Source organism: Uranotaenia lowii, chromosome 3 (assembly GCF_029784155.1).
Source record: "Uranotaenia lowii strain MFRU-FL chromosome 3, ASM2978415v1, whole genome shotgun sequence".
In the NCBI taxonomy this organism is placed as follows: Eukaryota; Metazoa; Arthropoda; class Insecta; order Diptera; family Culicidae; genus Uranotaenia; species Uranotaenia lowii.
Window position 1 is genome coordinate 146,782,890 of NC_073693.1, and position 1,040,513 is coordinate 147,823,402.

The 1,040,513-nt window shown below is 35.9% G+C and overlaps 17 protein-coding genes across 31 annotated transcripts; 13 read left to right on the forward strand and 4 right to left on the reverse strand.

Moving 5' to 3' along the window:
* The first annotated feature begins 4,030 nt into the window (after positions 1–4,030).
* Positions 4,031–9,334, forward strand: LOC129752709 (uncharacterized). The gene has a single exon (XM_055748481.1). It carries the CDS (start codon positions 4,031–4,033, stop codon positions 9,332–9,334), a length of 5,304 nt encoding a protein of 1,767 aa, XP_055604456.1.
* Positions 9,335–12,387: 3,053 nt separating this feature from the next.
* Positions 12,388–23,979, forward strand: LOC129757403 (beta-galactoside alpha-2,6-sialyltransferase 2). The gene is made up of 5 exons (XM_055754614.1): positions 12,388–12,604; positions 14,174–14,336; positions 22,396–23,116; positions 23,170–23,440; positions 23,584–23,979. The coding sequence occupies exons 2-5, from the start codon at positions 14,246–14,248 to the stop codon at positions 23,734–23,736; spliced, it is 1,236 nt and encodes a 411-aa protein (XP_055610589.1). The 5' UTR covers positions 12,388–12,604; positions 14,174–14,245; the 3' UTR covers positions 23,737–23,979.
* A 27,935-nt stretch (positions 23,980–51,914) lies between these two features.
* LOC129751260 (matrix metalloproteinase-14) lies at positions 51,915–245,921 on the forward strand. Of its 8 annotated transcripts, XR_008738660.1 has the most exons (9): positions 51,915–53,259; positions 105,927–106,220; positions 212,238–212,921; positions 224,231–224,492; positions 224,555–224,931; positions 224,996–225,155; positions 230,588–230,693; positions 243,996–244,470; positions 244,692–244,811. XR_008738660.1 is itself a non-coding variant. In XM_055746655.1 (8 exons), exons 3-8 carry the CDS (start codon positions 106,077–106,079, stop codon positions 244,811–244,813), a joined length of 1,749 nt encoding a protein of 582 aa, XP_055602630.1. In that variant the 5' UTR covers positions 51,915–52,297; positions 53,052–53,259; positions 105,927–106,076; the 3' UTR covers positions 244,814–245,921. The 8 variants fall into 8 exon arrangements, 6 of the variants coding, with proteins under 6 accessions (XP_055602630.1, XP_055602631.1, XP_055602632.1 ...); XR_008738659.1 differs by lacking the exon at positions 244,692–244,811 and having other exon boundaries at positions 243,996–244,678; XM_055746655.1 differs by lacking the exons at positions 230,588–230,693; positions 243,996–244,470 and having other exon boundaries at positions 51,915–52,297; positions 53,052–53,259; positions 244,692–245,921.
* Positions 245,922–268,088: 22,167 nt separating this feature from the next.
* Positions 268,089–321,760, forward strand: LOC129754472 (uncharacterized). Of its 2 annotated transcripts, XR_008739031.1 has the most exons (5): positions 268,095–268,772; positions 287,427–287,530; positions 298,602–299,042; positions 321,291–321,353; positions 321,414–321,760. XR_008739031.1 is itself a non-coding variant. In XM_055750570.1 (3 exons), exons 1-3 carry the CDS (start codon positions 268,562–268,564, stop codon positions 298,026–298,028), a joined length of 657 nt encoding a protein of 218 aa, XP_055606545.1. In that variant the 5' UTR covers positions 268,089–268,561; the 3' UTR covers positions 298,029–298,409. The 2 variants fall into 2 exon arrangements, 1 of the variants encoding a protein (XP_055606545.1); XM_055750570.1 differs by lacking the exons at positions 298,602–299,042; positions 321,291–321,353; positions 321,414–321,760 and adding an exon at positions 297,687–298,409 and having other exon boundaries at positions 268,089–268,772.
* Positions 319,188–359,343, reverse strand: LOC129754469 (adenosine deaminase AGSA-like). 4 transcript variants are annotated; one of them, XM_055750566.1, is made up of 3 exons: positions 359,262–359,343; positions 319,713–320,868; positions 319,188–319,650 (listed from the first exon to the last, which is right to left on the reverse strand). In XM_055750566.1, the coding sequence occupies exons 2-3, from the start codon at positions 320,844–320,846 to the stop codon at positions 319,201–319,203; spliced, it is 1,584 nt and encodes a 527-aa protein (XP_055606541.1). In that variant the 5' UTR covers positions 320,847–320,868; positions 359,262–359,343; the 3' UTR covers positions 319,188–319,200. The 4 variants fall into 4 exon arrangements, with proteins under 4 accessions (XP_055606541.1, XP_055606543.1, XP_055606542.1 ...); XM_055750568.1 differs by having other exon boundaries at positions 359,258–359,326; XM_055750567.1 differs by lacking the exon at positions 359,262–359,343 and adding an exon at positions 336,792–336,872.
* Positions 353,534–366,765, forward strand: LOC129754470 (adenosine deaminase AGSA-like). Its single transcript, XM_055750569.1, has 2 exons — positions 353,534–354,911; positions 366,305–366,765. The coding sequence occupies exons 1-2, from the start codon at positions 353,871–353,873 to the stop codon at positions 366,731–366,733; spliced, it is 1,470 nt and encodes a 489-aa protein (XP_055606544.1). The 5' UTR covers positions 353,534–353,870; the 3' UTR covers positions 366,734–366,765.
* Positions 366,766–430,803: 64,038 nt separating this feature from the next.
* On the reverse strand, positions 430,804–914,801 carry LOC129757203 (uncharacterized). 2 transcript variants are annotated; one of them, XM_055754336.1, is made up of 10 exons: positions 912,934–914,801; positions 773,259–773,293; positions 545,127–545,211; positions 544,241–544,271; positions 530,506–530,585; positions 501,638–501,782; positions 479,569–480,038; positions 467,400–467,552; positions 467,060–467,242; positions 430,804–431,135 (listed from the first exon to the last, which is right to left on the reverse strand). In XM_055754336.1, the coding sequence occupies exons 3-10, from the start codon at positions 545,205–545,207 to the stop codon at positions 430,812–430,814; spliced, it is 1,467 nt and encodes a 488-aa protein (XP_055610311.1). In that variant the 5' UTR covers positions 545,208–545,211; positions 773,259–773,293; positions 912,934–914,801; the 3' UTR covers positions 430,804–430,811. The 2 variants fall into 2 exon arrangements, with proteins under 2 accessions (XP_055610311.1, XP_055610312.1); XM_055754337.1 differs by lacking the exon at positions 912,934–914,801 and adding an exon at positions 843,726–843,832.
* LOC129757206 (uncharacterized) lies at positions 566,935–568,427 on the forward strand. Its single transcript, XM_055754340.1, has 4 exons — positions 566,935–567,079; positions 567,135–567,855; positions 567,914–568,103; positions 568,163–568,427. The coding sequence occupies exons 1-4, from the start codon at positions 566,986–566,988 to the stop codon at positions 568,403–568,405; spliced, it is 1,248 nt and encodes a 415-aa protein (XP_055610315.1). The 5' UTR covers positions 566,935–566,985; the 3' UTR covers positions 568,406–568,427.
* LOC129752710 (uncharacterized) lies at positions 572,623–576,615 on the forward strand. Its single transcript, XM_055748482.1, has one exon. It carries the CDS (start codon positions 572,623–572,625, stop codon positions 576,613–576,615), a length of 3,993 nt encoding a protein of 1,330 aa, XP_055604457.1.
* Positions 577,210–577,900, reverse strand: LOC129757210 (uncharacterized). The gene is made up of 2 exons (XM_055754346.1): positions 577,641–577,900; positions 577,210–577,575 (listed from the first exon to the last, which is right to left on the reverse strand). Exons 1-2 carry the CDS (start codon positions 577,673–577,675, stop codon positions 577,293–577,295), a joined length of 318 nt encoding a protein of 105 aa, XP_055610321.1. The 5' UTR covers positions 577,676–577,900; the 3' UTR covers positions 577,210–577,292.
* On the forward strand, positions 626,244–651,205 carry LOC129757205 (serine protease inhibitor 2-like). 2 transcript variants are annotated; one of them, XM_055754339.1, is made up of 8 exons: positions 626,244–626,467; positions 627,005–627,274; positions 638,020–638,168; positions 638,397–638,582; positions 639,083–639,299; positions 650,213–650,610; positions 650,667–650,811; positions 650,869–651,205. In XM_055754339.1, the coding sequence occupies exons 2-8, from the start codon at positions 627,220–627,222 to the stop codon at positions 651,048–651,050; spliced, it is 1,332 nt and encodes a 443-aa protein (XP_055610314.1). In that variant the 5' UTR covers positions 626,244–626,467; positions 627,005–627,219; the 3' UTR covers positions 651,051–651,205. The 2 variants fall into 2 exon arrangements, with proteins under 2 accessions (XP_055610314.1, XP_055610313.1); XM_055754338.1 differs by having other exon boundaries at positions 627,073–627,274.
* Positions 652,029–664,825, forward strand: LOC129757207 (serine protease inhibitor 2-like). 2 transcript variants are annotated; one of them, XM_055754341.1, is made up of 4 exons: positions 652,029–652,160; positions 652,242–652,339; positions 663,579–664,376; positions 664,436–664,825. In XM_055754341.1, the coding sequence occupies exons 1-4, from the start codon at positions 652,097–652,099 to the stop codon at positions 664,712–664,714; spliced, it is 1,239 nt and encodes a 412-aa protein (XP_055610316.1). In that variant the 5' UTR covers positions 652,029–652,096; the 3' UTR covers positions 664,715–664,825. The 2 variants fall into 2 exon arrangements, with proteins under 2 accessions (XP_055610316.1, XP_055610318.1); XM_055754343.1 differs by having other exon boundaries at positions 652,048–652,157; positions 652,239–652,339.
* LOC129757209 (serine protease inhibitor 2-like) lies at positions 672,070–687,502 on the forward strand. The gene is made up of 7 exons (XM_055754345.1): positions 672,070–672,304; positions 672,432–672,538; positions 672,599–672,799; positions 672,867–673,080; positions 686,606–686,994; positions 687,062–687,212; positions 687,272–687,502. Exons 1-7 carry the CDS (start codon positions 672,277–672,279, stop codon positions 687,412–687,414), a joined length of 1,233 nt encoding a protein of 410 aa, XP_055610320.1. The 5' UTR covers positions 672,070–672,276; the 3' UTR covers positions 687,415–687,502.
* Positions 697,181–715,921, forward strand: LOC129757208 (serine protease inhibitor 2-like). Its single transcript, XM_055754344.1, has 6 exons — positions 697,181–697,332; positions 714,368–714,474; positions 714,534–714,951; positions 715,017–715,411; positions 715,477–715,627; positions 715,706–715,921. Exons 1-6 carry the CDS (start codon positions 697,308–697,310, stop codon positions 715,840–715,842), a joined length of 1,233 nt encoding a protein of 410 aa, XP_055610319.1. The 5' UTR covers positions 697,181–697,307; the 3' UTR covers positions 715,843–715,921.
* LOC129752711 (uncharacterized) lies at positions 873,979–876,543 on the forward strand. Its single transcript, XM_055748483.1, has one exon. The coding sequence runs from the start codon at positions 873,979–873,981 to the stop codon at positions 876,541–876,543; it is 2,565 nt and encodes an 854-aa protein (XP_055604458.1).
* LOC129752712 (uncharacterized) lies at positions 876,544–877,526 on the forward strand. The gene is made up of 2 exons (XM_055748484.1): positions 876,544–877,314; positions 877,356–877,526. Exons 1-2 carry the CDS (start codon positions 876,544–876,546, stop codon positions 877,524–877,526), a joined length of 942 nt encoding a protein of 313 aa, XP_055604459.1.
* A 21,117-nt stretch (positions 914,802–935,918) lies between the features above and the next one.
* LOC129752714 (uncharacterized) lies at positions 935,919–941,288 on the reverse strand. Its single transcript, XM_055748485.1, has one exon. It carries the CDS (start codon positions 941,286–941,288, stop codon positions 935,919–935,921), a length of 5,370 nt encoding a protein of 1,789 aa, XP_055604460.1.
* Positions 941,289–1,040,513: the final 99,225 nt, after the last annotated feature.

The window sequence follows — 1,040,513 nt, forward strand, 5'->3', positions numbered from 1 at the left end:
TGATTGGACGATTTCCTGTTCGATATTTGATGATTTTTGTGCCCGGCTATGATATCATGTGTGATACCGGCCACATCAACATTGATGAACTTGGTTATTGGTTTATACTTTACTATATACACGAGGATTGACAGAATGAACACACCGTGGTTCTAGGAGAGAATAACATAACGGTAGAAGAGCGTCGGCTGTAAAATAGTGAGGTGCTAGCGAATAGGCGAGAAAAACTAATTTCTGATATCCGAGGTACCACAAACTGGCGACGAGGATGGGATCCCAATTTAAGGTAAAGAAGATTATATTATTAAAATTTCACTTTCTACGATTGATGTATTTATCACACATTGAGTTTAATTGAGAGCGCTATCGTTACTTTAAAAAAAATAATAATTACAATCGAAAGGATTTGAAAAAAAGAAGGAGAAGGGTTTGTAGAGGAACATGGACTGTTTGGTAAACGTCGGAACCGAAACAGGGGTGCTATCAAAGATCATAATGGCTGAAGCATTATAGCCATAGGAATTTGATTTGTAAATATTTTATAGTAAACTAGCTTATAGAACTTATTCAGTATAAACGCGACTTTCTAGCTTCACAATCATAATCATACCTTAGTTAATCATATACACACACACAAAAATTAATTAAAGATGCATAGTTTTTAAATTTAAAAAAAAAAATTAGTGACTATGCATAAAGAGGACGAATGATCTCTACAAATGAACAAAATAGAATATTTAGAAATAGATTATATGTGCTGAGAGAGGTTGATTAATCGAACTGAAAACGGATTCAAATATCGAAAGCATAAAAAGGAAATAAATTGATTATTTCTAAGTTATAATCCTCATGCATTTGGCAACTCGTTGACGTTTACTAATCGATCATTCCAGGTATTGGAATATATAGAAAACATTGACCTTACTTAAGGTTTGTTTGAATGTGCTTGGCACGGGTCAATTTGACTGGAAATTGGAAGCTATGGATAGCTTTGGCTTAATCTATTAAAAGGTGTTGGTATATGTTGATGAACAAGGACCTTGTTAAAGGTTGATTTTAATGTGCTTGGCACGGGTCTTTATGACTGAGTATCGAATGCAGAACCAACACGGGCCTAATCGGTCGGGATGAATGTGCTGTTTTGTCAGGCACGGGACCATTGGAGTCCGCTTAAAGTGTTCATTAGTGAAATACGGGCCACACTGTGGTCGGGATGAATGTGCTGTTCTGTCAGGCACGGGTTCTTTAAGGAACCGCTAAATGTGTTATATATTAAACATGGACCTATTTGGTTGAGTTGAAGGTGTAGTTTGCTACACGGGTTTAAAACCGCTTGATGTATTTCAAAGAAATACGGACCATTCTAATGGTTGAGTTGAATGTGCAGTTTAAAGCTGGCACGGGTTCTGTGAACCGCTTTATGTATGTGTTGCGTAGAAACACGGACCATGTTATGGTTGATAATTATAATATGTTGTGGTACATCCGAATACGCATATTTTGAAGTAAAAAAAAATAAAAAAAATAGGTATCTAATAAACGTTACTTTGAGTTGAACGAAAGTGGTTAATTTCTTAAAGTTCTATTTTAACCTGAGCGAAAGGCTTTCAAACTTAAAATAAAAATAATAAATAAAATAACAAACTTAAACCTGTGTTGGAGTCTGTGGATGAATATTTCAGAATTAATATATTTATCTTAATGGAAACGTTCATTCTGATACTATTGGAAAAATAATGAAAATAACAATAATAATATTTATGAAGTTCTAAGCTGAATTGTGTTCAGTTTCAATTATTTAGTGTTGACCCGACTTCAAGCTGACACCATTGTGATGGATAAAAAAAAATGTATGTTGAACGCATTCAAGGATCTTTAAGAGTTGCAAGCTTTAGTAGAAATTTGGTCAGTGTATCTCAAGTATTAATATTTGAAAGCTGCGACAGCCTTATGGGTAATGAGGAGGATTCCTTCAGGTCAAAATCAGGTTTCAATGGAATATCTTGTGTGGATGTTTGCTAAGTGGAGTGTTTTGGATGGTAGGACAACAGTCACGTTGGAACTCTGCACCATTGAATTGACATTTGGACATGTTATCTTTCATCAACTGATTTGAAGAGTTGAATCTTCAAGTAACACTAGAAGTATTTAAAAATTGTATACTTTGGTCTGTATGCATGCATCAACAAATTTTTAAGAACTATTGATTTCTATTTTGGAAAAGAAATAAAAGCTATTGTTGGTACCAATGAAAAACCTAAACGAAAAGATCTTGAAATGAAAACTTAAAATTCCAAATCGTTTATTTTGTAGTCACCTTAATAGAGCCTACTCACAATCGAAATTGCTTAAAGTAAATCTCTGAGTAAAGCTCTCAAATTGTGTACCTTTTTTCAAGGTACAGCAGAAATGTACAAAGTTCTATAAACCAGTATAGTAAGAACCTTATTCTGCTCGGTTGCGCGTTTGTTTGTCCGCCAAAGGCAAATCCTAAAATCCCCCAAAAGAAGTTTTTAAACTCTATTTAGTTTCTTCAAAACCCGTTAATATATTACGGCAAGCTGTGCCGTTGTTGTGCGGTGTTAACTGCAGTCGCAGATTACGGATTATCGGTGCTATTGCGGTAAATTGTTATCATAATCCAAGTTGTTGGAAGTGCGATATACGTCTGCTATTAATCTGGGCCGTTTGTAGCATACAGCAGTGTATAACGGTAGCAAACCCTTCGGAACATCTGGTAAGCCAAACCTAAGCCCCAACATTTGGTCCTTCTGCCGAATCGAAGGAATTTCCAACCAGAAAATAGCCGGTGAGTACCAGTGATTGAATTTTGCTGAGCATGAGTTGATCAACCATCTCTCGCTCAACGCTTTACTCGGAAGCAAAGGTTGCTTTGAGGCAGCGAAAACGACAAAACCGATGATGTATACGCTCTCAACATGGCCGCCTTCATGAAGCAATATACATTCGAGGCAGCGAATCCAAAAAACCAAACGAATGGCTCTCACTCATCTCCTGTCACAACCTTGAGGGAACCGAATTCAAAAGGCAGAGCAAACCCGAGTCTCCTCGTTTGTGCCTGGATCGAATGCGTGAGGTTTTTCTGCTATTGCTATTATTGCACAGCAACCGCACGCAGGCAGCTAGTTTTTTCATTTCTTTTTCTTCCCCCCTCTTTCACCATACGTTGCGGGCCGTGCAACGCAATAAGTTCGGTTGTTTTTGTTGTTGCCTCAACCTTTGCGGTCGGCTCGAGTTATTCAAATTCAACAACGTAAATGAGTATGTGTGCCTCGTCTTCTTCATGCATCATGTAGCAACCGAACGTTGAGAGAGTTCGTTCGGGGCAGCAAACGGATAGTGTCTCTCAGAGCAGATCCTCCTCATGGGGGGAGGTTTGAATGAATGTATATGTATCGTCTCCTGTATAGCTATGCGAGGCCTCAAAGTGTGTATTTTGAATGCCTCTGATGAGAAAATTGGTGAGGATTTCAATCACTGGTGAGTACGCAATTTAGTTACTTGTATGCGGAAGAGGCTTGGCACCAAGAATAGCCATACTTAAGCCTAATACAATTGGTGGTAGCACAAAACGCATGAGCAAGCAACAGCAGAATAGGAATTCCCGCCAAACAAAGTCTTTCATTCACTACACTGGGTGATCAGATAGCGCGCAACGCCTGAGGCACATTTTTTATTACTTTTGGCACTTTGAAAGTTTTTTGCGCAAATTGAAAAAGGCAATTTTGGAAAGTTTGCCTTCAAACTTAGGTCTTGTGGGTGGCAGTCAATCGCGTAAGAGTGTTGTTCCGCGTCGGGAAGGATTTTGTCGTTCGATTTGTTCAGCACTCTCGGTAAAGTTGGTACACCGCGACGGGAAGGAGCAAATCGTTCGATTTGTACCAATCTTTCGTTCCGTGTAAGAGACTGACATCCGCGACGGGAAGGATTTATCGTTTCGATTGTGTCACTCTCTCGAATTGTGGTGGTAGTGTTGTGAACTAGCGGTGCTACTAAAATCAGTGCTAAAATGTCGAAGACAGCAGCCAAGTTGGCCGATGCCATGAGCCGCAGAGATGTGATTTTTGCGATGGTTGATGCAGTGGAAGAATTTATTGCGCAGTATAACGGAGATCGTGATCATCGACAAGTTCCAGTTCGGATGGAAACTTTAGACAGGCGTAATCTGGAGTTTGCCGAAGCCCAAACTGACATCGAACGGAACGACGATCAGGAGAATAAGAAATCCCATTTAGAAGAACGTGTGCAGTTCGAGGCCCGTTATTGTGAAGCGAAAGGTTTTTTGCTCTCTACCAGCCCCCCAGCAGACGCAAATCAATCTTCAGTGTGCAATGCAACCTTGCTCGGTTCTGTTCCCCCTTCGTTCCATCTCCGCTTGCCAAAAATTGATCTCCCAAAGTTTAATGGTGACTTTTCTCGTTGGCTGTCGTTTCGGGACACATTTTCTTCAATGGTTCATTCAAACGCGAACATCCCAACCGTAGCCAAACTGCAATATTTGCTGCAATGTTTAGAAGGAGAAGCACGTAAACCTTTTGAGTCAGTTGATGTTGAGGCCAACAATTATGGGAATGCCTGGAGTACACTTCTCAAGCGGTACGATAACCGAAAGTTATTAAAGCGACAGCTATTTAAGGCCATTTACGATCTCCCACCAGTAAATAGAGAATCACCAGAAGATTTGCACAACCTGATTGATGATTTTGATCGACATGTAAAGGCGATGGCGAAACTAGATGAACCCGTTGAACATTGGGATACCCCACTTCTGAATCTTCTCTCCTACAAATTAGATCACGTAACATTGCGAGCTTGGGAAGAGAAGACCAGCGAAAATGATGACGTTAAATACACCCAGATGATAGAGTTCCTTCATCAGCGAGTTCGTGTACTCAAAACAGTTATGCCAGCTAAACTCCAGCAATCGGAAACGGCCAAATCGATTGGTTCGAAGTACACTTCCAAGAAGATGGTAGCAAACACAGTTGCAGCAGGGGCAAAGCCCACCTTTCCTTCTTGCGTCGCCTGTAAAGAAAAACATCTGTTATTCCAATGCCCAAGGTTTGAAAGTTGGCCCGTTCATCGTCGCCGTGAATTAGTAGCATCTAAGCGCCTATGCTTCAACTGCTTCCGATCAGGTCATGTTGCCATGAAGTGTGTATCCAAGTACACTTGTCGAACATGCCACGAAAGGCATCATTCTTTACTACACCTTCCCTCGTCATCGAAGTCTAGCATACAATCCATTCCACAGTCCATACAACTCCAAGCCGCACAACCTCAAGCCGTACAACCACAAGCCGTACAACCATCAGGCCTACAATCGACAGCGATAGAACAGCCTGGCACTTCAGCACAACATGTTAGCCTATCCGTCCAATCGTCAAACAGCACAGTATTACTACAAACAGTGGCGCTGTTAATTGTTGATAAGCACGGAAACGAGTTACCGGCCCGTGCGCTATTAGATTCCGCCAGCATGTGTAATTTCATAACGAAAAAATTATCGAATGCACTTGATCTTCGTCGAAAAACAGTTGACATCGCGGTTTCAGGAATAGAAGATTCTGCGAAGCAGATAAGATGTCAATTAACTGCAACGATACGTTCACGAGTTTCTCCATTCACAACCAGTTTAGAGTTCCTAGTTCTCAAGAAACCGACAGCATGTTTGCCAACAGTGCCCGTTGATTTCTCCCAATGGAGAATGCCTGATGTTACGTTAGCCGATCCAGCATTTAACATCCCTGCCGACATCGATCTTGTTGTTGGAGGCGAAGTTTACCACGAATTTTACAATGGCAGCAAGATCTCTCTTGGCGATGGATTACCAGTTCTCGTCGACACTGTGTTTGGATGGACGATATCCGGGTCGGCACCGATTAAATCAAATCAAGTCCCTCTAGTGTGTCACCTTAGCACTGTTGATCGTGATCTTGAACAAGCAGTGCAACGTTTTTGGGAACTCGAATCTATAATACCGTCATCATTGTACACAAGTGAGGAGAAGAAGTGCGAAGAATTGTTTATCACTACCACCACTCGCGATTCGTCCGGTCGTTTCGTCGTTCGACTGCCACTCGCGTGTGACCCTCAAGTAACCATTGGCGACTCCCGTGCTATCGCTGAACGTCGCTTTCACAGTCTTGAACGAAGACTGTACCGTGACCAGCAAATCTGTGAAGACTACACCAAATTCATCGAAGAATACATTCGGCTGGGCCATATGACCAAACTCGATGATCCTGTTGATGATTCTTACCCGCATTGCTACCTTCCGCATCACCCTGTATTCAAAGAATCGAGCACCAGCACAAAGATCCGTGTAGTCTTCGACGCATCCTGCAAGACGTCGTCTGGTTTTTCAATAAACGACCTGCAGTTAGTTGGTCCAGTAATTCAAGACGATTTGCTGTCGATCGTCTTACGTTTCCGCAAGCACCCAATAGCCCTTGTAGCAGACATCGAGAAGATGTATCGCCAGGTGAAATTACATCCGAATGATTGCGTCTTCCAACGAATCCTTTGGCGAACCGATCCCCAAGATCCCATCCGCACATACGAACTCCAAACAGTTACGTACGGTTTTGCCTCAGCACCATTTCTGGCCACCCGCGCACTCCAACAGGTGGCCGAAGAAGAAAGCGACAAGTATCCCGTGGCAGCAGCAATATTTAAAAGCGACTTCTACATGGATGACTGCCTTACAGGTGCAAATGATATTCGTTCAGCTATTGAGCTCCGCAAACAAGCAACCGATTTAGCCAATTCTGCCGGTTTTCCATTAAAAAAGTGGGCTTCCAACGAATCAGCTGTCTTAGAAGGAATTCCGCTAGAAGATCTAGTCGTTTCGCCTGTTCATAGCCTTCAAGATGAGCAATCTGTTTCAACTCTTGGTCTTGTGTGGGAGACCAAAACCGATGTTCTTCGCTTCCGTGTACAGTTGCCGCTACCTGCAGCTGTGCTGACTAAAAGGAAAATAATGTCCTATATTGCCCAGATCTTTGATCCTCTCGGGTTGGTGGGTCCTGTAATCACAGTTGCCAAACTGTTCATGCAGTTGTTATGGTCGCTTAAAACCGAAGAAGGCAACACATACGAATGGGATCGTCCACTACCGCCGCAGTACCAGGTTGACTGGAAAACCTTCCACGGGACGCTAGACACCATCACCACCCTCAAGGTTCCACGATTCACATCAATCGCCCAGGCAACGTCGATCCAGCTGCATTTTTTCTCAGATGCCTCTGAGAAGGCGTACGGCAGCTGCTGCTACATGCGCTCCGAATGTGCCGGAACAGTACGAGTTTGTCTTTTAACATCGAAGTCGAAGGTAGCACCCCTAACCAGTCACCACTCTATCGCCCGCCTAGAACTGTGTGGAGCAGTTTTGTCGACTACGTTGTATGAGAAGGTTTCACGTGCTCTCCAGGTTACCGCTGACGTTTATTTTTGGACAGATTCCACCACCGTTCTCCATTGGTTACAGTCCACCCCGGCACGTTGGAAGACCTTTGTTGCGAACAGAGTATCCGTGATTCAAAACAAAACCGATATCAAATCTTGGAAACACGTCCCCGGTGTATCAAACCCCGCCGATGCCTTATCACGTGGAATCAGTCCAACCGAAATCACTGACCATCCACTCTGGTGGACTGGAGCTCCATGGCTTGCCTTGCCAACGAAGGATTGGCCTCAAACAGAACTATCAAGTGCTAAAACAGTTTCCATCCCCGAAGAAAGAACACCTGTAGTGTCTTTAGCTGTATCCGATCAAACAGAAGATTTCGCCTCTAGATTATTCGGCTTATACTCCAGTTACAGCAAATTACGCCGCACTGTCGCCTACTGTATGAGATATCTACGTGCCGTGAAGGCTGTTAGGCGAAACGAGAGACTCGAACCATTTCAGTATCTGGAATCTACCGATTTGAAGGACGCAGAACAAGCTTTGTGTCGTCTAGCTCAGAAGCAGCACTTGTCCGAAGAAATAGCCAGCCTAGCTAAGAGCGGCCGTGTTTCTGCAACATCGCCATTGAAATATCTACGCGCTAGACTCGAACCTGACGGCATAATCCGACTCCGTGGTGTTCTGAGCAATGTACACCTTCCTGATCATGCCAAACATCCAATAGTTCTGCTTGCTAAGCACCCATTGGCGAGCATGTTAGCCGATTACTATCACCGAACTCTGCTCCACGCCGGCCCGCAGCTCATGTTAGCAACAATTCGCCAAAGGTTCTGGGTCATAGGTGCACGTGATTTAGCCCGTCGTGTTTATCACCAGTGCCATAGGTGTTTCCGCAGTAAACCCAAGATGATTGAGCAGAGCGTAGCAGATCTTCCAACTTCCCGAGTTGCTCCAAGACGACCATTTGCAGTTTGTGGTGTTGACTACTGCGGCCCAGTGTACATTAAATCCCTGGTGCGGAACCGAGGTCCAACGAAGGCCTACATAGCAATTTTTGTTTGTTTCACTACCCGAGCTGTGCATATAGAGCTGGTTTCAGACCTGTCAACACCAGCTTTCATCGCAGCCCTACGACGTTTTGCCGCTCGAAGGAACACACCACACGAAATCCATAGCGATAATGGAACAGCTTTCCGAGGTGCCCACAACGAACTAAGACGTATTCACCAGATGTTGAAGTCCGACGCTGATGGTAGAAAACAGATTCTCGACTGGTGTGCCGAAGCAGGTATATGTTGGAAGTTTATCCCACCTCGCTCCCCCCACTTTGGAGGATTGTGGGAAGCAGCGGTTAAGTCGGCAAAACATCACTTGCTCCGGGAGATTGGGCAAACCAACATCACGTACGAAGACATGACAACATTATTAACAGAAGTTGAAATGTGTTTAAACTCAAGACCACTCATCCCAATTCCAACTGAGCCCGACGACATAGAAGCTCTTACGCCTGGACACTTCCTAGTTGGAGGAAGCCTGCGAGCACCACCCGATGAAGATGTTGCTGAAGTTCCCGATAACCATTTGACACACTGGAAGCTAACCCAAAAAAGGTTCCAGCGTATATGGAGGAGATGGTACCCAGAATACCTTCAGCAACTACAATCCCGAGCAACGAAGCACCAGAAGCCAGCAACTGTCATCCAAGAAGGAAGTATGGTCGTAATCCACGATGACTTGTTGCCACCCGCTCAATGGCCGCTTGGTATCGTCAAGAAACTGCACCCCGGTAAGGACGGCGTTGTTCGAGTGGTAACGCTACGAACCGGAAAACGAGAAGATGTAAGGAGATGTGTCAACAAGCTGGCCCTGCTTCCAATGCCAGATCCGCCAGCTGAACAATGAATCCTGAAATGAAGACCTGGTAGAGCACGCCGAAATTTGCTCGAGGCTCTCGTGGGAATATCGCAGGTAATTGCGGTTCCAAATACTCCAATCCAATCGTTCGATCTACCTGGTCTTTCTTTTCCCAGTTGCAGAGGTTCCGTGGCACAGTGTTGTGCCTATCCATATCCGCCCGAGTGGCCTGGTAGCAAGTAACGCTGCGAAATTCCAAGATCCAAGTCCGTGTGAGGGCCTTGTCCTGTCGATGTCCCAAACGGTCGACAATTCCCATGATCAGCCATCCAGCCTGAAGTGTTGATCATCTGTACGTACGCTGACTGCGATAGTTAGCATCCACCTGAAGATGGCCGTGTTCCCTATGTTGCGGCCAACCCCCTACGCTATAGCAATCCAGCTAGCCCTGCTGAAGATCAGCAGTCCCAAGATATGTCGAAGGAGAAGTATAATTTTTGTTATTTTGAAATAAGCCATTTCAAGGTGGCCGGAATGTTGGTACCAATGAAAAACCTAAACGAAAAGATCTTGAAATGAAAACTTAAAATTCCAAATCGTTTATTTTGTAGTCACCTTAATAGAGCCTACTCACAATCGAAATTGCTTAAAGTAAATCTCTGAGTAAAGCTCTCAAATTGTGTACCTTTGTTCAAGGTACAGCAGAAATGTACAAAGTTCTATAAACCAGTATAGTAAGAACCTTATTCTGCTCGGTTGCGCGTTTGTTTGTCCGCCAAAGGCAAATCCTAAAATCCCCCAAAAGAAGTTTTTAAACTCTATTTAGTTTCTTCAAAACCCGTTAATATATAACGGCAAGCTGTGCCGTTGTTGTGCGGTGTTAACTGCAGTCGCAGATTACGGATTATCGGTGCTATTGCGGTAAATTGTTATCATAATCCAAGTTGTTGGAAGTGCGATATACGTCTGCTATTAATCTGGGCCGTTTGTAGCATACAGCAGTGTATAACGATAGCAAACCCTTCGGAACATCTGGTAAGCCAAACCTAAGCCCCAACAGCTATCACAAACCGGCCGGTTGCTTGATTTCTTTATATTAACATGATTTTCAAATTTCGATGCGGGAGGTACACTGAAATGATCTAGTTTGCAGGCCAGTTTATGAAAAAAAATAATAATAATAAAAATAAATAGAGAAGAGATGCTAGAACCAAGCTTTATTGATAACCAGATCTTACGGACGTTTGAAGGTAGTGTTGGAGTTCAGATTGAGGTCTTAAGCATTTCAATATTTCGATACACGTTCTGCAGCGATGATCCGGTATTCAAAGAGTTATAAGTGTTTATTTGGTGCTTACTATCATGTAAATGATATTTCGGGAAAAGCGTTGAAAATTATCCTATTCTGAGGGATGTACTCAAGCATTGAAATTCCAAGGAACAAATTTGCCTTTGCGAGATGGAGTTCGAGTTGAGGTAATCAGGTTTATCAGATCTAACCGAGTTAACAGATTATTTGATTTCCACTGTTTCAAATATCATCACTATTTTAAATGCAATTCAGGTTGAAAGAACAGAGATGAGGAGTATTTTTATAATTTATGTTTTTAGTTAAATATTATTCAAATAATAAATTGGATGTTGGAAATCTGCGGCGAAAGAAGTCTATGAAATGATTTTTAGAAAATTAATGTTGAATTGATGTTTAAAAATAAAGAAGTTCATTCGACATCTTTATGCAGGTATTATCATGGTTTGTGAGATTTTTCTAAGATATTTACAATATGGTTTCATGATTGGTAACTAGTCAAAGAATAATGTCTTAATTATTAAGTTAATGTCATAATATAAATTGAAAAAATATAAAGTTAGTGAAGGCCAGTATTTTGTTAACAAAAAGAATACTTAACAATAAAAAGCTACAGTACTGCGGCTGAATTCAAAAGAATCGACTACTTTGAAATCATAGTTTCATTCAGCTAAGAGGTTTTCCAAACCTTTGAATATAAGTGAAATAAAAAGCTATTGATAGAAGAGTTTCTAGAAAACCTAAAATCTGTTCTTGTATTTGATAAAATCGTTTTATTAGCAAATTGAAAAAGCCAAATTTGTTATTGTTTTAAAGTTATTTAGGCATTTTAAGTATGGCTTTTGATTAAGCAGAGGACGCTTCGCTGTCAGTAAAAAAAAAAAATAAAAAAATAAAAAAGGAGATGTGAACTAGGGCAGAAATTAAAAGTTAACCGAATTATGTTCAATGCTATCCCATCCTAACGGATACGGAAAACCCTTAAATTGAAATTTGTAATAAATGGTAGTGCAAAGAAAAATCGTAAACAACTTGGTGAACGTATTTAATTGTTCAAAGATGATGTTTTATACAATCCTATTGGCTAGTTTCCGGACACTTCTAATGACAGTTCCTGTGAACAACTTTGAGTCATGGATTAATTTATTGGAAAATTAAAGTTCTACAATCTTATAGAAAAGAGGGGATGTGATACCGGCCACATCAACATTGATGAACTTGGTTATTGGTTATACTTTACTATATACACGAGGATTGACAGAATGAACACACCGTGGTTCTAGGAGAGAATAACATAACGGTAGAAGAGCGTCGGCTGTAAAATAGTGAGGTGCTAGCGAATAGGCGAGAAAAACTAATTTCTGATATCCGAGGTACCACATCATGCAATGCTGTTGTTTTCATAGATTTGTTATCAAATGTTTGTAGCCCTCAAAACAAAATAGTGTTTTGAGTAAAAACTAATGACCAAACTAAAGTTTATGTCAAAGTACCCTCGGTAATTAGATGTTTTCGGTAGTTAGACGCAACCTTCGGTCTTAACGTCGTCCGATAAACGAGCGAGTACTGTATTCAATACAGTACGGTAGCCAGTAAATTGATGTTGGATGATAAATTTATCAATTGGCATTCGTGATGCATTCAACAAAACAAAAGCATTGGACTATGTTCAAAATATTCATGAATTTGGCTAATGTGCTGTTTGAAAGATGACAACATCAAACACAACGACAACAAAAATACGCGCATGGCAACAGCTCTCCTTACCATGTCAGGATTTTGTGTGGGTAGGTTAGTTTTCAAACAAAGTGTTTTGACAGCAGGATAGAGGTTTTCATTCATCTTCAAAGTTTCATGGCAACGAGACGGAAAAGGAATTTTCAAGTTCATAGTTCATCTCGTTGGAGTATCATCGATAGATTAAGGGATTTGAAATCTTCTAGATTTGCACTCGTTATCCCGATATGAAGCCTTCAATATTCATCAAGCTGGTGCATCCCTGATGTAATGTATGTATATTTTTATTGAGTGGTGTTAGGTGTGATGATAGTTTAGTTCCAAAATTGTGTATCGATAAGCTTAGGGAAAAGTGTTTTCAACAGCTTGTTGAAAACGGAACCGCGTATCAAATGCGAATAGCTTTTAAAAGATTTGAAAAATTTCCATGGGAAGCGTATCCACTATTAAAATGTTGTGCTTTCCAATATATCTCTAATATCGTTCCAAAAAAAACGCCTTCATCCAATCAGAAAAAAAAGGATGTTGAAGAATGCCCTCTAAGAAGGATTACTAACGTCAACATTCTAGGCCCATAAAGGATTTGGTAAATGTGATTTAGTTAAAGATACATTGAGACTGTCTATGTAAATCAGTAAACAAAATTGGATTTTTTCTGCATGTACATACCTATAATATAAAATACCTACATTTACTGTTCTTTACCATTAAATTTGGATTCAATGGAAGTTCTTGCAAGGTTACTCTCAGTAATGTATCAATTAGAGTGAAATTTGAAATTTATAACAAAAAAAAGCAAAAATTGTGGCTGCAATAAACTGATAACGTTATTACTGAAAATAATAAACAATGAAAATAATAAACAATAAATGAAAATAATAAACATCCTAAATGAAATTTTCATATCAGCACCAACACGAGAAAAGGGTCTATGTTCATATATGACGTTTCGAGAAAAACGCGTTTGAAAATTTTGCAATCTTTTTTAAATCGCTAATTAAAATTCACGAGGAACCTTCAAAGTCTATATGGTCAATACGATGCGTAGGATCATTCTAAATATGTTTTTATCGATAAGACGATATTATCATGGAAAAATAGCTCGCAATTGTTTATAGACCCTAGCTGGAGTATGAAATTCGTCTAATTGTTTTTACACCCTTTGCTTTGTACGGTATGTCTCATATGTGTGAGTGAGATGGAAATAAAATTTCCCCTATTTTTTGACAAAGGATTATGGTTCTCGCTACAGGAGTGAGTGAATAGCTTTCCGCATTTTTCCCCTTTTAATGTTTTGCATCTAGACCGTTTGCTTTGTTGTGGAGTAAAGGGTGTAAAAGACAATCTGTGTGAGGATAATGTCATTTTATGGCTCTAAATTTTTTAGATCCTTTGCTCAAACTGCATTATAAATCTTACGAAAACTGAAAAGTTAAAAACGGTTTTTGTGTTAAGTAGAGCTCCTATTGGGCTATTTGAATCCACTGAAAACGGGTTTCGTTTATTTTGTCTTTTATACCCTTTTCTCATGTTGGTGCTGATATTTAGATTTTTGATTCAACTCTGAAGTTCTGTAACATTAAAAATTGAATTTTTGATCGTTACCTGTTTACCAAATTTGATGGAATGATATTAAATTATTAGTGTACGTATGGCAAAAGTTATGCAAAATTACGATTGTGTATAGAAAAACATGAATAAGATTAGTGAAACAGAATGTTTTTATGAGAGTAGCTGAACTTGTTTCATTTCTTATGTGATTTATTAAATTCATCCATGTGATTTTTAAATAACAAGTCATTTTCTTCGCCACATTCAACTATACCTTGTATTTTTTATAGCAACAACAACTCCCATAACGCTTCGCGCTAGTACGATTACAACAAGCCGAGACTCCAACCGTGCTTCATCAAATGTTGCGCGACACAATCGAGATCGTCTGCAGCGCAACGGCGTTTATAGCATTTTATTTTATGCTACATGCTCCAACCCAATATGTCTCAGGTAAGTTTTTAAGGTTTCCGCCTGAAATAAATATTAGAATAAAGCTTGAGTAGAGATTGGTTTTTAATAATGGTGATCGCCCTTAATGCTCCTTTGATCTATAGAAAAACGGTAAAGCTATTAAATTTTCAACGATTTCATCAATGATCACTTACCAATTAATCAACTAATACAAAAATACTTAGATATATGATATCGATTAAGACTGATTGCCTTGAATTTTTAGATGAACCTTCCTTTTATTTATCAGAAGTTCCTAAACATGATGCTCTGATTGAATTTGTGACAAATGGGCAAATTGTAGAATTTAAAAAAATAACAAATAGACAGTAATATAAATCGATAGTTGGATAGTAGAAAGTTCAATTTGTGAAACTTTAAAGTGTCGCAGCCCGTGAAACGGTTGAAAAATCATGAGAATCCCCAAACCCAATAAAAAGAGCTAAAGTTGCGAAAATCTACACGACTTAAATTGGAAAAACGGGTCAAATTCAGTAAGAAAAATTATTTTTTCACATTGAAATATGGTTTGGATCTAAGGGGCTGTTCACATACCATGTGGGCAAATTAGGGGGGGGGGGGGGGAGGGAGAGGGGGTGTGCAAGGTAGCCGAAATCACAGAAAAATCTGTTATTTCACAGAATTTTGAGCAAATTTTCATCGCACAATCTGTGTCACAGAACACAGAATTTTGAAATATTCACAGATATCACAGAATTTTTTAATTTTAAATAGATTTTCAAAATTTTAATTTTTTTGGTCGAAATAAAATTAAGGATTCTTACTTCGTTGTTGTTCGAAATGTTCACGCTGCTTGGGTCATGTCCACATGGCCATACTTACTTCCAAAATATTTTCTAAAGGTGAATGAATATTTAAAGATTTAAATCAAAATCTTAAAACTGCGAAGCTTCCCAGTTTAAGTTTACACAATTAGTAGCCACTTGAAAGCGAATGATCAATATGATAATTAAGAAATTTAAAATTTTAGAACATTTTTTTTATCAGGATATGCTAATTCGTTTATATCACAATCAGCAATTTCAATAACAAAAAGCCAAAAAGTAGTGTTTTCTAACTGTCAAATTTGATTGAACTCATTAATCTCATTTTTTTGTCCACATGGTATCTGAACGACCACTTATTTATTTTTAATGATAAAAAAACAATTAAAATCCTGGTGTTCAATCACAATATTTTGCAGCGGGTGATAAAAACAAGATAACGCATATGAAAACTTTAAGATAAATAAAAATTAACAGTGTTTCATTAGACTTAGTCGATTTGAGGTCATTTTTGAATTTCTCAAAACCTGGGGTCTTAAAAGTTTCGTTTTGATACAAAAATCCTCCATGATTTTTTGCAGAATTATTAACTCTCGTTTACATAAGTAAATTTGAACTTTCAGGTTTGTATGGGAAAATTAAATATTTTGTACTGAAAAATCATCGTCATTTTTGTTTCTTCTGTGAAACCGAATCGAGCTAATTTATAAATTCTTTAGCAGTGGTGCCTAGCAGTGTCGAAAATTGAATTTATTGTTTAACAATGCCAAAAGACATACACCTGTTAAATAACTAATAACTTTTTTGTCTAAAAAGATACGAAGTTATGGTATTGAACAAAGTTGTTCAGCGGAAAATTTCCTTTAAAGAATTAATAAATTGGCACGAAAATTACAAGCAGGCTTGATTTCACAAAAGAAACAAAAATAATGTTGATTTTTCAGTACAAAATATTAAATTTTTCCATACCAATCTAAAAGTTCAAATTTACTCATGTAAACGTTACTTTAAAATTCTGCAATAAATCATGGATGAGTTTTGGACCAAAACGAAGCTTTCAAGTCCCCAGAGTTTGAGAAATTCAAAAATGATCCCAAATCGATTCAGTCTAATACTTCATACCATCCTTTAATTCAAATACAAAAAAAAAACTGAAAATGTGTCGTGTTCAGAGAATCTTTGAAAACTGGAGAAGTTTTAGTGTAAGTTTCCAAAGGTGTCTCAGTGACCTTTCTGTAGAGCAAAGCATATGTGAGTCGTATCTGAGATATCATAGTTTGAATGAAAGATGTTCAAAAAGTCTAATATTTATAGAATAGATGTATCTCATGTTTGAAATCCTTAAAAATGGTTTATTATCATCAGATAATAGATCCAAAAATAATCAAATCTTAAAAGATAAAATTTTAAAGAAACAATGTCATTAGAGTTGAACGTTAGAAATGTGTGATATTTATGCGTGCATTTCAAACCATACATTATAAGCAATGCTGAATACATTCAAGTAATCTATCTATAGGGTAACAGATCTATTTTGGCCCGCTTTGGGAAGTGGCTATGCTATTTTCTCAATTCAAAAAGTATATGTTACAATTTTTGTCTACTTTATCCGTTCATTATGAAGATCAAGGCATTTTCTATCGAAATATATTGTCGTTTTTTGCCATATAATAAGATTTAAGCTTATAAACTCGTTTTTTCGATCATTACACTGGTCGGCATTTTGGACAACCAGGTTTCTATTTTGGACCACCCTCTGGACCTATTTTGTACCACCCTTAAACTAAATAAGTTTCTAAATTTTGAGATATTTACGTCAGTGACGCAATTATGCGAATCATTGAGTTAATGTTTTCCTTTGTTATTCTTGTAGTCAAGTTCACGTTAATTCATTCCTGAACTAACTTTCTTAAACTTTTCCCCAGCCTCTATTTAGGTACACTTGTTTGTTGAATATTTCTTACTACAACTTTTTTTTCTAAAACTTTTTATGCATTAAAACAATAATTTTCGAAAAGATTAGAGTAAAAACGGAAAAATTCCTCTGTTATTTAGTGTGTTTCAAATGTTTTGAAAATTCTGACAGCACACTGCAATCTTGACGAAATTTGTTCTGCAGTTTAAATACTGGCCAGTTGACTTATCTTCAGGATCAATTTTTAGAACGCAATCACCTTCTGGCGACCTATTGATAAGTTTAGAAAGTCTAACATCATTAACTCCGTGACATCAATTGATGCATATTGACTTCCAAAACCTAAGTGGATATGGTTTGGATTCAATTCTGTAGAATATATAGATTCAAAAAAGATAAAAATGTGCGAGAATTATTCGATTTTTTTTAACCATCTGTAAGCCATATTTTTTTAGCTGAAAAATTCACAAAAGTTCAGTTTTATCTTTGGAATAACTTTTGATTTACTTAAAATATTAACGTTGGAGTAGATTTTTAACCGATTTTTTCTTCAAAAATTGCATAACCACAGGGGCTATGAAACATGATTTTTTGTACTTTTTCGCTTGTAATTTTTACACATTTCTACTTTTTTCCCTAAGTTTTGAAACATATTAAGACTATCTCATAGCTAAAGTTGAATATATTTTTTGTTTAAATTGTTCCACTATTAATAGAGATATTTGAACTGTTACAAAAATTTAACTCGTTACCTACATATTGGCGGAAATTGTTGTCGTTTTTTCCCAACCCTCCTTTAGACGGGGTTTATATTTCGCCTCTTCTACCTTACCTAGTACATTATTTTCTCGAAAATCAACTCTGAATGGTTGTAACTTTTAGACCAAACTGTCAATAATTTTTCATGAAGCATTAAAAATAATGATTTGTAGCTTTTGACAACTGCTTAACAAACAGTTGCCATTAATGTGGATTTTTAGATTAATTTGGTTTAAAGCATAAAAAGAAAGTTAAGACAATGATTGGTCTGGTTTTATGCCGATTAAAGTGAACCCCGTCTTAAGGCGGGTTTGAGCTTTAGCTAGTTGATTATATAAAATAATGTCAAAATTCCAAATTTTATCTATATATATAAAAATGAATGTTTGTCTGTCTGTCTGTTCCCTATAGACTCGGAAACTACTGAACCGATCATCGTGAAACTTGGCATCTGAGGGTTTTTGGGGCCGGAGATGGTTTCTGTAATAGTTAAAAACCGCTCCGACTTAAGGGAGAGGGGGCTTCCATACAAAATTTGTAGTTTTTCGAAACAAATTAAAGTCATGACATCCATTTTCTCGAGATTTTTTCCTTTGGGCGGTTTGTTTTTCGTCTCCATGGTCGAGGCGTCGCGAGCCAACGTCGTGAGAGGATAGTAACCATGGCATAGCATGCTGATCAGTGGGAATATTTTGGCGCGTATTTCTCAACCAAACATATTTTCAATGCAAGGGATGGCGATATGAAGCCTTGATGTGCTTTTTGTCTACTTGATTCCTAGCTCATTTGTACAGCACATGGTTAAGAATGACGCCTAGATGTGACCCAGATTGACATTTTGCCGATCGAATAAAACATATGCATTTTTTTGCCAAAATCTGAAATTGAAAAGTCATGGCATCCATTTATAGAGATTTTCTTTTCTTCGAGGGGTTTGTTTTTCGTCTCTATGGTCAAGCAAACGTCGTTGCAAGTGGATAGTAACCAAAACATACTGTTCATTGATCGCTGGAAAAATTTAACAATTAGTTTCTCAACGAAGTACCTATATTTCTTATGTACCTGGGGCGATATGCAACCTACATATGTTTTTTCTTGCTTAATTGTACACAGCACGTGGAAATAAATGACGCCTAGATGTGACACGGATTGGTATTTTTTTCAATCGAATCAAAAGCAATTGAAAGATTTGCAAAAACACTTCCATATTTGTTGTCCAAATAGCATTTGTTGTCTAAAAAATATAAATTTAGTTCTGAGGCTAATGAAATAATGGTATGACACTTTTCGGGCAATTGAAAAAAATATTGAAAGTAAAGAATTTACATACCCATTTTGCCTACAAGGTTATTTTTGAATCATATTGATATCAGAAGTATGAATAAGATGTTTTCTACAGAGGTAGATCGGAAACATTTTGTTGAACATGTAAAAATGTACTTAACTGAAAAAGAAGATCAAAAATCCGATCCGACACATGAAATGATCAAAAAAATATTCCCTCCTGTCAACTTACACAATGGGACAAGGGCAAAAGTCGAACTTTTGAGAAATTCATCTTCAAAATGATTCACTATGTTGGAAAGACCAGAAGGGGTATTCCGAAAGGAAACTGAAGCGGATATATGAAATTCTTAAAGGTCTTTATAAATGAAGGTCATTTGCTTTGAACAGCATTCGTTAAAAGTGGAATAACAAACATAAATTTATAATGCTGGAATACTGTTGATACTGTAGATCGATGAAACTTAACAAAACAAACAAACAGATATACGTTATAAAGCCATTATAAAGCCATTACTCTGACGCATCTGAAAATAAGCTTTGCATTTACACTTGCCCCAATAAACTGGACCACAACTGCCAACATTTTTGAATATTTGACTTTCAAAGAGAAAATTAAAAACGCGGAGAAATTATTTCGATAGCTTATTTTTTTAACTCTAAAAAATACATCATCTCAAGCTAATTAGGGGCTCATAGTACAGAATTTTAGGAATATACTCAAAAAACTGTCCCGATTCATCCGATTTCAATTAGAAATTTATGTAAACTCGAGACAGGTAAATCAGTTTACCTTCTTCAAGCAGTGGGGGAAAAAATAGGAATAGATGGGGGAGCTCCTTTGTAAGTTTAAGATAAAGAACTTTTCGAAGAAGGGACCATATTTTAAAAGAGGTTTTTTTTGCGTAAGGATATTTGGCATAACTCAAAAATAGATGTGACAAATGAAAGTTCGTAACTTACCACTTTGGGAAAAAGGTGGAAAATCCATAAATTTTGACATTATTCGAATCATTATGAAGCTTTAAAAACAGAGTACAAATTTTAGATCTTGAAAAACAAGTTTAGAGATCAAGTTTCAGTAAGTAATATATACCATCTTTGAATTGCAATTCGGAACTCCAGCTGCAGCTCTCATTTCAAAATTGTTGGTTTGTAAACCATGATGAGGTTTGTTTTTTAAAAAAGCTTACCAAAATTTAAATTTGAATAAATTTTTACAAATTACATTTATTTTTGCAAGGTGTAGCAATGCACACCGGGTCAGCTAGTATTTTATAAGTGTTTGAAATAGTGTACAATATTCTTTTCATATCGTCGTACAACATCAATGAACATTTAACAGCAAGTGTAATACCCAGGTTATGTCGAGTGGTCCAATATAAGTCCTGAGGAATTAGGAAGGACCTATTTTCGACGTGGGTCAAATTGCTATCAAAACAAGTTTTTTTGGTTCTTCGAGCTTGCGATCTAGATTTCGAGTGTTTTTTCATAGCTGTGAACATGTTTGTAATTGCTTAATTCATCACAGCTACGCAGGAAACATCTAGAAAGTTGACTCCAATAATGACACGAACTCCTGAAATGGGCTTGATTCGGCCTAACTGTGGAAACTCAAAACTTTATTTTCAATTTTCTCTCCCTTACCATCTTATCTAAATATAATGTTAGAAATTATTAGAATCATTAGAAGTATCTTTAACTATATTTATTAAAAAAAAAAATCATGATTAAAATGATTTATGAGGAAAATATTGGAGAAAAGCTGAAAGGTGGCCAAAATATGTACCCGGTCCGTTACCCTAGGTTGAATAATTTACTGAATCAAAGCATCATAGCAATCGAAAGATTCCCTTTCAGTCCCTTTTTTAAATAAGAATTCAAGGAAATCTATCGATTACTTTGATTCAGGCAAATGAAAACGTTTCAATGAAAGAAAATTGAAGAGATATTCGATTGATATATATGTACTTAGGAGTCGGATAAAATGGATCATTTCTCCTCTAAGAAATAACGTACAACAAAAGTAAAAATGTCAAAAATGGGTTTTTATTGCAATTTAAGGAAAAAATACATAAAAATTATTCGTCAGCTTTTCGGATGAATTTTCGAACTTTTTTTGTGATAACACCCATCATTTTCTGCACAGTACTGCTGGTAACCTCATTCGCCATCTACTACTTTTCCATTTGAGCAGGGTTTTTCATGGTTCTGCCACATTTCTTCAGTTTGCCCTTAACTATTGCCCAGTATTTCTCGATGGGACGAAAATCCGGACAGTTTGGTGGATTGATACTTTTTTCAACAAAATAGATCTTGTTCTCCTCAACCACTTAACGACATCCAGGCTGTAGTGGCAGCTTGCGAGGTCCTGCCAGAACTTCACCGGACCTTTGTGGGGCTGAAGGAATGGCAAAACTCTTTTCTGGAGACATTCTTCTTCGTAAACATTTTCATTCATTGTGTCCCCAGTGATGAAAATCTTAGTCTTCTTCCCACAACTACTGATCCCTTGCCAAATCATCAACTTATAAGCAAATTTATCTGCGAAAATAAACTTGAATCTACCCGCAACATTCCCTTTACGCTTCGCAAGGTAAAATTTGTTACCGGGTATTTGTCCAAAATCCATTTTGACGTAAGTTTCGTCGTCCATCAAAATGCATCCGTTGTACTTGGTCAACACTTTCTCGTACAACTTCCTTGCCCTGGTTTTGGCAACCAGGTTTTGTTTCAGCGTCCTGTTGGGGAGTTTGCTTGCATGATACGACAGCAAGTCTTCTCGCAAACAAATTCGTTGAGCTGTACTGTGGTTCGTCTTGAACTTTTTCGCCAAATAACGCAAGGAGACTCCAGGATTATTGTGAACTGATCGAATTACCTTTGCTCGCAGCTTCCGGTCATATGTTCCACTTTTACGCCTGATTTGTTTTGCTCGATCCACCGTAAGGGTCTCCCGGTAACGTTGCAGCACCGAAACTACAGTCGATTTTGGATATTTCAGGAATTTCGCGATCTTTACCCCTGACCACGTCGCGTCGGTTTCTCTACGTGAGTGTGCAGAATTTTCTCTCGCCTTTCGCGTTCCATCGTCGATAACTTTTGACTGACTGCTTCAATCTTGATGAAATGTTCACCACTAAATGAACAAACCATTCGGATCAAAACACTGTCAATAGATTTGCGATGTGACAACTAGGGGCGCTGCAGTAAATGAAAAGATGCGACCAGATTCTATGTGAAACAGACTTAATGTATTTTCAATTTATTTCAAGATTACAAAATTAAAATTGAAATATACTATTATATTCAACAGGAATTCAACAGCATCCGAAACGCAGCGTTTTTTACATCAAGCTCAATTCCAGCGAAAAACAGCTCAAGGCTGGCACCGAGAAACCATCCATAACGGTACCGGAGCAGGATGCCCCTCGTACCAGGCCTCATTTTAGTACGTCGAAAAAATCTTCGGTCACTTTTGATCCCACCAAATTCATTTGCGATAATGATGAATCGCTGGATTGCGTTAATAAAACACGGGTATATCGAATGAAAGTGCTTGGAGAATTTCGAAGGATCTTGAAGCAGTCTTATCACAAGAATGACTATTATCAGGTTCAGTACGATTCTGATGCGGTTGATGCAAACGAAACCGAGCTGTGCCGACTGTTGCGGGCTGATGTGAGGACTCTATCCTGGCGAGATCCTCCGTTCAACTGGAACGAACTGGGGAATTATCTTCCCATGGGTCCACTGTTCAATGAACGTAATGCCACCTGTGCCATAGTCTCTAGTGCTGGTTCACTTAAAAACTCCAAGCTGGGGTCCTTCGTTGATATGCACGATGTGGTGATGAGGTTCAATCATGCCCCGACGACAGGATTCAGCGAAGATGTTGGATCGAAAACGACAATACGTGTGGTCAACTCCCAGGTGGTATCGAAACCGGAATTCAAGCTACTTACTGCCAAAATATTTCATAACATATCTATAGCAGCGTGGGACCCCGGAAAGTTTGGCCAAAGTTTAGATGAATGGTTGTAACCTTTGTTAGTTTCAAAATTTTTATTCTAAAGTGTTTTATTTTCAGGATTGCATCACCAGATTTCAATTTGTTTGAAAATTTTAAAAAGTTTCACGAAAAATATCCAGGTTCTAACTTCCACCTAGTGGATCCTCGAAGCATCTGGCGGGCATGGACAGCCCTCCAGGATAAAACTGCCACCAAAATTGTAGCCAACCCACCGACATCTGGTTTCATCGGGTTAGGTTTGCTTTTGCCCATCTGTCGTTACGTCGACATTCTGGAATATATTCCTAGCAGCCGAATGAACGGCCTGTGTCATTATTATGACTCAGAGGTAAGAAGTTTAAAAATGTTTTGAAAAGAAAAAAATATAATGAAAGCATATTTTGAGATTTCGTGTCAGAGTCCCAGACACAATTGATTGTTAAAATCGATTAGAGAATCAATCAAATTTATCAAAATTGATCTTTTTTCCAGATAAATTCGGCGTGTACGTTTGGATCGTGGCATCCGCTAGCAGCAGAGAAGTTATTCGTTCTGCGAATGAATTCGGCCAGCGAGTTCACGACTTTTCAGCGGGGGATCGTTCGAATCCGGCTCGATAACGGTGAAGCTGAACGTGGGTGTTGAGCGACTTGTCAGAGCTTTCTTCAATACCGATACTTGAGTGGCTCATCTTGTTCGCCCGGGATGGTTATTGTTGAGTTGTTTGCTCGTATTTTTGCCAGAGTGACAAGGACATCCGGAACACTTGAAATCCGGTTCATACATAATCGGGAATTTCTTCAAAGTGATCGATTCAGAGTGGTTTTAATGGATGATCTCTAGCCAAAGTTATAATCACTCAAAAAATAAAATGAAACGAAATTTCAGATTTTTATACTCTTGTTTGATATCAGCAAGTAATCCGAATAAATCTTCATTCCATACTCTTCCAGAATTTTCATCGAAATCTGAACAAAAAATGAAGATAGTGTAGGGATACCATAAGAACTATTCTAACTATTCTATTCTTAACCCTACAAATAGCTAGGGCTAAGTGGTGTAATTATGAACACGGGGTAATCCCGAACAAATGCCATAGGCACGACTGTGGGGGATGAATGAACACAAAAAGTTCCAAAAGTGTTAGTTTGACATCCGATCAATAATTATAAAAGGTTTCCGATCAACTTTCAAACCCTTTTATTTCAATTGTTTTAAAAAATCACTATCCCCTGAAACGAAAATCGTTTTGGACAGTGCTCCAGTCTTTACAATTCCTGATCATAGGAAATTCAGTTGAGATCTTGTTATCAACTGTTTTACATCGAATTTATGATGCTATGTCTACAATTTGAAGAAATTTTGAAAATTTTCATCCACACTGATTCACAGGAAAGAGTTCATATTTACCCCATAGTTTTGTCCTATGGGGTAGCTATGAATACATGTTTCTATGCATTTCCTGGCGTTTCTAATAATTTTTATCGGTCAAAGGTTCTATTCATCAACTTAAGCGTTACGTTTATTATGTTTATGCTAGGCTTACCAGATATTTTAAGAAAAAAAGAGCATTTCACGAAAAAAAGCGAGACATCGCCGAAAAAAGCGAGGCATTTTTCAAACTCCCAAAATCCTTATTTTCATGAACATTTACTATTGGGTTATTTCCTCTTCATATGTATATGTTCCTTCAGCTAAAATACTTCATAGAAAGAAATAAAATATAAATAAATGAAATTTGTTTAACAAACAAAATTCTCATGAAAACTTCCATCTTTGTTAACTGCGAGCACTTTTATTTATGCGGCAGTTTGTGAGGAATCACAGGGCCTTTTTGAGGCCAAAACTTCTCACCGCTAGCTAGGTACCGTAAAACGGGGTAACTATGATCATCGGGGAAACTTTGACCAACAATAAATTTTTCCACATTATCATCAATAACTCAGTCTACAGTTAGAATTTTTGAAAACTGCTTTCAACGTTTGAAAGCTTATTAATTGAGTATCAAATAGGCAAAATTTGGTTTGTATTTGAAACATTTTTCTGTAAAAATGTATTTTCAAAAAAAAACTTACTCGCTACGGCTTTCCTGTATGGGTAACCAAATGGTTGTCGTCGTACCTGCTTAACCGTCGAGGTTTTATCAACATTCGTGGTACTCACTCTACTGTGTTCAACATGCCGTCTGGTGTACCGCAGGGCAGCCACTTAGGACCGCTTATCTTCGTGCTGTTTATAAACGATTTAGCATCATGCCTTCAGTCACCGATACTACTGTTTGCTGATGATTTGAAGATATATCGAATCATAGATTCAATAGTGGATTGCGCTGCGCTTCAAGATGACATCGATAGATTACTGGCGTGGTGCAATATACATGGAATGGAAGTCAATGGCGGTAAGTGTAAGTGCATAAGCTTCTTTAGAAGAAGATCCTCAATCGTTTACGACTACGCTAAGTGGAAGTTCATTCGAAAGGGAAACCTCCATAAAAGATCTTGGGGTTACTTTTGATCAAAAGCTCACTTTTTCCCAGCATGTCGTGATGACTACAGCCAAAGGCTTTGCTTTGCTTGGTTTTCTTCGTCGGAATACGTCAAGTTTTGAAGACCCGTACGCATTGAAAACTTTATTCTGCTCGCTAGTACGCAGCGTCTTAGAATATGTGGTTCCAGTTTGGGCACCCTACCACTCCGTCCACAGCGACAGGATTGAAAGAATCCAGAAAAAATTTCTGCGCTACGCATTACGTCTTCTGCCCTGGCAAGATCCCGTACGGCTACCTCCTTACTCTGAGAGGTGTGGCCTACTATCAATAACGCCTTTGAGTCAAAGAAGAAACTATCTGCAACGAATCTTCATCTACGATATTTTGACCAACGCTGTTGACTGTCCCCAACTGCTCCAGAGTTTAAACCTCTACGCTCCAGCTCGACAACTTCGCAATCAGTTGGGTTTTTGGTTACCAAGAAGCAGAACAGTATTTGGACAAAATCACCCCTTACACCGATGTTGTCAAGCTTTTAATGTTGTCTCACACTTATTTGACTTTCATTTTTTTTTTTTTAAACGAACACAAACACATATAGGATCTCAATGAAACTTGATGTTTCCTCGAAGAGATTCCCTTTTCTTAATTCTAAGCGTACATCTTTCGAGGATATGATGGCTAGCATCTTACAAATGCTAAAACTACCAACACACAGAAAGTGTACTATATGTGCCGTGACCGGGATTCGATCTCATGCCCGCTGGCTTAGAAGACTTGAAGGCTATCCTCTACCCCACGGGCTGGCGGCAAATTTATCTAAATTTTCGTTTAAAAGTGCAATCCGTGATGTAAACTAATTTCTAACTAATTTTTAATAGTATTGAGCTTGAGCTTAGATAAACCGTACATTTCAGTAGTTGCTACTCCGTGATTGACAAGAACCATCAAAATTGTACATAGATCCAAATAAATGGGGCTTGGGATTAGCTTACCATTTTCTGTGTACACGTTTCGAAGGTTCCTTATATTATATGGTCAATAACGGCGCCGGCCACGTCCTTACGGTTCATCGGGGAAAGGGAAGGATTGTTAGTTCGACTTCCGTTGCTACTAGAGACCGAATACACCTCTAAATCTCCACGGTCGTCACAGGAAAGGTGGTTTGTTAGTGGGGAAGGTAAATAAGATCTGGATTCCCTTTGGGAAGGGATGTGATCAATGCAAAGTTAAATATTTAATGATCGTCGCGTCGCACACTATTATTTTACATCAAGCATTCAGATACGCAGCTCTTCTACAAGCAAAAACATTAGCGACTAAATAGGGAATAGTTAATCATTTGTTGTAAATCTTTAGAGTGGAAGAATCAAGTTATAAATCGTTAAAAAAGCAAATTTTTTACTAAAAAATTTCTTAAATATCTGACTTTTCAATTTTTCACTATTAATTATTTTAAATTTATGAATTAAAAAATCTGAAGAATGTGAATTAAATTCATTCATGTGGTATAAATTATGTCAAAAGCTATGTGTTCTTACGCATTTTTTTTATTTTAAAGAAAGGTACTTATCTTCAATGCAGATCCAGCGAAGATAAAACAATCCGTTTTTCAAACATTTTGATTTGTTCAAGTTCAAAAATTTATAAGACTGGGAACACTTGGTAGCTCAAACGCTTTAACTTTAGCTAAGTTCTGAACCTTTTTTTTTGCTTAAGCTTATCAGTGCCATCTTCTGCAATTTTGAGTAAGCTTTTCCCGTGGATTTGGAAGCGTTTGTCGCATCATTGCGTCATCTGAAGACCAACTTTCGGTGAAATAAAATCACTTTTTACACGCATTCAACTGAATATTTTCACTGAACTTCACTTTGAACACTATCACGAACACTTTATTCACTTAATTAACAACAAGAAATAAATTTTAAACCATTTTAATCGGAAACTATTTACTTTAAAATTTATGTGAAAAGAATCGCGTTTGCAAGAAGCCAGTGCTCCCAGAGTCCCACTAACTAATTTTTAATAGTATTGTAATCTTATTCATAAGTTAGTTTTCAATATTCAGTCTGTATGGCAGTAGTCAAAGACTCAAATCTATATATATAAAAATGCATTTCTGTCTGTCTGTCTGTCTGTCTGTCTGTCTGTCTGTCTGTCTGTTCCCTATAGACTCGGAAACTACTGAACCGATTTGCGTGAAACTTAGCAGGTGGGGGTATTGGAGGCAGGAGAAGGTTCCTATTATGGTTTGAGACCCCTCCCTCTCTCATGAAGGGAGGGAGGGGCCTCCCAAACAAAAGTCAATTTTTTGCATAACTCGAAAACCCATCAAGCAAATGGTATCAAATTTGGCCTGGGGTGGTATTTGGGAACGAGGAATATTTCTATGAATATAAGGTACCCCTCCTTCCTCTCAGTGGGGTGATAGAAAGGGGGGAGGGGGGCTACCTTACAATTTTTCATGTAACTCAAAAACTAATTAAGCAAATGGTATCAGATTTGGCATGGGGTGATATTTGGGAACGAGGAATATTTTTATGAATATTAGGTACCCCTCCCTCCTCTCAGTGGGGTGATAGGAAGGGGGGAGGGGGGCTACCTAACAATTTTTCATATAACTCGAAAACTAATCAAAATATTGGAACCAAATTTGGCATGGGAAGGTATTTGGATACGAAAAATATTTCTAGGGTTTTATGAGACCCATCCCTCTTTCCAGTAGAGAGATATAAAGGGGGGAGGGGGTTTCTTTTATAATTTTTTACATAACTCAAAAACTAATTAAGCAAATGGAACCAAATTTGGCATGAGCGGATATTTGGGAACGTGACATGTTCTAATGATTGTTTGAGACCCCTTTCTTCTTCCAGCGGGAAGAACGGAAAGAGGGAGGGGAGTTTCATACAATTTTTACTGCATAACTCAAGAACTACAACGGCAAATGGAATCAAATTTGGCATGGAACGATTCCTTTCTAGCAGTAAGAGGATAAAATTGGGTATATGGAAAGGGAAGAGGCAAGCTTACATTTAACTTTTTTTTTACAAAATCCGAGAAATGGACAAAACTTAATTTGGAAAATCATTTTGGTACGATTCTGTGATTATCTGAGGCACCATCTTTCTTTCAGTAAGTAGTTACATAGGAGGGAGGTGAGCCCAATATAATTTTGTTAGCATTAGTTCTCAATTCATGCTGACGTAGCCGACAAATGGGAACAAATATGGCATGGAAAGGTATTTGGTTACGAGATAGGTTTCTACGATTGTTATAGACCCTTACGCTTTACAGTATAGTGAGGGTAAGAAAGGAGGGAGCTCTTTATAAATTTTGTAAAGCTTAAAAACTTATCAGCCAATGGAATTATATTTGATATAAGATGATTTTTGGGCACGAAAGAATGGGTATGATTAATTATTAAAGACCACGACCTCCATTCAGCAAGGGGTGAAGGGAAGGACAAGGGGATCTCTTATCAGTTTTTTAGCATAAATCCAGAATATATCAAGCAAAAACAACCATATTTTATAAGTTAGATTTTTCAGGGCGAAGCTTAGAAAAACAGATTAAAATTATCAGATTTTCTTCTAATCTTCTTCTATCCATCTATAATTTTCAATTCTTGAAATGTTCTCACTATGAGAACATAACATTCACCGATAAGGCCGTGAAAATTAATTTAAAAAAATTATCAGATCTTTAACACAAATTTATAGATCAAAATTAAGAAAATTAGTTTAAGTCATCTTTGTGTTGCGATTCGAAACTCCAACTGCATCTTTCATTTTATAGCGGTTGCTCATGAATTATGTTATAATTTGATTTAAAATTATGCCAACAAAACGATAAAAAATTGAATAATTTCTAGAAATATCATTTGTTTTTGTAAGGTGTAGCAAAGCACACCGGGTCAGCTAGTGAATAAATAAAATCTTAAAATATCTATTTTTTCCAAAGCTCGCAAACAAACAGGTCTCCTGATGATACCAAAAAGCATTTAGAAGCAAACGGGTTGTTGAATGTGAATGAACAACTTTTTTTCTTCGTATATTTACAGTTATAGTGCTGTTTTCAAAGTCATTCAATGGTAATTTTTTTATATTTAAAAAATAAGGACATTTTCCAAGGGAAAGCCCGTATTGGTAAAATGAATGGGAACCCTACCAAATGGTTAACTTTGAAGAAAAAATTAAAATGAAAATAGTGGAAGGGCCTAAGAGAATGTATGAAGGTAAAATGTCATTTGTATTTTGAAGCTAAAACTATTAAGCAATTGTTATAATTTTTGCTCCTACATGTATGCAGCAACATTGTTCTTTTTTCGATTATAAATGTTTTTAAAAGAAAACTTTAAAAAACAAGGTACAATTGATAAACTAGCATAAACAAGTATCATGAGCAAGTTTTATATACTTTATGACCAGGAAAACTCGTTAAAACCGTAAAAATAGAGACTGATCAATGTTACCCCAAAGCCTCAAATTCTAAACCAAGACAAAATCGATTTTGAAATCAAATTGAAAGTAGTCTAATAAATTGGTGCTATTCATAGGAGTCCAGTACTGGTTTTAAAAATATGAAACATGCCACATTTCCATTACAGAAAAAATAATCGAAAAATATTGAAAAAGTTGAAGAAGTTGTATATACAACACGACTGCAAAGTTAACGTGGAATGACGACAACCTGTCTTGTACCTTAACAATGTATTTTTTGTATTAAATTCAAATTTTACAATTAAGTTGGTTGGTATTTTAGGTAAATGGGCGCTAAAACACTATGCAGTTGCATAACTAAAACGATCCATGTCTTATAGATGTTTTGGCGCAGAAGTTATGTGAATTATCTTTGTCGTTAAGCATCAAACGTCTGCGAAAAAACTGGCAATGATAGTTCAGGTATTTAATAAACCTAATTTTCTTCAAATAAGGATTTTTTAATCTGAAAATTTTCTTTTAGCCATCGCACACAGGAGTACGGAGAAGAAAAAGTTGGTCAAAAGTATTTTTTAGTTTTGAAATCAATAAACAAGTTAATTTTGACTTATCACACGTTTTTAAGTTCATTTCATAAATTTTTCACCAATTTCGTAATTTTTCATAAATTAATATTACAAATTTTCTAACATTTATATGACATGATAGTTAATCCAGGTTAAAAGAGTTGTAAAATTCAAAAAAATCCAGATTTTTTTTATTTGTTTTTGAAAGTTAAACAACATTTGAAAATATTTGAAAAAGAACATGAATTTTACTGAGCTTTACTGTAAAATTAACGAAGTCCTAGGTGACTTTTTTGTGGCAAAAATCTATCAATATTTTTGAACTTCAAACTTAAAAATATCAAAAATGCGCGAGTTTGCGCGAGTTTTTTTATTTTGCACATGATTATTGAAGATATTAATTTTCAAATGATATCTAAAATTTTGCCGGGACTTGCTGGGAACATAAACAAAAACACTAATTTGTAAAAAAATCAACGTTTAAAACAAAAAATTAATAGAAGAATTTTCAAAGCACTGCATACTGTCTCTATAGTCATCGAATTTTATGTATTATACTTAAAATTATTATACATCCCTCCATTGAAGTTTTCCATTTCAAATTTTCATTTTTAGTCACTTGAAAAAGTTTTATTCAATGATATGAAGTAGTCGCGCTGATTCAAAAATTTGTAGAAAAATTCTATCTAAAAAAATACTAAAGTTTCGACAGCTGCCACAGCTTATAAACAAATCAGATGTAAAAAAAACTGACCGGTACATGGTGCTAAATTTATTCAAGAATCAAATAAACATTAACATAAAAGTAACGAAAGAAATTTAAATTTTGAGTTTTGACCAGGTTTTTGGGTGACATACTCCTGTGTGCATCGTTTGTTTATGATTGATTAAAAAAAACTCGATCACAAACATACAAAAATTGAAACAAAAGTTGTTCATCTAAAAATCCAATAAAAATTCTAATAAATCGACACGCGATACACCTTCGTTGCATATGTTGTCTTATACGAAATTTTCATTTGGACATTATTTTAGTGTCAGTCTAAAGGCCATTCAAGTAGAAGAAATTTTTAGAATTTAGTATACAAAATGTTATTTAAACATTGTTAAAATTAGTCAAACCCGTTACATTCAAACAATCCAAAGCAAAGAAATGTCTATGAATAGGCAACGATTTGTGAGTTAGCTAGTGTGACATTTTTACACTTACCACCGCTGCCTTTGGTCAAAACGCTTGAATCAGTGCAGAAGAGAGATAATGCTCTTTGAAGAAAGCTCCTTTTCACGTTTCTTTTTGGAATCAGTATCAAATCTGTATTAAGGTTAGTAAAGGACGAAAATGTGTGCAGTACGGATAAGGAAATAAACGAAAGAAATAAAATTATATATAAATATAAGTTCATTGTAAAACAACTAAAAACTCGATTTTCTTTATTTATATGATAACAAAAAAAATTTGAATAAATTGAAAAAAATTTTTTGCAAAATCTGCAACTCATAAACTTAATGGGTGTATCATAAAATCGATGACGTCGATGCCATCGTGTCGTGTGCAAAAAAAAATTGCGTGCGCTAGGGGTACAAAAAACTATATGTGAATACCTAGGCGGTTACGAAAATTGGTCATTCGTTTGCAGATATTGTAATAAGAAGGAGCTTGGACACACTGGTTCCTCCTAGGAGAAGAGAAGAATACTCGGTAAACTCTCACGATTTGTATTAGAGTTTGTCGTGATGAGTTGCTGAGTGTTCTGTTTCGACTCTTAGGGGAGAAATCTTATAGAGAAAGAGAGCAGGAAAGAAACCCCAAAATGGCAACCGTCGAGAAGGATCCCACGGCTACTGGCTCCCTGAAGAATCCCACGGTGACTGGTTCCCAGAAGGATTTCCACGCGAAAAAGGGCGCATCGGAGAAAAAGGGTGCAGCGAAAAAAGGGCAAAACGGATAAAAAGGGCGCAACGGAAAAAAGGGCGCAACGGAGGAAAAGAGTGCGACTACCAAATACGACAGCTGCCTTCAAAAAATGGTAGGTTTACGGGATACATATCGCAAAAAGAGGTGCGATACACAAAAAAATAAATGGTGCATTCAAAGTCACACGCAAAAAAAACCGAAGGTGCGATAAAAGAATTATCACGCAAAAAATGGAAAGGTGCGTTAGGTTATACTTCACCATCGTAATCAAGCGCCAATAAAAATACAAATTTCAAGATTTTGTATTTCTTTCGATTGTAGGAAACTGTCTCGCGATAAGCTACTCGAGCAGCTGACAGGCGTCGAGTAGATCACCCACTTGAGAGAGCAGGTCGGTACGTTAACCAAGGAAGTAGCATCCGCAGCTTAAGGTGCCAGTGCTACCGCCCAAGCAACAACTGCTGATTTGGCTCCGAATGGATGGCCCGTTTCAGCGATGAATATTCCGGAAAAAAAAGCATAGCCCAAGATATTCAGAGGAAAACGTAATGATCGCTGATCGACCTTTTTAACGGGTATAAAAACTATCGAGAAGCGTCGAATCGAATGCATATGGAATTCCTTTGGGGGTGCTCCATAACCGAATCAAAGGAAAAACGAAGGCGGACAAAATTGGAGCTGAGTTTTCTTGTAATGAGAAAGAATTAAACACTTTGGCCTTAGAATACGTCTTAGCTAGCAAGCTCCACGTTCGATTTATTGACGGAAAGTCAGAGCAGGACTGGTTATCTAGCTTCATGAAGCAACATTCCAGCATTTCGCTTAATAAACCAGAACTCCTTCAAAAAGCACGAAAAAGAGCCCGGGATCCCTTTATTATTTATCGTTTTTTTATCACCGTAATTTGGCCTTATCGCTGAAAATTGATGTCCTTTTAAGTAAGAATAGCTTAAGATTACGCATAGATATGTATATCCGTTCTGAGCTTAAAGGGAGCGTATCTTACCATCTTTTTGTTCGTTCGCACTGCAAGTTTCCGCTTTTGGGACGAACCACGCTTGGCCTACAAATGTGTGGTGGATAAAAGGGTGATACGGTCAAAATTTCGTCAATATCAACTTGTCGTATTTCTTTCAATTTTGCATTTAAAAAACCTGAACACCCCTCATTTTGATGGTGTATGTGTGCAGAATGTTGCTCCTATTTTGATTTTGGAATTCACTCTTCAGTTGTCAAAACGCCGTCCAAGGAAGAAGAGCAGCGTATTGAAATTTTGCTCCGAAAATCCGAGCTAATCGCACGCAAAGCTGGCAAAATCGCAAAAAGTTGCCAAATTAACCGTTGCAAATGTAATTAAAGTGTTTGGGGAACTTTTGTCGACAGCTAGGAAGTCTGGATCGGGGGAAAATCGAAAACCGGAAGCCGCTGAGACGACAAAGAGAGTTGCCGGTAGTTTCAAGCGAAACCCTAAGCTCTCTCTCCGAGATGCCGATATGTCTACAACCGTGCATCGAGCCAAAAAACGAGCCGGACTATCAACTTACAAGAAGGTAGTGACTCCAAATCGCGATGATAAACAAAATACGACGGCCAAAGCGCGATTCCGGAGGCTGTACACGACGATGCTCACGAAGTTTTACTGTGTGGTAATGAACGACGAAACCTCCGCCAAAGCCGACTACAAGCAGCTTCCGACAGGAGTTTTATACGGCAAAAGGAAGGGGAAAGGTAGCAGATATTTTCAAGCACATGGAACTGTCAAAGTTCGCGTAGAAATATCTGGTTTGGCAAGCCAATCTGTACCTGTGGCTTGAAAAGCAGCATGTTCATAGCTTCCGGGACTGTCAACCAAGAAATTTACGTGAAAGAGTGTGTGAATAAACGTCTGCTGCCTTTCCTGAAGAAACACGGTTGTTCCGTACTGTTTTGGCCGGATTTGGCATCTTGCCATTACGGTGAAAAGGCCATTACGGTGAAAAAGAAATTTAATTTGATTTTTGAAATAAACAATTTCATCGATTTACACGCGTTTTCCCTTGACCAAATTTTGACCGTATCACCCTTTACTCTATTTAGAAGCATTATCATCATATACCTTGGTATATGATGATAATGCTTCTAAAAAATTCTTCCCGTTCATTTTGTCACCTACTTTTAGTACTTCTTACATTCTATCTGTCGATTAAATCTCAAAGTTCTTACTAAAACGGATAAACTTTTCACCGATACGGGCAATCAATCAAGTACATAAACTACGGTGATTTGTTAAAATTTCTGCTAAAGAATCAATAAAACAAGGTATTTGTTGTCTGCGCCCAAACGCTTCGACCTCGAGGGCTCGAAGAAGGACATATCATTTGTGAACCAGTCAACTAAGTAGACCACGTTTTGGAGATATCGCATATTTTTATTAACTTAAATATGATGAAACCAATAATTTTTCTGACAACGTCGATTTGAGGTCCCACCAACCCCTCAAACTTTTGATGTACAATCGGCATGATTATCTGTGGATATTAAGTTTTAAAACTCATTGAAGTTCAAAAGAGTTGCATGATGCCCCAGTTGACGGTTCTTTTTAATGGTATTTTCGGTGCTTCCTGATAGTTCCGATTTAGCTTGTTCGGCAAAAGTTTGAGAATGCCTCTATGTTCATTTAAAAAAAATTGACGAAGTATCCAAATCCTTCTATCAACTGCTTCCAAGATTAACGATTTGTTTGCAAACAGATTTCCGCCCCGAAAGGTTACCGGCCGCCCATCTCCTAGGTCAGGATCACAATCATGCATCGGCTGACGACACTGTAGCGTCCAGGCACACTTCTCTAGATGTCGTCAGACTCATTAAATTCGATGGACAGAAGTTGTCGGCAATCGATTTAAGCCTCAAACATCCCGACCTTCTTATCACTTTCGTACTCATAAAGCGTGCAGTCGCGTTAGTATTCTTAATGTTCTGAAAGAAGGAAAAAACTGCATTCAGTAGAAATCCATACCAGCGTAATACGTTCGTCTTCGTCGGGAGGAGTCATCTGATGCCAAAGTTCTCGCGGGGGAAACTTCGCCGGCTTTTTAATGACCACCCTGCGCTTGGTGGCGGTTTAATTCCTTTTGCTTTATTTTATCGAAGCCATAAAACCAGATTTACGACAATTAAACGCCTTTCGGAGTAACGCTTTAAATGAGGCTGACAATTGGGTGTACAAGTGCTTGTGGTGATTTTAAAAACGTCGATTCTAGCGACACGTAATCTTCCCTAATTTATTAACCATTGTTAAGCCATAAAGAACATATCAAGATTTTTTGACTCAAGACTTCAAGGATTGTTCTCACTGTGCCAAATGTTCAGAGTCAGATTGAAACGTAAACGTGCAAAATCACGATCGGCTCTATAGCGTTTGAATGGGAGCTGAATATTTCTTTCCAGATGACCCTCCCTTCCTTTGGGTTGAAACGTTGATAACGACGAAACCGACCAACTAGAGAAGCGTTTGTGAATGGTGACACACGTAGGCATAAAAACATTAAAATTCGAGTGAATTATTTTGCATTGTAAATCTCTTCTTCTATGGCTCGGGTTTCGGTGCGGCCAACCGCTAATAGTTTGGTGTCCTTTTGATGATTTGAATTCTAAGTGGGTCTTCTGTAAACTGACCCGTGGCGTCGAGGAAATCAGAACTGCAAGCGCATTTAATGCCATGCATAAATTGTTTCAAGGAATTGATAAAAATTCCAGGGGCCTACGAGGAGCCTTCGAGTAGCCCACTGTCAATTTCGAGTAGATTTCGATCACTAAATGTGTAAACAACATGATTTCAATTTGTAAAGTTTAACGTTATGAAATTGAGAAATTAATTTACAAAAAGCGGTGGAATTCACTTTCCTAAAACATTTCTTCTTAACAAGAATGTATACTCACATCATGTATTCATTAAAATTAAAACAGATTCCTGAACAGAATGATTTCCAGAACGTTACTTTGGTATCCAGAACCGAAAGAATCGCAATTGCCTCATCCTTTCATCATCATTGTACAATCTGAACACAGTTACTGCTCTTATTGGCGGTCTTTCAGAAATATTTTTTTCGGGAGTCAAGTTTAATAAATTGCATCTTTTGTAAACACTCTCGTTTTGAAAATATGTCAGTGGGCACCAAATATAATGTAAAAGAATTATAATTGGTCTGATGTATTTCATATTCTACATTGACTTAGGTAAGACGGGTGAATTAGAAGTTTGGGAGGTCATTTCATACAATTTGAAATACAATTAGTCTAATTTCATGGCAATTGTTCGTGGCGTTTTGATTAAGACATTTGACCTGATCTGCCTGACAAGTTTTAGATGAGACGTGAAACCTATACTATGCCGATACCACAGGCAAACAGACAGGACATTCTAAAGAAAATTCGTCTCATTCTTCGCAAAGCGATCGCATTGCCATCTGTTTCCGACATTTCCTACCAATCAATAACATTTAAAAAAAAATTATCAAGGTCACCAGTGACCATTTGTCGTCTCGCGCTCGTTTTTAAACAATCGATTAATCGGTGTCAGATGACTCAATTCTTTTTTTTTACTATAGGTTTCTTTTCTTATTTGAGGTTTGAACAAGACAAACTTTTTGACCGTCATAAGCTATAATCAAATTCACAAGAAATGTTCAAAAAATTCACGGAGAAAAAAGACAACTGTTGTTCTAATTATTTCAGCTGGTTATACCGATCATCAAAGCGTAGTTTATTCTTTCGCATCCAACTGTAAATTAAATAGACTCAACTACAAACTGATGATTGACCTGACGCAATCAACGACTGTAATGGTTTAATTGATTCAATTGTTAACATGTTAGATTCAACTACAATTGTATGAATGATTTTATGCATTCAACTATGAATATAATAGATTCAACTTTACATTCCTGGTTGACCTCTCACAACTATAAAGCTTAGTTCTTTTAGAAATGGGACAGTTACAAATGCGTGTATCTTAAAAACTATTCGCTTGATCAAAATACTTTCTTTGAAGGAAATGAAGGAAATATTATGATAATTCATGAAAAAATTTGAAAAAAAATATTTATCGTTTTTTGTACGAAAAATTTCTAATTTATTCTTGAAACCTCCCATCGGCCGGCGCACACTTTTATCAGTCATGATTTTGATCAGTTTTTCAAATTTATACTTCGTCCAATCTGTGTTTTAGGTGGCTACATTCTCCTCCTTCAATTTCTGCTACTTTTTGATTCAACACTTCTCTTTTGAAACAAACTGAGGGCAATTTGGTGGATACAGCTGTTCCGAAATTAATAAAACTTGTTTATTTTTGAGCCACTCAAAAGTGTTTTAACAGAATTTGTGCTAGCAAAATCTGGCAATAACGAAGTAAAACCATCATGAGATTGATATTCAAGTATAATCGGTTAGTATGGATCGTAAGATGCAAAGGGTTCATACAAGATTACTCATTTTAGGCTTTTTAAAACAGTGAAAACCAAAGTTTTCGTTTTGAAATTTGTTGTTTTTTTTCCACAGGAGCAGAATTTTGAGAAATCATTATATTTTATACAAAACAACCAGCAAACTCATACTTTAATTTTGAAGAAACCTTGCCACGAGCAGACATGGTATAGTATTCGTATGCTGGAATGTGTTTGAAATAGAGTATTTCATAAGTTTTGTCGTTCATCAGAAATCATCTGTCGCATAGCGTCGGTACCGGCTACGCAGCTTACGAGCTCTGCAACTAGCAAAAGTTGTTATTTGAGGTTAGGTTTGAATGACTCATAGCTAGGCAGGCGCGGTCCTATGGGGGGGGTGATCGGGGTGATCACCCCCCCCAAGCGACAAAAATCCGTTACAAAATACCCGCAAAAACTCGAATTTCGAAACTTTTCTTAGTAGATGTACTTTCCAATTTTAAAAATTTTCCACTCCGTGGGGGTGTTTAATCAACAAAAAAGTTAATTTATCACTTAAAAGGCACAATATTGAAAAAAGTCGGACCACCAAACTCAAGCAGCTGTAACTTAGAATTCCCTGGACTTAATTATACCAAATAACTTTTGTTGATAAGTTACTCAACAAAAGTGTGTTGTTGAGTGTTGATTTGGAATTTGCTATTAATAAAATGTAGGGACAACTTTTTTTTTTAAATTGTCACTAATTTCCCTCATATGCCTCAATTGACACGAGCAAATCGCAACAAATTTTAGTATTTCCTTCAAATTTAGAGCTTCTGAATTCTTGATCTTGTTTTGAATTTTAATGAACAGAAAAATTTGGAAAAGTCATATAGGGGGGTGTAAATGGTTATTTACATGAAATATTTTTTCTGCTTTCATCATACATTTATTGCCTTCAATTGCAAAATAAAAAATCAGGTTCTTAATCACAGTAAAGATTCAGTAAAGAAAAAAAACTGTAAATACATAGTTGAACGCATAAAATGTACCATAGAAGTATAATTGGTTCAATTATAATTATAGTTAAATCAACCATAGCACTGTAATTGAATCTACAATGTTTGTATAGTTGAATGCCCTACAATTACCAGTTTATTATAGTTGAATTTATTATATTTATGATTGAATTAATCATACAACTGTAGTTGAACTGATCATATTTATAGTTAAATGTAAAAAAACCATCCTATCAATTATCGTCTTCAACGAATTTTACTTTTTGGTTCGAAGGAACTCTCTTGTCAACTGGCAGCTCAAATGGGACGAGGATGAGTTGGGTCGGTGGGTCCACTCGATTATCCCTAAGGTAAGCCTTAAACCCTGGTTTAATAGATTGGACCAGAGTCGGGATTTTATTCGTATATTTTCCCGTCTGATGTCCATTATTCCTTAGACGCGGTACTATATCGTTTTGAAATTGCTGGCAGCAATTTGTGCAGTTGCGGCCAAGGTTACCATGACATCGAGCATATTGACTGGTCGTGTAAGGTCCATCTTGTCGCCAGCACAAAATTCATAGACTCCCTTCGGGCCCGAGGAAAACCACCTAAAGTCGTATTTAGACTACATGTTCGAAATCTATCTTTTTCTAAAAGCCATCAATCTTCGTCTATAGTTCTTTTTATTTTCATATTTCCCATTCTATCTTCTTTTTCTTTAAACTAAAAGGGTAAAGCTAAGCAAATTATTGTAAAAACAAAAACTTTTGGCTCCTTAAACCCTGAAGGTACCTGTTCGATAACGCTCTAAGCTAGGGACTGTAAACTAGCTTTTCAACACTGAATCACTCCGGCTAACACTTCGAGTACTTTCCCACCGTGGAGGAATATCTCGATATCTTGTAAATGTTTATGGGGAGAATTTTTTCCTTGTGATTTAACATATATACAGTGGTTCGAAATAGGACAAGTTTAATACCATTTGGCTTGTTGATAAATTTTAGCCAATGAATTTCGGCAAATTTTCACTGAATATAATGAGAATAGTGGGTTGGCTAGCTGATTAATCTTTGAAAGAGTTTGCTGATTAAAGCACTTTTAAGGAGTTTCATAACTTGATATTTCGTTGCTAAACTATCATCTGAATTTCAGAGAATTAACAAATGGCCGAGTTACGGAATAATGAATAGGGGAGAATGCTTGATCCTTGGGGATACTTGATTACTTAGCTATATCTTGAAAAAAAATTGCCAAATGGGACAAACTAACCTGTTATCTTAAAAAAATTAAATTTTGTTTTAAAAAGTTATTGGACTTGATCTCTCGAGTCCAAAAAGATATATTTTTCTTCTGAATGGATATTGATCATTGCTTAGCACGAAATTATTATTACTTATACAATAACTAATATTTAACCAATTATTTCCTAAAAAAAAGTGGTTTCATCTAAAAATTAGAAAATTGCGCCTTTAAGTATGCAGTGAATGAAGGGTAGTAGACAAACTTTTTGAATTCTATTTTTTCTGACACTTATAAACTGTGAAATGAAAACCAATATGGCCATAAATGTCAATGGACTTTATATCTTTAGATTTTGAATTATTTTTAACAAAGCTTAGGGCACCCTAATTAGTGGATCAAGTCTTCTTTAACTTTCGAAACATCACAATTTTTTTAAGACCTAGGTACATAAAACCTTCTAGTTCATCTTCGGGTTCATGTATCGATCTAATTTTTACAGCATACAAAATTTAAATTATATGCTGTCAGAAAATGCAAAAGACGGTAATCTGCAAAAAATTTCCAAAAAGATATGATGAATATAAGAAAAAGGGATCAAGTATCCTCATGCTCCCTTACAGATTAATCTTTTCCATTAATATTTGTTTAAAATCTAGTCTTCAAATGCGAAAATTCACTTTCGGGTTCTGCTTCAACGCCGATTTCGAGAAAATTTGCAGCACCAAGTTCATTATCCACACCCACTCAAGAACAACTCAAAGGAAAATGGGGTTCCATTGATTTGACGTTTCCAGTCTTTTCAACGTCTTCCGAATTATCCCACCCATCCAAAGCCTTGCGCTTACAGGCAAGGCTTTGGATGGGTGGGGACTTAGAAATACTGGATTTGCAATTGTTGCAGGTCTGGTTTAATATTCGGACAATTTTTGTCGGCTGATCAACTTTCCGAACAATCGCTTTTGCACCGAAATGGACGCTGCATGAGTTTATCAACAGAGTGTCCTGTCGGTTTGTCTGTGTCCATATTGTGAGTGTAAAAATATGTATCAAACAACTAGCAAATACATTTAAATAAATATTTTTATAATTAACTTACCTGTCTGGGGTAAAATGCAAATCAAAGTGATACCTTCTCGTTTCTATGTACTGGAATATGTGGAATAATATAAATATTTTCCTCATGACAACTGGGAAGATTTAAGACTTTGTTTTAAAAACTTTTAAAAAAAATCAAACCCTATTCAGGTACAGATATAAAAGCTCAAGGGTAAAATTCAAAACCTATCATCAAAATTTATTCAGAACCATAATTAAGTGTATCAAATCAAGATTTAAGAAACAAATTACGAATGAAATTCATTCACTCAGATTTTTTTTCTGTTGTCGTTGAATCCGTATACAGAAATCGAAAAATTGAGCTACTTAAGAACGAAAATATGTTTGGTCTTTTCCTCACTTTCCTTGGTTTGGTCTTTTCCTCACTTTCCTCACTGCCCAGATTTTGCTAAGTTTTGAAAAGAATTTCCCCTGATCTGCTTAGCCCTTATAAATGCAGAAAAATTATGCTATGTTCATTCTAGGGGGGCCATAACTGAAGTGACAGTGAAACTATTCGAAAAATATTTCCCGGGGTCACCTTCGCTGTCATACTTTAGGTTTTAATTTTGATTTCTTTTCCTAGATTTAATGAAATTAAAGCAGTATGATAACAACCGTGTTAACTTTTTTCCTCGGGTCCCCCTTTAATCTGGGTTTTGTTATGGTTTATTTTTCGTTAAAATAAAAATTTGTTGAAAGTACTCATTTTTCTGACTGGGGTGAAAATCGCATGTTTTTTAAATAGGAAAAAAAATTAACAAACCAATACTTTGGTAGTTAGTTGTCCCATCAACCTTTAAACTTTTAATGAATAGGTGGCTTAATATCTATGGATATAATTTTTTAAAGCCATTGAAGTTGAAAAGTGTTGCATGTAACCCCATTTGACGGTACTTTTTTTCGCTTCCTTTTTTTTTCAAGGCTCCCAGGTTTGCATTTTTTGGATGAACAGTTGATTAAACTTGAAATTACTGCTTAACCTCTTATCTACCATAATATCGTAATGAACCAAGTTATCTCCATTGATTACTCTGAAAAGTGATTCATGCCACTAAACGCATGCGCGTTTCCGTTCAAGAGACGGCGAACAGACTATCACAACAGCGTAAAATACCTTTATCGATAGGATTGGGGTTTGGCGAAGAAAGTCGAATGAGTCATCAACTCTGCCACAGCAGCAGGTTCATTGACAAAATGTGGTCTGTCTGGCGGGCTTTGAAACTGAAGCAATTGAGAAAAGAAATCCATCGAAAATGCTCCTGGTGGCGGGATGGTTCATTGTATCTTTTCGGAATTCTAAGGATAACTTGCGGTTGCCAACTAACAGGAGCCAGACACTCGTGCCAAGGTTTGTTTTGTTTCCAAAGACCATTGAGACTTGTTATAGGGTACAATCGTACCGACTTCAGCTAGAATGGTTTGACGAATGTGCAAGTTCTTGAGTTGGTTCGATTGTTCTTGAATCGCCGCAACAGACCTAGAGATTCCCGTTCCCTGATATGGCGACACGGATGATTTCGATGGGTGTTCTGCATATTTAATGACCGAGTGGCGAAAGGAGAAAATGCCGGTAGCAATTCAATTGAACCGGGCGTGATTTGCATCATAAGCGTCTTGGAATGGAGGCTGTTTCCGTGTTGGAGGTTAAGCTCTCTAAGATCATTGTTCTAATCTCAACTTTATTGGCATTTTACGACTCTTTTCTATCATTGAAGAAAAAATTCTTTATGTCCGGAATGTGATTTCTTTGTAAAAACAATAAAGAATGTTTTTAATTATAAATTGCATGAAGAATTTCAATTCTTATCATCATCTAAAAAAAATCTGGAATAAAGTGCTAAGAAAAATTATGCGATAGCATACTAGGTCGAACAACTATCTAATAATATTTACTAGCTCAGTTGGCAAGTCAGTTGCCTTCTGAGCCGATGTCTGCGAATTCGAGCTCAAGAGTAAACATCAAACACAGTTGTACCGGATAAGTTTTTTTAATAACTGTCCGCCAACTGCAACTTTGATAAAGTCGCGAATGCCACAAAGATGGTAAAACGAATAAAATCGAAACAAAAAAAATATTTACGACTACCTATTTATTTTGTATAATCTAAACAAATCTGGACAACAGTAATACAGCCTGTTTCATGTTATTTTAACATAATTCACCTTATCTTAATTGTGTTTGATTATTTGTGATATATATTGTAGAATGGGGTTAGTCGGGACAATTTGTTGACCAAATAGTCCTGCTCTTTGAGACCCGATTTGTTATAGATGGTGCATTTGGTTGACCTAAACCAACTTTTTTCAAAGAAAATTCAAAGTTGGGAGGATTTTTTACCATCAATTAAGGCGCTTGAGATCAGAGGGGTGCAAGTCAGGGTGATGTCAGGTTTAAAACTGGAACATCAATGTCGAAAGTCTCCTTCTTTTGGACCCTCTACAAATTTTCCGTGTTTTCCATCGATTTTCATCTATTTTTAGCAAAATAGGTAGTATGGTTCATAGTCTTCACAGTGCACAGTGGTGCAGAACATCAATCTAGCTGTACGAAATTAATAGCGCCCAAAGATGAAGAGATAAACATTTGATGTCTTCAGCAACATTGTTCAGTTTTACATGGAGCATATTCCAATATAAAAATTTTTGCCAAGGGATCCACCAACAGCGAGATAAAAATGCTAACTTTTTTGTTATTCAAATAAGGGCTTTGATGTCTTCGACAAAGTTGTTTATCTGATCAAAATACATAAGTTTGTTGAATATGTCAAAGTCCTATCACATCACCCTCAGGAGTTACAGTCAAAGTAAAAAAAATCTTTCAAAAAAACAGTTTTTTGAACCTGACACGTTGTAGATCGGATAAAATGGTTTACTGTCTTTGAAACTAAGTTGTAACAAGCTACAATCTACAATTGTCTCATACATTATGATGGGTTTAGAAGTTTCTGAAGCCCTGTAGAAAGCATTTAGTGTATTTTATTGCCAATTTTTGAAGGCTCGTCCATCGAAAAGTGCAGATTTTTGCAACACCCCCTTTTTTGTGATTATTTTTGATGACAAGCGGAACCATTTCCATTTGAAATTAGCGGGGAAATCGGTGGAAAAAGTAGATTTGAATGATTGAAAATACACTTTTTATATGGAAATTACCCATTTTACTTATAGAAAAAAAACGTTGATAATTAATTCATTAATAAAGTGTTGCAGTTTTTTTTTTTTTTTTTTATGAGCAGGGAAAAGCCCGCGGGAGTTGAGCTCTTTTCGAGTCCATGCTCCCGTAGGCATAAAACCTCCTCATCATTCTTTATTTTTTGATTTCATTTTTTCAGAATATTGGTTTTACAAAGGTGTATCACTTTTTTGTGCACTCGTATGACATTATGATAACCATATAAATGATTTAGCGATTCTTGGTGAAATAGTAGTGATGTTGTTGTTAGCGGAGGTAGCGGCGGCGGTGGTGGCGGTGGTGGTGGTGGCATTTGCTGGATGGTGGCGGCGGTGGTTGGCGGTGGTTTGCGGTGGTTGGCGGTGGTGGCGGTGGGTGGCGGAAATTAGAGTAATAAGATGTTTTCAGCGTATTAGAGTTATTGCAACAGTCGTGTATGGGCTTGGTGGTTGATTAAGGAGCATTGGTATGGGGGGTTGAATTTGGTGAAGGATATAAAGAATGAAGAGGATATATGGGGCGGGTTGCACTCCCAGTGAGAATCATCTCTTTGAAGGGAGTACAAGGTCAGCTGTCATAAATTGGAATAAAATTGATCATCTCAATGCTGACAGTTGCGGAGTTTTAATTGAAATATGTTTCAATTTTCGATTTTAAGTGATTTTTCAAGAGATTTTTGAACTTGCCTTTTGATTTTTCCGATTTGATGTGCGGTGGAAGTGAATTGTAACGAGTAATTCCATAATAGGTGAATGCATTTTTGGCTAACTCGGTCGTTGGACGTTTCGTTCTAAGCGTTGTTTCGTTTCTTAGTCCATATCGATGGTTTGGTCGATTATACGATTCATTGTGGTGGGCCTGAGGATTGTTCAGATGGTTGTGGATAATTGTCAATGCCTGCTGTTCTCTCATACCTTTGATCGGTAGGATCGATTTATCAGCTTCTCTGTACAACTGTATTGTAGGATACAACCTTGGTCGTTTGTAGACTATCTTTAGACAGCGATTTTGGGCGATTTGTAGTTTTTTGAGATTGGCTTCGGATGCCGCTCCCCATATAAACATCAGGTATTGCATCTTTGACTGGATAAAAGCATGATACAATAACAGCAGTTGCTTCGAGGGAACAAAACTTTTAATTTTCCACAGAAGACCACATGCGGCGTTGATGTCTTTCAGCAGCGTTTCAATATGGTTGGTCCATTTGAGTGTGGAGTCGATAATTAGTCCCAAATATCGAAAATGGGTGACTTTCTCTATTTTTGTGTTATCTATCACTAGGTCATCATGAGGCAGACTATTTGTCCTAGCAGAATGTAAAATCATATACTTCGATTTTGTGAGGTTCAATGACAGCAAGTTTTCATCAAAATACTGTTTAAGTATTCGCATGTCATCAGCCATTTTTCGAACAATAGTATTTGGGTTAACATCCTCATAGCACAATGATGTATCATCTGCGAACAGTCGAGGTTTCCCGTACAGCGGTAGTTTCGGAAGATCGTTGATATACACGAGAAATAACAAGGGTCCTAGATTACTCCCTTGGGGGACACCTACTCTCAAGGGACGACGAGTACTGTTTACACCGTTTGCCGATACGTACTGATCTCTTTCATCTAAGAAACTTTCGATGAGCTGAAGAATCCGACCACGTATTCCATAAAAAATCAATTTCTGGATCAGAATATCGTGGTTTATCGTGTCGAAAGCTTTCTTCAAGTCTAAGAATAGTAGGCCGACCTGCTTTTTTGAGTCTATTGCCTCGTACACATTTTTGAACAGCTCTCCCGTAGCCGTTGCTGTACTGGATCCTGAACGAAAACCAAACTGACTCTCGTACAATATTTTCTTCGAATGAAAAAACCTGGTGATTCGACCAACTAACATTTGCTCCAATATCTTGCTTATAACAGATAATACAGAAATAGGTCTGTAGTTGTTAACCTCCGTTTTTGCTCCTCCTTTGTGGATTGGTATCACTCTTGCAGTTTTCAAACAAGCAGGATATTTTCCATTTTCTAAACTTTCATTAAAGACGTCTCGAATAAGTTCAGAGAAGACTTGATGGTGGTATTTAATGAAGTTTGCTTGAAGACCGTCTGGACCGGCACTTTTATTTTGGTCGAGGTTCTTGATTTTCTTTTATATATTTTGTTTTACTAAAAGACATTTAAATTCGATTTTCGAAAATGTGCATTCGATGGACCTTTAAAAATTGCCAATAAAATACACTAAATGCTTTCTATAGGGCTTTAGCAACTGCTAAACCCATCATAATGTATGAGACAATTGTAGATCGTGGCTTGTTACAACTTTGTTTCAAACACAGTAAACCAATTTATCCGATCTACAACGTGTCAGGTTCCAAAAACTGTTTTTTGAGAGATTTTTTTTTACTTTGACTGTAACTTCTGAGGAGGATGTGATAGGACTTTGACATATTCAAACAAACTTATGTATTTTGATCAGATAAACAACTTTGTCGAAGGCATCAAAGCTCTAATTTGAAGAAAAAAAAAAGTTGGCATTTTTATCTCGCTATTGGTGGACCCCTGGGCAAAAATTTTTACACTGGAATATGCTCCATGTAAAACTGAACAATGTTGCTGAAGACATCAAATGTCCATCTCTTCACATCTGGAAGCTATTAATTTCGTACAGCTAGATTGATGTTCTGCACTACTGTGCAGTGAAAGTAATTTCCTTTTTAACTTTGGCTTTGACAGTAAATAAAAGTGATTTTTCCTTATTCACTCTCATTCCTCAAACCACGCCTCACTGTGTGAGCTGTCTGAATTACCACTAAAATTAGAAAGTACATTTTCAAAAATGCAAAATTTCACCAGAAAGATTTTTTATGGCAAACAGCGGTATGATAGGATTCAGAAGGAATAAGAGTTCATTGTGTGTATATGAGTATGTTTATCCTTTGCTAGCAAAATAAACTGTTTACAATGAAAAGTGATGTCCTTTTTAGTAGGGCCATCTAAAACTATGAAATTTTCTGGATGGATAGAACGTATGATGAAATGAAAGATGGTAATTTTTAATTGCAGAGTCCAGCGAATTTCGAAAATAGAATCCAGAAGAAAATAAAAAAAAAATACCTCGAAATTTTATTTAATTTTTATCAAAAGGTTCAATTTTTGTTTCAAAATAAATAAAATCAATTTAGATTATGCTAGCTCAAAAAATTGAGCTCAATTTGATTTTTCTATTTTTTTTATTAATGGGAATGAATACAAAAAATACTGACTTCTTTTTACAACATTAAATATGGCAATCGGGCCAGCAGATAGTTTTCTTTACTTGTCCACTTTACTTTAATGATCCAGGCATGTCCAAAAATTTCTGGAAGTTTGTAATGCTTTCTCTACAATAAATACCACAAGCCAAAAAAATTTACATTTTCCGATGTGCAAAGAATTAAAGAGAATTTTTTAACTAATTTTAGGGCGCTTGTTCCGAATCTGCTATAAGATCTGATTCAAGATTCAAGTATCTGAATTTTGTTTGTAATTTGTTTCTCTAATCTTGATTTCAGTGTCTTCAATTCAGTGTCTCTTATTTGATTAAAATTATATTTTCAATTTCAATCTAATAAGAGACACTGAATTGTGGTTCTAATTCAAATCTGGTTAAAGGTTTTAAATTATACTCTTAACTTTTATATCTGAATAAAATAGAATTTAAATTTATTTCTTTGGATATATTTTTTTGATCTTGTATTTTTATAAGAGATATTTATGTTAGTTTCCAAATAAAGGGGAGAATGGGGATACTCAATTCCCGTTTCTTATTATCATCATATTTTTTTGGAAAATTTTTGCAACTCGTTGTCTTTTGCATTTTCTGACAGTGTGTAATTTGAATTATATATGGCCCAAAAATTAGAAAGATATCTACACGAACTCGTAGACATTTTCGTGAGACAAAAAAAATTGATATTTTTTTCAAAGTTACAGGAGACTTGATCCTTCACTGAAGGTGACTTGATCCTCAATTCAGGGTACCCTGACCCTAGGTAAAAATTTAGTCAAATCTGAAAACATAAGGTTCGTTTACCATTTTTTGCCATATCAGTTCTCATTTCAAAGTTTGTAAGTAGCAGACAAAGAGAACTTTCAGATTTCTCTTTGCCTACTACCTTAGAGCAATTGCATACTTTAAGGCGCAATTTTCTAGTTTTTAAATAAATACAGTTTTTTTAGTCCATTTTATAAGATAATTATTGGAAAAACATAAGTTTTAAAAAACGAACATACACATATAGGATCTCAGTGAATCTTCATGTTTCTTTTAAGAGATCTAATATACTTAACTCTGAGACGTACATCTTTCAAGGATATGATGGCTAGCATCTTACAAATGCTAAAACCACCGACCCAGAGAAAGTGTAATATGTATGCCGTGACCGGGATTCGATCTCATGACCTCTGGCTTGGAAGACTTGAACGCTATCCTCTAGGCCACGATCGGCGTTGTTTAGTAATTTAATGATAACTAATGTTCACGATATATTCAGTAGAAAAATATATCTTTTTGGACTATTGTGATCAATTAAAGGGTGATACGGTAAAAATATGGTCAATATCATCTTGACGTATTTCTTTCAATTTTGCATTTGAAAAAACCTGAACACCCCTTTTTTTGAAGGTGTGTGTGTGTGTGTAGAATGTTGCTCCTATTTTGATTTTGGAATTCACTCTTCAGTTGTCAAAATGCCGTCCAAGGAAGAAGAGCAGCGTATCTAAATTTTGCTCGCGCATCGCGAAAATTCGAGCTACTCGCTCGCAAAGCTGGCAAAATCGCAAAAAGTTGCCAAATCAACCGTTACAAATGTAATTAAAGTGTTTGGGGAATGTTTGTCGGCAGCTAGGAAGTCTGGATCGGGGGGAAGCGAAAACTGCACTCAGGCAAATTCTTATTATAATTTTCATAAGATGCATCTTATGAACCGCTTTTTAGAGTGTAAAATAATGTTTCATAAGAGTCTTATGAAATTCTTTCAATTTTCATACGATGTTCTTATGAAAAATAGAAGAAACGGCATTGTGAAAAAATAATGAACACATTCATTCATAGCATCAGTTTTTTTCATCATCTAACTGTACGAAGCAATCGCCAGTTCATATAGTTATTATAATTTCCCTTCAATGTTAAATGTTATTGCTATCTCCGGAATGGTAAGTTCGATTTGATGTTTTTTGTGTAAACGTCTAATATATTAGTAAACTAAAATATATTATTTGTTTACTTTTCAGCAAGCTGATCGGCAAAAAACGAAAGGTCAAAGATTTAGATGCGGTAAAAAAAACTTTGATGGAGCCGTCTGTTGATGCGCTGCTGATGGTGACCATTAAGGATTTAATTTTAAACAAATTTGACAAACAATAAAGTGATTGATTTAGCATGAAATATCTAGAATTTTTCTTATTAGAAAGTGATTTACTATTTCCATAAGAATCTCTTATGAAAAGCAACAACCTTTCATTGAAGTAGGCGTTCATCTTCAGAATTCATTCGCGTCATAAGGCAATCTTATGAATTTCATTAATTTTTCTTATGGCGCCACTTCATAAGAGAATCTTATGGCATACATAATAGTATTTTTCTGAGTGTGGAAGCCGCTGAGACGACAAAGAGAGTTGCCGGTAGTTCCAAGCGAAACCCTAAGCTCTCTCTCCGAGATGCCGCAAATAAGCTGGGTGTATCGTCTACAACCGTGCATCGAGACAAAAAACGAGCCGGACTATCGACTTACAAGAAGGTAGTGACTCCAAATCGCGATGATAAACAAAATACGACAGCCAAAGCGCGATCCCGGAGGCTGTACACGACGATGCTGACGAAGTTTGACTGCGTGGTAATGGACGACGAAACCTACGTCAAAGCCGACTACAAGCAGCTTCCGGGTCAGGAGTTTTATACGGCAAAAGGAAGGGGAAAGGTAGCAGATATTTTCAAGCACATGAAACTGTCAAAATTCGCGAATAAATATCTGGTTTGGCAAGTCATCTGTACCTGTGGCTTGAAAAGCAGCATTTTCATAGCTTTCGGGACTGTCAACCAAGAAATTTACGTGAAAGAGTGTGAGTGAATAAACGTCTGCTGCCTTTCCTGAAGAAACACGGTTGTTCCGTGCTGTTTTGGCCGGATTTGGCATCTTGCCATGGCGGTAAAAAGGCCATGGAGTGGTACGCCGCCAACAACGTGCAGGTGTTTCCCAAGGACAAGAACCCTCCCAACACTCCAGAGCTCCGCCCAATTGAGAAATACTGGGCTATTGTCAAGCGGAACCTAAAGAAGACCAAAAAAAACTGCTAAGGACGAGCAGCAGTTCAAGGCAAACTGGCTTTCTGCGGCGCAGAAGGTGGACAAGGTGGCTGTACAAAATCTGATTGCAGAGGTTAAGCGAAAGGCCTGGCAATTCGAATTTGGAAAAGCGGAAGAATAACTGAATATTTTTCCTGAATTAAAAATAGAAATAGAAATTTTATTTTATTTTTTAAGTAAACGATTTCACCGATTTACACGCGTTTTCCCTTGACCAAATTTTTACCGTATCACCCTTTATATATATGACGTTTCGGCATCTCAGTCATATATTTTTAACAGAATTAGAAACAGCCGAAAACGTAGGACACTGAGAAAATGAGCTGTTTCTAATTTTGTTCAAAAATATATGACTGAGAAGCCGAAACGTCCTATATATAGACTTCATTCACCAGTAAAAAAATCAAATAATTAATATCTTTTGAATGTTTTGAAATATATGGAATACATGAAAAAAAAATTCTATTCATAGGGGCCCCGATAAAATTTGCCCAGTATATTTGGGGTTATTCCGCGAGTCACGTGACGTGACTGACTGATACTAACTGAGACTAACTGTTCGTACAAAAACTTTCAATATAATCGGTTGACAAATGCAACTTGAATGTTAAATTTTAGAAAAAGTTATTTTTTCAAAAAGAAAAATGCCTTTTTACTGACTCATATTTACAACAATTAGAAAAAAATGATAAGGAGTTTTATAAAGGTTTTGTTACAGTCTTGAAATGTTTAAGTAATAAAAAACTGTTTGTTTTAAATAAGGAAAAACATAAATTTGAGAATTATCACTCCTAATCATTTCAGTGCTGCCATAAGATCTCAACTATCGTGTGAGCTACCTCTAGCGTGAGATACTCATGCAATAAAGAACCAAACGTTAATTTAAAAGTTGCTATAAAACACTATCGGCGCAAAAACTCTTTTTCAAGGGCCGCGTGTTTTGTTTTGTTTTTGCGCGCCCAGTCGCTGAGTTACCCCTGTCTGGTTTTGCCATAACATAAAATCACTAGGAAGGTAGCTAGGTATGGAACTAAACTGGCGCCGACAACCGCGACGTCACGCTTCAGGCATCACGACGCCGTCACCGTCGCCGAGCGTCCCGTATTTTGTAGGCGAGTTTTTATTTCACGTTCGCCCGACCCGCGCTAATCAGTCACTCTCGCATTCTCAGACTGGCTGGACACGCGAACGGTTCACCGGCTTTTACCTAGGCTCGACCTCCCCCAAATTCGCTTACTAGTGTTCTATCCTTTATTTTGTTTCTCTCTTGGTACTTTATCCCGGTGTTGATAGTAGGTACTCTAATCTACCGGATCGCGAAAAAATCGTTTTTTTTTAATTTTGGGTGTAGTGTATTCGCCGTCGATACACATCATTATCATCGACATCGATTCAGTGCTAACATCATTCCAGAGGCAACAATTTAGCAACTGATAGTCGTCGTCGACGTCGCCGTGTGAAGTGCTTTTCCGCCTTCCGAAAATCACCTCCGGATAAACTGACAGTAATCACTGTAGCAGCAACGCCATTGATACGCCTCATGATCGGTTAGTGTAGTTTGAAGAAGAAAAAAAGGGCTGTGTGCGCATCTACGCAAACGCAAAGCCAGAGAACTGCAACTCCAGATCACAGCTGAGCCGAGGCTGGAAGTGGCTAACAGCAATTGAACACATCGATTCACATAAATAAATAGACAACCATTGGAACAATCAATCTCGGTTTTGGCGGTTGACTCAATGAAATCCCGACCTGTAACGGCAAGCGCGCATGCAAGTCTTTAATCGAACGGGTCGGGCTTGTTGTCATTGTTCGGTTGCCTGTTTTTTTTGTTACTCCCTCGTGCTGCTTATTATTTCATGTTGATGCTGTTGTAGTTTGTTGTTGTTGTTTTTGCTGATGTTGTTTTGGATAGAAACATAGATCGAACACTGAGATTTATGTAAGAATCGGAAAGTGGCATTTTAAAACCGAACGAAAAGTTAACAGTTTTGAAGTGTGTTAAGAAAATAGCCTCGAGGGGAAAATCTGCGTAAAAAGTGTGGCAAGGAAAAACCTCAATCGCCAGTCACCTGACGAAATTGATTGGTTCTCCACCGTTGTCAAAGTGACAAAACCGATTCGGAACCAATGCCCTGAAACTGGCGGAGGTTGGTGAAGAAATAAGTCTGCCTTGAAAAGACTCTCAGTAAAAAAAAACAACAAGTGAAAAGCCTACAAGAAAATCATAACCACAGCGCTGCCACTGCTTGAACTTTTTTCAAGTAACCAAGTCTTTAAAATTCCTTTTCTCATCTTCTCAAGTGCAGCTCTAGATCTAACTCGTTTAATTCTGGCAGATTAGTCCCAATTTAAGAAAAAAAACCAGTGATAACGACCGAAGCCCATGTGAATTATTAAAATAAATTGATAACGCCCACTTTTTCGCGAATAACTCCGGCGAGTCGAAAACGAAATCCCCACCATTATTCGGTGCCATCAGCTGTTCAAAACCTCTTTCACATCGTCTCGGGTGAGTAATTAGTCATCAATTGAGGCATTTTGCTCAGAACTTCAATTTCTAAGAATAAAAATGCGAAACTCACCTGCAATTCAAGTCTTATTATCATTGAAACGAAACACTCACCGACTCAGAGGACCTGTGCTAAGTGCTAAGTTTAACTCAAATACCGTAGATAAGCGGCATCTTATCATATCGGTTGGTTTCGAGGTGGTGGCTTCAGAAAAGATAGGACATGCAATGCGCCCCAGCTTGGTGTTATTTTTTCTCCCTTGGTTTTGCGTATCGCGTAACGGGGAATGAACGCACCCTTGCCTTGGAGCGTAGAGACGGTTGCAAAATGTTTGCCATGTGTTTCACAATGACAATTGATTAGTTTTTTTTTTCATGAAGTCATGATACATTTTAGAAGAAATCCTTTTTATTTCGAGTTGATTTTTTTCACTTATAAAATTTCTATGATTGATGCTTGTAGAAACTAACAATTAATAAACCATGAAATTTGAAAAAAAGATCTATTTTACATCGATGCATCTGTATCAATGGGGGAGAATGGAGATACTTGATCCCCTTTTCTTATTTTCAACCCTATTTTTATAAAAAAAACTAGCAGACCCGGTAAACTTCGTCTTACCATTTTAAACTTGGCGTCTATTTCAATTTTTTTTTTTGCTGTTTGACTTAAAAAAAGCATCAAATCTTGAGTTGTTAATCGTCTCTCTTTCTTGAACATGTTCTAGTTTTTTTCAACATATCCATATTTTCCGTTTGCTCGAATTGGTCTGCTCAATTATATCGGAATCAAATCTAGGAATTTTAACTCAATTCTACGGGTCATTTAACTGATTATACAAAAAATATCTCCAATAAATTTTACATACATCTTACATGAACCCTTTTCATTTACATTTCTTTGATTCGGATGCTTTGAATATTGCCGAATGATATCAGGTATCAGCTTCCCGTTGCAAATTCGATTTTTTCAGCACTCAACGTTACCATCAAACTTGGCAAACCTCATGCTAAAAAAAATCCACTCTTTATAACTTGTTCCATAAATAACATATGTTGATTATATCTATGTTTCATTTATTGTATACAATTTAGTTGATTGACTCCGCTTTGCTCGAGTTCACTTTAAGGTTTAAACCAAAATTAAAAATTTCTCATTTATTGGAATTTATTGCATATGAAACTTTATGGGAGAAGAATTTTGAATATCGGGACAATTTTTGGAGTGTTTGCTCAATATTCTGCCTAGCGCAGCACTTTTAGCTCCCGAGTAGCTTTTGATGGTATATTTGTTAGAACTGAAGAAATAAAAACATTAGAGATGATTTTTTTCAAACCATTTTCAAGCAGCTTCACTTTCCTCACATTTGGAAGCAGTGGTTATTTATATCCATATTTTCATTAAAATCAAATCAAAATGTTCGCCCTTTTTTTTAGCAAAAAATGCTAATTAAATCAAGAAGTCTTGATTTATTGGGTTAATATTCAAAGAAATTTTATTTGGTTTTGAAAGGAGAAAAGATATGATTAAATTTTTTGTTATTCAACCGAATTGAAGCATTTTTATCGTCTTTTTTATTCTTAAATACATACCTGCCAATTAAAACCATTGTTGTCTGATTTAAAATTTTCCTAAACAGTGTTGAAGGTGATTTGCGATTCTGTTTAAGATTATGTGATATTTTCAAGATTCAATAAGATTTAATTGGAACGCAGGTTTTAAAAAATTAAAAACATAAAAAAGAACTAATCTTTCAAGGCTACGATGATTTCATGAGTTCATTCTTTTTTCTGGAAATACTCATGTAAATTTACCTCGACATTTAAAAATTTTAAATATCCGTTCAGATTTAACACTCGGGATACCCTATCTGACTATTTTAGAGAAAAATTGGAATATGTTTCATGACTTAAAGGCGCATTGCCACTTGTTTCACCGTGTGAAATGACAGGAGTTAATTTTATTTTTAACACTTTTAGGTCATAACAAAAACTTATCAAAAAAAAAAAAAACAAATTCAGCTTCTGCTATCAAAAAAATTATGCTTCTGGAATATCAATCACAAAAAAAATGTCAACAAAAAATCGGATCTAAAATCTCACCTCCGTAACCAAAATATGTTTGAAAAATATGTCTAGCGTTTTGGAATATAAACCAAGTCTTTCCACTTTTCTTTTTCAAATGTCCGCAAAGAGTCATCCCATTATTCCATACGTATCAGTACTAAATTCATATTATTTAGACAGCAATTCCTTCTTGAAATAACACGAATTGAAGTTTTAATTTTTTCAAATCGTTTGAATGGTTTTGATTTGATCGGCAAAATATTAATCTGGGTCACATATGGGCGTCATTCATTACTACATATGTGCTGTACAAATGATCTAGGAATCTAGAAGAAAAAACACATCTAGGCTTCATGTGGTCACCACATGCATCGAAATTATGCTTGGTTGAGAAATGCGCGCCCAAATATTCCCACTAAACAGTATGCTATGCCATAGTTACTAACCTCCTACGACGTTTGCTTGCGACGCCTTGACCATAGAGACGAAAAACAAACCGCCCGCCCGGCGCCCAAAGTAAAGAAAATCTCGAAAAAATTGAAGGCCATGACTTTAATTTGATTCAATTTATTACAAATTTAATGATTACGGACAATTAATACGACTTTTTGTTGTTTTTATTCGATATAAACCGATTCGCATGCCCACAGAATATTCTAAAAATAATTTCCTTTGAATCGGTTGGGTCATTTCGGAGGAGTAGTACTACAAACACCGTTACAAGAGAATTTTATATAATAGATTGGCTACACGCCGCCTTTTGCATTTTCTGACACCCTGTTATTACAAGTGTATATAGGATACATGAACCCATAGATGAACTAGAAGCATTTTCGTAAAACGTATTAATTTGTAATATTTTTAAATTAATGGAGACTTGATGCTTTATTAGAGGAGCCCTAACCCTCATCATAAATCAAGCAAAATCTAAAGATAAAAGATCCATCACTATTTTTGGCCATATAAGCTCTCATTCCACAATTTGTAAGTGTTGGAGAATATTCTAAAAGTTCTAAAGTTATTGCATACATCAATGCGCAATTTTCTAACTTATTGATAGAAACAGATTTTTGAGTCCTTTTTGTCAGGTAACTACCGCATAAATATAATTTATTCAACAAATATTAGTAATTTCATGCTTAGCAGCGATCGCGATACATGCAGAAGAAAATGTATCTTTTTAGACTAGGGATCAATTAAACCCATAACATTCATTTAAACTTCGAAGTTATCGCTCCGAAGCTATCGACGTTTTTTTATTTTAAGAATTTTTTTCTTAAAAAATGAAAATAATGTATTGCTTTGATAATACTTCCTCATGAAAATCATGTTATATTCAAAAGACTTACATACCTACTGGGATAAATATTTTTATTACAATTTTTTTCATGCGGGAAACATTTCAAAGTGAGGAAAAAACTGTTACATTTTTCAAGAAATGTTGAATAACTAAAAATATCAAAATTTCAAAATTTCTTAAAATAACAGTATTGTTGTTTTGTTCTTTGTATGATCTTTGTATGACACTTTGGTTTCGAGATATTGCGAAGGAATCAAGTATCCCCAGGGATCAAGTATCCTCAATCTCCCCTAAACATAATCATGTACATATTTTCTCATCAATCAATCTCCAATGAAAGTGACTCAAAGTAAGAGGTCTGACTATTACCTTATATCCTAAGATTTAATCTGGTAGCCCGACAATGTATTTTAAATATTTCCACATATAACTTCAAAAAAAAAACCTTTTAAAGAAAGAGTTTCTGAACATCGAGAAAGTTGTTTCCATTTTCTGTTGTTGCCACACGCTTGAATATGATTGTTTTGTACGACACGCTTGTCTACAGAAAAAATTCATCCTTCAAAACTTTCGTTTTGAAAATTGTTGCATGATACACCAGTTGATGGTGGTTTGCAATGGAGAAAAAAAGATAATTCTAAAATTTGCAGCACCAACCGGAAATCTTTAATTTTTATTAAGGTTCATCGGCAACGCATCTTCTTACTAGAATTATTTTACTCTGAAATCTTGTAAGCCTTATATCAATAAAAAGCCAAAGTAAAATTACTTACCAGATTGATTAATGTTTCTCAAAAAGTTTTTGTTCGCATGTATCTGATTTTTTTTTCTCATAATTTTAATGTATGAAAAAACAATCTAGGTACCTATACCAAAATGCTAATGTTTTACCCAAAAATTGAAAAAAAATATCACGAAAAATATTTTGAAAATTTTTATTTCACACATTTTTTATTTTAAGTGAAACTCAAAAATTTAGAGCAAACCCGTCGCGTATAATCAAAAGTTTGTTAAAACGCCTTTAATACAACAATAGGCTCATGATTAGAGTGTTCCTCCCGGGAATTTCCAATCATTATGAAAATATTATATGCACAGCTTGATAACTTCTTGAACCATTCTCCAGTGCTTTTGCTCTACAGCGATTAATCAAACCTTTGGTACAATATTCCAACCTCGGTTGCATTACACATTTTGCAACCAACTGGAGCAAATTTATGATTTTTGGAATTTTCTAGAAAATTGCTCGATACTGATTCTTTGATTCGAAAAGCAACATTTATGCACTGACGTCCTTCTGGCGCCGATCATTGTATGTTTTATTTATTTTTTAAAGAAAGAATGTCCAAGGCAAAGTTCATGAAGTTGTTTTCATATGAACAGTAATTGTGAAAAAAGTTTAAAAAATCTTATGTTAGGTTTGTTGACCTTGAAAGTGATCATTATGTATTGTGCCTATATATTAGTATTAGTGAATTTTATCATTTTCACTCAGTGAATAACAAACGGACTTGTCAGGCTCTTTTATACTACCTTTTTTCTGTCTCTCCTTTTAAACTTATAAGTTCTTAGTATCAAAGTTTTTGATTAACATTTTAAAGCATAAATGACTCATGCATATGTACAATTCATTTCATATCAGAGTTTGTAAGATTTTAATTTTTATAGCTGAATATACAATTCTAAGGTCAATAAAGTTGATTCATTTGATTTAAAATTAACTAAAAGTAAAAAAGGAGAATACGTTTTGAACAATACACGAGCTTATAAACAGCAAATGTTAAAGGATTAAGAGCTAAAGTCTGCTTCATTTAATATTGGAACAAATTTTTTTGCTCATTGTGGCGCTCCTAGTGGACGGATTTGGAAACTTTTTTCACCCACGTGTCGGGAAATTCATTACCATTCACCATGTATTTATGTCATAACACCAAACGATAGCATTTTGTAAACAACCGCCATGGAAGCCGAACGGAGAGATCAAATTGTGCACAGTTTTCTTGAAAATCCATTGTTGTCGGCATCGAAGCTAGCTAAACAGCTTAAAATGCCCAGAAATACCGTATGGCGTGTTATCAAGCAGTACAAGGAAACATTGACGACGGCTCGGAAGCCGCATTCGAAGCGTCGGAGTGGAACTGTCGACCGGAAACTGCGTGGGAAAGTCATCAAGGCCGTCAAGAGGAATCCCAATCTTTCAGACCGCGATTTGGCCAATAAGTTCCAGGCCGCTCACAGTACGGTGCGACGAATTCGTCTCCGGGAAGGAATAAGGTTATTCCGAGCCAGCAAACAGCCAAATCGGACGCTGAAGCAGAACAATGTGGCCAGAATCCGTGCTCGAAAGCTGTACGACCAAGTGCTGACCAAGTTCAACGGATGTATTCTGATGGACGCTGAGACCTACGTGAAGGCGGACTTTGGGCAAATCCCAGGTCAAAAATTTTATTTGGCGACGGCTCGGGGGGATGTACCTGCAAAATTTAAGTTCGTGTTTGCGGATAAATTCGCCCGCAAGTACATGATTTGGCAGGGGATATGCAGTTGTGGACAGAAAACCAAAGTCTTTCTCACTGACAAGACAATGACATCAGAAGTCACAAAAAAGAGTGCCTACAGAAACGGATTCTGCCGTTTATTCGTGCCCACGACCGTCCAGTAATGTTTTGTCCGGACCTCGCAAGCTGCCATTACAGCAAAACGGTTATGGAATGGTACGCAACGAACGGGGTCAGCGTAATACCGAAGGACCTCAACCCCCCAAACTGCCCCCAGTTTCGGCCGATAGAGAAATACTGGGCAATCACGAAGCGGAGGCTTAAGGCAAAGGGAAAACTTGTTAGGAACATGACTCAAATGAAGAACTGGTGGAATCAAATCGCCAAAACGGTGGACGAAAAGGGTGTGCGCCGCCTAATGTGCCTAATAATTTTTTTAATTTTTTTTTATGAAAGAGTAAAGAAAATGCTACATTTGTATGAAAAACAAATTATGAATTCGTTAATAAATGACTGAACTACACGCAATTGTTTGTGTTCTAATATTAAATGAAGCAGACTTTAGTTGCCCTAATTTGGACTTTTAAGCAGTGGTATTTATAAATCAAAAATTTCACCATAATTGATTAATTCCAGGATATGGACGATCACTATTTCCTACTTTGAACCTACTGTTCCTGTTCTGTTAATAGTCTGAAACCAGGCCCGTGCGAAGGATTAGTTCATGGGGAGGGGTGGGGGGTTGGTTTCAAGATTCAATTGAATCAATTTTTTTAACAACATGTTCAATTCAGCATTAAAATCGTAATCTGACAATGTACCGGTTGGGTGATCAATGAATTGATAGAAATAAAAATGAAGAATTCTCATTTTTGTTGTAATTATTGAAAGCACGAAAGCATAATAAAAACGAGTAAAAGATTTCTTAGTTTTGAGTGCATGTTTTGTAGTTAAAAATTCAAAGCTTTGAATGTTTTATCACCGTCAATTGGAATATTGGGTCAAAGAAAAGTCAAAATGTAGAAACAATTTTTTTATATGAAAAGTTCCTATTTATAGGCTTCCAAGAAGTTTTTTTTTAAACACAAAAACTCAAGAATGAAAAACAAAGACAAACCTATCAAAAATATTACAAAAAATTTTCAAAAATGGCTGAAATATGCGTTCAAACAAAAAACAATTTTTTTTTATGAAATTCGCAAACATTATTTGAAAATTAAATCAAAATATGAGGATGAAAAAGGTAAGTTTTTGAAACAATTTTCAAGGGAATCTTTTAAAGAAAAAGTAGGTTTTAGTTACCTACTTAAAGAGTTTAATTGGTAATTAAACGAAACAGCATGTTGGAGCCCATATTTTAAATATTTGGTAGATTTTGGCGTCCTGCACTCGATTCTTTGTCAGATATTTCGATAATTTGACGTGACAACTGATGAACTTAAAAAAATCTTTGAAAAAACACCGATTCTGAATTTGTTTGTTATACTTCATTTAGTTAAGAAAAAAAAATAATGAAGATAATGAAAAATGATATAAAATGTTAAATTGTACAGTTTTTAAATACGTAAACGTCACCAAGAAGAACTGTAGAAAGTCAGAAAAATATATTTCATTTTACAAATTTGTCAAAACCCGCAAAATGATTCATTTTTTGCTTTATTAAGTATCTAAAATTCAATTGAGTTTAAGACTTTGATCATATCTAAAAAATTTTCGTATTTTACAAATAGAAATCTTCTATAACTTTTCTCGCAGAGGATGAAACTACCTCCGGTCTTGAGGAAAGTTGATTATTTGCTGAAAACCTTTATTCTGAATTTTTAAGGTTTTTACGACTTCGACTTTTCTTAAATGATTTTTACCTATTCCTCAAGGTTATTTCAAAAATAAAACTGGTAAGCAAAAAAAAAACTATTTGCATATTTGAATTCAGCGCACCCATTTTTGCATCTCGAAAAAATGAAAATTTCGTGGCCTCGTATAATTTATCAAAACTCTTGAATGTTAATATGAAGTAATATGACTATTGGACACTATTGGACACAGGTTTAAGTTTATTTTTTTCCTTATTTTATTGACTATTGTGAGAATTGAACACCTGTCACATGGCTTTCAACTTGTTGATGTGTAAAATAAATATGCATGCATGAATGGTTGATCTGAAATTCTGGAATTATTCAGTTACACATTCAGTTATTAAACTGCAATTCTAAACTGACATTAAAAAAATGTTTCAACTCGTTGTGGCGTCAAGGATTGAGTAACCTCTAAGCTGCATCGGGGGACTCCAAGTTGAGTGTGTAAAAGAAGAGCAAAAATGTGAGGTATATACATACATATGTTCGACGAGGAGTGTAGGAGGGTGATGGACAAAGAGAATGCCGCGCGGGCGGCATGAGTGCAAAGAGGCACCCGTCGAAATGTGGAAAATCACCGACAGCGAAAGAGGCAGCGAGTCCGAATTTTCCAGGAGAAAAAGCGCCGCCTGGAGGAGGAGGAGCTCGAGGAGCTGGAGCAGCTGCATCGTTCCCAAGAAACACGAAAGTTCTATCAGAAACTCAACGCATCCCGCAAAGGCTTTGTGCCGCAAGCCGAAATGTGCCGGGATTAGGACGGAGGCATCCTGACGGACAATCGTGAGGTGATCAAAAGGTGGAAGCAGCACTTCGATGAACACATGAACGGCGCACATGCAGGAGATCAAGACGATGGGGGAAGCTACATCGCCGGCGTAGCCAACGACGTAGAGGAGCCAATCCCAACGATGAGTGAAGTTAAGGAAGCCATTCACCAGCTGAATAGAAACAAGTCGGCTGGGAAGGATGGCATCGCAGCTGAACTCATCAAAATGGGCCCGGACAAGTTGGCCGATTGCCTACACCAGTTGATAGTCCGGATCTGGGACATAGAACATCTACCGGAGGAGTGGAAGGAGGGGGTAATATCACCCATCTACAAGAAGGGCGACAAATTGGACTGTGAGAACTACCGAGCGATCACTGTCCTCAATGCCGCCTACAAAGTGCTGTCCCAAATCCTACTCCGCCGCCTAACGCCACAAGCAAACAGAATGGTGGGAAGTCATCAGGCCGGCTTCATGGAGGGACGGTCTACGACGGGCCAGATATTCACATTACGGCAAATTCTCCAAAAATGCCGGGAACACCAAGTCCCCACGCACCATCTATTCATCGACTTCAAAGCCGCATACGACACGATCGACCGTAACGAGCTATGGAAAATCATGGACGAGAACGGCTTTTCCGGGAAGCTGATCAGACTGATCAAGGCGACGATGGATGGAACGCAGTGCTGTGTGCGGATCTCGGGTGAATTGTCGATTTCATTCGAATCACGCAGGGGGCTTCGACAAGGTGATGGTCTATCCTGCATGATGTTCAACGTGGCGCTAGAAGGTGTTATTCGACGAGCGGAGGGCGAAATGCGGGGCACGATTTTCAACAGATCCAGTCAACTTATCTGCTTTGCCGATGACATTGATATAGTCGGCAGATCATCTGCGGCGGTGGAAGAGATCTACCGCAAACTGAAACGCGAAGCAGGAAGGATTGGGTTGATGATTAATACGTCCAAGACGAAGTACATGTTGGCCTGCGGATCTGAGACTGACCGAATCCGCTTGTCCAGTAATAACAAGGTCACGATCGACGGCGACGAGATGGAGATAGTCGCAGACTTTGTCTATCTCGGCTCACTGGTGACGGCAGACAATGACACCAGCCGTGAGATCCGGCGCCGAATTATCAGCGGAAGTCGTGCCTACTATGGACTCCACAAGCAACTGCGGTCGAGAAGACTTAGCCCTCGCACTAAGTGTAACCTGTATATGACGCTCATTAGACCGGTTGTTCTCTACGGGCACGAGACATGGATATTGCTCGAGGAGGACCTGCGTACACTCGGAGTATTCGAGCGACGAGTGTTAAGAACCATCTTTGGCGGTGTACAGGAGAACGGAGTGTGGAGGCGAAGGATGAACCACGAGCTCGCGCGTCTCTACGGCGAACCCAGTATCCAGAAGGTGGTGAAAGCTGGCCGGATACGCTGGGCGGGACATGTTGCGAGAATGCCGGACGACTGTCCTGCAAAACAGGTGTTCGCTACGAATCCGGTAGGAACAAGACGAGCGGGGGCGCAACGAGCGAGGTGGTAAGACCAAGTGGAGCGTGATCTGGCGAACGTGAGGTGCCCGAGGAATTGGAGAACGGTTGCCATGGACCGAGTGAATTTTAGGAATTATGTTCGTCAAGTTATATCATGAGACGGAATACTATGTAAATAAATAAATAATGTTTACGGAGTTATTATAAAAACAGTTTATGGTGATATTGTGTAGTGCCGGATATTACATTGGCGATCCTGCCAGGAGATTTTCAAAAATTAAATCTTTTGCCAGTTCCATGACACTGAAAAAAAACCAGGTAAATTTGCATGAATTAAGAACTAGCGTGTGCGTTATAGTGAATGAAAAAAAAATGGAATGCGAAGTTGGGTTTTAGAGATTCCAACTCTCACTTCAAACTGATAAAAAAATATAAGAACAATTTAAATTAATATCGGAACAGAAGTTTAACTTAAGGAGTGAATGATATTTTATTGAAAGGGAACACATTCTATAATCGTATTGAATATAGAACAACTGATTCCGGAAAATGGTAGTGGTAGGTAATGGAGTTCGGCTCCTTACCAATAAATATATTACAGACATATTGTAGAAAAAAAAAATTAACCATGAGTAGAGTAAAGCTCCTTGCGAAGGTCATGATTGTTGATTTTTGAGTAGATATCGAATGTTGAACATCTTGAGAAGAGTTTAGCTTTTAGAGTGATTACTGGACTTAATTCCGCCAATTTTCTGACACGTTTGTTTACAAATATTTTTGAACAACTTTTGGGATAAAGAAATTCCCGGTTACTATTGTTTAATTCATTACATAATCTGGCTTGTGATATAGCTCAGTTGGCAAGTCTGTTGTCTCCTGAGCCGATGTCCGCGAGTTCGAGCCCAAGAGTAAACATCGAACACAGTTATACCGGATAAGTTTTTCAATAACGATCCGCCAACTGCACCGTTGATAAAGTCGCGAATGCCATAAAGACGGTAAAACGACTATAATCGAAACAAAAAAAAAATTTCATAATCTAAATATTTTAACAGGAAAAAATCTCCATTGTTTCTTAAACCCCCAAACCATCAAATTCCAAACTGGTGGATGCGAACAAATATTGTCAACTGGGGCATAATGCAACACTTTTCAACTTCAATGGTTTCTAAAAACTTAATGTCCACAGATTATCATACCGCTCGTACATCAAATGTTTTGAGGTCGATGTGCCATTTAAAAATTTACAAAAACCTGCGTTTTCCACCATTCTAAGGAAAAAGGGTGAATTACAAGAAACTTTGTTTATAATGAAAATCAAATGATAACGTCTGAAAATTTATAGTTTTTGAAATATTTGTGATGTCATAACGCATTAATCACCAATTACATTATTTTTTTGTTAAAGAAAAAGCATGAGCGTCCTGCATACATTTAGGGATAACAAACACATAAAGCTAAACTAGGAACATTGAAAAAATTGTTCCGTTTTGAGACGCAGCGTTTTGTTGAGTGAGTTTTTTGAATGTGTTTAAGATTTTACAGTTTAAATTACGAAGGTCCTGTCTAATACAAATAACAACAAAGTTATACTATCAAATTTTTACCAAGTTCAACAGATAACCTTTCCCAGCTTCTTCAGCATCTTGAATATAAGATACCTGGAAAAACCTTACATTAGTCATACAAATCTGGGTAAATTTGGGTTCAATATGCAGTTTTTTCAGATGATTTATTTCCTTTGGTATGGGGTGTCCTTTCTCTTAAAATGGAGGTATTCCATTGATGAAAAACGAAGGATTCGAAACCATCGAATCCAATATGAATAGGTTCTCGATTTTAGTTTCCCAGTAGCTGATTCCGCTTGAACGAAAACTTGCAACTCGATGTAACGAGATTTGTTTTGATCGTGATGATACTGCATTTTTTTCATCAGCATCTCAGTGTAGAACAAATAAGAGAGAGGAATGAGAAAGCATCTGCTTTAACTGACTATTGCCTTTTGAAGATCGATTCCCGCTGCACATGTTTACCGGAAAATCTCCCACTCCTTCTCTCTGGTGGGGGTGGGAAAAAGGGGAGGTTTGTTTACGTTTTTGCTACTCCCGATTTCAGTTCTAAGATTCGTGGGAAAATTGGGGCGAACAATCGAGTGCACGTTTTAGAGATACCTTCTTATGCATGAGGAGGAAAGCATCCGACAAAAAATGATAAACTGCATGGAAACTAAATATAGAACAGCCTCATTCCGATAGTCCACTTGAATAATAAGTTAATTTATCCCAACGAGTGTATTGTTTGGGCAAAGAGCTTTATTCCATATTCTCAGAGCCAAGAATATATTGTTGATTTATTTATAAATAAGTACAAGGAAACAGCATTACTGAATGGATGCCATCGCTATTCACTTGTTCTCGCGTGGAAAGTCGAAATTTTCATACACCCAACCACGAACACAGCCCGATTTGATTTTGATTTCTACCCGTTTCATTCGATGACGGCGGGAAAATACGCCAATAAACATGGCAACAAACAAGCCTAACTGCTAGTCGTAGTATACACCCCCTCTGATTTTTGTTTGTTTTTCTTTTTTTTGTAAAGGGAGAATATAGGTACTTAAGGGATAGACGAAATTCCACGTTCCCATTTGTTCTGTCACTTTAGACGAATGGCAAACTTGGAACGGAATAACAGCAATCAAATGTAGCGCAATAACGAATTTGGAATCGATCGAGAATGGTAGACACTATGGTTACACGATGCTCGAAGAGAATTGATATTCCAAGACAGTGACTTCAATCGGATAAACGATAGTTGTGTGTGAATTTTTTAATATGTTATGTACCATTCTCATTTTTTAATAGAACTTATCAAATTTAATAAACATCTTACAAATTTAAATAAGGTACATCGGGGTGTGTAAATTCAATGGCCCTGATGAAAATATACAGCACTATTTTTGTAATCTAATTAGGTACCTACCCAAAATGTTAAACACACCTGAAAATCATCACACGACACCTAATCGAGTCTCTTCCTTTCTTCTTTTTGTCGGCTTGATAAATGAAGATTGGACAACAGTCTGCTAGCAGACTGCAATAGAGCTGTAGCTTTCTATACAGCAACTTCTAAAACCATCACACAAGTTTTTACACAATTTAGTTCAACTTTCTAACTACCGCTTCACAAAATTTGAAGATATTACAATGACTGGAAACAAATATACAGCTATTCTCGTGAAAAAGGGAAATTTGGAAATGCTTCACTAAATTTTCTGTATCTTTGACAATTTTCAATGAAAAATCTTGAAATTTATCCAAAGATGTGAAAATTTATGGTCTCATACCTGGTTAAGTTTAATTAAAATTGATTTACGCGATCAAAAACGGTGCCGGTTTGAAAATGAGGTTAATATTCGCCCATCAGAAGATTTCATTCTTTTTTGGACAGATGTTTTTGAGGAAACAATAGTAGATAATCAATCGTTTTTTCATTCACAAAATCAAAATTTATCACCAAGAATGTTGTGTTAATGTTAATGAATGTTCTTCTAAATAATGAACTGTTGTGTAGTGTACATTAATAAGTTTTCCTCGCAAAAAAATACTCTTTCGTTTTTTCAACATAAGTAAATTTTCTCCTACTTTTTCATTTCATCTTAATCAATTTCCAATTCTGATATTCTTTCTCCAAGAATATATATTTTCTCCGATATGCCTAAAATATATTTACAAAAACGACCAAATCTCATGATTTTCAATGAAAATTATCAAATTTTGTGAAGCAAATCCAAATTTCCCTTTTCCACGGGAATAGCAGTTTCTTTGTTTTTAGTCATTGTAAAGACTTTAAATTTTATGGAGCGTTAGTTGGACTAAATTTTGTGAAAATTTCATGAAAAATATTAACCTAGAGAGAAATGGCAGCTTGCCCAAGTTGGAAGAGAGTGCGTAACTTCACACAATTTCATACTTTTTTGAATGCTACTGTATATGTACTAGACTGCCCCAAATTTGCATGAGAAGCTTGTGGAATGTTATGCGCTGCAGGCTTGAATTGATCCTTGGCCTAGTTCATGGTCTCATGCCAAATTCGGACCAGATCGGATCACGGGAAAGGGACGCTCAACGAGCCTCCAGTTTATCATGAACAACTTCGGTCGTGTATAACAAACGGTTTTTCTCAATGCCTAAACTATGACACATATTTCATCCGAAGACTGCATTTCGATTCGAATTATGATAAAAAAGTTATTAGACTTGAAGACTTAAGGCGCCCGCACAATAGCACGTCGGACGTCGCGTCGCGTCAGCTGTCAACGCTGTCGTTGAGTACTAAAACGCTGACGAAACGCACTGGGAATTTTTTGCAGCACAATACAGCGTCCACTGACAAGGCTTTCCAGAATTTCTGAAACAAAACACGGGGTGTCTAACATTACAAAACACAGAAAAATGACGATAATTTTATTTTTGAGTATATTTGTGTCAAACTTTGACAAAAAAGCATAAAAAAAGAATATTCAAAACCCTGGTGACGCGCTGGAATTTTGATTTATTTCAAAACAAAAACGTCGACGCTGGAGAACGCTGCTGTTTAGAACAAGTTCAGCGTTTTAGTACAATGCTGTCACTGACGCGACGCACCATTGCATTGCATTGTGGTGGCTCAAACGGAAAACGGTATCTCCGAAATGAAATGTCAACGCGACGCGACGTCCGACGGGCTATTGTGCGGGCGCCTTTAGAGTGAAAATGGGCTAATTATTGCAATTTGTGAAGCAGTTACCACTCCAAATGCAAAGAATACTCTCTTGATTTCAATCACTTGGAACTGATGCCTATGGTGCAATTGAGAAAGATAGAGAGATTTTTTTGCTCATTTTACGATTTTTTTGAAGCTGAATAAAAAGGCCGTAGGAAGCTGAATAGAAGGACATTTAGACTTGTTTTGATACTTAAAGATATCAATGAGAACTTCAATTTTAAATTATTTACGCACTTTATATCAATGATAAGGCTGAGTAAGCTTTTTCGTAGCTGTTTTTTGGGACTTTTGGTTGATTGGATAGTTTAAACAATTTCTTTTAAAGCTCTTCCCTTTTTCAGACAAACAATTTCAGCAGCTTTAACGCAGCTGCTTGATAAAATCACCCTTGCAAAAAGATTTGATGTGCCTTGCGATTAGCTTTGATAAAATATAGCTCGCTTTTACCGCAGACTTACTCTCGTTTGCTGCTTTTTCTTTTTTTTTCAGTTCAATTACCTTGTCCTCTCTTAACATTCAGAGCATCATAAACCTTTTTGTGATTAGAGTAGTTTCGTTTCAAATTGTATTCTTTGGGTACATTTGGAACCCTTACGCATAAATTCTATATCAAACAGATAATTTTATTCAATACCGGTGTACAAAAATAATTAAGCTCCCATTTTTAGTGATTATTTCGGTTGGAATTGGTTGCTGATTCTTTGTCTGAATTAAACTGCATTGTTGAGAAATTTCAAGAACTTTTCTGTAAACCGAGCTCTTACATAAGGCCCTAATGATTGATGTGATGATACTTAGAATTCATATTGTTCATACTCACAGTTTCGGATAGGTTTGAGAAAATTATTGAAAGGGGAGCGAAGAAATCTTTAATTTATTTTTTGAATATGCCGCGTAATGTACACGAAAAAGGGAATCACCTCAAACTAGCCCAGCAAACATTTTTGTAGGTATATTTCTCAACAACTTTGTTATACGTTTCATATACATTATAGAATGATCATATGATACTCGAAAAAACAGCATTTACCTACCAAAGTAGAGGCAATGTACATAGCTACATATTTTCAACTTCTGGCTAAAGCGATAAAAGTAGGATACGATTTGGACGATATTCGACACCATATGCATACATACTGAAAGAATGTAAGAGAGCACAAGTTTTTTTTTATCTCTCAATGCATGCGAACCGTTGCCAGCGACAATATTTGCTGCCTCTGTAATTGGTCAATTTTTGTAAATTCACCATATGATTTCTAGCAATCTGAATGCACTGCTGGTCGCAAAGAGAACAACAATGCTGTTCTCTCTTTTGACCCACGTGGGAGGAAAAAGGAACGAAACCCAAGCAACCAAAAGTCCCATAAAACAGGTACAAAAACGCTTACTCAGCCCCATCATTGATATGAAGTACGTTCTATGCAGCTCAAAATTTAAGTTCTTATTGATACTTTCAAGTCCCAAAACAAATCTTAATGATCTTCTATTCAGCTTTCAGTGGCCTCTTAATTCAGCTTCTAAAAAATCGCGAAATGAGCAAATAAAATCTCTCTCTATCTCAATTGAACCGTTGGCTTCGGTTCATATTACCTTCTCTTGATTATTTACTGTGTTCTGTACCGGTGCCGCCATGATGCCACGCGCCGGATTCCAAACTCGACCATTAGCTCAATTGCTTCTTTTCTACATTTCCTACATATATCGCATCAGAATGGTCACTCAATCACTAAATTACTTATTGAAAAAAAACTTGCCCGACTTGGGGATCGAACCCCGACCTTCGTGGTGAAAATCGAAAACGCTACCACAAGACCACGCCTAGATGTTGTTCTAACTGAAACTAAAACTCGAAGTGGTGATTTGATTTTGAAAGCACATCAATGCACTTTTTGTGACTTATCAGTCAGGCCTGACTGTGTATTGACAGTACACAATCCAACTGGCCTGCTGTGTTTAGGAATGTGTTGATCAAAAGTCGATCACGCTTCCTATACAGAGTAGTCTGTTGTACGGCAAAGGCGTACCACCACACTTCCATGCTTTCCAATAAAAAAATGCCCTAGACTTACAGTTTCAACACCTATCCAAACTTTATCCTACGAAGCTCATCTGATGCTTGCCTATCCGCCTATTCTTCATGCCTTTACAAATTCTTCTACCTAGCGTTTCATCTCACCGCACGTGTCAATGAACATATTAAATTAACGTACATATTAATCACTTTTACAACTTTCAAGTTCATTAATGAGTACATAAAGTTCACTAAAGGGAATTGGGCAGTTGATTCTCTTTGTCAGCCAATATGTAACTTTCAATGTCTTCATTCAAGTGGTTGCTTGGGAATTGTCTTTAAAATAACGGACTTTTTATCATATCCGATTAAAACTATTAAATCCGACTTCGAGTAACGATTTTTACGACCTTTCACTTGCGTTAGTTGGAATTACGATTCGCTGTAACGTTTTTATTGACTTGAGTTATCATTTTTAATGCGATTTTATGTTCGCTGGGAGGGTTCTAAGAAACAATGTTATGCGTTTTATATTGAGAGAAATTTTGATAATATTTCAACAAGTTGAATTATACTTTAAAGTTATTTCTCAGTTATATTTTACACAAAAATCTTCGATATTTTTTCTAATTATTCAAGAAATGAAAAGACGTGTCACATTTAGGGTGTCCGCGGGAAGCATGCCACCCAGTTTGAACATGCCTAATTCAACCTCTTGAATTTTCCAAAGCTGTTCGCGAAATATCCGTTTGACTTGTAGTTTGCTGTTATTCCCGTGGCCACAAATGATGATCGAATTCGACGATATTAAATTTATTGTGTAAGTAATTTTTGAAGATTTAAAAACAAAGTGGTTGTCTGTAGTTGGTTTCGAATGAAAAAAGTTATAGTAAACATTTTTGTATCTACTCATAATTTCTGACAGCTTTGCAGTATTTGAGTGCTTCTTTGATTTTTGGAATTATCCATTATACATCTAACTGACGATTTTGGGGTCTGATGAACAATCCCAGATTTTTCGGTCGAAACAAAATCTTATCTAAAACAAAGACTTGGTCTTTAAAAATCTTAGGTCTTCAGTTTATTGGAATGATGAATCTGCGCTTCGGGTCATATTGACCCGAACAGCTTATGAGGGTTAAAACGGCACCTGCAACTTGAGTTTTGAGTTGTAAGACAAACAAGATAAATTCTGTTTTTCATTAATATTGCGGTTTTTCTCGTTTTTCTGCTTTCAAAAGCTGAAAATAAACAAATTGCATATTTGAATTCAGCGCCCCCAAATTACTCAAAATCAGCTCTTAAGTTTTCTGTACCTTGCAAAAATGGGAACCCTTACCCTCTTTTCAATTAGGTATTTAATTGGAGAAAGTATGGATCTCATATAATCATAGAGAAATTTATAGTACTCTTTAAAGCCAAATTCGGTTTCATTTGCTTTATCAGTTCTCGAGTTATGCAAAGTTGTATAGGATATATTCACTTATATGGGAGAACCCTTCCCCTTCCTAGTTGGAGGAAGGGATTTCAAATCATTATAAGAATCTTTCTCGACATGAAATGTCTCACCTGCTCAGTAGAGATAAGAAACCTCTAAATCTCCTATCAAGCTTCAAGATTCAAAGTAAAATTGCATTTCAAAGCCAGGAATTTGAAAAACAATTTAAATTGGAAAGTCATTCAAGGTGCATGAAAGGGTTCAAATAGAAGGACGAAAACAGTTATTATTCACTCAATCGATCTCTGCCTTGACACATCCATCCAATTTCTCTCGTAGAATACTCCATCATGAGGTGGAAAATCTTAGTAGTAGGTATAGTTGTGTTCTATCCATCATTCTAGTGTCCGAGCGATTGCGGGAAGCCGCTAGGATGTGTATAATTATGGCAGCAGTTAATTAGTTGTGTACATGCAAAATTCGCTTATCGGCTAGCTTTCCGCAGTAGTTTCCTCTACACAATATTCGGTGCATATCGGCTGGCTGCATGGCATAGCACTTTTTTCCCATGTTTCAAAGTTGATGCAAATCATGTTGACTGACTGACCGAGCGACCAGGCGAGCGAGTTGAAATTGTTCCCAGCTGTCGTCGTGAAATCGGATAAAATCGATTCCGAAACGTGAGTGAGGCTTCCCTCTCGACTTCCATGACTCGCAGGCGTTTGTTTTGCTCGAATTGACTAAGTTTGATTTGATCCGCCATATGCGTGCGGGAGCCTTGGAGCAAATTCGCACTTTGACAAACAATTTCGATGAGCGAAGCCCGATAATGCGATCACGTAGTCTTGAATGCCTTCATTGTTTTCAACCTTGCGATGGAATATTTTGGCGCTCAATTCAACAGGTTAAATTCAACTAGAAAATGAGTTGAATATTTTTGCTTGAAAATCACTTTCATAAATATTCGTAGTAAATGCTCTAATAGTCATCTTTCAAAAACTTTCCGAAAAAGTGGATTCACTATGATTTGTTTGAGAAAATAGGAGTCTTTTAGCTTCACACGGGAACTTAGCTTATATAATTATTTATTCTTTAAGATATTAGATATTTAAAGATGCTTTGTTCAACCAATACTTAAAAATACCGTTCTTTATAAATAAAGCCTATTGCTTACCAATTGAGATTTTATTGACATCCATTTCTAAAGCACAACACAATAATCAAAGTTTATAATGAATTTACAATAGAAAGAGGCTCGTTCGAGACGGTATACTTAAAGAATACGGTTTGACGATGGTTTAAAGTCAGATTTCCGACAGTTTATTGAATGTAATCCAGTCGTTTTAATTTTTATTTAAAATTTGAATCAATTACACGTGAAGACACCCAACTTAAACTTACATGGCTAACTAGACATCAATATTTTTGTTTCAACAAAACCGATTATGATAAAAGCTAGCGTTCAAAGTTATTCTCTGAAGATTGCTGCATAAATAGCATAAATTGACCGATTTTTTATTGTATATTATCATATGTGGCATTACTTAAGTTATTCTGGTAAATAAATAAATTCTTATCCAAATTATAGTTTCTTCATATTATACACATCTATAGCCTCATCTTAATATGATAACAGTTTCTAGGTCAGTGATATAAACTTGTTAAACAAGATTTACACATTACAGGTTTTGGAAAACAAAACCAAAAATGAATCAAGACGGGAATCCCAGACAATAAAGTTTGTCGATTATCACACTATACTGAATCATGATCGAAAGACACTCCTTTAAAATAAATACAAAAATATTCAAATCACCATATTTTGAGAGCGAAACCTAACCGGAGTGCGGGCATGGATGATGTCACTTTTTGAAAATTGATACAATCAAGGAATTTTTGAGTACATTTTTTAAATTATACTACGACATGACCTATAGACTGAGTCGATTCAGGACTATTTTTTATTTTCTCAAACCCTGGGGTCTTAAAAGCTTAGTTTTGTTTCATTTTTGCAGAATTTTTAAGTAGCGCTTACATGAGTAAATTTTGACTGCAAATTTGGATGGGAAAATTGAATATTTTGTTCTGAAAAATCAACTTGATTTTTGTTCCTTTTGTGGAACCAAGTCTGCTAATGATTTTTTCGTCAATTTACAAATTCTCTAGAGGAAATTTTCCGTTGAAGTTGATGAAGACCATAACTTCGCATCTTATTAGGAAAAAAGGGATGAGCCGTTTGCCAAATGTCCGCTTCGAAGAAATTTTACCTGTAGATTGTTGGCGATCCCCTGGCCGCAAATGTTGACCGATTTTGTTGATTTGAGATTCTTGTGTAGATAACTTATTTATTTCCTCAGTATTTCAAAATAAAGTCGATATGTTCTACCAGGTCATAAGAAATTGGTTCCGAATGAAAAAAAAGTCCAGGAAAGCAATTTTATTTTTTAATATTTTATACTTTTGACAGCATTGTTATATTTAAGTGTTCTTTTGATTTTTGGAGTTGTCAAGATAAAGTCTTTCCCACGATGTACGAATATGTAAATTTCCAATGTAACTTTTGACCTCTATTCCGGATCTTCCGATTAAAAAATCTTACTTAAAACACGACATTAAACTTTTTCTTTGCTTTGATGTATATCATTTTTTAATGAACTGATTTTCAAAACTCGAATTAAAGTTTTTTCCTCGAGAATTTGATTATAATTTTAATAAAACATACATTTGCGTTCAAAAAGAATGAAATCGCGTGAGGCTACGCACTCACTTCCAACTTTGACAAGCTGCAAATTCGCTCTCGGTTGTTATTTTTCCATGAAATTTTTACATAATTTAGTTCAGCTATTCAACTAACGCTCTACAAAATTTGAAGTCTTTACAATGAATGGAAACAAAGATAAAGCTTTTCCCGTAAACAAGGGAAATTTTGAATAGCTTCACTAAATTTGCTGTATCTTTGGCAATTTTCATGGAAAAGTCTGGAAATTTTGACTAAAGATGTAAATATGTTTGATCTAGTACCAGGCCAGGTTTCGTCAAAATCGATTAACGTGATCAAAAATGGTGCCAAGTTGAAAATGAGGTTCATTATTGCTCAACAGATGATTTCATTCTTTTTTGGACGGATGTTTGTATGGAAAACATCGTAATCAATGTTTTCTTTGGTAATTTCTTTCGAAAATTCAAAATTTATCACAAAGTGTCTAGTTAATTGATAGGAACTTCATTCCAACTTTATTTAGAAACAGAGATTATTAAAACAAAACTGGTATATTGTTTTCCATACAAACATCCGTCCAAAAAAGAATGAAATCATCTGTTGAGCAATAATGAACCTCATTTTCAACTTGGCACCATTTTTGACCACGTTAATCGATTTTGACAAAACTCGGCCTGGTACTAGATCAAACATATTTACATCTTTAGTCAAAATTTCAAGACTCTTCAATGAAAATTGCCAAAGATACAGCAAATTTAGTGAAGCAATTCCAAATTTCCCTTGTTTACGGGAAAAGCTATATCTTTGTTACCATTCATTGTAAAGACTTCAAATTTTGTAGAGCGTTGGTTGAATAGTTGAACTCAATAAGTGAAAACTTCATGGAAAAATATCAACCGAGAGAGAAATGGCAGCTTGTCAAAGGAAGTGAGTGCGCAGCTACACGTGATTTCATTCTTTTTTGAACGCAACTGTACTTAGTCTCTCAAAAATCTCAGTTCTTCAGTATATTTGAATGATGATTATGATGAATGAAATTTGCGCTTCGGGTCATATTGACCCGAACAGCTTTGGAAGGTTAAAAGGGTTTTGGATTCCATTGAAATCCAATAAGTTCAACTAACATCACTGCTGGTGCCTTGAGAGGTTAGCATGACTACTTTTTAAGCAATTCTTCGCTAGGCATCAGCAGTGATGTCAGTTGAATTGATTGTTTTTCAGTGCCAAAGGACCTATCCTTAATCAACCATTAATTACTTTTTTGCCTGATAAGATAAAAAGTTATGGTTTTCAACACAGTGTAAGAAATCATAAGCAGGCTCGGTTCCACAGAAGAAAAAAAAAATAGAATGATTTTGAAGAACAAAATATTTCATTTTCCCATGCAATCCTTAAAGTCAAAATTTACTTAACGAAACTTAAAAACTTACAACCTGATTGTAGACGATGAGTCATGAATCACAGCAGAAAAAAATTACATAATACATAATTACTAATGTACATTAGCAATATAAAAGCCTCAATAGCCTCAATTTTCTTGATTTCTTCTATATTACCGAATAAAAATGATAATCTGTTTGGAAAAAATAAACAGTGTGTTCAGTTTCATAACTTTATTCTTTAATTTATTTATTTTAGGTTGAATCTGGAATCGTTTCAAAACACAACAACTGTATTGAAAATTTTAAATTATTTGGATTGTCAAACTTCAGGAAATAGAAAAAGTAATCAAAAATAGCTTTGATTTAAAAAAAAAAGGGTGGTTAAATGCATGCATTATAGATGGCGCACGTTTTTCCCAATTATTTAAGTCGAAACACTTCTTCTTTGGAAGCTATCTCAAAAACCACCTGATAGAACATTACAAAAATAAGTCCATATAAACATGACATTACCAGGCACCTTCGCTGAAAATTTCATCAATTTTAATCCAGCATTCAATAGTTACTAACAAAACAACGTGTTGCAATTATTTCGAATATACTCTTACCATCGTTAAAATCAACGATGGATAAGTTTGAACAAAATTTGATCATGCAAGTATTGTTTTCAACCATATTACAACGTTAACAATCAAAGATAAAAAAGACTCCAGAAGAAGTTCCTCAAAATGCATTGGGAATCTTGGATGGCAAGAGATAATCCCGGATTTTCAAGTATTGTGCATGATGGTTGGATTAAAGGGTGATACGGTCAAAATTTGGTCAAGGGAAAACGCGTGTAAATCGGTTAAATTGTTTATTTAAAAAATCAAATTAAATTTCTTTTTCAAGTTTTATTAGGTAGTATAAAATTCAGGAAAAATATTCAGTTATTCTTCCGCTTTTCCAAATCCGAATTGCCGGGCCTTACGCTCAACCCCTGCCATCAGATTTTGTACAGCCACCTTGTCCATCTTCTTCGCCGCAGAAAGCCAGTTTGCCTTGAACTGCTGCTCGTCCTTAGCAGTTTTTTTGGTCTTCTTTAGGTTCCGCTTGACAATAGCCCAGTACTTATTTCTCAATTGGGCGGAGCTCTGGCGTGTTAGGACGGTTCTTGTCCTTGGGAACCACCTGCACGTTGTTGGCGGCGTACCACTCCATGGAATTTTTCCGCAATTGCAAGATGCCAAATCCGGCCAAAACAGTACGTAAGTGGCCGTTCGCTATTTACGTAAGCACATAGGTGGGTGGGGGGGGGGGGTTTCACATTTGCTTACGATCTCTCTCTTACTAGGGGGGTAGGGGGGGTTTCCAAAAATCTTACGTAACAAATGTTAAAATGATAATTCGTCACAGCCATACGAAACCATATTAGGTACTCAGGTTTTATTTTTATTTCTCACTACCTATTTGTTGGTTGTTTTTGATGTTATCTTATTTAATCTGTTTTAAATAAAAAAAAAAAAAATAGAGAACCAATTCAAACAAACATGTCACCAGAAACACTGAATCACATTATTTAAAAAGATCGTCGCTATTCGCTTTTCATCATAACAATCTTTTTAATTGAGAAATTTCTAGAAACAAATAGGGAAATGGTGCGTTCACCACGATTTGAAAACATTTTATTTCGAAAATGACTTCATCAAGTAGAAGTCTTTAAAAATCGATATGGGGGCTCCTAGATAATAAATTTATAGACAGTTATTTCAGTGAAACCAACCAAGCCACTACAAACTCTTAATTTTACAAACTATTTACCAAAAAGAACGTAAAACTTTATCGCTTATCGCTGAAGCGAATCTCAGCTTTTAGGTTAATTAACAACGTATTTGTCGTTAAATATTTTCGCACCGATTCTAGAAGCATAGAATATTATTTTTTTCTAGATTTTCTTAATTTTTAACTTACATGATCTCTCACTTGTTTTTAAATCGAAATTTAGATTTTATATTATTTATTCGATTGTGAAAATTTATTGAAGACTAGCAGACCCGGTAAACTTCGTCTTACCATGTTCAACTTGGCGTCCATTTTCCATTTTTTCTAGTTTTCTTTACATTTCACTTTTTTCCCTTCTCTCGAATCGTCCCGCTTAATTCTATCAAAATTTAACCTAAGAATTTTAACTCAACGGGTCTTTTAAAATCCAATTTTTGTACTTGTTCCATAAATAACTGTTTGTCGATAATATGTTTGTTTCATTTGCTGTATTCCATTTAGTAGATTTATTCCGTTTTGTTCGAGTTTACATTAAGGTTTAAACCGAAATAAAAAGTTCCCCATTTATTGGAATATATTGCTTATGAATCTTTTTTAAAATAGAATTTGTAATATCGGGACAATTTTTGGAGTATTCCGAATATTTTGCCTAACGCAGCGCTTTCAGCTCCCAATTAGCTTTGGATGGTGTATTTTTTAGAGCTGAAGAAATGAAACATATAAGAAAAGTTTTTTACTAACCTTTTTCAAACAGCTTTTTATTCACCATCCTCATGCTTCGTAGCAGTTATAATTAAAATCCATATTCTTACCAAAATCATTTTCAAAAAGTTTCGTCTGATACTTAAGTTATAGACTTTACATATTTCAACTAAAAATGTTCCCAAACAGCACTTGTCATGGCATTAAATCTGACGATTTTGTATACTGCAAATTCCTTTTTTTTTTTATTCAAGCAAAAAATGCAAATTAATTCCTTTGAACTTCAACCCAATGAATCAAAGAAACGATTGGTTTTGAAAAGAGGAAAACATATGTATGTTTAGATATATTCACCCATTACTTTAAAGATTCTAATTGAAGCAATGGGATGTTCTGATTTCAAAACTTCCTGAACATTGTCTTTTTCAGAGGCGTCAGTGAAAAGACTTTAAAATGAATTTAATACTTGTTCTTGTTTGTCTGTTTTATCAACTTTCATTGATATATGGGGATTTTTTTTTATTATCTGACGGGTTTGCGCCGGGGGTCTTCAGATTTTCCCCAAAATTGAAAATTTGGTTCATTTTTGCGACATAAAAACACATGTATTTTTTCAGATTTCTAACATTTTTATTTTTTGAGTTAGCTTCGGTTAGATTTTTTTGTAAATAAAAAATAACCATTTTTCAAAGCTACATAACTCTGTTGTTTCTCAACGGAAATTATAAAATAACACATCAAAATGCATTGAAATTTTATCAGCTTTCCAAATAGAATAGTTAAAAAAAATTAAATAATGACCTTCAACATGAAAAGTTGTGAATAAACTTTAAATGGCGTCTAAAAGTACCGGCTGCACCACCGAATATTTTGCAAAAAATACCATTGTATAGCTCGATTCATGATGCAACTTTCATCTGAAGACACCAAAGTGGGCCATTAACACCTTGAAGAGTTATGAAATAAATAATGACAATAAATCTCTTTTTTTGCATCGATAACAAACAATGGTCGAACAACTGCACTCACATATGGAGATAGCAAGCAGTTCTAACAACATGGAAACAAAAGAACTTATCAAAGCTGGTAAAACACTATTTTTTCGTCCTTTTCAGACTGCCCTTACTCGCATAACAGTCCAATATGAATTTTCGTCATTTTAGGTCAACATAAGGCTTCAATATAAAAGACTAAAAAAAGAGGTTTTGTTCTAGAAATTTCGAAAAAAAAAATCAATTCGTGGCTGTCCTGTATCAAATATACCTGAATAACAGTCCCATATGTGAAATACCACGGGTTTGGTTACTTTTCAATGTTTCTTTCGGCGAAATAGTCTTTGGTTTATTGTTTTGAATCATTTAAACATTTTTTTAACTCACTTGATGTCGAATGAAGCACACTAGTTTTCGAAGGCAGGTCTAACTTTCTTAGGAATGACTTCCTGAGCGAAAAACTATCGGATGCAATCAAAAATCGTAAAAAGATTCAACTTACAATGTAGAATTCATATTTTTTTGCAATAGTATGTTTTCTTTTCTTACAATTGCATTTGGAAGTTCAAAAATGATCAAATTTAAGTCTTAGAAAGTAGCTTGGTGAGAAAAATATATTTTGTATGGTACTGTTATGATAGTAGATTCGAAAAAGGTTTCAAATATGGTCGATTAACAGTCCCATAATGAATAAAAATGGTGCTCTCGACCTTACCAATAACCCAATTTCGAAAATTTCAGGCCTAACGATTTATTATGACAACCTAGAAACGATTTTCGTCTATGCTGAAAGTGGTGGTCACAATTTAAAAATATATTCCAAAACAGAAAAAGCTGATTGTCTCGCTTGCTTATTTTTGTATATGGGACTGTTATGAAAGAAGGGGCGGTAGATTGTTGCAGCTTAACTGACTTCATGTTATATCCAAAAATCTAATAACGTATTCGTTAATACCCAGTTTTGCACCAGGTCACAACAAGTTATGCACATTTTACTGTCATTTTAAGATGTTTATGCGCTAAGTTTTGCATCCGTAATTCTCCAGATTTGATTAAAAATGGACGGTGGAACACTGAAGATTCGTGTGTGAGAGATCGAGGTAGCAAAACACTTACGACGAATTATGTTCGTTCTAGTATGGTAAACCTCAAAACTGGGCGAATGTAGAAAACGAATACGGTAACATTTGTGCCGCTTTCTCATACTTTTTTGATCAATGGGAAAGGATTTTGGTGTCCAGTGCTTAGCTCCCGATATAAAAACTATGTAAAGCACGTCTATATTTCATTTTTTTTAATCACATTTTTGTGATCCTAAACACAGGGACTGAACCTTCTACTATTGGCATTGATTATGCTTCACAATGATATTTGATCGAAAAATTAATAAGTTATATAGTATATGACCAGGTTGTAAAAGCAACATTCCCATTATTAGTTATATCACATAAACAATACGATACTCAAAATTTTGGTTAAAATTTAAAGTCAGTTTTGCTGCAAACACTCTACAAAGCACGAAAAAGAAGTGTTTTTTACCTGCTTTGGTAAGTTCTTTTGTTTCCATGTTGTTAGAACTGCTTGCTATCTCCATATGTGAGTGCAGTTGTTCGACCATTGTTTGTTTTCAATGCAAAAATAGAGATTTATTGTCATTATTTCTTTCATAACTCTTCAAGGTGTTAATGGCCCACTTTGGTGTCTTCAGATGAAAGTTGCATCATGAATCGAGCTATACAATGGTATTTTTTGCAAAATATTCGGTGGTGCAGCCGGTACTTTTAGACGCCATTTAAAGTTTATTTACAACTTTTCATGTTGAAGGTCATTATTTAATTTTTTTCAACTATTCTATTTGGAAAGCTGATAAAATTTCAATGCATTTTGATGTGTTATTTTATAATTTCCGTTGAGAAACAACAGAGTTATGTAGCTTTGAAAAATGGTTATTTTTTATTTACAAAAAAATCTAACCGAAGCTAACTCAAAAAATAAAAATGTTAGAAATCTGAAAAAAATACATGTGTTTTTAAGTCGCAAAAATGAACCAAATTTTCAATTTTGGGGAAAATCTGAAGACCCCCGGCGCAAATTGTCAGATAATAAAAAAAAATCCCCATATACTAAGTTTTCTCCGGAATAAATAAATTAATTAAATAATTTCACTGAATGCTGTTCAACCAAAAGACCTTGATTTACAAAGACCTTTATAATAATTTTGAAAATCCACTTCAGATTTAACACTCGGGATATCCTTTCTGGCTATTTTGGAGATAAAATTCTTGAATTGTAGATGTTCCATTTTTAAATGGCGCGTTTTCACTTATTCCACCTAAGAAATTACAGGAATTTATATTACTTTTAACACTTTCAGGTCATATTAAAAATTCAACATAAAAATCTGCTGCCCCTGGAATATCAATCACAAAAAAACTTTTCAACAAAAAAATGAATCAAAAGTCTCTTCTATGTAATCACAATATGTTAAACAAAAACATACTTTTTATGTTAAGTTCGTACTTGAATTGTGTGTAAACAAACAGTCAACGTGTAAACAGTTTTTTGATGAATGATTAAAAAAAGAGTTGAGTTTATTTAATCAGATAGTTTTTTTGGGCCCAACAATTTTTAGATGAAGGAATAATGTATACATTTTTCGTAAAAGTTGAAAGTTTGCACTTGCTCTAGTTTACTTTCTTAATTGAAAATTCTTCCGGAAAATGCATATCCTCACTTTTTGTTATTGAAAAGTAGATTATTTTATTGATAACTTCAACTTACGTTTGCAAAAAATCAAAAAGTTCATTCGGCCTTTAAAAACTTCAATCCTATTTAATCTATTTCAAAGAACAGACTCTCATTCAGTTGATGTGTCCAGCGTTCTAGGCGTATCAGATTATACGAAATTGAATATAAAGCTTCCCAATTTATTATTTTCAAACGTCCGCAAAGTGTCATTATTTCATGTTTATCATCACCAAATTCATATCTTTTGGACAATAATTTACTACTTTAATTAACACGAAATAAAAATGGTTTTAATATTTGAAATCGTTTATATGGTTTTGATTCGATCGATAAAATATCAATCCGTGTAACATCTAGGCGTCATTTATTACCATGTGCTGCGTACAAATAAGCAAGGAAAAAAAACATCTAGGTTGCATATCGCCCCACGTGCATAAGACATATAGGTACTTGGTTGAGAAAGAGGCGCCTAGTTTTAAATTTTTCCAGCGACCAATGAACTGTATGCTTTGGTTACTATTATCTTGCAACGACGTTTGCTAGCGACGCCTCGCCCATGGAGACGAACAACAAACCCCTCAAAAAAAAGAAAATTTCTAAAAATGGATGCCTGACTTTTCAATTTCAGATTTTGGCAAAATGAAATTTTTTTTTTATTCGATCGGCTAAATGTCAATCTGAGTCATATCTAGGCGTCATTCATAACCATGTGCTGTAGAAATGAGCTAGGAATCAAGAAGAAAAAAAACCAAATCAATGCTTCATATCGCCACCACTTGCATTGAAAATATGCTTGGTTGAGAAATACGCGCCAAAATATTCTCACTGATCAGTATGCTATGCCTCGAGCATGGAGACGAAAAAAAAAACCGCCCAAAGGAAAAAAAATCTCGAGAAAATGGATGTCATGACTTTTATTTTATTCAAATTATTACAAATTTAATTAATACGGACATTTGATACGACTTTATGTTATTTTTATTCGATATAAACCGATTCGCATGCCTACAGAATATTCTAAAAATAGTTTCATTTGAATCGGTTGGCTCATTCCGGAGGAGTAGTACTACAAACACCGTTACAAGAGAATTTTATATAATAGATTATTGTAACCTCTAACATGCTATGTCCTTATTAATCTTTTCTATAATCGGTTATGAAATTTCATCTGTTGTTTTTATAAATTATGCTTTTCAAATGCAGTTATTAATACCGTATTTTTTTTCACCTGGAGGCAAACTAGAGGCAACCTAGGTTCGCTCTAACTGCTGTCATCGTGCTCATTTATTGCTCGAGAGGCAACCTAGGTTCGCTCGAAAAACGGACGGAGTCGCCCTGAGAAGAAAGTCAGTTTTGCGAGAAGTTCACCAATACTCTCAACGTTGTTGTCAAAACATTAAACAGCTGTTTTTGGTGGAAAGCAAAACAGTTGAAATAATGAACGGGAAAATGATGATTGCCGCGATTTGCAACCTCTCAGCCAAGCAAAATCGTACTATCTGCTGTCCAGTGCAATCCGGACACGAAAAAAGGCAATCCGGATGTGAAGAACCGAATGAAAAAATCTAGAAGGGAGAACAAAATGACAGCTGCATGTAAACATTGCGCTCGTTCTCACGCACACCTACGTATGGAATAACTCGAAACCCGAAAATCGTTTTTTTATTCTGACAGTTCCAGAGCCAAATCCGGAATCAAAAAAAAATACGCCATAAGTTTTACTTAAAAGATGCTCTGCTTTGAAGCATGGATGACACATTTTTAATATTTTCAAGCTGGTTTTTGAAATAAACGTTGTTACCACACGTCCAGAGGGGACGGGGTCTAAGCCCTCGGATCCCTGGTCGTTCCTCTGGGGATCAGTGAGGGTGGGTCTACATCACCGTCTTTTGCACTGGCTAGCTCGATCTGGATGTCAACGGAGGACCTCAAGGTCGGCTTTGTGCCTACTGTTTATACCCAGAACTCGGATGTGATATTGATGTGGATGTTACAAATGATATTTCTTTTAATTAGTGTTTTATTGAGTGTTTATAATTTCTGTGTGTTTTGTGTGGTGTTTTGTGTATTGTGTGTGTTAAAGTGTACTCACGTCGATGCAGGCCTGCGGCGGGGACTTTCGGCTCACACGTGGTGGTTCTGGTAGCTCGTCGATGGCTGGGAGGTGTTGACGGATGTGTGGCGATCAATCAGGTTCTTGGCGGTGGTCTGGCGGAGGCTTGGCGAGAGCTTGATGGAAGCCTGGTCTTGGCTTAGCGGAGACCGGCTTACCGATACGTTCGTCGTGGCTTGGCGGCCCGTCGGAATCTTGGCGATCAGAAAGGAATCTTCCGGGGTGGTTTGGTGGCTATACACCGGCTTGGTTCGATAGTGGAGCAGACACGATACCAGGTGGCGGGCACGTGTAGGAGAAGCACTTTTTCCAGGGGTCCTTGGCCAGTAATTTGCTGGAAATTCAGCACGCACGGGAGTTCCGACGTGTCTTGGAGATGTATTGCGCCCCGGCAGCTCGGAATACGTAGAAGCTGTATCTTAGGGCGTTTTGCTGGCCCACAGTCGAACTCACTTCGCACTAATTGCGCCTTAATGCTGGCAACTAACGCATGCGTGGTCTTCACTCGGCGGCTACCACCCGAAAGAGAAACTCTTTCGGCCTCCTAGTTCTGACCTGTCATTCGATTCTCCCATTGCCACCCACTGAACCGAAATTCGCCCCTTCTGTGTAGTGATGTTATACGTGTGCTGTCAAATGTTTGTGACGTCTGTTTTATCTAGCCATTATTCAAATTTATATTCGAACTATTGCCTAACATTTATAAAATAAATAAATTAAACATTTGACACAGAACAAAGAAACAAAAACCGACATGCAAAATATCAACTATTACGAACGGTAACAACGTGTCAATTTCTTATAGAATTGAAAACGTAAGATCTTACAAGGGGGGGATGAGGGGTATCGAAAAATCTTACTTTGTCTTACCAGGGGGAGAGGGAGGGTTGAAAATTTCCAAAATCGTGCTCACGTAATTAGCCTAACAACCGTACAGCAGACGTTTATTCAAACACTCTTTTACGTAAATTTCTTGGTTGACAGTCACGGAAGCTATAAAAATGCTGCTTTTCAAGCTACAGGTACAGATGGCTTGCCAAACCAGATATTTCTTCGCGAACTTTGACAGTTTCATGTGCTTGAAATTATCTGCTACCTTTCCCCTTTCTTTTGCCGTATAAAACTCCTGTCCCGGAAGCTGCTTGTAGTCGGCTTTGACGTAGGTTTCGTCGTCCATTACCACGCAGTCAAACTTCGTCAGCATCGTCGTGTACAGCCTCCAGGATCGCGCTTTGGCCGTCGTATTTTGTTTATCATCGCGATTTGGAGTCACTACCTTCTTGTAAGTCGATAGTTCGGCTCGTTTTTTGGCTCAATGCACGGTTGTAGACGATACACCTAGTTTGTTTGCGGCATCTCGGAGAGAGAGGTTAGGATTTCGCTTGAAACTACCGGCAACTCTCTTTGTCGTCTCAGCGGCTTCCGGTTTTCGATTTCCCCCCGATCCAGACTTCCTGGCTGTCGGCAAACGTTCTCCAAACACTTTAATTACATTTGTCACGGTTGATTTGGCAATTTTAGCGATTTTGCCAGCTTTGCGTGCGAGTAGCTCGGATTTTCGCGATGCGCGAGCAAAATTTTGATACGCTGCACTTCTTCCTTGGATGGCATTTTGACAACTGAAGAGTGAATTCCAAAATCAAAATAGGAGCAACATTCTACACACACACACCTTTAAAATGAGGGGTGTTCAGATTTTTTAAATGCAAAATTGAAAGAAATACGTCAGGTTAGTATTGACTTAATTTTGACCGTTTCACCCTTTAGACTCGTTTTTTTCTTTGGAAGAGGCCACTGCGACCAGATGTCAAATCTTTTGCAGCATTATTTCTTTTTACTATATTTTTCCAGATTAGACTGCCCCAAATGACCCAACATTTGAAAAAGTTATGCGCTGTAGGCTTAAATTGATCTTAGGCCTAGTAGAAGGTCTCGTGCCAATTTTGGGCCAGATCGGATCCCGGGAAGGGGTCGCTCAACGAGCCTGAAGTTATATGGGATTTTGAGACATTTTGTTCGAGAGGAACATGAAAATCCAGTTTTTCATGAATAACTTTGATCCGATTTCTTTCAAAAAGGGTTTTTCCTAAAGCCTAAACTATGAAAAATATTTCATTCCAAGACTGCATTTCGATTCGAGTTAAGATAAAAAAGTTATGAAGCTTCAAATTACAGCTATCTTTTTTCAGGGTGACATTAATCATTCCTTCGAACATTTTGACGCAGCATTAACATTGATGAATATCACTCTGAAAAAAGTTATCTCATTTTTGAAGTCAAATAACATTTCAAAAGCTTGAAATTTCCCATACAAATTTGTGGTAGTCTATTCCAGATACACTGTTACTATTGATAGGTGGCAGTAGAACACAGGTTGAGCAAACGTACAAAATTCCAGACGGCGTTTAGCACGCTTTAAAAGCTAAAACCGCCAACCTCCAGAAGCAGTATTTACTATATGTCTGCCATGACCGAGATTCGATCTTATGACCTCTGGCTTAGAAGACTTACGCTCTAACCTCTAAGCCATGGCCGCTGGCTTAAGCATTTGGTTAGTGGAAAGTTTTATCCGTTGTATATTAAGCTTACTAAATTGCCCGGTTTTATGCAGACTTGTCCGGATATTTTACTAAAAAGTAGGGAAAAGTCCGGTTCGGCCTGTTTGCCCAAATTTCAGTGAAAAAAGTCAGAATTTTTCCCGAGTTTATCCACGTTAGGAGCAAAAATAATCTTAAACTCAAATTGGGTGATTTTATTTTATTTTATTTTTTTTTTTTCATTTTGCGTCTAATGAATAAATTTCTTGATGGTGTTTTAACAAAATCGTAATGTACGATTTTTCGTAAGCCTGAAAAACCATTTTAAATTTGCTTATGTCTTTCAAATTTTTTTTTAACTGGAGCTTTGTTGAATAATTTTTCAGTTTTCACCGACCCGGATGCGTGCAGAAAAATGTCTGGCAATTTAAGGTGAGAATGAGGATATTTGATTCCTCAGCTTTATCTCGAAACTGGCATGTCTTACACAGATTAAATGTTCTAGAAAAAATTGACAAATAGAACAAAACAACAAACCTGTTATCTAAAAAATTGGAAAAAAAATCTTTTTTGAGTTATTGCACTTAGTTTGAAAAATTGAACTGAATGAGATCTTTTTTTCATTTTAAAATGTTTCCCACACAATAAAGTTAAAATAAAATTATTCATTCCAATAAATCAAACGTTAATACGAACTTCCTAAAGCCATATTTTCAAAGCAATTGTTAACTCTCAATTTAAAAAATAAAAATTTCCAAAATGTTTGTTATGGGTTCACTTGATCCCTAGAGTAAAAAAAGATATATTTTTCTTCTGAATGAATGTTGATCATAACTAAGTACGAAATCATTAATATTTTTCTTATGACTTATATTTATCAATAATTTCCTGATGAAAAAGATTCAAAAAGTGCTTTCATCTGAAATTAGAGAATTGTGCCATAAAGTATGCAATGAATATAGGATATCAGACAAACTTTTTGAATTCTTTTTGTCTGACACACAAACTGTGAAATTAAAACTAATATTGCAAACTTTTATCTTTAAATTTTGCATGATTTTTACCAAATCTTTGGGCACCCCGATTAAAGGATCAAGTTCCCTTTAGTATCGATCTTACTTTTGCAGCATATACCTAAACTTGAAATTACACGCTGTCAGAAAGTGCAAAAGACGGCGATCTGCAACATTTTTTCAGAAGGATATGATGAAAACTACGGTATCGTGGTTGAATTAAAGGGAATCTTTCTATTGCTTTGATTCAAGTAGGATCCAAAATACCGCGTGAAACGTAAAGTTCTATGTGTAGTATGATGGCAATTAACAACACATTTGTCGAAGAATCAACTTGAGCATGTCCAGAGCCCAAATGAAAGCCTTTTATTTAAATTTTAACTCAGCTGGAAGGCGAAAGGCTAGGATCCGAATAAATAAATGGCAACTGTTTGACAAGCAGTTCTCAAAAGCTATTTAAGAGCTAACCATCGAAAACATGAGTAACCTTAAATTGGGCCTATTTTTCCAAAAAATTCTTTTGGTAGCCTTGAAAATCCTTGTTACATGTGTTTTTCGATCTTTAAAATTTATTGGGAGTCGGGTTTCAGAGTTGAAATTGATTCTAAGTTAGATAAAAGAGATGATATATACACTGCCGGCAAAAAGTTTGGGATCCCTACCTACCTACTTAAGGGACAGGCGCGGATTGACCGACGCATAGGGCTGAGATAAAAGATCTACACTGCTGGCGATCCGGAGCCTGCGTCTTAACTTGCTGCCAGCCAAGGTTCTCGTCAACTGTGCGGATTTCAGCGGCTAGACTTCGCCGCCACGAGCTTTTGGGCCTGCCTCTTCTTCGATGCCTATCTGGATTCCAATCAAGCGCCTCTCTGCAAATCTCGTTTTCATCTCTTCGCAGCGTGTGCCCAATCCATCTCCACTTACGTTCCCGAATCTCGATTTCTAGCGTCTTTTGATGACACCGGCGATGAAGTTCAACGTTTGAGGTCCAGTTGCCAGGCCACCAAGCGCGGATGATGTTCCGCAGGCAGCGATTCACAAAAACTTGCAGTTTTCGCGTCGTCACCGCTTATGTGCACCAAGTTTCACACCCATACAGCAATACGGATTTGGCGTTTGAGTTGAAGATTCGGATCTTAGTTCGTAGAGAGATCAGGCGTGAGCGCCAGATGTTTCGGAGACTCGCAAACGCAAGTCGGGCTTTTCTGATCCGGGTTTCGATGTCCTTCTTGGTACCACCATCAGGCGTAATCTGGCTACCAAGATACTGGAAGCACTCCACTGTCTCAGCCTGTTGTCCAGCTACCACGAATATGGAACGATTTTCTGTGTTGATTTCCATCGATTTGGTCTTTCCGACATTGATTTTGAGACCTGCTGCCTTGGAGCATTCGGTGAGGTCGTCGAGTTTGCTCTGCATGTCTTGTTGTGTTTGGGCGAGCAAAACAATATCGTCAGCCAGGTCAAGGTCGTTCAGTTGCTCAATTGCTGAAGGATTCCACGGCAATCCTCGGTTTGGTCTACAGTCTATCGATCCAGTCAAGATCTCATCCATTACAATGAGAAAAACCAGCGGTGACAAAATTCATCCCTGTCTCACTCCAGCAGTTACCGGGATTTGTTCGGACAAGACACCGTTAATAAGACCTTGCACGAAAATGCCTCGTACTGTGCTTCGATGAGATGGACTAGTTTCTCTGGGTCCCCTAGTCGTCTAAGAGCAGCCCAGATCTTTTCGTGGTTCAGTCGGTCAAATGCTTTTTCGAAATCAACGAACACCAGCAGAAGAGAGTCCAGGAATTCGTTGATTTGTTCCAGTATGATTCGTAGCATTGTAATGTGGTCCACACATGATCGTCCGGATCGGAATCCAGCTTGTTGCCGTCGGAGTGTAGCGTCGATTTTCTTCTGGATCCTGTTCAGGATCACTTTGCAGAGTACTTTGAGGGTTGTACAGATCAACGTTATGCCTCGCCAGTTACCGCACTCTGTCAGGTCTCCTTTCTTCGGGACCTTTACGAGGATACCCTGCATCCAGTCGGCCGGGAATGTTGCAGTATCCCAGATGTCAGCGAAAAGACGGTGCAACATTTGTGCTGACAAGGCAGGGTCGGCTTTCAGCATTTCAGCAGGAATGCAATCGATTCCAGGTGCTTTGTTGGATTTCATGTCCTTGATTGCCGCTTCTATTTCAGTCAGCGAGTTGACGCCATTAATGCGACTTACTGTGGGCGCCTCGAGAAAAAGTTTGGGATCACCCACTAAAAAACATGCAAATTTTGATCGTTCATATCTCAGCCGTCTCAGGACATATTGCAAATCAGCTATTTTTTAAAAAATTGCACTCAATATTCAAAGCCGATTATCGCGGGATAGGGTGGACCAAATTTGAAAATTTGAGTTGCACTAGAATCCTTATTCTTTACTTCTTAAAACACAATAAAAAAAATTTGTGCAAAAATTAAGAAATGTATTTTTGATTAATAAAATAGACACTTAAGTTATCGTCCAAAAGTTTAGAATCACCCCTCAGTATGGTGTAACGGTCAAAAGTTTGGGATCGTTCTTTTAAAAACATGCAAATTTATCTCATTCATATCTTTCTCATCTAACGTCGTATTGCAGATCTGAAGGGTTCATTTGAAAGCTTAGGAATTGTTATTTTTTAATAAATTCATTCAAAAATTACATTTTAAAGTGATAACCATTAAAATTCATCTGAAATTAATTGTTTTTTGAAGTTCACACTTATAAAGGGAGATCCCAAACTTTTGGACGATAACTCAAATGTCTATTTTATTAATTAAAAGTACATTCTTAAATTTTCTTACAATCTTTTTATTGTGTTTTGAGAAGTAAAGAATAAGGTCTCTAGTACAACTCTAGTACATTTAATAGAATGGGTTTTATAGGGATACATATAAAAAAAACCATGAAGGCTCTCCATTTTTTTCAAAGATATAAGTATCTGTCATAAATTGAGCTGTCAAGACATCAATCAAATCGTCTATAGACATCATTATCAACCTTGGGATTGAATTTATTTATAAATTTAAGCTGCTCCTGATATTCCATGTTATTGTGCCCATTGTACCGAAAGCCTCACTACGCAGTATTCTCCTTCCCATTATAAGAACGAAAATTTTTGTTTCCCATCGTCGATCTAAGGATAGGGTATTTATGGTTCCAGTGCTCATGCTAGGATGGTTCAGTCACTCCGAATCTGATTCCCTCAAAACAAAAACAACGATTCTCAATTACTGTCCGGGGGCTGCTTGAATTTTAATTTCGAATCCAACGGGGTCTGATGGGAACTTTTTCGTGCCCGATTCGCCTTCAATGGGGACCAACTCGCGCGCGTCGTCGCCAGTAAACTGGGCTGGAGAGGCCGCTGTTTAGTGCCGATTTGCATGACCAGCCGCTAACAAACGGGCTCTGCTCCGATATACCTACTGTGGCTACATATCAATTAGATTACACATTCTACTCTAAATATCTACGTTTGCTCAATGGTTGTTGCCGGATTGCTGAATTTCCCAAGTTGCGGAGACAAGGTTCCCAAAGGTGAAGGTCGGCACAATTGGACAGTACGTGGTTTCCCTAAACAAGTACGTTCTTCAATGACGGAACTAACGATTTGCGGGATTTACCCAAAAACATTCGTTCATGTGAGCGTTCTCCCGGAGGGCTATTACAGCTCTCAGACAAATTATCTAACTTAGTTTCCAACTTGAATGTAGCAATTATAATGGAGAAATTCCCGAGTCATGTGTTTGATAGTTGTTTTATTGTTCATATATCGTAGTCTTGAAAAAAATGTATACGGAAAAATAAGACTACAAGAGCCGGTCCTTGATTCGGGGACTTAGCCGTTTATGATTTGATCCAGGAAATAACTTCCGTATACCGATGCCTAATTGAAGGAACTAATCTGACGCACATTAACCATCCAGAGCGCACTGCATCCCAAAATATGGTCATCAACGAGATCGTCGCTACCGAATTGAGCCGAACACAGAGATTTGTCAAGTCCCGCAATCCTCAGTATGGAGCTGAACGCAACCCGTCAAGCATGAAGATGAGCTATGTTTTGTATCTGAGTTCAAGCCCTGCGTTCAATCCGTAACTTGGCAAGAATCGTTTTTATTTATTCTTGCGACCCAATCGCTTCCAAAACCACAATCGCAAGACGTGCGTCGACTACTTAGCTGAGCGGGCGCGCTAGAAGAGCTTAAAATTTATGCGAAACGCCCGCGTCTGCCGGCTGACGATCGATCTTGCGACAAAGGCTGCACGAGTGAGTATTCCGGCGTTCTGCCTACCGAGGATCGACTTTGACCAAGTGACGCTGCAGAGGAGACGACCGGAATAGTTAAATTTGCGATTCATAGAGACCTGTGTTTAGCTTTGATGGTCATTAGAATCGAAGCGTTTGTCCCAGGAGAGGGACTTGGCTTCGGATCGATGACACACGGAAGGTAATTCTCTAAGCTCCGGTACGAATGATAACGATTAGACTTAGACTTGCTTGCCAGGTGCTCTTGATTGATGCTGTCAATGATCGACCGGTTTCTCTTTATCACATCCATTGCAGTTTTGTGTTGACAGCTAGCGAGCGTTGTTAGTCAGTGAAGGTAAATTAGAATCCAATAATTGCAGCAAATCATTTGAATACGTATAGCGCACCGCGCAAGAGTTTCTTATTTGGCTATTAAACGCGCTGCAGTCGATTGCTAATCAGTGCATCGCCAGCAGGTTGTGTCAAACGTGCGAAACATTTTTTCCGCTAAATTAAGAGAAATAATTTATTCCGCGCTGGAAGACGCTCAACGCGGATTTGTTTTTCGATGTCCTCCTCTCCAGATGGATGAATGACTGTCAGTTGAGTCTTTTCGTTCTGAAGTAACGTTTCAAGTTAGTTCAAAGCCTCTTTGTCTAGTCGTCCAACAGCCGTCCGATGAACTGTTGTGGATTATTTATCGATAGCTGTCATCTTTTGTTGACGCGTAGAATGTGTGTTTTCCTTCTTTGCTTCCTGCAAAAAGGAAGCCCTTCTAGCACCGCAACTCGATGGAGTTGAGCGAAAATGCATAAACAATTGCTAATGTCTAGTTTTCTGACCTTTGAACAGGGCGTGGACCCCCTGGAAGAAAAATGCTTCGCTTTGCAGTAGATTTCAATTTTAATTACTCATGTTTTCTTCCGCAGCCTTCGAAACAATTTTTTCTCATTAATTGAAATTCATAAAAATGCAAGACAACTTTGAAAATCCTTGAGACAATTCATCCTTTATGTTTAAAACTCAACGCGGTGAATGTATCTCGCGATATGCTTTAGAATTCCAATATTTTCCATCGTAAGGCAGCAAAAACATTCGATTTCAAATTCTAAGTGGGAACAGAAACAAGTTGCAACGAACATCTAAATACATTTGATCTTGAAATTTGTGGCAATCGATGTTTGAACTAACTGGGGCATCGTCACTCGAATATTTGTTGGGTAATTTCACCTTGCAAGGTAAACAGAATGTGTGCGAGTATGTACACAATTGACTTGCTCAACTATCCGGTCATTGCATTACGGGAAGGAGTGATAAGCAGGGTTTGAAAAATGAATCAAAATTCACGTTCACCCCCTTAGTGAAGCCCTACAGAAATGAACGTACTTCGATCTGCTCTGTGAACAACATGCTTCTGTGTTATCTGTGTTGCCTACTTTCAAACCAGCGCGCAGTGGAATATTCAGCCATAGGAGAAGCTCCAAGGCACTCTGTTTGGTTTTCGTCAGGATCGAACTTTTCTTCGAATCGGCGTCATTCGTTTATGTTACAAAATTGAATGATGATCATTTCAATTTTATTCTTTCTCAAATGGAGATGGCTGGGGATGGCAGTTTCTGCTTAACTAAAAATTGCAGTAAATGACTGAAAAATGTATGAAACCCACACAATATGGGTATTGGGGAAAAGGGCTTAACGCGTAGAAGTCGAATATCGTCATCCGACGCCATCTTGAAATCCAAGATGGCGGCTTCCGTTTAACTTCAAAATGCTGTAAATGACTGAAAAATGTATGAAACCCACACAATATGGGTATTGGGGAAAAGGGCTTAACGCGTAGAAGTCGAATATCGTCATCCGACGCCATCTTGAAATCCAAGATGGCGGCTTCCGTTTAACTTCAAAATGCTGTAAATGACTGAAAAATGTATGAAACCCACACAATATGGGTATTGGGGAAAAGGGCTTAACGCGTAGAAGTCGAATATCGTCATCCGACGCCATCTTGAAATCCAAGATGGCGGCTTCCGTTTAACTTCAAAATGCTGTAAATGACTGAAAAATGTATGAAACCCACACAATATGGGTATTGGGGAAAAGGGCTTAATGCGTAGAAGTCGAATATCGTCATTCGACGCCATCTTGAAATCCAAGATGGCGGCTTCCGTTTAACTTCAAAATACTGTAAATGACTGAAAAATGTATGAAACCCACACAATATGGGTATTGGGGAAAAGGGCTTAACGCGTAGAAGTCGAATATCGTCATCCGACGCCATCTTGAAATCCAAGATGGCGGCTTCCGTTTAACTTCAAAATGCTGTAAATGACTGAAAAATGTATGAAACCCACACAATATGGGTATTGGGGAAAAGGGCTTAACGCGTAGAAGTCGAATATCATCATCCGACGCCATCTTGAAATCCAAGATGGCAGCTTTCGTTTAACTTCGAAATGCTGTAAATGACTGAAAAATGTATGAAACAACCACAATATGGGTATCAGGTGGAACGGTTGAGCGAGTAGGTGTCGACTTTCGTCATCCGACGCCATCTTGAAAACCAAGATGGCGGCTGTCTTTTAACTTCAAAATGCTGTAAATGACTGAAAAATTTATGAAACTCACACAATATGGGTATTGGGTGAAAGGGCTCAACGAGTAGAAATCTAATTTCAACATGCAACGCCATTTTGAAATCCATCCTTGCACAGGTCGTATACACAGCAGCGGCTACTCAAGTGTCTGTGGAGCGTGATAATTTGCATTTTGGAATGATATTCACGCCCCACAGACACTTAATTGGACAAACAAAACTGGGGAATGTTTTACAAGTAAAACTGAATGCTGAACTCATCAATCCAGTATTAGATCGAGCGATTCCATTTTTCAAATCAGGTCCTTCCCAAAGTGTACCTAACACACCTTAAATATTATTTAACAACTTTTTTTTATTATTTATGTTCTTTTAATCTTCGATTTTGAAATTCGACTTCCACTCGCTGAGCCCTTTTCACCTGATACCCATATCGTGGGTGGATCAATTGATTTTCAGTAATTTATTAAGTTAAGCGAAAGCCGCCATCTTGGATTTGAAGATAGCGTCGGATGACGAAATTTGACTTCTACTTGCTGTGCCCTTTCATCTGATACCCATATTGTGGATGGTTCAATTGATTTTCAGTAATTTATTAAGTTAAACAGAAGTCGCCATCTTGGATTTCAAGATGGCGTCGGATGACAAAATTCGACTTCTACTCGCTGAGCCCTTTCACCTGATACCCATATTGTTGGTGGTTTATTTGATTTTCAGTCATTTACAGAATTTTTAAGTTGAGCGGAAGACGCCATCTTGGATTTCAAGATGGAGTCGGATGAAGATATTCGACTTCTACTCGCTGAGCCCTTTCACCTGATACCCATATTGTGGGTGGTTCATAAGATTTTCAGTCATTTACAGCATTTTTAAGTTGTGCGGAAGACGCCATCTTGGATTTCAAGATGGCGTCGGATGACGAAATTCGACTTCTACTCGCTGAGCCCTTTCACCTGATACCCATATTGTGGGTGATTCATTCGAATTTCAGTCATTTACAGCATTTTTAATTTGAGCGGAAGACGCCATCTTGGATTTCAAGATGGCGTCGGATGACGATATTCGACTTCTACGTGTTAAGCCCTTTTCCCCAATACCCATATTGTGTGGGATTCATACATTTTTCAGTCATTTACAGCATTTTGAAGTTAAACGGAAGCCGCCATCTTGGATTTCAAGATGGCGTCGCATGACGATATTCGACTTCTACGCGTTAAGCCCTTTTCCCCAATACCCATATTGTGTGGGATTCATACATTTTTCAGTCATTTACAGCATTTTGAAGTTAAACGGAAGCCGCCATCTTGGATTTCAAGATGGCGTCGGATGACGATATTCGACTTCTACGCGTTAAGTCCTTTTCCCCAATACCCATATTGTGTGGGTTTCATACATTTTTCAGTCATTTACAGCATTTTGAAGTTAAACGGAAGCCGCCATCTTGGATTTCAAGATGGCGTCGGATGACGATATTCGACTCCTACGCGTTAAGCCCTTTTCCCCAATACCCATATTGTGTGGGTTTCATACATTTTTCAGTCATTTACAGCATTTTGAAGTTAAACGGAAGCCGCCATCTTGGATTTCAAGATGGCGTCGGATGACGATATTCGACTTCTACGCGTTAAGCCCTTTTCCCCAATACCCATATTGTGTGGGTTTCATACATTTTTCAGTCATTTACAGCATTTTGAAGTTAAACGGAAGCCGCCATCTTGGATTTCAAGATGGCGTCGGATGACGATATTCGACTTCTACGCGTTAAGCCCTTTTCCCCAATACCCATATTGTGTGGGTTTCATACATTTTTCAGTCATTTACTGCAATTTTTAGTTAAGCAGAAACTGCCATCCCCAGCCATCCCATCAGCATTTTCTACAGATGCCTTTCATTTTCACTGGCCTCCGCATTGAACTTGGTTGATATCAAGTAAGTCGAAATAATTTCATTCGTCCACGCGATGGCTAGGAATAATTTGTTTGGCAATCCATTCCATTCCATAATGTTACAAAATGGAATGATTCAGCTCAAGCATGATTCGGAATGGTTTGCGTTTTGATCGTTTCGGGCATCTAGCTAGCGACTCGATTTTCAACCCCTGGTGATAAGATAACGATGGACGATATCATTCACTTCTGACATTGGCTGAGATGGTGCCAAGCGGTGGAATGTCAAAAAAAACAACAACAAGAAAACGTGATTTGGTTTCGTTTTGCATACTTACATACAAAGCGATTCTAAATTAATACGGTTTGAAAACATAAATCGGTCATGATCATGTTCGTTGTTCAACGTTGTAATTTTAGGACATTTTCAAATTCGCCATTTTAATGAGAAGTAAGGGGCCCAAAATTTCACTATATCTGGAATTCTGGGGTCTTTACTTTCAACTGATAGCTTAGGCATGGGTGACCAAATCAAGGGCCATCTTTTTTGGCCTAAAAAGTTCCCCGAACTACAATATAAGATCTTTTTGGTCTATTTAGCTAGAAAAAAAATTGATTTTACAACATCCAAGAATTCGAAAAACTTTTACATATCACATTACCTGCGCTTTAAAAAAAATTTGTTCGATATTTCGATTTTAATATTTGGTCTATTACTGGTTTCAACCCAGGAAAGTTTTCAAGCGAGCTTTGGGAACCAGTCTCAATTTTGAGGGGCTTTGGAAGGCCTCACCAACTACGAAATCACTCAAAACAATAAAATGATAATGTAAAAGAAAAATGTTAATTTTTTTTTACGAAATTATTCCGAATATCTACTCGCAGAAATTAGAAATCATAAGTAACTTTCTTCATGGTTTTTCGCTGTTTATTTTTTTTATTTCAATATTTGATTTAATTTTAAATATAAGTAACTTTTTGCGATGAACAACGCAGCAGATATTATTTTCTGTAAAATTACAGCAAATATCCTGTAACAAAAAGGAGCAGGACATTTACCGTAATTTCACAGGTCACAAAAAAATCACATGTCATTTATTTTTATGTGGACAAATTATTTAACAGGCTGGTTTAATATTACAGTACTGCAAAATTGAATTACTGAATTGATTTTCTTCGATTTTTGGATTTTTGTTTTTTCAAAACTAATTCATTTTTTTTGGTGAAAATGAATGCAACACATGTATCGTTTAATTATTTTATTTAACAAATAAAAATGGAAACTTCAAACATTCTAATTATCTCAATTTGATCATAATTCCACAACCTCAAATCGTAATTGATGCTGGCGCTCCTGGGGTCGAAATCAAAGAGGAGCCGTCGTTACCACCGGGCGACAGCTGGCAGAACTCGTACAAGCATCGAGAATCGAACTATCTTCCTTCAAGTTGGATCATTAAATACATCTGATTTAGAGATAAAGTAGTTGCCCCCCGAAAGCGCATTTTTTCCCACGTTCAAACACCTCAAACAAAATAAAACCATTCGTACGCTTTGCTCTGGCGTTTCAATTTTGTCAACTGAATTAAATGCAAGAAATTTTCAGTTCATTTGTGTAAAATAAAATAGACAACAATTTAAAATTACAGTGAACTAGCTGACCTGGTAAACTTCGTTTTACCCGTTACTTGATAAATCGTTGGAAAATGTTTACAATTCTTTAACGTATTCGTGCTCGTGAATCAGTTTTCATGAAAATCGTCTTCAAGTTCAAGTACTGGATAAAAATAAACAAAGCGCTGCCGCATAGTTCTGTCGAATGGTGAAGCGCCGCAGTGTGTTTGATGAAGCATTCCACTACAGTAAATTCAGCCAAAAATTACCAACAAAAATAGTCTCTAGACGAAAAACGAACCTGACAATTATTCTCCACTGAAGAAGGCTACAAAAAATAGCCGAAACGTCTGGACAGTAGTAAAAATCATTCGTTTTGATTTTCAAGAATATAACTGATTGAGTCGTTAACCTTTAAAACTTCAAAATAAAAATCATCTAGTCGAAAATTAATATCAATTTTGAAAAATTTCATCATATTTCAAGATTTGAAATCGTAAAAATATCATCAAATCCATTGAGTATCAAAATAATTTCAACTTGGTGATTTGTCTAATTTTATTTATATTACAAAAGTCAAATGTATAGTCCCATTTATGAAAAGTTTTCCCATGAGCACTGATCAAAGCAAAGTTAGTTGTTAAGTTTGAGTTTGAAGTTTGGAAAAATACCATTAAAATTTGAATCGTTTGGTAAGGTACGGTCGAATTTCGAGATGATTTCAAAAAGCAAATGTTGAAAAGCCCCAAACTTCTTCAGAACCCAAGTTCCTTGTAAAAAATCAAATTTAAAACTATGATGAAAGATGAAAAAAATATTAGCAATATTTGAAGATGAGGGCAAGGAAGTTGAAAATTGGAAGACCATTAAACGGACTTTATGCCCATTGTAATTTCAAACAATTGGTCATTAATGTGATGAATAAAAAGATTTAAGATCCCTTAACATAGCATGTATGGGAAATCAAACAAGTACGTTATGCGTTTTAAATTTGTAATTTCTTTTACTGAGCACGTAATTTATGCATGTACACTGCCGACCAAAAGTTTGGGATTACCTCTTCAAAAACATAAAACATTCGGTCAGCCATGTCTTAGCCATCTGATGACATATTGAAATTCATTAGACTCTTTCGAAAGATTGTGAGCAAAACCTTCTTTGAATGTTTAAGACAAAAAGTATATGTTAAGTTTATATTACTTAAATTATCTTAAATTTCGAACACATTCCAAAAACTGCACTTCAAATTCAAACCTGATAATCTCAGAGTGGGGTGGAGTGCAGGTCATAAGCTTTCAAAAAAGTCCAACCGATCTTCAATAACTTATTAAACAACTGGGCTATCGTCATCTTGCATGTTTTTTTTTTTTAACTTTAGCCAATGCAGACAGTCTTCAAAAATATTTCAACAAATATCCATAAAGCAAGTTCAACACATCAGCTTCCAAATCAGCTCACCTGATAAACAAAACTTTGTTTGATAACAGAGATACGCGTGAAATAAAAATGCATGTTTTAGAAGACTGATTCCAAACTTTTAGCCATTACACCATACTGCCGGCTGATCCCAAACTTTTTGACGATAACTTATGTAGCTATATTATTTATTTTAAATACATTGCATTTTTTTTACAAAATAAAACAAATGTGTTTTGATAAGTATGAAAAAAGGATTCGAATGCAATTCGAATTTTGAAATTTGGTCTACCCCATCCTGAGATGATCGGGTTTGAATTTTAAGCGCAGTTTTTGGAAAACGTCCCAACTTTAAGCTAAGTAAGGGTTATATAAACTTAACTTTTTTTTTTCAAAAACATACAAAGAAGGTTTCGTTTACGATCTTTCGAATGAGATCTAAAGAATTTCAAATGTCATAAGATGGCTGAGACAAGGCTGACACTTTCTTGTGAATTGCGCATCTTTTGAGTTCGTTGTTGATTGAAAACCTCAATCTAAAGAACATTTTTTGAGAATAGTAGGGTAAGAACACTATATATTGAACACCATCTTTGGGATTAAAAAAATTAGGCCTTTAAGCCTATATTGGCCTGTACACACTACCAAAAAAATCGGTAAAATTACATCACATGATGTAAATGATGCTTCTTTTTATTTACATCATATGTGATGTAATTTATGACGGAATATTCAGTGCTAGTTGGAAATTACACGCCAGTAAAATTTTGCAACGTGTAAAATAAAAAATGATGTAGAATTTAGCAACGTGTAAAATAAAATTGATGTAAATTATAAAATCACTGAATGTTGGAAGAAAAACTTTCAAATTGGAATTTGTTTTGTTTTATTTATTGTTAATATGATTCAATACTGGAATTTTCACGTCTCTTAATAAAAATAAAACTCATCTATAAATGAATATGATTCATTTTATTAAGCGGCAAAATTTTTTTAACACACATTATATTTTATTTCTTTTATTTTTTCCGCGAAGTACCGGATCCAATGTTGAACACCGTGGATCCGCTTCCAGAACCGCATCCCTGCTTTTCGGATATCTCCGGCAACCATCAACACCGATTAACTTACTCGCGCGTGGGGAAAATATTTTGGCGCACGACTTGACTTAACAGTTTTTGTCACATTTGTCTGGTCTTGTTCTTCACAGTTTATAATTGTACATTACATTATCACGTTCAGTGTATTGTAATATTTCATGTCGTGTAATTTTAAGAAATTTCCAATTCAGTGTTGAGAATTTCGTGTGACCAAAAAAAATTGTAAAATTTCATCACATATGATGTAACGAAAAAGAAGCATCACATAAGATGGAATTTTCAGTGCGAGTTGAATATTACACGTCTGCAATCTTCAACAGACGTGTAAAATTTGAAAGACATGTAAAATATAAGGATGTGTAATATTTAATTCGCACTGAAAATTCCGTCGTATGTGATGCTTCTTTTTATTTACATCATATGTGATGTAAATTTAAATCAAATAATCGCGTTCCGTGTCAAGTAATATTTGTGTCATTAGAATTCAGTGTTGTTAAGGATTCAATAGTTTTTATTTTGTAAATTTACATCAATAAATCGCGTTCCATGTCATGTAATAATAAAGGTTTTCAATTTCAGTGTCGTTAAGGATTCAGATTTTTTTTCTGTGTAGCTTAAGTTTTTTTCTCAGCTTCACATCGATATATTTTTTTTGCAGAAATATGTTTCAAAATCCTCATTTTAGCTTTTTTATTCAAAATTGCTTTCGGACCAATTTTTGAACACAATAAATCTAATATTGAACAGGCAATGTTCTAATTATTGAACACGTAGACATTGGATATCATTGTATATACTTAGAGGTATTTCGCTTGATAGAATGCTTTGCAGGGGCGATTTTGATTGAGCTAGCAAACAAGAAACAGTTAGTTTTTGTTTCCAAAGACCAACCGATGTTTGCTCAACAATTGGTACATGCATTTCTTTACGAAACGAGTATTGTAAAGATTGAACGTTCAATGATTAAAACGCGTTTTCTGTGATCCAATGATTGAACACTTCAATTTGTGAAATTTTAATAAAATAGAGATAAAAAAGGCTGTCACTCTTCCAGAAATCGTCTTGAAAGACTTTGTTGAAAACACTCATATTACTATCTTAGAGTTTTACTAGGCTTTAATCCATTTTTTCTCTCAATCAAAATAAGGCTGTTTTCTTCATACAGTCGAAAAACCAAGCCAAAATTTGAACACATGTTCTAGTCTCGGGGATTGTGGCTTATAGAGTCTGAAATTCTTGATAAAAATTTGAAAAGAGGTAGAAAATGCTTCAACAGTGGCACAACGATGTTTAGTTAGTTTTTCTACTGTATGTTACTGTTTCAATTGTTTAGTGTTTTACTAGTGTTCAATATCTGGTACCTGTTCAATAACTAGTGCTTCTACCCTAAAAGTATTTTTTTGACAAAAAGTAAAAATATTCCGTAGGTAAAAAAAATTATATATACAAATCGTACTCTTAACAGTCCCAACAAATTTTTATTTTCAAACTTACATAATAAAGAAAATTTAAAAAATGTAAGAGACATTTTTGAACATTTCAAGATCTGAGATTTTTTTTAGGAAAAAGTTTTTTTTTCTAAGATCGAACCAGTGCTATCTCTAAACATCATTTTTCTCAGTCGCCACCGTATGAAAGTTTGTTTCTTACACCCCAAGATTCATTTGAAGGATGAGCCCCCAGAATACCAGACATAGTTCAGTTTAGGGTCAGACTTAAGAGAAGACTCTTTCCTTTCCTATCCAACCATAAAAAAAACCATCTTTCTGTTAGATCAAGTTTTTTTTAAAGATTATCGAACAAAATACTAGAATATTTTTGATTCGAATAACAATTATTCCGAAAAACTTCAATTAATACATTTGTTTGCTTCAATAAATATAAAAACATTAATCTAATAAAAATAAATCATTTGAATAGAATTAGATTAGAATTTGAAATTTAGTCAAATCTGAAAATGTCTTCATCAGTGTTCCACTCATCACTCATCACTCATTTTCAATGAATGTTTCTGATTGCACTTCGCAACTGAACGTACAGCGCACACAGGAGTACGTAGAAGGAAAAGTTGGCCAAAAGTATTTTTTAGTTTTGAAATTAATAAAAAAGTTTATTTCGACTCATCAAACGTTTTTAAGATCATTTAATATATATTTTACCGTTTTCGTAATTTTTCATAATTTTCTATTAGAAATTTGCTTACTTTTATATGACATAATAGATAATTCAGGTTAGAAAAGTTGTAAAATTTAAAAAAATCTAGATTTTTTTTATTTGTTTCTGAAAGTTAAATAACATTTGAATGCGCCAGTTTGCGCGGGTTTTTTTTTTGCACACGATTATTGAAGTTATCAATTTTCAAATGATATCAAACATTTTGCCGGGACTTGCTGGGAACATAAACAAAAACACTAATTTGTAAAAAAAATCAACGTTTAAAACAAAAAACTAATAGAAGAATTTTCAAAGCACTGCTTATTGTCGCTATAGTCATCAAGTTTTGTCAATTACACTTAAAATTATTAAATATCCCTCCATTGAAGTTTTCCATTTCAAATTTTTATTTTCAGTCACTTAAGCAAGTCGCGCTGATTCAACGATTTGTAGAAAAATTCTATTTCATAAAAATACTAAAGTTTCGACAGCTGTAACAGCTTATAAACAAATCAGATGTCAAAAAACTGACCGGTACATGGTGCTTAATTTATTCAAGAATCAAATGAACATTGACATAAAAGTAACCAATGAAATTTAAATTTTAAGTTTTGGCCAGATTTTTGGGTGAAATACTCCTGTGTGCAGCGGTCGGGTTTTGTTATTGATTGCTACTAGACCTATCCAATCATCGATCGTTCAATTCATCGCTAAAATACAGATCACCTCGCACGATTGGTTTAATCACATCATTCTTCTCGAACACCGAATATGAGTAGTTTTCACTTCAGAGAAAATATTTAAAGGTTCTTTTCTGTTTAAAAATGGAAAGTACGTATATTTCTTTAATTATTTTTTTAAATGTGGAATTTTATTTTATTTTTTTTTTCGATTATAGTCGTTTTACCATATTTATGGCATTGATAAAGTTATTTTTTTTTATGCATTGTACCTTCAAAACAAGAATATCTAGGATAATTCCTAATGCCTGATTGAGTGAACGGTAATAAATACAGTAGTTTTTCGATTTTATCACGGTCTAAAAAATTTTTACCGTAAATATGGTGAAACCGTGAATTTGGCGAAACTAAAAATTAAAGTGGAAAAAACTATTTTTATTGTCTGAAATCAATAATTCATAATGTTTTCAGTGGTGGAAACGTTTTGTATCAATAAATTTTGATCATAAGGTGTAATTATAAAAGATTACTAAACGCAAAGGAACGTTCAAATTACTGTACTCTATAGAAATTTTAAGATTTTTTCTTGAAATAAAACCATGTAGAATATAAATCTGAAAGTCTACATATAAATAAGTTTTTATGGAAATTTTACCCTCGTTATCTCGATTTAAAAAAAAAAGAGTTCATAGAAAAATGCATCGAAAATTCAAATTCTTCATACCTTTGATTAACTAATAAGTTTACATTTTCAAGAAATGTTTTTAAATTTGCTCAACTTAGACTTTTAAAGTGTGTTTCTCGAAACTTGCTTCATGGACAGATAATCCTTTGTTTTTCATATGTAGAAAAACAGAAATCTTAGTTATCTTTTTACATATTTGAGGCAAAACTAGCAGAATTGATTTTGATCATCCAAATTTATCCTTTGAGACAATACTAAAGGCTGTGCAATCAACACAAGCATTAGCGTGACGTTAAAATACTTATGTTAATTATTACAAAATTAAACACTATACAGCTAAAGTAAGTAGTTTAATGGCATTTTCATATTATTGAGCAGCTACATATAAACCATAACATAAAACATAAAAAAAATTCATGGACGAAGACGGTCTACGCTTTTGAACGAAAATTAAGGTTCTAGAAATGATTTCTGAATGATTGATGAAAAACGTGATAAAATCGAAACCATAATCGTGATAAAAATCGAGCGTGAATTTGGAGAGTATTCATAAAATCGAACAGTGATAAAATTGAATAACTACTGTAGATTCAAATTCAGTGTTTGTTTAAAATGTAAATTGATTAGTTCTACAGTTGTCGAAAATTTATATTTTTCAAAACCGTATGATTTAAAAACTTTCAAATGCCATATTTCCAAAACTAGATGTGAAAGCCAAAATTTGATAAATAATTCCAATACAGTGCGCCAAAATTGTCCAAAATTTGTTTTTTGAACACAGACACCACAAAAGTTGATACTTTGTGTTAATTAAATTGAAAAAAGAATACAGTTTTGTGTTTAGTTAAGAAAATTGCCGAACAATCATTAAATATGTTTTTTTTTCTTCAAAATTGATTTGTGCTTTCGACACTACTGGCGCAGTTTTAGGAAAAAAAAATTCTCGATGAATTTTTGCTTGGAGCGAAAAAATGTATCATGTTTTATTCTTCCCATACCATAATATGAGTTACTTTACTGTACACTGTGGTTCGTTGAATTATTAAAAAAAATGTAACATTACTGTTACTGTTATTATTATTGTTTTTAAATAGCTATTTGCACCCTAAATTGATGAATAATCACTTGAAATATAATTTTTTAATTGAACTTTTGTTCACATTTCTAAAAAAAATTATAGACGCCTGATGGATTTTTGTTCGAGAAAAATGCTTTAATAAGAGATAGTATCCTTTTAAATGTGGCAATTTTTATCAAAATTTGGTATCGCAAAAATGCCCTATTTGACCCACTCCTATCGCAATGATAAAGTTCGAAGTAAACAAGAAATATCATCAGCTTGACTCAATAAAAAACTTCATAAAAAATTATAGTAATTAGATTCAGATTTTTTGTCCAAAACTGATTTAAGTCTATCTTGGAACTTCAACACGTATACCTAACTGAATTCAGCTCTAAAATTATTTGAATAGTAAAAGCCTACTGTCCTTTTTTTGCTTATCTTTTGTTTCAAAGTTTAACTAAATAAAAAGAGTTCATATAATCCATCTTCAAATTACAATGCAACAAATTTCATTGAGGGAATCACGTTTTTGTTCATTGCTCAACCATTTGTTCTGCATTCACCAGGTGATTTTTGCTCCAGAAAGCGATAAAAGTTTCATGCTGATGATCAGTGTTTTTCCCACTTCCGGCTATTAGCTGAGCGTGTTCTGGGTGCCCCCCAGTAATGATCAAGTTCAATGTTTGTTCTGACCAGCATCCGGCAAATGTGGCTCTCGTGCGGTGATATATGGAATTATTTTTGTTTGCGATCGAATAATTTGGCGTGATTGAGCAGATAGAATTATTTGAAATTGAGAGTAAAACTCGAGGCAGAGAAAATAGTTTGTTTTCAGATATAGTTCTCGACTGAGTTTTGATCTGGAACGTTGGTAGTGACAACTTTTTTTATTTTATCTTAGATTGTTTATCACGCGAAAGTTCGATTTTCATTCTTATTTTTAGGTGTGTTGATTGTTCTAAAATATTGTTCCATTTTATATTATCTGTTTAACTAACAATTTTTCTTTTTTTTCATTTCAGATGTCACATGCCACTGTAGACCAAAACCTTACAACAGTCCCAAGATCCTGTAGCACTTTTCTCCAATAAATCCAAAACAACAAAGCCCATTTTCCAAAGTCAAAATTGAGTCCCAACAACAGCAACATCCTTTAGCACCGTCTCTAAAAAATGCACCGAAATAGGATATTGCCATCACACTGGCAAAAATGGCACTCGCTGACCCTGCAGCATCTGTTCCTGCTAGCTGTGGCAGTCACAACGTGGACCAGCAGCGTTCTATCAAACCCAGTGCAAACCACATCACAAGCAGAGGTGAGTTCTATTTAAAAAAAAATAAGTGCGAACATAAGTCGTTATAAGTTTTTTTTTTAAATTAACGTACACTCAGGCAAATTCTTATTACGATATTCATAAGATACGTCTTATGAACCGCTTTTAGGGGTGCAAACTCATTGTTCATAAGAATCTTATGAAATTCTTTCGTTTTTCATAAGAACATCTTATGAAAATTAGAAGAAACGGCATTGTGAAAAAATAATGAACACATTCATTCATTCCATCAGTTTTTCGTCCTCCAACGACACGAAGCACTCGCCAGTTGATAGTTATTAGTTTTCCTCAATAGCTAAATGTTATTGTCATCTTCTGAATGGTAAGTTAGATTTGATCTTTTTGCTGTGAACGTTTAATATATTAGTAAACTAAAACATATTTTTTATTTACTTTTCAGCATGCTGATCGGCAAAAACAACGCAAGGTCGAAGAATTGGATGCGGCAAAAAAACTTTGGTTGAACCGGGTGTTAATGTGCTGCTAATGGTGACCATTAGTGATTAAATTTTAAACAAATTAGGTTAACAATAAAGTGAATCTTTTCAGCATCAAATATCTCAAGTTATTCTTATTAGTAACTGATTTCCTATTTCCATAAGAGCCTCTTATGAAAAGCAACAAATCCCCATTACATTAGGTGTTCATCTTCAGAATTCATTCGCGTCATAAGATAATCTTATGAATTTCAATGATTTTTCTTATGGCGCCACTTCATAAGAGAATCTTATGGCATTCATAATAGTATTTTTCTGAGTGTAGATAAAGTAACTGATTGCCAATCGTTAGTAATATTTAAATAGCAGATTGATCAACCATAAGTGAGTAACCGTTTTTGTGTCATGGGGAAAAATTGTTAAAGCAAACATCTTAAAATAAAAGCAATAGAAAATTTTTGAGGTCTAGCAACTAATACGGGGGTTCATTACATAAAATTTATCTGGAAACTTATTCCAATATACAAAATGTATGAAACACACGCAAAATCTAAAATAGAATGAAGCAGAAAGGCGATTCGGGACCTAGTCGAGCCAGGTGTAGTTATCGTTCGTTCAATCGTCCAGGTCGCCAAAACGGTTTTAGCCAAGGTTGCCGGAATAAATAGCCATCGTTCCGCTTGCTCTATAGCCGTAGATATTCGGTACGTGTAGTTAAACACGATGATTGTTCATGACGCTTCAGTACATAGTTGAATTCTGGCGGCAAGTCGTTGTCGTCATTTTTGTGCCAGACACATTTGCTGCGTCAATTTGGTGCAAAAGAGTTCCAATATTGTTCATTCAACTTCAGTCAGACCAGGCCCGAACAGACGAGGACTTGAAAATGTTTATCGTTTGCCGGCTCCAAAGATTAAGAGAGGATGACGAGGCGTCGTCAGCTCGCTGTTGATCTGCAGTTGCAGATAAAATTTATTCGGCCGATCAACTCATAAAGTAAGGCATGCAAACAGCAGCAGACAAACTACCTTCCTTCCTACACAGCAAGAAAAAATCGTGTAAATTTAGATCGAAAACGATGCACGAAAACGGAACATCGATTTTGATATAAAATTCTACCACGGTGTATTTTTCTCAACAATGTAATTTTTGAGGCGTGTAAATTTAGATCGAAAACAATGCACGAAAACGGATGTCATAAACCGTCGTGTAAAAATACACAATGATGTAAATTTCAAAACATATTACCGTTAATATTACAAATCTTTTTTAAATACTCAGATTTTGGATGCTGTTTATAAATAAATACGCCACATGTGTCATTTTATTTAACATATATTTCCGATACACTGCAAACTCAAAAAACACCCACCATCACTGGCAGCTGGAATTGTGGTTGCGTCCGATGATCCCCAGCAGGGCGATGTTTCGCCGATCAGCGTCAGGCAGCATTCTTGAATCCTTCCGGAACAGCATAGTAATCGGAATCCCCTAAACATTAGAAACATTCAACATTGATTCGGCTTTTGATATAAAACTGCAATTCCTGCAATCGAAAGAGAATTTGAAGTTCCATTTTTTTCATTTCGTCTATAACTGTAACCTACCATTTTTTAATTCAATTCTGAAAGAATTTGGTTCGGTTTTAATACAAAATTAACAGCGGAAGCGAATTTTTTTTCTTTTCGCACAATAAACCACCATCTCGGATAAAAACAAAACAACTTATGCCGCGAAAAAAAGGAAAACAATCGTTCTGTCGTGTTTTACATGGTTTTCGATGTAATTTTATATTGAGATATATTTTTTAGATCAGGGCGTGTAAACATACATCATACAAAATTAAATTTATACCAACGATTCAAAAATAGATCAAAAAGAGTGTAAAATTACATCAGTTTTGAATTACACTGGTCAAAAAGTAGATCACTCGTAATTTAGATTGCGTATACTTTTAGAAATTTTTTGCTGTGTACCGGTGCCGTTTTATTGTACATTCATAATTTTAAAACGCCACATTCCGAGGAAGAAAGTTTTATTCCCTCCCTTGTAGTCCTGGCTTATACTGCCATCAACAAAAAGCGTGTTGTTTATGTTTCCATTGGAAAGTTCAATGAAGTTTTAAATTGTATAGTGACGTTTCCAGTTCTTGCTTAACAGATTTTCCCTGACCGGAAAAAGTCTTGCAAGCCCAGTTAATTCAGAGGACAAACGGTTCTCATTAAGTAGCTGTAAAGTTTTCCATTTTTTCGCTAAATGAACATGCCTTATGCTTATGGTTTCCGAATCAAGGATGAATCTAAATGTAAACAGGGACTTAGCACTGAAGTCATTGAGAAAGTTTTATATAGTCACCAGCTGCAACAAACCTACTTATGTACATCCGAGTGGAACGTGCCGTGAAATTTACGAGGTTGCTATCGTCGGTGGAGAAAGGCAAAAAATAGTTCTTTCCAAATCGATACGATTCTTGCTTCGTGACAAATTGAAAACTTCGCCGAGGTTTATTGGGGTTTTGCACGTCAAATTAGCGAAAAATTTATAGTGGCACTGCTGGTTTGATCCGATGATGGAGGAATTACAATTATGCACTAACGATGGCTGGATTGGAATGTGTGGCAATTTGTATTCGTAGCTTCGAACTTTTTTAAAAAGATTTTCGAAGAATAGAATTTTTAAAGGAAGTTCAATCTTCAGGTGATGGTTTGAAATCAGAAAGAAAATAGTTAACGATTCGTTTCCTTGCATCCTGTTCAAATAATCCTGCCATACATTCGAAAATTAAGGAAGGTAGTAATATAGTTCACTTGTTCTCAAGAAATTAAAAAAAAAAAATTACTGAGGGTAATGGAGCTGTCAAACACGATTTTCTCGAAACAGCGATGCTGGCGCATTCCCCCCATTTATAAAATTGATATCAAATCGACTTCATCATATTGGCGATATCAAGTCAAACTCTTTTCATCAAACTAAGCATCATTTAAGTAATGGGTAATCATTGTCATTGATAATGTTCATTACAGGAATAAAATTTCAAAATTAGCAATTTATTTTCAATTTAATACTATAGGGGAACTGTACCGAACATACCAGATCAGCATAAATGCATTTTCAGCGCAAACAATAATGAAGAACCAAATTGTAAGATTACGACGATTCAGGGATCTGATTAACGTCGTATTAAAGAGAAAAATGTTGTTTAAAACTCGATTTTGATGATATTTCTGTAAAAAACATATATAGCTAGAAAACACATAGTGGGGTAGAACCCCAAACTAGTGGACAGAACGCACCATACCGGAAGTGAGGTCTTTTGGGGGTAAATTTTCCGGCTATCAGTCAACTTAAATAGCAAAGACGACTATTTATTTAAGATCCAACGTTTCGATCCTTTTAGGATCATAATCAGGGACTGTAATTTTATTGTATGTTAACACAGTTTTATAAATCAGTTCAATATTATGAAATTGCTTACCGAAAAAATGTCGCCATTTTGTTTTGGATTGATTCGGCTGATCAGATAAAGCTGTCTTGTATATCTGTTACAATATTTTTCAAATAAATTTGGGTATTGTTGGGATAAATGTTGTGTGTTAACTTACTGTGTACGAAGTTTTGCTGTTGAAAAACCGTGTTGTCCTGAAATTTTTGGATTTATATTCACCAGCATCTAAAAGTTGTCACATAGTTTACACTTTCACTTTCCAACTGATTTTTTCTTATCTGATCATAACGAGTGTGTATTAGGTGGTGTCTATTACGTGTTGTTGAGTATGTGTTCCTGTATTTGTGTTTTTATGGTGTGATTTGGTTTTTTTATGTTGCATATGGTTCTAAAAATATTTCCGTAAGTAGAATATATGTTTTCGGTGTCTTTTTTTTTAATTGATCGCGTTTTTTGTAGTTTTTATGTGGCAACTTTCCAGGATCAGCAACTTGCTTTCGTTGTCACATCTGTCGATGATATCTGCTTTGTCGATATCGAACAGCTGATCCTGGCTGTTTCATGCTCTAAAAGTGCTGTTTGTTGGCGAAGTTGCTGACATTCCGCATGATGAACAAACGAATGTCATCTACAAAATTAACTGCAAAGGAAAACTGAAGGAACCGCAGAAGGAGAAAATCGCACGGCCTCTTATATTGGATGCACAACGAGAAAAATTAAAACAGCGAATCTCACAACGTAGGACACAGACAAATGAACCTCAACGTCTGTGGGACATAGGCTACACGAAACAGAACTACGCCATTCAGCAACTTCGCCAATAAACAGCACTTTTATAGCATGAAACAGCCATGGATCATCTGTTCGATATCGACAAAGTAGAAATCATCGACAGATGTGACAACGAAAGCAAGTTGCTGATCCTGGAAAGTTGCCACATAAAAACTACAAAAAACGCGATCAATTAAAAAAAAATTTGACACCGGAAACATACATTCCACTTACGGAAACATTTTTAGAACAATATGCAACATAAGAAAAATTAAATCACAACAAAAAAACACAAATACAGGAACACATACCCAACAACACGTAATAGACACCACCTAATACACACTCGTCATGATCAGATAAGAAAAAATCAGTTGGAAAGTGAAAGTGTAAACTGTGTGACAACTTTTAGATGCTGGTAAATATAAATCCAAAAATTGTAGAAAAAAACGGTTTTTCAACCACAAAACTTCGTACACAGTAAGTTAACACACAACTTTTTTCCAACAACACCCAAATTTGTTTGAAAAATATTGTAACAGATATACAAGACAGCTTAATCTGATCAGCGAATCAATCCAACACAAAAGGACGACATTTTTTCGGTAAGGAATTTTATAATATTAGACTGATTTATAAAACTGTGTTAACATATAAAAAAAATTACATTCCCTGATAATGATCCAATAAGAATCGAAACGTTGGATCTTAAATAAATAGTCGTCTTTGCTATTAAAGTTGACTGATAGCCGAAAAATTTATCCCCAAAAACTTATTCAACAGTCGAAAATCGATACCGAAAGGGTGTTAAGAAATAGAATAATGATTACTTGGAATATAATTATTGAAACTCCAATACTTCGTAACATGTTCATTGCATTTTTGAAAATGAAGCATACTTTGGCAAACAATTATTTATTATTGCTCAACTTATCAAAAATTTCGCATTTGAATTACACTTTTTGATATCCTTTCACGTAAAACGCCATCAGGTAGGTAACAAATTTAATTTTTTGGGCTGATATCATGGTAAATATGGCGGCAGATGATTGTTTTCGAATCGAAGATTGGTGCACCTTTTAAACTTGAACTAGGACAATTTTTTTTTTAAATTGTGCATTCTTGTCGTGAATTGGAAGTCAGCAAATACAAAGAATGGCATTTCGTTTTGATATTTGGTCCACAACTTTGCACAGCTTGCATTTGAGCTGAGCACTTTGGGTCAACACCATTTTCTCTACAAATGAGTAGATATGAGTGAAGGAACATTGCACAAAATTTGAAGAAAATCGATTCACTAGGTTTTGCACGACAGATCAAAAGCTGCACAAAAGTCGGACTTTTTTTTTGAATTTAAATCAAGTCGTAATTTGTTGTTCAATTACTTCACAAGTTTCTAATTATCATCGAATAAAAATACTGACGCGCAGAAGGTTGCTTGTGTAAACAAAATCAAATAATGGTTTGCTTAGATTGCCACTAAAACATATAAATTTTCGAAAAAGTAAAGCGGATTACAGGTGATACACTGGGAACAAAACGTACTTTTCATCTTGCTGAGTTTTTCATCAATACACATGAAAATTTCTCCGTCAAAAGTTTGTTCTCTTCAGGATAGTTATTTCGGCTTCTAAAATAACCATTGGTTTGAAAAATATTGAAACTTATGTAAGTTTTTTTTATAAAAACTTAATATTCATTGTTCAAGTCAAAAATAAAAATTTCGTAAATTTCAATAGTTTGACTTTTGTGGGATGGATACACTCAAGAAATATTTTACAAAATAGGTTTTGGTTAAAATTAGTAAGTGAAATAATATAAAAATATACTTATAGTCACCCGAAAGTGCATACGATGGAAGGAACGAAAAGCTCTAATTTTATCAGTTTGTGCTGTCTGGTTTACCGTAAAATTGTTAATTATCAAAAGTTATAAGTTTCACGCAGATGTAATGAATCCTTCTGTTTCTTGGAATAAATGTTGTTTTAATGAAATTTTCTCCTCACAAATGATAGAAAAGCTTGTTTGCCACAATAAAAATGAAGAAAAATACCATTCAAAGCCATAGGTTAGCGAATTTTTGAGAAATAATGGCATGGGTCATCTTCCCCCTCTAGTGCATCTTGTACAGTTTTCCTCTACTACATGAATTTGTGATACCAGTGCATCGTGGAAAAATTGAGACCCAGGTTCCAAAAATTTAGAAGCCGCTGGTTGATGAACCTGAAATCATACTTTTACTACGTGAAATTTTGTTATAAATTTGAATATGCCATCGGTGGGCCAGAGTAGGGTGGGTAAAATTGCGACCTTAGTGCCACTCTATTTTTTAGAAAATTTACAGTTGTTTTTCCCAAAAAAGGACAGTATTCAATTCCTTAGACTTTTATCTATGGTCTAAAAAAACGACGATGATCGAATGGCGGATTTGATAGCAGTAGTGAAAATGCCTAACTGCTATTAACACATATTTTTATCCCACCTCTAGGGCAAAAGTTCGAATGATATGGGGTAAAAGTACGATCAATTCAAATTCCACAGTTCTGCATGAACGCGAGTAAAAATTAATTTATATCAATCTTTGCTTTCAACAGAAGTTTCAGTTTTCGCTTCTGATAGAAATCCTACACCCAAAATTCAGCCTCTGTGCCAATGGCGTGTAGTCAATTTCATAGCATCATTGGTACAAGAAGATAACGCGACCGGCACTGATTCGATTTGCGCCCACCGGCATTAACCTCCCAGCGTAACCGAATTGCGTATGTCTGAATGAAACAAAATAAAAACGTTTTCGCGTCCCTCCCAATCGCATCACAAGCCGAAAAAGGATGGAAATAAATACCGGCCAACACCAGGCAGCCAGCGAACCGAGCACTGTGCGTGTGAATGTAGCAAAAGCAACAACCAAAACATCCTTCTAATTCAATCAACCGGCAAACACGGCTAAGCTGTGCGTGTGTATGTAGCAAAAGCAACAACAAAAACATTCCTTCAATTTACCGGCAAACAACACCGGCCAAGCTGCCCGGCTTTAGCAGCTGTGTATATGTAGCGTGTGTATGTAATAGCAGGCAGTAAGCAAAGCACAGTTCTCATTCAACGGGTTTCCCGTTCCTTCACTCCCGTTCCCTTTCCCGTTTCCATCGCAAGACAAAGGAATGCATTGAAAGGAGGCCAAACGCCGGGAAGCCGCCGTTGTACGTTTTTTGTGATTGATCGGTAACAGAAAGCCTATGACAAATATACCTCGTTCTGCAAGAAGCTCGAATAGTACACTGGTTAGAATGTCGGATTGGCAAGACGCTACAATTGGTGATGTGAGTTCGATTCTCAGTACAGCGCTGTGGTTTTAATTTTTATTTTCTTGTTTCTGGGATGAATTATCCAATAGGAAGGAAATCCCATAAAATGTTTTTCTTGTTTCGCTTGAATGTAGTGGTCATCATTTTGATTGGGAGCCGAGTCCTTATGCCAGTTACGGTTTTTCAAACATACCGTCTTCGGCACAGTGCACATTTCAGAGCATTATCGGCACAGAGATGTGCTAAAAAGGCATTGGATTTTTGCAACCTCTTCTATGGGTGTATACATGGGCGTCAAACCAGCGAGAATTCTAAGAACTTCATCGATTATCCATATTCAAGAGGTCTACAGAATCCAGTTCTGATCGTATTTGAGCAATATTTCGTGCGAGTAGGTGTTTGTAGAAACAAAAATAAGTGCAATTATTTCCAGTGCATTAAAAGCGAAAAAACACTTTTCGAACATTAACCCCGGTGTAGCCTGTATATTATTCGTACTTTCGCCTCATATGCGGTTCGTACTTTTTCCCCTTTCAAGATTTCTTGTGATTCACAGTTTATATTTAATGCAAAGCAGAGACAACTAATGTGTCTAACATTAGCACTTGCATTGAAATCAAGAATTTTGATTGCCTAAACATGTTTGCCGTTATTTTGAATATTACATCTTTTATTCAAAAAAAAAAAAACATCTTTACCTCATATTTCTGAGTATATTCAACTTATAAGAAAAAAATGTCTGGATATACGCAGTCTAAGTCTTTGTAATACACGACAGAGTTTTGAACTTTATTGTATTCAGTTTGCGATTATCTCAAAACGTACTTGTACCTGCCCTGTACTTTTATTTCACCTTACTCTAATGAGATAAATTCAATGCCTTCAAAATAGGCTTGTTAAATATTATAAAACTTTGATTTCAGGTTGGGTTGGAAGTGAGGAACATGAGAAACGAGAAATAAAGGAGTGGTTTGCCACCTTTATCCTAGATAATACAGTACTTGCTCGTTAATCGGACAACTGCGCCTGTAATGCGACTACCGAATAGAAAACGTTGCGCCTGTAATGCGTCTCCAAATCGGAAATGTTTTTGGTAATCGGACGCACTCCTTGTTGGTACCGTGAGCATCCGTTTATCGAGCGAGTACTGTATTGAGTGCATTTTAAACAAATTTTCAAGATAAGGCTAGACAATTTAGAAAAAAAATGTGATTTCAAAATTACAGGTATGATGTTTACAATGTATGAATCTCATAGCTTTACAATTTATTGATAATTTTGAAGCATAAATATCACAATTTGTGAGATAGGACGATTGAATTCATTTGAGATAATTTTTTTTAAGTTTCGAAGAAATTGCTTTTATTTGAAGTAGAAAGATAATCGCATGAATTTTTGTACGAACTTAAATATGGTATTTTGGATAAGCAACAGCTGAAGGCAATGTGGCTCTATGACATTTTCGAAATGCCTCCATTTTCCAAAATTTCTATTTAGAGGACTCATGTATTGATTTGTTTTTAAATTATATAGTTTTAAATTTAAATGGTCAATTTAGATGAAGGCCGTCAAACCTTTTTAGGCAACATTCGAAAAAAAATTGTTCAAGAATTAGTTTGGCTCTAAAATTTTTTACATGATCAAAATGTAATATTCTAATATTTTGCTTAAATTACGGGTTCAAAAAACAAAGCTGTTTAGGATAAGTGCACGGATTCAGAACAGAAATTTTATCGAAGACAGTAGGTAATCCCAAGTAACACAGATTGCCTTTTTAACCCTTAATTCCCCTATATTTTGTAAACAATCCAGAAAAACACTGATTTGGACTAGAAAATTTTGAACAAAATAAACCTATCTTGTGTATTTTTTAGGAGGAATCAAATGAAGGCTATTGGAGCCATCACATGCATCGAAAAATAGGATTATGGCCCTTTTCTCTACCATTCCTCAACATTTTTTAAATATTTCAGAAAAAAAGCATGTTCGTACTTCAAAATTTTGAACCAATTGAGACTTATCTTGTGTGTGTGTGTGTTTTTTTGCAGAGGAATCAAATGAAGGCTATTAGAGCCGCCGAAAGCATTGGAAAATAGAGTTATGGCCATTTTAATCCTAAAATCCTCTACATTTTCCAGTACATTGAGAAAAAAAAGCTTGTTATGACTTGATAATTTTAAACGAAATGGGACCTATGTTATGTGATTTTTTCTAAAGATTTGAGTGAAGACTATTTGAGCAATGAGACTTATCTTGTGTTTGTTTTCGAGAATTCAAATAAAGGCTGTTTGGGCCACAAAACGCTTCGTAAAATGGAGTTATGGCTTAAATATTTGAAAAATGTTAAACAATCTGGAGTTAAAATGGCCATTTTCGATACTTTAGGTGGCTCAAATAGCCTTCATTTGATTCCTCGGTAAATCACCCAAGATAAGTCTCATTTGATTTAAAATTATCAAAACCGAACATTCTTTTTATGAAATATATTAAAAATATAGCGAAATTGAGGGTAAAAACAGCCATAACTCCATTTAACGGTGCGTGCGATGACTTAAATAGTCTTCATTCGATTTCTCCCAAAAAATATCACATAAGATAAGATTAAGTCTCATTTAGTTCAAAACTTTCAAGTCCGAACATGCGTTTTCTGAAATATTTGAAAAACGTTAGGGAATGGAGGGAAAAATTGCCATAGCTCCATTTTTCAATGCGTGCGGTGACTTAAATAGCCTTCATTTGATTCCTCTGCAAAAAAAACACACACACAAGATAAGTCTCAATTGTTTCAATATTTTCAAGTCCGAACATGCTTTTTTCTGAAATATTTGAAAAATGATGGGGAATGGTGGAGAAAACGGACATAATCCTATTTTTCAATGCATTTGATGGCTCCAATAGCCTTCATTTGATTCCTCCTAAAATAATTCCTCGAAAAAAAATCACACAAGTGAGGTCTCATTCAAATAGAAATCTTCAAGTCCGTCAAGTCAAGTGTTTTCATAAATTATTTAAAAATATAGGGTATTCGAAAAACAGTCATAACTCCTTTAAACGATGCGTGCGGATTCTTAAATAGCCTTCATTCGATTGCTTGAAAAAAAACCCACATAAGATAAGATTCATTTGGCTCAAAATGTTCAAGTCTGAACATGCTTTATTGAATAATATTAAAATTGTTGAGAAATTGAGAGTTAAACTGTCATAAAGTTATTCTATGATGGGTGTGAGAGCTTAAACAGCCTTCATTTGGTTACTCGTAAAAAATTACACAAGATAGGTCTATTTTTGTTCAAATGTTCTAATCCCAATCAGTGTTTTTTTCTGGATTGCTTACAAAATATAGGGGAATTAGGGGTTAAAAATGTATCATATCTCGGTTTCCTATACTTTTTTCATACACAGAAAAAAATGTTGACTATTACGTGTCACTGAAAACTGCAACCTTTAAAATAAATCACCTGTAATTAACAAAACCTGTAATTTTAAATTGTTTTCCTTGAAAGTTAACGAAGATTCATTTATTATTACAGCAAATGTCCTGTAAAAAAGTTATACACTAAAAATTAAATGTCACGTAATCATTTTTTCGATTTGTAAAATTACGGTAAATGTCCTGCTCCTTTTTGTTACAGGACATTTGCGTAATTTTACAGGAAATAATTTTTGCTGTGTAGATTTGGTTTATGTAGGAGGGAAGATATTGAATATCTTCGCGGTTTATACACTTTTTCCCCATTGCAATGGAAAATGACCATGCATTGAGCATTGTTATTGTTATTAATGTCATTTTCCAGCAGCTTTTGATCATTTTCAATAATTTTGTGTTATTTTTTAACCCTTCATTTCATGATTTTTTTTTATTTTTCCTCAATAATAATCATTATAATCATTTTTAACAGCTGAAAATGATTAGTACATCAAGAAAAAAAAATAAAAAACGTTTTTTCACTTTTTTCATACATTAATTGTTGCAAATTTGTTACTTTATGAAACGAAGGGTTAATCAAGCTTCAGACACATTTAGAACTGGTTCAGTTTCGTTTTTTTATTGTTTTTTTTTTTGTGATTTTCCATTTTTTTTTAAATATTTTTTGTCATTTCTAGTCTTTTGTTCGTATTTTTTGCTGAGTACAAAATGTCGATATGTTTTGTGTTGAAAATTCCTTCATAGATTCTGAATTATAAATTTCGCAATGTTTGTCTTTCCGGAAGCGATTTATAGTGGAAAATTAAAATCTCTAACAAAAACTACGCAGATTTACTAGCGGTTAGACACTACCCTTATCAAAATTCTTATTTGTTTAACATCAGATATTTGAATCAGCTAAGCATGATCAACTTATTCCAGGATCTGATCGGCTGCCTTGTAAGACTCATAACCTCAATAAGCGATTCCGTTTTCTATGATAAGTAATAATAAACTTGACCCAGCACAACACGAAACCACCTGAACTTAAAATTTCAGTTTCAAAGGTTAATGTCTTGCTAACCACAAACTCACAACTGGGATTGAAAACAAGCCTCTGAAGAAAGCAAATAAAACTCAGCCAAACTCAACCGTAACGACGAGAACTGCCGAAATACAATATCCAATTGACGTTAATTGCCGTACGAGCTTGGCCCAGCAATGAGCAACCGGTATGAATGAAACCGAGAAAAATAATAAGATTATTCCCGCTGGATTGAGCAACGAGAGAAAAAAAAAACTATTTAATTAATTATATTACGCAGCGCTAATAATTGGACTCTGGCCTGCTGGATATCAAATACAGAGAGAAGGGATAAAACCAATTTCAACCCATTGAAGTCTGGATCGCATGAACAAAAATCGTTATTTGTACTTCTTGGACTTATCTCTCACTGTAGAAACTTGAGCCAAAACAGCACCGAACAAAGGAACATCTGGGTTCTTGCACATGGAAAAGTTTTTTTTTGCAAGTTCCACTTAAGTTCGAAGATTTTTTCTTAGTTGAAGGTTGAACTTGTTGCTGGACGTGTTAGCTTCAGTCAATTAAGTGGAATGATATTTGTGTGATTTTGATCAGATTTATATTTTGCACATGGTTCTTACTTATCCGATAATGAACAACCCAATTTTATAACTATTCGTAGAATAAATTGGGATGTTTTTGGTACAAGCATAAACTTTGAAAGTATCTTATCAATAATATTGAAAATTTGTTAAATCTGTTGTCTCGACCCAAATCTTAAAATGTGTCAATCATAATCAAAAAAACAAAAAAATAATCTTATATCTCCTATAAAAATGTCTCAATTAAGGGGATCGAAAATTATCAAAAACCTGGAATTCTCACATACATTTAGTTGAAATAAAATGAAAACAATATAACGGTGCAAAATTTTTGTTCCCATCCCATTGTAGAATGGCGTTTCTCAAATCAATTGCTTTTGAGCCACTGCTCTTGACCAGCCCCAAAAGGCGGTAAATATTTGGTTGATAGCGAACTTCCAACGAATAAAAAAACAATAACAATTTTTTAGCCATTTTTTCTTCATTAAAATCTTACCAACCGCAGTTCCGGGGATAAACAGTTCAAACAACTCGCACTCAATATACAGTCTCTAGGAGTGTTCAGTGTCCCATGAATCTGCAATAATACAACAGGAGAGCACCCGCGTAGATACGATGCCTAATCACAGCTGAAACCGAATTCAGTTTACGATTATTTTTAATAATCACATCGCTTGGCGTACGGAGCGCGATTTATAGTCATGTGAGAAATGCCCTGTAGATACAGGAAAACAATTAACCCTTGACAAGGCCACGGATCCTCCTAACAAATAATTACGTGTTTTTGCGTTTTAAAATTTGCTGTTTAGAAAAACAAATTTCAGATAAGTTTTGAAAAATAATTTCTTTAATCAAGATCAAGTGCGAAAATGAAAAATAAAAAAAAATTCATATAAAATTGCAGCTTCTGCTATTTATTGCTGCTTCTTTGCTGGCAAGAAAAAAAAACTGCAAATGCATTTGTTTGCCAATAAAAACGATTACTCGAGTATGATTGTTTGACTTGTGATGAAAATTCAGGAGTTCACATGAGTGAATTTGAAATTTTAAGTTTGTATGGGAAAATTTAATATTTTGTATTAAAACATCAACATCATTTTTGTTTCTTCTGTGGAACCAAACCTGCTCATGGTATTTGTACAAAATATGCAATTTTTCCATACAAAACAAAAAGTTCAAATTTACTCATGTCAACGTTATTTGAAAACTCTGCAAAAAACCATGGATGAGTTTTGAGCTAAAGCAAAGCTTTTTAGTCCCCAGGGTTTGAGAAATTCAAAAAATGACCCCAAATCGACTCAGTCTAATGTGCATTGGGATGACTCACAGCTGAGCTGAGGTTTCTCATAGTAAAAATTTTAATACTTCAAACCTTTTCCAATGCCCACAAAGCATTTAAGACCCCAAGGTTTGAGGTATTCAAAAATGATTCAGTCTAATGATACATTAAATTGAGGCGGTTTGCGCTTATTTTCGTATTATTAAATCCTGGGCTCCTAAAATCTTTGATTGGTTCAAAATTTATTCATTGTTTTTCGCAGTTTACATAAGTTTCGTATCTTTACATAAGAAAGATTTAACTTTTAAATATGTTGTGTAAAATATAACTCTGGAATCTAGCCAACGAATAGTTTTCGTGCCTATGTATAAATTCCCTGGAGAAATTTTATACTAAACAGATTTGTCGAGGACCGTAACTGTAGGGGAGAGTGGGGATACTTGATCCCCTTTTCTAATTTTCACCATATCTTTTTGGAAAAATTTAGCAACTCGCCGTCTTTGACATTTTCTGACAGCTTGTAACTTCAAGTTTCTATGCTCCAAAATTTAGAACGATACTTGAACCCGTTGATGAACTAGAAGCATTTTCGTGGGAGTAAAAAAAATTGCGGTTTTTCTGAAGTTAGGGGAGACTTGATCCCCTATTGAAGGAGACTTGATTTTTTATTCAGGAAGCCCTTAACCTTGTATAAAAATCAAACAAAACACCAAGATAGAATGTTAATTGACTATTTTAGTCATGTTTGTTCTCATTTCACAATTTATAGCAGACATAAGAAGAAAATTCTATAACTTTGTCTCAACGCTAATAACATTGCATACTTAAAGGCGCTATTTTTTATAATTAACTAGCTGACCCGGTGTGCTTTGCTTCACCTTTCAAAAACAAATGATATCTATAGAAATTATGCAAATTTTTATTCTTTTGTTGGCATTGTTTTCAATCAAATTATAATATAAATGAGAGCTGCAGCTGGAGTTTCGAATTGTAACACAAAGTTGTCATAAACTTATTTTCTGAATTTGGATCTATAAATTTGTGTTGAAGATCTGATAATTTTAATCTGTTTATTAAGGTTCGCCCTGAAAAAGGAAGGACTCGAATTAATCGTACGCAAACAATCTATCTTTTAAAATAAGGTTGTTTTTGCTACATATGTTCTGGATTTATGCTAAAAAACTGATAAGAGAGCCCCCCTGTCCTTCTCTTAACCCCCTGCTGAATTGAGGTCGTGGTCTTGAATAATCATACATATTTTTTTCGAGCTCTAAAATCCTCTCATAACAAATATAGTTCCATTGGTTGAAACATTTTTAAGCTTCACAACAAAATTTCTTCTCCTCTCTACACTGTAAAGCGTAAGGGTCTATAAGAATCGTAGAAAAATATCTCGTAATCAAATACCTTTCAATGCCATATTTTTTTTCATTTGTTGGCTTCGTAAGCATAAATTGAGAACTTATGCTAACAAAATTGTATTGGGCTCACCTCTCTCCTCCTATGTACTCACTGAGGATGGGGTGTCAGATAATCATAGAATCATACTAAAATTATTTTTCATGTTAAGTTTTGTCAATTTCTCGGATTTTGTAAAAAAAAGTTAAATGTAAGCTTTCCTCTTCCCTTTCTTTATTCAAAATTCTATCATCCCACTGCAAGAATGGAATTGTTTGACATAAAAAAAATCTCGTATTGAACTACCATCCCATGCCAAATTTGGTTCCATTTGTTGTTGTAGTTTATGAGTTATGCAATAAAAATTGATGAAACTTCCCTTCCTCTTTCCTTTCTCCCCGCTGGAAGTAGGAATGGGTCTCAAACAATCATTACAACATGTCACGTTTCCAAATATCCGCCCATGCCGAATTCGGCTCCATTTGCTTGATTCGTTTTTGAGTTATGAAAAAAATAAAAAGAGGGCCCCTCTCCCCTTTACATCTCCCTACTGGAAAAAGGGAGGGGTCTCAAATAATCATAGAAATATTTTTCGTATCCAAATACCTTCCCATGCCAAATTTGGTTCCATTTGCATTATTAGTTTTTGAGTTATGTAAAAAAATATGAAAGAGGCCCCTCCCCCTTTCAACTGCAAAGAGGCAGGGGTCTAAAATAATCATTGAAATATTACTCGTATCAAAATACCTTCCCATGCCAAATTTGGTTCCAATATCTTGATTAGTTTTCGAGTTATAAGAAAAATTGTAAGGTAGCCCCCCTCCCCCCTTCCTATCACCCCACTGAGAGGAGGGAGGGGTACCAAATATTCATTGAAATATTTCCCGTTCCCAAATACCACCCCATGCCAAATTTGATACCATTTGCTTGATTGGTTCTCGAGTTATGCACAAAATTGTCTTTTGTTTGGGAGGCCCCTCCCCCCTTCCTGTTAGAGGGAGGGCTCTGAAACCATAATAGGAACCTTTCCTGGCCTTCAATACTCCCACCTGCCAAGTTTCACGTAAATCGGTTCAGTAGTTTCTGAGTCTATAGGGAACAGACAGAAAGACAGACAGACAGACAGACAGAAATTCATTTTTATATATATAGATAGAAAATTAATTATTTTTGCTCTTTTCTTCAGACAATTGTTTGATAAATATTAGTATTTGGATAAATATAAGTAATTTCGTGATCAGCAATCATAACGATCAATTCAGAAGAAGAAAATGCCTTTTGTAAGGGGGATCAATTGTACCCAAATCTAGGGGATCATTTATACCCATAATCAACATTTTAGAAAACTTTTTCTGAAAAAAGTTGAGAGTTTTCCATTGCTTTGAAAATATGGCATTATGAAGTTCATTTTACGCTCGAACGATTGATACATTGGAACAAATATTTTTTTCATAATTTTCCCATGTAAGGAACATTTTAAAGTGATGAAAAAAGATCTTCAAGTTACATTTTGTGAAATTTTTCAAACAAAGTTCAATTACTCAAACAATTATTTTGTTAAATTATTTTAAACTACAAGCATTGTTATTTTGCTCATTTTGGCATATTTTTCTAGAATATTTGATCTTTGTAGGACATTCCAGTTTCGAGATATAGCTAAGGAATCAAGTATCCCCAGGGATCAAGTATCCTCATTCTCCCCTATATATTCAGCTACATAATAGAATTATAATCCGTTGTTAAAGCTATGTCTTTTGGCATTGAGAGCAGTTCTAATAATTCAGCAGCACTGAAGGAAAACATGTAAGAGTAAATTCGTCAAGAAATATTTTGATTGTACCTGGCAGCGGTGCGAGTTGGTTTGAACTGCTTTCAATTCCAAAAGACATCTCTATTCAACAGGTTACAAACTCAGTTTTTGGAGAGCAGAAATTTCTTGTACTTATCAAATTGATCTAAACAATAAAAGTGCTCGGTTCAAGAGTTGGAAAACAAAAATCTTGTTCACATACCCGAAAAAAATATTGAATTTTTCTTAAAAAAAAACCTGAGAGATAGAATTTACTCATGTAATTGTTACTTAGAAAACTTTGCATAAAATCATGGATGTGTTTTGAAAGTGTTTTCAATTCAGCGTTTTAGAAAATTAAAAATCGACTCAGTCTAATGGTGCATTGAAACCTTATAAACATTTTCAAGATTTAATGTAAACTAGAGAACTTGTATCTAGACTGGCCCAAATTTGTTTGGGATGATTTTTACAACATTTTTTACAACGCAGCACTCCCTAGATTGGAGCATTTAGAAAAGGAATATTTAAATAAGGTAGTGTCGAGAGCCATATTGGATTTTTTGTGACGTCACAAAATCGATTGAATCGAAAATTAATTTATTCATGAATGCAATGTCGCCTTGAAGCTAAAACATGCAAAAATGTAAAAAATTCAGCTTTAAAAGGGTCTAGCTGGTAGATATTGAGTGTTCAACTTATTGTCATGATTTTAATGCAATCGGTTTATCATATACAATTCTTATGTAGAACAATTAACATCAATTAATGATTGTTAACTCAGTTTACTATAATGCCAATAACAGATTGTGGTTTGTATGGAGATTTTCGGCAAAATGTATGAAAAATCGACATACTTTTAATCTTTGTGTTCTTAAATATGTTTCCAGTATGCAAGAAAGCTCAGAATTTCACAAATTATAGTTCAATGACATACAAATTTGTAGAAGATTGTGACGCAATACGAGTTGGATGTGAAGAGTTATTTGCAATTGAATGTGTGATTTTTTTGCATTTCATCGATATATTTCAACACTACCGTGTTAATAATCCCTAGGCTATTAGAAGGGAAGCAACGTCTGATCCCTATAACAATAAAATATCTGGCCACATCGCCGAAAGCATAGATCAAAAAATTCTCAGCACTGCTCTCTGGCTCAATGTTCAAGCTCTAGAGTGAACGCACAATAAATTCAACAAAATTACAGTCCATTACACGGTATGTAGGACTAGAATTTTGTTAAAATCCATATGATTTTCTAACTACGAACACGAGCCTCCTAAGCAGTGACTAAAATTGCGCCATTTCACTGGCTTGACCTTTTTCTATCACGCTTCAAACTTTTTTTTAAATGTAAGCTCATTAAATTTTTTTAGTTTTACTGCAAGATTTGTTTGCAAGGAAGAATTCAAATAAAAGTTGATTTGTTGATAAACAAAAAGGTTGCTCATCCTTGCTTTATGATAATGTTTTTGGCAACATGCCCGATCATTTTGTGTTGCCAAAATTGAATGTTGCCAAAATCGAACGGTTTTTTTCTGAATTTTTTTTCTTTTATTTTTACAAAATAACTATTTTTATTATCACTAACGTTATTTTAAGTTAATTTCTGAACATTTTTAGAATTTTTATAGTTTTTTTTTCTCATGTGTTTTCATGCCTTTTGCACTATTTTTGTTTTGTTTATAATCTTTGTTTTTTTTTTCATTTTTGCTGTTTTTGTCATTCATCATCATTTTTAACCCTCAAAAGCTGTTCGGGACCCGAAGCGCTCATTTCAAACAACTTTGTCATTATTCCAGTACACTGGAGAACTGGGAATTTTGAAAGACCAAGTATGTTCTATGAAAATAATGATCAAATTTACGACAAAAAACTAAAATTTGAGTTTTGAAAATCGGTTCATTTGGGAAATGAAACACAATCAAGCAAAGCCTAAATTGGGTGTCATTTTTTAAAGTAAGATTTTTTTTCTGCCGGAAGATCTTAGCAGTCAAAACCTTCATTGGACTCCAACATGACTATGAATCGTCGGATAGATGGATTCTTAACAATTCCAAACATCAATTAAACACTTAAATACAGAAACGCTGTCAGAAGTTATGAGTATTTAAAAAATAAAATTTATTTTTCGGACTTTTTACTTTCTGAACCATTTTTTGATTACTTAGAAATACATACAGACTTTATTTTGAAATGTTGAGTAATAAGAATCAATTACTTGCACAATAAATATAAAAACATCAAAACCGGTTAAAATTTACAGCCAGGAAAACGAAATCAAACCACAACTCAAATTTCCCCGAAACGGATATTTTGCGAACGGCTTTGGAAGGTTAAGTTGATTCTGTCATTTTTGGTCTTTTGTTTGTATGTATATGTTTTTGATTTTTTCAAATTTTTCATCTTTTTGAAATTTCAACTTTATAAATTTAAAAAAAAACTTTTGTTGCTGTTTTCTATTGCCATTTCTTAACGTAGAAACGTATTTTTGGTGTAAGTCTAAATTATATTGGTCCTGTTATAGAGAAAATTAAAAGGTATTGTCGCTTCTGAAAACCGTTCGATTTTGGCACATGTGCCAAAATCAAATGTTGTCAAAATCGAATGTTGCCAAAATCGAATGTTGCCAAAAACGAACGGGGTCTGTACCAGGGTGGGTACAGTATGGTGAGTGCATATTGAGGAAAAGTAGGCAATGGGTACCAAAAGTTTCTCATTGGTGGGGGGTGGAGACGGAGCGTTTTTTGACAGCGAATTGTTCGTCTACCATGCCTACGATTACGATTGCCTGTCACAAGATGGACGATTCCGTGCATTGGTATAAGAACACACCTGAAGCTTTACCCGCCTTGGTCTGTACTACCATTATTTTTAAAATTATAAAATTTATCACAATTATAAAAGCAAGTCAAGACGACAAAGCATATGCTCAGCGACCATTTTCCCAGCTCTTGTTTGTTTATTTCAGTTCTGGAATTCTCCAGTAGAAAGACGGATTGGCACAGGGAGCGCCGATTTTTAAGGCTTCTTCTACGAAAAAAAAGTTTTTGATTCGGCCTCCGGTAGAAAGACGGATTGTCACAGGGGATTTTAAAGGCAGCTGCTACGAACAAAATTGTTTCTGATTCGGTCCCTGAAAAAAGACCGATTGGCTTAGAAAGACTTTAAGGCTGCTGCTGATTGTTTGTTTTTATTTGGTCATCCAGTGGAAAAATAATGGCTCGGGAAGTGCAGATTTTTAAGGCTGCTGGTGCTGAATGTTTGTTATGATTTTGTTTTCCGGTGGAAAAAACGGAATGGCTTTGGAAGCGCAGATTTTTAAAATAGTTGCTGCTGATTGTTTGTTTTGGTTTGGCTTTCCAGTGGAAAAGACGGAATGGATTAGGAAACACAGCTTTTGCTGATTGTTTACTTTGATCTGGCCTTCCGGTAGAAAAAGATGGAATAAGCTTAGAAAGTGCAGATTTTAACGCTGCTTCTTCTAGTAGTTTGCTTTGCTTAGGCCTTTCGGTGGAAAAACACGGAATTGGCTTAAAAAAATGCAGATTTTTAATGCTGATGGTGCTGATTGTTTGTCTTTATTTGACCTTCCAGTGAAAAAGACAGAATTGGCTTAGGAAGCGCAGATTTTTAAGGCTGCTTCTGCTGATTTTTATCTTAGAATGGGCTTCCGGTGAAAAAAAAAAACAGAATTGGCTGAGAAAGTGCAGATTTCTAAGGTAGCTGATACTGATTGTTTGTTTTAATTCGGCCTTCCGATGGAAAAAAAAAGACGGAATTGGCATGGGAAGCGCAGATTTTTAAGGCTGCTGCTACTGATTTTTTTATTTTGATTTGGCCTTCCGGTGAAAAAGGACGGAATTGGCTTAGGAAGCGCGAATTTTTAAGGCTGCTGCTGCTGATTGTTTGTTTTGAACCTTCTGGTTGGGAAGGCTGCTTCTAAGAATACCCACTTTCGAATTATTCCAGCTCTCGCTAACATAGAGTGTCAAGTAAAGCACAGTTTGGGAAAGCTAAAACAGAGCGTCAGGGAAAGCAAAAACAGAGCTACAGGAAAAGCATAGATTGGGAAGGCTTTTGTGAAGAATATTTTTGGAATGAATGAAGAATCTGCTGACCTTTTGCAGAGAATGGAATGTAGAATTAAGATGAGGAATATTTGAAAAATAAAACTTTGTTTTTGAAAAAAACAGTAAATAAAGCAATTTTTGGATTCTTAGGCCGGTCCCCAACAGTGTATGGAAAACACAGTTTTGGACCACGCTAAAACAGTTCGTCTGGCACCGGTGGCGTAAATTGCTGTTTTAGCACAGTTATCGTTTTAAAAATTCCCAACCGTTATACGCCTTTGTTCCAAATTCATGCAAATTTGGAAAAGGATTTTAAAACATACGACAGACCGATTTTGAGACTTGGGGTTTACGGTGAGAAAATTTTAGCCAACGATGATTATTTTTTCACATGTTTGGGTAACATTGGGTGTAATAATTGTTTCTTTTTGAGAAATTATTGGAATGTTAATTCCCGCCGAACCCGGTATATACGTGACATAAATTGAGAAAAGATGTTAATATAAACCGTATCAAGTAAAAAAAAATTGTTTTGGCCTCAACGAATTAGTGAGCCCAGTCAGCGTTTCTCGAAACGCTATATGAATATAAGTTATATGATTACGAAAGGGAAAATAACAGAAGCATCCTAATGAAATTAACGCAAAACAACAATAATTTTTTTTTTAAAATAATAAAATTAAATACCAGTGAAATAGCCGATTTTTGACAAAAGTTGTTGACAATATAATCTACACGAATAATATATCATAACGAAATTTAACGGTTTTTATATTCAAACATTGACTATTTTGACATGATTCTTAGAAAAAATCCTTTCAATTTCTGGCTAAAAAACCGTCTGCTACAAAACAAACTACTGATAATCATGAAAATTTGACTTAGGAATGCTTAAAACTAGCATGTTTGTCAATCTGTTTAGCTGACTCTTTGGTTAAAAAAAAAAATAATAATAGAACCCAAAAAAGTAACCAATTTTGAAAACAATGCAAAGAAAAATGTGTTACACACTTCAGATACTATTTTAAAAGCTTTAGTCGTTTCAATTACATAACGTATTTGAAGTTTAACCAAAATGATCCAAAAAATTGAATCAAATTTCCCCCAGTTCACGGTACCTATCTAAATAGGTGAGTTGGGTTTTACACTAGATCCTTGAAAATTTCTTACAGCTGTATTGAAGAAGTCTGTTTTTCGAAGCTTGACTTCCGTTTGAATTCTACGAAAAGTATCTGCACCGAATACAATTTCATACTGCCCTTTGCCGCCAGTTAATAGTTCAACGGTTTTGCTCTTTGCGAAAGGTTATTTGCAAATTAGGAAATCCTTGATCCAAGTGAAGGAGGTATTTCCTGGGCCGGAAGTTTCAACTGAGGAAGAAAAACATTCTCAACATACAAAGTGCATCGTGAGAAAGGCGCTGGCAAAAAAAACCCACCTTTCTCGTTGACATTTAACTGCAGGGTTAAAAATGTTTCAATGTACGGAAAATAGCCCATGCTAATGTTAACCACAGGCTTCTCGGTAGTGAAATTATTTAAAGACTGTCCAAATTTAATTTGCAGTTTTATTTTGCTCTCACTTGTTGTTCTTGTTTTTGTGTTACAGCTTCGGGAAGAGTAATTATATTGATATTTCAAAGGAGAGTTATTCTCGCTAGTTTTGCGAACACGTTCTACACCTAAAGGTAGACATTTATCAAATGACCACATTTCCCCGACTAGTTTGTAGGTAACCTTCAGCCCCGGCCATAATTCTTGGAAACGAGTAGATCTGATTGGCTGGAAGGAAAGTTCAGCACAAATCAAGGTGAAATGGCATTTTACTTTTTTCCACGTGCCTGATTCAACGAGGCGCTTCCTTGGCACCGCGCGCGTTTTATTATTTTGAGTATTGATTTTCTGTTGGTAGCTTGGTTTGGCTAGAGCGTTTTTTGGGGCAAAGAGTGTTAACCTTTGGGTTTCAAGTTTTTTCTTTCTTTCGAAATCTCTAACGAAAACCTAGGTCATCGCACCTGCCTTAGGGAAATGGTCGAGAAGAAGATATTTTCGGCAGCCAACATGGACTTCACAAGAGAATTACTAATTATATCCCCCTGCCTAGAGGGACTGCGATAGAATGGTTCTAACCAGCTTGTCGAGGACTTAGATCGTACGCCTAAATGTATAGTTTTGCATTGGGTTCAGAGATGCCAGGATTATTTTTTTCGTCAAATATCAGAATGTTTTTTCCTAGATTTGAGAATTATGATTTTATATTATAAATTGTACTTGTTTCAATTATAGTCGTTCTAATATCATTATGTCTTCCGCGACTTATATCAACAGCCATTGAAGAACCTATCCGGTTTACTCTTGGGCTCGAACTCACGGACATCGGCTCTGGAAGCAACTGACTATTTAGCCAACTGAGCTATATCACAAGCCGAAAAATTATACTTTAAGTAAAGGACAATAAAATTGTAAATTTGATATTTTCCAGTCGATTTAGCGTCCACAAACTGAGATCTTAAAAAAATAAGTAAAACATGTTTGGAAAGAATTCACCTAGCACCCCTTCCCTCGATGATTGATGAGAGGCTGAACGATCCCCTACCCTGTAGAGGTGGGCAAAACGGCTCATTTCAATGAGCGGCTCAGAGCCGTTCGCTCAATTCAATGAGCCGGTTCATTTGAACGGCTCAAAAATGAACCGTGTCACGCGGCTAACACTGGAGCCGTTCACATACCACGTGGTCAACCTAAGGGAAGGTGGTGGGGGGGGGGGGGGGGTGTGGTGGTTTGGAAATTTCCATGTAGAGGGGGGTAGGAGTTTGAGTCACGTCCACGTGGACATACTCACTCCATAAATATTTTTGAACAATGAATAAATATTATGAAATTGTAATTAATATTTTAAAATATCTAGCATTTTAATGAAAATTATAAATAACTTTTTTTAAAAGTGCTAAATTCAAAGCAGCATTACGTATTAAACTTCTACTACGAATATAAACTCGGGATTAATGTTATAAAAAAACATGTTCAATTACACAGAAACATGTTCGCTGGAGTCCTCAATTTTCGTTCATTTATCTCTAGCACACTTTAGCAGCTTTCTCACATTATCCAAATTAAAGTTAAAATTACATTATAGGCTCACATTTTTCGAGTGTCTGAATTTTGGTAATTTTGTATACGAATACGTATACGGAACACGAGATATGGCTGAAAAATCAAAGAATCCAGCGCATCCCTCTTTTGTGTGTTGATCTGCTTTTGCTTCAAATTAGCAGCTTTTGGTTCTTCGCCCATCAAATCACAGGTAACATAGACTGAGGAGCGAAGAACAGCAGAAAGCCGTTCAATCGTTCTCTCGAACCAAAGGAACCGTGCTGGGTGGTGGTTCAAAAAAGAGTCGAAAAACGGCTCGCAAAAGAACGGCTCGAAAAAGAACGGCTCAAAAAAGAACCGCTCAAAAAAGAACCGCTCAAAAAAGAACCGCTGAAAAAAGAACCGCGACTCGCTCAACTCTGGTTCACAATCTGAACGGCAAGAGCGGAGTATGGAGAGCCGTTCAATTTGATCAAATAAACGGCTCGGCTCGGATGCTCTGTTCGGTTTTTTTTCGAGCCGTCCTGTAGCTCTTTTTTAACCACCCACCACCCACCTCGGTTCTTTTGGTTCGGGAGAGCGAACGAACGGATTTCTGCTGTTCTCCGCTCTTCAGTTTGTGTTGCTTGTTTGGTGATGGGAGAGCAACCAAGAGCTGTTTATTTGAACCGGCTCTTTTGGAAAAAAACGAACGAACCGTGACTCGTTTGATTCGAAGAACGGACGGCTCTCCACTTTCCGCTCTTGCATATTGTAGCGGTTAAATATTTCAATCGGTGTTGAGCGGCGGGTCACGGTTCATTTTTGAACCGCGGCTCTTTTTTTAAGAGCCACGGGTCGTTCGTTCTTTTTGAAGAACCGGTTCAAATGAGCGGCTCTTGAGCGCTCGCGCATCACTACTACCCTGTATACCGCAAACGGTTTCCTGTTGGGGAGGTTGTAGACTTCCATTACCAGGATTTGGTACGCCCAGCGAGGGGTGTTTATGTTCCCTACATGAACGAAAAAAATAACCCAACAGACGACGATAGCACGGCAAAGACGAAGAATTGAACCATTTCATTTGAATAGCATTGCGTGACTTGACCGGGCACACGGTTAGGTCCTTTTGGGGCTAGGATGCTTCACACAGTACCTATCTGGAGAATGTGAAAAATAAACTCCTAACATCGGTGGGCGGGAAACTATTCAAGTTTACGGCTATTTGAGGAACCAACAACGGTGAAATTTACTCTACATCGGTGACGTCGTCGCCGTAAGGTCAAGCCGAGGCTTTGGATTCAACCACAGTTGTAGTCTCCTAATCGGTGACATTTTTCTAAAAAGTTGTTCTATTAAAGAAAAATGTGTGAGACATGAAATACCTGAAAAACCAAAGAAAAAAATCAAATCACCCAGTGTCAACTGTATTAAGGAGAAGCGCTATTAGCGGAGCTTGGCTTTCTTTTGAGCGCTAAACTGAGGTGATTAGTTTCAATGTGTGAGACGCTACCGGCGATCGAAGCCTCAGATATAGCTAAGGTTGACTGTTTTAAACGAAAATGAAAAAAAAAAAAACAATTCGTCGAAGCGTCGCGACGGCATTCACATATGTACCCTTGTGGACATATCGAGAGGCGATGACTAGTGGGAGTGAGTCATAGGAATATATAGACTTTTATTTATACGTCTTCCCTGCCCAGCTGCTAGCTGTAGGAATAGGAGACGCGACACCTTTGGTTTAGGCGAGTGATTCGAACTTTTCCATTGAATATATTTGCTTCACTTCGATTATCTACGGCTAGATAATCTACGGTTATTTTTTGCTTCAGAAAATGTGGAAGTGTAATAAAGCGAGAAGGTTTTTTGCAGTTAATTGTTGGAACCTTTAGCACATTGACCGATTTGCTCTAGCTTCTCGTTCCACCTACTGTTAAAAAAACCAATATACACTTTCTTTTGATTCGATTATCCTTTCAAATTTGTATGAATCCATAAATTTTAGTTCACAAAGATGCTCAAGATCTCAAGTATAGTTTATAGTCGTTTACCCATCTTTTGTTCGAACTCGTGGATATCTACTCAGGAGGCAACTGAATTTCCAACTGAGCTATATCATAAGCCACGCAGAATTTGATTGATTTCCGTTTGTACCCTAAAGTAACGAAACTTTTGACAAGAAGTTCATTTTTGTTGTTTGTATGTTTTCATCAATAGGTTCAGCCGTCGCACACAGGGGTAAATGCACCTAAAAAGCAATTGAAATTATTTGAGGACAAACGATAAATGCTAAACATTTGATTTCTTCAGAACATTTTCATATTTTTGATGATCTGTCAAATTCTCGAAAGAAAAAAGTGATTTTTCCATCTGGAAAGGAAATAAAAAATAATTCTTGAAATAATTAGTTCATAGATTTAATGTCCTCACAAAGGCTTTTTCCTCCAAAAACAGCAAAAACTGAGGGTTTTTTCTTCAAATTTTAAGTATTTTTTGAGGAAAAAACTCATTATTGAATGCTAGTTTGCCAAAAACTTATCCAAAACTAACGTAAAATTTTATATATCAATGGAAAGCAAATAACTTGACCAATAAAACTCACTGAAAAATATATACGAACTTGGCCGAATTCTTAAGATTATAACTTACTGAAAAAAAAATTATTTTGGATATTTTGTAGTATATCTCCTTTCTTAGTTGAAATATGTATTTGACAAGTTCCATGAAATTATGTATGTTCAACAATTTGAACAAATTTCTCCAATATACCAAGTTTGTAAATCGCATACTAAAAAGGATTTTAAAAAAACTCAAAATAACTTGCTTTTTTTTTAAATGCTAGTAACTTTTATTATTTTCATGTGATCTTGATGGTGTCTTTAACTTAGTTTCTTATAATAATAAGATCCACAACTTTTCTGAAGACATTAAGTCTCTAAACTTATTATTTTAAGAAATATTTTTTTTCATTTCCCTTCCAGGAGGTAGATTACTTTTTTTTTTTTTTCAAAAATTTGATAGATCATTAAAAAATATGAAAATGTTGTGTAGACATCAAATGTCTATCGTATTTATTAAAATGTATGTAATTAAGAGTGATATAAACAGTTTTTGAGATTTAAGATAGCCCCTCGTAGAACTTTTCACGCAAAGATCGTGAATTTATAGGGAAAATAAAACCAAATTTAGCATGGGAGGGTTTCTGGGAATGGTAAATGTTTCTTATTATTAGAGGTGTATGAATACCCAACGGTCGAATACCGAATACCTTCTTAACTATTTGGCCAAACCAATATTCGGCCGAATATTCAGCCTATATTCGGTCGAATATTCTATTGGGTTTTTAATAAAAATACAAAAGTGAGTACAGTAGTTTCTCGATTTTATCACTATTCGATTTTATCAATACTCGCCAAATTCACGCTCGATTTTATCACGGTTATTGATTCGATTTTATCACGCTTTTTAAGAAATCATTCAGAAACCATTTCACTAATCACTAATCACTAATCGTACTTCCATAGCCAGAACTTATGTCTGAGTCCCAAAGAATAATAAAAGTGTTTAATTATTCTTCTTGTCTTTGTTCATGTCTTTAATTATTTTAACATAAAAACATTAAAATGATCAAAAACACAAAGTGGTTGGGCCTACCATGGAGCAGAGAACGCAGAGACATCTGGAACACAGGAACAGGAAGAAACGTGGACCACCAGTACCATACGTTTCAAATGGGGGGTTATCGTTGGAAGCATGCTAAGAAAAATGCTCCTTGATGAAGTAACCATGCGCGAGGTAAAGAAATTCTGCCAATCACTAGGACCATTCTAGAAGGGCTGGAAATGATTTATTTTGTACACAGAAATCCTAAACCTCAGAATAAAAGAATTTTTAAGAATTTGATGTTTTAATGAAAGGATTTCTAAATATAAAGTTTTATTTTCATCGTTAAACTGTTGAGGATTTCAGTGTTCAATCATTTCTGGTCATCGACCAAGGATAAAGCGCCTTTACTCGCTCTTGAAAATAAAAAAAGAGAAACGGAAAATATCAGTAGACCATGAAACCTTTCCAAGTCTGTTTAGAACTCGGAAAGATTTTTTCATAAAAATTACTCCCCCCTCACATTCATTCGGTAAGAAAAATGCACAAAAAATAGAAAAAATCCTGGAAATGTACTCACCAAGCCTTACAAATATCGGAAATATAAACATTTTAATGCAATCGTCTTATACATAAAGTAGGTATAAAAAGAACGGGCTCACCAATTATGTCGACAGGGACAGGAATCACATCAGGTGTGAAAATATAGGAACGTAGGTTACGCACTCTGCAATCAATTTTTCTGTCACTGATTTTAGGGACCCTTACCAGTTCTTTCTATACCTCGTGCACTTAGAAATGATATCAGTTTTTACACCCAAAATCCAGGCTAAATCAGCCGGAAAAAACCAGTACAAAAAGGAACTATGCAGGAAACCATGTTCACATTTTTTGATATTTTTACGCAATCAAGATAAAAACAAATCCATGAGATGTCCTTAGAATTATTACTCGGTTATCTTTCCAATACTAAACACTTTTTAACAACCCAATAATCTGCCAGAACATCACTTGTTTCAAAGCATGTGTGCAAATTTTCTCCCATTGAAAACCACTGACTGAACCAAAACTGAAAAAAATTCTGGAAATTCCATCCATTCAATAATTTATTCCCAATATATTCACTGTTTTTCTTCATTTTGATGACTGCATCCACCCGTTTATTCCATATATTTTCTTATTTTCGAAAATCCCGAATGTACTGCAAACTATGTTTCACTAATCTGCTTGATAGAATGCGATATATCTTTCACCTAATTATCCGTATATTAAACTAGCCAAGAGAGAAAACAAATTCCCTTCCCAAACCATCAACAATATTTTCAGAATGTTTGATCGCCCATCACTTCCCCCAACCGGGCAATAGCATTCTGAAGTACACCATAAACCACTTCGGCAACTTCCGTCAGTCACTTTTCAAAATATTTTCCACTATGCTGCTCTTTTACCCCTAGTTAATTTTAATTTTATTGAAAATTTTGCTGGAAGAAAATAAAAACGCGTGCGTTGCCAAAAAGTCATGGCTTACTTCTCCAAGAAATCATTCAGAAACCATTTCCAGGTCCTTAATTTTTATTCAAAAGCATAGATAAGTGTTTCTGATTTCTTTGTTGAGCTTGTTTATTTTAAAGGGTGACGTGCGTAATCCTTATTGGATAGCCTTTAGTATTGTCTGAATGGATAATTTTGGAAGACCAAAATGAAATTCTACTAACTTTGTCTGAAAATATGACTAAGATTTCTGTTTTTCTACATATAAAGACAAAAGATTATCTGCCCATAAAGCAAATTTCGAGAAACACACTGTAAAAGTCTAAGTTGAGCAAATTTTAAAATATTTTTCGAATAAATATACTTATTAGTTTATCAAAGGTGTTAACATTAAAATATTGAAATTTGAAATTATCAGAAAAAAATTTTTTGATGCTAATTTCTTTGAACTTTTTTTTCAAAATCGAAATAAGAGATAACGACTGGTAAATTTCCATCGAAATATAATAATTCACTTTAATAAGATGTAGACTATCAAATGGATATACAACATGGTTTTATTTAAGGCAAAAACCTAAAAATTTGCTTTAGAGAAGAATAATTTGACCTGAAAACGATCCTTTTTGTTTAGTGATCTTTGATAATTACGCCTTATGATCAAAACTTATTGATACAAAACGTTTCCACTACTGAAAACGTTAAAAATTATTGATTAAAGGCAGTAAAAATACTTTTTTCTACTTCAATTTTTAGTTTCGCCAAATTCACGGTTTCGCCATATTCAGGGTGAAATTTTTTTTGACCGTGATAAAATCGAAAAACTACTGTATTTCTATTTTCTTCTTATTCTTCCAAATAAAAACCTCTCATATTTACGAGTCGATTATATTCAACCAGATGATATTACCAGATAATATATGACAAGATCTTTTTCAAGAAGGGGTGTCTCTGATTTTCAAAATGTCACCAATAACTGGAAGGAATCAGAAAACTCGATTCTTCTAGGGCGTCTATCACCAAAGAAATTTTGATCCTGTGAAATCTAGGACAAAACATGAGGAAACAGATACCAAACAATTTGGAATTGCGTGTATGATATCGAGTAAGATAAAGGTCGAATTTGAGTAAGATATCTTCAAAATAGTTGTTTCAATAGCAAGGCCGTGCGAACGGAGGGGGGGGGTTAGAGGTTTAACCCCCCCCCCCCATGAAGATTTTTTCCAAGTAAAATTTTCACCGATGTAAAGGAAAATTGCTTGATGTTAAAATGTATTTTAGAATAAGTGTTAACAAGCAAGTCAGAATTTTTACTCGCTTCCGGCGGAATTTAATCTTATATCACCCTTGGCTGGAAACATTTCGATCTACGATACTATTCGACGTTTACGAATTGAAATTAACATTGGTTCTAAATTGCAATTCAATTAATTTTTTGTATAGGAACTCAAAACTTGACATACAAAAACCCTACCTCGTCTTCAGAATGGATTTTTATTAAGAAGTGTAACTGAATAAGATTAGAGTTTGAAACGAATAATTTTTTTTATTAAAATAAATCGTTTATTTCATTACAAATGTTATGCTGATATGAAAAATTCTTCAAGAGACCAACTTCAGACTAAATTTTTTACATATTTTTTGTTCTTCTAAATGCTCAACACAATACATAACTTACACAAGGCCACAAAATTTACATTTTTCTGAGGTGCAATGAATTAAAAATGTTATTTAGGTTCGACTATTTGGGTACCCTGAATATGAATATGCATTATTTTTATCAGCTTTTGTTATTAAAATGATTTTAGAAAATAAACAAAAAGTATTTGAGAAATTTCTGCACTTTTTATACAACAAATCAAACCAAAAACATATCATTCAAAAATCGAGGTTTTAAATGAGTTTATCAAGAATTCAAGTAATTTTGAGTTCTGCGAAAAAAGTTATTTAAGTTTTATGTTTTTTTTTTTTACTTTTTCTCATTTATCAAATTTTAAAGAAGTTTTGAACAAAAATTAATTTTAGATATTTTTTAAGCATACATGTAATCTTTTTGTAGGTTTCACCAAATGTGTCTAATAAAATAAAGTTTTGTTTACACTTTCTGTAGTAATATCAAAAATATTTGTAATGATATCTTTCCATTTTTTAAAATTGTTGAATTTTGCTTTTTTTAGATCATGCATCATTTGTATCATAATACTAGCTGATCCCATACGAACTCCGTTTCGCTTTCAACTTGGAATCTGACATGAACAGTTTGTATGAAAGTCAGTTGCAAGCATTTTCTAGATGCACTTCTGAAGTCATTGTTAAGTAATAATTGCAAAAGTATTGGACGATCACTTTGTCTGTCGTCTGCTACTTAATTTGAAATCAGGAATCAATTGGCCGTGCCATAAACCCCGTGTAAAAATTTCGACTCAATCGTTGCATAACAACGCAATTATTGCCAAAAAGCTAAACTCCTTTCGGTGGCCTCTTATACCACCTTTGATATCTGAAATCAATTTCCCTTCACTCAAAATTACCTTATGCAAATTTTTAAAGCAATCCATTGTATAATAACGTCAGTATTGCTAAAATCAGTGAAAAATTTATTTATATGGACGACCCCTTCCGTCGACCCCTGGCAAAACATTTGACATCTGAATTCGATTGCTCGTCCCTGAAAACTACCGTGTGGAAATTTTTATCCTAATCCGATGTCAAATAACGACGATATTGCAAAAATATTGAAAGGTTAATATGGACGACCCCATTTGCCGGCCGCTTACACTGAATTTAATATCTGAAATCCATAGCTCGTCTCTCAAAACTCTCGTGTACCAATTTTCGTCTGAATCCGATGTATAACAACGACAATATCGCATGAACAGTGTATAGTTAATATGGACGACCCCTTTGGCCGACCCCTGATTTTAGTTTGGATAAGTAAAATCAGTAATTTGTCCCTAATAACTCCTATGTGCAAATTTTCATCCCAATCCGATGTATAAACCCGATTTAATACACTTGACAGTGGATTGTAGCCTTTCTTACAGCCTGTAAATTATATTTGGGTATATATGGCACAAAATGAATTATGAATTAAGATTAATGAATTTCATACGCAGTATATCCAAAAACATTGTAGGAAATAAAGATTCAAAGTTTTTAATAGGATAAAAGTATTTTTAATATTATCATAATTTTCATATCAATAACATTATTTGCAACTAATTGGAGACTTTTGAATGACTAGATTCTGGAATATCTTGTATGATTCCGTTTCTATGACATTATAATCTAACTCATTTTTTTTTTTTTTTTTGAGCAGGGAAAAGCCCCCTGGAGCAGTACAGTTTATCTGACTCCTCCAAAGGGCATAAAACCTCCTCATCGTTTTTATTTTGCATTTTTTCAACTTGTGTTTTTTTGTAAAGTTTGCGTACATATTTTTGTAGTTTTTCACGTTTCACACTTCATAATTATTCGTTTTAATATTGATCACTAGCGATAGTTGATGATAATGGCAGTGGGTGGCGATGGGTGGCGGTAGGTGGCGGAAGGCGGTGGGCGGTGGCGGTCGGCGGTAGTGGTAAGCTGTAGGTGGCGGTGGGTGGCTCGGTGGTGGGAAGAAAAAAAAAATATTGCAAAACTGGCATTAGTCGGATGTTTGCGCAGGTTCATGATGAGGACTGATAGCTGATGGTACCTCCAGCGAGATTTAATCTCTTTGAAGGAGGTACACTAGAATCACTGATCAGTTAGGGACGTATTGGCGGATGATTTTTCAGATTATGTAGTTAGAGATTTTGTTACGAATATGCTGTTTGCACTTATTTTTAAATTTGATAAGATTCCTTTCTTCTTTCAAATTATTTGGCAGCTGATTGTACTTCGACTTGGAGAAGTAATTGTAAGATGCTTTAGTTAGGTTCGACTTTGGACATCTAACTTCCAGCATTTGGTTTCTTCGCAGATTGTAGCGGTGGTTACGGATTTGTAGTGTTTCGTTGTGGTGGGTTGACGGGTTGTGCAATTTATTGTGGATTTGAACGAGGCATTGTAGTTCTCTCAATGCTAGAATGGGCATTATAGATTTCGCAGCTTCTGTGTAAAGACTTATTGTTGGGTGCAATCGTGTTTTTTTGTAGATAGTTTTCAAGCATCGATTTTGAGTTGCTTGAAGCGACTTTAATTTTGTTTTCGTGGCACTTCCATATATCGCTACCATGTAATTCAATCTGGATTGAACGAATGCTAAGTACATGGCTTCTAACTGCTTCGTAGGGACAAACTTTGATACTTTCCATAAGAGGCCACAGGCAGCGCTGATATCGTTTTTTATTTGGTTAATGTGGGGGTGCCAAGATAGTTTGGTATCAAAAGTTAGGCCCAGATATTTATAGCTATCGACGTTTTCTATGACAGTCGAGTCGATGGTCAAAACTCGGGGCTCTTCAAGTCGTTTTCTAGGTGAGTGGAACACCATGTACTTTGTTTTGGACAGGTTTAGCGATAGCAAGTTTTCGGCAAAATACCCCATTAACATGTGCATGTCATGTTTCATGCGGCTAATCAAATCGTCTGCGTCTCTTCCAATATATGTTAACGATGTGTCGTCAGCAAATAAGCGTGTTTTACCTTTGAGCGCTAGTTTTGGTAGATCGTTCACGTACAGTAAGAACATTAGTGGTCCTATGTTACTACCTTGGGGTATACCAACTGACATCGGTAGAAATGTACTTTGGTTATCGTTTATTCCAACGTATTGGACACGGTCGGATAGGTAACTCCGAATCAGATCATTAGCTGTTCCTCGAATTCCATAGTAGTTCAGTTTATCTAACAACAGCTCGTGGTCTACGGTATCGAAGGCTTTTTTGAGATCGAGAAAAAGAACTGCAGCAAATTGTTGATTTTCGAACGCATCGTAGATTTCGTTAGACAACTCACTTGCAGCGATCACTGTACTAGATCCTGTTCTGAAGCCATATTGATGACTGTAGAGGAGTTGATGTGACTGAAGGAAACCAATTAATCTGCAAACTAGCAGTTGTTCCAATATTTTACTCAAGATTGAAAGTACAGATACTGGTCTATAGTTGTTAACGTCAGTTTTTTGTCCACTTTTGTGTATTGGGACGATCCGTGCAATTTTCAGAAACCTTGGGAATGTACCGGTCGTAATACTTTCGTTGAAAACATTTTTCAGAAGATCAGCAAAAAGAACATGATGCCTTTTCACAAATAAGGCCGAAATTCCGTCTGGTCCTATGCTCTTTTTTGCATCCAAGTTATGAATTTTGATCAAAACCTCCTGCTCAGTTGTTGGAGTTAGAAAAATTGATTCGGATAGAGCATTTGTCAATGTTCCATATTTATTTATGTTGCGTTGACTACAAATGGTGGAGGCAAGCTGGGGTCCCACATTCGCAAAAAAATCGTTGAAGTGGCTGGCAACTGACAAAGAATCGCTGGTGGCCTTTCCGTTTATGTTCAGTATTATTTTATTGGTTTTCACATTTTCCCGATTGGTCAGAGAGTTTATAGTTTTCCACATTTCTTTTTGACTTGAGGATTTGAAAAGAGATCCATAGTAGGTCTTTTTGGCTATCATTTTCGCTCGTTGAACTTTTTTGGACAGCTGCACAAGCATTTCTTGGAGTTGGGAGTCGTGTGGATGGCGTTTGCTTCTGGCTAAAAGGCTGTTTTTAGATTTTACTAGCTTCCAGACATCATAATTCATCCAAGGGCAAAAACCTTTTACCCTGGCACAAACTTCTACCTTTTTCGAATATTTTTTAATAAGATTCTTATGCAGGTTGACAACATATTCGAGTCTTTCTGAAGCAGGGCTTGTGGAAATATTGCGAGTTAAATTTTCAAATTCTTCGTCCACTTTGGAATAATCAACGATAGTTTTCTGAAGCTGCGTTTTGGAAATTCGTCTATCAAGGTTAACACTTGAGAATATAATATTATGGTCGCTTATATCAGTCAACAGTGTTTCATTAACTATCCTGTCGGTTAATGCTTCGGAGCATACAACATGATCTAATATGTTACCACTGGTTGGCCTAGTAACAAACGTGTTCGTTATAGTAAAGTTGTAACTATCCAAGATGGAGCAATAATCTCTAGTAGAATCGATGTGTATTTTGTTCGCAGGAATATTGATATCTCCGACTACTAAACATGGAGCACCTCTCTTGGAATCGGCTAATAAACTCTCCAGTTTATCAAGAAATATTGGTAAACTAAACGACGGAGGTCGGTAGATTGCGTGAACATGTAATAATCGTGATTCTAGCTCGATCGTGATATGGATGTGATGGAAACCTTCGAAATGGTAATTAAGGAGTACGTCGCATGTTATGTTTTCCTTATAAAAAACTGCAAGTCCACCTCCTTCTCTATCTTGACGGCAAGAAAAAATCCCTGTGTATCCCTTGAAGCTCAATGATTTTGTCGCATGTGTTTTTAGCCAAGTTTCTCCAATGACAATTATATCAATTTCATTTACGTACTGCTCGAGGACATCATTTATATCATCAACTTTGCTCATATTGTTCAAACCTCTAGCATTCAACTGCATTATGCGTAAAGTAAAACGGGAGTTTAAACAGTTTAAACTCATTTTACTCCTTTTGGAGTTACAGCATATGGTAACTTCAAAATGGAAGGGGTATAAAAATTAAGAATACTATTTCAAAAACGATGCCTGACCATGTATTTTAAATAATTCAACCTCTCAAGTAATGGAAACAAATGCATAGATAAAATTATTGGATAAAATTTCAATTGCTACAGAAAAATACGATACCGAAACGTAAAAAATCAGCAGAATTAATTTTGAAGATTGAAAATATTGAAAATTTTGAGATCGCAATATTTTTAATTTTGTCAATTTTGCCATTTTTGTCTGTTTTGACACTTTTTTCACTTTTGTCAATTTTGTCAAATTTTTCAATTTTATCAATTTTATAATTTTTTTTTCTATTTTGTCAAAAATGTCAATTTTATCAATTTTCATGATTTTGTCAACATTGTTAGTTCAGTCAATTTGGTATTTTGTCAATTTTGTAAATTTTCATGATTTTGGCAATTTCAGTCAGTTTTATCAATTCTGTCCATTTTGTCAATCTAGTCAAATTTGTCAGTTTTATCAATTTTGTCAATCAATTGTATTTGTCGATTTTGTCATTGTCAATGTCAATTGTCGATTATGTCATTTTTTTCAAATTTGTCAATTTGGTCAATTTTGGCAATTTAGCCAGTTTTATCAATCTTGTCAATTTTGTTAGTTTTAACAATTTTGTTAGTTTAGTGAATTTTGTCGATTTTGTCTTAGTCAATTTTGTCAGTACTATCAATTTTGTCAATTTTGTTAGTCATGTCAATTTAAAAAAAAAATTATTTTGTAAATTTTGGCAATTCTGTCAATTTTCATGATTTTTTCAACATTGTTAGTTCAGTCAATTTTGTCAGTTTTCTCGATTTTGTCAATTTTCATGATTTTGTCAACCTTGTCAATTTTGTCAATTTAGTGAATTTTCTCAAATTTGTCATCGTCAAATTAGCCAATTTTTTTAATTTTGTCAATTTTCATCGATTTTGTGAAGTTCGTCAATCTTGTCGATTTGTCAATCTTGTCAATTTTTATGAATTTCGTCAATTGGGTCAATTTTTTAATTTTGCCAGTTCAATCAATCTTGTCAATTTTGTCAACTTTGTCAATTTTGTCAGTTTTATCAATCTTGTCAATTTTGTCAGTTTTGTCAATTTTGTCAATTTAGTGAGTTTTGTCGATTTTGTCATCGTCATATTGGTAAATTTTTTGTCAACTTTGTTAGTTTTGTCATTTTAATCAAATCATTGAATTATGTCAAGTTTGTCAACTTCTTCAATTTTTTCAAATTGTTCTATTCTACTTCAAACTCTACTATGGAGGGCTTGGTGGCGCTACTGTTTGGTTGTTATTTTCCATCGGTCTCAGCAAGTGAAAGTTCGGATTGACTTTCAAGCCGTCATCGTTTTGCTAGACACCAACCCCAACAAAAACAACGCAACAATTGCACAGGTTTTTCGATGCGAACGAAAAGTTTTCATCGCGCAACGTTAGATCTGGAGAGAGGAAGAGAAAAAGGAACAAAAAAAACTAGCCCGAGAGCTTAAAGCTCGAGAGGATTCAGTAGCATTTGTCCTATTGGATTCAATTTGCTTCTACGGGCGAAATTCTCTCCTGTCGTTCGTGCTTAGAAAAAGCTTCCTGAGCACGAATGGTACGTGAGAAGATGAGATGGGGTGCATATATCGTTCGCGTTCCCGTGTCGTTTCCCCCTTCTCAGAGCAAGCTGTGATTGAGAATCTAACGTTGGACTTACCATCACTATAGAAATATGCGATGTGAGGGTCTAGTCCTTAGGCTTGAGTCATTCATTTGGGGTTGTACCTCATGGTGCAATCTCTTTTAAAGAATTTTAATTTTGGGAATAAAACCCAGAATTAAATTTTGTTTCCGGTTTTCCTAACGGTGGACTGGTATTTTAAAAACAACAACTTCGCTCGTTAAATTTAAATCGAGACATCCTTGTTTGACTGACATTTAAGTTTGTCAATCGATTGGGGACGCCCTCTGTTTTCCTTATGCGGAATTACACGGAGTGAAAGCGTACCCATTGCTTATCGCGCCATGTTTTCGATAATCTTAATTTTAGTGATTGCTGGTTGTGGCTAGCAAGCCAAATGGCCACGTTTTTTGGAGTGATGATTTTTGATAATTACTATGAAAAAAAAATTTTCAAACTATTTTGTATTTTTTTCTTTTTCTTTTTTTATAGGTTGAAGAAGAAAAAAAATCGAATTTTTCAAGATAAAAATCATTTTTATTGTACTGCTCAGTTTCACAAAAACGTCGAGAACAAAGTTTACAAAAATTCACACAAATACACACAAATACACAGACATCATCAGAACTCGTCGAGCTGATTCGATAGGTACCTATAAAGGTATATCTAAGACCCATAATTAATGATCTCTCAAATCGACCGATAACTATACCTTTCTGAAAGAAAGGCAAAAACGTCAATATCACTAAGATACTAAAGATTCAATATGGACGACTCCTTTAGCCGGCCCCTTACACTGAATTTGATACCTCAAATCGATTGCACGTCACTCAAAACTATCGTGTACCAATTTTCATCTGAATACGATGTATAATAACGTAAATATCGCAAAGACAGCGAACAGTTAATATGGACAACCCCTTTGGCTGTCCCCTTACACAAAATTTGACAACTGAAATCGATTGCTCGTCTTTCAACACACTCATGTGCAAATTTTCCACACGATCCGATGAAAAATAACGTCAATATCGTGAAAACAATATTTGTCTTGTATGGACGACCCCCTTCAGAAGGGGTCATCCAAAAATCTGAAAACATTTTTCATCCTTCCTGGTCCTAATGAGTATCCATGCCAAATTTCAGCTCTCTAGCTCTAAAGACGGCTGAGTCTATAGAGGACAAACAAACAAACAAACAAACAAACATACAGAAATTGCTTTTTATATATATAGATAATCCCTTAATTGGATGAAGTATGATAAACAAATCAGCATAAGATTTTTCCATATATGTAGGTAGGTTTGTTAGAGAATCAGTTATCAATTTTTGATTTTACTTAAAACTGATACATTTCAAAACTCCTTATCACCAAAACTAAAAGTATTCGAAAAAAAATTGATAAAAGATTCGAGTTCAGTACGCTAAAATCTACCAAATCAATCATTAAAAAAATAAGCACCAACATTCTGTTGCCTGGAGTCCTCAATTAAATTACGTAAATTCTTATCGTGAAACGTGTTTACTAAAAAAAACCTCCTGAAATGTTGAAAAAAATAATCTTTTTCTTTTTCATATTTTGTTCAAATTTTCAAATAAATTTACCAAATTTTAAAATACAGTTTATTTTTTCAATTCTTTTATTAACTTGCCGAATTTTTTAGTCAAACTAATTAAATTTTATAAAATAATGTTAACAAATTTGTCTTTTTTTTAATCCTGAATTTTTGTTTACTTGACACATGAGCCCTTAAATCTTATTTTTTTTTATAAAAAAATTATAGTTTCTATCTCCTTATTTTTAATTTTTTATTATTTTTCATTGATCATTCACGAAATTTTCCATTTTCCTACATTTTCATGTGAGTATAATTGAACATAAAGTTATTATTTTGAACATCAAAAATGAACTTTTTAAGCCATTTATTTTGATAGCTGGAGGATTTTTATATAAATAGGTTTTATCTCTGACTTCTTCCACTGGCACCTTTCAAATAATAAGAGATGTATACTTTTTTTTTATCAAATTCAATTAAACCATCAATCATTGAATAAATTCTTTAGAGTTCAAAAAAGTTATTTTCACATTATAAATCGCGTTATATTTTTGTTTAAATTCAAAATACTACATTTCAGTTGCAAATGAATAAATGAATTCTAATTAAGATGAATAAAAATTAACAATTATTATCATTTTCCTTACAACTAATCATGGAAAACTATCCACCTGATTTTACATTTATTTAAGAATTCAGATTTTTTTTATACTTTTAAATTCTTTTGAAACAAACTTCTAGTTCAGAATAAAGAACATCATTTTGAAAAAATATCAACTTTTTAGTTTGTGTGGTAATCATAAGTGAGAAACGGTGTTAGAAATTCCTTTCCTTTTTTATTGTTCATTTTTGGTATTGTTATTTTTTTTTAGTTATATTTGAATTTCGAAAACCCCCCCCCCATGGACAGGCCCTTCGCACGGGCCTGTTCAATAGTCTATTTCAATTGTGTCAATTTCAGAGAAAGTCATAGTCTAAGAAAAAAATCCTGGAAACACTATTTCGGACAAAACACAGTAGATCAACAACGGAATGCTAAAAAAAATTCACTTTGTGTCCAAGAAAGCTGAGTTTAGAAGCTTTACGTTGCACATAAGGATATATTTATTGAATTTTTTTTTTAAATCATGACCACACAAATGTAATAAAGTGATGTGAAACCCCTTCTTTTCAATCAATGAACTGTTTAAGTCACACCAGATAAATTTTGAAAAGTGGACTGGAAAGTTGACGTAATTTGACACATTTTTGCCTTTTTAAATTTTCAAAATACAAAACACAGAATTTTTGACGAATTATCAAAGGCAGCGGTTTTTTTTAACTTTTTGTCAATTTGCAGTTTCTCAGATTTTCTGAGACTTAAATCCATCTTTGCACTGGATTTTGAGTATAATAACACGAGATTTTCGTCATAAATTTACATTCACCAGTTTCATACCGATGGTGATGTTATTCCATGAGAGCTGCAATACTCAACACAAATAGGATAAATATTAAAATAAAAGTAAATCCAGAAAAGATACGCGGACGCTTGAGTTATTGTCTGTTTTCGCTCACCCGTCGGTATCGAAATAAAACAAAATTAGGTAGGTTCAGCTTCTCGGTTGAGAAACAAGAGAGATATAGCGGTTTCAAGCGAGGAGTGTTGAATTGACACTCAAGGTCTGATTAGGAAGTTTTTTTTTCCTGGGCTTTCAGGGTGCGTCCATAAAAAAGATTTCAAGAATCAAATGAGGATTTCATTTATTTGGATGACCCGAATAAACTTACAAGCCGCCAAACTTCCAATAATGTCAAAATCACAGACACAGACACTCCACTGAAATCAGCATCATCCTTTAAAGACCGTCGTTTTTTTTTTCAAACTTTGTCGGTTGTAATTAAGTCCAATGAAGTAAAAAAAGGAACCAAATTTGGCAAATGGGGATGATGACACTAGGGAACAGCATTTTTAGTGGATAAGTTTCAAAATCTCATTTTTTAAGATGTTGACGTATTGAATTCAAATCATTGTCAATTTTTTGTCATCACCTCGAGTTCTGGTGACTAGGCGTGTTCAAAATTGATCAGTTTAAAGTCGATCTTTGATAAGAAGTAAATTAATAATACTTCATGGAAACCTTAAAACCGATTATGAATATTTGTAATATGCTCAATTTAATACCTAAAAGATTCAGATCTTGCCCAGATATTATAGTTTCGAAGGTAGAACACATTAAAAAAATGAATTCTATAATTCTTGGGATGTAAAGATAACATTTGTAATACTACAACTTTTTAAGACATTTTTGAAGAAAGTCTTTGAATATTTGATATTAAATTTAACTACTTTGTTAAAGACTGCAACACAATTTGATTTATAAAAAATCTTCTTGAAATTTCTTCGTTATTTGCAAAAATGAGAAAATAACAAGAAGGTATTCAAATAATTTTTTTGTAAAAAGTCAAAATTATTCACGATTGGGAGAGTTGATTATTGAATTTGAGCTTTTTTAAAAAAAAATCATTGTAATGTCTTATTGTTTTTCCAAAAAAGTATCCATATTGATTTTATGAATTTTTAAAAGTTATCTTGAAAACTAGAGCTGATAGGAAGAAATGCGTTTTTAATTATTGACAATAAGGTCTTTATTTTGTTGCACATCGAAAAATGTGAATTTTGTTGTCTTGTGTGTTAATTTGTATGTGTGTCAACTAGGGCATCATGCAAAACTTTTCAACTCCAATGGCTTCTAAAAACTAAGTGTCCACAGATGATCATACCGCTTGTACATAAAAGTTTTTAAGGTTGATAAGACATCAAATTGACGTAGTCAGAAAAAATATTGGTTTCACGAGTTATTCTTAAATTTACAAAACATGCGATTTTAACCCGATTTTGAATAAGAAAAAGAGGTAAATGGCAACAAATTTTGGTTTTTAAGAAAAACCAAATGAAAACGTTTGAAAATATTTAGTTTTTGATATGCTTGTGACGTCATAACGCATAAAGCGCGCATTTTAATAATTTTGGAAATTGTTCGAATTAAATTTTGCAATTATTCTGTCAAAAAAATTTTTTTCGAAAAATTTTTTTAGAAAAAATGCACGTCGCATTTTTTTGCAATTTATGACAGCGTATGCTGCAAAAAATAGAACGATACTTGAACCCGTATGAACTTAAAGAGTTTTTGTGACACTAAAATAATTGTGATATTATGAAAGTCAAAGGAGACTTGAGCCTTTTTTAAGGGAGACTAAATCCTTTAATAAGGGTTTTCTAAGCTTTAGCAAGAATCATCCAAAATCAATCTAAAAATAAAAATTCCATTGTTTTTTTTGGCCATGTTAGTTTCCGTTTCAGAGTTTATAAGTGTCACTGTGTCAGACAGAAAGGATTATAAAAGTTTGTCATTTACCAGGTATTCATTGCACACTTTAAGGCGCAGTTTTGTAATTTTTAAATATTAGAACTTTTAGGATTTTTTTATTCGAAAATTACTGCATAAGTGTTAGCTAGGCTGGAACAAATATCAATTTATTCAGTTGTCACTTTTTCTTTTAAAATTTTCGAGTTTACTTTTGCTTTGAAAATATGACAATAAGAAGTTAATATTATACTCTAACGATTGACTTATTGAAATATGTATATTATGATGAATCTCATCAATTATGGTCACCTTATAGTGAACGCCACAACCCTTTATGTATATCCCATGTACCGTTTTAATTTTGTTCATTTGCTGAGTGTTGCCAGTTTAACAATAATTATGTGATTTTGTAGTAATTTTGAGCGGGAAAACCTGAAATGTTCGATATATGTACCGTGGACACGAAAAATTGTGTTATTTTTTGACTTTGTATCCGCAAGTCACATCCGCGATTCTCTGTACGAACCAAATATACATATATTTTTTTCGTATGAGAAATATTTTAAAGTGATTAAAAAATCTTCAAGTCACTCTTGTAAGAATTTTAAAAAAAAGTTGCTAAAACTCAAAAAACATTTTTTTTTACATAAATGGCATGTTGTTAAGATCTATTTTCAATTTTTTCTTGGTTATTTGATCTGTGTAAGACATTCCAGTTACGAGATATAGCTGAGGAATCAAGTATCCCCAAATATTCATTCACTTTAGCACACAAAATTCTAGCAAAAACAAAATTCTAGCACCCTTTTATGCATGAACAATTTGAAAAGTGAAAAACACGAAAAGATGGATCCGGAATATTGTAGAAAACTTATCACCTTTTTGCCAAATAAAATCTTGATTTAAATAATTTTTAAGAAATTAATTAAGTTTAAGTGAAGAAGTATTTAGCAAAGCACAACGGGTCAGTAAGAAATAAACAAGCAGTTTTCCAAAAATCGTGCAGCAAAATTAGTTTTTTTTCTTACAAAAGAAAGTGATCGAACGGATAAAGTTCGAAAATTGAGTATATCTTGAAAAGAATTTACGAATTTCAAAATTTCGTATGTTGTTGTTTACAAATGAAAATTAATCTTTTATTTATTTTTGCTGATTGTTGCCCATCCAGTCTGTTTTTTTGTTTTTTAGGTTAAAAATGATGATAATGACAGTGATTACGATTAGTTTACGATGTTGTTGGAAAATGGGACAGCACATCGTCCATCATCGGTGCTTGTGCTCCACCCCTATTTAGACTCGTATGGCTTACGCCACATCAGAACAGTTCTGATTGAAACGGTACAAGTGAATGATGTATGACTAAGGTACCGATTATTTCTAGGGCCGGCGACCACACATTGTCGCCATTAAGGGCTTATCTTAGGCTGAGATTCAGTTGAAATTTTAAATCGATAGGCTTAGTGACTCCACCAGAGCGTCAGGTGCCATCGGCCTCTCTGGGAAACGATCGCGGTGCTTCCTTAAAAGGAGATACCCGCGCGCCCGTCTTCTCGAGGTGCGAATTTATAGCTGTTTATGTAAATTATTATAATTTCAGAACCAGAAATCACTTTTTGACATTTTCACCCGCGTGGCGCCGAGCGTTGGCTGAGTAAGCTCCAATCAAAAGTCCCTGAGATTTGCACATCTCGGGCTATCGCGACCTGACTCGACTTGACTCGAAAGAGACTTAGTTCAACGAACCGAGAAATAGCAACAGCATGAATCTGCCTGCTGCCCCGAGAGCCTCTCAGCCAGTTGTTGATGTTTATGGTGCTGCTGATTACGTTACGGCCTGGGTAGTGTCACAAAGGGGTGTGTGATAGATATTTTTTCCCAGCCATCCAAGTCGAATGCGCTCTGTGGTTGTTGTTGTTGTTGTTTTTGTTGTTATAGGGGTAGATTGAGACGAACTTTACCGGTAGCCAGAGCTCGACTGGACTCTGATATGCGGTCAAAAGTTGAATAAACTTGTGCTTCTGAATTCCAGAGAGCGCAAATTTAATGATAGGGGGGTGGGAGACGGAGCAAAATCGATCCTGAAACACGCGACCAGGAACAAAAGTCCGGGGCGAAGTCGAAACATTTCAAATGCCAGCTGCTTGACAAAGAAGGCAGAAGTGACATTATGAAGGCAGTCATTACTTCGTATGTTTTTAAACTACTTGTAAGTGCTCCCTGTTTCTGAAAAAAAATACACTGCTGACTTACTTTTAGTGGTGACACTCGATAGAAAAGGCTGTTTGAGACAAAACAAAACAATAATTTTCATCACACGTTGAATGGTTTTTTTTTTAATAATTTTGTTCACTTGTACAGGAATATTTATTTGTGAGAGGTAAACAGTAAACTTAGGGAAAAGATTAATTTTAAGCCCATTAGACCTCTGCAAGATTTGTATGGAAATTGCAAATTCTACATTTTTATGCCTCCCAAAACTTTTTTTGAATGTTTTTGCTGCCAAAAATAGCAATAAATTTTTCGGAAGCGATCTATTCAGTCCTGAATAAGCGCAACGAGTTTGAATTTTGTATGGAAATTTGAATGGGAAAACAAAATTTTTCATTCAAAAATCGCCAGAGATGTACTGAAAGTTTGAAAAAATATGTATAACTATGGATGAAAAATATTCCTTGATTCTTGCAGTACAACTCATGTGAACAATATACAAACCTAACTTGTACCCCATAAAATTTATTCGATGTTATACAATTTTTTTACTTCAAAATTTTTTTTTTCATTTTTTTTCGTTTTTGTCTGCTTATTTGGAAGCTGTCTAACCGTAGGATGGAAATAAAAAATCTCAAAAAACTTCTTTGCGTTGCCAGAGAATTCATCAATTTATATTACCTATGCAAATACATTCCATGCAATTATTAACAGCTCTAGCAAACGAAGTCTGCCATTTTCAAATATTTTTCAATGGATTCAGATTTTTTATTTTGAAATGGATATAACTTTTTTCATGAAATTCTGAGCTGCTTGTCATGTAAGCAAAAAATGAAGCTTAAGAATAGTCAAAACCAAAAATCAAAGACCGACTTCATTTCGAGCTTTTTAGAACTTTCTGAATGATTTAATGTGAAAAAAATTCTTCTTACACACAAATTTCTATACAAAATTGAAAGGCGTTTCGCTAACTCAACAATCAACCAAATTATCTCAAATTTTACACTGATGCTAAGTGACCCAAAAGGCATCGAAAAAACATATAGGGCAAAAAGTCATTTTTGCAGCGGTCTAATGACCTTATTTTACGGTTATAAAAAGGGACAATTAGCCGTAAAGGGTCACATAGACCCGGATTACTATTTTGGATTTATCTTCAAATTTACTTAACCGATTTTCATAAATTATAGCATTTTGAAATCGTCTACATGTTCACTATCTATTAATGCTGAAAAAAATAGTATAATTTTGTTGTCGGTTGTCTGAAACTTGAGCCGAAAGACAAAATGGCTTAAAAAAAAAAGATGGCGTTTATGAACAGAGGTCGTTACCATCCCGGTTGAAATAAGTAAATTTCACTATTTCAGCTGAACTTTGGCTAATTGAATGATTTATATTAAGTTTAAAAAAAAATTTCTTGGTTTCCGATGCCATATATCGTGAATGGAAGTATTAAACAAAAAAAAATTAAAAATTATTGATTTTCTTCTTGAAAACCATTGTTCTTTTACTGAATAATTAGCTTACATTTTTAAAAAAATTGTCTGATAAATGATTAAATCTATAAAAACATAAAAACCAATGACAATGACACAAACAACCGCGAAAAACATACAACGAGGGATTTCAAAAATTCGCTGAGCCGTATTTCAACATAAGATGGATTAAATGTGCAGATTTCAAATGTTTGAGTGAATTGAAGTGTTGTATTTGATTTCATATAATATAACTTAAAAATTAAATTTAAAATTTCAGGTTAGTTTAGCTCAGGGCAATCACTGAAAACTACTCAAAATTTCAAAATCCATCAAAACATGGTCAATTATAATTTACCACGCCTGAGATTTCAGGACAAAATCCACATTTTGTAACTCACCCAGTGCGCTGCAAATTTTCTGAAAGCACGAATGATATTGACTGTGATTTTCTATCAGTGTAAAAAGCTTGAACTGAAATGAATTAAATAGAAAAGTCAACAAATATAAAGCTTCTGATCGACTCGGTCATCTTCGTGCTTACGGCATGCTTTGCGAGTATGTCTATCAATCAGTAGAAAGCTCATTCATAAACCCGAACTAACTTGTTTCACTCGACTGCTACGAAAGCGTCTTTCGCTTAGGCGTTTCTGTCACTCATTCGATCAGTGAATGCAGCTTTAACATTCAATCAGTGTCAGCTAAAGTTGCTGATAATTTCAGTAGGCATTTGTTTTTTTGCCATTTTCAAAAATTGTGAAATAGGATTCGAAAAGAAAACATGAATTGAAATTAACTAAGACTATACGATTATTCAGAGGGGACGGGAAGAGAGATATATATAAATTTCTTGATGACGACATGGCGAATATTTGACAAAAATAACAAAAATTTGACAATTGTGGTCAAAAAATGACAAAATTATGACAAAATGAACTAAATATGGTGTAAATATGACAAAATTATGACAATATTTAGTATGACCAAAATCTGACAGATATGACAAAATTTTACAATAAAATGACAGCAATCTAAAAAATATGACAAAATTATGGCCTTAGTATGACAAAAAAAATGAGCTATAACATGACAAACAATAACAAAAACATGACAAAAATCTGACAGATGAGATAAAAATTTGACAAATGTGACAAACAATATGAAAAATATTTAAATAATATAGCGAAGTTTTGACCATAAAATAGCAAAACGTGACAAAAAAAAAATTCAAAATTATGACAAAAATCCAACAAATATGACAAAAATATGTCAAAATTAAGACAGAAATATGACATTGATTTAACAATAAAATGACAGAAATTCGATAAACCTTAGTGAAAAATATGACAAATGTGTTGAAAACGAGACAAAATTATGACATAAATCTGATAAATATGACAAAATTATTACAAAAATTTAACAATAAAATAAAAAAAACATGGCAAACTTATAACAAATTTGGTAAAAAAATGACAACAATCTGAAAGATATGACATTTGTCATATTTGTACCACTTTGTCATAATTTTACATAGTTTGACGACATTGTTGTCCCTTCAATTTCATTTTTTTAATTCAAATCATAAATTGGTCAAATTTGTCTTGTTTATGACATAAATTTGTTTTATTTTTATCACAATCTTATGTCATGATATTGCCATTTTATTGTTTTATATTCGTCATATTTTTACCACACTTGTCTTAATTTTGATTTTTTTTTTGCCAATATTTCGTCATATTTTTTGTTACAGTTGTCACTTTTTTGTCAGTTGTTATGTTTTTTGCAAAATTTTGACTTTTTTGTAAAAAAAATTGTCGTATTTTTATCACATTTGTCTTTTTTTCGACAGAGTTGCGTTGATTTTTTTTATTATATTGTTAAATTTAAGTCAATTTTTGTCATATTTTTGTATTTTTTTTCATAATTTTGTCATGTTTTGTCATTTTATTGCCAATTTTTTTTTATATTTTAGTCATAATATTGTTACATTTTTGTAATTTTGTCATAGTTTTGTCCCCACATTCGTTCCACACGCTCCCTCGCCAGCGTTCTTTCCACCAACCCGAACTTTTATTTCTCAACCTTCTCACCTCTACTATAGAAATTTCTGCAGTAATTTCAATTTTCGCAAGTCCAGCGCTTCGAACAAGCTTTGTCACCATTCAACTAAATTTAATGGTAATCGAATTGAGCTTTTTTCACTTTCAGCAATGTTTGCTTGATACTGAAAATGAAGATTGCATAATCTCATGAACCTCGAAGAGCCTGAACGAGCGCCGATATTACCGATTCGTGAATGAGTATGCAGAGTGCTTTCGGGATTGAGCTTTCTGTTCATTACCAGATGAATGCAGATTATTATGCAGCACTGAACTCACCAAAGTGAAGTTGCTATTTTAATCGGGATCATGCAACGTTACACGTTTACTCTTAGTATAAAACGTGTGATCAACATCTATTTCCTGAGTGTTCGTGAATCTTATTTCTTAGTTTTTATTTATCAGATTTAAGCTTTTTGCCTTGATGGAATTGGAGATGAAAGCTTAAATCTGAGAAAAATAAGCTCAAATCTGAGAAAAAAAGCTGATCCAAAGCTGAAAGAACGAGAGCAATCGGAAAAGGCAACTTGAACATCCTATTTAAAATAACGAAATAAAATCTCGTTCATTAGTATCTTGAACGTGAAATCGTATACTCAATCTTTAATTAAAACCATATTTCTTCATCCCACCTCCACCTGCTGTAATACATCATATTATAACATTTACATACCTACTTATACGTTCGAAAGCAAAATACAAATTTTCAAAAAGTTGCTATATGGAAATTAGAATAACACAGTCAGCGTGTTTTCTCGAAATAAGCTATTTTGCAATTATAACCCTTTGGCTCCAAGGGTCCAAAACATTCCTGAATGTCATATAGATGATTTTTTTGTCGTAGTATTTATTATTTTGATTGTATTTACCAAATTTATCGTTGTTCAAATCTGAATAAAAACACTTGTATAAAATCGGATAGCTTTTCTTTGTGTCATTCATAAGTCGCTATCGATGTTATCATGGTGTATAACGATGCTGTGTATTGACGCGATAACAATTAATGATCATCCCAAAATGAGATGGTTTGAATCTGAGTATTTTAAAATTAAATAAAAAATTGTGACAAAATCGGGTCATAAAAGGTGACAAAATCGGGGGTAGACTAAATCGGGGGTAGACTAAATCGGGGGCAGACATAATCGGTGCGTGACAAAATCGGGCATTCACTGTATTCAAATGACATAAGCGGCTATAACTAAATGTTTGTTACAAAACCAGATTGCATGTATCGGGGTAACTTTGGTCACTATGGTTTTAACGTATCTCAACATCTTCAAAATTATTGTTTAGTTCAGTATTTTTTTTATTTGGGCTCAATTGAATTTTTCAACGTTTTCTCTCAAAAACAAAATTACTGAAAAGATGGACAATGTTGCTACATACATTCAGGGGTAAACATTATAAACATTTCTCAATATTTTTGGCCTTAAATACCAATGAAATTTTACTTTTATGCAATTCCCTAGATCCTCATAGAAAATGTACGTGTTTCTAAATTTCCAAAAATAACCATAGAATGACCATAAAAATAAACCTAAATCTATACCTCTACACAGGAAAAAAGTTAAACTTTCATATAAAATAACCCACTTGTTTCTAAAAGCTATTATTTTACCAGCAGAGATGTTTGTTTGTGAGTCTTCGAAATATCATATATTTTAAAACTTTAAACTACATTCTAAGTAATATAAAAAATCTCCAACTACAAACCAAATTTAGCTTACTAAAAACTCAATTTATAGCCTTTTAAACGTAGAAAACACTGTTCAGATATTTTAACTTCAGACTTAGCTAATAATGATTACCTGCAAAAAAATCATGTTGATTAAAGTTACCCCGGTGATCAAAGTTTCTCCTGTTTTCGATACTCCTTAATCTGAGAGATGTTCTCTACACGGCTTTTATAAGGTTGCATGATCCTTATTTTAACAGGATTTTCTGTTCCCGTTCTAACATTCGAAAGCTACTGGTTAGTGTTCCTTCATTTTCAGATTTGTTATTCTATGAAAACTCCAGTATTCAGATGATTCAAACTATTTATTTCTTTAAAGTACTGATAAAAATGAACTTGTTTCTGTTTCTGTTTCTGTTCATATACACAGTTAAATAATGGTAAAGTTCGCATGGTAAAGTTTACAAAATGTGCTAAAAATGTCAAAATTTCCACCGTTTTCTCCCAATTCCCAGTAAACTTGCTCTTAGTAAGCGTTTCTGAGTTTAAGGGAGCTTATCTGAGCGATCACATATCATCTTTTCGTTCGTTCGCACTGCGAGATTTCCGCTTTTAGGGTGAACCACGCTTGGCCTACGAGTCTTAAAATAACCCCATACTTTATGTAAGTTAAAAAATTTGCAAATATGTCATAAACGTTATGTAATAAATGTAATAAATGCAATGAATGTAAATGTAAAACTCCAAAGGCTTCTTATTTTCTTCCAACCGTTATTCAGCGATTCCATATCAGCATTATCATCAAATCCGATAGCAGATTAACAGGTTGTAGTTATCTCACTAATCACAGGGACAAACATAAATACATGCTCAGAACTAACAGCTCAACAATGTGGCTTATCCATATTTGAACACCAATGAGTCGCAACTAGGCATATCTACGGTTGGGCCCCAGTGACTTAGAAGGCGCACATTCACCACAATACCCAGTCAGAGAGAAAAAAAAACGAACGCAGCTCTGCTTTTGTCAGAACGATTTGTTTATCTAACATTATTTCTTTCGTCGCTGAATGACTTGTCCCGTTTTTTATCTCACTCTTTCATTGAAAAGTGCGATAGCGATTTGTTGTTGATGGATGCGATGTCAGGCGTCTCGTCGCAACTAGCGGCTGTGTTCACATACACCTGGTCTGGCAAGGTCGAATCGTGGCAGCAGCGGCGATGATCGTCCGAATGTTTTTAAATATTTGAACTGGACCGGGTGATCGAGGCGCCACCTAGCTTACTTCTGCTCCCGGTGTGCCCTGATCAGTCGATTGCGGCGCTCAGAATCGGAAGTGAGTAGCGTAGATGGAAATGAAATGGAATACAAAAAAAAACTATGTAAACAGTTGCATCGTACGCGATCAGACACGCCTGAAATATTATTGACCTTCCGCGTTTGATGTACTCTGGATCGCTCCGGTCCGGTGATGAAAATAATAGTGATGACCTGTCGCAGCAAAACTTGACGATGCGACGCTATGAGTATGTTATGAATACCATGTTTTATGGTTGATTTGATGGACGGTCGCATTCGTCGGAGGAAGATCTGTGAGCTTGTCTGATATGGGAGGTTCCTTGGGTTCATCATAACTTATGGAAGATTATGGGAGTGAAAACTGATTGTATAATTAAGCGCACATTCACTGTGAGTTGGATTTTTTCTGTTTGTTAATCACTGATAAGATGATGAGATAGATATTTTTTTAATAATAAATAACAATGTTACCTAAAATATTCCTGGACTAAGCTCAAGTAATGTAAAGCTTATAACTTGACACTTAACTTTTTCGTGAAGGTCTACAGATGCGCATTATGCGGCTGTAACCTATAAACCAAATGGGAACTTCGGCTTGAAGCTGCAGAATGCTGATACATCCAGTTTCTTGAAATCTTTTTAAATATCAATAAGTTCGTTAATCAAGATAATTTAAAAAATATTTTTTTTTTATTTATTCAGTAAAAATCAGTTGACTGAATTGCATACCTTACGGGTATGACAGAAAAATAATCCACTTTAACGTTTATTTGATAGAAATGACAAAACAAATAACCATTTGTTAAAATGACCTATAATTGCCTTGATGATTTACTGACCACGCTTTGCATACTATTTGTAAGGTTTTGAAAATTTTTGTGGGAGGGTCCAGCCAGACTCCAAAATAATAAAATGGCCCTTTTTAGATTCTAAACCTCATTTTTGTTTCCCTGTTTGTTCAAAACCTTTCACAAACTCTCATTAAAATTCATTTTGAAGCTTGGGATGCCACACGATTGGTTTGGGCCATGTAGAACAACAGAAAGCTGCTGTTTTCCACGCTTTATAGTTTGGGACATTATTTTTCTAAAGAGTGTATTTTTCCACCCCTCCCGTTTTAGCATGGATTCTTTCAGGTTCGCTCTCGAAATTCAAATCAAATTAGGAGCTGTCCATAAATGATGTCACGCGTTAGGGGGGGAGAGGGGCTTTCGATTTTTGTGGCAATTTGTGACATGGGGGGAGGTGGGAGTCAGCTTGAACGTGACATACCATATTGTTACAAAAAAAGGCAAAACAATAAAAAATAATTTTATACTAAATTCAATAAAATTATACTACGTTAACTTTATGAGCATAAGAAAGTTCAACACTTCCCCTGCAACACTCGAGAAAGTCCGCCCCGCTAAAATCGTGGCAAAACGTGAACAGGAATGTATCGCTATTCTAACCTGTGGAGAAGAATTGAATTGCGAATTGATTGAAGAAGAGAAACTAGATTTGAATGGTATATCAGACATCGTCGCTGATGCTGCAGCTACTGCCTCGACTTTCCCGGTCATTGATATGAAAAGTCATCATCATAATCTTTAGACTTATGATTAAAATGTTTTTTAAGCAAAGCTTGTTAAGAGTTGGTAACCTTTTTTCAATTCTTTGAATAAAACGGATGAATTTAAAAAAAAGATACATTTTTAATCAAATTTCTAATTTCTAAAGAGTTTAAAAATTATTTTCCGCGGGGGGTGGACGTGACTTAATACAAAAAGGGTGGAGACAGAAATTGTGACAATATGTGACGAGGGGGGGGGGGGGGGGAGGGGGTCTATTTCTTCCAAATTTTGCGTGACATCATTAATGGACGCCCCCTTACCGTTTAATCTCATAAAAAAAATTCACCCCGCCCTCTATAGATACCTCATCACCATATTCTCCATGCCTTTCCAATTCTATAACAGTTATTTGTTTTGAACCATACAATGGATTTTTTTCGGCCATACCCGTTAAGAATGCAATTTAGGAAACTGATTGCTACTACTGAGTTAAGAAAAAAAATTTAATTTAAAAATGATCTTGAAGTTACAAGCTTTCCTAACTCCAATAGATTTTGAGAAACTGATAATATCAGCATTTTATGATTAAAACGATGAGTGGATTTTTATTTGTGCCGGTCACTGTATAGGTATTACTGAAACTTATCAATGGAGTGATAGTCTATCACATTCGAATTTGTTGCCCTTACTATAACTGTACTCACGTCGTTTGTTCGGAATTCCCCATGTACATAATTATCCCACTTAACACTACATCATCTTATGATTGTTAGCTAGAAAATTGCTTGGCTACCAATAAAGTTAAGCTTTCGTATAGTCACAAAACGTTCCGTACTATTCCATGTTTGTACTTAAATTTATATAAAAAAAATTCTTAAAAAACCTCATTTTTGTCATCAGTGTGATATAAAATTATCCAACAAAATAAACAAAATCCTTGTTTCTAATTTATGCATTTGTATTATCTTTTCAGGTAAGCCGAGATAATTTGATGATTTTATCATGAATTTGGATTTGAACCGCTTATTCATTTGAAAGGTAATGTACGAATCGTCTTTTTAACGCAAATTTTATTGTCCATTGTCACTAAGTCGATTGAACGAGTGCAAATATATTGTCAACAAAAAACTCAGAAATTGTTCCCTAGGCATTACTGGATTTAGATTCATTCAAATACCGTCAAACGGGGCATCATGCAACAGCGGGGTTCGATGCAACATTTATATAACACTACATTGAATAAATTTTTAATTTAATGTATTGTAATAAAGTTATCTTTCAATGATAACAAAATGATGATGACATAATTTCTCGCATCTTAAGCTAGTTGTCTTAAGTTTTTTATTTTTATGTAAAATTTGAAAAATCGAGCAATAAATGTTCCAATTTTAACATTTTTTGATGCCGAAAAAAACTTTACCCAGTATGGCGGATCGGCTTGATAAAATAACCTACAAACTTTTTACAGGTTTCCTCATGTTATACCAACATTGTTGGTGTAAAAATATTTTTCGAACAATCACTCAATTTTTTTAAATGAATATTTTTAAAATTCAGTTAGGTGTCTGGGGTTAAATGCAACAAAATGCAAATCAAAGAAATACCTTGTAAATTTCGTTTCCATGTGCTGGAATATGAATGTTTTGCATCACGCGTTTGTAAACATTTAAATTTCATTCATCCAAACATTTATTTTTATGATTTCAGCTTGTAGAATTTTTCGTAGTATTATTTAACCCCTAAATGTATGCAGCATCCTTATTTTCAGAAAAAATGTGAAAATTTATTTTTACAGACCCAAAAGCAACTGGAATTGGTGTTGTCATGCGTAATGGTCTTTAAGGCATCGCAAATATATAAAAAACTATGAATTTTCGTACGTGTTCATAAGATTTTTCATTAAAACAAAGTTGATTGCAAGTTACCCCATTTTCCTAGGAGTGTGAAAATCACATGTTTTTAGAAAATTAAAAATAACTGAAGAAACCAATAATTTTTTTAACTACGCCAATTTGATGCCCCAGCATCCTTAAAACTTTTGATGCATAAAGGATACGATTAACTGTGAACATAAGTTTTTTAGGAGCCATTGAAGTTGAAAATTGTTGCATGTTGCCCCAGTTGACGGTACCAATCAAAGACGTTCGCAAGACATTGAGCTGAAGGCTGAAAGCTTGGTTTCACATTTTTTTTATCTTCTACACGGGCATTGGTTGGAAGATAAAATATTAAAAAAAATGCAAGACCGGACTGATATCTGAAAAGCGAAAAAAGAAGAGTTATACCAATGATCACGTATAAGTAAATGATCGCAATTGTGTAGCAAATGGTGTATATTGTGTACAATTTCGAATAATTGTGCAGAAAATGAGTAAATTTTAATAAAAAAAAAAACAAGATACAGAAATGAAAAAATGAGAAAAAATTTAATAAAAAAAACAAGATACGGAAAGAAAAAAAATAGCAAATTGTGTAATTTGTGTTGTAGAAATCAATACAAATAAGAAAAATATGGTAATACCGATACCGAAAACGGGTATTACTGGGCGATTTTTCCAAAACCGTGTAACGGTTTTGCGTTCTTTCAAAATTGGTATGGTACGGTATTGGGTAATTGCCATGAAGGTATGTCTGAGTGTTGATTATGAAGATTTCGACACGTGGTTTAAGTGTTCAAATAACGGCACATTAATCCAGTATTGTTTTTGAAAACGACGTTTAATTTATTCCGACGTTTCGGTGTCTATTGAAACCATCATCAGGGATCCTACATATGATGATATTAAATATAAACTAAATTGTACTGTTTGTGTTGATTGTCCTATTTTCTAAGCCTACTTACAAAGTTGTCGTTTATATTTAATTTGTTCTGTTTTTAAGGTAATGTAATATGTAACTTTTTAGAAACTTATTTCCTCTGTTTTTTTTCGACGTGTTTCGATCACCGTTTGATTATATTTCAGGATTTTTTGTTGATATTGTTCAGTGAAATAAATGACTAGATGCTTTTTACTTTAACGTTTCGATTTACTATAACTTGTCAATCATCTTCAGATCTACAATAAAATAATTAATTTTTAATTATTTTATTGTAGATCTGAAGATGATTGACAAGTTATAATAAATCGAAACGTAAAAGAACAAAGCATATATTCACTTATTTCACCGAACAATATCAACAAAAAATCCTAAAAAAAAAGAAGAAAAAAATATTTCCTCTGTGTTGCAATGTGCATATCATCATATCATCATATCAGATCATTTGTTTCAACCTGATTCGATTATGAAGAAAGCAACGAGAAGCTTTTAAGAAATTTTATTTCAATAAACGTCTTTGTGCTACTGATTCCTCACCGAAACTGGCATTGAAGCAGTCTTTTCAGAATAAAGCTTGCATAAGAAAGAATGTCAATTCTTAAGCCCAAATTGACAGTAGGTGTTGAAAAAGCTTAAAAATTATGATTAGTCCTTAATGTAAGCCTTCCTTAATGTTTCGTGCCCATTTCCGAGCCGGGCGAATACGTGAAATTTTATTTTGAATAATCCTGTCATAAACCGGGCATTTCAATCCAAATGTTCCAATCCAAAAACCGTGCAATAACCAAACAAATCTGAGTAAAATACAAGTGATATAATTCGTAAAAAAAGTCAAGAAAAACATGAAAAAGCCACTTAATTATTAATTTTTTAATCCAAGCGCATCAGTATGTTCAATTAAGCGTTCAAATCATATTGAAAGCTTTAACATTTTTTGTTATTTATTTTTCATATGAATAACTTAAAAAAATCGGTTTTGACCCAAAAATTAGAACTTGTCAACAGTCAATTTGAGTATTTGCTCAATTTGGTTAATAATATTATTAAATCCGGGCAATATACGGGCAGTTTTCCGCAAAACCGGGCTGAGCCTCGTTTTTAACTTTTATGTTTACCAGTTTTGGGAAAAGGCTCGGTTTTACCATCCCTTATACCAAATACACAGGACTCTCTTTCTCTCTGATCTAAACGCGGGAAAAGTGTTAATGCAATTCAGTGCTGAAAAAAAACACTATTTGACTCGTGAAACAGTGTTGGAAAGTTCATTAGAGATGAATCATCCTAGAGAATGAATAAAAAAAGAAAAGTGCTTTCTTTCAATACTGTTTTCTTTTCCTTGCAAAAGTACACTCCATGACTTGAGATATAAAGGGAAGAGGGGACTCCTTTACAATATTTTAGAATTACTGGAAAACTAATCAAGCAGGTAAAACCAAGTTTGACATTGGAAGATATTTGATTACCAGAAATGTTTCTATGATATTATGAGAACACTCCGTTCTTCCAGTCGGAAAATCTTAAGGGAGGAAGGTGCTTCCTTACAATATTTTACATCACTCGGAAACTTACTCAGCAAATGGAACGAAATTTGGCTTGAGAGTATATTTGAGCACAAAAAATGTTTCTTTGAGTATTTTTGGTACTACTGCCTCCTTCCAGTTGAGTAATAGGAAGGAGAGAGGGGAGCGTCTTTATAATTTTTCGCATAATTCGAGACCTAATCGAGCAAATGGAAACAACTTTGGCATGGGAAAGCATTTGGATACGTAAAATGGGTACGATTGTTTTGCTTAACCCAAGGACATATCTAATAAATTGAACCAATTATTAATGACATGGGAACAGTCATACAATCGAGCAAAGGGAACAGAATTGGGCATGGAATGTTTGATCCCCTCCTTCCAGGTAGGGGATAAGTAGGAAGAGGGACTCTGATATGAATTTTGTAGCATAACTCGACAACTAATAAAGCAAACGAAACCAAGTTTGGCATGAAAGGGTATTCGAGCACAAGAAATGTTTTTTCCGGTGGTTTAGCACTTCTTCCTCCATTCAGTGGAGAGATAAAAAGTGGGAAGACGGTCACTCATGCAATTTTTAAAATATTTCGATAACTAATCGAGAAATGGAACCAAATTTGCATGGGAGCATATTTGTGTACGGGCAATGTTTCTTCGATGGTTTGAGACCCCCTTCTTCTGCCAGAGAGGACATATAGAATGGGGAGAGGGTCACCCATTTTTTTTTTGAATAACTCGATAAGTTATTAAGAATGAAGCGATATATGACATGGGATTCTATTTATATAAAAGAAGTATTTTTGTGATGTTATGAGACCATTTTACCTTCCATTAGAGATAAATGAATGAGGAAAAGGATCACTTTTACAATTTGTTCTAAAATTCGAGAACGAATAGGTAAACTAAGTGTTCCGTGACGTTATTTTGTCACAAAAAATATTTCTACGATTGTTTGGGACCCTCTCCACATTAACAAAGGTCAGAGTAGCTTCCATATATAATGAAATATTTTGGCATAAGTTATAAACTTCTGAAGTATAGAATTTCAGAGTCATAAAAAGGAGTAAAACACGGATTTAAATAAAATTAATTAAATTAATTAAAAATAGAATTGCAATATCAAAACTTTTTGAGAACCAACTTATGTAGTATACGTTATTGTAATTTTTTTTTGTGTTCTTTGAAAATGTTAATAAAATATGATCTAACGAACGGAAAGCGAAGAAAACTGTCAGATTTCTTTCATAATATTTTCATAATAGTTTATACTTTTTTGTACTTTCAAACTAATCAATACTCCAACTAAATCTCAAAAACCGGTTTGTTCCGGACTGTTAAAGAAAAAAAAGTTGAAAAAAATTATATACTTTGGAAGTATGTTATAATTTTTTTTAAAAATAATTTAACAAAATAGTTGCCTCATCTTACTAAAAAAGCGAAGTATCACAAACAAAGTTAGGTAAGGTTTTTATTATTTCAAGTAAGTTTATCAATAATGTAAAATTTGGAAAAATCTGTTTAATAACTCTGATAAATTAAATGTTAGGGCATTCCCATTTTTTTCCGACCACTGATAAAATTTTCAATAGTGTCAAATGAAAACCTTACTTCAGAGAATAAGAGAAAATAATTCATGATATGATTCATTACTATTTTCTTCATTTTGAAGCGCAAATTGTTTCGATCTGAATGGATCAAATTATGTGTTCCAAATCAATCAGACAAAGAAAGCTCTGTTTGGAGATCGTACGATTAATTGAAAGAGAGTGTTGTTTGAATCATCTTACAAGCTGGAAACAATGAATCACATTAAAATAATATGGTGATTAATTTTATTAATACCTATGCTTTGTTGCCATCGCACAAATTTGCAGTAGGAAGGATGCAAAGTTTAAAGGACGATTTTTTTAAATGTCTACCCATACAATTTTTTGGAGTTATTCATCTTTAATGAAAATTGATTGGTAAGAGAAAAGAAAAAAAACAAAATCCTAAGCCCAACCATGCATTAAACATGACTCAAACTGGTAAGCTACGGAGCAACTTAAACAGTTTTCAATAACAAATGCCGGGACAACATTCCAAAACAGCTTTATCGCTGAGCATGTAAATTGTTCCTCCGATAGCGAATCCAAATTGATAGGTACCCCAGTGGAAATTGCTGGTAGACGCCCAGAATTAAAGATGACACCCGTCGGCAGCATCGGTCGATCAGTGGAGCCAAGTTCAAAAGTGAAGGGATTCAACTGTTAAAACATTCGATAGGAATCCAGTCAGCCAGTGACACGTGCCTGCCTTGAGATTGAACTTTGCATTTCGGAGCCCCCTGATATTATTAATGGCAGTTAGCACGTGATTAGCGTCGATTACTAACTATTTTCATTTAGAATTGAACAATTCCATAAATTAGTAGAATGAAAACATTCTGCAGACGAAGCGCCTCTAATGTTTGTGAGTCTGGCGTGTCTTTTGCCATTTAATCCTCCCGCAGGGTTTCCTTCTCATTGCTGGGTGGAGTTTCCTTGCAACTAGCCAGCGGAAATGTTTCATGAATACCAACAGGTGAGCAAAGGTCAAGATTTCCTTCTCATACAATGTTGTTATGCTCATGAAATTCCAGGCTAAACTCATTGCTAGAAAGCAGTTGCCAGTGTTTCTTTCAAAAGCTTGTGAAGATTTTAAATGGTACCAAAAGTAGTACCTTCAGAGGATTTTTTGATAATTTGCCACAGATGGTTTATCTTGTGGATTAAAAAAAAAAAGATTCAAAGAAATTAAATAAAGTGGAAATAATTTTTATCATCAATTTAAAAGCAGTCCCATTTCTACACATAACATTTTGTGAAATGTTTTCATCAAGAGCTGCAAACCTATTCTTAAACTCTAAATTGAGAAATCAATCAAGAAATAAATTTCCTCTTTGAAAAATGTGTTAATCGTTAGTTTCCCTCTTTGATCGATTTGTTTTTTTTTTCAGTTTTTGATTGAACTTCTACATTATACGTTATTTCCAGTTGAGTTAATTTAAATTCTTTTTCACGTTAAGTATTGCTAACAGAATTTTTGAAATCTTGGCAGGAATGCCGTTATTATTTTATCGTTCTGGACTCTTACTTTTAAAACACAAATTAAAATGTGTCCATAGGTTCTTACAATTTCAATTTCTCAAAGTCCTGAGACTAAATTTTGCACTAATAAAGACAAAGACTCAAAGCATTTTTGAATCTACATTGCAAGCCGAACATTAACATCTTTCTATAAGTTCAAATTTTCCTAATCCTTGTCCTAAATTGAAAGATTTGTTTTATTTTTTTTTTTCTAATTGAAAAGCTCTGTATTCCGTTCTTGGTAAAAAATTAATTTCTTAGTTCAAAATAAAAATTTTAACATGATTTCATTCATTCAAGATGAAGTTAATATATGTATACATATAACATCATTTGACCTGCGTGAAAATCAGTGTAAATAAACAGTTTTTGGGGAAAATCTTGTTGAACTTATTGAAACACGTGTCTTTATTGTCTTTTATGGATTATGGAGAATTTTTTTATTCTTAAATCGAAATAATAACTGTGGAGAGATTATCAGATTCACTGACTACCCCTTTTGAAGCTTATGATGCACAGGGATGCCAAAAATGAAAAAAAAACAAAATATTAAGGGACACCACAAATTCTAAATAAATTACAAAAATAATGAGGAAATACAGATTCTGTAGACGCTTTAATTTATGCAGCTGAGGCTGGCAGAATCTTGTTTAGCTGGCCTGAAGTTTCAATGAAGAAACACCATTTCATTTTTCAATAATCAGGACCATTCAGGACAATTTAAAAATCAGGACGCCCTTTTGAAAATCAGGACAAATCTTGATTTATCAGGGCACCTCACACCTCTGATGATGCAGCTCCTGAAAACAAATAAAAAGAAAAAGAAGAAAATATATCTAGAATAATTTGCCAATCGTTGTCCTCTTTCCCATCGTTGGACAGGATGACTAAAATTGTCAATAATTCAACCGACTATCATGTATTTTTTTCAAATATAATACTTAATCAATTTAATTGGAATGTTTTCTGATGAAACGTGGCTTTTTTCGATATTTTTCGTTGTAAATCTGACAATAGGTTTACTTTTTCTTATTTTTTAACACCATGATTTTGGATTTACGATCCAAGTTAATCATGGCAAACATTTATTTTACTATCATATCAATTGAAGTTTTGAGTTTATTTAATTCGTTAGAAAATTTATGTATGTTTTAAAAGTTGGGCAACTTGCTATTTCTGCAAAGTCTCAAAGTAGCCTTAAAGCACTTAAACTGCTTTAGCTTTGAGGAAACACTTTTAAAAAAAGTTATAACCATTTCAAAACAAAAAAAAACTGAATTCAATGAAAATGGTTTAAAGATTTCAGATTTTGCTAGCCAAATTCATTGACTATGCAAAGCATTTTTTCCGATTTTTTATTCCCATCCTGGGCTTGTGATATAGCTCAGTTGACAAGCCTGTTGCTTCCTGAGCCGATGTCCGTGAGTCCAAGCCCGAGCCCAAGAGTAAACATCGAACACAGTTGTACCAGATAAGTTTCTCAATAACTGTCCGCCAACTGCAACGTTGATAGAATCGCGAATGCCATCAAGATGGTAAAACGACTATAATCGAAACAAAAAAAAATTAATAAAAAAAATCCCATCCTACGGTTAAACTGCTTTTTAATGAGCAGTCAACAGCGCTAAAATTAAAAAATATATTTTGAAATTTTTGTTTTTGCATAACATAGAATATCTTTTCTGGGATAAAAGTAAGTTTTAAGCATTGTTTACATGAAATAAATTTTAAGAATTAAATAATATTTAATATCCATAGAATGAAAAATTTTGTGATCCCATAAAATTTCCATTCAAAATTTAAACTCGTTGCGCTAATTCAGGGCTGAATGTATCGCTTTAAAAAAAAATATCTCAATTTATGGCAGTAAAAATAACCAAAAAAAGTTATAAGAGGTGAAAAATTGTTTACATTTGAAATTGTTATAAAAAATAATCCATTACAAGATTCGGAACTCCAACGGAAATCGACGGACAAAATCAAAAAGCGCCACCATCAAATGTTGCGGCAGAATTGCAACTACTCAGTTTAAACACGCCAAGGAGAAAACCCTAATTTATATTACAGGTTTTGAAAAAACTATCAGTTTGAGGGTTAACTTTGCACAACAATCACACTGAGGTCTTTTTCGACGAGGTTTTTTGTTGCAATATTCTTCACGCGGTCTTGGTTCTTCATAACTAGGTTTTCAGTACCAGACTCAGTATTCGATATTCAAAGTATTTTTCTTTGAGAATTTTCTTTGAGAATTGGCAATAAATGACCGAAAATGACCAGCATAAAAATCCTACGATATGGGTATTAGATGAAAAAGCCTTATGAAAAAAAAGTTAAAATTCGTTGTTCGCTTAACTTTTAAATGCTGTAAATGACTAAAAAATCGCATGTAACCCCCCAATATAGATAGTGGTTAAAAGGATTCACAGGAAAAATTTTAATTTCCTTGTCAACAAAATAAACCTAGATATAAAGTAAGGTGAAATAACACTAAACTAAGTACGATTAAAACATGATAAATCCAAATCAGAAGCAGATAAATTGTATGTGCATCTTAATGACTTGAACTAGTTTGAATTAAGGCCTTGCAAAAAAAAAACTATATTTTAACATAAATTATGATACCAATCAAAATAAAAACCTAGCCACATCGCCAAAAAGCCTTGATCGCAAGGCCGGATTAAAGGGGGGGCAAAAGGGGCAATTGCCCCGGGCCCCCCGGCTCAGGGGGGCCCCCCGAGGGAAAAAAAAAGTTTTAACATTACTTTAGTCATACAACTACAAATCCATGAAAAGAAATCAAAACTAGAAAATCGGAAAGAAAACTTGAAATATAAAAAATAAAGGTCCCACGTGAAAAAATATCTAAATTAGTTTTTGTTTTTAAAAGTTAAGAAACCCCCTAGAGTAAGCAGTGAAGGAGCTCTCCCACATTTTGCGAGCTGAGAATATCAAAATCTTCTGGTCAAAACCGAATTCGAAAAAAAAATAAGAAGAATATGAGGCAAAACACCTCTAATTTTCATTTTTTTATCGAAACATATCAGTTAAGATATTCTGTAAAAAAACAGGTAAAATAAAAAAAAAACATCTCCTCATTTCCATTACATTCAAACGTCTTGCACAAAAATATTGTTTGTTGTTACATTAAGTTTCCAAGTTATGATTTTCTGCACTTTAATAGCAGCTAATTTCGCTTTAGGATAAACATTTCAGAATTTTACCCGGGTAGTATCCGGGTTAATACCGCGTATTATAATAACTTTTCATCTTTCAATCATTACTATTGAAATTTTCATTGGTTTATAAGTTCTTAACCCTTTTCCCTCCCTATTTTTGAAAGTAAAATCTTTAAAAAAAACTGTAGTTGCTTAAATTGGACCAATCGACAGTACAGGGTTTCTATTTTGAATTTCTATACCAATTTCTGTCTTAGACTTGAAATTTGTACTGGAACATTTTCAACTGATTTAACAAAATTTTATCATCTACTGAAGTGAATATCCTGAATTCAACAAATCATTTTCCAAATGATCATTCTCAAATTATCATAAAAACAATTCTATGATCTTTTTCCAGATTCAATTCATTGGGATTTTCAAGTCTTGTGTTGTTTCTTCAGTTTCATCATTTTTCTGAATTTTGAAAATTCAGGATCTTTGCTTAGAGTAAGGCTGCCAAAATTTTTTCAGCACGTACCCAGGCCGAACAAATCCAGGCTATTTTAGCTAAAAATCCAGGCATTTGATACCAAAATGTCGACCAAGATTTTTTTTTCATCAGCAATTTCTAAATCGTATTTTAAGCTTTCAAAAAAAACTTTTCATTATTAATTTTATAAAACTTGCTCATAAAATTCCGTTTGGGAACAACACAACACAATATTATTTTTCCCTTTTTTTGCCAAATAATGTGAATAAATCCGGGCAAAATCCGGGCTTTTTTCAATGAAATCCGGACAATCGGCCCGGAAAGGACTTTTGTGTTAAATATCCGGGCAAACCCGAATAAAACCGGGCAATCTGGCAACCTTCGTTTAGAGTACTGAACTCATTTGGATTCCGTATCTGATTTTTTTCAATGATAACTGATTCTGTGTTTTAAACATTTAATCTTTATTCTCATTTTTTTTTTCAACCGATCATTTTTGCACTAATACCCCTTTGGCTTTGATGGCATCGAAAGAAACTTTCGACACATTTAGAATAACAATTTGATAAAAAAAATTATCTGATGAGAATCATATTCAAAAACATCTCATGAAAAGATTTTTTTTGTGTTTCAAAGACATAAAATTGAAATTTACATTTGGTGCAATTTCTGCTTTTGCTCTGATTGTAACTTTGTATCTTTGTAACTTTGTATGTATAACGTGATTGAAATTTTTGAATTTTTAAACTCTTATATCTGTATCTCTATGAAATATGGATTTAGTTATTTTGTTTATTTTTTTTTAAATTTTGTTTTCTATGTTTCTTCAAGATACTTCCTAATTGTCACTAGGTAAATATTTCTCGAATTAGCACAAACCAAACGATCAATGATTATATGAAAATCATTTAAAATATCTACCCGGTAATTTTTTTTAAATTACAGAATTTTAGTTGGTGATAAGGGTTAAAAAAAAAAGAATTAAATTTAGCATTTTGCAGCTTAAATTAGAGTTTTCATTCCTAAGAAATTTCTAAACTCTTCCGCAATGTTTGCACGTAATTGATTAACAATTTATATTTGAAGATACTAGAAACTATTTTCTACGCAGAAAACATGGCTATTTGAAGAAAGTATACTGAACTCATCTCCAGTTTTTAACACGTTTAAAAGCTATTGTATTTTCTGGATAGCATTTGAAAAAAAAATCGAATTATAGGGGCCCCCCGAGAAAAATTGCCCCGGGCCCCCCGATGGCTTAATCCGGCTCTGCTTGATCGCAAGATCCTAAGCAACGTTTCTTGGAATGTTGATCCATGACCCAGCCCTAGTGAACGCTAATTTCCAAAATATCCAATGAACATACACTGAGTAGTATTTGACACTTTCAGTGATCTGTTTTAATTTTAGTAGTTTTAAAATATTCTCTCCTTTTTATGGAAGAAGAGTTGAGTATAGGAATTTTAATGTCTTTAGATAGAAAACATTTCACAGAATCTATTGACATATCATAAACTAGTTAGAGTTACTATGTAAACTTTTGTCCATCAGTGTAAGTAAACAACACAAATTTTGTAACAATCCAGTAAAAACTACAACCAAAAGCCACCACTGCGGTGAACAAATAATGTTCATTTGATATACTGAGCTTTGACAAACAATCGCCAAAACTGAAAACAATCACAATACTTTCCTTGATTGTATTCTAAGCTGTTCAAAATATTAATGGCTTTGCTCCGATTGAAATCAATCTTTACATCTTTCAAGATTGTAATTTTTGTCACATATTCTTTTGAGAATCAATGTCTTCAAATTTTTAATAAAATGTCATTACTTTTTACAAGAATATTCGGTTTTAATCTATCTGAGGAAAGAGAGGAAACGTAAAGACTTTGTGAATGTCAGTTCTCGTCTGTTATAATATTTACTGTTTTAATCGAGGAATTTGATTGCGCATAAAGCAAGTTTCCGTTTAATCGAGTCAGTGGCATATTTAGGTTTCCTTCAAAAATGGGTAAAATTATGTCAGAATGCATTTTGCACATTTATTCCAAAATTGAAGAAAAGAGTATCTGAGTGTATTTCAACCCCCCGAAACAATGGGTACAAGCGAAAACTTCAATTATCGAAAAATATTGACCTTTTCTGTCAACAGATGGTGTTAATGTTTGTTAAAAGATTGTCTGTTGGCTTTTGTCTGAACATTTTATAGAGCTAGGTATCTTTGTATCTACTATTTTTGATGTTATACAAAGCTTATAGTGGTCTAATGTGCAACCATTGAAAAATGTCGCACGACACTAGGCAGGACATCAAATGTGCCTGTTCAACTATTGAGCACAGACAACATAATTTAAATGATTTTTTTTTTCAATTTCTCTGTCACTTTTTTCGAATAACTGGACTGTTGGATCTTATAACCAATCCTGTACGAGTAAATTGACAAACAAATCGAATGAATTCGTTTGAAATGACTTAAATACAACATAAAATCCAAAATCATGTCCAAAAGCTGTGCAACGTTTGACAAATCACCCTTTTTTATTCGAGTCTGTGTTTTCAGGAATAAGGGATTCCGACTGTTAAACAAGAAAACTTATTTCAAATAAAATAACATGGTATAATTCGCCTTTTTCAAAATTCAGTTATGAGATTCAGAATTATAAAAAAGCTTCTTCTAACGTGTATTTTTATTTTTTTTTCCAAGAAGGTTCGAATTTGCTTTATTTGTTTATCAATTTTTGTAAAATTTTAATTGTTACGATTTTTAGTATCTGCAGTTCTCGAGTCTAATTGTTCAAATAATTTGAATTTTCAGCTCAAATTATGGTTTTCAGTCTTAAGCACTTATTAACATTCATTTGGAATGAGATTTTTGAGTACATAAAAGAGATCTTATTGTTCCTCCATCTAATTTACTTATAAGTTGATGACTGAAATTCCGATTTCGATTATATATTTTAAAATAACGATGAGTATTGTATTGAATGTTTATAAATGTACTCTCAATTAGCAGTTTAAGTAATTTTACATTTCTCGATTTAATTTCGGACTATGCTATTGAAGATTAATTTTATTTTGCATAAATAATGTATTTTTGATATTTATGAATTTATTTTTGATTCTGTTGTTCTAACGGTAATCAGGAAATCAAGAAATGTCCAGTCCGGCCCGATTGTCCTTCTAGCGTTGAAAAAAGTTTGTTCATTGCCCGGTTTTCCTAATTTCATTTGCCTAAACTTACGAATAAATCAAATTAATTAAGCATAATTTTCATTTCTTTCGTTCAATATCCTAAGCATGAATGTTTTTTACTTGTTGCCTAAAATACGATTATACAATACCATGTTTTTACGATATTGGCGTTACTATGCATTGGATTGAGATGAAAATTTGAAGACGGAGATTTTAAGGAACGGACAATCGATTCCAGTTATCAAATTTTGTAGAAGGGGTCGACAAAAGGGGTCGTCAATATCAACTCTTCAGTGTTTTTGCGATGTTGACGTTATTATAGTTTTTATTTTGATGAACATTTGCACAAGAGTATTTTGAGGACGATCAATCGATTCCAGGTATAAAATTCAGGGGCAAAGATCGGCCAAAAGGGTCGTCCATGTTTACACTATTTTTGCATATTAATGCTTAAATACATTGGATTAATATAGAAACATAGTACGTGAGAGTTTCAAGAAACGAGTAATTAATTTCAGGAGTCGAATTTTATATCAGAGGTCTGCAAAAGGGGTCGTCCATATAAACTGTTCAATGTTTTTGCGGTATTGACGTTTTGAAGTAGAAGTTTTGAGGAACGCTCATTTTTTTTTTCAGGTTTCGAATCTCGAGTCAGGGGTCGTCAAAAATGGTCGTCCATATTATCTGTTTGCTGTTTTTGCTATATTGGGGGTTATTCTGCGAGTCGAGCGATGTGACTCACAAAATTTCACTTTTTTATTCTGACTCCAGGAAATATTTCAGAGAAGAAACGTTAGTATGAATGAGCTCCAAAAATCGATCACAGGACATTTGAGCTGAAACTTCTAGCCTAGAGTGGTTTCTGCAGTCAGCACAACGATGTAAAATTTTGTACATCACTTCACGTAACTCTCAGAATAAGCTTCATTGTCTTGATTATACATCGGATTGTAATGAAAATTTGCACATGGGAGTTTTACAGCACGTGTAATTGATTTCATTCAAAATTTGATTTTAACAAAGAATCAGTAAAAGGGATAGTCTATAATATTTTCGATTTTTTTTTCAATAACTACGTTGTTCGGCATTATATCGAGGCAAAAATTCAAATACGAGAGTTTTGCAGCACGAGGATTCGATTCCTGATAACAAACTTTATATTAGACGACAGAAAAGGGGTCGTCTACATTTTCTGTTTAATGCTTTTGCAATAATTGTTTTGTTACGCATGAGATCCAGACAAAAATTCATTCACGGGTGTATTACAAAGCGGATAATTGATTTTTGAATTCAAATTTTGAAACAGACAGAAAAGGGGTCGTTTATATTACCTTTATACATTACCTTTAGACATAACTTCGTCGTTTTGCATCCGAAAAAGACAAAAAATTTTACACGGGTGTTCTTCTCCACGATCAATCAATTTCTTATTTTAAATTTCCGTTTGGTAGACAAGCAAACAGGTCGCTTGCCAATTTCATTCAGTATTGTTGAAATGAGTAATTCAACGCAGGTTTCAGTGGTGGAATATAGTTATCTTTATTCATGTTTCGTCTGTGAGGTCAGTAGAATACAACTATATTAATTAGCGATAGCTAATTGTCACTTTCCACTTCTTATAATCCCTAACCGGGAAAGTACTCATTTCTCAATGAGTACTTTGGTATTCCTACCCAGAGTATCTGGCAACACTGTTGTGTTACCACAAACCCAATTTGAGTATTCTCGCCTAACCGTGTGATGATGTAAACATTTGTACCGTGTTTACCATCATCACTTGTCATCAGCAATCATTGATCTATTGTTCTCGATTGCGAATTGAACATAGCAATAGGAACCAAAACAAACTGTTTTGGTTTCGCTCGTGGCAGCAGAAGTTTGCTGCTGTGCCGCTGTGCTGCTGCTGTTCCGGAGGAAACCGTAAGTTTCAACAAGTATTTTAAGCAATTTTTTATGAAAATGTGTCGAAATTACCTACCAAATACAAAATCACCAGCTTTAAAGTTAAAAACGAAACGAAATTCGTACGGGATCAGCTAGTTGAATTATAAAAACGCAAGGATTTTCCAAAAATTTGCTCAAAATTGACCAGATTTTGAGTTGAAAATTTTGAAATGGAATGCCTGGAATTCCCAGGTTTTAGATAAAACAGTCCGGATTTGACCGGCTCGGATACGAACGGGTAAAATTTTGGAACCTTTCTATACATCGATAAATTGTCAGTATACCTTGTTATTTGAATATTTACAAAACAAACTTACCTATCTCAAAGAAATTTAATAGCTCCGATGGAGAGAGGCCATTAAAAATTTAATAACCGAATCGAAAATGAATAATATACGGAACGCCGAGCTGATCGTCAAGCGTTCAACTTTCAGGCAGAGCTGATCGACTCATCGCATTTCTAGGAATTCCAAGACCTGGTCGTTCTCGTCTCGGCCAAATTGTTCCATTGGAAGAAATAGAAGAAGGTAGATTCAGGAAACAGGCAAAATATTGACAATCTGGCCTGAACAGCCACTTGCTTAAACAGTTCGGTATCTTTCTCAGATGAGTCACTGTCATGGAGATTGAAGAGTGAAAACAAGATCTGTTCAGCTGCCTACCAATTTGCTTGCTTATTAATTTGGTACAACCATTTATGGAGCATCCAGCAGCTGGGTGAATCACTTTCTGGATATTGTTGAGTAATGAAAATGAAAAACTGTGTATTTTTACACAACTGTTAACTTTACATTGTGTGAGCAAGTTATTGGATGAATTGTTTATTCTAAACTAATACATTTCTCATTGGCTTGTATTATTTCATTGAACATTCGTATTTCCACGTGCAGATTAATTCACAAATAAGTTAAAATGTTCGGGGATCTGCCGGGCCACGTGACATGATTGCGTGGCCAGCCGGGCGGTTGTTCGTGAGATGAACTCTGTGATAAACTACGCTCACGACCTAATTGCTCAGCAACTTCGTCGTAGAAACCCATCATGTACAATTGTTGGGCCAGAGCGTCAGGCAGCGGCGGGGTTGTTTATACTTTTTTTTGTAGATCATCCTTATCGCGATGCTAGATGATGATGCTCCATCCCACATACACTTAATACGGTATGATACCGAAATCGATATTAGAGTGTGCTAGTAGCAAAGAGCCTATAGGTTGTTGATGAATTTGAAGGGTGCCAACAACTAGTGGACACGAAAATAGACTGAGAACTTAATTTGTCAAAATGTTAGGCATCTGATAATCTCTGAATGGGACAATGGAGGTGAATCAGTTCCTTGCAATAATCCACGGGATAGCTGCTGATTGATGCGCTGTCTTCTGAGCTGCCTATCTATCGAGCAGGGCGGAAAATGATCGGGACCGGGAAAATCTGGAATGCGGCAGGCAAAGGTGTTTATGATGTGTTAACTGAATAATTCAATTGCGATAAATGCTACTAATATGTGCAAGCACTTATGATGCGACTCAGTATGGCGCAGTACGAAAACCCAATTATTTAGTAACGATGCGATCTAGCGCTTATTGTGCAGGAGAATTTATGTCCTGTAGGTTGAAAATAAATTTATGAGAATATTTTATATTAATTGATAAACAATACGAGAGACTACCAATTTTTCCACAAAAAAGTGTTCAGCAATGTTCAACCACTGTTATAAAATCTCGGTTTTGTAGTCTGGAAATTAAAACTATAAGTTAAAGAGAGATTCTACGATCTGCAAGCCTTGTATAAGTGGTAAAACGGGTTAAGACAAAAAAATATAAGCGGAATCCAGTACGGTGTCTTTTTAAAAACAATTTCAAGAAAAAAAACGGCATCTCTGAAAGTTTGCCACATTACTCAGGAGACTCTCTCCTATCCAACACGCTATTCAGAAGAAAAAAATCGATCAGAGGGTCTGGATCAATATTTTTTTTTCGTAAATTTGCGAACAAAATACACAACTTAAAATTTTACATTTTTGAGTTTAGATGTGTTAAGATTCCTTCAAAAATAAATAATATTGAATTGCAAATATTCATTACAAAGGATTTTTGATGAAACATTTTGGCAAACATTGTAAATTTGGAATTTAAAAAAAAAATTTAGAAATATATGTTTTCCCCTTTACGATTTATTTGTGCTTTGGCATCTATGGGTGTGGTTTTACGGAAAAAATATAAAAACTATCCGTTTTGATAATCATTGAATGTGAGCATTGTTTGTTTGAGGAAAACCCTTTTTTTTACTGAAGAAATATGTTATTTTGATGCGCTCGATTTTTTTCCTTTTAACATCGGATTTCCAGTTTTAAGAGTGCTTTAAGAATATTTTTTTCTATATAAATCACCGTAGGTTGTCAAATTTTAAAAGCACTTTTTTCTGTAGAACCAGAACTTGTTGTATAAATTTGAAAGAACGCTCACTAAAGGCCGCCAACAAGAAAATGAAAGTTATCAAACACTCAGTATTGCTTTTTTTAATTGTAGATAAATAATTTGTTACCACGTAGAGCCTCCTCACATTTCTAGAACCTCTAAAATCGAAATATAACAACAATTTTATGGTGTTTCCTGGGATCAACAATATATTGTAGAATAATTGAATTATTTTTTTTGTTTCGATTATAGTCGTTTTAACATCTTTTTATGTCATTTGCGACTTATATCAACGATGCTGTTGGCGGACAGTCGTTGAAAAACGTATTCGGTACAACTGTAATCGATGTTTACTTTTGGGCTCGAACTCATGGACATTGGCTAAGGAAGCAATTGACTTGTCAACTGAGCTATATCGCCAGTTTCTGTTGATTGAATTGTCAAACTCTTCACTCACTATCTGAATCTACCACTTCATTGTAGTTGGCCCGTGCGAAACAAAAATTGGATATGTCATTGTTTATTGTTTATTGTATAAAAAACAACGGATCAAATTCAATTAACATAAATCTACGTTTCTCTTGACTTGTTCAATATGTTTCTACGGAAAACATTTCTGGGAACGCCATTTTGCCAAAATTGTTGATATCAAATCGTTTTTTTTACAAAATTTTTGAATATATACATATATATTTTTTTTAATTTTTATTTTTATTATTATTTTTTTTTTGAATAAATTACTCATTTTCGAATTTGAACTCACCTTAGCTAAAAAATGTAAAATTCGAAATTGTTTTGAAAATCTATCGGGCTGGCTAAGGAAGTGATTATCTCCAATTCTTCCATGCTACGAGATGACTTGAATGCATCATCAAAGGCAAAATATGACTTCATCAAAATCTACATCCAGGCGTCAACGGTACCCATATTCACTGGGAATGTGATGTAGACATCCAGGCGTAACCCTAGTACGGGCAACGAGCTGTTTGGTGCCCTCATCGATTCGGCGTCACAGTGTTGTTCGGTGGGTATAGATAATACTCCGATAAAACTAATAAAAATTCTCCTGCACTCTTTATCACCATTATTAACTCATCTCTTCAACACCATTATTTTAACTTCGAAGTTTCCCGTTTTGTGGAAACGAGTGTCCAAAAAAAATCAAACAATCAGATATTACCAATTTTAGACCAATCAGCATTTTAAGTTCTTTATCTAAGGTATTTGAAAATTTTATTAAACAACAAATATATGATCATATTGGTAAACATAAATTTCTCATTGAGTTCCAGTCCGGTTTCAGACCTCAGCAAAGCACTGAAACAGCGTTAATGAAAGCGCATAATGATATAGCCCTTGCCTTGGATAAAAATAGAAGCGCATTACTTCTGTAAATAGACTTTCCAAAAGCTTTCGAAAGGGTTGCGCAGAATAAACTTGTCCAAAAACTGGTAGGTACATAATTACAATTTTTCCAAACATGTGGCTGAATTGATTTTCTCATACCTTCAAGGGCGCACGCAATCCGTTTATTTCAATAGAGTTTTATTGGAATTATTAGAAATTGATTGGGGTGTTCCTCAAATTTCTATTTTGGGCCCAATTCTGGTATCGTTATTCATAAATGATCTTCCTTTGGTTCTGAAGTTTTGCTCAGTGCCTCTTTTTGCTGATGATGTTCAGATGTACGCAAGTACTGATGGTTGTTCTTCCTTACAGCAGCTAGGTGCTAAAATGAACCACGATCTTTCAAAAATCCACGAGTTGGCTGTTGATAACCTTCTGCCTATTAATCCAGAAAAAAAGCAGATTTCATCAACAAGTCAGCTCCATCTGTTATACCTCCTAAACTTTATTATGATGGAAAAATAATTTCGTTTGTAGACCACGTTGAAAATCTTGGTGTTATTTTTTAACAAAGTTTCTCTTGGGACCGCCGAATAATCTCCCAATATGGTGAAATAAATGGATTTTTGAAAAAGCTCTACACACTACCAAAAAAAATTGTAAAATTACATCACATATGATGTAAATAAAAAGAAGCATCATATATGACGGAATTTTCAGTGCAAGTTGGATATTACACGCCTGTAAAATTTGCAGACGTGTAATTTAAAAGTGATGTAATGTTTACACCACTGAATTAAAAGAACGTTCCAATTGGATTTTTTTTTGTTTACTTTCTAGTAATATGATTCAAAGAAGATCTCTCAATAAAAAAACAATCTTTTTGTACACACCAGATTACATTTATTTTAAACCCAACGTTTTCAAACCTTAGAAATTTTTTTAACCTTCACAATACCTGGCCCGACATTTGAAATTGCCTGCCACTTTTGCCACTTTTTTTTATCTGCCACTTTTGCCTACCATGGCTACGATCGTCACCATTTCCATCTGGCGGAGCCTTTCCCGGAAGGGACTTTGCGAATCTATTAGAATGAAAACAAATTGTTTGAAGCATATTTGGCTTTATCTAACCACTTATTCTAAAAACTTACCATTCCACAATGAACGCACAATCAAACAACACGGCAGCACAAACATCCGACAGGTCAAAAAACTTACAACTTGCTTTCGTGTTTGTTTTTTTTTCATTTTCAGTGCTGTCAAGGATTCAATCATTTCAAATTTACAATAGAAAATCGTGTTCCGTGTCATGTAAGATTCAATTCTTCAATATTCAGAGTTGTTAAGGATTCAGTTTTTGTAATTTTCTGTAACATGTTATTTTCTGTGGCATGTAATATTTCGCACTACGAAACAATCTTTAAAATTACATCACATATGATGTAAATAAAAAGAAGCATCATAAGTGACGGAAATTTACAGTATGAAATCGCGTTCTATGTCATGTAATTTTAGGGGTTTTAAATTTCAGTGCTTTTAAGGATTCAGATTTTTTTTCTGTGTACTTGACAACTAAACACTTGTATACCTCAACGAAACTCCGCCTATTTAAGTCTTTTATTTATCCTTTTTTCATCTACGGTGATTTTCTTTATCAAAACGCCTCAGAGAGATCTATGAGAAGACTTTGCACTGCCCTGAATTCTTGCGTCAGATAAGTTTTTAATCTTACAAGATTTTCCCACGGCTCACATCTTCAAAAAGCTTTATTAGGATGTCGCTTCGAAAGATTTTATGCTTTCAGATCCGTTACCGTTATTCACAGGATTCTATCCTCAGGTAAACCGGAATATCTAAGATCTCTTCTTGTACCGTTACGTAGTTCCCGAACAGGATGTTTCGTTATTCCCCGACACAGTTCTGTTTACTAAAGTAACTCGTTTTTCATGAGAGGTATCGTTAACTGTAACGTTTTTTTTCCATGTAAAATCTATTAGATCTAGGTCAGAATTCAGCGGGGGTTTATTAGCACGACTTGCAGATTAAGAACGACATAATCTTTTGAAGAAACGAACGAACAAAAATTTAGCTTGGAAAACACATCAGTATAACACATTGTAACAAGTTATGAGATTATATCTTACGTTACAAAATGGCAATAAATACATATGTAGAAAAATAAAATAAATAAAAAAATAAAGCAAAGCGCCATTTGATAACAGAACAAATTTAAGCTCTGCGACTTGAGCGCTCGAAGCGATTTTTGTCTAAGTTCAAGAAAAAAAAGCTGATCGTCGTGTTCTCTGGCGAGAACACATTTGCCCCTAGTCAACAATGCTATTGTTGTGATTTTACGAATCTTATGAATCTCAATTCAGAGATTCACTCAGCCACGCCTATCGCTCACAAGAATAGATCAATGACTTACTTTGTTTTGTTTGTTTTGCCTAGTGTAACGAGCCTATAGTAAACCAAGAGGCGCCATCTGATCCCTTTCAAAATAATCAGCTTCCAACCCTGCTCTAGTAGACTGAGTCGATTTGGGGTCATTTTTGAATTTCTCAAACCCTGGGGTCTTAAAAGCTTCGTCTTGGTCCAAAAACTCATCCATGATTTTTTGCAGAATTTTTAAGTAACGTTTACATGAGTAAATTTGAACTTTAAGGTTTGTATGGAAAAATTGAATATTTTGTACTGAAAAATCAACATCGTTTTTGTTTCTTCTGTGGAGCCGATCCAGCTGATGTTTTTTGTGCCAATTTATAAAATTCCTAAAGGAACTTCAACTTCGTATCTCATTAGACAAAAAAGTTATTAGCTGTTGACCAGGGACATGTCTTTTCGCATTGATAAACCATAAATTGAATTGACATCACTGCTGGAGCCTCGCGAGGTATAGCATGAAAAGTAGTCATGCAATACCTCGATAGGTACCCTGCAGTGATGTCAATTTAATTTAATGTTTATCAATGTGAAAATACATACCCCTATTAAACTGCTGATAACTTTTTTGCCTAATAAGCTACGAAGTTAAGATCTTCGACAAAGTTTTTCAGCGGAAAATTTCCTTCAGGAATTTTATAAATTGGCACAAAAACCATCAGCTGGCTCGGTTCTACAGACGAAACAAAAACGATGTTGATTTTTCAGTACAAAATATTAAATTTTCCCATACAAACCTTAAAGTTCAAATTTACTCATGTAAACGTTAGTTAAAAATTCTGCAAAAAATCATGGATGAGTTTTGAACCAAGACGAAGCTTTTAAGACCCCAGGGTTTGGGAAATTCAAAAATGACCCCAAATCGACTCAGTCTACTGCTCTAGGGCTTCCTTTAAAACTGCTTGGTTTTGACATCGTGACATTTCGTCTCTTTGTTTACTATAGGCTCGTTAGCCTAGTGTTTTCAAAATATAACACGTTGCCATATAAATTTATTTCATTTCATTTTTCTTCAGTGTTGCCAAGTTTAGGTTCAAGAAAAAAATTAGTTTTAACTTTTGTGTAAAACAAAAACTTGAATGAGAGTAAAACTTGAGGATTTTTGTGTACATCATGTTGCAGTGTGCTTATTATTATAGATCAAGATGAATCATCTATTCTAAAAGTTTGTTTCCTAGTGTTCGAAAGTCAGTCATTGATTTATGATTGAGAGCGACAAACGTGTCTGAATGAATCTCTGAATTGAGATTCATTAGATTCGTAAAATCACGGCATTGTTGACTAGGGGCAAATAGAGCACCATTGATTTCAGCAGAATAAATGCCCTCTGCCGTAGCTTCCTACAGCTTATTCAACTCGGCAAGCTTGCTAGGGGCCGTTCAGATACCACGTGGACATTTTTGACCCCCTCCTCCCCCTCGCCCTCCTTGGAAATTTGGCAAACACCTACCCCCATTCCCGGATGTCCACTACTTTTTGCCTTTTTGTTATTGAAATGGCAGAGATCGTAATTAAATAAATACTGTGTAATTACGACCTCTACGATTGTGAAAATTCATTGAAATAGGTTAAAATCCGACAGAAATTTTCTTCACACAGTATAAACTCAGGAACATATACAGTATAATGCAAATTATCCCTTGAAGAAGGCCAAGATCAAAGGCCGAAACGTCGGGCAAATTGTAAAATTCTGTGATTTGCTCCCTAAAGACTGAAATGCCAATTAGAAAATAAAGGACCAAACAATATCACTCGTTTAAAATTACAAAAAATTAAACATTCAAATATTTGTTCACCTTTAGAAAATATTTTGAAAGTAAGTATGTCCACGTGGACATGACCCAAACCCCTACTCAACTCTCCGTGGACAGACGTGGTCATTTCGTTACTCCCCCCCTTAAGTTGTTCACGTGGTATGGGAACGTCCCGTTATTTTGTTTGTTGGTTCCGTCAGTGCTATTTTCGATTTATACACGCTAAGGAAACAAAACAAATATTAAGTCTTCATCAAATTTTCACTCACACATTTTTAAGACTAGTTCGTATCTTATTTCATGAAGAAACAAAATTTTAATAAGAAATTTGATTTTAAGAGAATTAATGAACTTAGTATCTAATAATGCATAATCAATCAAATTGTTTGTTGGCGGCACCAGTTCGAAGAAGTAAAACGAATGGATTTAAACTTTCCAGCGTAATCAGAACGTAAAAATTGAGAATATTTCAGTCTGTCAGTACGTTTATTTAGGATTTCGCTAAATTGGATTCTTATGTCCCTGAATAGTATCGTCGTACAGATTAGTGCATCACATAGGTTAAGGCTTCCGGACAAATTTACACAAGAAGCATCCGAACATTTGATTCCACATATTCAAACACCGAAGAAGCTTTCGCATTGGGACTTTAGATGGGATTTGTTTCAATGATTTTGATAGTATGTTCAAGCGCAGCCACTAAATATTCAATGTCAAGTTGATTGGTAATTATAAAAAAATGATGAAAAAAAGGGTTGGAAAAAATATTTAAAAATTTCAATAATCAAAATACATGAAAAACGTCAACCGATCTCCTTTTCTCTTTCCTAAAATTTTGACAACAGGACCTGCGAACTGTCACTACAAAAGGAAATTAAGTCATCGTGGATCCAGCCAATGATGTGATTAGTTTAGTTGAATACATAATGTTTTAATTCTAAATTCATTACACATAAGTTATGTTTCTTGGAGTAGCATACTAGAAGCAAGCGAAAACGAGATATCTCGTATTTGGTTCGAAATTTGTTAGCATGCAAAAATTTCTTCTTTCATACAAATTTTCAAATCAAATTAAAACGCGTTGTGCTAATTCTAGAATCAACCAAATCATCTCAAATTTTACCCTGATGCTGCACTCAAAAAGCTTCGAAAAAACATGTAGGAACAAAAAGTCAATTTTGTATCCACATGCTTGCAAAAAAAATATACTCCAAAAAGAGATCTTCCAAGAATCGCTAAAGAAAAAATTGCCAAAATCCTGGGCACATTTGGTTCTCGTTTAATGGCCCATTATCTAGTATTAAAACTTGAAGTTTAAATCGTTTAAAAGAGTTTTGAGTAAAAATTTCCCATTACTAGCGGATACCTGGCTACAATCTCCTTGTAAACAATTAAACCATCGTACAAACCTGCCTCATCATGCATTTAGTTGTCAACGCATTAGTACTCAATAAAGATTCGTTTGAACTTCATAAACCATCGATGAAATTGCTTATCGGTGCTAGCACGCACCCTTTTTTCAACGAACGGAGGGTTGTCTCACCGAACCAAAACCTGTGAATAGTTTCCATTAGTTTTCTTTTCTGACTGATAAGCTTTGGTCACGGTATCCGTTATCATTAGTTTGGTTTCAGCCTTTCAAGGTTGGGTTCAACCAAGTTTTGTTTTTATCTGCCTACACGTATCTTATGTCTCTGATTCAAACTTACATACGTTGTCAGTCGACATTCTTTTTTTTTCCTTTAACAGTTTAAGCAATTTCTGTGTTGCAATGACACGTGAAATGATGTTGTACTCATCCAGAATGACTAATGACCGAATCGAGCCGATCTTCCTATAGTTAATATCCATCGAATAATTACCATTCAAACTAGCCACAGAAATCGTGCAGTTGTTCACTATTTCCTCCTTCGCATCGGAGAATAATTCCTGTTTGAAACACAGCACGTTGAGATTATCTCATCGTTAATAAGATTGAACCTATCTGTGCTTACAGACAAACAAGGCGTGGGTATTTTCTCTCTTGAACTTTTGCTAGGGTTAATTTTTCGCTTCTGGACAAAGTGTTTTTTTTTTACTGCGTTGAAAGCTAGCACAATAATGATCATTTTTATGAAGCAATAAAAACTGCAATTACAGTGAAAGAAAAAGTTTGCTTTCTTCTGCCGACTAAGAACTATTTTGATGAATGAACCGATAAAAACCTGATCCAACTCATGTTCCAATCTCCCGGGCACGCGATGCTTGCAATTGTCACGGGACTCAAACGATCTCGAAGAAGAAAACAAAAAAAAATACAGCAACTAAAACCGGCTTTTAGTATCTTCCTAGTAGCATGTGTTCTCGGAAGGTTTGCCTTCTGACTGGTGCAGTCTGATTAAGTAACCCAGAACACGACAGGGCGAAAACAGTTCAGAGCACTAATTGAATCATCTACTGCTCAAATTAATGTTCCGGAGTTCAACATGTGTACACTAGTGTACAGGCATGACATATGCTTTAAATTAAAAGCACGGGTATTGAATTATGAATTGTGATGACAGATCTCGTGCTAAAACTGAAAGAATTCTTCAACAAGTTTTGATATTAAAAATTTTTGTTAAAAGCCATTTAAACTTTTCAATTTGTAATTTTTTGTTTTCAAGTTTACTAAAATTTCTAAAAATCTTTAACTGTGAAATCAAAAATCACAAATAAACTTTATCTTCATTTCGATTTCTTTTTGGTTTATTTGATTGAATAATGTTTGAAAAATATTTGAAAATAACGTGAGGATGTTTGCAATGATCCAACAAGTTTGCGCTGCGAGTCTCTGATTTTCCAAAAAAAAAAAAATACCAAAGCTAGGTGTAGTTGTAAGAATGATCAAAGTTCGAATAAAATGTTCAATGAGCATTTATTACACAGTATGAGGAAACGTTGTGTTTAGTAGAAAAGCGCATGGTTTCTTTAACAGTTCCTTCTATAACTCTTGAAAAAGTAGGTAAAAAACCCATTTTGGTGTCTTTGATTAATTACACTAGTTTACAGCATTTTTGAACTCAGTAAACTGAAGGTCATTTCCAATGTGAAATCGGGCGCTGAATCCGAAAATGAAATTCAAAAAAATCTCAGTAGAACCGTTTTCGAGCTATGCTCCAAATATGAAATTTCAAAAAAATTAAAAAAGTTCTTGTACTTAGATTAAAATATCTCGGACGGCATAACAGTAATTTGAAATCTCTCTTTTGCATATTGAAGGTGAATAAGTTTTCTATCGGTCATCTGAACACTGTTTTTGCGTTTGACCAACAGTATTGCTGATATTAGTGACTTTATGAGAAAAAAATTATAAAAAACGCATTTTTTTAGAGAAAATTTTATTTCAACGAAAGTTTTAGATTCGATGGTAGTATTTAAAAAATCTGATTTTCTTTTGTGCTTAAATGTCAATTCAAAACACAGATTTCAAGTGGGTATTTATCAAAATCGGTTGAAAATTAAAGAAGTTATGGCTACTTTACCATAACTGAAATTTTTGGAGTTTTTAATAATTTAACCAACCGCAGTACACTTGTCATAGTATAGGAAGAATGAAACATGATAAATCTCACTCGCTCCAAGTCAAACTTATTTATTAGCTTAGCAGAAGGTCACATGCTAAGTTTCTGGAAGATCTGACCATAGGGAGAGTTTTCTAAAGTCTCAAATGTGAATAAAATTTTGAGGTATCTTGCCCGGAAGGAACGAATAATACTGGTTTTTCATCAATAACTTTTTTCATCACTAGCTGATTGTTTTTTTTATGTTTGATTTTCATAAAGCCTACACAGCAAGAAAAAATCGTGTAAATTTAGATCGAAAACGATGCACGAAAACGGAACATCGATTTTGATATAAAATTCTACCACGGTGTATTTTTCTCAACAATGTAATTTTTGAGGCGTGTAAATTTAGATCGAAAACAATGCACGAAAACGGATGACATAAACCGTCGTGTAAAAATACACAATGATGTAAATTTCAAAACATATTACCGTTAATATTACAAATCTTTTTTAAATAATCAGATTTTGGGTGTTGTTTATGAATAAATACGCCACATGTGTCATTTTATTTAACATATATTGCCGATACACTGCAAACTGAAAAAACACCCACCATCACTGGCAGCTGGAATTGTGGTTGTGTCCGATGATCCCCAGCAGGGTGATGTTTTGCCGATCAGCGTCAGGCAGCATTCTTGAATCCTTCCGGAACAGCATAGTAATCGGAATCCCCTAAACATTAGGAACATTCAACATTGATTCGGCCTTTGAACCATTTATAAAACTGCAATTCCTGCAATCGAAGGAGAATTTGAAGTTCCATTTTTTTCATTTCGTCTATAACTATATATAACCTACAATTTTTTAATTCAATTCTGAAAGAATTTGGTTCGGTTTTAATCAAAACTAACTGCGGAAGCGAATTGTTTTCTTTTCGCACAATAAACCACCATCTCAGATAAAAGCAGAACAATTTATGCCGCGAAAAAAAAAGGAAAACAATGGATCTGTCGTGTATTACATTGTTTTCGATGTAATTTTATATTGAGATATATTTTTTAGATCAGGGCGTGTAAACATACGTCATACAAAATTAAGTTTATACCAACGATTCAAAAATAGATCAAAAAGAGTGTAAAATTACATCAGTTTTGAATTACACTGGTCAAAAAGTAGATCACTCGTATTTTAGATTGCGTATACTTTTAGAAATTTTTTGCTGTGTAAGTTGAGACAAATATTTCACCCGAAGACTGTAACTCGATTGGATTTGAAACAGAAAAGTTATTGCGGTTCAAAGATTGTATTTTGGTCGAAAATTGTCGTATAAAACGCAATGCGTAAAAAGTACTCATTGAGTGTTGGACAAAATTTGCGGCCTTTGAATTGCAATAACTTTTTTACTTCAAGTCCAATCGTCTTGCAGTCTTCGGGTGAAATATTGGTTTTATTTTAGGCTTTAAGAAAATGAACCATCAAAAACAATCGGCTTGTGATAAAAAAAGTTACTGATGAAAAACCAGTATTTTTCGTTCCTCCCGGGCAAAATACCTTAAAATTTTATTCACGTTTGAGACTCAAGCAACCCCTCCCTATGGTCAGATCTTCCTGAAATTTGGCATGTGACCTTTTGGTAAGCTTATTAATAATTTTAACTTGGAGCGAGTGAGATTTATCATGTTTCATTCTTCCTGTACTATGATGAGTGTACTGCGGTTCGTTAAATTATTAAAAACTCCAAAAATTTCAGTTATGGTAAAGTAGCCATAACTTCTTTAATTTTCAACCGATTTTGATAAATAACCACTTGAAATCTTGGTTTTAAATTGACATTCAAGCACAAAAGAAAATCAGATTTTTTAAATGCTACCATCGAATCTAAAACTTTCGTTGAAACAAAATATTCTCTAAAAAATGCGTTTTTTATAATTTTTTTTCTCATAAAGTCACTAATATCAGCAATACTGTTGGTCAAACGCAAAAACAGTGTTCAGATGATCGATAGAAAACTTATTCACCTTCAATATGCAAAAGAGAGATTTCAAATTACTGTTATGCCGTCCGAGATATTCTAATCTAAGTACAAGAACTTTTTTAATTTTTTTGAAATTTCATATTTGGAGCATAACTCAAAAACGGTTCTACTGAGATTTTTTTGAATTTCATTTTCGGATTCAGCGCCCGATTTTACATTAAAAATGTTGGTCAGTTAAACAAGTTCACGATTTTTTTTAAAATTTTGTAAACTAGTGTTATTTAATCATTGCAGATATTGCGATTTTATTCTTGCACTATTATGCATACTTTATGCATACTTTATGCACAAAATTTCGTCAATCTTAAAATTCGCCTTATGATTTTGCTCCTTTTTCTCACACACATCTTGAATGTGAAAATTAACTGTTCTACAATTGAAAATGGTCTTCTAAAGAACTGAGAGGATGTTCTAATTTTTCCCAAAAATTTTATAAAATTCTGGTAAAGTAAAAAATTTGTACAAATAATGGTTATGAAATCGATTCAAAGGTGATGGATAAATCGCTTTCTCAGGAAAAATGAAATACATATTTCTCATTTTTTATCAGCCGGAATGAAAAAGGTAAAAATGACAGTGTTTCTATTCGTTTTTTTCAATTGTTATTTCGTAAAAGAGTCAGCCCTTCCTAAATTTGTAGATTTGAAGAAAATCGTCTGCTACATGGACTGATTTCAATATTGCTTAGTCTACACTACACCTTTGCGTCATGATATAAACTATAAATAACTCAATTACATATCTTAAATCTCCTGAACATTGTAGAATACATAATACATTCCCGGAAACCAAAAAACACCTATCACGCATACTTTTTCGTTGCTTTCTGGGCCTTGAAATAAGTTTTCATAAAAATGACTTGCATTAAAGTTAGAATCCCAGGAAAATTGCAAACCAACAAACTTATCAATAATGTGCATAAAATTCTATTTATTCAAGAAAATCAAAATATTTAGAAACATTACAACGCACAAAAGGTTTTCTTATTTATTTTACTTATAAACAAAGCCTCAAAAATACTAAAATGAAAGCAGCTTACAATTTCATTGAAACAAGCACTTCATGTACAGGGTCCGGCAATTGAAGTGCTACTTTGGAACTAACAAATAATTTGATAAAATCACAAACTTTTTCTTTCAAATTTTATACGATTTACATCAAAACAGATCATATTCTCAAAATCCACTGGCGCCTTTCGATATTTTTTGTCTTTGAGCTTAACCACTCGCTGCAGAAGCTCAAGGCACATATTCTAAAAAGAAATCAGGTGGTTTTTGTGATATTTTATCCCAGGACTGATTAATTACACTAGTTTACAGCATTTTTGAACTCAGTAAACTGAAGGTCATTTCCAATGTGAAATCGGGCGCTGAATCCGAAAATGAAATTCAAAAAAATCTCAGTAGAACCGTTTTCGAGTTATGCTCCAAATATGAAATTTCAAAAAAATTAAAAAAGTTCTTGTACTTAGATTAAAATATCTCGGACGGCATAACAGTAATTTGAAATCTCTCTTTTGCATATTGAAGGTGAATAAGTTTTCTATCGGTCATCTGAACACTGTTTTTGCGTTTGACCAACAGTATTGCTGATATTAGTGACTTTATGAGAAAAAAATTATAAAAAACGCATTTTTTTAGAGAAAATTTTATTTCAACGAAAGTTTTAGATTCGATGGTAGTATTTAAAAAATCTGATTTTCTTTTGTGCTTAAATGTCAATTCAAAACACAGATTTCAAGTGGGTATTTATCAAAATCGGTTGAAAATTAAAGAAGTTATGGCTACTTTACCATAACTGAAATTTTTGGAGTTTTTAATAATTTAACCAACCGCAGTACACTTGTCATAGTATAGGAAGAATGAAACATGATAAATCTCACTCGCTCCAAGTCAAACTTATTTATTAGCTTAGCAGAAGGTCACATGCTAAGTTTCTGGAAGATCTGACCATAGGGAGAGTTTTCTAAAGTCTCAAATGTGAATAAAATTTTGAGGTATCTTGCCCGGAAGGAACGAATAATACTGGTTTTTCATCAATAACTTTTTTCATCACTAGCTGATTGTTTTTTTTATGTTTGATTTTCATAAAGCCTACACAGCAAGAAAAAATCGTGTAAATTTAGATCGAAAACGATGCACGAAAACGGAACATCGATTTTGATATAAAATTCTACCACGGTGTATTTTTCTCAACAATGTAATTTTTGAGGCGTGTAAATTTAGATCGAAAACAATGCACGAAAACGGATGACATAAACCGTCGTGTAAAAATACACAATGATGTAAATTTCAAAACATATTACCGTTAATATTACAAATCTTTTTTAAATAATCAGATTTTGGGTGTTGTTTATGAATAAATACGCCACATGTGTCATTTTATTTAACATATATTGCCGATACACTGCAAACTGAAAAAACACCCACCATCACTGGCAGCTGGAATTGTGGTTGTGTCCGATGATCCCCAGCAGGGTGATGTTTTGCCGATCAGCGTCAGGCAGCATTCTTGAATCCTTCCGGAACAGCATAGTAATCGGAATCCCCTAAACATTAGGAACATTCAACATTGATTCGGCCTTTGAACCATTTATAAAACTGCAATTCCTGCAATCGAAGGAGAATTTGAAGTTCCATTTTTTTCATTTCGTCTATAACTATATATAACCTACAATTTTTTAATTCAATTCTGAAAGAATTTGGTTCGGTTTTAATCAAAACTAACTGCGGAAGCGAATTGTTTTCTTTTCGCACAATAAACCACCATCTCAGATAAAAGCAGAACAATTTATGCCGCGAAAAAAAAAGGAAAACAATGGATCTGTCGTGTATTACATTGTTTTCGATGTAATTTTATATTGAGATATATTTTTTAGATCAGGGCGTGTAAACATACGTCATACAAAATTAAGTTTATACCAACGATTCAAAAATAGATCAAAAAGAGTGTAAAATTACATCAGTTTTGAATTACACTGGTCAAAAAGTAGATCACTCGTATTTTAGATTGCGTATACTTTTAGAAATTTTTTGCTGTGTAAGTTGAGACAAATATTTCACCCGAAGACTGTAACTCGATTGGATTTGAAACAGAAAAGTTATTGCGGTTCAAAGATTGTATTTTGGTCGAAAATTGTCGTATAAAACGCAATGCGTAAAAAGTACTCATTGAGTGTTGGACAAAATTTGCGGCCTTTGAATTGCAATAACTTTTTTACTTCAAGTCCAATCGTCTTGCAGTCTTCGGGTGAAATATTGGTTTTATTTTAGGCTTTAAGAAAATGAACCATCAAAAACAATCGGCTTGTGATAAAAAAAGTTACTGATGAAAAACCAGTATTTTTCGTTCCTCCCGGGCAAAATACCTTAAAATTTTATTCACGTTTGAGACTCAAGCAACCCCTCCCTATGGTCAGATCTTCCTGAAATTTGGCATGTGACCTTTTGGTAAGCTTATTAATAATTTTAACTTGGAGCGAGTGAGATTTATCATGTTTCATTCTTCCTGTACTATGATGAGTGTACTGCGGTTCGTTAAATTATTAAAAACTCCAAAAATTTCAGTTATGGTAAAGTAGCCATAACTTCTTTAATTTTCAACCGATTTTGATAAATAACCACTTGAAATCTTGGTTTTAAATTGACATTCAAGCACAAAAGAAAATCAGATTTTTTAAATGCTACCATCGAATCTAAAACTTTCGTTGAAACAAAATATTCTCTAAAAAATGCGTTTTTTATAATTTTTTTTCTCATAAAGTCACTAATATCAGCAATACTGTTGGTCAAACGCAAAAACAGTGTTCAGATGATCGATAGAAAACTTATTCACCTTCAATACGCAAAAGAGAGATTTCAAATTACTGTTATGCCGTCCGAGATATTCTAATCTAAGTACAAGAACTTTTTTAATTTTTTTGAAATTTCATATTTGGAGCATAACTCAAAAACGGTTCTACTGAGATTTTTTTGAATTTCATTTTCGGATTCAGCGCCCGATTTTACATTAAAAATGTTGGTCAGTTAAACAAGTTCACGATTTTTTTTAAAATTTTGTAAACTAGTGTTATTTAATCATTGCAGATATTGCGATTTTATTCTTGCACTATTATGCATACTTTATGCATACTTTATGCACAAAATTTCGTCAATCTTAAAATTCGCCTTATGATTTTGCTCCTTTTTCTCACACACATCTTGAATGTGAAAATTAACTGTTCTACAATTGAAAATGGTCTTCTAAAGAACTGAGAGGATGTTCTAATTTTTCCCAAAAATTTTATAAAATTCTGGTAAAGTAAAAAATTTGTACAAATAATGGTTATGAAATCGATTCAAAGGTGATGGATAAATCGCTTTCTCAGGAAAAATGAAATACATATTTCTCATTTTTTATCAGCCGGAATGAAAAAGGTAAAAATGACAGTGTTTCTATTCGTTTTTTTCAATTGTTATTTCGTAAAAGAGTCAGCCCTTCCTAAATTTGTAGATTTGAAGAAAATCGTCTGCTACATGGACTGATTTCAATATTGCTTAGTCTACACTACACCTTTGCGTCATGATATAAACTATAAATAACTCAATTACATATCTTAAATCTCCTGAACATTGTAGAATACATAATACATTCCCGGAAACCAAAAAACACCTATCACGCATACTTTTTCGTTGCTTTCTGGGCCTTGAAATAAGTTTTCATAAAAATGACTTGCATTAAAGTTAGAATCCCAGGAAAATTGCAAACCAACAAACTTATCAATAATGTGCATAAAATTCTATTTATTCAAGAAAATCAAAATATTTAGAAACATTACAACGCACAAAAGGTTTTCTTATTTATTTTACTTATAAACAAAGCCTCAAAAATACTAAAATGAAAGCAGCTTACAATTTCATTGAAACAAGCACTTCATGTACAGGGTCCGGCAATTGAAGTGCTACTTTGGAACTAACAAATAATTTGATAAAATCACAAACTTTTTCTTTCAAATTTTATACGATTTACATCAAAACAGATCATATTCTCAAAATCCACTGGCGCCTTTCGATATTTTTTGTCTTTGAGCTTAACCACTCGCTGCAGAAGCTCAAGGCACATATTCTAAAAAGAAATCAGGTGGTTTTTGTGATATTTTATCCCAGGACTCAACTAGATGGCGCTTCAGAGCTTCCAACCCGCCATGTTTTGTGGAGTAGACTTCGGACTTCTGTATACGCTAGACAGCCAAGTCCATAGGGTTCAGGTCCAGCGAACTCCCCTACCACTCCGTATTCGAAACTAACCCTCAAAAAAACCCACACAAAAATTGGGACATCTTTCCTTGGTAAGCCAATGTGTAGTTCTGCAGAAAAACCACCAACCAAAACCAAAATTGGGACGTGTCCACAGTTCGAGGATATGCCGTAGAACTATTTTCGATACGTAAATTGATCGATCTACACCTCTTTAGGGGTTTCGGTTGATCTTCACAAGGAAAGTACGGGCGATTCCTACCCATACCTTTAATAAGACAGATTTCTGTCGTCTTGGGGCCTTTAATATGTTTGCATAGGTTCGTGATCTTTCTGGCAATCAAAATCTGTAGTTCTGTTTTTTCACGAACCGCTGAACGGCGATGAATTCATCGGCAGAAAACACGATATTCTCCAAATTTTTCATGCGCAAACCGAGTAAGCTGCGCCTTCGTCCTTTCTCTCCGCTTTTGCTTCTGTTCAAACGAGAGGTCTGGAAATCTTAGGATCTTGTAAGGCTAGGCCTAAATATCATCTTCCAAGATCCGACGGCGATTTTGATCCGGTGTATTAAAATCTATCGTCAATTTATTGTTACTAAATACGCCAAGAAATTCTCTCAGGGTGCATCACATAATGTGGAAGATGCTAGGCTTTGGGTCACTAGGCCGAATGGGTTATCAGGTTTAAGGATGTTAGGCCGACGTAAGACCTTAAGTTATTTCGTCGAAGATTGTGTGAACATTGTGTCAACCATTAACTCGGCTTATCCTCTATTCGGCCTATCTTCCAATCGTCCTAACGACCATTCTTCCTAACGATAATTCGGCCTACTGTTCATTGAGAGTTTCGTCCTTGTGGCCCTGTTTTTTATTCGACTTGTTGTCTATTCATTTTTAATAACCATTTGGCCTACGGCAATCAGGTTTAACGACCGTTTGGCTCATCAACCAATAGACGTTATACCTTTAGACCAAACATTCTTCGGCTAGATAACATTTGGTCCAATAAACCATTCGGCTAAACGTCCATCAGCCAAATAACCAGCCGAAGCACGAAGAACGAAATCAGAGATTACGAAATCATCACTGTCGGCGGTTTCTATCCTTTACTTTAATTACGTGATATTCATGGCCTTTTTATTCTCTTATTTAAATGTCCAATGTTTCATTAACATTTCCAATCACCTTTAAAATTAGAAAATTTAGTCGGAGATGTCCCGACACGATATTATAACACACATCTAAATTTAATAAATCAACTTTATTCTAGAAGAAGGCATATAAACTAAAATAAATCCTAAGTTGAACTAGTTATTCTAGAAGAAGGCATATAAACTAAAATAAATCCTAAGTTGAAGCAACTTATATAAAGCATGGATCACTACATATCTGGACGCACTATTTATAGTTCTCCTAGTTGTCGGATCTGGAATTTTTTGGCAGCACTTTGTAGAGGAATGTTTCTTCTACCAGTGCTGAAAATTTCATAACGATTCGTTTTGTTTCAAAAAAGTTACACGTGATGGAAGCCGCGAGATGAAAATAAATTTTGAACACCCACGTCAAAAACCCGACGTGGTCGGGTTCAAAAATCGCGAAATCGTTAAAAATTGTCAAATCAACCGTGTGTAGCGTTCTCAAACGTTTCCGTGAGATGCGTACTATAGATCGGCAGGTTCATACCAAGCGTTATAGTGGACCTAAGAATCAGAAACTGCATCTGAAGGTGTTGAGAACGATCAAGGAAAACACAGGGTAGTCGGACTATGACATTGCCAAGAAATTCAACGCCGACCGGTGCACCGTCAGCAGAATTCGTCTACGCGAAGGAATGCGATCCTATCGGACCAGTAAGCAACCAAACCGGACATTGAATCAGAATTTAGTAGCCAAAGGACGTACCCGCAAGTTATACAAGAAGATTCCAACGAAGTTCGACGGATGCATCCTCATGGATGACGAAACGTACGTGAAGATGGATTTTGGGCAGCTTTCTGGCCAAAAATTATGTAAAGCCACTGCAGTGGTGCACTGCACTGATCATGGTGATGTCCCCGGCAACTTCAAATTCGTTTGCTGATAAGTGTGCAAGAAAGTGTTTGATCTGGCAAGGTATTTGCAGCTACGGACGAAATTCCGGTTTTTGTGAAAAACAAGACCATGGACTCCGAAATTTACAAGGAGGAATTGACCAGTTGAGTTTTCGCCAGATTTGGCAAGCTGCCACTACAGCTAGGAGATTCTACAGTGGTATTGGGCCAACGGGTGGATTTTGTCGAAAAGGACATCAACCCACCCAACTGCCCTCAATTCCGCCCTATCGAAAAATTTTGGGCAATTGTCAAGCAGAAGATGAAGAAGAATGGTAGGACGACTCGGGAAGCAACAGAGATGAAGAGATTGTAGAACAAAATGGCCGCTGAGGTCAGCGAATAGGGTGTTCAAACTATAATGAGTGATACTCAACCAAAAGTTCGAAAATTCATCAAAACGACATCGGAATAATTTTTTTATTATTTTTCCTTTAAAGTGCAATAAAAACCCTACATTTCAAGAACAAAACCTTTTTATTTCGTTTACATAGCTCCGAGATAAACCCGTTTTAATGCGTCCAGATTTGTAGTGATCCATGCTTTACAACGAAAATAAAAGTCTTAAATTTCTGGCAGCACACTATTATTGTGATCCAAAGAAATAGTTTTTTTTTAAGATAGTTAACACAATTTAGAAAATCATAAATAAATAGTTATCGTGGTTTCAATTTCTTTTTAAAATATAAATTCTTTCTATTGTATCATTCCATTTACTTCGTACCTATCTCTAATACAAAACCTATCAAACTCATATTCATTAATCACACTGACATGATCATTTTCTATCTTATTTGGCCACCTATCTTCGATACCGTCAACTGGGGCAACATGCAACAATTTTCAACTTCAATAGCTTCTAAAAAACTTATGTTCACAGTTAATCGTATCCTTTATGCATCAAAAGTTTTAAGGTGACTGGGACATCAAATTGGCGTAGTTAAAAAAATTATTGGTTTCTTCAGTTATTTTTAATTTTCTAAAAACATGCGATTTTCACCCTTCTTAGAAAATGGGGTAACTTGCAACAAACTTTGTTTTCTATGAAAAATCTTATGAACACGTACGAAAATTTATAATTTTTAATATATTTGCGATGTCTTGAAGACCATTACGCATGACAACACCAATTTCAGTAGTTTTTGGGTCTGTAAAAACAAATTTTCACATTTTTTCTGAAATTTAGGATGCTGCATACATTTAGGGGTTAAATAATACTACGAAAAATTCTAAAAGCTGAAATCATAAAAATAAATGTTTGGATGAATGAAATTTAAATGTTTACAAACGGGTGATTCAAAACATTCATATTCCAACACATGGAAACGAGATTTACAAGGTATTTCTTTGATTTGCATTTTGTTGCATTTAACCCCAGACACCTAACTGAATATTAAAAATATTCATTTAAAAAAAATGGGTGATTGTTCGAAAAATATTTTTACACCAACAATGTTGGTATAATATGAGGAAACCTGTAAAAAGTTTGTAGGTAATTTTATCAAGCCGTTCCGTCATACTGGGTAAAGTTTTTTTCGGCATCAAAAAATGTTAAAATTTGTACATTTATTGCTCGATTTTTCAAATTTTACATAAAAATAAAAAACTTAAGACAACTAGCTGAAGATGCGAGAAATTATATCATCATCATTTTGTTATCATTAAAAGATAACTTTATTACAAAAAATTAAATTAAAAATTGATTCAATGTAGTGTTATATAAATGTTGCATCGAACCCCGCTGTTGCATGATGCCCCGTTTGACGGTATTTGGTTCTTTCCAAAATTTGACAAAAAAATTCCTGTAGAAAAAGTTTTCCTGTTAAGTCCGACGGCATCCCCAAAATAGCCTATTTTTCCTTGAAAGTTCGGTGACCTTTTCCAACTGATGGAATAATTGTTGCGTACAGCTGGAAAAATTATCCAACTAATGAAATCGAGTGTCCAGTCAGTATAGTCAGTGTTAAAACTTTGATTCGACGATTTCATAATACTTGAAGCTTAAAAATGCTGTTTAGTTTTACAATATTACAAACAAAATTTAATTTGTTTCGTAAATTTTCAATTTTTCCCAATATTTTTAACTTTTAATAAACAAACATTCCATCAATACGCTAGGAAAACGTTCAGAGAAAACCCGGCGGGGCAGTTTATTGAACGCTTCTCTTTGTGCCACTTCCACCAACCGGAAAAGGATAATCAAGTTCCCTATTTGAATGACGAGTAGGTAGAGTAGGTATTGATAACAACGACCGAACCTTTTGCCCGACACCTGTTATTTAAAACCGAGAAAAAGTGCGGTTTCTTCGAATGGGGATGAGTGAAAAGTGATTCACACATTTAATGACATTTCTATTGATATTGGATTTGAATAAGGGTGTTCGCAAGAGCGCTTGTTCTGGTCATTTGTAAGATTTTTTGTTTATTTCTCAAAAACTATCGTATGGAAAATGCTTATTCATAAAAAAGAAACGTGATCGTTGCACACTTTCTGAAAGTTGAAATTTCAATTCAAACTTATAATTCTAATTCCGGTATCGAGAACACTGTCTGGCAACTGTGAGAAAATAATTTGCAAACTGCTTCTCATAAATCAAGAGAAACCTACAATGATTTTGGGAACCACTCTGTTCACATCCGTATAAAAGTGTTCATTAGCGCATTGCTAAGTGGAACTAACCAGACGGTGAATATCTTTTATGGAAGCAGTTGAACTTCAATTATCGGCCAGATGCCACCGTACAACATCTGTACTCGTAATATCTTACCATATTTAGCGAACTGATTGCTACAGCAGTCAATGAGTTGTGTTTTTCATATGCCATTCATTCATGGGTCTTGACGTTATGACGTCACGGTACAAAGGGTATCGATGGAGTCGAGTTTTTGATGTTACCTATATTTATGTCTATGATGCGCAAAACATCACTTATCCCATAAGTACAGTCATTTCCAATTTTAATGTGAAAAGTTTTATCTGTGCCATATCTCATACTCTCCCGTTAGAGATACAGTTACGATAAAAAGTCACTATATATCATTCATTATCGAGCAAGAAAAATGTGAATCTCGTGTAGTTTAAGTTATTACTTGTAAATCACACAGTAAAAGGGTCAAACTGTTGGTTATTTACAGTTTTAAAGAAAACAACAACATAGAGGAGCTCATTGAAACTTGATGTTTCCTCGAAGACATTCCATTCACTAAGCACTAAGCGTACATCTTTCGAGGATATGATGACTTTTTCATCTGGGCGAGCAAATCCAAGCTCTTATATTCAAAAAAAAAGGTTTAACAACCTCTTGGCTGAATAAAACTATGATTTCGAAGTAGTCGATGAATTCCTTGGTAGTTGTCAAAGTAGTTGATGAATACTGTGGCTGAATACAAAGGAATTCATCGACTATTTCGAAATCCACTATCCAGGATATTTTATCAAAAAAAAAACCTGGCAAAATCAGGACATTTCATTTCAAAATTTTTAACCTGAAATTCTGGAAATATCTGAGAAAATGTTGTCTAAATCCGGAAATATTTTGCTGAACAAAAATCAACAAGAAAAACACTTGAAACATTTATTTTTCAATCGAAACACTTTAGCAGTTTTAAATCATATTTTTTATCCCAGAAAACCAATTTTGATTGTTTTTATTAAACTTGCTAATATATTTCGTTTTTGGACACAAAAATATTAAAAAAAAAACTCTGCTTGAGTTTACTGTCTGATTTTGAAAAGAAAGGGAGTAAATCCGGACAAAAATTGGGAAAATTTTCGACGAAATCCGAGCAACCGCGAACCGGACTTTTTTAAAATTTTGTGTCAAATATTCGGTCAAGTTCGGGTTAAACCGAACATCTTTCAAATGCTGAAGCTACCAACCCACAGAACGTGTAACTATGTATGTCATTACCGGGATTCGATCCGGTGACTTAGAAGACTTGAATGCTATCCTCTAAGCCACGAACGCCATACAGTGTATTCATCAAAAGTGCGCAATTTTGCTGTCCCCAAAACTCTCTAGACCAGGGATGAGCAACGCGCGGCCCGCGGGCCGCATTCGGCCCTCGTGACGTCCTGGTGCGGCCCGCGAAGCATTTTTAAAATTTCTTTTTATATTTACTTTTTCTTCGCTAGATTTTAATAAAACACTAGGGCATACACCAAAATTAAGTGTCAGTAACTTACCCCACACTCATTCAGTATGTAACTTTTTTTTTCTAGCATTTCTTGCGTTCTTTTAAAGTCAGAAGTGCAATATTATTAATAGGTAAACACAATATTTGAGATTTTTTTTATCAGATGCCATTTTTTCCCGTTATTGAAGTATCATTTAAAAATTTGGAAAAAAAATACATTGGGCCCGGGAAAACAAACAAAAAATCGGAGGGCTACATATTTTCACAGGCTTTTTTTAAATCCGTTACTCAAATACCGAAAAAAACCTGACTAAGAACACTATTTTTGTTCTTGAATATTCAGAGTTCTTGCCGACTGGGCCGACATGAGATTCTAATAAACATGACTCATCATCAAAAGCAAAATGTGGTTTGACTGAAGAATTGTGTGACGATTATTTTCAGACATTTCTTATTTCATAGCGAAATAATGCCAAACATCGATGAATTGTGTCATTTTACTTTAAAAAAAGCAATCCACATTATCTAAGTTAGATTAGCTTTAAAAATCCGATCCCAGTAGTATCTGAATTAAAAAAGAAAATCCGTAAAATCTGTAAAATTTTATCTAAAATCAAATATGTTACCTGTATTTTTGGCGAAATTTGTTTGAAAATCTGTTAAGTACCTCAAACTGGAGTAACTTTGATCAACGTGAAATTTGCAGATAATCATCATTGAAGTTAAAAAATCTTTAAAAAATGTAGTTTTGAAGTTTTAAATATCTGATTTTTCAAAGACTCACAAACAAACTCCTCTCCTGATAAAATTATAGCATTTAGAAGCAAATGGGTTGTTTTATATAAAAGTTTAACTTTTTTTTCCTTTGTATAGGTAGGGTTATTTTTATATCCATTCAATGAATATTTTTGGATATAAAAAAACGGACATTTTCTATGAGAAAGCCTTTATAGAACAACCCTATCAAACGGTTAAGTTTGAAAAAAATATGAACATAGGAACAGAGGACCAAGGGAATTGCATGAAGGTGAAATTTCATTTGTTTTTCAGACCAAAAAAATAAGGAGTAATGTTTATAATTCTTGCCCCTAAATGTATAAAGAAACATGTCCAGTTTTAGAGTATATTTGATTTTGAAAGAAAACATTAAAAAATTGAATTGAGTCCAAACAAAAAAATACTGTTATTGATGTTTTAAGGCTTGTGTGCTGATTGGCATCAAAACAAAAATTTTGAAGATGTTGAGATACGTTAAAAACATAGTGATCAAAGTTACCCCAAAACATGAAACCTATTTTTGTAGCAAACATTTAGTTATAGCCACTAATGTCGTTTGAACATTCTGTTATCAAAGATCATGTTTTATACTCTTTGGCTCAGTAAGTACTTAAAAACTTTTAAGTGTTACAAAAAAGCGTCCCCTTCCAAAATATTCGAATATGAATAAAAAAAATTGATCAATGTTACCCCAGTTTATGGTAATAAATTTTTGTGAGAAAACCTTAGATATTGAAAATCTCATAATACGGAACTTCGGATACAAAAACAGGGTTTAAAACCGTTTGTGAGGAAAAATGTCCCGAAGATACGGACAGAAATGGAATTTATGTAAATAAATTTAAATAACTTCCAATTCTGAGGGGACAGTGAACTCTCTTAAAACTCAAATATCGTTATTCATCATCACATCAGACTTTTGAAAAAAGTCTTATGAAGGAGAGAACCGTCTGTTAAAAAAAAAGAACTTCTCTCGAACAAACGGTTCAACCTGTTAAAATTTTTGTTTTTAATAAAACTCAAAGAGAAGCAAAATATGAAAGTTCTTCAAGTTTACCTGGGATTCAAGAAATGATGATTTTGATTGGTGCTCTCTTTAAATAAATAAAAATAGAATAGGATAGAATAGATTTAGATTGGAACTTGGACAAAATTCGCTTAAAAATATGTGAATTTGCTCAACGCCAAATTTAAACGGAATTTTGAATTGAAATTGGGTACTGTTTATAGCGGAAAATTCGGTCTTTAGGAAAATTAAAGTAATTTCTATAAATATCCATCATCCAATGCTTGAAAGAGAGTTATTTAAAAAAAAAATCTTTCCAGAAGACTTTGAAGTGATGAGAAGTTGTACAATTGGAATAATTGTTTTTTTTTAGAAATCAGTTCAAGTTTCTTTTAAACATTACAAAGGCCACGACAATTTCGTGTTTGATAAAAAAAAGCGAATAAAAAGATTTTCCTGTTTGGAAGAACAGATGTTTGCAAAAAAGGTTAAAAATCAATCAACAGCTTTCAGCTGTATTTTGTCTGCTTTACATTTAAAAATTCGTGTTGAATATTTTTTCAAACATTTCAAATAAATGATATGCGAGTTAGTTTTTTCTTCCCTTTTTTAGTTTTTATTCGTAAAACATATGTTATCATAAAAGAATCACGTTTAATTTAAACACTTCTCTATAACTATCCATGAATCTTTACAAATTGTTAGTAAGTGATATCTTGAGTGGATTTTAAATTCAAATTGGCCCGTTGGTTCAAAAGGTTGCTCACCCCTGCTCTAGACCGTTTTTTTTTATAAAAAGGTAATCACTAGTAAAAAAAGCTATGCTGAAAAAACTGAAAACTAAAGATATTTTTTTTTAAATTGTCATAGCTTTGAAAATTTTATTGATTCAGTAATGAATTCTTTGGCAAAGTTGTTAGAATTGGTACAAGCTATTTATCTGGCGAGATTCAAACAATTTTGTCGATTGAAAAGTACGGATTTTATACCACATTTTTACATTTTTTGTGGTATCATGATCTTTAAAATTTCATAAAATATATCCTTATGTGCAACGTATAGCTTCTATCTACAGATTTTATGGACACTTGATGACAGTGATATTTTTTTGAGCATTTAGTATCAGATCTACGTGATCTACAGTCTTTTTTCCGAAGTATGTTTTATGGGATTTTTTTTGCTTACACTTTGAAGAACCGAAAACTCAAGTGTTATATTTGAATATTGTCTGAAAAACATATCTGAGTTACATTACAAGGTTTTCAGAACAATAATTTTTGTGAAAATCGGTTGAGAAACAAGTGAGATACAGAGGTATTATGCGAGGAGTGTCAAAATGATACTTAAGGTCTGATAAGGGAGTTTTTTTCCTGGGCTTTCAGGGTGCGTTCATAAAAAAGTGCAAAGACGCAAAATTAAAGATTCCAACAATTCATTGTGAGTCCCGAAGAAGTTGTATTGAATAAATTAAATTTTTTGTCGAAATTAATATGTCCTTTTAGAGATCTTTTCAAATGAAATCAAAGTACGCGGGATTTACTTTGAATTCTGGATGAGAAATGCAAAATGTTGTTTAAAAAAATAATTCTAGCGACATTTGGAGTTTAACGGAAAACTTTCTTTGGCCATTTGTAAGATGAGACCTTGAAAGACCACACAGTCACTAGAATAGAATAAAACATAGAGATTATCAAGGTTGCCGGAAAAAAAATTTGTGCATTTGGTAAAAAAACAGATTTGCTGTGATGGAACCCAAAAATTCTTTAAAGTTTTTTATGATGCTATTTCTAATATTTTCATAAGAAAGCTATGACGAATTGAGATATTTCACCATTTTACTTGAGAAAAAACAAACAAAAATTGCCTTTTTTAATTCTAAGTTAGAAATCTAATGTTTATATTTACATTTAAAAATAATAATATTGACAATACTTACAAATTTTTGTAAATTACAAAGTTTTTTTTTTAATCCGTAAATATTTCTAGAGTTCTGTGTTCTGTGACTTGGGAAAACTTTGTGATAACGTGTTAGGGCTTTTTCACAAAAAGAATCTTACTACAATGCGGAATCAAATCGTTCAAATTTCAGACCCGTTGATATAATAGAAATGCATAGACTTAAAAGTTCTTTTTTTAGATAATTTTTTCTAGGGTAACTAGTATATTAAGATTCATCAGGTACCATGATTTTGCAAAAATTTAGCTTCAAAATATAAATTTCAAATTGAGTGTTTTGGTAAGAGCATCTGAGTAGTTGGAAACCTCATTAACAGTGCATACTTTTCGTGAATTGGTCCCAAAAAATGTACTCTTTGTAAATGTACTTTGTAGTTCAAGAAATTCAAGAACAAAAAATTTACAGTATTGTTATTCTTAGAGAAGCGAAGTCAGATTATATTACTCTTAATATGAGAAGAAGATATAGAAATTCATGCAATTCAGCCCCATTTTCGAATTCATTTTTCAGTAATTAAAGTCTACGATTGTATTTATTTTATGTGCAAATGTATGTCAAATGTCAACAGAAAATATTGTAATGAAAAATAGCCTAAGGACGAAACATAAATGTTATTGAACTTTGTTCGTGCAAAAAAGGCACCTGACAACGCGTTTCAACTTTCCTCTGCTCCATCGATACCCGAAGCTCCCTGCCGAACTCCGAAGCAACCAACCAAATGGCGAAGAGCAGTTCCGGGAGGTCGTCAATGGGTTTTACCAGTAATTAGTATCCATTTTATTGAACTAAATGCTTCCACTTTAATATCACTGTGGAGCTACTCCACAGTTGATAGGATTTTGATTTCAAAATGTGCAATCGTTGGTAGAAAAACTGTTCTCAACAATTTTTTAAGAGCCGAATTTGAATTGTAACCGAGTTTTAATAAGATATATTTAAAGATACATAGAGCAAACTAAAAGATGTTTATTTAGAACAGCAGTTTGCCTATAACTTTTGTTTTACTTAATTTAAAGTTTTGAACTTTAAAGTCTCAGTTCTAATCGAAATCAGATCTTTAGATTTTGTTTTGTTTATTTACAATAAACAAAACACCCCATTCGATCTCGAAAAAATCACAAAAGATTGATTATGCTTGGCGTGAATTATTTGAAAAAAAGGAGAATTAAGCTTAGATCAGGCTTATCTTTATTTTCAATAGTGTTTGAGGACATATACAATTCTATTTCTTGTAAAATCTTACATGAGTAGGTCATATTTTTTTCTGAACTTTCGCAAAATATTTGAGAATTGAGGGTCAAACCTATACTATACTAGCCATACCTCAACTCTTGGCGTGCGGCAGCTTCAACAGCCTTCACTCGACCTCTCAGAACATCACACATAAGATAGGTTAAAGTTTGCTCAAAATTTCAAGTTCAAACTTGCTTTTTGTTAATTAAAAAAATAGATGAATTGAGGGTAAAAACAACTTTACTCCATTCTGAAAAGCTGGCTCCAAGTTGGAGTCTCCAACAGCATTTATCAAATTTATGACAAAATCAAACAATATATGTCTCATTTTGATTAAATTTTTAAAATTTAAACATGATGTTTGTGAATTTGAAAACATAGAGAATTGGTGGGTGAAAAAACCACTTGAACTACATTAGGGTTACTATCCTTCCCGCAAAAACGGGACTTTTCCCGCTGTTTTATGAATGTCCCACCGTCCCACTTTTTCCTCAAAATGTCCCGCTTTTTTTCTTGGAAAACTTTTACAAAGTTCACTGACTTACAGTGGAAAAAATCAAACATTAGTCTCAATTTCAATTCATTGGTTCAACACAAAAAAAAGTTTCAAATACGTCTTTTCTCAAAATAAGCAGCACGTTCAACCAATCCAATGTATATAACTTAAGTATGAAGAAAAAAAATTTTTAACTTGCTTTCAAAAGATTATAGATCTTTATTTTTCGACGGTATCTTAGTTAAATTTCTTTTTATCAACACTTTTTTCGATTCAATTGTCCAAAGTATATAAAGATGAAAGTTTTTTTTAAGTTGTCAAATTTCAAAATAAATTTGAAATATATTTGTTACTATACGAAGGTTCTTTATGCGATATGAAATCTTCCATTGGCATGTAGGACTTGAAATATTTCTCTCAATTAACGTGTAAATTTGCGAGAACCGTGGAAAAAATCTACGATCATGTAAGAAAAACTGAGCCAAATCAATCCGCGTTTAAAAAAAAACTTTATTTTTCTTTCTATGATTAACTTTGGCTGATGGTATACGCATCAGTTTGGCAATCCATTTAAGCTTAAGAATTTCTTAAATGTCCCACTTTTTTCGGCTGTGTTCTGGTTTTTTTCGTGAATTGTCCAAATTTTTTTTCTAAAAGTATCTGGCAAGCCTAGTATATATGGTTGTGCGGCATCTGGAATTATTTCCTATCAATTTTTCAGACAGTTTAATCTTTATGTGGAATTTAGACTCGTGTGACACACTCGTTTTTTACTATCCGTTCGATCCGTATTCAAAAGAAAACTAGCTTATAACGCAATTGAGTTAATTTTTGGAAAACCAAACACGACACATTGAGGATCGCGAAAACACAAGATTTGAAAAATTTGATGTTGTTTTGCATAAATTCAAAAAAAAAAACATCGAATTATTCGGAAGATTCTTCACATTCTTAAAATTTTGAAAAGGTAAAAATTAAAAAAAAGAAATTTCAATTGAAACTTTTATCAAAAATCAATCAAAACTATGAAAAAATTTCCAGAAAACTTGTTCTACTAAACTAAATTGAGGGCTAACTATCGCTCTTAAATACAGCATCTTGAACTCCATATTATTTTTCAGCAATTGACATATTTAAAGATATTTTTCTTATAATTTTATTCATGTCAGAAAAACTTGAAATGATACAAAATCTCGCGTGAGCATTCATTACGTCGTATGAAACATCGTAAGAATTCACAGAAAATTGCTGAAAAAGTTATCAAAAAAAAAACTTTAAAATTTGTGTTCCACATATAGAATATGTTGTCTAGGCTCCAAATCTTCTAAATGGAAAGAAATTGCGATTGGTTTATTTCAGTTTTTGTATTTTTTTCGTAATAAAGCTGTTTGTTTACATTTTGTTTCATTCGACGCAATGGAAGCTCACGCGAGAAATATCTTTGAGTCATATTTTGTCAATTACTTGAAGTTAAATGTGGTTTAATACCGTTGGAACTTTGGGTTAAAATGAAACATGTTCGTTTTTCGATATATCTATTTTATTGAAGATATCGATCGATATCAATTTTATACACATTATAGCAGGCACATAACTTTTGCTTTATAAGCAATGTCTCAGAAATATTTAGGTTAAATTTCAAAATTATTTAAAGTTCTATATGGGATTGACATACATACAACACCACATACAATTGTCATGTGAGAATTTAGATCAACACATTACAACGTTCTTATAAAGTAGGTTACATGCATTGCAATTTGCTTAGCACGAAACCGTGTTGTTTTTAAGAATCGGTTGAAAATGTCATAAATTATTTCAATTTTCGGAACACTGTTCAAAATTTGTTAAACGGGGGTTATTATGGGTCAAGCGAAGGCTATAATGATTACAACTTCAAACATATTTTCTATTATAATGCCCCAAACGATAATCTGTCAAATGGTGTGCGTTTTCAACTTGAATTCATGACTAATTATATCATTTTGATAACATTGTTTATGATAGAACTCTACTGCAACAAAGTTCATGGGTCAACTTTCATTTGCTTATAACTTTTTCAAAAATAAATATTTTTCAACAATATTTTGCACACTTACACATTTGCTTTTTGCAAACATCATTACTTTTTTATGTGGGTTGAATAGTGAGCATTGTTGGGAAAACAATTCTAAAACTTCGTTTTTTAGCTCATTGTCATCCCGCATGACGGTAACTCAATAAACGTATTTGTAAATAAATATTTAGTGAGATTTAACACAAATTATTTGCTACACCTACAACATTTTTCCTGGACATTTCGTGAGAGATTCCGTCCACAAGATAACGCTGAGTAATCAAGTCGTCACTGGGATCAATTCTCCTCAATCGATCGATTGCTGCAGTTTAATTTTTTTTTTTCGAAAAATCTTTGTGTTTCGATTTCTCCTAATCTAATATATAAAGATGAGTTGGACTATATATGTTTGTTTGTTTGTATGCACCTTATACAAATCGACACCGCTTAACCGATCAGCCTGAAATTTGGTACAGAGATGTATTCGGACCAGGGTAAGGTTTTAGTAATAGTTCTGAGACCCTCCCACCTAAGAAAAGGGACCCTCCAATACAACTTTCGTTTTTATTTCCACAAATCAAAAGTCATGGCACCCATTTTATCAACCGACTTTTTTTCCTTGGCGGGTTGTTTTCACCATCACCATGGGCTGGACATTAGCAGCAACCATCCAGCAGTTCATGTGCACTGGACAGCAAATCAAAGCTTGCTCAGAATTAAAAAATTGAAAAAGGAAATTTTGGCGGGTGTTTTTAATCCTTCTACTGTTTAAAGCACGTGGTACCAGAACGAGGTATTTGATTGCAATAATGAGCTTTGATTTAGGATTGAAAAATACAATTATCCTGTTAGAAATATATTGACTAGAATTGTAGTGGTTTTCAAAGTGCTCTCTACCGCTGCTGGGGTGCCTTGAGAGTCTACTCCAGCTGTCAGTCAGTCAGGCAAAAAATGTCAGTCATATGAAATTGTCAAATTGGGAGATGATCCTGTCGAGAGAGTTAGCAAGATTATAGAGACCTTAAGTTATATTGGACTCAAAACTTACCTTTGTAGATCACTATAACTCAATAATTCAGAAATCAAACAGTATACTAGCATTTATAAATCGTTTTGTTACAATTTCAAAGACCCATACACAATAAAAACATTGTACACAGCTTATGTTAGATTAAGGTTGCCAGAATTTTTTCCACTCCCATCCGGGCCTAGCAATTCCGGGCATTTTTAAAAAAAAAAACCTGGCAAAATCCGGGCATGGATTTCAATTTTTCAAATCCAAACACCGGACAAAATTTAGGTCTTATTATATATAAAAGCAAAGAAAAAATGCAAAAAATAAAATGATAAAATCCGGGCAATATCCGGACTTTTTTCACAATATCCGGGCAACCACTCCGGACCGGACTTTCTCGAAATTTTGCATCAAATATCCGGGCAAACCCAGATAAAACCGGGCAATCTGACAAGCTGCTGTTAGATCCATTCTTGAGTATTGTAGCGTTGGATGGTCGCCTTTTCAAATTTCACATAAAAGCCGTTTGGAATCAGTCCAGAAACAATTTGTTCTATTCGCTTAACGAAATTTAGGATGGTCTCAGAGCCAATTACCTAGCTATGAATCACGTTGCCTGCTTATAAACATTGAAACATTAAGTGTAAGAAGAGAGTTTGCTGCGATCTGTTTCGTAAACGACATAATTAATCAGCGCGTTCAGTCTGCTTATCTACTACATCAATTAAACTTTTATTGTCCGTACCGTCATTTAAGAACAAGAAATCTTTTCATTATAAACCCTACTCGAACTGATTATGGAAAATATAGTCCAATGAATTGTTTAATTTTAATTTATAATAAACATTATGAGATCATAGACTTTTCTATGTCAAAACAGCAGCTGAAAAAAGGTTTTTAAGGTAACAGGCACCGAAGATCCTGACTTTGTAAATGTAAAGACAAATCATTATTACTAAGCTTATTTGAAAATTGTAATCCGCATTAAGTTATAATATATGTAGCCTACAATGTTTGGCGAAATAAATAAATGAAATAAATGAAATGAAATAAATAAACCATTTTCATATTTTTAGAATTACTCATAGAAAAAAATTGTTTTTAGCAGATTCAGAGTTATATGTTGAAGGCTACAATTTCAACGCTTTGATAGCCGTCGGGGGATTAGAAAATTGATTTGATAATTAAATCTGAGGTTTAAAGTTTTATACAATTCAATTTCATTGACTAATTTATAAATTTTGATTTATTTTTGGTCATCAATGTGTTCAATTCTACCATCCAATTTTGAGAAAACCGTTTAGTATTTTGTATTCAAACAAATGATATCTAAGTATTTTAACATTGATATCTCTTCACAATAATAAATGGGATGATTGTGTCCGAGAATATGTAAAAAAATTTGAATAGAACTCAAATAAGACCTTTCCCATGACATGAAAATGGTAATTTCGGTTCAGAGATAATAATATTTTCGATAACTGCGAAATTTTTTAGTGAAACTTTCAACATTTAAGAACAAGTAATCATAAAACAGTGTTAAATTATACAGCAAAAAAAGCACACATACAAACAATGAGTCTTAAACATCGTTCAACAACTTTCGGAAGTGTTTCTAGAAATTTTGTAGTAAATAAAACTTGAATAAACCATTGTACAGGGAAATTACCCATCTTGAAAAGTGGAATAATCTTCAAAAGAGATTTTTATTAGATGAGGGATGAGGAAGATAAAAAAAAATCATTTAAAGATAAACAATTTAAAGCCAAATCTATTCTAGCTTCCTTAAAACTGGTAGGTTTATTTTGCGTGATAGGGAAAGGGAAAGGATATTATTTTGAATTTCTATTGATTAAAACTTCAAAACTATAAGCTTTTCCTAAAAAATTTAAGAACGATAAACACAGTGAATAATCTTAATAAAAACTATAAAAAGACTTACGAAACTGATGCGATCGAACATGGGCCAAATTTCTTAAAATGATCAATATAAAGCTTCCAACATTTTGGAAAAATCAATCGACTCATTTTGATTTATATTTTATGTGAACCCGAGCAAGGCCGGGTAAATCAGCTAGTTAGTGCTATTGACATAAACAAAATACACTATTCAAAACCAACCGTTAGCTGACAATTTTTTATAATAGATATTCCAAAATTTGTTGCACCCATTTTTCCGTATTCTTGTTATTCTTGTTTCTTTTACCCATCATTCAAATTCTGAATGAGTAAAATTGAAAGACAGAAAATTTCCATATAGAGTGTACCAAATCCAACTAGTCGTGATGTTGAAATTAGTAGAAGACGAAAGTTCACCCCAAAACTATTATATCTAATCTAACAGCGTGTAATGGGAATAATCTGATACAGTTTGCTGTGAAACGACATGATTAACAAATGATTTATAGTCTTCCTTATGGTGACTATACCTAAACGCCCGGCACGTGGAAAGATCATTGATTTTTCGCATTCGTCGTACTACTGAGTGTCAATGAAATAGCTCGTTTTTAGTCTGCATTCGCACCGGGCGCGCAGTCCTTAGCCAGAATCACGTCCATCTAGATTACGACATCTCGTCAAACTCGTTCAGCACATTCATCAAGTTCTGAATGTAAGCCTCTCCCGGTAATGACCATACATATAGCAGTGACCATTGTCCTTGGCGTTCGATCGCTTGCTTCCATCAGCCCAGAGTCGATTGTGCTAAATGTACGAATGAAGATATTATTATGGACGCAATGGGCGCATCACAGAATATCAATGAGCACAATTTCATTGGAAATCTCGAGCTCTGGGTTCTTCTGATCGGGTACGCAAGTCCGCTGCGATTCATTTAGCATGGAAAAGTGGTTCCAAGTGGTGGTTGGTTGAGAATGTTTCTTAGGGTTGGACTTCTGCTGGCGACGCTTCGGGTCACTAGCATCAGCTGCTTTCCAGTTAATTTATAAGTTGGAATTATTCTGAATTCTGAACTAAGCCAATGTTTTCTTTTTTTTTCGTTACAGTTATACCTATCACAATTCGGCTACCTCAGTGCAAAGTACCGCAATCCTACGAGCGGGAACCTGCTAGACGAAGACACCTGGGAGAAGGCGATCATGGAGTTCCAGAGCTTTGCCGGTCTCAACGTAACCGGTGACTTGGACTCGGAAACGATGGAACTGATGTCGTTGCCCCGGTGTGGAGTTAGAGATAAGGTAGGCTTCGGGTCGGACTCACGATCCAAGCGATACGCCCTCCAGGGAAGCCGATGGAAGGTGAAGGCACTGACCTACCGGATATCGAAGTATCCGTCAAAGTTAGATCGGGGGGAGGTAGATAAGGAGATAGCGAAGGCATTTTCAGTGTGGAGTGAATACACGGATCTGACGTTCACACCCAAAAGAAGCGCTCCGGTGCACATAGATATAAGGTTCGAGGTCAACGAACATGGCGACGGAGATCCGTTTGATGGGCCAGGAGGCACCTTGGCCCATGCCTATTTCCCAGTGTACGGTGGCGATGCTCATTTCGACGATGCAGAGTTCTGGACGATAGGGAAAAGTCGGGGGACAAACCTGTTCCAAGTAGCTGCTCATGAGTTTGGCCACTCGCTGGGTCTTAGTCATTCGGACGTGCGGACAGCACTGATGGCGCCATTCTATCGGGGGTACGATCCCGTCTTCCGGTTAGATTCCGATGATGTTCAGGTAAGACCCATGAAATAATATAACACAAATTCCTGAACAATGGTTGATCATTTTTGGTAAACTATGTCGAAAGATTCTTTATAAATATTATGATCTTTATTTAGTGTTTTAGAATTTCGTTTCAATTAGGATATATTGACAGTTCTACACCAACACCACAAGAGTGCACAGTAGGGTCCACACAATAGGGTGCACAATAGGGTGTCCCAAAGTTATAACTTCTGGGAATCTGGGGACCCACCCTCCAAACGGTAGATAAGGATGTAGGGAACAAACATTTGTATGGGGCCAACTTAAAAAAAATCATGTGTAGAGATTCCGCAAGCGCGATCTTTGAAAAAAGTCCACTTTCAAAAGATTTGATTTTAAATAAATTGTGGGTCCAAAAATTTTCATAAAATTTATATATTTTATAATTTTCAATTTTTTTATTAAATTCTACACGTAAAAAATTAAAAACGAACCAAATTTGTATCGAAATAAGCGATTTTCAAGAAAAAACATTTTTTTTTGGTCCAAAAATTTTGTATTTAACTGTCCAAAATGTGTACCTAGCGTAAAATATTTTTTAAACTTATGCCATTAAAAGGTGCAGATTTTTGTGCACTTAAACTCTGCTAAACTAAGCATGTTGTTTGTATCATCGTGTGAAGAGCTATTCACGGTTTAATCCTTATAAAAATCACAATTTAGGATATTTTTTATTTAATTTATCAAATTTGTCTTAATAAATATCTACTTTAAAATCAAAACACTTGCAAATAAAGACTCGAATGGTTTAAGAGAATCATCAGAAGGCCATTTGACAAATTTGAGTTGAATCTGACAACGGGAAGGGGTTGCACTGAATCTCAAGAAAGGGATTCTGAGATATAGTGTTCTGAAGAAGCATTTAAAATTGGTATTTCATTAAATATTTTTTCTTTACCAATCGTTTGCTTAATTATGTTGATTTTAATAAAATTTCAGTTAAGACTAACATTTCACCTGAAGACTACATCTAGATTGAACTTGAAACAAAAAAGTTATGGCTGTTCAAAGTTTGTATTTTGATTGCAAATAGTCCTTTAAAACGCAATGAGTAAAATGTACTCATTGTGTGTTAAACGACAATTTGCCACGAAAATACAATCTTTAAGGGGGGGGGGAAGGGGGGGTAGGGTCTAACACTTTCAAAAAATCGATTTTTTTATTTTTTTATTTTCTTATTGTAAAACATTTCAAGAATGTTGTGTCAAATTTTCAAGTCAATTGAAGCAAAACTGTAAAAATTATTGGCCTTTATCTCCTCCTATCTAATACTGCAAGAAAGCAAGACAGAAAATTCAAACGCGTTTTTATCGAAAGCACATTTTTAAAGTCCGTGGACATCGTCATTTGAAAACTACTTCTCCGATTCTTTTCAAATCTGGAACATTCTTTCTACATATAAAATACCAGACCCCAACGTTTTTCTTTTTTTTTTTTACTTTGGGAAGATTTTACAGATAAAAAATGGCGGATTTTTTCGTGAAAAATCGTAGTTTTTACTGCAAACAGCCACAAAAATTTCATAACATTTTTTTTTAAGTTAAATAAAAACGTTGGGGTCCAGAAAAACATCTATTAAAAATATTTTGCTCTGATTTTTTGACTTCAGATAATTCTGTGCTGAGATACAGTGTCCACCGCAAATCCTGTTTTCTTAAAGGCATCCTCGAAAGTGCTCCGTCACCAGTTCATTTTTCAATATTTTTCTACGAAAAAATTACAAAATGTTCTTTTAACAATGCTCTGTATAATGCAAAAAATTTGAATACATTTGGTTTAACGATAGCTCTAGAAAAAAATCGTAAAAATGATGTTTTTTTACCCGTTATCCCAGAAAATAAACTAACAAACAAACATATGATTTTTTTATCGCTAACCTATCGGATATAACAAAAATCTAGAAAAAAAGGTTTCAATTTAATTTTCAATTTTCTTGAAGACTATGAGTAATTTTGACTTATGAGAAAAAGCTTGTAGAAATTTATTATTATCAAAAAGACGGAATTTTCCTGGAATCATCCACAATATGAGCGAAAACAAACCAAAATCTTAAATTAAGTTACCATGCTTAATTTTTTTTTGAGTCGAATGCAATTTTTTTTGACAAGTTTAATCAAAAATTGTTAAAAATTTTTAGAATTGTAAAATTAGATCTAAACGTCACTGATGTTCCTTGAAAAATAAATTATTTTACATGTGTTCATTTTCTCCCTTTCTAAGGATTTTTTGCCGGTTTCGCCAGGACCAATTTTTTAGTTGAAAATTTTGAAATCTAATGCCAAGATTTTACCAGTTTTTAGTGTATGAATGTCCGAATTTTTGAGGCCCGGATACGTTTAGAAAAAAAGTGGAAATTTTATGTTACAGACATAATTCTTCTAATAAAATAAGATTTTTTGGATTTTCATTTGTTTCTAATTGGTTACTTTTTCATTCGATTCAGTTCGAATATCATAAAACACAATTTCGAAACCAAATCAATGAAAATCAAGTTCCAAAAGCATCGTACCTTCAAATCTAATTATCGAAAAAATTATAGGAACTCCCGGATGAAAGAAAATACTGCTTGACGACCAAAAAATGGTCATCAAGTTAAATTTTGGCATAAAGCTTAGTTCTTTTAGAAATGGGACAGTTACGAATGCGTGTATCTCAAAACCCATTCGTTTGATCTAAATACTTTCTATGAAGGAAATGAAGGTAATCCTTTGATAATTCATGAAAAAAAATTTAAAAAAAATTTATTGTTTGTTGTAAGAAATATTTCTACTTTATTCTTGGTACCTCCCATCGGCTGGCGCACACTTTTTTCAGTCATGATATTGATAAGTTTTTCGAACTTATATCTTGTCTTATTTATATTTCAGATGGCAATATCATCCTCCTTCAATTTCTGATATTTTTCGGTCCAATACTTCTCTTTTAGAAGAAACTGAGGGCAATGTAGTGGATACAGTTGTTTCAAAATTAACAAATTTAATTTTTTGAGCCACTTTTTTAAGCGTTTTTAATGGAATTTCTGCTGGCAAAATCTGACAACAACGAAGTAAAACCATCATGAAGTTGAACTTGAAGTATGTATAATCGGTTAGGATAGATCGTAGGTTGCGAACGGTAGATACAAGATTACTCTTTTTAAACTTTTAAAAACAGGGAAAACCTCAGTTTTCGTTTTGAAAATTGTTGGTTTTTTCCCACGGGAACGTAATTTTGGCAAATCAGTATATTTTATTCAAAATAACCATTAAATACATACTTCAATATACTTGGGACCTTGCCACGAGCAGACATGGTATAGGATTCAAAAGCTGGAATTTGTTTAAAATAGGGTATTTCATAAGTTTTGTCGTTCATGAGAAATCATCTGTCCCATAGCCTCGGTACCGGCTATACAGCTTACGAGCTCTGGAACTAGCAAAAAATTGTTGTTTGAGGTTTGGCTTGAATGACTCAGAACTAGGCAACACTCTCAGCTTATCGGAAAATTTTTTTTGGACATTTCAGCAATCTACCCTTAGTTTTTTGCTTATTTAAAATAAAAAATGCTAGTTTGAAACTTGACTTCCCTGATGACCCTTAACCGTAGTTGCCGATCATATGCTTCATTCCAATGCGTGATTCGAACTTTGTGGACATTTTTTACAATGTTTGCATACTTTTCCATCACTCTCACACAGTAATTCTTTGAAGAATCATCGGTTTTGTCAGCCTACAATTTGATAATGGACCCATTCCAAGCACCCCTCAACTGGAGAACCGATTTTTATTTTTCATTTTCCAAAAATAAATTACATAGCGTTAGAAAGGTTATTTCTTGAGTGTCATTTTCCATTACAAGATTTTCAGCTACCTTTTTTTAGAATTGAGTATGTTAACGTTGAAATTTAAGCATTTTAGTATTAAATTAAATTGATTTTTGCAAATATTTTTTATTTATAACATAACTTTGCCAAAAATCTAGCTATGTAAAAAAAAATTAATGCAAAATGATGGTAGAAAAGCCATCTTTTAAGCATGGTATAAGATAAATAACAGCTACAGCAAGTTTACGCTCTAGAATCGTTGATAAAGGTATCTATTTTTAAGCGTTGTGACGTCACGAAAATTCTACTGTTTTTAAATTTATGATTTACTGAAATTTCACATATTGTCGAAAATTGAAGGTCTCTTCAAACTTTTTGAGTGGAATTTAATGCAATTTTTAGATTGAAAATCGGTTTAGCAGGTTGTTAGTTGCACCCGGGTAAAGAATGCGTTGTGACGTCACGAAAATTTATTTACTTTTTTTCAAAAACGTTCAAGACTTTTTACTTCAACACTATGATAGTATTTCTTCAATACAAGTTCAACACAACAATGTGCTTCAATAAACGAATTCTATGATCAAGTTTTTAAAGAAACTAGTTTTTTTTTTTGCACTAATTTAGTTGTTTTTAAACATTTCTAATAAAACATTTGAAACAGCGCTTAAAAACGCTTGATTCAAGAATAAACAAACTATGTACCAAACAAATGAAATCCTCATCGATTTTGTAAAAGAATATTTGTGAATCATAAAGCAGGTAGTTATCTATGATTTGAATAAAAATCTTACAAAAGATCAAGTTCTTCATATATCTATGTTAGAATGAAAAACACCGCTAGTAGCTTCTATTTCTCTCTGGCACTATGTTCAAACAATATAAGTTCCATAAAATAAATGTAATGAGATTCAAAAAATCTTTGAACATGGTAAACTTAATAGATTAACTTTTTTAATAAAAAAAAAACATAAGATTTTCATAGAAAATTAATTAATAAAATTAATTAAATTATTTTAATTGAAAATTTCCACCTCAAAGAATGTCACTAGAAAATCCAAATCGAACCCCGTGTTCACATAAAATCTCACAAAAGATACTTTGAACTGTATTACAAAATTAAATAAATTCAAATATGTACTAGCACAAGGTCTCATGCAAAATTTGGGTCAGATTATTCTAAGACCATGCCCACCAATGGTTGCTAAACCTCGAATCGAGTACATTCAGCAACTTATCTATCAACCCATCATCGCACAAACAGTCGCTAACTTGATTCGAGAAATAGCATTCGAGCAGTAGGTTGTTACAGGATGCGTTTATGTAGCAACCCGGTAGCAACGCAGCCAGTAGTCGCTATCAGAAAATAAACAAACACAAATACCAACCTGGATCGCAACAATTGGTGCGAAAATTAGTAAGTAGATAAAAACGCAACCAATCAAAACATCTAAAATACCGACCGAAATAGCAACTTGCGGTGGGCTTGGTCTAAGGGAAGGGGTTGCGCAACGCACCTGAAGTTTGTAAGGAATTATGTAGATTTTGTTCGGCATGATAATAAAAACCGTTTTTCGTCAATAGTTTAGGTCTTAATCAACCAATTTTTCTTTTAATTTGAGTATTTTAAAGCTTTAAAGCTGGCAATATTTCATCTGAGGAACGCGTTTCGATTAGAGTTATCATAAAACAGCTATAACGTTCAAAATTACCGTCGATTAACGATCATTCAGGTATTTTTTGTATTTGACCCATCAGAAGCTAATTTTTGAAACTCAAAAATCTTTTTAACTAAACCATTGTCGAAATGGGATCTTGAGATAAACTTTTTGTTATAATGAAAGTTTTGTGAATGACTGTAATTAAAACAAATAAGCCGATAGGGACTTCAGAAATTGGTGCATAACTTGGTTTTAATGTCCTTCCAAACCAAATTTCTCATAATTCCATACAAATTTTAGGCTCATTGGGCCCTCTATTTCCGTGGGCCAATCCCCAAATTTGGCACCGGACTTTGTGCTAGGCCTAGGATCTATTTAAGCTTGCAACTTATAAGATTTCCATTAGATGGCTGATTTAGGCACTCTAGTGTCGATTAACTATCTTTGGCAAGATCGAAGGCTTTGAAATTATCATTCATTTTTCCTTTCCTTTGCAATTCAAGATTAAAAATATTCAGAAACGCATTTCAACGCTTTTACGAATAAATATTTCCTAATTTTAGTTTTGTCCTATACACAGCAAAAAAAGTAGTGTGATATTACATCAAATACCTGCACATAACTCGAGTCGCAAAAGGTATTTAATTTTACATTGTCTTGATATACCCGGCTGTTTGGAGACAAAGAATATGTTTCGTACCGCTGATACATATGGGCCAAATTTTCTAAAAAATGAAAAATAATGAAATTATTTTTCAAGCTGTGGGTTTGCTTATATTTTTGATTAATTTTGGTAGTACTTACAAGCCAAACAAATACAGCTGAGGTCCGTAATCCGTTTCTTAATTTTTGTAATGAAATCAAATTTGAACGTCAACAAAGGAAAACATTGACTACTTGATGCAATATCACATAGAAGGTTGTGATATTACACTTCACGACGTATTCGAGTTGTGTACATCATTTAGATGTATTATTGCAACATAAATCCGTAATCTCTAGAAATTACATCGTCCATCGTTACATTTTTTTTTGCTGTGTATAATATTCACATGATCGCACAAAAAAACTTCGAATAAAATTGATGTGAACAGTGTTGCAAACCTTATCTGCTTATATGGGCCTTTGAGATTTAATTCCTTTTAATTTTTGGGAATGAATGGATCAATTTCATCACCAAATCACATTATTTATTAAGTTTTTAAGCATTTTAAGTAAGTTAAGCATTAATTTTAAGATTATACACTGATTTATTTCATGTAGCTAACCATAAAATTTCGTGACGTCACAACGCTTTGCAAAACCCTGCTTTAAAAAAATGGTGCGTTGCGACGTCACGAAACTGAATCGCTCTAAAATGAATTGAAATCAAAATTTAAAAAAATCCAAAACAGCGATTTGTTGGTTGTAATGAATCGATACTTTCCTGAAATTTTAATAAAATTTGATCAAATAGAAGAGCAGAAAATTGCGGCGTTGTAAAAAAAAACTGAAAAGTGGGAAAAGAGGCGCGTTGTGACGTCACGATTCCATTTGCTTATATTTTGTTAACTATTTATTCTATACAAATACTTTTGGTTTTAAATTGTAGAGAATTAAATTTTGACCTTATAATGTACAATTTTCAACAATGTGCGATAAGACCTGTAAAACGTACATACAATATACCAAGAAATTGTTTTGCAAACGTTGTGACGTCACGCTGGAATGGGTCAATGATAGATTTTGAATAAAACTGTGCATAATTATTTTTTTCTTTCTCTCTTGCATCGTAAATATCTCGAAAACGCGTAAATTGTAAATTTGGAAAAAATAGGTCAGAGAGTCCTTTTTACAAGCAACAAAATGCTGTCAAAACTTTGAATGTCCGATTACTTGTAAACAAGTTATTAGCAAAAGAAAGTGTCCTATTTCTAAAAGAACTAAGCTTTAATCAGAAAGTTGTTCGGTTTTCGTTAAACCAGCTTTCAATATGCTCCTTGAAGTTGGGGGGTTTTTAAGCAGCGGGTCCTGCTTCAGTTCGAAGAGCATTTCTCCTTGCTGTGGGAGTCTTGTTTTGGTGACGCTCTCGCCAAAAGTAGAGAATGTATGCTCCGAACGTAACTTCCGAATTAAGTCCGCTTACTCCCTCCATACACATGCCAACCCTTTGTACAGACCTTGCAACGGTTTCCGTAGAAAGGGTTAGCTCACCATTATACCGAAGTTCTGCTTGTGACCAACAAGTCACCTTGGACCTCTTCTGTTCGTAACTTTTGTGAATGACTTGTGTCAAACGCTTCAGTCCGACACACTGCTCTATGCCGACGACCTGAAGCTGTTCAGAAAAATTATCAGTGCTGTTGACTGTCTTACGCTACAAACTGATATCGGACGATTAGAAAACTGGTGCCTCTTCAATGGAATGACAGCAAACGTTAAAAGTGTAAGATAGTCAACTTTACTCGTACACGCAACGTTGTGAATTTCGACCATCAACTCTCTGGATCTGTTTTGGAGAATGTGAAATCTATTCTCGACCTTGGTTTGAAAATCGATAGTAGATTAACATTCGCTGAGCATATCGCGCTTACGTCCGCGAAGGGATTTGCTGCTCTGGGATTTTTGCGTCGTAACACCAAGGACTTCGACGACGTTTATGCGCTCAGTTACTGCTCCTCTGTTCGTAGCATTATGGAATACGCCGCCCAGGTGTGGGCTTCCTCACAGAGCACACTCTGCTACCGCTTTGAACGTGTCCAGCGAAGCTTCGTAAGGTACGCCCTACGGCGCGTTCCTTAGAACGAACCATTTCGACTCCCGCCTTACGAGCAAAGGTGTTCCCTGATAAATCTGGCTTCACTAGAAAAACGTCGGACTGAACTACAACAAGTTTTTATTTTTGATGTCTTAACAAATCGTATCGACTCCCCTTACATACTAGAACGTGTCAACATTTACATATTCGCCAAGACACTTCGACAACGTCAATTCCTTTGGATACCTTTCCACCGTACTGCATATGGCCGAAACCATCCCTTCGATAAATGTTGTGAACTTTTTAATTCAGTGTACCATCTTTTTAATGTTGATATGTGTAAGAGTAGATTTAAATTAGTGTTAAGCAGTTTTCCTTAGTTTTAAGTCAAAGTCTGTTCGGTTATCTAACCAAAGACGAACTCAATAAAAGAGTTGTGTTGCACATTGAGATTTCTGTTGGAGGACACACAACAACTTCGAAACAGCAGCTGAAATACCTTGGAGTAATTGTCGACAATCGCTTAACTTTTGGTGCGCATGGCAAATACTGTTGTGAAAGAACTTCCTAAGTCATCTATTCATCGGCCTGGATTATGCCGAACTGCCATGGTCCAAAGAGTAGCAAGAGACGTCTCCTTGCGAGCGTAGCACTGTTGAAACTACGATACGGAGGAGTGGCTAGTACTCCGCCATAGAGGTAGGGCTCAACAGATCCAAATAGCTGAGAGCTAATAGCCATGCGAGTTTTCTGTGCATACAGGGCCATATCTGCAGATGCAGCTTTTGTCATCGTGGGCATGATTCCCATCGACATAACTCTAGCGGAGGACATGGAGTGTTACGAAGTAAGAGCTGTTAGAGGAGTGCGTAAAGTTCAACGAGCAGCGTCAATGCTCAAGTCGCAGAAGCAATGGGGCGCATCGAGCAACGTAAGATGGACGCATTGGCTAATCCCGCGACTTTCAGACTGGGTAAATCGGAAGTAAGGAGAAATCAACTGCTACCTGACAGAGTGCCTTTCGGGTCATGGGTGCTTTAAGCAATACCTTCATCAGTTTGAGCTTATAAGCTTGCGTTAATGCCGGAATGCGTAGGTACGGAGGAATCGGCAGAAAATGGTATCTTTGTCTGTCCTGGGTTCATTTCAAGGCGTCAACAACTTAAAAATTTGAACGCTGAAAATGTTGTTAGTAAAATGTGTCGCGACAAACAAACGTAGCCTGCTATGATGAACGGAGAGAGTGAGATAGCCAACCAAACTTGACAAGCTAATGGAAGGTCTTAGGCCTCGTATGACACCACAACTCAAAAGCAACGCGATCTTAGGGCGCTGTATAATCCTAATCTGAACTCATACGTGTGGTGGGACTTTAAAGGTACGATATTTCCTGCAGCAAAAGGAAGCGGAGATAGCAGTCGGGGTAGTCGTGACGGGATTCTAGCTTGGTAGTTTCTCAATCGGCCATGCTTTGGTGGTTAGAAATCCTACGGGAGTGGATGCTGTGACGGGTGCGAGTTACTTTGAAAGCGTTACCTAACCGGCACACGTCTCGGGGTCTTCTGTACTACTCTAAAGTTGGTGAAAGAGGAAAAAGGGGAAAGAAGTTTAAGGCGAAATACCAAAAATGAGAGAGAGGAAAAGGAAAAGGGTGAAATTTATAAATGTATGAGCACAGCCTACCCCTTGATGTAGTAGCATAGGGTGAAAGCAAGGGGCACATCTGAAACACGAAGCTCAAGGTGGTTTTAGTGGGACGAACCCACTCACGGCAGCAAATATCCAGCTGTTATGGTTTGAAGTCAAATTTCCATGTTGTAAAATAAAGTCGGCTTACGTTGAGCTTTTTTTTTCTTCCACGATAATCACCTCTGGACCCCTGAAGAAGTGCATAAACACTGTTGTGTTAGCGATTTCCAACAGCGGCGCTGACTAGCTTTACCATACACAGCAAAAAATTTCTAAAAGTACACGGAATCTAAAACAAGAGTGATTTATTTTTTCTTGAGTGTAATTACAAAAAGATGTAATTTTAAACTTCTTTCGATGTAATATTAGTCTATTTTCCAAAATTGAATAGAAATAAACTGTTTTGATTTAATTTTACACTGCATCATGCAAAAATCAACCGGTCAATGAAATTTATATCACAAACAGTGTAAAATTATATCTGTTTGATTTAAAATTGAATGCAAATATTTAACTTGTGCCTTTTTATATTTCAAGTTAGTTTGCGCGTCGGGCACAAAGTAAACAAGTCGGAAAATTATTCGGAAACGAGTCATTCAAAGGCGTAGCTACAGGAGCACTATGAGAGTCTTTAAAGTAGTAAGTTTTTGAGACGTGAAATGAAGAATATGGTTAAACTGATTAGTTTTCTCTCCATAACAGCAAGGTCAGATTTTTTGCAGCGGCTGATATCCGGCCAGTGATTATCCGGGGAAACTTTTGTCATAACAATTCAAGTGTGCAGGATGCTGACCGAAAAATTATGATTTCCGGAGCCATTCGAGGATGCTGATCATGCTGATTCGAAAAACATCCCCGTGCTGGGAATCATCGGATGCAACAACAATATCAGCCTGACGTTTTCCGAATGTTTTATGTTCAGTTTTGGAAATAAATGTGAATTAAAAATGATACATGCGGCGTATTTATTCAAGACAAAAGCAAAAACCTTAATATTTAGAAAAAATATCAATATTTACGACAATAAATTTTAAAATTTACATCCCTGTGTATTTTTACACGACGGCTTTTGTGATCCAATCTCGTGCATTGATCTCGATCTAAATTTACACGCCTCAAAAATTACATCCTCGAAAAAAATACACCGTGATAGAATTTTACATCAAAATCGATGTTCCGTTTTCGTGCATCGTTTTCGATCTAACAGCTTTTAAATAATAAATCATAATTTAAAACATAAGAGTTTCAATTCACGCATAGACTATCCTGAATTGTTTGAAAGATTTGTGATTTTGATGATTGATACCATTATAAAAGTTCAACGTCCACTATCAGAAACTATCAATGAAAAGTCCATAAGTATTCAAATCTCAATAATAATTCAATCAACAGGGAATCCAAGCCCTCTACGGACGTAAAACCGGTGGAAGCGGGGGAAGTGGGGGTGCCATTCCTCCCCCACGAACAACCCAGCGACCGGTCCAGAAGGATCCGGATTCCGAGCTGTGCTCCTCACCAAAGATCGATGCCGTTTTCAACTCGGCCGACGGAAGTACCTACGCCTTCAAGGGTGATTCCTACTACAAGCTGACGGAGAATGCGGTGGCCGAAGGTTATCCGAAGAAAATTTCCGAAGGATGGCCAGGGCTGCCAGGTTTGGTTTTTCATTTGTTTGTTGGTTGAAAGGTTGTTTGATAATTAAATTTGTTTTATCAGGAAACATTGATGCTGCGTTCACTTACAAGAATGGCAAGACGTACTTCTTCCAGGGGACCAAATACTGGCGGTATTCGGGTCGGCAAGTGGACGGCGATTATCCGAAAGAGATCAGCGAAGGGTTCACCGGAATTCCGGATCACCTGGATGCTGCTCTGGTGTGGGGTGGCAACGGAAAGATCTACTTCTACAAGGGTAGCAAATTCTGGCGGTTCGATCCGCTGAAGAGGCCACCGGTGAAGTCGACCTATCCGAAACCGATCTCCAACTGGGAGGGACTGCCCAACAACCTAGATGCTGCCCTGCAATACACCAACGGGTATACGTACTTCTTTAAGGACGACAAGTACTATCGGTTTAACGATAGGACGTTTACGGTAAGAGCTTTCGAAAGTTGCATATTGATGAAGAACAATCTTTAATTAACTTCATACATTTTAGGTCGATCAATCGGATCCGCCATTCCCACGGCCAGTTGCCCACTGGTGGTACGGATGCAAAAACACCCCCTCGACCTTTGATACGCTAGGTAATGTAAAGGCGATCAAGAAAGACGATCCCGAACATGACAATGTCGCCGATGATTTGATTTTGGACGCTGGTGAGTGAAACCGACCTTACGAAATACTTTTCCTTTTCTTCTAATCTTCCGCTACTTTCTTGTGAACTTTTGAGAGAAAAAGAACTCTTCCGGTTCAAAACATTAAAGATACGATCAAAAGTAAAAAAAAACTCGATCCGGAATAACAGCTTTAAAGTCACGCGACTACCCGTCGTCATTCGTCTTAGTCGTCGATTAGCTTCAGTGTATGTTTCCGATCAATTTAAACGATTAACAACCAAGCGTCGGCTATCAGGAAGCAGCACACAATTCCCAACAGGCGTCTGTGGAATGATAATCAATATAAGTTTGTTCGCATTATTTTTTTTTGCGATTCTCGGTGCGCTACTACAAGTTTAATCGTTTAAATGACAATCGGATAAGTCACTGTGTTTTAGTGGTGAATGTCCTCTTCTCGCTATATGAAAAAAAACTACTATCTTTGTCCTACAATATTTTGTGTATTGACTCAGTAGCTTTTCAATGTTGTAGTCTTGGGTGTCGGTCATATATTACGTAGTATCAACTGAAGATTAATTTTCTGTCTAACGGTGATAAATCAACCTCCTGGAGTCCTAACTTTGGTTTTTCAAAAAGCTACGTAATTTATGTCCACCACCAAATGGGTTAGTTTGGAATCAGGGTTAGTCAGAAACATCGTATCGTACGTGAGGTGAATTTATTGAAATTTGACGTAGTCCAATGTGCGGTTTATGGAAGTACTAAACTTTTTTTTAAAATGAGAGTATTGTAGTAGGAAGATTGTTTATTGCATTCTGCATGACGAGACCATCAACTAATTATTGAATGTGATTTATCACCTCTTAAGAATTATTTTTAAGAACAGTTATTTCAATTTACTTAACAAAAAATTGACAAAGCAACGTGATTTAACTTCTTCTTATAGTAAAATAGTAGAAATAGTAAATAGATGGCAGAATCCGAACTCAGAAGTCTTAAATTGAAAATGTGACACCAAATTTCGAAAATCAGAAACCGTCATTTATGTTTAAAATTAGATAAGAAAAGAATAATAAAAAAATAAGTATATTTAATAAAAATAAGAAACTTAAAAAATTAACCAACAGACATTGATAATTATATTTTGGAAGTATCGATTGAAAGTCCGTAAATAAGAAATCGAACCAATAGAAATCAGAAACCATCAGAAATTACAAATCAAATATTTGGAATGTTAAATCAACACTCGGAACTAAAAAAAAAATTTAGATTAAAATATCATTTGTAAAAATTCTTGATTAGAAAACAACAAATAAAGGATAAGAAATTTCAAAATTAAAAAATCTGATATCATAAACCAAAAAACCTTCAACTTTCAAAAAGAAATTTGTAAACAAAATTCGGTACTAATCTATTAGAAATCTGCTACCACGAGTAAATCATTTGGAATGAAAAATTGGATATTATCAATAAAGAATCTCAAATGAAAAATTATATACATATCAAATATTGACTTCAGAAATATAAAAAAAAAAGACAATGTATCAGATATCAGATGTCAAAAATTTGAAATCTTAAATCTGAATTCTAAAATCAAAAATCAGAAATAAGATCTGATAGCTGAAATCTGAAATCTAAAATGAAATATGAAACCTGAAATCTGAAATCTGAAATCTGAACTCTGAAATCAGAAATCTGAAATCTGGAATCTGAAATTTAAATTTTGAAAACTGAATTCTGAGATCTAAAATCAGAAATAAGATCTGATAACTGAAATCTCAAATCTTATATGGAATTTTAAATCAAAAATCTGAAATCTGAAATCGTGGATCTGAAATCTGAAATCGAAATCTGAAATTGAAAATTCAGAAATCTGAAATCGTGGATCTGAAATCTGAAATTTTAAGTTTTAAATCTGAAATCGGAGATCTGAAATCTTGAATCATAATTCTGAAATCTGAAATCTAAAATCTAAACTCTGAAATCTGAAATCTGAAATCTGAAGTCTGAAATCTGAAATCTGAAATCTGAAATCTGAAATCTGAAATCTGAAATCTGAAATCTGAAATCTTGAATCTTAATTCTGAAATCTGAAATCTTTAATCGATAATCTGAAATCTGAAATCGAAAATCTGAACTTGAATATTTAGAAATCTGAAATCTGAAATATGAAATCTTAAATCTGACATCTGAAACTTGAAATCTGAAAACTGAAATCTGGGATCTGAAATCTGATTCCTAAAATCTGAAATCTGAAAATTGAAAACTGATATCTTCGATTTCAAATCTGAAGTATGAATTCTGAAATTTGTAATCCGAAATTGGATATCTGGAATCTGAAATCTGAAATCTAATATTTCAATTCGGAAATCGAACATCGGAAAATGGGAATCGGAAATCAGAAATCTTAAAGTTGAAAACTTAAAACTGAAATCTGAAATCTACATTCTGATATCTGAAATCTGAAATTTGAATTCGGAAATTGGAATTCGGAAATCTGTTATAGGAAATCGGGAATCGGAAATTGGTTATCGGAAATCAAAAATAAAAAAACATGAAACAGAAAATAGGCAACAGAAAATAGGAAATAGGAAATAGGAAATATGCAATACGAAATAGGAAAAAGGAAATAGGAAATAAGAAGTAGGAAATAGGAAATTTGAAATAGGAAATAGGAAATAGGAAATAGGAAATAGGAAATAGGAAATAGGAAATAGGAAATAGGAAATAGGAAATAGGAAATAGGAAATAGGAAATAGGAAATAGGAAATAGGAAATAGGAAATAGGAAATAGGAAATAGGAAATAGGAAATAGGAAATAGGAAATAGGAAATAGGAAATAGGAAATAGGAAATAGGAAGTAGGAAATGGGAAATAGGAAATAGGAAATAGGAAATAGGAAATAGGAAATAGGAAAAAGGAAATAGGAAATATGAAATAGGAAATAGGAAATAGGAAATAGGAAAGGGAAATAGGAAATAGAAAATAGAAAATAGGAAATAGGAAATAGGAAACAGGAAAAAGGAAATAGGAAATAGGAAATAGGAAAAAGGAAATAGGAAATAAGAAATAGGAAATAGGAAATAGGAAATAGGAAATTTGAAATAGGAAATAGGAAATAGGAAATAGGGAATAGGAAATAGGAAATAGGAAATAGGAAATAGGAAATAGGAAATAGGAAATAGGAAATAGGAAATAGGAAATAGGAAATAGGAAATAGGAAATAGGAAATAGGAAATAGGAAATAGGAAATAGGAAATAGGAAATAGGAAATAGGAAATAGGAAATAGGAAATAGGAAATAGGAAATAGGAAATAGGAAATAGGAAATAGGAAATAGGAAATAGGAAATAGGAAATAGGAAATAGGAAATAGGAAATAGGAAATAGGAAATAGGAAATAGGAAATAGGAAATAGGAAATAGGAAATAGGAAACAGGAAATAGGAAATTGGAAAAAGGAAATAGGAAGTAGGAAATAGGAAATAGGAAATAGGAAATAGGAAATAGGAAATAGGAAATTGGAAAAAGGAAATAGGAAGTAGGAAATAGGAAATAAGAAATAGGAAATAGGGAATGGGAAATAGGAAATAGGAAGTAGGAAATAGGAAATAGGAAATAGGAAATAGGAAATAGGAAATAGGAAATAGGAAATAGAAAATAGAAAATAGGAAATAGGAAATAGAAAATAGAAAATAGGAAATAGGAAATAGGAAACAGGAAAAAGGAAATAGGAAATAGGAAATAGGAAATAGGAAAAAGGAAATAGGAAATAAGAAATAGGAAATAGGAAATAGGAAATAGGAAATAGGAAATAGGAAATAGGAAATAGGAAATAGGAAATAGGAAATAAGAAATAGGAAATAGGAAATAGGAAATAGGAAATAGGAAATAGGAAATAGGAAATAGGAAATAGGAAATAGGAAATAGGAAATAGGAAATAGGAAATAGGAAATAGGAAATAGGAAATAGGAAATAGGAAATAGGAAATAGGAAATAGGAAATAGGAAATAGGAAATAGGAAATAGGAAATAGGAAATAGGAAATAGGAAATAGGAAATAGGAAATAGGAAATAGGAAATAGGAAATAGGAAATAGGAAATAGGAAATAGGAAATGCGAAATAGGAAATAGGAAATAGGAAATAGGAAATAGGAAATAGGAAATAGGAAATAGGAAATAGGAAATAGGAAATAGGAAATAGGAAATAGGAAATAGGAAATAGGAAATAGGAAATAGGAAATAGGAAATAGGAAATAGGAAATAGGAAAAAGGAAATAGGAAATAGGAAATAGGAAATTGCAAATAGGAAATAAGCAACAGGAAATAGTAATAAGGAAATAGGAAAAAGAAAAAGTAAAAAAAATGGGCAAAAGGAAATAGGAAATAGGAAAAAGAAAATTGGAAATCGAAAACAGAAAATAGGAAGTAGCAAATAGGAAACCGGAAATCGGAAATATTAAATCCAAAATTGAAACTGGAAATGGGAAAGCGGAAGACTTTAATTTGACATTGGAAAACTGAAATCTGATATCCCTTATCTGAAATTTGAATCCGGAAGTCTAAAAGCTGTCTTCTAGGATTAGGAAATTTATTCATCTGACATAGTTTTTTAGAAATTTGAATTTTGGGTAAGTCTCAATTTGAAAAAAATGGGACTTATTAAAAAAAAATCAGGAAATTCAAATCTGAAACAAAAAAATACTGAAAAGAATAAATACTTCAGAATAAAATACAGGAAAATCATCAAAATCTGAAATTCGGAATAGAATGTTCAAGGGAATTACAAAAGGTTATACGAAAAACTGAAATAATTCAAAGATTCATACATTGAAGAAAAACTAGCAACTGCTCTAAGGATATTAAAGTTGATAATCAAAATTTTGTATCCTTGGTTGATAGAAAATTTCATAGAACAAATTTGAGAAAGAATAATCATGCAAAATACTTAAAAATATTTAAACAAATCACAACTATTACAAAAATTTAAAAAATACAAACGAAAATCTAGAAATGAACCAGCCTTTGGCTGAAAACCTTTTAATTTGAGACAAAAAAAAACAATTCTGGAAAATAATAAATGACGGTAAACTTGACTTTTGAAATGAAAATATTCATAATACTCGAGGAATCTCTGAAAATAAAAATTAAAATGGTTTATTAAAGAAGGTTGTCTAGTTTATCAGTGGTATTGTTTTGTTTAAGAATGTTAAAACCCGTTAAATTTGAATATATTTTCAAACATATTGATCAATTATTTGAATTCGATATTGAGTAAAATAAAAAGAATTGTTTTTCGAATAGTAAAGTTCAGTTCACTATCACTTCCAATAAGTAGAAACAAACTCTAGTAATTTCCAAATTTTTAACTTGTATAGGACTTTTTTTATTTTGTTTAAATAGTTAGAAGATGTAATGTTCAAAAGAATTTGTTCATGATTTCTGATTCTGAAAAACTTCATTAAACTTTTTCAGCGCTTGAAGTGCATCCTCGATTGAAAGGAAATAAAACGGTGCTTCTTTGAACTTTTGAGTCATCGGATCACAGAAAAACCCTTTGCTAGTTTTCAAGCAATGGCAGGTAGTAGCCCAGATTATCATTTTATTTTCTGATTTTGATTTGGGATGATTCAATGGGTTTTTTTTATTCTTTCATTCTACATAAATGTTTGTTTTGTTCTCCACAACGATTGTTCATTGCGTGTAATCTTGATCTCAATTAGAAATGCGGTCATCTCGTTACGCGAATCATTTACTAGGAAAATTTCTGGACTGCAAAAAGTATCAATCGAACGTTTTGTTCGCAAATGACAACCGATTAGTGAGAGTCTGTCTGTAGCTCATCACGAATGGCTGAAATTCTGGCCAATCATTAGTCGCAATATCAAATGACTATCATTAGACCTATCATGAATTGTTGGAATCCTCGTTTTCCCTTTCGCTAATCGCTCGGTTTTTGCATGCAACATACGCTCGTCATCGGACCGGTGTGATTCATGTTCTAAATGTTTCGAATCATTTGCAAATCCGCCATCCCCCCTTTCTCCATGTGGTTTATCACATCTCTGTTGTATCTGAACCGCAATCAAGTCTAAATGAAAAAAAAAAAACAAATTAACCATGTCTGCGTTCAAGTTTAAATTGTTCATTGAAATCGTGATTACACCGTGATTGTCATCAATTGAAGCTATAGAAAAAAAATCGAAGATCATACTACACACAGTTTTAAGTTGAAACAATCAGTAAATGCATGACTAACGAACTAATACGATCGAACTGTCTCCATGTGATACTTAACAAAAAATGTTTTGATCTTTTAACGTGAATGCGCTGTATTGTTTCTAATCATGTACTTAATTAATCCATTAAATCTATGAAAAAAAACTTTTAAAGATAACAAATTGATTTAAAAAAACAACAAAACAAAAATTAAAAGGTTTCAGGTCGGTTTCCTTCCACAGTGAATCTGTGGAGATTTATTTCCAACGACAAACAGCTTGGCGACTCACACAAAATCAAATCATCGAATTGGTGACCTTGCGCTCTATATATATATTTTAACTAGAACCTAAGTCCGCACTGGGAACTGCACCGTAGAAATGGCACCACATCACCGGATTCTAACACATTTTTTCTTACTAAACCACCACTTTTTAACATGTATTAGGTCTATTTTAACCCAAAACAATATATGAGTTAAGTTCACATATATCTCCTAAATGAGAAATAACACACGGATAATAGTTAGATTTAAATGCATAATTTTTTAATAGCATATAAACTGAATCATACTGAAATTAGCTATCAAAAAGTTGTTAACAAAACCACGAGATTAATAACCTATTATTATTTTAGCTATCAATAAGTCATTCGGAATTGAAGGATTTGAATTTTTTTAAATATTTTTCTTTAACCTTCATATATGTAGGTACATAAATTTTGACTAGTTCACTAGTCTAGTGACTAGTGACTAGTGACTGTTCAGTTGAATGTTATGTTTAAATTAAATCTCTTATTCAAGTACAGTAGGACCCCGTTCATTTGAGAAATGGACTACCTCTTATTAGTGAATCCACGGATATAACAAAATACACTAAGGTCTTTTTTTACGTGGTTTAATTATGCTCAGTTTTTCTAACACGGCTTCTTTTTACGCAGTTTTTTGCCATGGATATGATTCTTCTACACGGCTCTCGCGAATCAACATGTTTTTTGAGCGAAAATATTACAAATCCGATACATTTACGACGGAATTCATACCGCGTGAAAAAAAAACCTTAACCTCAATCCTTTTTCCGGGCTTTGTATGCCATCAGATCGGATAGCTCGGTAGATATGGAGAATTTGCATTAACCTGGAGCTTGGATAAGCTTGTTCTTCTATTGGGTTAAGGATACGTACTCTTTTAAGAGCAAATTTACCGTAAACTGGAGGAACATTGATCACTTTTTTGATTCATTTTCGAATATTTTGGACAGAGTTGCTGTTTTGTAACACTAAAAGTTTTGAAATACTTACTGAGGTAAGGAGTATAATGCATGATCATTTATAGCAGAATATTCAAATGACAAAAGTGGCTATAACTTAATGATGGTTACAAAACCAGATTTCATGTTTAGGGGTAACTTTGATCACTAGATATGGTTTTAACGTATCTCAACTTCTTCAAAATTATTGTGTTGATGCCATTTAGCACAGAAGGCTCACGTACTCCTAACAATAAACATTAAACATTAAACATTAAACATCAGTAACTAAAAGAAAATTTTTGATTGGACTCAATTGAATTTTTCAACGTTTTCTTTCAAAAACAAATATACTCAAAAGATGGACAATGTTGCTGCATACATTTAGATGCAAAAAATATTTCTCAATATTTTTGGCCTCAATAACAAATAACATTTTACCTCAATACAATTTCCTAGGATCACCCATTGTTCTCATGTTCTTTTTTTCTTCAATCTTACCTATTTGATGGGTTTCCAAGCTATTTGTTCTATACAGGCTTGTCCATTGTCCGTGTCCGTCCGAAAATTTCCGATTTTTAAATATGCAAAAATTATCATAGAATGACCACAAAAATAACCCTAAAAGTATACCTATACAAAGGAAAAAAGTTAAACTTTCATATAAAACAATCCATTTGCTTCTAAATGCTATTATTTTTTCATTATTTTATCAGGGGAGGTGTTTGTTTGTGGGTCTTCGAAAAACAGAAATTTCAAACTACATTTTAAGTAATATACAAAAATCTTCAACTGCTCACCAAATTTAGCCTAGGTATTTGAAATTTAATTTATAGGCTTTCAAACGTAGAAAGCAGTTTTCTGATATATTAACTTCAGAATTAGTTAACGATGATTATCTGCAAAAATTTCATGGTGATCAAACCCAAGTAACACTGATTGTTTTATAAGATTCTCCAGGCCTCTTTTAAAACCTAAAGTTGGTCCGTTAGCCGGTTATAAAACATGAAATGTTGCTTGAGAAAGTTTCCCCCAATTTACGGTACTCAATTTCGATCGAGATACTCTTCTTTATGCAAAATTTAACCAAATGTACTCTTTTTTTTTTTTTGTTGAAAGACATCTGACCGAAAAAAAACTAACGGTTTCCTTCCATTTTATGAAGTTTTTTCACGTTTTATGCAAAAACTACGAAAGAAATACAGCGAACAAATCAGGTCCTTTTTTTTGATAATTATACACTATTCGTCGTTATGAACAATGAGCGCGATTAGCGCCTTTGAGTATGCAAACATTATTTAATATGCACAAAATTTATGTATAGTACAAGACTATTTTAAATGAAAATTTATAATTGTCATTTGAGTCACAGAACATCAAAGACATACTAACAGTATTTAATTAATTTGAAATATCTCGGTGCCACCACTGGTGCCATCTCAGATAGCACGAAATCGGTACAGTAGAACCTCGCTTATCCCAGATTGGGTTATTCAAGCTCTGGTTATCCGAGCTTTCGCGTTATCTGAGCCACCATTTTCTATCCAAAATCCATGTGAAAATTTGTTTGATCATCACGATATATTGTTAAGCTATCACGTTTTTGTCAAGTTAAAAAATCTAAAAACGTCGATTAAATTGAAAAATAAAATCCTTGTATGGACCGAGCTATGCGCCTAAATGATATGCAATACCACAGCAAATGGATAGGGTTAGAATTTCGTTTAATTCGAGGTTTCGCTTATCCTAAGTCGTCCCACCCCCGACTTCCTCGGATAAGCGGGATTCTACGCCCTGTACCTACATCATTTTGCATACCATTCGGGCGCGAAGCTCGATGAATATATGGATCTTGTGTCAACCTGCTGACTTATTTGATAAATTTTTCCTGACTTATTGGATAAATTAATGATCTCAATTAAGTCTTTTTGATGTCGCGGGATATGGTAGCCCTATAGTTAGAGGAGAGTGGATCATCATAAATATCTCAGCTGTGTGTTGAGGTAAAGATAAAAATCTCAATCCAACTGTCATCGTCGTTCCTTTGCGTAAGCATATATTACTTGTGTTGCTGACTTATTCACGTATCATATGGCAAACCTAAAGTTCTAACAAAAATATGCTGCATGATCTGAGTTTTATCTTGCTCTTTCACATGAAAAGGTATTTTTCATGAATTATCATAAAGTCATTCAAACGCAACCAATTTGCAAATCATATCTTGTGAGGAATTATGAGCCACTTAATGTGGGGTATCTTGGGCCACCTATATTTTGATTTTTTTTACACATTCAAAACTTAAAATACATTTATCCTATCTGAAAAGCATTCTTACGCCAAATGAAGAGTTTTTGAAAATATTCCATCAATTTTATTCAATGCGATAGAAACGAAACATGAGTCTTATACAGTCCCCCCACAATCATGGGTCACACACAATCATTAGTCACCGAGCATTTGAACAGCTGATTGCTGCTGAACTGAATGAAATTATTTCATATTATATTTTTTTAATTTATCGATAGTATCATCAAAATGCATTAAAAATATTATGTGTGCGCTTGATAACAGAAAATAGCTGTTTGAATAGTTTTTGTCATACGTTAACTATTACCTGTTGAACTATCGCACAAATTTCCAATGTTGTAAGGTTGACATCTTGAACCGTTAAGACCCTTAAGCGGGTATTTCTAAAATTCCAACTAAATGAATAGGTCTCATATAAGCACAAAGGACGAGTTAACATTTTACAAAAGAAACAGAGCGAATAAAATGCGAAATTTAAATAATATCTGGAAAATAAAATTGACCCATAATTGTTACAGCATCTACCAAATTTCACACCATCATGGGTCACTTTTTTGCTAGCAAAGCAAAAGATTTCTTGGTTGCTATAGCTCTACCCAAATGCCCCTGGAATTTATACTATCAAAGAATGCCCCTGAATGTTTGCCGGAAACATGATGATTTCCATGTTGATTTTCGGGTGTTGCCATGGACTTCTATGTGACTAATAATTGTGAGCAATTTGACTAATAATTGTTACGGTCTTCAATATTGACCCATAATTGTGGTTTTGAAAAACGTTGACTGTTTCGGTAAAATATGTAATTTTTAAACAAGATTTCAATGAAAAACATATTTGAACTCAAAGAGGAAGCATTTAATGACTGAAATTCATGCAATGCTTGATATTAGGTTTACTAGCTCCCGAATAAACTAACATTCTGTGGTGGAGGGATACGTTAAGTGACTAATGATTGTGGGGGGACTGTATAAGGAATTTCGTCAAAACATTCACGAGCCAGGTTTTTGAAACTATTCTATCATACACAACACTCTTTGTTATTTCCTCACATGAATTTGATTTAGAATATTAAATGAATTATTATATGAGATAACAGTTTTGAGTCAACTCATAAACATTGCATGTAATTTGATATTTTGTGTTTGGTGGCCCATGATTCCCCACCAGTTTTCGAAATCCATAAAAAATACTTTTTTAAAAAAAAATCATAACTTGGGGAAAATTTTAACAGTAATTCATCAAGCTGGCGATTAATGGTCGCCTCAAAATGTCGAATTTTTCTAAACTTAAAAACTAAAGGAAAAAAATCTAATAAAAAAAAACTCGCTCGCTTGTTTAACGTGGATTTCTTAATTTTTTTTTGCATTAAGGGGGGGGTAGGGTCTAACATTTTCAAAAAATCGATTTTTTTATTTTTTTATTTTCTTATTGTAAAACATTTCAAGAATGTTGTGTCAAATTTTCAAGTCAATTGAAGCAAAACTGTAGAAGTTATAGGCCTTTATCTCCTCCTATCTAATACTGCAAGAAAGCAAGAGCAGAAACTTCAAACGCGTTTTTCTCGAAAGCACATTTTTAAAGTCCGTGGACATCGTCATTTGAAAACTACTTATCCGATTCTTTTCAAATTTGGAACATATTTTCTACATATAAAATACCAGACCCCAACGTTTTTCTTTTTTGATTTTTTTTACTTTGGGGAGATTTTACAGGTGAAAAATGGCGGATTTTTAAGTAAAAAATCGTAGTTTTTACTTCAAACAGCCACAAAAATTTCATAAAAATATTTTTAAGTTAAATAAAAACGTTGGGGTCCAGAAAAACATCTATTAAAAATATTTTGCTCTGATTTTTTGATTTCAGATGATTCAGTGCTGAGATACAGTGTCCACCGCAAATCCTGTTTTCTAAAAGGCATCCTTGAAAATGCTCCGTCACCGGCTCATTTTTCAATATTTTTCTACGAAAAAATTACTAAATGTTCTTTTAACAATGCTTTGTATAATGCAAAAAATGTGAATACATTTGTTTGAACGATAGCTCCAGAAAAAAATCGTGAAAATGGTGTTTTTTTATACCCGTTAGACCCTACCCCCCCCCCCCCCCCCCCCCCTTAAGCGTTGATGGTAATTTTGTGGGTGCTATCACCCACAGAAAAACCTATTCTGTAGGAAACACATATTTATAAGGCGACAATTCAGATTATATTTAGAGGTTGCGGTTTTTGAAACAAAAATGTAACTGTTTTAAAAATCCTAAGTTAAATTTGTTTCTTGAAGCAATTAACCCTCTAGATTAGGGTGACCAATTTCTGCAACTCCAAAAAGAGTACAAAGAGATGTTTTTTTTAAGTAGAAGATCTACAATATCAACTAATGAATATTATATGTGTAGTAACTGTATTGCATACTCAAAGGCGCTTATTAGCAAAATAATTTAGTGCGGCGTCTTGAAGGTAATTTTTTGAAAACTCGATGTAAAAAAAAAACAAAATATCTTATTATTGTTTGTTTTCATTAAAAAAACCTTTCAATACTTCATAGACTGGTATTTTCCAACTCAAATGCGATTTGTTTTTTGCAGCAGGCTTTTTCCTTTATTATCGTCCAAAGTAATAACAATAATTTTTTATTAACTACTTTTTACAAAATTTTCTCGATGATCAAGTTTTCAAAATTCAATTTATGTTTTGGATACTAATAGTTTCATTTTTGGAAGGCACATTTTCATTCTTTTGTTTGGAAATCAATAAAAATATTTGGCTTTTGAAATTGCTTGTCTACTTCAAAGCCTTTTAAAACCATAGAAACAGTTTAAATAATATCTATATATTATTATTCACTGGTCATAGGATGCCGAAAATTAGATTGGTATGTGAATTATCAACGTCAGTTTTCAACAGTTGATAACTTTCGTTTCAAATAGAAAAGAAAACTCAAAAACGGTTGCGATTGATACTTGAATAACTTGTTTTTTTTTTCTTTATCGGATCAAACTGCTTTCAGTTAATATATAAATTAGTTTGTAATAGATAGATGCATTTATAGCACAAATTCAAAAATATTCAACTTTTGTTATGCCAACAACAAAACTGTCAAATGCAGGGAAAATTAGCAACTTTCAAAAACTTGGTTCTTTATCCTATTTATTTTTTATCGGTAGAAAGGGATCAGCAATCAAAAAGCAAACTTTTTTGTAAAGAACCAATTTAAATTGCAAATATTCGTGATCCCATCACTGCCGTGATATGACGAAGTGACGTATAACCATTTTTTTCGATTTTGACTTTTTGACGCTATTGTGTGCGTTTTTCTATGAGCTATCAAATGCTTTCAACAAATCTAAAAAATATCAAACAGTTTTTGAGAAAATCGATAAAAACGAATCGCCAAAAGTGCGATTTATACGCCGAAGTGACGTATATCCATGCGTTTTTGAAACTGATACAGAACAATTTCAATAACCCGTATAATTTACAGGCGACATTCCTCAGATTTGTAAAAAATCATATTTTAACATGACAATCGGTTTAGAATAAAATAAAAAAGGCACTCCCTCCCCCCTCCCCTTTTCCTCAGAATAAAGGGTTCTCAAACAAAAAAGTTGTCGAGCCTTTTTGATAAATAAAGTTTGAATGCAAACGTCGACATCTACGTTAATTAAAAAAAAATCGAGGAATTATTTAACATTTGTAGAACAAAATTAATTCTTCATTAATTTTGCGTTGTTTTTGTTACAAAGAAATTTGTTTGTGGTAAGTTTATTTGTCAAGCAACAATATTGTGCTGTATCTTTGACAATTTTCATTGGAAAATCTTGAAATTTGATCCAATGAACCTCATTTTCTACCCGGAACCATTTTTGATCACGTTCATTGATTTTAACGAAACTTGGCCTGGTACGAGATCAAACATTTTTACATCTTTGGACCAAATTTCAAGATTTTCCAATGAAAATTGTCAAAGATACAGCATATTTAATGAAGCAATTCCGAATTTCCCTTTTTTTAGGGGAATAGCTGTATCTTTGTTTCCAGTCATTGAAAAGACTTCAAATTTCGTAGAGCGTTAATTAGATAGTTGAACTAAATTGTGTGAAAATTTCATGAAAAAATATTAACCGAGAGAGAAATGGCAGCTTGTCAAAGTTGGAAGTGGGTACGCCGCTCCGCGCAAATTCATTCTTTTTTGAACGCAACTGTATGTCAATTTTCATCTAAATCCAATGTAAAACATTATGAGTCATCTACAAATCTGACATTTGTCTTCATTCCTGGTAATAATTAGCACCCACTTATACCGAATTTCAGTTCTCTAGGTCTTATCTTAACGCTAAAACTAGGGCTGAGAGGGCAATTGAGGTCAAATAAAAAAAACTCACAAACGAACAAACGGAAATTGTTTTTTATGTACCGTAATCCGGGGTAAGATTAATCTCTTTTTTCAATATATTTCGATAATTTTTTCTGTTAAGGGGAATGTGACATGTTTTATATTTTTAAAACCAGTACTGGACTCCAATGAATGTTAAACATGGATGCAGAAATTTATTGAACTTCTTGTAATTTGATTAAAGAATCGTTTTCGTCTTTGTTCAAAAATTGATTCTTTGGGGTGACATTGATCAGTCTCTATTCTGACGGTTTTAACGAGTTTCATTTTTATCATAAAGGATACAAAACACCATCACAATATTTACTAATGGTAGTTTATTTATTTAACCTTAATTTTTAACTTTTTATTTTAAAAATATTTATAACCGAAAAAATAGCTATGATGCGGCCTACATTTAGGGGCAAAAATTATAATTATTGTTAAATAGTTTGAACTTTAAAATACAAATGAAACTTTACCTTCACTCATTCCCCTAGGCCCTCCTACTATTTCCATTTTCATTTTTTCCTCAAAGCTAACGATTTTATAGGGTTTCTATCCATTTGCCGAATACGGGCATACTCTTGGGAAATGTCCTTATTTTTTAAATATCAAAAAAATATCATTAAATGACTATAAAAAATAGCACTTAACCTACACAAACACAAAGAAAAATAGTTGTTCTTTCACTTTCAACATCCCGTTTGCTTCTAAATTGTTTTTAGTTCATCAAGAAAGCTGCTTTTTTTGCAAGCCTTGGAAAAAATAGTTTTTTTTTGGATTTTGAAATCACATTATAACTAACATAAAAAAAAAATTTCAAATACAAACCAAATTTTCCCTTCTTGATACTCAATAAATAGGCTTTCAAATGTAGAAAACAGTTTTCAAAAATTCAAACTACAGGCTAAGTTATTGATGATTATGTGGCAAAATGTCATGTTGATCAAAGCTACCCCGGTGATCAATGTTACCCCGTTTTACGGTACAAAGAAACACATACCTTGAGAAGTTTCTCCGACAGCATCACTAAAATTTTCTTCCTCACTCGAATACAATTTAAGAAGATCCAACGCACTGGCTATTTTAACTAAGAACGAAATTTGTTCCAACTGCACGAAAAGACTAAGGATAAACGTCACTCCGACGGAGAATCGTCTTATCAAAACAAACGTTTATACGCCGAACTGACGCATATCCATTTGAAGTAATTATACGAATTTTACGCAAAATAAAGAGTTGTGTTTCAAAAGGCTGCATTTGTCATCTATCTATGCATAAATTCTACAGATCACATTTTATGAAAAGTCTCAGATTAACGAATAAAGAGGGAAAAGAGAAAATCGCTTTTATTCGCTTAAAACGAAAATGGTTTATACGTCACTTCGGCGTAACACGGCAGATCAGTGTTCGGCATCGCTAACTGAAAAAATAGCGCCGCTAATTAGATCGCTAACTCATTCAAAGTTAGCGATCGCTAATAAAATATGATAAATGTGCCGAAAAAGTTATCGCTTTAAGCTTAAAGCGCTAATCGCTAACTGTTGAACAACAAAAAAGCCGGAACAAATATCAAATTCTTCTTTTGTCACGTCGCTCCCCCCCTTAGATTTTTTCATCTCCTCAAGAGGGGATTAAATAATGTTTCAAGTATTTAAGTTAAAATTTAATAAATTGATCGAATTTTCATACAATTAAATGATCAAAACAAAAACTATCAAAGATGGGAATTTCAACAACTCTCTGTGTTCTTCTATTTTGAAAAAAATACGAATTTTCGAACAATTACAAGAGCAAAAGAACAGAATGTGGAAGATGGGAGATATCTCGTTTTTTTAATATAAATTTCGGTTAAAAATTTACTCGATATATCGGTTTTGCGTAAAGTAGATAGTATGCAATTTCGTTGCAAACAATCTTTTGTGCAATTCATTTATTTTTGTTGTGTTTTGCATTATTTTACATTCTCATCATTTAAAATCTTTAAACTGTTCTCCCCTTTTCCAAACTTGCAGGAGCATTGTCAAACGTTATATATACAATTTCTATTTGAACTGAAAACCAATGCTACAATTACAATATGTATTATCTTATTTTTATATGAACTGATCTGTAAAATCTCTTAAAAACTGTTTTATGAAAAGTAAATATATCAACCATTTGAAAACAAATGTTGATGAAGGGATGTTAAAAATAGTTTTATATTGTTTAGCACTTTTTATCGTTATCTTCTCCTGTTGCGAAAAATAGTGCTATAAGAGAGAAAAATGACACTAAATACATCTTTTCTCTAACTAGAGTACACAATCCTCCAACTAATCCAAATAAGTAATCAGACTGATGCCCAATGTCAATTGATTAATGACAAACAGTTTACTCTGTCACTTATAATTCGGGAGATTGATACAAATACATGGGAATTAGCGGTCTTCAATACGCGCAACCAAAAAATAGCGGAACTTTTTAAATCGCTAGATCAATCAAAGCTTAGCGACAAAATTAAACCGCTAACGAAAAGTTAGCGGACTAACTAGCGAATAGCGGATTAGCGCTCTTGTGCCGAACACTGGATCTCATCCATTAAAGTATTCTCCAAAGAAGCAAAAATGAATCGTCCTACCACAAATGGTAGGGTTGTTTTAATAAATACCCGACGGATCTTTGATCCTTGATCCGGATGAAATTTCAAAATCTTAAAATATCTATTTTTCCAAGACTCGAAAACAAACCGCTCTCCTGATGATACAAAAAAGCGTTTAGAAGTAAACGGAACAGAATGTGAAAGAACAACAATCTGTTTTTCTTTCTAAATGTATAGTTATAGTGCTATTTTTATAGTCTTTTATTAATAAATTTTTGATATTTAAAAAATAAGAACATTTTTCAAGAGTAAGCCCGTATTGGGCTAATGGATAGGAATCAAATGGTCAACTGTTGATAAAAAATGAAAATCGAAATAATGGGAAGGCCTAGGGGAATGCGTGAAGGTAAAATTTCATTTGTATTTTGAAGCTAAACCTATTTAGCAATTGTTATAATTTTTGCCCCTAAATGTATGCAGCATCTTTGTTTTTTTCGATTATAAATGTTTTTAAAAGAAAACGTTAAAAAGCAAGGTAAAATTGATAAACTAACATTTGAAAATATTATGAAGGTGTTTTGTATCCTCCATCAAAATAGAGACTGATCAAAGCATCAAATTCTGAACAGATATGAAATCGATTTTTAAATAAATTTAAAATAGTTTCAACATGGCACATTCCCCTTAACAGAAAAATAATCGAAAAATATTGACAAAAGTGATCAATCTTACCCCGGATTACGGTACACCCCTTTATCGATCGAAAACCAGTATATGTGCTCATAAATGAAACAACATGGTCCTCTAGATCCCAATTTTTCATTCGCTGAAAATTCACAGAAGGGAAGTTATGATAAAAAAACAAATTTTGTTATATATAAAATATAATATTCAGTTGAAGTTTTTTTTGAATATTTTTTTTAAAACCTTCATAACCACAGCTGTTAAAGAATTTAGGTACACGTTTGAACCATTTTTTCTCTGATATTGGAACATATTCAGAGTGCTTCAAAGAACAAATGTAGTTTTCTACAAATATCTTAATAAAAAAATCTTAATTATGTAAAATTATTTTATCGGTAAAATTTTATATTCTTCAAGAAAGAATATATAGAAATTAAAAATTTATAGACGTATAAAAGACGGAAGACGGAGAGAAACATTTTTAGAAATTTGTGAAAACTCCAGCAAGCAAAATCTGTAATTTTAAAAAAAATTTCTTTGAATTCAGATTTTTTTTACGAAACGGCTAAAACTTTTTACATGAATAACTTAACTTCTTCTCATGTTACTTAAAAAAATAAGCTTAAGAATAGGCACAATCAATAATTAAAGACAAACTTCTTTTCAAGCTTATTTTAATTATCTGAATGCTTTAATACGCAAAAATTTCTTCCTCCATACAAATTTACATATCAAATTGAAAAACGTTGCTCTAATTCAGGAATCAACCAAATCATCTCAAATTTTACACTGATGCTTGGTGACCCAAAAGACATCGAAAAACATATGGGAGCAAAAAGTCATATTTTGCAGCGGTCATATACATAGTTGAACTTTCGTGTTTGTGATTCGAGATGATTCGAGGGCTCTTTTTTAAAACATACTGATTGAAATGATATATGTCATTATTTTTAAAAATAATTTTAGGGAATTTGTTTATTTTATTAGGTACTATTTTTTTGATTTATTACTATTTAAAATAGCTATCTTAGGATGGATCATTGATTTTCGATATGTTTATAAAATCGTTAAAATCAATGTCCCATCTTTCGATAACACTCTTCTGCACGTATCTTTCCAAATTTGCACGCACTCTGCACGTAAACACTCAACACAACACTACACACATGCTATGAACTTTCGAACAAATCAATTTCCTAATGTTTCGTTCACACTTAACTACACATTACGGATTGTATAAAATCAGCACGTTTTAGATAGTTTTCGCATCAATCAACAACTATCAACTGATCTCGTCACTGCTTGGGGTCTGTAGAGGATGCACTATAGATTCTAGGATAGGAATATGGATTTTTGTTTTTGCAAGCCGAATTATATTAATGCAATTTTCTCTTTCCAACCTTCCCATCCTTTTGTTCGATCGTTTCTTTCCGTTCCCTTTTTTCTTTCCATTTTTTTCCATTTATTTTAGCATGATAGTAGGAAAATGATAACGATTTCGAATCCGAGAGAGAGAAAGAAAGAGAGACAGAGCGAGCGAGCAAAAACCCAACCCTCCAGCCAGCCGAGTCTTCTAGAGAGTGAAAATTTTAAATTTAAAGTTTTCTGAGTAAAAATTAGCTTTTCAAAGATGTTTCAGTAGAATCAGAAGCAAAATTCGGACACCGTTTAGCAGAATTGGTTTTTGATTCGGAAACACAAATTACGAGAAAAAAGGTAGTCCCAGTGATTTTACGTTCCCTAAAATATTGTCGTGCTCAAAGATAAGTCAACTTTTGAGAAAGATAATCGGGTAAAACTTTTTTTGACGAAAAACAACAGCGAAATGAAGAAAAATCACACAAACAAACACACATACAAACATGCAACCTTGGAAGACTGCAGCCCGGCCAATTTTGCGATTGGCAGTGCGAAGTGCAAATTGTGAAAGGGACAGACAGAGTGATGTATGTTCTTATCAGTTGATGATGAGTTTCTTTCTTAAGTATATTAACGATTAAGTTTGTTTAGTATTATTTTGTGCAAAGCTTTAAATAAATCACATTTGATGTTTGATAAACAACGAGAAAGATTTGTTCTTATTTCAGAATTTAAAAGGCTCTCAAAACTAATCAATTTTTTTTCTCCTCTCTTTCCCCCTTTTTTCTATAATTTTTTGTATTTTTAGCTGGAACCGATGACCGACATCCGATCGATGATTACAACAGCGGAAATGATTCGAGCAGAACTCGGGTCAACTTCAGTATTATCCTAATTGCTGCCATATCTGGTTTCCTGCTGAGGGCTTAGTTTCACAGATTTGAAATCAACCAAAACTTATGTTATTTATTTTCATTTTTATCTGACAGGTTGTTACTTCTTCGAGAATTCCTCATTGAATGCTATTGAAATTGATCAGCTTTGGCAAATAACGATAGTGACTCCAACCATTGGAAAAGGGGAACTGAAAACTTCAATTTGTTTCGATTTTTTTTTGTATTCTGTAAATTTTTTTGAATTTCATGTTTTTTGGGAATCCATTTTCAAAAGCTGATAACTCTTTTCTTGACAGCTATAGCTTGACTCAGATTTAGATCTCGTATCCAATTTTATGAAAAACATTGAACAATGAGAACATTGAAATTATTCATAAACAATCAGCTTCTTTATTAAACATGAATTTAAAGGTATTGGTAGAATATTTCGATGTTTTGCTGATCACAAGTATGTTGAAAAATTTAATTTAGATTGTTAAAAAAATAAGCAAAACAAACTCTTTGTTATGTATCTATTTAATAATTTGAATGAAAAATCAGCTGTCGATTAAGCTGTCAGTTGCTTTTTTATTATCTAAACTTTTCTTATCGCCAGTCTATTACAGTATTTTGCAACTTCGAACTTATCTTTTGAATCACTCATTATATTTTTCAAAGAAAAATATCCTTATTTTTCTTTTCGATAATCTAGGATATATTTATAAGCAATGAAAAGTCATTAACATATAAGCTCATTACCAGTTATGAAAAACTATCGAATGTTCAGCATTGCAAACAAAAAAAAATTAGATTAGAATACCAACTGATCAATGTGCCTTTTTAGAAACAGCAAAACAGCAGTTGTAAATAGTTTTAAAGCAGGTATGGTTAGCATTCAAACAAGTGGTTTAAATGTCCGGTTAAAGTAACGTTGAACAATTTCTTATTGATCCGGTTTTAGAAAGAACTCTACAAAATCATTAAAACGCATCGAAACATATCTTCTCTTATCAAAATTTTAAACAGTGGTAATATAAAGCATGAAAACATTAGAGAAAGCAGATTTATATGAAAAATTTGTATATATTTAGTACCGATAAGTGCCTAGGTTTAAGATATTAATTCGTCCCCATACATGTAATAAAGCAATTTTATTGTTTGAAGTTGTTTTTTTTAATGCTGATTTTATGTACATACCTATATATAGATCGACTGATGACAAACAAGGTAAATTTGTTGAGTAAAGTTCAGATTGTCTCTTTTAACATCGCCGTAACTGACAGATTAACCCTAATGCGCTCTTAAGTGTCAATATGACATTATTGGAAGTTTGGCGGCTTGTAACTTTATTCGATTGTATCCTAATAAAACATTTTTTTCGGGGATCCTCAATGAAATATTGAAATATTTAATTTTGCATTATAACTTTTGACGCACCCTGAAAGTAAAAAAAAACTCCCAAATCAGACCTTGAGTGCCAATTATACACTCATCGCTTAAAACCGCCCTATCTCTTTTATTTTTCAACCGATATTAACAAAATTTATAGTTTTAGAAACCTCGTAATGTAACTCAAATATGTTTTCAGACAACATTCAGTCAAATTCTAAGAAAAAAAAATCCGAATAAACATGCATTGGAAAAAAGACTGTTGATCAGTTACGAAATGCTCGAAAAAAAAATTGACTTAGTGTAAGGTTGCCAGAATTTTTTCAGCAAAATACGGCAAAATACGGCATTTGACCTTAAATCCAAGCAATATCCGGGCAAATTTTCTCAAAACCCAGATATTACTCAACAAAAATGTAAAAAAAAGATGGTTTTTGTCCATCAAAGTTTATCGATAAATTTTGAATCATAGTTTAGGCTTACAAAAAACATTTCAAGATTATTTTAATAAAATTCGCTAAAAAAATGCGTTTTGGAGGCGTTAGATGTTTTGCCTTTCTTACAGAAAGGTATAGTTATCGGTCGATTTGGGAGATCCTTAATTATGGGTCTTACATATACCTTTATAGGTACCTATCGAATCAGCTCGACGAGTTCAGACGATGTCAGTGTATTTGTGTGTGCTGGTGTGATTTTTTGTAAACATCGTCCACATGTTTTTGCGAAACTGGGAAGTACAATAAAAATGATTTTTGTCTTAAAAAATTTGATTTTTTTCCCTCTTCAATGTATAAAAGAAAGAAAAAAAAAACAAAATAGTTTGAAAAATAAATTTTCATAGTAATTATCATCAAATCATCACTCCAAAAAACGTGTCAATATGGCTGGCTAGCCACAACCAGCAATCACTAAAATCAAGATTATCGTATATATGACGTCAAATTATACGTGACGTCATAGATACGCGCTTGCTATCTAAAAGTATGGACCTGTCGATGTGTGGAAGGGAGAACAGACAGAATTCACTCCCACTCAGGTTTTGATGTCATCCTGACAGAAACCGTATGGGAGGAAGAAGACAATTAAAATTTTCCCAACCAATTTGCAACCGATCCATTTCAAAAACTTCGGAACCGAAGCCCCGAATTATGAAACTTAAAAATGGTTTTCACCAAGGGGTACGACCCCGAGATTGATGAAGTCGTTGATGAGTACGTCATGCCCACACTGCATGGTACGAAAGCGATAGTAACTTCGCCCAACATTATATTCAGGCACAGATTGCTCTGAGAAGGGGAAAACAACACGGGTACGCGGACGATGTATGTCCTCTCATCTTCTCACATGCCATTCGTGCTTACGAAGCTTTTTCTTAAGCAGCAACGACAGGAGAGTATTTCGCCCGTGGAAGCAAATTAAATCTAATAAGACAAATGCCTCTGAATCCTTTCGAGCTTTTAGCTCTCCGGCTTGTTTTTTTGTTCCCTTTTCTCTTCCTTTCTTCAGATCTAACGTTGCGTTGTTGTTGTTGGGGTTGGTGTCTTGCAAAAACGATGACGGCTTGGAGGTCAATCTGAACTTTCACTTGCTGAAGCCAATGGAAGATGACAACCAAACAGTAGCGCCACCAAGCCCTCCTTAGTAGAGTTTGAAGCATTTGGGATTTTTTTTTGGAACATGCATATAAAGCTAAAAAGCTAATAATCATTATTGACAAAGTTGAAGAAACAGAAAAAAAACATTTTCACCAGGTTGACCAAATACAAAAATGACAAAATCGACAAAATTGAAAAAATTTTCTAAATAGACCAATTTGACAAAATTGACGAAATTGACAAACTTGACATAATTCATTGATTTGACAAAATTCACTTAGTTGAAAAAATCATAAAATTGATGAAATTTATAAAATTGACAAAATCGAGAAAATTCGCAGATAAAATTCACTGAATTGACAAGATTGATAAAACTGACAAAATTAACAAAATTGACCAAATTGACAAAATTGACAAAATTGACAAAATTCACTAAATTGACAAAATTGACAAAATTGAAAAAATTAACAAAATTGACAAAAGAGATGACAAAATCGACAAAATTCACTAAATTGACAAAATTGACAAGATTGATAAAACGGACAAAATTGAAAAAAATGACTAAATTAACGATGACAAAATCGAAAAAATTCACTAAATTGACAAAATTGACAAGATTGATAAAACTGACAAAAATCGACAAAATTGACCTAATTGACCAAATCGACCAAATTGACAAACTTGGCTTAATTCATTGATTTGACAAAATTCACTTAGCTGAAAAAATCATAACAATTGATTATATTTATAAAATTGACAAAATCAAGAAAATTGGCAGAGTTGACAAAATTGACAAGATTGATAAAACTGACAAAAATTGACCAAATTGACCAAACTGACCAAAACGACCAAATTGTCAAAATTCACAAAATTGACAAAGACAAAATCGACAAAATTCACTTTATTTAAAAAATTGACAAAATTTACTGGCGAAATTTACAAAATTGACCCAATTGACCAAATTGACAAAATTGACAAGATAGACAAATTGACAAAATTGACAAACTTGACAAAATCGAATAAAATTGAGAAAATTGGCCAAATTGACAATGAAAAAATCGACAAAATGCACTTAATTGACAAAGTATGTATGTATGTTGTATGTTGGTAATCCACCATGGGTGCACGGATTCACCGCAGTTTCTGCCAAAGTATGTGCTCACATGCATTCTTTAGATTATTATGTTCGACAAATCTCCAATGCAGCGCGCCATCATACCCGGACCCCATGGCTTCGTATGAACTGTTATGGATGAATGTATTGTGTTGATATAGGTATATTCTGGAAGAACGAATCAATCAGGTGGGCTAGTTTACTTACAGGTATTCCGGCATCCGTGTATATACCTGACCAGCTTGCAACTGATTGAACATTCCGATTATATAGTCAGTTATAGAATGAAACACATCTTACCTGTCGGCAACTTAAGGGAATCGAACCCAAAAGTTTTTCTTGCCGATACCGGAAACCGAACCCAGTACGCCTGGCGCACCAATACCAGACTCGAGCCAGCCTATCCGCTAGACCACATCGGCACACAGGGGAAAACGATGTAAAAAGGTGATCAAAATTGTTTACGCCAAAACGGAGCGTTTTAGACCCATAGTGTCTTCGGGACATTTTACCTACATTCAAAGCACTTTAAAATGAGCTTTTGATAAAAATGATTAAATCACCTAGCAGTGAGATTGAAAAATTATTTTTTGTATTTTTCATTTTAGAGCACTTATGTCTTTGAAAAGTTTTTAGATTGTAAAAAATGTAGCAATTTTGTTGAAGACGTCAACATCATAGAAGCTAACCCAAAAAAGTTAGAAGGGTTCAAAATAAAAAAATATTTTTTTATCAAATTTTTCAGTATTTTAACAATATCTTTCCAGGCCGAGCTTATTCGAGCAAGATATGCTTGAAAGAGTTTTGAGTTACTTGAAATCGAATAGTTTTGTGGAACACACTTAATAAAAATATTCAGACTGAAACGAGTTAGATTGGAAAAACTGAGAAAAAATAGCTGTTTTCGAACACCTGTATCTTTCTAGTTCGGTTGAGTTCGGTTCATTTTTTGGTTGCATTTGAATCAGGCAGGTTTTAACGTTGTAAAAACATATAGTTTACAATGTTAAGTTGTTTATTTTGTAGCTTTATAAATGATTAAAGTTAGCTATTTTCAAGGAATCTAGAGGACAAATTCCAAATTTTCTTAAACTGACAATTAGCAATCGTTTTTATTTTGGTGAAATTTTAGCCAAATCATTCTCTCGCTCGCGTATGACGTTTTTAAGCCTCCATTGACGAACCTTATCATCTACCTTTCCGCTTACAATACAATATACTTGATGAGTTACGTTAGCTAATTTTAAATGCAAAAAAAATCCTCTAGATTCCTTGAAAATAGCTAACTTTAATCATTTATAAAGCTACAAAATAAACAATTTAACATTGTAAACTACATGTTTTTACAACGTTGAAACCTGCCTGATTCTAATGCAACCAAAAAATGAACCGAACTCAACCGAACTAGAAAGATACAGGTGTTCGAAAACAGCTATTTTTTCTCAGTTTTTCCAATCTAACTCGTTTTAGTCTGAATATTTTTATTAAGTGTGTTCCACAAAACTATTCGATTTCAAGTAACTCAAAACTCTTTCAAGCATATCTTGCTCGAATAAGCTCGGTCTGGAAAGATATTGTTAAAATACTGAAAATTTTGATAAAAAAATATTTTTTTATTTTGAACCCTTCTAACTTTTTTGGGTTAGCTTCTACGATGTTGACGTCTTCAACAAAATTGCTACATTTTTTACAATCTAAAAACTTTCCAAAGACATAAGTGCTCTGAAATGAAAAATACAAAAAATAATTTTTCTATCTCACTGCTAGGTGATTTAATCATTTTTATCAAAAGTTCATTTTAAAGTGCTTTGAATGTAGGTAAAATGTCCCGAAGACACTATGGGTCTAAAACGCTCCGTTTTGGCGTAAACAATTTTGATCACCTTTTTACATCGTTTTCCGCTGTGTGGCGGCGCTACAAAATGCACTCAATTGACAAAGCTGACAAAATTGACAAGATTGACAAATTTGAAAAAATTGACAGAATTTTCAAATTTGAAAAAGTTGACAAAATCATGAAAATTGTTAAAATCGACAAAATTGACAAAATCTAGAAAATTGGTTAAATTGACAAAATTTACTAACTAACAATGCTGACAAAATCATGAAAATTGATAAAATTGACATTATTGACAAAATGGAAAAAATGACCAAATTAACAAAATTAACGAAATAGACCAAATCAACAAAACAGAATAAAAATCTCAAAATAACAAAATTAAAACACTACACATCAAAATTTTTAATATTACAGTAGTTTTTCGGTTTTATCACGGTCAAAAAAAATTCACCGTGAATATGGCGAAACCGTGAATTTGGCGAAACTAAAAATTGAAGTAGAAAAAAGTATTTTTACTGTGTTTAATCAATAATTTATAATATTTTCAGTAGTGGAAACGTTTTGTATCAATAAATTTAGATCATAAGGCGTAATTATCAAAGATTACTAAACAAAAAGGATCGTTTTCAGTTCTAATTATTCTTCTCTGAAGCAAATTTTTAGGCTTTTTCTTGAAATAAAACCATGTTGTATATCCATTTGATAGTCTACATCTAATTAAAGTGAATTATTTTGTTTTGATGGAAATTTAACAGTCGTTATCTCTTATTTCGATTTTGAAAAAAAGTTAAAAAAAATTAGCATCAAAAAATTTGTTTCTGCTTATTTCAAATTTCAATATTTTAATCTTAACACCTTTGATGAACTAAAAAGTATATTAATTCGAAAAATATTTTAAAATTTTCTCAACTTAAACTTTCTCAGTGTGTTTCTCGAAATTTGCTTTATGGGCAGATAATCTTTTGTCTTTATATGTAGAAAATCAGAAATCTTATTCATATTTTCAGACAAAGCTAGAAGAATTTCATTTTTTTTCTTCCAAAATTATCCATTCAGACAATACTAAAGGCTATCCAATAAGGATTACGCACGCCACCCTTTAAAATAAACAAGTTCAATAAAGAAATCAAAGACACTTATCTCTTTTCAAAAACGCCTCAATTCACCCACATTTTTATATGATTCGCATAACCAAAAAAGTTAAATTTTTTAAAGCGACTAACCAACCCAAGTATCAACACTAGCATCAGTGTTGAGACCAACTATACATCTGTCGACCCTTCGAAGAGTTACGGCTCCGTAGACCAAAAGAACTGGCAACACTTAACCACCCTTCCTGGAACAACTGACATGCTGGGTGAACGGATGTAAACAAATGGTCAGTAGACAACGTGACTCAGAAAAGGCGGCGAAGTAGTTTACTATTGAAGAGATCGTGAATTTGATAAGGACACTTTAATGTAAGTTTTCACAGATTTTCCTTTATATAACCTTTAAAAAACACTTCAAATAAATTTTGTTTATAGCCTTAAAGCTGATTGAATCTGCTAAAAAGGAGTGTTTTTACTTCGTCCGAATTGAAGCTTGTTGTGAGGTTATACCTTTGTAATGGAAAAGTTTTGATGGTCTTCGCAACAAAATAAATGGTTGATTTGATTATGTTAATTCTCTATATTGGCAACATTTTATTTTCTCCCACCCATCGCCCGATTACTCCGGTCATTTTGTTGGAGTGTAGTAGCATCAAAACTTATTAACTTACGGCTCGCGTCCAACAGCTGCTGGCACCTGTTGCGACGCACCAAACGTTAAAATACTTGTGTCGATTATTACAAGCGTTTTTAAAATCCAAATGACGATTTTAAACACTATACAGATAAAATAAGCATTTCAATGGCATTTTCATATTATTGGATTATCTTCTATTATATAAAATTCTCTTGTAACGGTGTTTGTAGTACTACTCCTCCGAAATGACCCAAACGATTCGAATGAAATTATTTTTAGAATATTCTGTAGCCATGCGAATCGGTTTATATCGAATAAAAACAACACAAAGTCGCATCAATTGTCAGTACTAACTAAATTTGTAGTTTTTTGAATGAAATAAAAGTCATGGCTTCCATTTTTTCGAGATTGTTTTTTTCCTTTGGGCGGTTTGTTTTTCGTCTCCAAGGTCGAGGCGTCGCAAGCCAACGTCGTGAGAGGATAGTAACCATGGCATAGCATACTGATCAGTGAGAATATTTTGGCGCGTATTTCTCAACCAAGCATATTTTCAATGCAAGTGGTGGCGATATGAAGCCTTGATGTGATTTTTTTTCTTCTTTATTCCTAGCTCATTTATACAGCACATGGTTATGAATGATGCCTATTAAAACCATTTTTAATTCGTTTTAATTTAAGTAATAAATTGTTGTCGCAAAATTATGAATTTGGTAATGATGCATATGAAATACTGTTATGACACTTTGCGGACGTTTGAAAAAAAGAAATGGGGAAGCTTTACATTCAATTTCGTATAATCCAACTGAACGTATAACTGAACAAGAGTCTGTCCTTTGAAATAGATCAGATAGGATTGCAGTTTTTAAATAAAATGATCTACTTTTTAATAACAAAAAACGAGAATATGCATTTTTCAGAAGAATTTTCAATTAAGAAAGTAGACTAGAGCAAGTGCAAACTTTCAACTTTCACAAAAAATGTATACATTATTTCTTCATCTAAAAATTGTTGCGCCCAAAAAAATGATTTAATAAACCCAGCTCTTTTTTTTTAAATCATTCACCAAAAAACTGTCATACACATTTACTGTTTGTTTACACACAATTCAAGTACGTTCTTAACATGAAAAGTGTGTTTTTGTTTTACATATTCTGGCTTCATAGAAGAGACTTTCAATTCACTTTTTGGTTGAAAAGTTTTTTTGTGATTGATATTCCAGGGGCAGCAGATTTTTATGATAAACTTTGAATATGACCTGAATGTGTTAAAAATAATATTGATTGAAATAAGTGAAAACGCGCCATTTAGCAATGAAACATCTACCATTTAGGAATATTATCTCCCAAATGGCCAGAAAGGATATACCGAGTGTTGAATCTAAAGCGGATATTCAAAATTATTATAAAGGTCTTTGTAAACCAAGGTCTTTTGGTTGAACAGCATTCAACGAAATTGAAGTACCAAGCATTAGTTTATTCCAGAGAAAACTTAGGATACATCAATGAAAGTTGATAAAACAGACAAACAAGACCAAGTATCAAATTCATTTTAAAGTCTTTTCACTGACACAGCTGAAAAAGACCTATGTGTTTTTACTTGCCCCAATAAATGGGATTAATGTATACTTCGATATTTCTTTTTGTCAACATAACTAATATTTTTTTTGAAAATATTATTTTTTTCAGAAAATATGAAAGTTGAACTGTGGTGATTAAGGTTTGCAGTTAAAAAGACACCTAATTTTTATTAAGGTTTTGTTCATATGATAATTTCCAGGAAACAAAATGAACTCATGGAACCAACAAAGCCTGAACAGATCATTTCTTTTCGAGCTGATTAATTTTAAGAAATCTACTTTTCAATTAAATGATATAAAGTTTTAAAAATATTACATAATCCTAAATGAAATCGCAGATCACCTCCAACAATGTTCAGGAAATTTTGAAATCAGAATATTGCAATGCTTCAATTAGGATCTTTAAAATAATGGGTGAACATATCTTAACATATTTTTTCCTCTTTTCAAAACCGATCGTTTCTTTGATTCATTGGGTTAAAGTTCAAAGGAATTCATTTGCATTTTTTGCTTGAATAAATAAAATATAGGAATTTGCTGTATACAAAAAAAAACAGATTTAATGTCTTGACATGTCATGACAAGTACTGTTTGGGAACACTTAAAATTGAAATGTGTAAAGTCTATAAGTTTAGTATCAGGCGAAACTTTTTTGAACATGATTTTCGTGAAAATATGGATTTTAATTCAAACTGCTTCGAAGGATGAGGATGGTGAATAAAAAGCTGTTTGAAAATAGTTAGTAAAAAATCATTTGTTATATTTTCTATTTCTTCGGCTCTAAATCCAAAGCTTATTGGGAGATGAAAGCGTTGCGTTAGGTAAAATATTCGGCAAATACTCCAAAAATTGTCCCGATATTCAAAATTCTATTTTAAAATAGATTCATACGCAATATATTCCAATAAATGAGAAACTTTTTATTTCGGTCCGAGCGTCTTAGTCCCAATAAAACCTTAATGTGAACTCCAAGAAAACGGAATCAATCTACTAAATGGAATACTACAAATGAAACATACATATTATCAACATACAGTTATTTATGGAACAAGTAACAAAAAGTGGATTTTAAAAGACCCGTAGAATTGAGTTAAAATTCTTAGGTTTTATTTTGATAGAATTTAGCGGGACGATTCGAGTGAAGGGAAAGGAGGGAAATGTAAAAAAATTAGGAAAAATGGAAAATGGACGCCAAGTTGAATATGGTAAGACGAAGTTTACTGGGCCTGCTAGTGATTATATAAAAATACTTTTATCCTAATAAAAACTTTGAATCTTTATTTTCTGAATTCATTTTGGATTTATTGCGTATGAAATTCATTAATCATAATTCATAATTCATTTTGTTTTATATGAACCCAAATATAATTTACAGGCTGTAAGAAAGGCTACAATCCACTGTCAAGTGTATTAAATCGGGTTTTTTTATTTTTATTATTTTATTTTGCCAAATGAAGTGAATAAATCCGGGCAAAATCCGGACATTTTTTAATGAAATCCGGGCAACCAAGCCGGCCAGACTGTTTCCAAATATTATATCAAATTTCCGGGCAAACCGGGATAAAACCGTGCAATCTGGCAACCTTAACTTAGTGCCCAAGAAAGCTGAAGTTAGAAGCTATACGTTTTGCACATGCAAGGATATTTTTTTTTTAATTTTTTTCAGATCACGACTACAAAAAATGTAAAAAAGTGGTGTAAAAACCGTACTTTTCAATCGATGAACAGTCAAAATTGTTAAAGTCACACCAGACAATTTTTGAAAAGAGGACTGCGAAATTGATTTAATTTGTCACATTTTTGAATCATAAGATTTTCAAAATACGATACACAGAATTTTAACGAATTTTTAAAGGTAGTTTTTTTTTAAATGTCTGTCAATTTAAAATTTTTCAAATTTTCTAACATTTGCAGTGGATTTTGAGAATTTAAACGCAAGAATTCCGCTATAAAATTATATTCATCAGAAACTTATAACTTGTTTTGTAATATTTCTGTCCATGTCAGTTGCGTCAGTCCACTTTTGGTTTTAATTAGCGTATTTAGTGGAAAAACTTTTGAACAATTTTTTTTTAAATATTCACCCGTTTATCAATTATTTTTACATCAGTTAATGCAAAGATTCTCTTTAGGAAAATGGTTTGTTTTGTCCGAAATAATTTCTCATCTTTTTTGACATTAATACTCAAAAGATTGATTGATTGATTGACTTATTTTGTTCTGGAAATTTCATCTATTTTATGTTTAAAGAAGGCATATGCTTCAGACATAAATTCAAGTGAAGACAATTCAAAAAGACGCTTATTCCTATGATTCCAGTCAAAATCGAGATCGAATAGCTGCTGAAATCAATCTTTAACGAAATTTTAAAAAAACCTGATCGGATTCAAAATTTTAAATCTGAATGGTGCCGAATTTATGATCTCTAAGTCTGTGGCCAAATTAACACTTGAAAGAAGTAGCGTTCTTAAGTTAGCGAAACTAAAAATTAGCGGAACTTTCTTATCCGCTAGCTGAAGAAAAATTCAGTGACAAAATAAATTCGCTAACCGAAAGTTAGCGGACTAATTAGCGATTAACTGATTAGCGTTTTGTGCTGGACACTGCATTTTAGCGTAAAAAGTATACACCGGTGTAAAAAAACGAAAATCGGTGAATTTTCAGAGGTTTCTTAAATAGCACATAAATTCAAAGACAGGGCCGTAGGAAGAACCGGCTCATGGGGGGGGTTTTGGTGACTGATTTTACCTATAATTTTTTTCCCAACAATGCACGAATACAAAAAAAAATATGTTTGTTACTATATGATTTGATTATCAATTTTTAAGTACTTACTTTAAGTACATTAAAAGTTTTCGTAATTAAATCGTAACTTTAGAAAATTTGTCCTAAAACTAAAAGGAGAGCTAAATTCGTTTTCATCGATGGTTAAAATCTTTGAATTTGAGAGTCTGGTAGATCAAACTGAGTTGATTTGAGCATAAAATAAGCATTTGTTAGGAGAGTCTTCCATTTAAAAATAAAAACCTTATACTTTACTCAAATCAAACAAGCACAATCTTCCTTACTAATTTGCAAATTTTGAACCTTTGATATAAAGAAAATTTCAAATAAAATGATAAAAATTATCATATTTTAGGATCAAATTTCTTGATGCAAACTTGAAGCAAACTAATAATTTTAATACGTAATATCTCGTTTTTTTCGCTTGCCGCTAGTATGCTCCATTGAAAAGCATAATTCAAATGTTATGAATCTTATAACGAAACCTCATTCTACAAAATTTAACAAAACACTTCCCGTTATTCAAATATCTATATTTAATAGCAGAATTTTGTCTATTGGTTTCTGAACCATAAAATGCCGAATTTTTGTATCATTGATGTGTTAATATTGTTAAATAATAAACTGAGAAAATATAAAATTTTGTGCAGATTTTTTAGGTGAAGATGGTTTCTAAACAGCAAATATTTTTCATGAAGAATGACTTCCATAATGAAAATTCTGTAGATGATTTTGTTTAAATAAAATTTGGGTTTTTTCGAATAAAACAAAAAACTCAAATTCTACCTTTTATATGTGATTTTCAGCTGAATTGTGTTTACAAACTAATTTTGTTTAAAATATTGTAGTCTGGTTATTGAATTTACAAGCAATCTTAATACATCCAGGACCAAAAAAATCTATGACCAGAAACACAGAAATCCGGCATTCTATATCTCAGAAACCTCTGGACTAAATTATAAAAATTTAGCATTTTTAAGTTACGGCAAATTTTGTGTTCAATTTTGACGAATTAAGTTTATCACTTAAATTCAGAAAAAAAAAAAACAAGATATATCCGCAATGTGTTAAGTTCGTGATCTCTTGAATTCCTTAACAATTTATGATGATTGTAATATTCATTAACAAGCTTTATCTTTTTCTGAATGTTGAATCTGCATTCTGAACCTGAATTTAAAAATTGAGCTTTGAATCTAATTTTCATACGATTTCTGAAATGTACGTAAATACGATTTCAGAATCAAATTCCAAATCAGAGTTTTACGAGCCAAGTTTTAGATCCCTCATTCATAAATTCTGTAATTCAGGTTTTAGTTTAAATACACTTTTAAAATTATGTTTTGTTAATCTGTAATGTGAATTAGAATTCAAATATGAATTTACAAAGATCTGAATCTGACTTTCCAATTTTGGATAGCCATTTTTAAAATTTGTGTAAGAATTAAGTTTAAGAACTCGATCTCCATGAACTCGAAAAACATGATTCAAATTTGATATGAAATGCAAAACCAAATCTGAACCAGAATTTTTAAGAAGCTTTTCAATTCTAATTTCTTATGATTGTTCGAACTGAAAATCAAGAATCCAGAACTGGGTGTAGAATCCGAAATACGAAAATAGTAATACAATTCTGGTTATAGGAGCTATGGAATGAAAACCTCCAAAATAGTACTAAACTTCGAAGAGCAAGTGAGAAAATTTTGAAAAAGTGTAGCAGAGTTTTGGACTTGGGATGGGTTTTTGAGGTTTTGGCATTAGTTTTTAGTCTAGATTGTTACTACCGATTGACCTTACTCAATCATCATAATATGGTTCTGAATTTAAAATTTTGAGTGTAGAGTACAAAATTTCGCTTGCCGTTTTGGATCCCCATGGGGGGGGGGGGGGGGGGGGGTTTAACCCCCAAACCCCCCCCCCCCCCCCCCCCCCCCCCGGTCCTAGGGCCATGATCAAATATATAATTGTCAAAATTTAAACAGCAGCTTGTTGATTAAATGATGAACAATGTTGAATTGTTAATTTTGTTTTGATACTTATTTCAACTCGAAGGTTAAAAGCCATAACAAGATGTCATCGATTTTAGTACATTGTTTCTATAATTCAAATTTTGTGGCGCATCTAACACAATATATTTTTTATATGATTTAGTATACATTAAACAGTGTGATATTTGAGCTTCGAATTCTACAATTTTTGCAAAAAAACATATGTTTTTTGGCTGATAAAATTGACGTCTATTACTATGTATACGGCAAGCTTCAGTCGAAATCTCCTAATAAACGAATGGACTTACAAAGGTCCACGGCACCTTATTACGGCACCTTATTTCCGACCATTTTTGTTCTTATGTGTGTTCTTTCAAAAACAAGCTATTTCAACAATTTTTACTGTTATTTTGAAACAAAGACCTTTTGTGAAGAGTCTTTTAAGCAAACAAGGAAACAACGATATACCTATCGTTTGGTTAATTTGACCATTGTACTAACTTATTCGAGACCGATTGCACACCGTGTGTGCAATGAAATGTTTGTGCCTTTTTCAGAACAATCTTTCATTGTGAGTTTACTATTGCTCGGAAATATAAAAATCCTATACCAATGGAATCCGCAAATGTTAGGCAAAATGTATTAGGAAATGGTTTTGATGGAAATTGAAAGACATAGAAGTTATCTAAGAGTAAAATAGTATAAATTCGCATGTCGTGAATAGGCCTCCGTCTCGAATGGGCTAAACAACTATATATCGATGTTCAGTGCTAAAAGGGTTAATTTAGTACAAAATTAGTACATACGAAGTGTAGCAGACAAGCTTGCAAGCGACTAGACCGAACAAGGTTGTACGCAAGTTTCATAACCTTGCATGTACTAAATTGCTTACAACACTGCTAACAACAACAACAGTAATATTAATTGCATACTTTAGGGGTATTTTCATATGGTATGAATAGTAGTAAGCGTGCAAAACGATAATTTTTATACCCTTAGAAGAGATGAAATACATTTTCTAATTATCAGTTCATATTCTGCAAGAATGATACATTCAAACAAGTAGGTAGGGGAAAACTGTACAAGACGCACCAGCGGGGTAAGATGGCCCATGTCATTCTTTCTTGTATACTAACCTACGGCTTCGAATGATGTTTTTCTTCATTTTTATGGTAGCAAACAAGCTTTTTCACCATTCAATAGATGAAAAGTTCACAAAACCTACTTTAGTTCTTAGAAACAGAGGAATTAATGGAATCAGCGTGAATCTTGTTATTTTTCATAAGTAACATTTAAGGTTTTATGGTACAACAGCCTGCGCAATCTGATCAAACTACAGCTTATCATTTTACCACTCATGTGCACTTTCGGAAGACTATAAATATTTTGTTGTATTTTACAAACTTCCTACAAATTTTATCAAAAATCACTCATATGAAAATTGAGGCAGAATGCCCACAAGACCACGTGTTTTACGCTCAAATTTTGAATGCTGTTAACTTTCGAGAAAACCCGAATATCAAAACAAAATGCCATTCTTTTTATTTGCTAACTCCCAAATTACGATAACAATTCATAGTTATAACATATTTTGTCCTTGTTCGAGTTAAAACGGTGCACCAATATTCAACTCGAAAAAATTATCGGCCGCCATGTTTGCCGCAATATCAATATATCAGTCAAAAAAATTGAATATCGTTGCCTACTTGAAGGCGTTTTATTTATAAGAACATTAAAAAGTGTATTTTGAAAAGCAAAATTTGCGATGAGTTTAGCAATATTAAATGATTTTTAGCCAAAGAATGGAAGGTTACAACAATACGACGAACATGTAATTAAACAATTGGTGTTTCAATAATAACATTCCGTATAATCATTGTTCTATTTCTTACCACTCTTCCTGTTTGGTGCGTTCTGTCCACTAGTTTTGGCATTCTACCCCGCGTTTTGTTTTCTGGCTGTTTCAGTTTTTTACAAAAATAAAGTTAAAATCGTGTTTTTATCATATTTTTTTCATTTCGATAATACGTAAATTTCATACTTGAATCGTCGTCAATTTTCAATTTAGTTCTTAAATGATTGGTATCGCTTTTCAAACTATGAGTCAATGAAAGCATAAAGTAAAATAAAAAGTGTTTCGTACCTTTGCTGAAATCAGTAGTAAATATGCATCAACAATTCCAGATCTGCTGATGCAAACAAACGACCGTGATAAATTCCCGAATTTCTCATGCACTATAGCTCAATCGGACCATGGTAGATTTAATACATTTCAACAATGAATGGGACCAATCATCGCAAACTGACCCGGATAAACCCACCGGCCACCATTAACGGGCATAAGTTGAAAGATTTACAACCGACGTTTTCTCCCCGCGCTCGCCTGTTTGGTGGATCTTTCGTCGCAGTGTGTTCTGATGAAGAAATATTTAATCTATTTGAAAATAAAAATCAATAAAACAAAAATTGAGTTGGCTTAATTGAGTTCCAATTCTTTTCGAAATTTCACTTTTATAAAGATAAATATAGGTGATTGGCCACAAGGCCGCCGAAAAAGTTGACTTTTGGCTCCCATATGTTTTTATGATCACCAAATATCAATGCAAAATATGAGATGATGCTGAATTAACGCAAAGAGTTTCAATTGTGTATGGAAATTTTAAAGGAAGGAGAAATTTTTGCATATTAATTCATCCAGAAAATTCACATAGGCTTGAATTAAAGTTTCTCTTTTATCATTGCTTTTGCCTATTTGTAAGCTTCATTTTTTGGTTACATGATATTAAGCTAAGTACCGTCAACTCGGGCAACATGCAAAAATTTTCAACTTCAATGGCTTCTAGAAAACTTATGTTCACAGTTAATCCTACTTTTTATGCATAAAAAGTTTTAAGGATGATGGGACATCAAATTGGTGTAGTTAGAAAAATTATTGGTTTATTTTTTTAGTTATTTTGAATATTCAAAAAACATGCGATTTTAACCCATCCAGATACTCATTTTGGCATCTTGGGTTGGGCTTGATTATAAGTTGTACCCTGTGTATCAGCCAATTCAAGATGTGTGTAGTCACCCAATGCTATGCTATGCTATGCTATGCTCAAAAAACATGCGATTTTAACCCTCATCAGAAAATGGGGTAACTTGATCAAACTTTGTTTTTAATGAAAAATCTTATAAATACTTATTAAAATTTATTGTTTTTAATATTGATGCGTTGCTTTGAAGACCATTACGCGTGAACACACCAATTGCAGTAATGTTTTGATCTGTAAAAACTAATTTTCACATTTTTTCTGAAAATAATGATGCGAAACATTCATGTTACAGCACATGGAAACGAGATTTTCAAGGTGTTTGTTTGATTTGAATTCTGTAGCATTTTACCCCAGACACCTAATTGAATTATAAAAATATTTATTTTAAAAAATTGAGTGATTGTTCGAAAAATATTTTCACACCAACAGTATCAGGAAACTAGTAAAAAGTTTGTAGGAAATATTTTCAAGCCAATCCGTCATACTGGGTAAAGTTTTTTACGATATTGAAAAATGTTAAAATTTGTACATTTATTGCTCGATTTATCAAATCTTAAATAAAAATAAAAAACCTTAAAAAATAGCTTAAGATGCGAGAAATTATGTCATCGTCATTTTGTAATCATTAAAAGATAGCTTTATTACAATACATTAAATTAAAAATAGATTCAGTGTGGTGTTATGTAAATGTTGCAACTAACCCCGCTGTTTTATGATGCCCTATTTGACGGCATTTCGTGGAAAAGGTTATAATCATTTCAAAATAAAAATTTCAATCCAATGAAAATGATTTTAAAATGGCAGGTTTTGCTTGCTACCGTTTTCAATATAATGAAAAGATTTTGCAAAGGTTCTATGAATAAAAAAAAACTCATTGGCTAGCAACCTGCCTTCCAACCTGCCTCTGCAGGTATGTTCACGCACTCTTATTACCAGGCATCTTCGCCATTTGATTGTAGAACATATTCCAGCTCACATCTTCGGTTGTACTACCAGAATGTCAGAGGTTTACGCACCAAAATTGACGATTTTTTTTTTTGGCAGCTTTGGAATCCGAATATGATGTGATTGTGCTCACCGAAACGTGGTTAAACGTCGAAATTACATCGGTGCAGCTGTTTGGCCATGAATACAACGTTGTTCGTCGTGACCGTGACTCCATCAGTACTGGTTTGAGTATGTAAAACTTGGGGTTCTATTTCCGCGGGAAACATACTTCGTCGTGTTAGCTTCGCCGTCGAATGTTCTTCTCTGCGTTAACGTCTTAAGCCTAGTCTAGGGTTACCACATCCCGCGACACCAAAAAGAGTACATTGAGATCATTTTATCCAAAAGTCAGGAGAAACGTTTAACAGTTGAACCCCGTTCAGCCGAACTCCAGTTTTCTGAGCTCCCGCGTTATCCCAGCCATCAGGTTGACCCAAGATCCTATATAATATTTATCGAGCTTTGCGCCCGGATGGTATGCAAAAGGATGTACAGTAGAACCCCGCTTACCCGAGGTAATGGGGGTAGGGGCTTCCTCGGATAAGTGAAACCTCTGATTAAACAAAATACATTGAAAAACCCAATATTTTTGGTCTGGTTTTGCATATCATTCAGGCGCATAGTTCGGTTCTGAAATACATGGATTTTATTTTTATATTAACCTGGCGTTTCTAGCAAGTTTAGATTTTGAATTTTTTAAAAATGTCAATTTAATACCGTTTTTTTAGGAATTCTTCCTCAAGATTTAATACTTTAACAATATATCGGAATGATAATACACATTTTTACATGGATTTCGAATGAAAATAGTAGTTCGGACACGTTCGGATAAGCAGAGCTCTACTGTACATATTTCGTGCTACCTGAGACACCGTGATATTTCAATTCAATCAAATACTGTGAATGTTTTGGAAGTAATGTGACTTACATGACAATTATTAATTTTTTAAAAAAAATATTCTTGTATATTGGTTACTGCTTGCATACTCAAAGGCGCTTATCGCGCTCACTGTTTATAACGACTAAAAATGCATGGTTATTTGAATAAAATGTAAAAGTAATTTGTTGTAAGCTGCATTGTTTTTGCATAAGATGTAAAGCAATTTCATAAAATGGAAGAAATATGTTGATTTCTTTTCATCAAATGTCTTTCAACAAAAAAGAGTACATTTGGCAAAATTTCACAAAAAGCAGAGCACGCCCATTTTTCGATCGAAAAAGAGTACATGTACTCTTAAAAGAGTACGTATGGTAACCCTAGCCTAGTCCACACTAGGCAACTGCGATTTTTGTTATGAGACAAACTTTGTTGTCTATTGTTGTTGAAGAAAATGGGAGACGCTGAGACCGTCTCGTGACGAACCGTCTCCTAGTGTGGACTAGGCTTTACGCATCTTGCCTGCATGCGCGTCGAATCGTGACCGACTGACGATGAGGTGGGAGCGTATGTCGACGATGTCGACTGGCGAAGGGGGGATGCCAAATGTCGATGTTTACGATAACTGAAACATATCGTGTTAGCCACCTAGGAGGCGGTGTTCTTATTGCAGTGTCAAACCGTCTCACGAATTCCCCTCTCGCTAATCTCACTGGAATCGATCAGAGCATCTATGGGAACCATAAATACGGATCAACAGAAAATTTATATTGGCGTTGTTTATGTTAGTCCTGATGATGCTAACAACCCGTCAATTATCGATGCTCATCTCAGTTCAGCGGTCGCTGTAGCAGATATTTTAGATAGGTTCAACATTGCAAGTCATGGCTACAAACGCTACAATCGATCCCGGTACTCACAACACGTCGAGCGCATGAAAAATATGTTAAAGCTCAATCCGAAGCGTTTTTGGTCCTTTGTTAACGAGAAGCGAAAGAAAACCGGGTTCCCATCAGAGATGTTTCTGGGCGAACGCCACGTCCACTAAAATCGCAGGAGCCCTTCGAAACGTTCCAAACAACATACTGAATCTTACAGGAATTAGTTTCTCGGAGGAAGAAGTTAAAACAGCTACATATATCTAAGCTAAAACCGTCGTCGACTGTGGGACCTGATGGAATCCCGGCCAATACTTTAAAAAATTGTGTAGACGCTTTGTGGAAGCCACTTTCAGTTATCTTCAACCTGTCCATTCGCACCGGTAAATTTCCAAGTGCGTGGAAGAAGTCGTTTATGTTCCCAGTTCATAAGAAAAATAATAAGCACGACATAACGAACTTCAGGGGAGTTAATTCTCTCTGTGCCTGTACGAAGGTTCTAGAAATTCTAGTATCACAGAGACTTTTTTATGCAGCTAAGACGTACATCTTTATTGATCAACACGGATTTTATCCAGGACGGTCGACGAACACTAATTTATTGAAGCTCCATTCTGCATTCGCACTATGGAAAAAGGGGGTCAGGTTGACACAGTGTATACTGATATAAAGGCCACCTTTGACCGCTTTTGCTCCTAGCAAAACTTCAACATCTCGGACTCGTAGAAGGACTTATTCTTTGGTTTGAATCGTTCTTGACAAATCGTCCTCTCACTGTTAGGCTAGGAAATGCTGAGTCTCATGTGTTCCAGAATAACTCAGGAGTACCCCAAGGCAGCAACATCGGACCTCTTCTTTTCTGCACTTATTACAACGATGTAACATACGCTCTACCATCCGAGTGTAGAATGTTGTATGCTGATGACTTGAAAATTTATCGGAAAATTGAAAGCTACAGCGACTGCTTGGAATTGCAGCTAATGTTAAGAAAATTTCTGTAGTGGTGTAAATTGAATTGCTTTACGGTCAGTGTGGCGAAATGCAATGTATTCAGTTTTACTCGGAAAAAGAATCTGCTGACCTGGAATTACACTCTCCAAGATTCCACTCTTGAACGAGTTTCCTTTGTGAAGGATCTAGGTGTTCTATTGGATTCCAAAATAAAAACATTTGAAAATCAACTGAATTACGTCGTAGCCAGAGCGAATGACCTATTGGGATTTATTTTGCGAACCACTAGGGAATTCACAAATCCACAGGGTCTACGAACTCTACATTGTGCATTAGTTCGCTCGCATCTGGAATCTGCAGCAGTCGTCTGGTGCCCTAGCCATGACATCTGGGTCAGTAGAATCGAATCCGTACAATCGAAGTCGCTCAGCACTCCGAATTAGCTCCTGGCCAGTCCCGGAAGAATCTCCTACGTATGTAGCCGATAATTGCGATTCGTCACACTCTCTCGACCGATAGGGAATTCACAGCGATGCTCCTGGTTGGATCTGGATACCCTCGCTAACCGACGTGAATACCTGAAGGCGGCGTTGGTAGGGAAATTGCTGCTCGGTGACATCGATGCGCCAAACATTCTTGCGAGAGTCGACTTCAACGTGGTGCCTAGACAACTGAGAACGCGAGAATTTCTACGGCTGGCATTTCATTTCATCGAACACTCTACGGTCAGAATGAGCCTATTTGTTCCAAGTGTGCAGTTTTCAACAATGTATGTAGTGAATTCGATTTTAATTTAACGAGTGATATGTTTTTGAAACGTTTACGAGCTACAATGTTAAGATAATTTTTGTTTTGTATTCTGTTTGGATGATAGATCTTAGAATTGCTTTTATTTTGTAAATCATTAGTGTAAGTTTGATGATTAATTTAATGGCATGTTCGGCAGGATGAAAAACTAGAGAGAATTTTATTTCATAGAAATTTGAAATAAAGGTGGATAGAGAGGCATTAGTGCGCCAATAAGAGAAAGCTAGGTGTTGAAATTTTAGGCTAGAGGGCATGTTGATGAAAAGCTCCCATAAATTGTCCCGCCTTTGCTCTACACTAGCTAACTGTACATGAGAAACTCAGAAAGAGAATTCCCAATTATAGCGAGCCCAGGTGTTTGAGAGCGTGATTTTACACACACTTCAAACGAGCAAAAACGTAACAACTCATGGGCCTACTGAACTTTCCTTATGCGAGAACAGTTCTAGCGACGTTGCCATTTTTCAGATTAGTGTTAGTTTGTACATTCTGTAAATTAATGTATCGTCTATATGCTATCTCCACTGATGGCTTTTTGTGCCTTGTGCTTTTCCCATCACATCCATTTAGGCCTCTGGTCCGATGGATTAAGAAATAAACAATCAACAACAACAATACTGCATTTTCAAATTCATCCTACCAGCTTTCAAATAACTTTGAATAAAACAAACGAACTCATAAATTTTGGTGGAACTCAACTAACAGAGCAGAAATCTTCGATATGGTAAAGAATTTTAAAAACGATTAAAAGTTACCTGATTTGACGTTTTATCTTGAAAATCTTTGCTCAGAAAAAAAAACTTTCATTAGTTTCAAATCATAGGTTAATTTGTTAAGAGCGCAGGGATTCAATGTTTATCTAATACAATTCTTTCACCTAAAAGCTATTACCTAAATAATTTAAGTTTTTCTAAATTATGTGATACAATGCTTTCAATAGAAACCGTTCAATGAACAGATGACGCACATACGTAGGCAAAGGCATTAGATTCAAGTTTTTTTTTTAATTTCGTAATTTTATCAAAGATGAGCCTTAAGAAAACAAAAATATAGGTAATAACTTACTTTTCTAGTAAGTTTACAAAACAAAACTAGTTCCCATCCCTCGTAACCGATTAGATTATGTTTTCCGAAATACAGGCAGACCCGCGCCGTACCATATTTCACCTGTCTGCAGCGGTAGCCAGTCTGGATGATTGCTTATCCGAGAGAGGATTTTTTTTCTGGCCACCGAGCTGGGAATTTGTGATATGATAAAACAAATAGCAATCCAATTATCGCCTATTAGTCGATGCGAGTGTCAACAGAAATAAATGGCAATCGACGCTAATCTAAGTCATAAAATTGAAGCCGACAGAAGCGTACTTAGACAGCGTACGGTTATGAAGTGGTTCAGAATTTTAATCGAATAAAATTCAATCACGACTCTGCACTTTTATCGGAACGCAATCCAACCAAGTTTTGCAAATTACTCGAGAAATGAGTTGTTCTTTTCAGAAAAAGTAGAAATGCGTTGTTTTCTGAATAAAAGTAGAACGACGGTCTATAAAATACTCTATTCACTTTATGTGTTTTAGTTAAAATAGACTTATAATAGCTCTTTCCGAATTCCTTTAAAAAAAAATCCTTCTTTAAAAGTTAATTGACTTTTGTTCAATACGAAACATATGAATTATTTTTTTTAGATGAATTACTCTCACTAGAGAAGCCCCTTTATGGTCCTTGGTCAAAATAATTTCGCCATCCGTCTCGTTCCATTCACAGCTTGGTCCAAAGACACAATTAACGGACAAACCAATCAGTCATCTGTAAGCTACCTTGAGCTGAGAACCAACTTGCCATTTCTGATTACCGGCTTCAGAAAGTGAAAACTCGATACAGTTCATTTAGGCGTTTCTATCTGCTTCCGATAATCGTATCTTATCACGGTTGATTTGCTTATCCTGGCACTTCGAAGACGAAGCAGATTTTCTGGCAAATCAAGTGGAAACAAAGAGGAAAATTGTTCTGGGAAACCATCGCGAACAAATGTCGACTTTTGCTCGGGGGGAAAAAGAAAGTTGAAAATTAGAAAAATCAAAGCTTACAATTTATTGCAAGAATCGACCCCCTCCCCTCTCCATTCAACATTTAAAAATTGATCGCAAAGCTCCCCCAATTAAGGTGTGCTAAAGTGTTTGTGCGATATCCGAGAAGAAACGAGGTGTCATAATATCGGCGGCAACAGATCATTTTGGCAGCCGATGAACAAAGAATGGTGATGAAGCTGAGAATGGGAAGAGAAGCCGGAACAGAAAACGGATATGGGACAGGAAGCACCAGTTGCCGAATGTCGCTGATTATGGTTGTCGTCATTGGAGTCGGATTAACAGGAAAAGTTTCGGCATCGGCGTTACCGGAACTGGGCGGCGAGGGGGATGAAATATCGCCATCCCAGGAGTATTTCGATGCCGTGCCGGAAGAAGGTTAGTGTTGGTGCATGGAAGGAATGGCGATTGCCGCCATGGTTGTTGAGAATTAATTCTACCATTAGGTTTTAAGACCGCCTTTGGGATTGATTTTTCACACCCAGCGTAATGAAACACTGCTGGATTGCTTTTATAATAATTAAAAAGTGAAACAGAAAAAAAGGTGACAACAAAACAGATAAGTGTCCTACAAATATTTAGAGAGATAAGTATGAATCTAAGCTTACATTTCTGTATCTAGAGTTTTTCGGATATTAAGTCGTGTGTGTTTTTTTTTTCTTTTGCCTCATTACATTCATAGATAGACGGATATGAATTGGCGCCAACTCTGACACCAACGTAGGATGTGATATTTGAATCAAGATTTGCTCTCTGAGGTTATGTAGGGGAAAATTGTACAAGACGCACCAGCGGGGTAAGATGGCCCATGCCATTCTTTCTCAAAAGTACTCTAACGTATGGCTTCTAATGATGTTTTTTTTCTATTGTAGTAAACAAGGTTTTTTTTTATCATTTATTACATTGAAAACTCATTAAAACGACTTAAGTTCTTAGAAACGGAAGGATTAATGGAATCAACATGAAACTTATTTTTCATGGGTAACATATAAGGTTTTATGATATACCAGCCTGCGCAATCTGATGAAACTACAGCTTATCGTTTTTCCACTCGTATGCACTTTTGGAAGACTATAAATATTTTGTTGGATTTTACCAACTTCCCACAAGTTTTAACTAAAATCAATTATAACAAAATTGGGACAGAATGCCCACAAGATCACGTGTTTAACCCTTTAATGCATGACTTTTTTTAAATGAGAATATCAGCTATTCGTTTATTGAAATAATAACATTTTAATTCGAATAACACAACACAACACGTTTGAAGTCGTTATTTTGAGTATTATGAAAGTTATGGCCCATCAAAGTTGAAAAATATTTTTTGAAATTCTTAATTTATTACAATACGATTATGCCAATTTCTTTCAAACCTTGATAATTGGGTGCAGGAAAGTGTTTCTGATTGATTGAGATTAAAAAATTTGTAAGAATTTGCAAATCTGAAGAAATAACAACGATTTTCCAAAAACAACTTTTTTCAAAAAAATAAATAAATTTGATTTTTGCAATTTTTCCGCATACTTTGGCCGATATCTCACACATACATAAGAATATCGTAATAAAAATACCATGGACTGATTTCTTTTAACCTCAAGAATATTTTTTGTGAGTACATCACTCAAAAATTTCCACACGTTTTCGAGATATTTGGATTTTGATTAGTGTTGTTTTAAAACAACACTATGCATTAAAGGGTTAACGTTGAAATTTTGAATGCTAATAACTTTTGAGAACAGCCGAATATCAAAACAAAATGCCATTCTTTTTATTTGCAGACTCTCAAATTACGATAACAATGCATTATTTTAACGAATTTCGTCCTTGTTCGAGTTAAAAAGATGGACCAATATTCGACTCGAAAAAGATATCCGCAGCCATGTTTACCGCGATATCAGTATCAGTCAAGAAAATTAATTCGTTGCTTACCTGAAGGCGTTTTACCTATAAGGATGTAGAACAGTGTTTTTTGAAAAGCGAAATTATCGCTTTAGTTTAGCAATAATAAATGATTTATGCCAAAGTATGGTTGGTTAACAAAAAATACGATGTAAATGTAATCAAACATTTGATGTTTGAATTATTACAATTCGTATAATCATTGTTCTTTTCTCACCACCCTTTCCATATGATGCGTTCTGTCCACTTGTTTTGGCGTTCTACCCCGCGGTTTATTTTCTGGCTGTTTAAGTTTTTTACAAAAATATAATCAGAATCGTGTTTTCATCTTATTTTTTCCGTACGATAATACGTAAATCTGATCCCTGAATCATCGTAAGCTTTCAATTTGCTTCTTAGATGATTGGAATCGCTGTATCAATTATGCTTAACTGGTGCGTCTTGTACAGTTTTCCCCTACAATTCAGTAATGAAAATTCAGAATCCGTTTATTTTAGACTCGTTTCGGTTTTGTAACATTTTATTTATACATGGCTTGATTTTGGCACATGTACCAAAACCGAAAGGTTTTTTAAAACACATTAGGCTTAATTTTTTTTTTTTGCAATTTCAAGACTTATAGAACTTAGACAAACAACAAAAATGGGTTCATGCAATTCAGTGTTGAAAAGTGAAATTTTCCAGTGGTTTACAAATCCCGTGGTTTTGGAAACAAATTCCAAATTTCACATTTCTCCGATTTTTTTCGTTTCGTGTCATAAGTATTGACCCAACGGCGCACAGTAGTCTAATTCTCAAAAAAGCTGGCAAAAAGTCTGTTTTCAACAATTTTTGCTTTGAAACCTTTCTAAACTGTTAATCATAATCATAAGTTCACAAAAAATAACATGTTATTTTCATATTTTCTTTCAAAGAATTCAAAAAAATTAATTTATTTTAATATCTCAGTAAGTAAATTCTTGTATTAAAATTTTCCAACAGACTGCTGCAAAATCTATCACATCCTAGAAGGTTAACTGAATCTAAATTTATCTCAAAATAACAATACATATGAACTTAAATCAATACAGATTGACCTGATAACGCTCTAGTACCGATCACTTTTTTAATTTTTCATTAATTAACGATTCAATATAGAAATTTTATGATAGATGAGAATTGTTCAACAATTTGGCCACTACTGTTCAAAATTTTGAAATTAAGATTTGTAGGCTTTGTTTTTCTTAAATGATCATTATATCAATGGTTGTATTAACACAAACACTTAATTAACATTTTTAACGAGAAATACAAACTTTTTGCTCCATATTTCCTAAACTTTTTTAATTTAACTTTTAATATTTATTTTTAAATTTATTTCATATTTCATATTTTTTAAATAGAATCATAAAAGTTCTATCAATTTTTGAAGTTTCAATTGGTTCTCATGAATATTGAACAGCAAAAAAGGTTCTATGATTTGAACAATAATCAGAAGAATATTTGAGAAACCGTAATTTAATTATGTTTTGGGAGTTTTCCTTATAGTAAAAATAACACAGAAAATTCATACTGATAGTGCTTCAAAATATAAAAAGGATGTTTTATGAATGGAGTTTTGAGAAAAATCAACCTAGAGATCCAATTTAATATCAATTTAGTTCGTGATCCGGGAGGTTATTGGCTTAGAAATCAAATTTGATGAAAAAAGTGATTCAAATCTTTGAAGTCGTTCTCCAAAAAAAGGCCATATTTTGTAGCTCAGAAATGTGGGAATCTATCCAAAGTAAAATTAGAGTGGAGTTATGTTGAGTTTTTTTAAATCTCTAGTTGAAGTTATAAAATTCAAAATATTTATCGTTTTTTGCAACTAAATTCCATATAAAAAATTTCAACTTTATTCCAAATCACAAAATTTTTATTAGATAAAGTGTAAAATATGCCTTACAAAAATAAAAAAATCATTGCAAAGCAATATATATTCGCGATTTGAATATCTATTCGTTTTTCAATGTGAGCAAATTTTGCGAATTTTTCAAAAAATATTCAATCTTTTCTTAGCATTTCTTTGAGAACTCCGAAACGGGTAAACTTAAGACTATCATTTTCCTGGTTTCATTTAGCTTGAAAATGCCGGAACACGATGAAATATTTGGATAGATAATTATGAGCGCTTCAAAAATCAACTTTCTGCCAGCTTTTCTAGGTTTTGGACCACTGTGCGGCGTAGGAAGGTTAAGTTTATGCTCAAATATAATAGCGCCAGCACTAAATTTTGCTTCGGAAGTCCGGACTTCCGACTTCTGAAAGATATTTCTTACATTTCTTACATGATTCAGTTCTTACAGTTTTTGAGAAAATGATTTTATAATAAAGGTAGTCGAAACCCGGCGGGCTAAATGTGCATATTTTTGTTTTGGCCTATATTTCAGTAACACTAGCAATATCTTAGTTTAATTAAATGGTAGAAACTGATAATAAGCTTATGTCAAAGCGAAAATTTAGACGGAATTTTGGATATCACACGTTCTTTAGCATTCATTGTAATATTTCATAATTACAATATTTTTTCCTCAAATTAGTAGGGAAGAATGGAGATACTTGATCCCCTTTTCTAATTTTCATCACATCTTTTTGGGAAAACTTAGAAACTCACCGTCTTTTGCATTTTCTGACAGCGTGTAATTTCAAGTTCATATGCTCCAAAATTGAGCACGATACATGAACTTGAGAGCTATAGAGCTCTTAATGAATTTTTACTTAATAGAGGCATTTAACCTTCCTGATATGGACATTTAAAACCCGTCATTTATTTCAATATCTTATCATTGATAACTTTTCTTAAAGTTTCTTTTTGTTGAATCTCTGATTTACAACTGAATTAGAGAGGAAAACCACAAACATCTTTGTTTAGAGATTATTACATCAAAACTATCCAGAACCTTTAATTTTTTTTTTTTTTTGACTTGGTATTTCATTGAAATTTGTTAATGCCGTGTGATCAAAGCGTATTACCCTCAATTTGGACTGATTAGTTATGTTGATTTATCAGACATTTCGTCAGTCGCCTATCGGCGCATATTATCCGATAAGCGCATTTAGTAACACTCCCCCCTAATTGGTTGTGGTAGGCGCATGATTCATGAAATTACACTGCTGATATGCTCATTTTAGAAATTTGACACAAGAAGTTGCGCGTAACGTTGTACTATTATAAGTAAATAAGAAGGAAAACTCTTAATGCGAGAGTGTCTTTTGTTTATTTTTACTTTAACTTAAAATAGGTATGTATTTTCAGTTGTTAAATAATTAAAAAATATCTTACAAAACAAGAAAAGCTTTAATCATATCGTTCGATCACATGTCGAAGATTCATATCAATTTATTTTTAAGGGATATGAAAAAACATTAAAAATACCTAGTTTTATCATAAAATTTGAAAAACCGTTTCATACCTTATGTTATGATTAGTTGAAATCAAATTTCTTAATTTTGTTCTATTTTTGCTTCTCGTCTTATGTTTTCCAATATGATTTTAATATTTGATAATTTAAAAAATTCTTATTTTGGATTCTGGAATTGATTATTATTGGCCTCCAAAAGATTTGTTTGTATTTTCTAAATTAGACCATTAACTTAAATTTTGATCCTTCTTTTGAATTTAAGCTTGTGGATTCTGATTCAACTTAGAAAATTTCCTGAATAAAGTTACTTGAGTTTTGACATTGAAAAAAATTCCATTTTTACTTTTATTTTGATATATCGGTTTTCAGAGGCGAAAAAATAACTTGTCAAAGTATAATATCTTAAGATAGTTACCTTACAAGCAGCGTACACAAAAAAATCGGTTTTGCTTAATCAAAAAGCAGACTTTCAAACAAATAATCCGATAAAATACGGGTTTTCAATATTATCTCAATGACTCAATAAACATGAAAATTCAATTTGATGAGATCACAGGGTAACAAGTTTTTTTTACGTTTATTTAGGACCTTTTTTTTTGCATTCGGGTCCGTGACGTTTCAAAGTTACAAAGTTATGTTAAATTTTATCGTACAGCTGGATTAATTTAAGATATTCTATCACTTTTGTTGCTCTTCCAATTGTGGGCACATTGCGATGATATATTTCACAGTTAATACTTCGTTGCATCTAGGACATAATGGGCGATCAACTCTGTCCAGAAGGTAAGAATGTGTAAGCAGTGTATGTCCGATGCGTAAACGTCCTAGGATCACGTCATCTCGTCGATTTCCCAATAGTGCAGCTTTGAATGGAAGAACAGTTGATGTTTAGGTTTGAATGCCACTGCATCTGCCATCGGTTCGTGAACTGTGCCTTGATGATTTTCCGTATTTCCTTGACGTCAATAATCTGGCTTTCATCCTCTGGCAATTCCAAAGCCTTTTTTGCTTCGATGCCTGCTCTCTCATTCCCCGGAATCCTGATATGGCTGGGGACCCAGCAAATAACTATTTCTGATCCCATCTCGACGAACTGATTGAACAGGATTTGTACAGAGTCCTTCCATTTGGAGTTAAACTTGCATTTTTCGAGGTTTGTTACAGCACTCATGGAATCGATAATTACATATAAGATATGCTCGAGGTTCTCGCTGGTCAACTATCCAAATCAGCGCTTGTTTAATTGCTTCGCTTTCTGCTGCGAAGATACTGCTTGTGTTGTTCATACGCTTTCGGAAAACGAAATCATCACTCACTATTCCATAACCGCATTCCAAGTCTCTTTTTGATCCATCTGTGAAGAATTCTCTGTGAATACGGTATTTTGTTTGCCGTAATTCGTTGAAAATATGTCTTAGACCGTTCGATGTGAGCCTTGGGAAAGTTTGTGATGGAGGCTTTTGTCCACGTTTATTTTAAGTCGTTGCCACGGGGGGCATTCTGGAAATTTGTAGACTGTTGTTCTTGGCAGATGTAGTTCTAATTCGGCTATCAAAATTGATCCTCTGTCGATTTGGGTGTTAGGCTGGGTTCTGGATCGTTCTCCCCACCCTTCTGTCGTATCCTTCTACTTCGAACTTTCGGCCTAACACTGCGTGTTGATTTTCGGACACTTCTGGAAGCACATCTCGTTCTCAACACGTCTCTCCTAAAACTGACGAGATGCTCGTGCGCGTCCTTGTTTGCCATTCGAGGATCGAGACGAGCATATTTCTCACTCAACCATTTTCCTCGTTTTCAGTTCTCTTCTTTCCTGGTCCGTCCAACTCTGAGTAAATAATTAGTTTGCTCGAGCATGAGCGACGCTTTGGCAAGTTTTCTATACAACACCGAGCTAAATATTCAGTTATAATTTACCGGCTGTTTTGAATATATTATTCCGTCATCTTATCCTCTACACTTTCGTTGGAACTTATGTCGCTGTCACTACTGAGATTTAAGGCTTTATCACATACAATTTTATTTTAGCTTCTGTATTGATTCAGATCCTTTTGAAATTTGAGATAGCATTTCAAATTACAGTTTAAATTTAACTCACGAAAATGAAACAAGATGTATACTTTCGATTAAAAAATTTCATCATCAGATGTAATTATTTTTATATCATTGTCCAGATTCTAAACTTGGTTTCAATTGTCAGCAACGAATTCAAACTTGTCATTACTTAGATTTGAAAAAATAAAACCTTAAAATAAGATCTGAAATTAAAAGTTTTTACGACTCCGTTTCTAGGCTCAGAAGATTATTCCAGATGCTGATTCGTTTCGGATTCTTCTTAAATAACATTCAACATCCATTTTAAATTTTAAACTACGAAAACGAGTCAATATTTTAACTTTAACACCAGATACAATTTTTTTTTGTTTTTTTTTGTAAATTTTTTTCAATTTTTTTTTTATAACTTGGTTTCCATTTTCAGCGACGGATTTGAACTCACCTAACACTCAGCTTAAAAAAATTACACTTTAAAACCATCTTATCCTCTACACTTTCGTCGGAACTTATGTCGCTGTCACTACTGAGATGGTTTATGTTATCATCTTCAGAGTTTTCCTCGTTACGATCAACGGATAAACATCGGGCTGTATGAAGCACATGTCGTAACCAGTGGTCTCGTTGTACCATACTCTGTCTAACCTTTACAGACTCTCCACTTTAACAGTCACACATCCGTACTTCAACATCCGTTCGCTAACGCAATATCGTTCAAACTGAAATCCATAACCTGCTTTTTTTCAAACCATTTGACTTTCCTCTCTTTTCCTCTCGTATTTTGCTACATACTCACTCTTCACAATCAGTAATTTTCTGTCTCTTACGCTCAAAACTATATTTTTTTATCACTTGGTTAATTGTTCTTTTTCTAGTACTGATATAAATTATCAGTTTGTCTTTATTCTTTAAATCAGATTTATTTTTCTGTTCCGTATATACACTCTATTACTTCTATTCACTACAGCACAGTTCGCTGATTGATCAGTGTTTTCAAACTGGGGATTCCGGTTTCCGCTTGTAGGCTAACCACAGGACTTATTCTGAAGGCTCCTACAATTGCTCGGAGTCCTGCGTTGTGGACTGTTTCCAACGACTGATGAACTTTACCTGGCTGATAAAATCGGAGCTGCGTAGAGAAGTTATTCGAGTACAGTTGCACGATATAGTTTTTACAGAGTGTTCTTGTCTCCTCCCCAAGTCCTAGCAGCTATGCTCCGGATGAAGAGGACTCTTTGCTGGCAGGCAGCTTTCACTTCTTCAGCATGGGCACGATATTTCAGGTGTTGATCGAGGATAACGCCTAAGCACTTGTGTTGGTTTTTGCGAGCCAGTCTCATCCCGTTGAGCGTTAGCTTGCTTGGAGTTTTTGGTTTTTTCTTACGTGGTGTGCGGTAGATGACGGTTGCGCTTTTTTCAGCTGATATTTTATATCCAGTTTTTGTTTCCCAGGATCCTAATTGGTCAAATGCTGTCTGAAGCTTTCCTTCTGTTTGCTAAGCATTACGTCGTCGGCGTAGATCAGGCACTCAACGTTTCTGGGTAAATAGCTAGTAATGGTATTCATGGCCAGTTAAAACATTGTCACACTTAACACCTAACCTTGGCAAAGGCCGGTTTCCATTGGCTTGGGACATGACGAACTTCCATTGGTTGATACTTGGAAACTCCTGCTTCGTAGCATTTCTTGAAGATAGTGCACCATTTTTCCACCGATATTGTTACTCACCAACTGCTCTAGGCAAAGCCTGCGCCAGGTAGTATCGTAGGCTTTGCTGATATCCAGGAATGCTACTTGAGCTATTATATTTTTGTTTAAAGCGGCACGACTATTTTTTTCGAGAGTACAAAGGTGATCTGTTGTGCTTCGTCCTTTTCGGAAAGCGTACTGACGATTGTATAGCAGCTTTTTAGTTCCTAAAATATTAACCAGGCGATTATTGATTATCCTTTCGAAGACCTTTCCCGTGCAGCTGTTGAGGTAAATTGGACGAAAATTTAGAGGATCTGATCGTTGGCCTTTACCTTTAAAGATGGGGACAACAATCGATTTTGTCAATTCCAGGGAGTAGACTGATTCCTCCCAGAGTCGGTTGTATGTCTCTAGTAGAAAAATTCTCCCATCTAGAAGGAGGTGAGGAGCCTTTCAGTCCTTCCAGAGCTTCGTCGAGTTCATATCTGCACTGCAAAAAATCCACATATTGGGGATATGTGTTTGCCTTATAGATTTTTGCAATGTGATTCCCATTTGAAAATTACGTGTCCACACATATAGAATACAAAAATATGATTTTTATATGTGTCACATAAAAGTAAAATCACACACATAAATATTATAGGCCTACATTGTGCTCATACGTTTGCCTACATCTAGGCGTTTACTTCCTTACCTACTTTTGTTGGAATTAGTTTTTCGGAGGGAAATAAAAAATTGAGAGGTGTTGGCAATCAAAACCTTTTTGTAATACTTATTAAACATAAAAATACTTAGCCTTATACGTACATTTATCGTATGCGAATGGTACCAAGCGCCGTTAATTCCCGGTCGGCCCATTTGTCCAACATGTTCTACTGGAACCATATTTGACGACTTTGATCGACACCGGGCCGATGTCCTTGCCTCCAATAGCAGCGGTCGAGATAAGCTTCCTGTGGGGGAAAACAGAAGAGATAAATAATCGATATTTTATTTTTATTAAAGTAATACTTACGAGTTTATCTTCTGCCTTCATCGGTATCGGATGTGTTTTTTTTCCTTTCGATATTGAGACAAAAGGCATATGATCAGTTTTTCTATAGAGGTGTAAAAATAAGCAAGTGCTCGCGATGAGCCCATCGCCCGGAGATTATCCCGGTAGAACTGTTCCGGAGTGGTTGGACCGAGAGAATGTACATGGCCGCCTGTACTACCTGACCCTGAAAGCCGTGGACAAATACGAATTACCTAAAAATCCCTTTGTGATCTAGCGATTTATCGCAGATCATGTCGGGACTATCGAAGGAGGCTTTATTGAGCATAGGAATAATTGGTATGTGTTAAAAGTTCGGAATAAAGACCAAATAAGGATTCTGGCAAAATTGACCCACTTAAGCAACGGCACTCCTATTTCTATTGGCCGCCACCCGCAATTGAACCAGAGAAAATTCGTTGTCACGTGTAGAGAAGTAGATGGCATGTCTGACGAAGAACTACAAACAGAATTATCTCCGCAGAAAATAATAGACGTTAGGCGAATCACTAAGAAAACGAGTTCAGGAATTATAGGCACATCGACACTTGTGCTTACTATAAATAGCACCGTTGTTCCAGAATTTTTGAATTTTGGTTTACTGAGAGTCCGTACTCGTACGTACTACTCACAACCACTACTTTGCCGCCAATGCTTGAAATATGGTCATCCAAAAATAAGATGCCAACAAAAGACGCGCACATGCAAAAAATGCTCCAAATCGCATGATAACGAAGAAGAAAGTTGCACTTCTCCAAGCTATTGCCACAACTGCAAGGGAGATCACGGACCTCTCGACCGATGTTGCCCTTTGTGGGTAGCAGAAACAGCGGCAATAAAAATAAGTACCGATCAGAACCTACCGATAGCTACAGCCCGAAGAATGGTACAAATGAACAGCAGCAGCACGAGCTACGCGCAAGTAGCTAAGCAAAACACCTCACAGCCGAATGATAAAAAAATCCGAACCGAAAACCTACAATCGCAACAACCAAACCAACAGCAACACAAACGAGAAGAGAACCAACAGCAGACCAGCCAACAAAAACGTACGCGTATGGACAACACCGCACCATCTCAACGACCAACAGCCGAAGTGTCTAACCCGAAACAAAATTTGGATCTTGAATCGCCCCCCAGGAAACGAAACCCCATCTTACCTCAGACCTCACCTCCAGCACCTTCAACCCGTGAAGTAGCGAGCGATGTTGAGCGTACTGAGCCCAATTTTAACCCTCCAGGAGGAACACGATCAGCACGGAGTCGTTCACGCATCGACACCAAAAAGTGATTTTTCGCCTCCTTCTTCCCCTTCACGCCCTTTTCCCTTCCTATATCCTTTAAATTTTAATTAGAACTAAGTGGATTCCCCGGCAAAAATATACTGTACTAAGTAAAATGCCTAAATAAATAGATTAAGAAAAAAAAAAAAATAATACTTACCTTATTAAAATATTTTAGTTGACACTTGAACGGGCACATCAACTTCTTCTCCAGGGTGGCCATTTTGAACACATGGAAATTTTCAAAGAGGAAAATCATATAATGTATGTGTCAATCTATAGGGTAAATGATCTTGAGCGGAACTAGTCAAAATCTGATCTTGAGCGGAACCATTTACTTTTTCTAAGTTCTAGGCAATGAGTGTTTATGAATCTTACCAAATTGTTAAAAAAACACTTTTTCAAGATCTTTTCATACAAGCATTGACATTTTTGTGTAAATTTATTAACTGAAATAATGTTATTAGAAGATTTAAAAACATACCCATTTCTGCTGCAATTTTCATAAATCTACGCTGACTTTGAACGTCAATTTATGTCACCCTTGATCGTTGTAAACTGATTCTCAATGGTTAAAATGGTAGAAAAACTCATAAAAAAAGCATTATTCGGGTTTTTGTAACAAGTTTTCCATCAGAATATCAATAAATAGCGTAGTTTTTAAAAGTAAAATATGATCTTGAGTGGAACCATCTTTGATCTTGAGCGGAACTACTAGCTTCCGAAATAGACCGCTAGGTGCGCTGCCTTATGCCTAATGTCTCACACGCAGTTTTTACCCCTGAATGTATGCAGCACATTTGTATATTTCTTATTCTATCAACTTTAGGGAAAGAAAAAAATGTAAAATAAGGTTCGAATTGAACAAAAACTAATTAATTGGTGACACAGCGTACCAAACAAGGTACACAATCTTTCTTTCAGAGGGACGACGAGAAGGAGAAGAAAGGCTTTCATACATATTTTTGGCATAATTCGAGAACTAATGAAGCCAATAAAGTTAAGTCATTATTTCAGAATAAGAATCAATCTTCATTGCCATTACTATTCGTACTTTATGAAGTAGCTTTCTTTTAAAGAGATTGTTTTAGATGTTCGCATTCAAAATCAAAAACGATATACTACTTAATAAACAAAAATTCAAATTGTTTTTTACACCCATTCTTTCAGTTTTACAAAGTGTAGCAAAGCACACCGGGTTAGCTATTTTATAATACTTCACGATTCAATTGGTGGCCTGGTATTGAAAACCTATCCGATTCCCTTGTCCCTTGACTTTACACTTGAGCTCGAACTGGAAATCGGTTTTAGAAATAGTTTTTTTTTATCAATTGAGATAAGTAATTAATGTTTCCATAAATTTTTAATATAAATAAATGTTAACGTGATTCATAAGAAACTGGAATTTGTAATGAACTTTATTCTATGAATGAGTTGCTTACAGCAAGGTTGTCGAAATCACAGTAAAATCTGTTATTTCACATAATTTTGAGGAAACTTTTATCAGAGCATCTGTGTCACAGAACACGATATTTTGAAACATTTACAGATTTCACAGAATTTTTGAATTCCGAATGGATTTCCAAAATTATAATTTTTTTGGTCAATATAAAATTAAGGTTTCTTACTTTGAATTAGAAAACTATGAAAAGATTTTCAACGTAAACTGATTTTTCCCAACTAAAATATAATAGAAAAAGTATGAAAAGACTTTCAACGTAAACTGATTTTTCCCAACTAAAATATGAAAATGACCCAATTTATCATGAATTTTCAATAAAATTAAAGGAATTAAGGGAATAGGGATTAAAAAAAATAAAAATTTTTTCTCAAAAACATTGATTCAGAGCAATGTACAGTTTTTTTTACCAAATCTGTAATTTAAGGCATCTTCTTTTGTTTTACTAACTTTGTCGTTACCTTCAAAAGTTGTTCGGGGCAGTATGATCCTAAACACGCTCATTAAAAAAATCAATCAAATATTCTAACGTATTTAATTTTTGAGATTGAAAAAAACTAAAATTTGAGTTTAGAGAATCGATTCTTTCAAAATAGAATACAGTGCATCAAAGGGAAAATTGGACTTTTTTTAAGCAAGAAATAAATTTTAACGGATATTTTAAGAACAGCTTTGGAACGCAGAGTTTCTTTTTTTCACGTAAAAACATTATTTTTTGAACTTTAAAATCTTCAAAGATGAAATTTAATTGAAGTTTTCACAGTTACACAAGTATTAGGAATAAGAGCTATTAAAGATGTTGACAGAAGAAAATGGTTCCGCTCAAGATCATATTTTAGTTCCGCTCAAGATCAGCGTGGTTCCGCTCAAGATCAGCGTGGTTCCGCTCAAGATCAGAATTCTTACTTCAGTAAAACAGCTCTAGAGTTATTAGGATTTACTCTAAAATATTTTCAAAATCATCATTAGAAAGCAGAAACCAAGATCTATCCGCTGAGCAGAAAATTTTTTTGTTCGGTTAAAATCCAAAGCCATACCGCTTGGTCAACTGTTCCGAGTTGCGTCGAATTTAGCCAATTGGTTCCGCTCAAGATCATTTACCCTATATATAAAAATGAATTTCTGTCTGTCTGTCTGTCTGTCTGTCTGTCTGTCTGTTCCCTATAGACTCGGAAACTACTGAGCCGATTTGCGTGAAACTTGGTAGGTGGGGGTATTGGAGGCCGGGGAAGGTTCCTATTATGGTTTGAGACCCCTCCCTCTAACAGGAAGGGGGGAGGGGGTCTCTCAAATAAAAGTAATAAGTCTTCATAGCTTTTGAACTGATTAAGCAAATCATACCAAACTTGGCATGGGTGGGCTTTTGAGTACGAGGAATGTATTCAAGAATATTTGGTACCCCTCCCTCTTTCCAGTTGGGTTATAGGAAGGGGGGAGGGGCCTACCTTACAATTTTTCACATAACTGGAGAACTAATCAAGCTAATGAAACAAAATTTGGCATATGAGGGTAGTGGAATACGAGAAATGGTTTCATAATTATTTCAGAGCCCTCCCTCCTTCCATTGAAAATACAGGAAGGAGAGAGGGGCCTTTAATTCCTATTTTATTACATAACTTGAAAACTTTTCAAGCAAATGGAGCTAAATTCTACTTGGAAGGGTATTTGGGTACGATAAATAGTTCTATGAATATTTGGTACCCCTCCCTCCTTCCGGTAAGCTGATAGAAAGTTGGGAGGGGTCTCATTTACAATTTTCAGCATAACTGGAAAACTAATCAAGCAAATGGAACCAAATTTTGCGTGGGAAGGCATTCGATTACGAGAAATGTTTCTATGATATTTTCAGAACCTTCCGTTCTTCAAGTCGGAAAATCTTAAGGAAGGAGGTGCTCACATACAATTTTTCACATCACTCGGGAACTTACCCAGCTAATGGAACAAAATTTGGCTTGGGAGGGTATTTGAGCACAAGGAATGGTTTTGTAAATATTCGGTACTACTGCCTCCTTCCAGTTGCGTGATAGGAAGGAGAGAGGGGGGCTCCTTCACAATTTTCCGCATAACTCGAGAACTAATCGAGCAAATGGAAACAACTTTGCCATGGGAAAGCATTTAGATACGTAAAATGGTTGTTTTCTTATTTGGAACTTCTTTTTCCTTCAATTGGGGATACAGTTAGAGAAGACGGGAGCTCACATACGATTGTTTTGCATAAACTAAGAACTTATTTAACAAATGGAACCTAATATGACACGGGATCAATCATACAATCGAGCAAATGGAACAGAATTGGGCATGGGAGTGTATTTGAATTCACAGAATGTTTGATCATGACCTACCAGTTAGGGGATAGGTAGGAAGAAGGGGCTCCGATACTAATTTTATAGCATAACTCGACAACTAAAAAAGCAAACGAAACCAAATTTGGCTTGAGAGGGTATTCGAACACGAGAAAAGTTTTTTTTCCGGTAGTTTGACATCCCTCCCTCCATTCAGTGGAACGATATAAAGTGGGAAGAGGGTCACTTATACAATTTTTTTAATTTTTCGATAACTAATCGAGAAAATGGAACCAAATTTGCATGGAAGCATATTTGTGAACGGGCAATGTTTTTTCGGTGGTTTAAGACCCCCTTCTCTTGCCAGAGGGGTGATATAAAGTGGGGAGAGGGTCACCCATTTTTGAATAACTTGAGAACTTATCGAGAATGAAGCCATATATGACATGGGATCGTATTTGTATACAAGAAGTGTTTTTCTGATGTTATGAGACCCTCCTCCCTTCCATTAGGAATGAAGGAATTGAGGAGGAGGTCACTCTTACAATTTGTATAACAATACGAGAACGAATAGGCAAACTAAGTGTCCCGTGACGATATTTTGTTGCAAAAAATGTTTCTAGGATAGTTTCATACACTCTCCACATTAAAAGATGACAGCGAAGGTTGCATATATAAAATTTTTTTGGATTTAATTATAAACTCATAAAGCAAGAAATCCAGAGTCATAAAAAGGATTAAAACTCTTAATTAAAAAAAAAATGAGGATTTCAAAATAAATAAAGTTGCAATTTTATTTTGAAAAAATGTTTACAAGATTTTAAAAATGAATTTAGAATGTTGAGCAAATCAATGAAAAGTTAAATAGCCAGGTATCACAAATTTCAATAACTTTTGGAAGGTGTAGCAAAGCACACCGGGTCAGCTAGTATAATATAAACTTCATATTTCGAACATACAATTTATGTGTGACATATGATGTTCATATGAAGTATATGAAATCTATGCGTAGAGCAGTTTTGAAGACCTTATGTGTTAGGAAACATACATCCTAGGTGTGGATTTTTTGCAGTGTGCTAAACGTTTGGTTGTACTGGCCTGAATCTCTCGGAATTAGCAATACATTGGATTCGACCTGTCGCTGGTGATTGAGGAAACGTTCGCTATACGCGCTTTCACTCGAAACTTTTTTAAAAGCGTCTCCCAATAACTCGCATATGGCTTGAGGACCCTCAAGCCGTTTCACGTTCATAGCGGATCGAGGTAATTTGGTGACTCCTCTTCTTACCTTGTACTTTTCGATAGTTACTCCACATTTCCTTCAATGGGGTCTGTGAAGAAAAACATCCTGCCAGCTCTTCCCAACTTTTCCTCTTCGCGTTTATGATCGCTTTTTTGCAGCAGTGTTAGCGTTTCGGAAAGTGCTCTCTTACAGGTTTTAAGATATCCAAAAATCTAAAATAATCATTTTAAAGTAAAATCAGTCAATAACAACTAATAAACGAATGATGCTCCAAAAAGAAAAATGCATATTTTTCCGGACCACCCTAGAGACGAAGCCCATATTGCCTTTATTGGTAAGGTCAAGAAAGCTTAGTTTAATTTGAAACTAGTGATTAGAAACTTCTTTTGAATATGCTGATTAAGGCAATCGGAAATTGTACTTATGATAAGGTTATTATTAATAACCGAGCATTAAAGCTTAGTTCTTTTAGAAATGGGACAGTTACGAATGCGTGTATCTCAAAAACCATTCGTTTGATCTAAATACTTTCTATGAAGGAAATGAAGGTAACTTATAATAATCCATGAAACAAATTTAAAAAAAGAATATTTATTGTTTTTTTGTAAGAAAAAATTCTACTTTATTATTGGTACCTCCCTTCGGCCGGCGTACACTTTTTTCAGTCATGATATTGATCAGTTTTTAAAACTTATATTTCGTCTAATCTGTTCTAGGTGGCTACATTCCCTCCTTCAATTTCTGCTATTTTTCGGTCCAATACTTCTCTTTTAAAAGAAACTGAAGGTAATTTAGTGGATACAGCTGTTTCGGAATTAACAAATTTGATTATTTTGGAGCCACTTTTATGAGCGTTTTAATGGAATTTCTGCTGGTTAAATCTGACAATAATGAAGTGAAACCATCATGAGATGGAACTTGAATTAAAATCGGTTAGTATCGATCGTAGGTTGCGAAGGGTACATACAAGATTACTCTTTTTAGTTTTTCAAAAACAGCGAAAACCAAAATTTTGGTTTTGAAAATTGTTGTTTTTTTTCCACAGGAACGGAATTTTGGCAAATTATTATATTTTTTTACAAAATAACCAGCACACACATACTTGAATATACTCGGGACCTTGCCACCAGCAGACAATCAATCGATGGAATTTGTTAAAATTAAGGTATTTCACAGTTTTGTCGTTCCTCAAAAATTATCTGTCCCATAGCCTCGGTACTGGCTATAGAGCTTACGAGCTGTGGAACTAGCAAAAAACTATTGTTTGAGGTTAGGTTTGAATGACTCATTACTAGGCAACACTTTCAGCTCATCGGAGAATTTTTTTTGAACATTTCAGCGATCTACACCTAGTTTTTCGCTTATTGAAAATTTAAAATGCTAGTATGAGACTTGACTTTCCTGATGACCCTTAACTGTAGTTGCTGATCATGTGCTTCACTCCTTTGAGCTTTGGGGACATTTTTGACAGTGTTTGCATACTTTTCCACCTTTTACTCACAGTAGGGGAGAGTGAGGATACTTGATCCCCTTTTCTTATTTTCTCCATATCTTTTTGGAAAAATTTAGCAACTCGCCGTCTTTGACATTTTCTGACAGCTTGTAACTTCAAGTTTCTATGCTCCAAAAATTAGAACGATACTTTAACCCGTTGATGAACTAGAAGCATTTTAATGGGAGTAAAAAAAATTGCGATTTTCCTGAAGTTAGGGGAGACTTGATCCCCTAATGAAGGAGACTTGATCTTTTATTCAGGAAGCCCTAATCCTTATATAAAAATCAAACAAATCCCCAAGATAGAATGTTAATTCACTATTTTGGTCATGTTTGTTCTCTTTTCACAATTTACTGCAGACATAAGAAGAAAATTCTATAACTTTGTCTCAACGCTAATAACCTTGCATACTTAAAGGCGCTATTTTTTATAATTAAGAGAAAGTTCATTATTTTTGCTCTTTTCTTCAGACAATTGTTTGATAGATATTAGTTTTTGGATAAATATTAGTAATTTCGTAATCAGCAATCATAACGATCAATTCAGAAGAAGAATATGCCATTTGGAAGGGGGATCAATTGTACCCAACTCTAGGGGATCAATTGTACCCATAATCAACATTTTAGAAAAAAAATTCTGGAAAAGTTGAGAGTTTTCCATTGCTTTGAAAATATGGCATTATGAAGTTCATTTTACGCTCGAACGATTGATACATTGGAACAAATATTTTTTTTCATAATTTCCCCATGTAAGGAACATATTAAAGTGATGAAAAAAGATCTTCAAGTTACATTTTGTGAAATTTTTCAAACAATGGATACGGCATGTTTTATCGAATGTTCATCAATTTTCACGGAAGAAGCGTTAGTTCTTTGCAAATATTTAAGTTGTAGAAGTACAGTACATTTCTAAAAATACATTCAACCGAACATGTACTTTTCTGGTTGAAGTAGCAGACAAAAAACTCGAGTTTTTGACCAAAAAACACCTTGGACTCCTAAAGATACAAGCAGAAACACCTGAGAAAAAATATTCTTTTATGCATAATGCATAAAAGAATATTATTGCAACAAACCTACAATATTTTTTTCTTATGTGTTATAACTACGGAAAGTTGATCATAATTGAAAAATGTTCATTCTTTGCATTTTCTTTCAATATACTGTATACATGGGAAAATATAATTGAACATTATTCCTTTTTTCAGATCGTGAAGCGTTCTTGAAATACCACCTCGACAAAGCCCTGGAAGAACGAATTGATGGCCACATTAGCATAACACCTGCCGATTTTACCCTCAACATGTACTATGTAAGATGATGAAAACGATATTGTTGTTTGGTGCATACGTTTGAAAGAAAGATGTTTGATGAGTTTCATTGAAACTGTTAGGATGTTTATAGGGCACATTTGGCAAGCTGTAAAGCCTGAGGCGTACTTTGTTTAATAAATTGTAATCATTAATCACATTTATTTCCGCTATCATCGATTTGCTCAACATTTCTATTATTGCTCAACCACGCTTTTGCGAAATTCATTACTGAACACATGGTACCTCGATTAATTCGTTTACGGTGAAGTACAACTTTTTTTTGGATTTGATAAAGTTTTACTACATTTTATACGTTTAGATTTGTTTTACTTCACAATCAAATGCGTCGAAGAAAAACCATTTGACCTCGCATTATACACTCATTTTCACTACCTTTACTTGTCCATCGTTTTGCCTCATAATCATTCCTGGGCATAACACTAATAGCATTCGAACTGGCTTTTCTGCTTCGCTAAAATACATCTCTGCTACTAATCCCTTGCTACATTTTGCGTTCAGCTCAGCAAGGCTTTTGCAATTCGTGAACAAAATCTTAAACGGCCTTTAAGTGGTGTCAAGTCGTTATCCTGTCACTTAGGTTGTTTCTGGGGTGTTGAAAACTGAGTTTCCCATCCCTTTGTCCCTGAAGAGCAATAAACCTTGAATAAAATTGAATGAGCATTTCAAAACTCTTAAGAATATTTTTCAATTTTTTCTCAAATTTCCAAATGAAAATTGTATCTATTTGTTTATTTTTTGTTAATAATTTGCTCATTGAGAAAAATATACAAATTTACGTCACTCGTCCGCTAAGAGACGCACTTTTAAAAATCGCTGCCGGTGTCCTGCCTGGTCCTCGCGCAGTCGTCAATGTTGCTATCGGAAAAGTCATTTTCCCATCGTCGGCACGTCCGACAACATTATCCTCAGTTTATGATCTTAAAATGTTCTCTTCTTACTCGCACTCGAGTGTCGTTGAGGAAGGAGAAAACGGTTTTTAAGGAAGGGGAAAATATCTAGAGACTCAAAATGGGCAGGTGGAGTGTGCTATACAGTGTAGTGTGACCATCGAAAAACACTTAATATTCAATAAAGTCCCACAAAATGGGACGAGAATTTTGCAGTTTCTGGCTTTAGAAGCTTAGGGGAGCAGCCATTACTGGGTGCGGAATGGAAGAATGAAATCGATGCGTGAAATTCCACTTGTTGACTTAAATGTCAGCAAAAACGGTTGAAGAATTCAACCTTTAAGTGAAATTTCTCTGTTTCCCAGAGTTTTTTAAATTGTTTTTTAACAAATTCACAATGATTTCTGGTTTTTGTGTTTTAGCCTGAGTAGACCTTGCTCGCGTATTAAACAATCTTTCTTTCATAATTGCCTTTTTCTTGCCACAAGTACTGCGAACACCCAACTAACATTTCGGCTGCTTAAGAACGGCCATTTGAAGTCTCAGGGTGATTATGAACACAATTTTTAAGTGAAAAATCACCATGCATGTAAATGTAACATGTAAATAATGTTACATTTTAAAAACCATTTACCAAGCTTAAAATCGGTGTTCATAATTACCCCCTAGCATTTACCTACCAAAATGGAGTTGTATTTTTTAACAGCACTGTTTCTATTTCAGCCGTATGGGATTGAAATATTGCTAGTTTTGCATCACAGCATGCGAAACTACAAAACGTATTGTTAAATGTGCTAAAAGTGACAAAATTTCTACCACTTTTTACCAACACCAGTGAACTTGCTCTTATACGGTAGGTATCTAGCAAGAATGATAGCAAATCAGTCCCATTCCATGGCCAACTGTAAATGCAAAAAAAAAAAACAGTCTGTTAGAGATACAATTCTGCCACGTCAGTTTAGTTGAGCAGTTGAAAATGTCCGGAATTGTTAGAATTCTACGGGAGTTCTGGAGAAAGTTCCGATGATGAAAACAATTCCGTAACCATTCCTTCACCACTTGTCCCTTCTTTCCAAAGGTATGTAGGGTAAATGATCTTGAGCGGAACTAATTGGCTCAATTCGACGCAACTCGAAACAGTTGATCAAGCGGTATGGGTTTGGGTTATATCCGACCAAAATTTTTTTCAGTTCAGCGGATAGATCTTGGTTTCTACTTTCTAATGATGATTTTTAGAATATTTTAGAGTAAATCCTAATAACTCTAGAGCTGTTTTACTGAAGTAAGAATTCTGATCTTGAGCGGAACCACGCCGATCTTGAGCGGAACTAAAATATGATCTTGAGCGGAACCATTTTCTTCTGTCAACATCTTTAAAAGCTCTTATTCCCAATACATGTGTAACTGTGAAAACTTCAATTAAATTTCATCTTTGAAGATTTTAAGTTCAAAAATTAATGTTTTTACGTAAAAAAAGAAACTTAGCGTTTCCAAAGTTGTTCTCAAAATATCTGTTCATATTTATTTCTTGCTTAAAAAAAGTCAAATTTTCACTTTGATTCACTGTATCCTATTTTGAAAGAATCGATTCTCTAAACTCAAATTTTAGTTTTTTTTATCTCACAAGTTAAATTCGTTAATTTGATTGATTTTTGGAATGTGCGTGTTTAGGGTCATATTGCCCTGAAAAACTTTTGAAGGTAACGACAAAGTGAGTAATACAAAAGAAAATGCCTTTAATTACAGATTTTGCAAAACGCAAATGTGCATTGCTCTAAATCAAAAATCTGTTTTTATTATTTCTTCCTTTAATTTTATTGGAAATTCATGATAAATGGGGTCAATTTTATATTTTAGTTGGGAAAAATCAGTTTACGTTGAAAATCTTTTCATAATTTTTCTTTTATATTTTAGTTGGGAAAAATCAGTTAACGTTGAAAATCTGTTCATACTTTTCTAATTCAAAGTAAGAAACCTTAATTTTATATTGACCAAAAAAAATACAATTATGGAAATCTATTCAGAATTCTAAAATTCTGTGAACTCTTAAAACTTTTATCACAGCATCTGTGTCACAGAACACGAGATTAAATATTACAAAATCTCGTGTTCTGTGACACAGATGCTGTGATAAAAGTTTCCTAATTTTCGAAGGTGATGGAAAGTATTAGAGAAACATGAGGTATCAAAGAATGAAAGAACACAAGCCGTAAATATCATAAAATTTTCGAAAAAGATACAACGGCTCACCGGCAGGACTTGAACCCACAATCTCCGGTACAAAGATGTACCAAGACAAATCATAAGAGTGGTGTTGAAAAGTTTCATCAAAATTCTGTGAAATAACAGACTTTTCTGTGATTACGGAAACTTTGCTCTAAGCAACTCATTCATAGAATAAAGTTTATAATAAATTTCAGTTTCTTATGAATCACGTTAATATTTATTTATATTAAAAATTTATGGAAACATTAATTATTTAGATCAACTGATAAAACAAGTATTTCTCAAACCGATTTCTAGTTCAAGCTCAAGTGTAAAGTCAAACACAAGGGAATCGGATAGGTTTTCAATACCATGCCACCAATTGAATCGTGGAGTATTATAAAATAGCTAACCCGGTGTGCTTTGCTACACTTTGTAAAACTGAAGGAATGTGTGTAAAACAATTTGAATTTTTGTTTATAAGATAGTATATCGTTTTCAATTGGAATGTGAACATCTAAAACAACCTCTTTAAAAGAAAGCTACTTCTTAAAGTACGAATAGTAATGGCAATGTAGATCGATTCTTATTCTGAAATAATGACTTAACTTTATTGGCTTCATTAGTTCTCGAATTATGCCAAAAAATATGTATGAAAGCCTTCCTCCTTCTTCCTGATGTCACTCTGAAAGAAATAATCAAAAACACAATTCTTGTACCCCAAGAAATTAAACTTTTTGTGTGCCTATTTTGGTACGCTGTTACACCAATTAATTAGTTTTTGTTCTATTCGAGCTTAATTTTACATTGTTTCTGTCCCTAAAGCTGATGTTATGAGAAAATACAAAGGTGCTGCATACATTCAGGGGTAAAAAAACGCGTGTGAGACATAAGGTATAAGGCAGCGCACCTAGCGGTATATTTCGGAAGCTAGTAGTTCCGCTCAAGATCAAAGATGGTTCCACTCAAGATCATATTTTACTTTTAAAAACTACGCCATTATTTGATATTTTGATGGAAAACTTGTAACAAAAACCCGAATAATGCTTTTTTATGAGTTTTTCTACCATTTTATTCATTGAGCATCAGTTTTCAACGGTCAAGGATGACATAAATTGACGTTCAAAGTCAGCGTAGATTGATGGAAATTGCAGCAGAAATGGGTATGTTTTTAAATCTTCTAATATTATTATTTCAGTTAATAAATTTAAGCAAAAATGTCAATGCTTGTATGAAAAGATCTTGAAAAAGTGTTTTTTCAACAATTTGATAAGATTCATAAACAATCATTGCCAAGATCTTCGGAAAAGTAAATGGTTCCGCTCAAGATCAGATTTTGACTAGTTCCGCTCAAGATCATTTACCCTATGTATACAAACTGGTTGAAATAATGTAAATGTTATATTCGTAACTAACATTCAACAGAGGTACAAGATTGAACATCACGGGCTCTCATGTTAAAGGACCTAACGAAATAGCAAGTTGAGAATTCAACTCGTCGGAAGAGAACATTTAGCAGAACAGGCTGCCAAGACACGGCGCGCCGTATGAACCATTTAGTGAAATTGGTTAGCTGCAAAAACAGGTGCTTCGAGAAGCTTTCGAAGGATTCAAAAACGGGTCCAGCAAGTTCCTGCTCAGAGGCGGAGAATGAATCGCTTCATCAAGCAGGATGCTATTTAAAAACACAACTTTTTGTGTACCCTCAAATCAGGAAAAGGGAATGTTGGAAAATTTCCGAAGTACAAACAATGTTACGGTCAGTGGTATGAGCAATGCGAGTCCAGTATAATGGCCTAACAGCACGATAAAGGTTCTGCTCATGCAGTTTCAACCGATGAGATTTCTTGTTTAATCTGCGAAAAACAAGATACGCAACTACGATACGCAGAGCAATCCAGGGCAGCATACAGGAAGGATGGCGAAGTCGTTGAACCCAACCATACTGTTTTTGCTGTTGATTATTAGAAGGTAATTAATTAATTTCTTCTCTCGATAGCTGTACATAAAATGTTAGTGTAATTCATTTACAGGTAATCCAGCTTCCTCAACTTGACGGTTTGAAGTCAATCTGCTGTCAATTGCTTGCCTTTGGAACGAATCTATCGCAGGACGATCTGCTAATGACGTCCTTTCGTGCTTTCACAGCGTCATAAGCAAATTCAGAAATGCAAATTGTCTCACATTATGACTGGATAAATGTTCAGCCCAGAACAAAAATTGGGACATGTTTCTCCATCTAATTCTCTTGATTAACTCAAGAACTTTTCAGATAGTGAAACTTGAGCTAAATTATTCCGAAAGCGGACACACTTTCATGGCGGCTGGTAGTGCAACAGTGGAAACATTCATCAATTACCTACGTTGACTTTTGCAATGCCGTCAAATCGGCAAAAAGTACCGAAGTTCTCGACTATTGAAATCTAAATTCACTGTTTCACAATACGTTTTAAAAAACTGCCATACTTGAGTTAGTTACGGCGAGTTGTGTTTACCAAAGAAAGTTTACAGTTTCATTATTGAGATTCGATCCACGATGAAGAATGAAGACTCACTGATGGAATGTTCATTGTTCACAAAAAACCAGCTGAAGACGGTGTATTCAGAGGAATTTTCGTTGAAGAAACATCTTCTGTGCCAGAAAACTACAAGTGGGATCGACCCCGATCGCAAAAAATCTCTGGTGAAAATGATTCTCGCGGCAGTAAGCAATAAAAAAAAAAAGAATCCCAGCAAATATGAAATCGTATCAGAAATGATAAATTAAGTCGTTTACAATGATGTGAATCGCAATTCCAACTGAATAGTATGTATAAAGATCTTGAAAATGTTGTCTGAAGTCAGTTTGAATCGGGCGGGCTTCAAGTGAGAAAATCATCTTCATGTTCCCTCTGCAACCAGACCAGCAGTGTTGAAAGATGGCTAAAACTCAGTTGAGAATTGAGTAATGTTGATAGGAACGAATAAGGTGTCGGGTAACGCCAAATTGCTTTAGTTTACGTCACTTTAGAAAGAAACGAAATTTATGTATTTACATTATTTTAACCAGTTTGTATACATACATACCTTTGGAAAGAAGGGACAAGTGGTGAAGGAATGGTTACGGAATTGTTTTCATCATCGGAACTTTCTCCAGAACTCCCGTAGAATTCTAACAATTCCGGACATTTTCAACTGCTCAACAAAACTGACGTGGCAGAATTGTATCTCTAACAGACTGTTTTTTTTGCATTTACAGTTGGCCATGGAATGGGACTGATTTGCTATCATTCTTGCTAGATACCTACCGTATAAGAGCAAGTTCACTGGTGTTGGGAAAAGGTGGTAGAAATTTTTTCATTTTTAGCACATTTTGAAAATTTTGCCATGCAAAAACATTTTCAAGATCTGTGGCCTTCAAGTTTTTAACAACAAGTTTTGTAGCTTCGCATGCTGTGATGCAAAACTAGCAATATTTCAATCCCATACGGCTGAAATGGAACCAGTGCTGTTAAAAAATACAACGCCAAAAGATCTAAAAACATTTGTACATGGTAAATTCTTCAAATTTCAAAATTTCTACCACTTTTTCCCAACACCAGTGAACTTGCTTTAATAAAAGCAAGTTCGTCTCGTTCGTCTGCTCAACCAATGACAAACAAGTATTTGTTCGTCACGTATTTAAGTGTTGATTGCCTCGACTAAAACCTCTTGAAAATACGTATACACTGTACGGTCTCGCTGATCGAGTGGTTAGCGTGGTAAAACGATAATCGCCTGTCCACTGATGGCATGGGTTCGATTCCCATCCCATGTTAATCTTCAGGTACCAGAAAAGGGTTAGGCTTAAAAGCGGCACGTTTTCCAAACAAACGGGAAAATTGTGCCTAGCATTTTTTGCAGATTTCATCATATACCTGATAAATCTGGAAACCTATAAAAAGGAAATGAAAATAAATTCGATGTATTAAACATGACATGTAGCCTATCCACATGAGAATTCTTGACAAAATATGGCATAAAACCTATCCACATAGGGATTTTTAAGCGTTAAAGCTGATATGGGGTAAAGAGTGACAAAATGTTACTTTAGTTTAAATTCTTGAGAAGATTTGATTTTACACTGATCAGAGAATGCTCTGACCAAGATGCTACAGTGAAGGCATATAAAAGATCTGATTCAAATTGGAATTTAGCCTATCCACATAGGGATTTCAAGCATTTGCGCTTCTTAAAATTACATTTGAAATGATTTTGTTCTTTATAACTTTCTTACTTAAACTCAGACATACAAATGAAATGTAGTCTAACAAAAATGGGCAATCACACACTAGGTTGAAGGAAAATATAGGTAGTACTTACTACCTCGGAATCATAGATAAACCAACTGTAGATTTATTATACAAAGCTTGTTTTTTACAAACCAGTTAGTACTCTGGTCAGATAAATACTATGAGTTTCTTTAAAGTGAAATTTAAAAAGCAGCTTTGAAGAGTGCAAAAGTAGATGAATTTTGATACATAGCAATCCGATGTGACAGCAAGGCTTTTTTATTACCATGCGATATATTTATAAACTGAACATGAGAAGTGATTTTAAAGCCCTTTGTCTATCTTACAGTAACAAGTATTTAGTTTTGACAATTATTTTCAATTTAAGCGATATTTACGAAAGCACATGCGATTGCACGAAACTAGTGAAGTAAATTCCAGAACCAGGACTGGCGTATGATAACGAAACATTAGAAAATGAAATGAGAGGAGATTCAACTCTTGCAAACTAGGGATACCATACATACGTACTCTTTTAAGAGTACATGTACTCTTTTTCGATCCAAAAATGAGCGTACTCTTTTTTTTAGTAAAATTTTACCAAATATACTCTTTTTTTGGCGAAAGAAAATAAATTAAATTTTCTCATATAAATAAACTTATTTCTTTCGATACATGAAGATTGTATTCATAAAATTACAAAAAAATACAACTTTTTATGCATTCGTTGCACAACACTTCAGTTTTGCTTCTTTTGTTAAATGTTTCAAAGGATGGCTTCCTATGGAAGGAATAACGAGTACATTCACGATTTCAATCTGGATTTTTCGTTCGAAACTAGCGCCTTTGAGTATGCAATGAACTCCTGAACAGTAGGCAATATGCATAAGAACAACATACTTAAAAGCATAGGGCACAAATCAAAAGCGATCGAATCAGCAATAATGTTTTGAAGAGTGAAAAAATACGCCTCTAAAAACTCTTTTTAAAATGCAGTTTTTTTTAATAACTTTGGTGTGCTTCCTCAGTATAAAATCGATGACTTTGAATAAAATACTGAGCAATTGTCAATTAAGTCATATATCTTGCAAAAAATGACCTAAAAGATCATGGTTTTTTGAAAATTTTGAAAAAATTCTCAATGTACTCTTTTTGGCATTGCAGGATATGGTAACCCTATTCTAAACCATTCATTTAACCATTTGAAAGCTAAAGTGAACTTGTCACATGTGTCAGTACAAGAGAAGTTAAACATATTTGGTGAAACAGGAATAAATGTCGACATGCGATATTAGTTTGACTTCAAACTAGATAAATACAACGAGAAATTTGAAAGCCTTTTGACTACCTAAGCCAATAACATATTTTTGAACATTTGTTCCCTGTAAACGACATTTGTACGGCTTGCATGATTGAAGTACCAGGTCTGATTTTTTTTAAATAAATATCTATTTATGAAAGACCATTTACTTCCACAGGAGGGTGTTGCCAAACTGAAGATAGAAGGTTCTGAACACTTGTGTTAATACAAGGAAAAATATGACGAATTTATTTGATGTCACAAACATTACTGATGTAATTTATGTAGGTAGATCATTTTTTTTTATAAGATTTCAAATAATGCAATCTTAACAGAAAAAAAAAGAAACTCCTGATGTAAGCGATGTGTACATAAAAGAGATTTACATTTAATAATCACATGTGTAGAGATTTTATTGAAAGAGCAAGAAGAAAAGCAAAGATAATAAATAACAAATCATTTTCCAAATTGGCAAAACAAGAAAATAAATATGGAAGAATACAGCTTGTGCCACTGCATGTTTGGCAATACGCACTATTGGCATATCCTCCCCGCGAGAAAATTGATCAAAAAGTTCAAAAATATCAGCAAGAATTCAAACCCGATTCAGTTTCAAAACATTGGCTTACACAATTCCGAACGGAAAACAATTCTGAAATCTGCATGTTATAATTGACCTTGACCTATTTTCTCCCGCTCCCAGATACAACCTCATTGATTTCCAATAGACAGAAATATGAGATAAACGTGTCTGGGGAGTACTGGATAAGTCGCCTCGTACGACATGGACCAGTATCCCAGTGGCAGTATTCTTTAGGCCGCTGCTATACAGCACATTGTTGTTGATTGTCTCGACGAAAACCTCTTGAAAATACGTATATACTGTACGGTCTCGCTGGTCAAGTGGTTAGCGTGGTAAAACGATAATCGCTTGTCCACTGATGGCATGGGTTCGATTCTCATCCCATGTTTATCTTAAGTTGTCCACGTAATTTATTCAATCTGTAAAGCCTAAATCGGCTAAGACGGTGTATGTCTTTTCAAAATTCCCATCCCATGTTAATCTTAAGTTGTCCACGTTATTTATTCAGTCTGTAAAACCTAAATCGGCTAAGACGGTGTTTGTCTTTTCAAAATTTCTGTTTTCTCAATTTAACGAAAACGCAAATGGGACGTCATAGAAAGTCTTCTATGAGCAGCGATGAAACATTCATCGTTGGCTGCTTTAAAACATTTATAATTAGAACTAGACGATTGGCTGTAAATGATCCAAATGTGAAAAATTTGTTCATAAATACCCCACTTAGCCCTACAAACATTCAATCTGCATGCATAATGTGGTGTTAACAAGATTGTGCGAACCTGATAAGAGCGTTGCTATGACGAATAAAAATGTCTCATTTTAATTCAACAAAAATAAACGAGAGGCAATTGAATTAACGCATTTTGCACTTACATCTGATCATCACACATTTGTTCCCATTTAATTCAGCTTTCATCACCGGAAGTAGCGTTCTCGCGCAACAAACCAGAAACGCAGACCACGGACAATTCACACAAATCAACCACATTCGCGGCACCTCTGCTGGCACCGAAATCAAAGGCCCTGTTGAAAAAGGCCAGCGAAACCGGCGACAACTGCAGCTGTACCGTTGACGACCCGAGCCAAGTGAAGTTGACGTGCGACATGGCCCCGGGCTCGGATGGAACCGGACAGGACGATGGCCAGGATGGTCTGAACCAAGCGGCCAGATCGGTCAAGTACTCGCTGGTTTGCCACAGTTCCGGCTGCATCGAGCCCGACGACATCGGAAACATATGCTGTCCGTTTTAATTAAACTTGAATTTGTTCCGAGGCTGATTGCCATTGAGAAAGCTGGACGGGGTCCATTCTATCTATCTGCCTCTCATTCTATCTGTCTATCCAGGGGGTGTTTATAAAATGGTGGATGATAATTTTCCCTGAATATGCACGCTTTGGTGATGTTTCAGTGCACAGTTGTGATAATTTATGAAATTGGTAATGAAATATTGAAGCCATTCATTGACACCGAACAAGAACGTGGTTATCCGATTTAGCGAAATAACAACCTCTTCAGCATCACTGATGTCTTCTGAGGGAAATGTTGGAAACATCCCTGACCAGTAGAGGATGTTGATTTATTAAATCACATAATAACATGTTAAGACAATAAACTTACAAGAGTTTCTGGAATTTTTGTGTTTGTTTTTTTTTTCTCGTTTGTGTGGTTTCACTCATTTATTAATAATCTCATAATCATAAATTGATTTAATGGTATACTCATCCATCGCTTTGTTTTCGTATAAATGGTGAGTGCTTTTGCATTGAAAATACTTGAAACTGTTCCCAAAAAAAATCATTCAATTAGAACTATTCCATTTCCAGGGAATCATACCAGAGCCTTACAATTTTTCGTGCAACCTATTGGATTTCATACTGGGACTATACGGAATCACCTATCAGGATATACTGGACTTTGTAAGAAGAGACGTTGTCTGCTTTCCATCCGGGACGTGCATCGACGTGGGTGATGTCGGAAACACGTGTTGCCCGTTTTGAGTGCTCGAGATAAGAAATAATTAGCCTGGTGGTAGATAGACTTTTTAAGCAGGTATTATGAGCCGAAGATTTCACTTTCTCCTTGTTTACAGACAAATAATTGTCTTCTACTAACAAAAAGATTGATCGACTCCACTTTACAAGCCACAGTTTAGTTTAATATTGAAAAGGTCTGCAGTTCTTTTCAAATTCTAGTACCTATCACATTATTTGGAAATTCAATAAAAAGTGTGAAGAACATCTTCGATTTGAAAAAATAAACTGTAGGTAAGTATGGCAAATAGTAAAAAAAACTACCGAAATCAAATTATCTTGAGGACTGTTTTCTTTTCCATGATACATTATAAAGGCATCCAAACTGAACAATATCGAAATAAAAACAAATCACAAACGAACTCCCTTAACATCTCGAAATCCGTCAGAGATTACTATGAACGCAAATCAATTAATCAATTTTTTTTAAGATCCCGTTCATACGATAAAGTTTAACGAAGTATTTACAGTGAAAAGGAATTTCAAAGGTTTAAACTGAAGTTGTCAGAATATTTTCAACACGTATCCAGGTCGCACAAATCCGGGCTAACGGGTGCCAATTTTGGAATTTCTTTTTCAAGTTGTGAAAAAAGACAAGTGTACTTGAAGAAGACTTAATTCATTGGAATAAAAGGTATACTTTCCATTGTTAACAAAAAATTAGTGGAAACGGTCCATAATCGGTTGTTCGACGAAGCTTCCATTTGATGTCGGAACAGGAGCGTTGTACGGTCTTCATGTCAGTTTTTTGAATACATCTCTTGATTCTACCAGTAGTTGTTTGCAGTTCTTGGCTCCAATTATTTTTGTACACCAATAAACTCAACGTTACGCAAAAATCTTCGATTCGACGACACAGAGGCAGATTTGTCCGGGAATGTGCGTCTTTGAAACAGGGAAGTAACTTTCGTCGTCCAAAACAAAACATTTTCTGGAATAATTTTTAACCATCCAGCGGTATTGAGATTTAAGAGTCGATATCTGATCCTCAGTGTATTCTGAAGCTTTTGTCTTCTTTCAGCACTTGATTCCAAATTTGTTCAATGTCTTGCAAATGTACACAAATGGCGACATCCCGTTGGCTTGGTGAATCCTTGTTGTTGAAGGCACGAGAAAGAGAACGAAGTCCTCTTGCGTCCATAATGTTCGCTGTTCTGCCACTACCTTGCTTGCGAATAGTTGCTGGGGATTTTAGGATATGGTAAACAGTGGAAGCGATACATTTTCACTTTTAAAATGTTGTACTGTATACTATTTGTCGAGATTAGAGTTCGTAGAACGCGCTCGCGAAACGTTTCTTGTTTCGACGGAATTTTGAGCAAAACTGAGTAAATATAAACTGAACAAAAAATAAGTACTGGCAGTGATGTCAACCTTCCAGATTTTGTTTGGATCTTCCAGACTTTTCGGACTTTGATCAGACATTTTTTCAGGTTTCCAGTCTTCTAGACTGTTGTCATTTCTTCCAGACATTTCCAGACTTTTGATTTTCGACATGAATTTTTTGACAAAACACTCAAAATACATCATTTTTGTTGGAAAATAGCAGGAGATGATTCGAATTTATAATGGAAAGTTAGGAATGTTACGAAGATGGTTATTAATCAGGAAGTTAAGCATAAAACGTAGTACTGCCAATGGTTTCAGGCATTGATAGTGTACAGCAGGCCCGTGCCGAGGACCCGCCCATGGGGGGGTGGGGTTTAAATTTCAAATTTAGCTAGAAATAATAAAAAAAAATACCAAAAAATGGACAATGAATAAGGAAATTGATTTCTAAAACACTTTTTATAACTCATGAACATCACACCAATTCGAAAAAATAATAAACTTTACTAATACGATTCAAAATAAATCAGAATCAATATTTTAAAACAATGTTATTTTCGGTTAGTTATTAACAAATTATTTAAAATGATTATTTATATTCGGAACTAAAAATTTTAAGCCAATATTTAAAAAAACCAGAAAACGAATGTGAATTAAAATTTCAAATTAAACCAGAATTTAAAACTTTGGGCGTAAGAATCAGCGCATAGAATAGAATACATAAAATATAACATAACATTTGAAAGAAAACCAAATCCAAATTTTAAAATAAATGGGAATTAAACATGATTATTATTTTTAAGGAAATAATTCATAATTATCATTTATATAAATTACTTTACTTTCTTTTCTTCATTTTCAATTGAAGAAGTGAATAACAAAAAATTTGTGACATTTTAAATTGCAAAATGCAAAATTAATCACGATTTGAATTTATTCAAACACAACGATTATATGAATCATATGAATTATATTTTATAAAATGAAAAAAAATATTTCAAGAGTGTCAGGGGCCAAAATTCGAGATAAAATCCATTTTTTATTAAAAATCACAATAATAACTTGTGATATTGAGAACAGACAAAAGCAATAAACTAAGTTTTCTTATTATAAATTAAGATTCATGGTTTTCCAAGAAGTCTATGATTTCAGAATACAAAAACTCAAAGTTGAAAAATAAAGGCAAACTTTTTGTAATATTTCTAATTTTTTTCATTAGTTTGGCTATAAAACTCGGTAGATTGTTTTGAAAATAAAATATAAATTTAATTTATCAGCCTTATCGGTAAAAATTATGTTCTTTTAGTAAGAACATTTCAAGAAAATGAAAATGAACATTTGATTCTCGCTTATTTTCAATATCCTTTCAATTCTTCTCAATTTCTATTATTTGATTATAACTAGCGATGATAAAATTCTTCATAGATTTAAATATAATATGAGGATAAAAAAAGATAAGATTTGACATTTAAGAAAGAATTTTTTTTATAAAATAGTTATACCATCCCAGATCATGGAATTCAATTGATAACTCACGATGCCTATATGTTTTTGTGATTGATTTGGTAGATTTTGACAACCAGACTCGAATCTTTTATCAGATTTTTTCTATCACCTCTATCATATCTTGGTGATATGGAGTTTATAAGTTTTAAAAATGAATCAGTTTTGGGTGAAATAAATCATCAATAACTGATGAACAAACAAAACTAACTACTAGAAAAAAAAACTTTTCATATTGAATTCGTTTATTACTCTATTCTTCAACTAAAAATAACATTTTGATGATAATGATGATGATGTTAAATAATCTTAAAAACTTAAATTCTGCAGTTTTTCAATTTGGAAAGGCAAATATTTCTGACATTATTGAAAAAAGTTATAATTCTTTTTTAATTCAATTTCATGAAATTTGTTGAAATCAGAGAAATTAATAAATATTTGCTTTTATAAATATTTAAATTCAATTAACACTTCGTCAAAAATTCGTTGAAAAAAATCTATTATTCAACTGTATAAAAAAGAAATCAAATAGAAAACTTTTTTTTATGAAATAGTCAAAATCAATTGCGATCTTGGAGAAAGTTGATACAAATCTATATATTTTTTTAAATTTTTTTAATATTTTAAATTATGTCAGAAAAGTACAGAATTTTCTTGAATAATTTTGACCTATTTTCAAAAGTTATAGGCACCAAAGTTAAACTAAATTAGCTTTTCAATTCTCACATCATAGAAATAAGAATTCATGGCCTTGTGTAATTTATCAAAACCTTTTTGAATGTGGAGTTTAGCATTGAGAAGAACATGAAACACAAAATAAAATTGAGGCTCAAATTTGTTTCCTAGAAAAATATATCATAGCAGCATGAAAATTGTATAGATATAAAAGATTTTTTTTACTATCAAAGTGATTATTAATAAAGTAATGAAAAAAGAACTTAATTAGATACACTTGGAAAAAATTAAAAATTCAAGACGAGGCAGAGTTTTTGTGTATCAAGATTCAAGATTTGAGTTTTATTACAAAAGATTTCTTAAACTTGAAAAATAAATTGATAATTAAAAATTAGTTTCAGTTCCTGGACGGTGTAAAGTGTCGTAGATTGGAGTGTCCTTATTCTAGAGCTACTAAATACCACCGCGGCGCGCCGGAGGTGAGCCAATTTTCTGACTACTTTTTAAACCACTTTTGTCAAAAAGAAATGGCATTTTACTACATTTGTACATTTCTTGAGGTGATTTTTTTCTTGGATAAATCTTCATGGTAAGGTTAAACCCCTAAAACGTCCCCCCGTTCGCATGGCCTTGGTGTACAGAATGTATGATCAAGTAATGAGTATTATTTCCGACACTGCAATATTACAAAGTCCGCCAATCCAGACTTTTCCAGACATTTTTTTTCTAAATTCCAACATTTTTTAAAAACAGTTGACATCACTGGGTACTGACCAATAAGGATAAGAAAAGCTAACACATACGCAAGGAATATTTAAATTTTCATGGAAGACTTTGAACTAATTTTAAAGTTTTGCAAATTTGAGTAGGGAAAATCCACCATTTTTTCTAACTTCGATAGTCTATTTCATACAAAAATTACTCGAAAATCCAACTTTTTCATACCGATCATGAAGAACAATCCTTCTGGAATAACAGGTTTTAAAAGTGGAACATCTCCAGCAAATTCTTCAAATTATCAACGAAAAAGACAAATTTTCTAGTAAATTAACAGATTTTTCGTGATTGTGACGTCGCAGTATGTACTAATACTAAAGCAGGGCTGCCTCGACACTACCTTCTTTAAATATTCCTCGACACATACGGACTTTCATTTTTCTCGGAGCTTGTTTATGTTTAAGCTCAGAAAAAAATTCCAATATTTTAGTTGCCAGAGGTGTGATGATTTTTCAGGATTTGTTCTGATTTTCGGGAAGCCGACCTGATTTTTCTAAAACTCTGTAAGGCCGGAACAAATTTCAAATCCTTCTTTTGTCACTCGGAGTTGGAACATCGCGAGGGGGGGGAAACAATAAAAAATAATGCGAAAAACAAATAAATTGTAATAAATTGCACGAAAACTTGAATGCAACCAAATTGCATACTATATTATGGCATAAAACCCATAAATAAAGTTTTTTTTTTATCGAAAAATTTAATATAATTAAAATTACAAAATGTGAATTAACTTCCATCTTCCAAAATTTGGTTCTTGGTCTTGTTATCTGTCGGATATTTGAATTTTTATTTGTAATTTACTTAAAATACTTCAAACTTTATTTATTACCCCCTTCGGGATTTTGGAAATTTCGAAGGGGGGGGGGGGGGGGAGACAAAAGAAGAAATTGATATTTGTTCCAGCCTAATTGTCCTGATTTTCGTAAAAAAATCTTAATTATAATTGATAATTTGTAATAAAACAGTTTAACCTCTTAAACTGCTGGTAGTCTCCAGCTCAGATGATATTTGAACAGCTTACTTCTTATCTCTTCGATCTCTTCTGTTGCATAAATAAGGGCGTTTACAGCCCCATTGTTTCGCCTTCGTTCATGCAATCTAAGAAATGCTGCAGTTTATTTCCGCCATCTACTGGTGTCTTGAAAATCATGTTTTTTTTCTTCGCGTTGTCCTGATTTTATAACGAAACCACCAGGCAGCTCTGCTCCGAAGTAAACCCTTGACAATTATGTTGGCAAGAAGAAAAATCCAAAACAGCAAACAGCAGTGATGTGGTAGCCACAAGTACAGATTTATCCTAAAAAGTACAGATCATAGTTTTTTGGTACAGATTCTGTCCGCACGGGAAACAGATTTTAAGGATTTAGTTAAGATTAATACAGATTTCACCTTTCAAAGTCATGAAAAGCGTTTTGAAATAGAAAAACGAAACCATATCGATTGAACATTTCATTTGGAAAAAGACAAAAATCAGATTCAGGTAAAGTTCGTCAATTATGAGAAATAATAACACAGTTGAAAGTAGCTTCCGGATTTCAAAACACTTTTGAGATAATTAATTAATTTTGATTGTTTAAAAATTGAGAGAACAGGAAAGGTATCATATCAACAGTAAAAAAAATTAAAAAAAAAACTACAGACTTTTCTTATATTTTTCACGGGTGATCTTTTTCGTTTAAGTGTACATTTAGTTATCGGTCTTAACCTTTTTTTTTAATAAATGTAAAGATGTTAATATGGCAGCGCTGACAGCGGGGTATTAATTGTTGTTATTTTTTGTACGTTGGAAGGGGAAAGGAGGGGAGGTCTTTAGTCTTAATAATGTTTTTCTTCATTAACACTGAGGTCTGAGGTGACTGAAACAATAGGGCGCTCTTGGCTAAGAATTCTCTTTCTCTCACTCAGATGCGAAAGCTTTCACACTTGCCGTCCGAGACGGCGATGCCACACATACCGATTTCTGGCATTTATACCGATTTTTGAGGAAATTTTCGACGAAGAAAAGGTATATGTATACCTAATACCGATTTTTGGCGAAACATACCGATTTCACACCGATTTTTGACAAATTTGACCAAACAGAAAAAATATTTGGCGAGTTATGAGCGAGCAAGCTTCAGATTAGTAGACAGCAACTAAGATAAGCCTGATAAATAGCATTCAGTGTTAAGAATTCAATAGCATAAACATAATAAGTCATAATGGTGTTTCAAGTGAATAACACAATATGGCTGCAGAGGACTGTCTCCTTAATAAAAATTATTATCGCAAATCAGACTTTGCCAAAAGCCTGACTAATGATTGATTTGAAGATTGATAACAGTTGCTAAATAAGAGAGGTGGAAACAAAAAAAAAGTCGAATCCTTTAACAAATTCCACATATAATTTCAATGAACAAATTTTAGATAGGTTGATTATGAAAACTGTAGTTTCAGCAGTTTTCTGACGTTTCAACATTCTAACGAATTGTGTTGGGTAAAATAAAATGTATGTTTTTAAAGAGAAATTTAACCATGCAGAGTCGTTCGTTCTCTGTACATATTGCATGAACTAAACAACCAAACTGTATAATTAATTGTTATAATTGCTAAATCATTACACTTTTGAAAATAGTAGTTTTTTTTCAATATTCTTTTAATATTTTTTTTAAAAGCTTCGAAGAAAATCGGTATTTATACTGATTTTTGAAATTTTTATTCCGAATACCGATTTTTTCAGGCTGGAAAATACTGATTTTAATATGGCATCGCTGGCCGAGACACTTATTTACAGCTAGTGAAAACTCGGATAACGAGTGGATGGAGCACAGTCAGTGAAGGAGGATTACACTCTGGAACCGAACTGAAAACAGTGTTGATTTCTTCCGGTACTTTGTTGTTTGAGTGGAGATGACCAACCATGGTCAGAAATGTCAAATTGACATGCCGGGGACTGTGAAGGGTAAAAATTTCAGGGACGGAGCATGGTTGAAGGGTCCAAAGTAAGGCAACCTATCCTAGCCAAATAAATGTAAGCTCTCGATCATTTGAGAAATTTGATGCTTTTGTGAACTTTTGCATATAGCGTTTATTTTATATATCACAAACATTCAGGTTTAAAATAAAATTGGCTCAAATCAACGGTCCCTAACACTCCAAACTTGATTCTCATAGGTTGATTCGATATGTCGAGAATAAAAAATACGCGAAACCTATTTTCGCTCCATATAATCGTTATCATTCGTATGAAGGCCTAAACGTCCATTACAGAGGATGATGAACTAGAGGAACTTCTGAAGCTCGTTATAATGATTAAAGTAAAAAAAAATCAAATCTAATGATCTCATTTCTTATTATCAAATTGCCTTTTTAGTCGAATACAAAAACATTCTGACCTATTGATTCCAAATGATTGTGATTTCAATTTTTATTCAACTTATTGAACACTCTGTAGAAGAAAGCAGTTATAACAATCTTTCTTACATCAAAATAATCTTAGAAGTGATTCCAAATGCGTGAAATAATAATATTTCTTTGATAGGTATTTGATAGTGAGCCATCACGTGTACCTGCTAAAAAAATGAATTCATCCAACGTTTTATCAACATACTAGCCGTAACTTACAATATTAGTTTCGCGTTCCGTGAACTCTTTTAAATTCCTAGTAATTTATTTGCAAATTAATTCTAACGAGCTCGTCAAAACATTTTTGACTTGAGTGTACATGCTATGTCGAAATATATATATTGAGATCTGCAAGCCGTTTTTGTTCATTCTTCTTCAGAGTGTGATCGTGTAAAGGATTATCAGAAAAAAAAAAGATTTTTGATATTACTTATATTAAAGTGATACCTTCAAGGACCAGTGTTCCAAAGCCTTAAGTGTATCAAAAAAAGACACTTGAGTCATGGAAGTTCACAGTAATCAACTATTTCGCGAGCATTAAGGCTATGTGCTATCATTGATCAAATATATTTCTTTCGATACCTAGTCGTATTCTGACGACAGTTCATTCCGGTTTGTGACGCAGCTGTATCTTATATGAACTTGCGGGCACGTTAATCTGAATCAGTGCATCGAGAGACAGTTGCGAGACGTCAAAGTTCAGTACTCCAGCGACCTTCAGGGCAATAAAACCATTCGCGAATATGAAGCTGCTATCGATATTGCTTCTGATCAGCTCGCTACTGGTGGTTGTTTTCGTAAATCCTGGACAAACGGCTCCTGCAGAAGGATGGTTTCGTGTAAGAACCCAGCGCTGTCCACCAGGGCAGTTGATTGATCTTAAAGGCAGGTGCCGGGAAGAATTTGTGTTTAGTGGGTGAAACAAAGAATGTTGCTCCTGGAAACGAATACGTCACCAAATCACCTGATTAGTTGATAATTTATTTAATTTAAATATGTGTTTATTCTTGTATTGAAAATAAATCAATCAAAGTGCAAATTGAAGCGTGTTTTTAAATTGAAGAATCCGTGAATTACAAGACTGAAACATGATTTAAAAGTTTAAAGAACCATATGCACCCAATTAAAATGCTGATTTGGGCAGAACAATCAAAACAAAAAGCTGTTCCGGGGTGGGATTTATTTGTGAATTCCAAACCCGAAGTTCATTGGAAGTTCCTTCAAAATTACAATAATAAAAGCCTGATTTCTGAATAGTATCAAAAATTTTGAACTGATCTCAGCAAAACTTGAAAGGGAAAATAAAACTCAATTTCTCGAAATTGATAATTTTTTATGAGCTTTGAAACGGTTTTCCCTAACCTATTAGTGGAGGAAACTATTCCCAGCCGTTCATCATTCGTGAAACTTTGTAAACATGTTTGTAAAAATGTGCTTTAATTATTTTGATAAGATTTCTCCACTCAGTTGGCAAGTCAGTTGCTTCCTGAGCCGATGTTCGTGAGTTCGAGCCCAAGAGTAATCGATCACAGTTGTACCGGATAGTTTTTCTATGACTTTCCGCCGACTGCATCGTTGACATAAGTCGCGAATGACAAAGATGTTAAAACTAATTTAACCGAACCAAAAAAAAAAAAAAAAATAAAAATAAGATTTCTCTGAGAAAAAATTTGCATCACTGATTTTCACGCGAGTCGTAAACTCTCAAATACGATTCATAAACATTGACCAGCAAGAGGTAATTTTTGTGACTTTCGCCTTTAAAGGCTTTGAAAGTTATAAGGCTATGATCATTTAGTATCTGGGCAGTTACAAACGCTTGTATTTTGAAAACTATTCATTTGATCGAAAAACTTTCTATGGAGTAAATGAAGGTGTTAATATGACATTTAATATAAAAATATAAAAAAAAATAGGGTAACGGACTTATTTTGGACCAGGTACCTATTTTGGACCACCCTGCAGCTTTTTTCCAATTTTCTCTCTTAAATCATGAAAATTATGAAAATTTTGATCAAATATAGGAAAAGCTACTTCTTATGGTTCTAATCATATCTAAGATTCCATTTAAATAAACTGATAAGAGAGAGAAAATTGAAAACAAAGTTTTGATTTTTAACGGTTGGGCCAAATCATGCCCATTTCAGGAGGACGTGTCATTATCAGAGTCAACTTCTAAGAAGTTTTCTGCCTAGCTGTGATAAATTTAACAACTACAAACATGTTCACAGCTATGATAAAACACTTGAAAACTAGTTTGCAAGCCCGAAGAACCAAAAAAACTTGTTTTGATAGCAATTTGACCCATGTCGAAAATAGGTCCTACATAATTCCTTAGGGACTTATTTTGGACCACCCAACATAACCTGAGTATTGAACTTGCTTTTAAAAGTTCATGAACGTAATAAAACGTTGTACAACGATATGAAAAGTATAATGCACACTATTTCAATTGTTTGATATACATAAAATTTGGAATTTTGACATTATTTTATTTAATCAACTCGCTAAAGCCCAAACCCGCCTTCAGACGGGGTTCACTTCAATCGGCATAAAACCAAGCCAATCATTGTTTTAACTTACTTTTCGTGCACTATGTTTTAAACTACGTTAAATTAATGGCAACTATTTGATAAGAAGTTGTCAAAAGCTACAGCAAGAAGCTTAAAAACAGGCACCATTTTTTATTAAGTCATTATTTCTTATGCTGCATGAAAAATTATTAACCGTTTGGTCAAAAAGTTTCAACCATACAGGGTTTATTTTCGAGAAAAAAAATTTGGTTATAGTGAACCTACATGTAATGCAGCTTCACTAGGTTAGGTTATGTATAAGACGAAATATAAACCCAGTCTAAAGTAGGGGTTGAGAAAAGAACGACAACAAATCGCAAATATGTAACAGATTTTAATATTTCTAACAGTTGAAATATCTCGGTTCATAGAAGAACAATTTTAACAAAAATATATTCAACCATACATAGCTATGAAAAAGTCTTAACATGATTCAAAACTTAAAAAAAAAATTAAATGTGTAAAAATTACAAGCGAAAAAGTACTAAAAATTAAGTTTTTCAGCCCCTTAGGTTATGCAATTTCTGAAAAAAAAACTGTTTAAGAATTTACTCCAACGATATTTTTTTTTCGTAGAACAAAAGTTATTTTAAAACTCAATTTTTGTGAATTTTCAAGCAAAAATTAATCTGGGTTTTAAATGATTTAAAAGATCGCATAATTCTCGTATATTTTATTCTTTTTTTTTATATTTATTTATGTATTCTACAGAACTGAAGCCAAACCAAATCCACTGAGGTTTTGGAAGTCAAAATGCATCAATTGATGTTGCGGAGTTGATGATGTCAGACTTATCATTGAATTGCCTCAAGGAGATTTGCGTTCTAAAAATTGACCCTAAAGATAAGTCAACCGGTCAGTAATTAAACACTGCAGAGCAAATTTCGTCGAGATTGCAGTGTGCTGTCGGAATTTTCAATACATTTGAAACATACTATATTAACTGAGGAATTTTTCTGTTTTTAATCTATTCTTATCAAAAACTACTGTTTAAAAGCATTAGAAGTTATTGAAAATTGAACAGAACAGGTTGTAGTAGGATCTATTAAACAAACAAGTGTACCTAAATAGAGGCTGGGGAGAAATTTAAAAAAGTGAGTTCAGGAATAAATTAACGTGAACAAACAAATCTTGATTACAAGAATACGAAGGGTAAAGATCAACTGAATTATTGTTATAATTGCGCATCAATCGCTGCGTAAGTATAGCGAAATTTAGAAAAAAAACTGATTCAGGCTAAGGGTGGTCCAAAATAGGTCCAGAGGGTGGTCCAAAATAGAAACCTGGTGGTCCAAAATACCGACCAGAGCAATGATCAAAGAAACGAGTTTTTAGGCTTAAATCTTGTTACATTGCAACAAACGACGATATGTTTCGATAGAAAAAGCCTTGATCTTCGTAATGAACGGATAAAGCAGTCAAAAATTGTAACATATACTTTTTTATTTCAGAAAATAGCATAGCCACTTCCCAAAGCGGTCCAAAATAGGTCCGTTACCCTATTTATCAATGATTTCAAGAAATAATCTTACTTTTTCATAAAATCTCTTTTTTATCTTTGCACACTTGTGTCAGTCATGTATTGATCTATTATTTTTACCACAGAAGTAAAACCTTTGCAAAATCATGATATTTTACTCAAACTCGCCTGGAAAAAGCAATTGGAATCTGGTTGGAACTTTTTCTTGAGTAGGCATCTCGAGAAATTTGATCTCTTAAATCCGGTTTTAACATAAATTTCTTCGTCCATCAGGACACATCTGTCGCATTGCTTAAAAAAAACCGGTTGCACACATTGCAATCTAAGGAACTGTTCACTATTAGTTATTTACTTGGTGTCTACTAGTCAGGAAAACACTTTTTGACTGACGGAAATGGATTAATTGAATTATTTAAGGGGTCTGTATTCAGTTATCCCCAATAACCATAGACTTTCTACCATATTTAAGATCAAGGGTTCCATTCCAATGCTTGATTTGAACTTTGTGTGGATTCTAGAGTGACTTCTTATACTTCTTAACCATTCGGTCCAAAAAAGAATCAGAAAAAAATCAACAGTTTATGAGTTTTCAAGTCGACAATGAAGGATTTTCGAGGCGAAAAATGCGCAAAAGGCGCAAATTTGTGCAAAATTATTTTTACCATGTCTTTTTGCATCGTAAATATCTCAATCACACATTAACTTAAAAATCTGGCAAAAATAGGCAAGATAGTCCTTTTCATAACCAACACAACGCTGCTAAAGATTTGCATATCCGAGCTCTAATAACGTAGCTATCACCGAAATAAAGTGCCCGGATACTAAATGATCATAGCCTTATGTATAAATAGCTGCCGCAAACTATACAAAAGGCTTGAATCACTTTATTTGTTCAAGGAACTTAGCGTTAGACTAAAGTAGATTTGAGAACACAAATTAAATTTAAGATTTTTATAAAAAGTTAATTCAGAACCCCTGAAAGTACACTAGTATATGTGTAATGAAAATGAAAGAATTGAGTAAAAGTTGATTTAAACAATCTTGATTAAGAACGTCAAGTTAGGGTAAGTGAGCCTTAATTTTCTATGCTTCGTCCTGGGGTTTTCAGATTTTGTATGACTAGGCTTAGTATTCAATTATTAGGTTCAAATTTTTTGGTTTCAAAGTTCCAAACTTATTTATCGACTGTGTAAAAATATGGATTTATCATTTGCAGCTATACTTTACAAAACATAACTTGATTTTCAAAGTGCATTGATCCAGCTATGAATTATTTGTTCATAACTTTCTTATGGGTTTGTTCCTAATTCTACCTCTGGCGAAATGTTCAGCTTGACAAGTTGTTAGCTAGAAATTTGAAAATTCCAATCGAAACATGCTATGACTTAGTTAAAAAAAGTAGCTTTTTTACTTTTTCCTTGAAATATACTTCCTTCAGGAATTCTTATAACCAAATCATGAATTTAAAATACAAGATAAACAATTTAAAAAAATAATGCGATTCACAAATTTGACCTTGAATCTTCCTTTTTTGAAAAGCAATTTATTAGGTAGCCTTTCAAAACTACTGAAATGATGCAGAACTTGTGGAGATGCACCATCTCGAGAATTTCCTGATCCTCATCATGGTCTATTACCACTTCTCAACTTGTTTTTCTAATATCTTTTTCGTTCTCGTATGAATTCGCGCCAATTGAATAATTAAACATGTTTACTTAATATGCTCTCCAATTTGAAGAAACATATTTTTTTCCTGACTTGCCAAAAGCTGTAGTTACGACCCTAAGACAATTCATTATTACAAAAATATCAATAGCTTAAAATTGAAACTTATCAATCACCCAATTTTTTTTATTTTTGCGTTCCACTGTTATGTGTAATTTGCCTACAAATTATTTAAATCGATCCCAAAAATATTAATATTGATGAATATAAATAGGTAGAGTTAATGTTAATGACGATTCGAAGCTAGCGTCTTCACCTGGTCCCAGTAAAGATTCTCGTCGACGGCTCGGATTTCAGCGGCTAGGCTTCGCCGCCACGAGCTTCTGGGTCTTCCTCTCCTTCGATGTACTTATTTATTCCAGTCAAGCGCCTCTCTGCAAATCTCGTTCACATCTTTTCACAGCGCATGTCCAATCCATCTCCACTTACGCTTCCGAACCTCGATTTCTAGCGCCCGTTGAAGACACTGGCGATGAAGTTCCTCATTTTAGATCCAGTTGCCACCAAGCGCAGATGATATTTCGCAGGCAGCGATTCACAAATACTTGTAGCTTTTGCGTCCTTACCGCATATGCGCACCAAGATTCGTACTCGTACAGCAATACGGATTTGACGATTAAGTTGAAGATTCAGATTTTCGTTCGCAGAGAGATCTGGCGTGAGCGCCACATGTTTCGGAGACTAGCAAACGCAATTCGGGATATTCTACCATTCCACCATTGGTACCACCACCAGGCGTAATGGAAGCACTCCACTTTCTCAACTTGTTGCCCAGCTACCATGAAACTGAAGGGATGTCTTGTGTTGATCTCCATTGACTAGGTCTTTCCGACATTGACTTTGAGACGTGCTGCCTTGGAGCTTTCGGTAAGGTTTCGGAGGTAAGGTTTCGGAGTTTTCTCTGCATGTCTTGTTATCTCTGGGCGAGCAAAACAATATCGTCATCCAGGTTAAGGTCGTTTAGTTGCTTCATCATGCTTAGTTGCTAGTCAGGATATCATCCATTACGATGAGAAATAGCAGCGGTGATAAAATACATCCTTGTCTCACTCCAGCAGTTAACAGGATTGGATCGGACAAGACACCGTCGCGCAGGACCTTGTACGAAAATCCCTCATACTGTGATTCGATGACCTGCATTAGTTCTCTGGGACTCCCCAGCTTACATGAAATCGTAATAGAAATGATAATCCAAATCGAATATTAAGACATTTTCAATAACCATCGTAAACAAGTTGGTATTGAGTGATTTTCTATCATTCATTTACGACAAGCTTTGCTCAAAAAAGTTGAATCGGATAGTAGCTTAGTCAATTCGTAAATATGTCTCCAAATAGTTGAGAATATGCTATTCCGACATTTACGATTTGAGTGAACTGATTTACGATAAATGGGCGATCCTTCCTTCTTTCTTCCTTTGACCGGTTCGTGAACAGAAAATCTTTGATATAGAGCTATAGCGCGAATCATATCAACTGATGAGTTGGCATCGTGGTAAGATACCGGACAGCCAACTCGGAGGACTGGAGTTTAATTCTCGGTCGGGGAATTTTTTTTTTCGTTTTACTCAAATTATTTAAATTCGTATATTTTCCTTTTTGTGGGGAAATCGAATCGTTATAATCTTGTCATTGTAGATATATCGCCTCCACTTTTGTAGCTATATGCTATTTTGGTAAGTTTAATACAACCTTTTCATGAGCAAATATATCTCATGAAAAGGTTGTATTAAACTTGAATAATTCTGTTGTTCCTGCGATATACCCTCTTAAATGTTTGCTGGGTCCTCTTCTTCGTAGTGCAGCCCATATGTTTTCATGAATTAGTCGGTCGAATGATTTTTTTTCAATCAACGAACACCAGCATAAGAGAGTCCTGGAATTCGTCGATTTGTTCCAGATTTATTCTAAGCATTGTGATTGGATCGGATAGGATCAAAATCCAGCATGTTGCCGATTCCCTGGTTCCAGTCAAGATCCCTTACTCTGCAAAGTGTTACTTTGAGAGTTGTACAGATCAAAGTTATACCACGCCAGTTACCGCACTCGGTCAGGTTCTTTTTCTTTGGGACCTTTCCAAGGGTACCCTGCATCCAGTTGGGCGGGAATGTTACAGTATTCTAGATGTCAGCGAAAAGACGGTGCAACATTTGGTTCTGACAAGGCAGGATCGGCTTTCAGCCTTATCAGTAGGAATGCAATCGATCCCAGGCGCTTTGTTGGATTTCATGTCTTTGATTGCCGCTTCTATTTCAGCCAGCGAGGGCGCTTCCGAGTTGACGCCACTAAAGCGACTTAGTGTTGGCGCTTCAAGCTATGGGTTCTGTTTGCCATCGCTATTCGTGATTCGCAAGAGATCTTCGAAATGCTCAGTCCAACGTTTGAGCTGATCTGTTCTGTCTGTCCACAGCTGTCCAGCTCGCTTTTTCAGCTGCATTCTAGCATTAGTCCTTGCGCTACTAAGGTGACGAGGAATGTCGTAAAGTAATCGGATTTCTCCATTGGCTGTGGCTCTTTCTCCCTCTTCGGCTAAGAAGTTAGTCCAGGCTCTCTTGTCTCCTCTACAAGCTACTGCCTTTTCCAGCTCTGCACATCGTAAGCGGGCGGCTGCGTTGGCTAACCCAGTACATGACTGGTCAATTCCGACTTTCGCCTTTCTCCGATCATCGACCATACTCCAAGTTTCATTCGACATCCACTTCTTCTTCCACAAACTTTACCGAGAGTACCATGGCTTGTCGTGATAAAGGCATTCTTGATTCTACACCACTGTTCTTCGACTGTTCCGTTTGTCGGCATTTCCGAGGCTCGGGATTCAAGCTGTTGAACGTATACCCTTTTCACCTCTGTATTCTCCAATCGGCGGACCCTTCTTTCTCCTTGCGCCGTTGGACATGCGCAACTCTCAGTCGTATCTCACCAAGGACGAGGTGATGGTCAGATGCAATGTCTGCACTTCGTTTATTGCGGATAACAAGAAAACTCCTAATTCATTTCCGGTTGATGCAGATGTGATCAATTTGATTTCCTGTTCGACCATCTCGGGACACCCAAGTGATCTTATGTGCTGATCGATGGGGGAAGAGGGATCCATCGATCATTATGTTGTTGTTGTTGTTATCATAAAATTTTACAACAGTTCTCCGTTTTCGCTCATATGTCCTAGACTAAGGTTGCCAGAATTTTTTCCACTCCCATCCGGGCCTAGCAATTCCGGGCATTTTTTCAAAAAAACTTGGCAAATACCAGGCATGGATTTCAATTTTTCAAATCCAAAAACCGGGCAAAAACCGGGCAAAATTTAGGTGTTATTATATAAAAAAGCAAAGAAAAAATGCAAAAAAAATTAATTTAATATTTTATTAATGTAATTGCAGACTTCCGAAAACTTTTTGGAACACTTAAATATTTAAAGGTTTATAAAAGTAAATCAGCGAAATTATTTGAAACAACCGTTGAAAATTTCCATACGGTTAATCGATTTTGCTGAAACTTACTCAAAAACTTTGATTTTTTTTTTGGTTTCTTTGTGAAAATTGTGAAAAAATCCGGGCAATATCCGGACTTTTTTCACGATACCCGGGCAACCGGGCCGGACCGGACTTTCTCGAAATTTTGCATCAAATATCCGGGCAAACCCGGATAAAACCGGGGAAACCCGGATAAAACCGGGCAATCTGGCAAGCTTATCCTAGACCATGGCGCCCCATGATGCGCTCAAGATCCGGACTATCGGAGCCTATCTTTGCGTTGAAGTCGCCCGAACAAATGTGAATGTTACCTTCGAAATATTCTCAACAACCAAAAAATTAATACGTTTTCTTCACCATTTATTTGCCACAAAGCGGACCATGATCAGAACCAATGACAAGCGATTTGAATTTTAATGTTTTCAGATCGTTATTACGACCCATGGCCATAATTAGGATATTTGAATGTTCATATCTATGCTCGATTCGGAAACTATCAGATTGATTAAAACGAAGCAAAGTGAAGAGAAACAAAAAAATACCTGCATGAATTCAACCCTCATGTTCCAGCAGTTTTTACTTTAGAAGCGAATTAGTATACAGAATCAGCATCAGGATGAAGGTCGGAATCAGGGTTTAGAATCAAATTACACGTTCAGAATCAATTCGGGATCAGTATGAGAAACTGGGATCTGAATCCAGGATCCACGAACAGAACGCGGAATGCTGTTTTAAGATACAAAATTAGGATCATGATCATAAAAATCTGGATCAAAGGAACAGAATCAGTATCCGTGATTAGGATTCAAACTCCAGTATCTGCACTCATCATTAATTTGGAATCTGAAATCATGGTCTTAATCCGTGGTCTGTTTTATCATGCTTAGATTCTTGATTCAATTATTCGTTTTCAGGTAGTTCTGAAAACGCTTATAAAGCTTATACTAAATATACTGCTTAAGTTGTTTAGAAAGAGTTCTGAATGCTCTATCCAAATTCCAATAAATCATAAACTTAGAAGTTTGTCCAGGGTTTTTAATTGCAAGTTTTATAAAGGCCAACAGTGCTTGATTTTCAAACCGTAATAAAATAAGGTGACAATCAGGCTTGAAATTTTTCAGACATTCATAAGGACAGTGAATTTTATTTTGGATCACTATACCCAAGAAAATAAGATCAGTCATGGATCATGTCATGACAGAAATATTCCGTAATGTGAATTTAAAAACCATTCACATCCACGCGATGTAAATAAATTTCAGACGTGAGAAGAGTGGGCAATGAATGGAATTCGGAACCAAATGGAATATTTAAAAAAGGCTTCTAAAACGCTTACCTCTATTTTCATTTTTTATACTTTTGTTAGTGTTAGCGTTTGTCATATTACAGCATATTGAAAATTAGCTTGGCAAATAAAGTTGCCAAAAAATGCACTGGTGATATTTCTCATGACCCATTTTTACCATCATGTCATGACCGAAATATTGAAGATCTCAATGATCAATGACATCATGGAAAAATCTTTCTTTACCAAACTAATCATTCATAGCATGCTTTCATTTCGAAAAATGGAAACTAACGACATGTGAGGAAATGAATGGGTCACTAGTCGCAATTTTTGGCTCGTGACTATGACATAATTCCGTCCTTGGTGACAATTTTCGATTAAGATGTCAAAACCGGACATGTTCAGGCTATACTGCACATATTTGAGTTGAATTTTTTTTTTATAAAAGGCTTATAAAAGCTTTGGTGATCTACTTTTTACAGCATAATGATTTTATTGAACATTAAAAATCAGGCATGATGACGTTTATAGATTAGGGCCAAAGAATGAAGATTAATACTATAGCTCTAACAAAGTTATGCTGACCATAATAAAGCTAAAATTGTTACTGGTATACTTAATGAGGATTTTTCCATCTTTCGTTTGCCCACAGATCAGGGTTTCGGATAAGTACACTAAGTTTTTTTAACGAACGAACTGATTTTGCGCAGTTTTTCTTACATGGTTTCTTTTAACATGGTTTTTTTGGCCATGGAAATGGTTCTTCTATTTTCCAAGCCGTAGGGGAACATGCCCTATTATGCGCCAGCTAAGCGAATCGCTGATTTTCTATATATTCCACGTACAAATTGTGTTAAAAATGGGTGCAATCGTTGAAGAAAATTGTTTTCTACATATGCCTATGATTTTTTATTACTCAAATTGCTAAAGTTGCTTCGAAAACTTGATTTTTAAAAACCTTATTCAAAGCCACAGAAAAAAAAACTGTGTTGTAAATACGCGCCGCCGTGTATTCAATACGCGCCTAGCAGCCGAACACACCCGAAAGCAGCCGAAGACCGAAAACACACCAAACTTACAGACACTTTGAATGAAAATAAAATCAAAATGGACTAATCAAAATAAAAAAAATAAAAGTAGATTTTTTGGGCTGAATTAACGCTCAAAATAAGGTTTTAGACTTTTTGAAAAATTAATGCTATTTTCAGTGTACTACGTTTGGCGCGTTATAACGAGCGCATGGGCCGTGATAAAACATACCCATAAAAAGCATACCATAGCGAGTTCGGTATAATTTTTTAGCAATAAATCGTAGTTTAGATTCTCCTCTATCGATGTGTCAGAAAATATTATCTTATTCGTTTTTCTCTGCTTGGTGACACCTTATTAAAAGTGTTTTAAAATTTAGATAGAAATGAAGAAAAACCTAAATTGTGAAATTATCACGACACAGGAGCATTTTAAGGGAAAATTCATACTTGCCATGACCAATCACAGCATTTAGAACAAATTGGCAATATTTTGCAGGCTTAAAATGCTTCAGATTCTTCAAAACAAGGGTGGCGCGTATTAGCCACATAGGGCATTATATGCACTTTTCCCCTATACGTTAACGACGGATTTGATACCGCGGTCAAATAAAACATAGTGTATTCAGAACCCGATATCAGGATCAGACGCATAATACATGATCAAGATCGAAATCCGGGAGCAGAGTCCAAGATCAGAACCCCGGATCAGGATCCGTATACGGGATCAGGATCAACTACTCTATCAGGATCAGGATCAACTATTCTAGATAAATTTCTTCTGGAATCAAGGATCTTGTTTTAGAAGATGCAATCAGGGTCCAGGATAAGCTTCAGAATTTTCGATCAAGGGCCAGGATTGCTGGCTACTACTAGAGGCTTCGTTGATCGTTCGTGCAAATTTCCAACTATTTTGATTACTTCGGTAGTAGGACTTATTATAATGCTGAATAACCTAGATAGCCAAAAGTAATACTCACCCAGAAACAAATTTATACATGGAATTCTTCTCAGATACCTCAAGGCTGTCATTAGTACAGGAAAACAAAAAGCCAAAAAAGATTTGGTGAGTGTAAGACCTCCCAAATAACCAAATTTGAATTGGAATGAATTCTACAGTGGAGCGGGGACTTTAATTAGATAAAACATTTATTTTTAACTTTAGATAGGTAAACTACTGTTTGTATTAATCCGCAGTGCCAAATCCTTGATCGCCTTTTCCCATGAATGAGTAAATTTGACTCTTGCGATCGCTTTTTCTGCCTTTTCCATAGCACTAAACTCAATCGAGTTTAGTGCCAGCTGCTTGATCAAGCGCAAATCGTGATGTGCCGAAGCTATGCCCAGGAACGCCAGATAGAAATCGTGACTTAATGGAGAAGCTCCCCAGAAGGAAGGATCATCCGACGAAACTACCACCGGATAGTTATCGGAGAAGAAAAACGTTGCCGGATGGTTCCGATAATCTGTTACCAGTTTGAGGACCTGGTTGGAAACTGGATTAATTTCAACACAGATGTTTCTCCGCTTGAGTTCCTTCAGTAGATTGGGATGTTTGAGCAGCGCAAATCCATGGCCGATACGTTTCGTTCCCAAAAGTACCGCATCAATCTAGAAAAAAAGAACATAGGATTCAGTACATGAAGTCAAACACGATGTAATCATAATATTACCAAATTTTGATCCGTTTTCATTCCGTACCAATTGGTTTCACCAGCGTGGAAGAAAAAGTGAATCGAGTCCGGAAGATTCAACAGCTGGGGAACAAACTCCAGAAGTGATCTACCACGATCTTCTTGCCCCACCAAATCAAATCCAATGACAAAGTCTGGATATTGCAGATGCAAATTTTTGGCCAATTCAAAGATTCCCTCAAACACCGAATCATTTGCAAATCTTATCGGTGCAAAGATAAATTTGGCACCAATGAACGGGTTATGCGAACTTTTGAACCGCTCTGTTTCATTAATGTAGATACTAATTACTTCATCAGGGTTGTAAATTTTTCCATCAAGATCATACAGCTGCGGAAGCACTCCTCGAAACTCCAAATACAGCACACCATCATCATAAAATTCCTTCAGCGCATCCGCATAGTATTCTCTCCAAACTGGTTCAAATGTAATAATTGGAATCAGTGACGTGAACATTTTCTCAAACTTATCCCAAACACTGTCGATGGTCTTGTAAGTGTTCAAAGGATCCTTACAGTACAAGCCAAACAATGATCGAATTTTCTCATCATAAACTGTAGCAGTTTGTTGATTTCGGAGATCAGAAACACGCTGCCAGCCTTCTCCATCGGGTTGTTGAATCGAAAATATAAAATTTGGCCCTTCTTTGCTGTCGAAGCCTCCCTTTTGCCATAAATGATCCCGATACGTGGCCTTCAGTATCAAGTCCACACTTCCTAAAGCCATATCGTGGGCGTGTAGAACTGCTCCCTTCGGTAGCATCTTTATCAGTTGGAACAACTTGGACTGATTGAACTTGTCCACCATCTCGAAGAAATGCCGGGCCGGGATGAAATCGTAACAATCGTTGAACCCTTGCCGTAACTCGTTTTGCTTAAGTTCCATCAGGTATTTGTTGACGGTTCTCTCTTCATCGGTTAGAACAAGGGTAGCTCCAAGGAATCGTTGATCTTCTTCCTTGATAAATCGCTCCCGTTGATCGTAGTAATCCGCAAGAGATGGTCGGATGTATGTGAATGATTCATTGTCCGAAACATCAGCAGTGATTATGGTTTTGGCATAAGCTATTGTCACAATTGTCCCGAAGAGTAGAATGAATTCGACTGAACTCATTCTCCGATAAATTGAACAAACTCTGTGCAAAGGAAAAGAAAATGAAATCACATTTTATTGAAGTTCTCATAGTTTAGAGATGTTATTATTTGAGTAGTACCACTAGTTGTATTTAGTACTGAACAATTATTTATCTTGAAGGACTAAAATGTAGTCACGACGACTAATTCGGTGAAAGCACGAGCTGTTGAATAGATATCAGAAATTGAATACTATAGTAATACAATTAAGATCTCATATTTCATTCGAATTTTAGTTCCTAGTTAACGCCGGCCTTCTTATGGTTTCTTGAAAAAGAGGAAACATAAGATAGTTTTCTCAGATTTCATCTACATAATTGAATTTTCGATTTTAAATAGCCAATCAGTGGTAACAAAACATATAATTATCCGCCCAAACTTTTCAGAAATTCTCATTAAGATCATTCTGATGGATTTTTTTTAGTGTGTATTGGAATCCTACCCATAGAAAGAACGACTTCAATTAAAATATGTGGGAGTTATATGGGTATATATTTAATCCACAGATGAATTTAATCTATGAATAACATATTATTTTGTCATTTAGAAGCCAGAGATCAAAGCGGCCATTGAGCGAGAAAAAAAATCATAACTTCTTAAATAATTACAACAAGAATTTTAACTCCAAAGAATACCACGAGAAAAGGAATCTGTACGGACGAAGGATTCCGTTGTTAGTGTCCCACGAATTGGGTCCCAAACGGCTAACGAATTCCGGGGTAGCAGCAACAACTTTGGTCATCAAGTTGACCAGCGATGGCGGAGCGAATCAAAGGCCGAGAACAAAACGAAATTTTCGGTGGCAAAACACGTCTGATGCTCGCGAGTTAGGTTTAGAAAGTGAGCTTTATTGAAGTAAATAAATACATGTCACTTACAAGCTAGAGTTTGAATTCACTGTTCACTTTTTCGTCCGAATTTTCTCACTCTTAATTCTAGTGGTGTTAGTGTTCAGTGTTGGTAATTCATTTTCGTTTTGTGTGGTATGTTGTGTGAAATAGTGTAAGGTGAAATTAATGTTTTGTGTTAAATATTTACATTTCATTTGTTCCCTTAGAACTAATACACTTGACATTCGTGTTCGATTAAATTTCATTTCTTCATCAAAATGTATGTACTTCATTCTTGTGTCGGTGTCGAATCGCTTCGTTGTGACTGCGTCGGAACATGCCGCCCCCCTTGAAATGTACATTTCAACAGGACCTCGGATGGATGAAACGGCTCTCGATGTCGAGTTTCACGATGACTGCGATGAATCCAACGGTATTCCTGTTCGCCATCGATTTGTTGCCGTCGTTGTCGAAACCAATCGTGTTGTCGAAAGCAGCACACATTGAACAGCAGCCGGATATCGACTGAAGAGCAATTATGGGAGATGGGTGGTGAGTGCAGCTCGGAGCGGAAGGCTGACGCTCGGATTCCGTGACTGTGGAGGATTCGTAGGCTTCGCAATGTGGGAGCGGGCACATTTTGCGGATCGAGCAACAGTGGATTTGGTTTCCATCACACAGCACGTCTGCCACTCCACCACACACATCATCGCCAACAATCGTCTTCAGGATTCGAGTGGTGAGCCATTTCGTTGGAAGCAAGCTGTTGTCTTGAACCAGAACCATGTCACCGAAGGAGAGATTCGAATGTTGAGCGGGCCATTTTTGAGAACGCTGTAGAGTGGGCAGGTAATCGTACCAGCGATCCCAAAGCGCTTGGAGGACACGCTGTTGGTTTTGCCAGCGGAGCAGGTGATTGAAGGATAGTGTGATAGGGTTTGGTTCGGGAAGGGATTTTTTCGGACCACCGATGAGGAAATGGCCTGGAGTTAGGGCCTCGGGGTCTGTAGGATCATTTGAGCGGGAAGAAAGCGGCCGGGATTTTAAGCACGCTTTAATTTGTGTAACCGTAAGGGTAATTTTGTCTTGTGTCTTAAGGACAACAAGAGCCACTTGCAGATGATGTTTGACGATGTGTTTGTGGACTGTATTTCGAGTTTTGTTGGGACCATCCATCAAACAGTAACGACGAACTGTGGACAATAGATGCGAATGTCCCGCGTAAAGCATTTCTTCGTGAGCTTCGAGGTTGATGGGATCCGTCACGAAGTTCTGAATGAAGCACGAATTCTTTCGGTCGAATGGTCTCGTAACATTGATGAACAGTTTACGGAAGAGAATTCGAAGAACACTGTACAAGTTGCCAAATGCTTCTCGGATCCGGGAATCCTGGTGGGTGCAGACTGCTAAAACATGAACAGATTTCCTCTTCTTGGTGTCTGCTTCTGGAGGCGTATGTAGCCACGTAGCGGTTGCAATAAACTCCTGAATCTGCGAAACTCCATTGGCGACGAAAGAATTCCAATTCGTTGAATCACGCAAAATCCAGTGCAGGGCGAAGTCAGAGGACGACCACAGGTACTGATTGGCAAAACGAAAAATGGCGCACGACTCCAGACGTGCAAGAAAAGATCGATGTTTCTCCGTTAGGGCGACTCTGGATTTAGCTATCATCAGGTGGACCGTGACTGCATTCGTTGTAGTAATCGAACGAAGATGAATGCAGGAAATGAAAGTACGTAGCGACGAATCAGCAAACCCGTTTTTGGTCAAAACAAAAGAAGGAATCGAAGGCTGCGACAACTGAGCGACGAGTCCGGGGTTTTTAACGATGTATAGTGCGGAAACGTCTTTGCGTGATCCGAAATAATTCCCACAAAGGCATTCCTCCACTCGAAATGCAGACTTTGACGGCCTTTTTTCACTGATACTCTGCTTGGGATCGTGAAATGTCGACAGATTGCAATGAACTCGTTCTTTATCCTCTCTGGAATCACAGTCGTGAAAACCGGATACGAGCCAACCAAACACCGAATTCTGGAGCATCGGTTTTCCTTTGCCAAGCTTGGATTGACCGCTTCGCAAGAGCTCGAAGAAAACCCGTGCACCGATCACCATGTCGATGGGACCACGCGTGGCAAACGAAGGATCGGCGAGACGAACGTTTTCCTGAATGATCCAATCGCTTACATCGGTAGTGCTAGTAGGCAGATCGCTGGTAACCTCATCCAAGACAATAAACTCCAGAGGAACTCTAAAGCTATTGAGCCGCGAAGCAACTGTGGCAACAGTCGAAAACATCGAAACAGCAGAAATATTTCCTCCTATACCAGCAATCTCCGTGTTACCAGGAGTCTTTCGAGAATTTAGAAGACGACGAAATCTTTCGGTCATGAGGTTCGGCTGCGAAGCGCTATCAAGCAGAACCCGAGCGAGGGACGAAGTACCGTCTGGACCGAAAACTTTGACGACAGCAGTGGCGAGAAACACTTGATTCGCAGGGGAGAGGTCGAGAATTTTGGTCCCCGAGTGCGTATGGGCGGAGAGGCTGAGAGGAGCAGGAACAAGATGCGAACGATCAACACCAGCGAAATTCGAAACGGATAACTGCTTCTCGCCAGGATTTGAGTCGGAACCTCGAGCTGTATCCAAATCCGGATTGTGCAGTAGTGAGTGATGCTTGTTTCCGCATATTCGGCAGGCTCCATACTTACAAGTAGCGAACGAATGTTTCCCAAAGAGGCAGTTAACGCACAACCCAGCTTTATCCACGATCACAGCTCGTTGAGTTACCGGCATTTGTTTGAACTGGTCGCAGAAATAGAGACGATGTCCCATCCCGCACGCCGCACAATTGTCTTTGGATTTGACGGTGGTTCCAGCATTCACGATCAGGGGAACAGGTCTGGAGTCACATACTGGTTGATCTGACTGCAACGTCTCTAGCTCCATCACGTACTCACGGATAAAAGTGATCAGCTCATCGTATTTCGGCATCCTCTTCTTATCCGCTACTCGCTGCCACTCGCGAAGCGTGTTGTGATCCAGCCGGGCTGATACCATGTACATCAGAAGTGAACTCCAGCCTTTCGTGTTCTCGCCAAGCTTCTCCAAAATTCCCAAGTTGTTCTCGAAATCTCCAACTAAACTTGACAGTTCACGAGGACACTCTTTCCGCACTTTGTCCACCTTGAACAGTGCCTCGATGTGACTGCGTACCAGGATATTCATGTTCTGATATCGATCAGTTAGCATTTTCAGCGCCACCGAATAATTATTCCCCGTAACTGACATTTTCTCTACTAATTTTAATGCCTCTCCTCCAAGAGTCGACTTGAGGTAGTGAAATTTCTGCACATCCGATAAATCCATATTACTATGTACTAGCGAGTCGAAAGTATCGTAGTACGAAAACCATCCTAGAATATCGCCGTTGAACTCCGGAAGTTTGATATCCGGCAATTTCAAGGCACGAAACGAATGACCCGTAGAGACTGACGATGGTGCTGGCGTGCGGGGTACCTCCAACGACGCATAAAATGCTTTGAGCGTGAAGTAATCCTCCTCAAAAGCAGCCATATCCTTCGCGAAATCTATCTCAGTATTTTCCTCCTCCTCAAGGCTCTCAAGATTCAATGAGGCTTGGCAAAATTTCTTATAATTGCTCTCAAGAGCATTTTTTCGAGCTAAAGCTTGCTCAACTTGCGTATACGGGTCGAAATTTTGCATAAAATTCATGGCTCGTTCCATAGAATCTCGAGCCTGGCGATAAATCACCAAGTTTTTCTTAAACTCCACTTCTTTCTTCATTGCTTAGCGGAAAAAATTCAAAAAAACCGCAAAATACCGAAAAAATATTTTTTTTTGTTTTCAAATATTTTCCAGTGGTACTGAGAGGGTTAAATTACCCGAAAAATCGATAATCGCAATCGATTCGCAAAAATTCAAAAATAAAAAAACTTTCAAAAATATTTTTGAATTAGGCACTTTTTGTGCTACTGGGACTTGAAGGGTTAATAGTGAGCTCCAAATTGATCTCCTATGGCCTACAGCAATGGCCGACGAACAATATTCGATGATAAAAAAATATCCGAAACATGCACCAATTGTGCTAACTTTTCACTTGGAACCGTTTCCGGCGAAAGAATAGTGGGCATATGACTTACCGGACCGGTCCAACCTACGGTTTGTTGATGTTGACAAATCGGAAAAAAATCACCCGGGATGTTTCCAAAGAAGTTCGAAATGTTCCGTCGGATGTCGAATTTACCAAAAAAAAGCCTCAATCACGCACTCGGGACCGATGACCAACCCCCCTGGAAGTCGAAAACAAGTAAGTAAATTTGTATACGAACTACCAAAATGTACTGGAACGATGCTTCCTTTCAGGATTGCTGTTGGTTCCGCGGTGATTGATTGCTGCTGCTTCTGCTGGTGCTGATGAGCAAATTAATTGCTTCTGCTGCTGCTAATCGATGTGCGCTTTCTGCTGCTGTTGCTGGTGAAGAATACCGAAGATGATTCCCCAGGCCTGGCAGGTACGTGCGCAATTCAATCCGGGATGAAGGACCATGTACGGACGAAGGATTCCGTTGTTAGTGTCCCACGAATTGGGTCCCAAACGGCTAACGAATTCCGGGGTAGCAGCAACAACTTTGGTCATCAAGTTGACCAGCGATGGCGGAGCGAATCAAAGGCCGAGAACAAAACGAAATTTTCGGTGGCAAAACACGTCTGATGCTCGCGAGTTAGGTTTAGAAAGTGAGCTTTATTGAAGTAAATAAATACATGTCACTTACAAGCTAGAGTTTGAATTCACTGTTCACTTTCTCGTCCGAATTTTCTCACTCTTAATTCTAGTGGTGTTAGTGTTCAGTGTTGGTAATTCATTTTCGTTTTGTGTGGTATGTTGTGTGAAATAGTGTAAGGTGAAATTAATGTTTTGTGTTAAATATTTACATTTCATTTGTTCCCTTAGAACTAATACACTTGACATTCGTGTTCGATTAAATTTCATTTCTTCATCAAAATGTATGTACTTCATTCTTGTGTCGGTGTCGAATCGCTTCGTTGTGACTGCGTCGGAACAGAATCGTTGAGTCTTAAAGGGTGATACGGTCAAAATTTGGTCAATATCAACATGACGTATTTCTTTCAATTTTGCATTTAAAAAACCTGAGCACCCCTCATTTTGAAGTTGTGTGTGTAGAATGTTGCTCCTATTTTGATTTTGGTATTCACACTTCAGTTGTCAAAAAGCCGTCCAAGGAAGAAGGGCACCGTATCAAAATTTTGCTCGCGCATCGCAAAACCGAGGTACTTGCACGCAAAGCTGACAAAATCGCTAAAAGTTGCCAAATCAACCGTCACAAATGTAATTAAAGTGTTTGGGGAACGTTTGTCGACAGTCAGGAAGTCTGGATCGGGGAGAAATCGAAAACCGGAAGCCGCTGAGACGACAAAGAGAGTTGCCGGTAGTTTCAAGCGAAACCCTAACCTCTCTCTCCGAGATGCCGCAAATAAGCTGGGTGTATCGTCTACAACCGTGCATCGAGCCAAAAAACGAGTCGGACCATCGACTTACAAGAAGGTAGTGACTCCAAATCGCGATGATAAACAAAATACGACGGCCAAAGCGCGATCCCGGATGCTGTACACGACGATGCTGACGAAGTTTGACTGCGTGGTAATGGACGACGACACCTACATCAAAGCTGACTACAAGCAGCTTCCGGGACAGGAGTTTTATACGGCAAAAGGAAGGGGAAAGGTAGCAGATATTTTCAAGCACATGAAATCAAAGTTCGCGAAGAAATATCTGGTTTGGCAAGCCATCTGTACCTGTGGCTTGAAAAGCAGCATTTTCATACCTTCCGTGACTGTCAACCAAGAAATTTACGTGAAAGAGTGTTTGAATGAACGTCTGCTGCCTTTCCTAAAGAAACACGGTTGTTCCGTACTGTTTTGGCCGGATTTGGCATCTTGCCATTACGGTAAAAAGGCCATGCAGTGGTAGGCCGCCAACAACGTGCAGGTGGTTCCCAAGGACAAGAACCCTCCCAACACGCCAGTGCTCCGCCCAGAAATACTGGGCTATTGTCAAGCGGAACCTAAAGAAGGCCAAAAAAACTGCTAAGAACGAGCAGCAGTTCAAGGCAAACTGGCTTTCTGCATCGAAGAAGGTGGACAAGGTGGCTGTACAAAATCTGATGGCAGGGGTTAAGCGTAAGGCCCGGCAATTCGAATTTGGAAAAGCGGAAGCCAAACTGAATATTTTTCCTGAATTTTATACTAATTAAACTTGAAATAAAAGTTTAATTTGATTTTTTAAATAAACGACTTCACCGATTTACACGCGTTTTCCCTTGACCAAATTTTGACCTTTTTTTTATTTTTTTTACAAGGTGGAAATTCGACTTCAAACCATAACAGCAGGGTGTTTGCTGCTGTGTGTGGGTTCATCCCACTAAAACCACCTTGGGCTTCGTATGCCAGATGTGCCCTTTGGTTTCACACTATGATACTACATCAAGGGGTAGGCTGTGCTCATGCACTTATACATCTCACCACCCCGAATAGTATCTCCGCTTCCTTTTGCTGCAGGAAAGATCGTAGCTGAGTACGTGAGACCTTTTAAGTCCCACCACACGTATGAGTCCAGATTAGGGTTATATCGCGCCCTAAGATCGCGTTGCTTTTGAATTGAAGTGTCATACGAGGCCCAAGACCTTCCATTAGCTTGTCAAATTCAGTTGTCTATCTTGCTCTCTCCGTTCATCATCTTTCCTGATTCTTATTAAATCGCGCATGATTTGCGAGATTTAGTCGACTATAGCACTCCACGACTGTTCGTCGCGACACATTTCACTCACAATAGTTTCAGCGTTCAAATTTTGAAGTTGTTGACGCCTTGAAATGAACCTGGGGCAGACAAAGATAGCATGTTCTGCCGATTCCTCCGTATCTACGCACTCCGGGCAATAAGGCGAGCTGATAAGCTTAAACCGATGAAGGTATTGCTTAAAGCACCCATGACCCGGAAGGCACTGCGTCAGGTAGAAGTTGACCTCTCCATACTTCCGATTTACCCATTCTGAAAGTCGCGGGATTAGCCTATGCGTCCATCTTGCGTTGTTCGATGCGTCCCATTGCTCCTGCCACTTGAGCATTGACGCTGCTCGTTGAATTTTACGCACTCCTATAACAGCTCTTGCATTGTAACATTCCATATCCTCCGCCAGAGTTATATCGATGGGAATCATGCCCGCGATGACAAAAGCTGTATCTGCTGATATGGTTCTGCATGCACAGGAAACTCGCATGGCTATCAGCCGATGTGTGCTGCGTAATTTGGATCTGTTGCGCTCTACTTCTATCACAGAGCTCCAGGCCGCTCCTCCGTATCGTAGTTTGGACAGTGCTACGCTCGCAAGGAGACGTCTCTTGCTACTCTTCGGACCATGGCAGTTCGGCATAATCCAGGCCAATTAATCGATGACTTTCGATGCACTTTCACAACAGTATTTGACATGTGCACCAAAACTTAAGCGATTGTCGACCATTACTCCTCTTTTATTGGTCACGAGCAGAACTTCTGTTTTATGGTGAGCTATCTGAAGCTTAACTCCCTCCATCCAGATGCCAACCCTTTCTACGGACACCGTTGCAAGGTCTTCAACCTCCTCGATTGTTTCGCCGGTGATCATGAGCACGTTATCGTCAGCAAATCCGACTATCTGCACGCCTGCTGGTAGTTTTAGCGTTAACACCTCATTGTACATGCCCAGACAACCAGGAGTCGTATATTATTTTACAGATTATATCATATGAATGTTGTTTAAACTCATTTTCGTATATCTGCACCTATACAGTGCGGCCCATGAATATCCTTTATCGTATTTATATGCATCCCATGTTTTTATTACGACAATTCATATATATGCACCTTCCATGTGCGTCCCATGCATATTCTTTGTCGTATTTAAATACATTGCATGATTTTATTACGACAAAACAATCCAAATCAAGAATATGTGTGCTAATGTACCTATATGGCCTCCAAAATGATACGTATATACTGGTTTTGCAGCATTATATACGATATGTTTTTACGTATATTTGCACGTATATTTGTATTCCAAATTTGATATACCCACCAAATGATTGTATGGGTGGCATTCCAAAGCACAGGTCCGAGTATGGAACCCTGTGGAACACCCGCTGTTAGGGCAGTAGATCGTAACCCAGTTTCGGTTTCGTACGTCAGGTCTCGGTTTTCGAAGAAGCTTCTTATTATGCAGAGGGTATTGGGAACACGCATCCTGTGAAGCGCTTTGGCAATCGCTTCCCAGCTGGCATGGTTGAAGGCATTCTCAACGTCGATTGTCACAATGGCGCAGTGACGAACACCTGTCCGCTTCTTTTTATATGCGTGCTGGCGTCCACCGTAGATCTCCCTTTTCGAAAACCGAACTGTCTGTCCGACAGTCCACTCTCGCCTTCTGTGTTGATAATAAGTCTGTTGAATATTATTCTCTCCAGTAGCTTACCAAGGGTGTCCAGTGTCCAGCAGACAAATGGGTCTGTATGATGACGGGTGCCCTGGGGGTTTCCCAGGTTTCGGTAGTAGCACCAGCTTCGCCGTTTTCCGAGAATTGGGAAACGATCCCTCGTCGAGACACTTTTGTAGCACCACTCTGAAAGTATCCGGAATGGTCTGTACCGCCACCTTCAGCACTGCATTTGGGATTCCGTCCGGACCAGGGGCCTTATTCACCGCAAGTTTCTTGGCAATAGCCACAAGTTCCTCATTCGTTACTGGCTCGATGTCGTGGGAGCCCGCGTCGTACGGGGTAAGTGGCCACTGCGTCGGGCCATGCTGCGGGAAAAGATATGCAACGATCTCTCCCAATATTTCCGGACACTTTTCGGTCGGCGACCTTGGGCCACCGAATCCCGCCAGTGCAATTTTATAGGCTTGGCCCCATGGGTTATCATCTCCGCTCTGGCATAACGCACTGTAGCAGTTCTCTTTGCTTGATTTAATAGCTCGCTTAAGTGCCACCTTGGTTGCTCGATAAACGGCACCTCTCGTTTCTCTATCGGCTTCGTTTCTCGCCCGTTGAGCTCGTCGTCTGGCTTTTAGACAGCTAGTACGAAGCTCAGCTATTTCTGAGGTCCACCAGTAAGCCGGTCGTCGCCACCACTTCGGTGTATTTCTTCTGGGCATGGTCATTTCGCACACCGCTACTATCATTTTCGTCAGCTGCTCAGCATTATGGACCTGGGATGCCTCTGCATGTATACAGCTTCGGTGCACACTTCCTTGTCGAAAACTTTAGTCTTCCATCTCCGCTCGTGCACTGGCAGTTGGGGATTTTTTTTTATTATCTGACAATTTGCGCCGGGGGTCTTCAGATTTTCCCCAGAATTGAAAATTTGGTTCATTTTTGCGACTTAAAAACACATGTATTTTTTCAGATTTCTAACATTTTTATGTTCTGAGTTAGCTTCGGTTAGATTTTTTCGTAAATAAAAAATAACCATTTTTCAAAGCTACATAACTCTGTTGTTTCTCAACGGAAATTATAAAATAGCGCATCAAAATGCATTGAAATTTTATCAGCTTTCCAAATAGAATAGTTGAAAAAAATAAAATAATGACCTTCAACATGAAGAGTTGTAAATAAACTTTAAATGGCTTCTAAAAGTACCGTCTGCACCACCGAATATTTTGCAAATAATACCATTGTATAGCTCGATTCATGATGCAACTTTCATCTGAAGACACCAAAGTGGGCCATTAACACCTTGAAAAGTTATGAAAGAAATAATGACTATAAATCTCTTTTTTTGCATCGAAAACTAACAATGGTCGAACAACTGCACTCACATATGGAGATAGCAAGCACTTCTAACAACATGGAAACAAAAGAACTTACCAAAGCAGGTAAAAAACACTACTTTTTCGTGCTTTGTAGAGTGTTTGCAGCAAAACTGACTTTAAATTTTAACCAAAATTCTGAATATCGTATTGTTTAAGTGATATAACTAATAATGGGAATGTTGCTTTTACAACCTGGTCATATACTATATAACTTATTAATTTTTCGATCAATGCCAATAGTAGAAGGTTCAGTTCTTGTGTTTGGGATCACAAAAATGTGATTAAAAAAAGCACTGGACACCAAAATCCTTTCCCATTGATCAAAAAAGTATGAGAAAGTGGCACAAATGTTGTAGAAATAATCAAAGAGCTCAGTATGGCCAGCCCAGGCTGTAAAATGATGAAAATATGATACTTTTACCGTATTCGTTTTCTACATTCGCCCAGTTTTGAGGTTTACCGTACTAGAACGAACATAATTCGTCGTCAGTGTTTTGCTACCTCGATCGCTAAGGGCATCCGCAGCAATCGCGAGCAAAGTGAAAATGCTCACGAGTTTAATCACTTCCATACCGCACCGGGGGTTAGTATGAAGGTGAGCAAAATAGGTCCGTTGCCGTCGGGACCGACAAAATCACCAAATTTGCTCACTAGAAAGGGGCGAGATCAAACATGCACTGAAAAAATTCTACCGTTTTAAGCAGAATTAAATAAACGAACGGAAAGCTGAAACTTTTTTTATTGCGAAAAAACTAATTCCATGAAATATTTCCGAAAAGCCCTTCAAGTCCGACGATTGCTTTCTGAAAATTTTGATTGTGCATTCCGTATAGTAAACATTTTACTGACTCCCACAACCTTGAGTGAAGTTTCGAGGATTTTTATCGGAGTAATAATAATCGAGACCAGTGCGCTGTGCAGGATTTTTGTATCCAACCGTATGGGTGGCATTCCATTACTGTCCCCACCAATTCGGCTTTCGAAACGAGGTCTCTTAATAAGTTTGCAACTAATGGGACCCAGTTTTTCAGAGCAGCAACTATTGTTGGATAGAAAAAGAAGTTGAAGATTTTAGCAGAATTAAACAAACGACGTCGCAGCGTGTGGATGTTTGTTGATATTCATTTTAAGAAAAAATGTGTAGGTATGAGATTAAAATTGTGGATGATTTTTTTTCTGAATAACCAGTTGAATTCGCAATTTCGTTACATTTTTTCGGGTTTATCCAGGAATTGAACGAGAAAGTGCAATTGCTGGTTCTGATGGTGAGTTATTTATTTTGTATTTTATATTGTTTAGGACTTTTTTCTACCTAGAATTTTGATAAAATTTTTTCCTTTCTCACTCAATTTCAGATAAACAAACTCGAAGCATCGTATTTTATGACCAAAAATGATCATGTAAACTAAGAAGAGCTGTTGGTGGACGACTCCGAAAATTTACTCGGTCCGTATTAATTTAAGATTAAGATTTTCTTCAAAAGTTTTCTCAGTGCAATGCCAAATTTAAAAATAATTATGCTACCGCCCGGTGCGCGAAAGAGTGAGTATCCCAAAACCGGTCCGCTGAAATGAGCAAAACCGGGCCGCGTATACTCACTTATTGGTGCGTTTGCTCTAACAAACGAATCTTCAGTGTTCCACCGTCCATTTTAAATCAAATCTGGGGAACTACGGATGCAAAATTTAGCGCATAAACTTCTAAAAATGACAGTAAAATGTGCATAACTTGTTGTGACCTGGTGCAAAACTGGGTATAAAAGAATACGTTATTAGATTTTTGGATATCACATGAAGTCAGTTAAGCTGCAACAATCTACCGCCCCTTCTTTCATAACAGTCCCATATACAAAAATAAGCAAGCGAGACAATCAGCTTTTTCTGTTTTGGAATATATTTTTAAATTGTGACCACAACTTTCAGCATAAACGAAAATCGTTTATAGGTTGTCATAATAAATCGTTAGACCTGAAATTTTCGAAATTGGGTTATTGATAAGGTCTAGAGCACCATTTTTATTCATTATGGGACTGTTAATCGACCATATTTGAAACCTTTTTCGAATTTACTAGCATAACAGTCCCATACAAAATATATTTTTCTCGCCAAGCTACTTTCTAAGACTTAAATTTGATCATTTTAGAACTTCTAAATGCAATTGTCAGAAAAAAGAAACATACTTTTGCAAAAAATATCATGAATTCCACATTGTAAGTTGAATCTTTTTACGATTTTTTGATTGCATCCGATAGTTTTTCGCTCAGGAAGTCATTCCTAAGAAAGTCAGACCTGCCTTCGAAAACTAGTGTGCATCATTCGACATCAAGTGAGTTAAAAAAATGTTTAAATGATTCAAAGCAATAAACCAAAGACTATTTCGCCGAAAGAAACATTGAAAAGTAACCAAATCCGTGGTATTTCACATATGGGACTGTTAGTCAGGTATATTTCATATAGGACAGCCACGAATTGATATTTTTTTTCGAAATTTCTAGAACAAAACGTCTTTTTTTAGTCTTTTATGTTGAAGCCTTATGTTGACCTAAAATGACGAAAATTCATATGGAACTGTTATGCGAGTAGGGGCAGTCTGAAAAGGACGAAAAAATAGTGTTTTTTACCAGCTTTGATAAGTTCTTTTGTTTCCATGTTGTTAGAAGTGCTTGCTATCTCCATATGTGAGTGCAGTTGTTCGACCATTGTTTATTTTCGATGCAAAAAAAGAGATTTATTGTCATTATTTCTTTCATAATTTTTCAAGGTGTTAATGGCCCACTTTGGTGTCTTCAGATGAAAGTTGCATCATAAATCGAGCTATACAATGGTATTTTTTGCAAAATATTCGGTGGTGCAGACGGTACTTTTAGAAGCCATTTAAAGTTTATTTACAACTTTTCATGTTGAAGGTCATTATTTTATTTTTTTCAACTATTCTATTTGGAAAGCTGATAAAATTTCAATGCATTTTGATGTGCTATTTCATAATTTCCGTTGAGAAACAACAGAGTTATGTAGCTTTGAAAAATGGTTATTTTTTATTTACGAAAAAATCTAACCGAAGCTAACTCAAAAAATAAAAATGTTAGAAATCTGAAAAAATACATGTGTTTTTAAGTCGCAAAAATGAACCAAATTTTTAATTTTGGGGAAGATCTGAAGACCCCCGGCGCAAACCCGTCAGATAATAAAAAAAAATCCCCAGTTGCCTTACTGCTACCGGATTTCGGTCTCCTACGCTATAGCGTATCGCCTGGTGATCACTGTTTGTATAGTCGTCACACACTCCAATTCATGTCAGTTTTTACTGATGGACTCGCAAAGGTGATATCAATCACTGACGTTCTGTCTGGTATTCCATGCTTGCGATAGGTGCTGATGGATCCGGTGTTGCACAGCTCAACCTCCAGTCTTGCGAAGGACTCTAGTAGACTGTGGCCCCTAGGGTTGTTGCACCTACTACCCCAGTTTACCGCCCAGGTGTTGAAGTCTCCTCCTATTACTACAGGGGCCTTTCCTGTCAGTTCGTGAGTGAGTTCATCCAACATTGTGTTGAACTCCCCGATCGTCCATCTTGGTGGAGCGTAGCAGCTGCAGAAAAAGATGTCGTTAATTTTAGCAATCACGAATCCGTCCCGAGAATCTACCACTATCTCATGGATAGGAAAACGTCCCGTGGCGTAGACAGCAGCTAAGCCAGACCTGTCCGCTGCCCAATTACCATTTCCTGACGGGATTCTGTATGGTTCTAATAAAAGCGCCACATCACACTGCTTTTCGCCTACCGTTTGCTCCAGCAGAAGCTGTGCAATCTCGCTATGGTTGAGGTTTAGCTGGATTATTTTCAGTTTAAATGGCTTGCCTTTGCCTTTATATATACCGGACAGTCCAAGCCACCAGTTTCGTGGACATTGCTATCCGCCTGCTTGCATAGCATACATTTCGGCTGTTTTTTTGCATTCTCGAGAAGTGTCCCTCTTCACCGCATCCTCGACAGCATCGTGACCGGTCGGGTCCGTTACAGCTTCGGGAAAGATGACCAAAATCCTAGCAGTTGAAGCAGCGTTGCATCTGCTTCGATATCCTGGGTGCGGTTCTAAAATGCCTTATTGACCACCCAACTCTTACACTCCCTACCGTCAGTAGCGTGTTGGCCGCTGTTGGTGAGAAGCGAATCGTTGCAATCTGCATTCCACCGTACGCCTTTCTAATTTTTATAGCTACTGACCTGGCAAGCTGCCACTACAGCCGGGATGCCGTTAAGTGGAATAAGGAGAACAAGATCGATTTTGTTGAAAAAAGTATCAATCCACCAAATATTGGGCAATAGTTAAGGGCAAACTGAAGAAATGTGGCAGAACCATAAAAATAGAAAGCTGGTGGAACAAGATGGCGAATGAGGTTGCCAGCAGTATTTACTGTGCAGAAAATGATGGGTGGTATCACAAAAAAAGTTCGAAAACTCATCCGAAAAGCTGACGAATGGTTTTTATGTATTTTTTTCCTCAAAGTGCAATAAAAACCCTCCAAAATATCATTTTTACTTTTGTTGTACGTTATTGCTTTGCGGAGAAATGATCCATTTTATCCGACCAGATTCTTTGAGAAACAGACTTTATTATTGTCTATTTCAAAGCGAAATTTCACCAAATCGTTGATATAAGCAAATCGAATCACTAAAAGAAACACCACCCAACATGTAACATACGAACGTATTAATTTGAAACATTCAGCAAAAATTTCTTAGCGCGTTCTGCTGTCATTCATTCATACTTCTTCCTCACGTGAGAAACGGCACGGATCTATAATTGTAAACAGCGTTGTATAAAAATAAAAACAACACATCGTTTGTTGACCCTTGGCACTATCAGGATTTCAGCAATATGCTCGCGTATCTGAATACTCGGAGCTTATTGCGGCGATTTGTTTCAACTTATGGTTAGCATAAATCACAAACGAGAAACAACAACATACATATGACGAGCATCTAATTTCCACCCGAAGCATATCCAACTAATACCAATTATCTTCACTTCACAGCTGCGATAATCTAATCAATCAGTTTTCAGTAAACTTGTTAATTAAACTCATTGATAGGCACCGGCTCAGCTCAAACGCGAGGCTTAGCGAGTCCCAAAATTTATGTTACCTCTCCCACTAAACAGCACCGTGTTTTAGTTTTTCGAATTCCTATCACTAAAATTGATGCTTACTTTTGCACCAAATAATGAGCGCGATGGATTACCGGCGGCTGATTTCGAACGACTAACCATTGAAACTGCTCCCGAAATGAATTGACCGCGCATTTGATGATGAACCTAGCAAGCGGACGAACAAACGGAAGTTGGTTGGTGCATTGCATTTGTCGAGTCGAGCTCAAGAGTCATCTACGCTGAGAGTGAATTAATTTCGAGAATTTCTGTGCTTGGTGTATGAATAGGAATAAGTAGGTATGGGAACGTTTCTGTTCGAAGTTCTCAATGGTTTGTGGTGTAATATGCGAGGCAGCGTTAGACCGACTAGATAATTAACTTTCTAATCGATGTTCAAACATTTTGTACCAGAATATAATGCAATGCTGTAGGTATTTTAATTTTAGTACAAGAGAATAAATCACCAACCGTTGAATTCGAAAAAATGTGCCCGATATTACAAACCAAGATCTGGAAAACAGGAAAAGTCTTCCAAGACGACAAATATTCGATAAAAGGGTGAATGGAAGTGCCAATCATTTTGACGAATTGATTTTATATAAAATCGCTGTGATTTATTGTTATGCGTTTCTTGCTAGTTCAAATCCCCGAAAAACGCAGATTCAACTGCGTACTGTCAATTGGGGCATCATAGAACACTTTTCAACTTCAATGGCTTCTTAAAACTTAATGACCCTAGATATTCATACCGTACATAAACATTTTTAAGGATGATAGGATATCAAATTGACCTAGTCAGAAAATTATTGTTTTCACCAGTTTTTTTTAATTTACAAAAACATGCGATTTTCACCCTACTAAGAAAAAAGGACAAGTTGCAACAATCTTTGTTTTTAATGAAAATCAAATGAAAATGTTTGAAAATTAACTGTTTTAGATATACTTGTGATATCATAACGCTTGATGCACCAAATTTGGTATTGTTCAAATTTAGTTTCACTTTTTTTTTTGTCAAAAATGTTTTTAAAGATAAAGCATGAAGGTACTGCATACATTAAGGGGTAAAAAAAATACTACAAAACATTCTACTAGCTGATATCACAAAAATTAATGTTTAGATAGAAGAAATTGACAAACACGTGATGCAAAACAATCATATTCCAGCATATGGAAACGAGATTCAAAAGATGAATCATTGATTTGCATGTTTATGCATTTAAGGCCAGACTGGTAACTATATTATAAAAATATTTACATATTTTAAAAAATGGTGATTGTCTGAAAAATATATTTTACACCAACAGTGTTGGTATGGGATAATAAAAGCAATATGAAGTTTGTAGGTTATATCATTAAGCCAATCCGTCATACGATGGAAAGAGCTGCTAAAGTCGCGGGACAAGGTTTTTGCTACTGAATACAGACCGGAATCGTGTTTTTTTCGTGATCTTAATTTTTTGTTGAAAAATTTGCAATATAAGCGAAAAATACTATCGCCATATGATCGGAAATGGTTTGCATCAGATGTTCACATTGGCTTATGGTGAAAATAGTTATTTGTGATGTTGGGTTTTGTTTCTTGAAAAAAAAAAGCGTTGAGCGATTGAAGGGAACGCAAATTTGCATCCAATATTTATGCAACAGGCGGATGCCCTGAAGTTGCCAAAAATCGCAGGTTTATGTTAAAAAATTTGAATGCACAGATATGAACAGCAGTTTAAAAAAAAGTAATTTTCGGGTGACTTAGAGTGGTGGGATTTTTGTTTCCTTTGCAAGAAATGTGTTCGCCGCATGCTTGCTTTTTAGTTGCCAACGGAGGTTTAAGGCATGCTATGATTTTTTCGGTGGTCATTTTCTAATGGAAAATCAATGAAGTTTTGAGGGATGTAGCTGCATCAAGCTAGGTATCATTGATAAAGGATCGATGGATGAAACTATTTTAGAAAGAGATGTCACCACTAGCGTGTAGAGCTGTCAAACCTCATGACCAGAAAAACCTATAGCGTAACATTTCATAGGTGTGAATGCAGCAGTTGGTTTGATTTGAAGAAAACGTGTTTGAGATTTTAATTGAAATAAAACACATTTTGTTTAAAAAGTAATGCGTGATATTCACTGGTCGATTGTCAAAAATACTGCATATATTCAGTTAGATTCTGATATTTGCAAGTTTTGCCCTATCTTCTTTTGGATTTCAGTTACGCCTGGAAGTTTTGCCCAACTGATCGATCGTTTTGTTTTGGTTTTGCAAATAATTTGTTTGGTACTACTCGAAAAACTAATTATACCGATGAAGAGTAAAAAAAGATAACAAATCTATTTCTAATCTGTTTTAAATTTACCGATTATGAATTAAAGAAGTACCTGAGTACATACAATCAAATTTACTATCCATTTACGTCTATTTATTTATTTGATCTTCGCAAACGGTTCACAGTATTTAAACAATAAAAAGAATATACTATTCTAGATTAAAACACGTTCTTGGAAATATTAAAATCGAATACACTAACCACTTCATTAAAACGAGCGCAACATGTATCTCAAGCATTGTTTTGACCATTTTTTTTTTACAAGATGGAAATTTGACTTCAAACCATAACAGCCGGGTGTTTGCTGCCGTGAGTGGGTTCGTCCCACTAAAACCACCTTGGGCTTCGTGTGTCAGATGTGCCCCATGGTTTCACCCTATGATACTACGTCAAAGGGTAGGCTGTGCTCGTGCACTTATACATCTCACCCTTTTCCTGTTTCTCAATTTTTCCTCAATTTCCCCTTGATCATCGTTCTGCTTTATCCTTTTTCTCCTTTTTCCTCCTTCTCCTTTTCCTCTATCGCCAACTTCAGAGTGGTACGGAAGACCCCGAAACGTGTGCTGGTTAGGTAACGCTTTCATAATAACTCACGCCCGTTACAGCATCCACTATCCCGGGGACCTCGAAACGTGTGCCGGTTAGATAACGCTTTCAAAGTAACTCGCGCCCGTCACAGCAGCCACTTCCGCAGGATTTCTAACCACCAAGGCATGGCCGATTGAAAAACTACCAAACTAGAATCCCGACACGACCACCCCGAATGGTATCTCCGCTTCCTTTTGCTGCAGGAAAGATCGTAGCTGAGTACGTGAGACCTTTTAAGTCCCACCACACGTATAAGTCCAGATTAGGGTTATACCGCGCCCTAAGATCGCGTTGCTTTTGAATTGAAGTGTCATACGAGGCCCAAGACCTTCCATTAGCTTGTCAAATTTGGTTGACTATCTCGCTCTCTCCGTTCATCATCTTTCCTGATTCTTATCAGATCGCGCATGATTTGCGAGATTTCGTCGACTATAGCATGCCACGACTGATCGTCGCGACACATTTCACTCACTATGTTTTCAGCGTTCAAATTTTGAAGTTGTTGACGCCTTGAAATGAACCTGGGGCAGACAAAGAAAGCATGTTCTGCCGATTCTTCCGTCTCCATGCATTTCGAGCAATAAGGCGAGCTGATAAGCTTAAATCGATGAAGGTATTGCTTAAAGCACCCATGACCCGACAGGAACTGCGTCAGGTAGAAGTTGACCTCTCCATACTTCCGATTTACCCAGTCTGAAAGTCTCGGGAGTAGCCTATGCGTCCATCTTGCGTTGTTCGATGCATCCCATTGCTCCTGCCACTTGAGCATTGACGCTGCTCGTTGAATTTTACGCACTCCTCTAACAGCTCTTGCTTTGTAACATTCCATATCCTCCACCAGAGTTATGTCGATGGGAATCATGCCCGCGATGACAAAAGCTGTATCTGCTGATATGGTCCTGTACGCACAGGAAACTCGCATGGCTATCAACCGATGTGTGCTCCGTAATTTGGATCTGTTGCGCTCTACCTCTATCGCGGAGCTCCAGGCCGCTCCTCCGTATCGTAGTTTCGACAGTGCTACGCTCACAAGAAGACGTCTCTTGCTACTCATTGGACAGTGGCAGTTCGGCATAATACAGGCCAATGAATCTATGACTTTCGATGCACTTTCACAACAGTTTTTGACATGCGCACCAAAACTTAAGCGATGGTCGACCATTACTCCAAGGTATTTCAGCTGCTGTTTCGAAGATGTCGTGTGCCCTCCAACACTAATCTCCATGTGCGGCACAACTCTTTTATTGGTCACGAGCAGAACTTCAGTTTTATGGTGAGCTATTTGAAGCTTAACTCCCTCCATCCAGATGCCAACCCTTTCTACGGACACCGTTGCAAGGTCTTCTACCTCCTCGATTGTTTCGCCGGTAATCATTAGCACGATATCGTCAGCAAATCCGACTATCTGCACGCCTGCTGGTAGTTTCAGCGTTAACACCTCATTATACATGGCATTCCAAAGCACAGGTCCGAGTATGGAACCCTGTGGAACACCCGCTGTTAGGGCATTAGTTCGTAACCCAGTTTCGGTTGCGTACGTCAGGATTCGATTTTCAAAGAAGCTTCCTATTATCCTGCAGAGAGTATTGGGAACAAGCATCCTGTGGAGTGCTTTGGCAATCGCTTCCCAGCTGGCATTGTTGAAGGCATTCTAAACGTCGATCGTCACAATGGCGCAGTGACGAACACCTGTCCGCTTCTTTTTATATGGGCGCTTCGCGTACTCTGTCACCATACGGATGGCGTCCACCGTAGATCTCCCTTTCCGAAAACCGAACTGTCTGTCCGACAGTCCACTTCTGCCTTCTGTGTAGATAATAAGTCTGTTTAATTTTATCCTCTCCAGTAGCTTACCAAGGGTGTCCAGCAGAGAAATGGGTCTGTATGATGATGGATGCCCTGGGGGTTTCCCAGGTTTCGGTAGTAGCACCAACTTCGCCGTTTTCAACGAATTGGGAAAAGATCCCTCGTCGAGACACTTTTGTAGCACCACTCTGAAGGTATCCGGAATGGTCTGTACCGCCACCTTCAGCACTGCATTTGGGATTCCGTCCGGACCAGGGGCCTTATTCACCGCAAGTTTCTTAGCGATAGTCACAAGTTCTTCGTTCGTTACTGGCTCGATGTAGTGGGCACCCGCGTCGTACGGGGTAAGTGGCCACTGCGTCGGGCCATGCTGCGGGAAAAGATGTGCAGCGATGTCTCTCAGTTTTTCCGGACACTTTTCGGTCGGCGACCTTGGGCCACCGAATCTCGCCAGTGCAACTCTATAGGCTTGGTCCCATGGGTTATCATCTACGCTCTGGCATAGCGCTCTGTAGCAGTTTTCTTTGCTTGTTTTAATAGCTCGCTTAAGTGCCACCCTGGCTGATCGGTAAACGGCACCTCTCGTTTCTCTATCGGCTTCGTTTCTCGCCCGTTGAGCTCTTCGCCTGGCTTTTAGACAGCTAGTACGAAGCTCAGCTATTTCTGAAGTCCACCAGTAAGCTGGTCGTCGCCACCACTCCGGTGTATTCCTTCTGGGCATGGTCATGTCGCACACCGCTACCATCATTTTCGTCAGCTGCTCAGCATTACGGACCTGCGATGCTTCCTGCATGTTAATAGCTTCGGTGCACACTTCCTTATCGAAAACTTTGGTCTTCCATCTCCGCTAATGGACTGGCAGTTGCCTTACTGACACCGGATTTCGGTCTCCTACTCTATAACGTATCGCCTGGAGGTCGCTGTGCGTATAATCGTCACACACTCTCCAATTCATGACAGTTTTCAGTGATGGGCTCGCAAAGGTGATATCTATCACTTACGTTCTGTCTGGCATTACATGCTTGCGATAGGTGCTGGTAGATCCAGTGTTGCAAAGCTCAACCTCCAGTCTCGCGAAGGACTCTAGCAGGTTGTGACCCCTAGGATTGTTGCCCCTACTACCCCAGTTAACCGCCCAAGCGTTGAAGTCTCCTGCTACACACTACCAAAAAAATCTGTAAAATTACATCACATATGATGTAAATAAAAAGAAGCATCATATATGACGGAATATTCAGTGCTAGTTGGAAATTATATCATATCATATGTAAAATTTTGCAACGTGTAAAATAAAAAAAGATGTAAAATTTAGCAACGTGTAAAATAAAAATGATGTAAATTATAAAATCACTGAATGTTGGAAGAAAAACTTTCCAATTGGAATTTGTTTTGTTTTATTTATTGTTAATATGATTCAATACTGGAATTTTCACGTCTCTTAATAAAAATAAAACTCATCTATAATTAATATGATTCATTTTATTAAGCGGCAAAAATTTTTTTAACACACATTATATTTTATTTCTTTTATTTTTTCCGCGAAGTACCGGATCCAATGTTGAACACCGTGGATCCGCTTCCAGAACAGCATCCCTGTTTTTCGGATATCTCCGGGAACCATCAACACCGATTAACTTACTCGCGCGCGGGGAAAATTCTTTGGCACACGACTTGACTTAACCGTTTTTGTCACATTTGTCTGGTCTTGTTCTTCACAGTTTATAATTTTACATGACATTATCACGTTCAGTGTATTGTAATATTTCATGTCGTGTAATTTTGAGAAATTTCCAATTCAGTGTTGTTGAGAATTTCGTGTGACCAAAAAAAATTGTAAAATTACATCACATATGATGTAACGAAAAAGAAGCATCGCATATGATGGAATTTTCAGTGCGAGTTGAATCTTACACGTCTGCAATCTTCAACAGACGAGTAAAATTTGAAAGACATGTAAATATTAAGACGTGTAATATTTAATTCGCACTGAAAATTCCGTCGTATGTGATGCTTCTTTTTATTTACATCATATGTGATGTAAATTTACATCAAATAATCGCGTTCCGTGTCAAGTAATAGTTGTGTCATTAGAATTCAGTGCTGTTAAGGATTCAACTGTTTTTATTTTGTAAATTTACATCAATAAATCGCGTTCCATGTCATGTAATAATGAAGGTTTTCAATTTCAGTGTCGTTTAGGATTCAGATTTTTTTTCTGTGTATCACTACAGGGGCCCTTCCTGTCAGTTCGTGAGTGAGTTCATCCAACATTGTGTTGAACTCCCCGATCGTCCATCTTGGTGGAGCGTAGCAGCTGCAAAAGAAGATGCCGTTGATTTTAGCAATCACGAATCCGTCCCGAGAATGTATCACTATCTCCTGGATAGGAAAACGTCCCGTGGCGTAGATAGCAGCTAAACCGGACCTGTGCGCTGTCCAATTACCGTTTCCAGACGGAATTCTGTATGGTTCTGATAAAAGCGCCACGTCGCACTTTCTTTCGCCTACCGTTTGCTCCAGCAGAAGCTGTGCGACCTCGCTATGGTTGAGGTTTAGCTGGATTACATCCAATTATACTGGCTTGCCTTTGCCTTTTTGTATGCCTGGCAGTCTAAGCCACCAGTTTCGTGAGCATTGTCATTCGCCTGCTTGCACAGCATGCATTTCGGTTGATTTTTGCAAACTCTAGCGAAGTGTCCTTCTTCACCACATCTTCGGCAACATCGTGACCGGTCGGATCCGTTGCAGTTTCGGGATTGGTGACCGAAGTCCCAGCAATTAAAGCAGCGTTGCGTTTGTTTTGGTATCCTGGGTGCGGTTCTAAAGTGTCCCGCTGACCATCCAACTCTTACACTCCCTACCGTCAGGCATTGTTTTGACCATACTCGTCGAACAGCAAGCCTGAAGAAATCCTGGGATCCTATCCTTTTATGTCTATAATCACTGAGTTTTTCATTTCAAGATTTCTTATATTTTGCATACTCTACAAAATTCTAATACGACCAACCCAAAAATCTATCTCGTTACTGTACCGCCATCTGTTAGCAGTAAGCAGTTTGTTTGAAGATGCGAATCACAGCAAGAAAAATTCGTGTAATTTATGACCGAAAACGATGTACGAAAACGGAACATCGATTTTGATGTAAAATTCTACCAAGATGTATTTTTAAAGGCGTGTAAATTTAGATCGAAAACAATGCATGAAATCGGATGACGAAAGCCGTCGTGTAAAAATACACAGGGATGTAAATTTTAAGATTTACTATCGAAAATATTAGAAATCTTTGTTATATATTTAGGTTTTTTTCTGTTGTCTCTCAACGAAGACGCCGCTTTTATAATTTTAATTTTTTTGAGCCGTTTCAAATAAACGAATTATTAAAAAAAATAATTTTAATTTTGTTTATATTTCCAAAATTAACCTTAAATTATATCACCCACCCACGGTATAAATATATTATATTATATTATATTATATTATATTATATTATATTATATTATATTATATTATATAATAAATATACTATATTATATTGTACACCGTGTCACCCACCATCACAAACAGCGTTAGCAGGGACGGGATTAGGGGAACTGGGTATAAAATGCGCAGTCGGGACAAGATGCGCCACCATCAGTATTTCATTAAACAAACATTGTTCAACATTTCTGAAAATGTTAGTTCGTTCTATTTACATTTTTATGCTTTAATTTATTCCTAGTTTTCAGACCACATAATTTATTGAATTTACATGAAACTTTGCTAAATTTAAAGAAAAAAAAATACTTTTGTATCTGACTTAAATCCTTAAATTTACCATCCTAGCTTTCAAAGACCTCGAAAGGTTTTGATTTTTACTAATGTTACTGTTTTGTTCTTTTTTACTTTCAAGAGCGAATATAGGCGCTTTATCCTCGGTCGATGAGCAGAAATGAGGGTACTCAAAAATCAATAAAGCAAATATCAACATTATTAATATTAAATAATTTCAAGTAGGGGAGATGAGGGTATAACGAGCACCCAGGGCATAATAAGCACTCCTTTTTTCTACAAAAGTACGTATTTTCTTAAACAAATTTTCGTAAGGACTTGTTTCGTACTACCTGTAGTATTAATTTTTCACCAAAAAAGAAATATCCTTTTCATTTTTACAGAAATATCAAATAATAACCAGCTAGGCTCTCAAGTGACGAAAATATTATAATTTTTGAGCACCACCAAATAAGCTTTTATGACCTTTAAATCATCTTGATCTGAAATGTACGCACTGCAATATGATCTACACATTGTTTCTCAATTTTCAACATCATAAAATTTTCGATTTTTCCCTTTAATCAATTTTAAAACGCTTTTTTACTTTAATTTGTTCACTAGAGGCGAACAGAGCACTAACAATGAAGGCATAATGAGCACTTTCTGCCGGGGAATCTAGCAGCGAATTCAACTCGATGAAGTCAACTGAATAATAGAGCTACAGCTTGACTCGTCGATTTGGCCTATTGGTAAGGTGTCGGAAAGGTAATCAGTAGACTCGGGTTCAATTCCTGTTCGAGAGGATTTTTTTTGCACATAGGGGAAAACTGTACAAGACGCACCACTTAAGCATAATTGCTATTTACAGCGATACCAATCATCTAAGAACCAAATTGAAAGCTTACGACGATTCAGGGATCAGATTTACGTATTATCAAAAACAAAAAATATGATAAAAACACGATTTTGATTATATTTTTGTAAAAAACTTCAACAGCTAGAAAACAAGCCGCGGGGTAGAACGCCAAAACTAGTGGACAGAACGCGCCAAGCGAAAAGGGTGGTAAGAAATGAAACAATGATTTTAAAGAATGTAATGATTTAAACATAAAATGTTCAATTAAATGTTCATCATATTTTGTAAACTAACCATACTTTGGCATAAAAACATTTACTTATGCTAAACTTATCGAAAATTTCGCTTTTCAAAATACACTTTTTTATAGACTTATTGGTAAAACGCCTTCAGGTAGGCAACGAAATTCAATTTCTAGACTGATATCGCGGCAAACATGGCGGCAGATAATTTTTTCGAGTCGAATATTGGTGCACCTTTTTCACTAGAACAAGGACGAAGTTTATCATAATTATGCATTGATATCGTAATTTGGGAGTCAGCAAATAAAAAGAATGGCATTTTGTTTTGATATTTGGGTTTTCTCAAAAGTTAACAGCATTCCAAATTTGAGCCTAAAACACGTGGTCTTGTGGGCATTCTGCCCCAATTCTGATATGATTGATTTTAGTTAAAATTTGTATGAAGTTAGCAAAATACAGCTAAATATTTATAGTCATCCGAAAGTGCATGCGAGTGGAAAAACGATAAGCTGCAGTTTCATCAGATTGCCCAGGCTAGTTAACCATAAAACCTTAAATGTTAACCATGAAAAATAACAGGTTTCACGCTGATTCCATTAATCCTCCGTTTCTAAGAATTTAAGTCGTTTTTATGAACTTTTCATCTAAAAAATGATGAAAAAGCTTGTTTGCTACAATATAAATGAAGAAAAACATCATTCGAAGCCATAGGTTAGTGATTTTTTGAGAAAGAATGACATGGGCCATCTTACCCCGCTGGTGCGTCTTGTACAGTTCTCCCCTACCATTCATGATTGATTTTTTTTGATTGTTACATTATACGGCTAATAGCATCAAAGCATCATCCGTCAAACAAAACACCAGAAACATAATGTATGAGCATGTGTTAATTCTTTGAATTCTACTATCAGACCTAGATTATTTTGTTATTGCTTTGTTTGATGAATCTACGCCTCACCGTTTAGTAGGCCAAATCGTCAGACGATACAAGTCAAGCTGTAGCTCTATTAGTCAGTTGACTTCATCGAGTCGAATTTGCTGCTAGAATCCCCGGCAGAAACGCTCATTATGCCTTCATTAATGGTGCTCATACTGCCTCGGGGGGTTTCTCATTATGCCTCTACAGTGACTGGTTTTCAGCTTTCGGCAAAAATTTTTAAAATGCATTTTTAAACGTTTTTATCTACTTTTTCAAGTTTCATCCAATTAGGCAATAGACTATTTGAGTGTCTGAACACGAAACAATGATGTAATTCACATATTACAGCTATTCTCTATGGTTAAATAAGGGTTTTGCTTAAGGTGGGTTATGCCCCCATCTCCCCTACCCCAGATGAGAAACCTTGTTTTATGATGATGATGATGGTTACCTATGTTTAAAGAAGTTTCGAGCCACTAAGATTAAAAAACTAGAGAAGAAACTTTTTTTTTTATCATAGTCGTTTTGCCATCTTTATGGCATTTGCGACTTCTATCAACGTTGCAGTTTGAGCAATGTTGTCGCGACTTCGACAGCCCACAGGGGCTAACCCTAACGACACGGTGTCAGACTGACACCAGACGTCAACAAGAAGGAAGAAGGTGTAAAGGAGATGAAAATAAACACAAATTGAAATAATCCTGAGTCATTTTGACTAATTTTGAAACAGCTTGCTAGTGGTGAATCTTGGTTGCGCGGAATCGTTATTTTCTCGACTTATTCGATTATTCCGTCGTTTTTATTTGCTCGCTTATCGCTTAGGCCACGGGAAGATTAATACGGCAGAAACTGTACCGGAAGTAATTTGTTGGTTAGGTTTCGCAGTTGTGAGTATAAAAGATTAGGATAGTTTCCCGCAAATTAGTAATTCCACACTATTTGTTAAGGCACAGTTGTTCTGGCATTTCGGATTGTTGGAATACTTGGAACGCTAGAAATATAGTAGGACACTCGATGTAAGTTGAAGTTATATTATTATTGTGAACCTTTTAATAAAAAGAATTATTAGCTTTTAGCTACACCCAGCAAAAACGGAGTTGCTTAAAAGGGTCCGAAAATCGTTCCAACAAGCAAAGTTATTGGAAAACTTATCCGGTACAACTGTTTGATGTTTACTCTTGAGCTCAAACTCGCGGGCATCTGCTCAGGAGGCAACTGACTTGGCAACTTACTGTGCTATATCACGAGCCTTATGGAAGAAACAATTTTTATATCCCATTTGAAATCTCTTGTAGATTGTTCAACCAAGTGTATGTATGTTTTGATTTCAATATGAGTGAGGATAGTTTTAGGCGTAGTTTAAGTAAACAGTCTACATATAAGAAATAGAGTTATCGAAGACCGAGACCAATAAATAAAATAAATATGCAATCAGTGCAAAGGGATATGGGGTTTAAATGTTTTTTTTTTTTTTTTGTGTAATCCGAGGTTTAACCTATTCGAGGTGGCCTTTCCCCCGACTTCCTCGGATAAGTGGGGTTTTTCTGTATGAAAAAAAAATAATAAATCGCTTCATTTTTTCAAGTACATTCTTTCAGCCTTAGATTTCCGTTAGAAGGTGAATTTTGTGTACACATATAATGAAGAACCAACCAAAACATAGAAATAAAATGAAGTAGTAAAGATTTCAAACTATTATTTTTTTAAGCTACTTACCTTTTTTCGTCCATCGAGTGGAGTGAATGGGGATAGTTAAGGTTGCCAGAATTTTTTCAGTACGCATCCGGGTCTGACAAAACCTAGCTTAATCCAGGCAATTGATCATAAAATGACGACCAAAAATCCGGGCAAATTTTGTCAAAACTCAGAAATTACTGAAATTTAATCGACAGATTTTAAATTTAAGACTCCCGAAAAACTATTCATAATAATTTGTATTAAAACTTGCTCCAAAAATGTCCCTCTGGAGGCATGAACAAACAATTTTTACATGACTTTTTTTTCTTGTTTGATTTGCTAAAATAAACTGAATGAATCCGGGCAAAATCCTGGCATTTTTCAATGTAATTCGGGAAACAGAATTTCATATTTAGGCACACCCGGATGAAACCTTAGGGATAGTGGATTATTAATTGAACACCACGATATTACAAAAATGCGTCCATTTTTGCTCCCTTTATTTTAAACGCAAATCAGTGCGTTGTATTTCACCTCGCAGATATTATTATTTCCACGCGCCTGTCCACCACGAAGTCATTTTTAAATGATGTGACGAAACTTCAACTGTGCTGTGTAACAAATCGGTCGTTTTTTACGATTTCGTAGGCGTATTGCGTCCTTCAGGCGCAAATTTTGGTGTAACACACATTGCACACTTTTTATGAGTTAACACTCGGAATTTAAGGTAACTTTCAAGCCATTATAACTTATTTATTTTAACTCTAATCGTGGTGCAATTTCGGGTGACAATGACAAATTAACAACACTAACATTCAAAATCGACCTCTATTGGAATAAGTTATTGTTGAGTATGGAACAAATCCCTGTTGCAAAAAATGGTGTGATGAGACGCGACGAATTGTATTGGATTGCTCGTAACAAAACGCACTAAAATTGAAAGCAAAAACTAAAAGTTTTTTTTGTCAGTTTATAATAGTCGTTTTCAAAATTGTTCGTTACATTCCGTCAGTGACAAAGCAGAAATCCGCAGATAATTTTGAAAATGTTGAAAAGTCGCCAGATGCTACGCAACAGAGCAAGAAGATTTTTTCTTGTGAACGATTGCATAGAAAAATCTTTCATTGGTTGCAAATTATTAAAAAAAATCATTACGAAAGTTTTCCTAAATGAAGTAAGTGACGCAACGCTGGAATACGTCATTTTGTTTTTCCAATCCCCAGTAAATAACTTCTTCATTACCCAAGTAACAATTTTAGCTTTATTATGGTCCTCAAAATGTCGTTTGGACCATAGCATTAATCTTCATAAAAAGCTAAAGCACATTCTATAACATCACCTGGACTCTAATAAAGCCAAAATCAGGCTATTTGGCCCTATCCTAGGAACGTCAACATGACCAATCATTGTTAGTCATCAATATTGGTCACCTTTTAAAAGCTATTATTATAGCTTTTAAAAAGCTATTATTTAAACATGTTTGAAATTTTTGTTTTTTTTCGGTTCTGTGAGTTCTCGGAGTTTTTTTTTTATTTTTTCCAGCAACCGTAATTGTTGATGAAAGATGATTGCATTATTCAGATATGATCTGGTAAAATTAATAGCTAAAAAACCAATGTTTTACCCATATAATGAGCGTCTTTTCTACTGCCAGTCAAGATTTTAGGTAAAATGTATATGAAATATTATCTTAAAATAAATGCGCCTCGTCAAATCTGATGGTCAATCATAATGGGATTGATGGAAAAAAGGCCTGAAAAAATATTTTCCAATGCTTGCATTGTGAATCCATCAACATGGCGTCATTTTGTACCCTTCGATTTTGCAACCAACATGGCGTGAGTCAATTCATAGTTTTATTATGGTTTAATGATGACCCCAAAAAAAGCTACGATTTGACGTTTCTCTCGCAAGCCAACCGCTAAGGTTGAGTTCCTCATTTCTGAGTTGTTAATCATTAGTACAGTAAATGAGGACAGACTTTTTGAATGAAAAGGGATTGGTTTTCAATGACCCGTGGAATAAATCATGAGTTGAAGTCAAATTTCTTTGTCTGACGCCATCTTGAAATCCAAGATGGCGGCTTCCGCTGAACTTTAAAATGGTGTAAATGACTTGAAATCGCATGAAACCTCAACAAAATGGGTATCGGGTGAAAGGGCTAAACGAGTAGAAGTCGAATTTCGCTATCCGACGCCATCTTGAAACCCAAGATGGCGTCATCCGCCATCTTAATGCTTAATGCTGACAAAATGCTTAATGCTGACAAAAAGTCGCATTAAACCACCACTATACGAGTATTGAATGAAAAGGCTAAGCTAGTTAATCAATGAAAATCGCTTGAACACAACATTTTTTCACGTAATACTACATTAAAACTACTATTTTAAAACAATTTAGATCATTTTAAATCACTTTTATTATTTTTTCATTATGATTCTAATGCATTTAGAACTTTTCTTGTTTTGTTTCTAGTTTTTAATTTTTAATTTAGCGAAAACTATAAGGTTATGTTTTTTCTGTTAACCGTCTGATTTTGGCACATGTGCCAAATTCGATGTTGCCAAAAACGAACGGGGTCTGTATTGTGGTGGTTTTTGTGCGATTTTCAGTCACTTACAGATTTTCAGAGAAACGCGAAAAGAGATATTTGACTTCTATCATTTAGCCTTAGCACCCAATACAATATATTTGGGAGTTTCATGCTATTTTCATTCATTTACAGTATTTTTAAGTTCAGCTGAAGCCACCATCCTGGATTTCAAGATAGCGTCAGAATGCAAAAATAAACTTTTTATAGCTTATCCCAATTGACAAATACCCATATTTTGGAGGTTTCATGCGATATTCAATGATTTAGAGCATTTTTAAAGTTTATAGAAAGTTGCCATCTTGGATTTCAAGATGGCGTAAGATAGCAATATTCGACTTCTACTCGTTAAGCCCTTTCACCCACTACCAATTTGGGGATCATGTCATTTTAAGTCATTCACTACATTTTAAAGTTTAGCGGAAGCCGCCATCTTGGATTTCAAGATGGCGTAAGATAGCGTAATTCAACTTCTACCGGTTGATTTCTTTTAACTTATACCCCTATAATACAGGTTTTATGCGATTTTCAGTCATTTACAGTATTTTCAAGTAGAGTGGTAGCCGCCATCTTGGATTTAAGATGGCGACGGGCAACGAAATTTGACTTCTACTCGTTTATTACTTTCACCTAATAACCATATTGTGAAGGTTTCACGATATTTTCAGTAATTTACAGCTTTGAAAATAAAAGCGTAAGCCGCCATCTTGAATTAATGATGGCGTCAAGCAACAATTTTTTTCCTACTATTTGGGCCCTTTCACTCAATACTCATATTGTAAAGATATTCATACCACTTTCGGTTATTTCAAGTTTTCAAAGATGTATTTTTTTAATTTAAACTCAAAACCAACACGCATAACTCACCAAAAATGTGTAAAAATGGGAGTTCCAATTCAAATATGTGCTATCTAATCTGAGCGTGTCCTGTTTTGACATTTTGATCGAGAACTGTCACTAAGTTTTATGGCGGTTTAATAATCAGGCACTGAGTGCTATTATAGAACATGCAAAAGAAAGCTTGGAGCAAACTTCTAAGTTTGTGTTTTATTATAGTTTAAAAAAAGCATTCACAACTCTTTCAAAATAACTAAAACAGTATGTTTAATAAAAGTTTTATTAGCGTTTTCAAAACCATCTGAAAACATATGGTCACAAAAAAAATATAAGCATTCTGCACGACCATAATAAAACCGTCATAAAACGAGCTGCACAGAAAAATGCCATAATTAAACCATAATAAAACTTCCTAATACTAGTTGGCATAATCTTCGTTACTTGGGTACCCATATTTGAAGGATTATATATAACAGTGCCTAACTCCAGGGGCAAATAAGTCATATAAATTTTAAAAAAATCACTTGATTTCCAAAAAAAGATAAAAGTCAAATTCTTTTGAGAACTGTTAAGAAGTTTTTCATCCGTGTCAGGTTTTTGTTCCCCTACAAACTAATGGGACTTAAGACACGGTTATGTACATATACCGATTGACTCCATCATTAGAATTTTTTTTGATCAAATAAATCACTATTTCAAGCAGTTGCTGAATCATATAAAAAGTATGTTTCATTCTAATTGTTAGAAAAACACAGTGTGTCATTCCACTTTCAAACATCGAAATAGGTATTGTGAATTGTATTTTTTGGCTTATCCGTCTATAAAGGTTACATACTCCTGTTCTGGGAGGACAGATTACAAGATATGTATTTACAACGTGACTCAGTCAACCAAAAACGCCTGATAGGCCGACTATCCAAATTACTGAGAGAAAACGACTTAGCACTGCTAGAGCAGCAACATATTAATGCTCTTGCGTCTCCCGTTAGCAGCGGTCGTTGCGCGCAGAGCAACTCAAACGAGAGAAAGATCGCGTTTGGTGCTTTTCTTAGACAAGCGAAATCATTCAAGTTCAGTGCCATCCACGCGACACTTCTTCCATTCATTCGTCCGGTTTGATTATCATGGCTCAGCACAATCTCAATTGTTGCAAGTGCGCAAACTCTCCCGCACAGTTGTTATCATATCGGAAATTTGATAGGCGTTTTAGTGCTAGTATAAGAATGTCGCCTTCAAATAATCGAGCACTCACTTCACTAGCAACGGCTTTACGCGTGCTGAATCTGCAGCAATTTACTCGACAGGTGAATGATAACTGTTTATATTTGAACGCTCGTCGAAGAGAGCAAGAGTCAGTTGGAAAAAAAATCACGGGCTCAGTAACATCTTGAATCTAGAGCTGAGCCAAGGTGTGTTCTAGGGTTAGCGTGTTGATTTACCATTCGAAACGTAGGGAAGCAGCAAGTAAAATTGTGTGTCCAGCAATCAGTTTTATTGTCCGGAGATTACTTGAAGTGATTTTTGATTACGAAGGAAAGTGAGAGTGAACGGAGAAGTCAAAATGTCGCGTTTGTCTTACGAAGCATTCTTGGCGCAGCGCAAAGAGATAATCCAACAGGAGGAAAGCCGTGCCCTTGGCGCAGACATCGTTCTGACCGAAGATGAGACAAAGGTCAACGAATTTGTAATGAAGCTGAAGAAGGCCGAGTTGGAGGAAGGCTTCAATGCACCGGTCGAGTTTGCACCATCGCGTCATTTCTTCCAAGTGCTGGACAAAATAAGTCAATCACCGCTTTACCAGTTGCTTCGAAAGATGCCCAAAGGCGGTATTCTTCACACGCACGATACAGCCATGGGCAACACAGATGCTATCATTCAAGCTACTCACCGGGAACACCTTTGGCAAAGTGGAGATTTCGGTGGCTCGAATCCGATTCACTACCGCTTTTCGAAAACAAAACCGGCCCCAATCGATGGTGCCGGCGAGTGGCACCTCGTGTCTGACATCCGCAAGGAACTTGGCTCTGAAAAGTATGATCTAAACGTCAAAAACTTGCTCTCATTATTCCACCAAGATCCACACCACGCCTACCATTGCGTTAATCACGTTTGGAGTAAGTTTGCTCAGATTTTCATCACTCTAGAACCCCTCGTTACCTACAAACCTGTTTGGGATGAATATTACCTTCACGCGCTGGAGCAAACTTATGCCGATAATGTGTGCTACGTTGAATTCCGGGGCCTTTTGCCACCAGTCTATGATTTGGAGGGAAAAATTTACACCTCCGAAGAAATTGTACAAAACTACATAGACCTCACCGAGCAGTTCCAGCAAGCTCATCCGGATTTTGTTGGTGTCAAATTTATCTACGCACCACTCCGTATCGTGGACGATAACACCTACGCTCAGTATTTTGATACTGCCGAGAAACTACACAAGCGATTCCCTACATTTATGGCTGGGTTCGATTTGGTGGGACAGGAAGATCTGGGACGGCCATTCACCGATGTCAATGATCGGCTGCTCAACATGAGCCCCACCATCCAATTCTTTTTCCATGCCGGAGAAACAAACTGGTGCGGACTATCCGACGATAATTTGGTGAGTATCAATTGATTCTTTCTGATTTTGATTCTTGTGAATCGGACGTTTTTAATTTGACATGCTCGATAATCGGAAGATTTCGGGAGTTGATTTGAAAGTCCGGTTTACTCTATAATCGGACGTTTTGATGAAACACTTGAAAAAAAAATTTTTTTCTTAATATTACGCTTATTGGACATTTTTCTGTTCATTGATCAATGGATTTTCGTGTTTGGCGTTATCAAATGTTTGTAGTTCTTAAAACTACATTTGACCTTAACTATGTTTCTGTCAAGGTACCTTCAGTAATCGGACGTTGTCGGTAGTCAAATGAGTCTGATTAACCTTCGAGTATTGTAAAAGTATTTTACATCTCGTCTCGTCCCATCACGGTTTAAAATCTTATCATTTGAAGCAGTTCCAAACTCGAAATGGTTATTTGAAGAGAACTTTCTTTGTAGTTTATACCTAATTAAGTTCAAACTGTTCAAGACTGTTGCAAAAAAAGGATTCAATATGGTTATTTATGAAAAATTTGCAAAAAGTGGATTTTTTCGAAAAGTATTACAGTGGAACCAGGCTTACCCGAGGTAGTCGGGGGAAGGACCACCTCAGATGAGTGAAACCTTGGATTATACGAAAGAAATTGACAAATCCTGTCTTCTGGCTGTGAACTGCATAAATATAATCCAGGGGCGAAGCTAGCAAAATGCAAGGATTTTGTTATGCTATTTAATCTACGTTTTCCTCCACTTAAGACTTTAACGGCAATAAAAAAGAATAGCAATATATCGTTACTAAACACAACTTTATATGGACTTTGTAAGAAAATGATGGCTCAGATAACACGAAAGCTCGGATAACCGAAGCACGGATTAGAGGGGTTCTATTGATCTTCTAAACACTGTTTTGAAAAGAGGTTTATCAGTAGGAAATGCTCAAGAAAAGTCCACAAACACAATTGTAAAATTAAACAATGATGAAAAAACATATTCTTTGTTTATTTTTGAAGTGTTAATTCAAATATTTCAATATCTTTAAAACAGCCATAATCATTTATACCATAAATTTGGAAAAAAACAATCGTCTGATGTCAGGTATTGTGGATAGTGAATTAATTTTTATTTTAACTTTTGTAAAGTGGTATTCCTCTGAAAAGCTCTAGAAGTCCAATTTAATACCAACCCATTGATCCATAGTGTTGTTTTAGAACAACATGAATAAAAATCCAAATATGTCGTCAACGCGTGGATATTTTTGAGTCATGTACTTACAAAAATAATTTAGAGATAAAAAAATTAGCCCATGGTATTTTATTAGCGATATTTTAATGTATGAGTGAGATATTAGTCAAAGTACGCGAAAAAGTTGCAAAAATCAAATCTATTTATTTTTTGTTTGAAAAAAGTAGTTTTTGGAAAAACGCTGTTATTTATTTAGATTTTCGGATTCTTACCAATATTTTAACCTCAATCAATCATAAACACCTTCCTGCATCTTATAAACAAGGTTTGGAAGAAATTTGCAAAATCGTATTGAAATGAACTATGAGTTTCAAAAGTTATTTTTCAGATTTGTTGAGTTAAAAACTGTTATACCTAATACTCAAAATAACGACTTTAAACCTGTACAGTTATGTTAATCGAATTAAAGTGTGATTATTTCAATTGATCAATAACTGTTATTCTCATTTAAAAAGACATGCATTGAAGGATGCTGAATATTTGGTCCTGATGAATCAGGGGCGGGATTATGGAACTCGAAACAGTCGAGTTTCGTTTGATTCGACCGACTTTGGCATTACCGATCTTGACCGAGCTCGATTGAATGGAATGTTTCGAGATGATCTACTACCTGGTTTACTCGAAATTTAGTACGTTAAAATTTAGAACTCGAACGAGATACGTAATACCGATTCTAATTCGATTCGAGTTGAAACTCGAAACGAGTGTCTCGAACCGACTTGGATTCATAATTTCACCCCAGGTTCCTTATGAATGGAAATAATGATGTTTTTATCATAGTTTTTAAGATTTACACTAGCTTACAGCATTTTTTAACTTAGTAAACTGAATATCATTAAAAATGTGAAATCGGCCGCTGAATCCGAAAATGAAATTTAAAAAAATCTCAGTAGAACAGTTTATGAGTTATGCTCCAGACATGAAATTTTGGAAAAATAAAACAGCACTTGTATTTAGATTGAAGTATTTCGGACTGCATAACAGTAATTTCAAATCTCTTTTGCATATTGAAGGTGAACAAATTTTCTATCGATCATCTGAACATTATTTTAGTGCATCATCAACAATATTGTTGATATAATTGACTTTAAAAAAAAAAAATAAAACAAATGCATTTTTTTTTTAGAGAATATTTGGTTTCTGTGAAAGTTTAGACTCGATGGTAACATTTAAAAATCTGATTTTTTTGGCCTTAAATGTGAATTCAAAACAAAGATTTCTAGTGGTTATTTTAAAAAATCGGTTGAAAATTGAAAAAGTTACGGTTGTTTTACCATAACAGTAATTTTTGCATTTTTTCAATAATTTAACGAGGACTAAATTGAGACAAATATTTCACTCGAAGACTGTAACACGATTGGACTTGAAACAAAAAAGTTTTTGCGGTTCAAAGGCCGCAAATTTTGTTCAAAACGCAATGAGTACTTTTTACGCGTTGTGATTTATTCGAGAATTTTCGGCGGATTGTATCTTTAAAACGCAATAACCTTTTTGTTTCAAATCCAATCGTTTTACAGTCTTCGAGTGAAATGTTTGTCTCGAATAAGGTTTTAAAAAAATAACCGTAAATTACAATCGGCTTGTGAAGAAAAAAGTTATCAATAAAAAACCAGTATTTTTTGTTGCTCCCGAGCATAATACCTTAAAATTCTATTCACGTTTGAGACCCTAGCAACCTCTTCCCAGAACTGGTCAGAACTTTCTGAAATTTGGCATGTGACCTTCTGGTAAGCTAATTAATAATTTTGACTTGGAACGAGTGAGATTTACCATGTTCGATTCTTCCAATACTATGATTAGTATACTGCGGTTCGTTAAATTATTAAAAAAAATGCAAAAATTACTGTTATTGGAAAACATCGTAACTTCTTCAACTTCCACCCGTTTTTAAAAAATAACCACTAGATATCATTGTTTCGAATTTAAATTCAAGGCAATTAGAAAATCAGATTTTTTTAATGTTACCATTGAGTTTAAAACTTTCGCAGAAACAACATTTTTTCTTGAAAAAATGCTATTTTTGTAATTATTTTCTGTCATAAAGTCTGTCATATCAACAATACTGTTGATGATGCGCATGCGATCGATATCAAATTTGTTCACCTTTAATATGAAAAAAAAAGAGATTTGAAAATTCTGTTCTGCAGTTCGAGATATTTCAATCTAAGTACAAGTACTTTTTTCCAATTTTTCCGAAATTTCATGTCTGGAGCATAACTTAAAAACTGTTCTATTTACTAAGATTTTTTTGGATTTCTTTTTCGGATTCAGCGCCCGATTTCACATTGGAAATAAAAGTTGGCCAATAAAGTTCACGATTTTTTTTTAATTTTGTAAACTAGTGTTATTTAACCCTAATTTAAAAATATCTCGGGTACCATTGATTTGTCGTGACTGATTAGCAAATTAAAAGAAAAAAACGCATCTAACTACAAATCCTAATAGTAGGAACATTTTTGTTGTGAATTTCAAATTTTGGGAAATCGCTAAAATTTAAGACTAAGAACATGGGAAATATCAAATCTAAAAAAAAAACAATTTTAAATGTGAAAAAAATTCAAATTTTTTATCAGTATTGAAATTTGGATTTCAAATTAAAATGGAAATATTTGTAGTTCGATTCAAAACCAAGAATAATTATCTGTATAGTTATGAAAAAAAGAAAAAATTAGAATCTGAGGACCATCCAGCGGAAAATTTGGACGTCATAGGCAAAATCAGGTAACATCGCCCAAATACCGATCTTATCTTTATGTTTTTCTTAACACATTAAGGATCGCAAAAAAAAATTCAAGCCCAAGAACACCAAAGTTTGGCATTCTCTTTCTCAAAAACCACTGCACTGTACCAAATTCTACAAATTTAGTTTCTTTGGGTTATCGAAAGTTTTGTTTACAATTTTGTAGAATGTTGTTTCTATATAAAACATATCATATTTGAGTTATGCTTCTCAGTTCAAGCATCAAGTGAAAAACGGGATATCTCGTATTTGGTCCGCAATGTGGTATTAACTTGAATACACTGAATATACTGATTATTCTAATCTTTCCTTGGTCGAAATTTGAAAACCTTATTTTGTCGCTTGGAGTTGAAATTAGATTCTTTAAATTTATAACATACGTACTGATGCTCGTTAACTTGTAATTTGTTGTTAGTAAAGATGTTCGCCTAATTCATTCACTGAAAGCACTTCCTCAACAAGCAAGAATCAACTAACTAAGAATCTGAGGTTATTGGATTTATATAAACTCGAGTGACAACGTACTTACCCCTGTCATCTGCTGCATCCGTTCTTAGTTCATACATGTTTAGGTGTATTTGATGTAGCTTCAATGCAACATTTGTTCAGAACTGACTTCTAACTATAAGAATGTACCGTTAAGTGGGGCAACATGCAACACTTTTCAACTTCAATTGTTTCTAAAAAAAATTACGTTCACTGATAATCATACCCGTTATGCATAAAAAGTTTTAAGGTTAGTGAGACATCAAACTTACGAAGTCAAAAAATCATGGGTTTCTTCAGTTTTTTTTTTAATTTAAAAAAACATACGATTTGCACTATATTTAGAAAAAGGGGTAACTTGCAACGAACTTCGATTTTAATGACAAATCTAATAAAAATGTATATAATTGTATAGTGTTTGATCAATTTAGTATCTCATAAAAGCCATTACGCATAAAAACATAAATTGTGATAATTTCTGGTTATGCTGAAACTTTTTTTTTACATTTTTTTTTGGACATAAAGATATTGCATACATTTAGGGGTAAACAAATACTTCAAAAATTTCTACTTGCTGAAATCGGGAAAATGAATGTTTGGATGAATGAAATTTGTATGTTGACAAATGCATCATAGAAAACAATCATATTTGAGCACATAGAAACGAGATTTACAAGCTGTGTCTTTGATTTGCATTTTGTTGCATCGTACCCCAGACACTGAATTATAAAAATATTTATATAAAAAATTGAGTGATTTTTTGGATGTGGAAACCAGTAAAAAGTTTGTAGGTGATATTATCAAGCAAATCCGTTATACTGGGTAAAGTTTTTTACGGAATCGAAAAATGTAAAAAATTGTTCATTTTTTGCTCGATTTTTCAAAAATTGAAAAATGCAATATAAAAAGCAAAAACTTTTAAAAACCTCTATAAGTTGCGAGAAACTATGTCATCATCATTTTGTATACAAAGATAACTTCATTACAACACATTAATTTAAAAATTGAATCAGTGTTGCGGTATATAAATGTTGCATCTTACCCCCAAGATGCATGATGTCCCGTTTGACGGTAGTTATTTTTGTTGTTTCAGATGTACTGGCTATTTCTCAATAAACTTTGACGATCCCTACCTACAGAATGCTCGTGTATTCAACTTTTGATGCCATACACGTGTTGTCATGCCAAGTTTTCCATAAATTTTAAAGTTATAAAAATGTGAAAAAACGTTATAATATAGTGGATTGGGACAGTTTTTGGACCATTTTCGTCGTAATTCTTTCGAAACCCACGATTTGCTTTATTTGGTGTTTTTGTGAACCTTTACGAAACGTATTGAAAAAAACGCACGTGCTGCACGCACTTTTTTTTCGACCAATTTGTGGGCAAATGATTTAACGCATTTCTGATGTTCAACGATATTCATATTCCACGAGTTTATCAGTAATAAGGAATGTAGACTGTGTCCTTATTACTGGAAAACTCGTGGAATCTGAATATCGTTGAACATCAGAAATGCGTTAAATTTTGCTTTTACTAAATGGTAGACGTACATAAATGCGTTGTTTTCCGTTTTCCAGATATTTAATTGATTTTGGATAACCGGCCTATCTACTCGTTACAGATGACCGAGTAACCTAAACTACACAAGCCTCCTGTTGTGTACAAGTTCAATCTTTTTCCAGCAAGGGAACATCCATAAATGACGTAGCTTTTTCATTGAGTTTTTATACGCCCCCCTCCCCCTCGTAGACTTTCGTCACAAAGTCATAGACCCCCCCTAGATAATAACGTAGCTTTAATAACACCCCCCCCCCCCCAATTTTTAAAAATCGTTTTAAAATTTTAATTTTTACTTTTATTATCAGAATTTTGCAAGAATAATACAAAAAATAACAAAAAAAAGGAAAGAAGTTATAAATGGAAGTTTAAAAAAGCATATCAATCAGTCAAAAAAAAATCAAGCTACCTTTCAACAAACAGGATAGCTAGTAAGTATTCAATCAGTTGCGTCGGTCCAAATTATCTCCATTAGGGATTCCAATGAAATTGTTGGGCAGCTTTCCTCCATCGTCTGTTCGACTGGAATAATTGCATCTGCGATGTCAGCTGCCTCCACTCACTCTCTATCGTCCTCCGGAGTGATGACCAGCACTTCGTGTCCTCTTTTGCCTACAATTCGCATTGGACCAATCTTTCTATCCGAGGCTGGGGCCTTGTAGATTTTGCTATGCTCCTATTGGAGCACATTTGAAGCAAAATATAAATTGCATTTCTTGCATGTACGCTCCTTGATACGCTTGAAAACAGTCGGGCAGTAGGAGTCAAAAGCTACATGTTCAGACTGGATTGAATTAGGCATAATTTTGCTCAATTTGGATTTTTTTTCTCGATATTTAATTAAAGCTACGTAGCTTTACTTGAACCCCTACTCCCCCTTTCGTCACGCATCGTCACACAAAGTCAAACTCCCCCCCTCCCCCTCAAATGCTACGTCATTTATGGATGTTCCCCAAAGACAGAAAGAATTTTCCAAGCCTTAGTGATCATTTTTTCTTTCGAAGAAATGTTTATGATGAATTTTCAGCAGAAGCTGACAACCAGAATCTTCTGGCATCAACTGAAAATTAATTATTCCCTTTTTTAAATTGTTTTCTATTATCCTAAGAGGTTCCTAGACATTGTTATGTACGGTTCCCGATTAACCCCACGATTAGTGTGCCAAATAATATTCTGTTAATACAGGAACGAGAAAAAATCTTAACCCGAGAACACCAAAATTTGGCGTTCTTTATCTCTGAAACGACTGGAACAAACTCTAAAAAACAAATTCGTCTTTGAGTTATCAAAAGTGCTATACACAATTATGCAGAATAAAGTTTCTTTTCTTTATAAAATGTACCACATTTGAGTTATGCTGTGTCCGCAATGTGTTAGAATATGTCACCATTCGAAGCAAGTTGAAAATATGATCATTCTTTTTCGCCAAAATCGTGTTGAAAGTATCCCCTCAACATATTTGAAACTACAGGAACGACATATCAATATTGAAAATGCCCAAACTACGATTAGCTTGCGATTAGCATGCTTGATCATAAGAATCAACAATCAATATTTTTCCTCTCAGTAGGTACAGATTTAAAGCTTACAAAAGCATCCCGCTTATCCGAACCACCATTTTCATTCAAAATCCATGAAAAGTTATGTTGTATCACCACAATAATTTGTTATGCTGTTTAATCGTCGTTTTAGATGAGTTTTAAGTCTAAACTTGCCGAATTATGAGAATGAGCTTAATGTTAAATTCCTGGAAAAAAATTATGAAGGGTGTTCGGAACAAAAATTGGTCAAACTAAGTTGCGTGTAAATCGGTTATTTGTTTAAAAAAAGTATTTTTTCACTTTTTTCGAGTGGAATGCCAGTTTGTTTTAAACTACTTCTCGCTGCTAACAGTTTTTGGATCTTTTTAAGGTTCTGCTTAAGTATCGCAAATATTTTTCGATTGGCCGAAGTTCTGGTGTGTTAAGAGGGTTCTTATCCTTGGATACAACCTGAATGTTGTTAGCGACATACCACTACACGGCCTTTGGCAGGATGCCAGATCTGGCCAAAACAGCACAGACAAGTCATTTTTCTTCAGAAAAGGCCGCAAACACTTTTTTACGTAAATTTCATGGTTGACAGTCCCGGTTTCAACGAAAATTACGCTTTTCAAGCCACAGGTACCACAGGATAGCTGGCCAAACGAGATATTTCTTGGCTAACTTTGACAGTTTAATATGCTTAAAATGTTTGCCACCTTTCCCGCTTCCGGTTGCTGTATTTGTTGAGGAAGCTGTCTTAAGAATGCCTTTGTGAGGTATGCTAAATTGAGTGATGTTTAATACTGGATAAGCTTACATATCTAATGCAAATGTGAAGCCTGCATCCCTGATTGCGACAGGTTTATTGCACTGGGCACATACGCATACTAACGCAATTATCTGACAGCATTCCAAGAGCCAAGGATATTTCCTCCCGCACACGACTTCAGCTTTCGGGTTTAACCGTCATTCATCCAGTCCGTCCCCAGACGCCGAACGAACGGTCAAACTCTCATCCTCAGAGATACGCCAGATACAGATGAAGCGCGATTCGTGGGCGAAGTTGGCTGCTTCACTCAGTGTCCGGTGTCCACGACTTGAGTAAAGGGAATCCCGGAATTTAAGTAAGATTGTCGAGCCGGAGATTTCCTGTGCGAAGCAGATCTGGTATTGTACAGCCTTGGCGTAGGTTTCATCGTCCATTACCACGCAATCAAACTTTGTCAACAATGTCGTATACAGCTTCCGAAATCTTGTTTTGCCGTAAGGTTTTGCTTTTCATGCGATTAGCAGTCACTACCTTCATATAAGTCGATAGTTTTCAAATTTATTGGTGACATCTCGAACGGAGACATTTGGAGTTTCGCTTGAAAGTGCTAGCAACTCTTATGTTCGTCACTGCGGCTCCCGGATTTCGATTTTCCCCCAGATCCTGGCTTCCTAGTTGTCGGAATACGTTTCCCGAACACTTTTATTACCGTAAACTGGGGGAACTTTGATCTGCGGGGTTATATATATTTGATTTTGATAGAAAACGTTGAAAAATTCAATTGAGTCCAATTACTGTTATCGATGTTTTAAGCATTCTGTGCTAAATGGCATCAAAACAATAAATTTGAAGATGATAAGATACGAAAAAACTAGAGTGATCAAAGTTTCCCCGAAACTCGAAATCTGGTTTTGTAACAAACATTTAATCATAACCTCATATGTCGTTTGAATTTACTGCAATCAATGATCATGTTTAATACTCCTCACCTCAGTAAGGGTTTTAAAGCTTTTAGGTATTACGAAAAAGCAATCCCTTCCAACAGGGCAGGTAAATGGTTACCATCAAGTAGCCAAAGTCATGCGATATTGATATACTAGGAAGTATCACTGTCATGCAACACATGTATCATATCACCGTCACATACGGTAGGATATCGCGATATTTTGAAATGAGTGACATCTGAGCCAACGTGATGGTTATTTTATTATGCTCTCTGTCATCATAACATCCTCTAATGAACAAAATGCTAACTTCAGAAACTAAGTGTAAATTTTTGCTCTGAATGGAAAGACGTCTAGCAAATTTTCTCGTTAACACATGGTTGGCTTCACTTGCTGCAAATTTTTCGGAGGGGAACTATCAAAAGGATGCAACTTTAACCAAAATATACTAAATAAGAGTTTTGGACGTGTTATTAAAATAATAACGTAAACATTTTTAATAATATATATATGTAATATAAAATTTTGAGGGGAGGTCAGAAATAATGGGAATTTGGGACTTTTTTACTGCAATTGCTTGCCGACGAACTATGATGGGACCTGGAGCTGGTCGATGACCATGAACGTAGACCAGCTGCCTTCCGAGTTTTTGGTGGTGGTCGTCCCAAGGTATGCCTGAACCGTGGACACACCCTACCATACGGTTGGTGGGTAGTTTGATGAGACTGGCGTTGATCTGGCTCAGAACTTGGCGTGGTTTTATGGTCTTGGGAAGTGCCTGAACCGGAAACGCCCGGTATAATTAGACCATGGTTGAAAGAAAGCGAAAAGCACTTTTTGATAACTGGCCCCAGTTGAAGCGACGTTCCGAAGGCCATTTGGGAGAACGGATCGGGCTGGGGATAAAGCCTTTGTTTTTCGCTAGACTCCATCTATCCAAGATCTAGGACTTGACAAACTTTTTCATTCAGCACGGCAGTTTTCTGACCCTTTAGATTTTAACCATAGCTGAAAACAACTAAAATGATAATCACAACACAAGTTTTACATTTGCATTTTATTGATTCAAACCTTCAAACATATTTTTTTTGCAATTGATACACGGAGTTTTAAGGCACGCTCCCGTAACTGTGTTCAGTGCTAGTTTCAAGCAATTGAGGTCCAGGCACTCTCGGAGAAAGCATTTTAATTTTGAAAAACCGAGCGAAAATGCCACACAAATCACGAAATTAACAAACGCGCAAAACAAATAAAATGTATCGCGGACGAATGTCATGCAACAAAAATTTCTGTCAGCAACAGTATGACAGAAAAAACGAATGCTATGACCGTTTCGTTGGTGACAGGAGTGTGATAGAGATGACATTGACATAGGCTACCATGTTAAAGTCAGACGATAGTGAGCGATATTTATCAGCACTGCCTTCCAATATATTCAAAGATGAATGAAAAAAGTGATCAAAGTTCCCCCAGTTTACGGTACTTTGGTGACGGTTGATTTCGCCACATTCAACGATGTTGCTATTTCTGCGTGCGTGTATTTATTTTGGTTTTCACGTCGCATGTACAAGATTTTGATTCGTAGCTTCCCTTGCTTGGGCGCCATTTTACACTGTTTTTTTACATGAAATTTTTGAAAAAATACGGCGAATTTAAGTTGACCACTTTTTTATCCGAACACTGTATATTGAGTTATGCGCCTAGATGATATGCAGTCCATAGCAAAAGGATGGTTTTTTTTTAATTTGGTGTAATCCGTAGTGATCTTTCCCGTGACTACCTCGGATAAACGGGGTTCTATGGTATTTGTAATTTAACAACAGTTTCTCGTCGCAATAACGCTTCAGATTATAGGAACCCCACTGCAGATTTAATGAATTTTGAGCGATTCAACCTCACACGAGTTTTTAACAATCGATTTATAGATGCATTTGCTACCACTATTGTAAGCGCCAATGTCCAAACGTTATCATTAAACGGTCACTGATAAAATGAATCTTTGTCAAGGTGACCGAATTTTTGAAAGCTTTGGTTTTAAATGACATAATAAATTCACTCTAATTGCATTATCCATGAACTTTTTAATAAGTTATATTTTTGCTTTCTCATTGCTTTTTGATTAATAACAAATCTCTATTTTCGTAGATTGACGCCATTCTGCTGGGAACGAAACGCATCGGCCACGGATTTGCTGCCGTCAAGCATCCGCGAGTGTTGGAGGAAATCAAGAAGCGGAACATTTGTATCGAGCTGAATCCGATTTCGAATCAGGTGCTCAAACTGGTCGACGACATGCGGAACCACGTGGGAGCGATCCTATTCTCGGACAATTATCCGGTGGTGGTATCCTCAGATGATCCGGCCTTCTGGTGTGCGTCCCCGCTGAGTCACGACTTTTACGTAGCCTTTCTGGGATTGGCCTCAGCTCGGCAGGATTTGCGGTTACTGAAAAAGCTGGCCCTAAACAGCATAGAGTACAGTGCAATGTCTCCGGCCGAGAAGGACGAGGCCAAACAGAAGTGGACCGTCGCTTGGAACAAATTTATCGCCGAAACTTTGAAATCAATTTCATGAGAGAGAGAAAAATCTGAATAAAAATTGGAAATAAGCTTGGTAACACGATTTTATTTTTCGGAAACTCAATCATATTGTTCTTGGACAATCACCGTCTGATTAGATATGGACCATTTTAATTCAAACGCTGAGTATTGCCAACCATATTGGCCATCACTAAGCGGGGTGTTATCGTACCGAACGTTTATCATAAATTTTGCGGAATGCTGCTGTTTGTTGCTGATAAGGTTGCTATCAGAGCGAATTTTAATAAGTATGACAAACAGGAGATCTCCAAGTAGTCAATACCGTTTGTCAAGATTAACTGACCTTTGTTAAAATTGTACGGTGCAGTTGCAGTCTGTTTTTGCCCACGTATCTCAAATAATCATTATGACTGAATATAACGTTTGATAGCATCAGAATAGCCGTCATACAAAAATAAGAGTCAATTTTGGCAATCGATGAAATTCATGAATACCACAAATATGATATTCAAATCAATTCTTAAATTTAAATGAATAAATCCTTAAATTGTGTAAAAAAATCTACTGAAGGTCAGAAGGTTTAAAATGTTACAGTTATGATTCAGAATATATTCAATCTCTGAAAGTCAAAAATTTGATAGGAATGTGATGTCACGGATCATACCAAAGCAACCAATAGTGACACGATGCATTCTGAACATAACATTGCAAATCAAATTTTGAATTTACATTGGTCAGAGAACCATGAAATCAGTGACACTTTTTTAAAGATTTTTGACTCCATAAATGACTGCCATACGAGAAAGATGCACAACTGGAGATCTATAACGGTAGGGGAGAATGGGGATACTTGATCTCCTTTTCTTTTTTTCATGATATCTTTTTGTGAACATTTTGCAACTCTCCGTCTTTTGTATCTTCTGACAGCGTGTAATTTCAAGTTTAAATGCTCCAAAAGTTAGAACGATACATGAACTCGTAGATAAACTTGAAGCGTTTTCGTAAGACTAAAAAAATGTGATATTTTTTAAGTTACAGTAGACTTGATCCTTTACTAAAGGAGACTTGACCCTTAATTCAGGATGCCCTGACCCTAGGCAAAAATCCAATATAATTCGAAGATAAAATGTCCGTTAACCATTTCACAGTTTGTAAGTATCAGACAAAGAGAATTCCAAAAGTTTGACTACTACCCTTAAGCCATTGCATACTTCAAGGAGCAACTTTCTGGTTTTTAGATAAATACAGTATTTGAAGTCCTTTTTAACAGATAGTGACCGGATAAACATTACTTTTTGGACAAATCTAAGTAATTTCATAATAACCAGTGATCACGATCCATTCAGAAGAAAATAAAGGTATCATTTCGGACTCCAGGGATCAATTAGACCTATAACATACATTGTATAAAACTTTTTCTTAACTAATGGGATATTAATGTTGCATTGAAAATATGGCATAAATAAGTGCAAATTAAATTGCTTTTATTATTCTATTTCATTTATTGTTGTATATTCTATGCAAAAATATGTTTCGGACAATCACCAATTTTTTAAATAAATATTTTTATTATTCAGTTACATGTCTGAGCACCAAAATCCAAATCATAGATTCACCATTCAAATCTAGTTTCCATATGCTGGAATTTGATTGTTTTGCATCACGCGTTTATTAATTTCAAAATTTTAGCCTACCCCCATTCTGATACCTGATGCAGCACCCTGTTGTTTTTTTTTCTTAAAAAGATTTTCGACAAAAAAAAAATTTAATTTACAAAAAAAAATTACTGCAATTGCTGCACTATGCGTTATAACATCAAAAATATATCAAAAGCTAAAAATTTTCAAACGTTTCCATTTGATTTTTTATTGAAAACAAAGTTCGTTGCAAGTTACCCCCTTTTCCTAGTAGAGTTGAAATTGCATGTTTCTAAACTTAGGGTTTCAAGTATTCCTTTGTTCTCGTAGTACTTTTTATTTGAACAAACCACAAACACTTGAAAAGTTATTCTATGTTGTACAAATTTTTGTTTTTTTAAATATATGTATATGGGATAATGGGGAATCATGGGCCACTTCTTTCGTTGTTCCATAACTTCTTTATCATAAAAGATAAAATGTAAATAAAAAATGGTATGGTTTTCTACATTTTCAAGGTATAATAAGGTATTTTTTCAATTTTTAATAAGTTATTTTCCCAAATTCTGACTGTTTGAAAAAATGCAATATTTTTTGGATTTTTTAAAAATGGTGGGGAATCGTGGGCCACCAAATTCAAATTGACCAAATAACATGCAAAGTTTATGAGTTGACCCAAAACTGTGATTTCATAATTCATTTCGTTATCTTAAAGCAATTTCAGATGATGAAATAAAAAAGAGAGCTATGTATGATCGCATAGATTTCAAAACCTGGCTCGCGGACGTTTTGGCAAAATTTCTTATATAGGATGGACAAAATATTTTTCATAACTCTTCATTTGGCATAGGAAAACTTTACAGATAGGAAAAACGTATTTTAAGTTCTGAATTTGTATAAAAACATAAAAATATAGGTGTTTCAAGATGTGTGGCCAACGATTCCCCACAAGCTATGATTTGCAAATTGGTTGCGTTAGTGTGACTTATTGATGTTTCATCAAAAATTCCTTTTCCGTGGGAAAGATCATGACAAAACTAAGATCATAAGCGTATGAGTATATTTTTGCTATGCACTCTAGGTTCCCCATCGATGAAATTAGCGGGTGTTTTTTTTAATTATGTTAGTTGATGTTGAAAATCTTGTTTCTGGCAACTCTGCTATATTGTTACTGACCTGTTTAAGCTGCTCCGAAATTTATCAAATATTTCGCTGAAATTCATAAGCATCCAAACCGATTCCCGCTCGTATTGGCAAATCAGCTCCACCCGCACCCGCACAGGCATTGTCCAGCTCCAATTCGCACGGAAAGGTAGGATTATTTCATAATCGCACAGTGGCTCGAGTACGGTTGATTGAGCGCGCCCATCCACCATTGCTCTCCCACCTCGCCCCGCCTTCCGCTGCCTAAACCGCTCTGCTCCACCGATATACTTACCACCCATTTCACCGAACTGAACCCACTACCGTTCCGGAACTCCGCCGAATACAGTCCGATAAGTGCAATTTCTTAAAACCTGTATTGCATACGGCCCAATAAAAAACAACTGCTGCTTCTGCTGTTTTTATTTACGGACCCCGATACTCCCATCAAAACAAACACGCCCTATCCTGCTTACTCCGCTAAAGATTTGCCGAGCTACAAAAAGTAAACAACATCATTCTCCATCTCGCTCCAGCTAAGAGGATCCAGGTCAGGGGTGTCAGGTGTCCTGATTTATCAGAATTTGTCCTGATTTTCGAGAGACCGTCCTGATTTTTCAAAAACGCTTGAATTGTCCTGATTTTTGAAGAATGGCCCTTAAAATATCCTGATTTGTCCTGATTTTTTAAAAAATATCCAAATCATAATGTATGTATGTATGTATGTATGTATGTAGATAATCCACCATGGGTGCACGGATTCACCGCAGTTTCGCCAACGTATGCACTAAATTGCATTCTTTAGATTATAAGTTCGGCCAATCTTCAATGCAAATTAGCACATACCCGACACCATGGCTTCGTGTGAACTGTCATGTTATGAATGAATTTCGTGTATGTGTATGTCTTATTTGTAGAACGAGCAAACAGTTTCGCAACCGTATAAAATTCATAACATTTTCAGTGCTATGAATCTTCGACAGGTATTCCGCATACGTGTACACCCATAGAAGAGGTTGCAGAAATCCAATGCCTATTTAGCACATCTCTGTGCCGATAATGCGCTGAAATGTGCACTGTGCCGAAGATGATATGTTTGAAAAACCGTAACTGGCATAAGGACTCGGCTCCCAACTAAAATGATGCATGACCACTACATTCAAGCAAAACAAGAAAAACATTTTATGGGATTTCGTTCCTATTGGATAATTCATCCCAGAAACAAGAAAATAAAAATATAAACCACAGCGCCCGTAGGGAGAATCGAACTCAAATCACTAACCAAATGGTCTTGCCAGACCGACATCTCAACCAGTGTACTATTTGAGCTTCATGCAGGAAGAGGGATATTTGTCATAGGCTTTCTGCCACCGATCAATCACAAAAGAAACGCACGACAGTGGCTTCCCGGCGTTTGGCCTCCTTTCAAGGTATTCATTTGTCTTGCGATGGAAACGGGAAAGGGAACGGGAGTGGAGGAAACGGGAAACCCATTGAATGAGAACTGTGCTTTGCTTACTGCCTGCTATTACATACACACGCTACATATACACAGCTTCTAAAGCCGGGCAGCTTGGCCGGTGCTTGTTTGCCGGTGAATTGAAGGAATATATTCTTGTTGCTTTTGCTACATACACACGCACAGCTTAGCCGTGGTTGTTTGCCGGCGAATTGAATTGAAGGATTGTTTTTTTTGTTGTTGCTTTTACTGCATACACACGCACAGCTCGGCCGTGGTTGTTTGCCGTTGGATTGAAGGGATTGCATTAGAAGGATGTTTTTGTTGTTGCTTTTGCTACATTCACACACACACAGTGCTCGGTTCGCTGGCTGCCTGGTGTTGGCCGGTATTTATTTCCATCCTTCTTCGTCTTGTGATGCGATAGGGAGGGACGTGAAAGCGTTTTTATTTTGTTTCTTTCAGACATACGCAATTCGGTTAACTTGGGAGATTAATGCCGGTGGGAGGAAATCGAATCAGCACCGATCGCGTTGTCTTCTTGTACCAATGATGCTATGTAATTGACTACACGCCATTGGCACAGAGGCTGAGTTTTGGGTGTAGATACCTGCCCAGCTGGCAACTGATTGAACGTTCTTATATCATATGATCAAAAAATAAAATAGTTATACAACAGAATAATCTCACCTTTATACCAAACTTACCTCAAGACACACTAAGCTTACCTTTAGCTGTAACTGACCTTAACCAGTATCATAGCCATATTCATTTCCATCTGATCTAAAATAAACAAATTTTGAAGTATTTAAAAATTGCGAAGCAAAATATTTGAATTTTAAGTACAAAAACTAGGAACAGTAAACATGACCACGTTCTACTAATAATAATTCAAGAAAATTGTATTGTTAGAATAATTTAATGTAAATAGTGAGATTCTCTGGAAAGAGAATCTGCACAATTTTTAAGTATACTAATAACTGAAACTGTAAATTCCATGAATATCTGAAAATAAAAGAATCCGTTGCTGAGGTGAATATTTCAGGCGATGTTCAAGTCGATAGCTGGAAATGGAATAAATCACCATAATTCAACATGAAAAATTTAAAAAATCCAACAACAACACATCGGGGGGACTCAAATTGGCGTCCCAGTTTGTTTGAAGAATGAAGATCCTTATTGATGTTCCTAAAATATTGTATGTAAAACAAACTGAATTTGCCGCTGCATATGAAATGTTGATAATATGAAATGATATAATATAGAATGAATATCATACAATGCAATATTAAAATAATATAATATACATATAAGCAGGAACTGCTAAAAAATAATATATAAGACGTCCTGAATAAAGATTATAACTTATCTACATATTTTTATTTTATAATGGCAGTAACGATGACCTAGTTATCTGAAAAATGAAAAAGTATTACTAAGAATTCATGAAAAATTGCCAGGTATTTCCAAATCGCTAAACTGACTTAAGGTGTGAAATTTATGATAAAATTGATAGAACATATTATGTGACATGAAAATATACTGATATATACAATTTATGTTTTATAAAAACGCTATTTGATACATAAACAAGGGAGCAAAAAATAGTTGCGCCCGTAAATTCTGTTCTACAATAGATTCTATAAATAAAAGTGATTCGCCTCAGCTTAAAATTCCTATAAAATTAACTAAATTTAGCGCATAACCCTAAGGATTACCGATGAACCATTACTCCTTGTGCTTTTAAGCAGCAATGACAGATGATGCTGAAAAAATCATACTACTTAGATGATATAAAAAAAAGTGTTTGCATTGTGAATTGTTTTCTTATGAAATAAGAAGAACTCTTTTATGTACAAAATAGATTGAAAATGTTTAAGAGCAAAGAGTTTAAGAGTTTTGAGCAAACATCATCTGAGAAAAAATCCAAAATACATGTTAAATGAATGTGGGCTGAAACTGAAAAGAATTGTATAATATATTATAAGTATGATTGTGTATATTAAAGAAATTATTTGTTCACCTGAAAAATAAAAACAATCAATCAAAAAGTGACATAATATGATATACAATCGATATAATCAATTACATAAATTCAGTAGTTCCTCAAGTTTTCCGCATTCAGACTGATAATTCTGTAACTAATATGATTATGTTCCCCAATTGACTGACTTAAAAAAAAATTATAAAATGAAATTATACACATATAATTAACACTATGCTACCATAAATATAAATCATAATTCAAATTGAAAAAATATTAAAGTATATTTCGCAACTGGTTTGATGATTATATTTATTTCCTTTACATAAATATACTCATTCAATTTGTTAGAGTTGAATCTATATTTTTTTCTTGTGACGTTCTGAAAGTGAGATGATATAGAATGATAAAATGTAATATAAAATGAAATCATAAATTATAACATTATTAACTAGAGTATAATGTAATAAAACGTAGTGTATGAAAATATAATGTAATATAAGATGGTACAGTAAGGGAAAGAATAATACAAAAAGAAAAAGAACAGTATAAAAATACCAGTTGGTGTTTTAAATCAAAATAATAAATTGAATATTAAAACGAAGAAAATCATAAAATGATGTTAATGTTTGAACTATCATTGAAAGAATAATGAACGATATTATAAACAAATGTTCATGAACATATGTAGAATGATAACTGTTATCCAAATGTATTAAATAATATATCATCAGAAATTAACGAAATTTAAACATTCTCTGAAAACAAAAAGGTTTGTTTACATTTTTATGTGGTCTCATATTTGAAGACTGATTTTATTTCTAGGAACTAATAATTTGAGCAATTTACAAATTTTAAATATTGAAATCCATTTTAGGTTAATTATAAAAAGGAATATTCTCATTTCACGGTGAAAGTACTAATCTTCAAAAATATAAATAATCAAATTAATGACGATTATCTGTTCATGTGGGTGAACTGACGATCTGAAACGAAAACTGAAATTTAAAGCAATACATTTACAGGGAACATAGATTTTTATCACCCTGTACTAAAAAAAACTGTTCAAATTCAAATAATAACTACGAAATTTTCCAATGCTTTCTTGTGCTTTTATAAAATTAAGATAATCACAGAATATCGAATTAAGGTATCAAACGAAATGAAACTACGAAAATATAATAAGAATAAAAAGCTAAACAATTTGTATATTGAGAATCTAATTCAAATACTTATATTTTTTATTCATACTATCTATGTAATAATTTTAATATATTGTTTTGCAGATAGCCGAACCAACGATAGCTTAAATTATCAAAACTTAAATTAGAAGAAAAAGATTTAATTGAATTATTGTTCTGAGGAAAAGAAAAAAGCATGATGTCTCATTCATTTAAGTTTTTCTAACAACAATACCAGTTTTAGCTATGATCCAAACCTACAAAAAGCGCCATCTCTATCTATTTTTTGTGCCTTTTCAAGCTTGATTTGTATACAAGATTTTGTATAGTGGACTTCCCTTTCCATGCACTGCGTGAAATATTTCATTTCGAGCAGTTTTATATGAAGCTGTCAAAATCCAAATGAAATGTTAAGAAATCGATTAAAATAATAATTTTATCAAAAGAAATCTATAAATTTATCACTATATCAATAAATTGAATTGATTAACTTATCTTCAAATCCGCAACCTTATTTTATTGTCCATCGTAAGGCGCCTCTGCGGGAAAGCTTGTTTGATGGGCCCGGGGGCAGAGCACTAGCAGTCTTCCTTCACCCAATATTTTCGAAGGAAATCATACATTAAACACATTATTACGGCCCAACTTCACACTCCCACCATAGAAAAACTTTTAACACAACACTTAGTTCAAAATACAACAAATAAGATCCCTTCTTTCAATGAAATATAAGAAAAAAATACTGCTACAACTCAATTCAATAACTTCACTCTGGCAGTGCTGCCACTCTCCGTGATTTTTAAAAAATATCCAAATCATAACTAAATTTATTGTTAAATGATGAGAACATCAAACAAATCATAAATAAAATAGTTTAACCAGTTAAACTAATGAGATACTTCGATTCAAATGACATTTAAATGAGGTTTTTCGATATTAACTGCAGGTTAGCCAAGGTTATTCTCGCTACAGTTGCATAATTCGAGGCGTCTTCAGCACCTTTATTTTGCCTTTAGTTATGCAATCTTTGCAGGACTGCATTTTGTTTTCACTAATTTGGTGGTGCCCTGAAAAATCCTGATTTTTTCTTTGCAGTGTCCTGATTTTTGACAAAACGACCTGGCACCTCTGATCCAGGTAACGTCAACATTCTAGACCGGGAGCCCGGGTTCAAAAAAATTTTAGTGACAGCTGACAGCTGAAGCCCATTTGACAAATTACACAGCAGCGCCACCTGAACGTCAACTTCGGTAACATTTTATCAGGATATACGTTTTCACAATATCGAATCTATGTGAAAAGTGCGCTAATACTTTTGATGACTTTTAATTGACTCCTTGAAGGATTCACTTAGAACTGAGATCCGCGAGAGTATTCTACAAGAAGTCAAGAATGAACTACGTTCTAACCCTCCTCCAATAAACGTTTGTGCTACTCCTACTCTCAAACCAAGAGCTGGTTCTTCCATGGGCTCCGCTGCACCTACTTCTGCTCATCTTAAACGTCGTCGTGATAAACCACTTGTTATCGAGAACATCAGTGCACGTCAGCAGAACCTAATGTGCGCCGTGGGTACCGGTGCGGCTAACAACGAAATCACGATTCAAAACCATTTGTTTACGGCGTCTCCCTCATTCTGGCTCTATCTTTCTTGTATTGCTCCAAGTGCGCCTGAAGAAAACATTCTGCGGTTTGTGCGTTCACAACTAGGTACAGATGAAGTCCAACTCAAAAAATTGGTTCCCCTGGGCAGAGAAGTTAGCACCTTGTCATTTTTCTCTTACAAAGTTGGAATTTCTCTTGACTTGAAAGAGAAAGCTTTGTCATCAGAGACCTGGCCCGCTGGAATTCGTTTTCGCCAGTTTGTAGAGAATACTTCCGAACGTTTTTTTCCCAACCCGAAGCAGCCCCGCTTGGAATTCAAACCGAATCAAATGACACCTTTCGCGACTCCAGTTTGAGCGAGGCGACCAACTTCGATAATCAACCGTACCAAGAAACTCAACCCGCCACTGCTGATTCTTCTCCGCCATCACCCGCTCCATTCAGCACATCAGTTCTCGCTCATTCCGCCACAATGAACTCAAACGCCCAGCTAGTGGTGTATTACCAGAATACCGGTGGTATGCGTACCAAAACCAATGAGTTTTTGTTAGCACTGTCTTCATGTGACTATGATGTCATCATGATAACAGAGACTTGGCTGAAGAACGACATCGACAACAGTGAACTAGCCTCTAACTATAAGATCTACCGTAATGATAGAAATGCCAACACAAGCCATTTAAGACGTGGAGGAGGTGTGTTAATTGCAGTTCGACATGGTATAGACGTAGCCTCGGTTGCGATACCAGGCTGTGACCACCTAGAGCAAGTTGTTGTGCGAATCAAAGATCGGTGTCGCAATGTCTATTTCTGCTGTGCCTATTTTAGGCCAAACACCGAAACTGCCATGTATGCGTCTCACATGTCTGCTCTCGAATTCATGACGAATATGATTAGTAGTAATGATATAATCGTCTTGGCTGGGGATTACAACCTACCGAATTTGCTTTGGACCTTCGACGAGGATGCAGATGGATTTTTACCAGTAAACGCCTCCACCGAGCAGGAGCTTGCTGTCATCGAATCGACGATAGCCTGCGGGTTGTCTCAGATGTGTTCGCTTGCGAACGCCAATGGTAGAATTCTAGACCTTCTGTTTGTGAATAGACCCGATTTAGCTGATATTTTACACCCTCCAAACGCAATTTTAAACACCGACCGACATCATTATCCAACTGTTTTACTGCTCGACTATTTTTATGACGAGCTTACGGATCCCGTTAGCTCGCATAGACTAAATCTAGATTTTATGCACTGTGATACCGACCGTGTTATGGAATTGTTACTGAACACAAACTGGCAAATACTTTTCGAAAATCTGAACATCGATGTTGCTGTATCAACCTTCTATGATCATCTCAGGGACGTCTTACAAATTCACACGCCGCCTAAACGACTACACCGACATCAGCCTTACAAGCTCCCTTGGTGGAATTCTGAGTTACGGAGGAGCCGCAACTTAGTTCGCAAAGCCCGTAAACGCTACCTTCGAGACCGAACGGACCAAAACAAGTCAATGCTCTCAAGGCTCAGGCGCGGATCTAGAGATTGCTCTTAGGGGGGGTGATTTAGAAAATTTTCAAAAAATATGGCCAAATTTTTTTAGTTATTGGGAAAAATAAAAAGAGGAAAAATGTTGATGATAAAGATGAAGAAAAGCAGCAGCATGTAAATAATGTTAAAGACAATTTAACAAAAAGTTTGTTAAAAGAATTCTGTAAATCTGTTTGTGGCTGGCTTAGTCTTAGGCAAAACGCAGACAAATGTTTTTTTTCACTGGTATGAAGTTGAATTTACGTTTTTTTTTTTACTGGTATGGAGTTGAATTTACGTTTATTTATCTAGTTGGGGACATGGAATGACCATTTGTTTATTTTTATCAGATTGGTATCCATGAGCAATTTAATTTTGAAAATCGTATTTTATTTATTTTCAGTCAAAAATAAATCATTTGGTATGATTTCAACTTACTCAAATGAGCATCTCTGGTTTTATGGTTGAAACTACGTCTTATTAATTCTGAAACTATTACAATATTCGGAAAAAAAACCAATTACAAGTTCCTATTATTTTTAATCGAAATATTTTCTCTTTTGAGTTTCAACTTTAAACCGTATGCTGCTTCATTACTTATCGAAACCCGTCAATGCATTTATTCAATCTATTATATAAAATTCTCTTGTAACGGTGTTTGTAGTACTACTCCTCCGGAATGACCCAAACTATTCGAATGAAATTAATTTTAGAATATTCTGTAGCCATGCGAATCGGTTTATATCGAATAAAAACAACACAAAGTCGCATAAATTGTCCGTAATAGATGAATTTGTAGTTTTTTTAATCTAAAAAAAGTCATGGCTTCCATTTTTTCAAAATTTTTTTTTCTTTTGGCGGTTTGTTTTTCGTCTCCAAGGTCGAGGCGTCGCTAGCAGACGTCGTTAGAAGATAGTAGCCATGGCATTGCGTACTGATTAGTGGAAACATTTGGGCGCGTATTTCTCAACCAAGCATATTTCAATGCACGTGATGGCGCTATGAAGCCTAGATGAGATTTTTTTCTTTTTGATTCCCAGCTCCTTTATACAGCACATGGTAATGAATGACGCCTAGATGTGATCCGGATAGATATTTTGCCGATTGAATCACAACCAAATAAACGGTTTTAAAAATTAAAACTTTTATGATTTCGTGTTAATTAAAGCAGAAATTGTTGTCTAAAAATATGAATTTAAAACTGATGCGTATGAAATATTGGTATGACTCTTTATGGACCTTTAAAAAAAAAAGAAAGTGGGAAGATCTATATACAATTTTATAAACCAATATGCTTAGAAGGTTAGTTTAAGAAGAATAGGATGTTTTCTACAGAAATAGAACGAAAACATTTTTTGAACATGTACTTAACTGAAGCAGTATCAAGCGCCTTATAAATTTTTAGAACATCAACAAAATCCGATGAACAAACACTGAACTGAACCAGAGCCTGTCCTTCAAAATAAAGGAATAATGTATTTAGAGGCAGAATTCAGATAAAGTTTTGATTTTTTGCAAGCATCAGTGAAGGTTATCAATAAAAAACCCTTTTTTTCATAACAAAAATTGAAGATATGCATTTTCTGAAAGAATTTACAGTTGAGCAAGTGCAAACGTTCAACATTTACAAAAAATATGTAAATTATTTCTTCATCTATAAATTGTTGGACCCAAATAAACAATCAGACTAAATAAATTCATTTTTTTTTATCATTCACCGAATAACACTGTACTGTTTGTTTACACACAATTCAAGTACGTACTTAACATGAAATTGAGTTTTTGTTTTACATATTTTGGCTACATAGAAGAGACTTTTGATCCGCTTTTTTAAAGTTTTTTTTTATTAATAATACAGTGGAAGCAGAATTTTATTAGATATATTGTAATATGAATGGAAAGTGTTAAAATAATATAAACTGCTGTCATTTCAAATAATGAAACAAGATCAAACGCGCCTTTAAGCCATGAATCATCTACCTTAAATGAACTTCTTCTCCAAAATGATTCAGCATTATGTGAGAAAGGTCAGAAAGAGATATCCTGTGCGTTGAATCTGAAGTGGATATTCAAAGTAATTAAATGTCTTTGTGAATGAAGGTCTTTTGCTTAAAACAACATTCATCAAAAGTGGAGTACTAAACATTAACTTATACTGCAGAAAAATTGCGAATATATGAATAAATAAGTTTAGAAAATGCACTGTGTTTTCACGGGCCTAAATAAACGCGAAAAATGTCAACATTTCGCATATTTTATTTTCAACAAGAGTTTGTTAAGAACGAATTTAGTTAAACAACAAACGAAAATTGAATTGTTTTAAAAATTAACATATTTTCCTTAGATTTATAAAAGTTCAACTATAGTAAAACCCGTTAGCAATAGCCCCGGTGTATCTGAAATGAAATTAAGATTGAAATTAAAAAAAATAGAAGCAAAATAAATTTTGATAACTGTTACCCTTCTCGGCACAAAAATCATCATTTTAGGGATATGTGTGATGTTCATATAAACCTTTTTGGAAAATATTCATATCACCATTTATACATTTTTATACAATCCATTCCATTTTTGAAAATTTGCTTTTCAATCGATTGTTAATGAACAGATACGCTCAACAAGTTTTAATCCTTAAAAAAGATCATCAACAAAAAAAAGAGAAAAATTGCTGTTATTCAGTCAAATAAAAAAAATTCAAAAAAATTTTTTTCTCCTTTAAAAACAATTCTTTTTCTCAAATCATTGTTTTACAGCTTATCCATATGAATTGATTGTGCACTTTTTGCTAAAACAAATAAAAATATAGTAATCTGCAGTATAAAAAGTGATCGAATTTCATAACATGACAAGTGCTGTTTGGCCTCACTTCAAGTTGTAATAAGTCATGTTTACAAGTTTAGTATATTGCAAAAAAAATATTAACATGATTAACATGGGACGGTATTTGGGTATGATATATTTTTCTTTGATTGTTACAAACCCTTCTGCATTGCAGTGTGGAGAAGACAGGGACATAGGGAGTTCCATTTAAATTGCGTTGTATAGCTTGAAAACTTATTAACCAATTTGAGACCCTCCCTTTTTTCTGGGTGGAGTCGGAAAGAAGAAGGCAAGTCTTTATTCATATTAAATTTGGTATAATATCAAAACTGCTCAGACAAATAAAGCGAAATGTAACCTCAATTAGAAACTGAAAATGATTTTGTAATAGTTCGTGAGGACTTCTTGCATGGGAAGCGGGAAAAGGCTGGAAATTCGAATCATTAAAACATATATTTTGACATCATTATAAACTCTTTGAAGCTTATTGAAACAGAGTAAAAGTTTCAGATCATGGAAAACAAATTTAAAGATCAATTGAAAGAAAGTATTACTGAATCATCTTTGTACTGAAATCCGAAACTCCAATTGTAACTCTCTTTTAAACGAGTTTGCATCTAAGTTATGTTAAAATTTCGTTTGAAATGCTGTCTAGGAAATAAAACTGAATTTCAATTACTTTAACAATTTTTTTTTGGAAGGTGTAGCAAAGCACACCGGGTCAGCTAGTAATTTTATATAATTTTCTCTTGAAGTTTCATTAAAATATCAATTTAAAGACGTGAATAAAAAAAAACAATCTAAAACAATTAAACATTTAAAACACAAATAAGCAAGTATCTAGACAAACAAAATATAGATTGCTAATCATTATATTTAATTTTTTTTAAAGAGGTTTGCTGAATAGATTCGTCTCTTTAAATCTCATCGAATACTTACAGCGTTTCTTTTGCTGTGAGTTTTGAAAAACAAGTCAGTGGCTTAGTAACTAAATTTAACAATTGATCAGTTTGATTAACTCCACCAGTGAGGTTGACTACAAAGAGCGGACAGACTTTACAAAAATAACCTTGCTAAGTTTTGGAAAAAAACTAGCCAGTTTTTGAATGTTTCCAAATGCATTGCACTTGCGTATCGTTTTTCTTTTTCAGCACTTCGACTTTTCAAATGCTCGGAGTATGGAAACGAAAATTGTGGTGGAGGTACCCAGTGTCTAGTTGAAACGTTAAGCTTTGTGATATCATCAATAGTTGAGTAAGTTTTAGGATGAACCTTTGAAGCAGCACCTATATCTATTTGATAGACTAATGGGTCTGCAGCAGAGGCGAACGTCTGATCATTATGGATTTGCTAGTAGAACTTGAAAACATTTCGATGCTTTCATGGTTCCCCTTATAATCTTCGGTTGCATGCATGTTCCTGAAAGTAGAGACTAACGGCAGCAGATCCGGATGTCTGCAAAGTTTGATCAATCAGATTTTTGGCTACTACATCTGGAAATAATATCAACTATAGAGTTTTTTTTTTTACGGTTCTTACGCACACTTGCCTACGTATATGAATAAGAAAAGGAAAAATAGCTCCAAAAATTTTAGTTAACAAAACGTTGATATCCGTTCAAGGACATGATCGCTTTTGAGGTTATTTTCCCACAGTTAAAAAGTGTTACTGAAAAGGTCAGAATTACATCACGAATTTTTTTTTAAAGAAAACCATCAAGTATGGTAAACATGCATAAATAAGAAATCACTTTATGATCAACTTTAAAATAAATGTTGGTTTCTTTTAGGTCTTTTCAAGAAATCATTCAGAATTAGTCACTATCAACCGACGTTTCTAGAACTGGCGCTTACAACAACAACGTTTAATAAAAAAACCAATCTGCTGTCATGCTAAAGGAAATCCCTTAAAGAGTGAGGTGCAAGCTTTATCCTTTTCGCACGCCCGAGGTCAACACGAAGTTATACATGCGCATACTGTTTATGTATACTCAATTCAAGCATATTTTTAAGAAGCTATTGAATTCTTATATACGCGTAAAAATGGTAATGTCAATGTTTAGATATTTTGACACATGAATAAGTTATATTTCATCTAAATTGAGTTAAAAATGTGTGACCAATTTAATGATGGTTTATTTTTCCCGCCTGGGGGGGGTGATCACCCCCATCACCCCCCCCCCCCCCGTAGATCCGCGCATGTCAAGGCTAGAGACTGAATATTCGACTCTTCGCAACGCTGTTTTCAACCAATATATTTCTTACATCGAACGCAACGTGAAGCAAGATCCTTCGACATTCTGGAAATACATCAATAGCCGCCGCCTTACTAATTGTATCCCATCGTCTATGACGCTTCAAGGACGCACATCGGAAAACATCAAAGAGTCAGCTGACTTGTTTGCAGATTTTTTTTAGCAGCGTGTATAGCCCAGTCACTCCTGATTGTAATAATGTGTACTTTGATACACTTCCTAGCTATGACATCATTCTACCGCAACCCGTTTTCAGTGAACAAGAAGTTCTAAAAGTGCTAAATTCTCTTGATCCCTCGAAAGGATCTGGGCCTGATGGGATTCCAACATCGCTTGTTGTAAAAATAGCTGCTTCGCTTGTCACACCGCTGTGCATGATTTTCAATCGATCGATCTCGGAAGGTACTTTTCCTACTCTGTGGAAAATCGCATCAATCTCACCGATCCATAAGTCAGGAAATGCTCATCGTGTGGAGAATTACAGGCCAATATCGATTCTTTGCTGCTTTTCCAAAGTGCTAGAAGTCCTGATATACGAGAGAATCTACTCAGCAGCCTCTCCAATACTCACCGATGTCCAGCACGGGTTCATCAAGAAACGATCAACCTTGACAAACCTAATGATTTATGCCAGCGATTTGCATTCTGCAACACTAATCACTAATCACTAATCGTACTTCCACGGCCAGAACTTAAGTCTGAGTCCCAAAGAATAATAAAAGTAGGTTATTATCCTTCTTGTCTTTGATTATGTTTTTCATAATTTTAACATAAAAACATTAAAATGATCAAAAACATAAATTGGTTGGGCCTACCATGGAGCAGAGAACGCAGAGACATCTGGAACACAGGAACAGAAGAAACGTGGACCACCAGTACCATACGTTTCAAATGGGCAATATCGTTGGAAGCATGCTAAAAAAATGCTCCTTGACGAAGAAACCAAGTGTTATGTTAATCAGCTACTCCAATTACTAGGACTATCCTCTAGCGGCTGGAAATGATTTATTTTGTATACAGAAATCACAAAACCTGAACAGAAGCATTTCGTAGAATTTTATGAATTAAATAAAAGTATTTGAAAATTTTAAGCTTTGCTTTTCTTACTTGGATTGTTTTGGATTTCAGTGTACAATCATTTCTGGCCATCGACCAAGGATAAAGCGCCTTTACTCGCTCTTGAAAATAAAGAAGAGAAACAAAAACATTAGTAGAACATAAAACCTTTCGAAGTCTGTTTAGAACTCGAAAGGCTTTTCAAAAAATTACCCCAATAGTAGAATTTTGCTCACCTTGAAAGTTGTCCACCAATAATGAGCATTCATTTTTTTTTATGTAATTTTACTTATAAAATTTTTAACTCTAGATCATTGTAATCTGTATGTAATCTTCTTTTTATAAATTTAAAGTGGAGTTGCAAGATATGATTAATAAAGTGCAGTTAACGTGATTATAATTTAGAAAAATCTAAGTCAGGATTAATAAGAAAAAGAGATTTACTTTAAAAATAAGACCTAACCGCACGAGTAAAAAATACTTTTAAAAAAATAGAATTTCCAAAAAAATACCAAAGTAGATGAAAGAATACTTATCATTAAGCCATCATAAGGCTTCAGCAGTTTCTTGGCGGTCCGCAAATCAAAATGAAATAAACTTTTCCTATCGTAGCATGCCTAGATCACCACGGCTTTTGTCCGAATCGGAAAATCTACTTTTATCACACTTGCATGAAACGACCATCCATTATCCAATCACAATCGAAACACCAATTTGAATTTTTATGCTTGAAATTGATTGTAGCAGTTCTTCATTCAAAGAGATTCTCCTGCTCGTAATTCAATCAACACACGTTTATCACTAAATATTACAAACTCCAGCCACAGCACACAGTTTTTGAAGTAAAATAACTTCCCTCCCTGATGCCACCAACTTCCTTTTATTTGCTCAAACCACCTGCTCACGACAAATTTCGGTACACCCATAAGCCAGTTTGAAACTCATCCACTAGATCAGTGTTTCTATGCACATCCGGCAACTCGTTTAAGACATTTTCAAACAACTTATCACAAAAACTATATTAAAAACAATCGAACAAAAAGTAATTTTCACGGACCACGGAAAGAACTCGAGTAGTTCTCCAGCTTCTGCTTCTTTTAAAAACTTCCGGCAAAAACATGTGAGCATATCAACACTAAATTCACTTAACACCTTTTTAGGTATTGAATTAAAATGTTTCGGAAGTTAAACCGCATGAAAATTGATAATTTCGAAAAATTTTCGCGCCCAGCGATTTGCATTCTGCAACAGGTAAAAAACTGCAAGTGGATTCGATATACGTAGATTTTGCTAAAGCTTTCGACAAAGTACCTCACAGAATCGTAAGAGAAAAACTTGATCGATATGGATTTCCCGAGTGGGCAACTAAATGGCTGTATTCGTATCTGCTGAATCGTTAAGGCTTTATAAACATTCGTGGGACTCACTCCTCCGTATTCGACATTCCGTCTGGTGTTCCGCAGGGTAGTCATCTTGGACCGCTCATCTTCGTGATTTTTATTAACGACCTGGCAACATTCCTTCAGTCGCCGAAACTGCTGTTTGCAGATGATCTCAAAACCTACCGGACCATTGATTCGATATTGGATTGTGTTGCGCTTCAGGAGGACGTCGATCGATTATTAGTATGGTGCGGATTACACGGTATGGAGGTTAACGCCGAAAAATGTAAGTGTATAAGCTTTTTTAGAACTAGAGCCTCTGTTGTCTACGACTACGGTCTAAGGGACACCTCTCTCGAAAGAGTAACCTTTATTAAAGACCTCGGAATAACGTTTGACCAAAAGCTCTCATTTGTTCAACACACCGCGACCACTGTAGCCAAAGCCTTCGCTTTGCTCGGCTTCCTGCGTCGGAATACACTCAGCTTTGAGGACCCGTATGCTCTGAAAACAGTTTTCTGCTCATTGGTACGCAGTGTTCTGGAATATGCGGTACCGGTCTGGGCACCCTACCACTCTGTCCACAGCGAAAGGCCCGAAAGGATTCAGAAAAAATTCCTCCGCTACGCCCTGCGACGATTGCCATGGCAAGATCCCGTACGGTTACCACCCTATTCTGAGAGGTGTGCCTTGCTATCAATGACGTCTTTGAGCCAAAGAAGAACTTTTCTACAGCGCACCTTCGTTTACGATATCTTGACAAATGCTGTTGACTGCCCGCAATTGCTTCAGAGATTGAACATATACGTTCCAGCACGCCGACTGCGTAATCAAACCATGTTTTGGCTGCCAAGAAGCAGGACTGTCTTTCGGACAGAATCACCCCCTCTTTCGATGTTGTGAAGTTTTCAATGCTTTTTCTCACTTGTTTGACTATCATGTTACAAAATCTAAATTTAAATGTGCAATCCGTGACGTCACCTTACTTAATTGCTATGTAATTTAATTATAAGCTAATCTTAAATAATCAGTCTGTATGACAATAGTCAAAGACTCCAGAAATAAATAAATAAATAAATAAATTTTTCTAACTGTTTTTAGCTTGATAAATAAAAGAAGCATATGAAGCGGATTTCAGTCAACAACATATAGGAATATATGCTCACGCAAAGCGACGACGATGACAGTTGGTTTGAGATTTTTATCTCAACACACATCTGAGATATTAAAAGTGGCCAACATTTCCCCATGGCCCACGATATCCCACTCTCCCCTACATTTTTTTAATTAAAGCATTTTTGACTGCTTTTTGGAAGCTGGTCAATCGTAAGTTTCAACCGTAGAAACTCAAAAATCTCTTTGCATAGCCAATATGGTTGTCGTCTGCCATTTTTGAATACTTATCAATAGATTCTGATTTATAATTTTGAATTAATTATCATTTTTTTATGAAAAGCTTAACCTCTTCATATGATTGAAAAAAAATAGAGCTTAAGAAAAGCCATAACCAATTATTGAAAGCAATCTTCATTTCAAGCCTATTTGAATATCCTAGATCAGGGGTTCTCAGATCATTTGCTCGGCGGAGCACTTTTTAAAACCAAAAATTTTGGCGGAGCACCTACATTTTTGAATGAATGAAAAACCCGAGTTTTGAAAACTTGATAGCATTTATCGTTTCAATGAGATGTGTGATTTTTTATCGTAGTCAATATCAGTAATGAATGACTACACTTTGAATAGCCTTGTTTTTATTAACAAAATATGTATCATCAAAAATTAATGGTTTCAATAGAAAAAGTTTGGAAAAATTTGTGTTGTAGTCTGACGTCTGGTTCCAAGTTTAGTCGGGATCGGTATTTTGTCTTCGATGCGATATATGTGGAAAATCCAGACTCACATAGATAAGTTGAGGAAAACGGCAGAAGAATAAGTTTTGCTTTATCGGACAGAATTTAAAATTTATTTTTCAGTTGACATCAATTCTCCTCCAAAAACTTTTTACGACATAATACGTATCCGATGCATATCTATCAAGCATTCATATTCTTGTGATGTTAATGATTCTGGTTTCATTGACATAAAAATAAGCTGTTCCACGCATTTAAAGTTTTCGATGTTTTTATTATTTTATGATATTATTCGGGGAATTTTGCTGGAAGCTGTTCAACAAATCCTGCGGCAAACATTTTCAGTATAATTGTGTCCAGGTTGCGCATTTTGAGCGATTCTGCCCAAAATTTGATTTTTCTCTTGATGGTCATGATTTTGCGGTTTTAATCGAAGATTGTTATTCCTTTATCTTGCATTGAAAAACTGAAGCCATTCTCAATTCAAACAGGCGAGGCAATGTTTTATATGAGATAACCAGTGATCTTCGGTAGGCTAACCATCTCTTCGCACAACGCCTTGAATAACCCTGAATTTTTCGGACGAGCCTTAATAAAGTTGATTATATTTATGCTTTCGTCCAAGACTTCCTTCAAAGAAAATCATAGTTTATTTATAGCGAGTGCATTTCGATGAAGGATGTAATGACTTCTACCGCAACTGTTGGTCTTTTCTTTGATCTTGGCAACGACTCCAGCAGTATTTTCAACTATAGGGGAGAGTGGGGATACTTGATCCCCTTTTCTAATTTTCACCATATCTTTCTGGAAAAAATTAGCAACTCGCCGTCTTTGACATTTTCTGACAGCTTGTAACTTCAAGTTTGTATGCTCCAAAAATTAGAACGATACTTGAACCCGTTAATGAACAAGAAGCATTTTCATGGGAGTAAAAAAATTGCGATTTTTCTGAAGTTAGGGGAGACTTGATCCCCTATTGAAGGAGACTTGATCTTTTATTCAGGAAGCCCTAATCCTTGTATAAAAATCAAACAAAACCCCAAGATAGAATGTTGATTGACTATTTTGGTCATGTTTGTTCTCATTTCACAATTTATAGCAGACATAAGAAGAAAATTCTATAACTTTGTCTCAACGCTAATAACATTGCATACTTAAAGGCGCTTTTTTTATAATTAAGAGAAAATTAATTATTTTTGCTCTTTTCTTTAGACAATTGTTTGATAAATATTAGTTTTTGGATAAAAATTAGTAATTTCGTAATCAGCAATCAAAACGATCAATTCAGAAGGAGAATATGCCGTTTGGAAGGGGGATCAATTGTACCCAACTCTAGGGGATCAAATGTACCCATAATCAACATTTTAGAAAACTTTTTTTGAAAAAAAGTTGAGAGTTTTCCATTGCTTTGAAAATATGGCATCATGAAGTTCATTTTACACTCGAACGATTGATACATTGGAACAAATATTTTTTTCATAATTTTCCCATGTAAGGAACATTTTAAAGTGATGAAAAAAGATCTTCAAGTTACATTTTGTGAAATTTTTCAAACAAAGTTCAATTACTCAAACAATTATTTTGTTAATAATTTTTAAACTACAAGCATTGTTATTTTGCTCATTTTGACACATTTTTCTAGAACATTTGATCTTTGTAAGACATTCCAGTTTCGAGATATAGCTAAGGAATCAAGTATCCCCAGGGATCAAGTATCCTCATTCTCCCCTACTTTTCGCACCGTCCATACAAACATCAATGCAATTTCCCCATGGAACAAATCTTCTTCGAAACGTTTAGAACCTTGATAGCGAACAAATATCATCAGAATTGCTAGTCCTGCTACATCTGTGGAATCGTCATGCTGCATGTCGAATTTTAAAGTTCTCAATCGCTTTCAACATCTTCAGTTATGTCACAAACTCGCCGAGAAACCGTGTTGTCAGACATGGGAATCGAATTTACCAATTAAACTGTTTTAATATCAACCATAATACGGATGACTTCTTGAATACAAGGTTTGATTAAGTATTCAGCAATAGTATGCGCTTTTCCAGCTTTTCCAATCGGTAGCTCGCCAAGTACGGCGCAAGAACAGCCTTTTCATTGAGTGTTTTGCACACTCAGTACTGCAACACAACGTTGTTCGATCAAAGCAGTGCACGTTGACAATCCACCATTCTTTGCCAACATATCTGCAGGGATTCAGCCGCGAGTAAAAACAAAGTAAACAAAATTTATTCGTTCGTACTATATGCCCTGTGAATATTTTTCTCATGTTACGGTAAAAATGAAACGATAAAAAATATCAGAGTTTTTCAAAGTTGGTTTATGATTTTCGTTGCGTACGTCGCGGAGCACTTTCAAAAGCTCCGCGGAGCACGATCTGAAAACCCCTGTCCTAGATGATTTAAGAGGTAACAATTTCTTCCTCCAGACAAAATTGCAACGCTTTGCACTAATTCAGGAATCAACCAAATCATCTCAAGTTTTACACTGAAGCTTGATAACAGCAAAAAGTAAATTTTTGCAGCGGTCTGCTGCACAAGTAGGACTGTAAATATGTGAGCTCCACTGCCTAGCCGAAATTTTCAACTACATATATCAGATTTTGTCACCAATCAACCGAATCTATCTCTGTCGAAATCTGCAAAATCAGCTAACTGGAAAAGCAATGAAGTGAAAGTTTTCATGTTTTCACCCTTCTTTCCCTGCAACCCATTGCACTTGACAGAGAGTCATACTCTATACGGAGATAAATATTCCTCCCTCAAGCTGCAGCTATCAAAAGCTATGCATGAGTCAGAAGGCTAGTTCCAAAAAACACACCCCGAGGATGACGGAAACAAAGTGACTCCAGATTATAAACCATTGCTGGAAGAGAAATAGCTGTTGAGAGGGCGTGCACCCAAAAAAAAGCATGTCCCAACTGAGGTTTCCTCTGGTAGACATGAAACCACAACCGAAGATCCAGTCCCGGCAGGAGGAAGAAACGTTTCGGAAATAAATCCAATCATATCTGTTACGCCTTCGTTTCTTGGAAGTTTTCCTTCCCAAAATCGACTTCCTATTGGTCACCTACGTCTATCGATCTTCCAAGCTGGACCGGATGTGGGGCGTTGCAAATTTGGGTCACGTTTGTCTGCTGGAAAAGAAAGAGTACCTACGTAGCTCGTTTTCTTTGACTGAGTTTTTTGCTTCATTGGGTGAAGGAAAAAAAGGCCACGTTTTTTCACTGGTTGTTTTATATAAACTTGAGAAGTTTTCTGAGGTTTAGTTTAACAGCAAATTACTATTGAATTCGTGATGTAATTTCCTTAAACTCAACTTTATATTCAAAACATGACAAACCAATAATAAAAGTTATTGTCTTTAAAGGTGAGCTTGTTATATAGCTCAGTTGGCAAGTCAGATGCTTCCTGAGCCAATGCCCGCGAGTCGAACACAGTTGTACCGGACAAATTTTTCAATACCGTCAATTGGGGCAACATGCAACAATTTTCAACTTCAATGGCTTCTAAACAACTTATGTTCACAGTTAATCCTACCCCTTATGCATCAAAAGTTTTAAGGATGATGGGACATCAAATTGGCGTAGTTAGAAAAGTTTTTAATTTCTTTAGTTACTTTTAATTTTCTAAAAACACCCCCCTTCACCCTCCTTAGAAAATGGGAAAACCGGGCATCAAACTTTGTTTTTAATGAATAATCTTATGAACACGTATGAAAATTTATAGTTTTTAATATATTTGCGATGCTTTGAAGGTCATTACGCATTAAAACACCAATTGCAGTAGTTTTTTGGTCCGTAAAAACTAATTTTCACATTTTTTCTGAAAAAAGTATGCTGCACACATTTAGTGGTTAAATAATACTACGAAACATTCTAAAAGCTGAAATCATAAAAATAAATGTTTGGATGAATGAAATTTCAATGTTTACAAACGTCTCTATGATTTGCATTTTGTTGCATTTTACCACATGTTTAATGCGCCTGAATGCACGCTATGAAACCGTCACCGGAGAATCTTGGGGAGTTTATAAACACTTCTATCGCTGAATTAAGAATGATGATTCTAAATAAAAAATAAATTCAAATATTAGAATTTTATACATAACATATATTTTCTTGTCTAAATGTTTTTGCAATGTCTTTAAAATCTATAAATTAAAATGAGCCACAGAAAAAAAAACTCAATAGGTATCATATGTGATGAAAGAAATTAGAGAAACATGAACTATCAAAGAACGAAAGAACATAAGCCGTAAATATCATGAAAATTTCGAAACAGATACAACGGCTCACCGACAGGACTTGAACCTGCAATCTCCGCTTCGGTACAACGGCGCGTTAGCCAATTCCACCACGGTGAACGTGATGGAACCGGTGAACACGAGCAATCGAGCTCTGCCGATCAACTGCTGGACCTTCTATCGAAACACCATGTATATCCCGCGTGTGATCTTTCCCTCTATTGATCTCTCTTGTTTCTCTAACCCCACCCATCGACTCGGGATTTTAGCCGAGCGAGCACATGGTCGATTGCTTCGGGTTTGCCGCAACTTACGGTCAGATGAAGAAGCAATCAGCGGCACTGATTGCTTCTTCATCTGACCGTAAGTTGCGGCAAACCCGAAGCAATCGACCATGTGCTCGCTCGGCTAAAATCCCGAGTCGATGGGTGGGGTTAGAGAAACAAGAGAGATCAATAGAGGGAAAGATCACACGCGGGATATACATGGTGTTTCGATAGAAGGTCCAGCAGTTGATCGGCAGAGCTCGATTGCTCGTGTTCACCGGTTCCATCACGTTCACCGTGGTGGAATTGGCTAACGCGCCGTTGTACCGAAGCGGAGATTGCAGGTTCAAGTCCTGTCGGTGAGCCGTTGTATCTTTTTCGAAATTTTCATGATATTTACGGCTTATGTTCTTTCGTTCTTTGATAGTTCATGTTTCTCTAATTTCTTTCATCACATATGAAAATGTGATCATTTTCAGGTACAAAGATGTACCAAGCGATTTCATAACATCAGTATTGACTCAAAAGGTGTTTTTTTATAGCAACTCTTTCCTTTGACCGTTAATTTTGTTGGAGCCAATTTGATTGTAAACATAGCGGTGATGAATAATCACTGAAAACCGTCAGCTACAGATACTTATCCTTGGAACTCCACCTTCAATCATCGTCGGAAATGGTGAGTATCATTTGGAGTGGAATTAATCCTAACGAGACCAACGAACTGAAGCAACATGATTAGCATTTTGTTTTTGATTACAGGGTAACCGTTTTCATCATCACAAAAATTACCAAGTTTGTCATTGGCGATTAAAATATAAGCCGATTCATAGAACCAGATTTATAAAGATGTGATGATGTGGCTTAAGAAGCCAAATTAAAGAATATCATTTTTAAAGGAATCAGTGATCAAATAAAAATAAGGCATCCTATGAATACTTAATTTCTGGAGATCCTTGATTCATCAGCTTTATTAAGAAACTCAAATGTCTTACATAGATCAACTGTTGTAGAAAAATTGGTAAAATAGAACTAAACAACAAACCTGTTATCTCAAAAAATTTAAATTTTTTTTTGTGTTACTGCACTTTATTTGAAAAATATTACAAAATGTGATATGAAGATCTTTTTCTTATCACTTTGAAATGTTCACCACACGAAAAAATAACAATTTAAATGTTTATTCCAATATTTTGATCGATAGAGTAGAATATGAACTCTTTGAAGCAATAGGGAAGAATGAGGATTCTGATCCCTGGGGAAACTTGATTCCTTAACTATATCTCGAAACTGGAATGTCTTACAAAGATCAAATGTTCTAGAAAAATGTGCTAAGATGAGCAAAATAACAAAGCTTGTAGTTTAAAAAATTTTAACAAAATAACTGTTTGAGTAATTGAACTTTGTTTGAAAAATTTCCCAAAATGTAACTTGAAGATCTTTTTTCATCACTTCAAAATGTTCCTTACATGGGAAAATTATGAAAAAAATATTTGTTCCAATGTATCAATCGTTCGAGCGTAAAGTGAACTTCATAATGCCATATTTTCAAAGCAATGGAAAACTCTCAACTTTTTTCAGAAAAAGTTTTCTAAAATGTTGATTATGGGTACAATTGATCCAACTCTAGGGGGTACAATTGATCCCCCTTCCAAACGGCATATTCTTCTTCTGAATTGATCGTTATGATTTCTGATTACGAAATTACTAATATTTATCCAAAAACTAATATTTATCAAACAATTGTCGGAAGAAAAGAGCAAAAATAATTAATTTTCTCTCAATTATAAAAAATAGCGCCTTTAAGTATGTAATGATGTAAGCGTTGAGACAAAGTTATAGAATTTTCTTATTATGTCTGCTATAAATTGTGAAATGAGAACAAAGATGACCAAAATAGTCAATGAATATTCTATCTTGGGGTTTTGTTTGATTTTTATACAAGGATTAGGGCTTCCTGAATAAAAGATCAAGTCTCCTTCAGTAGGGGATCAAGTCTCCCCTAACTTCAGAAAAATCGCAATGTTTTTACTCCCACGGAAATTTTCAAGAAAAAAAATTTAAGAAATGAATGTTATGGGTTCAATTGATCCCTCGATTCCAAAATGGTACATTTTTCTTCTGAAAGATGATTAATGCTTAGCACGAAATTATTAATATTTGTTCAATGACTGGTATTTATCTAAAAATTTCCTGATAAAAAGGACTCAAAAGAGTGATTTTATCTAAAAATTGAAAAAAAAGCGCCTTTAAGTATGCAAAGAAAATTTGGTAGTAGACTAGGGTTACCATATCCATCAACGCCAAAAAGAGTACGTTTAAATCATATTTCAAAATATATTGGAGAAACGGGAGAAACCACGAAATTAAAATCAAAAAGTGACAGTTAGTTGCTAGTTATTTGACTTTCCTGGCAATTATGACTTCTCAAAAAATACTTTTTCAAATTGAAAGTTATCGTTTTTGGTTTTTGTTCATTTTCTTGCAGATTTAAGGTGAAAAGTCAAGGGTCACAGGATTTTTCGAAAAGATAGAGATAAGATCATCGCAAACATGAGAAAATGTTGCATTTCAAAAAGAGTTCAAATTACTGTTGCGCTCTTCGCCAACTGTTGGTGCGTTGATTGCATTTTCAAAGGCGCTGATTGCCTGTACAGTTTATTTTGATGCCCGGAAGAAGCTTTTCTTAAAAGCGATTTCAAAACTTTCGAAGCTATTGTATTTTATTTATTGAAAAGTATTACTGATCAAATAGCAAACTTGTTTTTAACGAAAAATATAGATTTTAATCGAACTGTGATGCTTTTCATTTTAATTAAATCATTTGGAAAACTCAAAAAAAGTAGAGAATCCTGAAATAACGTGCCATGAATGCATAAAGTGTTGCATTTTTTTCGGACTTCATGTACACACAAAATTTTCGGGGCTTCACTTAGCAAAAATTTGGCTGCTACTTTTCCTTAGCAAAAATATTTTTTTACTGTTGAGTTAGCAATGCTAACTGTTCTCGTGGTGGCTAAGTCAACTATAAAATGATAACCAAATCGACATTGGATGCGGTCAGGTAAGGGCCGATCATTTAAAGTGCATTTTTTAGATTTTTAAATTGAAAATCTTTTCTTTTTTTAACAGGTTAAAACTGCCACCGGAAATCGACGGATTTTAGCAACTGTCCAGAAGTTTCAAGGGTTGCATCCGGTGAATTGGTTAATGAAGATCGGAAACTTGGCATTTCGCTTGCTGGAAGGTACATTCCCAAGAACGGCATGCACTAGTGAACTAATTTAATTCCATTTTACAAAAAGTGTCTTATAATGTCACAAAAAAGTTTTAATAAAAAATTAAAAGTTACGTTAACTGTCTATTCTAGTTAATGATCAAATATTCCTTCCGCTTTTGTAAAGACAAAAATATTTTTTTTTGGAAATTCAGGTTCGGTGCCAAATTTTTCACAGGTTTGTGCTATAATTTAAGTAAGAAATTCCGGCGGCTAACTTTTTCTCTGATTTGCTAAAATTTTAGTAGAAAAAATGGCTAAATTGGTTGCTAAATTTCTAGCTGGTCAAATTTGAGCAAAATTTTACTAAATTCCGAAAATTTTGTTTGTACATATAGGAACACAAACTTAAGAACTAAAAAAAAAAGTTCATTTCTTCGATAAAGTGTCTTTCAACAAAAAAAAAAGAGTAGGGGAGAGTGGGGATACTTGATCCTCTTTTCTAATTTTCACCATATCTTTCTGGAAAAAATTAGCAACTCGCCGTCTTTGACATTTTCTGACAGCTTGGAACTTCAAGTTTCTATGCTCCAAAAATTAGAACGATACTTAAACCCGTTGATGAACAAGAAGCATTTTCGTGGGAGTAAAAAAAATGGCGACTTTTCTGAAGTTAGGGGAGACTTGATCCCCTATTGAAGGAGACTTGATCTTTTATTCAGGAAGCCCTAATCCTTGTATAAAAATCAAACAAAACCCCAAGATAGAATGTTAATTGACTATTTTGGTCATGTTTGTGCTCATTTCACAATTTATAGCAGACATAAGAAGAAAATTATATAACTTTGTCTCAACGCTAATAACATTGCATACTTAAAGGCGCTATTTTTTATAATTAAGAGAAAATTAATTATTTTTGCTCTTTTCTTCAGACAAATGTTTGATAAATACTAGTTTTTGGATAAATATTAGTGATTTCGTAATCAGCAATCATAACGATCAATTCAGAAGAAGAATATGCCGTTTGGAAGGGGGATCAATTGTACCCAACTCTAGGGGATCAATTGTACCCATAATCAACATTTTAGAAAACTTTTTCTGAAAAAAGTTGAGAGTTTTCCATTGCTTTGAAAATATGGCATTTTAAAGTTTATTTTACGCTCGAACGATTGATACATTGGAACAAATATTTTTTTCATAATTTTACCATGTAAGGAACATTTTAAAGTGATGAAAAAAGATCTTCCAGTTACTTTTTGTGAAATTATTCAAAAAAAAGTTCAATTACTCAAACAATTATTTTATTAAAATTTTTTAAACTACATGCATTGTTATTTTGCTCATTTTGGCACATTTTTCTAGAACATATGATCTTTGTAAGACATTCCAGTTTCGAGATATAGCTATGGAATCAAGTATCCCCAGGGATCAAGTATCCTCATTCTCCCCTACATTCCGCAAGATTTTACAAAAAGAAGAGTACGTTCTTTTCTCGATCAAAAGAGTTCATGTAGTCTTAAAAGAGTACCTATGGTAACCCTATAGTAGACAAACTTTCCGAACTCATTTTGTCAACCACTTATAAACTGTGAGATAAAACTAATAAGACCAAAAATAACAATTAAGTTTTTATCTTTAGATTTTGCATGATTTGTGCCAAAGCTTCAGGCACCCTCATAACAGAATCAAGTCTCCTTCAACTTTCAAATTATTACAATTTTTGTAGTCCCACGAAAACGCTTCTAGTTCATCTACGGGTTCAAATGTCGATCTATTTTTTGCAGCATATAAACTTGAAATTTCACGGTGTTAGGAAATACAAAAGACGGCGATCTGCAGTTTTTTTTCCCGAACACATATAAAAAGTGTTATAATTGATCTGATAAGATCGAAAAGTTAATAAATAACCTAAAAATTATTCCCGGTAGAACAAAAAATTGCTTAATGTTTATTGTTTAATGTTTAATGTTTAATGTTTAATGTTTAATGTTTAATGTTTAATGTTTAATGTTTAATGTTTAATGTTTAATGTTTAATGTTTAATGTTTAATGTTTAATGTTTAATGTTTAATGTTTAATGTTTAATGTTTAATGTTTAATGTTTAATGTTTAATGTTTAATGTTTAATGTTTAATGTTTAATGTTTAATGTTTAATGTTTAATGTTTAATGTTTAATGTTTAATGTTTAATGTTTAATGTTTAATGTTTAATGTTTAATGTTTAATGTTAGATTGATTTTATTTGTGTTTTAGAAGTTTTGATGTAACGTTTAGATCAAATAAGCTCAGGAAATTCTTTTTTAAAGTTAAAAACGCCGCAGCCTGTGGCGTAGAGGATAGCCTTCAAGTGTTCTAAGCCAAAAGGCATGGGATCGAATCCCGGTCATGGCATAAATAGTACCCTTTCTGTGAGTTGATGGTTTTTATTTATTTTTTTTAAAGGTTTTTATACAATTCTGGGTTCACAATAATCAAATGTATACACTAATTTTTCTGGTTGTGCTGGTGGTTTTAGCATTTGTAATATGCTAGCCATCATATCCTCGAAAGATGTATGCTTAGAGTTAAGAAAAAGGAATCACTTCGAGGAAACTTCAAGTTTCATTGAGATCTTGTATGTGTTTGTGTTCGTTTTCGTTTACAATTTAAAACTTTGTTGATAAAAAACGGGACATTTTGATTTAAAAGCGGGACGAATGACAACCCCAGTCTAACCAAACCTAGCAACATTCTTTTCAAAACGCTTGTATTTCAAGCCCGTCGTCGAAAATTCGCCAGTTTTCTTCCAGGTCGTCTACGAGTCAATGAGATAGCTAATAAATTTTCCATCGTTTAATGCGGTTGGTTGCAGGATATGAAAAAAAGGTCTCGGAAGTTTTGATACATTTGTTTTCGAAAAACAGACTTTCCTCTAGGTGTCGATTTTCCAATAAAGTTTTATAGAGACTGTGCAGTAACATTTATTTAAATAAGAGCAACAAATCTTTATGGTAAGGAAGTGTTCCCACTGACGAAGCTTATCTGTAACCCTACGTCCGAAACCATTATAAATTCGCCCCCATCAATATGCATCAAGTGGAAAATTATGAAGAATCGAAACCGCGAGCCGGGCAACGACGCAAGAAGGAATAGCTTTCCCGGGATACACCAGGCCAGATGCCAATGCTCTCGCCGCGGTTTTCCCTTGCCGTTGGGGGTGGTTTTTGATGCTGTGAGCTCGCTTGACCGCGGACTCTATGAGCACTTTCCACAACATGTCTGATGAAGTGATTTATCTTGCTCAAGGGAGTTTTCGGAGCACAACAAGACACAACAGCGGTTGTCAATGTATTTTTTATCATTCTATGAAACTCGCTAACAATTCTGAAATGGTAGGGCTTATTGGCAATATTTCTTTTTATTAGATCGACTTTGCTTCTCTGTTCACTATGCTCCAGAAGTTATCAACATATCGTATTCGTGTTAAGTGGGTTCAATGATCTCCATTAGTGAAATTTACCAATAAACAAATGAGGAGAAAATATGTTGTTCATCCATAATTATGTTAGAGTTAAAATTTCTCTGAGAAGCCTCTGATAGCAATACCTATTTCAAATTTGACTTTCTTTAATCTAACGATTTTTTTCCTATAAGAAAATAAACGCAAATCACCATTCTGAGTCGATCTACCGGCTTTACTCTCGGTGGCTGAAAGCTCTTGAAATTGCAAAATGACCATTTCGTGCAGTGGTTGATGATGAAAATATTGATGCATTGGGGAATGGAAAAAAAGAAAAATTGGTGTCATTATTTGATTTTGAAGTGCTCTGTGTAGGGGTTTTGTGTAATGACACCGACTTCTAGAATTTGATACAAAATATTGCATATTTTGCATAGATCCTTACAGCTTGAAACATAAAATAGTTTAAATTGTTCTCACCGTGGCAGCACATTTAAAATAACCTACTTCATATGTACAACAAGCGATTTAATGGAAAAGAAACAATTATTAATTGTTAAGCTCGGGTAAGCTGCCAGTGTAATTCAAACTGACAACATAATTCATTTATCTGGCACAACAACTCGGGCGAGTTCAGCAGCGAGCAGCATCCAACAAAACGGGCGGCAAACGGAAACGTGCCAAGATGATGTTGGTTGATAGCTTTATTTAAACAGCATTTATTTTCCTTTCCGCCGATGATGGTTTAACAATTACTGTGCTGATGTAAAGATTGTTTTTTTTTGCTCTTTGTAATGTCCCTTCCACCATGATGAAGTGTTGTATGAACAGTTCTCGTCATCAGCCGCAAAATAAAAAAAAAAATAGAAAGCACAGACAAACTCTAAGACACGAACGACGCAAAACTGTTAAAGTTAAATAAAAAATAAGAAACAACCTGGAAGCGGAATTTTATTTTTCTGATGGTAAGAAGCTTTATGCAATCTTTTTCTGTTAATATAGGGGAGAAATCGATCCCCTTTTCTTATTTTTATCATATCTTTTTGGGAAAATTTAAAAATTCGCCGTCTTTAGCATTTTTTGACAGCGTATAATTTCATGTTCATAGGCTCCAAAAATTAGAAAGATACATAAACTCGTAGATAAACTATAAGCATTTTCGTGAGACTAAAAAAATTGTGATATTTTTTAAGTTACAGGAGTGTCTCGACCCTAGGCCAAAATCTAGTAATATCTGAAGATAAATGGTCCGTTGACTATTTTTTGCATATTCGTTTTCATTTCACAGTTCGTAAGTATCAGACAAAGAGAATTTTAGAAGTTTGTCTTCTTCCATAGAGTCATTGCATACTTTAAGGCGCAATTTTCTAATTTTTTAATAAATATGGTATTTTAGTCCTTTTTAACAGATAAATACTTAATAAACCATAGTTATTGGACAGATATTAGTAATTTCATGATAAGCAATGATCACGATCCATTCAGAAGAAAAATATATCTTTTATGATCCTAGGAATCAATTATTCCCATAAAATACATCTTAGAAAACTTCTTCTTCAAAGAATTGGGAGTTTACTAATATCTTGAACATATTGCATTTGAAGTTCATATTATACTCTAACGAATGACATATTGGAACAAATATTATTGTAATATTTTTTTCATTTGAAAGACATTTTGAAGAGATAAAAAAGATCTTCAAACCACATTTTGGAAAATATTTCAAAGCTCAATAGCTCAAAAAAAAAATATATTTTTTTCAATTTTTTTGAGATAACAGCATTGTTATTTTGTTCAATTCGGCACATTTTTCTAGAACATTTGATATTCGTAAGACATTTCTGTTTCGAGATATAGCGAATAAATCAAGTATCCCCAGGGATCAAGTATCCTCATTCTCCCCTAAATATAACTCGAAAGGTAAGGAAATTTATTAGTAAACTGCTTAAAAACATAAACTCCTAGAGAAAAAAGAACGATTTTAAATCTATGTAAAACAATAAATTTAAGCGGATTATGAAGCAAAATACGTAAAAGACTGGTATCTTTCAAACTATTTAAAAAAACAAAAAAAAAAATTTTCAAGTGAAATTAGGGTAAAATTAGTGACCAGATGGAGTCGAAAACTAACTAAAAATTACTTTCAAATCTGTTTAAAGATAAACTTTTGAGCAATATGTTGGAAAAAAGGGAACATTTTAGCTTAGATAATTTAAGGATAACGACTGCAGAATTTTATAGTTCCAAGGCAACAATGGGAGGGAACCAAAAGAACTTATTCGAATGATTATGATAACTAAATCCGACAGAAACTTGAAGTTCATCAATTTTCTTCGTAAAAAAAATCCACTAATTTTGAAAACTCATCTTATGGTGTATACACCCAAATCATAATTTCTCCAAAATCACTAAAATAGATGGAAAAATCTAAAGTTAAATTGAAAAAAATTAACAATTCGAAATAAATGTATAGAAAAGAAAAAATAAAATGATTTTTTTTTATCTGCTAATGCAAACAAAAAACAAGCACATGTTTAACGAAATGTTTATACAATTTACTTGAGATTGAAAGAAAGATTCACATTTTCAGAAATTTCAAAGTGACAGAACAATGATGAAGATTGAAAATAGATAAACGGTAAAATGTCGACAGAAGAATGACAATGACTCAAAGAAGCTTAGGAAAAAAAAAACAAAAGATTCAAGATTATAACTCAAAAAAAGGTCAAAAATTTAACGAGACTATCTCGTCTTTTTTCAAATTTAAAACAAACTGATACTAAATTTACCTACCAAAATGGAACACTTCCAAAGAAATATTCAGTGCGGACTTTACTACATGATTCACATATCTATCATTAAAAAGATCTACAAGTAAAAAATGAGGTTAAAAAAGGTAGGAATTCAAAAAAAAATTGATTTAACACAACAATTTCTTTAAAAAAACATCACAGATCCAAGAAATTTCTCGAAATACTACAGAAAATATATCAGTTAACCTCTAAAAAAGTACAAAAATTACCGAAAATTGTCGAAAGTAAAATTTGGTATGTGATGATAATGTTTCTTTTCGCCATCTTTCATTTCTTCTAACTTTCGATCCGTCTATAAAATTTAATAATCTTAAGATGTTTTAACTAAAAAGGACATCGCTTTTCACCGGTAATGCCGATAAATAATTTATTTGTCAAGTTCCTTATTTGCATATATTATAAATGAATCATTGTAAAGAGAAGAACCTTAGCACAAGAAACAACACTACTGGCGTAAAAAATATTTTTCGAACAAACACTCAATTTTTTTGAAATAAATATTTTTATAATTCAGTAAAGCAGGCATGTCAAACTGAGGGTTCGCGGGCCGCATGCGGCCCGCGGCCTTGGTCAATGCGGCCCGCGTAGCCCCGTCTTAAATTATCACAAAATTCCCTACTACACAGAAGTACGCTGCCTTTCCTGCCACAAAATATTAAAAAGATTTTTTTTGCTACGAGAGTAAATAATATTATTTTAGGAAATAAAAGATTTTTAATGCGGCCCGCACACTTAAACGAGTTTGACATGCCTGCAGTAAAGTGTCTGGGGTAAAATGCAAATTAAACAAACACCTTGTAAATCTCGTTTCCATGAGCTGGAATATGAATGTTTTACATCACGCGTTTGTAAACATTGAAATTTCATTCATCCAAACCATTTTTTATGATTTTAACTTGTAGAATTTTTCCAGACCAAAAATTACTGCATTGGTGTTTTCATGCGTAATGGTCTTTAAGGCATTGCAAATATATTAAAAACTATAAATTTTCATACGTGTTATAAGATGTTTCATTAAAAACAAAGTTTGTTGCAAGTTACCCCATTTTCTAAGGAGGGTAAAAATCACATGTTTTTAGAAAATTAAAAACAACTAAAGAAATCAATAATTTTTCTAACAACGTCAATTTGATGTGCCATCATTCTTGAATCTTTTGATGCATAAGAGGTAGGATTAACATTGAAGATGAAAATTGTTGCATGTTGCCCCAGTTGACGGTATGCGATATGTATGCTAGTAGGCGAAGCTGCTATGGTTATTAGCGCTCATATTTTGTTTTTTATCTGCATGTATAATATCAGTATACCTCAGTCTCGCGCTTGCCTTTGACGAGAACGGTCGCAAATTCGGTCGCGGCGTGTGTGCTTTCGGTTTTTTTGTCAACCTTGCCAAAGTCTCGTCAACTTAGTAGTTTCGGTTCGAACAGCACATTTTTTTTTCATGCCTATTTGGATGACAGAACGGGAATTTTGGTACGAGTTGCTTTGGAATTTGTTCGAAACGTAAAAGAGTGAAGGAGATTCTGGGCGGTATGATTGGGCTTTGCCATTTCTTTAATGTGAACAAAGTGAATCAACAAGATGGCGTCCTACATAGGGCAAAAAGTGCAATACCGAGATTGTTCCGCGGGATTTGTGAGGCTGATTCTATTAATGGTGGAATAGTTATGGCCAGAAATTATGTTCCATGTGATCCTCGGGAATTATAATGAAGGGTGTTGTTAATGAGAGAAGGTGATAACAGTCAAGTAGGAATTAAAAATCAAATAGTGCGTTTGTGAAATCGCGGTGAAATATGTGTGCGTGTGTTGAGAGTTGGCAGGATGAGAAAAAAAACTCACACAGCAATCTATGAAAGTAGTGGGTGAATTGCTTGAAACATCCAGGCTACGAACGTGCACCATGCACGGTGAAGCAGCGCAACGTTGAAGTAGCAGGAATTTGGTGAGATCCTTCCATGTATATTGTTTGATTAAATTTGTTTTAAATTACATCAAATGCATAATTTATTTGATTTTTTTTTTTTTTTTTTTTTTTTTTTTTTTTTTTTTTTTTTTTTTTTTTTTTTTTTTTCTTCTCTTCGTGATCATCATCTGGTTTGTCGGCCAGTATTTAGAGAAATTGATTTTATTAGTTGAATATTTTGCTTTTAGTTTATGTGTGTGATTTTGGCTTTTTGCAATTCGCGATCAGGCCTTTGCGTTTCTAGAGGTTATCAAAAACATCCAGTCTCAGTTCGCTTTTCGGTACACGCATGATATAAGACAATTTAATATATCTTCATATAGTACATGTAAAAAGGTAAAACTAGTACTACTATTTTTAAACTTTATTTAGTAAACGAAAAATTAATTAACAGGCATGTTCCCATAGGATTAATGGAGAAGGATATAAATTAATAATGAATGCTAAGTTTCAGAAAATTAAAAATCTTCAGCTTTGCTATTTTTAATAAATTTTACCAACACGTGAGACAAGCAAAGTTTATAACTGGATAAAATTTCGCCAAACGTGTATTTACAAAACATATTTTTATTTCACATGTCACGATGGTAACGATCGGTTGATCTTTTCATTACTGAACAATTTAATTCATTTATTCGCTCGTAAATTCATATCCTTTCAGATCCGTATACTTTTATTTAAAAATAATAAAATTAAATGATTATTTTTTAGACTATTTACAAATACCTAACTAATATTATTGTATTCTTAACTGTCTTACATAAGGTAATTTTCGTTACGGCCACATATTTAGGGTTAGGGATATTTCTTGTTTTTTATTTAAAGTTTTAGAAGGAATGCACCTGGGGATGACTTGACGAAACCTTTGCAAGCGGAGTGGTAGCCAAACGTTGTAGGTTTTTGAGAGTGGGATGCCTTCCCTCGACGAACCATTGGACGTGGAAGCCACACAGACATGGGCAGGACCTTGCCGCCGATGGGGGACCCTTACATTCATACATACATACATAATGAATAAGCAGGTGTTATCCATTATATCATTGTTATCATGTTTCTTCGCTGACTTACTACAGGCTGAAGAGATGATAAATTATGTGCTGTATCCTTTTTAAAATAATAATAATTATATTTTTGATGGTTTTTCATTTGATCCGTTCTTATAAACGTATTATATATAATATTATATTATTTAATTTTGTTATGTTACTAAATATTTACTATACAACATTATTCCTTGCATTTCCAGATACAAAACATTTCTAGAAGGAATGCATCTGGGGATAGCCCAAAGAAATAATTGCAAGCGGCACGGGTAGCCGGCCATTGTAGGTTTCTGAGGGTTGGATGCCTTCCTTCGACGAACCATCGGACCGTGGAAGCCCTAGAAGAAATTCGAAGGCCAAGCCACACAGCCATAGGCAGGACCTTGCTACCGATGGGGGAACCATACATACATACATACATACATGTATAATATCAGTATACCTCTAAAAAGGTACCGAAATTACGGAAAATTATCGAAAGTAAAATTTGGCATGTAATGATAATGCTTCTAATAAATTTTACCCGCTCATTTTCACCATTTTTCATTTCTTCTAACTTCCTATCCGTCTATAAAATTTCATAATGATAAGATGTTTTTTTAAAAAAAAGGACATAACTTTTCGCCGATAAGGCTGATAACTTGAAAAGTTTATAATTTTAATATATCATTAAATGAACATTTAAAAGAGAATAATCCTAGAACAAGAAACAACGTACCAGTGGATACCAGTGAGTTATCTAATGAATTAGGTATTTACTGAGACAGACGTAGGTCAGCTTAGTTGATGTTTTTTGTTTTGAATAATCATAACATCATTGTTGATTTTTTTTTTATTCTGAATTGTGAGGATAAGCCATTGATGGCAGAAACTAGTGTAATGTTGTTTACATATATGCTTATTGCACTTTGCGCAGGTCGTTTCATACTTGTCGTTCTTGCAAAAACCACTCCGCGCTCGCTTTTAGCATGGTTTTTTTCAGCTATCTTCGTTAGGTTTTTTTCAGTTATCTTTACAGGTTATTGAACTCGTTCCACATTAGCAGCGAGCAGGTCGGCAACACTGCGAGGAAAAGACTGGTCGAGTTTCGGTCCGTGGAATTTTCTAAATTTCCTGTATAAGTATTGCGTAGTTTTTGCGTTTAATGTCTGTTTCTAGAGTGAAAGTGAATTGTGTAAGCGTGTTTTGTGGAGTTGCAGAATTTTAACTTGAGAGTGTTGAATAATTCACAATTTTCTTTCATGCATTTTTGCCTGACCTTAATATGTTCAATTTTATCTCTACGCGTGTGTGCGTGTGTGCTGCTCGACGGAGCGCTGGTGCTACCGATTTTCGTGGTTGCTTCGGCGATGTTTTTTTCTAAAAAAAAATAAAAGACGCGGATTGCGAAGAGGTGAAGTTTTCTTAGGGATATCTGAGTGAGCAGGGAGTTATTTTAGGAGGCATTTGATAAGATGGTGATTAACTGATAAATGACATGATGCTTGAATGAAGAGGGGATAAGTATTTATTGAGAAGTTCGTCTGGGTCAAGAATAATCGGCAGAAAAATAATGATTCTCTTCTGCGATGTTTTTAATGCGAGTGAGATGTGTCCGTGACAATATATTCCATGACACAAACCGGTAGAAGCAGCTTGCAGATAATTCCACATTTTGGCTTTTGCGAAGTGGCGCTAGAGTAGCTTATTGTAAAGTGGAGCCGTTCTGTTACCGTAGAGGATCCTATCATCATGAACGAATAGAATTCCTACATAAAAGATAAGTACATGTTCTTACATTTTTAATTATATCCTTTCTTAAATTATTCTGAAAATATCTTACATGTTAACACTATTGCCATAAAAGTTCAACTCGATCTAGTCCCGCCGACAAATTTAGGTCCATGTTTGAACTGCACAAATATAAAATATTCAACTTTAAGAAGAGGTCATGAAGTTTCGTTCATTTGAAATGAGACAACTTGCTGACAGTGTTGTCGGAAATTCAGAATACAATTAGTTTTTAAATATTTTTTTTCAATACCTAGTTTTTATAATTTTAAATTATCAAACAAATTGAATATTTGGAAAATTTAGAAAAAAAAATTCGAACAATACTTTAAAATTAAAATATAGCAAGACAAAACTAATTCAGTTGTAAAAATTTATAAGGTATGTTATGAACTAATTTAACCATATTATTTTTCAGCCAATCATTATCAATTCACCGGATGAATAATTTCATTGTTATTTTTTTCAGTTATTTTTTCTATTATATAATTATTTGAAGACCTTAGGATCAGATGGATGTAAGTGCTAAAATCATCAATTTTGAGTGAAGTATCCCAATCGATTCTTCATATTTCAATCTAGTTGGTGCAACATAAAATTTGGTATACTTTATTCACATTTTTCCGAAATCAAACAGCTCTAATTCTAAAAATGTATGAAAAATCAAGCAACTCCTGAAACGCTTTTTCTAAAAACTATCATTTGAATACTTACATCCTCGGATCCTAAACGCATCATATACATAAATTTGAATACATACATACGTTTTACAAGTTCATTTTTAATTTTAATTTAAGGTGATTTGAATGTGCGAGAATGGAGTTATGAAACGATTTTAATCTTCTCTAGGACTTTCAGGATGATTTTTTTTTATTTTTTATTATTATTATTATTTTTTTTAAATGCAAACATACGTTGAGTGCGGCGGCTTACCTTCATCCCTGCTAAAGCATGATGTGCACATAGTTCTTTGATTCGCTTCTGTTCAACAATACCATAGTTTATTTCAGCTTTTGATACTTGTAGTTAATAACTTTAAAGTTATTATGATCGTAATTTCATGATCAATGGTGCCAAAATCAATAGTTGTGTGTTTTTGATTGTTTACCCTGTATTGCTGCGATGAAAATTATAGCACATTAACTTAATTTAAATTTATTGTAGGTATCCATATTTATAAATTCACTATGACAAATTAATTCTTTTTTCGTAAGGTGTTCTAGTTGTGTCTTTTCATTAAGATGCTCGTCACTCTGTATTTAATTTATTACATATGAATTTATTTTAATTACAAATGTTTTCTCATTTATATAAGGCCACATGTTGATTTGCTTTTTTTGTATAACTGTTCTTTAAAAATCATTAATAGTATTCTGTTTCCCAGGTTTTGTCGTATTTTTATGTTTCTCAATCAGTTTTTATTACCTATTTCCATAAAACAATTCTTTTAAAATATTTGGTAAGATATGTTAGTTTTTATCTCTTAAAATTTAAAACAAGTGTTAGGGAAGGCGCAAACTTTTTAAACAGTTTCAAAACTTTTTGTTATATTAATTTTCCAAATTGTAAGGCATTATAATTTTTACTGCTATTCAACTCATGATTCATGATTTCACTCATTTGTATTTTCAGTTTCCAGTCTTCATAGTGTGAATTGCTTATTTATAAATTATTTTTTATATCATACTATTTTCGTTATCTTTAGAATCTAATATTCACTGGTTATTTGTTCCTAACACAGGTGTTTGGAGTTCATCAATTCAATAATTTATTCATTTATTTAATAACGATTAATTAACAAAAAATAATTTATCCATATATTTGCAGATGTTGACACATATTTTACATGGATTCTATTTTATAATATTTGATTATCATACATTATTTTATGCTAAATTATATTATATTTCGTTACCATCACATATTATTCTATTTTTCATTATATAACTTTATTTATATCATTATATTATTCTTATTTACTTCATTACAATGTTTTACTTTATATCCATTATTATTCCATCAAACGAATGGGTTCGGGGCATCAGAGTATCCTTCTTTTGCAAAAGGAACAGGTAGCGGTATGTGCTCGTTACTTGTTTCGAATACTGGACGTTTCTCAACTTATGTCAAGGGAATTTGGCATGACTGAGAAAAAGATAGTATCTGATTACTTTTTGCAAAATAAGGACGCACTCTTTTTTCGGAAGCTTTGGGGGCGGGATTATAATTTGCATGCTATCTTGGTTAGTCAACAACATGGTTATAGCTTCTCGAGACTTTTCCCCTTCTCACCCTGGATACCGTAAGTGCCTCTGTTTACGATTCCATTCCCTTGGCAGTCTCATTGAGTGGCTATGATTGTTTTGCGTGGTAACCAAGATGGATGCGCAGGTTATTTTTTTGGCCATAACTGCGGCGCTGCCGCAAACCCAAAGTGGATACATACATACATACATACATATTGAACTCGTTCCACAATAGCAGCAGCCTTTTTTTGATCTAGGAATTGATTCCCTCCTTTCAATCGTTGGTCTTACTAGTTCCATTCCGAGATTTTGTAAGAATAGTTCAAGTTCTCATTTTTCTCGAATCTTGATGTAGTGTAGTGTAAAAAAAACAGAAATTTTAAATTTTAAAAATTAGTTCCATCGCATCCATAATCCAAAAATTAATTCCATGCATCCATAATTAAGCGTCATGTTGATAGACAATTGAGAGTCGATTGATTGAGCTCAAAATTGGCATGGAGCCTTTTGACAGGCCCAAGGAACAATTTGAGCCCCGGAAAAATCGGATATTTTCTATGGTCAAATATTTCGACACAACGTGTTAGATTAACCGTCATGGTAAGGTCAAAACGCAAAGGAAAACTTGAGCTACGCTCCTCAGACTTGAAGTCAAAGTCTCTACTGGTCAACCGATATTTGCGACTTGAGTACAGAATCCCGACCGACAACCAATACATTACCTTAGATATAAACCCACATACAATGTCACATCTAAGTACATATCATAAGAAGTATGATAAGTTTGGTAAGAGCGATACCCAATTTTATGCAAAGCTTCATACATTAAAAGATCAAAACTTACCTAATTTTGGGATTTATTTCTCTTTTCCTATAAAAAAATAAACACAATTTAATTCGCTTTCAATGAACCAACTTTATTTTTATAATGTTACACAAACCCAGTAGGAAAAAACCCAGGTGATGCTTGTTTGTTGGTGTTTAGGTGTAAAATTTCAAAGCGGAAAAATAACAACCGACATTAAAGGGATTCCTATTTGCATTTCTTAACATAATAATCATCGATAGCAGTTGTTTTAACCTATTTTAAGTAGTATATAAGGTAGATGTTTCAAATTACATGTCGTTTTACATATATTGTTTCCACTTTATTCTGAATTACAGAGTGATGGATTGTGTATGTGTGTTCGTTTGTGTGTGTCTGATAACAATAGTGGATCGATACATAATATATACGTTAGATTCGCGCAATAGTATATGTGATAAGAGAGGGAGCAGTTCAGTCACATTAAAATATTCATGGTCGGTTGAATTCATCTGATCAACATAATCCGCAAGAATTATGTTTTGTTTCCAATCTTCCCTGTTGTTAAAAGGTTGCAATTGAATTTTTTTTTTTGCGATGATGTGTACTGTTTTGAAACCATTCTATGCTGAAGATTGTGTGACTGAATTTTTAAGCTCTTTTCGAGATCAGTAGTGGCTTCGCTTTTTTGTTTTCAATGTGTTTTACATAATTTTATTGGTTCTATTTTTTAGGTAGAAGTGCTCTTCTATCTACTTTTAGCGATATGCCGTTCTATCAAGAGTTATTAGATTCCATTTTCGAGGTTCCGGAAACGATATGTGTTCATCTACAGTAAATTCCTGTCACGACTAAATGTGCTGCCGAACGATGTTTTGCCGAAAATGGAACAAATGTGTAGAATGAATAAAAAAAAAATGAACGGAAAACAACACTTTTATTAGTAAAATTCGGCGAAGAATTGAAGACTAACGAGAATAATTTAAGGTAGTGAAAAACCCATTTTCAGTGATCAACTGGTAGTAACCTATAAATAAATATGATAATTAAAATGTAATAAATATGATAATTTGTCAAAAACAACGAACAACTTTCAGAATAATTCACAATCAACTTACTGTTTCTAGAACTTATTTTGAATTCATTGATGAAAATAACAAATACGGCTTTAAAGAATTCGAAACCTAGTTCAAGAGAGAAAAAAAGGAACTTATTTTGTTTGTGTTTATTGTTTATCCTGTAGCCGATGTTCCAGTCTGTAGAAATTTTCTGTTTGTTCTCGCATTTTATCACTTTCAAAGTTTTGCATTAAAGATATGTGCTGCATTTTAAAAATCTCATTGTTGTTTTTTGAGTTATGACTGTAAATATTACCTTATGATATTTCATCACCTTATTCACATTCCACTTCTCGATACTACGCTTTTTAATTGGTATTTTCAGCATTATTCCTAGGTTTTAACTACTAATTGTTGTTGCTGCTGCTCATGTGACTGACCTAGGCAATGTACTTTGTTATTAGAGATTTTCTCCTCTCAAAACGACACAAATATTTACATTCTTTCAATGGTCGGCGTATTTTTTTGAGTTAATTTTTTTTTACATTTGCGCTGTTTTTAGTTCCAGTGCTTTACGTTGAAATTTCAATCGGGTCGAACTTTACAAGGTGGCAATGTGAAAGTGATACACTTTGTTCACTGCATAAAACTAAAACCATTTGATATTTCTGTGTGGAATCTATTTCAATATCATCTATAATTATAATAAGTAAAATTAGAAAATAAGTAAAATAGTATCCCGTTTATCCGACGTAGTCTGTCGAAGGACCACCTCGGATAAAAAAAAATTGTTTTTGAACCGGTGTGCTTAATACATGGATTTGATGATGTTTAAACAATAATAGTCAGAAGACGCTTTCGGAGTCTTTGCAACCCGCACCCGTAGGCACAATTTGCCCGTATGATTTGGATAACGTGCTGCTATTAAACCTACCCCCATTCTGATCTTTTTTTTTACATAGGGGAGATGAGGGCATAAGGAGCACCCGAGGCATAATGAGAACTACGCTTTTCTACGAAAGTGCGTATTTTCTTAAATAAATTTTCATGAGGATTTGTTTCGTACTTCCTATAGTATTAATTTTTCACAAAAAAAAAGGAATCTCCTTATCATCTTTACAGAGATATTTAAAAAAAAACTAACTTGGTTCTCAAGTTACGAAAATATTATAATTTTTGAGCACCACGAAATAAGCTCTTATGATCTTGAAATAACCTTGATCTATAATGTACGCACTGCAACATGATGTACACATTGTTTCTCAATTTTTACCATCACAAATTTTTTGATTTTTCACTTTTATCAATTTTAAAACACGTTTTTACTTAAATTTGTTGACTAGGGGCATATAGAGCACCATATTATCGAGGCGTAATGAGCATTTTCTGCCGTAGAATGTAGCAGCGAATCAAAATTTGATTTATAGCGCCACACCTTGACTAGTTTTCATCCGACAATTTAGCCTATTGGTAAGGTGTCGGAGAGGTAATCAAAAGACTAGAGTTAGATTTCTGTTCGGGGTGATTTTTTTTCCATTCACAATTCATGATCGATTTTTTTATTGTTACATTATACGGCTAGTAGCATCATCCTCCGAACAAAGCACTTAATGTATGATCGTGCGTGAATTGTTTGTATTCAACAAACAGATCTAGATTATTTTGTTATTGCTTTGTTTGATGAATCTACGACTCACCTGACTTCATCGAATTGAATTCGCTGCTAGATTCCCCGGCAAAAACGCACATCTTGCTCTGATTAATGGTGCTCATACTGCCTCAGGGGGGGTTCTCATTATGCCTCCACAGTGGCTGGTTTTCAGCTTTTGGCAAAAATTTTTAAAATGCATTTTTTAACGTTTTCATCTAGTTTTTCATGTTTCAGCCCGTTAGGGAATAGGCTTTTCAAGTGTCTGAACACGAAACAATAATGTAACCTCCATATTATAGCTATTTCTATGGTTAAATAACCGTTTTCCTTAAGGTGGCCATTATGCCCCCATCTCCCCTAGTATTGCGTCTCACGAGATAACTTGACGAACATAATTCCTAAAATTCACTAGGTCCATGGCAACCGTTCTCCAATTCCTCGGGCACCCCACGTTCGCCAGATCACGCTCCACTTGGTCTAACCACCTCGCTCGTTGCACCCCCGCTCGTCTTGTTCTTACCGGATTCGTAGCGAACACCTGTTTTGCAGGACAGTCGTCCGGAATTCTCGCAACATGTCCCGCCCAGCGTATCCGGCCAACTTTCACCACCTTCTGGATACTGGGTTCGCCGTAGAGTCGCGCGAGCTCGTGGTTCATCCTTCGCCTCCACACTCCGTTCTCCTGTACGCCGCCAAAGATGGTTCTTAACACTCGTCGCTCGAATACTCCGAGTGTACGTAGGTCCTCCTCGAGCAATATCCATGTCTCGTGCCCGTAGAGAACATGGCAGAAACTAATGAAATGTTGTTTACATACCTACATGCTTATTGCACTTCCCCAGCAAACATTTAAGAGGGTATATCGCAGGAACAACAGAATTAATCAAACGAATATACCAGATGAAAAGATTGTATTAAACTTACCAAAATAGCATATAGCAATATAAGTGGAGGCGATATATCTACAATAACAAGATTTTGACGATTCGGTTTCCCAACAAAAAGCAAAATATACGATTTAAAGTAATTTGAATAAAACGAAAAAAAAATTTCCCCGACCGAGATTTGAACTCCAGCCTCCGAGTTGTCTGTCTGGTATCTTACCACGATGCCAACTCATCAGATGAAATGATTCTCGCTATAGCTCTATATGTAAGATTTTCTGTTCACGAACCGGCCAAAGGAAGAAAGAAGGAAGGATCGCCCATTTATCGTAAATCAGTTCACTCAAATCGTAAATGTCGAATTAGCGTATTCTCAACTATTTGGAAACATATTTACGAATTGACTAAACTGCTAGCCGATTCAACTTTTTTTGGGCAAAGCTTGTCGTAAATGAATGATAGAAAATCACTCAATACCAACTTGTTTACGATGGTTATTGAAAATGTCTAAATATTCGATTTGGATTATCATTTATATTACGATTTCATGTTAGCTGGGTCGCGCAGGTCGTTTCATACTTGTTGTCGTTCTTGCAAAAACCACTCCGCACTCGCGGACGATCCTCGTTAGGTTTTTTTGATATCTTCACATGTGATTGGACTCGTTCCACTATATCAGCAGCCTTTTTCGATCTAGGAATCGATTTCCTCTCTACAATCGTTGGTCTGACCAGTTCCATTCCGCGATTTTGTAAGAATAGTCTTCTCTCAGTTCTCATTTTTCTCGAATCTTGGTGTAGTGTAGTATAAAATAAACAAAAATTTTCAGTTTTAAAAATTAATTCCATCGCATCCATAATTAAAAAATTAATTCCATTCATCCATAATTAAGCGTCATGTTGATAGACACTTGAGAGTTAGTTGATTGAGCTAAAAATTGGCATGGGGTTTTCTGACAGGCCCAAGGAACAATTTGAGCCCCCGATAAATCGGATATTTTCTATGGTCAAATATTTCGGCACAATGTTTAAGATTAACCGACATGGTAAGGTCAAAAAGCAAAAGAGGATTTGGGCTACACTCCCCAGACTTGAAGTCAATTTAAAGTCTCTACTGGTCAACCGATATTTGCGACTTGAGAGGACAGAATCCTGTCCGCCAACCAATACATTACCTTAGATATAATCCAACATACGATGTCACATCTAAGTACATATCATAAGAAGTATGATAAGTTTGGTAAGAGCGATACCCAATTTTATGCAAAGCTTCATACATAGATCAAAACTTACCTAATTTCGGGATTTATTTCTCTTCTCGTATAAAAAAAAAATACATACAATTTAATTCGCTTTCAATGAACCAACTTTATTTTTATGATGTTACACAAACCCAGTAGGAAAAACTTACTTTTATTTTAAACCCAGGTGATGCTTGTTTGTTGGTGTTTAGGTGTAAAATTTCAAAGCGGAAAAATAACAACCGACATTAAAGGGATTCCTATTTGCATTTCTTAACATAATAATCATCGATAGCAGTTGTTTCAACCTATTTTAAGTAGTACATAAGGTAGGTGTTTCAAATTACATGTCCTTTTACATATATTGTTTCCACTTTATTCTGAATTACAGAGTGATGGATTGTGTATGTGTGTTCGTTTGTGTGTGTCTGATAACAATAGTGGATCGATACATAATATATACGTTAGATTCGCGCAATCGTATATGTGATAAGAGAGGGAGCAGTTCAGTCACATTAAAATATTCATGGTCGGTTAAATTCATCTGATCAACATAATCCGCAAGAATTATGTTTTGTTTCCAATCTTCCCTGTTGTTAAAAGGTTGCAATTGCATTTTTTTTGCGATGATGTGTACTGTTTTGAAACCATTCTATGCTGAAGATTGTGTGACTGAATTTTTAAGCTCTTTTCGAGATCAGTAGTGGCTTCGCTTTTTTGTTTTCAATGTGTTTTACATAATTTTATTGGTTCTATTTTTTAGGTAGAAGTGCTCTTCTATCTACTTTTAGCGATATGCCGTTCTATCAAGAGTTATTAGATTCCATTTTCGAGGTTCCGGAAACGATATGTGTTCATCTACAGTAAATTCCTGTCACGACTAAATGTGCTGCCGAACGATGTTTTGCCGAAAATGGAACAAATGTGTAGAATGAATAAAAAAAAATGAACGGAAAACAACACTTTTATTAGTAAAATTCGGCGAAGAATTGAAGACTAACGAGAATAATTTAAGGTAGTGAAAAACCCATTTTCAGTGATCAACTGGTAGTAACCTATAAATAAATATGATAATTAAAATGTAATAAATATGATAATTTGTCAAAAACAACGAACAACTTTCAGAATAATTCACAATCAACTTACTGTTTCTAGAACTTATTTTGAATTCATTGATGAAAATAACAAATACGGCTTTAAAGAATTCGAAACCTAGTTCAAGAGAGAAAAAAAGGAACTTATTTTGTTTGTGTTTATTGTTTATCCTGTAGCCGATGTTCCAGTCTGTAGAAATTTTCTGTTTGTTCTCGCATTTTATCACTTTCAAAGTTTTGCATTAAAGATATGTGCTGCATTTTAAAAATCTCATTGTTGTTTTTTGAGTTATGACTGTAAATATTACCTTATGATATTTCATCACCTTATTCACATTCCACTTCTCGATACTACGCTTTTTAATTGGTATTTTCAGCATTATTCCTAGGTTTTAACTACTAATTGTTGTTGCTGCTGCTCATGTGACTGACCTAGGCAATGTACTTTGTTATTAGAGATTTTCTCCTCTCAAAACGACACAAATATTTACATTCTTTCAATGGTCGGCGTATTTTTTTGAGTTAATTTTTTTTTACATTTGCGCTGTTTTTAGTTCCAGTGCTTTACGTTGAAATTTCAATCGGGTCGAACTTTACAAGGTGGCAATGTGAAAGTGATACACTTTGTTCACTGCATAAAACTAAAACCATTTGATATTTCTGTGTGGAATCTATTTCAATATCATCTATAATTATAATAAGTAAAATTAGAAAATAAGTAAAATAGTATCCCGTTTATCCGACGTAGTCTGTCGAAGGACCACCTCGGATAAAAAAAAATTGTTTTTGAACCGGTGTGCTTAATACATGGATTTGATGATGTTTAAACAATAATAGTCAGAAGACGCTTTCGGAGTCTTTGCAACCCGCACCCGTAGGCACAATTTGCCCGTATGATTTGGATAACGTGCTGCTATTAAACCTACCCCCATTCTGATCTTTTTTTTTTACATAGGGGAGATGAGGGCATAAGGAGCACCCGAGGCATAATGAGAACTACGCTTTTCTACGAAAGTGCGTATTTTCTTAAATAAATTTTCATGAGGATTTGTTTCGTACTTCCTATAGTATTAATTTTTCACAAAAAAAAAGGAATCTCCTTATCATCTTTACAGAGATATTTAAAAAAAAACTAACTTGGTTCTCAAGTTACGAAAATATTATAATTTTTGAGCACCACGAAATAAGCTCTTATGATCTTGAAATAACCTTGATCTATAATGTACGCACTGCAACATGATGTACACATTGTTTCTCAATTTTTACCATCACAAATTTTTTGATTTTTCACTTTTATCAATTTTAAAACACGTTTTTACTTAAATTTGTTGACTAGGGGCATATAGAGCACCATATTATCGAGGCGTAATGAGCATTTTCTGCCGTAGAATGTAGCAGCGAATCAAAATTTGATTTATAGCGCCACACCTTGACTAGTTTTCATCCGACAATTTAGCCTATTGGTAAGGTGTCGGAGAGGTAATCAAAAGACTAGAGTTAGATTTCTGTTCGGGGTGATTTTTTTTCCATTCACAATTCATGATCGATTTTTTTATTGTTACATTATACGGCTAGTAGCATCATCCTCCGAACAAAGCACTTAATGTATGATCGTGCGTGAATTGTTTGTATTCAACAAACAGATCTAGATTATTTTGTTATTGCTTTGTTTGATGAATCTACGACTCACCTGACTTCATCGAATTGAATTCGCTGCTAGATTCCCCGGCAAAAACGCACATCTTGCTCTGATTAATGGTGCTCATACTGCCTCAGGGGGGGTTCTCATTATGCCTCCACAGTGGCTGGTTTTCAGCTTTTGGCAAAAATTTTTAAAATGCATTTTTTAACGTTTTCATCTAGTTTTTCACGTTTCAGCCCGTTAGGGAATAGGCTTTTCAAGTGTCTGAACACGAAACAATAATGTAACCTCCATATTATAGCTATTTCTATGGTTAAATAACCGTTTTCCTTAAGGTGGCCATTATGCCCCCATCTCCCCTAGTATTGCGTCTCACGAGATAACTTGACGAACATAATTCCTAAAATTCACTAGGTCCATGGCAACCGTTCTCCAATTCCTCGGGCACCCCACGTTCGCCAGATCACGCTCCACTTGGTCTAACCACCTCGCTCGTTGCACCCCCGCTCGTCTTGTTCTTACCGGATTCGTAGCGAACACCTGTTTTGCAGGACAGTCGTCCGGAATTCTCGCAACATGTCCCGCCCAGCGTATCCGGCCAACTTTCACCACCTTCTGGATACTGGGTTCGCCGTAGAGTCGCGCGAGCTCGTGGTTCATCCTTCGCCTCCACACTCCGTTCTCCTGTACGCCGCCAAAGATGGTTCTTAACACTCGTCGCTCGAATACTCCGAGTGTACGTAGGTCCTCCTCGAGCAATATCCATGTCTCGTGCCCGTAGAGAACATGGCAGAAACTAATGAAATGTTGTTTACATACCTACATGCTTATTGCACTTCCCCAGCAAACATTTAAGAGGGTATATCGCAGGAACAACAGAATTAATCAAACGAATATACCAGATGAAAAGATTGTATTAAACTTACCAAAATAGCATATAGCAATATAAGTGGAGGCGATATATCTACAATAACAAGATTTTGACGATTCGGTTTCCCAACAAAAAGCAAAATATACGATTTAAAGTAATTTGAATAAAACGAAAAAAAAATTTCCCCGACCGAGATTTGAACTCCAGCCTCCGAGTTGTCTGTCTGGTATCTTACCACGATGCCAACTCATCAGATGAAATGATTCTCGCTATAGCTCTATATGTAAGATTTTCTGTTCACGAACCGGCCAAAGGAAGAAAGAAGGAAGGATCGCCCATTTATCGTAAATCAGTTCACTCAAATCGTAAATGTCGAATTAGCGTATTCTCAACTATTTGGAAACATATTTACGAATTGACTAAACTGCTAGCCGATTCAACTTTTTTTGGGCAAAGCTTGTCGTAAATGAATGATAGAAAATCACTCAATACCAACTTGTTTACGATGGTTATTGAAAATGTCTAAATATTCGATTTGGATTATCATTTATATTACGATTTCATGTTAGCTGGGTCGCGCAGGTCGTTTCATACTTGTTGTCGTTCTTGCAAAAACCACTCCGCACTCGCGGACGATCCTCGTTAGGTTTTTTTGATATCTTCACATGTGATTGGACTCGTTCCACTATATCAGCAGCCTTTTTCGATCTAGGAATCGATTTCCTCTCTACAATCGTTGGTCTGACCAGTTCCATTCCGCGATTTTGTAAGAATAGTCTTCTCTCAGTTCTCATTTTTCTCGAATCTTGGTGTAGTGTAGTATAAAATAAACAAAAATTTTCAGTTTTAAAAATTAATTCCATCGCATCCATAATTAAAAAATTAATTCCATTCATCCATAATTAAGCGTCATGTTGATAGACACTTGAGAGTTAGTTGATTGAGCTAAAAATTGGCATGGGGTTTTCTGACAGGCCCAAGGAACAATTTGAGCCCCCGATAAATCGGATATTTTCTATGGTCAAATATTTCGGCACAATGTTTAAGATTAACCGACATGGTAAGGTCAAAAAGCAAAAGAGGATTTGGGCTACACTCCCCAGACTTGAAGTCAATTTAAAGTCTCTACTGGTCAACCGATATTTGCGACTTGAGAGGACAGAATCCTGTCCGCCAACCAATACATTACCTTAGATATAATCCAACATACGATGTCACATCTAAGTACATATCATAAGAAGTATGATAAGTTTGGTAAGAGCGATACCCAATTTTATGCAAAGCTTCATACATAGATCAAAACTTACCTAATTTCGGGATTTATTTCTCTTCTCGTATAAAAAAAAATACATACAATTTAATTCGCTTTCAATGAACCAACTTTATTTTTATGATGTTACACAAACCCAGTAGGAAAAACTTACTTTTATTTTAAACCCAGGTGATGCTTGTTTGTTGGTGTTTAGGTGTAAAATTTCAAAGCGGAAAAATAACAACCGACATTAAAGGGATTCCTATTTGCATTTCTTAACATAATAATCATCGATAGCAGTTGTTTCAACCTATTTTAAGTAGTACATAAGGTAGGTGTTTCAAATTACATGTCCTTTTACATATATTGTTTCCACTTTATTCTGAATTACAGAGTGATGGATTGTGTATGTGTGTTCGTTTGTGTGTGTCTGATAACAATAGTGGATCGATACATAATATATACGTTAGATTCGCGCAATCGTATATGTGATAAGAGAGGGAGCAGTTCAGTCACATTAAAATATTCATGGTCGGTTAAATTCATCTGATCAACATAATCCGCAAGAATTATGTTTTGTTTCCAATCTTCCCTGTTGTTAAAAGGTTGCAATTGCATTTTTTTTGCGATGATGTGTACTGTTTTGAAACCATTCTATGCTGAAGATTGTGTGACTGAATTTTTAAGCTCTTTTCGAGATCAGTAGTGGCTTCGCTTTTTTGTTTTCAATGTGTTTTACATAATTTTATTGGTTCTATTTTTTAGGTAGAAGTGCTCTTCTATCTACTTTTAGCGATATGCCGTTCTATCAAGAGTTATTAGATTCCATTTTCGAGGTTCCGGAAACGATATGTGTTCATCTACAGTAAATTCCTGTCACGACTAAATGTGCTGCCGAACGATGTTTTGCCGAAAATGGAACAAATGTGTAGAATGAATAAAAAAAAATGAACGGAAAACAACACTTTTATTAGTAAAATTCGGCGAAGAATTGAAGACTAACGAGAATAATTTAAGGTAGTGAAAAACCCATTTTCAGTGATCAACTGGTAGTAACCTATAAATAAATATGATAATTAAAATGTAATAAATATGATAATTTGTCAAAAACAACGAACAACTTTCAGAATAATTCACAATCAACTTACTGTTTCTAGAACTTATTTTGAATTCATTGATGAAAATAACAAATACGGCTTTAAAGAATTCGAAACCTAGTTCAAGAGAGAAAAAAAGGAACTTATTTTGTTTGTGTTTATTGTTTATCCTGTAGCCGATGTTCCAGTCTGTAGAAATTTTCTGTTTGTTCTCGCATTTTATCACTTTCAAAGTTTTGCATTAAAGATATGTGCTGCATTTTAAAAATCTCATTGTTGTTTTTTGAGTTATGACTGTAAATATTACCTTATGATATTTCATCACCTTATTCACATTCCACTTCTCGATACTACGCTTTTTAATTGGTATTTTCAGCATTATTCCTAGGTTTTAACTACTAATTGTTGTTGCTGCTGCTCATGTGACTGACCTAGGCAATGTACTTTGTTATTAGAGATTTTCTCCTCTCAAAACGACACAAATATTTACATTCTTTCAATGGTCGGCGTATTTTTTTGAGTTAATTTTTTTTTACATTTGCGCTGTTTTTAGTTCCAGTGCTTTACGTTGAAATTTCAATCGGGTCGAACTTTACAAGGTGGCAATGTGAAAGTGATACACTTTGTTCACTGCATAAAACTAAAACCATTTGATATTTCTGTGTGGAATCTATTTCAATATCATCTATAATTATAATAAGTAAAATTAGAAAATAAGTAAAATAGTATCCCGTTTATCCGACGTAGTCTGTCGAAGGACCACCTCGGATAAAAAAAAATTGTTTTTGAACCGGTGTGCTTAATACATGGATTTGATGATGTTTAAACAATAATAGTCAGAAGACGCTTTCGGAGTCTTTGCAACCCGCACCCGTAGGCACAATTTGCCCGTATGATTTGGATAACGTGCTGCTATTAAACCTACCCCCATTCTGATCTTTTTTTTTTACATAGGGGAGATGAGGGCATAAGGAGCACCCGAGGCATAATGAGAACTACGCTTTTCTACGAAAGTGCGTATTTTCTTAAATAAATTTTCATGAGGATTTGTTTCGTACTTCCTATAGTATTAATTTTTCACAAAAAAAAAAGGAATCTCCTTATCATCTTTACAGAGATATTTAAAAAAAAACTAACTTGGTTCTCAAGTTACGAAAATATTATAATTTTTGAGCACCACGAAATAAGCTCTTATGATCTTGAAATAACCTTGATCTATAATGTACGCACTGCAACATGATGTACACATTGTTTCTCAATTTTTACCATCACAAATTTTTTGATTTTTCACTTTTATCAATTTTAAAACACGTTTTTACTTAAATTTGTTGACTAGGGGCATATAGAGCACCATATTATCGAGGCGTAATGAGCATTTTCTGCCGTAGAATGTAGCAGCGAATCAAAATTTGATTTATAGCGCCACACCTTGACTAGTTTTCATCCGACAATTTAGCCTATTGGTAAGGTGTCGGAGAGGTAATCAAAAGACTAGAGTTAGATTTCTGTTCGGGGTGATTTTTTTTCCATTCACAATTCATGATCGATTTTTTTATTGTTACATTATACGGCTAGTAGCATCATCCTCCGAACAAAGCACTTAATGTATGATCGTGCGTGAATTGTTTGTATTCAACAAACAGATCTAGATTATTTTGTTATTGCTTTGTTTGATGAATCTACGACTCACCTGACTTCATCGAATTGAATTCGCTGCTAGATTCCCCGGCAAAAACGCACATCTTGCTCTGATTAATGGTGCTCATACTGCCTCAGGGGGGGTTCTCATTATGCCTCCACAGTGGCTGGTTTTCAGCTTTTGGCAAAAATTTTTAAAATGCATTTTTTAACGTTTTCATCTAGTTTTTCACGTTTCAGCCCGTTAGGGAATAGGCTTTTCAAGTGTCTGAACACGAAACAATAATGTAACCTCCATATTATAGCTATTTCTATGGTTAAATAACCGTTTTCCTTAAGGTGGCCATTATGCCCCCATCTCCCCTAGTATTGCGTCTCACGAGATAACTTGACGAACATAATTCCTAAAATTCACTAGGTCCATGGCAACCGTTCTCCAATTCCTCGGGCACCCCACGTTCGCCAGATCACGCTCCACTTGGTCTAACCACCTCGCTCGTTGCACCCCCGCTCGTCTTGTTCTTACCGGATTCGTAGCGAACACCTGTTTTGCAGGACAGTCGTCCGGAATTCTCGCAACATGTCCCGCCCAGCGTATCCGGCCAACTTTCACCACCTTCTGGATACTGGGTTCGCCGTAGAGTCGCGCGAGCTCGTGGTTCATCCTTCGCCTCCACACTCCGTTCTCCTGTACGCCGCCAAAGATGGTTCTTAACACTCGTCGCTCGAATACTCCGAGTGTACGTAGGTCCTCCTCGAGCAATATCCATGTCTCGTGCCCGTAGAGAACATGGCAGAAACTAATGAAATGTTGTTTACATACCTACATGCTTATTGCACTTCCCCAGCAAACATTTAAGAGGGTATATCGCAGGAACAACAGAATTAATCAAACGAATATACCAGATGAAAAGATTGTATTAAACTTACCAAAATAGCATATAGCAATATAAGTGGAGGCGATATATCTACAATAACAAGATTTTGACGATTCGGTTTCCCAACAAAAAGCAAAATATACGATTTAAAGTAATTTGAATAAAACGAAAAAAAAATTTCCCCGACCGAGATTTGAACTCCAGCCTCCGAGTTGTCTGTCTGGTATCTTACCACGATACCAACTCATCAGATGAAATGATTCTCGCTATAGCTCTATATGTAAGATTTTCTGTTCACGAACCGGCCAAAGGAAGAAAGAAGGAAGGATCGCCCATTTATCGTAAATCAGTTCACTCAAATCGTAAATGTCGAATTAGCGTATTCTCAACTATTTGGAAACATATTTACGAATTGACTAAACTGCTAGCCGATTCAACTTTTTTTGGGCAAAGCTTGTCGTAAATGAATGATAGAAAATCACTCAATACCAACTTGTTTACGATGGTTATTGAAAATGTCTAAATATTCGATTTGGATTATCATTTATATTACGATTTCATGTTAGCTGGGTCGCGCAGGTCGTTTCATACTTGTTGTCGTTCTTGCAAAAACCACTCCGCACTCGCGGACGATCCTCGTTAGGTTTTTTTGATATCTTCACATGTGATTGGACTCGTTCCACTATATCAGCAGCCTTTTTCGATCTAGGAATCGATTTCCTCTCTACAATCGTTGGTCTGACCAGTTCCATTCCGCGATTTTGTAAGAATAGTCTTCTCTCAGTTCTCATTTTTCTCGAATCTTGGTGTAGTGTAGTATAAAATAAACAAAAATTTTCAGTTTTAAAAATTAATTCCATCGCATCCATAATTAAAAAATTAATTCCATTCATCCATAATTAAGCGTCATGTTGATAGACACTTGAGAGTTAGTTGATTGAGCTAAAAATTGGCATGGGGTTTTCTGACAGGCCCAAGGAACAATTTGAGCCCCCGATAAATCGGATATTTTCTATGGTCAAATATTTCGGCACAATGTTTAAGATTAACCGACATGGTAAGGTCAAAAAGCAAAAGAGGATTTGGGCTACACTCCCCAGACTTGAAGTCAATTTAAAGTCTCTACTGGTCAACCGATATTTGCGACTTGAGAGGACAGAATCCTGTCCGCCAACCAATACATTACCTTAGATATAATCCAACATACGATGTCACATCTAAGTACATATCATAAGAAGTATGATAAGTTTGGTAAGAGCGATACCCAATTTTATGCAAAGCTTCATACATAGATCAAAACTTACCTAATTTCGGGATTTATTTCTCTTCTCGTATAAAAAAAAATACATACAATTTAATTCGCTTTCAATGAACCAACTTTATTTTTATGATGTTACACAAACCCAGTAGGAAAAACTTACTTTTATTTTAAACCCAGGTGATGCTTGTTTGTTGGTGTTTAGGTGTAAAATTTCAAAGCGGAAAAATAACAACCGACATTAAAGGGATTCCTATTTGCATTTCTTAACATAATAATCATCGATAGCAGTTGTTTCAACCTATTTTAAGTAGTACATAAGGTAGGTGTTTCAAATTACATGTCCTTTTACATATATTGTTTCCACTTTATTCTGAATTACAGAGTGATGGATTGTGTATGTGTGTTCGTTTGTGTGTGTCTGATAACAATAGTGGATCGATACATAATATATACGTTAGATTCGCGCAATCGTATATGTGATAAGAGAGGGAGCAGTTCAGTCACATTAAAATATTCATGGTCGGTTAAATTCATCTGATCAACATAATCCGCAAGAATTATGTTTTGTTTCCAATCTTCCCTGTTGTTAAAAGGTTGCAATTGCATTTTTTTTGCGATGATGTGTATTGTTTTGAAACCATTCTATGCTGACGAATGTGTGACTGAATTTTTAAGCTCTTTTCGAGATCAGTAGTGGCTTCGCTTTTTTGTTTTTAATGTGTTTTACATGATTTAATTGGTTCTATTTTTAGGTAGAAGTGCTCTTCTATCTACATTTAGCGATATGCCGTTCTATCAAGAGTTATTAGATTCCATTTTCGAGGTTTCGGAAACGATATGTGTTCATCTACAGTAAATTCCTGTCACGACTAAATGTGCTGCCGAACGATGTTTTGCCGAAAATGGAACAAATGTGTAGAATGAATAAAATTCAACTAAAATAAACGAATTGAAGACAAACGAGAATAATTTAAGGTAGTGAAAAACCCATTTTAATGGATCAACTGGTAGTAACCTATTCTAAAATTTTAGAAAAAAGAACAAAGGTAATAAACATGATAACTTTTTAATAATACGAACAACTTTTAGAGTAACTCACAATCAACTTTCTGTTTCTAGTACCTATATTCAAATCATTGATGAAAATAACAAATACAAATTTGAAGAATTTGAATCCTAGTTCAACTTATTTGTTTATCCTGTAGCCGATGTTCCAGTCTGTAGAAATTTTCTGTTTGTTCTCGCTTTTTATCACTTTCAAAGTTTTGCATTAAAGATATGTGCTGCATTTTAAAAATCTCATTGTTGTTTTTGTGTTATGACTGTAAATATTACCTTATGATATTTCATCACCTTATTCACATTTCACTTCTCGATGCTACGCTTTTAAATTGGTATTTTCATTATTATTCCTAGGATTTAACTACTAATTGTTGTTGCTGCTGCTGCTCATGTGACTGACCTAGGCAATGTACTTTGTTATTAGGGATTCTCGTGAGTCCTCTCAAAACGACACAAATATTTACATTCTTTCAATGTTCGGCGTATTTTTTTTGAGTTAATTTTTTTTACATTTGCGCTGTTTTTAGTTCCAGTGCTTTACGGTGAAATTTTAATCGGGTCTAACTTTACAAGGTGGCAATGTGAAAGTGATACACTTTGTTTACTGCATAAAACTAAAACCGTTTGATATTTCTGTGTGGAATCTATTTCAATATCATCTATAATTATAATAAGTAAAATTAGAAAATAAGTAAAATAGTATCCCGTTTATCCGACGTAGTCTGTCGAAGGACCACCTCGGATAAAAAAAAAATTGTTTTTGAACCGGTGTGCTTAATACATGGATTTGATGATGTTTAAACAATAATAGTCAGAAGACGCTTTCGGAGTCTTTGCAACCCGCACCCGTAGGCACAATTTTCCCGTATGATTTGGTAACGTGCCGCTATTAAGCCTACCCCTATTCTGATCTTTTTATTTTACATAGTATTGCGTCTCACGACATAACTTGACGAACATAGTTCCTAAAATTCACTCTATCCATGGCAACCGTTCTCCAATTTCTCGGGCACCCCACGTTCGCCAGATCATGCTCCACTTGGTCTAAACACATTGCGCCCCCGCTCGTCTTGTTCCTACCGGATTCGTATCGAACACCTGTTTTGCAGGACAGTCGTCCGGCATTCTCGCAACATGTCCCGCCCAGCGTATCCGGCCAGCCTTCACCACTTTCTGGATACTGGGTTCGCCGTAGAGTCCTTCGCCTTCACACTCCGTTATCCTGTACGCCGCCAAAGATGGTTCTTAACACTCGTCGCTCGATTACTCCAAGTGTACGCAGGTCCTCCTCGAGCAATATCCATGTCTCGTGCCCGTAGAGAACAACCGGTCTAATGAGCGTCATATACAGGTTACACATCGTGCGAGGGCTAAGTCTTCTCGACCGCAGTTGCTTGTGGAGATCATTGTAGGCACGACTTCCGCTGATAATTCGCCTCCGGATCTCACGGCTGGTGTCATTGTCTGACGTCACCAGTGAGCCGATATATAAAATGTCTTCGACTATCTCCAGCTCGTCGCCGTCGATCGTGACCTTGTTATTACTGGACAAGCGGGTTCGGTCGGTCTCGGATCCGCAGGCCAGCATGTACTTCGTTTTGTACGTATTATTCATCAACCCAATCCTTCCTGCTTCGCGTTTCAGTTTTCAGTAGGTCTCCTCCACTGCTGCAGGTGATCTGCCGACTATATCAATGTCATCGGCAAAGAAGATAAGTTGACTGGATCTGTTGAACATCGTGCCCCGCATTTCGCTCACCGCTCGTCGGATAACACCTTCTAGCGACACGTTGAACATCATTCAGGATAGACCATTACCTTGTCGAAGCCCTCTGCGCGATTCGAATGAACTCGACAATTCACCCGAAATCCGCACACAGCACTGCTTTTCATCCATCGTCGCCTTGATCAGTCAGATCAGCTTCCCGGAAAAGCCGTTCTCGTCCATGATTTTCCATAGCTCGTTACGGTCGATCGTGTCGTATGCGGCTTTGAAGTCGATGAATAGATGGTGCGTAGGGACTTGGTGTGCACGGCAGTTTTGTTGGATTTGCCGTAATGTGAATATCTGGTCCGTCGTTGACCGTCCCTCCATGAAGCAGGCCTGATGACTTCCCACGAATCTGTTTGCTTGTGGCGTTAGGCGGCGGAGTAGGATTCGGGACAACACTTTGTAGGCGGCATTGAGGACAGTGATTGCTCGATAGTTCTGACAATCCAATTTGTCGCCCTTCTTGTAGATGGGGCAAATAACCCCCTCCTTCCACTCCTCCGGTAGCTGTTCTATGTCCCAGATACTATCAAGCGGTGTAGGCAAGTGGCCAACTTGTCCGGGCCCATTTTGATGAGTTCAGCTGCGATACCATTCTTACCAGCCGACTTGTTTCTATTCAGCTGTCGAATTTATTCCTTTACTTCACTCATCGTTGGGAGTGGCTCCTCTACGTCGTTGGCTACGCCGGCGTACGTACCTTTCCCCACCGTCTTGATCTCCTGTATGTGCGCCGTTCAGGTGTTCATCGAAGTGCTGCTTCCACCTTTCGATCACCTCACGATTGTCCGTCAGGATGCACCCGTCCTTATTCCGCCACATTTCGGCTTGCGGCACGAAGCCTTTGCGGGATGCGTTGAGTTTCTGATAGAACTTCCGTGTTTCTTGGGAACGATGCAGCTGCTCCAGCTCTTCGAGCTCCTCCTCCTCCAGGTGGCGCGTTTTCTCTTGGAAAATTCAGACTCGCTGCCTCTTCCGCTGTCAGTGATTTCCCACATTTCGACGGGTGCCTCTTTGCACTACTGCCGCCCTTGCAGCATTCTCTTCGTCCATTACTCTCCTACACTCCTCGTCGAATCAGTCGCTCCGTCGAGTTCGCTTCACATAACCGATGACGTTCTCCGCAGCACTGTTGATGGCTATCTTGATCGTATAACAACAGTCCTCGAGAGGGGCTTCGTCAAGCTCGCCCTCTGCCGGCAGCGCTGCTTCGACCGATCGCGCGTAGTCTACCGCAACCTCAGGTTGCTTCAGTCGTGCGATATTTAACCGAGGCGGGCGCCGGTTTCGTGTGTTGTTCACTACGGAGAGTTTTGGGCGCATCTTCACCATCACCAGATAGTGGTCTGACTCGATGTTGGCACCTCGACAGGATCTGACGTCGATGATGTCCGAGAAGTGCTGGCTGTCAATCAAAACGTGGCCGATTTGTGATTGCGTTTGGTACGGTGATCTCCAGGTGTACTTGTGTGGGAGGCTGTGCTGGAAAAAGGTACTACGTACGGCTATTCGTTTGAAGGCGGCGAAATCAATAAGTCTGAGGCCGTTTTCATTGGTCAGCTGGTGCGCACTGAACCTTCCTATTGTCGATTTGAATTCCTCCTCCTGGCTGACCTGAGCATTAAAATTCCCGATGACGATCTTGATATCATGTTTTGGGCAACGGTCGTATTCACGCTCCAGCTGCGCGTAAAATTCATCTTTGTCATCTCCGGTACTTCCGAGGTGAGGGCTGTGCACGTTGATGATACTGATGTTGAAGAACCGGCCCTTGATTCTTAACCGGCACATCCGTGAGTTGATCGGCCACCACCCGATCACGCGCTTTTGCATATTTCCCATCACTATAAAAGCTGTTCCAAGCTCGTGTGTGTTACGGCAGCTCTGGTAGATGGCACGACCATCTGGGTACGTATGTACCGTGGAGCCCTTCCAGCATACCTCCTGCACTGCCCACAAAATTTAGAGATCGGCAGTTCCATGTTCCAAGTTTCCAATCGCTAGTCCCTTTTCGTCGCGTGGGTCTTTGCCGATTTCCATCCGAAATTTGTTGATCGTTGTTCGTTGCTTATGTTTTTTGTAGTCACGGGCTAGCAAGGCCCGCAGCTAACTCAACCATATCGCAGGAGGACCGTCGTGATGTTGCTGTTTAGGGTCCCGAACACCAGCAGGACGTTGTTGCACTCCGTACGCCGCCCCTGACGCGGAGAACAGGCGCGTACGAAGCCCCCTTACTCAGTCTGCATGCGACCAAAGCATCCACCGGGGTTGAGTATCCGATCTCCGCTAAGGTTGCTCGCACTCCAGCTAGCACCACGGGGAGGTAGAGAATCGGAGTTGCAGACAAGAGGTGATATGACCACTACCCGAAGGTTGGGTGTATGGGGTCTCGAGTTGCCCATTGTCCACCGTTTACTAGCCAAAGCACTATTCTGATCTACAGATATTGAAGTCTTGTGGGTTCAAATCCTGTGACGATGAAGTCAATTTAGGTAAAAAAAACACCCGGATCTGCTATCGGGGTACAGCATCCAGGATTACAATTGAAAATCCAGATCATCGTCTGGATTCCATCGTCGTCAGAATCTGGATCAAAGTCCAGGATTCATGTTTAGGATCAAAATCCGGAACACGGATCCAACATCTGAATTAGGACACAGCAACCCAATCAGAAGAGAATAACGAAATTATATCAAGATAAGATGTTTTGATCTCTCAAATTATATCAAAAAGTCGATGCAAGAATAGCTAAATTATATCACCTTTCGATAGCATCAATCTTATAACTGTATCGGATAGGATATCTACCACAAAAAAGAGAAAATACTAAATCTTACATACAAGTTTTCATGAAATTTTTCGGTTGGTTTTACATTCTAGTACTTGTATGCAATGTTTCAATCTTGCATACATTATGAAAAGTTTTAGTATCCACCAGGAGATTCGAGCTTCGACCCGCTGCACGCTACCACTGGATTGTACCTGATGCATTAGATAGAATGAGGGTTTCAAAATGCCAATAAAAGCTTTTGAGCATGCACACTGAGAAAGGTTATTTGATTCGGTTGGTGGCAAATGGGATATAAGTGCATGTATTTGGAGTCAAAGAGTATAAGTTCTAATATTAATTAATATGTGTCGCCTCAATTAACGTAAAATAAACGTTATTTTTGGGAAAATATTGTAAAATGATTTGTTTTCATTTTAGAAGATCATTCTCATGAAAAAAAATTCTAAAAAATATATAAGGAATTTGATGGAACACAACGATGTTAAACTGCTTTTTTCTCGAAATTAGTTTTTGTGCACTTAACACCTTTTCACAAGTGTAGTTAGCTTAGCTTAGCTTAGCATAGCTTAGCTTGTTTGATTACTCATATCCACCTTAAATCATTAAGCCCGAACCTTTTTACAAGTGTAGTTGATATGATAAAGTCAAAGAAGTTGTGAGAAACCCACGAAAGATTATAGAGATATTTATTCAGGAATTTACAGCCACAGCAAAATTGTTTGTCCCGTATCAAGTCTTCTTATTTATAACAAGAAATATAATCACAAAGACAGGTTGTCGAAACGCTACATCAACCTTGCTACAACCTTGATACAAAACCTCTTTACCTTTTCAACCCAGAAAGACCAGCTAGCTAGGGAAGGATCTCAGGGCTTGTTAATTGGACCTGAACCTTTCTGCGGAGTATCGAGGAGTGCCTTAAATATGGAACTTAAGAACTGGGAAAGTACGACTATTGGCTCCAACTGGAGAACAGCAGAGGGAGCAGCTCAGGTAAAAAGATTTATTGAATCAAGCGCACGACTCTCCAAAAGCATGCTGAACTTAAGTAAGCACGAGTTAAGTACTTACACAGGTCTTTTGACCGGACATTGTCCAGCAAAACATCTCAAACGGATAAACATGATTCAAAACGACGACTGTCGGTTCTGCGGGTTCGAAAAAGAAACTGCAGAGCATCTTCTATGCAACTGTTGCACCCTCATAAATCGAAGAGAGCGATACTTGGAGCTTAATTAATAAGCGCACAAGACATATGGTTGTACATAAGTCCTAAGAAGGTTATATCATACATCTTTGATATCATACCCGATTGGGACAAGATGCTCAATCAGCAATCAACTGTTATTACTTCAATCAATAGTGCAGGGGAGTCTGATAGCATACAGTAACGCGGGGTAGTTACCACAATAGATCACTATTGGTCGCAGTGGGCTCTCCCCTACAAGGAAAAAAAAACCCAGAAAGAAGCATAATATATTTATTTTACTTTTTTGAGTTTTGTGTTCCAAAATCAATGTATAAAGTTGAATATTCTGTATAGAGCATACATTCAAAATTTCCTAAATAAGTCTGATAAATTACATGAGAAAATCGATGACCTTTACGAAATTATTAATTGAAATCATCTCCTGAAATAAACTTCGCGAAACAGGTCATCGAAAGTAAATTCCCCTTGCAAACAAAGGTGGTTCAATATGAATCGAATCTCGCGTTGCCCTTTTTCAATTAGATTTCACCTGTAAAGCACTGTTCCTTTTCCTTCACATAACTCCTAGTCATCGTCCTCGGAACGAAACGTTCAGCCTCACCTGGTCAGTGGCTGTGTACAGGATAATAAAACATTCACACCATTATCGTCCGTTCGTTTCGCTGGCAAACTCCGGAAATCCGGGCCCAAGCAGTGTCCAATTCTGCTCAGTTAACCTCACTTAATAATTGTATTTTTTTTTTGTTCCAACTCACGGGAGTGCAAGAGACCAGGATTAACAACAGTTCGATTTTGCCCATTCAAATTCCGGTTCGTTTATTTTCCGTTGTCTCCGATCGCCTCGGCACGTATTTTGTTTTTCAGATTTTTTGTGTTACTTTCATACAAAAACCTTAACCTACAGTGACCAGTTGTAAACTAGCCCACATACGTCAACCGGAAGGAGCAAACGAACAAAAAGCAAACAAAAATAGGAGCGAAAGAAACAATTTATTATGTTCGATGAACACGCTTCAAAAGTTCGCTACCCCGGTCGAATTGTTGCTGCTGATGGGATTTCCGCTGGCGATGTTTCTGGCGTCTGTGCTGATGGTGGTGGCTGCGGTGATGTTGGTCCACGTGATCCCACCAGTTCCGCTCTTCCGGTTCCGGCGCCGCCAGTGCCATCCTTCTCTCTGCTGTGGGTGGTGGGCTGGTGGGCGTCGACGACGTAATCTCATCCTCCTCTGATGATGGCGACCGACTGATGGCGCTTCTGGTGCTGTTCGTGGTGCTGATTGATGGGTCAACCGACTTTCGAGGATGACAATTTTTGCTCTGTAGAAATGTCGGAATGATGTGGAAAGCGTGGAAAGAGCGAGAATAAAAATAAAACGAACACTTTAGCCATTTCGTATGGACGGTAAGCTGTAATGGATTGTAATAATAATGCCAGTAAATGCGAATTGAATTATATTTATTAAATTTGCTCAATTACCAGACTATTTGCGAACAAAATTGCTGTTACAAGTGGACGATGTTTGGAATTGGAGTCTAAACTTAGCTGATTGCTGTCTGGCAAATGAAGGGATTTAGCGACAAATTAGATAAATTTTCTTGAATTGTTAGTTTTCATGTCAATCGAATGTGATGAGAATGAATTTTAAAGTGAAGCTCTTATCAACACACATTGCTAAAGGAAGGACTCAAAACATTGCAAGAGTCATTACCTGTCCAGAAGCTTCAAACCTATAGATATACTAATTATGACTCATTCCAGCGTGACGTAACAACGTTTGCTCTTCTACATAAATTACATATTTAAATTTCAGAAAAATATCAATTTGTTACAATCTTCAAATCACTGTTTTTGAATTCGTTTTTTTTGTTTCGATTATAGTCGTTTTACCATCATTATGGCATTGGCGACTTTATCAACGTTCAGTTGACGGATCGTTATTGAAAAACTTATCCGATACAACTGTGTTCGATGTTTACTCTTGGGCTCGAACTCGCGGACATCGGCTCAGGAAACAACAGACTTTCCAACTGAGCTATATCACAAGCCTCTCATTTATGAATTTGTGAAATTTTCAATCAACTCATGTACGAACGATTTAGTATTATGACGTCACAACGCGCCATTTTATTGAAACACGATTTTGCAAAGACCATGGAAAGTGATAGCGGGACGAAGCTGATAACTTTTTGGAACTATGAGACATTTTGACGGAACATTTAATTCAGTTTTTCTTATAAATAAGGCGGGAACAAATTTCAAATCCTTCTTTTGTCACTCGGAGTTGGAACATCGCGGGGGGGGGGGGGGGGGGGGGCAATAAAAAATAATGCGAAAAACAAATAAATTGGAATAAATTGCACGAAAGTTTGTATGCAACAAATTTGCATAGAATATCATTGCACAAAACCTAAAAAACAAGTAATTTTTTATCGAAAAACTCAATAAATTCAACAATACAAAAGGTGGAATAACTTCCAACTTCCAAAATTGAACTACGTTGAACACTTTAAACTTTATTTATTTCCCCCTTCGGGTTTTTGAAAATTTCGAAGGGGGGGGGGGGGGGGGGGGGGTGACAAAAGAAGAAATTGATATTTGTTCCAGCCTTAGTGATAGTTTTCTTTTAAATACAGTTTTTAGCCATAATAACAACAAATATTTCATCTCGAGATCGCATTGAATAATTGGTAGAAATAGAGAGAATATTAAATTTTAAAAACAAAGCTTATGAGTTCTGAGGGTCAATGATCGGAAAATCACATGAATTGACGTGAACAAAAATATGGACAAAAGCTTGCATGCAACAAACTTGCATACAATTTCCATTGCCCAAAATCGAAAATTCGATTTTCTTTGGATCAAAAATTTGAACCAATATCGAATTCAAGAGGTGATACGATTCCCCTCATCTACAGTTTTTCTTTCGCTATTGAAACTGTTTAAATTTTCGAAGAATTTATCATTTTATCAATAAAATACATTAAACTTTATTTGTTTCCCCCTTCTGGGGTGTCGGAAAAATCGAATGGGGAGGAGGAGTGTGACAAAAGAAGAATTTGATATTTGTTCCTGAATTTGACCAAAATGCGCTCTTCGGATGACATATTTTCGATAATTTAAGCTTTAATAAAAGCCATTTTTGAACGAAATTAAAATAATTGGTGGAAAAATGTTTTGCACGTTTCTTCCGAACAAAAACTTGCATAATTCCATACAAGTTAAGGTTGTGCGAAAAATCTTAAAGTAGTATGATACAACTTTAAGATTTTTCGCACAACCGCTTCCCGTAGTTCGATCTGGCCAAAACTTGACATTAGATCTGTTAATTTTTAAGTTTGCTTTATTTTTGAAACCAATTCAACTTTCAAATTGTGGGATTTCAAATGAATGTTGAAATTATATTTTCTCATAAAATTCTGTGCAATAACATTTTTGATCTGGACAGTTATTTATTTAATATATTTTTATCGAATCTAATGTTTTGAGTTCGTCTTGACAGTTCGTACCGACAGGATTTGAACACTAAATAGGCTCCAGCCAGCGATACCACAAAAAATCTGTATCATAAGTTAAGACACACTTATGCAAAAGAGTGTCAATGTAACAGAAAGAGATACACTGATGAGACAGATCAAAAAGTGGCATCGTTGGCTCCAGCATGCGTGCATGTCAAGCTCCATCAGTAAACTGTTGGATCTTTCATCGATACACTCCATGTATATCCAGCATCAGGAAATAAAAATCAGGAAACGTTAATGTAATGGAAATTTCACTCAAAGTGATGACCTTATTTTTGGTCATCAATCCACATTCTCACTTCAGCATTGATATCTCATGCAGTTCCCTGTCACACATTTTTCATCACACTCATCACAAAATATCAGTCTTATTTACAAAAATCAGGGAAATCTAATGGCTTATCAGGTTTTCAGGCTGAGCCTCCAAAATAAGGAAAATCCGGAAAAATCAGGCACATTGGCATCTCTGCTCGCATGTGTTCTTTGCCCACTATTAATCTCTCTGTTGTTTCTCTATCAGCACCAGTGATACCACATTTAAATAGGTATTTTCAAGCCCAAAAAATTCCTAAAATCGGTATAAATACCGATTCTTTTCCGAAGCTTTTAAATCCAAGTTTATTGAAAGAATATTTAACCCTCATCCGCATCAGATTTCATTACCCTAATCAGCACTAGGAGTGTCAATTTGACTCTACAAGATCAAATCGTTATAACTTTTGGCGTGTTCAACCGATCTAAACAAAACTTATATCAATAGAAACTTTGTTATGTCAGTAAAATATGTTTAGAACACTATATATATATATATATATAGCTAAAATTTCTAGTTTTCTCGTTATTCAGCATGAAAGAAAAAAAATCTGAAAAACATGCATCAGAAAAACTGCTGTAGTTCATATATTACACGTCCAGAAAAAAATTGACACTCTAAGTCGGAAAAGCGAGTTTTTTTGTCCGGGCTTCCAGGGTTCGTCCATAAAAAAAGTAAAGAAACAATATTCAAGAACTTTTGAAATCATTTGCGGTCCCCGAAGAAATTTTTGTATTTTGAAGCTTCTGAAAAAAGGTACAAGCCTTCAAACTTGCAATAGTGACACTGTTATGCGGATGAGGGTTAAGAAATGGCTATTTTTCAATGGTTTAATGCAAAAAAGGGTCGATTATAATGATAATTTGGAAATTTGAATAGTTAAGCTTAGTCAATATGTTAAAAAGACGAATGATCCTGCGTCGTTTAAATCCTCTTTAAATAATAAAAAAAAATTTCTCCATGCAAACTACCATGCAAAAATATACTGTTTGAATAACCGATTTATATTAAGATCCATGTTAAGCTTATCCTCTATGTCTAATGTTTTTTTTTACAGTTAAATAATAAGTTAATTTATACAGTTTTTTTTTCATTTATATGTTCATTCCTTAACTGTTTTGTAATCAGTCTGCAGCGCTGGCTTAGAGGGTAGCATTCAAGTCTTCTTAGCCAATAGTCATAGTACATAGTTCATAGTAGAAATGTACCGAATATTCGGTCGATGTACCGAATAGTTGAGCTAGATTATAACCTAAGGGTGAGTTAGCCTGCCCAGCATCACCGAGAACCCCCCCTCAAAATGCCTCAGGGTCGGTAATATCCGCGAAATAGCTAGCGAAAGGAAACACTGAGTCTTGAAGAGACGAACTTTCCACACTTTATTGGTCGACAAACTACTGTGCCCACTCCCACTTTCGAATCTATCGTTATAATGGGCTTTTTAACTCCTACCTCGTTACTGTTGGTCTCACGAACTCCAAGACTTCCTGCTGAGCGACGCACACAGGAGTACGTAGAAGAAAAAGTTGGCCAAAAGTATTTTTTAGTTTTGAAATCAATAAAATAGTTTATTTTTACTTATCAAGCGTTTTTAAGATCATTTAAAATATTTTTTACCGTTTTCGTATTTTTTCATAATTTTCTATTAGAAATTTATATGACATGATAGATAATCCAGATTAAAAAAGCTGTAAAATTCAAAAAAATCTAAATTTTTTTTATTTGTTTTTGAAAGTTAAATAACATTTGAAAATATTCGAAAAAGAACATTAATTTTACTGAGCTTTAATTTAAAATAAACGAAGCCCTAGGTGACTTTTTTGTGGAAAACATCTATCAATATTTTTAAACTTCAAACTTAAAAATATCAAAAATGCGCGAGTTTGCGCGAGTTTTTTCTTTTGCACATGATTAATGAAGTTATCAATTTTCTAATGATATTAAACATTTTGCCGGGACTTGCTGGGAACATAAACAAAAACACTAATTTGTAAAAAAATCAACGTTTCAAACAAAAAATAAATAAAATAATTTTTAAAGCACTGCGTACTGTCTCTATAGTCATCGAATTTTGTCTATTATACTTAAAATTATCAAACATCCCTCCATTGAAGTTTTCCATTTCAAATTTTCATTTTTAGTCACTAAAGAAAGTTTTATTCATTGATATGACGTAGTCGCGCTGATTCAACGATTTGTAGAAAAATTCTATCTCATAAAAATACTAAAGTTTCGACAGCTGCAACAGCTTATAAACAAATCAGATGTAAAAAAACTGACCGGTACATGGTGCTAAATTTATTCAAGAATCAAATAAACATTGACATAAAAGAAACCAATGAAATTTAAATTTTGAGTTTTGGCCAGGTTTTTGGGTGAAATACTCCTGTGTGCGACGGGCTGCTCGGCTCGTGACGGCCAGCTTCTGCTCCGGCGGACTTCAGCACTGCCCTGACTCCCAATTCCTGATGCCGACGTCCAAGCAGTTGAACGGATCGTCGTTCTCGGACACTTAGGGACAGTCGGTCGCTTCGGTGAACAGCAATAACGGTGCTTTTTCGGCAATTATCGGCCTCAACTGCACGTGCTTCTCGTCCTCCGAACAGCAAACTTCATACGAGACAAAGAAAAAGGGGTCCTGTTGGCGCAATGAGGTAGAAAACAAGGGCATTAGGGTATCTTCCAACGGTACGGGTTCCGGGGCGGCGGTCACTTCTCACCTGGTCTCACCTGGTATCAGACTCTGTGGTTCACTATCACACTTTAGTAATGCAACTGGTATGGTGTGTAGCGTTTCAATGTTTCTTCTGAAGTGATCGCTCTAAGTAAAGGGCATTGCCCCCGGAACCGGGATACGGTCCCATCCTGGGATTACGCCCCATTGCGCCACTTGTGAAGCCCGCCTATGGCGGCCTTTTCGCCTGTTGAGGGCAGCGCCATCTGTTGTTCGCCACCGTGCTCGTTCGTCTACTGGGCCATTTCATGCTTGTCGTGCCGATGATGTATGGTACGGTCCGCCTCCTCTCCACGCCAGCACTACCTTCGCACATTTACAAAACTACCGCGATGATTCCCAATGACCTTGGGCTTCTAAACCACGCACCGGTTACAAGATATTCGGCCGAATAGGCCGAATAGGCCGAATTTATTTTCGATTTGAACACAACTGCTGTAATCCGATGAAAAATTTCAAGTAATTTTATTTCTTTTTGCTTGAATGTTTGAGAATAAGGCCTAGTTGCTGTTCAAGTTTTCTCTATTTTTATAAGTTTTTGAAAAAAAAATCTTTTAAACCCGGCCGTGAGGATGCATGTCGTAGAAAGTATTGTATGCTTTGGGGTAAAGATCATCGTGCTTTTGACAAATATTTTAATGACATTTAGCAAAAATTGACATTCATTTGATGCGATATCAAAAAAGCAATTCCAAAAAGCTTGACATCAGTTTTGATATGTTTTGTCCTAGATTCAACTGGAACCCAATCATTTTTGTGATAATAACGTCCAAGAAGCGAAAAGTCATTTGATGTCCTTTCAGCTAATGGTGAAATTGTGAAAATCAAAGAGACCTCTACTTAAAAAAGATCTGATACATATGGTTGAGAATAATCGACTCAAAAACATGAGGGGCGTTAAGATGGCAGAAATAGAAGATTTCTATTAGAAATAGAAGAAGCAATAGAAGTATTTCTATTGAAATCTCAACAGGATATTCGACCGAATATTCGGCCGAATATTCGTTTGGCCGAATAATTGAAAAGGTCAATATTCGGTATTCAGCCGTTCGCCGAATACCACTATTCGGTACATCTCTAGTTCATAGTATACCTTCTGTGGGTTTGGTGGTTTTAGCATGTATAAGATGCACAAAGGTGTACAGCTAAGTTAATGGAATCTCCTTGAGGAACTATCGAGTTTCATTTTGATCCTATATGTGTTTGAGTTCGTTTATAAAAAATTAAAATCTAGTTAATTTGTGTTTGCTTGAAAATCTTTTCAAAAAGATTGTTTGTAAAATTTAAAAAAGGATTAAACCATTTTTCATTAAATCACCTTTCTCATGAGAAACTTTGGCAACTGTTATTTATCTTCGCAATTATCATGAGTCAGGCATAATCATTGTCTGGCTGGCGATTTTACATTGGCTTAGAATCGCGATTTTAAAACATCATCACGGTGCCCCCCTGGACCGTTATTATAAAAAAAAAGTGACCATCAAAACCAAGTATAGGGCTCGATTTCTTAGGTTATTCTACACCTCTGGGCAAATTTTTAAAAAAATCCCTAGTCGAATTTTCGAGAAATCTTGATTTGAAGTTTTTAGGTCAAAAAATCCAAACTTTATATATATAAATGAATTTCTGTCTGTCTGTCTTTCTGTCTGTTCCCTATAGACTCAGAAACTAGTGAACCGATTTACGTGAAACTTGGCAGATGGGGGTATTGGAGGCCGGGGAAAGTTCCTATTATGGTGTGAGACCCCCTCCCTAACAGGAAGGGGGGGGGGCTCCCAAACAAAAGACAATTGTTTGCATAACTCGAGAACCAATCAAGCAAATGGTATCAAATTTGGCATGTGGTGGTATTTGGGAACGGAGAATATTTCAATGAATATTAGGTACCCCTCTTTCCTCTCAGTGGGGTGATAGAAAGGGGGGAGGGGGGCTACCTTACAATTTTTTATATAACTCGAAAACTATTCAAGATATTGGATCCAAATTTGGCATGGGAAGGTATTTGGATACGAAAAACATTTCTATGATTATTTTAAACCCCTCCCTCTTTACAGTAGGAAAATATAAAGGGGGGAGGGGCCCTCTTTTTAATTTTTACATAACTCAAATACTAATCAAGCAAATGGAATCAAATTTGGCGTGGGCGGATATTTGGGAACGTGATATGTTCTAATGATTGTTTGAGATCCCTTCCTTCTTCCAGCGGGGAGAAAGGAAAGAGGGAGGGAAGGTTCCATAAAATTTTTAATGCATATTTCTAGAACTATAACAGCAAATGGAACCAAATTTTGCATGGAACGATATTTGGGTACGAGAAATGCTTCTTTGAATATTTTGTATTCCTCAATCCTTCAAAAAGGTGGATGAAAAGGGGGAGAAGAGATTTCGCTTACAATTTTCAGTATAACTGAAGATCTGATCGAGCAAATTTGAACCACATTTGGCATGTTAGGGTATTTGGATACGAGAAATGTTTCTATTATAAATAAAAGCTCCACCATTTTTTCAGCGGAAAGATATAAAAGGGGAAGGGGGCTACCATACATTTTTTTTGCATAACTCGAGAATTAATAGAGCAAATGAAATTAAATTTGGTATCCAAAATTTGTTGAGTAGAAAAAATACTTTTATATTTCTCACTCCTCCATTCAAAGGGGCGAATGGAAGGGGGTTGGTAGTTCCTTTCAAGTTTATGCATAACTCAAGAATTTACATCGCAAATAAAACCAAATTTGGCATGGGATGGTATTTTAATAAGAGAATTTTTTATGTCAAACAATTCCTTTCTTGCAGTGGAATGATAGAATTGGAAATAAAGGAAGGGAAGAGGAAAGCTGACATTTAAATTTTTTTTAAACAAAATCCGAGAAATGGACAAATCTTAACATGGAAAACCATTTTGGTATGATTCCATGATTATCTGACAAACCATCCTCCTTTCAGTGAGTAGGTACATAGGAGGAGGGAGGTGAACCCAATACAATTTTTTTTACATAACTATAGCATAATTTATGCATTAATTTATGCTATAGCATAAATTGAGAACTTATGTTAAAAAAATTGTATTGGGTTCACCTCCCTCCTCCTATGTACCTACTCACTGAAAGGAGGATGGTGTGTCAGATAATCATAGAATCATACCAAAATGGTTTTCCATGTTAAGATTTGTCCATTTCTCGGATTTTGTTTAAAAAAAATTTAAATGTCAGCTTTCCTCTTCCCTTCCTTTATTTCCAATTCTATCATTCCACTGCAAGAAAGGAATTGTTTGACATAAAAAATTCTCTTATTAAAATACCATCCCATGCCAAATTTGGTTTTATTTGCGATGTAAATTCTTGAGTTATGCATAAACTTGAAAGGAACTACCAACCCCCTTCCATTCGCCCCTTTGAATGGAGGAGTGAGAAATATAAAAGTATTTTTTCTACTCAACAAATTTTGGATACCAAATTTAATTTCATTTGCTCTATTAATTCTCGAGTTATGCAAAAAAAATGTATGGTAGCCCCCTTCCCCTTTTATATCTTTCCGCTGAAAAAATGGTGGAGCTTTTATTTATAATAGAAACATTTCTCGTATCCAAATACCCTAACATGCCAAATGTGGTTCAAATTTGCTCGATCAGATCTTCAGTTATACTGAAAATTGTAAGCGAAATCTCTTCTCCCCCTTTTCATCCACCTTTTTGAAGGATTGAGGAATACAAAATATTCAAAGAAGCATTTCTCGTACCCAAATATCGTTCCATGCAAAATTTGGTTCCATTTGCTGTTATAGTTCTAGAAATATGCATTAAAAATTTTATGGAACCTTCCCTCCCTCTTTCCTTTCTCCCCGCTGGAAGAAGGAAGGGATCTCAAACAATCATTAGAACATATCACGTTCCCAAATATCCGCCCACGCCAAATTTGATTCCATTTGCTTGATTAGTATTTGAGTTATGTAAAAATTAAAAAGAGGGCCCCTCCCCCCTTTATATTTTCCTACTGTAAAGAGGGAGGGGTTTAAAATAATCATAGAAATGTTTTTCGTATCCAAATACCTTTCCATGCCAAATTTGGATCCAATATCTTGAATAGTTTTCGAGTTATATAAAAAATTGTAAGGTAGCCCCCCTCCCCCCTTTCTATCACCCCACTGAGAGGAAAGAGGGGTACCTAATATTCATTGAAATATTCTCCGTTCCCAAATACCACCCCATGCCAAATTTGATACCATTTGCTTGATTGGTTCTCGAGTTATGCAAAAAATTGTCTTTTGTTTGGGAGGCCCCTCCCCCCTTCCTGTTAGGGAGGGGGTCCCAAACCATAATAGGAACTTTCTCCGTCCTTCAATACCCCCATCTGCCAAGTTTCACGTCAATCGGTTCAGTAGTTTCTGAGTCTATACGGAATAGACAGAAAGACAGACAGACAGAAATTCATTTATATATATAGAGATTGGTTTTTTTGACCTAAAAACTTCAAATCAAGATTTCTCGAAAATTCGACTAGGGATTTTTTTAAAAATTTGCCCAGAGGTGTAGAATAACCTAAGAAATCGAGCCCTATACTTGGTTTTGATGGTCACTTTTTGCCTTTCTAACAGAAAGGTTTGGTTATCGGTCGATTTGAGAGATCATTAATTATGGGTCTTAGACATACCTTTATAGGTACCTATCGACTCAGCTCGACGAGTTCTGTTGATGTCCGTGGATTTGTATGTGCCATTTTAAAAATGTCAAGAACGTTTTTGCGAAACTGGGCTGCACAATTAAAATGATTTTAGTCTCAAAAGAATGCATTTTTTTTTCTACACAACCCTTTCAAAAACGGGAAAAAAACAAAATAGTTGAAACTGTTTTCTTTACGAAATACATATCATACTTATTATGGCATAAAAAAAAGTTGCTAGTGGCGCCTCGAAGCAGCAGCACCAGCAATCATTTATAAATTAGAGATAATCAAAATAAAAAATTAAAATTAATTGACTCGGGAATCGAACCAAAAACCTTCAGATTCCAAGGCGCAAACGCTATCCAATAAACCATCAGCACGCTTAACAGAGTGGCTCAAACTCAAATACGTAAAAGGCATTACTAAGACGCACCGTGGTCTGGGCAGCAGTTTCTCAGTCTGCTGGGGCAAATACGGCAACAGTGTTTTTATCTTACACTTCTTGCTTTTCAATGCAGCAAATGGCGGATGGGCGTTTCCTTCAGAGTCCGCCATGCCTATTAGACACTATAATTTCATATATGAAATTATAGTGTCTATAGCCATGCCGGGTGTCAACAAAATGCAGAGCCGTACAGAAAACTGCGTTGGGGGGGGGGGGGGGATGCAGAATTCAGATTCAGTTTTCAAATTCAGAATACAGGTTTAGGAATCAGAATTCAGGATTCAGAATTCAGAATTCAAAATTCAGATTCAGAACTCATATTCAGATTCAGAATTCAGATTTAGAATTCAGATTCTGAATTCAGATTAAGAATTCAGATTCAGAATTCAGATTCAGAATTCAGATTCAGAATTCAGATTCAGAATTCAGATTCAGAATTCAGATTCAGAATTCAGATTCAGAATTCAGATTCAGAATTCAGATTCAGAATTCAGATTCAGAATTCAGATTCAGAATTCAGATTCAGAATTCAGATTCAGAATTCAGATTCAGAATTCAGATTCAGAATTCAGATTCAGAATTCAGATTCAGAATTCAGATTCAGAATTCAGATTCAGAATTCAGATTCAGAATTCAGATTCAGAATTCAGATTCAGAATTCAGATTCAGAATTCAGATTCAGAATTCAGATTCAGAATTCAGATTCAGAATTCAGATTCAGAATTCAGATTCAGAATTCAGATTCAGAATTCAGATTCAGAATTCAGATTCAGAATTCAGATTCAGAATTCAGATTCAGAATTCAGATTCAGAATTCAGATTCAGAATTCAGATTCAGAATTCAGATTCAGAATTCAGATTCAGAATTCAGATTCAGAATTCAGATTCAGAATTCAGATTCAGAATTCAGATTCAGAATTCAGATTCAGAATTCAGATTCAGAATTCAGATTCAGAATTCAGATTCAGAATTCAGATTCAGAATTCAGATTCAGAATTCAGATTCAGAATTCAGATTCAGAATTCAGATTCAGAATTCAGATTCAGAATTCAGATTCAGAATTCAGATTCAGAATTCAGATTCAGAATTCAGATTCAGAATTCAGATTCAGAATTCAGATTCAGAATTCAGATTCAGAATTCAGATTCAGAATTCAGATTCAGAATTCAGATTCAGAATTCAGATTCAGAATTCAGATTCAGAATTCAGATTCAGAATTCAGATTCAGAATTCAGATTCAGAATTCAGATTCAGAATTCAGATTCAGAATTCAGATTCAGAATTCAGATTCAGAATTCAGATTCAGAATTCAGATTCAGAATTCAGATTCAGAATTCAGATTCAGAATTCAGATTCAGAATTCAGATTCAGAATTCAGATTCAGAATTCAGATTCAGAATTCAGATTCAGAATTCAGATTCAGAATTCAGATTCAGAATTCAGATTCAGAATTCAGATTCAGAATTCAGATTCAGAATTCAGATTCAGAATTCAGATTCAGAATTCAGATTCAGAATTCAGATTCAGAATTCAGATTCAGAATTCAGATTCAGAATTCAGATTCAGAATTCAGATTCAGAATTCAGATTCAGAATTCAGATTCAGAATTCAGATTCAGAATTCAGATTCAGAATTCAGATTCAGAATTCAGATTCAGAATTCAGATTCAGAATTCAGATTCAGAATTCAGATTCAGAATTCAGATTCAGAATTCAGATTCAGAATTCAGATTCAGAATTCAGATTCAGAATTCAGATTCAGAATTCAGATTCAGAATTCAGATTCAGAATTCAGATTCAGAATTCAGATTCAGAATTCAGATTCAGAATTCAGATTCAGAATTCAGATTCAGAATTCAGATTCAGAATTCAGATTCAGAATTCAGATTCAGAATTTAGATTCAGAATTCAGATTCAGAATTCAGATTCAGAATTCAGATTCAGAATTCAGATTCAGAATTCAGATTCAGAATTCAGATTCAGAATTCAGATTCAGAATTCAGATTCAGAATTCAGATTCAGAATTCAGATTCAGAATTCAGATTCAGAATTCAGATTCAGAATTCAGATTCAGAATTCAGATTCAGAATTCAGATTCAGAATTCAGATTCAGAATTCAGATTCAGAATTCAGATTCAGAATTCAGATTCAGAATTCAGATTCAGAATTCAGATTCAGAATTCAGATTCAGAATTCAGATTCAGAATTCAGATTCAGAATTCAGATTCAGAATTCAGATTCAGAATTCAGATTCAGAATTCAGATTCAGAATTCAGATTCAGAATTCAGATTCAGAATTCAGATTCAGAATTCAGATTCAGAATTCAGATTCAGAATTCAGATTCAGAATTCAGATTCGGAATTCAGATTCAGAATTCAGATTCAGAATTCAGATTCAGAATTCAGATTCAGAATTCAGATTCAGAATTCAGATTCAGAATTCAGATTCAGAATTCAGATTCAGAATTCAGATTCAGAATTCAGATTCAGAATTCAGATTCAGAATTCAGATTCAGAATTCAGATTCAGAATTCAGATTCAGAATTCAGATTCAGAATTCAGATTCAGAATTCAGATTCAGAATTCAGATTCAGAATTCAGATTCAGAATTCAGATTCAGAATTCAGATTCAGAATTCAGATTCAGAATTCAGATTCAGAATTCAGATTCAGAATTCAGATTCAGAATTCAGATTCAGAATTCAGATTCAGAATTCAGATTCAGAATTCAGATTCAGAATTCAGATTCAGAATTCAGATTCAGAATTCAGATTCAGAATTCAGATTCAGAATTCAGATTCTGAATTCAGATTCAGAATTCAGATTCAGATTCAGAATTCAGATTCAGAATTCAAATTCAGAATTCACAATCAGAATTAAGATTTAGAATTCAGATTCAGAACTCATATTTTTGTGAATTTATTTTCAACATATCGGTGAAAATTTAGATTCTTGGAGAAAGAATATCGGAAATGAAAATTTATAATGATTGATGTTGCGGGGTAAAGTATGGTGTGCGTTTATAAGTTTTCCTTGCAAAAATGTTCTTTTGCTCTTTTCTCTTCATTTTTCTATCCATCTTTATCAGATTCAGAATTCAGATTCAGAATCCAGAATTAGAATTCAGATTCAGATTTAGAATCCAGATTCCAGATTCAGATACAGAATTCAGATACAGAATACAGATTCAGAATTTAGATTCAGAATTAAAATTAAGAATTCAAAATTCAAAATTTTGAATTGAGAATTCAGAATCCAGAATTCTGAATTCTGAATTCTGAATTCTGAATTCTAAATTCTTAATTCTAAAATCTTAATTCTGAATTTGAATTCAGAATTCAGATTCATAATTCAAATTCTGAGTTCAGATTCAGAATTCAGATTGAGAATTCAGATTTAGAATTCTGATTAAGAATTCGGATTAAAGATCAACCTGGAATTTGAAATTGGAAATTATATTCAAATATTAGACTAAGTGCTGTAACTCAAAATTCAAACTTGAGAATCAGAATAAGATTTCAGATTTAGTTTTCAGAATGAGATTAATCATTTAATAGTCATATTACTTTCCCCTGCTTTTGTGAGAATTTTTTCTTTTATGCATGGTTGAGCTCTAAAAAAGGTATCATGCTAGGCCACGTGTCACGGCTATCCATCAATATTGTAGTTGGTTTTACTTATTCAGTAAAAAAAAGCATAAAAAAACAGCAAGATTCGAACCGTTACCAGCATCGTGAAAGTTCTGGTTGTTACCACGGCACCATTTCAGCGTGTTATAAGACTTGGAAATTCAACTGTTTAAATACCATTCTTTCCATACATAAAATGAACTCCTTACATACCAGTTCGCTTTTCCCCAAAAAACGTACTATGCATCATTTTTTTATATTGAGATAGGATTTTTTCTTGTTTGAATATCTGAAATCATACTTATATGATGCAGAGGGAAGGAATCTATCATGTGTATTCTATATTATTTTATATATTTCCAAATATAACTTACACTCTGTTAGAAAGGCTCCAATCCACTGTTAAGTGTATTAAATCGGGTTTTTTTTTATAATAACGGTCCAGGGGGGCACCGTGATCATGCTTTCTGTTAAAAAGACAGTCTACTCCAGCTTTATTTTGTAATTCACTAGAAACACTATTATTGTGCTACCGAATTCTTTATATTAAATACTATTTATCACGATATTTAAGAAATAATTTTTCTGCCTGAACGATTTTTTTTTTTAAATCGGTATGTTTTGCTTAAAATAGGTATTTGGTATGTACCGGTTCTGAGTCGAAAATTTTGTTAAAAATAGGTATAAATACCGGAAAATCGGTATGTGTGGCATTGCAGATCGACTCGGGATTTTGGCCGAGCGCGCACATGGTTGATTTCTTCGGGTTTGCCGCTACTTACGATCATTCTTATGAAGATGCAATCCGTGATGCCAGGTAAATGTTTGACGTTTTGTAGTTAGGAAAACTGTATGGCCGTTTTCAAAAGTTTTCCATAAGCTTCCTAACTAATATAAACTCATCACATGGACATGGTGTCGCTGCTTAATAACCCCCATCTGTGCCGCCCAAGGTTCTGAGCAGATCAATTAGGGGAAAGGTTTCCAAAATGGGCCTATCGGGTTAAATGACCCTACGGCTGTTTAATGAAATGTCTGACTAGACATCTTATCTGATTAATGCATTTTGAGGGTGAAACGCTTAGAACATAAGGCAAGAAAGAATTTTATGAATTTACAAACTCAAAAAAGTTTAAAAAATTATACAAGGTTTTGACACAAAAATCCGGGAACTTTCAAAAAAACAATTAATTTTAGGTGATTTTTTTATGGTTATCACTTCAAAATATAATTTTTGAATGAATTTATTTAAAAACAACAATTCCTAAGCTTCCAAATGAGCCCTTCAGATCTGCAATACGATGTTAGATGAGAAAGATATGAATAAAATAAATTTGCATGTTTTTATAAGAATGATCCCAAACTCACCATACTAAGAGGTGATCCCAAACTTTTGGACGATAACTCAAGTGTCTATTTTATTAATTAAAAATACATTCTTGATTTTTTTCTCAAATTTTTTTGATTGTGTTTTGAGAAGTAAAGAATAGGGATTCTAATGCCACTCAAATTATGAGATTTGGTCCACCCTATCCCGAGATGATCGGCTTTGAGTATTGAGTGCGATTTTTTGAAAATGTTATAACTTTAGGTTAAGTTTTAAGTTCAAAACTAAAACATTATATTTGGGCAAAATACCTCCGAGATAGCTATTGCTCATTATCTTTCAAATAAAATCAGAAAATTTTCAATATGTCCTAAGACGGCTGAGATATGAACGATCAAAATTTGCATGTTTTTTAGTGGGTGATCCCAAACTTTTGGCCGGCAGTGTAATATTTCGACTTTTAAAAATTATACGTAAAGAAGCTTAAAACAAAAACTAGGATGGTTTTTGTTTCTTACTCAATTGAACTTAACAAATTAAACATATTTCAGCTTACGTGGAGGTTAAATTGATGATTATTATACAGTGGAATAATAGAGTGTTTTTGTATGTCCCTATCATGTTTGTAAAATGCCTCCATCCTAAAATAACAGGTTATATAGAATAAATAAATGATTTTTATCATTGAAACTTCAAATCTAAGCTCTGAATAACATCTTAAGAGAGAATTGAAGATCTAAAAACAGATTTGATAAAGTTTTTCTCATGGATGAACTGCCTCCATAGTATGGCAACCCTAACTTTTGTTTTATTCCATAAAATTATGATATTCATAGATTTTTATAAAATTTCAGCTTTTTCGTACGGAAATTATTACTTTCTAGAAGTTTCAATGAAATTATACGGAAATATTGCCCAAAAACCAGAAATTTTGTTCAAAACAAAAATAGGCGCATTTAGCCCGCACAGTTTGAGGTTCGGCATTTTAGACAACACTTATAATTAAATCGTTTTCTTGGAAACAGGTGAAAATTTTAACATAAACATTACTCCAAAGTATAAAAAACAGATGCCTGCACACGTGTATATAGTTTTTGTACACATATTCGATGTGATATTTGATTAAATCAGTGTTCTGCTTAATAGGCGCATATAGCCCGCTCCTCCCCTACACAGGAAGGTGTAGCTATGTTGAAATTAAATCAAATGTTCTTAGATTCTTTCTTTCTTTGATATCTCATGTATCTCTTATACTTTCCATCACCTATGAAAATGTGAAATATTTTTTGTGTTTTTTTTATTTTCACTTAATTTGGTAAAACAGTTTAAGCATAGCATATAATATGTTTTATGAAACTTTATAAAAGCTTTGGTGACTAAAATTTAACAGCATTATGATTCTATCAAAGTTTAAAAGTTGGTTATGGTCATGAATCCGTCTATGCTTTTCATGAAGATTAACGCTATAGTCCTAACGAAGTTGTGCTGGCCATAATAAAGCTTAAATTGTTACTTGGGAATTCTATGGCCAATCTAAGGGGAAGTTTATCTAATTTCTTCATATTTTGACAGGTTGGTTCAAGTTGGGTTCAGGATAGATATTCAAAATTTTTAAACAGGACAGACTCAATTCTGAGTTCACTCCATTTTTTTCGAGACCGAAAATTGAATTCGACGGATAATCGAGTCAAAACAAATACTCACGAGAAAATTGTTTTTTAAACTTTCTGAATATGGGAATCTGACGAAGAATCAGACACAATATAGTACGATGATGGACATACGCGGGAGTGAGACGAATAAAGTCTGCTTCATTTAATATTGGAACAAATTCTTTTGCTCATTGTGGCGCTCCTAGTGGACGGATTTGGAAACTTTTTTCACCCACGTGTCGGGAAATTCATTACCTTTCACCATGTATTTATGTCATAACACCAAACGATAGCATTTTGTAAACAACCGCCATGGAAGCCGAACAGAGAGATCAAATTGTGCACAGTTTTCTTGAAAATCCATTGTTGTCGGCATCGAAGCTAGCTAAACAGCTTAAAATGCCCAGAAATACCGTATGGCGTGTTATCAAGCAGTACAAGGAAACATTGACGACGGCTCGGAAGCCGCATTCGAAGCGTCGGAGTGGAACTGTCGACCGGAAACTGCGTGGGAAAGTCATCAAGGCCGTCAAGAGGAATCCCAATCTTTCAGACCGCGATTTGGCCAATAAGTTCCAGGCCGCTCACAGTACGGTGCAACGAATTCGTCTCCGGGAAGGAATAAGGTCATTCCGAGCCAGCAAACAGCCAAATCGGACGCTGAAGCAGAACAATGTGGCCAGAATCCGTGCTCGAAAGCTGTACGACCAAGTGCTGACCAAGTTCGACGGATGTATTCTGATGGACGATGAGACCTACGTGAAGGCGGACTTTGGGCAAATCCCAGGTCAAAAATTTTATTTGGCGACGGCACGGGGGGATGTACCTGCAAAATTTAAGTTGGTGTTTGCGGATAAATTCGCCCGCAAGTACATGATTTGGCAGGGGATATGCAGTTGTGGACAGAAAACCAAAGTCTTTCTCACTGACAAGACAATGACATCAGAAGTCTACAAAAAAGAGTGCCTACAGAAACGGATTCTGCCGTTTATTCGTGCCCACGACCGTCCAGTAATGTTTTGGCCGGTCCTCGCAAGCTGCCATTACAGCAAAACGGTTATGGAATGGTACGCAACGAACGGGGTCAGCGTAATACCGAAGGACCTCAACCCCCCAAACAATCACGAAGCGGAGGCTTAAGGCAGAGGGAAAACTTGTTAGGAACATGACTCAAATGAAGAAGTGGTGGAATCAAATCGCCAAAACGGTGGACGAAAAGGGTGTCCGCCGCCTAATGTGCCGTATTACAGGAATAGTACGAGAATTTCTTCGAAACAGCAATGAATAATTTTTTTAATTTGTTTTTTTATGAAAGAGTAAAGAAAATGCTACATTTGTATGAAAAACAAATTATGAATTCGTTAATAAATGACTGAACTACACGCAATTGTTTGTGTTCCAATATTAAATGAAGCAGACTTTAAGTCGTACTGAAATGGAGTAAATAATGTTAACAAAATTCTCCATAGGATAAAATGTCCCTCCCACTTCTTGAGAAGCGTATGGGGTGGAGGAAGGACCCAAATGGGCCTGTGGGACCATCACAAAAAAAATATTTAAAACGGTGTATCAAGAATTCTTTTGAAAGAAAGCTTAGAAAAATTCAATGTTTGCGAGTCAAATTTTGACTGCATACAAGAGTGGACATTATTTCAAAAGTACATCTGCTCCCTTTATTTGTGACCCATGTACTTCAATAAGGCGTGGATAACTCGTAAACTTTTTAAGAGATTTTTTTAAGGTGTTTGTTCTCAAGATCACGGTTTTTCTTGAATTAACTCCAATATTCCAGTAAAATCCGTTGTAGAATGCCCGACACTTGAAAAAGTTATACGCTGCAGGCTTAAATTGATCCTAGGCCTAGTACAAGGTCTCATGCCAAATTTGGGCCAGATTGGATCACGGGAAGGGGTTGCTCAACGAATCTAAAGTTTGTATGGAATTTTGAGACATTTTGTTCGAGAGGAACATGAAAACCCAGTTTTTCATGAATTACTTTAGTCCCCTTTGGCCTACAGATATTGAGTTACAATACTTGGCTGATGATTTTTTTAAATAACTATTTCTTTCTTTATATGCAATAAAATATTTTACAAAATGGACTAATAATCGAGTTAAAATATAGGTGTGAGTGGGGAATCATGGCCTTCTTTTTGTCTTTAATCCATAACTTCTGTATTACAAAACATTAAATGAAAAAGATAAATGGTATAGTTTTCTACATTTCAAACTTATCATTATGGATTTTTTTTAAATTTTTAGGTAAATTATTTTCCCGAGCTCCGACTGTTTAAGAAGTTTTTTTTTGGATTTTGAAAAGCTGTGGGGAATCGTGGGCCACCATATCCAAATTGATCAAATAACATGCAAAGTTTAAAAGTTGACCCATACTGTAATTTCATGATCAAAAAATTTCAAAAACCTGGCTCGCAAACGTTTTGGTATAATTCCTTATAGAGGATTAAGTTCGTCTTTATCGCATTGATAAAAATAGACAGAATATTTTTCATTACTCTACATTTGGCATCAGACAAATTAACAGATACGTTAACGGCGCTGGACCCTTAGGTAGGTAGGTAGGTAAAATGTATTTAAAGTTATGAAAATGTATAAAAAATTAAAATATAGGGGAGAATGAGGATACTTGATCCCTGGGGATACTTGATTCCTTAGCTATATATCGAAACTGGAATGTCTTACAAAGATCAAATGTTCTAGAAAAATGTGCCAAAATGAGCAAAATAACAATGCTTGTAGTTTAAAAATTTTTAACAAAATAATTTTTTGAGTAATTGAACTTTGTTTGAAAAATTTCACAAAATGTAACTTGAAGATCTTATTTCATCACTTTAAAATATCCCTTACATGGGAAAATTATGAAAAAAATATTTGTTTCAATGTATCAATCGTTCGAGCGTTAAATGAACTTCATAATGCCATATTTTCAAAGCAATGGAAAACTCTCAACTTTTTTCAGAAAAAGTTTTCTAAAATGTTGATTATGGGTACAATTGATCCCTAATATGTGGGTACAATTGATCCCCCTTCCAAATGGCATATTCTTCTTCTGAATTGATCGTTATGATTTCTGATTACGAAATTACTAATATTTATCCAAAAACTAATATTTATCAAACAATTGTCTGAGCAAAGGGGAAAAATAATTAATTTTCTCTTAATTATAAAAAATTGCGCCTTTAAGTATGCAATGTTATTATATAACGTTTATCATAATTATAGCGTTGAGACAAAGTTATAGAATTTGCTTCTTATGTCTGCTATAAATTGTGGAATGAGAACAAACATGACCAAAATAGTCAATTAGCATTCTATCTTGGGGTTTTGTTTGATTTTTATACAAGGATTAGGGCTTCCTGAATAAAAGATCAAGTCTCCTTCAATAGGGGATCAAGTCTCCCCTAACTTCAGAAAAATCGCAATTTTTTTACTCCCACGAAACTGCTTCTAGTTCATCAACGGGTTCAAGTATCGTTCTAGTTTTTGGAGCAAAGAAACTTGAAGTTACAAGCTGTCAGGAAATGTCAAAGGCGGCGAGTTGCTAAATTTTTCCAAAAAGATATTAAGGGGATCAAGTATCCCCACTCTCCCCTAAATATGTAGGTGGCCGAAAACACCCCCCTCCCCATTATGTGGCCCATGATTCCCCACAGACTATGATTTGCAAATTGGTTCCTTTGAGTGCCTTATTGATAATTTATGGAAAATTCCTTTTCCATGTGAAAGAGCATGACAAAACTAAGGTCATAAGCATATGAAGATATTTTTGATATGAACTTTAGATTTCCCACCAATGACATTTGCGGGTGCTTGTTTAATAATGTAAGTATATGTTTTTGAACAAGTTAAAGAAAAGAAGCATACGATGCGTACATAAGTCAAAAACATGCAGAAAAACAAGCGTCACAAAGCTACGACGATGATAGTTGGATTGAGATTTTTATCTCAATACACAGCTGAGTTATGTAGAGTAGACTTGTCATTGTTTGTCATCGTTTAAATTACAATTCCTGAAATTCTGAGCTTTACAGCATACCGGAAACATATTTAACAACACAAAGAGTGAAATTATGTCGATTTTTCAAACAATTTGCCGAAAATCTCCATACAAATTTCAAGTCCTTTGCGCCAGCTCGCGTTTCTGCCAAATGACCGGAAACCTTCAGAAAGTCATTTTTTCAGCTATTTTTTTTTGTTATGGGCCAGTCTTATGACATTTTCCCATGGCCCACGTTTCCCCACTCTCCCCTACAGATAATCAAATCACGGTTCATTGAGACACCGGATAATCGAGTGTACAAGACGCACCAGCGAGGTAAGATGACCCATGGGCATGCATGCTAATCTTTCTCAAAAATACGCTAATGTATGGCTTCTAATGATGTTTTTCTTAATTTTTATTGTAGTAAACAAGATTTATTACATGAAAACATCATTAAAATGACTTCAGTTCTTAGAAACAGAAGGATTAATGGAATCAACAGAAAACTTGTTATTTTTCATGGGTAACATATAAGGTTTTATGGTAAACCAGCCTGCGCAATCTGATGAAATTACAGCTTTTCGTTTTTCCCCTCTTATATACTTTCGAAAAAATATAAATATTTTGTTGTATTTTAATAACTTCTCACAAATTTTAACTAAAATTAATCATATCGAAATAGGGGCAGAATGCCCACGAGACCACGTGTTTTGCGTTCAAATTTTGAATGCTGATAACTTTTGTGAAAACCCGAATATCAAAACAAAATGTCATTCATTTTATTTGCTGACTCCCAAATTACGATAACAGTGCATAATTCTAACAAATTTCGTCCTTGCTCGAGATAAAAAGGTGCACCAATATTCGACTCGAAAAAGCTTTCCGCCGCCATGTTTGCCGCGATATCAGTCATGAAATTGAATTTCGTTGCCTACCTGAAGGCGTTTTACCTATAAGGATGTAGAAAAGTGTATTTTGAAAAGCGAAATTTTCGATAAGTTGCAGTAATAATAAATGATATTTTGCCAAAGTAAGATTGGTTTATAATAATACGATGAACATGTAACTAAACATTTGATGTTTCAATTATTACATTTCGAATGATCATTGTTCTTTTCTCACCACTCTTCCCATATGGTGCGTTCTATCCACTAGTTTTGGCGTTCTACCCCTCGGTTTGTTTTCTGGCTTTTTAAGTTTTTTACAAAAATATAATCCAAATCGCGTTTTTATCATATTTTTTTTATGATAATACGTAAATCTGATCCCTGAATCATCATAAACTTTCCATTTGGTTCTTAGATGAATGGTATCGCTGTAAACAGCGATTATGCTTAACATGTGCGTCTTGTACAGTTTTCCCCTACGTGAAATCGAGTTCAACATAGTTTATGATCAATATTTATTCTTTTCATCATCGTTTGAACATGTACTTAAACCTGGACGACACCTTTCATATAAGCCTAAATCTGTACCATACACCATTTCCGTCACGGAATGCACATATTCAGGTTCAAAATATTCATCATATTAATTTAAGGAACCCTCACTCTCCTCACCCTTCGAAAGTGGTTTTTGTTAAAACTAATTTAAACAGTTTTTGTATATTTATTGCGTGTTTTAGCATTCTGAAGAAGACACAGAATTAATTTAGGCTAAAAATTAAGCCCCATCGTCAATTTTGGCATTTCTCTGTAACGCAATAAGGCAAAATTGGGACAATTCAATGAATGAAACTGCTTCAGGGACAATACAGTTTCGATGTTAACAAGAGCAAGAACTCTGATTTAATTATTCACTTGAAAAAATTCCTGCACTTCTCAATGACGCCCCTATGGTTTTATTATTTTGACACAAATGTTTTCAACCGTTGACATTTTTTCTAAAATTCCACCTTTAGAAGGTGCAAATATACAGGGGTACAGGGAACCTGTAGCGCATCGAGGAGCAAGCCAGCACATTCCAAGGGATAATGTACCCTCCCTAAATAGCTTCCAAGTGAGGGAGAGACGGAAAAGTTGCTTCACCTACCTATAGCCTTTTCAAGGTGCCAGATAATGGTTGGCACGTTGTGGCATTTTTCAGCTTTATTAAGACTTTTCCACAACCCACCCTCGCGTCTTCGTCGCTCCGGTAGTAGGAATGTAATGTAATCCACCCCCAACCACGGCGCGGCGCCTCTCCGGAATTTGTCACACCGGGATGGTTGACGTCGCGACCCTGAAAACACACGTCTGGCTAAACAAGACTCAGATTTTAGCGGTGATGAATCGGAGAAGTTTTGTCATTCCAGGCATCGTTTTGGTTGCGGGACGATATCAGGTATCCGGCCGAGGGATGGGTGCTCAGCAATGTTTTGAACCTTTTGGGAGTGCTGGCTGGTCCTCAGGAGCACTTCCGAAAGGAACTGTTCCATTTCATTGTTTTGGGTCTTTTACGGGCTGGCGTTTCGGTCATCAAATGTAGGTCAGGAGTGATTAATGTCTAACAGATGGGAAGCTTGATTTAGAAAGTGTCTTCTCTCGTTTTTACGCGTTGTGCGCTTTCAGCAGTATTAAGATTGATGGCGTTTGAAAGTGGTTTGGAATTGTATCGAAAAAAGCTTGACATTTGTGAGGGACGGTTTTTACACTTCTTTGTCCGGAGCATTGCTATTTGACGGTGCTATTATCGGCAACGAGGTTTTAATACCACCTTTGGACTTGTTACAAAAAGTGCAACCTAAAAACAAGAATTCCTTACTTGTTTGATTTTTTGACCGAGATAAGAAATTTTTTTTTGTGAATGAAATCCAAAGGGCCACTTTAATGTTAGGAAACATCATTTGGTTTAACTACTTAATACCTACTTAAATTACTTTTTATAATCCACTAGCTGACCCGGTGTGCTTTGCTACACCTTTCAAAATCAAATGATATTTTCAGAATTCACTCAAATTTTTATTGTTTTGTTGCCATTATTTTGAATCAAATTATAACACTCTTTCCATTCTTCCCGCTGGAAGAAGGAAGGGGTCTCAAACAATCATTTGAACATGTCACGTTTCCAAATATCCGCCCATGCCAAATTTGGTTCCATTTGCTTGATTAGTTTTTGAGTTATGTAAAAAATTAAAAAGAAGCCCCCCCCCTTTTTATCTTCCTACTGGAAAGAGGGAGGGGTCTCAAATAATCATAGGAATATTTTTCGTATCCAAATACCTTCCCATACCAAATTTGGTTCCATTTGCTTTATTAGTTTTTAAGATATGTAACAAAATATATGAAAGAGATCCCTCCCCCTTTCAACTGTAAAGAGGGCGGGGTCTCAAATAGTTATTGACATATTTTTCGTATCAAAATACCTTCCCATGCCAAATTTGGTTCCAATATCTTGAATAGTTTTCGATTTATATGAAAAATTGTAAGGTAGTCCCCCTCCCCCCTTCTTATCACCCCACTGAGAGGAGGGAGGGGTACCTAATATTCATTGAAATATTCCCCGTTCTCACACACCACCTCATGCCAAATTTGATACCATTTGCTTAATTGGTTCTCGAGTTATGCAAAAAAAATTGTCTTTTATTTGGAAGGCCCCTCCCCCCTACCTGTTAGGGGGAGGGGTCCCAAACCATAATAGGAACCTTCCCCGGCCTCCAATACCTCCACCTGCCAAGTTTCACGGAAATCGGTTCAGTAGTTTCCGAGTCTATAGGGAACAGACAGACAGACAGACAGACAGACAGACAGACAGACAGACAGACAGAAATTCATTTTTATATATATAGATTTGAACTTTAAGAAACCTAAGCTTTTAAAAAAAATCCAACACGTTATTTATTTTAAAGCCAACGACTTTTGTGGAAGTAAGTTTCCAGCAACCGGACAGATAAAAACAAAATCCGACAAAGCCAAGAAAATTGTTTGGCGAACCACTAGAAATAAAACCTCTGCACTGGTTTTTTGCCATTCTGGTTTCAAGCTTTCTTTCCAACTACTGCAACCGCACTGTGGAAAATTCCGTTGTTTTTCTACCGAAGCCAGGTATCACGTCTGTGTGCAAATTCGGTTTGGTTTTATTAGCCTCATAAAAATACCACAGCTCCAGCAAAATTTCCGAGCCGTTGTTTTTACTCTTCACCATAGGTAAGAAAAGGGGCCATGTTTCATTGAGATTACTTTTACTTCTGTGGGAGAACTAGAAAAAAATCACCCTCAGACTCTCCTCAGAATCTTTCGGTATTTCTGGAATGTGGATGTGAGTTAGTGGCAGCAGAAAGATGATGGCGATTTTCTTAGAACAAAACGTTTAGCAAAAATTACTTGGCATAGACCGAACAATTCGCAAATAAGTTACTTTTATCTTGATTTATGCATGTCATGCCAGATGAGATTTATTATCTCAATCGATTCAACGTTTCATCGTGTTTAATTGACCTTTTTAGCGCCTTTTCGATCAGATTTCTTCTGCGTTAATGATTTTTGGAATCTATTGCCTCATTATTTATCTTTTCTAATTATGTTCTGTAACTAGGAGTTTTTTTAAGGCAGAGAAGTATGGGTTTAGTAATAAAAACCATCAAATTATTATCTGATTACTAATTTTCAAAGAATTAAATTTCAATTCCACAATTCTTTGAAAATGATTTAAAAAGTTGTAGCTTTTCCTGGCATTACTGTAGAGTTCATCGTACAACCATTATGCCAATGCAACCATTATGTCAATCACGGAGTGCAACCATTATGCCATTGGCCAGGAGGGTCCGCAGGTGGACCGTAGTTTATAGCAAGCTCAAGCTCAAGCTCAACTTTATTGTTACCCAATTGGCTACGCGAAATATTTCTATGAATACAATACCTCTCTGTTCATCCTGTAGTGAAATAGGAAGAGGAAGGAGGGCTCCCATACAAGTTTTTTAGCATAACATAAAAACTTATCAAGCAAATGACCATAGATATGTGGAACATAGCGTTATAAGTTTACAAAAAATGTTTTGAAGGTAGTTCGAGATGGATTTCTATCTGTCTGTCAGGTGTTCCCTATGGACTCGGAGACTACTGAACCGATTTACTTGAAACTTGGCAGGTGTTTTCGAGGCCTAGAAATGTTCCTATTATGGTTTGAGATCCCTCCGATTCACTGGAAGGGGGACAGGGGTCTCTTAAAGAAATAACAAAAGACAGATTAGACCAGCGGAGTGATAGGAAAAAGGAGAAAGGGAATACTTTTCAATTTTTTAAAACTCGAGAACGTTTAATTTAGAACGTTGAGCTAAGGGAACCAAATTTGGCATGTGAGAGTATTAAGTAGAACACAAGAAATGTTTCTATGATTATTTGAAACCCTTTCCCTTCCAGTGGGGATGTAGGAGTGGAGGAGGGGGCTTCATAACATTTTTATTGAATGGCTTGAGAACTATTCGAGCAAATGGTACCAAGATTGACGTGAAAGGGTATTTAGGTACCGTAATCCGGGGTAAAATTGGTCACTTTTTTCAATATTTCTTGATTATTTTTTCTGTTAAGGGGAATGTGGCATGTTTCATCTTATTAAAACCAGTACTGGACTCCTATGAATGTAAAACATTGTTGCAGAAATTTATGAGATTACTTTGAATTTGATTTAAAAATCGATTTAGTCTCTGTTCAGAATTTGATGCTTTGGGCTAACATTGATCAGTCTCTATTTTGACGGTTTTATCGAGTTTTCTTGATCATAAAGGATACAAAACACCTTCATAATATTTACAAATGATAGTTTTTCAATTTTACCTTGTTTTTTTAGCGTTTTCTTTCAAAAACATTTATAATCGAAAAAAGAACAATGATGCTGTATACATTTAGGGGCAAAAATTATAACCATTGCTAAATAGTTTAAGCTTCAAAATACAAATGAAATTTCACCTTCACACATTCTCCTAGACCCTCCCACTATTTTCATTTTCATTTTTTCTTCTTGCGAGCCTTGAAAAAATCGATATTTTAAGATTTTGAAATTACATTTTTACTAACAGGAAGAAAATTTCAAATACAAGCCAAATTTTGTCTATTTTATACAGAACTTATGAGTTTTCAAACGTAGAAAACAGTCTTCAAAAATTCAAATTATAGACTGAGTTATTGATGATGATGTGGAAAAATGTATCGATGGTCAAAGTTACCCCGTTTTACGGTACGAGAAATAGTTCTTTGAATATTTTTACCCCTCCCTCCTTTTAATGTAGAGGTAGAAAGACGAAGGGAGTTCCTTTACAATTTCCAGATTAACTTGAAAACTAATGGATCCAAATTTGGCATTGGAATATATTTGAATACGAGAAATAATTTTATGGTATTTTGAAAACCCTCTTTTTTCCAGTGGGGAAATATGTTGAGAAAAGGTGCTCCCATATATTTTTTTTTCTCGTTATTCATAACTTATTCAGCAAATGGAACCATATTTGGCTTGGGATGGTATTTGAGTACGAGGAATGTTTCTTTGAATATTTACTACTACTGCCTTCTTCTAGCAAGGTGATAGAAAGGAGAAAGAGGAGCTTTCTTTGAGAACTAATCAAGAAAATGGAACCAAATTTGGCATGGGATGGCATTTCTTCTACAATTACGGATAAAATTAGGGAAGAGGGGAGCTTTCAAACAAAATGGTTCTATGATTATTTGAAAGGACACCCTTCTTCCAGGGAGTACATAGGAATGGGAAGAGGACCCAATATAATTTTTTTTGTATAATCGAAGAAATTATTAAGCACATAGAATCAAATTTGACATGGGAAGGTATTTGAGTACGAGATATGTTTCTATGAATAATGCAGACCCTTTTGCCTTTCAGTGTTAAGCGGGGCTGGACGGAGGGGTTCCATATAAATGTTGTTGTATTGCTTAAAAACGAAGAAAAGGGTGAGAAACCCATGCAAGTAAAAAATAATTTTTGACATCATTGAAGAATCGATACAAACAGAGCAAAAATAGAAGATTTCCTAAAATTAATTTAGGGATCACGTTTAGAAAAATGAGATTGAATCATCTTTGTAGTGCAATTCTAAACTCCAATTAAGGCTCTCATTTTAAAGCCTGAAGCCTCTTGAATTTTGTTGAAATTTGATTTTTGATTTTTTGATGCCCAAAAAAAAAATTTAAATAGTTTCCTACACCGGGTCATCTAGTCACAAATAAAAACAAAATCAGGTGTTTCTTCGAATCAGAATCAACTCCAAATATGGAGCTAAGTCGTTTTTCGGAAAAATGGATGTTTTCAATGGAATGTTCAAGCATTGTAAAATAAATCACACCTCGCTCCCAACTTCATGAGCACATTTTATTGTTTACTAGCTCAAACATGTTTGCTTTTTTCGATTTTTTTGAAGGGTTGCAGACATTCGGATGATTGTCATTTCTTCCAGACAATTCCAATTTTTTTTTATAAAAAAACGAACACACATATATAGGGGAGAATCTTGATCCCTGGGGATACTTGATTCCTTAGCTACATCTCGATACTGGAATGTCTTACAAAGATCAAATGTTCTAGAAAAATGTGCCAAAATTAGCAAAATAACAATTCTTGTAGTTTAAAAAATTTAAACAAAATATTGTTTGAGTAATTGAACTTTGTTTGAAAAATTTCACAAAATGTAACTTGAAGATCTTTTTTCATCGCTTTAAAGTGTTACTTACATGGGAAAATTATGAAAAAAATATTTGTTCCAATGTATCCAATCGTTTGAGCGTAAAATGAACTTCATAATGCCATATTTTCAAAGCAATGGAAAACTCTAAGTTTTTTTCAGAAAAAGTTTTCTAAAATGTTGATTATGGGTACAGTTGATCCCCTAGAGTAGGGTACTATTGATCCCCCTTCCAAATGGTCATGATTCTTCTTCTGAATTGATCGTTATGATTGCTGATTACGAAATTACTAATATTTATCCAAAAACTAATATTTACCAACCTATTGTCTGAAGAAAAAAGCAAAAATAATTAATTTTCTCTTAATTATTAGTTTGCAATGTTATGCAATGTTATTAGAGTTGAGACAAAGTTATAGAATTTTCTTCTTATGTCTGCTTTAAATTGTGAAATGAGAACAAACATGACCAAAATAGTCAATTAACATTCTATCTTGGGGTTTTGTTTGATTTTTATACAAGGATTAGGGCTTCCTGAATAAAAGATCAAGGTTCCTTCAATAGGGGATCATGTCTCCCCTAACTTCAGAAAAATCGCAATTTTTTTACTCCCACGAAAATGCTTTTAGTTCATCAACGGGTTCAAGTATCGTTCTAATTTTTGGAGCATAGAAACTTGAAGTTTCAAGCTGTCAGAAAATGTAAAGACGGCGAGTTGCTAAATTTTTCCAAAAAGATATGGTAAAAATAAGAAAAGGGGATCCAGTATCCCCACTCTTCCCTACAGTGCACAGTGGTGCAGAACATCGATCTAGCTGTACGAAATTAATAGCGCCCAGGGATGAAGAGATAGACATTTAATGTCTTGAGCAACATTGTTCAGTTTTACAAGGGGCATATTCTAGTATCAAAATTTTTGCCAAGGGGTCCACCGATAGCGAGATAAAAATGCTAACTTTTTTGTTTTTCAAATTAGGGCTTTGATGTCTTCGACAAAGTTGTTTATCTGATCAATATACATAAGTTTGTTGAATATGTCAGAGTCCTGTCACATGACCTTCAAGAGTTACAGTCAAAGTAAAAAAAATCTCTTGAAAAAACAGTTTTTTGAACCTGACACGTTGTAGATTGGATAAAATGGTTCGCTGTCTTTGAAACAAAGTTGTAACAAGCCACGATCTACATTTGTCTCATACATTATGATGGGTTTAGAAGTTGCTGAAGCTCTATAGAAAGCATTTAGTGTATTTTATTGGCAATTTCGGAAGGCTCATCCATCAAAAAGTGCACATTTTCGCAACATCCCCTTTTTTGTGATTATTTTTGATGATAAGTGGAACCATTTCCATTTGAAATTAGCGCGGAAATAGGTGGAACGAGTTGAGATTTGAATGATTGAAAATAGACATTTTATGTAAAAATTACCTATATTACTTATAGAAAAAACGTTAAAACATTTAATTTGTTCATAAAGTGTTGCAGTTTTCTTTTATATATTTGTTTTATTAAAAGACATTTCAATTCAATTTTTCAAATCATTTAAACCCCAAAAAATGAATGGAACTTATCTGTTAAATTTGTTAGAGCACTAAATTAGTATTTGAATTATAGAATTTTGCCATTACAATATAACTGCTATAACTGGTTCCAAGTAACTGTATCCAAGTAACCAATCTTACAAGCAATTCGCTTTTGTCTTTTCTTTGAGTCATAAGTTTTAATCGAATTTGAATGCCTTTTAATCAAACAAAATATATAAAATAAAAAATGCAACACTTTATGATCAAATTAAATGTTTCAACGTTTTTTCTATAAGTAAAATAGTTAATTTTTACATAAAATGTGTATTTTCAATCATTCAAATCTCTACTAGTTCCACCTATTTCCGCGCTAATTTCAAATGGAAATGGTTCCGCTTATCACCAAAAATAATCACAAAAAAGGGGATGTTGCGAAAATGTGCACTTTTTGATGGATGAGCCTTCCAAAATTGCCAATAAAATACACTAAATGCTTTCTATAGAGCTTCAGCAACTTTTTTTTTTGTTTCGATTATAGTCGTTTTACCATCTTTATGGCAATCGTGACTTTACCAACGGTGCAGTTGGCGGATCGTTATTGAAAAACTTATCCGGTACAACTGTGTTCGATGTTTGCTCTGGGCTCGAACTCGCGGACATCGGGCTCAGGAGACAACAGACTTGCCAACTGAGCTATATCACAAGCCACATATAGCAACTTCTAAACCCATCATAATGTATGAGACAAATGTAGATCGTGGCTTGTTACAACTTTGTTTCAAAGACAGCGAACTATTTTATCCAATCTACAACGTGTCAGGTTCAAAAAACTGTGTTTTCAAGAGATTTTTTTTACTTTGACTGTAACTCCTGAGGGTCATGTGACAGGACTTTGACATATTCAACAAACTTATGTATATTGATCAGATAAACAACTTTGTCGAAGACATCAAAGCCCTAATTTGAAAAACAAAAAAGTTAGCATTTTTATCTCGCTATCGGTGGACCCCTTGGCAAAAATTTTGATACTAGAATATGCCCCTTGTAAAACTGAACAATGTTGCTCAAGACATCAAATGTCTATCTCTTCATCCCTGGGCGCTATTAATTTCGTACTGCTAGATTGATGTTCTGCACCACTGTGCAGTGATAGAGATTCCTATAAGCCCACACACATTTTTAAGTTTATTTTCATCTAGATTTGAATATTATTATAAATAAATCAAAATAACTGTACAAAACTGATAGACAGTGGACTGATTCCATTATTCCATTATCGTGGATAAAATTTATGATAACTTTATCTTTAAACAAAACAAAGTCATGATCCATGTCTCCAAAAAGACTTGGAAGAAATTCCCGTAAGAAAAATACATTTTCTGAAGTTGCCAGGTCGCAATCGTACATGTTCAAGGATACGATAGCTGGCATCTTACAAATGTTAAAAACATCACCATCACAGAAAGTGTACTATGTATGCCTTGACCTATATTCAATCTCATGACCGCTATCTTAGAAGACTTGAACGGTATCTCCTAGACCACAGTCGGTTAGGACATGAATTGTTCAAAGATTAATGTACAGATGTACAGCATGACTCATAAAAATTGCGAATATTTTTAACAGACTGTTTTGGATTGTTTTCGACAGTTTTTAAGGATTTTTTATGTGTGAATTGCTCTAACCAGGGCTACCAGCGTGCTTAATTTTTTAGGGTTTGCCTGATATCTCAGACTCATTCTTATAACCTGATAAACCTTCGTCTTACACTAATTTTTGGAAATATGTATGATTTTGTAATTTTCACGGATAACTATAACAAACAAAGCGGTTTACATTTCTAACCTTATCCATCTCACAGTGTCAATACCTATGATATTTTTGGAAGTTTATATGCTTGCAACTGCTGTACCCAAGTAAAAAAGATTATTTGAGATCCCCAATGAATTCATGAATCCTTTCCTGAAAGGATGTACAAATAATCCTTTTAGAGATCTAGAGTGCCAATTTAGCATTAATTCGTAAAAAACTTCTTGTTTTGGGAAATTTTTGACTTCTATTTTTTTGTAAATTTGGTTGGTGGATACTTTTTTTTTATAAAGGACCTTTATTCTAAGTTCAGGTTAATCATTTTTTTTGTTATAACAGATTCTATCGTACAGCGTAATTGGTATTCCAACATTTTTTATATGTTTCAACAACATTTAGAGACATGATGAGAATATTATTCATAATAAGAAGTTAATTTTAATCAATTGAATATTTTACTCATTTTTTTAAGTTGTTAAGAAAAAAAACACCATGATGATCACCAATTGAACTGTGAATTAAAAGTTTTTTAAAACTTTCCAGCTCAGGTTTGATAAAAATACGTGAACAAACAAACGCATGCATAAATTAGCTAACAGCTTAGTAAATCATCGAACTGAATCGGCTGGGGATGATTAAATGGCCTGAATTTTGTACAAACAGCACCATACACCATGCCACAGAGGGTTGTTTGTACAAAATATTTCGATCCCGAACGATTTAACCCGATCAGGAAAGCATATCAAAATAATAACTCAAACGTATCTTACCAAGATATTTACATCTAATTCAGTTATAATTAGGTACTCAAACATTTTGATTAAAAGGTTCTCCAATCTGAATTATATCTTATTCTGATTGACAAACTTGAATGGGGTTGAGCTCATATTCAATGATCAAAATTTTTTTTCGGATTGTCCTAAAATAAAATGATTATATCTTATTTTGATATACGTACAACTTTTTCTGAAACACGGACATCGAAGTCAACGGCTCAAACCTTACATTAACGAGTTTCGCTCCACAGATTCATAAAATTGAATCAAATTTTTGGGAAACCAAAAATGGGGCATGGTTTTATCAATTTATGTGGTTTATTGACCTTCCACTAGAAAATATTCTCGAAGCACTCATATCTTGATAGTTATAATTGTGATATAATTTGTTCCGTCCAATATCAAACTATGCTATCTGAACGAGATATAATCTTGATAGGAGCATATCAAAAACTGATATAATTTAGCTATGATCGTATAGATTTTTTGATATAATTTGAGATATTTTAACATCCTACGAGTACTGAATTATAACTCATTTAGATAGAAAAAAATAAGTATCAAAATATCTCATTTTGATATAATTTTGTTTTTCCCTCCTGATCGGGAACTCAAACCGTTGCGCCTTTTTTTGAGCAGTGCCATACACGATGCGCATCGTGTTTTGCACCGAGAAAATTTCATCACATTTGTGCAAATGGTGTGTGGCTCCCTTTAAAATAAAATATGGTTGAAAAAAATGATGATTACTGGAGATAAGGCGTTTCCCCACTTGTCACACGAACAGCTGATTTATCATGTTTACATTTTCTCGGCATATCGTGGTAGGGTAAACATAACAACAACATTACGCATGTTCAATGACCAGATAGTAACGAAATAAAATAGGCAATGCAATTGTATTGGTTTTGCAAGCGCACCTTGTTGAGGAGAATATAAATTTTTTTATTTAATTAATTGTAAAATCATAACAAGTTGAGACATGACAAGTATATTAATGCTTTTAATTAAAGAAGTTTTTTAAAGAAAGCATTGAACAGTGCTTATCATCAATGATCAATGTGCCGACCACAATCTGTCTCAGGAAATACTCTACCAGAAAAATAAAAAAAACATCTGCAAATTGAAAAACCATCCACTGACCCAATTGTTGAACAGTTTCTAAGTATGTAGGTACACAAGTTCCTCAATAAATAAACAGTCAGATTTGAACCCCCTCGACTTGACGATATGGGCTTATGTTCAAGCGTAGGCCTGTGCGTGCACTCTCTAACCTATGTGTCGATATTCTATCTCTATGTCAGAGGCTTATGTTGCGAAGGTATTCTCCCGATTTAGGCCTTTCCTGGAGAGAGTCGTTGGCGCAACGAGCGAGGTGCTTAGACCAAGTGGAGCGTGATCTGGCGAACGTAGGGTGTCCGAAAAAATTGGAGAACGGTTACCATGGACCGAGTGAATTTTAGGAATTATGTTCGTCAAGTTATGACTTTTTTTTGTTCTATGTTTTTCTGGGATTTTAACAGTCAAGTTATGTCGTGAGACGGAATACTATGTAAATAGAAATAAATAAACCGGAGAGAGTTATTGAAAACGAAATTGTACACATCGAGTTATTGTTTCTTTGTATGTTCCTCTTATTGCCTTATTAACCATGATAATTGATTTTTGCATTTTTTAAGGTCATACTGTATATGAAATGTTGAAGGTAGCATAAAGCATGGATCACTACAAATCACATTAAAGAGGGTCTATCTCGGAGCTATGTAAACGAAATAAAAATGTTTTTTGCTCAAATTGTAGGGTTTTTACTGCACTTTTAAGGAAAAATAATAAAAAAATTAATCCGATGTTGTTTTGATGAAATTTCGTACTTTTCGTCGAGAACCACTCATCTAAGTTTGGACACCCTATTCACTGCCCTCAGCAGCCATTTTGTTCCACAATCTCTTCATCTCTGTTGCATCCGAGTCGTTCTACCATTTTTCTTCATCTTCTGATTAACAATTGCTCAAAATTTTCCGATAGAACGGAATTGAGGGCAGTTGGGTGGGTTGACGGTACCACTGGTAGTACCTCTTCGCTGTAGTGGCAGCTAGCTAAACCTAGCAAAAACTTTACTGGTTCTTTGTGAGATCTAACAAAAGCAAAAAAAAACATTTTTCAGGCACTCCTCCTTGTACATTTCGGAGTCCATGGTCTTGTTTTTCACGAAAAACCGGGGTTTTTCGGCCGCAGCTCCAAATATCTTGCCAGATCAAACCCTTTTCTGCAAAGTTATTGGCAAAAACTAATTTGAACTTGATGGGGACATCACACCGTTCAGTGGCTTTGTAAAATTTTTGGTCAGGAAGCCTCCTCAAATCAGATTTCGCGATTTTTGAACCAGACCACAACGGGTTTTTGATCGTGGGTGTCCAAAATTAATTTTCGTCTCGCGGCTTCTATCACGTGTAACTTTTTTGGAACAAAACGAATCGTAATGAAATTTTTAGCACTGATAGAGGAAACATTTCCGAACAAAGTACTGTCAAAAAATTTCAGATCCGACAACTAGGAGCGCTATGGTATAATAAACAGTGCGTCCAGATTTCTGATGATCCATGCTTTAGCACGTTGTCGGCCAGTTTCAGAGATCGTCTTTAACGTTAACCAATATTTGAGTGAGCAGTGAACTATTTGCAAAATGACGATCCGGAGACAACAGAATTCCCACCTAGAAACTTAGCTATTTAGACTGTTTAAGACATTTTTCAAAAAAATCTTCCGTACTTTTTTGGAGAACAGTTGGCCTCCCGACTAACTCGGATAAGCGGGATTCAATTGAATGTTGATACATATTGTCATTTCATATGCATTCTTTAAAATTTATTTAAACTGAAATATCATTTCAATTTTAATGGTTAGTGAAACACTGTTCAGAAACTAATCGATTATTTCGGGAAAAGTAAAACGTTTAAAGAGTTGTTTGGAATAGTACAAGTACAATCATTCTAATGTTGAGTTTTTCCAATGGACCCAACCCAACCAAACCACGTGTCAGACAATGGCTAAAACCAGAGCTGTTGTCTTTCCTCATTTGTCGTTTCCGGTTTGCTGGAGGATAACACGTCCGGATTTCTGCAAACCACAATACCCAAAGCAATTGAAAAGCAATAAGAAACCACATTGATGCCTGCATTGTGTGAGGAAATGAATCTTTCCTCAAATTGGTTGACTTGACTAGAATGTCGGTTAACATCGGTTGATGCTAGGACTTACCTTGAGGCCACATTCGCACTTCAGAACCCACTGGACATCGACAAACTTGTTTTCGATTTGGATTTGACGAGATTGGAGCATCTCCTGGTCCAGGGGATCGATCGAGGCACTGTCCCACAGGTCGTAGCCGTGTTCGATGAACTCGAACGGGTCCCCCGAATTGAGCGGACACAGCAGCTCCACCTGAAAGGAGAATGGATGGTAGAACTTCCGTCATTACTCACACTTTTCAGTCGGTCAGTCGGTCCGAGATCTGATGTAACAACCGTTGAATTGATCCATGAAAACGGAACACTGACAGCAACACCTGTCCAACAGCATATTAAACGAAATCCCTTACCTGGATAGTTGTGGTTATTGAAGGCACACAGCACATGTTGCGATCCTGACAGTGGCCGCAAGTTTTTGGCCGGTACAGTTTCCGGGAAACACAGGGACCCAACCGCAACCGGGATGAGGACGTCCGTTGAATGCTTCGGCACTCGTGTCCTTTCTGTGTATGTGTGTGTATGCGTAAGTGTGTCAATGAGAGAGAAAACAGAAAGCTTATGAAAGGAAATCGGTACACAGATTCATCGCCAGCATCAAGGTTATAATTGGAAGGGGGGAATCCGAGCCATTCAATTGTGGCCATCGGAGTGGGGGAGAAGGAGGAGAAAAAAGGATTATACGCTCCGTTGCCTTGCCGTTGTGATAATGGATGGAAACAAAGAAAAGTCATTAGTTAATTACCAGCAATTCTCAGAAAGGGAAGGTAATTTCCCGTTGGCGAAAAGTCTAGCCTTTCCAGAAGTGATTCCAGTGGAGCATCGGACTCGAATGACTGACCTCCCAAACAAAAGAGTTTCGTGATGTGAAAAATGCGGGAAAGAGTGAATTAAATTGGTTCAGACGAAGACTGATCCCGGTAATCCGGTCCGGTTCTGCTTTATGCATTCAATTGTTGATGGTAGAGATTAATTGATTGGTTCAAGAGTGAGAGTGTGATATGAATTTAGTAGATTTTTTTATAGTGTTTATCCCGATCAGGAGAGCATATCAAAATAATAACTCAAACATATCTCACCAAGATATTTACATCTGATTCAGTTATAATGAAGTACTCCAAATTTTCGATTTTAAGTTTCTCCAATCCGAATTATATCTTATTCTGATTGACAGACTTGAATGGAGTTGAGCTCATTTTCAATTATCAAGATTTTTTTCGGATTGTCCTAAAATAAAATGATTATATCTTATTTTGATATACGTACAACTTTTTCTGAAACACGGACATCGAAGTCAACGGCTCAAACCTTACATTAACGAGTTTCGCTCAACAGATTCATAAAATTGAATCAAATTTTTGGGAAATCAAAAATGGGGCATGGTTTTATCAAATAATGTGGTTTATTGACATTCCACTAGAAAATTTTCTCGAAGCACTCATATCTTGATAAGTTATAATTTTGATATAATTTGTTCTGTTCAATATCAAACTATGCTATCTGAACAAGATATAATCTTGACAGGAGCATATCAAAAACTGATATAATTAAGCTATGATCGTATAGATTTTTTGATATAATTTGAGATATTTTAACATCCTACGAGTACTGAATTATAACTCATTTAGATAGAAAAAAATAAGTATCAAAATATCTCATTTTGATATAATTTTGTTTTTCCCTCCTGATCGGGTTATCACAAACCGAGAACAGAAAAATTCAAAACTCTGGCGTGGATTGATAGTGATTTAAACTGCCTTTATCCAGACAATTTTTTTTTTTAATTGAAAATACTCCGAAAAATGAGATAAAGCAACTTTTTTGCCCAAATGATTTAATATTTACAATAACGGCAAACATATTTGAGCAATTAAAATTCTGGCTTTCAATGAAGATCTTAATATGTCTGTTTAGTTGTTTTCAATCACTAGCAAATGCCGAAGAAAGGATTTAAATCATATGTCTCTTTTTTGCACAATAATCTGTGAATCACAAGAAACCTTGAAGGGGCAAAAGTACGAACTGCAAATGGGGCAAAAGTACGAATGATATACAGCAGGCATGTCAAACTCGTTTAAGTGTGCGGGCCGCATTAAAAATTTTCTATGACGTAGAGGGCCGCAGCCAAAATCAGTTAGAAAACATAACATATTAGTTTCGCGGAGATTAGATACAATGAAATGGAATATAGTTTTAAGTAAACTTGGAATGAAATTTTGCGTTAAATTTTTATGTGAGCTTTTAATGTTTAACATTCTTATATTATAATGCATTTGGGCTAAGTGGGGTAATTATGAACAAGGGGTAATTATGATCAAACGCCGTAAGCGCCGTTAGGGTCATACTAGGGACTCAAAACTGATCAAATGTGATAGTCTGTCATTCTATTGATAAGTTACAGTTACAACTTGCAAACCTAACTGTATAAATTTTGTAGTTAGAATTATTAAAATAAAATAATGTCTCTGAGAAACAAAAATCGTTTTGAGACGTGTCTTATAAATTGACTCCCTCGTCAATGTGAATGGAGATGAAATGTTGTTTTTGAAAGTTTTACTTTTGGTAATTGATGCTCCATGTGGTGTGATATGATTTTATGATGAAAAAAATTTCCACCCACGCACAAAGAAGTGTTCATATTTACCCCATACTTTCAAGATGCGAGGTAATTATGAACACATGTTTTCTCTGCATTGGTTTATGGTTGAAATTTACTTTTCATCTTCAAAATCACGATAACCGTCCAAACCTTGAAAATAAGCCTAAAACATTACTTCATATTTTTTTAGAATTGTGGATCTGTGATTATTTGACAAGATGCCTTCCAGCTATGTAAAACTGAAAATAACCAATAACTTCTCAACAGTAAATTTAAAAAATCAATAAAAAGTCATCACATAACAAAAATCGTTACAGTGTTCATAATTACCCCAAAGAGTGGGTATTTATGAACAAACGGGGAATTATGAACAAGCGTTTTACGCCCACAAGCTGCAAATTAAAAATTATAAAAATCTTAAAATAAAAAAGGGAACACGCCATTCATTTTTGGTTACTTTCCAGAATTCCAAAATTAAAGAGCTACTTGTTTGAGCTGATAGTATAAAAAACTGAGTAATTTTGTTCATTACCCCACCTAGCCCTATATCTATTGTCAGATTGAAGTTTATTTGTCACTGACACTTTCATTATTGATGATAAATTTTTATCAGATAATCTTGAACGATGAGGAGTTTTTGTAGCTTTCATTTTGGAAAAAAACTGTTCACAGAGATAGCTACTTGTAAACATAGCAAGAATTCTGGCAACAAATTTCCGCAACTCAACGTAGCGTTCAAGCAAATAGCTGTAAAATTTTGGTACAGCCACTTCAATGTATTTCGCTTTTAATAAAGAATCGCACTGCAGCTTTATCAACTCTAGTTGCAAATTATCTGCAGCATTTTTAGGAGCAAACGAAAATGGAGATACAAACAACGAAAATTCTTGCTCGTATGAATTAAAGTTACGAAAACGGCTTTTGAATTCATCTAGTAACGATTCTAGGTGAAGTACGTATTTATCAAATGATGCAGCCTCATTTGATCTTTTCAGTTCTGACACGTAGAGAAGTGCACAAGGTTTTCTTTGGAAATTTGGTTGATCCATAACCGTAACTTCGCTTGAAAGTATTTACATCATCACAAGCAGTTATGTTTTTTTTCTTATCCTTGCAGCTTTAAGTTCAAATCTTGCAGGTGGCCAGTGAGATCAACGTCAAATGCCGAATCCTGAACCCAGTCGTCTGCTTGAAAATGTTCAACAGGTTCACCTTTCATTTCCAAAAATAATATGGGAGAGTGGGGAATCATGGGCCACTTTTTTTCGTTGTTCCATAACTTCTTTATTATAAAAGATAAAATGATTATAAAAAATGGTATGATTTTCTATATTTTCAAGGTATCATAAGGTATTTTTTTAAAAAATTTAAAAAGTTATTTTGCCCAAATTTGACTTTTTGAAAAAAAGCAATATTTTTTGGATTTTGAAAAATGGTGTGGAATCGTGGGCCACCAAACCCAAATTGACCAAATAAGATGCAAAGTTGACCCAAAACTTTGATTTCCTAATTCATTTCGTTATTTTTAAGCAATTTCAGATGATGAAATAAAAAAGAGAGCTGTGTATGATCGCATAGATTCCAAAACCTGGCTCGCAATCGTTTTGGCAAAATTTCTTATATGGGATGGACAAAATATTTTTCATAACTCTTCATTTGGCATACGAAAACATTACAGATAGGTAAAACGTATTTTAAGTTCTGAATGTGTATAAAATCATAAAAATATAGGTGAATCAAGATGTGTGGCCCACGATTCCCCACAAGGTATGATTTGCAAATTGGTTGCGTTTGTGTGACTTATTGATGTTTCATCAAAAATTCCTTTTCCATGTGAAAGATCATGACAAAACTAAGATCATAAGCGTATGAGCATATTTTTGTTATACACTTTAGGTTCCCCCTCGATGAAATTAGCGGGTGTTTTTTTAATTATGTAAGCAAATTTTTCTAACTTTTTTTAGCTTGATAAATAAAAGAAGCATATGATGCGTATTTCAGTCAACAACATATAGGAACATATGCTCACGCAAAGCGACGACAATGACAATTGGTTTGAGATTTTTATCTCAACACACATCTGAGATATTAGAAGTGGCCCACGTTTCCCCATGGCCCACGATACCCCACTCTCCCCTATTAATGTTTCCTCTCGTAGCAAAAAAAAAAAAAAATCTTTTTAATATTTTGTGGCAGGAAAGCCAGCGTACTTCTGTGTAGTAGGGAATTTTGTGAAAATTTAAGATGGGGCTACGCGGGCCGCATTGACCAAAGCCGCGGGCCGCATGCGGCCCGCGAACCCCCAGTTTGACATGCCTGATATACAGGGTCTACTGAAGTAAATCTGAACGGAAAGTTTAAACTTCTTTCTAAAATTCACTGGGAACATCAGCGCATATATTTGTTTCTACAAAGACTTGCTCGCCAAAAAAATTGCTCAAATACGATGAGAACTGGATTTCGTAAACCTGTTGAATATGGACAATTAGGGAAGAACTCCAAATCCGCGAGGTTGTAGGCCCATGTATAGGATTTGTATCAGAAGCGAACACAGAAGTAAGCAAAGATTGATATTTAATAATTTTCCTCTTGGCTTCATGCTAAATTGTGGAATTCTGAATGGTCGTACTTTTACCCCACTTCATTCGAACTTTTGCCCCATAGGTGGGGTAAGAGTACGTTTCGATAGCAGTTTGACATTTTCACTACTGTTATCAAATGCGTTGATCGATTATCTTTGTAATTTTTTAAGAAGAGAGATAAAAGTCTAAGGAATCCAATGCTGTTCCAGGTTTTTCAGAAAAACAACTGCCAAATTTTCTAAAAACAGGATAGCACTAAGGTCGTACTTTTACCCCACCATATTCACAAAAAAAAAGTTGGATTTTCAAGTAATTTTTATACAAAACTAGAAGACACAGTGTGCTTTGCTACACCTTTCAAAAACAAATGATATTTCCAGAAATTATTCAATTTTTATTGTTTTGTTGGCATTATTATAAATCAAATTATAACATAATTCATAAGCAATTGCTATAAAATGAGAGCGGCAGCTGGAGTTTCGAATTGAAACACAAAGATCTTGATCTTTAAATTTGTGATCTGGTAATTTTAACTCTTCATTTCATGATTTTTTTATTTTTCCCTAAAAATAAATTTGAAAAGTTGGAAATGACGAGTAAACAAGAAGCTAAGCTTTACAACAAAATTTGTATGGAACCTCCTCTTTTCTTCCCCTCTCTACACTGTAAAGCGTAAGGTCTATAACAATCGAAGAAACATACTTCGTAACCAAGTACCTTTCTATGCCATATTCGTTTCCATTTATTGTCTTCGTTAGCATAAATTGAGAACTTATGCTAACGACATTGCATTGGACTCACCTCCCTCCTCCTATGTACCTACTCACTTAAAGGATCATACTCATAGAATCATACCAAAATGATTTTCCATGTTAAGTTTTGTCCATTTCTCGGATTTTGTGTAAACAAAAGTTTCATATAAGCTTTCTTCTTTCCTTCCAATATTCCCAATGCTATCCTGCAACTGCAAGAAAGGAATTGTTTCACATAGAAAAAATTGTCGCATTGAAATTCCGTCCCATGCCAAATATGGTTTTATTTGCGTAGTAAATTCTTGAGTTATGCACAAACTTGAAAGAGAGTACCATCCCCTCTTCCATTCTCCTCATCGAATGGAGGGGTGAGGACTTAATGCTCATAAAAGTATTTTTCGTACTCAAATTCTTCTGATGACAAATTTGCTTATGAGATTAATTCTCAGGTTATGCCAAAAAATTGTATGGAAGCCCCCCTCTCCCTCTTTATATCTTTTTGCTGAAAATGGTGGGGCTTCAATTTATAAAAGAAACATTTCTCGAATCCAAATCTCCTCACATGCCAAATATGGTTCCATTTGCTCGATCAGCTCTCCAGTTATACTGATAATTGTAAGGGAGATCTCTCCTTCTCCTTTTAATCAACCTCTTTGAAGGAATGAGGGATACCAAATGTTTATAGATGCAATTCTAGTACCCAAATATCGTTACATGCCAAATTTGGTTCCATTTGCTGTTGTAGTACTAGTTCTCGAGTAATGCCGTAAAAATTTTATGAAACTCCCCTCCCTCTTTCCTTTCTCCCCGCTGGAAGAAGGAAGGGGTCTTAAACAATCATATGAACATAACACGTTTCCAAATACCCGCCCATGCCAAATTTGGTTTCATTTGCTTAATTATTTTTTGAGTTATGTAAAAATTCTAAAAGAGGCCCCCTCCCCCTTTCTACTGGGAAGAGGAAGGGGTCTCAAATAATCATTGAAATATTTTGCGTATCCAAATACCTTTCAATGCCAAATTTGGTTCCAATATCATGATTAAAGGGTGATACGGTCAAAATTTGGTCAATATCAACTTGACGTATTTCTTCCAGTTTTGCATTTAAAAAACCTGAACACCCCTCATTTTGGAGGTGTGTGTGTGTGTGTGTGTGTGTGTGTGTGTAGAATGTTGCTCCTATTTTGATTTTGAAATTCACTCTTCAGTTGTCAAAATTCCGTCCAAGGAAGAAGAGCAGCGAATCAAAATTTTGCTCGCGCATTGCGAAAATCCATGCTCATCGCGCGCAAAGCTGGCAAAATCGCTAAAAGTTGCCAAATCAACCGTTATAAATGTAATTCAAGTTTTAAGGGAACGTTTGTCGACAGCCGGAAGTCTGGATCGGGGGAAATCGAAAATCGGAAGCCGCTGAGACGACAAAGAAAGTTGCCGCTAGTTTCAAGCGAAACCCTAACCTCTCTCTCCGAGATGCCGCAAATAAGCTGGGTGTATACTATACACTGTTTAGTCTATAACCGTGCATCGAGCTAAAAAACGAGCCGGACTATCGACTTACAAGAAGGTAGTGACTCCAAATCGCGATGATAAACAAAATACGACGGCCAAAGCGCGATCCCGGAGGCTGCACACGACGATGCTGACGAAGTTTGACTGCGTGATAATGGACGACGAAACCTACGTCAAAGTCGACTACAAGCAGCTTCCGGGACAAGAGTTTTATACGGCAAAAGGAAGAGGAAAGGTAGCAGATATTTTCAAGCACATGAAACTGTCAAAGTTCGCGAAGAAATATCTGGTTTGGCGAGCCATCTGTACCTGTGGCTTGAAAAGCAGCATTTTCATAGCCTCTGGGACTGTCAACCAAGAATTTTACGTGAAAGAGTCTTTGAGTAAACGTCTGCTGCCTTTCCTGAAGAAACACGGTTGTTCCGTACTGTTTTGGCCGGATTTGGCATCATGCCATTACGGTAAAAAGACCGTAAGGGTACGCCGCCAACAACGTGCAAGTGTCAATTGGAACCTGAAGAAGACCAAAAAACTGCTAAAGGCGAGCAGCAGTTCAAGGCAAACTGGCTTTCTGCGGCGAAGAAGGTGGACAAGTTGGCTGTACAAAATCTGATGGCAGGGGTTAAGCGTAAGGCCCGGCAATTCGGATTCGGAAAAGCGGAAGCCTAACTGAATATTTTTTCCTGAATTTCATACTAATTAAACTTGAAAAAGAAATTTAATTTGATTTTTTAAATAAACAATTTCACCGATTTACACGCGTTTTCTCTTGACCAAATTTTGACCGTATTACCTTTTAGTTTTTGAATTATATGAAATCATTTATTGGCATTTTAGTCAATCAAGTTAACAATCGTTAATTGATGTTAATTGTTCTACATTAGAATTGAATATGGAAATCCGGTTGGATTAAAATCATGTCAATCAGTTGAACACTCAATAACTACCAGCTAGACCTTTTGGAAGCTATTTTTTTTTCATTTTTGCACGTTTTAGCTTCAAGATGACATTGCATTGATTAATAAATTAAGAAATAAAATACATAATCTAATCTTCAAAGGACCAAAAAACCATTTTCGTTCTTAAACGTGTTTTTCTTTGAAATGTCTGCCATTCGCATATAAATTTTTGATACATTCGTTTATGTAAAAAAAAATCGCATCTTTGTTGATTTGTGAGTATTGACACAAAGTTTTGGTGATGTCAGGTCTAAAAATGGATCATCACAGTAAAAAGTCTCCTATTTTTGGACCCATTACAAGTTTTCCGGGATTTCCATTGATTTTCATTTATTTTAGGGAAGATAGGTAGTATGGTTCATATTCTTTACAGTGAAAATAATTTCCCTTTTAACTTTGGCTTGAAGAGTTAAAAAAAGTTGTTTTTCCTTATTTTTCTGATTTCTCAAACCGAGTCGCACTATGTGAGTTGTCTGAATTACCACTGATTAGAAGATACAAAAACGTTGAATATTTTATCAGAAAGACTTTTAATGAAAAAAGCGGACTTTTAGGACTAAAGTAGACTCAAGGTCCAAAGTAGGAGCACTCACCCTAAGTAATATGAATGGAGGTGATGGGAGGAATAAAGATGGATACAGAGCAACAGGCAACACCACATGTAGGCTGGTGGTTGTAGGGATGAGATGAAGAATATACAGAAAATAAATCAAATTTAATTAGGAATAAAATAAAATAATAGTTGTATTCGGCAACACTGTAGATGAATAAAATAAAATAAATTTCTATGACAACATTTGCTATTTTGGCAGCACTTGACAACAAACAAAACAAAGTCAGTCATTGATCTATTCTTACGAGCGACAGACGTGTTTGAGTGAATCTCTGAATTGAGATTCGTAAAATCACGACAATGGCGTGGTTGATAGAATAAGCACAAATAGCGCAGATATATAAGGCTGCTGCTGCTGATTGTTTTGATTTGGCCTTCCGGTGGAATAAGACGGAATAGGCGTTGAAAGCGCAGATATTTAAATAAAAGGCTGCTGCTAATTGTTTGTTTTGAACAAGCCTTCTGGTTGAGCAGACTGTTTCTTAGAATTCTATCGAATTATTCCAGCTCTGATAAACAGAGACAGAGTAACAAGGAAAGCACAGTTTGAGAAAGCTGTTGCTAAGAATGTTTTTTTTTGCGGATTGTTCCGGCTCTAGTAAATAAAAGCAGAGCGACAGAGAAAGCACAAATTGGGAAGGCTTTTGTGAAGAATATTTTCGGATAAAATGAAGAATATGCAAAAAAAAAATTAGATTTGAAAAGCTTTTGCAGAGAATGGAATGTAGAATTGAGATGAGGAATATTTGGGATATAAAATTTTTTTATTTAAGAAAAACAAAAGTCGGTAAATTAAAGATTCTATTGAGAATAGAGTTGAGAAGGAATGTAGAAAAGTGATGAAGGATAAGAAGAAGTAAAATAAAATTTGTAGGATGGAGAATAAAGATGTGGAATATGGAATAAAAATTGAGGATATTCGGTAAATAAAATTTGGCTCTAAAGAAAAAAACAAATGTTGACGTGTGAAAAGTTTTAATTAAGAATAGAGGTGAGAAGGAATGTAGGGATGAGATGAAGAATATACAGAAAATAAATCAAATTTAATTAGGAATAAAGTAAAATAATAGTTGTATTCGGCAACACTGTAGATGAATAAAATAACATAAATTTCTATGACAACATTTGCTATTTTGGCAGCACTTGACAAACAAACAAAACAAAGTCAGTCATTGATCTATTCTTGCGAGCGACAGACGTGTTTAAGTGAATCTCTGAATTGAGATTCGTAAAATCACGACAGTGGTGACCAAAGTAAGAGAGGAGAGGAGATTTTTTTTGCTGCAGAAGGTCGTTTAAATCTGTAATGGAACTTCAAAGTTTCAATAAGAACTTAAATTTTGGGCTGAATTAAACGAACTTCAGCACATTGATTATGCTAATTAAGCTGTTTTTGACCTTTTAAACGAGACCTTTGGTTGCTTGCGAAATATGTAGAGTATTTGAAACTCGTATAAGGGCTTCAAATACTTCATTAAGTTTCGATTGCAGGCCTTGGCATGGAGTTTCTTAACTCATCGATGCACCGAAAAATGTTGAACCCAAAAAATGCTCATGTTTTATGAGAGTCTAATCTGTTCTTGAGTGTCAATTTGACACTATTGGAAGTTTGGCGGCTTGTATCTTTATTCAGGCGCATCCAATTGAATTCTGAAAGACCAGACAAAAAAAGTCCCTAATCAGACGTAGAGTTTCAATTTGAAACTCCTCCTAGAAATCACTATACATCTTGAACCAGTATGCAATTGCCTTTCTGGTGAATTTATATTTGTTGCGGAAATTTAGCGTGAATATACTTAAAATCCGTTGAACAACTTTGTCGAAGACCGTAAAGGGTTGCATGAAAAGTAGTCATGCATTACCTCGCTAGGCACTCAGCAGTGATTTCAATTGAATTTATTGTTATTCAATCCCGATCAGGAGGGGAAAACAAAATTATATCAAGATGAGATATTTTGATACTTATCTATTTTCTATCTAAATGAGTTATAATTCAGTACTCGTAGGATGTTAAAATATCTCAAATTATATCAGAAAATCTATACGATCATAGCTAAATTACATCAGTTTGTGATATGCTCCGATCTAGATTATATCTCGTTCAGATAGCATAGTTTGATATTAGGCAGAACAAAACCTATCAGAATTATAACTTATCTAGATATGCATGCTTCGAGAAAACTTTCTAGTGGAATGTCAATAACCCACATTATTTCCTGAAACCATGTTCCTTTTATGGTTTCCTAAAATTTGGATTCTATTTTAAGAATCTGTCGAGCGAAACTGATTAAAGTACGGTTTGGGCCGTTGACTTCGATGTCCGTGTTTCAGAAAAAGTTGTTCGTATATCAAAATAAGATATAATCATTTTATTTGAGGACAATCCGAAAAAAAATCTTTATCATTGAAAATGAACTCAACCTCATTCAACTCTGTCAATCAGAATAAGATATAATTCATGTTGGAGAAACTTAAAATCAAAAATTTTGAGTACTTAATTATAACTGAATCAGATATAAATATCTAGGTGAGATACGTTTGAGTTATTATTTTGATATGCTCTCCTGATCGGGAATCTCATAACGTACTTCTACCCGACTTGTACTTTTACCCCACCTTACTGGTCTTGAGCACGAATCCTTCTAGAACAAAAAGTTTTATAAGTGGAAAATTTCCAGTAAATTTTTCGTATTATCAACGGAAAAGGCAAATTTCCTAGTTAATTAACAGATTTTCCCTGATTGTGACGACACACTCTGTACCAATACTACAGCAGGGCTGCCTTGGCACTACCTTCTTTATATATTCCTTTTATTTGAGGAACTTTTGGGAACTTCAAGTCCAAAGAAAGCTATTTGAGACCCAATTTGTAACTTTTATACTGAATGGATGCGATAGACATGTCACAAAAAAGGCTATTTGAGGAACTTTATGGAACTTCAAATTCATAGAAGGCTAATGAGACGCGATTTGTAACTTTTATACCGAAAGGATGCGATTGCAGGTCACAAAAAAACATCTACTATTTTTCTCTACTCACAACTTTTCTTTTCAGAATCGCTCGTATAATGGATTTCAAATATACAGCACAAAGAATCTCCATTACTCCTTAAAAGCGTGGCCATTGGATCTCACACTTTACCTATTGTAGATTTTAATAAAGAGGGTAAATGCGTCTGAACTAATAATTTAATCAATTTTCAACAGGCGTTTTTTTCTTTTTTTATGAACTCATTCAATTGCAGTCATTCTTTCTTAATCAAAAGATTCCCATAAATAAGCAAGTAAAATATTTGTTTTGAACAAAGCCATTTCAAATTTGTTTCGAATCTCAACCAATTCTTAAAGTGATAACGTTGACAAATATTTTAGTCTTCTTTAATTTCCCTATCTGTAACATCCATTACAAAGCAAGGAAAAGGCCTCGGAACGTAAATGCATGTTTGTAGGTAGGTATCTATCTTTAACGGCGTTCAGTCTGAGAGCCAGCCAAACCGGATGTACTTACCCGTCTGCGGTGTTCTGGTTCGCCCAGCATCAGCAAATCATTGGCCACCGGATAGCTGCGTCCTCCCTGGTGCCTCTGTTGCTGTCGACGTTTGTTGCTGCTTCCAGTGCTTCCGGAAACCGCAGCCGCCATCTCCTCCGGGTCTTCCGCCAACCCGATGGGACCCAGTGGCCCATAATCGCCGTACTGGGACTGAAATTGTGCCACTGCCGACTGCTGCAGCTGATCCGATTGCTGCTGGTAGTAGTAGCTATTGTAGAAGTAGTTATTATTATTATTGTTGTTGTTGTTATTGTTATTGCCAAAGTAGTCCCGGCGGTTTTCGCATCTGTGGTTCTCGCAAAGCCGCACCGTGCTCAACCTCTGACATCCGGGAGTCGTCGTGATGTTCCGGGTCGAGATGCCGATGCCGCAGCTTTGCGAACAGGGCGACCACAGCGTGGTGGAGGAGTTGTAGCAAGTTGCATTCACTGGCCATTTCAGCGGGATTTCAGCAGGTGTGTTGTTGTGGCAGACGAGCAGATCCGGGGTCAAATGTTTGGACGATGTACATTTCCATCGGCGGGAAATTTGTTAATTGATCCAGAGATTGTGTAGCATAGAATGAGAAAAATGGAGATAAACAAAATCTGATAAAAATTTGAAGTATCGCGTGATTTATGTATAGAACCTACAAATAATAACAGCAATTCTAGAATATGTTTCATTTATTATTATTAAATATGTCTTTATTTGTATCAATTCATCATTACATTTATATTACATTATTTCATTAAATTAGGTGTTCAGCTCAATAATGAACTGTTCAGAGCCCTATAGTTAACTAGATATTAAAAATTTATTTGTAAGAATTAAATTTGCTTAGCGCAATTAAGTATTTTTTTTTTTTTAATATGTCTTTATTTGTACCAATTCATCATTACATTTATATTACATTATTACATTAAATTAGGTGTTCAGTTCAATGATGAACTGTCCAGAGCCCTATAGTTTATTAATCACTATAATTTATTTATTTGCATTAATTTTGCTGAGTGCAATCAAGTATTTTTATGTAGGAGAACATCCTGTAATGTCAAAAAATATTTTAAACTTACTACTAAAAACTAAGACTATCCTATATTAAAACTAATTATAGAGAGAACGAATCTCTGCGATGGAAGACTGCATCGATTTGCCTCTGAAGTTGGAGATGATTTTGTTGGCCATCTCTTCGATCGATTCAATGCCCGCAATCCGATGAAGATCTTCGGTGCTGTGCCAAGGTGGAAGCCGCAAAATCATTTTCAGAACCTTGCTCTGAATCCTCTGGATGGCTTTTTTCCTCGTCGCGCAGCAGCTAGACCAAATCGGAACTGCATACATTATCGCTGGTCGGAAAACTTGCTTATAAATAAGCATCTTATTCTTCAGGCACAGCCGGGATTTCCTGTTGAGGAGAGAATAAAGAGATTTAGTATATTTATTACACTTAGATTGAATATCTTCAATGTGATTTTTAAAAGTAAGATTCCGATCAAGTGTAAGTCCCAAGTATTTCACGTGATCAGACCATTCTAATGAAACCCCATTAAAAGTGATGGAATGATTTTCATTAGGTTTTAAAAATTGAGCTCTTGGCTTATGGGGAAATAAAATAAGTTGAGTTTTGGAAGCGTTAGGAGAAATTTTCCACATTTTCAAGTAATTCAAAAAGGAATTTAAATTTTGTTGCAATCTACTGCGTACCACCCGTAAATTCCGACCTTTGGCTGAAAGCAAAGTATCATCAGCAAATAATCTTCTACCTTTTCCTTCTGGTACATCAGGAAGATCAGAAGTAAAAATATTGTATAAGATTGGCCCAAGTATACTACCCTGAGGGACCCCAGCTCTAATGGGTGTCCTTTCAGAGCATGAATTTTGATAGCTTACTTGTAAGGTTCGGCTAGTCAAATAATTTTGTATAATTTTGGTGAGATATACAGGAAAATCAAATCGAGCTAATTTAGCTACTTAACCTTTGTGCCAAACACTGTCAAAAGCCTTTTCAATATCAAGAAGAGCAACACCAGTTGAATAACCTTCAGATTTGCTAGCGTTAATCATATTAGTTACACTCAAAAGTTGATGTGTAGTAGAATGTCCATGACGAAAACCAAATTGTTCATCAGGGAAAATAGAATTCTGATTAATGTGAATCATCATTCTATTCAAAATAACTCTCTCAAATAGTTTACTTAAAGATGGAAGCAAACTAATTGGTCGATAACTTAAAGGCTCTAAAGCACTATTTCCGGATTTTAAAATGAGAGTTACTTTGGCATTTTTCCATTTATTGGGAAAATAAGCCAAGTGAAAACATTTATTGAAGATTTTAACTAAAAAATTTAAAGTGCTTTCAGGCAACTTTTTAATAAGAATATAGAAAATCCCATCTTCCCCTGGGGCTTTCATATTTTTAAATTTTTTGCAAATCAATTTAAGTTCATCAATATTTGTCTCACAAGAACTTTCAAATACATTTTGTTTAGAAAGAATATCATCAAATTCAAGGGAAATTTGAGCATCAATTGGACTTACAACGTTTAAATTAAAATCATGAGCAGACTCAAATTGTTGGGCCAATTTTTGAGCTTTTTCTGCATTCGTTAAAAGAAGTTTATCCCCGTCTTTCAAAGTAGGAATTGGCTTCTGGGGCTTTTTCAGAATTTTAGTTAATATCCAAAATGGCTTTGAGTAGGGTTTTATGTCCTCTACTGCTTTGGCAAAATTTTCATTACGAATGAAATTTAAACGACGTTTGATCTGTTTTTGAAGGTCGCAATAAATAAATTTCAAATAAGGATCCCTAGTACGTTGATATTGGCGTCGACGAATGTTTTTCAGTCGTATCAAAAACTGAAGATCATCATCAATTAAAGGTTGATTAAATTTATGTTTAACTTTGGGTATTGAAGCGGCTTTAGCATTAACTATTGAAGTTGTCAAATTTTCTACAGCCAAATCAATATCTTCAATTGAATTCAGTGGAACGTTTACATTCAAATTACGTTCAATAAAATTCCTATATCGCTCCCAGTCAGCTTTTTGAAAGTTAAAAGTTGATTTTAAAGGGTTTTCAATGGGACTTTGGGATAAAGAAAATGTTACTGGAAGGTGGTCTGAATCGAGGTCCGCATGAGTAACTAATTGACTACAATGCTCGCCTAAATCCGTTAGAACCAAATCAATTGTGGAAGGATTTCTAATCGAAGAGAAACAAGTATGCCCATTAGGATATTCAACGGTATAATAACCCGCAGAGCAGTCATTAAATAAAATATTCCCATTTGAATTTGATGAAATATTATTCCAAGATCGGTGTTTTGCATTAAAGTCACCAATAACAAAAAATTTAGATTTATTTCTGGTGAGTTTTTGTAAATCTCCCTTCAAAAAATTTTTCTGTTCACCGCTGCATTGATAAGGCAAATATGCGGCAATAATTATAATTTTCCCCATAGAAGTTTCTAATTCAATTCCAATTGTTTCTAAGACTTTTGTATTGAAAGAAGGAAGAAGTCTAAATTTGAGACGACTATTGATGACAATAGCTACACCCCCACCTTGTCGATCAAGTCGATCATTTCGCAAAATTTTAAAGAAAGCATTGCTTTTCAAGTTAATGTCTGGCTTTAAAAAAGTTTCAGTGATGGCAGCAATATGTATGTTTTGAGTTTTCAAAAATAAAAAGAATTCATCCTGGTTAGCCAGCAAAGATCTAGCATTCCAGTTCATAATATTTAAACATCTATTTGGATCCATGAGGGAATCGTAAAGTCATAATAATTTTGTTAGCATAATTAAAAGAAGTTTGGAAAGCTTCAAACATTGAATTTGCTTTCAACATAAGTTGCATCATTTCCATTAAATTTTGATGCAAAAATTTTAATTTTTCCTCAGTAATCTCACCCAAATCAACAAAATTGTTAGGATCAGAAAATGAAGGAGAAGAACAAGTATTTGAATTTCGGGGATTTTCCCAAGCCTTCGCATGAACGTTGAGACTTGGTTTTTTCCCATTTTTATTAGTTATGCCTGGAGATGGCAACCCATTTTCAACCACCTCTGAGAACGATAAACAACGAGTCTGTGGCGCAGATTCAGCACAGGTAACATTAAAATCACTTCGGGTATTACCCAGCCGTGATTCCAATGTAGGCCGAGGCTGACCGCGAACAGGCAGGTTGTTTGCCGGCCCGACGTGTGAAGACGAAAAAGAGGAAAGAGGAGAAGAAACTTTTCTGGAAACTTTGGGATTTTTCCTAGAAGCAATAATTTTTGCCCTGATGGGACAGTCAATCGAATTCGAGGAATGATTACCTGCGCAATTTGCACACTTGAAAAATTCTGTTTTTGGTTTATCACCACCATAAAGGCATTTAGATTTTTCATGATCGAATGAGCCGCAAAGCATGCATCTGGCATTCATTCTACAATTTTTAGTGCCGTGACAAAAAGCTTGACAACGACGACATTGCGTAATATTTTGAAGGAAATTGGTTGAAGATTTTCGAAAAGGTTCGAATTTGACTCGACAATGAAACATAAGACGAGCCTTTTCAAGAATTTGCAAATTATTAACTTGGTCCTTTTTAAAATGGATCAAATAAAGCTCAGGAGCAAAACCAACACTACTGTTATTATTCGTGTTGGTTCTTTTCCTCATTTGAATTACTTGAATTGGAGAAAAACCTAACAAAGAATTTAATTCAGTTGTGATCTCATCCGGTGTCTGATCGCCGGTGAGACCACGAAGTACAACTTTAAAAGGACGATCACTTCTAGTATCGTACGTAAAAAATTGGTGTTTTTTATTATTCAAATAATTTAAATTTTTTTGAAAATCATTAAAAGATTCCGCCAAAATACGAGCAGTTCTCCTTCGACCGATCTGAAAAGAAATCTTCACATCCTTGACGGAAGTGACGATTTCTTTTCGAAAGGCATTGAAGTCAGAAATCGTGACCGTAATTGGTGGAACCTTTTCGTTTTTAAGAGTATAAGAAGAAGAAGGTTTCTTAGTACTCTTATCAGAATTAAATAAGAATATTTCCTCATCACCGATGTTATGAAGGACATCGAATAAATTGGAAATTTCAACTTTTTTGGGCGAAGGACCTGAATTAGGTTCGGCAATCCGTTTTCTTCCGGCCCTTGAACCGGCCGATGACTTCCCCATGCTGGAAAGAAAAGAGAAAAATATGAATAAAAGAAAATAGAAATAATTTTAGCACTGAAAAGTGCTGATTGAAAAACAGGTAAGGAAAAAATAAATAATGTAAAAATGTTCCTGCAGGTACACAGCAACGATACGATGCTCCGGCGTACGTGTTGACGGCTCAACGGTACAGATGAAAAAGTGAATATGTTTCATTATATGGAGTTTTCTTGAGCGATGGCGTTTTCTTGGTTTTCGTCTCAACACAACTCTCAGTAAGTTGTTTTTTTAAAGCAATATGATATTTTGCATCCATGGGTGCTTAAGTTTTTGATAACATTAGGTTTTCTAACCATTTTAACCCTCGGTTTGGAGCAAATATTCACACAGTGAGCGAAACAACAATAGTACCTCTATGTGTTCCGCTTGTTAAAATATGAACGATCGAAAATCGAAAAAGTTTCAAACTGTTTGACGGATAAATCAAGCATATGTTAACTTTTTTGGATAAAGCATAATTGGGGTTAGGGACCAAAAATATCAAAACAGTGCAAAATAAAAATAGTACCGCTCATGTTTTTCTACAAAAATCAAGATGATTTCCGAAAAATTTCCTGTAGAAAAGAAAATAAAAATAATTTGTCTTCAAACTATTTGAATGGACCAATGCATTTTTAGGCGTTTTCTAGTATTTCAACAGGTTTTAAAGGGGTTTTAAGATATTTTCCCCTATTACTAAGGAATCCGACATTTCATCTATGAAACTTTATCAAACTGCTCCATTTTTTCATTAACATGAAGTGAAATGATGAAACATAGATTCTATGCAGAATTTGAATCCAAAGAGCAGGCTTCATATTAGAAAATATATATTTTTTTTTAATGAGTCAATCCCGGATAAATAAAATGTGCTGAATGATTTTGGTCAGAAAATAAGAACTTGATACAGCATGAACGCCTTGGAAATTCAAAGATCACTTAATCGAATAATTAGAATTTCATCAAGGCCACTAAAAGTGAGTTTCTTAGTCCAATAATCAAGAAATGTTGTACTTTCCGAAGGAATTTGACAGCCATCTCGTCTAGCAGTATTAATGGTATGATTTGCAATTGACTAGGAAGTTGAGTTGAGCAGAAACTTCGACGGTGGTATATCCTACTTGTGCTGGTGTGTTTTGGAAAATCCAGAAAGCTTCCTTCTGCGTGAACAGAACTATGTTGGAAACTACCTTTAAAATATCAAAATGGGCCTAAACAAACAACTGTAACAACTTGTTTTTTTTTCAGATTCAACATTAACCCAGAAGGTTTGTTTTCTTGTTTCAAAGTAATTTATTTATATAGTATTCCGTCTCACGACATAACTTGACGAACATAATTCCTAAAATTCACTGAGTCCATGGCAACCGTTCTCCAATTCCTCGGGCACCCCACGTTCGCCAGATCACGCTCCACTTGGTCTAACCACCTCGCTCGTTGCACCCCCGCTCGTCTTGTTCTTACCGGATTCGTAGCGAACACCTGTTTTGCAGGACAGTCGTCCGGCATTCTCGCAACATGTCCCGCCCAGCGTATCCGGCCAGCTTTCACCACCCTCTGGATACTGGGTTCGCCGTAGAGTCGCGCGAGCTCGTGGTTTATCCTTCGCCTCCACACTCCGTTCTCCTGTACGCCGCCAAAGATGGTTCCTAACACCGGTCGCTCGAATACTCCGAGTGTACGCAGGTCCTCCTTGAGCAATATCCATGTCTCGTGCCCGCAGAGAACAACCGGTCTAATGAGCGTCATATACAGGTTACACTTCGTGCGAGGGCTAAATCTTCTCGACCGCAGTTGCTTGTGGAGTCCATAGTAGGCACGACTTCCGCTGATAATTCGCCTCCGGATCTCACGGCTGGTGTCATTGTCTGCGGTCACCAGTGAGCCGAGATAGACAAAGTCTTCGACTATCTCCAGCTCGTTGCCGTCGATCGTGACCTTGTTACTACTGGACAAGCGGGTTCGGTCGGTCTCGGATCCGCAGGCCAGCATGTACTTCGTCTTGGATGTATTAATCATCAACCCAATCCTTCCTGCTTCGCGTTTCAGTTTGCGGTAGATCTCCTCCACCGCCGCAGATGATCTGCCGACTATATCAATGTCATCGGCAAAGCAGATAAGTTGACTAGATCTGTTGAAAATCGTGCCCCGCATTTCGCCCACCGCTCGTCGAATAACACCTTCTAGCGCCACGTTGAACATCATGCAGGATAGACCATCACCTTGTCGAAGCCCTCTGCGCGATTCGAATGAACTCGACAATTCACCCGAGATCCGCACACAGCACTGCGTTCCATCCATCGTCGCCTTGATCAGTCTGATCAGCTTCCCGGAAAAGCCGTTCTCGTCCATGATTTTCCATAGCTCGTTACGGTCGATCGTGTCGTATGCGGCTTTGAAGTCGATGAATAGATGGTGCGTAGGGACTTGGTGTTCCCGGCATTTTTGGAGGATTTGCCGTAATGTAAATATCTGGTCCGTCGTTGACCGTCCCTCCATGAAGCCGGCCTGATGACTTCCCATGAATCTGTTTGCTTGTGGCGTTAGGCGGCGGAGTAGGATTCGGGACAGCACTTTGTAGGCGGCATTGAGGACTGTGATCGCTCAGTAGTTCTCACAGTCCAATTTGTCGCCCTTCTTGTAGATGGGGCATATTACCCCCTCCTTCCACTCCTCCGGTAGCTGTTCTATGTCCCAGATCCGGACTATCAACCGGTGTAGGCAATCGGCCAACTTGTCCGGGCCCATTTTGATGAGTTCAGCTGCGATGCCATCCTTCCCAGCCGACTTGTTTCTATTCAGCTGGCGAATGGCTTCCTTAACCTCACTCATCGTTGGGAGTGGCTCCTCTACGTCGTTGGCTACGCCGGCGATGTACCTTCCCCCACCGTCTTGATCTCCTGCATGTGCGCCGTTCAGGTGTTCATCGAATTGCTGCTTCCACCTTTTGATCACCTCACGATTGTCCGTCAGGATACCCCCGTCCTTATCCCGGCACATTTCGGCTTGCAGCACGAAGCCTTTGCGGGATGCGTTGAGTTTCTGATAGAACTTTCGTGTTTCTTGGGAACGATGCAGCTGCTCCAGCTCCTCGAACTCCTCCTCCTCCAGGCGGCGCTTTTTCTCCTGGAAAATTCGGACTCGCTGCCTCATCCGCTGTCGGTGATTTTCCACATTTCGACGGGTGCCTCCTTGCACTACTGCCGCCCGCGCGGCATTCTCTTCGTCCATCACCCTCCTACACTCCTCGTCGAACCAGTCGTTCCGTCGAGTTCACTCCACATAACCGATGACGTTCTCCGCAGCACTGTTGATGGCTGTCTTGATGGTATCCCAACAGTCCTCGAGAGGACTTCGTCAAGCTCGCCCTCTGCTGGCAGCGCTGCTTCGACCGATTGCGCGGAGTCTGCCGCGACCTCAGGTTGCTTCAGTCACGCGATATTTAATCGAGGCGGGCGCCGGTTGCGTGTGCTGTTCACTACGGAGAGTTTTGGGCGCATCTTCACTATCACCAGATAGTGGTCTGACTCGATGTTGGCGCCTCGACAGGATCTGACATCGATGATGTCCGAGAAGTGCCGGCTGTCAATCAAAACGTGGTCGATCTGTGATTGCGTTTTGGTACGGTGATCTCCAGGTGTACTTGTGTGGGAGGCGGTGCTGGAAAAAGGTACTACGTACGGTCGTTTGGAGGCGGCGAAATCAATAAGTCTGAGGCCGTTTTCGTTGGTCAGCTGGTGCGCACTGAACCTTCCAATTGTCGGTTTAAATTCCTCCTCCTGGCCGACCTGAGGGTTGAAATCCCCGATGACGATCTTGATATCATGTTTTGGGCAACGTTCGTATTCACGCTCCAGCTGCGCGTAAAATTCGTCTTTGTCGTCACCGGTACTTCCGAGGTAAGGTCTATGCACGTTGATGATGCTGATGTTGAAGAACCGGCCCTTGATTCTCAACCAGCACATTCGTGAGTTGATCGGCCACCACCCGATCACACGCTTTTGCATCTTTCCCATCACTGTAAAAGCTGTTCCAAGCTCGTGTGTGTTGCCGCAGCTCTGGTAGATGGCACGACCATCTGGGTACGTTCGTACCGTGGAGCCCTTCCAGCATACCTTCTGCAGCGCTACGATGTCGAATTTGCGGCTCTTCAATTCGTTGGAGAGCACGTGGGTACTGCCCACAAAATTTAGAGATCGGCAGTTCCATGTTCCAAGTTTCCAATCGCTAGTCCCTTTTCGTCGCGTGGGTCTTTGCCGATTTCCATCCGAAATTTGTTGTTCGTTGTTCGTTGCTTATTTTTTTTGTAGTCACGGGCTCGCAAGGCCCGCAGCTAACCCCACTATCTCGCAGGAGGACCGTCGTGATGTTGCTGTTTTGGGTCCCGAACACCACCAGGCCGTTGTTGCACTCCGCACGCCGCCCCTGACATGGGAAACAGACGCGTACGAAGCCCCCTAACTCAGTCTGCATGCGACCAAAGCATCCACCAGGGTTGGGTACCTGATCTCCGCTAAGGTTGCTCGCACCCCAGCTAGCACCACGGGGAGGTAGAGAATCGGAGTTGCAGACAAGAGGTGATATGACCACTACCCGAAGGTTAGGTGTATGGGGTCTCGAGTTGCACATTGTCTACCGTTCACTAGCCATTCAAAGTAAATCTTGTCTTATTTTTTTTCTCTTTCCTTTCAAAAACTATAAGCTTGAAAAAGAAATTCCAAGTAAAATTAAAAAGAGCAGTGTAGACCATTTTAAGAGCAGTAAACACGTGAAAATAAATTCATTAATAAAAATAGTTCATTTAGAAATGTCACAATGACGAATGCGTGTGTCTAAAATTCCATTCGTTCGATCGAAAAATCTATGAAGGAAATCATACTAATGTTAGGATAATTCATGTTTTTGGTAAGAAATATTCCTACTTTATTCTTGGTATCTCCCATCAGCGGGCGTACACTTTTTTCAGTCATCATGTTATTGATGAGATTTTTCCATTTATACTTCGTCAAATCTGTATTTTGGGTTTCTGCATCCTCTTTCATCAATTTCTGCTCCGTTTTGGTCCAATACTTCTCTTTTGAAAGAAGAGCACTGATGTGGTCTAGTGGATAGGCTGGCGCGAGTTTGGTAACCCGGGCGTACTGGGTTCGATTCCCGGTATCGGCAAGAAAAACTTTTGGGTTCGAATCCCATAAGTTGCCGAAAGGTAAGATGTGTTTCATTGTATGAATAATTATATATTTCAGAGGGAATGCATCTGGGGTTAATCAGAAGAGACTATTGCAAGCCGAGTGGATTGCCAACCATTGTAGGTCTCTGAAGGTTGGATGCCTTCTCTCGACGAACCATCGGCCGTGGAAGCCTGAGAAGCAATTCAAAGGCCAAGCCACACAGACATAGGCTGGACCTTGCTACCGATGGGGGAACCATACACACATACATACATACAATACTTCTCTTTTGAAAGAAAATAAGGGCAATTTGGTAGATTCAGCTGTTTCGAAATTAACAAAAACTTGATTATTGTTTTGCTACTGAAAAATGATTCTACTGGGTTGTTTGCTGGAAAACGTACGTTGCAAGATATACATACAAGAATACTTTTTTACATAAAAGAGCACTTTTTTAAGCTTTCAAATACAGCGAAACTAAAGTTTTTGTTTCGAAAATCGTTGTTTTTTTTCACAGGAGCAGAGTCTTAGCAAATTATTATATTTATGGCAAAATTATCAGGAAATTTAAACTTTGATCTGCCAAAAACCTTGCCACGAGCAGAAATGTTATAGGATTCAACCGTTGGAATTTGCTTGAAGGAATAAAGACTGATCTGTTCAATCTGTCAACAGTTGACCTGCTCGGTCTTTCAGCGGCATTCTTGTATTAGTCCTTGCACCACTAAGACGGCGAGAAATTTCATAAAGTAATCGGATATCTCCATTGGCGGCGGCTTTTTCCCCCTCTTCGGCTAAGGAGTTTGACTAGGCTCTCTTGTCTCGTCTACAAGCTCGTTTGCCTATTCTTTAGCTCCGCAAATCGCTGCAGCGAGCGGCTGCTTTGGCTAACCCGGTACATGCCTAGTCAATTCCGACTTTCGCCTTTCTTCGACCATCTTTCAAGTTTCATTTGACATCCGTTCACTTCTTCTTCCACAAACTTTACCAAAAGCACCATGGCTCGTCGTGATAAAGGCATTCTTGATTCCTCACCACTGTTCCTCGACTGTTCTGTTTGTTGGCAATTCTGAGGCTCGAGACGTTCAACTTACATATGTCCTTTTCACCTCTAGATTCTCCAACCGGCGGACGTCGTAGACGCCGTATCGATATCCAGCTTTCTCCTCTCGCCGTTGGACACGCGCAATTCTTAGTCGTATCTCGCCAAGGACGAGGTGATGGTCAGATGCAATGTCTGCGCTTCGTTTGTTTCGGACATTAAGAATGCTTTTTCTCCATTTTCGACTGATGCAGATGTGGTCAATTTGATTTTCTGTTCGGCCATCTCGGGATACCCAAGTGACCTTATTTGCTGGTCGATGGAGGAAGAGCGATCCACCGATCACCATGTTGTTGTTGCCACAAAACTCTACAAGCAGCTCTCCGTTTTCGCTCATCTGACCTAGACCATGGCGCCCCATGATGTGCACAAAGTCCTGATTATCGGAGCCATGTTTTGCGTTGATGTCAGCTAAGTGGATTTGAATGTCACCCTTCGTAGTTTTTTTAACCACGCTGTTTCCACTGCTCTTTCTCCTGCAAATCGGCAACGTCAGTTGGCGCATAACACTGGACCACTGTAAGGTTCCTAACCCGGTCAAAACATTCCAAGTTACAATTCGTGTCCGTGTTTTCATGCTCACACAGCGCTCGGTACATCATTCGACAATATCCTCGCTGGCTGATTGTTTCCATCCTGCTTTGATTTGTGACAGGACATGGGATACGTTTTATTTGGCTTCTTTCAGATTTCAGACATATGCAATGCGGTTGCGCTGGAAGGACAATGCCAGTTGTTAGAAAGCTTGTTCATGCCGGTCTTTCATAGAATCTCATACCGATAATTCAACCTCCGAGGGAGTTCATCATTGGAGTAGACTCAGATTTTGGGGTGTACTGATTAGTTCAGGTTACATCTATTCGTGAGTTCCATCATGCTGTTTTTCATTTTATGAACCAAGTGCTATCTGAAATTGACTGGACGGATCTCCAAAAATGTACTGAGGTAGATTTGGATGTGAGTAGGCGTTCAGCTCCATTATGGCTGAATTTCACGATAAAACTGTGCACCTGGCTCGAACCCCTCTACGACCTCCTTGGACTCATACTCGCTTGAAACGGCTAAAACAGCTTCGATCGAAATGGTTTGGGCTGTTTAGTAACTTCCGGTTCTCGTTTATGAAAATAAAACTGAACGACGACGGTACCAGACAATAGCAGATCTACAATTGGTTTTGCAATCGCAGGGATTAAGATCGCACTCAAAGTAAGTCTTAAATCGAAGTTTTGAATGTTTGTCAACACTAAAGGAAGGAATTTGGTCTACCCGAAGTGCTCCATTTGAATTATTGAACTGCCATTTCCTGTAGAAAAATGTAACCTGTTTGCAGATTACTGTTCGAGTGATTTTCCAATCCAATCGCCAAGTGTACATATATAGATCAAATTAACGTAGCCTTCACACGATTTCTAAGACCTTGACCTCTTGATATTACCGAAGAAATGGTCCTTGACACTATCAGCAATATGAAGTTTTCTACTTCAACCGGAAAGGATGGAATAAGTACGTGTGTTTTGAAAAGGTGTAATTTCAAAAACACCCATGAGCCTAAATACTGACCTGTTAGTTCAGTTAGCAGTTTTAAATTGTTTTTGCAAAGATTTGTGAAATCACAATTTTTCATCATAGAAAAATACATTACATTTCATTTAAATCTTGTCAGCACATTAAGTGACAGAGATGAATGGAGTTAAAACCAAAAACGAGATGAATAGCTCCTTGGGGAAGAAACGTTGCACTTGCAGTTTTGTTTTCCGGCCCAGTCATTGTTTTAACTCTTGTGATGAGCATCTAGATAAGGAGTGTCATTTTAAATTATTCGATGCTTTTCAATATGCACGTTTTGAAAGGTTTCACAGAATAAAAACGCTCTTTCGATTATTTCCAATCAATAAGTTGAATTCAGTTACAAGTTCATCTGATTGCAAAGTTAAGCAGGTTGATCGTTGTCCATCTGATACAGTATATTCTTGTTAGTAGTCTAAGCATAATGAATGATACGCTTTGTGAAATTTATCGAGCTTATACTTTCTAAGCAGGGCAGCACAATTTCCAGCAGCATGCCACTGCTCTTTTCACTTTCCGGAAGTGAAAGTCTCAACCTATCCTGGCTGATTCCAGCTGAACCAACCTGCAGCGAACGAAAGGTTAAATAATGGGACTGTTCCATCGGTTGTTGGACTTGGCTGGGGCAAGCAAAAATCGCAGTCTGAGTGGTTTCCAGCCAGCCAACTCTCTAAGGCCAGCTGGGTCTTCCCTTGTATATTGTGAAATATTGTGCAAACCAGAGAACTACAGGGATTCCACTCCTTTTTTTCGCCCTGGCAAACAGATTTCAGTTTTTTTGTTACGTATCGTGCTTCTGAATAGTCCTAGTCGGTCTTCTTTGTGCCGAGCCACAAAAGCTCTACTTTACAAAACCAATTCCGCAAGACAAAACCCAGACTTATGGGAGAGCGAGCTTTTCAGCTTCAATCCGGTCTCGAGCAGCTAAAGTATTTCTTTCCGGTAGATGGAATTTTTCGTTTAGTGGCAAGTGAGGTGGCTTCAGTTTATTTCAGTTCATTGTGAGATGGACGGTTGACTCGAATACTGCTGGCTATTCAATCTATTCAAATTTGGAAAATACAGTGTTTTTTAAAGTCTTCATAGGCAAATTAACAATGGAAAATTTTGAACAATATACTTGAGCCAAGTCACTTCGGAACGGGTAATCTCAACCTCTTAACTTTGCATGTTATTTGATCACTTTGGAATTAGTGGCCCACGATTCCCCACCATTTTTGAAAATCAAAAAAAAAATATTTTTTTTAAACAGCCAGAACTTTGGAAAAATAACTTATTAAAAATTTAAAAAAGCCTAATGATACCTTAAAAATGTTGAACACCATACCATTTTTAATTTTAATTTTTTCTTTTATAATAAATAAGTTTTGCCAGGGTGCCATCCGTCCCGCAAAAGCGGGACATGTCCCGCCTTCCCGCTTTTTCTCAAAATGTCCCTCTTTTTTTCTTGGAAAACTTTTACAAAGTTCACTATTTTACAGTGGTAAAAATCAATCTTGAGCATCAATTTAAATTCCTAGGTCAACATAGAAAACTTTCAAATAAGTCTTTTGCCTCAAAATAAGCATCTTTTTTAGTAGGTTATTTATATTACACAATACTAAATACTCTAATGTTCTTAGCATTACAGTAAGATCAGTTTAGCGTTCTTAGAGCATTTTCAACCAATTCAATGTAAAAAAACTTTAGTATGAAGAAAATATTTTTTGAGTTCTTAATTGTTCATCGCAATCTTCCCTCATTTTGAAGGTGTGTGTGTGTGTGTGTGTGTGTGTGTGTGTGTGTGTGTGTGTGTGTGTGTGTGTGTGTGTGTGTGTGTATGTGTGTGTGTGTGTGTGTGTGTGTGTGTGTGTGTGTGTGTGTGTGTGTGTGTGTGTGTGTGTGTGTGTGTGTGTGTGTGTGTGTGTGTGTGTGTGTGTGTGTGTATGTGTGTGTGTGTGTGTGTGTGTGTGTGTGTGTGTGTGTGTGTGCGCGTGTGTGTGTGTGTGTGTGTGTGTGTGTGTGTGTGTGTGTGTGTGTGTGTGCGTGTGTGTGTGTGTGTGTGTGTGTGTGTGTGTGTGTGTGTGTGTGTGTGTGTGTGTGTGTGTGTGTGTGTGTGTGTGTGTGTGTGTGTGTGTGTGTGTGTGTGTGTGTGTGTGTGTGTGTGTGTGTGTGTTTGTGTGTGTGTGTGTGTGTGTGTGTGTGTGTGTGTGTGTGTGTGTGTGTGTGTGTGTGTTTGTGTGTGTGTGTGTGTGTGTGTGTGTGTGTGTGTGTGTGTGTGTGTGTGTGTGTGTGTGTGTGTGTGTGTGTGTGTGTGTGTATGTGTGTGTGTGTGTGTGTGTGTGTGTGTGTGTGTGTATGTGTGTGTGTGTGTATGTGTGTGCGTGTGTGTGTGGAATGTTGCTCCTATTTTGATTTTGGAATTTTCTCTTCAGTTGTCAAAATGCCGTCCAAGAAAAAAAAACAGCGTATGAAAATTTTGCTCGCGCATCGCGAAAATCAAAGCTACTCGCACGCCAAGCTGGCAAAATCGCTAAAAGTTACCAAATCTACCGTTACAAATGTAATTAAAGTGTTTGGGGAACGTTTGTCGATAGCCAGGAAGTCTGGATCGAGGGGAAATCGAGAACCGGAAGCCGCTGAGACGACAAAGAGAGTTTCCGGTAGTTTGAGGCCCAAACCTCTCTTTCCGAGATGCCGCAAATAAGCTGGGTGTATCGTCTACAACCGTGCATCGAGCCAAAAAACGAGCCAGACAATCGACTTACAAGAAGGTAGTGACTCCAAATCGCGATGATAAACAAAATACGACGGCCAAAGCGCGATCTCGGAGGCTGTACACGACGATGCTGACGAAGCTTGACTGCGGGGTAATGGACGACGAAACCTACGTCAAAGCCGACTATAAGCAGCTTCCGGGACAGGGGTTTTATACGACAAAAGGAAACGGAAAGGTAGCAGATATTTTCAAGCACATGAAACTGTCAAAGTTCGCGAAGAAATATCTGGTTTGGCAAGCCATCTGTACCTGTGGCTTGAAAAGCAGCATTTTCATAGCTTCCGGGACTGTCAACCAAGAAATTTACGTGAAAGAGTGTGAAACGTCTGCTGCCTTTCCTGAAGAAACACGGTTGTTCCGTACTGTTTTGGTCGGATTTGGCATCTTGCCATTACGGTAAAAAGGCCATGGAGTGGTACGCCGCCAACAACGTGCAGGTGGTTCCCAAGGACAAGAACCCTTCCTACACGCCAGAGCTCCGCCCAATTGAGAAATACTGGGCTATTGTCAAGCGAAACCTAAAGAAGACAAAAAAACTGCTAAGGACGAGCAGCAGTTCAAGGAAAACTAGCTTTCTGCGGCGAAGAAGGTGGACAAAGTGGCTGCACAAAATCTGATGGCAGGGGTTAAGCGTTAGGCCCGGCAATCCGGATTTGGAAAAGCGGAAGCCTTACTGAATATTTTTCCTGAATTTCTTACTTATAAAACTTGAAAAAGATATTTAATTTGATTTTTTAAATAAACGATTTCAACGATTTACACGCATTTTCCATTGACCAAATTTTGACCGTATCACCCTTTACACTACCTTTTTAGGCTCGATTGTCCAAAGTATACAATCATGGAAGCACATGGAAGTTTTCTGGAGTTTTAAATTTTTAAAACAAATTTTAAGTATGTTTGTTATTACACAAAGGTTTTATAAGCGATATAAAATTCGCCGTTTACATGTACTGCCCCTACTCGTATAACAATCCCATACGAATTTTCGTCATTTTCCATCTGACCTGACAGTTCGTCATTTTAAACATAGGGCTTCATTATGAAACAATAAGAAAAAGAGTCTTTGTTCAAGAAATTTCGAATGTATCCTTCGGCCAAATAGTCTTTGATTTATTGCTTTGAATCATTTAAAAAAGGTTAAACTCACTTGATGTCGAATTATGCTCACTAGGTTTCAAAGGCTGGTCAGTTAGAAGGAAGGAATGTCTTCCTGAGCGAAAAACTATCAGACGCAATCAAAAATAGTAAAAAAATAACAACTTAAAATGTGGAATTTACGATTTTTTCTCTAAAAGTATGTTTCTTTTTCTGAAAATTGCATTTAGAAGTTCAAAAATTATCAAATTTAAGTCTAAGAAAGTAGCTTGTCGAGAAAAAAATATTCTGTATGGGACTGTTATGCGAGTAGATTTGAGAAAGGTTTCAAATATTCTCGCGTAACAGTCCCATAACGAATAAAAATGGTGCTCCCGACCTCACTAATCACCCAATTTCGAAAATTCAGGTCTTACGATTTATTATGACAACCTAGAGCACATTCCATCAAACGATTTTCGTTTATGCTGAAAGTTGTGGTCACAATTTAAAAATATAATCCAAAACAGAAAAAGCTGATTTTCTCGCTTGCTTGTTTTTGCATATGGGACTGTTATGAAAAAAGGGGCAGTGTAGGACTTGAAATATTTTCTCCCTGATAACTTGTTAATTCGCGACAGCCTAGGAAAATAAACTTGCTTATGGCAAAAAACCTTGTAAATAGAAGACATTTGAGAAAAGAACTGAGCAAAATCAATCCGCGTAACAAAACCTTAATGTAGGTACTTTCTATGAACAGCTTTGGCTGATGGTATATGAATAGGTTAGGCAAAACCATTAAGATTTTTTTTAGGAATTTTTCAAATGTCCCGCTTTTTTCTGAAAGTGTCTGGCAAGCCTACACGGAAAAAATTTAGTGGTTATCCCAAAGACGTTGTCATGATAATTTTATCATTTTAGTGTTTTCAACCACGAAAAGTAAAACATCGGTTTTGTAAAAGTGCACATGAAACATTATTGAAATTACTATGTACCTGGTAATTTTCGATAACTCTCAATGTTTGTTGTAGAAATTACTACGGTCATGATAATTTCATCATAATTTCTATTACAACTAGCGTCCGCATAGTAATGTAGACATTGTGGCACCAATTCATATCAACAAAATTCTTCGCACATGGTACGTTTGAGAACAAAACATATTTTACCCAAAACATCAGAACGTATGATAATTTTACTATGGTAAACGTTCTTGTTGTTTATACTAATTAAAGATCATTAATCATCAAACCCGTGAGTAAACAAACAAATTTCGAGCTGCTTTCAAGTTTCATAACTTTGAAAATCTTTCCAGAGCATCGAGAGAACCCACTAACATTGACCGACGTGTGTCGGAAGTGCGAATTTTAATGTTTTTAATTATGTAATGGATGCATGGAAATAAACAAACAACATACATAGTAATTTTACTACTTAAATCAAGCTCCTCGCTACTCCTAATCTTAATCATAACTCATACTAGTTTCATCATGAAGGATATCAATTTTTTTACGCATCATTTCATTGACAATTTTACTAAAACGCAGTCGAATTTAGGGTAACCTATTTTGGACCGCTTTGGGAAGTGGCTAAACTATTTGCAGAAATAAAATAGTACATGTTACAATTTTTGACTGCATTATTCGTCCATTACGAAGATCAAGGCTTTTTCTATTGAAACATATCGTCGTTTTTTGCAATATAACAAGATTTAAGCTTAAAAACGCGTTTCGTCGATTATTATTCTGGTCGGTATTTTGAACCACCAGGTTTCTATTTTGGACCACCCTCTGGACCTATTTTGGACCACCCTTAAACTAACTCTTTTTTTCTAAATTTTGCTATATTTATGACAACGATTGATGCTCAATGCGAATAATTCAGTTAAACTTGTCTTTTCTTATTATAGTAGTCAAGTATTGTTTGTTTGATTAGAAAAGAGTAAAAACAGAAAAACCGTCCGTTATATAGTGTTTATAAAATATTTTGAAAATTCCGACAGCACATTGCAGTCTCGACGAAATTTTTTCTGCACTGTTAAATACTGGCCAGTTGGCTTATCTTTGGCATCAGTTTTCAGAACACAAATCTCCTTCAGGCGACCCAAAGATAAGTTGAGAAAGTCTGGCGTTATCAACTCCGCGACATTTATTGATGCATTTTGACTACCAAAACCTTAGTGGATTTGGTTTTCCTTCGGTTCTGTAACATAGATTCAAAAAGATGAAAATATGCGAGAATTAGGTTTAATGAAAAAAAATTACAAAAATTCAGTTTTATCTTTAAAACAACTTTTGTCCTACGGAAAAATCGTTGGAGTAAATTTTTACCGTTATCGTTGGAGAAAATTTTTCAACAGTTTTTTGAATTGCTTAACCACAGGGACTGAAAAACAAGATTTTTATTACTTTTTTGCGTGTAATTTTTCACATTTTATCAATTTATTCCCAAGTTTTGAAACATATATAGCTATAGTTGAATATATTTTTTGTTAAAATTGTTGTTTAAACTGAGATATTTCAACTGTTACAAAAATTAAACTCTGCATATTCGCCGATTTGTTGTCATTTTTTTTTTTCAAACCCATCCTTTAGACGGGGTTTATATTTCGGCTTTTCTACCAAACCAAGTATATTTTTTTTTCTCAAAAAACAACCTTGAATGGTTGTAACTTTTAGACCAAACTGTCAATAATTAATTTTTCATGAAGCATAATAAAAAAGGACTAAATGAAAAGTTGGTGCATGTCCAGTTTTTTTTTTTCATATTATTAAGCTTCTTCAAGCTGTAGCTTTTGATAACAGCTCATCAAACAGTTGCCATTAATGTGGATTATTAAATTAACGTGGTTTAAAGCGTAGTGCAAAAAAGGTAAGTTAAAACATTCATTGATTGGCTTAGTTTATGCCAATTGAAGTAAACCCCATCTAAAGGAAAGTTTGAGCTTCAGCGAGTTAATTAAATGAAATAATGCCAAAATTCCTAAATTTTATTTATAATAGGAGTTTGTAATAGTATGCATAATTATTTCATACCCTCGTAAAACGTCTTTTTACGCTCATGAACATTTGAAAGCAAGTTTAATACCCCGGTTTTGTTGGGTGGTCCAAAATAAATCCGTAAGGAATAAAGTAGGACTTATTTTCGACATGGGTCAAATTGCTATTAAAACAAGTTTTTTTGGTTCTCCGAGCTTGCAAACTAGTTTTCAAGTGTTTTCTTATAGCTGTGAACATGTTTGTAGTTGTTGAATTTATCATTGATTGACAGGAAACTTCTTGAGAGTTGACGCCAATAATGGCACGTCCTCCTGAAATGGGCTTGATTTGGCCCAACTGTGAAAAATCAAAACTTTATTTTGCATTTTTTCCACCTTATCAGCTTATTTGAATGAAATGTTAGATATGATTTAAATCATAAGAAGAAGCTTGAACTATATATGTTGAACATTTTCATAATTAACGTGATTTTTTGGAAAAATATTGGAAAAAAGCTGCAAGGTGGTCCAAAATATGTACCCGGTCCAAAATAAGTCCGTTACCCTACTATGCGCAGCCAAAATTGAGCACATGGTAAAATAGCTATGCGTAAGGTATTATAAGCAACAAAACATATTTGATTCAAAAATATGGTTGCATGTTGTTCATTTAAACCATGGATTTAGTAGTTTTACTATGCTTTTTTTTGTGTGTAAGTTATGGAACAAAGAAAAAAAGTGGCCCATGATTTCCCACTCTACCATAATATCATTTTTACAGGGTTCGGCAATGGAACTGCTACATTACTTCAACAGTAATTATTTCGTTGCACACGAAACAGTATTGATCGACCTCTCGTCGCTTTGTTTACATTAAGTTTTAGCTATCATTGGATGTAAGTGTTTCTTTTGTAATCAGGTGTTATCCGGAAAAATGGATCTCGAACAGAAACGTAGCGCTGTCGTTGCCTCGTTCCTAGCTGGCAAACGGCAGAAGGACATGGTTCGTGAGCTGTCCGATATAAGGGTGTGCAGAAGTTATACCGTACAGTTAAAAGATACTTGGAGACAGGAAGTGCCAAAAAACGGTTAGTGGAGGACGCCGACCTACTGTCGTGACACCTACCATCGCGAAGATCGTTAAAAAGTGCCTTAAGAGAAATCCTCGTCATAGTGCCACTAAATTGGCAGAGTATCTCAACATATCGGATCAAAGCCTCCGTCGGATCCTGAAAGATAAACTTCAGACCAAGTTCTACAAGATCCAAAAGGTTCAAGACCTCACGGTGAAGCAGAAACAAAAAAGGGTAAAAAGAGCGAAGGCGCTGCTGAAGAGGGCCGCGGAAGGAAGGTTGAAGAATATCGTGTTTACCGACGAGAAACTCTTCACCGTACAGCAGTTCGTGAATAAGCAGAACGGCAGAGTTTGGTTGCTAGACAGATCACGAAGCCATGCCGACTTGCTGACGGTCAGCCGGCGACAGAAACCAGCATCGGCGATGGTTTGGCCCGGAATCACCCGTGATGGCCGGACTCCACTGGTTTTTGTCACTGAAGGAGTGAAGATCAACCAAAATACATATTGGGAACTAGTTCTACAGAATGTCGTCGAACCGTGGCACGTCGACATTTTGGTTCCAGGGATTGGGTTTTCGGCGCCGGCTCACAAAGCGAAGAAAACCCAACTTTGGATTGCGCAACATTTTCCAGGGTTCATTTCGAGCTCCGAGTGGCCGGCGAGTTTGCCAGACCTGAACCCTATGACCTTCGCTGTTTGGAGTATGTTGGAGGCCGAAGTCTGCTCTAAGAAACATGAAGGTGTGGAGGTCCTGAAGCGACATCTCGTGGCAGCCTGGGATAAAATACCACAAGAACACCTGCGGGCCTCATACGATGCGTTCCTTGACTCTGCGGCGAGCGAATTGTGAGTTTACCTGTCAATTTTTAAAAAGTAATTTGTATTCCAGAGAAATTGAATGAATTTGAAATAAAAAGTTGTTGTTTTGATCAATGTATATGTTTACTTCAATTAAGCACTTCAGTTGCCGGACCCTGTATCTTTGCTAAATTAGATTTAACTGATTAGATATGTTGATTTATCAGTCATTTCTTAATTTTTCATCGAAATTCTAGGGATTTTTCATTCTGGGAAAAAATGTTCAGAAAAAAGGAGTACAACCACATAAAAAAAACTTACCGTCAGTAGCTGGCTGCTCGCAGAGCCATACCCGGCAGCAATGATCTGGCAGCTGGACCAGCCGCGGTCCCACGCAGATGGCCGTATCGTTCGGCGGCGGAAGATTCTCGTGCGGACACAGGGTCGAACACGCGTGCCTTCCATTCTGAAAAGGGTTTGACAATTAATGGTGGTTAGCGGAATAGCAGCGATTTCATTGAGTCACAAACATTATTCATGGAAAAGCGTCAAACTGAAAATTTGTTAACTGATCCGGGATGAGCCAGCCAGGGGGAGCAAAAAGAAGACAACTAAAAAAATGGCGAAAGCATACCCATCCGGGGGATAATTTATTGCGTTAAATTTTAATCAGATTTGTTGATGCTCGTTGGCTTGCGAATTTTTTCTGCTGGTAGGACATTCTTTCATCAGTCCTTTATTTTAACGAGTTGTTGCTGCTTAGCCGAGAAGAATAGCCATTTTCTCACCACCCCCACTCCAAGAATGTGCGTCCGCCAATTAACAAAGTTTTAATTTGATCTTCATCCTCTCTCTCGGTGCGATGGTGATGGTCCCTACAAATTTCCCGGCGCGTACGAAAGTTCAGCTTTACTAATCCTGTTTGGTTGCGTTTAAGAAGTTTTGCAACTTGACGCGCTGCTTTACGTTCCTTCATCGTTTCAATCATTGCTGCTGACTTTTATTTTACTTTTTTTTCTTACTATCTCTCTGAGCCTGTTTGCTTGTGGTTCTGCTAAGCTGCTTTGAGTGGAAAAGTTTTCTTCATAGATAGCGAGAAAAAAAAATTAGATAAAATCGTTGACTCCGGGCGCTAGTCTGAGCCATTACACTGCATTACAAACGTGAGGAAAGGATTATCTTTTCGGGCTCCGGGGAAACTTTTAAATTAATCATTTCCTTCAAATCCGATTAAAACAGAGAAATAATTGCGTGTAGTGAATGTCTTGTTTGGGGCTTCGGAATCGCATTTATTTATAAACGGTAACGCACATCAAGTTATACAATTTGCTTTCAGATAAATGTGTTTGAGAATACGAGTGAAGCTTAAATTTTCCCACGAATCGAAAATTCAAAAGAATTTATCCATATTTCGGTACATAGCAATACTACACTTTCAAATCACTTTTGAACTTGCTTAAGATTTCCCATTATAATAGATCAGAACCCTGAAAAAATTGTTTCTACTTAGCAACAAATTATTGCGACACCGAAAATGTCATGCCAATTTTCTAATAATGTTTAGAATCAACCCAAAATTTAAGGGTAGTTTTATACATACATTTACTTTAAAAAAAAATAAAAGGTGGTTCCTTGAATGTACAATTCAACGGATTTTCGCTTGTTGCGCTTCGCTTGTTGCGCTTCATGACGCTCTCTGACTCGAGTTTGCCGCTCAGTTTAGCCACACGTTTTAAATCCAAGAGTTCTCCTTCTTTACTTTCTCGCTCTGAGTAGTTTTTTGGCGCGGATATTAAAACTACCAAAATGAGCGTGGCGACGATTTTTTTTATTTTTTTATTTGTGGTTGTCCTAAGACGACTAAGACCAGAAAGCTCCAACTTGCCTGCGTTAACACTTTCGTTGCCACGCTCATTTTGATAGTTTTGCTAGACGGGGCCCAAGAAGTTCTCGGAGAGAAAAGCAAGAACTCCAATATTTGAAACGTGTGACAACTGAGCGGCTAACTTGAGTAAAAGAGCGTCACACGTTTTTAATGTGACGGGGCCTCCTAGGAAATACACCCGTCACACGAATATGGATCCCATGGCGACGAACGTCTTAAAGTGGATACAGACCCCGTTCGATTTTGGCAACATGCCCGAACATTTTGTGTTGCCAAAATCGAATGTTGCCAAAATCGAACGGTTTTTTTTTTCTTCAATTTTTTTCCTTTATTTTTACAAAATAACTATTTTTATTATCATTAACATTACTTTAAGTTAATTTCCGACCATTTTAGTATTTTTTTTAATTATTTTTTCTCATGTTTTTGATGCATTTTGCACTGTTCTTGCTTTGTTTGTAATCTTGGTTATTTTTGTCATATTTGCTTTTTTGTCATTCTTCATCATTTTTTAGTTGTTTCTCGTCATTTCCAGACTTTTGTTTGATTTTTTTTTAAATTTTATTAAATTTTTCATCTTTTTGTCATTTTTGAGTACTTTATAATTTTTTGTTTTTTTTTTTGTTTTTGTTGTTGTATTTAGCCATCATTTTAGAACATAAAAACGTATTTATGATGTTCTATTCAATTACATTGGTCCTGTTAAAGAGAAAACTAAAAGGTAATGTCGCTTCTAAAAACCGTTCGATTTTGGCACATGTGCCAAAATCGGATGTTGCCAAAATCGAATGTTGCCAAAATCGAATGTTGCCAAAAACGAACGGGGTCTGTATTGTATATGAGAAAAAAATAAGCGTTTTGCAAAATGAACTGCATTCGACCCTATCTTCTGTTGTTGATGAATCGACTCCTTGAAAAATCAGAATTAAAAATTATTTCGACATGATTAATGTTTCAAAAATTATAATCGAATAAAACTACTGAGCAGATAAGTTATTCGATTTCAAATTATTCATCCGAACAATCAATCGAACTGAAATCAAACGAAAAAATAATAGCCGAATCATTTGTACCCGTTGCACCGCAAGATCGAAATTCAATTAACTCTCTGCAAATTATCCCCGATTTTCTGCATCTTCCGCTTGGTACACTCTCTCTCCAAGACGAGAAGGATTTTCTAGTTCATAGTTTCACAGAAACGTCAAAGGGCGTTCCCTTGGAAGGTTAATTCAAATATTTAATTCAATCAAAAGGGCTCCAATCGGATAGAGCAAGCGACTACGTAGAGCGTCGTGTCGTTTCTGTATGTGCAGAATTCATAGGAACTAGAAACAGCGATATGGTAACAAGTTGTTTGCTTGCTACAGCGTTTAAACTTCATACAAGTATGGTTGATGAAATCCCTCAATATGGCTTAATTTCATAGTATAAAATATTTACTAACAATTTTCTATGATATGGAAAAGTTTATTTGAAGATTTCATTCATCCCATGCTAGTAGTGTTTTTTATGTTTTTTGTTATAATTTAGGAAAGTCAATAATGAAAGTTTGAATAGAAAAAGTCTTACATTAGAACCTGTTATAATGCTCTTCGCTGAAAAACAATTCCAACAGTAGTCTATATAAAAAATAACAGTATCAAACGATTCTTATATCAACTTATATTTCTCCTGTTTAATATTTTTCAGATAAAGTGCGGTTGATGATATTAAAAATAATATCATGAACTTTGATAAGGCTTTAAAATAGTGACAAGTATCGATCATCCCAGTAGTACAATGACCCTGAACGGATTTTCCTCTTTCTTTTAAACCTTCTAGCAGTACATTGAGCTGCTGCTAACGCTTTGAAGAAACGGTGATGGAAAAACGATGTAAATTATCTCATCCTTTCTCATTCCACCGAGAACAAATTCACAAAAGGTTTGAAAAATGACTCCACCGGGCACGTAACGCCAATTCTCGACTGGGGAAAATCGTTCGCCACCATTTTTGGGATCTAGGTTGGTAAATTAGTCTTCAGACGGGAGTTTTCCTTCTCCAATCGAAGCGAGTCAATGGTCTAGATTTCATTCTGCCGGGATGCTTGACTAGCGCTGAATCGATGAGAAGGCTAAGGGTCGGAAAGATTAATTGATTAACCAAATTCAAGGCAAAGCTAAACAGTGCAGATCAGACGTCGGGAATCAAGTTTCGAGGGTTGTCGGTGAGAAAAATGAATTTATTTAAGATAAAATTCATACAATGCAAGAGTTTCATCTTGTGAAAGGATTTATGTTAACAACTTGGTTCATGGTTTTTAAGCTCATTTATTTTTTCTGTAAATTTTATAAGAGACCGTTTAAACCCTTAGTGTTTATTCGGGTCTTAGCACATGTACTTTGTACATACGTTTTTCATGTACTTTGTACTGTTTTCAGAGATGCCGATTTTTTTTCTCAAAATAACACCGAGTAGAATTTCTGAGTTGTAAACCGTTATTTTCCATGTAAAGGGTGATACGGTCAAAATTTGGTCAATATCAACGTATTTCTTTCAATCTTGCATTTTAAAACCTGAACACCCCTCATTTTGAAGGTGTGTGTGTAGAATGTTGCTACTATTTTGATTTTGGAATTCACTCTTCAGTTGTCAAAATGCCGTCCAAGAAAGAAGAGCAGCGTATCAAAATTTTGTTCGCGCATCGCGAAAATCTGAGCTACTCGCACGCAAAGCTGGCAAAATCGCTAAAAGTTTCCAAATCAACCGTTACAAATGTAATTAAAGTGTTTGGGGAACGTTTGTCGACAGCCAGGAAGTCTGGATCGGGGGGAAATCGAAAACCGGAAGCCGCTGAGACGACAAAGAGAGTTGCCGATAGTTTCAAACGAAACCCTGACCTCTCTCTCCGAGATGCCACTAATAAGCTGGGTGTATCGTCTACAACCGTGCATCGAGCCAAAAAACGAGCCGGACTATCAACTTACAACGCAGACACCAGATACCCAGACTGATCAGTGGCGCTTGAATCCATACAACTAAAAGTCGCCCAGAACCATCTGTCGGGGCATCGTGAAACTACTGTGCTTCGTCAAGAAAAAAAGTTACACTTGATAATTAACAAGTCAAATGAAACCCGTCTTGATTGAATCACCTATTAGTATTTGAAATTCTATCTTAAATATGTTCACTATCATTTTTGTCTTCAATGTTAATTGTTTACTTTAATTTACTGTATCATAATAAGAGATGAATGTTATACAAACAATGACTGTTGATCGATTGAGATAAAAAAAAAACAAACGCAACGTTATAGCGGTCGTTAGTTCAGAGCCAATTAATTTTGAGATTCAGTTTTGATTTCTAAACTAATTTATCCGGCTGAGTATGAAAATTATTATGTCTGTTGTAAATAATTCATTGAGTTCGGAATTGTTCGTCTTAATCTGAAAGGTTGACTGCGACCAAAAAGACAAACTACATATAACTCCTTGAAAAACTTACTTACTTACTTAATGATCCTGCGCCGATCCTCCGGTGCATAGGGCCGTGGTAAAAGACCTCCACTGTTGACGATCCGGAGCCAGCGTCTTCACCTGGTCCCAGTCAAGATTCTTGTCGACAGTTCGGATTTCAGCGGCTAGGCTTCGCCGCCACGAGTTTCTGGGTCTGCCTCTTCTTCGATGTCCTTCTGGATTCCAGTCTAGCGCCTCTCTGCAAATCTCGTTTTCATCTTTTCGCAGCGTGTGCCCGATCCATCTCCACTTACGTTCCCGAATCTCGATTTCTAGCGCCCTTTGATGACAACGGTGATGTAGTTCCTCATTCGAGATCCAGTTGCCAGGCCACCAAGCGCGGATGATATTCCGCAGGCAGCGGTTTACAAATACTTGCAGTTTTCGCGTCGTCACCGCATATGTGCACCAAGTTTCGCACCCGTACAGCAATACGGATTTGACGTTTGAGTTGAAGATTCGGATTTTTGTTCGTAGAGAGATCTGGCGTGACCGCCAGATGTTTCGGAGACTCGCAAACGCAAATCGGGCCTTTCTGATCCGGGTTTCGATGTCTTTTCTGGTACCACCATCAGGCGTTATCTGGCTACCAAGATACTGGAAGCACTCCACTTTCTCAACTTGTTGCCCAGCTACCATGAAACTGGAGGGATTTCATGTGTTGATCTCCATCGACTTGGTCTTTCCGACATTGACTTTGAGACCTGCTGCCTTGGAACTTTCGGTGAGGTCGTCGAGATTGCTCTGCATGTCTTGTTGTGTTTGGGCGAGCAAAACAATATCGTCAGCCAGGTCAAGGTCGTTCAGTTGCTCCATTGTTAAAGGATTCCACGGCAATCCTCGGTTTGGTGCACAGTCGATCGATCCTGTCAGAATCTCATCCATTACGATGAGGAAAAGTAGCGGTGATAAGATACATCCTTGTCTCACTCCAGCAGTTACCGGGATTGGTTCGGACAAGACACCATCGTGCAAAACCTTGCACGAAAATGCCTCGTATTGTGCTTCGATGAGATGGACTAGTTTCTCTGGGACCCCTCGTCGCCTTAGAGCCGCCCAGATGTTTTCATGGTTAAGTCGGTCGAATGCTTTTTCGAAATCAACGAACACCAGCAGAAGAGAGTCCTGGAATTCGTTGATTTGTTCCAGTATGATTCGTAGCGTTGTGATGTGGTCCACACATGATCGTCCGGATCGGAATCCAGCTTGTTGCCGTCGGAGTGTAGCGTCGATTTTCTCCTGGATCCTGTTCAGGATCACTTTGCAGAGTACTTTGAGGGTTGTGCAGATCAACGTTATGCCTCGCCAGTTACCGCACTCTGTCAGGTCTCCTTTCTTCGGGACCTTTACGAGGATACCCTGCATCCAGTCGGCCGGGAATGTTGCAGTGTCCCAGAAGTCAGCGAAAAGACGGTGCAACATTTGTGCTGACAGGGCAGGGTCGGCTTTCAGCATTTCAGCAGGGATGCAATCGATCCCAGGTTCTTTGTTGGATTTCATGTTTTTGATTGCCGCTTCGATTTCAGTCAGCGAAGGCGCTTCCGAGTTGACGCCATTTATGCGACTTACTGTTGGCGCTTCAAGCTGCGGGTTCTGTTGGCCATCGCTATTCGTGACTCGGAAGAGTTGTTCGAAGTGCTCAGTCCATCGTTTGAGCTGGTCTGTTCGATCGGTCAATAACTGACCTGCTCGGTCTTTCAGCGGCATTCTTGCATTAGTCCTTGCACCACTGAGGCGGCGAGAAATGTCATAAAGTAATCGGATATCTCCATTGGCGGCGGCTCTTTCCCCCTCTTCGGCTAGGGAGTTTGTCCAGGCTCTCTTGTCTCGTCTACAAGCTCGTTTAACTGCCTTTTCCAGCTCCGCATATCGTAAGCGGGCGGCTGCTTTGGCTGACCCGGTACATGCCTGCTCAATTCCGACTTTCGCCTTTCTCCGATCATCGACCATCCTCCAAGTTTCATCCGACATCCATTCACTTCTTCTTCCACAAACTTTACCGAGAGTACCATGGCTCGTCGTGATAAAGGCATTCTTGATTCCACACCACTGTTCTTCGACTGTTCCGTCTGTCGGCAGCTCCGAGGCTTGGGATTCTAGCTGTTCAACGTATGCCCTTTTCACCTCTGGATTCTCCAACCGGCGGACGTCGTATCGACACCCGACTTTCTCCTCGCGCCGTTGGACACGCGCAACTCTCAGTCGTATCTCGCCAAGGACGAGGTGATGGTCAGATGCAATGTCTGCGCTTCGCTTGTTGCGGACATCAAGAAGGCTCCTTCTCCATTTTCGGCTGATGCAGATGTGGTCAATTTGATTTTCTGTTCGGCCATCTCGGAATACCCAAGTGACCTTATGTGCTGGTCGATGGGGGAAGAGCGATCCACCGATCACCATGTTATTGTTGCCACAAAATTCTACAAACAGCTCTCCATTTTCGCTTATCTGTCCTAGGCCATAAAAAACTTGTATTCTAATTTATCTTAACTGTTTCTTGGCTTGTACCTAGATAGGTTTGAGGAGTGAAATAAGTTGACATTCTCGTTGGGTTGATTGGAACGTGTTTAGACAATGTAAAAAAAGCTGAATAATATTTAAATGTGATGAATGTATTGATAAGATCTTTAATCCTTTTTGCCGCTGGAAGTGTTCGTGATATAATGCTGGTAGTTTCACTAAAACTTATACATTTTTCGAAAAATAACCTCAGAAACGACCGTGTTTGTCGACCGGGCATTTTTCCCTGTTTAAATGTGCGTGAGAAATGTCAAAAAACAACTGTAATGACCATCTCGCGTAATCTTTCATTACGTCGTTTGAAACATCTTGAGAATTCACAGAAAATTGCTTAAAATGTTACCAAAACAACTTTAAAATTGGTATTTTACATATAGAATATGTTGTCCAGGCTACAAATATTCTAAATGGAAAGAGGTCGCGACTAGTTTATGTCAGTTTTTTTCGTAATAAAACTGATTGTTTACATTTTGTTTCATACGACGTAATGAAAGCTCACGCGAGATTTTGGCATAATTTTGGACTGGACTGGAAAAGCGACAATGTTTTTTGACTTTTTTCCCCATCTTAATCCGTACACGAGAGCCAGTGCGCGTGAGAAATGTCAACTTAAAAATCTTTTATTCGAAAAATTTTTTTTGAAAAACTGCCCTAAATTTGGAACATTTCAAAATTTATGTTTCAAATCCATTTCTCTTTGCTTCTGAAATTTTTTCTCCGTTGACATTCAACCAAATTCTTTGATTCAAAGTTTTGTTAAAACCATATTTCGAAAGTAATTAGTTTACTAAATGAATCCATTCTTCAAAAAACTGTAATTTTGAATAAGGGTCATTTTAATGTTCCTTAACCGCTGCCCAGTAAATAAGAAATAATTTCGCTGTAACTAAACTTTTATATCGATTTCAATGCTTTTCCACACCACCAAAACGAATTTTGGATGGTAAAAGAACAGTACTATCTTGATGCAAACGAAAGTCATTTTTATTTTCTTGTCGTTTTATGGAATGTCAAATATCGTATGTCTGTGTGAGTGAATTCATTTAATGTTTTGATTTTTATGCGACGAATTCACGTTTGTTTTATTTTACCCATGGATAAAATCAATTACACGTGCGATATTAAAAAAATGGTTCTAAATTTAACAAAAAGAATAATAATGCAAAAATAACTTAACAACAGAACAAAAAAAGCTAAGCTATTCTTACTTAACAGACTCGGCTGATTAAGATTGTTTGTCAATAATCATCATTATGTCAACCAACGCACTTTGTTAGAAATTGTACTAAATTTGCAGGAAAATGCTTCATCTCGAAAACAAAAATATTGTTTCCACAACTGCCTCTTCCAGTGGGCAATAAAAGAGTTAGTTTGATATCCAAGTTTAGTTAGATATTTTGAAAAGTCACATTTCTCGAATGTGACTAAATTTGTCATAGAAAGGGAAGTTTAAGGATTTATTAGAGAAAAAAGTAAATAAAAATCTGACATCAGTTTTATGTTGTAGATGATGACTTAATGGTATATTTCGTTGTTTCGATTTTCTTTAAGTTTCTTCTGTTAACAAAACATAGCTTTACAAATTTTGTAAATATTACCTCCACATTTGTTTTATTCAGTTTTTGTAAACCTCTATAAATGCGGCAATTCGGCTAGGTGAAGGGTTTTGAGAAACTCTAACTGAAACAGATTGTTCAACAAATTTCAAACAAAGATTCTCGTCCATTCAAATGATTTAACAGTTCTCAACAGTAATATAATTTAAAACCACATTCAATATACTGTAGTTTTGCAATATACAATCAGTGGAATGTTTTTACGATGTCATTTGTCGTTTTTTAACAAGTCCTAGATCGTTTTACAAATAATTGGGTCGTCACAATATTTTTCTACTCGGGAAACTTGAACTTACCCTTGACGGAGGTTTCAGGGTTAACGAAATCTTGCAGTCGAAAGTGATCTTCACAAATGAAGCCAAAGATAACATAAAATGGTTATTTTTCAACTACAACGTAATAAGAAAGTGGAGCATGGAAACCCCAAGTTTTCATTCAATTTTCATTTCTGTCGAAGTCGATGTATTTTTTATAAGCTTTATGGTTGAATTCTAACCACATTTGGTTAATGCGCTCTAATTCAAAATTGGTTTTAGTGGTTTTCGAAATATATCGTGTTATTTTTTTTATATCAAAAGTAGGTAATGAAAAACGACCGTATCCATCGCTAGATGTAAAGAAACAAATACCATAATGCAAATGTGTGTGTGATATATCGAGATTTTTCCTTTTGTGTATGTGGCCGTTAGTTTCACGATAACCCGTAGATAGCGCTGCGGAACAAGCGCCAAAATCAGCCTTCAGTGGTCAGTCTGGGTATCTGGTGTCTGCGCTTACAAGAAGGTAGTGACTTCAAATCGCGATGATAAACAAAATACGACGACCAAAGTGCGATCCCCGAGGCTGTACACGACGATGCTGACGAAGTTTGACTGCGTGGTAATGGACGACGAAACCTACGTCAAAGCCGACTACAAGCTGCTTCCGGGACAGGAGTTTTATACGGCAAAAGGAAGGGGAAAGGTAGCAGATATTTTCAAGCACATGAAACTGTCAAAGTTCGCTAAGAAATATCTGGTTTAGCAAACCATCTTTACCTGTGGCTTGAAAAGCAGCATTTTCATAGCTTCCGGGACTGTCAACCAAGAAATTTACGTGAAAGAGTGTTTGAATAAACGTCTGCTGCCTTTCCTGAAGAAACACGGTTGTTCCGTACTGTTTTGGCCGGATTTGGCATCTTGCCATTACGGTTAAAAGGCCATGGAGTGGTACCATAGAGAACCAGAGTTCGGGCTGGAGCCCCAACCGTGTGTAAAAATACCAACCGTGATTTCAAAATAAACGACGCCATTTTTGCAACTTAGCTAAGAGCCAACAGATGTCGTTACCGGTACTTTTATTTTTTCCATTTTTTCTACACGCTCAGACGATAGTATCTTCAACGAATGAAAAATGCGCTCAAAGCCAAATTTATTTTCAGTCACTCAATCGGGTATTAAAATAATCGTATGGTTTTTCAGTTTCAGTCCGTTCAGTTTTTTTTTCACAAAATTGTTCTCTCGGTAGGATTGATGAAAAATTGGCGCATGGTGTTATCGGATATCTGTAATAAGTATAATAAAAGGGGGGAATACTTGAAGAATTTATAAAATTTTGATATCGAGTTGCTTTTAAATCCTTTTGCTATGCTCTTAAATTCTTAGGATTCTTAGATGTCCGGGTAACCTCCATGCAATTACTTTGCTCTTTCTAAGAGGCAAAATTCGATATTAAGAAGCTATTCCAATTTCGAATATATTCGGAAGTAGGTACTGAAGTCCTATCCTGGCAGAAATGATGCGATGTTTACATGCTAGAATTTCGCAATGTTCTAAGGAAGATGGGTGGTGATAGTGATACTTTCGATTAATTAGATTTGAAATGCTTCGTTATGAGTGAAATTTAATTTTAAAAAATCTGATCCTAAACAAAAAGTGGAGTTGATCCATTAGAGGGGTATCATAAATTAACATATCATACAGAAATCCTGCGGCAAATGTTGACTGAACTATTTTCGAAATTATAATTCATATTAAAACAGACACATAATAAAATTCTTATCTGAACTTTCTCTTCAAACAACTAAATAATGTTGTTTTTTTTCTCAAACAAAATCAGTGGCTCAATACAAAACGCGTACCAAATGCGGCAACATTGCCAAAAGAAAAAGATTTCGTTTAAAGAGCATATAGTTCCTGCTGCAAATTTCATTATGTTGCTTTTTCTACACCCCAAAAAATGAAAACTAGCTGAACTCTGTTTTGGTGCGATCTGGAAGTAAATTTTGGGTTATTTATGTTCTGAGTGTTCTCAACTGTTGACTGTCTCTCAACTGTCAACTGTTGAAAAAAAAATCGACAACAACAGCTGAGTCACTTAGCTAAGAGCCACTAGATGGTGCTGTTTTTAGACCAATTTTAACGGTTTTAAAATGGCCGACAATTCAAATTCTTACACACGGATTCGACACATACAATACCGTTCATAATGTATAGAAATTGGAAGCACACGCACTGTCACTTCAACTTTGTACTTCCATAACTTTTTGTTCTGATGATATTTTTCGACCAAATTTTTTGCGTTAGATAGATCAACTGTCACACTATTATATCACAAAATTTGAGGTTACTGGAGTTTGTGTGGCCTGAGAAACAGTCATTCTACGGAAATCGGACTTTTTGGACTTTTCTCATTCAAACTGCAATATCTCAGAAACTGCGCTACATTTTTTATTGAAATTTTGCAGAGTGATTGTTGAAACATAAAGCTAGCATGTCTGAAGTTTTCGAAAAGTTATATCGATGAGATCAAAAGTTACGCGAGGTGCAATATTTCAGGCATGAACCAAGAAATGCTATTTCTTGGAAAATTTAATTTGATTTTTAAATAAACGATTCCACCGATTTACACGCGTTTTCCCTTGACCAAATTGTGACCGTATCACCCTTTATGAAAGGGCTTGATGCGAGGATTATTAAAAACAATAACATTCACCGATAAGGCCGTAAAAATTAAATTTATTAAAAACAAAGTTAGCATTTCTAGTAGTAAAAGTTACCAGCATAAATAACTATGAAATACCTAGTTAAATTTTTTTAAATTTTGTATAAGTGCTGGTAGATTTTTCCAGTTACTAGATCTCCCTAAAATTGATTTTAATAATCCTCACAAAATGCCCTTTTAGGTTCCTCTGGAGGCATGAGCTAACGTGCTCTCGAGCCACAAAAGAGTTAAGGTTTCTTCCAAATTAGAGCTTAGCAGTACAAATCTTCGCAGATAAAAACGCTATGAGCATCGGCGATTGCTTTGTAAGCGGAGCTATGGAAAAATTGAGCTGTGAAGCTCGCTCAAATGAGCTTTCAATCCCTGAATCCCCTCTAGCTTTCAATCCCTGGAATAGAAGATTCATCTTTTAACTTCGTTTTCATATGCTGGAATATGATTGTTTTGCATCACGCGTTTGTTTATTTCAAAATTTCATCCATCCAAACATATTTTTTCAAGATTTCATTTTTGTAATTTTGTATTTTTGTGAATTTTAAAATAACCAGTGAAACCAATAATTTTTCAGACTGCTTCAATTTGATGTCTCATCAACCTTAAAATTTGTGATGTACAAGCGGTATGATTAAATGTAGACATTAAGTTTATAGAGGCCATCAAAGTTGAAAAGTTTTGCATGATGCCCCACTTGACGGTAATACAATCATCAATATTAGAAAATTTTGATTCTTAATTTTGTGAATCGTTTTACTGCAAATTAATTATTTTTGCTCTCGCACCCCTCTAGTTCTGGGGGCTTGAAATTATTTTAAAACGAGTATTTCATACTCAAATCAAAAGTATCAAACTGTTATTAAAATACAGACCCATGCAACCTTATAGAAGCCGCGTGGAAAACATACATATCTCAGATTTAAATCTTTTTTTTTGTCAGATCTAAGCTTTTAGATTAAATCTGATAAAAAAGCTTAAATCTTGCCGGGACCTGGTAATTGTGTAACGTTGCATACTCCTGTAGAAACAAACGAATGAGTTGATGTCCGATTGAGTTTTGTAAAAATGTGTGAAAATACATAGGTATTTTGCAAAAAGCTAGTACTGGATAAACGCTGAACTTGAACTTTCAGAATCCCATGTCATCTCCATTTCACTCTCTTAAATTCCTGCTGTGTTCTCAAGTGTATCATAAATAAATCATACGTCCGGTTAGCTTTCGAAGTAGGTATGCCATCAATAATAGACACAACAACAGTATCGGGAATCAATAACTGTGTTTTTCTCGTTAGTCGTCGTCCCAACAGCAAAAGGATTCCCCCAAGGACAAAACTCATTGGCCTTCATCAACACCAGGAACAAAGTTGGACAAGTTAATTTCAATGTCCTCTCTCTCCTGAGCGAGAAATTGTCGCTTCTGAGCCGTTAGGGCAAATAGTTCAATTTTCTACTAGCAGAATTGAATTTAATGATTTTTTAAAATTTTTACTATAAATTTATGAGCTAGGTTAGTCACAATAAAATTGCTAAAATTAATTAAACATTAATATATAATCGAAACGAACCAATAATTGGTTATCAGTCCATATTTTACAATATCTCATATTTTTCTTCAAAGCATATCGTTTTGAAAAGTTAAAAGAAGAATGGCAGCTGCTGTTTCCTGTTTTACCTTCCGGGTACTTTGTCATTCGGGAAGTTCAAACTGACACAAAGTAGGGTGATACCTAGAACGGCTATCTTTTCCGGGTCCATTCCCTGGGGAAGATGGGCACAGAATTCTTTTGATTAAGCTTCATTTTACTACTGAACCGTGTTATTTCGGGCAGCCAGGTAGTGTGGTGGTCGCTCATCAGGTAATAATTGATGAATGACCCAGTTTGGTGTCCAAGCTGATCTTGGGCTTCCGGTGCATAACATTGACATAATAAAAGTATCTACATCCTCTATGATCATGTGCACAGCAAAAAAAATCTCAACAGAACTGAGAATGAAATCCACTAGTATAACATGACATGGAATGCGATTTTCAATTGTAATTTTACATAATAAAAAAAAATCGAATCTTTAGCGGAACTGAATATGAATTACACTATTATTACAAGACACAGAACACGATTTTTGAATGTAAATTGCTTCATTTTATTTTCATCATAAAAGATGTAATTTTACAAATATTTTCCATCATAGCAAAATAAACTAAATTCTTAACAGCACTGAAAACATCAGACAAAAATTTTCCACGACACAGAACGTGTTTTTACAAACGTGTTTTATTTAACTCGCTCTGAAAATTCCGTCATGTTGCTTCTCTTTCTTTACATCACATAGAAGAAAGTCGGGTAAGACGGACACCCTAAGGTAGAATCGCAATAGAAAATTAGATATTGCTATTTTTATCGCAGTTTTCGTGCAGATGGGTAGTTAAGGTTGTTTGCTATCGCATTAACCACTGGAATTAGTAAATTTCCTTCATCAAGACTGTTTTTATAGCCATCTAAAAAATGCTTGCATATTACACTTTTCAAAAATGGTCGGGTAAAACGGACACTGTTCAGAAAAGGTACAATTTATCGCAAAATTTGCTGTAAATGTAGATATTTTTGTGAGTTAAGTATAAGAAAACGTTTTTAAACTAAAATGGAACCAACTGGTTCAAGTCCAGAAGCGAAACGATGTGGTTTCGAAATTCCGTATTTTATAGGCGCTTTCTTCACCGGAGGTCCTGTTTTTACAGTTTTTATGGCCTGCTTGAGATGTTGAGTGCTTTTCGATCGCCAATTGCTCTTGCCAACTTTTTTTTCAAAACGTTTGATGTTCAAGCCCTTTGACCGAAACTCGCTGATTTCCTCCAGATGGTTGGAAAGAAGCCTAATAAACACTCTTTCCTTGAAAACGGTTGACATTTTTGAAAATTTTGCGAGTTATGAACTATTTTATGAGGAGAGAAAATTACATCAAATAATGGATCCTCAAAGTTTTTGTTTGTTTTGTTTACTATTATGGGACCTTCCTTGCTATTAATAAACAAAGGGTCTCGAAAGTGTTGATACACTAAGGCGAACATATTCCCATCATTAGATTAGTGTCAAACATTGTAATTTTCGAAATATTGAAAGTGTCCATTTTACCCGCTGTGTCCGTCTTACCCGACTTTCCCCTATGATTGTAGTATCTGCATGTATAAAAGTTCTCAATTGATACTTCCTTTGCATTAGTACCTATACATCTTGTACAATCATAGTTATCTGTTAAAATGTACACCCGCGATCGCTATTGAATTTACTTATGCCGTTTTCGTTTATCCCCACTCGGCAAAACTTTTTCTGAATAAACAAACAGAATCGTTACCCGGGACGATGCATATATATGGTTGCTATACTCACCCTTATGCTTACCCCCAACACTGACAATTTTTTAGGGGTGCAACCGCTTGCTTGAGGTTCAAATCTCGGGCAAAACTAGTGGACTTCTGAATTAATAACCGAACGTAATAACAGCATTTAGGGCTAAACTCGTGGGTAACTAGGTTGCCACTGCCAATAAACGAAAACACTATTAGTAAGACACCTAACGACGTGAAGAAAGTTTGATTGTTATTCGACCTTGTAGTGAATTTCTTTAACACTATTTAATATTTTTCGGTAAAACCGGTTAGCCATAAGAATAGTTTCTAAACTGACTCGCAATTAGGGTATCTAGTTGATGTTGTTTTTAATCATCAATACAAATAAAAAATTGCTCCTATTTTACAGAAACGAGTTTTTAAAAGTTTATGACTAGAAATCAATAATTAAGTACAAAAAGTTAAAAATGTCTGCGTATATACTTTTCAAATGATTTTTTTTTTTGGAAATAAAGTCTGACTGGACACAATCAACAACAGCAGCTAACCACATGTGAATAAAAATGGAAATATTTGTGTGGTTTAATATTTTACAGATTTGATCCTAACAAACTTAAATTCAAATGAGCTTTAAAGTATCGAGAACTGAAAAAAAGTAAATATTTTCATTAATTTTAACGTTAAACTAAAAAAATATGTTGCTTCTCTGGTAACTTTTTCGACCGGTAGAGAAGGGAAGCAATGTAGGAAATATAAATAAATAAAAATGGGATCCCACGATCTATTCTAAGTGACAGACTAGACTACGCCGCCACGAGCTTCTGGGCCTGCCTCTTCTCCGATGCCCATCTGGATTCCAGTCAAGTGCCTTTCTGCAAATCTCGTTTCCATCTCTTCCCAGCGCGTGCCCAATCCATCTCCACTTACGTTCCCAAATTTCGATTTCTAGCGCCCTTTTATGACACCGGCGATGTAGTTCCACGTTTGAGATGCAGTTGCCAAGCCACTGCACATGCGTCGTCACGCATATGTGTACCGAGTTTCGCACCCGTACAGCAATACGCATTTGACGTTTGAGTTGAAGATTGGGATTTTCGTTCGTAAAGAAATCTGACCTGCTCTCCAGATGTTTCAGAGACTCGCAAACGAAAATCGGGCCTTCCTGATCCTGGTTTCGCTGTCTTTCTTGGTATCACCATCAGGCGTTACAGGAAGCACTCCACTTTCTCAACTAGTTGCCCAGCTATCACGAAATTGGAAGGATTTACTGTGTTGATTTCCATCGACTTTGTCTTTCCGACATTGACCTTGAGACACGCTGCCTTGGAGCTTTCAGTGAGGTCGTCGAGTTTGCTCTGCATGTCTTGTTGTCTTTGGGCGAGCAAAACAATATTGTCTGCCAGGTCAAGGTCGTTTAACTACTCCATTGTCGAAGGATTCCATGGCAATCCTCGGTTTGGTATTGATCTACAATCAATCGATCCAGTCAAGATCTCTTCATTCGATGAGAGAGGTAGCAGTGATAGGATATATCCTTGTCTCACTCCAGAAGTTACCGGGATTCGATCAGACAAGACACCGTGTCGAGTAGGACCTTGGACGAAAATGACTCGTACTGTGCTTCGATGAGATGTGCAAGTTTCTCTGGGACTTCTCTTCGCCTTAAAGCCGCCCAGATGTTTTCGTGGTTCAGTCGGTCAAATTCTATTTCGGAATCAACGAACACCTGCAAGAGCGTCCTGGAATTCGTTGATTTGTTCCAGTATGATTCGTAGCGTTGTGATGTGGTACTCATATGATTGCCCGGATCGTAATCCAGCTTGTTGCCGTTGGAGTGTAGCCTCGATCTTCTCCTGAATCCTGTTAAGGATCACTTTGCAGAGTACTTTGACCTCCTACCTGTAGTGAATTTCTTTAACACTATTTAATATTTTTCGGTAAAACGACGTTAACTATTGGGACCAAGTTTATACTTCCGTTAGCCATAAGAATAGTTTCTAAACTGACTCGCAAAATTGCTCTTCTTGCCGTTTGTTCTCAAGACTCTTCCGAGATTCCCCGAACTTGTTCTCGTTCTCTCATAATATGCGATATAAATGTGTGTGCGTTAACTATTTTTGTCACACTGAATAAAATCACCTTGTAATACTTAGAATAGATCGTGGGATCCCATTTTTATTTATTTATATTTCCTACAGACCTCTGACTAGGATATCAAGCTGACGTGTCGATTACAGCTGCTCTAGAGGATAATACAATGATGTAATTGTTCGAATAGTGTGAAGTTTGTTCTGCCTGGCAACAATATTTATTGGTATAGCTAGATTCACGCTATGTGGTACAAAGAAGGTGATGAAGAAACACGCACACTGTTACAGAACTCGTTATTCAAAAAGTAAAAAGGTAAACAAACCTACGTCACTTGCCAGGATGTTTATGTATCCTAGGCGAGAATCGTAAACAGCAGTTGGCAATAGTTTTTTTTCTTTAGTTTTCGCTGGTACAGCGATGATGGTTGTTTGTTTGAAAATGCAATTGACGTCACGAATTGGCATGGTTACAATGTTTACAAAAAAACTTAGCACGGGATTTCCATCGCCACCTGAGATGTGTATACAGGTTGCGATTCATGCAATGCCTGACTTTACTGTTTTTGACACTTCGAGATTCCTGTTTTGATTCCTTATTTTCCAATTCGGCATGCTGAGAAAGCAAAGCAAACATTTGGGTCCTCATTTTATTCTTATTCACACATTTTCAGCAACAGCTCTCAGCTCAATTTTGGGATAAACAAAAAATTTTAAAAGGAAATTAGTTAATAAGAAGTTAGAAGTTTTTGCCCCAGAACATTCAATGCAAAGTGGGTTGGTTCAGAAGAAATGTGTTGGAAAAAGTGTTCCAAAAACATGTACAAGAATTTCCAACTTTTTGTTCATTTCCGGAGAGATAACCGGTAAGAAACCAAAAAATTCGCTAAATTTAGTTCACAAAATGAGACTTGGTTTTTTGCTATCCTTCAACTGAGTGTTTAGTTAATTTTTTTTGACCGTGCAAATGTTGTAAGCAGGACGTGCGAACTGCAAAGGACAACTGTCAAATCACATACAAACGCACCGTACTGACTTTTTGGAACCTGAAAGTCAGTTCCCCTTTGATTTCAAAAGCATTTTGGTACCAAAACGTCAATGCGGTACTGAAATGTCGGTTCGGAAATTTTCTTCTCTTTCAGCCCGTTGGCGAACTTTCAACACAAAAGGGAATTAAGTCATCGTGAATCGACCCATTCAGACCGAAGTTTTATTCCCAAAGAATAAACGGGATAACTGTCGAAACCAATGGATTTTTGACACTGCTCGATGAATAAAATCAAATTCGCAGTTTTCAATCGTCAACTTTCAGTGCGTAGTAATAATTGAAATAATTGAAAGTTGATAATATTATACATTTCCGTGCGAGCAATTTTGTTTTTATTGTTTATCTGCAAATATTGGAATTGGTTTTTTGCGGTTAAGATACGGTCGGATCATTCGGAGTTCAATTTATTACGTATTTAGAGAAAAATTTGATTTACGCAACGGTAGTTAGACCAGGGGGGTGACAGCCCTATCCTTTGTCATTGATTTTGACAACCATCAAAATTACAGGCCCACGATTTATTGGGCCATAACAAACCTGACATTTTGCTGTCAAGGAACCGGACTAGATGTCAAATCCTAGAGAATTATGAATGATTGCAAACTAACACAACCATCATTCTGGTTCCTCATTGGTTGAAATTTTGACTTTTTTAACTCTGTACTGCTTTGAGAGGAAAACACCATAAACGTTTCTCCCGATGGATAGAAAAAAAGAAAAAGATTCTTGTTCGCAAGAAGAACCAGATTGTCACCCCCCTGAGTTAGACCCGATATTTGACAGCTCTGCTGATAGGTTGCATTTTCGTCAGTGTAGCCGAGAAACACTAAATCAAATCATCATATGATATGTAATATCGTTTTTTTTTTAAGATGAACTAAATTATTATTTGAATGAATTAATTGACTTTTCGGCGAGTTTAGTAGATTGTTAAATATCGATAAGAGTCGATTACTTTAAAACATCTAGATATGACTTATTTGAAACATTCTTTGAACTGTATATTATGTGATAATGTTTGTGTTAACTCAATTCATTCAAATTTAGGATTTCAAGTTTAGTTTCTATTCAATATTTTTATCACGCCAGCACTAAATTTAACTTCAGGAGTCGGACTTCCAACTTCCGAAAAATTATGTTTGTACTAGATTGTCGGAAGTATGTGTTGTCAGTTCCAAAACGATGCACAATATATGTTTGATTGAGTCAAACGGCGTTTTGCAACAAAGCTGTTTGACACGTTGTTGGTTTTTACTTAATATTTAAATATTTAAATAATTATTTTCATGGTTTCAGGATATTTTTTTGATAAAACAATTTTTGAATCTTCTTATGAACATGTAAAAATACTAGGTCATCTTTAAGCACAGACAAACTTTGAGGTGATCAGTGCTTTAAGATTGCAAGGTCATTTTCAGTCAATTTGTTTTTGGGATTTTCATTCGCAAGGATGATTCATCGCTCAAGATTTTTCAATCGTTATTCAAATAACGATTGAAAAATCTTGAGAAATGAATCATCATTGCGGATGAAAATAACTAAAAATCAGCAACTTAGAGAAAGCTGGCAAAAATAATTTGACTCCTTTTTGTCATTTTTACCGAAACTAAACTCTGGAATAAGTTTTTGACAATTTGTTCCCAACACAAAAATTTGCCAAAAAGATTCAAAGTTTTAAAGAAAAATACCGTTTATTGTATGTTAATCCTTCGATTTTATGTATAAAAATACGGAGAAAAACAATTTGAAATTAGCTCTGATTTCTTTCTTCTTCTTCCTTCTGATTGAATTTTTAAATCAAATTTACCAAGGTTCTTTAGGTAAACAATGCTTCAATCAGAATATTATCATGTGCAGTAATCATTTTAAATGGTTTGAAATCTTGCTGAAATATCATTTTTTTTTTAAATATATCTTTATTTGTACCAATTCATCATTACATTTATATTACATTAATACATTAAATTAGGTGTTCAGTTCAATAATGAACTTTCAGAGCCCTTTAGTTAAATAATCACTAACATTTATTTATTTGACTTAAATTTGCTGAGCGCAATCAAGCATTTTTATAAAGGGGAACATCCTGTCGTGTAAAAAATATTTTAAACTTAAAACTAAAAACTAAAGCTATCCTAAAATTAAACTAATTGTAGAGAGAGCGAATCTCTGCGATGAAAGACTGCATCGATTTGCCTCTGAAGTTGGAGATTATTTTGTTGGCCATCTCTTCGATAGTTTCAATGCCTGCAATCCGATGAAGATCTTCGGTGCTGTGCCAAGGTGGAAGCCGCAAAATCATTTTCAGAACCTTGTTCTGAATCCTCTGGATGGCCTTCTTCCTCGTCGCGCAGTAGCTAGACCAAATCGGAACTGCATACATTATCGCTGGTCGGAAGACTGGCTTGTAAATAAGCATCTTATTCTTCAGGCACAGTCGGGATTTCCTGTTGATGAGAGAATAAAGAGATTTAGTGTATTTATTACATTAAGATTGAATATCTTCAATGTGATTTTTAAAAGTAAGATTCCGATCAAGTGTAAGTCCCAAGTACTTCACGTTATCAGACCATTTTAATGAAACCCCATTAAAAGTTATGGAATGATTTTCATTAGGTTTTAAAAAATTTGCTCTTGGCTTATGGGGAAATAAAATAAGTTGAGTTTTAGAAGCGTTAGGAGAAATTTTCCACATTTTCAAGTAATTCAAAAAGGAATTTAAATTTTGTTGCAATCTACTGCGTACCATCCGTAAATTTCGACCTTTGGCTGAAAGCAAAGTATCATCTGCAAATAGTCTTCTACCTTTTCCTTCTGGTACATCAGGAAGATCAGAAGTAAAAATAGGCCGCCTCTAGGCCGCCGACCGTGGCCTAGAGGATAGCATTCCAGTCTTCTAAGCCAGAGGTCATGAGATCGAGTCTCGGTCACGGCATACATAGTACACTTTCTGTGGGCTAGTGGTGTTAGCATTAGTAAGATGCTAGCCATTATATCCTTGAAAGATGTATGCTTTAGTCTTAAGTAGAATTTAGATCTCTTCAAAGAAAAATGAAGTTTCACTGAGATCATATATGTGTGTGTTCGTTTTTTAAATATTGTATAAAATTGGCCCAAGTATACTGCCCTGAGGGACACCAGCTCTAATGGGTGTCCTTTCAGAGCATGCATTTTGATAGCTTACTTGTAAGGTTCGGCTTGTCAAATAATTTTGAGTTATTTTGGTGAGATATACAGGAAAATCAAATCGAGCTAATTTAGCTACTTAACCTTTGTGCCAAACACTGTCAAAAGCTTTTTCAATATCAAGAAGAGCAACACCAGTTGAATAACCTTCAGATTTGCTAGCGTTAATCATATTAGTTACACTCAAAAGTTGATGTGTAGTAGAATGTCCATGACGAAAACCAAATTGTTCATCAGGGAAAATAAAATTCTGATTAATGTGAATCATCATTCTATTCAAAATAACTCTCTCAAATAGTTTACTTAAAGAAGGAAGCAAACTAATTGGTCGATAACTTGAAGGCTCTGAAGCACTTTTTCCAGGTTTTAAAATTGGAGTTACTTTGGCATTTTTCCATTTATTGGGAAAATAAGCCAAATGAAAACATTTATTGAAGATTTTAACTAAAAAATTTAAAGTGCTTTCAGGCAACTTTTTAATAAGAATATAGAAAATCCCATCTTCCCCTGGAGCTTTCATATTTTTAAATTTTTTGAAAATCAATTTAAGTTCATCAATATTTGTCTCACAAGAACTTTCAAATACATTTTGTTTAGAAAGAATATCATCAAATTCAAGGGAAATTTGAGCATCAATTGGACTTACAACGTTTAAATTAAAATCATGAGCAGACTCAAATTGTTGGGCTAATTTTCGAGCTTTTTCTGCATTAGTTAAAAGAAGTTTATCCCCATCTTTCAAAGTAGGAATTGGCTTCTGGGGCTTTTTCAGAATTTTAGTTAATTTCCAAAATGGCTTTGAGTAGGGTTTTATGTCCTCTACTGCTTTAGCAAAATTTTCATTACGAATGAAATTTAAACGACGTTTGATCTCTTTTTGAAGGTCGCAATAAATTAATTTCAAATAAGGATCCCTAGTTCGTTGAAATTGGCGTCGACGAATGTTTTTCAGTCGTATCAAAAACTGAAGATCATCATCAATTAAAGGTTGATTAAATTTATGTTTAACTTTGGGTATTGAAGCGGCTTTAGCATTGACTATTGAAGTTGTCAAATTTTCTACAGCCAAATCAATATCTTCTATTGAATTCAGTGGAACGTTTACATCTAAATTACGTTCAATAAAATTCATATATCGCTCCCAGTTAGCCTTTTGAAAGTTAAAAGCTGATTTTAAAGGGTTTTCAATGGGACTTTGGGATAAAGAAAATGTTACTGGAAGGTGGTCTGAATCGAGGTCCGCATGAGTAACTAATTGACTACAATGCTCGCCTAAATCCGTTAGAACCAAATCAATTGTGGAGGGATTTCTAATTGAAGAAAAACAAGTATGCCCATTAGGATTTTCAACAGTATAATAACCTGCAGAGCAGTCATTAAACAAAATATTCCCATTTTAATTTGATGAAATATTATTCCAAGATCGGTGTTTTGCATTAAAGTCACCAATAATAAAAAAATTAGATTTATTTCTGGTGAGTTTTTGTAAATCTCCCTTCAAAAAATTTTTCTGTTCACCGCTGCATTGGAAAGGCAAATATGCGGCAACAATTATAATTTTCCCCATAGAAGTTTCTAATTAAATTCCAATTGTTTCTAAGACTTTTGTATTGAAAGAAGGAAGAAGTCTAAATTTGAGACGACTATTGATGACAATAGCTACACCCCCACCTTGTCGATCAAGTCGATCATTTCGTAAAATTTTAAAGAAAGCATTGCTTTTCAAGTTATTGTCTGGCTTTAAAAAAGTTTCAGTGATGGCAGCAATATGTATGTTTTGAGTTTTCAAAAATAAAAAGAATTCATCCTGGTTAGCCAGCAAAGATCTAGCGTTCCAATTCATAATATTTAAACATCTATTTGGATCCATGAGGGAATCGCAAAGTCATAATAATTTGTTAGCATAATTAAAAGAAGTTTGGAAAGCTTCAAACATTGAATTTGCTTTCAACATAAGTTGCATCATTTCCATTAAATTTTGATGCAAAAATTTTAATTTTTCCTCAGTAATCTCACCCAAATCAACAAAATTGTTAGGATCAGAAAATGAAGGAGAAGTACAAGTATTTGAATTTCGGGGATTTTCCCAAGCCTTCGCATGAACGTTGAGACTTGGTTTTTTCCCAATTTTATTAGTTAAACCTGAAGAGGGCAACCCATTTTCAACCACCTCTGAGAACGATAAACAACGAGTCTGTGGCGCAGAATCAGCCCAGGTAACATTAAAATCACTTCGGGTATTACCCAGCCGTGATTCCAATGTAGGCCGAGGCTGACCGCGAACAGGCAGGTTGTTTGCCGGTCTGACGTGTGTAGACGAAAAAGAGGAAGGAGGAGAAGAAACTTTTCTGGAAACTTTGGGGTTTTTCCTAGAAGCAACAATTTTTGCCCTAACGGGACAATCTAGAGAATTCGAGGAATGATTACCTGCGCAATTCGCACACTTAAAAAATTCTGTTTTTGGCTTATCACCACCAAAAAGGCATTTAGATTTTTCATGATCGAATGAGCCGCAAAACATGCATCTGGCATTCATTCTACAATTTTTAGTGCCATGACAAAAAGCTTGACAACGACGACATTGCGTAATATTTTGAAGAAAATTGGTAGAAGATTTACGAAAAGGTTCGAATTTGACTCGACAATGAAACATAAGACGAGCCTTTTCAAGAATTTGCAAATTATTAACCTGATCCTTTTTAAAATGGATCAAATAAAGTTCAGGAGCAAAACCAACACTACTGGTATTATTCGTGTTGGTTCTTTTCCTCATTTGAATTACTTGAATTGGAGAAAAACCTAACAAAGAATTTAATTCAGCTGTGATCTCATCCGGTGTCTGATCGCCAGTGAGACCACGAAGTACAACTTTAAATGGACGATCACTTCTAGTGTCGTACGTAAAAAATTGGTGTTTTTTATTATTCAAATAATTTAAAACCTTTTGAAAATCATTAAAAGATTCCGCCAATATACGAGCAGTTCCCCTTCGACCGATCTGAAAAGAAATCTTCACATCCTTGACGGAAGTGACGATTTCTTTTCTAAAGGTATTGAAGTCAGGAATCGTGACCGTTATTGGTGGAATCTTTTCGTTTTTAAGAGTATAAGAAGAAGAAGGTTTCTTAGTACTCTTATCAGAATTAAATATGAATATTTCCTCATCACCGATGTTATGAAGGACATCGAATGAATTGGAAATTTCAACTTTTTTAGGCGATGGACCTGAATTAGGTTCGGCAATCCGTTTTCTCCCGGCCCTTGAGCCGGCCGAAGACTTCCCCATGCTGGAAAGAAAAGAGAAAAATATGAATAAAAGAAAATAAAAATAATTATAGCACTGAAAAGTGCTGATTGAAAAACAGGTAAGGAAAAAATAAATAATGTAAAAATGTTCCTGCAGGTACACAGCAACGATACGATGCTCCGGCGTACGTGTTGACGGCTCAACGGTACAGATGGAAGTGAGCTGAAATATCATGATTAATTCTAAAACATGATGTTTGTCTTAGTAAAAAACGCATCAAAGTGTTCTGAAGATTTATTTCAGTTTCAAAGTTCAGTTTCCATGTTTGACGTTTGCGATAGTGCTTCTTCTTCTTCAGGAAGAGTTGAGAAAATCCATAATAAGTCTGAACGAGCAATAAGGCATTTCCCCACTTGTCAAATGAACAGCTGATTTCTCATGTTTACAATTTTAGGCACCTGGTGGTAGGGTAAAAATAACAACAGCACTACGCATGTTCAATGGCCGGATAGTGACGAAACCAAATTGGCGGTGCAATAGTAATGGTTATGCAAAATTTTTAATTTTTTAAACTACCCTAAATTAAATAACTGTAGACTTGAAATACTTTGAAGGTAATGTTGATGTTATGTAATGGTAAATTAAACAAATAAATTCCTTTGAAGAAAAAATTGAACAGTGCTAATCTCCCAAGTTCAAAATGGCGGCCAGTTGGTGTTTACATTTTTCAAAACATAAACAAAAAGCTACCCTACCACCTGGGGGAGGAAGACTGAAATTTGCTGCATCGTTTTCTGCATAGTTTTTTTATTGTTCGGCAAAAAGCCAGCAATTGTTGAAAAGATTTGTAATCGTTCAAATTTTAACTTACGATGATCAGTTTCGTGTAGTGAGTCATGTAACTCAGTTGTTTAGGTGCTAAATTTAGATTTAGCTATATTTTTAGAACAACCATTAATCAAGCCATTTTTATTTATCAGCTTCAAAACTTTGACGAAATTTGAGCGACATAATACGCCTGATCATGCAGGAATTTACCAGAGCAAAGCAAAACCTAATTAAATCATTGTTTTATGCAAAACAAGTGCTTTTCAGCATGAAAAAAGTTTTATTAAAAATTACTAAATAAAAAAGTAAAATTTTGAACCTTCGCACTGGTCGGTAGATTGATGAGAGAAATTTGACGTTTGAAATTTTTTTTTCTTTTTTTATTCAGTCTTCCTCCCCCAGCCTACCACCATCTGTCTCAGGAAATACTCTATAACGTCGTTATCTTTCAAACAGTAAGTAAAAACAAATAATATCAAAATTCGAAATATCTCATCAGTAATCTCGTTCCTATTTCAGAAACAACTCCTTCAAATTGGCGATGCGGCCAAGGGGCCTAAATGTAAATATTCTTGAATGGGTAGGCTTCCCACAAACCGAAAAACCTGTTCGTGGCACTCAATCAATACTTCATCTTAAATTTTTTTATCTTGACTGATAAAACTGGTTATCTAGAAATTATTTGCGAAATTAAAAAATGTGTGCAAACAACCGCCGGACACAGGAGTATTTCACCCAAAAACCTGACCAAAACTCAAAATTTAAATTTCATTGGTCACTTTTATGTCAATGTTTATTTGATTTTTTAATAAATTTAGCACCATGTACCGGTCATTTTTTCGTCTACTGATTTATTTCTGAGCTGTCAAAACTTAAGTTTTTTATGAGATAGAATTTTTCTACAAATCGTTGAATCAGCGCGACTCAGTCAAATCTATGAATAATACTTTCTTAGCTGACTAAAAATGAAAAGTTTAAATGGAGAACTTCAATAGAGGGATGTTAAATAATTTTAAAAGTAAAAGATAAAAATCGATGATTACAGAGACAGTATACGATGCTTTGAAAATTCTTCTATTTATTTTATGTTTTAAACGATGATTTTTAACAGATTAGTATTTTTTTCTTCCCAGCAAGTCCCGGCAAAATGTTTGATATTATTTTAAAATTGATATTTTTTAAATTTGAAGTTGAAAAACCGTTATTGTTTTTTTCCACTAAAAAGTAACCTTAGCATTTGTTTTATTTTATTTGAAGCTCAAAGAAATTTATGTTCTTTTTCGAATATTTTTTATTATTAGGTATTTCATTTTTCAAAACAATTAATAAGAAATCAAGTTTTTTTTTTAATTTTATAACTTTTTTAACCTGAATGATTTAACATGTCATAGAAATGTTAGAAAATTTCTAAAATTAGAAAATTTCTAAAAATTATGAAAAATTACAAAATTCTACTCACACTGAAAATTCCGTCATATATGATGCTTCTTATTATTAACATCATATATGAGGCAATCGGAGCCAAAGGGATATAAGTGCAAAAATTGCCGATTTTGAGTTAATGATGCCAAACGATTTTTCATATTTCAAACTGTATCTAGTATCTGATGAGTTTTTTTTTCAGATTTTTTGATTTTTTTAAAATACTTTTATCTTTAAATGAAAAATGCAAATTTTAGAAAAATGTATAGAATATAACCAAACACAACTTTTCTCGAAATAAGCTTTTATGCACACCCCTTTGGCTCCCGAAGCCTGATATGATGTAAATTTACAGATTTTTTTAGGTAGTGTTTAGAGAAGCAGAGTCTGAAATGCGGAGAGCTTATTTTTATCAGAAAACAGTGGCACAAAAGTCGTGCTTTTCATCAAACAACGAAAAAATACCTTAACAAAGGTATTGAGTATTTCTGTTATTTTAATGATTTTAATACCAGATGGAGGCAGGACGAAGTGCGCCATGTCTTATTAATCTACAAACATTTTTCATATTTGTTTAAATTTATTTTAAGTTCCCATTTAAACTCTTATAAAAAATTAAAATTTTGATAAAAAAATGGATTAAAATCCCAAAAAATAAAAGAATTGAAAAAAATCCAAATAAACGAAGAATGAATGAACTTTTAACAAGACTGTCAGTCAAAACACTCAAAACTGTGCCATTTGTCCATCTATGAAGTAATATTTAAATGTTTTAACCTGCAATGCACTTTCGGGACAATAAATTCGATAAAACTCTTATGAAATGTTTACGCTTTTGTATTTTGACTTTTTTAACTTATACTTTCCTTATGACCTCAACCGTTGTATAATTAAATTGATTTAAACTTTATAAACAAAATTAAGCGGCTAATGATATATTTAGCTCAGTTGGAAAGTCAGTTGCTTCCTGAGCCGATGTCCGTGAGTTCGAGCCCAAGAGTGAACTTCGAACACAGTTGACACAGAATGACATAAAAATGTTAAAACGACTATTATCGAACCAAAAAAAAATATATATACAAAATTAAAATGTTCCGTCGTTTCTTTTTTCAATCATGTCGCTCTAAAAGCATTTATATTTATCAACGGTTTCCGCAGTTGGTTTTGCTGATAAAGCCAATCAAAAAAGAAATGCTATCTTGGCTGTCTTGTTCCTTTTTCCTAATTTCTCCTTATCACGGTAATTGTTAAACCTGTTGGTGCAAAAAATCTATCTCCCCGAACTGAAACCCCTGTCAAAAAGGAGATTTGAAAAATCAGGGCTAAAGAGGAAAAAAAGCGAAAAAAATCAAACCCTCCAAATTGGGAAAAGTGCCGGAAATTGACGGTTGAGTGGCCGTGGAACCGAAACAAGCCTGTCTCAGATAAAAATACCTTCTAGTAAAAAACGCAAGAAAAAAATAAAGTCAAGGAGGAAAAGACCCTTGACGGCTGCGATGGGAAACTATATTGTCCAAGGGAGTGATGGAAATTCAATTACCTGACAAACGCATTGTGTTCGACAATCCAATTTGAATGTTTCTCCGTGGAGGTATGTCGTATTCCCCACCGTACAGCTACCTGAAAAATTCAAAGAAGTTAAGAAGTTCAACTTAGAGAGGCATCTATCGGAATTGGGCGCTTAATCTGTCGGACTCAAGTGTAAGATGTATCAAAAGTAAAATGAAATAGGTCTATATATATAGAGGGAAATAAGATATATTCCCACAAATTTAATTTTTTTAAACAAAAAATCTCCTCCCAATCAATGAAAAAAAATGTTATTTTTAAAATATTTTTGGTAGAAATACATAAAATAAATTAGGTTGAGTCTTTCCGGAAAAAACCGCTTCAGCTTAGCTCCGTCCCGAAATCGGTCATTTCCCATCAATTTTGCGAATTGACATTATATCCGCCCAATGAAGAGGAGAAAGCAATCGATCGTTCAAGTGATACTTAACTGGATTCAATTTCCGGTGGGTAAAACGCATTATTTGGTCAGCGTATCATCACACAGACGTAGATTGATGGCCAAATATTTGATGGATTCGGATGACTGAAAGAAACAATTTCGCCACGCTCTGAAACGTTCTCCAATATTGGATTATTTGCAGTTTTTTTTGTTGTTCTGCTATGAACATACGTTATGAACGGTTATTGATTGAAGTGTCAGCGAATTTTTCAATTGTGGTCGCGGTTTTCCGAGTAATGTTCCCACCGAAAACGTTATTCAACGCAGGGGCTCAATTTCCACATCATTCATCTAAGCCGGTGAATGAAGTGGTAAAATGCCAGCAGCTTTCATGTTATATCGAATTGGTTTCTTCTCGAGAAAGGCTGAAGCAAATGGAACCGAAAAATGAAAAACTCAATTCGCATAACAAGCACGTTTCGCAAATTTACTCCAATCGATGCTGGCTAATAGCTTCCTCGGAATGGCCCTTTTTCAACTTGGCAACTAAGCTTCAGGTACGGCTTAAATTTGACTTTTATTTACTAGGTTCAGCGAGTTTCTGAGATGCTTTTCAATCTTCAAAGTGATTAGGAATCGTGTAATTTCTTAAAAAAAATTCTTTCTTATTTTAGAGCCCCCGATTGAAATACTTATGTATCAGAAAAGGATGATCCATTATGCTTTATTCACGGACAAAAATTATCGAAAAATATATGCGTTGATGAGGCCAGACCATATACAAATGTACACTAGTGATTATTATATTACAAGTAAAAAAAATAATTTTAAAGAATTTTAGCAAAAATTTACCAACATCGATGAACTTGATTCATATATGGTCCATTGCATGACTTCTTACGGAATACAATTTCAGCCTTAAAGATGCGGTATGATGAAATTCCGACTAGTTAAAAAAATTAGCATCATCATCAAATTAGAAAAACAACCACATATTTTTTGTTTAAAGTTCCAAAAACTTATTTGTACACAATCTCAGCTAAATTTGTCTTTATTCAGGAGTGCCTAAGAACGCCGAAAGTTTAAATGTTTTCGAGATATGGTCTTTGTGTAAAATGTCCGTCATAATCTTTGATTAGAATATACACATTTAAAAAAATTCCACAATATTTTGAAATTTTACATTTTAATGGTTTTTTCGATGTGAAAAAGCTTATTTTCAGTGTTTAACATTATTTATTATCAAATGCAAAAAAAAAGATATATTTTAAGCCATGAATTTGTATATGTAGCTGTGGCTACGCTATAGTGCAGTCATTGATACCTAATTTATGTAAATTTATTAGCATTAAGAAGTGATCAAAGAATAACATTGTTGAGATAATTTTTGAATTTGAGCAACGAAAAATGTAAACATAACTATTATGCTAACTTCCTTTTCAAGTCGTTCAATCTTAGCAATATGCGTGCAAAGCCGTTCGTTGTTGGTAACATTCAAGAAAAATTGTTTTTTGTCACTTGAGTTTTTATTTTCGATCTTAAATTCATCAAAGTTAAAGTTTTATCCAACGGTTCAGTATTGGTTAACACTTTCATCAGGGATCTTGTGAGTTATGTGTAGTTAATTTTAACCATTTGTGAAGTGTACAGTGGGTGTTGGTTTTTTTTATTTTCCAGCATTACTTACAAATTTAGTTGATTCTGTATTGCTTTAGTAAAAGCGTGTCGTCCGGTTGTGTTGTGGTGGAGTATAACTGTGAACTAGTAAGATTATGTTTTAGTTGTCTTGTAAAGCTCAGTTCTGTTAGAAATGGGACAGTTAAGCATGCGTGTATCTCAAAAACCATTCGTTTCATCGAAATACTTTCTATGAAGGAAATGAAGACAATCATATGATAATTTATGATAAAATTTGAAAAAAAAATTATCGTTTTTATAAGAAAAATTTCTACTTTATTCTAGGTACCTCCCATTGACCGGCGCACACTTTTTTCAGTCAAGATATTTCATCAGTTTCTCAAACTACTCATACCACGAAACTGAGGGCGATTTAGTGGATATAGCTGTTTCGAAATTAACAAAACTCGATTATTTATGAATCACTTTTAAGCGTTTTAAATAGAATTTCTGCTGGCAAAATCTGACAACAACGATGTAATACCATTATGAGATTGACCTTAAAGTATAATCGGTTAGTGTAGATCGTAGGTTGCATGCAAAATTACACATTTTAGGCTTTAACCAAAGTTTTTGTTTAGGGAAATATTGTTTTTTTTCCACAGGGGCAGAATCTTGGCAAATCATTTAATTTTATACAAATCCCCCAGTAAATACAAACTTTGATATGCTGGGGACTTTGCCACTAGCAGACAAGTTATAGGATTCAAACGCTGGATTTTGTTTGAAATAGGGGTTTTCATAAGTTTTGTCGTCAATCAGAAATCACCTGTTTCATTGCCTCGCTACTGGCTCTACAGCCATGGATTTAGCAAAAAAATGTTTTTTGATGTTAGGTTTAAATGACTCATAGCTAGAGAACACTTTTTTCTTAACGGAGAAAAATTTGAGGGTGATTTTAGCAATGTACAATCAGTATTTCGCTTATTCAATATTAATAATTCTGGTATGAGCCTTGACTTTCCTGATGACCTTTAACCTAGGGTTGCCATCCGTCCCACAAAAGCGGGACATGTCCCGCTTTTTTTCTCGGAGAACTTCTACAAAATAAACTCACTAACACTGGAAAAAAAATCAAATTTAAATCTTTATTTGAATTTTGTGATGAACAGAAAATACATCTTTTTCGCAAAATAAGCAGCATTTTCAAAATTTTATTTTAAACAATAGCTAGAAGTTGGTCACTTTTTGGTAGATTTGTCACTTTTTTAAAGCTGGTCACTCACCAGTTACTTTTTTTTAAATTTGGGTTCTAAAGTAACTATTTTAAAAAAATTTCATCCAAATTTTGTAGGTACTTAAATTATCTGAACTATGTTTTTTTTCTAAATTTTATTCCACAGGTCGGACTTGATTCGATTATTCCTATTTTAAGGCACAATTTCTTTAATAAAAACGCGTTTTTATCAACGTCTATTTTTCATCTTATTCAATGATGCTCTATTACAATTTGTTTTGGTTTTTTAATTATCTTTAATTGGGACAATTAAAACAAAGTGAAGTTTAGTTGTAATGAAAGATTACGAGCTTACACATTAAAATGTGGAATTTAATGCTCGGGAGAATGAATTGGAACATCAATATGTTTTAGTAACAAAATTTTGATTTTTTCCAATAGTCAATTGTTCCAAAAGGGTTTCTTTAATGTCTCATATAATGCCCTTGAAGCCTAAGGGACATAAATGCATAAAAGCATATGTCGAAAAAACTAGCTTTAAATTGTTATGTTTGGCCATTTTCTATATACCGACATATTTTCCGAAAATTTGTTTTTTTTCTGTTGAACGTAGGAGTATTTAAATAAAATACTAAAAATTTGAAAAACTCACCAAATATAGTTTAAAATATAAAGAACCGTTTGAGATTATTAACTTACAACCGACCATGTTTACACTTTGACCACTTTGACTCTGAGGACCTCATACATTTTTGCTTCGTAAATTTCACTCGAGCTTGGACGTTTACCACACACAAAGAGAGTTTCAATACAGGTTTTGAATTTATTATTTTTCGAAAAATTTTCATAAATGTTTTTCGTGAATTTCTCAGGTCCTCAGGTACATCATTTTTGGTTTTAGTTTTTGTAACTAAAAGATGCTAAGTGAGGTGTAAGATTAGATAGCTCAATTCCAGAATAGAATGAACTATCATGCTCATTATCAGATATTTAAAAAAAAATCCCGTAATAACCTAAATGATGAGTTTTTATCATGAAAACGTTACTTTAAAATTTGCTGTAAATATGGATACGTTTTGAACTTAAACCAAAAATAATAAAAAATCTCAGGATCTGAAAAATCAAATAATGACTCTAAGTAAGTCAGTCTAGGAGCTTATAAATCCGCATTAAAAAACTGTTTTTTGTTTAAACAGAACTGACAAATTGATTATTCAACCCTCTGGTTGTTATTTTTGAAGTCTCTGTTGATATAATTTTTGACGTGATGTGGTCACTTATTTTGCCCTAATTTGATTTAAAAGTAATTATTTTGCATCATGGTCGCTTCTAGTCTAGCCATACGGAATAACACTAAAGCACTTAGCATTACAGAAATATTATGATTTAGTTAAGTGTTCTTGAAGCACGTTCAACCAATTTATGAAAAAAATATTGTTTAAATAACTTTAATTATAGATTATAGAGTTATACACATTAATCTTAATTAAAGAAACTGACAATACAATATGTTAAACAGTCAACCTGAAACAATGACCAATCCTAAAAAGGATCATATGGATGTGATGAAGATCTGAAGAAATATCAGATAAAAATAAAATGTACGGTGATGGACATACGCGGGAGTAAGACAAACAAGTCGTACAGAAATTGATCAAATAAAGTAAACATAATTATCCAGAGGATAAATAGTCCCTCCCACTCCTAAAAAAGCGTATGGGGTGGAGGAAGGACCCAAATGGGTCTGTGGGACCATCACAAAACAAAAAGTGCCTTCTATTATAAACCACCTTTTTTGACTCAATTGTCCAAAGTGTATAAATATGGAAGTTTTATTGAGTTTTGAAAGTTTTAAGGAAATTACCAAACCAACTTATTTTTAAACAAATTTCACGAAGGTTTTTTACGCGATATCAAATACACCGTTTACATGTACGACTTGAATTTTTTTTTCTCTCAAATAGCGTGTTTATTCGCGAGAACCGTGGAAAATAACGGTGCATATGGCAAAAAACCATGTAAAAAGAAGTCATGCAAAAATCTTTTTGCAAAATCCATCCGTGTTGAAAAACTTTAGTGTACTTTCTATGAACAACATTGGTTGATGATGCTCGTATAAGTTTGCCTATAAAATTAGGCTTTTTTAAGAGTTTCTTAAATGTCCGCTTTTTTCGGCTGTGTCCCGCTTTTTTTTCGTGAAATGTCCCGCTTTTTTCTGAAAGCATCTGGCAAGCCTACTTTAACCGTAGTTGCCGATCATATGCTTTATTTAAACTTTGTGGACATTTTTGACAATGTTTGCATACTTTCCACCACTCAAACACAGCAATTCTTCGAATAATCAACGGTTTTGTCAGCTCTCAATTTGATAATGACGGATTTTGAAGGAAACTGTGCAAAATATTTTTTTTCTTTTTCTTTAACATAAAAAATATCTCAAAAACGCGTATTTTTAAAATTTTGACAAAAATAGATCTGATAGTACTCTTAACAGGCAGCAAAATGCTGTCAAAATTTTGAATGCCCAATTACTATAAAACAAGCTTTTAGCTAAAAAAAGTGTCCCAATTCTTAAAGAACTTAGCATTATGCCTTCATCATCAAACTAGGAAAAGAACCGCATATTTTTGTTGAAAGTGCCAAAAACTGATTTGTACCAAATTACAGCTCAATTTTACTTTGTTCAGGCGTTGCTAAAAGCGCTCAAAGTTCAAGAGTTTTCGAGATATGTTCTTCGTAAAAATGTTTGTCGTAATCTATAATTTAAAAAAAAAAACATTCAAAAGAATTATACAACTTTTGGAAAAAAAAATATCTTAAAACTTATATTCATATGTTTTGTACATCATTCTTTTGATGAACTACTGTACCTATCAAAGGCTAAAAAAGTTATATTTTAGGCCATGAATTTGTATAGAGCTACGCCATAGTTCAATAAGTGATAAGGAATTCAAATCAGTTTGTTTCTTTACTAGCATTAAGAAGAGAACAAAAATATTTTTTTTTAGAATTACAGACCCCGTTCGTTTTTGGCAACATTCGATTTTGGCAACATTCGATTTTGCAACATCCGATTTTGGCACATGTGCCAAAATCGAACGGTTTTTGGAAACAACATTACCTTTTAGAAAAATTCAGAAAAATTAAGAAAAATTCAAAAAATTTAAAAACAAATTCATACAAAAGACTGAAAATGACAAAAAACAACTAAAAAATGATGAAGAATGACAAAAACAGCAAATCTGACAAATGAAAATAAACATTATAAACAAAACAAGCAAAATGCAAAATGCATCAAAACATGATGAAAAAAAATTGACTACAAATGGTTGGAAATCGACTTATAATAATGTTTTTGATAATAATGATAGTTATTTTGTAAAAAAAACTAAAAAAAAAGTTGAGAAAAAAAACCGTTGCATTTTAGCAACACAAAAGGTGCGGGCGTGTTGCCAAAATCGAACGGGGTCTGTATTGAATTCAAATAACGAAAAATCGTAACAAAACTATTATTCCAACTTCATTTTCAAGTCGTTCATTTTTTCATTTTTGTCAACATTCGTGCGAAGCCGTTTATTCTTAGCATCATTGAAAATCAGTGATCAGTACAAAAGCATTATAAACCGTTTAACGCTAGTTAGTCCGCTAACTTTTGTTAGCGGTTTAGTTTTGCCGCTACAATTTCATTTACCTAGAGAATTAAAATGTTCCGCTACTTTTTGGTTCCGCTGATTGAAGACCGCTTACTTCCATATATTTGTACAAACTCACAGGTTATTGTGGGAGAATGAGGATACTTGATTCCTTCACTTTTTATCGAAACCGGAATGTCTTAAAAATATCAAATGTTTTTTAATAGAACAAAACAGCAATGCTGTTATTTCAACAAGTATTAAAAATTTTATTTTTAGAGTTATTGAACTTTTTGGAAAAATTTACCAAAATATTATTTGAAGATCTTTTTTCAACACTTTAAAATATTTCCCACATGAAATTATCATGATTATAAAGTTAATTCAAATATGTCAATCGTTAGAGTATAATATGAACTTTACTCTTGGATTTTATCGACTTTTTTCGGCGAGTTTTAATATAAAAAACCAATTTTTACCAGTTGTCCAGACGTTTCGAGCTACTCTGGCTTTCGCTCCTCTTCAGTGGACACTAAAATTATATTTTTCTTTAAACATTCAATCTTAATTTTAATTTTTAATTGTAACTTAAAAATTACTGGCCATCGTCTAAACTACTTTGATTTTGGACAGTTTGTTTTGTTTTTCGTTTACATTTGTTTGTCAGTGTCTGTGTTAATTTTGCAATGACAGGGTCGTAAGCAGTTTTAAAATTCAATGAATCCCTTTGTCTATTGACTACATTATCGTCGCCTCTTAAATTAATATAAAATGTTTCGGTTGTTATCCTGGCGTTGTATCCGGCGACTCTTTCCAAAATTTTGGTGTTTTCAAAATCAAATAAATGTCCATTTTCAAGACTATGTTGCGCTAAACCTGTGCTTATTTGTTTTGTAGATACAGTTGTTTTATGTTGTTTTATACGTTTTTCTAAAAACTGGCTAGTTTCACCGATGTATGATTTCCTACATTGTCCACATTTAATTTCATAAACAACATTTATGTTTTTGTTCTTTGGAATTTTGTCTTTTGTTTTTGTGAAAATCATGTTCTTTACCTTGTCTGATTGTCATGATTTTCACAAAAACAAAAGACAAAATTCCAAAGAACAAAAACATAAATGTTGTTTATGAAATAAAATGTGGACAATGTAGGAAATCATACATCGGTGGAACTAGCCAGTTTTTAGAAAAACGTATAAAACAACATAAAACAACTGTATCTACAAAACAAATAAGCACAGGTTTAGCGCAACATAGTCTTGAGAATGGACATTTATTTTGATTTTGAAAACACCAAAATTTTGGAAAGAGTCGCCGGATACAACGCCAGTATAACAACCGAAACATTTTATATTAATTTAAGAGGCGACGATAATGTAGTCAATAGACAAAGGGATTCATTGAATTTTAAAACTGCTTACGACCCTTTCATTGCAAAATTAACACAGACACTGACAAACAAATGTAAACGAAAAACAAAACAAACTGTCCAAAATCAAAGTAGTTTAGACGATGGCCAGTAATTTGTAAGTTCCAATTAAAAATTAAAATTAAGATTGAATGTTTAAAGAAAAATATAATTTTAGTGTCCACTGAAGAGGAGCGAAAGCCAGAGTAGCTCGAAACGTCTGGACAACTGGTAAAAATTGGTTTTTTATATTAAAACTCGCCGAAAAAAAGTCGATAAAATCCAAGAGCAAACATTCGCGGCGTTAAATCCAAATTCAACAATATGAACTTTATAAGGCCATATTTTCAAGGCAATTATAAACATTAATTTTTTTTTAGAAAAAGTTCCCCAAAATGTATTTTATGGGTTCAATTGATTCCTTGAGTCCAAAAAGATATAATTTTCCTCTGAATGGATTGTGATCATTAATTATCACGAAATTACTAGCATTTGTCCAATAATTTATGTTTATCCAATAATTATCTGTTAAAAAGGACTAAAAATACTCTTTTCATCTAAAAAATAGAATATTGCTCATTAAGTATGCAATGACACTAGGGTAGTAGACAAACTGTAAGAATTCTGTTTATCTGACACTAACAAACTGTGAAATGGGAACTAATACAGTCAGCATAGTCACCAGACCTTTTATCTTTGGATTTTGCTTGATTTTAGCCTAAGGTTAGGGCACCTTGAGGAAAGGATCAAGTTTCCATTAGTGAAGGATCAAGTTTCCTTTAATTCAATGCTTCCAGATGATTTACGGATTCATCCATCGTTCTAACTTTTGAGCTAATAAACTTGAAATCACACGTTGTCAGAAAATGTAAAAGACAGCGAGTTGCTAATTTTTTTCCAAAAAGATATGATGAAAGTAATAATAGGGGATCAAGTATCCCCATTCCCCCCTACTGATAGAAGTATGTTTACTTCTAGACTAAGGTTTTTAGAATTAAAAAATCCGGGCATTAGATTTCAAAATTGACGACCGAAATCCGGGCAATATCCGGGCAAATTTTTTCAAAACCCAAAAATTATTCAACAAATATCAAGAAAAAAAATATTGAAAAAAAAGTTTTTTCATTTAAGTACATCGACAGATTTTAAATCGCTGGAGAGTTGGGAACACTGGTTGGGAAGTTTATGCGGGTTTTTAGGCCCAAGAATAAAATAAGATTCGCGCGTGATATAGCTAACTTCAATTGGTGATTTTTGTGTTAATCGTTTAGTACAGTGTAAGTGCGGCCGTGTTTTGTGAAAAAGGTTCAAAATAGTGAAAAACAAGCCTAAATTTCCGTTCTAAAAGTTGTGTTTTTTTGGTCTTCGGATGACGTGGAGGAAAGTTGAATGGAGAAGGGGATTTAGAAATGTTTCAGCTCAATTAAATAACAGAGTGCGCTGCCGTAACGTTGAAGCAAATCTCCAAACCCCGTTGCGTTACAAGTCGTTACTATTTAGATAAGTATTTTTCTAAGCTATCGATGATGTTGGGACCCGATACGAGCTAAGTATATTTTTCTATTTTAATCCTAATCATATATGCTTCATAGTATTTCTGTCGGTAATGCAAAGATACATAAAATAATATCATCAGCACAACGGATACAGGTTTTCATACAACATATATATAACTTGTATGCAACATGGCCAAAAAAATTTCAATGCACCGAAATGTTTCAAGCTTATCGACGTCGGAAAGCTTCGTTCAGTATGGGATAGAACAACTTACCGAAATACATGGTTGCCAAAATCACTGCTAAAACTGTTTTGAACATTCTTGAGTAAATTTTTAACGCAGATTTTTTTTTGTTTTTTTTTTCTCAAAAGGTTGCAGACAAATTTTATGTAATGATATTTCACTTTTTTTATAGAATCTTATTACACCAAATAACAGATTCTTGAATATTGAAAATTATATTGTTGGTTAGTGTTAAAGGTTAGTGAATCAACGAATGCTATTATCGATTTCACAATGATAAACGGAAACAAAAATAGTTACATTTTGTTCTCTTCATCAATTACATTTCGTTTTCGAATTAGGTAATTACGAGTTTTCTTCTCAACCCCATGTACTTGAAGGATTGAATTGGAAACGGTTTTAGCGCTGTTCGAGGCAAAATTTCCATTTTAGAACATACTTTCAAATCGATAGAAAACGAAACAACTATTTCCCGTTTTTCTAATGCAAAGATCAATTTAATTATTGAAAATAAGGAACAAACAGATGAACGTTTACTTTGACACATAGTCTTTTTTCTTTTATTTACTTATAAGTACATATTGGAACAAGTAATAATAACAATAATAACTGAATAATGAGGCCAGAGAAGCGAAAAGCATTTGTGAATCTGCAGAATGACTGTTTTTAACTATCAAACGCAAGATGACGAATTAAAAGAAATTTATAACCCGCTATTGATTATTATTGTATTCGATTTATACATATTTAAGATAATTCTAAATTATTCAAAATTAATCATTTTATAAATAAGATAGATTCAGGCGTTTTGTAGATTCATTGATGTTATAGGATACAGTTTGAGGAAAAAAAGCTAGTTTTATTGAGATTTCTGTTGTACTTCTGTACTGTTTGGTCACTTGAAATTTTATTGGGAAATCACTGAAATCATTGATTCTTGTTTAAACAGGCCTCATAGATACAAACAGGAGTTTCAATAGGAAACGATTAGGAGCATAGAAGGTGTAGCGAAACCCCAAGGTCATACCATTCACCAAAATGGATCCTGATCTTCACCTTTCCCTTACTAACATAACCCTTTCCTTTGATACTTGAATATAGATTCGCAGACGTACAGACGGTTTCCATAGCTGGTGATACTTGCGTACCTCTGTTTTCGATTACTTTAAAATAATTTTTTAAAGTACGCGAATATAAGAGGTTGCCAGTTACACCAAAAGAGTATCTTACTAACAATCCTTCCTTTATCCCTCATTGACTACTAGGACGTGGCCGGCGCCGTTATTGATCATTTTCAAAGGGAGAGCATGAGTTTTGTGCATTGTGAATGAATTGCTAGTCCCAAGCACCATTCTTTTGGTTCTCGCGCAAAATTGATGGCCTCGATCAATCACGGAGTAGCAACCATTGGCGATGTGGAACTTGTTCTGCTTAGCCACGCCAGCGATCATGAAATTCGAAATGCATTGAATGATTGAATATTATATTATGTTTTATTTTATACAAACAATGAAAACTATGTTGAGTCTATGAAAACTGTAAATGAAGCATTTCGGGTTTAATGATTTAAGGTGGATATGAGTAGTCAAATAAGCTAAGCTAAGCTTAAGTACATCGACAGATTTTAAATCGTATTAGAGGCTTCCAAAAACCTCTAATGATTATTTTTTCTTGCTCAAAAATTTCGTTTTGAAGGCATAAATTATGAATTTTTACAACACAATTTGTTTTTTTTTGTTCTATTTGCCAAATAATGTGCATAAATCCGGGCAACATCCGGGCATTTTCCAATGAAATTCGGGCAACCGGGCAGGGCCGGACTGTTCCCAAATTTTGTATGAAATATCCGGGCAAACCCGGATAAAACCGGGCAATCTGGCAACCTTATTCTAGACATTATAGAGTCATTCTGGCAGACGAAAATTGTCATTTCGATTGTTCTCAATGGGGAATTGTGTACTGGAGTCAGTTCAGTTAAAAACAAGATGAAATGTATGTATCTATGGATGTTGGCTATCCACCATGGGTCTACGGATTCACCGCTGTTTCTGCCTAAGTATGTGCTCACATGCATTCTTTAGATCATTAATTTCGACAAATCTCCAATGCAACACGTACACCATACCCGGACCCCATAGCTTCGTATGAACTGTTATGGAGTGAATGAAATGTGCTGATGTTAGTATATTTTGGAAGAACGGGTCAATCAGGTGGGCTAATTTACTGATTGATCTACGAAAAAAAATTGAAAAGTGAACTAGTCTAATGTACAACAAAAGAATTTGTGCAGAAATGTTTCACATTAAAATTAGGGATGACAACAAAGTTATTAATAAACAGAAACAGAAAAAGAATAAAAGTATGTTTGTATAACGTACCGCTATTAAGCCTACCACTTTTCTGAAGATATTTTGTTCTTTTAAAATGCAAAATTGTACAACATTTAAATTTTTTAGAGATCACAAAAGTAGCTCGAAACTCGCCGAAAAAAAGTCAATGAAAATAACATACTTACAATTCATCGTGAATATTAAACAGTATTGAACATCGATTTCAATTCGATTGGCACAACTGAGCAGGTGTTATTTTCAATTTTATTAAGTTTATGTATGTATGTTGGTTATCCACCATGGGTGCACGGATTCACCGCAGTTTCTGCCAAAGTATGTGTTCACATGCATTCTTTAGATTATTAAGTTCGAGAAATCTCCAATGTAACGCGTACACCATACCCGGACCCCATGGCTTCGTATGAACTGTTATGGAGTGAATGTATTGTGTTGATGTAGGTTTATATTGGAAGAACGAGTCAATCAGGTGGGCTAGTTTACTTACAGGTATTCCGGCATCCGTGTATATACCTGACCAGCTGGTAACTGATTGAACATTCTTATTATATAGTCAGTTATATGAAGAAACACATCTTACCTGTCGGCCACTTATGGGAATCGAATCAAAAAGTTTTTCTTGCCGATACCGGGAATCGAACCTAGTACGCCTGGCATACCAAAACCAGACTCGCGCCAGCCTATCCGCTAGACCACATCGGCGCTATTTTCAATTTTATAAAGTTTATCAACGTTAAAAAAGTTGTTTTTAGGACTATTTTTTAAGCACAAGATTTGCTGAGTTGTATATATTATGGCGTGTGATAAAAAAAACCTTGTAAATGATTGTCCTATTCGTGGAAGTGATTAAACTGTATGTATAAATACATTTATGCATTCTCAAAATATGCGTTTCCATATTTGTTAAGCCTAATTACCAGGACAGAAACCGAATCAAATCAGTCCCATATTAAACGTGAACGGAATCAGAACCTGATTTCCCGGAACCGTAACCACACACATACAGCTACCGATCTGTGAAGAGCAAAGCAATTTCACGGTACCGTACGTTTTAATCTTCATAAATTTGCTATTTGCTATATAAAGCAAACGAAAGTAGCCCTTGAGTTGGTACATGTTACTACTAGCCAAGGCTTCTCAGTCTCTGAACTTGATTCTACCGATTCTGGATGTGTGCATAGTTTCTCGACGTCAAGTGTAAACCGAAGGATCTTTAAGGAGATAGAGCAATTATTCATAGTTACCAAGGATTAAACAGAGAAGAATTGAAATTTATTTTTCTATCTTAAAGAGAGTCCGACAGAGCTATTGAAAATTAAATTTTATGGATCATACTCACCATAACTCAAGTCTATGTGTGAACTGAAAAGCTGAAAGTACAAGAGAGCATTAATTTTCGGTTTGCAAAAAATATAAATAAGGCTTAGACTAAAAATGGAAGAAAAATAAAGGGTATTAAAACTGAATAAAATCTTAAGGGTCACAAGAGAAGAAAATCAACTGCTTTAACTCCTTACTTGGCTGCCGAAATTTTGTTCAAAGAGCAGACGAAAAAGACAGCTTCCCTACACAGGGATAAAAGTTATGCTTCGTTAAATAGATTATTGAATATTTACGGGATTATCGAACAGCAAGACTCTTGGTTTTTGGGAAAAACTTTGCTGGGTTGGTTTGACCACATCAAGTACAATTTGGCAGCTGCTGTAGAGCTGCTGAAACTGCTGTAGAAGATTAAGGGCCGAGGAAATAAAAATAAAAGCGAGCTTTTCGGACATTACTGAGACACGAGGAGGAGCATCGATGAAAATTGGTATTCAGTATTTGTCTGCACGAAAAACGAAGCGAAGAAAATGGCAGGGCAAATATATGGCACCATAAATAAAGTTATAGCAGATTTCAACACTTAATTTAATCGAACATTTTCGGGGGCTAACGGAAAAAGGGGAGTTCCCTAAAGAGAGGGTTTATTGGTCGTTTATTTTAAAGATTTGCTTTTGGCAAAGAGGCAGCTCGTTAGGGTTTTGTGAGTGAATTAAGCGGCCCGACAGTTCACCTGCTTGGAAGTTTTTTTTTTGAAGAGCTGATTTTTTTAGAGAACTTACTTCTGTGAAAAATATGACAAAAAATCGAACATAAGCTATGAATACTAAATTTTAAAACACACAAAAAGATAAAAATCGCAACCTAGTGTATGGTAATTTACAGGTCATATCGTAAACCCGTACCTGATTATCTGTGTTTATGGAGAAGGCTGTTATGTCCAATATCCTGCTCAGTACAAGGCTTACGATGGTGTATATCCACATGGTGCTGAAAGAAAAGATAAGAGAAGAGAATAAAGTTTTACGATAAATTAAATTGACAATGGCTGCGAAAAAGGTTTTATGGCTCTAATCAATGGACGAAGTGCTTGTTTACTAGTTCTGGTGATGACAACGATGATTTTTATCATTTTAAATCTCTAAGAAGAGCACATGACTAAACGCAAAGCGGTTTAGCTGTTAAAGCCATTGCAAAAATTTTTGGGATTTGAAGCATTTTCTATCTTAAATTCCAAAATGTCTGAAACCATAACAACTTCTTGCTATGACACGGTGTCTTTCGGATAAAACTTTATTTTTCGAAAATTAGCATTGCTAATTTTTGCACCATTCAAAAGATGGGACTTTCCCTTTGCATTTGAGCCCAAATTTACTAATTGAGAAAAAATAGTAGGAGTGTCACCAACAGAGTAATTATTATTCCATTTAAAAAAAAAACTAATAAAACTTCTCACCACTGCTGATTGTACTATGACCAGAAAAAGTATCCTACGAGCTCAGTTATTGATTGAAGAGTGTATAAATGTTTAAAAAGGTTTATTTACATTAAGAAATCAATCTTTTACATGAAATTGATAAGGATTATTTGAAGTTTTGAGCATTTGTAGCATTTTTTTTTAATAAAAAGGAAAAAGAAGATTACAAAATCTTGTTTGTTTGTTTTCAACAATTTTAAGAGCTTGATTTGATGCAATACTACAATTATCAGGGCCGTAGGAAGAATCGACTCATGGGGGGGTTCGGTGACTATTATTTACCTATGGTTTTCTGTCTAACAAAACACGAATAAAAAAAATAAAACAAGTTATGTTTGTAACTATATGATTATTCATTTTTAAGTACTCATTGATAGTTTTCGTATAAAATTGTTACTTAAGAGAAGACTCGAATGCAACAAGCCTGGTAAAGTGTCATTAATAAAACCTTAAAAAAGTTACTTTAGAAAAGTGGTTCTTAGCCTAAAGGGTGAGCTATTTTTTTATGAAACCTCTTAAAACAAAATATGAAATTTTCCTTCATCGATGGTTAAATTTTTTTCATTTGTTTAAAAGTCTGGTAGATCAAAGTTATTTGATTTGAGCATAGGATAAGTTCTTTTTTGGTAGCCTTAAATTTCTTTAAAAAAAACTTATTCTATACTCAAATCAAACAAGCCCAAACTTCTAAACTCTTTAGCAAATTTCAAGATTCTAAACTTTAATGAAAATAAATAAAATTTCCCCAAAAAAAACAGCAGGAGATTAAAAATTTTCGAATCAAATTTGGTAGATGCAAACTTGACCTAAGTTTATGATTTGAGTTTAAAATTTGGCTTTAAAAAACTGCAATATTAATAATCTTAAACAAAAAACAGAAAATTGTGCAGATTTTTTAGATGAACATCAGGAATGTACATGTTTCTTAAACAGGAAATATTTTTCATAAAGAATCAATTCCATACTAAAAATCCTGTGGATGATTTTTTAAAATATAATTTGGGATATTTTGCATGAATCAAAACTTTATATTTGTGATTTTCAGCTGAATTGAGTGTACAAAGTTATTCTGACTAAAACTTTGAAATCTGGAAATTGAATTGCCAAGCAAATTTTTGAGTTTATGTACTTTTGAATTTCTCAACAATTTTTTGTTGAAAGATAAACTCATTCACAAGCTAAATCTTTTTCTGAATTTGAAATCTGAATTTTAACCTGTATTCAAAAATTTAACTATGAATCTGTTTCCGAATTACTGTACGATTTCCGAAATGTACAAAAAATACGATTTCCAATTCTTAACTCCAGATCAGAATTGATGAGTCAAATCTTTGAGTCCTCTTTCATGAATCTATTATTTAAATTCTGTAGTGCTAGTTTGATCTTAATTTATTATTTCAATTATTTATTTTAAATCAGTTTTGTGAATATGATTTAAAATGTTAATTGAATGATAATAAATGATAATCAATTATAGATCGCCACTTAGAAGCTTTAAATGTTTAAATTTTGTGTAAGAATAAAGTTTAAGAACTTCGAATTTGAATATAAAACAAATTTCTTCTTTTTCCATATTCGGAAAACAATTATCAAAGCATTGAAAATGCATTTGATTCACGAAAAACATGATTTAAATTTGATATCAAATGCAATTCCGAATTCGAACAAGGATTTCAAAGCAACTTTCCATTCCTAATTTCTAATGATTATTTGAACTGAAAATCAAGAATCCTAAACTTGATACACAATCAGAAATACGAAAATATTTAGAAATACCATTTTGGTTATGGGAATATGGAACCAGAACCTCCATAATGAGTTCAATTTAAATTTTAATATTCAGGCCTGAATTTCTATGAAAAGGTTGTCAAATTGCCCGGTTTTAACTGGATTGGCCCGGATTTTTAATATAAAATTTGGGAAAAGTCTGGTCCGAACCGGTTGCTCAGAATTTATTGGAAAAGCCCGGATTTTACCTTGGTTTGTTCTCATTCTCATCCTTAAATCAAACTAAAAAAAACAAATTGTGTTGAATTTTTTTTAATTATGCGTCCAAAATTTTTTCAGCAAGTTTCGATGAAAAAAACACGAAAAGTTTTAAAAGATTTTTTTTCTAGATTTTTGATGAGCAATTCCTAAGTTTTGGCCAAAATTGCCCGGGTTTTCCCTGGATTTGGTCAACAATTTTGAAATCAAATACCCGGATTTTGCCAGTTTTTTTTATATACAACATCCCGGATTTGTCCAGCCCGGATGCATACTGAAAAAAAAATCTGACAACCTTATTCTTTGAACAAGGGAGAAAGTTTTGAAAAACTGTAGCAGAATTTTGAACTTGAAATGGGTTTTTGAAGTTTTTTTTTATTATTTTTTAAGTTCAGATGGTTACGCTTGAATACCTTTGCTCTATTATCATAATTTGATTATGAATTTTAAATTTTTAGTGTAGAGTAGAATACCTCGCTTGCTTTTTTGAACCCTCATGGTTTATTCCCCAAACCCTGCCCCCGTTCCTACGGCCATGACTAGGTATTATCTGAAAATATTCTCTCAATTCACTTTAAGTTATCAGATCTGAAGTCATCAGATTTTTTGCGATTTTTTTATTATTTCGTTTTCTGAAAATTTTGCATTTGTTTAAATTGACGTTTTTTTTTCAAATTTCCTAGATAAAATAAAAAAAAACATGGGTTTTTATCTGACAGTATGGAACACTGCATACATTTGTCTGTGAATATCTGCATTTTTGGCTTTCCCCTAGAATGTTATTTTCTCATATTTAAACAAAATATAACATCGTGTCATGAACAGTATTTAAAGCAGTGGCTTGAAATGCTTAAACTAATTTTTCTACATACAGTACCGTTCATAATTGTATAGAAATTGGAAGCTAGCGCACTGTCACTTCGACTTTGAACTTCCATAACTTTTTACTCTGATGATATTTTTAGATCAAATTTTTTACGTTAGATATATCAACTATCACACTATTATATCACAAAATTTGAGCTTTCTGGAGTAAGTGTGGCCTGAGAACCAGTAATTCTACGAAAATCGGACTTTTTGGACTTTTCTCATTTAAACTGCAATATCGCTGAAACAACGCTACATTTTTTACTGAAATTTTGCGCAGTGATTGTTGAAATATGAAGCTAGCATGTCTGAAGTTTTCAAAAAGTTCTATCGATGAGATCAAAAGTTAAGCGTGGTGCAATATTTCAAGCATGAACCTTGAAATGTGATTTCTATAGAATTATGGACGATTCATGAAAACAATATCGTTCCCTCCACCAATCAGACAAACAATGTCTGGCAAAAGCAATGAAGAAAAGAAAAAAATGGAGTAAATGATCCATTTGTGTTTTGAAATCAGAATCTCGCGATATTGTTGTGATTTTTCGGTTGAAATAGATTTACTGGTTGTTAAACAGAGAATATGATTTTCCTATGGAAACAATTCCAATTTCTATACAATTATGAACGGTACTGTATATTTCCTCAGATAAGGCACTGATTCAAAATGTAACATTGCTCAAAATATGAAATGGGTAACACAATTTTCAAGTCAAGCAGGTGCCATCTTTTTTTTTATATGGCCGGAACAAATTTGAAATATATCTTATGTCATTTGGAGTTGAATCATCACGAGGAGAGGGGGGATTCGAAATAAAATTAAACTCAATTTTTCAATACATTGGAAAAAAATTGAAACAAAGCTGCCTGGCAACAAACTTGTATACAATCTGCATTGCACAAAATCAAACAATCAAGAAAATTCTAAACAACAGGTGATAGTACTCCCATCTTTTACAGTTTGGCTTTCGCTATTTCATCGGTTTGAATTTTCGAAGAATGTATCAAAAAATCCTGATCAATTTTATGTATAAGATTGATTTTTTATTGTAAATAAACCGTTTTTTGTAGAATAATTTTTCGGGTCTTAGTACAATCAGTGGTGAGAAGTTTTATTAGATTTTTCAAAAGAAATAATAATCACTCTGTTTGTGACATTCCAACTCTTTTCTCTCAATAAGTATCGCTTTGATATCTTCTACAAAATTGTAGCCAGAGAAATTTCCTACTTAATCATGTTATTTACATATGATGTTGGATTTACGCTAAAAGTAAGAGAGCGTTTTCACAGTGATTAGTATGATTTTGTCTTTGAAAAAATCGTTAAAAAAGATAAAAAAAATTCAAACAAAAATAAAATGTTCCAGATTCCCCTGTGGATTATTTCAAATTTGAGCTCAAATGAAAGGGGAAAGTCCCAGCTTTCGAATGGTGCAAAAATCAGCAATGCTTATTTCCGATAAATAAAATCGATGTTAACGAGCTTTGATCACCGCTAATTCTTATTGGCTTTTCTAGTTGATGCTTTTCGGTGAATTTGAAATCAAATACAAACAATTCTTTTGACGTTTCGGCCTACTACCTTCAGCCATCCTCAGAAAACTATATTTTAAACAAAAAACTTAAATTAATACAAAAAATTCTTCACAATATTTCATCACAATTTCACTGCACTTTTGCACTTACGATTTGTATCGCTGCGTGCTTCCTGAACGGCTGTCTTACTTGATTTAAGTCCGGTTTTGAATCGCTTCTAGCAGCTGGCGTCTATCATTCCCGGTGTCGTCGTGATGTTGTTTGTTGTCGTCGTGTTCGGTGACGTCGTTTTTGAATCCGTCGTTTTAGTTGCGAATTGTGGCGTCTCTCTTAGTTTTTTAATAATAGAGCTATATATTTTAGAAATTTCAATCGAATCTTGCTTGATGTTTACTGTTCTTCCTTTTTTGAGTTTTATGTGTAGTGTTTCAGCTGTTTTTCGTTTTCCTTCTTGGTTTACTCTTTCTAAAATATATGCTTTGTCGAAATTAAACTTATGGTTCTGTTCTATGGCATGTTGTGTCAATCCTGTGGCTCTGGTGTTTTGTTTGAGACTCGTTTTATGATTTTTAATCCTTTTTTCCAGAGTTTGAGATGTTTGTCCACAGTATTCTTTCCCGCATTCACAAGGAATTGAATATACCACATTTGTCTGTTTTAATTTTGGAATTTGGTCTTTCGTTTTTGTGAATAAACAGGTTTTAATTTTGTTGATTGGTCTCGAGGATGCAATTATGCCATGATTTTTCAGTACTCTACTAACTTTTTCACTCAATCCAGGAATGTATGTTAGTGAGACGTATTTTCCTAGATTTTCCGTAGTGCTGTTGTTTAGCGAGTTGTAAATAGCATCTACCCTCTTTTTTAAAATATATTTGATAAATTCATCTGGGTAATTATTTAAATGAAGTATTTTACTGACTTTATTGATGCTCATTTCACGTTTTTCAACGTCGCTAAGTTTCAGTGCCCGGTCAATCAATGCAATCGCTGTGTTCTTTTTGTGTATATATGGACTTTCTGAGTAATAATCCAAATATCTTCCGTTTTCTTGTTTGGTGTACCAGTTTTTCTCAATCTTTCCCTGACACCTAGAAAGTTTGAGATCCAAGAAACGCAATGAGTTTTCAGTTTCTTTTTCCAGCGTGGTAAAATCTTCGAGCAAACTTTTGGCACACCGATGGGCTCTCCTCTATCCCCGGTAGTAGCGTCTCTCTTGATGGAACAACTCGAGGAAACCGCCATCCAATGCCTACGAGATAAAGGTATCAACCTCGTGATGTATAAACGCTACGTCGATGACTGTTTGATAGTAGGTTATGAAAACGACATAGATTGCGTGCTAGCCGAATTTAACGGTCAATGCCCAAGCATAACATTTACGCTGGAAAAAGAAACTGAAAACTCATTGCGTTTCTTGGATCTCAAACTTTCTAGGTGTCAGGGAAAGATTGAGAAAAACTGGTACACCAAACAAGAAAACGGAAGATATTTGGATTATTATTCAGAAAGTCCATATATACACAAAAAGAACACAGCGATTGCATTGATTGACCGGGCACTGAAACTTAGCGACGTTGAAAAACGTGAAATGAGCATCAATAAAGTCAGTAAAATACTTCATTTAAATAATTACCCAGATGAATTTATCAAATATATTTTAAAAAAGAGGGTAGATGCTATTTACAACTCGCTAAACAACAGCACTACGGAAAATCTAGGAAAATACGTCTCACTAACATACATTCCTGGATTGAGTGAAAAAGTTAGTAGAGTACTGAAAAATCATGGCATAATTGCATCCTCGAGACCAATCAACAAAATTAAAACCTGTTTATTCACAAAAACGAAAGACCAAATTCCAAAATTAAAACAGACAAATGTGGTATATTCAATTCCTTGTGAATGCGGGAAAGAATACTGTGGACAAACATCTCAAACTCTGGAAAAAAGGATTAAAAATCATAAAACGAGTCTCAAACAAAACACCAGAGCCACAGGATTGACACAACATGCCATAGAACAGAACCATAAGTTTAATTTCGACAAAGCATATATTTTAGAAAGAGTAAACCAAGAAGGAAAACGAAAAACAGCTGAAACACTACACATAAAACTCAAAAAAGGAAGAACAGTAAACATCAAGCAAGATTCGATTGAAATTTCTAAAATATATAGCTCTATTATTAAAAAACTAAGAGAGACGCCACAATTCGCAACTAAAACGACGGATTCAAAAACGACGTCACCGAACACGACGACAACAAACAACATCACGACGACACCGGGAATGATAGACGCCAGCTGCTAGAAGCGATTCAAAACCGGACTTAAATCAAGTAAGACAGCCGTTCAGGAAGCACGCGGCGATACAAATCGTAAGTGCAAAAGTGCAGTGAAATTGTGATGAAATATTGTGAAGAATTTTTTGTATTAATTTAAGTTTTTTGTTTAAAATATAGTTTTCTGAGGATGGCTGAAGGTAGTAGGCCGAAACGTCAAAAGAATTGTTTGTATTTGATTTCAAATTCACCGAAAAGCATCAACTAGAAAAGCCAATATAAATAAAATCGTTCCATCAGAGACACCGTGATAAGGATTTCAGTTAAATTTTTGTCAAAACGAAAAAAACTGGATCCATTTTCTCTGAGTTAACAGAAGCATTAGGGGAGAATGAGGATACTTGATCCCTGGGGATACTTGATTCCTTAGCTATATCTCGAAACTGGAATGTCTTACAAAGATCAAATGTTCTAGAAAAATGTGCCAAAACTAGCAAAATAACAAAGCTTGTAGTTTAAACATTTTTAACAAAATAATTGTTTGAGTTATTGCACTTTGTTTGAAAAATTTCACAAAATGTAATCTGTAGATCTTTTTTCATCACTTTAAATTGTTCCTTACATGGGAAAATTATGAAAAAAATATTTGTACCAATGTATCAATCGTTCGAGCGTAAAATGAACTTCAAAATACCATATTTTCAAAGCAATGGAAAACTCTCAACTTTTTCCAGAAAAAGTTTTCTAAAATGTTGATTATGGGTACAATTGATCCCCTAGAGTTGGGTACAATTGATCCCCCTTCCAAACGGCATATTCTTGTTCTGAATTGATCGTTATGATTGCTGATTACGAAATTACTAATATTTATCCAAAAACTAATATTTATCAAACAATTGTCTGAAGAAAAGAGCAAAAATAGTTAATTTTCTCTTAGTTATAAAAAATAGCGCTTTTAAGTATGCAATGTTATTAGCGTTGAGACAAAGTTATAGAATTTTCTTCTAATGTCTGCTATAAATTGTGAAATGTGAACAAACATGACCAAAATAGTCAATTAACATTCAATCTTGGGGTTTTGTTTGATTTTTATACAAGGATTAGGGCTTCCTGAATAAAAGATCAAGTCTCCTTCAATAGGGTATCAAGTCTCCCCTAACTTCAGAAAAATCGCAATTTTTTAACTCCCACGAAAATGCTTCTAGTTCATCGACGGGTTCAAGTATCGTTCTAATTTTTGGAGCATAGAAACCTGAAGTTACAAGCTGTCAGAAAACGTCAAAGACGGCGAGTTGCTAAATTTTTCAAAAAAGATATGGTCAAAATAAGAAAAGGGGATCAAGTATCCCCACTCTCCCTTACTGATTTAATGCTGCAAACGTTCCCACAAAAACTGAGAAAAAACTCGTTCATAAAACAAAGTTAAAAATGAACCTGTCAAATAGTGCAGAAAACTTTCAGTCCGACTCAAACAGATGCAGTGAAATAGGTAGCTATTTGACTTTCGTTTTGAAACATTTATATAATTTTCGTTCTACCGCATTCTGCTGTATGACTCCATCTTCACCACCTGTAATCAACTCGATTGCATATTTGAGGGGCAAAAAACTTTTGATTCCTGAAACTACTAGCCAGCTAGTTTTCCTAATGAACTGGAAAAGTTTGTTAACACTTTGGTTTTTTTGGGCCGGTAGGCTAGGATTTTGGTATAGCGAAATGGGGCAGCAAAGTTTTACCACCGTATAGTGTGAAGTGATTTTCCATTTTTTGCTGGCTGTTTTTTGTATTTGTTACAAACTTTCTCTAGCTGCAGCGCTAACATTTTCGGAGGGAAAGAAAATACTTCCAAATTCTTCGATAGACTTCCTGTGGGGTGCAGGAATGTTTGGTCTCTGTGGGAATATTTTTCTGGCCTCCGATTACTTTCAACTTTTGGAAAGCGGTTGTACGGCATATTTTTTGTGAATAGACGGTATAATAAAATGAAAAAAAGGAGAAACCTTTAACGTAAACTCATAAACACTAATATGATATTTTTTCGAACATGTATCATTTAGCTTGAAAGCATTTCAATGCAAAGGTATTGGGCGATTCGAAAGAAATTCTCAACTTCTTCATTTGTTTTTCTCAAATCGATTCCTCAAGTTGGTGTACAAAACGCCTGAAGTTAGTCTATAAACTGAGCACCTAGCATTTAGCAAAACATGTTGGCTTGAAAGTTCGATGAGAAAGTTTCATTATTTTAAGAAGAAAAAAAAACTACAGTGAGAGCATTCCTAGCACTCTATTGTACCATCTCTGTAGTGGAAAAACTCAATCCAATCAATATTGCTCAACGAAAAACAACTGCAAAACTACTCCAAGATGGCACAAGTTCAGGGCCGGCCAAGACAAAAACATTCATCATTTCCTTTGCGCGCTGTATGTAAAGTAGGGTGTCCCAAAATTGCATAACTTCTGGGAATCTGGGGGCTCACCCTCCAAATGGTAGATTAGGATGTGCTGAACAAACTTTTGTATGGAGCCGACTAAAAAAAATCATGTTTAGAGGTTCCGCAACCGCGATCTTGTAAAAAAGTCCACTTTCAAAAGATTTGATTTTAAATAAATTCTGGGTCCAAAAATTTTCATAAAGTTTATTTGTTTTATATATTTTTAATTTTGTTTGAGTTAAAAGCTACACGTAAAAAATACAAAATGAACCGAATTTGTATCAAAATGTAAAACCAGCAAGCTATTTTCAAGAAAAAAAAATTTTTTGGTCCAAAAATTTCGAATTGAACTGACCAAAATGTGTACCAAGCGTAAAATATTTTTGATACCAATGCCATCAAAAGATGCGGATTTTTGTGCACTTAAACTTTGCTGAACAAAACATGTGGTTTGTATCAACGTGTGAACAGCTATTCACGATTTAATGCTTAACAAAAATCACAATTTAGGATATTTTTTATTTATATTTATCAAATTTGTCTTAATAAATACCTTCTTTAAAATCAAAATACTTGCAAAAAAAGACTTTGATGGTTTGAAGGAGTCATCAGAAGGCCATATGCCGAATTTGAGCAGAATCGGACAACAGGAAGGGGTTGCACTGAATCTCAAGTGTGAAAGGGATTCTGAGACATAGTGTTGTAAAGAAGCATAAAAACTGGTTTTTCATCATACATTTTTGTCTTTATCAATCGATTGCTTGATTATGAAGGTTTTATTAAAATTCCAATTAAGACTAACATTTCACCTGAAGACTGCAACTCGATTGGACTTGAAACAAGAAAGTTATGGCTGTTCAAAGATTGTATTTTGGTTACAAATTGTCCTGTAAAACGCAATGAGTAAAAAGTACTCATTGTGTGCTAAACGACAATTTGCCACAAAAATACAATCTTGGAACAGCCATAACTTTTTTGTTTTAAGTCCAATCGAGTTGCAGTCTTCAGGTGAAATGTTAGTCTTAATTGGAATTTTAATAAAACCTTCATAATCAAGCAATCGATTGATAAAGACAAAAATGTATGATGAAAAACCAGTTTTTTATGCTTCTTTAGAACACTATATCTCAGAATCCCTTTCACACTTGAGATTCAGTGCAACCCCTTCCTGTTGTCCGATTCTGCTCAAATTCGGCATATGGCCTTCTGATGACTCCTTCAAACCATCAAAGTCTTTTTTTGCAAGTATTTTGATTTTAAAGAAGGTATTTATTAAGACAAATTTGATAAATATAAATAAAAAATATCCTAAATTGTGATTTTTGTTAAGCATTAAATCGTGAATAGCTGTTCACACGTTGATACAAACCACATGTTTTGTTCAGCAAAGTTTAAGTGCACAAAAATCCGCATCTTTTGATGGCATTGGTATCAAAAATATTTTACGCTTGGTACACATTTTGGTCAGTTCAATTTGAAATTTTTGGACCGAAAAATTTTTTTTTCTTGAAAATAGCTTGCTGGTTTTACATTTTGATACAAATTCGGTTCATTTTGTATATTTTACGTGTAGCTTTTAACTCAAACAAAATTAAAAAAATATAAAACAAATAAATTTTATGGAAATTTTTGGACCCAGAATTTATTTAAAATCAAATCTTTTGATAGTGGACTTTTTTTTAAAGATCGCGCTTGCGGAACCTCTAAACATGATTTTTTTTAGTCGGCTCCATACAAAAGTTTGTTCTGCACATCCTAATCTACCATTTGAAGGGTGAGCCCCCAGATTCCCAGAAGTTATGCAATTTTGGGATACCCTAATGTAAAGTTTTCAGGAATCGCCACAGCTTTCCGCGAAATTCCATCAAAGTCGAGAAGAGCTTTTTTTCTAAGGTAGGTTGAACTGATGATGTTTTTGCTCTTTGCTGAAAAAAAACAGCGCAAGAAAAAGTATCCCAACTTTGTAAACACCAGAATCAAGAAAGAAAATGCAGATCGGTGAAATTGTTTGAAAATTATATTTCTCCCCTACTTGTCTAGTTGTTGGCCCCACTTAGTCAAGTATGGAAACTCTCTGTTTTTTTCTTTCCTTGCAGCAAATAGACAAACCACAATCCATCAACATTGGCGCTTGACGAGTTGTGAAATTGTTTATTTTTCCTTTCCGTTGAATGTGGTGATGATATTCTGACTTTGATAGACAAACTACTTATAGCTGAAATCTTTTTTTTAGTTTGCATCAAACAAAAAATATAACTACATTGAGTTTCCTCTTAGTGGAATAATTCCCGTCATATTTTGCATTTGAAAAACAATCTTAAGTTTCTTTTATTTGTTTTCAAACTTAACATGATAAAGTCGAGAAAAGAGAATGTTTTTTTTTTGAAAATTTTATCTCTTAATTCACTTAATGAATACTGTTTAAAATTTCTTCCACGGTTATTTCCAGTTGTAAATTCTTGCTGTTAAAAATCACAGAATACGAAACGAAACCGTTTAATGCTGTCCCACATAAATTATGCAGGGAGGGGCAACAAACACACGAAACTGGGAGCGATTTAAACAACTAATTTGGACATTTTGGTAAATGACCCCAGGGATGCGAAACAAAGGAACATATCTCAAAGTGGCCTCCCTTCCCTGTTCCGGAAAAGCGAAGGAAAATTCTGTTAATTGTTGCCGCTCCACTCTCGAAGAGTTGATTGCGAACAACAAGTTCATGGTAGGTACACAGCTAGGCTGGTCTATGTAGTGAACATCATTTGGCTGTTGGGCTAAATGAGACGTTAAAATATTTCCTACCGAATCATGTAGGAGGAAGATGTAATCTTTGGTGTGCTTTCATTTCCAGCCGCTCGCTTGCTCGCTCACTGGATGGCCTGGCACTTTTGGGCAAATAAGTAGAACAACGTTTCTGCCTTCACCAAAATCGGCAGCTGCAAGTGAAGCTTCAGACTTATCGGGGGTGGGAGGTCTAAATTTTGAGAGCCGAGCTCTACTTTACGATTGCTGTCGGTTCCTGTTGTGAATTCCGTTTGGCGGAGGAAGACAATAAACGAGCAAATTTAATTAGGCAGAAAACTCCATCGTCACACGGTAATTTTCCGGTGTTTTTCGACAGACGCTTTGTGGCCCAAAACAAATGTTTCTCGCTCGGTTGTTGGTGCAGAGCATTTACATACACACAAATAATTGTGTGATGAAAATGTTATGATTTGTTGAAAATTGAGGATTTTTTGTAAGAAAAAAATTATGAAACGAATAAAGCAAAGTTAGAAGTTTTCCATCGTCGTACCTTTTTAAAAACAGACTTTACCATACTTCCCCTCTACACCCATAGAAGAGGCTGCAAAAATCCATTACCTATTTAGTAAATCTCTGTGCCGAAAATGCGCAGAAAAGTGTCCTGTACCAAAGATGATATGATTGGAAAAGCATCGCTGGCATAAAGACTAGAGCTCCCAAGCAAAATGATGCATGACCATTCAAGCAAAACAAGAAAAAAAAATTAAGCGATTTTCATCCTTTTGGATAATTCATCAGATAAAATATGGTGAGAATCAAACTCACTGCAACATTTTCATTTCGGCTTACTGGTCCGATATCTTACCCAGTGCACCATCTGCGTAGGTTAGTAATACTAGCAACAAGGATGTTAGAATCGTGAGTCTACATACTCGCACTTTGCCCTTCTTTGCAGAACGATTTTATTTCGTTAAACTCAAACTGCAATGATGCTATCGATAGTTCAACTCGGAAAGCATCAGGAAGTAAGCTTCGAGTAAACTCAGCGAGTAAACAGCAATCGGGGGAAACATCAGCGAAGCGAACGTACAGTTCTGCGAATTCAAAATTCAAATCGTTTTCGATCGGCAGCCGAACACATCAATCGGACAACGCATGGGGGCGTGGAGCAACTGGCCAGAGCTGTAGGGAATATATCACCCCTAGGGTCATCTTTGAACGGTATTCTGGTCGACGATGCAGCCATCCTAAAAGCGACAGCTAAGTTAAAAAATTCATCTTCTACGGGCCCGGACGGTATACCAGCTACCTTTTTGAAGCGTTTTATGCCATCTTTGCTGACACAGGAGATAAGAGAGACGTGAGCAACTATCGTGGAATCTCCGCTCAATGCGCGATCGCCAAATTGTTTGAACTAGTTGTTTTAGATCCCATTTTCTCATTTTGCAAGCATCACTTCTCCAACGATCAGCACGGGTTCATGCCTAAAAGATCCACGACTACAAACCTACTGAGCTTTACATCGTTCGTGCAGGACAGCTTTGCCAAGAAACGTCAAACTGACGCCATTCACACAGATCTCTCTGCTGCGTTCGATAAGGTGAACCACGAAATTGTACTCGCAAAGCTCGAACGTTTAGGCTTCTGTGGTTCCCTACTGGATTGGTTCCGGAGTTACCAGTGTTCGGTACTTAAGCGCTAATCCGCTAATCGCTAGTTAGTCCGCTATCTTTTAGTTAGCGGTTTAATTTTGCCGCTAAATTTTGATTGAGCTAGTGAATTCAAAAGCTCCGCTATTTTTTGGTTCCGCTAACTGAAGACCGTTAACTCCCATATATTTGTTTCAAACTCACGTATTATTACTAATACAATAAGGCTGCCAGAATTTTTGCGGCACGTAACAGGACCGGGCAAATCCGGGCTAATTTATCTAAAAATGTGCCAAAATCCGGGCATTTGATTTCAAAATTTTAAGCCCAATATCGGGCAATACCTTGGCTAATTCAGGCAAAATCGAGAACATTTTTAACAAAGTTCAAAAATAAAACCTCAATCAATATTTCTTCCATCGAAACACATCATCAGAAAATTCAAATTGTATTTTAGCCTTCAAAAAACCATTAATAATTATTTAATTGATTTTTGCCTTAGAAAAATCGTTTTTGGACGCAAAAATCAAAAATTAAAATGTCTTGATTTGAGTGTTTTATTTGATTTAGCAAACAAAGAGAATAATTTAGGACGTTTCGGCTTCTCAGTCAGTTGAAATTTTATTAAAGACAGCACATTTACTCAATATCCAACGTTTCGGCCATGATCTTGGCCATGATCAGGGAAAATCTATAATTTATTATAATCGGATGAATAATTTTGGTGTTTTACATTCTAAGTTGATCGACTTACAGAGTGTGTACTGTTTGTGTCTGTTAGGTTTTTAATGGCTGGATTGATATTGGATTTTTTCCGAACCTATATTGATTAAAGATAGCTATAAGTTTTAATTTGATTTTGTGTTGTTGATTTTTGCGTACATACCAGAATGTATAATAATTTAAACACTGGATTAATCCAGTGTAAATCAGTATAAAAAACATCAAATCATAAAAAAATATAAGTAATTTTTCAGTGTAGGTTTTCGATCAACAGTTAGCGGTTAGCGATAAGCGCTTTAAGTATTAACGATAAATTCTTCAGCATGTTTAGCGGTTTTAATTAGCGGTCGCTAACTTTGACTGAATTAGCGATTTAACTAGCGGCGCTAATTTTTCTGTTAGCGATGCCGAACACTGGGAGTTACTTAATGGGACGAAAGTTATCCGTTCGTACTGGTGAATCCTTTTCTAGGCAGTTCGTTGCTTCTTCAGGAGTACCTCAAGGAAGTCATTTGGGACCGATCATTTTCGTGATCTATTTCAACGATGTACTCTCGCTCCTCGGTGGCCCAAGGCTCGCTCATGCCGATGACCTGAAACTTTTTCACACTATAAACGGCCAAGACGACATCAACTTCCTCCAACAGCAATTCACCGCTTTTGCGCACTGGTGCGATAACAACTGCTTGCCCTTGAACCGCAGTAAATGCTCGGTAATATCGTTTACCCGTAAGCGGCATCCTCTTCACGCAGAGTACATCCTCGGAGACCAAACCATCATCCGGGTGGACCATATCAACGATCTGGGCGTTATTCTCGACCGAAGGCTGGAGTTCAAGATTCATACGAACTATGTTGTCGACAAAGCTTCTCGAAGCCTTGGATTCTTGTTTCGTATGGCCAAAGATTTCAAAGACGTATACTGCCTGAAAAGTCTTTATTGTTGCATAGTTCGTTCTATTCTCGAGTACGCTTCAGCTGTTTGGTGCCCTTTCTACCAGAACGGAGCTGAAAGAATCGAGGCTATCCAGCGGCGTTTCTTGCGGTACGCTCTACGACACTTAAACTGGCAGGATCCGTTTCGTTTACCAAGCTATGAAAGCCGCTGCCGTCTCATAGGCTTAGATACGCTTCAAGCACGCCGAAATGCTACACGTGCTCTAGGTCTTTTACGAACTGTGTGTCACTTAGTTCACAGTTTTATTGAGTTTATTTCTCCATCATACTAAGAAGCTTGCTTAGTTGGTTTTAAGGTAAGCTTTGACTCGGCATTTAAAACTTATTTTGTTCAACATGAGTTTTATGTACGCTGGTAGATTATACTTAATTATGCTGAAGTAGTTTGGAGACCTCTTCATTTTTTCTGTATTAGCTCTTCTATGTATCAGATTTCCTTTTGACCTTGTGGGAAATCGGTGATTCAGCTGCTGGATTTGTTGGTTGTGGTGGAAAAGTGGGATTTGTAGCTTATTGTGGATTTGAATTACGTTTTGAAGTTCAAGTAATACCGCTATTGGTATTATAGATGTAGGGGCTTCGTGGAATAGAATGTATGTGGAAAACAGTCTGGGGCGTTTGTACTCAGCTTTGAGACATCGATTCTGCATAGCTTGTAGTGGTTTGATGTCATTTTTTCTTGCACCTCCACAAAATGAGAGCATATATTGCAACTTGGATTGCACAAATTCATGATACAGGCTTGCTTGTTGTTTAGTAGGTACGAATCGCAATATCTTCCATATGATACTGTGTATAGCACTAAGGTCTTTTCTGAGACAATCAATATGTGTGTCCCATCTCAAGCGTTCCTCGAAATGAAGACCCAGGTATTTGAAGGTTTTCACCTGCTCTGTGACAGTTGTATCAACTTGAAGCTGTCCCTGGTTGGAAGAGAGCCGATTTGTTGAGCTGAAGATAACATACTTGGTCTTTTCCAGGTTAAGTGAAAGAAGATTGACACCACGAGCTCGCGCGACTCTACCGCGAACCCAGTATCCAGAAGGTGGTGAAGGCTGGCCGGATACGCTGGGCGGGACATGTTGCGAGAATGCCGGACGACTGTCCTGCAAAACAGGTGTTCGCTACGAATCCGGTTGGAACAAGACGAGCGGGGGCGCAACGAGCGAGGTGGTTAGACCAGGTGTACGTGATCTGGCGAACGTGGGGTGCCCGAGAAATTGGAGAACGGTTGCCATGGACCGAGTGAATTTTAGGAATTATGTTCGTCAAGTTATGTCGTGAGACGGTATACTATGTAAATAAAATAAATAATAAGATTGACATCGAAATAAGCTTTCAACTTTTCCAGATCCGTTGACATCTGGCAAATTATTGTCGTAACATCGGTCTGCTCGCATGACAACGATGTATCGTCAGCAAACAGCCTAAACTTACCATGCAAACAAATCGTTCACATATAGAATGAATAAAAGAGGCCTTAGATTACTGTCCTGGGAAACTCCTACAGACAGGTCTCCGAGGTCACTAAATGACTGGTTTGTTTGCACGTACTGTTTCCGATTGGCAAGAAAACTGGCGAAAAAAGCATTCGCATTGCCTCTGATTCCAAGATCGATCAGTTTCCGAAGCATTATGGCGTGGTCAATCGTATTGAAGGCTTTTTTCAAGTCCAGAAACAAGCCTCCAAAAATGTTTCGGCTGTCAAGAGCTTCATGGATGGTATCGACCAGCTCAGTTGCCGCTGTCTGAGTACTCGATCCTTCACGGAACCCGTATTGGTAACTATACAGTATTCTATGGTGCTTCAGAAATTTCAAGATACGATCTGGTATTAGCTGTTCCAAAATCCTGCTGAAATCCGAAAGTATTGATATGGGGCGGTAGTTGCTACAATAGGTTATCTCGATCGTAGCGCTCTGCTCGTCTCGCTTCCACCGAATTGGCTGGGAGCACCTGTTTTGCAGGACATTCTCGCATTCTCGCAGCATGTACTGACCAGCGTATCAGGCCAGCCTTCACCACATTTTGGATACTGGGTTCGCCGTAGAGTCGCGCGAGCTCGTGGTTCATCCTTTGTCTGCCTGCACACTTCGTTTTCCTGTACGCTGCCAAAGATGATTTTTAACACTCGTAGCTCGAATACTCCGAGTGTGCGCAGGTTCTACTCGATCAGTTTCCATGTCTCGTGCCCGTAGAAAACAGCCGGTCTGATAAGCGTCATTACAGGTTACATTTCGTGCGAGGGCGAAGTCTTCTCGACCGCAGTTGGTTGGGGAATCCATAGTAGGCACGACCAGGCTTACTGATAATCGCTTCGTTTACTTCCAAATTTCCAATCTTTACCGATGCAGTAACGACGCTGTTTAGCATTTACTCGCGAACGAATCAAAACATGCAACAGAAGTGCGCCGTCTTAGTGAATTATGTACGATGATTTTTCGTTCTGTTTCTATTGTCTAGCGTTCCTTATTGATTTTCTCATCCCGATATTCAGTCATTCGTTACTCCAGCAATCATTAGCTTCGCAACTGAATCCATTCCTCTGCGAGTTGGTTCGGCGCGAATGGATAACGATGATGTTAATTAAGGCCCAGACTCAGACCCTTAAGGTAGAATGCTACTAGGAGGACAATTCCCGAGATAACGACTAAGACCCATACAATTGACACAAATTTAGGGAAAATAATCCAACATTAGCCTAGATTTAGTTTTTGAGCACCTCTTGCGTCCCTAGAATTTAATCATTTTGCTTCACGAAATATTCAAGGCGAAGCATGATCGTCAGCGAGTCGAGAAGACGTCAAATGATACGACGCCGTCTTCACGCAATGTTTTCATCAAGAGCGAATGATGATTGGTCGATGGTTACCGATAGTAAATCAGAAAATAACTGATCACTAGAGAGGGGAAGAAAAACAAACTAGGTATTCGTCGTTCGATGCTGAAAATCGTCGTTTGTATAGAAAACAGACTTTCTATGTTGAGGAGTAAAATCGTTGACGACTAGGATGGGGGAAAAATCATTCTGAGCGAAGATCCGCAACCTTGGGCACAACTTCTGCTGATCATTTGCCGCCGGATCTCACGGCTGGTGTCATTGTCTGCGGTCGCCAGTGAGCCGAGATAGACAAAGTCTTCGACTATCTTCAGCTCGTCGCCGTCGATCGTGACCTTGTTATTACTGGGCAAGCGGGATCGGTCGGTCTCGGATCCGCAGGCCAGCATGTACTTCGTCTTGGATGTATTAATCATTAACCCAATCTTTCCTGCTTCTCGTTTCAGTTTGCGGTAGATCTCCTCCACCGTCGCAGATGATCTGCCGACTATATCAATGTCATCGGCAAAAGCAGATAAGTTGACTGGATCTGTTGAAAATCGTGTCCCGCATTTCACCCACCGCTCGTCGAATAAGGATATACCATCACCTTGTTGAAGCCCATTGCGCGATTCGAATTAACTCGACAATTCACCCGAAATCCGCACACAGCACTGCGTTCTATCCATCGTCGCCTTGATCAGTCTGGTCAGCTTCACGAAAAAGCCGTTCTCGTCCATGATTTTCCATAGCTCGTTACGGTCGATCGTGTCGTATGCGGCTTTGAAGTCGATGAATAGATGGTGCGTAGGGACTTGGTGTTTACGGCATTTTTGGAGGATTTACCGTAATGTGAATATCTGGTCCGTCGTTGACCGTCCCTCCATGAAGCCGGTCTGGACTTCCCACGAATCTGTTTGCTTGTGGCGTTAGGCGGTGGAGTAGGATTCGGGACAACACTTTGTAGGCGGCATTGAGGACAGTGATCGCTCGGTAGTTCTCACAGTCCAATTTGTCGCCCTTCTTGTAGATGGGACATATTACCCCCTCCTTCCAATCCTCCGGTAGCTGTTCTATGTCCCAGATCCGGACTATCAACCGGTGTAGGCAATCGGCCAACCTGTCCGGGCCCATTTTGATGAGTTCAGCTGCGATGCCATCCTTCCCAGCTGACTTGTTTCTATTCAGCTGGCGAATGGCTTCTTTAACTTTACTCATCGTTGGGAGTGGCTCCTCTTCGTCGTTGGCTACGCCGGCGATGTACCTTCCCCCACCGTCTTGATCTCCTGCATGTGCGCCGTTCAGGTGTTCATCGAAGTGCTGCTTCCACCTTGTGATCACCTCAAGATTGTCCGTCAGGATGCCCCCGTCCTTATCCCGGCACAATTCGGCTTGCGGCACGAAGCCTATGCGGGATGCGTTGAGTTTCTAATAGAACTTTTGTGTTTCTTGGGAACGATGCAGCTGCTCCAGCTCCTCGAGCTCCTCCTCCTCCAGGCGGCGCTTTTTCTAATGGAAAATTCGGACTCGCTGCCTCTTCCGCTGTCGGTGATTTTCCACATTTCGACGGGTGTCTCTTTGCACTACTGCCGTCCGCGCCGCATTCTCTTCGTCCATCACCCTCCTACACCTCTCGTCGAACCAGTCATTCCGTCGTGTTCGTTCAACATGCCCGACGTTGTTCTCCGCAAAGCTTTTGAGTTGGCTCGGTCCAGCCCACCCTCTACCGGCAACACTGCTTTGAGCGAATGCGCGTAGTCTGCTGCGACCTCAGGTTGCTTCAGTCTACGGTATTCAATTGAGGCGGGCGTCGGTTTCGTATGTTGTTCTCTACGGAGTTTTGGACGCATCTTCACCATCACTAGAAAGTGGTCTGAATCGATGATGTCACCTCGAAAGTATCTGACGTCGATGATGTCCGAGAAATGCCGGCTGTTTATTATAACGAGGTCGATCTGTGATTGTGTTTAGTACGATGATCTCCAGGAAAAAGGTACTACGTACGGCCATTCGTTTGGAGGCAGCGAAAACTATGAGTCTGAGGCCGTTTTCGTTGGCGTGCTGAACCTTCTAACTGTCGGTTTGATTTCCTCCTCTTGGCCGACTTGAGCGTTAAAATCCCCGATGACGATCTTAATATTATGGTTTGGGCATTCAGCGGTCGTATTCACGCTCTAGTTGCGCGCTGATCCTATAGATCAATTACTTGGACGACAGAACAAAAGAGGATAAGCTTGCAAAGCTTTAGACTCTGGTTGTGATTGAGGTTACATTGCTCTCAAGCAGCGTAAAACCTTATATTCACGGGTGTAGGTGCGAACGATCACGTTGTTGGTGATCGTAATGATGTCGAGTGTAAATATTGACTCTGATAGAATGAATGTTCCTATGGTCAAAGCAAACTAGAATGATCACCTACAAATCAAACTACAAAGTTAATACTCTGCCTTCAGGAGTTGAGCCCACCTCTACGAGTGACACTGCTGAGATAAGACATGACCTTCTCCACATAGGTTATCGCAAAAAAAGGGTATTTCGCAGTACGGGGGACACTTTAGGAGAAGAGTAACTCTTGATACTATGTGAGTCAGTCGAGTCTGTGTAGAGTGATAGATGGGTGGAAATGGCTGAGGGTGGAAATGTTAGCTCGGTGAGTTGAGAACTTTTCTAGGCGATAACCTGCTGAACAACACTTCTTTCCGGAAACGTTCTAAGTACGCTAAATCATTGTCTTCAAATCAAATTTTCCAGTCAGTTTTGTAGATATGCTAGAGTTACATCAAAGAATTTATGTATCCATTATCTTAAATAATTGCTGATCATATCATTTTATTTTTTAACGATGTTCATAGGTATGTTGTTATTGGAATAATTTTTATTTCTATACAGTTAAGTAATGTTCTACATTGCAAAACCCGTAATCCGGTTTTACGTAAGAAAGACGTTCAAAGTTTTATCTTCCAGACCCTTTTTTCACATCAATTTTCATTTATTTAATTTTCCGAGGAAAAGGTCAAACGTCAGTCAAAAGTAGTTTTCAATATTGAGTCATTAGTGCGAAATTGTGCTGTTGAACCAATCAATTATTTAGTGTCATCTGGTCAGTTGCTGCTGTCTTTCTCGTGGTGATGGTTGATCGGATGAATTATTTGTACGGACCTGCGGTAATTGCGTGATAGAAAACCTTATATTTTAAATATTTAAGGAGATGCAATTACTCTATTCGTCTTTATAATAAAGTCAATATTAAATATTGTCATCAGTAGAACTTGAAGTAGCCGCAGTTACAAAAATGGAGAAAATTTCAAAAATCGCAAAACTTTATCGGGAGTTCAATCTCGAATCCGACTATTTCTATATGTTGGATTCTACTATTGTTATCATGGGTAAATATTTTTGAAAAATTTTAATCATTGTTTTCTAGCTTTCGAACTCTTGCAGAGTATACACCACCGACAACAGGGAACCCCAAAACTCGGTTCTTCTGGGCGGTCATCAAAGTTATTCTGGTGATTCTGTTCGTGTGTTTCTCCTACGAAGAATATCTGGTCACGACCAGAATGTGGGAGAATATCGACAATTTTATATTCTTCACTGATCTTTACTGCATGGCGTTGATTTCGTTCATGCGAAGTGTGTTTTTTGCCTATCATGATCGCGAATTGGCGCAACTAAAGAGATATCTCAATTCCAAGGTCTGCAAACGGGACGATCCGCATGCTTTTGAGTTGCGCAAGAAATGCTACCAGAAGAATAATAAAATATTGCTGGTAGTCTTGTCCTGGACAATGTTCAACGCTTCGCTTTGGACTTTGAGTAATGTAGTGTTCAATATCGAGGTGTTTTGTTTCCCTTTTGCGCGAGAGCAACTTCCCCGAGGTTGGCTTCTGGCACTAGAAGTTTTGTACGGTACATTAATTGTGGTTTGGGCACAAACCTACTGGATGGGTATTACGAAGTATTCGCTGATTTTGAGCACCATGCACGATGAGTTGCAGGTCATAGTTTGGCAATTTGAAAGTCTGTTCGAAAAAGTTGCCTCAAAATATATTTTGGAAGCCCAAGAACTTTCACTGATGGATAACCGAATGAAGGATTCGTATTGGAAGGACTTGAGTGATGCCGTCACAGAAGCTGTTCATCATCACTCGGAGTTTATTAGGTAGGTACAAGAATAAAATACTTAATTTGACGCAATCAAATGTCTGTTTCTGTTCCAGATATTATGGTCTGTTGGCGGATATTTCAAGTGCAAATTTATTCATTCTGTTAACGGCGAGTACCATTCTTTTCACCATAAATCTGTTCATGTTTATGCTTACAATGGATTTTCAAGCCCTGGATTTGGGATGGGTATGTTTGGTCGAATCGTTCGTCTATACAATGTTGTATGAAGCGATTAGTCAGGAGGTAAAGTCAGAAAACTTCTCAATCGAAATAAATGTTAAACGAATCATTCTAAATTGCAGCACAATAGAATCGTTCATTTTGCCTACGGTGCCGATTGGTTGAGTTCCGTTAGCAGGACCAGCGAGCACCAGAAACGTTGCTACAATTCAATAAAGCAGAACATTTTGCTCCTTCAGCTACAAGTCAATGGGGGATTGGAAACTAAGGCCGGCGGAGCTATTTCGATGAGCCGTGAAACTTTCTACGAGCTGATGAAAATGGCTTACTCCATGTTGACGTTCTTGTTGCAACTAAAAGAATAAGTTTAGTGCAGGCGACTCTGAAGACAGTTTCATAAATAGAAGCCTTATCAGCTAAAACTTTTAAGCTCATGATGATATTAAGCTTCTCAAATTTTCTCAATAAGGAAAATCCCATTTCTAAAGGGCTTTATTCAACATACTAAGCTAATAGACACGTCAAACGCACTTAGAAATCTCCATCAAATTATTTTTTTCGAAAGTGATAGTTTGTAATTAGGAATTCTGTAATCTATGTTCTGTTTTTCAATAAATGTTATTCGCCGTTGCAAGAGCACAAAAAAAATCAGAGATTTAATGGCCGATTAACAAAATTATCATTAGTACAAAGCATCTCTTACTAATAGCTTATGTATGCATAAAACTTAAAAAAAAAAATCAAACGAATAGTCAGAAACCCGATATCGCATAATTTAATATCAACGCACTTGAGTGCATCATCAATGAATGCATTTTACGCCTCATTGTAGTAAACTCAATAGAGGAGGTCTATTGAACATTTCTCAAGCACACTTGATTACGGATTCGAATAAGAAAGAATATCATCATAAAACAGGAAAACAGGAAAATTTTTGAACATATGAGGACTATCTGGTGCTTTTTTTCATTTACGGCTAATCAGTCCGATTTATTTTTATAAACGACGTTTACTTTATTCCAACGTTTCGGTGCCTATTAACACCATCATAAGGGATCCTACAATGCACAGTGGTGCAAAACATCAATCTAGCTGTACGAAATTAATAGCCTCCAGGGATGAAGAGATAGATATTTGATGTCTTCAGCAACATTGTTCAGTTTTACATGGAGCATATTCTAGTACCAAAATTTTTGCCGAGGGGTCCACCGATAGCGAGATAAAAATGCTAACTTTCTTGTTTTTCAAGTTAGGGCTTTAATGTCTTCGACAAAGTTGTTTATCTGATCAAAATACATAAGTTTGTTGAATATGTCAAAATCCTATCACATCACCCTCAGGAGTTACAGTCAAAGTGAAAAAATTCTTGATGTTTTGGTGCCTCATCATAAACTAGTGTTAGTATTGAGAGTGTATAACAGTTAGGCATACGTCAAAAGTACCCATCCGAATGAGATCTAATCGAGCTTTCGGATGGATAGAAGCTCTGTTCACTGCTCGAACAGATGCGTTTTCCTCTCTCAAAACAACACTCAGATAAATTGTACATGTGTTGATAGGAAGAATAGGAAAGATTTTCATGTTTATATTAGTTTCTCCTATTCGCTTCTGAGGCTATTTATAGTAATAGAAAACACTTCAAACCAAACCACCGCCGTATTCACTTCGCTAATAAATTAGCCCCAAGTCCGAACAAAGTGGATTTTTAATCGTCGCGTTTCTACGGAAGTTCCGAAAGTGTTCCGGTGCCATAACATTTGGTCCTTCGAGCCGGATGACCGTCCGGAAGGTGGTTCCCGGAAAATTTCGGACTTAAGTTAAGTCGACAGCATAGACTGAAAAGTGAACCATTTTGGACTCGTGAAATCGCCATCGCATTTGAGCTCCAAAGAACTAAAGTGATTGTTGTCGGGAACAAATAAAAGTGCATCCTTTGAACATTGAATAGGCCATAGCTTGGCTTGGATGCAGTTGGTGCATTGTGCTAAGGAGTCAGCCATTTCGATTTGGAGGAACAAGGAGTGAACCCAGGACAATTAATTACAATTACCACCCGTGAAGCGGCGTACTTCACTTCAGCAACCAGCACCAGCAATCGACGCAGAATTTGCAAAGCAGTTGTAACCAGAATTAAGGAAGTATTTTGGCTTGATGCATGTGGCCAAACTGATGCTAAGAATTAATAAAGAATTGAATGTGAATTGATATTTCAGTTGCATGAAGTGTGTGCCCTGTCCGTTTTCAACATTGGTCTTGGTAATTCATTGGCATTTTTCACTTTGCTGTTCATATTGGTTGTGCCCACTCGCTGCTGTCAACATTGGGTGGTCTCGGAATTCGCGTCGCGAACGGATTAAACGTTGAGTCGATCTTAAGTAAGTGAATTTACTCAAAGTCGGAAGCACATTAAGGTGCAAAAAGTCAGTAGCACATTAAGGTGCATGTCAGAAGCACAAAAGGTGCAAGTCAGAATTGTTCAGTACTGGACGGAGTGGGTCCAAGGCATCTGAATTGAGTCAGAAATTAAGTTTGTCAGAAATCTTGTCTGAATTTGTCAGAAATATCGTCAGAAAATTAAGTTTTCAGAAATCTTGTCTGAATTCGTCAGAAATATTGTCAGAAATTAAAGTTTATCAGAAATTTTGTCTGAGTTTGTTTGGAATTGTCAGAAATAAGTCGATATCGTCTGAAATCGTCAAACATAAAGTCAGTAAACAATTTGCTTGGAAAATTGTTGGAAAATAAGCGTGTGTCAGAAACTTTAAGTCAGTTAAGAACTTGTCTGAAATTGCAAAGCTCAATTTGTCGGAAGTTTGAAGCCTGTGTCAGTCATCATCGTTTCTGTATTGGACGGATTGGGTCCAAGGTTGCCTGATTTCTCAGAAAGTTCAAATCGTTTCTCGGAATTTAAAAATCAACTCCTGAACGTCATCAATAAGTGAGCCATTTTAAGTGTTTGGTCAGAATTTCGTCAGTTTTGGACAGATTGGGTCCAAGGGTGTCAGATTGTTCAAAAATTGAAAATTATTTTCTACGCTTTCCCCAGTTTTGGGTTGAATCACTACTTTTTCAGCTCTTTTGAGAGAGTTTTTTGAATCTAAAGTAGAAGTTGGTATAATTTTCAACGAAAATGGCTAAAAACGTTCAGCTGAAGTCATTACAAAGGAGAGAGCGACAAATAGTGCTTCTAATGGATAGTGTAGAACGATTTGTGCAAAACTACGAAGCAGAACGTGATGAGTGTCAGATTGCTTCAAGGCTTGAAGCCTTGGAGCCTGTGTTTGGTGAATTTCACGAAGTGAGAAGCAAAATTGAGATGATAGTGTTTGAAAGTGAAGAGAAGAAAGACAAGGAGCTCTACGGCGAGGCAAAAGAAGAAGCTGGATTCCAGCGGGAAGAAGAAAACGACAAGATACTGCTTAGCTTTGAAGATCGTTTCTTCCAGCTAAAGGGTGCGCTTTCGAAGTTGCAGAGCATCCGGCATCAACCTGTAAGCTTGAGCGAGTCTTCTCACAATCATGAGCGTGTGTCCATGGGATCAAGAGTGAAGCTGCCAGAGATTCGATTGCCCAGTTTTGGTGGAAAGCTTCGCGATTGGGTTTCGTTCCGCGATAGCTTCCAGAGCCTAATCCACAACAACGAGCAACTCGCACCCATGGAGAAGTTTACCTATCTGAGGTCAGCTCTCTCCGGCGATGCACTGAAGGAGATACTCTCTATTGAGCTGTCAGATGCTAATTACATCATAGCTTGGGACATTCTGACAGAGCGGTATGAGAACAAAAACCTCATCGTGAAGGCATACTTAGACGGATTGTTTTCGTTGGAATCGATCAGAAAAGAAGGTTATGAGAGCATCAACTACCTTATAACTGAGTTTGAGAAAAACCTAATGATGCTGCAGAAGGTTGGCGAAGACACCGATGGTTGGAGCACCATACTAGCGCATATGCTCTACACCAGGCTAGACTCTGTCACTCTGAGAAATTGGGAAACTCATCACAACAGCACCGAAGTGCCAAAATACGAGGACATGAGGAAGTTCCTACGCAACTACTGTTCCGTTCTGCAGTCAGTAGCTCCTGCCAAAGAACCCCGCTCCAATATCGCCGATCACAAGCAGCCTAGAGGTCAGTCAGTATGCCATACAGCGTTTAAGTCACCCAATCGATGTCCATTTTGTAACGAACCATGGCATTCGCCCTTCCACTGCCAAAGATTCCTTCGAATGAAAATTGCAGAACGCCTTGAAGCCGCCAATCGAAGTAGAGTCTGCCGAAATTGTCTGCAGCCTGGACATTTCGCATCGAATTGCAATCGTAGCAGTTGTCGGTTGTGTCAACAAAGGCATCACACTATGCTGCATGCTACGCGATCCTCCGTTCAAAATCCGTCGATTTCGAGACCCAGTCAACAGTCAAATGCACAACCTATTACCCAAAGAAGCACCCAAGTTTATGCACAGCAAACTCACCAACAGCAAAGACAACACGCCAGACCAATAGTTACGGAACACCCACACACTCAAACACACAATGCAACACACAATTCACACAACACAACCACACAATTCAATTCACCCATGCCAAGCACAAGCCAAAATTATGTCGCACTTCCTGCTAAACCTACAGCGAATATTCTGCTTTCTACCGCACTTATCAAGATTAAGGACCGTCACGGTAATGCTCTGATTGCTAGAGCTTTGTTGGATTCCTGCTCGCAACATTGCCTCATGGCTCGAGAGTTTTCGAGAAAGCTGAAGTTCAAAGAATCGCCAACGTTTTTGTCAGTCCAGGGTATCGGTTCGTCTCAGTCAGTTTCGACAAAGAGCATAAGTGCTGAAGTTGGTCCACGATCGCCGAAAATCTCTGAATTCCAAGAAACTATGGAGTTTTTCGTGTTGCCAAAACTTACCCTTCAACTACCTCCGACATCGTTTGATCCCTCGTTTATGTCGCTTCCCGATTCCGCTTTGCTAGCTGATCCCTACTTCCACGAATCAAAGCGAATCGACATCATAATCGGTGCCGAATATTATTTGGACTTGTTGAAGGATGAACGTAAGAAAATGTCGAAAAACGATCCCACGCTTCAGAATACAGTTTTTGGTTGGATTGTGTCAGGTCGAGTGGTAGAAGCTCCTTCAGATGTGTCGCATACCTTAGTCTGTTCTACAAGCGACTTACAAAAGCAGCTCACGAGATTCTGGGAGCTAGAAACATGTCGTGTCGCTAGCACTCATTCCATTGAGGAGTCGATGTGCGAGAGGATTTTTAAGCAAACCACAATGAGAGATGAAGCAGGACGTTTTGTTGTTACCCTACCGAAGAAAGAGTCAGTTTTGTGTCAGTTAGGCGATTCGATGCACTCAGCTACTAAACGTTTTCTAGCATTGGAAAGGCGTCTGGATGCTAATCCAGAGTTGAAGAAGGAGTATGCAGCTTTCATCCACGAATATCTCGATCTTGGTCATATGAAAGAGATTTTAGAAAGCGCTGAACAAGAACGAAGTTATTACATGCCTCACCATGCTGTCCTGAAGCCCGACAGTACCACTACTAAGTTAAGAGTCGTTTTCGACGCGTCTTGTCGAACATCAACCGGAATTTCGCTCAACGATGCGTTAATGGTCGGACCTGTGGTACAAGATGAACTGGTGGACATCATTCTGCGATTCCGGCTTCATCGATATGCCGTCGTTGCAGATGTAGCTAAAATGTATCGAATGGTTAGAGTTCAAGAGTCAGATCAACCTCTTCAGAGAATCCTATGGCGTGATTCTAGTGATGATTTCATACGTATTTTCCAACTTACAACCGTGACGTATGGTACATCATCAGCACCGTATTTAGCGACAAGATGTTTGCAAGAGTTGGCTAATCAAGAAGCCGAAAATTGTCCGATTGCGTCAGAAGTGCTTAAGAAATCATTTTACGTTGATGATATGCTCGCAGGAGTTGGGTCTGTTGAAGAAGGCAAGCTTCTTGTGAGAGAAATGATGAAGGTTATGAAGTCAGCTGGAATGTCATTACGAAAGTATGTGTCGAATGAGTCAGAAATCCTTGAAGAAGTGTCAGTTGATCTTCGAGAAGAAAGATCAGTGTTAGAACTTGATTCCTCCCAATCTACAGTTAAGACACTAGGCCTGAAGTGGCAGCCTAGCTCAGATGAATTTCAGTTCAGCACCATTAAGTGGGATGAAGCGTCAGTAATAACCAAGAGAAAGGTTTTGTCAGATGTTGCAAGATTGTTTGATCCCCTGGGTCTAGTCGGACCAGTCGTGGTCCAAGCCAAGATATTTGTTCAGCAGTTGTGGAAATTACAGTGCGATTGGGATGATAAGCTTACCGATGATCTCTCAGAGCAATGGAGAGAGTTCCGCAGAAATTTTGTCAGTCTAGATAGTTTGTCAGTTCCTAGATGGGTCGGTTTATCTGTCAGTACTCAGTCAGTTGAAATACATGGTTTTTGCGATGCGTCAGAGAAGGCGTATGGAGCATGTATTTACATAAGGTCAGTCGATCAGAATGGGTCAGTTTTAGTCCGTCTTTTAACGTCAAAATCCCGAGTTGCTCCTCTTGAGAACTTGAAGCAGAAGAAAAAGAAGCAATCTATGCCCCGTTTGGAGCTTTCTTCCGCCCTTACACTTGCGCATTTGTACGAGAAAGTTCAGAGTAGCATCAAGTTGACGTCAGCGAAATCGTATTTTTGGACGGACTCCATGATAGTGAAGTGTTGGCTAGCATCTCCACCTTCTCGATGGAAGGAGTTCGTAGCTAATCGTGTGTCTGAGATCCAACACATCACCGATGGAGGATACTGGAATCACGTGGCTGGAATTGAGAACCCTGCCGATCTCATTTCACGAGGAACGACGGCAGCACAACTGCAATACCAAACGATATGGTTTCAAGGTCCAACCTGGCTTCAACTTGATGAGCAACATTGGCCAAAGAACGAGCAGAGCCAGGAGGAAAACGTAGACGTTACGATGTTGGAAGAGAAACCAGCTACTACTGCAACAGCTCACACGAGCGAGCACAACGAGATTTTTGGTTTAAAATCCTCTTTCACCGAACTTGTTCGTCTTGTAGCTTGGATGCAACGTTGTCGGTTCAATTCGCAAAAACTGAACAGGGAAAGTCGCAAGAGTGGTCCTCTGAAGGTTACCGAGTTAGATGAATCGCTTAAGACACTCGTGCGCATAGCTCAGCAAGAAGGTTTTGCCAAAGAATATGCCGACTTGTTGAACAATCGTCCAATTTCAAATTCATCTAAAATAGCATCCTTAAATCCTGTAATGGTAGATGGTTTGATTCGAGTGGGAGGTCGACTACGCAACGCTGCAATCCACGAATCTCGAAAGCATCCGTATATTCTCGATCATCAACATCCTTTCACGATGACTGTGATGATATACTACCACCAAAACCTGCTGCACGCTGGTCAACAGCTGTTGATAGCATCTGTTCGAGAACGATTCTGGCCAACGAACATTGGAACGCTTGCTCGAGCAGTATTATTCAAATGTGTGGCATGCTTTCGCGTTAAGCCGAAAATTCAAGAGCAACTTATGGCGGATTTACCCCAGCACAGAGTCACACAATGTCCAGTCTTCCAAAAGGTCGGAGTGGATTACTGTGGACCTTTTCTCATCACCTACCCTCAGCGCAAGGCTCGACCTATTAAGGTATTCGTCGCAATATACGTGTGCCTAGTAACTAAAGCGGTTCACTTAGAAATAGCATCAGATCTTTCCACCCAAGCATTCTTGGCTACGTTCCAACGATTCTGTGGTCGTCGAAGCGCTCCAAGCTTAGTGATGTGCGATAACGCAAAGAATTTTGTAGGCGCAAAAAGAGCACTTGACGAAGTACATCAGCTATTTATCAGCAAATCGTTCAAGAATTCTGTAATTAATCATGCTGCAGATCAAGGAATTGACTTTCAGTTCATTCCTGCCCGTTCTCCGAACTTTGGTGGCCTGTGGGAATCTGCTGTGAAGTCATTCAAGACCTTGCTGAAAAGAACGGTCGGTTCACGTTCGCTGAATCATGAAGAATTTCAAACGATCATCATAAGAATTGAAGCAGCTTTAAATTCTCGCCCCCTAACAGCCTTAAGTAATGACCCTGATGATTTTGAGCCACTTACTCCCGGTCATTTCTTGGTGCAAAAACCAATGGCCGCACCTCCCGAACATGACTGGAACGAAGTCCCAGAAAACCGGTTAAATGTGTGGCAAAGAATGCAGCAGATATCACAAACATTGTGGAAAAAATGGTCGACTTTGTATCTCTCAGATCTCCACAATCGTACCAAGTGGTCTAGGCAGAAAGAAAATCTCAAAGTTGGGATGATGGTCGTCCTAAAGGAAGATAACCTCCCACCGCTTAAATGGCCAATCGCTCGAATTAAGGAAATTCACCCTGGACCAGATGGCAACGTTCGAGTCGTTTCTGTGCGTACACAGTTTGGTATTTATGATCGAGCAATATCTAAAATATGTGTGCTACCTATCAACGACAACTTTGAAGTAACCGATGATCCAGTTATGGATCCCAACAAGAACTAATACAAGTTCCTTAAGCAATTTCCAACGCGCTGGACTAATTCCTCATAAGTTAAGTTCAAAAATCTCTACGTAAGCTCAATCCTCACTTAATAAAGTCAGTTTAAAGAAACAAGCCTCATCAAGTTAAGTTAAGCCCTTCTTAAGAAAGAACACAAGCCTTGAACAATCAGTTGAATTGTACAAACCATATCAGATTAAGATTCCAAAACCATTCCTCAAATTTGCATGACAGCATGAAACGTCCGATGAAATGAAGTAGTATGTTGTGTCCGCATGAGTATGAATTAATCGTTTCAAAATGATCGTCTGTTCAACAAGGACAAGTTTACACCTCATCCAAACCCCAACCATACGCTGCCAGACTGCAGTGTCCTTCAAGAGCTCTATGGACAAAGGCATCATGAAGGATGTCTTCATTAAGTTCAACTCAGCATGATGATGGAAGAGTCATCCCAACGGTTCTCCAGCTGGAGAAAATAATACGCAACTGCAAGTTCTACGTTTGGCCATCCTTTATTAGCTCAACCTTTTAATGAGTTAATGCAGTCGCAAGTCTCGACCGGAATGTCATCAGCTGCCAAGGAGGCATGTGCGGGGGCCCAGCGCCTCCGCATCCAGGGAAGTCATGATTTCTAAAGACTGTTTCCAAATAATCAGCACTTTCCCCCGCATTCAGGTCATTCCATCGATCGAACGTTGGATCGAATAACTCCACCGGCAAGGCACCGCAAGGGTTCGTTTCGGCAATTCGGTTGCATTCCGCGGTTCAGGTCACACGAGTCAATCAGCCAATCCAGCAGAACCACGTACATCCTGTGAGCCACACTACATACCACCGAGCGGGTTATGGTCAACGAGGCGATTTGGTCCGTTCCATGGTACACCAGAAGCTGACCGAGGTTCAGCGCACACTGGACACTAGAGCTGCGTTCACGACGACCCTCCAGCATCAAATCGAATCTGTTGTCGTGAGAAGGAATTCATTCAGTCTTCCACGATCGCGATGAATTGAATCGAAAACCTACCTGGACAGCTCCTGCTGTTCAATTCTGGGCAACATCAAAACCGTCGTATAGGCCACCGTCGATTCCAGTCACACGGGTTGCGAAGTGATCGCAGGTTCGTCATCGATGGTCTCCGTTCCAGCAAACCAGGTGAAATGCTGCCATCCCGAAAACTACCGCCAACCATCTGAGAACTGCAAAAGAAAAAAAAATTACTCTACGACATCATCCTGCAAAACAAATTTGATTCCAATGCACAACAATCGCACTGATTTCTCACTGGAAATTCGTCCCGATGATGGTTTTATCACTCCGTTTGTGCAGCATAACAGCAGCAGCGAAACTAACACCGATAGGTCCCGAAAAACCGAAAATTTGGTCCGCTCAGCAGCTCCAGCCAGGTGGTCCAACAGCATCCAGTCAACACACTAGTCCTATAAGAAAAAGTGAAACGAAACTAGAATAGTATAGTAAGAAATGTAATCAAAACAAAAGTGATAATTACCAGGTAGATCAGGTTTTGAATGTGTTGAAATTATAAGACAGAATTTCAAGGCGGGCGGCAATGTTTTGGTGCCTCATCATAAACTAGTGTTAGTATTGAGAGTGTATAACAGTTAGGCATACGTCAAAAGTACCCATCCGAATGTGATCTAATCGAGCTTTCGGATGGATAGAAGCTCTGTTCACTGCTCGAACAGATGCGTTTTCCTCTCTCAAAACAACACTCAGATAAATTGTACATGTGTTGATAGGAAGAATAGGAAAGATTTTCATGTTTATATTAGTTTCTCCTATTCGCTTCTGAGGCTATTTATAGTAATAGAAAACACTTCAAACCAAACCGCCGCCGTATTCACTTCGCTAATAAATTAGCCCCAAATCGTGCCGAGAATAAAGTGTCGTTTCTAAGTCCGAACAAAGTGGATTTTTAATCGTCGCGTTTCTACGGAAGTTCCGAAAGTGTTCCGGTGCCATAACACTTGAAAAAACAGTTTTTTGAACCTGACACGTTGTAGATTGGATAAAATGGTTCGCTGTCTTTGAAACAAAGTTGTAACAAGCCACGATCTACATTTGTCTCATACATTATGATGGGTTTAGAAGTTGCTGAAACTCTATAGAAAGCATTTAGTGTATTTTATTGGCAATTTTGGAAGGCTCGTCCATCGAAAAGTGCACATTTTCGCAACACCCCCTTTTTTGAGATTATTTTTTATGACAAGCGGAACCATTTCCATTTGAAATTGGAGCGGAAATCGGTGGAACTAGTAGAGATTTGAATGATTGAAAATACACATTTTTTGTAAAAATTACCTATTTTACTTATAGAAAAAATGTTAAAATATTTAATTGATTTATAAAATGTTGCAGTTTTCTTTGATATATTTTGTTTGATTGAAAGGCATTTAAATTCGATTAAAACTTATGACTATGACTCAACGAAAAGACAAAAGCGAATTTCTTGTAAGATTGGTTACTTGGATACAGTTACTTGGAACCAGTTGAAGCAGTTATATTGTAATGGCAAAATTCTATTATTCAAATACTAATTTAGTGTTCTACCAAATTTAACAGATAAGTTCCATTCATTTTTTTGAGGTTTAAATGATTTGAAAAATCGAATTTAAATGTCTTTTAATAAAACAAAGTATAGCTAGCTGACCCGGTGTGCATTGCTACACCTTGCAAAAATAAATGTAATTTGTAAAAATTTATTCAAATTAACATTTTTGTAAGCATTTGTTTTTTAAATCAAATTTCATCATGGTTTAGAACCAACAACTTTGAAATGAGAGCTGCAGCTGGAGTTCCGAATTGCAATTCAAAGATGCTATATATTATTTACTGAAGCTTGATCTCTAAACTTGTTTTTCAAGCTTTGATATATTACTCTATTTTTAAAGCTTCATAATTAATCAAAAAATGTCAATATTTAGGGATTTTCCACCTTTTTCCCAAAGTGGGAAGTAACGAACTTCCATAAAAACATTTGTCACATCTATTTTTGAGGTATGCCAAATATCCGTACACAAAAAGATGCTCTTTTGAAATATGGTCCCTTCTTTGAAAAGCTCTTTATCTCAAACTTACATGGGAGCTCCCCCATCTTTTCCAATTTTGTCCCCACTGCTTGAAGAAGGTAGGCTGATTTACCCGGCTCGAGTTTACAAAAAATTCTAGTTGAAAGAAAAAGACTCGCATATTGGATTTTATTGCATATTGAACTTTATAGAGATAGAATTTAGAAAACCGATCATTAGCGTGAATCGGGGCAGTTTTTTGAGTATATTCCTAATATTCTGTACTATGAGCACTTCCAACTCCTGACTACCTTAAGATGATGTATTTTTTGGAGTTAAAAAATAAGCTATCGAAATTTGAAACAAAAAACGATGAAAAGGATTTTTAATAAACACCTTCAAACAGCTTTTTTCACCATCCTCGCCCTTCGAAGCAGTTTGAATATCTATCCTTTTTGCGCCAAAAAAATGTTAAAAAAATGTTTCGCCATATGCCAAAATCGTGGACATGAGACATTATAGCTTGAAGTTTTCCCAAACAACACTTATCATGGTATGAAAATTATCGATTTTATACAGTGCAAATTTTTTTTAAACAGCTTATTAAAGCAAAAAATATCAGTTGCATCACTAAATAATTTCTCCGCGTTTATTATGTCTCTTTGAAAATCAAATGTATAAAAAAGTTCGCAAAAACTAATTTCTAAATTAACATTTGTCCCGTATATTGGGGCAAGTGTAAATGCAAAGCTTATTTTCAGATGCGCCAGAGTAATGGCTTCAAAATGGATTTAATACGTATATCTGTTTGTTTGTTTTATCAAGTTTCATTTATATATCTGCAGTATTCCAACAGAATAAATGTATGTTTGTTATTCCACTTTTAACGAATGCTGTTCAAAGCAAATGACCTTCATTTACAAAGACATTTGAGAATTTTAAATATTCGCTTCAGTTTCAACATTCGGAATACCCCTTCTGGTCTTTTCAACATATTGAATCATTTTGAAGATGAATTTCTTAAAAGTTCGACGTTTGCCCTTGCCCCACCGTGTTAGTTGACAGGAGGGAATATTGTTTTGAACACTCATAAAAATGTTGCTTTCAGTTGAATATCACTTCTAAAGTCTCACATTTCAAAAAAGAAGCGGATCAAAAGTCTTTTTTATGCAGCCATGTAACACAAAAACACTTTTCATATTAAGTACGTACTTGAATTGGTATGTAAGCAAAAAGTACGATGTTTTTTTCAGAATTATTCAAAATAAAAAACTCATATTTTCATTTTGAAATTCGTTTCAGTTGTGTATTTGGGCCGAAGTAATAATTTTTAGAAGAAAACATATTTTTTATTTTTTTTTGCAACAGAGAAAAGTTGAACGATTGAACATGCTCTAGTGTTCCTTGTATGAAATTTCTTTCGGAAAATGAATTCCCTCACTTTTGGTCAATAAAAATCAGTTTATTTCACTGATACCTTTCACTTATGAACACGTCAGTCCTATCTTATCTAATTTTAAGAAAAGGCTCTTGATCAGTTCATGTGTCGGATCGGATTTTTTGATCTTATTTTTCAGTGAAGTACATTTTTAAATGTTCAACAAAATGTTTCCGATGTACCTCTGTTAAAAACATCTTATTTATATTTCTGTGTTCAATGTGATTCAAAAATAACCTTGTATTCAAAATGGGTTAAAAAATTGTACGTAAATTCTTTACTCTCAGTATTTTTTTTTTTTTTTCAATTGTTCGCAAAGTGTCATACCATTATTTCATTAGCATCAGAACTAAATTTATAATTTTTAGACAACAAATGCTATATGGAAAACAAATATAGAAGTACAGTGAGCATTCTATACAAGCAACTAATCTGAACCAATTTTTCCAAAAAAGTTTCTTATGTAGAAAAAGTTGCTTATATAGAAAAAGGAGTATAAATTTTAAGAAAAATCAGTTTTGTGATTTATAGATAAATAAGCAGTTTAATATTTTATTACATAGTTAAAATAATATTAATTAGTTCTTTTAAGAACTGCTTTTTCTCGAATTCGTCACAAAAACAAGATCTCATTGCTTGTAAGGTTATTCTCCTATGCCTATTCTACCGCGGTGTTGCAGGAATCTATCACATTATCGATGCTGATTCTGCTCTCTTCTGCTGTCCCATGACGATGGCATTATCGACTAATAAAATTGCTTTTACTGGTAAGCCTTTAGCTTCTAACTGACGAGAAACTTCAGGGATGAATAAATCGTTGTACGACTTCTTAAAAAGCGCAGAAGTTTACCAAGGATTTTTGGATGATTTGTAATACAGTGGTAAATTTACATTTTTAAAATACCGAGGATTTTTAGATTTCTAATCATTATCAAATCGCGTTTATGCGTCCAAGTTGCATTTATACAAGGCATAATGGTGACCTTCATGGATTTCCGTCCTACAGCAGTTTTTTCAAAAACGGTAGCGTTTGTTTTCTTGTGCAAACCTTTGTAAACCAGACTGGTTTCGTTACAATTGTAGATCTGTTCCGTAAAAAACCCATTTTCGGCAATGATCTTTTTGATATCGCTTGTAAATGTAGCAGCACTCTCAGCATTGCAGGAAAGTTTTTCACCGGAAACCGTCAAAATTAAGAATTGCCGTGGCGTTTTTTAAATTTATCAAGCCAGCCACCTCTGGTTGAAAATTCTTCATGTCCATTGAGTGACCTTTTTAAATCTAGTGCTTTAACTTTGAGCATCTCGTTTGAAACCAATTCGTTTGCTTCTCTCCGTAGTAAAAACCATGCGTATAGTTTATCATCAAGATCAGGATTTTTTAATGGCTTCATTCGCTTGATTTTTTTTTATTAACATACAGTTGCGTTCAAAAAAGAATAAAATCGCGTGAAGCTGCGCACCCACTTTCAACTTTGACAAGCTGCCATTTTTCTCTCGGTTGATATTTTTTCATGAAAATTTCACAAAATCTAGTTCAACTATTCAGCTAGCACTCTACGAAATTTTAAGCATTTTAAATTAGGGGAAACAAAGATAGAGCTATTTCCGTAAAAAATGGAAATTTGGAAATGCTTCACTGAACTTGCTATATCTTCGGCAATTTTCATTGAAAAATTTTGAAATTTGTTCCAAAGATGTAAAAATGGTTCCGGGTAGAAAATCAGGTTCATTGTCGCCCAACATACGATTTCATTCTTTTTTGGACGGATGTTTGTATGGAAAGCATCGTAATTCATATATTCTAGGGTTTTTCTTTCACAAACAAAATTAATCCCAAAGAAGGTTGTGAATTGATAGGAACTTCATTCCTGCTTTGTTTAGAAATAGAAATTGTTCCAACAGAGCTGGTATTGAATCACAAGAGCGAATAGAATACTCGCTTTAATTGTGTATCAAATTTGTTTATCGGAATAATTAACGAATCATTTCTGAAACTCTTTTCTTCTTATTTTGAACTCTGTTGATACATTTTTTCTTCCGAAACAAAGCACGAATGAAGTTTTTATCAATTTACAACAGTCTTTGTGATAAATTTTTATTTTGTGAAAGAAATAACCAAGAATACATTGATTACGATGTTTTCCATACAAACATCTGTCCAAAAATGAATGAAATCGTATGTTGGGCGATAATGAACCTGATTTTCTACCCGGCACTATTTTTGATCTCGTTCATGGATTTTGACGAAACTTGTCAAAGTTGGAAGTGGGTGCGCAGCTTCACGCGATTTCATTCTTTTTTGAACGCAACTGTACGTTTTTGAGGCTAATTCTTCCACGTTATCTTTATTATTTTTTATCCTCGTTAAAGTCGACTTATGGATGTTGTAGCTTCTGCAGATCTCTGTCGGTGTCTTGCCATCTTGGAGTTCATTTAAAATTAATAATTTCGTTTTCAAAGAAATTGATACTCTGCCTTTCTTCTCCAATTTTACGGAAGAATGAAATTTAAAATGAAAAATAAAACCATGGTTGCTTGTACAGAAATTTTGGAATAAAAAAAGTTGCTTATGCAGAGGTTGCTTCAACAGAATGTTGCTTGTGTAAAGGTTGCTTATAAAGAATGCTCACTGTATTTTTAACCAATCCATGTCACATCTAGGCGTCATTTATTTCCACGTGCTGTGTACAATTAAGCAAGAAATAACATATCTAGGTTGCATATCGCCCCCACGTGCATAAGAAATATAAGTACTTGGTTGAGAAACAGGCGCCTAATTGTTAAATCTGTACAGCGATCAATGAACAGTATGCTTTGGTTACTATCCACTTGTGACACTTGCGATTAAAAATGTATTCTTAGGACTTTTCAATTTCAGATTTTGGCAAAAATAATGTATATGTTTTATTCGATCGGCAAAATGTCAATCTGGATCACATCTAGGCGTCATTTATAACCATGTGCTGTACAAATGAGCTATGAATCAAGTAGAAAAAAATCACATCAAGGCTTCATATCGCCACCACTTGCATTGAAAACATGCTTGGTTGAGAAAAACGCGCCAAAATATTCCCACTGATCAGTATGCTATGCCATGGTAACTATCCTTTTGCGACGTTGGCTCGCGACGCCTCGACCATGGAGACGAAAAACAAACCGCCCAATGGAAAAAATCTCGAGAAAATGGATGTCATGACTTTAATTTGATTCGAAAAACTACAAATTTTGTATGGGAGCCACTCCTCCCTTAAGTCGGATGGGGTTGTAACTATTATAGAAACCACCGCCGGCCCCAAAAAACCTCAGATGCCAATTTTGACGATGATCAATTCAGTAGTTTCCGAGTCCATAGGGAACAGACAGACAGACAAACATTCATTTTTATATATATAGATTAAATTTTTTAACGTTTTTTTCTATAAGTAAAATAGGTAATTTTTACAAAAAATGTGTATTTTCAATCATTCAAATCTCTACTAGTTCCACCGATTTCCGCTCCAATTTCAAATGGAAATGATTCCGCTTGTCATCAAAAATAATCTCAAAAAAGGGGGTGTTGCGAAAATGTGCACTTTTCGATGGACGAGCCTTCCAAAATTGCCAATAAAATACACTAAATGCTTTCTATAGAGTTTCAGCAACTTCTAAACCCATCATAATGTATGAGACAAATGTAGATCGTGGCTTGTTACAACTTTGTTTCAAAGACAGCGAACCATTTTATCCAATCTACAACGTGTCAGGTTCAAAAAACTGTTTTTTCAATAATTTTTTCACTTTGACTGTAACTCCTGAGGGTGATGTGATAGGATTTTGACATATTCAACAAACTTATGTATTTTGATTAGATAAACAACTTTGTCGAAGACATCAAAGTCCTAATATGAAAAACAAGAGAGTTAGCATTTTTATCTCGCTATCGGTGGACCCCTCGGCAAAAATTTTGGTACTAGAATATGCTCCATGTAAAATTGAACAATGTTGCTGAAGACATCAAATATTTATCTCTTCATCCCTGGGCGCTATTAATTTCGTACAGCTAGATTGATGTTTTGCACCACAGTGCAATGGATTTGATAATTAAACTAAAGACTTCTGTTTGTGTTGATTGTCCTATATTTTAAGCCTACTTATAAAGTTGTCGTTTATTACTTGTTTTTTTTTTTTGCAAAACTGTATCGATTTGCCGTAAATGATACACTAAAACATACAGTCAACATCTTCAAAATAAACAAATTTAAAGAAATTTAGGGTTGAAAACAGCCGTAACTCTATTTTCCGAAGCGTGCGGTGGCTCAAATAGCCTTCATTTGTTTTCTCGGAACAAAATTACACAAGATAGGACACATTTGGTTTAAAATTTTCAAGTTCGATGATACTTTTTTCTGAATTAATAGAAAAATATAGGGGATTAATGCCATAACATTTAACGATGTGTGTGGTGGCTCGAATAGCCTTTAATCGATTCCTTGGAGAAAATCCCAAAAGATAAGTCTCATTTGTTTCAAAAGTTTCTAGTCTAAATGTTTTCTAGATTGTCTACAAAATATAGGGAGTTCGGGGTTTTAAATGGACTTTATCTCTGCTCGTAAGCTCGTGCGGCATCTGCAACTATGTCCAATAGATTTTTCGGAAATTTTCATTACAGGAAAGTATATTTTCATAGATTTGGTTCGTGTAGGAGGGAAGATATTGATTTCTTTCGCGGTTTATACACTCCCCCTCACTGTGCAACGCTTTTGAAAAAAATGAAACTCTTATATTTTTAGAAACTTCAATAGATAAGATTATTTTTTTTTCTGGCATCATTCCAAAGAGAAATTGAGTATTTGATATTAAACATTTCAAATCATTTAACAAATTTGTGGAATTTTGAGGAACGATTTGACTCATGATTTAGAGAATATCAAAGATTCAATTCAGTTGCAATTTTCTTTAAAATTATTCAACATTCTCGTTTTATACAGATTTGGAAAAAAAATGAACAAAAAACCTTTATTTTCAAAATATTGATTATGTTCAATAGCTGTGCCAAAAAAGTGCATAATTTTATTTTATGATTTTTTACCCATTAAGCTGATAGATATTCTTTCATTCTATGCACCTCGGAAAAATGTTACTTTGATCGCCTTGTGTAATTCAAATAACTTGGTTTAACTTATCCTGACGTATTTAGAAGTATTCTTAATGCAGCATTCGTTCACTTCTATCAAGTTTAATCAGTAAGTTCTAAATGAAACGTATTTTTGAAAACATAATCTTGACTTGAACGATGGGTTCCAGTTTTTATTTCCTCTCAAAAATGAATGAATTAGTGTAAAGGGTGATACGATCAAAATTTGGTCAATATCAACTTGACGTATTTCTTTCAAGATTGCATTTAAAAAACCTGAACACCCCTCATTTTGAAGGTGTGTGTGTGAAGAATGTTGCTCCTATTTTGATTTTGGAATTCACTCTTCAGTTATCAAAATGCCGTCCAAGAAAGAAGAGCAGCGTATCAAAATTTGGCTCGCGCATCGCAAAAATCCGAACTACTCACACGCAAAGCTGGCAAAATCGCAAAAAATTGCCAAATCAACCGTTACAAATGTAATTAAAGTGTTTGGGGAACGTTTGTCGATAGCCAGGAAGTCTGGATCGGGGAGAAATCGAAAACTGGAAGCGTCTGAGACGACAAAGAGAGTTGCCGGTAGTTTCAAGCGAAACCCTCTCTCTCCGAGATGCCGCAAATAAACTGGGTGTATCGTCTACAACCGTGCATCGAGCCAAAAAACGAGCCGGACTATCGACTTACAAGAAGGTAGTGACTCCAAATCGCGATGATAAACAAAATACGGCGGCCAAAGCGCGATCCCGGAGGCTGTACATGACAATGATGACGAAGTTTGACTGCGTGGTAATGGACGACGAAACCTTCGCCAAAGCCGACTACAAGCAGCTTCAGGGACAGGAGTTTTATACGGCAAAAGGAAGGGGAAAGGTAGCAGATATTTTCAAGCACATGAAAATGTCAAAGTTCGCGAAGAAATATCTGGTTTGGCAAGCCACCTGTATCTGGGGCTTGAAAAGCAGCATTTTTATAACTTCCGGGACTGTCAACCAAGAAATTTACGTGAAAGAGTGTTTGAATAAACGTCTGCTGCCTTTCCTGAAGAAACACGGATGTGCCGTACTGTTTTGGTCGGATTTGGCATCTTGCCATTACGGTAAAAAGGCCATGGAGTAGTACGCCGCCAACAACGTGCAGGTGGTTCCCAAGGATAAGAACCCTCCCAACACGCCAGAGCTCCGCCCAATTGAGAAATACTGGGCTATTGTCAAGCGGAACCTAAAGAAGACAAAAAAAACTGCTAAGGACGAGCAGCAGTTCAAGGCAAACTGGCTTTCTGTGGCGAATAAGGTGGACAAGGTGGCTGTACAAAATCTGATGGCAGGGGTTAAGCGTAAGGCCCTGCAATTCGGATTTAGAAAAGCGGAAGCCTAACTGAATATTTTTCCTGAATTTTATACTAATTAAACTTGAAAAGCAAATTTAATTTGAATTTTTAAATAAACAATTTCACCGATTTACACGCGTTTTCCCTTGACCAAATTTTGACCGTATCACCCTTTAGTTAAGGAAGCAATTCAATTTGTTCCACGAAAAGAAGATAGCGTTAGTCTTGGATGGAATAAAAGATAAAAGGTTATTGACAGATCAAAAAGTTAGGACAAATCTGAGTTCATTTTATCAGCTACTTATAACACGAACATAATTGAAACAAGATGGATTAGTCAATTTACGAGATCCGATGGGAGATTCATTATAAACATCGAGACCAGCAGAAAACCTAAAACAGATTTTTTTTATTTCAGATCTTTTTTATCACTTTAAAAGGTATCTCATACGAAAAAATTATAATAAAAATATTTATTGGAATATGTCCATAATAAGAGTATAATATGAACTTCTCAATGCTATATTTTCAAAGCAATATTAAACCCTTAATTGTTTTAAGAAATTGTTTTTCAAAATATATGTTATGGGTTCACTTAATCCCTCTAGTCCAAAAAGATATAATTTTATTCTCCAATATATAATCCAATAATTTCCAGATAAAAAGCCTACACAAAAAGTGGTTTATCAAAAAAAACTATAGATAATTGCGTCTTTAAGTATGCAATGGATAAAGGGTAGTAGACCAATTAGGTTGGAATAAATATCAAATTCTTCTTCTGTCAAACCACCCCCCCCCCCCCCCCTTTGAAACTAAAAAAAAACCCGAAGGAGGGAATAAATAAAGTTTTAAATATTTTATGTAAATTTCGAATGAAAATTCAAGTATCCGGAAGATTACAAGACTAAGAAACAAATTTTGGAAGATGGGAATAATTTCACCTTTTGAATTCTTAATTTTATTGAATTGTTCGATAAAAAATTACTTGATTTATAGATTTTTTGCAATGATATAGTATGCAATTTTGTTGCATACAACCTTTTTTTCGCATTAGTTTTTATTGTCCCCCACCTCGCGATGTTCCAGCTCCTTGTGTCGAAAGAAGGATTTTAAATTTGTTCCGGTCTTATTAGAATTATTTTTGTCTAACACTGTGAAATGAAATCTTATTTGAGTCAATGGGACTTTTATCTGAAGATTTCTTTAGTCCCACGAAAACGATTCCAGTTCATCTAAGGGTTTATGCCACGATCTAACTTTCGCCGCACATAAACTGCAAAGGATTTACGACGATCTGTAAAATTTTTCAAAAAGATATGATGAAAATAAGAAAAAGAGATCAAGTAGATTTGTTCATGCTCTCCTTCGCCTTAAGTTCAAAAAGCCTTTTTTGCATACAAAAACTTCTGAATGAAACTGGAATGAGTGAGCATTTTGCTTGCTGTTTATAAATTTTAAAAGATAAAAAAAAACTTAGCGACAACGGGAAACGACATGTTTTGCGAGCAACTTTCCGGAATAAATGGAGTGGAAAATTTTATAGAAACGCTCGCCTAAATGATGACTGAATAAATTTCTAACAGGAGGTCGTCGGCAGTTAAGTGTTTGCCTAAGAGCCAACAGGAAAACTGAGCGCATTTCGATTTTATTTCTTTTATCACGAAATAAAAACAACGAGTATTCGCACAAGCATTCGCGCTGCTAATAGATGTCTAAATTGTTTCTCCTTCACCTAAATGAGCACTGGCTGGCTGGCTGGCTGGCTGTTATCGCGTTCCAAATAATTTCAAACTTCATCACGTACAATCCATTCTGATGTTGCCAACCGCGCGCGTTCGCACTGCTTGACTCAAAGCTCAGATGAGTGGGATTTTTTTTTTCTTCGGCTTCTGTACTTGTGTTCTTCCGTTTTTCCTGAAGTGCTGGTTTTCCCTAATGATCAGCACTTTCGTTTCAAGATTCGTTTGAGAGAGAAAAAATAAACGAAAGCAAACAGAAAATATATGAAACGGAACTTGAGGCATATCTGCTCTGGAGTTGTGTTTTAACGCTTTGTTTTCTTTCATGATATTTGTCGAATTATTTAGTTTATTTCTTACAAATAAACCCTGGTATCATAATAGATATAATAGTTTGCAAAAACTAAATTTTCTCAGCACGAATCGTTATTTTGTTTAGCAAGGCTTGCTGAGTTGGGTAATTATGTCGAGTGGTGTGAAATTATTTCAAAACCAAGTATACGGAACTCATTTTCTTAGATTAGGGGAAATAAAAGCATACAAAAAACAGCTAGAATTCTTTTTTAAACGAACACACATATATAGGATCTCAGTGAAACTCCATGTTTCTTTTAAGTGATCTAAATTCTTCTTAAGACTAAAGCGTACATCTTTCAAGGATATAATGGCTAGCATTTTACTAATGCTAACACCAGCAACCCACAGAAAGAGTACTATGTATGCCGTGACCGAGACTCTATCTCATGACCTCTGTAGGATTAGTCGATCTTGGATCGATTTTTCAAAGATCGATCTTTTCAACTCAAATTTCCGATTTTCTGGATCGATTCTTTAGTCCTGGAAAAAAATCAATCTAATCGGTTTATTTTCGATCCGATCTTTTGATCTTTTGAAGTTTTTTTTTTTATTTATTGTGAAGATTTTCCGATTCTGTTCCTTGCAGGACTGCTCTTCATTATTGGTGCTACTGTGCCTTTAATATTATCAAGAACGACGTAAAAGTAAGCGTTTTTTATCTCTAAACTCTTGAGGAAAACCTGAAGAACTCTTATCGAAAGCTTGCTCAGTCTTGAATTAAGCATCCAGAGCATTTTACTCAGCTCAAGATTTAAGTTCTTATCTAAACTTTTGAGTTTCCTAGTCGAAGCTCAGTAGAAGGCTTTACAGCTTTTAAATGAGATCACAATAAGAAGTATTTGTAAAAAAAAATTAAGTGTTTCACTAGTTTACAGCATTTTTTAACTCAGTAAACTGAAAGTCATTTCCAATGTAAAATCGGGCGCTGAATCCGAAAATGAAATTCAAAAAAATCTCAGTAGAACCGTTTTTGAGTTATGCTCCAAATATGAAATTTCGAAAAAATTAAAAAAGTTCTTGTACTTAGATTAAAATATCTCGGACGGCATAACAGTAATTTGAAATCCCTCTTTTGCATATTGAAGGTGAATAAGTTATCTATCGATCATCTGAACACTGTTTTTGCGTTCGACTAACAGTATTGTTGATATTAGTGACTTTATGAGAAAAAAAATTATAAAAAACGCATTTTTTTAGAGAAAATTTTGTTTCAACGAAAGTTTTAGACTCGATGGTAGCATTTAAAAAATCTGATTTTCTTTTGCGCTTGAATGTCAATTTAAAACGAAGATTTCAAGTGGTTATTTATCAAAATCGGTTGAAAATTGAAGAAGTTATGGCTACTTTACCATAACTGAAATTTTTGGAGTTTTTATTAATTTAACGAACCGCAGTACACTTATCATAGTATAGGAAGAATGGAACATGATAAATCTCACTCGCTCTAAGTCAAAATTATTTATTAGCTCACCAGAAGGTCACATGCCAAGTTTCAGAAAAATCTGACCATAGGGAGGGGTTGCTTAAGTCTTAAACGTAAATAAAATTTTGAGGTATTTTGCCCGAAAGGAACGAAAAATACTGGTTTTTCATCAATAACATTTTTCAGCACTAGCTGATTGTTTTTTATGGTTGATTTTCTTAAAGCCTAAGTTGAGACAAATATTTCACCCGAAGACTGTTACTCGATTGGATTAGAAACAGAAAAGTTATTGCGGTTCAAAGATTGTATTTTGGTCGAAAAATGTCGTATAAAACGCAATACGTGAAAAGTACTCATTGCGTATTGGACAAAATTTGCGGCCTTTGAACCGCAATAACTTTTCTGTTTCTAATTCAATCGAGTTACAGTCTTCGGGTGAAATATTTGTCTCAACTTAGGCTTTAAGAAAATCAACCATAAAAAACAATCAGCTAGTGATCAAAAAAGTTATTGATGAAAAACCAGTATTTTTCGTTCCTTCCGGGCAAAATACCTCAAAATTTTATTTACATTTAAAACTTATGCAACCCCTCCCTATGGTCAGATCTTTCTGAAACTTGGCATGTGACCTTCTGGTGAGCTAATAAATAATTTTGACTTAGAGCGAGTGAGATTTATCATGTTCCATTCTTCCTATACTATGATGATAAGTGTACTGCGGTTCGTTAAATTATTAAAAACTCCAAAAATTTCAGTTATTGTAAAGTAGCCATAACTTCTTCAATTTTCAACCGATTTTGATAAATAACCACTTGAAATCTTCGTTTTCAATTGACATTCAAGCGCAAAAGAAAATCAGATTTTTTAAATGCTACCATCGAGTCTAAAACTTTCGTTGAAACAAAATTTTCTCTAAAAAAATGCGTTTTTTATAATTTTTTTTCTCATAAAGTCACTAATATCAACAATACTGTTAGTCGAACGCAAAAACAGTGTTCAGATGATCGATAGATAACTTATTCACCTTCAATATGCAAAAGAGGGATTTCAAATTACTGTTATGCCGTCCGAGATATTTTAATCTAAGTACAAGAACTTTTTTAATTTTTTCGAAATTTCATATTTGGAGCATAACTCAAAAACGGTTCTACTGAGATTTTTTTGAATTTCATTTTCGGATTCAGCGCCTGATTTTACATTAAAAATGTTGGTCAGTCAATCAAGTTCACGATTTTTTTTAAAATTTTGTAAACTAGTGTAATTACTTGGACTCAATTTGCCCGGATATTGACCAGATTTTAAGTTGAAAATTGTATAATCAATGCCAGGATTTGGCCAGGTTTGTAAGATAAAAAAAAAACCCAGACTCTCTCGGCCAGGTAACGTGCATAAAAAATTTTGGCAACCTTGAATATAACAGCTAAACACGTTTGTACCATGATATGTGACTGAATTAATGGTATCAAAAACACCATCGTAAATAAAAATCCTTCGTGTTTCCTTTTCAAAATAAGTTTTTTTACTAAGTGAACTAACATAAAATGGTTGAATTGGTTTAATCAGTCAAGTTGCAGCATTTTGTTTTATTCTAACCTACCGCGCTTATAATTTGAACTTAAAAATAAGTCGTATGGAGAAATTTTTGGTATTTATTTCATAAACACCCAATCAGAGTCATGATGAACATTCTGACGTTGAATTTCAAAATTGATATTATATTAGTGCTCACACATTTCATTTTCAAATGAATAACCTTTCCTGTCATTTTTAATTTTAACTTCAGCATAAAGCAACCCTCAGGCAGCACCCCTCTTCAACAAAAATTGAGAAAAATCGATCTAGTGAAGATCGATCCTTTTGCTTCGATTTTTTAGGTGGATTAATCGTAGAACCATTCAACTGAGTCGATCTTGGGAATCGGTATTTTTCAGAAGATCGAACAGTCCTAGACCTTTGGCTAAGAAAATTTGAACGCTAGGCCACGGTTGGCGTAATTTGTGGTTTACTTCATTGTTTCGTGCTCAGATTCTTAAAAAGTCTATTTCCTAACTGGCTTAAACTTGAAAGAGTAGAAAAAATCGTTTAAAAATGTGTTTTAAATTAAAAAGCTAAAATAAAATTAAAGCTGAAAATCAGTTACTGTATGAGCATAAAGAGAATACCCACTGGAGCAGTATAAGCACCATTATTAGGGGCACGATGAGAATTTTCTGCCGTAGCATCTAGCAGCGAGCTCAACTTGGTAAAGTCAACTGAAGTATAGAGCCACAGCTTGACTAAGCAGTTTCATCTGACGATTTGGCCTATTGGCTAGGAGTCGGAGTGTATTGTTTAAGTGTTGTCAAACTCGAAGTGGTGTTTTTCGATACAATGACAATTGAAGAGAACCAACGCGAGTTGAGAGAACAAATTCTTTTCAAACACCTGGAATTTCCTGACCAGCCGCGGCAGTTGGGAAAACTGTTGGACATTCACAATTCAACCTTCTCCAGAGTGTTGAAGTGGTTCCAAGAGCGGTTGACGTTGGACCACGGCAAAGGAGCTGGAAGAAAACTGGGACTGGAGAATAAAAATGGGGGAGGGAAAGGTGAAGCGGATGATTAAAGCAAATCCCAACGTCTCAAGCCGTGATTTGGTTAAAAATATGTCGCAGAGCTACGTCCAGAATGCAAAGAAGAGAGCTGGACTACATACATACAAGGTAGAGAATTTCCTAAACCGCGATGAGCGGCAACAATCGACGGCTAAAACATGGGCACGGAAGCTCTACGAGAAGATGCTGATAAAAGCTGAACTGTGTGATGGACGATGAAACGTAAATAAAGCCGATTAAAGCAAATTTCGAGGATTTAAGTCTTTCACCGGCAAGAGCAAGTTCGATGTTGACCGTGTTGAGAACTAACGACCAATATTAATTCATTGCTGTTTTTCCAAAGTTCTTGAAATTTTGATATATGAAAGGTTTTATTCTGCAGCTACTCCGATAATCTCCGAATCCCAGCATGGTTTCGTTAAGAAAAGATCAACTGTGACAATTACACAAACAATCGAGGAGGTAGAAGACCTTGCAACGGTGTACGTAGAAAGGGTTGGCATCTGGATGGAGGGAGTTAAGCCTCAGATAGCTCACCATAAAACCGAAGTTCTGCTCGTGACCAACAAAAGAGTTGTGCCGCACATGTAGATTACTGTTGGAGGACACATAACATCTTCCAAACAGCAGCTGAAATACCATCGACCATCGCTTAAGTGTTGGTGAGCATGTCAAATACTGTTGTGAAAGTGCATCGAAAGTCGTAGATTCATTGGCCTGGATTATGCCGAACTGCCATGGTTCAAAGAGTAGCAAGAGACGTCTCCTTGCGAGCGTAGCAGAAACTACGATGCGGAGATCCAAATTACGGAGCACACATCGGATGATAGCCATGCGAGTTTCCTGTGCGTACAGGACCATATCAGCAGATGCAGCTTTTGTCATCGCTGGCATGATTCCAATCGACATTACTTTGGCGGAGAATATGGAGTGTTACAAAGCAAGAACTGTTAGAGGAGTGCATAAAATTCAACGAGCATTGACAATGCTCAAGTGGCAGGAGCAATGGGACGCATCGAACAATGCAAGATGGACGCATAGGCTAATCCCGCGACTTTCAGACTGGGTAAATCGGAAGTATGGAGAGGTCAACTTCTACCTGACGCAGTTTCTTTCGGGTTATGGGTGCTTTAAGCAATACCTTCATCGCTTTAAGCTTATCAGCTCGCCTTATTGCTCGGAATGCTTAGATACGGAGGAATCGACAGAACATGCTATCTTTGTCTGTCCCAGGTTCATTTCAAGGCGTCAACAACTTCAAAATTTGAACGCTGAAAATTTTGTGAGTGAAATGTGTCGCGACGAACAGTCGTGGCGTGCTATAGTCGGAGAAATCTCGCAAATCATGCACGATCTGATAAGAATCAGGAAAGATTATGAACGGAGAGAGCGAGATAGTCAACCAAATTTGAAGGTCTTGGGCCTTGTATGACACTTCAATTCAAAAGCAACGCGATCTTAGGGCGCGGTATAGCACTAATCTGGACTCATACGTGTGGTGAGACTTAAAAGGTCTCACGTACTCAGCTACGATCTTTCCTGCAGCAAATGGAAGCGGAGATACCATTCGGGGTGGTCGTGACGGGATTCTAGCTTGGTAGTTTCTTAATCGACCATGCCTTGGTGGTAAGAAATCCTGCGGGAGTGGTAGCTGTGCGGACGCGAGTAATTTTGAAAGCGTTACCTAACCGGCACACGTCTCGGGGTCTTCCGTACCAGTCTGAAGGTGGCGATAGAGGAAAAGGAGAAGGAGGAAAAAGGAGAAGGAGGAAAAAGGAGAAGGAGGATAAAGGAGAGTGATGATCAAGGAGAAAGACCAAAATTGAGAAAGAGTAAAAGAAAAAGGGTGAGTTGTATAAGTGCATGAGCACAGCTTACCCCTTGATGTAGTATCACAGGGTGAAACCAAGGGGCACATCTGGCACACGAAGCCCAAGGTGGTTTTGGTGGAGCGAACCCACTCACGGCAGCAAACACCCGGCTATTATGGTTTGAAGTCAAATTTCCATCTTGTAAAAAAAAGAAATACACATCGCAGCTGATAAAAAACTGCAAGTGGATTCATCGACCTTGCCAAAGCCTTTGACACAGTACCCCACAGCATTGCGGTGATGAAACTAGAGCGCTATGGTTTTCCTACATGGTCAACCAGATGGCTGCACTCGTACCTGATGAATCGTCGAGGCTTCATGAACATTCGTGGTACACATTCCTCGGTGTTGTTAGATATGCCTTCTGGAGTCCCACAAGGAAGTTATTTCAGCCCGCTAATCTTTGTGGTTTTTGTATATGACTTGACAACCCATCTTAAGTCATCAAAGCTTCTGTTTGCTGATGATCTGAAATTCTACAGAGTGATTGACTCAATTGTGGATTGCGCAGCGCTTCAAGAGGATATAGAAAGGTTATTGCTGTATAACCTTTTCAGAACCAGAGCTTTGTTACTGTACTGTCGATCGTTGTACAACAAAGCAACGAAGTTTAAGTATAAGAATCACTGATACCCAGCGCACAAACCGCATAAATACTGTACTCTTTAAATCATCGCACAATCGAGAGCCGCTCTATCGCATGACTTCAACTGTCAATGTCTGGACTGTCATAACCAGTTCCGCCTAAAACTAACGAGCAGGCCAAATCTCAGCTAAAAGGCAATCGAGGCAAAGAATCGCGCTAACAGGTGACTGAGATTCAAGTGCACGAGAGCTAGAATCCAGGTGAAACGCCGTAAGTAAAACTAGCGGAAAATCAAACAAAACCCTCGTTACATGACCCATGTTACATGTTATAGGTACGATTCTGATGGCACGGGATTAGTAAAATCACCACAAAGCCAAACAAAACGAAAGATACGCTACAGCTACAGTTCCCGAAATTGGTAACAATATGGTACGAACGAATTCCGTGAATTTAAACAGATTTTATTGATCAGTTAAATTTCTCCTGTAACCGATACAAAATAGAAGAAAACCGCGTGAATACTCATTATTCCTGTATATCTAATTCGATTGCATGTTTAATTACTAAGGACTTACGTTTAGTGTTTTTATGGTATCTCGTTTGCTATCCGGAATGCGATGAAATACGGTTACGGTAAATCGTATTCAGTAATACCTAACATAAGTGCATGTGTAACGTTTCATTATTATGCTTATAGTTTTTGTTCGGATGACTTACGCTTGTAGTATGTGCCGATGTTTGCTTTCTGTCCGAAATTCGATCCAGTACGGTAATACGTAATCGTGCTGCGTGAGACCTAACATATATGATCAACGTTTCTTTATGTTGCAGTGCACAGTCTTAAATTCATGTTCATTACCTGTGGTACTAGTCAGTCCGTCTGTTTTGTACGTATTCCGAAGTCGCTAGTCTTATGAGTATCGCGTGAACTACTATAAACAACGGATAACGGTTAAGAACAAGCTCAGATTCCGAAACCTCGTATTATTTACCTTTTGTTGATAACAACTAGCAATGTCATCCATGCAAAGAGCCTACCAACTATCGCGTAAACTAAATTTAGCAAATTAAGCAACCGGAGAAATAACTTTGCCTTCGACGATTACATGCAGTTTTTGGCTGTGACATGCATCTGCTTATTATTCTTATCATCTACTTTCTATTTATCAGTACTTATCGTGAGCCATGGACGGCGAGTTTTGGTAGGGGCTTGTTGGTAGCGGCGGCGCGTTCGTGTATGACGTAACACACGCCCGATTTTGCGATAAAAGGAAAAACTAAAGCTGGAAAAGGCACTGAGTCGCCAGCGGAACACCCACTCGCAGGTAACCAAAACCGTCCTCGAACAACCACAAAAAAGATAACCTCATTCATAATCAACAGGCCAATCGAAATTTACAATCCACCAACTACACAGTATGAAGTGGATCTAACTGGCAGTCCTTGCATGTGTTGATGCCACCAAAGGTCCGTACACAACAATCAAATGTTGGAAATAACGTTGCCTGGCGAGAAGCAAACCATCTGTAACAGATCAGTTAGGGGAAACCGTCGAATATAAGGTAAAGTCTAGTCGATTCAAAATCATAGTCTACATTCACTTATATGTATGTTCTTGCGTTAGTTGACGTTGCCATCCTGCAAGACAATACGGTCGCTCGTCACCACTGAAGGAATTGCGCATGAAATTATCTGACGACAAGCGGTTTGATTCACCCCGGTCACTCTGCGTCGAGACGCAAGATCGGTACACTACAAGAATCCAGAAGGTCCTCGTCAACGACGCAGGTAGGATGAAAATGCAGAAGTCAACATTTGAGCTAGCTAACAATGTTTTCCAGGACCTTTTAAAATAGGCCTGACTTTCACAGGAACACGAAAACAACAAATTGCATGAGGCCCAGGCAAGTCAGGATCGATGGTTTCAATCACCCGGTGTGTGCGTGAGAAAGATTTATACACCAACGCGCTCGTCTCACGCACCAGGAGGGGAAAGCATAACATCACATGAACTACAGCGAGCTTTCTGTGAAGGATTTAGTGAAGCCATAGTTGCATGAATGCATGCTAGAGAAGGAAGGAGATCAACACACGCATGAGTTGACTCCGAGCGTGGGCTGCACGGGAACAGCTGAAGAATGTTGCTGGTGTGAGTGCGAAGCGGAGACAATGTATTTTCGATATTGTGAAAGGAGTGCATGCGGTGGTTGCAGGTTTGATTAGCTTTAAGGATATGCGGTATTATGCTGACAGAGTTTTGAAAATCAATTGTACATTTTCGAGATTTACATGAAATGAAGTGCTTATAGCAAAACACAACTAATGATTAAGCTTAATATTGTGCAGATGATATTTTTCCGTGCGTTTAGTAAACTTCAGGCTCATTAAGCCTAATTTTAATAAACATCGCTCTTTAAATCTAGTTGATTGCGTGTCGAGTCTAATTTTGCTCCGGGTGAGGCCATTTGGTTACAGCTTCTGTCGCCTTCGACTACTCGTTCCGCGACGCTACTCTAGAAAGAACAACCGTGATAAAAGATGTTGGAGTAATATTCGATCAAAAGCTTTCTTTCGCTCAGCATGTGGCAACAACAACAGCAAAGGCTTTCGCTTTGTTAGGATTCCTTCGCCGAAATACTTCGAGTTTTGAAGACCCTTATGCTCTAAAGACTCTGTTCTGATAGCTCGTATGCAGTGTCTTGGAATACGCCTCACCAATTTGGACACCTTATCATTCCGTTCACATTGAAAGAATTGAGAAGGTCCAGAAAAGATTTCTCCGTTTCGTATTGCGTCATCTGCCTTGGCGAGATCCCGTTCGATTGCCACCGTACTCCGATAGATGTGGTCTATTATCATTGACGTCGCTGAGCCAAAGGAGAACTTATCTACTACGAATGTTCGTCTATGATATCATTACGTATGCTATCGATTGTCCGCAATTGCTTCACTCTTTGAACCTTCACGCTCCAGCTCGACAACTACGTTACCAGACTCTTTTCTGGCTTCCAAGAAGCAGAACAGTATTCGGCCGAAATCATCCACTTCAATGATGCTCCCAAGTTTTTAATAAAATGTTCTTATTTGTTCGACTTCAATGTATACAAAGCAAAATTTCAATGTTTGATTCGTGATTTAACCTAATTTCAAGCCAACTTTATAACCTAATTTAAGATCAAGTTAATACCCATGGTCGGTATGACAACACAGTCAAAGACATCAAAAAAATAAAATCTGAGTCTTTAAAATTAGTCACACAAGCTTTTTTCGTTTTAAATTTGGTTTTACCTTTGAGAGCTAAAGTAAAAAGAAAGGAAAACGCCCCCTATTTAGACCATTAATTGATATTTATTTTTTTTCTGTTAAAGTATGAAATTACGATAATGATTTTCCAACAAGCAAGTATCTTTAAGCCCATCATTTTTTTTCCGATCCCCAAAGAATGATAAAAGCGCTGATCATAATTCATACGTTAACAAAAGGGAAAAAGCACACAGTGCGGTGGTGACAAAAACGATTGCTTAAAAAGGCCTTGAGCGTTGCAGCAACATACAGAAAGACAGCCAGTCACCCACCCACCCAATCAGTCAGCCAGAGCTACAATACCAAGCGACCAGCCCACGCAAATAATATGTTGAATTATTTATGGTTTCCAAATGGCGGCGGCTGGTGGGAGGTTTCGGTAAATAATATCCTCCCGATTGTTGGTGCGGTTTGTCTTTTCACACAACCCGTGCCCGAAGTCAATGTGAATGAAAGATTCCTGAGCAAACGATTTAAAAAGCATTATATGGCTTTTTTGAGTATTTAATTTTTTAAGAGTTTAATGATTAGTTAAACAAAACTTATTTTTTGACAGTTTGTTATCCGGAATCCAACCCAAATTTTTTCTTGTAGTAAATTTTAGTCCTAGTAGGTCAAAGCTGCCGTTTCCAATTGATGTATATGAACTTGTTCTCCTGAGGCTAAAAATGCTCCCGGAATCGGATTTCATTCAATTCGGGAAACTAGCCAAGATAAAATAAAAAAAAAATCAGTGATGAATTGAAGACACTCTTGCGTTGAACCGGGAAGAAGACGAAGAATGATGGGCCACAAATTGTCACCCGGAATTCCATGAATAATCAAGCAGATCTTGTTGCCGTTGCAGTTAGGGTTTTTAAGTTTTTGCTGGTGTATGATAAACGCGGGGTGTTTTGTGGAAGGGAGCTAGTTAAATGTACGCTTAAAAAGTTACGATCACTTCCATTTACACATGTTTTAAGTATGCATACATTTAACTTTAGACATAAAAGTCAGTCGAATCAATTTAATACCTTGCCAAAGTTTAATGTTGACGGAAGATGGTCGTGCCAACCTAATTTAGAAATTACACAAAGCCAATAAGGATGTAGTAGGTATTTTATAGAAAAAAAAAGATGAATTCTTGTATGCAAATATATTGCGTGCAAGCTTTCGTTGAAATTGTTCCAATTCATTGAAAATTTTGATAATTTTTCATTTTCAATATTTCGCTTTTCCTAGTTCTTAAGATGGTTAATAAATTATTTATCGTTAAATATAAGGTCAGAACAAATATCAATTTCGTCTTTTATCACAATTCACCCCCACCCCTTAGAAATTCCCTAATAACCCAAAGGGGGAAATAAATGGAGTTTAAAGAATTTTATGAAAGTTGCGAAAAATTTATCAGATATCCGAAAGATTGCAAGAGCAAAAATCAAATAGTGGAAGATGGAAGTTTTATCACCTTTTGTATGATTTTATTGAATTTTCGAAAAAATAAACTTGATTTATAGGTTTTGTGCAATAATATAGTTTATAGGTTTTGTGCAATGATATAGTATGCAGTTTTGTAGCGTACAAGCTTTGGTACAATTTACTGGTTTTTATTATTTTTAACTCTCCCCACCCTACCTATTGATCACCTACATACTACGCAAGATAGGTAGATCAATAGGTAAAACATTGCACTTAACCTCAATCGACAGAGCCGTGTAAACGCAGGGTCAAAAATAGTTATGAAATTTCGAACAATATGTATGGGATTTGAAACAAAATTACAATTTATAGAAAATTAAGGGGTCTTATTGGCCAAATAAGTAATAACTCGCATTCTTTGAAATACCTTGTGTAACAATTAGTAAAAATTATGTTCATAAGCTTTCTATATTCTGACTACGAGATAGTTTTTATTTGGCAATTTAGCAGTATCTCAGCAAAATATTCGAATTTCGGAAAGCATTTTTTATATGTAGTTTGAAAAATATGCTTAAAAATGACTTGTTACAACTTGTAATGAATGATACTTTATTTTAGGTCCAACAAATTGAAAAAGTTTCAGTTATAAGGAATTTAGCAAAAAGCGATTTTTTGGTTTAAAAAAAAAATCCACTTTAAAAATATGTTTTCCATCCGCATAAGCGCTTGAAAATACTTTGGTGAACATTTTTATATTTTTGCAGTATTTAAAAAACTGTAGTTTTGTAAGAACACTACTGATTTTAAAACATTTCCATACATTTCTGTGGTATTTCTGTAATTATTTTTTGGTTGGCCTACTAATACATATGCAAGCAACGGAGTAGTATACCTAAATAATCTAGCTATCCTGCATACTACGTGGTTTATAGTTTACGTGATGTCCAAATATTCTTCTAACGTTTTTCGAAATTTTGTAGTTTCCGATCGAGCGTGAAAGGTAAAGTATAAAATAAAATTAAAAAAGCTGAATGTTTAGTCTGATAAAGTTTAGCTATAAAAAATCATCAATATTAATAAGAAGCTTAAAAGCTAAAGTTTCTCGAAAACCTGTCCGTTTACTGTGCTGTCATTTCATGAGGAAAAGTGTTTGTTATAATGTTTTTGCTTGGTAAGTGGGCAAAATAAGGACGTAACGAGCACCCACGAGCTGGGCACCTCTCTTTTATAAGGAAATACGTATTTTCTCAAATGAATTTTCACGAGGAACAGTTTTGTAGTTCTATAGTATTAGTTTTCCATCAAAAAAGAAATCTTTTAATCATCCTAACATATTTAAAAAAACTATTTCGTTCTTTAGTGATTAAAATGTTATAATTTTGGGCACCGGAATATAAGCTCTGTTGAGATAAGGGCATAATGGCCATCTTAAGTAGGACGCTTATTTAACCATAGAAAACAGCTTTGATATATGAGTTACATCACTGTTTCGTATTCAGACCTAAAAAAACGTCTATTTCCTAGCTGACTAAAACTTGAAAAATTGGATTAAAGCGTTTAAAAATGCATATAAAAATTTGGGCTGAAAGCTGTAAATCAGTCACTGTAGGGGCATATTGAGAACCCTCCCTGCGGCAATATAATCATTAGACCGCTGCAAAAATGGCTTTTTGCTCCCATATGTTTTTTCGATGCCTTTTGGGTCACCAAGCATCAGGGTAAAATTTGAAATGATGTTGTTGATTCCTGAGTTAGCGCAACGCGTTTCAATTTTGTATAGAAATTTGTATGGAAGTAGAAATTTTGCATATTAAATCATCCAGCAAATTCAAATAAGCTTGAAATGAAATCGGTCCTTGATTTTTTAATCTGACTATTCTTAAGCTTCATTTTTTGCTAACATGACAAGCAGCTAAAAATTTCATGAAAAAAGTTATAACCATTTCAAAATAAAAAATCTGAATCCACTGAAAAGTATTTAAAAATGGTAGACTTTGCTTGCTAGAGCTGTTAAAAATTGCATGAAATGTTTTTGCAAAGGTTTTATAAATCAATAAATTCTCTGGCATTGCAAAGTTGTTTTTTGAGATTTTTCATTTCCATCCTTTCGTTATACACACAGCAAGAAAAATTCGTGTAAATTTAGATCGAAAACGATGCACGAAAACGGAACATCGATTTTGATGTAAAATTCTATCACGGTGTATTTTTTTCGAGGATGTAATTTTTGAGGCGTGTAAATTTAGATCGAAATCAATGCACGAGATTGGATCACAAAAGCCGTCGTGTAAAAATACACAGGGATGTAAATTTTAAAATTTATTATCGTAAATATTGATATTTTTTCTAAATATTAAGGTTTTTGCTTTTGTCTTGAATAAATACGCCGCATGTATCATTTTTAATTCACATTTATTTCCAAAACTGAACATAAAAAAAACATTCGGAAAACGTCAGGCTGATATTGTTGTTGCATCCGATGATTCCCAGTACGGGGATGTTTTTCGAATCAGCATGATCAGCATTCTCGAATGGTTCCGGAAATCATAATTTTTCGGTCAGCATCCTGCACACTTGAATTGTTATGACAAAAGTTTCCCCGGATAATCACTGGCCGGATATCAGCCGCTGCGAAAAATCTGACCATGCTGTAATGGAGAGAAAACTAATCAGTTTCAACCATATTCTTCATTTCACGTCTCAAAAACTTACTACTTTAAAGACTCTCAAAGTGCTCCTCTAGCTACGCCTTTGAATGACTCGTTTCCGAATAATTTTCCGACTTGTTTACTTTGTGCCCGACGCGCAAACTAACTTGAAATATAAAAAGGCACAATTTAAATATTTGCATTCAATTTTAAATCAAACAGATATAATTTTACACTGTTTGTGATATAAATTTCATTGACCGGTTGATTTTTGCATGATGCAGTGTAAAATTAAATCAAAACAGTTTATTTCTATCCAATTTTGGAAAATAGACTAATATTACATCGAAAGAAGTTTAAAATTACATCTTTTTGAAATTACACTCAAGAAAAAATAGATCACTCGGGTTTTAGATTCCGTGTACTTTTAGAAATTTTTTGCTGTGCAGCTTTCAAATTCGCAGAAAAAAACGCACAAAAAATAATTTTGATTTTTTTTTTATAACATCGAATAACTTTTCTGGGGTTTAACTTAGGTTTGAGTTTTCTCCCCACGAATTGTACTGCAAAAACCAGGCAATATTTTTCATCCAAAGAATGAATTTTTCGGAACTTTCAGCACATTTCTGGCGATTTTTGAATGGATTTTTTTTTTGTTTTTCCGTACAAATTTAAATACAAAATTAAAACTAAGGACTGAATGGATCGCTTCCAAACTTTTTATTGCTATTTCTGGCAGCAAAAACAATCAAAATAAGTTATGTGAGTTGTAAAAATTAAAGTATTTGAAATTTCCATACAAAGCTTGCAGCGGTCTAATAATCATCATTAATGTCATGAATGGTAAATGAAAAAAATATATCACCACGTCCAGGAATCGAACTCGAGCCTTCTGATTACCTCTCCGACACCTTAGCAATGATGTAACACGCTAGACTGAGTCGATTTGAGGTCATTTTTGAATTTCTCAAACCCTGGGGTCTAAAATGCTTCGTTTTAGTCCAAAACTCATCCATGATTTTTTGTAGAATTTTTAAGTAACGTTTACATGAGTAAATTTGAGCTTTTAGGTTTGTATGGGAAAATTGAATATTTTGTACTGAAAATTCCACTTCGTATCTTATTTTACAAAAAAGTTAGTAGCTGTTTAACAAAGGTATGTCTTTTTGCATTGATAAACCATAAATTCAACTGACATCCCTGCAGGGCGCCTAAAGAGGTATTGCATGACTAATTTTCTTGCAATACTTTGCGAGGCTCCAGCAATGATGTCAATTGAATTTGTTCTTTATCAATGCGAAAAGACATACCTCTGTTAACCAGCTAATTACTTTTTTGCCTAATAAGATACGAAGTTACGGTCTTCGACAAAGTTGTTCAGCGGAAAATTTCCCTTAGGAAATTTGTAAATTGGCACAAAAACAGTCAGCTGGATCGGTTCCACCGAAGAAACAAAAACGATGTTGATTTTTCAGTACAAAATATTGAATTTTCCCATACAAACCTAAAAGTTCAAATTTACTCATGTAAACGTTACTTAAAATTCTACAAAAAATCATGGATGAGTTTTGGACCAAGACGAAGCTTTTTAGACCCCAGGGTTTGAGAAATTCAAAAATGACCCCAAATCGACTCAGTCTAGTAACACACATATAAAATATAGCTGTTTTGTATGGTTAAATGAGCGTTCTTTTTAAGGTGGGTACTATGTGTTCATCTCCCTTAAGCCAAAGGAGAACAGAACTTTTCCTGTTATCAAATGTTTAGTCAATAATTTTGATTTTTTTTTAAATTTATTAATTCGATTACTGTAACAATTTTTTCCTTTACAAACTGAACTTGTTAGTGGCCAAATGTGAAAGAAGTGAAACGGTTGATTATTTCCCTTTTATCCCTGGGGTAAATAGGGACTGTTTTGAAACCTAATAACAACTTAATTTTATGAAGAAAAATCATCGTGAATTTGTTTTGAAATTATTTTGCGTCTTTATCGGTGAGGATTAAAGAGTTGAAATTAAAGACGAATAAAACAAGAAGCAAATTCTAAGGTGTCGAAAAAAGTAGAGAAGATTCTGTCGGTTTCTTCTTCAATACAGTTGATTGCTGCGGGAGAAATAATTTATTATGTTGTTTAGCTTCTACTTATTTCAAATGCTTTTCGCTCTTTTCACCACCTAAGAGTTTTCTTCTGATCTTCTCGCTGCTTTCATTTCAACTCTTTAATCTTCACCGATAAAGTCGAAAAATAATTTCAAGAACTTCATCACAACATTTAACTCGTAACCAAAAAGTGTAATTTTTGAAATGGTAAAAAAAACTGTTTATGGTAATGTATGTTTGTATAGCCCCCTCACGGTAGCAAGGTCCCATGATAGAAATTTTAATGCAGATTAGTTCATTTGAACATTTTAGGAATCTGAAATCATTATCGGCAATGCATTGTTGGAAATTTTCCTTGAACCTGAACTTCATGTTTTTCATGGATCTCTGATGACGGATTCTTATCGTGGTACTGATCCTAATACGGACCCCTCATTGCTGGATCATTGCGTTTCTTATTCTGTGGTGATTGTCATCCTCCACTATGAATCATCCGACAGGATGAAAATCTCAGAAAAAAAATCTCCCGCTATCTTTCCTTTTTTTTGCACCGCCGAACCGATATTAGGGACGGACGACACTAGGCACGAGTTTTCTCTCCAAGAACATAAGTTTTTATGAACATAAGACCACTTATTTTTACAACTACAAATATCTGTTCAAATAAAACATAAAAGTAAAAATGAAAAGAATGCATTTTACATAATTTAACAAAAGTAACAGGCAATGTCGGCCGAAATTGATTGGGCAGATCACAAAATATGTCAGTTTTTGTGTTCATTTTATTTTTTTAAGATTTGATTTTTCCCCAAACTATTATTTTAAACACAGATTTGCATTTGTATAATATTTTTTCTCTCTTAAACGAAAATTTTACAAGGTTCGTGGATTCGTTGTTTAAAAAATAAAAATTGCAGTCTTAGCCCTGATTTTTTCCATTAAGCGGTGAAGAAACATGTTTGTGTCATGAAATTCGTAATTATATTATGAACAAAAGCTGTCAATATCCGAGATAATCTATAATTTCACAGAATATTATACAAATTGTTGCAGAGAATCTTGGTTGCAGTTTACACTCTCGATTGGTTGATTGTTTCTATAGAATCGAAAATTTATACTTAACTAAATTTTGATACTACTGGGATTTGTATAAGATTAAGTACACCATTACGTGATATTCTGGGTAAGAAGGATCAAGAGTATGAATTTAACTCATATTCGAATTTTTAAAATATGTTGCCTCACCACTCTGAATAGCCGGAAAAGATATCATGCACTTGAGGATAAACCGACTACGATTGGAGATTGGATTGGGAAATGCAAAATTAAGGACTGAAAAGGTTTTTTTTTTCGAAATTTCAGGTCTTTGAGAAACGTTTGAAAAAATATATTCTAAATGAAAAAAACCTCAATAATGTTAGTCAAAACTTTTCGGTAGTATTTTATGATAACTAAACATCTATAAATGGAAAATTGGAGAAATTAATTCAATTACAGAGAAGCTTCGCGGGCCGCACAAAAGGGACTCGCGGGCCACAAGCGACCCTCGAGCTGCGGGGTGCTCATCCCTGGTTTAGATAATGAATTTTAGAAGGGAGCATTATTGAAGCCGTTTTCATAATGTGCAGCTTAATCACACATGGCACATTGATGCTCCTTATAAGATACTAATACACTTGCATATTTATTATTGGGAATAAACAGCCACAGAGTTTATTTATCTGACTACACTAACACAGCAAGTTATTTTTTTTTAAAACACTCTGAACTCAAAGGGCGTCTTTAGATTTAGACACGCTTAGGTTGAGAGTTACATTTCGAAATAAAAAAAAACTTCGTTTGCAAGATTTGTCATTTTTATGTTTTATTTGTTAATCAAATTTTTCGAAAGGAAATTATGACGGTTCGCGGGACTATCTGATTTTTGTTATTTTAGGGAGTTCAAATATTACCTAACGCAGTTTTTGTTAATTTTAACCCCCGAATAGCAAAGACCATGGTAATAATATAACCGAACAATGATTTTCAATTTGACAATGAAGTCCATCGTAATAACTAAATATTTATAAACTGGTTTTAATTTTGAAACCACCATCTTTTTTAAAGTCACCATGAATTATATTGTTAATTTAAAATATTTCATAGTTGACGAAAATGTCAGAAGCACGATATTTCAATAATTTTCTTGTGATTTTTGTTGTTACTGTGTACTTCATGGTAAAATTTAAATCCAAACCCATCGATTATTGGTAAACTTGAGCTATTTTTACATACTTTAAATTTATCGTGTAGAGGTTTGAAACGCGCGCCATTTTTGCGAATTTTTGCTTAGTAAAGAATTTCAATTAAAATTTGCTTAATCGGTCGAATTCGGAACATCGAATAGTTGCAGGATTCCCTAGTCGAGGTGGACCCAATGCCCGCCGATCTTGTGCGGCGTTTTGTACCGATGCTGAACCTCCTGTGACGGATCTGTTTGATGCTAAGTATCCGGATAAGATGGTGGCCATCTTCGCAGAAATCACCTGAAAATCCCTTCCATCCACAGCAGCACCAGAAGCTGTAGGAGCATGCCTCGATGGTGGTGGTATTCGTCGAACGAAATTACTTTTCTACATCTCCGGTGAAACGATGGATGGCAAGGATGTTGAGGTACCTAATTGTTTATATTTGTTACAAAACTACCTAAGAAAAGCCATAAAATGACATCAGGCTTATTAATTTTATTATTTACTACCAACCAAGTAACCAGCAATGCAATGGTTTCAGTTTTTATTTAATAATTATTCTTAGGTTACTAAGGTTTTTTTTCTTTTTAAATATAGGCTGGTTGATATGCCACATGCATAGCCAGATGACCACCAGCTTCGACATCATGAGTAACTTGCTTATTATTGAAATTCGAATTGGAACCTGAATTCTGGAATCTCAAATGTTACTCTGAAATCAAAAATCGAAATCTCATTTCGGGATCTTAAATGACTTTATAATTTCTTTTTCATTTGCAGCTACCACATCTGAAATGAGAAACAGGATTGCCGAAGGGTATCACCTCCATCGAGTATTAAGCAAATTCTTGCTCGACCAAGTGCAAAGAAAAGATACGAATTTGAGGCGCTCATCGATGAAATAATTGGTGGTTGCTCGTACCAAAGGCCTGAATCTTCCAGCACATGACTATGGATTGTTTGGGTTCATCGTTGGAGGTGACGCCGAAAAAGTCCGTAGTCAAAAATGCCATCAAAGTATTCGATGGGCTGAGTTTCAGCAACAACCTTGTTATAAAAGGCTGTCATAGAATCATAAAATTAAATAAATTATTTAAAACTCTTTTTTAATTAACCAGTTTGCTATAGTTATTTCTTGTTTTGAGGAATAATATTCCTGATTGGCGAGCTTTTCAATAAACGTTAATCAAGTTTATTAAAAAGCGCAACTAATCATGAATAAAATTCCTTGAAACCTTAGACAATCATTCCAATTAATGAAAATTTAATTTATTCATAGTAAACCATGAAATTTCACGGTTAAAACAATATGCAAGTACTATAGAAAAACCTTGATTTTCATCTTCGTTAAAACATTGGAAAAAAACGGAATTTCATGGTTTCACTATGAAAAATTGGAAGCTGTTTCAACCATGAACTTTATATTTTTTGGGCTTTTCAATGTATGGAAAATCGCCATTTTTTTCATGGTCACGCTGCATAACAATACCCCTTTTTCATGGTTATTTTCGCCAAAACGATGAAAAGTATGGTCGAAAACTATGAATTCCAATGTGCGTTCACGGTATCGAAGACGATAATAATCATTGTGTAAACCGTATAATTTATGGTTTGTGAATATGGAATTCATGGTTTTTTCACCATACTTTTCTATTCGGGCCCCCCTCCCCTACGTAACACATTCTTATCAGATTTACAGATATGCAAAATCCCCAAAATGTAACAAACTGTTATAACCCCTCCGCCCCTAAAACTGTTATGTAATATTTGAATGGTCCCTTATTATTATTTTATTCTAGTATTATTTTCACTGTCACCCGACTTTGTAGCCGAAAGTTCATTCACATTTTTCAAAAAAAAAAATTTAATAGCGCCAGGAAAATTGATAAATGGTTTTAAGGTTTACAACTTTTAGATTTCAGCCAAATGATTTTTTTTGCAATGGGTTATAAAAGGTTCTCAGTGGAAGTTGCTGTTCCTTTCAAGAGATCATTGGTGGTAAGTAATAAAGCGAGGCTAGGGTGGCTTTCATTTTAAGAAAACTGATAGTCTTCCACAAAGAAAGAGTATCTACTTTAACGAATGAAGCGGAAATAAATAGCACAACCCGAATTTTTAGTTGATAAAAATGAATTGTAAACTGTGTTTAATCATTCAAAATAAAATCCATGTTGAATGTTTGTACAGACCCCGTTCGTTTTTGACAACACGCCTGAACATTAGGGTGTCCCAAAATTGCATAACTTCTGGGAATCTGGGGGCTCACCCTTCAAATGGTAGATTATGATGTGTAGAACCAACTTTTGTATGGGGCCGACTAAAAAAAAATCATGTTTAGAGGTTCCGCAAGCGCGATCTTTAAAAAAAGTCCACTTTCAAAAGATTTGATTTTAAATAAATTCTGGGTCCAAAAATTTTCATAAAATTTATATATTTTATATTTTTTTAATTTTGTTCTAGTTAAAAACTACACGTAAAAAATACAAAATGAACCAAATTTGTATCAAAATGTAAAACTAGCAAGCTATTTTCAAGAAAAAAAAATTTTTGGTCCAAAAATTTTGAATTCAACTGACCAAAATGTGTACCAAGCGTAGAATATTTTTGATACCAATGCCATCAAAAGATGCGGATTTTTGTGCACTTAAACTTTGCTGAACAAAACATGTGGTTTGTATCAACGTGTGAACAGCTATTCACGGTTTAATGCTTAACAATAATCACGATTTAGGATATTTTTTATTTAATTTATCAATTTTGTCTTAATAAATACCTTCTTTAAAATCAAAATACTTGCAAAAAAAGACTTTGATGGTTTAAAAGAGTCATCAGAAGGCCATATTCCGAATTTGATCAGAATCGGACAACAGGAAGGGGTTGCACTGAATCTCAAGTGTGAAAGGGATTCTGAGACATAGTGTTCTAAAGAAGCATAAAAAACTGGTTTTTCATCATACATTTTTGTCTTTACCAATCGATTGCTTGATTATGTAAGTTTTATTAAAATTTAAATTAAGACTAACATTTCACCTGAAGACTGCAACTCGATTGGACTTAAAACAAAAAAGTTATGGCTGTTTAAAGATTGTATTTTGGTTACGAATTGTCCTGTAAAACGCAATGAGTAAAAAGTACTCATTGTGTGTTAAACGTCAATTTGCCACAAAACTACAATCTTGGAACAGCCATAACTTTTTTGTTTTAAGTCCAATCGAGTTGCAGTCTTCAAGTGAAATGTTAGACCTAATTAAAATTTTATTAAAACCTGCATAATCAAGCAATCGATTGGTAAAGACAAAAATGTATGATGAAAAACCAGTTTTTTATGCTTCTTTAGAACACTATGTCTCAGAATCCCTTTCACACTTGAGATTCAGTGCAACCCCTTCCTGTTGTACGATTCTGCTCAAATTCGGAATATGGCATTCTGATGACTCCTTTAAACCATCAAAGTCTTTTTTTGCAAGTATTTTGATTTTAAAGAAGGTATTTAATAAGACAAAATTGATAAATTAAATAAAAAATATCCTAAACTGTGATTTTTGTTAAGCATTAAATCGTGAATAGCTGTTCACACGTTGATACAAACCACATGTTTTGTTCAGCAAAGTTTAAGTGCACAAAAATCCGCATCTTTTGATGGCATTGGTATCAAAAATATTCTACGCTTGGTACACATTTTGGTCAGTTGAATTCAAAATTTTTGGACCAAAAATTTTTTTTTCTTGAAAATAGCTTGCTAGTTTTACATTTTGATACAAATTTGGTTCATTTTGTATTTTTTACGTGTAGTTTTTAACTCGAACAAAATTAAAAAAATATAAAATATATAAATTTTATGAAAATTTTTGGACCCAGAATTTATTTAAAATCAAATCTTTTGAAAGTGGACTATTTTTAAAGATCGCGCTTGCGCAACCTGTAAACATGATTTTTTTAGTCGGCCCCATACAAAAGTTTGTTCTGCACATCCTAATCTACCATTTGGAGGGTGAGCCCCCAGATTCCCAGAAGTTATACAATTTTGGGACACCCTACTGAACATTTTGTGCCAAAATCGAACGGTTTTTTTTATTAATTTGTACAAAATAACTATTTTTATTATCATAAAAGTTATTTTTAGTCCATTTTCGACCATTTTTAGTACTTTTTTATAATTTTTTTTCTCATGTTTCTGATGCATTTTGCACTGTTGTTGTTTTGTTTATAATCTTCTTGTTTTTTTTCTTATTTGCTGTTTGTGTCATTCTTCATCATTTGTCAGTCATTTTTAGTGTTTTGTTCGTACATATTTGTTTTTTTTTTAAATTTTTCATCTTTTTGTAAATTTTTAGTACTTTATAGTTTAAAAAAAACTTTTGTTTTTTTTGTTATATTTTATCACCATTTTAGAACTTCAAAACGTATTTTCGGTCATTGTCGAAATGTTGTTTCTAAAAACTGTTCGATTTAGGTAGGGGAGATGAGGGCATAACGAGCACCCGAGGCATAATGAGAACTACGCTTTTCTACGAAAGTGCGTATTTTCTCAAATAAATTTTCATGAGGATTTGTTTCGTACTTCCTATAGTATTAATTTTTCACAAAAAAAAGAATCTCCTTATCATCTTAACAGAGATATTTAAAAAAAACTTGCTTGGTTCTCAAGTTACGAAAATATTATAATTTTTGAGCACCACGAAATAAGCTCTTATGATCTTAAAATAACCTTGATCTATAATGTACGCACTGCAACATGATGTACACATTGTTTCTCAATTTTTACCATCATAAAATTTTTGATTTTTCACTTTTATCAATTTTAAAACACGTTTTTACTTAAATTTGTTGACTAGTGGCATATAGAGCACCATATTATCGAGGCATAATGAGCATTTTCTGCCGTAGAATCTAGCAGCGAATTAAAATTGATTTATAGCGCCACACTTTGACTAGTTTTCATCCGACAATTTAGCCTATTGGTAAGGTGTCGGAGAGGTAATCAAAAGACTAGAGTTAGATTTCGGTTCGAGGTGATTTTTTTCCATTCACATTTCATGATCGATTTTTTTATTGTTACATTATACGGCTAGTTGCATCATCCTCCGAACAAAGCACTTAATGTATGAGCGTGCGTGAATTGTTTGTATTCTACAAACAGACCTAGATTATTATGTTATTGCTTTGTTTGTTGAATCTACGACTCACTTGACTTCGTCGAATTGAATTCGCTGCTAGATTCCCCGGCAGAAAACGCACATCTTGCCCTGATTAATGGTGCTCATACTGCCTCAGGGGGGGTTCTCATTATGCCTCTACAGTGGCTGGTTTTCAGCTTTTGGCAAATTTTTTTAAAATGCATTTTTTAACGTTTTTTTCTAGTTTTTCACGTTTCAGTCCGTTAGGGAATAGGCTTTTCAAGTGTCTGAACACGAAACAATAATGCAACCTCCATATTATAGCTATTTTCTATGGTTAAATAACCGTTTTCCTTAAGGTGGCCATTATGCCCCCATCTCCCCTACATGTGCCAAAATCGGATGTTGACAAAATCGAATGTTGCAAAAAACGAACGGGGCCTGCATTTGGATTTCGTTGGAACGTTTTTAATTAAGCCAAAAATATTGAAAAAAGATTTAATAAAAAGCTAAAATGATGCTAACTTAAAGCTATGATCATTTAGTATCCGTACATTTCGGTAATAGCTACATTACTAGAGATCGGATATGCAAAACTCTAGCAGCTTTGTGTTGGTTATGAAATGGACTATCTTGTTTTTTTTTTGCGAGATTTCTAAGTTAAGGTGTGTTTGAGATAATAAAAATAATTTTACCCAAATTTGCGCCTTTTGTGCATTTTGCGCCTCGAAAATTCTTCATTGTCGACTTGAAAACTCAGGAACTGTTGTTTTTTTCTGATGTTTTTTTTTACCAAATGGTTAAGAAGTATAAGGAGCCACTCTAGGATCCACACGAAGTTCAAACTAAGCATCGGAGTGAAACCCTTGATCTTAAATATGGTAAAAAGTCTATGGTTATTGGGGATAACTAAATGCAGACCCCTTAAATACTACAACAAATCCATTTCCGGCAGGCAAAAAGTGTTGTCTGACTAGTAGACACCAAGTAAATAACGAGTAGTGAGCAGTTCCTTAGATCAGAATCTGTGCAACCGGATTTTTACGCAACGTGACAGATGTGTTCTGATGGACAAATAAATTTTTGTTGAAAACGGATTTAAGAGATCAAATTCCGCGAGATGCCTTCTCATGAAAAGGTTCCTACCAGATTCCAATTGCTTTTTCCAGGTGAGTTTGTAGAAAATATCATGATTTTGTAAAGGTTTTGCTTCTGTGGTAAAAATAATAGATCAATACATCACTGAAAAAAGTGTGCAAAGATAAAAAAAGAGATTTTATAAAAAAAAGTAAGAGTGTTTCTTGAAATCATTGATTTTTTTTCTATATTTTGACATTAAATGTCACATTAACATCTTAATTTCCTCCATAGAAAGTTTTTCGATAAAATGAACAGTTCTTAAAATACACACGTTTGTAACTTCCCGGATTCTAAATGATCATAGCCTTAGAAAACATAACTCACGAAACTTATTTCAGTCTGCTTTAAAGCACTACAGAAGCACTTTGAATCCAAATTGCCGGAAATGTTTACGGACGATTGAGCTAGCTTAAAGTTTACTCATCAGACAAGTCCATTTCCGCATTTTATACCTCCAAGAGCACACAATGACGCTTAAGTACCGACTAGCTTTCCGAGCAAACTGAAAGCACAGAGGGGAAGTTTTCCAGCAACGGATGTGAAATCTTTTGCAATCGGGGCTCATCGCCGGCAGATAAACGAGTTGGAAGCCAACTAGCAAATGTTCATTTGGCCGGAACTACTTCTGCCATCATGATGCCGAGTGCTCTCACTATAGAAATGCCTGGTTTGACAGCGCATCAGGCTGCAGGTTGACGGTAGAGTCAGCTCGTTTGTCTGCTTCTACATCCTAAATAGATCTCTGATTGCGAGGACATGTTTTTGAATGCGCAGGGAAATGCGAAAAAACAGTTGAAAAATTTGTCATTCATTGTTGTTTTTCTTCCTCGAAAAAAAAAAACATTTTGAATAATTCCATCATTAAATTAAAATTGTTTAAAACTTTTTGAAATTAATTTTTACGGCCTTATCGGTGAAAGTTATGTTCTCATAGTGAGAACATTTCAAGAATTGAAAATTATAGATGGATAGAAGAAGATTAGAAGAAAATTATAGGTGTTGAAATGAGCGGGTAGAATTTTTTTTTTTTTTTTTTTTTTTTTTTTTTTTTTTTTTTTTTTTTTTTTTTTTTTTTAAGAAGCATTTTCACCACATACTTAACTTTTGTTCAATCACGGATCAACTATTTTGAAATGTTAGAATCGGACAGGGTTGAGTCTAACACAACACAATAGTTGATCTTGCGTGGTTCGCACCGCGAAACTTGCAGTGCGAACGAACAGATTGAAATGATTGAGTGTTTCTGTCGAATGCACTTCTAAAGCATCTTGGCACCTTATGTATGTTTTGCTGGCCTCTACTTGAGGTTATAGAATTAAGTACCGGATTTTCCCAAGTTGACTGTCTGAGATGGACTCGAATTTCTAGAAACCCTTTGATGATGAATTCTGGGTAAAATCCCAGAATTTGAGCAATGACAACGTTTTTTTTTATTGATTCTCATTACCTTTGTGAAAACATTGAGTCGATTTGCAGTGAATCAATAGAATCTCCAGATAAATAAAGAATAGATAAATATTTCAAAGAGATTGTTCAGACATTTGTAAAAACGATTAGAAAACATTTCTGTTTCTAAAACATTTCGTCAGTATTTTTGTTTAGGGTCGAAATTCGTTAATATTTTTCAATTATTTAGAACTAAGGGCATGTTATGTCTTCATGAGATACTAAAGTGCAGAAATTGGCTCAGCCACGTGATAATTCTTTTCAATCGTTCTATTTGAACTGCATGAACCACTTTAGGAGACGTGTTAAGAATAGGATGTTTTAACTGGGCATGATGTCTGGAAATTTGAGGGCTTAACTTCCAAGAATAATGTGTTGTATGGGGCAAAAAAACGTTTAGAGGATCCGCAAACGCGATCTTTGAAAAAAGTACATTTCTCAAAGATGTAATTGTAATAAAACCACAGAGAACCAGAGAACGGGCCCCGAACAAATATGTGTCGTGCAGAAAATATGTGGGGTGCAGAAAAAGCTACATAATGAAATTTGCAGCAGATATGCTCTTTAAACGATATCTTTTTCTTTTGGCAATGTTCGCCTCATTTGGTACTCGTTTTGTATTGAGCCACTGATTTTGTTTGAGAAAAAAAGCAAACATTATTTAGTTGTTTGAGGAGAAAGTTTATATAAGATTTTAATTATGTGTCTGTTTTAATATGAATTATAATTAAAAAAATAGTTCAGTCAACATTTGCCGCAGGATTTCTGTATGATGTGTTAATTTATGATACAATGGATAAACTCCACTTTATGTTTAGGATCAGATTTTTTTTAATCAAATTTCACTCACAGCGAAGCATATCAAATCTTATTAATCGAAAGTATCACCACCCATCTTTGTTCCAACATTGCGAAATTCTAGCAAGTAAACATTGCGTCATTTCTGCCAGGAAAGGACTTCAGTACCTGCTTCCGAAAATTGGAATAGCTTCTTAATATCGAATTTGGCCTCTTAGACAGAGCAAATTAATTGCATGCAGGTTACGCGGACACCTAAGAATCCTAAGAATTTAAGGGAATAGCAATAGGCATTTAAAAGCAACTTGATCTAAAAATTTTATAAATTCTTCAAATATTCTCCCATTCTTTTATACTAATTACTGACATCCTATAACATCATGCGCCAATTGTTTACCAATCCTGCCGAGATAACAATTTTGTGAAAGAAAAAAGAATACTGAACGAATTTTTAAATTTGTGTTCATCATCGAAATTTATTCTAAATTATAAGAAAAAATTCAATTTAGTCTTGATGTAGTGAATTTCCTGTCGACAAAAACAAACACAGGCCAAAAACTGAAAAACTGTACAATTATTTTAATACCCGATTGAGTAACTGAAAATTAATTTGGCTTTGAGCGCATTTTTCATTCGTTGAAGGTACTATCATCTGAGCGTGTAGAAAAAATGGAAAAAATAAAAGTACCGGTAACGACATCTGGTGGCTCTTAGCTAAGTTGCAAAAATGGCGTCGTTTATTTTGAAATCACAGTTGGTATTTTTACACACGGTTGGGGCTCCAGCCCGAACTCTGGTTCTCTGTGATAGAACTCTGAGTCCTATAATTTTTACAAAATATGCAAGTGTACTTCAAGGTTATAATTGTATCGCAAACATAAAAATGCGCAAATGGGTTTTGATTTCCAGACACAATCCAGGTCCCAGATTTTAGACCTTCAGTTTTGGTTTTCCTCCCACTCCGCATTATTCACGCACACGTATATCAGCAAATTTTGACCTAATGGTTAATGATAATTAGGAAAATTTCAACAGTTTTCAACAGATTTCAATATATTTCATTATACTTTGCTCTTATATATTTTTTTTGATGTCGTTAAGGTCACCAAGCATCAGTGTAAAATTAGAGATGATATGGTTGATTTCTGAATAAGCGCAACGGGTTTTGATTTCGGTTAGAAATTTGTATGGAAGAACATTTTTTTGCGTTGGTCAATTTGATTTTCTGTTCGGCCATCTCGGGATACCCAAATGACCTTATGTGCTGGTCGATGGGGGAAGAGCGATCCACCGATCACCATGTTGTTGTTGCCACAAAATTCTACAAACAGCTCTCCATTTTCGCTCATCTGTCCTAGGCCATGGCGCCCCATGATGAGCTCAAAGTCCTGATTATCGGAGCCAATCTTTGCGTTGAAGTCGCCTAAGTGGATTTGAATGTCACCCTTCGGAATTTTCTCAACCACGCTGTTCAATTGACTGTAAAACTGCTCTTTCTCCTGCAAATCGGCAACGTCAGTTGGCGCATAACACTGGACCATTGTAAGGTTTCTAACCCGTATTCTAAACCTGGGTTTCCATCTTATGAGGGCCGCATGGACCTGCGGGCTTAACAGGAAACCAACACCTCGTTCCCGAGTAGCGTGTTCTCCTCGTGTGCCAGAATAAACTGCCTAATTCTCTTTAGGGAACTTTATGTACTCATTAATGAACTTGAAAGTTGCAAAAGTGATTAATATGTACGTTGTATGTGACTTGTTTTGCCCAATTCCCATGAGTGAACTATATGTACTCATTAACGAACTTGAAAGTTGCAAAAGTGATCTATTCGTACGTTATACGGGACTTAAGTCACATAAAGGGCAAAAAAGTGCTCAATATGGGATTTGGTAAGTCACATAAAGGGCACAAAAGTGCTCAATTGGTAAGTCACAAAAAGTGCATTGGTGTGCTTTAAAAATCAAATCACCACTTCGAGTTTTAGTTTCAGTTAGATCAACATCTAGGCGTGGTCTTGTGGTAGCGTGTTCGATTTTCACCACGAAGGTCGGGGTTCGATCCCCAAGCCGGGCAAGTATTTTTTCAACAAGTAATTTAGTAATTGAGTGACCATTCTGATGGGATATATGTAGGAAATGTAGGAAAGAAGCAATTGAGCAATTTGTTGAGTTTGGAATCCGGCGCATGGCATCATGGCGGCATCAGTACAGAACACAGTAAGTAATCAAGAGAAAGTGATATGAACCGAATCCAAGGGTTCAGTTGAGATAGAGAGAGATTTTTTGCTCATTTTGCGATTTTTTGGAAGCTGAATTAAAAGCCCGCTGGAAGCTGAATAGAAGATCATTATGACTTGTTTTGGAATTTTTTTTTTGTCCTGTTGGGAAGAGATCCACTGCGACCATTAAGTAGATCTATTGTGGTGTTACCCCGCGTTAAAATTTTTATTTTGCTATGCTACTTTACACACCTGCACTATTGGTTGAAGTTGCAGTTGTTTACCGGTAGCACTACGAGCACATAATTAGGTAGGATCTCCAAGTACAATCTAAGTTCCCTTGAAAAGATCCATCCACATGCATGTGCTGCATCATTGAGGCGTACAATTCCAAGGTATACACGGCTAGCATTTCACTAATGCTTAAACCGCCAACATTCATCATACTATGTGTGCCAGGTTATGTCACGACCGGGATTCGATCTCTTGAACGTTCGCTTAATAGACAAGGATGGTATCCTCTAGGCCACGATCTGCTGGCATCTGTGGCATCTTGGTATCTGGCGGGACCCGTATTTCATAAATTCAGCCACTCTCTGCGAGACAGACGCTGTTTGTGAAGCCCTTGACCTGAAGAAAAGACACGTGAGATCAACTTCTCAGTCTGCATGGGACCAAAGCATCCACCGGCGTAGGGTACCCGATCTCCGCTTAGGTCACTCGCAACCCCGCCGGCACCGCGGGGAGGTAGAGATAGGAGTTGTGAATAAGAGGTGATTTGACCACTATGGAGCCGCGTTGCAGATTATCCACCATATGCCAGCCAGCATAAGGTATAAAAAAATGATGACAATTTTAAAATAAAAGATGTCTGACCATGTTTTTTTTAATAATTCAATCTCTAAGTGAAGGAAACAAATAAATCGAAAAAAATTAGGTATAATTGCAATTGCTATGGTAAAACCCGATGTAGCAACGTAGGGTACAGTAATAGGTGGAATTAACTAGAGATATTGAAAATTTTTGACTTTTTTCAAATGTCAATATTTTCGATTTTGTTAATTTTGTAAATTTTTCAGTTTTGTCAATTTTCTCAATATTGTCAATTGAATCAATTTTGTCAATTGGTTAATTTTGTTAATTTCATCGGAGTTGGACCTCTTGGTGCAATATATTTTCAGTTAATCTTCTTCTCTTATATATAAAGATGAGTTGGACTATATTTGTTTGTTTGTATGCACCTTATACAAATCCACACCGCTTAACCGATCAGCCTGAAATTTGGTACAGTTATGTGTTTGGACCATGGTAAGGTTTTAGTAATAGTTTTGAGCCCCTCCCACTTAAGAAAAGGGGCCCTCCCATACAACTTTCGTTTATTCTTCCACGAATCAAAAGTCATGGCACCCATTTTGTCGACCAATTTTCGTTTCCTTTGGCGGGGTTGTTTTCACCATCACCATGGGCTGGGCATTAGAAATAGAAACAACCATCCAGCCAGAGTTCATGTGTACTGGACAGCAAATTCAAGCCTGCTACTGATGGAAAATTTGATGGCGGATAGTTTTGGTGGGCTTTTTTTTCTTCTACATTTTAAAGCACGTGTTATCGGGAATGTATTGACTTGAAATGTAGTGGTTTTCAAAGTGCTCCCTACCGCCGCTGGGAGGGCTTTGAGAGACTACAAGAATATACAGTGAACTGAAAAGTTAACAGAGAATTGACTTCTTCAGCTGAATAACTATTCAGACTGAGTGCTGGAAACTAATGGATCGATTTTCATAAAATCCAGCTTTAGAACCAACCATTTTCATATTTTAAGAGTTCCTCTTAGAGAAAGAAAAATTAATAAGATTCAGAGTTATAAGTTGAAGGCTACGATTGCAACCCTTTGATAGCCGTCGGAAAATTTAAACGAGGGATTTGAAAATTAATTATATAATTAAACTTTTAGTTTTTAGTTTCAAACAGTTAAATTTCATTGGTCAATTTATAACTTTTGAGTTATTATTGGTCATCAATTCTACCATCCAATTTTGAGAAAACTTATTGTACAGCCGTGCATTACTGCGATTTCAAACAAGTAGAATCTAAAAATATTTACAGTGGCCACTCTAAACAATAATTATTGGGATAATTGTTTCCAAGAATAGAACATTTTAAATAGAGCTAAAAAACCTGTATCATAATTTTATAAAATGAGTGATTTCAGTTCCCAGATGATTTGTTCATGATTACTTAAATAACTATAAGTGGAATATGCAATTTAATTAAAACTGATCATAATGTGAAATGTGAAATTAAACAGCGAAAAAAAGCACACCTACAATGCAAAGTGAGTCTTCAACAAGGTTCTGAAGTATTATTAGAAATTTATAAGTAAATAAAACCTTAACATAAACCTTAGCAATGTACGGGGTACATCTTGAAAAGTGGGATAATCTCCAAAAGAGATTTTTATTGGATGGGGGATGAGAAGGATAAAAAAACAGTTTATCATTTCAAGATAAAAATATCTATTCAAGCTTTCTAAAAAATGGTGGGTTAAAATAATGTCTTCCGAGATGGGATTTCATTCATGGGAAATCATTTTAAATTTCTATTAATGAAAACCTAATATCTATACGTTTTTTCAATAACATGAAAACGATAAACAAAGTTTATAATCTCATTAAAAAATTTAAAAAGACTAAAATTTCATGACAGAAAATCGGTCAAATTTCTCAGAATGATGAATATAAAGCTTCTAAAATTTAGAAAAGTCAAACGACCCATTTTGATTAATATTTTTCATGAACCCGAGCAGGGCCGGGTAAAATCAGCTAGTATTTAATATATTTCGGGGCTTCAGCCAAGTGGGCTATGCAAAACTGTTGTGATAATAATCTGATATTGTTATAACTAGGAATTACGCTTTTTCAAATATAATCTTCTTATAAATCAAGATGTTTATTAGGGTGAGTGCTCCTTCTTTGGACCTAGAGCCTACTTTAGTCCTAAAATGCCAAAAATTGTAAATATTCCATTTTGCTAGAATAGGATAAAGATACTGTTATGCACATACTGAACTCTTATTCATCCTGGTTCCTACCATACCTTTTTTTGCTATAAAAAGTCTTTCTGATAAAATTTTCATAGTTTTTATAAATGTACCTTCTAATCAGTGGTAATTCAGACAGCTCACATAGTGGGGCGCGGTTTAAGAAATCAGAGTGAATAAGGAAATTTTTTTTTTACTGTTCAAGGCAAAGTTAAAAGGTAATTACTTTCACTGCAAAGAATATGAACCATACTACTAATTTTTCCTAAAATGAATTAAAATCCATGGAAAACCCGAAAAATTGTAAAGGGTCCAAAAATAGGAGACTTTTGACTTTGATGTTTCATTTTTAGACCTGACATCACTAAAACTTTGTTTCAATACCCACAATTCAACAAAGGTGCGAATTTATAACTGGGGCAAAATTGAGAACCAAAATTGAACATTACTAACATTTTTATCAGCTTTAGGGGCCGTTCACATACCACGTGGACAACTTAGGGGGAGGGGGGTGTATGTAAATGTCCACGTTTGTCCCCGGAGAGGGAGGTAGGGGTTATGGTCATGTCCACGTGGACATACTTACTTCCCAATTTTTTTTTTCTAAGGGTGAATAAACATTAAAATGTTTGAATCTTAATGTATGTATGTATGTATTGTATCCACCTTGGGTTTACGGCAGCGCCGCGGTTGTGGCAAAAAAAATAACCCACACGTCCATCTTGGCTACCACGCAACACAATCATAACCACTCAATGAGACTTCTAAGGGAATGGAATCGTAAGCAGAGGCACTAACGGTATCCAGGGTGAAAAGGGGAAAAGTCTCGAGAAGCTATAACCATATTGTTGACTAACCACGATAGCATGCAAATTATAATCCCGCCGCCAAGGCTTCCGAAAAAAGAGTGCGTCCTTATTTTACAAAAAGTAATCAAATACTTTATTTTTCTCAACCATGCCAAATTCCCTTGACATAGATTAAGGAACGTCTAGTATTCAATACGGTACTAGCATACACGGTAACCCGCTCTTTTTGTAAAACGAGGATACCCAGATGCCCCTGCCCTTGTTGTTAAAATATATCAACGATAAATTGAATAAAATGTAGTCAAACGAGGTAATATAATAGAAAACAGTATATTGTAATAAAATATAATATAAAGATAATATAATGAAACATAGTATTATAAAATGTAAATTTATATACAAGAATCGAACAATTGACATAAAAAATATAACATAGTATATAAGGCATAAAGAAATAAAATGATTATATGGACAATTTTGATTAAATGAACAAGAGATTTAAAATCACCTGAAAAATTAAAACACCAGAAAATAATGGCAATGAAACATTTTGAAGAAATCGAACCGCAGGAATCTTATGTTGGATAATAGAAACAGCTTTCAAATACGTTTCTTCTGTTTGAAATCCTGAAAATTTAAACGTGATTTATGTTAGTATCTACCTATATTGGTTTTATGGCAGCATCGTGTTTGTGGCAAAAAGCTAAGAATTATTAATATTAATATTTTCAATAGACAGATTCCTTGAGCTTCTCATCCGGCATGTATACTGGAAAAAGATGTGATTATAAAATAAATAATTAGTTGTAAATTATGTTTCTGACGGATAAGCTGTGGAAAACCAATTATTAATGATTGAGGTAACTGAAAGTTATATGTGTAAACACAAAAACACATGTGTACTATCACATCAAAAGGAAGGTATTTGAAATGCTACTTGTGCTTTAAATCATACTAAAATTATCCTCAAATGAAACTATCTTTCTAAAATTCTGAAATTTCTGCACTGAAGAATTTGATGCTGCCAACTGATAGAAATATACAATATAATATAATCACAAACAAAACGATAGAGATCTATGTATGCAGTTATTGCATCTATATATGCGATAACTGCATACATGAATATACGAACCCCTTTCGCTTTTGGCAACACGCTCGTAAACTTATTGTTGTCAAAATCAAACCGTGCTCAAATCGAACGTTTTTTATTAACTTTTTTCTCACTTATTAATAAAAATAAACCATTGTTTTTATCATTAACATATTTTTTAGTTATTTTTCACCATTATAAGTATTTTGTGCATGTTTTCACGAATTAAGCTCTTTTCTTGTTTTGTTTACAATTTTGGTATTTGTGATGTCGAATGTTGCCAAATACGAACGGGGTCTGTTGTGCATATGAATAAACACCACCTTCTACGAAACTACGAATATATAATGTATGTAATGTGTATAATTTGCCAAAATGCTGGAATTTGAACCAATCGGTGGCTAGCCTCTGGATTATCAAATAAACTGTGTTGTTTGCAAACTATTTATTGAGAAGAAATAATAGAAAAAAAAAACGTTGTGGGATTATTTGAAGTACACCATTTGAAAGTATGATACAATCAACCGGTTTAAAAATTAACTGTAATAAAATATTATAATACAATATAAAAATTAAAATAAACGAACATGTGCGAATAGTTTTATAATTTCCTGAAAATAAAACCAGTGGAAATATGAAGGTTAAATTGAATAAAAACAAGAATATAATGAACATGAGTAGCCGGAAACTGAAAACATAAATATTATAAATTATGGGTGTTAAATATAAGAGAAGTGATTAAAATTATTTCTCTGCCGGAGTCTTCTTGTTATTTTTAGCTTTCTCATGAATTGCGGAATGACATTAACATAATTATTGCTATAGTTAGAGTGGACGGAATGTTTACATGAACATACATATTCAAAACAAATAACTCCCGCACCACACCACTAGTTTGTCTCCACTCGTGCTCGTGATTCCAATATTAACTTTATCCAAAACTATTAGTTAGCTGACCGAAGTGGTATCATAAACTGAAAGAAAACGGTTTCCGAACAACATGTCAAATGTTCGAATGTCGAGGCCAAAGAGAGGAAAAAATCTAAGACAGAGAGAATGAGAGACGAGATAAGTTGGAATTTCCTCACCAAATGATGCCTTCCGTCCGACGCTTGCTTTGATCCAGTTTAGTCCGACAAATTGAACAGCGCTGCGTCTCTAGCGAATGACGCCCACTTCGACAGGCCTATACATGTACGGACAAGTTTCTCGTCTGCAATTTTTCTTCATGACACTGCCAAATTCTAATTTTCACCGGCACTCCTCGAAAATACGATAATCACTGACAGTTCCGAATTGTATTTTGTATACATTTCCCTCCTGATTTACGGAATCTTCCTGACCTGAATCATCCTCTGAACCGCCGCTTGCCCCCCATGCGCGGGAGAAAAAAAAACTAAACAACGAAATCGCTAACACTGTTCGACCATGATATTTCCCGATTTTTCCAAATTTCACAATTTATTCGATCACATTGAGCTTATTTTCCAGCGGTCTTTCCCGCATTACACTACATATTAATGAGTTACACCATCTTATTTATGACGCCTTTTTTCCGGTGCACCAGAATCAAGCCTTCGAATTTCTGTACATCGCAGGCTCGTTTTGTTCTTTTCAAGTTGTATCAAGGGAACACTGATCATCTTTTTCACAAAACTGCTTTTCCTTTAAACGCAAACAGCTCACAAATGTTTATAAACGCACAAATTTTCATTTCACTCGATTTTTACGTACGCGCATCGCCGGAGAAAAACCGAAACACACCGCACTTGCCAAGAGCACAAAGCAGACTCAGACATTTCTAGTATAGACTGTTCCAAAAACTATGCATTAAAATGTTTGAATCTTAAATTTACAAAGCTTTCCAGTTTAAGTTTAAACAATTAATAACCACTTAAAAGCAAGTGATATATATGATAATTAAGAAATTGTTAAATTTTTAAATTATTTTATATAAGGTAATGCTATTTCTTTTTTTTAAAATCTGCCATTCCAATAACAAATAGGCAAAAAGTTGTGTTTTTTTAATGTCAAATGAGATTTTGAAAAAAAAATACATTTCAAATCTGTCCACGTGGACATCCGGGGGGGTTTGCCAAATGGGGGGTTTGCCAAATGTCCACGCTTGTCCACGGAGGGGGAGAGGGGTGTCAAAAGTCTAACTTTTATATCCACGTGGTATCTGAACGGCCCCTTATGAGAAAAACATGAGTATTTAAAACCACCGCCTAAAGGGTCTAATGTAGGGCAACTAACCCTATCTTATAAATAGAAATGGAGGCGTTTTCTTTGTAAAACCATCACGTAAAAACGGATGCTCGAAATGAAGTGAAATTTGGTATCCGAGGGTTTTTTCTGGTCAGAGATGGTTTGTATAATAGTTTCAAGAATCTCACTTTTTATGAAAGGAGGACTTTCATACAAAATTATACCCTGCTAGTTTTAAATAAAATTCTATTCTTTTAGCAGAAGCTCTTCCCTGCTTTATAACTTGAAGTGTTAATTGATCTTTAAATATTAACCATCGGTTCATTAGCCTTTCCGTTTCCTGTCCAAAGTAAATTCTAGAGAATGGTCATCGGTTGATAATCAAATCTAGTACCATGCCACGATTAACGGCAGCAATATCAACTAATGATAACCAATAACAATAACACTAGCATTACGACCATTATCGAGCAAACTCCTCGGAACAACACGGGGTTTGTTAGTTGGTTTTTTTGTCGTCATCAACACCATCATCACCGTTCCAACTTCTCAACGTCAGTAAATGTGCTCAACCGGAGAGCATTGTTGTTCCTCGAGCTCCCAGCCGGTCTTTTCGGTCAGTCAGTGACGCCCGTCTGGCCAGGAAGGTCGACGCAGGTTGAACTAATATTTGCCCAACCCACTACCTACTAATAACCATTAGAAGCAGCCAGCCACCAGTTGGCACCAGTTGCCCGTGGTCCGAGGTTTTGTGAATCAAGCCCCTCCAGCTCCAGCTCTGCCAGATTATCAAGACGACCATCTTCAGTGGCTTATTTATTCTAGCGTTAGTGTCCCGTAATTGAATGAGCTCACATACCGTAGCCGAAAATGAGAATACTACTTGTTGTTCTACGGAGATGAAACATCTGTCTGAACAACAATTACGTTCCCGTTTTTCATTCCTCAGCAGCACCACGTCTTTCCCACGGTCTTCAAAGTGTTGAGGTTGCAGTGCGGGCAGTGCAACTATCAATTGAATTTGTGGGGGTTGTGCCGGGGTTAACGTGTATAGAGTATCGTTACGTCATTAGTTGGAGTCGAGTGCACAGTGGGGCAAAAATGCTCCGTTTAGAACATCAAAACTTGTTCCATTAGAATGGAGTTGAACCAAGACTGTCTTTCTAGTTGATTAACATTTACTTCATCCATCGGTTTTGTTGAGATCGTTTACGATTTAAATTTCACGGAAACCCGTATATGGGTCGTATAGGGAAATCATGCAAGCGTAATTTATTTTCCTACAATTACACACGAACGACAAAAAAAAAAATCTAACAACCAATATTCCCACTGTGCACCCTATCCAATGATTTCCTGCTAGGTGATCATCAAATACGATCTGAAGTCTGCAGCACAGAACGCAACAGTACAGAATTTTTGCTTCCGCAGTGTTCGTGTCTAGCGAAAGGTGACAGCAGTCAACGAATCCCGGATGGCCACCGTTTAGTGTAAATTTCCTGTGTTTCGGTGAAGATTAAAAGAACAAACATAAATTGCACTGGTACAAATAGAGGTTTTTTTTGGGAATCGGTGAAAATGATACTTCAGGCTGGAAAACTACGATCATCGACGGCGGTATCAGTGCTCTTGTGTAAGTGTTGCTTGATTGGTGCTGCGGTGATTCCAAAGTTCCCATCAATGTTGTTTTGTTTGTGACAGAGATTAGTCATGTTGTTATGAAGCTTCTAATCAATATCACGGTTCTGGTCCTATGAGCCACTATCAACAGCGGTAGAAAAAAACGAGTTTAAGCTTCTTGGTCCATGAACTTGGGTTTTGCGTAAGCTGATATGTGCTATTTTTTTCACGTTAACCTGTTAAAAGCTTCGACGCGCGTTGTTCCGACATCAAGTGGAATTCAGAATGAATTAATTCTTGCCAAGTCACGTCAATAAGCCGAAACATGCGGCTGTGACAAGGAAAGTTTCCACTCGCAAATAAAACCTGTTTTCGTTTCGCAAATAACACAGAGAGGGCTTCTCTTTTGCATGTGAGGCCAAGTGTATGAGAAGAGGATACGGTACAATTATGTTTTATCATTCGACAACTTGATTCAGGTAAGGGTGTTGAACATGGGTATGCGACCTACAATCGAGGCTTGATTCTCAGAGAAATCTTCTTCCCTTACGCAGATCACATCTATCAGCTGATTGTTTTACATGTTATGATCATACCTGAGCATGTACTTTTGTAAATTTGTCATACAAATACAGACCCCGTTCGATTTTGGCAACACGCTCGTACATTTTGTGTTGCCAAAATCGAATGTTGCCAAAATCGAACGGTTTTTTTTCTCCACTTTTTTATCAGTCATTTTTACAAAATAACTATTATTATTATCAAAAACGTTATTTTTAGTTAATTTCCGACCATTTTTAGTAATTTTTGATTTTTTTTCATCATGTTTTTGATGCATTTTGCACTTATCTTGTTTTGTTTATAATGTTTGTTTTCATTTGTCATATTTGCTGCTTTTTCGTTCTTCATCATTTTTTAGTTGTTTTTAGTCATTTTCAGTCTTTTGTTTGAATTTGTTTTTTAACTTTTTGAATTTTTCAACTTTTTGCCATTTTTTAGTACTTAATACAATTTTTCCAAAACTTTTGTTTTTATTGTTGCATTTTATCACCATTTCAGAACACAAAAACGTATTAGTGGTATTTGTCTAATTTAAATTGGTCCTGTTATAACAAAAACTTAATTGTAATGTTGTTTCTAAAAACCGTTCGATTTTGGCACATGTGCCAAAATCGGATGTTGCCAAAATCGAATGTTGCCAAAATCGAATGTTGCCAAAAACGAACAGGGTCTGTAGATGTTTTTTTTAAACAAAACGTTCGGGAGAGTGGCCAAAATCGAATGGTGCCAAAATCAAACGGTTTTTTAAAAACTTTTTTTTCACTTATTACTATAAAAAAAAATATTATTATCATTAACGTAATTTTTTTCTAATCTCCGATCATTTTGAGTTTTTTTTGTCGTGTTCAAGATGCATTTTACCACTTTTCTTGTTTTACTTTATATTTTTTGCATATTTGCTATATCTGTCGAATGTTTCCAAAATGAAACGGATTTTAGTCATTTTTTAAAACTATTACTATAAAAAATATTACTATCATAAACGTAATTTGTATTCAATTTCCGACAATTTTTTAGTATTTTTTTTAAATTTTTGGTCGTGTTTTAGACGCATTTTACCACTTTTCTTGTTTTGTTTTTTTTTTTTTTATATATCTGCTATTTTTGTCGTTTTCCTAATTTTTTAGCTTTTTTACCATTTTTAGTCTTTTGTTGGTATTTGTTTTAAGATTTAATGAAATTTTAATCTTATTGTCATTTTGGAGTACTTATTTTTTTAAACTCTTGTTTTTGTTGTTGTATTTTATATCCATTATAGAACGTTAAAACTTTTATGGTATTTGTCTAAATCATATTGGTCCCGAGATAGCGAAAACTATAAGACGGATTTGGCGCCAACTCGACACAGTATCTGGAATGACCCTCTCAGAATTCAATGAAACTTTGTGTGTGTATAGTCCTCACGTAGTTAAGGCACTTGGTAAACTTAGTTTTCCTAATAAAGATCTTGAATAACATTTGAAAACTGCCAAACTTTTCAGGCTTACTTTTTATGAAAACTTCTAGCTCTATTATTATTTACAATTCCTACAAAAATGTGGTCTACGGAAGAGTTTTAAAAATATTGATAAACAAAATTTTGAAAAAGAGAAAAATGCATTTTGAAAACTTAATCTCAAATTCCTTAAAAAACGTAATCTCAGAATTTTATGATTATTTTTTATTCTAAAACGGGTAGTGGTAATGCCTACAAGTCGTTCATATATTGCAACTTGTGCATGAGAAAGTTTTTCTGTCAAAAACTTTTTCAAATCCATACTGAAATAAAATAAAATAAGTGTATCATGTTCATTCAGAACCAATAGTTCATTGCATTGCACAGTGGTCCAGATCAAACATTTAGCGAGACTAAATTAATAACGCAAAATCGGTGCGTTTTATACAAATCATTTGTTCTGCAAAGTTTCATCACATAACAAACGCTTCCTTTTCAAAAGGCAAATTATTGGGACGTGTCAATACCGAGGAAATGTATGATACTTATTTCTTTCGGTGAATAGATAGAGTAAATAAATGTTCTAGAAGAGATATAGCAGCTCAAAAATTGATAAATTTTTACACAACAATGCTCCTAGCTTCAAAAAACAATAAGATAAGCATTCACAGTCTTCGAAAAAAAGATGTTTTTTTTTGTGTTGATAAATTGTTTAGAACGCGTCAAACATTCCCTACTTTTTTAATTTAAAAAATATAATAAAGTGATACCGTTTTATTACACGACTTTGATATGTTCAACAAAGTTTCCTAAAAATATACAATCTATGGCTTTCTAGAACATTTCTTTACTTTTTATATTTACCGAAAGAAATTAGTATCACGAATTTCCGCAGTATTGACACGTCCTAATTATTTGCCTTTTGAAATTCTAAGCGAATATTATAAAACTTTGTTGAACAAAAAAAACGCAACGATTTTTTGTTATTAATTATGTGTCGCTAAATGTTTGATCTAAACCACTGAACATTGGTGTAATTTTTTTGAAAATAAAAATAAATATTTTAGATTACCTGAAGCTTGGGCCTAAAGTATTTTGTATTCAATTTATTGCATAGTTTCATCATCCTTGGATTGAAAATATTATTGTCTACCTAAATACGAGAATTGACTTAGCTTTCTTTCTGTCAAAATCTTGATTTTGAATGTGCATAAAAAAAAGTACACTTGAAAATTATACCTGAATGCACTTCTTTGTTTCTTATGACTATTAATGTGCAATTATAATAACAATTCGAAAAGTCAAATGAACGGTCAGTGTTGAAAAGTAGTTAGTAAACATTCAATATTATAGATCATACCTCTCAATCGCAGATTAATAAGTTCTAGGTGCTATACAGGCATCAATAATTCAAAGTGCCGTATGGGCAATTTATGTAACTTAACGATTAAAGTGATCGGATATCACGATAATATGTTTCATGATAATTTTTATTTTCAAATAAGCCAATGGGTCCAATGCCAATGCCAATAAGTCAATTAGTTACTATAACGATCTGCTTCTATTCAGATTTAATCATAATATATCTCAAAAATTTGTTTTTTTTTATAAAAAAGTTTTTTGTCGACTTTAAATTTTTACTTGAATTTTTCTCCGTGTAGGATTGACACTCCACTTTGAGTTCCATCAACTCAATGAAGCAGTTTTTGAATAAAAAGTTGAAAAACTGAAAAATAAGTTACAGGATTTTCAAAAAAAACATGAATTTTTCAAGTTGCAATGTATGAACGACTTATAGGCCTTACTATTACCCGGTTTAGAAAAAGATTTCTTCAAATTCTGATTTGGCAATTTATTTAGAAAGTGAGTTTAAGTTATAGAAATTAATTTGAATGTTGTTAATATTTTTGACAGTGTTTGCATAATTTTCCACCATTCACTCACAGTAGTTCTTTGAATAATCAACCGTTTTGATAGCTATCAGTTTAATAATGATGGATTTTGAAGGAAACTGTGTAATTTTTTTTTCTTCTTCTTCTCCTGCATCGTTAATATCTCAAAAAAGCAAAAAAAATTATAAAATTTGAAAAAAAAATAGTTCGATCAGTAATTTTCACAGGCAACAAAATGCTGTCAAAATTTTTAATATCCGATTACTAATTAATGAGCTATGAGCAAAAGAAAGTGTCCCATTTTTAAAAGAACTAAGCTTTAAGATGAAGTGTGGATAATGTTGGGTTAGATAAAAAATGTACATTTATAACAGTCGAGTAGTAATCCGTTGGACTAAAACGTAACGACAAAAACAACAGTCAGCAAATTGAGTTACACACTACATTTCATAAATTATTAACAACGAACATAACAATAATTTATAAAAAAACTTCTGATTCCTTTGAAAAAGACTAACAAAACTGTTCGAAACGTCGGGTGTTTCAAAAACCACCATTATTTGATCTTCATTTAAAACCGAAAAATCAAAACTAAAATTACCATATATCATTCCCGATCGAAATCATAAACCTAAAGTTGAACTTAAGTTCAAGAGCATTCGTCAAAAATTCTGTGTTTCAAATTTGATAATAATAAGATGCAAAAATGAGCAAAATCATGTCAATTTTCCAATCCTGTTTTCAAAATTTATCTGGTGTGACATACAATTTTTTGACGGTTCATCGATTGAAAAGATCGGATTTCTCATCAATTTCTTACATTGTTTTTTTGATCTTGATCTTAAAAAATGCCGTACAGAATAAGAAAATTCAAAGTAACATAAAATTATCCTAAGGATAAAATGTCCCTCCCACTTCTAAAGAAGTGTATGGGGTGGAGGAAGGACCCAAATGGTCCTACGGGGCCATCACAAAAAAAAGAACAGTGTTTTTTCGAAGCATGTTTTGGAGTTAGTAAATATCTACGCTTGTCCACGGAGACAAAGTTAGCGGGTATTGTCACGTCCACGTGGACCTTCTTATCTCATTATTATTCTTATTTTTTTAATCAAAATATCATTAAATGAACAATAAATTTTTCCCTATGTTGTGTTGTGAGCCTACTTGGTTGAATGATTCAACTGAAGCAAAGCAATCGAAAGATTCAATAAATTTTTATTCCTAATCCGCTCTTGAGTGTCAATAAATATGACACTTTTGGAAGTTTTGCGGCTTGTGCATCCACATAATGAACAATCTTTGAAGAAACTCAATGAATGCTTGAAATCTTATATTTAGCATCATTACTTTTTTATGGACGCACCCGGAGAGCACAGGAAAAAATACTCCCTAATCACACCCTAAGTATTAATTTGACACTAATCGCTTAAATCACTATATCTCTCTTGTTTCGCAACAGATTTTTACAAAATGTATATTTTTGGAAACTTCCTAACGCAACTGAAAAATGATTTTCAAACAATATTCAGCTACAACACTTCAGTTTTCCGTTATCCAAAATCTGAGAAAAAAAAAACTGAAAAACAGGCTTCGGAAAAAAGATTTTAAATCCCCTACGGAATGCTCGAAAAAAAAAATTGACGTACTGTCCAAGAAAGTTTAAGCTAGAAGCTAAACGTTGCGCACAGGGATATATTTTTTGAAATTTTTCAAAAATATGAACATACCAGAATTTGGTCATACCAGATCAATTTTGAAAAGAGAATTCGAAAGATGACGTTATTTGACACCTTTTCGCATCTTTAGATTTTCAAAAAATGTAACACATAATTTTCGATTAATTTTTAAAGGTAACCGTCCTCCCGAACTTTTTGTCGATTGGCAATTTCTCAGATTTTCTAACATTTAAATTCAACTTTGCACTGGATTTTTAGTATAAAAATTCAAGATTTTCGCAAAAAATTTATATTCACCAAAAATGCAAATCCTATCATACCAGTTCTAGTGGTGAATTTACATTAGCGCTGCAATACTTTACACAAATATGATATTTGCAGCGCTTATGTGATTGCATTACATTAGAATGAGCGCTGTAAGGCGTATTATTATCACTCACAAGCAGTTGATTATGAATAAATTTATGTGCTTTAATATATAATGAAAAAAAAAAAATAAGTTCACTTTGACATTCTGGGAGGGATGTAGGGATTTGCATGTCCACGGAGGGGGGAAGAGGGGTAAAAAATTTCACATTTTTGTCCACGTGGTGTTTCAGCAGCCCTCAATGAGTTCTAGAGTTTCGATCAAACACTACTGGCTGAAAAGCGCTCAATCTCTCTTGTGCAGATTTACAACAAGATCGAAAACAGCCTTACTTTTGGATCATCATCTAAAATTCTGCGTTTTTTTTAAGAATCATATGATGTCAAAACGGTAAAACTTTGACATTTTCAAATAGCCACTCCCAGAACATTAACGGGTAAAAATGTGGTACTGATGAGTGCTATGATGTTAAAATGTTGTCGTATTTACATAAAAAAAAACAACCGTAGATATCAAAAGGTATTACTTTTCTTCTGGTATTGTGGTAGAAAATGTAGATCATCCATCTTAAATCGCAAATCGCAAAAAAAAAACAAAAATCTAGAGCTGGATGTATCAAGTTCATCTAAACTGACGCAAGTTTAAGCCGCCGACCGTGGCCTAGAGCAAAGTGTTTAAGTCTTTTAAGCCAAAGGTCATGAGAATGAGTCTTATGATCTCTGGCTTAAAAATACTCTTTCTGTGGGCTGGTGGTGTTAAAGTCTGTTTCACATAGAATCTGGATAAAATAGATAATTTCTCCGCAAAGAAATATCGTACAACAAAAGTAAAAATGTCATTTTGTAGGGTTTTTATTGCACTTCAAGGAAAAAAATACAAAAAAAATATACTTGGTCAACACTTTTTCGTACAACTTCCTTGCCCTGGTTTTGGCAACCAGGTTTTCTTTCAGCGTCCTGTTGGGGTGTGTGCTTGCATGATACTACCGCAAGCCTTCTCGCAAACAAATTCGTCGAGCTGTACTGTGGTTCGTCTTGGACTTTTTCGCCAAATCACGCAAGGAGATTCCAGGATTACTGTGAACTGATCGAATTACCTTTGCTCGCTGCTTCCGGTCATATGTTCCACTTTTATGCCTGGTTTGTTTTGCTCGATCCACCGTAAAGGTCTCCCGGTAACGTTGCAGCACCGAATTTACAGTCGATTTTGGATATTTCTGGAGTTTCGCGATCTTTACCCCTGACCACGTCGGTTTCTCTACGTGAGTGTGCAGAATTTTCTCTCGCCTTTCGCGTTTCATCGTCGATAACTTTTGACTGACTGCTTCAATCTTGATAAAATTTTCACCACTAAGTAAACAAACCATCCGGATCAAAACACTGTCAATAGATTTGGGATGTGACAACTAGGGGCGCTGCAGTAAATGAAAAGATGCGACCAGATTCTATATGAAACATACTTTAGCATAAGTAAGATGATAGCCATCACATTCTTGAAAGATGTATGCTTAGTTTTAAATAGAAATTAGATCTTTTCAAAGAAACATGAAGTTTCACTGAGATCATAAATGTGTGTGTTCGTTTTCAAAAACAAAAAAGTTTTATAGGGCTAGGTGGGGTAATTATGAACAAAATTTCTTCATTTGGCACACTTACAGCCACCATATGTTAATTTCTTATCACAAACTTTGAAAAGCTACCATCAATGAATGTTTCCGTGCTCTTCATCATTCTGTAGAACAACTTTTGTTTTTTGGTCGCAACCTCTGTCCTTGGGACGTCTGTTCATAATTACCCCGTCTGTTCATATTTACCCCACTCTCTAGGGGGTAATTATGAACACGGATTTCGAACTTGGTATAAAATTTTTGAAAAGTAACAGTAGTTATACGTTACATTTACCCATAGTAAGCAGTGTATGGTGATTTTTTACTTAAAAAATTATGTTCATAATTACCCCAAACTCTGTTCATAATTACCCCGAACTATGTTCATATTTACCCCGAGACTTGTCCAATATGAGTTATATGGTGTCAGAAAATCTCAATTCAACTCCAAATAATGAAAATAATTAGCAGTAACAAGAAAATGGGTTGTTTTTTAAAAACTCAATCCAGTTCATGTATAAAAAATGTAAAACAATAGAAAAACAGCTATTAAGTGTTCTTTTTAATTGATATTTTTCTATCTATTGTTTCGAGAGTTTAATTTCTTTGTTACATCTTTTACGTTTTGGTTGGTATCTTTTTTCCGTTTCTTTACGTTTTTACAGAACATTTTATTTGATAGGACCTCTCCATACGTGTGAAATTTTAGACGAGTTAGGCTACTCGATAGTTTTTACATCCGTTTAAAATGTCCTGCGCAGCAAACATCAAATCTTCACCAAAATGTCGTGGGATAGGCTTTTCACGTACGTGCGAGGTATCATGAAATTGAAACCTATACATATACAGGAAATTCGAAAATATTTTAAAAGGGTTGTTTCACAAAAACACTTATTAAAATCTTCTTGGATCAGTGAACAGTCATTTTTACAATTCTTGTCAGTTCTATATGATCGAAAGTTTTGAAAAATATTTACACTTATAAATTTTTTTATCAACTATCTGAAAGTTCACATAAGTTGTTCTATTCTTTCAAAAAAAAATTGAAGTACTACCGAAGCTTTCCTCAACAAACTTAAAGAGAAAATCTTCAACCAAAAGATGTTCATTCTGCAGAAAATTAAAAAAAAAATATTCGAACAAATTAACATTGAAAAAAGTATCTTTCAGGTATCAGAAAAGGGGTAGGCTTAAATTAATATTGAAAAAAGTATCTAAGTAAAAAATTAGACTGCAAGAAAATAGATTTTTCCGGATTTAACACATAAAAAATTATTTTTTTGCTGTAATTCTAATGTTCTGAATAGCAGCGCGTTGTCCAAACATTCAGGAAAATTGATCTTTGCTTTGTGGACTTATTCACCAATTGAATTTATCAAAGTTTTTCATATATTTTACTGTTGCCACAGAAATTTAAGGTTCATTGTAATATTAAATTTTACACAGTTATGAGTAAAAGCTCGATCAGCAAACCTTTTGTAAACAAAGGGGAATTAAATTTTTAGTCAAATTAAACATTTCTGGTTTATAACCTTATTGTTTATCAATTACCAAAAAACCTGGTTTTGGAAGCACGTAAAACCTGTACTCGGTATAAGAGAACTATTCCTGGGATACAGGTTTTCGGTTTTGGTAGTACCGGTAAAACTATTGACTGCCTTTTTTATCAACGAAAATCGAATTTTCATCACTATTTATTTAAACAAAATTAAAACTTGTTTAAATTTGGTTACAGATTGAGCTTTTTTCCAAATTTTTGTTCTATTAACTTTTTTTCCACTTTTCAAACTTTATTTTCAGTTAAAAAAAAGGGGTTCAAAAGTTTTTGCAAAGACTGAAAAGAACTGGTAGAGCTTTTTTTCTAAATCCGAATCTCAATTTTGGAAAAAAAAATCAATTTCTCAAAAATTCAAAACTTTACACATTGTAGACCTAATTTAATTATGAAATTTATTGAATTTGGTCCAGTGGATTCTGGGGTATAAATGTCGAGTGTTGATGTTTCCCGGCTAAGATTTCTTCACGGTCGTTAATATGTTAAGATGTTATAGAAAGGGGGGGGGGGAGTTGTTTTTTAAGAAATTTCTTACAAGGGGAGGAGGGGGAAAGGGGTCTGGAAATGCTTGGATAATTAGTGAATGGCCCCCTAAGTTGATGAATAAATCATTTGACCATTAAAAAGCATTAAAAATGTCAGGAAATGCATAAGAAGATGTGTTCATAATTACCCCATAGGACGGAAACTATGGGGATCTGTGAACCAGTGCGAATAATTTTTTTCAAAATTTCTTCAAAATCCAGACAAAGCATCATAAACTGCATGTAAAACAGTGGATAACAATATTCTAGCAGGATTTCCTATGATCTGATATTCAAAACATTGAACACTGTCCGAAACGATTTCCGTTTCACGAGGTAATGGTTTTTTAAAACATCTGAAATGATATCATTATGATTTGAAAACAGATCGGAAACACCTTACAGCTATCAATCGGATGTTAAACTACCACTTTTGGAACTTTTGGTGTTCATTCATCCCCCACAGCAGCGCGTATGGCACTTGTTCGGAATTACCCCGTGTTCATAATTACCCCACTTGACCCTACTGTTTATATGTTTGTTCAGAAATGTAATAACTTTGTTTCGAATGTACTTAAAATATCCTTGACCTTATAAAAAGGCCTGTGCTAAAAGGTTTTCGTGTGTAAATAAATCAACAATTACAATTACAATTACAATTACAATAAAAATTTATCCAAAAACATTGAAAAGAAGTTTAATGAAACAATAATGAAACATGAATTAGGTATTCTTTCATCGGTCATTAATTGAATACTTCTTATTTGGTATAGCTTATGAACCAGGATACAACCAGGATGGGGGAATCCTACCGCAATTTATTGAAAATCATCCGTTGAACTCAGACAACAAATCTGTTTGTATTATTTGTTTTTTGACAAATTTCGCTTTAACCTGTTTTAACTCCATCCATTGTAATTGAAATAGCTGATGGAAATTGACAAATAAACCTTCACTTACTTGACTCTCTCTCTCCGAGCTATCCACTTTAAGTTCTCACCTGAAAAAAAGAAGAAAATCTTTTGTCAGTTTAAGGAATTCTCATATAAAGTCAGAGTACATGTGTCAATAAATATCAGCTACTAAATACTAATCGAATAAACCAGAGCCCAGGTTTCACCGTTCATAAACTTTATTCACAGTCATATACATAACGGTGGTATCTTCTGAGAGTGGCGCTCAACGGCCTCGCCACCAGACCAACCAGCTTCAGCAGCCCAGCAGCCAATTCCCTTCCGAGCCAACGGATCCGGTTCCTCTGAGCAATGATTTCGACTGGAAGCTAGTCAAGGTAGGTATGGCCGGAAGTATGATAACATATCTTCCACCCCCGCACTGGTTTCCCGGAACAATTGCAGAAACAATAATATTTTATTCGTTTTTCCACTCCATTGGTCACCGCCGCACTCCGATTTCTCCATCCTCAGACATTTTTCCTTGCCTTTGCTTACCCGGGCTGAGTGGTGTACATTTTTATCTACAGCGTTTTTCCCTCTTTAATCTCTTTCCGAATTCCCAGGAAGTGTTCCGGCACGAGCAGCACAACACCATCTTTTCACCGTTCTCGGTCAAATTGTTGCTCACACTGCTGCACGAGGCCTCCGGCGAGAATAGCACCACCCGCAGGGAACTCTCACGTGCCCTGGCCGGGTCAAACCTGGAGAAGAACCGGCAGGTGTATCAGGATTTCCTCGAAAGCTCCACGGTAAAGAATGGTTTATGTTGTTTTTTTTTCGTGAAAGAACATTGGTGGAGGTCTGATATTAAAGGGATATGAGATGTTTAAAAAGGAGCTTTTGCTCAATATTGATCAACTTATAATCCAACGTACATATTGATTATAAATTAACTTAAACTTAAAAAAGTAGGAATCCGGAATCTATAAAATCATGTAGGTATATATTTGTGAAAGTATGCAAATCCTTAAAACTGTGCTTTGTAAGAAATATACCAAGAAATGTAATAGATCATTCGTAAATTCTAAGACTATGTACCTAGAAAAGTAGAACATTTTTCAACTCTTACGCCTATGATGTGTAGAATGCTACAAAGCGTTGAATTTTCCCGGCAATTGAAATCAATAATTCAAACCGTTTTCGGTACAATTCCAGGAATTTCCCGCTCTGACACCCTCTGAGGACTATACCTATTTCATCTTCCAATATGTGATGAGTATATTTTCTGTTTCATTTTTTTCGTTCCTAGAAAGAAAACACCGACTACGAGTTCAACATTGGGACTCAGATTTTCGTGGATCGAACCACGGCCAACGTCACCGATGCCTACCGGGAGCTGGTGGAACGTTGCTACAAAACTGGCATCGTGCCGGTGCGATTCGAGGAGTCCCAGAAGACGGCGGCCAAGGTCAACGAGTGGTGCTCCGAAATAACCCGGGGTCACCTGAGCGATCTGGTGGACGAAGGTAAGGATAACGAGTAGTGTTCTTAACAAATTGGTCCATACATATGAGAGACTATACTTAATCTTTGCAAAACTTTAAAGGAAAGCCAGGGTGGAGTAATCATTTTTAATACAATTTGCTTCATAACCTGACACAAGATTTTGTACTTGAGTTTTTGCTAACGTGTTTCTAGCTATATGAATGTTATGGTGTCGTAGAATAATGACGAATTCGATAATGAAAGTTCATATCGGATTGTTAGCGATAGGCAATTGGTTACCGTCAACTGGGCATCATGCAACACTTTTCAATTTCAATGGCAAAACTCAATGTCCACAGATAATCATACTGCTAGTGCATCAAAAGTTTTAAAGTTTATTGGACATCAATTTATAGTCAGATAAATTGTTGGTTTCAGCAGTTATTTTTAAATTTACAAAAACATGCAATTTTCATCCTGCTAAGAACTAGGGGTAGGTTACAAACTTTGTTTTTAATGAAAAATCTAAAGAAAACGTTTGAAAATTAATAGTTTTTGATACATTTTAGATAACATTATACATAAAGCACCAATAGCGGTAATGTTTTATTTTGTTTGAATTAAATTTTACGTTTGTTTAGAAAAAACGTTTTTGATGTTTAGTGTTTTATTTCTGGCTATTTTTTGGTGTTGGTATTCAAGCAAACAACTTTCATTTTGAAATGCCCCTTTCAAAATGAAAGTTGTTTGCTTGAAATCCAAGACTGAAAAATAGCCAAAGTTAAAATATTATACATTAAATTTTACATTTTTCTTTCTGTCAAAAATGTTGCTGAAATAAAGCAAAAGGGTGCTGCATGCATTTAGGGGCAAAAATATTACAAAAAAATTCTACTTGCTGAACTGCCGTTCTAAGCAAGATTGTCCCATGTGGAAAAACGTGCAAACGAGAAAAACGCGATTGAAATATCAGTTATATTTCCAATTTTTCTCTCAACCTAAAAATTCACCGACAGTTTTTTCGTTGTGAACAGTTCAAGTTAATCATTTTACAAAGTTTTCTGTAAAAAAAAATACATTTCCTACAAAAAAAAAACAGCAAATTAGAGCCAAAAATGTTCCGTGTGACACTTTTGCGTAGAATCAGAACGCATGCCGATGCTAGTTCTACGAAAAACTGTCACACGGCTACAATTTTTCTATCATTTTAAAAGCTTGCGTAGTTTATTTTTTCCCAAAAACTCATGCTAAACCGTAATTTGAGAAATACGTTCCTCTTTGTTTATAAAAATGTATAGTTGAGTATGGATCTTGTAAGTAGTGCCTACCGAAAAGTGTTTAGTGAAAATTTCTCTGAATAAAACACTCAAGGCTTGTCGCTCCTCCTCTGCCCTCTAGTTTAGTGTTCTTTTCAGTGAATAACATTAAATTCAACAGTTGATCTTGAGAAAATTTTTCGATAAAATTTGCATTTTTCACAGAATTTTCTCTAGTGTGACATTCTCGCGTAGAACTATCAACATAGAGACAACCACCTTTTGATGAAAATCTTGTATAAGTTCAAAACAAAGTATACTTGTTTATGTTTTTATTCGAAAGTTAACACTAAAAGAGACCGTTTTCAGCAAAAAAGTGAAAATGACCCAAAAGTCACATGGGACATTCTTGCTTAGAACGGCAGTGAAATCCTAAAAAATATTGTTTGGATGGATGAAATTTTGAAACTAACAAACGCGTGATGCAAAACATTCATATTTCATTTCTTTGATTTGCGTTTTGATGTATTTTAGTTCAGACTGAACTATAAAAGTATTTATTTAAGAATAAATTATGACTGTCCGGAAAATATTTTTACACCAACGGTGTTAGTAAGGATAGCTGAAGCAATATAAAGTTTGTATGTAAAATCATTAAGCCAATCCGTTTTACTGGGTAAAGTTTTTTACGGCATCGAAAAATGTAAAAATTTGTACATCCATTGCTCGATTTCTTATTTTTTCATGATAATCAAACACTTAAAAAAAACTACCTCACGATGTGAGAAACTATGTCATCGTCATTTTGTTATCAGTAAATGATAACTTTATTACATTATATTTAAAAAAAATTTAATAAGCGTTGTGATTTATAAATGTTGCATTCAACCCTGTTGTTGCATGATTCCTCGTTTGACGGTATGCTTTGGTTTTGTCTTGATAATTATACAGGATCAAGGAAGATGTTTTCAGTTAGAGGATTTGTTAGTTTATTTTCAAATAATTAGTTTTTTTGATATAAAATTTTGAATCAAATAATTTTGAATACACTAACGAGCACTCACAGGCAACGAGAAAACACAATTCGATTTCACAAACATATGCGGGCTACTGGATAATTTTTCATCTTCTGCTATGCTGCTACTACTAATAAGGAGAATCTGATATCCCAGTATTGTCTTCGCATTCAACCAGGACATTCCCTAATACCAGAAAACTATGGAATGTTAACCCTTCATTTCATAAAGTAACAAATTTGTCAGAATTAATGAATAGAACAAGTGAAAAATTGTATGTTATTTTAATTTTTTTTCTTCATTCTTGACTCATAATTTCTAATTGTTAAAAATGATTTTTAAGGAAAAGTAAAAAAATCATGAAATGAAGGGTTAACAAGGGTATTTTTCCAAAAAGGTGTGTAAAATTATTTTATTTTCGCAAGAAATCTCTACAATTCCCCATTTTTAGATTTATGAATTCCAGAAATTGTGTTACCAGAGTCGTGCCTAGCCGGTTAGGAAAGTCCGGATTACTGTTTTGAATATAAAATCAAATGAATCAAAGCATTCGAAAGATTTCTTTTAATTAAACCACGGTAAATGAAAAGTTCATATACCGGTATTTCGATAGCAACTTACTACCTTCTTCAGTGAGCGTTTTCGATTGAAGAGTAAGTTGTAGTAAGTTGCTATCGAAATACCGGTAAATGAACTTTTCATTTACCGTGGTTGAATTAAAAGGAATCTTTCGATTGCTTTGATTCAGTTGAATCATTCAGCCAAGAAGCCTCACAATACAACAGAGTGATAAAATCAAAACTATGAACAGATTTCTAAAGCTACACCATTTTGAAATTGCCCAGATGTCTGCTATCAGAGGCTTTTAAAAAAGTTTCGATTTAATTGTCTTAAGAAACCGACTTTAAAGTCAAAGTGTTTAGCACTTAACTGCTTAGGAACAAAGATAGCTCATTTTGCTGATAAAATAAATGAAAACTTTTGATTGATATTAATTCAGACTAGGATTGGTCGATCTCGAATCGATCTTTGCGAGATCGATCTTTTGAACTCCAATTTCCGATTGTTTGGATCGATCCTTTAGCCTTGGAAAAATCGATTAAATCGGTTTATTTCCGATCCGATCTTTCGATCTTTTGAAGTTTTTTAAACGGTCACTTACTCAGCCTTGAATTAAGCATTTATACCATTTTACTCAGCACAAGATTTAAGTTTTTATCAAACTTTTAAGTTTCATAGTCAAAGCTCTGTAGAAAGATGTTCAGTTTTTAACTGAGACCACAATAAAAAGAATTTCTAGACAAATATAGCGTGAATTTTAGATCTACGTTTGAAATATTACAATCTTAAAATCAATATTCTAAAATTACCTCTACGCTTGGTGAAAATGTACTAGAAAATTTGTTGCTTGAAGGATTGAACTTGAGCCTCTAGATGATAGCTGAACACCATTCCTTTGTATCACCTAAGCTTTTCCATTTTGTTTTCTGAAGTACCCGGGCCGTTTCATTTTTACCCTAAATCTTGGTGAAAACTGTTCATTGGTTTTAAATTTCTTGACTTAAAAGCCAGGCTGTATCCGGGCAAATCTCACCAGGCTCAACAAATATTGTAATTGGACGCAAAAACCTTCAGTTATGCAGGAAAAATTTTAGATGTTCATCTGGATCTCTCTAATAATGAGGAAAAATCCAGACTATTTTTCTCAAGATCCAGGATACCGTTCTTTTCCATTATTTCTCTGAAAATCTTCACAAGCCCGGATAAAACCGGGTACTAGAATGCTTGACCTGAGACGGAATTGATGGTAATCAAAACATCAGCGTAATTACAAGTCTTGGCTGTAGCCTTTTTATAAATTAGCATTTTACCGTGAACTAACTTAAAATGGCAGATTAGTTGTAATCAGTCAAAATACAATATTTAGACTAATTCCTAACTAACGTACTTAAAATATAAAATTGAAGAATATTTTTTATAGCTCGTGTCTCGTACGATATTCAAATGTTTGAGTTTTCCTGCCGTTTTCCACTATTTACTTCAGCATAGAGAAACCCTCAGGCAGCACCTCTCACAAAAAAAAAATAGATCAATCTTGCAGAGATCGATCCATTTGCTTCGATTTTTTAGGTGGATCGATCCTGGAACTATTCAGCTGAATCGATCTTGGGAATCGATCTTTTTCAGAAGATCGAACAATCCTAATTCAGACAAATTAGGAGCTCATTTTGGATCAATAAAATTGCTTAGTTTCATAGACCTTTACGCTTTTCGTTTCATTAACCATCGGTACTCTAAAACTTTAAATTAAATATGTAATCGCGGTTTTTAATGTGATAGAAATCACAAAACAATTAGTTTTCTTTGATTTCGATGCTTTAATAAACCTGTTATCAGCTCAGTTTTATAAAAAAGAAGTTAATTTTTAAGTTTATATGGTAATTGCTTTGAAGAAAAAAGTCGACGATTTTTCGGTTTTTCCTTACATATTTCCATTTATTGTATACAATATTGTTGCATTAAACTTTATTTATTTTAAATAAATACTTTTATCAGCTAAAATTGAATTGACAAAGTGATATTCCATTTTGCTTCAAAAATGCCATAATGTTTTCCATATTTTGTTTACCGACTTAATTTTAAGTATCCCGCCCATCTAAGTCATAAGAAAAAAAAACTTCATCAAAATATAGTGAATAGACAATATCCCGAATCACCCAAATGACCCGACTTCGTAAAAAATTTTAATCCTAGGCCTAGTGCAAGATCTCATGCCAAATTTGGGCCAGATCGGATCACGGGAAGGGGTCGTTCAACGAGCCTGAAGTTTGTTTGGGATTTTGAGACATTTTGTTCGGCAGAAACATGAAAATCCAGTTTTTCATCAATAACTTTGGTTTCCTTCAGCCAATTTCTTTTGAAAACGTGTTTTGTTGATGCAAATCGATTTGAGTTAAAATAAAAAATGTTATTAGGCTTCAAAAATAGTGTAACTTTGTTAAGGGTGATATTCATCATTGATAATGAGTTTCGTTCGGATATTTCGTCGCAGCACAAACCAGGATGAACACCACCCTTAAAAAAGTTACCTCATTTTTAAGCCTAATAACTATTTTATCTTAATTTGAATCTAATTGCAGGATGAAATTTTTGTCATCATTTATATAACAAAACCAGATTTCGAGTTTCGGAGTAACTTTGATCACTATGAATTTTAAGGTACCTCAACATCTTCAAAGCTGCTTTTATAGTGCTATTTAGCACAGAAGGCACAAACATTAATAATAGTTATTCTTGTTAGGACTAAACTGATTTTTTCATGGTTTTTTTTTCAACAAATTTTAACCCTCCAAAGCTGTTCGGGTCAATATGACCCGAAGCGCTCATTTCAAACATCTTTACATCATTCCAATATACTGAAGAACTGTAAATTTTAACAGACCAAGTATGTTCTATGAAAATGATGATCAAATTAACGACAAAAAACTAAAATTATTGTTTTGAAAATCGGTTCATTGGGAAATGAAATACAGCTATGCAAAGTCAAAACTGAAAGTCGTTTTTTTAAAGTGAGATTTTTTTCTACCGGAAGATCTTAGATAGCGGTCAAAACTTTCATTGGACCCCAACATATCTATAAATTGTCGGATAGATGAATTCTTGTCAATTTCAAACATCAATGAAACACTTAAATACATTAAAGCTGTCAAAAGTTATGAGTATTTTAAAAATAAAATTGATTTTTCGGACTTTTTACTTTTTGAACCAGTTTATGATAATCTGGAAAAACATATCGACTTTGTTTTTAAATGTTGAGTAATAAGAATAAATTACCTACACAATGAATATAATATCATCAAAATCGGTTAATATTTATAGCCAGGAGAACGAAATCAAACCACAACTCAAATTTCCTCGAAACGGATATTTAGCGAACGGCTTTGGAAGTTAAATATCAAAAGATGGACAATGTTGTTGCATACATCTAGGGGTAAAATTTATCCACATTTCTTAATTTTTTTCAGCCACAAAAACAAATTAAATTTTGCCTTCATGCAATTCCCTAGGTCCTCGCACTTTTAACATGTTCTTTTTTTCTTCAAATTGAACCATTTGATAGGGTTTTTTCCATTTTTACTATACGGGCTTTCTCATGGAAAATCACCGTTTTTTTTTCAATATCCAAAAATTATCACCAAATGACCATAAAAATAACACTTAAACTAAACCTAAAAAAAGAAAAAAGTTGAACTTTCACATAAAACAACCCATTTGTTCCTAAGTGCTTAAATTTGATCAGGAGAGATATTTGTTTTTGAGCCTTCGAAAACCATATATTTTAAGATTTGAAAATTTCAATTTAAGTGATATCAAAAAACTTCTAGAAAACCAAATTTAGTTTATTTGTAACTCATTTTATAGGCTTTCAAAAGTAGTAAACAGTTTTCAGATATTTTAACTTCAGACTGAGTAAATGATGATTATCTGCAAAAATTTCATGTTGATCGAAATTACCCCGGTGATTAAAATTTCCCCAGTTTACGGTACTATTCCAAAATGATATAAACTATGAAAATAGGTTGAACATTTTTGAAGAAACAACCAAAACAGTATTCTGGAATAGAAGACACAAATCAGCTAATTGACCTTTGTTTTTATCGATTAAAAAAATTGGAAATTTGAGTTCAAAAGAATGATCTCGCAAAGATCGATCCAATATTGACCAATCCTAACTTGGACTCTAAAAAAATCGTTTTTTTTTTGAAAAATCATCAGATGAAATCGGAAAAATCGAAATTCTTATTTTGACACCAAATGATTTGAAAATTCATACGATGTTCTATGATCTGATGAAAATGATGATCGTAATCTGGTGTTATCGCGAATGTTTCTTGTCTTGAATCGACTTTAAATTTAAAAAATCACGTAAAATGGGACCAGAGGAAATCCGGAAATTGGAAATTTTAATTATAATGCCAAATGATTCAGAAATGCAAAAAACGTCGAAATCTGATACGATTTCGATACAAAATTTTTGTTCAAAATTCTTTTTTCTGGGACTTCAGCCGTTTTCCGAAATTTGAAATTTAGATTCGCATAAAGCATCAACATTTAAATTAATATATTTCGAATTTCCTATGTTCCTTTCTTACCGGATTTTTTATATTATTAAATCAACTTTTGACAAAAAAAATTATGAGATATATATCACCAGAATTATTAGAATTTAGAACTAAGAATTTTAATTTTTCCGATTTCCTTTCTTCTCCCATTGGTGACTTGAGGCATCCCTAAGTCTGGATCTTTTTTCAACTTACTTAAATGGAATGTTGGATATGACTAGAATAATAGGAATGAGCTATATTTGTTCAAATTTTACATGTATACATGATTTATAAGTGAAATATTGGAGAATAGTTGCAAGGTGGTCCAAAGTACGCACGTGGTCCACAATAAGTCCATTACCTTATATTCTGATATATTTTTTTGCCGAGGGGTCCTCCGATAGCGAGATAAAAATGTAAACTTTTTTGTAACTAAACATCGGGCTTTGATGTTTTTGTCAAAAATGTTTATCTGATAAAATACATAAATTTGTCGAATTTATCCAAGTTCAATTATATCACCCTCAGGAGTCAAGCGTTAAGATGAAAGTAAAAGAATACCTTGAAAAACAGTTTTTTAACTTAATTGTTGTAGGCTCACCGTCTTAGGAACAAAGTTGGAACAAGCCAAGATGTACAATTGCTTTATACATTTTGATGGTTTAGAAGTTGCTGAAGCTCTGTAGAAAACAATAAGTGTATTTCATAAGCAATTTTTAAAGGTTCGATGGAAATGTTTGATTATCTTTGATGATAAATGGAAACATTTCCATCTGAAATAAGCGTGAAAATCGGTGGAACTGGCAACTTTTTATATATAAAATTTCACTTGCTTCAGATTTAGCATACTAGCATTAGTTTATTATTAAAATTAAAATTTATGATCTGTAATTTTATTATTTAGAATAATTTTGCCCAAAATTTACTTATGCTAGATCTTTGAAACGCCGGATCACCAAAAATAAAAGCCATAGACACAATCTTATTCGATACAGAACGACAATTTAAGAAAAAAAAATCAAGTTTAAAAAAATTCTTACTGATCATTAATTGTAATTACGATTCTTGAGAAAATCAGGCATCCGGGTTTTATATTTGAAACAAAAATGAACTTCCGAAACTGACAAAATTACTAGCCATTTGGCTTAAACAAGATACTTATGACTTTAAAGTCCTTTTCAGGGATCTTTTGTTTAAATAATATAATTGTAGAATCAAATTTTATTCGTTTCAACCTACGTAATCTAGCCATTTTCTAAGCAACTTGTGGTCACTTATTTATTATTGATGTTGATGACATTTGTAAAGGGTGATACGTTCAAAATTTGGTCAATATCAGCTTGACGTATTTCTTTCAATTTTGCATTTAAAAACCCTGAACACCTCTCATATTGAAGGTGTGTGTGTGTGTGTAGAATGTTGCTTCTATTTTGATTTTGGAATTCACTCTTCAGTTGTCAAAATGCCGTCCAAGGAAGAAGAGCAGCGTATCAAAATTTTGCTTGCGCATCGCGAAAATCCGAGCTTATTGCACGCAAAGCTGGCAAAATCGCTAAAAGTTGCCAAATCAACCGTTACAAATGTAATTAAAGTGTTTGGGGAACGTTTGTCGACAGCCAGGAAGTCTGGATCGGGGGGAAATCGAAAACCGGAAGCCGCTGAGACGACAAAGAGAGTTGCCGATAGTTTCAAGCGAAACCCTAACCTCTCTCTCCGAGATGCCGCAAAAAAGCTGGGTCACCGGATCGAGCCAAAAAACGAGCCGGACTATCGACTTACAAGAAGGTAGTGACTCCAAATCGAGATTATAAACAAAATACGACGGCCAAAGCGCGATCCCGGAGACTGTACACGACAATGCTGGCGAAGTTTGACTGCGTGGTAATGGACGACGAAACCTACGTCAAAGCCGACTACAAGCAGCTTCCGGGACAGGAGTTTTATACGGCAAATGGAAGGGGAAAGGTAGCAGATATTTTCAAGCACATGAAACTGTCAAAGCTATCTGTACCTGTGGCTTGAAAAGCAGCATTTTCATAGCTTCCGGGACTGTCAACCAAGAAATTAAGGCGAAAGAGTGTTTGAATAAACGTCTGCTGCCTTAACTAAAGAAACACGGTTGTTCCGTACGGTTTTGGCCGGATTTGGCATCTTGCCATTATGATAAAAAGGCCATTGAGTGGTACGCCGCCAACAACGTGCAGGTGGTTCCCAAGGACAAGAACCCTCCCAACACGCCAGAGCTCCGCCCAATTGAGAAATACTGGGCTATTGTCAAGTGGAACCTAAAGAAGACCAAAAAACTGCTAAAGACGAGTAGCATTTCAAGGCAAACTGGCTTTCTGCGGCGAAGAAGGTGGACAAGGTGGCTGTAAAAAATCTGATGGCAGGGTTTAAGCGTAAGGCCTGGCAATTAGGATTTGACTAACGGAAACCTAACTGAATATTTTTCCTGAATTTTATACTAATTAAACTTGAAAAAGAAATTTAATTTGATTTTTTAAATAAACGATTTCACCCATTTACACGCGTTTTCCCTTAACCAAATTTTGACCGTATCACCCTTTATGTCAGTGCCTTGATCTTGGGTAAAATGGAGTTGTAGGTGGATTCAAAATTGTTAAAGTCCTTCTTTTTAATGACAATCTCGTCGTCGCCTCTTATTTTAATGTGAAATATATTTGTGCACAAATTCTTGTGTGGAATTTGATTCTCTAGTATTTTTGTGTTTTCAAGTCGATAAAATGCCCAGAATAGACCGCTGCGAAAATTACCTTTTTGCTCCCAAATGTGTTTCGTTAGAATGAAATTTTGAGATTTTTATGAAATATAAAAAAAAACTATGTCAAACAAAAAATATCTAAGTCCATCGAAAAGTATCTAAAAATGACAGGCTTTCCTTACTAGAACTTCCAATAATTTTATGAAATGTTTTTGACAAGGTTATTTAAATCAATTAACTCATTGGCTTTGCAAAATAATTTTTGCGATTATTTATTTTCATCCTACGGCTTAACAGCTTTATTAGCAGTCAAAACGTTTGTACAAGAATTTTTTAAATTTTTTGTTTTGTTTACCATCGAATTTTTTTCTGGGACAAAAGTTAGATTTGTGGTTTGTTGACATGAAGAGTCGTTTCCATATTTTATTGCTTTTTTCGGCAGTTATTCAAGAAAAGCTAGACAGGTTTAAAATTCTATAAATGTAAAATCTCTATTCAAAACTTGCAGCGATCTAGTGCCCATACTCTATGTGCTTCTATCATATTTTTGGTGCTACCTACTTTTTTTTTTTTTGCAAAAACTGACTTATTTTTCAAGTATAAGATTTTAAGCATTCTTCACATTTTATTCCGTATACTACATTTGCATGATTTAATCCTTTGAAATTTTATCTTAAATTTTTATAAAACTTGTGTTATAATTTTGTCTACAATCTTGAAGGAGATGTTAACATCGTGTTGGATGAAATATCGAGCTAATTACTATATACTTTATAATCTGTTTAGTTTTTTTTTTAAAGAAAGGCTCAAGCTCACCGAAACGATAATCTTATATCTTTCAATTGCTTTTGACAGATTCCATCAAAAATGCAGTGATGGTTATCGCTAACGTACTGTTCCTGAAGGCATCCTGGCGCAGCTCCTTCCAGGAAGAACTAAGTCACGATCGACCGTTCCAAACCACCCTGAATCAATGGATCGAAGCACCTTTCATGGAGCAAACCGATATCTACGAGTACTGGGACGATCAGGAGCTGCAACTGGAAATGCTCCGGTTGCCCTACAAGGGGCGACACTTCTCCATGATTATGGTCCTGCCGTATGCCAACTCGTCCCTGACTCGGGTCGTCGAATCCCTGACGGCCGACGTTCTGCTCAAGCTGGAATCCAAAATGGTTCGCGAGGAAGTTGTGGTTGTGATACCCAAGTACAAGTTTGATTTCGGAACTTCGTTGAATGAAATTCTTCAATCGGTGAGTATAGGCAGCATTTTTTCAATTGAGTGAATCTAATTCTCCAAAATTTTCAGCTTGGAATATCGGAGATCTTTAGTGAACGAGCATCATTACCGCAGCTTTCCGGTGGTCAAAATTCTACATTGCAAGTTTCGAAAGTTCTACAAAAAGCCGGTATCGAGGTGAACGAGAAAGGCACTTTGGCTGTTGTTGCAACAGGTATTAAAATATTCTTCAAATGTTTAAAGATACCTTCAAAAATGTTTTCCATTTCAGAAATTCAGCTTGTTAATAAATTTGGACTAGATGACAGTCCCACTCGATTCGAAGCGAATCGACCGTTCCTGTTCTACATCAAGGATGAGGATTCCGATGCCATGCTATTTGTTGGCAAGGTTCACAATCCAGCGCCAGTAAAGATGGCTGAACTCAAGGGAGTATTGAAAGGATTTCATTGAAACTAGTGACCATCGTAGGAAGTGGTTTTAGAATAGAGACTACTTTTTAGAATTCAAGCGGTGCTCTGCTTAAACTTCAATGTTCCCGGATTTGCAAGTAGATCTTTCGAAGACGTGACAGAAAAAAATGCAATAAATACTCTTTTAAATCAAAATTTTATTTCTTTATTCCTTATCTTTCTAAGCCACTTTAATTGATTCATAAGTTAGAAAAATTAGTTTTAATTTTACAAATATGTAGGATTATATACAACTTAATAGAATTAATTTTCCAATTTTTTGTTCCATAATTTTAATCTCAAATCTGAAAATTGGATAACAATTTTGTATTTGGAATATGAATTTAAAGTCTAAATGATGTATCTTAATTCTTTATTAGAATTTTGTTTATTTTTTTTTCATTTCTAATTCTTAATCGTAATTCTGAATCGAAATTATAGTTTTCAATTCTGAGTTCTGAATTTTGAATCAGGATTTTTAACTTGCAATATAATTTCTGGATCTTAAATCTCAATCTAAGTTCTGAATGTGAGGTTTGATTTCAAATTCTTATCCTCAATCTGGTAGGGAACTTATGTGCATAAGTGAAAATAAAGTTCTGAATCTGAATTTGGAATGACATCTGAATATCTAAAATATTTTTGATTTCGAAAAACACAATTTTTCACAAATAAGGCCAGAACAAATATTAATTCCCCCCCCCCCCACCCCCCCCCCCCCCTCCTCGCAAACAAATTATTTGTTTACCTCCATTTTATAGTATTTTATAATTTATGATTAGTGATTTTCTATGGTTCCTGAGCGATGACCTGAGCATAACTTATTCCCGGAATCACAATCATTCATTTATTATGGGGATTTCCATGAGATGATGATTAGCCAGCTCACTCCAATGACGCAGAAAGCAAACCGAGATCTCTCCTTTCTCGATTTCACCGCTCATTTGAGCTCTTCTATTCTCTTACGATGTTGAACGATCAACAGGACCAGTATACATCGAATCTCGGATCGGTTTGCATCGCTGAAATACTTCAAAGCTAGTCCCAATGAAGAGCTTGGCTAATCGGAACCGGTTGTTTGCAACCACTTTAGTGCTACTGATAAGCACTGGTGAGTTTGCCTATTAAAACCAACGTTTCCTAATATTTTAAGGTCACTATCTTGTTCTTTGATTGCCTCTCCCCCGACTAGCACATTTTGGAAGTGCCGCTAGCTTGCCCCCCGAAGATGAATCTCCATTCAGCTATGACCCTCCCCGAAATGATGCCTTCGATTGGAAGCTGATAAAGGTAAGTATTTGTATATGAAAGGCTAGAGTTTATCAACAATTGAAATTATAGAAGTTGTAGCTTTGAACATAATTTTGTATTGATAAATCTTTTTGAAAACATGAGAAATGCTTACAAACAATTAAGTAATATTCCTCAATATAACAACTTCTACTTGAAATTGGAAAACTTGCGTCAACATTTTTAGGATCCCCCAAGTTCTTTGATTCTTAAATGGTATCTATGTTTATACATTGTTTTTTATGAAGAAGATCAATAGCTGCCGATCAATAACGTTTTACTTAGGAATTGAATTCGCATGATAAAATAAAGTTTCCTTAGTTTAACGGATTGAAATTCCAAATACCAACAGGGTTTGGGAACATTCAAGTAGAATACTGTCCATGTAAAACAATATGACTTCATATAAACGCGTTAATACATTTAGTTATAACTAACCAGAGATTACTTCTAGCTGGAGACGTTTCTTTGAGTCTATAAGCAAATGCCTCGTGAATCCCGAGCTCTTCATATAGACATATATTTTATCTGCCAATTCTAGCAGCTATAAATAACTTTTCCATACATGAACAAAGAAGCACTCGTTCGCTTAAAGCTAGATGCTCTTGAAGTTTGTTGGCCGATAAATGATTGAATTTGCTCAGACATTGTGTTTTGGTTCCTCAAATAACAAACATTAGATTCTACTCATGAAAACAAAAATAAAGTGATGTTGCATAATATAAGATTTCCTTTTCTGAACAGTTTTTTTTTGGAAACCTACCATTTATAATTGGATACCTACCATTTATGATTTAAAACTTACCATAATAAATATAGACATTAGCTACCCTAAGTAGATATTTTTCATTAATATTGATCACCATAAAGGCATAAATTGATTTTTCAAACGCTTAAGGGAAACTTACGTTATATAGATTCCTGTTCAGGAGAACTATTTTCTTGAAACTGTATGTTACCGGACAAAACAACTCAGTTCGGATTTTCAATACATATATTGAACAAACATAAGGCCGAAACAAATATCTATTTTTTCTGTTTTCACCCCTTGGTTTTTCCGAAAAAAACTGAAGAGGAAATGAATAGCGATTGAGGTGCTTTTTTAAATTTCGATAAAATATTGGAACATTCGAACAATTATTTTTAATTTTGAAGTCAAATGACTAAAAAAGCATAAAATATCGTGTTGTCTAAAAAAAAAATGGTCTTAACCCTACTTTAGAATTTGAAAACTTAACGAATGGGGGAATCCCGAAAATGGATTGTAGAATTTTGCTGTCAAATGACTAATAAATAAATGCAATCAACTGGTGTTTTTTTTTTTATTTCTTTTGAGCATTAAGGAGGCAAACTCGTTTTGTATATTAACAATTGTTTATTAATGTTCGGATCATCACTTTTTGAAGAGAACAGAAAATAGATACAGAAATATGAAAAAAAAAGAATTATAGTTGAAGCTTTTATGAGAAGGTATATTTCGAACATACAGTACCGTTCATCTATTATATAAAATTCTCTTGTAACGGTGTTTGTAGTACTACTCCTCCGAAATTTCTGAACTGATTCTAATGACATTATTTTTAGAATATTCTGTGGGCTTGCGAATCGGTTTATATCGAATAAAAACAACACAAAGTCCCATCAATTGTTCGTAATGATTAAATTTGCAGTTTTTTGAATCAAATAAAAGTCATGGCTTCCATTTTCCGAGATTTTCTTTCCCTTGGGCGCCGGGCGGTTTTTGTTTTTCGTCTCCATGGTCGAGGCTTTGCGAGCAAACGTCGAAAAAGGATAGTAACCATGGCATAGCATACTGATCAGTGGGAATATTTTGGCGCGCATTTCTCAACCAAGAATAATTCAAAACATGTGGTGGCGCTATGAAGCCTAGATGTGATTTTTTTATTCCCAGCTCATTTGTACAGCACATATTTATAATTGAGGTCTAGATGTGACCCAGTTTGATATTTTGCCGATCGAATCAAAACCATATAAAGAATTTTGAAAATTCAAACTATTTTTATTCCGTGGTAATTAAAGCAGAAATTGTTATCTCAAAAATATAATGTCATGCTGATCCATATGATATAATGATTCTTCGTGGACGTTTGAAAAAAGAAAGTTTTCCGAACATGTACAAATGTACTTAATTGAAAATGTGTCAAGCGCTTTTAAATTTTTAGAACAACAACAAAATCCGATGAAAATAAACAGACACATGAACTGAACAAGAGTCCTTCAAAGTGGATTATATAAGATTGATGTTTATTTAAAGGCCGAATGCAAAGAACGTTTCGATTTTTTGCAAGCATAAGTGAAACTTATCAATAAAATAAACCACTTTTTCATAACAAAAAGTGAGTGAGGATATACATTTTTTGAAGAATTTTCAGTTAAAAATGTACACCAGAACAAATGCAAACGTTCAATATTTACAAAAAATGTATAAACTTTGCTTCATTAATAATTGGTTGGGCCCAACCCCACTCTTTTTTTTAGAATCATTCACTGTTGGTTCACTCACAATTCAAGTGCGTACTTAACATGAAAGTGCATATTTTGGCAACATAAAATAGACTTTAGATCCGCTTTTTTGTTAAAAAGTTTTTTGTGATTGATATTCCAGAAGCAGAAGCAGAAGCAAGGTGTTTTTTTTCAAGATGTTATTATTACCGGAAAGAAACTGTTGAAAGTAATATTAACTTCTGTCATTTCACACGGTGAATCAAGTGCCAACGCGCCTTTTAGCCATAAAACATCTACCTTTTGAGAATTTTATCTCCAAAATGGTCAAAAAGAGTATTCCGAGTGTTGGATATGAAGCAAATATTCAAAACTATTAAACGTTTTTGTTAATGAAGGTCTTTTGGTTAAAAAGTATTCAGTGAAATAGAAGTACCAAGTATAATTTTAATCTGGAGAAAAACTGCAGATATAACAATGAAAGTTGATTAAAAAGACAAACAGGAACAAGAAATAAATTCAATTTAAAGTGTTTATACTGACGCATCTGAAAAAGACCTATGTGTTTTCACATGCACCAATAAATGGGATTAATGTATACTTAGACACTTCTTTTTGAAATAATATGAAAGTTGAATTGTGATGATATCCATTTGCACTTGCCCCGGTGTTTTTTTTAAAGAGCAATTCACAATATATATTTTTTTTTTATAAGGTTTCGAGATATGTTTATAGGAAAATTTCTAGAAAATAGAATGAACTCATGAAATCATCGTAGCCTTAACAGATTAATTCTTTTCGATATTTTAAATTTTTTTGAAATCTGCTTTTTAATTAAATGTTATTGAATTTTGAAAATATCACATAATCTTAAATTATATTACCTCCAACACTATTCAGGGAATTTTGAAATCGGAACACCCCAATGCTTCAGTTAGAATTTTCAAAAACAATGCGCTGAATTGGGCATATATGTCCTTTAGGATCAAAACGAAAAAATAATTTTGTGATTCAGTTGAATAACAAAAAATCTAAACATTTTTTTACCTCCTTTTAAAACCAATCTTTTACTTGATTAATTGGGTTAAAGTTCAAAGGAATTAAATTAGCATTTTTTGCTTGAATAATAAAAAAAACTGCGTTTTTGGACAAGATTTTGGTGAAAATACGTAGCTAAAACTCCTTCAATAGGTGAGCATGGTGAACAAAATGCTGCTTGAAAATGGTTTGTGAAAAATTTACTCTTATGTTTTTTATTTCTTCAGTTCTAAAAAATATACCATCCAATGCTAATCGGGAGCTGAAAGTGCTGCGTTAGACAGAATATTGGACAAATACTCCAAAAATTGTCCCGATATTCAAAATTCCTAATAAAATCTAAATTCCAAATTATGAGAAACTTTTGAATTCGATTTAAACCTTAACCATTTAATGCATAGTGTTATTTAAAAACAATATTAACCAAAATCCAAACATCTCAAAAACGCGTGGATATTTTTGAGTGATGTAGTCAAAAAAAAAATTCTATATATTAAAAGAAAATAGCCCATGGTATTTATATCACGATATTTTAATGTATGTGTGAGATATCGAACAAAGTATGCGGAAAAACTGCAAAAATCAAATTTATTAATTTATTTTTAGAAAAAAATTGTTTTTTTTTTTGGAAAGCCGCTGTTATTTCTTAATGTTTGCAAATTCTTACAATTTTTTTTATTCTCAATCAATCACAAACACCTTCCTGCACGCAATGAACAAAGTTTTGAAGAAATTAGCTAAATCGTATTGAAATGAAGTAAGAATTTCAAAAAAATATTTTTCAACTTTGATGGGCCATAACTTTTATATTTGTTATTCGAGTTAAAATATTACTATTTCAGTGAATCAATAACTGAAATTCTCATTTAAAAAAGTCATGCATAAAAGGGTTAAAGTGAACTCGAGTAAAGCGGAGTAAATCATTTAAATGGTATTCAATAAATGAAACAAAGATATTATCAACATATCGTTCTACATGAAACAAGTTACAAAAATGTGGATTTAGCTAGAGGCTTTCTAAGTTTGATGGTTACGTTGAGTGCTGAAAAAAGCGATTTTGCAACGGGAAGCTGAGAGCTGATACCATTAAGCAAAACATCCAGATTAAAGAAAAGTAAAAAAAAAGTTTTAATGTAAGATGCATGCGAGATTTATTTAAGGTAATTTTATGATAATTTAAGTAAATACCCGTAGAATTGAGTTTAAGTTCTTAGGTTTGATTCCGATAGAATTAAGCGGGACAATTTGAGTAAACGGAAAGAAGGGAAATGTAAAAAAACTAGGACATGTTCACGGAAGTGAAACGATTAAAAACTCAACATTTGATGCTTTTTTAAAGTTCAACAGCAAAGAAAAAATGGAAAATGGATGCCAAGTTAAAAATGGTAAGACGAAGTTTACCGGGTCTGCTAGTAATTGTATAGAAATTGGAAGCAAGCGCACGGTCACTTCGACTTTGAACTTCCATAACTTTTTACAGTGATAATATTTTTGATCAATTTTTTTGCGTTAGATAGATCAACTATCACACTATTATATCATAACATTTGAGCTTTCTGGGGTTTGTGTGGCCTGAGAAACAATAATTCTACGAAAATCGGACTTTTTGGACTTTTGTCATTCAAACTGCAATATCTCTGAAACCACGCTACATTTTTTATTGAAATTTTGCAGAGTGATTGTTGAAATATAAAACTTGCATGTCTGAAGTTTTCGAAAAGTTCTATCGATGAGATCAAAAGTTACGCGAGGTGCAATATTTCAGGCATGAACCTTGGAATGCGATTTCTATAGAATTTTGTACGAATGTTTTCATAGGAAAATCAAATTCTCTGTTTAACAACCAGTAAATCTATTTCAACCAAAAAATCACAACATTTTCGTGAAATTCTGATTTCAAAACACAAATGGATCATTTATTCCATTTGTTCTTTTCTTCATTGCTATTGCCAGACATTTTTTGTCTGATTGGTGGAGGAATCGATATTGTTCTCATGAATCGTCCAAAATTCTATAGAAATCGCATTTCAAGGTTCATGCCTGAAATATTGCACCTCGCGTAACTTTTGATCTCATCGATAGAACTTTTCGAAAACTTCAGACATGCTAGTTTTATATTTCAACAATCACTCTGCAAAATTTTAATAAAAAATGTAGCGTGGTTTCAGAGATATTGCAGTTTGAATGAGAAAAGTCCAAAAAGTTCGATTTTCGAAGAATTACTGTTTCTCAGGCCACACAAACTCCAGAAAGCTCAAATTTTGTGTAATAATAGTGTGATAGTTGATCTATCTAACGCAAAAAAATTGATCAAAAAATATCATCAGAGTAAAAAGTTATGGAACTTCAAAGTCGAAGTGACAGTGCGCTTGCTTCCAATTTCTATACAATTATGAACGGTACTGTATGTGTAGTCAATGTACATCAGAGCTAGTAGGTACGTCTCTTACTGGGGTTCAGTGTAGTTTTGCTCGGGCCTGGAGGGAGTCTATTAAATTAGCTCTAGCGGCCTGGTGGACCTTACCCGACCAAACGATATGTTCGATGTCGTGGTAACCTTGGCCACAGCCACAGAAATTGCTACCAGCAATATTCATACGTTAGAGTACCGCATTCAAGGAATAATGATTGGACATGATACGAGAAAATAAACCAAATAAATCTCGACTCAGGTTCAATCAATCAAACCAGGGCTTAAGGATTACCCATGGGATATTCCACCGACCCCACTTATCCTTGTCCGATCAACGCTGCCAGTTCACAATAGAGTTTTTCCTATCCAAGAAATAGAATTCGTTGAAGACGATTTCACGCTTGTAAATAAATATTGCCTTTCATCACACCCACCTTTGCGTGGGAATTTGCCCTCTCAACGCCTACTATTGACCAACGTGAAGGGATCCAAACAAAGGTGATGAAACAGCAACGTTTAGATTTTTCGAGAAAGTGCGGCGTGAAATTTCCTGGTCTCATAAAGCGCATCGCTTCAACAGAGCTGAGATTATCTCTTATAATGAAGTTGTGGTCAATAAAATCTGTTACACATAGAATCTGGTCGGATAAAATAGATCATTTCTTCACAAAGAAATAACGTACTAACGTGAAATAACGTTTTATTGCACTTTAAGGAAAAAAATTCATAAAAATCATTCGTCAGCTTTTCGGATGAATTTTCGAACTTTTTTTGTGATACCACCCTTCATTTTCTGCACAGTACTGCTGGTAACTTCATTCGTCATCTTGTTCCACCATTGTTCCATTTGAGCGGGTTTTTTCATCGTTCTGCCACATTTCTTCAGTTTACCCTTAACTATTGCCCAATATTTCTCGATGGGACGAAAATCCGGACAGTTTGGTGGATTGATACTTTTTTCAACAAAATCGATCTTGTTCTCCTTATACCACTTAACGACATCCCGGCTGGAGTGACAGCTTGCCAGGTCCAGCCAGAACTTCTTGGGACCTTTGTGGGACCGAGTGAATGGCAAAACCCTCATCTGGAGACATTCTTCTTTGTAAACATTTCTACTCATTGTGTCCCCAGTGATGAAAATCTTAGTCTTTTTCCACAACTACAAATCCCTTGAAAAATCATCAACTTATGAGCAAATTCATCAGCGAAAACAAACTTGAATCTACCCGCAACATTCCCTTTACGCTTTGCAAGGTAAAATTTGTTACCGGGTATTTGTCCAAAATCCATTTTGACGTTTTGTTTTGTTTTGTTTCAGCGTCCTGTTGGGGTGTTTGCTTGCATGATACGACCGCAAGCTTTCTCGCAAACAAATTCGTCGAGCTGTACTGTAGTTCGTCTTGAACTTTTTTGTCAAATCACGCAAGGAGATTCCAGGATTATTGTGAACTGATCGAATTACCTTTGCTCGCAGCTTCCGGTCATATGTTCCACTTTTACGCCTGGTTTGTTTTGCTCGATCCACCGTAAAGGTCTCCCGGTAACGTTGCAGCACCGAATTTACAGTCGATTTTGGATATTTCAGGAGTTTCGCGATCTTTACCCCTGACCACGTCGGTTTCTCTACGTAAGTGTGCAGAGTTTTCTCTCGCCTTTCGCGTTCCATCGTCGATAACTTTTGACTGACTGCTTCAATCTTGATGAAATTTTCTCCACTAATACTGTATTTGTTTTCTCCACTCGTGGAGTGCTCCACCGTACCCGATGAAAACAAACACAAATCCTCGCCAGTGTATTGCTACCTCGCTCACTCACACGCTCTCTCACAACACTGACAAAATTTTCGGGGCAACACCGCCCGATGGCAGTGCAACACCAGGTCAAAACCAGTGCAACACCGTCCGAATAAACAAACAGTGGTGCACCAGTGCAACACTCGGCATAAACAAATACGGTATAAGTAAACAAACCATCCGGATCAAAACACTGTCAATAGATTCGCGATGTGACAACTAGGGGCGCTGCAGTAAATGAAAAGATGCGACCAGATTCAATGTGAAACAGACTTTAGGTCGTGTGACGATACTATCGAAGGTCCAATGAACAGCAGCTAACTCTGATATATACACAGAGCATGATAACTGTAGACTGTAAGAGGCGTTAGATACTTCTTTGAACACTCCTAATCCTCTATTGGGGACCCATCGATAAAGTTCATTTTTTCAGCACCGACGTGTCTATATTAAGCTTCGAAAATTTGTGAAACCAAAAGTGAACAGTGCGTGTCCGGAATTTCATGTATTTCCTGCTTCATAACAAATCGAACAGGACAGAAGAATACTCGTAGTCAGGGCTGCAAACACGAGTTGAAGAGTACGAAGAAAGGTTACTTGCATTGACATGAGGACACGATATATAAACATAAATCTGGTTTGAAGATTTTGCTCAAGTAGCCTTTCGAAATTTACAATCACCAATGGTTTCATGACCTTACACCTGATGAGGAACTGAAGTGATAGTAAATTTAATCGATCTTTCGAAGGGAATATTCCTGTCAAGACTTCAAGACTCATGTTAAACGATGAGGGCATGCAGCCCAAAGCGATACGGAGACTACGGTTTTGGATAAGCTCGAGTTTGATGAGGCGAGTTTTGGCAGCTGACTGGATACAGAAGCTACCATATTCCATCACTGAGAAACTAGTTGTTTTATATATTTTAAAAAGATCTTCTGGATGGGCTCCTCACTAGGTGCCAATAATGATTGATCGGAGAAAACTGATTCTTTGTTGGCATTTTCCTTTCAGATACTCAATTTGGGCTCTGAGGAAAACTTGGAATCAACCCAAACACCAAGATACTTGAAACACCTTGATTGAGTAATCGTTCTTCATAAAAGTTGAAGCTTAGGTTGAGCAGTCGAGTGCCTCAAATAACAGGACTCTTTAAAAAGTTAGGCGCTGCAGGTAAAAATTGATCCTAGGCCTAGTAAGAGATCTCATGCCAAATTTGGGCTAGATCGGATAAAGGGAAGGTGTTGCTCAACGAGCCTAGATCTTGTATGGGATTTTGAAACATTTTGTTCGGGAGAAACATGAACAACCAGCCTTTCATAAATAACCTTAGTTCCCTTCGGTCGATTTTTTCAATACGGTTCATCATAAAACCTAGATTATGACAAATATTTCATTTTGAATAGAGTCAAGATATAAATGTTATTAGGCTTCAAAAATGGGCTTATCCATATCTGGCGTGAATATGAGTCGGGGCTCATTAACATTGATGAATAAGGCTGGAACAAATATCAATTTTTTCTTTTGTCTACCCCGCCTTCGAAATTTCAGGTTAGGTAGAATGGCGAAGGCTACATGTCCAAACCGATGGTGGTGCTGCATGAAGCATCCGTGACCCGTCAAGAACTGCGTCATGCAGAAATCTACGATGGGTCCACCGACCGTTTTCCGAGCTTTCCTACTGATGCTGTCAGTTGGACATCGAGGTCTCTCATCAATTACCGAGGACACTCTTTGGTATGCGCTGATAACTTGCAGGTTCATCAGCCGCTGCACTCTGCAAAGCTTCTGCGACGAGGATTACAATCTGTCTAAAGTTTTTTGTAAAGGTATGTGCAGATGATACTCAGTAGATCCTATGATAGACACTACGCCGTCATCTTCAAGTTGTCTTAGAGTGCAGCCTGCAGAGAGATAACTGTCGATGTCACTTGCGTAAAAGTCGTACAAAAGTGGTATTAAACATTAACCCTGCGGGGGGGGTTGGAGGGACCTAGTAATAAAGGGTGGAACGATCAAAATTTGATCGATATCAACTTGACTTTTTTCAATTTTGCATTTAAAAAAAACCTGAACACCCCTCATTTTAAAGGTGTGTGTGTGTGTTGAATGTCGCTCCTATTTTGATTATAGAATTCACTCTTCAGTTGTCAAAATGCCGTCCAAAGAAGAAGAGCAGCATATCAAAATTTTTCTATCGCATCTCGAAAATCCGAGCTACTCGCACGCAAAGCTGGCAAAATCGCTAAAAGTTGCCAAATCAAACGTTACAAATGTAATTAAAGTGTTTGGGGAACGTTTGTCGACAGCCAGGAAGTCTGGATCGGGAGAAAATCGAAAACCGGAAACCGCTGAGACGACAAAGAGAGTTTGAATAAACGTCTGCTGCCTTTCCTGAAGAAACACGGTTGTTCCGTACTGTTTTGGCCGGATTTGGCATCTTGCCATTACGGTAAAAAGGCCATGGAGTGGTACGCCGCCAACAACGTGCAGGTGGTTCCCAAGGTCAAAAACCCTCCCAACACGCCAGAGCTCCGCCCAATTGAGAAATACTGGGCTATTGTCAAGCGGAACCTAAAGAAGACCAAAAAAACTGCTAAGGCCGAGCAGCAGTCCAAGGCAAACTGGCTTTCTGCGGCGAAGAAGGTGGACAAGGTGGCTGTAAAAAATCTGATGGCAGGGGTTAAGCGTAAGGCCCGGCAATTCGAATTTGGAAAAGCGGAAGCCTTACTGATTCTTTTTCCTGAATTTTATACTAATTAAACTTGGAAAAGAAATTTCATTTGATTTTTTGAATAAACGATTTCACCGATTTACACGCGTTTTCCCTTGACCAAATTTGCACTGGTTTAGAGTCTTGACAGACTTTCCGTGCGAAGTTGAATATCCATCTTTGTGGATATTCCTCGCTTTCATTCATTCCTCGCTTTAATTTTTTGAACTTATTTTCAAGGGGAACGTATGCTTCCAAATGGACAACAGTTCCATGATTTCGAAAATTTTTGAATGCAGCTGATTTGTCCTTATAAAGCTTGGAACACTGGTGGTCCCACCATGGGTTAGGAGGCTTTCGACGCGCAGATGATTCTGGGATTGGTTTTGTTTGAGCTTTAACTGCACTATCGTGTAGCAAACAAGAAAAAAAGTGGTACCAATCCAAAGGTTTTACCTCCTGCATAAAGTCGATGGCGTGTTAATTGTGTCCGACGCAAAAAAAAACCCGGATGTGTCGGGCTGGAAACTTGAAGCGTTGAAAACTAATCACAGTTACTTTCCTTCTAATTTGAAGAGCGAGTCTGATTTTTGATGGTCAAAAAACCAAAACATCTTGCACTTTTAGGTACCCCAAGTCCGATAGAGCAGAAATAAATACGTTGCTACCTTAATCCTTCTGTTTAAAGATTCAATCTACTGTTGAATTTTAAAATTATTTTCTAAATATGAAGAGTTCATTTAAGGCTCTTCTCTCGTAAAGCAACTGAAATAAGTTAGTAAATCTACCACGTTTCACCTTACTTTTTTCTTTTTTCAGAGTATTTTCCCAAGCGTCGACAGCAATGTTGTGATGTCAACATTTTCAACCAAATACCTGCTAAACATTCTATACGAGGGAACAAGCGATGGGTCCCAAACGCAACGCGAGTTGAATGAACCACTGGAAAGATCCGGCCGTCACTCGGCCAAAGAAGAGGCCACTTGTGTCAGGATTATGAAAGCTTTGCAGCAGAAACCCAACCAACTTTCAATTGCGAGTGCCGTATTTGTAGATCAAGAAATCAATGTGCAGCAAAAGTTTGCTGGAACCGTAACGATGTCATACAATGCAAGTTTGATGGATGTGAATTTCGGGGATTCCCCGAAAGCTGCTGAGCAAATTAACAAATGGATCCGAGAAGGAACGCGGGGTCAGGTGGAAAATCTCGTGTCTCCCGATAGCCTCCGGGATACGTTCCTGCTGCTGGCCAATACCGTTTATTTCAAGGGATTGTGGGCGAACGTTTTCCCGACTAGTGCGACAACAACACAATCTTTCAAAACGGGCGATGGCCGCACGGTGCAAGTTCCATTCATGAAGCAGATTAACTACTATCACTACACGGAATCGAATGCTCTTAATGCCAAACTTTTGCGGCTCCCTTACGAAAACTACAAATTTTCGATGGTTATTTTATTGCCAAATCAAAACAGTAATTTGCAGCAGCTGATCAGCAAACTTTCATCACATTCTATTCGTGATGCCATCAATGCTATGGAACAGGATGAGGTGAAAGTTGAGCTACCACGTTTCCGCATCGACTACTCCGGATCTCAGAAGGAAGCCCTCCTACAGGTAATTGTCACATTGGATTCAACAAATAAATTTTAACTAACGGTACCTACATATTTAAGCTGGGTGTGAACCGCATTTTCCAAGATTCTGCTGAATTGGGAGCCATTGTACGGGGACGCAATCAGCCGCTGAAGGTGGGAGACATTTTCCAGAAGTCCGTTATCGTTGTCGATGAGCAGGGCAGTACGGCTAGCGCGGCATCCGGTGCTTCCTTGGTGTTTACAATTGCCAGCGAACCGGAACAGTTCTACGTTAATCGGCCGTTCCTGTTTTTCCTAGAAGAGACCTCAACCAATACGATTTTGTTCGTCGGGAAGGTTGAGAACCCATCCGTTTGAAAATTATTGAAGTTATAAGAAAGCTGTATAGGTGACTTTTCATAAAAAAAACGAGTGTTATTAAAATAAGGAAATGGCAATCAAACATTACATAAGAATAATTAAAAGTTATGTATGTGTATGTTGGTTTTCTACTTCGAAATTATATTCATTTTCATTAGATACTTATTTGTTGCACATCCTAAAAATAGTCGGTTCCTTAACACTGAAACCCATGTTCGGGTGATTTCCGCGTAGTCCCCCATCACATTAAAAACGGATGACCCTCTCTTTCTTAAGTTAGCCGCTCAGTTTAACCACACTTTGCAAATCTCGAAGTTCTTCCCTTAACTTACTCGCTTCGAGAATTTTCTTGTGCCCTGCTAATAAACTATCAAAACAAGCGTGGCGACGAACGCGAGATCAAACATTTTTACATCATCAACATACACGTTCCTGTTTCCTTTTTTGAGTATATACTCTCTCGCCATGAGCTGTTCGAGCATGAATTGTATAAGTATGGGCGAGTTTGAAAATCTCTTCAATTTTCCACATTGATGTCGTAATCTGAGGGTTCTCCGAGCCAAGATGCCGTCTTCTCGCCGCTGCTAGAGTCCTTTTTTGGAGTGATGTTTACACTACAATATACGAATTAAGAATGACCAGGTTGGCACAAGTGCCGTTGTATTTATAGTGGAAAGATACCGTGCTTCATTGTAATATTTTGTAATCGAAGTAGTCAGGTTTCCTCCATTCTCGCATTATTTTCGCGTATTCGTCGTTGATTAGTACGTGTTTAGAAACATTTGATTTCATTTGAAATTTCGTATATTCTTTTTCCTATTTTCCATTAGCTCCATATCTATCCTACAATTGAAAGAGCGTAAATATGAAACCATTTGCAATTCGAGACCTCATAGTGGTCATGTCACCTTTTTTCCACAACTCCTATCTCAACCTCAGCGTGGTGCCGACTTGGATGCGAGTAACCCAAGCGAAGATCGGGTACCCAATCCCGGTGGATGCTTTGGTCGCATGCAGACTGAGAAGGTGGCCGCACGCTTCTGTTCCCCAGGTCAGGGGCGGCGTGCAACAACAACCGAGCGTCTGTTCTACAGGTCAGTGGCGGATCAAACAGCGTCTGTCTCGCAGCGAGCGGCTGAATTTATGAAATGCGGCTCCCGCCAGCTAGGTCCAAGATCGCGGGATAGGGACCTTAGGCTAACAACCTACTGCTCCCAATTTTAAATTGTTACGGAATCCGGAAGAAATGACCGACCTGGAACTTTGGCGATAACTTTTAACATGAAAACACGGACACGAATTGGAACTTGGAACGTTTTAACCTTTGCCCAACAAGTTAAGCTGGCTCAACTTTCTAGATAAGCTAGCCGTCTCAAGCTTGAAATCCTGGGACTGAACGAAGTTCGTTGTCCTTACACTGGAGAACACAAGAAACAGTCCGGGCAAGTTCCGCTTTACTCTAACATACGAGAAGAACACGCTACTCGGGAACGAGGAGTTGGTTTCCTATGCGGCCCTCATAAGATGGAAACCGATAAATGAAAGAATAAGCGTTGCCAGAATTAGAACACGTATTAGAAACCTTACGATGGTCCAGTGTTATGCGCCAACTGACGTTGCCGATTTGCAGGAGAAAGAGCAGTTTTACAGTCAACACAGATGAGCGAAAATGGAGGGATGTTCGTAGAATTTTGTGGCATCAACTCTTCCCCCATCGACCAGCACATAAGGTCACTTAGGTATCCCGAGATCTGCATCAGCCGAAATGAAGAAGGAGCCTTCTTGATGTCCGCTACAAACGAAGCGCAGACATTGCATCTGACCATCACCTCGTCCTTGGTGAGATACGACTGAGAGTTGCGCGTGTCCAACGGTGCGAGGAGAAAGCCGGGTGTCGATACGACGTCCGCCGGTTGGAGAATCCAGTGGGGAAAAGGGCATACGTTGAACAGCTTGAATCCCGAGCCTCGGAATTGCCGACAGACAGACAGAACAGTCGAAAAACAATAGTGTGGAATCAAAAATGCCTTTATCACGAGGAGTCATGGTGCACTAGGTAAAGTTTGTGGAAGAAGAAGTGAATAGTTGTCGGATGAAACTTGGAGGATGGTCGATGATCGGAGAAAGGCGAAAGTCGGAAATGAGCAGGCATGTACCGGGTCAGCCAAAGCAGCCGTCCGCTTACGTTATGCGGAGCTGGAGAAGGCAGTTAAACGAGCTTGTAGACGAGACAAGAGACCCTGGACAAACTCCCTAGCCGAAGAGGGAGGAAGAGCCGCCGCCAATTAAGATATCCAATTACTTTATGACATTTCTCGCCGCCTCAGTTGTGCAAGGACTAATGCAAGAATGCCGCTTATATACCGAGCTGGTCAGTTTTGACCGATTGACAGATCAGCTCAAGCGATGAACTGAGCACCTCAAACAACTCTTCCGAGTCACGAATAGCGGTGACCAACAGAACCCGCAGCTCAAAGTGCCAACAGTAAGTCGCATTATTGGCGTCAACTCGAAAGCGCCCTCGCTGGCTGAAATAGAAGCGGCAATCAAAGACATCAAATCCAACAAAGCGCCTGGGATCGATTACATCCCTGCTGAAATGCCGAAAGCCGACCCTGCCTTTTCAGCACAAATGTTGCATCGTTTTTTCGCTGACATCTGGGATACTGCAACATTCTCGGCCGACTGGATGCAGGGTATCCTCGTAAAGGTCCTAAAGACAGGAGAACTGACAGAATGCGGTAACTGGCGAGGCATAGCATTGATCTGCACAACCTTCAAAGTACTATGCAAAGTGATCCTAGACAGGATCCAGGAGAAAATCAACGCTACACTCCGACGGCAAAAAGCTGGATTCCGACGGCAACAAGCTGGAATAGATCAATGAATTCCTGGACTCTCTTCTGCTGGTGTTCGTTGATTTCGAAAAAGCATTTGACCGACTAAACCACGAAAACATCTGGGCGGCTTTAAGGCGACGAGGAGTCTCAGAGAATCTAGTCCATCTCATTGAAGCACAATACGAGGCATTTTCGTGCAAGGTCTTGCACGATGGTATCTTGTCCGAACCAATCCCGGTAACTGCTGGAGTGAGACAAGGATGTATTCTATCGCCGCTAATTTTTCTCATCGTAATGGATGAGATCTTGACTGGATCGATCGAATGTGCACCGAACCGAGGATTGCCGTGGAATCCTTCAACAATGGAGCATCTGAACGACCTTGCTTGGCTGACGATATTGTTTTGCTCGCCTAAACGCAACCGGATATGCAGAGCAAACTCGACGACCTCACCGAAGGTTCCAAGGTAGCAGGTCTCAAAGTCAATGTCGGAAAGACCAAGTCGATGGAAATCAACAAAGGAAACCCCTTCATTTTCATGGTAGCTGGGCAACAGGTTGAGAAAGTGGAGTGCTTCCAGTATCTTGGTAGCCAGATAACGCCTGATGGTTGTACCAGGAAAGACATCGAAAGACGGATCAGAAAGGCTCGATTTGGTTTTGTGAGTCTCCGAAACATCTGGCGGTCACGCCAGATCTCTCTACGAAGGAAAATCCAAATCTTCAATTCAAACGTCAAATCCGTATTGCTGTACGGGTGCGAAACTTGGTGCACATATGCGGTAACTACAGTCCCGGAAGCTATGAAAATGCTGCTTTTCAAGCCACAGGTACAGGCTTGTCAAACCAGATATTTCTTCGCAAACTTTGACAGTTTCATGTGCTTGAAAATAGCTGCTCCCCGTCCCCTTCCTTTTGCCGTATAAAACTCTTGTCCTGGAAGCTGCTTCTAGTCGGCTTTGACGTAGGTTTCGTCGTCCATTACCACGCAGTCAAACTTCGTCAGCATCGTCGTGTACAGTCTTCGGGATCGCGCTTTGGCCGTAGTGTTTTGTTTATCATCGCAATTTGGAGTTACTTCCTTCTTGTAAGTCGATAGTCCGGCTCGTTTTTTGGCTCGATGCACGGTTGTGTATCGTCGTGGGTGTATCGTCACCCAACTTATTTGCGGCATCTCGGAGAGAGAGGTTAGGGTTTCGCTTGAATCTACCGGCAACTCTCTTTGTCGTCTTAGCGGCTTCCAGTTTTCGATTTCCCCCTGGCTGTCCTGGCTGTCGACAAACGTTCCTCAAACACTTTAATTATATTTGTAACGGTTTATTTGGCAACTTTTAGCGATTTTGCCAGCTTTGCGTGCGAGTAGCTCGGATTTACGCGATGCGCGAGCAAAATTTTGAAACGCTGCTCTTCTTCCTTGGACAGCATTTTGACAACTGAAGAGTGAATTCCGAAATCAAAATAGGAGCAACACTCTACACACACACCTTCAAAATGAGGGGTGTTCAGGTTTTTTAAATGCAAAATTGAAAGATGTACATCAAGTTGATATGGACCAAATTTTGACCGTATCACCCTTTATGCTAAAAGAAACACAATCCATTGATTGTACTTAAGAGCCACAACCCGACAAATCTGCCTCAGTGTCGATCTCGATCTGCCTCAGATGCCAGTCGAAGATTATTTTGGAACTTGAAGCACAATGATGTACACAAATAATTGGAGAGGCAAGAACTGCAAACAATTGATTGGTAGAATCAAGAGATGTTTTCACAAAGTTGACATGGAGGTCGTACAATGGTCCTGTTCCGACATCAAACGAAAGCTTTGGCTAACAGCTGATTATGGACCGTTTTCAACTGTTCTCTAAATTTTTTTCAACAATGAACAATGTACTTTTAATTTCAATAAATCAAATCTCCTTCAAGTACACTTGACTTTTTTTCACAACTTGAAAGAGATATTTCAAAATTTTAGTTGCCACCCGTTAAATTGAGTTAACAATCATTTATTAATGTTAATTGTTCTACATAAGAATTTTATATGGCTTGGTTACAGGTTGGCTAAAAATCATGACAATTACTCAATTACTACCAGCAAAACATTTTTAAAGCTCATTTTTTTCAGTTTTGCACGTTTCAGTCTCAAAATGACTCTGCATTCAATAATAAATTTGGAAAATATAAATAATACAATCTTCAAAGGACCAACAATCATCATAGCATAATCAAATTTATTTTCATTCTAAACGTGTTTTTTTTTTAATTCCTGCCATACTCGTATAAATTTTCGTTGCAACCGTTTGTATTTTTGTGATAAATAACTTAGATCTGTTAGTTTTTTTTCCAGAATTAATTTCCGGGGCCTCTAAGAGCGGAATAGCCTACCTTGTATATTTTAAAGAACTATGATCTAAGCCAACAAGCAGAAATGATCATCCAATTGTTGAAAACAAAAACATGAAAATATTTTTTCCGCTTGCTTGTATGGGGTTCTCGCAAATGGCTGTGGGGAAGGAAAATCGAAAATTTAATTTTGATGCCAAATGACTTGTAAATACATTAAACGTTTCCGAAAATCGTCCGATTAGGTGACTCATTTGTCGAAAAGGTTTAACTATAATAGTGAATCACAACAATGTTTCATATCGGAAACCATTTCGTCGAATGTTTATCTCGTCAACGCTATGCGGTCAAGAACGTGACTTTTCACGCTGTCGTTTCATTAGAAATGCTTTTCGAAAATTTTAAGATTAACATACATACATGTAGGGGAGATAAGGGCATAACAAGCACCCAGGGCATAATAAGCACTCCTTTTTTCTACAAAAGTACGTATTTTCTTATACAAATTTTCTTAAGGATTTGTTTCGTACTACCTATAGTATTAATTTTTCACCAAAAAAGAAATATCCTTTTCATCTTTACAGAAATATTAAATAATAACCAGCTAGGTTCTCAAGTGACGAAAATATTATAATTTTTGAGCACCACCAAATAAGCTTTTATGACCTTTGATCTAAAATGTACGCACTGCAACATGATTTACACATTGTTTCTCAATTTTCACCATCATATTATTTTTTTATTTTTCACTTTAATCAATTTAAAAACGCGTTTTTACTTAAATTTGTTGACCTGGGGCGAACAGAGCACTATCAATCAAGGCAAGATGAGCTTTTTCTGCCATACATCTAATCTAGCAGCGAATTCAACTCGATGAAGTCAACTGAATAATAGAGCTACAGCTTGACTTGTTTCATCTGTCGATGTGGCCTATTGGTAAGGTGCCGGAGAGATAATCAGCAGACTCGAGTTCGATTCCTGTTCGAGGGTTTTTTTTCACATACCATTCGTGATTGATTTTTTTGATTGTTACATTATACGGCTAGTAGCACCATCCGTCAAACAAAACACCAGAAACATAATGTATGAGCATGTGTTATTTGTTTGAAATCTAAAAACAGACCTAGATTATTTTATTATTGCTTTGTTTGATGAATCTAAGCCTCACGATTAGGGCAAAATGCATCGATCATGATACATGAAAAAAAATCACCTTGACCAGGAATCGAACTCGAGTCTACTGATTACCTCTCCGACACCTTACCAATAGGCCGAAACATCAGCTGAAACAAGTCATGCTGTAGCTCTTTTGTTCAGTTGAGTTCATCGAGCCGAATTCGCTGCTAGATTCCCCGGCAAAAACGCTCGTCGTGCCCCGATTAATGGTGCTTATACTGTTCCAGGGGGGGGGGTTCTCATTATGCCCCTACAGTGAATGGTTTTCATCTTTCGGCAAAAAATTTTAAAATGGATTTTTCAACGTTTTTATCTACTTTTTCAAGTTTCATCCAATTAGGTAATAGACTATTTGAGTGTCTGAACACGAAACATTGATGTAATTCACATATTACAGATGTTCTCTATGGCTAAATAAGCGTTTTCCTTTAGGTGGCCATTATGCCCTTATCTCCCCTAGAAGTGAAAAAAATTCGATGAAATCTCGGCTAGTCAAAAAATAAACATTAATAAAATAGAGTTGACCAACATATCCTACATCCCAATGATCAGCAGAACTAGTTCATACAAATAATAAATCCTATTGATAAGATTGACTAACAGCACCTTTTTGTTGCGTTTGAGGGACATAAACAAGAATTCCGTTCGATGAACTCTAATTTTCCATACAAAAGGCACCTACTTACTTAAATAGAATGAAAATTGTACTATCACAGTACTTGTTTTTGAATGTCCAATAATAACTATTTGATACGAAGTGATTCTTTAAACAAAACTCTTATAAAAAAACCCACTGCCTTATGGGACGAGAAGAAACTTTACTCATTTGTTTCAAAATTATTTTTGGCACAACTTAATTGAGGACATCCACAAAACGTGAAGCTTAAAGAAACGCGCGCACCCCAGCCGACCATCGTCTTTTGTTCGAGCAGGATGAGACCCAGAAACTGTTAAACGATCTTCCAGCTTCGAAAAGGGAAAACCCCACTCATGTAGTAACATCAACTGATATACACACGGTTGTTGAATCTGGTTTTCAAACTATAGCTACAATTCGTTGACATCTATTCTTTAGAGGCTCGTCGTCACCAGTCAGCGGGGGGATTTTGAATTTTCTCAGTCGCGTGAATTGGAGCGGTTGAGTAGCATCGTTCTTTCGGGCACCTAATTGCAGATTGTCGGACCAACTTTTGCTGGCGATATGAGAAAACGTACATTTTTGGCTTTTGGTAAGTAAAAGATCTTTCAAATTTGATCCAATCCATTGATGTTTGTTTTCTGCCACATTCATCTTCTGTTGAAAAAGCTTGAAAGTTCAATACAGGTAAATAACATATTTGTTTTATTAATTTTCAGGTACCTTCATTCTGATTCATTTGTGTTTTGTTAAATCCCAGGCTGTCGATGCAGACAAGCCATTCGATGGAACTCGCGATTCGAAATTCGACTCATCTTTGGTCAAGGTATTTATTTCACCGTTTCCATAAAACATCAATTGCAATCGCATTTTTAATTTATTTCAGAATATTTTGAAAAACAACAATGAAAACGTAATATTTTCCCCGTTTCCTATAAAAGTTATGCTAGCTTTGCTTTTCGAAGCAACAGGTGTCACAGTCCTAAGCTCATCACCCACTAAACAGGAGCTAAGCTCTGTTCTCAGCTTGGATACCACTCTGAACTCAACTCGTAACACATATGCCCGATATCAGAACTTGACTGAGGTAAACAATCCAAAATGTTGCTAAATTTAATAAAAAAATGATAATAAAATTTCCCCAAATATTTAAGGATTCTCATCCCGATTGTAGTCTGCAGTTGGCGACCCGTTTGTATGTGGATGATTTTATCGATGTGATTAGCAGATATGAGATTTCCCTTAACTACCACTACAATGTATCGATCGGTAGCTTTTCTTCTGCTGATGCTGAACAATCTGCTAAAAGTATCAACAGCTGGTTTAGCCATGCAACGAAGGGGAGGATAAGTGGAGTTGTACGGGCAGGTGAGTGTTAAATTAGGCTAATCGGGCACTTATCCGGGTCGGGAATCTGGGCGACTTTATCCGAAATCCAGCCAAAATCCAATCGATCAAATTTCTGGAAGATCCAGGTATTATAAAAAGAAACAAGAAAATTGTGAATAAGAAAAACACTTCAGCACTTCGGTAAAATTTGGTTCTTTTTTCGAGCTTGGGAAAAATCCGAACGTGTAGGGAAGAATGGAGATACTTGATCCCCTTTTCTTATTTTCATCATATCTTTTTGGAAAAAAATGCAGATCGCTGTCTTTTGCATTTTCTGACAGCGTGTAATTTCAAGTGTATATGCTGTAAAAGTTTAATCGATACATAAACCCGTAGATGAACTAGAAGCGTTTTCGTAGGAATATAAAAAATTGTGATTTTTTTTTTAAGTTAAAGAAGACTTGATCCATTATTGAAGAAGACTTGATCTATTAATCAGGGTGCCCTATGCTTTAGTGAAAATCATGAAAAATATAAAGAAAAAAGTTTTGTTGACTTTTTGGCCGTGTTAATTTTTATTTCACACTAGCTGACCCGGTGTGCTCTGCTACACCTTCAAAAAATTTTGAAACTTGTGGTACCGAGTTATTTAACTTGTTATTTATTTGCACAAAATTTTAAGTTCAATTTCAATATCATTAAATTTTTTTTCAAAATGAATTTGCAAATTTTTTATTTTGAAATCTTAATTATTTTTTTTAAATCCGTGTTTTAATCCTTTTTATGACTCTGAATTTCTTTGCTTAAAAAGTTTATAACTTATGCCAAAATATTTTTTTTATAAATATAAAACTTTGTCAAACTATCATGTGACATTTATTTTACCTATTTGTTCTCGAATTATCATACGAATTTCCCCCATTCCTATAACTCTAATTGAAAGAAGGTGGGTCTCATAACATCAGAAAAACACTTCTTGTATACAAATACGATCCCACGTCATATATGGCCCCATTCTCGATAAGTTCTCGAGTTATTCAAAAAATTGGTGTCCCTCTCCCTACTATATATCTCCCCTCTGGCAAGAGAAGGGGTTTTCAAACCATCGAAGAAACATTGCTTGTACACAAATTTGCTCCCATGATAATTAAATTCTATTTTCTCGATAAGTTTTAGAAATATTAAACAAATTTTATCAATGCCCTCTTTTCCCTCTATATCGTTCCACTGATTTATGGTAGTGATGCTAAACTACCGGAAAAAACATATCTTGAGCTCGAATACCCTCTCATGCCAAATTTGGTTTCGATTGATTTATAAGTTGTCGAGTTATGCTATAAAATTTGTATCGGAGCCGCTCTTCCTACCTATCCCCTACCTGGAAGAACAGGATCAAGATTGAACATTCCGTGTATTCAAATACACTCCTATGCCAAATTCTTCCCCAGTTGCTAAATTGAATGATTGTTCCATTTGTTAGATAAGTTTTTGGTTTATGCAAAACAATCATACATATATGAGCTTCCGTCTTCCCTAACTGTATTCTCAATTGAAGGAGAAAGAAGTCTCAAATAAGCTAATAATCATTTTACGTATTCATGCCAAAGCTTTCCCATGCCAAAGTTGTTTCCATTTGCTTGATTAGTTCTCGAGTAATGCGAATAATTGTTAAGGAGCCCCCCCCCCTCCACCTCTCCTTCATATCACCCCACTGGAAGGAGGCAGTAGTACCAAATATTCACATAAACCTTCCCTGTGCTCAAATACCCTCTCAACCCAAATTTCATTCCATATGCTTAGTAAGTTCCCGAGGGATGTAAAAATTATATGGAAGGACCCTCCCCCCTTAAGATTTTCCGACTTGAAGGACGAAAGGTTCTCAAAATATCATAGAAACATTTATCGTAATCATATACCTTCCCACGTCAAATTGGGTGCCATTTGCTTGATTATTTATCCAGTTATGCTAAAAATTGTAAAATAGCACCCTCCCCCCTTTCTATATCCTCACTGGAAGGAGGGAGGGGTACCAAATATTCATAGAACTGTTTATCGTACCCATATACCCTTCCTAACCAAATTTGGTTTCATTTGCTCGAATAGTTTTCAAGCTATGCAATAAAAAAGTGGTTAAAGGCCCCCCCCACTTCTTCCTGTATCTCCAATGGAAGGAAGGAGGGGTTTGAAATAATCATAGAACCATTTTTCGTATTCCACTACCCTCCTATGCCAAATTTTGTTCCATTAGCTTGATTAGTTTTCGAGTTATATGAAAAATTGTAAGGTAGCCCCCCTCCCCCCTTCCTATTATCCCACTGAGAAGAGGGAGGGGTACCAAATATTCATAGAAATATTCCTCGTTCCCAAATATCACCCCATGCCAAATTTGATACCATTTGCTTGATGGGTTCTCGACTTATGCAAAAAATTGTCTTTTGTTTGGGAGGCCCCTCCCTCCCTTCATGAGAGAGGGAGGGGTCTCAAACCATAATAGGAACCTTCCCCTGCCTCCAATACCCTCACTTGCCAAGTTTCACGCAAATCGGTTCAGTAGTTTCCGAGTCTATAGGGAACAGACAGACAGACAGACAGACAGACAGACAGACAGAAATTCATTTTTATATATATAGATTACTAGCTGACCCGGTGTGCTTTGCTACACCTTTCAAAATCAAATTATATTTTTATTGGTTTCTTGGCATTATTTTAAATCAAATTATAACATAATTCATGAGCAACCGCTATAAAATGAGAGAGCTGGAGTTTTGAATTGCAAAATAAATATGATTGCAACATAAATATGATTTAAACTAATTTTCTGAATCTTCATCAATAAATTTGTGTTAAAGATCTGATAATGTTAATCTGTCTGGAGGGTCTCAAATTAATCGTACGCAAACAATCTTACTTATAACATATGGTTGTTTTTGCTTGATATGTTCTGGATTTATGCTAAAAACTGATAAGAGAGCCCCCTCCCCTGGCCTTCCCTTCACCTTCTGCTGAATGGAGATCGTGATCTTTAATAATCATACCCATTTTTTTCGGTCCCAAAAATCCTTTTATATCAAATATAGTTCCATTGCATTGGTTGATAAGTTTTTGAGCTTTACAACAAAATGTATATGGAGCCTCCTCCTTTCTTCCCCTCTCTACACTGTAAAGCGTAAGGGTCTATAACAATCGTAGAAACATATCTCGTGACCAAGTACTTTTCCATGGCAAATTTGTTTCCAATTGTTGGCTTCGTTAGCATAAATTGAGAACTTATGCTAACAAAATTGTATTGGGCTCACCTCCCTTCTCCTTTGTACCTTCTCACTGAACATGTGTCAGATAATCATAGAATCATACCAAAATGATTTTCCATGTTAAGTTTTGTCCATTTCTCGGATTTTGTAAAAAAAAAGTTAAATGTAAGCCTCCTCTTCCCTTCCCATATTCCCAATTCTATCATTCTACTGCAAGAAAGGAATTGTTTCACATATAAAAAAGTATTTTTCGTACTCAAATACTTTTTGATGCCAAATTTGGTTTCATTTGCTCGGTTAATTCTCGAGTTATGCAAAAAACTTGTATAGGAGCCCCCTTTCCCCCTTTATATCTTTCCGCTAAAACAAATGGGGCTTCAATTTATAATAGAAACATTTCTCGTATCCAAATACCCTCACATGCCAAATATGGTTCAATTTGAGATCAACTCTCCAGTTATACTGAAAATTGTAAGGGAGACCTTCCTCCCCCTTTTCATCCACCTCTTTGAAGGAGTGAGGGATACCAAATATTCATAGAAGCATTTCTCGTACCCAAATATCGTTCCATGCCAAATTTGGTTCCATTTGCTGTTGTAGTTCTTGAGTTGTGCAGTAATGACTGTATGAAACTTCCCTCCCTCTTTCTTTTCTCCCCGCTGGAAAAAGGAAGGGGTCTCAAACAATCATAAGAATATGTCACGTTCCTAAATACCCGTCCATGCCAAATTTGGTTCCATTTGCTTAATTAGTTGTTGAGTTATGTAAAAAAATATAAAAAAGGCCCCCTCCCCCCTTTATATCTCCCTACTGGAAAGAGGGAGGGGTCCCAGATGATCGTTGAAATATTTTTCGTATCCAAATAACCTCCCATGTCAAATTTGGTTCCATTTGAATTATTATTTTTTGAGTTATGTGTAAAAATATGAAAGAGGCCCCCTCCCCCTTCCTACTGGAAAGAGAGAGGGGTCTCAAATAATCATAAAAATATTTTTCGTATCAAAATACCTGTCCATGTCAAATTTGGTTCCAATATCTTGATTAGTTTTCGAGTTATATGAAAAATTGTAAGGTAGCCCCCCTCCCCCCTTCCTATCACCCCACTGAGAGGAGGGAGGGGTACCTTATATTCATAGAAATATTACCCGTCCCCAAATACCACCCCATGCCAAATTTGATACCATTTGCTTGATTGGTTCTCGAGTTATGCAAAAATGGTTTATTATTTGGGAGGCCCCTCCCCCCCTTCTTGTTAGGGGGAGGGGTCTCAAACCATAATAGGAACCTTCTCCGGCCTCCAATACCCCCACCTGCCAAGTTTCATGCAAATCGGTTCAGTAGTTTCTGAGTCTATAGGGAACAGACAGACAGACAGACAGACAGACAGACAGACAGACAGACAGACAGAAATTCATTTTTATATATATAGATAAACTGTCAAATATAAAGAATTCAAAAAGTTCGTTCACTACGCTAAAACATTGCATACTTCAAGACGCAATTTTCTAATTTTTAGAAAAAAAAACCCTTTATTGGGTCCTTATTATTTGGAAATTATTGGAAAAATATTAAAAATTTCATGTTTAGCAATGATCAACACCATTCAGGAGAAAAATATATCTTTTTGATTTCGAGGAACTCATAACACATATTTTGGAACTTGAAAATATGGCGTTAAGAAGTTCATATACTCAAACGGTCGACATATTGGAATAAATATTTTTATTATAATTTTTTCCCTTGAGAACAAGCGTAACAAAGTGAAATTACTCAAAAAATTATTTTTTTTAAACTGTTTAAAATTTTTAACAGTTTTGTTATTTTGTTCTATAAGGCAACTTTTTCCAGAACATTTGATCTATGTGAGACATTCCTGTTTCGAGATATAGCTGAGGAATCAAGAATTCCCAGGGATCAAGCATCCTAATTCTTCCCTATATTCATTGCTTAAAAGTTTTCGCTGGGATTTCAGAATTATAGATTCGATTCGAGTGTTTATTTAATTTTGAAAGAAAGTTAATAAATCCAGGTGTATTGAGATTTTTTTTTCTACCAAATCTGGCATCCGGAAACTTTTTGGATACTTGATCCCATTTTCTTGTTTTCATCTTTTTTTTGCAAAATTTGGCTACTCACAGCTTTAAACAGATTCTGGAAGCAAAATTCGAAATTTAAATTTAGCTAAAAATAAAAATAACACCAAAAATACACAATAACAACGCAACTGAATTTCAAACATCATTATCTTAGATATGATTACAACACTAAATAAATTTTACTGATAAAATAAATGAAAATTTCCAAAACAAATCACAATGAAAGTTTCAAATCAATAATAAATTTGGTAAGTCATTGATATTTTTTTCAAAATGATGTTCCTTATCCTGAACTAGAAATTTGCCTCAAAGCAATTTCTGAGCAGCCTAGTTTTCAAATTTGTCATAAATATTTCCAAAACACAGTTTAAAAAACATCAGAATTCTATAATAAACGTCAGATCAGGTAAATAATCAACCATGAAATATTGTTAGTAAAATTGTTTGTAAAATATTTGTTTTTTGATATTCATCTTAGTTTACATTTGTTTTTCTTAATTTTCAACTGAAGGGTTGATTGAATAATTCCGCTCTAGTGTTCAGTGTTCAAATTAGGGTGGTTGGATTTACCGGGTTTTTTTTCAAATCTGGTATTTCGGTATTTGTAATTTATAAAACCGATAAAACCGGTAAAGCCGGGTTTTTTTCAAAACATATCGAATTCATGAAAAATTCGTCAATTTCAGTAGTAATGACATAAAATGCTCAGAATTTATAACGCAATAGATTTAGCAAGATATTCGATTGAAAAAGAATGGTTTTGTGCCTTTTAATTATCCCTTTGTCATAAATCAATCATCATCCTCATGATAATCATAATATTTATCATCGTCATTTCATTATTATAATTTCGCTGTGAGGTTGCAGAAATTATAGAAATTTCATATAATTTTCAACGAATTTTTGCCCTGTACTCTGTAATACAGTATTCAGATTTAAGAACAGATTTCACAGATTTAGTATAAGTTTTAAAACGTCTTTCATGAAAATGATATATAAAAAGATTTAACGGTAGAAAAATTACTTATAAGGCAAAACACAGAACTCTGTGACAAAGTTTCTGGTTGACTCACAGAATTTCAGATTTTTGCTGTCCAAAATACGAATGCTTTCCCCACAACCTAGTTGGTGACCGTGCACTTTGGCACGGCCACAAATCTAAAGTCACCTCGGGGGAAGCTAAGCAAATCATTTTAATCAAATAATTAGCAGAATAGGGTAGTATAAATAAAATTTAACAAAATATTATTGAAAGCTTTAAAAATTGAAATAAATAAGTGAAATTCTTAGAAAAAGCTAGTACGAATATGAGGAGAAATGGCACATTGATCACATCTATCAAAAAAAAAAACACAACACTCAAGGAATTGTAATCAGCCGTTTAACAACACTACACTTACAACACACCCCTGAAGACGCCTGAACACGTCTAATACGCAATTTAGACGAGTTCTGGAAAAACCATGCGCAAGAGGAAAAACAAGGGACATTTCCTCTTCCACTTGGATCTGAACCCTGGAAGGAGGAACACCTACAAAATCTATCTGGTGTCAAGTTTTTATTATCTCCCAAAATCACGCGTCTCCGAAGTATCCTTGAGAGTTCGCGAGTGGTTCTTTAAGTGGTTCAAGTGTCGAACGGATTCTGGCGGAGGCCACGAAAAGCCATTCCTGTCGGGCACTGCCTAAAGGAATCCAAGATCGGGACTGAAGCCGCGATATCGCCAACATATATCGGGCACAGTCACTGGCAAGACCACATGGTCGTGGTTTCTGGTTAAGGAGGAAGGCAATCGTTGAGCGGAAGGGTTTTCCCCAATATCCCTTGGCCAACTAGAACGGTTGTTACGGGCGGGAACTGCTCCCACGGCACAACTAAGGTAGAGCGGTTTCCAGGACTGCTACGGAAGACGATCCAAAGCACGATTCCCCGGGTGGCCACGAGCGCTGTGGCTTGGCTAGAAGACGGATCCTAGAAGCGGAGCGAACATCGTTGGGCCCATACACGTTACACCACACACCGTAGGTTTCGTAAGTACCTGTGTATAAATTTGAGAGTAGGGAACTAAGGACAGTTAGGGAACTAGGGAAAGTGCCAAACTAACAGTTTCGACATTTAAATAAAATGATTTGCATTTGGCCAAAAACATTACAGTTCTCGTATTGTTCTTGCAAGCCGACCCTGAGTGATCTTAAAGGAGTCCTTGTGACTGAGCGGGCGTAACACAAGGGATTATTACATTACGTCGTATGAAACTAAATGTAAATAAAGAGATTTCCTACCAAAAAAACCTATATAGACTAATCGCAACATCTTTCCATTTATAATATTTGTAGCCTGAACAACATATTCTATATGTAAAACACAAATTTTAAAATTGTTTTGATGACTTTTGCAGCAATTTTCAGTGAATTCTTTAGATGTTTATACAACGTTTGTTTGAAGCCACCAGACATAATTGTTGACAATGCAATTTAATAAAAAAAAATATAATAAATCAATTCCAGTTTTTTGTTTGGTTTTGCAAGTAATGTAAACTCGGCTTTCTTCAAAGATTTTCGGCTTACCGCAACTTTCCTAAATTTCAAAACTGAATATTTGATCATGTCCGTATAAAACCGGATAATCTGGGAATATAATGAACTCGTTTCCAGTTTCTTCATATGTTTAAAATATTATGTTTTCTCTGGGATGACATATAAAAAAATATTCATTGGAGCTTCCTGAAAAAAATTGCCCCGGGCCCCCCGAAGGCTTAATCCGGCCTTGAGGTAGGGTCAAGTGGGGTAATTATGAACACGAGGTAATTCCGAACAAGTGCCATACGTGCTGCTGTGGGGGATGAATGAACACCAAAAGTTCCAAAAGTGATAGTTTAACATCCGATTGATAGCTGTAAGGTGTTTCCGATCTGTTTTCAAATCATAGTGATATCACTTCAGATGTTTTAAAAAACCATTACCTCGTGAAACGGCAATCGTTTCGGACAGTGTTCAATGTTTTGAATATCAGATCATAGGAAATCCTGCTAGAATATTGTTATCCACTGTTTTACATGCAGTTTATGATGCTTTGTCTGGATTTTGAAGAAATTTTGAAAAATTTTACTTGCACTGGTTCACATATGAGTGTTCATATTTACCCCATAGTTTCCGTCCTATGGGGTAATTATGAACACATCTTCTTATGCATTTCCTGACATTTCTAATGCTTTTTAATGGCCAAATGATTTATTCATCAACTTAGGGGGCCATTCACTAATTATCCAAGCGTTTCCAGACCCCTTTCCCCCTCCTCCCCTTGTAAGAAATTTCTTTAAAAACTACTCTCCCCCCCTTTCTATAACATTTTAACATATTAACGACCGTGAAGAAATCTTAGCCGGGAAACATCAACACTCGGCACTTATACCCCAGAATCCACTGGACCAAATTCAAAAAAGTTCATAATTGAATTAGGTCTACAATGTGTTAAGTTTTGAATTTTTGAGAAATTGATTTTTTTTTTCCAAAATTGAGATTCGGATTTAGAAAAAAAGCTCTACCAGTTCTTTTCAGTCTTTGCAAAAACTTTTGAACCCCATTTTTTATAAACTGAAAATAAAGTTTCAAAAGTGGAAAAAAGTGAATAGAACAGAAATTTTGAAAAAAGCTCAATCTGTAACCAAATTTAAACAAGTCTTAATTTTGTTTAAATAAATAGTGATGAAAACTCGATTTTCGTTGATAAAAAAGGTAGTCAATAGTTTTACCGGTAATACCAAAACCGAAAACTTGTATCCCAGGAATAGTTCTCTTATACCGAGTACAGGTTTTACGTGCTTCCAAAACCAGGTTTTTTGATAATTGATAAACAATAAGGTTATAAACCAGAAATGTTTAATTTGACTAAAAATTAAATTCCCCTTTGTTTACAAAAGGTTTGCTGATCGAGCTTTTATTCATAACTGTATGAAATTTAACATTACTATGAACCTTAAATCTCTGTGGCAACAGTAAAATCTATGAAAAACTTTGATAAATTCAATTGGTGAATAAGTCCACAAAGCAAAGATCAATTTTCCTGAATGTTTGGACATCGTGCTGCTATTCAGAACATTAGAATTACAGCAAAAAATAATTTTTTATGTGTTAAATCCGGAAAAATCTATTTTCTTGCAGTCTAATTTTTTACTTAGATACTTTTTTCAATATTAATTTATGCCTACCCCTTTTCTGATACCTGATAGATACTTTTTTCAATGTTAATTTGTTCGAATATTTTTTTTAATTTGGTGCAAAATGAACATCTTTTGGTTGAAGATTTTCTCTTTAAGTTTGATGAGGAAAACTTCGGTAGTACTTCAAATTTTTTATGAAAGAATAGAACTACTTATGTGAACTTTCAGATAGATGATAAAAAAATTTATAAGTGTAAATATTTTTCAAAACTTTCGATCATATAGAACTGACAAGAATTGTAAAAATGACTGTTCACTGATCCAAGAAGATTTCAATAAGTGTTTTTGTGAAAGGGTTGTATTTTCGAATGTCCTGTATGTATATAGGTTTCAATTTCATGATACCTCGCACGTACGTGAAAAGCCTATCCCACGACATTTTGGTGAAGATTTGATGTTTGCTGCGCAGGACATTTTAAACGGATGTAAAAACTATCGAGTAGCCTAACTCGTCTAAAATTTCACACGCATGGAGAGGTCCTATCAAATAAAATTTTCTGTAAAGACGTAAAGAAACGTACGTAAGAGACGTAACATAGAAATTAAAGTCTAGAAACAATAAATAGAAAAATATCAATAAAAAAGAACACTAAATAGCTATTTTTCTATTGTTTTACATATTTTATACATGAATTGGATTGAGTTTTTATAAAACAACCCATTTTCTTGTTACTGCTTATTATTTTCATTATTTGGTGTTGAATTGAGATTTTCTGACACCATATAACTCTTATTGGACAAGTCTCGGGGTAAATATGAACATACTTCGGGGTAATTATGTACATAATTTTTTAAGTAAAAAATCACCATACACTGCCTACTATGGATAAATGTAACGTATAACTACTGTTACTTTTCAAAAATTTTATACCAAGTTCGTAATCCGTGTTCATAATTACCCCCTAGAGGGTGGGGTAAATATGAACAGACGGGGTAATTATGAACAGACATCCCAAGGACAGAGGTTGCGACCAAAAAACAAAAGTTGTTTAACAGAATGATGAAGAGCACGGAAACATTCATTGATGGTAGCTTTTCAAAGTTTGTGATAAGAAATTAACATATGATGGCTGTAAGTGTGCCAAATGAAGAAATTTTGTTCATAATTACCCCACCTAGCCCTATAGTATTTAGATGATGTTACATGATCTAAAAAAGAAAAATATAACAGTTTTCAAAATTTGGAACGACTGCATTTCAAGTATTTATTACATTTCTGCAGAAAGTTAAAAAAAAAAACTTGAATACATTCACATTTTTTTGGAACCTGCAAAACGATAAGATTTATGCTATAAAAATTATCTGGAAGTCAATTTGGTTTAAAACTTCTTTAAAAATTCGTTAAATGAGGAAAAGTAAACGAAAAGAAAGCTTTCATAACTTTTTTCGCAGAGCTCAAAATTATTTTGAGTCTTGAGCAAAGTTGATAATTGATTCGAAACTTTTATTTTAAAATGTAATGTTTTTGTTTTCAAGTTTTGATAAAAAAAAGGGCAGAGCATCCTTAAATAATTTTAACCTATTTTGAAAAGTTATTTCAATAACAAAAATCAACAGAAAAATTTCATATTTAGATTCAGGGCACCTAAACTGGTCAAAATTTCGTTTTAAATTGATTGCTCCTCGAAAAATGTTAATTTTGTGGCCTTGCGTAATTTATCAAAACGTTTTCAAATGTGATGTAGAGCACTTAGCAAAATAAGAAAATAAAATTGATTCTGAAATTGGTTTCTTGAAGAATATTTCATATCAGCATAACATTTTAAATGACATAAATGATTTTTTTTTAATTAAAATTTTTAGTAATAGTGTAGATGACGTCAGATTTCAGATTTGTTCAGCTAATTCTGTTGACCATCGTAAAAAATAAACGTCTGGAAACCATGTAATCCAACTTGTCGTGGTATAAAATTAGATTAATAAATTTACGGGTGAGGGGGGAGGAGTATATTTTTTATAATTTTCTAAGGTTAGGGGCCGTTCAAATATGACATATCACAAACTTCGATTTTTATGATCCACCTCTCCCCTCTAAGAAACACATTCGGATCAGTTTTTTTTATTCAAAATTCACAAAACGTTATTAAACTCCCTTCCCCCCTCATTGCGTTACGTAATATTTGATTGGTCCCTAATATAAGGTTGCCAGGTTTTATCCGGGTTTGCTCGGATATTCAATACAAAATTTGGGAACAGTCCAGACCGACCTGGTTGCCCGGATTTCCGTGCAAAATTCCTGGATTTTGCCCGGATTTATTCACTTTATTTGGCAAATCAAACAAAAAACATGCTTCCAAAACGAAATTTTTAGGGCAAAATTTTTGAAAATAATCATGGTAGGTTTTTTGGAAGCCTTGAAAACGATTTAAAATCTGTCAAAAAAAATTTATTTTTCTCGAGTTTTGTTGAGTGACTTTTGGCAAAATTTTCCCGGATATTGCTCGGAGTTTTGATCGTCAATTTTGAAATCAAATGCCTGGATTTTGCCGGGGTTTTCTATGAAATTGCCCGAATTTGTCCGGTTCGGACACGTGCTGAAAAAATTCTGGCAACCTTACCCTATCAGGATTGCTGTTTTGCTTCATTTGGCTTATTTGTCTACAACATTAATTTTGTGAGAGATTTGTTTGTATTTGTTAGAAGATATTGCTCAATCCACCCTACACACCCTAGAAAAAACATTAAAAAAAATTGTTTAACTATCCATGCAGTCTGTTGAAACTAATTTTTCCAAAAGATTAATTCTATTTTAGATAATTGCAGGTATAAGGGAATCAATAAAATGAGTAATAAAAAATTAACACCTAACTTTGCATTTTTTTTTGGCTGTTGGCCAAGCCTTCTCTAAATAGTACATAAGTTTAAAGGTAGTATTAGCAACCAAAATTAGCTTAGGTAGAAAAAATGGTTTATTTGATAGGTGGCAAGATGATTTTATATTTGTTTGAATAATAAATGATAGGTCCCACAGAACTGCAAAATATGCTTTTTTCCCATAAAGTTAAAGTTTTCGATACTCAGGAGTGAATTAAAATGTTTGAAAATCATCAAAAAATATATAACAACACTGCAGATTTTCACAACGGGGATATCGATAAAGAGAGAAGATACGCAAATAATCACGCGTATTGTGCAGGCAATGATTGAAATTTTGTCCAATTGTTTGTGTCAATGAGTAGATTTGAAACGAGAGAAACCAGTGCTCAGAGTGAGTGAGAGGGAGAGAGAGAAAGAAATTGTGCGAAATGTTGCGAATTGTTGCAAATTGTGGCAAACTGTTGCAAATTATGCAGTAATTGAGTAATTTTGATCATTACCGTTCGAAATACAAATAAACCTCTCTGTATTGATTTACCCGTTCAAAACTATGTTCTAGACTGGGTCTCATTTTGGTAGTAATTGCCATAAGAGTTACAAAAGTTATCTCTCCGTTTTGCCGCCAGAATTCTCCTTCTAATGTAATATTTTAGAAAATATCCAATACTTACTAATGTATTACCTTAAGAATGATAAAATCCTCGTCATTTACCTGAAAAGAAGAGAAAAACCTATTATAATTTTGCCATTCGTCACAACATAAATGTATACAGAACTTGCGAACTTATATGTTACACTCGATATAAGTAACAATTCATTCAATATTGAGGAATGAACATTGTTAAAGATCGATTCAGTCATCCAAGGAATAATTACTTTATTATTCAAATCTGTCTTAATTTCCACTAGAGTTGGCACTAGGTTATGGCTGATTTGGATTGATGAGTTATTGTTCAATAGGAGAGTTTTCTGAATTTTGAAAAACAATTTAAATGAAATCTTCCATGATGAATACGTTATACTATGAAGTGAGAGGTTCAATGCATATATTTTTTTATGATTATTTTCGTTTAAGCATCTTTGTGTCATTTGGATTTGTATTGTAATTACAGATTGATTTGTTTAAAGCTACCGTTAACATTAATCATCGTAAAATAACATATAAACTTCTACCTTCACAGATCAACTAGCCGAGTCCGTCATTTCTGTGCTAAACGCCAATGTGTTGAAAGCCTTCTGGAAGTTTCCGTTTCCACAAAATGGACCAATGCAAAAGTTCAACCATCGGAGTGGAAAATCGGTGCTGGTGCCATTCATGGAGCTGCAGCAGACCCTCTACTATCAATCGCAAATCAACGGGATAGATGCTCAAGTTTTGAGACTGCCATTCAAGGGAGGATTATTTTCCATGTACCTTATTTTGCCACACGAAAACTCTTCAATCCAAGCAATTCTGGAGGAACCTCTTTTTCCAAACGTATTTTCCAATTTGGTTGAAACCAAGCTTCGTGTATTGATTCCCAAATTTAAATTTGATGATGTATATGATTTCAAAGAAATTTTGAAAAATGTTAGTCAAAGATTGATTATTTTGTTTTCAAATTGAATAACCTTTCCTTTTCATTGTTCCTTCATAGATCGGAATTCAACAGATTTTTTCTGAAAACGCTTCACTGCCGCTGCTGGCTCGAGGAAGAGGTACAAAGAATAAACTAAAATTATCGAACTTGATCCAAAAGACAGGCATTGTGTTAAACGAACAGGGTAGTGAAATTGCAGCCGTTTCTGGTAGGTTGAAACTTATTAGGGATAATGACCTTATCTTATCAAAATTACCTTACTTTCAGGCTCAACAGTGACTGTTTCCAGTAAATTGGGGGATACAGAACTGCCCACCTTTAACGCCAACCGACCATTCATTTTCCTCATTGAAGACGATACACAGGGAACGCTGTTGTTCGCCGGAAAGCTGGAGGATCCTTCAAGTTAAAAATCGTCGGCATTGATTAAAAATTTGAGCATGTAATATGGTTTCTAAACACAATAATCTTAAACGAGACAGCCAAGAAAAAAACATCAAAAGGAAATGAAAAGGACTTTCAATATATTGTGAAAAAAGGCCCATAAACATTATAATCTTTTGCTTTTTTTGCCGAAATCGTTTCAAAAAATAGAAAACCTCAGTAAACGTGTAGTTAAAAAATTATTATTTTTTTATTGTTTTCTGTAGTTCAACTATAATAATTAAACGATTCAAAACCTGGTAATATGGTATTCAATAAACCGTCAAACCCGTTCACCTCTTAATAAATTTTTAACTAATGTTTTCACTAACTAATAGCAGTGAGTTACTACCAGTGCCAATGACTATGAATAGAATTTTTGGACAAAATTTATCCAGGCAAGGAGATCAATATACTTTCATTTTGTTGAGGAGTGACATAAACAACAATATTTTTCCCTCAAAATTTTTTTCAAGAGGTATTCATAAAATTTCATCGTTTTCCATCCAGTTGAGAGGTCAACATTACACCTGTGTTTATGTGTTTATTACTTCGAAGATGCAGCTCTAAAATGTCATTTGAATATTATTTAGGTTTTTGTTACTTCGCTTTGTTTGAACTATAAAACTTTACGAGCAATTCAACCCTAACAAATTTCATTTTATCAGTTGGTATACAGAGAACAAAACAAAAATAATAACACTATATTTTTTTAACAAACGAATGATTGACTATCGTCGAAATTTTCTTCAAAACTTTGTTTTAAGTTGTTCAACGGATAACTCAAGCTATCAATTCTTTTTTCTATAGAACCAATTGACGTTGGGGACCTAAAACACTATATTCCGAATTTCAAGTCGTAGATAGCAGCAATATCTTGTCCTGGAACGGAATTGAGGCCATTTTCGACAATCCGAGATTAATCCAGGTGGTAACGAAGTTTTTAAGAACATTCTTAGCAAACTTATCCCTAAGTAAAAGTCAAATCGCTTCACAGTCTGTAACAAAGTTGTTAAATGAGTCAAAATCTTCAATTTCGAATGTTCAAAGACATCCTTGAATGATGTCAGTTATAGTTTAAACCTTATCTAATAAATTTCCTAAAATTGTGGAACTGTTAAATGCTGTTCTCTTTTGTAATCATAGTTAAGGGCAAACACGAAGATATAGCGACACATTCAACAGGTCATAACTTTTTTACGATTGGGTGAAAATCAACAAAATTTTGCACAGTTTCTCATTGTTGTGTATTGTTCACATGCTGTCAAACTCGAAAGCGTGTTTTTCGATTCAACGAAAATGGAGATGAACCAACCAGCAAAGAAATAACGTACAACAAAAGTAAAAATGTGCGGCCCATGCCCTCGGTATAACCAGAAGGCGGCAATGTTACACGATTTTTCTATGTATCGTGTGACCAACATCTTTTAAACAAGTCTTGGTGAATCTCGTTTTCAAGCTTTTTTTTCCTCAGATTTAAGCTAGAATCCCGAGCCTCGGAATTGCCGATAGACGGAACAGTCGAAGAACAGTGGTGTGGAATCAAGAATGCCTTTATCACGACGAGCCGGTACTCTCGGTAAAGTATGTGGAAGAAGAAGTGAATGGATGTCGGATGAAACTTGGAGGATGGTCGATGATCGGAGAAAGGCGAAAGTCGGAATTGAGCAGGCATGAACCGGGTCAGCCAAAGCAGCCGCCCGCTTTCGATATGCGGAGCTGGAAAAGGCAGTTAAACGAGCTTGTAAACGAGACAAGAGAGCCTGGACAAATTCCCTAGCCGAAGAGGGAGAAAGAGCCGCCGCCAATGGAGATATCCGATGACATTTCTCGCCGCCTCAGTGGTGCAAGGACTAATGCAAGAATGCCGCTGAAAGACCGAGCAGGTCAGTTATTGACCGATCGAATAGATCAGCTCAAACGATGGACTTAGCACTTCGAACAACTCTTCCGAGTCACGAATAGCGATGGCCAACAGAACCCGTAGCCTGAAGCGCTAACAGTAAGTAGCAGAAATGGCGTCAACTCGGAAGCGCCCTCGCTGGCTGAAATAGAAGCGGCAATCAAAAACATGAAATCCAACAAAGCAACTGGGATCGATTGCATCCCTGCTGAAATGCAGAAAGCCGACATTGCCCTGTCAGCACAAATGTTGCACCGTCTTTTCGCTGACATCTGGGATACTGCAACATTCCCGGCCGACTGGATGCAGGGTATCCTCGTAAAGGTCCCGAAGAAAGGATACCTGACAGAGTGCGGTAACTGGCGAGGCATAACGTTGATCTGCACAACCCTCAAAGTACTCTGCAAAAAGATCCTGAACAGGATCCAGGAGAAAATCGACGCTACACTCCGACGGCAACAAGCTGGATTCCGATCCGGACGATCATGTGTGGACCACATCACAACGCTACGAATCATACTGGAACAAATCAACGAATTCCAGGACTCTCTTCTGCTGGTTTTCGTTGATTTCGAAAAAGCATTCGACCGACTGAACCATATAAACATCTGGGCGGCTCTAAGGCGACGAGGGGTCCCAGAGAAACTAGTCCATCTCATCGAAGCACAATACGAGGCATTTTCGTGCAAGGTCTTGCATGATGGTGTCTTGTCCGAACCAATCCCGGTAACTGCTGGAGTGAGAACAGGATGTATCTTATCACCGCTACTTTTCCTCATCGTAATGGATGAGATTCTGACTGGATCTATCGACTGTGCACCGAAGCGAGGATTGCCGTGGAATCCTTCAACAATGGAGCAACTGAACGGCCTTGACCTGGCTGACGATATTGTTTTGCTCACCCAAACACAACCGGACATGCAGAGCACACTCGACGACCTCACCGAAAGTTCCAAGGCAGCAGGTCTCAAAGTCAATGTCGGAAAGACCAAGTCGATGGAGATCAACACAGCAAATCCCTCCAGTTTCATGGTAGCTGGGCAGCAAGTTGAGAAAGTGGAGTGCTTCCAGTATCTTGGTAGCCAGATAACGCCTGATGGTGGTACCAGGAAAGACATCGAAACCCGGATCAGAAAGACCCGATTTGCATTTGCGAGTCTCCGAAACATCTGGCGGTCACGCCAGATCTCTCTACGAACAATTGCTGTTGCTGTACGGGTGCGAAACTTGGTGCACATATGCGGTAACGACGCGAAAACTGCAAGTATTTGTAAACCGCTACCTGCTGAATATCATCCGCGCTTGGTGGCCTGGCAACTGGATCTCAAATGAGGAACTACATCGCCGGTGTCATCAAAGGGCGCTAGAAATCGAGATTCGAGAAAAGGGATGAATCATCCTTCGGGATGAAAATCCCGAGAAAAAGAAAAAAAAAAAAAAAAGAGATTCGGGAACGTAAGTGGAGATGGATTGGGCACACGCTGCGGAAAGATGAAAACGAGATTTGCAGAGAGGCGGTAGATTGGAATCCAGAAGGTCATCGTAGAAGAGGCAGACCCAGAAACTCGTGGCGGCGAAGCCTAGCTGCTCAAATTCGAACTGTCGACGAGAAGCTTGACAGGGACCAGGAAAACGCTGGCTCCGGATCGTCAACAGTGGAGGTCTTTCACCACGGTCCTATGCACCGGAGGATCGGCGCGGGATCATTAAGTAGGGGAAAAATTCATATAACGCCCCATGTGGCTAATACGCGCCACCCTTGTTTTGAAGAATCTGAAGCATTTTAAGCCTGCAAAATATTACCAATTTGTTCTAAATGCTGTGATTGGTCATGGCAAGTATGAATTTTTCCTTAAAATGCTTCTGTGTCGTGATAATTTCATAATTTAGGTTTTTTTTCATTTCGATTTAAATTTTAAAGCACTTTCAATAAGGTGTCACCAAGCAGAGAAAAACGAATAAGAGAGTATTTTCTGACACATCGATAGAGGAGAATCTTAACTACGATTTAATGCTAAAAAATTATACCGAACTCGCTATGGTATGCTTTTTATGGGTATGTTTTATCACGGCCCATGCGCTCGTTATAACGCGCCAATCGTAGTAGGCTGAAAATAGGATTATTTTTTCAAAAAGGCCAATTTTTATTGAAAATAAACAAAAAGTCTAAAACCTTATTTTGAGCGTTAATTCAGCCCAAAAAATCTACGTTTCTTTTTTTTTTTTTTTTATTTTGATTAGTCCATTTTGATTCTCTTTTCAGTCAAAGTGTCTGGAAGTATTGGTGTGTTTTCGGTCTTCGGCTGCTCTCGGGTGTGTTTGGCTGCTAGGCGCGTATTGAATACACAGCGGCGCGTATTTGCAACACAGTTTTGTTCTGTGGCTTTTAAAATGCTTTTTAAAAATCAAGTTTTTGAAGGAACTATAGCAATTTGAGTAATAAAAAATCATAGGCATTTGTAGAAAACACTTTTCTTCAACGATTACACCCATTTTTACCACAATTTGTACATGGAATACATAGGAAATCAGCGATTCGCTTAGGTGGCGCATAATAGGGCATGTTCCCCTACGTAAGTTAAGTAAGTTAAGTTTTTTTACCTTGAGAGCATAGGAGATGAAAGCTCAAATCTGAAGAAAAAAGCTTAAATCTGTCAAAAAAGAGGAAATCTCTCCATACGGTTGGAATAGAATTGCCGGCCTCTGGTTATAACGCGCCAATCGTAGTAGGCTAAATAAAGCATTAAATTTTCAAAACGGTTAGTTTTCATTTAAAGTGAACAAAAAGTTAAAAACCATTTTTTAAACGTTGATTTAGCCAAAAAAAATCTACTTTTGATTTTTTTTTTAAATTTTGTCTAGTCTATTTTGATTTTTTTTCTAGTCAAATGTCTGTTTGTATTAGTGTGTGTTTCGGCCTTCGGCTGCTTTCGGGTATGTTCGGTTGTAGGCGCGTATTTGCAACACATTTTTGCATTGTGGCTTTGAATCTGAGGTGCCAGGACGTTTTGTCAAAAATCAGGACACCGCGAAGAAAAAAATCAGGATTTTTCAGGACACCACTAAATTGGTGACAATAACATGCAGTTCTGCTTAAATTGCATAACTAAAGGCAAAATATAGGTGCTAAAGACGCCTCGAATTATGCAACTGAAGCGAGAATAACCTTGGTTGGCCTGCAGTTAATATCGAAAAACACCATTTAAATATCATTTAAACCGAAGATTATCTTTGCTTAAACTGGTTAAACTATTTTATTGAAGATTTCTCAGATGTTCTCATCATTGAAGAATAAATTTAGTTATAAACTAAATATTTTTTTAAAATAAGGACATTTAAAAAGCCATTTAAAAAAAATCAGGACAATTCAAGCGCTTTTTGAAAAATCAGGACAGCCTCTCGAAAATCAGGACAAATCCTGAAAAATCAGGACACCTGACAACCCTGCTTTGAATATGGTTTGAAAAATTTTGTTTTTAAAGCCACTTAATGAATTTAAGTAATAAAAAATCATAAGCGTTTATAGAAAACACTTTCCTTTAAAGAGTAGACTCGTTTTTTACACAAAATGTACGCGAAATACATAGAAAATCAGTGATTTGCTTAAGTGGGGCATAATAGATCATGTTCCCCTTCCGGATGACACTGTAAAGGCTGTAAAGGGAAAATGCGTTCATTTTAACACTGAAGGCTCCATCGATTAACTTTTCTTTCAATTTTTGAAGTAAATATATGTATGTATAAAACTACCCTATAATTTGGTTTGATTCTAAACATTTTAAGAAAATTGGCATGACATTTTCGGTGTCGTAATAATTTCGTGTTCGCCCTTTATAAATGTTTTGTTAAATCGTTATGTACATATATTTAAATATTATTTGTTTTAACATCGTTTTAACATCTTTATCTTATTCGCAACTTTATATTAACGATGCAGTTGGCGAGCAGTCATTGAAAAACTTATAACTCTGTTCGGTTTAGGAGGCAACTGACTTACTATTTGGGCCCTCATTTTTTTTAGTTGCATTAAGTACCATAATCCGAGGTAAGATTGATCACTTTTTTCAATATTTTTCGATTATTTTTTCTATTTAGGGGAATGTGGCTTGTTTCAAATTTTTAAAACCAGTACTGGACTCCTTTGAACGTAAAACATAGATGCAGGAATTTATTAGACTACTTTAAATTTGATTTAAAAATCAATTTCGTCTCTGTTCAGAATTTGATGCTTTGGGGTAACATTAATCAGTCTTTATTTTGACGGTATTATCGACCTTACTTGATCATAAAGGCTACAAAACACCTTCATTATATTTACAAAGGCTATTTTTTCAATTTTAACCTTGCTTTTTAACGTTTTGTTCTAAAAACATTTATAATCGAATTTTTTTTGCCTATTTGATACTCAACTTATAGACTTTCAAACGTACACACTAAGATTACAAATTCCTCCCTCGGGATAATGGCTCTCCGAATCACAGGGAAATTGCTCGATTTGAACGAAGCTCGAACGAAAACCCTTTCGAACCTCGGGGCGCTTCATTTCTTCTGAAATTTGCGATGAAATTCCTACGAACGAACAGGTGATCAAACAATCGTCCTGTATCATGGGAGAACTTCAGCTGTCAACCGTTTTTTGTCTCGCTTTTTATAAGCAGTTTTTCTTTTTCACCTTTGGCGGAAAGCTACGTAAAGTTTCCGTTTGTGACGACGAAGGCCAAAGAAAACTTAAAAGAAATCAGCTGCGGAATGTTGCTCATACGGCCATATAGGACACTTCCTCCAGATGAGCCACCCGTCAGCCCAGGAAAAACAATGAGAAAAGTGAGCCGTAAATTGTCGTAAGCCGTCTTTAAAAAAAAGAAGTGATTAACTTATTGATACCACTATCGAAAATTCTTATTGGTTCTGTTTCATAGATGCAGCCAGGGTTCAGCTGAAACATCGGTGATGCTGGTAGCCAGGCGGGAGGAACTTCTGCGCCAAGGGATCTACCGGCGGAACTTGACTTCCAACAGGTCGAGGAATTGGCAGTCGCAACATACTTTGTTGCATACCAAGTATCAGGTTTTTTTTTTGTCAATATAAATAGTTACTTAAAGAATAACATACCATTGTTTTTTTTTCAGGCGAAATACCGGAAGAATACAAATAGAATACAGCAACGATTTGATATTATTAAAAAAAATCATCAGTGGTTTTCTGTCTCGAGATCGTCCTGTAATTTCAGCTGTTGAAAATACAGGATGAAATCGTCCCGACCACAGGAGAAAAGATTAAGTGTGTAAAAAACAGTTTCCAAAAATTCAAGCTATAGACTGAGTTATTGATGATCTTGTGGAAAAATTAATTGGTGGTCATAGTTACCCCGATTTACGGTACCAAACTTTATTTTTGTTCAAATGTTAATAAAAAAAATACTTGTAAAAAATCGGACATCTGCCCAAGCAACCAAAAGTCACATATTTACTTGAATGAAGGCATTGAAAGTTACATGTTGGCTGACATAGAGAATCAACTGCCCAATTCCCTTTAGTGAACTTTATGTACTTATTAATGAACTTGAAAGTTGCAAAAGTGATTAATATGTACGTTGTATGTGTCTTGTTCTGCCCAATTCCCATTAGTGAACTTTATGTACTCATTATCGAACTTGAAAGCTGCAAAAGTGATCTATACGTACGTTATACGGGACTTAAGTCACGGGTATTGATAAGTCACAAAAAGTGCATTGGTGTGCTTTCAAAATCAAATCACCTCTTCGAGTTTTAGTTTCAGTTAGAACAACATCACGGCGTGGTCTCGTGGTAGCGTGTTCGATTCTCACCACGAAGGTCGGGGTTCGATCCCCAAGCCGGGCAAGTTTTTTTTCAATAAGTAATTTTGTACTTGAGTGACCATTCTGACGCGATATATGTAGGAAAGAAGCAATTGAGCAATTTGTAGAGTTTGAAATCCGGTGCGTGGCATCATGGCGGCACCGGTACAGAACACAGTAAATAATCGAGAGAAGGTGATATGAACCGAAGCCAACAGTTCGGTTGAGATAGAGAGAGATTTTTTTGCTCATTTTGTGATTTTTCGGAAGCTGAATAGAAGATCATTAAGACTTGTTTTGGAACTTGAAAGTATCAATAAGAACTTAAATGTTGAGCTGCATAGAACGTACTTCATATCAGTGATGGGGCTGAGTAAGCGTGTTTGTACCTGTTTTATGGGACTTTTGGTTGCTTGGTTATGTCATTCATAGTGTTCGCGCCAGCTCGAAAATTTGGCAACAGAGCAACGCAATTTGCTTCACCACGAAAGGATGTTTCTTTTGCCGGTTCCTTTATGTATGAACTCCGTTCATTCAAGGCCACACATGTACATAACGACAGCCGACAAATGCCGGCCGGCATTTTTACAACAACAATTGCATTGGCTGTTGCGAGGAAGGAAAGAATTTTGCGTTGCGTATACAAGCAGTGTGTAAATGAATGATTCTCCAGTTTTCAGTTTTGAATCAAGTCGTCGTTTCGAAAGGTTGTTGCGCCCTAAAGTGAAGAGAAAAATGTTCCACCAATTCTGAATGAAATTTAAGAACATTAAATCACCTGTAAATAGTTGTAATATAGAGAAATATAGTTTAAGTTAAGTTTATACGTGAAGTAAATTATTATATCTCCAATCTTCCCCGGTTAATTGCGTTTTCGGACTTTCGGTTCATTCCCCCATTTCGAGAGCAAGATACAGTCCACGGCTCCCACACATAGCGTATCTGCACTATCAATGTCATCATTTATAGCTTCCTATTTTTTAAGATTGATGTCAATTTACGCGATTTCAACTAATAGTCTATCAGAAAAGAATGGTTTAATTTGGAGTATTTTTGCATTGAATCATATTTTTAGTTTGTTTTTTTTTTCTACTGAATTCATTCAAATATTCTGCTTGATTTGGTCAATGTTTTGTGGTTGATTTAGAAAACGCAGAGCATATTTCCCTCAAATATCCGATGATCATCTACAACACAAAACAGAACAAATTTTTAGAATGAATATTTTGCTTGATTTAGCTAATTGAGAAATATTTTTCTAATTAAATTCGAAGATAAGAGATTGTATCAATTAATAGTATGAATAAAGCCGGAACAAATTTCAAATCCTTCTTTTGTCACTTACAGCTGGAACATCGCGAGGGGGGGGTAATAAAAAAAAAATGCAAAAAACAAATAAATTGGAAAAAATTGCACAAAAGCTTGTACACAACAAAATTGCATACAATATCATTGCACAAAACCTCTAAATCTAGTAATTTCTCATAGAAAATTACTCATAGAAAACAAAAGGAGAAATAACTCCAATCTTCTAATATTAGCTTTTTTGTCTTGTAATCGTTTGGATATTTGAATTTTTTACATGAAATACTTCAAACTTTATTTATTTCCCCCTTCGGGTTTTTTGGAAATTGTTAAGGGAGGGGGGGGGGGGGGGGGGAGGGTTGACAAAAGAAAAAAAATGTTATTTGTTTCAGCCTAAATAATTTAAATAACTCTCAATCGAGAAACCAATGAATGAACAGCAGTTAACAGCAGTTTGAAAATAATTTAAACTCTTTTCTTAAAACCAAATTAACCTTATTTTTAAATCTCAATCTCAATGTATTTTTTTTGTAGGAATCAGTACTTAGTAATGAAATTTATAGCAATTGTTTATCACGCATTGACATAAGGAGATGGAATGACCCATTTCGAGATCCTAGGGAATTTTGAAGCTGATGTCATTCCAGAGTGTGAGAAGTGAACCGCCGCTACAGCTGAGGTGATCTGCTGAGATTACCAAGTGGGAGAGAAACGAGCGATCATCTATAGGAAAGAACCGGGCAAAGCCATCGGCTTAGCTTGTTTCTTCAGTTGCTTCCCGACCGTTGAACCGGCGAAGCAGATTCTCTTAGTTGTAAACTTTAGGACATTTAGAGTTGTTCAGTGTGATAAAAATGAAGGCATTATTCGTGACTATCTGTAAGTGTTTGGTGTGGTATCGTTACTTTGCCGGAAAGTTTTTATGACCAGGAAGTTGTTGGTTTATGATACCCTATTTAAGGTTTTATTATGTAACGCCTTTCACTTTGTTGGGATTTTCTCCGTAGCGACGTCATTATGGTGTTAAAAACGAGTGTCAATTAATTAACCTTGCTTATCTGGCTACACCATCAAGTGTTAAGGCTTCCCAGGATTTTGCACCGTAGCTAAATTAAAAAGCAGTGACATCTTTTTGGGATTCCCGAAAATGTGTGAGAGCCTCTTCAACGGAAACCGTTGGGTGGTTCTGTTAATTTAATATTGATAAGAGCATCGAGGTGCGAGCAACGGCTGGTTTGGTTTGTTTGTTTGACCCTTGAAATTTGCAAAGGTTACCGGGCTGCGTTGGTTTTACCAGACTGCTCTCAAGTTTGACCAGTGGATTTTCGTTTCCCTACAGTTGATTGAAATTTGCAAAATTTGATCGACTGACGCCACATTTTTGTTCATACTCTCCCCTCAGGGAATCGCAAGCAATATTTATTTTGATGATTAGTGATCATTCGAAGCAAACACACTTAGGTAGAAGTGGTAGCTCTTAAAAAAAAAACAGTTAAACACAGTTTTAATCCATACTTTTTTTACTTAATTCAAAATGTACATACTATTCTTTTCTTGAAATCAAAATTTTCAAACTAATCAAAGCCCCGGTTTGTCAATGCCCCCGACACCTACACAAAGCCTAGGTCAGCGATAGAACCGATAATGGCCGCCGAATGGATTCTCCCGTATTTCTCGGGTAAGATTCAAGCAAAACCGGTCAATCTGGTTCGTCCATACCTATACAATATGGAACGAACACTTCTGCTGGCTTTCAATGGCGATCTTGAACCTCTCTTAATCTTTCTGTTTTCCTCTTTCCGTGTTATTTATGCATATAAACATTTGTGGCTGGGAATCCCCAAGAACTCGGCGAACCACTTCGTTCGTCATCAGCTGGCGCGTATCGCGTAGACGCCGACTCAGAGCCGAGTGTCGTTGATTTGTACACATAGCTAAATATTCATGAGTTTTGTTTCCATCATTTATGACTTGGAAGCGCTCTTCTCGGAAGGCAGAGTACTTCGATATGGCATTTTTTTTTTAAAGATAATTTAGAAATAGATGGATTTAAGGCATTTTGATGGATTTGAGGTGCAACAAATTATACTAGGGTTAAAACAAATATACATTTCCTTTTAAATCGGGATTTTTCAAGAAAAATACGAACGATTAAGAAACTAAACAAGGGTTGGATTTTAATAAACAAACCAAAGTTTGACTTAAAAAATACTGGTGTGGGGGTCAGAGAAAATTTTGTGTTTGAAAAACAGAGAGAAAACTAGACAAATCTTACTTAACCTTCGTTTGCGGTTGAATAAAAAGAACATTTAGCTGGAAAGTCAAGGCCAGATTAAAGGGGGGGCAAAAGGGGCAATTGCCCCGGGCCCCCGGCTCAGGAGGGCCCCCCGAGGGAAAAAAGTTTTAACATTAATTTAATCTTACTACTACAAATCCATGAAAAGAAATAAAAGCTAGCAAATCGGAATGAAAACATGAAAAATAAAAACTAAAGGGTGCCCATGAAATAATATCTAGATTAGTTTTTGTCTTAACCCTCAACCGCATTAGGGTGTCATTTTGACACCATTGCAAGTTTGAAGGCTTGTAACTTTTTTCAGAAGCTTCAAAATACAAAAATTTCTTCGGGAACCCTAAATGAATAGAAAAGTTCTTCAATATTGCATCTTTACTTTTTTATGGACGAACCCTGGAAGCCTGGACAAAAAAACTCCCTTTTCCGACTTTGGGTGTCATTTTGACACCATAAAAGTAAAATCTATTTATGTCGTTTGAATTATTATGAACTTCATATGGAAAGTAGCCAACTGTTGCAGTCTTCGAGTGAAATATTTGTCTCAACTTAGGCTTTAAGAAAATCAAATATCAAAAACAATCGGCTAGTGATGAAAAAAGTTATTGATGAAAAACCAGTATTTTTCGTTCCTCCCGGGCAAAATATCTTAAAATTTTATTCACGTTTGAGACTCAAGCAAACCCTCCCTATGGTCGGATTTTCCTGAAATTTGGTATGTGACCTTTTGGTAAGCTAATAAATAATTTTGATTTATAGCGAGTGAGATTTATCATGTTTCATTCTTCCTATACTAAGATAAGTGTACTCCGGTTCGTTAGATTATTAAAAACTACAAAAAATACTGTTATGGTAAAGTAGCCATAACTTCTTCAATTTTCAACCGATTTTGATAAATAACGACTTGAAATCTTTGTTTTAAAATGACATTTAAGCGCAGAAGAAAATCAGATTTTTTATCGAGTCTAAACTTTCGCTAAAACAAAATTTTCTCTAAAAAATGCGTTTTTTATAATTTTTTCTATCATAAAGTCACTAATATCAACAATACTGTTGATCATACGCAAAAACAGTGTTCAAATGATCGATAGAAAATTTATTCACCTTCAATATGCAAAGGAGCGATTCGAAATTAATGTTATGCCTTCCGAGATATTTTCATCTAAGTACAAGAACTTTTTTTATTTTTACAAAATTTCATATTTGGAGCATAACGCAAAAACGGTTCTGCTGAGATTTTTTTTTAATTTCAATTTCGGATTGAGCGCCCGATTTTACATTAAAAATATTGGTAAGTTAATCTAGTTCACGATTTTTTAAAATTTTGTAAACTAGTGTTATTTTTGCACTAATACCCAGGGCCGTAGAAAGAACCGGCTCATGGGGGGGAGGGTTGATGACAAATTTTTCTCAATAACATTTTTGCTTAAACAATGCCTACACAAGTGAAAAATTGTATATGTACTCAGTGTAAATTATTCAAATTAAAGTTATTTTGCATTAAATGTTGTTTATTTTTGAAATTATGTCCTAGAAGAAGCCAATTTTGTTCATGAAGGTACTCGTGATATAGCTCAGTTGGTAAATCAGTTGCCTCCTGAGCTGATATCCGTGAGTTCGAGCCCAAGAGTAAACATCGATCAGAGTTGTTCCAGATAGGTTTTTTAATACCTGGTGCGCCAACTGCATCGAAAATTCAGACAAAAAAAAAATGGATTTTGAACCTTCATTCAGAATTTTTTTTTTGTAAACTCACTTACTTTAGCAAGCTTCTGACCCATAAGCATAACCGTTTTAAGCATTGGATGAAAATGTATCAAATATTCAGAAATAAAAGTAAAAAATAAGATTTGCGGTTCAAAAAAGTTTTTTTTACTACTCTTGTAAACTCGATTAAAATTTAAGACTAAGTTAGAACCTTTGATTTTGAAGAATCCGCAATATATGTAAATTTTGTAAATAAAATTTCCAGCTGAACTTTTACATAAGGTGAAAAAACAAGTTCAAAAATTATCATTTAATATTTCATAATTTGAATCCTGTTATTAAAGTTTTCAAAATCAAAATCAAGATTTTTCAAAAAACAAATTCTTTGAAATGCATTTAGATCTTATGTGATTTTCACCAGGTTTGGGTTTCTAATCTAACTTAGATAAATTTAGAATTTTAATTTTCACTCAAGAATCAAAGTTATCAAACTCCAAGCTCCTTCAATTTGAATCCCTGATGAAATTTAAACATCGATATTTTAATATTGATCATAAAACTTAAATTTGAGCTAAATCTGAATACAAACCTTGAATTTTAGTTCCAAGTCTGAATTCTGCAATTTGAATTCTAAGCCTGAATCTAAATTCCGGATAAGAAATCCTATGAATTTGAAAACAAAAAGCGAAATTTGTATCAGAACTCTTGACCACAAATCTTTTATTTGAATTTGAACTTAGGTTTTCAATATGATTTTTTTTTTCAATTATGTATTCGTGATTGAACTTGAAAATTTTTAATAAAATTGCGAATAACGAAATTTTTACATATTTTTAATTTCTGGAGTCATGAAACTTTGTTTATGACTCAACTCTGCACATAAATTGAGAATAAAAATTTCAGATCGAAATCTTAAAAGTGGTTTGAATTTCAAATATTTTTTTTTTCATATTCCGAAATTCAGAGTTTCGAATATGGAAAATTCATCACATTTAAGATTGAAATGCAACATTTATGTTGGATCAAGTATCCGGGCTTGGCAAATCCATGGCAATTTTATCCTGAAACCTTGAGAAATAAGGGCATATTCTTTTAAGTTTTTCTTGAAAGGAGCTAAGTTGGCCTTGCTCGAGAACGATCGTTTGTTTTTCCGCGACCGCGTTTTTCTTCTGTGGTCTTTAAATTAAATTTTTGTTTTCCATTATTAAGATTTTTTTTCGAAGTTAGTCATTGTAGTGATTAATTTACTTAAACATAACGAAAATTCTTGATGTTTTTGTAGATAGATTTTCGGGAAAACCGGTAATAGAATTCGAGTTCAATCCGTGCATTTTTGTCGATTTGTGGAGTGAAGAAGATGTCTATTTAGATCCGGAAGGATTTTTTTTATCGATTTGAATTAAAAATTTAAAGAAAGTTATTTTGAATCAGTGATAAAGGTGAAGAAACTTAGTGATTTTTTTAAAGTTTATTTTCTTTCTGACAAGGGAGATTATTTCCGGGTACAGTAGTAAAATAAAAGTGCCAGCGTCGTAGCTTTTTCCTTTAGATTGCTTGGTTTTTTTCAAGGCGAAAGGAATCAACAAAGGAATAAAATCAGCTAAGTACCACTTGAACATTGATCGTTATAAATTTCATTATATTAAATAATAAAATAGCTTAACTCTATTATTGGGGACTAGATAATCTGGTCCAAATCCGTATAATTTGGTAAGCTTAGTCTAACTTTATTGGGATTCAATATTTGGGACACAATTACTATCAACAAGTGAGAATTTTTTTTTGAAAAACTGTTGTAGAATTGTGGTCCTGGAATGAGATTTCGAGTTTTGGAGTCAAGATTGTTACACTATTGTTACTCTTGAATCATTTACGTAGTTCATCAAAATTTGATTAGAAAATTCAAATTTTATGTTTAGTACAACATTTCACTTGGCATCTTCGAACCTTCATGGGGGGTTTTAATTAATTTAATTAATTTAAATTTTTGCACGTGATTGATTAACAAGTTTTATTTGAAGATACCAGAAACTATTTTCTACGCAGACAATAAGGCTATTTGAAGATAGTATACTGAACTCATCTCCAGTTTTTTTACACGTTTAAAAGGTTTTGTATTTTCTGGGTAGCATTTGAAAAATAAAAATGCGAATTATAGGGGCCCCCCGAGAAAAATTGCCCGGGCCCCCCGATTGCTTAATCCGGCTCTGTAGAAAGTGTAATATAAACCCGGATTACTATTTTGATTGTATCTTCACAATAATTGAACCTATTTTCGTAAATTTTACGTTTTTAGTATCTAGTTGGAGTCTGAAAACTAAGCCGAACGACAAAATGGTAAAAAAAGCGTTTTTGAGCAAAGGTAATAACCATTCCGGTTGAAATAATGAAATTTCACTATATCGGCTAAACTTTGGCTGATTTAAAGATTCATTTAAAGTAAAAAATAATTTTTGATTTCCGATGTCATAGGGTAACGGACTTATTTTGGACCCCGTGTACATATTTTGGACCACCTTGTAGCTTTTTTCCAATGTTTCTCTCATAAATCATGTTATTCTGAAAATTTTGAACGAATATATTAAAAGCTACTTCATATGATTCTAATCATATCGTACATTGCATTTAAATCAGCTGATAAAAGAAAGAAAATTGAAAATTAAGTTTTGATTTTTCACAGTTGGACACAGTTGGTTATTCTTAAGAAGTGTAACTAAATAAGAACAGAGTTTGAAACGAAACGTTTTTTTTATTTAAAAATTTTACAAATACTATACTGATACAACATATTCTTTTAGAAACCAATATTGACTAAACTGAATAACGTGTTTTTTTTTGTTTTTCTAAACGCTCAACACAACACATTATTTACACAAGGCCACAAAATTTACATTTTTCTGAATTGGAAAGGTAATTTCGACTAATTTGGGTACCCTGAATCTGAATCTATATATATATATATATATATATATATATATATATATATATATATATATATATATATATATATATATATATATATATATAAAAAACAATTTCTGTGGGTTTGTTTGTTTGTTTGTTTGTTTGTTTGTTTGTTTGTTTCTTTGGTTGTTTGTTTGTTTGTTTGTTTGTTTGTTTGTTTGTTTGTTTGTTTGTTTGTTTGTTTGTTTGTTTGTTTGTTTGTTTGTTTGTTTGTTTGTTTGTTTGTTTGTTTGTTTGTTTGTTTGTTTGTTTGTTTGTTTGTTTGTTTGTTTGTTTGTTTGTTTGTTTGTTTGTTTGTTTGTTTGTTTGTTTGTATGTTTGTTTGTTTGTTTGTTTGTTTGTTTGTTTGTTTATTTGTTTGTTTGTTTGTTTGTTTGTTTGTTTGTTTGTTTGTCCTCTATAGCCGTCTTAAGAGCTAGAGAGCTGAAATTTGGCATGGATGCTCATTAGGACCAGGAATGATGAAAAACGTTTTCAGATTTTTGGATGACCCCTTCTGAAGAGGGTCGTCCATACAAGACAAATACTGTTTTCGCGATATGGACGTTATTTTTCGTCGGATTGTGATGAAAATTTACACATGAGTGTTTTGAGAGACAAGCAATCGATTCCTGCTATCGTAGTTAGGAACAGGGGTCGGCCAAAGGGGTCGTCCATATCAACTGTTCAATGTTTCAACGACATTGACGTTATTATACATTTGATTGAGATGAAAATTTGTACAAAGCAGTTTTAGGTGACGTGCAATCGATTTCAGCTATCAAATTTTGTGTATTGGGTCGGCAAAAGGGGTCGTCCATACAACACTAATAATGTTTTGGCTATATTGGCGTTATTATAGATCGATTTGCAATGAAAATTGGCACATGAGTGTTTTGAGAGACGAGCAATCGATTTCAGGTATCTAATTTAGGGTGACGGGTCGGCCAAAGGGGTCGTCCATATGAACTATTCACTGTTTCTGCGATATTGACGCTAATACACATTGGATTTTGATGAAAATTTGCACATGGGAGTTTTAGGGGACGAGTAATTAATTTCAGGTGTCAAATTTTGGATCAAGGGTCGGCAAAAGGGGTGTTTACTGTTTTCGCTATTTTGTCGTGATTATGCATCCGATTGAGATCAAATTTTGCACAGGGTAGGTTTGAGAGAAGGGCAATTGATTTCAGGTGCCCACTATTGAATCAGGGGTCGGACAAGGGGGTCATCCATACGAAATGTTTACTATTTCCGCAATATTGTCGTGATTGTACATCTAATTGTAATAAAAACAAGTAGAAACATGGGAGGTTTCCAGCATGGATAAATAATTTCAGAAGTCACATTTTGGGCAGAGGCCAGCAAAGCGAATCTTCCATATTAATTGTTCAATGTTTTTGCAATAATTAAATTACTATGCATTGAATCGAGACAGAAATTTATGCACTCGAGTTTTACAAAATGGATAATCGATTCCTGGATTCAAGTTTTGAATCAAACGAAAAAAAGGGATTATCCATATAATTTTTTTTCATCGATAATTCTGTTAATGAGTATCGGATATATGTGAAAATTCATACACGGAAGTTTCACGACACGGGTGATCTATTCCTGATTTCAAATTTTGTATCAAAGAACAGAAAAAGGGGTCGTCCTGCTTAAAACTTTTGCAGTAATTTCTTTTTTATGCATCGGATCGAGAAAAAAAATTTATTTTCGAAAGATTTACAGAACGAGCAAACAAATCCTGATTTCATATCAACTGTTTCATGTTTTTGCAATAATTGCATGATTATGCATCCGATCAAGATTAGAATTCATACACGGGTGTTCTTTTCGACAGTCAATATCAGTTTGATAGACAATAAAAAGGGTGTGTTAAAAAATACTGTTTTAAATTTTATTCAATATTATCGTAAAAATGCATACCAATTACCTTTCACACACACACACGCTCATCACATATTAGAAGTTGAAAACGAAACGGAGTTCGTACGGGATCAGCTAGTATGGAATATTTCTAACAGCTTTTGTTATTAAATTATCTTTTGAAAATAGGGTCAAGTATTTAAGAAATTTCTGCACTGTTTATACAAAAATTCAAATCAAAAACATATAATTTTAAAATAAAAGTTTCGAATGAATTATCAACTTTCCTCAAGAATTCAAGTAATTTGGAAATCTGCGCAATAGTTATAGAAGTTTTAAGTTGTTTTTTTTTTTACTTTTTCTCATTTATAAAATTTTCAAGAAGTTTTAAACTATACTGAATTCTAGACATTTTTAAGCAAACATGTAATCTTGCAGGTTTCAATCAATATGTTAAATGAAATAAAGTTTTTTTTTACATTTGCTGCAGTTATGTCAAAACTACTATTTTTTTTTAAATTGTTGAATTTTACAATCTTAAGATCATGCATCATTTTCATCATAACATTATCCCTTAATTGCATGAAGTGTGATAAACAGAATCATAATCTGACTTTTTCATCTACGTAGGTTTGTTAGTTAATCGGTTATCATTATTATATTTTACTTCGAACTGAAACATTTTAAAACTCCGTATCACCAAAACTATAAGTGTTAGACCAAATATGATAAAAGGTTCGAGCTCAGAACGTATAACTCTACCAAATTAATCAATAAAAAAAAAAGCAACAAAATGCTGCTGCCTTGAGTCATCAATAAAATTATGTAAATTCTTATGGTGAAACGTGTTTATTAATAAAAACCTTCTGAATTGTTTGAAAAAACTTAACTTTTTTTATTTTTGGATTTTTTTTTTAATTTTCAAATACATTTATCGAATTTTAAAGTACAGTTTTTTTTCCTATTATTTAATTGACTTGTCGAATTTTAATTCGAACTATTTAAATTAAAGAAATAATTTTAACAACTTTGTTTTTGATTTTTAATTCAGAATTTTTCGGTACACATAAGCCATTAAATCTAAATTTATAATAAGAAAACAATTTCAACCTTCTGTTCGTTCCAGGTAGAGATGTACCGAATATTCGGTCGGCCGAATATTCGGCGCCGAATACTGCAAAAAAACCGTTAAGCCGAATATTCGGCTCACCGAATAGTTGAGCTAGGTATTCGGCCGAATAGGCCGAATAGGCCGAATATTTATTTTTCAATATTTCTACAAAACAGACTTCTCAAATTTATCAACTGTTGTTGAATAATTTATAAAATATCTAAAAGTTATGTTGAAAAACCTTATGGATTCAGTAAAACATTTTAGATTTATCCGTGTATTTTTCACTTTGATTCACGTTTATTCCAAATTTACTTGATATATCCAGACTCGCGCATAAACCAAATAACGAATTCGTGAAAAGTTAAATCTGACCGGAATGGCCACATATTTTTTTAAAACTTTTCGCATTTTCCCGGGTTTATTCGGAATTTTTGCTATATCAAATAAAAAAAAAAACAAATAACTCTTTGAAAATTTTTAAATTTTCTGACATAAAACGATTATTTAGTTTAGAGTAAATTTATTCGTTTGATTCGATTTGAACACTGGTGTTGTAATTCGATAAAAATTTTTAATTTGAAGTAATTTTATTTCATTTTCCTCTTGTATGCTTGAGAATAATGTATAGGTAGTTTCTGTTCAGATTTTCCCTATTTTTTTAATTTTTTTCAAAAAATCGTCCAGACTCGGAAGTGTAGATAAGTGTCGTAGAAAGTATTGTATGCTTGAAGTCAGAGATCATCGTCTTTTTTGTCAACTATTTTGATGACATCTAGCAAAAATTACACATTCATCTATTTCGATATAAAAAAAAGCTATTTAAAATAGTTTAACACCTGTTTTGACATGTTTTTTCCCAGATTTCACTGGAATCCAATCTCTTGTGATAAACGTCCTAGAAGCGACAAGTCATTTGATGTCCATTCAGCTAATGGTGACATTTTGAAAATAAAAGAGACCTCTACTCAAAAAAGATCTGATTCATCTGGTTGGAAATAATCAACTCAAAAACATGAAGGACATTAAGATGGTAGAAATATAAGATTTCTAATAGAAATAGCAGTAGAAATAAAAGTATTTCTATTGAAAATTCAACAGAATTTTTTTTGAAACTAATTTTTACGGCCTTATCGGTGAATGTTATGTTCTCATAGTGAGAACATTTCAAGAATTGAAAATTATAGATGGATAGAAGTATCTTTGCAAAGATAACAACCGGTACAAGTCTGACGTCGATAGAACCGTTGTACCGTTTACGGGAGCTTTTCAGAGCGACCACATGCTTTCCTTTTGTTCGTTCGCACTGCAAGTTTCGCGGTGCGAACCACGCAAGATCAACTATTGTGTTGTGTTAGACTCAACCCTGTCCGATTCTAACATTTCAAAATAGTTGATCCGTGATTGAACAAAAGTTAAGTATGTGGTGAAAATGCTTCTTAAAAAATTTCTACCCGCTCATTTCAACACCTATAATTTTCTTCTAATCTTCTTCTATCCATCTATAATTTTCAATTCTTGAAATGTTCTCACTATGAGAACATAACATTCACCGATAAGGCCGTAAAAATTAATTTAAAAAAAAAAACATAAATCACGGTGATTAATCTTAATTAACAATTCAACAGAATATTCAACCAAATATTCGGCCGAATATTCGTTTGGCCGAATAGTTGAAAAAGTCAATATTCGGTATTCGGCCTTTCGCCGAATACCACTATTCGGTACATCTCTAGTTCCAGGACTCAATATTTCAATCGGAAGTGATAAACTACTCAGAGCTTGTAATTTTAAGCTTTAAAACATGTGATAGAAATATAAAAATCAAAACAAAAAAAAATAAAAAATTAAGAACTTTCGATAATTGTTTTTAGATAAAATCGTCTTTTATGGATCGAACATGATTTTTAAATTCATCTTAAAAACTTTGTAACATGATTTGAAGTAGTAACTTTTAACTTAATTTCGATGCGGAATGTTAACTTACCTTGTATTTCCTTTGTTTTTTCAATATTTGCTGTAACTTTGAACTCCACATTTTTCAATTTTTATCAGTTTTCATTGATCATTCACGAAATAACCCATATCCAAAAATTTCCTTGTAAGTATAATAGAACATGAAGTTATTATTTTGAACTTCAAAAATTAATTTTATAAGCCATTTATTTTGATAACTGGAGGATTTTTCTATAAATAGGTTTTATCTCTAACTTCTTTCACTTTTAAAATAATAATAAATATACATATTCTTCTTTTTATCAAATTAAATTAAACCATAAATCATTGAATATATCATCCAAAGTTCAAATTGGTTTTTTCAGTTATCGAAAATTCACATTTTGAATTGCTATTATTTTTTTTCCAATTCAAAATACTACAGCAGAATAATAAAGATGAATAAAAATTAACAATTATTATCATTTTCCTAACAACTTATCATAGTTAGTGTTTAACCTGACTGGATATTTTTTTAGAATTCAGATTTTTTTAAGCTCTGTGTTTTCGAAACGTTTATTTTAAATTTCTGAGCTTAGGAATTCTTTTGAAAGAAATTTCTAGTTCAGAATAAAGAACATCATTTTGAACAAAATTTTCAATGACTTACCGAAAATTTTATACTTTCATGGTGATATGATTTGAAAATTTAGTTTTTTATAAGTCCATTTTTTATTAGTTTGTGTGGTAATCATGAGTGAGAAACGGTGTTGGAAATTGCTTTCCTTTTTGGCTTTCTTACAGAAAGGCATAGGGAACGGTCAGTTGGGGATATCATTAATTAAGGGTCCAAGACCCCACTTTATAGGTACCAATCGACTCAGCTCGACGAGTTACGATGATGTCCGGGAATTTGTATGTTCCATAAAAACGTTCTTAACACATTAACTCCTATTCTAGGTTTCACGATTTTGATGAATTTAGTATCAAAAAATTACATTTTTTTTCCTGTAGGACTTATTTCAAAACCAAAAAAAAAACAAAATTGTTTAAAATTTTTCTATTCCATAGAACATATCATGCTTACGTTGGCTCCAAAAAAGGTAGCCATTTGCTCAGCAGCAGTAGCCAGCAATCGCTAAATTAATTACAAAGGCGATCAAAAATTTGACAAAAATTTCATAAAACAGCAGAGAATCGATCCCACGCCATCTAGCATGAGAGTTCAGGAGGTTAACCCCTTGACCACTAGTGAGCGTCGAGATATGTGGCTCTCAAACTTTAACAGTTTGAATTATTTGGATTATAAATGAACTCGTTGAATATAAGTTCGTTTATCCTCCAAAAAACGTACTGGGCACCTTTTTTTATATTGAGTTTAGTAATTTTTGCTATCGATTTTCTTTAATCATAATCTTTTTTATAGATTAATAATAAATAATTCAGAAATAAGGAATCCATTATTGTGTCATTTATTTCCAAAGATAATTGACACTCTGTAAGAAAGCCTCCAATCCACTGATAAGTGTATTAAATCGGGTTTTTATTGTTTATTTTTGGTATTGTTATTATTTTTAGCTAATTTGAATTTCGAAACTGGTAGAGCAGTTACTAGTAGAGCAATTAAAACAAAAATAATCAACTATATCTATGAGATAATCTAAATATGTTTCAAAACTTAGAAAAAAATTGTTGAAATGTGAAAAAATTAAAAGGTGAAATGTACTAAAAATTTAGTTTTTCAACACCTGTGGCTATGCAATTTTTGAAAAAAAAAACTGTTGAAAAATTTTCTCCAACGATAATTTTTTTCGTATAACAAAAGTTGTTTTGAAGATGAAACTGAGCTCTTGTGAATTTTTAAGCGAAATAAGACTGGATTTTAGATTGTTAAAAAAATGGCATATTTCTCGCACATTTTTTTTTTGTATCTATGTATTCTACAGAACTGGAGCCAAACCAAATCAACTAAGGTTTTGGAAGTCAAAATGCATCAATTTTTGTCACGAATTTGGTGATGTCAGACTTTCTTAACTTATCATTCGGTAGTCTGAAGGAGATTTACGTTCAAAAAATAGATCCTAATGATAAGACACTGGCCAGTATTTAACACATTGCAGAAAAAAAATTGTGGAGATTGCAATGTGCTGTAAAAATGTTCAAAACATTTGTGAAATACATGGAGGAGTTTTTCTGATTTTTCTCTATGCTTATTGAAAATTGTTTTTTTAAAGTGTGAGATGTTGCAGAAAGAAGGTTGTAGTGAAAAATATTCAACAAACAAGTGTATCTAAACAGAGCCTGGGGAAAAGTTGAAGAAAGTAAGTTCAGGAATGAATTAACGCGAACAAACAAAACTTGACAACAACGATACGAAAGGAAAAGATTAACTGAATTATTCGCATAAACCGATTCATATCAACTATAAGTTTTTCAATACGTTACCTTTGATGCCGGACACCCATTTTTTAGGGCTTTTGTAGCACGTTTTCTAGTCAATTTGGATTTGGTAGCTCACGATTTCACACAATTTATCAATCAAAAAAAAAAAAAAATTTGTTTAAACAGACAGAGATCGAGGATATAAATTTATTAAAATATTAAAAAAAAGTTGGTTAATTATACTTTGAAAATGTAGAAAACCTTTCCATTAATATTTTCTTTTTATCTTTTATAATAAAAAAGTTATGAAGAAAAGAAAAAAGTTGCCCAATATACAACAAACTCCCCTAATTAATTAAAATTACTTAAATAATACTGCATTGACATATAAAGGGTAACTATCACTTTAGTTATATTTTGGTAAAAAGCATTTAAAGATTAATTTACCATTGATTTTCATTGAACTTGATTTTAAACAGAATCTTCTTTTTTTTATTTTTTTTTATTTCTTTTCATTACATTATTACTGTATATTGCATTAAACATTTTCAAGCATTTTTCTAGCTTCCAAACAAATTTTAAAATATTTTTTTTTTTCATTTCTATTTGGAAATAACCTTTAATAAGGGGTGCTTTGAATTTCGATCGATTTCTGAAACTCAGAAGAAATATATCCACAATTCATTTATCAGACGATAGCAGACATTAAGGTGATTTTTAATTGGTTTAAATTGCATAGTTCATAATTCAGATTTTAATTTTGTAGCAAACATAGACATCCGAATCTATGACACTAACTGGCTAATTCCACTCCTTTTTGCAGCATGACTCTGTTAAAAATCTCAAAATGATAAGCTGTAAAGCTATTTCATTAAGAAATAATCTGATAAATTCATGTTACTAACCTTTCTTAGACATCGCATAGAGAAGAACATATTTGATCCCATAGGGGATATGAGGGCATAACGAGCACCCAGGGCATAATGAGCACTACGCTTTTCTACGAAAGTACGTATTTTCTTAAATAAATTTTCATGAGGATTTGTTTCGTACTTCCTATAGTATTAATTTTTCACCAAAAAAGGAATCTCCTTATCATCTTTACAGAGATATTTAAAAAAACTAGCTTGGTTCTCAAGTTACGAAAATATTATAATTTTTGAGCACCACGAAATAAGCTCTTATGATCTTAAAATAACCTTGATCTATAATGTACGCACTGCAACATGATGTACACATTGTATCTCAATTTTTACCATCATACAGTTTTTGATTTTTCACTTTTATCAATTTTAAAACACGTTTTTACTTAAATTTGTTGACTAGTGGCATATAGAGCACCATATTATCGAGGCATAATGAGCATTTTCTGCCGTAGAATCTAGCAGCGAATTAAATTTGATTTATAGCGCCACACTTTGACTAGTTTTCATCCGACGATTTAGCCTATTGGTAAGGTGTCGGAGAAGTAATCAAATGACTAGAGTTAGATTTCTGTTCGAGGTGATTTTTTTTTCATTTACAATTCATGATCGATTTTTTTATTGTTACATTATACGTAAGGTTGCCAGAATTTTTTTTCACTCCCATCCGGGCCTAGCAATTCCGGGCATTTTTTCGAAAAAACCCAGCAAAATCCGGGCATGGATTTCAATTTTTCAAATCCAAAAACCGGGCAAAATTTAGGTGTTATTATACATAAAAGCACAGAAAAAATGCACAAAATATGAAATTAATATTTTATTAATGTAATTGCAGACTTCCAAAAACTTTTTGGAACACTTAAATATGTAAAGGTTTATAAAAGTAAATCAGCGAAATTATTTGAAACAACCGTTGAAAATTTCCATACCGTTTATCGATTTTGCTGAAATTTACTCAAAAAAAATTTTTTTTTTTGGTTTCTTTGTGAAAATTGTAAAAAAATCCGGGCAATATCCGGACTCTTTTCACAATATCCGGGCAACCGGGCCGGACCGGACTTTCTCGAAATTTTGCATCAAATATCCGGGCAAACCCGGATAAAACCGGGCAATCTGGCAAGCTTAATTATACGGCTAGCAGCATCATCCTCCGAACAAAGCACATAATGTATGAGCGTGCGTGTATTGTTTGTATTCTACAAACAGACCTAGATTATTTTGTTATTGCTTTGTTTGATGAATCTACGACTCACCTGACTTCATCGAATTGAATTCGCTGCTAGATTCCCCGGCAGAAAACGCACATCATGCCCTGATTAATGGTGCTCATACTGCCTCAGGGGGGTTCTCATTATGCCTCCACAGTGGCTGGTTTTCAGCTTTTGGCAAATTTTTTTAAAATGCATTTTTTAACGTTTTCATCTAGTTTTTCACTTTTCAGCTCGTTAGGGAATAGGCTTTTCAAGTGTCTGAACACGAAACAATAATGTAACCTCCATATTATAACTATGTTCTATGGTTAAATAACCGTTTTCCTTAAGGTGGACATTATGCCCCCATCTTCCCTACATATGTAAACCCTGACCAAGAAGAATGGATAGAGATCAGACTTGAAAATGAAAATATTTCGAAATAATAAAATTAATTTCAAGCTCATAACTGAGAATAATTTTTGTAATGTTACGGTTATCATCAATAGTGTCAAATGATTTTTGAATTTGGATCATTTACTTCATTCTCGAATAAATATTTAATCAAAGGAAAAATTTCCCGTAATTTGGAAACCAATTTTAAATCCCAAATATTACTTTTTAAATGGAATGTTAATCGTAAATTTGAATCTACATGTGAAGCGGTGAATAAATATTTTTTGACTTTTAACACTTCAAATCGGCTGATTGGACTGCACCAGTTAAAAGTAAAAATATTTGAAATCTTGATTTTTTTCGCTATACATCTTTGGACAAACCCATTTCGAAGACGGGCTTGAAGTCTAGAGAGGTAATTTCCTCCCGACAATCTATTCGGTTCGAGTCTGGTTTGGTCAAACGTTAACCATTCTATGTCTACAATGATCAATCGTTGTAATGCTTCTGCAAACTTTAAACACTTAGCGTATTGTCTAACCTCAAAACATTTTTTCGTTGTGTTTTGGATGCCATCATAACACAAAAGTCAGTTATCGAAAAACAAGTCAAGGCACAACTAAGCGGACTTCTGCTCCATTTCGACCTATTTTTGTAAGTTCCACTTTTCAAAGATGTCCTGAAGTGGTCTGAAGCCGACCCGAAAACATAAATCCTCACAACAAACCGGAACTAACACCCATAAAATAATACTGAGCTATTTTGAAACAGAGGCGCTCAAGAAGCATTTCCAAAAGATCAATCCTGAGGACGAAATGGGGGAAAAGTGTACAGAGGGCGCTGCAGCCAGATGTTGTACAAAACCTATGAATGAGTTTGAGGATAACCTACGGTTGTACGGAAATGGTATTGAATTGAAATGAAGTTAATTTTACAAAAAAAAAAATCAGAGGGTTTTAAGTTCATTATTTGAAAGTTTTGAGAAGATCTGTCAACAAGGTGATTTTCTATTCTACGGCATTTTTTTTCGTGATGTAAATCGGTGTGGGACACCTTTTAATCGTTATCTTCACTACACTTAAAATTTTAAAGTTTAAATTGATCATCATTAATAATGATTTTCATATTCTTAAATTTAATAAATTTTATCCCTTTACCACAGGTTGCGTTCTAGCATCAGGTTGTTTGGCGCAAAGTGATGTTTCCGTCAACGAAGATCAACCTTTCCGAAATCCCCGGGATGTTGATTTTGACTGGAAGTTAACAAAGGTATGTAGTTGCATTATCAAATGAAGCATATTATAATTATACAAAAATCCTTTTTTCAGCAAATTTTCAATAAACTAAAAACGAATGCCATAATTTCACCCTTTTCTGTGAAAATTTTGCTTACCCTGCTGTACGAAGCTTCAGGTGATGCAGCTGTTATCGGGCCGTCGAATACGAAATCGGAACTAGCAGCTGTTTTGGACAAAGATAAGGACATAAACAACACTCGTTTGATGTACCGAAAGTTCTTGGACTCAGCTCTTCAGCAAACCGAAGATTATGATCTCCAGTTAGCAACCAAAATTTTCGTCGATGAATTCATAGAAGTCATCCAGAAGTATCAGCAAATCTCCGACCATTTCTATAATGCTACTGTTGATAAAGTTTCATTCAAGAATTCTAAAGCTGCTGCTGATTACATAAACAAGTGGGTATCGGACACTACCAGGGGACGTATCAAGGAATTGGTGAATGCTGGTAATTTAATGGTGGAATATTGATCACTATTCAATTGATATTAACGAACCCGTGTGTTTTCACAGATGGCCTGAAGGATGCCGTGGTAACCATGGTTAACGCAATCTACTTCAAGGGTCTTTGGACCTATCCGTTCCCAGAAGGAGGACCTCGTCAGGCCTTCAACATTGCGGGACGAAAAACAGTCGATGCTGACTATATGGAGCAGAATGGGCTCTTTTACTATGACGACTCTGCCTCCTTGAAGGCTCAATTGCTCCGTTTGCCCTACAAAGGAGGTAGATTTTCGATGTACTTCATGTTGCCCCATCAGGACAGTTCGGTTGAAGACGTTTTGAATCGAATTACTCCCATCACATTGCATCAAGCGCTGTGGTACATGGATGAAACCGAAGTGAATGTTACCATTCCAAAGTTCAAATTTGATTTCTCAGAGGAATTGAACCAGCCACTGAAGGATGTAAGTTCCATTTTTTAAGGCTTTTAAAAAGAATAGCCAAATAACCAAAATTTAACTCTTTCTAGATCGGAATCCGTGAGATTTTCTCGCAAAACGCTTCTCTTCCTCTTTTGGCTCGCGGAAAAGGAACCATGAACATGCTTCGAGTATCCAGAGTATTCCAGAAGGCCGGCATTGCCATCAACGAAAGAGGCAGTGAAGCATACGCAGCAACTGGTAAGCATTCCCTAAAACCGTTCACTATTGAAGTCTTATGACTTAGACTTAACACATTTTTTTGGATGTTTCTTTTAGAAATTCAACTGGTCAACAAATTCGGAGGTGATGGAACACAGATATTCAATGCAAATCGACCATTCCTGTTTTTCATTGAAGACGATACTCAGGGAACACTGCTGTTTGCTGGAAAAGTCGAGGACCCTACCAAGTAAAATCAACTCTCACCCGTTTTAAACTTCAATTTTGACTCCTCCGTAAAGTGGTTCATGAAAATAAAATTTAAAAAACATATGATTTACGTTGATTTTTTTTCGAGATGACAACTGTGTGTGTAGAATCAACATTTTGTTACAAAAGTTTGATTGCGTTTGTATATTCAAAGTTAACGCTTTTTTAAATATTTATCTATAGAAGTGCTGGCGGGAATGGAGTTTGAGTGTTTTTTCTTAATCCTAGGAAAAGTTTCAATGCAGTTTTTTTTTCTAGATAGACTGTTTCCACTACTGAATAGTTTCTCGATAAAAAGCTGTAATAGTTTGAGCACCTTAAAATTTGTAATATGAGCCGTATGAGGCATTAGACTGCGTCAATTTTGGATCATTTTTGAATTGCTCATACCATGGGGTCGTAAAGGCTTCGGTTTTGTTCGCAGGAATTTCAAGTAATTTGGCAAAAAATTTGTTAGCTGTTTAACAGGGGTTTATCTTTTGGCTTTGAAAAAAAATTAAACTCAAGTGACATTGCTGGTGCCTCGCGAAGTATTGCATGAAAAGTAGTGATGCAATAACTCGTTAGGAACTCAGTACCCATTGAACATTTTGGTCTGTATATTTCAGTTGTTTCTGAGATATACACACTTTTGTACAATCTGAAAAAGTTGTTTAGAATATAATATATAAGCCTGTACGTAAAAGGTGATACGGTTAAAATTTGGTCAATATCAACAACATTTATATATCACATTAACCTTTCAATTTTGCACTTTAAAAACCTGAACACCCCTCATTTCGAAGGTGTGTGTGTGTGTAGAATATTGCTCCTATTTCGATTTAGGAATTCACTCTTTAGTTGTCAAAATGCCGTCCAAGGAAGAAGAGCAGCGTATCAAAATTTTGCTCGAAAATCCGAGCTACTCGCACGCCAAGCTGGAAAAATCGCTAAAAGTTGTCAAATCAACCGTTACAAATGTAATTAAAGTTTTTGGGGAACGTTTGTCGACAGCCATTAAGTATGGATCGGGAGGAAATCGAAAACTGGAAGCCGCTGAGACGACAAAGAGAGTAGCCGGTGGTTTCAAGCGAAACCCTAACCTATCTCTCCGGGATGCCGCAAATAAGCTGGATGTATCGTCTACAACCGTGCATCGAGCCAGAAAACGAGCCGGACTATCGACTTACAAGAACATAGTGACTCCAAATCGCGATGATAAACAAAATACGATGGCCAAAGCGCGATCCCGGAGGCTGTACACGACGATGCTGACGAAGTTTGACTGCGTGGTAATGGACGACGAAACCTACGTCAAAGCCGACTACAAGCAGCTTCCGGGACAGCAGTTTTATGCGGCAAAAGGAAGGGGAAAGTAAGCAGATATTTTCAAGCACATGAAACTGCCAAAGTTCGCGAAGAAATATCTGGTTTGGCAAGCCATCTGTACCTGTGGCTTGAAAAGCAGCATTTTCATAGCTTCCGGGACTGTCAACCAAGAAATTTACGTGAAAAAGTGTTTGAATAAACGTCTGCTGCCTTTCCTGAAGAAACACGGTTGTTCCGTACTGTTTTGGCCGGATTTGGCATCTTGCCATTTCGGTAAAAAGACCATGGAGTGGTACGCCGCCAACAACGTGCAGGTGGTTCCCAAGGACAAGAACCCTCCCAGCACGCCAGAGCTCCGCCCAATTCAGAAATACTAGACCATTGTCAAGCGGAACCTAAAGAAGACCAAATAATCTGCTAAGGACGAGCAGCAGTTCAAGGCAAACTGGCTTTCTGCGGCGAAGAAGGTGGACAAGGTGGCTGTACAAAATCTGATGGCAGAGGTTAAGCGTAAGGCCCGGCAATGCGGATTTGGAAAAGCGGAAGCCTAACTGATTATTATTCCTGAATTTTATACTAATTAAACTTGAAAAAGAAATTTAATTTGATTTTTTAAATCAACGATTTCACCGATTTACTCGCGTTTTCCCTTGACCAAATTTTGACCGTATCACCCTTGACGTATCATATGCTAGCCTATGACTAGCCTTGAAAAATGTACTTACATAATTAAACAAGCACTCGCAAATTTGCATCTGTGGGAGACCTAAAGTACATAACAAAAATATGCTTTGTGGCCAGCACTGTATCGATCCCTTGCAAGTATGCAACTTATGCGCCACTTCGTTACCGAAGATTGCACACCACGTCTAAATTGCCCGGCTGGGACTCTCTTCAGGGCGAGTCAAGAAGATAGTCCGGAAAGATTATGAGGATCGATTCAGGCAGGCTTGCAAAGAGGAACGAAAAACTCGAGTGAAACTCGGCCTCACTCAAAATGAATTTCAAAAACCCTAGAACTCCCTAAAAACATCCGGTAAGAGATCACCCATACCTAAAGTTAAAATCATAGGACCAAAGAAAACATCGCACTAGAAAGCGAACGGTAGTGGAAGAGCAAATTCAAAATCAGAGCACATGGCTCGGAACACATGGACGACGTTACGCGTAGTGATGTGATATCAGTGTTTCATCCACTAAAAACTTTCAGGTAGGAGAATTAAGCCCATAATATATTCAAATTAGAATTGAAATACAATGATTAAGTGTAGTAACATAGTGAATTCAAAAGTGTATTTCAGGTAAGTACGATCGTTTCAATTTACTTCATGTTCGTTTAATTGAATTCAGTGGGCAAACGATTATTAGCTATATGATATGTACATTTGTGTTTATTCTATGTTTCTCGTTTCCTATCTATTTCATTCTCCTACCAGTGCGTGCAACTAATTCTCTCTCTCTAACTCTCTTTCAGATTTCAGTAGCTGGAACCGTGCTGTGCTAAGGAAGGGGCCGAAGATTCATTTGGCAAGCGTAACGCTTACCACACTCGAGTGTTATGCTTTGCTGATTTTATGTGGGGCGTTCATAAATAATGTTCAAATTTTAGTATGCATACTTTTATGCCATCCACTTTATAAAAATCTTGGACGCGTCCAACGGATAAGCAGTCCGTGAAACAATATATTGGTTATTTGATGTGATTCGTCTTTCGTGGACGAACATGAATGCTGCTAATGGAACAAAAGGGAATCATACATTTGGACTCACCGAACGATGCATTGTTTTTGCTGTTGATGTACTTACGGCAGCGGCCGTGTGTTGCTTTCGACCACGGGCAAAGTGCTGCTCCAACGAGTTATACTGCTGTTGCTGGGGCAACAGCCGGCTTCTGCTAACAGTAGTTGGGTCGTTGACCGTCTCGTAGCTCAGTGTGATCAGGACGCTTATCACAATAAGTCGGTGCTTGGAAGGCTGCAGATGATCACGACTATGGATGATTTTCGGATGCAGAGGAAATTCCTTGACCAACGTGGTTGGATTAGAGGGCTCTCGGGTTGGCTTCAGGGTAAAGATGTCCCTTCAATCAACCGGAGTTTCAATTCCGGATCGCGTTTGTTGCTGGCTGGGCGGTGGATTCTCGTGCAAGCTGCTGTTAACGAAATCGTGTGCCTAATTAGGCAATAATTATTAGCACAGCACGAGCACGGGTTTTTATTATGCACGACTTTACCTTGCAATGTAGTTACCTAACACACGCATTCACGCACTAAGCCCTATAGTAGCAGTTAATATTGATCCTGCTTAAAGGAAAAGAATTTAGTCTCCGAAATATTTGATCCCACATCACTTTTACCTCTACTACTAATTCAAATAAAAACGGCGCGAGCAAACTACTTCCACACGCGATCACGATCCAGATTGAAGTGATCGATGGTGTGCAGCCTCATATTAGGGCAAATGACCTCGGACGGAAGTACGTCATTTCCCGAATGGTCTTTAGAAAATTTTCGTGAAATTGTTATTCAAATAAGTCGCTCGTTTTCCGATCGTCTTCTGGGCCTGTATGTCTCATCCCAACCCTTCCGAATAATTGTCTGGACACGATCTTAAAGTGAGAGAGCCAGACATTTAGGTCGTCGATTACTCGATTAAGACAAGGGATCGAAACAGTGTTGACCTGTTTGCATACCCTCTAGGCTGAACCAACATAGCATTGTTGGTTCGGAGAATTATATCGAAGTTTCAATGGTGCGACTGCTACATAACACCGGACTTATTTTTACGAAAATTTGGTTCAAGAAGTTAAACCAAATTTTCGTAAAGGGAAACTACATTGAAACTTAAGGTAAATCAAAGAAATTATGTACAGCGAACTAGAAGATATTCATTCAAATTAATATGTATTGTTATTTTCACTATTTACAAAATAAAACTAATGCAATGCTCTTGAATTGACATTCTTTCTCACCTTTTACCCCTTCAGTGCATTCACAATTGCACTCAACAAATACTTCTCGTAAATCATCCGGTCCTGAACGAATTCCAATAAGATTGGATAATTTTCAGACCATAAAATAGTTATTCCATTCAGAATCAACGATAGTTTTCTTCACAAAACGTCCAATCATTTGTTGGAACCAATTTTGGTACAATAAAACTCAATCAGTTAAATTTGTAAGAGCAACTCCAACTTTTTCTGGAAAACTCTCCTCAAATAAAACGCATATCTCCCTTACATTCTTTCACTCTATAACAGCAAATTTTCTTCAACTCCAAATGTTTTTGGATAGCAAGGTTTTGCCCAAACAGTTTTCATAATACCACCAAATATCCGCAATAGATCATACGACACCGAAATTTATTCGGTTAACATATCTACATTGCTACCAAGCAATCATTATTACTTCATGTCATCACATTTTCAACTCCAAAAGCAAAACTTTTGATTAATAAATGCAATCAGTATACCGCACCACCTTAATCTTCCAAGCGTTATGCATAACGCTTACTACCTGAATGAACCAAAGCAGGCCGCCAGTGGGAAAGAAATGTCAAAACAAAATCAAAACAGCATAATCGGTGCAAAGTGCTTTTCTCGGCAAAAATTTTTTAGGTTTTCAGGTAAATCATCAGCAAAATGGCCTTAAAATTTTACAAAAAGGATCTCAAACGAAGCGCGAAGTTAAATTGGTTAGTTTAAATGTAAATTACTAATGTTTTGTTTATTTTTTTAGGAACTACGACGGACCAAAGGAATTGAAAATCGAATGTTTTGAAGAAAATTCGCTGGATGGAAGGAGCTCTCAGGTAAGTATAATTCTAATATTTGTTTTAATTCTTTCTTTTAGGTGCAGGCAGATGAAAAAAGGAACTGACATCCAAACCTCGGAACAAAATCACTGGGAATATGAGCTGTCCAACCAGATTCGTAGCAGAAGGAACTCGGCCGACAGTTTTCCACCCACGACAGCGTGCGCTCCCAAGTGAGGTCCCCGTGTCGAGAGTGGATGCCCGCTTGCCTCGTTCGCCACTGCTGAACCCGTTGGGATGTGAATTCGGTGTTTCACCAAAGAGTGCCACCGATCGGAATCTCGTTTTCGGGCTCAAGTTCCCCTGCCAAATCCTCTACCACCGAAGAATTTCCGGCAAAAGGAAGCGTTACCAAATCCGCGCAATTCCGAACGAATGTCGCTCTTCAGCTAGGCCACTATACGGAGAAAACGGATTCGCAGCAAAAGAAACGCAAATAAGCGTTTGCGCAAAACGAGAGCGAAGTTTCTCATGCGCGGGTGCACAATCACCCTTAATTAATTACTCCAGCCGTTAACCAAAAAAAATACTCCAATATTTCAACCAAAACCAAGTGTTTGCTTGTTTAAAATATAGCCCTAAAATTCTAAAAACGTTAATATTAGATTCAATAAGGCACTCGATGGTATAGGTTAAGAAATTTGTAAATTAGGCTAAGTTAGAATAAGGGAAGAAATGAATTGTATATATAAATTGTGATAAAAAATATAAAAAATAGGCTAAGTACTAATCTAGATATAAGTAACTATTGTGAACTATAAAAACTAACATTATTTACAAAAAAAAATATGAGAAAAATAACGGGAAGAGCTTATGAAAATTAAGATTAGGGAAAATTTTGCGTATGCAAGCATAGGAGCTCTTCTCGTTTCCTATCAATCAGCTTGAAGTTGTCGCGTTTCGATGTTAGGTCGTTTTGTTTTCCCTAGTTTCTTGAATTTAGTAAATTCCTGGATTTTTAAATACGCTTTGAACTTTGTTGAAGTGAGCTCGATTAACTCGGGTTGCTCAACATTGTTCTCTTCCGAGAACTTCTGAGACTTCGCGATCAGCGTCTAGCTCACCCCACAGCTAAACTCACGCTATGTTTCCTTATACAGTACTCCTCTTCAACGCCGTATGGCTCCGAGTTTTATGGTGGTTAGGTCATCATTCTCAGGTTAAACCTTAGAACTCGCTCTTACTTCCGGTCGAGGGGAACGCTTTTTGCTTCAACAAAGAACAAATTATTTAAAACCCAAGCAATTTTGTGGTAAATTTTTATTAATTATCTCCCAGCACACTAGTTAATCTTCCTCCAGTAGTCAAAGGTTTTGTGGTAGGATGCAGTCTGAACTTGCTTGATCAAACTAGGGCGGTTCTAATATTTTTTTGCAACCAGACTTTGTTAATTGTGGTGCATTGTCTTTCCTAGTATTATAGGTTTTCATAGCTGTAAAAATGTTACCCTTGAGTTTTATGATGGGCTTGTAAGTTTCTTAAGGAACTTACAGTTAAAAATGCCTAACCTTTTTCCATCGAGACTTTCGAGATCATAACAATTTGTTCCCACCACCCTCTTCACTATTGCCTCAATATATTTAGGAGCAAGTTTTCCGCAGAATCCCTTCCCCTTATCTGACTGCTCCGTGTTTCTTTTTAGGACCTTTTCTCCAACCGAGTAGGTAGCACAGTTCGAGTTAGATCGCAGGTTATAATAAGAAGCGTGTTTTTCGTAGGCTGTCTTCAGATTCTTTCGTACCTCTTCGTACAGTTGTTCCTGTTCCGGTTGGTTTAGCTGCCCGTTACTGTTTCCCGGAGAATCTCGTAGATGGCGATACTCTAAACCGTTCGAAATTTGGTTTCTGCCGAATAGGAGGAAATATGGCGTGTATCGTGTGGCTTCGTGTACAGAGTTGCGAATCGCGTTTGCTATCACCTGAAGATTGTTGGTCCATTCCCTATGGTCGTTTTTGATAGAAGCTCTGATTGCAGTGGTTAGAACTCGGTTAACTCTTTCCGAATCGTTTATTTGAGGGTGGTAGTAAGGAGTTCTCCAGTGAGTTACCCCATACTTCTTGAGAAGATTCGAAAAAGGATTAGAAACGAATTGACTTCCATTATCGGACAAGATGACCTCAGGTACCCCAAACAGCAGGAAAATAGAATTTTCAACGAAGTTTACTAGGGAATCAGCAGTAGCTTGTCGGAAAGGTTGTATGAGGACGAACTTCGAGAACAAATCTGTAACCACTAATAGGCAGGTACTTCTTTGCTTTCCCGAGGCTGGCAGAGGGCCCACGTAATCCATGGTGAGAAATTGCCATGGATACTCAGCAATTTTCTTCTGGCCTGTCATAGGTGCTGTTGTGTTCTGGTTCGTGGCTTTGCTAGTTTGACATAGGAGACAAGTCTGGCAGTACTTTTTGACTTCACTTCTCATTAATGGCCAAAAGTAGCGTTCTCTTATTGCAGCTAGCGTCTTCTCAGATCCTAAATGAGCTTGGTTGTGAATGGCTTCTACAATGGCTATCCGATCTACCTTTGGAGGGTATCGTTTCCACTGAAACCTCGGGTCTTCTATCTTGCCGTCTACCTTCACGTACTTTAGAACCTGTCCATCAACAACAAGGAAATCCGGAAAGTCGGCAGGATTTTTCTGAATCTTATCCATCAGTTCTCGATGCTCATCATCGACGGAAATTGTCAAAACGGTCTCAACTGAACGGGATAGGCAATCTGCCAGTACGTTGCTCTTTCCCTTTCGATATTCTAGTTCTATGTCATACGACTGTATTTTAAGAGCCCACCTTAAAAGCTTCGAATTTCCCGTCTCAACCCCCATTGTAAATAGCCACAAAAGGCTTTTGGCATCGGTCACGACTTTGAAGCGTGTCCCTTCCACATAGTGGCGGAAATGCTCGATCGCTAGCAACACTCCGAGGCACTCTTTTTCCACGGCGGCGTACTTCCTTTGTGTGCTACTCAGTTTCTTGCTATAGTATGCGATGATTCGAGGTTGGTCTTCTACATGCTGGATTAAAGCAGCCCCTACTGCGTTATCGGAGGCGTCTGACTCTATGGAAAACGGCAACTGGAAATCAGGATTTCCTAGAATTGGAGCCGAAATCAAAGCTGACTTCAATTCCCCAAATGCTTCCTCTGCTTTTTCGGTCCAAACGAACTTAGTTTTGCTCTTTTTGAGTAGATCTGAAATTGGTGTAACTATCCGACTATAATTTTTGATGAAACGTTGGTAAAATCCCGCAAGTCCGAGCAAACGGCGGATATCTTTTACGCAACGTGGTCTCGCGTAGTCTAGGATTGGAGCTATCCTCGAATTGTCTATTGAGATTCCTTCCTCGGTCAATAGATACCCCAGATAGGTTACTTGCTTCCGACAAAATCGACTCTTATCCAACGATATAGTCAAATTTCCTTTCTGAAGCCGTTCTGCTACTAGTTTGAGCAGTCTAACGTGTTCACTGAACGAGTTAGTCGCTATGACTATATCGTCCAAGTAAACGAAAACGTTTGGCTCTAAATCAAATCCAATAACGATCGACATCAGTTTACACATGCTAAACGGAGCATTGGTTAATCCGAATGGACAGACTTTGAACCTCCAAAGGCCGGTTGGGGTTCTGAAAGCCGTGTAATCTCGACATTCTTCCTTCAGAGGGATTTGGAAGTAAGCATCTTTAAGATCTACTACTGAAAAATACTTAGCTTTCCCTAATTTATGAAAAATGTCCCCCATCGCTCTCATCGGATAGGCATCTTTCTTCGTCAGGGCGTTGATCTTACGAGAGTCTAAGCAAATCCTCAGTTTTCCGTTAGACTTCCTAACTGGAACCAATGAGCTAGCCCATTCCCCTGAACACTCCTCTATGGCGTCTATTTTCTTGTAGCGTTCTAATTCCAACTCCATCTCAGCTTGGATAGCAGGTGAGCACCTATAAAATGGTTGACGGTGAGGTTTCGCATCCTCTTTCAGAACAATTTCGTGTTCTAAGATCGTTGTTCTTCCCAAACGATTTTCTGTTGTAACAGGAAACTGTCGTATGGCTTCGACTAACATCCCCCTCTCTTCTGCGTCCAACACGTGCTCAGTTTCAATCGTTTCCGGTGAACTGGTTGACGGTTCTGGTAATTCCAGCGCTGGAATATCCAGTGTCTCATCCTGCTCAACCTGTTTGATAACAGGAAGCGTTTCAATAGGCAGTAAAGAGTACTGTACCATGCCAATATCCACCTCTGTCGCGTTTTTAGAACCTACTGTTGTTATTTGTTCGTACCCGTTTTCTCCAACCATCATAGGCTCGATACCAAAAGATTTCCAGAAATTATATCCTAAGATAAACTTCCGGCAAACTTGAGGCACAACAAGTGTCGGAATAACTTTTGTAATCCCTCGAAACTCGATTGGTAGTTGGATATAGCCAAGGCACTCGTGGACTGTTTTATCAGCAGTGACTATTTTCAAAGGACTTGGGTGTAACTTAAGTCCATTTTTCGTGGCAATATCCGTTAAACTGGTGACACTCACGCTTGCGCCTGAGTCTAATAGTGCGTCGTATTTAGTGCTGAAGATTCTTACGGATATGTAAGGACATGTTTCTGTGTGAACATTGACTTCACATATTTTAGCAAAAGGATCTTCAAAAGGGTCTTCGGGAACTAGATTAGTGGTTGGAATGCTGTCGTTCCCTGCGCTGCATTCCACTTCTAGTTTCCCATATGAGCCTTCGAGCTTTTAGGATGACTGTCGCAGAACGTGGACGTCTTCCCGGGGTTTCCACAAATGTAGCAGAATATTCTTTTTTCCTCTTTACATTGACGCCACGTGTGCCCTTGCTTTCTGCAGTTCCAACAGAGTGAAACAGGTTTCTCGGTCATCCTTGATTTTTCCATCGTCTCTTGTTTTACTCCTGGTTTCTCTTGATGGCTTCTATTCCGGTCAAACTGTTTACCGATGGCGTTCATCTCGTACCCCGAATACTCTGAGTCAACCGTGTCCGATTTGTCCGCAGTTTCCAAGTTGTGAAGATTCGAACCTCCTTCCCGTTTTTGACTCCCAAAACCACGGAACGCAGGATCGTTAGCATCGATGCGATGTGCGTAAAATGATAGCTTGCGAAGATCAGTGACTGTTCTCAACGCCAACCTAGAACGATAATGTGGTCTCATGTTGTTCCAAACGATTTCGAAAAAATTCTGTTGATCATAAGGGTTGGACAGCATTTTATTTAACCTTTCCAACTCCATCATAAACGCCAAAAACGTTTCATTACGTTGCTGCTTCCTTTCCTGAATACGCTGTTTAGTTCCTTGGTCCTTGCAGGGATTGCCATACATGTATCGGATCCGTTCCTCGAAATCACCCCAACTTTTGAGCTCATCTGAGTAGCATAAGTACCAGTCGTACGCCTCACGCCTCAAAATAGTGTGTATGCGTAGCAGCAGTACATCTTCAGGAATTCGATCCATGCGGGCAAGCATTCTTACTTTGTGTAAGAAATCCTCGAGTGACCTGTGTCGAGAATCGCCGTCAAACGTAAGATGCCACTTCTCCATTCTTCGGTCCGCGTTTTGGATCTCTGAGTCGTGAATTCTCCGACTAAAACCTGGTCTGCTTTCCCTCCGTCTAGGGTAGATCTCCTCGTCCGACGATGAAACGTAGCTCGATGCTTCACTGAGACGACTTCGGGTTCCACGATGCCCTTTCCACGCTGCTTGTGAATTGTTTCGACAGTCTCTATCTAAATCCGGCCTATGTCTGGAATGACGGTGCTCTGTTCGCTGAAGATACCTTGTTCGTTCTTGCGCGTAGTAATCTGCTTCTGATTCGTTTCCGCTCTCCTCCCGATATCGCGATTTCGTTTTGCGTCGATCTCCTTCAGCTGCCCCTAAACGCCTGAAAGTAGATCTGTTGTCGTAGTTTGAAAAGTCGAACTCTTCGTCAGAATAGACGTTTTTCTGCTGGCCCAATTTCCGTTCCATCTTCGATTGTGGGTCACGTTTCCGTTGGTGTGTACGCTCCGAATTCTCACCCTTTCTTCTCGATGGGTTTAGGATATCTTCGTTGACCCGTTGTTCACCCGCCTCTCTTCTCCTGAACGTTACTCCCGGATTTTCCTCCGGCTGATTCTGATACGGTCGCCTGTAGTTGGCCAACTCTGCTTCTAGCTCTTTAATCCTCTCCATCATCAGTGTGAAGTCATTTTCCTTGCCAGTTTCCTCTTGTCTCGAACCAAACTCCTTTTTGATCGTCCCAGTGTGCTGCGTTGGCCACCCGTTTCCTGGAATTGATGGAACCATCGGACACACCATCGGATAAGGCATCACAGGTGATGTGCAAACCATTTGCGATGGCATTTGGCTGTACAACGGTTGCTGAATGTAACCGGTTGTCGTTCTGCTGATGCGATTTGACCCGTTAGGAGGACTTCCTGCCCACGATACAGACGGTTGACCTGCTTGAAAAGGGTCTCTCCCAACTCTTTCGTTACTCGATATGCATGGAGAAATATTTGTGTGCTGTGTCTCTGAACTCTTCTGTTGACTTGTGTCTACCTCTGGTCTAACTGAATTCTTTTTCGAAGGTCCGGTAGAGGAAAACTTGCTGAGAATGTCCTTGATATCCTTGCAAAGTTCCCTCTTCATCTCCTTAGAAGCTTCCTCAGATGCTGTACAGTTTGAGGTCCTATGCCAATAGTGTTTCAGACGAGAAACTGATTTCTCGTCAGGGCCACCTTCCAACTTTTTACGAAGATCGTTAACTATTCCTGCAATACGATCAAATTCTTGATCTATCGTGTAAGGCGATGTATATTTGTTGCCCTCTTTTACGTCTTGAAAGAACAGTTTCCCTAAAAGTCGACATTTTTCTTCCATACTCTGCTTTATTTCATCCTTTTTCCCACGAATCATCAACTCGTAGTCAACTTCTTCACTAGTCAGATGATCCACTCGCGGAAAATTAGAAGGCATTTTGACCGATTGGTGTTAAAAAAAAATCAAATTCTGTGGCAAATTTATTGAACAATTCAGAAAAAAAATAGTATAAAAATATACTAATAAATAAATAATAAAAATCTAAAGAATATAAATAAAATAGTAAATAAAATTATAAAAAAATCAAGTTATAGTAAAAGAAAAATAAATTTGGTAAAATATTTAATGTAAAGAACAAACTATAGCGACACAAATTATGAATAGAAAATTACACTAATACTACGATTATACTGAAGTCTTTAAATTAGTTTTCAAGCAGTCTTGAGAAACGTAATCTGTACGGTGTGGTTTGAAACCAACAGCCGTACGCAGAACAGTACAGTAAAACCATACGCAGAACTGTATGAGCTGAGCTCATACGCAGAATAGTGAACAGAATAATTTTAATCCAGAAGAACTAATTAATCAATTATTTAATGCTGTACCAAATATACTTAAAATACAAAAATAAGTCCAATTTACTCTATAAATGAAAGAAATTCTCCACAAGAATACCCACAGAAGAAAAAACGTAGCTTGAACCTACAATTGGGTCTTGAGATTGCCTAAAATTCCGAAAAGAAATTTCCAATAAGCTTAAAAACCTTTTCGTTGGGCGCCAAAATGTGGCCAGCACTGTATCGATCCCTTGCAAGTATGCAACTTATGCGCCACTTCGTTACCGAAGATTGCACACCACGTCTAAATTGCCCGGCTGGGACTCTCTTCAGGGCGAGTCAAGAAGATAGTCCGGAAAGATTATGAGGATCGATTCAGGCAGGCTTGCAAAGAGGAACGAAAAACTCGAGTGAAACTCGGCCTCACTCAAAATGAATTTCAAAAACCCTAGAACTCCCTAAAAACATCCGGTAAGAGATCACCCATACCTAAAGTTAAAATCATAGGACCAAAGAAAACATCGCACTAGAAAGCGAACGGTAGTGGAAGAGCAAATTCAAAATCAGAGCACATGGCTCGGAACACATGGACGACGTTACGCGTAGTGATGTGATATCAGTGTTTCATCCACTAAAAACTTTCAGGTAGGAGAATTAAGCCCATAATATATTCAAATTAGAATTGAAATACAATGATTAAGTGTAGTAACATAGTGAATTCAAAAGTGTATTTCAGGTAAGTACGATCGTTTCAATTTACTTCATGTTCGTTTAATTGAATTCAGTGGGCAAACGATTATTAGCTATATGATATGTACATTTGTGTTTATTCTATGTTTCTCGTTTCCTATCTATTTCATTCTCCTACCAGTGCGTGCAACTAATTCTCTCTCTCTAACTCTCTTTCAGATTTCAGTAGCTGGAACCGTGCTGTGCTAAGGAAGGGGCCGAAGATTCATTTGGCAAGCGTAACGCTTACCACACTCGAGTGTTATGCTTTGCTGATTTTATGTGGGGCGTTCATAAATAATGTTCAAATTTTAGTATGCATACTTTTATGCCATCCACTTTATAAAAATCTTGGACGCGTCCAACGGATAAGCAGTCCGTGAAACAATATATTGGTTATTTGATGTGATTCGTCTTTCGTGGACGAACATGAATGCTGCTAATGGAACAAAAGGGAATCATACATTTGGACTCACCGAACGATGCATTGTTTTTGCTGTTGATGTACTTACGGCAGCGGCCGTGTGTTGCTTTCGACCACGGGCAAAGTGCTGCTCCAACGAGTTATACTGCTGTTGCTGGGGCAACAGCCGGCTTCTGCTAACAGTAGTTGGGTCGTTGACCGTCTCGTAGCTCAGTGTGATCAGGACGCTTATCACAATAAGTCGGTGCTTGGAAGGCTGCAGATGATCACGACTATGGATGATTTTCGGATGCAGAGGAAATTCCTTGACCAACGTGGTTGGATTAGAGGGCTCTCGGGTTGGCTTCAGGGTAAAGATGTCCCTTCAATCAACCGGAGTTTCAATTCCGGATCGCGTTTGTTGCTGGCTGGGCGGTGGATTCTCGTGCAAGCTGCTGTTAACGAAATCGTGTGCCTAATTAGGCAATAATTATTAGCACAGCACGAGCACGGGTTTTTATTATGCACGACTTTACCTTGCAATGTAGTTACCTAACACACGCATTCACGCACTAAGCCCTATAGTAGCAGTTAATATTGATCCTGCTTAAAGGAAAAGAATTTAGTCTCCGAAATATTTGATCCCACATCACTTTTACCTCTACTACTAATTCAAATAAAAACGGCGCGAGCAAACTACTTCCACACGCGATCACGATCCAGATTGAAGAGATCTATGGTGTGCAGCCTCATATTAGGGCAAATGACCTCGGACGGAAGTACGTCATTTCCCGAATGGTCTTTAGAAAATTTTCGTGAAATTGTTATTCAAATAAGTCGCTCGTTTTCCGATCGTCTTCTGGGCCTGTATGTCTCATCCCAACCCTTCCGAATAATTGTCTGGACACGATCTTAAAGTGAGAGAGCCAGACATTTAGGTCGTCGATTACTCGATTAAGACAAGGGATCGAAACAGTGTTGACCTGTTTGCATACCCTCTAGGCTGAACCAACATAGCATTGTTGGTTCGGAGAATTATATCGAAGTTTCAATGGTGCGACTGCTACAGCTTATGATCTTATTTTTGTCATGTTCTTTCATGTGGAAAAACAATTTTTTATGAAACATCAATAAGTCACACAAACGCAACCAATTTGCAAATCATTGCTTTGGGGGAATCGTGTGCCACATTTTGTGGGGTATCTTGAGCCACCTATATTTTGGTGTTTTTATACACATTCAGAACTTAAGATTCGTTTTTTTATCTGAAAAATTTTCTTCTGCAAAATAAAGAGTTGTGAAAAATACTTTGTCCATTTTTTCAATGCGATAGAGATGAATATAAATCTCGTATAAGGAATTTTGCCAAAACGTTCGCGAGCCAGGAATTAGGAACTACTCGACAGCTCCGTTTTTTATTTCCTCATCTGAAATTAGATTAAAATAACGAAATGAATTATAAAATTTCAGTTTTGGCTCAAGTCATAAACTTTGCACGTTAGTCAATTTGGATTAGTTGGCCCACGTTTCCTCAAAGTTTTTAAAAATCCGAAAAAAAATGCTTTTTTTCAAACAGTCAGAACATGGGAAATTAATGTATTTGAAAAATAAAAGAAAAACCTTAAGGATACCTTAAAAATATAAAAAACCATTCCGTTTATTTTTTTTTCATTTTATCTTTTAAAATAAAGAAAGTGGCTTATAAAACCCTACTCTCCCCTACCTAGTTCCCCTATTATTTGAAAACAAGTGGCTGAAAGAAGAGTGAGATGCGCATTAGAACTACGTCAGAAATCGTCATACAAATAAGGAGATTCTTCCAATTATGTGGTGCCTTGGAATCCGAGAGTTTGTTTATGTGCTCGTTTTATAAATCAAGTTCTAAATAGGTTTGAGTCCTCCGATATATACCAAAGTTTGGAAATCTAGAGTTCAATTGAAGGTTAGTAATTTGATTATACAGATTTATTCGTTCTGATTAATGACGACACCTTGGAATTGTGTAGACACTGTTTCAGTCATGGATGTGTACTTTCACTATTATTCAGTAAAATCTTTTGGAAAAGTTCATTCCAAAAGATTTTGTGGAGGTAGGGGAGATAAGGACATAATGGCCATAAAAAGGACGCTTTTTAAACCCTAAAAAACAGCTATAATTTGTGAGTAACTTCATTGTTTCGTGTTCGGACACTAAAAAAGTTTATTTCGTAATGGGTTAAAACTTATAAAAGTTGCAATATACGTATAATAATGCATTTTAAATTTTTTGGCCAAAAGCTGAAAATCAGTCACTGTAGGGACATAATGAGAACACAAACCCCCCTCCCCCCCCTGGGACAGTATGAGCATCATTAATCGGGGCACGATGAGCGTTTTCTGCTGAAGCATCTAGCAGCGAATTCAATCGGATGAAGTCAACTGAACTAAAGAGCTTCAGCTTGACTTGTTTTATCTGCCGATTTGGCCTATGGGTGGGTTATATGTCGGAGAGTTAATCAAAAGACTCGAGTTCCATTCCTGGGCGAGGTGATTTTTTTTCCATTTACCATTCATGCATTAAACGGTGAGTCGTAGATCCATTAAACAAAGCAGTAACAGAAAAGTGTATGTCTGTTTGTAGAGTTCAAACAATTCACACACACTCATACATTATATTTCTGGTACTTTTTTTAGCGGATTGTGCTACTACCCGTCTAATGCAACAATCAAAACAATCGATCATGAATGGTAAATGAAAAACAAAAAATCACCTTGAGTAAGAATCGAACTCGAGTCTTTTGATTAACTCTCTGACAATAGGCTAAATCGTCAGATGTAAACTTGTCAAGCTGTGGCTCTATAATTCAGTTGAATTCATCGAGAAAATGCCCGCCGACCGTAGCCGAGAGGACAGCGTTCAAGTCTTCAAAGCCAGAGGTCATGAGATCGAGTCTCGGTCACGGCATACATAGTACTCTTCCTATGGGCTGGTGGCGTTAGCATTAGTAAGATGCTTGCCATTATATCCTTGAAAGATGTACGCTTTAGTCTTAAGTAGAATTCAGATATCTTCCAAGAAACATGAAGTTTCACTGAGATCCTATATGTGTGTGTTCGTTTTTAAAATGATTTAATGATCATGAGAGCTTATTACCGGTGTTCAAAAATGTAATATTTTCGTCACTTGAAAACCTTCATTGTTTTTTTTATAATATTTCAGTAAAGATGATAAGGAGATTTCGTTTTTGTTGAAATATCAATATAAGAGGAACTACAAAACTGTTCCGCATGAAAATTTATTTGAGAATTTTCGTACTTTTGTGGAATAGAAAAGTCTTAATATGTTTCTGGTGCTCGTTTTGCCCTGATCTCCCCTATCAATGAAAATTAACTGAATTTAAAAATTTCGAACAGTTTAAAAACAAAAAAAGGAGTATTCGCAATCACATTCGGGAATTGTTATACAACAGACAGAAATTCGAAAGTAAACGAACTAGACACGTGAAATGGCTCGTCATACGACTGTACACTAGGAGACCAATCATCCAATCGACCTTAAAGCAGAAGAGAAAAAATAAAAGCTCCATCGGGGAGCAGATTTGCTATTAATTCTTGTCTAGCAATTCATGCAGGATATCGTCTCTAGTTTGTACGAGCTGGAATGGAGCTTTGGCAAAGAGCTCGACCCTCCCCCAAGGGACAACCGGGAAGCATAAAACCTCTAGTTGATGGCGTGACTCCGAGACAGGGCCAGACCAACCCACGTATGACAGTGGCCTCATTCCCATATGTGATGGGTAGAACCGAGTCGTGTTATGGTGTGGCTAGTTGGAGCCAGGATCCACAAATTAAATTTGCTGAATTATTACAGCGATGAATCAATAAGAAAAAAGAAATCGAAATATTGACTCAAGTAAAATTCAGTTGTTTCAATCAGTTTTCCAGATAAAAACAAATGTTCAAATTGAATTATGTCTGGAAAATGCAGCAGGAAAAAAACTTCAGGTTATTTAAAAATAAAATGTTCTTCCATTCTTGTTCCCCGAGCAGAATTATATAAAGTAAAAATAAACATGTCCGTACAGTCTATTTCTGAATGTGGGCGGCAGGTTTGTTGTAACATCGCTGCCCATAAATGACCTCTATGCATGATGGTGCCAATCGTGAGGTTCAGCAGCTTCGGAATTTCACAAATACGTGATGGTCAGAACGTGTTTCCAGTGGAAAGAAAAATCGTTGCACCAAATTAGATCAGGATATCTGACACGTTCGATATTGAGATTTCTCCCCGACGTGGATCGTTCATTAGTTCGGCACTTTCCCCCTGATGAACAAGATGGCCGTAAGTAACGGCCAATTGGTTACGAATCTTTTAAATCAGACTAACTGGACGGTACTGTGGTAGTTCAGAGAACGCACACAGTAAATTTTTATCTTGATTTCCAGCAACAAACATAGCTGGAAACGTCCAGCAATCTAAATTTTGGATGAAATCCAGCAAAGATTTTCCGTCTTGCTAATTTTTCTAGCAGCTGATCTGCATATGCAATATGACTGACAACCAGGAGGGTGAAAAATTGTAGTTTAAATTGAAAATCAAATAAAGCAATTTCCAGCAATTATAGGGCCCTATTACATAAAACGAGTCGAGCAACTCGACACGACTCTAGTCACTGACGAGTCAAGCAAAATGTCGTATTATGCAAGGTCTTTTGATACACTAGGTTCTCCGACTTTCACAGTAAATAGGCGAGGAGTGAGCGGAGTTCTCAATGAGTTTGTTTATTTTTTGCTCAGCTTTTCGGTGGTTTGTTGGTAAACAAACTTCATGAGTTCCGTATAGTTGCATAGCCTACATAGCCAAAATGGCTGAATCGGGAATTCGATATTCGGTAACACCTCCTGAATATATACACACACCTTGGTATCATGGTAGTCGAGTGAAACAGCTGCTCGAATGGCGACTGTCATTTTTCAAACCGTATTTGAAATATTTCCTCATGTCAAATATCAGCAGGGGTGTCAGGTGTCCTGATTTTTCAGGATTTGTCCTGATTTTCGAGAGGCCTGATTTTTCAAAAACGCTTGAATTGTCCTTATTTATGAAAAATGCCCTCTAAAATGTCCTAATTTGTCCTGATTTTTCAAAAGATATCTAAACTATAACTAAATTCATTGTGAAATGGTGAGAAAATCAAACAAATCTTTTTGGAATTTGCGGTCTCTCTAAAATCAGGAAAAATCCTGATAAATCAGGACACCTGGCACCTCTGCTGCAGGACCATACCAAAACAAACTTGGTTCGCTTAATTGTGACAGCTGAGTCACGAACTTTCAAGCAGTCGACTCAGTCGAGCTACTCGACTGAAGTTTGACTCGATTCGACTACTATAATGTCAAAATGGATCACTCGAGTAAAATGAATCGTGAATCGTCTTATGTAACAGGGCCCATAATTGCTGTTTTTCCAGCAATGGAGATCGTTCAAAAATAAAAATTTACAATTCATAATTTGCTGTGTATATTTCTCCTTCGTGAAATTTTGTTTCATCTTTATGATTTTCCATTTTTCATCGACTTTGCATGCACAGTTTTAGCAATATTTCTCCAGACCTAAATAAAAAAAAAGTCCTTAAATATAGCGTTTCTGCCTGACGCAAGATGAATGTTGAACCAATTATAAAAATAACTACGACAAGTGATAACGTGAGACTTGAAAGTGATCTGTATTACTATGAGCAAAAATTGGAAATTTTGTGAACATTACTGATTTAGGAGACGCGGGAATTATTTCGCCAAAAGCAATTGGACAAAGCAACGCGAACCAAGCTTTAAATATTGTGTTTTATAACTGTTTTAAAACAGTTTATTTTTCCAGGTCTGACTGTTTTATCTTTCTTGAATTCAAATTCGAGATTCTTATTTATAGAGAGCAATTCGCACCAGTTTTCTGGTTTGCTACAGTAGTGCCTTAGCCATTTCCTGAGTCGATGGGTTCAGAGTTGTTCAGAGTGACAATAAAAAAGGTGTTAAATTTCAAAAACCAACCTTGTTCTTTCTGTTTATTTCCAAGAAAAGCAAAAGGCATAATACCTATAACTTCAATTATAGCATTCATAGTAAACATTTGGCTGAGGAGAGGGTACCCTAAATTTTTATTTAGGACCAATTCGATGCTCATGCAATTTTTTAATGAAACTTTATTTACCATTCAAGTTCCATAACGTACCCATTGATAACTTTTATGCACCTTGGGTATACAGATGCTGTTTTGAAATTATACTAGCCTGTGAGTTTTTTAGAAAAGAATGAAAAATAGAAGCTTTAGAGCACTAAGCCTCAAGCCGTCTATTTAAAAATCGAGCATAGCTTTGTGCGTATTATCAAATTTTAAATTAAGCCGGCCTCTGGGTAAGCGAAGAATAGGTCAAATAAAGTTTGAGGCTTCTCATGTCAAAAAAGACATAAGGGGAGAGTGAGGATACTTGATCCCTAACCAATGTCTCCAAATTGGAATCACTAACCATAATCTTATGTTTTAAAAATGTTCCAAATGGATCAAAACAACAATACAATGCTGTTAACTTAGACAATTTTGAAAAAAAATTGACCTATTGAACTTTTGTCGTAAAATTGAACAAAATGTGATTTAGAGATCTGTTGTCATTTAAAAAAATCAAAATGATTTTTTTATTTTATCAAAAGCATTATTTCTTATTATATCTTAATTTCTCAATCGATAGAGCATAATATGAACTTCAAAATTCCATAATTTCAAAGGAATAGTTAAATTTTAACATTTTTTAGCAAAAAATCCTAGGATGTTACCAAAGGGTGGAAAAAATAATTTTCAACTAAATAAATAGTGATCACACATCACACATGCTGGCCTGCGGATCCGAGACCGACCGAACCCGCTTGTCCAGTAATAACAAGGTCACGATCGACGGCGACGAGCTGGAGATAGTCGAAGACTTTGTCTATCTCGGCTCACTGGTGACCGCAGACAATGACACCAGCCGTGAGATCCGGAGGCGAATTTGTCGTAAGCGCAGTAAATTAAAAGACTACTTGCTTTTCTAAAGGCTGATTGAAGAATGAATTTATTTCTGGTAATAACTGTCATCTAATGTTAAAAATCGATGACTACTTCGTTGCCTCTTTCCAACACTCCTCCTCAACGAAGCTCAAGGTTTTGATTGGATCTTCGGACTCCGATGGCTTCACGATGTTGTTGAAATTTCACCCTTTCCAAAGGCTTTGTCATCAAATCTGCTTGCATTTGATCAGTTTGAAGATATCGAAGTACTATGACGCCTTTCTGATGAAGATCTCTTGTAAAAGCGTGCTTTGTATCAATATGTTTGGATCTTCTCTCGATTCTGTCGGACTCTACCATCTTAATACAGGATTGGTTATCTTCCCATACCACAATCGGATTGTGCTGCTCCTCCTTAAGGTCAACCAGTAGTTTCAATGTCCACAGCAGCTCTTGACATCCTTCTGCAAGCGAAACAAACTCTGCCTCAGTAGATGATAATGCTACACAGCCTTGTTTGCGTGTTGCCCAATTGATTAAGCCACCACCAAACTTCAGCAATAAACCAGAGTTAGATTTTCGATCATTTTCATTTCCGGCCCAGTCAGCATCTACATAACACTCCAATCCTTCGTTTTTAGATCCCAAATGCAAACAATAATCTTTAGTATCCTTTAAATACCTTAAAACACGTTTTGCCTCAGTCCAGTCACGATTTGAAGGTTGAGATACTTTCCTTCCAAGCAATGATGTGGCAAGACATATATCCGGTCTGGTATTCACAGCCACGTAGAGCAAACTGCCAACTAAACTTCGATAGGATTCGTTTGAAGGTAGATACTCCTCCTCCTTTTGCTTAATGTAGGCTGGATCCAAAGGGATGAATGATGGCTTGGCGTTTTCGAGTCCAAAACGTTTCACCACTTTGTCGATGTAACTTGATTGGTTTAATGTGTAGTGGCCACTATCACGTTCAATTTGAATGCCCAGAAACTGGTTCAGTTCACCGAGACTTGAAAATTTGAACAATTTCGATAAATATTCGCATATCTCTTGAAATTCTGATTTAGAGTGACAACAAACAACCATATCGTCAACATACAGTAGAATTGCGCTTAATTGCCCATGTCTTTCTCGTACGTAGAGACATGGATCAGCAATCGATGGATCAAATCCCATGGTCTTGAAAACGCTATCAATTTTTCTATTCCAAACTCGGGCTGATTGCTTGAGGCCATATAAACTCCGTTTTAATAGACAAACTTTTCCGGAACCAGATTCAAATCCAGGAGGCTGTCTCATGTACACCACTTCTTGTAGCTCGGCATACAAATAGGCAGTTTTGATGTCCAAATGCTGCACCAACATGTTGTCTCGGCTGGCTTTCGTCAAAATTGTACGGAATGTTGCTTGGCGAGCCACAGGAGCAAATACTTCGTCGTAGTCTGTTCCGTATTTTTGGGTAAATCCCTGTGCAACCAATCTAGCCTTGAATCGCACAGGATTTCCATGTTCGTCGTACTTTTTTTTGTAAATCCACTTACATCCAACAACCTTACGTCCTGGAGGCAGTAAAACAAGATCCCATGTTTGGTTGTCTGAAAGCGATTGTATTTCATCTTCCATTGCTTTTTGCCAAAATTCCTTTTCTGGACACTGTGTTGCTTCGTAGTAATTACTGGGTTCAAGCGTCACGCTGTGAGTGGCAGCGCCAAAACGTTGTGGAGGGACACCTTTATTTACACGTTCAGATCTGCGGACTGGCGTTGGAGGGATATCAATTTTTTCTTGGATATCGGGGCTGATATTTTCGAAACGGGAATCTTCCTCTTCGTGGATGGATACGTCACGGAGGTAAGAGTTTTCTTGCATACTTGGTTCATCATCGATAAACGAATGAAATTCTTCTGGAACATCGGTCTCGTTTGGTTGAATTATGGAATGATATTCAATCATTTGTTCTGAATTGACCTCCGGGCTTGAAAATTGAGAAAAAATTTCAATAAATTTTACATCTCTGCTTATGTATACCTTTTTTGTCGATGTATCCAGCAAACGATAGCCCTTGTGGTCCAACGAATATCCAACAAATACAAGTTTTTGTGCAGTTGGACTCAACTTCTTTCTCTTTTGGGACGGAATGTGCATCCAGGCAGTACATCCAAAAACTTTCAAATTCGACACGTCGGGTTTTTGACCAAACCAAAGCTCGTATGGAGTCACTGGCAACGTCCGAGACGGAGACAAGTTTTGAAGGTAAACCGCTGTGTTCAACGCTTCAGCCCAGTAACACTGATCCAATCCGGCATCAAACATAAGGCATCTTCCCATCTCGATGAGGTAACGATTTCGACGTTCCGCCACGCCGTTCTGCTGCGGACTATAAGCTGTAGAGTATTGCGCTTTGATTCCCTCTTGATTGTAAAAAGAACGCAATGCATCACTAGTATATTCTCCTCCTTGATCAGACCGCATCACTTTCGGTTTGCGACCAAATTGAGTTTTCATAGCTTCTACGTACTGTTTGATTTTGCTTGTGACCTCTGATTTCTTCTTCAAAAAATATAAAGTACAATACTTTGAGAAGTCATCAATGACGGTTAGAAAATAACGATAACCACTCACCGATGCTATCTCCATGGGTCCACAAACGTCCGTATGAACGAGATCTAGGGTTGCATTGGTTTTCGTTTTGGATTCCTTCGGGAATGGGGTGCGAACACTTTTGGCTTTTAGACATGGTTCACATACGTCAGGGAGGTTGCAAGACTCCATTTTCATTCCGCTTACCAAATCATCGTTCAGCATCCGGCTAATAGCATTTGGATCTCGATGGCCAAGGCGCTTGTGCCAACCGTTTCTATCGAAAATCACACGAGCTTCTTTTCGTACCAGAGTGGCCACGGATAAAAGGTTCAAAGAAAGACTGGGTGCGTAAAGTGCTGAAGAAACGTTTATTTCGGTTTTTCTACCATTTTCGTCGAAACATTTCAGTACACCAGGTCCTTCACCAACGACACTTGCCTTTTTTCCGTCAGCCAACGTAACGTATTTCACCGGACTTGGCTTGATATTCAGGAAGAAAGATTTATCTGCTACAGTGTGACTTGTTGCTCCGGAGTCGATTATCCAAGGTTTTTTCTCTCGTGAATGTTGCGCAGAAAATGAAAACGAAACTGAATTATCCATATTCCTAGACGGGAACTCTTGATTCGTTTCCTCTGAAGTGTCACGTAGAAACGCTCGGCATACTGTTTTCTTGTGACCCTTTTTCTGGCAGTATTCACAAACTTGTGTTCTTTTCTTACGGTAATCTCCGGTCACTTTCATCGCTGAATCGAACTCAGTAGGATTTTTCTTTGCGACTTCATCCAACAGTTTCCGCTTTACTAATTCTAGCGTTAACTCGTCATCAGATCGACTCTCTAAAGCTGTGGTTAAAGTATCGAATGAAGAAGGCAAGCTCCTGAGGATCATCGCCACTCGAAGGTTTTCTTCCAGATTTTGTCCAGCGTTTTCAAGATCAGCGAAAAGTTCTTCCATGGCGAAAATATGGTCGGACATGTCTTCACCATCCGAGAATCGCTTGTCACACAGTCGTTTAAGAAGAGAAACTTTCGATGTCAGGCTCATTTTTTGATGATGATTTTGAAGCGCAGCCCACGCTTCCCGAGCAGTTTTCGAAGTGCGAATTAACGAATGTTGATTGTCTTCTATCAGTAAACCAATCGTTGCTCTGGCCTTTGCGTCTCCTGCATTCCAAATAGCGGTAGGTTCATCGTCCGGCTTGACACCAGGAGTAACGAATCGCCATAAGTCCTCGCGAATCAGTAGTAGTTCTATCTTGAATCGCCAGCTCCCATAATTATTATTGTTGAGTTTTTGAAGACTGAAGCGATTTCCATCCATTTTTGGTTTTTGACTTTGAAAAAACTTGCTGGATTCTTCAATTATGCTACAGGCCCATAACCTGTCGTAAGCGCAGTAAATTAAAAGACTACTTGCTTTTCTAAAGGCTGATTGAAGAATGAATTTATTTCTGGTAATAACTGTTATCTAATGTTAAAAATCGATGACTACTTCGTTGCCTCTTTCCAACAGAATTATCAGCGGAAGTCGTGCCTACTATGGACTCCACAAGCAACTGCGGTCAAGAAGACTTAGCCCTCGCACGAAGTGTAACCTGTATATGACGCTTATTAGACCGGTTGTTCTCTACGGGCACGAGACATGGATATTGCTCGAGGAGGACCTGCGTACACTCGGAGTATTCGAGCGACGAGTGTTAAGAACCATCTCTGGCGGCGTACAGGAGAACGGAGTGTGGAGGCGAAGGATGAACCACGAGCTCGCGCGACTCTACGGCGAACCCAGTATCCAGAAGGTGGTTAAGGCTGGCCGGGTACGCTGGGCAGGACATGTTGCGAGAATGCCGGACGACTGTCCTGCAAAACAGGTGTTCGCTACGAATCCGGTAGGAACAAGACGAGCGGGGGCGCAACGAGCGAGGTGGTTAGACCAAGTGGAGCGTGATCTGGCGAACGTGAGGTGCCCGAGAAATTGGAGAACGGTTGCTATGAACCGAGTGAATTTTAGGAATTATGTTCGTCAAGTTATGTCGTAAGACGGAATACTATGTAAATAAAATAAATAAATAAATAAATTGTGATCACAATTTAGTACGATATTACTTTTGCTCAGCTCATCCAATCACTAATTTTTATCCAAAGATATCCTCGTAAAAAAGATTAAAAATTACTCTAGACGGTTGTAAACAAATTTTAGGAATTTTCTTTTCCTTATATTTAAAGTTGGTAAATGGTGGATAATGTGCAACACGAGACCCCATAGTGGTCATATCACCTCTTATTCACAACTCCTATCTGTACCTCCCCATGGTACCGGCTGGGATGCGAGTAACCTAAGCGGAGATCGGGTACCCTACCCCGGTGGATGCTTTGATCGCATGCAGACTGAGAAGGTGGCCGCACGCTTCTGTTCTCCAGGTCAGGGGCGGCTCAAACAGCGTCTGTCTCGTAGTGAGCGGCTGAATTTACGAAATGCGGCTCCCGCCAGCTAGGTCCAAGATGGCAGCCCCATCGCGGGATAGGAAATTAAGGCTAACAACCTACTGTTCCCGACTTCAAACTGTTACGGAATCCGAAAGAAATGACCGACCTGGAACTTTGGCGACGACTTTTAGCATGAAAACACGGACACGAATTGGAACTTTGAATGTTTTAACCCTTGCTCAACAAGGCAAGCTAGCTCAACTTGCTAGAGAAGCTAGCCGCCTCAAGCTTGAAATTCTGGGACTGAGCGAAGTCCTGCTTTACTCTGGCATACGAGGAGAACATGCTACTCGGGAACGAGGAGTTGGCTTCCTCTTAAGCCCGCAGGCCTACGCGGCCCTCATTAGATGGGAACCGGTAAACGAAAGAATAATCGTAGCCAGATTTAGAACACGGGTTAGAAACCTTACAATAGTCCAGTGTTATGCGCCAACTGACGTTGCCGACTTGCCGGAAAAAGAGCAGTTTTACAGTCAACTGAACAGCGTGGTAGAGAAAATTCTGAAGGGTGACATTCAAATCCATTTGGGCGACTTCAACGCAAAGATTGGCTCCGACAATCAGGACCTTGAGTGCATAATGGGACACCATGGCCTAGAACAGATGAGCGAAAACGGAGAGCTGTTTGTAGAATTTTGTGGCAACAACAACATGGTGATCGATGGATCGCTCTTCCCCCATCGACCAGCACATAAGGTCACTTGGGTATCTCTAGATGGCCGAACAGAAAATCAAATTGACCACATCTGCATCAGCCGAAAATGGAGAAGGAGCCTTCTTGATGTCCGCAACAAACGAAGCGCAGACATTGCATCTGATCATCACCTCGTCCTTGATGAGATACGACTGAGAGTTGCGCATGTCCTACGGCGCGAGGAGAAAGTCGGGTGTCGATACGACGTCCGCCGGTTGGAGAATCCAGAGGTGGAAAGGGCATACGTTGAACAGCTAGAATCCCGAGCCTCGGAGCTGCCGACAAACGGAACAGTCGAAGAACAGTGGTGTGAAATCAAGAATGCCTTTATCACGACGAGCCATGGTACTCTCGGTAAACTGTGTGGAAGAAGAAGTGAATGGATGTCGGATGAAACTTGGAGGATGGTCGATGATCGGAGAAAGGCGAAAGTCGGAATTGAGCAGGCATGTACCGGGTCAGCCAAAACAGCCGCCCACTTCCGATATGCGGAGCTGGAAAAGGCAGTTAAACGAGCATGTAGACGAGACAAAAGAGCCTGGACAAACTTCCTAGCCGAAGAGGGAGAAAGAGCCGCCGCCAATGGAGGTATCCGATTACTTTATGACATTTCTCGCCGCCTCAGTGGTCCAAGGATTAATGCAAGAATGCCGCTGAAAGACCGAGCAGGTCAGTTATTGACCGATCGAACAGATCAGCTCAAACGATGGACTGAGCCCTTCGAACAACTTTTCCGAGTCACGAATAGCGATGGCCAACAGAACCCGTAGCTCGAAGCGCCAACAGTGAGTCGCAAATATGGCGTCAACTCGGAAGCGCCTTTGCTGGCTGAAATAGAAGCGGCAATCAAAAACATGAAACACAACAAAGCACCTGGGATCAATTGCATCCCTGCTGAAATGCTGAAAGCCGACCCTGCCCTGTCAGCACAAATGTTGCACCGTCTTTTCGCTGGCATCTGGGGTACTGCAACATTTCCGACCGACTGGATGCAGGGTATCCTCATAAAGGCCCCGAAGAAAGGAGGCCTAACAGAGTGCGGTAAATGGCGAGGCATTACGTTGATCTGTACAACTCTCAAAGTACTCTGCAAAGTGATCCTGAACAGGATCCAGGAGAAAATCGACGCTACACTCCGACGGCAACAAGCTGGATTCTGATCCGGACGATCATGTGTGGTCCACATCACAACACTACGAATCATACTGGAACAAATAAACGAATTCCAGGACTCTCTTCTACTGGTGTTCGTTGATTTCGAAAAAACATTTGACCGACTTAATCATGAAAACATCTGGGCGGCTGTAAGGCGAAGAGGAGTACCAGAGAAACTAGTCCATCTCATCGAAGCACAATACGAGGCATTTTCGTGCAAGGTCTTGCACGACGGTGTCTTGTCCGAACCAATCCCGGTAACTGCTGGAGTGAGTCAAGTTTTGTATCTCATCACCGCTACTTTTCTTCTCGTAATGGATGATATTCTGACTGGATCGATTGACTTTACACCGAACCGAGGATTGCCGTGGAATCCTTCAACAATGGAGCAACTGAACGACCTTGACCTGGCTGACGATATTGTTTTGCTCGCCCAAACACAACCGGACATGCAGAGCAAACTCGACGACCTCACTGAAATTTCCAAGGCAGCAGGTCTCAAAGTCAATGTCGGAAAGACCAAGTCGATGGAGATCAACACATGAAATCCCTCCAGTTTCATGGTAGCTGGGCAACAGGTTGAGAAAGTGGAGTGCTTCCTGTATCTTGGTAGCCAGATAACGCCTGATGGTGGTACCAGAAAAGACATCGAAACCCGGATCAGAAAGGCCCGATTTGCATTTGCGAGTCTCCGAAACATCTGGCGGTCACGCCAGATCTCTCTACGGACGAAAATCCGAATCATCAACTCAAACGTCAAATCCGTATTGCTGTACGGGTGCGAAACTTGGTGCACATATGCGGTGACGACGCGAAAACTGCAAGTATTTGTAAATCGCTGCCTGTGGAATATCATCCGCGCTTGGTGGCCTGGAAACTGGATCTCGAATGAGGAACTACATCGCCGGTGCCATCAAAGAGCGCTAGAAATCGAGATTTGGGAACGTAAGTGGAGATGCATTGGGAACACGTTGCGAATAGATGAGAACGAGATTTGCAAAGGGCGCTTGAATGGAATCCAGAAGGTCATCGAAGAAGAGGCAGACCCAGAAACTCGTGGCGGCTAAGCCTAGCCGCTGAAATCTGAACTGTCGACGAGAATCTTGACTGGGACCAGGTGAAGACGCTGGCTCCGGATCGTCAACAGTGGAGGTCTTTTAACTCGGCCCTTTGCACCGGAGGATCGGCGCGGGATCATTAAGTAAGTTAGTAAGTAATTTTTAAAGCCGAGGAATACAAATTAATATGGGCAATAAACAGTCAATCTATCTTCTATCTTTCAACTTTGCTTAACTTTTTAAAAAGGTTGAGGGTTCCTGAATGAAGGATCAAGTGGTCGATCAGACCAAACTGAACGCCGAACTTGAAATTAATGTGAAAATATGGCGATGTCTTTGATGTTTTGGAACCAGAATAAATAACTTATAATTCAAGGAATTCATTTCAATCAATCATGTTCGTTTTATCGAACATTTATATGAATAACACGAGATTCAATTTCTGTTGGTTCTAAAAACTTCTAACTCATGCACAGGATCGAATATCTTTCTTATTATTGAGGCATTGAAATTTGAAAATAAATACTTTCAGAATCTGTAATATAAGGCGAGTTGCAAACTTTTCATAAAACGTAAGATGAAAAAAAAGTAGGGAAAAGTCTTCCCATTATCTTCTATATTTAGAAATGAAAATTTAACTAAGAAAGTATGGAAAAGTTCTTGAAATTTGTATTTTTTCATCAATTCTACCGAAAAGCTGGAATGCTTGGTTTTCAGTTTTATTGTCAGCTGACTTCAAAGTATAAATAAAAGAAGAAAAAAGACTCTATATCATGCTATGGATGTCCGTCGAAAGGCGGGATATGCATTTTAGAGCCCATTTAAAGGAACTTTTAGTTGAGTTTGCCCTAAAATTTCAGCTCTATTGGAGGTAAATCAAGGGTGACTTAAACATTAGACTGAGTCGGTTTAGGGTCATTTTTGAATTTCCCAAATCCTGTGGTCAAAAAAGCTTCGTCAATCAACAATCAATCAACTTACATCACTGAAGAAAAAAAGTACAGGTACATAGAGTGTCCTTTTTTCGGCCAATTTAGGGTTCTCTGAAATCGGGAAATCTGACGATCTTTTTCCGGAAATTCTCGGAAGCTCGGGAAAAATGGAAAAGGAAGATTTTACCACTCTATTACACACGAAACGTTAACTTTATGTTATTTTGGAAGGTGTAGTTAGTAGAATTGCAAAGTTTATTTAACTTTAAGAAATTATAAAACCCATGACCCAAAAACATGGTATACTTTTGCCGTCCTAACAGATTCTAGCTGCAAAAATTGAAATAATTGAGAATAATTTTTCACTATCAATAAAATATGGTTCACTAGCTTCAGGTTGTTATTCCTCAAATATCTTGAATTTTCAGATCACTGTTCTTTTATTTCTAATTTTGTCATTCCTTTGCCGAAAATTTTGCTACTGTCAACAGATGCGAAACGAATGTTGTTAATGATGAGTGTTATACATCATTCAGATTTTTGAAAATTTATAATTTTTTAATTTTTGTAATTTTTTAATTGTAATTTTTGTTATTTTTTAAGTTTGTAATTTTTTTAATTTTTGTAATTTTTAAATTGTAATTTTTGTTATTTTTTTAGTTTGTAATTTTTTAATTTTTGTAATTATTGTAACTTTTCTTATTTTTGTAATTTTTGTAATTTTTGTCTTTTTTTTGTAATTTTTGTAATTTTTGTCGTTTTTGTCATGTTTGTCATTTTTTACATTTTTGTCATTTCTGTCATTTTTGTCATTTTTGTCTTTTTGTCATTTTTGTCATTTTTGTCATTTTTGTCATTTTTGTCATTTTTGTCATTTTTGTCATTTTTGTCATTTTTGTCATTTTTGTCATTTTTGTCATTTTTGTCATTTTTGTCATTTTTGTCATTTTTGTCATTTTTGTCATTTTTGTCATTTTTGTCATTTTTGTCATTTTTGTCATTTCTGTCATTTCTGTCATTTCTGTCATTTTTGTCATTTATGTCATTTTTGTCATTTTTGTCATTTTTGTCATTTTTGTCATTTTTGTCATTTTTGTCATTTTTGTCATTTTTGTCATTTTTGTCATTTTTGTAATTTTTGTCATTTTTGTCATTTTTGTCATTTTTGTCATTTTTGTCATTTTTGTCATTTTTGTCATTTTTGTCATTTTTGTCATTTTTGTCATTTTTGTCATTTTTGTCATTTTTGTCATTTTTGTCATTTTTGTCATTTTTGTCATTTTTTAATTTTTGTCATTTTTGTCATTTTTGTCATTTTTGTCATTTTTGTCATTTTTGTCATTTTTGTAATTTTTGTCATTTTTGTCATTCTTGTCATTTTCGTTATTTTGGTAATTTTTGTCATTTTTGTCATTTTTGTCATTTTTGTCATTTTTGTCATTTTTGTCATTTTTGTCATTTTTGTCATTTTTGTCATTTTTTGTCATTTTTGTCATTTTTGTCATTTTTGTCATTTTTGTCATTTTTGTCATTTTTGTCATTTTTTCATCATATAAAAAAGGAAATCAAAGAAATTTGTTAAAAAAAAAATCAAAGTTTCGTTTAGAAAGGGCCTATAAATACATAAAAAAGTGTACTAAACACCAGCTGCAGGAAGTTCCTAAAAACAAGTTCTCTATTCAGCCGAGTTAGCTTTTTTACTTCCGCTTGTTAGCAGGCACTTTCCGTTGTTCCATGTGTTGGTGGTGGTAACAGAAAATTCAGAAACCGGCCATGGTAGATCCTGCCACTTCGCCACCTGACCAATTTCCAGTCCCAAATTTGCCCGCACCGACATGTAAGGCTGCCTAACTGAATGGTCTGGACAGACATGCCACGTGTTGTGGCTCCATGATGGTAAAGGTGTGAGGTCAACCGGGACGAGTGAGTGTGTATGATTCGAAAACAATGAGAAAATGAATACATAATGCCCCGGCCGTGGTACTTGGAAACACTCGTGTGCCACATTCCTGCCAGGCCATGCCATGCCGTGCCATGTCGACGTGTCGCTTGGAGGTCTGCGTAGAGCCTTTCGTTCATGAAAACGTATAGCTGAAGCAGCAGCAGCAGATGATGATGATGATGCTGATGATGATGGCCTTCCGGTGTGCCGTTATGGAAGCAACGTTGTTCTTCTCTGCTGCAACCCCCAACGAGCCAGTAAATCGGTTCAAGATCTGAAGGGTGCTTGAAATTGGACCAAACTTCGGTTGTCATCCGAGAACCAGAGGAAATAAAACAACAGTTTAGAACAAAAACCATTTTAAAATAGTGCAATCAAGGTAGAAAGAGCTGTAGCTGGAAGTATTGCCTTTCGGATTTATGGATAACAGTAAAACCTGAACACCTCTCATTTTGAAGATGTGTGTGTGTGTAGAATGTTGCTCCTATATTGATTTTGGAATTCACTCTTCAGTTGTCAAAATGCCGTCCAAGGAAGAAGAGCAGCGTATCAAAATTTTGCTCGCGCATCGCGAAAATCCGAGCTACTCGAACGAAATGCTGGCAAAATCGCTAAAAGTTGCCAAATCAATCATTACAAATGTAATTAAAGTGTTTGGGGGAACGTTTGTCGACAGCCAGGAAGTCTGGAACGGGGGGAAATCGAAAACCGGAAACCACAGAGACGACAAAGAGAGTTGCCGGTAGTTTCAAGCGAAACCCTAACCTCTCTCTCCGAGATGCCGCAAATAAGCTGGGTGTATCGTCTACAACCGTGCATCGAGCCAAAAAACGAGCCGGACTATTGACTTACAAGATGGTAGTGACTCCAAATCGCGATGATAAACCAAATACGAAAGCCAAAGCGCGATCCCGGAGGCTGTACACGACGATGCTGACGAAGTTTGATTGCGTGGTAATGGACGACGAAACCTACGTCAAAGCCGACTACAAGCAGCTTCCGGGAAAGGAGTTTTATACGGCAAAAGGAAGGGGAAAGGTAGCAGATATTTTCAAGCACATGAAACTATCAAAGTTCGCGAGGAAATATCTGGTTTGGCAAGCCATCTGTACCTTGCTTGAAAAGCAGCATTTTCATAGCTTCCGGGACAGTCAACCAAGAAAATTACGTGAAAGAGGGTTTGAATAATCGTATGCTGCCCTTCTTGAAGAAACACGGTTGTTCCGTACTGTTTTAGCCGGATTTGGCATCTTGCCATTACGGTAGAAAGGCCATGGAGTGGTACGCCGCCAACAACGTTCAGGTGGTTCTCAAGGACAAGAACCCTCCCAACACGCCAGAGCTAAGCCTAATTGAGAAATACTGGGCGATTGTCAAGCGGAACTTAAGAAGACCAAAAAAAAAACTGCTAAAGACGAGCAGCAGTTCAAGACAAACTGGCTTTCTGCGGTGAAGAAGGTGGACAAGGTGGCTGTACAAAATCTGATGGCAGAGGTTAAGCGTAAGGCCCGCAATTCGGATTTGGAAAAGCGGAAGCCAAACTGAATATTTTTCCTGTATTTTATACTAATTAAACTTGAAAAAGAAATTTCGTTTTCGCCGATTTATTGACCGGTTTCGATAAGTAATGAAGCAGCATACGGTTTAAAATTGGAACTCAAAAGCGAAAATATTTCCATTAAATATAAATGAAACTTGTGTAAATGGCTTTTTACCCGAATATTGTAATGGTTTCAAAATTATTAAGTCGTTGTCAGAGATGCTCATTTGAGTAAGTTGAAATCATACACCCAAAATAATAAAGAAATTAATTATACGGAGTTTTGAACGTAAACTAAGCCTTTAATGCATAATATCGATTCTATTGTGTCTTGTAGTAAACATAGTGTATAACGAAAGACTTGGTGGTAACTACTGTACTTCCACACAACTGACGCATGAATTTCACGTAAAGTCTAAGTGGATGATTTAAATCCGTTTTGTGCATTTTTCTTGAGCGTGTGGTTGTAAATACTTATTAGAAAAGGGAATGGTCAGCCAACTGATGCTGTTAGCTGTTGGTAAATTGTTGTGTCTGATGACAAATGGAACTCTATTAGATTCAGCTTTGTCTTCTTGGTAAGTGATTATGACGCTTGTGATTATCAAGAATTAATTTTCGTTTTGCATCCCCTTATAGTAATGGATACAACTTATTCCTTTCGTTGATCCTGGTGACGATCGCTCGTTTTTTAGTTGGACTGTCCGGAAAAGATGTTCAACAGAGCACATGAACACAACAAAGGTAGTTTATTTTTTATTTCAATATTTTTTTTAATTAAACCGGACTTAATTTTTTTTTTGCAGGATTCCACAAACCAAGCAAGCTGCAGGAATTGAAGTGCAGTGTAGTGAAATTGGTAAAAATAAAGTGAATTCTCGATTAAATTTGGTTTTATTTTAATTATAATATGTCAACAAAACGAAAATACAAAGGAAAAAAAACGACACCAATTTCATTCCGATACTAAAAATATTCCCATCAGCGTTAAACTTACTCAAAATTCACGTAAATTGTAGGTGAGTTCCATGAAGCACGAATTTTTATAGAGACGCGTTTACGAGGTTTTTTTTGTAGCATCTACGTGAAATTCAATTGGATAAAAATTATGTAGTTTTTCACGTAGCCACTAAGTGCAGATTATTTTGCGTGTACCAACAGATTCATTTTTGACTGAAAATAAGTAAAGTACGATTTTAAAATTAAATTGCTTATGGATTTCTAATCTGATAAAAATAAACAAAATGTCATTCCATAACTAGATAAATAAACATAAATTCCTCTTCATACCAGTGAAAAACATTTGTCTGCGTTTTGCCTAAGACTAAGCCAGCCACAAACAAATGTACAGAATTCTTCAAACAAACTTTTATTCAAGTAGTGTTTAACATTATATACATGCTGTTGAATTCTCTCCATCTTTATCGTAAACATTTTTCCTGTCACAGTTTTTTCTCAATCTCTCAAAAAAATCTGGCCTTATTTGGCCACCCACCCTAAGAGAGATCCGCGCCAGCCACATGCATTCTTTTAATTCGTTCGCACTGCAAGTTTCCGCTTGTGGAGCGCAACACGCTTGGCCTACCAATGTTGGTAGATTCAACTTTAAAGTGAGCGAAATAAGAATAGTACTACTATGTGTTTTGCTTGTTAAAATATGAATAATTAAAAATCGCCAAACTGTCTTCTATAATTTGTTCAAAGTTGTTCAACGAATGGTTGGGCGGAAACGAAAAAGAAATACAAACATTGTAAAGCTTATAAAAAAACAGCTTGTAGGGTAGGTTTTGGCAATTCTGGACATGTGAATGATGGGAAGTGCGTTGCGTCCAGTGAGATAAATCTCTTTGAAGGAAGCGTTTATTGGCTATGGCTCACAGTAATGAGTCATCGGGTACTTCAACATAAGAGCTAATTAGTTGAAGTAACTTTCTATCTTAGTTCTAATGTATTGCTTCAGCATTGCTTTAAATTTCTTGATGTTCGTTTCTTCCCTGAGAATTGCAGGAAGATTGTTGTAAACGTGTTTACTATAGTATGGAAATGCTTTTCGAGCCATTTCAGTAGGCGGTCGATCAATTGTGAGAACGGCCTGGTTACGAAGTGTGTATTCGTGGCTTGGTTGTTCGTACACAACATTATAATGAGTATGTTGGTCATGGAAATACGAGTGAATAATCGAGGTTGCTTGAAGTTCTCTTAAAGCTTTTATTGGGGGAGTTGAGTTTAAAGCGTCCGAGTATAGGAGGCGTGTTGGGTACATCCTAGGCCGGTTGTAGACAGCTTTCAAACACCGGTTTTGCGCAGCTTGGAGTTTTGTCAAATGAATATCCGCTGATGCACCCCAGATAAAAACTTGTGATTTTCCACAACAAACCACACGTTGCACTTAGGGGAAGAGGGGGCATAATGCCCACGTTAAGAAGAAAGCCTTGTTTTAGAGGACATTTGAAAAGATTAACTTCAATTTTCGATTGTGTTTGGTAGTTTGATTTATTTTTTGTCTAAATCTAATAGACAGAATAACTGGAAGGTCAAAAAAGGCCACAAATTTAATGAAATTTGAAGAGTAGGTTGAAAATTGGATTTCAGATTCAGTAGGGGCATAATGCGCATATGTGTGTACCCAATCGCGCCGTTTAACGTTTAATTAGTGTTTATTGATTCAAGTGCCTCCGAAAGTGTTTGCCAGGTAAAAACACTTCTTTTCTACTTCACAGATGGAAAAATGTATTGCTACGCGCAGGGCTGCCATATATACTGAAATTCTTGCGAATAGTTTAATAAATCTATATTAAATTTTGGAATTTTAAATATATTCCTTTATATTCAAGTTATGTTTTCCAATACAACATATAAATATCTTTAAAAATGTTGTGATGAAACTGCATATGAATTTGAACAAATATGAAACATGCTTTAAGATAAACGGACATGGCGCGTTTTACCTTACCTAGACATGTTTATTGAAAATCGTTCAAAATAACAGAAAAAATAATTGAATAAGGAAATTTTTCAATTTGTGATGATTTTCAAGACCAATGTATTCATTGGAACAGATGTCAGGTTTTTTTTTGCCGATAGATGTCGTAATTCCTTACGAAAGTCAAGGCACAAATTGCAAGAAATATGGCTTGAAAAATATTTTTGGATTTTTGCAGGGATTTATCGCATATTTGATGCTAATTTTTTGTACAAAAGGTTTCTATTGTTAATAAGAAGGAAATAACGTACAGAATTCTTAAAATAAGTGTATATCTAGCTAGATATCGTAGTGGGGCGTTTTGCCCACACTGGGCATTATACCCCCAGTTCCCCTACTTCTTTATGCAGTTTCTCTACGTGATTGGTCCATTTTAGACTGTTGTCGATGTTGAGTCCTAGATATGTGAAGTTTTCAACTCTTTCAATTGGTATGGAGTTAGCAGTCAGATCATTGTTTGATCTCCTGGATGTTGGTACGATCATAAACTTGGACTTCGCTAGATTCAAGGACAACAGGTTCTCGTCGAAGTATTTCTGTAAAACTTTTAGGTCCTCATGCATGCTGTTCACTATTTGGTTTTCATTATTCCCAGTGTAAAACAAAGAAGTGTCGTCGGCGAATAAACGTCGTTTACCATTTAAGTTGAGGTTAGGCAGATCGTTGATATACACCAGAAAAAGGAGTGGACCTAGGTTATTGCCTTGGGGTATTCCAACTCTTAACGGTTGGTAACAGCTTCGAACTCCGGTGGTGTGGTGTATAGTATCAAATCTGGTCTATAGTATCAAATACCTTCTTAAGGTCGAGGAAAAGAAGTCCTACATGATTTTTGTGATCCAGGGATTTGTAGATATCTAAGAAAATTTCGCAAGTAGCTGATGCCGTGCTAGATCCTTCTCGAAATCCATTTTGGCAATCATGTAGCACGTTTTGGCTTTTGAAAAACGTTGTAATCCTCGAAACCAGTAGTTGTTCTAGGATTTTGGTGTAGGCTGGAAGAAATGAGATCGGACGATAGTTGTTCACATCGACTTTGGACCCCGCTTTGTGGGTCGGTACTACTTTGGCAGCCTTCAAACAGTCCGGATATTTCCCAGTACAAAGACTTTCATTGAAAACATCCCGCATTAATTTAGAGAAGAAGCTAAAATGGGTTTTGATGAAGTGTGTAGGTATTCCATCAGGTCCAGCACTTTTGTTCAAGTCAAGATCTCGAATCTTCAAGATTACTTCTTGCTTGGTAGTCGGTTGCAAGAATAAAGAATTTCGCAGATGAGACAAGGTTTCAAATCGTTGGGATTCCGCTGACTTGTAATAGTGGAGGCAAGCTGGGGTCCTATATTACTAAAGAAGGTATTGAAGGTATCGGCGACAGTCTTCTCATTACTAATCATGTTTCTATTTACTGAAAGTTTAAGTGTATCATGCTGCTTTGATCTGTTTCCGGACAAATTTTTAAGGCATTTCCACACATTTTTGCAGTTGGAGTTATTAAGCAAATTACAATAGTAAGCTTTTTTCGCATTTTGTTTACACCAGTTTAGTTTTTTTGATGCGTGCTGCAATAAGTTACGTGTGCTTCCATCGAATGGATTTCTTTTGTATTTAGCGTAGTTTATCATTAATTTTCATCCATTCCCAAACATCAACAGTCATCCACGGATTCCTTTCACTTTGGCATGAAACTTAAGGGTCGTCGAACATTGGGCCTTAAGTTCTTGGTTTATCATTATTATCTTCTCAAGGAGTTCTTCTGCAGAATCAGCTCTAAGATTGTAGGCTTTCTCTGCAAACAGCTGATTGAGCATCGAGTTATTTACTAGGACTTTTTCGAGTTTTCGGGCGAAAACATTTTTTTTCAAGGATATCGAAAAGATTATAATGCAGTGATCACTTATGTCTGATTTCTGAACAAATAGTTTCATTTACAATGTTAGATTGGACGATTTCGGAACAGACTAGGATATTGTTACTAGCAGGCCTTGTTGTACAGGAATTCGTTACTTGAAAATTTAAGCAATTTAATAGATCCAAGTATTCGACTGTATCTGGGTTGAAAGGTTTATTTGTTGGGATATCCATGTATCCTACTATGACACATGAAGAAGTTGAACTGTTAGCGGACATTATGGCTTCCAAATTTTCAAAAAGTGGGTTACATTGGCTGAGGATGGTCTGTAGATGGCGTGGACATCCATTTTACCTTCACTTATTTGCAAGCGAATGTGAATGTGATGATATCCACCAAAGTGTATATTATTTTTTTAATCACAATCTATTCCATCCTTCACGTATACAGCTATTCCTCCTCCTGCACTATTTTCTCGACATGAAAAGAAGGCCTTATAACCAGGCAGTTTCTCCTAAGACAACAACGTGAATTTCTTCGGCAATCTGGTTCAACAGTAATTTTATATTATCAAATTTATCAGGATTGTTTCCAAAAGATCCTTTCCAAAAGCTGTCATTTCATCTCGCATTGTAACAGTTTTGGAGGATTGGTTGAATATGTGTCCCACCGATGACGTTTTAAGTACTCCATGAGCACGCTTTCTGTCGAACAAATTGTTTTTTATTTCTTCCGAGTTGAAAACAACCAATATTGGAGGTATACTACTGGACGATTTGCTTCCTACTAGACGTCTTGCTTTACAATCTCATTTTCTTCTATATTGCAGCCTACAGCCACTCCTATTTGCTGAATGAGAGCACGAGGGTTTTCTTTTTCTGTTATGGGAACACCCAGGACAATTGCGTTACGTGATAGCTCCTTACGATTTATGCGATCGAGTTCTACCTCAAGCACATCAATTCGTTCCGAGAGAGCCCCGTTTTGTTCTTTGCAAGTGACTATTTCCATTCTAAGTTTTTGGTTTTCAGTTCTCAATGCTACTAGTTGCAGTTTAAATTCCTCAAATCCTTTGCTTATCTGGTCGAATTTTTCAGCTAAGAATTCTTACGAAGATTCTATGTGTCTATTTGTTTCAAGTAATTCTCCTATTTGTTGCCTAGACTGCTCGAGTGCGATGCGAACATTTGCGGATTCTTGTCGCGACTCCCTTACTGATTGCCCTAGTGAACGTTACTCCTCAATAATTTTATTATAATCACATTTTCGTAGGTGATGGAAAGAATTAAAGAAACATAAGCTATCAAAGAACGAAAGAACATAAGCCGTAAATATCATGAATTTTTCGAAAAAGATACAACGGCTCACCGGCAGGACTTGAACCTGCAATCTCCGCTCAAGTCCTGCCGGTGAGCCGTTGTATCTTTTTCGAAAAATTCATGATATTTACGGCTTATGTTCTTTTGTTCTTTGATAGCTTATGTATCTTTAATTCTTTCCATCACCTACGAAAATGTGAATATTTTCAGGTACAAAGATGTACCAAAAGCAATTTCATAACATCAGTATTGATTATTATAATCTCCTTGCTCTTGGGTTCTGGGTAATGAGTGTTGTTCAAAACATTCTGGTGAACAGTAAAAAGCTGTTTTTCTAGCCCGCGCAATAGCATTTTCACGAATTTGCTTATATCGGAAATGAACAGATCGGTTACATGATACACATTCGATAACGGCCATTGGATCTTTTTCCGTTGAACCACACATGTAGCATATAATTGCGCTATCGTCATCATCATCATTGAAATTCACATTTGTACACCTTTCTATCTTTGGAGAGATTTTGGCAACCCTGTTAGCATAAATCCGTTCGTGAGACGAAGCGTCGCGGCAGGTTCGTCGGCGCGCAATATAATCTTTACTCACGTCTCACTTGTTGACAATCGATCGGGACGGACCAAAACAATGGACGAATCTACAACGGTGTAAGTTTGTTCGGGTTTTTAAAAGTGAATTTGTGCATAAATACCTGCTATTTATGTACGATTACCGAGCCGATTCCAGTTTTCCGGGACCCCAGCTATGCCAAGCGATTCCACAAAGCTGCCGAGTATATTACGGGTATGTTTTCGAAAGTTTTATTTGTATTTTCTTGAGCGCCTTTTAAGACTGAGCATCCGATGACTTCACTTCTTCTTCTTCGTTTTGGATGAAGCAATTGGCGCTGAGGATCAAAAGCATGAGAAAAGGGTAGGAAGAATAAAACACTTAAGCATCTCGTGAATGGCTGACCCGATTTCCAAGCTCTCAAACTCTCACCTGGATTGTGATGTTGACAAAGTTTGACAGATTTTTTTACGAGGCTTTGTGTGCCAAAGGGCTACAGAAGCATAAAAGTTTATTTCGAGCGAACACGTTTTTTAAGCTATTATGTTTGATTTGTTTCCATAACTTTTTCGGAAATATGTAATTTTCTTTTCAACGTAAAAGTATGAAATAAAATAAAAAAAAATCTGGTGAAATCTCCAAATAGTTGGAATATGAATAAATGTTTGGAACTATTAATTAAAAACTGACCGCTATTACACACCCCTTTGTATGTACTTTGTTTGACAACTTCTTGTAGGGCATATAAGGATTAATGGCCACCTCAAGGAAAACGCTTATTTAAGCATTAAAAACACTTTGATAAATTCGTATCATGTTGGAAATATTACAAGTTGATAATAATGAGGAAAAATGCATTTTAAACTCTTGTGTCAAAAGCTGAAAATCAATCAGGTCAAATGTTGTTTCCTTCAGTCATACGATATGTGGTTTCGCTGAAAGGTTAATGTCGGCGAACGGAAATCGAATCAACACCGGTCGCTTTATTTTCTTATGCCAATGATGCTATGTAATTGATTACACGCCATTGGCATAGAGGCTGAATTTTTGGTGCACATTATACATCAAGATGGTTGATAGATCCATACTGCTTATTTTCCGATGCTCGACAATTATAATTGATTCGCCACTCGAGAGCTATGTTAGGTTTCCTAAAATCTATTATATAAAATTCTCTTGTAACGGTGTTTGTAGTACTACTCCTCCGAAATTACCCAAACGATACAAGTGAAATTATTTTTAGAATATTCTGTGGGCATGCGAATCGGTTTATATTGAATAAAAATAACAAAAAGTGGCATCAATTGTCCGTAATATTTAAATTTGTAGTTTTTTGAATCAAATTAAAGTCATGGCCTTCAATTTTTTCGAGATTTTCTTTCCATTTGGCGCCGGGCGGACGGTTTGTTTTTCATCTCCATGGTTGAGGCGTCGCCAGCAAACGTCGAGAAAGGATACATAGGCATAGCATACTGATTAGTTGAAATATGAAGTGGCGATATGAAGCCTAGATGTGTTTTTATCTACTCGATTCCTACATCATTTGTACAGCACATGGTAATGCATGACGCCCAGATTGATATTTTGCCGATCAAATCAAAACCATTTAAACGATTTAAAAAAATGAAACTATTTTAAGTTCAGAAGAAATTGTTGTCTGAAAAATATGAATTAAGTACTAATGCATATAAAAAAATGGTACATATGACTCTTTGCGGACATTTAAAAAAATGAAAGTGGGAAAATTTACATACAATTTCATAATCCAATACCCCTAGAATCGTTTTTCGAACATGTACAACTGTGCTCGACTGAAGATATATGAAGTGCTTTCAAATTTACAGAACAACAACAAAATCCGTTGAAGATGAACACACACTTGAACTGAACAAGAGCCTGTTCTTCAAAAAGGATCATACACAATTGAAGTTTATTTTAAGGTCTAATGCAAAGATTTTTTTTTGATTTTTTGCAAGCTATAGTTAAAGTTATCAATAAAATAAGAAGAATTTTCAGTTTAAACATACATTAGAGGCTTTTGTTTAGAACAAATGCAAACGTTAAACATTTACAAAAAAAAAATTATACATTATTTCTTCATCTATAAATAGTTGAGCCCAAATAAAAAATCGGACTCACAAAACTCAACTTTTTTGTCAAATCATTCACCGAAAAACTGTTTACAGGTTCACTGTTTTTTTACACAGAATTCAAGTACGTACTTAACATAAACGTGTGTTTTTGTTTACTATATTTCGGCTACAAAGACGAGACTTTAGATCCGCTTTTTTGTGATTGATATTCCAGAAACATTATTTTTTGATAGCAGAAGCAGATTTTTTTTTATAAGTTTTTATTATGACCTGAAAGTGCCGAAAATAACATTAACTCCTGCCATTTCACACGGTGAAGCAAGTGGCAATGCGCCTTTAAGCCATTAAACATATACCTTTTAAGAAGGTCAGAAGGGGTATCCCGAGTGTTGAATCTTAAGCGTATATTCACAATTTTTAAATGTCTTTGTAAATGAAGGTCATATGGTAAAACAGTATTCAGTGAAATTGAAGTACCAAGCATTATTTCATTCTGGAGAAAAACTGCAGATATATCAATGAAAGTTGATAAAAAAGACAAACAGGAAAAAGTATTTAATTCATTTTGAAGTCTTTACACTGACGCATCTGAAAAAGAGTAAAGTGTTTCCACTTGCATCAATAAATGGGACAAATGTATACTAAGACATTTCTTTTTAAAGGAATATGAAAGTTGAACTGTGATGATAGCCGAAAGACACTTTAATGTTTTCAAAGATTTCGAGGTATATTTACATGAAAACTTCCAGAGAAAACGAATGAACTCATGAAATCATCGTAGCCTTAACAGGTTAGCTCTTTTCGGTCTTTCTAATTTTTAAAAACCTGCATTTCAATCAAATGTTATTGAATCTTGAAAATATCACATAATCTTAAATAAAATAGCAGATAATCTCCAACACTGTTCAGGAAATTTTTAAATCAGAACACCCCAATGCTTCAGTAAGAATCTTTAAAAACAATGGGGTAAATTGGCAGATATGCCCATTGGGATAAAAATCCAAATAAAAATGCGGTAATTCGGTTTAAGTAAAAATCTAAACACATTTTTCCCCCATTCAAAACTGATCGTTTTCTTGATTAATTGGGTAAATGTTTAAAGAATTTTTTTTGCCTACACAAATAATAAAACGGCGAACTTTTTTTTGGACATGGTATTGATGAACATATGGATATTAATTTCCACTGCTGCTTGAAAATGGTCAGTAAAGAATCATCTCTAATGTTTTTTTTTTAATTTCTGCAGTTTTAAAAAATATACCATCCAAAGTTACTCTGGAGCGGAAAGTGCTGCGATAGGTAGAATATGGGGCAAATACTCCAAAAATGGTCCTGATATTCAAAATTCTTTTTCCATAAAGTATCATATGCAATAAATTTCAATTATTGAGAAACTTTTGATTTTGATTTCAACCTTAAAGTGAACTCGAGCAAAGCGGAGTAAATCAACTAAATGGTATTCAATAAATGAAACATAGATATTATCAACATATAGTTATTAATGGAGCAAGTTACAAAAAGTGGATTTATTAGCATGAGTCTTGCCAAGTTTAATGGTTACGTTGAGTGCTGAAAAAATCAAATTTGCAACGGAAAGCTGATACCTGATACCATTCGGGAATATTCAAAGCATACGAATCAAAGAAAAGTAAATGAAAAGTATTCATGTAAAATGCACGAAAGATTGACTGAAGGTAATGTTTTGATAATTTATTTAAAGACCCGTAGAATTGAATTAAAATTCTTAGGTTTGATTCCGATAGAATTAAGCGGGACAATTCGAGTAAACGGAAAAGAAGGATATGTAAAAAAAACTAGGACATGTTCACGAAAGCGAGACGATTAACAATCAAGATTTGATGCTTTTTTAAAGTCAAACAGCGAAGAAAGAAATGAAAAAAGGGGCGCCAAGTTTAATATGGTAGAACGAAGTTTACCGGGTCTGCTAGTATTTCTATAAAATGTTAAAGAATATTGAGTTTTTGCTAATAAAATTATACTAAAAACTGTTCCTCATGAAAATTTATTTAAAAAATTCATACTTCCGTTGAAAAGAGAGGTGCTCACTTCGCTCTTGGTGCTCGTTATGCCCTTATGTCTTTTAAATCCAGTGAACTACTTAACTGCATTAAAAAACTTAATTTAATCAATTTTACGTTCTTAGCTAAAATTCTCTTTTTTGAAGGAGCTTAACCGTTTTTTAATCTTATTTTTAAGAATATACAATAAAACATTAAATTAAAAAGCTATACTTTTTCGAACGCATTAAGCCATCCTTTTTCAAGATAAACAAAATATTCTTGCTTTAGGAGATTTTTTTTACAGTTACGCTTAAAAACACTGTCTATAAATATTTAGAAATCTATCATTCTTAAAGGCATTGTAGGCAAATCCAAATTTAGACCAAGGTTCTTAGATCCACTAGGTTCTCCGACTTTCACAGTAAGTAGGCGAGGAGTGAGCGGGGCTCTCAATGAGTTTGTTTATTTTTTGCTCAGCTTTTCTGTGGTTTGTTGGTAAACAAACTTCATGACTTCCGTATAGTTGCATAGCCTACATAGCCAAAATGGCTGAATCGGGAATTCGTTATTCGGGAACACCTCCTGAATATATACCCACCTTGATTTAGACAACTTTTCGTTTCTGCATGCACTAACGAAGTGCATTATAACCCTTTTGAGAGTTGGTCACATTGCAATGCATTGTATAAAATGGAGAAGTCCTTCCCCGAACATCAACAGTAAGCAGTTTAGCTTACAAAATCTTTAGTTTCAGCCGTCGCAATTGAGCTTATGGGATAATAGGTATGCGATATCTCTTAGAGTCGGTATACGGATTATTGAGCTTAACCTGAATTTAACGACTTTTACTTCCGGTTAGAAGAATAGAAGTGCAACAATGTGAATTTCTTTGTTCCCACTGCATAGCTGTTTACTACTGCATGTATGTTTGCACTGTCTTTCAGCTACGGTAACCTTTGCCATGGAAACCCCGTTTTTACGTGACTTCATCAGTGTGTTCTGTGTCATTTTTGCACAAGCCACAGATTTTCCATAGCTCGGTTGAAGAGCACGCGTTTTCGTTGGAAAACCCATGCCGGGAAAAAGGATTAAGACTTCTTTTATTTTGGTCTTTTGTGTCTGATGTAGCACATAGGAAAACATTCACTTTTTTAAATGGTTGGATATTACTCACTTGAAGCTAGTTATTATCGTATATAAAGGAAACATTAGAATTTCAAGACAACGAAAAAAATACAATTGTATCTATTTTACAACAAATAGGTTATGACGATATTGTGAGATCATGCCTCAACTGGTGACCAAGGTTGCTGATCTTCGCTCAGAATGGTTTTTCACCCCGATCCTAGTCACCAACGAGTTTACTCCTCAACATAGAAAGTCTGTTTTCTTTAGAAACGACGCTTTTCAGCATCGAACGACGCAAACCTAGTTTGTTTTTCTTCCCCTCTTTAGTGATTCGTTATTTTCTGAGTTACTATCGGTAACCATCAAACAATCATCATTCGCTTCTAATGAAAACATTGCGCGTAGACGGCGTCGAATTCTTCGACATCTACTCGAATCGCTGACGATCATGCTTCGCCGCGAACGCTTCACGAAAGAAAGCGAGTTAATTCTTGGAACGCAATAGATGCCCAAAAACCAAATATTTGCCAAAATTGCCTTATTTCCCTCTCAAGGTGTGTTAATTATTTTATTAAATATTGGTCTTAGTCTTTATCCCAGGAATTGATCCCTAGTAGAATTCTTCCTTAAAGGTCTGATTTTGGGCATGAATCAACAGCATCGTCATCAACTCGCGCCGAATCAACTCGCAAACGAATTCATTCATTAGCGAAGCGAATGATTGCTGGAGTAATGACTTAAAATCGGAGGGGGAAATTAACAAGGAACGCTAGGCAACACAAACAGAACGAAAATTCATAGTACATGGTTCACTAAGACGGCGTTCTTATGTTGTATGTTTTGATTCGTTCGGGAGTCAATGCTAAAGAGCGTCGTAACTGTGGTTGCGTCGTAACGATTGGAAATTTTGAAGCAAACGAAGCGATTATCAGTAACCCTGCTGGTGACAAAATTGTTCGATATTCTAACGGTGCATTAAATGGAGCCAAAATAGGATAGCACAAAAAATCAACAACGACACCCACTCGCCTCATATAGTATGTGTCCCGATCGAATTTAGTGCTTCAACTGTTTTGTCCCCTATTACATTGTATTCGTTCCATCTGCTCGACTTTTTGCCAACGGTATTTTTCAACAACTATGCACAAAGTAAGTGCGGGTTAAAATGCTTGCCAAGTAAACGAACTGAAGGTTGACTGCATGAGCACCTCAATGTGACATTGTTACCAAATTTGAAATTGTTCAACACACCTGCTGCTAGAAAGCTCATGCTTCTGCCATCATGGCGCTTTCGATACCGAACAAGCTGGCTGACATTTTCTCAATGGAAAGATTTGTATTTTTTTTTAAATGGGCGCTCTTTCCTTGTGGGAAATGGTATTATAATCAGTGCGTTAGTTTGGTTTTTCAGAAAGTTTCATAATTGTAGCGCATAGAATCAGAAGGATGCAAGTCAAGGATACCATACGTACTCATTTAATAATACATGTACTCTTTTTCGAGTTGGAAAAGGACTTACTGCTCTTTTCGTGAAATTTTATTAAATGTACTCTTTTTTTTAGAAATGAACTTCATCAGAAAAACAAACATATTTTTTTCCTGCTTATGAAGTTTGAATTCCACATTTTAACCTAGAATTACAAAAGAAACACAACCGACAACAATTTATTATCCTGCTATCAAAAAGGCATCTTTCAGTCGTAATAAACAGTATGCGCGATAAGCGCCTTAAAGTTTGCACTCAAATGCCAAATAGCAATTAAAATTCACAAAAGTAAATTTCTTAAAATTGCGAAGCAAATTGGTTTGCCAGCCTTTCATCAAATACTATCATCCCTTTAAATAAAAAGCCAACTAGGTACTCTCAGTCCCTAACTTTTTGCTTTACAAAAGTTTAAGAATATTTCTAAAGAAAATTTATAGTTTTCATATGACAAATTAGAACAAAGTATTTATTTGAATGACTTAAAATATCCTGGATTTTTAATACATTACGTTTCAATTTATAATTAAAAAAAAAATATTATCTCAATGTACTCTTTTTGGCGTTGAAGGATATCCCAAGTAGCTGTTTTAGCTTTATTATGGTCAGCAAAACTTCGTTAGGACTATAGTATTCTAGCTATTTTGCAATATCTCAGAAACGTCACCATGACCAATTTGATAAACTTCGATAAAATTATTATATTGTAAAATGTTGGTTACCAAAGTTTTTATAATGGATCTATAAAACATGTTTGCCATCTTTATTTTTTTCGATTCTGTAAGATCTCCGAGTTTTTTTTTTAATTTTTTTTCCAGCAACCATGATGTTTCAACCATATTTTTAGCATTTTTCCTACTGTTAGCTAAGATTTTAGGTAAAGTGTGAATGAAATAGTATCTTTAATAAATGCACCTCGTCAAATCTTTAGAATAGGAAAATATTTTATGAAATGTTAATTTTCGTTGGGGAAAAGAATAAAAAAAAATATCGATAAACATTTTTCAATAAATATAATTGTAATAAATGACAAAAATGATGCAAATGATTGAAAATAGGCCTGAAAAAATATTTTCAAATACTTGACATTGTGAATCCATGACCATGGTGTCATTTTTTGCCATTCGATTCTGTCACCAACATGGTGTTAGTCTATTCGATGCGTGATAGCTTATTACGGATAAATAAATGGCTAATTAGTTTTATAACGGGTTTGTGAGTGCCTTATAAATAGCTTTAATTGGACGTTTCTTTCGCAAGTCAACCAATTAAACGCGTAGGATGAGTTTCTCATTTCAGAGTTGTTAATTATAAGTACAGTAAATGAGGACAGACCTTTTTAATGAAATAAATTAGAGATTTGTTGTGATTAACCCGTCGAATAAAACATGAGTTGAAGTTGTATTTCGTTGTCTGAAGCCATTTTAATCCAAGATGGCGGATTCCGCTGAATTTTAAAATGCTGTAAATGACTAAAATCGCTTTAAACCGCCACAATATGGGTATTGGATGGAAGGGCTAAAAAAGACGGAATCGAATTTCAAAAGAAAATTATTGAGAGAATAATGGAAAAAAAAATTTTATAATTGGAAAAAACGAGAAACAACCAATAAATAAAAATGAATAATAAAAATAAAAAAACAAGTGGAAACCCGATTGCACATATTTGATAAACGGTCTAATGTGCAATGAACACAAATGAGAAAAAAATGCAAAATAAATGTCACTGTAATTCTCAAAATAAAGTAGATTAAATTTAGATAAAGAATTTATGAAAAAAAAAAATAATTTCAATCTCAGTAGCCCCTTTATCAAATATAACGTGAACAAAAGTTGACAAATAGCTCTGAATTTGCCTGATGTGCATACGTTTTCAAATATTGCTTCGGTTCTCATCAACAAAATGGCTTTAAATTATTTAAAAAAACTATGGAAGCTCTAGTGAAAGTGAGAAGAAGGATGAGGTTAGTAGCAGATGCTTTCCAGGGCATAAGAGGGCGAAAAAAGAAGAAGCTGCGTTGGAAATTCAACGAGTGAGACCGGTGCTGACTGGCTGCTCAAGCTGCTTTTTTCAAGAGGAACCCATGATTTCACGTACGCCGGTGAATTCAATGAAGAAACCAAATCGTGTAACATCTTCACAAGAGACCAACTGAGAAAAGTCCACAAACCTGTATTCGAAATCTCCTGTACGATGCATTTCCGGGTTATACATATAGGTGTAGAATTGTCCCGCAAGCAAGGAATATTCCAAAAAATTATACCTTTACTGCCTCCCGAGAAAAAAATGTACTGGTAAAGAAAATGTAATATTTTGTTTTTTGTTTTGTTTCTCTTTGATCTTCTTTTTATGAAATAATAAAACAATTATGATTATGAAATCGTCCAAATATTTAATTTAAATAAGCTAAATTGAAAAAGGGTGGGATTCCTGGGAGCTGTAGTTTTTTCTTTATATTTTTGAATAAAGGAGCATAAATTGCATTCAAAACATATGAAAGTATCAGAATAACAATATTCAGAAAGTAACAATACAAAAAAAAACCGGAATTGAATCCTCGATCATCCGATCGAAAAGCGCATGCCCAAAACCACCAAGCCACAAGATCACAACAAGATCAAAAGACACCGGTTACTGCGAATGATGATTCAAAACATCATGCACATTAGGCAATTTATCAAATATATTGCAAATTCGACCAATTTTCTTTAGGGTGGTATGCCTCCAACAATGAATTTTTTGAAAAATGAATGAAGTAGGGATATTATATAGAGTATAAGTTATCAAATGGCCAATTTTCTCCATTTTTAAAAAAATGGCATATTTGGCCGTTTGTCAAATATGGGCAGCCGACTAGAAGAAACTAGTAAGATTATGATGCGCTTGAAAAAAAAACTGGATAAAAAACGATCCATCATGAAACATCAAAACAAAAATCAATATCGGAATAAAAAAAAAACAATATGACAAAACTAGACGTATTAGAACAAAAAAAGGTAGAATAAAATCAAATTTTAATAACACAAAATACAACAATACAAACCAGAGTATCCAAGACAAAAAAGATGAAGACTTAACAAGGCAAATGTCAATAAAATTTAATTTAAAAAGAATAACCAGTAAACAACAAGATACACTTCTAAAATCATTTTCAAAAAAAAGCATAATCAGATAAAACTAAATAAAAGATAATGAGAAAAATCAGAACTATATAAAGCCATATAGAAACAACAGAAAACAACCAGAAACAAAATAAAACAAGATTTTTCAAAAGAAAATAGATGAAACAGTATAAAACACCCAAAACAACAAAAAACACGATGTTAAATAAAATAAAAAACGATTGAACAAGACAAAACAAGTTAGAACAGAAAAAAAGTATATAAATAATATCAAACTAGACGAAATAAGTTCAATTAAAATTAAAAATACGTAAGAAAATAAAATGCAGGATAGAAAAGATTAACAAGACAACAAGATTAACAAGATTATCTAGAAAAATAAAATATATAATGATTTTAAAGATTAAACTAAATAAACCTAGATAAAAACTTATAAAAAAAATGTTAAAAGGAGGTGAAGATGAAAAAAATGACCTTCTAAACGCCGTTTTCTTCAATAAATAATTCTGTTTTAAAACTTTTTTGTCTTTTATTGTTGTTGTATTATAGCCGCCATCTTGAATTTAAAAATGGCATCAGATTGCAAAATTTGACTTCTATTTGATGAGCCTTTTCAACGAATAGGGTTAGTTGCCCTACTTTAAACCCTATAAGCGATGGTTTTTAAGTTATCATGTTTTTCTCATAAATAAAAGGGAAAATTATATCCTTCAGGAAATTCATTTAAAGGTCATGATCTAATCTGCAAGTTTTAGTAAAAATTTTCAACATAGGTTTCGCCGTTATTGAAAGATTTGCATAGATAAAGATGATCAAAATTTCCAACTTTGAACCTACTGTTCCTATTTTGGTACTGGACCGGTTCCTTTCATTGGACCTAGAACTAAAATTCCTTAAAATAGTGTGAATATTCGAAAATAAAAAAAAACATATTCATTGAAAATGTAATCTTTAATCAATAATTATCAAAAAAAAGTATTACAGCTTTTTAACATTAAAAAAAAACTAATATTTCTGTTATGAATATCACAAACACTTTAATTCCCCGTCAGTTCTATCAGCAGAACAATAACTGAAACTTGTTTGTGTTAAGTAACTTGTAGTTTATGTGCGTAAAACTGGAATTTTTTTAGAAATATTCAAAATTGGTTCTGACTGAATTATGCCCCAATTATAAACTCGCACCTTTGTTGAATTGTTAGCATTGATACATGGTTTTTGTGATGTTTGGTCTAAACATGGAACATCAAAGTCGAATGTTTCCTATATTTGGACCCCTTGCAAATTTTCCGAGTTTTCCATTGAATTTCATGAATTTTAGGAAAAATAGGAAGTATGGTTCATATTCTTCACAGTGAAAGTAATTTTCCCTTTAATTTTGGCTTGGACAGTAAAAAATCGTGATTTTTTCTTAAACACTCTAATTTCTCAATACGCACCCCACTAATTGAGCTGTCTGATTTACCACTGATGAGGAAGTAAATTTTTTAAAACGTTGAAATTTTATCAGAAAGACTTTTAATGGCAAAAAGCGGTATGGTAGGATTCAGGAAGAATAAGACTTCATTGTGTGCATAGGAATACCTTTATTCTATGCCAGCAAAATGAATTATTTACAGTTTTCAGCATTTTAGGACTAAAGTAGGCTTTAGGTCCAAAGTAAGAGCATTAACCGTACTCACATTCCGGGGATTTCATGTAATTGGCAGGCATTTTGAGCATTTTCACGTTGAGAGGATGCCGCCATCCTAGATCTCAAGATGGTGTCGGACAGCCAAATTCGACGTTCAGCCTGTGACCCAAAAACCATATTGTGCATGTTCATAACTTTTACAGTAATTTAAATTTTTGAAAAGAAAAGCGAAGCCGCCATCTTGGATTATTATAGTGTCAAGTAACAATTTTTTGACGTAGAATTACGTCTTACGGCAACACTGTAGGGGGGCAAATTAAAAGTCGCGAACAGATCTCGCGTCACGAAAAACGCCTCTTTAACAGACATCTTTTCCGTACATCATTTTGGGTCAGCTATGTGTTGGTACACCAATACTAATAAAACGCAAATACAAATTGGTGTGCAAAACACCCGAGTGAAAAAACCCCGACAGACGATCCAAACTGCACCAGATCCGAAGCTATAAAAGGGCAACGATTGCGCCGTCCCGGTGTGTCATCCATTCGTTACGCGACAGCCGAAGCGTGAAGTTAACTTTTCTCTTTGCTCCGTGATTTTTATTCGTTTTGATTTTACCACAACGTAAATCGTTCGCTCTCGTCATTCTCGCGCGTTGGACACGTCATCGTCGTCGTCGCCTGCTTTGGCGTGTTTATTGCAGCACGCCAAAAGAAAATCTATGGGACGTAACCCTCCCACAGCACCTCCATCCGGAGGGCCCTCAAAGAGAGCTCGAACCCAACCGGAAGTATCTTCGAGTGATGCCACCAAACGCCTTCTTCAGAGCAACCAATTTTCGTTGTTACCGGAAGAACATGGAAGTGCAGCTGCTATTCCCAAAAAGGAAAAAGTACCTCCATTTTTCACTCCATTAAAAGACGTCGCCAAGCTGGAGGCCGCGCTTACCAAGGAAAACCTGCGCCCGTGTTTTAAATTATGCAGTGTTGGAACAAAAATCCTGTGTTCAAGTTTGAATGAGTATCAACAAGTTGGTGCCTTCTTGACAAAAAGTGAAATCCAATTTTACACCCATGACATCCAATCGGTGAAACCGTTGAAAGTGGTCTTACGAGGTTTGCCTCCATTCGAAGCCTCCGTAGTGAAATCAGAGCTGGAAAAGATTGGTCTTCAGCCTCAAGCTGTCTATCCAATGGCTCGCCGTTCCGCTGCTGATCCCAACGCCAGCTTTCGGGACCAACTGTTTCTGATTCACTTTACCAAAGGCTCTACTTCAATCGGTGCCCTAAAAAATATCCGAGATCTTCTACGCATCATCATCACATGGGAACCGTACCGACCTCAACATCGCGACGTAACACAATGTACTAAGTGTCTGTCGTTTGGTCACGGTACAAAAAATTGCAACATGCAAGCTCACTGTGATTTGTGCGCTGGTAATCATCTTACTACGGACTGTGAAGAATCTGAAGAAGATGAACCAAAATGTTTCAACTGTGGTGGGAGCCATCGTGCCACTAATCGTAGCTGTCCAAAGCGCGCGGAGTTCATGCGCATCCGACAAAAGGCATCAACTACCAACCAGCCGGGTCGTCATCGAAACAAGCGTGCCTCCCCGTCGCTTTCTGTGGATGAGTTTCCTCAGCTCCCTGCACGAAGAATCGTTCCGAACCTGGCCCCACTTCCCCTCAACAATCAACGTTTTCCCCGGGCCCCTGCATCTGAATCCGCCATCATCGTAGCCTCAACGAGCCAATCCGTTCAGCAACGCCTCACTGCTGCAGCAAATCAACCTACAGGTTTATCGTTTGCCCGTGTGACTTCCGGTACAACCAACGATGAAACTCCGTTTACATCGGAGGAACTGGTGACGTTGGTCGCTGAAGTGATAATTATTCTCCGATCATGTAAGACCCGATCTGAACAGCTCCATGCTGCACTGCAACTCCTAACCAAGTATGGACCGTGAAACTATTAGAATTGTTAATTGGAACGCTTGCTCCTTGCGGAATAAGCATTTTGAACTACTTGATTTCCTCAACGTACAGGGAGTTGACATCGCAGCAATAACTGAAACACATCTACAGCCCGATAAAAACATATTTCTTCCGAACTATCGATTACTCAGGCTCGATCGTACCAGCGCAAGAGGCGGAGGAGTGGCTGTTGCAGTGAGGCGTAACATTGAATGCCGTCTTCTTCCTAGCTTCAATCTAAAAATCATCGAAGCCATTGGTGTGGAAGTATCCACATCGCTGGGGCAAATCACAATAATCTGTGCGTACTGTCCCAAGCAAACTAGTTCCAGGGATGGCTCAAACAACCTACTACGCAGAGATTTAGCAAAGTTGACTCGGCGACGTTCAAAATATATCATCGCAGGCGATTTGAATGCTCGACATGAGATCTGGGGCAACCTTCGGCGGAATCAGAATGGTATCATCTTGGCGGAAGACTTCGAAACTGGACATTACAATATCATTGCTCCAGATAATCCAACCAGGATTTCCAGATCGGGTGTCCACTCCATCCTGGACATATTTTTGACCAACATGTCCTCTCCATCAACACCCATCGTCTTCGAAGAGTTATCTTCCGACCACTATCCTGTACTATTGGAACTTGGGACGCGGGTCCAAACAGTGAACCAACAATCATGGCGCAATTATCATCGTGCCAACTGGCCTGAATTCCAACGACAAGTCGAAACCAACATCAACATCGAACAGCCTTTGGAACTTCCAGCAGATGTGGACCAGGCGCTGGAATCCCTCCAGCAAGCTATTGTGGCAGCCCGTAACAGAACAGTCCCGGCCGAACTGGTTCAGGTGAGTACCTCTCTCCAAATCGACAGCACCACTAAACATTTAATCCGATTGAGGAATATCTATCGACGTCAGTACCAGCGTACTGGTGACCTAAATAAAATGCTCACGGTGAAAAATTTAACCAGAGTCATCCAGGAGAGGATTATAGTCCTTCGAAATAAAGATTTCCAACAGAAACTTCGACAAATGCCCCATTGTTCGAAACCATTTTGGAAGTTAACTAAAATCCTCAAAAAGAAGTCCAAACCTGTGCCTCCTTTAGTCTCTCCAGGAAACTCGGGTGAACATGGTCTGTTGATATCGCCCCAAGAAAAAGTGAATGCGTTGGGTCAGCAGTTTGTGTCATCTCATAGTTTGGGACAAAACATCACCAGCCCTCATGAAAGTGTTGTTTGCGAAGGTGTCACCTCCATTAATAGATCCTCCAGCATAGTTCCCGACGAGTCTCAAATCACGGCGGAAGAGTTGATGGCTTTTGTTAATATGTCCAAAAACATGAAGGCCCCCGGTTTCGATAATACCTTCAACATTGAGCTCAAGCATCTAGGCCCTAATTCTTTTGCCTTTATAGCTAAAATATTTAACCGTTGCTTGAAACTAAGCTATTTCCCCACAGTGTGGAAGATAGCTAAAGTCATCCCCGTGCTTAAACCGGGTAAAGACCCGTTTGTTCCCAAGAGCTATCGACCTATAAGTTTGCTTTCATCTCTTTCCAAACTCTTCGAAAAATCAGTGCAAAAACGTATATTGTCGTTCGCTGACACACACAACATTTTTCCTGAAGAACAGTTTGGATTTCGTAAAGGAAGGTCCACAATCCACCAACTCACCCGCGTTCATAATACCATCCAGCGAAACCGGTCTGTATCCAAAACAACAGCAATGGCCTTATTGGACATTGAAAAGGCATTCGATAATGTTTGGCACGATGGGCTGGTGTTCAAACTGCAGCGATTCTGTTTCCCAATGTATCTCATCAAGATAATTAAAAACTATCTATCTGATCGAGCGTTCCGTGTTTTCCTGAATGGTGCGTGCTCTGATCAATATAACATCGTGGCCGGTGTTCCGCAAGGAAGTATCCTAGGACCTATACTCTACAATATATACACTGCTGACGTCCCTCAGCTCCCTGGAGGTGGGGTGTTGTCCCAGTTTGCTGATGACACCGCTATAATGTATAAGGGTCGCATTGTCCGAACTTTAGCACGCAATTTACAGAGTGGTCTAGACACTTTAACGGAATATTACCAAAGCTGGAAAATAGTAATTAACGCAGCCAAAACTCAAACAATCTTGTTTCCGCACTCTAGATCACCTAAACTTGTCCCTACCAACAACGTTAAAATTCGGTTTGGTGACTCTGCTATTGATTGGTCCTCCGAAGTAATATATCTAGGCCTCACGCTCGACAGTCACCTGATCTTTCGATCCCATGTTGACAAAATAGTATCGAAATGCAACATCTTAATCCGATCCATGTACCCGTTAATATGCAGATCATCCAAGCTGAGTTCTGAGAATCAATTAATCATTTATAAGCAAATAATATATCCCGTCATTGAGTATGCAGTGCCTGTATGGAAGAGTTGCGCTCGAACACACAAACTAAGGCTCCAACGCATTCAAAATAAAGTTTTGAAGATGATACTTAAACTGCCCCCATGGACCAGAACAGCCGAAGTCCACGATAAAGTTTGCATGGATACTCTGGACATCAAATTTCAAAACTATAACCAACGATTTGGAGAGAGGTGCCTTGCTTCTGAGCATGATATTATTCGTGAGTTGATGATATAGGTTAATGTTAGTATAAGTAGGTAGTTATATTTTAATAATTCATAACTAAACACTAATGCACAATCATTGAAAAACTAATTATTACTTATTGTAAACAACACAACAAAACACACACATTAATATTTACAAAGATGAGATGCAAATAAGCAAAGCACTTGATATGTAAATCATTGGTAAAAGCAAAATGAAAAATGAAATAAAATATATTTAATGTAAAAAAAAAAAAAAACCGTCCCGGTGTGCGCTGCTGTTTGCTTCCCTTGAGTAGTTGGTGTACCTACACTGCAGGCCAAAAGTTTGGAAACAATTTTTGGTGGTCATATCTCACCAAATCTATGACAAATTGCATAACTTTTCTTCGTATGTAATTGTCATAAATTATATATTAAGCCCAACAGATTCGCAAGAACTCGTATGATGACAGCGCTTAAGGCGAAATAAAAATTCCATTTTTTTTAAATCTTGGTAAAAATGATTGGGAAATAACCAAACTACTTGAAGTTTTAATGAAGCAAATGGACATAAGTATTCGACACATGCTATCATTATGCATTCAAACTAACTCCAAAAAGTTAAAGTGTTATATTAGCATATTTTTTATGTGAATAGATTCTATGAAATGTTCTCTATCGAAGGGCATAAAATTTCCATAAGAAATTTAATAACGTTTAAACAACAAAAATTTCAACAGAAAATTAAAAGTTTCGGATGTTTATGTCCATCAATCTATTTTGATAATTTGAAGCACACTGCAATCTATTTAACACATGTGTATTTATAAGTATGTTTTCATGTTTTAAAAAGGGGTGTTTCAAAACTTTTGGCCGGCAGTGTACTTTAAATTGATCCGGAAGAAAAACCAATGGATCAAAGCAAGCTTTTGTTCGTCGATACTCGCACGTGTGCTCCACCCGTTTTCGATATTATGCTTTGAACTTTTCCTTCATTTTGCGTGCGCTAAGATATTTTCGGCATATAAAATCAAAATTTGAGCGAATTAGATTAGTTGCTCAGCAACTTTTAAACTAAACACATGCAAGTTCAACTAGGGCTTGGCTTGCTTAGAGAGTCGGCGCTGGAGCTGGTACTTATTTGGTTTACATGTTGCAGTGTTAAGGGGTTAGGGCTGACTAGAAATGACACTAGCGATAACAAGAAAAAATATAAAAGTTAAAATTAAACAAATTCAACAAATTTGTATTAACTTATTTATTAAAATTTGTGAAATTGAAGAAAAGAAGCAGTAATTCTACGTAAACCTTGTGGTTGTGCCTGATGTACAACCTCTTAAACTTTTTCTCCTACGAGCTGAGCCCTTTTACTCTAAACTCATATTGTTCAGATATTTATACCCCTTTCCTACCTAGTTTGATTTGAGTTATAAAGATTTTGCCAAATGTTAATCAGAGTAACTCGCTGTACCCACTTCAAGGACAAGGACATAGACAATTTACCGTAATACATAATGTTAATGATCTCAATTATCACTCTCTGGAATAAGAAATGTATTTCATAGTTGAATGAAACAGTCACCTTTTAGTTTAATCCTCCGGAACGGCCTCAGTTTGCTGAAAAAAAAAAAGAAATTGACTTCAATTAGTACAATTGCAATGTCTCTGAATTTATGAACATTTAAATTTTCCATTTTATGCTTTTTTAAACATTTTTGAACAGTATTTATCATAACAGTGTCATTTTTCGTAATAAATTGAAAATACTTCATATACATTTTTATATGTAGCGGAAGGTTTTAAAATTTGGTAATGGAGTTGCAATGATTCCATACTGCTAATGCCTTTGGTTGAGAGAAACCTGTGACAACAAATATGGTGACAATTTTTTACACAGGTTGAATCAAATTTTAAATAAAAATATATCAATTGAATTTCTCCGGATGAATTTTGTAGAGACAAAGATAAAATCCTTGAAACATTGAACAGGAAGCAACATTTCCAAATCATCTGGAAAGATTAGCATACACACGTCACGCAGCACTTCGTGGAAATCGACCATATTTACAGTAATGAAAAAAGGGGTCCGAAATGATTCCCTTGTGGTACACTTATATTGATAAAAAAAAAACACTCTCGAGCATGCTTGGCATCGCTCCTCAGATTTGCCCGTTCAGAGTAAGAGCGTGTATTTTTTTCGCTGTGCTCTTCCCAAACGGAGAATCTTTAAAAAAATCTCAGTTACCTCCAGAGCGACCAAGCGTCCACCCAAGTGTGGGCAAGAGAAGCAAGCAAACTGATGAAGTGCGTTCTCGGTGCAGATAAATTCGTTCGCACTCGGGCGAAAGAGAAGCTTTACAGAAAACTCGGTTTGTCTTCATCGATTGCGTCTGGATCGATGTTTCGAAGTGCGTCAGAATTTACAATGCAGAACATAAATCTAACGGAACTAAATTAATAACGCCAAAGGTAGTTAAGATAGAATGCTGGTGTCTTCGACAACATTGCTCTGTATAATAAAGCGCATATTTTGATATGAAATATAAAGTTTAGAGGTCCACCAATAGCGAGATATAAATCATAACTTTCTTGTTTAGCATTTTAGAGCTCAAATTTTTTCTACAAAGTTATTTATCTCAATAAAATACACAACTTTGCTTTACATGTCAAAGTTCTACAATCTTAATCCAAGGAGATACGGTTAAATTAAAAAAAAAATACTTGAAAAATGCTTTACATAAAGTTATTGTTATTATAGCGCTATTTTTGAATCTCTCGACTTTAAATTTTATATCAAAATATGGGAATTTACAAATTTGCCCAAAACACCTATCTTTTCATTCCTGAGCGAGTTCTTCTAGATTGATGTTCTGCACCAGGACTAATAATTAGCTACGAAAGCTTTCTTTGGTCGAAAAATATTAAAATCGTAGCGGTAAAGGAGGATAAATCCAAAATTTTATGATTTGTGAAATTTTTGCAATTTTATTACTAAAATTTGTCCCAAATACCTGCGTAATTTTCACGGTTTGTTTAATAGACAAAGATTTTTGGATAATTTTAAAAAATGTTACTTTGCGAATTGCTGCTTTTGTAAATTAATGCTACCCACGTACGATATTAAAAGTACATTACATAAACCTAAGTATACAGAAATTTGCGGATGCCCGGATATTGTGAAAAAACTACCTGGTTTTTGCCCAGTTTTATCCACATTATTTGGAAAATGAAACAAGAAAATCGAATTCAGTTTAAAATTGTTCGTCAAAAATTGGATTTGTGAAAGTTTGTTTCATCAAAAATCAAACCTAAACTTTCTTTCGTATGCTTTAAACATAAATTTAACACTGCTGATGTGTTGCGACAAAAAAATGTAAGTCGTTTTTCTTCACTAGATATATGTCTGGAATATCCTCAGATTTGGCCGGATATTGCTCGGTTTTTGGAATGGAGAATTTCAGATTATTTACCCGGTTTTCACCATGTTTTTCAAATAATTTGCCAGGAAGTGCCCGGCCGGGCTACGTACAAAAATAGTTCTTCAACTGATGCACTGTTCCGCACTGCACTACGGCTTTTATGAAGAAAACATTCCTGCATTGAAAAATTTCTGGCTTGATACACTGAGCTTGCATTGAAAAATTTCTGGCTTGATACACTGAGCTACGCTACTCAGCAGCGTCGCTAGAGCACAATTTTCTAGCCAGCTCCTTCTCTTTTCTGTAGAGCGAGCGACGTCCACCCGACCGTCAGAGCAACCGCAATCGGGCGCACTCGGCAAAAAGATAAGTGAACGTTGATCGGCTGAGCAGTGCACTCGGAAACCGAATAGATAAAAGTGTAATTCGTTCTCTGCTCTGTTCTGTTTGCGAGGTGTTGGACAAGCATGCTCTCGAGCATTACGAATGGAATTCATTCACAAGGTTCGAACATATTCATTGTAAACATAACTAGTGATCTCATTTTGCACAGCACTGACGTCTTTTGAATTTTCTGATAGCGTGTAATTTCAATGCTCCAAAAGTTAAGACGATACATAAACCCGTAGATGAACTATATGCATTTTTGTTGCACGAAAAAAATTGTGAAATTTTTAAAGTTCAAGAAGACTTAAGTCAATTAATCCTTTATTCAGGGTGCCCTTAGCCTAAGCTTGCCAGATTGCCCGGTTTTATCCGGGTTTGCCCGGATATTTGATGCAAAATTTCGAGAAAGTCCGGTCCGGCCCGGTTGCCCGGATATCGTGAAAAAAGTCCGGATATTGCCCGCATTTTTTCACAATTTTCATAAAGAAACCAAAAAAAATCAAAGTTTTTGAGTAAGTTTCATCAAAATCGATGAATGGTATGGAAATTTTCAACGGTTGTTTCAAATAATTTCGCTGATTTACTTTTATAAACCTTTGAATACTTAAGTGTTCCAAAAAGTTTTTGAAAGTCTGCAAATACATTAATAAAATTTTAAATTGCATTTTTTCTTTGCTTTTAAATATGATAACACCTAAATTTTGCCCGGTTTTGCCCGGTTTTTGGATTTGAAAAATTGAAATCCATGCCCGGATTTTGCCAAGTTTTTTTGAAAAAATTCCCGGAATTGCTAGGCCCGGATGGGAGTGGAAAAAATTCTGGCAACCTTACCTTAGCCTTAGCAAAAATCAAGAAAAACCTAAAATTTGAAGCTCCGTTGATTATTTTTGGCCATATTAGTTCTTATTCCACAGTTAGTAAGTGTCAAAAAAATAGAATTCTAAAAATTTGTCTAGTACTTTATAGTAATCGCATGCTTTCAAAAATTTCAAGAGTTTCCTAAAATTCCATTCGGAATAAAGACTCGTACCAACATAATCCAAAGTTCAAATAAAGTTCCAATCATATGATGAACACGAGTGCAAATTTAGCAGAAAAAACTCTCACAATGCAATGTTTCAGAGTCTTGACACCGCAACAACAGCAGCAACGAACTTGTCCTACTTACTGGAAGTTTTCTCTGTTCCGCCTTATGTGTAGTGTCTTCTTTTTCCACTATTTAAGTTTTTTCTGGGGAAACACTGTCCTTGCGCTGCTGTTGTGCAATTCAACTGCAGCCCTCTTGGGAAGTGGCCGATTTTCACAGCAAATTCCTCCACCTTCCGGTTACCCGTCATCTTTTGTTGATGTTTTTTTCTACTTTCGATGCAGAAACTGAAAATATCATCATTATTTACCGGTTTGTTTGTTTCGGTTTTCCACCGGCCGACCGACCCCCTGAAATGTGCTGAATAATGGCTGTGGTTTGTTTTGCGGCCCGAGAGTTTTTTTTTTTTTTTAAATATATCTTTATTCGTACCAATTCATCATTACATTTATATTACATTAATACATTAAATTAGGTGTTCAGTTCAATAATGAACTTTCAGAGCCCTATAGTTAAATAATCACTAACATTTATTTATTTGACTTAAATTTGCTGAGCGCAATCAAGCATTTTTATAAAGGAGAACATCCTGTAGTGTAAAAAATATTTTAAACTTAAAACTAAAAACTAAAGCTATCCTAAAATTAAACTAATTGTAGAGAGAGCGAATCTCTGCGATGGAAGACTGCATCGATTTGCCTCTGAAGTTGGAGATTATTTTGTTGGCCATCTCTTCGATAGTTTCAATGCCTGCAATCCGATGAAGATCTTCGGTGCTGTGCCAAGGTGGAAGCCGCAAAATCATTTTCAGAACCTTGTTCTGAATCCTCTGGATGGCTTTCTTCCTTGTCGCGCAGCAGCTAGACCAAATCGGAACTGCATACATTATCGCTGGTCGAAAAACTTGCTTGTAAATAAGCATCTTATTCTTCAGGCAAAGTCGGGATTTCCTGTTGATGAGAGAATAAAGAGATTTAGTGTATTTATTACATTTTGATTGAATATCTTCAATGTGATTTTTAAAAGTAAGATTCCGATCAAGTGTGAGTCCCAAGTACTTCACGTGATCAGACCATTCTAATGAAACCCCATTAAAAGTTATGAAATGATTTTCATTAGGTTTTAAAAAATTTGCTCTTGGCTTATGGGGAAATAAAATAAGTTGAGTTTTGGAAGCGTTAGGAGAAATTTTCCACATTTTCAAGTAATTCAAAAAGGAATTTAAATTTTGTTGCAATCTACTGCGTACCACCCGTAAATTTCGACCTTTGGCTGAAAGCAAAGTGTCATCAGCAAACAATCTTCTACCTTTTCCTTCTGGTATATCAGGAAGATCAGAAGTAAAAATATTGTATAAAATTGGCCCAAGTATACTGCCCTGAGGGACACCAGCTCTAATGGGTGTCCTTTCAGAGCATGAATTTTGATAGCTTACTTGTAAGGTTCGGCTAGTCAAATAATTCTGAATAATTTTGGTGAGATATACAGGAAAATCAAATCGAGCTAATTTAGCTACTAAACCTTTGTGCCAAACACTGTCAAAAGCTTTTTCAATATCAAGAAGAGCAACACCAGTTGAATAACCTTCAGATTTGCTAGCGTTAATCATATTAGTTACACTCAAAAGTTGATGTGTAGTAGAATGTCCATGACGAAAACCAAATTGTTCATCAGGGAAAATAGAATTCTGATTAATGTGAATCATCATTCTATTCAAAATAACTCTCTCAAATAGTTTACTTAAAGAAGGAAGCAAACTAATTGGCCGATAACTTGAAGGCTCTGAAGCACTTTTTCCAGGTTTCAAAATTGGAGTTACTTTGGCATTTTTCCATTTATTGGGAAAATAAGCCAAATGAAAACATTTGTTGAAGATTTTAACTAAAAAATTTAAAGTGCTTTCAGGCAACTTTTTAATAAGAATATAGAAAATCCCATCTTCCCCCGGGGCTTTCATATTTTTAAATTTTTTGAAAATCAATTTAAGTTCATCAATATTTGTCTCACAAGAACTTTCAAACACATTTTGCTTAGAAAGAATATCATCAAATTCTAGGGAAATTTGAGCATCAATTGGACTTACAACGTTTAAATTAAAATCATGAGCGGACTCAAATTGTTGGGCTAATTTTTGAGCTTTTTCTGAATTAGTTAAAAGAAGTTTATCCCCATCTTTCAAAGTAGGAATTGGCTTCTGGGGCTTTTTCAGAATTTTTGTTAATTTCCAAAATGGCTTTGAGTAGGGTTTTATGTCCTGTACTGCTTTAGCAAAATTTTCATTACGAATGAAATTTAAACGACGTTTGATCTCTTTTTGAAGGTCGCAATATATTAATTTCAAATAAGGATCCCTAGTACGTTGATATTGGCGTCGACGAATGTTTTTCAGTCGTATCAAGAACTGAAGATCATCATCAATTAAAGGTTGATTGAATTTATGTTTAACTTTAGGTATTGAAGCGGCTTTAGCATTGACTATTGAAGTTGTCAAATTTTCTACAGCCAAATCAATATCTTCTATTGAATTCAGTGGAACGTTTACATCTAAATTACGTTCAATAAAATTCATATATCGCTCCCAGTTAGCCTTTTGAAAGTTAAAAGTTGATTTTAAAGGGTTTTCAATGGGACTTTGGGATAAAAAAAATGTTACTGGAAGGTGGTCTGAATCGAGGTCCGCATGAGTAACTAATTGACTACAATGCTCGCCTAAATCCGTTAGAACCAAATCAATTGTGGAAGGATTTCTAATTGAAGAAAAACAAGTATGCCCATTAGGATATTCAACAGTATAATAACCTGCAGAGCAATCATTAAACAAAATATTTCCATTAGAATTTGATGAAATATTATTCCAAGATCGGTGTTTTGCATTAAAGTCACCAATAATAAAAAATTTAGATTTATTTCTGGTGAGTTTTTGTAAATCTCCCTTCAAAAAATTTTTCTGTTCACCGCTACATTGAAAAGGCAAATATGCGGCAACAATTATAATTTTCCCCATAGAAGTTTCTAATTCAATTCCAATTGTTTCTAAGACTTTTGTATTGAAAGAAGGAAGAAGTCTAAATTTGAGACGACTATTGATGACAATAGCTACACCCCCACCTTGTCGATCAAGTCGATCATTTCGTAAAATTTTAAAGAAAGCATTGCTTTTCAAGTTATTGTCTGGCTTTAAAAAAGTTTCAGTGATGGCAGCAATATGTATGTTTTGAGTTTTCAAAAATAAAAAGAATTCATCTTGGTTAGCCAGCAAAGATCTAGCGTTCCAATTCATAATATTTAAACATCTATTTGGATCCATGAGGGAATCGCAAAGTCATAATAATTTTGTTAGCATAATTAAAAGAAGTTTGGAAAGCTTCAAACATTGAATTTGCTTTCAACATAAGTTGCATCATTTCCATTAAATTTTGATGCAAAAATTTTAATTTTTCCTCAGTAATCTCACCCAAATCAACAAAATTCTGAGGATCAGAAAATGAAGGAGAAGGACAAGTATTTGAATTTCGGGGATTTTCCCAAGCCTTCGCATGAACGTTGAGACTTGGTTTTTTCCCATTTTTATTAGTTAAACCTGAAGAGGGAAACCCATTTTCAACCACCTCTGAGAACGATAAACAACGAGTCTGGGGCGCAGATTCAGCACAGGTAACATTAAAATCACTTCGGGTATTACCCAGCCGTGATTCCAATGTAGGCCGAGGCTGACTGCGAACAGGCAGGTTGTTTGCCGGTCTGACGTGTGTAGACGAAAAAGAGGAAGGAGGAGAAGAAACTTTTCTGGAAACTTTGGGGTTTTTCCTAGAAGCAACAATTTTTGCCCTAACGGGACATTCTAGAGAATTCGAGGAATGATTACCTGCGCAATTCGCACACTTAAAAAATTCTGTTTTTGGCTTATCACCACCAAAAAGGCATTTAGATTTTTCATGATCGAATGAGCCGCAAAACATGCATCTGGCATTCATTCTACAATTTTTAGTGCCATGACAAAAAGCTTGACAACGACGACATTGCGTAATATTTTGAAGAAAATTGGTAGAAGATTTACGAAAAGGTTCGAATTTGACTCGACAATGAAACATAAGACGAGCCTTTTCAAGAATTTGCAAATTATTAACCTGATCCTTTTTAAAATGGATCAAATAAAGTTCAGGAGCAAAACCAACACTACTGGTATTATTCGTGTTGGTTCTTTTCCTCATTTGAATTACTTGAATTGGAGAAAAACCTAACAAAGAATTTAATTCAGCTGTGATCTCATCCGGTGTCTGATCGCCAGTGAGACCACGAAGTACAACTTTAAATGGACGATCACTTCTAGTGTCGTACGTAAAAAATTGGTGTTTTTTATTATTCAAATAATTTAAAACCTTTTGAAAATCATTAAAAGATTCTGCCAATATACGAGCAGTTCCCCTTCGACCGATCTGAAAAGAAATCTTCACATCCTTGACGGAAGTGACGATTTCTTTTCGAAAGGCATTGAAGTCAGGAATCGTGACCGTTATTGGTGGAATCTTTTCGTTTTTAAGAGTATAAGAAGAAGAAGGTTTCTTAGTACTCTTATCAGAATTAAATATGAATATTTCCTCATCACCGATGTTATGAAGGACATCGAATGAGTTGGAAATTTCAACTTTTTTGGGCGATGGACCTGAATTAGGCTCGGCAATCCGTTTCCTACCGGCCCTTGAGCCGGCCGATGACTTCCCCATGCTGGAAAGAAAAGAGAAAATATGAATAAAAGAAAATGAAAATAATTTTAGCACTGAAAAGTGCTGATTGAAATACAGGTAAGGAAAAAATAAATAATGTAAAATGTTCCTGCAGGTACACAGCAACGATACGATGCTCCGGCGTACGTGTTGACGGCTCAACGGTACAGATGGAAGTGCGGCCCGAGAGTTAGTTTATATTCATGTCAAGCTTGCTGAAATGGGAAAAAAACTTGGACAACTTCAAGGCAATGTGAGCCAAGTTTATTGATTTCCAGGAGCAAACTTTTCGATTGAATAGAAATGATACTGTGTGCTTAATTCTAATCTAGCCTTTCGGAAGTGTTAACCTTATAAAACATGATCGTGAAATGCACAAATTGTAAATTATTTAGATTCAAGGTAATATGCGTTTTGTTTGCCTTGAATTCATAAGGAATTTTAAGCAATGAAAAAGACAATAAAATGTGTCAAAAAAGACAAAATTCGAATTATCTGGTTGAACAACAACATTTTTAACAATTCAAATTTAACAAGAAAAAACAAGAAAATGCAAGTTGAAATTGGGTAAAACAAATAAAAAATAACATTGCAAAATAAAACAAGATAAAACTAGGGTAAACAATATTAAACAGGTTGAAATATGCTTAGCTTGGCTTTATTAACTACTCACATCCAACTATAATCATTGAATTGGAAATGCTTCTACGACATTTTTCTTTCGTTTAAATATTCCAATGCAAGTTTAAATTATTTTATGAAATGTTTTCGTTATTAGGAAAATACCGTTATGGAAATGATAACATTTCGGATTCCACGATCGCAAGTGTGGCTCAGTAGAGAATATTTCACATTGTCAAAAGTTTCTTCTTCGTGATTGACCGTCACGAAGGCCATCAATTTTGTTCAGAGGTTAAATTAAAGGTTTGGCAGCACATTCACAATGCTCAAACGTGATGCTCTCTTTTTTAATATCAATAAACTTTTTGGATTTTGGACATTTTGTTTCCAAAACAATTTGTTCACTGATGAGCAGCGAAGGTCAGAGTAGCTTGAAACGTAGGGGAGAAAGAGGATACTTGATCACTGGGGATACTTGATTCTTTAGTTATTTCTCGAAACTGGTATGTTCTACAAAGATGTTCTAGAAAAATGTGCCAAATGGAGCAAACCAACAACGCTTTTACCTAAAAAATTTTTAAATAAAACAATTTCATGAGTTATTTAACTTTGTTTGGTAAATTTCTCAAAATGTGACATGTAGATATTTTTTCATCACTTTAAAATGTTTGTTTCATAAACAAATCTTTAACAAAAATACATTTATCCAATATGTTAATCGTAAGGATGTAATATAAACTTCATAATGTCATATTTTCGAAGCAATTGGAAACTTTCAACTTTTTTCAGAAAACGTTTTCCTAGATTTTCATTATGGAAACAATTGGTCCCTAGAGTTCAAAAAGGTATATTCTTCTTCTAAATGAATCCTGTTCATTGCTGATTATGAGATAACTAATATTTATGCTTTAACTTATATTATCCAATTAAATTGTCTATAAAAAGGCTAAAAATATTGATTATTTCCTAATTATAGAAAATAGCGCCTATAAGTATGCAATGAAACTGACCTTTAGACAAAGTTATGGAATTTTCTTCTTATGACATTTATAATTTGTGAAATGAGAACCAACATGAACAAAATCAATTTACATTCTATATTGGGTTTTTGTATGATGTTTGCCAAGGCTAGGCGTACCCTGAATAAAGGATCAAGTTTCCCTTAACTGGATTTTTTTTATTGTCATCAAAATCCTTCTTGTTCATCTACGGGTTCTAACTTCTGGAGCATACAAATTTGGAGGTACACGATGTCAGAAAATGTAAGAGGGTGTGAGTTGCTAATTTTTTCCGAAGAGATATGTTGAAAATAATAAAAAGGGATCAAGTATCTCCATTCTCCTCTATGGATATCTGAAAATTTATTCTATTTTTACTTAAAAAAAACCGAAAAACGATGAAAATTTTGAAGAACAATATAATGTAATCGGTGATTCTGGTTCCGAGATTATGTGTTTTTTGAAAAGTTTTAAAAACTAATCATATAACAATGTGCAATTAAACAGCAAAATTGAAACAAAAAAAAACAAGCAGAGTAAGTTTTCAACAAAGTTTTTGCGGAAGTCTTTCAAGGAGTTTCAAAGTAAAATAAACTTGAATACACCACTCTTCATTCACCATCATTCATCTTGAAAAGTGGGATGATCTTCAAAAAAGGTCGTTCGCAAATGTTTGCAAGCTTAAGATACTGGATTTTCATTATACAACACATGGAAAAGATAAAAATACATAGATATCATTTGTAGAGAAAAAAAAATTGGCTAAATTTATTCAAGCTTCCTATAATATTGTGGTTAGAAATGCTTTTTGTGATAGGATGATGAAGAATCTCACAACTACTAATTTATTAATTGAAAATTATAAAGGTTGTAAATAATATCAACTAACACTCACTTACAAACCTTACATGGCCAAACTAGGACCAAATTTGTTATAATGATAAATACAAAGCTTTCAAAATATCGAAACGTCAAACGATTCCTATTTTTGTTATATTTTATGAGATCCAGAGAAAACAGCTAGTCTGACAATAAGTGTCATTACTATAACTGAAATTAGAAAAAACCTGCCTTCATTTTGTAAATATTTAAAAAAGATATATTTCTTATCTTAAAACAATAAATTTATAGATCGGATAAACAAGTTGAAAACGTTTTAACCAATTTTGAAATCTTTTGCAAATCAATCACAAATATAACAATAGTTCACTGTTTTGAATAAAAAAATTAAAAACGCTTGTGAATTGTGTTTAATTGAAATATGTTTGTCCCCACGTTGTTCTTCGACCAATGTTAGTTTTCTACGCAAAAGAAGATATTTATTGTCATTATTTCTTTCATAACTCTTGTTGTTGACTCACTTTGGTGCCTTCAAATGAAAGTTGCATCATAAATTTCCTATACAATTTCCTATAAATTTCCTATCCTACATTAGCAGAATATTCTGTAATGTAGACGGTACTTTTGAGCACTATTCAAAGGTTATTTACAATTATTTCAAGTTTAAGGTCATTACTAAATATTTATAAATATTTTATTTGGAAGTTGACAAAATTTTGGAACGTTTTGATAAGCTTTTTTATGATTCCCGTTGAAAAATAACAGAGTTATGTAGCTTTGAAATATGCATCTATAAATTTACAAAAAAAAATCTAACCATATCAAACTCGAAAAATAAAAATGTATAATCTGAAAAAAACCTGTGTTTTAAGCCTTAAAAATGAATAAAATTTTCAGTTTTGAGGAAGATCTAAGGGGGTCGCAAATTGTCAGATAATAAAAAAAATGCGCATTAACAACATTTTCAAATTGTCGAGGCAATCATTGTTGTTGTTGTTGTATATTTATTTAAAGAGGGTTTTTAGCCTTCAACTTTTACCCTCTCTTAATAACTAATGTCCGTGTACATTAAATTTGCTTAAATAAACTATTTTCTTTTAGAAACTTAACAAGGATTTTCATGGAATCAATATTATCACAAATTATTTCTTCAAGGTTTTCACCAAACTTGAACTGTTTTCTTGAATCATCATATGATTTGCATTCCTTCAGAATATGTTCAACGGATAACGATGTTTTGCATGGGGTGCAAATAGGTGCAGGATGTTTTGCTATCAGGTATCCATGAGTCAATCGGGTGTGTCCTATACGGATTCTTGTGATAACTCGTTGTTCTTCTCGGTTTGAAAGATCTTGCCATTTTCCAAGTTGAGGTTTTATCTTCCACAGTTTGTTTTCTGTTTTGGTCGTCCAAGCTTCTTGTTGAGATACAAATAAACGTGATAATGCCCATGTTATTGCATCTTTGGCCGGAGTTCCAGTATCCCAGAGAACGTCACTGCTTCGCCCCAATTCCGCGAGTTTGTCTGCTTTTTCATTGCCAGCAATAGAACTGTGACCAGGTATCCAGACATATGTGATATTTTTCTTGCTTGAAAGATGCTCGATGAATTTTATAAACGCATGTGGGGATCCTTTTTGTAATGCTTCTAAAACGCTTGATGAATCTGTGTAGCATACAGCTTCATTTGAACATTGGTGTGTAGCACTGGCTAAAGCAGCAGCTTCAGCAGAAAAAATGGAACAGGTGTTTGGTAAGCGTTCTGAGATTTCCAAGTTAGGTCCTATAATTCCAATTCCAACTTTACCGTTAGATACAGAACCATCCGTAAAAAAGGTTTGACATTGTCGGTATTTGTTGTTGTGAAGTTCGTGGAAGATTCTCCTTGCTGCGTCTTTATTGGACCCTGCTTTGCATCTTTGTTTTATAGACCAATCAATTTTCGGAATACGGGCGTTCCAGGATCGTCCTCCTTCAATAAGCTGTTCGCAAATAATTGGCAGTCGTTCGTTGGTCAATTGATTAAAAAATTGATCTGCTATCTTGAATAGAACTTTCCCTTGGCTTGGTTTTTGTACAACACAACATGCACGTCGTATTAAAATCAAACATAAAAAATGTTCGAAATCTAATCTTCCACATTCTGCTACTATAGAGTCGATTGGTGAAGTTCGAAAAGCTCCTGATGAAATTCGTAAAACACTATTGTAAATAGGTTGTAATTTTGCCACTTCTTCTGGTTTGAACATTTCGATACCATGCATCATTTTTGACACAATTGTTGCCATTCCAATTTGTAAAATCGTTTGCCTGTTACCAAAGTGACTAATCGCCTGTAAAAAGTTGATCCTCGAACTGCATGCCTTTTTAACTTCTCGAACATGAGTCAATGCGTTTCCCTTTCGATTTAAATGAATACCTAAAATTCGGATGCTTAAAACTTTAGGAATAGGTAACTCTTCTATTTTGATATTCTTTTTTTTGGAGAAACAATGGCGTGTCTTTCTTTGGCAAGTATGTAATAAGTTGCTCTTATGCGCACTTATGCTGTAACCGATAGTTCTAGTCCAAATTATGATTTGGTCAACAGCCTTCTGTAAATGTCGTCTAGCTATAGCTGTATATTTATGCCCAGCTATCAATAGAAGATCATCTGCATAAACAAGCAGCGTAACATTATCCGGAATCACTTCGAAGATTGGATTTACTGTTAGCAGAAATAAGGTTACCGACAAAACAGAACCTTGAGGAACTCCGTTTTCTTGATATTTCACTGATGAAAAAGATCCTCCTACAGTGACACGAAATGTTCTGTTTTTCAAGAAGTTTAGTATAACTCCAAAAGATCTTTTTCCTAATTTAGCTTGTCTAGCAGCATTTATGATTGCTGGATGCCAAGTACGATCATAAGCCTTCTCTAAATCTAGCTGGACTATTTCAGAACATAATCCTTTTTGTCTGTGGTCATTCATTATATCGGTCAAAGTACTGAAATAAGTTGTTGTTCCAAATCCTTTGCGGAAAGCATGTTGATTTTCATTAAGTAAATGGTTTTCTTCAATGTAATTCCGAATTCGACGATCTATCATCCTTTCATATATCTTACTGAGGCAAGATGTTAGAGAAATCGGTCGGTAGCTGGTTAAAGTTCGAAAAGGTTGTCCAGGTTTGTGTATTGGAATTATAATACTTTCACGCCAAGATTCAGGAAAAGTTCCAAGCTGCCACTGGTTATTGAAAATTTCAAGCAATAGGCATTTACCTGCTAGAGGAAGATGCTGTAGCATTTCATAAGAAATGTTATCGGGTCCGACTGATTTGCCTTTCACACAATTTAGGGCAAATAACAATTATTGCATTGAAAAATCACAGTCGATAGTTGGGTTCGCCTCTATACTTGTTATAGATGATTCTACCATGTCTGAGTGAGACTCTAGGAATTCACTCGTGAACATGAAATTTTGTTCAAATTTCGAAGCAAAGGATTCGGCAATTATGCTTGGATCTTCTATAAAAACGTCATCAATTTTCATTTTTAGGGTTCGGATTGATTTTCGACCAGTAAGTTTGGAAAAATTTTCCCAAATAGTGGAAATAGATGTGGAAGGGCTAAAAGAAGCAGCAAATGTTTCCCAAGATTCTTTTTTTGCTTTTTCGACAGCTGTTTTTGCTTCATAGCGAGCCTTACGAAATTCATCATTTGCTGATGTCCAAGCAAGACTATCATGTGGAATCCTCCGAAGTTTCTTAAGTGCTCTTTTCCTTTCTTTAATAAGATCACCAACATGATCTGACCACCAGTATGCAAATTTTGATGAAGGATTGCCAGTTGTTTTGGGAATAGTATCGTTTGCAGCATCAATTATAATTTTAGATAAATTTTCAACAGTAGAAGTAGGATTGGTTCTTATCAAATCTTGAATTCTCGCTTGAAAATCATCCCAATTAGCCATTTTATGTCTCCACTTCTTTACATGAGGAATGATTGGGCCGTGGTCATCAAGTCGAATAGAAATTGGAAAATGATCACTATTGAACGGCTCATTGGATGTTTTCCAACTGAAATGCTTGACAATATCAGTGGATACGAATGTAACGTCGATGGAAGAATCAGAACGACCTGCTACATCGAATCGGGTGATCGATCCATCGTTAAGAGGGATGAGCTGGTTTTCACAAGCCCAGGTAAATATGGTGTTGCCCATGCTATTAGAACTTATTTTATCCCAGGTGAAATGTCTGCCATTAAAAGCTATTGTACACATGTCAAGCTATTGTACACACTTACTACTGTTACTGACATTGGAGAATGAATCCTCACACCAACAGCAGGTATTTCTGGAGTAATATCGAGGGGATCATGCGGAACTTCTTTGAGTACTGCTATTACAGCTGGTCCCTTCTTGCTTGACGTTTGACACACTGACTCATATATAAAATATTTTTCTTCGAGGAAACGGCCGTATTTTTCCGTTAATGTTTCTTGTAAACAAAGAATAATTGGTAACTCACTGCGTCTCTCCTGTATAAACTCAGCTGCGTTGGTCCAAAAACCTCGAATATACCATTGTATAATGAAATTTCGACCCTTAGAAAGTACCTGTGACCGATGCCGTTTATCGTGGATCGATGTCCCCGATGAAGATATTTGGATAGGTGGTATTGTAGTTTTCTTGAATTGGCGGGTGCTCGGGCCCTCTCCTGGATCCCAACTCGGTGAAGATGAAATGAGGGTAGCGTTAATTCCTTGGTTGGCATTTCTGAAAGGTGGACCAGCGTTTGGCACGGTTCGAATGTAATTTGTTGTGGTACTGACCTGTACATTGTTGGGGTGCTCCATGCCAGCAACCTGCCATGATACTATATCAGCGGTAGGTGCCAGCAAGGAGCCAGGCTCGGGGGTTACAGTTGCGCCGAAAAGGGCTGTGGGATGCGGTAGACTGTCGACGGGTTGGAGGTTGGCACAGTTTTCCGGGCATCCCACACTTTGGACGATGAGGTGGCTACTACACTTTCACACACCCCATACCTCAGATCGGCGATTGATGTTGTTTGATGTTTGGTTGATCTTGAATCCTGATGATGATGGTTTGGCTTTGATGGTTTTGTTGTTTGATGATTGTCATATATTGATGTTGGTGATTTTATAACTCGGGAATCAGCTATTTGATCAGAAGCAGTGTTATTTTGAATGGACTGTGCAGTTGTTGATCTTTGATAGTTGATGGTGGAATAATTTTGCTTCAAGTTTTCATGTGAATCATCAGTCTCGAAATAACTGAGATTTTTGGGATCGTAGCGTCATGTTCAGAAGAGGCTCATCAAAATCTTTTTCACTTACATTCAAATAAGATCCTTGTGAAGAAAAACATTGAGAGTTACTCGTTGTTGAAGAATCATAGGCAATTTTCTTTTTATCTTTCTCAATAGCCGGAGGGGAATGATTCGCTCGTTTGTTTCTGGGAGTGATATTAGCTAACGGTTCACTAGCATTGGTATTTCTATTGGAGTTTTTAGATTTCAGAGAATCAGTCAGATCATTCATTTCATTTATGGTTTCATACTCACGACATTTATCTAGGTACATTGTCTTCAACTTATTGAAGCTGGTTTCAAGTTGGACCATTTTCTGATGACTTTCCAACAAGAGTTCAACTTTTTTTTCTCAACTCTTCTATTTGCTTATCTTTTTTTTCCAATTCGAAAGATGTTCCTTGATTTATGATAGAGGAGTAAGATGGTTTTCTTGTTGATTGTTGTTGATTTTCGACTTTCTTTCTAGCTTCCATCCAAGACAAACATTCATCCGTTTTCACGCGAATGACGGCTTCTTCAAAACGGTATTTCGGACATTTCCGTCCAAATGCTGAGTGTTCATTATTGTTTTCGGGGCAATAGGGACATTTAAGTGGTCTGTCGCAGCTTTCACCTTCCTGGAATTCATGTTTATCTGAACATCGGGTGCAGCGTTTTTCCTCCTTACATCTCTTCTTAGTATGACGATATTGTAAGCAATTTTTACAAATCATAGGCGATTCGTAATAAGTTCTCACTTGAACTCTGGTCCATCCAAAGTATATTGCTCTTGGAAGACAGGTGCTTGCAAAGGTTAAAACGGTCAAAGGAGTGTTTACAACTTTTTTATCGACATATTTTGTGATGCGTTTCACTGCAACAACGCCTTGAGTTTTGAGCTCCGCAAGAAGCTCTACCTCCGTCATGTCGATAGTATCTGGCTGGAATACTATTCCCTTGATACGACTAAGAGAAGGATGGTCCACAATTTCTACAGCAGTGTTAACATCCAGCTTGGTTACTAGTTTTAGAGCATGGGTGGCCAAACTATGGCCCGCGGGTCACATGTGGCCCGCGACCAACTTTTTGTGGCCCGCGAAGCTCATTTTATTTTGGAAAAGCAATGTTCTAAGAATTGATCGGTTTTCTTGGTTTGCGTACATCATTTGGAAAAATATATCTGAATCTATTCTAAATTTACTCAAAACAAAGATCTGAAAATCTTTTTGAAGTGATATAAGCCAAAGGGGTAAAAGTGTAAAATAACTAATTCCAAGAAATTGTTGTGCATTTGCAATTTTCTTTCGAACGTAAAAGTATGTGAATATAATTTTGAAAATCTAAAAAATTCAACATGGAGAATCGTTCGGCATTATTTACTCAAAATCAAAAATTTTTGCACTCATACCCCTTTGGCTCTGTGGGCCTTATAAAATTTTACGAAAAAAGTTACCGTCACTGTATAAAATAAAACAATTATTATTACAATTTTTAAATATCAAAATAGTACGATATTTGACACAGATCTGTAAATTACAACACATATTTTTCAATGTTTTCCAATTGGGTTTTGGTTACTACATATCATTGGTATGAAGAGCATTCAAGCGAACTCTAGTTTTCATATTGAAGAGTTAAGATAGCCTCTGAAAAATAGTAAGATCGTATAAATATCGTTAAAAAATTATCGAAGCATATCTACATCATTATTAAAATTATACATTTACAACAACGTCATTTATCCATTCAAATTTAATAAGTTTTGTAAATTATGCAAAATATCGAAAGTTTGCTATGCAAATTTTTACAATTTGATATTGTTTGCTAAGCTTTTACAGAAAAGAGTATGTATATGAAAATTAAACCACATACCAATATATTTTAATTGGCATCTTTCTCCATTTATGAACATCAATAATGCAAAACTAGACAAAATTTACAGTTGGGTAGTAAAATTCAACTAGAACCGGTTTGGTACTGACAAATCTCTCAGAAGATCGACTTTTTTTTAGCAAATTTGACTTCATTTGGTGCAATGATCAAATAAGACTTAAATTTGTAATCATCCTGTTCATAGAAGGCTTTCAAAATTTACTTGTCAAATCGAGATATTGAAAAATTTGGAAACCATTCTGCGTTTTTTTATTTGTCTATCAATTTTTTTTCTAAGAAAAACGGTGAACTTCAAAACTTTGGAAAATGGACGATAATTTTGTTTATGTTTGGATACCATAAAATTGACATTATGTCCATTCAAGTCACGTCATTTGACATTTCTGGGATGAATAAACCGATGAGATTTTAAATGGCTTGAAAAAATTGTCGTATATGCATTAGTTGGGAGATATGATTAATTTCGTATTCCGTAATATTTATACTATTTTTTAAATGGAGCAAAATTTGTAAAACAATGGAAGCAACAAACGGGAAAATTCCGGACTATTTTTATCTAAAAACCTGGAAAAATCAGGGCATTTGATTTTAAATTGTCGACCAAAACTCCAGGCAATATCAATAGCAAATCAATAACAAAAAAAGACTTGAAATTTTGTTTTTGATTTTAAATCGTATTTTAGGCTTCCACAAAACCTTTCATGATTATTTTTATAAAACTTGATCAAGAATTCTCGTTTCTGAAGCATACCTACATAAAAGAATTTACAATACAATTTGATTTATTTTTTTAACGATTTTGCAAAAAAGATGATTGAATCCGAGCATTTTTCAATGCAGTCCGGCCAACCAAGTCGGACCGGACTTTTCTCAGATTTTGTGTTAAATATCCCGGATAAAATCGGGCCATCTGGCAAGCTTAATTTTTCCTCAATGTGACCTAGGCTAATATTTTAATAGCGTTTTCAAAAATCAGTTTTTTTTAAACTCCACAACAATTTGTTTTTTTTTTTTGGCCCGCCAGCCAATCTCATTTCTGAAATTTGGCCCGTCTGTTCAAAATGTTGGCCACCCATGTTTTAGAGCTTCCACCAATTCCAGATTGAAAGTGGAAATAGCATAACTCTGCCCACCATTTTCCAGAGACAACGTAACACTTTTACGAAGAGATCCTCGTTTCAATTGACGTTCAATTTCGCTAGCAACGTGAAAAGGATTTGTTGGCAGTTTGTCCCGGTTTTTATTATCACCTGGACGTCTAAGCTGCAGCCATCTCTTTTGACCGTCAAAAGACGATGATCGCATATAAGGTGGCAGAGGAGAAGATTCAGGCAATGCTGATGCCTCACCACTACCGGCGGAAACGCCTTTCATGGCGCCACCGATATTTTCACTCATCCACTATCAGTTTCTTTTTGACACTTTTTGTTCGATTGGATATGATATTCTCACAATTAGAATAAAGCAGAAATAACAAATCTCAAAAAAAAGTCTTTCTTTACTAAAACGAAACCATTCGGAAAAATAACAATGACGTTTCCTTGGTAACGTAAGCACTCGATGAGGCAATCATTTGTTTATCAAAACTGTAATAAAATCATTAGTTCGTTGTTTCTCAAACATTGACCACAGATTTAAGTGAGTGTTTTCTTTGAGTTCAAAATATTAATTTAAGAAAAAAAAATCTTCTAATTACCTGAATCTTATAAATATAAACTACTGAAAAAAGATTAAAAAAACTATTGAACTTATTGGATTCATTGTTCAAATTCAATGCTTTTAAACTTAGGTACTTAATTTACAACCAGAGTTTGGAAAAATCATCAATCCACCAATATACCAGGTATATTTATGCTCCTTCCTGTTCATTTTTCAAAAGAAATGTAGCATTTTCAAGGAAATGAGATTTCAAACTGAAATATGTAAGATTATAACGTAAGCGTGTCATATTTTTGCTTGTTTTTGTGTTAAAACCTCGTCAGTTTTAAGAATCAAGCACTGCGTGTTAACAGCATGCAAAAAAGCTTGTAGCTAACTTTAGAGTTGTGTTATTGGATTTTTTATAGAACATTCTGAACTCATAAATATGAATGTAATTTAAGCTTTTTATGACTTTCTAAATTATCTTGAAATGGAAAAGTTTAATCTCGAATCCAATAATTTATCAGAGTTATAATTAAGCAGTTATAAAGTTAGATGCACAAAGAATGCCAAGATTAAAAAAATTATAAAGAAATATTTAAGCTAACTGTAATAATCATTTTTACCTGGGGTGTATCATTACCAACTTTTCATTAAACCTAACTAAGGTGATGACTCCAGATTATTTAGTTTTTCGATGCGCTTGTTTATTTGAAACGACGATCTCAAGCATCTTTCTTCAGCATATTTAATTTTTTTAAACACTGTCTCAGATTTGTTTATATATTAATCGAGGCTTATTAAATTGATCACCAAAGCACACACTTCCCTCCACCCTCTTCAAAAAACCTTGAACCACCCTGAAAAACCTTGAAAATCCCGAAGGGGAAAACAAAGTTTGAAGAATGTTATGAAAAATTATCAAGTAGAATATTCATACAAATCCAAAACCAAAAAACAAACAGCGGAAGATGTGATTGTTTTTATTATGTGTATAGCACCAAACCGAATAGCAAAAGTTTTACTAGCTACACTTTTTACTAACGAGATTCCTGTCATTCGCAGGTTTGCTATTCTTTTCTTCAGTCCAGTAGGCGATTTCCATGTAGTACACAAACATTGTTTGCGTTATTTACTGTTGATTTGGCTAAGGCCATAAATCGCATGCTTCAAGTCTCCTAAGAAAACCGCGATGCGTCGCTATGATTTTCAAGGTATGCGACGTATTGCTTGTAGGCAAAGCTGCTATGATTATTAGCGCACATATTTTGGTTTTTATCTGCATTTATAACACCTTTCGTACTCGTGATTTTGTCATTTTTTTTTATCTAAATACTGGATTTTACGATTCTGATTTTAGCAGTTTAATTGCATTCAAGGTTTAGTCCAATTTATACCAATTTAATGGTTTTTTGCATTATTTTTATTATCCTCCTTGTCGTGATTTTACGATTCTTATGAATCTCAATTCAGAAATTCACTCAGACACGTCTGTCACTCACGAGAATAATCACTGACTTTTTTTTGTTTATTTTGCCTAGAGCTGCCAAAAAAAACAAACGATGCATAGACATTTAATTTACTTTATTTATCTTGAGTGTGTGCCAATCACATCTCTACACCCCTCTTGTGATGTATCAACTCCAAGTGACGAAAGAAGGATTTAATATTTTTTCCTGCTTTCAAATCAAAAGGATTGTGTGTTCAGTGACTAAAATAGGTACACTCTAAGATGTTATTTGAGCTCGCAGTAAACAACGGTCAAGACCAACACATTACCCACTATGCTAAAATACTGTAAAACTATGTATGTACTATAAATGCACTATAAACAATGTATGAAACAAAATTAGTTAAATTCTTTTTTGAAACATGTAGCATTATTTCATTGTCGCAGTAAAAATATGAATAAAATATAAAAATGGTGTATTTCAAAACCCAAGCTTGTTAAGGGCCCTGACTATAGAAGATTCTAGAGACACTAAACTCCAACCAGTTATTCAACTTCCAAACACTCGAAAGCATGGACAATTGAATCGGTCTGTTTTTAACCCATCTACCGTTGGTTGAAGTGTAAGGTAATTTACATCTCATTTGAAAACCAATAAAGAAACCCGAAGCACCAATAATAATCCTCATCGATTTCCCACCATCATCGAGAACATTAAAAATTAAAACAGTGTGATAGGTAAATCATGATGGAGGGAAAAGGGCTTATGCAACGTGTACTCATAGGGTACATAAAATACAACTTGGTTGACGTTTGATTCTCGAGAACCGTAGTCGTCGTCCTCATAGGTCGCCTGAAAAGGAGGTAATAAAACATCCGGTCTCCGGTTTCTCCAGCTCTGTCTCTGGTTCCCTTACTGACCACCGACTCTACAGAAGGTATAGGTTTAGCGCTGGAAACCCACAATTCGTGTTTAATCCTTCACCGCACTCCGGATCAATACATGGTGTCGTGCCTACATCAGCGAGCGCGGCACACAAAACTATGAATAGCACACCGGTAAAATCGATAATCCATCCGTGGAGTTGCTTTTCTGCTGACGGTTTGCATGATTCATGCAAAGGCTTGAGCCGAATGAAGGTTACCGGGAAAGCTGAAAAAAGTATAAACTTTCCAAGGCTTTCTACCCGGGCACTCTGAATGGCAATTGGTTGATTCCAATTCAAGATGGGCTTGAAGAAGGACGTTTTAAATAAAATTTCACGGAATTTTTACGAAGTACCAACTAAATTGTAATATTAGGATGTAGTTTCTTCAAACACATTCATTTCAAAATTCATAATTTAAAATTAGAAAAGTTTTATTTGGAACGAATGATGTCAAAAGTTATTTAATTTATTTTTAGTAAAAATAAATAGCTATATTTCAGCTTAACGCAGTTTCTGATAGATGCCAACAAGAATACCAAACCAAAAGGAGGAGAATAAATGAAACATTATGATTGTTTGCCCATTATTGAAAGAACCAAAAGAAGATAAACATTTACACTTCTTCGACAGAAAATAAACATTGGCATTAATTTAAAAACAATATGTCTTCTGAATCATTTAACGGGAAATTCATGCTTACGGTTACATTTTTTGATGAGTCAATGGCATTGAGGACCTAAACCATAAAATAGGGGTGAGAAACAAAAATCTTATGTATTTCTAAAAATTCATGATTATACTTCTTTTTTTTTATTTAAAATAACATAAAAAAGAATCTGCGTTGACTTTAAGTACGCAAAAAAAATTATCCCCATTCAGCTTTTTGATTGTTTGAATAAATGAAACGCTTATTTTTCTTGTTCCAAGTCGTAGATGGCTGCAATATGTTGCTGTAAAAAATGCATTTGAGAGAAAACGAAAACAAAGATATTATGAAATATTGCTGATAAATAATCGATTTATTATAGTTCAATTAACCTGAGAATTGAATATTTTGTACACTTATTCACAAACTAAAACCCATCAAAAATTAATACACTTTCATAAAATACACGGTTTTGTATGAAATTGATTCTCAAAATTCTAGAAATTCACCATTTAGAAATGGTTAAATCAAGAATTTTGAAGAATTCAGAGAAATTGCTGTTAAACTTCAAAAGCAGCAAATTTGAGTATATAGGGGAGAATGAGGATACTTGATCCCTGGGGATACTTGATTCCTTAGCTATATCTCGAAACTGGAATGTCTTACAAAGATCATATGTTCTAGAAAAATGTGTCAAAATGAGCAAAATAACAATGCTTGTAGTTTAAAAAAATTTAACAAAATAATTGTTTGAGTAATTGAACTTTGTTTGAAAAATTTCACAAAATGTAACTTGAAGATCTATTTTCATCATTTTAAAATGTTCCTTACATGGGAAAATTATTAAAAAAAATATTTGTTCCAATGTATCGATCGTTCGAGCGTAAAATGAACTCCATAATGCCATATTTTCAAAGCAATGGAAAACTCTCAACTTTTTCCAGAAAAAGTTTTCTAAAATGTTGATTATAGGTACAATTGATCCCCTAAAGTTGGGTACAATTGATCCCCCTTGCAAACGGCATATTCTTCTTCTGAATTGATCGTTATGATTGCTGATTACGAAATTACTAATAGTTATCCAAAAACTAGTATTTATCAAACATTTGTCTGAAGAAAAGAGCAAAAATAATTATTTTTCTCTTAATTATAAAAAAAATAGCGCCTTCAAGTATGCAATGTTATTAGCGTTGAGACAAAGTTATAGAATTCTCTTCTTATGTCTGCTATAAATTGTGAAATGAGAACAAACATGACAAAAATAGTCAATTAACATTCTATCTTGGGGTTTTGTTTGATTTTTATACAATGATTAGGGCTTCCTGAATAAAAGATCAAATCTTCTTCAATAGGGGATCAAGTCTCCCCTAACTTCAGAAAAATCGCATTTTTTTACTCCCACGAAAATGCTTCTTGTTCATCAACGGGTTCAAGTATCGTTCTAATTTTTGGAGCATAGAAACTTGAAGTTATAAGCTGTCAGAAAATGTCAAAGGCGGCGAGTTGCTAATTTTTTTCCAAAAAGATATGGTGAAAATAAGAAAAGGGGATCAAGTATCCCCACTCTCCCCTACAGATCCCGTTCAATAATTCCAACATTCGTTTTTGACAACATTAAATTTTGGCCAAAAGCAAACGGTTTTTTGAAGTAACATTATCTATCATTTTCTGCTTTTTGAGGTTCTAGAGAATTGAATGTTGAAAAAATATCTCTTATATAAAATTTTCTAGTAACGGTGTTTGTAGTACTACTCCTCCGAATTGACCCAAACGATTCGAATGAAATTATTTTTAGTATATTGTCTAGGCATGCGTATCGGTTTATATCGAATAAAAATAACAGAAAGTCGCATTAATTGTTCGTAATATTTAAATTTGTAGTTATTTGAATGAAATTAAAGTCATGGAATCCATTTTTTCGAGATTTTCTTTACTTTGGGAGGTTTGTTTTTGGTCTCCATGGACGACGCGTCGCGAGCAAACGTCGTGAGAGAATAGTAACCATGGCATAGAATACTGATTAGTAGAAATATTTGGGCGCCTATTTCTCAATCAAGCATACATACTTTCAATGTACGAGGTGGCGCTATGAAGCCTAGATGTGTTTTTTTTCTTCTCAACTAGGCTCATTTGTACAGCAAATGTAAATAAATGAATCCAAAGATATGACCCACATTGATGCCGATCGAATCAAAACCATTTAGACGACTTTAAATATAAAATTTATTTTGATTCCATGTTATTCGATTCAGCAATTATTGTAGTCTAAAAAGATGAATTTAATACTTATGCATATGAAAAAAAAAGATAAGATTCTTGGCGGACGTTTAAAAAAAAGAAAGTGGGAAGATTTACATATAATTTTATAATCCAATAGTCCTAGAAGGTAAGTTTTGATTTAATCGATTCATATCAACAGATAGAAATCGATTTTTTTTTTGAACATGTACAAATGTACTCAACTGAATATGTATCAAGCGCCTTTACATTTTTAGAACAACAACAAAATCCGATGAAAATAAACAGACACTTGAACTGAACAAGAGCCAGCCCTTTAGAATTGAGGATTGAAATATTCAAAGGTCGAATGCAGAGAACTTTTATTTTCTGCAAGTATATGTGCAAGTTATCAATAAATCATTGGGAAATGAAATAAAGTCAAGCAAAGCAAAAATTGGATGTCGTTTTTTTAAAGTAAGATTTTCTCTACCGGAAGATCTGAGATAGCGGTCAAAACTTTCATTGGACCCCAATATACATATCTATACATTGTCGGATAGATGGATTCTTGACAATTTTAAACTTTAATGAAACACTTAAGAGGTTGTTTACCGAAATCGATTGAAAATTACATAAGTTATGATTGTTTTACTGTAATAATGGTGCTTTTTCTCTAAATAATACCACCATTGTGTAAAGTAAAGTTACGAAACTTAGTTTATGAAGAATTCAAAATTACAAATCTTCACCTGTTAAACGGACTGACTTTGAACTGATTTCTGACCAATTTCGGACCGATTCGGGACCGTTCTTTCGATTTAGAAAGGAATAACTTGCATGCAAGTTTTCAGCCAGCGATGCCATGAGTGAAGCAAACTCGTCTGAGTTTTTGATAAATCTTTTCTAAATTCCAAATATCTTTGTTGTGTTACAACTAAGCATCATAGTACCTCCACATCATTTGTAGAGATTTATTCGAGAAATGAGGTTATGAATTGGCTTTTCGGTCTTATCAGGTCAATTATAACACTTTTTATATGTGCTTCATCCAGCGTTTCGAATTATATTAATTCTTTATCAAGGAACTAAAATTAAATACAGGAGCATAAAACATATTTTCTCGTAATTAATATTAACATTAATTACTCACTCGGACATTCGTGTTATTGTCCAAAGCAGATGCACTCCTACAGCGTTCATCAATCGTCGGGATTCTGGCTATAAATTTCGAATTAGAAATCTTATTTCATGTCGGAAGTGAGGAGGAAAGCTTGCGTGTGACTTACGTGCCCAATATTCTGGTATCGGCCAGGGCGTCGGCGCCTACTCCGTCGTTTTGGAACACGTCCGTGGCAAAACTTCTATCACTCGACTCACTGTTTGTTATTATTGTTTGAGTTTTCGTAGCCAGAGTCGAGTGAGTGAAGTTTTGCCACGGACGTGTTCCAAAACGACGGAGTAGGCGCCGACGCCCTGGCCGATACCAGAATATTGGGCACGTAAGTCACACGCAAGCTTTCCTCCTCACTTCCGACATGAAATGAGATTTCAAATTCGAAATTTATAGCCAGAATCCCGACGATTGATGAACGCTGTAGGAGTGCATCTGCTTTGGACAATAACACGAATATCCGAGTGAGTAATTAATGTTAATATTAATTACGAGAAAATATGTTTTATGCTCCTGTATTTAATTTTAGTTCCTTGATAAAGAATTAATATAATTCGAAACGTTGGATGAAGCACATATAAAAAGTGTTATAATTGACCTGATAAGACCGAAAAGCCAATTCATTACCTCAAAATTATTCCCGGTCGTACAACAAATTGATTCGAGAAATAGTATTCAGCCTTTTTATTATTTTTCCGAAGTTTCTGTAAATCTGTAACAATTTTTGAATAGAAAAAAATGATTCCCCATGTAATTCTCCATACAAAATTAAAACATCAAAAAATGGTATGGGAGTTGTAATAACTTATAAATTTCTGATGTCCCATACAAAGCCTGCAGCGGTCTAGTGAGCGTCGAGTAATGTGGCTTTCAAACTTAAACAGTTTGAAATATTTTGATAGTAAATGAACTCGTTAAATATCAGTTCGCTTATCCTCCAAAAAACGTACTGGGTATCTTTTTTATATTGAGTTAAGTAATTTTTGCTTTCGGTTTTCTTTAATCAAAGTTTTTTTTATAGATTAATCAAATATAATTCAGAAATTAGGATCTATTATTTTTCCATATGTTAACACTCTGTAGAGAGCCTCCAATCCACTGTTAAGTGTATTAAATCGGGTTTTCTTTAATAGCGATCGAATTGTATGGTACCGATTCTTTGCGATGCTGAAAAGCTGAGCCAAAAATCGAAGTCAAGTGTGAAATCTTTTTTGTAAATGATTTTTAATTTACTAAACCCTTTATTTAGAGCCCAACCCCAGTTTTAGACGAGGTTTACTATGATCAGCATAAAACCACAGCCTATCATAACTTTTACTTATTTTTTGCGAAGAAAGTTTCAAAATATGTTAATCTAACTATGAAAATGGACCTGTTTTTCTAAAAATCATCAAGCAGGTAGCCTAGTTTTTCGATCTAAAAAAATTAACAGTTAGGTCGAAGAGTTACCACCTTTCTGGATTGTTTTTTTCATAAAAAATCCTAAGTTAGGTAGGAGAGATTTAACATAAACTCCGTCTGAAGACTGACTTGAGAAACGACATAAATTTGAAGAAATAAGTACAGTAGATACTCTCTTTTCTTATAAGTTGAAATATCTCAGTTATGTAAATCGTTTAAAACAAAAATTATATTAAAATACTGCTGTTAGTCAGTGTTAATAAGTTTACAAAATTTAGGAAAAAATGGTTGAAGTTTGTGAAAATTTTTATTTTTTTTTCGTAAATCATGTATTATCCAAAATCTGGTTGGTTGATTATACCATAGCGCTTCTAATTGTCGGATATGTAATGTTTTGACAGTTTTTTGTTCGAAAATGTTTTCTCTATCAGTGCTGAAAATTTCATAACGATTCGTTTTGTTCTAATAAAGTTACACGTAATGGAAGCCGTGAAGCGAAAATTAATTTCGATACTCACGTCAAAAACCCGACGTCTGGTTCAAAAATCGTAAAATCTGATTTTGGGCGGCTTCCTGGCCAAAATTTTTACAAAGCCACTGGTCGCAGTAATGTCCCCGGCAAGTTCGAATTCGTTTTTGCCGATAAGTTTGCAAGAAAGTGTTTGATCTGGCAAGGTATTTGCAGCTGCGGATGAAAAACCCCGGGTATTGTGAAAAACAAGACCATGGACTCCGAAATATACAAGGAGGAGTGCATGACAAACGTTCATTTTTCGTACATTAGATCTCACAAAGGACCAGTAAAGTTTTTGCCAGATTTGGCAACTTGCCACTACAGCAAAGAGGTAACAGTGGTATTGGGCCAACGGGTGGATTGGAGGCGAAATGGACACCAACCCGCCCAACTGCCCTCAATTTCGCCCTATCGAAAAATTTTGGGCAATTGTCATGCGGAAAATGAAGAAGAATGGTCTGACGACTCGAGATGCAACAGAGATGAAAAGATTGTGGAACAAAATGGCCGCTGAGGTCAGCGAATAGGGTGTCCAAATTATAATGAGTGGTAGGGGGAAGTGTTCCTAAATGCGCATGTTGGGTAATATGCGCATACAGCCGATTGACGATATGGCTGGAGATTCATCATATGTAATCAGTGCAGTTTGAGGGTAATACGCTTTTAACACATGGCATGAAAAAAAATAAATTGTTATATGAAGTCGAAAAAATTTAAAAATTCAAACAAGATTTTTGTCAGTTTTGTTAGAATATATTGAACTTTAATTTTCGTGCATACAGATTCTAGGAACAAAAATTTTGATGGTTTTTCTTTCTTATTCATCTGGAAATCGGAAATTCAACAAATTGAAGCTTTTGGCAAAGTTGTAAATGATAAGATATTGGAATAAGAGACAGGTTCTGAATGCCCATATCAAGGCAGGTTTAATGCCTATATCAAGAAATATAGATGAGTTTTATAAATTTTTTACTTTTTATCATTTAAACATTAAATCGACGCCCAAATCACGATCTTACAGCGAAAAAGTAAGAACTTCATACTGATCCGATAAAAATACGATAAGAACAAAATATTACCATGAAATATGGGCATATGGCATACCAAACTTTGTTTCATGCAAAAGAACTAGTGATGTAAAAAATTTCACCAAAATTACAGCCTTGACGTATGCTTAACATCCGTTTCTAACATTTTCAATTAAATAATATAAAAAAATTGCAAATGTTAATGAAATATAGCTAAAACCATAAATATGCGCATTTAGCCCGCCAGTTTCGGAAATCGGCTTTTTTGACTTCTTTTATTATAAAATTAATTTCACAAAAACTGCAAGAGATTTTAACAGAAAAATTGCTCTAACGTATATAAAACAGATGCCCGCTCATGTGTATATAGTTTTCAGACTCCTATCTATTGGAATATGGGAGAAAACGAGTGCTTTCCTTGATATACGCATATAGCCCGCCTCTTCCCTACTCGATGGAAAGTTCGAAAATTCATCAAAATAACATCAGAATATGTTTTTTATTATTTTTCCTTTAAAGTGCAATAAAAACCCTACATTTAAAGTTCAAAACATTTTGATTTCGTTTACAAAGCTCCGAGACAGACCCGATTTAATGCGTCCAGATTTGTAGTGATCCATGCTTTATCTCCATTTCCGAAGCCTGATGTCGCTGAAGCAGCCTCCGTTTCATTTCTCGGAAAAAATCACACATTTGGCTCAAAAATTTAAGTCAGAACTTGCTTTATTTCTACATTATTTTAAAAACAAAGTGGAATTGAGGGAGAAAACACCCATCCCTCCATTATCTGAGGGAGAAAAACACCCATCACGCCATTATCTGAAGTTTGCTCAAGAAGCCTTTTTTTCTTTATCGGAAAAAAATCACACAAGAGTGGATTCATTTGGTTTCAAATTTTAAAGTCCGAATAATGCATTTTTGCCTTTTTTGGAAAATGTAGGTGAATTAAGTTCAAAAAGTCATAACATCTGTGTTGATGAGCTCGTACAGCATATAAATCTATGTCCAATCGATATTTTGGAAAATTTTCATATTAGAAAAGTATTATTTATTTTTTTTTTGTCTAAGAAGGAAAATATTGAATTTCTGCATAGACTATACACTTTTTGACCATTTTGCAATATCGGTACAGCTTTAAAGCGCAAGATTTGGTTACGGTTTGCATTCTGAATTAATTACGATACGACTTTTTTTTTACCTTGTAGACAAGAAATTGACTTGATTTATTGTGAAAAACACTTTTTCCATACGATTTTTTTTCGAAAGTTATAGAGTAGAAAGGATCGAAATAAAGAAGCTATTTGGCATTTTCGTAGATGGCGGGAAGAATTAAGGAAACATGAGCTATCAAGAACGAAAGAACATAAGCCGTAAATATCATGAATTTTTCGAAAAAGATATAACGGCTCACCGGCAGGACTTGAACCTGCAATCTCCGCTTCAGTACAACGGACTGAAATTGGCTAACGCGCCGTTGTACTGAAGCGGAGATTGCAGGTTCAAGTCCTGCCGGTGAGCCGTTGTATCTTTTTCGAAAAATTCATGATATTTACGGCTTATGTTCTTTCGTTTTTTGATAGCTCATGTTTCTTTAATTCTTTCCGTCATCTACGAAAATGTGATTATTTTCAGGTACAAAGATGTACCAAAACGATTTCATAACATCAGTATTGAAGCTATTTGGAAAAAGCAATCAAACTGTTGTATTTATTTATTTTAAACGATCGTAGCTTGAGCCAATTATAACGGATCCACCGGAAATTTTCACTAGGCGCTGAATTTTCTTCACCAAAGGTTTTCCATATACATACTACTGAATATTTTCCATGATATCAATTTTCCCCAAGACATTTTATTCTTCAAAAAGCGAAACAAAACTGCTCACAAAGCAACACAACCAGAAACATAACATCAAATACTGTAACATCAAAAAAGCGTAAAGCCAAACAACAAAGATTTCCGTTTACGGGAGCGTTTCGTGTTTGGTGGGCTTTGCTATCGAGGAGCGTCTGTGTGTGAAAAGCATTTTTCCGGTACGCACTTTTTTGATTGACCGAACCAAACCAAACCAACAACCTACAGGAGAGCCCTCGTCAGAAAACCGTTTGTGCGAGAAAATCCACCTTCCGGCATTTTGCGGCAAAACTGGAAACCCAATGCGAGGGAAATGGGAAATCCGGAACCATAAGAAGGACTTGCTGGATCTGTGGGTGCTGTTATGTGAAATAACAGTTAGAGAGCTTAGAAAATTTGGCGGTTGGAGAAAGTCAGCTCGTGGAATCAATCGAAAGCTGGGAAGACGATGAGATTTGCACTTGGGGCAGGCTCAGTTTATAAAATAGATCGTTTTTATTCATTTTTCTTGAATATTGGTGTGATTTTCTTGGGAATATTCGTCTTGATATTTAAGTGATTTTTTTAAAAATCAAATCCTGTTGAAATATTATTCGATTTTCAATCAGTAAGCATTTTTTGAGAAATGAAACCATTCAATTCCGATGATGTTGGAAATCTTACAAATCGAATAAATAAGACCCTGCCATCAATCTTGCCCCTTCAAGCCTAGTTAAATACAATAAGCCTGTTCAATGAAGTGATTGACGGCTGACCAACTGTCTTTTTCCAATTGACTTCGATTGATTTCTACCAGGTCTAAACTAATCCTTCTGCCGAGCTGGATCGGTTTTGACTAGTTTCGATCGATTCCAAATTGCTTGTTTGAACAACGACCTGACTAGTTTCGACCAAAACATTGGCTCATTGAACAACTACAATTTGACAGATACCAGTAGAAACCAATTTCTATCTACTATTGAACGAAGCTAATATTGGCGAAAACAACGAAGCTGCACTGTCCAAACGCAAATATCACTAAATAGGAAGCTGTTTTGATACGAGAGGCACACTTGATAGACATTATAAAGGTCAATGAAGGATGTTGATTTTTTTTTTCATTCATTGTGATTAATCTGTTTTCAGTTCGATTGTTCCCAATCAGTTGAAGCTAGCTTTCTGAAGTGAGAAAAAAGCAAAACCATTTTTTGATGATTTTGCAGTATCAAATTCGACGAAGCTTTAAATCTCCAATTTTCAGAGTTGAGATCCGTTCCAGTGTTTCAAATTCCAAATATCAATAAAAAAAAAATTAATAAACTCATAAACTAAATTTGAAAAAAAAATAGTTCCTTCATGATGATAACTTCAAGTTTGTTTTTTTTTCCACGAATTGAGTGTTCTTTAAGATAAGCGCGTTTTAACACGTAACACAGTATTTTCTAACTGGAATCGGAAGGATTCTATACACATATCCACATATGTGTATATGTCTTTAAACATGTGTACGGGCAAAATTGAGGTCAGGTTTTTACTAGTTCGAATGGGTGCAAAATCTGTCTATAGACAAGATGTATAGGTTTTCATCGATTTATGGGGAAGGATCATCGAGAGGATGGCAAACGAGTTTGTTCAAGAAAAAGAATAGGAAAAATAACCGCTTCCCTTTCCTAGCGCTTCTACAACATGCCCATAGATAAGCTTCCTTGTGCGGTTGGGTGCTGAAATGCCCTAGCAAACAGAAAGGGCTGCCACCATATTTCAGCCGATTGTGTCAGATATGAAAAAAGAGGAAGATAAAAATGAAGAATGGGTTCAGCTCTTTCTGGTCAGTTTAATGGTTAGATTATGATGCTTTGACACTAAGCCAAAATGATTGAGAGATTTATGCCGGCTCAAGCGTGTAGATATAGTGCTGGTATGAATTTAGCAATAAAATGCTATCTTTATTCATTACATTTTTGTTGGATTGAACGAATTATAATTAATGGTCTGGTCAAATGAAAAAACAAAGGTTTAAAATAAGATTTATAAACTGAAATTAAAATTTTTCAATCAATTTTATACATCAGTCAATAAATTACAAATAAAATAAATGTATAATGAACCGGAACATATGCCAAGCCAATAAATGTACAATAAACCGGAACATTTGCCAAGCGATAGTTTTCAAGATGAATTTTTACAAATAGGGTTAAGGTGGGTTGCATCCCACCTATGTGAAACTGAAAATAATTCAAAACTTCTTAACAATAACTAAGAAAAATCAACAAATCTCACTCAAAGGCAGTGTTTAGATGTGGTTTTGACCTAGGAATATAGCCAATACTCACCACATAACAAAAATCGCGACAATGTTCAAATTTACCTCATAGACAAGGGAAATTCAAATTCAGCTTGAATAAAAAACAATACCAAAAATGCACTATAAATCTGATAAATCATTAAAACATTATTCAAAACAAGTTGTTATTCAATATTTTCGATACACCATATAACGAATGCGAATTGAAATTTCGAATAAAACTAGAGTTTAAAGCTTCGGACGTTAGGATCGGTGCACAAAAATAGAACACAAAAAAGTACATCAGATTTAAAAAAAAATAAATCCGAATCCAAAAATTAATTTTAGGTCAGATTAGAAATAAACCATGAAAAATGTAAAGCAAAATGATATAGCTTTGTAAATTCTAATCATCTAAACAAATTGTGGACCAGCTACGAGATATCTCGTTTTTTTCGCTTTTCGCGAATGCGCTTTGCTGAGAAGCATAACTAAAATGTGATACATTTTATTATGAAACTTAGTCTTCATAATTGTGAACAACTCTTTCGATAACTCTATGTTACTGAATTTGAAGAAGTCGTTTCGGAGATAAAGAATAATAAATTTTGGGGTTTCTGGCTTAGATTTCTTCTTGGTCCTTAATTTGTTAACCCTTATCTGCTCTAGAGTGTCAATATGACACTTTCGGAGGTTTTTCGGCTCGTAACTTTATGCGGGTGCATTTAAATAATACAATTTCTTCGAAGAACCTCATAAATCATTGATACATATCTTTAATTTTACATCACTACTTTTTTATGAACACACCCTGGAAGCCCAGTAAAATAATTCTCTATTCAGATCGTAGTGTTAATTTAACACTCCCCGCTTAAAACCGCTATATCTATATTGTTTTTCAACCGATTTTAACATAATTTATAATTTTAAAAACTTCATAACGTAATTCAAATATGTTTCTCTGACATTATTCACTACAACCAATCATTTTTTCCGTTGTTCACAGCGTAGGAAAAAAAAAATCCGAAAACATGCTTCGGAAAAAAGGCTGTAGATAAGCTACGGAATGCTAAAATTCATTCAGTGTTTAAGGAAGCTGAAGTTAGACGTTGCACATATGGGAATATTTTTTTTTAATTTTAAGATCATGACCACAACAATTGTAAAAAACGTACTTTTCAATCAACGACGGTTCAAAATTGTTTAAGTCACACCAGATAAATTATGAAAAGTGGATTGAAAAGTTGACGTTATTTGGCACAATTTCACATCTTTAGATTGTTAAAATACCAAACACAGAATTTTGACGAATTTTCTAAAATATTTTTTATCAATTTGCATTTTTTCTGATTTTCTGAGACTTGAATTCAACTTTACACTGGATTTTGAGTATGTCATCGTAAGATTTCCGTAATAAATTTATATTCACCGGAAAGGTAATTTCATGCCGATTCTAGTGGTGTAATCAAGGGCTGTAACGGGTAGGGGAGAGTGGGGTAACGTGGACCATGGGGAAACATGGGCCACTCTAAGTATCTCAGCTGTGTGTTGAGATGAAAATCCCAATCCAACTGTCATCGTCGTCGCTTTGCGTAAGCATGTTTTTCTATATGTTGTTGACTTATGTACGCATCATATGCTTCTTTTTTTTAACTAGCCTAGTAAAATGTACTTATATAATTAAACAAGCCCCCGCAAAATTTAATCCGTGGGAGACCTAAAGTACATAACAAAAATATGCTCATACGCTTTTGATCTTAGGTTCGTCATGTTCTTTCACGTGGAATTTTGAGGGAACATTTATAAGTCACACACACGCAACCAATTTGCAAATCATAGCTTGTGGGGCATCTTGGGCCATCTATATTTTGGTGTGTTTATACACATTCAGAACTTAAAATACGTTATTACTATCAGTAAAGTTTTCTTATGCCAAATGAAGAGTTGTGAAAAATGTTTTGATTATCTTTTCTAATGCGACAGAGACGAACAAAAATCCTATATAAGGAATTTTGACAAAATGTTCTCGAGCCAGGTTTTAGGAACTATTCGATCACACACAACTCTCTTCTATATTATTTCCTCATCAGAAATTGCTTTGGAATAACTAAATGAATTGTGAAATTTCAGTTTTGGATCGACTCATGAACTTTGCACGTTATCTAGTCAATATGGATTTGGTGGCCCACGTTTTCTCACAGTTTTTCAAAATCCCAATAAAATTAGTTTTTTTTTTAAACAGTCAGAACTCGGAAAATTAATGTTTTTAAAAACTATTAAAAAATGCACAATGATAACTTAAGAATGTAGAAAACACTTCCATTATTTTTTTTCTTCATATCTTTTCAAACAAAGAAGTTATGAAACAAAAAAAAAAGTGGTCCATGACAGTCCACTCTCCCCTACAAATTTCAGGGACGGATGAGGGTTTATTTACATTTCATTTCTTTAGTTTTGATTCAAAAGTTGATTGAGTAATTCCGTTGCTATATCTTGATTTTGAAAAAAAAAGTTAAATTAGGATTTTAAATGTGTATTCACGAGAAAAAAAAATCCATTTTGAACTTTAGAGAATTTTACAAAACACAAAGTTTAAGAATTTATATAACTTAATAATCAAATGTAAATTTGTTTCAAGAGTGCCAGTGATGAAATTTAGAGAAACAATCATTTAAAATATTAAAATTCATCTAATATCAATTGATTTTTGAATTTCACCATATTAACTTTAAATAAATATACTACAACATAATCAATTGATCATTGAAAGCTTATAGTGACAAATTACAGGTTGGAAAATGGTTGATTTCTTAAATGATCGATAAGAAACTGATAGCAATAGAAAATGGAAAGCAATTTCATTATTTGTTGTATATATTGAAAGAAAAAAGGACTTCAAAAGCATTAAAATCTAACTTTTAAGCTCTACTAATAATCATTTGTGGAACTTTTCAAAGATAAACTTAAAAATCATGATTGATTGAAAAAAGATCATTTAAAATAATAAAAATAAGTTTGACGTTTATAAACTTCAAGTGCTGATCATAGAGCTTAAAATTTCAAGCTCTGAAAATTGTTTCGCTGTTAATTGAAATATTGGGTCCTGACAATGACTAAAGGTAGAAGCTGTGAATTTTTTTAAATTTAAATTTGTAGAAGATTGTGTTTTCATAGAAGTAAAATTCAGAATTAAAAAAAAACAGTATTACAATGAATTAAAATAGTTTGACTATAATATGCGATCAACTTATTTGAAAATGCTTCAAAATACGGAAAATATATTTATACTACAAATAAAATGAGAAGACAAAAAAGTAAAGTATTTTATCATTTTAGAAAAAAAAAATTCAATAAATTTGTTTACCATTTACAAAACTTATTTAGAGGATTTAATTTATAACTCAAGAAACAGCATTTTTGTGCCTATGATAATTTAATAGATTTTGGTATCCTAAACTCCAATCTTTACAACTTTTTTCTCCATGGCATCTTTTGACAGTTAAAAGTTTTAAAGTTTTAAAAATAAATCAGTGTTGACAGAAATCAATCATTAATAATAACTGATAAACTAACAAATCTTCATGAAAAAAAAACGATTCTGAATTTGTTGATTAAGGAAATAACAAATAAAGGATAAATATTTTGATCATAATGTGATATAAAAAGTTAATTTCTACAGTTTCTAAAAATTGGAGTGATATCATTACAAAGACATTACTGGCGGTAGTGTTAAAATAAGTTCTACTTAATGTAACCTACTAATGTTGAAAATGATTTTAGAGATCATTGAAATTCCCTTGGTTTTCCAGAAAAGGGATCATTAAACAAAAAGAAAGCTTCTCTAACTATTTTCGCAGAAGTCAAAATTACTTGCGGTCTAAGGAAAAGTTGATACTTAATTGAAAACCTTTATTTAATTTTTTTTTGTAATGTCTTAAAGTTTTGTCAAAAAATGTAGAATTTTCCTAAATGATTTTGGCTAACATCTGACAGAAAAAAAAAATTAATGCGTAATTGGATTCAGGGCAATTTAATAAAAACTAGCTCTGCAGCTTTTAAACCTCGGAAAAATATGATTTATTTGTCCGTGTGTAATTTGTCAAAAAAATTTTGAATGTAAAGTTCAGCATTTAGAAGAACGACACACATAAAATTAAACTAACGCTGAAATTGAATTATTGTAGAATACTCATACAAGCAGAAAATTTTTAATAAACATTTGTAATTTAAATTAATGGTTGGCTTCGAATTCTGGATACCCTTCTTAAAAAATCCATTTTAAAGACGGGGTAGGGTTTTTGATCTCCAGATTTAGTTTGAATATAAATGGTGTATTGAATTGTTAATAGAAACTGAACATTCAGATGTTCTTTCATATAAAAACAGTGAACTGTGTTTCGAAGTGCAATACAAAATGAATAATTCAAATGATTTTAAATTTACAACTTTTCAGATAATTGTTTTCGACTGGTGTGAAGAACGAAACGTCGGAATTAGAAGAGAAGGTGTTTTGGTCCGTGAATTGACTGAAAAAGCCGAAATATTTTCCCGTTTACAACTTTTTTTTTCGAAACTACATAGGTTAAAATGGTTTTAATCGTAGTTTCGATTGTCTTTTATTACTGTGGAATTATTCACTCATATTTATTCATTACGTAAGCCACATTTATTTTTATTTAAATAGAATCCTCCCCCCGTCTTCTCCAATGTGTTTCAAACAAGAGAAAAGGAGCCCTTTTTCGACATGCTGCTTTTCTTGGAATGCCAATATTAATTTTGATGATATTCATGCCAAAATATAGGGTTAAAAATAATGCAAATTCAAACATCAAAGATAATCAAATATGTTAACATTCTGCATACCGTATCATACAATTGAATCCTTAAAACTGTATTATAGTTTTTATCATGTGAAAGAAATGCCAATAAAAGTTTAGGTCCAAGAACGGCGTGCCGAACTTTCTGTTTTTTTTTTAATTCTCTAATCTCGATCTCAGATTTTGAGGCTACTCTTATTTATTTTAACAAGGAATATCAAAACCAAATTCAACAAACCCTATTTTGAAAGCATTTTCGTCTAGTTGAGCCTGAGATTTGAATGTAAGCGAAGCATAATATAAAATTTTGGGTAAAAATTATTTTTCATGAAATGCCAGCCGGTTTCAGTTAGTAAAATTGCATGCTAAGACTAGACATAAAAATCGTTTAAATTTTTATCAATCCGTGATAGAAACTGTTCGTGGTGTTGTTATATTTTTGTCATGTTTTCCTATAACCGTTGGTATTATAATTGACTTCCAAAAGAAATAATGTGTCTAAAATCATCCCAAAAGATTACAGGTACACTTGTAAGATAGGTTCATTTGTGCTTTTCCTGAAGGTTATAGTATAGTGCCAGGAGTAAACATCGAAGAAAATTAAAGGTTTTCAATGCTTTTGCGTAAACTGAATCGTGGGATAAAACAAGTACAACTGACTCAAAGTTTTTTTTTTAAATTTTTGATAGAAACAAAAACTTGGAAATCATTGATACGAAAATTATCAGCATGGCAAGCGATTTTTTTTTAATCCTTTTTTTTTATTTTTGCCTTATTTGCTCTTTAATGTCTCTTCAAAATAAATGCTTCAATTTACATTTGCATTACATTTTATATTTCAGTGGTTGGCATGAATAATTGAATTTTCTTGAAAGTCACATTAATGTTTCGTTTTAAGATTGATAACATCTCGAAATTCTAAATGATTGAATATGTCAAATGAAGCCATTCAGTGCAAAGTAGGGTCAGTGGCAGTGCTTATGCATGTTGACAGGCTTTTATGTATGTGAAATATTTTTTCATTCAGTATATTCAATTCACTTTTCCATCAATGCCTCCGATACGAAGTTACGGTTTTCGAGAAAGTTGTTGAGCGAAAAATTTCCTTTAGAGAATATATAAATTGGCCCAAAAACCATTAGCAGGCTCGGTTCCACAGAAGAAATAAAAATTATGTTGATTTTTCAGTACAAAATATTCAATTTTCCCATACAAACTTAAGGTCAAAGCTTTTTAGACCCCAAGGTTTGAGAAATACAAAAATGACCTCAAAGTGACTCAGTCTAATGCACCATATCTAGCCCAATTTTTTGTTTAGGGGGCATCCATAAATTACGTAACGCTCCTAGGGGGGGGGGGGAGAGGGAGTAAGCTTTAGCGTTACAAATTGTGTCATAGGGGAGGGGGGGAGGTATGCTCTTCGTTACGTAACGGTTTTGTTCCTAAAAAATTTCAGTTTTATTGCAGCTTTTTTGATATCATGCAGTTTTTGCTGAATGATAAGCAAACCAAAATCAGCAAAATTTGTAAGCATTAACAATATTGAAACTGATTTGTAACCATTCCTATTTAAGATTCTAAGATAGACTAAACGTGTATTGAATATCCGTGAATTAACCGTTGGAAAACCGAATATTGGGTACATATACTCCCAAGAACTCAATCCATCCTTAAGATGGAAATTTTACTACTTTTTCTCAATTTATTTTGATTTTTCGATCAGTTATTTTGATTATTCTGACGAATATTACCAAATGGAGTATATTTTGCATAACAAGTTATGCTGCTTGACAGGGGCGGATTAAGCCATCGGGGAGCCCGGGGCAATTTTTTTTTATAATTCGATATTTTTTTCAAATGCTACCCAGAAAATACAAAACCTTTTAAACGTGTAAAAGAGCTGGAGATGAGTTCAGTATACTATTTTCAAATAGGCTAGGCTTCAAAGGGCTTTAAGTGCAAAAATGATCGGTTGAAAAAAAATGAGAATAAAGATTAAATGTTCAAAACACAGAATCAGTTATCATTGAAAAAAATCAGATAAATAATCCAAATGAGTTAAGTACCTTTAACAAAGATCCTGAATTTTGAAAATTCTGAAAAATGTTGAAACTGAACTTCAGTAACTGAAGAAACAACACAAGGCTTGAAAATCCCAATGAATTATGTCTGGAAAAAGATAAGATTAAGATCATAAAAATATTCATATTCAGAAAATCACTCAATGATACTAGCAACTCAACTATGAGATCGTTTTTATGATAACTTGAGAATGATCATTTGGAAAATCTTATACTGAATTCAGGATATTCACTTCAGTAGATGATACAATTTTGGTTAAATCAGTTGAAAATGTTTCAATACAAATTTCAAGTCTAAGACAGAAATTGGGATGGAAATTCAAAAAAAAAACCCTGTACTTTCGATTGGTCCAATTTAAGCAACTACAGTTTTTGTTTTAAATTTTACTTTCGAAAATAGGGAGGATTTAAATTTATAAACCAATGAAAATTTCAATAACAATAAGGCTGGAACAAATTTCAATTCCTTCTTTTGTCTCCCCCCCCCCCTCCTTCGAAATTTTCAAAACCCTGAAGGGGGAAATAAATAAAGTTTGAAGTATTTATTGTAAATTTCGAAAAAAAGTCAAGAATCCAAAAGATAACACGACGAGAAAAACAAATTTTTGAAGATGGAAGTTATTCCTTTGTACTCTTGATTTTATTGAATTTTTCGATAAAAAATTACTTGTGTTTTAGGTTTTGTGCAATGATATCCTATGCAACTTTGTTGTATACAAGCTTTCGTGCAATTTATTCCAATTTATTTGGTTTTCGCATTATTTTTATGCCCCCCCCCCCCCCCTCGCGATGTTCCAACTCCGACTAACAAAAGAAGGATTTGTAATTCGTTCCGGCCTAATTGAAAGGTGAAAAGTTATTATAATACGCGTTATTAACCCGGATACTGTCAGGGTAAAATTCTGAAATGCTTATCATAAAGCAAAATTAGCTGCTATTTAAGGGCAGTAAACCATAACTTGGAAACTTAACGTAACAACAAACATTATTATTGTGCAAGACGTTTGAATGTAATGAAAATAAAAATGAGTACCTAGATGTTTTTTTTTTCATTAGTTTACTTGTTCTGTACAGAATATCGTAACTGACATGTTTCGGAAATAAATTAAAATTTAGGTGTTTTGCCTCATATTCTTCTTAATTTTTTTTTCGAATTCGGTTTTGTACAAAAGATTTTTGATATTCTCAACTCGAAAATTGTGAAAAAGCTCCTTCACTGCTTACTATAGGGGGCCCCCTTTACTTTTTTAAGACAAAAACTAATCTAGATATTATTCCACGGGGGCTCTTTAGTTTTTATATTTCAAGTTTTCATTCAGATTTTCTAGTTTTGATTTCTTTTCATGGATTTGTAGTAGTATAAAGTAATGTTAAAAAAAGATTTCCCTCGGGGGGCTCCCCTGAGCCGGGGGCCCGGGGCAATTGCCCCTTTTGCCCCCCCTTTAATCCGGCCTTGCTGCTTGAACAAAATAAAGTAAACAAGGTAGATCACCAGTTAACAAGCAAGCACAGAGCAACTCGTAATAAGACAATTCATTTTATTATATTACAATTATATTTTATCAGAGAGTTATCAGCAATGAGTACTAAGAAGCAGTTGGATGGATAATATTTCCGTTTTAAAGGACGTTAAAAATTATATTATATTTTTTTACCTTCGTAAATCAGTATTTAAAATCATTAGAAGATGGGGGGGGGGTAATTGTCAGCGTTACGTAATTTTCATAGGGGGGTACGTCAGAGCGTTACAATTTGTGACATACGGGGGGGGGGGAGGGGGTCAAAAAAGTGCATTTTTTGCGTTGCGTAATTTATGGATGCCGGTTTATGAAGTCCTTTCGAATTTTCAAATATGTTTAACACAACTGAACCAAAATTCAAATAGGGGAGATGAGGGCATAACGAGCACCCGAGGCATAATGAGAACTACGCTTTTCTACGAAAGTGCGTATTTTCTTAAATAAATTTTCATGAGGATTTGTTTCGTACTTCCTATAGTATTAATTTTTCACAAAAAAAGGAATCTCCTTATCATCTTTACAGAGATATTTAAACAAAAACTAGCTTGGTTCTCAAGTTACGAAAATATTATAATTTTTGAGCACCACGAAATAAGCTCTTATGATCTTAAAATAACCTTGATCTATAATGTACGCACTGCAACATGATGTACACATTGTTTCTCAATTTTTACCATCATAAAATTTTTGATTTTTCACTTTTATCAATTTTAAAACATGTTTTTACTTAAATTTGTTGACTAGGGGCATATAGAGCACCATATTATCGAGGCATAATGAGCATTTTCTGTCGTAGAATCTAGCAGCGAATTAAAATTGATTTATAGCGCCACACCTTGACTAGTATTCATCCGACGATTTAGCCTATTGGTAAGGTGTCGGAGAAGTAATCAAAAGACTAGAGTTAGATTTCTGTTCGAGGTGATTTTTTTCCATTTACAATTCATGATCGATTTTTTTATAGTTACTTTATACGGCTAGTAGCATCATCCTCCGAACAAAGCACATAATGTATGAGCGTGCGTGAATTGTTTGTATTCTACAAACAGACCTAGATTATTTTGTTATTGCTTTGTTTGATGAATGTACGACTCACCTGACTTCATCGAATTGAATTCGCTGCTAGATTCCCCGGCAAAAACGCACATCTTGCTCTGATTAATGGTGCTCATACTGCCTCCGGGGGGGTTCTCATTATGCCTCCACAGTGGTTGGTTTTCAGCTTTTGGCAAAAATTTTTAAAATGCATTTTTTAACGTTTTCATCTGGTTTTTCACGTTTCAGCCCGTTAGGGAATAGGCTTTTCAAGTGTCTGAACACGAAACAATAATGTAACCTCCATATTATAGCTATTTTCTATGGTTAAATAACCGTTTTCCTTAAGGTGGCCATTATGCCCCCATCTCCCCTAGATATGCTGAATTAGGCTATTAGTGCAGAATCATGACAAATTTCATTTTTTATTTCTTTGCCCACGCAATTATTCAAATTGCCAGGCAGCCTGGTGATCCGCAGAACTCGTTCATGGATTAAATAAAATGCGATTAATTCGGCCCCGACAGACGACAGTTTTCGCTCGCCCGACGATTTAAACTGAATCCTGTTGGTTTGGGTACGTATGAGTTTTGCTATTTGCATGTTTCAAATTGTTTACGTTTCCATTCGTCGTTGTCGTCGTCCTCGGCGACATGCCACTTGAAGGAAACATTTGTTTCACTCGTCGTAGATGATGTTTACATTTGCATAATAAACTTTGCTCTTATTCAGTTGCGGAGAAACTTTTACGCCGTGAATGTTTTTCTATCGTTATTCGAGACTGCTGTGCAAAGTGATCCTTAGAAAAACAGACTCGGTACCGTAGCCGAATGAAACTGAACTGCATTTGCAGAGTGGATTTTCTTTTCTCAACCTTGGAATGAATTGGCAAATTACCGGTGCATTTCAAGCGGGCGAGAAGCTATGCTTTCCTGTTTTTATTGCTCGTTTATATCTAGACCAGAAAAAAAAATTAAAACACAGCATTTGGCGCAATTATTCAATAGAAAACCTCCCTTTAAGGTTTAAAAACAAGGACAATTAGCCTGTTAGGGTCATATAGACCCGAATTACTATTTTGGCTGTATCTTTAAAACTACTGATCCGATTTTCTTTAATTATAGGCGAGAGTGGGGTAACGTGGGCCATGAGGAAACGTGGGCCACTTCAAACATCTCAGCTGTGTGTTGGGATAAAAATCCCAATCCAACTGTCATTGTTGTCGCTTTGCGTAAGCATGTTTTTCTATATGTTGTTGACTTATGTACGTATCATATGCTTCTTTCATGAAACTAGCCTAGAAAAATTTACTCACATAATTAAACAAGCACCAGCAAAATTGCATCCGCAAGTTTTGACTCTAAATTGTACAGTTTTAAAAAAAAAGTTATTAAAAAAAATCAGCAAAAACTTGCCAATCACTGCTCAAAATTTTAAAAATTTAGAATTTCTGAAAGACTTCCATTATCTTGTTTTAGTTATTAGAATATAATTTTATCATGACATTTTTAACTGCGGAATATGGGAGATTCGGAGTTGGCTGTGCGCGAGTGTGGACGTTTTTGGTTCGTGCTGCTGTTTTATTATTATTATTATTATTATTATTATTCTTTATTGTCCAGTAGCGTAAGGTTTCCCTTTTTAAAATTACTACATCCGATTTATTGTGCGTTTTAAAACTATTATCGATTAAAAAAAGCTAAACAGCCCCTCTTGAAAGCTACTTCTGTTGGCGCCCTTTGTATCCCCGTTGGTAACAAGTTCCAATTGACCACTCCTCTAACAAATAGTGATCCTGCGTAGTTAGCCGTATTATGTGATGGTATAATCAGTTGGGAAAGTCTTCTGCTTTGTGACATCCGAAGTTTCTGGTAGAGCGTTTCCGGTGTTTTCCTGGCAATTAATCTCCAAATGAAGACGCAGGTTCGATAGGCGTAAAAGTTGTGAAGCGGGCATCCAATTAGGTTCTTTTGCAGATGAGTGACGTGATCATACCTGGTGAGACTGTAAACATAGCGAACACAGGAGTTTAGTGCGACACGTAGCTTGTTATATGCTGGAGCATTAATGTTGCCGCAGAAGATGTCTCCAAAAATGAAATGTGGAAAAATGAGACTTTTGAACAGCATCAACTTAGTTTCGGTTGAAGCTGAGCGCGTTTTTTGGTTGAGAGTCCTTAATGCAGCATAAATTTTTCCACATTGTTGGGTGACCATATCGCTCCAGTCGAGGTTTCGTTGGAAAATTGTACCAAGATTAAGCGCCTTATCTTTGAATTCCAATCCGATTCCGTCCATTATCACATTTTCCACAGGTCCAACATCACTCTGGTTTCTGGTTAACAACAGCACGTTACTTTTGCTGTGGTTAACATTCAGTAAATTGGATGAAGCCCACATAGAGACACGGGTTAGATCGTCATTCATCATTCGTATGAGCTCATTGGCCGAGAAGTCGTGCCTCGCTAAGTATAATTGTACATCATCTGCGAATATTTGAATTGAACAATATTTTAAGACCTCGGGAAGGTCGTTAATGTAGCAGGAAAACAGCAAAGGTCCAAGCACGGATCCCTGGGGCACGCCTGAAGCGACAGATGCACTATTTGAGCGACGATTTTCGCAAAAAACTATTTGCTCAAGTCCACGAAGGTACGATGATAACAGTTGAACAGCGTTTGCGGAAAACTTGAAATTCATTGACAATGTTTGACAAAGCTTTGAATGACTTATCGTATCAAATGCCTTAGAAAATTCTAGCAATAGTAAAACTGCGATACCTTTACTGTCCAGCACTGCACCAACATCATCACTCACTCGAAGGGTTGCAGTTTTCACACTATGCCCTGGCCTAAATCCAGCTTGAAACTCGGATAGTAGATTATTGTCGTTGATAAAAGTACGTATTTGGTTCTCGAGAAGCTTTTCAAATGCTTTTGATAGTGAGCATAGGATGCTTATTGGACGGAGATTGCTCAGAGCATTTAGATGTGGCTTTTTCTTTAGTGGAAGAATTTTTGAAGTCTTCCAACCTTTGGGAAATTGACTTGTTGTGATGATTCTGTTGAAAAGATGAGTGACAGGATCTTGTATCAACGGCATTAAGATTTTTATAAATTTCACAGGGATATTGTCAAGTCCTACAGCGTTCGATTTGATGTTCCAAATCGCATTGACGACTTCCCAATTAAACACAGGATGAAAAGAAAAACTGTTTCTTGTTTCAGGAAGTACCAGGTTAGCGGGCTCCTCGCACGGGACAGTATGATTGCTCAGGAACATTTGGTTGATTTCATCAGGATCATAAGGGCAAGGCTTAGGTGAAGAATCTTTACCAACACCTAGACTGCGAACTCGTTTCCAGAGATGTGTTGAGGAAAAACATCCACGGAGATGGCGTGAAACGAATTCGTTTTTCGCCTTAACAATGAGCGAGGTTGCTCGATTCCTAAGTCTTTTGAACTGTTGCCTTTTTTCGGGTTTTGCTATTAGGGGAGCATTTACCCAATCCTTATAGGCAATGTTTCGTTCGTAGATTGCTAAACGCACGGCAGGCGTAAACCAAGGGTTATCATTCTTTCGAGTTCGGCACAAACGTATTGGAATATGTAGTTCGTGCAATCTTCTAACATGATCAACAATAAAGTCTAACATATTATCGGTGTTCTCCATACTATAAAAGGCTGTCCACGGAATTAATGATGCAGCATACTGTAGCGCAGGGGCATCGAAATTGACATAGTCTCTGTAGGTGCTCGGCGGTTTTTCAGTTAAATTCACTTGGAAGTTTAGGCTAGCATATATTAAATCATGGTACGACATCAGTGCCGGAAAACTGACTTGACCAAAACGAATCACGTTTTGTACATTGTTAGAGATTAAAAGGTCAATTTGGCTGCATCCATTATCATTGAAATGTGTGCCCAAATCGCCTAGAGTATGTAACGAAAAAGTTCGTAATGCGGACTCAAAACTGCTTCGCTTTGAACTAGGTTGCAGTAAATTAATGTTGAAATCGCCTATCATACAGATATGTTCATACTGAGATCCGAAAAAGCTTAGCTTCTCTTGAAGAAAATCACTGCAGTTATTACCAGGAGGATTATAGACAACGATAAGGAGGATTTTAGCATCAAGTGTGGCAACCTCTAACCCGAGGCATTCAGTGAGATCTGTGTGATTCGTAGTTATTTTTGAACTAAATACAGTGGAGCAACGCACAAAGTCTCTGTAGTATACTATAATCCCTCCGCCTCGCTTATAAGCACGATCGTTTCGTAGCGAAGAATAGCCTGGTATAGAAATGTTTTGATCAGAGGTGTCAGCAGTTAACCACGTTTCAGTAAAGCAGGCGATTCCAATTTTTCGGTTTTGAACAGCAAGTTTTAGTTCATCGAATTTAGACATATTCCTGGCACACAAACTCTGCACGTTACCATGACAAATGTTTAGTTTTCCATCCAGAAGGGCAGCATTCATGACGGCTCCTGGGATGTTAGAGGAATGATTTGCTGGCGAGGTCATAATTGGAGAGAAGTAGATTCAAAAGGGCTGGTCTATAGGAACACTGGTCGACAAGTATCGAAAATTATCTTCTAACAAACAAGTTTAAATTATTCGCACATAAAAATTAAAAGCTTATAATCACAATTTCAAAAACCAAATTATACAAACTTAAAAAAGCGTGGGGTTTACTCCTGGTTCAGTTGGTCCAAGGAACGAACAGCAATCGGGGCTCCCTCGGGTGTTCTCTTGATGTACACGACGCCCATTCGGGTGTAGACGGAACTCAGCTTATTCGCCTTCTTTAATCTAACAGCAGCATTTTTTATCTTCCGGGCAGCAACGGTGAGATTTTCGTTGACGTAGATTCTTCGATCAGTGGTGAACCCAAGTTGGAGAAGGTTGAGATTGAGTTTGCTTAAGTATGCAGAATAAAACTCATCTCTCATGTTTTGCAACGAAAATTGAACGGTAATTAAACTATCGGAACCATCTGATCGCTTACCGGTAGTCATTCGTCGTATGTGCACGGGCGCAATATTCGTGCCCAGTCCCAGTTGGGTGCAGATGTTTGCGAAGTAGTTGTATAGGTTTTCATCTTCCAGATAAGGGATACCGGCGAGAATTAGGTCGTTGCGGTTTTCAATTGTGTTGACCGTATCCGATATTTGATCGACTTGCACCTGCAGGTTGCTGATAGAAGCATCCGTGCTGCTAAATTTGGTTGAGCATTCTGATTTTAGAGATGTTATTTCTTCAGAAACGGCATCGAGCTTCCCCTGAAGTTCATCCTTCACAGCGTCAATCTTGTTGTTGATTTCTGTCCGAAACTGGTTAATTAGGGGAGAGTGGGGATACTTGATCCCCTTTTCTTATTTTCATTATATCTTTTTGGAAAAATTTAGCAACTCGCCGTCTTTGACATTTTCTGACAGCTTGTAACTTCAAGTTTCTATGCTCCAAAAATTAGAACGATACTTGAACCCCTTGATGAACTAGAAGCATTTTCGTGGGAGTAAAAAAATTGCGATTTTTCTGAAGTTAGGGGAGACTTGATCCCCTATTGAAGGAGACTTGATCTTTTATTCAGGAAGCCTTAATCCTTGTATGAAAATCAATCAAAACCCAAGATAGAATGTTAATTGACTATTTTGGTCATGTTTGTTCTCATTTCACAATTTATAGCAGCTATAAGAAGAAAATTCTACAACTTTGTTTCAACGCTAATAACATTGCATACTTAAAGGCGCTATTTTTCATAATTAGGAGAAAATTAATTAGTTTTGCTCTTTTCTTCAGACAATTGTTTGATAAATACTAGTTTTTGGATAAATATTAGTAATTTCGTAATCAGCAATCATAACGATCAATTCAGAAGAAGAATATGCCGTTTGGAAGGGGGATCAATTGTACCCAACTCTAGGGGATCAATTGTACCCATAATCAACATTTTAGAAAAAAAATTCTGAAAAGAGTTGAGAATTTTCCATTGCTTTCAAAATATGGCATTATGAAGTTCATTTTACGCTCGAACGATTGATACATTGAAACAAATATTTTTTTCATAATTTTCCCATGTAAGGAAAATTTTAAAGTGATGAAAAAAGATCTCCAAGTTACATTTTGTGAAATTTTTTAAACAAAGTTGAATTACTCAAACAATTATTTTCTTAAAATTTTTTAAACTACAAGCATTGTTATTTTGCCCATTTTGGCACATTTTTCTAGAACATTTGATCTTTGAAAGACATTCCAGTTTCGAGATATAGCTAAGGAATCAAGTATCCCCAGGGATCAAGTATCCTCATTCTCCCCTATAGATTTGGTTTCGGAGAACTGGCCCAGCAGCATCTGCACAGCGGATTCGAGTGACATTTGATCTTCCTCAGTGCATCGACGCTTAGTCTTGTTCGCTGACATGATTCTGAACAAGAGCAATAACAATGCGATATCAACGAAGGTTATGGCTGCTGCTTCGCGACTTGATGATCCTCAAATTTTTGTCGGATATTTCACGTAAGTAGGCGCTTCAGAACCGTAAAACGATAGTTTACCGGGAATGTTTCAGTACTTCGGATAACGCAGATAAAAGTCTTAGTTTTTAAAAGCTCAGAATTACATCACTTTTTTAGTTTGTTTCGGAGACTGATTAGAAACAACACATACCGGCGGCCAGTGTTGCGAATCGATTTCGTTCGTGTTGCGCCACCGATTTGTTTTATCCTTTCAAATGGAAAAGTTTTACAAAATATATTCGAAAATATCGCAAAAAGATCCGTTTAAAGTATCTACCTAAAAGTGCTTCTGTGTGACAACAATATGTTAACTTTGAACGAGAAATTGATCGATAAATGACGGTGCGTTTGCTGGAGCAATCATGAATGCAATAATACAAAATCCATTCGATTGAAGAATTTGATAGTTAATGTGTATTTTAAAGGACGCATCGGATGAGGGATTCATTCGACAATACCGTTGAAAAGTCGGTGATTTGTGGTCCCCTTGTGATTCTAAAAGTGCGGTTGCGGGAAACTGAGTTGTTTAAAACCATATAGGTTTCAATGCATGTTTGCTAGAATCAATTCAATCACAAAAGCGAATATCAGGTTGTTACGGTACAAAATTGGAAAAAATGTGTTAAATGATATTTTAAAAAAGGATAGATATGAGGGGAAGAAATTTGTTATTTTTCCAAAACGCTCAATGCCACCAATTTTATGTTTTGTTTGTTATGAACTGCGCTTCGTATGTTTGAGTTTTGGCTTGCTATGATTTAAATGCAAATTGCAACGCGTTGTGATTAGCCAGCAGATGGAAAGCCTATATACAGAAGAAGTGTTTTGAGATGGATCGAGTGTATTTAAATTAATTATTAGCACACATATTTGGACCGTTTAAAAACTCACGAAGCCTTTTTTAGGATAAGAATAAGTATCCTTACATTTAATTAATTCTAGTATCCTTTTCAAACGATACGAGGTAAGATGTTTAAAAACTGTTACTTTTTTTTATTATATATTATATTCATAAATTCTAATAGCTTAATTCTATTAAAAGGGGTTTGGTGGGGGTTGGACAGGGCATTGAACGATCCGAAAACTGATATACAATGGATTGTGGAATCAAGCCAGCCGGAGTATCTCGGCAAATTTGGAATTCTGATAAGGATACTTAGGAACCTTTTCAGGATTCTCTATTTGTTTCGAACAGTTGGAAGGGAGTAAGATGAGTCAAACCTGTCCCAAGCCAGTGGTAACGGACCCCTTGGTTGTGCTGCAATTATTGTTGATGAGTTAAGCATGAACAGTATTTGAATGTGCGATCGAGACTTCCCGTACCGACTCGGGTCGAAAGGCCTACCAGCCACTGGTGGGTTTAACTACATACATACATACATACATTTTTAACTGCGGAATATAACTTTATTCTACGTTGGAAGGATTTTGAAATAGGTATTCAATTGCCGATGCAACTAAAACAAAAAGTTACCACTATTTTACTTTCGTTTTATCTTCTGTTTCTTCTTCTTCTAATTCTTCATCATCTGGCAAAATATTGCATTGTATTCTTCTGGCAAAATATTGCTTCATGGCAAATGCTCTATGAAATTCAAAGCTGTATTTCGGATAAGAACAAAATAAAATTGTTCAAGGAGCAGAGAGTTAAATCAGAAATATTTATGTAAGCGTCCTACAAGGTAGCAACATAGGGCCACTGCCACTTTCTTACATATGTTAATGATTTCTTTAAACTTCCACTGCTGCAGTTAGGCTTTTCACACGCTTTTATCAGCATATTTCAACAGCAATTTACTACCATTAAACTGCACACAAAAACAAAGTTTATGATGCTTAACTGGTCCAGGAAAGTTTCAACAACACGTAAAGACCCCAGCAGTTTGTTATAGATGAAGGAAAACACTTCAAATACTTATTGTTTTCGGATGATACTCTTTCATTGTATTGCCATACACAAAATCTAGAAATAAGAATTTCAACATGTCTTGTATAAATTCTATTACGCTTTCATCCATTCAATTTTGCAATACCTTCCCGGAGTTTGGAGTCAAGCAAACATTTACAAATGCTCAAATCGGTTTACAATGTCCCTGTTCTACATTCAACCAAAATGATTTACGAGTCCAGTTCTCTTAACACCACTCCATTATTAGATCTTTGTGTCTTCCATTCTAAATACATACCCTCCATTTTCACGTTTCTCTTCTTAAATATGGAGGGGTCTTAAATCTTAAGAAAACCCTTTCATGGTTTCTATTGTTTGAAAAAAGTTTTTAATACTTTGCGATAGAACTTGTATAGGAGCCGCATCTCCATCGCCGTCTTTTCGCTGAATAGAAGCTTTCCTTAGAAAAAATTAGAATCATTTCTAGACCTCGATACTTTTTTTTCAAATCCTTTTGCTGGATTGATTCACCAGTTATGCCAAAAAACTGTGCTCCCCCTTTCATATCCCCCCCCCCCCCCCCATTGCAATGCATTGGAAGGAGAAACCGGGGTTTTAACATCCATAGAGCCATTCCTCGATCCATTGTACTCTCCCCTGTAAAATTTATTTGATGAAATTCTTGAATTTGAAAAAAATCAAGAATTAAGAAAAACAATAGTACGACATCTCTCTTCTTCTTCCTACCCCGTGAGGGGGATCAAATCTTTATAGAAATATTTCTTGACTCCAAATGCTCTCCCTTATTTGTTACCATCTGCACGATTAGCACTCGAGTTATGAAAAAAAAAATGGGTGCCCCTCTTTCCCCGTCCTATCGCTCATAGAAATTTGGTTTCATTTGCGTGATTAGTTATCGAATAATGCATTAAATTGTATAGGAGACCTCCTTAAAATATTCTTCTTATCCATATACCTTCGCATGCCAAATTTGGTTCTGTCTGCTTGATAATTTCTCGATATATTCAATCATGTTTCTTTTGTTTGTAAAACCCCCTTCTACCTTCCAGAAAAGGAAAGGGATCTCAAACTATAATAGGAACCTTTCCTGGCCTCTAATGTCCGCACATATCAATTCCACGTAAATCGCTGGAACTGACAGATAGACGGAAATTCATTTTTATAAATATAGATAAGATCAAATGACTTTTATTTTAGGCCATTGATTTCACCTGGTAGGATTATTTGCTTAGAAAATTGTATTCCTGTATTGTTTCGCTTATCACGATGCTACAAAAACTGTAAAATAAGATGATTAGAGATAAGAAATTTGTCCCAGTGGTTGTAATTCAGACTTCAAGGAAACAATAAATAACTTATTTCTCCATTCTGGACCACTTCAAATAGTCCAAAAACAAGTAATTTTCGTTCAAAATATACAAAAAAACTTCTTTCTATGCAAATGTGCCAGCAAGTTTGAACATTAGTATAATTTTCCATCCACATTCGAAAAAAAAACGTTAAACAAGTCGAACAAAGCTAGACGTGGTAAGATCAGTAGCATCCTTTACAAGGGGGCCTTTTTGGTGTCGGGGAAATTTATTAATAGTTGCTACAAATGTTGATTATGGCTGACTTACGAAACGGGTTGCTACAAATGTTAGAAACTTTAGTGAATTATGAATGATTGGAAACCTAGAAATTTGTAGTTCAAGCCAGTATACAATATGTTAGAATTTTTTGAGGATTCCAATGATATTCCAAATAACGAAAACTCGCATGAACACTTAAATGAAGGCTTTAAAAGTTACATATCGGTTGACAAAGAGAAACATGTACTGACTTTAATGATGCAAAAGTATGTATGTACGTTGTAAGGGACTTAAGTCACAAAAAGGGAACAAAAGTTCTCTAAACGGGATGTACTAAGTCACAAAACGTGCATTGAGGTCCTTTCTTTCTGGCTAGTCTGCCTGTTTGGTCGGGCGGTTGCGCCTGCAGGTATGCTACAAAATCATATAACCACTTCGGGTTTTAGTTTCAGTTGGAACAACAAATAGGCGCGTGGCCTTGTCAATTGTCTCTACGAAGGTCGTGGTATGCGTAGTTCGATCCCCAAGCCTGGCAAGGTTTTTCAATAAGTTATTTGATTACATGGGTGATCGTACTGATGCCATATTTGTATCTCATACAGTGTTTAGCCAAAAGATTTCCCCTGAACAGAACATCGGTCGTTTAAAACTGCCTCAACATGTTCGATCATCAATTTGAATCATACTTTAAAAGCCTTCAATCAAAGTTTTGCGCATATCTTATCGGCAGTGTTCAGTAATTCGGACGGCCTGAATAATTCGAGCTGTCCATTAAGCTTAAAATCAGATCAAGGTTTGTATTTATTAAAATGTCACCTCGGGAAAATTTGCGTAGATAACGACCGGAAGCGTGACAACATGCCGGAAGCTCAATTTTCCACCAGGGCCTAGCACCCCAAAGCTTTATTTTGCGGTTAATTTTGCTCTGCTGTCACGATCCCGACCTCACAATTTATTACACGAAAAGGTTCGTAAAACAATTTCCACCCATGGTGCATAACTGGCTACATGTCGATATATCTGCTTTTGCAATTTACTAACATTCTTGAAATTGACCACATAACAAAACTGTTCCTAGCTATTTCGCCGGCATTCATTAATTCATTTGGGAAAATTACTTTATGATTGCAAATTTGCCAAACGCATTATATTGGCATATAGGTACACAAGTGTGTTGTTTTTTTTTTTGCTATAAATATCACGAGGATAGAGCTTCCGACAGACGCATGACGCGACACAAAAACTCAAAAGGCACTAAAACACACACCCATACACTCACACATACACTTACGCACTCACTATCAACAGAAATACAATGTATGTAGGCACTCGAACGTTCGGGACGTGTTACGGTGTGGAAAATTTACCATTGTCATCGTTCTCTGTAACCAAATCTGTGCGGCAGTTTTCCACTAACAATTTTCGGCGCCCGTTTTTTGCAGGGAAGCTTCCCTCCTGCTTTTTTGTTGCTGAATGAGATTGACCTCTGCTGGGGTGGAAAATTTTAATTGTCGATTGCGTTCCAATGGACCGGAACAAGTTCCTTTCGGGTGATGTTTTATGTATGTGGATGATTCTTTGGGCACGTTTTGCATTTAAGTCGACATTTTTTTTACGTTTGAGAACACACAACATCTGTTGATTAGCATAACATTTGAACACAACATTAATATAAACCTGGCGAAAATCAGATAAAACCATGATTTTTTATTCAAAAGTTTTAAAAAACGATAGTTTTTTTTCGATAATCGAATAACGGTTTTACGGTCTGGATATAACAGAGTTACACTAACTGAAATGAATGGTTTATGTTCAATTCCAGCATGAATCCGTTTTTCTATAATTTTATATTCTGTAAAAAAATTAAATGAATGGGATGATTCGACGCATTCGAAAATGTATAGCTTTTCATTTCATGATTCATTCATCCTTTTAATTAAATGGTAATAATAATAAATTTTCTTTTAAATATGAACATTTTTATTAAATTAATTTTTAACTTACATCCAGGACGTAAAATTGATTCAATTCAAATGTTCTAAATATAGTTTTTAAAAATAATTTGATCCGAAAGACTTGCTATACAGGTACCGGCACACGTTTTTCGTCGTTACGTCACAAAAAATGTACATCTGGCAAGTTTTAATTAATTTCCAACTTTGAGACCAACAAGATCCTGGCGAGGGTTTTCCCAAAAGTATCATTATTTTAAAATTTGTTCACACAATAATGAGATGCATATTCTAAGTGTGGTGATTGTAAATATTAACAGCACACTGTAGGCTTTGCAATACACCTACGAACACCTAATCAGTAAGTCGTCATAGCTTAGTACGATCGCCCGGTGCGTGAGCTAACTTAAGCATTCTATTGTAGACTACCAAACGTGATACTTGTGCATGGGCTCGCTCCCACAGTGGCGACGAGAAATAAAATCGGAACGCGTGCGGTCTGTTTTGTGATTGAAAGCGGTGATAAGTGAAAGTGAAAAAATTGTTTTTTTTGTAATGCTATCGGAAATGGGAAAATCAAAGGGATAAATTGTGTTAAAATATTTAGCTAATGCGAAATATGTACATTTTGCTATTGGTTGATGGAAGTGAGGGTTGAGTCTTTCTAAGTGATTTATATCACTATTTAAAGGTCATATTCCGTAAAGAAGGTTTATTTAGTGGTGATTTTCCCTGGGCTCCCAGGAGCATTTTTCAGATTAAACTGGATTACATCAGGTATGTATGTATGTACTGTCTAGAACATGGGTGGCCAAACCATGGCCCGCGGGCCACATGTGGCCCGCGACCAGCTTTTTGTGGCCCGCAAAGCTCTTTTTGGAAAAGCCATGGTCTAAGAATTTGACATTTTTCCTTGGTCATTTTGATAAATATATCTGAATCTACACTAACAAAATTTGAAACAGAGATCTGAAATCTCCTTGAAGTGATATAAGCCAAAGGGATAAAAGTGTTTAGAAAATAATTTCGAGAAAACATGCTTTAAAATTATTGTGTTTGCCAATTTTCCATTTTTTACAGTTGTAATTTTATTTCGAGCCTACAAGTATGAGGATATAATTATAAAAATCTGAAAATTCACCAAATTTAATTTGAATCATCGAGAATCGTTTGGCATTATTTATTCAAAATCGATCATTTTTGCACTCACATATACGTCTTTAGCTCTGAGGGTCTCATATAATTTTACCAAAAAGTATACCGTCACTGAAATTACGGTTTTCAAGTTATCAAAATTTTACGGTATTTGACAGATTATCTGTGAATCCCATAACAAATTTTTCAATGTTTTCCGATTGCGGACTCTAGTCTTAATATTGAGGAGTTTGAATAGTCTCAGAAAGATAGTAAGATCGTATTAAAATCATTCAAAATTCTTAAAAAAAAATCACCGAATCTTATCAACATCATAATTAAAACAATCATTTTACATCAACTTCAACCATTCGTAACTTGAATTCTTTTTTAACAACTTCGTTCATCCATCCAAATTTAATAACTTTTTCAAATATTGTAAAACATCGAAAACTTGCTGTGAACATTTTTCACAGCAGTTATTTTTGCTAAGCTTTATGAAAATTAAACCTCCAAATTTAAGCTTTATGAAAATTAAACCTCCAAATATATTTTAATTGTATTTATGCACAAGTATATCAATAATGAAAAACTAAACAGAATTTACAGTTTGGTAGTTGAATTCAACTAGAATCGGTTTTGTACTGACAAATCTCTAAGAAGAACGGTTTTTCCCAAATTTTAAACTTACAAAAAGTGCAATGATTATCAAAGAATCAAATTCGTATTCATCCTGTTTATAAAAGGCTTTTCCAATACACTTGTCAAATCGCGGTACTAAAAAATTTAAAAATAGTTGGATTGAGTTGAGGTTGAGTTCCGTACTTTGAAAAATCAATATTATTTATGATATAACTAGAGTTCGTTGAAAAAGTATTCTTTTCAATGTCAAAAGCATATGACGTTACTTTATTTCAAAAATTACAATCTGCGGGTTTTTTAAATTTGCCTATAATTTTTTTCTAAGAAGAACGGCAAACTTGAAAACTTTAAAAATGGGTGGTCATTTTTTAATACTTAGAGACCATGAAATTGACTTAATATTCATTGTAGTCACACTATTTGACATTGACATTTGACATAAATCATTTCGTATTGCATAATATTCCTACGATTTTTAAAATGAAGCAAAATTTGTAAAAATGCGCTAGTAACAAAAATGACTCATTAAGATGAAACTATACTAAGGTTGCCTGATTTTTTTCAGTCTGTATCCAGGCCAGACAGATCTGAGCTATTTTATCTAAAAACTTGGCATAATTCGGGCATTTGATTCCAAAATTGTCTTCTAAAAATCCGGGCAAATTTGGTAAATACCCAAAAAATACTGAAAAAATAAAAATTGAAAAATAACCTCGTTAAATTTAATAACAGATTTTAAATTGTATTTCAGGCTTCCACAAAACCTTTCATTATTATTTTTATGAAACTTGCTCAAAAAATTCGGGTTTTAGACGCATAAATATTGTATTTTGTTCGATACGGCAAAAAAAGTGAGAAAATCCGGGCAAAATTCGAGCATTTTTTAATGAAATTTAGCAACCAACCGGACCGGACTTTTCCCAAATTTTGTATTAAATATCTGGGAAAACCCGGATAAAATCGGATAATCTTATTATTCGTTTTGTTCAAATATTTCAGACAATTTGTTTTTTTTTGGCCCGCCAGCTAATCTCATTTCTGAAATTTGGCCCGTCTGTTGAAAATGTTGGCCACCCATGGTCTAGAAGCAGATGATGAAAAATTGTGCAGTTATGGTTGCTCCTTCAAAAATAAGATTATGAGAGATTTCCCTTGGATGGTATCACAACCAGTTTTTCTAGCTTGGAAACTAGATAGAACATTTCCTAACCATTATTTCCAGGAAGAAAGATAACGAGAAGAAGCAGCTATGATCGTTGGCAGTCTTGCTTGCCAGAAGACTAGAAGTATTTTCACGAATTGGTGGAGAATGAGAGAAAGCAGAAAAACGTAAGTGTCGCTTAACCGTCGGATCAACTGATGGAGAGTCAGTGCAACGATCGATTTAAGCTCAAGAAAAACAGCACGGATTTGATGAAATCCAGTTGCTCGTGCGTGCGGTGGAGTGTTGTTGGATTTTCACTTTGTTGGCCTGAGAAGCGGAACCCATCGCCCATCGCGAGTAGTTTTGCAGTGTGGCTTGATTAGGTATAAGTCGTTGGGCCGTGGCGTTTGGGTTGGATTGGAAGACCAGACTTATAAATATGCTGGCAGCGTGCAGAAACTTATTGTTCGTTGTATCAAATTGCTCCACTATTTGCCTTATTTGTCAGATGAGGATAACATAAAGATAACTTTTACACTTTCAGCACGGTGATCATTTTAGTAAATGATGGGAGTCAATATTAAGAATAATAAGAGGAATGATGCGTTTTGAGCTAGGGATCGGTAGATGGTTTGCTGTTATGTTATGTTTTTTTTTCACCAAATTGCACTATTTGAAATGGAGGAATGAATAAAATGGATTGATGTTTATTTCCCGATTGTTTTTATATTGGGCGGATGTCTTATTGATTTGATTGTCTATCTGTTCACTCTATTGTAATGCTAGAAAGGATAACATAGTTGTGTGTGATAACTGAAATTTAAAATGGCTGCAAGAAAGACTGTTTTAGCATGCGCCTGTGGGCTGAATACGCATAGGACCGTTGGACTCAATGGCTGCTGGATTAACATATCAAATTTGTCCAGTCTGAAGATAGTGCGATTTATGGTATGGTTATCATTGAGGAATTGCAAAGGAAGTGATATCAATGTGGTGTTAGAACCTGGTTGGGTCAAGTCAAAGGAAGATCGAGTTGAATTTCTTCTCAATTTGTATCGGAAATTGAGATTTCCGCAGATTCGTTTAGTGTGGTAGCGGAAATATTGCAGAGATGTTCTTGCTTCCCTTTTATGAGTGTAGTGGGCTCAGTAACTAAACTATTACAGGAGCTAGACGATAAAGCAATTCCGAGTAGTGTTATGAACAGCATCAGCGAATGGAAGAGGGTATCGAAGCACCACTTACTGAAGACAGAATGACCAAGACGAGATGCAATTTGTACATTGGAACGATGAAGGTTAGCTCAAAGCTGGTTACTGGAAAGTACTCTGTGAATCAGAATAATGAATTGTGTTTCAATTTGAGAATGATGAAGTTATAATTTATAAAAATTCATATTTTTAAAGGATTTTTACAAATGGGTATGAAAAATATTGGTCAGTCAATCCAGCACAGCATGTCAAAACAAAGCTAATGGCATTAAGATTTTAAACAGGTGACCGGGAGACACACGACCTGTTGGCTAAAAAGGAAGATTGGGATATAAAGTCAGTTGAAGCTTTGATTCGTGAACGCACTGTTTGAGGAAACAACACTTACTATGTTGGTACATGGATACAGGTTAATGAGAGAAAGCAGTTTGGACCTAGATACATATGAAGGGAATGAGGGTGTAAAGACCTTTAGGGTTTAAACGTCTGAAACTAAAAAAAAAGGCCGTTTGAGATGCAATCGGAAAAAAGTGTGAGATAAGTATTGGTTTTCGACTATAACTAAGATCAAGTGAGCTTAGAAAGCAGTTTGGAAACGTTTCAATGCTTGGATTTATTCTGAATAAGTTTTGAGTAAAGCAACTGGAGAGACATTTCAAGAAAGTTTACTCAGAATATGTTTTGAGTGAAATAATGTACAGAAAGTTTACTCAGAAGGAGTTTTGAGTGAAGTAAAGTAAAGTTTACTCAGAAAAAGTTTTGAGTGAAGTGAAGTGAAGTTTACTCAGAATCGGTTTTGAGTGAAAATGAAACAATATTTTCGTTAACATGAATATATGAATGGTAGCAAGGTCCTGCTTATGTTTGTGTGTAGCGAAGGGCAAGGTTTCCTCCAGGAAAAGCATCCATATCTCAGAAACGGACCAGAGCCACTTGTCTTGCAATAGTTTCGTCCGATTATTTCTAGATTCAACCCCTTTAATGAGATAAGATGATTAATAAAATAGAATGATAATATTGTTATATGAAAAACAAGTAATAAGAATGAAAATGATAAAAAAATACGATGGAAAAATAATTATCAATGTTGAATGTTCACGAATGCAGTCAAACATAATTGAACAATAATTTTAAATTGTCTTTAATGAAAGGAAGGAATGGAGTTTCTTAGAATTCCTCACCACTCATCAGAAGTTGACAAAACAAAAAAAAAATCTGAAGATAGACACGTTACGTTGATTGGTGCTTTCGTGCATTGGCCCAATTTCAATTGGAAATCGAGTAACCTGTTCCAGAGCTCTCCATCGCCTTTATCTTAAATCTAAGACGAAACAAACAATTTCATAAATTATTCAATTTTGCATGCACAAAACTTCAAAACTTCGTGCTTCGCACTGCGTGCATCAGTAGAACACTCCAAAACTCGTTCACACAGGTTTCTCCTGAATCATTTCATAATCCATTCACTTCTATTGTAAAACAGTACAACCTGCGATGAATTTCACAACATTATTTTCATTTACTCAAAAATATTTTCAGATAAATTATCAGGGATTACTCAGAAAAGGTTTTGAGTGATAGTCAGTTGAGAATCAAAGAAAGTGATTTCAAACAGACAGTACATAACTACTAGATAAAATGTTTAGCATAAATAGTGCTGCTTATTGCAGTGGTTATTGTAAACGATATGGAAGCTTTAAAACATATAATTGATCGAGCAACTATGGATGTTTTTTTTTAAACTGGAAGTATGGTTATTATGTATGACAATGGTATGGTATGGCAACAGTATGCTGTCACAGTAATCCGTTTATTGTTGGATCAAAAATGGTAAGCGTGTTGAATAGTTCAACATAATGAATCAATAATTCAACATCAATAATTAATAATCCAACATTCAGATTTTAAAGATTACACTTGTATCGAAGTTCGCAGTTGTAAATTCCGCAGATATGCTTGGGCAATTGACTTTCTAATTTGTATGATAGCATACAATGAGTATTTTAGAATGTGTTAATTTAAACTGAAAAGTCATGCTGAATAATAGTTAGAAGGTTTGCATGAATTTTGAAAAAACTTTTTACATTGCAAAAAAAAATGGTTAAGGAAAGCATTCAAATCGCGATAAGTATAAAATAAACGGTAAATGCGGCTAGCTTGATCATAAGGAAGAACAGTTGTGACTTACTTTCTTAGAAGCAGTGTAGAGATTCGACTGAAAGTGCATATGTATTTTTTCGGAAGGTTTGTAAAACGGACTAATAGTTTTGGACATTTGAAATATTTTGATTTTTAAGGATATTTGGTACTTATACTTTAGTCATTTTTTTCAAAGCAAGAATATAATGCGGCGGAAAAACGGAACGGAAAATATGTTTTTTTTTCATATACAGTTTCAAGCGAAGTTTAATAAATACTGTTTTATCTGCTCCAGGTTCAAAGAAAAAAAATTACAGCAACTATGGATTTCATTCGGAATATAATTAAGGAAACAACTTCTAAAAAAAGAAACAAAAATTACGCATAAATGAGTTGGAATAGAAAAAAAAATACTCAGAAGTGGTTTTGAGTGAGGTATTGGAAGTTTTTTTTTATCAGAATTTGTTTTGAATGGAAAAAGCAAGTTGGCCTTGAATGAGTTTTGAAAAAAAAAAATATCCGTGAAGTGTTGAAAACAAGAAAAAGTCGCTAACAATTTGTTTAAAAAGGGAAGAATATCAAATGGTTCTGAAAACAAAAACATGAAATCAAGTTTGCTCAGAATTTGTTTTGAGTGAAATTCAAAAGGATTTATGAAGAAATAAATAAAGAAGACAAAATGCTGAAAATCAACCGGATGACATGAGATGAACTAAGATCACCAACAAAAAAAAAATTCCATTGAAACGGATTCTGTGTTTTACTTCCTAAGCAGTCAAAATATCTGCTAAAACAATACGCTTGTTAACAACGTCGGGATTTGGAAAATATGTATTAATAAAAAAACAGAGATGAGATGGAATGAGATAAGACGAGATGAAGATCGTTCTTAAAACACAGAAAAAAAGTAAAATATCAAAATTCTCTTACTCTATAAGATAAATCAAATGAGTAGTTGCTAGAGGGATTCTAGTTCGCAATTGGTTTAATCAAGTTTTGAAAAAAATAGTAGCGAAGGCTGGATGGATTGATAAAGTTATGTGCGCACTATTCGTTCAGCACAATGAGATGATTTCGGAATTCACAGGGTCAAACTTTGACATCTTGGTGAGATACTGTTATAAAAGAACATTGAAGCACACATAACTGATAATGGAACGTTGTGAAAGATCATCAAGGCTGATGTAATAATGTATTATATTTCTGTGAATATTTCTGATGGTTTTCGTAAATTTAGGAACAATGTCGATCGAAGCTTTGGTTTTAATATTTTGTAAACCTATATCCAACTTGAAGATGAATTAAAGTAAGTCAACAAAATCAGCATTACACATCATATGTTTCAAAGCGAAACATCTCCAAAAATGATTTAATGTCAAACAATGCCATCTGATTGGATTTGGATATCACATAGGTAATTAAAAAAAAAATTATCCAAGGATAAAAAGGGAGATGTGGTGATTGTATATATTAACAGCACACTGTAGGCTTTGCAATACACCTACGAACACCTAATCAGTAAGTCGTCATAGCTTAGTACGATCGCCCGGTGCGTGAGCTAACTTAAGCATTCTATTGTAGACTACCAAACGTGATACTTGTGCATGGGCTCGCTCCCACACTAAGTAATAATTTAAACTTTTTATGGTCAGCACAACTTTTTTAGATCTTAATCTTCATCAAAAGTTGAAGTGCATTCTAAACATCACCAGAACTCTAATAAAGCTATAATCTGTTCTAGAAACGTCAACATGACAAATTTTTTAATTTTCTATAAAATCATCAAAATTTTTATCGCCAAAGCTTTTATAAAGCTATTAAAATATAAATTATAAAGCCATAAAAATAGCTTAAATCCGTCGTTTTTCTCGCAAGCAAGATTCAATAATATACATGGGTTTCAAGATAGCTTAAGAATACAAAATGGGACTTCTCCACCCAATACTCATATTATGGTTCTTTCATTTGATTTTCAGTTATTTACAGCTTTTTATATTTAAGCGGAAACCGATTTATAGAGGCGACACATATTTTTTAAATTTGGCACTTATACCCCTTTGGCTCCAAACACTTGCACTTATACCCCTTTGCCACCAAATAAATTCACTTATACCCCTTTGCCACCAACAAATTTTCACATCCAGGTTTTTTGATCTTGTTGATATGGGTAAGAAACCATAAATATTCATTTCTACAAGAGACAATTAGTTTTTGTATAAATATATTTTTTGTTGTTTTGATGAGAAATATACTCTGGTACAGTAGGTTAAGAGATTTCATGGCTGAAGATCGACCTGGTCTTGGCAACTTCTAGTAAATCTCTCCAAACAACGTTTTTTCATTAGGATTAATTTATAATAATTCGTGAAAGGTATTTTCCACTAAATTCCAATCACCACATGTTTTGTACGTCTTTGCCTAATCAATTGGGTATTGGAATGGGACTTGGAGTTGGTTTTATACAGTAAATTAACGATAGGCGCTCCAATATTAACCCAATTATCTCATACAAATACATTTTTTTGTACTTTATAAGCCTTGAATCCATGACACACTTCATATATCCAGAAATAAGGAATTTGTGATCCGCTAATTTGTTATTGAAATAGAAAAAATAATTAAATATATTAATTTTTTTTCTACTAGAATTATTACTAGAAGCAATCAGATGAATCACAGTTGATGGTAAATATTTAAACATCATCAGCTATTCAAAAGAAAAGTGAATTACATTAATTTTGAAATTTTTTGGTCTCGATGAAAAAACATTACTTTCTTGAAATCAAGTTAGGGTTGGTGGCAAAGCGGTATAAGTACATCAGTTTAATGTACTTTGGAGGCAAAGGGGTATAAGTGCAGCACTTATACCCCTTTGGCTCCAAACAAAAAGGAAATTTCAGTTGGCAGGGTTTTTTCAACGAGATCTAAACATAACAAAATAGTGAAATAAAATTATGATTAAAATAGCATCTGATGATTGACAGTCAAGGATTCGTTCTAGATGGTTATCTCGATTTTTTCCATTTTGTCACTTATACCCCTTTGGCTCCAAGGGCCTCATATATAAAGGCAATACAGGTTTGATGAAAAGATTTCAAGATGGTATCAGATTCGACTTGAACTTGTTGAGCGCGATCTACTAATACCCATATTACGGGGGTTTCATGCGATTTTCAGCAATTTACAGCATTTTCAAGTAAGCGTATGAAACCATTTTGGATTTCAAGATGTTTCGGACAATGTTGATAATGGGAGATCCAATTCAAATATGTACAATGTCAAACCCAGCCTGAGCGTGTCCTGTTTTGGCATCTGGTTCGAAAACTGTCACCTTATTTCACTACGCTTTTAAATTCGAGCACTGTGTGCCTTTATAAAACAAGCAAATAAAAAAAGCTTGGAACAAATTTCTTAGTTCATGTTATATTGGAATTTTAATAGAGCATTCAAACTATCACTAAACAACTTAAATTGTATATTTAGTGAAAGCTTTTTAAGTGTTTTTTGAGCTATCTGAAAACAAATGGTTGAATCAAGAATCTATGCATTTTTCCTGACCATAAAAAAACTGTTATTAAACTAGCTACATATAAAATACCATAACAAAACCATAATAAATTCAACTTTCAAATACTATTTGGCTTAATTTGTGTTTCTTGGGAAGCGTAAAGTTTCATCGTATTATCACGCTTTTTCAAAAACAAGTACCCTTTCGTTTTTGGCAACACGCTCGAAAACATTGTGTTATAATGTTCATCTATTTTTGATATTTTTTGTCTTTTTTATCGTTTTTCATCATGTTTTAGACACATTTAGAACTTTTTTTTATTATATTTAGAATGTTTGTTACTTTGGTCACGTTATATATTTTTGTCATTTCTAATCTTTTGTTTAAATTTGTTTTTGAGTTGTATGAAATTTATATTATTACAAGCTGACCCGGTGTGCTTTGCTGCACCTTCCAAAAGAATTCAAATTAGTTTAAATAATTGAAATCTAGTTTAGACGGATTCCAAAACGAATTTCGACATAATCTAGAAGCAAACGTTTAAAAAAGAGAGCTTCAACTGGAGTTTCGAGTAGAGTTCATAATGATGTCAAAATGTATGTTCTAGCTCTTTCGCTCTTCCAATGCAAGAAGTGATTGGTTAAAAAGTTTTCAAGCTATTCAACGCAATTTATATGGAACTCCCTTTGTCCCTTCTCTTTTTCACACTGCAATGCAGAAAGGTTTGTGAATAGAAATATATCTCGTACCCAAAATACCATCCCCTGTTAAAATCATGTTGATAGTTTTTTTTAGTTAACATTTGTCTCGATTAATGAGGTAAATGAAAGCACAATGCATTTTTCTGAACTTTCTCATAGATGCGAAATATAGTGTAAAGGCTTTGAAATGAGTTTAATACGTGTTCCAGTTTGTGTTATCAAACTTCATACAACTGCATTTTTTTTTTGTAGTATAAGTTAATGTTTGATACTCCACTTTCAATGAATGCTGTTTTAATCAAAAGACCTTTATTTACAAAGACATTTGATAATTTTGAAAATCCTCTTCAGATTTAACACACGGTATCCCAGTCTTTCTGACCTTTCTCACCTAATGCTGAATCGTTTTGGAGAGGAAATTCTTCAAAGGTAGATGTTTCATGGCAAAAGGCGCGTTTGAACTTTTTCCACCATGTGAAATGACAGGAATTAATATTATGTTCAACACTTTACGATCATTAACATGTATGGAAAAAAGTCTGCTTTAAGTGGAATATCAATTAAAAAAATATTATTAGACAAAAGTCTCTTTTCTGTTGCCAAAATATGTGACCTAAAACATATCATTACTGTTAAGTACGTATTTGAATTGTGTGCAAACTAACAGTAAAGTGTTTTTGGTGAGTGATTATAACAAACAGTTGAGTTTATTTAGACAGATTGTTTATTTGAGCCCAACAATTCATAGTTGAAGAAATGATTTATACATTTTTTGGAAATGTTGGAAATTTGCACTTGCTTCAGTGTACTTTCTTAACCTTCCAAAGCCGTTCGCTAAATATCCGTTTTGGGGAAATTTGAGTTATAGTTTGATTTCGTTCTCCTGGCTGTTATTTTTATCGATTTTGATGATATTGTATTCATTGTGTAGGTAATTTATTCTTACTACTCAACATTTCAATATAAAGTCGAAATTTATTACCAGGTTATTAGAAACTGATTCAGAAAGTAAAAAATCCGAAAAAATAATTTCAATTTCAACTATCAATTTTACTCATTTTCATAACTTCTGAAAGCTTTTAACTGATTCACAGAATCCACAGGAAATGAAATTTTGTTAAATGTTAAATTCAGGTCCAATAAATAAAGTTGATTTTTTCCAAAAACAAAATACGTTATTTATCGTGTTTTCTATTATTAATTTAAAAATACTGTATTTATTGTGTTAAATTTACACAAAAAATGAAGTCCAGATGATCAATTGCAAACTTAACACAAAACATACCGACATTTTTATATAGATACCTATTTATACCGCGAGCGGTCAAATGACGGTAAACACCTTTTCCGCTAAAACTCTCTGTTATCTCGATCGATTTCTACAAAGTTTATAGTTTTGGAAAGCTCGTAATGTGACTGAAATACGGTTTTCAGACAAAACTGAGATTCAATTATTTTTCTCAAAGTTATTCAAAGTCGAAGAAAAAAAAATCGAAAAAAACAGACTTCAGGAAAAAGGCTATAAATCACTCGAAAAAAAAATTTACTTAGTGCCTGAGAACGCTGAAGTTAGAAGCTATATGTTACACATATGGGAATATTTTTTGAAAATTTCTCAAGATAATGGCCACTAAAAATGTAAAAAAGTGGTGTAAAAACCGTAATTTTTAATAAATCAACCGCCAAAGCTGTTCCCGTTACAGTAGATATTTTTTTGTGAAGTGAAATGGAAATTTGACGTAATTTGTGACATTTTGGCATCTTTAGATTTCTAAAACACAGAATTTTTGTCGACTTTTCAAAGGTAGCTGTTTCTTTTTTAACTTTTTATCAATATGCGTTGTGCAGGTTCTGCTTCGCGTCCTTAGCTTAACGGGAGACACGCGACCTATCTCACCGAATATCGTTAGCTAACTGACGACCGATCGCGGCACGGCAGCTCAGCCGTCGTATGTGTGTGCGTGTAGTAAGGACGATGGAGAGAGATTATCAACACGGAAAGGCCTATCGACCGAGAGAGTGTCGCGCTCGCAATCATCGGCTACACATGCCTTTTCTGAGACTATTCTAGCACCTGGATTTGGCTTTGCGCTGGATTGCAGCGTTCTCATGCACTAAGTGAAGTTCTTTTCGAGTACTTAATAACTGATTTATAGCCTTTTCCCGAAGCCTGTTTTTCGATTTTTTTTTCTTCGACTATGAATAACTTTGAAAAAAATATTTGTAGCTCAATTTTGTCTTCAAATTGTATTTGAGTCACATTACGAGCTTTCCAAAACTATAATCTTTGTAGAAATCGGTCGAGAAACAAAAGAGTTTTAGGGGAAAGTGTTTGCCATCATTTGACTGCTCGCGGTATGCAAAGTTCACATGCGTAACTTTATCTTATTTTTCAACTTTGTTGTGAATTTCGGGAACTTTTCACCACATCTATCACAGTGTATCTCCAATAATCTCAAAAAGTTTGTATCTTACTTTCTGCATAGTGATGCAGATTTTTTTCTATCTGCGTTACCCGATTTAAAACGCCTTTGTGTAATCATAGAAAAACCGGACAATATGCAAGGAACAAACAAGAAAATATGTGATTTTTTTTATCTGACAATTTGCATCGGGGGTCTTTAGATCTTCCTCAAAATTGAACATTTGGATCATTTTAAGACTTAAAACACATTTTACAGATTTCTAACGTCTAAATATTTTGGAAGAAGAAGGAGGAGAAAGAAGAAGAAGAAGAAGAAGAAGAAGAAGAAGAAGAAGAAGAAGAAGAAGAAGAAGAAGAAGAAGAAGAAGAAGAAGAAGAAGAAGAAGAAGAAGAAGAAGAAGAAGAAGAAGAAGAAGAAGAAGAAGAAGAAGAGGAAAAGCCGGTTCTATCGGTAACTGCTTCTTCGATACAGTTAAGTGATTCAGGACAAAGAGTTGAGCACGTGGTCTAGCTCCCATTACAAATGCTTTTCAACATATTTTCTGAAAAAAATCTTCTTATCCTCTTTGCCGTCTTAAATTAAAAAATTTTAACCCCTCCGATTTTAACTTGTTTACGATTTCGAGCGAAAAAAAAGTTGAGGTACCCATTAAAACTTTTTTTTTTTCAAAGAGAAGCCAATTTTGAGAGGAAATAAATAATTTCCATTAATTTTTTTAAGTACATACACTAAACCTGTCTTCCGTCGGAAAATCGTTGAAACCATTATTTAAAGCATAACGAAAACCCCAGACAAATCCCTCAGCAGAGCAGCGAGGACAACCAGTAAACAGTGGAATACATCAAGATGGTGTAATTTGCATAAATTCATCGCATTTACGGAAGCTTTGCTTGCTTGACGGATTTTTGTTTTCCACAATCGAGAACCGCGTGGAGGCGTTGTTTATGATTCGTCTGTCTCATTCCGAGAATCCAACATTTGCTTTTCGTGGAAACACTTTGTTCGAGGATTTCCAGGATTAAAAACAATGAACCAACACGTCCGTTTATGGCTTACCCTACCTTCTTACTTCTGCAAAATTTCTACAAACAATAATTGTTTTGGTTGCCTCGGTTGAGGTTAGTAACGAAACGAATTATTTTGCTTTTACACCTTTTGTTATATGAAGCTTGTGCACTTGTTTGTTCGAAACATGATAAAATTAATAAAATTTTACGAAAAAGTTTAATTCATTCCTAAATAAAAATCCATGAAGCTTTTAATAGTAAAGGAAGCTTGAAAAACTGCTTCGGAAAACTTAAAATATTGCTAAAAATGAAAAACATGACAAAAATGTCAAAAATGACAAAAATTATAACATTGACAAAAATAATAAATCAACAAAAATTACAGAAATTACAAAACTGACCAAAATGAAACCATCAAAATTAATATGGGAGAGTGGGGAACCATGGGCCACTTTTTTTCGTTGTTCCATAACTTCTTTATTATAAAAGATAAAATGAAAATAAAAAATGGTATGGTTTTCTACATTTTCAAGGTATCATAAGATATTTTTTTTTTAATTTTCTAATAAGTTATTTTCCCCAAATTCTGACTGTTTGGAAAAACGCAATATTTTTTAGATTTTGAAAAATGGTGGGGAATTGTGGGCCACCAAATCCAAATTGACCAAATAACATGCAAAGTATATGAGTTGACCTAAAACTGTGATTTCCTAATTCATTTCGTTATTTTAAAGCAATTTCAGATCATGATATAATAAAGAGAGCTGTGTATGATCGCATAGATTCCAAAACCTGGCTCTTGAATGTTTTGGCAAAATTTCTTATATAGGATGGACAAAATATTTTTCATAACTCTTCATTTGGCATTAGAAAACTTTGCAGATAATTAAAACGTATTTTAAGTTCTGAATGTGTATAAAAACATAAAAATATAGGTGATTCAAGATGTGTGGCCCACGATTCCCCACAAGCTATGATTTGCAAATTGGTTGCGTTTGTGTGACTTATTGTTGTTTCATCAAAAATTCCTTTGAGAATATCCATAAATGACGTAGCATTTGAGGGGGAGGGGGGAGTTTGACTTTGTGTGGCGATGTGTGACGAGAGGGGGGGGGGGTAGGGGTTCAAGTAAAGCTACGTAGCTTTAATTAAATATCGAAAAAAAAATCTAAATTGAGCATAATTATGCCTAATTCAATCTAGTCTGAACATGTAGCTTTTGGCTCCTACTGCCCGACTGTTTTCAAGCGTATCAAGGAGCGTACATGCAAGAAATGCAATTTATATTTTGCTTCAAATGTTCTCCAAAAGGAGCATAGCAAAATTCACAAGGCCCCAGTCTCGGATAGAAAGATTCGTCCAAAGCGAATTGTAGGCAAAAGAGGACACGAAGTGCTGGTCATCACTCCGGAGGACGATAGAGAGTGAGTGGAGGCAGCTGACATCGCAGATGCAATTATTTCAGCCGAACAGACGATGGAGGAAAGCTGCCCAACGATTTCATTGGAATCCCGAAAAGAGATAATTTGGACCGACGCAACTGATTGAATACTTACTAGCTATCCTGTTTGTTGAAAAGTAGCTTGATTTTTTTTGACTAATTGATATGCTTTTTTAAACTTCCATTTATAACTTCTTTCCTTTTTTTGTTATTTTTTGTATTATTCTTGCAAAATGCTGATAATAAAAGTAAAAATTAAAAACGATTTTTACAAATGGGGGGGGGGTTATTAAAGCTACGTTATTATATAGGGGGGGGTCTATGACTTTGTGACGAAATGCTACGAGGGGGAGAGGGGGTATAAAAACTCGTAAAAAAAGCTACATCATTTATGGATGTTCCCTTTTCCACGTGAAAGATCATGACAAAACTAAGATCATAAGCGTATGAGCATACTTTGTTATGCACTTTAGGTTCCCCATCGATGAAATTAGCGGGTGTTTTTTTAATTATGTAAGTAAATTTTTCTAACTTTTTTTTAGCTTGATAAATAAAAAATGCATATCATGCGTATTTCAGTCAACAAAATATAGGAATACATGCTCACGCAAAGCAACGACGATGACAGTTGGTTTGAGATTTTTATATCAACACACATCTGACATATTAAAAGTGGCCCACGTTTCCCCATGGCCCACGATACTCCATTCTCCCCTACAAAAAACAGCATGAGTAAATAAGGGATATTTCAACCAACATTTTCCAGTGATTGCCTTCAAAAGCAAACAATTTTTTTTTCATTTGTTCGCGAAGAAGCATAGTTCAACAGAAAAGTCTTGCTGAAGACGAACGGGGGTTTCGCCCATTGTCTAAGCAAAAAATTAAGAAAAAATTTGTTCCTCACCCAATTACCTAGAATTTCTAGAACTTTTTGCCCCAAGCCCCATCGTGAGCTCAATTCAAATCCAATCTCTTGAGAGTATTTTACGCCGGCACCATGCCATGGATGTAGTGCCGACTTTGGAGGATCCGAGAAGTTTGGCTTTTGGCAATTTAACCACTTTTCAAACAGAGCAGCGCCGAAAAAAAGGTCCGCTAACAAAAAACAGATTTTTCCGCTTCCAAACCTTGGGGTTCTTTTCACACTTCTTAGATGCTTTACTTTTTTTTACTCTCAGCTGTTTCTCACCCATCCAAGGTTTTGTGTTTCCATTTTGTATCCAGTGAAATTGCGCGCGAAAATCTCTTTGCTCGAGAATAAAGCGCCGGAGTTTAAGCTTTAATTACATCGAAATTTTGCACCCTTACTTTGGTCGTTCAACTTCTCCGGCTGAATGGAAGTGTTTGCTCGAGCACCCTCTTTTCTTCCGGCTTGAAAGAAACAGTGCTCGTCAACTAAGGTTACAACAAAAAGGGTTTTTTTTTGTTGCTGCCTTCTCACTTGGGCACTTTTTCGTAGATGATTGCGGAACTTTGCAACAGCACAGCCTGCGCCCTGGATGCATCCCGATGCGATGCAATGGAGTGACTTTTGACTTTACCTACAATCTCAAAGGAGAAGGCCTTCACTGCTCGTTGAAGGAACCAACACCGCCGACGAAGGGACTCACCTGGAAGGAAACAAAAGATAAAACGGTTAAGGTAAATTGATAAAATTTTCTGACTATGTTTGAGAATGACTTTGGTTAAAAGCACACCTTTGGCTTGCGTTCTTTTTTTTGTGTCAGCGTTGATTGCTGTTTAACTTAGTGATACATTCAAAATTAACAATGTTTATTCAATGAAGTATAGCTTAAGAACATAATTTTGGTACCTATGTAGATATATAATTTTTGTGTTTTGTTTTTGTTATGAAAATTCCCTTTTCGAACACAGTTGCACAACTAAAATTCCAATTTACTATCAAAGTGGTGGGTGCAATAATTGTGGGGGGCTGAACCTCCAAATTAAAGGAGTAAAACCGACCCCATGAAGGTTTTTCCAGGAAGATTTTTTCTTTCATTTTTCATGGATGCGTTTTAAATTTTAATTCAAATTGGCTTCTGGTTCAAGTTAAAGAAAATCTCTGAAATTAACCTCTAGACCCGACTTTTATATCACATATAAATCTGCAGAAGCTCGACTTTGTGATGTGAAACAAAAATTATTAAATAAAAACCATGTAAATAAGAAAAACTAAATTTATTCAATCAAAATCAAACAAAGTTTTGTTGGGGTGTATGTTTGAGTATCTTTTCCTGCTTAATTTGATTTTTTTTGTTTCGATTATAGTCGATATAAAATATCTATATGTATATTAAGCATTTCAGAATTAATTTTCTCATTTTGCTCTGCGGAGTTCCTCCTCCTCGTGGTGCAGAGTGGAAACGTGTCTGCATTACGTACGGCCGAGAGAACTAACCCCCCCCCTCCTCCTTGCAAACCCTTGCAAACGAACTTTACTTTGACTATGACCATGGAATCTCTATCGTAAACCGACTCCCTTTGACCCACGTGAGATGCTGAACCGTGCCGTTGAGCCTGAAAGGCTTGCGGGTCGGAAAATCACGTCAGTCTCTAATGGTAGCCTGTAGGGCACCAGGATACACCCCACAGTTTTCCAGTCCTTTCTGCGCTAAACAGGCACAGTGCACTGGTGCAGGGGACCATATATTTACCTCGCGACTCGTGCGTTCAAACATTAAGACAAATAATATATCAAAATCGCGGAAGGAAAAGATAGAGGTGGAGATGGACGATTGTCCCAATCCGTTTGGCGGGAGTGGACTATGGCGCTTGCCGGTTAGGCAACCCGCTGTGCCGGTAAGGACGCCTGTAAAAGTAAAAGAGAGTGATGACCCCTTTTTCGAAGTCCAGCAGGCAGTCGAGGAACTCCTAAGCTACCCGGAGCTTCAGGACCCTGAGGATCCTGCTGAGTTAGCGGTGGCAATGGCGGGCATCTAGGACCTTGTGGAATTTGTTAGAAAGAAGTCACATCCAAAAAGAGATCCGTCAGAAACTTGCTAACGTGATAGCACTGTTCGTAATGGCGAACCTAACAGTGGTGAGCTTGCTCACTGCACCGGAGTGTTTAAGGGAGACACGTGGTAAAGAGGAAGTGGTTACCCCTCTGCGAGCGGAAACGACTCGGTCTTCGGTCTTCGCATGGACCGATGGCGAAACGGAGTTTGTCGGAAACGGCAAAAGAAAAAGAGGTTCTCCAGGGAAAACGAGACCTGGAGTCCCGAAGAAACCATCAGGGGACCCGGGCGAAAACGAGATAAAGGAGGGAGGCCAAGTTCCCGAAGCGCCAACTGGGTGGCAGGCAGTTGAGCGCAAAAGGAAAAAGGCCACGGAAGCCAAAGACAAACCCAAGTCCAAGCCCAATCCAATCCGATTCAGGAACATGCGGGAGGCGTTGGTGATAAAGGTACCGGAAGGTACCTACGCCGATGTCCTTCGCCCGATGAGGACGAGCGATAGGCTGGTGGGCCTAGAAGGGGCCGAGAGGAGAATCTACCAAGCACGCTCTGGTCTGAAGATCCTGGAGCTCAGACGTGGCTCAACCATCAAAAGCGCGGAGTATAGCGTGCTCATGAAGGAGATAGTCGCAGAGACGGCGAAAATCCGTGCCTTGAGCACCACGGTTACCGTCATAATTAAGAATCTTGACGAGATAGCCACATAGGTAGAGGTCAAGAATGCCCTGAAGGACCTGTGCAAGATCCAAACGGACCAGACCTCGATCATGGTATGGGAAGGTCCTCCCAAATCCGGAACACAGGTGGCGTTCGCGAAACTTCCGGTTGCGGTAGTATACCCAGAACTGAGTGTATGCGGCTAAAGGTGGGACGGTCTTTCTGCTAGATTGCCATCCCTCAGCAATCGGAAAGGTGCTTCCGTTGTGTCGAGTACGGACACAAATCGTTTGCCTGCAAGGATACCGATAGAAGTGGTCAGTTCTGGCGGTGCGGTGAAACCGGCCATTAGGCGGCTAGCTATACCAAAGAGGCTAAATGTCTCCACTGTGGTGGAGAACACAAGGCTGGCAACTCTAGGTACTCCGCCTTCCAAAAGGCGACGGCTGCACCTCCGCAGGGATAGAAGCAGTTTAGCTTAACTTCAACCACTGCCACTCAGCACACCAGCTGTTGCGACAGATGGCATACGGAAAAGTTGGACATGGCGTTGGTGGCAGACCCGTATCGCAGGTCCTCGGATGGCAATAATTGGGTAACCGATAAAGCTAAACTGGCCGTGACATGGGTTACAGAAAGATACCTACGAGTTATCAGCGCATTCCGAACAGTGTCTTCGGTAGCTGCTGATGCTGTGGCGGGGTCATGCCCATCTCGGTCTTGCTAGAGGAATATATCTTCTGCTACGAGCACAAGCACATGCCCGATGTGCGGAAACATGGCAGAGAGGCCTCGATGTCCATCTGGCAGCACTAGGACAGCTTGAAACGCGGCTGGGGAACCTATCGCTTGACCCCTAACGTCGGATTTTGGATGGATCGGAGACATGGAGAGTTAGATTCCAGCATAACGCAGTTCTTGACTGGTCACCGATGCTTCAAGCAGTACCACCATCGGTTTGGAAATGTGACCTCGCCATTCTGCCCAACCTGCGGTGACACAGTTAAGACACCAGATCACTTAGTGTTCAACTGTCTGAGGTTGTAAGGGGTAAGCACTAATATGCTTGCTGCCTGAGGACCAGACACGACAGCCGACAACATCGTGCGAAGGATCTGTGAGGATATCAACACTTTGCACGTGGTCAGTAATGAGTTCACTCGGATCATGACTGCCCTGCAGAGGAGTTAGAACCAGCACCAGTCCGCGACCGGTGATTCCTTTGCCGGGAAGCATCTGAGTAGTGTGCGTCCGATCCTCGCAGTAAAACGTACAAAGATAAGATTTAATCTTCTGCGTATGCCGAGCTGCTTAGCACGTCGCGTGCGTGTGTAGGATATTGTAGTGAACTTTATCAAATCACTCTTGAATAGCTTCCAACAGCCGTTCGAGCTGAAAGTAGTTAACAGAATGACGTTGAATTGAAAATTCTTTTCTCTCTCGGGATTACGCACAGAGAGAGATTTGTTTCTCTCTTTCGTTCAGTTACTAAAATTGATCTATTTATCGTGACTCAAAACAAGCCTGTTCAATGCTTCAGAACAGATACGTTTGTTAAATTCTTTTGCATCACGTTGTTCCCTACAGATATCTCCACTGCTACCGTCGCAAAGTACTCGAGTAGAGCGCGCTCTCTGCGAGGGAGGCTGCGGAGATAAGAAATGACCTTCTCTGCATTTGAACTCGTAGGGGGAAGTGGTCTCACAGACGCGAGCCTAGGATAAGCTGCTCTCGATTCGGCACACGGCGGGTAAAAAACCTAGGGTTGCCAGCCCCAAAGTTGCCAGCCAAAGGAAGGAGGAAGACCGGACCACGGTCGGAGTAGAATGCCCTTTCGGCAGGGAGCCTCGAGTTGTGGGCGTCCGATCCTACACTCAACCAAATCGACACATTGGGGCTATGTGTGAGCCTATATAGATTTTTGCAATTTGTCTCCCAAATGAAATTTATAAGTCACACATATTTTCAGGAAATATTTCAGGGTTATATGCGACTAATGAAAATGATAAATTCACATATGGATGTTACGTGTGCAATGAAATCGCCTAAAAATAGGCTTTAAATTAGGTTTTTTTTCGAATTTAGTCTCCGGCGTTTGGAATTAAGCAGGAAAATTGTGATTTTATTTAAAACGCTATCATTTTTTGTATTAATTTTTTTTTCGTATAAATTATTAAAGCTAATTTTTGTCACTAAACTATTGTCCTTTCCGGTGGCTCATCATCCGAAAAATCTGAGGTTCCTTTTACGAATCTGTATTACACATTGCTTAAGGCGGCAACAAACACCAAAACTTGTTGTGAAAGAGAGATAGGATAAAAAAATATATTGGCTGTGTGGTTATCGTCAGAAACACCGTCTTTTAAAGTTTTTCATAAAATCTACTAACCTTAATTGCCTTTATTATTCCGAGAAAAAGTTTTTTCATCGGCACCTCGTGTTTCTTTATCAATCTCGGCCATTTTGAAAGAGTGAAATTTTTCAAAGATGATATTCATAAAAGTTATGTGTAAGGTAATGAACATCATATTCCAATCCAATTAAAACTGAAACTCAAACATAAATATTATTTGAATCATATAGTAGCAGACATTAATTGGCTTATGTGTGAAGGAACATAAACTATAAGTGTCAATTTTTTGCAGTGTAGCAGTAAAGCATACAAAGAAAAGACTTAACCTTCTGCTATAACGACTTTTGATTTTGCGTTCAGAAACCCAGCAAATTCGTTCTTTAATTCGCCTTATCCGTGGCTATTCGGATTTAAACTACTTTGAAATCTATTTGCAATTCGAGCTCCGTAGCATAATCGTCCACGCCCGGCTAAAGCACTCTCTATGTTGTTAAGGTGCTCAGAATATCAAATAGCGCAAATAAATGAATTCAGATTGCATGTTCATGACGTTGTGCTTATTATTGCATGCAAATCCACATAATCTTAGGAACTATGATTTTACTTAAATGCTACTTACAAACTATACAAACATTCAAATCCGTAGTGATACACAGTTAATTGATTGCCAGTAACGGTTCTCCGCTGCTGGGGCACTTTTCGAGTTCGCTTGGATGCGATTTTAATTCCTGCTGGCTGTTCTGAATACTCGCAACTAGCGCGCTAGTAGAATTCTGCATGCATCGGCATCCCAGTAAGCGCGTCCTCTCAGAAATCGACAGAGCATGCAAAAAATTGAGAGTTGAGTCACCGAACTTTGAATAAAACGGTTAACCTCGGCGACACTCCAAGAACGCAAATATTTTCATTCGGTTTGTCCTGCCGAGATACCTAGAGGCAACAAATACGAATGCGTACATGCGAAATCAGTTTGAATCGTACACTCGCACGGTGTGGTCGCATTTTGTTCCCGTGTTCCGTGTGTGCTTTCAATCGTAGCTGTCGACTTCTCAGGCAGGCGAACACGCGTCTCGGAGGGAAACATACAAACACGATTCGGATTGTGTTCGTTTGTTTCTCTGGAGGGCGTGTCTTAGCTTAATTCGTGGCACTCACCCAAGGCACGCGTATGGTGTGTTCCTCTCTAACGATGTGATGATGCAAAATCGCCAGAGAGATCGTTACGATCCCTCTGGCGATTTGAGTTACCTTTCTGCCGATTCAAATTTACCGGGATGCTGCTGATTCGATCGTGCTGGTACAAATTCTTCCGCTCTCTCGATTTTCCTTCACCCAATGCTGGGTGGTGAGTTCCGAATCACTCACTTCCTCGGCGCGCTAGCTCGATGTTTCCATTTTGCACAAGCTTTCCGATGACTGCTCGATGATCGCAGCTAATGCACTTTTCGCTCTTGTGCGAATTCCTTTCGATGACAACGACGACAACAACAACAAGTTTGCATGCACTTGTTGTTTGGTTTGCACAAATTTTAGAGGGCAATTTCCGAGATCAGCAACTTCCTCAGCTTTGTCGTTTCTTCATGCAATGACGACTCGGGTTCTCCTACGTTCCCGCATGCACTCGATCTCCGTCACATCGGAGATTTCAACGTTGTGAGACTCGATGACTTCGAAGATCGAAGAAGAAGATCGAACTCCCGAAAACGGCCCTATAGTGTGAAATGTAGTGTGTTAGGCAAATCATTTAAGTTTTTATACGTTCCGCTTACTTCACGAGGAAGGCCGTTGGCGTGCACGGAGCTCGGATCGATAAAGTGGCTACGGGGCCCTTCACTTCTGTCCTCCCCTGCTGTCGTCCTAATCTGTAGAAGACATGTGATGCAATAGGGGAATATTTTGCAAATATTTTGCCTAACATGTTTCTCAAGCCGGATACGATCAATACTTGCTCGCTATTCGAGAAAGTGGCTACGGGGCACTTCTCTTCTGTCCTCCTCTGCTGTTGTTCAGTGGTTCAAAATCAAAAAAAGTGGGAAAAAATAATTTAAAAGCTATTTTGTTAAAGATTATAGACAAAAAGTTGGAAAAAATAATAAATTAGATTTTATTTCAAAATTTGTAATTTTTTCCAATAACTGCTAAAACGGGGTTTGAGCTTTATACTGGGAAATTGGACATTTTTCAATTAATAATGAATATTTTTTTTAAAATTGAGTATGGGCTCCTAAATTCCTGTAGGTTGGTTGGACATACATTAAAACTGATGTTTCAAGGTGAATTTGCATATGTATCGAAGCTAACAATGCTTGGTTTACTCTGTCTAAATACTTTAAAATTTGCATTTTTAAACCAAACAGCGTTCCACTCAATGATTTCGTATCCAAAATATAGCAAAAACTAGCAGCTGATTTTAAGATATGTTTTTGATGAGACTTCCACCTATCCAACAGTGTATAATTTACCATGGCGATCGGCAGCGCAAGCTTTATTTTTGCTTCCGAAAGATAAATAGGGTAAATCGAAAAAAATCAATCATCTAATTTTGGGTTTTCAATCAAACGAAACTTGATATTAAGGAACTTTTTTATCTCCAAACTGTGATTAAGATTATAATACATCACTTCGGTATAAACATTTATAAATTTTTAAAGATTTGTATGCTTTTTTAAGTTGTATTGGGCTGAGAATAAAAAATCCTATTTTTAATTCTTGTGTTAAAGTTGTCGTTCATGTTTGTTTCATAGAAGGTGTATAAAAGGTCCTAAAAATATCTGAATACATCATAACGTTCCTAGAATATTGGAGATTTGTTTCCATTACAAAAAATTTGGTTGATGCTGACTTGAAAAATGGGCTTTTTTCCGGCATTTTGGGGATTTGAACCACTGTGTGTCGTCCTAATCTGTAGAAGACATGTGATGCAATAGGAGAACATTTTGCAATTGTTTTGTCTTACTTAAATTTCACGCTGGACACAATTGATACTCCGCTCGCTGATCGGTAGTCGATCGGTGCTTCTGGCTGCAATTTTGGTTTGGAGGGATTTAGATTAAAATCGAAATGTGTTTGGTAAAGGGCTCTTACCGTATCGAGTCGGTCGGTGGCATGCGGCATGCACCACGAAGAAGACCTTTTTCGATATTCTCTAGATTTTATAGCCACATTCGTGTATTACTTCACACGATCACATGCACTACGATCACACAACCGTTTTTTAAGCCGAACAACGAAATTCAATCCACAGTCCGCGAAACAATTTAGCCGTGAGTTAGCGCATCGAAAAACTCCGGCCTTTGTAGACTGTTTACACTACCGATTTACTCTAACGGAAACTCTTGTCCGAGAACTGATGGACATCGCTTTTAGACAAAGGTTTCCAGAAAATTATCTTTCTGGCTCTTGTTTTCAAGCAAATTAGATGTCTTTTGCTTTTAGTGGTTTGCCATAAAAACTGTTACCTTAGGCTAAATTGTAACACTGCGTATGCCGAGCTGCTAGATACAGTTGCGTTCAAAAAAGAATGCAATCGCTTGAAGCTGCGCACCAACTTCCAACTTTGACAAGCTACCATTTCTCTCACGGCTGATATTTTTTAATGAAAATTTCACACAATCTAGTTCAACTATCCAACTAACATTGCACAAAATTTGAAGTCTTTACATTGACGGGAAACAAAGATACAGCTATTCCCGTAAAAAAGGGAAATTTGGAGTTGCTTCACTAAATTGGCTGTATCTTTGATAATTTTCATTGAAAAATCTTGAAATTTGATCAAAAGATGTGAAAATGTTTGATCTAATACCAGGCCAAAGTTCGTCAAAATCGATGAACGTGATCAAAAATGGTGCCGGGTTGAAAATGAGGTTCATTATCGCCCAGCAGACGATTTCATTCTTTTTTGAACGGATGTTTATATGGAAATCAGCGTAATCCATGTATTCTTGGTATTTTCTTTCACAAAACCAAAAATTATCACAAAGAATGTTATAAATTGCTAAAATCTTTATTCGTTCTTTGTTTCGAAAGAGAAAATGTTTCAACAGAGTTCAAAATATGAAGAACAGAGCTTCAGATATGACCTGCTAATTATACCGATAAACAAATTTGATCTACAATTTAAGCGAATATTCTATTCGCTCTTGTGTTTCAATACCAGTTCTGTTGGAACAATTTCTGTTTCTAAACAAAGGAAGAATAAAGTTCCTATCAATTTACAACATTCTTTGTGATAAATTTTGGTTTTGTGATAGAAAATATCAAGAATATATGGATTTCGAAGATTTTCATATAAACATCCGTCCAAAAAAGAATGAAATCGTCTGTTGGGCGATAATGAACCTCATTTTCAACCCGGCACCATTTTTGATCACGTTCATCGATTTTGACGAAACTGTGCCTGGTATTAGATCAAACATTTTCACATCTTTTGACCAAATTTCAAGATTTTTCAATGAAAATTGTCAAAGATACAGCCAATTTAGTGAAGCAACTCCAAATTTCCCTTTTTTACGGGAATAGCTGTATCTTTGTTTCCCGTAAATGTAAAGAGTTTAAATTTTGTGCAATGTTAGTTGGATAGTTGAACTAGATTGTGTAAAATTTTCATGAAAAAATATCAACCGAGAGAGAAATGGCAGCTTATCAAAGTTGGAAGTGGGTACGCAGCTTCAAGCGATTTCATTCTTTTTTGAACGCAACTGTACGTCGCGAACTGGCACATGGACGGGAAAAGAGGAGAGGGTTTCGAGCCAAACCAAGCGGAGCCAAGATCTCAAGTTGTTAGAGGAGAGGTCATTGGTCTCTAGCAGTGGTCTCGAACAGAGGCGGAGCGCACGATAGTTGTGGGAACCAAGCGAGCCTCGAGTTACGAATAAAGTCCGCACTTCAAGTCGTCAGAAGAGAGGTCCTTAGTCTAGAATCGTAACAAGAGGAAAGATATATAAACAGGAGTTTTGACTTGAAACCGAGTAAGCCGATTAGCGCTTAAGAGTGGACTTGGTCTTTTATTAAAGATACAGCCTTCGTTGCATGTCCACATGGGAATTATAGCCAGGGGCCCCAGGTGGAGCTTATGGCGTAGGGTACATAGTATCTAGAGTCGACCAATTGCACCCTTGGACCTAGAGTAGCATACTGGGGAGACGCGGTTTACCACTTGGGTGATCAACTATCAGGAACATTTCGCCACTGGGCTTTTCATTAAACGGTATTGAAATCGAGGATGCAATCATCTCAAAGGCAGCGTCGAAGCTCAAGAATTCCTTTTCTACGGGTCCGGACGGGATACCAGCTTCGTTTTTAAAAAGTTTCATGCCTGTTTTGTTGACTCCTATTCGTCTTATTTTTCAAGCTTCGCTTGACAGAGCTAGCTTTCCACTACTGTGAAAAGAAGTTTATATGTTCCCGGTCCACAAAAAAGGTGATAAACGAGATGTCAACAACTACCGTGGAATCTCAGCCTTATGTTCGATAGCCAAACTATTCGAATTTGTGGTCTTGGATCCCATCTCCTCGTTTTGTAAGAATTACATTTCTAATGACCAGCACGGATTCATGCCTAAACGCTCCACGACAAGCAACTTGTTGACGTTCACTTCTTTTGTGCATGAAAGTTTTGCTGCAAAATCTCAAACTGATGCCATATACACCGATTTGTCAGCTGCATTCGACAAAGTGAGCCACGAAATTCCAATAGGGATACTTGGACGCCTGGGGTTCAGTGGTACTTTACTTGACTGGTTTCGCAGTTATTTGACTAATAGCTAATATCTTATTTGCCCAATAAGATACGCAGTTACAATCTTCAAGAAAGTTGTTCAGTAGAAAATTTCCTTAAGGTAATTTATAAATTGGCACAAAAACCATCATCTGGCTCGGCTCCACAGAAGAAACAAAAATGATGTTGATTTTTCAGTACAAAATATCCAATTTTCCCATACAAACCTAAAAATTCAAATTTACTCATGTAAACGTTACTTAAAAATTCTGTAAAAAATCATGGATGAGTTTTGGACCAAGACGAAGCTTTTTAGACACCAGGGTTTGAGAAATTCAAAAATGACCCCAAATCGACTAAGTCTACTGTCCCACTCTACTGGAAGCTATTCCACTAAGTGTGCGACCCTGTGGTCTTAGAAATCAGGATCTTCAATTGTACATATGTTCCTATTCGAATGAACAATTATGGAGCAAATAGCGCCCTCATCGGTGCAATGAAATTGTTCAACCGTTTTTCCGAGCATTTTGACTTCGACGTTTGGAGGGATGTTTTCCGAAGTGGTGCAGAATCAGAATCTGATACTGATAAGGAACAATATCCTGATCCTGATTCTTACCTCGATTAAAACATGATTCCGAAACATGCATTTTAAGTTTAGTATTCCGGCCGTTAATTTTCGGGATGCAGACATTGGATTCTTTACATTCATTGATCATACAAGTTTTTAAATTATTACTCGAAATTTTTTATTCGGTAAAAGTTATGAAAAATTTAGCCGTTTTTTCTCCTTCGCCACGAAAACAACATAAAATATTTTTCTTTTTATAAGTCCACCACAGTTTTTGCTGAATGTATAAACTTTCCAACCAATCATCAGCCTACTCAGGTGCTAGACATCAAATTTTTTCAATTTTTTTTCTTGTTTATCTCCGGAACATTTTGGCGGGACTTGTCAATGAATTGTTTTTTTGACTGGAAACCTTCCAGATGCTCACTGAAGAGTTCGTTATGCTGTCCATTACGAAATTTAAAAAAATTCTCCTTGTTAGCAGTCTAAATATTTTGCGCACGATTTGACCACAGCATTTTGATTATTTTACTGGTGGGCAACTTGTTTACCTTGTAGAAGTTAAGAAGGGCTTCTCAAAGTATTCCCGAAACAAAGTGTAGCATTTTTTTTCGAATACAGTCTATATTCTTTAACTTTTTTTTTCAACTCGGGTACGAAGCTTTCTTTCTAGATGTTTTAAAATATGATTTCTTGTTTTGAGCATATATTTATAGTTCTTCTTTTTTTAAAATAAGACTATTAATAGTTCATTGATAACATTTGATTTTCGAGTTTTGAAGGTGGTTTCGCTTGTTTTACAAGAAACTCTATGAATGCAAAAATTCGATTTAAATATAGGATGGTATTTTATTCAGATTAATCATACCATTTCCCTCCCTAAAATTTTAATTTCTATTTGTTAAAATATAGTCTGCATATGAATTCTTATTTGCATGACTGAACCAAAATCAACATTTTTATTTAAAATTATAATTATCGATTCATCCACTAATTTTATCTTTTACCAGATTTCTGATTCAAATTCATGTGCTACATTTAAATATTGATTTCGAAGTTTTCATGTAGGAATAAAAAAAACTTATTGTTTGTTTAATTCTGTCCAAAACTTCAATTCCTTAGTATATATTAGAAATTCCAATCAATCTGTCAAATTAAAATTGTGATTGAGGTGCAATTCTGAATTTCGTAAAATCGTCATCTGATCTGCAGATGAAGTTAAAATGGTCAATTTCATTCGGCTATTTCAACCATGTTATGCCAATTAAAAAGGTTTTTTTTAAATGATTTATGCTCATCGTGCCCCGATTAATGGTGCTTATACTACCCCAGTGGAGGTTGTCACCATGCCCGTACAGTGACTAATGGGTTAGATGGCTTTTCAAACAAACTGCTTCAAATTTACCTACATCATTAATTGAAAAATATAAAAAAATATATAGGGACCCCTTTGGAAAAATTGCCCCAGGCCCTCCTAAGATTTATGCGGCCCTGGATCTTACAAAACGAAAAAATAACCTTGACCGATAAGACTGTAAGAAGACTCAATAAAAAATATTTATGGTTATTATTTACCTCCAATCGTTCTTATTTGAAATCGTGAACGTTTTTTTTCAAAAATGTTTATTGTCCACTTTCAAATACAAAATATTAGCACAGACCTACGAAAGAAGTATTTTTTTCAACAATGTTATTCATAATTCGCCCACTTTCAAACACATAATCTTTACACAGGACTACAAAAGTATTATCGATTATTCCTGAAACTGTGGTCTATCGAGCTCAATCACCCTTCGTCATCGTGAGGCTACAGATTAGCACGAACGTGACCGGTTGTCCTGTCTGTCTCAGGACAAACTTCCATCAACATTTAATTTAATTAGAAAAGTTACACATGATCCTTTCGGTTCCCATCTTCCATCCGTATCCTGGGGTAAGTGTAGCCAAAAAAGCAACAGACAACATAATCAATTACTGCACCTAAAAGGTGCTTCCGAAAGGTAAACTTTTTGTGTGGAAATAACAGGTGTGTGTACTCATCAGTTTCACTGTCTGTCGATAGATGAACAAAAATGTCTTTGAAAATGAAGAGCAATGTAATATAAAATGAATAAAGGAAATCAATTTATTCCTTGAACTTACACTTTCTTACAAATATGGAATAAAAGTTTGAAGAATACTTAGCAAATCCACTTTTGACTTAGAGACGACATGCGTTGAGATGATTGGGTACGAAACTTCGTTAGCCGGTTGGATAGTTTTGGTGAATGGCCTTTGTGATGAGATAAAACAAAGCCATGGAAATCCATTCAAATGGGACAAAAAAATTCAACGGTATCCCGGCTCTTGAAGCGAGGACAAAAAACCCAAAACTGTTGGTCGAATTCAAGTGTGTACTTTCGTAAAAAAACCAACATCTTTTGGGGTTTTCCGAGTGAAAAGTAAGATATACCTTCAAACCACACTGATATAAACAGGGAAAAGAGGCTGTTTCAAGTACACTAGTGAAACCGTCCTTATTCCAAACCAGAAAATGTTGCGTGGGAGTAGGTACAAGAGGTAAAATTGACGAAGGAAAAAGGGCACCCAGTTGAAGCTAATGGAATTTGGAGGATTAGAAAAAGGGGTTTTATTTGCGTTAGGGTGGGTACCCGGATTTATTCCGAGGGCTGCCTGCCGGAGGGACGAAAATAACGGCAGCTCTCTGTACTTTTATGCCCGGTCGAACCTTTTTACCGTTAATGTGATATTTGAATATCGTATTTGCGATATGGGTTGAAATGAAGGAAAAGTGCCTCTCGGAGCATTACGTTTGCGGCATCTTGACGGGGTTATGTTTGGCTTAGAGATCCTTAAGGAGCCCACCAGGAAACCGTTTGCTGAGCCCTTGACGACTTGTTAAGTTGACTGGTTGAACCCATTAAAATTGATGTATTTATTTGGGGTTTTTGAGGAAATGGTTTCAGTATAAGGTTAATTTTTTTTTCTCAAGATAAAAATGTATAAAAATGAGCAGTTTAAAACTTGAAAACGTGATTAAAGAAAATACGATAAAAGCATACCACCAATTGAAAACCAGAATATGAAATCAGAAACCCATGCAAATTATTATGTGTTTCCAGATATCGAAAGCACTTTTATGAAAACCCCAATTTAAATATGTTTGATTGCTCGAAAAGTAACATGTCAAACAATTCAGCGAGGCGAATATTGTTGTACAAATCAACTATCAAACAATTGAACCGTGCAATCAAATAATTTTTGAAGAAGAACCAAAAAAGCTCTCAGCCAAAAGGCCACTCGAAACAGGACTTTTATCAAACGATTTGGGATAGTACGATTCTAATTGCTCCGGTGCCATTTGCAGTTGAAATCCAATTTCCCATCCCCTCATAGTGGCAAAAACTGTTTTTCATTGATTGTTGTTTTTCTGGAAGAGAAAGAGAGACAGAGAGAGAACGATTGAAAAACAACATCCTAGCGACAACAACTACACAACTGATTGAAAAATCAACAATCACATGGTCAGACAACTAGAATGGGGGGATGATTCAGTTTTTGTAACCAGAAATAAAAACAAATTATGAGGAAACACTAAAATTTATGTGTGTATTGTACCGTGAAGGACCCAATGGCCGCGCATTTAAGCTATGATGAATGTTCTCTGTGCCGTACAAAAATCGTTTTTTGTGCGATTCCGAAAACAAAAGCACTGACACGTAGTCAAACTTACGTTCTATAAGGGAAAAATTTAAAAGTGAGAGATTTTTCATTCTAACGTCACAAAAAACGCGAATTTGTAAAAAGTGTTGGTGTACCAATGGCCGCGCACTTCTTAATTTGGTTTAAACAGTGAATAAGGTATCCAAACAGTTTAAAATGCTGTTTACATAGCTCTCAGGCTCATTGCGAATATTCTCAGGTAAGGGTTTTCAAGATTCACTCAACAAATACCGATTTGTCGTCATTGTTTTGTGAAACTAGTCTAGTGCAATATTAGTATGAGGCGCCATTTTTACAAAGCATTATTTTGTCGGAAGATGGAACAATGTTTTCGGTCCCGATTTCGATATATCATCACAAATTCGGCGAGCTGTCTAAAAGTCCACGAGGAAACTGACCAACTAAAACTAAATAGATCCGGATTGCTATCTAACCTCAAATTTCCAACACTTTGTAGCAATTTTTATTAGATAATCGTTTCTTCTGACACTGTTTCAAAAAATTGTGCTTTTTCAGCCAGTTATGTGAAGGAAAACATTGATTGGAATACTTTCCTGTGAATCTTAAGCGGGCCATAGACTACACAAATTGGCCTGTACAAATTCGATGATTCCACGACGATTATTTGATCTATGCTCGTCCACACACTATACAAACATATTTCACGCGAACACAAACGATTGCTGGCGAAAACAGCAACAGCAACAAAAAAAACCATCTCCACCCCGGCTGGGAGGATGTTTTGTACAAAATATTTCGATCCCGACCGATTTTACTCCAACCGTTTGGGCGCTCATTCAAGCAGTGCCATGCACTATGCAAATCGTGCTCACAGCGACAAAATTTCATCGAATTTCATCGCATTTGTACAAATGTTGTGTAGTCTGTGGCCCGCTTAAGTTTAACTGCTGATAAATACTAGAATACTATCCGTGCGCGGCAATAGAAACATTCGAAAATCAAGTGTACCAATGGCCGTGCACAACAAAATTGTCATTTTTTCCGCAACAGAACCTTCAAACTGTTCACTTTTTTTTCACAATTGATTCATTATACAGCAACAAATAACTTACGTTCGAAAATTTTTGCCAAAGTGCTCGAATTAAACACAAGAAACTGAATTACAAAAAGGGACTCGTTTAGCTCACTTGCTAAGGACAACAGAAAAAATGGCATCCGACAAAAACAATGTTTGTTTTTATTTTTTCTTGACCTCTAAAAGCAGAATAAATTTATTTCTAGTATGGCAAGTGAAAGATACGTAGCGGAGGTATCCGAAAATGCGAAACATAGAAATTTTCGTTGTTGAATTTCGGGGAAAATAAAGATTAAAGTTGAAAATGCGCGGCCATTGGTGCTTTCACGGTATGTAAGTTATAATGAAACAAGTATTATCGAAATTGAAAATTCCACGAAACAAACTAATCTAGCACATTTGCAAGAATATTTTAGGATTTGATCTATATATTTAATAAGCAGTTTCTGTGGTTTTGTTTGTCCTCTATAGGCTCAACCGTCTCAAGAGCTGAAGAGCTGAAATTTGGCATCGATGTTCATTAGGGCCAGGAATAATAAAACATGTTTTCAGATTTTGAAATGACCCTATCTAAAGGGGGTCGTCCATACAAGAGAAATGTTGTTTTCGTGATATTGTCGTTAATTTTTATCAGTTTGTCGAGAACATTTGCATATGATTGTTTTGAGAGATGGGCTATTAATTTCAGGTATTGAATTGTAAGTCAGGGGTCGTCCATATGAACTTTTCACTGTTTTTGCAATATTGCCGATTCTATACATCGGATTGAGATGAAAGTTTGCACACGGTAGTTTTGATGGACGGGTTTTTCAGGTATCAAATTTAATATTAGGGGCCGGCAAAAGTGGTCGTCAAAATTAACTTTTCAATATTTTGTGGTATTGACGTTATTATTCATCGGATTGGGAAGAACATTTGCACGTAGGAGTTATAAGGACGTACAATTGATTTCAATTATCCAATTTTGGGTTAGGGTCGGAAAAAAGGATAATTTATATTAACTCTTCACTGAGACAGGATGATAATTTGCACACGGAAGTTTTCAAGAACGGAAAATTGATTTCAGGTGTCATTATTTTTCAGGTGTTGACAAAAGGGGTCGTCCATATAAATTGATCTCTCTTTTAGCGATATTGTCTTGCTTATGCTCCACATTTAGATGAGAAGACGATCAAGGGACGAGTGATTTATTTAAGGTTTCAAGTTTTGGGTCGGGGTCGGCAAAAGGGGTCATCCTGAGTAATTTTTCACTGATTATTTTGGAAGGGCGATAGATTTCAGTTATCAAAGTTTGTAAAACAAGCCACCGAAAGAGGGCTAATTTTTTTAGCAATAATTGCGATGGCATGCAACGATTGAGTTGAAATTGAAATTTCTTCACAAGGGTTGGGACGTCAGAACTTTGCAGAATTTTAAAATTAAAATTTAGGTACCCGAGATGATACAGGGTAGGGCAGAGTGGACTCCCTAGTTTCAAGCAGTCGCTGAAGAGCGCGCGCTCGAGTTAGCGGAGTCGGAGTGGTCTCATGTGGTAGGGGGAAAGACGCCATTTTTTAGTCACCATGCCGTGGAGCATCGTGGTTTTGTAGTCGAAACGTTCTTTAAAAATAAGGATAGTGTGGAAGCGACCCACTGTGCATTTCGTCTACGATTTGGTTTGAATCGTCATGATAGTGTTCCTGAAGCTAAAATCAAAAGGAAATGGATCACACGTGCGACAGGATCTGCACTGCCTTGAAAACCAGTCTAAGGTCTACAAAGTTTGACCAAGGAACTTGGAAGCCCTTAAGGAAGCAATTGTTTATGTTATCGCTGGAATAACTCCAGATATGCTGCATAGAGTTTTTAAAAAACTTCATTGAACGGCTGAATATGTGCATCGCTCGTCAAAGCCGTCACCTGGACGATATCATTTTTAAAACTTAATAAAAAATAAATGGCATTGTATGTAGATTTCAGAATTGAAAAGCTCTTTAAATAATATTATGTGGTTTTTATACAGTTTACCGACCAATTCAAGGAGTTCACTCTGCCCCACCCTGTATTATGTTATTTTGTATGAAAAAAATTTGAGAAAGTCAATTTTTCGTTTTTCCTTAATATTTTGTTTTGTTTTTTATTTGTGATTTTTTTATTGTTTTTACGCAATGCAAGTGAAATTTCAATACATGTAGCTCACTGGAAAATTCTCTGGAATAACTTTACCGAAGTTGGTAAAGCGGTAGGAGAAAAAAAAATAACGCATTCTTTTTTATGAGATAAAACTAACAAAACTGAAAATCTTCCGGTCCAGTTTTCAGAAATAATTTTTCAACAAGAAAGCTATTATTTTAAGAGCATTTAAATGTTCTAATGAAATGATCTTTATTAGATTATCTATCATTTGAAAAAAAATAGGGTTATCAGAAATTTAGTGTGCCGCCCAAGTAACAATTTGAGTTTTATGCCAACCATCAAACATAGATCTTAGCATGAAACTTCCTGCAACGTCAGATTTCTGGTGGAATATAGACGAAATAGCATCAAAATATAAGCGCACCTCAAAGAAAATCAAGATTGACCACATTTTAAGTTTTTTATTTAAATTAAAATACAATATTTTAAGTAACTTATTAATTTGCTCAAATGATGCACATTTTGTTCGACATTGAAATTCATGACCTACACAACAAATAGTACCGCAAACATTGTCAAATTTGTTGAAATTGTCTAGTTTATAGTTTCTATTATAATATTATTTCCAAGAAGTTTGTAGTTTCGATTGAATTTCACAATCAACATGGCGGAGGTAAGTTAATATTGAAAATCTGAAGTCAGTTTGTAAAACAGTTTTCAAATTGTGTTATGCTGGTTAGAAAAATGTTGTAATAAAAAGAAATTTTTTAAAGTCAAAATATTTACTCTTTTCAAAAACAATTCTTTTCGAGATAGCTTTAAGCTGTTCTGAGTTAAAGTTTCAATATAAATTAGAAATTTTAATCATTTCCAAGCTCCAAAAAATGATTTATTTATTACATGCCCTTTTGTGATGTTCGTTCACATGTCATATTCATGAAATGGTGGACATAAACGAACACAAACACATACAGGATCTCAATGAAACTTGATGTTTCCTCGAAGAGAGTCCTTTTTCTCAACTCTAAGCGTACATCTTTCGAGGATATGATGGCTAGCATCTTACAAATGCTAAAACCACCAACCCCCAGAAAGTGTACTATGTATGCCGTGACCGGGATTCGATCTCATCCCGCTGGCTTAGAAGACTTGAAGGCTATGCTCTAGGCTACGGGCTGCGGCTGTCTCAAAAAAGGCTATTTGAGAAACTTTTTGGAACAAAGAGTCCATAGAAGGCTATTTGACACCCAATTTGAAACTTTTATTCTGAATGGATGAGATTGACATGTCACAAAAAGACTATTTGAGCAACTTGTTTGAACTTGAAGTTCACAGAAGGCTATTTGAGACCTAATTTGCAACTTTAATACTGAGTGATGCGTTTGCCGTGTTACAAAAAGGCTATTTGAGTAACCTTTTGTCACTTTCATGCTCACATTCGAGAAAATTCGGTACCAATATTCACTGGAACCTTTATTTGGTTGCTTAGGAATTTATATCATTTTGATAGCTCATTTTTCTCAATTTTGAGTGATAATCCCTTCAAAACAGGTTATGCTATCTCAAAAAGAGGTAAAAAAGTTTAAGCGTGTATACGGTCTTCTCAATTGTCAAATCATCTGTCTCTTGGTTTTATCATGCCTACATTCACTGTTCCAATAACACAGTTTTTCAACTTGGCTTTAACGCTGGTTTAAAAGTGCATTGAGCGAATTATTATAACTGATATCAAAGCTCTATTAAAAACAGGAAAATATGTGTTTAATTGAAGCTTTTGCAAAACACAAAAAAAAAATGACTATTAAGTGTCACTGAAAACTGCAACCTTTAAAATAAATCACCTATAATTAACAAAAAATGTAATTTAAATTGTTTTCCTTGAAAGTTAACGAAGATTCATTTATTATTACAGCAAATGTCCTGTAAAAAATTTGTACACTGGAAATTAAATGTCACGTAATCATGTTTTCGACCTTTAAATTTACGGTAAATGTCCTGCTCCTTTTTGTTACAGGACATTTGCGTAATTTTACAGGAAATAATTTTTGATGTGTACTTTTGAAACTTTTTTACAACACTCTTTAGAAAGTGTTTGTAGTGAATTCAGAGTTGAACTTAATCACCCAAATTGAGACGCGTTACAAACAACCGTCAGAGTTGAAAGTCGTTAGCAGAATCCCGTATTTTTTTCATTTTCTTGTCATCAAGAGAATCGATCGTTTCTCTTTTTCGTTTAAACGCTTATTTTCATTTACGTTATTATGGGTTATATCAGGAATGGCAATAGGTTTATTCATTTCATACATTTTGTGATTCCTTTTGTCTTTTACTTGAATGCTTACACATATATATTGGTCACATCATCAATTGAGTGGCTAGAGAACGGTAGACAATGTGCAACTCGAGATCCCATACACCCAACCTTTGGGTAGTGTTCATATCACCTCTTGTCTGCAACTCCGATTCTCTACCTCCCCGTGATACTAGCTGGGGTGCGAGCAACCTTAGCGGAGATCGGGTACCCAACCCCGGTGGATGCTTTGGTCGCATGCAAACTAAGTTAGGGGGCTTCGTACGCGTCTGTTCTCCATGTCAGGGGCGGCGTGCGGAGTGCAACATCGTCCTGGTGGTGTTCGGGACCCAAAACAGCAACATCACGACGGTCCTCCTGCGAGATAGTGAGGTTAGCTGCGGGCCTTGCGAGCCCGTGACTACAAAAAACATAAGCAACGAATAACGAACAACAAATTTCAGATGGAAATCGGCAAAGACACACGCGACGAAAAGGGACTAGCGATTGGAAACTTGGAACATGGAACTGCCGATCTCTAATTTTGTGGACAGTACCCACGTGGTCTCCAACGAATTGAAGAGCCCCAAATTCGACATCGTAGCGCTGCAGGAGGTATGCTGGAACTCCACGGTACGAACGTATCCAGATGTTTGTGCCATCTACCGGAGCTGAGGCAATACACACGAGCTTGAAACAGCTTTTAAAGTGATGGGAAAGATGCAAATGCGCGTGATCGGGTGGTGGCCGATCAACTCACGAATGTGCCGGTTGAGAATCAAGGGCCGGGTCTTCAACATCAGCATCATCAACGTGCAAAGCCCTCACCTAGGAAGTACCGGTGACGACAAAGACGAATTTTACGCGCAGCTGGAGCGTGAATACGACCGTTGCCCAAAACATGATATCAAAATTGCCCTTTTGTGATGTTCGTTCACATGCCATATTCATGAAATGGTGGACATAAACGAACACAAACACATACAGGATCTCAATGAAACTTGATGTTTCCTCGAAGAGAGTCCTTTTTCTCAACTCTAAGCGTACATCTTTCGAGGATATGATGGCTAGCATCTTACAAATGCTAAAACCACCAACCCCCAGAAAGTGTACTATGTATGCCGTGACCGGGATTCGATCTCATCCCGCTGGCTTAGAAGACTTGAAGGCTATGCTCTAGGCCACGGGCTGCGGCTGTCTCAAAAAAGGCTATTTGAGAAACTTTTTGGAACAAAGAGTCCATAGAAGGCTATTTGACACCCAATTTGAAACTTTTATTCTGAATGGATGAGATTGACATGTCACAAAAAGACTATTTGAGCAACTTGTTTGAACTTGAAGTTCACAGAAGGCTATTTGAGACCTAATTTGCAACTTTAATACTGAGTGATGCGTTTGCCGTGTTACAAAAAGGCTATTTGAGGAACCTTTTGTCACTTTCATGCTCACATTCGAGAAAATTCGGTACCAATATTCACTGGAACCATCAAAATCGTCATCGCGGATTTTAATGCTCAGGTCGGCCAGGAGGAGGAATTCAAACCGACAATTGAAAAGTTCAGTGCGCACCAGCTGACCAACGAAAACGGCCTCAGACCTATTGATTTCGCCGCCTCCAAACGAATGGCCGTACGTAGTGCCTTTTTCCAGCACCGTCTCCCACACAAGTACACCTGGAGATCAGCGTAGCAAACGCAATCACAGATCGACCACGTTTTGATTGACAGCCGGCACTTTTCGGACATCATCGACGTCAGACCCTGTCGAGGCGCCTACATCGAGTCAGATCACTATCTGGTGATGGTGAAGATGCGCCCAAAACTCTCCGTAGTGAACATCACACGAAACCGGCGCCCGCCTCGGTTAAATATCGCACGGCTGAAGCAACCTGAGGTCGCGGCAGACTACGCGCAATCGGTCGAAGCAGCGCTGCCGGCAGAGGGCGAGCTTGACGAAGCCCCTCTCGAGGACTGTTGGGATACCATTAAAACAGCCATCAACAGTGCTGCGGAGAACGTCATCGGCTATGTGGAGCGAACTCGACGGAACGACTGGTTCGACGAGGAGTTTAGGAGGGTGATGGACGAAGAGAATGCCGCGCGGGTGGCAGTAGTGCAAAGAGGCACCCGTCGAAATGTGGAAAATCACCGACAGCGGAAGAGGCAGCGAGTCCGAATTTTGCAAGAGAAAAAGAGCCGCCAGGAGGAGGAGGGGCTCGGGAAGCTGGAGCAACTGCATCTTTCCCAAGAAACACGAAAGGACTATCAGAAAATCAACGCATCTCGCAAAGGCTTCGTGCCACAAGCCGAAATATGCCTGGATAAGGACGGGGCATCCTGACGGACAATCGTGAGGTGATCAAAAGGTGGAAGCAGCACTTCGATGAACACCTGAACGGCACACATGCAGGAGATCAAGATGGTGGGGGAAGGTACATTGCCGGCGTAGCCAACGACGTAGAGGAGCCACTCCCAATGATGAGTGAAGTTAAAGAAGCCATTCGTCAGCTGAATAGAAACAAGTCGGCTGGGAAGGATGGCATCGCAGCTGAACTCATCAAAATGGCCCCGGACAAGTAGGCCGATTGCCTACACCAGTTGATGATCTGGGTCTGGGACATAGAACAGCTACCGGAGGAGTGGAAGGAAGGAGTAATATGCCCCATTTACAAGAAGGGCGACAAATTGAACTGTGAGAACTACCGAGCGATCACTGTCCTCAATGCCGCCTACAAAGTGTTGTCCCGAATCTTACTCCGCCGCCTAACGCCACAAGCAAACAGATTCGTGGAAAGTCATCAGGCTGGCTTCATGGAGGGTTGGTCAACGACGGACCAGATATTCACATTACGGCAAATCCTCCAAAAATGCCAGGAACACCAAGTTCCTACGCACCGTCTATTCATCGACTTCAAAGCCGCATACGACACGATCGACCGTAACGAGTTATGGAAAATCATGGACGGGAACGGCTTTTCCGGGAAGCTGATCAGACTGATCAAGGCGACGATGGATGGAACGCAGTGCAGTGTGTGGATTTCGAGTGAATTGTCGAGTTCATTCGAATCACGCAGGGGGCTTCGACAAGGTGATGGTCTATCCTGCATGATGTTCAACGTGGCGCTAGAAGGTGTTAATCAACGAGCGGTGGGCGAAATGCGGGGCACGATTTTCAACAGATCCAGTCAACTTATCTGCTTTGCCGATGACATTGATATAGTCGGCAGATCATCTGCGGCGGTGGAGGAGATCTACCGCGAACTGAAACGCGAAGCAGGAAGGATTGGGTTGATGATTAAAACGTCCAAGACGAAGTACATGCTGGCCTGCGGATCCGAGACCGACCGAATCCGCTTGTCCAGTAATAACAAGGTCACGATCGACGGCGACGAGCTGGAGATAGTCGAAGACTTTGTCCATCTCGGCTCACTGGTGACCGCAGACAATGACACCAGCCGTGAGATCCGGAGCCGAATTATCAGCGGAAGTCGTGCCTACTATGGACTCCACAAGCAACTGCGGTCGAGAAGACTTAAGGCAGAAACACAATACAGCGTCGGTCGTCGCGTCACGTCAGCGGTCAACGCTGTCGATAAGTACTAAAACGCGGACGCGACACACCCGACGATTTTTGCATCACAATTCATTCTAAGATGTCTCTTGACGCTGAATTGTGATGCAAAAATCGTCGGGTGCGTCGCGTCCGCGTTTTAGTACTTATCGACAGCGTTGATCGCTGACGTGACGCGACGACCGACGCTGTATTGTGTTTCTGCCTTTAGCCCTCGCACGAAGTGTAACCTGCATATGACGCTCATTAGACCGGTTGTTCTCTACGGGCACGAGACATGGATATTGCTCGAGGAGGATCTGCGTACACTCGAAGTATTCGAGCGACGAGTGTTAAGAACCATCTTTGTTGGCGTACAGGAGAACGGAGTGTGGAGGCCACGGAGGATGAACCACGAGCTCGCGCGACTCTACGGCGAACCCAGTATCCAGAAGGTGGTGAAAGCTGGCCGGATACGCTGGACGGGACATGTTGCGAAAATGAAGGACGACTGACCTGCAAAACAGGTTTCCGCTACGAATCCGGTAGGCACAAGACGAGCGGGGGCGCAACGAGCGAGGTGGTTAGACCAAGTGGAGCGTGATCTGGCAAACGTGGGGTGCTCGAGAAATTGGAGAACGGTTGCCATGGACCGAGTGAATTTCAGGAATAATGTTGGTCAAGTTATGTCGTGAGACGGAATACTATGTAAATGAAATTAATATTCCTATAGTTTCTTTAAAATAACGACACATTGTATAAACCACAGAACAATGTTGAATTTTTATAAAGCCAAAGTGTGTTCCGTTCGCTCGTTTCTGGAAATCGTGAATCGATCTAATGTTTGCCCACAAATTCAAAACAAAAGTCAATTGACCAATGTACCGACAACTACCAAAAAATAGCAAAAGCCAGGATGTTTCCAGGATGATGTCATGTGCCGGTTTGGAGTTTACTGTATTTTGCAAATTTGATTTCCATGTTCCATGACGACCATGCCACCATGTGTGTGTGTTGGTACACATGTCGATAGTTGATTGCTCTTAACTGAAATGCTTTTGATTACCGGTTCGTCGTATCCATTTGATTATGGCCGGACATCCCGATTGTTACTGTCCCCTTGATATCGAGGGGACGAAAATTAAAATGTCATCCAACATTGCGAAAGTCACAGTTTTAGGAAAAGGAAAATTTTTCTATGGAAAGAATGAAAATGTGTTGGTTTATAACAAGAAGGAAAAGATTCAAATCTATTATTTCTCATTATATTCTAGAGCAATGTTAAGTTTTTATCAAATGTCCAAGTAAACTAACAACTCAATGTCAAACATTCCTGGACAAGCTTTTATTTTCTCGACTATTATAGTGATTATAGTACAAAGTTGTACCATAACATAGCACAACTTTGAAAACTGGCAAACAAAAATCGTTGAAGAGAAATGTGATACATCCCATTCAAAAATAACAATGACAACGCAAAGTATATGGTGAAAACAAAAATACATGAACCGGAAATACTGAAAACCATGTTTGATGAAGAGAACATAGAATATTTCATTAGAAGACGCAATGGAACAAAAAGCTCGCACTACTGATCAAAATGACACTCAGCAAGTTTGATTGCCACCTCTCAAGTTGTGGTAGAAGTTTCTAATTTGAAATCGTAGCTTCTTTCAGTTTCCTATTGGCACACAAACATTTAGTCTGTCTCTACCCTGTGAACTTTTCGCTTCAGCTCAGAGAGAACACACAAAGGGTACAAAGTTCGATTGTCTATCGACAAAGTGCCATCTAAAATAAACTCAATCGTAAGTGTGAAGAGGCGAAAGGGGGCACTCTAACAACCAGACCAACATTTCGAAAAGAGTCGAGGAAGGAGGAACCGAAACAAAGCAACAGCGTGTCTTTCCTTGTGGAAGGACTTCTGCGAACATCTTCTTCCATCCTTCTAACAACAGTACTCTTCAAATGACAACCTATATTAAGATGAAACTATTCCCGATAGCAGTGGAACCACGACGGAAATACAAGATGCTGGAACAAAACAAATTAATCTGACCTGATTGCGGTTACGTTTTTACTTTAGCAGAGTTAACAAGTTCTTCTATACTGCACCATGCATCTTCATTCTTCAGTCGTGATTTATCCAAGAAAAAAATAGAAGTTATATATTGAAATTGAAAGTCTGTATACTGCTTAAATCAATTATAAACATCTTAAAAGTCTGAAAGCGGACTTTTCCAAAAGGTTCTGGAGAGCTAGATATAAAATCTATTATAGATCCTTTAGAGCAAGTTTACTGGTGATAAGAAAAAGTGGTAGGAATTTGGACACTTAAGGCACATTTTGAAAATTTTCCCATTCATAAACATTTTCAAGATCTGTGGCCTTCTAGTTTTTTTACAACACGTGTTGTATTTTCGCATGCTGTGATGCGAAATTAGCAATATTTCTATCACATACGGCTGAAATAGAAACAGTGTTGTACAAAAATACAACGCCCAAAGATCTTGAAAACATTTTTGCATGGTAAAATTTTCAAATTGTCAAAGTTAATACCACTTTTTTCCCAACACCAGTGAACTTGCTCTTAAGACTTTACTAGAAGCTATTCCGATTTTGTCTTCACTAAAAAAATACAATAAAAATCATTCGATGATGATTACCAACTAGTTTATGTAACTTATTGTGTTCAATATTTTTTTAAACTTCTCTAAAGTAACATTTTGGCTTGGTACATGATACCGTTTAACTGGCACACTTGAATATCCCAAGTACCAAACGTCACATATTTACTTGAATAAAGGCATTGAAAGTTACATATTGGCTGACAAAGAGAATCAACTGCCCAATTCCCTTTAGTGAACTTTATGTACTCACTAATGAACTTAAAAGTTGCAAAAGTGATCAAGATGTTCGTTGTTTGTGACTTGTTTTGCCCAATTCCCATGAGTAAACTATATGTACTCATTAATGAACTTGAAAGTTCCAAAAGTGACTTATACGTACGTTGTACGAGACTTAAGTCACATAAAGGACACAAAAGTGCTCAAAACGGGATTTTTTAAGTCACATAAAGTGCATTGAGGTGCTTTGAAAATCAAATCACCACTTCGAGTTTTAGTTTCATTTAGAACTACATCAAGGCGTGGTCTTGTGGTAGCGTGTTCGATTCTCACCATGAAGGTCGGGGTTCGATCCCCAAGCCCAGCAAGTTTTTTTTTCAATAAGGCTGGAACAAATATCAATTTCTTCTTTTGTCTCCCCCCCCCCCTTCGAAATTTTCAAAAACCCGAAGGGGGAAATAAATAAAGTTTTAAGTATTTCATGGAAATTCTGATAAAAAAATCAAGTATCCGAAAGATTACAAGACCAAAAAAAAATTTTGGAAGATGGAAGTTATTTCACCATGTGTATTCTTAATTTTATTGAATTTTTCAATAAAAAATTTCATTATTTTATAGGTTTTATGCAATGATATAGCATGCAATTTTTTGCATGCAAGATATTGTGCAATTTATTCCAATTTATTTGTTTTTCGCATTATTTTTTATTGTCCCCCCCCTCGCGATGTCCCAACTCTGAGTGACAAAAGAAGGATTTTAAATTTGTTCCGGCCTAATTAATTTGGTAATTGAGTGACCATTCTGATGCGATATATGTAGGAAATGTAGGAAAGAAGCAATTGAGCAATTTTTTTAGTTAGGAATCCGGCGCGTGGCATCATGGTGGCACTAAATATATGTATAATGAACTGATGCCAAGGGTACAGTTGAGATAGAGAGAGATTTTTTGCTCATTTTACGAATTTTTGGAAGCTGAATTAAAAAACAACTGGAAGCTGAATAGAAGATCAATAAGACTTGTTTTGGAACTTGAAAGTATCAATAAGAACATAAATTTTGAGCTGCATAGAACGTACTTCATATCAATTGCAATGATGGGACTGAGTAAGCGTTTTTGTACCTGTTTTGGTTGGTTGGGATTGTAAAAAATACACAGAAACAAAGTACCAAATTAGTCACATTTTTTTTAAAAAGATTAGGTAAACGGATTTTAATTTGGATTTTTTTTTCAAAAATGTATATTTTTTGGTTTTTCTTAAATACTTTCTTTTAACGCAATGCAAATGAAATTACAATGTATGGAGTTTACCGGAGAATACTCTTGCTACAACTTTGCTCCAGACGGCAAAGGATTAGGAGTAGCGAGATAATAGTTATAAAGCGTCAAATAGAACGTTCTATTTTCATGGAAAGAAACTAGCAACACTGTCAGATTTTCTGTTGAATTTTCAGAAATACTACTTTGACAAAAAAAGTTATTGATTTTAGAGTCGTAAAACGTTCTGAAGAAATGATCTACTGAAGATTTTCTATCGTTTGCAAAAATAAAAGTTACGATTACCAAAAATTTAGAGCCACCAGTAGACGGTTTTAAAAAAAATAACTAAAATTGGATGGAGTTGTTTTTTACTTGTTTAAATAACATTTTTAATTTAGTTTAGGCATTTATAATCACACCTTTTTTTTCAAACGAGAAAATCTTGTCTAAGGCCACTGACACCATATTAACCAGCCTCTCGATCCCTTGGCTATCTTTTGGCATATTTTATTTGTGTTTCACCAATAAGATAACAAAAAATGTCCGAGAAAAAATCATGAAAAGATGAGTATACTTGATTTTCTCGGAATAATTCTTGTAAACCATGTTATACTCTCCCGAAAAGTTGGAATGTGGTTTTGATGTAAATAAAATTAGTGTTAGAAAATAAAATAAATTGTCCTTAGGCGATAATTCTGTCAGGCTAAGGAAAACTCCAATAAGGCAGTTAACAGAAAATATGATTGATTGGTATAGCTGCGTTTATGAGAAATTGATTGTCATCACACACACGCACTATTGGGCAGCACCATACAATGAGGCGGCAAAAAATCTATTTTTGCTTTTTATGAACTCTTTTAAAGATGAAATGAATTGTACGCATAGAATAACCAATTTAAACTATTTTAAGCTTTGCTTATGCATGTGTGCTCAGAAAGGACAATAAAATTGGAACAAAATGCATAGTGTAGTTTTGAAACAATACCTGTTTAAATAATAATTTCTCGGAAACGTGTGGATATTTTTGAGTTCTGAGTGTTCACAAAAAATATTTGACAGATTAAAAAAAAACCAAGGGTTTTTTTGATCATGATTATTCAATTTTTTGTGATGAATAAGAGAGTAGATGTAGAAAAAATGCAATAGAAAATTGTATAATTTTTGGAAAAAAGGAGTTTTAAAAAAATCTCAGTTATTTCTACAGTTATTGAAATTCTGTCAAAGATTTTGGTCACAATCAATTAAAATTATCTTCCTGCACGTTATAAACAATGTTTTCTTAATGATGTTTTAAATGAATCATACTATTCTACTAAAATGGTTAAATACTCCTGTTGCAGAATTTGATATTAAACTAGAAATTAGAACATCCCTAACTCCAAAATTCAAATTGTTAAAATAGTACCTAGAAACGCAAAGTCTCACTCAATTGTAATTGCTCTCCCACTTCATTGTTCAATTGAATCAATGATCGTCATCATCAAATTGGGCGCTTCCCGCCACAAGCTAGGGCAATGATTGTGCAGCAGTTAGTCTTCACCAGCACCTGGTGCAATAAAGTTCGGACAAATATACTTATCGTCTTTCACTAAACGAAACCGCATTTTTGTTAGTGAAAGTATCACCACGTTGTCACAAAGTAATTACCGTGAAAGTAATAAGGTTACTAAAGATCCTGTAACGTAAATCGGATCAATTCGACGTCCCTGCAGCTGCTAGTCCGGTTTGGCTACATTTTTTGGTGCCGAAACCCGGGAATCGCCAGGTCCCCATTGTTCTCGACCAGTTTGGAGAGGTTACCCCATCGTCATCGGATAGCTGCGTTCGGAGGTTCCTATCGCATCGGCTGGACCCTCAACCGGATATCATCGCCCCCGCAACATCTACAGACTGGATTACATCTTTTTTGGAGGATTTTCGACCGAATTACGGCTGCAACAGAGGAAGTTAGTCGCACCACGTGGACACGGAACGCAGGTTTGGTCAAGTGAGCCCAGGTTTTAACCACTACAATAGACAGGTGAGTCAATCGAACCAATAAATAAAGATTTTCGAGCGTTCATGTTAATTGGCCCTGCAAAAAGCTCAAAAATGAACCGTGATGAGCGTAAGGTAAAACGATTGATTGTGCGTCGGAACACTATCACTGGTTCCATAAATTTGGTTAAAACCTTTTATGAAAATTATAATTCTGAGCGGGATTTTCCACAACTGAGATTCCGTTTGGAAAAATTAGATGAGCTTTATCGGGAATTTAATGAAATTCAAAGTGAGATCGAGGCCAAAGAAGAATTTCCTGAGGAATTTTCAGAAACACGTGCCAATGTCGGAAATGATTATTTCATGCTCAAAGGTAATTTGGCGGCAAAATTAGACGCCATTGCTCCCAACAATTCATCGCAATCCCCCTTAGCTCCACCTGCACATGTTCCCTCTGTCCGTCTCCCTGAGATAAAAATTCCGGAATTAAGTGGAAATTTCGATGAGTGGATGAATTTTCACGATTTGTTCACCACCCTCATTCATGTGAACCTGCAACTTTCGTCCATACAAAAATTTCAATATTTGAAGGCAGTTCTCAAGGGAGAAGCTCTCAGGCTTATCGAATCGTTGGAAGTCTCTGCGACTAACTACACTATCGCGTGGGATCTGTTAAATAAACGGTACGATAATAGAAATCTGCAAATTAAGCAACATTTTTCGGCACTTTTATCCACACCTTCTGTTCGGAAAGAATCTTCATCAGCCCTCGCCAATTTGGTTGATGAATTCGGTAAACACGTGAGCGTTCTTAACAAATTAGAAGATCCGAAGGATCATTGGAATTCTTTCCTTGTCGAAACTCTGAGCAGCAAATTAGATCCAGTTTCACAGAAGGAGTGGGAAAATCAATTGTGTGACGACATTCGACCATCCTACGAATCGTTAGTCACTTTTATACAAAAGCGTTATCGAATTTTGCAATCACTAATGCTCTCCCAACCATCGCTACCTAGTGCAAAATTTGAATCCAAAATCGAATCAAAATCTTCTCGAAACAAAATATCGATTTATCACTCTGCCAATAGTGATCTGCCGAAATGCATCTTATGCAAACAAGCGCACCTTTTGATGCAGTGCGACGAGTTCAAAAGGCAAACACCTCAAAAACGTTTCGAGATCGCCAAAAGACATGGTCTTTGCCTCAATTGCCTAAAATCGTCGCATTTGATGAAAAATTGTACTTCTGGATCGTGTCGAACATGCAACAGGAAACATCACACCTTGTTGCACCTAAACTCATTCAAACCATCGTCCATTCACGATGATGAGCAAAATACTATCGCTGCACAAATTGCGCTATCTTATTCACACTCACAATCGGCACCGGTCGTCGATCCTTCGTCGTCGGTTACGTGCATTGCCGATCAATATCACGTGCTTCCTCGGGTACAGGGAGTGCCCTCGTCGTCGGTTGGGCCTAGTAAACATTCGTCGTCTTTCGTTCCCTCGTCGGATGGGCATCCGTCAGGTTCGGCTCAAAACACAACACATGTGACCAATTGCCATACACAATCATTTTTCTCAAAACCATCCCAATCAGCTGTTTTCATGCTGACTGCATACGTTAAGGTCAAGGACCTCGCAGGCAACTTTTTACACGCTCGTGCCTTGCTTGACTGTGCTTCCGAAGCCAACTTCGTTTCCGAACATTTGGCACAACAGCTTCGCTTGAAACGTACACCAGCAAACGTCGATGTGTTCAGCCAGTCAGTCCAAAGAGTAAAAGATCAAGTCCCGATCACCATTGCCTCTCGATCCGGCAAATTTGTCACAAGCATGGAATTTTTCGTGTTGCCAGCCTTGACTAGAGTTCTTCCATCTACAAACGTAGACATTTCGAAGTGGGTAATCCCTCGCAACCTTCCCCTTGCAGACCCCAAGTTTAATATTGCACACGACGTTGACCTTATCATTGGAATCAAATCATTCTTCTCCATCTTAGAGAATGATCAGATATCGCTTGGCCAAGGTTTTCCAATTCTACGAAAAACTGTTTTTGGGTACGTCGTCGCGGGTGAAACAAACGCACAACCAAAAAGTCCCGCCGTGGTCTGCAATGTTTCGTCCATCGATAATCTGGACTCTACAATTCAAAAATTTTGGGAAGTGGAAAGTTTCGAGAAAGGCAAATCTTTAAGTTTGGAAGAACAATATTGCGAGACGCATTTCTTGAAAACCCACTTCAGAGCACCTGACGGACGGTACGTGGTTCGTTTGCCGATTCGTGAGGAAATGTTGCATGCCTTGGGAGAATCTTTCCCGATAGCAAATCGCAGATTTCTTAGTACCGAGAGGAAGTTGGGCTCAAATGATAATCTTCGAGCGGATTATTTAGAATTCATGACTGAATATGAAAATCTCGGTCATATGGAACCTGTCAAGCCCGATCTCACAAAGCCCCACTACTACCTTCCTCACCACGCCATCCAACGTCCCGAAAGCACAACAACAAAAACTCGCGTCGTGTTCGATGCGTCTTGCCGAGCAGCAAACAACATTTCGCTAAACGACATCTGCTACATCGGTCCCACCGTACAACCTTCGTTGATTTCCACACTCATCAACTTTCGTTTGCCAAAATACGCCGTCAAATGTACCGGCAATGTCGTGTAAATGTACCGGCAGATCGTCGTCCATCCAGCTGATCGTACTCTGCAGCAGATACTGTGGCGAAAGAATCCCGAAGCACCACTACAAACCTTTCGTTTGAACACAGTAACATATGGTACAGCCCCTGCTCCGTACCTGGCTACTCGCGTCCTCAACCAACTTGCCCACGATGAAGCCGAAAACTTTCCTCTTGCTGCCCCACTCGTACCCAAGCGTTTCTACATGGATGATTATCTTTCGGGCAATGATGATAAACAGCTGTTGATTGCCGAAAACCACCAGATGATTGAGCTATTGAAATCTGGCGGGTTTACTCTTCGCAAATGGTGCAGCAATTGCAACGAAGTCCTCTCGCAGATTCCAGAAGCACTCAGAGACTCTCCATCCGAACTCGATATTGGCCAATCAGGATCGATCAAAACATTGGGACTTCGTTGGCATCCGCAACCCGATCATTTCACTTTCAATGTTCCTGATCTCGAAACGTCGGCTCCAATAAGAAAACGAGTCATACTCTCGGAAATGTCTCGTCTCTTCGATCCGATGGGTTTGCTCGGTGCCTCCGTCGTAAGCGCAAAAATATTTCTACAGTCGCTTTGGTCCGAAAAATTTTCGTGGAATGATCCGTTGCCAGTCCATCACCAGGCATGGTGGCAGCAATACCGACAGGAGATGGGAAGCTTTCTGTCGTTAGCCATTCCCAGACAAGTTTTTATGAATAACTACGAAAATTTCGAACTGCACTGCTTCTCGGACGCTTCCGATAGTTGCATGGTTGGTTGGTTGTTGCATTTATGTACTTTCCTCGAACGCAGAAAACAAACCAATATGCAATCTTCTGGCTTCAAAATCGCGAGTTAGCCCTCTCAACAAGCTGTCAACCCCTCGGCTTTGTGCTGCTCTCCTTGCTGCCCAGCTACAAGACTCTATCGTGGAATACACCGGATGGAATTGCCCGGAGACATTTTGGACGGATTCCACCATAGTGTTGCACTGGTTGACTTCGTCGTCGTCCGTTTGGAAGGTGTTTGTATCGAACAGAATTGCTGAGATCCACCGCATCACCAGAGGCAGTCCATGGCGTCATATTCCAACTGATCTCAATCCAGCTGATCGAATCTCCCGCGGTGTCAGCCCATCAGCACTCATAAAGTCTGCTTCATTTAATATTGGAACACTAACAATTGCGTGAAGCTCAGTCATTTATTAACGAATTCATAATTTGTTTTTCATACAAATGTAGCATTTTCTTTACTCTTTCATAAAAAAAAATTAAAAAAATTATTCATTGCTGTTTCGAAGAAATTCTCGTACTTTTCCCGTAATACGGCACATTAGGCGGCGCACACCCTTTTCGTCCACCGTTTTGGCGATTTGATTCCACCAGTTCTTCATTTGAGTCATGTTCCTAACAAGTTTTCCCTTTGCCTTAAGCCTCCGCTTCGTGATTGCCCAGTATTTCTCTATCGGCCGGAACTGGGGGCAGTTTGGGGGGTTGAGGTCCTTCGGTATTACGCTGACCCCGTTCGTTGCGTACCATTCCATAACCGTTTTGCTGTAATGGCAGCTTGCGAGGTCCGCCCAAAACATTACTGGACGGTCGTGGGCACGAATAAACGGCAGAATCCGTTTCTGTAGGCACTCTTTTTTGTAGACTTCTGATTGTCTTGTCAGTGAGAAAGACTTTGGTTTTCTGTCCACAACTGCATATCCCCTGCCAAATCATGTACTTGCGGGCGAATTTATCCGCAAACAAGAACTTAAATTTTGCAGGTACATCCCCCCGAGCCGTCGCCAAATAAAATTTTTGACCTGGGATTTGCCAAAAGTCCGCCTTCACGTAGGTCTCATCGTCCATCAGAATACATCCGTCGAACTTGGTCAGCACTTGGTCGTACAGCTTTCGAGCACGGATTCTGGCCACATTGTTCTGCTTCAGCATCCGATTTGGCTGTTTGCTGGCTCGGAATGACCTTATTCCTTCCCGGAGACGAATTCGTCGCACCGTACTGTGAGCGGCCTGGAACTTATTGGCCAAATCGCGGTCTGAAAGATTGGGATTCCTCTTGACGTCCTTGATGACTTTCCCACGCAGTTTCCGGTCGACAGTTCCACTCCGACGCTTCGAATGCGGCTTCCGAGCCGTCGTCAATGTTTCCTTGTACTGCTTGATAACACGCCATACGGTATTTCTGGGCATTTTAAGCTGTTTAGCTAGCTTCGATGCCGACAACAATGGATTTTCAAGAAAACTGTGCACAATTTGATCTCTCCGTTCGGCTTCCATGACGGTTGTTTACAAAATGCTATCGTTTGGTGTTATGACATAAATACATGGTGAAAGGTAATGAATTTCCCGACACGTGGGTGAAAAAAGTTTCCAAATCCGTCCACTAGGAGCGCCACAATGAGCAAAAGAATTTGTTTCAATATTAAATGAAGCAGACTTTAGCAGACAATCTTTGGTGGCATGGACCCATCTTTCTTTGTACCGACAAATCGAACTGGCCACCTAACGATATCTCACTATCGCCTCTCCACATGCAAGCTAGAGGAATTGAAAGCAAGCAATCGACGGTTTCTCTAGTTGCAGTAACAGAATCTCCTTTTTTTCACCCCATCACAGATCATTCTCGTCTCTCCCCCCTTCAGCGAAAGGTAGCATGGGGTTATCGCTTTATTCAAAATTGTCGAACAAAACCTGATAAACGAAATTTTGGCTCACTGAACGCTCACGAATAAAATGCATCACTGAATATCCTATTTCGACACGATCAGAAAACGCATTATAATAAGGAAATTCATTTTTTGAAAAACGCATCTGAGCCAATAATCAAAAACATTGGCACCACATCAAAACTTAAGTCGCTCAACGTATTTTTTGACGAAAGCGGTCTGCTCCGCCTTCAAGGCAGACTCCAGCACCTTGACGCACCGTTCGACACCAGGTTCCCAATAATCTTGGCACACAAATCGCACTTGGCTTACCTTTTGGCCAAATCAATCCACCTGAACACCCTTCATGCTGGCCCTCAAATGCTTTTGGCAACAATTCGACAACGATTCTGGCCAATTAGGGGGAGAGATCTGGTGAAAAAAGTGGTCAAAGAATGCCTAGTCTGCTTTCGCTGCAAGCCAACCAGTGCCTCCCAGATTATGGGACCCTTACCAAGTGTTCGGCTCACACCCACGCGCGCGTTTGTGAGCTGCGGAGTAGATTATTGCGGCCCGTTTTTCGTTCGTATCCCAAATCGTCGGTCCGCGCCGTTGAAAATATTCGTCGCGATCTTCGTATGTATGTGGTCGAAGGCTGTCCACATCGACATGGTCTACAGCCTCATTTCTGAGTCCTTCATCAACGCCCTGAAACGCATCGTTGGCCGACGAGGTCGGGTGGCCGACATCTACTGCGACAACGCTCTGACTTTTGTTGGGGCCAACCGACTTCTGCAAGAATCGAAACAAGACTTCGACAAGATGCACAGCTCCGAAGAAATTGGCGCTCACTGTGCTGATAATGGGATCGTATTCCATTTCAACCCCGCTCGATCCCCACACTTCGGTGGCCTCTGGGAGGCCGCTGTCAAATCGTTCAAGCATCATTTGTATTGGGTGATGCAAACAACAGTCCTTAATATCGACGATTTCAACACTCTCCTGATCCAGGTCGAGGCCGTCATGAATTCACGGCCCTTGACCCCCCGCTCATCCGAGCCTGATGACGTCGTCGCTCTGACCCCAGGGCATTTTTTCGTTGGAGAGCCTATAGTTTCTCTCCCCGAGGTGGACATCAGTGAACTCCCAATAAATCGTCTTAATTCTTTCCAACAGATGCAACAGCGAGTCCAGCACTTCTGGCAGGCTTGGTCGAGAGATTATATCGGCCAGCTCCAAAACCGCAAGAAGTGGCCTGTGGTTTGCCCCAATATTTCGGAGGGCACATTGGTCCTCATGAAGCAAGACAACGCACCACCGCTGAGCTGGAAGCTCGGTCGAATCGAGAAGGTTTTCCCCGGAGATGATGGTCGAGTACGTGTGGTCACGGTCAAAACAGCCAAGAACTCCTATCGCAGAGGTGTGACGGAAATCTGTCCGTTACCAATTGAAGAACCTACAACTTTGGCTCCGAAGGAAGGCATCTCGGAACCGACGACCCAGATGGTGGCGACAGACGAATCAGTACTGAAGAAGGCGACTAGAAGCTCGGATTAATGGTTCTGTTGAAAGTTCCTTTCAACGGGGCGCGCCATGTTGCAGAATTTGATATTAAACTAGAAATTAGAACATCCCTAACTCCAAAATTCAAATTGTTAAAATAGTACCTAGAAACGCAAAGTCTCACTCAATTGTAATTGCTCTCCCACTTCATTGTTCAATTGAATCAATGATCGTCATCATCAAATTGGGCGCTTCCCGCCACAAGCTAGGGCAATGATTGTGCAGCAGTTAGTCTTCACCAGCACCTGGTGCAATAAAGTTCGGACAAATATACTTATCGTCTTTCACTAAACGAAACCGCATTTTTGTTAGTGAAAGTATCACCACGTTGTCACAAAGTAATTACCGTGAAAGTAATAAGGTTACTAAAGATCCTGTAACGTAAATCGGATCAATTCGACGTCCCTGCAGCTGCTAGTCCGGTTTGGCTACAACTCCCCATTTTTTGTTTTTATCATAACTTTGAAGGATGCAGCTTTATGCAGCTATTTTTTCTCGCATTCGATTAATCAGACCCTTTTCTATCATTGAAAGACCAAAAAAGTTTTGAGAAACGCTGGACTTTATTCATGGATACCAAAATGTTTAAACCCTTATAGTGAATCATAAAATTAGTCGTTTTTAACACCCTTTTTGTTAATCGTGTATAGATGAAAAATATTTTAAAAGAAGTTTCTAACGATGTGTTGTAAATTGATGTAGCATTTTATTTAAAGGAGAAAAATTGATTTGAAGTATATTTATCAAAATTTTTTTTAAGTCTGATGTCTTCGAAACGATAAATGCTCATGGTGATAATAATCTGAAAAATTGGAGATATTTAGTTTAAAATTAAGTTACAAACTGGTATATGACAAATATCATCACGATGAAGCTTATTTTTGACTTTTTGCCGCCTCATTCTGCATTAATGATTGTGTTTGGAGAGGTTTTACGTTATTTGTTGCACAACAGTTGTAAAATTGTAATCCATGACCGTTAGAAGAAAAATTCGTAGCAAGTAAAATGACATTCATTCAACTTGGTCATGACATTGTTGGCTTACGTCGCTGACCAAAAATCAGTATCGCATGTCTTAGACATGCAAATCAGTATCAAAGTCGACTGGTATTGGCTGTCTGACATGACACTGAACATTTGCAGCTCTGGCTATAAATAGGGGAGAGTGGGGTATCATGGGCCACTATTTTTTTTTCTTTCTTTCATAACTCCTTTATTAGAAAAGATAAAATGAAAAAAATAAATGGAACGGTTTTCAACATTTTTGAGGTATCATTAGGCATTTTTATAGTTTTTTAAATACATAAATTTCCCGAGTTTTGTCTGTTTTAAAAAAAGTTTTTTTTTTGTATTTTGATAACTGTGAGGAAACGTGGGCCACCCTTTCCAAATTGACTAGATAACGTGCAAAGTTTGTGAGTTGACCCGAAACTGAAATTTCATAATTCATTCAGTTATTTTAAAGCGATTTCAGATGAGGAAACTAAAAAGAGAGTTGTGTTTGATCGAATCGATCCTTAAACCTAGCTCGCAAATGTTCAGCAAAATTCCATAAATAGGATTTTTGTTCGTCTCTTTGGCATTAGAAAAGATGGACAAAACATTTTCCATAATTCTTAATTTGGCATAAGAAAACTTTACAAATAGTTATAACGTATTTAAAGTTCTGAACGTGTAAAAAAACACCGAAATATAGATGGCCCAAGATACCCCACAAAATGTGGCCCACGATTCCCCACAAGCAATGATTCGGAAATTGGTTGCGTTTGTGTGACCTATTTATGTTTCATCAAAAATTCCTTCTCCACGGAAAAGAACATGACAAAACCAAGATCATAAGCGTATGAGCATATTTTTGTTCTGTACTTGAGGTTTCGCACGAATGCAATTTTGCGGGTGCTTGTTGAATTATGTAAGTACATTTTTCTAGGCTGGTTTCATAAAAGAAGCATATGTTACGTACATAAGTCAACAACATATAGAAAAACATGCTTTCGCAAAGCGGTGATAATGACAGTTGGATTGGGATTTCTATCTCAACACACAGCTGAGACATTTGAAGTGGCCCACATTTCTCCATGGCCCACATTTCTCCATGGCCCACTTTACCCCACTCTCTCCTATAAATATTTTTTAAAATTTTTGAATATCATGGCCACAAAAAATGTATAAAAGTAGTTTAAAAATCGTACTTTAAATCCATGAATCGTAAAAATTGTTTAAGTCATGCCAGATAAATTTTGAAAAGAGAATTGGAAAGATGACATAATTTGACAAATTTTCGCGTTTTCAGATTTTCAAAATCTGAAACATAGAATTTTTTATTTTTCAAAGGAAGCTGTTTTCAAATTATTTGTTAATTTGAAATTTCTCAGATTTTCATGCACTGAAGTTCAACTTTGCACGGAATTTTGAGTATATAAACGCAAGATATCAGTTATAATTAATAAATTATAGTTCTATTAACTCATCCGTTTATATTCATTAGAAAGGTTATTTCATACCGATCCAACAAAAAAACATTAGCGCTGCAAAACTAGTATTTGTCATATTTTTGTAAAATATCGCAACATTAATGTAATATCAACACAAGAATCGGTATGAAATCTGATGAATATAAATTTATTTCGATAATCTTGTGTTAATATACTCAAAATCTAGTGCAAAGTTAACTTAAATTTGAGAAATTGAAAATTGACTAAAAGTTCGAAAAATAGCTTTTTTGTAAATTCTTCTGAAATTCTGTCTTCCGTATTTTGAAAAGCTAAAAATGCAAAAATGTGCCAAATTACGTCAACTTTCCAATCCTCTTTTAAATATTTATCTGGTAGGCTTAAACAATTTTGACGATTCACTGATTGAAAAGTACAGTTTTTACACGACGTTTTTGTGGTCATGATCTTAAAAAAAATCAAAAAAATATATTCTTATGTGCTACATATAGCTTATAAATTCAGTTTTCTTGGACACCAAGTGAATTTTTTTTTTACATTCCGTAGCTGATTCATAGTCTTTCTTCCGAAGCATGTTTATTTTTGGATTTTAATGTCTTAGACGTATAATAACGGTAAAATTAAGGATAGGAAGTGTATATTGTCTGGAAAACTTTTTTGAGTTGCATCAAAAGAATTTTAAAACTATAAATTTTGTGAAAATCGGTTGAGAAACAAGAGAGATATAGCGGTTTTTAGTCAGGAGTGTCAAATTGACACTTAAGGTCTGATTAGGGAGTTTTTTTTTTCTTGGCTTTCACGGTGCGATCATAAAAAAGTAATGATGAAAAATTAAAGATTATAAGAATTCATCGAGAGTCTCCGAAGAAATTGTATTATTTGAATGCATCCGAAGAAAGTAACAAGCCGTCAAACTTCCACTTTTTCATATAGACACTCAAGAGCGGATTAGGGTTAATAACATATTCATCGTACCTTGTATCATCTTTTGGTTTTCAAATGAAATGTGGGAAATCACGTCTAGATATAGAAAATAGAATTTGCTGATTAGGTAGAACAAATAATTGAGCGACCCTTTAGAGTTAACCAAATGAGCTGAAATTTGGCATGGGGCTTTCTGACTGGCAAAAAAAAACGACAGCAACCCCCAAACTTTTGGATTCCGAAAAATTCTTCTATTTCTGGACCACCCTACCCTACCACAGTCGCCAGACGAAAATTAACAATTGTCGCAGCCCATAGCGTAGAGAATAGCCTTCAAATATTCTAAGCCAGCGGGCATGAGATCGAATCCCGATCACGGCATACATAGCACACTTTCTGTGGATTGGTGGTTCTAGTATTTGTAAGATACTAAAAAAACCTTAAGAAACAAACATTAGTTTTAACATAATGATACAAATTATTGTTTTGAAAACACTTCTCACTATATATATATATATATATTAGTGGCATTCGGAATAATTAAAAGTTACGTTACAAGTGAGTTGCACGAAATTTTGTACACAAGTTAGTTTTACTATATTCATTTGTTTTTTTGGTATTCCACCTAAAATAGTGGTTGCAATTGGAAGATTTTTAACGTTCCAAACTGAAAAAAAACTATATCACGACTCAACTAGAAAAGTTTTTCATGGATTATTAATTGATTTGATACACAAGCAAATTTGGAAACAGCGAGATGATCATAGACCAAAAAAACTAGATCCTATTTGAAATTATTTAAGCAAGGGCACATGATTACAAGACTATTAAAATAGTTTGCAATTTCCCTCACAAATTATTTTTTCGACATTCCGTGTTATCTTCAAAACACGCAGCAAAAAACTACTGAATCACTAGGGAGGAAAGTTTGGATCAAATAGTTTATTATCACCTAGTGAACGCTATCCTTACTACCGCACGGTGTCTCTGATGGAACGATTTTATTTATCGAAAATTAGCATCGCTAATTTTTGCACCATTCGAAAGCTGGGACTTTTCCCTTTAACTTGAGCCCAAATTTGAAATAATACACCGGGGGGTCTAGAACATTTTATTTTTTTCAAGATTTTATAACCTTTTTAACGGTTTTTTCAAAGACAAAATCATACTCATCACTGTGAAAACGCTCGCCTTACCTTTAGCGTAAATCCAACATCATATGTCAAAAATATGATTTAATAGGAAATTTCCATGGCTACATTTTTGAAAAAGGCAGCAAAGTGATACAAATTGAGAGAAAAGAGTTGGAATGTCACAAACAGTGTGATTATTATTTCATTTGAAAAATCTAATAAAACTTCTCACCACTGATTGTACTAAGACCAGAAAAAGTATTCTACGAGCTTAGTTATTGATTGTAGAGTGTATAAATGTTCAATACGTTTTATTTACATCAAAAATCAATATTTTACATAAAATTGATCAGGATTATCTGAAGTTATACGCATTTTTGGGGTCTTATTATTCCGGAACAAATATCAATTTTTTTTGTCTCTCCGATTTTTCCAAAAATCCCGATGTGGGGAATAAATAAAGTTTAAGGTATTTTAAACAAAAATTTGATACATTCTTCAAAAATTCAAACAGTTAAAAGAGCGAAAGCCAAACTGTAGAAGATGGGAGTAATATCAGTAATGTCGTTTAGAATTTTTTTTTTCTTTCAAATGTTTGATCTTAATTCTCTCGATTGTTTGATTTTGTGCAATGTAGATTGATACAAGTTTGTTGCAAGCCAGCATTTGTTCTTTTTTTTTTTTCTAATGTATTGAACATTTGAATCAATTTTTATTTTGAATCCCCCCCCCCTCCTTCCTCGTGATGTTTCCACTCCTAATGACAAAAGATAGATTTCAAATTTGTTCCAGCCTTATAGAAAAGATGGCACCTGCTTGACTCGAAAATTTGGTTACTCATTTCATACTTTGAACAATGTTAGGCACTTTTTCCAAATAAGTGCTTAATCCGAACAAATATATGTAAAAAAAATATTTTAAGCATTTGTAGCCATTGTTTTAAATACTGTTCATGACACGATGTTATATTTTGTTTTCATAAAAGTAAGAAAATAACATTCCAGGGGAAAGCCAAAAATGCAGGGATCCACAGACAAATGTTTGCAGTGTTTCTTACTATCAGATAAAAACCCATGTTTTTTTTAAATTTTATCTAGGAAATTTGAACAAAAATCATCAATTTGAACACATGCAAAATTTTCAGAAAACTATATAAAAATTCGCAAAAAAAATCTTAAGACTTCAGATCTGACAACTTTAAGTGCATTGAGAGAATATTTTCAGATAATAGTATTACATCAAATCAATCTCTTAAAATTGTTGAAAACAAAGTTGATGTTGAAATTTTGTAATCTTCTTTTTGCTTTTTATCTAAAAAAACAATGAAAGACATTAAGTTCAGTTCGTGTACATTTGAGAAAAACGAAGAATCTAGAATTTCAGCTTGAAAACTTAAATTCGACCACATTTTTACATAAACAAGTGCTTCCAAAAACACTAATTTATGCAATCAAGCATACAAAATAGGCTATTTTTTTAAATTTTATATATGACAATTTACTATGCTTGTGATTGTGATTGTAAAGTTTAACAATCAATCAAAAATGAAAAGTATGAAAACCTTCAGAAATCATCAAAAAGGATGAAAGATTTTCAACACAGATGTTTGATTTTGAAATCTCGTAGAATACTTTTTCTGGTCTTAGTACAATCAATGGTGAGAAATTTCAGAAGATCTTTCAAATGAAATAATAAACATGTTGTTTGTGACATTCCAATTCCTTTTCTCTCAATTTATATCACTTTGATGCCTTCTACAAAATTGTAACCAAGGAAATTTCCTCTTAAATCATATTTTTGACACATGATGTTGGATTTACGCTAAAGGTAAGACGAGCGTTTTCACAGTGATTAGTATGATTTTGTCTTTGAAAAAAAAACCGTTAAAAAGGTTATAAAATCTTGAAAAAAATAAAATGTTCTAGACCCCCCGGTGTATTATTTCAAATTTGGGCTCAAATGAAAGGGGAAGGTCCCAGCTTTCGAATGGTACAAAAATTAGCGATGCTAATTTTCGAAAAATAAAATTTTCTCCCAGAGACACCGTGTACCGGCCCATAATAACGGCACATCCTGGCTGAGTTTCCAACTTAATGCCCCAAGGACCACTCCGTGAAATAAAACACTCACTCAGTCCAGAAGTCAGCAGCCGGACGCCCACAAAAGTTTGATCCCATACGGTCATGTGGACATGCGGTGGTTTATCTTCTTGTCGTTTCCATTTTTTTCTCCTTTGCTTTCCTGTTCCAGATAAATGTTGGCAGGAATGTTTGTGCATGTTTGTTAGTTTATGTGCTGGAGCAGCAAAATGTGGGCACTCCGCTTATCCTTGTAGGCTCATTTGTTTCCAGAAAACTGGCTCATTAGCTTTCACGAACACACGAACACAACCCCAACAAACGTTCTTTACGAAGAGAGCCTCAAACCATCCAGCTGACCAACGTTGGAGTAGAAATAAACTCCATCAGCCATCAAGCCATCCATCTGAGCAGAGAAGGAAACATACAAATGTGAAATAAATATAAGCCAAAGGGAACGGAAAACCTTTTGATCATTTGCTTCTGTGTTAAAAGGGATATTTTTGCTCCGGGAAAGGAAAGGCAAAGTTGGGGGGTCATTTTTCCAAGTCAACTGACGATGGAAGCAGCAGCAGTCTCACTCCAATCGCCAGGAACAGGACGAAAGGAAATGAATTTGATTTAAAGAATTTTCGGGCAAAAGGAAAGTTTTGAATGCTATCGTCGGCAAAGATCAGGTCAAAATTATGAACCAACTATGGCGACGCTTGAACCAAAAAGAGGAAAAGGTTCAAGTTTGTGTGGGCTCTTTGTTGTCGTGAGGTGAAAAATTGGGCCCATTAAATAAAAGCTTATCAGGAAAACTTCATTGAAAGGAATCACGGAGGGAGAAAGCTGTTCAGGAGAGACTGAAGTGCTGTTAAGGGTACTGTTTATTTAGTGTTTTATGGCACGAATTTAAATTGGAACTTTCTTGTTTTTCATTTTAGTTCTAACATTTTTAGAAGGAAGATACTCTCGAAAATAAAGCTGTTCTTTTAAAGTGAGTTACATTTCCTAAAACCTTTATTCAACTCTTTTAATAGCATACGATGAAATATCGTTGTTACAATTTTCATGCGTTGTTATGCTCATCTTATAAGACAGGTGTTTCGAAAGATATAAAAATTAAATAGGCTTAGTTTTTTAGTCACTGGTTGACTCTAGTGATTTATTATTTAAATTGAAATGGTTGGCAGTGCTTTGGACGAAGTGGTTTAGGCGACGGTTAGTCGCTAGCGCAGTGGACCAGTTTTTGCTGTGGATTCCTGCCGAGAGTGCAGATTCTCGAAGTCATCGCGAAATTAAGGCTTTGAGAGGGAACGCAAAGAAAGCGGCAAGAGGTTGTTTATCTGGGGTTACCAGAAAACATCGTTCGAGTAAGCAATATGCTGTACATTCGCATGCTGAGGTTATCAGCCACCAGAATGAACGAAATGTTAGATTTGTCATCGATTCTGGTGCCAGTCAGCATATGATGCGAGACGAGAACCTGCTTGTGGGCGTTCGAAATCTTCCAGAGCCAGTTAAGATCGCAACAGCGAAGAGCGGAGAGATATTGAAAGCTTTCGAAACTGGAACAATGCATTTGAGCAGTATAATTGGGAAGTCAATTGTTCCAATTATACTGTTGGATGTACTTGTGATCCCAGGTTTGGAGGACAACTTACTTTCGGTCAGAAAGTGCACCGAGAACAGGAAAAGAGGTACTTTTCTCGGAAAGCAAGTACAGTTTGCATTTTCAGGAGAGGTTTTCGCCCGAGGAAAACTCCTGAACAGCGAGTACTGCCTTGATTTGTTGTTGGAGCCTAATCGAGACGATGTTGTTCATGAACAGCTGGTCATCGACAAGAATGTTGAGATCCCACCAGAGGCCATCAGATTTGAGCGGTTAGCCGATGTGTATGAGTCAGAACAACAGCCCATATCCGAGCAGCTAGACGATGCCCATGCACATGAAAATACATTCGAACGGTCAGCTGATGTGCCAACAACAGAAATCACATCTGAGCGATTAGCCGATGTGCCTGCTGATCCCGATCACACTGTGGTTAACAGTGTGATTGTAGATGATCACGGCGAGAGCGACTACGAGAGCAGCGAGGAATTCCCGGACAATGACGATGATGACCAAGATTCCGTCACCCCTGAACCGACCCTGAGACGAAGTCAGCGAACAAGAGGGACTACACAGCGCTACGTGGCTAACGTTGCCGCTGTTGTTGTTGAGGAGCTACCTCAGAACATCACTGAGCTGAAGCGCCGGGACGATTGGGATTCCTGGAAGGTCGCATCGACGAGGAGATGACAGCCCTGAAGGAGAACAAGACTTGGGAAGCGGTTAGCTTGCCCCCGGGTCACAGGAAACCCATTCTGTCCAAGTGGGTGTTTACCGTGAAGGACGATCGCTACAAGGCTCGATTGGTCGCGAAAGGATGTTCCCAAAGACCAGGATTGGACTACTCGGAAACCTATGCACCGGTAGCCAAGATGAAGAGCTTTCGGACCGTCTTGGCGTTGGCGAACGAATACGTTCATCAAATGGACGTGAAAACTGCATTCCTGAATGGAAATTTAGAAGAGGTTATCGTCATGCAGTTGCCAAACAATGACGTCGGGCTCTGCGACGTAGTTCTACCTCCCCGTGGTGCAGAGTGGAAACGTGTCTACAGAATTGACCAGCTGTAGATGTACGGCCAAGAGAACTACACGTCACACTTGGTACAGTCAGTTGCGACGAGCTGCGTGCCAAGGGTGACAAAACGTGGTGTAACTGGGCACCCTGGTACCAGTGCTCAGTTGCAAGAGGGAGGGGTCGTAACGCGTATCGGGTAGTCGCGACCCCGATATGCGGGACGACCAAATGTTTGGCGAGTTTCGATCGATCTGCCTTTCGGGGAGGTTCCTGGCCCCGATTCGCGGATACGATCGACTCACGACAGACAGAGGGGCCTTGTGCCGTAACATGTGGCGCCCAGTGGATGGGCCTCAGGTTGGGTCTCGAAGAGTCGAGATGGAGAAAAAGGATATGTGTGGTTATCTCCAGACCCGAGGAGAGGCGAGTTGTTCTCGTCTCGAATTGGGTCAAGAGACGGAACGATCGAGGGCTCTCGAGACACGAGGAGAGGTGGTAGAGTCGCCTCAAGTCGTGTCAAGAGGAGGTATGTGAGGAGGTCTTGAGTCACGAGGAGAGACGGGTCAAGACGGCTCAAATTGTGACAAGAGACCGAATGTGAGAGGGTCTCGAGTCGTGAGGAGGGGCGGGTCATGACGTCACGAACTGCGACGAGAGGCCGCATGTGGGACTCGAGTCACGAGTAGCGGCTAACGGACTGCCAACCCGTAAGTCGTGAATCGTGACAAAGAGTGGTTGAGATTGCTGGTGTAGTACGAATAAAACGAGTATTTGCCGTGGAGCGCATTGCGCGAGTATGGTCTCCCATCATGGGTAAAGCCTTCGTTGCTAGGTCCGGATGGGAATTATGGCCAGAGGCCCCAGGTGGATTTTATGGCGTAGGGGTACATAGTATCATGAGTCGTCCAATTGCACCCATGGACCCAGAGTAGCAAACTGGGGGGACGCGGTGGCTCGCCGTGCCTTGGAATGCAATCCGTAAAAAGGATTTACCACCTGGGTGATCAATTAATAAAAAAAAAACAATGACGTCGGAAAATCGAAGGTCGTTCGATTACAGAAAAGCCTGTACGGCTTGAAGCAAGCGGGTCGTGCTTGGAACCAGCGATTCTACGACGAGATAAGAAAGCTTGGTTTCTATCCGTTGAAGAGTGACTGCTACGTTTACCGATCCTGCAAGCGAGGACTCACCCTTATCCTGTACGTAGATGACATTCTGATTGCCGGAAAAGACGTTTCAGAGGTTATCTGGATCAAGACCGAGCTTGGAAGGCTATTCCAGATGAAAATCTCCTGGAAGTCAAGACTTTCTTGGGGATGACCATCAAGCGAGACTTTCCGAATAGCGTCATCGAGATTTCCCAATCAGGATACGTCGAGAAGGTTCTGCAACGATTCTATATGGCCGATTGTAAACCCGTAAGCACACCGTTTGACACAAACGTTCGCTGGACGAAGCTGAACGATGGTGAGGTTATCACCGAACAACCATTCAAAGAATTGATCGGTTGTCTACAATATCTGGCGACATCTTCGAGATCAGATATCTGTGCTGCGGTTAGCGCACTGAGCAAGTACCAGGTCAGCCCGGCGGATAGGCACTGGCAAGGCCTGAAGCGTATTCTGCGATACCTTCGAGGTACGACCGATACGGCGTTGGTATTCCGCAGAAACGAAACCACTCATCGGATATGCTGATGCAGATTTTGCCAACGACTCCGATGATCGAAGATCTGTATCAGGTTATGCTTACATGATCTTCGGGAATCTTGTTTCGTGGTCAACGACACGTCAGCATACGGTCAGTCTGTCGTCGACCGAAGCTGAGATAGGAGCCCTTTGCCATGCAGTCAAGGAAGGTTTGTGGTTAACAAACTTCCTTTGTGAATTGGGTGTGGTTAGCACTCCTTTCACGTTAATGGAAGACAACATCCCTTGCATCCAGTATCTGGAAGAGGCGCGGACTCATCAGCGGATGAAGCATCTAGATGTGAAGTATGCTTTCACCAGAGACATCATAAGAAGCGGTCAGCTTTCTTTGAGACACATCTCTACTGAGGATCAGCCAGCTGATGCGTTCACGAAGGCGTTACCAAGGGCGAGGCACGAGAAGCTGTTCAGCATTCTCAATTTACGAATTGAGGGGAGGTGTTGAAACTTACGGTTTCCTCCGGAACAGCAGCAGCACAGCGGCACAGCAGTAAACTTCTGCTGCCACGAGCGAAACCAAAACAGTTTGTTTTGGTTCCTATTGCTATGTTCAATTCGCAATCGAGAACAATAGATCAATGATTGCTGATGACAGCTGATGATGATAAACGCGGTATAAATGTTTACATAATCACACGGTTAAGCGAGACAACACAAATTGGGTTCGTGGTAACACAACAGTGTTGCCAGATATTCTGGGTAAGAATATCAAAGTACTCATTGAGAAATGAAAGTACTCATTTCTCAATGAGTTAGGGAATATAAGATGTGGAAGTGACAATTAGCTATCGCTAATTAATATAGTTGTAATCTAATGACCTCATAGACGAAACATGAATAAAGATAACTCTATTGCACCACTGAAACCTGCATTTTCAATAAAAACTTTTTCCAGTGAACGGATAGAGCCAAATAGACTCCTTAAAAGTTTAAGCATACAGTTTTTGAGGCAACATTGTTCAAGACATCACATACATATCTGGGTGAGGCAAATAGATATTCGCTGAAGCACTTTTGCAGAATTTTTTTTACGTTACGTACGAAAAGAGTTGTAATCCATTAAGATGAAAATTCATGCCGGAACCAAACAAAATCAACAAAACTATTTTCATTGCATAAGACAAGCTCAGTTTGATGTAATTTGCAAACCTTCTCAATGAAATACTTTCTTGTTAACTTAAATAAAGTTTTTATAATGATCATTTTCAAGAGACAAATCACTGATCAGTGATTTAATCAGATCAGCTTGACATTTGAGCGATTTTTTTTTCATTTTTTTCTCAATACTGATTTTATGAAATCTCTTGGTACATCTTTGTACCTGAATTTTCATCTCTTTGATGCTGCCTGAGTTCATTGCATGAAATAATTATACAATTTGGCAGAATTTACTCGCTTTAAGTTAAATTTGTAGAAATTAAAAATTTCAAAACTGACTCAAAAAATTTAGTTATTTCAATATTTTTACCAATTTGACAGAATGTGCTAAAACGCTTATTACAGCACTGCAATGGACTCAGGCAATAAAAAAAACGATGGAAAATCGACTATCGCTTGAGAAATAATGATGTTCTCTTTCAAAGGGTCTTTGAATGAGTGGATTTGTGTTGAAAATAAACAAGTTCTGGATTTTTTTTCTCGAGTTTATGAAATAATTAATCTCTCATAATTTCACAATCTCTCATTATTTCACAATTTAATATTGAATTTGAATTTGATTTGTTGAAAATAAAAAAAAGCATTAATTTTTCAGTAAAAATATTCCATTTTCCCAAACAAACTACAAAAGTAAAATTTATTCATGTAAACGTTAATTATAAATTCTGCAAAAAAAACATGGATGATTTTTTAACCAAGACGGAGCTCTTTAGATCCCAGAGTAAGAGAAATTCAAAAGCTAACCCAAATCGGCTCAGTATAGTACTGCATGACGATGAATTTTAGGTGGGTGGCGATAAAAATTAATAAGAATTAAAGGCTTCAACCTTATTTTGTTTGAAATAAAGGATGGCTGCATTCGTTTTCCAAAATTCTGAGTTTTAATTTTCACATATCAATGCGGCAACAGACAACAATGAGAGAAGAGACAAACATGTCCTTGTGAACTTTTCAAATGTCAAAAATTATTTATATTTTTCTCGGCCACAAAAATCTATTCTCCGCCATAAGGTTTATTTAGATAATAATAAAAATTCCGGATTTTTCATGCGACGATGTATCTAACTTAAAATGAATATATAATAGAGAAACTAAACGAATCAAGCGGAGGCGTCATCTCTTGTAACATATTTCACTCAAACAAGACTGCCACAGGGTGTGGGAAATTTAATATGTTTCTATCCTTTTATCAAACACTCAGCTCAACTTGTTTCTATAATCCATCCTACGATGTCATCATCTTTCATTACTGAGGTAATTTCACCGAAAGCCGGATCCTTCCAAGAAAGTCAAGAGATTTATGCGAGAATGACGAAGGGTTGTTATAAATTAATTTTCTGGCTCCCTTCAAATATCAGACATATTAGCCACTGCTGCCTTTGTCGGAATAAGGAAAAGTTCTCCTTCGATCCGGATTTCACCTTTTCCACTGACGGACGAGATGAGTTTAGGCTGAGTTGAGCTTCAATGCGTGGCAAAACCGAAACATCAAAAGTCCATAAAGTGGTCTATCGAATAGTGATTCGGCTTGGAAGGAAAATAACAGACCTTCCTCAAAATCAGTTGTTGCTATCGTTCTGGTTTTCATTTGAGGTTTCCAGCAGCTTGGTTTTTTTTCTCTCACATTTGTTGCGGTTCCAGAAACTTTGTGGGCCTTTTCCGGGAGTTATATCTTCTTTTTTATTACCGAGTCTGCCGCCATGCCAGCAGACGTAATCGAGATCGTCCGCTGTGTGTAAAAAGTGTTCCAAACCTAATAACAAGCCATTTTTTCGGCAAAAGTTGTCTCCTTTCACCGGGTGCTTCCATTCATGACGTTCGCTTGGCTCATTCTCGGTTGACTTCTAATTTAAAAACTTTCTCCATGGTGCTTCACTCGCAGTCATTTGTTGCCGGAAAAGGAGGCAAAAAATCTAACGGATGATACCACCCTGTGAAGCAGAACACCCACCGGGCATCTCCCGCCACTTGAAATTCATGAGGCTCGTCCAAATGAGTCAGCCGAAGTATACTTCCTGTTACTAGTAATAATACAGGACCGGCCTGTGCTAGCAAAAGTTGTTCTCATCATTAGCATTATCGTTGTTATCGTCGTCATCATCATCATCATCATCATAATCATCATAACCATCGAGATATGAAAAAAAAAATAAAATCCAGGAGCTTGAGTCGTAAAACTTGCGTTGTAGGCTGACGCAGCGTATCGTTAACGGCCGGAATTTACCAGACGCCCTTTTTCGGTATAGATTTTTTGAATTTCAATGTTTCAGAATTATTTAGCTATGTTAATTTCATCTCTAAGAAAAAAAAAACAGAAAGCTAAAATGCATTTAAGGAAGCGTTTAAATTTGTCCAAGTTTTGCGTAAATAATAAAAGCAAAAAGAAAATAACAAACGCACACAAACTTCAAATTCAAAAGTAATTCAAACCGCCAGCGGCAGCAAACATTTGCAATTGCTCACAGCTTCTGGAGTTCAAAAAACTTTGCTCCATAGGAATGGAGCTCAACATGGGGCTGAAGCCCCAGACTCTCGGAGCAACATAAATAAGTTCAATGTTTTTCTTCTCTGCCCAGAAACAATTTCCCCAGTTTAAGTACACACGCACTGCATACCTTCGGAAAGATTCCAGAAAGAAAGAGTCAGAGATGAAAATGATAGACACAGAAAGTATTTTGCCACCAACTTGTTTTTTTTTTTGTTGTTGTTGCTTGGAGTTTGAAGAACCAAACGGAAAACTGAGTAAATTCACACTGGTACCAACATTATTTGTGTTTGGCTTTCCGTTCGTCGTTTCGCGTCGCGAGGAAACCTTTTGAAAAGAAAGTATTTTGATTTTTACTTTTAAGTTAACTGAAGGCAGAGGTGTGTTTCGTTGAGAGATATCAGAAGCAGAAAAAAGGTTAAACTTTTCTCAAAATGTTTCTTAACTGTGAGTTTGTTTAGTTTTATATGGTAAATTTCATGAATAATATTTTTTGATTTTCTTAACAATTTTTATAATTCGAATTAAAATATCTGAAGATTGTCCAAGTATCGCAACTGGCCATCTTAGCGAAAGGAACAGTGGTTTTTCGTTTGATCCCTGAAATTGCTATTTTAGACATGCTTTCAAAATGCCACGCCAGATTCTGGCTTGGAGAATCGCTCTTTCCGATTGCAGATATTTCTGTCGATGTGAATGACAACCAAGCAATGAGGCAGTTGTTAAGAGCGGGGGTGTTCAGCTACTTGAAGAAGAAGTTTGTTTTCTTCATGTTGTTCGAAATTTCTTCCAAACTTTTCGGAAGTTTAATGGGTTTTCAGAGATTTTGCCAGCATTCAGTAAGTGAAAAAGATGAAAAAAACATTGTTCAAATTGCGCAGCGCACAAAGAGTTGAATGTTTTTCAAGCAACGACCATTCGTTTCAACTGTCAAACAAGGCTTTTTATAACCTTGGTATACTTGAAAATTGGTTCTGGTTTTTAAAAAAAGAATAGTTGAAAAGTGCATGAAATTGAGAAATTTGTTCTTGACAATTTAAACAGCGGATAAAGGGGATTCAAGTCCTGCCGGTTTGCTATTGGATCTTTTCCGATAAAGTCATGATATTTAAGGCTAAAGTAAGGAACGACCAGAATGTGCTTAACTTCAACCTTACATTAATCTCATTATTGATTACTCAAAGCACAAAAAAATGGAAATTCCTTTGTAGAGATGTTTGCAGTGAAGAAGCAGACTATATGCTCCTATTCAGCAGAATAATGATTTTTTTTAAATGTTAAATACATCGTATATTTGTACAAAAACTGTATAAACATGAGCAGGCAACTGTTTTTTATACATTGGAGTATTTTTTATGTTGAAATCTCCTTCAATTTTCGATAAAACGATTTCATTACAACTGTTGTCTAAATTGCCGAACCTTAAATCGTGCGCTTATTTACACCAAAGTGATTCAGGATGAAAAAACCAAACACGTTGAAAATTCCTTCAGAGAAAAGGAGAAAAAACAGAGTGATCAACAATTTTTACAACTTTATTTGAATTGATGACATTGACGACTCTCTGGAGTCATCATGTTATTCATTTATTGATTAAATAGGCGTAAGAGAGAGTTGAGTGACTTTAGAGAGTTGAGGTTTTTCAAGTAAGCCTATTTAGTAAGAAACGTTGTTGACGAAAATTGTTGACGAAATCACGGCTGCTGGGCTTCTTCAGATATGCGATCTACCGAATGAAAACAATCGATTTCTCGATCTTGTTTTTGTTAATGACACTTCTGACTGTCAGTTGTCGTTGACCGAGCCATTACTACGGAACGAGAAACATCACAGCGCCATGGAATTAACACTGGACGTGACGAAATCGACGAAACAGGAGGTATGCACAGTAAAACAAATTAATTGGAAGTTGATTGACAAAAGTGCTATATCGAATGAACTCAATCGAATTGCGTGGCAAAATATTTTCATAACGGATGATCTTTTTGCCAGAAATACGACTCATTATGTTAATGAAATGCATCAAATTTTACGATTTTTGAAATCGATTGGTGTATTCCAGAATCTCTCGGTTGAAATCTCATTGAACAAAGATTTCCACGACTACAACGTGCTGCTTTTTTACAGAATAATTTATGAAATATGCTACACCCACGCACCACTTACGACATTGCAATCTTCTTCGGACAGTGAATTCCCTGAGTGGTTTGACCGGCCTCTTATTGCTTTGTATCGAAAGAAAAAGAAGGCGTACAATCGCATGAAAAAAAGTCGCTCGGTTGAGGACAAAGATTTGTACAAAGAGATCCAAGGAATCTTTAAAGAAGCACACCGTGAAGCTTACTCAGTTTATGTTTCCAAAGTAGAACGGGATATTAAGTCCAACCCAATGCAATTCTGGAAATTCGCGAATTCAAAAAAGAAAAACAAACGGAAGCTGGTGAACGTAAAGTATAAAGACATTACATCCACAGATTCGAAAAGTACTGCTCAGCTTTTCGCAGACTTCTTCAAGACAAGCTATCAAACATCAGTACCCCTCAGTTCATTAGATATGCCAGAAATTCCACTGATGAGTCACATCCATTTGACAATATCTGATATTGAAAAAGGCATTGAAGAGTTAGATTCGAAAAAATCATCAGGTCCCGACGGAATACCAAACACATTACTGAAAGCTTGCAGCAACGAATTGTTACAACCCTTGTTTCTTATGTTCAATTCATCGCTACGCACCGGATCTTTCCCATCCATTTGGAAAATATCGCGAGTGACACCAATTCACAAGAAAGGTTCTAAAAATTTGGCAGAAAATTACAGGGGAGTCGCCATACTGTCAGCTTTGCCAAAACTTTTTGAAAAGTTAATCTACCAACAGCTATATCCCGTATTAGAAAGCAGAATTTCACCATGTCAACACGGTTTTTTCAGAAAAAGGTCAGTAGTCACTAATCTATGTGAATTCACTACTCGTGTTCTTGATTGGATGGTCAAGGGATTCCAAGTAGACTGTATATTAGACCGCTGCAAGCTTTGTATGAAAATTTTAAATTCTTAAATTTTTACACCTCCCATAACTTTTTTTGGTTGTTTTTGCTGCCAGAAATAGCAATAAAACTTTTGGAAGCGATCCATCCAGTCCTGAATTAGCGCAACAATTTTTAATTTTGTATGGAAATTTGTATGGGAGAACAAAAATTTTCATTAAAAAATCACCAAAGATGTACTGAAAGTTCCTTAAAATATAACTTTGGATGAAAAATATTCCTTGATTCTTGTAGTACAATTCATGTGAACATAGAACAAACCTAACTTGTACCCCAGAAAAGATATTCAATGTTATACAAATTTTATTTTTCAAAATTATTTAATTTTATTTTAAGCCGTTTTGACTGCTTAATTGAAAGCTGTGTAACCATAGGATGAGAATAAAAATTCTCAAAAAACTGCTTTGCATTGCCAGAATTTTTATTAATTTTTATAACCTTTGCAAAAACATTTCTTGAAATTATTAAAAGCTGTAGCAAGCAAAGTCTGCCATTTTTGAATATTTTTCAATAGATTCAGATTTTTTATTTTGAAATGTTTATAACTTTTTTCATGAAATGTTTAACTGCTTGTCATGTTAGCAAAAAATGAAGCTTAAGAATAGTCAAAACCAAAAATTAAAGACCGACTTCATTTCAAGCTTGTTTGACTTTTCTAGACGATTTAATGTGCAGAAATTTCTTCTTCCATACAAATTTCCATACAAAATTGAAACGCGTTGCGCTAATTCAGGAATCGACCAAATCATCTCAAATTTTGCACTGATGGTTGGAGGCCCAAAAGGCATCGAAAAAACATATGGGAGCAAAAAGTCATTTTTTGCAGCGGTCTACTGTATATACACTGATATGTCGAAAGCTTTCGACGTAGCTGGCATTAATGAAATATTGGAAGCTTTATCAAGAATGGGCATTGGAGGAATTATTTTGAATTGGATAAAGTCTTACCTTACGGATAGGAGCCAGTACGTATCAGTAAATTCTGCTTATTCTGAACCATATCGAGCATCCTCAGGAGTTCCTCAAGGGAGCCACCTGGGACCTCTACTTTTCATAGTGTTAATGAACAGTTTACCTGAATCGCTTTCGGAGGCTCTGGTATTGATCTACGCCGATGATGTGAAAATATTTTTGCCCGTAAAAAAATCGACGACTGCCGAACTCTGCAATCGGATTTGGATGCGTTCTCAGATTTTCTAAACAGAGCAAATTTAAAATTGAATAATTCAAAATGCGCAGTCATATCCTTTACCAGAAGCTACACTCCAATTCAGTTCACGTACTGTTTAAGCGGGGAAGCAATAAGTAGAGTTTCCAGCGTACACGACTTAGGCTTAAAACTAGATTCCGGTTTGACCTTCAGGGATCACATCAATAGCCTCGCTTCGGATGGTCTCGCGATGTTTGGAGTAGTAAGGCGCTTTGCTGGTGAATTAGAAGATCCATACACAATTAAATGCCTATATATTAGCTTGGTTAGATCGAAGTTTGATTTTGCAAGCATAGTTTGGAGGCCCATGTACCAAGTACATATAAATCGATTAGAAGCTGTCCAGAAACGGTTTGTGAAATTTGCGGTAAGGAATCTTGGTTGGAGAGAGAAAATGCCAGAGTATGAGAGTTTATGTCATCTATTGGACTTGATCTACTAGAGAATCGGCACCGCATAAACGACTTAAAATTCTTCCTGAAAATAGATCGAGGCATCATAGATTCGTCCTTTCTACGGTCCCGAATAACAACCAATTCCAGCAGTTTGGTCTTAAGAAGACGCAGGCGCTACACCGTTGAGAATCGAACAACAAATTACAGCCGTAACGAGCCAGCGCACCGATACATGAGGGAAGCGAACCGCATAAATAACATAATTGACTTCAATTCAAGTGTACAGACAATTTTAAACATTTACATTATGTATTTTAGACGACAATTATATTTAAGATAGTCTTAAGTTTGCGGGATGACGGGCTCAGCCCACATATCCATCAATAAACTAACTAGCAACATAACTTGAATACATAGTAAAGTAAAGCGAAGAGTAAAGGATTCCTACTGAATTCGAGCTTTCTCTGGAGCCACCATTTTTATAATTTTTCAAAAATATTTATATTTCGCTAGCTTTTTTTTTAATTTCCAATGATTTTTAATAATAATTTATCGAACTCAAAAAATCACCCAAATTTTCTTCAGTTGAAAAAGTGATTTATATGTACGTTGTACTAGACTTTAATAACAAAAAGGATACATAACTGTACAAAACGTACTTAAAACGGAATTCAGAAGTCACAAAAAAAGTGAGGGCTTGTGATATTGCTCAGTTGGCAAGTCTGTTGTCTCCTAAGCCGATATCCGCGAGTTCGAGCCCAAAAGTACACATCGAACACAGTTGTACCGGATGAGTTTTTCAATAACGATCCGACAACTGCTACGTTGATAAAAGTCGCGAATGCTATAAAAATGGTAAAACGACTATAATCGAAACCAAGAAAAATGAAAAAAAAAATCATAAAAAGTGCACTGAGATGCATTCTTGCTGGCTGGTTCGGCGGGCGCGCCTGCAGGTATGCTACAAAATCGTATCACCACTTCTTGTTTTATACCGTATTTTTTCACCCGGAGGCAAACCAGGGACAACCTAGGTTCGCTCTAACTGCTGTATGATGCTCATTTATTGCTCTAGAGGCGACCTAGTTTCGCTCGAAAAATAGACGGAGTCACCCTGAGAAGAAAGTCAGTTTTGCGAGAAATTCACCAATGCTCTCAACGTTGTTGTCAAAACATTGAACAGCTGTTTGTGCCAAAACAGTTGAAATGATGAACGGGGAAATTTGCAGCGACTTTTAACCTCTCATCCAAGCAAAATCCTACTATCTGCTGTCCAGTTCAATCCGGACACGAAAAAAGGCATTCCGGATGTGAAGAACCGAGTGAAGAAGGGAGAAAAAAATGACAGCTGCATGCATGTAAATATTGCGTTCGTTCTCACGCACACCTACGTATGGAATAATTCGAAAACCGAAAGTAGAAGAGCCAAATCCGGAATCAAAAAAAAAAAATTCATAAGATTCACATTTTTTCTGGTTAAAAAAATATTCAAATATTTTTCTCGTTCCATTCAAGAAAACTTTTACTGCATAATTTGTAAAATATATTTTTTTCATTTTTAAACACCCTGAAATCTCCTTCGTTATTGGAGCTCATATAAAGCTTCATATCATCTGCATGTACATATAAGCACATTTAGCTGATTCAGATGGTAAGTAATGTCATTGACGAATAAGATAATAAATAAGGGACCTAGACGGAAGCCTTGAGGCAAACCAGATATATCGAAGATCCTTTCCGAAAGTGAAACATATAATCTAACAATTTGTGTACGGTTTGTCAAATAGGACTTCAAAAAAGAAAGTCGATACTATCGATAGCTTTAGTGAAGCCCATGTATACAGCCTGAATGGAATTTCCTTGATCCATAAAGTGGATATTATAAGAAACACATTCGATTAAATAAGTGGTTGTAGTCTACAAGAAAGAACTTTCCAGTTTCCTGAGTACGGTGCAGCTGCTCCAGCTTTTCGAGTTCCTCCTTTTCGGGGAAAATATTTCATTGATATAATCAGATATTGATTTCGTATAAGAGCATTCTGTTTATAAAAAGAGATGATTCTTTCAGTAGAACTGAATATCCTGATAAATAAATAATTAAAGGGACAAATGTAGGCTTGCCAGATACTTTCAGAAGAAAGCGTGACATTTAACTACAAAAAAGCGGGACACAACCGATAAAAGCGGAACATTTGAGAAACTCATGAAGAAAGCTTAATTGTTTTGCCAAACTTTACGTAAACCTTCATTCAAAATTATTCATAGAAAGTACAATTGGGATTTATTTTTAACGCGGATTGATGTTGCTCAGTTTCTTTACATGACTCCTATTTACACTTTTTTTTTTGCCATAAGCAAGGTTATTTTCCACGGTTCTCGCAAATTTACACGTCATATGAGAGACATATTTCAAGTCCTACGTGTAAACGCGGATTTAATATCGTGTGAAAAGATTTATGGAATAACCAATATGTTCCAATTTGTTTTCAAAATTGAAAACTCATCAAAACTTCTATCATTGTATGTATACTTTTGACATGTGACTCAAAAAGGTAGTTAATGATAAAAGAACGTTTAACTACCAACTACCGAGAAATGAAGATCTTTAATCATTTGGAAACATTTTGAACAATATATTCTTCATACAAAATTTATTAAAATTGCATTGGTTGAATGTGCTCCAAAAACGCTCAACTGAATCAGAAACTTACTGTAACTGCCTTACGTAAAATCTATAAAAAATATGCTTATTTTGAAAAAAAAAGACGTATTCGAAATTTTGTGTGTATTGTGTTGCCTATTTTGAGAAAAAACACGTATTCGAAAGATTTTTGTGTTGAACCAGTGTAAGTCAGTCAACTTTATAACAGTCTCCATGAAAAAAGCGGGGCATTTTAAGGAAAAAGCGGGACATTTTATGGAAAAAGCGGGATAGCGGGACATTCATCAAAAAAAGGGACATATCCCGCTTTTGCGGGACGGATTGCAACACTAGAGTAATGCCTCCTGTGGAGTTAAAATCTCTTTAAAAATAAATAATTATATCAATAAATACATAGATTTATAAAAAAAAAAGCTGGAGTTTCAAATTTTATAAGAATTAATTAAAACTTGTCTGCGTTGTCCGTGTTGCGTATTTCACATAAAGTATAATAAATCATCTTTTTATGTCAAATCATCCATTTTTAAAATCGATCACTAGCTTAACAATTTTTTGAGTAAAGGAGTTAGGAGCCCTCGGTTTAAAAAATTACATAGCATCGTTTTCAATTCCAAAAGACATATTCCTATGCAGCAACTCATTACTATTTTCCTATCTAGACATCCTTTTTTTTAAACTAGCTGATCTCACATGAACTTCGTTTCGCTTTTAACTTTAAAGCTGAAGATTTTGTATTTGGTTGGTAATTGGGAGGCATTTTCACAAAAAAATTGCTTAAAATACGAAATTCAACATAAGAATTTGCTTGACCGTCGAAAAGAACACCCGTGTACGAATTTTTGTCTTTTTCGGATGCATAAAAACAAAATTATTTCTAAAATATTTTAAAAGGTAATATTAACGACCCTTTTTTTGTTGTTTGATTAAAAATTTTAATTCATAAATCAATTATCCGTTTTGTAAAACACCCGTGAATGAATTTTTGTCTGCATCTAATGCATAATAAAATAATTATTGCAAAAACATTAAACAGTAAATGTGGACGACCCCTTTTTATGTCGTCTAATAGAAAGTTTGTTATCAGGAATCGATTCCTTGTCCTACAAAACTCTCGTGTTTAAATTTTTGCCTCGATATGATGCCTAACAACGTAATTAGGCCGGAACAAATTTCAAATCCTTCTTTTGTCACTCGGAGTTGGAACATCGCGAGGGGGGGGGGACAATAAAAAATAATGCGAAAAACAAATAAATTGGAAAAAAAAATTCACGAAAGCTTGTATGCAACAAAAATTTCATACTATATTGTTGCATAATACCTATAAATCAAGTTTTTTTTATCTAAAAATTCAATTAAATCAAAAATACAAAATGTGAATTAACTTGCATCTTCAAAAAGTTGGTTCTTTGTCTTGTAATCTTCGGATATTTGAATTTTTATTTGAAATTTACTTAAAATACTTCAAACTTTATTTATTCCCCCCTTTATTTCAAAGGGGGGGGGGGGGTGACAAAAGAAGAAATTGATATTTGTTCCAGCCTTACTATAGCTACAAAATGAATACAGTTAGGTTTGCAATTTATAACTGTAACTTATCAATAGAATGACAGACTATCACATTTGATCACATTTGACATTTCACCCTAACGGCGCTTACGGCGTTTGTTCGGAATTACCCCACTTAGCCCTACTATTATTTCATGCTAGTGAACAATGTATCGTAGAAAAATGAAAATTCAAAAAGTAAAAAAAAAGAAATTTAATCTGAGAAAAGCTTCGCGGGCCGCACAGCAAGGTCTCGAGAGCCGCGAATTGCTCTAATGCTTATGCTTATGATACGTACACAGCCAGATCTTGTCAGCATCCCGGTGAATAGTGAAAATACATTTACTATTCATCTTATCAAGGCCGGGCCCACTGTGCAGTATTGGACGCAGAGACGACTGGAACCAGGGGAGGAAGAAAACGAGAGCCGCGAATTGCTCTAAAGTATAAAACACAAATTGGCTAGTTTAACGATTTAAAACTTCTGACAAATACTTAACCATTCTATTTCCTTAGGTTAGCATTAATTGGATGCGCAATCTTTTATGAGTTTGCCCTTGTACTCTCAATATGAATAGCAATTTGGTATAAAAACTACATTGACATTCACTGTGGGCTTCCAATAAACGTTGTTAGAAACTTACCTATTCAAATTTATGCAGCTATATTAAGGTAAGCTCCTTCCTTGATTATCTCTACCGTAAGCCGCTTGGAATTTGCAACGAATAAGCAGTCTTCTCAAAGCAAATGAGGATAGCTTTCAGCGTTTTCCTGCATATTTAAGATGTGTGATTCGAATAAATATTTTTCATAAAAGCTCACATCCAAAACGCCACGGATAGAGTGGTACGTGTATTTCATCTATTTTAGCAGCTTTTTTGGACTGAAACTAGAACTAGCAACTCGTTTAATCCTGCTGAAATGCTTTCCATCATCATCATCATCCTCGTCATTTTCTTCCCTTGAATAAAGTTAAGAATATTTGTGTTGTATAAATGTGAGCAGGGGTTATTCTCAGTTCACGTTTCCTGGAAGGTGAAAGAATTTGGTGGGCTCCAGACGATGGAAAAGTGCAATTCTTTGTAAAAAAAAATGGTAGGGTGGTATTCACTTCGGGTGTATGGAAGAGTGTCTCTTGGAATGTCGCTACTGTGCTAGATTATAAATGACCATAAAGGAAAATAAATCTCTTAGGCATCCTTACCTCAAATACAATCCATGGTTGATCCTTTTCGAGTTAGTAAAATCCCTTGAATAGTAACAACTGTTAAATACGGCATTTTAATAAGAGGTCATTCAAATATTACGTACGCGTTTAGGGAGGGGGGGGGGGGGGCGTTAAAAACTAGTTACGCTTTAATCTACAAAGATAGAAAATCTAATCTGAATTTGTTACGTAGGAGGGTGGTTGAAAATGATCCAAAATTGTGCTACGTAATATTTGAACGGCTCCTTATCTCTTTTACATTGCCTTTCTGAGTTGCGATTCTTGTACAGAAAATTATACTTATTTTTTTATAACAGCAGTCGGTGGGTGAGGGGGGGGGGATAGCTGGTTTGCTTTTAGGGTATGCACAATTTTTTTATGACATCTTCATCAGAACATCTATTTTTAAGCTACAACACAAATGAAACAAACATCGCTAAATTTCGATTTCTCATGACTCATTCTGGTAATTTCTATACCAGAAAGTCTCCTGAATGTTCAGGATCAACATTCAAGAAAGATGACCAGCGTTCACTAGTTGGTAAAACAACAATGAGCCTTCTGGTTCAGCTAATAAAATCTCTCAACAAAAAAAACCCCAAAATTATGAGACATAACAAATCGAGCCAACAAAACCATTCATTCATTGTACAAAATTCACCTTGGAGCAAACGGAAGCCAACAAAAATTGCCATGGTCCGAAAGTAGAAGCCAAAAGCGTTCCATCCACCTGACATGGTGAAAAATACGCAAAATGTGAATAAAAGGGAGGAAAGCGAAGATAAAAATGTACCTTCCACTTCTGCTTGTGAGGATTTGTCCTTGTAGAAACCAAACATCCGCCACACTTCCACCAGTGCCAGCTAGCAGTTCCCTGGAAGAGCCCGGACCAGGAATCGTTAAATTGTTTCAAATAATTGACCTTATATAAACATGTACATTTCCCCCGGGAGCTGTTCAGAGCAGTCAAACCGAGTCGAGAAGACTGCCGAGGGTCCACATTCCGGGATGACGTTCGCCGAGGAGAGCTTTAAGTCTAAAAACGCCCACCGCGGAAGATAAATTCATAATTAGCTTACATTTATGTTGGCTGAGGAGGCCCCAGAATTCCAGGTAAAAATGCAAGGGAAGTGAATCGAATCGGGGAAAAAAAGAAACGGATGTTTTACTCCCAAGTTCCAGAAATATGACGACTCGTTTTGGGTTGCTGGTGGGAGTCAGGTCATAAAAAATTGATCTTGTTGGTGGGCAGTGGCGGGGCTTTTGGAACTGAATTTTGTTGATTGATTTCGGAATCGAAGTGCTTCCATCAAAAATTGAAGCAGGATATCGATTAGGGCTTGCAATTCGAAAATATAGATAAAGTACCTACTGGTAAAAAATAACATTGGGAAACATGTTTTTAACATGTTTTTGGGCATGTTTTAACATAAAGGGTGATACGGTCAAAATTTGGTCAATATCAACTTGACGTATTTCATTCAATTTTGCATTTAAAAACCTGAACACCCCTCATTTTGAAGGTGTGTGTGTGTGTAGAATGTTGCTCCTATTTTAATTTTGGAATTCATTCTTCAGTTGTCAAAATGCCGTCCAAGGAAGAAGAGCAGCGTATCAAAATTTGCTCGCGCATCGCGAAAATCCGAGCTACTCCCACGCAAAGCTGGCAAAATCGCTAAAAGTTGCCAAATCAACCGTTACAAATGTAATTAAAGTGTTTGGGGAACGTTTGTTGACAGCCAGGAAGTCTGGATTGGGGGGAAATCGAAAACCGGAAGCCGCTGAGACGACAAAGAGAGTTGCCTGTAGTTTCAAGCGAAACCCTAACCTCTCTCTCCGAGATGCCGCAAATAAGCTGCTTGTATCGTCTACAACCGTGCATCGAGCCAAAAAACGAGCCAGACTATCGACTCATAAGAAGGTAGTGACTCCAAATTGCGATGATAAACAAAATACGACGGCCAAAGCGCGATCCCGGAGGCTGTACACGACGATGCTGACGAAGTTTGACTGCATGGTAATGGACGACGAAACCTACGTCAAAGCCGATTACAAGGAGCTTCCGGGACATGAGTTTTATACGGCAAAAGGAAGGGGAAAGGTAGCAGATATTTTCAAGCACATGAAACTGACAAAGTTTGCGAAGAAATATCTGGTTTGGCAAGCCATCTGTACCTGTGGCTTGAAAAGCAGCATTTTCATAGCTTCCGGGACTGTCAACCAAGAAATTTACGTGATGGAGTGTTTGAATAAATGTCTGCTGCCTTTCCTAAAGAAACACGGTTGTTCCGTACTGTTTTGGCTGGATTTGGCATCTTGCCATTACGGTAAAAAGGCCATGGAGTGGTACGCCGCCAACAACGTGCAGGTGGTTGCCAAGGACAAGAACCCCACGCCAACACGCCAGAGCTCCGCCCAATTGAGAAATACTGGGCTATTGTCAATCGGAACCTGAAGAAGACCAAAAAACTGCTAAGGACGAGCAGCAGTTCAAGACAAACTGGCTTTCTGCGGCGAAGAAGGTGGAAAAGTTGGCTGTACAAAATCTGATGGCAGGGGTTAAGCGTGAGGCCCGGCAATTCGGATTTGGAAAAGCGGAAGCCTAACTGAATATTTTTCCTGAATTTTATACTAATTAAACTTGAAAAATAAATTTATATTGATTTTTTAATAAACGATTTCACCGATTTACACGCGTTTTCCCTTGACCAAATTTTGACCGTATCACCCTTTATTGTAGGAGTATTCATGCCACTTCCAGTAATTTGAAGAATTTAAAAGAAATGCATAACCGTCATCTCGAAATGAAAGAAATACAATATTTAACACGTTCGTCGCCATGGGACCTATATTCGGGTGACGGGTGTATTTCCTGAGAACCCCGTCATATCAAAAACGTGTGACGCTCTCTAACTCAAGTTAGCCGCTCAATTTAACCACACGTTGCAAATCTTGTAGTTCTCCTCCTTTTTATTCTCGCTCCGAGAATTTCTTTGGGCCCGGCTAGTAGGGTTATTCGTTGTCCCCTAACCCATCGTTGCACAGACTGACTTAAATTGTCAATATTTCAGTTGTTTTCCAACTTTTCCTCAAAATAATACTGAATCATGTAGTTTGGAATATTTTCTGATGAAATGAAGCTTTTTAGATATTTTCTGCTGTTAAATGTGTACCTGTGATTGTTTTAATTTTTCTTGTTTTTTTTCGCGTGGTTTTTGTGCTAATTGTTAACAAAAACCTTAACATTCCTTTTACGGCAAATAAGGTTTTACGTCAGAACAAAATATTTTTCATATCAGTTCTCTTTACGAAACGTTTGTTGGACAATTTTAACACCATGATTTTGAAAAGTAATTATGATCCATACTTAACCAGAAAACTGTCGGATCGAGCAACAATTAGTCCGCTCAATTTCCTGCTGCCCCATTGTTGTAGGGCTGAGGTGGGATTACTCAGTTTTTTATGCTATTAGCTCAAAGAATTAGCTTTTTAATAATAAAATTCTGGAAAGTAATCAAAAATGAATGATTGGTTCCCTTCTTCATTTTAGGATTTTTTTTTTCTAATTTTGAAGTTACAGCTTGTGGGCGTAGAACGTTTGTTCATAATTACCCCCTAGTCTTTGGGGTAATTATGAACGCTGTAACGATTTTTGTGATGTGATGACTTTTGACATTGGCTTTATTTTAAGAATGAAACCACCTCTAAACAGTGCATTGTAGTGAGATTTGTTGATTTTTAAAATCTGCTGTTGAAAAGTTATGGGCTATTTTCAGTATTACATAGGTTGGGGGCATCTTTTCATAAAATCAGAGACCTGCAATTTTGAAAATCTTTTAAAGTAATGTTTTAGGCGTATTTTCAAGATTTGAATGGTTATCGTGATTTGGACGGTAAAAAGTAAATTTTAATCATCAACCAATGCTCAAAAAAAACGTGTTCATAATTACCCCGTATCTTGGAAAATGTGGGGTAAATATGAACACTTCTTTGTGCGTGGGATGAAATTTTCTTCAACAGAATATCTTATCACACCACATTGAGCATCAATATCTTAACTTTAAGCTTTAAAAAATAACATTTTATCTCCATTCACATTGACGAGGGGGTCAATTGATAAGACACGTCTCGAAACTATTTTCGTTTCTCAGAGACATGCATTTTGTTAATAACTTTATCTACAAAATTTGTATAGTTAGGTTTGCAAGTTATTACTGTAACTTATCAATCGAATGACAGACTATCGCAATTGATCAGTTTTTGAGACCCTACTATGACCCTAACGGCGCTTACGGCGTTTGTTCGGGATTACCACACTAAGCCCTACATAAGCCCACTGCAAAATTTGTTTAGAAATTTCTAATTACAAAATTCTTATACCTCCAATAACATTGTTTGATTGTTCTTACAGCCAAATATAGCAATAAAAATTTTGGAAGCGATTGATTAAGTCCGGAATTATAACAACGTGTTTTGTACGGAAAAATCCAAACTTTCATTCAAAAAACCATCAGAGATGTACTGAAAGTTCAAAAAACATAATTTGGGATTTTTTAAATATTTCCTTCATTTCATGTGAACAAAAACTAAATCTAACTTAAACTCCAGAAATGAAATTCATTGTAATGCAAAAAATCAAAATAAGAAAATAATTTTTTTAGTGTTTTGGCAGGTAATTTGAATGCTTGCTAACCGTAGTATGCATAGTGCGTTGATTTAAAACCTTCGAAATAACATGTCATGGAATTATTGAAAGCTCCAGAAAGCAAATCCTGCAATTTTACAATGGATTTCGATTTTTTTAAATTTTGAGATGGTTATAACTTTTTTCATAAAATACTTTGCTTCTTCTCATGTTGGGAAAAAAATGAAGCTTAGGAATAAGCAAAATCAATAATTAAAGACCAACTTTATTTCAAACTTATTTAAATTTCTTGGATATGCAAAAAATTCTTCTTCAATACAAATTGTCATACATAATTGAACACGTTCATTGACTACATGCAACTTAAAAAACTAGGATTGTCTATTGATATGACTTTTTTTCTGAATAAGTGCTACGAAGTGCTGAATGCTTCTTTTATTTATCAAACTAAAAAAAGTTAGAAAAATTTACTTACATAGTTAAAAAAAACACCCGCTAATTTCATCGATGGGGAACCTAAAGTGCATAACAAAAATATGCTCATACGCTTATGATCTTAGTTTTGTCATGATCTTTCACGTGGAAAAGGAATTTTTGATGAAACAACAATAAGTCCCACAAACGCAACCAATTTGCAAATCATAGCTTGTGGGGAATCGTGGGCCACCCCTCTTGAATCACCTATATTTTTATGTTTTTATACACATTCAGGACTTAAAATACGTTTTACCTATCTGCAAAGTTTTTTTTATGCCAAATGAAGAGTTATAAAAAATATTTTGTCCATCCTATATAAGAAATTTAGACAAAACGTTCGCGAGCCAGGTTTTGGCATCTATTTGATCATACACAGCTCTCTTTTTTATTTCATCATCTGAAATTGCTTTTAATTAACGAAATGAATTAGTAAATCACAGTTTTGGGTCAATTCATAAACTTTGCATGTTATTTGGTCAATTTGGATTTGGTGGCCCACGATTTCCCACCATTTTTTAAAATCCAAAAAATATTGCTTTTTTTCAAACAGTCAAAAATTGAGTCATTTTATCTTTTATAATAAAGAAGTTATGGAACAACGAAAAAAAGTGGCCCATGATTCCCCACTCTCCCATACTGTTTAGGCGTTCGTCACAGTAATAGGTACCTTTTTAATCTCTAAATCCGTCCCTGCCTTTAAAAATATGCGAAAATTTTTACAGTCTTCTGATGATTTTGGCATCTTTTAGTGAATTTTAAAAAAAGCATTTTGAAACGTTTCTATGTGATTTTTCAAACTTAAGTCAGATAAAAAATACACTTCTTTAGAGTCTGATGACGCAATAAATATGCAAATCACAAATTAAACCTGTTTTGTATAGTTAAACAAGCATTCTCTTTCAGGTGTCCAATACGCCCTTCACTCTCCTACTTGTTATGAAAAAAAAATCGTAATTTGAGCACAACTTTAAAACTATTCTTTTATTTTTTTTTTATTTTCATTCTTGGAATCAGCGCAGAAATTGAATTTAAAAATATCTTCAGCTTACTTTGTTCTAGAGTGCTGTAAACAAGAATAAATTAATAATATTCTTCAAAAAAGCAAGAAGCTAATATCTTACCAATAACATAATTTTTCTTCATATTTTTTTTTTCCTTCCTTCTTTTTGGATTTTTCCTTAATGATTTTCATCTATTTTTGCATCGCTTCAAATATATTTTTTTTATTCAATAAGTAAGCTCATTATAATTTCTAATATTTGAGTTAAAATATTGCAGATGTACTTTTAAAATCAGCAGTATCAATCAAAACTGATATACGTTTAAACTTTTAAGTAACACAGATTGAATTTTTGTAACAAATTAAAAATGGTCATTTTTTCTGACATCAAAATAAGAAAACAAAATTCCGTCCCTTTTTCACAGACGGTAACTTTGGGACTTCATAAACATATTAAACATACATAGAGTGTCAATATAAAATTTAAAAACAAACGTTTTTGTAGCAGGTTGATCTATAACTTTAAACAAAAATTACATTAATTTTTTATAGTGTTCCAACAAATGATTACAGGCATTTTCAACTTTTTCAAAACTATTTAATGCTCAAAATAGAGCTGTTTGAAAGAGATTGATTGAGGTCCGGAATTTTTCTTGGTATCACGGAGAAATATAATTCCGTAGACCTGTGTGGTACTTAGAAATGGAAGTTAGGGGTTCTGTCATATCTAAAATAATATATCTCTTACAGTAGACTTTATTGGACTCATGCAATCTTTTTATTGTATTGTTGAAAATTTTTAAATCATTCAATCCTTTTTGGCCCGGTCTCCTTTACGAATTGTACTTAAGAATGGTTTCTGAAGCTATCCAGAACTTTTTTAAATTATCAAAAGATATATATTTGAAAAAATAACAGAAAATGTGATCAATGCAATGTGAAACAAGTTTCCAAAAAACTTGAAATTCTAGTTATGATGATATCGAAATTCGGTTATCGAATCCGAAAATTGAATAGAAAATCATCTGAGGCCTTCAGAGCCAAAGGGATTAAGTGCAAAAATGTTCGATTTTGAGTTAATAACGCAAAACGAGTGTGCATATTTCAAACTATATTTGATGATTTGCTCAGATTTACAGAATTTTATTGTGCTCAAAAAATTTTGTTTTAGACGCATGAAAATTTTTAACTACACATTTTATTTTAATTTTTTTTTTAAATTAGGAGAATTAATCCGGTAAAAAACGAGCTTTTTCCAATGACATCCTGGAAGTGAGCCAGACCGAACTTTTATCAAATTTCGTATTAAATATCCGGGCTTACACGAATAAAACCGGGCAATCAGGCAATGTTAACTTATACCTCATTGGCTTCAAGGACCTCATTTGATAAAATGCACATTTAAAAAAAAATATTTGTTTTACCACCATACCTTGGTATATTTAATGCAAATTTTGCCTTCCCTTCTGCTGGGCCGCCTTTTGCTGTAGCGCAACGATTCAAACGTCGAGTTTGTTCAATGCTGTTTAAATCCTTGAGGTGAATCGTCGTTGTTTCACTGACTCGCCGGCTGAACTCGCCGAGGCATTAAACTCAATGCTCACTCACTCCCTCGGCTTATTCGCTGTATGAGTTGGTCGATTTTTGTCGGGTTCTGGTTCCTTTTGTTATTAGCCAAAAAGAATTGTGCTTTCCCACCTATATATGTAGGACTACAGAACAACCACTAGACCAGAAAGGAGATTCAGAGGATCTCGAAAGCGTCTGGTAAATTGCACCCAGCAATGCGATCCATCCATTAATCATCCGGCAAAGTTTGAGGCAAAGTTGAGCGAAAGAAATTCTGCTAACGGTAGAACTGGGGGGCTTGAAGGTGGGAAAGTAATCACCTTTTTACCCTTTGCGCACTAGTTCTCAGCTGTGTGTGTTGCTATTTTTGGTTCAGGGATTTGCACGCGAAAAAAGATCAAAATCGAGAGGGATGAACGTCGTCGTACGAGCGAAACGGTGTTTTCTTACTGACTCAGCGTGTAAATTTCATTTTGCGCGCCCCGTTATTACAATTTTATGAGATTAAACACAAACAGAGCGTACACGTGCACACGTGAGTAGCAACGTTCATACGATTGGCAGGCAGCCGAATGATGGCAGCCGGGTTGTTTTTATGTATTTTTTGTTATTTTTGGGAAATTGGTGGAAGCACTTTACAGGGGCGATTCGGATCCCTTCACTCAAAAATATTTTATTCAAACGAGGGCTCATACACTAGAACAAAAATACACGATATGCCTTAGGGTACACTTTTCTTAAAACGAACGCTTCACGTACCTAATCAGAATTTATGGGGATAAGGACTCATCGTTCTATGGAGCCACTAACCAAAATCTTCAGAAGATCTTAAGCTCAGGTCATTTTCTTTAAAATCACGACAAAATTACACACACACCAAATGGTTGTTACTTCAAAAACTCTTAACCGCAAAAAATTCGAGCACTTTCCTTAAGCTGGCAAACGGTTGACTTCATTCAACTTTTCGTCGAACCCGAAGCTCACAATTTAATAATCTCAGACAAAGTATACCAAGAACTTTCTAGACGAAGGCTATAAAGGATCAGAAATCAATAGCTCCACTTCGTGTGAATCAGTCTTTCGACCTCTTCATGGTTTCTTCATCCATTCAAGAACTTCCGTTTCCTCGGTTCCGTTCCTCTGGCAAAACCGCTCCAATCAGCCCGAAAATGTATTGATGGAAAACTCCCCGCAAGCAAAATTTTACACACCAAATACACGAAATGATCTTCTTCTCACTCAATTTCCACTGCCAAAAATTGGTCTATTTTACGCTTGCCGGTACTTCTCGAATTCCCGCGTTCACAAGGATTGAAATCCAATAGCAATAGCAACCTCCTCCCACACTGCCGTAAATCCACTCCACTCCACAGTCCCTCTGTGGGATGTCTCAATGCTGTGAGTTTCCCACACACCAAACCACTAACCAACCGCTGTTATATCCTCGTGTCGTATTCCTTCTGGAGCCACCAAAAAACGAAAGCCACCATCCACCTCAAGTTAAGCAGGTGAGAGAGACGGTTCGTGGGGTGACACTACAAAAAGCCAGTCACGAAATCCGCCTTTCTTCAATTGGCCAACCACCCGCTTAAGCTTGCAGTCTTTTCACTTCCGGCGTGTCTCCCCCTCCAGGAGCCGGAATCGCCAAAAAATCTACCCAAAATCGACTCCCGCCACCTAACAAACAGTTATGCTCGAAACAAGTCGAGGGAAAATCTTAACCGGAACCGACGAAGGCAGCCTAGAGACTAACCAGCGAAGATTCGTTGATCAACCGTGGAGTGAATGGACAGACCAAACCAACAACCAGTTCAGTGTCGGCATTTTCCGAAAATGAACTCCCAAGGAACCGAAAGCTCGGTTGAATTTTCCGGATGTGAGAACCACCATAAACATCACCGACAATTCCTTTACACGGGCTTTCGGCTCTCTGTTTTGACTGGACCAGTTTGTCGTGCTCCGATTTCTGGTCGGTTCTTACTTTGTGGAGCGAGAAATTTCTCCCAGGGTTCACCCGCGAAAAAGCTTTGATGAGAATGTTGGTCGGGTTGTTTTTCCAGTAGGTGTTCATTTCTTCAGCAGGGTTGAAATCCAAGGGTGGGTTTTCAAGGAACTTTGATAAAGCTTTGTTTGGGAACATTTTTAAAGCATTGTACTCTTTGTGTCCATATGAATTCAAATTAGTACTAGACAAGTAACAATGTTTTTTATGCACATTTTTGCTACAATAAAGGGCATTCAAATCCGCGTATTCTATGAAAAGTGAGTGCTTGGGACTGATATTTAAGTGAAAGCAAGCATTTTTTTGAAAAAATTTCAGAAGGAGTTGGGGGTGGGGGGGGGGGGGTTTATTAAGAACAAAATTTCTTCATTTGGCACACTTACAGTCACCATATGTTTATTTCTTATCACAAACTCTGAAAAGCTGCCAACAATGAATGTTTCCATGCTCTTCATTATTCTGTAGAACAACTTTTTGTTTTTGGTCGCAACCTACGTCCTTGAGACGTCTGTTTATAATTACCCCGTCTGTTCATATTTACCCCACTGTCTAGGGGTAATTATGAACACGGATTACGAACTTGGTGTAAAATTTTTGAAAAGTAACAGTAGTTATACCACAGAGAACAGACATACAAGCTACCCCAACGACCGTTTGGACCATTTTTTTGTTTTTTGACTGGGCCACCAGATGTCTCCAAACACATCAGAGAGAACTGTCAATACCGAGGGATTGCAGTGGAGAGAGAATTCATTACATTTGGCATGGTAATGATCAAAATTCCACAACAGCTTAACAAATTGCAACAATTTGCAACAATTAGCACATTTTCACATTCTCTGAGTACCGGTTTCTCTCATTTTTACTTAAACATTCTAATTCTCTCTAACAAATTGCCACAAATTACCACAAATTCAATCATTGGCTGCAAAGTTTGTTTGATCATTGACGACGATTCTCCGTTTATCTCAGTCGTATGAACTGTTTGGCATGTTTCAAGAAAATCGCTGTTAAAGTTTCGTAACACAAAAAATATCTTAAAAGTTATTCGCTATTTTGTTCAAGATAGATGAACTGAATTTTGAATAAAGGGATGCAAAAGACTTACTTGAAATAACCCGCTTTGAGATGTCTTGAACCAGTTCTGATGAGTAAGACTGATCGTCGAGAATGTTCCTAATTGACTGAATATTGCCGATTCGTTCTCTGGCGATAATCGTTCAAGAAGTGCAAAAACTTATTCCGTAACTGTAAATTATTTTGCCTGCATCAAAGAACAAAAATGAAGGATGTGAAATTCTGTCCAATCAAAAGAAACTCTTATTCCATTTATCTTGCAATAAATTGAACCCGTCTATTTTAGAGCGGCGTTAGTTTAACAATTAATTAGTTCCTATACGATTACACCTTTTCGAAAACCGAGCACTTGAAAATTTAATCTGTAACTTTTGAGCGGCGCAATAGATGGCACTGTTTCAAGTCGATTTTCAACGTATTTTTTGGATGTCATCATTTGAAATTTTACACACATTTTTGATTTTTTTGATTTTTTGTTCGAGCTTGTACGTCTGTTCTCTGTGGTTATACGTTACATTTATCCATCGGACTCCGATTGGGAAGCACGTGCTTTACCAATCCATCGGGTTGGATGTATGGGTGAACGTAATTGCGCCTCTCGCTATTACTTCTCTCAGCCATTCAACTGATGTGGGACAAAGGGTCTAGAACGCACCTTTGAAGCTTTCCATAAAATATGCTCTTGGCTCATTTTCAACATCTGTAAATTTTCTCCTACTAAGCATCTGCTTTATCTATCCGTCATTTAATTTTCAGTCTGTAATTCTTATATAAAAGAATTTTCGTCGTAACGTTCACCGCAATGCCATTAAAAAAAGCATTAAAAAAAAATTATAATCAACGGTGACTATTCGTTAAAAAGAATAAAAAATTTTTCTGTTTCTTTATGTCTTTTCAGAACGTTTTTATTTGATACGACCTCTCCATACGTGTGATATTTTAGACGAGTTAGGCTACTCGATAGTTTTAACATCCGTTTTAAATGTCCTGTGCAGCAAACATCAAGTCTTCACCAAAATGTCGTGGGCTAGGCTTTTCACGTACGTGCAAGGTATCATAAAATTGAAACCTATACATATACAGAAAATTCGAAAATGCTTTAAAATGGTTGTTTCACAACCCAAGCAACCAAAAGTCTCATATCTATTTAAACTCGTGCCTCCAAAGTTCGAATTTCGCTGAACAAAGGTTCCAAAGGGAATTGGTACCGAATTTTGTCGAATGTGAGCATGAAAGTTACAAAGGGTTCCTCAAATAGCCTTCTATGGACTTGAAGTTCCAAGAAATTCCTCAAATAGCCTTTTTTGTGACATGTCAATCGCACCCACACAATTTAAAAGTTACAAATTAGGTCTCGAATTGCCTTCAGTGAACTTCAAGTTCCAAGAAATTTCTCAATTAGCCTTTTTTGTGACATGTCAATCGCATCCGCACAGTATAAAAGTTACAAATTAGGTCTCAAATAGCCTTCAGTGAACTTCAAGTTCCAAGAAGTTCCTAATATAGCATTTTCTGTGACATGTCAATCGCATCACTCAGAATAAAAGTTACAAATTGGGTCTCAAATAGCCTTTTATGGACTCGAAGTCCAAAAAGTTCCTCAATAGCCTTTTTTGAGACATGTCCGCCATTTCGTGAATATGTAATGTGAACAAACATCACAAAAGGGCATATAATAAATAAATCATTTTTTGGAGCTTGGAAATTGTTGAAAAGTATAATTTATATTGAAACTTCAACTTAGAACAACTTAAAGCTAACTCGCAAATGATTGATTTTGAAAAGCGTAAATACTTTGACTTTATACAATTTCGTCCAACTGTATTTACTTACCACGAATTTATCACACATAGAAAGTCATTTGAAGCAATTCATTAATGAAATGTCAGGATAAAATCAAGAATTTGTATAATTTTATTCTCAACAGTTATAAACGTGGAATTTCATTTTGTTAAACCGATATTTTTTTAACGGATGATTGATTTATACGCCGTTTCGTAATGTTTCTTAGTTATAATCAACATGCGTCTTTGCTGCTGGCCGCTGGCTGCCCTTGCGGGTATTCTAGGAAGCTTATAACCACTTCGAATTTTAGTTGCCGGCAAGGCAATATCTAGGCATGGCGTCGTGGCAGTGTGTTTGGCTATCATCACGGAGGATCGGGTTCAAATCTGGTACCAGGACTAATTTTTTCCATTAGGTTGTTTGATTGCTTGAGTAAGCGAATCAAATAATTGTGCGGCAGAACAGGCGTGCGTGCTGGCATGCATCGAACAAAGCTAAAAACAAAGCAATTATGTAAGATCAATTGAGGGAGGTGATTGGAGGAATAAAGGTGGATGCCGAGAAACCGACAGCACCACATGGGCTGGTGGTGATCAAAGTAAGAGAGGGGAGGAGATTTTTTTTTTGTTTTCGCTGATTAAACGTTTACTTGTGGGCTGAATAGAAGGCCGTTCAAATCTGTAATGGCACTTCAAAGTTTCGATAAGAACTTAAATTTTGGGCTGAATAAAAGGAACTTCAGCACATTGATTATGCTGATTAAGCTGTGTTCGACCTTTTTAACGAGACTTTTGGTTGCTTGGGAAAACACTTATTCAAATCTTCTTGAATCAGTGAACAGTCATTTTTTGCAAGGCTTGTCAGTTCTATATGATCGACTGTTTTGAAAAATATTTACACTTATAAATTTTTTTATCACCTGTATGAAATTTTACATAAGTAGCTCTATTCTTTCAAAAAAAAAATTTAAGTACTACCGAAGTTTTCCTCAACAAACAGAAAGAGAAAACCTTCAACCAAAAGATATTCATTTTACACCAAATTAGAAAAAAAATCGAACAAATTAACATTGAAAAATGTATCTAAGAATAAAAATTAGACTGCATGAAATTGGATTTTGGATCTTTGATATCAGGATGTAACACATAAACAATTATTATTTGCTGTAATTCTAATGCTCTGAGTAGTAGCACGTTGTCCAAACATACAGGACAATTTTTCTTTGCTTTGTGAACTTATTCACCAATTAAATTTATCAAAGTTTTTCATATATTTTACTGCTGACCACAGAGATTCAAGGTGCATATAATTGCTAAATTTCACTCAGTTATGGATAAAAGCTCGATCAGCAAACCTTGTGTAAACAAAGGGTGAATTTTATTTTTAGTAAAATTAAACATTTCTTCAAGTCTGGTTTTAGCAATAAATTTATCAATTACCAAAAAAATACCTGCTTTTGGAAGCACGTAAAACTTGTATTCGGTATTAGAGAACTGTTCCTGGGATACAGGTTTTCGGTTTTGGTATTACCTACCGGTGAAACTTTTGACTGCCTTTTCTTACCCACGAAAAGCAAGTTCTTATCACTATATATTTAAACAAAATTATGATTTGTTTAAATTTAATTACTAATTGAGCATTTTTTTCAAAAAAAATTTTTTTTCTCTTTTTTCGATTTTGAATTTTTTTTTCAGTTTAAATAAAATGTGGTTCAAAAGTTTTTTTCAAAGACTGGGAAGAACTGGCATAGTTTTTTTCTAAATCCGAATATCATTTTTAGATAACAAAATAATTTCTCAAAAATTCAAAACTTAACACATTGCACACCTAATTTAATTATGAAATACATTGAATTTGGTCCAGTGGATTCTGGGATATAAATGCGGAGTGTCCATGTTTTCCGGCTAAGATTTCTTTACGGTCCTTAATGTGTTAAGATTTTATAGAAGGGGAGGAGAGTAGTTTTTTAAGAAATTTCTTACAAGGGGAGGAGTAGGAAAGGGGTCTAGAAATGTTTGGGTTAGTGATTGGCCCCCTAAGTTGATGAATAATCATTTGACCATTAAAAAGCATTTGAAATGTCAGAAAATGCATAAGAAGATGTGTTCATAATTACCCCGTAGGACGAAAACTATGGGGTAAATATAAACACTCATCTGTATATCAATGCGAATAAATTTTTTCAAAATTTCTTCGAAATCCATACAAAGCATTATAAACTGGATGTGAAACAGGTGATAACAACATTCCAGCTGGATTTCTTTTGATCAGACATTAAAAACATTAAACACTGTCCGAAACGATTTCCGTTTCACGAGGCAATGGTTTTTTAAAACATCTGAAATGATATCATTATGATTTGAAAACAGATCGGAAACAGCTTACAGCTATCAATCGAATGTTAAACTACCACTTTTGGAACTTTTTGTGTTCATTCATCCCCACAGCAGCGCGTATGGCACTTGTTCGGAATTACCCCGTGTTCATAATTACCCCCACTTGATCATACACCTTAAAAATTCGTAAACGAATATTCGCACTTGTCAATCGACCGACACTGCGGGGCAAATGCAAACGACACACCGGGGTAACACACGAAGAAATTATTGGCAGGATCGTACTACGAGTGTCGTGGTATTTGTGGAAGGATGATTCCTTTGTGAATTTTTCCTTATGGTGGAGGTGAAAAGCGGCGACATAATTGGTGGGTTATCTTCATCATTAGCAGTTTCTCGGAGGTACTAATGAACATCGACTCCCATGAGTTCAAATGTGAAGCTTTTCTCACACATTTCTTAAAAAATCACTTTTTCTCAGTTGTCCATTTCCGTTGCGTGGGCGGCTACGCTAGATTTATGGATCCTGTTGTTGTCTACTGCATATCTATGTTCTTTAAGTCGAACTTTAAATTTACGACCAGTTTGGCAAATGTAAACAGCTGGGCAACTCTCTAAGGAAATTTCCAAGATTTCAGATCTCCAATCTTGTGAAATATTATCCTTCAAGGAGACCAACCGTTCCTTAAAAGTGTTGTAGCCCTTGTATACTATTTTCAGACCGTGTTGAGAAAGGATTTTTGTTATCCCATTAGTTAGTTTAAGGTGGAACGGCAGGCTAACTCTATAGGACTCTTCCTTCTCTGGCCTGAAGGTGGTTTCATCACTTTGGTCCTTTTTTCGGGCATGTTTTCGGAGTATTTTAAGGACAAATTCGTTGTCAAAACCGTTGAAAAAACCTGCCTCAAGGATTTTATGCTTTTCCTCTTAAATTCTGCCTTTTCCATAGGTATATTGTACATTCCGAAGGGACCCATTCAAATCCATTTGGGCGACTTCAACGCAAAGATTGGCTCCGACAATCAGGACCTTGAGCGCATCATGGAGTGCCATGGCCTAGGACAGATGAGCGAAAACGGAGAGCTGTTTGTAGAATTTTGTGGCATCAACAACATAGTGATCAGTGGATCGCTCTTCCCCCATCGACCAGCACATAAGGTCACTTGGGTATTCCGAGATGGCCGAACATAAAATCAAATTGACCACATCTGCATCAGCAGAAAATGGAGAAGGAGCCTTCTTGATGTCCGCAACAAGCGAAGTGCAGACATTGCATCTGACCATCACCTCGTCTTTGGCGAGATACAACCGAGAGTTGCGCGTGTCCAACGGCGTGAGGAGAAAGTCGAGTGTCGATACGACGTCCGCCGGTTGGAGAATCCAGAGGTGAAAAGGGCGTACGTTGAACAGCTAGAATCCCGAGCCTCGGAATTACCGACAGATGGAACGGTCGAAGAACAGTGTTGTGGAATAAAGAATGCCTTTATCACGACGAGCTATGGTACTCTCGGTAAAGTTTGTGGAAGAAGAAGTGAATGGATGTCGGATGAAACTTGAAGGATTGTCGATGATCGGAGAAAGGCGAAAGTCGGAATTGAGCAGGCATGTACCGGGTCAGCCAAAGCAGCCGCCCGCTTACGATATGCGGAGCTGGAAAAGGCAGTTATACGAGCTTGTAGACGAGACAAGAGAGCCTGGACAAACTCCCTAGCCGAAGAGGAAGAAAGAGCCGCAGCCAATGGAGATATTCGATTACTTTATGATATTTCTCGCCGCCTCAGTGGTGCAAGGACTAATGCAAGAATGCCGCTGAAAGACCGAGCAGGTCAGTTATTGACCGATCGAACAGATCAGATCAAACGATGGACTGAGCACTTCGAACAACTCTTCCGAGTCACGAATAGTGATGGCCAACAGAACCCGCAGCTCGAAGCGCCAACAGTAAGCCGCATAAAAGGCGTCAACTTGGAAGCGCCCTTGCTGGCTGAAATAGATGCGGCAATCAAAAACATGAAATTCAACAAAGCACCTGGGATCGATTGCATCCCTGCTGAAATGCTGAAAGCCGACCCTGCCCTGTCAGCACAAATGTTGCACCGTCTTTTCGCTAACATCGATTTGAGTTTGAGAGTCTCCGAAACATCTGGCGTTCACGCCAGATCTCTCTACGAACGAAAATTCGAATCTTCAACTCAAACGTCAAATCCGTATTGCTGTACGGGTGCGAAACTTGTTGCACATATGCGGTAACGACGCGAAAACTACAAGTATTTGCAAACCGCTGACAGCGGAATATCATCCGCGCTTGGTGGCCTGGCAACTGGATCTCAAATGAGGAGCTATATTGCCAGTGTCATCAAAGAGTGCTAGAAATCGAGATTTGGGAACGTAAGAGATGCATTGGGCGCACGTTGCGAATAGATGAGAACGAGATTTGCAAAGGGCGCTTGAATGGAATCCAGAGGGACATCGAAGAAGAGGCAGATCCAGAAACTCGTGGCAGCCAAGCCTAGCCGCCGAAATCCGAACTGTCCACGAGAATCTGGACCAAGTGAAGACTCTGGCTCCGGATCTTCAACAGTGGAGGTCTGTTACCATGGCTCTATGCACCGGAGAATCGACGCGGGAATATTTATTAAGTAAGTATTAGTGTCAAGGTACAATTTTTATTAAAACCAAACCAAGATGCCAGAAGGAGTGTCTGGATGCAAAACTCATTTCAAGTGTTGATTTGAAAAATAAGTGTGGTACCATAATGCACACCGCGACAAGATAATGTAATCATGATGGGGATACTGTGATACAACAAAAGGAGCTTTTCAGGTGCAGAGAACTTATTCGACCCAGGATACTATGTGATTTATTCTTTAATTGACGATTTATTATTTTAAAGTTCTGCAAATTATTAATAAGTGTTATTTCAAGTGCGACCTCAAAAAAAATCAAACAGAAATTTGCCCATCGGCTCGGCTCAAGAGGTTCGTACCCCTGATCTGTTGACGTCTGAGAATTGAACCAAGAGACGAAGTAGTCAATAAATTTGCCCCAGTTTTAATAATTTATTTACAAAAAAATAATAGTTAGTCCTGAGTGTTTCTCGCGCTGTCTCCATGCAGGAAACAACATCCTTCTACCAAGACTTCAAGAATAACGAAATTAAAACTGAATCCCTCGTCCTTGATTCCAGGCAGCCGATTCTTTTGAGCCAGCGGTCATAAAATCGGATCTACGTCACGGCATACATATTTCTGTACGTGTCCATTCAACATGTACTTTGAAGAGCGACATCTCTGGTCCCATCCCTCACTTATCATTTTTTTTTCCTTTTTTTTTGAAATACATTACCTTTATTGTTTTAATTTACTACTAACACATCTTAACGAAATCGAAACTGTATCATTCGTCCTTAATTCTAGGCTGCCGACCGTAGTCCTGAGGATAGCGTTCTATTCTTTTAAGTCAGCGGCCATCAAATCGGATCTACATAACGGCATACATAGTACTGTACATGTCCATTCCACATATTCTTGGAAGAACGACATTTCTGGTCCTATTCCACACTTATCAATTCAACACTAAAATAGCAATCCTGAAGATCTACCAGCACCACTCACACTTCACTTACTTCTAACAATTAAACGTAGAAAGCACTTCTGGAAGTGCCCGGACAAATCAATTTTCGTACAAGATTTCTAGTCGAAACCTTTACCGGATGTTGAAAACTTTTTGGTAATGCATACAATCTTTTTTTTTATTCCAAAGGAGACGCTAGATCATTGATTAAATTAACATACAAACGTGGTCATTCATTTTCATTATGCCAGAAAGCTTCCATCCGAACTGACAAATGAACATAAACAGAGCACCTTGCATCTGTGGAAAAAGGGAAACAATCCTCGCGTCTCTGCTGTCTCCGCATGTGGTCTTTGGGCTCGGCATGAAAAATTCATTCATTCGGTTATTTTCGCCGTTTGGCATGTTCATCCCTCCCACCATGTGCCATAAATTCCCTTCTTTATTAGACCGTTGCCATAAAGTACATACCGCTTGAACCAATAAACAAACTTCATCGGTCCGAGCCAGCACGCGCCCGTGTCTTCCTTCCGGTTCCTCCGGTTTGTCGATAAAGTTATTCAAGCGCCGAAAAACCAGGTAAGGTTTCGTTTTGGGGAGGAACATCGTAAAACAGTGTAGGTATTCGCAGTGCTTTTCCGGAACCGACAAACAAACAGACGAGCACCGCGACAAACAAAATCGGTTTCGCAAATGTGGCAGACTGGTCATATTTAGCCCCGTCGCTGAAATATGCACGCATGAAGGCAGTCGTTTTGTGGGTTTGCTGCAATAATTTTGGGAGTTTGAATTTTGCAGAATGCTGCTCAAATACAATTAGCTTAATATTTTGAAAGTTCATAAGTTGATTTCTGCTTGTAGTTCATTACCATAGCAATAAGTAATGACATGAACCCGTAATAGCAACCATAAAGAGTGGTAATTCTGAACATGCAGTTGTATCCGATTCTATATATGAAACTCTGTCTCAACAATGAGGCTCAACCTCTTGAAATCAATCTTATGCTTATGATATGATATGCTTATGATACGTACACAGCCAGATCTTGTCAGCATCCCGGTGAATAGTGAAAATACATTCACTATTCATCTTATCAAGGCCGGGCCCACTGTGCAGTATTGGACGCAGAGACGACTGGAACCAGGGGAGGAAGAAACGTGGACAACAGTACCATACGTTCCCATGATTATTTGATATTCATTCGTTGGGAGCATAGATGCTAAGATATTTCTATGCTCCTTGGTGTTGGGCCTTGCGATTCTTCCTTCAGGGGATGGAAATGAGGTTTTTCTACATAAAGTCCAAAATTTAACAATACAATAATTAAAGAAATTCTTCTTTAACCATCATACACTGTTTAATTTTGGATCCCTGTACCTTCATCTCAGGTCATCGACCATGGTTATAGCGCCATTGCTCGCTTTTGGAAAGATTTGAAAGAGCAGAGAAATTATTAATACAGCGCCGAAATCTTTAGGATTTTTTCATTCTAAAAGATTTCAGCGCCAAAAAGAATACATACACATATGGACATTGATATAATAGAAATATTTTTCTTCCTACATTTGTCATCATTAACAAAAATAGTTCCTAATTGATCATTGTTCATAAACTTTTTTTCCTTTAACTTTTGCCTCATGCTTATTAAAAACTTATTATTTCAATAAAAGCACAAAAAATTGTAATGGTCTGAACAAAAAACATTTGAAGTTAAAACGCTTCCAAATATTTAAGAATGCTTTCGATCAACCTCTTGAAATCAATCTTAAAACAAAAACTTCAAAAATGAGGTGATTTGTACGCCTTCAATCCATGACTTTATTTTGTAAAAAAATCACTCCAACGAAAACCAAACATAGAAATTTGGTAAATAGTGGTAAATGGGAAGATTCCTGTAATTAATGTAGTGAAATTTATTTTGATTTCCAACTCACTGATGCAGCAAGTTGTTTTTAGAAACATTTTTCATTTTTTACATAATGTAAATTATGTTTGTGAACAAAAATAGTTGAAATATCGCAACCGAATCTCAAATCGTTCTCGAATTTAATTCTATGTAGCTGATTACTAACTTATTAACTTACTTACTAATTAACTTACTTACTTACTTACTTAATTACATACTTACTTACTTACTTATATACTTACTTACTTACTTACTTACTTACTTACTTACTTACATACTTACTTACTTACTTACTTACTTACTTACTTACTTACTTACTTACTTACTTACTTACTTACTTACTTACTTACTTACTTACTTACTTACTTACTTACTTACTTACTTACTTACTTACTTACTTACTTACTTACTTACTTACTTACTTACTTACTTACTTACTTACTTACTTACTTACTTACTTACTTACTTACTTACTTACTTACTTACTTACTTACTTACTTACTTACTTACTTACTTACTTACTTACTTACTTACTTACTTACTTACTTACTTACTTACTTACTTACTTACTTACTTACTTACTTACTTACTTACTTACTTACTTACTTACTTACTTACTTACTTACTTACTTGCTTACTTACTTACTTACTTACTTACTTACTTACTTACTTACTTTCTTACTTACTTACTTACATACTTACAAAATTAATTTACTATAGTGCTTTAAAATAACTGAACCCAGAAATGCTTCGAAGCTTAGTGTTGACATTCATGTTAGGGCCGTTCACTAATTACATAAGCACATAGGGGGGAAGGGGGGGGAGGGTTTACATTTGCTTACGGTCTCTTACTAGGGGGGAAGGGGGGGGTTTCAAAAAATCTTACGTAAGAAATGTTACATTGATAATTCGTCACAGACATACGAAACCATATTACTTAGTTTTGTTTTTCACTACCTATGTATTTGTTAGTTTTTTTTTATGTTATGTTATTTGTCTTTTAATTTCTTTGAACTATTAAAAAAATAAATGCTGATTCTATAAAACTTATAGAGAACCAATTCAAACCAACATGACACCAAAATCACTAAATCACATTATTTAAAAAAAATCGTCGCTTTTCATTTTTTCATCGGCTTCATGAGGCGCTTTAGATGATGAATTTTTCAGTGATAGACACTACCAGTTTTAATTTTACAAAAATTAAAAAACTTCCTAACAGGCCCGTGCGAAGGACCCGTCCATGGGGGGGGGGGGGGGAGGGGGTTGAAATTCAAAATTAGCTAAAAATAATAACAATACCAAATTACACATTAAAGAAGGAAATTGATTTCTAACATCGTTTCCTTACTCATAATTTTCCCACGAACTCATAAAATATTCAATTTTAGTGATAAAATGAATCAATCTTTATAAAACAAATCACAATTAAAGTTTCATATCAATGATGTTTTCGTCAGTCATTGATATATTTTTTAAAATGATGTTCCTTACTCTGAACTAGGTATTTGCTTCAAAATAATTTCTCAGCTGTCTAGTTTTCAAATTTGAAATATGTAAATATTTCCAAAACACAGATTTAAAAACAAATCTAAATTCGAATAATGTCCAATAAAAAAAAATGTCAGATCAGGTTACAAATTAACCATGATTGATTGTTAGGAAAATGATAATAATTGATATTAATTACTCATCTTAATTTTCATTTCTTTTCTTCTTTTTCAACTCAAGCGTTGATGTGTTTGATGAAAAAATAAATAAATAGCGAATAGAAATGTGAATGTTTGAATCAGAAAAATCAGTACTATAAAATTCGGTAAATTCATTTGAAAATTGACGGAAAATATTTAGATGAAAAATATTATTATAAAATTAACTCTTATTAAACGTCTTATCATTATTAAAGTTAAGAAATTTAATTTAAAACTCAAGAAAGAAGCATTTTGGTATTATATTTTAATGATTAATTTGGTAGATTTCAGCGTCCTAAACTCGAATCTTTCGTTAAATTTGGACTGTCACATTTTGTTTTAAAATGTGTCAGTTTTAAGTGAAACTATTAAACCTACATTCGACAAAAAAACTGGTTCTGATTTCGTTTATAATACTTCATTCAATTGAGGAATAATTAAGAAGATGATGATGATGATGATGCATGATTTCAAAAAGTAAAATTCGACAGTTTTTGAAAATTTGGAAAGATATCATTACTAGTTTTTTAACATTGCTGCATAATGGTTAGAAAAAATTGGTTTAAACTTCTTTAAAAAATCGTTAAATGAGAAAAGTAAACAAATAGAAAACTACTAGGTATAACTTTTTTCGCAGAATTCTAAATTTCCTACTTGAAGAAAATTGATTAATCATCTAAAACTTTTATTTCAAAATGTTTTTTGTTGTTTTCAAGTTTTGTCAAAAAAGTTCAGAACCTCCTTAAAAGATTTGAACCTATTTTGAAAAGTTATTTAAAAAACAGTCGATCGCTGAAAGAAAGATTCCATATTTAGATTCAGGGCACTCAAGTTAGACATTACTTTTGTCCTACCTTGCTTCCTACTGACATTCAGATTTTCATGATTTTCAGGTCAAAACATAACAATTTTTTATGGTACTTTGTGCTTACCTGATCATTCACTCTTTTTTTATGCGGAATTTAGATTTTATATTGTTTACTAGCTGATCCCATACGAACTCCGTTTCGCTTTCAACTTGGAATATGTCATGAACAGCCAAGCATTTTCCCGATGCACTTCTGAATTCATTGTTAAGTAATAATTGCAAAAATATTGTACGATCACTTTGTCTGTTATCTGCTACTAAATTGGAAATCAGGAATCCTTTCACCGTGCCAAAAAAAATCACGTGTATAAATTTCGACTGGATCATTGCATAACAACGCAATTATTGCCAAAAAGCTAAACCCCTTTCGGGGGCTCTTATACAATCTTTGATGACTGAAATCGATTGCCCTTCCCTCAAAACTCCCGTGTGCAAATTTCCAAAGCAATCCATTGTATAATAACGTCAATATTGTTAAAAACAGTTTTAAATTTATATGGACGATCCCTTTTGTCGACCCTTGGCGAAACATTTGACATCTGAAATCGATTGCCCGTCCCTGAAAACTACCGTGTGCAAATTTTCATTCCAATCCGATGTAAAATAACGACAATATTGCACAAATAATGAAATATATGGACGACCCCCTTTGCCGGTCCCTTACACTGAATTTAATACCTGAAATCCATTGCTCATCTCTCAAAACTTTTGTGTACAAATTTTCGTCTGAATCCGATGTATAATAACGACAATATCGCATGAACAGTGAATAATTGATATGGACGACCCCTTTGGCCGACCCCTGATTTTAGTTTGGATAAGTGAAATCAGTTGTTTGTCCCTAATATCTTCTATGTGCAAATTTTCACCCCAATCCGATGTATAATAACGTCAATATCACTAAGATATTGAAAATTTAATATGGACGACCCCTTCTGCCGGCCCCTTATACTGAATTTGATACCTCAAATCGATTGCACGTCACTCAAAACTATCGTGTACCAATTTTCATCTGAATATGATGTATAATAACGTCAATATCGCAAAAACAGCGAAAAGTTAATATGAACGACCCCTTTGGATGACCCCTTACACAAAATATGACACCTGAAATCGATTGCTCGTCTTTCAAAACACTCATGTGCAAATTTTCAACACGATCCGACGAAAATTAACGTCAATATCGCAAAAACAATATTTGTCTTGTATGGACGACCCCCTTCAGAAGGGGTCATCCGAAAATCTAAAAACATTTTTCATCCTTCCTGGTCCTAATGAGAATCCATGCCAAATTTCAGCTCTCTAGCCCTTAAGACGGCTGAGTCTATAGAGGACAAACAAACAAACAAACAAACAAACAAACAAACAAACAAACATACAGAAATTGCTTTTTATATATATAGAAGAAGATTAGATTGTAGAAATTTATTAAAGATTATTGTTACCCCGAACATGCTACGCCTTAAATAATGTTTTCTATAATCGTTTATGACTTTCAATCTGTTGTTTTGGATAAATTGTGCTTTAAAAATGCAGTTGTTAAGTTTTATTTAAAAAGTGCTTTGCTTCGAAGCATTGAAGTCAGCATTTTTAATATTCTATAGCTATTTTTTAAAAACGTGTCAATTTCTCAAAGAATAAAAAACGTAAGATCTTACTAGGGGGGGAAGGGGGGATTTGAAAAATCTTACTTTGTCTTACTAGGGGGGACTGAGGTTTAAAAATTTCCAAAATCGTGCTTACGTAATAAGTGAACGGCCCCTCATCCGTTCCAGAATTTTTACCCGTTACAGTCCCTGGAGTGTCAATTTGACCCTCCTGACTAAAACCATTATATTTCTCTGGTTTTTCAACTGATTTCTGCAAAATTTATAGAATTTATAGCTACCTCGTATTGTAACTCAAAAATGTATTCTAGAGTGTATCCACCTACAATACTTCAGTTTTCCATTACTCAAAGTCTAAGAAAAAAATCCGAAAAATATGCTTCAGAAAAAGTCTGTAAATCAGCTTCGAAATGCTAAAAAATTTAGTTTCCTCTCTCTTAGTTTTCAAGAAAGCTGAACTTAGCAACTATACGTTGCACTTATGAATATATTTTATTGAATTTTTTAAGATCACGACCACAAAATATTTAAAAAGTCGTGTAAAAACCGTACTTTTTAATAAATGAAACGTCAAAATTGTTTCAGTAACACCACGAAACACAGCATTTTTGACAAATTTATGAATGTAGCTGGTATTATGTTAACCTTTTCTCAAATTGCAATTTCTCAGATTTTCTAAGACTGAAATTCAACTTAGCACTGGTTTTTGAGTATATTGACGCAAGATTTTCGCAATAAACTTAAAATCACCAGATAGCCAATTTCATAACGGTTCTAGTGGTGTATTTTTCCTGTGATATTTATCGCTTCGAGAAAGTACAATTCGGATCATATAGACCCTAATTGCAAAGACGAGGATCAAGCGAGGAGTGTCAAATTGACACTCAAGGCACAGAGAACAGACGTACATGCTAGCCTTCGAAACTTGTGTAAAAATCTCAACCCCCTTTTTGAAACAATTTTTGTTTTTTGGCTGGGCCACCAGATATCTCCAAATGCACCAAAGAGAACGGTCAACTGAAAGCTGAGAAAAAATAACTAAGTTTCAGTCATTTGATTGATTATTTGTGAGTTCATATACGATTAATCCTTTTCGAAAAATGGATATTAAGACACGAATGCCACAAGGATGGTAAAGTGTCATTAATAAAACCTTAAAAAAAAGAAAAATGGCCACTTTAAATTTGATTTGTAGCAATTAAAAGGTGTAATAGATGGCAATGTTTCAAGTAAGTTTTGAACGCATTTTTCTGGTGATAACATTTGAAATTTCATTTTTGTTAAAATGTCTTTAATAAATATTAATAAAAATAATTTAAAATTTCATACACTTTTCTGATGATTTTTTTTAGAGCTTGTGCGTCTGTTCTCCATGTTCATCGTCTGGGTAAGAAGTTTTTTTCCTGGGCTTTTAGGACGCACCCAAAAAAAGTAATGATGAAAATGATGCAAAATTAGAGATTTCAGGAATTCATTGACGATCGACTAAGATTTAAAATAGAGCTACAAGCCGCCAAACTTACAAAAATGTATAATGGATGAGGGTTAAACAATTGGCTCACCACCGACGTAATTTGATTTTACGACTGAAAATGCCTTCACAAATCATTAAAACCCGATTTAATACACTTGACAGTGGATTGAAGCCTTTTTACAGCCAGTGAATTATATTTGGATACACATGACACAAAATAATAAACAAATGATAGATGTATAAATTATAATTTATAATTATAATTTTTTTTCATATGAATAACATAATTTAAAACTTATTGGAAATTTTTGAATGACTGAATTCTGGAAAATCTTGTATGTTCCCGTTTCTATGATATTATGATCTTATGTCTTTAAAATAGAAGATGTCTAAAAATTAAGAATAAAATTTAAAAAAAAGATGCCTGGTCATGTATTTTGAACGATTCAACCTCTCAAGTGAAGGAAGCGAATAAATTGAGGAAACAATTGAGTAAAATTACAACTGCTAGAGCTAAATACGATGCTTCAACGTAGGTTACAATAATAGATCGAATAAACTATAGATTTGGGTGTCCCAAAATTGCATAACTTCTGGGAATCTGGGGGCCCACCCTCTAAATGGTAGATCAGATGTGCAGAACAAACTTTTTTTATGGGGCCGACTTAAAAAAATCATGTTTAGAGGTTCCGCAAGCGCGATCTTTGAAAAAAGTCCACTTTCAAAAGATTTGATTTTAAATAAATTCTGGGTCCAAAAATATTCAAATTCATATATTTTATATTTTTTTAATTTTGTTTGTGTTAAATACTTTACGTAAAAAATGAAAAACGAATCAAATTTGTATCAAAATGTAAAACAAGCAAGCTAATTCCAAAAAAAAAAATGTTTGTCCAAAAATGTTGTAATAACTGACCAAAATGTGTACCAAGCGTAACATATTTTTGATACCACTGCCATCAAAAGATGCGGATTTTTGTGCACTTAAACTTTGCTGAACAAAACATGTTGTTTGTATCATTGTGAGAAGAGCTTTTCACGGTTTAACCCCTAAATAAAAATCACAATGTAGTATATTTTTTATTTAATTTATCAAATTTAAAATCAAAATATATGCAAAGAAAAAAACTTTGATGGTTTAAGAGCGTCATCAGAAGGCCGTATGCAAATTTGAGTGGAATAGGACAACAGGAAGGGGTTGCACTGAATCTCAAGTGTGAAAGGGATTCCGCATCTTTTGATGGCATTGGTATCAAAAATATTGTACGCTCGGTACACATTTTGGTCAGTTGAATACAAAATTTTTGAACCAAAAATTTTTTTTTTCTTGGAATTAGCTTGCTTGTTTTACATTTTGATACAAATTTGGTTCATTTTTCATTTTTTACGTGGAGTTTTTAACACAAACAAAACTAAAAAAATATAAAATATATAAATTTTATGAAAATTTTTGGACCTAGAATTTATTTAAAATCAAATTTTTGAAAGTGGACTTTTTTCAAAGATCGCGCTTGCGGAACCTCTAAGCATGATTTTTTTGAAGTCGGCCCCATACAAAACTTTGTTCTGCACATTCTTATCTACCATTTTGCGGGTGGGCCCCCAGATTCCCAGAAGTTATGCAATTTTGCGACACCCTACTATAGATATGAAACATTTTGACAACTTTGAAATGCCAATAATTTAAATTTTATCATTTTGCCATTTTTGTCAACTTTATCAATTTTGTAAATTTGGTCAATTTTATCAATTTCGTCAATTCAGTTAATAAAAAAAATTAAACCAATTTTATTAATTGACTCAATTTGGTTAATTTTGCAATTTGGTCAATTAAGTAATTTTTAAACTTTGACAAATAGTAAATTAAGTTAAGTTTGGGATTTTCTTTTCCAATTTTGTAAATTTTGTCTATTTGGCCTAAATGGTCGATTTGGACAATTTTGGTCAGTCTCATCAAATTTATCAATTGTTTCATAAATTTTGTCAATATTTTATGTAAATTTCGTTAATATATTTTGTCATTTGTGTAATTTTTGTCTTTCATGTCATGTTTGTGGTTTTTTCTTTCATTTTTGCGATATTTGGAATTTTGTGAATTTTATCAATTTAGTCTATTTCGCCATTTTTGTCAATTTTGTCATTTTTTTTTTCAAATTTTTCAATTTTTTTAAAATTTTACAATGTTTTCAAATTCGTCAATTTTGTCAATTTTGTCAAATTTGTCAATTTTGTCAATTTTGTCACATTTGTCAATTTTGGCAATTTTGGAAATTTTGTCAATTTTATCAATTTTGTTGATTTTGTCAATTTTATCGATTTTGTCAATTTTGTCAATTTTGTCAATTTTGTCAATTTTGTCAATTTTGTCAATTTTGTCAATTTTGTCAATTTTGTCAATTTTGTCAATTTTGTCAATTTTGTCAATTTTGTCAATTTTGTCAATTTTGTTGATTTTGTCAATTTTATCGATTTTGTCAATTTTATCTATTTTGTCAATTTTGTCAATTTTGTCCATTTTGTCAATTTTGTCAATTTTGTCAATTTTGTCAATTTTGTCAATTTTGTCAATTTTGTCAATTTTGTCAATTTTGTCAGTTTTGTCAATTTTGTCAATTTTGTCAATTTTGTCAATTTTGTCAATTTTGTCAATTTTGTCAATTTTGTCAATTATGTCAATTTTGTCAATTTTGTCAATTTTGTCAATTTTGTCAATTATGTCAATTTTGTCAATTTTGTCAATTTTGTCAATTTTGTCAATTTTGTCAATTTTGTCAATTTTGTCAATTTTGTCAATTTTGTCAATTTTGTCAATTTTGTCAATTTTGTCAATTTTGTCAATTTTGTCAATTTTGTCAATTTTGTCAATTATGTCAATTTTGTCAATTTTGTCAATTTTGTCAATTTTGTCAATTTTGCCAGTTTTGTCAATTTTGTCAATTTTGTCAATTTTGTCAATTATGTCAATTTTGTCAATTTTGTCAATTTTGTCAATTTTGTCAATTTTATCAATTTTGTCAATTTTGTCAATTTTGTCAATTTTGTCAATTTTGTCAATTTTGTCAATTTTGTCAATTTTGTCAATTTTGTCAATTTTGTCAATTTTGTCAATTTTGTCAATTTTGTCAATTTTGTCAATTTTGTCAATTTTGTCAATTTTGTCAATTTTGTCAATTTTGTCAATTTTGTCAATTTTGTCAATTTTGTCAATTTTGTCAATTTTGTCAATTTTGTCAATTTTGTCAATTTTGTCAATTTTGTCAATTTTGTCAATTTTGTCAATTTTGTCAATTTTGTCAATTTTGTCAATTTTGTCAATTTTGTCAATTTTGTCAATTTTGTCAATTTTGTCAATTTTGTCAATTTTGTCAATTTTGTCAATTTTGTCAATTTTGTCAATTTTGTCAATTTTGTCAATTTTGTCAATTTTGTCAATTTTGTCAATTTTGTCAATTTTGTCAATTTTGTCAATTTTGTCAATTTTGTCAATTTTGTCAATTTTGTCAATTTTGTCAATTTTGTCAATTTTGTCAATTTTGTCAATTTTGTCAATTTTGTCAATTTTGTCAATTTTGTCAATTTTGTCAATTTTGTCAATTTTGTCAATTTTGTCAATTTTGTCAATTTTGTCAATTTTGTCAATTTTGTCAATTTTGTCAATTTTGTCAATTTTGTCAATTTTGTCAATTTTGTCAATTTTGTCAATTTTGTCAATTTTGTCAATTTTGTCAATTTTGTCAATTTTGTCAATTTTGTCAATTTTTTCAATTTTTTCAATTTTGTCAATTTTGTCAATTTTGTCAATTTTGTCAATTTTGTCGATTTTTCAATTTTGTCAATTTTGTCAATTTTGTCAATTTTGTCAATTTTGTCAATTTTGTCAATTTTTTCAATTTTTTCAATTTTGTCAATTTTGTTAATTTTGTCAATTTTGTCGATTTTTCAATTTTGTCAATTTTGTCAATTTTGTCAATTTTGTCAATTTTGTCAATTTTGTCAATTTTGTCAATTTTGTCAATTTTGTCAATTTTGTCAATTTTGTCAATTTTGTCAATTTTGTCAATTTTGTCAATTTTGTCAATTTTGTCAATGTTTTATAATGAATACTCGCAATGGTTAAATCAAAACCAACAATTTTTATTGCGCGATTTATTAAGGGACAACTTTACTTCTCTATGGTCGACTATATAATCCTTTATTTAAATTTTTCCTGCTCTGACGAAAACTATTTGCGCCAAAATTTAGCATCATATTGTCGAAGTAGTATTGGTAGGGAGGGTCACATTTGCTCTTATTGAATCGGATTGATCTAACTGGTCGAAATTAACTGGCGATAATAATCAATGCACTACTTATCATATGAATAACTTAACATCGCCACCACCTTGAAATACTTTCAATATCAAAACTCGGACATAAAGGGATACTATTCTAGTACTACAAACATTTGACAGTTCTCATAACTTAACTCTACACAATTTTTCAAAATAATCCTACGTTGTGATCGCCGTGAGGTTGCTTTGTTTACATATCACATATTGTTGCGTTCTCCTTCTTGAGTAGTGTTCTTCGCTGACGTCGTTGTAGAATCTGGATATTCCATCGGATCACAGGGAAGTAAACAAATCTGGTTGATAGCACGTTTTGTGAATCCACGAGCGGTTTTTAGAGACACAACCCGAGTCAACTGGTCCGGACCCGGGTGGATGCTGGTGATTCTCCCTAACTGCCATTTGGTTGGATGCTGAAATTCGTCAACAATTACCACAAGACGTCCAGGTACAATTTCCTTGTTCGGTGCATTATATTTTGTAGAACGTTGCAATTCTTGCAGGTACTCCAGCCGCCAGTGATGCCAAAATTGCTGCACAGCCTTTTGCAGAGATTGATAGTGGTCCAAATTGTTATCAGGGAAAGACGTCAGATCCGGTTCTTGGAGTGCATGCATTGTAGAACCGATCAGAAAATGCGCTGGTGTCAAACAAGACAAGTCATTTGGGTCTTCTGACATTGGTACCAGAGGACGTGAATTCATGGCTGCTTCGATCTCAGTTAACACCGTCACCATGTCCTCGAAAGATAACCGGATGTTTCCTAATTGCCTATAGAGATGTCTCTTTGCTACTTTCACCGCAGCTTCCCACAACCCCCCAAAATGAGGAGCTCTAGGTGGACTCCAATGCCAGGAAATACCCTCGTCTGCTGCTGCTGATTGAACGATACAACCCTGCGTTTCGTCCTGATACCAAGAAAGCATTTGGATAAGCTCGTTATTTGCGCCTTCAAAATTCTTGCCGTTATCCGAATACATATCAGTTGGGCGCCCACGTCGCGAAATGAAACGTCGAAATGCACACAGGAACCTTTGAGTCGACAGGTCACTGACCAACTCCAAATGCACGGCCTTGGTGGCAAAACAGACGAACACGCTGATGTAGGCCTTCGATGGCCCGGCTCGCTTGTGAACTGGTCTCAGGTACAGAGGTCCAGCATAATCCACCCCGGTAACCGTAAATGGGCGGGCAGGTCTTACACGTGGCTCCGGAAGCTGACCGACTTGCTGACATGCTGGAACGGGACTTGCTCGGGTGCATCTCCAACATCCTCGTATGACACTCCGTACTAGGCGTCGTCCATTTATAGGCCAGAATAGTTCTCTCATGTTGGACAAAGTGAGCCGGCCACCACCATGAATGAATTTGAGATGGTAATGAATGGCAAGCATACGGGCAAGGGGATGGAAATTTGGAAGTAGGATAGGATGCCTGGTAACATAGGGTTGATCTGCCAATTTCAACCTCCCTCCCACTCTTAGAATGCCTTTTTCGTCGACAAGTGGATTCAAAAGACGAATTGGTGACTGCTTTGGGACATAAGAGCCTTTTTTTAACAGGGTAATTTCATTTTCAAAACCTTCAGACTGTGCCAATTTAACTAGTACCATTTCAGCGATATCAAGTTCCTCAACAGTGGGACTCAAGTGCACATCCGATGCATCACCCGATGGTTGTGTTCTTGCTTTAGATCGACAGTTACGAATGAATCGCAAACACAAAGCTGTGATGCGTTTGAGGTGAGTGTATGAATAGTACAATGAAAAAAATTGAGAATGTTTAAGTTCAGTTGAAGCAACAGCTACTAATAATTTTCGACGTTCTTCTCCACTTTCAAGGTAATCGGGAATCCTTTCATGCGGCCAAAACTCCTCCGGCTTAGATAACCATTCAGGACCTTGTCTCCATACAGTGCTGGACAGGAATCTTGGAACATCCATCCCTCGAGACACATAATCAGCTGGGTTTTGAGATCCTGCTACGTGATGCCACTGAGAGGGTTTCGTCATATTTTGTATTGCTGAAACTCTATTGCCCACAAATGTTTTTAACGAGCTTGGCGGTGAACTGATCCACTGCAAGGTGACTGTTGAGTCAGACCAAAAGAACGAGGAGCTTATTGTTGTTTGGAGTGATTCAGCTACTTTTGCGTGCAATTTAGCACCGAGTTGGGCCGAACAAAGTTCTAGCCTTGGCAATGTAACTGTTTTAAGCGGAGCCACACGTGACTTCGCAGCTAAGAGATGGACGGAAATTTCTCCCTTTGCATTCATCGATCGAGCATAAATGCATGCTCCATAAGCTGACTCAGAGGCATCTGCAAAAGTGTGAAGTTGCACAATCGCATCTGGAAGAAACGCGTATCGCGGAATCTTGTATTCAGATAGCAGTTTTAGTTCATCGACGAAATTTCTCCACACTAATTGCACATCATTCGAAACTTCATCATCCCAACCACATGATTGCAACCACAAGTTCTGAAGAAGCATCTTCCCACGGATTACGATAGGGGCAATCAGACCCAAGGGATCGAATAGCTGAGCAACTCCAGATAGTATGAGTCGTTTAGTGATGCGTTCATGCTTACAACTCAGCTTTATATCGCTAGCAAACATATCAGTTTGAGGTTCCCAAGAAATGCCTAGAGTTTTGATTCTCTCGTTTTTGTCGAACCGTAGCCGGGAACTTACTCCAATCTGATCATCGTTAAGCATTTGAAGAACCTCTAGTTTATTCGATGCATATTTACGCAAAACAAAGCCACCTTTTAACATCAAAGCGTTCAGTTGTTTCGTGAGCTGGATTGCGGATTCAACAGTTTGAGCTCCTCCCATGAAATCATCCATATAAAAACCTTTTTTGGCAACAAGAGCTGCTAGAGGATATTTATGACCTTCATCTTCGATGAGCTGCGACAGACAACGTGTTGCAAGGAAGGAGGATGGACCCATTCCATAGGTCACAGTGTTGAGCTCAAAAATGGAAATTGGGTGCTGGGTACTAAAACGCCAAAATATTCGCTGAAAACGTGAGTCATGAGGATGTAGAAGAATTTGCCGATACATTTTTTCAATATCAGCTACAATTGCTACCGGGTAGGTCCGAAAACGCAAAATAGAAGCTATGAGCTCGTCTTGTATGACTGGACCAACTAACAGTGCATCGTTCAAAGAGTATCCGTAGGAAGTTTTCGCTGAAGCATCGAACACAACCCGAATCTTTGTGGTAGTACTGGACTCCTTAATAACGTGATGATGAGGCAGGAAATAACCTTTAATTTCGGACGCTTCTTTTCGAGTAATCTCACGCATATGACCCAGATCAATATATTCCTTCATGAACTGATGGTATTCTTTTTTCAGCTCTGGGTCGCTATTCAACCGATGTTCAAGGGCTTTGAACCGACGAAAGGCCGTGTCCTCAGATTGTCCGACCATCTCCTCAAAGTGCGTACTACGAGGCAAACGAACCACATATCGACCATCAGGAGCTCTGGATGTAGTTTCCACAAAGTATTTCTCACAAGCGAGCTCCTCTTCAGAATAAATTTGACGGCTGGGTAGCTCTTCTATTGACCAAAAACGCTCTAGTGATTCCTCCAAGCTGACTAAAGATGCCATCGTTACGGAAAACTGTTCTAACGGTTGTACCCTATGCTGAATATTGGCTGCTCCAGATACTAGCCACCCGAATGCGCTATCCACCAATAGTGGTAGTGAATCAGACAAGAATATTTTCGCACCAGTTTTGAAGCATGAGAAAAAATGCTCATTTCCGACAATCATATCGATGCCAGCACTTTTATGGAAATACGGATCAGCCATAAAAATATCCTTTGGTAAATTCCAATCAGTTATCTGGATATCACGAGCAGGCAGCTTAGACGTGATCTTCTCCAACACCAAAAACTCCACATCCATTTCAAAATTTTCTCGACGTGATCTAATTTGGGTAAATACCGTATCACTGGCACACTGCGGATTCTCCCCTACACCATGTATCATGACATTTACCTTTTTGCGGTGCAGACGGAGTATTTGGGCCATTCGTTCAGTGATTATGTTGGGCTGAGAAGCGGAATCTAGGAGCGCTCTACAATAATGTTCTCTACCATAACGGTCAACAACCAACACGACTGCAGTTAGCATAAACACGTTTTTATCACGACTATGAAGAGGGAGGCTTAATTGGATGGAGGAAGGGGCTGTATCAGTTGTATGTGTGCTATCGGTGGGAATCTGGCTGGTGATACTTTGAGCAGAAGTTTGTGAAACATGTACAGCAGCATTACTTTGATGGTTAGAATTATTCCGGGAAATATAACTGATATGGGTTGGGTTGTTGGGGAATGCTTCGTGAATGAAGGTATGGTGACGACTCCCACAAATCCGACAGCTAAATTTCGAGTTACAATTCCTAGCCAAGTGGTCTGATCGGAAACAGTTTAGGCACAAGCGCTTGTCATTGACGATTTTCATTTTTTCAGCGATAGGTTTTCTTTGGAACGTAAAACATTTCATTAATGGATGGCGTTCTTCACAGGCGTAACATTTGAACTGGTACATTTCAAGAGCAGCATTGGACGACATGTTTATTGGTAGATTGCGATCATGATCGTTAGTGGAGAATGGACGAGAAGTTTGGGTGTGGCATTGGTTTACAGAAATAGATTCCAAAACTCGCATACGACGATGGAGAAACTCAATAAGAGACGCGTAGGTAGGGATTTCCAGAGTAGAAGCATAATCTTCCCACGCTTTCAACGTTTCACCATGAAGACGGTTACATAACAGATGTTCTAATATACTGCTCCATTCTAATACAGGTTCGCCTAGCTGCCCTAAGACACTGACGTGTCTATCAAAATTGTCAACGACGTTGTGTAAAGTAGCTGCAGATTCAATTTTCATTGTTGGACACTCTATTAACGCCTGTATGTGACGCTTCTTCAGAAGGTACTCATTTGCATATCGCTTTACCAGACAGTCCCAAGCTAAGTTGTAATTTACAGCGCTTATTCCGATGGATTCAATAAGTTGACCAGCTTCCCCTTGGAGCGCAGATTTGAGGTAATGGAATTTCTGAATAATTGAAACCTCTGGGTTGACGTGAATAAGCGCATAAAACGTATCATGGAAGGCTAACCAGTCTTGATAGTCCCCGGAAAACGTCGGCAAGGATATGGTTGGAAGTTTGAGTCCCGAAAGAGTGGAGGATCCGGCAGAGGGTTGAGGCAGATTATTAGTCAAATTAGTTGTTGGCGGAAGTTTGGATAGGAGAAATGCTTTAATTCGAAAGAAGAGAGGTTCAAATTTTGAACGATATCCCAAGTTTCTCACCCGGCCTTCGTCGCTTTCTTCTATGTCTTCCAATTTCGTCTGCACTTCCTCGAGATTCTGTTGTAGCACGTCCAGGTTCTCCAGTCGCAGGGCAACCTCGAGCATGTCCCGTTCAGCTTCGTAGTCCTGAATGAACATGTTAGCACGGCTTAACGACGCCAGCAGGGTCGTCCTTCTAGAGCAGAGTTGCTGCTTATAACGATCCTGATCCATGTCGGACGTTGACATGTTTTATTGTTTGCTGGGATCTACAACGAAAAGACCAGGTAGGCCTGACTACGAACAAATAGCTTTTTGGAAAGGTACTCACCTGACCAAGGCAATTTAGTGCCTTGTATAAATACAATATGTCAGCTGTCGGTTGTTGCACCCTTGACGGTATCCGAAAACAGATTTGATCCAAACTTACTGTAAGCGTAGATTTTCTTGCTAGTTTCCTTTTTCTAACAGGAAGTCGTAGCCTGCAAGAAAACACCAGGTAGGCCGGACAACAAAAAATGAATCACTTGGAAAGGTGCTCACCTGACCAAGGCAGTTCAATGCCTTGTTTTTAATATCATAAACTGCTAGTGGTTCAAATGCCCTCCGGGTCACGGTTATGGTTCTTTCTGTGTGTTCTCGTAAAAGGATCTGACGATGACTGTTATCAAAGCTCCTTGATCGGAACTGATTCAGCACTCTCCCAAAACTTCAGCAAATGTTGTCCAATTTAATAACGCTCCAGTCAAACAATGTATAGAAAACAAACGAAATCTAAAAGCACCGACTAACGGCTGGTAACAGGTTGGAGAGGTAATTACCTGATTCCTGTTTAATCAGGAGGCCTTGTATATCTTTTAGCTCTGCAGATTCCGTTTGAAGCTTCTTGGCAAGGGATGGAACGTATTCAAACCACCAGCTGGGAATCGCAATGGTGGTAGGTATGAAGTTTTGAGCGTCCGTTTTTGATGAACTATACAGGAATGGTGGGTCGCAGAACAAAAAACCAACGTTCGAGTTGTATTCACATGACACAGAACGGGCGGATATTTGTATCCTGGTCACGGCACCAAAAATGTTTTATAATGAATACTCGCAATGGTTAAATCAAAACCAACAATTTTTATTGCGCGATTTATTAAGGGACAACTTTACTTCTCTATGGTCGACTATATAATCCTTTATTTAAATTTTTCCTGCTCTGACGAAAACTATTTGCGCCAAAATTTAGCATCATATTGTCGAAGTAGTATTGGTAGGGAGGGTCACATTTGCTCTTATTGAATCGGATTGATCTAACTGGTCGAAATTAACTGGCGATAATAATCAATGCACTACTTATCATATGAATAACTTAACAGTCAATTTTGTCAATTTTGTCAATTTTGTCAATTTTGTCAATTTTGTCAATTTTGTCAATTTTGTCAATTTTGTCAATTTTGTCAATTTTGTCAATTTTGTCAATTTTGTCAATTTTGTCAATTTTGTCAATTTTGTCAATTTTGTCAATTTTGTCAATTTTGTCAATTTTGTCAATTTTGTCAATTTTGTCAATTTTGTCAATTTTGTCAATTTTGTCAATTTTGTCAATTTTGTCAATTTTGTCAATTTTGTCAATTTTTTCAATTTTGTCAATTTTGTCAATTTTGTCAATTTTGTCAATTTTGTCAATTTTGTCAATTTTGTCAATTATGTCGATTTTGTCAATTATGTCAATTTTGTCAATTTTGTCAATTTTTTCAATTTTGTCAATTTTGTCAATTTTGTCAATTTTGTCAATTTTGTCAATTTTGTCAATTTTGTCAATTTTGTCAATTTTGTCAATTTTGTCAATTTTGTCAATTTTGTCAATTTTGTCAATTTTGTCAATTTTGTCAATTTTGTCAATTTTGTCAATTTTGTCAATTTTGTCAATTTTGTCAATTTTGTCAATTTTGTCAATTTTGTCAATTTTGTCAATTTTGTCAATTTTGTCAATTTTGTCAATTTTGTCAATTTTGTCAATTTTGTCAATTTTGTCAATTTTGTCAATTTTGTCAATTTTGTCAATTTTGTCAATTTTGTCAATTTTGTCAATTTTGTCAATTTTGTCAATTTTTTCAATTTTTTCAATTTTTTCAATTTTGTCAATTTTGTCAATTTTGTCAATTTTGTCGATTTTTCAATTTTGTCAATTTTGTCAATTTTGTCAATTTTGTCAATTTTGTCAATTTTGTCAATTTTGTCAATTTTGTCAATTTTGTCAATTTTTTCAATTTTTTCAATTTTGTCAATTTTGTTAATTTTGTCAATTTTGTCGATTTTTCAATTTAGTCAATTTTGTCAATTTTGTCAATTTTGTCAATTTTGTCAATTTTGTCAATTTTGTCAATTTTGTCAATTTTGTCAATTTTGTCAATTTTGTCAATTTTGTCAATTTTGTCAATTTTGTCAATTTTGTCAATTTTGTCAATTTTGTCAATTTTGTCAATTTTGTCAATTTTGTCAATTTTGTCAATTTTGTCAATTTTGTCAATTTTGTCAATTTTGTCAATTTTGTCAATTTTGTCAATTTTGTCAATTTTGTCAATTTTGTCAATTTTGTCAATTTTGTCAATTTTGTCAATTTTGTCAATTTTGTCAATTTTGTCAATTTTGTCAATTTTTTCAATTTTGTCAATTTTGTCAATTTTGTCAATTTTGTCAATTTTGTCAATTTTGTCAATTTTGTCAATTTTGTCAATTTTGTCAATTTTGTCAATTTTGTCAATTTTGTCAATTTTTTCAATTTTTTCAATTTTTTCAATTTTGTCAATTTTGTCAATTTTGTCAATTTTGTCGATTTTTCAATTTTGTCAATTTTGTCAATTTTGTCAATTTTGTCAATTTTGTCAATTTTGTCAATTTTGTCAATTTTGTCAATTTTGTCAATTTTGTCAATTTTGTCAATTTTGTCAATTTTGTCAATTTTGTCAATTTTGTCAATTTTGTCAATTTTGTCAATTTTGTCAATTTTGTCAATTTTGTCAATTTTGTCAATTTTGTCAATTTTGTCAATTTTGTCAATTTTGTCAATTTTGTCAATTTTGTCAATTTTGTCAATTTTGTCAATTTTGTCAATTTTGTCAATTTTGTCAATTTTTTCAATTTTTTCAATTTTTTCAATTTTGTCAATTTTGTCAATTTTGTCAATTTTGTCAATTTTGTCAATTTTGTTTCAAAAGGACGTACGGCTGAATGTAAACAAATCGAGTTATCAGCTGGGTGAAAAAGTATCGTTCGAAGACCTACATTACAGCTCAATTTCTTCTTTTGTCTCCCTGAAATTTTCAAAATACCCGAAGGGACAGATAAATAAATATTGAAATATTTTTTTGTAAATTTTGAAAAAAAAATGAAAAATCCGAAAGATTACAAGACCAAAAATCAAATTTTGGAAGCTGTAAAACCTTATTTGCCGTTGGAGGAATCTTAAGATTTTGCTTAACAATTAGCTGAAAAACTGGTTAAGAAAAAGTAAAATTCTCATAAAACGCCATTGTACAGCGGAAAATATCGTAAATAGCCTTATTTCATTAGAATACATTCAAATACACTTGATCCATTGTTAGTTTTGAAAAAAAAATCGAATGATGGCTGAAATATAGACAGTTGTAGTCATCCTGGCAACGATATGGCAGAGGACAACGACAATCCTAAAATCTTTTGGCCTGATCTCGCATCGTCCCACTATTTACTTCAAGGTTGCAAAAGTGGAAATGATGTCAACACGGTCTTATGTTTACCAAAAGACATGAACCCACCAAACTGTCCAGAGATTCGTAAAATCGAAACTGTTTGGGCTTTGATGAAGGCAAATCAAATGTACCGTCAACTGGGGCAACATGCAACACTTTTCAACTTCAATGGCTTCTAAAATCTTAATGCTTACAGATAATCATACCTCTCGTACATCAAAAGTTTTAAGGTTGATGGGACACCAAACTGAGGTAGTCAGAAAAATTATTGGTTTTACCAGTTATTTTTAAATTTACAAAATTATGCGATTTTCACCCTACTAAGAAAAAGGGATAAGTTGCAACAAACTCTGTAATTAATGAAAAATCAAATGAAAACGTTTGAAAAATTAAAGTTTTTGATACATTTGTGATGTCATAACTTATAAAGCACCAATTGCAGTAATTTTTGGTTCTGTTCGAATTAAATTTTACATTTTTTCTTTTAAACAATGTTTCTAAGAAAAAAGTGTTAATCTGCTGCATACATTAAGGGGTAAAAAATACTTTAAAATATTCTATTATCTTAAATCATGTAAATAAATCTTAGAACGGATGAAATTTTAATGTTAACAAACGCATAATGTAAAACAATCATATCCCAGCATATGGAAACGCGATTTATGAGATTTAGTTCTGATTTGCATTTTGTTGCATTTTGCCCCAGTCAGCTAACTGAATTTTAAAAATAATTATTTAAAAAAAATTGGTGATTGTTCGAAAAATATTTATACACCAACAGTGTTGGTATTGGATAATGAAAGCAATATAAAGTTTGTAGGTGATATCATTAAGCCAATACGTCATACGAGGTAAAGTTTTTTACGGCATCGAAAAATGTAAAAAATTGTACATCTATTACTCGATTTTTTAAATTTTTTATGAGAATAAAAAACTTTAAAAAACTCTTTCGCGATGATAAAAACTATGTCATCATCAATTTTCTATCATTCAATGACAACTTTCTTACAGCATATTGTAATAAAAATTGAATGAGTGTTGTGGTATACAAATGTTGCATCTAACCCTGCTTTTGCATGATGCCCCGTTTGACGGTAATACATAAAGACAGTGGACACTAAAACACACTGAAATGCAGCATTATCATTGAAATTTGTTTTGTTAATCAGAATCGTGGTTTTTTTTAATTTAAGATACAACTACCAAATTTCATTTTATATCCTTTTAATTCAAAATTTACCAGGAATGAATGGAAAACTAACTATTTTTTAATAACGTTGATTGGAAATTTGATAAATGACACTTTAAAGATAACGCGAAAAGAGTTCAAACTTACAGGAGCTGACGTATTTGAACGAGAAAAGTGCGCAGATTTTTGCTTAAAATTTTAAAGGTGCGCCCAATAAAACAGTGCTGAATTTGAAATGCCCCTCATATTTTTTTTCAAAATTGCCTAAAATTGCAGCATCAATTCTAGTGTGGTTTTTTTTTTATAAATTTAAATTTTTTTTTAAGGAATTTAAAACTTTCCATTTCTTGAAGGGAGGTTCCTCGTACAATCCAAACTGTCAGCCTTAAAGATTAATGAAGAGGCTTGCATTTTCAACTTCTCAATCACGGTTTATTTTCCCGGCACAAGTCAAGTAGTGTTCCGCTTCCACCGAATAAAGTCAAATGGAACAAGAAGTATCAAAAAGTGAACAACTACCTACCGGAAGGAACATACAAGGTACATAGGTACTTTCATCTGCGGGGTTCTTGGCTTCTTGGTTGTTGAAGGCGTTGAAAAAGTGGAAACCAGTGTGTCAAAAAGAGGTGTTACTTTCCTCACATGGCCTTACAGCTGGCTGGCTGGTTTTACGACATCCGTCTACCTTCATCAGGGTGGTACGTTTATGGCGATTTTTCTCAAATCCAACTTAAGGACGAAAAAAAGGGCTCGTGACAATTTTCTTTTTGGAGTGTTATACATACATACAGCCAGACACTCGTTTACACGTTGCAACAAGAGGGTTCGATCGTCCCGAATTCCGAACAGCGTCGTGGTGTGTAAGGAACCGAACCGTGCTCATATCACCGTTAGGAAGAAAAATCAGGGTTTTCTTCACCATTTTTTTACTTCATTCCGTAATCTTGTTCCGCTTCCCGTCGGTAGCTTCTTTCAGCATTCTTTCATTCGCTTTTTCTTCCTCTTTTTGCCCGAGAAAACCCGTAGCCGAGCTGACAAGTTGACTGCCGTTCATCTTTCAATTGGCTGCGAGATAAAAGTTAGCTCTCCGCCGTATGTAAGTATCGAGAAGAGGATGGAGAAAATCTAATGAAATTCATACCGTATCCTTCCCCTTCCTTTCTTACACTCCTCGTGGTACTTGTTCTTCAGCTTCGAAGATATAAAGTGATGATTCAATTTCGCCAAGATTTTCTTCGCCATCATGCTTTTTCCCTCCATGGCGTGGCATCGTTCTGGGTTGTGATGACGGGTGACACATGGGAAAGCGCTGATAAGCAGACAAGCGCTTTATGTGCTTATCTAAGCAAAGAAATAAAAAAAACCAAAAGTAGCAATTTTTGGCTACCACTTTGGTGCATTTAAGTTTTTGTTAATCCTTGCGGAAACTGATGCTGAAAAATTAAAGATAGCGTTTTTTTTTTCATTCGCATATTGCGGTTTATACTTCAAATATCGTGAAAAAAAAAACTAAACAGGCATCGAGCGGAAGCGTAAGTTTCGGATCGTTAACGTTGGAATCTTGAATAATCTGTTCAACCAAAAATGTTCACAACAAATTTTAAACTGACTTAGCTAGATGAAATTTCTCTCAAATAAGACAGATTTTCTAAATTTCCTATACACTGATAAATTATAATCTTTTAATAATCCAGTTGTGGCTTTAACACGGATTCATTGTAATTGACTTTTTCCCATGTTAATCGAAAAATGATTCATTGGGCAATGGAAATAAACATTACAGAGAATGGAGGATCGATACAGGTTATGACTGTATCGGAGTTGCTCAGCAGAAAGAATGATTGATCAAGTGAAGAGCAATTGATTTATTGTTAATAATAATACATATGGGGATTTTTTTTATTATCTGACGGATTTGCGCCGGGGGTCTTAAGATTTTCCCCAAAATTGAAAATTTGGTTCATTTTTGCGACTTAAAAACACATGTATTTCTTCAGATTTCTAAAATTTTATTTTTTGAGTTAGCTTCGGTTTGATTTTTTTGCAAATAAAAAATAACAATTTTTCAAAGCTACATAACTCTGTTATTTTTCATAAAATAGCACATCAAAATGCATTGAAATTTTATCAGCTTTCTAAATAAAATAAATGAAAAAAAAATTAAATAATGACCTTCAACATGAAAAGTTGTAAATAAACTTTAAATGGCGTCTAAAAGTACCGTTTGCACCACCGAATATTTTGCAAAAAATACCATTGTATAGCCCAATTTATGATGCAACTTTCATCTGAAGACACCGAAGTGGGCCATCAACTCCTTGAAGAGTTGTGAAAGATATTTTGAAAATAAATTTTTTTTTACATCTAAAACAAACAATGGTCGAACAACTGCGCTCACATATGGAGGTAGCGCGCACTAACAACAGGGAAACAAAAGAACAAACGCTGTCAGAAAATGCAAAAAAGGACGAGTTGCTAAATTTTCCCAAAAAGATATGATGAACATAAAAAAAGGGGATCAAGTATCCCCATTCTCCCCTATAGTGCAAATTTTTCGAGAGCCAACTTAAAAACTAAAATATTTACTTTGGATCGAGTTCGCAAGACTAAGTATGTACCAAAATTGAAATCTCTAACTTTTGCTTTTTAAAATTTGATTTATTACTATCGATGGTTTAAATTTTTAAATTTGCTCAAGAGTTTGGTATTTAGATTTAACAAAGCGTGTAACCACTGAAAAAAGTAAGTTCCTTTTTTGTTACTAAAGGCTTCATTACACAAATTTTGCCTAATAATTCCAAGATTTTAGGACGTGTTTTCAAAAGTTACTTTTCAAACAAAAAAAATATTTAAAAAAAACCTTATAAATGTAAAAAACTGATTTTTATTGTTTTCGAGTTTTTTTTAATTCTCTTTTTAAATTTTGAACATAAAAAAATCAATCAGCATAAATTCCAACACCCTCCCCCCCCCCCTCCATGAGGCGGTTCTTCCTACGGCCTTGATTTCTGATACAGAATTTTTAGCTTGAACCTGGTCCAAATCCTGATGCCTAATTCTGATACCGGATTCAAATCATTGATCCAAATTCCTGATCATGAACCCTGACCCTGACATTATGCCGTCCATTTTTCTGTGTTCCGAAACTATATTTTGGATTTTGATCCTGATTCTGATTTCAATTTCGACCCTGGATTTCAGATCTTAGAACTAGATGCTGGTCTTGATTCGAGATTTTGGGTTTGAATATCAGATTCTAACACCTGAATCCTGTCCCTTGATATCTGTTCTAGATAATATGTGCTATAAAATATAACATCCCAATTCAACTCATGGGATTTTTTTGGTTTTACCAATTTGATGTTGCTTTATACTTTCATTTATTAAGATAATGCTGAAAAAAGATTCCAAATGGAACTGGTACCAAATTTTCTCGAATTCGAGCATGAAAGTCACAAATAGGACCTTAAATAGCCGTTTTTGTGACATGTCAACTTCATCCGCCATCTAATGAAAATGAAATGTAAACGAACATCTTAATAGGGCATATAATCAATAAATAATTTGTTGTTGCTTGTAGATTGTTCATGTATAATTTTTACTGAAATCTTAACTGGGAACAACTTAATGCTACTCGAAAAGATTGTTTTAAAAAAGATATTTTTTTGACTTTAGAAAATTTTGTCCAACTGAACTTAATGACCAGGAGTTTATACATACACTTTACATCGAAAGTCAGCTTAAGCGATTCATCAATTAAACATCTAGATAAATTCAGGCTACTGTATGATTTTATACTTGAAAGTGATAAAAATCAAATTTAGTTTTTTCAATCCATCCATTCAATTTATGATTTGCAAAATTTTAATTAACATGCGTTTTCGCCGCTGCCCTGCGAGTATTCTAGGAAAGCTGATTACCACTTCGAATTTTAGTTTTCGGTAGATCAACATCTAGACGTGGCCTCGCAGCAGCATGTTAGGTTATCATATCGTGTAGTAGAACTGACGTGCATGTGTCTCAAACAAATTCAAATATACTAAGCAATGGACCACTGCACTGGAGGAAGCTTATTTTCCGAGAGGAGTCGCCACTAGCGCAGAGAGCTGTCAAACCTCATTTCAATGAAAACGACTCGCGTAACATTTCAAAAGGACGAAACCAGCAGTTGGCTCAGAAAAACGTGTTTGAGATTTCTGCACATTGAAGCAAAACCTATTAAAAAATCAAAACAAAAACAGTGCATTTTTAGTAAGTAATTGATATTTGCAAGTTTTGCTCTATCTTGATTTGTATTCCAGTTATATATGCAAGTTTCCCTCAATTGATCGGTTCTTTTTTCATGAATTTTGCAAATACATAGGTACTTCTTTTGTTCCTATTCGAAAAACTTTTAATATGCCGTTTTATTGTTAACTGTATATTAGGGTGTCCCAAAATTGCATAATTTCTGGGAATCTGGGAGCTCACCCTTCAAATGGTAGATTAAGATGTGGAGAACAAACTTTTGTATGGGGCCGACAAATAAACATCGTGTTTAGAGGTTCCGCAAAAGCAATCTTTGAAAAAATACCACTTTCAAAATATTTCATTTTAAATAAGTTCTGGGTTCAAAAATTTTCACAAAATTTATATATTTTATATTTTTAAAATTTTTTTTGGATTAAATACTACATGTGAAAAATGAAAAATGAACCAAATTTGTATCTAAATAGAAAATAAGCAAGCTATGTTCATGAAAAAAAATTTTTTGGACCAAAAATTGTGTATTCAACTGACCAAAACGTGTACCACAAGTAAAATATTTCTGTTACCAATACAATTAAAAGATGTGGATTTTTGTGCACTTAAATTTTAAGTAATTTAAAGTGAATTTTTTACTTTAAAATCAGAACACTTGCAAAAAAAGACTTGGATGGTTTACAGGGATCGTCAGAAGGCTATATGCCAAATTTGAGCGGAATCTGACAACGGAAAAGGGTTGCACTGAATCTCAAGTGTGAAAGTGATTCTGAGACATTGTGTTCTGAAGATGCATAAAAACTAGGTTTTCAACATTTTTTTTTTTCTTTACCAATCGATTGCTTAGTTATGTTGATTTTAATAAATTAATAAACTTCAATTAGGACTAAAATTTCACCTGAAGACTTAAAACAAAAAAGTTATGGCTGTTCAAAGATTGTATTGGTGGAAAATTGTAGTTTAACACACAATGAGTACATTTTTACTTTTACATGACAATTTCCGACAAAAATACAATCTTTGAACAGTGATAACTTTTTTTTTCAAGTCCAATCGAGTTGCTGTCTTCAGGTGAAATGTTAGTCTTAATAGAAATTTTTGAATTTAGGTATTTATGAAGACGAATTGGATAAATCAAATAAAAAATATCCAAAATTGTGATTTCTTTTTAAGTATTAAACCATGATTAGCTTTTCACACGATGATACTCACAACAAACTTTGTTCAGCAAAGTTTAAGTGTACAAAAATCCTCACCTTTTGATGGCATTATTGGTACACATTTTGGTCAGTTGAATACAAAATTTTTTAACCAAAACATTTTTTTCTTTGTAAACTATCTTGCTTATTTTCAATTTTGATACAAACTTGGTTCATTTTTCATTTGTCACGTGTAGTATTTAACCCAATCAAAATTAAAAAAATATAAAATATTTTTGAAAATTTATGGACTCAGAATTTATTTGAAATCAAGTATTTTGAAAGTGGACTTTTTTCAAAGATCGTCCTTGCGGAACCTCTAAAACTGATTTTTTTTAGCCGACCCCATACAAAAGTTTGTTCAACACATCCTAATCTACCATTTGAAGGGTGAGCCCCCAGATTCCCTGACATTATGCAATTTTGGGACACCCTACTGTATATACATAAATCCAATACGACCAACCCAAAAATCTTTCTTGTTACTGTATCGTCATATGTTTGTTTAAAAATCCTACAGATGGCACTGTTTTTTCCCTCAATCGGTAAAATATTTTAGAAGGCCCTGAAATTGATCCACAAAGTCCTAAGATGTGTTGAGTTGATGGGAGGATTAAAGATAGATGCTGAGAAACAGCCAGCACCACATGGAGGACAACAGAGTATAAAAATAGGGCTGATGGCAGCGTTGCCAGATTGAAAACCGCCCAAGTCCGTAGATTTGACGAAAATCTAAAAATGTACTAAAACTTTATGACCTTTTTTTAGTCGTCAGGTAGAATTTTCATGTATCCGCAGAATCCCTTTGTTTTTATTCGATAATCCGTAGAAAATCCGTAGGAAATGCTGAATACCCGTAGATTTCGAGCATCGATCCGTAGCTCCGTAGAAATGCTGAAAGGCATGTTGGTTAGAAATGCTAGCAAGGCTGGTTGGTGGTGAGCAAAGAGAAGATAAGAGATTTTTTTTTCTGTATTTGCTCATTTAACGATTACTGGTGAGCTGAACAGAAGGCTGTTCTAATTTATCATGTAACTTCAACAGACTTTTGGTGGCTTGGGTCTATTTCAGATCCTTCAAATTTTTGAAAATTTAGCTCTATCTATTCGGTGCGGGATATCCAGGAATGGACTCTCCAATAGAGACCTCGAAGGGAGTACTTCGAAGCAGCTGTTGTAGAAGGCGCTCAATTGAAAATGCTAACTTTTTCTTTGTTCCGATAATCTTTTAAATTTTGATTTTTTAAATTGTATATTTTACACATGTTAAAACTATATCAACGAGCAACACTCTGAAAACTGCAAGAAACTGATTTACCTGACACTTCCACCTGATTCGCTGGACTAAAGTTTTGACCATAGATTTTAAGTTAATCAAAAATAGAGCAAATTTCTACGGTGGTGTGAGTCCATATTACTGTAAATGTACTAAAATTATAAGCAAAGGGTTAATTTTATCCGCTTAAATCGTGTTTTTTTTTGCTAAGATTAGGATCATAAACTTCGTGTATAGGAGTACAAAACAAAACGTGTTAAAAAAGAATTCCCATCGTATTCGAGGAATTCCACGTTTTTCAGAATTTTATTGTAATTTTATCCGATAAAATTTTTCAGAAAAATAGATAAGGAAAGAATTGATACTCTCTTCATTCAAATATAAAAAAGTTAAACATAGTTTTACTGTTTTAAACGAAAGAAAAACACACCAAAGTATTGTAAGCTTCCTATGAATGGTGGCGAAGACACAGCGAACAAAAAAAATCAACACTATCGAATTCGGCAAAAAGTTGAAGGAAGAAAAAATGGGAAGCCACCATCTTTACCAGCGTGCCACCAAAACGTGCTGAACCTGACAATATTGCGACACTCACCGGAAGCTGGGAATCGTACCCAGGGAAATATGTATGAATGTTACACATTTAACCATATGGCAAATGGAGTTCGGTGAAGTGGAAATAAAAATTCATGAACTGAAGATGTAGAACTGGCTCTTTCAGCAACCACCTACTTCTTCTAGTTACAAGAAAAGCTTGGGCCAGCTGCAAGTGGTTTTCTTGAAAGCGCAAAAATATTGTCATAATGGTTGCAGAATGCAAACGACGCACACAGGGGTAAATGTACCTAATAAGCGATCAAAATTATTTGCGGACGAACGGTAAACGGTAGACAGTAAGTTATAACTTAAGAGTTCGGACGAGTTCGGATAATTTTTTGAGTGGGTTTTGTAGGTCAAATTATGGGCATTACATTGATTTATAAATTCAACATTAGTTTTGGATAGATTTTCTGCAAACTAGCAATCAAAAATGAAATTTTTCCTCTAAAAACAGGAAAAATTTGGGTTTTTTTTTTCGAATTTTAAGTGTTTCTAGAGGAAAAAGCGCATTATTTATTACTAGTTTGCAGAAAATCTATCCAAAACTTATGTTAAATTTATATATAAATGGAATGCCCATAACTTGACCTACAAAACCCACTCAAAAAATTATACGAACTCGTCCGAACTCTTAAGTTATAACTTACTGAAAAAAGGCATTATCTTGGATATTTTGTAGTATATCTCTTTTCTTAGTTGAAATATGTTGTTGAAATGTTCCACAAAATTGTGTGTTTCGTTAATTTGAACAACTTTTTCAAACATACCAAGTTTGAAAATCGTATACTAAAAAAGATATTAAATAAAAACTCAAAATTACTTGTTAAAATGCTCGTTATTTTTAAAATGCTCGTAACTTTTATGTTTTTCATGCGATCTTGATGGTGTCTTCAACAAAGTTGCTTAGAATAATAAGATCTACAACTTTTGTGAAGACATTAAGTCTCTAAACTAATTGTTTCAAGAAATAATTCTTTTATCTCCCTTCCAGTTGGAAAAATCACTTTTTTCTTTCAAGAATTTGATAGATCATCTAAAAATATAAAAATGTTGCGAAGACATCAAATGTCTACCGTTTACCGTTCGTCCGCAAATAATTTTGATCGCTTATTAGGTGCATTTACCCCTGTGTGCGACGGCGAGTGATGATAATAATCTTACAGAACTGAAATATTTGAAATGAAGCTAAGGAGGAAGTCCGGTTCATTTAAAAAAATACTTTATAAATTTTCTTGGTTCGTACTCAAAAAGTAAAAATAAGATTTTAAGTTTCAGTTGAGTTGTTGTCTCATTTCACCTTTCATATTCAACTTTCCTTTCAACCGGGATAGTCACGATATTCGTTCAAAAACGCCATCTTTTTTGATCATTTGGTCTTTCGGCTCAATTTTCAGACACCTACGAAAATAAAATAATTTTTTTTCTTCATAAATAGATAGTGTAGACGAGTATAACTTTAGAAATTGGTTAAGTAGTTTTGAATATACAGCAAAAATAGTAATCCAATTCTATATGACCCAAACTGACTAATTGTCCTTTTTACCGTAAAGGAAGGTTAAAAAAACAAGATATTGGCCTGGACTTAATTCTGAAATTTCGACTCCCGCCACAAACCGATACGAATTCAAAACCCATTGAACAACTGAATGAATTCTCTGCTGTCGTCGCTTCAATTGGGAATCCAGCTGAATGTAGACCGAAACTGTGCGTATGATTTGACAATATCATCATTGGTTCGGTTTGGGGAACAGATGAATTTCGCTATCCCGCGGGATCAATTTCTTGTTCGAGCTGTCAAGGAGAATACATGATTTATGAGCATGTCGGGGTTGAGAAGGTTTTCGGTTTTCCGTAGGCTCCCGGGGAAGCTCCCGATTTTGATCCTTCCCTCGGGGGTGGGAGGAAAGCAAAGGGAGAATCAGACGAAAGTTCGACACTTGTAAACGCCCGGTTTTCGGGAAAAGTGGTAAAACAATACATCCGATATATAGTTTTATTGAATTATGTTATGAATGTGTTACTACGTTTTGCCTCTGGCTGGAGTATTATTCGACATTCATTGAGCTGTAAGCGATTTCGATTGTGATTGCCTTTGTGTTGAAGATAATGGAAATGTCAACGAGCGAATTATTGTTCAGTTTTTCACGTTCAATTAGGCAAGCGATGTTTTATGGCGGCATTGTGAGAAATGGACTCTCTGAATAATTGAGCTCTATTTGAAGAATCCATGGTGTAAGACAAAGAAATTTCATTTGGATCATTAATTGATTTTGAATAATTTACCTCGGAGGCTTGTCATCGGCCATCATTGGAAAAAAATTTATTTGGAAGCTTCAATTTATCTTATTTCATTACACCAACACCCTCATTTTTTATAACCATGTTCGAGTTTTTTTTACTGATTTTCTTTTGGAAACTTCGAAGATTATTACTTTTTAAATGGAATGAATTGTTCAATTTCAAGCGTTTTCATAGTTTTAGTGGAAAACTATGGTTAAAAAATGTTCCATTCCGCCATTGTTCATATTTTCAAATCTACTTGGAAGATTATAAATACTCCGGTTTTCTTTCCATTAATTCGGTGCAAACTGTGATCTGATACCGACAGTTTTTGCACGAAAACTTGTAAAGTACTTTTTAGAATAACGAGAACAAAAAAGGAAACCATTTGGAATCAATAACCAAAGGTAGGAGAAAACTGTTCAAGACGCACCAGCGGGTAAGATGACCCATGGCATTATTTCTTGAAAAAAACGCTAAGCTATGGCTTCGAATGATGTCTTTCTTCATTTTTAATGTAGCAAACCAGCTTTTCTATCCTGGATTAGGTGAAAGTTAACAAAAAAGACTCTATTTCATAGAAACAGAAAGATTAATCAAATCTGCGTGAAACTTGTTATTTTTCACTTCAAACATATAAGGTTTTATGGTCAACCAGCCTGCGCAATCTGATAAAACTAAAGCTTATCGTTTTTCCACTTGTATGCACTTGAGGAAGACTATAACTATTATGTTGAATTTAACAAACTTTCCATACATTTTAACTTAAAACAACCAAATTAGGGCAGAGCCCGCTAGACCACGTGTTCTACGCTCAAATTTTGAATGCTGTTAACTTTTGAGAAAAACCGAATATCAATACAAAATGTCATTCTTTGTATTTGCTGACTCCCAAATGACGAGAATAATGCATAAATATAACAAACTAGCTGATCCCATACGAACTCCGTTTCGCTTTCCGCTTGGAATGTGTCATAAACAGTTTGTATGAAAGTCAATTGCCAAGCATTTCCCGGTGCACTTCCGAATTCATTGTTAAGTAATAATTACAAAAATATCGGACGATCACTTTTTTTTGTCGTCTGCTACTGAATTTGAAATCAGGAATTAGTTGACCATGCCAAAAAAAATCACGTGTATAAATTTCAATTCGATTGTTGCATAACAATGCAATTATGGCCATAAAGTTTAACCCATTTTGATGGCATCTTATAAAATTTTTGATATCTGAAATCGATTGCCCTTCCCTTAAAACTCCCATGTGCAAATTTTCAAAGCAATCTAGTGAATAATGACGTCAATATTGCTTAAAACAGTCAAAAATTGTTAAATATGGACGACCCCTTTCGTCGACCCCTGTCAAAACATTTGACATCGGAAATCGATTGCCCGTCTCTGAAAACTACACCTTGTGCAAATTGCCATCCCAATCCGATGTATAATGACGATGATATTGCAAAAATATTGAAAGGTTAATATAGACGACCCCCTTTACCGGCCCCTTACATTGATTTTAATACTTGAAATCCATTGCTCGTTCAGCAAAACTCTCGTGTACCAATTTTTGTCTGAATCCAATGAATAATAACGACAATCTCGCGTTAAAAGTGAATAGTTAATATGGACGACTCCTTTGGCCGATCCCTGATTTTAGTTTAGGTAAGTGAAATCAGTTGTTTGTCCCTAATAACTCCTATGTGCCAACTTTCATCCCATTCCGATGTATAAAAACGTCAATATTACTAAGATACTGAAAATTTAATATGAGCGACCCCTTTTGCCGGCCCCTTACACTGAATTCGATACCTCAAATCGACTGCACATCACTCAAAACTATAGTGTACCAATTTTCATCTGAAAGCGATGGATAATAACAACAATATCGCAAAAACAGCGAACAGTTAATAAGGACGATCCCTTTGGCCGACCCCTTACACAAAATTTAACACCTGAAATCAATTACTCGTCTTTCAAAACATTCAGGTGCAAATTTTCAACACAATCCGACGAAAAGTAACGTCAATATCGCGAAAACAATATTGGTCTTGTATGGACGACCCTCTTCAGAAGGGGTCATCCGAGCATTTGAAAAACATTGTTCATCATTCCTGGTCCTAATGAGCATCCATGCCAAATTTCAGACCTCTAGCTTTCAAGACGGCTGAGTCTATAGAGGACAACGGCCTGAATAGCCTCTATGTGCTGATGGCCATGTAAATTATGAATAAATAAATATAGAGGACAAACAAACAAATAAACATACAGAAATTGCTTTATATATAGGTTTCGTCTATTTTCAAGTTTAAAAGGTGCACCAATATTTGATTCGAAAAATTTATCAGCCGCCATGTTTGCCACGATATTTGACAAGAAATTAAATAAGCAGCCTACTTGAAGGCGTTTCACCATTATGGATATCAAAATGTATGTTTTAAAACGCAAAATTTTCGATAAGTTTTGCAAAAATATTTTTTTTTGCCAAAGTAAGGTTAGTTTATGAAAATACTATGAAGGTTTTATAAAACATTCCAATGTTCCAATTATTACATTCCGTAAAATCATTGTTGCATTTCCTACCACCTGGTATGGCGCGTTCTGACCACTAGTTTTGACGTTCTACCCCGCAGAGTGTTTTCAAGATGATTCATTTTTTTACAAAAATATCATCTAACCCGTGTTTTTATCATTCTTTTTTCTTTGGGATTTGAATCAATTCTTTGAATCGTCGTAAACGTTCAATTTAGTTCTCAAATGATTGGTATCGCTGTAGGGGAGAACTGTACAAAACGCACCAGCGAGGTAAGATGGCACATGTCATTCTTTCTCAAAATACACTAACCTATGGCTTCGAATGATGTTTTTCATTATTTATATTGTAGCAAACAAGTTTTTTCATCATTTATTAGATCTGGCTTGTGATATAGCTCAGTTGGCAAGTCTGTTGTCTCCTGAGCCGATGTCCGCGAGTTCGAGCCCAAGAGTAAACATCGAACACAGTTGTACCGGATAGTTTTTCAATAACGATCCGCCAACTGTAACGTTGATAAAGTCGCGAATGCCATAAAGATGGTAAAACGACTATAATCGAAACAAACAAAAAAAAAATCATTTATTAGATGAAAAGTTCACAAAAACGGCTTTAGTTCTTAGAAATAGAAGGATCAATGGAATCAGCGTAAAAGCTTTTATTTTCCATGGTTGAAATTTAAGGTTTTATAGTAAACTGGCCTGGGCAATGTGATGAAACTACAGCGTATCGTTTTTCCACTCGCATACACTTTCAGAAGACTATAAATATTTTGTTTTATTTTTCTAACTTCATGTAAATTTAAACTAAAAACAATCATATCAAAATTGGGGCAGAATGCCCACAAGACCACGTGTTTTAGGCTCAAATTTTGAATGCTTTTAACTTTTGAGAAACCGCAAATATTAGAACTGCCATTAATTTTATTTGCTGACTCCCAAATTACGATATCAATGCATAATTATAACAAATTTCGTTCTTGTTAGAGTTGAAAAAGGTGCACCAATATTCGACACGAAAAAACTATCGGTCGCCATGTTTGCCGCGATATCAGTGAAGAAATTGAATTTCGTTGCCTACCTGAAGGCGTTTTACCTATGAGGCTATAAAGTTTTTTTTAAAAAGCGAAATTTTCGATAAGTTTAGCAATAAGAAAATGAGTTTTTGCCAAAGTATGGTTAGTTTACAAAAATACAATGAACAAGTAATCAAATATTATGTGTTTCAATCATTACATTCCTTATAATCAGTGTTTCATTTCTTACCACCCTTTCGGTATCGTGCGTTTTGTCCACTGGTTTTGGCGTTCTACCCCGTGGTTTGATTTCTGGCCGTTTAAGTTTTTTACTATAATATCATCAAAATCGTGTTTTTATCATATTTTTTCTTTTCGATAATACGTAAATCTGATGCCTGAATCGTCGTAAACTTTGAATTTGGTTCTTAGATGATTGGTATCGCTGTAAATAGCGATTATGCTTAACTGGTGCGTTTTGTACAGTTTTCCCCTAAATTGCTTTTTCAAATATTGTTTACATATTTGCTATACTCATATACATTGGTTATGTATTGTATCACATTGCGATTCTAATTTACTTTCCGGTCGGTGAACTAGGTAAAAGTTTTGGAATCAAAATTTTAATATTTGCTTTGATTGTTTCAGAAAAAATCAACCGCTCACTTATACCGTATTTGTTTATGCCGAGTGTTGCACTAGTGTTGCACTGGTGCACCACTAGGTGCTGTCAAACTGTTTGTTTATTCGGACGGTGTTGCACTGGTTTTGACCTGTCGGACTTCTGCTTACGGACGGTGGCCCACCGATAATTTTGCCAGTGTTGCGAGAGAGCGTGTGAGTGAGTGAGGTAGCAATACACTGGCGACGATTTGTGTTTGTTTTTGTCGGGTACGGTGGAACACTGATCGAGGGGAGAAAACAAATACGGTATTAGTTCTCGGCCTCCAAAGAACCATCAATACACTAACAACCAATCCCGATGCACTGAACATTTTGGGTGCTTCGTTTTCCTCATCAATCCCAATCAAACATTGGCACGTAATCTGGGTACATATTTAGACAAAGGATAATAAATATCGTTAATATTCAATTTTCTATCGAAATTGTTCCTTTTAATACTTAAAAGAAAGAATCATATTCACTTTTGCCTCAAACTAAAACACGAGTTATCTAATGTGTTCAAATAAATGTTTAATAATAGAAAACAGTGAATTTTTCTTCTCAAATGATTTATAATATCTCAATATTTCATAAAAATTGCAAAAATTTCGAAAATAAATCCAAAATTTCCCATCGCTGTGTATTTCTACACGACAATAAGCTGTTCTCTTTGCGTGCATCATTTTTGGTCTAAATTTACACGCCTCGATATAACGATGATGTAGTTTTAGATTATAAACGATGTTCTGTTTTCGTGCATCTTTTTCAATCTCAAATAATACGAATTTTCCTTGGTGTATGTAGAAAAAAAGAATTTGTTTGTTCCTATGGATTTTTTATTATGTACTAGCAGACCCGGTAAACTTCGTCTTACCATGTTCAACTTGGCGTCCATTTTCCATTTTTCCTAGTTTTCTTCACATTTCCCTTCTTTCCCTTTACCCGAATCGTCCCACTTAGTTCTATCAAAATTAAACCTTAGAATTTTAACTCAACGGGTCTTTTAAAATCCAATTTTTGTAACTTGTTCCATAAATAACTGTATGTTGATAATATGTATGTTTCATTTTTTGTTTTCCATTTAGTAGATTTATTCCGTTTTGATCGAGTTCACATTAAGGTTTAAACCGAAATAAAAAGTTTCTCATTTATTGGAATATATTGCTTAGGAATCTTTTTTAAAATAGAATTTTGAGTATTGGGACAATTTTTGGAGTATTTGCCGAATATTTTGCCTAATGCAGTGCTTCAGCTCCCAATGAGCTTTGGACGGTGAATTTTTTAGAGCTGAAGAAATGAAACACATAAGAAAAAATTGTTTACTAACCATTTTCAAACAGCTTTTTATTCACCATCCTCATGCTTCGAAGCAGTTTGAATTAAAATCCATATTTTCACCAAAATCATTTCCAAAAAGTTTCGCCTGATACTTAAGTTATAGACTTTACACATTTCAACTTAAAGTGTTCCCAAACAGCACTTGTCATGGTTTTAAATCTGACGATTTTGTATACTGCAAATTCCTTTTTTTTATTCAAGTAAAAAATGCAAATTAATTCCTTTGAACTTTAACCCTAAATCAACGAAACGATTGGTATTGAAAAGAGGAAAACATATGTTTAGATATATTCACCCATTATTTCAATGATTCTAATTGAAGCATTGGGATGTTCTGATTTCAAAATTTCCTGAACATTGTTGGTGGTGATCTGTGATTTCATTTAGGATTATGTAATATTTTTAAGATTTAGTAACATTTAATTGAAAAGCAGATTATTTATAATTTAATAGATCGAAATGCAATAATCTGTTCAGGCTTCGATGGTTTCGTGAGTTCATTTCAAAAATGAAACACCGGGGCAAATGCAAATGCATTGCTATATGTATCCTAAGTTTTTCTCCGGAATAAATTAGTATGACCTTGATTAACACAGACCTTTATAATAATTTTGAATATCCGCTTCAGATTCAACACTCGGGATATCCTTTCTGGCCATTTTGGAGATAAAATTCTTGAATTGTAGATGTTTCATTGCTAAATGGCGCGTTTTCACTTTTTCCACCTAAGAAATTACAGGAATTTATATTACTTTTACATTTTCAGGTCATATTAAAAGTTTATCATCATAATCACAAAAAAACTTTTCAACAAAAAAGTGAATCATAAGTCTCTCCTATGTAGCCAAAATATGTACAACAAAAACATACTATCCATGTACAGAACGTACTTGAATTGTGTGTAAACATACAGTAAAAGTGCAAACTGTTTTTTGCTGAATGATTAAAAAAAAGAGTTGAGTTTATTTAATCAGACAGTTTTTTGGGCCCAACAATTTTTAGATGAAGAAATAATGTATACATTTTTTGTAAAAATAGAAAGTTTGCACTTGCTGTAGTTTACTTTCTTAATTGAAAATTATTCCGGAAAATGCATATCCTCACTTTTTGTTATTGAAAAGTAGATTATTTTATTGATAACATTAACGTTGTAGGATGTTTTCGGCGGTTTCAGTCAATAAAGTGATTAAAAAACGATTTTTACCACAACATCCGACGTTTCGGCTTATATTTAGCCTTTATCAAGGAATCTTGCAAGTGTGTAGAAAAGTGTGAGAAAAAAAAATATTTAGTTTGTGTTCTATGATGATTAAAAAGTATGAAATAGTGTCGGTCTAATAAAAATAGTGTTTGTGTACTTACAATGATGTTTCGTTTTTTTTCGTCCAGTTGTTTCGCTAATCTTTATCTATGGTGTGTAAAATAGTTGTCCAAGTTTGAATGTTTCTTTTCTGTTTCTAACTATTCGTCGAATCACTATCACTGTTTGTTGAATTTTGTATAAGACTTTTGTTGTTGTTTTGTGTTTTCTTTTTTGTTGTTGTTTTGAGTGTGTTAAAAATTCCGGCATAGATGATGCTCAGCCCTTCAGTATCACTTCGCTTATTGACAGTGTTGCCATTGTTGAACACATGTACAGAAAAGAAACATTCAAACTTGGACAACTATTTTACACACCATAGATAAAGATTAGCGAAACAACTGGACGAAAAAAAACGAAACATCATTGTAAGTACACAAACACTATTTTTATTAGACCGACACTATTTCATACTTTTTAATCATCATAGAACACAAACTAAATATTTTTTTTTCTCACACTTTTCTACACACTTGCAAGATTCCTTGATAAAGGCTAAATATAAGCCGAAACGTCGGATGTTGTGATAAAATTCGTTTTTTAATCACTTTATTGACTGAAACCGCCGAAAACATCCTACAACATTGATCATACAGTCGAAAGGAAAATTTAAAAAAAAAAAAAAAAAAAAAAAGAAAAAAAAAAAAAAAAAAAAAAAAAAAAAAAAAAAAAAAAAAAAAAAAAAAAAAAAAGATAACATTAACTTACGTCCGCAAAAACTCAAAAAAATCATTAGGCCTTTAAGAACTTCAATCCTATCTAATCTATTTCAAAAGACAGACTCTTGTTCAGCGTTATAGGATGATAGGGGAACATGCCCTATTATGCGCCACCTAAGCGAATCGCTGATTTTCTATGTATTCCACGTGCAAAATAGGTTAAAAATGGGTGTAATCGTTGAAGAAAAGTGTTTTCTACAAATGCATATGATTTTTTATTACTCAAATTGCTATAGTTTCTTCAAAAACTTGATTTTTAAAAACCATATTCAAAGCCACAGAACAAAACTGTGTTGCAAATACGCGCCGCTGTGTATTCAATACGCGCCTAGCAGCCGAACACACCCGAGAGCAGCCGAAGACCGAAAACACACCAATACTTACAGACACTTTGACTACAACGATAATCAAAATGGACTAATCAAAATTTAAAAAAAAATGTAAAATAGATTTTTTGGGCTGAATTAACGCTCAAAATATGGTTTTAGACTTTTTGTTAATTTTCAATAAAAATTGGCCTTTTTGAAAAATTAATGCTAATTTCAGCCTACTACGATTGGCGCGTTATAAAGAGCGCATGGGCCGTAATAGAACATACTCATAAAAAGCATACCTTAGCGAGTTCAGTATGATTTTTTAGCATAAAATCATAGTTTAGATTCTCCTCTATTGATGTGTCAGAAAATATTGTCTTATTCGTTTTTCTCTGCTTGGTGACACCTTATTAAAAGTGTTTTAAAATTAAGATCGAAATGAAGAAAAACCTAAATTGTGAAATTATCACGACACAGGGGCATCTTAAAGAAAAATTCATACTTGCCATGACCAATCACAGCATTTAAAACAAATTGGTAATATTTTGCAGGCTTAAAATGTTTCAGATTCTTCAAAACAAGGGTGGCGCTTATTAGCCACATGGGGCGTTATATGAACTTTTCCCCTACATAATTGGGCGTATAGGATAAGCTTGCCAGATTGCCCGGTTTTATCCGGGTTTGCCCGGATATTTGATGCAAAATTTCGAGAAAGTCCGGTCCGGCCCGGTTGCCCGGATATCGTGAAAAAAGTCCGGATATTGCCCGGATTTTTTAACAATTTTCACGAAGAAACCAAAAAAAATCAAAGTTTTTGAGTACGTTTCTGCAAAATCGATTATCGGTATGGAAATTTTCAACGGTTGTTTCAAATAATTTCGCTGATTTACTTTTATGAATCTTTAAATATTTAAGTGTTCCAAAAAGTTGTTAGAAGTTGCAATTACATCAATAAAATATTAATTTCGATTTTTTTTGCATTTTTTCTTTGCTTTTATATATAATAACACCTAAACTTTGCCCGGTTTTTGCCCGGTTTTTTGAATTTGAAAAATTGAAATCCATGCCCGGATTTTGCCAGGTTTTTTTGAAAAAATGCCCGGAATTGCTAGGCCCGGATGGTAGTGAAAAAAATTCTGGCAACCTTAGTATAGGATAATACGAAACGTCCGCACGTCATAACATTATTTCATATTAATCTTTACCAAGTTCATATTTTTTGGCAACAATTTACTACGTAAATTAACACGAATTAAAAATGGTTTTGATATTTGAAATCGTTTATATGGTTTTGATTCGATCGATAAAATATCAATCCGTGTCACATCTAGGCGTCATTTATTACCATGTGCTGTGTACAAATAAAATAAGCAAGAAAAAAAACACCTCTAGGTTGCATATCGCCCCCACGTGCATAAGAAATATAGGTACTTGGTTGAGAAATAGGCGCCTAATTTTTAAATTTTTCCAGTGATCAATGAACAGTATGCTTTGGTTACTATTATCTTGTAACGACGTTTGCGAGCGACGCCTCGCTCATGCAGACTAAAAACAAACCTCTCGAAGAAAATAAAATCTCTAAAAATGGATGCCTGACTTTTCAATTTCAGATTTTGGCAAAACAAATATTATATGTTTTGTTCGATCAGCAAAATGTCAACCTGAGTCACATCTTGGCGTCATTCATAACCATGTGCTGTAGAAATGAGCTAGAAATCAAGAACAAAAAAATCACATCAAGGCTTCATATCGCCACCACTTGCATTGAAAATATGCTTGGTTGAGAAATACGCGCCAAAATATTCTCATTGTTCAGTACGCTATGCCATGGTTACTATCTTCTAACGACGTCTGCTCGCGACGCCTCGACCTTGGAGACGAAAAACAAACCGCCCAAAGGAAAAAAAATCTCAAAAAAATGAAAGCCATGACTTTTATTTCATTCAAAAAACTACAAATTTAATTATTACGGACAACTGATGCGACTTTGTGTTGTTTTTATTCGATATAAACCGATTCGCATGGCTACAGAATATTCTAAAAATAATTTCATTCGAATCGTTTGGGTCATTTCGGAGGAGTAGTACTACAAACACCTTTACAAGAGAATTTTATATAATAGATTATTATGAACGAGTCAAATAAAAAATTAAGATTTTCTTCAGAAATGATAAGACAATTCTAAACAACCAAATTTTATGGAAATTGGTTGGAATCTAGCTGAGTTACAACAGCGCGAACGAGTGAATTCACATCACAAAATTTGACTTTTTGTAAAATTTTATAAGGGAAATATACTCTATAAGCTGTTTTAACCCTCCAAATGGTCTGAGCTTTACAAATCGAATATAATTTAGTGGATTTGTTTTAATAAGTTCGATTTTTCAAATAATGAAAAAAAAAGTAGAATTAAAAAATTTAAAAGATTTGTTTTGATGAATCTTCAAATTAAGACTGTGAGAAAAAGGAATAAGGAGTGTATTCGAAAAAAATGCAACACTTTGTTTTGAGAATAACTTTTGAATACATGAATGGAAATTGGTAAAATTTTCAGTGAAGCTGCATAGTAATAAAATGTTTTTTTTTTAAATTTTTTTTAATATCTTTATTTGAAACGGCTCATACTAGTAATAAAATGTTTATATGTGCCATTTTTTGTGACATTCTATTTAGTGATTTTTTAAATAGCGTCCAATCAAGAAGATCATCTTCCCTAATTTTTGGGCACCACGTGCGACATGTATAATACATACTATGAACTAATATTTTTTCAAATTAAGGCTACTTTTAATATTTTTTTTTCTGTTTCCTGAAGCATAGCTTTCAAAATTACTCAAATTTTATTATTTGATCGAAGTTATGACAATTCTAGAAGATTGCCTCCTTCAGTAGATAAACAACATATTTGACTTTTTTACACTCCATCTCTATTTTTGGCACCTTTCCAGATCCAATCAAAACAGAGTATCAACTTTGTAGGACCTGTGGAAGTGTTTTTCAGGGGAAAAAATCAAATTTGGAGGTGGCCTTATTTGTATATTTAGCTATTCATTGTGTCAATCGTTATGAAACACTGACTGAATTGCAGTTTTTAAAGATCGTCAGTCACCTGAAGTGATAGACATGCAATTTCATGTCCGCAACATCCAGGCGAGACTTGTCAACGAAAAGTTTCTGGCCGGAAACCTGCCAGGTGCCCGCTTAAGAGTTTATTTCGTTATCTTTTACGTACTTTATCAAAATATCTCCCCGCTTAATGTCCGAATATTTTGAACATGATTTGACCACCGTATTTATTTTATTTACATAGTATACCGACTCACGACATAACATGACGAACATAGTTCCTAAAATTCACTCGGTCCATGGCAACCGTTCTCCAATTTCTCGAGCACCCCACGTTCGCCAGATCACGCTCCACTTGGTCTAACCACCTCGCTCGTTGCGCCCCCGCTCGTCTTGTTCCTACCGGATTCGTAGCGAACACCTGTTTGCAGGACAGTCGTCCGGCATTCTCGCAACATGTCCCGCCCAGCGTATCTGGCCAGCTTTCACCACCTTCTGGATACTGGGTTCGCCGTAGAGGCGCGCGAGCTCGTGGTTCATCCTTCGCCTCCACACTCCTTCCTCCTGTACGCCGCCAAAGATGGTTCTTAACACTCGTCGCTCGAATGCTCCGAGTGTACGCAGGTCCTCCCCGAGCAATATCCATGTCTCGTGTCCGTAGAGAACAACCGGTCTAATGAGCGTCATATACAGGTTACACTTCGTGCGAGGGCTAAGTCTTCTCGACCGCAGTTGCTTGTGGAGTCCATAGTAGGCACGACTTCCGCTGATAATTCGCCTCCAGATCTCACGGCTGGTGTCATTGTCTGCGGTCACCAGTGAGCCGAGATAGACAAAGTCTTCGACTATCTCCAGCTCGTCGTAGTCGATCGTGACCTTGTTATTACTGGACAAGCGGGTTTGGTCGGTCTCGGATCCGCAGGCCAGCATGTACTTCGTCTTAGACGTATTAATCATCAACCCAATCTTTCCTGCTTCGCGTTCAGTTTGCGGTAGGGGAGGAGCGGGCTATATGCGCCTATTAAGCAGAACACTGATTCAATCAAATATCACATCGAATATGTGTACAAAAACTATATACACGTGTGCAGACATCTGTTTCCTATACATTGGAGTTATTTTTATGTTAAAATTTTCTTCTGTTTCCAAGAAAACGATTTTATTATAAGTGTTGTCTAAAATGTCGAACCTCAAACCGTGCGGGCTAAATGCGCCTATTAATGTTTTGATCAATTTTTTTGTTTTTTGGGCAAAATTTCTGTATAATTTCATTGAAACTGCTAGAAAGTAATAATTTCCTTACGACAAAGCTGAAGTTTTATAAAAATCTATGTATATTATAATTTTATGGAAGAAAAAAAGTTAGGGTTGCCATACTATGGAGGCAGTTCATCCATGAGAAAAACTTCATCAAATCTGTTTTTAGATCTTCAATTCTCTCTTAAGATGTTATTCAAAGCTTAGATTGGAAGGATCAATGATAAAAATCATTTATTTATTCTATTTAACCTGTTATTTTAAGATGGAGGCATTTTACAAACATGATGGGGGCATACAAAAACACTCTATTATTCCACTATATTATCATTATTAAACCTCTGCAAAAGTTGAAATATGTTTTATTTTTTAAGTTCATTCGAGTAAGAAACAAAAACCATCCTAGTTTTAGTTTTAAGCTTCTTTACGTAGAATTTTCAAAAGTCGAAATATTACATCAAAATGTATCAAAACCTTGTATGATTTTTCAACTGTTTTTGAGTTTGTAAATTCATAAAATTCTTTCTTGCCTTGTGTTCTAAGCGTATCACCCTTAAAATGCACTGGTCAGATAAGCTGTCTTGTCAGCCATTTCATCAAACAACCGTAGGATCATTTAACCCGATAGGCCCATTTAGGAAACCTTTCCCCTAGATGTCTTCCACCGCCGCAGATGATCTGCCGACTATATCAATGTCGGGGGCCGGACATTCGGCCGAAGGCCGATAGGCCGAAAGATGTTAGGCCGAAGGTCGCTAAGCCGAATGGGTTAAAAGGCCGATGGATGTTCGGCCGAATAGGACAATAGGCCGAATGGGACATTAGGCCGAAGGTTATTTGGCCGAATATTATTTGGCCGAATGGTCATCAGGCCAAATGGACGATAGGCCGAATGGTCATTAGGCCGAATGGTCACTAGGCCGAATGGTCATTTTGCCGAATGGTTATTTGGCCGAATGGTCATTTGGACGAATGGTCATTTGGCCGAATGGTCATTAAGCCGAAAAGCCGTAAGGCCGAAAGGTCACAAGGCCGAAAGGTCGTAAGGCCGAAAGGTCGTAAGGCCGAAAGGTCGTAAGGCCGAAAGGTCGTAAGGCCGAAAGGTCGTAAGGCCGAAAGGTCGTAAGGCCGAAAGGTCGTAAGGCCGAAAGGTCGTAAGGCCGAAAGGTCGTAAGGCCGAATGTTCGTAAGGCCGAATGGATGCTAGGCCAAAGGGTCGTCGTGCCAAATGGTCATAAGGGCGAATAGATGCTTGGCCGAAACGTTGTAAGGCCGCATGGTCACTAGGCCGAATGGTCATAATGCTGAATGGTCGTAAGGCTGAATGGATGCTAGAAGGTCGTTAAGCCGAATGGTTGTTCGGCTGAATGGTCGTTGGGCCGAATTTATGCTAGGCTTATAAGATATATTATCGTTTTTTGCATGTTAGGCCGACCAGTAGTTAGGCCGAATGGTCATTAGGCCGAAAAGTCATCAGGCTGAATGGATGCATGGCTGGTTTCGACCATTCGCTTTGCGAACATTCGGCCTAGTGGCCATTCGGACTTATGGACATTCGGCCTATCGTCCATTCGGCCTAATAGTCATTCGGCCTTACAGCCATTCGGCCTAACGACCATTCGGACTAGCATGCAGATAAGTGTAAAAGGTTTTGTATTGAGCAGCCATTCATGAAGATCATTCAGCCTTATGATTATTCGTCCTAACGACCATTAGGCCTAACCACCTTTCGGCCTAGAATACATTTACCCTTACGATTATTTGGCCTGACGACCATTCGGCTTAGTGACCTTTCGGCCTAACGACATTTCGGCCTAACATCCATTCGGCCTTACGAACATTCGGCCTTACGAACATTCGGCCTTAAGACCTTTCGGCCTAACGACTTTCTAGCATCCATTCAGCATTATGACCATTCGGCTTTGCCACCACTCGGCCTTACGACCATTCGGCCTTACAACGATTCGGCCCTACGACCATTTGCCCAAATGACCATTCGGCCTAATGACCATTCGGCCTAATGACCATTCGGCCTAATGACCATTCGGCCTAATGACCATTCGGCCAAATGACCATTCGGCCTAGTAACCATTCGGCCTTATGACCATTCGGCCTAGTGACCATTCGGCTTATTGACCATTCGGCCAAACATCCTTTCGGCATCGCGTCCTTTCGGCTTAACAGCCTTCGGCTGGATAACCGTCGGCCAAATAACCCATTCGGTCTAGTGGCCTATTCGGCCAGATAGCCCATTCGGCCTAACGTCCATCGGCCGAATGACCTTCGGCCGAAAGGCTTTCGGCCTCGTGACTTTCGGCCGAATGACCCAGCCTCATCAATGTCATAGGCAAAGCAGAGAAGTTGACTGGATCTGTTGAAAATCGTGCCCCGCATTTCCATCCATCGTCGCCTTGATCAGTCTGACCACCGTATTATGTTTATTTCTAAGGCGAGCAGCTTTTTTATTTGCAAAAATTTAGTTAGGCGTGTTTATTAGTCAGCTAGATGAACTAATAAAAAAAGTTTTTGTTACTTCCCAATCGAATTTTTTATTTGCGTTTGATAAAACCTCTAATATTCCCTACTTTCATGGAATCAATCATATTCACTTCAGGAATAGTGAAAATTAGAATGAACAAGCACACTGTTAGATCTTCTTAGACTTTTAAAATGATTTACCATATGAATTTTGTCGAATTGTTGATTTCCAGCCTTTATTGTATCCCCCATTGGGACTTTCCTGAATTTTTCGTGATCCTGCCCAAATCATTTATTCAATGACCTTCTGTATTGAACGATAACTCAAAAACCACTTGACAGAACGTCACAAAAATTGCAAAAGTAAACATTACACCAGTAGGTAGTTTCACTGAAAAATTTCATAAATTTTCACTCACACATGCAACAAAACGAAGTGTTGCATTTTTTTCGATCACACTCCTTTTAACGTATGATTCTTTATGTTGCAATTCAAGTGCCAGTCAAAAAGAGGCAAACGTTAGGAAAAGGCTTGTAATCACATTTACTCTGGGGGAGAATATAACCCGTATAGAGTAAGTTGTTACCCGAAATGTCCCGCAAACTTGCACTGCTAATGACCACCTCACTTGTGCGCCAACGACGGAGATCATCCGCCGATGTGACACGGCGTGTTGGATGCCCAGCTAGTAAAACTTTCTCTCAGAGCGGGTCAAGCGGACGGAAAAGGATAAATACTCTTAAACGAAACCCAAAACGCAAAGTGAAGAATTTGCAATACGAGACGAACCAACCCAAAACTTACTTTGCCCAAATGAGCATCGTCACTAATCAAAATGCTCACAAAATACCATTTAAGCTTTATATTCGGTAGCTCTCGATCAAAACATAACAGAGTATAACATAATAATCGTGATTATAACCTGAGACTGTTTACCCTGGGTTTGCAAACCATATTATAAATGTTTGGTCGAACTAAACTGTAAATATTTCATATAATAATGTTTGTATATCTTATAGTCTAGACAAGATCTGACCCTATTTGTTCCCGACGTAGTCGGATTGTTGTCCACGGCTCCGTTTTGGTGGTGACAATGTTTGTGGTCGAACCACAGACGGACGGCTTCAGCGGCTACCGAGGCTTGGTCTGGTTGACTCAGAGCTCGGATGTGAGCTCCTAGTGACCTGGCCTAATCCGTGAGCTAGATTCGGATCGCCGATCGGAGAACCCGATGGGGAATTCACGGTAGCCGTGTCCACTGACTCAGGGCGGAGACTGGTGCTCCTACGGACGGATGACAGCATGCAATGCCGACCCGGAAGTGTCGGAAACCCTTGGCTCGGAACCCTAACGGGAGTTCCTAAGGCTTGATGTAGCTGGTGAGCACAGCTTTTACGCTAGCCGGATGGCTCGCGTCTTCGACCACTAATCGACCGGGGTCCCTTGGCTCGGAGGTGATGACTGGTACCTCCTACGGACGTGCAAGCTGCCTGGATGACCTTGACCACGCTATTGCCGATCACTCGGCCCAAATGTTGTTTTCTCCCACTGGCCAGACTCGGTCAAGAGGCTGGATTCGTAACCGACTGGCCGAGACGACGGAACTGTAGAATCTACAGAAAAACCTTCGTGTGAAGGTTTAACCTACACACACGTGTACGATTAGGTTATGTATCACACGAAAAACGAACAAAACGGACAATGGTCATACCTGATGATCTTCTTTTATCTAACGGATAGATCTCTTTGCTGTAGCTTTGATGTGGTATTGTTAGAGTAGTTAAAGTACAAAATAGATATCATTTAGTGTTTCGTTTTTGTTTAACAAAATTCTTATCACTCACTTTCAAACACGCTATTCATCGCATGCACCGAGGATACATTTAGCGACAGTAAATAAAGGCTGGAAATACTAGAATAAACTATTCCACCAATATTTCACCGCAGCCTACCATTTGTATCGAACGGAAACGACAACACATAAAACCTGCTGCGTGCACAAAACTTCAACTGCTCTCGATGAAGCCCAACGAACAAAGAGGCTTGAATCAGCTCCTCGTGGCTTTACCAATCCCTTGGATAAGCCGCCAAACTCACACAATGGGTTTCGGTCGAACCTAAGAATAAGTGGGAAAGGTAGAAAGAATGCCACAGTTGATCAAGTTGTACTTAAAGATTTATCCAAGACACCGCTCATATACACTGAGGTGATTCGAATAAACGGTGCAGACAGGGGTAAATGCACCTTATAAGCGATCAAAATTATTTGCGGACAAACGGTAAACGATAGACATTTGATGTCTTCGCAACATTTTATATTTTTTGATGATCTATCAAATTCTTGAAAGAAAAAAGTGATTTTTTCACCTGGAAGGGAGATAAAAAAATTATTTCTTGAAATAATTAGTTTAGAGACTTGATGTCTTCAAAAAAGTTGTAGATGTTATTATTTTAAGCAACTTTGTTGAAAACATTATAAAGATCGCATGAAATTCAAAAAAGTTACGAGCATTTTAAAAATAACGAGAGTTTAAACAAGTAATTTTGAGTTTTTATTTAATATCTTTTTTAGTATACGATTTACAAACTTGGTATATTTTAGAAAGTTGTTCAAATTGTTGAAACACATAATTTTGTAGAACATTTCAAATACATATTCCATCTTAGAAAGGAGATATACTACAAAATATCCAAAATTATGCATTTTTTCAGTAAATTATAACCTTAAGAGTTCGGACGAGTTCGTATAATTTTTTAAGTGGATTTTGTTGGTCAAGTTATTGACTTTCCATTGATATATCAATTAAACATTAGTTTCGAATAGATTTTTTACAAACAAGCAATCAAAAATGAGCTTTTTCCTCTAAAAACAGGAAAAATTGAGGGTTTTTTACTTCGAATTTTAAGTGTTTCTATAGGAAAAAGCGCATTATTGATTGCTAGTTTGCAGAAAATCTATTCTAAACTAATGTTTAATTTATATATCAATGGAAAGCCAATAACTTGACCAACAAAATCCACTCAAAAAATTATACGAACTCGTCCGAACTCTTAAGGTTATAACTTACAGAAAAAATGCACTATTTTGGATATTTTGTAGTATATCTCCTTTCTTAGATGAAATATGTATTTGAAATGTTCTACAAAATTATGTGTTTCAACAATTTGAACAACTTTCTCAAACATACCAAGTTTGTAAATCGTATAGTAAAAAAGATATTAAATAAAACTCAAAATTACTTGTTTAAACTCTCGTTATTTTTAAAATGCTCGTAACTTTTTTGAATTTCATGCGATCTTTATAATGTTTTCAACAAAGTTGCTTAAAATAATAACATCTACAACTTTTTTGAAGACATCAAGTCTCTAAACTAATAATTTCAAGAAATAATTTTTTTATCTCCCTTCCAGGTGAAAAAATCACTTTTTTCTTTCAAGAATTTGATAGATCATCAAAAAATATAAAATGTTGCGAAGACATCAAATGTCTATCGTTTACCGTTTGTCCGCAAATAATTTTGATCGCTTATTAGGTGCATTTACCCCTGTGTGCGGTGTACAGAATACTGTTACAGGCCCTGAAAATTTATGATTTCAGAGACACTTTGGAATAATTAAATATCACTTTTAAAAATGTACATAAAATTTGAAGACTCTAAGCTTGGTTCAGAATAACTTGAAATTTCGTGAATTTAGACGACTGTTCTGTTTAAACTGAGTGAATTCACGTCACAGCTTCAAAGAGATATAACATTGTTTGTTGTTGTTCAGTTGAGAAGCTACGCTTATTAAATGGAGGGTAATTTCTTTTCCTACAACTTATTTGAAGACACTGATATCCTATTTCCACAGAAAGCACAGGAAATGGTATGTACTGAAGTCGAAAATGGTCAATTATAACGTAAATTACGTCACAGGAGTAGTCGATCACAACACAATCAACTTTTTTTTTTAATGATCGAATAATATTCATTTTGAAGGATATTCCATTTGCGACCATTTGCTATTTTTTTATTTTCAAGTAAATTGGTTGACTTCTAGAATGATACCAGTTCAGAAAAGTTCGGAAAAGTGATTTCACTTCACGTTGGAATGTGTCATCAGGGAGTTCAAGGCTTATACCAGCATTTTAAATTATGAATAAGAAAAAAAGTCAGTGTATAACTCTGAAATTTACAAAAAAATTGTCCCTGAGAGGCTAGAAGTGTTGCCTAATAATCAATCATGTAAATAAAACCTCAAAAGACAAACTTTGGAAGTTGTAGAGCTCGGAAGCTGTGTATCCGGTACCGAGCCAATGTGATAGATACATTTTGATGGACGACAAAACTTGTGAAATAAACATTGATTCGCAAGTTCTGTTGAATTCTTTGACATCTCTGGTTCCGACAAGGTCCCTAGCAGAATACAGTTTAAATTTGCTGGTTGTTTTAGGAAAGTTATCAAGATTTGGCAAGACTCTGCTCCTGTGATATAAAACTAAATATTCAGGACGAAAATTTTGGATTTCGATATTTTCAGAAGCTTAAAAAAAGTAGCTGTAGTATTGCAACAAATAAACCTTACACACCTTCTCTTATAGTATCCTTACATTGATTCGTCATACCTTATAACATGCATTGCATTGAACAGACCTACAGATACACACTACAATAAAGCCGGAGTGAACAAGACTATATAGAATAAAGAGGCATTCGTGTACAAGCGGCTAACTGGACTGCACGTGTTTTATTCGAGTCTCCCCACCGACCTCCACGATACTACAGTAGCCTTGTTTGAAAAATGCGTAATTTACGATCTCAACTTATCGATTTTACTTTTAATTGAGTCTTGTGATAATTCTACTATGTTTTTGTATGATTTTTCTAGCTGACATTACAGTAAAAACGTGTTCAGAGGCACAAAAATAATCAAGTTTAGGTAAGTTCGAAACAGCTGAATTTACCAAATTGTCTCCAATGTTTCTCAAATAAGGAATATTGTACACAAAAGTAGCGGAAATTGAAGAAGTAGGATGCAGTCACCAAAATCACCGATTAAATGAAGTATGACTGGAAAAATCTCATCAATATTATAACTGACAAAAGTGCGATGGGAGGTACCAAAACTAAGTATAATTATTTCTTACAAAAAGCGATAAATAATTTTTTACATATTTTTCCATCAATATTTCAAGATACGCGCATTCATTGCTGTCCCATTTTTAAATGAACTCTGCTTTATCACATTCTTTTCACACATATGAATAGATACGACAATTTCCAAACGCTTTATTCTTATACAAAATCTCCGAATCTATAAACAGATGTTTATATTAGCAACATACATATTTTTGCCGGGATACCTCAGTATTGAATTCCAAAATAGCAAACAACCAACTTTGAAAAATTGCAATCTATTGTTCCATTTGAATTTCTGCAATCGCCAACAACTTTTTTTTCCTTTTCCTTCTGTTCCGTTTTGACGATGACAACCCTTCTATGAGTTGAAAATCTGTTGGTCTTCAGCATTTTCTGGTCGAATTATATGCTAGCACAGCTGGCACAAAAGAAGCTTTCGGAAGCTGGTTCAAACACACATAACAGCAGGTGGACAGCAAGACAGCCAAGAAATGACACTTCATTTTTTTCATTATACCCCATTTCCCCGGCAATAAGGTAGTCATCTAGAGGGGAATCCATTCAAGATGTTTCCCACTCCACATTCCATTATTGCATTACAGCCACCATGAGACATCACACAACAGGTGACTATAATGCGAACGGGCGGAAAATGGCTGTGCTTTGAGAAAATCACCTGTCTCCGAAAGGTCTTATGCTTTCTTTCTCATGGTAGTAGAAACTGACTGCAGGAAACGATCATGCTGCACATTTTTCCTTTTCGGCGAGAGTAATTGGCTATTCGGGTGTGACTATCTTCTCTGTACTTCCTGGATGGAGCATTCGTCTGTTGTGGGACTATCTTAGCCTCTGTCTGACTCAGACTTAGCTCTTCGTTTCCCTTTACGAGTGATTGCTTTCAGACGATTTCTTCTTGGTAGGTACGTCGTTGGTCGTAGAAAGAGCAATAGGATGTGCCGTACCCTGATAATTGATTGCCTTTATCAATGGCAGAGGGCTCGTTTGCATTCAAATAGGGAGCAATGTGTTGCTTTTCGTAAGAATTAACACTTTAAATGTGTTCGATGCCATCTGAATGCGAACTTTTGTATTATTTCACGGAGAGGATTCTTTTACAAGTGAACATTGAAAAGTCCTTCTCTTTTAATATGCTTAACTATTTGTTTCCGGAATAGTTTTCAGTCCGGATGACTTGGAGTCTTGCGAATTTAGTTTCACCATTATTATTAATTTACCAAAAGACAATAAATTTCTATTTTATTCTATCCCTCAAACATACTCGGTAATAATTTTTGATTAATTAAGAAATATCCTCACTATCTTACCTGGGGTTTTTTACGTCCCATTTTTTTCAAGCAGGAGCATCTTGAAGCCGAATTGTTAACTGTATGGGATTAGGATGAAATTGCTACCGTAAGCCTCTTCTTCAGCAGGGACAAAGAAATTTACTCTTCTCTTTGCACTGCTATCTATCTTGAAGCTAATTCAAGACTGTCGTCAGGGACGTTTTAAAGGACATCACAAAAAAGTAATGCTATTTCCATCTGGTATGTGTGAGAATGTTGAAGAAATCATTTAAAATTTAAATAAATGTGTGAATTGTATGTACAAATAAATAAATATATCAAAAAGGATCTAAGCAATTTATTTCTAAAGGATTATAATATATATAAGTCCCCTTTCCTATACTGAACACAGTCTTCTTGATCTGAGTTATCTACTGGATCTGAAATGTTAAGTCATTGGATTGGTTGTCCACGGGTTTTTCAAAAATTTGTTGCATCGTTTTCAGAATTTACTAAAAGATGTCAGAATTCGACCAGATTTTCAAAGGTTATGTAGCATGCAAGTAAACAACTTCATGCACCCCACAACCCACCGGGAGAACTCAAATCTAACAAAATCCATTGCTCTCCCGATCATGCTCTCGAAATTGCCTTACTAATTTCAATTTCAAATTTTGATTTAAGCTAATATTTCACATGAAAATTTAAATTATATTTTAAAAGTATTATAGACTAAAAGATTGAAATCATTTGAATATTGGTTGTGATTGTTGTGAATATGTATAACAATATCCATGCGCTTCCGAAATAATTTGAATCTCGTGTCGTTTTGAAAGGATTATATTATTTCTGAACTAGGGCTCTGTAACTTCAAAAAGCAGAAAAAACATTCAAAATGTTGAAGACATTAACTTAGCTCCGAATCACGTGAAAATATTTATACATATCAGCACAAACCATCCTAATGTGGGAGATTCCTTCAGGCTGCTTTTTGCTATAGGAAAGCAGATTTCGAGAGCACGACCGGGAGAGCAATGGATTTTGTTCGATTTCTGTCCTCCCGGTGGGTTTTGGGGTGCATGAATCTGTTGACTCGCTTGCTACAAAACGTTTGAAAATCAGATCGAATTCCTACATCTATATATATAAAAAGCAATTTCTGTATGTTTGTTTGTTTGTTTGTTTGTTTGTTTGTTTGTCTTCTATAGACTCAGCTGTCTTAAGGGCTAGAGAGCTGAAATTTGGCATGGATGCTCATAAGGACCAGGAAGGATGAAAAATGTTTTTAGATTTTCGGATGACCCCTTCTGAAGGGGGTCGTCCATAGAACACAAATATTGTTTTCGTGATATTGACGTTACTTTTCGTCGGATCGTGTTAAAAATTTGCACATGAGTGTTTTGAAAGACGAGCGATCGATTTCAGCTGTCAAATTTTGTGTAAGGGGTCAGCCAAAGGGGTCGTCCATATTAACTGATCGCTGTTTATGCGATATTGATGTTATTATACATCGTAATCAGATGAAAATTGGTACACGATCGATTTGAGTGGCGTGCAATCGATTTGAAGTATCAAATTCAGTGTAAGGGGCCGGCAAAAGGGGTCGTCCATATTAAATTTTCAGTATCTTAGTGATATTGACGTTTTTATACATAGGATGGGGGTGAAAATTTGCACATAGGAGTTATTAGGGACAAACAACTGATTCCACTTATCAAAACTAAAATCAGGGGTCGGCCAAAGGGGTCGTCCATATTAACTATTCACTGTTGATGCGATATTGTCGTTATTATACATCGGATTCAGACGAAAATTGGTACACGAGAGTTTTGAGAGATGAGCAATTGATTTAAGATTTTAAATTCAGTGTAAGGGGCCGGCAAAGGGGGTCGTCCATATAATCAAAATCGCCCATTTTAATATTTTTGCAATATCGTCGTTATTTTACATGGGATTGGGATGAAAATTTGCACACGGTAGTTTTCAGGGACGAGCAACCGATTTCAGAAGTCAAATGTTTTGCCAGGGGTCGACAAAAGGGGTCGTCCATATAAATTAACTCTTCACTGTTTTTAGCAATATTGACGTTATTGTACAATGGATTGCTTTGAAAATTTGCACACGGGAGTTTTGAGGGAAGGGCAATCGATTTCAGTCATCAAAGATTGTATAAGAGCCCCCGAAAGGGGTTTAGCTTTTTGGCAATAATTGCGTTGTTATGCAATGATCGAATCGAAATTTATACACGAGGTTTTTTGGCACGGTCCAAGGATTTCTGATTTCAAATTTAGTAGCAGACGACAGACAAAGTGATCGACCAATGTTTTTGCAATTATTACTTAACAATGAATTCAGAAGTGCATCTGGAAAATGCTTGGCAATTGGCTTTCATACAAACTGTTCATGACATATTCCAAGTTGAAAGCGAAACGGAGTTCGTATGGGATCAGCTAGTATTTTAATAAATTAGGAAAACGTTTTTACAAATGATCGAAAAACCTCAAAAAAATGTACCGTAAAACGGGATAACATTGATCAACATTACATTTTTCCACATAATCATCTATAACTAAGCCAAGAGTTACAATATCTCAAAACTTTTTTTTACGTTTAAAAACCTATAAGTTGAGTTTCAAATTGGGACAAAATTGGTTTATTTTTGGAAACGAAAGTAAAACAATTAAATAATTCAAAATCTTGAAATATCTTTTTTTTTTCGAAGGCTTGCAAATAAACACCCTTCCTGATGAAACCAAAACGTTTAGAAGTAGTAGATTGATTCATGTGAAAATTCCACTTAAATATTTCCTTAGTAAATGTATCGTTTTTGTGTAGTTTTTTTTTGTGTATTTTGAGGTAAATTTTTGATATTTAAAAAATAGGGACATTTTCCAAGGGTAAGTTAGCCTAGGAAAAAAAGGCTAGAAACCCTATCAAATGGTAAAATTTGAAGGAAAAAATTAAAGAAGAATAATGTAAGGGCCTAGGGAATTGAATGAAGGGAAAACTTCATTTTGTGAAGTTTAAACACTGATGAACTGATGTACAAGCTAGCTCACGAATGTTGTGTAAAAACCCATCCACCATTTTCTGTCGAATTTCTGTCTTTTGGTTGAGCCACCAGATGTCACCAGCGACACTTGAGAAAACTGTCAAAACAAAATTGCGTAAACAAAAACAATCAAAATGCCAAGGTGCGCGGTGCTGTTTTGTGAAAGTGAAGAAGGAAAAACACCCGGAAAATCGTATTTTGGATTTCCACAGGATGAAAATCGGTATGGTTGAACATACCATGAATTTTTTTTAGTTATTTTGTTCAATTTGTTAATTTGAAAACAGGTGTAAACTTTGGGTCAACGCTTGTGAGTCGGAGGAACTAAATGAACTTTTTTCAACTTCCGATCCAAAGGCATTTAGGTATCGCAAAATATGCTCGGACCATTTTGCGAATAGTTTGTTCCAGAACCCTCACTCTTTACTGAAACGGTAAGAAAAATTCCAAACTGAAACCCAAAAATTTAATTAATTTCCTTCGTCTACTGCAGTCTAATCAGAGCAGCTTTTCCTCTCGTGCCTTTGGAAGATGATGACGTCTATCTGAACTATGAGTTCATAGAAGAATGCAATTCGCTATCGAATTCGGAAGCCTCAAATTCCGAAGTCCTTGAAAAATGCACCTCCCTACCTTCTCCACGGGCTTCTGATGATGCCTTGTTGGAACCATCTGAAGATGAAAACGGTATGTAAGAATTATTACGGGTTCAAAATTATCAGCTGTTACATGTTAATTCACTCAACTATTACAGGATCAGTAAAAAGGTATGAAACGCTGAGCGGAGTCAATCATCATCCCCTGGAGATTGTAGACGAAAAGATTACAGCATCAGATGCTTACAGCCATAGGTTACCTTCCAATTCTGTTGAACAGAATAATAACCTGAAAACCACACATCCGTAAACTGTACGCAAGCTATTGAAAATAATGAGCAACATACTGTTGAAACCTACTTTACAATTACAGGCATAACACAGCATCCTGAGTTACCCGAGCCCAACCATTCCATTGAGACCAATATTCTAGTCACACCTTTGGATAATTATGATGACTATTGTAACTATGAGTTCATAAACGAATGTAGTTCGCCATCGCATTCGGAAAACTCAAATTTCGAGGTCCTTGAAAAATGCACCTCCTCGCCTATTCCACGGGCTTCTGATGATGCCCCGTTGGAACCATCCGAAGATGTAAACGGTACGTAAAGAATTATTAACGGCTTCAAAATTATCACGGCTTCAAATCATCTTAAATCACCTAACTATTACAGGATTAGAAACAGAGTATAAAAAGCTGAGCGACGTCACTCATCCTCTGGAGATTGTAGACGAAGAGATTAGAGCATCAGATGGAAATACAGATTGCTGGAAATTTCTTGAGGAATGTAACTCCCACATTTTACCTTCCAATTCTTATGAACAGAATACTAATTCTGAAACCGACACATTTGTGAAATGTACGTAAGCTATAAATATAATGAGCAATATTTTATTGAAACCTACTTTACAATTACAGGCATAAACCAGCATGATGAGTTACCCGAACCCAACCATTCCATTGAGTCGAATAATCAGGTCGATGAATTTGGAAACGTTGAAAATGACCAAATATCGAAGAACGTTCATAGAGCTAAAATAAGGTGCCTCAAGAGACAGCTTTTTGTTGCTAAGCAAAAAAATCAAAGGCGTTATAATATTGTTGTGAAACTGAAAAAAAAAATTCATGGTTAAAAAAGGAAATACGACTTCTTCGTAAAACTAAAAATAACGATGAAGTTCTTGGAATCGAAGCGAGAAAAAATCCCGTAATATTTGACTCATTAGTGAATTCAAAGAAGAAGCCGCATGCCCGTAGGTACCGTCCAGAGACGGTTAAATTTGCATCTGGTCTATACCTAAGTGGGCCGCGTGCTTATCGGCACATACAAAGATCAAAATTTCTAACCCTGCCATGCAGAAACTCTGTGTACAACTTCAACAAAAGTATAAGGTTAAGACCAGGCATAAATTACAAGATTCTGGAGTTGATCAAACGGAAAACTTTAAAATTTAATAATGACCAGGATAGACTAGTGCTCGTTACATGTAACGGCATGTCTATAAAACCTCAAATAACGTATAATGCCAAATCCGATGTTTTCTTTGGGTTTCCGGACACAGGACGGTTGCGGAAAAACGAAAATAATAATCACATGAAATTGGCATCCGAAGCAATAACTGTCATGATTTCCGGCTTATACAGAAACTTCAAACAAGTAAATAATGCTTTTAATATCAATTTTATAAATTATTAATATGAACTGATTATTTAGACCTATTTATATTTCCTGTGTGGAAAAGCTAATACTGTTCATCATTCGTGTGTTCATGAACAATATTATTTTAATTGCTTTCTTTGATAGTTGATACTTCGATAATATTTTAAATATAACATTTCTCACATTCCAGCCTATTGCATTTTTCTTGGCCCACAACAGTTTGGGCAGTCAAGGTCAATTAATACTTTCGAAAAAATGTATTCGTGAAAAAAAAAAACAATGTAAGCTAGACATAACCAATTAATGTATCGTTAAAAATCTGGAACCTTTGCTCTGTTAAACTAAAAGGTTCGAGCCGTCTCAGATAAACGAATTTAAAAAAAATGTATTCAAGCCGTTAAACGTATAGGACTGATCCCAGTAGCCATGACTATGGATCGGGGAAGCACCAACATAAAAATGCTCCGTGAGGCCGGCGTCTCAAAAAATAAGCCTTGGATTGTCGTGGACGGAGAAAAGGTTGGAATCTTCTACGACGCTCCGCATTTGATTAAAAGCGCTCGAAACGCTTTAAAGAAGACCAATGCCGTTTCAAATGGTATAATCGCCTCATTTAGGCACGTTGAGTTACTTTACGAAGTTGATGTAAATTCAGCTATACGTTTGGCTCCAAAACTGCTTGATAAGAACATAAACCTACCACCATTCGCATCAATGAACGTGGCTTTGGCAACTAGAACTTTGAGTGAAACTTGTGCTTCTGCTATAAAGTACTATGTTGGAACCACGCAGCTACCTACCGAAGCTATCAACACATCCGTGTTTTTGTTGCTGTATGACAGGATTTTCGATACCTTCAATTCAAGAGAACGATTCGCTGATAGTATCGGAAAGGTAAGCTATATGTATTGTATTTAAGCTTTAATTCTAGAAGTACACAAATATCATACATACCTCAATCAATCAATTCTATTGTTCTAGCCCCTCAGAAAACCTATTACGGATGAAAGTTCTCATTTCACTTTTTTAAACGAGGCCCTTGTAATCCTGAATAAAACATATTACACTAAGCATGATTGCTTCGAAGAAAAAAAGGTTATACGTTAAAAAGTTTTATTTTCTTAAAATAAGTCAACTTTTATTTCCAGGCTTTAACGGAGTCCAAATTACTGCGAGCGACTCAGAGGATTCCTCATTACCTGAGAGGTCTGATCCATAATATTTGTGCACTGAAATGGCTATGGAATAAATTAAAAACCAAATACAAATGCCGCTATTTGTGCACAAACCGTCGATGTCAGGATTGTCTAGAGAATTTTTTTGCTGAGATACGTCGGCGATGCGGTTTCAATGACGCACCAAATGCTCAGCAAATTAATGACTTCCTTCAAATACGCAGCAATTGAAGCAGCTGAAAAGCATACATCAGGTCAAAATTGCATCGCCGACGAAAATTCTCCCTTACTCAATGACAATGAAACGGAAAACATTAGATTTGATCAAATTGAGCGAAAAATTCATTACAAAAAAACGTCACTTTATCAGAGAAGCTCCATTCAAATTTATAGAAGAGAAGCGAATGCTCTCATTTATATCTTAGGAAGCGTGCTTCGCAAAGTAAAGCATGTAACGTGTCAACAAAATCTTACGGCTTCAAATAGAGCTGCATGCTCAGAAATGGAAGCATATGATTTTTGTTTAAATAAAGAAAGCCTAAGCCAGCGAAAGATAACAATTCCGAACCAAACATTATATGACATAGGTTTACAAATATTCGTCATATTTAAAGAAAAATTCCGCCGATTCCTGAAACAGAACAAATGCGATGTAAAAACCCGTCTAGAGGAATACATTAACTACAAAAATTACAAACGTAGCATCTGTAAAGGCTGTTTCAGCATTTTGGTGGATAAAATATTCAACACACTAATCCGAGGATTTCTACGCGAGGTTCGTGTTTCGAGAAATAAAATGGAAGAAGAGAAACGCAAAAGAAAAAAAAATCGTAAAGCAAACAGGATGAACCTCTTGTAAATATTGTTTTTATAACTATTTTATTTTTTGGATTTTATTTTTTTTATCATTCTTTTAAGCTTTAAGGAGCAACACGTGTTTTTTGTTTAATGTAAATAATTTTGTTATTGGTTGTTTCATTTGCAATATGAAATATATGCATGTGTATGATACACATATACATGATCAAATCCTTCAAAATGCCTGACTAATTGACGTAGAATTGATGATAATGACTGAGCGGATTAGCCGACTTTTTGAACATATAATATAATAATTAAACATCAATCAATCTTTACTACTAATGAAAACAATTTTAGTTTACGGAAAACTAATGCGGATTTTGTAATTTTTTAGTCGGATCTTTATCAGATGTATTTTTTGCGTTATTTGTTGCATTCGCTCATATTTCTTTTTGTTTTCTTCATCCTATCTATGTGTCCTCTTTATTCAATGTATTTAAAAACCTCTATGCATGATCGCTGGCTAATTTAGGTCGTCTTCCAACATCCTCATTGACAATTGATCTATTAATAATATCGAACTATTAGGCAAAATCCGCATAATCAATTGCCTCCTCAGTTCATTAATGCATAAGTGACTATGTGGCTACGCTGATTGGCTGGCTGTTTCATTGGTTAACGATTCAGTTTGTTAGGTGTCTGCTGATAGCTTCATCAAAGGTACCATGCAAATACTAGAGCCACCCCCAGATTGAAGTAGAACCAAGGTTAATTTGGGCAATGTCGGCCGGAACGTGCAGTTCGTACCGATGATAGGTATCACCTTCTTCGGCAAATAGCGTATGCCTATCGGATGTCGATTATTCTTGACAACTGTTAGCGGTTGAACAGCATGGCGGCGATTCGGATGACAAGCCGGAGGACGAAGTATCCAATAAAGAGGAATCGCTCTAGGATGAAGATTTAAAGTCGGTTTTGTGGGCGAGTTGAGCATTTGCCTGCAAGAGACACTTGTATGAGCGAATACTGCTTCTTCAGAGCCTCAATTTCATTTGTGCTTGAATCTTGATGTTTACGTACCTGTTGACCATTTTAAGTATTTTTCCATCAAGACATGAACGTAGGATGATGTTCCGGGAACGTTCAGAATAATTTGATCCACAGATGAATTTGATCTTCGCGATCACTTGGGCCCGGATTGTTCCGTCATGAATAGCTTGTGAAGAAGAAATTGAGGCACCTGTGCAAACATCCACTCTTCTCTAAAATGAAAAATAGAAAACATTGTAATTTCTTTGAGGTAATAATCAAGCAAAGTGAAAACCAATCCTAGTTCACAACGCTCATTCGAACGGCTTAGCCATACTCGACTCCTGCCGGAACAGACTAACTGACGCTCAACTGTTAGCCCTTCCCCGGCACATTCCAAACAGGACTTAAAGTACCTACATCCTGGTACATCCTGGATCCTGGTACACTGACAATAACGACACGTCGAGGGCACAACGAAAGGTCCGGTCGACATTGATTCAATTTCGGTCCCATTGTCCTGACACTTTTCCGGTTCTGTTTCATTCTTGCACCTTCGAAACTGCTGAGAATCCACCATCGCTGGAACTTCCGAACCGTTTAAAGGCACTTAAAGGGTCACCATCCAAAGGAATCCTGGGAAACTTTCTCCCAATCCCGACGAGAACAAAAAAAATCGAAAACAAATCACCTTTGTAAACAAACGTTTGGTAGGGGTCTTTCATACATGACGTAACGCTGGAGACGCGGAAAAAATGTCCCAGAAAAGAATTATTTAAAAACAGAATATGTTTTGCCCTGCAACCGTGTTAAAATGTTTTTAAATATGTGACCTGATAAATTTTACTCCAAAATAAGCACTTAAAATAAATTTCTTCAGTAAAAACAAAAGATATAACTCTATTTTAAGGTATTCGGGAAACGGAGCAATTCGTGGAAGTGCCTCTGTTGCTGCGCCCATTGCATTTAGCTGCGCTTTATACCATCAAAAGGGTATACTTGTTAAAAGTAACAGGATGTTTTATTGTATGAAAATGTTCAAATAATTCGATAAAAAATACAAATCAATTGAAATATAAACATATTTAAATAGAATAAATATTTTAGATTTATTTTAGATTGAAAAGAAAACAATCATAATTTAAATTGTTCTAGATTGTGCCCTTTCGAAATATTACTTTAGAATTCGATTTGTAACTTTTCAACGGCGCAAAAGATGGCACTGTTTCCAGTCAATTTTTCAACGGTCGTTTCAAAGTTCACATTTGAAAATTTTACACAGGTTTCAGAAAAAAAAATATACGAGCTTGTTCATCAGTTCATCAGTGGTTTAGGTGATAAATATGTTTTATACTAAACTAGAATGAGTAAAAAAATTATGAATTGTGTATTCATTTATTGAAATTTGGAGACATCAGCTTTAAAACTGAATAATTTAAATGATATTTCGACATGGGTGCACGGAATATTTTGTATATGTTGGTTATCCACCATGGGTGCACGGATTTCCCGCAGTTTCTGCCCAAGCATGTGTATTCACATGCTTTCTTAGATTATTAGGTTCGAAAAATTTCCAATGCAAGTTCACTTACAGATATTCCGGCACCCGTGTTTATACCTAGCCAGCTGGCAACTGATTGAACATTCTTACTATAAGAGGAAACACAACTTACCTGTCACAACTCACAACTTATAGGGTTTGAACCCTAGAGTTTTCTTGCCGATACCAGGAATCGAACCCAGAACGCCTGGCATACCTAGACCACATCGGCTCTAAGATATTTCAACATGGGTGCACGGAATGGCTGTAAATTTGCCGTTGTAAAATATATAGAAATACAGTAGTTTTTCGATTTCATCACTACAAAAAAAATTTCACCGTGATTGTGACGAAACCGTTAATTTGGCGAAACTAAAAATTAAAGCGGAAAAAAGTATTTTTATTGTCTTTAATCAATAAGGCTGGAACAAATAACTTATGACGATGTTGAAAAAGACTTCAAAGGCTTCAGAAAATTTTCTTCTGCAAATTTCATATTTCAATATTTTTACTTTCACACCTTTGATTTACTACATAGTTTACCTTTTCGAAAAATATTTAGAAATTTGCTCAACTTAGACTTTTAAAGTGTGTTTCTCGGAATTAGCTTTTTGGGCAGATAATTCTTTGTTTTTCATATGTAGAAATACAGAAATCTTAGTCCTTTTTACATATTTTTAGGCAAAGCTAGCAGAATTTCATTTTGATCTTCCAAAATTATCCATTCAGACAATACTCAAGGCTGTCCAATCAGAATTGCGCACGACACTTTTTCAAATATACAAATTCAACAAAGAAATCAGAGACACTTATCTCATTTAAAAAACGCTTAAATTCACCCACATCTTTATAGGATTTGCATAAGAGCGGCTAATCAAGCACAAAGAACAACACTAGCATAAGCTAGACGTTAAAATACTTATTTATGTCGTTTTTAAAAGTGTTTTTAAAATTCAAATGACGATTTTAAACACTATGCAGCTAAAATAAGCAGTTTATTGGCATTTTCATATTATTGAACATCTTTATACCATAACATAAACCATAAAAAATTTCATGAACAAAGACGCTCTACGCTTTTGAAAGAAAATTAAGGATTTAGAAATGGTTTCTGGATGATTTCTATAAAAGTGTGATAAAATCGAAACAGTAATCGTGATAAAATCTAGCGTGAATTATGGCGAGTGTTGATTAAATCGAACAGTGATAAAATCGAAAAACTACTGTATTCCAAAACTACCGCTTGAAGGGTTCAATGTAGGGCAACTAACCCTATTTATAGGGTGATACGGTCAAAATTTGGTTAAGGAAAAATGCGTGTAAATCGGTGAAATCGTTTATTTAAAATATCAAATTAAACTTCTTTTTCAAGTTTAATTAGTATAAAATTCAAGAAAAATATTCAGTTAGGCTTCCGCTTTTCCAAATCCGAATTGCCGGGCCTTACGCTTAACCCCTGCCATCAGATTTTGTACAGCCACCTTGTCCACCTTCTTCGCCGCATAAAGCCAGCCAGCCTTGAACTGCTGCTCCTCCTTAGCAGTTTTTTTTGGTCTTCTTTAGGTTCTTACTTACTTACTTAATGATCCCGCGCCGATCCTCCGGTGCACAGGGCCGTGGTAAAAGACCTCCACTGTTGACGATCCGGAGCCAGCGTCTTCACCTGGTCCCAGTCAAGATTATCGTCGACAGTTCGGATTTCAGCGGCTAGGCTTCGCCGCCACGAGTTTCTGGGTCTGCCTCTTCTTCGATGTCCTTCTGGATTCCAGTCTAGCGCCTCTCTGCAAATCTCGTTTTCATCTTTTCGCAGCGTGTGCCCGATCCATCTCCACTTACGTTCCCGAATCTCGATTTCTAGCGCCCTTTGATGACACCGGCGATGTAGTTCCTCATTCGAGATCCAGTTGCCAGGCCACCAAGCGCGGATGATATTCCGCAGGCAGCGGTTTACAAATACTTGCAGTTTTCGCGTCGTCACCGCATATGTGCACCAAGTTTCGCACCCGTACAGCAATACGGATTTGACGTTTGAGTTGAAGATTCGGATTTTTGTTCGTAGAGAGATCTGGCGTGACCGCCAGACGTTTCGGAGACTCGCAAACGCAAATCGGGCCTTTCTGATCCGGGTTTCGATGTCTTTTCTGGTACCACCATCAGGCGTTATCTGGCTACCAAGATACTGGAAGCACTCCACTTTCTCAACTTGTTGCCCAGCTACCATGAAACTGGAGGGATTTCCTGTGTTGATCTCCATCGACTTGGTCTTTCCGACATTGACTTTGAGACCTGCTGCCTTGGAACTTTCGGTGAGGTCGTCGAGTTTGCTCTGCATGTCTTGTTGTGTTTGGGCGAGCAAAACAATATCGTCTGCCAGGTCAAGGTCGTTCAGTTGCTCCATTGTTGAAGGATTCCACGGCAATCCTCGGTTCGGTGCACAGTCAATCGATCCAGTCAGAATCTCATCCATTACGATGAGGAAAAGTAGCGGTGATAAGATACATCCTTGTCTCACTCCAGCAGTTACCGGGATTGGTTCGGACAAGACACCATCGTGCAAAACCTTGCACGAAAATGCCTCGTATTGTGCTTCGATGAGATGGACTAGTTTCTCTGGGACCCCTCGTCGCCTTAGAGCCGCCCAGATGTTTTCATGGTTAAGTCGGTCGAATGCTTTTTCGAAATCAACGAACACCAGCAGAAGAGAGTCCTGGAATTCGTTGATTTGTTCCAGTATGATTCGTAGCGTTGTGATGTGGTCCACACATGATCGTCCGGATCGGAATCCTGCTTGTTGCCGTCGGAGTGTAGCGTCGATTTTCTCCTGGATCCTGTTCAGGATCACTTTGCAGAGTACTTTGAGGGTTGAACAGATCAACGTTATGCCTCGCCAGTTACCGCACTCTGTCAGGTCTCCTTTCTTCGGGACCTTTACGAGGATACCCTGCATCCAGTCGGCCGGGAATGTTGCAGTGTCCCAGATGTCAGCGAAAAGACGGTGCAACATTTGTGCTGATAGGGCAGGGTCGGCTTTCAGCATTTCAGCAGGGATGCAATCGATCCCAGGTGCTTTGTTGGATTTCATGTTTTTGATTGCCGCTTCTATTTCAGTCAGCGAGGGCGCTTCCGAGTTGACGCCATTTATGCGACTTACTGTTGGCGCTTCAAGCTGCGGGTTCTGTTGGCCATCGCTATTCGTGACTCGGAAGAGTTGTTCGAAGTGCTCAGTCCATCGTTTGAGCTGATCTGTTCGATCGGTCAATAACTGACCTGCTCGGTCTTTCAGCGGCATTCTTGCATTAGTCCTTGCACCACTGAGGCGGCGAGAAATGTCATAAAGTAATCGGATATCTCCATTGGCGGCGGCTCTTTCCCCCTCTTCGGCTAGGGAGTTTGTCCAGGCTTTCTTGTCTCGTCTACAAGCTCGTTTAACTGCCTTTTCCAGCTCCGCATATCGTAAGCGGGCGGCTGCTTTGGCTGACCCGCTTTAGGTTCCGCTTGACAATAGCCCAGTATTTCTGAATTGGGCGGAGCTCTGGCGTGCTGGGAGGGTTTTTGTCCTTGGGAACCACCTGCACGTTGTTGGCGGCGTACCACTCCATGGCCTTTTTACCGTAATTGCAAGATGCCAAATCCGGCCAAAACAGTACGGAACAACCGTGTTTCTTCAGGAAAGGCAGCAGACGTTTATTCAAACACTCTTTCACGCAAATTTCTTGATTGACAGTCCCGGAAGCTATGAAAATGCTGCTTTTCAAGCCACAGGTACAGATGGCTTGCCAAACCAGATATTTCTTCGCGAACTTTGACAGTTTCATGTGCTTGAAAATATCTGCTACCTTTCCCCTTCCTTTTGCCGTATAAAACTCCTGTCCCGGAAGCTGCTTGTAGTCGGCTTTGACGTAGGTTTCGTCGTCCATTACCACGCAGTCAAACTTCGTCAGCTTCGTCGTGTACAGCCTCCGGGATCGCGCTTTGGCCGTCGTATTTTGTTTATCATCGCGATTTGGAGTCACTACCTTCTTGTAAGTCGATAGTCCGGCTCGCTTTTGGCTCGATGCACGGTTGTAGACGATACACCCAGCTTATTTGCGGCATCTCGGAGAGAGAGGTTAGGGTTTCGCTTGAAACTACCGGCAACTCTCTTTGTCGTCTTAGCGGCCTCCGGTTTTCGATTTCCCTCCATCCAGACTTCCTGGCTGTCGACAAACGTTCCCCAAACTCTGTAAGTGCATTTGTAACGGTTGATTTGGCAACTTTTAACGATTTTGCCAGCATTGCGTGCGAGTAGCTCGGATTTTCGCGATGCGCGAACAAAATTTTGATACGCTGCTCTTCTTTCTTGGACGGAATTTTGACAACTGAAGAGTGAATTCCATAATCAAAATAGGAGCAACATTCTACACACACACCTTCAAAATGAGGGGTGCTCAGGTTTTTTAAATGCAAAATTGAAAGAAATACGTCACGTTGATATTGACCAAATTTTGACCGTATCACCCTTTAGTCTAACGATTACTTTTTTGGTTTTATTAAAAATTGATCATATGGAAAATTATGAGTTATAGGTCCCCTTTATATGTACTTATCAATTACGAAAAAGCTTTACGAATGTAAACTTTTCAAGCAGAGATACATAAAAGCTTGATAGTAGCCGCAGTGGAATTGACTTTATAATTTTGCTTATTGAAACATATCATTTTCCGTAAAATACAGAAATCGGGGAAAACCAGGCTTATTTCTAAAAATCGAAGGATAACAAAGGCTTGTCAAGCTATCAGTATCGCCCTCTAAAATCAAGAAAATCCCGAAAATCAACCAAATTGGCAACCCTCCCTGCTTTTGAGTATTGTCAGTTTTGGGAAAAGTGATATTGGTATTGGTGATATTAACACAATGTTTTTGTAAAAACATCTAATAGCTGTTGTTTGGATAAAAAAATTAAACAGAACTGCTAGATGATTTAATTTCGCAATTGGTACCTGTTCTAAAACTCATCTCAAGTCATAAACCGCACCTCATCAGGAAGCTCTTGGATAAACTAGAAAGGCACCGCGATGACAAAAGAATACCGGCGAAAAAATCATGATAAACATTTGGTAGGTGTACCCAACAACAACAACAATGGCGAACGATACCTCGGAAAATTTCCTTTTGCCATAAGATAACACCAAGCATCATAAATTATAATAATGCAAGGTTGTGAAAGTCCTCCAAACAGTAGTGACGGAGATTAGAGTGAGGTCCTCCCATTCATCGCGCAAAATTATGTCATGGGATATTGTTATTGTGTTTAGCGATTTTTGTTTTCGAAGCTTTTTTATTCGGAACAGATAAAGTTAAGTCATTTATTGCTGAGAGAACAATTAAAGGTTCTTGAATTCGAGTCCATATAATAAATCTACAAACGGTTCAAAGTTTATTTTTAAATACAAACATATTTGAGTATCTGCTGCTAAGTCTCGTTTATCTGCTGCTAAAAGGTAAAATGAAGCAACATGTGTCTCCGAATCTCATAAGCAGCGTACTCACAAAACAAGCTTTGAATAAATTAAATTCTGAGACATAATGCTACGATGTAACTAACATCTTTACTGGTATCCTGAAAATTGCTCCTCACATAAACATGAGCACACACCCATCTTCGAATAATCCGATTTAATCCTAAGTGATACATTTTTATGCTGTAAGAAAATTTGACATTTTGGGAGCTGCTGTATATATTTTTTCACCGACCAAAAAAAACTGGGCAAGGGCAGGTCATTAACGGTTCTCGAGAGTGCGGCACCATTATCGTCTCTAGCTGCCAATAAAGCGTCGGAATGGCAGAGGAGGTTCTCCCAAGCCATGTCATAATCTATATTTAATGTAAATTTCAGTTCCTCTGCCGAGAACCGTTATCGTTCGGTATGTTGTAGCATTTGCTTTTCTTATCCGGCAAAAATACCAGCAATATTTTCTTTATTAAAGCATGGCTGATCCTTTGAAATTGATACTACGAAGAATAAAAAAAATCGAAAAAGGTTTCCTTCTGCGCTTTTTCTACTCAACACGTTCAAAATCATGTAGAAAAGCGAAACCAGACACAGAACTGAATTGAACAAACAAATATTGAATGGTTTTATCTGGTTTTCCGCATAATTTGATTTTATTGTTAAACAAAAAAATAGACAAATCGAGCAGAAAGGGCCTTCTGCAGTGCTACGGTTCAAGCTTAGGTATAGATTTGGAAAAAAATCGTAAAGTTAAGACATCACAGCGTTAAGGGTGCATTAAAAAAAACTTTGGGATTGATAATTTTTGTTTGGTAATGTTGCATTTGCATTTAAAAACGACACACAGAGCCTCTGAGTCAGATAGACAACAGAGATATAAGATACACTTAGTAGTTCCAAATAACCTTAATTTTGTTGTTTTTATTTTGTAGTTTAAATTTCATTGGAAATTTTCCCATTTTCATCCCTAAATGTAGGTAGTTGGCTTAAAATGAAAATATTTATTCGAACGAACCAAAAAAATGATTGAATCTAATATTTTCAGGCTTTCATAGTTGAAAGGCGTCATAAATTTTTTCAAAATAATATTATGACATAAAATGGAGTTGTAATCAATTTTGTGATCAATGCTCCCCGGAACATGAAATCATGAAATCGTGATTTTGGTTAAACGTTCAGGAAGTTCAAAAATTTAACCTTCTTTTGTGGTTAACGTCTATATAACCCGAACTATACTTTTTCGAAGCGAAACTTCAGAAATGTTTAAAGCTAGATAAATAAAATTTTCTTATTTATTCTAAAATGAGGAGCTCTTAAACTTCTCATTTTAAGATTTCTGAGAAGGGTTACCTGAGGCACCTAGCAACAAAATAGCAATAAGCTGGTTAGGGTCATATAGACCCGGATAATTGTTTTGGATATTATATAAATCTACACTACTGAGACAATTTTCATAAATCAAACCGTTTTGAAATCGTCCAAGTGTCTGCTGTTTGAGGTTTTTTGAATATTTGGGTTATGAATTGTATGGTCTTCAGAAATCGACCTGAAAGCCAATAAATTCTTAAAAATGGGTGTTTTGCATCAAAGTTACAGTGAGGGGCAAAATAAAGTGTCCAAATTATTTTTTTATCATTTCTTTTATTTTTCTGGTTCAAATTCACCGAAAACACTTCGTAATCATTTTTAAAATATTGTTTTTTGTGTTCTTTTCAATTTTTGTTAATGTTGCGCTGGTAAGAAAAGAAAGTTTTTCTGATCGAAAAAAAACAATTAATATTCCAAAAAAAAAAATTGGGCAAAGTGTCCAACTCAAAAATCAATATAATTTTGATAAGTTTCCATCGCGAGGCCCCTCGAATTTGTTTGTTTTGTGTATTTTGACATTTCATAAACAACTGGCTTGGCTCTGGAGTATTCAAACAGGTGTCTACATTCGAATAAGCTGTAAAATATGGAGAACGCATAAATTTCTGGTTCCATTCCGTTGTCCATCCGGAAACTGGTTGTTTGTGATGTGAATAACGGTCAAACGCACCGGGAAGTGGCCAAGTACCACGAAATCAGCAAGACAGCGGTATCAAAAATCATGAAGAAGATGAAAAAGTTCGGATCGGAGATGGATCGCCCAGGAAGAGGACTGAAGCCCAAGACAGATGCCAGAACGGACAAGAAAATATGTCTTGAAGTGAAGAAAAACGCAACAATAACGATCCGGCAGATACAGGAAGAGCTCCAATTTTCGGTATTGCGTGGTTCTGTCCGTCGCCGCATCCATGCAAAGGAGTAGGGTTAGTTGCCCTACTTTGGACCCTTTAAGCGGTGGTTTTTAAATAATCATGTTTTCCTCATAAACAAACGGGATATTTATATCATTAAAGAAGTTTATTTATAGTGCATGATCTTTCGCCATTATTGAAAGATTTGCAAAGATATTGATGATCAAAATTTCCATCTTTGAACCTACTGTTCCAATTTTGGTACTGTACTGGTTCCTTTAATTGGACCTATAACTAGATTTCCTATAAAATGTATGATTTATCGAAAAAAATAAACAAATTCATTCAAATTGTAATCTTTAATCAATTATTATTTTAAAAAGGTATTACAGCTTTTTAACGACTAGAAATACTAACATTTCTGTTATGAATATGTTAAACATCTTTACTCCCCGTGAGCCCCATCAGCCGAACAATAGTTTTATGTTTACTCTTATGTTTACTAACTTGTAGTTTATTTGCCTAAAGCTAACAAAAAATGATAGAAATAATCAATATTGGTTCTGAATTATGCCCCAATTAAAAATTCGCACCTTTGTTGATTTGATTGGTATTTAAACAGAGTTTTTGTGATGTTCGGTCTAAAAATGGAACATCAAAGTCAAAGTCTCCGTTATTCGGACCTTTTACAATTTTATTCGGGTTTTCCATTGATTTTCATTTATTTAAGAAACAGGTAGTCTGGTTTATATTCTCCACAGTGAAAGTAATTCTCTTTTAAACTTTGGCTTGGACACTTAATAAAATGTGATTTTTCCTTATTCCCTCTCATTTCTCAAAACGCACCCCACTAATTGAGCTGTCTAATTTACCACTGAATAGGAGGCACATTTTTTAAATCGTTGAAAATTTTATCAGAAAGACTTTTTACGGCAAAAAGCGGTATGGAAGGATTCAGGAAGAATAAGAGTTCATAGTGCACAAAGCAGCATCTTTATCCTATGCAAGCCAAATTCATTATTTACTATTTTCGGCATTTTAGGACTAAAGTAGGCTCTAGGACCAAAGTAGGAGCACTCACCCTACCATAGAATAATCGCACAGAGAAGGCCTTTAATTAGCCAGGTGAACAAGGCTAAGCGGCTCAAGTTCATCAAGGAACACGTCGATATACGGCTCGAGTACTGGAAAACATTGTTGTGGACCGACGAATCCAAATTCGAGCTATTCAACCGGAAGAAGCGGGAACATATGTGGCTCAAGTCGGGTGAGGAGCTCCAAGATCGCCATATCCAAGAAACAGTCAAGCACGGAGGAGGTAACGTGATGGTTTAGGGGTGCTTTTCTGGGGGTGGGGTGGGCAATTTGGTAAAAATTGACGGAATCATGACAGCTGAGTCATATTCCAATATCCTGCGGGAAAACCTCGATGTATCCCTCATCAGCGCTTCGTTTTACAGCAGAATAACGATCCGAAAGCATACGGCCAATCTGATGAAGTCATTTTCCTGTTCCTGCATCATTAAACCCCTTGAATGTCCCCCACAAAATCCTGATCTGATCCCCATCGAAAATCTGTGGGCCATCCTCGATGCTCTGGTTGATAAGACTGGTGTGACAAATTAAAAATACTTATTTCGATGCCATGGAGCATGCGTGGGAGGAACTCGACCCACAACACTTGCACAACCTTGTTAAAAGTATACCAAAGCACTTGCAGGAGGTGTTGAAGGTCGAAGGAGGCCATTCTCATTATTAAATCGTTCTTGTTTGCCTTCAGTTTGAATCAATTTGAAGCTGTACCGATCTGGACACTTTATTTTGCCCCTGTTTTTATTTTTGGAACATTAACTGTTTTTTTTCTATCAGAAAAACTTTTTTTTTACCAGCGCAACATTAACAAAAATTGAAAAGAACATAATAAACAATATTTAAAAAATGATTACGATGTTGTAGGGATGAGATGAAGAATATACAGAAAATAAATCAAATTTAATTAGGAATAAAATAAAATAATAGTTGTATTCGGCAACACTGTAGATGAATAAAATAAAATAAATTTCTATGAGAACATTTGCTATTTTGGCAGCACTTGACAAACAAACAAAACAAAGTCAGTCATTGATCTTTTCTTGCGAGCGACAGACGTGTTTAGGTGAATCTCTGAATTGAGATTCGTAAAATCACGACAATGACGTGGTTGGTAGAATAAGCACAAATAGCGCAGATATTTAAGGCTGCTGCTGCTGATTGTTTTGATTTGGCCTTCCGGTGGAAATAAGACGGAATTGCCCCTGAAAAGCGCAGATATTTAAGGCTGCTGCTGCTGATTGTTTTGATTTGGCCTTCCGGTGGAAATAAGACGGAATTGCCCCTGAAAAGCGCAGATATTTAAGGCTGCTGCTGCTGATTGTTTTGATTTGGCGTTCCGGTGGAAATAAGACGGAATTGCCCCTGAAAAGCGCAGATATTTAAGGCTGCTGCTGCTGATTGTTTTGATTTGGCCTTCCGGTGGAAATAAGACGGAATTGCCCCTGAAAAGCGCAGATATTTAAGGCTGCTGCTGCTGATTGTTTTGATTTGGCCTTCCGGTGGAAATAAGACGGAATTGCCCCTGAAAAGCGCAGATATTTAAGGCTGCTGCTGCTGATTGTTTTGATTTGGCCTTCCGGTGGAAATAAGACGGAATTGCCCCAGAAAAGCGCAGATATTTAAGGCTGCTTCTGCTGATTGTTTAGATTTGGCCTTCCGGTGGAAATAAGACGGAATTGCCCCTGAAAAGCGCAGATATTTAAGGCTGCTGCTGCTGATTGTTTGTTTTGAATAAGCCTTCTGGTTGGGCAGGCTGTTTCTTAGAATACTATCGAATTATTCCGGCTCTTGTATACAGAGACAGAGTAATTATGGTAAATTAAAGCAGAGCGACAGAAAAAGCACAAATTGGGAAGGCTTTTGTGAAGAATATTTTCGAATGAAATGAAGAATATGCAAAAAAAAAAGATTTGAAAAGCTTTTGCAGAGAATGGAATGTAGAATTGAGATGAGGGATATTTGAGATACAAAATTATTTATTTAAAAAAAAACAAAAGTCGGTAAATTAAAGATTCTATTGAGAATAGAGTTGAGAAGGAATGTAGAAATGTGATGAAGGATAAGCAGAAATTAAATAAAATTTGTAGAATGGAGAATAAAGATGTGGAATATGGAATAAAAATTGAGGATATTTGGTAAATAAAATTTTGCACTAAAGAAAAAAAAAACAAATGTTGATGTGTGAAAAGTTTTAATTAAGAATAGAGGTGAGAAGGAATGTAGGGATGAGATGAAGAATATACAGAAAATAAATCAAATTTAATTAGGAATAAAATAAAATAATAGTTGTATTCGGCAACACTGTAGATGAATAAAATAAAATAAATTTCTATGAGAACATTTGCTATTTTGGCAGCACTTGACAAACAAACAAAACAAAGTCAGTCATTGATCTATTCTTGCGAGCGACAGACGTGTTTAGGTGAATCTCTGAATTGAGATTCGTTAAATCACGACAGATGTGTTTTCGATGAATTTTAACCAGAAAAATAAAAGAAATAGAAAAAAAATAATTTTGACACTTTATTTTGCTCCTCACTGTAACTAATTTTTTTTGAAATCGTATTGAAAATTTATTGATTGGTATGAATTCAAAATAGATTGAGAGCTCATATTAAAAGAATAAAAATACTTGATTTAAATACCATAGCTGGATATTCAAAACGTTCGTAAAAAAAAATTTCAATAATTTTTTAACTCTATTTTCATGAGGACTAAGGAATTTTAATGAAAAAATGCCGTTCTATTCAATTACATTCAATGTTTGTAATGCGAACATTGATAGGGTGACTAATTCTAGTGTTAAATCATAGAGTTTCAACATATTTATTTAGGGCCAAATCAGAGGTATATCGACTTTTAATTTAAGCTTTTTGTTACTCTGAGCACAACTGCCTTGAAACGTTAAATTTAGTTTTCAAATAATATTTTGAGAAAATAAATTCGACACTTCAATCAACTAAAGAATTTGAAATCTGCACATTTAATCCATTTTCTGTTTCGTTGTATGTTTTTAGCGGTCCCCTAACAGAAAGGGGGGAAGGGGTCTACCAAGCAAAAAAGAATAATGTTTGTATAACTGGGGAACCGATCAAGCAAATGGTACCAAACTTGACATGGAAGGGTATTTGGATACAACAAATATTTTTTAAATCATTGTAGACCCGTCCCTCTTTTCAGTAGGGAGAAATAAATGGGGTAAGGGGGCTTTTTCATAATTTTTAACATAATTAAAAAACTAATTAAGCAAATGGAACCAAATTTGGCATGGGAGGATATTTGGATACGTAAATCATTTCTATGATTATTTGAGACCCTTCCCTCTTCCCAGTAGAAAGATGGGAAACCTCTTTTATAATTTTTTAAATAACTGGCGAACAAATTAAGCAAATGGGACCAAATTTGTTATGGAAGGGTATTTGGGAACGAGATATGTTCTAATGATTTTTTGAAACCTCTTCCTTCTCTCAGTGGCGAGAAATGCTTCTATGAATATTTTGTATACCTCACTCTTTCAAAAAGGTGGATGAAAAGGGGGAAAAGAGGTTTCCCTTAAAATCTATCAGTATAACTGGGAGCTGATCAGGCAAATGGATTTGGCATTTAAAGGTATTGGAATGCGAGAAATGTTTCTATGATAAACTGAATCCCCTCTGCTGAAGATATAGATAAATAGGGAAAGGGGGGCTTCCATACATTTTTTTTTTGCATAATTCGAGATTATTCGAGAATTATTCGAGCAAATGAAACCAAATTTGGCATCACTATGGTACGAAAAAAATGGGTATGATTATTAAAGATCACAACCTTCATTCAGCAGGGGGTGATGGGAAGGACAGCGGGGTTTTTTTTAGCACAAATCCAGAACAAATCAAGCAAAAACTAACCATATTTTATAAGTTTTTGAAGTGTGTCCACGATGAAATTGCCACACTATGAAATTGCTCTTACTTTTACCCGTTGGGTAGAATTTAGTGAAAATTTGGCTGGATTTAGTTCATAGTGCATTGTTTACATAATTTTAAATTCCTGTGATCATAACTCACGGAAATCGAGTCGAAAGAACAGCTCGTGCGTGATAAATTCTTGCGCATTCATCACGAGAACAAGGATCTCTCGCATTGTTCCATCGCTAAAACGCTGGAAATCGCGAATTCCACGATGTCGCAACCCAGACCCACCTACCCAGAAGTGAAGGAAAAAGTATTCCTTTCAACACCAAAAATCACAACCGCGTAGTTGGGGCCTTCAACCGAAACCCGACCTTAATATCCAACTTAGTTGATACGGAGCCCAGACCACAGCATCATGTTCAGTTACAGATCTGACGAGGGCGCAGTACAGTGATTTCAAGCACAAAGGATCTTTGAATTCACGTGACACTTTGGTGATGAATCCGAGCTGACGATTCCCTTTGTTGATAACTGGAGAGCGTTGACTGTTGAAAGTGAGCTGCGCATCGAGGATCACGCCAAGATCATCCACTTCAAAGACTCTTTTCAAAAACTGGCTGCCGATACTATAGTCATAAGGGATCGGTGTTTTATTCCGATGAAAAATTATCACAGAGCATTTTGATACACTGATTGTAAGTTTGTTCAGTCTACACCATTCACCAAAGTGGTTCAGCAGAGATTGGAGGCGAATGCAATCAGCAATACATTCCACTGGCAGGAATATTTTAAGGTCATCAGCGTAACCAATTTTCGTTCCGTCTTCTAGGCTTGTAATCAGATCGTTAAAAAATAGCGCAAATAATAATGGCCCCAAAGTACTCCCTTGGGGGACGCCAGATCGATTGGTAAAAGGATATGAAATGCTAGTGCCGTACTTGATCCTTATACAGCGCTCGGTGAGAAAGGATTTCAGCCAAGCAATCATGTTGTCATGAATGCCAAGCTAGGCAAGCCTAGCGAGTAAAATCTTATGGTCAATCGCGTCAAAAGCGGCTTTGATATCTGTATACACCGCATTGACTTGTTTTTTATTTTCTAACTGATTGAGTCAAAACGACGTGTATTCTATGAGGTTAGTAATCACCGATCTACCAGGCATAAAACCATGCTTTTCAGGGGCGATGTACTGCGATGAAGCGCGTAAAAGTGCTTGGCCAACAATTATTTCAAAGAGCCTAGACCCTGCAGACAAACTGGTAATACCACGATATTGCTTAACGTCTCGACGATCGCCATTTTTAAAAACCGGAAACATAAACGAATTTTTCCATTTGTCTGGAAATTTTCGTTGCTGAAATGATCTGTTGTAGATTCTAGCCAGAGGCAAGGAAAGAGATTCGATGCAGCGACGATAGATAACAGCTGGAATCCCAACAGGTCCAGGAGCAAATGAGTTTTTAATGCCGTATTTGTTTATGCCGAGTGGTGCACTAGTGTTGCACTGGTGCACCACTAGGTGCTGTCAAACTGTTTGTTTATTCGGACGGTGTTGCAATGGTTTTGACCTGGTGGAGTTTTGCTTACGGACGGTGGCCCACCGATAATTTTGCCAGTGTTGCGAGAGAGCGTGTGAGTGAGTGAGGTAGCAATACACTGGCAACGATTTGTGTTTGTTTTTGTCGGGTACGGTGGAACACTGATCGAGGGGAGAAAACAAATACGGTATAAGCTTTTTCGCAGCGCGCTCAATAAGATCTTGATTAATTTCAAAAGTGTTCAATTCAAAAGCATCGACAGGTACATGATTGATGGCTTCACTGCACTCTCTTTCGGATGAAACGGTGTTCAGAAAAACTGACTTGAAATGCTCTGCAAACAAGTTGCAACATGCATCTGAAGAGTTAGCAACGGCGTGATTGTAAATTACTGACGTTTGAAGGGAGCTCGATTTCCGTTTTGAGTTCACAAATGTCGAAAAACTTCGGGGGTTGTTGCGTAAACTAGATTGTAAATGCAAGACGTGGCGCTTGAATAGTGCTTCATTTAGTTTGCGGTAGGCGGTGCTTGCTGCTCTAAACTGTAGTTGAAAGTCCTCAGTTCTTTCTTTACGAAGTCTGCGTAAGCATGCATTTTTCTCGCGCCGTAGTTGCCGTAAAGTAGGCGTGCTCCAAGCAGGTGACACAGGTGGTTTAAACAAAGGAACGTGAGAGTTCAACCAGGTGCAGATCAAATCACTGAACAATTCTGTCATGGCATCAACCGATGAGGTACCGTAGAGATCGTCCCAGTCAATGCTATTCAAATATTGTGCGAGTTGTGAAAAGTCCATTTCCCTGAAGTTAAGAGCTCTACTCCTACTCTCCGTAGAGTGTGATGTGGCTTCGTTCGTAAACACAACAGTGGGTAAGTCGAAGACAATTGGAGGGTGGTGAGAATCTATCGGTACCAAAATGTTTGGAGCATTTCTTATTTTGACTAGTTCTTCACTCGAGCCAAAAACCAGATCGAGAACCAAGGAGACCAAGGTGATTTCTGATTGCATTCAATTGAACTAGATTCAGCGAGTCCATTCCGTCAACCAAGCAAGCAGAGGCAGCATTTAAAAGAGTTACATTCAAAAGCCTAGCACCTGTATCAGTTTCTTCCCACACCAGACGGGGTTGATTATAGTCGCCAAATACTAGTACGGATTTATCAGTAGCAGTACGAGCACAAAGTTCACGCCTAGTTGATACATGGGACTGGAAAACGTAAGTGCAATTAGTTTTGTCGGGTGGCACGTATATGGCACATAACATCATATTTTTCCCATTTATACGGACAGCAACACAAACTTGTTCAAGAATATTTCCGTATTCAGTTGTGACAAACCTGCTCATGTGGCATTGCTTAACGGCTATCAAAACTTCACCGAAACTCGTTTTTGAGCTATTGAACCGACTGTGATCACAACGATAAACAGAATAATTGTTGCCAAAGAGTTGGGTTGAGTTGAACGAATCATTCAAACCGATCTCGGTCAAAATGATGACGATATCTGACCGGAATTCACAGGAGAAGTGTCGATTTCACGGGCATTGATGGCAGCAGGCTGTAGCATCAGGTTGGTGTCCGCGTTGATTTGGGCATCAGAATAGAATCGATTCGATGCACACGAAACGGGTCTAGAATGCTGCATCATGGACACCGAAACATATAAGAAGGCCGACTTCCAACAGATCTCCGGCAACCTGTTTTTCACGGCAAAGGATAAGTTCAGCGCTCCGGATCATGTCCGCACTCAGTAGATGTCCAAATTTGCGAATCAGTTCCTGGTTTGGCAAGCCACCTGCACGTGCCAGAAGCGGAGTGCACCTTTCGTGACTCAGGACATGATGAACGGACAGGAGTACATGAAAATTGGGATTTTTACATACTTTTACATTCGAAAGAGAAGTACATATTCTTGAACAATACATGGAAAATGACCAAACACAACAGTTTAAAAGCGTGTGTTGAATCTCAACAATATTGGTCACTCTAGAACCAAAATCCACACAAGGTTGTTGACAATCTGTTGAAGCGTTTGTCCAATGTAATGTATAAAGTGTTGCCAGTATGTTAAGTTTGTTGAAAAAAGTTACAGTTTTTCGCGGGAAAAACTGTAATGGTTAATCCAAATGAAATAAATGTTCTCTTTGGTTTTAATTTTCGTGAAGAACAGTCGTACTTATTTCCCTACCCGAAAGTCAGAAAATGGTCTGACGAAACAGCGTGTTTTTCAAAATAAGCTTTTATGCGCTTATACCCCATTGACTCCAAGGGTCTCATATGTACTAATACTTATTTTTGGGATGTTGGAAACTCATCAAATATGAACAATTTTCAAAAGAAACCTACACGCAGAAAATTATATTTTAGGAATAAAAAGTGACGTTAGTTCAATATTGGACGTTTCCGACTCTTGAGTAGCACAAAAATGTCCGGCCGATTTTCAGTCAAACTGGATGGACAATTCTTCTTCTTCTTCTTCTTCTTCTTCTTCTTCTTCTTCTTCTTCTTCTTCTTCTTCTTCTTCTTCTTCTTCTTCTTCTTCTTCTTCTTCAACATCAACATTTCCAAAACATGTAGGCATCCTGGAAAATGGAAGACTTGCGTCTTTCATTTTTCTTTTCAGCGTATTACCTGTCACATATTGCTATGCATTGCAGATATTACTACGGCCAGGCCAACCATGTGATGAAAACCGCGAAAGATACAGAATACAGGGGCGGAATGAAGCGTGGAGATCCCTACCAAACGCTTCATATAATATTTTGAATATAGAAAGACCTAAATATGAATTTATGTCATTTGGGAAGTTTTTATGGAATATTGATACAATAAATGCTGTTAGGAAATTAGGAAATTACGAAACTTACCAACAATATACTCACCGCAATTAGAATATGAATAATTAATATTACATTTGGGATTCTGTAAATCAGCTATTTTGCCTTCGTATCTTTCCGTCTACTCTGAGGATGGTATGATGGGATAATGACATTAGCTCAAGTCCATAATTGCAAAAACAAAAATTTGAAGTAAATACTGCAAAGCTAAATTGATATTTCGAGAAAAATATTTCAAAATAGATTTGATATTTTTTCACTGATTTTCGAAAACAACAAACAAGATTAAACTTACACTTCTAAGATTCATTAGCAGACTTTTACTATTCTCCACCAGATGTCATTTAAAACCGAAGAAAAAACTTTTACTCACCAAATGTCAGTACGGTTAGTTGGAAAATGTAATGCATGTTAACGCTAAAGATTGGAGTTTCGAGCCATTATGAAGCTTTTGAAGCGCTATCTACAATAATTTTTTTAACGCTTTTGCAATATGCAAAAAAAAAACTGCGTCGTCATAAAACCAATAGCGAGACATCGAAGAAAAACTACATTTTACCTTGAAGCGTTGACTCCATTCTTTTCACATTCATATACACTTTACTCACAACCCAACAAAATTATTTCTTGAAAAAACTATTTCTAACACCTCAAAATCGAATTAAAAAAAAAACTGTCAACAAAAAACGCGTTCACCTGGAAACAGGGTTCCCAGCCTCCATTCGCCTTTATCTTCACGAGATTGTCAACGTTAATATTAGCACACATGTTTCGTCACTATTTTGTCTCATAATTTTCACAATTTAACAACATTACACTTATCAATTTCAAAATTTCTTAGAATTTTCGAGGGATAAAATTCAATTTCACAGAGCTCCTGCAAAACACGTCATGTCGTAACCGCAGACTACTTTGATATCCCTCAGTCAAACTGGATGGACAATTTAATATAAACTGAAAACTCACTTTATAGCTCCAGCACGACAAAAGCCAGGCGCACGGGCGTGGATGACCGAAAAATTGTCCTCGATGATCGAACGACGAAGAGAAAATTCTCTTCTTCGGTGGCGTAACGCAGCTTCTTTTTGCGAAACAGGCATTGAATCGGCTTACATAGCCTACTCCTTTCAGCCATTCCATAGATGTTGTTCTAGGGCGGTTCCGGGGCAGTTTAAGCAAATAACCCTTGCTCCAAGCAAGGTTGCCGAGAAAAATTCTGTGATTTTAAGAAAAATAATTCTGACTTTCTGTGATTCTACCCAAAAATTCTGTGATGGATTTCTGTGATGCTACATCCTTGAATTTCATAAAAAAATCATGATAAATTGGCTCTTTTTCACATTTTAATTGGACAAAATTAATCACCACTACCGATCTTATCATACTTTTCAAATTTAAAGTAAGAAATCAACATTTTCATATGTGATGAAAGAAATTAGAGAAACATGAACTATCAAAGAACGAAAGAACATAAGCCGTAAATATCATCTGACTCTGCTTCTTCATCTGACCGTAAGTTGCGGCAAACCCGAAGCAATCGACCATGTGCTCGTTCGGCTAAAATCCCGAGTCGATGGGTGGGGTTAGAGAAACAAGAGAGATCAATAGAGGGAAAGATCACATGCGGGATATACATGGTGGTGTTTCGATAGAAGGTCCAGCAGTTGATCGGCAGAGCTCGATTGCTCGTGTTCGCCGGTTCCATCACGTTCACCGTGGTGGAATTGGCTAACGCGCCGTTGTACCGAAGCGGAGATTGCAGGTTCAAGTCCTGTCGGTGAGCCGTTGTATCTTTTTCGAAATTTTCATGATATTTACGGCTTATGTTCTTTCGTTCTTTGATAGTTCATGTTTCTCTAATTTCTTTCATCACATATGAAAATGTGATCATTTTCAGGTACAAAGATGTACCAAGCGATTTCATAACATCAGTATTGATTGGTAAGAAATCAAAATTTGAGGCTGTCCAAAAAATTTATTATTTCGGAAATCCTTTCCAAATTTAAAAATTCTGTGAAATCTGTGAAAATTTCAAAGTTCCGTGTTCTGTGACACAGATTCTGTGATGAAAATTTGCTGAAAATTCTGTGAAATTGCAGATTTTTCTGTGATTTCGGCAACCTTGGCTCCAGCCTCCAAGTAGCACCCTGCGAGGAAAAATATCATTAGAAAAAATTGAAAAATAGTTTAATAAATTCGGCGATTTATTTTCATGTTTTTTATGCTGTTTGGTAAATATTTAGACTAAAAACGAACACAAACACAAACAGGATCTAAATGAAACGTGATGTTTCCTCGAAGGGATGTCTATTTCTTAACTCTAAGCGTACATCTTTCGAGGACATGATGGTTAGCATCTTACAAATGCTAAAACCACCAGCCCACAGAAAGTGTACTTTGTATGCCGTGACCGGGATTCGATCTCATGTCCGCTGGCTTAGAAGATTTGAAGGCTATCCTCTACACTACGGGCTGCGGCCTAGCTGACAGACAATTCTTTTTATGTTCTATGTTTATTCCATATACGGTATCCCGGCCGAAAAGATCCAGGAAAAAGGTTGCGCTTCCGACCACTTTGTTGAATTTCCCGTGCGATTTAGTCAGGATTTTTTTTCTTTTTTGCCATCCTGTACACATTTAGCTAATAAAACAAATTTTGGGACACCCCCTTGCCATACACGGTTTATTGGCTTCGAATATTTTGTGAAAATTACAAAATGATGGATTTTGCTTTGTTTTGTTTAATCGACTCCCCTTCCTTTTTCTGTTGTACATTCTACTAAGATTTGAACTCATATAAAAACTTTTTTGAAATAGGCACTTCCACCACATATTAAATCTGTATACATTTTTCCGAAATGCCGATTTTTTTTTATAAAGGATCAATAATTGATTCAATTTTCCAAGAACCAGCACTCTTCAGCGAAAATAGAATTGAAGACCATAAAAATATTAACACTCCCACCACATCACGTGTACACAGAATTCCACGAAGCACTTGTCGTTTGGCAATGAATGACGAGTATCATTATAACCATTACCACTTTCGCTTTGTCTCTGCACTGCGACATCCTACAAGGTTACCACGACAGGAAAGAGTTCGTGCTGTGTTTAGCCAAAGTAAGTATCAAACACCAGTTATCATCATCAACATCATCATCATCACCATAAGTATCACCATCAACCAGCATGAGTCTGAACATTTTAAAAGCGTCTTGACACCGATTCAAATGATCCGCGAAAATTGCTCAATGGGGAGTTGTTATATCGAAGTTTCTTTTTCGTTCTGCACATGAAATATGATAAGATGGTTTGTTGTAAATGATGTTGGAACCGTATTTTTAACGTAGGTTAAACTCTTGGAATTTTCAGAGTGAATGAAGAACTATACAATATTTTCTGCGGAATTATTGTTAATAAGTATCTTAAAATAAAATGAAACAAAGTCCCTGTATCACTTTAAATTTTTGCTGAAAAAACATCCATCACCTTATCTGTTGTTCATTTTTCTGCAGACTTTGTTTAGTTTTGGCGCAAGAATTACCGAAAATCTAGAAAGGCTATAAATCGTTCCGCGATAAACCTGCAACAAAACCGAAATCATGTTCGCTTGATTTGCAGCCAACAGCAGCTCTGGTTGCACCGTAACGTTGAAAAGATTTACAGGTTGTGGTTGCGCTCAGCGAGAATGGTTCACAAAAAAAGATTGAATTTAAAAAGTTTATTTTTCTGAGAATTATACCTTAAACCTGAGACTATCATGAATATTTAAGAGTTTTAAAATGTTTTCCAGATTTAGTTTAAATCAAAATTAAACACTAAATGAACAAATCTAGTGAATTTCCCTCCGGAGTGGTCGTTTGTTTCGCAAACGAATCACTGCACGCTTCAACGTGATTGGAAAACCGCAATGGCAAAAAAGTGTGCTCTCAGGTTGCCCTGCAAATGTTGCCAATCCGTAAAAACTGGCAAACTATATTATGAAATTGTGGCCTCTCATCGCCCTCAATAATGTTACTTTCATAAGATGGTGAACGTTCGCTTATCACTTATGCATTAGGACCGGATTTTCCATAAATTCATTGTTGATAAAATTGCAAATGTAACGATAGCATGCATATTGAGTTTAGGACGTGGCAAAGAAAAGAGAAATTTTTTATACCACTTTCGTCAACCACGACGCGTTGGGGGACTTTCGATCATGAAGATTGATGTGGCTTGATCACCATAAGTATCACCATCAACCAGCATGAGTCTGAACATTTTAAAAGCGTCTTGACACCGATTCAAATGATCCGCGAAAATTGCTCAATGGGGAGTTGTTATATCGAAGTTTCTTTTTCGTTCTGCACATGAAATATGATAAGATGGTTTGTTGTAAATGATGTTGGAACCGTATTTTTAACGTAGGTTAAACTCTTGGAATTTTCAGAGTGAATGAAGAACTATACAATATTTTCTGCGGAATTATTGTTAATAAGTATCTTAAAATAAAATGAAACAAAGTCCCTGTATCACTTTAAATTTTTGCTGAAAAAACATCCATCACCTTATCTGTTGTTCATTTTTCTGCAGACTTTGTTTAGTTTTGGCGCAAGAATTACCGAAAATCTAGAAAGGCTATAAATCGTTCCGCGATAAACCTGCAACAAAACCGAAATCATGTTCGCTTGATTTGCAGCCAACAGCAGCTCTGGTTGCACCGTAACGTTGAAAAGATTTACAGGTTGTGGTTGCGCTCAGCGAGAATGGTTCACAAAAAAAGATTGAATTTAAAAAGTTTATTTTTCTGAGAATTATACCTTAAACCTGAGACTATCATGAATATTTAAGAGTTTTAAAATGTTTTCCAGATTTAGTTTAAATCAAAATTAAACACTAAATGAACAAATCTAGTGAATTTCCCTCCGGAGTGGTCGTTTGTTTCGCAAACGAATCACTGCACGCTTCAACGTGATTGGAAAACCGCAATGGCAAAAAAGTGTGCTCTCAGGTTGCCCTGCAAATGTTGCCAATCCGTAAAAACTGGCAAACTATATTATGAAATTGTGGCCTCTCATCGCCCTCAATAATGTTACTTTCATAAGATGGTGAACGTTCGCTTATCACTTATGCATTAGGACCGGATTTTCCATAAATTCATTGTTGATAAAATTGCAAATGTAACGATAGCATGCATATTGAGTTTAGGACGTGGCAAAGAAAAGAGAAATTTTTTATACCACTTTCGTCAACCACGACGCGTTGGGGGACTTTCGATCATGAAGATTGATGTGGCTTGAATGTGAGTTCTCTGAAAGGCTGAAATAAAAGCATAGTTTTCAACCCATCAAATCATCACCAATAGGGCAGATAAGGACATATCGAGCTCCCGGGGCTCATAAGCACTCCTCTTTTCTACAAAAGTACGTATTTTCTCAAATAAATGTTCATGAGGATTCATTTCGTACTTCCAATAGTATTAATTTTTCTCCAAACAAGAAATCTTCTTATAATATTTACAGAAATATTTAGAGAAAATAAACTAGGTTTTCAAGTGACGAAAATGTTATAAATGTTGAGCACCACGAAATAAGCTTTTATGACATTAAAATCATCTTTATCTATAATGTACGCACTGCAACATTATGTACATATTTTTTCTCAATTTTTACCATCATTAAATTTTTGATTTTTTCTCAATTTAAAAACGCGTTTTTACTTAAATTTGTTGACTAGGGGCGAACAGAGCACTATCAATAGGGGCTCGATAAGCGTTTTCTGCCGTATAATCTAGCAGCCAATTCAACTCGATGTATTCAACTGAATTTTAAAGCTACAGCTCCACAGATTTCAATAAGAATGACAGCTAGTCGGAGTAAAACTGGAGAGAAGGCTATTGCTTTCCCTATTTAACGAATGAGAAATCGTTTACCGTATACATAAAACGTTGAAAAAATTATAATAGGAGAACGAATCTTCATTGAAAATTTTATAATGGAAAACTTGTTGACCCGGCAAACTGTGTTTTACCCTGAATTTATTGGATTGCAAAAATTATTATTTAGGGGAGATATGGGCATAATGGCCATCTTAAGAAGGACGCTTATTTAACCATAGAAAACTATAAATTGAGAGTTACTGCATTGTTTCGTGTTCAGACACTTAAAAAGTCTATTTCATAACGGGGTGAAACTTAAAAAATGGATTTTAATTTTTTTTGCCAAAAGTCGATAATCAATCGCTGCAGAGGCCTATAAGCACCATTAATCAGGGCACGATGAGCATTTTCTACCGTAGAATCTAGCAGCGTGTTCAGCTTGATAAAATGAACTGAATTCTAGAGGTACAGCTTGATTTGTTTCATCCGCCGATTCGGCCTATTGATAAGGTGTCAGAGACGTAATCAGAGGACTCGAGTTCAATTCATGGTCAAAGTGCGTTTCGCACTTAACGATGAGTCGTAGATCCATCAAACAAAGCAATAACAAAATAATGTATGTCCGTTTGTAGAATACAAACAATTTACACACACTCATACATTATGTTTCTGGTGCTTTGTTTGGCGGAAGATGCGACTTGCATGCAACAATCAAAATAATCGATCATGAATGGTAAATAAAAAAAATCTCCTCTACCAGGAAACGAACTCAAGCCATCTGATTACCTCTCCGACACCTTACCAATAGACTTAGTAGTCAGAAGAAAATGAGTCAAGCTGTGGCTCTATAACTTAGTTGACTTCATCGAGTTGATTTCGCTGCTAGATTCTACGATAGAAAATGCTCATCGTGCCCGATCAATGGTGCTCTATACGCCCCGAATCAACGAGTTTAAGTAAAAACGCGTTTTTAAATTGATTACAGTGAAAAATAAAAATCTATTGATTATGAAAATTGAGGTACAATGTGTTCATCATATTGCAGTGCGTATCTTATAGATCAAGATGATTTAATAATCATAAGAGCTTTATTTGCGTTGCTCATAAATTATAATATTTTCGTCACTTGAGAACCTAATTTTTCTTTATTTCTGTAAGTATAATTAGGAGATTTATTTTTTTCTGAAAAATTAATACTAAAGAAACTACAAAACTGTTTCGTATGAAAATTTATTTGAGAAAATTTGTACTTTCGTAAAAAAGAGGAGGGCTGTCCGAGTGCTCGTTATGCCTTTATCTCCCCTTGTATCAAAACAATATTGTGTTCCGAATTAAATCAAATACACTTAATAATTGTTAAAGTTATTCCGTACTACACGTTGATTTTATATGAGAGCTTCCCGTTTTAAAAAAAAGAAGGCTTCTTAAGAAAAAAAAAAGAGTTGAACTCGCCATCAAATTCTGAAAAAATATACTTCTTTTATAAAACCATGCAATGCATGTGAGCCAGTTTTCATGGAAATGTATGTATGTATGTATGTAGATAATCCACCATGGGTGCACGGATTCACCGCAGTTTCGCCAACGTATGCACTAAATTGCATTCTTTAGATTATAAGTTCGGCCAATCTTCAATGCAAATTAGCACATACCCGACACCATGGCTTCGTGTGAACTGTCATGTAATGAATGAATTTCGTGTATGTGTATGTCTTATTTGTAGAACGAGCAAACAGTTTCGCAACCGTATAAAATTCATAACATTTTCAGTGCTATGAATCTTCGACAGGTATTCCGCATACGTGTAGATACCTGCCCAGCTGGCAACTGATTGAACGTTCTTATATCATATGATCAATAAATGAAATAGTTATACAACAGCATAATCTCACCTATATACCCAACTTACCTCAAGACACACTAAGCTTACCTTTAGCTGTAACCGACCTTAACCAGTATCATAGCCATATTTATTTCCATCTGCTCTAAAATAGACAATTTTTGAAGTATGTATGTATGTATGTATGTAGGTAATCCACCATGGGTGCACGGATTCACCGCAGTTTCGCAAACGTATGCGCTTAATTCCATTCTTTAGATTATAAGTTCGGCAAATCTGCAATGCAATTAACCACATACCCGACACCATGGCTTCGTGTGAACTGTTATGTAGTGAATGCTTAGCGTGTAAGTGTATGAGTTACGCATACGTTTAGATACCTGCCCAATTGGCAATTGATTGATCGATCTTATATTTTTACATTTAGCGAGAAAAGTGTTATATAATGACCATCTTACCTTTTAATAAAACTGTCGTCTTATCTCTCAAAACAACTCAAATCTTACCTGCTGTTTTACCCTCAATTTCGTTTACCGACTATTTTTTCATGTCTTTACAGTCTTTATGATTAATCGATTTTCACATGACAGTCCATGGATCCAGGTGGTAATAATTCAGTATGTAAAACCAAATTCATTGAACTTTACCAACGAAATAATCACCCATCCTTTTCCTTCCCCAGTCATTTTTCACTCAACGATTTTTATTTTTAATCAATCGTATTCTGTCTTTGTTTTCATTAAAAAAAAGTTCCTTCCGCAAGTTTTATTAAACAACAAAGGAATTAAACGTGCGTATCTACTTTTAAGCGATTGACCTTCACATCGCGGACACCAACTTTCTTCCTCACATATTACGCCCCCTTCGGCGACTTTCAAGTCTGGTCTGAGGGAGAATACTGTGCAGCAAAAACAGTTCTCTTACCTTTTTTTTAATTTCACGCTAAGCAAAAACGAAAAAACCCATGCCAAAATTAACAATTTACGCTAGATTTTTCAGTATAAGTAATCCACCAAAAACACTAAAAATGTCTTAATTCAAGAAAACACATCAAAGTCATATTTAGGATATTTTGTCAAACGAATTCAGCACGACTTAACTCCTTTTTCTTCAGCCGCGTTCATTACACCCACACATCTAAGTGGATCGATTTCTCAATAATCGCCATTTCACTAGAACTTTTTTTTTTTCAGCGCACGTCACACTGCTCGAATTCTCCCATTTTGTGAGCACACTCTTTGAAAACGCCACCAGATCGAACAGAAAGCCCCTGGTTCATTCATTTCTAAGACCATCCCGAAAACGAACATAGTAGTAGGCTGTGGAATTTTGAAATTTGCATCTGCTCGAATCTTTGCTTGGCCTCCCTTTAGTTCATTCGCTGATTGATTTGCCTTCCTCACTTGCACCTCACTTCCTCCGCATCAAGCCCACCGCACAGAAAGTAAGCCATCATTTACAAGAACCATCAATGGAGCCATTAATTTTTTCACTTTTTTCATCGGATCACAACATTTCATACATTCCTCTATCATTTAAGCCTTTCAGGTCCTACTCTAAACCTGATTTCTTCTTAACATTCTTCCGTTTACACAATGCACATGTTACACCTCAACTCTTCTTCAAATGCCAGGCCATTTTACTCCATAAAAACCACACTTTTCCAACATTTAGTTGCATTAATATCGGTCTTACACAGATGTTCTTTTAATCTTAACCTTCTCACTGCCTGTTCCACTGCCTGCCTAATCTGTTTAGCAGGAAAACCGCTTAGAAATTTCCCATTCCAAAACCTTTTTCCCCGTTCGTAGGGAGAAGGAAAAAACATGACCGCGCGCGTTCGGAGCACAATGCAGACTGGTGAGCCAGTTTTCATGGAAATCACCATAAAATCATTCATTCAAGAGTCTTTCAACAAATATACAACGATTTCTAACCCAAAACCACCGTGTAACCAAATTTCACGTCTCTACGAATGCCCGGCTGAAAATGATGGTGTTTTTGGGCATGAGAATCGGTGATGAATGTGTTATTTTTTATAACCAAGCTAACTGTAAATCAAATTTTTTGCGAATTACTTACTTACTTACTTACTTAAGACCTGAATTGTTGACGATCCGGAGCCAGCGTCTTCACTTAGTCCCAGTCAAGATTCTTGTCGACAGTTCGGATTTCAGCGGCTAGGCTTCGCCGCCACGAGTTTCTGGGTCGGCCTCTTCTTCGATGACCTTCTGGATTCCAATCTAGCGCCTCTCTGCAAATCTCGTTTTCATCTCTTCGCAGCGTGTGCCCAATCCATCTCCACTTACGTACCCGAATCTCGATTTCTAGCGCCCTTTGATGACACCGGCGATGCAGTTCCTCATTCGAGATCCAGTTGCCAGGCCACCAAGAGCGGATGATATTCCACAGGCAGCAGTTTACAAAAACTTGCAGTTTTCGCGTCGTTACCGCATATGTGCACCAAGTTTCGCACCCGTACAGCAATACGGATTTGACATTTGAGTTGATGATTCGGATTTTCGTTCGTAGAGAGATCTGGCGTGACCGCCAGATGTTTCGGAAACTCGCAAACGCAAATCGGGCCTTTCTGATCCGGGTTTCGATGTCTTTTCTGGTACCACCATCAGGCATTATCTGGCTACCAAGATACTGGAAGCACTCCACTTTCTCAACTTGTTGCCCTTGGCTTGAGATATAGCTCAGTTGGCAAGTCTGTTGTCTCCTGAGCCGATGTCCGCGAGTTCGAGCCCAAGAGTAAACATCGAACACAGTTGTACCGGATAAGTTTTTCAATAACAATCCGCCAACTGCAACGTTGATAAAGTCGCGAATGCCATAAAGATGGTAAAACGACTATAATCGAAAAAAAAAAAAACTTGTTGCCCAGCTACCATGAAACTTGAGGGATTTTCTGTGTTGATCTCCATCGACTTGGTCTTTCCGACATTGACTTTGAGACCTGCTGCCTTGGAACTTTCGGTGAGGTCGTCGAGTTTGCTCTGCATATCTGGTTGTGTTTGGGCGAGCAAAACAATATCGTCAGCCAGGTCAAGGTCGTTCAGTTGCTCCATGGTTGAAGGATTCCACGGCAATCCTCGGTTCGGTGCACAGTCAATCGATCCAATCAGAATCTCATCCATTACGATTAGAAAAAGTAGCGGTGATAGAATACATCCTTGTCTCACTCCAGCAGTTACCGGGATTGGTTCGGACAAGACACCGTCGTGCAAGACCTTGCACGAAAATGCCTCGTACTGTGCCTCGATGAGATGGACTAGTTTCTCTGGGACCCCTCGTCGCCTTAGAGCCGCCCAGGTGTTTTCATGGTAAAGTCGGTCGAATGCTTTTTCGAAATCAACGAACACCAGCGCAGAAGAGAGTCCTGGAATTCGTTGATTTGTTCCAGTGTGATTCGTAGCGTTGTGATGTGGTCCACACATGATCGTCCGGATCGGAATCCAGCTTGTTGCCGTCGGAGTGTAGCGTCAATTTTCTCCTGGATCCTGTTCAGGATCACCGTGCAGAGTACTTTGAGGGTTGTACAGATCAACGTTATGCCTCGCCAGTTTTCTGCACTCTGTCAGGTTTTTTGCGAATGATTTTACATTTTTTTTTTTGATAACAAAACCCTGTCCATTTTAGCCACACAAATGTAACCCAAAAGATGACTTGTCCTTCATGCGGTTGCATCTTACCTTATGAATGCATACAGTATGACCCATAAAAAATGCGTTAATCTATCAACAAGGTTCAAGAACACTTTTCTCGATGTCGGAATGATTTTAAAAACTTTTTTTTATTCAGTTCGTGTAGATTATCATATTAAAAAACAATCTCTCGATATGTCCACTTTAGTGCACAATTCCTCTCTCCGCCTTCACAATATAAAACTTTGATATTGAAGCCCACGCCTCTGAGATGGAAGCCTTTAGAGCACGGGTGGCCAAACCATGGCCCGCGGGCCACATGTGGCCCGCGATCGACTTTTTGTGGCCGCGAAGCTCTTTTTGGAAATACCATGTTCTAAAAATTGTACTTTTTTTTTGTGTACATATATCATTTGAATAAATTTACCTGAATCTACACTATCTTCTTTTAAAACCAAGATATAAGAAATCTCCCTGATCTAATGTGATGTAGTAGAAAAGATTACCGTCACTCGATAAAGGAACAATTACAATTACAATTTTTAAATTATCAAAACTGTGGGGGAGAGTGGGGTATCGTGAGCCACTCTAAATATCTCGGATGTGTGTTGAGATAAAAATAAAATTGACATCGTCGTCGCTCTGCCTAAGCATATAATATGTCCATATGTTGTTCACTTATGTGCGCATCATATGCTTATATTATTCAATAAGCTCAAAACAATGCACTTATATAATTAATTGACCATCCGCAAATTACATAGGTGGAAAACCTGAAGTTTATAACAAAAATATGCTCATATAGGTACTTTTGGTCATAATTTTGTCTTATTCTTTCACAAGAATAAATGAATTTTTGAAAAAAATATCAATAAATCGCTCAAACGCAAACAATTTGCAAATCATAGCTTGCAGTGAATCACGGGCTACCTATCGGGAACCACCTATATTTTTATTTTTTTAACACATTCCTGACATGATATACATTTTTCCTATCTGTGAAATTTTCTTATGACAAATGAAGAGTTATGAAAAATATTGTATCAATTTTATTGGATGTGATAGAAATAAATAAAAGAAGTTTTGCCAAACTAGCCAGGTTTTTAAAACTATTGTATAATACACAAACCTCAGTTCTATTTCTTCATGAAATAGTTATGAAATTTCAGTTTTTGGTCAACTCATATACTTTGTGATCATTTTGGGTTTGGTGGGCACCATTCTCCATAATGTTTAACAATACAATAAAAACTTCTGGTTTTAAACTGTCAGAACTTTGCGAAAAAATTATCAAAATAAATCAATATAATCGTCAAATCATTCATCAGAAACGTAGAAGCAGACTCTAGTATTAATATTGAGGAGTTTTGATAGCCTCAGGAAGATATCAAGATGATATCCAACTATCGTTTTAAACTTTAAAAAATCAACGAATCATATCCTCATCATTTTTAAAACTATATTTCTACAATAATTTCAACCATTCTTAACTTGAATTCATTTCCATCAACTTCGTTTATCCAACAAAAATAAATATTTTTTATAAATAAGATAAAATATTGAATCTTTGCTTTCTAAATGTTTCCAATTTGTATTTTTAATGCTTAACTTTAACAGAAAAGGGTCTAATTACGAAAATTAAACAAAACTCAAATACATTTGATTTGCCAACGTTTTTTGTATTTATGTACAACAATAATGAAAAAACTTATCAGAATTTTAAGTTGGGTCGTGGAATTCAACTAGAGTCGGTTTGATGCTCACCAATCTCTCAGAAGGACGATTTTTTAGCAAAATTTTTCTAAGAAAACGGTGCAATGATTTTTTTTTAAACAATCAAGTTAATATTCATGTTGTTTATGGAAGGTTTTCCCAATATACTTGTTAAATCGAGATACTAGAACATTTGAAGAGAGTTTCCACTAGTATTTTAATCTTCTTGGATATTTAGGTGCGAATTTTTATTTTAGATTTAGCTCAAAAGTATTGGACTAAGTTGAGGCTGAGGTCGTTGTGAACGTTACTTTTTTAACTATTCCATTCTGCGTTTTTTTCACTTTCAAACACCTACCTTTCAAAGTTTTTTTTAAAGAGATAAGTAAGCTTGAAAACTTTGGAAAAGCGCCATAATTTTCAATATATATGAAGACCATAATAAAGAAAATAAATGTTCATTGTAGTCATGCGATATGACGTTTATGGGATGAATAAACCGAGGATGTTTTAAATACCTTGAAATGATTGAGGTACACATATAGCTTGGGAGGGATAATTCATATTTCTACTATTTTTTCAAATAATTCCTAATCAAATGGAGCACCATTTTTCTTGAAATCTATACTTGATGTGACTTAGGCTAATGTTTTTTTCTGCGTATTCAAAAATCTGTAATTTTTTTCTGAATATTTCAGGACAATTTGTATTTTTGGCCCGCCAGCTAGTCTCATTTCTGAAATTTGGCCCGCTTGTTGAAAATGTTGGCCACCCATGCTTTAGAGAATTGAAACTTGAGTGAGAGGAGCGCTGGCCTTCGATTGAACAAACGCTCATATTAAATAGCCGAGGGGGTTGGAATCCGAGCTGCTAAGAAAGGGGCAAAAGATTCTTCAGTTAAAACTGTATATTCTCGTACAGTCAGGTTTGGGTCCGTTTCGAGGTATGGCGTGGGTTCCATCTTATTGGAAAATGTCAAAATGTTCAAAATATTCATGTAAACTTTAGTTATCATTTTTTTTTGCAGATTTTGAGAAAACATAAGACATCTTCAATACATTCGTAGCAACCGCTTCAAATACCATGACTCTGGTGTGATGTTTGATAGTAAACTTGAATTTCACATTCTTTGGAACATAAGCAGGCTTCATGGGTGAAATATACCGATTCGTACGTGAATTGGACTCCAGATTAGGGTTAACATACGTACTCTTTAAAGAGTACATGAACTCTTTTCCAGTCGAAAAATGGACGTACTCTTCTTTTTGTTAAATTGTACCAAATGTACTCTTTTTTTGTTGAAAGACATTTGATCTGAAAAACCTACGTACTTCTTCCATTTTATGAGGTTGTTTCACATCTTATGCTAAAAGTACAATAGGAATACGACTTACAACAAACTACTTTAACATCTTGTTTCAATAACATGCATTTTAAGTCGTAATAAATTCAGGGCGATAAGTGCATTTGAGTATGCCAACAGTAATCAATATGTACACAATTTAGGTAATATGCTTAAATGCGCAAAAATCTCAAAAAAATTTATTATTTTAATTTCGACACTTCACCAGCGTTATAGCATTCGTGTCTAATATCAAATAATGATTGTAAATGAAATGTAAGCGTCAATAAAAAACGCTTTTTTTGAAATGGTTTGGGTTTAAATGTTTTTTGTTTGTGGTTTGTCAGTAAATATAACATCTAAATACTGCTATCTCTTCGAATAATCCAACACTTTTGCATAACCTCAACAAATTGACAGAATTTGATTGAATGGAAATATCTCGGTTTCCAATTACAGTAGAACCCCGCTTATTGGAGGTAGTAGGGGCTTCTTCAAATAATACAAAATATGTACATTCTTTCCTTGTGTTTTGCATACCATTTGGGAGCAAAGCTCGATAATTAAATGGATCTTGTATCAACCTGATGGCTGGGAGCTCAGAAAACCGGAGTTTTGTCGTTTCTCCTGACTTTTTAGGTAAATGATCTCAATGTACTCTTTTTGGTGTTGCGGGAGCTTGTAACCCTACTCCAGATCAATGAAAAAAATCTCTCGTCTGAGAACACGACGATCAGCTTCTTCTTCTTCAAATTAGACAGAAATCGCTTCGAGCGCTCATGTCAGAGAGCTTTAATTCGTTCTGTAATTGAATCTTGCTTTGCTCTTGCCCCAGATGACACATTCAAATCATCTTTGCCCAATCGCTGCATGGAAAAAATCGAAATATTTGCTTCCTTCGCCAGCCTCTGGTTCTATTTTACTGGATTCCGTTTCACTTTCATTTAACTAATTTTACCACTTTTATAGTGCGTGCAGCCCGTAGCCTTCCACTTTCTGGCTTTCGTGTACTTAGTACTTTAAATAGAGAACGTTTCATGTAACAATCGCTAGATTGCATGCTTCAGCCGCCGCAATTGGCTTGGGAGATGTTTGAGCGAGGAGCAAACTGGTCACTATCTGCTTGGTCTACATCTTGCCAATGTAGGTACTGTATGTTGTACTATTACAGCATTATTTATGTCAGTTGACAGATGAAGGTTAGAGTTTATACACACACAAAAATAAATGGTTACAAAACAACCCAAACAGACTGCTTAAATTTTCGCATTTTTCATCGGTCATACTGTACGAGCAAGAGCGTAGAGTAGATACATAGAAACAGGTGGTGAGTAGGTACATGTAGTAGGTACCTAGTTCATATAAAGCGATTTCTGGTCGGACGGTCTTATTTGTCTCCGGAAGATATTGCAATATGCCAAACGCATGGTGGGTGACTTTTTCAAAATGAAGTGCATTCAGCTTTTCATTTTCCGTACCTTTTACATTATTCGCTCTGGGCAAATGTTCTTTTCTGTGCTTTTTGTGTCGAAAGACTTTATCCTTTTTTATTAAAATAAGATTTGAAGTTCCACCTATAACTCTTTGCTCTTATCTTGTTCAAAAAAAGTGCAAAAAACTGTAAAAATTAAAGGAAATAATTGTCCGTGGATAAGTTTCGATCTTTGGACCCTTTTTGGAATAAAACATAACTATCTTAAAAGAGTAAAAAAACATCCGGAAAATCTACATTTAAAAGAAATGCTAAACCACATTTCCAAAAAAGTAGACCTTTGCAAAAGGAATTGTAAAAGATCCTACTATGAAAATATTCTGAGTAACACGCCAGGTTCAAAATTATGGAAAAATGTAAATTTAATACTCGGAAGATCACAAAACAAAACTGAAATTAACCTAAGAGCGGGTAACTTCATTCTAGAAAACCAACATGAAGTATGTAAGACCTTTAACAATTATTTCACCAGTATCGGAAAATCTCTCGCAAATAACATAACCGTTGACTCAAGTTTTGACACCTACAGGTATATTGACCGGATTTCTAACTCTTTGTTTTTGAGGCCCGCGTCAGTGGGTGAGGTCACCTTAGTCATTGAATCGTTGAATAACAAAAAAGCAGTGGCCCCGACAATATTTCATCACAGGTGCTTAAACATCATAGTATACATTTCGCAAAAATTCTCTCGGAATGCTTCAACAAGATTTTAGAGACAGGAACCTACCCTTAATGTCTCAAGACAGCTAGAGTTATTCCAATATTTAAATCTGGAGATGCTCTCGATGTTAATAACTACCGTCCCATATCATCTATAAGCATTTTTAGTAAGGTTTTCGAAAAGCTCTTAATAACCAGAATGAACAGCTTTCTAAACGAAAATAATGTTTTCTACAATCTTCAATATGGGTTTAAATCTGGAACAAGTACGCTTACAGCCTTATTTTATCCTGAAAACTGCCCAAATGCTGTTATAACCAACATGGAAGAAGATTTAAAACTCCTTCACAAATATTTTTCAGCTAACCTCCTGACCCTCAATCTAGCTAAAACGAAGTACATGATTTTTCACTCTCCAAGGAAAAAAATCGAACTTAATTGCGATCTCAATCTATCCAATACAACTATAGAGAGGGTTACCAACTTCAAATATCTTGGAATAATTCTAGACGAAACTCTGTCATGGATCTGTCACATTGATCAACTACATAAAAAAATTTCATCCCTGAGCGGAGTCTTATGGAGGGTGAAAGCTTTTGTTCCTCGTCATATTTTACTTAAATTTTATTTTGCTTTTGTACACTCCCGTTTATATTATTTAATAGCTGTATGGGGTAGAGCGTCGTTATCCCTTGTTTCTCGTCTACAAACCCTTCAAAACCGTTGTCTGAAAACCATATTCAATTTTCCCTTTCTCTATCCAACCAATTTAATTTATTCTAACCGCTCTCATAATATATTACCTCTCTCAATACTTTGTGATCTTCAAACTATAACCTATGTTTTTGATAATTTAAACTCTTCAAACAATAATCAAAACTTAAGATTCAATGCGGGTTTGCGATATCACAATACTCGTCAATCCCACCATTTGATGCGCAGTACAAGTTCAACAAGCTTTGGCCAACGTCGAATTTCCTTCATTGGTCCAACCAAATTCAACAGCCTTCCTGAAGAAATTAAAAACAGTTCCAACAGAAATATTTTTAAGACCAAACTTATGCAGTACTTCAAAGATAACCTAAACCGATGATCAACCAACCACTTATTTCAGTCCTTTCTTTAATTTTTTTTAATTTTCTTAGCGATAAATTTAATTTAAATTATGTAGTTTTAGTTGTATTCTTAGTTACTTTTTATATTAATAATTCATTTAAATCTTAGTTTTTTTTCATTAGATGATCGATACTACACCGATCAGGAAATCTGAATTGTTTCTGTTTGTAATATGTGTCCTCTATGTTCACTTGACACTGTAATCAATTTGTTCGAAAACATCAATATTTGTACATGTACCCTAGAATAACATTAACTCTCTCGCAACACTAAACATAACGCTGAGAGAGTTCTCACATAATAGTGTAGTAAGCCATTTTAGATATAAGTAGAATAGATCAAAGAGTTAAACGAATCGCACGGATTTTCACTTCTTCGAAATAAAACAAAGTTAAGTCCAATCAAGCGACTTTTTACTATCTCCGAAATCGGGAATAATCAGTTGGTACAACCAAAACGGCTAATTAAGTGTTGTTGAGGAAAGCGCAATCGAATCGCGCAGTGGCACTCCGTACAATAAACGCCGAAAGTGCAAACAAAATTCTTCCCTCAGCGGGTGAACAGCTGACTAGTGAAGTGCCGAAGACTTACCTGGACATTCTTGCTGCTGGTAGATGCCGTCGACTGGAGACGGGAAGAAATCCCTCGAAATCCGACCCCCCCCTCCCCCCCCCATCGGCCGAGCCCGAACATTTGGTCCTTCGAACCGGATTCGAGGACATCATCTCATCAGGAACCAGCAGAGGAATCAGCATTCGCCATCTTCCGAGCGCAATAGCAGTTGTGGTTTGTAGAAATCCACACCCAAGGTAGGCCAACTTGTGATTTTCACACCGCGGACAAACTATTACGGCCCAATTAATCACTTGGCCAACGGATAATTTTGTAAATTGAGCGCAAAAAAAATTAACCGACACCGCAATTATAACCAAACAGTCGATTAAAGGATTCGTAGAATCAAAACAAACGGGAAACTTTTACAGTGCCGTTCAAATGTTTTGAAACACAGTGCAGCGCAAAAGTTTTGCAACAAGGAAAAATTGAATAACTTTTTTAACCAAATTGCATTTTTGTGGCCAAAGTGGTCACTGAGACACTGAAGCATTGCTGAGACGCATTTGGGCAAGTGGCTAGACAACAGTACCGTACAAAAGTAAAGCAACACTTTAAAAATTGGATTTTTGGAAAAATTCAAAATCGCTTTACCTGTTTATTTTGAGGCGATTGTAGTATTGCTGGGTGGCGTTTATACAAGTTGCTGACTACAGTACCGTCCAAAAGAATAGCAACTCCAATAAAATAAGAATATTTTGAAAATTTTTATTTACAAATCACATCCGAAAAGTCAATCGTTGGTGGCATTTAAGGTAGTTTTTGGTGCAATTACGTGTGATTTGAGTGGTGTTGAGTGATGGCTAGCAAGGCGGAGAAAAAGTTAGCAGCGGATCTTCTGACGAGACGACGAGCGTGTGCCGAACGAGATGTGGTGGAGAAGTTCGTAGCGGATTTCACCTATGAACGGGATTGTTGCCAGGTTTCGGTACGTTTAGAGGCACTCAACAAGTGCAACGAACTGTTCATGAACTTGCAGAATGACATCGAAATGGGCGATAGCGAAGAACGGTTCGAGGCGCATCTGGAGTTCCGGGCGGATTTCGAGGATCGGTTTTACAGAGCGAAAGGTTTTTTGCTGTCTAAACTGGAAAGCAGGGAGCATCTTCTGAGTTCGACGATCATGCACGCATCGACTTCTCATAGCATGTCTTCCAGTTTCCATCATCGGCTGCCAAAAATCGATCTACCGAAGTTTAGCGGGGATGAATCGCGATGGATATCATTTCGCGACAATTTCATTTCGATGATCCACTGCAACGAAGACATACCAATCGTCAACAAGCTGCAGTATCTGTTGCAGTCACTGGATGGAGAGGCCAGAAAACCGTTCGAGTCTGTGGATATCCAAGCCGATAACTTTGCGTCGACGTGGGACGCATTGAAAAAGCGCTACGACAACAAGCGATTCCTCAGAAAGGAGCTGTTCCGAGGCCTGTACAACCTTCCACCGATACAGCATGAGTCCGCACAAGACCTCAACACACTGGTTGATGATTTCCAGCGACACGTCAAGGCACTGGGGAAGTTAGGTGAACCGATAGATCATTGGGACACTCCGCTCATCTTCATTCTGACGAATAAATTGGATTCGGCGACGATTCGTGCGTGGGAGCAAGATACTCGACAGAAGGATGAGGTGAAATACGAAGAGCTCATCGAGTTCCTCATCCACCAGGTCCGGATGTTAAAATCCGTGGACAGCGATCTCCAGCATCGTTCCTCACTGCTCACCGTTTCCAAGGTGGCCGGTCAAATCCCGAAGAGACCAATTCCAATCCGATCTGTCGTGAACACAGCTACGTCCGAAACTCAATCCATCTCTTCGCCATGCCACTGTTGCCTGAGACAACATCCATTGCACCAATGTCCAGCATTTCAGCACTTGTCAAGCTCCCAACGGCGAGAGCTTGTGACACAGCACAGCCATACTATGTTGCACGACCAAGCAGCACCACCGAACGAGTCCTCATCCGAGAGATCACAAGCCACACAAGCGAATTCAGGCCCCAATAGATCGCTTAGCCCACCAACAGTAAATCTTTCCGTGAATTCTAATTCAACCGTTCTTTTGGAGACAGTCTCGCTGTTAGTAGTCGACCGATACGGCAGAAAGATCCAAGCACGAGCTCTACTGGCAAGCTGGCAAACGAGCTCGCCACCCGTCAAAGCCCCGTGGACATCGCAGTTACCGGAATTGGAGAGTCAGTCAAGCGTATCAAGCACAAGTTAGCTGCCAAGATCATATCCAAGAACAGCGACTTCTCCACCACACTCGATTTCCTCGTCATGAAGAAACCAACATCATATCTCCCCACATCCCCGATCGATTCAACTGCCTGGAGAATGCCGAAGGTTCCATTGGCGGATCCTCAGTTCAACGTTCCAGCAACAATCGACATGATCATCGGTGGAGAATGTTACCATGAGTTTCACACAGGCGTACGCCACTCCCTTGGTAACGGTCCCCCGTTTTTGGTGGACACCCTCTTTGGCTGGACAGTTTCTGGCAAAGTGGATTCCAGCTCCACCACCTCACCGCGAGCGTGCTTCCTCTCCACCGTTGATCAAACCCGAGAAACGATCCCTGGGGAGTTCCGGCCAATGGACACCACCGATGGGAGCCAAAGGATGGACGTTGAACCCTCCACCACTCAAATCCACAAAAAAGGATGGATCGCCCGCCATTCCCGGTCCAATAATCCCAAAACCACCCTTGGAGATTCGAACACGAAGGCCACACAACGAAACTCCACCAGAAATGCACACCACAAAATCCCTGGAAGTCACGCTCAACCCGGAAAAAAGCACGACATCGATCCTGTTGACGACAATCCACACTGCTATCGGCCACATCACCCGGTGCTCAAGGAAGCCAGCAAAACCACCAATGAACGCGTGGTATTCGACGCATCCTGTGAGCCCAATTCAGGGCACGCGCTCAACGATACGCTGCTCGTCGGTCCCGTCGCTCAACAAAGTCGACTGTCTAACACTCCTTCAAGCGCCGCTAAGGTCAACGACGAAGGAGAAGACGCTGCCTGTGGATCCTGCTGCTACGTTGTCCCTTTGGTCAAGCAGCCGTCTGTTACCTGTCTGGAGTTATGCGCACCTGTTCTGCCAGAGGTATCGTTCCGTCAATGGTTAAAGCCGCCACCACATCGTTGGAGAACTGTTGCTGCTAATCGTTTAACTGCTATCCAGGAGGATACAGATGGGCTTAGTAGGAGACGCGTTCCGGAAGTGCACATCACAGCTAGTGAACTGTCCATGAATCTACATTCCTCCAACTTCCCCGAAAACCCTGGTTGGTATTACGACCATGCATGGCAATCCTCATCCTTGGAAAGCTGGCCTTATTCCGTCGCCTCGCGGCTTCATCCAGGTCGAGATGGAGTCATTAAGCCAGCCAAGCGAGATTGTCATCTAACTCACCGCCAGCAGTCAACAGGTCAACGCGACAACCCCGACAACTAGAAAGCTACAAAGACCGGTAGAGCACGCCGAACGTGCTCAACGCGCTATTGGAGCGCTAACAGGTGATTAGCGTTCCTATCATTCCATCCATATCGTTCGATCTACCGGGTCTTTGTTGCTTACAGTTCCTTAGACGTCCTTTTGTACCCCGCCATCATCGAGATCCTTCTACAAAGACCGGCAGAGCACGCCGAACGTGACTCACTGCGCATGTCGAGCGCTAATAAGTGATTAGCGTTCCAAGTTGTCACATTTTCTTGTTCGATCTACCGGTTCTTTGTCGATTGCAGATCCTCTCCTACAACTATCCAACATTTTCATCGAGTATTCGTCAAAATGTACCAAGCCACCACAACGCAGAATCGTCCAAGATCGGTAGAGCACGCCGAACGTTGCTCAACGCGCTTACGGAGCGCTAACAGGTGATTAGCGTTCCTATAATATTATCCTTCGCCGTTCGATCTACCGGGTCTTTTCTCGATTCCAGATCGCCCATTGTGCATCATAGCCAATTCCCCACGCTCACTTCGAGAATGGTCAACTCTATCTACGGCGTTAGCAGATTCTGCAAAGATCGGTAGAGCACGCCGAACGTGTCTCAACGCGCTGAAGGAGCGCTAACAGGTGATTAGCGTTCCTATAACTTTATCATACTCCGTTCGATCTACCGGGCCCATTATCGTTCACAGCTTCTGCACCAGTTCCAACGCTGAGACAAAGCAGGTTCTTCGATGTGCGACGTGCCCAGTGCGAGGTGCCTTTCTGACCAAATCGAGAAGAATGCAGCAGCCTATCGGACGCAAAGATGGTTGAAACAGCTGTTTCAAGGTGGCCGGAATGATCGATACTACACCGATCAGGAGATCTGAATTGTTTCTGTTTGTAATAGGGGAAAAGTTCATATAACGCCCCATGTGGCTAATACGCGCCACCCTTGTTTTGAAGAATCCGAAGCATTTTAAGCATGCAAAATATTACCAATTTGTTCTAAATGCTGTGATTGGTCATGGCAAGTATGATTTTTTCCTTAAAATGCTCCTGTGTCGTGATAATTTCACAATTTAGGTTTTTCTTCATTTCGATCTAAATTTTAAAGCACTTTCAATAAGGTGTCACCAAGCAGAGAAAAACGAATAAGACAATATTTTCTGACACATCGATAGAGGAGAATCTAAACTACGATTTAATGCTAAAAAATTATACCGAACTCGCTATGGTATGCTTTTTATGGGTATGTTTTATCACGGCCCATGCGCTCGTTATAACGCGCCAATCATAGTAGGCTGGAAATAGCATTAATTTTTCAAAAAGGCCAATTTTCATTGAAAATGAACAAAAAGTCTAAAACCTTGTTTTGAGCGTTAATTCAGCCCAAAAAATCAACTTATATATATTTTTTTAAAATTTTGATTAGTCCATTTTGATTTTATTTTCATTCAAAGTGTCTGTAAGTATTGGTGTGTTTTCGGTCTTCGGCTGCTTTCGGGTGTGTTCGGCTGCTAGGCGCATATTGAATACACGGCGGCGCGTATTTGCAACACAGTTTTGTTCTGTGGCTTTGAATAAGGTTTTTAAAAATCAAGTTTTTGAAGCAACTATAGCCATTTGAGTAATAAAATATCATAGGCATTTGTAGAAAACAATTTTCTTCAACGATTGCACCCATTTTTAACACAATTTGTACGTGGAATACATAGAAAATCAGCGATTCGCTTAGGTGGCGCATAATAGGGCATGTTCCCCTATGTGTCCTCTATGTTCACTTGACACTGTAATCAATTTGTTCGAAAACATCAATATTTGTACATGTACCCTAGAATAACATTAACTCTCTCGCAACACTAAACATAACGCTGAGAGAGTTCTCACATAATAGTGTAGTAAGCCATTTTAGATATAAGTAGAATAGATCAAAGAGTTAAACGAATCGCACGGATTTTCACTTCTTCGAAATAAATCAAAGTTAAGTCCAATCAAGCGACTTTTTACTATCTCCGAAATCGGGAATAATCAGTTGGTACAACCAAAACGGCTAATTAAGTGTTGTTGAGGAAAGCGCAATCGAATCGCGCAGTGGCACTCCGTACAATAAACGCCGAAAGTGCAAACAAAATTCTTCCCTCAGCGGGTGAACAGCTGACTAGTGAAGTGCCGAAGACTTACCTGGACATTCTTGCTGCTGGTAGATGCCGTCGACTGGAGACGGGAAGAAATCCCTCGAAATCCGAACCCCCCCATCGGCCGAGCCCGAACATTAGATAAATAATGGATCTCTTAAAAGGAATATTCTTCCACTGAGATTCATTTTAACAAATATTGTTATATTCCTTAATTACATTTCCTCGCATTAAATAATCATTTTGAAAGTTCTCAGCATTATTAAAACTTTGCTCGCGTTTTCAAGTATATATTAAATCTTTTTTCTTGTTTTGCTGCCAGACAAGCTGAGAACAGTTAGCGTCCATTTACCAGGGGGCTCAAATCGAGCTTTTTGGTGTGGGGGAGTGTGGTGGGCCGCTAAGAAAAAAAAAAAGATTTGAAGTTGAATCGATAGCTTATTATGGATGTATATTAATTTCAAGGAAACTACTTTCTTACAAAATAATTGCATTAAGAATTGTCTAAGATTTTTTTTCGAAAGATGTATAAATGTGACTAAACGCATAAGTTCATGTATATTGAGAAGTTAAATAAACATAAGCTCTCCACAAAAAGTCAACAACAACAAGCTCTTATCGAAATATGACCGTACATATATGTTAAATGTTAAATCTCAAATGCAATCTGCAGATAACATCGCACATCATTTCCATATAAATCGTGACAAGTCGTTTTTATTCCACTTGATCTCTTTGGAGGCACTTTGAGATTGATTGTTATTTTGTAAGCCTCCAAAGTTTGTTTAGTTGATAAAAAAAAACCGCAACATACCAATAAATAATTGACGTTGTTATTTAGCGAAAAAAAAATCTTTTGCTTGAGCTATGATATCATCTTACTTCACTGTGCCTTGTCTCTACTGCGATACCGATCAATGTACGTGAGAGGATAAGACGGTTGTAAACGTGAGTATCATTCACTCAACAGAAGATTTGATGTATGGTCAAACAGTTGAAGTATCGTACAGATGGGCCGTCTGGGTCAGTTCACTAAAAAAAGCTTGAGCTTTAACCTTTAACCAGCCACCCAATGCAACCAGATCTTCAGGAAAAGTCTCAAATTTCGTGACACCATTGCTAATTGGAAGTGTTGCAGTGGAAACTATTTCTCCGCGTATCGTTGCAGCACTTTTCCCACAAAACAGTAAACATTACCTACAGAAGGGCGTATACTTTATCTATGCGGATTGTCTTGTTCAACAATCGTCTAATCCCTAATATCGCCGAGCAACACGTGCCTGAACACCAGAATTTTGCATATAGAATATGACAAATTCCAACCAGGCACAGATTACAACGTCATATGGGCTCCGGAATAAATGCCACCATGCAGTAGTTTCTGCTGGAAAGATAAATCTTCTTACGATGATTCTGGCCAGAATGGCACACAAGCACACACACAAATCCTAGTTAGGAGCGAATTCATTCTTCCTTCAGATGGAGACTGCTGGTGGAAATGCATTGTCAGCAGCAACAACTGTGTTAGTTATTCCGGGACATGAGTCATGATTCAGTAGTTTTGGTAGCATCTGTCGATGCGTGATATGGCCAAACTTTCCTAAAAAAATCTTTTTTTTTTCAAATCAAGCGTGAGTTTTCAAAAGGACGTATGTCGCAAAAGTAAACAAATTGAGTTACTGTTTGCACGGTATAGTAAATTTTATTTTCTTCTGTATGAATTAACTGTTTGTACAAAAAAAAAATAATATGCCGTTAGCTAAAAAAATATACAAACGACCTATGTCATCTTTTCTCAGTGTTTTCGAAATTCTTCTTTACACCTCTTTTTGGTAAAACGACGCATCTGTCAAAACAAATAATATCGCACACACAGCAGATAGGATCGCAGCAAACCGTCGTATGCGTCAAATCAGATACGTCGGTTTTTTCACATCATTGCAGATGCGTCAGTTTTAAAATAATTATTATTTTAAAACTGACGCATCTGCAATGATGTGAAAAAACCGACGTATCTGATTTGACGCATAATGAAAACAATTTGTCCAAGCGACGTATCATAAAGGGTGTATGTAAATATTAAACTGTCACAACGACGAATCATTATGGCGTATGTGAAAAAAAAACTCAACAATACGGTGTAAAATATTTTTTTTAACAAATTCACTAGGAAACAGCAAAAAACCCAGTATGCTCAAACCTATAATTAAAACATTATTGTTTTTCCTACAGCTGCCATGATAAAACTTGATTCTAGATCAAACAGCTTTAAATAGCATTTATTTATATTAACATAATTTTGTCCCTCCTTTTTCTCAGATTTTGTCTGATGTTACATACGTCCTTTTGAAAACTCACGCTTGAAATATTGAATGTAGATTCTAGGAGTAGGGAAAATGGAAATTAAAATTTCATACACATCAGTTTCAGTTTTTTATTATTATTTTCAACTGCCTTAAGGCAGAATTCTGCGTAGCATGGAAACTAATTTTTGTATGGAAAACACAACAAATATATGCTTATTGTATTCAAATAAGAACGCCAACGCTATGGCGCCAACACCAATTTGTTGCATTTAGTTGAAGCTTCAATGGAATTTATTAGGTTTGAAACGTTTATAAACGCTCGTGAAGTTGGAAAAAAAATTTAAAATTGCAATAAGTTTGCTAGGAAACGTCAAAGAATGATAATATCTTGTGCAAAACATGTGATTTGAATGCCTCCAGAAACAAAAGAATTAGAATTTTAATTTTTTTTTCATAGAAGACTTCAGATAATTTTCTATGCTAAGTGTGTTAAAAAATAATAGTACTATATTTTCCCATATTTTGAAAAAGTTTTTCAATTCAATTATTGAATCTGGAACGTTCCCAGACTGCCTGAAAATTGCAAGTCGGGTGATCTGGAAAATGTTAATAACTATCGACCAATTTCAAGTCTCAACGTTTTTAGTAAAGTCTTTGAAAAACTACTGGTAAATATAATTGCAAATTTTTTTAATTGCAACCATGTTCTGGAGAGGCGGGCTATATGCGCATATTAAGGAAAGTACTCATTTTTGGTGAAATTTTTTACATCACTAGTTCTTTTGCAGGAAATATAGTTAGGTTTGCCATATGGCCATATTTCATGGTAATATTTTTTTCATATCGTATTTTTAAAGGATCAGTATGAAATTTTTCTTTTTTCGCTGTAAGATCGTGATTTGAGCCTAGATTTCATGTTTCAATGATAAAAAGTATAAAATTTATAAGACTAATCTATTTTTCTTGATATAGGCATTTAACCTGCCCTGATATGGGCATTCAGAACCTGTCTCTCATTCCAATTTCTTATCATTTACAATTTTGTCAAAAGCTTCAATTTGTTAAATTTCCGATTTCCAGATGAATAAGAAAGAAAAACCATTAAAATTTTTGTTCACAGAATCTGTACGCATGATAATTAAAGTTCAATATATTTAAACAAAACTGACAAAAATCTTGTTTGAATTTTTAAATTTTTTCGACTTTATATAACAATTAAATTTTTTCATGTGATATGTAAGAAGCGTATTTCCCTCAAACTGCACTGATTAGATATGATGAATCTCCAGCCATATCGTCAATCGGCTGTATGCGCATATTACCCAAAATGCGCATTTAGGAACACTTCCCCCTACGCAAACCTTTTTTTCAAACCCATTCTCTCTAAACAGGCACAGAGCGTGCATTCATCAAAACCACCCCTGAATGACATAAAAAAAAATCAACACACGGGACGGCGACGGCGACGTCGACGGCAAAAACGAGGGAAAAGGGAGATGAGTCAGAAAATTGAAAAAAGGACGCGTGTGAGACCTGCTGCGGTTGGGTCGTACGAAGTGACGGGAAAACAAACTCCCAAAAAATCGGTCGTACAAAAAGTATTTTCGCGGTCGAAGTGCATCGCTCCCGTGTGTAGAGAATAATAAGACAAAAATAAATACTAATTTATATTCATGAACAAACCTATTCCAGTTCACGATATTAAACATGATTAGGTAAATCGCAATAAGCGTTTGATAGAAAGAGAGAAATGCTCTCTTCGTTTAATCAAGATAGAGTAGGGAACATGGAAAATTGAACGGCATTCTGTTAAGTACTTTTGGCTCGAACGGTTGTGTTCGAGTTTGTTTTATTAAATTCAAAAGAAATTCACTACACCGTGGAAGAAAGTCTTCTATTTCCCCGTGGAACGTGTTTGTATCCCGGAACGAGGCCGACTGATCATGGATATCGACCGACAAAAGTCGCCCATGTCGGGTGAAATCTGATCGAGAAAGTGCATAAAAAGAAAATCCCATCTCCGCTCTGAGGTTAGATGGTTGATTTTCTGCTGCGGGTTCAAGTGCAAAAAGCAGAATAGGGTGCGGACATTCTTGTTAGCGGAAACATCGGCGTCGAGGGAATTTGTGTTTTTCGGATTTTGGTTGCCGGAAGGATTCGTTAGTAGAGCGAAATGGCTTCGCCTCCGACGGATCAGGTGGAGATTTTGCGTGGTCGCGTTTTGGCCCGCTTTTTTAACTCTGGGAGGAATCTATGCCTGGAAGCATTCGGCGACAAATACGCGCAACGGAATCCGGACAGAAATCCGTCTACCCTCGGAACTCTGTACAGAAGCTACGCGGGAACCTGCATGTGCATGCGAAAGACGTCGAAGGGTGCATGACAGCAGCGGAAGAGAGCCCGGAGAGGCCGTCAAACGACCGGAACAAGTTGCATGTAAGTCTCTGTTTGTTTTACTGTGATATGGGACATTTTAAAATGGGTCTTTGAAATTTCAGCAACACTTAAAAAAAGTTGCCACCTCATGTTTGCGTTCTTCATTTAAGGACGAGAAAGCTATCATATCTTTGTTATACGATTCCGAAAATATAGTTGGTGCTTAATTCTTGGACATAAAGAAAGCATTTGATACGCTTAGTTACGGCATTCTTTTGGAAAAACTAAACAAATATGGTATAAGGGGTATTGCAAATGATTTAATTCGAAGTTATCTTTCGGATAGGAAACAATTTGTAGGTAATGCAAGGAACAGAGAGTGATATGAGAAATATTAGTGTAGGCGTTCCACAAGGCAGCAATATAGGGCCTCTACTCTTTCTTTTGTATGTAAATGATATATGTAAACTCCCACTTATTGGTACAACAAGGTTATTCGCTGATGACACAGCACTTTTCTATACAGGGAAATCTCCGAACACTATTATTGATAACCTGGAACATGATTAACAATTTCTATCTGTATATTTCAACAGCAATTTACTATCTTTAAACTACACAAAAGCCAAATATATGATCTTTCGCTCGTCCAGGAAAGTTTTACCACCACATAGTGATTTTTGTGCTTCAACATGTCTTATGGAAATTCTATTATGCTTTCATCCACTCAGTCTTACATTATCTTATCTCAGTCTGGGGTCGAGCATCTCAATCACATCTACAAAAGCTTCAATCATTGCAAACAGATGTTTGAAGAATATTTACAACCTCCCTATGCTATACTCAACAAAACTTATTTATTCATCCAATTCTCATAACATTTTACCAATAGCAGATCTATTTTTTTAAATAAACCAGCCCCTACTCTGCTCTGGGGTGGCAGCTTTGTGCCAAAGTGTTGACCACCTGAAATAGAGTTTGGATTAGTATCTTTCATGAAATATCTACCTATCCAATAAAAACTCACCCTTGACTTGATGTCTGCAGACCATGAATGCTATAATATAGTGGAAAATAAGAATAATTGATTTATCTCTTCAAAGTTCGTGAAATAACTTCTCACCCTTTTCAACGCACGAAAACAAACATAGTCCAATTTGACAACTCGATTTCTGATTTTCCAGCAAGCTAGATCAATTGCTGGAAAGTCCAGCAATTTGAAACCCGATTGCTGGGTTTTCAGCAAAAATGGCAAGAACACAACCGAATGCTGAAAAATCCAGCAATCAGAAAACCGATTGCTGGTTTCCAGCAAAAAATTTAACGTTTCCAGCAATTTTTTTTTGCTGGAAATCGAGGCAAAAATTTATTGTGCAGCTTGACGTATCCACAGATGTAGCAAGACTAGCAATTCTGATGATATTTGTTCGCTATCAAGGTTCTGACTGTTTCGAAGAAGATTTGTTTCTTTGCAAACCTTTGCCAACTTCCACGCCGGAGGCTGAAATTTTCAAGTTAAATAATCTATGGTTATGTTACGGACAACAATATTCCTTGGGGAAATTGGATTGGTGTATTTATGGAAGGTGCGAAAGTTATAGTTGGAAATACTGCTGGAGTCGTTGCCAAGATCAAAGAAAAGACCAAAAGTTGCGTTAGTAGTCATTCATCCTTCATTGACATTCATTCTATATGGAGAAACTATCATCATCTCATCATCTTTGAAGGAAGTCTTGGATAAAAGCATAATAATAATCAACTTTAGCTAGGCTCGACCGAAAAATTCAGGGTTATTCAAGGCGTTGTGCAAAAAAATGATTAGCCAACATTCCACGCTACTACTTCATACCGAAGATCGCTGCCCAGGTTACCACCAAGCATTTAAAACAGCACGTAAGTAGCACTATATACGCATATACGGCAGATGGATTAAAGCTACTAAGCATTAGATAAGCATTTATGTAGCCCTGAATGCTACTCAAATGCAGGTTTTGGCAAAATATACGGCTACTTTAGTGCTAAACCCTACAAATGTTCCCAACTCCTCTCTTTCTTTGCTGCATATCACCCTCTCTTTGTTCACTCGACCATTTTACCATTGCATACCACCCTTGTGTGGTGAAAACTCTTGGAGTTGATGTTCCCCCTCCTGGAACGGGATTCGAACCTGGATCCTAGCGACATCAATATCAATAGACGACTCCTTTATCCGCTGAGCTATAAGAGAAGACCTGATGGAACATGATATTTTTGTTCCATATAAACAACACGTCACGTCGAGGCGACAAAGTAATGCCATGCATGATAGGACCGATGATGCAAGTGCTTACTTCCATTCCTCCGCATATTTTATGCTACAACGATCGTGACGTCACCATAATAGATGGCAAAAGGCAGTAAATATTGCCATACCTGTATTCTTCCCATTCAATCACAGCCAGCACGGGTCGAACTCGACGAAATTCCTGCCGCAAAAAAAGTTTAGGTGCATTTTACTGTTATTCTTGTTAAAATTACTTGGGGAAATTCATTGGTAAGTAGATTTTTTCATTAATTTCCAGTGGCATTCAGAAGTAAATGAAGGATTTTTTTGCAGGCATCATGGTAAAATGGGTCTCTGCTAAAAAGCGCTTCGCTACGGCAGAAAACAGGTTGATGGAGGAAAACACACACTCACCGGAGAAAGTATTTCGCGAGGTAGCTACGCAGACCGACCAGCAGGAGGTGGTCACTTCGGCCGATTCGATGGAATCGAAGCTGAATAAATGTTTGACTCTACTGGCACATGCAAATTCCAAATTGGACGCTCTGGGTTCCATCGGATCTCAATGTAACCACGATGTGCAGCCTGTGGTGATCAACAAACCCAACTTACAGCCTGTGAAGGACTTGCAAGAGCTGGATGCATTAGAGGAGGAGTTCCTGCACTCAGTTATTGCTTCCATCGGCCAACAGTACGGACGTCAACGGTACACAGGAAAAGGAAACACCGTTTGCCTCCAGATCGTCGATAGCTTCTTTGAGTGCCAGTTCCTCCTTCAATGCTCCTGGACCGGAATAGGTCGCAAAAATGCCGACCAGGACCAAGGGCAGCAGAAGATTCTATTCTGTAAGTTCGAAAGGGTTATCAATTTGTTCCATCAAACTGTTCTTCATTCGGACCCGGAGTTTTCGTTGGCTGACTGCAAAGAATTTCTTCATCGATGCCTGAGGAATGCGAAGCAACGCTACGATGAGATCGGTAGCACACGGAAGGCAGCAGCACGCAAGCGCAAACGTCCGGAATCGAATTGTCAGGACGCAGAATCCTCAGACGAGCAGGAATAATGGACCGTAAGTTCAATTGCCTAGGGAATCTACTGCAATTTGTTTTTTAAATGATTTTTTCGAAGAAATCCCGAAATGTAAATTAGATTTTTTTGTTTTGGATTAAAATAAGTTAACTTTTTATTGATCTATCTTTATCTTAATTACAAAACCCTCCACGGTTTACGGTACCTACAAACCAGAAATAAGTATCTTCAATAAATCAGAATTATATCTGCATTTCCACTGCTTCTTGCAGTCTATTAGCATTTAATAAGCGTAGCTGTTTTTAGTCAGCATCAAAAATGCGATTTCAAAAATATTTTTCATTGCGTTATTCAAGCATTGAAATAGCTGTTTTATGGCTATTGTGCATTCAAAAAGCTTTTTACTGACTAAAAGCTTTTAAATAGAATATCACATGCTAATTTAAAACAACTATGCATTTCAAATACTTAAATATTACAACAAGCAGCGGAAATGCAGATATAATGCTGATTTACTGCTTATGCTAATGCAGTAAATGGTTACCTGGGTGGTTATCTCGTAGAAAAAACTTGTCTCGCCTGTTTAAATTAAGAATGACTTCAGTCTTTCAATGCAAGGTAAAGGAATCCCAACGGCAAAATCACGACTATCAAGAGAAAAATTAAATTTAAAGCTGAATCGCTCAAAAAGCGCAACCTGTACAGCTTTCCGAATTTAAGAAGCATTCAATCAGAAATAACCTTGTAGTTATTATCCGAAGATTTCCAAGAATTATGACAATCACAACACTTTTCGTTGATAAAATTATTTTGGTTTTCCTTGGTGTAAACTTAAACTAACAGGCCCACATGTCTAGTGAAGTCATTTACAAGAACAATTATAATTTTTGCCGCAGGATTTGTTGAACAGCTTCCAGCAAAATTCCCCCAATAATATCATAAAATAATAAAAAGATTGAAGACTTTAAATGCGTGGAACAGACTATTTTTAGGTCAAAGAAACCAGAATCATTAACATCGCAAGAATATGAATGCTTGATAGATATGACATCGGATTCAAAGTTTCAGGAAAGATTCGTATCCAAAAAGTCGTTGGAGGAGTATTGGTATAAACTGAAAAATAAATTTTAAATTTTGTCCGATAAAGCTAAACTTATTCTTCTGCCATTTTCACAACTTATCTATGTCGAAGACAAAAAACTGATCCCAACTTAACGCGGAACCAGACGTCAGGCTACAAGTGACACAAATTTGACCAAACTTGTTACAGCTTTGAAAATCGAAGAAAGCGTATTTATGACACATATTTTGACTCAAAACACAAGACTATTCAAAGGGTAGTCATTCATTACTGATTTTATTGACAACGATGACAAGAAACATCTTATTCAAACGATAAATACTATGAAGTTTTCAAAGCTCGGGTTTTATTCTTTCAAAAATGTAGGTGTTCCGCCAAAATTTTTGGTTTTAAAAAGTGCTCCGCCGAGCGAATGATCTGAAGACCTCTGCAATAAAGCCATTCACCATTTTTAGTTAACTCATTTCTTAATGGGAAGGCTTGGAACGATCTGAGGAGGAATTTTTCATCCATGTTTAATAATTTCTTTGAAAAAAAATTATCATATTGTATCATAGATATTAGCCCTCATTTGCCTTTCTCTATATTTTCTTGCTCACCCAAGAATACTTTTTTCCTTTTTTTAGCTCAACTGATGCAAATAATCAGATTCAAATGATTTTCAGATAAGATATTTATTATTGCTATTTATATTATAAGGATTTATTGTTCTATAATTCATGATCTTACTAGCTATATTTACTACAGTATTGAATGAACATAAAATTACAATTCTATACTCAGAACCAAACACACAAACATGGCCTAGCAAAAGCAAGTCTTCGATACTGCCGTATGGTTAGAGCCATTTATGATTTACATGGGCTTTATCTTCTCATGATGCAAGAAGTAAGCTCCGATTCTCTGTTGCGGATTGTAGAAACTAGGTACGTTTCTATCATCCAAAATGTTTGCGAAGAATAGCGCCTCCAGTCTATTCACATCGGGATTTCCATTCTCGAGCAACTAGTCCTATTACCAATTACTCTCGGTTCATGAAGTAACAAATGCCGATAAGATGGGGCATTTCCATCGAAAGGGATGAATGGTTTATGGGCAATTTAGCAAGCCACACCACATTGAATTCTTTCAACAGGACCTTTTACAGGAAGTTTTGAATTGCGAAGAATGTACCGAGAGAAAACAATTAGTTGCTAGAAGACTGGTTTTGAGGTCAAATTTCATACCGATTCTGTGCATTAACGAACTAATCTTTTGTTTGTGGTAAAAGTATTTTTATCAACACATTGTTTCTTCCTATACATTCTTACGATTCGCTTCCAAAGTGTAGCCCATTAAAAGTTGCGTACAAAAGTGCCGCAGCACGAATGGCTGGCAACAGAGCCAAGGTAATGAATATTTCATATGGAACTAAACTTTTCCGAGAAATATCGAAGAAAATCGAGCTGGGTTGGGGAAGAAAAGTTAGGAAATGCTCCATCTACAGCCACGTTTTAATGCGCGCGAATCGTGTACGTTCTCCGGATTGAGTTATCTCATTAGGTTTCGTTATAACCAGAATAAGATTGTTCGCAAGAAAACGGCAGCTCGGAATAATTCGGCATAAATCTACCGAGAGAACTTATTTCTTCATTGGGTAAGCTTTGTGGTACTGGGGCAGATGCTTGCAAATTCATGCATTCTGGTTTAGATTAAACAACTAAATGTGACCAAAGTCACACTGTGATTCAAATTAAGGTACGATACTGGAGAAATATTGAATATTGAAGAAATTTTTAAATGTACATAAAATACCTACAATCATAATCAATTCCAGGTTTGAATAAGTAAATAATTTTTCGGGCCATGCATATTATTTTTGCTAGCTTCAAAATATTTCTAGGAATCAAAGGTGGAAAGTCAACTTTTATTCATCTAATTAAAAAGTGCCGCAAATTTATACTTCATCGTTTGAAGCGATTCACCATGAAAACGGCGGTTTGTTGAGAGACCCAGGCATGTACCTCACAACCTGATCGTGTGGCACGCTTGTTTCTGGAAAGGCTTCCTCCAGGGAAAAATTTACATTTCCCCGCTTTTCCAAGGCTTGACAAAATGAAGAACCACAAAAGAATTTAATAACGCATAACAGAGCGAAAAGCACTCTTCGGGGGATTGGTTTTTTGCGTGGCATAAGAAATGCTAATGTGTTACTCTGTAGTAAATGAGAAAATTAGCACCGGGTTGGTTCGGGTTGAACGAAATCACGTTGATTATTCACAGCTACATATTTTGATGCGAAAAAAAAACGAAAGTCCTAGACATGACTTCCTCTCGAACATTTACATTTCCAATGAGGCGAATGAATTTATTTAACCTTTTGGCGGTGTTTGTTTCTTGGAAGTTGTTGTTTTTCTGTTCTGATAAAGTTGGATAACCAACAATTACGTTCTCGCTCGTATTTCATTTTATTTTGTTTAATCAGAGGTTACTTCATATTTTTAATATTTGCAAACTAATGTCCAAGATTTCTCTCTTTCTCATAGCTTAAGGAATCTTTTCCTTTAGCTAAAAATTTTATAACTGATTTCAAATTGATTTTTGAGTTTTCTTTGCCCAAAAATGCTGTGTTTTTGACAAAAAAATTCTCGAATTCAATGATTTGAACCTAAAGTTCTGTGATGGTTTTCTGTGACGCTTTTTCTAAGAAGTTCATTGGGAAATCAGGTATCAGGTATCAGAAAAGGGGTAGGCTTGATAGCGGCACGTTATCCAAACAAACGGGAAAATTGTGCCTAGCCTTTTTTTACAGATTTCATCATATACCTGAGAAACCTGAAAACCATAAAAGGATTAGAAAATAAATAAATATTTAGGGCGTAAAGCCGATCCACGTAGGAATTTTGAAGCATTGAAGCTTATAACCACATTGGGTGAAAAATGACAGAATATTTTAGTTTAAATTCTTAGAATGAGATACACTTATATCAGGATAGGCGAGAGTACATAAAAGCTTTCTAGCAATCGAAAAACAGGCATATATGAGCTAAAAGAATCATACATTATTGATTCACAACTACAAAATTCAGGAGATTTGAGTTTACAATGATCAGAAAATGTTCTAACCAGGATGCTACAATGAGGGCAAATAAACGATTTTATAATGGCAAAGTTGGCATTTAGCCTGTCCATATAGGGATTTTAAAGCAATGAAGCTTTTTTTCAATCAAAATATTGGAAATAAGGACTTTTTTAACTTCCTTTGTTAAATTCTGACATACATTAAAAAGAATGAAGTCGGGCAAAAAAGGGACATGTACACACTAAGTGGAAGGTAAATATAGGTACAATAGTACCTCTGAATCATAGCTTAACCATACAGGAGATTCAGAACACAAAGTCTTGATTTTATATATTTTTATTTAACTGACCAGTTAGCGCTCTGGTTAGACGACTACAATGAGCTTCTGTGACGCCAAATTTGAAATAAGCGATATTAACACTGCACGAAGCTGTAGCAGTGGATTCCAGAACCAGGATTGACGTATGATACGAAATATCAGAGTACGATATTAAAGGAGCTTTGACTCTTCTTAACACTATAACCATTCTAAAGCTAAGGGAACATGTGTCAATACAAGAGAAGTGACATATATTAGGTGAAACAGATATGATTGTCGACATGCGATACAAGTTTTGATCAAAAACTTGATTTAACACGTTCGTCGCCACGTCACCCATATATGGGTGACGGCTCTCTTAAGCAAGGTTGCCGCTCAGTTCTGCCACGCGTTGTAAATCTGAAGCTCTCTCGCTTTACTTTCATGCTCTGAGATTTTTTTTGGGCGACGAACGTGTTAATAGGGAATATTGAAGCCTTTTGGCAACTCTAAAAAAAATATTTTTTTTTTGAAATTTTTTTTCCACGGAAACGATATTTGTACGGCTTCAATGGTTGAATAACCATTATGCAATTTTTACAATTAAAT

Coding starts and splice junctions, on each gene's coding strand:
- LOC129751260 (XM_055746655.1), top strand. CDS start 106,077: ATGCACCGAAATAGGATATTGCCATCACACTGGCAAAAATGGCACTCG. Junction 212,922..224,230: donor TAGATTCCGATGATGTTCAG/GTAAGACCCATG, acceptor TTCAATCAACAG/GGAATCCAAGCCCTCTACGG. Junction 224,932..224,995: donor TTAACGATAGGACGTTTACG/GTAAGAGCTTTC, acceptor CATACATTTTAG/GTCGATCAATCGGATCCGCC.
- LOC129752711 (XM_055748483.1), top strand. CDS start 873,979: ATGAACCGTGATGAGCGTAAGGTAAAACGATTGATTGTGCGTCGGAAC.
- LOC129752714 (XM_055748485.1), bottom strand. CDS start 941,288: ATGTCAACGTCCGACATGGATCAGGATCGTTATAAGCAGCAACTCTGC.
- LOC129757205 (XM_055754339.1), top strand. CDS start 627,220: ATGATACTTCAGGCTGGAAAACTACGATCATCGACGGCGGTATCAGTG. Junction 627,275..638,019: donor GGCGGTATCAGTGCTCTTGT/GTAAGTGTTGCT, acceptor CTTTATTCACAG/TCATATACATAACGGTGGTA. Junction 650,812..650,868: donor TTTGGCTGTTGTTGCAACAG/GTATTAAAATAT, acceptor TTTCCATTTCAG/AAATTCAGCTTGTTAATAAA.
- LOC129757403 (XM_055754614.1), top strand. CDS start 14,246: ATGTTGCGCGACACAATCGAGATCGTCTGCAGCGCAACGGCGTTTATA. Junction 14,337..22,395: donor TCCAACCCAATATGTCTCAG/GTAAGTTTTTAA, acceptor TATATTCAACAG/GAATTCAACAGCATCCGAAA. Junction 23,441..23,583: donor GTCATTATTATGACTCAGAG/GTAAGAAGTTTA, acceptor TCTTTTTTCCAG/ATAAATTCGGCGTGTACGTT.
- LOC129754472 (XM_055750570.1), top strand. CDS start 268,562: ATGGTGATGAAGCTGAGAATGGGAAGAGAAGCCGGAACAGAAAACGGA. Junction 268,773..287,426: donor CGATGCCGTGCCGGAAGAAG/GTTAGTGTTGGT, acceptor TCCTTTTTTCAG/ATCGTGAAGCGTTCTTGAAA. Junction 287,531..297,686: donor TTACCCTCAACATGTACTAT/GTAAGATGATGA, acceptor CATTTAATTCAG/CTTTCATCACCGGAAGTAGC.
- LOC129757209 (XM_055754345.1), top strand. CDS start 672,277: ATGAGAAAACGTACATTTTTGGCTTTTG. Junction 672,305..672,431: donor ACGTACATTTTTGGCTTTTG/GTAAGTAAAAGA, acceptor ATTAATTTTCAG/GTACCTTCATTCTGATTCAT. Junction 687,213..687,271: donor TGAAATTGCAGCCGTTTCTG/GTAGGTTGAAAC, acceptor CCTTACTTTCAG/GCTCAACAGTGACTGTTTCC.
- LOC129754469 (XM_055750566.1), bottom strand. CDS start 320,846: ATGAGTTCAGTCGAATTCATTCTACTCTTCGGGACAATTGTGACAATA. Junction 319,651..319,712: donor TGAAAACGGATCAAAATTTG/GTAATATTATGA, acceptor CTTTTTTTCTAG/ATTGATGCGGTACTTTTGGG.
- LOC129752712 (XM_055748484.1), top strand. CDS start 876,544: ATGTACCGGCAGATCGTCGTCCATCCAGCTGATCGTACTCTGCAGCAG. Junction 877,315..877,355: donor ACGCTTCCGATAGTTGCATG/GTTGGTTGGTTG, acceptor CCTCGAACGCAG/AAAACAAACCAATATGCAAT.
- LOC129752709 (XM_055748481.1), top strand. CDS start 4,031: ATGTCGAAGACAGCAGCCAAGTTGGCCGATGCCATGAGCCGCAGAGAT.
- LOC129757210 (XM_055754346.1), bottom strand. CDS start 577,675: ATGTTGCCCAGAATTGAACAGCAGGAGCTGTCCAG. Junction 577,576..577,640: donor GAACAGCAGGAGCTGTCCAG/GTAGGTTTTCGA, acceptor TCACGACAACAG/ATTCGATTTGATGCTGGAGG.
- LOC129757206 (XM_055754340.1), top strand. CDS start 566,986: ATGGAGAAAATTTCAAAAATCGCAAAACTTTATCGGGAGTTCAATCTC. Junction 567,856..567,913: donor CATCACTCGGAGTTTATTAG/GTAGGTACAAGA, acceptor TTTCTGTTCCAG/ATATTATGGTCTGTTGGCGG. Junction 568,104..568,162: donor ATGAAGCGATTAGTCAGGAG/GTAAAGTCAGAA, acceptor TCTAAATTGCAG/CACAATAGAATCGTTCATTT.
- LOC129757208 (XM_055754344.1), top strand. CDS start 697,308: ATGAAGGCATTATTCGTGACTATCT. Junction 697,333..714,367: donor GGCATTATTCGTGACTATCT/GTAAGTGTTTGG, acceptor CCTTTACCACAG/GTTGCGTTCTAGCATCAGGT. Junction 715,412..715,476: donor TGAACCAGCCACTGAAGGAT/GTAAGTTCCATT, acceptor AACTCTTTCTAG/ATCGGAATCCGTGAGATTTT.
- LOC129757203 (XM_055754336.1), bottom strand. CDS start 545,207: ATGTGGATATACACCATCGTAAGCCTTGTACTGAGCAGGATATTGGAC. Junction 544,272..545,126: donor CCATAAACACAGATAATCAG/GTACGGGTTTAC, acceptor TTGTACTTTCAG/CTTTTCAGTTCACACATAGA. Junction 501,783..530,505: donor GAACACAATGCGTTTGTCAG/GTAATTGAATTT, acceptor AACCCTTTTCAG/AATGGAAGGCACGCGTGTTC.
- LOC129757207 (XM_055754341.1), top strand. CDS start 652,097: ATGAAGAGCTTGGCTAATCGGAACCGGTTGTTTGCAACCACTTTAGTG. Junction 652,161..652,241: donor AGTGCTACTGATAAGCACTG/GTGAGTTTGCCT, acceptor TCCCCCGACTAG/CACATTTTGGAAGTGCCGCT. Junction 652,340..663,578: donor TCGATTGGAAGCTGATAAAG/GTAAGTATTTGT, acceptor TTCTTTTTTCAG/AGTATTTTCCCAAGCGTCGA.
- LOC129754470 (XM_055750569.1), top strand. CDS start 353,871: ATGTCGCGTTTGTCTTACGAAGCATTCTTGGCGCAGCGCAAAGAGATA. Junction 354,912..366,304: donor GACTATCCGACGATAATTTG/GTGAGTATCAAT, acceptor CTATTTTCGTAG/ATTGACGCCATTCTGCTGGG.
- LOC129752710 (XM_055748482.1), top strand. CDS start 572,623: ATGCCAAGCACAAGCCAAAATTATGTCGCACTTCCTGCTAAACCTACA.